Source organism: Galleria mellonella, unplaced genomic scaffold (genome assembly GCF_026898425.1).
Source record: "Galleria mellonella isolate WM207_F2 unplaced genomic scaffold, CSIRO_AGI_GalMel_v1 utg93, whole genome shotgun sequence".
Lineage (NCBI taxonomy): Eukaryota > Metazoa > Arthropoda > Insecta > Lepidoptera > Pyralidae > Galleria > Galleria mellonella.
Window position 1 is genome coordinate 3,161,299 of NW_026442176.1, and position 1,153,433 is coordinate 4,314,731.

General features: G+C 33.7%; 14 protein-coding genes, 2 non-coding genes and 1 pseudogene across 33 annotated transcripts; 11 read left to right on the plus strand and 6 right to left on the minus strand.

The window, feature by feature from the left end:
- Window positions 1-45,193: 45,193 nt before the first annotated feature.
- Window positions 45,194-49,174, plus strand: LOC113516747 (cytochrome b-c1 complex subunit Rieske, mitochondrial). Its single transcript, XM_026901215.3, has 4 exons — window positions 45,194-45,517; window positions 45,599-45,742; window positions 46,528-46,705; window positions 48,616-49,174. Exons 1-4 carry the CDS (start codon window positions 45,313-45,315, stop codon window positions 48,899-48,901), a joined length of 813 nt encoding a protein of 270 aa, XP_026757016.2. The 5' UTR covers window positions 45,194-45,312; the 3' UTR covers window positions 48,902-49,174.
- A 1,428-nt stretch (window positions 49,175-50,602) lies between these two features.
- On the minus strand, window positions 50,603-302,308 carry LOC113516863 (protein spire). The gene is made up of 20 exons (XM_052902561.1): window positions 301,652-302,308; window positions 234,221-234,258; window positions 153,115-153,241; window positions 131,821-131,972; window positions 118,576-118,779; window positions 116,772-116,801; window positions 116,203-116,375; window positions 115,552-115,615; window positions 114,972-115,086; window positions 76,190-76,305; window positions 61,533-61,650; window positions 60,899-60,976; window positions 59,565-59,676; window positions 58,869-59,016; window positions 58,016-58,162; window positions 57,130-57,231; window positions 56,687-56,903; window positions 56,565-56,595; window positions 55,909-56,043; window positions 50,603-55,064 (listed from the first exon to the last, which is right to left on the minus strand). Exons 1-20 carry the CDS (start codon window positions 301,914-301,916, stop codon window positions 54,872-54,874), a joined length of 2,565 nt encoding a protein of 854 aa, XP_052758521.1. The 5' UTR covers window positions 301,917-302,308; the 3' UTR covers window positions 50,603-54,871.
- A 759-nt stretch (window positions 302,309-303,067) lies between these two features.
- LOC113516867 (tyrosine-protein phosphatase non-receptor type 23) lies at window positions 303,068-325,905 on the minus strand. Its single transcript, XM_052902613.1, has 21 exons — window positions 325,689-325,905; window positions 325,410-325,612; window positions 324,910-325,232; window positions 324,312-324,485; window positions 323,647-323,933; window positions 323,039-323,229; window positions 321,711-321,855; window positions 320,932-321,163; window positions 319,700-319,899; window positions 319,128-319,260; window positions 318,212-318,385; window positions 317,280-317,420; window positions 316,530-316,616; window positions 313,925-315,556; window positions 312,954-313,405; window positions 311,989-312,132; window positions 310,982-311,110; window positions 310,393-310,574; window positions 309,010-309,194; window positions 307,867-307,989; window positions 303,068-306,826 (listed from the first exon to the last, which is right to left on the minus strand). The coding sequence occupies exons 1-21, from the start codon at window positions 325,773-325,775 to the stop codon at window positions 306,606-306,608; spliced, it is 5,445 nt and encodes a 1,814-aa protein (XP_052758573.1). The 5' UTR covers window positions 325,776-325,905; the 3' UTR covers window positions 303,068-306,605.
- A 177-nt stretch (window positions 325,906-326,082) lies between these two features.
- Window positions 326,083-347,494, plus strand: LOC113516907 (uncharacterized). Its single transcript, XM_052902614.1, has 20 exons — window positions 326,083-326,241; window positions 326,330-326,589; window positions 327,868-327,968; window positions 328,414-328,620; window positions 329,278-329,442; window positions 332,505-332,714; window positions 334,094-334,494; window positions 334,868-335,196; window positions 335,666-335,810; window positions 336,363-336,527; window positions 337,756-338,016; window positions 339,330-339,542; window positions 340,511-340,690; window positions 341,793-341,922; window positions 342,767-342,858; window positions 343,219-343,355; window positions 344,326-344,480; window positions 345,381-345,547; window positions 345,786-345,893; window positions 346,633-347,494. The coding sequence occupies exons 1-20, from the start codon at window positions 326,209-326,211 to the stop codon at window positions 346,768-346,770; spliced, it is 3,597 nt and encodes a 1,198-aa protein (XP_052758574.1). The 5' UTR covers window positions 326,083-326,208; the 3' UTR covers window positions 346,771-347,494.
- Window positions 347,495-347,648: 154 nt separating this feature from the next.
- On the minus strand, window positions 347,649-353,867 carry LOC113516741 (serine/arginine-rich splicing factor 4). Its single transcript, XM_026901208.3, has 5 exons — window positions 353,213-353,867; window positions 352,008-352,339; window positions 350,709-350,784; window positions 347,906-347,977; window positions 347,649-347,725 (listed from the first exon to the last, which is right to left on the minus strand). Exons 1-4 carry the CDS (start codon window positions 353,601-353,603, stop codon window positions 347,967-347,969), a joined length of 810 nt encoding a protein of 269 aa, XP_026757009.2. The 5' UTR covers window positions 353,604-353,867; the 3' UTR covers window positions 347,649-347,725; window positions 347,906-347,966.
- On the plus strand, window positions 349,449-350,034 carry LOC113516743 (mitochondrial import inner membrane translocase subunit Tim13-like). The gene has a single exon (XM_026901209.3). The coding sequence runs from the start codon at window positions 349,618-349,620 to the stop codon at window positions 349,888-349,890; it is 273 nt and encodes a 90-aa protein (XP_026757010.1). The 5' UTR covers window positions 349,449-349,617; the 3' UTR covers window positions 349,891-350,034.
- Window positions 353,868-356,445: 2,578 nt separating the features above from the next.
- LOC113517061 (patronin-like) lies at window positions 356,446-442,763 on the plus strand. 15 transcript variants are annotated; one of them, XM_052902696.1, is made up of 26 exons: window positions 359,603-359,842; window positions 385,997-386,092; window positions 405,127-405,342; window positions 406,158-406,349; window positions 408,433-408,677; window positions 409,883-409,974; window positions 411,449-411,571; window positions 413,959-414,141; window positions 414,429-414,713; window positions 418,045-418,365; window positions 418,783-418,908; window positions 419,440-419,630; window positions 423,901-423,957; window positions 425,367-425,437; window positions 426,123-426,261; window positions 426,298-426,381; window positions 427,835-428,140; window positions 429,035-429,940; window positions 430,657-430,893; window positions 431,117-431,327; window positions 432,376-432,450; window positions 434,060-434,161; window positions 436,091-436,198; window positions 438,203-438,382; window positions 440,182-440,464; window positions 441,392-442,763. In XM_052902696.1, the coding sequence occupies exons 1-26, from the start codon at window positions 359,720-359,722 to the stop codon at window positions 441,534-441,536; spliced, it is 5,097 nt and encodes a 1,698-aa protein (XP_052758656.1). In that variant the 5' UTR covers window positions 359,603-359,719; the 3' UTR covers window positions 441,537-442,763. The 15 variants fall into 15 exon arrangements, with proteins under 15 accessions (XP_052758658.1, XP_052758656.1, XP_052758654.1 ...); XM_052902698.1 differs by lacking the exon at window positions 359,603-359,842 and adding an exon at window positions 356,446-356,955 and having other exon boundaries at window positions 426,123-426,381; XM_052902694.1 differs by having other exon boundaries at window positions 426,123-426,381.
- Window positions 442,764-443,388: 625 nt separating this feature from the next.
- LOC113516869 (zinc finger protein 835-like) lies at window positions 443,389-460,304 on the minus strand. 2 transcript variants are annotated; one of them, XM_052902710.1, is made up of 18 exons: window positions 459,417-460,046; window positions 458,306-458,404; window positions 457,432-457,537; window positions 457,013-457,251; window positions 456,233-456,425; window positions 455,569-455,837; window positions 454,731-454,944; window positions 454,235-454,374; window positions 453,630-453,770; window positions 452,513-452,668; window positions 451,103-451,247; window positions 450,414-450,681; window positions 449,678-449,936; window positions 449,084-449,311; window positions 447,350-447,523; window positions 446,709-446,798; window positions 445,826-445,891; window positions 443,389-444,773 (listed from the first exon to the last, which is right to left on the minus strand). In XM_052902710.1, exons 4-18 carry the CDS (start codon window positions 457,232-457,234, stop codon window positions 444,681-444,683), a joined length of 2,658 nt encoding a protein of 885 aa, XP_052758670.1. In that variant the 5' UTR covers window positions 457,235-457,251; window positions 457,432-457,537; window positions 458,306-458,404; window positions 459,417-460,046; the 3' UTR covers window positions 443,389-444,680. The 2 variants fall into 2 exon arrangements, with proteins under 2 accessions (XP_052758670.1, XP_052758669.1); XM_052902709.1 differs by lacking the exon at window positions 459,417-460,046 and adding an exon at window positions 460,133-460,304 and having other exon boundaries at window positions 443,390-444,773.
- A 1,096-nt stretch (window positions 460,305-461,400) lies between these two features.
- On the plus strand, window positions 461,401-463,999 carry LOC113516654 (translationally-controlled tumor protein homolog). The gene is made up of 3 exons (XM_026901108.3): window positions 461,401-461,559; window positions 461,773-462,031; window positions 463,582-463,999. Exons 1-3 carry the CDS (start codon window positions 461,532-461,534, stop codon window positions 463,811-463,813), a joined length of 519 nt encoding a protein of 172 aa, XP_026756909.1. The 5' UTR covers window positions 461,401-461,531; the 3' UTR covers window positions 463,814-463,999.
- Window positions 464,000-468,124: 4,125 nt separating this feature from the next.
- LOC113516678 (leucine-rich repeat neuronal protein 1-like) lies at window positions 468,125-842,495 on the minus strand. Of its 3 annotated transcripts, XM_052902599.1 has the most exons (8): window positions 842,136-842,495; window positions 735,290-735,332; window positions 680,412-680,464; window positions 624,739-624,786; window positions 552,870-552,914; window positions 481,071-481,130; window positions 469,117-470,568; window positions 468,125-469,044 (listed from the first exon to the last, which is right to left on the minus strand). In XM_052902599.1, the coding sequence occupies exons 3-8, from the start codon at window positions 680,454-680,456 to the stop codon at window positions 468,574-468,576; spliced, it is 2,121 nt and encodes a 706-aa protein (XP_052758559.1). In that variant the 5' UTR covers window positions 680,457-680,464; window positions 735,290-735,332; window positions 842,136-842,495; the 3' UTR covers window positions 468,125-468,573. The 3 variants fall into 3 exon arrangements, with proteins under 3 accessions (XP_052758559.1, XP_052758557.1, XP_052758558.1); XM_052902597.1 differs by having other exon boundaries at window positions 468,598-470,568; window positions 842,106-842,495; XM_052902598.1 differs by lacking the exon at window positions 842,136-842,495 and adding an exon at window positions 755,439-755,510 and having other exon boundaries at window positions 468,598-470,568.
- On the plus strand, window positions 559,286-559,359 carry Trnan-guu (transfer RNA asparagine (anticodon GUU)). Its single transcript has one exon. It is a non-coding gene; the product is annotated as a tRNA-Asn (tRNA).
- On the plus strand, window positions 560,140-566,866 carry LOC128202399 (uncharacterized). Its single transcript, XM_052902596.1, has 2 exons — window positions 560,140-560,266; window positions 560,868-566,866. The coding sequence occupies exon 2, from the start codon at window positions 561,408-561,410 to the stop codon at window positions 566,598-566,600; it is 5,193 nt and encodes a 1,730-aa protein (XP_052758556.1). The 5' UTR covers window positions 560,140-560,266; window positions 560,868-561,407; the 3' UTR covers window positions 566,601-566,866.
- Window positions 723,744-730,174, minus strand: LOC128202398 (uncharacterized). The gene has a single exon (XM_052902595.1). The coding sequence runs from the start codon at window positions 729,096-729,098 to the stop codon at window positions 723,879-723,881; it is 5,220 nt and encodes a 1,739-aa protein (XP_052758555.1). The 5' UTR covers window positions 729,099-730,174; the 3' UTR covers window positions 723,744-723,878.
- On the plus strand, window positions 775,643-781,850 carry LOC128202383 (uncharacterized). Its single transcript, XM_052902562.1, has 2 exons — window positions 775,643-775,703; window positions 776,527-781,850. Exons 1-2 carry the CDS (start codon window positions 775,643-775,645, stop codon window positions 781,848-781,850), a joined length of 5,385 nt encoding a protein of 1,794 aa, XP_052758522.1.
- A 56,526-nt stretch (window positions 842,496-899,021) lies between the features above and the next one.
- Window positions 899,022-972,076, plus strand: LOC128202384 (uncharacterized; annotated as a pseudogene).
- A 125,916-nt stretch (window positions 972,077-1,097,992) lies between these two features.
- On the plus strand, window positions 1,097,993-1,100,710 carry LOC128202423 (uncharacterized). Its single transcript, XM_052902712.1, has 2 exons — window positions 1,097,993-1,098,621; window positions 1,099,146-1,100,710. The coding sequence occupies exon 2, from the start codon at window positions 1,099,151-1,099,153 to the stop codon at window positions 1,100,705-1,100,707; it is 1,557 nt and encodes a 518-aa protein (XP_052758672.1). The 5' UTR covers window positions 1,097,993-1,098,621; window positions 1,099,146-1,099,150; the 3' UTR covers window positions 1,100,708-1,100,710.
- Window positions 1,100,711-1,130,407: 29,697 nt separating this feature from the next.
- Trnan-guu (transfer RNA asparagine (anticodon GUU)) lies at window positions 1,130,408-1,130,481 on the plus strand. The gene has a single exon. It is a non-coding gene; the product is annotated as a tRNA-Asn (tRNA).
- The last annotated feature ends 22,952 nt before the right edge of the window (window positions 1,130,482-1,153,433 follow it).

The window sequence follows — 1,153,433 nt, forward strand, 5'->3', positions numbered from 1 at the left end:
GATGAGCGTGCATGGAATTTATATATGATTAGACGACTTATATATGTACGTTGTGAGAATGTGCATATATGAAGAAGCTAAGCACACATACATAATTTTGTTTCAATAATATACTTACTAAATTAATTTTCTTTTCGTTTCCCATACATTCTCGTAATTTTCTTCATTTTTTCATGATACTATACAATCACTGAGCCCAAAATGAAATATCTCATATATAGATACAGATACCCTAGCCATAAAGTATTGATATATGTAGTCGATTAAATTGTTATATATAAGAAGTATGCTTTACATTATACATTATTATTTCAAATAATCCATTGTACCAAGTCACATCAAAAGCATAAAAGCCTGTATTTTAGATATGCAATGTGCTTCGTATGCCTTCCTTTTGTATTAAATTTAAATGACAAATATTGATCGTATCGTACATTAATATATATACATTTAATTAAAAAAAAATTTATGAATTGGCAAAAGAATATATTTAACTATTGTCTCAAAGATACAGAAATGCAACAATAATTTCTTGTTAAAAGTTCTTTGTTTCTAATGAATTCCTTTTATATTATCACTGATAAAATTCTTTTTTATACATAACCGTAACGCCTGACTCTTTTTATTATATAAAAAATAATATTGTCAAATCAATAACAATTCTAACAAAGAATAAAGAATGCATATCTGAGAAACATCCGCTTCTAAAATAGTCGGCACTGGAAAACTGGGTCGGTTCTCGAGTTTTTAGAGTGGCGGCGTTTTACAAGACAACAGACATTGCAGATTACTGACCGGTCTATACTTATGTAATAAGCAGAATATTTCCCGAGGGAAGACTGACCGATTGCCACCGACTATGACGTTTCAAATAAAAAGATGGGTATCGTTTTTTCCCCAGCGTGAAAGTATTGTATAACACGTCTGCGAAAAAATTTTAAGCCAAAATATTTACTTATTTACTCTTTATTGCGCCACTTACAACCGTAAGAAGTAAATAATTATCATTTCGGTTGATCGTATTCATAGACCATATTGTTTCTTTGTTCGCTCAAAACGGTGTGATCACGTGCTTCGCTATAGTAAAAAAAATAATAATTAAAAAGCCCAATCGAGAATCGCTACAAATGAATATCGCACGTACTCGGACGCTTGTGCTTAACTTATTAATTGTGAAATATAAAATTATAATAGAGTTAAGGACTAAATTAATTCAGCGTTCCTATCATTTGGATTAGTGATTTAGTTAATAAATTAGTTCTTTAAAGACTCTTTCTTGTCTCTTGTATCTTATATACTACGCTGATCAGACAAGACTAGACTATTTTGGTTAATTTACACTTTACTTCTCCTATAGGGAACACGAAATTTCAAAAAATAAATAATGGATTCTAATACAATCATTTACTCTGTAGTAGGTTAACCCTCATTGTTAACCGGGTACAGGAAATGTGACTTTTGACTAATATATAATGCTGTATAAAAAGCTATGCCATAAGGAGAAATTTTATTCTTATGGCTGTGATAAACATCTGCAAGGGATAAAAATTTTACACCAATTTTTTTTATATCCCAAAGGTAGCAACGACAAATTGTTTTCTTGGCCTCGTGCCGTCTCCTTAGCACATTGATCATTAGAATTGTCATAACTTTAGAAAAAAAGGGAGAAAGAAATTGTTTGTAATGAGGTCTAATAGCCCCATCGCTAGCAGTATACTCTATCAAGTCAACCACCACGGATCCTCTCCCCCCCTGAAACCATCGTGATTAATTCTTGTTGAACTTGTCATGATGGGCGAAACTAGCTTACTCCGGCAGCGTATACCAATAGCGCATTACCCCTGCATACACATTCGGTGAAGCTGTAAAGGCCATTATTATCCCTTTCTATTAGGTGAGATCGTAATTAATCACGGGATCCTTTAATAGTAAAAAAAAAAAAATATTATTATTGTCATAACATTATCTTAAATCAATAAACACAATACTTAACCTGAAAGATACAGCCAGTGCAATGAAACATGCAATTAGATGGATCGATCAGAAGTTAAAATAATTTGTTTAAGTAAGCGTTCATTACATCAACAAACGGAACTTTTTACGGTAAAACATCTGTCGTCTATGCTGGCATTTGAAAATATCCTGCTCTTAATATCAAAGGAGCCTCCGACGACCCTATCAGAGATTACAGTCGTGACCATATTTTATTATCTAAACCTGCACACATTTACTATATAATTTTACCAGATACGAATTCATTGTGATCAGTTTTTACTTTCATCTGTCTGAAGTAATTTATTATCATGATAATTCATCTATTTTATACAGTTTTTTTCCGAAATTGATTGGAATGGTTATTTGATATTTTCTTTTATGCGTATAGACAGGTATTACTTTATATTATATTAAAGATATTATACGTGTAAGAATGATATATAAGTCAGAATCATGCTCGTATAACAGCCGTTCAAGATTAAGGATCACGAACTGATCCCGAAACTAGTCTAGCTTTCTCGATCTAATTACACATAAGTTAATCCGGGTTCAGTAGTTGCCACGATTGGCAGACAGGTTGGCAATGGTATTTAATAATATACAAATATTATTACAGACAATTGGGCATCACATATATGCAATGTGAAAAAACTAATTTGTTTCTAGGAAAAATCACAATCGTTCAATATTGGTGTTATAAATCATACATATAACACTCATAGAAAACATCCAAATAAAATAAACATACCTACATATATATAAATGTTTTTATTGTACGGAAACCAAACCTGCGACCACCAGAAGGTGAGGCAGTGTGTTAAAACGCTACACCACCAAGGTCATTTTACGTAATTACCTATTATACTTACTAAATTTAATTTCATTCTGTGTGACAAATTACAACATTACTCATATGTTTAAATATGTATGTGTCTGTGTATCTATTAACCCAAATAAAGTTAACTGGGACACAAGTGTGACCCACTCCCGCGATGCAGCCCACTGTTACTAAGTGCATTGTTTATGGGCCGTTAGATAAAGTAGTAAATGCTATATAAATAAAGTTCAAATATAGGCTAGTAGGGGGAAGGGTTTGTTAGTAATGCGGACTTTCAACAGTCACATTGCTAGCAATATACCAGGTCGACCTCCTGTGGTCCTCCCTGGAAACCATCGTGTTTGATGCCTGATGTATTCATCACGATGGGCTAACTGACCTATCTTTTCATCTATCATCATTCTTTGGTGCCCCGCTAGCGTACACCGTTAGCGCAGACTGGGTTACTACTTCATTGTCATCCATTAAAAAAATATCTATAGGCTAGAGGGGAAAAAAATATGAATAATGGAATCCCATTGCTAGACATATATCCTGTCGGGTCGACCTCCATGAAGTTCCCACTGGAAACTATCATGGTTTTCGCCGCAATAGGCCATCTGACCCGTTTTCGTCCTCACCTATCATCCCTTACTGCTGCCCCATCAAAGTATTCCGATAACGCTTACGAGGTCACTATTTCATAAATAGGTTGAAGTATGCTAATCTTTGGTCTCTCCTCTTCTTGGTCTCTTCTCTCAAGAAACCTGAAGAAAGACAGTAATCAATTATTACTCAGTTTTAATCATATAGGTAGCAGTGACAACTCAGTGGGACAAAGCTTGACTGCGGTTCGGAAATACCATCGAATCCCAATCTAAATCGCTGAAATATCGACTCATGTTTGTCATTTAAAGTTATTTGTTCACCGGGGGACGCGTAAAACCATTCTGGTAAGCTAGAGACCTTCGTGTGTAATGGAATGGTCTAGACACTCTGAACACTTGAGAGAGCAACCTTTGCACGCGTAGTAACAGTAATAATTAAGTTTCCATTTTTATTCTCAGAAGAGCTATTAATTTAAGAAATAAAATTTTACATACTATAACATACATTTTTCTTACATGTACATAAAAGAGGTAATATAATTTTCGTGTGTGTGCCACTGTAACACAAAATACTTCAATACTAATAAATACTGCATATACGTTTTTGTTTAGAGTCCCTTCCTTCTCTTACACTGATGTTTTGTGCTCCATTTCTCTAGCCAACTATCACAACATCTTGGAGATAAAAGAAAAGACTTGCAAAAAGTATTCTTACTTCGTCACAAAAAAAGACAAATGGATGTACACTTGTCTTGCATTATTTGTATGCCTGTATTTTTATATATCCATTCCTACTGAAAGGCATACAGGTATTTATGTCCTCATACTCGTGTATACTTCATGTGAAAATACAAACTAGTTATTGATTTAATCTATCATTTTTTAATCTATCCAGCTGTCAGCTCTTAGTTCATAAGACAGGTTATACCAATTTTCTTTTATGATCGATCTTATAAAAATAACAGTATATATTGATTAAATACGTACCTACCCTACTTACTAATAATATTTTATCTAAACTTTAATTTCATTTACGTACCTTAATAAATAATTGGATATCGAACCAGGTCAAAATGAACGCTCAGGGCTAAGAAAATCAGTTGCCAGATGTAACGTCTAAAAAACGAACACCCTCGTCAAACTACAAATCTTACAATTTAGGTCATAATAATGGATCGCTAAATAAATTAATCTGAAAATTATTTGGCTACGTTCTTATATATAGATATCTACGCTTATTATAATAAAGTGGAAGAGTTTATTTGTTTGTGTGTTTGAAAGTGCTAATTTCTAGAACTAACAGTAAGGATTGAAACATTCTTTTTGTATTTGATCGTACCTTTCTTGAGGAAGGTATAACTATGAACTATGGAAGGCTATTCAATATTACGATATACAGGCTAGGCTATTGGATAGAGCTACTAAATTAAAAATTAAATGTTCAATTTTTTAGATTGAATAGTGAAAAGATTACGTTTTGGGAGAAAACAGAGGCACGTAATTATTTATAGTATTTTTTTATGTAACTTTTAAAAGACAGTAAGTTTACGGTTCACCTGATGTAATGAGTAAAAACATCGTCTATAGACTCTAATAGCACCATGAGCACCAGAGAATACACCGTGAAGCCCATGGTTGCGTTGTCATTCCTGAAGAAGACATACATCTTTATTCATGAAGAGTAAGTAAATTGTCTTATATAATTAAAATTTTATATTGAAATATTAAATGTTTGAAATATAATTATTTTACATTATCTATTCCTTGAAACATCAAAACCCAATACCCATAAAACTGAATTGCTTAGAATTGAATAATATAATACATTTGTGTTTTTTTATTATTTTATTTTAATGTAGTCCGGTTTGGAAGTTAGATACGTTTCAGATTTTAGGTCTCATATTCAGTATTCTCATTTTTAGGTTCAGTTCATGAATAAAGGTCCCTCTTGTATTTTTTATACAATTATAAAAGCATGTGAACTTATTCTAATATTTACATAGGCCGCTGTTTTATTTAAACAGGTAATGTAGTGTGATGTACAAAAGTACTAGGTTTTACCCGTGACTTCATCCACATGACTGAGTTATATGGATTAATCGGAATATACCAGAGGGAGACTTTGTATAAAAGTCTCCCTCTGGTATATGCCTTGAGTATCTCCGTCCCATTCATGTGTTTAAGGTGAAGCAGATGCGTGCATGGATGTGTTTCAGTATGAAGTGTAGTGTATATTGCAGTGAATTTACAGGGTACAAAGGAATAATACTTCCCTATAGGGAAAACACTATTTATTTATTTATTTATAGCAAGGCAACAGATTACAAATTAATACATTAATAAAATAAATATTACATAAAACAGCATTAAGTTTGCACTCCAATAACTGCTCTGCATAACATTCGATAGTATATACATTAAAAGAATGACGGCTATAAATTTAAAGTAACAAATTGGCAGCCTTAATGTAACATTGCAAGGATTGTTGGAAGATATCAAGGTCCTTGCATACATTGTTATATTTTCAGCACGTGCGGATAATTGGATTGTGATACGATACATTATTATTACAAATCGGTATATAAAATAATTTTTGTATTCTTTTATTACCTGTACGAAATGATATATCAATTGTACTGTTTATATCTATAAGCGACTGTTACCACTTTCAATCAGGTGGACCGTCAGCATCTTTGCCATTCTAAATTGCATAAAAAAACATAATTTTTGATTGCTCGAAATCTTCAAATGGTTCATTATTATACAATGATTTGTAAATCAATATGGATAAGTATTAGTTGGAGTGACGACCTGAAATGCATTGCAGGGAGTCAGTGGATGCAGGTGGCTCAAGACCGTTCTTTATGGCGGTCTATGGGGTAGGCTTATGTCCAGCAGTGGACCGATGATGGCTGAAATGATGATGACGATGATGGATAAGTACTTGTAATTGTTTATCTACAACAATTTTCAATTTTTCACTGCATATTTACATTTCTGTTTTGCCAAAGATTGCTTGGAAAAACTATTATATATAGTACTAGCGACCCGTCCCGGCTTCGCAAGGGTGGACATTTTTACATTTCAAAAAGTGGCTATTAAGGCTGCATACGCGACGAAAGCTTAAAAATAGAGTAACTTCTTCCGTTTTCCCAACATTTCCCTTCACTGCTCTGCTCCTATTGATCGTAGTATGATGAAAAGTATACTATAACCTGCCCAGGAGTATGAAGAATAATTGTACCAAGTTTCGTTAAAATCCGTCGAGTAGTTTTTGTCTCTATAACGAACACACAGACAGACAAAAATTTTACTGATTGTATTTTTGGCATCAGTATCAATCACTAATCACCCCCTAATAGTTATTTTGGAAATATATTTCATGTACAGAATTGACCTCTCTACAGATTTATTATAAATATAGATTAAGTCCGCCTTTTGTACCCGATTTTTTTTTTTTTTTTTTATAAATTGGTCAATAAAAAATAAACAAATGTTAGAAAGTATCATATACAAGGAAACAAACCCACATTCAGATACTTGTTAAAAAGCAAGGATAGTCAGGATTCTTTCTGAGCTTTTATTATTAAATATTTAAGATTAAATTATAATATCTAGTGAATTTAATTTTCAGTGCCGGTCGAAGGCTTTCCAGCTTTGAAATAAATGGTTTTTGCCGCAATGCTGGTTATTTGGCCCAGACAAAGTGCTTAGGTAGAATACGCAACTTGTATCTCAATACCTCAATTAGGGCCGTATCTATTTTGCCGCTTAGGGCAAACAATATTATTTTGCCGCATTTGATATTTATTTATATTATTACTAGCGACCCGCCCCGGCTTCGCACGATTGCACATTACATCACATCACATTAGAAACCTTTAAAATTATCAGTGTTTCTCTACTATATTATGTATGTATTATACATATAAACCTTCCTCTTGAATCACTCTATTTACTAAAAACCACTTCAAAATCCGTTGCGTAGTTTTAAAGATTTAAGCATACATAGGGATGGACAGACAGCGACAGCGACTTTGTTTTATACTATGTAGTGACATCAACCGTTAACTGCCTAATGCTGAATATAGACATTCTAGAAGTCTTGCCAGTAGTTGCCAAATTTGGCCGGCGGATTGGCAATCCCAGTTAGGTTTTGGTAATGTTTTAAGAGGAACGCTGCGGCTACTGCTGCCCATCCTTCGACCATTTAGTTCCCTTAGTCGCCACTTACGACACATACGGGAAAAGAAGAGATGGTCCATTCTACGCCGAGACCACACGGCGAATTTGACAATGCTGGCTTATAAATTTTCTTCTACGCTGATTATGAAAAAAAAATTTTGCAAGCGTAAGCATACGAGTATAGAGTTATAATTGGTTAACAAACATCTTTTCCCCATTAACCTCTCTCCATCTCCATTTATGCTGCTCTCGACAACAATTAGCAAACTGTAAAATCTGTAGGTAAAATATATCGAAACAATTTATTTATTTATTCTTTATTGACAACAATGCAAACAATGATTGGTACCAAACACGTACTTAATGCTAAATAGCATTCTCTCCTACTCAACCTTTTACCAGAGGGAGACATTGTACAAAAGTCGATTGCTTGGGTACCTCTGTCTCATTCGTATTTCAACCGTGAAGCAGTTGTGTTTGCATGGCTGTGTTTCGGTTTGAAGGGTGGGATATAGCGTGAATTTACTGGGTACAGAGGAATAACACCCGAGTCCTTAGGAATGGCAACGCATGAGGGGTATCATGGGCGAAATTATATACTCTGTTATGTCCATGGTACTGCTCATGTCTATAGGCGACAGTTACCACTTTTCATCAGGTGAGCCGTCAGCTTGTTTGTCATTCTAAGTCGTATAAAAAAAACCTTTATTGTGAATACCCCAAAGTTGAAAAACACGGTTTTCTTCGATGGTGAACGTTTACCGTAACTTGTAAACCTATATACCTAAGTATTTTTAATTCAATGACAACATATAATTCCAACAGCTCATTTCAATTCTCAAGGAATAGTTACGTAGCATTTGCTGAACCACAATAGGCGAACCGGGACCTCGACAGTATTGTGAATTAGAAATAATCAAACTTTGCATAACATAAAACTAACATTTCGATAATGTCCTTGTTTATATTAACATACAATTATCATAAATTAACAAGGTACGTTCACAACGTAATAAATTACGTGTCGAACAAAACTTGTGTGTTGGTCATTATTTTGCATTCTGTGTATACTCAGGCTTACACGGAACCGATTATAAAGGTTGGTGTTGAAATGAAAAAAAATTAAATATTATATTTTGTATATCAGGAACTATTATACACCAAAATGTAGTTATAATGGTTATGATTAAATTTTAAGTAGTAACAATCATAAATATTTAAAAAAAAAATCTAAAAAAGTACATTTAGGAATTTATTAGCCATATTAGTAGAAAAATAGTGATAGCATAATAATGATTAAATTTTAAGTGATAACAATTATTAACTTTTGAAGAATAATAAAAAAAATAGAAAAAATCTTACTATTTAGAAAAAAGCGGCGGCCTTGACTAATTAACTTATTTCAATGTTCATAATAATCAGGTTTTTAGAGAAAAAAAAATGGAATTTAAAGCAGACAATATCTATTTGGTCAGCTACTTACTTTCATTATAATAATATATTTCTTCCCTTCAGGAGTACCATCAGCTAGTTTCTTTCCTTAACAATAGTAAAAATATCATTAAATTATTCTCGAATACTTTTTTTTTTAATTTCAATTATATTAATATTATAATATATGTACGCAAGTTTAGTCTGAAAAGTATATAATATACCCAATAAACCTGAAACCTAATGAAAAATTCATTAAATTTTATTAAAGGAAAACAATAACATATGAAAACATTTCTGAACGTTTCATACTAAATCGATCACGTGACAGCACAATTTCTATTTAAAGTTGGAACATACGCTGTTTGGAGAGTATTTTTCAATTTCATACGTACGACCACTGTCACTGGATTTTGGGTTAGTACCTACACTTTGTTTTGATGAATCGTATTAATAAAGAGCACTATAAAAAATAATTTTTATTCAGGTGAACACCAACCTTTATCCAGTTATCTATGCGCGCGCGTGCATGTGTTCGAAGTAATGTTTAGGCATGGCGGGTTTGGGTGAGGGGGGGAGCGCGCGGGTGCGGTGGGGCGGGTGGTGGCCGAATAGTGCGCAAATACGCGATGCCTGCATACAATGACTGCCAAAGATCGCATCCCGGGACAAACAACGCGGCACGTGTAAGCACAGTGCCGAATTGGAAACGCAACTTTATTAATGCAATTTTCATAACACGATCTCAGTTATGAAGCCTTGACTTTAAATATGGAACTTCCTTTATTTAATAGATCTATACATATATTAGTAAACAAGGACTCGATAAATGCAAACTTTATCAAGCATTGGAAGCCTGTTCAGCAAGATAATAAATTCATAATGCTGACTGATGAAAGCGATGAATAAGTTATGAATATTACGAATCTTGGCATGAAAATGTACCTGTCAAATCAGTACTTGTTATCTCTTATCTCAAGTAGGTACACAATAAAAAACAACTGCCCTCTGAAACGTACACAAAAGAAACATACAAAAGGAGAAACTGAATTTTCCTACAAAAAACAACATCAATAGTTTCAATAGTCGCAATGCACGGAAATTTTCCAATACGGACCTGTAATCGCATTGTGCGATAGCGTCATTCACGCACACACAAAAACGCATAGCCGAATTTCGTGGATGTATTTTTCTTGTAGGTGCCTATGTGTGCGCCGCGACGCCGGTGGCGGAGAGACGGCCTTATCTAGCCGAATAGGCGTGCGAATGAAACGACAACAGCTGGTTATATAACGCATTATTTTTATAATTAACAGGCAAAAATTGAGATACGGCTGTGCGACCCTGAGAGAGGCCAGTGATCCCAGCGAACGAAATTTGCACTGATCAGATGTGGGCGACCTCGGCCGGATAGTTGCACGCCAATCACACACATAGACAAAAATCGCGCACAAGTTTGCCATTAGGAAAATTCTCGACTTCCGTGTGTGAACACGTTCTTATCGGGTTACATGCAACCTTTATTCAACTTTATTAGTCCCACACTTGTGGTGCAGCTAAATAACAATAGTCTTAAATATATTATAACCTAAAACTTAAACTGCGTATTCGAACTCATTGCTTTAATACTTATTGCTTAATAGTTTCGCAATTAAAAAAAAAAGCTTACTGCATTAAACCATACTTTTCTATTAAAAACCTTTCTATTAAAAATTATTAATCCTAACTAATATTATAAATGCGAAGTGTGTTTGTTATGCTTTCACGCCTAAACCGCTGAATTAATTATGATGAATTTTGGTATAGAGATAGGTGTGACTCTGAAGACGAAAAAGCTTTTTGTTGCAAATTTTTGTATGAAACATTTTATTGCGTTGTCCGATTCGCTTCAAACTTTGCAGAATTATTGTTTACAATTCATAATTAAAGTATACAATTTTTTTTCTCAAATTACCCCGTAAAGGCTTTCTCTACCTATACCAACAACCAGAATTGTGGAAAAAAATCAATATTAACAGGACTAAAGCCGCGGAAAAAGCTAGTATTGAATATTAATGAGTGAATTACAAATAATAATTGGATTAAACAAAAAATTACAGTAAAAGTAAGCGTAACTCAGCAACCATAGCTTACGACAATAAATCTTTCGCGTGTAATTTTAAAATCAAATATTTTACGCATTCAAATTTGTGTGAATTCAATATTGTAAATTCGACAGATAACTTGTTAATAAGTCAAGAACGTATACTCAATTCATTCGTTGTTCTATACCTTACAAGATTTTGAAATTCAATTTACAATCGTCACAGGAATGAATCAGGGCCATCCCTGAATCTGATTTATATGACGCACTAATTTAATAAAGGTACCACATTCTCATTTTATATCTTCAATCAGTCAATTTTTAATTCATTTTATAGGAAAATTGACCAAGGGCTGGAAAACTCGAGAAGAGAACGAATGCACATCTACTCAAACTGTGTCCACAGTCAAATCAATATTTAATATATTGTAATACTTTGTAACATTGTTGTATGTAAAATACATTTTGATGAGAAAACATTGTATGATAGTATCATACAAATACACAAATTTAAATATTACTTCATGTCAATGAATGTTACATTCATCATCATCGTATCGGCCGTTAACTGTCCACTGCTGAATATAGGCCTCCCCCTTGGGGGGGTTTTACTAGTAATTGCTATGCTTGACAGGGTTGGCAACCGCAGGCTTTGGTTGTTTTAAGAGAGCTGCTGCAGCCCATTCCTTGATATTACAATCCAATGATATATTTCTATTCCATCGCTCTATTTATTATAAAAGTTAATAAATAACATAATAAACGCATATCATTTAACTTACTTATAGTAGTAAAAGAAGAACAAATATAATATATTAAAATAGAATAGAAATACAAGAATTTACTTACGGGACCCCAAAACCGGACTAAACCGGTACCGAGGCGGTTTTATAATGAAATTAACATTTATTCATGAGACTTGTACACTTCATCAATGATTTTTGAGTCTAGATAATATTTCGATCGTCCGTGGATTTTATTTAACATTTATTTAAATTGTGGAACGTTTTGTTTGAACTTTTTATCAGAAATAGTGGAGCTTAAGTTCTGTTAGCCAAACATATTATCATAGCAACATAGTAGTATTAAAATCAGGGATTCAACGTTAAATATCTAAGTATAAAAGGAGACTATTAACAAACCAACGCACAGCCCAAATCTCTGGTATTAGAAACATGATATTTTACACAAGGGTTCCTTTTACGACATATGTGAACACTAAGACGGGATTTTCCTAAATTTCATACATATATCTCTATATCCAGCTATTTCAGCTGTGCGTTGATATATCACTCATAAATAATATTAGCAGATCAGTATGAGAGCGTGGCATCTTTATGATATGCTATAACACTAACTCATAGATCTTTAGGGTCGTAGCTTTGATTCTGACCGATCCCACACACAGTGTAATATCAATTCCTAACTATCCAGTGATGAGAAACACCGTTAACGGACCAAGTTTATTTTCATTTCCGAGATTCGTCACCTTCCTCATTGGATTTAAATGTTCTCAAAAAAATGTGGGTAAGTCAAATATACATTCACCACAACGACAATAGACGAAAATGTCTATCTACCTAATAAGGTATCCTGGCCGTAAATATAATTATTAATTTTATTATGTCTTGTAGATATGCGATCGACATCATACATTCCTAAGTAAATTATAAACCATAATTGTGTTCCACAAAAAAAAAACAACTTCAATTGCAGTAAAACCGGTTATTTTTATTTAAAAACTAAACTATGAACCGATTTCGACAAAATTTCTATCAGACTAATCTAAGCCTATAATATCCTTTCAGTTAAAAAAAGAACATTCAAAATCGGTTTACAACTGACGGAGTTATGAGGTAACAAACATAAAAAAAATACAACTCTTTCTTTTTAAAGTCAGTTTTAAAGAAAATTTATTTCTCAACAAGCTTTGTTTCTCAGCAATTTAATTACGTTTGTCACATCCCTGCTCCAATTTGGAGAGCAAGTTAAAATAAAGCTTGTGTAATAGTATTACGATTTAAGATCTTTATACCTACCACAGTAAACAACACACAAGTGACACTTGGTGTACAAGCCTCCATAGATTGTGGTAGTTGTTACCATCAGATAAGCTAAAAACTTGTTTTACACCTTAGGAGTATAAAGGAAAACCCATTACGTGTTCATTCCTTTCCACAAATATAGACACGTTTTTTGCAAGAAAGGTATAGCCTAACTGCGACTAAGTTAGTCGGATGAAAGTAAAATGCATTAGGTTTGTTGTTTGTAATCAAAGTAATATTATACTCAGGAAGAAAAAGGTTTTTATTGTTTTTTTTTTTTATTAATTAAAATTGATAAATAATAATATTTGGTTATAATATTTTAAAAATACTTCTTAGTCACATTGTAAATACGACTGGTTCGCATATATGTTTGAATATTTATTACTAGATCCATCTAAGAGATTTTTTTTTACAACACAGGCGGCACGCGAGCATGCGGCTCACCTGATGGTAAGTGACTGCCGCCGCCCATAATTACCCACAACACCAACAGCATTGCAGGTGTACTGCCAGCCTTTTAAAAAGGAATATGCTCTTTTTTTGAAGGTTATGTTGTCGTATCGGTTCGGAAATACTGCTGCTAGAAGTTGATTCCAAAGAGTGGTTGTAAGTAAAAGTAAAATAAATTTAAAAAAAATATTTTAAATACAATTTTGAACTCTTTTTTTATACCACAAAGGTGGTAAATAAGCATGTAGCCCATTTGACGGTAAACGGTCATTGTAGCCTATGGACGCCTGCAAAATCAGGAGTGTCACGTGCGCGTTGACGACCCTGAAGAAATCTTAATATACCTTTTGAAGAACCCCATACATACTAATGAACAAATTTATGATATATATCCCATGTTTCAACCTAATTCAAGTGGACAAATCTGCAAGATCTGTCTAGTTAAAAATACAAATATAGGTATATTGCTATAGATACCTATGTAGGTAAGCAAGTCCAATACGACACGAAATTCACCCAAACGAAAAATAGAACTAAGTCATTAATGTTGACATTTTACTTTTTATGAGACAGAAAAAAACATGAGTCCTTCTAAAGAATATTTTTAGTGTAACATATGAACACGGTTATAGGATCACGTGTGTCCATGTCGATGTACGCGAATGGAGACATAAAATTCATTCAATGAAATGACATAATTTAAGATTGTTTACACAGAGAGAGAATATAGCGACAAAATAATTAAGCCCCGTCGATTGAAAAACAATTATTAAATCATATCCGAAGTGACAAAGATGTCGAGTTACATACAAACAAAAAAAAAGCAGTAGAATAAAAAATTCAATAACTATTTATTCTAACAAAAACACCGTCATCCATCATGATAGAATTAATGTAGTTCCAACAACAAAATAACTACCTAGGCTCTATCGATTGCAAAATAAGTATCAAAATCGGATCAGATATATGATATACCTACATAGAATAATTAAGATTGTCTTCTACAAAAAAAAGACATCAATTGTAATAAAACCAGTAATTTTTATTTAAAAACTAATTTATCGAACTGATTTTGATAAAATTTCTATGGGATTATATTAATAAAAAAGAATTTTCCAAATTGTTTTATAACTAATAGAATTATTAGGTAACAAATATAAAAAAAATGCAACCGATTTATTTTTTATACAACTTAGAATGGCAAACAAGCTGACGGCCCACCTGATGGAAAGTGGTAACGGTCGCCTATAGACATGAGCAGTACCATGGACATAACAGAGTATATTGTTTCGCCCATGATACCCCCCATGCGTTGGCATTCCTGAGGACTCAGGTGTTATTCCTCTATACCCAGTAAATTCACGCTATATCCCACCCTTCAAACAGCCATGCAAACACAACTGATTCACGGTTGAGACACGAATGGGACAGAGGTACCCAAGCAATCGACTTTTGTATAAAGTCTCCCTCTGGTAATTAAGATCCTCCTTCATTTTAAGGCGGTTTTTTTTAATAGATGTAAATGGAACGGTATCTCCGCCCGCGCTATCGGTATACACCGACGAGGCATCAATGGAAGATGATAGGTGAGATGAATGCAGGTCAGTTAGCCCACCATGATGAATTCGACAAGAATTAAACATGATGGTTTCCAGGGAAACCGCGTGGAAGTCAACTTGAAAGGGTATATTGCTAGTAATGGGACTATTAGACCCCATTACTAACAATCCCTTTCCCCCCTTTAAAAGTCGGTTGAAAAATAAATTCGAATTGAAAGAACCATCTCTCTTATGGAAGTCACTTAAAAATAACCTTTGTGAAGTTGATTAAAAACGGAAATTAGGTACTTCATCAATTGCCTTGCTCCTTTGCAGCCTTGTAGTACAAAGGAAAATCGATATCCTGGACCAAGCGACAAAATTCTGCCGCGAAATATACAGGATAGAATAGAAAACGTAAGAGTTTTCTTAAGGACTTATTCTAATACGGAAATCGAACATTTAGAAAAACATCAAAAAGAAATCGGAGTCTCTAACACAGCGCGTTCAATTTTCGGATTGATATTAAAATATTTTATATTGTTTCTAGACCCATGTTTCTATGCCCGTAATAGCCACGCTTTTCAGGCGGGTTAGCCGCAGTTAGGCTTTGTGATGTTCTAAGAGCGACGCGGCTGCCCATCCCTTGACACCCATAACATATAACATATCGTTCTATAAGAAACTGTTCAATTTCACTTGTAGAAGACTCCATTGAAAGAAAGCTGATGATTTGGTTATTCTATACTAGCTTTTACCCACGACTTCATCCATGTTACCAGGATGTTTTCTGACCAGGTTAAAAAATGGATTATATCCTTCTCCATACCATATAGTACTTGCACATTAAATTTCTTAATGATTGGTTAAGCCGTTAAGGCTCTATAAGGTAACAAACAAACACACTTTTACATTTATAATATTAATAACAATTTACTCTTTCTCTTGTTATCTCAGTCTTGATCATTAGATTCTAGAATGAATTTCAACACACTCCCATTTCTTACTCGCTGCTGCCCTTAGAGTAAACTCATAAATTTCATGGGTGTTCAGCCGCGTAACACCCATGAAACGGACTTTGAGTCATGACTGTGATAAATAATCCTTCCCTTTACGATTGTTTCACCTATGATTCTATATTAAGTAGAAAAAAAAAAGTATTTAGATTTTGGCAAATCAAGTGTAGCAGATGTTCAAAGGCTAAAGTAATAACCATTTATTTATTTACTCTTTATTAAAAAATATAAAATATTATATTATAAAACATTTATATTACACTTATTGAATACAAAAGTCGGTCTTATTGCTAAGCAAACTCTTCCAGACAAACTTTGGATAGAGGAGAAAAGAAAAAAACTTCTATTACAAAACTACTACTTTAAAAGTAAATTATGATAAATTTAAAGATAAATTTTAATCAATTGTATGGTAGGTACCTACCAACTTTGAGTAGTTTAGTAGGATTTTCGAAGTAAATATCACGCATAAACAGATCGTATTTTCAAAAAAAACATAATGCGAATATTTGACAATTTATTATGATACCTACTTAGATTTAATAACAAAACTAAAAGTATGAACGTAATATATGCAAATTTTGTCAGCCACTTGTTAAACGCAATAAACATAATATATTTTCATAGGCCATCGATAATAAATAAACAGCGTATGTGTTCGCATATTGTTGTGTATGTGTGCGTTCGCATATGAACTTGTACTCGTCCATGAACCCGCACACAAGCTGACGTCACCCACTATAGCCGAATGCATACCACTAACATTAACGCCGGGTCCCTATATCAACTACCTACCCGACAACAACAAAAATAATATAGTCATTATACCAAAAATACTTATTTAACGGGAGAGTTATGTAAGTTGACGAACATGCGACAAGTAGCCGGGTATATCAAATTGTTTTTCACGTAACGAAATGAATTCGCTCTTTAGCCGTATAGAGATACGCTTTAAATTTGTTTGTTACTCTATAAGGAAAGATGAACGCATAGAGTTACGTAATGAACTTGAATCAACGTTCACGGTCATGGTTTGTTTGGAGGTAAGATTGTATCATAAACATCAGGAAACGGAACAAGTTTTTGATTTTTCAATTACATTGTTATAAATATTTTTAATATAAATCTTTCAACTGAAGATGGTATTATTCTATTTGTAGACACGATGCTGTATTTTTAGGAACATTCTCTAAACAATAAATGTAAAAAAAATGTTTCGCAATCGGATAATAAATTAGTTTCTTAGAACTATTTATAAAAAATAAATCCTGACTTACAGACTGATCTATTACAGTATAAACCTAAATCTCTAGGTTATTTTTCAATAGATGAAAAATTGATAACGAATAGTAGCTTTCTGCGTTTTTTTAATGGATGATAATGGAATGGTAAACCCACCTGCTCTAACGGCATACGCTGGCGGGGCACCAGTGAAGGATGACAAGAATGTAAAGGCAGGTCAGTTAGCCCGTCGTGATGAACTTGGAATTAAAACACGATAGTATTCATAGGAAACTGCGAAGAGGTCGACCTAACAGGGTATATAGCTATACAACTACATTTCTGACTAGCAACGGGGCTACTAATCGCCATTATGAACAATCCCTTTTCCCCCACTTTCTGCGTTATTAGTTTCATGTTGCCCGGGTATCATTTTTTTAAATAAAATTTTAAAATTATAAGTCCTATGGCACAATAATGTAAAAGATTTTCCAAAATCTTACCGTATCAGAGAACAATATAAAAATTATAAAAGTTGATTCTAATAATATATTAATTAGGTATACATTTTGTAACACATATTATGGTACTATAGATACCTACTTGATGGACACGTGCCTATACAAAATGTGTTTTCAGATATTCGATGAAAACCCAGACTAGAAAGCCAAATTGTAATAATGATGCTAGTTAGGACATTTTGATCCCTATAATCAATAAACCGTGTTAAATTGAGACCTGGCAAACCTTACGTTCCTATAGCAACGATCCCTTTCTGCTCCCAGGGTCGCAGTCTGTTCCGCTCACTTATTTAAAGGGAATTGAAAATTAGATAATTTCTCAACTGTAGGCAGATACTATTTAGGTAAAGCGAATTAATAATCAAATAAGAAACGATTAATCGGTTATATATTTATCCATAGTACCTATAATTATGTTGATATTTTTTAAAGATTTTTCGAACGCCCAGTGTATTACCGTTTGCCTCCAAAACCACGAACATTATATTCTGTAGAGATAAGTAGAGACCCCAAGTTTATATAAAAACTAAACGTGTCGTTACTAACATTTGCTTTTGTCGGGAGGAACTGCTAGCAATACACTCTATTAGGTGGACCTCCACGCGTTTCTCCCTGGTAACAATCGTGATTCATTCTAGTAGAATTCGTCACGATTCGCTAACTGACCTGCCTTTCCACTCTCGCCTATCATCCCTCACTAGTGCCTCGCTAGCATATCCCGATAGCGCAGGCGGGGTTATCATTCCATTTCATTATCGCCTATTAAAAAAAACTTGCTTTTGTTACATCTATACTCGAATGTTAGTCCAATTGATACAGATATCAATCCACCTCTCCCTGTACTAAATTAATTCGAAAATACAAACTGAAAGATGTTTTACTGAAACACGAATGGAATAGAAGTATGCACCCAGACGAGTTTTGTAGATTATAAGCATATATGTATAATAAATAAATAAGTATAATTTATTTTACAATAATAACCAAGCCATACATATACTAACAAACTAGTCAGTTAAATATATCAAAACCGGATAGTGAATAAATACCTACACATCTGTATGATACTCTTGTTTTTATAGTAAAGATTTAAATTTTCGAATAAAACCAAAAGGGTTTTTATATTAAGTATAATTTTGAAAAATCATAAATACTCTCAGCATATGAATGCCAATAACCCATAACGCATCATTGCTTAGATTTTATTTCAACAACTAAACAAGAACCTACCTACATAACGATTTTGCATCGTTAGATATATATTTTAGATTAGCGATAATTGGATAGGTACCTCCCATATACAGGTTCTCACAAAATAGTGATCCACCCATAAAGCCCATAGACTTACAATATATTAGTATGTTAATACGAATTGTTGTCCATAATTCTCACATAGGCTTATTTAGTAGTCGCGAATGGGCTCCTATTTTAAATTCGGAGATACCCACTCTGTGTGTTGAATATATCGGCGGTAAAACTAAGGCTCGGCCACACTTCCGAGCATACTTGAATAATTTAATGTTCTAGTGTGTACAATCAGATACAAAAGTTCACATAATTACATTGTGCGTGGCTGAAAAAGTTTGACGAAGGCAGGACCAGACCGGATCATTTAAACTTCAAAGTCGTATACATATATATTTGTCCACATATATATTGTATATATAGTCTATCCTTCTCCGGATTGCTTCTTAATAACTAAACATGACTTAACGTCTTATTTTCTCTAGTCCCTATAAAACTAACTTTGATTTTTAGCTAGTAATTAGATATTTTATTAAAAATTTTGCAAATACAAATCAAAAGAAAAAGACATTATTCCTTACGTAAAGCACTTTCTATTTCACCTAGACACTTTTTTACTATACTATACCCCAAGAACAAATTGTCATTATAAAATGGGAAAAACAGATAATTCTTATAAACAAACGATGAGGATATTATATGAAAGTATGTTGATATTTTGTCGCGCCAATTATCCAAAATCATAAGCGAATATGATTATCGGCGAGTAGTTAGGGCGGGGGCAGGAGGGGGCGGCAGGGTACTGCGGAGGCGGAGGTAGGAGCGATGTTCAGAGGCCCGGCGCTCACAAATAGCAAGCTGCGACTTGGCATACAGTGTACTTCCCGGCCAGGGCCGCATTCAAATTTCGGTTTATCTAGGCGTGGAGAGTCATAAAAAACAAAAAATATCAAAATTCCTGCACAAAATAGTATTTTTAATTGAAATTAATAGGTATGGGTAATTAATGTATTTTTTATTTGTTAAAATAACTTTATTAACCAAATAAAAGTATAGTACAAAATTCAGACTTAATTCTAATAGCAAAACAATATTTTCAACCGACTTCATTGAATTTTTTTAAGTTTGTTACCTCATAACTCTTTATAAACCGATTTGAAAAATTCTTGTTATCTGGAAGAATATAAGCTAGAAGAGTGATCCCAAAGAAATTTTACATACTACATCCATCTGACCGATGTCACTGACTGCGCTGTATTGATGACATTCTTATAAGTAAGCCGGTTGGGGATTAATAAGGCAGACAGGGCGCGCTACCTACGTACCAGCAGCGTTTAAAAGGATGTTGTAATTCTATGTACAAACAATACAATTCTAGATACATATCGTCTGAAATGTCGGTCTCACGCCGCAGAAAATTTATCAGTCCGTGTCTGACGAATTAATATAAGTAAACGTTGACGAAAAATGAAATTGAAAATGAGCTAAATTTTAACTAATTACAATTTATAGAAAAAGTTACAAGCAAATGAAATTTAACGTTCCATTAATTAGCATACCTACATAATGAACTTACAAAGCTATATTAATAATTCGACAGAAGTTGTATTATTTTCTTATAATTAACAGGTCTTGCTTGTAAATAAGGAAATTAAATATAGCCCTCGCAAAAGCCTATCGGCCTAATCAAATATAAAATAATATTTTGTGACGACAGTTAACACATGTGTTTTATGTATTAAGTATTTATAATATTTATCTAATTAATAATAATTGCTTGATATTAACCTATTTCTAAAATTATTTTTGTAATACTACAATGTTAAACAACTTGAGACTACACCTGAAAAAAAAATTCTAACTGTACAAACATCAAAAATTTACGAATACATCTTATGTATATATATTACTCCTTTTGAGGCATTGTGCCTTTTATATCAGACATTACACAATCTCACCCTTTCGACTGAAAACAATGGCTTAATTACTACTTCACAGCAGAAGTAGGTAAGATAGCTACCCAAGCAAATAAATAAAACTCTACCACTACTTACACTACCTTTACCGATCAAATGATGCTTAGAGAAGAAATCTAAAAAAAATGTCACAAAAATTACTTATATAAACATATACATAACTGAATATGGCAAATTAGGCATTAAAAAACCGGAAATTTTTCAGAAGCATATTTTCAGATGTTTTAATCGTCTTCTCGATTCGTCAAGATTTTTTGTGACAGTTACGTTGTCGCCGTGTGGTCCTGGCAAATAATAGGTCACCTCTTCCTTTCAAATGGGTGTCGTAAGAAGCAACTAAGGGAGCTTAATGATTGAGGGATAGGCAGCGTCCCTCTTTAAATATCAGTCAATCCTACCTGGTAACCCCCCCTCCCCCCTTAAGAGGAAGGCTTATGTTCAACAGTAGACAGTTAACGGCTGATATGATGATGTTAAGCTAATTCTGAATCGATTTTCATGATTATTTTTGCAATCAATAGGTGTTAGTGCCATTTTAATTTAGCAATGATTGTAGCTGCCATTTTTTTTGCAGAGCAAAATGTATTAAAATGTGTTCACGGAATATTTATAAGAAAGTGTATCTACAAAAAAAGCCGTCGTTTATCGGTGCGTTCACGATTGAAGTCGTTTATTTTTTGGGAGTAATATATACTTGTCCTTGGGAAAAGCTGTGGCACGTGTATTATTTTTCTATTTAAATGAATAATTATTAAACATTATACAGCAGCCATGGAGGTTTATTACAGGGTATATAAACCTACGTGGCTGACAGTAATAATTAAGCTTTGAAGCGTATGTACTAATTTTGTACTTAAATTAATTAAAGTGGATACCAAGATTGTCAATCAGTCAACGTGTACTTTCATCTGTACAATATAGATACGTTCATTAAATATCAATCTAAGGAAATTTAAAACACAAAACTAAAATGGAATCTGTAAAAATAAGTTTTATGATTTTTTTCAATATCGTCCAGTTTCGACTGCATTAGAATCCAATCCGTACTAATATTGTAAATTTTAAAGTAAGTTTGTTTGTCTACATATTGGACATACACGTAGTATTTAAAATGGATTTTAGAATGTATTTTAATTAAAAACAATTTTATTATAACGTACTGTTTCAAAAACCTCTCCACTTCCTCCGCTGTTCTTACTTATTTAGTTTTTCAGAAGAAAAAATAAAATATATATTTAGGTAAGTTTGGAAAATCATTTTTCTTCAGCAAAAATTACTTTTTCTCCACGAACTGAAAATGTAGTGGAACATTTTTTCAACAAGCTAATACTATAATGTCTAAGTTAATACATGAACGCACGCCAACGCCTGACATGTCAGTATTCAGGTAAAGATTTAGCCATTATTGAGGGAAATTGAAAAGAACTGGAAATAAGCGCGCCGGGAACAGGAGACCGGGCATGTCACTATCGCAACGAGCTCGCGCCCACACAATCGCCATGGATACGAAGGCTCGGCGTGAAATGCGGCCCTGGGTGGCCTTGCATTGGTATGGGGAGGGCATTAGCCCCGTCTTCTTGCAAGTATCTATTCACGCTTGCCAACGTTTTTGGCGACGCTCTACAAGTTTAAAGAGCTCGCTAGCGTTTTCTGCTTTTATGTTCGCGGCCAGCGTAAGTAAATCTTCAAGGTCATCGGATATTTTTCTTGCACTGCATTTGCTCGGTTTACGTGAGTTAGTCGAGTGTTGATTCACGGTTTTTTGTTCGTCACTATACTACCTGCTTAGTTGCTTTATTGGATTTTTTTTACTATAAAGCAATAGACACGGTTTAGTACTATCTAAATGGCATATGAACATAGATAGAACCTGATAAATAAAACCTAAGTAAGTACATAATAGGTAGATGTAAATAGCTTTTTACTATTCTTTGTCAATATTTATGTAAAAAGCATATAAATATTTATTTATTTTATTTATACACAATATGGGTACGAAAGGCTAAAATGATGACGATGACGACAAAACGGATAATTGTGATAATTGTAAATACTATTATGAATAGATCATTTTAGGTAGAACATCAGCTTCGAAGATATTTGATACTTTAAAATATTTAACCTGGTCAAATTACAAAAAACTAATCCAAGAACAAAAAAAATTAGAAAGGTCTATAAAGAAAATAATTAAGATTGTGTCCTACGAAACAAAAACAAACTACTTAAATTATAGATAAACTAGTAATTTTGCTTTAAAAGCTAATTACTAAACCGATTTGGATAAAATTTATATAACTAATCTGTAATATCCTTTCAGATAAAAAAAATAATATTCCAAATCGATTTACAACTGACGGAGTCATCAGGTAACAAACATAAAAAAATATAACCGAATTGAAAATCCTTGTTTTTGAAGTCGGTTGATAAACGAATCAGTTGAAATGTAATAATCAAAACAACGGATAGACATTTATACAAGAACATGAAGAAGACCTTTACTCATGAAAAGACTTTTTTTTAAATCAAACCCTTACACTCGTATTACATAAAGTAAAGTAATAGCTACTTAATAATATTATAATAGAAATGCATAATGTAAATTAATACAAAATAAAGGGTATACCATAACATAAGAATAATATGAAGCAATAACCATTTTTAAGGGGCAATTTAATTATGAGAATTTGGAAAACCACTACAATCAATTAATTGAATTAACAGTGAATTATATTGTAATATTAGCAAAATGCGTAAACAGATATGAAGGCATAGAAACGATATTTCCTCATTACATGGACCTTTATGCTCCGTATAATACACAAAATATACAGTAAATGCTACCGTGTAAGCTTACACATGGAAACCTAAATAAAACGAGTCCAAATTATATATTAAAAACTACAGCAGCTAGGTTACAATGAAATCCTTTCTACAATCGTAGCAATCACTCCTTGGAAACCTTAAAACAAGCGCCATTACTTAATACAACACAAACAAAACTCGACTCTATTCCTAGAGTTTAAAATACTAAATCGTGCACATCTGAAAGACTAGGAATATCAGATTATTGTGAAAGTACCCAACAAAATGAACTTCTAGCGGATTAGAATTCGTGGCAATATACAATGAAAGTTTTTAAAGTAAGAACGCTTGGTTTCCACATTATAAGACAGCAATGTAACTGTATTTGTACGTTTCTGTTGACTGCAAACTGCAGGATATTGGTACCCTAGTATGACCTGGGAACTGGACTAGCGTGCGTTTCAGTGCGTGCCTTTAGCCAGTTTCCCCCAATATCAGACTGGGCGGCCTCGATTTTCAGCGCTTATGCCACTATAAGTTATTCCGCCCTGCATACAGCGTAGACTTCTAAATGTTTATGCCTGACAATTTTCTTTATGGAGTCTCGAATCACGATTATATTTTCCGGTGGTTTTTATCAGTCTTACAAAATTTAATAAAAGTACGAGCTTTTATATTAGGCGTAAACGCTATGTATTTTCTTCAAAGTTTCCTTAAGCTTATTCTTTTGTGTAAAATTTGTTATATATACTTATTATATTAATTATCTTAATACATAAAAATACCGTGTCACGATGTATGTTTATCTCCAAAACCGAAATTTTAATGAAATTTAAAAACAAAAGTATTGTTTGCTTGGAGCAAAGAGAAATAAGATATATTTTTATCTAGATAAGAAAAAATGAGCCCAAAAAAGATTAAAACAACTCTTGCTGGGTCAACTGGTACAGAAATTTAATAATTATTATTATTATTGTTATTAATAATTGCGATATTAGTTTTTCTGTAACAGATATTCTGATCGTTTATATCTAAAGTAAATATATAATACTAAATTGTAAGTATAACATTACAAGTATCTGTTATACATTTTTCCAAGAAATTGGAAATATCTAATACAAATTTCAGATAGATATAGAATATGACTATAGAATTCACATAATTAAATACTGTATTAATACTCATAAATCTGTTAACACTGAAACAATCGATACTAGCATTATTGAACTTAATACACCTAGGACATTCACCTAATATTTTTCTAATAAGCAACGGTTACCAATTTCTATCGGTAGACAGTCGACTTACTTTTCCTTCTAAGTCATGTATAAGATCAATAAGTATTATTATAACATGAGTTTTTGGTTTCCTCCAGACATTAAACCAAAGGAGCATCTTTCTGTAATAAAAGGAAAACAGTAATAGAAAAATATATTTAATATCTATAAGATTTCTATATAAAATTGACCATTACACACAAACTAGCAATGATATAATGACGATAGATATGCTATCCATCGTCAAACGATGAACAGTAGAGGATTTGATTTAAATTTAAAATACGCGTCTCTTCGTTGTTCTGTCTTGTTCGTCTTCTTTTGTTTCGATCATAGTTAGTTCATTTAACGACAAGTTTTCCAGTCCAGAAGAGGCCAATAATATACATAGGAAAGAGAGTGTCCTATGTGCATTCAATAAACATCATAAAATAATAATTAAAGAGGAATAAATCGCGTTAATGGCCATCTTTTGAAAATCATAAATGATGCAACGCGGAAGGAACAGTCGGTTACCTTCGCAGTGAATAATTAATCTGTCAATATAACAGCTACTTTTGAAATTTGATTCGAAACCATAATATTTATTTAATGCATTAATTTAAAGAGAAAAAAACAGCGTAAAATTATAAAAAATAGATGCTAAGTAAATACTGCTTTTCACTAATATGATTTTTGTCGCTTGTATAAAAAAACTTACACATTTATTATCCAAAAGAATAGATAAATGCTATTTAGTAGTTAAAAAAATTTAAATATGACATTTTAATTCACTATAACACGAACTATTCTGAGACATTTATAGTTCTATTCCCCCATGGCCACACGAAAAATGTGAGTTCATGTTTTTGGCGTCGAGCTTATCGGTGACACGTTTTACTCTCTATGCGTCGGCATATCCCCGATATTGAGGAAAAGCGGCGCGACAAACCCTCCTACCCTCCACTCACTCCAACACCAATAACTGAGACTGTCTCGCTGACAAAACACTCGCTGAACACAAAAAAACACCAGCGACAAACCTTTTGGCCTTCAAATCTGCAAGATCGCTTCTCTCAGATGATTAAAGACGCAATTTTTTACCTTCTGCAATTCGAAATTGTAATGATTACTTAAGGTAGGCGGGCGACAAGGTCCCCGAAAGTCTCGCTGCCACCCTTTTCGAAGAAAGATGGGGCTTTCTTCGAAAAGGGTGGCAACGGGACTTCGGGGGCGATTTCTTGAAACACGAACTGTGTCAATTCACATCACAAAACACGTGTACGAATTGAAATTCGGGGCGGCCCACCCACCGGTTTCCAAGTTTAAAATGCTCGTGCCGATATACCTACAGTCGGTTTCAGATTATATTACATACTACAAAATATAAATCTAAACACACTTGTCTAGATAATGAATTAAAAATTTACAATGGACACGATTTTAGTTTCAGTATCAAGTACCAGTATATACGAGTAAGCTTTGAATTTGTTCCCACTTATATGTTTGCTCACTCTTAATAAGAACTTAATAGACTGTATAACCTTAATTTAGTGTAGTGTAGCAAATTTAGATTAAAAGGAAAAAAGAGATCAACGCATACTACTATTAGAATTAGAAACATAAAATTTTATACAAAGATTCCTTAATTAGATTAACATCATTTAGTCCCAAAATTTCTCGAAAGTGGAAGATATTGGAGTCCATGCAAGCCAAGCCGTGAGAAATAGCTAGTCACGTATTAATAATCTAATATCATACACAATAAAATATATAAAACAATAACTTAACGGGAGCAAAAATTATCGAAATTATTACAATCACATAAATAAGATGATTCTAAGAATTACACCGTCGATTCTAACTAATACACTTCAAAGTTACTTAAGTATAAAATAAGAAAAATGCGAAGATACAATTTGAAATTGAACTGGACCCCAAAAGGGCTGGAGGTGTGAAGCCGTCTAGACGACCCAAAAGGACGGGTTTTGATAAGGGTGCTGCCGACGACCTTGAACTTTGAAACGGCTTAAACAAATGAGGCTGCCAACTACCCACCCTCGATATACATGACTTTTTTATTTCTATCTCCGTATTTAGGACCATACCTTTTATTGAGAAGATGCCACAAATCCTTTCTCTATTGCATTTCTTCATTTTCTAAACTGTACTTCTACGTCGATAAATGAAGTTGGAATCACTTATGATCATTTGCTAAATAAACGTTCACATTAAAATGGAGCAAAACTTTGTATTTATTCAGGGTAACGGATAAATTTACGGGCTACTGATCGACATTCAAACAAAATACATCCAATTACTTATCGTAGGACGCCTAAAGGAATAGAAATGCTATATTTCAGAGCGTTTGAAGAGACTTGAATAATTGGTATTGAACAACTAGTTACACAAAGGTAACACTGACAGCTCAAACAGCCTCCTTTGTGATCAACATATCAAATCTTCATAGCTTCATTACAAAAACAAGCGGGACCTAGCCCGGTACAGACGTACGAAAATAAGTTCAGCCAGTTCCTAAACAAAAAGAAACTGAAATAAACAAGGTCGGGAAATCAACGTCGCCGTCGCCGCCGCCATAAAGACCGACGGCCGTCCTTGAAAATGGGGGGTTCTTACAAATTGGGTTATTACGGTGCGTGGGGGAATGGGGGTCGAGACGGGCCGTGCGAGCGAGAGGGGTGGAATGTATCCTGTTGGGCTGGAGAGGTGTGAGGGCGACGGCGACGCGTGGGCGTACCCCCGTTGCGCCACCCACCGCCCGGCACGCCTCTCCAGGAAGAACTCCCGTCCCAGACTAGGGTTCCGGCGCCGATCATTATAATTACTCTCCAAGGTGAGTCGGGAGCTGTGCAACCCCACCGGCGGCCTAATCCAGCGAACGCGCCTCCGCTGGGACTCTGCTGATATCCCAACATAATATTACGGGCACCAAACATTAAAGCACTTAAACATCATCTGCCTATCCGAACAGTGGCAATTATGAAGCAAATTAAAAGCCTCTTCATGATTTCGTATGTACTGAATTTGTTGGGTTGGTCCTTAAATTATAATGCTTAGTTTATAAATAGCCGTAGGGTTTAAATTATTTAAATTAGTACTTCATCCATAAAGCATAGATGGAGCCCTACAAAGTGAACAAAAGTGTCAAATTTTTGTAGGACGTCATAATCCTTCTTTGATTACTTCAAGTGCTATCGTTTAGTAAAATACGCCCTCTTTACTACAGACGAGGCCTCAAATAATCCACAGGCCGGCCTAATCACTTCTGAATATCGAAAACTTTTGTAACAAATTCTTAGAATGCTTTGTGCAGTGGGCTTTGATGAGCGCGCTCAAAACCGGCTCTTGTTCAGGTGTCACGAGCGACAGCTGCAGATGGAAATGCCAATTGATAGTTTAGCGGACTCTGAGCTTTGTTAAGCTCTATTAATTTGAATGAATCAAACTTGTGACTAAAGAACAAAGGACGTAGCCGAACAGACGACGATCGGAATATTAAAATAAAAAAGTTTCAATTAGTAATAGCAAAATAGTAAACTTATTGTCATACACTATCAAAAATGCAATTGAAGGTTTTTATGTCTTCTTTAACAAAATAATTTTACAGCAAAGTTCGATATTCTAGAACACACGGAAGTATACTTTAGATTTTGATCACGCATTAATGACTATACAAACGCAATTGCTGGTTATTTGTTGATTTGCACAAAGGAGTTTATGGCCATAGTTCTTTCCAAATGCGTGAACTTTTGGCCTTTCAGAAGGAAAGAATCTTGACAAACAATAATAAAGTGATAGTATACAAAGTTTTCTTTTACCCGACTGTTAAGGAAAAAATAGTAATGTATTTCGGGACAATAATTTCCAAATATTTTGCGTAATATCTGGTCTAAACGATTTAATACGTTTTTGCGTAACAAGTAAAAGACAAACGCGAAAATAATCAAAGGATACGCGTATTTTTTAAAGTAATTGCTTATATAATATTAATAATATCATAGTGCTTCATAACTGTTCGAACACAAATAGAATTTATTTTTAGTTTTTAACATTTCCAAATATTAGCTTTAAAAAAGAAACATAGTTCAAATAGGGTTAAAAAGCGAAACCCCATCTCGTACACTATTGTATTTTATACTAATTATATAATTAGTTATATAATTCATTGGTTGTTTAACAATCTAATAAGAGGCATTAAATCGACGAGAACGAGCATACATTCTTTATACTTCAACAGCACATACGATGACGTAATACTGCGACTTGCGACCAGTGAGGGCCAAATTATGCGTGTCCATCGCCCCTAGCAACATAGTGCGTTAGTTGAAACAACGACAAACAACCAGCATAACTTGAGACTCCTACAGCCAAACAAAACGTTTTAAGTTTGTTTTGAATCGTACAAAGAGGGCCGAGCCACGTGTCTTTTTCATTGGTCAACCATCGCGGACCTCCGAATAAAGACCAGCAAAGAATGATAATTCGAATTCCGAATAGAACAGGTAGGTAGGTAGGTAGGTAGGTATCTACGATTTATTAAAATAAATGTATAGAATCACAAGTAAGTAACATAAACAGAGCTATAATATCACAAATAAAGAATCAATTTGCGAACGGAGATCAAGGTGCTTCAAATCACTTGTAAATTGGTTACGAGTATATATTTAGATAGATAAATATTATAATATATCGTATGCTTATACAAGTATGCGAATTTTACGGCGTAATAAAGTTTCAGTTTACTAGCCTGCAACTCTAGGTCTCTGCACGTGATGTTAATTTCAATTCAAGTTTGTTGACCTGACATACATGTGTTTCCAAAGACATGTGCCAAACATTGAGGAAGGTATTCATATTCGAATTGGTTGAAATTAACATTTTTATTAGAACCCCATTCGATATGATGATTTTAGGATGCTGAATGTAATATTTATTATACCCAACAAGTTGTTAACCATGGAAAGAAATAAAATTAAATATTAACTCAATACATGTACAGTTCTGAAGTAAACAAATGTCTACCTTAAATAAATAAAAGATAAAGTCACTGGTAAATCCTTCTTTATTTACACTATTAAAAAGCTGACTAAACATTGCACATTATTCATAGACGACTGAATAAAATTTTACAATTATACAATGAGTAGGCACTCATATGTTAAACTACGTATTTACTGCAAAACATATCTTATAATTGTTAAGTTTATTCAAATTCAACAGTTTTATTTAATATTTTATTATTAAAAAAAATTTCGACTAAATTTTCAATGATATAAAAATATTTATAACTTTTAATAATTATTAAGACAAATCAAACAATCGCTAGAGACAAGTAACGGACACTATCTAGGCCCATCTAAAAAGTTAGGTTATTTCTAGTGTTATCAGATTTATTGAAATTGAAAATTTACTCTATAATATTCTTCATAAGGGTCTTCCAGCCAATGTTGGATAAACACCATAATTCACCCCGAAGTGACACTCAAATTCATTTTTGCCTTTTTACCTAACTTTCTATTAACCCTATTATAATGTACAAAATTAAAGAAACTTGTTTAGTTTCACTGTAGGAGTTGAATTGATAGCATCCACCTAACCTGTTAAACACACACTACTATAATAACAGTCTAATACTGTATCTATGACTAAACTTCCATACAGCTATCTCTATTCGTCCGAATTTAAACAAAAAATCTCAGCTATGATTCATGTACACGGAAATAAGTACACCTTCGAGCAACGTTCTGTATTAAATCACTAGGTATGCAATCCATAGAATTGAATAACACAGAGGTATGACTATACCAAATAGTTGCAGTTAATGATAACAAGAAAAAGAATATTTTTAATTTAGAATTCATTTGTCTATGGATTTAACTTGAAGGCCAATTACTTGCCCAATACCAACCCATGTCAATATTAGGTTCAAGGCAAAGATATCCCATTTTTAAGTTCCGCCTCAAAACGTCTGAAATGGAACCTGTCAATTTCACGTCAGTTAGACACACAAACGGATAGTTTGTGTGTCTGTCAGTATGTCACAACATCATAACTTTTGCAGCTTAAATCCGATTATATTTACAGAAATTATGTAAAAGAGAAAAATTTTAAAATTTATTACAAAACGCACTTTTTCGGTAATAAAATAATGTATTTTCTAATTTTTTCTATATATAAATCAACACAACGACGACGAACGATAGTCTTAATGTCGATTACGTCGAAATTTTCCAGTAAAGCATAGACATGATACTAATTTATATCAAGGCATATTTAATGAGACTACTTTTTTAACAGGAAAATGTACTTAATTGGTTGCCAGCCGAAAAACGAGAAAGAAAGACTAGTTATTTATTTCACGGGCGCTCTATTTCTAATCGTTTCAGTACAACGGTCAATCAACTCCGAACTGCAATTGTTCTTTGTCTCCGCGAGATTAGTCAGTAAGAAAATTTAAAACTATTGGCACAGTTGTACTTACTTAGTACGTACTTGTACTTTTTTTTTATGGGTGCAAATGGTATGGTAACCCCGCCTGCGCTAACGGGATACGCTAGCGAAACACCAGTGAAGGGTAATAGATGAGAATGAAAACAGGTAAGTTAGCCCATCATGATGAATACACCAAGAATTAACCATGATAGTTTCCAGGGAGAACCGCGAGGAGGTCGACCTGGTTGGGTATATTACTAGCAATGGGATTCTCAGTCTCCAGTACTAACAATCTCTTTCCCCCCGTACTTGTACTTTTTATATAGGTAGCATACTTAAGGCTACCATCTGTCCGAATGCGTCCTAATTATTTAAAATACATTCAGAAACTGTCCGGAGAGGGGTTTTAAAAGTTGTGGAAACTCGGACAACTTCCGTGTCAGCAAAAGGACACCTGATTAATTGAATGATAAGAAATAAATTAAAACAAAATCTTATTTAAAAAATAAACCTCACATAAGCTCTTCAACACACAAATTGCTATTACTTATTTATTAATTTTTTTTTATACCACTGAGGTGGCAAACAAGCATACGGCCCACCTGATGGTAAGTGGTTACCATAGCCTATTAACACCTGCATTACCAGAGGTATTGCAGGTGAGGCACCAGCAAGTGATGATAGCAGCTCATGAAAGCATGTAATAGATCAGTAAGCACACCGCGACAAACGCTACAAGTATTAATCACAATGGTTTCTAAGGAGAACCGCGTGGAGAGACAACCTGACAGAGTTTGTTAGCAACCCCCATTACTAACCATCCCTTTTATGGACCCTGTTGGGCACAGCAAGTAGGAGAGAGGAGGACAATCCTTTTTTCACTTTAGAAATATACTTACTATACTCGTATTAGTACAAATAATATGTTAAGTATAATTAGTCTTTAACAGGGTTCGGAAAACTTCAACTGCATCCAATTTGGATGTGGAGCTATTACGATAGTACACCTCGTGATACTGGAATTGATGATAAGAAAATGAGATATCGACTTGTACTCAAGAATGTTATACAAGAAATTTTATGATGAATGAATAAACTATCGTTGGTTAGTAATAAATTGAATAATAAACAAAATATAATGGAAATAAATGCATATCCTATTAGACAAAGTAGAAAATTTGTACAAATAAACATATAATAAACCCTACTAGATATCTACTAATAAGTATAAATTTGATAGTGTGTAAAGATGTTTGAATATTTATTACTCGATCACAATTCACATTTAAAGGGCTGAACAGATTTGAATGAAATTTACTACTCTCTGCAGATAAACTTCAATCTAGATTAAGAAAGAAATAGGATACTTTCACCAAATTAATCCTGATTAATCCACTGAATACAGTGGATTTAATAAATAGTGAAAAATAAAGAAAACGAAATTTCCACTGGAACATAAAGTAACAAATTCCGTGTGGACGAAACCGTACTAAGCAGCTAGTAGTGTCTTACGAGAAACCTAGACTATATTTTGAATGGTCAATCAGTATGATTGGCTATTGCGCTAGACGCAGTGGCCAAAACACAGGAATGAAAATAAACTCGCAAGGCAACGGGTCGTTACCCGGGAGCGTTCTCACGCGCATCTTGTGTCACGGCGGCTGCGCCTGCGCAAGTGGGCACCATGTTAATACGATCGAGCAGTAGATAATGTAATTACACCTCTACTATCGCATATTATATCATTATTATATCGCATATTATATATATATTATATTACATCGATTACTTGAAGCTTTCGACTTCATATGTATTTAATATACATAGTATTTATGTGTTAAGTTGTATTTATGATATTATTTACAAGTTTACTGTTATCCGAGTATGTTACAGCTGTTTACTATAACAGTATCAAAGTTGAAATATAAAGAAACAAATTACTTAGTATGATACTGTTAATATCTTATGTCGACGGTTACCACTTTCCATCGCGAGAGATTTCCAATTGCTTACCATTTAAAATCGTATACAATATTAAAAAGAATACAAAAGAGAATAGTTATTTATTATTTATTTATTTAACTCTTTATTACACCATAAACAAAAATATACAATGACAAGTGAATAATACAGTATTAAAATGCAGCATAAATACAGATTAAAAATTTTTTTTACTATTTAAATTTCAGCAAATTTAGTTACGAAATAATACTACGTATATTATGATAAAATAATGAACTATTGTTAAAAAAATTATAATCACACTACACAATTTAAGCAAAATTTACAAAGATATAAGTTATTAGCAATTATTAATATTATAAAGAGGAAAGATTTGATTTTTTCTTTGTAATGGTTAAACTCAAAAACTTATTAACCGATTTTAAAAATTCTTTCACTTATACAAAGATACATTGTCAGCGAGTAACATAGACTATATATTATTTTCGGATATCCTATTTACCCGTAAGAAACTGAGACATATCACTAGTTCGTTATAAAGATAAGAACTTATCAAATCCTTCTAATAGTGAGCATTTTCTTATTAATTTTCTAAGGCTATTCATATATTTTTTTTGTTTTACAAATCATTTACATTTTATTGACATACATAAATAATAAAATAATAATATTTACTGTGTAACAACAATTATAAAATGCAATCGTAGCAAATCGCTACGTGATGCACTCCCTACGAGAATGCTCTACGAATGCATTATGCACGTAGCATATGCAGCTACGGATACTACGCAAAATGTAGCGCTGCTACGAAATTGCACATGCAGAATTATTGGCAATGCATTCACCTTTATATAGAATTTATAAAAATTAATTATGCGAAATGTTACTCTACCTATTCTATGTGGCTAAACGTAACAGAAACATCCAAAAAAATTTTAAATATGTGTCAAATTTGGCGAAATTTTATAAAATATTAATCTGTAAAAAATATTTTTAACAGGTTAAATTTGGAAGAAAGGATCTCAAGTGCTGACGCCGTGGAGGCAAGCGCAATGTACGGTGTTCCTAGGAGGTGGATTGGTTACCTCAAGTATAGCAGAATATCTATAAGTATATAAGAGGCTCAGGACAGTATTTTGTGGTAAAATATGAGGAAGACCCGTGTTTACCAGTGGTCGATAAATACAATTCTTGGTAAATAATTTTGTATCAAGTATTATATACTTAACTATAATAATATGTAATCAAAATCTATGGTAGAGTTTTATGTGACTTCCCTGGATACAGTCACATTATTAGTCCTTGTTCCTAGAATCAGTATTTTATTGATCCTATATCCTACATTCCTTCAACTATTACGGGGAACGAGCGCGGCGTCTGGCGGATATTAAAATTTGCCGAAACAAAAATTCTAACAAAAACCAACATAAGTTTAGAATAATACTTATTGTTTTCACTAATTTTGTATGTTGTAGCATACACTAATTAAATTAATTTTAGTTAGATTAGTCAACATTGTAATAATATGTTTTTATGGCATTATCTCTTATTACCAAACAATTTTAAAAAGTGAAAAAGAAATATTACCAGATACCGCCAGATAGGTGTAAATTCAAAAATAATTCAATAATAATAAATACAATTGTAGTTGTAACAGATATATAAATATAAAAACATAACACGTAATAAAACAGTTTCCCTTGTAAAGCCTTCCCTTAATATTTCCCAATTCGATGAATTTAACTAATTTAATAATAACTGCCGTCCCAAGAAAAAGCTTAATTTTTCAAAATTAGAAGGAAATAATATTAACACATTTCAAATAACTATAGTGACCACAAACAGCGGCATTCGGAAATAACTCGCATATCCGGTAACATAAGTGATCCACAATAACGAACTTTGTATATATGGTAATATAAATTATTTCAGCTTATCAAACTATAACGCGTCTGCTTTGATTACCTCTAATCTAATAGTTTTTAATCTAATAATAGGTTCTCTTAAATGTTAATAAAAAAAAAAATAAGTGGGGGTACTTAAACAGGAAGCGTTATTACACAACATCATAAAATGTGCAAAGCAGATGTTAAAACATTAAATGCTAATTACTTTGTGTTTATTACAAAATGCTCACACGCAGTCAATAACTTCATAACTCAGCTCAACAAAACGGTAGTTTAAATTACTGTAGATAACTCTCTCAAATTATTCCTAATATCAAAGCTAATATTATGAATGTAATTTGTGAAGACATTTGCATGTTTGTTATTAAACCATGCTTACACGACTGGACAGGTTTAAATGAAATTTACTGAGAAAAGAAATATTAACAAATCATAGATAATGATAGATTAATAAGCTAATATAATAAATTCCTTACCTTTGCTCCCAAGAATATAAATTTATTGTAGATTTCGATAGTATTACTACCTTGAATTTTGTGTCAAGTTTAAGTTTTGCGGTAGCTGTGTTAGTTAATAGTTTAAATTGCTTAATTAATTTTACTAACATTAATATTTAAATATCTATGACACTGTGACACATTTACTCGGTCATTAACACACGCAGTAATATTTTCTAATATTTATAAAATACGCAAGAACAAACTGCAACTGGGAGTAATTATTGTAAATAGAGTAACTGTCCAGTTTATGGTTAACTTTTATTTCTATTTACATATATATTTTTATATGTATATTAATTTATTTCTTATATTTATTTTTCTTAAATATCTTCCAAACAAAATCATACATCTTTTCTTTCATGCCCTCGTATAAAAACTAGATCTATATCAGCTGCAACGCAGATATTCATAATCACATTTTACATTAATTGTCATCATCATTAGTCAAAATTTTAAAATTGTATATTTGGTCGTATGAGATATTACAATGAATTGACCTTTATAATCAATCAATATTTTAGTCAGTTGCCAGTCGCAACGCATTCGAAAAGGGGGCCCTTATCGTTTTATACCGATATCTAAACAAATCTACCTTGACCTATTTCACATTAACGCACAGTGATGTATGACGTCAATGTTCCAATAAAATCCTTAGCGTAATCACTGAAACTTCTAACACAGTATAGTAATCAGGGGGAAATAATTGTTAGTAATGTGGTCTAATATCCCCATTTGCTAGTAATATACACTATCAGATTAACCCCTGGAAACCACCGTGGTTAATTCCTGGTAAATTCATCATAATGAGCCCACTGATCCGTTTAACCTCATTTATTATCTTTCACTGGTAACCCACCAGTAAATACTGATAATACAAGCGGCGTTACAATTCCATTTACATCTTAAAGAAATTGATTTTCTTCTAGAACTAACAACAAGAAATTATAATGCAATAGATGAAATCTGAACACAGTTACGTACTAGACACGTTATTCTAGTACAACAATTTTACCTCAGCTTTGGCCACGTGAAATCGTTACTTCCTGTTCCCGACAAATTTCGATAAATCCTTCCTTAGTGAGTGGTCATTTAAGAAATTGGATTTAAAATTTCAACTACCAAAAAAGGGCTTTGGGCTGACTAATCCAAATTCAGGAACATATTATTTATGTACCTTAGATATTACTATATAAACTGTCCATTGAAATTTGTCCATTTTCTGCTATAAAGAATCTGTTACAGATACCGAATAGTTTAAATAAAATACATCCAAATACATTTATATTTATTAAGTAGTAGAAATTAGTTCGTCAGAGCAAACTAACACTCTCTAGAATAAGGGTTATCATCTAATATGATTAATTTATCTCGATGAAGAACACACAGAATAACGAAATATAGACTGCATACGTCAAACGTAGAAATTATTATTACGGGTATAAGTAGATTTTTAAAGAATTTAATCTTTAATACCAACTTTGAAATAACATGTCTTTTTCCAAATTTGATTGATATCGTAATAATAATGTACATTATTAAAGAATTTAGGTTAGATATTCTATCCACTACTTATTTAGGTACAAAATTGTAAATGAATACAAATAGCAAGAACTCGATCGAGAAAATTGTTGTTAATAGTTTTGTAGCAAAAGGACTTTGGACTGATTGTTTCGTTTCGAGTCGTCCAATATTTTGGAGTCCTGTGGCGTTGGCTCACGCAAGTTGGGTATTATGATGATACCGGTCACAAAACAGGTTATTTGGCCTTCGGTTCGCGGGAGGTTTCCGCATAAGGCCCCAGGCCTGGACAACTATCGTATGAATGATTCGATATTCAAATTAGACATCGACTGTTATGTAATGTGAAAATTTAAATCGTTTGATGCGATTTACGTAAAGTAACAGATTTAGGAAAACCCAATGCAAAATATTGATTGACTAATACTAGGATTCAGAATGAAGTAACCAAATATATTATTTCAAATTTCGCAAGGTTTGTTTAGGTTATGTTATACCTATATTAGATTGGAGGTCCTCTTTATGTTACAACTTACTTTTTTATCTTTTTATATACTGAAATGGGTATGAATTGTTTTATTTTCAGAAACAAGTGCATACAAATTTGCAGATTACGTCTTCAAAAGCATCTATTTATTTACTTTTCACTAAATTCCATTTAATTAATTAATGTTATTTTCAAAATACTGTTGATAAATCACACTGAAGAGTGATTTTATTAACGTTAATAATATATGGTCCTTAATCAATTTCCCAACAATTAAATCTGCATAATTAAGAGAGATTAGAAGGGAAGGTACAGTATTTTCCAGTTTTATTAGTTTTAATACTAATACATGTATTGCATAGTTTTGTCATTCCTTCTGTAGAAGCAAAGAACCTAACACAGACAATACACCGTACGCCAATTGTAGTGCTACGTAGGATCATACAAAAGGAGACCTCAACATTGCTTTTTAGATTGAGTATTCCCTTTATTATTCTACCCTCGCAATACGCTTTTGTCATAGAGAATACATTCTTAAGAAACAGGTTTTGCAGCAAATAAAGAGTATAAGAATCGATTTCTTATGTCCGATTAAAGAATAGGTAAATGTAAGCCACATATCTTGTTTTTGTAAACCTTGACTAAAATATGCAAATATCAATCAATAGGTACGTACCAAAACATATGCAGTCGAATATTGATTGATAGTAATCGATACGGCACAGCTGAAACAAAAAATGAAGTTCAACCGTCACAATGTCATTAAAATGAATTAATTCGGCATTGAACGAATACGCCCTTGCCCTCTGCCTTGTGAATAGCTAATATCAGAAAACGGTTACCAGGAAACGCGAGTTTTAAATGAGCCAAGTAAAAATCGTGAACTTTGACGATGTGAACTTCATGACGACAGGTGCGACGTTGAAATCGGGAGTTTGCCAAATTACAGAAAATGACCAGTCGATTTGGATAGGGGCCAACGAAAAATCAAACGTTAGAAAACACTAACGTAATGCAGTTTCCTTCAAGTGGGTGTAAATTCGACGTCCGGGATGCCTCTAAACATTTCAACATAACGACCTTGTAAAAATTTTTCAGTACCTAGCTGAAGGTTCTAATAAGTATCTACAATTTAGTTCAGGAATACACAATTTTATTGGATCTAATTCCACTTAGGAGTTTAAACTCATTGTTCTTCACCTATTCTTTCAAGTTTTATTGTAAATTTACTAATAATATTTTTTCAAGGGCCCCAAAAACATTTTGATACTGTTCTTATAAACGTAAACAAAAAAAAATTATATCATAGAAAAATATACTGTGATGCACATGGTACTTCTCATATGTTGCCATTCTTGAAAACTAGTACTAAACTTGCTTCATTTTGTACTTCATTCTTATTTTATTATTATTTATATCCTTTATTAATTTACTCTAAACCCGCTTTAAGAATTATTATCGTAGTTACTTATATTCTTAATAAGTTTTTATGTACCTAATAGAAATACAAAATCGATAAATTTATTTCGACTGATGAATACATTTAATGTGATAAGTTCTGGCTAGTCTACTGCTGATTGCCCACACATTCCAACTGTAAGGCGCACATGACATGCACGCAATATGTGTCAGCTGTATGCGGCGATAAATTCATTGTGTAATGGCCAAGCCGCGTTTCAAATTGGGCCGTTCCCTCCCAAGAGCGCCCCGCGCGCATCATAACTATTATATAAAATACTCTGTTCACTAGATACTATTCAGTTCTGAAACGCATCTTAGAAACGCACACTTGTGAATATCTAGCGCCATCTATCCATGAACTGTGAAATTACATGCAAACACACACCAGTCTTTTTGTTTATGTGTAGGTAGCGTATAAAATTGTGCGTGACGACATAGTAACTATACCGCGGAAATCAGCTGCATTAAGGTCGTCATAGTCTCATAGTTATAAAATGATACTCTTTTATACGGTCGATAATAATTTAGTAGATTTGTGTAGGGTCAGTGGTACAGATTAAATCAGCCCAAGAAATTATGGGCATCTTAGCGAATATACAAAATATCTTTATAAAACACTAACTTTCCGCCCCGGCGTCGCAAGAATTATTTAGAGAAAATATAAAATGTAGCTTTTGGTAATAATATTTTTTTAGTTAAATCGTAACAAATAAAAATTAATCATCTTTCCTCCTTATGCATAATACTAATTTACATTGATACACTACATATACTTTCGTACATAACCCCCCCCCCCCCCCGGGCTCTGATACGCGCAGGGTTACGGGGCACTCACGCGACCCGGTTGAATCACGGCGACACGAAATTAATTTCGTTGTGCCTTATTTTGATTTTTGCTTTATCTCCTAAAGCATTCATTTAATTTGCTTAATGTAAAGGGAAAAAATAATCTTCATGAAATGCCCAAGCTAACTAACGTATTTAAAATGATAAGGATTAATACTGTATTTATGTAAATAGCTTGCCAATTACTGCTTTATAATTTTAAAGTATTAAAATGGATATAGTATGTTATCCTTAAGAAATTAACATATGCCATCGCGGACTTTTCTGTAGACCTATTTAAGATACACAATTCCACCATACATTATTTTATTATATCTCAAAGGGTTTAGGCAACGTTTTCGTCGAAAGCTCTCAGACAGCTTATTGTTTTCCATCTCCAACAAACCACGTTATATTTTAGCCAATCTACACAAAAACTTAAAAAATTATATACTAAAATCTTCCTCGGGAGCCACTCTATCCATTGGTGAAAATAGCATGAAAATCGAGTAGTATTTGGTTTATCGTAAACAGACCTACAGACGCGACGGAGGACTTTTATAATATATAGTGATGCCTACACTTGAAATAATTATAAAATTACTATCCTACGATACTCTGATTCTATTGAGTCAGGTCAAGAAAAGATTATTGATTAGATTATTGAATAAGTTCCCTCTCCGATTTTCCCTAAAGTTTACAACAGCATGGGTTTCTTCAGAAAAGGCACGAAAGGTGTTATTCTAAATTCGTAAAATGCACGCAATATCCGTTTGTTATTACAGATATCCATGGACTTGCAATAATTTACATGCGATTCTCTTTATGATAGGATTGGCGATTCTTTCCGAAAAAGTTCAATTTTTTAATCGATTCAAGCCGTAATCTGTCACATTCGATTCACAAAAAATTAGGATCTAAAAGATCTATTTCTCAATAATCATTTACTTTGGGTTTGTATTTTTAATATGAATTTAAATCCAATTATGAAAAAAAATGGGGACAAAAATAAAAATCAATATTTTATCATTTTTTACAACTATATCATTAACTTTTTTTACATTTTACAAATTTATTTTGCAAATTTACTTGTGTTTAGGTACATTCAACTAATTGTAAATAATTTTATAGTTCTTATAAATATTTAAAAAAATAGAATCTCGATTTTCTTGGGCGAAATGATTTTGTTAACGATATCGCTATGTATCAAATAAAAATACAATTTCTTTAGTCGAAAAATTCGATGCTTCGATTAATCGATCTCAGATCGCCATCTCTACTTCATGGTTTACTATAGAAAAATATAAGCGCGTAACTACTTAGCACTTTTGAATTTTTTAATTACTTATGCTTACAATTAAATTTATCTACTTTATATTTTACTAGTAGATATTTAAATCTACATGTAGATGCATAAATTTACAAAGAACCTTAACACATATTCCTGAAAGCTGATGAATATTTTTTTACACAATTCTTTTGATAATTAATCGGCAGTCAGCGGTAGTAAATAATTGTATGCAAAATAAACGTAAGTACAGTGTCTACGTGGCGCACGCAACAGCGATATTTATTGTTACAAGCGAATGTTACTTATCATGAAACATTTTAAATGTGTGTGTGTGTAAACTTCGACTTGTTATTCGATAGAAATAGAATAGAAATAAATAAGAATTTAATTAATCTTATAAACTTTAACTTTTATAGTCTATCAGAGCTCTAGAGCTACTTTATACAAAATTCTTCTGTTTGAATACCCATGCTCTATTTATTTACGTAGTAAAACAGTTTTTATTTCATAACCTACATTAATGGCCATATAGATATCATCCTGTTATGTATGATAGTGTAATAAGCCCCTTAGAAAAAAGAGTAAGCACGAAATATGCAACGTGATCGCGTCTACACGTAATGTGCGTACTGCGACGCTCACGGACGCAGACAAACAAAGCGCAACGATGGCCATGAAACTGTTTACAGAACTATACATACCTACGTATAGTAGCAATATTTCGAGGTCAAGCAGAATATGTGGCCATTTAAAAAATAATTTATGCTAACAACCTGACTTTTATCGAAAATGTTACATTCTGCGCGCCTATGCGTCAGTTCTATATGCGACATCCAACGCCATCTTTTGACATAGATTCGGTATCTATACCCAGCCTAACGAAAAATGGCGGCAAGTTAGTAATTCAGTTATGGGCCCGCAAATAAATACTTACGAAAACGAAATAATAAACACTGTATTAGTTCAGATAACAACACAAGCATCAGTCGCGAGCTGAATAATAATGATATGAAATGATATACCTATGCGGCGTTTCATCACAATCATCACGTATCAAGCGCATCCGAGACATTTGTCATACTTACATAATTATTAAAGAACTCTTACCTTGAATACTTAGAAGATATCAAAAAGTATCAATCGAATATCTTAATACTAATGGTTTTATAAACCCTGTATGAGAAGGATATTTGGTTAAATATTTTTTAAAAACTGTTTCACATTATTTATTTATTTGTAAGTACCTTCAAATAAAGGTGTTCCCCGCTACTCACGTAAGAACTTGATTGGTATACTAAATGAAACAAACAAAAAAATAAATTAAAAAATATTGGATTTTAATTTGCTTCATTATTTTCATTTGGCCTTATGAATGTTCCTTTGGTCACAGATAAATTATAACTAAAATTTCACAATTCACAATTCAGTTGTATTTTTATTATGTCTGATACCTCATAACTCCATTATTTATAAATCAATTTAGAAAATTATATATTATCTGAAACAATATACTTACAGATTGGGGTCATAGAAATCAGTTCAATAATTTAATTTTAAAATTAAAACAACCAATTATGCTACAAAGGATGTCAGTATTTTTTTTTTTAGGAATAAAATCTTAAATCGTATAAGAAGATAATAAATATATAATGTTATATGATACATGCATATTTCATTAGTTAGATTTCACAATCATTTACCATCAGGCAAGTATAGAGTCAGTGTCATGTGTCATGCCAGCTTAGAGAAAAAGAACTCCCTACCTACCATCCTTTTACTGGTAATGAAATTTAAATGCTAAATTCAACCAATGAATATTTATTTGCAATGCCATTCAAGGCTATGGGTATTTATCATACTAACATCTTAAATTTTAAATATTCAATTAAATATACTTACCTATTTACTTACTTTAAATACACTTAAATAGATACCATAGGCACATAACCTACCTTTTGGACTCCATAAAGTTTAAAATAACGAATTATAAAAACAAAAATAAAAATTAAATAAGCAGGTATTTCTATAACACTATCTATGGTATTAATATCTACCATAAAGATCCTGCTGTCTAATGTTATAGATATGAAAATTGGTAAGACATTTAATATTTATTTGTTACTCAATCACACTTTTAATAGCTGAATGAAAATTATAAGAAATTTGGTATATGCATAGCTTATAAGGTATATTATATACTACTAACTGATACCCATGACTTTGTGTAAAATGCAAAAACCTTGTTTATTTTATACCAAAAGTATAAATATGATCTGTTTTACATGTTTTACTTGATGAAGATTGATTAAAAGATTGTTTCCCCTATAAAAAAAAAAAAAATTCTATACCAAAATTTTTAAAAATCAATTCAATATTTTAGGCAAGACAATTACACAATTAATTTTATTGTAATATTTTTCTATAAAAACTAGCTTATGTATGTCCTTCTTCAAGGTCCAATCTATATTCCATAATCCAACAAAGTTGGTTTAAATATATTTGGCACGAGAGTTACACAATTCTCGCATTTATAATATTAATATAGATAATTCACAAAAAAAAAGTTGTATATAAGCTATCTAATCATTATTACGTATTATTGGTATTATACAATAAAGTTATTTCTACTATCGGTATAAAACCATTACTTAAAACTACATCTATTCAAAGAATTAAATTTTAAATATTATACTTACTTTTTTATTCAAGTACTTAGTACCTAGGCACATTAAATCTGATCATATTCCCACATTCTAATACATTTAAAAAAGCATGATGATTATAATATTCAAGTATTTAATACAGAAAATGACTGTATAGTTGAAAATTCCGCTCTATTCCCCGCCAAAAACATTTTGACAAATTGAAAATTTTATGTTGAAATTTAGAATCAACGTCATTGCATTGACGTTGATTGACATAGACAAAGGTAGTAAATTTATTTGTTTTGTTCATTCTAAAAAAATTAAAAAGTTTCATACTTTTATTTCTATAACATACATTACTTATAGAACTAAATTATGATGTAACAAATACATTTTACTTGTAAAATACAGCTGTTTTAATTGTTACTTATCATAAATATTTTTATTTAAAAGTTGACACTGCCCTAATATTGACCAGACAAAAAAATTAATCTATGCAACCATCGTTTTATATTTAAATGCATGGAATTCCTGCACAAGTTTTAAAATATTTTTAGACAAACTATACAAGAATTTTTTTTTTCGATATCGTAACACCTTTGTCTAAACTTTTAATTTCCAATTCCATTCCAGACTATAGTAGCTACATTCTTGGATAAAATTCTCAATTAATAAAATGGTTACATAGTATTCTTACAGATTTTTTTTTATAGTAACTCGAACAGTTAGGATTTCAATACTTTTTTTACATATATTAAAGATAGTACCAGCTGTTTTCTACTTATAAATCTTAAAGTTCAATATAAATAAAGTGAAGAAATATAAGTATGTAGGAGGAATTTAAATATGTCGAAAAAAAATATTGTAGACAAAACATTTATTTTTCGTTCTTTTCACATTTACGATTCATTTAAATATTTGACGTTTCGTTTCATGTGCACAGTTCTGTAATACTTATATAGCAACACTAAAATTGACGTTTAGCTTTCGTGACTTTTGTCTGTCGCAAAATTTTGCACCGACTCCTTGTATAAGAAAGCAATTTTATTGCGTATTTGAAATCTGAACAAAATGACTTCCGTTGTGAGGGCTGGGCACTTGGCTCCTTATTTTAAAGCTACCTCGCAGGTGGTTGCTAATGGTTTAAAACCCGCAGTAGTAGTAGCAACTCCTGCTGACAAGTTAGTTGTACAGCCTCTGCCGAAAACTTCGACTGTACAATCTTTGCATGGAGCCCTTCCTATCCAGGGTCTGAAGGTCAAATCTGGTAATGCAAGTGAGTGTTAATAAAATAAAATATATGCTATGTGAAATTGCTTCTAAACAATAATTGTTACATAACACCCTGTCATTACAGTCCCAGTACAAGTGCGTTTTGCCCACTCCGATATTGCGTATCCCGACTTCACAGCGTACCGTCGCAAGGAAACACAGGACCCGAAGTCGAAAGCAGATGAGAGTATTGATCAACGCCAGTCGTTCACATATCTCATTGCTGGAGGTCAGTTATGATATAACTATTGAATACCACTTGCTAATCACGAAATCTTACAGTTGACAGATTGCTTAAATGTTGTCCTATATTATTACAACTGAAATAACTGTTGCAGTGCATATCTTATTAGAAATTATCATGATAACAGATTCAGTTATTCTCTATGTTATAATATAACAGTCTAAGAGTCTTAAATAGATAAAAATATAAAAAAAAACTGCCATAATAATAAAAATAGCATTGTTTTACATATCCAATAATATCTATTTAAGGCATGTTAAATTATAGGTACACTTGCTTTTAATATCAGATTGAGAGGTTTAAATTTCCAATACTGTGATTGAAAATATATGTACAAGATTTAATGGAATTTTTATTGTGTGCAATCAACACATCAATCAATATGTGTTCATCGCTAAATCCTGTCTAATCTCTTTTTTTTATACAACTTAGAATGGCAAACAAGCTGGCGGCCCACCTGATGGAAAGTAGTAACCGTCTCCTATAGACATGAGCAGTACCATGGACATAACAGAGTATACTGTTTCACCCATGATACCCCCCATGTGTTGCCATTTCTGAGGACTCAGATGTTATCCTTCTGTACCCAGTAAATTCATGCCATATCCCACCCTTCAAACCGAAACACAGCCATGCAAACACAACTGCTTCACAGTTGAAACACGAATGGGACAGAGGTACCCAAGCAATCGACCTTTGTACAAAGTCTCCCTCTAGTAAACCATGTCCTCTAAACACATTTTTTACTGGAATAAAATTTCTATTTTCAGCGGGTAGTGTTGCTGGCGCCTATGCAGCCAAATCTGTTGTCACACAATTTGTGTCTTCTATGGCTGCAGCTGCTGATGTCTTGGCCTTAGCTAAGATTGAAATCAAAATGGCTGAAATTCCCGAAGGCAAATCTGTTACCTTCAAATGGCGTGGAAAACCATTGTTCATCCGCCACAGGTATGGAAAATGAGAATAGAATTTCTCTAAAATAAATATATACTAAGCAATTATTGCAATATTTCTTATGATATATATTTGTAGACCTAAACAACTTATGTTAATGTTCAAATTTAGTAGTCAAAAACATTGGAAATAGGACTACACTCCAAATTTCTCCATAATGAAAATTAAATTTTGATTATATATTACCAAGGATGCCACTCTTTATTATATTGTAATATCGAAGTATCTAGACAACTGTAACCATTTTTGTCATATAAAAGTATTATTATAATTATGTAGACTTAATAGACCATTTTGTATTATTGTAAGTAAACACTAATCATCATCTTAACTATATTGTTTCTAATATTATAAATGTGGAAGTGAGTTTGTTTGTAACCTTTTAGTGGTCAAATTTCATACAGGCTGTTTTTTTTTTTTATCAATGAATGATAATGAAATGGTAACCCTACCTGCACTAATGGTATGGCGAGGCACCATTGAGTCATGTTAGGTGAGAATGAAAAAGCAAGTCAGTTAGCCCATCGTGATGAATACACCTGGAATTCAGCATGATGGTTTCCAGGGGGGACCATGTGGAGGTCGACCAGATAGGGTATATTGCTAGCAATTGGACTGGTAGTTAAACAGACTGATTAAGCCATATTAACATTAATAGTCTAAGAAATTTGGTATACATTATTTGAGAAATTTAGTATACATATGGGATGAGAATGTAGGCTACTTTTTAACCCAGTCAGTGATTATATCCAAGTTACAAGGATAATGTCACAGATAAAATGCTAGTCTTCCATAAAGTATAAAATGTTAGTATTTTGATTAATAGCAATTTAGTGTGTCATTCTGAAAGAAAATGAGTGCAATTTTGTTACCTTGTACTAACAAAATTTTCAAAAGTGGCAACATCATGTTGAAAATAATGAAAACTCATGAACAATCTAATCAGTATAGTTTATCGAGTTTTTTTGTGGTGTCCATAGTGTTAAATGCCATTTTTCCATGGACAAAACAGTACATTCCCATTTGCCCTTTCTAATACCTAGTATAAAAATTACTATCTTCACTTTACTACTAGCTACATCTGCAATTAGTCAGAATCAATTTACAATAGCATAATCTAATATTTAACACAAACACAATTTAAGCTTCCTGTAAATATATCTCTGTAATAACAAGGATCCTGCATTCTATGCAGCTTCACACAATATGTAAATCAATCTGTATTTCTAGATTTGCTTTATCACATTTGAGTAATGTTATTATTTATCTTTGTATGATTATTAATATTGTATAGTCTAACAAAAATATTATTATAAAGCAAAGCTGAAGGGCACCAGAAATCAAAGAAAAATTAGTTTTTTTTCATTCTTTATTTGAAATCACATAAGAAAAAATAGAGAAACAAAAAAATTCTTGTTAGATTTTGAACTACTTTTTACAATTGTTTCATCATTTAAGTAAAGTACAGTCAATTAGATTTACTCAATGTTGCCATACCTGAGGACTAACTTTAAATTGAATTACACCTTCACAAAGACAGCTTTGCCATGTGGCTCCAGCATAAAATGGACCACCCTTTCCTTTCCCGTGGGTGTCGTAAAAGACGACTAAGGGAACTAAACGGCTGAGGGATGGGCAGCAGCATCCCTCCTAAAACATCATCAAAGCCTAACTGTGATTGTCAACTCGCCTGCCAAGGATGGCTACTAATAACAGAATCCCTTTTTGGGAAAGACCTACGTTCAGCAGTAAACAGTTATGGGCTGATATAATAATAAAAAGGACAGCTTAGTGACGGAAAGATAGGGTTGCTATTTACCCAAGCAGACACTTTTTGTAGCCTCATTCTAGTAACACCATACTTGTACTTCCCAACTTCATTACTAATAATTGCATTACTACAGGACAGCCAGCGAGATCGCAACAGAGAAGGCGGTGCCGGTAGAATCACTGCGTGACCCACAGCACGACGATCAACGCACACAGAACCCCAAATGGCTGGTCGTGATCGGAGTGTGCACACATCTTGGCTGCGTGCCCGTCGCGAATGCTGGCGACTTCGGCGGCTACTACTGCCCCTGCCACGGGTCTCACTACGACGCGTCCGGCCGCATCCGCAAAGGCCCCGCCCCCCTCAACCTCGAAGTCCCCCCACATACTTTCATCGACGACCTCCTAGTTGTAGGCTAAACGATCCATGTTATTTATTAGACAATGTATTTATCGTTAAGGATACACACATCCAAATGTACATCAATAGAGATCAATAAAATGTGATGCGATTTATAATATTCATTTATTTAATTGTAACCTTTGGGAAGTAATGAGAACCTTTTATCTATATATAGTATATCTTATATACATTTTTATGTATTAGGTATATAAGAACCTGTACTAATTTGTTCTCTTATCACTACATGTTATATTCATATTTATAGTAGAAATACAGTACTTGAAGCAATATATAGATTTTTTTAATATATAAGGAATCCTTATACTTAGATATTTTTTTTTATGATTTTATAGTTGATATAAATGACGGAGAACAGTCACTTAGTTTTTTTAATAGGTGATAATGCTATGGTAACCCCGTCTGCGCTATCGGTATACAATGGCGGGCACCAGTGATAGATGACTAATGAAGATGAAAGCAGTTCAGTTAGCCCATCCTGACTATCTTAACTAGAATTAGCCACGATAGTTTCCATGGGGAAGCACGTGGAGGTCGACCTAACAGGGTATATTGCCAGTAATGGGGCTATTACCACCCCATTACTAACAATCCCTTTCCCCCCACAGTCATTTATTACAGCATGTAACATTTTTACATTCATATAAGTACTCATTTATCGGTAAGGATTATTGCCACTTGTTTGGGATTAGGTTTATGTTTCCAAAAGAAAGAAGTTAACTTTATTTTATTAAATGAGGTAAATGATATGTTTGTACCTTGTTTGGTTTGTATCATAAAAGGTAGATATTTATTATATAAAAATGTGTCATAATCATTATCAGTTATGATCAATTATCATATCCTATCCACTGGTGAACATAGGCCCCACCATAGGGTTATTTGCCAGTAATTACAACGTTTGGCAGGCGAGTTGGCAACTGCAGTTAAGATTTGGCGATATTTTAAGACAGACGCTGCTGACCATCCCTCGACGATTAAATTTAATTATTTACTATCATTTCATGATTTGAAAAATATTTATTTACTGAACACTGGAAAAGGGCCAATTTTTGTGTAGTGACGAATAATATATCTCGTAAAACCTGTGCGTAGTTATTACTATTAATAGATAGAATGTAGTATTCCATTTTCAACTTACTTCTTCAATAGGAAGGAGGTACTCGTTTCGGTTGTATTTTTATATGTTTATTACCTCATAACTCAGTCAATTATAAACCGATTTAGAAACTTTTTTTATCTGAAAGAATATATAGATTAGTCCCATACAAATTTTATTAATCGGTTTAGTAGTTTTGAATTAAAAATAACTGGTTTTACCACAATTGAAGTTGTTTCTTTTTTTGTAGAACGCAATTTAAAATTTTTGTTCATGCGGTTCAAAAATCAATGGATCTAAATATAAATAAAAATTCTATTCATTAGGAAACGCATCACTTAATTGCAGGATCACTTTTCTTAATAGTCGAGTTAAGGATTTTATAGAATACGGGTATCATGGGAGAAACAATATACTCTGTTATGTCCATGGTACTGCTCATGTCTATAGGCGACGGTTACCACTTTCCATCGAGTGGGCCGTCAGCTTGATTGGTTCATTCTAAGTTGCATATAAAAAAAGACAAAAAAACCTAATTTGAATAGGACAATTTTTATCGAATCAGCTAATATATAATAATAGAAAAATAAAACAGTATGCCAACGATTTATAATTATTTTATTTTTGTTATTATTTTTATGTATTTTTATTTATCTTAGACAGTTACAATCTACGTACAGTATTCCACGTTTTTATTTTACAACGATACAATGCCGGCGTAACTATCAGGAATTTTAGCGTATGAAAATTTTCAACTAATTACCTATTGATCGATTTTATATGTGCCATCCAGATATCAATCATTGACCGGCGATTATGTCAGCTGTTACTTGAATAATTTGGGACATGAGCGAGACAGCATTAGTCATTTTGTTGTTCTATTTTGAGCCTTATATTTAACACAGCAAGGTTTACATTCAGTTACAATTTATCTGTCTGCGCAAACTATCGATGCAACATAGAAACGTGGAAAAACTTGTAACATCTAATATAGACTACTCAAATTTACACACATTTACAAGATAACTGCGGATCGATATCACTTACAATGTAATTTTCATTAAAATTTTGAATAAATAATTACAATAAATGCCGTGAACAATCACAATTTAGATTATGTTGATTTATTTATTTACGTTCAAAAATAAAATTAGGCCTGATTCGTTTAGGAATATCATATACAACTAAATTATTACAAGTGTTTTGTACCTATTGAAAAATTAGAACTTATAACGACAAAGTAGGTACCTAACGGAGGGAATAAAAGCTTCAAAAATAATCATCACCCTATAAAATGTTGTAAAATTACTACAAACTTTCAAAGAAACTTACTTATACCTAACTAAATAGATAATAATGAAAATGAATCTATATTTACAAGTTGACATGGGAAGTTCTTTTAATTATATTTGGCAAAATAATTTAGTTACACCTAAATAAATGGTAGGGTGAATGAAACATGGTTGAGGTGTATTCAATCGAATTATACCTACACAATCATCAGACTCGATCTAATGTCGAATACATAAAACGACAAAACTATTTAATGGCAGAAAAAAAAAACTAACGTATCCCTTGGCTTGTGAAAAAAAAAATGGCAAAGTCATAAATACACTAAGCTATGATATTTTTTGTTCTTTATACATGTTCTATTTATAGAAAACTATTGAATCACTTACCATCTCACTTTCACAATCTAAGTGTTATTTTAATTGGCTGATAGCTAAAACTGTTTGGGATACGATGACGATAAATCATGCAATAAAACCCAAAATTAAATACAAAATTATATGAAACTTTAATATGTATGGCACAAGGAACCTAATTGTAAATATTAAAGGGCTGTATTGTGATACGAGTGGCGAGTTGACTGGCCTACTTGTGAGGACAAAATGTGCAATTTGCCTTAAATGTAATACACTGTGTATAGAGCTTATTGTCTAAAAGGAATTTTGGGGGGCAGGTGCGGTACGCTACATACAACATGCTTGAAAATTTTATAGAAAATCTAAGGTCCATCCTCATTTAATTAATTTACTGACAGTACTCTTTGAAAACTAATTATTTGAGTGAAGTTGTAAGAAAAAAAAAGAATAGTAAAATCACTTTGTGAACATTACATTAGGCATTAGTTAAGTGGGGATGAACCATAAGTTTTTAATAACATTTATTAAATATTTTTTTTTTTCTTTTACAATAACAATAATAGCACATCATATTTTCTGAACACAGATTATTTTGATTCACATTCAAATTGTAGACATATTAAAACATCCTATCAATCGGAAAAATATATATATATAAATACATCTATTATATTATAAGTGACAAAATATTTATGAATTTCTTGGAATATATCATTAATTTACATACAATAATATAATGTGAGTATCTCTGATAATATTATCTAATCATTTACTTCAATATTTATAATGATTTGTGCGACAAACAAAATTTATATAGGTATTTCGTATCTGTCAAAATGGTCACAAGGTATTGTCAAAAATTTAATGGTCTACTTTAAAACTCGGGTTTTCGCGCACTACGCCTCGTAGAATAATCGCGGTACCCATATCAAATGTTTAAAAAATCTTTTTCTATAGCTATATTTTTTTCTAATAATTATAAGGTGTATTCAATATGTGTACCGCTTTATGCTTATGTTAAGACATTCCCTTGAGCGATGTTGCTGCCGCCATTGCATTTCTAAGCATTTTAGAATGTCAAATGCATACATGTTGTTTGTATGCAGATACAAATTACACATTTATTCATAATTTATGATATATAAATCTAATTAACATGTTATATGCATTTAATAATCAATGTGAAAATACTTAATTGTATGATTTTTATAACATTAGTTATAAAAATCATATTAGGGTACAGATTTAATATTACATTTAAAAAATTAAAGTTCAAAAAATATTTTATCTACAGCAGGCAAAACAGAGGAAAATGCGACAATAGCAGCTGTTTCGCTTATGGTATTGCCTTATGGGGCCCATAGATGTTCAAGCAGTTTGAATCAAACATCTTCATCTCTGTCATATCAGCAGCAGTTGACGTGTGCTGGAGTCAATCAGCTTGACCGTCTACAAAGCCATTAGGAATCGTTCACACTCACATAACCGCAGCGTCAATGGCACAACAATTATTGAATGTCATTTGGCCGTTAGTATTCATTGCATTCATACAATTCATATTCGAGTTATAATTTTTTTTTTTTAATTATTTTCGTTTAACTGAATTATAATAATTAATCGAGGATCAATTCGTTCATGATGTTCTTCTAGAATAATCTAAATGCTAATTGGCCTATTAATAGTATCAATATCGATTAAATCGATAGTATCGTTACAAAATTTTAGTTCTTTTTTTAAATTGTGTAATTTGAATAATCCCTTAAATCACATATGATTAAATCCAGTATACTCTATTAGATTATTTAATCGATTATTTAGGTTATGTAGTCGACTATAATTGGTTACTTAAATTATGTAAATGATTATTTTTACTAATATTTAATAATCAATATCCAAGGATAGTTAGGCCACTTTATTAGATATAAATAACGTTATATCGAGGCTGTAATCGCGATCTTCGGTTCAGTGTGAACAATCCTACAAGACGCGGCGCTACCCATATGGTCCACCAAATAAACACAACATAGACTACACAACCTCGGAAGCTCTTTAATTCATTAATTAATGATTAATGAGTCGAATGTACATACGGTACAGTAAATATATTTCAGATCTATTCCTTTAATTAGGGCAATGAATCATCTGGGTTCAACCAATTATTTAAATATTTGTGTATCTACAAATCTTGCATATGTAATATACATAAAAACATAGCAGGTATTGAAAAATATAATTACTGAATTTAAATTGGATATTAAAGTTAGTGAGTGGCAAGAGCTCCACCGACAAGAGCGCAGCTCTTAAATAGGATAAATAGATAGGTTAAAGTTAATAATGGTAATATATTTTATGGATATTTCCCTATAATTTTAAATTTTAAATAGGATTGCAATACCCAGTCTAGTAAGAAATTATTTATTTTCGTTTTACTGTTTCGTTTTCGTGTTAATAAAATAATTTAACAAGTTAGTCGTCATTTTGAAATTTAAAATTTGTAATAATAAAGTAATAAGTTTAAAAATAAAATAGATTATTCATTATTAATTAGATGGGAAAAAATAATTAATTGCAATGGTTATTAATTTGAAATAATAATAATTAAAAAAAAAAGTATACCCAGATAAAATTCAAAACGCCCTTTCTATGTTGTGTGGTAAGGTGAGCCGAATAAGGCCCATTACAGAATGGAAGAAGAGCGGCGGACTGCACACTATAATTGTGTCAAGTTTCGATTATTACATTTATTATTTAAAAATCAATATTTGTATATATATAATAAAAAAATACATCAAAATACAATTAAAAATGTCAATTTTTAGAAAAAAAAATTCGAAATGTCAATTATTTTACAGTAATATTCTGATACGTTGTAGTCTGAAGATTTATAGATTCTAATGTTTTATATTTCAGATCACAAATTTACTTCAATTTAATATAATTATATGAATACAATAATTATTTTCATTTTTATATTAATCTTCTTATTCATAAAAATAAAACTTCCTACAAACTGATTTTAACTAATTACAATTTCTTGCAAAATTTGCGTACAAGAAAAAATCACTTCAGTAGCTAAAATAAGTTTGTGAGATATTTGATATTTTTTACGAATAAAGAGATAGGTATAGGTATACATTTTTTATTAGAGCAACATCGATGATTATTCGCTTATTTTTTACGTTTATAAAGTGTCAGTCCGTCGCTATTCCTCTTACTTCGACCATCTAGCAATCGGCGGTGTAGACGGGCGCGAGGTCAAGCGTGAGATGGCGGAGGGCGCGGTCGCGCGAGGCCGATCGCGAGGCGCGCGACGACTTGATGATTTGCAGCACCATCGCCTTGCAGTCGTGGCACACCGCCATCTGGACGCCGCGCAACCGTTCCGCTGCGGTCGACGCGACGCGCCCGTACCGAGCCCTGTGTCATATTACAGTTTACTTTTTGCCTTTATAGTACATTACTGCAGCGGCCAGCAACTGAGGTATTAATGAACGAACGTGCAAATGTGGGCCGAGATGTAGCCGAGGTACACATACGTAAGTCTATCAATGCCTAGTTGTGGCCAAGGCTTGTATAGTACTTTTCTCAAACAATCCGCAGAAATCAAAAACACAATTTTACTTTTTAAGTTCAATGACGAATAACGAACAATAATAATTTTTCACGCGCCATAATGTTCCTTTGTTTTTTTTTTTTTCAACAGCTTTTTATTTGCAAGCCGGTTCGAAATTTAAATAAAACCTTGTATTAGTTACCTCCTTGGTAACCATGTTTCGAAGTAAAGGTCATTCCATTTTTTAATTACAGGACAGATATGAGTTTACATAGTAATTTATCTGGCCGCAGAATACGACAGATATGGATTTTCATACAACTTTTGCCGGCCGCTGCCCGCACGTATCTGGCCAATACGACAATTTTGATTTATCTTGAAGAAGATTGTCAAAATAATGCTCACATTTCCAGGCATGTTTGAGAAAATATTAATTAATGATACCAATTAATTTATATGTATATAACTATTTGTTTTTTAGCATGAAACTGCAGAATAGAAACAATTGAACAATTTCCAATATTTTTAATTTAATATTTAAAAGTGCTCTACTAATAAACTAAAACATAAATTTGCCTCTCACTGGTAAATTGTCAGCATATATCATTAGCGCATTCAATTCCACTTTCGTTCCATTTTGCCACAAAACTGATTACGATCTCACGTGATTTCATTAAAAATAAATACTGTTATTGTAATGATGTGTACCTGCGATCGAGCGTGGAAGGCGGCGTGGCGAGCGGGCCGAATGCGGGCATGCTTTCGGGCCCGTCGACGCTGCGCGACATGGCTGCAGGCGGCACCGACAGCTCGCTGAAGCCGAGCGCCGAGCCACCGCGCGAGCTTTTTATATATATATATATATATATATATATATATATATATATATATATATATATATATATATATATATATATATATATATATATATATATATATATATATATATATATTTACTTATCCTGTGGAGTATTTAGCGTATAGTTATTTTAGTTATTTTAGCGCTATGCAAATAGCATATACACCAGATTACCAGCAACTATGCATTCAGTTATAAGTTTAACTAGTTATATTCCATGCCTTTTTTCAGGCAAATTTAGAACAATCTCAGATTCTTTATTATTTTCTTAATGACATTCGAGTAATCTGTTTATACCGTGTAGATGTCTTATTTTTTTTATATATTATCATTTATTTGCATAATAAAATGATAGGTAAGAAAACGAAGCCTCTTAAATTAGTGATATTTTTCCTTATTACTACATTTATACATTTATAAGTAACGTTTTTGCGAGATAACTTTTAGAGTTATCGATCGTTCTCTATCAACAATCTCACATACTCGTGAATCTCTCTATTCTCACTTTATAACTCCCAATCTAGCAAAGGGATATCCTACTAATATTATAAATGTAAAAGTTAGTTTGTTCTTTTATCGCTTTATTAAGTACACGTAGCACTTATTTGACATGGACATATTAGCTACTTTTTATCCCGGTCAATCTAAGTATCACAGTCACGCGGATAAAGACTAATATGGTAAATAAGGTTGTGAATGTACTGACGGTGTGTTCAGGCGAGACGAGCCTGGCCATTAGGCTCCTGGGGAAGGAGGAGTGCGGCTCGTCGTCCGGCGACGGCAGCAGCGACGGACTCAGCAGCACCACCGGCACATGCGCGAAGTGCTCCGTCGGGATACGCATCTGGCAACACATATATTAGAATATTAGGAAAAGACACTAACTAATTGCGGGGAAGGAAGGAGGTAGCTAATTGCTAGTAATGTTGAGGATGTTAAATTCCATTGCTAGCAATCAACTTTCTCACGTTTCCATTTCGTGATTAGTTTTTCGTGAATTTATCATTAAATCACATTTATGATAATTATAATAGAGCACATAATTCAATCTTAAAAGCTTTTGAGCTTACCTTTGAACAGCACTTTTGACAGACAGTCTTTTTGCATAGTTTACACTTCTGCCCCCACGGGCCGAATATACCAAATCTAGTTTTTAAACACAGGAAGCAAACCTGTAACAAACAAAATAAGTAATTAATACTGTTGCGCTTTTTACTAAAAAACAAAATATCTCAGTGAGGAAATATTATAATATTTTTTTTTCACAGCGATGGCAGCTCAGTTTGACAACGCTGGTCGCAAAAGACTAAATCTTGGCCTAAACTTCTAGCTTTGCAACATGCAAATGCATGTTGAGATTATTAAAAAATTAATATCACTTTTTTTTAAGTTCGTATTTGTCTGCGATCTATTGCGAGTTCTTCCCATTGAGCAATATCTAATAGATTTTTTTTGTAAAACAAATTAACACAAAAATCAGATAAGAAAAGAGCATATTCCTTTTTAAAATACCAGCAGCACACTTGCAATATCTTTGGTGTTGTGGGTGATAATGGACGACGGTAGTCACTTACTATAAGATGAGCCGTATGCTCGTTTGCCACTTTGTGTTGTATAAAAAAAGGCCTCCATCATTACCTATATCTATAATTTCATCCATTATAACAACTCGTATTATGCATACATACCAATTCTGGAAGTTTTTGACATTTTTATATAGGTTAAACTTTTATTTTGTATTCATTCACTAGCAACTTGGTCTATCTGTTGAACAGGTAAGTAGATAAAATATCATGTTATTAACCCACGTCGCTGATATACATTATCAGTGAATAACATGACCTCTCTACAGGTAAGAGAATTTTTAAAATCTGTTAAGTATTTTTTTGAGCTTATCCATTAAGAACAAAAAAAATATTTTCTTTATATAAATTTCGATTAACTATAACAACTCACTCTTCTCTTCTCGACATCTTCCTTGACTCTGCCCTCGACTGGCAGTACTTCTAGCTCTGCCTTCGTCAGCACAGACCTGATATGCACGATCTCCTCCAATGTAAGGGACAGCCGGTCGTCAGACATTATGGCATCCTGCCATTGTTTCTGAAATATAAAATGTAGATAAGAAATATACAGGTTATTTTTTTTTTTTTAGTTTTATAGAGCAAAACTGAATAGACTAATAATAGAAAAATACATGAAATAAATTTTACGGCAATAAAGACTATTTCTACTTGAACTAACCATACATATGTGGCAAACGAATGTATGGATAGATACGTTTTTGCTAGCGTACACTTGATGAGAACGAGACATCAAATAATTTTATTCCATTCCATTACATGCACGTGATAGCTATGACATATCTACCGATAGATTCGTTTGTCTCTTAACAAGACAACATCAGTAAATAGATACCTACTAATAGACACTACAACACTATTTAAAAACTATATAGGGAAGCAAAATTTAGTCTTTAAATGAAACAAAACTACAATTAAGAACCTACCATTTACATAAAGATAAAATCCAAAATTTACTCAGTTTATTTTTAAAGACATAAAATAATAAAACAATCTAAATGAATAAAATACACATCTAGATTTTTTGTCAAATTTTAACTCACACAGGCGATAATCTGTAACTACATTCAGTCTTATTGGATTAACTGAACTAAAACACAGGCTACATAATCCAAGCATGATGAAGCAAAAGTAAAGCTAAATTATTTTTTTCAAAACTTAATCGTACCTATTGCAGATAGGATCCACCGCATAAACGCTTAAAGTAGCAATTTTAATCTACTTACATGCGGAGCGTGGTTAAGGCTGCCACTAACCGACTTGATGAGTTCGTCCTGTAGTGAGCTGCGCGACCATGATAGCTCGCCGAGCTGTGCGTCCGCGTCGCTGCTCGCCAACGACGCTGCGCCGGCGCACGACGCGCGAGACCCAGGCCTGTGTAATAATTGCTGGTTTAATTACCGTTGTATTAAGAGATTATATTATTATGCCATTATATCAATAAGCCTGATTATGCGAACACATCAGACAATATAGCGCTATATATAGTGGCAGAATAATAATATGGTCATAGCAATCTAAGAGGAAGCAGTTTTCGGTTTATATTTAATTATTTTTTAATTGTAATTTTAAATATTAATCACGGTTCATATTTTTATATACAATATTCATGCAAATGGAATATGTAGGTACATCGTTATGAAGATAATTTACATTTTTAAGTAAATTTAATGTACATTTTTTCCATTATCCAATAATTGCAACAATTTCTTAACTAAATGCAATAAAAGTTAGCTAATTTTTCGACTCAGCTTAATACAATTCCTTAATATGCTTAACACCGTTTGACATTGTATAGATCAACTGAGGTACGAATTGTAATTAATTTAATAATTTCGTTAAGTTTAACAAAACAATTTACTAACCTTATAATAACAATAAGTACTATATTATTATAGGTACTAGTATTAAAATTTAGGTACCTGGAATGTGGCAAAGAATGCGCGCCATCGGTGGGTGGGCATGTTGGGTGCGCGACCGTGTGCCGCCGCATTGAAGCTCTCCGGGATGGGCACTGCGTCGCCAGGTCGTATGCTGAAATGTTATAAAAAAAAATGTAATTTTTAAACATGTCATATAATTATTTTTTTTTTGAGGCTAATAATCGATATACTCGATACCTATACTCTTCAGAAACAGTCATGTGCACCTATAACATACAAATTCGATACATAAGAGAGTACAGTAGGCAGTTTTTCAATGAATAGATTATGGGCTCCATATATAATCAAGCGGCTTGAATTAAGCACGTATGTATTGTCGCTTATAAAAGAAAGTATATAGAGCTGCTCCATCTCTTTCTAAGTGCAATAGTATTATAACAAAATAAAAAATCATTGCATTTAATTAGCAAGATACACATGGTTGACATCAATCCGTCAGACCGTTTATGGACTCCTCTATATCCATAAAAGATTAAATTGTAAGAAAAGGAAAAAATATATATATAACTAGACACATCATTATGTTAGGTCAAACGTGGAAAAAATATGTGGAAAATTTGCTACCTAAATGTGTTTTTGAAAGTGTTTTAGAATTAAGTTAGTAATAATAAAGTGAATATTCTAATACTAACACATGTAACTGACAAATATGATTAAACTAATATGACAGAAAATACAAGCCAATTAAAATAACAAAATTCATAATTTTATGTTAATAAACGGAATAATAATGATTTTGATCCATTATATCAAAAGACAGTAAAATTAATGAATATTATTATGATCACTATTAAAAAAATTCATAAATTCATGGCTTAAATTTAACGTATCAGTAGATAGATTTATTTTATTATAATCTACGATAGGTAAAAAGAAAAAATATGAGCGTATGCTCATCCACAATAATTTATACTCAAGTAGGCACAATAAGAATAATTGCATCCTTTTACCTTAGTATTCTATCAATATAATTGAGCCGTTTTCTAAAATAAAATGAGCCAAATATTACAAACTAAATATATAAATACAAGTAAAGACGAGGGGACTGTTTTAGTCTTACATTTTTTGGAAAAATATTCAATATGCGGGAACACTCTCATAAAATGAATAATTATAACTTCATTCCTGTACAATGAACTGAAAGCATGACACGATTATAACTATTAAAAGTCATGTAAAATATATAATTTAAGTATTCTATATTATTCAAGTATCGGCTCACAATGATAGAAGCTCAGAATGGTCAAATAAAAATATTGCAATAAAAAAAAAGCGTGACATGACACCATGCTATTTCACACATGCTATCGTACATTCGAGGGTCTCGTCGCAGAACTGGTGGTACTCGTCGTGAGAGATTCGGGTCCGGGGTGGCGCCCGCGGTGGTTCCTCTGTCATCAATATTTACTTATCAACATCGTATTGCCAATTTTGAAGTGCGCATGGATAAAAGGATAGCGTGTAATAATAAAATTTTGTATAATTAATTTCTGTCTTCAGACTGTCAGAGGCAACTAAGAGAAGAGAGCGTTTTGCATCAGTAAAGGAGAATGAAAACTCGAAATAATACCCTAAACCAAGCCAGATGGCCAGGATACTATGCATTAGTATACTATATTTTCATTTAATGCCCCGACAACAATTGGATATTAATTGGTTATTAAGGAAAATAGACATACATGAATAACTCTTTTGTACTTTTATTCCATAGGGGTCTCGGTCAATAACTGGTATGAATTACAATAGTAATTTATTATAACTAAAACTCAGATAAACATTCTTCGTCATATCACGAATTATTTTTAAACGTTGCTACACTTAGCTATGTAGGTAGTGTACTGTAATTAACTGTGCTCTTCGGTGTATGTGAATGGGGCTTTATTCCCCCTAACGGGGCTTAAGTAGTGGGGGATATTCTAAAAAAGTTGTTACAGTATTTTAACTTACCGGTCCTTTTCCATGGTTTAGGGGTTGTCTGTTGTGGTGCCGTGTGCCTTGGAAAAGGTTGAGGCGCGCATACTTCTGGACTAGTGCAGGTCTCCGTGTCGTCCTCATCTTCGTCATCCTGAAATAGATATAAATAGGTAATTTATAATAACATCTGTTACAATACAAATCCCAGTACGTATTTTAAAAGAGAAAGAGAGAAAAATAATGTTCTTTAATTGGATTCAAGAAGTTTGGAGAGAAGTTGGATGGCTACTCTAAACAATTAGTTAAAGAGTACTTAGGATCATGATGACGAATTTGGATAGTATAATAAATACGTTTATCTAACTAAAGAATAAAATTTAATACGTCCTTCCGAACAGATGCATGCATTGTTTAGTTTTATTAAAATAATCAATGCTATTATATCCCAAACCGCACTTATAACTTTCTATATTAAGTACTTATAATATATTATGATTGATCAGTTTCTTTTCAATTGGTACATGATGATTGAAGTCCCATCATCCTATTTATTAATATAATAAATATGAAAGTTTGTAAAGATGGATGGATGTTTGTAACCCTTTCACGCAAAAACTACTAAACGGACTTGAATAAAATTTGGTAGACGTATAGGTTAGATTCTAATTTAGGATGTACGATACTTTATATACTAATTCACGCGGGAGAAGCTGCGAGATAAAGCTAGTAATTCACACTTCATTTCAATCATTCCATCATATCTAAGTCATCCTCAGATTGCCATTAAAAAATATATACATTGATGGAACTATATATGAAACACTCAATGGAATTGCTACAAATTGGCACCTTTAATTCCGTTTTTCGAATTCGGAAATTCTTGAGTAATGGCCTCATTATAGTTTGCCACCCTTCTTTTATCACTAACGTGCGCTACAAGGACAAATATATTTACAATCTACATATATAGAAAATAGGTACAGGAGGTATAGAAGGCGACAAGTAGGTAATTCATCTGTATTAATTTTATTGGGAAAAGTTTACTGTTATAAAATTCGAGCCTGTTTGATTACACTCACATCGAATGCAATGACATGGTTTAAGTAGTATTGCCGTGTGCACTCGGCATAGAATGGGCCATCCCTTCCTTTCCTGTGGGTGTCGTAAGAGGCGACTAAGAGAACTTAATGGTCGACGGATGGGCAGCAGCGTCCCTTTTAAAACATCACCAAAAATCTAACTACGGTTTCTAACCTGCCTGCCAAGCGTGCGCAACAACTGGCAAATCCCCCCAATTGTAAACTATCATACGGAACGGCCCCGACCCTTGTGACAGTCTATGGGAAAAGCCTATGTTTTGTAGTGAACAAATAATGGCTGATATGACGATGACGATGAAGTAATAAGTTTTTTAATTGATTAAGTACATGAAGTTGACGTGAAATCAGTTGTCAATCATGACGGAATTATAACCAGAAATGAATTACTATAGTTTTCAAAAGTGTTAGACCCGTGTGAAAAGTGTTCACCAGAGGGAGACTTTGTACAAAAGTCGATTGCTTGGGTACCTCTGTCCCATTCGTGTTTTAACCGTGAAGCAGTTGTGTTTGCATGGCTGTGTTTCAGTTTGAAGGGTGGGATATGGCGTGAATTTACTGGATACAGAGGAATAACACCTGAGTCCTCAGGAATGGTAACGTATGGGGAGTATCATGGGCGAAACAGTATACTCTGTTATGTCCATGGTACTGCTCATGTCTATAGGTGACGGATACCACTTTCCATCAGGTGGGCCGTCAGCTTGTTTGCCATTCTAAGTTGTATAAAAAAAAAAACCTTTGATGTGAAACTTGTCCAAGGACACAAATAATAGGTACCTTTATAGGTTTTTAAATTCTACTCCCTTGCTATTCGAATAAGAAACAAAACGATATATTTTTTGTGCCCAATCTTGTATAATACGTTCGTAATTATGACATTATAATGCAAAACCAGAGTCAACGACCTCTATTAATAGGCACGCGAACATGAGTCAAACGATTCGGAATTTGATGCAATTCTCACAATAATGTTTGAGAAACTTTGAGAAACTTTGTTCAATAAAAAAAAATCGCGTTCCACACGCGATTTCTGCTTTGGTATTCATCATTATTTCGCTAAACGTCGAGTTTGCTGAAAAGTGAAGTCTCTTTTAAACCATTTCTTAACATAAAAGTAACGAGTTAATCATTAAGTAATCATGAATACAACCAAACATTTTACGTTACGTTGTAGTAAGCGTATTAATTTTAATTATTATATTGTAAGACATTTGACGTGTGGTCCCGGTATAGAATGGACCATTCCTTCCTTCCTTGTGGGTGTCGTAAGAAGCGACTAGGGGAATTTAATGGTCGAGGGATGGGCAGCAGCTCTTAAAACATCACCAAAACCAAACTGCGGTTGCCAACCCGCCTACCAAGCATGGCAACTACTAACAAATCCCTCCAAGGTGGGCCTATGTTCAACAGTGCACAATTAACGACTGATATGATAATTATTGTAAGTTATTTACTGCTTTATTTAAAGTAAATTAATTAAAATAATGGCCATGGCATTTTAAAATTTAATTACATGTACTATTAGAAGTAATTTATATTTTATATCACTTATTATGTAGCTCTTATATTGCCGAATCTATCAACAACTGGTTTTAAAATTATAACTTGCAACGGAAATCCTTTTCCACAATACTAGAACTCGTTTTATCTATAATCTATAAGTATATATAAATGTATGTATATATAGAAAAAAAGAGCTGACAAACTGAAAAACTTAAAGCCGATACTGCTGAATTTAGAAACGTGATATTTTGTTTAAGAATACCTTATAGAATTCAATAAAGCATTAAAAAGAATTTTCCCGAAATTGGCACAAGAACTGGAAATAGGTTTGCGTGGGTGAATCTGTAGAAAGCTATAACCTTACTAATATTACAAACAAACAAATTCGCTTTCGAATTTGTTTATTTGTTATCTCTTGGTGTCTGAAGGGCTCGAACAATTTTTATGAAATTTGGTAATCTTACAAAACACGTAGTATTTGAAATAGAAATCTACCAAAGAACATAGGCTACTCTTCATTCCAGTTAGCATAATAATAAAAATTTTAATCATAAAAATGTTTTAATGAAAAATGTATCAAGGTACCGCAACTTCACCTATATATATCACGGTATCAAAACTAGTTTTTTTTTACAACACAGGGGGCAACCCCTCTGTCGTAAAAAAACTGGGCATGCGGCTCATCTGATAGTAAGTGACTACCGCCGCCCATAATCACCCACAACACCAACGGCATTGCAGGTGTGCTGCCGGCCTTTTAAAAAGGAATATGCTCTTTTCTTGAAGGTTATGATGTCGTATCGGTTCCGATATAATTTAGTACTTTATATTAATTGAGTACCTGCTATATATAATAAAAATGTTTAAATAAAGAACACTTCTGTTTACACATTAAGAAAATAAATATTTATCTAAATGTGTATGACCAACGTAACCTTTACTTAAAGAATCTTAAGCATCGTACCACATACAAGTATTACCTTGGTGAAAGTGACTGGAATATGAGGTTATAGGTAATCCCAACGCGTATCATTATAAAGCAATACAAGCTGTACTGTTGCACAAGTGATTACACAAATTCTGTTGATTATATGGTCCCTACAAATGTACTCGAAAATATAAGGTACATTCAACCGTTTTAACAGTGGCAACGTATTAGTTATACCTGAATAAACAAACAATAGTGCATTACAAAAAAATTCAAATACATTGTTAAATATATGTATGAATATATAGACCAATATACAATTCGATCAAAGGTGAACTGAAAATTCGAAAAAGTTTTCATTGCATTTTATTGCCAAGTCTGTTTTCACTCGTATTGATTTCGGATTTAACAAAGTTACGAAATCTTGATCTTTAATAACAGACACATCATCATCATCAACTTCCAGTCCTTATCCTAATATGGTTTTATTATATTCCACAAGGTTTTGATAATATTTGGTTTATACAGTATGATCAGTAATATACTTATTTCTTAAAACTGATGTTAGTATTTATTAATAAGGTTTCAAACACATTTTTTTACTAGAAAAATGTTTATAGTACCAATAAAATATCTATCTATATTAATTTCGATCAGGTTCTTCATTTCTATTTATAATATATATTTTTGATAACCAATATGTGATATTCAACGTCATCATCTTTCTACCCTTATTCTATTTACTATTTGGAGTCAGCGTATTATGTTTTTCTCTTTAACTCCTCTTCTACTTCTATATTTAATGCCATTGGGCCAATATACAGATATCATAACTGTAATATAGAGATATTGCTTTGTATTACCCATCCCTAATTTTCGCATACCTTTTAAATAATTTACTAGGACTACATTCGAATTTATTTAAAGAACACTTGTAGTGTTGGGGGAAAGGGATTGTTAGTAATGGAGACTGAGAATCCCATTGCTAGCAATATACCCAACCAGGTCGACCTCCTCGCGGTTCTCTCTGGAAACTATCATGGTTAATTCCTGATGAATTCATCATGATGGGCTAACTGGCCTGTTTTCATTCTCATCTGTCACCCTTCACTGGTGCTCTGCCAGCGTATCCCGTTAGCGCAGGCGGGGTCACCATACCATTTTTACCCATAAAAAAAAACACTTGTAATGTTACAATGGAAAGAATTCCCTGCTTCCTGGAACGAAAATGACATTTATGAAATATCTTATCTCTCCAACCACATTGGCATCTGAATTATCACCCATTTTATTGCTGAATAGACGTTCTCTATCGCATTTATTTATAGTCGATATTTCGATAAACGGCATGCCTGACTCAGTTTAATAATTGTGACGTGACCCAAGTGATTGATATATTTTCACACGTACTACGACCGCCTTATACATGTAGTGCAAAATAGCTCCACTACAATAATCTTGTTTGTTGTAAATGGCTATCTAGGTACCTACTAACTGGTTAATGAGTTGGAGTGAAGCCAAACAAATAAAATATAGAATAATATAGGGAAGAATAGAATCTAAGCGTCTTTATTTATTTACTGAGTCCATAAATTGTATTTTTATCAATTTATTCTTGTGTTTCACGACATACTGCTATAATTATACTTCATAGCCAAAATAACTCAAAGGTTGTCTGGAAGAAATTGCTTTAGCGATAAGACCGCCTTTTGTACTTCAAAAGTGAAATATATCTCTTTGTATTATTCTTTAAGTGGTGTAATAAAGAGTAAATAAATATATCAAAGAATAAAATAAAGATAACATTTTTAAATAATATTTATTTTACTAATATAATTATTTTATTTATTTTTTTTTTCTAATATTAATATTCTAAGAGAATTAACTGATTATTTTCATGATCTGATTAGTTTCCCTGTAATCACTCATCAGGCACATAGGTCTCCTAGATTGGACTTCAATTTATAACGTAAATTCTATTTAAAAAAATACTGACTCAATAAAACTAAAATCGAGTAATATAAGTACCTTCAGTAAGTCGATTACACAACGAGAAAGCTTATCAATCTTTTTGTTTTAGTAAAAACTTCTCCAATTAACCGAGCACGACAATTCACAGTGGCTGCGTCTTAGAAATTAATTAACTTGAAAGTACGGTGAAATAACATTTCACGAAATCGAATAAAAAATATTCGAATGATTACTTTTTTATTCTATTGTTTATATTATACGATATTTTCAATAATTTTGTATCGGTTTCAAAGTTTTTTTTTGCAAATGACACGATTTACAAGTACTACGGTGTTGATCTTATATCTTCTACTTTTCACTGTATTTTCTGATTTCTACGTACTTAATTCAGTGTCACATATATCACACCATACTAAAACCCATAAAGACACCTCACTGGGCATACATGTGGTCCTATGGGACCATAGTAGCCTAAATATAACGACCGAAGCTTAGTATAGAGTTTTCAATTTTCCATCTCTTGCATTAAATGATTTTTCATACATAGTTCTCTTAATTGCGTCGTATAATAATCTAAAAATGAAAAGAAGACGTCATCATATTGTTTCACTGTATTTACTTTTATATAGACTCCTTTGCCTTATATATTAAGTATTCTAACAATTAGGTTTTAAACTACAAATAAATATAGTAACTACATTTCGCGCTACGAAAATATCTGTATATAAAACTAAAAAAATTACATACAAAAATTAAATATTTAAGTATTTATTAGATTTATTATAATTGTTGAATATAATAAAAAAAAAATCGCAGAGGATTGATTTAAATTGTTAATCCCATTAGTTCTCCTGTAACCAAGGTTTTCTGTAAGATATTGCCATAGCGATAAGACCACCTTTTGTACCTTTATTTATATATTTTAATCTGTACTTTATGTTACTGTATTTCACTCGAATTGTTTAATTGTCATTGTATATTTTTATGTTTCTGGTGCAATAAAGAGTTAAACAAATAAATAAATTTAAAAACTAAAGTCGGTTGATCAACTGATTTCTTCATGTGAACCAATACAAATTCCTCAGTAAATTGTTATACCTATGTTCAATTTGGCCCGGGGCGCTCCTTTCATTAGATCATTGGGGCCCCAACGACCTACACCTTCACCGATATCTGGTATGTCCTACTTTTGCCATATGTAGCATACGTAATATCATAGTTACTCTACTACACTTTTTATAAGAGCATTCAAAAGTACGAATAGATGTAAGTATTTAACCACATAGTTATGGTTTGTTTGAATTGAAGCATTTGGCGTTACATTGTTTCTGCCTACTCTAATGGGAGACAGGCGTGACAAATATGTAGGTATGTATGTATGTGTTATTAACGTCTTTTGTTTATTTAATTGTAGTTTAAAATTTAATACGAATTGAAAATTAATATAATTCACGTACTCACAATACGAATCCTAATTAAGCTATCAACAAATAATAGGGTTAACGGACTGCTTCACAGTCAGCAATATGGTTTCACCGCCGACAAGTCTACCACTGACGCAGGTGTTGCGCTAATGACACATATTTTCGAATCTTGGGAGAGGTCACAGGATGCACTCGGAGTTTTTTGTGACCTATCAAAGGCATTTGATTGTGTGGATCATAAAACGCTTTTGTACAAGCTCGAACATTATGGTATAAGAGATAATGATCTAAAATTAATGAGAACTTATTTAGAGGATAGGGTTCAAACTGTAGATATTGACGGTGTAAAATCTAAGGGAGCTAATATTAAGATGGGCGTTCCACAAGGGTCAATCTTAGGCCCCTTTCTCTTTTTAATCTACATAAATGACCTTCCCTTTATGGTAGAGAAAATTGCAGATATAGTGCTGTTTGCGGATGATACTTCGTTAGTGTTTAAAATTGGACGTCAAAGTAATCAATTAGACGATGTAAATTGTGCTATGTCTGCAATATTAAATTGGTTTACATGTAATAACCTATTATTAAATTCCAGCAAAACAAAGTGTATAAAATTTACACTTCCTAATGTAAGACTAATAAATACACAGTTATTGCTTAATGACGAAATAGTAAATTTTGTTAATGATACAGTTTTTTTAGGTATAACAGTGGACTCGAAATTACAATGGGGGCCCCATATTTCAAAATTGGCCAGTAGACTCAGTTCTGCTGCATATGCAATTAGAAGAATTAGGCAATTAACAGACGTGGCGACGGCTAAACTTGTATATTTTAGTTATTTCCATAGCATAATGTCTTATGGCATACTGCTGTGGGGTAAAGCAGCCGATATAAATACTATATTTGTTTTACAAAAGAGAGCCATACGTTCTATTTATGGTATGGGTTCGAGAGAGTCATTACGTCAGTGCTTTAAAGACTCAAATATCCTCACAGTTACTTCACAATACATTTATGAAAATATTATGTATACACGGAAGAACTTAGCGAGTTTTAAAAAACTCAAAGACTGTACAAGTAGAAACTTACGCAATATAAATAAGCTTATTTTACCTAAATGCCGTCTGCACAAAATCAGTAATTCATTCTATGGTAATTGCATAAGATTTTATAATAAACTGCCGGAATCTGCATTAAATCTGACAGAGAGGCAATTCAAATCTTATATTAAACAATTTTTATGTAAGAAAGCCTATTACAGGATAGACGAATTCATAGATGACAACATATCAAGTAAATAATTAGTTTATTAGCATACAACGTTATAATTTTATTTTCTCATTGCTTTCTTGATTTAATTGATTAATTTTAGAAATATGAAAGCGTAGCGGTTTTTTGTATTAATTGCCGCATGCATTCTTATGTAAAATGTGAATACTATAACTATCAGATGGCAATTGTGAGTAGCTTTGACGTGGTCTAGTGTTTTGAGTAGTCATGCTCACTAAAATGTCCAGACTTGTGGCGGCGTGGTGGGCCGGGTCATTGGGCTCCCTAAAATATGGTCGAGCGCAGTGATGGCTGGCTCATCCGTCATACTCGTGAACGGGTGCTGCTTGTAGGGACTGGTCTGCTCTAATCACTATGACTGATTTCCTCTTATTAATTGTTTAACCAGTTGGTTATGTATTCAATTTTTTTTTCTTTTTGAGTATTTAATTGAATTAGTGCTAATTGGTGGTTTGTATTCACACAATTAAACTTAAAAATGTAAAATAATAATAAAATTATTTAAAAGAGCATCACGCAAGTTTCTTGCTCGTTCTTCTTGTGATGAGACAGCTTTCCGAACGAGCGGTAAATTAAAAAAAATGTAATGACTTTTCAAAAGTGCTTCAATGTAAGTTTATTTGAATAAATGATTTCTATTCTATTCTATTCTATTCTAATAACAAGTATAGAAAAAAAATGATTAGATTATTATTATTGTGTGTGTATATGGCCGTGTAGGTCCCCGCATAGAATGGGCCACTCCTTCCTTTCCCATAGGTGTCATAAGAGGCAACTAAGGGAACTTAATGGTCGAGGGATGGGTAGCAGCGTCCTTCATAAAACATCGCCAAAAGCATAACTGCAGTTGCCATTCCGCCTGCCAAGCATGGCAACTACTGGTAAAACCTTCCCTTATGCGTGAAGTCTACGTTCAGCAGTGGACAGTTAACGATTGATATAATAATGATTTTATTAAAGAAATACTAACTTCATGATTTACATATCGCTATTTATTACACATATGTTTCATGAATATCGGTAGTGCCTTGTATTGAAAAACTAAATTCATTTTAAAAGTGTTGAAACAAGGATTCAAAGATATTATTTTTTATTATGTCATCTTCTGTTATGAAACAATTTCATTCTATAACAATTTACGTTTAAAAACACCCATTTGAAACCTCTAAAATACGTGTAATAAAAGATGCATTCAGCTAAATGTTATGACTGATCATCATTTTTAATGTTTCACAATCATTATTACCTTGAATAATGTATTAACTCAATACGTGATGTGTTGTAAAATTCTCCAACCAATTTTTGTATTTGATGAATGCAGTATTACGATTTTGGAAAGACTCAATTTTTATTAAATTACTAGCTTTTATCCTGTCATGCCGGAATATATTTATTGACCAGAGAAAAAGTTACCTATATCCTTCTTCATCTAATAGGTATAGTACGAATATACCAAATTTCTTAATGATTGGTTAAGTCGTAAGACGCTATAAGGTAACAAACACACTTTACATTTATAATATCAGTTATGCTTGTCGAATAAGTGTTTTTTTAACTAACTTTTTAAATTTTCATATTGCTTATAATCATGTTATAATTTGTTATTCTGAATGACAGCCCTATAAAAAGGCGTTCATTCTCGCGTGATGTCCTACTAATGGGAAAACGGAAAGTAAACAAGTAGGAAACAAGTAAAAGCCTATTAAAATAAACTTTATGTAGTATGTCATTAGGAACTAGTTTCCTACAAGTGTTGAAATAATTAAAACTCTAAGGGTAGGTCCATTTTTCAATGTAATAACTAAAGAGATTCGTTTGGAATTGAATAAACGACATGCAAAAGTTTTGGACTTTTAAAACAATTAATTGCGTGTTATTACCATATTCTTATGTCATTACTGTGTACGTGTATATGGGAAAAACAACCCATTATCAAAAATTTGTGGTCAGCACAGCAATACCTAACAGCTTTTCTTTTTATTCCTATATTTCCTAGTGATTTCTATCTCTGTTCATAAAAAATATGCCTATTTAAGTTGCCCACTGAGATAACTACATATTTTCTACATAATTATTCTCCACTAACCGTTATTGGTATATTTATTACACACTACTTAGTTAATTTATCTATACTAACATTAAAAAGAGGAAAGATTTAATTGTTTGTTTGTTTGTAATATATAAATTCAAAAACTACTCAGCCGACTTTAAAAATTCTTTCACGTATATAAAGCTACATCATCAGTGAGTACATAAACTACAGATAACTAAAAATCCATACGAAATATACTCGTATAATAATGTAAACCAAGACATCAAATTTTTAATAATAAAATACAAATTTATCTTCGTCTCTATCTACACGTGTGAAGCTGGGACAGATCGCTAGTTATTTTACAATTACAATTCTATTTTAAATTACAATTTTAAACAATTTCAAATTTAGTTTTCATTTCATGGGTCACAAGGTCGCAAGCCAAACCAAGTCAGAGCCTTAGCAATTATTTGTACAAGTGTAACTGTTTTCCACCGAAGGATGTTTACGTAGGTACCGTTAGGAATTAGTGTCGGATCTTATGAACTGTAAATGTACTATATTTCTTGTAAGTACTTGTGGTTGCGTGAGGAATCATAATTAGAGCTGACAACTGCGCAGTGCAGACGTGGGAATCCGCAGGATGATTACCTATCAATTAACAATTTGCAGTCATTGTGCCACCATTCGGTAATTTTCAATAATAATGGTATTACGTAGCATAATTCTTTCCTTATAACTAAATGTACAAATACACAAATCCAATTTTTCGATTCTAAATCGCTTTCCATGTGTAGTATCAACGATTATTTCTAATAGCTCGCTAATGGCTTTGACATAATACAAAACATGTAAAAAATACAGATTGACAGCTTCTTATTATCAGCTTATTTATCTAATCATCTACAACTGAGCATACGACTGGGTCACACTTACATTTTGAAAATTATGTTAACCCAAATAAAATTACATATAAAAAAAATATATACAAGTTTAAGAATTGATAACCTCTATTTTAAACTAATTAATAAATTGTAGCATTTTCTAAAAAATTAAGCCCATTTTCATAGCAGGTTAAATGTAAAGACCCAGAAATCCCGAGCTAAACCGCTAGATTTCAAAGCTTTTAATCGCCAAGAGCACACGGACTGGGGTTTCAAGATATCTATTGTCGTCGAGCAAGGCTAGCACAAAGCGGACTGTGTACAAAACCCGAATAATGGTACCACAGGGCTATTTTATGGTTCTCATATCCATTTTGCACAATACAGACTTTTTAAATAGGTCATTATTATAAAAAAAAAATGTTTACAAATAAACAGCAGTTTTAACTATGACAATATTCATATGAAGCCTACACGAATTCTCTTTTTCTCTTTGTCTAATGAAAAATACCCAAACTTTAAAATTGGTTAAAGAACCCCATTAAAATTCGTTGGAGTCAAGGGATGCAGATTGCTCAGGACCGGATTATTTAGTCATAATCCCTTTGATAATATTTCTATTTTATTTTTAAAATGTATTTGAAATTCAGTTCAGCTTTCGTTATATTCCCATAAATATAAATATTTACTAAAATATGCATGTGCAAAAATATTTATATAAAAGGCTTTTATATATATAAATGTCAACCCTGTACAAGAAGATATCCACAATTAATATTCAGTTTATATCTGTATTAAATTTAAATCCCTGTCTGATATTTTAGAAAAATGAGGCAAGCTTAACCCAGCTTTAGCTTCAATAACAGCTAGGTCAAACAGGCTTTGTAGTAAAATCGTGTATCTTTAAAAACAGGCACACTTTGGTTTCTTTTACATTTATCATATTATTGTTTTATTCCCCTTATTCTTTTTAAATTATATTAAATTATTTGACAATGCGTCGAAAAATATATGCTGCATCTGTGTTTTGAACATTTTTTTAGTTATTATCCGAGCGTATAAAGATGGTATCAAAATCAATGACCCCAACAGATACTTACTGCTTCGAATGATAAATAAATAATGAATATTCATCCAGAAAAGAAAATTAATTAATAGTATTTCTAATAATCCAAATACCCACTTGGTCCCGCCCCGGAAACTATCGTGCTGAATTTTAGGAGTACTCGTCTCAATGAGCTAACTGATCTGCCTTTTCGTTTTTACCTATCATCCGTCACTAGTGCCCCGCCAGCGTATATCATTAGCGCAGGCAGAGCTACCACTCCATTATATTCCATTAAAAAAAATCCAAGTACACCTCCCAATTAGCATTCGATAAAAACTAATTTTATAATAACAAAAACGTAATAACAAGTCATTGACACTGAGAATATTTATTTACGTCAAGTCGGAACTAATTTATTTTTTGCCGCCTACGTGTCGTACTTAGATTACGAAAGTGTAAAGAAATTCGGTACTTCGTCGGGGCATGTCAAATTAAGTAGTACAATCTACGAAAATTGAAATAAACAGAGCATACTTCAAAGTTGATAGATGTCGCTTTATTTTGTGAAACAATGGGGTCGATACTGCGGCGTTATTTCTCTAAATCTATCAAGTGAGTCGCATACTCGTTTGCTCCGGTGTTTATAAAAAAATAACAAAATTCGAAATTTCAATTTGATTCTAAGGACCAATATTAACTATGTTTCTAATACATTTAAGTCTGAATTACTATAAATTTAACTTATGGTTTGTAAAACAGTAATTTTGCGAAATTATTTAAAATTAATTGCGCATTAAAATCAGCCCAACTGTCAAACCAAGTTTGTCTATTTTACACCTTAATTTTACATCGTCTCTTTGTATAAATAGTTCTACATTTATGGTTCCCAATGTAAATTCTCTATAATTCTATTTCCTTACACGTGAATGTGAGTGTTTTTGTTACTTCTTGGTGCCTCAACAGCTCAACCAATCACATTGAAATTTTTACCTTTTATTCCTGTCATTTAATAAATCCTGATCAACGCGAACTAAGTAACGAGGACATTTAATTACTACATTTTTATAAATACATCTAAAAATGAAGTTTCGAAGTCGGTCGCGAGTAGAAATAAAAACATTTTAATGAGGACAATGGAATAAAATATATGTATTTTGAGGAATATTATAAAGTCTAAAGATGTACTAATAATGTATGTGAAAATGAGTCTGTTTACTTCTTGGTGTCTTAATGGTTTTTTTATACATATATTAAAATGCACCGCCTACGTATTTCTCCGTTTACCCAATGGTTGACTGGTAGAGAACACCGTCCGGTGTTAATTTCACCAAATGTATATAGAAATTTACTGTGCATTAAAGTTTAAATAAATAAATAAATATTATTTGGTATAAAGAAGGGTTTATACCATAGTCTATCAATATGACCCGGTCACGCGGACGCAGTCTCTAGCACGCCTACTAATAAATAATTCAGGGAATAAATAAAAAACAAAGGCCTGCCACACTTTTGTGTAATTATTTCATAAGATACTATCATTGCATTTTTTTTAAATCACTACCAAGATATTTATAAAAAAAAAACTTTAACGTGACCAAATTTTTACGGTATTTGGAAAAATTTGCACGATTTTTGCAGAAACCCTCCTTTCATGGTTCTGATCTGAACGAACTACCGATAGTTCCCATCGGTACATGAACCGCTTGAGCGTTACACGGGGTCAAATGTCACGATAAACGATTTTCCACGTAAATCTCGATAACGGTTACTTTTATTAAAGAAAAAAAAAATAATTCAGTAGCTTATGAAATTGTTTACGCAAAATAATACTACGCTCTATTTTAAGTCGACATTTAATGTAAAAAATTTTTTTTTTACTAATAGCTGTCTATCTGTAATATTTAGATCGAGAAAGGAAATCGTCGTTCTTTCTTTACTAATTTTTCTTCAGTAGGAAACACTATAACGGCTGATATAACGATGATGATGATGAGACTTTATAGTTGATTAAAAAAGAATTACCTAAGGGATGGTTAATAGTATTTCAAGAATACCTATTATAATAATAGTCAAAATTGTTATAATGTGCGGCATTATTTCTTTCAGCACTACATTTATTCTTGTTGTTATTTTTACTCTTAATCTAAATCTACCATTAGACTAAAGACTTTCTAGAAATTTCTATTAAATAATTAAGATTATGTTCCACAAGAAAAAACCGACTTAAGTTGTTGCATTATCAGTTATTTTGATTAAAAAAATAAATTATTAATGAATACTAAGACAATTTTTAAGAAATGGGTCACATTAATTAACATACTTTATATCTACAATTATAAACTGGCTAATCAATAAACAGCTGTAACTGCCTATATAAGAATATAGCTATTTATGGAAATTTCCACGAAAACTGATATAACTCCGCGCGGTTCAAATTGTGAGGAGAAACTAATTAAAATAATTAATTTATAATTAATTAAATGGTAACTCAAAATTGAACTCACTTCAAGGTTGTCAAAGTCGACTTTAATAAGTCTCCGTTGGGGTTGCGCGTGCGGCGTGACGTCACCGCTCCGCCGCGAGTCGCCCCCGCCCGGCCCACTTCCAGAGCCACTGGTCGCTGTAACAATAGACATACAATACAATTACATAATGTTTACAAACATAGAATGCATTGTACAATGAAGTACAGTAATGAATTATGAATGACGATATGTTATTTTCGTACCGTAACAGTGGCATGTAGGTATCCTTACTTAATACATATGTATTATATTATTAATACCGATCCGATATTTATATATTAGGTTCTTCTGGATATTGATGGCGGAAGAAAGTTCATCACCAATTTCGATATCACCTGTATCAATTGGATATCTATTTCCGAATATATTCGTTTATATTCGTTTTTCAACCAGTATATAGATTATGTAGCTAAAATATATAGATGCTATATATTATCCACTCTTAATAACTAGTGTTTTAAAAAAAAACCTACTTTAATTGTAGTAAAACCCCTTACTTTGATTTAAAACTAAGCTGCTAAATAGATATTAATAAAATTTCTATACCCATTCGAATAAAAAAGAGTTTCCCAAATCGGTTCACAACTAACGGAGTTATGAGGTAACAAACTTATATATATACAACCGAATTGAGAAGCACCTTCTTCTTGAAGACGGTTCAAAATGTGAATGTACAAACGGCACAAACGTAATAATATATTTAGTATGGAAAAGTACATAAAGTACTTTTATCTCGTTCAAACAGTTCGACAATGCTGTGGATTCATGTAGCTATTGTATACAATATAAGTCAAAGTTTAATATTTTAATAATAAATAATATTTAATGAGTCATTTAGATAAGAATAAATTAAATAAATAATAACAGAAAAATTAATAATTATTTCAACAATAATTAATTAGATTTATGTTAGGATTGTGTGGCCTTTATTAGTTTGTACTAATAATTAATTCAATAACATATACTTAGATTTATATTGAAATTGTGTGGCATTTACTATTATTATTTTGTTGTTTTTCTGGTTGCTTAATCCATCTATGTTTTTTTTGTCAGTCTGACTTGTGTAACCTATAACTCTATAGAGTTTTTACATAGAAAGAGTCACAGGTATTATAGATAATCTATGAACATATACAACCATACTTGTTACCATGGTAATATATAAACGGACAAAGCTTGCGACTCCAAAAATACCCTTTGTAGGTAGTTCACATGTGACCTGGTAACAAACCCTTGACTTTTAGACTGACTTACATAACTGAAGCAATATACTCGTATTGTCGCGTGATAAATTTAATAAAACTATATTAAATGTATTTGATATGCCTCTAGTTTAGTTTATGTAACAACTAAACAACTGTTTCATACTAAACTTTGATGGATTAATTTATCTCTGTACAAAGTTGGATATAAAAGTTACACCAAACTGAAATAGTGAAACATTCTTTTCATTCAAACATCGAAATATCTTTATAAACTTTCCCATGTACATAAATAAAAACTGCCTAATATATGTAAGCACACATCAGAGCTGCTTTGGCCATTTTTTTTTTTATTGTAATTATCAGCACATTATTTGTATTAAAGAAAATATTTGAAAAATCGTATAAAAGGTGATATATAAATATATGCATAAACAGAAGGGAAAATTTGGCCTCATTTTCTCCATTAGTATACCCGTGCGAAGCTGGGGCAGTTAAGTAAGTTATAATATTAATAGAATAAGAACTGTGATGGTCATTGCGTTTTATGTCTATGCTGGGATAATCATTAGTATTCCGTATGATATAACCTATATTCTTCCACTGGACTATGTAAGTAGGTAGATAATCAACATATAAAATGCCAACATGGTATTTAAAGATAAATGATATCTAATCTGTTTTATCAACATCTTGTGATGAAATATCTAACTGATAAGAAACTAAAACTAAGACTGTAAGATGGTTACCAAGTATTTAGAGGAAGTAAAAATATTAACTCGACTTATTAAGTTAATATTTTGATTTATACTCATATGTATACGAAAAACTACTTCTCATATAATCCCGATAACCAGAATTTTTCAACAAATTTATATAAATTATTACCTACTGTTTATAGTGATTCAATTGTCTACTTGATATTTTATTAAAATACGTAATTTTATAATGATATAACTCTTTTTAGGTAGCTCTATAATTGTATACAAAATTTACTCGATTCAGTCTATAATACATAATCTATAAATAAACTGAACTTTTTAAAGTTATCTCTGATAATTAAAAAAAAAAGTTTAGTTCTATTACGAATTAGTTATTATTCATAATGAAGTAGTTTTTTGTTCGCTACTAATGAAATATGCCATTTCTGAATAACGTATCAAGATAAAACATATACCAGATTTTAAGTTATATCTTTAGAGACATAAACGTGAAAGCCACATCCAATTCGGAGTAGTAGTTTCTCTGTGATACCAAAATAAATACGGAGAAACAAACACAATTTCTAAAAAATCATGTTTTGGGATCTGTTAGTCTTATTAAGAACCCTTATATAAAATTTTCTCAAATATCTTCCATGTACAGACATAGTCTGATTGCAATAAAATGGCAAACTTCCGTATTTTATTAAAGATTTCTCAAACACAATAATCAATTTATACATAACAACGATTATAATAAAAATATAATCTGAATCGTAATAGTAAACATAAAATGTCTATAATTATAACAGTTATAATGATTGTTATTTAAACTTTTAAATATTATATAACTATGTGTGTATATGTATTTTCATGTGTTCGTATTGTATCTGCTACGCCTAATAACTTTTGTGTTCTCCGTTTGTATGTATTACCATAAAATGTTTCATGCCATGCCATACCGGTTCTTTGGATACCCAATTCAAGCACCAGTTCTCTACAACTTTGATGTATCTATGGTATTATTTTAAATGTTTCATTGTACCCAAAAAAGTTGTGAGATAAATAAATAAACATTATTATTAATAACAATTACAATAAAAACGTAATCTGAATCGTAAAAGTAAACACAAAATGTCTAAATTTTATAACAGAAAATAAATAGCTACACAATAAAAGGTTTAGGATAAGCCACTACCAAGCCAATATAGACGTAATAAATAATATGAATAAATAAGTTTATTCCATGCTTGAATTTCCATTACCTACGCTGGATCTGCCAGACATGCTTCATATTGAATTAATAATTTGACTGGCTACGTTTTCTTGAATAGAATTTATTTATTGCTTATCCCAAGCTTTAAAACATACAGAAGTAGTATAAGACCATTTATTATATTAGCCGTCAACTGTCCATTGAACATAGACCTCCTCCATAACATAAATGCCAGGTGGATTTACCAATAGTTGCCACGCTTGGCAACCGCAGTTAAGATTTGTTAATGTTTTAAGAGGGGCACTACTGCCCATTTAGTCGCCCCTTACAATGAGTATAAGACCATAGTATAAATAAAATTTGCTAAAATGTAAAATTGAGGGATAAAATCGAAAGAAAAGAAATAACTATTTACCAAAAAGGCCAAAATATTATATTTAAAGAGATATATTATCATCATGATTTCATAAATCAATCGTTGTCAGTTTTTATGTTCACAAGCTTCAAATCATTAATATTCCTTTGAAAAAATTACATCAGATACTCTATTGTTAATTTTCAAGGTTTCTTGACCAACAGTAAAAGTATCTGTAGGTTAATTAGTTATTGAATATTCATTTCAATTTTGTAATATTTTAGGTTCATATCTTGAAAAGTGGAAAAAAATATTATCATATTTGTTCATTTACATTTCATTTTTCAATAAATGTTAATTAATATTTAACACGATATGATTATAAGCATAAAATTTTGAGTTACTTATTTGATTAATTAATTAATTAATGTTTTTTAATAATTTAATAAATAAATTATGCACTAATTGATTTATTATCACAAAATTAAATGCGTTAGGGTAATTATATTTACAATTATTTTAATACTGGTACATAAGTTCATATTAAATTTCAAGAAAATTGAGCTTGAGAATTAATTTTACTCAGTTTTCTCTAAAAAAATATTATTGTCGAATAGGTTGAAATTTTAAAAGATAAATACTTCGACGGCCCAGATTTGCATCTAGTCTGCATTGCGGACTAACTCCGTGATCAAGTAGTGTTCTATTACCACTTTAGCTAGTATAGTCATTAAAAGTTTGTTATGTCTCTGTGCCCGTAACTTTTACTACGTTGTATATTTAATTAAGAAATTTTAATTATACATTAATTAAAAAGAAGCTCTCCCTCTCTCTCTCTCTCTCTCTCTCTGTCTCACTCTTTCTAGATAAATAGTTATTTTCCAATAAATATGACAAAGAAGTTTTTATATAATACGCATTTTTCCAGAAGAAAACATTTCAAACCACACACATTGTACCGTGTAGATTGCAAAATTTGACGTAGTACCGAATGGCTTGTGAAATCTAAAAAGGAGCGTACTACGTGATAAGAGTTTTGACACAAAGTAAGGAAAATGTAACAAAATCCGTGTTCAATACAGTTAGTTGGATCAATCAAGTATTTTTATCTGGCAATTTCTTTTTTATGTAGTTCAATACAAAAAGGTTTATAAGTCAATAACTTTCATTTTAAAATAAAATTTTAAGTTATTAATTTAGATTCAAATTCTATGCTTTTTATTTTTACCTTTGGATAAATTATATTAAAAACTTATCTATAGAAATATCAAATAAAACAAATGTTATAATGGCAAAAGAATATAATTTTAAGTATAGACAAAACAACAGCTGTAAAATTATTTTATATTCTTTTCTGACTATACTATTAATTTGAAATGTATACCAGAAGTTGGTTCACTCCACTAAAATAGAGACAAATAAAAGCGAAAGAAGAGATTTTTTTTAAATCTAGTTAAGAGTAAAAGAAGAACATTTTTATATCCATGTGCTATATCAAAGATCTTTTGAGAAACAAAATGCTAAGTCTTTCTTAAAGTTGTACTAATTGTAATGCCGCTGGGTTAACCGAGGTTTTAATATTCTAGAAAACGGAAATATGTTTCTTCAGTTTATTACTTAAATTAAATACGTTTTCTCATCATGTAAGAAAAGTGGAAATATCATTTTTTTACTGCTAGGAAGGCAAACGAACGGACGGTCTACCCGAGTTGCTTATGCGTTGATGGCCTTTTAAAAATTTAAAGTCACGTTTTTTAAGTATTAAATAAGTAAATACTTATTACTCTGTAAAATTATTAATAGGTAAACGTTTTGATATGCCGTGTGGTCCCGGTATAAAATCAGACACCCTTTCCTTTCCATTAAATGTAGTAAGAGGTGATTAAACCGACTTTATAGTCGAAGGATAGGATAATAGCAACGTCCCTTTTAAAACATCACCAAAAGACTAACTACAGTTGTCAACTCGCCTTCCAAGCATGGCTACTACTGGTAAAACCCCCCTTATAGTGGGGGCCTATGATCAGCAGTAGACCGTAAACGGCTGATATGATGATAATATTGTGGCATATTTTAATAAATTTGCAAATCATTTAAGTGCTGCAATTACTCTCCAGCTATTCTAAATTACATATCTACTATGCAGCTAAGCAGGACCTAATAAATAGGTATATAATACCTAATAAATAGGTAATAATATATAGGTAGGTATAAGGGTACTTTTTTATTCTCTTATTTTACTAATATAATAAAATTGTAACCAGACAATGTCTGTACATGAAACATATTTAAGGATACAGATTGATACGCCATCTTGTAGCGGTCTTTTTCATTAGTTTTCCTACTTCTTAAATCCACGGATACGAAATAGCAGGCAAAAATTTAATTAATAAATAAAGTCGTAATACTGTTGGTTTAATTACTTCTCATCAACCTAAGATAAAAAGCGCTAAGCGAGAAGAAGTGCCAAGATTATAAGAGAAAGAGAAGAAATCGCGATATACTTAGTTAATATTTTCTTCTTTTATAATACGTTGATACAGTTTTATTATCAATTATCAACGCATAAGATTTATTATAGGTGACACAGTGAACACGATCTATGTTACGCTCATTGCTATATTGCCATTTTTATCAGGTGGACTGTTAGCTTGTTTGTATTCTAACTTGCATATAAAAAAAATAAGTCAATTTATTTTTCTTTGAAATAACACTAAAGAGTTTACATTAATTCTATCAATCAATTCGTCTTTTAACTAATAACCAGCGAATTGCCAAAGTCAAAAGTATGTACGTGGGATGGTGAAAGGAATCTACACAACATTTTAATCAAAAACTTTAAGTAAAATTGTTACACGAGTTAGTGGGACGAGATGAGTGACGTAAATTGAAATAACCTTTGGCATTCAGGTTGTGGACGCCCACAAGTTAGCTATGAGCACTCTCACGTGTTACCCTTAGGGATTTGTTTGTTGAAATTAATTCTATCAAAGCAAATTATAAGAGAAATTGTAACAAAAGTTTATAACGGTCTACTTAAATATATTTGAATTTAGAATTTTTTTCTTTTTTTCCAAAAATACAGTATTTTTAACAAGTCTCAAAAAGGAGGTTAATTATAAGTTATGAAAACAAAAATTAGGAATTTTTTTCATAAAATTTTTCATTTAGTTCTTTAAAGTTAAATTGAAATTAAGTGCTTAGTTACGTCTCCTACTTCAGTAATTTACTCACCCGGTAAACCATATTATCGTCTAAAAATACATTTTCTTTTTTTATAAACCATAAAGAAATTCACTAATCTGATTTCATTATTAACATAAAATAAAAGTAAGTTCGTAATGCCTATGATATTTATAAAAAAAAAAACACTAGTATGTTTTTACCTATCCGTATATTGTATCATCTTAGTACTCGTATATATAGTAGACAAATATGACTAGTATATTAAAGTTTATTTACACTTACAAAACATTCAATTAAGTAATATACATTTCTTAATTAATTTTAATTAAAAAAATAAATTCAAAAAATACGATCAATCTATTACGTTTAGAAAGTCACTACCTAATTTCTTTAAACGCATTAAGCAACAGACAAAATGCAATCGAAATGAAGTTGTGAAAACTGGAATAAATTTATTTGTAATACATTAATATGCATCACTGGTATGCAGTTGCCTGTACTTAACACTACTTGGAATAATAAATAAGCTGACAGCTCATCTGATGGAAAGTGCATCAAGGAATACATTGAGACGCCCATGGTATTGTCATGGTATTGCCATGTCTAAAGACTAAAATTTTTATTTATAAAAACTAAAACTATTCTACTATTCCTATTTCAACTACAGTATAATCTCGATTATTCAAGCGTCGATTATCCGGATATTTGATTATCCGGACTTAGTCGTCACGGCTCTAATTATCGATTTAGAAATGGTATTATGTATTAATTGCTTAAATTGGTATTATGTAATCTGTTATCTTTATAGCTCGTACTTTTTATATCGTATTGTCTAAATGACGTAAGTAAAACCTTTTAAATAATAAAAAACATATTAAATATTTAATTATTGTTTGATTTGAAATTGATTATACGGATTTTCGATTATACGAAATACCCCTAGTTATATTTTATTTTAAATTAAAGGAAGGCAAAATAATGTTACTTCAAGTGTACTTAATATTTCCTTCCTCCCCCTTTTATATATTATTGCCTCTAAGCCTGAGGACATTTGATTAGTCTTTGAGAGTTATCGAGAGTCCTCAGAGTTACTTTCGCAAGCCACTTCTCACTAAAAGTAAGTACTATAAATACAGTAATACTATACTTACTCTAAGATTCAAACCAATAGGATTAAGGTTCCATGTTACGATTTTCCCATTTATTTATACAAATACATTAAACTTTTAATATACTATATTTTAGCTATTGAAATATTTTCTATCTTTTCTTTTAAGCTTATTCTCTATTTAAAAGAAAGTTTTAAAACATTAATACATAAAATAGACTTGTTAGTTTTAGTTTTCTATACTGATATTATAAAGAGGATAGATTTCATGTTTGTTTATAAAGGATAAACTCATGAACAAATTAAAAAATTCTTTTATATTATACATACATTGTTATCAAGTAATATAGGCTATATGTTATTTCCTAGTTCACCATGCAAAACTTCGGCAGTTACCTACTTATAAATAAAAGGCGTTTGTGAAGTCAATCTTTCTTTTTCTTGTTTTGTAGATTAAAATCTGCCTGTTATGGTAGTAAGGGTGTTTGAACCCTAGTGCCTACTAATGTAAGATTTATGATATTTTTCATATCAACACCATGGCATACCAACCCACTTTCGCTTAGGAGGAAAAATTACAAATGACCGTATAATTATAAAAAAAAAAATATATATACAATTGCATGTCCAATTTGACCATAATTATAACTTGACCATTAACATATTAGTTTGCTCAAGCGCGTACGTGATTTATGATGTAATCGTATCGTAACCGACATTTTGATGTTATTTTCTATAATTAGAACTCACTAATTAGTGTTTACGAGTTTATATAATATATAATTTCAAAACCAATTCGACAGATTTATGTAAAAATTGTGTACTTAATGTACAAGTACCTCATCATCATAAACATATCAGCTCTGTCTACTGCTGAAAATAAACTTCCCCCTCGGGGGGTTTTGCCAGTAGTTGCCATGCTTAGCAGGTGGATTGACAACAGCAGTTAGGCTTTAAAGATGTTTTAAGAGGGACGCTGCTGCCCATTCCTCGTCCTCCCTTAATCGCCTCTTACAAAATCCACGAGAAAAGGAATGGCTTACTCTGTGCCGGGATATCACGGCCAACGACATACGAGTGCCTATTATATTATAAAATCATAAAAACAATTTTACTATAAAGGTAATTTTTTAATCTGTTTTTATATGACTATATAAAATATAAAAAAAAAACATTATGCTCACGACTATGATTCTTAATGAGGCAGTCAAAAGCTACAGTCGATTGTTGCCATTATGATCAATGTAACAATCAATAATTTTATATTACCTATTCATAAATTTATATACTAAATTTATATATTATATTATACCAGAGGGAGACTTTGTACAAAAGTCGATTGCTTGGGTACCTCTGTCCTATTCGTGTTTCTACCGTGAAGCAGTTGTGTTTGCATGGCTGTGTTTCGGTTAGAAGGTTGAGATATGGCGTAAATTTACTGGGTACAGAGGAATAACACCTGAGTCTTCAAAAATGGCAACGCATAGGGAGGTATCATGGGCGAAACAGTATACTCTGTTATGTCCATGGTACTGCTCATGTCTATAGGCGACGGTTACCACTTTCCATCAGGTGGGCCGTCAGCTTGTTTGCCATTCTAAGTAGTATAAAAACAAAAAAATTATATTAAATACCGTCTATTTCATACAACGTTTTAGTTTAATATTTTATTGTAAGTATATTTTACTGAAAAGAATTCTCTCGTTTCTTTCATTTAGAATGTATTTATTTGAACTAAAACTTTTTTATGAATAATAACGCAGTACAAATAGGATCGTTAGAAACCACTTGAGAGTCATACGGCAAAAATTCTTTTTCATTCTAAGATTTTTACATGACGAACTCTTCTTACTATCTTAATATTTTAAATGTGAAAATAAGTTTGTTATCTTTGTTAAGCAGACTTAGTTAAGTAGTGTGAAATTTAGTATAGGTACTTGTACTATATGGGATGGAAAAGAGCATAATTTAATTCTATTTTTACTGTATTTATTAATTGTCAAATTCAAATGTCTTCCTTATTTCCTATATTGTATAATTCAAATAAAGTATACTCATTTATTTGTTCATTTTATCCGGATCAGTAAACGTTATATTTTTTTTTTCATACACAAACTTCTCTGAGATTCCTTAACCGTTATTCGAAGTTCTTTTTTTAATTGATAAATTTTATTTTTTAAGATTCCATGCACGTTTACGATGTTGTTATTCCATGCACGTCGACTATCGTCGCCGAAATGTGAATGCTTTCATACAATTACATACATTTTTATTCCCTATATAGTAAAATTGAACTCATATTATTTTATCATGCTACGGTAAATTATAAAAGCAAGCATTTACTTCTAATATGATATTTCTGATTAAGTAAGAAGGGATTGTTAGTAATTTGGTCTAAGCCCCATCTAACCACATACGTTGTCAAGTCGACCTCAACGCGGTCCCCTGTCTAAACCATTATGGTTAATTCCTGGTAAATTTGCCATGATGGGTCGACAGACTTGATTTCATCTTCACCTATCATTATTCACTGGTACCTCAATAGCATATACCTATAGCACTGGTAATAGCATATATGTAGGTTACACTACATTTTTATCCCATAAAAATTAACCATATATCTTATACTATAGAGAAGTACATGGAATCATTCATAATTACATATTTAAATATTTATTCAATTTGCGCTTTGCCCAGCTGATTGTCAGGAGATCATAAGGTATCGATTACAGAATGCATGCGGCAGACATGCGTTGCGTTAAAATGTATTGCGACAGTGTTCAGTTGCTAAGAAACGAGTGAGTCATGGTCACCATCGCTGTGCACAGTAGGTAATAATTATAGAAGTACTATAATACAAACACGCATAAAAGTTTATTGACTCTATCTATTTATATTATGTCAATGGTAAATAAAAAAATATAGCCATTACGCGAACATTGCCACCTCAGTAGTAGTAGTAATATCAGATAATTTACAATGAAAAAGGCAAAGGAACTAAGCCATACAGCTGATCTTCCATGACCATTCTCATATTTAGTCATAAAAACATTCATATTTTCCTTCTAGTTTTTTTTGGTTTATTAAATGGAAATATTTTAATAATATATTCAGGTTCTTAATAATTTGCAAGCAGTAATAATATCGGGATAAAATATCCAAAAAGAACAATAATACTACAACTCAGTAAGTGTCAATATTAAAAAAAATTACTCGTCATAGCAGTGGCGACGCTGCCCCAGTAAGCTTTGTCTTGAGCGACGTCCAACGCTGGTTCTTCAGGACTTCTCACCGGCTCTATTAAACCGGAGACTGGTCTTGTACCCAGCAGCAAAGCCGCTGGCGATACTCTCGACCGACGCAGCTTGACTGATACTTTCCCCCCGCTCAAGGACGAAACGAAAGCGCGGGAAATATTTCGAATTTGGAACACTATTTTTATATTTAATCAATTCAAAGACTGAACAGTTTTATTTTTTATTTTGGATTAGTAATAGTATGTTAATTTTTTACTCAATATTAGGATAATTTCATATACTTATTAAAACAATATAATTTCCTAAATTATGACAGTTAATTAACTTAATTATTGACGTAATTAGTTATTATTTAATCACTGATGTATTAAAATAACAATACAGCCTATACTTCAGTACATTATGTTATAACTTTATCAAACACATCTGTTCGCACTGCGTCACCTTTAAATTTGGTTCCCGCTCAAAACACAATGCCAATTATAATTAGATATGGGTTTTATTTAATATATCTATAGTTTAATTAACACTAAATGTAATTAACTACGACGAACAAAAAACATTCAAGCACATAAACGTAATGTAAATAGAAAACGCGTGCATAACTTGTGGCGGCTGACGCCATATTGGAAATTGGGGGTTGCTCTGGTTGACGCATGCGTCGTAGACCACACAAGAGGTCTTTATTCGAAACGCCACCCCATTTCTCTTTACTACGACGCCACGGCAGAATGTTTTAAGTACAAAACCGTCGCATGTGTAACAAAAGCAGTGGTAAACACGGCTCTCTTTGATTTCTAAAATTAGTTACTTGTAAACATCGTGCTCGTATTTTTTCTGTTACGTCAAGGACCGCGAATCTGTATGCTTATTATATGACTCTTACAGACCTATATCAATCAAAGTCGGATTTAAAGGAATATCCCTAAAAAGCTGTGGATTTCGACGAAATTAACTTTTCCGTGTACATACCAGGTAAATGAAACGTGCCAGCATTTTCAGTGAAAATATTTTTTTTAATAAATGATAAAAGGTGTTTTATTTTTTTATGTTTAAAAATATCTACTAATTTTACTGAAAACTATTCAAACCTATTTATACATATAGGGAAAGGAAAGAAAGAATAGAAATAGATTTTTTTAAAACAGATTAGAGAGTTCAGTAACTGTCATAGATAGATATTTCACTGTGAATTAACTATTATATGTTATAATGCAATATGCTGTTGGTGTTCCTTTAAATAAATAAATAAGTTTTTGTTCTACACAGATATGGTAATGTGTTTACAGTATCTACAGCATATAAATAGGTAATCTTGTTTTGATCTATAATAGATAATGATTCACAAAAAACCAACTAGAAATTTTGATTTCAAGACTAAACTATTGAATCGATTTGATAACATCTCTATGGGACCAATCTGTAAGTATATTTTTTCAAATAAAAAATGGATTTTGCAAATCGGTTTATAACTAAAAGGGTTATGAGGTAAAAAATACAATTGAATTTAGAACCTACTTCTTTTTGAAGACAGTTGATAATAACTGTGATAAAACAATTCTAACAATGTTGTAAGTATGGTATCATTGTACATGGTATGATTTCAACATTCTATCACGATAATGTAGATTTTCACGTGATAAGATTATAGCACAATAGCCGTAACTTGAACACAGAGAAGAATAGATAGTTACTCGTATACAACTTGACTGCCTGCCTTACCTTGAGATACTCTGGCTTTAGTACAGTCAGCAGTAATTTATTGACTACGTAAAAATATATAACGTACGTTCAAATATACTATTTATGTAGTTTTATAATTAATGTTAATATTTTTTTTTTATAATCATAGCTGAACATTTCTTTTAGGATTGAAAATTGAAAAAATCTAGTAATGTTAAACATTTTTATTTATAATTAGATAATTAGCAGTTTTTGTAGATGGTGCGATTTCGAATCGCACCCGCTTCGAATTTTTTCAATACTTGGAAATCGTTTTTTGTTTCAATTATTAGAACATGATTGTCATATTTTACAAATATTTCTGATAATGTACTTCCATTCCATATTTCTTATTCGAATAATAAAAAAAAACACAGTCCATCCACATTTTCTTCGGTCGTCTCCTTCCTTTACATCCATCCACTTTATACATTTAACACTTTCCTTAAAACATGGCTTTATTTCTACTAATTCAACTCAACTTTTATATAACTTTAAATTATAATATTTGTAAGGATGTATTTTTTGCCAACTGTACAAATTAAGTGCTCAAGTAACATATAAAGCGGTGATTGTACAAGGTCACATTCGGCAAATGACCCGTTTAATTTGGAGCACAATAAATAATACTTAATTGCTAGATGTTTCGAACAATTGAACGTGCTCTTGACTTTTTGCTAAATACGTACTATAAATTCATAACTAAACAGATTCTAAATAAAATGCAATTCTCGAAAACAACGATTCAAATATTATGGCGGTTGATATGTTAAAAAACAAAATTCCTAAATTGAACGTAGATAAAAAAAAATCTGTCAGCATCATTATATCAGCCGTTATCTGTCCACTGCTGAGCATAGGCCTTTCCCATAGACTGTCATAAGACCGTTTCTTATGGTAGTTTACCATTGGGGACATTGTGCCAGTAATTGTCACGCTTAGTAGGCAGGTTGGCAATCACAATTTGGTTTTTGGTGATGTTTGAAGCAGGACACTACTGCCCATCCCTCTTGCGACACCCACGTAAAGGAAAGTGGTGGCCCATTCTAAGGCGAAGCCACACGCCAAAATAATTTGATACTAAACCATATCAGGAGCATCATTATTAGTTTTAATATTATAAACAGTAATATTAGATTATTTGTTTGTTATAAGAAAAGATTAGTTTTTATGGCCATAAAAAAAATTTACTACAATAAAAAGCTACTTCATTAAAAACTTATTCACATTATGACCTGTCCAAACATTACTTTCTCAGCACATTATAGATTGTAGGCGTTATTTGATAAACAGCCCGCAAAAAAGTGATTGATGTTTAAACAAGTTCTTGCGCGAAATGGAACAAGCAACAAATACCTATAGTTAAAAAAAACAACTTCAATCGTTAAATACATACACAACGGTAAGCAACGACATATTTCGTAGATATATTGGACCAAAAATATTTGGAACCAAATTTAGAATGCGGAATCGTGTGTGAAAGCATTTTACCAGAGGGAGACTTTGTACAAAAGTCGTTTGCTATATATATATATATATATATATATATATATATATATATATATATATATATGAGAGAGAGAGAGAGAGCTCAATGCAATAAAATATATAACGAAGTAAAATTCTCTTGTATATTTAGTTGGGAAATAGTAAGTAGGGAAATTCATTTAATAAACACACGTGTAAACCTATGCAACATGTGTGCATGTATTTTCAATGATTTAATCGCATATTGGAATGTAAAATCACTACATTGTATGTAATTACCGTGACTATCATTGAGAAAATCTACTTTTATTTGCTTTTATAACTAGGAAGCGACGTGGAGCGTAAGATTTGCAATCTCTCATATCTGTTGAAACGTGCCATGGAAAATGAATTTACGTTGGAATTAAATAAACTATGTGAAGATATATATTTCAGTACCTACCAATGACCGATGGGGAAGAAAGGTCGAGTAGCGACCTCGTATATACAAACGCAATATAAAGCGTCATCTAATTAGATAGGTTAATGACCTTCAGAGTTTACAAAGAGTAGATGGATGCGGGTAGCTCAGAAAAAGACGTTTATATTTAGCAATGGACCACAAACAACTGAAGTATGGAGACGACCAACCGAAAAAAGATTTTTTTTTATTCAACTTAGAATGGCAAACAAGCTGACGGCCCACCTGATGGAAAGTGGTAACCGTCGCCTATACCATAGACATGAGCAGTACCATGGACATAACAGAGTATACTGTTTCGCTCATGATACCCCCATGCGTTGCCATTCCTGAGGACTCAGGTGTTATTCCTCTATACCCAGTAAATTCACAGGGGAAGTTATTGTTAGTAATTATTAGGAGTACCAGTCTCATTGCTAACAATATATGCTGTCAGGTGGACCTCCTCGTGATCTCCCCTAAAAACCATCATGCTGAATTCCAGGTGTATTCATCACAATGGGCTAACTGACCTGCTTTCATCGTCACCTATCATCCCTCACTGGTGAAAGTAATGAACTTATAAATAAGAGTAGATATTAGTAACATTTTGCAAATAATTTGGACTCTGTTAATTTTTAGCCTGATAAGTATACATTGGTAGTAAAAAATAGATCTCAAATTGTGAACTGAGAACATTTTGCATGCGCTCACTTATATCACATATAGGAACCATCCATCAAATTTTATCTTATTTAATCTATATACTAAAATATCAGCATTCGATGTTTTTTTTTTTTAATTTTAAACTAGATAACGTTAGCAATAAACAACTCTTAATACTCGATTGCAATCGATTTCTCAATAACAAATCGATCCAACATTCGATTCCTTGTGACGAAAAATTTTATTTAATATTCTTTTGAAAGTGGCTATTTTTGTAATTTCCTTGTTGTTGCAGTTGAAATTTTTATTATCTAATATTTGTTATAAACGATTATTTTCGAATATGTTCGAAACTATGACCGAATATGAAACATTTAAAATATTTTTTTATTTTTACGTTTCTAAATTTTGTAGTAAACTTATAGATATTTTTAGTATAAACATAGATAAATATATAATTTATATATACGAGTATTGTATTCGAAATAGAAATAAGATTTATTATTATTTCTATTTTGAGTAGATACAATATGAATATACCATAAGAATATAAAATACATTATGAATTAATTAATTAATTATTATTGAAATATTTATGTGTTTTAATGAACATTTTTTTTATACAACTAGATTGGCAAACAAGCTGACGGCCCACCTGATGGAAAGTGGTAACGGTCGCCTATAGACATGAGCAGTACCATGGACATAACAGAGTATACTGTTTCGCCCATAATATCCCCCATGCGTTACCGTTCCTGAGGACTCAGGTTTTATTCCTCTGTACCCTGTAAATTCACGCCATATCCCACCCTTCAAACCGAAACACAGCCATGCAAACACAACTGCTTCACGGTTGAAACACGAATGGGACAGAGGTGCCCAAGCAATCGACTTTTGTACAAAGTCTCCCTCTGGTAATAATATTTGAACGCCTAATAATGGTAAATCATTGTGGTCTATATAATATCAAATTTAAAACTATATGTATATGCAAATAAATGATTGATTATATTGTTTACCACAAATTAAAAGTTTTGCAATCATTTATAAAGTATTGAAAAAACAAAATTTTTACTTAAACACAAAATGTAATAAATTTATTTTTCCATTATATTTATGTTAATATGTTCTCATTACTGATAGTCGTTCCTCATGTTCTTTTTTTAATACAATAATGCTAAGAATAGTGCATATCAACGACCTTGTGATATATTAGGTAGTCTTTCAGAATCTCGATTAAAAAGGTGTCCAAGTTCCGCGAGTGGTGGCTAGCCTTGCCGGTTTACTGTCAAACCGGTCATATACATCAGATCATGCAATTTACTCATATTGGATCGCATGACCAATGCTCATAACCGCTCAGTCGTTCAAAATATTCTCTATTTGAAAGGCGATTTTCAAAATGACGTGATTAGAGGTTGGAGCTTTGTGAGAGATCCGCAGGTCATGTCATGCGAAGATTTTAAGCAGAAATAAGTTATTATGTTAACATTACAATTAAAAAATAACACAGTAAGCCATATTATTATTTCATATACTTATTAATTCAAATTATGATATTTATATTTATCTATCTATAAATGTAATAATATAAATCTATTATATTACTTAATTCATAGAAAAATTAATAGCACTTTCAACTACAATTTCAGTTTACAATAACTGTTTTTTTTTTTATAAGTTTTTTTTTTTGTAGAATAAGCAAAGGGAACAAATAGTCTAACGTTAGTAACTTTCCATTTATGGATTTCATAGCTTGTTATTAAATCCTCTTAACTGTATTTTTAATGAAAATTTAGATAAGAAGATAATTATTTACTCTGTTTTTGTTTTTGTTTGAACCTTTGATGTTTATATAAAATAATATATGGGGATAATTAAAAGCGTAAATGTTTTATAACGATTCAAACAACCGTTAAAGCGTAAAGAAACAAGAAACAAATAAACTCAGTTTCAAATGTATTATTAAAGTATATTATTTGATTTTAATTTATTTAAAAAAAAAAAAAATCATAAAATAAGGATAAACATTGTCTACGACTAACTATGTTGTATGACTTAACTAATAAATACCCGTATTTTCCACAGATTAGTATGAAAAAACCACTTCTAACACGCGTAAAGATAAAACAGAAAGCGGCCATTCGCACGGTAAATATATCAAATAATCGCTGTGAAATCACAGCCGTGGTACGAGTCAATGAAACATCACGATGATGCAACGCTCCCTCTATTGTTGAGATGAAGTAACGGTAAACAGATCATAAACTCGAGTGGTTTGTCCATTTTTTAGGTTAGCGAGCGCTAAATGGCCTAATTGAAAATTCCGTTTAAATTGCTGTAATATATAGTACTATAGTAAAAAGCAATTCCCATGGAGTCATATGGAACTGAGATTGAAGTTTTAATTAAAGAGATATAACTAACTGCCTGCCTCGACTTCACACGGGACTTGTACTAATAAAGAAAATAAGACCAAATCTTCCCTCTCACTTACTTACTCACGTATTTTTTATGAAGATTTTTTTAAGTAAACATATTCACTTTACTGCGGAATTTTTTAAACATTATCTTTCATATAAACCTTGCCATGACAATTATATACACAATAGAAAAAGAATTAGGCAAATAGGTGCTGTCGATCTAAAGTTTTTATATATATGTATTTAGAATACTTAAATATCTAAAACAAGTTCATTAAACAAATGTCATTTTTTCATTGTTAGGAAGGCAAACAAACAGACGGTCCCGCAACATGAGAGGAATGTCTTGTGTGTTATCGGCCTGTTTTTTTCTATGACTATAAGTTCCATAAAACCATAAAAAATACAATAATAACTGGATTAAGAGAATATTACCTGAGCAGCAACTCTTCTATAAACAAAACAAACGATTCTCAGCAAAGTATCACAGTCTACTTATTCATAGGTCGATGAGATAGTGGACGAATTAAGAATCACTGCTCCGGTTGGTAATCTATTTCAGTTCACGGAGCAGACTAAGTAAATTATTCCACAGTTGATCTAGGTCGGCGTCAACAAATAATTGTAAACTTAAAACGGTGGTAGCAACTTATTTATTCCGTGACCTTGCTTTTAAATAAACTGCCGTCATGAATTATTCTACAAACTTACTATTTCTTATTTTGGTAAGGTTTCATTATATCATTTGATTTAAAATAGTAATTACAAATAAGTTAGATGAACTTTTAAATGAGGGTCCTTCAAAAGGAAAGTATTTTAAAAATATTATTAAAATATTAAAATCATATTATAATTATTAAGTGACTGAAAAATTGGTTGTGGGCGGAATTTGAACCCAAAATATACTTTGGAATAAAAAAACATATAATAACATAAGTACTCCAAAATAAACGACGAAATTTCTCACAAACACATTAAATTAAAATTTAAAATTTTATTTAAAAACTTAATAAAAAAATATTTTTTAAAACGAGCTTGTGTATTGTAATGTACAAGTAGACTTTGCCTCAGAAGGAGTTTTTTGCTCTGCCATAAAACGTCATTTTTTGATAGTCATAAAATTAAATGAAACTAATGCAGACCCTATTCTATTACAAAAATATATTCCAAAAATTGATTCTGATTTAGCAACGTAAGCAAGACAACAACAAAAATTATAAACCTTCCCACAGTACCTTATTTAATTGTAAGTATAAAATCATTGCAACAATATTTGTGTTTAATAAGAGAATTCATAACGAAGTGTGGCAACATCGGAATTATCTGTCAATTTAAAAAACAATTACACTTTTTACAAAATGATTCTGAACGATTATTTAAAAAGTACTCTGATAGTTCACTAAAACTTTAAACATAAAACATGCAATAATATTCTTATTACGCAGTTATTGAAAATTTGAATTTCAATGTAAAAAATGTATTTAAATAATTCCAAAGCAAAATATGAAGCAGGTGCAAAGTTTTTAGTGTTAAGAACAAGCAATTACATAGAAGGAGTGCTAAAATGGTCAATTCATAGCAGGCTAGTGTGTAGAAAATGTTTGATATGAATTGAGAAAAATGACAACTGATGGTGTATCTTTCGTCCTCTTTTTACTAATTATATTTGCATAAGAAGAAAGAATACAACCATATGATTTACAGTTTTCATTTTATCATTCCTTCAATGTAATTTCTTGTTCTTAGTTTTAGTAATAGGTTTGCATGCAACGTACTCTATGACAAACGATATATGAGAACTGTTCAACTGTTTTTGAAAACTGACAGATAATTACGCCGTTGCACCACTTCATAATTCATAGACAAATCTGATCGTTCGGCTTTATTCTTTGTTACTTTCGAAAGCGCATTGAACACGACACTGACATTTGAAGTATATATGCGGCCTTGTTACATTCTAAAGATAAAAGTCGTCTATATGTATAATGTGACACACATATATCACGCACGTAATTTATGATTTTTTAACCCCCGACACAGAGAGAGGAATAGTGTTATAAGTTTCAAGTTTGCATATTTGTTATAGGTCCCAATCAGATGATTTTAATTAATTATTCAAATAATCGTAATTTTGTACTTCATCTCAAATATAATATGTATTCCCAACTTGGCATAAAAAAATATTTAACCCATAGACGAAGGCCACTTTTTATCCAGGTCAATAAAAGTACTATCACGTGAACGAAGCCGCAGTTAAAAATTAGTCAATATACATATATTTTATTTCACTGTGAAAACAAAAAACTCTTTAATAACGTCCAATTTTTAAACTAAAGTGTTCAGAAGTAAAGGCTAACAAATGTTGCGAAGCTGACTTGGAAACGCTCCAGCCGATATGCCTTGACCAGTAAAGTTGTTCGAAATTTAAACAAAATGCATTCGACTCGACCCTGAGAACATAATAGGTGAGTGTGCTGTGCAACGTTTTTTTAATTCGACAATTATTATTGCATTTGCAACGATTGATGAGTAATTTGATGATATTCATCATATTAAGCAAACAGAAACCATTAAATAATTATATTATTTAATGGTTTCTGTAACTGTTCCATTAAATAACATCTGAGTCCTCAGGAATGGCAACGCATGGGGGGTATCATGGGCGAAACAGTATACTCTGTTATGTCCATGGTACTGCTCATGTCTATAGGCGACGGTTACCACTTTACATCAGGTGGGCCGCCAGTTTGTTTGCCATTCTAAGTTGTATAAAAAAAAAGGTAAACACAAAATTATATTTTAATGTAATTATTTAATCAATCTTGTAAATGCGAAAGTCTGTAAAGGTCGATAGACTGATGGATGTTTGTTACTCTTTCACGCAAAAACTACTGAACAGATTTTAATGAAATTTGATACTTTGATAGGTTATAAACTAAATTTGTGCACATGATACTTTATGTATTGATTCATGCAAGTAAAGCAACGAAATACAGCTTTTAATTAATATAATTTATTAAGCGGAGCAAAATAATTTTATCCTATTACTTCGAATAGTGTTTTACGATTCTATAGAAGTTCAGATCAACAATTATTCTTACGAAAGTGACGATAAATATTTAAAAGTTTTATAACTTTAAATCTTTTTATTGTTTCATATACGATTTTATTACGGAAAAATTCTTTTACAATAGCAACTGCTCTGATTGAATTAATTTCACCAAAGAAAATTTACTATAGGGGGTGAAAATTAAAGATTCGCCTCAATAGAAATCATATTTCACAAATAATCTGTTTTCTACGGTGAACAAAAGATACCCATTTCATAGAACTAATTTTGTATTCAAAACATTTACTTGTGTTAAAATATTTAAGCCGAGCGTTTTTGCCACAGAATAATAAGTACGAAAACCAACGCATTTTAAAATATGCTTACAAAACGGTAAAGAGTTCAATGTCTCGGTTTATCTCTTTTTCCATACATAATAAAGAAAGCCTCGAACATAATCTTATTAATATAATTCAATAAAATAATAAAATTGTAACTAAACAATATATGTATGTTGAAGATACATATATACATATTTGTAACGCCTGTCTCCCATTATATTATTTTTTCATTACATTATATGTAGAAATGAAACATAAAAAAGTTAAAATTATTAATTAGTAAGTATTCATCGTACTCCTACCCTTATCCCAAATATATAAATTTTGGGGTCACCTTAATTATTTTTATGTATATAATATTATCCAAAGTTTTGGCTTTTAGTTTTACGACCGAGCTGTCTGCTTAACGTCAACCCTCTTTGGAAATAATAATGTAAGTATTGAATTTAAATATATTTAAATATCTATTAATTAATATATATTTAGATAATATTTATTTTCCAAACCAATTCATAATTAACGCAACTATAAGGTAATAAACATAAAAATACAAACGAATTAAGAATCTTCTTTTCAAAATAGGTTGAAAAGAAAAGAAACAGAATTGAGAGTGTTTCGCATACAAAAATCAAGACCTTGAATTGACTCGACAAATTAAAGTTACAAGTAAAATCGTGACTTATCTATATCGTGTCTCACGCCTTCACTGCGCTTATCTAAAATGCATCTATCTATTTGTCAATTTCGTAAGAATTACGCGGGAAATGGTCATAAGGTAATGGTAAAAAGAAAATAGGTTTTTATCTCAGAGTAGGAAACACTGTGTTATTTAAAAGTCGGCACTGCCCTTATATTGACAAATCTAGATAAATTTATGGAACCATATAAAAGTACTGCAACACAATAAAAAAAAATATATAAAGAGTTAATAATTTATAATATTCTCTATATAAAATACATATCTATATCGATAGGTATCATAAAGAACTACTTTATAGTGTAAAATCTTAAAACACAAACAACTGATTACATAGTTTTTAATTTTTTTTTCGACGTAATGGAGACCTAGTTATTATTACTAATCTTCTCTTTCTTTCAACTCAAATGGCTGTCACTACAGATGGGCAAAGCACCGGGTTTAAACCCGGTGCTTTGGTAAAAACCCAATAAACACCCATAAACTCCCATAATCACCCAAAAAAATAGGTTTTTACGTATTTTTTTGAAAATATGTAGTAATACCAATAAATTATTTTTATAAATTGTATTGATCAATTCTACAATATTAAATAAAACGTTAACTAATAATATTTCAGGAAATTTTAAAAATCTATATATAATAAAATGAAAGTAATTAATTTTCAGTGTTTTCATGTTGCAGTTGATCAACATGTTGGCCTTTTGCTTCCCGTAGATACTTTAAAATTTCTTCATAACACCTCGTTCGCACACATGGCCGTATATATTTAAATTCTTGAGCCACTAACAGTCCGAAATACTCATTTCTTTTATCCTCTTCTCCATAAATTAAGCATTTAGAACAGTTTGTTTCTTCTTTCAGTAAATTTTCTTTTACTTTATCCTCGGTTGCGACGACGCTGGGTAAATCATCTGGACACTGGGTCTCACTATCGCCAAATATATTTGGAGATCGGCTTCGGCTACGGCTTGGCAGACATTTTTTTCTTTCTACAATTTTAAATTAAATTTATTAGAATAAATGCTTCGAACACACGCGATCTAAGTACCTTTTGTGTTTATTATACCTTACCTACCTAGGTATAAAAAGAGTACTTACGTAGATTTTCTTTTATTAACTGTTTTATACGAAGATCTTGATCTCTCAAATTAGCATCCATTTTACTTCCAGTGATTATCAACTAAATTAATAATCCACAAAGTATTAAATAACGTTTTTATGAAATATTTAGCACAAAAACAATACCCTTTAAATATCGATCGTCAGTAACTGTGGCTGACTTACCTATATTCTAGCAAGCAGGACTGCCAGATGTGAAGGGGAAATCCCCAATAAATTGTTGCATGTGACTGATGATGTGAGCATGTTCGTTTCATAATAAAAATGTTGCCAGGTAACCAAAAAGTCGTATGTTTTTGTGCGAATTACGATCATAATCTTTACGATCGTACATTAAAAAATAGACAAATAATAGTATGAGTACGATTTAAATCGTATATCTGTCAACCCTGCTAGCAAGACAGCGACAAAATCACGTTGCATAACAATGTAGCCCAAGCTTATATCTTATGAAATATACGGAAGAGATACGGACTTAGAAAAAACAGAAATGGTTCTTTGTGGAAGTCATTGATGAAATTCTATGTATTTTAGCCCGAATTCTTTCTTCAAAAAAAAACAGCGCAATCTAGTATCTAGTTATGTAATTATCTCTTTGTTTATGGATTTGAAGTAAGACCGCCACGCATGCAATACATATATGGGGATTCCCCTATTCGTCGACGCTGAATATGAGGCGACGACAATCACTGTCAAACGTGTTCACTATTACTCTGACTCTGGTAACGTGACTTCCTGGTATATTAGGTAGGAAAAGCAGTAAAAAAGTGCATATTAAGGGAGCAGATTTGAAATAATATTTATACTTAACAAGAAATAATTAAAGGTAAGTGGATTTTTGAATGATACAATTATATCATGATCACTTAACAATTTTAACTTAAAATTAGATGTATTATTACAAGCTTTTATTTAGCTTGCGTTATGTAAATAAAAGTATGTAGGTATGTTCGTATGTTGATGCAATTATCCTCAATCCTCAACCGACTGGGATAAAATTTTCCATACACGTTTATTTTGGATGATAGTGCATAGTTAGATGAGAGTCGTCATTGGATAATAATGGTGGATAGACTAAGAAGTGTACTAGATATTTATTTTTAACATAATATGCGTAAGTACCTAATCGAATTAAAGAATTGAGAAAAATACAGAACAATACGATAATATAGCGTCTGCGTTTAATCCTCCGAGGAGATGTAATTTTACAAAGGTTTTTTGTATTTATTTTATTATTTTTTTAATAAATTTATTGTAAATAACAAGAAATAATCATTGTAAAAAAATAGGCACTCTATTGTTGAATTTTCGTCAGACCAACTAATCATCGTTCATTTTTTTAGGTTCAATGGGGAGACCTAAAGATTTACGCATATGGGAGCACTACCGTACTTTACCAAACAAGTCTGTTTCTTGCAAGCTTTGTAATAAGGTCTACAAATTCAGTAATGCTGCCAAAATGCTTCAACATCTTATCACTTGTCCAAAATCTCCAGAAACATTAAAAGACTCTATGAAACTTATAAAAGATAGCTCGTCCAAAACCAAAATACTGTCAGAGATATTCTTTTATAATGCTAAATACAATAAATATTTCAAGACACCGATGATCATATAAAAACAGAATTAGCGAGAGCTATATTTGTAACAGGGACGCCATTATCGATGGTGCAACATCCTTTATGGATACAATTTTTCGAAAAATTCAAAATTTAAAATACCTTCACGTAAAGCTTTAGCGACAAAATACTTAGATAAAATATATAGAGAAATGCGTTTTGAGTTAAATGAGAAACTAAAAACTTACACCTTCAGTGCGACGTCTAATTTAAGAAATGAAGGAATAATAAACTTTCTTATATTCAACCTGCATACGTTAAAAGTTTGAATACAGAAAGTAATCCTCACACTAGTGAATACCTTAGCCAAGAAGTTGAAAAAGTAATGAAAGTGTATGGAGCAAATAAGTTTCTTGTACTTATTGGCGATAAAGAAATATACAAAAGGCATTCGAATTAACAAAACTCAAATATCCACATGTTGTTCCTCTCGGTTGCTGTGCACATATCCTTAACTTGTTGTGCCAAGATATTGTAAAGATACAAGAAGTAACTGTGTTTATTATGCAAGCCATAAATATAATAAAAACTGTTAAAAGGAGTCAACGATTAAGTTCCTTGTTGATAAAATCAAGGCAGGGTGAAGATATCACTAAAATTGCCTTGTGCTACAAGATGGGGAAGTCATGTTACTTCGTTAAAAAGTTTGAAAGCAAATAAATATTAACAGTTAGAGAAGATGTGGTAATTTCAAGAGATATTAAAGATTTAATTCTAAGTGATGATTTCTGGACGAAGACAGGGGAATGTATAAGTATTTTGGAACCAGTCACTGAAAGCATATTTTACTTAGAGAGCGACCAGAATCGTTTGCATCGCACATACATTACATTTAGAGATGTACAAGCTAAGATACGTTTTGCATTAAATGAGATTTCGACATTGAGCGAAGAAAGCAAACAGCAGATTCTAACATAAGTATCTTCAAGATGCAATATGTCAATGAGGCGAATACATTTTGCAGCATATATTCTAGACCCCAGGACTCTAGGAGTCGAACTTACTCAAGAGGAAGAACTTTATGGAGTTTATCTACAATTTAAGCCAACATAGTTTGTCAAATGTAATGGCAGATTTGGCGTGTTATAAACTAAAGAAAACTTTTGGGCCAGAGGATTTGTATGGAGCTCATTAATAAATATATAAACTGAGTTAAGCAAATAGCGATTCGTATTCTATCAGCTCCCTGTACTTCGGCAGCCACTGAGCGTTCCTTTATATAAACATACATAATAACAAAAGAAATCGACTTACAATCTGAAAAAATTTCATTCATTTGTTATAACTGGAATCTTAAACATAAAGCTGAATGCGAGGACATTCAGTTTAATGAAGAAAATACCTTAGAAGCTTTCATTGAGCAAGTAAATGAACATAACAGTTTAGACGAAATAGAGCCTATCGAAAACATTCAAACAACTGAATCTGACAGTGATTGACTGTAGTTTTACATTTTACTTTCATCTCTTTCTTAATAAACTCAAAATCAAATTAAAAGTTTTTTAGGCTGCATAATAATATTGTCTATGTCCAGTATAGTGGACGTCTTGCGGCTGAGATGACGATGATTACAAAATCATAAACACCCAAAAATTTGGGTGTTTATGGGGTTTAAACCCAATAAACCCAAAACACCCGGTTTTTACCCACCAGACTTTAAACCCACCCAGGTGGATTGCCCATCTCTAGCTGTCACAAATTTTGATTGTTGATTCTATCAATGTCGTAGTTAGGGAGGCACGGTGAAATATTCTTATTACAGTGATACTTGAAATTGGCCAATGGTTAAAAATATCACTAGGTTGAGACTGTATAGCTACAACATTACATCACAATTAAAAGCAGAGTCGACTAAAATTTTTATTAGTTTAATGTCCAAAATTATAAAAATTTAAAAACGCCTCAAAACTTGTCAATTATTTTTATAATATAGAAAGTGCGGTGTCACAATCAATTTATTTGCGCGCCATTTTTCAGTAGATGTTATTGTTTATCAAATTGTATATTAAAAAATTGCTCGCCATTTCTACCAGTATTTTTTATTAGAACATGTAATAGGTTTGGGAATTGGTGTCATAATGCCATGTATCAAAGTTAAGAGGTCGAACATTAATTTCGACTGTACTAGAAAGGACACAGATCGATGTCTGTAATAAACAAAATATGCGAATATGGTTTTATATATTAATTTATGCAACATTTTATAATATAATATATGCTGTTAAAATTATGCCTATAAATATTAGAAAAATGAAATATTAGAACGATTGTAATTTTTTTTATGTGTCTAACAACAAATACACTGACTAACATGGTAAAAAATAATCATCGACGTCTGTAGTATATGATAAATATTAGGTGTCACAGAATATACTAGGCCACTGTTTAAAATCGAATATGAAATCATATATCTTGGCAAATATCGTCTATGAGAGCATAGTCATTGTACGTTCTCCACCACAAAATAAATCAAATTTCATGAATAATAAACCACTGACATACTTATATTAGTTTTGGTTTGATTATTTTTAATATTCAAAAAGCTATGTCATCATTATATTTAGTTGCAGAAACTAATATTTAAAAACACGTTGCGTAAAAAGAAAAATACGGTTCAATACTTTATATGTATGTATATGATTTATTATCACTTACTTGTGGAATGTGAAAGTTACGTCATATCGATCGCTCGATGGTTTTTTGATTACTCTCAAATTATTTTACTTTGTAAAGATTAATCATTAGCTTCTGACATATTACGTAGTGCCATGTGGTCCTAGCATAGATAGGGCCACCCCGCCCTTTTCCGTAGTGTCGTAATAGGCGACTGCGGGAACTTAATGGTCGAAGGATGGGCAACAGTGTCCCTTTTAAAACTTTACAAAAACCAAACTGTAGTTGTCAACCCGCCTGCCAACTGCCAACCTATCCTGCCTGCCATAAGGAACCGGGGTGTTCCTTATGACAGTCTATGGGAGAGGACTATGTACACCAGTGGGCAGATACGGCTAAAATGATGATACTATTACGTAGTGATTACAAAAGAATTATACAATATAATCACCAAGATGTAGTAAGAAGCAACTAAAGGCAATTATATATATGGACCGTAATAAAATTGTTATGTTCAAAAAGTCTGCACTTTAAGATTTTTTGGAAAAAATATGGTTGGACATACGACACTAAACACGAAATAGTCATTTTTATGAATAATGACTGTTTTTTTTTTTTTGATACGGCATTACGTCAAAATAGTTCAACGTGCTTGAATGAAATTGAACGTTGAACTTGAGTTCTTAAATTGAGTAAATGCTTAATTTAAGAAGTCATGAATTCAAAAGATACGGCTCGACCTCTCCATTGTATGAAGTCGCATATAACGGAATGATTGTATTATTTCCAAGTTGATTACGTTATTTTTCATAAATTATTTGCAAGCACAGTTAGTATAAATATATAAAAATTCAGTGTCGTGTTCGTTTACACTAGTCTTTAAATAATAAATTGCTCAACTTATTTTAATAAACTAGAGAGATAATTTTTAACACGGTAAGTAAAAATGGACTAGAATATTGGCAATAGGAGGCAAAACAACGTTTGCTTTGATGGATAATAGTATAATAAATTAAGGAAAAGATAGGTCGATGACATCATATAAATAAAAGAAAAAAGCAGAAAAAAGTTAAATGTTACTACAAGTAGAGAGAAATGAAAAAATATAGAAGGGGCTTTTACCCATAAGGGACTATACACCAAAAATACATAAAAATTTGCCATTCTGTTGCCATTGTGCAATTTGAAAACCTGTAAGTAAAGCATGGAAAATAAAATTGTAATAATAAATTAATAGTGAAAAAATACTGCAGTGAGACTTAACCGCAAAGACGGTAAACTAATCGTGATAAATCCTACAACATGACGAAAGTATTACGAACTGATTTTTCACACTTTCCATAGACAATAAATGCTTCATTCAAACGTAATGATCCGTGGACAAGTTATTTTTATGAAATACATCTCTCCCGATATGCACTATACACTTTAATAACTGCTTACACATAAGTAGCGTTTAATTCGAAAAATAATATTTAATATTTACCTATGCTTTGAATTTTTGTTTATTTTACTAACTTTTGTACGCAAATTTGGAAAACTATAAAATTAAACATGTCAATAATCGAACTTGATGCATTGAATGCCGGAACAAACATACAAACAGATAAATACATAAAATCTCATCTCATTTCTTTAAATGTTTTTTTTTATACAACTTAGAATGGCAAACGAGTGGTAACCGTCGTCTATACACATGAGCAGTGCCATGGACATAACAGAGACTACTGTTTCGCCCATGATACCCCCCCATGCGTTGCCATTTCTGAGAACTTAGGTGTTATTCCTCTGTACCCTGTAAATTAACGCCATATCCCACCCTTTAAACCGAAACAGCCATCCAAACACAACTGCCTTCTATGTACAGGCGTCATCTAGTTACAATTTTATAATATGTATGTATACAAATGCAGATGGCTGAGGATCATTCAGCAGTGGACAGATAATGGCTAAGTTGATAATAATATATACAAATTCTTCAGATAAGTACCTACTCTCATCATCATCATCATATTCTATTCATCATTTCAAACGCCCATAATGATCCGTTGGCATCCAGTTTGACGTTGACAAGCTACTCATCCCTTAACCATATAGTCGCCTCTTATGATACTCACGAGAAAGGAAAGGTTATACTGTTTCATATATCTCCTATCAGATATGCACTATCAGGTCGACCTTTGGAAACCATCGTGCTTAATTCCAGGTGTATTCATCACGATGGGCTGACTGATCTGATTTTTTCATTATTCACCTATCATCCCTCACTGGTGCTCCGTCAGCGTATACTGTTAGCCCGGGCGGGGTTACCATTCCATTAATCATACATTAAAAAAAATATATCTACGTTCGGTATATTGGCAACACTGTAACATAGTAATACATTTTCAGAGCCGTAAAACATATTAATAAAAAAAAGCAATACATTATCTGTCATTGTAGAGAACCAAGATTATCACCTGGTTTGATTTTAATAAAATAATCGGTTTGTTCTTTATTATTTACTAAACTTATTTAGTTAACTGTTTTGTATCTCATAGTTATTAATATGTTAACAATCGAACAATACATCTCTCTCACTTTATTTACTACTAATATTAGAATTAGATTATTTCGGAGTTCTATCACGCTTAAGAGCATTTAGCGTTTTTTTTTTTTTATTCAACTTAGAATGGCAAATAAGCTGACGGCCCATCTGATGGAAAATGGTAACCGTCGCCTATAGACATGAGCAGTACCATGGATATAACAGAGTAGACTATTTCACCCATGATACCCCCCATGCCTTGCCATTTCTGAGGACTCAGATGTTATTCCTCTGTACCCTGTATATTTACGCCATATCCCACTCTTCAAACCGAAACACAGCCATGCAAACACAACTGCTTCACGATAGAAACACGAATGGGACAGAGGTATTCAAGCAATCGACTTTTGTACAAAGTCTCCCTCTGGTAAAATATACAGCGTTTATAATGAAATATTGCAACATCGCAATTATCTGTCAACTTTCAAACACAATTGAACAATTTTCAATGTTTCTAATTGGTTATTTAAACAGTGGTTTGATAGCGAACTAAAACGTTAATCATGCAATAATATTTTTACTATGCTCTAAGAATTTGAAATTCTCTAAAAATTTGAATTTCAATAGCAAAAATGTATTTGAAAATTATGAAGTAAAAAATAAAGTAGGTGCAAAATTTTTAGTAATATATTAATATGTACACATTCTACTGTAATGGACATTTAAGTGCGCTAGCACTGCACTTTTTTTTTAAATATACAGATAAGAGCAATGTTGCCACACATTTGTAAGCAATAATTATAAGCGCTCTTAAAAACACGTTTGAGAATCGAGCCTAGGACATCATTTACGAAAGCTAAATCCTATTACTACAACAAGAAAATCTATTGAATAATATGTAGTAAAATCATTTATCCATTCTCAACTAATTAAGTATTATTTTGGCAATTTTTGTTTCTTTGTTATTAATCTTATTACGAGCAATATTATAAAAATAAATTTAAAATTGATAGAGTACCTAACATTCGAGCATCTTTACATTTTTATTTTTCAATTCTTAAAAGCTTTTACCTTCTTCAGGTATATCAGCCCTACCGTACGCTGAACTGATTTCTCAGAAAAGATTTTATCTACTTTCCCTATTTACGGAAAGAGGAATTAATGGGCATCAATAATTTACGGAGATATTAAACAATATCTTTACATTTGAATGTTTCTTACTTAATAAGGTTTATGCAGTAGAAGGGATTTGAATCAAATTTGTTACCAAAATTTACTATCTTAAATCCTAATCCTAGTAAGATCCTAATTATTGTGTTTATACACAATTGGGTAATTCATACTATAACTCCCGCGATAAAAGCTGCGGATTACAACGAATATTTTGAATGTATAAGTTTTTAACATTGTTTTTAATATTTGTTCCTAAATAACGCTTGAATTAATTTTAGTATAAAATAGATCATACCCTGGATAAAAACAGGAAATATTTATTCTAATAAATGCGAGCAAAACCGCAGAATACAATTGATATGATATAAATAGATACAAATTGATAAAATTTGATAGACACATGCATTATCTATGTACCAATTTAAGTATTCCACTGAATTCGTGTGCATAAGTTCATAATGCATGTTGTTAAATTGTATATCACACTGAACCTTGATTCTATTAGCTTACATTACTCATTAACTTTGTTATCAGCGTAATTAATGTAAACTACACTCGATAACATGCTTATTTATGGCCAAAAATCTTTATCCCATGGCTTTGATTAAAATTAGAATTAAACGTATCCTGCGTTAATTTATGGTAAAGTAAATTAAGCAGTATATCTGTATTTTAGGTGGAAAATACCGAGGTTAAAGGAATTGTTAATAATGGGGATTTTACCCATTACTAACATGTCAAATCGACCTCCATGCGATCCTCCTAGAAACCATTAAATGGTCAATTCCTAGTAGATTCGCCGATTTGGTTTTAATCTTATCTATTATTCCTTATTGGTACCCCGCCAGTAGGGGAAAAGGATTTAATAGCAATGGGATCTAACAGCCCCATTGCTAGCAATATGTCCAATCAGATCGACCTGAATGTGGTTCCTCTTGAAAACCACCGTGTTTAATTTTTATGTAATTTGATACAATTTGATCGATAACTAACCTGCTTTCATCCTCACCTATCATCTGTTACTGGTGCCTCGCCAGCGTATATCGATAACGCCAGAGAAGTTACCATTTCATTCTCATCCATTTAAAAGAAAAGATATCCGCCTAGCATAAAACAAAAGCGCAGAAATTATCAACTAAATACTATAAAAAATACATTTCGTTGATTACATATTATAATAAATACTTACGGCTTATTTCCATAGCCAAGGTAGTCGTCACACATACACCCATAGTGGAGTATTTAAATGTCAAAACTGTAAAACCAACTAATACACTTCAGCTATTCCAAATAATGTCTTACGACTTTTTCATAAAGTCATAAATCCTTTAAAACATAAAATAATTCCAAATAGTTCACCGCACTAATTTTCCTCCTGATTATAACGATGTCCAACATCGATATAAAAGAAAATCTTGTTAACGAACTCGTAACCTAAGGGTTGTGAAGCCGGACACAGATCACACACTTTTTATAATCGAATTAAGAATCACATTGGTCATTATCTAATCGATTTCAAGTCAGATAAATACAACACTACCGATTATTTTTCATTGAAATCGAATTTTTTCAAAAAAAGAATAAGTTTTTTTTTCAAATTTAAAGACCGATACGCAGTACCACTCCACAGTGGTAACAGGCGTCGACTGGTGCGAACGCAAGACGTCTTGCTACAGAGCAAGTGTCTCTCAAACTTTAGTCACGTTTTGTTCAATAAATATTTCATAACTTACATTTCATGCCATGTAATATTGAGGTTCATAAACAGCTTTAATTCTACATATGTAAATGAATTATTGAGTGTTTAGAAAGATAAATATTAGTACGATAGTAATTTGAAACGACGTATTTTCCATACAATACCAAATGCTTACCTACTTCAAATATATTTGCTTATATCATATAATATATCTAGCAATAAAATAGATAAGTACATTATATGTCGACATATATTGAATAAGATTATCTAATTTTATATATGACTTACTTTTTGACGGCTACTTCGTAAGCGTCAATTTAGGAAGTTGGAAAACCAATGACATATGTAGATCACTTTTAGATAGTGTATCAAAATAAAATATACACCATATTTTAAGTTAGACCTTTAGGAACACAACCGCATTCAATTTAGTGCAGTGGTTTTTGCGTGATGCCATAACAGAGGGAGACTTTGTACAAAAGTCGATTGCTTGAGTACCTCTGTCCCATTCGTGTTTCTACAGTGAAGTAGTTGTGTTTGCATGGCTGTGTTTCGGTTTGAAGGGTGGGATATGGCGTGAATTTACAGGGTACAGAGGAATAACACCTGAGTCCTCAGGAATGGCAACGCATGGAGGGTATCATGGGCGAAACAGTATACTCTGTTATGTCCATGGTACTGCTTATGTCTATAGGCGACGGTTACCACTTTCCATCAGGTGGGCCGTCAGCTTGTTTGCCATTCTAAGTTGTATAAAAAAAAACATACAGACAGAAAAAATTTCTGAAACTTATTGCTTTCGCATCTACTTGTATCTTATATTGTATATTGATTTTTCTTAAATATCTCCTATGTAGAGATATTGTATAGTTAGAATGTTATTATATTGACAAGAAGCAAATTAGGATATTTTATGAACATACATTTTTATATAAAAAATATAATTATTATATATTTTTATAAATATTAAAAATTACAATTTCTATTAATATAAAAGAAAATATTTCTCAAATCAAATATATTTACGTAAATGCAGCGAAACTTGTCGAACCTCAGTGCCATAGACCAGTTTTATGCAACGCATTTGTTTTTTTTTCTCCGCTCTCGAACCATTGTAGTACACAAAAACCGCATTTTTATCGTTCCATATTTTTTTATAGTACAACACGCTCCGGACAAATTGGATTTTAAGCCTTTTAGAATTCGAACCCTAGGTCGAGGAGGCAAAAAAATTGCAATGTTGAGAAACGCTGTCTGTTGTGATTGTAAATCTATTGTCATCAATAATACAGTATGTAGGCCATTAGGTAATTATTTTTACATAAAAAAATATGCTGTTAAGCATTTCGTATGTCAGAAGACATATTTATAATCGTTATTAAAGTATATTTAAATGTTTAAAATAAATATTATTTCTCAGTTATCCGGTTATTTCGGTTGTGAATCCCGACCTTTCGAATTATTTAAACAGTCGGAAGGTAATTTTTTCCAAACTAATATAAAATATAATATATTTAAGATACCTAAATTTTTATAGATTTTATATGAATTAATATTACAGGTACAAGTGGGTTAAAATATTAACAATAAAAAAAAATTGAAATGTCTTAAAACATCTAAGAACAACATTAATAACAATTTTAAAATATTAAAGAATGAAGCAACTATCAGACCCATAGCAATAATTGTAGAGTAATGGAAAATTTCGACACGGGCCGCCAAGTATAGGTAATAGTGGCTACTATCAACAGGTATGTTACGTTATATCTTTCATATATATTTGTGTAAAATTACTATTAGACCAATTTTGGTTCAATAAACACTTTATTAAGATTCAAATCGAATTTTTATGATGCAAAAAATGTAAAACTGAAAATTAATAAACGTTTAAAAATCTCGTCGCATCTAGCGAATCATTTTACACCTAAAGTGGCTATTAAACCCCTAATCCCCTTAAATTGCAATATCATTTCAATTTCGCGTTAATTTAAAAAGTTGGCACCTACAGTATGACAAAATTTAACTCTAAATATATTACCTTAAGGTCTTTAAAGGTGTAACGAATACATAAATAGGCTATTTCCGACCTTCCTCACCGCAGTGGATGCTGTAACATTTTACGTAATCCAATCCGTTCGATATCCTCAGTTCCCAGTGACCCAGACCGAATTAATCTCGACGTTTTGGACAGACAAGCAGACGCCAGGCGTAGCGTACAATATTTGTAGATGACCTATATACGTATTTGAGTACTGACGTCTTTGCTTACGTGCTAAATACTAGGTGTGGGTAATATGCAGCAATATCTATATATTCTTGTTACAATATCTACGAGTATATATTGGCCCAAAAAATGAATATGTTAAATGTCTGTTATCCAACATTTAATGTCGAATTTCAACATATATTTTTAACTGTACAACTTGTACCCTCGAACATTTTATAGTTTTCTTTCAACTTCTTAAAAATTTTAAGAGATGCCTCTATAGGATAAGTCTGCCATTGTACATTAATTATTTTTAATATGACCAATGTAAGTATGCATAATAAAAATTTTACAATACTAAACAATTTTAATAAGTATAAACTAAACACAAATTAACCTTGATGAAAATCACAATTTCTCTCACGTATGGTTGCAAAGTTTAAACGTTATTCGGTCACTTTGATCTCAATTACTTTTTTAGTACAGAAGCATTGTTCGCATACGTAATGTGGGGCATTACATTATATCACAATTTATAGAACAATCACATTATATAGAATAGTACAATATACACAATATAAAAGTCACGAATGACTTCAAAAGACGTTGTTAGAACACTACATAATAAAAAAGCGATAGTAACGCAATGCAAGATCATTTCTTCTGCAAAGAAAGTAACAATGCCCAGTTGAACACCAAGTAGCTTGTTACAAACTATTAAAGACTTCACAGATAAACCTGTCAAATTGTAACCTATAACTGTAAGGCTAATAACAACGAAATCTTTGCCTAAAGGTGACTTGTCTACTAAAAACCTGTTATAGAACCCGGGACTACATTTGTGAAAAACAACGTGGTACCCACCAATACACTATAGAGATCAGATCACCAAATGCATTTGTTTCCTTATCTTAATTTATCTATGCCTTATCTAATAGGTATTTCGTTTTGATACTGAGCTACTTTTATCTCATGTATCTTTTCACAACCAGATGAAGCATCGAGTGTCAAGAAATGCCCCATTTACAACCGACGCATGTTAACAAATGTGCATGTACACATTAACAAATTACGTACGTGGTTTATGACAGAAATACACTTAAATAGAATAAAAACATTGGCCTATTTTATTGAAGTATTGCAGAAAGAGAAGGAGATTTTATATAGATAATATAAGCCTAGAATATATTTTTCTTATGCCTCTACGAAAATTTTTTTTAGTCGATATTTCTTAAGAGTATCTTAAGGTTTATATTTTTTAAAACATAAATACAAACAGATAATAAAAATTATTAATTACATGACCATTTTACACAAGCTGATACTTGTACTTTATATAAGCTGCAACCAGTCCTGCAAGATCTGTTAAGTCCATATTCCATATCAGCAGGTCGATAGGATATTTTTTTTTTATACAACTTAAAATGGCAAACAAGCTGACGGCCCACCTGATAAAAAGTGGTAACCGTCGCCTATAGACACGAGCAATACCATGGACATAACAGAGTATACTGTTTCGCCCATGATACCCCCCCATGCGTTGCCATTCCTGAAGACTCAGGTGTTATAACTCTGTACCCCGTAAATTCACTGCCATATCCCACCCTTCAAACTGAAACACAGCCATGCAAATTGTCAGTACTTTTAAAATTTTAAAAAAGATTTGTTAACGAAAAATCTCTGCAACATACATTTTTACCACAGAATCCACTTTCGTTTTCAGCTGCAGTCTTTACAATGAATATTATCAAAGAAACCGCACACCGCAGTACCACAGAAATTTTGAATATGTGTCAAGCAAAATACATAGCTTCACATAAAGTTTTATTATGCAACTAGATTGCGGACATCGTCATCAACAGTTGATGGAGGAAGTATTGATGCTCAACATTGGTAACGTAGCGGTTTAATATAGTACCTCACTTTCAGAAGGTGTGGATTCAATTCTCACGCAATACAAACTTCATGTGTATTAAAAAAAGTAAGATTTTACTAGACAAGTAATAGACAATATTAAACACTTTTTTCTATATTCTACTTAGTTTAAAATTAGATGATACCTACTGTATAATATGTCTAATAATAATTTATTTAAATACATTTTAATTCCTAAAAATGACTGTTTAGTAATTATTTATAAACATTAATGATTATTAACATCTTTTACCCTCCTCTATCAGTCTATCTTGCAAGGAACTTGGCATGAAGATAGATAAACCCAAGAAATGGCAATGAAAGAAATATTACTATCGAGGTGAGAATGAATTGTTATTAATAGCGACTAGTAACATCATTGCTAGCAATATATCCTATCAGATCGACCTCTACGCATTTATCCCTGAAAACCCATCATAGTTAATTCTTTTTTAAATGGTCACGCCAACTAACCTACTTCCATCCTCACTTATTATCCCTCACTGCTGCCCTGCAGCGAATATCAATAGCGCAGGCAGGATTAACATTCCATTATCATCTATTAAAAATACCACTAAATTCTAAGAATAATAGGGAATAATAATGTAATTGTAACGTTCTTACTTCAACGATCACCAGACTCAAAATTACAAAATAAATAATCCTCATCGACCTAAAATATGACAAAATAAAAAAAAAGTATAAAAACAGAACAGCATTTCTTTTTACGAGGGATGGGAAGTGTGACAGAGATATTGAGAGGAGAGGGAAACAGTGTTAAACTGCTCTCGATTATGTAATAAAAATGTCGAGCAAACGTTGCTTACTGACACCAACACTCATGTATGGAAGCGAATCGTGGGTATGGCAGAAGAAGCATGAAAGTAAGATAAATGCTGTACAGATGAGAGCTTTGAGAAGTATGTGTGGTATTACTTTAAAAGATAGAGTAAGAAACAGTGTGATTAGAGAGAAGTGTAGACTGAAAGACGATGTAGTGACAAAAATCGAAAAAGGAATGTTGCGTTGGTTTGGTCATTTGGAGAGGATGGATGAAAGAAGAATTACGAAAGAGATTTATCGAGCAAGAATGAATGGAGATGTCGGTAGGGGCCGCCGTAGACGGACGTATGTCGACCAAATAGGCGACGTGCTGAAGAAGGGCCAAATTAAAAGTACCCGTAACCGAAAACAAGATTGATGAATGTGGAAGAAGCGAAAGAGGTTTGTTTGAATCGAAGCATTTGGCGTTCTATTGTTTCTGCCTACCCTAATGGGAGACAGGCGTGACAGATATGTATGTATGTATGTAGCATTTCTTTACAGCGCCCTATCATTTTTGGTTAAGTAGTAGAGCAATATTGCTATTTCAAATGAGCAGGCGTTGTGGCAAGAAATTAATATAAAATAGTATCTACATTACAGTTACGAAATGTAACCATCAAAAATATATATTTACAAGCAGACAAATTCGATAATATCAACTTTCTATTATTCATTTAATTATGTATATGTAGCGTGATAAATAAAAACGTAAAAGTGATTTTAATTTCTTACTTTTATTACCTAAAATAAGTAACAGTGAATTTTGTATTTATAAGGAACGTCGAAGAGAGGAAGGTGGTGGAACAGAATAGGATTTGGAATCTGGAACAATGTTTTAAGGCATATCAAATATTAAGTGATTACTTTTAGATGTAAGAGAATAAGGGGAAGTAGGAGAACTATTAACTAACCTATACTTATGTTGAAATAGAAGATTTTATTTCTTGTTTTAGATAATTTCTATATACCGTAAAGATTAAATATTTTCCGAAATAATACGTAATACTACGTAGAATTGCAAATTTAAAAAGAGTAACTTAGATTTTCTTGCGGTTTCTTGTCTATAAATAACAACATTCCGAATCCAATGGTAAAATGCTAACGACAGCTATCAATTATATATAATCGATTCTTAAGCTCAACTAATTTCTATTTTACACGTAGTGCCACATAAAACTTATTTAAAAACGTTATATAATATAAAATTACTCACATAATCTTCTAGAATAAGGTGTGGGCCTCAGTTGCCTGCCGACTTGTATTGAAGCCAGGAGTTGTTCCCTAGGGGTCACCTCTCGGCGGGGTGGCGGCAGTTTGCGTTCTGATGCCTGTGCGAAGAAATATGTTTTATAAAATTGTTTACTGAATGTCGTAGCTTTGTAATATTTTTTCTCTACATAATGCCTGCTATTAGTAGGTATTAGTAGTAGTTCTTTTAGGCGATTTCTGAAACAAGAAGACTTTAAATTCGTCCATGTGTGATTTTACAGCAAATATATTTTGAACTGAATTTATTATTTATTTTTGCAACTTAAAAGTGTTTACTTTCTTGATAGTTATATATATAAAAAATTCTAAGGATTAAATAAAAACTCTTTATTATTTCCCTCAAAAGATTTGATTTATCTAACATAAAATATGTACAAATAAATCTGCATTACAAAAAGGAAGGCCTTATCGCTAAATAGCGATGTCCTCCGAGCAACCTTTAGTATATACTTAAGAAGATTTTATCTATAATAGGGACCTACGTAAAATATCTACTATTTGTGTTATTGTAAAATAGTGCGTACCTTTTTAAGTGGAGGTCTACTTCTAATAAATTCGAGAATCATTGCGTGAGCGTCTTTCTTTACACTGCAAGAAAAAAAAATTTACATTAATCTTAAATAATATTATTATAAATACAGTTCACGTGATAAAAACCAAAAACTGTTTTCTATAAATATGGATTAATTCATTATAAAATCCATTCGACCCCACAGTATACCACTGTAATTTTACTGTTATATTTCATCTTCTAAATTATTACTAAAATACAATTCAATATTTGCATACCGCTGCTGCTGCATATTATATATTTATCCATATATGTATATAACATCTTATTTTACCCTGTAGCAAGTAAATAAATACATATAGATTTAATATACACCACATTGTAAATGCAAGCACAACTGCTGAATTGCGGTTTCTAATAAATTCATCACGATGAACTGAGCTAACTTTATCCTCACCTACCATCTCTCACTAGTGTTCTGCTGGCGTACTCGTATACCGATAGCGCAAGAGGTTACCATTTCATTTAAACATTCGGGAGCAGATGCAAGAATCGGTACCAGAAGCACATTTTTAAAATTATCCTTCTAATGTAAATTTACATAAAATAGGTACATATGTTACATGAAATGAAATATGAAATTTATGCTATAAACTGTACTTACCTCTGAGGTATCGCCCCATCTACTTTTCTAAGCGTGTACCTTCTTGACCTAATATCATCCATTAAAATTTCATACGGTGTCAACTCATATTCGATAGGTGTCCTAGAATAGTTGACTTTTTTCAATTTCACTCCCATTCTTAGTTCTCCAATTACTTGCATCCAAAACCGCGCCTGTAAAAATAGAATAGCTGAGTTGATTGTCCGTGAGATTGCTATACAAAAAGCGGAAGGCGCAACGTCAATGTGTTATTGAAATTAATAAATAAAAAGAAATGTAGTTACATAGGTATGTGCATAAAATATATATAAAAAAAGAAAAATGTGTTTTTTTTATTCTTATGAAAGTAGCATATTGTAAGGTAGGCAATAAATAAACGTAACTTAAATTTGAGAAAAGTAGGAAGGTAGGTAATTTTAATCAAACTTTACTATGATACCTAAATTCATTTTAATCCATATAAAAACATGCTTATCTACTTGATACTAGATAGGTACTAATGATTTTGTTTTCTTTAAAAAAATGTTAAACAGGCGTAGGCATTTCAAATTTTTCTAATATCTACGTACTTGTAAAGCTCTCCAGATCCTTCGGTTTGACTGGGTACAATTGAAAAAGTTACAAAGTAATAAATTCCCAAATTTCATTGTAGGTACTTACTTTAAATTATCTTATGTATTTATAATTTTTTATAATACTGACCCGGCAAACAATAATAATAATAACAAAAACAAACAAAAAGTAATAATTTTTACCTATAAACATGAATAGCACTATAAACATATTATAATATAAATTACCGGGGGGAAAGGGATTGTTGGTGGTGGTATCTAACAGTTCCATTACTGGCAATGTGCCCTATCAGGCCGACTTCCACGCGGTTCCCCCTGGAAACCATTGTGGTTAATTCTCACGGAATTTTTCACGATGGGCTAATACTAATACCGATAGTGCAGGCGGGGTTACCATTCCATTTTCAGTCATTAAAAAATATAAATTACCATGATATCCTTGGTCCCTTTATGGGTTGCCATTTCTGAGAATTAAGATATTATGCATCCGTACCCTGTCTTTTCATTGCCGTATTCAATACTTCAAACCCAACCACTTAAACATCGCAAATAGTAGAACACGTATAGGACATAAGTACTCAAGCAGATGAGTTTTGAATAAAACCTCTTTTTAGTACCTGCATTATTGTCATAAAAAGAATTCTTCTCCCTTTATATAGTTTCTTTATAAATATATAAACACATATTTTCATGTACATAAAACTTAAAAAAACTCAGTTTTTTTTTTTATTATCATAGAAACAATCTCTTAATGAACTTAGTAATAAATTAAAACATTCGATCAATTATACGATACTTTGTTTGTTCTACTATTGGACATTAGTTGAGTTATGGTCACATCAATTCGTTTGTTTATATTTTTAACTAATTTAAAAAAAAAAGGAGTCTTCTCAATTCAGCTGTACTTTTTTTATTATGTTTGTTACCTCATAGCTTCGTCATTTGTAAAAAAATTTGCTAATTTTTTCTTATTATTTTTATCTTTATCTGAAAGGATACACTTACAGATTAGTGACATAGAAATTTTGTCAAAATTGTGTCAATAGTTTAGTTCTTAATTCAAAATAGTTTTGTCACAATTTAATTAGATTCTTTTTTTTAAATATTATTGAAATATTTAAATACAAATTCTATCTGCAGCCTAAACTCGCTGTATAAATATTTGCACGCCTTTGTACGATTAATTCGATTCGAAATTCCTAGTCAACCAGCCAGCATTAATAATACATACTGGATTAGGTAACTTAGCAATCAGCATGCGTAAACTGGGCACCGTTGCACTTTATGCAAGTACTTCTTGTGAACGTTGCATTGTGTTTAGACAGGTACTGCTGCATAACAGTCAGCCCACAGGATCAAGTGTCTGTCATTTGAAATTTAGGCGTTGACAGGATTTGGTCTAGTTATTTAGGACTTAAGAGGTGATTGCACTATGACAGCTAACATGAGCTGATATGAGCTGACAGCATATGTATATATTTTATTTTAATACCTATTATATTTTCGTAGATATAACACTATAAATTAGTAGTAATAGACAACTGACACTATGAAATACCACAATACAAATTAGCTTAATGCGGGATCCAGTATAATCGTATTTGTATATTATTTGTAATTTGATATATCTATGTTTATATTATAAAGATAATTTATTTTTTATTTGTAATGTTACAACTCCAAATTCCAAACCAATTAAAAAATTCTTTTACCTAAATAAAAGTATTTTATTTAACAGAAATTTATTTAAATAACAATTACTGTGTATAGACGGCGCAGGTTGTTAGTAAATACTACATACCCAATCGGAAAACTGCAGAGTGTCCAAATGTGTGGCGGAGTCCTCAGCGGCGCCGAGGTCCCTCGCGCCCCCGACCCTGACTCTGGCGAGGAAGGAGGCCAGCTCGAGTGCCTCAGCGACGAGGGCCCGGCACACCGCGCGGTAGTGCGCGGCGGCTGCATCCCGAGCGCACCGCCCGCTCCCTCCACAATGCCAGACGCAACGCTGCGGAAAAATAAACACAATCCTTATTAAAATTAAAATTTATTTATTATAATTCCCAAATACAGGATTGCACGTTTTAAGATATTTTCAAAACCTTATTTCAATATTTGAAAGGTGTAATATCATAGAGAAATTTCTGGTAAATTATATAAATAAATAAATATATTATATATTTGTGATTATCATAGGAATCACAAGGTACTTAATTATGCCTATAATTCTATACATGTTTAGATACTGTTGTTATCCTTTTCTATCAGATGGACCATCAACTTCCTTGTTATTCATACAAAAAAAAACCTCAATCGATTTCATATGCACTTTTTAAATGTTAACTTGTTGAGATTACTGGTTGCACCACTTTATATTGATCAATAACATTTAAATAAATAATTAACTTTATTTAAACGATGTCGAATTCGCAATAAAAAGTTTCACAAATTAACAATTTCATGTCAAGAATTTCTTCATATGTTTAATACGAGTATTATTTACCAATTACTCCGGATATGAAACAACAAGTCAAGGCGCCACCGGCAATAACACCGCGATGTCGTAAGCACCTTTTGTGAGGTTTACTCCCATACAACTTAATAATGATTAGCGGATTGTTGGCCCCCACATTGAACATTAGTTTCTTCAGAGTCAGCAACGCGCATATTGTACTTCTGGCATTACTGACATTGGTATGGCTATGGTTGCCATCAGAAGGGTTGTTTGTCGTGAACGTTTATTTGTCATTTTTGTAATACTCCCACAAAAAAAATTACTAAACTTAACTTTTTTTTTGAGTAGAGAAGAAACGGGATCCCTCCCGCGATATCGATCTATGTTGGTGGGATAGCAATAAGAATATACAAGTGAAAATGAATTTTTCCTTCGTCATTTTTTTTCTGTTGTATGTGTGCTGTTAAGTATGTGTATGTTATGTATATATTTGATTGTGTATATATTATATATGTATGTGTATTTATGTATGTATGTATATATGTTTGTATATGATAATATTTATATAATAGTGCGCCACCTACCCTTTGCCCTTTTCTCAATGTCCTCTACCCAAAGGTAGTCTGGAAGAGATTGCTTAGTGATAAGGCCGCCTTTTGTATCATTCTCATTAATATTTACTGTATTTGTTATTTCTCTTTTTACTTGGTGCAATAAAGTGTAAATAAATAAATAAATGATGGCAAGTCAGTTAGCCCATCGTAACAAATTAACCACGAAGTTATATTGCTAATAATAGAATTCTATAGGACATTATTCCCATTGAAATAGGCAAGATAATAAAAATACCAAATACTTGTATATATTTAAATAAAATTTGATTCTCTTCCTGTACATCCATCAATCTAATCAAAAACTATTCAAGATTTTAAACTTAGTTGAAAAAAGTTTACAATTATGAAAAAAAAAAAACACTATGTATAAAAAATCCTTATTAAAGCTAATATAATAAAATATTAATTTATCTTTCTATCTATTCACGCATGCGAAACCGGAGAGGATAACTAGTATGATATAAAGAGCCCTTTTTTTTTTATTTATTTACACGTTGCATTATACCATCAGTTGTATTAAATAGGAATATTTTTTACACAATGGTTATGGAATAGTAACCCCGCCTGCGCTAACGGATGTTGGAATAGATGAGAATGAAAAGGCAGGTCAGTTAGCACATCGTTAAGAATACACCTGGAATTCAACACGATGGCTTTCAGGGGAGACTATGTGGGGGTCGACCTCATCATCATATCACTAAAAACTATTCAGTTAACACTTAAAATTCAATAAATAACATTAACAGTAAAGTCGCAACGTCATTGCTCCTTTTCTTTCAACAATTCCAAAGTACCTATCATTTTAATCCATAAATCATAAATATTACAGTGAATTACACTTCAGCGAATATGAATTATCGATAGGCAAGGTTAGATACATGTTTAGCGGTGAACAGCAAAGCTGACGCGTTTCGCGTCTCTCTCTCTGATATAGTTGGTCGTTATCGGAAATCAATAGTAATTTATAGTGCTAGAAATAAGTGTAGGGCAATTTTACAAGTCTTAATTGTAGTTTATTTGCACGTGAAAACGTCTGTTCAGTTGACGCGTAAAGTTATTTCAAAGGTTACAATTATTTGTCGTGACGTAGCCATGTTGTTTGTTATTTATTCTATATAATATCGAGAAGTTCTAGGTTCAAAGCCCAAATCAGATATAGGCTATACGATATTACATAATTCAGTGTAATTACATATAATTGTTATAATAATATCTTTTATCCAAAAAAGCTGAAGCTCCAAGGTCCAAAACCTTGGATAATAACAATAAAAATATATAATACAGACCCCAAAATTTATATAACTAGAATTTATCGAGAATAATGCTTGTGTCAAAAATAGTAAATTAATGAATTGACTAAATATTATTCATCTATTTAATTTAATTTACGAAACACATTAAAATTTTGGTTTGAAGAGTGGGACATAACTGTGCAATTATAAAGTTTCACCGTCACTCAAGAATGGTAACCATTGAGCATCCCAGTGTTATTCTGTGATATCAATGTCTATCTTTATAGGCGACAGATACCACTTACGTCTATTAATCAGACCTTTAGTATGTTTGCCATATCCATAACTTTAAATAGATAAAATAAAAATACAATATAAAGTACAAAATCTATCTAATTCAACTTGAAGATCTTTTTCATTAAAAAAAAGGCTAGTAAATAAGTGTTACTATAATATCCAGGAATATTTTCAAAATATAAAATATTTACACATTATAAAATATTGACATTTCTTTATAATTATATTACAATTATTATTATATTATTATATTTGTAAAATTAACGTTAAAAAATTTACATGTTATTTTATTATATAAAAAAAAAATATTTTGTCATAACTTTTGTAATGACTGTTGCACGTCAGTAATGACAAAATGTGTGAAACCATTGTAATACTACCATATGACCTGATTGTACCACATTTTTAGCAATAAAAATTTCATTCATTCATTCATAGGTCTATTGATTTTAATTATTGATTTTTATTGCATAATAATTTTATATATAATACATATCTAGATTCTTATTAATTTTAGAATATACATTCTTATTTTTACATTTATACATCGATAAAATACAACACATACATTTAAATAAACTTAAACAATACATAATTAAAATTGCGTTCCATAAAAACGATTACTCAATTATGGCAAAACCTTAAAATAAAAATTTTGATTTAAAAACTAAACTACTAAAATGATTTTGATAAAATTTCTTTAGGACTGATCTATAAATATATTAGTAAAGGATATTTCAGGTAAAAAAAAAAATCTTTCTAAATCGGTTTACAATTGACGGAGTTATGAGGTAACAAACATAAAAAAAGCAAGTGAGTGGAGATGATACCCCTTTTTTTCGAAATCGTATAAAAATTAAGTCAAAAATACAAGTAAATTGGGGAAAAAAGATTGATCGCTAGTTTCATTTAAAAGTATCAAACAAATTCAATATAAGTTAGTATAGAAATAGTGATCCTTTCTAGATCTTAAGACGTGAAACCACAAAGAAAGTAAAACCACACACTTTATTATTGATGAGTCCCGGCCGCGCTCCATTGACCTACTTCATCCTACCCTCAAAGATATCACTTAAAGGAAAGTCAAAGAAAATTGCTCTGCCACATTTTCTTTTGAAGTATCCGATTAAGTATTTCAAATATATATATAACGGGAATTTTATCAACTATGTTTGTCGTATTAGACAGTTGTTGAATGGATGAAATCGGTACAATTTTCGAAAAAATAAAATAAAAGATAAAACATTTTTCCATACAAAATGTTCATGGGTTTCATACCTGTCATAAAATTATAATTTAAATTCAGCAAATTACGTAATACGACGTTCATTGACTGTTATATACTGAATAGATAAAATTTTATTATTATTATACATACCAATGTTTGTATGGATGGATGGATATTTGTTACTCTTACACGCAAAATCCAAAAAAAAAATTTAAATGATCTTTGTTACATGAGTAGGTTATATCCTAACTTAGCATATAGGATATTTTATATACTGATTGGCGCAGGTAAAGTCGTTGAATATATCTAGTACCATCTAATTCTGTAATATTGGAGTGAAATCGAAATATCCTTTGAAGGAAGTGATGATTCAGAAAAATACAATAAAAATCAGAACACGCCGTATTAAGACTCGGAAGACTCCAATTTTTTGTCGTATTTCAATATTCAGTTTCACTTTTACAACACTCTCTTAAAATTACACTATTTCGATTTTGCCGTGTATTATGTACACAAGTTTTTTTTTTTATTTTTTTTTATTATAATTGCTTTTACCTTCTTCGTGTGTATCAGCCCTATCGTATCCTGAACTGATTTCTCAGACAAAGTTTTATCTAATTTCCCTAGAAATAAATTAATATAAATCAATAGTTTAGAGAGATGTTAAAAAAATTCTGATTTGAGTTCAATTAATATACATAGATTGAATAAGACCAATATGTTATTTATTTAAGATATAGTGGCGCATGAATATATTTGTAAAAGCAGTAAAGGGCAATACAAATTTACTCTTACTGAAATATGAAGCTTGTTCTTAGAGAACGAAACTGAGACAAGCGCTCGGTGCCCGAATAAATTATCGTAATATTAAAGCGTAACTACATTAGTGCCTCGTTGATAGCAATTTCGTTTTATTTACAGCCAATTCAGACGATGGCTGGACTTTCGCCAGCTTTGCTACATTCCTTTTCAAGACATCGACTGACAGAAACTGTAATCAAGTTATGCGCTCATTTAATATACTAAATAAAACTAAATTAGTTATATAGAATATACCAGAGGGAGATTTTGTACAAAAGTGGATTGCTTGGGTTCCTCTGTCCCATTCGTGTTTCTAAAAAAAATATAAGTATAAAAAAAGCTAATTTATAAATTAGATGCTATTTTATGTAATATTTATTTTATTAATGTATTAATTTGTATTCCGTTGCTTTGCTATAAATAAAATAAATAATAACTGAAAATGGATAATAAATCCTGAAATCTATAATTTATTACAAAATGATTAAGCCAACTTCATATTCATCATCATCATCATTATATCAGGCCTTAATAGCCCACCGCTGAACATAGGCATATCAGTAGTTTTACCAATAATTACCACGCTTGGCAGGTGGGTTAACAACCGCAGTTAGGTTTTGGTGATCTTTTAAGAGGGACGCTGCTATATCCTCAACTTCGTATTGACATGTCCTTATCAATATATTTAGGTTTTGAGTTTCATTAACTTGTAGAAAAACAAAAATATCTTTTGGTCATTTCTTTATCTGACTTCTATCAAGCAACTACATACTGTGTTAACCAGCATAAAAATAGATTACAGCAGAACTTTTAACACGACATGTGACCACACCGTTCTGAGCGAACACAGAAACAATATGGCCAACAAAACCGACCAACCGAAAAAAAATGTATAAATGCGGTTGACTGCACTATGCCGGTTCACTAAGAGCTTTTTCACGCTATGTTTTAACTACTAGATGCAGGAACATAGCATGGGCATCACAATCATCATCGTCATCATTTCAGCCATTATTTATGCACTGCTGAACAAAGGCCTCCTTCATAAACTGCTATAAAAACAGTCCTGAGCCACCTGCATCCTCACTCTATCTAGTGAAGGGTCGTCTTACACCAGAGGGAGACTTTGCACAAAAGTCGATTGCTTGGGTACCTCTGTCCCATTCGTGTTTCTACCGTGAAGCAGTTGTATTTGCATGGCTGTGTTTCGGTTTGAAGGGTGGAATATGGCGTGAATTTACAGGGTACAGAGTAATAACACCTGAGTCCTCAGGAATGGCAACGCATGGGGGGTATCATGGGCGAAATAGTATACTCTGTTATGTCCATGGTACTGCTCATGTCTATAGGTGACGGTTACCACTTTCCATCAGGTGGGCCGTCAGCTTGTTTGCCATTCTAAGTTGTATAAAAAAAAAGTTTTGCCATTCGGGCTCATCACTTAAGAACATTTCTTCCCCTATTACAATATATTTTATCAATTTTATAGTATTTTCATGTCTATAGGCATTGCTTACGGAAACTAGGGGAAAGAAAAACAAGATAGAGGTCAATGACCTACTTTCCAGTAGGTTGTTTGACATTCCAACTACAGTACAAACTAAAAAAAAAAACCTTATTATTTCAGACTTAACAATATAATTGTTTTAGAATATTACAAAGTAACCCATATTAATCGTTTAACGAGTACTAAACAAACTTTCTTTATCCAACATTAACATATTTCTGACATTTTATATGTCTATAAATTTAACAGGTCATGCTACATTTTCTTCAAGGCAAAATTACTCGTGCTTTCCACATTAAAACTTACTTTCAAACTATAAACAAACGGGCATAGAAAGCAAAGCTCGTCACTTATTATCGTAAAGTTATAATCGCTTGGATATCAAATTCACTTAGTCCAGTAGTTCTCAACGCACGGGCACCTTAATGCGGCCCGGTGACCAGATATATTATACTATAATATAGTCAATGAAAACGATTTGATTTTGTCATATTTATTAAAGTGAATATTTAGGGAGTGTACTACTACTAGGTAAGTGATAAAACAATATAAAAATAAATAATAAACATAAGGTGTGCCTTAAGTTATAAGTAGCAATTGTACTGTAGAGAACTTTTACAGACAAAAACTAAAAATGTTATATATATTGCACTCTTAATAAAATATCGATATAAAATATATAAATAGACCTTTAGTGAAACATTTAAATAAACATGATTTAGCAACTTAAAACTGCCTTAGGACAGTATATTTTATTTAATTTAAGAAAATAATCAAAAATATCTTTCTTACATTTTTATAGATCTTTACAGTTTATTGCACTCAATACAAAAAAAAAAAGGAATACAATAAATAATTAAAATGTAGTGATGCAAAAGGCGGCACTTTCTTATTGTTGAGCAAGAAAACTACCTAAAGAAAAAAAATTCCAGACAACCCATAGGTAGTTTTCTTATATCATTTTATTTTTTGTTAAAATAAAAATAATTTTATTATTGATGTATTATAGACGGAATTTAATCGAGCAAAGTTTAAACGGACTAAAATAAGGCCGTGCGGTGCTAGTGAACAACGAATGATCAATAGTTGAGACGGACTGTCTTTATGAGTGTATCGGAGCTCTATAAACCGTGAAGCCGGCCGCGGTTATCCCTATAATAACTTCCTAATAAGTGATATAGTGAAAGCAGATGTCATCATGGCTTCTACTGATGGCGTGTGATGCAATACATGCCACAAATTCTTAGGCCCCGGATATGGGTTAAGCGAACTGCATCTGCATCACTGAAGCGCACACAGATCTGATGTTATTGGAAGTAAGTACACATTATTGAAAGCTGTTTTTTTAACCGACTTCAAAAAGAAGGGGAGTCTCAATTTGGATGTATTTTTTTAATGTTTGTTGCTTCATAACTCTATCACTTGTAAACCGCTTTGTAAAATTCTTTTTCTTATTCATAAAAGGATAAATCCACTTCAATTGTGGTAAAACTAGTCATTTTTATTTAAAGACTAAAGTACTGAACTAATTTTGATAAAATTTCTATGGAATCAATCTATACGTATATCTTTTAGATATAAAAATAATATTCCAAATCGGTTTATAACTGACGAATTTATAAGGTAACAAACATAAAAATACAGCCGAATCGAGAAACTCTTTTTAATGTCGGTTATAAATTATAGCACAATACTCAAAATTACAGAATTTTTGAGCGACTTCACAAATATGATCTACTTTTGTCTACAATTAATTTGAATATTTACATGACTATATTACGCGTTATATTGCCAGTTATGAACCGATTTTTACAATTACTTCATGCAATTAATTCTCCCATGTTATTAAATTCCTGACGATCAAAGTCGCCATTTTTCTTTACAGAAAAAATTCTGTAAAAAAAAAAGTGCTTATTGAAGAAAAATTTATATTTATATTTTATTTTTAATTCAAACAGGTAAATATTATTATTACATATTTTCTACATTTTATTCGTGCCATACCATGGCCTGACGTGCCACTATAAATTATAAAAATACTAAATGTCGTGAAACAATAATTTTATTTTCGATAAATTTATTAGTTGCGAATAATTGAATGAAAACTCGTAAAACGTATATATAAAAACGTGTATAACGATATAGGCGTAGAATACAGTTTTTGTTATGTCGCCTTCGTGATCGAGTTTTTATTCCAATTTTGTTTATGTTCATATAACAAAGAATTATTTTTTATTACAACTTTGTATTGTGTATGTGGATATTCTAAAAATAGACTATAATAATAGCGTTATTAATATTGGCTTGTTACTTTTTCAATCAATTTTTTTTATTACAACTGGTTAACTAACTTTAGTTAGTAAACCAATTCTAATAAAAAAAGGCAAAAATTTCATAAAATAATAACATTTATATTAAGGACACGATTTTCCTTAAAAAATATAATATTATTTACATTTAAAATATACTAATTTATAATGTCAGATAAATTTTATTTAACAACTAACAGGATTTTCCTTTGCAAAGAAAAAGTAAAATTCTATATTTTTATAAAAATTTGTTAAGCCATATACTCGTATAAGTAGAGTACAAGTTGCATCGAGGATCTAGTTTTACAGGCAAACTCATTTACATATGTACTTTACTACCTACACATTGGAAACACTACCCTCCTTTTATTTATTTATAGGATTACCAACATAAGATACAGCTAAACATTTCAATACAATACACAGGTAGATTAGATCTAACTGTTCTTACATTTATAGGCAACCACAGCGTGCCTTGTGTTTGATAAACATTAAAATAGAATTAAATTATTAAATGTCATTAAATAAGTAAAGATATTAACAATATGAATAATAACATAATATAAATAATGAAAATTGTAATTAAATTATTTTAAATTATAATTAAATATAATGCAATGGCTTTTCATGACAATACTTGAATAATTTTAGAAGAAAAGAGGGTACATATATATATGGGACTCCTTGTATATTATAACCAGTAACGGATACATTAAAGTGTTGCCTTCGAAGCCACCTATAATTACCAAATTGGTGATATAACTACCAAATTGTTTCCGTAGTGGGATGGTTAAAGTAGCTGTTTGTAAGAAGCTTTTAAGTTACGTAACATGGCTAATGCATCTCGCCTGATTTATTGATTTATAGGTGACCTTGTGCATCAGTTATTTTTTTTAACAATATATACGTATATACAATTATATATATTAACAACTTTATGGACCATATATACGAAAGAAAATATGGTACAAAAAGCGAACTTAATTCTAGTAGCATTCTCTACCAGTCAACCTTTGGATATACATGTGTAGATCACCTCTACCTTTCCCGTGGGTGTCGTAAGAAGCGACTAAAGGAGCATAATGGTCGAGGTATAGCCGTCCCTCTAAAACATCTCCAAAGCCTAACTGCGGTCGCTAATCCGCCTGCCAAGCGTGGTACGGGCAAACCCCCCAAATAGAGGGAGTCAATGATCTCGGGAACGTTTTAAATAAAATTGAAGAAGTGTTTCATATATGATCGTTCATCTGTGATGGAAGAAGACGAAAAAGTGAAATTATCTTAAGTTGTTGACACATAATATCATCAAGTCATGTGTATTTCATGCATATTATTATACATATATTTTAAAATTATTGACAAAGTGACTTGATTAATGAATTATGAAATAACATTAAAAATAATTAATTCATGTTACATTTTTTTTTAATTTGACGAAAATCGTAAAAACAGATTTCGAAATAATTCTGTAGAACAGTTTTTAAAACCTTTGTCAAAATGACACTATACAATTTAAAAATGTATAATACTATTACAATTTAAAAATAAAGATTTTTATTTAAATTAAATTTAATATGTAATTTAATATAACTAGTTCTTAGCCGCGACTTTATCCACATGAAAGAGAAATATTTACGAAACGGAATAAAAAGTAATCTATGTCCTTTTTCGCATATAGCACATACATACATACATATAAAACTTCATAGTGATCGAATCAACTGTTAAGACGTTAAGAGACAGCATACAAATAAACAAACTGACATTCACATTAGAATTTATATAAAAAAAAATAAACAGCATGGTTGAAATTAAAAATAACTTTGGGTTTTCTCCATGGAATACATTAACCAAAATATTAATAAAAATATGCACAAAGTAAATAAATAGGTATTACCAAAGATATCCGAGTTGCAGCACATCAGGATAGAGATCAAAACACAGCGACTGCCTCAGTGAAAGTCGAAAGACTTGGAATCGAAGTTGTTTTCTACAATAAAATCAAAATTCCTTCTTGTGGAGTACAACTCATTTAATGAACATGACTGAACTGGTTTGGAAATTAAAACAGAAATGTATGTTTATGTTTATTTAACTGTGCAGTGTACTTCTAATATTCATTTGCGGTAATTAGGTACTTAAACTGAGAGCTTTCTTATGTTAAGTGATTTATATTATTATGCTAGATGTAAATAGAATTATACTTATCATTTAAAATCCCACTATTGGGATATCCAGCTAAAATATAACTTTTCAACTTGACAAAAGTTACACAGACAGACACGGACTTTTTTTTTGATGGGTGAAAATGGTACGATAGCACGGCCTGCGCTAACGGGATACGCTGGCGGAGCACCAGTGAAGGGTGATAGATGAGAATGAAAACAGGCCAGTTAGCCCATCATGATGAATTCAGCAGGAATTAACCATGACAGTTTCCAGAGGGAACCGCGAGGAGATCGACCTGGTTGGGTATATTGCTATCAATGGGATTCTCAGTCTCCATTACTAACAATCCCTTTTCCCCCCTTACACAGACGTTAGCGGAGTACACAGAAAGTGCATTGCTCCATTTACTTGCAGATAAAATATAAAAGAATAAGTTAAAAGAAAAGATTAAGAAATAGATTAACTTTTACTGCATATTTTAAGTATTATAAGGAGACTATAATTAACTGGATCATTTTAGATTAACTACGATAATTTAATTTTTTTACTTAATTTTAATGTCATTATCATGATGCTGAACATAAGTCTCCCCCTGGGGGGGGGATTGCCAGTAGTTGTCATGCTTGGCAGGCGAATTGGCAACAGCAGTTAGGCTTTGGAGATATTTTAAGAGAGACGCTGCTGCCCACCCCTCGTCTTCCCTTAGTCGCATCTTACGCCCCCACGGGAAAGAAAGGGGTGGCCCTATTCTATGCAGGGACCACACGTGATGTCGAGTTAATTCAGGTAATTTATCATCAGTTAACTAAATGATCGCGTTAATTCTCCTCTTAAAACATTAGAAATATATTTACTAACATAAATTAAACTCGTAGTAACTGGAACTAGTAACAGAAGAGTTAGAAAATCCCTATAACAGAGCGGTGAACTGTGATGAGGTGATAAATGATGTTGACACTGATATTAGCAGAGTATTAACAGCAACCAAGCAAGAAAAGAACAGACGTTGTCAAAAAATACAAAAAAAAAAAAAGAAATTAATAAATAAAATACAAATAAAGACATAACAGTATGTTATGTCCATGGAACTGCTCATGTCTATAGGCAATGGTTACCACTTTCCATTAGGTAGCCCTCAGCTAGTTTGCCATTTTAAGTTTATATAAAAAAAAATGCATTCTAAAATTAAATTTGTATAAAAATAAGCATATAATAAAATCTAAAAAGTTAGCATCGACCAGTCGCCAACAATCCCTTTTACAATATACCCAAACAAATTATATTTCTAAAAGAATATGAACTATAAATGATGTTTAAAATTTGAAAAAAGAATTCAGAATTGAACAAACGAAATTGGAAATCAATATAAATTACCGCGAGCGATGTTGTAATTTTCATCTAGTAACACCTAAAAAGGAATAGACTGGTCATGATTATCCTTATTTGTATCTTAATAGTATTTTGAATGGCAAATAAGCATGACCACCCGATAGAAATTGGTAAACGTCATCCATAGATACAAATAATAGGGTTTATTGTATCGCCCATGAGCCCCACGCATTACCACGTGAGGACTAATATTATGTTTCTCTTAATAAAAATTGTACGAGCTATCTACTTTTTAATATTTATAAGACTACTAAAAATTTAATAGTATTTAATTTAAACATATCCAGAATAGTACATTTAAAAATGGATATTCCATTTTTAAATGCGCTAGTTTGCCAGTTTCATCGCATTGTTTCAACTGCGTTTTCACATACAGGCGAATTGATTAGTATTGATGAAAATGCCAAGTGCAGATATTTGTTGAATCCGTTTAAATTGAAGTACTGTGATTGTTATTATAAATTATTATTATCTATATACTATTATATTACTCTATTTTTAATTAGAATTATTTTGTTTAATTTTGCTACCATTAATGAGTGTGTGACTGTATATACTATTATATTATTCGTTAATTGATAAGAATTATTTTGTTTAATTCCGCTACCATTAATGAGTGTATGACTGCCAACACTCGAAGATTGACTACCACTATTACTACCAGAAGTTCCACAACCTTGCACATTAGCTATTAATCTCTAACTGTCATTTTGTACGCACGTTTTGCGACGCGTGTTTCACGAAGCATCTTAAGGCAAATTATTAGATGGCTGGTCGGTGTCTAGTGTTAACACTAGGCTTAACGTTAACGGTTAACCGTTCGTCACTTTTTTTATTTTATTTTTCAGTTTAAGTGCATAGTTCAGTAAAATATATAAATATATAAAAAAATATGATGGTGCTCATATCTTTTACTATATTCTTACCAAGCTCGTTACCATAATAACAATTCCATATCTATAAGCGAATTTAAGGGAAAATAAAGCAGTTGTCAAATTCAGGAGCCATGCCCTCTGGACAATAATGTTGATTACGTCACCGAACTTACCTCTATAACATCCCTAAGCGTAAATCGCCTCCGGGTGCGCCTGCGCCGCGGGGCCGGTTCAGCGTCTCTCTCGATACCCTCGTCGTCGGTGTCCGCGCGGCCGCACTCCGATGTCTCCGAGCCCTCGGATAGAACGCCACATTCGTCTTCCTCTGCAATAATGAAAGATTATTATAAATAAACCTAATATTATCCTTTTAAACAAGTGCACGAGATACTAATGTGATGCTTTACTGAATCAAAATTTGTAAACGTTACAGACATACAACAATAAAATTGGGTTGTATTAATGACGTCATATTATATAGATATATATACCGCCCCGACTTCGCCCGTGTGCTACGTAGAAACAGTATGGTGTCACTGTGAAGTGATTAATAATAGATAGATAGATAGATAATTTATTTACATTACTTACAGCACACAAATTACACTAAAAAAACATATACATAATACACAGCAAAAGAGACAAAAGAATAAAAATAAAGAAGCACAAATAAAAAAAATACAAAAACAAAATATATAAACTAACAATCTCCTTTCTTACCCTTCCTTCATGCGTGTGCCATAGTAACACAAAATGGTCACAGCTCAGTTTATTGCTTTGCCCTTAAAAGAGCAAAACACTGATATTCTGCTGTGGCCAAGAGTCAGTCACGAAACTTCTCATTGTATTGCATCATCATAATATTGCTATCGTATCAATCTAAATGTTGTATCAGACGATAACTGTCTAAGGGGGTTTTGCTTGTAGTTGCTACGCTTGGCAAGAAGTGTTGACAATCGCAGTTTGGCTATTGGTGATGTTTTAAGAGGGACGCTGCTGCCCACCCCTTCATCATAAGCTCCCTAAATCGCTTTTTACGACACCTACAGGAAAGGAATGGGTGGCCTATTCTATGCCGGCACGAAAATCCATCTAAATAGCATTCCAAATTCCACATAATTTGTATTAATTATTTTAAACATTAAAATTGTTATAAAAAGCTATCTGTATAGTATAGAGAGAGACTTTGTGCAAAAGTCGATTGCTTTGGGTACCTCTGTCCCATTCGTGTTTCAACCGTGAAGCAGTTGTGTTTGCATGGCTGTGTTTCGGTTTAAAGGGTGGGATATGGCATGAATTTACTGGGTACAGAGGAATAATACTTAAGTCCTCAGGAATGGCAACGCATGGGGGTATCATGAGCGAAACAGTATACTCTGTTATGTCCATGGTACTGCTCATGTCTATAGGTGACGGTTACCACTTTCCATCAGGTGGGCTGTCAGTTTGTTTGCCATTCTAAATTGTATAAAAAAAAATGGAATTTTTTGTAACTTTTTATAATCCTGATAAAAATAAACAATTACATTATTTTGTTATCTTTGGACATTTTCGATGAGAACTCTCAGTCGACTTAATTTTTTCCACATTTTGAATAATTATCGTTATTTTTTGAACAAATTGACACAAAAAATATTAAACAATACGTATAAACCTTCCTCTTGAATTACTCTATTGATGGATACCGCTTAAAAATCTCTTGCGTAGTTTAAAACATTTAAGCGTATAAATAGCAGGAAGCGACTTTGTTTTATACTATACAGAGACTTTGAGAGACTGAGAAAAAAAAGGGAAGTTCCTTTATTCATAAAAACGTTAAATATATTATAAAATCTATTTTAGGGGTTAATCTTTTTCTTTTAAATTCGTAATTTGAAAGACAACGACAAAACAGTGTAATAGAATAGGTTCGTAGATTTTAATTTTTATGAATGAAATGAAATGAGATTTATTCGTAAAAACATAACTGCAGTTTCTTAAATTAACTAATATTAATATTGAATAAGGAGAAAAGATTAAGCATTTCTCAGTTGACACTTCATACGTAGCCTCCTTCTGAGAAGTAAAGTGTTTAATTAAATAGTGCAAGTCCCCTTTTTACTAAAATATCTTTAATCACGATGGAGGTAACAACAAAAATTGTAATATTTTATTAGTTTTAAAATATTACGGTATAGTACAGTACTACAATATCTTCCTTAATATATAAGATTTCAAATTCATATATGCTCGCGTATAAGGTTTCAGCAATTAAATATGCGAAGACCTTGACTAGCACGTGTGGTCCGATTAGAGTCGCACGATCACACGTCGATCACGATCCGTTACAGTTATTGACACAGACGCCGCGCCGCGCCGTGTCGCGTATAGTGACGTGCCGAGTCGATATTCGAGTATCGAGTATATCGGTACTCATTTAAATAATTTAAGGTTGTTTTGTTGTTAAAACCGACTTAGTAGTGGTAAATTCAGTTATTTTGATTAAAAACTAAATAGATTTTGATTATATTTCTATGGGACCAATCTTTTTTATACTTTTTTTTTTATACAAGTAGAATTCAAACAATATATTCTTTCATGATAAATAACGTCGCCTATAGGAATTAAGTAATAAAACATACAAAAATAAGATCAAATTGAAATCTTCCTCTTTTTTAAAGTCGGTTGAAAATAATCGAATTGTAACTAGTTTCAGTATTCGGACTAGTATTTGAATACATGTATAAATATGTATATTCTGAAGCATCATTTGAATGAAATCTTTTATTTTTTTAAGTTTTATTTTTTAAAGTTTATGTTAGTCTTTTAATTTAAATAAAATATAATTATTTTTCTTTTTGTAAGTAAAAATAAGAAAATGATAAACGTGCAACTAGTGTTAGATTACCATATATACTCGAAACATGTACTTGTATATCGTGTATCGGAATTCGAGTATTCGGGTACCTATTAGATATTCGAGACAGTACTCGTGTCAGCCTGATTCTGCACATCACTAGCTCGCGTAATCTTGCGCAAGCGCATGCTCGGCGGCGCTTTGTGCGCTCGCGCCGCGTCCGTTCAATCGAAAGGCAAAGCTCCCATTCTTGACATTGTTTGCGGGTTAATGAGTCAACGGTTATAGCAATTGTATGGGTGGATGTCGTGCGAACTTTTTAATTGCGACCTGTGCATGATAGCCCTACGTTTTATCTATTGAGATACATAATTAACATCCTTTTTATTCTTTGTTCAAATAGTATTGTAAATTGTATATTGTAATTTAAAGTCCTTACTTTTCATTACTAATTACGATATACAATATTAGGATGTAATTGATTTTATTAATTTAATTATATTTATTTGGTTGAGTATATTGCTAGCAATAGGATTCTCAGTCTCCATTACTAACAATCCCTTGCCCCCCAATTATAATATTACAATATATTGTAAATATAATATATATTAATTTATATTTTTTATTAGTAGGTTTCGACTTCACTATGTTATAAATCTTTAAATACCTTTTTATTACAAAGCAATATGCTTTTTAAAAGCACTTTTGTCTTTAGTCACGAAACTATTATAATATTATTGACACTGATTGATCTAATGTATGAATGGCCGCACTAATAGTATACCTAGCTTAGAAAGTATGTATGCAGTAGACATTTGAAGTAGACAAAAGTTATACACGTCTCGATTATGTAAATTTACATTTGTATCCGTAATGGGAGCAGTTGGTGTGTTTATATAATAATAACTTCAGATTTCAGAAGCTTGTTTGAATCGAAGCATAAACCGTTCATTTGGCATTTTGGCCTACCCTAATGGAGTTTTTATTTAAGAGTCAAAATATCTTGTCAGTATATATATATATATATATATATATATATATATATATATATATATATATATATATATATATATATATATATATATATTACTAAGATTAAATTCCCTCTTTTTTGTGGAACAGAATGTACCTATTTATATATATATAACTGTAAATGAATGAATGTACCTATTTATATATATATATAACTGAAATTCAGAGCATATTTCATAAAATCAATTAAGTAAAGTAATTGATTTTAGTAATAGTCAACTAAACAATTTTAAGTGCATATTAGTATCTATTATAATGTCTGATAACGACCCCGCTATGTCACGCGGCGCCAAGCTTTCATGTCTCATAAATACATCAGGGTGGAAGTTAGGGGAGAACAATATTTAGAGAATATTGCATTTAATATTTTGCCATGTGGTCCCAGCATGGAATGCGCCACCTCTTTCTTTTTTGGAGGCGACTAAAAGAACTTAATGTTCAGAAGACGGGCAGCAGCGTTCCTCTTAAAACATCTCCAAAGGTTAACAATCTGCAAATCACAAACAAAGCGTGACAATTAATGGAAAAACCCCCCCCCCCCCCCCACCTAGTCGGAGGCCTAAGTTCAACAGTGGCCAATTAACGGCTGAATGATGAATGAATGCATATAATATTTATGTATATTAAATTATACGTATCGAGATAAATATTTGAAAAACATTTTTAAAATGCATGTGTTAACAATTTTTCGTTCACAACGTCAACGTTCGCAAATCATAATAATAGATTTAGACGTTAGATATCTGCTTTCTAGTTTTCATAGCATAAGGCATCCTAAATTGAAATAAAGTAGGTTAAGTGTTTGACACTTATTATTACTGAAAAGTATTGCTTCAACAGCTTGACATTATATTTTACTGTATTTTACTAGCTGTTTCCTGCAGTTTCGTCCTCGCGAACCCTTAACGTAAAAATAAATAATCTCTAACCTCGTTCTTATTCTTATACCCTTATATCTCAAGAAAAATTGTTTACTTTATATGTTCTGAAGGGGAATAACGTTGAATTAGTAAATAAGATTAACAATACGCTATATAAAAATATTGTATTCTTAAAATGCCATATTTTTTGACCTAGCATCAGTCTATTAATTTTTCTTCTACAGTACGAGTATAGCAATTATTATGTGTTAAACTTTTCAACGTTACAATATTTTGATATTCCTAATTTCACGACATTTAAAAACCAAACATTTCTTAATACTTCTATCGTTATTTTATCGCTTTTCTACCTTCTTCTAATGGACTTCTCTATAATTTAGATGTAACAGGTATCAAAACAAATCGCTATTCTGTCGCATTTTGAAGTCTTTATTCTAATGGACTTTTATATAAGATATAAGAGTATCAAAACAAACAAATACAAAGCACTGACCTGTAATCCGACACTGGTCTGTGCAGAAATAGCCATAAACTGCGATGGTCGTTGCGTAACGGATTTATGTGTATTCTCTATAAACTTACTGCGACTAGGGTTACCTACTAGCCGCCCAGTAGCTGAATTACCGTAAAATATACCGTTTGAAAAACCATCTATAAGGGTGGCCTGTATTTAGCAGCAGACGATATGTGGCTAAAATGATGATGATGATGATGATGATACCGTTCATCTATATTGTTAACGTTCAAAACTCGTTTGAATAAAACCCTAAATCGGTACAATGGTAAAACCTAGTACTTTTAAATTAATTTGTAAATAAAAAAAATATTCCTGTATATTAACGCATTATCTTATTCAACGAAATTAATTAAATAACTATTAATTAATTAAATAACTAACTATTAATTAATTAAATAACTAACTATTATTATAATTAATTAAATAACTAACTTATAATTAATTAAATAACTATTAATTAATTAAATATCTAACTATTAATTAATTAAATAACTATTATTTAATTAAATATCTAACTATTAATTAATTAAATAACTAACTATTAATTAATTAAATAACTAACTATTAATTAATTAATTAAATAACTAACTAAAAATTAATTAAATAACTAACTATTAATTAAATAAATGACTGTTAAAATTAAATAACTTATTAATTAATTAAATTTCATTATTCTTATTCAACAAATTACCAAATTTATAATAGTGTATATCTAAAGTATAGCCGTGTAGTCCCGGCATAAAACCTCTTTCTTTCCCGCAATTGTCGTAAGAGGCGACTAAGAGAATTTGAAGTCGAGATATGGGTAGCAGTGTCCCTTTTAAAATATCATCAAAGCCATACTGCGATTGCTAACCCGCCTGCCAAACATGGCAACTACTAACAAAACCGAAGGGGTTTTTACCAGTAGTTGCCACGCTTATGGCAGAGGCTTATTCAAAAGCAATTCTAAAAAAATATAAACACTATTTTGTGAGATTTCCAAGTCTTGGTTTATAGGACCGAAGATTTATAGGCTTACTAACCCTTGCAGTGACTCACACTGATCACAAGGTCTCCGAGTGTAATTATGCGACAGTATCGCCAACAGAATAGTTATATTTGGTGTCAGGAGTAGGTAAAGATGAATGCATAGAAAATTATTGTTCAAGTAATGCTACAAATTTTAATATTTATTTATTTAACTGCATACACCAACTTACATTTAAATGAATTTGCCTACATATTAGTGTTTTAATACGGAATTTAATCAGAAATATATTTTGATTTACGAAGAAGAAACAGCGACATTAGTTATGACTTATGACAAAATTAATATCAGATAGTAATCTCATTGTTCTTATCATAAAACGAATAAAACTCACCAATTGATGACCAAATATGATAGAATTTAATTTGAATTGTTTGAACTTAGAACACGGAATTGAAGTATTTTCTTTCAGATGGAGTAGTATTTTAATGTTTAAAAAAACATGTACTTAAATGGTAATAAAATTATATTTAAAAATTATTAATTCATTCTTGCGGCACGTACCCACATCTATGTGTTCTCCTTTAACCAAAAGTTGTCTGTAAGAGATTGCTCTAAAGATAAGACCGCCTTTTGTATCTTTATGTATATATTTTAATCTGTACTTAATATTACTGTATTTCACTTGAATTGTTTAACTGTCATTGTATACTTTTCCAGAGGGAGACTTTGTACAAAAGTCGATTGCTTGGGTACCTCTGTCCCATTCGTGTTTCAACCGTGAAGCAATTGTGTTTGCATGACTGTGTTTCGATTTGAAGGGTGGGACATGGCGTGAATTTACTGGGTACAGAGGAATAACATCTGAGTCCTCAGGAATGGCAACGCATGGGGGGTATCATGGGCGAAACAGTATACTCTGTTATGTCCATGGTACTGCTCATGTCTATAGGCGACGGTTATCACTTTCCATCAGGTGGACCGTCAGCTTGTTTGCCATTCTAAATTGTATAAAAAAGAAAACATTTCTAATACAATAAAGAGGTAAATAAATAAATATAACCTAATTAAAAACGAAATTGATGAAAATATAACGTAACTAACACAAACATAATGAAGGTTAATTAGAAACCTCGTCTATTTGTAGGTCTCTTAAAACACTAGATACTCAGAGCCATAAAAAGCAGTTATGAGTCGGAAACGGTTCGATAACAGGTCGTCCGTAACAGAGCACGGAAAGACGTTATTTCTAACGTGGGAGACAATAAATAACAGTAAACCGTTCACTGTTCCGAGTTGTCTTCCCATGGAGGCTGCGTGGATTGCAGTGTGTGCTGCGATCGCGCTGGCTGTATTTTTAGTACTTACCTTAATATATATATATATATATATATATATATATATATATATATATATATATATATATATATATATATATATATATATATATATATATATATATATATATATACTTTATTGCACTTGTAAGTTACATATAAAATAATGTATTTATAATTGTGAGCAAGGGTGGACTTTTCTCTGACAGAGATCTCATCTGTTATATAATTACTGTTATATAAACGTAGGTAACAAAGCTTAAAACTAGAATCTTTCTATAAAAATCATATCATCGTTAACTGTCCACTGCTAAACATAAGCCTATCCCATAAGGAAAGGTTTTGCCAGTAGTTGCCATGCTTGATAGGCGGATTGGCGAATTAGCAACCGCAGGATTTAGTGCTGTTTTAAGGGAGACGATGCTGCCAGTCCCTCGACCATTAAGTTTCCCTTGATCGCCTCTTACTCATGGGAAAGAAATGCATGGCCCATTCTATGCCGGGACCACACGGCGATATGCCATTCTACAAAAATTCTTTAATTGAAACAGTACAATTTTTTTTTGTACGTGAATAGAAATACCACAGTATATAAATATATCTCAATAAACGAAAGAAATATAAATTGTAAGAATAAATAAAAAAATAAAATAATATAATATTCTCACAACGATATTCCAAAAAAGGAGTGACTGACAGAGAATTATAGTAAATAGTGTGGATTTATTGGGTGATTATTTTGATTAATATTTGATAATAGATTTGTATTCAATATATTGTATCCAAAAGTAGTGCCATTATGACTAGTATAGTACATAAACACAAGTATATTTTTATTTGTATACAATATATAGGTACATAATATTAAATTTAGAAATGAATACGTGCCGAGTCTTCAACAGATCGTTAGAAGGTCAAATTGATATATATAAGCTTCAATTTTCTATTTTATTTGCCAAATTCAACTGATAAAAATTTTATACATATTTTTATCAAATTTTCAAAAATTTTATATAAATAATCTATATTTGCAATACTATATGACGCTTATTTTTGTTTAAAAGAAGTACGTAGCAACAAAAATTTTGTTCAATGTATTTAAAAAAAAATTGACACTAGATGCTCTTATGTAAATGTGTAAAAACTATCATAAACCATACTATAATCCATAGAGTGTACGCAGTTGATACATTCTAGTCGATGATTGGTTTCTACCAAATCTGAATACTCGTAGTCACATAAGTTCATACAAAAATGATAACGGTAACTATAAATTTACGATGACGGTCAAATCTCACGCCAACGGAACACGCACACGTCTTCGACTAGTTAAATTGCATTCTTCAATCATCAATACCGATGACAATGATCATGACATGAATGGTCAAAATGTCAAAAATGAACGAGTTCATTACTGAATAACGTGCCAATTGTGGCGTGAGTTTTTATTTTAGAATCTCGTTTGCTTTATATGGATGATAGTAATATTTGTAATTACTTATTAACTCTACACGAAATACATTTAACTATTAGCACTTGACAAACATTTGCTGTATCAAAACGCAGCTCAAGTTTGTCCCAAAAAATATAAAATCGAACATATAACCTTCTCCTTTTTTGAAGTCAGTTAATGGACAAAAACAAGTGTGCACCATGAACAAAACTAAAAGAAAAATAAGCAAAATAAATAAATTGAAAAGAACGCAGTACCTATTTGTAATTTTTTTTTTAATTTCATCAAACTTATAGGTCTCAAAATTTCCCAAAATTCACATGTGTACAGAAACATATCCATAATTATGATAAAAACATGTGACTGTCACCATTTCTTATCATCCTTGAAATAACGTAAAACTTAAAACGTAGCTTTCAAAGCGCAATATAATTATTACCTAATTACTTTATTTCATATTTTAATTATAATACTAATAATAAATAAATATTAAACATAATTATAACTGGTGCTATTAATTTTAAATAGATAAATAAATACACTAAGATAAGAGAAAGAAACTCGAAATTAAACCACATACATTTTCTGACATTTTGATATTGTAAAAGCTCAACCAATAATTAATTTAATATACAATTACAATGTAACACACTTAAACAGTATAACACCAATCACACGGACAAAGCCAAAGGTAAAAATTAGTTATTATAGAAAGAAAACTTTCTTTTGGATCCCACAAAATTTTTCCCTACTAAAACTAATCCCCGAATGAACACGATCGCAAAATATAGAACATGCTAGAACTCCGAGTATAATTGGATTAGTAGAAGGGTAAAAAAGCGTCGTTCTATATAAGTGTCAGTAACATAATTGCCACCGACTTGTAGAAGTGGCACTAATTTACGAAATTGCCACAAACTTATAGAAATGTCGTTGACTTATAAATCCGCCAGACTATTGACTCCTTTAGCTCTTTTTCTGAAATCGAATTGAAAATATCGTCCTTTTTAGAATTACTTAAAAAAATGTTTTAGTAGTTCTTAGTTTTGATCCGCAATTCTATTCGTGTACTGGCTGTTTAGTAAAAATATTATAAACTAAGTAGATAACATAAAAAGTCACTCTTCGATAAATATTTTTTTATTGTAGAATCGGTTCAGAATTGTTTAATATTTCATATATCATGCAAACCTTAGGTCATCTTCTTTCAAATACTCTATTTGAGATAAGTCCACCTTTACACCTATTGAGTATTTATTTTATGATTTACAAATAAACCATTTAAAATAAAATAGTAAACAAAAATAAAACTATTATCAAATTATAACCTCCATTTTGAAATAGTATAAAAAGCGTATTGTAAAATAATATCAATTACAGTCAATTATATCACACTTTTCAATCGATTCAACCAATACGAGTAAAAGACTTTTGCTTTCAAAACTGTACTTAAATCAACAAACTATTAACTTCCAAATCATCTACCTATTTAAAAGTGTTATAAATTACTTGCGTAAACTTTTCGCACGCGTCGTGTTAACACCGATGTACATATTTCCTCAATAGATTCACATCAATCATGTCTACGGAACCATGGCTAGTCATTGTACACGATAATCGATACCCGCCCCTGTTGTGTACTATCGATACCTAGTCGATACACGTGACGCCTCTCGCATTTCACCGTTGTGGCTTGCACTCGAGGTCAGATAATTATATGTTATAGCTAGTGTTAATTAATATGCATCACATAAGGACGACCTTTGAAACGTAGTTACACAGTTCTTGCTTCGCGGAAATATTGTATTCGATTCTTAACTATGCCTATTTAGTAAAAAAAAAACAATTAATTATAGATTTAGGTATACTGGAAAACACAATGTCAAACTTTATATAAAATTTTATGTCGAAAAAAAAAACAGCACTATTTTAATCATAACCAAATCAAAATTAATTAGAAATATGATTTATATTTAATAACAAAAAAAACAGCACTAATATTTGATGGACATATTAGATTTATTGTTAAGATTGTCGTCGACAAAAAAAAATTTCAATTGTGGCAAAATCAATTATTTAGATTTAAAAAATAAACTTCTGAACCAATTTTAATAAAATTTCTATAGAACCAATCTGTAAGTATATTCAGATAAAAAAACAATTTTCCAAATCGGTTTACTACTGATAGAATTATGAGGTACCAAACATAAAAAAAAAGTTCAACCGAATTGAATCTCTTTGTTTTTGAAGTCATTGAAAATATTTTAATTTAGAATACGAAATCTCATATCTATAGTTGGTTTTGAATTTTGAGAATTTAATAAAAATGTAAATAAACGAGCAATTGGTCAGACCCCAAGATGGTCTAGTGATGTCCAGTAGTAGTACAAATATAATTCGATTAATACTTTGAATATTTCAACTAATTACATTTACAAATTGTTTCTGTGATAATTTCAAAGAAACTTAGTTTCATTTTTATTAAGCCTTATTTAAAAAAGGCAAGTGGAGTTACTATTAGAGAAGTAAAAACTTTTACTTATGTTAGTGCCACGTATAATGATATTAAATTCGATAACCACCATCCAAAAACAATATTTTTTTTATACAACTTAGAATGGCAAACAAGCTGATGGCCCACCTGATGGAAAGTGGTAACCGTCGCCAATAGACATGAGCAGTACCATGGATATCACAGAGTATACTGTTTCGCCCATGATACCACCCATGCGTTGCCATTTCTGAAGACTCAGATTCCTCTGTACTCAGTAAATTCACGCCATATCCCACCCTTCAAACCGAAACACAGCCATGCAAACACTGCTTTATGCTTGAAACACGAATGGGACAGAGGTATCCAAGCAATCGACTTTTGTACAAAGAATATGAAATAGATAAATAAATTCTTTACTATTCATTTATAAAATACATAACGTTTTATCTCAAATGAATTCTAAAAACATGTGTGGTAAACTTTAAAGTACTCACCGTGTATACGATCCTCAGAAACTTTCTCCTTGTCGTTTCGATTTTTATCAGTGACAATAATGCTTGAATTTTATATGGATACACATATCTAAACGAATGTCCACATTTTATTTCCTAACCTATTTCTGTAATTATATATCGATAGTTTTTAATCGATAAGTAACAGAGAATCGATTAAATTAAATCGAACTGCTCTACACTGTAGAGGTCATCAAATCATTCACATAATTATATCATCAAATTAAATCACTTATTTGACTCGGTGCTGAGGAAAAGCCTTCGTCATTGAAATCAAGTTGTCAGTAGAATGATAGATATTTGACATAATCACCGCGGTAGCAAAATTGAACAGTCGATCCAGTATTTGATTGATTGATTACTTTTTGGTAATGACATATCGCGAATGACTATAATATTAAATCTTTTGAATTGTAATGATCATGTGACTGAAGGTCACAGTCATTTCATTCAGATTTATTACATGAATAGTTAGTAGCTAAAGAGACCAATCTCTGTACACACCTTTCCAAACACATGGAGATTTTTAACATTTGCGATTACACTTAAAAAAGCCTAATTAATTAACGATATCTCATCTTAGTAATACAATAAAGTTATAACTAATATACATGGGAGATATTAAAAAATATATATATTAGGGGTATAAATAAGAGCCAAAACAATACTTTGTAGAATTTCTATTTATGTATATGTTTGTTCCAACACCATGCAAGTACTAATGTAAGTGTAAGTAATTAAATATGGTTTCCACAGTTGTGTTCCTGAAGACCTTACTAAAAACTAAAAATCTGATATCTGTATTCTCTACATATGCCATCTAGAATTATTTACTTACTTCTAAAAACAACGTATACAAAGTTGCAGGCAAAAGCTAGTTAACAATAAAAGTGTAAACAAAAATTCATTTGACAAAGTAACAATTTTTTCTACACTCAAATACCCATATTTTAAATAGGATTGCTGAATAAAATCAACAGAAATATTATATGTAGTTTATAAAAATAAACTACAAATTCCAACGTAAGTACGCTTTTTGAACTAACTTACATACGATGTTTAATCGATTTAAGTCGTTTCATATCGACTTCTTTAGAGATAGTATAAAGATCTGGCGGCTCTATTTAAACTCACTGTCGTATACAAAGAAGCACCGTGAGAAATTCGTGGGAAGTTTCCTAGATCTGCGTTAAAAGATATGATAAAAAGGTGCACTTTCTTCTCGTAGTTTTTATTAAGCGGCCTCACTATTCTACCATTGTGTTATAGATAACTAAGGTTCTTTAGCGTTATATTAAGTAAACCACCGTAAAACAATTTACCATGGGCATATGACTAACGTTGGGATATTATGGGATCCACAAAAATTTCTTTAAACAAATAATCTATTAATAAACAACAATGCCAAAACGATTTTAGCAAACGAGAAAGTTTTGATAAGACTTGACCTCAAAAATAATGTTTCGTTGCATCAATATATGAATATATGATCTAGATAGATAATGTCAATCGATTATAAAAAGCTAGGGATATATAAAGAACGATGGTCTCATCACTAGTAAGTATTATATTCTGGGTGCAAGGTGTCTACCATGAAATGAAATTTCGAATTTTCGTAGTCAATTTCGTTTTTTTGTACCGAAATCGGCGCAGTAAATGGAGCTTAAAGTTCTGTTTGTTATAAATCCTACCATAAAATCCCAAAGGAACGATATTTTAATATTCTTAATAATTTTTAAAGGTAAATATTATGTAATTTTAACATCCAATTTGTATTTCATTCGGCTCCGAAATTCAGAAAACATTTCATGGTAGGCCCTCTGTTCACTTGTCCAATACGTACGACCGACTGACCCGTATCCGAGTACATCGCATCGATACAATCAATACGTACTTTCGATTCAATTCGATTCGATCGCCCACAGCGAAATAACAGTTATAGGCGCATCAGGTATAACGAAACGGTCATAAACTACGATTCAGATTTATTAGGGCCCCTTCAATCGAATTTGTCTTTGGATTTTATCAAGATTGAAGATTGTATGATTGTTGCTACGACAATCTAGGTCAGACAATTTGAAAAAAAAGTCTATGTAGCTGACACAGGCATGAAATTTATTTAATACTAGATTTGTCCACATAAACGGGATATGTAGCTGACCGAATTAAAAATACCTTCTCATATTGCACGTGTACTTATACCATATATTTCCAGCAGCAGTATTTCCGAACCGATACGACAACATAACCTTCAAGAAAAGAGCATATTCCTTTTTAAAAGGCCGGCAGCACACCTGCAATGCCGTAGGTGTTGTGGGTGATCATGGGCGGCGGTAGTCACTTACCATCAGGTGAGCCGCATGCTCGTTTGCCCCGTGTTGTAAAAAAAAATTATAGTCATTGATTAATCCGTCAAGACGCTAAGACTTAAGAAACAAACTCACTTTCACATTTATAATATTATCATTATTGTATTTTTCTAATTACAAATAACCTATTATAATATTTTAGTTGTCATGTGGTTTCGGTATTAAGTGGACCACCTCTTCTCTACTCGTGGGTATCGTAAGAGACGACAAAGGGAATATAATAGTCGAAGGATAAGCAGCAGCGTACCCTTAAAAATACCAACGACCAAGATACGACTTGGTGACCATCACCAAAGCCTAACTGCAGTACTCAACCTGTCTGCCAAGCATGTCAATTACTAGCAAAACGCCTATGGTCAAGGGACAGTTAAAGTTTGATATGATATTTGTAATAAGGATCGCGTGTCTCGTTCTATTACATATTTCTCTCTCTATACAAACAAGAGATAAATAAAACAAAAAGCTTGTACAGGAAGAGGCGCGTATCTATGTCCGTTTAAATAACAACGTTGACTTTATAAATGTAGGCAGGTGTTCCGTGCACTTCAATGTTTGTATTTTGATTGGCATAAAATTGCAAGCCGCACCAAACGGTATACTTTCCGGTGTGAGCTATTAAAATGCAATAAATTCATCACGCGGTTAATACTCGACTAGGAAACATCGAGAGGAAATCGTAAACTTGTCCGAGAAATTACATCTCGATTATGAATAGTTGGTGAGACGTCTCGCTACCAGCGAAAACTGCCATCGTTGTAGAAAAGCAGAAAATGTGACAAGTTAATTTAGATTGAGCGAGTCTGTTCTAAAGGAGTGAATGACGGGCGGAACGAATTACTTCGTTTCATTGTTAGATTTTCAAGGAACGCACTGTAGGAGCAAAGGTGAGTGCAGGAAACGCGCGTGCTATCCGACAGTCTGTTGGGACATGTGTGATATGCAGTGAAATCACTACACGATGATTGTGCAATAGATCTAAGGGTCATGTTGGGTCTTATCGCTGCCATTGTGAATATTTATAATGCAGATTTTAATTGAAATTAAGACTGAGAAACTTTATATGACATGACCGAGTAGCAAAGTGGGAATACAAAATGTCACCATTACAAATAATAATTACCAGAAAAAGATTTTTATCGTGATAAAACTAGTTGTTTTAATGACAAAACTTCTGAGCCGATTTTTAAAATTTCATTGGACCAATCTAAAAGTTAGCCAACAGATGTTCGCTGCTGAACATAAGGGTCCCCCATAGACTGCCATAAGGAACGGTCCTGAGTCACCTGCATCCACTAATTCCCTTTAATCTATTTGAGGTAGTCACTCCATCTAATGGGAATTCGTCCTACACTGCGTTTCTCCATACGAAATCGCCTGTCAAGAACTTTTCTCCCTCTTTGTTTGTCTGTTCTTTAAGCTATGTGATTAGCCTATTTCCACTTCAGCTTACTTAACCTTCGGGCTATATTCTTACTTTAGTTCTTTTGCGGATATCCTCATTTCGGATACCGTCACGCAAACAAACTCCGAAAATAGTCTTAAAGATTGTTGTATATTTATTTACAAGAATATTATGCAGTATCGTGATATTATCAGTATTCATATTACGAGCAAGTGTTATAGAAAGCGAAAACACATCAGCATTGAAATAATAAGCGTCTATATGCAGAGAGAAGTATTTACTAATGCAAACTGAACAGCAAATATGTAGAAAGGAAAATGAATTACATTATATAATATGATCGTTTATCTTTTATACATTAAATTTATGTATAAAACTAGCTGTATCCATGAAATTTATTCATTTCCTTTGTAATTTAAAAATACAAATACTTTTTTTTATATAATATTGACTTGATAGTGATATTAATAAAAACTCGAATGTATTTTAAATTTTGCAAACTCTACAGGTAAATTACTGTTTTCTTGCAAATAAAAAAAAATGTTATTTGACACTATTTAAATTAATATATAATATCAAATTATATTATTATTATAATATAAAATAATTTATATAATAACATAAAAAGTAAGTATTAATAATAAATTAACCTTCACTAGCATTATAAATGTGAAATTGTATAGCACATTCAAGGAATAAAGGAAAAAAATCACAGAAAATACTCTCGATCAAGTTACCTTTTAAAGAAAAAAAATAACTAAATAAAAATCGGTTAATCCGTTTGAGAGATACGATGTTACATACAAATAAATATAGTTTTTTTTTTTTTTTTTTAATAGGACTTCATGAGCAACAAACAAATACGAGTAATTGACCTTACCGAAAGACTATTGATATTCAATAGTCGTACAAACAGACATTCGATTAATTGATTAAATGTTTCGATTTGTTACTAATTTAATTAAAAGAGTGTATTTGTGAGAACTTTATTAAATTTTATTGTTAAAAGTTTCGTAAGAATACATTACATTTAAAAATTTTTTTATACTACCTAGAATGGCAAACAAGCTGACGGCACACCTGATGGAAAGTGGTAACCGTCGCCTATATACATGAGCAGTACCATGGATATAACAGAGTATACTGTTTCGCCCATGATCCCCCCCCCCATGCGTTGCCATTCCTGAGAACTCAGGTGTTATTCCTCTATACCCAGTAAATTCACGCCATTACCCACCCTTCAAACCGAAACACAGCCATGCAAACACAACAGCATCACGGTTGAAACACGAATGGGATAGAGGTACCTAAACAATCGACTTTTAATTTAATAACCACTGGTTTTATCTACATGTAATTAGACTGAAAAAGCCTGACTAGTTTTGGGATCAATTCGTAACTCTTAATCGTAAGCCGATGTGAGGCGAGCGCAAGCCTGACTCCATAGGTGCTTATACTCGTAGTTGTCATTTTTCGATTCGTTCACGATTGAATTCGTTTATATTTCACAATATATAATATATCTACTTGTTTACACTATCTTGCGAACTGTGTCACAATTTTTTTATTTCTATAACGGATAGTGCATCAAAATCTTAACACACTTAATTTTTTATTTCACTACTCTGTAGTAAAAGAAATTGCAGCTGTAAAATGCGTATTAAATCTACAATTGGTATATACAATTGGTTTTGCATTTTTATTATGTGAATTAGGGCTAACAGTAAGATCGTATAGTGTTGGATAAATTGAATATAAAAAAAAAAAAATAGAATGAACGGAACAGTGCGCTGGAATGCGATGTGAATATGTAAATAGAGGAAACTTCTCACCATTGTAATTTAGAACTTATTTACAATCACGTTTGCCATATATAATATACGTACATGAAAATACCAAACTGGACTATAATCCAGTCCATATGAAATTTTTTTGACAGGATTCACTTTTATTAAAACTTACATTGTGAAGTAAATATAGATACGTACATAATGAAACGAATTATAGTTTATATTTATTATTTTTGCTTTCATCGTCACCAAAGCCTAATTGCGACTACCAATCCACCTGCCAAGCATGGCAACTACTGGCAAAACCCCTCCATATGGAAGAGGCCTATGTTCAGCATTGGATAGTTAATGGTTAATATAATAATATAATTATATCGCTTACAGCTTTGCAGCAAAGGTTTCTGAATTTTTTTATATTCTCTAATAATTTTATACAATAAAATTGTTAGATAAAAAAACGTTTGCCGCCGCCCATGCTTTATTCATTAGTTAATTTACCGAACCACCCATACTTCTTCTGCTCTTACATATTTTTGATATAACCCTGAACTGGGGCTGAAATACCGAAAAGTTCGGTAATACCGAATTGAACACCTGGGAATCTAGTCTGTAAATAAAAAGACGTAGCTCATCGGGTCTGTTCCAAATTAAGCGGCTGCCATAAAGAGAAAGAGGCCATAAATTTTTGTTTTAAATTATGCTATATTTTCGAAATCTTAAGTAACGATTTTAAACTTCTTTTTGCAATTGATAAAATTATCTCCGTGTACAATTAAAAACAATATATCAACCAGAGACCGAAAATGAACCCTAAAATATTCTATATTTAGGATTGAGTTTTGATCACTGGAAATTCAGCCTAATTATAATTTATGATCAGCCTTTGAACTTCAAAACCTTCAAAATGTAAAGAAACAAATAACTAAACTAATATGAATATAAAATAGTATCAAAGTTTGTGTTCACATTACCGAAACCATTACATTACAATGATTTAACAATCACTCGTGTAGCTCCACGTACCACTACATCAAAGGTTTTCAAAGTGGGGACGCAAAAATCCAATCTGTATGGTTAAGCGCATGAATTAATTACAGGTATTAAAAAATTAAAATTGAAAATTTGGGTATGAATACAGCATTTCAGAAGAAAGAAAATTCTAAATAAAACTTTATACCCAAACAAAAAAAAACATGGCAAATCAGCCTCTGTTAGAAACCAATATATAGGGCCCTAATAGATTGTTAAGGTAAATTAAAAATGGAATCTGACTTTCATAACTTTGAGAACCACTGCTCTAAGTTAATAAAGACATAACGGGGATCGTAATAAAGGTAAAGAACAAACAAAATATTCCTATGCACGACGCAACATCCCAACACAGCATGAGCCAAATAACATTTCTATTTATTGGTAAAAAATATGGCTCGTCTCGAATGGGCTTATCCAAAACAAATTGTTCGTAACACGAAATTCATGCGTAAACGAGGCAGAATAAAGGCTGCAGCAATATAACTATTGTGTTCGAAGTATGTCAAATAGTAACAATTTATATTAATTTGTTGGTTTATACCATAAGTACAGGTTAACATCAAGAAATATGGTACACATAATGAAGTTATTTTTCAATTAAGTTTAAATTTAATTTAGTAAAAATTTTGTTTAATAGCAAAATATATTAAAATGAGAACATTGTAATCGTCATCTAGTGATATACCATGGTAGATTTATAATAAATTTATTTTTCAATTTAGTTTAAATTTAATTTAGTAAAAATTTAGTTTATTTAGTTTAATAGCAAAACAATCATTCTGAGAGCATCGTAATCGTAAGTTAGCGATATACTAACCCGATTCACACACTCTTTAATTTTGTACCAATTAAAATTTTCGATCAAAATACAAGTAGGTAATGACAATAGCAGTCAAGAAAAGCTTCTAACTATGTACCTTACCAGGGACTCACAGTCATGAGAAAAGCTATTTACGTTTTATTTTTATTTCATAATCTATTTACTTAATAAGCTATTTACGTTTTATTTTTATTTCATAATAAAATAAAATTAAATAATAATAATTTAATATTTAACTTTTTTTATTATAACGCTAATATTCTCAATATAATAAAACGTACTTGACTGTTTTTATGTACTTATATGTATTTAGAAACACAGGGAATGGCTTTATTTAGGATTAATCTTTTTGTTACGTTCCATTTTATATATTAAAAATATGGGTTACTTAATTAAAGATTGTGACCCACAAAAAACCGACTTCAATTGTGACAAAACTAATTAATTTGATTTAAAAACTAAACTACTGAACTGATTTTGATAAAATTTCAATAGGATCAATCTCTAAGTATATCCTTTTATATAAAAATAAAAATCCAAATTGGTTTACAACTGACTGAGTTATGAGGTAACAAATATAAAAAAATACAAGCGAATTGAGAACTTCCTTTTTTTTTTTTACAACACAGGGGGCAAACGAGCATGCGGCTCACCTGATGGTAAGTGACTACCGCCGCCCATGATCACCCACAACAACAACAACCTTTTCAAAGTCGGTTGAAAATATGAAAAATAAAAGAAAAATGAAAGTCATATCCATGTACGAGTATATACATAATGATCAATCGGGTATCGCTTTAAAAAAAATCGTTCGAAGTCCTATTTTTTTTTTTTATACAACTTAAAATGGCAAACAAGCTGACGGCCCACCTAATGGAAAGTGGTAACCGTCATCTATAGACATGAGCAGTACCATGGACATAACAGAGTATATAAACTGTTTCGCCCATGACACCCCCCATGCGTTGCCATTCCTGAGGATTCAGGTGTTATTCCTCTGTACCCTGTATATTGACGCCGTATCCCACCCTTCAAACCGAAACACAATCATGCAAACACAACTGCTTTACGGTTAAAACACGAATGGGACAGAGGTACTCAAGCAAACGACTTTTCTACAGTCTCCCTCTGGTATTTCATTTATAGTCGTAGTTGTACATAATCATCTTGTTACTCAATATCTATTATGATAAAGTGTACACAATAGAGTCTTTATAAGTGAACTAGTTGCAATTTAGTTTTCTCCAGTGGTTCTCAACTTTCACCTTTGCCACCTTTTTGTTTTGTCACGCAGTCGGCCAACGCGCTGTATGCAGTGCTCCTGATTAGTTTTGTGACAAATTGTAACAGTATAATCTGTAATGTAATACCGTGTAGTCCTGACATAGAATGGACTATCACTTCTTTTACGATGGGTGTCGTAAGAGGTGACTATAGGAGTTTAATGGTTGAAGGATGAGAAATGGTAACCCCGCCTACGCTATCAGTATACACTGGCTCCCACCAGTGAGGTTTGTAGGTGACGATGAATGTAGGTCCGGAGAAAGGGATTGTTAGTAATGGGGAAATTAGATCCAATTACTAACTATCCCTTTCTCCCCAGCTTTTTGCTGTTAGGTATGCATACATATCTGAAGACCGATCGTCACCACAAATAGCGAGGATCGGTCATCAAAATACAGGCAACGGGATACCCGAAATGAGAGAGACAAAAGAGGGAATGTAGGGCACGGTATTATTATAACCACACAAACACACAAATCGCTGGAGCCTCAAGCTGCGATTGCTAGTTCACAGGGCGTGTTATGAAGAACTAGCCAACAATCCTCCGAAAATATATTCCAGAACATTCAGACCCGACACAATTCAGAAGAGTTCATTTCCTAAATTGGCCTAGTTAGTCTCGAACATAGGACCTCATTTACGCACTGGACCGTGTTTTCCATTGTTCTATAGAAATTATCAAATAAATATTACATATTTTATTGTTACTATTAATAATCAGTACAGTGCAACGCTTACCTGCATCATCACAGCCAGTCATCTCGGTGATGAGCCGCTCCAGATCCGGCGTGATGAGTCGCTCCTCATCCTCGGCGTGGGTGTAGTCCAACGCGGTATAAATCACAATGGCCAAGTTCACCACCAGCTAGAACAATGCAATAAGATTTTATTTAAAAAATCAAATTAAAATGTAATAAAAAAAAAGGGTTCTAAAATCGACTGATTATATTTGGGGCTACTTTGTTACAGGATTATATCGCCAATCCTAAATCAGTTTCAACAATTATTTTTGTAATTGATAGGGTTTATTCCCATATTATTTACAACCTACTTCAAAAGGGGGAAAGGGAGTGTTAGTAATGGAGACTGAGAAACCCATTGTTAGCAATGTACCCAAAACCAGGTCGACATCCTAGCGGTTCTCCCTGGAAACTATCATGATTAATTCCTGATGAATTCGTCATGATGGGCTAACTGGCCTATTTTCATTCTTATCTATCATCCTTCACTGGTGGAGCACCAGCATATCCCGTTAGCGCAGGCGGAGTTACCATGCCATTTTCACCCATCAAAAAAAACCTACTTCAAAAAGAAGGTTCTCAGTTCGTTTTTTATATACTTGTAATTTTAAGTATTTTTTTTTATATTTGTAACCTCATAAATCCGTCAGTTCTGAACCGCACTGGAAAATTATTTTTTATCTGAAAGGATATACCTACAGATTAATATTATGGAAATTTTATTAAATCCGATTCAGTAGTTTAGTTTTTTAATTAAAATAACTGGTTTTATCACAATTGAAGTCGGTTTATTTTTGTTTCTGGAACAAAATTTTAATAATGTTTTATCATGTTTTGTATTATAAGTATATAAACGTTATAAATAAAATTTTCGCAAGATGATTTTAATCTGTTTTGTAGACGGTACATGTCATATTTAATATAAAATAAACTAAAGTTTGTTAAAAATAAAACATAGAAAATAAAAGGGTTTTATTGTAATTGTTATTTTTTTTTCTCGACGCAAGAGATCATTGACCAAAGAAGACTGACGTTCAATAGGCCATATGTATCAAAAATCTATGTTTGGACTACACGCAGTAGAGGTTCATGAATAAGCATCCCTACAGAGCTCAAGCTACATAAACTGTATAAATAAGCGGTCCACATTACGTACTCCCAAAACTGATTACGTAATTATATTAAATTCTAAGTGACTTCTAAAAGGAAGTTCTGAACTCACTCCTTTTATAAGTTTCGTGATATAATAATTATATTGGAACCATTTTTGATAATAGTTTTTAAATCTAATTAATTTAAAACCTATTATGAAAATTGATTCTGTTTGTTTTGTATCAAAATGTTAATCTTGTGTTATTTTTATTACAATTAATGTAACTATTTTTTGTAGGATATAGTTTTTACACGACGTTACGCAAGTGAAAATAGAGGTAACTTCTACCTACAGCGAGCCGCTTATATCTAGTTTGGACTCTGTATGGATTCTTACTCATGTGGCGAGAGCGCACACCGTGACTATCAGAGCAGCGAACGGAAAACTGCCTAAACCATTGTGCTGACTGCAACTACATCTGTTGAGCTCCAGCGTAGAACAATTCATATTAAATTAGGGGCCAACTAATAGAGGCAACTATTTCCCAACATCAAGTGCAACCGCTCCCGTCTGCCTGCAATGCTACACTCCATTAAACTGACGTTTAGAAACAAGATTAATGTGAGCCTTCATGTTTAGGAGTGATTCGATTTAATTATTATGATATATTTTTCCACGGTCGGATGGTGGAACAATACTTAGTTACTTACTAATAAAAGCCTTGGTAATTTTATACACACTAGGGAAGATATATCTTGTAGATTTCAATGTAAAGTGACGTGCTTGTTGAGTGCTGCATGAAAAAATTTATAAAGAAACTCTATAAGTGCTTTGCCAGAACTACTTGATTTAGGGTATCAATTTTTGGTCCTATATTAAGCTTAATAGAAACATTTAAATTGTGAATTATAAACATGGAGTTAAGTTATTTATGTAACATCTGACGACCCTAATGATGTAGAGGTTCAACGTGCCACCTTATTTACCAATGGTCGTAAATTCAATTTCCGCAGAATACAAACATTATTTTGTATTTAAGTATAAGTACGTCTGCTTGTATTTATTTGTTTATTTCTATGTATAATACGTATATGTCAGTATGATCCCGGCATATATAAAGAATAGACCTACCCTTCCTTTCCCGTGGGTGTCGTAAGAGACGACTTAGGGAACTAAATGGTCAAGAGATGGACAGCAGCATCCCTCTTAAAACACCACCAAATGTTAACGGTAAAATAACTCCAAGCGTAGCAGACGTGGTGGAGAGGTCTATATTCAGCAATGGACAGTTAATTTATAAAATATACACAAACACTCAGGTAATACTGCTGAGGTTTTCCCAAGAGACTACAGCATGGGGTTCTTCAAAAGGGGGTAAAGAGGTTTCTTCAGGGTCGGCAACGCGCGCATAATACCTCTGGCATTGCAGGCGTTCATAGGCTACGGTACCCGCATACCATCAGGTTGGCTGTATGCTTGTTTGCCGCCTCAGTGGTATAAAAAAAAAGAAAATTATTAGGTATTTCTACTAGTTGTCTACCCGATAGTGACTTTGTTAAGTTTAGAAATAAATTGTTGGTTAGAAATAAATTATCCAAAAGTGTTTATTTTACACCAATAAATGATGGATCTAGTTACTATAGAGCAAAGAGTACAATTAATGCACTTTCCGGCCGATGTATGGGACCATTATTCATGTAAAGGTTGATACTCCACTATTACTTCCTATACAGTGACGGAAGGAAGCCTAGTTTTCTTGGAACAAACGAAGGTGAGGTGATAGCGGCGACAGAGTACAAGGTTCATCGTAATCGCTATTAAAATAATGCCTATTTATGTACGTTCATGCTATTTTTAGTTTCCACTGCCATTAGTTCAGTATCTTTGCTTGGCAGCAACCTATCTAGAATACTAAGTACCTATTGATTTTATTATAAGAAAAATCTAAATAACTTTTATGTAGCTAGAACATAAACTTTATGTCCAACGAAGGTTATTTTTAGGCATGGGTAATCCGGTAATCGATACGATATCTATATATTGGGTTACGCTGGATATTAATGGCTGAAAAAAGGTCATCGCCCATTGCAATATCGCCCAAATTGGTCGAATATTTATTTTAGAATATGTTAAAAGTCTGTTATCCAATATTATTTTTTGGATAACAGACTTTTATCATATTCGTTATTGGACCAGTCTATAATATATAGATAATGTACCTAAAATATAAAGATATTGCTATATATCATAGGCGAAACAGTATACTCTGTTATGTCCATGGTACTGCTCATGTCTATAGGCGACGGTTGCCACTTTCCATCAGGTGGCCGTCAGCTTGTTTGCCATTCTAAGTTGTATAAAAAAGAATATATTACCCCCACCCCTAGTTATTTTGCCACCTACCGCCACCTATCGGATTTTTTTATCAAAATAGGGATTGGAGCAAATAGTACAACACATACAAAATGTTATAAAAATCGTTTAAGCGGTATTAGAGGTTAAAGTGAATGGACATGGCGAAACGAGATTTTTATACAATAACATTAAGTAACAATATGTAAAAGTAAATTTATAGAATAATTTATACCAAATCTTTACTAATATTATAAATCTGAAAGCCAGTTTGTTTGTTACCTTATAGTACCTTAACGACTTAACCAATCACTATGAAATTTAGCATACATGTACTAAATAAAATAATAAATACACAATACTATATGAAATGGAAGAGGACATAGACTACTTTTTATCAGGATCAATGGACATATCCCGATAACACGGATAAAGTTTCACGTAAACTCTAGCATTTAAATCATCGTCATCATATCAACCTTTAAATGTCCACTGCTGAACATAAGCCTCCCCCTTAGGGTGTTTTTCCAGTAGTTGCCACGCTTGGCAGGTGGGTTGGTAACAGGTTGGCAATTAGGCTTTAGAGATCTTTTAAGAAGGACACTGCTGCCCATTCACCCCCTCGCCCTTCCTCGCCCTCCCTTAGTCGATTCTTACGACAACCACGGGAAAGGAAGGGATGCATTTAAATATTTATTCCGAATTAATATCCTTCTAGAAATATTTATTTGATATTAGATAACGTGTAGTAAAACTCGTTAGGTTAGTTTCCGACTTTGTTACTTCAAAATAAATTGTGACCATATAGAGTAGACTCAAACAATTTGTTTATATATCACACCTGCCTAGTTCAAACTTAGCTCAGGTTACGCTCTCTTAACCCTTGCAGACTTTCTCTCCGATCCTTAGAAGGGTCTGGCATAATGTTGTACTGAGTAGGCTATTCTTGGTATTCGATTAAAAAAATCGAATCCTGATTCGAGTCTGAGGACTCGGTTGAGTATGTACTCGAGTACTTGCATGAGTATTCGCGTACTTCATCATCAACCGCATGTAATCTGAAACTTATTTTAAATCCTATTAATACCAACCAAAGGTAAAAAAAAAGAAAAAGAAGATAAGAGATTGCCGTAGCGATAAGACCATCTTTTCTACCTTTACGTTTATATTTGATCTGTACTTTATCTCAATGTATTTTAATTGAATTTTCTATTGTCATTGTATATTTTTGTGTATTAGATACAATAAAGAGTTAAATAAATAAATGAATGAATAAATGAGTATACTTTATTTGCATTATATAATATAGGAAATTAGCAAGATAGATAGATAGATATATCGTTTATTTGTTTGTTACTAATCACATACAACATGTTCATAAGAATAGATAATACATAAAACAACATAAGATTTATAAAATTGTGTTATTATGTGTGATCTGCAGCAATACAAAAATGTCGAAGCTCAAGGAAGTTCAAGAAACAAAACACTGATTTTCAGCTTTAACCCATTTGTGCTAACAAACACAACGATACAATTGTATAAGTACAGTAAGGCGGTCTTATTGCTGAGAGCAATCTTTTCAAGACAACCTTAACGTAAAGGACTAATTGTTGTACATGTAGGTATGATAGTACTGTATAAATAATAAATATTATAAATGCGAAACTTCGTAAAGATGGAACAGAAACATAAAAACTAAGAAAACACGAACGCGACTAGTAACATATTCGAGTGCTGCAAATCCTCATAATACTCAAGACCTATATTCGAATATCTTGTATTCGAAACCTATATCTTCAATTAGGTATTCAAGTTTTCAATACATATACAGGTTTTGTATAATAGGATGAAAATGGAATAACAAATCTATCTACACTATCAATATATGTTGGCGGGATACCTGTGAGTGATGACAGGTGAGAATGAAGTCAAGTCAATTTGACTATCGTGACAAATTCATCAAAAAAAGATGGTCTATGTGGAGGTCAACCTAATAGAGTATGTGCATTTGTAGGATCACACTAACCCAAGATATAGCAAATTATAATGAACCTATATTTATAAGTAATCATAATTGATAAGCAATGGCCATGTTACCGCAAATTCCTTCACTTTTCAACTTAGTACCTATTGAGTATTCGAGTCGGACTGACTCGGAACATCACTAGTCTGGCAGACCCGTTGCGAGATACTGACCGAGTGAACTGCGGTCAACGAGGGGGCATCGGAGTCATCGTGTAACAATTGCTTGGCGAATCTGTAGGCGTTTTAGTCTCAACTCCGATTTGTGTTTACTATTATTTATTAAGCGCCGACTTATGTTTCCTTGGTTAAAATATTCAGTTTCACAATCAGAGTACTTCCTTTAAAAAAATCTCATGGCTTCGATATCAGTCTGTACAACGAGGGAGCATAATATATGCAACTAGCTTTTACTCGCAACTTCGTCTGTATGACCTGGTTATATTTACTGACCGGGGTAAAAAGTAGCCTATATCCTTCTCGATCCCATACAATACGTGTATATCAAATTTCATAATGATTCGTTAAGCCATTAAGGCGCTATAAGGTAACAAACAAACTCACTTTCACATTTATAATATTAGCAAGGATTGTGTAGAGAAAATTTTAGTTTTCCGCGACGTTATCTAGCACATGTATTATATATATTGTAGAGTCTTTGAATTAATGAAATATTTTACAAATTTCATATATTTTTCTCTTCTACTTATCGTAACGTGCCGTATTAACTAAAATGAACTATTTTGCCCCTTTCTTTTGCGCTAAATTCCCTATTTGAAAGAAAGAGGCAAAACAGTGTTTTAGTTATACAACATAGATATATAAAATAGAGGGATAAAAATATAAATGAGGATTTGGTAATTTGATTATAAGTATAATGTAAATACTTATTGAAAAAAATACCACATAACCATCATTAGTAATTTCTAATATAAATTATAAAATAAAGTAAATGAAATATTAAAATGTCTATTTATAGCAAACTTGGAGCCCATTACATCGCAGTTTCCCACGGCGACTTGATTGATACGACCACTCAGCTTGTACTACATTATCTAAGAGCGAATAAGAGCCGGCCCACACGGTCATCTTGAAGTTTTTACAATCATTAACGTGCAATATGTCAAATGAGGAACCTTAAAAAATAATTTAAAGTACACATTTAAATTAACTTTCACGCTGCATTCTGTTTTTTGAGTATTTACAAGCTTAATGACTATTACATACCATAATTTATTTCAATAATTTAAAAAAGGAACTATTGAGTTTCTTACAGGCTCTTCTTAGCAGATGACAACTTTTAAAACATTGCAGTAAATTAAAAAAAAAAGTTACTATTGAAAAGTGCTTGTAAACAAGTGTATTTGAATAAAAATTAGTTGAATTTGAAATAGAAATTTATAAAAATTTAAACAAATGAGTAGTTATCGCGACAATAGTACAGTCGATATCCAATAGTAGTACAATTATTTTTTTTATACAACTTAGAATGGTAAACAAGCTGACGGCCTACCTAATGGAAAGTGTTAACCGTCGACTATAGACGTGAGCAGTACCATGGATTGCACTGCATGCGTTGCTATTCCTGAGGACTCAGGTGTTATTCCATTCCATACCCTGTAAATTCAATGCCATATCCCACCCTTAAAACCGAAACACAGCCATACAAACACAACTACTTCACAGTAGAAATACGAATAGAACAGAGGTGCCCAGGCAAACGACTTTTGTACAAAGTCTTCCTCTGGTAAATTGATTATGATTGAATAGCTCGATTTATAAATAATTTCATTTAGAGAGTATGTATTTATAATGTGATAATTTCAACAACATTTGGTTGTTGAAATTATCACATAAAAACTATTATTTTTCATTCAATAGCGTTTACTCTCATATTGTTATCATTATCATTATTATATAAGCCGTTAACTATACAAAGCTTTCCCTATATGGGGAGTATTGCCAGTAGCAGTCACGCTTGACAAGCGCAGTTAGGCTTTAATAAAGTTTTAAAAGGGACGCTACTGCCCATCCCTCGACCATTAAGTTGCTTTAGCCGCCTCTTACGACACCGACGGAAAAAGAGAGGGTGACCTATTTCTACGCCGGGACCACATAGCTTAGAATATTATATATTTTATGTATTTAAAATTAAAAAATTAAATTAAAAAATTACAAAAATATTTGCCCAATGGTTGACTGATAGAGAACACCGTCCGGTATTCAGTCCGTCAAATGTACATAGAATTTTACTGTGCATTAAAATTTAAATAAATAAATATTGTTATACTTCGTATAAATTTTGTTACAATTGCTACATTTTTTTTTATTAATTACCATTTATTAAGTTTCAAACTCACTAGTATAAAATTGTTTTAAAAAAAAAGCCTCAAATGTAAAATTTATCATAGTAACAATTTGAAACCAATAGAGACAACTTGCTCACTGGCTAGCTGGTAATTTTCCCTATAAAATTGCTTACAACTCATTACTACATGACAACCAAATATTGTGTACGACCAGTTAATTTGTCTCGCACCTGCTTTCGAAAAGTAATTGCTATTATGATTAAAATATATTAGGGCTGCTCTCAAATTGAGGTGAAAGCTACTGAAACTATCTATTAAGGTGACAATCACTTTTATTTCTAGCGTCCCTGGTCATTTTTTTTTATACCACTGAGGTGGCAAACAAGCATACGGCCCACCTGATGGTAAGTGGTTACCTGCAATACCAGAGGTATTACGCGTGCGTTGCCGACCCTGAAGAAACCTCTTTACCCCCCTTTTGAAGAACCCCATGCTGTAGTCTCTTAGGAAAACCTCGGCAGGGAGCTCATTATTTACGCAACTTGCAATATCTAGCAAGCATTAGATCTCCCTGATCGAAAGTGGCTACTGTCACCTATAGACATGAACAGCATCATGAATATCACAGAAAAGGGAACACACCAGAGGGAGACTTTGTACAAAAGTCGATTGCTTGGGTACCTCTGTCCCATTCGTGTTTCAACCGTGAAGCAGTTGTGTTTGCATGGCTGCGTTTCGGTTTGAAGGGTGGGATATGGCGTGAATTTACTGGGTACAGAGGAATAACACCTGAGTCCTCAGGAATGGCAACGCATGGGGGGTATCATGGGCGAAACAGTATACTCTGTTATGTCCATGGTACTGCTCATGTCTATAGGCGACGGTTACCACTTTCCATCAGGTGGGCCGTCAGCTTGTTTGCCATTCTAAGTTCTATAAAAAAAAAAAAAAAAAAAAAAAAAAAAAAAAAAAAAAAAAAAAAAAAAAAAAAAAAAAAAAAAAAAAAGAAAACTTAGTGACGCCTGTGATATCCTTCATGCATTGCTATTTAACATTATCATCTCAGCCATTTTCCTTCCACTGCTGAACATAGGCCTACCCCGTAGACTGCCATAAGAAACGGTCATGAGCCATCTGCATCCACTGACTGATGTCACTCCATTTAGTGGGGGGTCGTCCTACACTGTATTTGCCCATACGGGGTCACCACTCAAGAACATTTCTTTCCCATCGATCGTCGGTTCTTCGAGCTATGTGACCAGCTCATTGCTACTTCAGCGTTGCTATTCTTGAGGACTAATGTAATATCACTGCACATTATTCCCTTCAGACCGAAGCAACTTGGAGGCAGAAGCACTAATAGCATTTTATCTTCACAGGTATACCCATGAAGATAAAATGCAGCTATGACATGAATGAAATATAAGCTGACATTATAAACAAGCAAATAAATATTTGACCCATCCACAGAACAGTCGGCTAATGTCAAATAGTAATACAAATAAAAAACGATATTACGATTGAGAGATAAAGAGACTGAGATTAACACTTCGACCTTTATTATTTTATTTTAGTATAGATGTTAGTAAATCGATAAATAACAGATTATTATAAGTTCTATTACACGTTGTGCAAAATCTAAAGCCATTCAAATACGATCGCTTACAACTAATACCTTGTAAGGAGTTATTAAATCAATGGCCGTTATTGTTATGGTGCCGCTACGGTTGCGTCGTGTGACGCAACGCCATGCAATCCCATATTGCACGATATTAGCATACAATACCTTCGATAAGATGCCGATAAATTTGGCTGTGGTTTTCTAATAACTCGGTTGTTTTGGTCAATTTTCAATGTAATGCATGCGGGTGCGCAGTATTTTAGTTATTTTTGGATTTAAGATTTTTTTATAATACTTAAATTGCCAAACAATCTGACAGCCCACATGATGGAAAAAGGCAACCGGCATCCTTTGATGAACATAGTGCTTCTCATTTCTATAAGTACTGTTACCTACACTGTAATACCTCATGCGTCGCCACACCTGTGAGCTATGTTATTTTGTCTCTGTACCCTATAATTTCTCTGCCATATCCCTCCTTCAAACCGAAACATAAAATCTCTCACTGGTACATATAAAATGAGATGTACTAGTGTGTTCCCATTTAAAATAGAATTACAGCGAAGCATAACTGCGTTCAGACACTTAATTAATTTGATTTGTCGCCTGTCACAGTTATTGTTACCACGATTGTAACAATATGCGCGGCCAACTGTGCCTTTTGAGGTGCGATAAATTGTCCAATTGGTTAGCAGTTTCGCTTGTTTATATTTGTATTTATACAATATATTTTTTAGGAAAGGAATTGTTAGTAATGGATACTGAGAATCCCATTGCTAGCAATATACCCAACTAGGTCGACCTCCTCGCGCTTCTCCCTGGAAACTATCATGGTTAATTCCTGATGAATTTATCATGATGGGCTAACTGGCCTGTTTTCATTCTCATCTATCACCCTTCACTGGTGCTCCGCCAGCGTATCCCGTTAGCGCAGGCGGGGTTACTATACCATTTTCACCCATAAAAAAAAATCTCCAATTTCCGTTGTTTTATATATCATTACATATTATGACATCCATTTTATTAATTGATATTATCAGCCGTTATCTATCCATTGAAGAACATAGGCCTCCTCCACAGACTACCATAAGGAACGGGACCCTTCCTTATGGCAGTTTACTTTATAGGATTTTGCTAGTAGTTACCATGTTTGGCAGGTGGATTGGCAACCGTAGTTAGTCTTTTCGTGATGTTTTAAAAGGGACGCTGCTACCCATCTATCATTAAGTTCTATTAGTTGTTCTTACGACAATCACTCTAAAGAAAGAGGGGGCCCATACAATGGGACCATACGGTAAATATTAATTATTTATATTTATTTTGCCATAATTTCCAAAAAGAAAAGTATACACTTTTATAACAATTAGATATATTGTATCATGCTTTATTTATTTAGAGCGGCCCGTCCCGGCGTCGCACGGGTGGACATTTTTACATTTTAAAAAGTGGCCATTAAGGCTGCACACGCTATGGAAGCTTAAAAATGGAGTAACTTCTCCCGTTTTACCAACATTTCCCTTCACTGCTCAGCTCCTATTGATCATAGCGTGATGAAAAGTATACTATAACCTGCCCAGGATTATGAAGAATAATTGTAACAAGTTTCGTTAAAATTCGTTGAGTAATTTTTGTTTCTATAACGAACATACAGACAGACAGACAAAAATTTTACTGATTGCATTTTTGGCATCAGTATCGATGATATGATAGTTATTTTGGAAATATATTTCATGTACAGAATTGATCTCTCTACAGATTAGTAGTAGGATTTATATGTGGATTATTTTATTACATATTTATTGTTATTAAACGCAAAACAATACTATAAATATCATAAAATACAGTTCAGGATAGGCAGAAGTAAAATAAATTACAATTTAATGAAAGATCCTGAGATCTTTACAAAATACAGATAAATTGTTAAAACTGATTTTAACAATTTATTTGTATTTTGTCATTTATCTGTATTATGTATTTTTTTAAAAACCGAATTGTTTTAATATATGAATAGTGAATTTATTAGTCAATATTTTTTTTTCTCACACCAGTAATTCTTTAAGATTAAATAAAGTACAATCAAATGATTCAGTACGCCCGATAGTACGGCATTTGACCCGTAAGTGTGGGACACATTGACTGCTGTTCCTAATTGAACTAACGCAATTCAGCTGTGTGTACACCACATAATTTGATTTGTTGCCCGTCAGATGTCATTATTGTTTCAACAAAATAATATTAAACAGAGGGCCTACCGTGAAATGTTTTCCGAAATTTCGAAGCCAAACGAAACAGAAATTTGATGTTAAAATTACATAATACATGCCGTTTGGAAATATTAAAAATGTTAAAATATTGTTCCTTTGGACTTTTATGATAGGATGTATGACGAACGAAATGTTAAACTTCATTTATTGGTTCGATTTTGGTATAAACAAAAACACGAAATTGAGTCCGAAATTTCGGAATTTCATTTCATGGTAGACCCGCTGGTTGATTACACATTTAAAAGGCTTGCTACGTGAATTTGGGCACAGGCAAAGTATCTTTATTTATAAAATAGTTTGTCCTGACTAACTATCAATGCACATACAAAACTATAAATCTACAATGCTGAGTTTTGGAACATATGTTTATTTTATAACATGAGCAGCAGCTGTGAATGACTTTATTTAAATTTCAACGTAAAGAGGATACACTTTATCACGCATGTAAAGTCGCGTGCAACAGCTAGTACTTTTATACAATTGGCGACCAACCCAATGAAAACTGGCAAACTTAAACTATTACGTACTGATATTGGTACTTCACATACGTTGCCATCCCTGAGACTAAGGTATTATACCTACTAACAGACAGTATAATAATAATAATATATATATAATATTTTAGGTATTCTGATGTTATTAACAAAAATCAGTATTATTAAAATTAATTATGCCACGAAAATTCCAACACATTTAAAAGCCTAATTCGATCTATAAATATAACCCTACTTTTCTCGACAGTCGGGTAATTAATACCGATCTAATCACGAGTTAACAAAGTCACCGGTACAATTAAAACTAATTATAATAAATAATTATCTGAATAATTGAAATTGATACAAAATTAGCGAAGATCCACGTAACATACACACAAAAAATCGATAATCGTGTTGAGAATATTCATAAATTCGTAAAACGGAAATGCTTCTGTTCCGACTACGCTCTACTCGCAAATTATGGCAACTGCCAAATTTGCATGACAATAACGAAGAGAAGCGCAAGTCCCAACGAAGTTATGAGAATTAGGTGTAACACGGAGCGTGAAAGTGTTTTTGCAGTAGTCAATTTTAGTAGTTTTGTTTCAACTTACATAATGTGCGACTAGGATGCGGTAAAATTTACTGTTTGTTTATGGAAAACTGATTTGTTATATAATACCCGTTTTAGGCTACACTTACTAATTTGAGCAAGATTGAAATCGCCAAAAGGATTAGCTGCTCAATTTAGTTGTACGCGTTAAGAGATATTATCGTTCTAATTTTTAACCGATATGAATTCACTAAGTTCAATGAGTAAAGAACAAAAGAAAAAAAATCCTATTCCCTGTTCAAAATATATATGCTTTTTATTATTTACATATAAATTTACACACGCGTCGACAATACGACAGCAATATCTGAGAACTCACAGATGCTAAATATTCACGAGGGACATACCACTCACGACTCGGGACGAGCGACGCCGCGTGGCTGACCTATACCTTTACTATGTAGCTAATGTTTTATACAATAGGAGTTGAATAAGTTTGTAAGATAGGATACATGGTCGTAAAGATGTGGGAAGTACATACATGTAAGCATAAGGAACGCGGATTGGTCGAATTACATTTGACACGTATTTTTTTAAGAAAAAAATGAATGAGATATTCATCGTCAATCGTGATAAGTTTGAGGTCAACCCAGGAGTCATCATCATCATCATTTCAGCCATTGTCCGTTCACTGCTGGACATAGACCTCCCCCATAGTCTACCATAAGGAACGGTCCTGAGACGTCTGCATCCACTGACTCTCTGCAATGCATTTGAGGTCGTCACTCTTTCTAGTATGGAGTCGTAACGCAGTGTAGGAAAACTGCGTTACAGGAGTAAAGGGAAAAAGGGATTGTTAGTAATGGGAGCTAACAGCTCTACTGCTAACAATATAGTCTATCAGGTCGATCTCCACGTGGATCCCCCTGGAAACCATCGTGGTTAGTTCTTGTCGAATTCGTCACGAAAGGCTAACTGAACTGCTTTCATCCTGACCTGTCATTTATGACTGGTGCCTCGCCAGCGTATACCGATAACGCAGGCGGAGTTACCACTTCATTATCACCCAAAAAAACCAAGGAGTAAACGCTACTATATGTAAAAATACTAGCATCATAGCATAATTTTAAAACCAAGTGAATTACATACTTTTTTGAAATCACTTTAAATGAAGAAATCCGTTTTTTTTTTTTTTGTTAATAATATTTAATAATGCTAACAACCTGTTACACAACGGTTACAGTTGACATGCTGTCCGGTATATTGACAAAAGTTTTTCATGTTTCCCGAAACGCGTGGACAGTTATATCAATGTTTTACAGCGAATCCATTAACTGAACCAGTTTTTATAATAAGTTCATTTATTCAGCAATACTGCTTTACTGTTACAGAATAAAAAGTTAGGTATTTTAACCGACTTCAAAATGGGATTCTCAGTCTCCATCACTAACGATCCCTTTCCCCCCGCCTTCACCTATTAGGGGGGTTTTGCTAATAGTCGCCAGGCTTAGCAGGCGGGTTGGCAACCACAGTTATTCTTATTATACCTATATATATTATTATTACCTTAACCCTTAAATTCTCTATGTCGCCTCTTACAACACCCACGAGAAAGGAATTGGTGGTTCATTCTATGCCGGGACCACACGGCAATGTGGTATAAAAAGGAATAGGATTAAATTAATTAATTCTCTTATAAATATTGCTTTTACCAGACCCTTTCGCCTTTAAATGTATATATTTTTCCCCTGACTGATTAATAAAAAATTCTCACGATACCTTTTCCCCTTGGGAATTTAAAAATAATAACCTATTCTTGGCATTGCTATGCTTATTAGTAATCCCAACTTTATATTGTAATGTTGAAAGGTTTCTAAAAAAAACAAACTATCTATTTACACCTAAAATTTGCAAATTAAAATAACCTCATTAAGGAATCAACGACAGAACAATGATACGGCTAACGAGGCATTTAGTTACACAACAAGGAGTTGTCAACAGCGCCACCTAGCGGAAATAGAAAGTGCTATGCAAATATGGCAAGACTGCAGAATGGACGCAGGTCGGCGCCAACCCGTTTCCTGATGCAAATTGATGTTAACTTCGATCTTCGCTATGGCATAGACTCGAACTCACACACTCTATGGTTGTTTGTATATAAACTTTCATGTGAAGCTATCGATAAAACCATCCTTTAGTATCTACTTTGAGAATCATTAAATTCTAATATATTATTCTTATCTTCTATACTTATAATAAATCTGTAGAGAGGTCAATTCTGTACATGAAATATATTTCCAAAATAACTATCAGAGGGTGATTAGTGATCGATACTGATGCCAAAAATGCAATCAGTAAAATTTTTGTCTGTCTGTATGTATGTTCGTTATAGAAAGAAAAACTACTCATCGGATTTTAACGAAACTTGGTACAATTATTCTTCATACTCCTGAGCAGGTTATAGTATACTTTTCTTCACGCTACAATCAAACGTTGTACTAAAATAAACACCTGATTAGTTACTGAATTATCCTGATTCTCTTACTAGGACCATTGTACCAGCAAAAAATAAAATTTGTCAAAATAGATTTAGAATCCTAAATAACCATAACAAATCGAATTTCTATTAAAAAACCTGTTCGTTACTTAAAAAAAAAAGATAAAATAATCACCTCAGTGAAATCCGCTACCGCTTATAAATTAGTACCAGAACGTTAGCAGTATCGACAGGCGGATAAGCATGACACGTGTATGTATAATGTATGACTGAGCGAGAGCCCTGTCCCAATCGCGAAGCCGTTACAGAACTGGCCCTCCAATATTAATTTTAAAACCACGTTCACAGGTATACTGTTTATTGTAATTAGAATTTAATTTGCTTCAAGATACAAATCATGAAGAATTCAAAAAGAATGAATAGAGATGGTTTTCAGGGAGAATCGCGTGGAGGCCGACCTGATAAGGTATGTAATGTTAGTAATGTGGCTGTTAGATCCCCATTACTAACAATCCCTTTTCTTGCTATATGTCATGTAGATCTCATGACGAGACTTCATTATCACCTAACCTTTCACCATTCAATGGTGCTCAGTATAAATTAACAGCAATACAGGAACCATTCATAAATAAAATTTTCATCTATTAAAAAGAAGTGGTCTGGGGATAAAATAGGCCATCCCTTTCTTCCCCTTGGATGTCATAAGAGGCATCTAAGGGAACTTAATGGTTGAATGATGGGTAGCAGTGCCCCCTTAAAACATCACCAAAGCGTAACTGCGGTCGCCAACCCGCCTGGCAAGCGCAGAAATAACTGGCAAAAGCTCCCTTATGAGAGAGGCTATAATCAGCAGTGGACAGTTAACGACTGATACTGTTGTACAATTGCCATCAATATACCATTTGACGGTATATCAATATACATTTCTAGTGCGTACCTAACAACCTAACTTCATCCTCAATTCATCCATTCGTCATTGATCAATTTCGATTCCTAATGCATACCTAACAACCTAACTTCATCCCTCCTTTATCGGTCAACTTCAACCTCATCTGTCAAGATGAAAGCTGAAGTTGACATACACACAGTAGGTAGAAACCAAAAGCACGAGCGTAATTATCATTCCACTTAATCCATTAAAAAAACACTAACACTAAAAATGCCTACACCCCTCATTAGATGACTATCAGAATTATCTGGGTTGAGAGGCGTCATCAAAGCAGGCCAATGTCAAGCGACTGTGTCGAATCGAATCACCGAATCGTAATTAGAACTCATTGTTTACTACTACAGTGACAATAAGAAGAGGAGCGCGTCCAACTTTGACGAGTGCTATCCAAAATAAATAAAAATCAATTTCGAGAGATTTTTTTAAACGCTGCGAGACTGGCAAAAAAGCGAAACTCGCGAGATTGAAAGTATAACCATCATATGTAGCCTTTTTTCTAATTTTTTTATGCAGCGTAGAATGGTAAACAAGCTGACGGCCCACCTGCTGGAAAGTGGTAATGGTAACCGTAAAGACATGAACGGCGCTATAGCATAAACATCACAGAATCTAGTCATAGCATCACGGGGGGAAAGGGATTGTTAGTAATACGGAATACCAGTCCCATTTCTAGCAATATACTCTATCAGATCAACCTCCATGTGGTCCCCCCTAGACACAATTGTGCTGAATTCCTGGTGCGTTCATCATGATGGGCTAACTGACCTGTTTTTTCATTCTCATCTAATATCCCTCCCTGGTGCACCGCCAGCGTATACCGTTAGCACAGGTGGGGTTACCATACCGTAAAAACAAAAAAATCATAGCACTACCTATAAACCTAAGATGAAACCTGAAACCTACAATGGTGTAACTTCACCATCATCATCTTCCTACTTTAATTCCAATTATTATTTGAGATCGGCGTAATAATCGTATGACTCCATATTCTATAATATTTTTAAATTACATTAATATAATAAATGCAAAAGTTCGTAACGATGGATTAATTGATGTTTATTACTCTTTCACGCATAAATTACTCAACGGATTTGTAAGAAATTCGGTTCACAGGTAGGTTATATCCCAACTTACCAACTTAGCATATAGGATACTTCATGTACTGATTCACACGGGTGAAGCCGCGGGATGAAGCTAGTAAACAATAATTACAACAACAAAAACTATACTGCCTTCAAACAGTAAGTACTCGTAAAATCAAAAAACTGTTGGTTTACATTTTTATCCAACTATGACTAAAAATGCATTTAAAAAAAATCTCCCACAAAAACACCATGTCAATGAACGGAATGACAGCTACAGAATAAACTTTATTATCTCTTTTTTTTTTAGTTTCTGTCACTGTTTGTTTTTTTTAATTTGATCTCGTTCAGACGCCTGCATCTGTGACCTCAAGCACGTAGGCAAGTGAAGTTTATTCTATTCTAAACTGCAATAAATGTTCTTGAAACGGTCTGCCTGCCTGATTTATTAAGATAATTATGTTAGACATAGGAAACAGCCAGACGAATATAAACTGATATAGGTACTTACGAATACAAATGTATCGTGCGAAGATCGAACCGACTTATAAAATAAGAAATACTGACATTGTCTATCCTACAGAAAATTTTATATTATTTTCTGCTTTACCCGCGTGAATCGGTACATAAATTATCCAATGTACTCAGCTAACCCGTGTAGTTCCGGCATAGAATAAGACACTCCTTTCTTTCCCATGAGTGTCGTAAGAGGCGACTAAGGAAGGACGAGAGATGGGTAGCAGCATCCGTCTTAAAACATCTCCAAAGCCAAATTGCGGTTGCCAATCCGCCTGCCAAACATGGCAACTATTGGAAAAACCCACTTAGGGGGAGGCATATGTACAGCAATGGACAGTTAAAAGCTGATACGATGATGATGACTAAGTTACCAGAGAGAGACCTTTTACAAGTCATTTACATGAGTACCTATGTCCCATTCGTGTTCCTACCGTGAAGCAGTTGTATTTCCATGGCTATGTTTCGGTTTTGAAAGGTGGAAAATGGCAGTGAAAATAAAGTACAAAGACAACACCTTAGTCCTCAGAAATTCGTTGCCAACGCATGGCGGTATCATAGACAGAGTATACTGTTACAGTATACTCTGTTATGTCCATGGTACTGCTCACGTCTATAGGTGACGGTTACCACTTTCCATCAGGTGGGCTGTCAGCTTGTTTGCCATTCTAAGTTACATAAAAAAATTTAATATATCTACTTATCCGTGTACCAAATTTCATTCGAATCCATTCTATAGTTTTTTTTTTTTTTTTGCGAGTTAGAGTAACAAATACTCATACATCCACCCATCCTTAAAACTTTCTTATTTTTTCATTTAATTTCAAATGATAAACAGGCTGACCGCCCACCAGATGAAAAGTGGTAACCGTCATTTACAATATTAATAAGATTGCGAAAAAAAAAATACGTTGATGTAATAGTTTTTATTGTTCTTCACCACCCATCATAGTGGTGATAACCCTTTAAGACTGGGGGGAAAGGGATTGTTAGTAATAGAGACTAAAAACCCCATTGCTAGCAATATACTTAACCAGGTCGACCTCCACGCGGTTCCCCCTGGAAACTATCATGATTCGATTCTTTATGATGAATTCATCATGATAGGCTAACTGGCCTGTTTTCATTCTCATCGATCACCCTTCACTGGTGCTCCGCCACCGTATCCTGTTAGCGCGGGCAGAGTTACCATACATTTTCCTCCAACAAAAAAAAACCCTTTAAGACAGACGGTCTTCCCATAAAAACACTTTCCACTAAGTTTTGTGCCAAATATTTTTACAAATAACCGGGTCAGTTACAGCATTTTAAATGCGTGCTCGTATTATGTGATAATTATAAAACAATTGTATATAAGATTACCAGCGACACTTACTGTGCTTATTGCACATTGCACAATTATGCATAAAATCCTGACCGGTTGAACTTATAGGGGGCATCATGATCTTTGTGACCTAGTGGTATACTGCTCCAACTTATAAACAATATAGGTACAGGTCTTGAGTTCGACTCTGACCGACAATCATTTTTTGTGTCAGTTTAAATTTCCAACTAAGTTCAAATTTCCGGTGATGGAAAGTAAGGACAACAATTTATTGTCATATCTTAAATAAATCTCGTTTAGAAATGCAATAAGGTATATCATAAAAAATACACAGGAATGCAATAAATACATACTAATGACATAAATACATAATAATATAATTACCGTCTCTTTTTGAATTATTGAACGAATATTTATTTGCATAAAATATGATAATTAATAAGATGTTAACAAAATATATGTGGACAATTTTAAGAATATTAAAATTGTGTCCTACAAAAAAAAACCGGTTTCAATTGTAGCAAAACCATTTATTTTGATTTAATAACTAAAGTACTGAATCTGAAAATATATACCTTACAAATAAAAAAAAATCCAAATACAACATAGAACATACAAGATAGATAGAGAGATAGAGTTATAGAGTTATGAGGTAACAAATCTAAAAGAAAAATACAATCGAATCAGGAACTTTTTCATTTTTAAAGTCGGTTGAAAATTCTGTTATTATTTCCTGAAGCAACACTGCGTAAAACTTTTCTCACAAGTGTGTACAATTAGTATAATGTCATTGTCAGCGTTGCCCATCGTCCCATACTTCACGGAGCATCCCGTATTTCTTACATAAATATTAATATCCCGCGACGCCGGGACATACCATTTCCCGTATTATAAAAAATCCCTATTCTTATTCTATAAAACTGGTTTGGATAACAGGAATAATGTTCGTAAAAATGCTTACCAAATTCAATTAATACCGAATTGCTAACCATGTTTAACTACGTACGTTTTTTTTTTATTTATAAATAAAACAAAACAAAATGTTATAATGCATGCAAGTCTGTAAATAAGTATAGTTATAAAAAAGAAAAGAAAAAAAAACACTTGTAAAAAAATTCAACGATTAATTTAACAACTAGCAAGGGTAACCTTATCTCTGAAAGATATCTAATTCCGATTTTTTTATTAAAAACAATCCCGTGAAGTTTGTTTATCTTGGGCGAAAAAGAGATATCCCGTATGTTTTGAGCTTCTTGATTATTTAGTCCGTGTTGTTGGCAATCCTAGTATATCTTGAAGGGATGACAGGTCCGTCGTCATCGCTGCGGGCTCATGACAGGTGGATAATTGAATTCTGGTACAGAGTTGGGAAATTGAACGCAACGTTCTTTGAACGTGAATGGAAAACGTCGCTGACTAGTACATTAGCCTACTATTACATTGTAATGATACCATTATCAAAATATATTACTAGCGATTCAACCCGGTTTCGCACGGGTAAGTACAGTTTCAAACATATATTACTATGTTAAACTATGTTACTCGCTGAAAATATAGCTTTTTATAAGCAAAGGATTTTTTTAAATTGGTTGAATAATTTTTGAGTTTATCCATTACAAACAAACAATCAAATATTTCCTCTTTATAATATCACTGGCTTTTACCCGCGACTTCGTCTGTGTGACCGAGATACAATCACTGACCGGGATAAAAAGAATATAATAAGCCTATAACCTTCTCCATGCCATATACGTACGTGTATACCAAATTTCATAGTAATTGGTTAAGCCGATAAGGTGCTGTAAGGTAACAAACAAACAAACTCATTTTCACAATTTTCATAGCGATTGATTGACACGTGTAATGATGATGAAGGGATTGTTAGTAATGGGAAGGAATGGACGCGACCTCCACGCCGTTCCCCCTGGAAACTATCGTGACTAATTTATCGTTGAATTAGTCACAATGGGCTAACTAACCTGCTTTTTCATCCTCACCAATCATCTCTCACTGGTACCCCACCAGTGTATACCGATAGCGCAGGCGGGGTTACTATTTCATTATCATACATTAAAAAAATTACCTATGGAACCAAAACACGGTCCTACATGGTTGCCCGTATGTAAAAACTCGCGTTACTCAGCGAACTATGGAGAGGGCTATGCTCGGAGTTTCTTTGCGTGACGGGATCCGAAATGAGAATATCCGCAAATGAACCAAAGTGCTACATAGCTCGAAGAATAAACAGGATAAAGTAACAATGGGCTGGTCATATAGGGAGGCCTATGTTCAGCAGTGGACAGATAATGGCTGAGATGTTGATGACGAATTAAAAGAATAAACAATTAAACATGTTTAAATAAAAAAAATCTTTCTTTTGATGTAGTATTCAAGAGTTAAACTACTGTTTGTTTGTTTATTTATTTATTATTCATATTTTTTTTTAAATATACTTTACTGAACTGCATTTAATTTAATTGCTTTCTATTTGTATACTATTTTTTTTTTGTTTGTTTTGTTTTTGTTTCTTTTGTTTTGTTTTGTGCGCTACTATGTGTATCGCATGCTTCATCGGTTAAATTATTTCTTTCTTTCTTTTTTATATTGACGCATACTCACTTGTTCATTCGAGAAACCTATAGTCGTAAACATTATAACATAAAGCTTGCCAGTGTTTAAAACAATTTCCCATTAACACGGCATTCTATTCACTTTGAGAAACAAACACGACACGTTTTCTTACGTAGAAAACGTACAAGTTATGGGAAGGTCAACAAATAAATATAATTAAAAGGAACACATCTACAATCGAACAAAGCATTTTACCCGTAAGTATACATATTTCATAAGGCGACCGATTGAATGGAATATTTAGTACTAGCTTTCCCCTGTGACTTTGTTCGTGTGACCGGGATATGTCTAGCGACCAGGATAAAAGTAGTCCGTCATTCTCCATCCCAAAAATATACGTGTACACCTAATTTCATAGATACGAGGGAAACTGTTAAGGTGTTAGGAAGTAATAGATAAATAAACTCACTTTCCCGTTTATAATACTAGTAAAGATATGGAAATTCTCCTATTACAACGTAATTTATATATTCTGCTTGAAAACATGTGTTTTATTTTTCATATTTCTGTGTGAAAATTTAATGTTTCATTTTTAGGGGATTGTTAGTAATAAGATTCAACAGCCCTATTGCTAACAATATATCCTGTCAGATCGACCTCTACGCGGTCCCCCTGGACACCATCGTAGTTTATTCCTAATGAATTGGTTTTAAAGAGCCAACTACCCTTCATCCTCGCCTCACTAGTAACACAGACGACAAAAAAGACCTCAGTCTTGGAGTTCCGTAAAAACATATGTTATTAAAGGCTAAACAAATTACGGACTTCAAATGCATACATAGTGGAATGCAACCCAAAGGCAGAGAATGAAACATAATTAAATAAAAATGTTTCTTTCAAACGGAGGACACAAATTCTACGTATCTTTTGTACTGTTAGGATTTAATTCTATTTGCAAGTGCTCTTTTACAAATAATCCAGGGTAATGTAAGCGCCAGAGAAATGACAAACTGGAGATAATAATGAGTGTATTTTTCTTTGTTTACCTGTGTTATTGTATTTTATTTTAAAGTTTGCATTCCGATTAAATTATCTAACCAATTATATAAGAAGTGTCAATGCGTGAGAAAATATTTATAAATGCCACATTATATTTTTTATATGGATTCGACTTAAAAACATCATAATAATTGTCAAATAAAAATTATTATATTTATGTAACAATATATCTTAGTTCGCACGAATTACGATAAATATGTATATATATGATTTGTTGTCCGTTTCTCTATATAACATTCAAACCCAAATGCTTAAACGTGTTTAAATAACAAAATAAAATTACAAACTGTTCTATACTTAATAATTTTAGTAGAATCTCATTCTATATTATATAAAAAACTTTAAAAGATCGCTGAGTTTTATTTAGTATACTAGATGAATGAATATTTTTCTGCATTAATGTCTTTTTTCTTTTCATCTCTGCACAAAGATTGACGGAAAGAGATTACTTTAACGATAAGATAAAGATAAGCCTTTTGTACTTTATAAATATAGTATTTATATATTTTTGTATTATTCTTAAAGTGATGCAATAAAGAGTAAATAAATAAATAATTAATATTCTAAAATCTTCATATAGCACTCATTCACAATTAAAAGTACGAATTCCGAATAAAAAAAAAAAAAAACAATAACCCTGATTGAATTATATAAAGTAAAAGTTCTTAATAAAAGGGCGTTTAATTAAAATTGATAATCTCTAGATGAAATGTATTTCGTAATCGTCAACATACAACAATGATGTATTCAAAATAAAGGTAAATGAGCTGCGGACAACAATATCTCATTCCCCTGGCGTTATTGGTCTTCCCACGGCAGTCGTAGTGAAATGGTTGTGCAACAGTGCTCCCAGGGAAAGGTGAATGTAAAATTAATGTTTATTTATTAATTTACACCGGCAACCATCAAGATTATTCACTATTATTGTTACGCTTGAAAATTTTCATAATAGTAAAGCTGATTTGCTTTCGCGGACAACACTGGCTTTCCCATGGTTTTGTTACATACTCAATTCTCTAAACGAGATTACAGTCCACTGTTTAATTGTGTTGCAGGAAAGTGTCCATAGGATTAGAAAATGTTACTCGAATAGTGTTCGAGACTGCATAAGTTGCTTAGGAGAACGGATCTCCGTCTGTCTGTCTACCACAGCGGAACTAATGTTACGATATCGTTGGAACCACTGATGCATCCAAACGCATTGTAATTGTCGATTATATGGCGATTGAACTAGTTATATATATCTGCAAGAATGTGATTTCATCTTACACACATCTTGTATGTAGTATTTCGTAAGCAAAACAGACAAAACAATTTTATAGAAGTTATACATATATAAATACTCATTAAATATTTAATTTTTTTAAAACATACAAATACATAATATCTCACTATTAAACATCAACATTGTCCTCACCATATTAGCGACTGTTCACTGCTGAATATAGACGTTCCCTAGAGATATTTTGCCAGTAGTTGCCATGCTTAGTAGTCTGGTTGATTGCCAACAGTTAGGTTTTGGTGACATTTTAAGAGGGATGCTGCTCTTCATCCCTCGATCATTATGTTTCCTTAGTCGTCTCTTACGACATCAATAGGAAAGGAATGGGTGGTGTAATCTACACCGGGCATACACTGTTAAACATAATTAATGCTAATACTATAATAACTATAATGAACTTATATATTATAAATTAAACTAAAGTCCTTAAAAAGTATTATATTGATTCCTTTTTCAATATTGGCTCGACCGGGAATCGAACCCGGGACTATATTTACACAAAGCAACGTGCCCACTACAGCGCCACGGAAGTCGTCAATATTAATGACAATTTCAACATTGTTAAAAATATAAAAAAAAAAGTTCAATATTCATTAGCATCAATAAAAATATTGTAACACAAGATAAATGATTTTGCAAGAGGTCACGATGGACAATATAATATAGTTATGTAAATAATCTTAATACCTTATCTTTATAGTATCAATGATGCAAGCCAGGGGACAAAATCGCACAGCGGGTGCTCTTACGACAGTTTCGCAACGCCAGGGGAAGAAACATCTTGTTTTGTGCACTTAGAGATCAAATTCGAATAACCTATTTATTGCAACAATACTTTTGGTATTCTGTTAGATAGAATAATGTTACGTTTGTTTCATTAATCAAACGCAATATTACAGAAGATCAATTGTATGAGAAAGTACTTTTGAATGGTATCTTTTGGTGAAATGTTTCATTTAATTGAGATATGCATAATGATAGTGTGTTCAAGATGGTAGATTATGAAATTTAATTTATAAATATGTAAATTGTAAAATAAATGTACGAAGTACTTTTCACTTGCATTATTAGAAATCTAAAGCAGTTTATTCTATAATTAATAATAATATTATAAATGCGAAAAAATTATGACGAATGATAGATGTTTATTACTCTTTCACACAAAAACTACTGAATGGATTTGAATGAAATTTAGCACAGGTTATATCCTAAAGTAGCACATAGATACTTCATGTACTGAATTATGTGAGGGAAGTCGCAGAATACAGTAGTTATTTATGATTATGTATTTATAATCAAGTTCATCATCACAATACATGAACGACAAGATGTTTCGTAGTCACATTAGATTTAAAAAAGAAATTAATTTTGAACGCAGAATCGTATGTCTTTTATTTGAATTTGCTTTGCAAAAAGAATTTTTTTGCTATGCAAAGAAAAGGCAGTTTCAATCAGAAAATTAATATGGAACCAACTCAAAAGTAAATTTGCAAGAACAGTTATGTATTTAAAAATAGAACTGGGAGACGTATTGACTAAAAAAGTACAAAAAATATTTTTAACGACGATATTGAACTGTAACTAGAAGTAGCTCTGTCTCATCCATGTTTCTGTCGTAAAGCAACTGTGAAATTTCGGGGGACGGAGACTCCTCAGGAATAGCAAAGCTTGAGATGTAAGATAGGTATCATAATACATTTTATGATATCTGTGGTGCTATTCATTTCTATAGGTGACGATCACCACTTACCATCAGGTGGGCCGTCAGTTTGTATACCATTTCAAGTATCATAAAAAATCTTCTCCCTTAAAAGTCGCTAAAAATAGTTTAAGTATATATGATATTATATTATTTACAACGAAACATAGAACGGAAAATTCTACAGCTACACCGTGATATGATTTAAATAAATTAGTTATAATCGATTAGCCAAATTTGTCAATCAATCTGCCTACACACGTTTGCCAATCTAAGCAAATTACACACCATCGAAACGACAGCGAAAGTGGACTTGCTTTCTAACCTAAAATGTGAAGTAATAGTGAAAATAATTGGCAAACAAGCTCGATCCCGTGGGTGGATCAATATGGCCTTCGATCGCCCACAAGCATCGATACTACGAACTACAAGTTCAAAGGAAGTGACTTGTAACACGATAGTTTCCAAAACGAATATGAACATTAGTGATCGTAACTATCAGACACTTGTTTGAAGTTACCCTGAAGTTATAGACAACGATAAATATAAAGACTGGATTAAATAAATGAGAAACAATATATTTCATAACGAATTCGAACAGGAATATTCTCAATTGAATCATAAATTTATATTTTTAATGTATATGTCAATTTGTATGTGGTTTCGTCGTAAGAAAAGGTCACCCCTTCTTTTCCCGTGGATGTCGTAAGAGTCGACTAAGGGAGGGCAAGGGTTGGGCAGCAGCGTCACTCTTAAAACATCTCTAAAGCCTAACTATGGTTGCCAATCCGCCTGCCAAGCGTAGCAACTACTGGCAAAACCTCCCCAAGGGGGAGGCTTATGTTTAGCAATGGACGGTTAAGAGCTGATACGATTATGATGATAAATTTATAATAAATAACTTACACAAGTGTATCTAATTATGAAAAATAAGATTTTTTTAATTATTACACATAATTTATATATTTTCTTCTTTTTTTTTTTTCTTTGAATGAATATTTAAATTTTATTGCTTAAAATGTGGTACAATGAGGTGATATTGTAATATTACAATGGTTTGCCAATACCGATAGAGTAGGCAGGGTTACCATTCTGTTTTTATTCAACCAAAAGAAAATAGATATGGCCTAGGTTATTAGAAGCAAGAAGTAGCACCTATTTCATTTTTTATTGACAATTTTAGAACGAGGAAGTTGTACCTTACAATATGTGACACTGTTTCTGATTACAATTACACAATATTTTAACCCAGTTAATTACGAAAACACAATGGCCAATTTGCAACTTGTTGTCTTCAGGTGACCGCAGAAATGTCGGACTTATTAAGTAAGTAACGCGTAGAATTAAACTTATAATAAAATAACAGTAAACGGCAATCCAATTTACATAACGACGTCAAAGATGTCAAACATATTATTATATGTAATAAAAAACTTAATTTATTTATTCGTATTGTTTAGTTATTTCTTAAGTTATTCTTAAATGAGAAGACAGTTGGAAACAAAAGGTAAAGGTTTTAAAAATATATATTTACGATATTTTCGCCAATTCTCAACCAATTTTTATTATTATTTTTGCAATCAATAGGGTGTACCCCATGTTGATCGTCACTACTTATTAAAAAGTAAAATCTATTTGCAAACACGATTCTGCAATCTAAATTTCAATATTTTAATTTAGAAACATCTCTAGTCTTTTGGAAAGACCTCGAATGTTTCCCAATTTATGGTACTTATTAAAAATGCATAGAGTATTTCGAGACTACATCTTAAACTGTCACTACTTTCCTTTCATTAAACCTTTGCATAAAAAAAAATAATTGTGAGTAACTAGTCAACATACATCTCAGGGCACGAATAAAATACTTAGATCCGAGGTGACACAGGAAAAGAAAGGATATCTAATCCTCCAAACATCATTACAGGCGTTCATATATGTTACTAATACTTACTAACAGAATTAGTAAGATTTACCTATTAAAATTTTGATAAAAATGTAAATTTTGTAATGAACCGTTCAATTTGGGCGATTGCATAAGTCCAAATCTAATTTAATACAGTGTCGGCCCGTCGTTACAACGCAATTTTCACGTAACCCTATTTAAAGATGATTAGAAAGGCGTCAGTCACGCGAACGTGCCATCTTTTTACCTAATTCCACTGAATTACATCCCTATGCATCGTAACACCATTGCTTGTCTGACATATTATTATTATGTCGACACCTCCGCCATGGAATTTGCTCTAAAACACGTGGTATGAATTTACAAAGTATATAGATGCCTCTAGTGGGTATTTAACGGAGGGACGAATGGGCCGTGCCCACCCCGAAATTGTGTGACGCCCACCCCAGGATTCGAACGGTACTTTGAACTAAGCAAAGAGATGTAGAGTATATAATTTATTAATTATTTACACTTTATTACACCATTTATAATTTTTTTTATACCCCTGAGATGGCAATCAAGCATACGGCCCACCTGATGTTAAGTGATTACCGTACTCTATGAACGCCTGCAATACCAGGAGTATTACGTACAAGAGAGTCAATTTTAATGAGAATTAATACATAAGGCGGCCTTCTCTTCTCTATATAATGTGTCTTTGGAAGTAGCTAGCTTATACTAGTGCGTAATAGAAAGATAAGAAGTCAAAATAGTTATACTTTGCACATTGTAGCATGATGCGGGTGACGTCTGACATTTAGACAGGTATTAGCTACCTGTCATCCGCACTCTGCTATAATGCACGGAGTATACAAATGCTTCCTAAGAAATACTTAGACGTAATAAGCATTGACGTAACTATATTTATTTATTTAACACTTTATTGCACCAACATTACAGGATTTGTTGAACAAATTTTCGATAATTATAGTGTAGTATATTATACCATCTGGGAGCCATGGCAAATTTATCGGATAGAACCCTCCCATTATATAAATAAAAAAAAACAAAGAATTTTCGATGGATAGAATAGCCAAGTTGCATAGCTTTTCTTCTCTCATTCACCTTATACACCGCCAAAAAAGGAAAAGGTGATCATTTCTATGGTGGTAAGTACTTAATAAAAATAGATACTCAAAAAAAGATATTCCGATGTCGTTTCAATTTTTTTTTCTCCTGAACAGGTACAATGCTGTTATGCATTAATCAACACATAAACCAGTGAAATACCATATGATCCCAGCATAGAATGGACCACCCCTTCCTTTCCCATCGGTGTCGTAAGAGGCGACTAAGGGAACCTATTGATCGAGGGATGGACAGCAGCTTCTCTTTAAAAACATCACCAAAGCCTAACTGCGGTTGCCAATCCGCAAAAAATCTCTTAACAGGGGGAGGCCCATGTTCAATAGTGGACAGTTAACAGCTGATATGAATGAAAAGAAGTGGTAACACAATGTATTCTTAAAATAAAAATAAATAAAATAAAAATAGCCTTTATTCCTGAATTACAGATTTTTTTAAATTGTAAATATGTATAAATAATGTTGACATCAGCAACATCTTATTTTTCAGGTTGTTCTAGAACATAGGCCTCCTCCATATTTCTCCATTGGTAACGATTCTTTGCAGCTTGTCTCCAGCCTTTGGGCAAATCATCCTCCCATCTTCTTATTGGCCTACCTCGGTTTCTTTTTCCATCACGTGGATACCACTCAATTAAATCTTGGGTCCATTTATTTTTTGATGACCTCATGATATGCCCAGTCCATCGCCATTTGAGCTTTTTTTATTTTAAGAGTCACATCTGTAATGCCAGTTCGTTTTCGAATATCAGTGAGTCGCTGTTTGTCCTTTAATCTGATGCCAAGTATACTTCTTTCCATACCTTGCTGACATACTTTTAATTTCTGTATAGTTTGTTTTGTTAAAGCCCATGTTTGACAGCCGTATGTCAGCACTGGCAGGATGCAACTGTTATAAACTTTTTTCTTGTCAGATACTGGTATTGACTTATTTTTCATTATTTCTTTTAGTGACCAATAACGAGACCAACTGTTATTTATTCTTTTCTGTATCTCTTTAAGCATTTGTTGTTTAGGTGAGATAATTTGACCTAGATATGTATACTCTTCTACATATTCAAGCTCTTGATCGTCCACTACAAGTTTAATTTTTTTGCTATTTGTCATTGCTTTTATCTTGGTGATGTTTATACTCAGTCCCACTTTTTCACTTTCCGTAGTAAGTTCTTGGAGCATTTTTTGTAAAATCTTGGGACTGTCTGCAAACAACACCAAGTCGTCAGCAAACCTTAGATGTGTTAAATTAATTCCGTTGATATTTATTCCATAATACTCCCAATCCAAGTTTCTGAATATGCTTTCTAAAACAGCTGAGAAAAGTTTAGGCGACAAAGGGTCTCCCTGTCTCACACCTTTCTGAATTTTGAATTCTTCCCCCACTGTTTCGAGCTGAATTTTTGCAGTACTATGTTCATATATTTGTTTAATTATTCGGATATATTTTTTATTTATGCCTTGTTTGTGTAGTGTCTCATAAATGGAACCATGAAGTAAAGAGTCGAATGCTTTATTATAGTCTACAAATACAATGTAATATGATTTTCCATATTCGTTGTACTTCTCTATCAATTGCTTTACTACATGTATATGGTCTACTGTAGAGAAATCGCTACGAAATCCAGCTTGTTCCCTAGGTTGCTGTTCATCAAGGCATATAGTAAGTCGTGTTAGAAGGACTTTGGAGAATATTTTATATATATTAGACATTAAACTGATAGGTCTATAGTTATCGATTTTATCTTTGTCTCCTTTCTTATGTAACAAGACAATTGTAGATTTAGACCATTGGATCGGAATCACTTCACTTGATAGGATTTCATTGAATAGTTCTGTCAATGGTTGGATTATAATTTCCATTGTAGCTTTCAGTGTCTCGTTACTTATTTTGTCATCCCCAGGTGCTTTGTCTTTTTTTTGAGTCAGAATAGCTTTCCTTACTTCACTTTCAAGAATACTAGGAATGGAGTCTTCATCAATTCCTTCCGACTTTTCTTTTTTGTTGTTGTAATAGTTTTTATTTTCATATAGATTTCGATAAAATTCTGTTGCAATTCTTGACATTTGTAGCCTTTTTGTTGTGTTGTGTAGTTTACCATTGTATTCTTACTATTCCCTTATTTAATAATAATAACTGTCTTTATTGAATAATAAATTATAAATTACATACATTTAATTAAATCAATTAGCCAACGAACTAGGCAGAGCCTATATTATATATATATATATATATATATATATATATATATATATATATATATATATATATATATATATATATATATATATATATATATATATTTAACGCGGTTTCAGAGATGCTCTTTCCCACGAACACTCAGGTTATGGAATGAGCTCCCTGCCGAGGTTATCCCAAGAGACTACAGCATGGGGTTCTTCAAAAGGGTTGTAAAGAGGTTTCTTCAGGGTCGGCAACGCGCGCGTAATACCTCTGGTATTGCAGGCGTTCATAGGCTACGGTAACCGCTTACCATCAGGTGGGCCGTATGCTTGTTTGCCACATCAGTGGTATAAAAAAAAATCTCAGTGGATAGTTAAATAACTTCCTTTGACTTCAATATTTATAAAGAACGTTTCAAAACTTTTTTTACAAAATTTACATCATATGACGAACGTTGCACACGCATATATATATACCACACCTAACATTATAATAATGCCTAGAGATATTACAATAATTACCTCTTGATTTAAGTACAATAGTCCGAAGAAAGTTCGCGCACAAAGAGTTCGTAATATTACGTATCTTGCTTTCATTCCTGATAACAATGCAATCGCATTACTATTAACACTTTTATAATACGATTCGCTACCTTATCACGTAGCAACAAGAAACGTTCTGAAATTTCAGTATTAAATATTCGAATTGGTACATAATTAAAACTTTCAAAGTAGGTGTGTTAATAAGAAAAGGTACACAATGGTGATATCGTTTGCTAAAGGTTATTAAGAACATACCTTTATGTAAGATTGTAAGAAATCTCTGTTATAATATATATAAATATATAATGTATCTTATATTCGCCTATGGGGTCAGCCAAGCCGTTGCACGTCGACCCATCGGGATCTTTTGTGCTTCCCCCTGCCTTATACCATCATTTCATAGATCCTTTGTGCTACCTTAACGATATCCCGCGGTTTAAGATATCTGTAGTCCCCTGGCTCTGGATAAGCCGTTCCCAGTAGACTCATGCGCATGCTCGCTAACGAATCACAGTTGCACATCAAGTGTTCCATGGATTCCGATTTCTCCCCGCACAGTCTACACAGTGTGTCTGAAGATAAACTCATCTTGTGTAGTATATGCCTTATTGGCAATATATAATGTAAGAAAGAACTAATGTCAAACATAACACAAAAAATTTAATATACTTTTATCTTATTCATATAACATTAAAACTCATGGATTTCGTAGGTAAATCTGCAAATTGCTTTGAGATAAAACAACAAAATTGAATTCACCTCACGAAGCATGTACACATTAAAGGAGCATAATTACATAATCTCCTGTCTGCTCTTTGATGTCGTAATCTTAATTTACTTGAAAAATTTGAAAAAAGAATCAACCAATTAAGTTGTTTTTATTGCCAGTCACAATGATAATTTCAACTTCTCAAGCAATAATAAACAAAAATAAAATAATTATTATTAATTGTCAAAATAATATTAATTTCAATATATTTTTTTTACAATAATAATATACAAATACAAAGTGTAATACAGCCACAAAAAATCAGACATTTGTCAATTGTAAGCCAATTTTATTATTTTTATTTATGGAAACGCCTTATTAAATTTGCTTATTTTGGGTAGAATATATAAAATACAATAGAAATAACAGAAGCTAATCATCTCATACTAATAATGTAATTATTACATCAATAAAATTACAATAACGTTCGCTTTTTAACTGACACGCCGTAGATCTACCATCACTGCTCATTATAGTTCAATCACAGATAATGTAATACCATACTAGGTTCAATGTAGATGCACAATTATAGTACAAACCGTGCCATTCAATCGAAAGTAAATACAAATGTACAATCAAATTCGAGCTTGTTAAATAACATTATTTTCTAACGTAAACTTTCAAACAATTTCGCTAAATATAACCATTTTCTTTTATCAGCCGTCAAATAGAGTGAATACGTCAAGACTTTCAAGTTGATATTGGCGCGTTGTATAACTTACTTGGTTTTCTATCCGCAACTTTGTCCGCATGGAATGTTTATTAACTGGGATAAAAAGAAGCCTATGTCTTTCTCTTTCCAAACAGTATATGTATGTTAAATTTCATGACGTTTGATTGAGTCGTAAAACGTGAAATGGTAGCATACAAACTCACTTCCATATTCTTAATATTGATGATGCTGATCCGCCTTTAACTGTCCACTGCTGAACATCGGCCTCTTGGGGAATTTCACCAGTAGTTGCCATGTTTAGAAGACGAGTTGGTAACTGCAGTAAGACTTTAACAGGAACGCTGCTACCCATCGTTCGAATATTAAAATCTCTTATTCGATTCTTTCGACACCTACGAGAAGAGAAAAGGTGGCCCATTCTGTGCCGAAACTACACGGCAATTTTTATATTTAATTCTTAATAGTAGTATTATTTAGTAATTTTACTCAGTATTTTAAAGTATTATAAAGTAAAAAATATACAATAATTTTACATTTATTGTATTATTTATTAATAATACATTAATTGTATTACGTATTATTGTATTATAACATACAATTGAGCTAACTAATGACTAAATTCTATTAAAATAATAAATGCGAAAGTTTGTAAAGATGGATAGATATTTGTTACTCTTTGACCCCCCATGCGTTGCCATTCCTGAGGACTCAGATGTTAGTCCTCTGTACCCTGTAAATTCACTGCCATATCCCACTCTTTAAACCGAAAACAGCCATGCAAACACAACTGCTTCACGGTAGAAACTTGAATAGGACAGAAATGCTCAATCAAACGACTTCTGTACAAAGTTTCCCTCTGGTAAATGTTCATGGCTCTTTTAGCACCTATAGTTAAAATTATCATTTTACATCTCAGATGATAAACAGATATATCACATTACGTAAACGAAGTCACAGACAAATACTAGTTCAGTATATTCATGTAGAAAATATTTAAAACGGCTGATGCTCAAAGGTAGCAAATGCATTTTAAATGAGAGACTAAATAGGGCCGGCTTAGGGGCGGACTAGAACTGGATAAGGTCTCATTATTTAAACATAGGATGGTTTCGTATTTATATTATTTTAATTTACTGGGTACAGAGGAATAACATCTGAGTCCTCAGGAATGGCAACGCATGGGGGGTATCATTGGCGAAACAGTATACTCTGTTATGTTCATGGTACTGTTCGTGTCTATAGGCGACGATTACCATTTTCCATCAGGTGGGCCGTCAGCTTGTTTGCCATTCTAAGTTGTATAAAAAAATAGTAATACAACTTTAAATACCGTGTATATAAATATAAAACTGATTTGTATTTATTTATTCATTTGAAATAGACATACAAGTAGTATATATATGTCATCATCATCATAAATGTCCACCGCTGAACATAGCCCCCCCCCCCCCCATAAAGGAAGGGTTTTGCCAGTAGTCGCTATGCTTAGCGGGCGGGTTGGCAACCAGTTAGCCTTTGTTTTTAAGGGACGCTGCTGCCCATCTTTCGCGCATTATTAAGTTATCGACTTTTACGACACCCACGGGGTAGAGGGAGGGTTGGCACATTCTAAGCCGGAATCATACGATGTTAAAGAAAGAATATAATTAAATATATTAGATTTACAATAAATACATATTAATTAACTCTAGATTTCAGACACTAGCAAAACAGCTGGTCAATATAAAGCAAATTGCATAAATTTCGGCCAAAAAATATTGTACAATATTAAAGTATATATAATAATAATAGTATAATAATAAAAAAAAGTTCTGGCGACCTCGTATGGGCAAATGGACAGATAATGGCTACTTCTAATGCAAATGAATAGTAGATGCAGATGATTAATGGCAGTCTATATATGTGATGATTAAACTATATTATAAAATAAAGTTCAGTCATTTACCCGGGACAGAATAAGTCGTAAATATAACGTGTCGTGTTACGATGAGTAATCAAATTAGACCATTAAACCCAACCATTGATTGATGGAGCGGGTACGGCAGGTCGGAGAGAAAACAGGTTCTGTCATATTATTAACCACTGCAAGCTATAATATAAACATGATAAATTAATGCTATAATTAACATGATAATGTACACACGGCGAGGGCTATAAGGCAGATTATACTACGCTTTTTATGTATCTAACGTAACATATCGTACTCACATACTGACAAACTGACAATACAGTCACAAAAACTGTTTTGTTAATGTGTGCATGTGACAATTATGAATTTATATGAAATTAAAATTTCAAATTACTCAGCGGGCTTTGGAGAGGGCTATGTTTGGAAACTCTTTGCGTGATAGAATCCGAAACGAGGATATCTGCAAAAGAATCAACATAACCGACATAGCCTGAAGGATAAGCAAGCTGAAGTGGCAATATCACATAGCTCGAAGAACCGATAACCGATAGGGAAGAAAAGTTCTTGAGTGGCGACCCCATACTGGCAAACTCAGTGTAGGACGACACCCCACTAGATTGAGTGACAACCTGAAATGCATTGCAGGGAGTCAGATGCAGGTGGCTCAGGACCGCACTTTATGGCAGTTTATGGGGAGGCTTATGTCCAGCAGTAGACGAATAATGGCTGAAATAATGATGATGATGAAATTTTAATTGTAAAAAAAACAGCACAAAGTCATGTATTTATTTCAATTTTAATTTCAATTCATAAACTTTCAAAACTTTGGGTTAAATTAGATATATTTATTACCAATTCTTATTCCAAATATTTCTGATTGCTTTTATAATAGAGAATTTAAAGAGATAAATGTTTAAAGCGTATTTATATGGTATATATAATAAATTTTGTGGTGTCTTTCCTGATTGATGTTATAAACAAGTATCCTTGTTTGTGAAAGCAACATATTATAGCTTATACTGTACTACCACCCGGCCCCAACATTTTCAAGATGTCCAAATTTTTTTCGAGAGTGGAAAAAAAACCGACGATGTACCACATAGATGCAAATATCTTTTTGTGTTATTCATTACCCATACAAAAAGCCGAGATGAAAGTGATTGAGTTCACTTTCGTACCGATGTGTATACCGGGCACTGTGTTTATAAGAATGTTTATTGACAGATCGTGAAGAGGTTAGGATTTCACTTGTTTCAATGTCAGAATATTCGGCGCAATGATCAACTGCGATTATTCTAAGAGATTGTATCGCAAATTGTGATTTATTGCAAACACCACAGATAATATAATACCATGCAAACACTGTAGAGACTCTGTGAGATGCGATCAGCCATTGTGTATTAGAGAAAAGATAACGCTTTAACGCTGGCTTTTATTTTATTTTTAAAATCGTTTTGTTTATTTGTAAGGACAACAAGTCGTTATGTGTATTACTAGTTTTTCACCACGACTTCGTCCACACAACTTGCAACTAACAAAAATAGCCCATGTCTTTCTTTATAATTATATAGTGCGTGTAAGTCAAATTTCATAGAGATGGGGGGCAGGGATGGTTAATAATGTAGACTACCAGTCTCATTGCTAGTAATATACCTTCTTAGGTCGACCTTCACGTAGCTCCCCTTGCAAACCACCATGCTAAATTTCAGGTGTATTCCATCATGGTGGGCTGACTGCCCTGCCATTTCATATTCATTTATCATCCCTTACTGGAGCCCCACCAGTGTATACCGTTAGCGCAGGCGGAACTACCATTCCATTATCTTTCATTAAAAAAAATCATAGAGATTGGTTAAGCCGTTAAAACACTATTAAGAAACAAACAAATAAAATTCACTTTCATATTCATAAAATTAAGTAAGGATTAGTTTTTCACAATGTATTACAACTATGTTGTTGTAACGTGGCCTATTGCATCAACTGATTATAATACATATATTACATTAAGTGAAGTATTACACTAAGTATAGTAACATTCTATTAAGTGAAGTATTTAGTCTTAAATAGTAGTAGAAAATAGCTTACAATATAATATAATAAACAAACAAATTATATAAAGCAAATTTCGATTGATTGAGAATATGCTTGTATAGTTAAATATATATATTTTGTAATTTCGTTTCACAGATTTATTATATTTTCATTCGGTATTTTTTATTTTTATGCATTATCCTTTACTTGAATTATACATTTGTACAAACTTTATTGACTGATAAATTATTATTCAGTTACGTAATTATTATATATGTTTTTTTTACAACACAGGGGCAAACGAGCATGCGGCTCACCTGATGGTAAGTGACTACCGCCGCCCATGGTCACCCACACACCAACGGCATTACAGGTGTGCTGCCGGCCTTTTAAAAAGGAATATGCTCTTTTCTTGAAGGTTATGTTGTCGTATCGGTTCGGAAATACTGCTGCTGGAAATTGATTCCAAAGAATGGTTGTGCGTGGGAGAAAGTGCCTTGAAAAACGTTTTGCTGTCTGTTTGCCTTAAATAAATAAATAACAGTTTTGTAATTTCGTTTCACTAATTAGTTATTTTTTCTTCTATAATTTTCAAAAGTTGGTAACGATATAAAGGGAACTTCAGTAAAAATCATCAGCGGCATAAATGCAATAAATTGATCGTTGTATCGCATGTTAAAACGACGGAAGTACGCAAGGCCTCAGCAGGCATCGGGTTGTGACGCCTGCGTTATAGTCATAGGGTAACACCTAATTAAATTTTTTAACCGACTTCAAAAATGGAGAATCTTAATACGATGATAATTGTTGATATTTGTTACCTTATTATCCTGCCACTTACAAACTAATATGCAAAATTCTTTTTTTATTTGAAATGATATACTTTCTTTCTTTCTTTCTTTATATATTCTTTCTTTATATACAGATTGGTCCCATAAAATTTTATTAAAATCGATTTAATATTTTAGTGTTTAAATCTAAATAACTTGTAACAACAGAAGTAGTTTTTTTTTTTTTTTTTGTGGAACACAATCTTAAATTATTTTTCTATATATTTTAGATAACTGTATTTTATTTCGAGGACAAAAATAAATAATCAAAAAGTACATATTTTAGTACCAAGATATGGGATGAGTGTAAAAAAATCCCAAGTTTTGACCTTCTTTATTCTGTATGATAGTTTTAGGGGAGAAATATAAATATGACTATATAAATATAATTATGAATATATTACATTGTAATGGTAAACAGAGATATTTAACACTAAATCCTATTACTACTACATTATTAAACCTACATTTTTACTTGACTACAACATCGACTTGATTTGCTGCTCCTTTTATAAATCTATTAAGAGGAGATAGTTTACAGTTGTTTTGGTACCATATTATTTTTGTAATGAATTCAATCGCTATTATTGCGAGTTAAGATTTGAAATTATAATTACTAGAAAGCTTTAAAATTGCAATATTGTTTCCAATACTGATATTATAACATTGGATAAATAAGAATGAAATTTCAAAAAATCCAAAATAATCATTACAAACGTAACTCGTATTAGACAGCCCTGACCGCACTGCGTCTCCCCATAGGGTAATGACACCGTTACTTCGACACACAGAGATTACATGATTCATCAACCGAACGTAGTTACACTGCGTCGATGCGGTGAAATAGAAATACCTAGGGTTTTCCTAATGCACTATACGAGACATTATGGTTAATTCGTGTCGAATTCGTCATGGTGGGTTAAAATGACCTACATTCGTACTCATCTGTCATCTCTCTCTTTAGTACCCAGTCAGTCTATACCGATAACGCAGACAAAGATAGCATTCCATTTTCACACATTAAAAAAATATGCTATAATTTTTATTTAACCCTGTTTACTTGGTACTTCCAAAACTTTCGTAAATTGGGTAACAAGTAAAAATTGTGGCCCAATGACCCAGAACACATTACGCGCTCTCGCAGGTCTCCCGGCGGGTTTTACACGAAACGGACAATAAATATGGAAAGTAGTTTTAACAGCACTTAATAAGCTATAAGCCCGTCCTTCCGAGGTAACAGTTTAATAATTCAATAACTTTGAAGAATGATTACACTCGAAAAAGCGGAAAATATTTTATTGCCCGAAAAAAGAACATCGACCCAATAATGATTAAATTAACATTGACTAGTGCATATCATAAAGAATCCAGAATATCACTATTCCTGTTTTAAAATGAATAAAATGCACCTATGATTGACAAAATATTTAATCTAATTTAAAATTCAAATTTAGAATTTGGAATCGTGTATTAATAAATAGACTTTGCACCGTAACAAGCCGAACATCGTTCCGTAAACAAAAACAGCAGCTTCAAAATATGAGAAAATTCATATAAAACAAACATGACAATAAACCTTTTTCTTAAGAAAATTAAAATAACAAAATCAGTTCAATAATGATAAATATTATACGAGTATCTACACTAATATTATAAAGAGGAAAAATTTGATTGTATGTTTGTAATGGATAAACTAAAAAAATACATAACCGAATTTCAAAAATTCTTTCACCTACAAAAAACTACATTATCAGCGTGCAGCAAAGGTAAAATTTTCAACAATTCTATTTACGCTTACGAAACTGCGTTGGATAATAATATAACATAAAAAATACAATTCATTAACAGTCATAAGTCTCTGAGAATTGCTTAAAAAACTTTTAGTTTTGTCGTATTTTAGAGTATAGGGATAACTGAAACACTACCTTTTCCAGTACCCCAGCCATGCATGCTACGGAAACTGCATACCACCATCATTAACAATCATTATCAATGTCTTTCCTATAACAATAATAGAATAGTAACAACAATGATATCATTTATTTATTTAAATTTTAATACACAATGAAATGTACGTATGGCGGACTTTACACCGAAATGTGTTCTCTGTATTCGATGCGTACATTGCTTATAATTTCATTTATCACTTGACTAGAAAATCTAGACACATTCTTCAGGATAAAAAGAATATTTATACTGCATTTTAAATAGCTTAAGTGTGCCATTCTAATAACTTTATATTTTATTTGTTGTCCCAGATACATAAATAACGCAATAAAATCTAAAAATACCACTAGATCAAACACGTAAGTGTTAGTAATAACCGTATATCAAGAGATCCACTAAGCGAATTAAAAACATTATCCCACGGTATGGCGGCAAACAATGGCTGCTATTGCGACGTCCGGCCGGCACAAGTTGTCTGACTGGTTGCCGATCAAGCAAGTGCTTGATGGTCAACCTGTTTTACAGTATTTGGTCACTGGGTTGCCGAGCACAAATCAGTGACTGAAGCGGAAGACTTCGTTCAATCGAATTGAGAACCGCAAAAGCTAGCAAATATTTTATTTTTTACGCAACTTAGGATGGCAAACAAGCTGACGGCATACCTAATGCAAAGTGGTAACCGTCGTCTATAGGCATAAGCAGTACCATATGGGCAACCTCTTTGAAAGCCTTTTTAATATCTTTTTTAATTATTTCAAGCGCTTGATACTGAAACTGTTTGAAGATGTGGAGACCCGGTTACTAGATTAGCAAGCTCAAAACAGTTACTGAAACAAAAGATAGTGTCCGATCAAGTTAAAAGCAACAAAACATAAGGATATCTTTGATAAGTATAGACAACCGTTATGAAAGTATGGTAATTTTTTATTATTTCAAAAACTTGTTGCTCAGCCTCGTCTTTACTCAGCATTTACTCAGTCACCATTCTGATCGGGAGACGCTATTACTGATTCTCTGAACTCAAAACAATCAAAGACATAGCTCTCAAATATGGACAACTTTCATGAAAGACTTTTTAATCATTTTATAAATACTTTAATCTTATTTTTTTTAAAACTGTTACCTTTACATTTAGTTCGTTTATTATTGTATCATAAAATTTACAGGGTACAGAGGAATAACACCTGAGTTCTCAGGAATGGCAACGCATGGGGGGTATCATGGGCGTAACAGTTTACTCTGTTATGTCTATGGTACTGCTCATGTCTATAAGTGACGGTTATCACTTTCCATCAGGTGGGCCGGCAGCTTGTTTGCCATTCTAAGTTGTTTAAAAAAAAACTAATATTTTATTAACCGCACACACAATTTGTGACTCAATTTTTTGCCTGTAACCAATGTGTACCAGTGTGCTTCGGAGCCATTAAATCTAATTATCAAGGGGAAATTGTGATTTAGACTTATTACCCTACTTACTGGGCGTGCGTTTACCAATTTACTATTACTGCGCCCAGCGTCTACGTGGCCGCTATTTTGCACCGAAAACATCGCGCAAAAAATGTTCTCAATACGAAACATATTAAAACTTATAAGTAAGACAAGTACTTTAAATAATAACAAGTCAATTCACGAGCGTCACGAACCCAAGTCTGACCCGATCAAGTAAAAAAGTAAATAGTCGCTGCTTTATACTCAGAGTCTAAAGGAAAATAAAGAATTTTTATTATGTTATTATTTATTATATTATTATTATATTACACTTTTTCTTAATTTTTTTATATTATTAACTATGAGTAATCTTCTCTTATTCCTCATTATATAAATAAATAAATTCCAAATAAATAATGCCAATTAAAAAATATTAGTAAAATAAATATAAATATATAAGGTATGTTTCTATTTATTTTACTAATATTAAATATGAGCGCAGCCCTTAAATAGAATAGATAGATAGATAAATGTGAAAGTTTAAAAAAAAATCGTTTTACAATAACAAATTTTAATGAAAATATGTACACCGACAAATCATTACTTGTGTTAATATACATATAAAATACTTTTTATCCAGACGATTACAAGAATTACAACTAGTTAATAAATAGAAATGTCGACTTAATTACTTTTAATTTTCTTATAAAGAATTATTTTTAAATAATTACACAGAAAATATGGCATTAAAATGCATACGTAATAAACATACATACGTGGCACTAATTAAAAATTAATTAATAAAACTTTGAATTAATTTATAAAACTTTTTAGAATTTCACGATTGTCTTTATAATTTATATTTATAATTATTATATGATATTGTATAATATATTATATTTGCTATATATTATTTATAATCATGTCGCGACCATGACTCTTACAACAGGGTTGAAAAATTGGAGTGCTCTAAAAAAATGTGGTTGATTACGTATATCAATCAATATTTTTATTATGTCATCGTCATCATCATATCAGCCTTTAACTGTCCACTACTGAACATAAGCTTCCCCCTTAAAAGCGTTTTGCTAGTAGTTGCCACGTTTGGCAGGTGGATTGGCAACCGCAGTTAGGCCTTAGAGATATTTTAAAAGGGACGCTGTTGCCCACTTGTAATATAATGAATCAAATAATAAATGTAATATAATGAAAAAAATACACTGGTTATTTGATTAGATTTATTTTGTTTAATTCCGCTACCATTATAATAATAATTTCAATAATACAAATGAAATAACCATTGATATGGACTTCTGCAAGTTAACACCTAGTTCAGTAAAATAATTTAACAAATATACAAATATATATTTCCGAAATAGCCACATCGTTTGTTCCTTCCACGATTTAATATCAGGCGTTGGAAATTATATAATTGCTACATTGCATCGGGACGAAACCTACTCGGAGCGGTCACGGTCGCTAAAAAAACACTAGTCTACCAAAAAAATGCATTCCCACGCCTTAATTTATATCGAATAGGTATAATTTAATTTGATGCGGGTGCTTGGATGAATTCCATGGCTACTTTTTGTTACTAGTTCCACTTGCACCCTTTGAGAATTTTAAAATACGCTACAGTTTTACATAGTTAACAATGGTTAGATTTTCTTCAAAAAACATAATTATTATCCGACCAACAAAAAATTAAGTACTATAGATTACAAAGAGAATAACAAATTTATTGTTCACTGGCTTGTTATCCACTACTTCGTACGCGTGGACTCAGAAGAAAACCAATGGAGTATACTAATTCTAATAAAAATAAAATAAAATAAAATAAACTTCTAGATCAGGTATCAAAATAAAACATATATCAGTTTTTAAATGAGACCTTCAAGAATACGACTGTGACAACTACATATCATTTGATGCAATACGTTTTCACGTGATACTACGGCAGACGAAATTTCAAAAAATTATTGTTTCCGATTTTATTTCTCTTATTAAGACCCCTTGTTAGAATTTGTCTTAAATATCTTCCATGTACAGATTTCGTCTACGTACAATTTTATTAAATGTATTAGTAAGATTGCCGTGTGGTCCCGGCATAGAATAAGCTGCCCCTTCCTTTTCCGTAGGTGCCATAAAAGGCGACTAAGGGAGGGCGAGGGTTGGGCAGCAGCGCCCCTTTTAAAACATCTCCTTTTAAAGCCTTCCCAATCTGCCTGCCAAGAGTGGCAACTACTGGCAAAACTCCCGAAGGGAGTGGCTTATGTTCAACAATGAGCAATTAAAAGCTGATATTAGATTTAATGAAATGAGATTAAAAGGTGATGACAATTATTGGTAAGATTCATTCCTCTTACACATTAATATTTAGAATTCCACTAGAGCTTTTGAAGGTTAAAGTATAAATAGATTCATAAGCCACGGCATAAAGCACCTTATAACTCCTTGTGTTATCATAATATCTCGCCAGACGAGATTGCGATCAATCATAAGATGTCTTTCTATTAAAAAAAAATAAGAAGCTTTTTAGCTCTTGCTGTTTAACATACATTTTTTATAAGACATACTCCTAACACGAAAAACAAGTGATATTGATTAGTAAAAAGAACGAAAAAACGCTATTACATTCCGAAGATAACTAGAAAAAAACATTATTGACTGCTGGTTAAATCTTTACACCACACATTGGTTCAGTGACACACATTGGCTACAAAATTATGCCATAAATTCTCATCTCGGACGTCGCAAGCGCACAGCCCCTACCACGATTTAACGAACGCGATTTCGCGTCGTCGTCGCATCGAGGCGATGTAATAGTTCGATACGTTAAATTGTTGCATATTGCATATTGTTTTAGCACAACTGGCCGGTATTTAAGTTTAATAGGGTGCTTGAAATTAAAATGCACGCTTGGGCCAATTGTCGAGAGTTAATTATGTGGGTCGTTTCGAAATCGCTATTACTATAGCAGACAATAAGCGTGTTTCCATACACATAAAAATATGTTCACATAAAAATATATCTATTTATTTATTTATACTCTATTGTGTACAGAAATTACATTGTTACAATTTATTTTGAATAAAAATATACAATAAGCGAACTTAATTCTGTAAGATTTCTCTTCCAGCAAACCCTGAGTAATATACATATATATATATATATATATATATATATATATATATATATATATATATATATATATATATATATATATATATATATATATATATATATATATATATATATATATATATATAGATACACTTTTTGTATGTATTAAGGAAAATTAAAAAAATATAATTTGTTTTAATTAATTATTAATTTATTTTAAACTTTAATATTTAGTATTATTTAAATTTTGTTCAGAATTAGCGAAGTATCACGTAACTTGTTGCTGTTACCACACGTAACTAAGCAATCTATTATAATTGTAAACCAATTACTAATAAATTTTTTGTTACAATCCACATTTTCTTTGCAAGCTGTTGAATAATTGTAAGCAACTTGGATACTCACTTCGATATGGAAGTAGATTTCTATTGGAAAGCATTGCTCTATTTAAATAGTAAAAGTTTATATAGAGTAATTATTTATTGAAATTAAAAATTCTATTTTAAATACCTTAAGTTAAAGCACATTATTGTTTATTTGTTAACTAGCATGATGTATTTGCCATAAAATAATTATACATTATGTATAAATAATAATAATAAATAATACAATTACTGGAAGACAAATTAAAAATATAAATAAAAGCTATTATATTACAATATTAGCACTTAAACTATTAAACAATCGAACCCTAAAATACCAGAATGTACATTACAATAAACTAAGTCGACTATCGGATATAAAACAGCATAAAACATCTAAAGAACGCACAATTACGCACTCGGGTATGAAGATTGCAAGGCATTTACATCTACCGCTTCACTGACCAAACTATAAAACGCATATCTATTGTTTTATTTAGATATCAATTCGTTATTGTAACACTAATTATATGACCCACTTTTGAAAATATCAATATAAATAATAAATCTAGATCACACAAAGGGTAAATTGAAACCCAACAGTTCTCATTTTATTTAATTATGTGTTATCTTGCAGTCCATGTCACTGGCTAATTAATTCCAATTATTTTGTTTAATTCCGCTACCATTAGTATGTGTTGGTAGTCATACACATACTAATAATAGCGGAATTAAACAAAATCATTGTAATCAAGTAACCAATCATAATTTTAACTATAAATGGTGTGTTGTTAGATATAAGCCACACATAAAGACTTCTGAAAGAAAAAGAAACGATTCTAAGCATAGCTTAGAATCGCTCCCTATGATAGTCTATGGTAGAATGCAGATAGCTGCATTCATTGACTCCCACATCATATTTCAAGTAGTCACTCCAAATATTGAATCACCAATATTTAATCACATTCCACATTCACCTGTAAAGAACCATTCTTCCTTATCGATTGTTAATGAATCCAATAATAGTGCATAAATATATGAAACTTAAACCGTTGCCTAAGGAACAAAAGTCGAAAATATAAATATAATAAATACTCTTTCTCTATCAATCACGTTGTCGTTCGATTTGTATAAAAAATTGTCCAAAATTATTATTGTAATTGGTCTTTCATTTCTTACATAACAAAAATTGTTCAATTTTATAAATATTGGGGTCGATTCGGAGGTATCATTTCTCTAAAACTATCTCTAGAATTAAAATTTCGATATCATATCGAAATCTTTAATCTAAGAACAAAAATGAACTATATTTCTAGCAGAATTAGGTGAAATTTATTACAAATTTAATTTTTATTAGTCCATAAAATAGTATTTTTTCACAAAGCTATCAAATTACGTAAAATTTATAAAAAAAAACCTTCATAATATGTTAATTAATCAATGTTACTATAGCTAAAATGAATATATTAATGATAAACATAAATAATCATCATTATTCGAAAATATTGTCTCATTTCAATTTGTTCTGTTTCACCAAAACTATTACAAAGTTATACTTTGTAATATTGTGTTTTAACCAGCGCATTGTTAAATAATACATGTAGTTAATTTATAATTGTTTTATATAATATATTGTATGTTTATATAGCAGGACATAAAGATACTATTTAATCGATGTAATAACTTGATCTTTGATTTACAATAAAGACATTTGTATTTGTAAAACAATAGATTAAGACACAATTTAAAGAATTGACGCTTCAGAATCGACCTCAGTATCACTGGTTTCATGGTGGGTAAATAATATAGCTCCTGATATTATAATAACGAATCAAAGTTCGAAAATATTTTAAATAACGAATTTAAGAAACATTAGGAAAAGTAATCATTTATGAAACGAGAAATAAATTAAATTCATTAGATGTCGGTCCTATTCAAAGCATTGTGTAAGAACCAAAACCAGAAGCGACAAAAAATGACATTTGGTAAATAGCTTTCATAATTTAATTTCGTTTTTCTTATTGTTAAATACCTTCATACATATAGTGTCTTCACATTATGCACCTGCGTGCTTTTAGTGTCAATAATATTTGTAACAGGTAAAAAAAAGTAAAAAAAGAAACAAAATAAGAAAAAAGAACTAAACGTGTATCTCATTCACCATATCAATTTTTTACTACTTTTCCCCCTTTTTTCTTTATTTGTCCCTATTTATTTATGTCTGTTCTTGTTTGCTTAGGCTATTTATATTGTATTTGAATTGAAACTCTGGTAAACCAGTGTTGGTGGCAAATTTACTCAATGTTTTATTTTATTAATATTATTCTTTATTTCGTCATTGTTAGTTTAGCCAAATAAATGAATAAAAAATCTAGAACACACAATTGTAGAAACATACGATACGTTCATATATTTAAAAAAAGAACACTAAAATAAATACAATTAAAATAAAAAACGTTTCAATTAATATATACTGCGATTATCATAGTAGTGGTTATAAAGCACCTGACGACGAATAACGGTTGCTGACCACCGAATTGATGGTGATGCAAATATGTATACGTTTTGTATTATAAAGACTGGAATTTAATACAAAAGTCCTCATTTCTGTGCACTTTCTCTTTTCATACGAACTCCTTTCAGATTGCATCAATTAGTATTAATAGTTGGTCGAGACTCAAAACTTCAGCTTCAATGTAGACCACCTTTCAATATTCCCTTTGATTATAAAATATTAAATCCCTACAATTAAAAGAATCATGTAAATCTGTAAGAAATTTCGTCAATGTAGTTAGTTAAAAAAATTAAAAACAATAACTATATAAGTGCCGAATATTGAATATTAGGTACTGTCTCTTTTTTAAGTTGATAATTTAACATATTTATTTATCTTGCCTAAGCCCCTAAGACAAATCGATGCTCCTAACTAAATATATTCATGCAAGATCTATATTGAAGTTATTAGCAGAATTGAAAACGTTTATATCAATTAACAGAAATATTAAAAAATTTATCCAATTTAGTCTAGCTGAAATCCCAAATTATAATTATGACATTCAAAACATGAGAAAGCAAAAGATTACTTTTACTTGAACTAGAAATGACTCTATTATAATTACCAGATCTGTTTTGACATAAACAGTTCAATTAGACAATAAATTAAGACGGACATTGTCATATAAGTTCGGTTAATTGACTGTGACAGTGTTTAGAAATCGTTTCCTTCCTATCAGCTTTTAAAATTTAAGGATATTATGACGCGACGGAAGAATGACTTTCTTCTTAATTATAGTAGCTTGCATTATTAATACATAGTAACTATTAAATTTTTAGTGGAGCACTGAATATAATCAAAGGTCAACAGCAATAAAAAGTATGTTTATTGACCATTTTATTGATCGTATCTTCTCTATTTCATTCAAATCCGTTCACGCGTAAATTGCTTTCAAGTTTGTAAACAAAGTTATATTATATCCATTTATTTTATAAGTGGCAAGATATGTAAGAAAGTAGGTAATATTCAATGAAACGTTATTAAGCGAAATGAGAGTGTAATATCAATAATTAAGTGAGTCCACATTGAAATGAAAGCAAGCGGAGGACTAACTTCACATAATCCGAGCATCGAATACAATTTTATATTGCCTGTGATGATGACCCACAATTCTATAATTGTTTTTCGTTTTATTACAGCGAATATATATAGGTATTGCCTTGGAGTAAATTGTAACTTCTGTTACTGGTACAAATTCAATGTCCTAGATTTTTCTCGACCAATATCGAAATTTAAAATTATAGTGCTCGTATTGAAGTCCAATAAATTACTAACATTAGAGTCTAGATAACTAGCACATCATCTGTTATTATCAGAATAATCAGAGTAATAAAAATTTTGTACTGCATTAAACAATACTGTTTCAATCAAGAAAAATTAATATGAGACCAAACGGTTTAACCCACGTCAATTGTCAAAATCGATCAAGAATCTCATCTTTTTTTAAACTACTTTAAATAAAAAATAACTTCAAATTTTGCAAGATATAGAGACACAGGCATTAGGCAGGATAATTATTAAAAAATCTCCAAAAAATTTATATGTCTTGAACATTCGATATGTGAATTATGATGTACCTTACCAATACTACATAAATTAGAGATAACATACCATAGCCTGTAGATTAATTTATAAGTAAATCTATTTTTAATATAACAACAATCATAAATATAGCAAGTTAGTAGCAAAATCCTATATAGGAGTACTGAATGATTCGGTTTATTGCGAAGTAAACGTAAAGCTTGAGGGCTTTGGTGCTCGTATTTACACTCGTTTATGATTTCCTAGCACGATCCATGCTCGATTTCTAAACGATTAACTAAACCACTACGATTAAAGTACGCCCGTATTAGTTTTGTGATAAGAAAATACTACTAAATAACATACTATTAACGTAGACAAAGTTGCATGTTGAATTTAAGTAGGAAAGTCAAACAAGTCTATCATATTTTTTTACTTTTATAATTACTTAATACCTGGTCGATTGAGCTAACCTGATAAACTTTATTTTTCCTATTATTAAGATGTCTATCCTATGACGTCCTCTAAATATAGCTCAATTTTTAACTTATAATATTAAATGAATTTATACCTCTATACGAATATTATAAAAAGGAAACATTTTATTGTTTGTCTGCATGTGCTTGTAATAGATAATCAAAAACTACTCAACCGATTTTAAAAATTCTTTCAGCTGTAGAATGCTACATTATCAACGAACAATACAGGTTACATATTATTATGGAAAATTCTATTTACACGTGCGAACCTTCCCTCAGAAACCTTCAACATAGGTACATAATTTGTGTGATGTGGGACAATGAATGGATAGAAGAAAAAATTCTTCTGCCTCAGAAGCAGAAGCAAAAAAAAGCCACATCAGTCTACTCATAACTGGAACAGGCGCAATCTTCGAAATTTGGGGATAGCCCTTATAAATTATCACCGTTTAATATAGTATTATATTATCTGTGGTTTGACTAAATCATATCAGCCTTTAACTGTCCACAGCTAAACATAAGCCTTATGGAGGGTTTTGCCAGTAGTTGTCACACTTTTGCGGATTGATAACCGCAGTTAGGCTTTGAAAGTATTTTAAAAAGGATGCTGCTGCCCATCCCTCGCCCTCCTTTTGTCAGCTCTTCGACACCCACAGATAAGGAAGGGGTGGCCAACTCTATATCGGGACCACACGGTGGCCACATTTGATTAAATGATCTCATTAATTCTCGACTCCTAGAAACCATAAATCATGCAACGCGAAAGTCAAAAATTAATAAATCCAAACTGTTAATAAGTGAACTAACTACTAATATTACAGTGATATACTCATAACACCTACGACCATGACAAATTTTATTACATTCCGCCATCTTAACAGTGCAAGCACTAATCGACTCCATAAATAGGAACTAGCAGTCGACACTGGAATGCTAAATGTGCATGTTCATTCAATCTCATTGAATTAAACATGCGAATATATACAGTAGACACAGCTAAATATATACGATATCACAGCAGATCCAACTTTAGGACTCGTGACACTTCATCATAATTTATATAACCAAATTCATACGTATGCAACGTATCAATTTGTTTAATACCTTCAAAATTGGAATAACTTGACAAACTGGATATATTGGAGTAAAAGAAACGTAAGCCGAAAGACCAGTAGATGAATCCAACTCGTTTGTGACGTATTGGGGAAACTACACCATATTTTCGCATGTAAAATATCTAAAAATTTGAAGACAAGGGTGCATTGAAAAAAGTTGCCAAGAATAATAATTTATTATTAGCAACACGTGCTAGAAACTGTCCAATGTCGAAACGATCAACACAAGTCTTTCAAACTCTAATTTATTGATTTGCTATTACCCTATTATGCCTTAATGATAATCGGAAATTAGTCATAGAACCTGTAATAACGATGCTCAGAGCTTTTAATGGTAGTGGCAAACCTAATAATAATAATCAAATAACCAATCAGATAATATTAAAAAAGTTGTATACAAGCGAAGCTGAGCTTAAAGTAGCTAAATAGATATCAAATATTAATACTATTTGCAGACCGCGGTATGAACGGACCTGAATTAACACATACATTTGCGTTGATTGTAATTGGTAATGAGCACTGTGGTAGCGGATGAAAGCGGAAAATGGTGGAACAAACGTGGAAAGTAATAGAATACTCGTATTTGGACAAGTGAAATGCATTCAAAAATCAAAATGCAAAAACCGTCTACTCTATACTTCTACAGTCCCTGGATCTTGATATGTATCTGATCTTAACCTGATAATGATAATGAATTGTTTTGCTTATCTCATGTCTCAATAAATTATCTATCTTCTGAATAAATTTATTAATATTTTTAGCAAATTCCGAAGTGACTAACAATAGGAGGCGGGACGCTACGACATAAGCACCGTATTAACTCTGAGGAAGACTTCACATTAAATTGAAATAATTGTACTAAACGACAAATATAGTAAGCACATATGTTGTTTTTCAGTGATACGTACAGTATTTAAAAACGTTTAGAGTTTTAAAAACAATATATTAATACAAATAATAATAATAATAGGAACAGAGACTATTCAAATTAGAATAACGACAGATTTGTATCGCACAGTACTAGCCGTGGGCCCTTTTTCATGCGATGTATTACATAAATGTGAGTTTAAAAATAATACATAAATATTTGTCGCAACCTACAGAGCTGTGTATAAACACGAGCCCGAAGCATTCAGTGCTGTTTTTTATGACATATGTCGCTATTGCCTATGCTATTACGAAGCTAATAATGGAGGCCTGGCAAGGTACACATACAGAGACAGGTGTGGAAGCAACAGGCGCATTCCATCAAGACCACCTGCCTGCTGATATCGCAAAAACTATAATCAACATACGACGGCTTATCAGCAATTTATTAAGACTGTCTTTAGTTACAAAAGACACCGTCACCGTCTAGGGCGAAGAATATGCTGTCTGATAAAGCATCGGTGCCCAATGCCCAATTCCGGGTCAAAAGTGGAGTTTTCAGCTATAGGGAAAGAAATATCAAAGAGTACATATGCGTCTCTTTTAAGAGGACAGGCTAAGCCCCTGAAAAATAATTCTAAATACGAATGTTTCTTTTTTAATTTATTTATTCAGAATAGTTCTTTATGTGTGCAAAATTCTTCTCTATATTTCGCTTGTCAATCTAAAATTTAAATATATTTCAGTCCTCTTATAACAAAATATCTAAATTTGCTGGCATTATGTAAACACACGGATTACATATATTCATTTATATATTTTAGCTTTTAGACTTTTGCGTACCATGATTTATGGTTTATATAAGCAGGGATTTAACGCGATCATTTAGGCAAATTATGTTAATTTATTTCTGCTCATTACTATGGCCAATGTAATCTGGTCTAAATGTCGAGATAACCCAAGTAAATTATCACTCGTAATTTACCTAAATGATCAAATTAATTACTATCTCTTATAAACCATGAAATACATTTTATCCGTAGACAAAATATCCACCAACTATTCACACCTTACATCAAATGCATGTGAAAAAGAAGCCGTGCGATCCCGGCATAAAATGGGCCACCCCTTCTTTTCCCGTGGGTATAGTAAGAAGCGACTAAGGGAATTTAATGGTCAAGGGATGAGCAGCAACTTTTGTCTTAAAACATCACCGATGACTAATTACGGTTTCCAACCTACCTGCCATACGTAGCAACTACTAGCTAAAGCAGTCGAAGGGGAGACCTATGTTCAGCAGTTAACGACTGATATAATGATGAGTAACTCTTAATATAAAGGCTTACCGATATTGAAACCAATGCACGTGGCAACATTCGTGCTTACCTGAAACAAAAACGATAATAATTAAAACAAAGTTTTGTTTGAGAAATCAGTTCAGGGTACGATAGGACTAATATACCTGAAGAAGGTAAAAGCCCTTTAAAAAATATTTTAAAAAATAAAAACTGTCGTTCATTTAAATATAAATTAAGTGGTAGATACTAAATATATAACAATTTGTTGATAACAATTGCAATTAAATGAATTTATTTTTACGGACATGATAATCGCTCGTGTCCACACAACTATTACACATTTATCATTATAAATATGAATCAGCCGGAAACAGTGACAGAGAAGAATCAAAATAGTGGGATTTCCCTATAACTATAACAAAAGTAAATATTTATAATCTAATAGATATATTAAAAGTGAATGTAGTACAAATAGATATGTAAAAAGGCATATAAACATAAAAATAAATTTATTATTATTTACACAAGTAGCATAATCCTGTTTGCTGTTTTCAATTACATAATTATAACATTTCAACGGTAGTCACTTACCATTAGGGTTCACCTAATGGTAAGTGACTACCGTCGAAATATTCGCTCACGTGCTCGTTTGTTATAGAAAAAATATATAAAATAAAATTTTCTCTCCCTTCTTCTTAGACGTTTTTCTTATCTTCTCACGACCTTTTCTAAAATTATATAAATTATAACTGCATCAATGCATTGCATATTATTTATGATAATATGTTCTTTATAAAATCTAAGTAATAATGAGGAATCAAACCTCTTTTTTTTTTCAGATTTTTAGCTTAAAATAATTACAATTAAATGTATGTAACATACATATCTCTATAGAGAAAAATAAGTAAAAATATATTGTATTAATATAAAAATGAATCCATGAACTAGATATTCACTGCGAAATCTTATGCGAAATACATAAATATATTGTTACACTTTATTGCACCATTTGTAAAAATAATAGATACAGTAAATTATTATGTAGACTTACAAACACTTAACAAAAGACAGCCTTATTACTAAGCAGTCTCTTCCAAACAACCTTTCAATATATTATGATATAACGATTGAATATACGATATACCTATACTTACACTATAGGATAATAACAATATGATTAATATAGTACAAGTATATTACATTTCCTTAAAATCTGTTCAGCATTATAAAAAATTAGGAGAAGATAAATCACGCTAAAAGATATATGAATAGACTTTTTACCGGCTAATTTCTCGTCTATTGTGGAAGGCTGGTTTAAACACAGATAGCGATCCTATCGAACACAACAATTCCATAGAAAGTGTTAACCTTTCGAATGCAAAATAATGGAAAGCGGTGCCTTCAGTGACGGTAAGTCTTGAACATAGCAATCAATACAAGCAGGTATGAAACTTAGAGTTTGTCGTAAACAATTGTATATGTATACAACTTAAAATGACAACGACCCAACTAATAAATGGCAACCGTCAATATAATCTGCGTTATAAAAAAAAATGAAGTGAAACCAGACAGAACAACACATGACAGAATACATTGTTATGCCCATAGTTCCTCTAATGATTTACCATTTTTGAGGTCTAGTATTATAATACCTCAATACTCAATGATTGTATTTCCCTAGTATGTTACTGTCTGATACTTCGCACGCGTGGAAAAAGAAGTAGGTAAAAGTAAAGGTAAAAATCAATTAAATAGACTATTTCAGATCAAACACATTTAGATAAAACATGCATTTGTTTTAATTTAGACCTTTAGAAATAGAACTGTGCACATCGTGTCCAATTTTGTGCAGTAATTTCAGTTTGATGCTGGAAAAAACATACAGACAGATTTTATCTGTCCTAAAAATTGTTTCAGCTTCTATTGTTCTTATTAAGACTATTCATATATAAATTTTTCTTTTATATCTCCCACCTAAGCACATTTCTTTTCAACTATTAATAAAACACCCCCTTATGGGGGAAACTTGTGTTCAGGAGTGGACAATTAATGGCTGATAAAATAATGATGATAATGAATAAAGAAAAGACATCTGATGAAATGAATGATAAATTAAAAACAACGTTTCAATCATGTTAACCTGCAAAATGAAATTAACGTCACATAATTAATTAACACACGTAATCGTAAATCATTTATATGAATTAAAGTTATTTCCTTTAAATCTATATGCAAATGAGACACTGAGTAAAGCCCAGACAAGCCATATTAATATAATGACAAATGGCGAGGGGCAAACTTTTAACAAACAGTTGATTACTTCGTCCGCCATTATTTTTTACTCTATTTACTGAATGAAGGTATTGATTTACTGTTCAAACATGATTTTTCTAACTGTCAGCACTCAATTTGAAGCCTGTAGTAATTAAAATTGCAATAGTTAAATATCTACACAGTACCTTCATCTTTTACATTATCATATCAGCTGTTATTTTCCACTGCTGAATATAGGCCTCCCCATATGGAGAGTTTTGCTAGTAGTTACCACGCTTGACTTGAAAACCGCAGTTAAATTTCGGTGATATTTTTAAAGGGACGCTGCTGCCCATCCCTCGCCATTTAAGTTCCCTTAGTCGCCTCTTACAAACATCTTTGGGAAAGAAAAAGATGGCCTATTATATGTCGTAACCACACTATTTTTACTTTTTACTATTTTATAGTTCGGTATCTCATGGAGTTATTAGCCGATAATAATTGATGAGGAAGAAACTTTTACAAGCAGTGTAAGATAACCCCCATTAGCTGAAAGACGACCTCAATAATGTTGCAGAATGTCAAAGGTAGCTAGTCACTCAGGATAGTTCCTTATGACAGCCTATAGGGAGACCTATGTTCAGCAGTAGATAATTAGAGAAGGCTGAAGTTTGTGTTATAATATTGTATCAAAATTTATAATTTCGTAACAAAAATTTGTAATGTTATATCAAAATTTATAATTCTGTAACAAAAGTTTGTAATATTGTATCAAAATTCGTAATAATGTATCAAAATTTGTAATATTGTATCAAAATTTGTAATATTGAGTCAAAATTTGTAATTTTGTATCAAAACGAAATTAAATTTGTAATATTGTGCCCAAATTTGTAATTTTGCATCAAAACGAATTAAACATTTATTCCGGTTTTCTAACGTGTAAAAAATTGTTACTATTATTCTCATCTATTACCGGAAGTGTTAACCGTGACTGTTTTTAACGAATCCAATCTTTTTGTTCAGTGATTCAATACAAATATTTGTATATTACCGAACACACGCGAAAACGATCAAACATCACCAAATTAGCGCGTGGTTTATCACAACCGTTAACGGTCGAAAAACCGGTCGCTCACAATCACATGTATATTGATATATCAATGACCGAGACAGGTTCTGGTTTTATCGTTTACTTTTAAAAAACTGCATAAACAAATCATTCGTTTAACATTGAATCGTTGGCGGATAAAGCGAAGACTGAATTCAAAAATTAAAATATATTAATAAACAATTATTACTTTGCGGAAAATGATTTTCTCATTAGAAACGCATTTTGTATTATAAAAATTATTAAATTTTGCTTTGTTTATAATCATTCAGATATTAATATTCTTATAAATAAAATTAATAAAAATGTTACAAACAAAAATACACTTGTGTATTTATAAATTGAACTAGTTGTATGGTACGGGTCTGCCCATGTGAATGAGTAAGTACCAAATATCCTTAAACATGAATCAAATCTCCTGAAACGTGACTGAGTAATAAACGTTCAAACATACGGATACTGGGGGGAAATCGATTGTTAGTAATGGGTGGGTGGGAACGAATAGTTAGTAAAAACTGTCCCCTTGTTAGCAATATACGCGGTTTCCCCTGAAAACTATCGTGGTTAAAGTTGAATTCAACACGATAGGTCAACTGACCTACTATTGCCATTCACTAGTACTCCACCAGTGTATACCGATAGCGCAGATGGGGTCACTATTCCATTTTCCCATTAAAAATAACATATAGATACTTACACATTTACAACAGTTATAGATTTAAAATTAAAAAGGATAATAGACGCAGTCACCCTCTTAAGTTGGAACAGTTTGGACGAGTTTATTACTTTATCATGTATGTAGATCATTCTAGAATTTCAAATCGGTCATATGGAGAGATGATACAGAAAAAACTAGGCTGCCATGTTGAAATAAATATTTCGTTGGCGACCAAACACACATATTAGATACATCATATTGCGAACAGGCGGCCTGACTAACTTGTTTTACAGCAAAATTATTTTTCTTTTTATTTTTTTTTTATACCACAGTAATATATTATTTATATATTATAATTAATTAATTAATTGTATGTATTATAATTAATAGAGCCAAATTAAAAGTACCCATAATCGGCGAGCGTGTATAAAAGATTGATGAATGTGGAAGAAGCGAAAGAGGTTTGTTTGAATCGAAGCATTTGGCGTTCCATTGTTTCTGCCTACCTAATGGGAGACAGGCATAACAGATATGTATGTTTGTATGTATGTATAATTATTATATTATTTATATAACAATATTTTATTTAATTATTAATTATTTATATTTTATAGAAACTAGAATAGTTTCACAGACTAACTTATCTAAAGCAATATTCGATTTTTATACAACTTGTAATAGCAACCGTCGTCGATAGACATAAACAGCACCATCACTCTATATACAGTGACACCTCATACATTACCTTTCCTGAGAACTAAAATGCTATGCCTTCGACCCTGTAAATTCAACCCTTCAAACTGAAACACAATCATGTAAGCACAAGTGTCTGTAGCAACTACTCGACAACAGAAACGAATTAGATGGAGGCACCTGCAGACAACTTTTGCATAGAGTTCCCCTTTGGTAAACTACTAATGATTTATATTTATATATGAAAAAATATAAACACGTGACTTTGTCCGCGTGCCCGGGATATGTTTTTTTTACAACACAGCGGGCAAACGAGCATGCGGCTCACCTGATGGTGAGTGACTACCGCCGCCCATGATCGTTCACAACACCAACGTTATTGCAGGTGTGCTGCCGGCCTTTTAAAAAGGAATATGCTCTTTTCTTGAAGGTTACGTTTTCATATCGATTCGGAAATACTGCTGCTGGAAGTTGATTCCAATGTTGATGGACCAAGTTATAATAAAATTGCCTTCCACAAAAAGAACCGTCTTCAACTATGGCAGAACCAGTTTTTTAGACTTAAATACTAAACTAATGGATTGATTTTGATAAAATTTCTATGGAACTAATCTGTAAGTATATCCTTTCAAATAAAGAAATATTTTACCAAATCCCTTTACAACTGACGGAGTAATGAGGTAACAAATATGAAAGAAAAATACAACCTAATTGAAACCTTCTTTCTTATGAAATCAGATGAAAATTAGTTTATCTTCTTACACCAAATAAACCAAAATCCGTGACGATTAGTTGAACCATTAAGACACTAAGAGATAAACAAAACAAACTAAAAATATTTACTGAATTGGAGGATAGGATTAAAAACATATATATAAGTCACCAAAAAGGGTCATATACGTAATAAGTGATCTAACTACCTCATTTTCATCATTAATAGAATAATAGTAATTTGAATTAATAATTGCGTAAGTTGGTTAAGGAAGTACTATAGTATCATGATCAGGGTGCGTGCTGTGGTCACCTCACGTGGACAGACCGCGGTGTTGACTCAGGACTCGAGACGGATCATTTTCTTTACATCACATCAAATCCAGTTCTAAGTATGTAATACTATCCATTACATTTCTCGATAATTCCATATAAAAACAATAGGTCTACAGCAAATTAAACTGATAAGAAATTGTAGGATTGCGCCTATATTGCATTTTCTTGATAATTGTTATTAAGTTACCATTTCTAAAAAACGCATCTGGCTCGTAAAATAGGCATGGGTTATATGGATACCGATCCAACATCTATACATTGGGTGCCTCTGGGCATTAATGGCGTAAAAAGGTCAGTACCCATTTCGATATCGCCCATATGAGTCGGATATTCAATTCTGAATGTGTTAAAAGTCTGTTCAATATTATTTTTTGAATAACAGACTTTTAACATATTCATTATTGAATCAATATATAGATACTGTTACTTAAATAAATAGATATTGCTATAAATTTTTGTATACAACTTATAATGGCAAACAAGCTGACGGTCCACCTGATGGAAAGTAGTAACCGTCGCCTATAGACATGAGCAGTACCATGGACATAACAGAGTATACTGTTTCGCCCATGATACCCCCCATGCGTTGCCATTCCCGAGGACTCAAATGTTATTCCTCTATACCCTGTAAATTCACGCCATATCCCACCCTTCAAACCGAATAGCCATGCAAACACAACTGCTTCACGGTAGAAACACGAATGGGACAGAGGTACTCAAGCAATCGACTTTTGTACAGTCTCCCTCTGGTGAAATATTGCTATATATTACCCACTCCTATTATAGAATAATATTAGTCGATTTCAAAACATCGACAACTAATTTTGATTTGCAATGATTATAATAATAATACTGAACCGATTTTGATAACATTTCTATTGGACCAATCTGTAAGTATATCGATTCGGATGAAATAAGAGTTTTCCAAATCGATTTAGAACTGACGGAGTTATAAGGTAACAAACAAAAGTACTATGCGCGTCACAGAATATACTGCGACATCCAAGATACCCTTCAAGAGTTCCCGTTCCTGAGACAAAGCGATATGCTTCCGTACCATGCAATTTCACTGCTCTATCCCATATTAATCCAAAATAATATTGTTGCATTTTATTACACTTGAGTATTCATACGTATGTAATGCAATTCATTAATGTGCATAAAAATAAAGCACAAGCCAGTACATAGAATGAATGAATGTAAAGAAATCGTGCGTACTCATTCAAAGTTCAAGAGCACGATTATAGTGACCACGAACTTCAGATAAGGCATTACGAAGATATCTACGTGCCAATGAATAATTTGTAAATTTATCACAGCCATATCACATTATACATAATATATAATATAAATTTTTATATAATGTTATAAATTCCGGTTCTATATCAAGGACACGGATGTGAAAAATCAATTAACATCGTCGCGCCCAAATTATTATTATTATTATTATGAGTATATCAGCCGTTAACCGTTTTTTTTTAATGGATGATAATGGAATGGTAACTCCACCCGCGCTAACGGTATACACTGGCAGGGCACCAGTGAAGGATGACAGGTGAGGATGAAGTAGGTCAGTTAGCCCATCGTAACGAATTCAGCAAGAATTGTTCACGATGGTTTCCAGGGGGAACCACGTGGAGGTCGACCTAATGGGGTATATTGCTATCAATGGGGCTGTCAAACTCCATTGCTAACAATCCCTTTCCCCCCTGTATTTGTTTGTTACCTTACAGCGCTTTAAGGGTTTAACCAATTACTGTGAAATTTGGTACACGTACTACATGGGATAGAGAAAGAGATGGGTTAATTTTTATTCCGGTCAGTAAACATGTCCCGATCACGCGGACGAAGTCGCAGGTAAAACCAGTTTTAGCAGAGGGAGACTATGTACAAAAGTCGTTTGTCATTTGCACCTCTATCCCATTCGTGTTTCTACAGTGAAGCAGTTGTGTTTGCATGGCTGTGTTTCGGTTTGAAGAACAGTGAATTTACAGGGTACAAAGGAATAACACCTGAGTCATTAGGAATGGCAACGCATGGGAGGTACAGTATAGTCTGTTATGTCCATGGTACTGCTCATGTCTATAGGCAACAGTTACACTTTCCATTACGTGGGCCGTCAGCTTGTTTGCCATTCTAAGTTACATAAAAAAAGCTAGTATAAAATATATATAACTAAGTTCCAACTACAATCAACTCTAAAACAAGTGGCTAACAAAGTAACATTTATAGAAACTGCGTGTTTCCACATACATTTTCCGCGATACATCTGCATGGTGCGCCTCTTAACGCACGCCAAACGTATTTATGGCGGTCTATTAAGGGCAATCGAGATAAATGTGTACAGGTTGGACCGGCCGTAGACCTAAATCTATAACAGGGTTTGGGCCCGCGGTCATTTTAACCTGGATTCACGATGCCAGTGGCGCTATAGAGGACTGCGATTGGTATTAGTTCAATTTAATTAGCCAACTGCGTATCTAGGGGGGAAGAAGGATTGTTAGTAATGGGGAGGTTAGCCCCCATTGCTAACAAGGTACCTAATCAGATCGACCTCCATGTGATTCCCCCTAGAAACCATCGTGACAAATTTATCGTTGAATTCGTTATGATGGGCGTCTGGTGCCTCGCCAATGTATACCGATAGGACAGGCGGGGTTACCATTGCATTATTATCCATTAAAAAAACCGCGTATATATATATATATATATATATATATACACGTATATATATATATATATATATATATATATATATATATATATATATATATATATATATATATATATATATATATATATATATATATATATATATATATATATATATATATATATATATATATATATATATATATATATATATATATATATATATATATATATATATATATATATATATATATATATATATATATATATATATATATATATATATATATATATATATATATATATATATATATATATATATATATATATATATATATATATATATATATATATATATATATATATATATATATATATATATATATATATATATATATATATATATATATATATATATATATATATATATATATATATATATATATATATATATATATATATATATATATATATATATATATATATATATATATATATATATATATATATATATATATATATATATATATATATATATATATATATATATATATATATATATAAGGATAATACTATTCTTATTTTGAAAAGGAACGACAACATGACACCCCTATTGTTACAGGCGTCCATAGGGTACAGTAACCGTTTACCATCAAATATGAAGATATAGTATATGCATAAACACTTAGAGATTTATGCACATGTCTTTACACTATATTTGTTAACAATCGATTTTAGGTGAAGGAATTGCTAGTAATGAGATTTAACAGCCCCATTGCTAGCTATACACCCTATTAGGTCGACCTCCACGCGGTGCCCTTTGGAAACCATACTGGTTAATTCTTGTTCAATAGGCCACTATGGGCCAACTGATCTGCCTTCATCCTCACCTGTCACACTTCACTGGTACCCCGCCAGCGTATACCGATAGCGCAAGATTGTGTCACCATTCCGTCTTCAAATAAAAAGTATCGATTTTTTCTGTCATGTTTAATTGTGTGAAATTGACTCATTAATCTTTATTAATAACACATTATATATTAATAATCCTTTTATGGGCTTCTGCGATACATGTTCACCTAGTGCGGGATCCAATGTGCTGGTGTTTGTATATTTATTGTGTATAATAATAATAATTTTTATTTTAATAATGCGAAGCCACAATTAAATGATCCACATCAAAACGGCAGCTTAACAATGCTAATAGCCCTGTTTGATTAAAAAAATATATATAAATCGTTTTTTTTAAATGGAATTTAGAACCTTCTTATTTTGAAACTGTAATAAAAAAAAGCACCGTACATTTCCCGTATTAAAATATTGGGCAACATATTTATCCATCTTTTAACGATCGACTGATAAAAACTGGAACGAAAGCACGTTACATGAGTGTAGACGTCATAAATAATAGTACCCCAACATAATTATGATATAATGAGCCTTTCCCTTGACAAAATCATTTCCACGAAAACAGGTGCTTGTATAATAGCAAAAAAAAAATGCAATACTTACCTACTTGTTTGGACTTATCGTTAATGTGGTCCAGTCCAAATTTATTCGCTTGCTAAATATACCTACCTAATTACAGTCTCCATTCGTCCGACATACATTATCAATTATGATATCAACTCCAATTATACTACATAACATTCTAAAAGACATAAATAGTAATTTGAGCTTTATAGGGTTTTATTTTATGGATGAAAATTAAATGTTAACCTTGTTTGTGCCATAGGTTTACGCTGACGGATTGCGAGTAAGCGTATCATAGGTGAGGATGACGTAAGATCAGCTGATCTACCGTGATCATTTCACCAAGCATTAATCACGTCAGTTTTTAAGAGGAACTGCATGGATGTCGATCCGGTAGGATATATAGGGTAGCTAGTTCCCATTACAAGCTATCTTTTCGCTACCAGGCTTTATAGAATACCATTTATTTCCCGCAGCTTCATTCGTGTCCTGTTATGTCCCACGCTTGTACCAGAGGGAGACTGTGTACAAAAGTCGCTTGCTTGGGTACCTCTGTCCAATTCGTGTTTCAACCGTAAAGCAATTGTGTTTGCATGGCTGTGTTTCGGTTTGAAGGGTGGAAAAAGGCTTGAATTTACAGGGTACAGAGGAATAACACCTGAGTCCTCAGGAACGGCAACGCATGGGTGGTATCATGGGCGAAACAGTATACTCTGTTATGTCCATGGTACTTCTCATGTCTATAGGCGGCGGTTACCACTTTCCATCAGGTGAGCCGTCAGCTTGTTTGCCATTATAAGTTGTATAAAAAAATATAGAAATACAATAACCAAACATGCATCATCATCATCATCATCATCATATCAGTCGTTATTTGTCCACTGCTGAACATAGGCCTCCCCTATAGATTGTCATAAGAAACAGGGCCGTTCCTTATGACAGCTTACAATTAGGGCGGAAACTACCATATAATTAAACAAAAAATCTTATTCAATTCACCTCCAACATTATGTTAATGCAATAGGAACGTTGAATATTCTCAAATTTTTCTGTAGATCATACGAGTGTACAAATCGCGTATTACCTTGATACATAGTACACGAAACAGATACCTAGCTAATTGGATAGGTGGCGCTGCGAGAGTAAAGTTGCAGAATGAAAATGTATATATATAACTGTTACGCCAGTCTTCAATTGGCGTAGAAACAATTGAGCGCCAAATGCTTCAATTCAAACAAAAACTCTTTCGATCCCTCCAGGTAATAAATCAAAATTACTAGTAGATGAAAAATGTTCATTGAATTCACAGCATTTTGGCGTCGTCACAATATAATAAGAACGTTCAGTTTAAATATTGCAAATAATTGTTGAAGTCAGCTGCCAAATTTCATCATCGTATAATTAGGCACAAATGAAAGTAACATCCCGGCCAACTGAAAAATGTGCGGTCCGCCATCGTAAGTTTTTACAAGCAATTTTCTCAATGCACAACCACTCTGTGAAATTAACTTCCTTAGTACCTGTAAATAAATGCAACATTGAAGCCTCGATACTGAATTCCTTTGATACGGAGGGTACATAGGGGCGATGGTATACCTTATACCTCATGGTCATTCTTTTCGTTTAAAAGGGAGATTTAAGACTTTATAAATAAACTGTAAAATGTACTTAAACATTACAATTAATTTCTAAATACAATTTCTATTCTATTTTTTACAAACTATTAATTACGTGCTTTTATTTATGAAGTTTACTTATAAATAACATTTTTAATTTTTTTTTTTTTGTAAATTATGTATAACTAGCTTTTACTCGCAACTTCGTCCGCGTAAATGAGGTATTTTCACTGAGCAAGTTAAAAAGTAGCCCGTTTGACTACACTCATCCATCTCATATAGTAGGTACTTGTATATCAAATTTCGTAATAATTGGTTAAAACGTCAAAACATTAAGAAATAACAAACAAACAAACTTGCTTCCACAAGAATTAATAAAGAATAATTTAATTTTGTGTTAATAAAAAAAAAACTTAAAAACTCACCTGTAGACCATCCAAGCGTACAAATCGCGGAATCGTCTTTACACCACGCAAAATGCCTGGGAATAGTTGCTAGGTGGCGACAGTGAAGTTGTAAGACGCCAGCGCATGCGCATACGCCGTGAAATCGGTAATCAACGCCGACCGTGGCCGTAGTAGTACACTCTCGGCTTCAGTGACACAGTTATTAATATGAGGTTCTAGATTAAATTTTCACTTAGAAATGCAATACAAAATTGCAGCGGAAACAAACTATGGGGCGAACGCACGACACGCGTTTTATAGAAAGCGGCGGTCATTTTAATATTGTCTGGTTCTAGAAGGAAGTAGTAATCTGAATAATTTAAACTCACGACTTTTATCTTCAGGGTATGCAGAAATTATAGCACGCTATTAGCACCTATTATGGGTCTTGTAAATTGATGTCGTATTAAAAACATAAATAGCAAAAAAATTCCAATACTCACAAAGCAGCTCTTCCACTGCAAAAGTTAGGGGGAAAGGATTTATTAGTAACGGGTTCTCACATTGCTAGCAATATACGCGCGCGCAACTTCACGCGGTTTCCCCTGGAAACCGTCGTGGTTAATTCTAGTCGAATTCATCACGATGGGCCGCTAGACCTGCTATTTATTTTCATCTATCATCTATCGCTAGGTCCCCGTTAGCATGTACTGATTGCGCAGGCGGGATTACCATTCTATTTTCATACATTACATAATATATTTTCATACATACATATACATAATTTTAGTTGTAGTCTATGAAAGCAACTTTTCAACAATTTTGTTATAAGTGACAGTATAAATATTAGATATTTTTATTTCTATAATAATAATAAAAACTTGAAAATTGCACGGCAACATATCCTAACAGTTAACTTAATATAACTCTAAATATCCATCTTCACAGCAAATCCCTTGCGGGACAGGCAGGGAAAGGTAATGTTTCACGTAATTGTAATTGTTATATAACATGGTTTCATAGTAGTTATTTAATTTATTTGATGTCTAACTGAAAGCAGACGATTCAATTATATTCAGTCTCCATCTATGATTCCTGTCAGAATAATTAATATCCGAATTAATTAACTGCTAATGAACTATCAACATGATTTAACAAGCATTCGATCGCAAAATTTATTCGTAATATTAGTGATGATGAAGCTAGGTTAGTCGGACTATCACGATGAATTTACTGTAATTAACCACGATGATCTCCAAGGGGGACCGCGAGAAAAATAACCTGACCTCTTGTGTCCAGGGAGAGAAGGGATTGTTAGCAATGAGGATTTAACAGCCCCATTGCTAGCAATATAACCTGTCAGGTCGACCTCGTCGTGGTTCCGCCTGGAAACCTTTGAGATTGACTTATTGTTAAATTCGTCACGGTGGGCTAATTGACCTGCTTCATCCTCACCTATCATATCTCACTGGTGCCCCGCTAGTGTATACCGATAGTGCAGGCGGGGTTACCATTACATTATCATTCATTAAAAAAAGGATTTCCCGTCCCCTCAATTGGCAGGCAACAATATTTTCTTTCCTTATAAACCTTAATCCGTCTTTTGCGAAATACGAATATTTTAGTTAAATCAATCCAGCCATTCAAATGGTTCCTTTACCAACGAACCGATATTATTTTTAAAATATACGAATTGGTATACGTCATGCAACTTTATTTCGTGCTAGTAAACAATTAAGTCATATTTTTCCAATAGAAATCATTAAAGACTGATGAATGACTTGATTCGATGTATTGCGCTGTGATATGTCATGGTACTTCATAAAGAACTATGAAGGACGGTGGTATAATAGCGGAACGCTTTATTCAGTGTGAAATTACAATAGTTGCAGTACCGTTTTTTAATGTAAGCTCTGTAATAAAGTTCTTCGTTACGGCAGAGTAAGTAAACGCGCTTAGCGTACGCGTCTCGACCACATGACTGCGCCGGCGCACGGTCAAGGTTAACCGTTTGGATATTAACGTGCCAAAATAACTGTCTTTAACTGGTTATTATGTTAATTTACACTTACATTAATCATAGCTAAAAAAACAAATGATTTCAGTTCATTTGTCTTTTTAGCTAGGATTAATGTAGTCCTCAAATCGACTATATTTTTTCTTTCTGGATGCGATATCTTCATCAATTTTGATATTTTATTTGTTCTAAAATAAGAGCAGTGAGAGAGCAATTAGTAATTTATTGGCTAGTTAAATGCAGTATGTTAATTAAGGAACTCTATTTTTTAAAAGCATTTTTTTAAGAATTTTCTCTTTTTATTTTTTTTTCTAAAAAAAACTGAGACCCTATTAACGAATATTAATACTAGTTTTAAGGAATTTATTTCGTTAATTATCATACTATTCATTACTTAACATACATATATTAAGACATATAGATACCAGGAAAAGTAAACTGTATCGTTCCTCATTTCAAATACCGAGTACATACTACTCGTTAATTTCAAGATATTTGATCGAACCGATAAAACACAAATAAATTTGCTTTCACATTTTTTAATCGCATTAATAAGAAAAAGGATTATTTTGAACAAGAAACTGGTACACACTTTTAAAATAGTTTATCGAAAGAGCAAGAACTTTGCCAAATTAAAAAAAAAAAAAACAAACAAATACTGTATTGAAAAATAAGAATCATAAAGTTCCTATCAAACACCACAAAGTTTATAATACCCGTAAAATAAAAATCACAAACCAACCAACCAACTGTAAACGACATAAAATTTAGAACAAGGTCAAGAATTGTCTCAGGGGACTAGGAACGTACTTACAATGCACCACCATTTAAAGTCAGAACCGTGGGAGTTATCTTTGAGATACATAGACAAAAGTCGAAATGAACAATGGACGACTAAACTAATTCATTTTAAAGTATCCACTCCTAAAATAAATAGTACTCCATCTATTCCTTGTAACAATGATATTAAAGTACAAAATCGAATGGCAGTAACATACAACGAAGACAAACTTATAATGGTTGATATAGATTTTGCAGATGCCAAAAATAGCGTTCAAATTATTAAACGTCAATTAAGTCAAGCCGACTGACCACGACAAAAGTTACTATTAGATGATCGTGCGCAGACTTTTGGGAACGATTTAGAACAATCATTCACTTTGTATGTTCGTGAGTAAAGACATTATATATAGAGGAATGCGTAACCCTGTTAGATGTAACGCACCATCTTCTCCATTTATAATTGGCCATAAGTAACTATATGCTTATTGCATTATTTTTTATTCTAAATTCAATTAGCAACGTGAGGAAGAGCGTAGTTGCTTGCTACACTAAATAAAAAACATGTCCACAATTGTGGTATCAATTTTTTATTTTCAACATAACTTTATAGACCTATCGCCCTATTTCTAGATTATATATTAATAATACATTATTTAATAGAACTTGAAAATTTGTTAAAAATTAATACTAAATTTAATGAATGAAAATTCTATATTGTTCCTCTTAGCACTCTTCTTCTTTTCCAACCCTAAAGTCTAGAAGAAGAATGTTGATTTAAAAAAAAAAACAACAATACAATAAATAAAGTAAAGAAGCAACAATGGATGATCTTATTGTTGAATAGCGATCTCTTGCAGACAACCTTCAATTGATATCACACAGAATGGATCTTACATCCAATTTTATAAGTGAACCACTAAACCATAACGCTCTAAAAAAAAACCTTCAAAAATAATATTAAGCTACCACAATCTATAATATCATGAGGAACCGAGTACAATAAAACATAACTGTTCGCATGATTACAAAACGTTCCCTAGTAAGTACTTATTAGAAATTTCCTATCAAAAAGTAACGGTCTTAACACCATTAAGCTTATCTGGGAGCCGTACTGTGGGTCGGCGATGTTTCCTCGAATGGTCGAACATCAAATACAGATTGCCAGTACATGTATGCAATGCAATCATCAGCATAATAACACGCTTAAGCTAATAGAAAATCGCGAATCCTTAGAAACTTTTGACTAGTGTATGTCAGACCCAAAGCAATAAAGTTCTGAACTAAGGAAATGCTATAAAGTAAATATATATCTAAATGACTGAACAAAACTATTTTATATCATAGTATTTATTCAAGGCTACTACTGTTGCTATTAGGTACTACCCTTATTCAATTTAACGCATTTGTATGCACATTCAATAAGTTAAAATGAGTAAAAAAAACTTTTTAATACTTCGGTGACACTTGTGTTTTGCAAATTAGGCTCCTGACCGAAACAATGTCCTATAATTTTAATAGTATTAAGTGATATGGTAACAATAATATATCCGTTGAAAAATAAAAATCTTTTTTATATAGGAAATGACACTATCACAAATAAACATGACAAACTTTTTACTTAAATTTATTTTTTTTTCGACCATAAAGGTCGAGAAGACAAACTATATAAATATAAAAATAAACAACAACTAAAAACTGAATTTCTATCATTAATCGATGACATCTTGAGTCAACTTTTTTTTTTAGATTTATCAAACAAACAAGTTAAAACATCGGTAAAGTCGTTTCTTTTTTCATTACAATAGAAGCGAAATAACCGGAACAAATGTAGCGAACGTGGCAGCTCAAAAAAGACTTACATTTCCTACATCAACTGTATTTGTTGCAACAGTTTACTGCAAAAAAAGTGACTGCAATAATCCGAATAATCAAAATGAGAATTTATCGTGAACTCGAGTTAGAAGCGTGGAATCACGGTCAAGTTCAGATGAGCTAGGACACCCGAGGCGCCCATAACTGAACGGAATAGCAATAACAGCCGAGTAATCGTAAAACGTAATAATTAAAGCTAAAATATCGAAGACAAATAAAAGAAAAACAATGGGAATTTGATAGTTTAAGATTTTGTTACACTAAAAAATGGCTTCATGAGCAAAAGACCAATACAGAAATTAAGCCTATCAATTAAAAATATAATAGATAATAAAGTCATTGAGGTCATTTATAATTTTAAATAATTTGAAAATAAATTAAACGTTATGTTTAATCTAATTAGATTGAAATTTTATTAGCGTGACCCAACACATATCGGATAAATCTACATCAATGACTATTACATTATTTGAAAGCTAGTATCCGAATGTTAAACTTGAATTAAAAATAAAAGAATTGTGTAAATGATTACATAAGATATTGGCATGAAATTATCATAATGCAACTATATCTCAACACTCACCTACGTATAATTCAATGATATAATGCTAGAACACGAAGGCAATTGAAAAAAGAATAAACTACAATAGAAATAGAAATTTTATAACAAGGAGGCGCTAAAAGTCATAAAGGCTTTTAAGAGGAAGTTTTTTTCACTTAACCTCTTCTTCTTTTTATTGAGATTGCATATTATCTTACACTTAACAGGCCACAAACCACAGACGGAACGCGTTATAAATTTTTATATGCATGAATACAACAATCATTAGATGTTATGCCACATATGCGAGTGTTACAAATTATTTAATAATGACTTCCTTGTGAATTGTAATAATTATATTATAATACAAGACCCTTGACCTTCTAGCTCCATGGACGAATCCTGAATAACATTTTTTTTACAACTTAGAATGGCAAACAAGCTGACGGTCCACCTGATGGAAAGTGGTAACCGTCGCCTATAGACATGAGCAGTACCATGGACATAACAGAGTATATTGTTTCGCTCATGATACCCCCCATGCGTTGCCTTTACAGAGGACTCTGTAAATTCACGCCATATCCCACCCTTCAAACCGAAACACAGCCATGCAAACACAGCTGCTTCACGGTTGAAACACGAATTGGACAGAGGTACCCAAGCAATCGACTTTTGTACAAAGTCTCCCTCTGGTAAACTGGTATTGTATCTAACATCTACGCATCAAGACACTGAACTCTATGTTGTTACATTTCTATTCATACTGTACCATTCAACATCATCATATCAGCCTTTAACTATCCACTGCTGAATATAATCTTCCCCCTTATGGGGAGTGCCAGTAGATCCACGCTTGACTGGCGGATAGGCAACCGCAATTAGGTTTTGGAAATATTTTAAGAGGAACGCTGCTACCTATCCCTCACCCCCCTTAGTCGCCTCTTAGGACACCCATGGAAAAGGAAGGAGTGGCCTATTCTATGCCGGACCCACACGACGACGGCATACTTAACCATTACTGGTAACAAATGTATATGTTTCCACGAGAAACCACGTGACCTGACAAGTTATATTGCTAGCAAGGTAGTTAGTTATACCTCATTACTAACAATCCCTTTCCCCTAGAACTTATATGTTATGCTTCCATATCCCACAATTTCACTGGTATATCACAGCCATTGCTCAACTGGTTTTAGTTTTAAAAGTAGAAGAAGACAATAATTAAGTAGTGTTTTCAAGTGATGACCCCGTACAGGCAAAAGCAATGTAGAACTACCTCCCCCTCTACTAGATACAACGACGAGCACCATTATATTGCAAGCAGTCAGTGAGTACAGGTGTCTCTGAACCGTTCTTTATGAATAATCTGTAAAGGCAGCTTATGTCCAAAAGTGGACAATTAAAATGATAACGATAATTATATATACATTGTTCTTATAATTATATATTGTTATATATATAATTATATATTGTTTACATTTATAATAACAACTGTCATTGTCGATTATTTTTTCATAGGAGCACTATCATTATAAAACAACGACCTTACGAAAATTAAGAAGTTATTTTAAGATTGAGGCTAGCAATTAAAGATCCGTGGTGCGGACACCAACAGTACCAATTTAGTACTTGTCAATGGACGTTTAATTGAATAATATCTCTGGTCGTTAATTAAAAAATTTCAGCGTCTCATCTATATATATATATATATATATATATATATATATATATATATATATATATATATATATATATATATATATATATATATATATATATATATTTTTTTTTATTTGACAAGAGTCAATCATCAAACGCAGTGAGTTCGTTAATTTCCCGTTATATATGTATATACATATACATACATACATATCTGTCACGCCTGTCTCCTATTAGGGTAGGCAGAAACAATGGAACGCCAAATGCTTCTTCTTCGGCGAGCGTGTATGACAAGATTGATGAATGTGGAAGAAGCGAAAGAGGTTTTTTTGAATCGAAGCATTTGGCATATGTATATAGACATCGTCAAATCTGCCGTGTGGTCCTGTGGCCATGGTGTGGCCATCCCTTCCTGTCCCGTGGGTGTTGTAAGTAGCGCAAAAGGGAGCTTAACGGTCGAAGTATGGGCCGCAGCATTTATCTTAAAACATCACCAAAGCCTAACTGCAGATGCCAACCTGCCTGTCATGCGTGGCAACTACTGGCCTACCCTTATATACGAGTATATAGTTTTAGGAGTTACCTCATTATAAATTCTAATAAGTCTAAAAATCATCTCTGACGTGACATGTTTTTAGTCATCCCAATTATTATCTCGTACGAAATCCGCGCAAAAACAAAACAACAAAACCCAACTCTCTACTGCATAGAAAAAAAATCGTTCGCCATTCTAAACACGAGAAACAATCAAACAATGAGAGGCAATCATAGAACCGACTCATGCTAATCCTCATTGAAACTAAACACTAAAACAAATGGGATTTTTCGAAACGACTGCACACATTGTGTGGCCGGAAGTAATTGGAGCCAGGAAGCGGCTGACAGAACGGACGCAGTGGCGATGGTGTTACCTCATCAGTCATTAATCGCAATGTCAATGTAAAAAAAAAAATAACAAATAACACAAACGAAATCACGTCATGATCAAAACATTTAGAAACGGCGTTCGCTACGGTTTTAATACCTTTAAGTACTAATGACCCAAGTTTTTATGGGAATTACTTCCCAATGAATTTGAACAGTACTAATTTAATAATTAAATTATATCAACCAATAACTGTCCTCTACTGAAAACAGGCTTCACCACAACGGGAGACTTGCCAATAGTTGCCACGCTCGGCAGGCGTATTGGCAACCGCTGTTAGTCTTTGGTGATGTTTTAAGAGGGATGCTACTGCTCATCTCCCGCCATTAAGTTCCCTTTGCCGCCTCTTACGACACCCACGAGAAAGGAAAAGGTGATCTGTTCTATACTAGGACCATACGCCAATTATGTTTAAATATAAGGCGCTTTTTACGACACACAGTGAAGGCAGGGGTGGTCCATATTATACCGGGACCATACGGCAATAATAGATAGATAGATACTCTTTATTGTTTCCTCCGAAAGATTACAATAGTAAACTTATTATAAATATTAGCAATTAATAATTAAATATAATGCTGTAACTCTAAAGCTTCACTTTTATCCCTTCAGCTGAAAGCCAACCCTGATATTCTAAATTGGCAGCATGTGCACGCGCACGCACTTACGAAATTATTTTGGGCAATATCTGATAACATTTAACCATTACTAGATATAGGAAAATGGTTGAAAACGCGGTCACTAAATTTGTCTCCACACATAATAATAATATAAAAAAATATAAGATATACAATACATAAGAAAGATAATTTAATAAAAGCTTGTAATAAGAGATACCAAAGTTACATTATTACAAGAAAAAAATATCTGAATTTCGCGACCTCGCCCACGTAAATCAGTATATAAAGTATTGTATATTCTAATTTAACATATAAATTATCCGTGTACCAAATCTCATTGAAATCAGTTCAGTAGTTTTTGCGTAAAGAATCAACAAACATCCATTCTTACATACATCCTCACAAACTATCGTACATATTTATTAAAATAATGGGTTATTAAAATAATAATTAATCACATACAAAAGCGTACATCAAAAATATAACCGCATATATAATAAAAGACATCAATTTAATACGGACATTAGTTAAAACTGTAATATTGCATATTATCGATAATGATTTGTTACCAGCGCAGCTTATTTATTCAGCGAATAAGGCTTCTATGTCAAAGTTAATATGAAAACCTGTTGGTGGAACGGGTCGGAGTGACCAAAGTTATTCATTTAAAACTATGCGACCGATAATTCTCCAATCCAACTCAATGAATAATAACGGTTCAATAAATACGGGTAAAAGTATTTATGTGTATTTAAAACTTAATATTCCTTATACTGAATTTATATTTACAATAACTTTATTGATCGCTTATAGTGTCTAATATAGATTAAAAGACTTAATGCTAGATAAAATTCACTCCTAGGCAATGTATCAAATGTTTAGTAAGGAAATCTTGATATTAATTTAGACAAACTATTATTTTAAAATAATTGTGTGCATAGCTCGATCATTAAGTTCCCTCAGTTGCCTCTTACGAGTACACTTGTTACACATCTTTTTTTTTTGGTGTAACAATCAAATCTTATTTAGATGTTAGCTAAAATTATATTAAATATTTATCGATATCAAGTATCTATATAGGTATTTTAATTCGGCATTGATTTCACTGAAATGTATAGCTCTATTATTGTGGTAGAACTGGGTGACATGACAACATAACTATTGGTAATCTATTTTTACCTTAATGCTGAAGAAAGGAAGGTAATGTTTTCCAGTATTTGTTTGTAAGAATGCAAGTTCGGATCGTAGGCGCAATGTGTAACCTAAAAAGGTTGACAGATTTTTATTAATGCCATTAAATTAATAATTGTAGAAATGTTATATGTTGCGTTGATGACAGTATAGAATGGTTATAAGTGTCATTGTCATCAACTACCAAAAACAAATTTAACACACGACCTTTTTGTGACTTTGTCACTTTCACTTGTTTTACATACTATTGGGAATGACAAAAGAATTAATAGCTCTCATCATCTCATATACAATGCTAATAATTAGCATCTACATATACCATACATAGACAGCACCTCAATCCACACAATCTGAGTCATCCACGCACACATAAACCCTTCATGTATTACTAATTCTGAAAACAAAGTTATTTTGTCAACTGTATCAGATACTGCTTCACGAGTTATCTTGACAAATACCCAGACAAGAACGCAGTCGATAGTCGGTAATAAAATTGATGATAAACTTTCTTGCGTATTGCGTCGGCGTGCGTAAATTAAATGCCTGTAAGTAATCATTTGATTACAGGTGCAGGTGTAATAGCTGAGGTAATAAACACACACCTACGACTTGTTTCTTATATAGTCGCATCCTTTGGCAAGGTGTTTACACCCATTGAATTATATGTTACAGTAGAATAGCACGTCAGTACAAAGATCACGCGCTAATCACGCCGTTGGCGATTGTGATTCTGTCTCACTCTAATGCTTCACATTGCTGGCATATTAACTAGGTGTACTCAGTAAATTGGAGAAGCGAGCGAATCCTCATTCTTCCTTTACTCTCTATTTTTGATTAATGTAGATTCATTATTTTACAAGCATTCAAAGATGTATATTTTTTTTCATTTCGTTACTCAACACTCAATTACATTTTCTAATATTTTTTTTTTATCTAAGTCTACCTATTTCTGTGTTATAGCTCTTGTTTTGCTCTAAATGTAACTTTATTTGTATGTACATATGATTGAAATCGTACATTGTTTCATCATACTAGTTGTTTACATTATACTCTAATACATATGCTTTTTACTTCTTTTTTCAAATAATAACATTAGTCGTTATCTGCAAGATAATAAACATTCGCCAATTAATTGATGTGAGAATTCAAATTTTATTTTAGTTTAAAACATGTCTTTATCGTATTTATTAGTACCGGAATTTACATTAGTAGGTACTTCGAACAATTTCGTCTCAGGCGGAAATCAAATTTGCAATTCAAACCGCAAATTTGATTTTGATTGATATGTTTGGAGGAGGTTTTGAGAAACATTCGTCTTACAAATAGATCTACATACATATTCTGACTTTTCAAAAATATTGTAAAAATAAGAGAGAATCTTTATTACATTTTTTCAAATTAGATCTTATGTAAGTAATTGTAATTTATCCATACTTATGAATGTAACCAATCATTATAATCTCTTTCGAATGTTCTTTGGTTTGTTTATTAATATTTGTATGTATTTATTTTTCTTATCCCATTTCCCGATTCTCTGGAGCAAAGATCGATTTATAATAATAAAATTATAGTTACGTTTCTGACTTGTTTGAAATTATACACAAGCATATATATTTTTTAAAATTAATTAACGCAATTATGTTGCCAATTCTAAACCGATTTTTACAATTCTTTTTGCAATTCACACACCTTGTTTGTCCTATTAATTAATTTTAATAAATAATTTCACTGCAAAACGTGTGTTTTGTATAAAAATATGTATTATGAAGCAGAGCTTATTGCATGCATTAATACATGTAGTATTCCAAATTCATCATTTTCAAATCAATGTGTTTATGATGTAATACAATATGTCTCATCTCGTCATTCATCAGTATAGTTCATCACGAAAGTCGCTGTTTTTTGCGGTGTAAAATGTACTTATGTAAATGTTCCAGAGGGAGACTTTGTACAAAATTCGTTTGCTTGAGCACCTCTGTCCCATTCGTGTTTCTACCGTGAAGCAGTTGTGTTTGCATGGCTGTATTTCGGTTTGAAAGGTGAGATATGGCAATGAATTTACAGGGTACAGAGAAATAACACATGAATCCTTAAGAATGGCATCACTTGGGGGATATCATGGACGAAACAGTATACTCTATTATGTGCCATACTGCTCATGTCTATAAGCGACGGTTATCACTTTCCATCAGGTGGGCCGTCAGCTTGTTTTTCATTCTAAGTTGTATAAAAAAAACTTACTTATTGAAGTTAGTTGGAAAAGAAATGTACTATCAGATAGCTAATGTAATAAAACAGAATCGTGGATCTTAGCCATCGAGATGTTACTCTCGTTGCGCGCTCGATAACAACGACCTATTCACTTTCGCTGAATCGATTCTTATCGCAAAAAGTAGCCGAGCAGGCCCGGCTTCCTTTGCCAGGTTCCTGTTCTTATAAGACAAAGCTGCCTATTAGTAAAGCACGTAGTTCCAAGTAAACTGTACAAAAGAACGGCCTTCCTTGTTTGGTTGGGTAATATTTCATTCAATGAGAACGATGTGATTGAACCCAGTTTGTATCCTTGAAAACTGGTTATTATTAAATAAATATATACTTTGTAGTAGATTGCTCATTGCGAAATTATAAGAATGCCATTTTACATAATAGAATATAGTTACTAAGCAGATTATATATGTATATTATTCGTGGTTAGAAACTACAACCGCCAATCATATCTGAAGACGCTGATAAATTCCGAAAGCATGCTTAGAATAACATGAATCCTGATTCCTAAAATTCCCTGTAAGTTTCCTTATTTCAAATCAAATTTGTATGTAAGTGCATTGCTATCAAAAGTCTTGTAAAATCTTATAACTAGATGTGTCATCATATATTAAGCCAAATAGTGCAATTTATAAAATATTTGCGATTAATTAATTCCAAAATATAAATTTCTAAACAAGTCTCTTAAATAAACCTAGAACCTGGAATAAAAAACTATATGAATTCAAAACAAGAGTAAGTATAAAGCTATTAAAACAATACGAGGATTAATTAAAATGCCATCCGTCCATTAGTAGGTGCAAAGCAAGACATAAAAACGGATAAATACAACATACTCACTAATTTAAAAACATTGACTGTACTTTTTCTACCTTATATAAATGAAAATGAGACATACATTTGTCCATACTTGTAATATTATTTATTAATTTTAAATTGTTAGCGACAATTTTGTTGAAAGCCGAAGTGATCTGATAGTTTAATTCAATTAACAGAACACAACTGCAAACAAGATCAAGTTATCACAATATTAAACAACTGGTATTAATAAATATTACACTGTCAGCGATAGACCGGATTTCTCACGAATGGACGGAACATTGATCACTCTGACGGACGGCTGCGGTCACTGTGTTTATCGTAACTCACATGCACTGGTACCGTCAACTACAAAAATCGACAGACTCAATTGTCCATATTTTTTTATAAATCTTAAATCATTCCTGACAATTTACAAGAAGTAACAACAATACGGTATGATGTTAAAGATGGCAGAGTTAATATACAGTTCTACTTACATGCGCTAGTACAGTCAGCTAGAAAATTTTGTATTTTATTCTACATAAAAAAAAATTACTTCAAGGGTGACTAAATTAGTATTTTCTAACGCAATAGCGATATCGACGAAGTTTCTACCCATATAATTAAAGTGGCGCGGAAAAAAAGCAATTGATTTCAAAAATAACCATCAAAATATAGATATAATCTATTTTTTATTTTGGTAAATTAACATAACCCGGTCTCATGCGGACGAAGTCGCAAGTAAAAACTCGGTTGAAACATCTATAATTTTAAAATATTAAATGCCAGCAATCAACACAATCTTAAAAAAAAATCTATTTGTATATACTATTTCACCACATTGTTCCACCTCTGGAATTGTGTAAGGTAAAATTTAACTAATCTAAAACCCTAAACTCCTCACGCATTATGTGAAATAATTTGAAATATATATTATAAATATTTTAAATATGTCGTTAAAAATATAAGCCCGCTCTAAATCCTGATCCCAGACCTGAATCCTGAAGATATCTTACAGATGCTGTTATTGATGAATCAAGTATATATCTTACATACTATGGACGGTACTCTAAGAAAAATGTATTGAGACATCAATTTTGATAAAACAAAAACTACGTAACCAAAATGTGTTCGTTTTTTACCGATCATACAATAACAACATACCACAACGTCTTTGAATCTTATTGCATTCCAATAAAGAATGAAAACTGGTGAAAATTATAAGCCACTTTTATTATCGATTGTACCGTTCTTTGCGGTTTGTTTAGCAGGCTTGCGCAGGCGCATCAACAACGGCAAACAAGATAACAGGGCCTTAAATCACCGTTTGTAATACCCCATAAACACTCTGGTCAGGAACAATTGCCAATATATATATACACATACCTTGCATTCCTGGTATTATTATGATAATAAACAGCCATACAAACCCACCAACCTAATCCTCAAGCTAAGACCAAGCAACGAATATGTGGGAGCATGTCTCAGAACACCGAGATCCGAGCAAATTTAGAAAAGTTCGTTTCCTAAATTTGCTCGGATTGGCCCGGCCAGAAATCGAACCCGGAATATCATTTATGCAAATTAATTAACAGTAAGCAATATTACATTATTAACGTTATTTATCTAAATTAATTAGCGACGATATCAAAAACAAAAAAGGCAATATATGAAAAATTTTGCCATTTCATAAAGTAAAAATTGTTAATATAAAATCTATTATAACAAAAAAATATATAATATTATATATTTGTCATGATATTCGATATATATGAAGACTAAAATGTTTTACTTCAAATATATTTCACACAAGACAATAAAAAATATCTTAATAAACACCATCTTTTATCGAAAAATAATGTAAGATTGTGTTCCACAGAAGAAAAACTATTTCAAATGTAGCAAAACCATTATTTTGATTTAAAAATTAAACCACTGAACCAATTTTGATGAAATTTCTATTTATCTTTTTTTTTTATCTGAAAAGACACACTGTATGTAAAAAAAGATTTTCCAAATCGATTTATAACTGATGGAATTATAAGATAACAAACTTAAAAGAATACAACCGAACTGAGAACCTTCTTTTTGAAGTCTATTAAAAAAAAAAACTGTTCTATTACATACAGTTATAAAAAAAAGAACTTAAACCAACTACACACGTACATGTGTTAACAAATACGTGTGCAGACAGCATGGAAGAACAAATATTATGTACCTATACCTGTGTGTTTGGGTAAAGATTCAATTTCAAAACGGAATCAAATGTTTTAAAAACACATACGTTTACGTAACTGCATAATTTTCACGCTTTGCTAACCTCATTCATATAAATATATAAAAATATTTATTCACACAGTTACATTAAAGAGGTATTAATTAATACTAAGGAAAAGGGAACTTTCTTTTTTTAAAAGGAATACAAGAAAAAGCATCTAACTGATGAAGTTAATCAATTTTTTACGCGAAGGAACACGCCGTCCCACATAGGTGACACCGATGTGCTTCTTCCGCCTCGATGTTCAATAAACATCAGCACAGAGTAATGTCCGTACATAAACATGCTTTCCCATAAATACCTATCGAGTTGAGAGCAACAGTTACGATATTTGTTCGCTACATATGTACTTAGTTCTGCGAAACAACTAATAACTGTAAGGATTTGATTTGAGATACCATGGTTTATTGCTCGAAAATTGGTGTCACACGCGCTTTATATGGGACGTAAATATCGTAATTTTATCTTTCTCCAGTTATTAAATGTCTAATCTACTTCTACAAATACTTAGCAAGGAGATATCACAATATTTTTATGGTACAATAAATTTTGAAGATTATTCACGATGTCTTGGTCGGCATAGATAAGGCCACCCCTTTCTTTCCCGTGGGTGTCGTAAGAGGCGACTAAGGAACGCCGAGGGATGGGCAGCAGCGTCTCTCTTAAAACACCTCTAAAGCCTAACTGCAGCTGCCAATCCGCCTGCCAAACGTGGTAACTACTGAAAAAATCCCCCAAGGAGGAGGCTTATGTCAACAGTGAAAGGTTAAGGACTGCTATGATAATAATGAATCACGTTGTCTTTTCATTCGTAGCTTTCTTAGTTACTGAAGAACATTTTACATAATCTCCTCCATTCATTCAGCATTCTTTTTTGCATTATCGTGTTCCTCATATCAAGACTACCTTTATTACTAAATATTTAATATATATTATTAAATATTTATATATAGTATACCACTAACATTACTGGTCATAGGACTAGAAGAAGACTTCGTACAAATTCATCTGCATGAATACTGCCTATCTCAATCGTGTTCCATCAAGCATCTGTGTTCATACTCTATTCTTGGAGTTACGCCAAGCGAGCTTACTTATGTAAATCTTTATAACCAGCTCCCTATGGATTTTTACTAATTTTGTTAGCTAATTCGTTAAATTATTTTGGCTTCAGTTTTAAGTAATTATCTTTTCCAATAACTTCAAGAGTAGCTCTATTTATCAACCAAACATGATCTTTGTTCTTCCTTACAAAGATTTCCTGTAATTATAGTGAATCTTATAGCTTATTATTTAACGGAACAAATTGATAATTGTACAGTGACATATTACTCACGACTCAGTATTCACTACAATTTACATATCAGCAGCTCATTTTTAAAATGATATTAAAATTTTTAATCAGCGCTGTCATCAGGCATACTAAGTTAATTGTTAAGAATATATACGGGTACAAAAAACCACTTAAAATATTTAATAAAACACGTGTAGCAGTTTAAGCACATATAAATGAAGTAATCTGGATTATTTAATTTAAAAACCAGCTTATATTTTTGATCAAGTTATATAACCTTTTTTAATATGTTGCAGAAAAAAATAAAACGATATTTATAAATCATTTCGACTGATTAATTTGAATTTAACTAATTTGACTAATACTTAAGCTACGTGACTATTCTAATTTAAGTTACGACCAGGTCAGTACACTCACTTGCAAGTTTACTTGAGGTTAATGCATGTTGTTTTTTTTTTTGCAAGTTTATAATCGCTGGTTCCAGTTTTTGCATCATATGAAACGTTTGCATATTCCTCGCCTCAAATTAACATTTCTTACATGGAAATCGTGTTGTTTTTTCATTTTAGATATCTAAAGGGAGTTTAGAAGTAAAAGTTATATTTCTAATAATCCAAACAATTAATTATAACAAGACACATACCTTTGTTTCTGATGCGACTTCTTCTCTCGTTATATCATCTGTAACAAAAAATAAAAATATATCTTTGAATGAAGTTGAAAATATATAAAACATTAGGTTAATACTAAATTATTTTAAGAAATATTGTTAATCTTAATTCGTAATTATAAAATTTTAAATTTAAAAGAACAAATATAGCAATTAAAATTCTTATAGTTATTAAAAGAAATGTATCCAATAAAAATAAAAACTTGAACTTGATGCTTTGTTACTCCAACAGATTTAGATAAAAGGTTATTGCATATACTTATTATGATTGCGGGAAAATTATGCAGCGACGGATGAAGATCCAAACAATTTCAAAGTTGATACGACCGTAACGTCAAGCACGCTGTGTACACGTTCTAAAAACTTGAGAAAAATTCACTGAAATAATGCGTACAGCGCTCCAATAACCGGGGACATTATTCTCTATGCCCGATCTAACTACCGCGAATTAGCCGCTAATGCTGATATGTAATTGATCTTGCTGTTGAGGGAACTCCTTGTTCCAAATCGTTCAATGGACTGTAGAAAGCTCTCAAACTTACAATATCAACAAAAGAATCAGTGACCAATGTCTATAGTTCAAATAAATAAGATAAAATGACAGTAAGTATCCAAGTCACTCTAACTCGAGACAAAACTCGAAGCACAAATAATCCATGGGAACGAAAACTTCTTGAATATCGACCTCATACACGGTCATAATATAAAATAAATTCTCTTCAAGGTGATCAACTATGAATCTTTAATACTTAACTGACTTTCATATACCTATCAAGATTTCCTAAAACGGCCGCACCAAACGGATTACAGTTTAGTTAAATTTACAATTACAAATCATCGGTCAGTTATTTAAATTATTTTCGCAAGCGTTCACGCCGAATACTGCACCTAAAGTGATTGACCTCTCGCTTTTACGATATGTAGTCACGCGTAATGGACATTTGCCATTGAAATATACATAAACACTTCGCCTACTTTTTTTAAATAATTGATGTAAAATATGAAAATAAGCACAGATCTTTAATATTCAATTTTTGCACGGATAATACATGTGAGTAGCAAACCGTTCTTTTTTTATTTTCCTTTACTTCTTTGTATAAAATTTATCTCTATCTTTATTTGTTTCATTTTCTTCTTTCAACGCTGGCTTTAAAAAGTCGAAAAGTTACAACTACATTAACTATTTAAATTTTTAAATAATCATTATTTATTTCCCTACTACCTTATTAATTATACAGTTTAATTATATAATTATTATCAAAAGCTAGAAACATTATCAGAGATTATGTTGCAGTTTTATCTCTATATAAATACTGATAAATTGCAGTAGTAACAGAGACGAGTTTTATGTTGTACACTTCACAGTTTTATATACACTAATAAAATACTATACTTATAATATGATATGACAAGTTTGTAAAGACATTTAGATCTTTTTTTTACCAAATAAAAACTTAAATAAGTGAACGGATTTGAATGAAATTTTGTACATCTTAGATTCGTTTTTATTCCGATTCACGCTAGCATGGTCACCGCGTACAATGTATTACATACATAAACATAAATTTAAAAAGAAATTAAAATTTAAATGCTGTGATATAAAAACTTAATAATGATAAATGATAATTGGTTAATTTCTTTATATTCAAAAATAACCTTTCTTTACATAATAACCAAACGATCAGAAACATTTATCTTATATAATAAGCAAGCAAAAACTAACAAGATATTATTAAAAAGGCGTATTTACCGCACAGGATAACAAATTACTTAAATGATGATGATGATGATGATATTAAATAAGAACAAAACACATTAGTAACAGTGGCAGATTTAACTAGGAAGACATAACCATTTGCTCAAATACAAAGATTTATTTAGTGACTCGTGCGCATTTGCTTAGTGCATTCACCCTTGCAGGCTTCGCGCGTGACAAACCCATCCTGCCATAACATTATAACATACATTGCCGTTTCACATAAACAACCGCTTATATAGCAATGGTCAGCCTTAAAGTAAGGACGGAAGATACAAAATCCAATGGGTCACTGAAAAAAAACAAACTAATGTGAAGGTACAAATTCGTAGCGAAGACCCTCCTTCGACCAAATAGAGACTCGTTCCACAATCTGATTTTCTTGATTGTGCAAAAAAAAATAACTAAGTATATGCTTATAACGTTTTATGAAAGGTACATTACTGTATCATCAATTTGAAGTTCAACGGCTTGTTTCCGTAATTATGGGATAATCTGGTGTGCTCGCCGCACGTCGCGATGCTTAATTTAAATAGTCCAATTTAGTTTACCAGGCAACATCACATCAACAATGTTACGTGCCTGGCTGATTCTGTTACTTTGTTGTTTTTTAAATATGCCTCTAGAATTCCAACATTGTGATATAAAGAAAAAATATATATTTTCAGACAATGATGAAAGATCTAAGTGTGAGACCGATTCTTCAATTTATTCGGTACTCCAAAATGTTATTATCTATCTCATCATACTTATACTTTAACATTTCTATTACTAAACGTTAATTAAAGTATTAATTTATATTGTGAATGAGAGATAATGTATTTTTGGATTTATTTGTGTAACATTAAATAAATAGTTTTATATATCGCACAAAAACAGTAAAAAAATGCATAAATTTATACGAGTATACATCGGAAAACATTTTTTCGCTTGGCAGGGTGAAAGAGAGTACCACCATCAAATTATATTAATCACATATATAAAGTTAGTGTTCTAGGATACATTAAAGTAACTGTTTACAGTCTGACGCTCTATATACTTGTTAACCACCTTTACGGTATAAAAAATATATATGTATTTAGTCATAATATAAACAATCTTGTGACACAAAAATAACATAACAAATATTATTAAACAAAAAAATTTTTTTATTACAACTCAAATTATTCACAAAGGTTGATCATATTATATTTTACCAAGACAGGCTATGACAAATAACAGAGCGGCATGCAAACGGCAAAAAGTGGAAATGGTTTCACGTAAACGCCTTACAGAGGCACGTAGGGCGTAATGACGTACGTAATCAATTTGTGATCAGACCACAATAATTTCGTTTTATATCTGATCATTTATGAAGAAATTAATAACATTAAAGAAGTTACAGGATGTTTTACGGGCTGTCACAGGATAATATATACTTAGCATTTATTCGTTCCTAAAGTAAGTGATTTTGCTCTGCAGACAAAATAAAACAACTACTTTAGGAAAATTTTAATGAATTGACACAAAAAATTAAGCATATAGATTGCTAAAAGAATTCAAATAAAATCGGCTTAATATTAACAAAAATATCACATACCATATACACAAAAGATGAAGAAGAATCGAGAAACGTCTCATTTTTAAAATCACTTAAAAAGTACTGGTATTTATATCAGAATCTGTACCAATACTTCTATCCCTCTCGTGTTTCTGACACGAAGTAGTAATGCTAGTATAGGTGTTTGAAGGGTAGGATATGACAGTGAAATACAAAGTACACAAACATGACAACTTAGTCGGTATGACAAAGCATTAGAGGTACCCTGAATATCAGAATATACTTATTCTCTAAAATCTATTATTAATCAACGTTACTCCCCGAAATTAAGGCTTATTGAAACAAGGATTTTTCAAAATTAAGAAAATAGGAAATAACAAATCCCTCACAAGTGAAGACGAGCTTATACACTAATTGAAATAAAAGATAGTCAATTATCCTGCAATAGTAATAAATCGTTGATAACACTTCATACTTCCTTAAGGTAATCCAACAACATTATATGCAAATCTCGATTGTCTTAGAACAATGTAAAAATAAATCTACGACGGCCATGATCTTTCCAACTTTGGACTTAAGCTGGACCTGACATCATTATGTTTCACAACGGCAAATAGGCTGCAGTTTATCTGTAACTCACTTATCACTTCAGCAAATTATTTGCTTAACCTACGTCTCATTCGGCCTACATCCATGACGCCATTGTTTATATCAACGCATTTTAAGTAGGTTTCGTAATTGTTTTTGCAATTTTGTTTTTAACTTCGTTTACAACAATTACAATTTTACGTCCTTGTGAGTATTCAGTTTCGGCAATAGATATCGTGTTATCTATTGAGTTTCCGGCAACAAAAACTAATATAAGTCTAACAAATATCAATGATAATTTTACATTAGATCCATTACAATCATCAGTGTCGTCGTCAAAAACTAACTCAATAACATCGTAAACGAAAATTATAGCAACGTATGATGGTATCATGATATATCGTCACAATATACTCTGTGATGCCCATGGTACTGTTAATGACCATAGGCAACAGTTACCACTATCCGTCAGGTAGACTCTCAGCCATACTGTTTACATTGAAGCACCAGAGTTACTATAAAAGTATCTACACGAATTTTCGAGTCCATGCTTACATGACAGTATTAGATTGAGTTAGATTCAATTTACAGGATAGCAGTAGCAGGTCAGTAGTAACCTGACTAAAGTTTGGAATCAGTCATCGATCCAGTATAAACCTTAGTAGTGATAAAATTCCATATTTCAATATAACCACCATATACATGGAATAAAAGTGGATTTAGACCATGCGAGAGAATCAAGAATAAGGATTACTACTTACTTGAGGATTATGCTACCCTTCCTTTTTCGGATAAGTATAAACGTGAAAAGATACCTAAGAGCATTATGTAACTTAACAGTATTTACGAAGAATTATGTAAGTTGTACCCTTACTTTATTAATATAAGACTCTAAAAAGGCTCTAACGCTATTATGCAGTGAGATTTGCTCCCATTTTGATTTCATATATACTTTGCCACAAATAAAGTCGTGAACAAAAACATTATATAATACCATCATATACCATCAATATCATCATCATTATGATCAGCCGTTAACTGTCCACTGCTGAGCATAGAACTCCTCATACTGGGAGGTTTTACCAGTAGTTTTGCCAGGCTTAGCAGGCGGGTTGGCACTCACAGTTAAACTTTGATTATGATTAAAGAGGGACGCTGTTGCCCATTCCCATTTAAGTTCCCGAAATCGTTTTTTACAATACCCACGGAAAAGGAAGGGGTAATCCATTTTATACCGGGACTAAACGACAGGAGCGATATAACCGAATATTTTCCCAAAAGTATATAGACCGTAAAAAAGGATAAAGAGCTTTAACTTAAACTTTTTCGGAATGTTGGTATGCGAGACCGGCTATAGCACAGGTTATAAAAGAACAAAAAACTTTAATATACACACACGACGCATTCAACTGAAAAATTAGAATGCGAGTAACAAATTTTTTTGTATAGTTACAAAAGTGCAAAGATCCAAATAATTTCTTTAATAAATACTACTAAGTGAGTACTGCTGGTCTACATAATCGTGTAATAATCTTTAAAAGTTCTCGTTTCATCATTTGACCTAGATGCATAGAACGTGATAACGTGATAAGATAAAAATACATTATTTACATTGGGCTCCATGTTGTGGGCACAAGGTCAAACGCTAATGACAATATTGATTGGCAATTAGATCGCACGTGTATGTAGGCCTTGTTAGATTATAATTGCAAAACTACCTGTTTAGAATACATTATGACGTTTCCAATAAACAATTTTACTGATTCTGTTGAAAAACTTCCAGAAGGAAGAAATTCTCATTTCATTAGTAGATATAAGTTTTGTGTCTTTTCTTTCTTTTATGGGCGATAATAAAATGCCAACCCCGCCTGCGCTATTGGTATACGCTAGCGAGGCACCAATGAGAGATGATAGGTGACGACGAAAGCAAGAAAATTAGCTCATAGTGACAAATTCCACTAGAATTAACCATGATAGTTTCCAGGAGGGACCGAGTGGAGGTCGACCTGATAGGGCGTATTGCTAATATATAATTTTTGTATAAGATAATATCTCCGTCCTTTCTACCTTTTCCGTGGGCGTCATAAAAGGCGACTAAGAAAATGTATTGGTCGAATAACGGGCAACAGCTTCCATCTTAAAACATCACCAAATCCTAATTGCGGTTGTCAATCCACCTGCCAAAAGCAGCAACTACTGGAGAAACCCCCCCAATAAGGGGAGACTTATGTTCAACAGAGGACAATTAACGGCTAATATGATAATTATGATGAGTATCTCTAAATATGTGTGTTCCAATCATGATTCTGCCACCAAGCAGCTGTGATGCGTATGACTATGTTTCGGTTTAATAGGTGAGTTATAGCAATGAAATTATAGGGTACTCATATAGAGGCCAAATGGTACGGTATTCTGTACTGTGTGTACTGACCTGCCTTTTCATCTTCACCTGTCATCGTTCACTGGTATACGTTGGGATCCTATATCCCTATAGGTCAGGCGGGCTTACCATTCCATTATCACCCATAAATTACTAGCAATGGGGTTGCCAATCCTTGTCACTAATAATCCCTTCCTCCTTTGCCTTTTAAAATTGCATAAAATGTGAAAATATTGATTCATCACACAAAGTAATCACCGGCGCCTATCAATAAGGGTCATTACTCATACAACCCATAAATCCACCGCTACTCACGGCATACACGCTACGTCGTAACCCGCTATCGTGTTTAACGATACCACACTGTAGCTTATCAGTTAATTAGCGCCACTTACAACAGTGTATGATAACTGACCATTTCACGACATACCTACAGGTTAAAATCGATACCATTTTTAATGGATGATAATGGAATTGTAACCCCACCTGCGCTAACGGTATACGAGGGCGGGGCACCAGTGAAGGATAATAGGCGAGAATGAAAAGGAAAGTCAGTTTGCCCATCATGAAGAATGCACCTAGAATTCAGCATGATGGTTTCCAGGGGGGACCTGACAGGGTATATTGCTAGCAATGGGAATGGTAGTCCACATTACTAACAACCCCTTCCCTCTCCTCCCCCCATCCCCAATCGATACAATTAGAATCTTTTTTACGTTCTGACTCTGCAGGAGTTGTAAAGGCAACCCTTGACTCCTGGAGAAAGGAATTATTAGTAATGGCTCTACCTGACTCATTGCTAGCAATGCAGGGTGCATTGCTAGCAATCAGTTCGACCACCAGCGACAACTTCAGGAAATTACCGTAATTATCTTTTGTTGAATTCGTCACGATGATTGAAATGACCAGTTTCATCCTCAACTATCATCACTCTCTGATATCCTGCCAGACTATACCGCTAGCGCAGACGGGATCACTATTTCATTTTCACCCATTAAAAAACCCTGGATTCCATTACATAATAACCACAACCAAACCATTACCAGATTGAGAAGAAAGGAAGTATTCTACAGGTGAAACAGATCATTTTTTACATAGAAACATAAATCGCAAAACGATAAAAATCAAGAGCTTCTCGTACATACTAACTCGACAGCTGGATGCGCCGTGTGTGATAAGAAGAAACTGATTTAAATATAAAATGTTAAGAGTACTTGTAATATAATATTTCTGTCAAAAAATATTATCCCATTTCTATTTTTATTTGTGATACATGAGCGACCAAGTCTTTCTTTATAAGAGGAGAGTGGCGCACTAAAAAAGCCTTTAGGTAATGTATAATATTTTTCCAATCTTTTTTTTTATTTTCATTATACTCGTAATAACATTTCGTTATTATCTTGACACAGATTATGTTAACACAATTTTTATATAAACCGTGTCAATTTGTATGTATATTATCGAACAATATTTGAGAGTTACAAATTGTAGGGTCATTATTTTAAAACGCCTTGAACGTATGAATGAATGTTTATTTACTAACAAAACATTGGTACATTGCATCTTGAATATTATTACAAATGTTCAAAAGTAAATATTACAGCCATTTCACACAAGTCATGTGTTAGTAATTTACATGTATTTTTTATGCAACTTAGAATGGCGGACCAGCTGACTGGTCTGAATCAGATGGACTGATGAAAAATGGTAATCGTTGCTTATAGATATGAGCTGCACCATTTACATAACAGAATAAACTGTGACTCCCTTAACACCCTTCTTACGTTCGATTTTTGAGGACTAAGGTTTTTTTTTTTATAAATGATAATGAAATGGTAGCCTGCGCTAATGGTATATGCTGGCAAGGCATCAGTGAGGGATGACAGGTGAGAATGAAAAGGCAGGTCAGTTAGCCTACCAAGATAAATTTTCCTGAAATTCAGCACGATGATTTCCAGTAGGGACCACGTGGAGGTCAACCTGACAATATACATTGTCCGCATTACTAACAATCCCTCCCCCCCCCCGGACTAAGATGTTATGCATTCCTTGTAATTTCACTATTTATCCCAACCTTCAAACCAAAACACAGCTATACAAACATATAGTTGCTTCACGACAGAAATACGAGTGGAACACATGTACCCAAATATATGTATGTAAATTTAACAAAATTTTACTGTGCGAAAAAATACATCATAAAATAAAAAAAAAATGTAACTACATAAGTATATCGAAACAGACATAATATTCTCATTTATATACGCTAACAATTGTATTCAAATGTGGAGAATACCATTTATATCTACCAAAAAACTAGTCCGACAATGATTAACGCATCTTGTACTAATTCACATAATTTCTACATTTTTGTATGGTTACGTACTTAGTACACACACATATAATAAACAAACTTAATGACTCATAATATAACTTATTAAGAATTATCTTTATAAACCAGAGGGAGACTTTGAACAAAAGTCGATTGCTTGGGTACTTCTGTCCCATTCATGTTTCTACCGTGAAGCAGTTGTGTTTGCATGGCTGTGTTTCGGTTTGAAGGGGGGGATATGGCGTGAATTTCCAGGGTACAGAGGAATAACACCTGAGTCCTCAGAATGGTAACACATGGGGAGTATCATGGGCGAAATAGTATACTCTGTTATGTCCATGGTACTGCTCATGTCTATAGGCGACGGTTACCACTTTCCATCAGGTGGGCCGTCAGCTTGTTTGCCATTCTAAGTTGTATAAAAAAAATAAAGAATGGACAATATAATGAACAATTTTAGTACACGACTATTTTATATCCTATGTTCAGGAAATTGCAATTTAAAGAGAACTCAACTAAACACTTAAGACACTTTATATACTTACTGATTTATACAGGTAAACCCATGGGATAGAGCTAGTCTTAAATACTACTAGGTTATATCAGTATCTACTTAACTGTTTACGAAAGCTGCTTGTTTGATTGAGCTTTTTTCCGTCAAGTATCGCCCGTAGTAAATATTGAAATGTCGCTCTCACGATCACCTCCGGCATTTGTTTTTCGTGACATACTCGTATTATTTGAGCCAACAGATTTGTATTCCGAATCAAATAAAACATTACAAAATCAACTATTGTTGCTAAGTTGAACAAAATGTTCACAAATTGTTTTTTTTTTTTTTTATGAAACTTAGAACAGCAAACAATCTGACGGTCTAACTGTTGAAAAGTGGTAACCATCGCCTACAGACCTGAACGGTACTATGGACATATCAGTGTATACTGTGTCGCCCATGATACCTCTCATGCGTTATCTCAGACAAGTACTCTCTTGTACATACGCAAATAATTTGTACTACAAAAATCCCAATTTATTTCAAATTTAAAAATTAAACTTCTGAACTAATTTTAATAAAATTATTTTGGGACTAATCTGTAAATGCCGTGTGTGGCCCGGCATAAAATGAGCCACCCCTTCCTTTCCCGTGGGTATCGTAAGAGGCGACTAAGAGAGGGCGAGGGTCGGGCAGCAGCGTCCCTTGTAAATCATCTCTAATAGCCTACTGACAAAACTCCCCTTATGAGAAAGGCTTATGTTCATTAGTCCACTACTATCTAACTAACTGTCCACAGTTAATGAGTGAATTAATAATAATAATAATAAATCTTTAATAAAATAATAATTTTCCAAATCAGTTTATAACTGATAGAGTTACAAGTTACAATAAACATAAAAAATTGATGTGTGATGAACTAGACGGAGTGACGACCTCAAATGTTTTGCAGAGAGTCAGTGGATGCAGGTGGTTCAGGACCGTTCCTTATGGCAGTCTATGGGGGAGGCCTATGTTTAGCAATAGACAGATTAATGGCTAATATGATGATGATGATGAAACGTAAAAAAACACAAACGAATTGAAAACATTCTCCTTTTTGAAGTCGGTCGAAACATAAAATAAAGTGTCATATCACAAATCTTACCGGATATTAAGTAACAGTACATTATACCAACAAAAACGAATAATATCATGTATCATCAGTATGTATAACATTACATAAATGTGTGCCTCATCACACATTTCGATTATTATAATCACACTTCACAAGATAAAAAAACTGTTAATGGTTTCAATGTGGTATAATTTTTAAAACTTAAGGTAATTTAATAACTATTGTTAGCATCTTTACATTTAGTATACCAATATTTTATTATATTTGTATCATAAAATAATTGTTTTCAAGTGCCACCGTTGCTGATTTGATCTAATTTCAAAATGGTGATTTGTCATTTCCGGAATAATTATTTACCCGCCAAAAATAATCGACATAAAAACTAGAAGTAACGACCAACAGTTGACAGTTGTTGATTGAACATTGACCAGTAAAGACGTATAATTTGGTAAGTCGCTTTAATAGAAATGTATTTTAATTGCAAAGTCATGAAACTGTTAATACATGAGTTGGATTCCCCTATAATGACACGAGTTTTATTTCATAACCACCGACCTCTTAAACTATATATGTATATATATATATATATATATATATGTATGTATATGTATGTATATATATGTATGTATGTATAGGGCGAGACTCTGTGACGCAAAGCGCCGTACTCCTCCTTAAAAATTAGGGGGAAAGTAATTCTTAGTAATGAGATCTAAAAGCCCCACTTCTAGCAATATATCCTATCAGACCACCGCGCTGAAACCGCGTGGAAGGTTTCACTGGAAACCATCGTGATTAATTCTTATTGAATTCGTCACGATGAGCTAACTGACTCGCTTTTATCCCTATCTATTATCTCTCTCCAGCGTATACCGATAGCGCTGGCGGGATTACCATTATATTATTATCCATTTAATAAAAAAACTCCTGAAGAAAACTTCCGGATGAATTCGAAATAATTGTCGAAAATGACAAACACAATAAGTGCATAAAATTCTCGTTATACATATATTCGTATACATACTTGATTTCATTGTTTTTGTATTAAATTTGGTATTACTCTATACGTCCATTATGCACCATTGTGAGATCATTGTGAATTTACTTTCGTTGGAATAAAACAAACTTTATTTTTGATACGTGACAAACTATGAATGATTTTGAGCGACCTGCGAGCAACCTGTTTTTTTTTTAATAGACTTCAAAAAGCTTTATAATTGGACTGCAAATTTTTTTCACGAGCTTCGCCAATTGTTAACTGATATTTATGGTTCCTTATTTACCGAAAAGGTTTACTAATTTTTAAGATTTTAACTAGTTCTTTAAGATGTAAAAGGGAGGCCATTGCCCAACAATGGTACTTGAACTAGACTTTAAAAAAAATGTAGATATCTTAAAGTTAGTTAAAATAAAAAAAAATGTCAAGATCCAAAATCAAAATTAGATAGACTCAAGTCAGAAAAGTGGCATACATGGCGATTTAATGACCTACGTCCCTAACAAATGGTTTAAAATAAAAAATACTATTACAGATTGCTTCAAAACAAAATGAAAAAAAAAACAAAACAAGATACACAATAAAGCGTGCGCAGTAAACATTTTTGTGAACAAATTGCTAGGTACGCAAGTCACGTGACATGAAAAACACGCACAAATTACATTTCTATCTAAACACTCGATCATACGGCCAGCGGTATTCGAACGAAACCGAAATTCGAACAATTACAGACCACTAATAAGGACATACTCGTATTGTGAAAGTGAGAACACAAAAAGTGCACGTCACGACCGCGCCTGACCCGCACCGCGCCGCTCATTGTTGTGGTCATTCCAAAAACGCGATAACCGACTCTTAATAACCGTTTAGAAAGTGGTAATTTTATCATTAAGAGATAATAAACACAGTGTGAAAGGTAAAGGTCGATGGAGGCTTCTGTGCTTCTTCTTCGGTATTTAAAACAAATAATTCTGCTCGCGATGTCGATCATGCATATATTTTTTAATTTTTTTATATAAATAATATACCTAATCGTAACTTTTTTAAACGGGATGTAAATCACACTTAACGAATTAGGAGAGAAAAAATTGCCGTTGTCGCATTTTTTTTTTCAAATTATTAGCAATTATTATTTTTTTCTTTAAAGAAATTTATTTTTAAACTCTAGTGCCCCAAAATGTTTTACAAGTAATAATATAAACAGAGATTATAAACCAATATCATTTTCAATATCCGAGAATTTCTGCAACAATTCTATGTTAGTTACTGCAGAATATAGAGAAATACAGTATGGTTTTGTATAGTTTTGAGATAGAATAAATTTGGATTTTTTTGGATAGAATAAGTTCATAATTGTAATCAGTAAAAATGTTATAACGTTTACTTCTAACTTACTGTTAAATGATGTTTACAATGTAAGGTTGGCAAACTGCGTATTGATAAATTTTTGTATTGTTTTCTTTTTAATGGTTCATTTCTGTTTGCAAACTGTTATTGTAACTTATAACAAATAAATAAATAAATAATTAGGTACTTTAATCTAAATACTTTACCAGATATAAAACAAAATTATATTCACAAAAAAAAACAAATAGGCGTCACTATCTATGTCAAAGGAGAAAAATAATAAAATAAAACAATAGAATACACGTGTAACATCGAAATCAATTTGGCCAATCTCTGATAAAGAAACAATATAATTTACCAACCATAGAAAGTACGATAACGTAAATTATTCCATCACAAAGCGAATTAGGCGAGTTCCAAATTTCACCTATTAACCGAAATGGTCTTGAAGGTCATAATTCTGACGCGATAAGTCAAAACATTCCGTTACCGTGCTCATATGAACAATAGGTCGTGAAGGGAAAAATTACATGTAATTTCGTAGTTGACGGAGTCAAAGCTATTTGTAACATTGGGTGATTGCTTTCGATGTCATGAATGGACGCTTATCGCTAAATAGGAAATTGGTAAAAAGAAAATAAATTGCGACCGATGCTGTAGATAAGAATAGAAAGGTAATAAAGAAAACAATTATGGCATTTGAACTATTTTTTATATTGAATTATTTAAATAAAAACAAAAACATACATATTTAAAAGTACATTAAAAAATAAAACAAATTGTAGCAAAACCAGTTATTTTAATGTAAAAAAGGTCTCCCTCTATTTGGGATGATTTGCCAATAGTTGCTACGTATGATAAGCGAGTTAGATATATGTAGTATACAGTTGTGATATATTACTTGCTTATTTATACTATATTACCTGTTAAAATACCTAATTAAAGGCAATTTGTTACCGTTGTGGTGAACGTAATACTCGTCACAGCCCATCGCACTAATATGCATTTAAATAAATACAGCAACTCTATGTACTTTATGGTAAATTGGGTCCTAAAATAATTACAATAAAGTCTAATTAATTTTTCGCTTTCAATGTAGCGTTCCTACCTATATAACCTTACTAAAAAAAGTGGGAGAGGGAGTTTACCAGAGGGAGACTTAGTACAAAAGTCGATTGCTTGGGTATCTCTGTCCCATTCGTGTTTCTACCGTGAAGCAGTTGTGTTTGCATGGCTGTGTTTCGGTTTGAAGTGTGGGATATGGCATAAATTTACAGGGTACAGAGGAATAACATCTGAGTCCTCAGGAATGGCAACGCATGGGGGGGTATCATGGACGAAACAGTATACACGGTTATGTCCATGGTACTGCTCATGTATATAGGTGACGGTTACCACTTTTCATCAGGTGGGCTGTCAGCTTGTTTGCCATTCTAAGTTGTATAAAAAAAAAGTTTAGATAACACAAAACACATGGTACGTTTGAAAGCGTATAGTATGAAAGTGGTTTGCGATGCAGTCAATTAATAGCTTTTGTAACATCAAGTGGGTTAGTGGTGATACGTTTAGTTTCATTCAAATTGACACACCTGCGTCGTCTATCTCTGTAGTTCTTAGCTAAGATATTTTTCGTAGATTATAGTCTAGTCGTAAAATATAGTTAGCTCCTCCTTCCCTTCCCGTGGGTATCGTAAGAGGCGACTAAGGGAGCTTATGGCCAAGAGATGGGCAGCAGCGTCCCTTTTCAAATATCATCAAAAGCCAAACTGTGGTTACCAAACGTAGCAACTACTGGCAAAACCCTCTTTATGGGGAAGGAAGGCTATATTCAGCAGTGTACAGTTAACGGCTGATTACAATCATCATCGTGATGTCTGCTAGCAGTTGCCACGCTTGGCAGGCGGATTGGCAACCGCAGTCAGTCTTTGGAGATGTTTTAAGAGGGACGCTGCTGTCCATCCCTCGTCCTCCGTTAGTCGGTTTTTATGCTGATTACAATACATTACAATAATTTAGTCATGTTCTCGTATATGAAACTTAAGTGCAAAATTACAAGTTTCTATACATATATATTTCTATACATGTATATCATTCCTATACTTTGATAAATCTATCAAAACAATTTTCTTTGACAAGAAGTTAAATTGTTTACGACGTTAAATATAATACAAATATAAATTGTAATAACAAACCAATCCTGCTACTGGCTATAATTCAAAATACTTATTTCAATGAAAGTGGAAATGTAATGAATAAATATATAACATTAAATTGAAATAGACTAGTAAATGGTATCCATCATGTAAATCAGCTGTGAGAATACATTACAAGTGAGATTTTATGCTATGACTAAGTTGATACTGGAATATTTATCATAATACTCGAGTTGTCGAAGTAATATAGAAGGATGGGAGCAGATTTCGTTCCCTTAATAAGAAACACAATGTTCATGTTTATTTTAATTTATAATACTATATCCGCCTTTGTCCAGTTCTGTACGTAGGCTTCCCTCTATTGGGGGGATTTGCTGGTAGTTGCCACACTTGGCAGACGTATTGACAACCACAATTACGCCTTGGAAATGTTTTAAGAGGGACGCTGCTGCCCATCCCTCGACCAATAAATTTTCTTTAGTCGCTTCTTAGGAGACAAGAAGGGAAGGGATGGCTCATTCTATGCTCAGACCCACGACGATAAATATATAATTATTATGTCAGCCGTTAACTGTCCACTGCTGGGCATAAGCCTTCCCCATAGGGGGAGTTTTGCCAGTAGTTGCCACGCTTGGCAGGCGGGTTGGCAACCGCAGTTAGGCTTTTAGAAATGTTTTAAAAAGGACGCTGCTGCCCATCTCTTACCCTCCCTTAGTCGCCTCTTACGACACTCACGGAAAAGGCATGGGGTGGCTTATTCTATGCTGGGGCACACACGGCGTAAATATAATAATATATAATATATCTCGTAAAATATAAAATCGCCATTCTGTACCATAAATAGTTATGTGAACACATACCTATATATCGTCATTTTATTTATCCTTGACTGGTCATTAGGCGTATTATTAGAAGGTTGAATCCGTTAATTGTTAATTAATTACTAGTCATTAACCATCAGTCTTGGTTAATAATTAACATCTTTTAATTTAATGCATGTTACATTTGTATTCATCAGAAAATACACTTATCAATCATGCATTGCACAGGACATTTTTAAATACATAAATGTTATACTTAGATGATTATAAATAATTATTTATTAATTTACTCTCTACTGCATCACTTAAAGAACTTGCAAAAACTTATATATTACACTTATAAAGGACAAAAGACGATCTTATCGCTAAAGCAAATTCTTCGAAATTATTTAATTATTATTATAATTGTCTAATTCTATTAAAATCTTCGCAAGTTTCACTAAATAATCCTCTAAATATTACTAATTCATTGGATCTCTATTTTTTAAAAAACTTAAAATGGCAAATAATAAGAACTGATTCGAGATACGTTCTGATTTGTTCGTCGCACATAACGACTGATCAGAGGGCCTACCATGAAATATTTTCCGAAATTTCGGGGACGAACAAAATAGAAATTTGATATTAAAATTACATAATACATGCCATTTAAAATTATTAAAAATATTAAAATATCGTTCCTCTGGACTATTAGGATAGGATTTATGATGAACAAAATGTTAAGTTCCATTTACTGGGTCGATTTAGGTACAAACAAAAACACGAAATTAAGCCCGAAAATTCGGAATTTCATTTCATGGTAGGCCCCCAGGTTACATCTCTCGAGGAACAATATCGCTTTTACTTATACAATATAAGACAATTATATAGTACGCGTACACAGGTATAAATTTTTGAAACATTATTGTGGGCTAATAGTAAGCATATAAGTACAAATATTTGAATTGCTCCTCGATTCGTTAGAAAGTAGTACATGTTATGAGTAAAAGTTTGGTAAACAAACAACATCCCAGAATTATTCGAGGCACAAGGCTTCTATTTAAAGGATATTTACTTACGCTCATTTCCGAGCCTTAGCCTAAGGCAAATATTTGAGTTTCCAGCTCAAATGAATTCGTAACTAAGCAGAGATGAAGTTTCATGAAATACATTATTCATTAAGATTTAATAATTTTATCATACATAAATAATAATAGTTGTTTAAAAAATAAGGTAGTTGATATTTCACTCAACGCTGAAGATAAAGTGTAAGGGATCTTTTCTCGGATCTATAGCCGATAATTGTAAAGTAAGTATATACATAAGTATATATTTATAATATTCATAAATAAAAAAAATAATTAAAAATTATGTCCCACAAAAATACGTACTTCAATTGTAGCGAAACCAGTCATTTGGATCTAAAAATTAAACTAACGAATCGTTTTGATGAAATTTCATGAAACCTACTGTAAGTATAACCTTCTAGATGGAAAAATAATTTCCAAATCTGTTAAGATCACACATGAAAATATGCGTTTTAAATCTACTACAAAAACGAGGAGGTTCTCGATTCGATATGTATTTTTTATTTTTATTGCCTTATAAATCCATTATTTGCTAACCAATTTGAAATGTTTTTTCCAAGAGGATCCCTTCTGATTGATCCGATAGAATTTTTTATTAAAAATCAGTTCATTAGTACAGTTTTTAAAACATTTAAACCTCAGTCATTTTGTTTACATGCTTACTTACCTAACTGCTATGACACAGTAATTGAAAAAAAAAACATTAAAAACTTGGTTGAGAAATGGCAAAGAATTGAGCAAAAACAAAAAAAAACTATACCCGAATCTTAGAAGTCGCATAAAAATAAACCACTACAATAAGACAGTGGTATTAATGTTATCATGCAGTTATCACAGATGGATTACTATTTCGCAAACAGTCACAAAACAAAGTTAGATAACAAGAGACAATGCATGGGTTATATATATGCATGAGACACGCACTGGTTGTTAGTAGATTTTTTTTTTTAGTAAATAAGAGACAATAAATAATCCTCATGAATGGCAACGCATGAAGAATATCATGGGCACACAATATACTTTGTTATGTTTCTGTCAATAGGCGACGGTTATCACTGTCTATCTGATGGGCCATCAACTTGTTAGCCATTCTAAGTTGCATAAAAAAAATACTATCAGTATAAAGAAATGTATATTTAAATTAAATTCATATATAATATATAATACTATAGCATACAACGTATAATCAATACTAGGTTAATTCTTGTATATAATGTTTAATATTTATATAAATTACTTGTCTTTCAACCTTCGTACGTGTAAATTTCGAAGTAGAAAAACCAATTATGTAAATCACTACTTCAGAACTACAACTGTAAAAACCGCATTGAATTTGGTACATTAGTCTGTGTGTAATGCCGAAAAAAACATACTTATAGAAAAAATGTTTAAAAATGATTGCTTTGACTTCTATTGGTCATAATAAGACTCATACTTACTATTACCCTCATTTTTTTTAAACAGCTTCCATGTACAGACATCCTTTACTTACAATACATATTTTTTACAATTAACCAAAAATGATAAATCTTTTCCAAAAAAAAATTTTAGTGCTTTAGTACCCACGCCGTGTGGAACGAAAAGGCGGCATCACCTGAGCGTAAAAACAACAATAGTGCTATAAATAATTCATTACAATGGCAGGTACCTGGTGATCCCATGGGAACATTTGCAGGGCGTTACGCGTCAAGAGATCCCTGGCTGGCGGGCAGGCAGCTATTAAAATTGCAAACATCATAAAGATACCTATAACCGAGCTGCACGTAGACACACTTTAGATAGAACAAATGTTACTTTATCCGCAGCTTCGACTACACGACCAAAATTTAATTATTTATTGAAATGATTGACGGGATATTAAATGTAACTGGTAGATGTTCAGTACTCGTAGTTTAATAAATAAATATATATGTCCAAGTTAACCAGCAGATATATTAATTAAGTGAGATAAAACGTAGCCTAACCTTCTCCATTAAAATTTCATAACAATGTCAAAAAACAACGAAGAAACAAACTTTTTCATTTATAATATTAGTAAAGAGTCATTAGCATTATACATAAATTTAAAAATTGTTATTTAAAAAAAATCTAGACAACCTACACTTTACAATAGTAAATTCACAGTGCAACAAAAGCCCATGCTAAGTATATTAATTTAATCAAATATGTTGTCCCATATAAATGACCCAATAGTTAAAATATATCACATTACAGTACACTTTACTGTAATAAACAATATTACAGTAAAGTAAAGTAATGTAAAGTAAATTATTTGTAATATTTGTAATATTATTATAATATGTAATAATTAAAACTAATGGTCAGATAAGTGGACCACCAACAGCAATGCAAAAACGCAAAAGTACTTGTAAGGATAGGCATATTAAAGGATTGTCTGATCCCCCCCCCCCCCCCTATCAGGAGCGGTGTTTTTAATTATGGGCATAAACATGTCTAGGAATACATGTACACCTTTTTTTTGAGAAGCCAGGCCTACCTTTGGAAATTTTTTGTCAATAAATATGTCAATGCGTGTAAGGATCTACTACTTATTTGTCAAACTGCTGAATGTAGGTTTCCATTAAAAAAAAATCGATTAAATTATGTTAGAAACATACGTATCGATTTTTTTGTTTGGTTTCTGTTTACCCATGAGCAACAGGTTGTCTGAGATTTTCTAATGTCAATCATAGTGACGCGTGCAGACACATTCCGATTAACGTAATTGCCTGGCATGTTTATTTCACACCTATTTTAGGTATAAAGTGTATAAAAATAAATATTTCACGATTTCCAACTCAATATGTATTCGAGCTACACTCGACAAATATAATCAGGTTAGGAAAATAGCACTCGAGCATCATTCGACGATTTCTTATTTCTAATGTAGAACTCGGTATTTTTATTTCACTTAAAAAAATGTTGGCAATTAGATTTGACTAGAAACCTGATCACGCGATCGAATTACTGGTAGTAAAGTTTACCACAGCATAGTTCATGATTCAGAACTTTGGTAATTTAAACATCATAATAGTACATTGTTAGGTAAATATATACTTTACTATTTCAGCTGGACGAATTTCAGTAACTATCCGTTTACCTGAGATAGTAAAACAAGACATACAATCTACCTATATTTATATTATGAACATCAATTATATATACAAGATATTGTAATATCTATAGAACAACAAAATTTTATTTGTGCTTGAGTAAAACCAATAAACCACTTATTACACCTATGTTTTAGTAGTTCAAATATCAAATCTAGCAAGTAAAATTAGCTTCATTTAATGATATTGCGCTCCAATTTTGCATTATCCTATTAGCGGATGACAATACTACCTCATCAGATATTGGCAGAAATCATGCATAATATAAAATACACATTAGTTGCCGAGCTTTTTTAATGCAAGCATAACTAAAAAAATTAAAAAAATACATGAAGGCTTCTAAGGTTTTATCAATAAATTGCATGAAGATGTCTCGTTTAAAGATGAAATACATATTACAATATGAACGCTTAATAACGGTCGAAGATTGATCACTGATAGTAAAGATCATCACGCCTCCACTATCTGTACCAAATGTTGGTGAAATTAAAACAAAATAATACTAATCAAGTAACCATTGATGCATTCGTGAGAACAAATTTCAATAGTCCAGCAATAAACATTTGAAACGGTTATAACGCTTATAGAATTAAAACCTACTTAAGTTCTTTAAAAGCCCTCCGAAATAGCAATTTAAAAATGAATTGTACTCTAATTTGATCGTTTAGATTATATAGATATACTGTCTGCCATACAAATGCTTCGAGAAAAGCAGGTCAACTTTTTCATACAATTTTGCGTGATAAATAGTTATAGGTGTTCCTTTATAACGTCTATATTTAATTTTGTTTTATAATTTTTGCGTATTTTTAATACATAAAAATCCATATTATTTAAATAATTAAATATAGATATGTTAAAATACAGTATGTGCGTAAGTAAATAAAAAAAAACGAGTCAGTTTATTTGACAATTAGCTGACAAAAAGTTGACCTGTTTTTGAGACTCGATGCTCTATCCATATATTCTAAGTATGATCTATATTCGCGTTCTGTTGCTTCAACTATATAAATTAAAAACATAGTGTAACGGTATTTAAGTGGCTAACCGAATATTTATGGGATTACTTGCCATACCCATGAGAACTGTTTAAACCGTAACTAATTTAATCCATCAATAATAATAGCTTTTATCTATATTTTTGAATCAATCAATTTAATAATATATTCTTCTACATTATCATTTATCAATAGAATTAAAAAACAAAACACAAGAAAAAGCCTTTTTAATTCGCTGAAAGAACATACAAAATGTATTTTCCGAGTTAGCCACTGTTGTCTTTAAGTCTTCTCATATTTTTTTGTCTAGGTCTAAACCTAGGTCACTATATGTCTATTACCGAAACCAATCCTTCAAATATAAAGTTATTTTGAAAATTCTTAAGTACAATAAACTAGCTCCAAATTTTGAATTCTATAATTAAATAAATTCCTGAGACAAAAATATTTTTAACATACCGACATAAAGCATGTCAGTAAATATATATCATTTTTTTTTATACCACTGAGGTGGCAAACAAGAATACGGCCCACCTGATGGTAAGCGGTTACCGTAGCCTATGAACGCCTGCAATACCAGAGGTATTACGCGCGCGTTGCCGACCCTGAAGAAACCTCTTTACCCCCTTTTGAAGAACCCCATGCTGTAGTCTCTCGGGAAAACCTCGGCAGGGAGCTCATTCCATAACCTGAGTGTTCGTGGGAGAAAGCATCTCTGAAATCATATTTTTTATATCACAATACTACAATACTCATTAAAAAAAATAACTTTAACTCCATCGATTTTAGAAAAAATGTTAAAACAAATTCAGAATCGGCGCAAACCATACAAAAAAAAAACGACGTGTGACGTGATTACCACTTTTTTGGGAGGAAAGAGATTGTTAGTAATAAAGTTTACAATTCCCGTTGCTAGCATTATATCCTATCAAGCCGACCTCCACGCGGTTCTCCATGAAAACCATCGTAGTAAATTCTAAGGATGAAAAGTGATCTGCTTTCATCCCCACAACACATACATTTCTCACTGGTGCTCCGCCAGCGTATACCAATAGCGCAAGTAGGAATTCTATTCCATTTTCACTCATTAAAAAAATAAACACTTTTTCATTCGATTGTAAAGAAAATATATATTAAATTCAACTTTTATATTCTCGTCTATATAAAATAAAATTAGCCAAAATATTTTCACCGATTCTCCAACTTTTACGACGCAGAGTTCAATTTATTGACACTAATAAAGTTTATATCAGTTTAGCACACCGCCAATAAACGGATTTTCTATGTTATTAGCGATATATTTTATTGAATCTATTCAGTACGGTGCCATTTGCATATTAAAATGATTATACTATGGAGCAAGTCTGCGTGTTAATGATGTCCATCGTATTTCCTTCAGATACGATTAATTAGGTTTAGCTTTTTCGCACATTGGGTTACTTAGATTGAAACAGAAAATTACTTTTAGTACTTAATACTTATGGCAATAAAATGCATTCCCTACTAATTTGAATATGAAAGTAAGCATGTTTAATTGGTACTTTTCTATGTATACGTAAAATAATAAAATTCTTATCAACTATCGAAATGTCTTCCTTACGGGTCAATTAAATTTAATGATAACGAAATTCTTCTCGATCTTTCTAATTAAATAAATATATAACTGAAAACAACAAATTTTAACAAAGTAATTTTGGTTAAAAAGTTTCTTGAGTGACGATCCCATACAGGCAAATGCAGTGTAGGACAACCCCTTACTAGATGAAGTGAGACTTCAAATGCATTGCAGAGAGCCAATGGACCCAGGTGGCTCAGAACAGTTTCTTATAGCAATCTATGGGAGAGGCCTATGTTCAGCAGTGGACGAATAATGGCTGGGATGATGAAGCAAATTTTGATAAACTGAAACTCCAGGTTTGAGTTCTCATTTAGTCTCTTAGTCATTAGTCTTATTCATTTAGTCTCAGGTAATTTCTCATTACCAATTACACATAGAAATAAGATTTCTCCAAAAACTAGCTGGAAAGTCTAAATACGGCACGGTCATCCGAAGCGATAATATTATTAACAACAATCAATAGCGTCAAGTGACGTACGATCGCATCATGTACGAAAGTTGTAACGTCATTTGGGATTTAGTTCAGAGAACGTAGGAATCCATCGGAACAGTGTCAAGTGGTAAACGTGTCGAGAGCGTGAGAGTAGTAGGCGGACCGAGATGCAGATGACCAGTGAAACACCACGATCTTTATATGTGAGAAGAGCCTTTGTTTTGTAAATGCACGTTAGTGAATACGTATACAACAATGTATATTAATTCTACTTTCTTGAATGTAACTAATTGCTATTGTTGAGTATTTATATCTATTTTTTTATCTATAATTTGTTTTACTCATGATAGTTGGCAGTTAACATTACTATATCAACAGAAAGGGTCAATAATGAGCAAGTCTTATCACATGGACGTTGATAAAACTTCACTCGTCTTTCAAATAAAATCAATCTCCGAAATATTTTAAAGTACGTAGAATACTTACTACCTACTTTTCTACGCGTAATGCCCCTAATATGACAGGCGTTCATAAGTTACGTTAACTATTTACCATCAGGAGCGCCATATGTTTGTTTAGCACCTCAATGGTATAAAAAAATTAATTAAGTAATTAAGATAATTATTATACAGTCAGTTAATATACATATATACATAGAATATAGTTACATAATAATGAATACTGTTCTAAATCTAGTGAATGCTTTACTTATAAAATGGTTCTAACCACTTGTTAGAACCATTTTATAAAATTTATTTTCAAAGAAATAAAAATCTGAACTTATTTAGAACAACGTCTGTCAGAATATGAATGAATCTATAAAGGATAAATAACCCGAAACAGACAATAATAAACATCTCGCGAACAATATTGCCAAAATAATTGCGTAGAATCACCGCAAACATCTTACCACAGATATCTGTTCAGAAACTAGACGTAACAACATCTTCAAAACTACGATAAAAACAAAAGGCTTCCTCATTGGAGCGGTTAAAATAAAAAAAAAAATAATGAGTACGAAACAATGCTGTGACACAAAAAGCCGGCACAAACCGGTAAACTAATCTGCGGCATTGACACTGAAACAGCTGGTCACAGCGGTAGTTTCGTAATTTCGTAATTACCACTGTGGACGCCATCGGCGAAATTGTTTGATCATTTTACGACGGCCCGCTTTGACGACATACTCCAAAATGATACCACTTCTTTAGTTCCACTAGTGTTTTTTTTTTATATCTATTTATATGGTAAAATTATAGTTATTAAATATTACATCAATTGATACAAGAATGTTATGAAAAAATTCAAATAATTCTTTTTTTTTTCAAATATATGGCTACTATATGGCTTCTTACCAGCCATTACCATCGCTTGACGCTACGTTATTGGCGACTACTACCTCAATATTACTAGCAACCCGCTATATCTTCGAAAAGTTTTTTTTCCTTTAATTCAATACAACATATAATTATTATATTAATATAGTATTACGTATACTTATTTCTATATGTATTGTATTGTATGTGATTTATGTATGTATAGTACATATTTGTAATATCATTCTATATGTTTGAACATTCATTCATTTTAAAACATTTAAAATGCGTTGAGTAGTGTTTATGATTATACATTAAAAACAAACATACAAGAAATCAAATCTTTCCTCTTTACGATATTAGTATAGCTCATGCCGATTTATCCATGACACTGACATTGACACAATAGATGTCGTAATATCGACCGTCAACGGCATCGCGTATCGACGAAAATTGTTGATCGCTTCAATCTTGGTGTCCATCGAAGCATAAATACGCGAATGGAAGAAATAATTGCCATTTCCATTCATTGATACGCGTTCATTGATACTTGAACCACATCTCAACAATGTTAAACGTGTTCAGAATAGGGAAAAATATTAAAAAAAAATTGTTGTAAATATTTATGTTGACTTTACTCGCGCTTTAAATTTGGTGATGCCAGACTAGTTTCGAACTCAATAACAGCCCTTATTAACGAGCACAGTTCATGGGCAGTAAGGCGCAACCAACCTACACTAACAATTACAATACAGTATGACTCATGATAGTTATTATTCAACGATAAAAAACATGTGTTAAAAATTAAAAAAAAAAAACTTCATATTAAAACCGGCTACAATAACTATTTACCATCACATGGGCTGTAAGCTCGTTCACTACCTTTGTGATATAAAAAAAATAAAAAAAATTACACACATGTTAAAAAGTATGCAATAATCTTTTGAATTGTTATAAATAGTTTATTTACAGTTACATTCTTACAAGTTATGTTTAAAGGCTATATAATATTATAACATGACGAGTTTAACGACCTATTTAAAAGCAGTAACTAAAAAACATCGAGATAATTATACAGTAGCAATACAGTAGCATTAAGTACAGATTAGGGTAAAGAGGTTTCTTCAGGGTCGGCAACGCACGATAACCTCTGGTATTGCAGGTGTTCATAGGCTACGGTAACCACTTACCATCAGGTGGGCCGTATGCTTGTTTGCCACCTCAGTGGTATAAAAAAAAGATTAAAATACATAGACATAAAAGTACAGAAGGCGATCTTGTCACTATGGTAATCTCTTACAGTCAACCTTTGATTAAGTTATCATAATTTACCTAAATGGTCGTGTAAATTTCCATCTCTTATAAAACAAAAAAAAAAGCAGTACCTGCCGCCTATAGATTTTAAGAATACCAAGGACATTACATTATAAATACAATGAGTTAATAGTAACTTCGAAGAAAAAAAACCCTGTTTACTGTAACAATAGACTCAAGAGCGAAATCTTCTGAAAGCTCAAATTATAGGCAAGTCCTCCATTATGGCAACAGTAATTAAGGGCCACTGCAAACTGTGCGACTGGTCTGAGACAAAGCGGATACCGTTAGCCGCTCACCGTCTCCACTTTGGAAAGTAACACGGGTGGAACGAGAAATATCGCTGGTGTTAATTGAGGCTGTAGCCATTCCCAAATGCTTATTACACGATAAATGAAAGAAAATAAATATAAACGAATAATATTAGGAGAATTTATAAGAGGACACTTGAAAGATAACGCGTCCAATTAATAAGGAATGAAAACAATTATAAAAGGATTAATTCATCTTCGTTTTTGCCTCTTCCCGTTTATATTGGCTCTGCTCTTTTCAAACCATTATGGAACCCTTACTAATTATTACAAATGTAAAAAAGATTCTGTTTCTTTGTTACCTCTTGGCACCTTAACGGCTTGACGATTTAGTAGACAGGTACTATATGGAACGAAGAAGGACATAGACTACCTTTTATTCTATTAATATATCCCGGTCACGTAGGCGAAATCGCAGGTAAAAGCTAGTAAAACTATCAAGAACAATTAAAATATTAAAAACTATATTCTAGATATAAATTTCTTATTATTATTTTTTGTTTTTTTTATCTATGGCCAGAGTTAGGCAGGACTAATCTTTAGAAATATGTGTGCCCTCAATGATCAACCGCAATATCCTATCGAAAGTGGATGTTTATGGTCGTAATATTAGTTTTATATGACAATGATATCACATAAAAATACCGGCCTATGATATGTATAAAAAGAAGCATAATATGTAGTGCCATTGGTACAGACACAAGTATTCTTTTTTCGACAATTTTAATTATTCCTTTTAGTTTCTGGCAATACAAAAATTTACAAAAAAAAAAAAAATTTTGTAACCATATTAATGAATACTTACAATAATTTTAAGGAATTAATTTTGTTAAAATAATGCTATTTATATCCATTTTTAGATTTTAAATAGTCGCCCTAAAACAAACATGTTCTGAAATATCTGCAGTCTAAGAGAAAAGATATTTTTAAGCAATTTCTTAAAAAAAGGTTCTAAATTTTTCTGCATTTTTTTTACGCGCCAATATTGATAATTCCACGTGTGATTTACTTACTTTCATGTTGAACCCATATTACCTAATTTTAAATTGATTATTTTTTTTTTAATTGCCTGTTGCGAAAAAGAATCTATTTATAAACTCAGAATTTCGCATTCTAAATTCAAATATTTTTAATCGAATACTCGTATATCACACATACAAAACATCTCGTATGTACCTCAGCGATATATTTTTTGTTATTTAAATTGTATTCATTGCATTAAAATATATATAAAATTATTAATAAAATTAACATTTAAGAACTTTTAGATAATTCAATAACACCAACTCTAGTCGAAACTTTTGTAATTGCCCAAGAAAAGAATGCGTTCTCACGACTTTCTATTGCAACAGTAGCACTTCATAACAGCCGAGTTCACGGTTTAAATACACGCATCGTAAATATAATTGAAATTAAGAACCTGTTAAATTTAATTAAAACCTCCAATCTTTCTTTAACATAGAGATAACGACTCTATTTTATTTTCTAATACTCGGAATTTGAATGTTCCATTCAAACATGACTAGTCAATTTTTTGTGCATACATCGAAAGTATATTTTTAAAAGGTTTTTTGACAATAATATTTATTTTAAAGTGAACTACTTACATAATTTAAACTTGAATTTATATATTTTACATGGCATTATGGACGGTAAATTGAATTAATGCATAGCTAAGATGCACACATATACACGTGTCTGTAATAAGATTAGAATACTGAATACTGGCAATAATGGACTTTCCGTTTTTCCATCATATTTGTTTTTTCTTACAATAAGAAACAGGTAGATACATAAACTACTAAATGAGAACATTATAAACAAATCAGGTGATATTAATTATGATATTATTATATAGAATTACATGAGTAAATTTAAAAGGTCTCGTATTTTTCAACAATTATCTACTATTTATATACTTATATATACTAACAATTATTTATCTACTTTCATTTCCTGTTCATTTCTTAAATACTATAAATTCAAAGTCTTGTAAGGATGGATGGAGGGATGTTTGTTACTCTTTCACGCAAAAACTACTAAACGGATTTGAATGAAATTTGAGACGAGTAAATTATATCCCATCTTAGAGCATAGGTTGCGTTATGTACTGATTCTCATGGGCGAAGCCGCGGAAAATAGCTAGTGTTTCGATAAATTTACTATAATTTTTCTAGAAGTAAACCTTAAATAATACCACGGTAAGTAGTGATGCTATTTTATTTCCATTATGTTTACTACACAAATCGCGAAAAAAAATTAATTAGTTTAAAAATCATAATAGTACGGCTTCGATGGCTCCCATCAATAGTTTTTCTTTACGCTGTACCAAATCGCCCGTGAAATGTTGATGGTACGAAGTGAACGGTGCTCAACTAGCGTGCAACCCTTTGTTTTGCTAGGGCGCTCCGCTCTTTGTACAGCTCGCGTCGCCGCGCCGAGGCGTCACATTACATCGAACAGTTTTAGCTTTACTACGCCCGCATCACTTTGAAAAAAAAAACTTTTGATTGAATGGGAGCATCGAATCACATAGGTGATTTTGACCAGGTCCGTGTTATTTCGAACAAAAAAATACATCAATATGAAATATACGCAATCAATTCAATAAATTTAAAACTTAAATTATAAATATAAGTTTGCTAGATATTTTATGACACTTAATACCTCGATATCGGGAGTATCATGGGCGAAACAATATACTCTGTTATGCCCATGGTACTGTTCATGTCTATAGGCGACGGTTACCACTTTCCATCAGGTGGGCCGTCAGCTTGTTTGCCATTCTAATTTGCATAAAAAAAATATCAATATTTAAGACAGAAACGTATTATTAAATATTTTCTATCATTGTATAAATTATTTTACTTTATTGTATTAATATTTCCAAAGGACTGCATAGATTTATATTAAAGTTTCGTTAATATAAAAGGAGTGTGGAGTTATTTACTATTATTATTGTGAGCAAGGTAACGATACCTGGCAAATAACTCTTAACATCACGTAGACGTAGAAACAATTTTACAAAAAAAAAAACGTCTGCTACAAAGATTTATTTGTCTATGGCTTTATTGCCCCGAAGTTTACATCCAAATTTTACAACCTGCAATAAAAGCTAATTAGACACTTACTTCCGATTTGAAAAATGGAACACGATGCATTCAGGACTGATTAATTTGCTATAGAGCATTTTATGTAGGTATGTAATATTAATTGAGTAAATTAAGATAATTAGCAGCAAAACATATCCATACATTATTATAAAAATACTAGCTTAAACGTTTTGTCCTCCGCCGCTGGCTCTTGGGTCCATTTTTTATCGATATAAAAAAATACGGGAAGAGAGAAAAGAAAAAAGAGAATGAACCCATGAATCTACACTACTATAAGAAGACAAAGAAGAAAAAGACCACGCCTTACCACGCCTGTGAGGTAATTGTAAAATCTTTATTGTACACACTTTATATTGGACACATTAAAAGATTTAGTATACATTATGAAATGCATTATTATGCATAATTCCAGAAACCTGGGGATAGTGGCCTCTGGAATTGAAGCTGGAACAAAGGGGTTCGACTCAAGGCACCCGCCTAAACCTCTCTATCGAGAAGATCAGATAATCCGTGTACTTACTATTCTATTGAAGTAAATAATAGATATTTACAAAATTTCATTAATATCACCTGTGCAGTTTCGGAAATTAGCGTGAACGAACATCCCGACAAGAGATTTTATATATTAAGATAGATAATTGTTCTATGTATATATATGTACCTATGTACATTACAGGAAGTAAAATAAACACCTATGGCTTTAAGAATTAAAAATGAAACACAATCCTTGATTTCTATTATTACACCTACATATAAGGAATTATCCGCCTTTATACTACGAACAGTGGGCGGAGGCCGACATGACATTGTCCATTTAGGAGAAGTTACTTTCAAACTGCTTAGAAATATCCGCAACGCTTATATAAATCATTTGTTACATTTAAAGGTACTGAGTGAGGATGATGTCTCTGTTATCCCTCGTCTATGCGTGTAACATATTTTTGATGAAAATAGGAGATAGCATGCATCTCCCATCTGGAGTTCTATTATTCAGCCTACATTAATGGAAGGGAAGGTAATAGCCCGATGGCTAGTAATGTCAGCTCGACCTTCATATGGTCCCTTCTGGAAAGCATCACCTGATAGAGTATATTATCTTATCTTATTTTTCGCATATGGGGTCAGCTAAGCCGATGCATGTCGACCCATACGGATCTTTTGTGCTTCGCCCTGCCTTATACCATCATTTCATAGATCCTATGTGTTACCCTAACGATATCCCGCGGTTTAAGATATCTGTAGTCCACTAGCTCTGGATAAGCCGTTCCCAGTAGACTCATACGCATACTTGCCAACGAATCGCAGTTGCACATCAAGTATTCCATGGATTCCGATTTCTCCCCGCACAGTCTGCACAGTGTGTCCGAAGATAGACCCATCTTGTGTAGTATATGCCTTATTGGCATATGTTGATAAAGTATATTACCAGCAATGAAGCCGCTCCTCAACCATTACGATTACTTAAATGCTAGTGAATTTCAACTGACCTGACTTCATCCTCACCTATCATCACTCATCTGCAGTCTACCAACGTAAAAAAATATTGCATGCAAAATTACCATTACTTTGATGGTTAATTTTGATAAACTTCCAATGGAAGAAAAGCGTAACATGTTCGAGCATATGAAATTATGGCTGAGTAGTCCCGCCATAGAAACATCCTCTTAAAACATCACCAAAACCTATCTGCTGTTGCCAACCCGCCTGCCAAGCTTGGCAACTACTGGCAAAACCCCTCAATGAAGAGGCCTATATTTTGCATTAGACAATTATTGGCTGATATTATCATCAAATGAAATTAAATTAACATAAATATTTTTTTTATACACAACTTAGAATGGCAAACTAGCTGACGGACCATTTGATGGAAAATTATAACCGTCGCCTATAGATATAAGCAGTACCATGGACATAACAGAGTATACTGTTTTGCCCATGATACCCTCCCATGTGTTGCCATTCCTTGAGGACTCAGGTGTCATTCCTCTGTACCCAGTAAATTCACGCCATATCCCACCCTTCACACCGAAACACAGCCATGCAAAGCACAACTACTTCACGGTTGAAACACGAATGGGACAGAGATACCCAAGCAATCGACTTTTGTACAGTCTACCTCTGGTGAACACATAGATAATATATTTCCATATTTGATAACACAATTGAATTTAATTAAATTAAAACAATAGGTGTTTTGAATTTTTAAAAGAGACTATAGATATATGCAAATAAGGTTTACTTGAACTCAAAATGAGGTTTACTTTTACTTTCCCATGCTATGCAGCTCTCGGTGCACGAGCCCAACTCACACTTGACCGGTTTTTGTTAAAATGTAACACGAGCTTGGCTTAAACTAATCAATGCTTTCCAAAGCATTTGATTAATGATACAATTGACACAAGAAAATATTCTAACGCACTCAACTAGCTGTTGTTTTAATGAAGAGATTGTATGCCATTGACTTAAACTACTTAAGTAATTATACAAGTATGCTTTGATGGTAAGTTTGATAGTAGATAGATAAATGATTTATTTATATAAAAGATAATATTGAAAAATAACCATTCACAAGAATTTATAGAACTTCGTCAAAGAACAACAGCGACTCAATCGTAAAAAAATACGAGTAATATGGGCTCAATACTGAAGCAAAATTATCTCTTTGTAATTCAAAAAGGATAAGCAAAATCATGTTATATATAAAAATCTTGTGTCACTGTGTTTGTAATCAAACTTTTATGAAACTGCTCGACCGATTTTTATAAATTGATTTGTATATATTTGGCAGGTCTGAGTATAGGTCGTAAAGTATATTTCATACCGTTAGGTGATTAGAGCGTCACTATACAAAAAAAAATTACATGACAGAACATCGTTTGTGGGGTCAGTTAGTAATATATAAAAATCCCAAGTCCCGTCCACGACATTCATTTACATTTTAATGTAAATGGAATTTAATTTTCAAATACATTTTTACTATCATAATTCAAATTTTCAGTAACAGCTTAAGAATATCATTGTTTTAATCAATTTTTTTAATAGTCAATCAAAACTATTAAAATTTTTAAGTTGTTTTTAAAATTGACAGATAAAATTGACATATACGACATTACCACTCTTCGACAAGCTAAAGCTATGAACGCACTTAATCCAGTTGAATGACTCAATGTTGACCGAGGAACTGTAGGAGTCGTTACGCAAGAGGGAGTAACTCGAACGACAAGGGTGAAGCGGCTCACCTTGTAATGACGTCATAAATGTTCGGACAACGCATGGCGGGAAAACAAACACGATGCGATAGTGTAAACAAGTATATTTTACATTTAATACACATAATTTCTTATGCAACTTAGAATGAAAAACAAGCTGACGGCTGACCTGATTGAAAGTGGTAACCGTCGCCTATAGACATGAACAATACCATGGACATAACAGAGTATACTGTTTCGCCCATGATACCCCCCATGCGTTGCCATTCCTGAGGACTCAGGTGTTATTCCTCTATACCCTGTAAATTCACTGCCATATCCCACCCTTCAAACCGAAACACAGCCATGCAAACAACTGCTTCACGGTAAAAACACGAATGGGACAAAGGTGCCCAAGCAAACGACTTTTGTAAAAAGTCTCCCCGTGGTAAATAATAGCTGTATCCTACCGTTCCGCTTGCGTAATTCAATATATAAATATCTTCTATCCAGCTGAGTTTTTGCCTGTTCTTCTGTGACGGTGATGAAAAAAAAATTAAATGACTAATGACTATTCAAAAATGCTTAAATCTAAGTTTATTTGAATAAAAATATTTCAATTTGTGAGCACATTTTTTTAGATAAAAAAGAATTTTCCTAATTGGTTCGTAACTGACGAAGTTATGAGGTAACAAATAAAAAAATATACAACCGTATTAAGAACCTCCCTTTTTTGAAGTCGGTTAACAAATATCTCGTTTTATATGATTAGTAAGCGTATCACTGAACTACTGAACTGAACTACTATTGCTTTAGAATCTTAAAAGCTATTTATTAATCGCAAACTCACGATTTTTGTCAAATACGCTCAAATCCTTACTAATATTATAAAGCAGAAATACTAATATAATAAATGTGAAAGTGAGTTTGTTTGTTTTTTTTTTGATGGGTGAAAATGGTATAGTAACCCCGCCTGCGCTAACGGGATACGCTGGCGGAGCACCAGTGAACGGTGATAGATGAGAATGAAAACAGGCCAGTTAGCCCATCATGATGAATTCATCAGGAATTAACCATGATAATTTCCAGGGAGAACCACGAGGAGATCGACCTGGTTGGGTATATTGCTAGCAATGGGATTCTCAGTCTCCATTCTTAACAATCCCTTTCCCCCCTGTTTATACGTTTGTTACCTCTTAGCACCTTAACGGCTTAACTAATATTGAAATTTGGTATACACATACTATATAGGATGGAGAAAGGCATAGGCTACTTTTAATTTAGTCAGTGAGTATATTCCAGTCACACGGACGAAGCCACGAGTAAAAATTAGTTTAATATAAAAAAATAACTCATTTCTGCACTAAACTCTTTCGAAAATACGATACTTTTTTTATATTTTTTTTACGTACATTATAAGCACTCCGAATGTCAATACACATATAGCCAGAGCAAATTAAACTTTATTAAAACCTACTTTAGAGTTAAAAATGTGCATGCAGTCACAGCATCTATTTAAATCCATATCGGCGACAATGCGTCACTATCGAATAGTCATCGCGTCATCGATAAATCGAAGCACTTGACATTGATGTTTTGAATGAATGAATCGATAAGACAGTTCCATTCAGGCCTAGTGGCTTCAGATTGCTTATTAAAATTGTTGTCGGCCGGTAATGTAGGTCTACTTATTTGCCGGCGGGTACATTCACGTACACTTCTACTCCTAACAACATAATTTACATTTTCAAAGGTCCTAAATACTAAATCGACAGAGGGAGACTTTGTACAAAAGTCGATTGCTTGGGTACCTCTGTCCCATTCGTGTTTCAACCGTGAAGCAGTTGTGTTTGCATGGCTGTGTTTCGGTTTGAAGGGTGGGATATGGCGTGAATTTACTGGGTACAGAGGAATAACACCTGAGTCCTCAGGAATGGCAACGCATGGGGGGTATCATAGGCGAAACAGTATACTCTGTTATGTTCATGGTACTGCTCATGTGTATAGGCGACGGTTACTACTTTCCATCAGGTGGACCGTCAGCTTGTTTGCCATAAAAAAAATCGCACAAAATAAACAATAGATAATCTATGAAACTTCTCGCCTTTCGTCTGTGTATTTTATTCGTTAAAAAAAAAGAGCAGTAATATTGCAACGCAAATATAACTGTATGTCATTATATGTGTATATATTGTAAATTAATATTAATAAGTAGAAAGGTTTCTTGAAGGTCGGTAACGCGCACGTAACACCCCTACTGTTGCAGGCGTCCGTACACTACAGTGATCGTTTACCATCAGATGGGCTGTATTACTCGTTGCCATCTTCAGGGTATGAAAAAAAATTTAAAAAAAATATTTATTCTGAACTAGAATATAATAGAATATAAGCCCAGCCAGATACATCTGAAAGCGGCCAAATTATTGCCACAGCTTGATTATCTAGCTTCAGAAGAGAGGGTCGAATCCTTCTGGGACCCTTATTCAAATAAAATATATAATGTGCACTTACGAATCTTTTAACAATTTAATATTGATAAATACTACCTATACCTCGCATTGTATATAAAAGGTTTATTACTTCACAACTTCTAACTTCACTAGCAAAAAGCTACGCGGCGGATTCTTCAAAAGGAATTCCGCAGACCACAAATTATAGGCGATACGAGCTTGGAATACTATAACCCTGTCTGACCATACTAGTAAACCTAGTATTTGTAGTAGAGAGAAAGAAGCGTACCTTGATATAAAAAAAATAGAATAGAAACACGTAACCGCCGTCCTTGCGGTTCTAAGGCAAGTATCACGTTCCTTAAGGTCTATTCCCATTGAAAGAATCGCATAAGATAATAAATTTATGTACAAACTATCCAAATTATTGAAACCCAAAATTATATTATTAATTAAATTAATTTAGACAAATAATTATTAAGTAAATTTAATTTAGATAAATAATTTAATGTATCAATTAGTTACCCTGATAAGAGGAAACTCTCAAATTAGAAGAAGAAGAAATAATTTATTTTTTTCTACAAATCAAACAATCACTATTGAATATACATACATTAATAAATACAAAATAAAATTAACAAATCTATAATGATAAGTACCGTCAACAGTTATAACAATACAATAAGACAAGAAGCAAAGTAAAGAAATTAAGCAGAGAGCAAAACGCACTGATATATTCCTTACATCCTCATTTATTCCCGACCAATGTCATAAATTTATCACAATTAATTTCTGGGAAATTCTTGACTATGTACCTACTAACTTGACTTCATCCTCACCTTTCGTTACATCTGTCACTAGTAAATCAATAGCCCAGGCAACATTACTATTCTATTTTTTTAATAAAAAAACAACTAATGACGTCACAACTATGCCCCGCTCCCAGTGTGGAGGATGCCTGGCGCTGTCACTGTTGATCTGGCTCGCCGCATCTCGTTCGGCATCGGCGGCCGGCCGCGGTCACGCACTCGCGTCTAGTTTGACGCCCACTGATATCGATCTCATTGCGCGTCACATTCCCAACAACGTTGGTGATAAGTTGCATTGTTTATGTACAGTCTTGTAGAATATCTTTTTTTTTTTCAATAAAATAACCGTATCCATTCATTCAACTAAAACTTGACAATTCTACTTTGATACTAATTACTTATACAGGGTACAGAGGAATAACACCTGAGTCCTCAATAATGGCAATGCATGGAGGGTATCATGGGCGAAACAGTATACTCTGTTATGTCCATGGTACTGCTCATGTTTATAGGCGACAGTTACCACTTTCCATCAGGTGGGCCGTCAGCTTGTTTGCCATTCTAAGATGTATAAAAAAAACAACTTATTACTAATTGCATCCCGTGGCTTTCTCCATAATTGTATCGCTATGTTGAATAACCTATAATCTTCTACAAGAAATGAGCTACCACATGCATAAATTTTTTTTCAAATACGACTAGCAGTTCTAGAAATTAGCACGTTCACACAAACTCTTCCGCTTTACGTATTAGTATAAATTATAACTTTACTTACATAATTAACATCAATACTTATCACTTTTTAATATATAAGTAAAAAATTTACAATATTTTACTATATTGTAAATTTTTTACTTATATTAAAAATTAATAAGCAAAACAGTTCTAATATTATATTTTTTTTTTTCTGCTTGTATTTACCTAATATATACAAGTAGAATATATAAGTTCAGTTACTCTTAACAAGGTATAAAAATAAATTTTAGGCATATCCAACATTGTATTTTATTTTACGATCATTATTTCCTCAATGAGGTGAAACTGCCCCTTATTAAGGCTTTATATGTAAAGATATTAAAAGATAACTGACTATAATACTTCAAAGGCGATGAAAACAATAATAAATATATATAGATATGTCGTAAACTGATCGAAAATGGTCGTAAAAACATTAATTAAGTTCGTTTATTAAGACCCCATGCTGGGAACTAATTATATTTAAAATAACAATCATAATATCCATGTTAATATTATCGTTACTCATTAACTGTTACTTTATTATATGGATATATGATGTAAAAACACTATCAACTTAATAAATATGTCGGCATTTATTCCTTTATGTTATAGTTTTAATTCCATAATCCCATAATAGTAATGACAAGTTACTATTAACTCTTAATGATTGTAATTAAAGTCGATAACATTTTGTTTTAGATCTCAGATACTTAAATGTGATATATGATCAATTAATTATATTTAAAATGAACATGGCAAAAGGTTCAAATTAATGACGCATAATTCAAAACTTATATTTACATTTTTATTAAAAACTTATATTTTTAGGAATAAAAATTGACATAAATTATATTAAATTTACTTCTGTTATCGATTGTACTTTATAATATACTAGTTATAATTTTCTACTTAATCTATGGTAGTAATCGATTTATGACAGTTCAATGTTTCACCTCTTTTTAAATTTTACCAGATGGCCAAGGAAACTAAGGGTATTATTTAATAGCTTCACCTAAGTCAGCTATAAAATAACATTTTTTTTACCTTTTTCGACAAATGTCGACTGAATACTTTGTTTACTACGAAAAAAATGGACTGAAGTCGGAAGCACGACTAGTAAAATACCACCTTAATTAATAAATATATATTTTCCGGATTTACGTATATGTTACGTATGCATCATGAATACAAGACTGTGAGGGTAGTTATTAGACATATTGGTAATATTTTGGCCAAAGAACTTGCACAAACTACCATAAAATAATTAAGACTATATTCATCACAAAAAAAACCGACTTCAATTGCAGCTAAACCGATTATTTTGATTTATAAAATAAATTACTGGATCGATTTTGACAAAATTTTTATAGAACCAATCTATAAGTATATCCTTCCAAATAAAAAAAAAACTCCAAATCAATGGACGGAATCTTGAGGTAACAAACGTAATAAATTACAACCGAATTGAGAACCTCCTATTTTGGAATTATTTAAATACACACTTCAATATTTCCCTGACTGAAAAACGATGCAATACATATCGAAATGTCAGTAATGAAATCATTATTATTATTATTATTTCAGCCGTTATCTGTCCATTGCTAAGCCAGACGAGTTGGCAACCGTAGTTAGGCTTTTACAGACGTTTTAAGAAGGACGCTGCTGCCCATCTCCCTACCATAAGTTCCCTTAATCGCCTCTTACGACATCCACGGAAAAGGTGGTCCATTCTATGCAGGTACCTATGCAGCTAGGCAATTATATAGGTACATCATTTATCTGAAATCGTATCATATAAAATCCCGAAAATATTAATCTAAAATGAGCGGCAATTTGAAAGAAAATTACCTCTACTCATAATTTCCATGGCTACGATTAGCACGACGTTTTACATTATCCAATTACCACATCTATTACATGGTGCATTCATAACCGGGCCCGAGGCGTAAGAAAAATGCAGCAACATCGCGAGACGCGACTTGCTCATAAAACTAGCTGATTAGCTAGACGCATTGAAGGTGTTGCCTGTTTAGGTATTTTTTCCCACAATTTTATATAAAAAAAAATAGTGTTGGTAAATTTTTGGAAAATTGAAATAGAAAACCGTTTGTATAAAAATGAAATAGGCGTCAATAAATACACGTAATATTTCTGACAGTTTTAATATTTGTAAACCGTTTAACAGTATATAAATTCATTAAAACATTGTAATGAAGGTAGCAACACAAAGTAGTAGTAGAAGGTAGTAGCAAAAAAAACATGAGGTGAAGACGTCGGGCACATTAAAGAAATACGTTTTTTTTCGTCGTTTGCGTAATAGTTATACGAAAAACAATGAAAACGAACACCAGTTCGTTTTTGGGTAAAAATAAAACGAAACAGAGATAATGTAAAGAAAATCTGTTTGATGTTTGGGTAAAAATCAAAAATCGCATCTGGCAACCCCGCTCGGCGGAAGTGATTACAAACGCACACGACAGATTACAGTCCAGTTTACTATCAGCAGCATGTTTTATTACCCAACGTGGTAATTGCAAGTTGACATTTATATTTTTTTAATAGCGAGCATTAAAGACCGCCGCCTCGTTTTTAGAGGGCCGAAAATATATTTTTGAATGCTTTCTGATCGTTTTATAAGTAATTCATAAACATCGGATGCTGTAACGTGTTTAATTACATAAATTTCCTATTGGATAGCAATAAAACGTTAGTTTGTAACTGTACTTCCTTTCTAATGCAAATATAAATGTGCTTGAATACTTAATTTTGTTTTGCCTATTTCGTAATTGCTAATAAATAATAATATCAGCCCCCAACTGTCCACTGCTGAATATAAGCCTCCCCTTGAGGAGTTTTGCCAGTAGTTACCATGCTTGGCAGGTGGATTGGCAACCGCAGTTAGGCTTTAGAGATGTTTTAAGAGGGGCGCTGCTGTCCATCCCTCGACCATTAGGTTTCCTTAGTCGCTTCTTAGGACACCCACTGGAAAGGAAAGGGTAGCCTATTCTATGCCGGGACCACACAGCCAATCGTAATTGCTAATAATCCTAACGAAATGATAAATTCACTGCCACTGCTAAACGAACTACAATTAACCATTAAAGTTTTCAATGGAAAATTATAGAGTAACACACCCAGCTATCTGAAACAGATAATCCAGGACCTATTAGGTATTTAAATTAATCCTTTTAATACATATCATCTCTTGCAGTTTTTCATTGTTTTCTGTAACAAAATAAACTCTGAATTCAAGAATTGCAACACAAAGTTAAACATGATGTAAAATTAACGTCATTTTGATTGACGTTGGTTAGACAAAAAAAAATACAATTCACAATACCGAGTGTATTTTTTTATCCAATCAACTGGATTCTGTTGTTGTTCTAGGCTGTGGTTCCACATGTTCATTGCCTTGTTTCTCATACTCATAACTCGAAGCATTCTAGCTTGGGGACCAAATAATTAGTGTGATTGTGTAACACTTATTACGTTCTTCTTTAATTCCACTCCTATCGCAGGTTGGACAGCATAAGGGCTATCTTAATTATTGTATCTACAGCTCTGAAAAACGAAGTAGTGCTACAGCCAAACCACTCTTACAGGCTCTTCTTCAGCCAGGAGTGACGTTTCCTCCCAACACTTATTTTGCCAGCAATCTTGCCTTGGATAATTAATTGGAGTGATCTTTTCTTTTCATTTTTTATGACATGACCGAAATACAACATTTTCCGACACAAAACTTGTTACGTTCCTAACGTATTGTGCATCTACATTTCTAAATTTGAAATTTGGTCTTTAAATTACAAATAAAATATCAAATTTAAATGTTGGTAGAAAATAATTGCACAGGTGGAAGTTATAGATAATAATAATGTCATAGAAGAAGCCATTTTTCATCAAGCGTATCACGACAGTCTCATCAATGAGAACATAACCCCAAATGGTTATCATTAGTACAATTTACCGGGCGCTAAGCAAATGTCACCGCCCGCCCACAGTGGTCCAAGGCCGTCGGTACGCCCACGGCCTAGTTAGGAGAAAGGAATCTATTGTCGTATTGAATCATATGTCTGCCATTAGTACTATTATTAGATACAATTTGCATTGACTCGTTTGTACAGCTTTAATGCATGCATGTAATGTAACAGACATTCATGAATTAGGCCATTTAAAAGCACGTGTATGGGTATTTATTGAAATTGGAGTTTCTTTGTTGCTTTGACTGTGGATAATGTATTGTTATATATAACTTAAAAATTCTTAGAAATACTAAAAGTAATAGAATTTACGTGATAAATTCCGAAATGAGGATATCCGCAAAAGAATCAGCGACCGACATAGCCTTAAGGATAAGCAAGCTGAATTGGCATTGGGCTGGTCACATAGCTTGAAGAACCGACAACCGATGGGAAAGAAAGCTCCTTGAGTGGTGGCTCCATACAGGTAAACGCAATGTTGGACGACCCCCTCACTGGATGAAGTGACGACCTCAAATGTATTGCAGGGAGTCAGTGGATGCAGGTGGCTCAGGACCGTTCTTTATAGCAGTCGATGGGGGAGGCTTATGTCCAGCAGTGGACGAATAATGGCTGAAATGATAATGATGATTCCAAAAGATGCGTTGGGAAACTATTTATAATTAATTATGTGTTTTGTATTATAGATCAGTTAAATAAATATTGTAATAAATTGTCGCTATATATTATTAGAATTTTTGTATTATTCTAATTTTGTTTTCATTATATAAAAGGTATTAACTCCAGTAGAGCCATCTATACTCCAAAATGATCACTCTATTTGTATAATACTATTTCTACACATATAAATAAATATATCTACTGTAATCTTTTAGAGGAAACAATAACGAGTATTTATTTTTATCTTTGTAAAAATCGTAAATTGAGCAATTTACGATTTTTTACGATTTACGATTACGAGCCAAAAATATAACAGATATAAAAAAATAGACCTTTAAAAGTTGCCTAAAACAACAGCACGATTACGCTTCAAAACAACTAAGTTGATCAGCCAGATACTGAGGTTATGCAATGACACAGCGCAGGTCCTTGATCTCAATCCCAATATCGCACTCAATGACATTTGACAGCCCCCGACCTTGCGGCGTGCGAACATTGCGCGTACGTTACTACATACCTCGGAATCTTTCTATTGAATTCTGATCCATTGTAATGTTGCACTCTTATTAAACAAGCAGTAATCAAAACATCGTTAGTGCGACTCGTTTTATCTAACATCACGTGCTCGCCGCGGTTACTGAACGTTTTGATGAGTGAATCTCGTGTTTGCATAACGCTGAGCAGAAAAGTAAGGAAGCATGTGTTATTAATAGAACATTGTTGCCGCTTACAATCACATGGACCGTCAGCTTGATTGCTAATTGAAGATGCTTAAATGTAACTAGTTTTTTACCCGTGGCTTTCTTCGCTTGACCGGGATAACCGTATAAATAGTATCATCATCATATCAGGCTTAAACTGTCCACTGTTGAACATAAGCCTCCCCCTTGGAGGTTTTGCCAGTAGTTGCCACGCTTGACAGGCAGATTGGCAACCGCAATCAGGCTTTAGAGATATTTTAAGAGGGACGCTGCTGACCATCCCTCGCCTTCCCTTAGTCGGCTTTCACAACACCTACGGAATAGGAAGGGGTGTCCTATTCTATGCCAGGACCACACGGGCATAATATATAATAATAATAATATAATAATAATAAAATTAGTTTATTCATCTTCACAAATTACAATGTATAGATTATTTACTTAATACAGAATAAAAGTATCGTAATTTGTGGGAGTACTGATGTGGGAGAGCCTAAACTAAGTTGTAACTTGTATCTTAGACACCAGGTCCCCAGTAAAATAGTGACATTTCAAAGTAAAAGGTAGTTGCGTGAAGTAAAAAAAAATATGATTTAATATTAGAATAAAGAGGTATATAAGTATATATACAGTATAAATAGTACAAGAATGTAAAATTTCATAGCGATTTTTTAAAACGTTAAAGCGCCAAGACATAACAGACTTTGGAGGGAAAAGAAATTATTAGACAGAGTTACTATTTCACTATCATCCATTAAAAAAAATTAACTTGCACATTTATAATGTTAGTAAAGATACTTTAATATCCACGTTTTTATCTTAATTGATTAGATTATTAATTGAAGAAGCACAGCTACGAAATATTTTATATGACTCGTGTGCTCAAGCTCACGGCCCATTTGAAGGAAATTGGTATCTACGTCTATAAACAATAGTAACCCGTGGTTTTCACAGACAACACTGACACTATGGTACCCCTCGTGCCTGGGGACTAAGGTATTATGCCTCCGTACCCCATAATTTCAACTAATAAAAAATAATAATGATGTTTCTAAGATATTTATTTTTACGGACAACGTACGCTAAGACCCTGCTGTTGAGTTTTAATGGGTTATTTATGACTATAAAGAGTTATTTAAAAATGAACGTGGAATGTGTTTTTATATTTTTGACGATCTTACAGGCGGTATCGGTTTAATAAACTGCCTGACTTTCCCATGGTTACAGGTTCGAATCTCGCACATTATAAATAGTTACGTTCATAAGTATAACTCTTTGTAATTATTTTGGATTGTATGTTTTTTTTTTTATTATAACAAGTATATATTAATAAAAAAATGTTTCCAAGTATATCTATCAAGTGCCTAATACCCACAGTATAAGCTCATTTAAAAATGGGACTAGACGGTGATTTTTTATACCTATGTCAAATGGTATTAATTTTAATTTATTTTGTCACTAACATTTACCCACGACATCGTTTGCGTTTCCGGAATATGTTCACTAACCAGGACAAAAAGTAGCATACGTACTTCTACACCCAATAGAGTTCGCGTGTGCCAAATTTCATTTCGATTGGTTCAGCAGTTAAGACACTAAAAGGTAACAAACAAACTCACTTTTATAATAAACACTAGCGATACAACCCGTCTTCGCACGGGCAAATACAATATTCTAAAATAATATATACCCTATGTCACTCACGATAATTTAACTTTCTAGAGATGAAAGAATGAGTAGAATCGGATGAGTAAGTTTTCAGTTTATCTATTAAAACTAAAAAACAATCATATCTTTCCTCTTTATAATATTTAGTATAAATAATATTAATAAGTATTATGGAAATTAACCGTGCCGAGTTGGTCCTGGTATAGATTAGGCCATCCCTTTCTTTCCCATGGGTGTCGTAAGAGACGACTAAGGGAGCTTATGGTCAAGAGATAGGCAGCAGCGTCCGTATTAAAACATCACCAAAACGCCTGTCAAGCATAGCATAATAATGGTCCCCATAAGGGGTTATGTTGGCAGGATGATGCAACATGGAGGGGGACTTACCAGAAGGAGACTTTGTACAAAAGTCGACTGCTTGGGTACCTCTGTCCCATTCGTGTTTCAACCGTACAGCAGCTGTGTTTGCATGGCTGTGTTTCGGTTTGAAGGGTGGGATATGGCGTGTATTTACTGGGTACAGAAGAATAACACCTAAGTCCTCAGAAATGGCAACGCATGGGAGGTATCATATAGATAACATATAATCGGTATCAACTTTATTTTATTGCCGTAAATTTATCTGCAAGGCATATCATCATTTATCTCCAAAACGAGAACACTCAGTGGTGTATTGTCCCATAATATATTGACAGACACGCTCAGATAAAGGATCCTATTATATTACACGAGATTAGAACTACATTTATTGGATTCGGACAGCCTAAAGGCATACGACACAAAAAAAGAGAATATTTATGGACCACCCATATCTTTATAAAGCATGTATAAGAAGATTGTTTTTTTAAAAGAACGTATTAAAAACACAATTATAACTTTCGATTTTACGCATTGTTAAATAATAATTTAAGTTTAACTAATTTTAAATCAGAGCAAAGCCATTAATTACCTGAAGTGATCAAAACAAATCCATTAATAACTCGAAATATTTTTTTTTTTTATTTAAACCCCCGCTCAGGTGAGAAGGACAATACACACAATGCATCTTGCCAAATCTCTTCAAATACTCTTGAGTAGATTTGGTACGATGTGAAGAAACCTTTTCTTATGTTAGATTTTAAATACCTAACTACTACTTAATCTAGAAAGAGTTTATGTAAGCTTTACATATATAAATGAGATTATGTCTGAATTTAACTAAGGTTTTATTGCATTCATGCACGTGTCCATTGTGCTCCTGTTGCTTTTGTTTGCAACCGACTATAAAAAGATTGATATGTGGTCCCAGTATGGAATGGGCCACCCCTTCCTTTCCCGTGGGTGTTGTAAGAGGCGACTTAGGGAATGTAATAATCGAAGACAGCGTCCCTCTTAAAATATCACCAAAAAACTGCGGTTGAAAACCCGCCTGCCAAACGTAGCAACTACTGGCAAATCCAGAGGAAGACTTTGTACAAAAGTCGATTGCTTGGGTACCTCTGTCCCATTCGTGTTTCAATCGTGAAGCAGTTGTGTTTGCATGGCTGTGTTTCTGTTTGAAGGGTGGGATATGGCGTGATTTTACTGGGTACAGAGGAATAACACCTGAGTCCTCAGGAATGGCAACGCATGGGGGTATCATGGGCGAAACAGTATACTCTGTTATGTCCACGGTACTGCTCATGTCTAGGATAGGACTCAGGTGTTACTCCTCCGTACCCAGTAAATTCAGCGCCATATCCCACCCTTCAAACCGAAACACAGCCACTAGTTATTGCAATTCTTAAACGAATTTAATCAGTAATGGATTACTGGCTATTCCGGTTTTCCCCAAATATTAAATCCATTGAAAATCATATAATTTATCGTCGAGTTAGTTGAATTGAATCGATAACGTGATATCGAAGAAATCGGTTGATTGATTGAATTAGTGACACTTTTTTTGAATCGCTACAAATGGCAAAAAGTCTAGCGGTTCATCTGATGGTGAACGGTCACTGTTGCCTATAGACAGGAACATTATCATAGATAGCTATCACAAATTAAACTATTTTATCTTAATAAAAGAATAAAATTGTCTTTTTTAAGCGAAAGAGGTTTGTTTGAATCGAAGCATTTGGCGTTCCATTGTTTCTGCCTACCCTAATGGGAGACAGGCGTGACAGATATGTATATATGTATGTAAAATTGTCTTTATATGGGAGATATTAAAAAAAAATATGAGTGATCTTAATAAGATCAATAGATTTCAAAACAATAATTATTGGAAATTTTGCGTGTCTGTCTGTCTGTAGATATGTTAATACTAGTATCACGCAAAAATCACTACACCAAATCAGATGTGGTTTCCACTATTAAGTTCCAGCAAGTCTAACTTAAAACCTGGTGTACGTTTCATCTTAATACGCCCACTAGGAGTGTTAAATTTTATTGGCTTTCCTATTTCTAAAATTTTTATACTAATGTACTCATGCAAGAGGATTACAGTGAGTTTTCAAAGCTTCGTAAACGTTGTTGTTCGACCATATACAATTATATCGTATTACAGTATAGCATACCAGACTAATGGTCTTTGCTTTTTACCATTCACCAACACTGAAAGTGTAGTCTGTGTTATATATCTTCAAACTCCAATTTAAGACAAGACTGGTACTAATAACCTGCGAAACATCTATTAATAGTTTGACAAAGCTTAAAAAGGAATTTAGAAACTGCTCACACAATAACAAATGCTTTATTTTAACGAGCCGCAATAAATCTCACTAACTTTTATGTTCGTGTGAACTATTACATAAACAGTTTTATTAAATTTATGCAGGACTATATGACAGGACTACTATAAAAATACGAAATAAAACTACCAATGTTTAAAGCGACTCACAATAAGGAACATTGGGCTAAATGGCTAACATTTTATGGTCAATTTTAAATCGAATATTTAAAATGTAATCTTCACGCTTAGGTTATACTAAATTGGTAAATTACTTGCATAATAGTAAATAACGATCATAATATGGCAAAACATTTTGTAATTTGAAATTTTTGTGCCTTCAAAGAAAAATTACGATTTTATTATTTAAAGATTGTTATCAAAGATTATATGTTATACGTATACCTTTTTTACCTATTTCCTAACGGTACTGCTGATTTGCACTTCAATATAAGTTGATTGTATCATGCAAATATCGCCTTTTCTTCACAATGCCGACTTGTGATATGCGTAAACCATAATCTACGAGGCGATATAGCTGTTGTTACGTAAAAGGAAACGTTGCACGCTGATTCTGATCGCAACAAAACAAATGAAGTCCATTTATGAAAGTTAACAAGCAGTATTTCTGACTATCTACTTCCAGCATCTGTAATTCGCTCTGGCTTCAATTTGCACCTATCATTGTGTTCCCACGAATGCGACTTATTTTTTTTAGGATCATGATACTACAAAGAAAGTTGGCCACAAATAATCTAGATATTATCTTTGCAGGTAATGTGCAAATTATGACGCAAAACTTTAATTTTTATACAATATTATAATTAGCATTTATTATGAAAATTATAATATGATTAAGGACTTAATTATCACTGCAGAAACCACAATGACTGATAAGGTACTGTGTCCTGCACATAATATAGATGGATGATGCATACGTTATCTACATGGTTCATGACCATTTATCAAATTAATTGTAAACATCCAAAATGTTCAAATCTATATCATATAGCTCTATTAGTCCTATATGAGGAAGATATAAGGCCTAATAGTTAGTAGTATGCTGGCCAAACAGCTTGGTATTTATATGGCATATCAACTTGGCATTTTAATTCGACCTAGCTATATCTCACAACTTCGCCCTCGTAATTCAATATTTTTTTTTATACAATTTAGAATGGCAAACAAGCTGACGACCCACCTGATGGAAAGTGGTAACCGTCGCCTATAGACATGAACAGTATCATGGACATAGCAGAGTATACTGTTTCGCCCATGATGCCCCCCATGCGTTGCCATTCCTGAGGACTCAGGTGTTATTCCTCCGTACCCAATAAATTCACGCCAGATCCCACCCTTCAAACCGAAACACAGCCATGCAAACACAACTGCTTTACGGTTGAAACACGAATGGGACAGAGGTACCCAAGCAATCGACTTTTGTACAAAGTCTCCCCCTGGGTATGCAAATTTTTTTTATATACCACAAAGGTGACAAACAAGCATACAGACCGTCTGATGGTAAACGGTCACTATAACACTTGTCAACACTAGAGGTATCATGTACGCATTGCAAACCCTAAAGAAACCTTAATACACCCTTTTTGAAGAACCCCATACTGTAGTCTCAAAGAAAAACCTCGTCAGGGTGCTCATTCCACAGCTTGAACGTTAATGGGAGATAACTCTTCTGAGACTACACTGTACACGACCATTTAGGTTGTAGCGTATGTTCATGAATCCTCTGTATATTCTAACTCAGGATATAACCTATCCATGTACCACATTTTATGCAGTTCTGTTCAGTAATTTTGGCGTAAAAGAGTAACAAACATACATCAAATATACATCCTCATAAACTTTCGCATTTAGAAAAGCAGGAGGATTTTTCTTTCCACAGTATTGTGTTTATAATACTAAGGTGACCAACTATACTCATTTACTGAGTTTTGTACTCTTTTTTCGCAAACGTTTTTAAGTACTTATTTATATAATTTTATACTCATTGTTATTTCTAAAACATAATTTTTTATTATTTTATTTCAATTTTATTAAATAAATATTTAAAATTATTTTGACAGTGATTTGAATTTCAGATATTTATCGAGCAAGAATGAATGGAGATGTCGGTAGGGGCTGCCCTAGACGGACGTATGTCGACCAAATAGGCGACGTGCTAAAGAAGGGCCAAATTAAAAGTACCCGTAACCGGCGAGCGTGTATGAAAAGATTGATGAATGTGGAAGAAGCGAAAGAGGTTTGTTTGAATCGAAGCATTTGGCGTTCCATTGTTTCTGCCTACCCTAATGGAAGACAGGCGTGACAGATATGTATGTATGTTGAATTTCATTAGAATTTCAGTAGAACATATCCCACATGAAAATTTAAAAGGTTTAATAGAAATTTCCTTGTGTTGTCCAAGCACAGGGTGCTGTTGAAAGGATATTTTCACTAAGGAATGATTATTATATAGTTTTTATCGTTTTTTCTTCTTTTTTTCACCTATGAAATACATGCAAAGTGTACTCTTTATGAACAAAAAATAATTGGTCACCATAATATTACCCTAGTCAGCACTTACGACACCATATCTGTGTCATAGGGCTGAAAAGATGTGGTGGCACATTGTATTCTCAGCACATTAACTATTATTAAAGTATATTCATTGTATACAACAACATTATAGTGAACATTAAAGAGTGAACGCATTTCGTCTTGTTGTTACGAAATGTGAATTTTCATCGACTCGTCTTTGAAGTTTCTAAAAAGTTACCACGTGTTATTACGTGGACCCCAGGGCAGTACAGAGTCTTTGATTGAGATACAAAATATTACAGAGCCGATACAATAACTCACAATGAAAACATCGTTAATTTGTTGAAGCAATTACATTTATTTAAGTAGAATACCAATTGGATTGATTTTATTTACGACTATTTAGAAAGGAGACACGTATCATTATTTCAAATAGCGCGGTGTGTTATGAATAAGAACGATGCACAGTACGCTTCAATAGAACTTAATGATATTGTGAACAAATGAATAATTGATCCCACTATAAGATAGTTTGCTGATGTTTAATAATAGTGCAAATCAAAAATCTATTAATTAATTCAATATTTCGATTTGTTACTAATTACATTTAGAGAGTTTTTCTTTCATAATTTCAATAAAACTCAGTTACTTTTTTTTTCAATTCTATTAAACTATGAGAAAGTGTAAAGAAATCAAATAATACACAAATACTAATAATAATACACACAATACACAATATTTTTCCCGTGGGTGTCATAAGAAGCGACGAAAGGAGAGCGAGGGATGGCCTTTGTCTCTCTTAAAAGCAGCAGCGTCTCTCTTAAAACAGATCCAAAGCCTAACTACACTTGCCAATCCGCTTGCCAAGCGTGGAAACTGCTGGCAAAACCTCCCAAAGGGAACAAGATACAATATTTTAAAAATAAAAAACAAAATTAAAACAATCAAACTGAGCACCTTCTTTTTCAAAGAACCATAGATTATAATAATATTATTTAACATACACCTTCGCACAAATCCTGCTACCTAAATCTTATAAAATGTAGTTTATACCATAGAATACCGAATAGAACCGATCTAGACTTTCTATAGTTTGACTTGTTTATCTATTCTCTAGTTTGTATAGTTGATTCAAAGACAGTATAACATTTTTTTTTCCTATTAACTTCTAAACAATGAGGTACATAGTCCAAAATGTATAGACGTAAGTATGTATCTACTCTATTATAAATACTACATGTAATTTCATTATTTCATTGACGTATTTGCATCTTGAAACTGTATTAAAAGTCAACAATTGGCTACGATATATAATATTTTGTAATTTCAATGTACCTACTCTATTTTACATACAATAGATGTGATGTTTTTATCGTGAACATTATCATTAATTGCTATTTATAAAACATACATATTGAAACTATAAAATGACTGGCTGAAAATATTTGTAGCATCTACGTCAGACACTATTCATAATCTACAGTGTTTGAGATATATTTTTTTTTTTTAAAAACACAAAACAATCTATATAATAAGTAAGAAAATGTGGATCTATTTTAATTGATTTAAATAAAATACAGATTGTTATTTATTATACTCGTATTTATAAAATTTCTTGCCTTGACTAACTATATCAATGCGCACCCAAAACTACCTTTATAAGTCTAGAAAGCTGAAATATGCAATATAGGTTTATTTTATAACATAAGCATCCAAGGGAACATTGGATTGTTAGTGATGGGGATTAGCAACCCCATTGCTAGCAATAAACCCTATCAGCATAAGCATTCGTATTTCTGCCTACCTTAATGGGAGACAGACGTGACAGATATGTATGTATCCATAATTTTTTTTTTTTAATTTCATCTTAAAGGTGAAATAAAAAGTCCACTGCAAACTTGTGGGCAACAGCTAGTTCATTATAATAGTAGTCACGTCACAATCACATGAAATTACAAGAATCCTTCATTTAAATACAAAAAAGACACTAAATACAAAAATTCACCGTTCAGTTGTCATTAATTTCTAGCAAAAGACTTTTTATTCTTACCATTATTATTTAATACAATGTACTTATTACAATTAAATTATTTAGAAATCAAATAAACATAATAGCTTCATCTTAACCCACCATATTGGTTCATACTCACCTACCATTTAGGAAAAGCGAACGCTACGCCAGTACGCGCCCGGTAAATCTGTCATTGTTGTAGTTCCGAACTATCACTCATTTTAATTCGACTCTCGCGTTGAGTAAGAGCAGTTCATCAATTTATATAAAATGGTACATTTGGATCATTACGGTAAACACAAAGCCGTATCATTACGCAACCAAGTCCGGCTGGAACGTTTCTCAACGAGTGTAGGGTGTTATTTTTTTAATCCCGTGTGGTACCTATATGCGTTACTCAATTTATTGATCACGATCATACAATTAATAGGTGAGGTTGTGCAACACTAAAGATAGGTTGGCGTTATGGTATGAAAGTAGAAAATTAATTACTCCAATATTGAGACATTCATTGATATGTGTGTATTGATAGATTTTAAATTTTAAACACTGCGCATTGCGCGCGCGAATAAATTCATTACAATGGAATTCTCTACAACTTAGGTTATGTTTGATTTGTTACCAAAAGTTTCCTTCTTCTATATTGATATTCCATATGTGTTGAACTAAAATAATAATACTAAAATAGTTTATATTAAAATAAATGTATTGTTAAAAAAAATTCACACTATATTAGTAGTTTAATCGAATAGTACTTAAGCAGCACAATGTGTTTAAATAATGATATTTTAAACAAGTAAAATATGTTTTTTATCTTTTACTCAGCACTTTAATAAATTACTAAACCAGTTCCAATAAAGTTTTACATTTGCTGACTTACGCTCTTCATTTCATATTTCGATTTTCAATTTTAATAAATAACGCTTAATATTAAAGTGTTCATAGAAAAAATCGAAATACTATTTTTAAAGTTTACTAAATAAATAAACAGTTAATTATACATATTTTAAATAATATAATGCTAAATTCTTCTTCTTCTTAACATTCTTTCCAACTTCTTCTAAACATTTATCTTATAACCAATTATATATTTTTCTAAATATGTCACACTCCTATGTATACAGAGACTATGTAAATCTAGATGAATCATGAATATATTATTTAATTATTTATTAAAGCATCATGAGGTTATAAAGATTTATTATATATATCTAATATATTTAAATTACATGTGTCTGTCCAGCGAATATTAAAAGGAATCAATTAAAAATATCACAAATAACAAAACTATAAAATAGTGCGTTATCAATTGTAAACTAATAAATTTTTATCGCAATTTACAGAGTCAAAGGGGATTAAAATTTATACAAACTATCGCCAGTCAACGATAAGATACCTACAAATGATTTCAGAGAAACGGTAAAATTATAAATAGATTTAATAGTGACTTTATATGTACCGATTATTTCACGACAATAAATACCTAGGCGCTTATTATTATAAAAATATACTCATAAAACATAACTATTATTGTGATTGTAAAGGAAAAATTAAAATTTGTTTGTATTTGTTAACATTCTAGAGACGTAACCGTTAAATTGCTCTGGTTTAAAAAATATATTAGATATGTATATTCATTAAACCTACTACTAATATAAACGCAAATATTTTGAAGTTGTATGGATGAATGTTTGTTGCTCTTTTACGCAAAAACTACTTATTTGAACGTTTAATAGGTTCAAAAACGAAATTTGGTGATTATATCTTAATTTAACACATAGAATGCTTTAGGTTAGGCTTCGAGAGAGAAAAAATAGAAAACATTAGCATCCTAAGCTGTCATGTTAGATTTAAACATAGTGCCATTATTCTTTTATTCCAATATTCTTCACATAATTTTAAAAATATTCGCTTAATTTTAAACTTCAAACTTAAATGTTGTTGAAACATATGTTCGTTTCATCAGCAATTTGCCCACGCTTAGTTCAAACTCGTTTTAGACTTCTAGACTGTAATTATTTTTATACGTTAATTGTAACAATCCATTCTAAAAAAGACAAGTAGACGTTGACGAGTAATTTATTGCATATAAAAACTGGAATTAGCTCAGAAGAGCACATAAAAGAAGATGACACTTGTATTGCTACCATACAGCGCTTTCTATATCCATTAGTGCTTTCAAGTAGTCTGTAAAAAGGTATCGATTTGATTTATCGAGCCGCTATTGCCAGTGTAGAGACCTAATCGATCGTTAAGATAATTGGACCCGCCTACAATCTTGATGGAGTGCCGATGATCGCAAAGTCGATTGTCGACTTTAGCATAGACAAAGTATTACTACATATAGAATATAAATGTAATAACTTTTTTATCTATGGTCTTGGTATAATCTACAATTTTAACCGACTTTAAAAAGGAGACGTCTCTCAAAAGGCTGCCTTTTCTCGAACATTTGTCGTCATCTGTAAACATGGACAGAACCATCACCACCAACCAAACAAAAATTACAATGAAACACTGATTGTAACTCTCGTGGATTACGCACTAAGATGTCATGCTTTCGCACCTTATAATTTCATTTTCATATTTATTTATTTATTCATTAGTACAAATATGTGTACATGGCGGACTTAATGCTAAAAGCATTCTCTCCCAGTCAACCATAGGGAAGTGTCAGAATACTCAAATGCGGTACTACTAATTATTGATATACATACATACTAAAATTACATATATAAACAAATAAATATATATAAATAACAAATATACTTACACATATATGACATATACTATATTATACACGAAATTGAGAATAATATAAAGCACTTACTGCTCAGATAAAGTAAAAAAGTGAGCGGGAACGTTTTTTTTTTTGATAGACGGTTTAGTCGGTAGTCTCTATGTGTTCTATGTATTCCATCGAAACAAAACCATGCAAGTACAAGAACTTAGTGGCAGTAACACGAGTGGGACAAAGGCACACAAAGACAAAAGATATTTGTCTCTGGGCATCTCTGTTGACAAAAAAATCTTCAGATATTGATAAGCACATACGTAATAATCCTCTTAACGTAATAAATGTGATTTTTTTTTTAAAAATTAATGTAAATAATTTTATTAAAATCCATTCAATAGTTTTATAATGAGTAATACTTGATTTTTTAATAAGTATACTTCCAAAATAGGGACTTTACATATACCACAAACCTACAAATTAGTTGTAAATATACATTTTTACTCTGATATAAAATCACCATGTGATGATTCACCTTTGTATTTCTCTTATCGAAACCAGCCAACCTTGGTTCCATGTTAGTGTACAGACTAAAAACATATGTTGAATGATACAATGAAAAACACGATAAACAAAATTATCTCGAATCTATTTATTTAACTACTCGTCATATTAACTATCCTATGTACAGCAGTGGACAGTTAATAGTTGATATATTGATGATGTTCGTATACCAGAGGGAGACTTGTACAAAAGTCGATTGCTTGAGTACCTCTGTCCCATTCGTGTTTCAACCGTAAAGCAGTTGTGTTTGCATAACTGTGTTTCCGTTTGAAGGGTGGGATATGACGTGAATTTACAGGGTACAGAGGAATAACACCTAAGTCCTCAGGAATGGCAACGTCGGGGGATATCATGGGCGAAACAGTATACTCTGTTATGTCCATGGTACTGCTCAAGTCTATAAGCGACGGTTACCACTTTCCATCAGGTGGGCCGTCAGCTTGTTTGTCCACTCTGAGTAGTATAAAAAAATACAGTTCGTTCTAGATTATATTATTTCTTGTACAAATAGACATTTGTAAATTATTGGTATAAAAGCAAAGTACAATTATTAAATTAATTATTACATATATTTAATAAGATAACCTTAATCTGTGTGCTATTATAAAGATAATAAAAAGATTTAGTTATCTAAATCTTTATAATGCGATAAATTAAAAAAAAGACTGTCGTCGAATGCATCTAATATGATGCAATTATTACTTTTTATCATATCCTCATCGTAGTGTTAACTGTCCACTGCTGGGGGCAAAGGGATTGTTAGCAATGGAATTTGACAGCCCCATTGTTAGCAATATACCCTATTAGGTCCATCTCCACGTGGTATTAGGTCCACGTCCCCCTGGCAACCATCGTGAACAATTCTTGTTGCATTCGTCACGATAGGCTAACTGACTTGCTTCATCCTCAAATATCATCCTTTACTGATGCCCCGCCGATGTTTACCATTAGCGCAGATGGGGTTACCATTCCATTATCACCCATTAAAAAAAACTACTGCTTAACTAGGCCTGACTTGACAGAAGGATTGCCAATCGCAGTTAGGCTTCGGTGGTGTTTTAAGAAGGACGCTGCTATCCATTCCCTGAACATTATGTTCTTTTAGACGGCTCTTACGACACGCACGGAAGGAAGACGTGGCCCATACTATGCCGGGACCATACGGCAATCATATCACGATAATCATATCATGCATACAAGTAAACATTTGCATTGGTGAAGGTAATTTATTTAAGTTACGTATACACATTTGATGTCAAGATTGATAATATCATATCTTCATATTCCATGACGGCAACATCTTTGTTTTGGCAACACTCACTCGGCTTAATCTGTAGTCATCAATCATAATCATAATTTCGCGATATTACACACAGACTACCAAATTATATACAAACAAACACTGGCAATTTTTTCCACACAATAGGCACAGCACTAGTTTAAAATAAAGAAAAAAAAACATTGAATACAGGAGACAGGCGTGACAGATATGTACGAGTATGTATGTAAAAAAAATTATAAAAATGTTAAGCTTTTTCTCGTAACTTCGTACCCGTTCCCTAAAAAGGGAAAAGGAGTCTGTCCTTTCCCATCTCATATAATACGTGTTTACTAAATTTCATAGTGACTGGTTAAGCGCTAAGATAACATACAAACAAACTCACTTCCATATTTGTAATATTAGTAAGGAACCTATTAAAATATAAATAAATAATACGTACGCATGTAGACGTACTAAATTGTATAAATCTTATAAGCATATTGTTTAATATTATATTATATTTAGCTAAAATAAATAGGATTAAATTAAAAAAAAATAACACAAAAAAAAAACAATAATTGAAATTTTGTTCCACACAAAAAAAAACACTTGTTTTGCTTCAATTTGGATTTAGAAGCTAAACTACTTAACCGATTTCAATAAAATTTCTATAGGACTAATTGTTAAATATGTCCTTTCAAAATAAAAAAAAAAACTCCAAATTGGTTTACGACTGACGGAGAATTAAGGTACAACTGACCGAGTACAACGATGTTTCTGAACAGGAAAAAACGGAAAACAAAAGAATCGCGGGTGAAGTCGGTGAAAATGGCTAATACAGTATTAAATACAGTTCTTAAAAATAAATATCAAATATATGAACAAACATAAAAATACAATAAAAATACCATGAACAAGAAAAGAAAAAGGGGAAACGAAGTATTTTTGGATTATTTTATGTATGAACATGGCCGCACCCTGCCACGTCACATTACATTGGCCGCAACGTCACAAGGGGGTGCATATCGATCGCGTGACCTTGCAGCCGCAAGGACGTCAACACTGCTACTGGTTACTTGCGAAATAGCTGTGACGCGCTTATGTATTCCTGGTGATTTTAGAGAAAGTTTTTGGAAATCATTTTTAAATGTCTTAACTGTCCTAACATTAACAGAGGACAATCAACCCTTATTAGGTCAAGTTGTTGAACAACAATAATTCGTCTTACATACAATCACAATTAATGAGTTAAAAATTCATCATACATTGAACCATAGGTAAAAGTCTATGTAAGCGGCTCACTCAGTAGTTTTTAAATCAAATATACGTCTATTTGATTGTTAATTATTCTTTGTCCTGTGATAATGTAATGAATCGTAATTACTAGTGCCTCTTTGTTACACCCACCTAAATACTAATTTCTCTGTACAAATATGTTAGCCTAATTAGAGACTAGTAAATTATTATTCTGACTTATCTGCCTCTCAATTTATTATTATTATTTCATTATCATTTTGACCTTCTATTGCACCATCCTCAAATTATTTATGACTTTTTTTTATTTCCAACATCTAAATTTTTGTGCAAAGTCATTTACATGAACGGCTTATCATGAGAAATTAATTACATAAATGCTGGTTCAAAGGACGAGATGTGACAAATCAATATCACATTACATCATAATTACATCATCATCATCAAAATTACATATCAATACAATTTAAAAACCCTATTACAAATACATATAAAGTCGTATCACAAAGGTCGATAGTGCTATGAGTAGAGTGATTTCCCTGATTCTGGAAGCATTTTTGACATGCAGTCGATTTCCTTTACACAGACCGCATTCTTGATTGTCAAACTCATTAAAAAATAAAATATAGTCGTTAGAGATGACATACATCAGAGGTCGTAAACCTATGACTGTTTAAAAATATTTGAATAATCTAGTAATTAATCGTGTCAAGAGAACAAATATAGATACTAAATTATAATTGAATTTTTTTATGCAACTTAGAATGGCAAACAACCTGACGGCCCACCTGATGGAAAGTGGTAACCGTCGCCTATAGACATGAGCAGTATCATGGACATAACAGAGTATACTGTTTCGCCCATGATACCCCCCATGCGTTGCCATTCCTGAGGACTCAGGTGTTATTCCTCTGTACCCAGTAAATTCACGCCATATCCCACCCTTCAAACAGAAACACAGCCATGCAAACACAACTGCTTCACGGTTGAAACACGAATGGGACAGAGGTACTCAAGCAATCGACTTTTGTACAAAGTCTCTCACTTAATTTAATTAAACAGTAAGGTGAACTTCCATCGAATACGCCTCAAGGAGAGTACCAGACATGCTAGAAACAGATATTGTTCTAGAATTAGAATGAATAGAACAATAGTGAAGACGCTCCAGGGATGCGATTGTTTGTTGCATTTTCATTTGACGGCTCGTTACGGTCTATTATCGCAATGAATACTATTACATAGCATGCGAAAGTTATTTTGTTACCTAATATTTTTTTCAATAACCCCTATACATTGTTATGCATAAAGTTTTTTAAGGTTTTAAAACCTCACATCAACTTAAAAGACAGCAAAGTGAGAATGATAGATCCGGTGTTACAAAGGTCCATATCAATTAGACTTATTTCAGGGTTGAATTTCCTACCACATTATTATATTATAATTACCTATATATTATATTATTATATCAGTCGTTAAGTGTCTACTGCTGGACATAGGCCTCGTCTTCGATACGTCACATATTGAAGAAGATTAAAAAACGCTGGTATATCATTTAAACGTATAAATTTGAATATGAAATCAATCTTTTTCTTAACTGTCCACAACAGAATTTATCGACGTATTCATTCTCGTAAAATATAAGCCGTTTATTTTATTTGATGATAAAATAAACATAAGGTGTCAGTCGTCGACCACTCATGTAGGTACCTGTGGTAGCAACGATTCTAAGAAAAAGGCACACTAGGGCAAACAAGACATCCCTAGTGACCCCTATCCCGATCCGATAAGGTTGATATTAAATTAAAAAAACCCAGAGGGTTCTAGCCTATTGTCATGAACTACTAGCATTTTTTGTCGACAGAAGCGTTTCTGTGAACGATTCCATTTATTGACGTCTTATAAAAAGGATTCCTATGTAAATTGATTTTATTTGAAGACGTCAAAAGTACCGCTTCTGGTTTTTGACGATGGCATCCGTTTTACTGGCGGAACCACAATAAATTATTTACATGTGACGCTAATATATGATATTATAAAACTGTTACTAAAATATTCAAATATCGAATCAAATCTGCACAAATTTCTTTATTTAAAGTTATCAACTTTATTATAAGTAAAAACAAAACTATATACATCGTTGACAAAAAGTTAATTTGATATTACCTGCGAATAGTGGGGGAAAGGGATTATTAGTAATTAGGTCTAATAGTCCCGTTGCTAGCAATATGGGTACGGGAGATCGAACTCCGCGCAAATCCCCCTGGAAACCATCGTGATTAATTCTTGTGGAATTCGTCACGATGGGCTAACTGACCTCCTTTTGTTCTCACCTATCACTGATGCCATTCCATTCTCACCTCATCAGGTCGATATTAGAATAAATAATTTAAAATGTTGTTCTACAAAACAATACCGACTTCGATCACTACAAAACCAGTTATTTCGATTTTAAAACTAAACCGATTTTGATAAAAAATTCTATAGGATTAATCTGAAAATATATACTTTTATATAAAAAAAGATTTTTTTAAACCGGTGGTTCTAAATAACGGAGTTATAAAGTCACAGATATATAAAAAATACAACCAAAATGAGAACCTATTAGGTTGAGCAATAAATTCGAATTTTTCCCAAAAATACTCGTGCACAGGCTGAGAAACAATACAAAAGATAATGACCGTATGTTTTTAACGTTTTTTTTTTTAAAGTAATTTTTACAAAGGTAAAAAAAAAAACAATAATTACTAATCAATAAAGTCAGTGTTGATAATTGAATATTTAAAAATTAAATAATAAAGTGTATGCCAAAATCAATATCTCTCCACATCCTAATTGTTTGTGGTTGTTTGGTAGAGAATGCCTATAGCATTAAGCCCGCCTTTTGTACCACATTTTATTAGTCAATATAGTTTAAATAAATAAGTAAATAAAAATATTTTCAAAGAATTCGAAAAACTAAAACGAAGACAATAAATGCACGCTAACAGTACAACTTATGTTCACTTTTTACTAGATTTATTAGAATACCAGGGGGTCTACCATGAAATGAAATTCCGAATTTTCGGGCTCAATTTCGTGTTTTTGTTTGTACCAAAATCGACCCTATAAATGGAGCTTAACATTTCATTTGTCATAAATCCTACCATAAAAGTCCAAAGGAACGATACTTTAGCATTTTAAATATTTTTAAATGGTATGTATCAAGTAATTTTAACATCAAATTTTTGTTTCTTTCGGATCCGAAGTTTCGGAAAACATTTCATGGTAGGCCCTCAGAGCTTTTACCACACACCTATTTACTGTTCAGTTAATTGGTTTAGAGTCAGGCACTCCATATTAAAATTACGTGGTTACGGCCTTCGCTGTTTCAGTCACGAACAAAATATTTGTTGACGTAATCAATACTTATTAAAGAGACATCATTATAATTTTTGTACGTTAAGACAATACCTACTTTTATCGACTTCAAAATGTAGGAGTTTTTCAATTGGTCTGTATTTTTTGTGATTATTATGTTGTAACCGATTTTAATTATTGTTTTTACAATGGTTATAATTGGAATAGCTACTTTTTATGGAGTATAATTATTAGTCTTTATTAGTAATTTGCAAAAACAAATTCTTTATAATATAGATATATGTTATGTAAAGTATATATATGATTATGTTGTTTATATTTTATTAACATGAGGGATTTTTACTAGCCTCCTTCTCTACCGTCGTCTGGAAGAGATTGCTTTAGCAATAAGACCGCCTGTTGTACTTCATAAGTGTAATATAGTATACTATGTACAATATGTAATTGTACAAAATGGAGGCGACTAAGGGGGGGCGAGAGATAGACATCAGCATCCCTCTTAAAACACCTCTAAATTCTAACTGCGGTTGCCAATCGGCCTAGCAAGCGTGGCAACTACTGGCAAAACCCCCCAATGAGGAAGCTCTATATATATATATATATATATATATATATATGAAATAAAATGTGTAGGTTAAATAGAAAGTAAACAAAAATACATAGGTATATTTAACAAATTTAAAAAAAAACCACAAAAGTATAATTGAATCACTTTACTTTATATATAATAAGTATGTCATGTTTCAACATAAATTTTAAAAGATCGATATAGAACCGCGCGCACCGGTCACAGGCTGAAGAATCTAGTTTACAATACTAATCGCTATAATAAAAGAGAAATCGTCTGATAATACAGTTAGTCCACAGTAAAGTGTAGAAGTAAATCAGAAACGTCTCTATTGACCGTACTCATCTGCTGCGGTGTTATAGGTTTTATTTTTGATGGGTAAAAATAAAATGGTAACCCCGCCTGCGCTAACGGGATACGCTGGCGGAGCACCAGTGAAGGGTGATAGATGAAAAAGAAAATAGGCCAGTTAGCCCAAAATGATGAATTCATCAGGAATTAACCATGATAGTTTCCAGGGGGAACCGCGTGAAGATCGACCTGGTTGGGTATATTGCTAGCAATGGGATTCTCAGTCTCAATTACTAATAATCCCTTTCCCCCGGTGCTATAAGTTAGAAGAAAATACTTTATAGGGACAACAACAAAAACAAATGTAATAAACATGGTCAGGCATATTTTTTTTATTGTTAGGAAGGCAATCGAGCAGATCATCCACCTAATGGAAAGCGGCTACCGTTGCCCATGAACACCTACAACACGAGAGGTATTGCTTGTGCGTTGCCGGCCTTTTAAATGTTTATATTATATATTTATTTATGTATTTTATATTTGTATTCACACCTTATGCATAAAAATGTTATTGTGTAATTGTAAAATTAATTTAAAGAAATTTCTTCTAAAAAGAGGTATGTAATTCTTGTATGCATATATGTTATGCGATATTTTTTGAATTCAGAATCGATTTTGATGATTATACTGTTTACTTCTGCATCGGTCCTATTATTCTTTACAATCTATAGTTAATGAAAAATTAAAAAGGATTCCACAAATGCAATTTATTCGACCTATACATATATTTATTATAGATATCGATCCTCTAATAATTTTATGACGATTCAAGTCGATGTTATTATAGAGCACATTATTAGATAAGCCATTTATATCAGGTGTTAATTAAAAAAGTTAGTGAAAAATTAAAAAGGATTTTACAAATGCAATTTATTCCACCTATACGTATATTTATTATACGTATATCTTATTTTTTTTTATTAAATCGGACCATTATATAACCGAGATAACGAGACACACAAAAAACATACAGATACAGATAAATTTGATAACCTTTTTTTTATATAGTCAATTAAAATCTACATTAATACGATACGAACTTTTTTTTTAATGAACGATAATGACATGGTAACCTCGCCTGCGCTATCGGTATAGACTGGCGGGGCACCAGTAAGGGATAATAGGTGAAGATGAAACAGGTCAGTTAGCCCACCGTGACGAATCTAACAATAAATCAATCACGATGGTTTCCAGGGAGAACCACGAGGAAGTCGACCTGATATAGTATATTTATTACTTACAATCCCTTCTCCCCCTCGATACGTACGTTATGAAAATTAAAGTAATATCTATTTATAAAGAGAAGTCACAATTATAAATGTATAGTGGCATTATGAATTTCTCTCGGCAAAAACTTTTCCGGGATCGAGACTCGGAGACCCGTTTCCCACACCGTTCTCAATATACAACTACGCACCGATTGACAGAACAATAATGTGCTCGCATATAAATCTCGTTCCATACAAAAAGTTGAACGGTAATCAATGAAAAAGTCGTGTAGTCGGTGTTCAAGAGTATCAAGATCATGTATGATGTGACTGGTGGATGTTAAAAGCGGTAAAATTTAAATGTTTTTTTTTATACGACTTAGAATGGCAAACAAGCTGACAGCCCACTGGATCCTATATTTCTTCCACATGGAAATACCCTTTATGAATAAATGAATACATACTAATTATTTATATTCGCTTCACTCGCATATGAAATTCGGAAATACCCGATTAGTTTAGTACATTAGCCTATAGACGGAATTATTTAGTGCCCACATAAGGAGCTAAGCTTTGAGTTATAGACAAAAACAGTACCATGGAAATAATCAAATACTAATTTCATACATAAATAGCCTAATTTATGATAAATAACCATTAAACATACTTAAATATTTTTTATTCTTCATTCATTAGTTTGTACAATACTGTATGATTCACGATAGTTATTATTCAACAAATTTTATATTTTTCCCACCCTTCAGGTTAACTTTATGTATAAAAAAAAAACACATCGCAGTACATATAGTCAAAATATGAAATAACTCACATATTACATTTTTTTTTAATTAAATGAAAAAAATATAACTGTAAATACCTATTTTCAACACAACAAGAATAGCGGTGAAAAGTCGAAATTAACAGGCGACAATGACACAACGTTTAACGAACATGTGTGGGAGAAAAGTAGCTGTCATGTATAAGTTTGAAAGTTGAATAATATGATTAAAACAGTTGTTTTGACATTACATTAAAAGTCTCCCTCTGTATAAATTTGATAAAAGTTATAAATAAGTATTTAAATAAAGAGAAATAACAAAATAAAGCATAAAAAAAGTCGTGAGTGGATATTTTGTTATAATAACGCGCGACCAAATTATTTGAAGATGCCGATGCATGGAGGCGTTAATTGCTGTTTATCAATGTGGCTCAGCAGTACAAGCCAGTTTACTAATAAAGATTCGAGGGGTTCTGACGTGTATCAAACTTTCACCAGATCGTGACTGAAGCGATAGTTATTTTACCAATAGACTTTGTCCACGTAACTGGGATATGTTTATTGACTGGGATCGATTGTGGTCTTTTTTCCTTCTCCATCACCAATAGTACGTGTATATAAAAAAAGCTTGTTTGTCATTTTTAGTTGTATAAAAAAAAACATTTCGATCTGTGTTCCTTGAAGAAAGATATACCTATAATATTATCGCTGGGACATTGATGTTGTTGACGCAGGGGTACATGCAATGAAGTGGGTGATTTTGCTGGGCCGAAAATCATGTGAATTAATGAAATTAGTAAAAAGAATTTATGGAATAAAGCCACGGAAAGTATCACAACGCCCTGTCTTGTTCAGGTATCATCAAGTCAATTACAGCGCGCACACTTCCAGCTGTATTGCATTGTACTTTGTACTTTCGCAAAGTTCCTTCGGTTACCCAGTCGATGATATTATTCGATAGGCTGGTTGTTCGAGCACGAAATTATATACAAAGATAAATGCAAAGTGGGTGTAAAGAAGTTGTATATTTAGGGCACGTATTTGATAAGAACGGTATGCGACCAGACTATAACAAAATAAAAGCCATAAAGGAGATGCCAGAACCGAATGATAAGAAAAGTTTACAGATTTTTGGGAGCGGTAAATTATTTGTCAAAATTTATACCGAATCATTCTGAGAGCGCGTTACCGTTAACCAATTTATTAAAAAAGGAAAATGAAGGTTTTTTATGATAAACTGACGGCCCACCTAATGGAAAAGTGGGTGGCGTAGTATATAAAGACGGCGCACGTAAATGGATAGGATCGATACCGAAACGAGGATATTCGCATCATATCTGTTCCGTTAACCTTTCATCCTACATTTCTTCCACATGCCCGAACATACCCTTTATGAATAAATGAATACATACTAATTATTTATATTCGCTTCACTCGCATATGAAATTCGGAAATACCCGATTAGTTTAATACATTAGCATGGGCGTATTTAAAGGGGGGACCAGATGGGACGTGCCCACTCCGGAATTATTTAGTGCCTCCTACCTCAGTGTAAGCTTTGAATAGACAGACATGTCTGAGAATATATATGCACCTATTCTAAGAGGCCAGGAACCTCATGGAAAATAATCTTTAAATAGGCTAATGTGCATACATAAATAAAGCCAATTTATGATAAATAACAAAAAATAAACATACAATAAATAATTTTTTTTTCTCTTCATTACATTAGTTTAGATTACAATACAGTATGATTCACGATAGTTATTATTCAACAAATTTTATATTTTTCAAAGATTTTGTACCACAAAAAAAAAACTTTTTAATATTGACAAAATTAATATGAAACTCACACGGGAACCTTTCGTGTCGGTACCCAAAAGAACTCAGGTTAACTTTATGTATAAAAAAAAAACACATCGAAATTAACTCAAAAATATAGAATAACTTAATAAGTACAAGTACATATAGTCAAAATATGAAATAACTCACATATTACAATTTTTTTTTAAGTTAAATGAAATATAATATTAAAGTTGTCTGAAGTAAATACCTATTTCTCAACACAACAAGAATAGCGGAAACGACATTGAAAAGTCGAAATTATCACCTGCAGGCTTTTGACAATGACACAACGTTTAACGAAGATGTGTGGGTTTTTTATTTAGAAAAGTAGCCTTGATATTACATTTATTTATTCTATGCCTACTTCAATAATACATGACTATTTTTGTACAGCATAATATAACCTAGACGCTTCGAGAAATACGCTTTGAAATGCAGTAGACAGTTTATAATTGGACAGTAAAAAAATAATAGTTGCCTTCAAAGAATAAACAATTTTTTCTGTCCTAACGATTTGTTACCCTACATGTACTTATTATAATTTCAACCCCCTTATTTATAAAAACTTCAAACCGCTCATAAACCCATTTAAGCCATTAACTGTTTTGTCTCTTTCTTTTGCACTAATTTCTAATTTGAAAGAAAGTGACAATAATGAGAAATATTTTTATTTAATATACAGTCAGAAGTCTTAATTTTTCTTAACTTTTTTTTTTTATTCTAAATTATTATCAAATTTAACTTTTTTTTTAATGGTTATACAGGTATTATTCTCAAATAATGTGTTTTTCTGAAAAAATGTTTTATTAACTTCTGAGCATTATTATTGACAATGTTGCTGTAGTGTGTTTATTGTGTTTCAATGGTATTTGTTTGTTTAATTTTGTTTATATTTGTTTAATTTGGTATTGTCCAATTTTGTGTTTCGTTTACTTGTATTTTATTTGTGCAAATTTTAGTGACTGCCAAATTACTATTTAAGTATAATTATGTATTGTTTTAGCTGTGTGTTTGCCTTAAATGAATAAATACATAAATATAAATTAATTTAAAAAAATAGTGTAATAGTTAAAATAGGTTTGTAGAAGGTTCTAGTTTTTATGAATAATAGGATACGTCTGTTACATAAGGCGAAGTAGCTTAGACCTATAAGGCCATAACAACAGAAGTCAATGTTAGATAATTCCATGTATTTCTAACTTTGATGCATGATATAAATAAAAATAGAAGTGGTGACTATATTTTATACATAGCTGAAATACCTATACCTATACCTATTTATCACGCCCATCTCCCATTAGGGTAGGCAGAAACAATAGAATGCCAAGTTATTATGTATAAAATATATTTATTTATTTGAAATGTGGGCTATGGCAATGAAATTACAGAGTACAGAAGCATATACAGGGTACAGAGGAATAACATCTGAGTCCTCAGGAATGGCAACGCATGGCGGGTATCATGGGCGAAACAGTATACTCTGTTATGTCCATGGTACTGCTCATGTCTGTAGGCGACGGTTACCACTTTCCATCAGGTGGGCCATCAGCTTGTTTGCCATTCTAAGTTGTATAAAAAATAAAAATTTCCAGAAATGGCTGCGTCTGAAAGGTGACATAGGTATTACAGTTGTTCTGTGACATCTAGGTGCTCTTCATATATGTATATACCATGTAAGCGACGATTATAGCTTTCCATCAGGCGAACCTTGTTTGCCATTCTAGTTTCATAAAAAATTACCAGTAAACCAAACGCGGTTAATTCATAGTGAATTTACCACAATGGACCGTTTGGCATGACTCCACCCTCATTGTTTCATTTATTTATTTAACCCATATTATATAGAGCAATAAAATGTCGTACAAAAAAACGGACTTAATGCTATAGCCATTTCTACCAGTCAACCTTTAGGATGTACAGAGATATTCAATCTGTCCTGTTGCCCCACCATTGTACGTATCATTAACATAATAGTTACATTTTCATCCATAAACAAGAAAAAAATGTTAGGCGAAAAATACAATCGCGGAAAATAATACGGATACAAACTAAAAAGTCAAGTAAATAGACAGCCAATAATTTGACCACCCATATACAAACAATGGAATACCTATCTACGACCATTTGATTAAGTGCATTTCTTTCGGCTCCATCTGATCAAAGGTTTTCCGTGACGTAAATATAAATATGTAGATACGTGGCACAGATAATTCTAAAACACATTATCGTGATACCTACCACACAGCATAATGATAATTTTTAATATCACAAGGTCACAAATTATCTACGGAAAATATCTATTAACAAATCTTCAGGCAGATATAAAATTACTAGCAATCCGGCTCGGATTCGCACGGTTAGATAGTTTTTTTTTTTTTTTTTTTTAAAAAATAATATATAGTCTATATTACTCGCTGATAATGTAGCTTTCTATAGGTGAAAGAATTTTCAAAATTGGGTAAGTAGTTTTTGAGTTTATACATTGTAAACAAACAACCAAATGTTTCCTCTTTATAATACATTAGTAAATATAATGTGAAAATTATGTTCCAATAATTATAATTTTTGGAAGATTTAAATTAAATCAAAATATCGACTTATCGATATTATCAGAGCAATTTTTTACAATGAATTTTACAGTGTAACGGTCATTGCTTCTTATGAATAAGAGATTTACTTAGAACATTATTAAAACTGTGTTTGTGACCGGAATTTAATTAGACCGAGTGTTTATTTTACTCGTATTAGACGTAAGTAGACCGTCCTGTGAGTTTATACTAGATAAGAACTATAATGTGATTATTATAACAGAAAATTGTGTGTCAGAAAAGAAATTCGTGAAATTAATGAGCATATAATGAATAATGGGTTTATTATCTGACAAATACGGCTGTGATAATATTAGATAAAGTAAAATAGTTCACGTCCCTTTAGAAAGTTCTTATAGATTTTTATATCCTATACTCTGTGCGATATAGCATGACGCGGATGACAGATATTTTGACAGTTTTACTAAAAAAAAAACTATAAGACAAATATTGTTGGAAAATTTTAGAGGAGATAAAGCCAATCTTAGATTTGTATACTTCCGCACAATCAAATTGTTTCGATGTATTTATTGAAATAAGTTTTGTTGCTTAATATTTTTCGTATGATTTCAATAATCTGTCACCCGCACCATACAATAAGCGGAATAACTATAACGAAAATAACACATTATGAGATATATTAAATTATAAGTATGAGCAACCAACCTCCTGGATGTAGCAGCGTGCTAGGATGTACGCTGCCGTCTTTATGTATTATCACATGTCTGGGCTCAGTAGCCAAGTAACAGGTGGACCCTTCCGCCAAGCATTTCTGGAAGCAGCGGGCCGCTTGGTAGAACAGGGCCCAGGCGTGCTCCTCGCTTATCGTCGAGTTGAACGCCTGGAGAATCTGCTGCAGCGATATGCAATCGGCGGCATCGAGGGCATACTCCGTGCCGCCGGTCGCACCGGCGCTCTCTTTGCGCATCATCGCCCTTAACCAGCTGGCGACATACCCATCGTCTCCAAGAAAACAGTTCACAACACTTCACAGCAACTCAGATCGATCGTTACACCAATTTTATATGGTTCCTCACACACAGCACTGGCAATTTTATCCCACGATCACGTTAAAACTTTAATTGAACATAATTTTACTGTAATTTTGTTGTATCACTGTCACCGTCTCCCCCCGAAATGTCACTGTCACTCAGTATATTTTCGTTCACAATGTGGGTGGCGTGGAAATATTTTTTTCCCGTGAATGTTTTGTAGGGTGTTTGCGTTGTTACGATCGCGAGAGCGCGTGCGCGGCGGCGACGCGGCGTGCTCTCAACACGTGTAAACACAGTGACGGCGCGAGCCCAACTAACAGATAGTCGTCTGCTCGCGCGGCCACTCTGACCACGCAGCCCTACAGCCTCCGCTGAAGACCCTATCCCGGAAGTGTTTCCTACCTGAGGAACTATTATATCATCCATTACAAAGGACTATAACAAGCATATTGACTGATGTATAAAATGATTCATTTTATACTAGTTTTTGCTATGTGTTAAATCAAAACATAGCCTACTTGTGTACCAAATTTTATTCAAATCCGTCAGCCGTTTAAACGTAGTCCAGTAACAAATTTCTTTGCAAACTCATATTTATAATATTAGTAAAAAAGCTAATGAATTCTAAGCCCTCGATGTACCTTTTAAACTCAACTGACTGCATGGTGAAATAAATCACAATATGATTCATATAAAGTGACTCTTTAACTTCCAGCCTTTTACAAATTTCAGATTTACAAAATTCAGACTCACAATAGATTCTCTACAGATAATTTACCGACTATATATATTTTACATCGCTTACTTATACAATTAATATTATGTCAACTGTCCACTGCTGCCTCCATAAAGAGGGGTTTTGTTATATAAATATTACCCCTGTACATTTCCAATATCCGGATTTATTATAATAGTTCTCGATTGGTTATAACATAAACAATCGAGAACTATTATAATAAATCCGCCATTATCCGCTCGCTAAATTTATCACATATTATCTTGAAGGATTACTAACGTGAGTCAAGTAACTAATTTGGTATAAAATTCACATATTAATACTGATAAGATTAGAAATAAAACAACACAATTTCAGTCGTATTTATTTTATTTTGTAGGTACTAAATAAAATATCTATAACTATACGTAAATATGATTAAATTAAAATTTTGTCAGATTATAATAATACTTTTCATAATGATAAGTTTATTTTGTTCATTTCAATAGATGCGTCAGTTTGACAGTGTCCATTAACATATAAAACTTGTGATCACATACACACATACATATACATCACGCCTATCTCCCATTGGAGTAGACAGAAACAATGGAATGGATCACAGAATGGGGGGGTCGATTCTAAAGTACCATGAAGCACCGTTCTCTGAACCTATTCTAAAATTGAAATTTCAATTTAATGATTATCCTAAGAACCAATATGAACTATGTTTCTAATATATTTAAGTAACAATTATTATTACTTCCAGTTATTGGTGGTTCATAAAACAGTAATATTTAAGAAGTAATCAAAATAAAATATAAAGCGATAGATTTAGAGAAATGTCGCCTCAGAATCGGCCCCAATATTAATTAAAATGAATAAAGAAAATATGTTAATTAATAGGAATGTAATCTAAATATAATACAATGATTTCTGATGTATGTACCAGGAACTCATAAACATATAGAACAACGCCGACACCAAATAAGAATAGGAAGGTCAATGACCTCGAAATGTCAAAGTATGGTTTGCATGAAAATTAATTTGCATAACGTATTTTTTCTACAATATTTAAGTCTTTGGATGACAAAATTATTTAAGGCGCCGTAGAATTTCGATATTTATGATGTCATAATACAACGAATTTTTTTTTAAACTTTTTAAACTCCTTCCTATCCTACCATATTGCCAAGATGTATAGGCACACTAGCTTTTATCCGCGACTTCGTCCTCATAACTAGGATATATAGACAGCGTAGTCCTGGAAGAAAAGTCATATTAATAATGGGATCTAACAGGTCGACTTGCACTCAGTTCTCATTGGAATCCATGGTGGTTAATTACTGATGAATACGTCACGATGGGCCAACAAACCTGCTATACTAATACCTCACCAGCGTATACCGATAGCGCAGGCGAGATTACCATTTCATCCTCATTCTTTCTCTTTCTCCGTTTTATACAGTAACTGTATACCAAACTTCATAGTGATTGATTAAATCATTAAGTGGCCAAGAGACAACATACAGACGCACTTTCAGATTTATAATATTACAAAAGGTTAGAATTTTGTATACACGCTACACATTATATTAATATTATAAATATAAAAGATTATGATGTATGTATGTTTGTTACTCTTTCACACAAAACAAACGGATTTGTATGTAATTTAGTACACAAGTAAATTATATCCTGACTTAGCCTATAAGATACTTTATATATTTATTCACGCCGGCAAAGCCACGGGATATAGCTAGTTTTTAATATACAGTATTGTGAGATACCGCGAGTAAAACATGACCACGTGATCACATGGTGTTACATCGCTGTATGTACCTATCGCATCCTGCTCCTACAGATCTCACGACGTGATTAAAATTGGAACAAGTCTCAAATCAGTCAGTGGGGCAATTTATAGGTACGCAAATTTGAACCTTACACACTAAGTAACAAGCGCTCATAGCTGCAATTATGCAAATAATACCGTTTTAATTATATGCAGGTTGATACCGAAACCTAGCAAACCTTTTTTTTTATACTAACACGATATTAAACTAAATAACTTAAAATGATTTTCGAAAAACAAAGAAGTATCGAAATATGATAATATTTTTTGGCTGTTGACAATATTAACCGCACGGTTAAGTTAATAGTGTCTATTTCACACGAGAAATTACTTAATTTTCATAATAGTTATGCCCCACGGCTTTGCCTGTGTGAATGTATGAAGTATGGGATATTTGTTTATCAAATTTCATTCAAATCTGTCCATCACAGTAACAAACATAACAATGTTTTCACAACTCTTTATATTATATTAAACATTATTTCGACTTAGTTCCTCGGTAAGTTATTCAGTTCCGTAAAAACTATTACTGGGTTTTGATTTTTGTTTTTTTTTTTTTTATACAAAACCAAACCTGTATACAGCCCGTCTAATGGTAAACGGTCACTATAGCCTTTGGACGCCTGCAACACTAGGGGTGTCACGTACACGTTGTTTCTTGTACAGTTTCTATTACACATTGAATATCGCTTTATATATTTTAGAAACACCATTTATATGTAAACATTTTTTTATATACCTAATATACTACATAATTTCACCAAGTGAATAAACTTTTGAATTTCCTGTTTTTTTTATTTTTGCTCATAATAAAAAAAATCGTAAAATTTTTGTCCTTAATTTAAGTAATTACTAAATAAAAATGTACACTGAATGTTAATATTACCAATCAAATATAAAAAAAAAAAAAAGAATCTAAAAATTAAAAATACGCCCAGTTTATAATTTATAATGTAGATTCTTATATATAAAGATGCTTGTAAATTATACTGTTGGTGAAAATGATCATATTTTTATGTAAAAAAAAAAGTATCACCTCCGTGTTTTCAGAAGCTATTATTTACTATTGTCTTTTCATTTCTTGTATTCTTTTATTTTTGATCACAATTATGAAATGTAAAAAACAAAAATATTAAGGGGTAAAACTATCGTAAAAATTACATCTGTATTCTATGCGAACTTCAACAGCAATATGGAATGTCAAGAAACATCACGTGTAGTAGCTTGTGGTTTTTGCGTTGACCATTATACGTATGAATATGAAATAAACTATTTTTTAATTTTATTTAAATTATATTTGATTTTTTCTGTAATGTAAAGCGGAGACATGACAGCGCTGCATCAGTCTACCTGTGACCACGCCCGATGTAACCTGATCGAAACGTCGATATAAATATCATAGATTACTCTCTCTCTCTCTCTCTTCGCCTCTTATAAACCATGCAACGTGAATGACTAAAATTTATTTTTTTTTCTTTTTTTTATACCACTGAGATGGCAAACAAGCATACGGCCCACCTGATGGTAAGTGGTTACCATAGCCTATAAACTATTTTCTGTTTACAGATGTACATTCAGCCGTCGTAAATGCCTTATTTATTTATCATTTAAATTGATATTGTGACATGTATTTTGCTAATTTTGTTTCTAAGCGTATTAAATAATATGGAAAACCAAAGTACATATATATATGTGAATTTTAACCTACAAATTATATATATTTTTTATATAATTATAATAACATATATTAATAATAATGTACTAAATAATTTGAGATCTCTAAATACCATACAATTCAATTATATACTTTTCTCTTATGTATATTAAGGCGTATTGAAAAATTGTCCTCTAAACAATTTAATATAATCTAAAAATCGATTACATTATATGATATAGTTTTTTTTTTTAAGTATATACTAAAATTAAATGCACTAAAGAATTTTTTCACTGACGACCACAAAAACCAGGTACGATGGATATACTGTAATGAAAGTACGAAATGATCGATTAATGTACAACACTGTCAAGTCGCCTTTGGAGTCAACAGCCAAATCACTCTCACTTTTTCTTCAAACTCCACAGTGGATCGAGGAAGTTGAGGGGATCCTTCATGTCGCCGCTTTTCAGTCCTGGCGACTGCTTCATCTCCTCGAACGATTCCCGTGAGAACTTCTGCTTTTGGCCGCTAGATGTCGCTACAGTGGGCGTGGGAGTCACCGGGGGCAGCACCGAGGCACCAGATGGTACGGAGACAGCCTCGCCGTTGAACATTGCGGTACCTGAGACATGTTACTTTTTATTAGACCCTAAATTACCTCAAAAAAAATTACCTCAAATCAGTGATATATATACTGGAGACGAACTATATTTTAAGAGATCAGTTGAAAGGAAACAAATTCTTATTACGGGAACCATGTAGCTAAATCTAAGCAGCTAAGCCTGCAAAAGATTACAATAGTAAACATTTTAATGTAATAACTATCGGTTTAACTCATGTTTAATTAATTAGGTCGTGAGAGCTCGACTAGTTACGGGCCCATTTGGAATCCTTAATCGTGAGCGGTTGTGATGTGAGCTTTCTCGATATAATTACACGTAAATTAAACCGATAATTTTACAACGTTTTCGTTAGAGATTGCTAAAGTTTTATAAAAAAAAATGGACATGACAAGTAGTGGTTCACTATATAATTTTTCGAGTTCGCTACTAAGAAATAATAAATTATGTTTGTATTATTTTTTAGATACTAACTAATATACATATCTGTGATGCGTGTCTAAGAAATAATAACGAAAATATATATTTCTCAAACATGGTTGGAAATATGAACATTGATGATAAATCAAAATTGCCGTACTGGCCAGATTAGCGGGCAGCGGCCGGCAAAAGTTATATATATATATATATATATATTTGCGACCAGATAAATTACTATGTAAACTCATATCTGTCCCGTAATTTAAAAATGGAGTAACCTTTTACTTCGAAACATGGCTACCAAGGAGGTAACTAATAAAAGGTTTTATTTAAATTTCGAATTGGCTTACAAATAGAAAGCTGTTTATTGAAAAAAAAACAAAGGAACATGAAAAAATATTATTGTTCATTATTCGTCATTGAACTTAAAAAGTATAATTGTGTTTTTGATTTCCGCTCATTGTTTGAGAAAAGTACTATACAAGCCTTGGCCACAACTAGGTATTAATGGACTCACGTACGTGTGTCTCAGCTACGCCTCGGCCCACATTTGCACGTTCGTCCATCAATGCCTCAGTTGCTGGCCGCTGCAGTAATGTACTAATTTTATATCTATACTCACCTGAACAAAGCACTCCTTGTACATAAAACAGAGCTGTTCTGTAGGCGTCCGCTAGGTACTTGGTGTCTTCCAATACATTGCTCCTGTGTTTGTATAAATTGATGCACCCCGTATCCAGCATGTCTATTTTGGAAAAAGAAAAAAACATATAATTAAAGATAGATGGAAAGATAAAGTAATATTTTATATTAGCTTTTATAAATAAACAAATGTTTGATACCTTTGATTACATTATTATAATATTCGTAGGGATCTTTAATTTTTTTTTTATTTCTAATGGCTGAAATGATGATGATGATGATTTTTTTTAAATAATATATAACCTATGTTACTCGCTAATAGTTTTCTAAAATCCAAATTTCTTTCTAAGGTGAAAGAATTTTTTAAATTGGTCAAACAGTTATTGAACTTTCCCGTTAAAAACAAACATACAAGAAAATCAAATCTTCCCTCTTTATTATATTAGTATAGATACAGAAATATAGATAACAAATAATATACATTTATTCACCAGTTAGATGCCAATTAAATGTATTTTAACTTCATTTCATTCTTCTTAGATAAATTTTGAATTTGAGAGGTGACAAAACATTCATTGACCAAGTTGTAAGAGGCGACTAAGAGAACTTAATTGTAGAGGGATAGGCGGCGGCGTCCCTCTTAAAACATCACCAAAGCCAACCTGCTTGCCAACTACTTGCAAAACCCCCAATGAGGGTAGACCTATGTACAGCAGTGGTCAATTAACAGCTGATACTATCCATTCCGTAACTAGTTGGACAGGGAAGGAAAGGGATTGTTAGTAATGGGGTCAAATAGCCTCATTACTAGCAATATACCCTATCAGGTCGACCTCCACGTGGTTCCCCCTGGAAACCATCGTGTTTAATTCTAGTTAAATTCATCAGGATGGGCTAAATGACATGCTTTTATCCTCATCTGTCATCTCTTACTGGTGCCCCGTCAGTGTATACCGATAGCGCAGGCGGGGTTACCATACAATTTAAAAAAACTAGTTGGGCAACCTTGAAGTTAATATGTCAGTAAAGTCGATATAAATATTACTTTACAGACCATCTGACCATACATTACAGTCATACAAATATACATACATAATATCACATAGTTATAGGTGATACTGACCGACAAGGGCGAGCTGGCCAGCACGCACTTGGCACATAAGCATGAGCAGCAAGGCGATCAGGCTGCTGCGACCAGCGCCGGCGGCACAGTGCAGCCACGCGGTCGCCAGCTGGTTGCTCAGCCGCCCGTCGTACGTCTGCTTCAAGATCTTATCCGCCAACAGCACCAGCGGCGAGCACACGATCCTGAATCGATCAATCAATACATATAATAAAATCGTAACTGGTCGCTGTTTGTACATGGAAGATATATAAGAAAAACTATTATAGGGAGGCTCCCTATAATAGTTTTTCTATGTCTATATCATATAATAGTTTTATGAACGCAATAGAAACCAAAACAGTTATTTTTTATTTTTTGTCTGTTTTATGTATGTCCATTTTGTCTGTACGTTTGTACGCGGTAATTTCAGAAACGGCTTAACCGATTTGAACGCGGTATTCACTAATGCGTTGCGGTTTGCTCCACTTAACATTTAGTGTTTGTTTTATTTCAATCGGTGCATAAATAAAAAAAGTTCTATTAATCTAAAGAATCACATATAAAATGCTATAAAATAAGCTATTAGTTGAATTGGCTAAAACTTTATTAGGTACGTATTTATCATTTAAGTATATAATACAATATAAAACCGGAAACCGGACCGAAGAATTCCAATGGGAATGAAACACGGGACCTGCATCTTTAGAAGCGGACAACGCCACGGGGAAACGGCTAATATTTAAATAAATTATAATTTTCACAAAAAAAGGCGACACGGTAAACACGATGCCATTACTGAAAACTTGCTTTGCTAGACAAATCCATAGTAGCAGCAAATCCCTCGGTAGATACGTTTTCGTTGCTACTCATCAACAGAATAGCAATCATCTCTATTCAAATAGACATATTTACAAGTTCTTTCAAATTGTCCTTTTCATTATAATTCTACTGCTGGTACTGCTGGACGGTTACCACTTTCCATCAGGTGGGCCGTCAGCTTGTTTGCCATTCTAAGTTGTATATAAAAAAAAAACTAAAGATTCAAAGCAAAATTTCAGGATCGATCATAAATAGTGAGAAAACTGCCACTGTTCCGTTTCGTGTATCGATTCCTTTGCCACCTATTTAAATTTTTTAATCCCTCACTCCTCCCCTCCCCAACATTTTACTATGCCCCCACCCCTACCTAACTTTTAACTAAAAGTCACAACACTAACGACTGATGAATTACATAGATCTTGAATATAAATAGGCTTAAAGGAAACTATATTAAAATTGTATGCAATGAACATTCTCACCTATATCATAAATTATTTGAATAAGTCTATATGTCAATCTCTATTTTTATTTACAGAATACTTAGGGATAATGGGGCCCTAACGTGTTGCAGTGTATACTTACTTGGCGGGGAACACGTTGATCTGATAATGCGTGACATTGAAGGCGGTCTTTCCGCATGCGACGGTCAGCTTCCTCTCCGTCCAGTGTACGGTGCACGTCACCTCTTCCAGCGTCACCTTAAGCCCACCCGACAGGTCTAAAGACTGGCCCCTGGCCGTCGGCCAGTACGATTTGCCTTGGATCTGATAATATAAAGAGTCAATTTTTTTGAAATCTAATGATTTCGTTTCATCAAATATTTAGAATACTTTTACGGGTTATTTTTATTGAACACAATGATAGTGATCGACCTCCGCATCTTCCTTGCTCTCCCTCTCTCTTCCTTTTTCTATCTCTAAGTAGATGCAATATATATATTTGAATGTTTGGTCATCACTTTTATGGGTTATTTTTATTGAACACTAGTGTACGGCCCCGACTTTGCACAAGTAGATGCAATTTGAATGTTTGGTACACGGATTGCGTATATAAGGTATAGATATAGAATATAAGATACATAAGATATTGATTCACACACGAGAACAGCTAGTCTAGAATATGTTTTTGTTTCACGACAGAAAAAATACATATTTAAATAATTTAAACTCACCTCAATTTCACTGAGCAAACACACAATACAACTAATCTTATGCTCGAGCACTGCTCTCCAGAATACTTCCCAATCTTCTTCGGCAGGGTTCTTCGATATCACAAGAGGGATACACCAGGATGCTAATTGCTGCAAAAATTTGATATAATTTAGAATTCACGTATTCCATCCATCTGTAACAACTTAATGACGTCCTATTAAGGTGCATTAGTTTATTATTAGTGTACTCTCTCTTTTCATTGAAGAGTTTCCTCTTGTCGGTGCAACTAATTCATGCATCTTCTTCCAGCCAGTTCTATCCCAGGCCATATTCTTGACCTCCCTATACGATATGACACCTAGTGTTTTATTTGTATTATTACTATAGGATATTATTAATTTTCTTGTAACAAATAATGTAAAAGTGTGTGTTCGTGTTGCATTGATGCGGCGTATAAAGAAACAGTGTATTGAGGGCGTATTGCATTGTGCATAGGATAGATTTATTATTATTCTATTGCTCACAAAAATTACATTAATATAAATTATTTCGATCAAAAATGTACAACAAGATCAAAAATGTACAATTCGACATGAAATAAATAAATAAATACAAGATGATGATAGAATCGAAACTTGCTTGATTATTTTCTAATTAAAGATAATTAAAGGCAAAATTTCTAAAGTGGCAAGTAGTTTTATTTATTTTTCACCGATATAGTAATAATTTATTATAATTTTTGTCTTTATTGCATTTGCATTGTACAACTTTGTAAAAAAACACATACTGCCAAAACACATTACGATAGACACAGGGCTAGAGTTCTATCACTTCATAATCATACGTAATAATAATAAAAACCACTCGCCAAACCATAAATTTTATTTCAAATTATCTTTAATTACAAAATAATCAACAAAAACCACAAGTCTCGATTCCAGCGCCATCTACTATTTCTTGTCTAATTTTGTTTAGTGATCAACTACCTTAAAGGTTTCCTACACAAATCTATTTAAATTATACTCACTCTATAATATGAGACGTTGAAGTAAGCATCCGGATCAGACTTGAGGGTCAGTCTTGAGTCATCGAAAGGCACTACATCGGTCACTATGTTCCCGCTAGAATGCTGCATCGCGATCGTTTTTGTTCTAGTCATATTTTCTTTGGCCTGTAAACATAATCAGTTTGTACTTTTTGTAACATTACTACAGAACTGAATACAAATTGCGTGTACGTGTTAAAAATGATTATTTACATCATCATCATCATCATCATCATATCAGCCGTTATCTCTCCATTGGTGAACATATGCCTCCTCCATAGACTGCCACAAGAAAAGGTCCTGAGCCACCTGCTTACACCGACATACTCCTTAGAATGTATTTGAGGTCGTCACTTCCTCCAGTGGAAAAATCTTCCCCATCGGTCATCGGTTCTTCGAGCTATGCGACCAACCCATTGCCACTTCAGCTTGCTTATCCTTCGGACTATGTCGGTTAGTTTGGTTCTTTAGCAGATATCCTCATTTCGGATTCTGTTATGCAATAATTATTGAAAATAATTGGGTGTCGTAAAAGGCGACTAAAGGAAGTAAATGGTAGAGAAATGGACAGCAACGTCCCTGTTAAAATACCACCAAAAGCCTAACTGCGATTGCCAACTCCTCCGCCGAACGTGACAACTACTGGCAAAAAGTTATGTTCAGCAGGTTACAGTCCACGGCCGATATAACAATAATGATCTAATATTAATACAATAATATATTATCAATATTATAATAACTTGTTAAAGAGCAAACTAAAAGACTCTTACGACACCCACGGGAAAGGAAGAGCTGGCCTATTCTATGCCGGGATCACACAGCCCAAATTTGATATACGGATAGGTTGTATCCTAACTTAGCATATAACCTGCTTTATGTATTGATTCACACAGGCAACGCCGCGGGATTCAGCTAGTAATAAAATAAAAACTTTTGACCATCCTGACCTGTACATCTTGGAAAGTCTTCCATTTTGAGTCCAAAAGTGTCAACCTGCTAGGCGTCTTATCAGTCAACGAATCCACCAGTTTCTGCAAATTCTTCACCTCCTGAGTGAATTTATTCAGTAAACTTGGATCCGAGAAGAGATCTACCTTCGCCGGTCGCTCCAGCACTTCCTCTTTCGGCGCAGGCGCAACTACCGGCATCGGTTTTGGCGTAGATGACTTTTTGATAGCACTTTCAGAAATCTGAGGCACTTTTATTTCAGGCATTAGAGGTTTATGTTCGACCGCAAAATCAATATCGGATAGAAGATCGAATACTGACGGTTCGGGCTTGTCCACCGGCTTTTCCGGTTCAGTTTTTGTTTCTATCTCTATCTGCGAGCTCGCAATAGGCGTTTCGGGAACATTATTATCGAAGTTGGGTTGCGGCATCTCTTCTTTTGGAGTGGTCACTGAAAAGGAAAAATAAATAAAATACTGGTTCTATTTGGAAATTGTTTATTAATAAATCATTAGTTACAATATAAAATGTAGTATTAGTAATTATCTCTAAACATGTATAAGTCTAAACAGCAATAGTTGCGTTCTAGCTTTTTTAAGCGATAGATACATTAAAAGAAATTACTATACAAAAATGCTTATTAAGTTTACTTGAATAAAAATTATTTATTAAAATAACATAGCGAACTACTTTGAACCATAATATGTAAGTTTATTAATTAGCAACATTAATTGCCATAAAATAACGCAGACAATATGCACTAATGTATAAAATATAACTTCTACAAGTATAGTAGCCAACTCATATATTCCGTCCCCAAGTTGTGTATAATTTAAATTGGCAAATGTCAATAAAAATTCTTTAGCAGCAAGTAAGTAGTTTACAATAAACAGTACGTTAAAATACAATGGTGCATAATTCCAAAAGGTATTTTCAATAGCTGAGAATAACTGTTATAATAGACTCTTACCTTGATTATTACTAAAAGTGACACTTGTGTCCTGCCCTTGTCCACATTGCATATAAGTCGACTGATTTATATTGGCACCATAATTCGTTGTCTCTGGCTGAGAGTTAGGCACACTCTCATTTGGCTGGATAGTTTGATAACCGTACGGCGCATTGTAATAAGTTTGGTTGTCGCTCAACGGCTCTACAGACGTTTGGGGCACTTGTTCTGAAGACGGTGATTGCACAGTCTCGCATGTCCCTGCACTCGTATAAACTCCCTGAGCAGGCCAATTCGGATTCTGTCCCATCGACTGTGAGTTCACATTGGCTTGATCAGGATTTACATACCCCGTAAAAGAGTTTTGAGATCCGTAGTTATAATCGTACGTGCCTGTCGCCGGGTTATAATTATAACCCGGGTGGTTTTGATAGGTCTGATTGCAATTGACATTTTGTGTCTGATCTGGGTACTGATATGAGGTAGTCGGCACCGTATTCTGTTCGGCCGGGTTATAATTAGGTGTCGCGTTTGGAATATTCTGGTAGTTCGGTTGATATTGCGGGGTCGTAGACAACGCTTCTCCGGTCACATGTGATTTTATTGGTTTGTCTATGGCATCCAATTGAGCGAGGACTTTGGGGTCAATGAAATTACTGTCTTGTTCGGGAATAGTACTGTATGCTTGGGGGACACTTACTGGGATGTTTGTGATAGAGGTTGTTGAAGTCATATTGCTGTCTGTATTGGTATAAATGGGATACTCTGGAGTGGCGTAATTCGGGTAACTATACTGTTGTTCGGCGCTATATGTGCTAGATACGTTTGGAGTTGGCTGGTACTGAGTATTGGTACTGTATGGATAGTTCATCGAATTGTAGTCGGATGGGAGTTGCGATGGAGTCATATTCATATTTGTATTAGGATTGTGAGCATTGCTGTATGTTGCAACATTAGGAGTAGAGGTTTGCGGATACTGGATATTGTAGTATGTCTGTGAATAGTCAGCTCCGTAGCCTGTTGCTTGACTTATTGGCTGACCCATTGGTTGACTCATTGGCTGACTCACTGGCTGACTCATTGGTTGAGTCATTGGCTGACTCATTGGTTGACTCATTGGCTGCCTCGTTGGCTGACTTATTGGTTCCGATCTGGGGGTAGCAATTTGCATCTGTCCAAAGTTTGCGGTCAAGTCCTGACTTTGGTTATATGGAGTACTATATGCAGAAGACACCTCAGGTATAGTTGCCATTTGATTGTGTTGATTGTACGGATCACTGTATACACCATATTGGCTTACATTAGGGTGCATATTCGCTTGGCTCACGCTGTTGTATGCCATGGGGCTCTGTGAGTCGGTCACTATAGTCGAACTATTGTGAGTAGCTGAATAATATGGGTTTGTATATTGAGATTGTGGGTCTTGCAATGAGTATTGCGGCGGAGTGTATGGTGTGTTGTAACCATATTGAGCATCTTCAGGCTTGTCATATCCCGTCTTCATGGGATAACCATAATTAGATTGTATAGAATAAGGTTCATTTCCAGTTGGCGCGTAAGGTGTACCATATCGGCCGTATGGATTATTTGGGTTTTGTAATGCCTGTGGGACCACCACGCCATCCGGTAATTGGGTTTGAGATAAATCAGTAGCTGAAACAAAACGTAAATATTACAATTTAATTACTTAATATATTATAATTGAAATTTTTTTTATTTTTACCAACGATTTGGCCTGGCTTCATACGGGTTCTATAAAATTAAAAAAAAAGGCCTATGTTACTTATTTATAACATAACTTTCTATAGATAAAAGAATTTTTAAAATCGGTTGAGTAGTATTTGAGTTCATCCATTACAAACAAACAAACAAAACAATCAAATCTTTTCTCTTTATATTGTAATATTAATATAGATAACCGTAACAATCCATAAACACGTGGTACTGAGCATGGGTCTCTCCATTAGAAAAGGATATTAACCTATTATTATTGCGCTGGCTAGGTGACTTGGCATAGAATTTTAGGTATTTATGGGTCTTTATTCCCCTAGTCACCTCATCCAATATCTATAAAATATGGGTTGGCAATCGCAGTTACGTTTTGTGATGTTTTAAGAGGGACGTTACTGCGTATCCCTCAAGCGTTAAATTCCCTCAGTCACCTTTTATGACACCTACGGGAAAGAAAGAGGTGGCCCATTCTATGCCTAGACCACAGCGTATTATATCTGTAAATTCCTTGGCAAGGTTTCCCCTAGAGACTACAGTATGGGGTTCTTAAAAATGGTGCATTAAGGGTTCTTGGTCGTCGGGATACCGCTAGTGTTACAGGCGTCCCTCGGTTGCAATGACAGTTTACCATTAGACGGACTGTATGCTTGTTTGCCACCTTCATCGTGTAAAAAAATATAAAGTAGATACTCTGCAGTAATCGTTTACTTAATGGTAGTGACGACACCGACGCTGTAGCGGTTTAACAGACGCCTCCTGATACTTATATGTTTGAATCCCACATGACACAAATACAATTTTATTCGTGAGTATTCATTCATGTGTTGACATTTTTACATATTGTATTTTGTATTTACAAAAAAATGCTCTTATTTATAACAGAAACAACACTTACCCTCAGAACCGACGGGTGTTGGTCTGACAGACGTCGGATATATCGATTCAGGATAGTACGTGTCAGGTTGCACGACGTCAACTGGAACTAAAAAGAAGAATAGAAAATAAAACAATTATCTCACGTTAACAACATAATAGTATCCTGCATATGTACGAAATGAAATGTTTAAAAACTATAATGCGTTCGTAATAAGGACATGGGCGTTTTCGCAAATTCTCAAATTAAATAGAGATTCTTTCTCACACATTTGACATATATTTGGCAACCTCCATACATCATTCCTAATGCCAATGGTAACCAAAACCACATTGTTGCACCATTTGTCAAACATAGCAGAGAAAAATTGTGTTGGGAATTTTTAATTTATACCCATGCAGTGACATAAATACACCATCTTGGGCCCGTGACAAATTCATCAGCTGGCAAATGGAATAATTTTTATAATTCGTGTTTATATTCGAGTTAATTGTCTAATTCTCTTAAGTTAAATATTTTTTACTAGTTTATGCAATAAATCATTAGATTCTTCTTGTGTTCGCTACCTCTCGGTCTAGGGGCCCCCTTCGGCCAGGGGTCTGAAGCCTTTTGCCCGCTTTGCCACCTTATTGTGCATCCTTGTGTTATTGTATATATACATGTGCAAACTATAAAAGTACCCAGCAATAAAACACACTATCTCTTCTATATCTTTGTACTCTGAAACACTACCTATATATATATATATATATATATATTAAATATATTCACCTTGAGTTCTCCCAGCCAATGTTCTATTCTTCATGTAAGGCAAGTAGTCCTTTAGTTTACGAGTGCCAGTGCTGGGCGTCGGCGCTACTTCGGCCATCTTGGTGACGCCTACCGTCGCCGGTACGGGACTGGGGGTCGATGCTGGAATAAAACAAAGTATTTTTAAATCAACCTTAATTGAAACTATATCTCGATGTCAATATATAGAAAGTCCAAACACAAACCAGAGGGAGACTTTGTACAAAAGTCGATTGCTTGAGTACCTCTGTCCTATTCGTGTTTCTACCGTGAAGCAGTTGTGTTTGCATGGCTGTGTTTCGGTTTGAAGGGTGGGATATGGCGTGAATTTACTGGGTACAGAGGAATAACACCTAAGTCCTTCAGGAATGGCAACGCATAGGGGGTATCATGGGCGAAACAGTATACACTGTAATGTCCATGGTACTGCTCATGTCTATAGGCGACGGTTACCACTTTCCATTAGGTGGGCCGTCAGCTTGTTTGTCATTCTAAGTTGTATATAAAAAAACATACTTTATTAAAATAAACTAAAAGAATAACAAAATAGTTTGTGACTATCTTCTGATTTTATCATCATTATCATCATTCAGCTTTATATCGGAGATATACTGAAAATCCGGTTCATCGGAGAAAGATAGATAGATAGATACTCTTTATTGTTTCCACCAAAAGATTACAATAGTAAACTTATTATAAATAATTACAAGAAATAATCACAATGAGAAAACAATAGGCGACCTTATCAGAAAATACTTAAAAATAGATTAAAAAATATTTGTTGTACAAAAGCAAAGTTATTTAAATAAAAACAAGTACAACAACATCAACAGAGGGATTTTAAAAATGTCCTTGATATGGAACTCTATTGGTATAAGAGATGAACTCACACTTGACCATTTTGTTACACTCACCTTTGCTACTATGTTTCGCCAGCAGCTGCTCCCGCTCCTCTTGCTGCACTTGGCAGGTGCTGCGCAGTCGGGTAAGTAACTGGCTCACGTTATGCGACAACTTCTTATAGAACTCTTGTCCCTTCTGCGACTTGCCTAGGAGCTCTTCGTATGTATCATATGAAGTGATCAAAGCTGGAAAAAGGAAAATATATCTTAAAACCCATTCACACAATGCATAAATCAATACAAATTGACAAAATTCTATTAATATTATTAATGCGAAAGTTTTAACGACGGATGGTTGTTTGTTACTCTTCCATGCAAAAACTACTGAACAGATTTGAATGAAATTTAGTACACGGGTAGGTTATATTCTAACTTAGCACATAGCATACTTTATAACATATTAATTCACGCGAGTATAGCCGCGGGATACAGCTAGTTATCAATAAAGCAAAATTATTATGTAATTTATCTCAATTCAAAATTTTTTACCTACTAAAGAAACACTATATGTTAATACTTATAGTTGTTAGCATTTGACGACAATAAATGCCTCATTGTTTCCGCCATTCAAATGTTTATTTACACTTATTTTCTACGCGCAATCAATGAAAAAATATCTAAAGTATATAATAGCTAGTAAATATATAATAGTAAAAGTCTATACGTTTGTACTTAAACAATTAAATTGTGTTCCACAAAACAAAGAAAAGCGACTTCAATTATGGCAAAATCAGTTACTTTTATTTAAAAACTATAATACCTAACCAATTTTGACAAAATTGTTATCTGCATCTTTAATCTGCAAGCATATCCTTTCATATAAAAAAAAAATCCAAATCGGTTTACATTTCATAGAGTTATGAAGTAACAAAACAAAAAAACAACTGAATTGAAAGCCTTCTCTTTAAAGTCGGTTAAAAATTCTTACCATTAATGAGACCTTCTCGCTTCCTCAACACGTCAGAGAGCAACCGCCGCGAGTCACCATACGACGCGTACAGTGATGTCAACTTGTTGATTATATTCTCTTGGGCTGCTAAATTCTGCTCGATAATTTTCACCTAGAGACAAAGGTAGATACCAAATAAATAAAAAAATACCATACATTGAATAAATAAAAAATAGCATTTTACCACAATTTTGTTTGCAGTCTGCCCCACTCTCGATAAATTAATATAATAATCATTTATTTCAGGCACTGACAGCCCCATAAAATGTTGCCACCTGATAGTGTGTGTATATATATATATATATATATATATATATATATATATATATATATATATATATATATATATATAATTTACGATTTGGATTAAAATTAACTATAACCCAATATTTTTTTTTTTATCATCTTGTTTGCCATTCTAAGTTGTATAAAAAAAACATGGGCAGTTTATACTCGTATCTTAACTTAGCATACAGGATACTTAATGTACTGATTTACTCGAGTAAAGTCACGGAATAGTGTGTATTATTTTTATATTTTAAAAAACATACCTTCGGCGTGTGCTTCTCCAACTCCTGTTTGAATATCTCATCGGCGGGCTCGCTACTCCGCGCGAGAAGCTGCGAGGTGATATCGTCGTTGGTGATTGCCTCTCTCAACTGCTGGATCAGGGCGTCCCGCTGTGTCTGCATTTCGCGCGCTTTGCCCACTACCCGCCGCATCTCCGCCATCGTCTCGCGATCTAAACCTTCTGTGAAGGGAAACAAAAATTTTAAAGAAAAACACGATCGATATTGGTATTCAAACATATATTACCTATGGTCTACCTAATGGTAATTCGACTCGCAATCGACAGAAAACCCATCCTCACAGATAGAACCAGAATGATCACGTACAATGAGGTTTCAGAAGAGGTTTCGGCCCCGAACACTCAAGTTGTAGAATGACCTACCTATGAAGGCTTTCCCTAAAAACTATAGCATGGAGTTCTTCAAAAAGGGCGTATTAAGGTTTCTTGTGAGTCGGCAAAGCATGGTATCCCTGGTCTTACAGGCGTCCATAAGCTGCAGTTATTCCGTTTACCATCACCACCAAAAATTACCACTGAACTTTATATGTTGCCAAGTATTTGGGACAGAGGTACCCAAGCAATCGACATTTGTACAAAGTCTCCCTCTGGTAAAATGTAAATAAGCAACTTGGTACCAGAAGTAATAGATAATGTTATCAATTATCACTACATAGTATAAAACAAAGTCGCTGTCGCTGTCTGTCTGTCCCTATGTATGCTTAAATCTTTAAAACTACGCAACGTATTTTGAAGCGGTTTTTTTTTAATAGATAGAGTGATTCAAGAGGAAGGTTTATATGTATAATACATAATTCATAATACAGAAAAACACTGACTTAGTTACTCAATTCTGTCTTTGACGTGCTACTCTGACATAATATATATATATATATATATATATATATATATATATATATATATATATATATATATATAAACATCATATCAGCCTTTAACTGTCCACTGCTGAACATAAGCCTCCCCCTTACAGGGTTTTGCCAGTAGTTGCCACGTTTATCAAGCGGATTGGTAATCACAGTCAGGCTTTGAGATGTTTTAAGAGGGAAGCTGCTGCCCATTCCTCACCCTCCCTTAGTTGCTGCTTACGACACCTGCGGCAAAGAAAGGGGTGGCCCATTCTATGCAGGGGCACACACGACATGGGCATAATATATTTTTAAAATTTAAAGTAGATACAGAAAAAAGACTCACCAATATTATCAATACTAGGAATTTTAACTTGCAGTACATCTAGCGGCTGTGCAAGCAGTCTCAAATTGGCTATGTGGAGTGTCATAGCTTTATGCAGTACTTGGTTGCTTTCGTTGGTTCGACTGTGTGCCTCTTGGTACTTGTGATATTCGCGAGACAGCTCAGTTTGAACAATAGATGGCGGACGAGGGCCCATAACCTGTTGGTAGTCTTTTTCTTTTTTTGTTTCGTCCTGTAAAAAATGGGATAGATCCTAAATTATAATAATTATTTTTGGAATAGCCATATACAAATGGACAAACTTTACAATATTTCCAACTTATAATGAAATGTAAAAATTCTGAATAATCAATCAAAGTTTACTTTGTAAAACAGCTCAATACAAATTGGTTATAATTATAATCCCTTATCATGATCTCCGAAAGAGATATGAGCAGTCAATAAATTGTCTTGTGTTAGGAACTCCCTTGACCAGTTAATTTATGTGTAGATAACATCATCATATCAGTCTTTAACTGTCCACTACTGAACATAAACCTCCTTCTTAGGTTTTGCCAGAAGTTGCCACGTGTGGCAGGTGGATTGGCGACCGCAGGTAGGCTTTAGAAATGCTTTAAAAGAGACGATACTGCCCATCCCTCGCCCTCCCTTAGTCGCATCTTACAGCACCCATGGGAAAGGAAGGGATGGCGTATTCTATGCTGGTACCACTCGGACAGATAGATAACATAGTTTTATGAAATGAAAATTAATTAAAATTGCATTAATGAATATCCCACCTGTATAAGAGTTTTGATTTCAGCCAACGATTGCTCCACATCAGTAATTATTTCAGCCAAGTTGTTCATGGAATCAACGAGTGTTTGAATAATTTCCGCCTTGGCATTCATGGCTGCACATCTATCCACTATTTCTTGTGGTATCCTAGTTAAAAATTACATATATATCATTTATAACTATTGTTCTAAATATTTATTAATGAATAAATTGATATTGCAAATTTATATTAAAAAACAGGATATAAAAAATGAGTTTTCGACCATATTTATATAAATACATACATACACCTAATAACATTATTCTCCTTTTTTCAACGATTGGATAAAAAACATTTTTTAAGCAGTTAATAATAACTTAAAATAAAAACATACAATAATTTTAATAATTTATTTCAATAACTTCCTAGTAGTAGGAACATAAGCCTCATAAGTATTATGAAAAAAGAAAATTTCCCTTAATTGTTTAATACTATAATAATCTAAGACACTGGACTAAGAAATAAAATATTACATTACTAACAAGCAAAACTATAAAAAAGATGACTCATGGCAAAGCAACTCTCAACAATAATATTATCAGATATCAACCTCAATAGATAATCATTTCCTTCAAGTTACTGCAAATTAACATACAAATTTTGTATCCAAAATATGTTTATCATAAGACTAAAACATGACGCCACACTTTTTCCTCCCTATGATGTTGTAGGAGACAATTATACAGCAGCAGAATATGCCAGTGGAAGAAAAAGAAAAATCGAAGTAAAATAGTGAACAAAAAGGCACATGAATAACATCTGAGTCCTCAGGAATGGCAACGCATGGGGGGTATAATGGGCGAAACAGTATACTCTGTTATGTCCATGGTACTACTTGGCGACTTGCTTATAGGCGACGGTTACCACTTTCCATCAGGTGGACCGTCAGTTTGTTTGCCATTCTAATTTGTATAAAAAATAATCCTAAAAAAGTTTTCTGGTAGAGAATGTCACATTAAGTCTGCCTTTTGTGACACATTTTATTAATCTTTCATCATCATCATTTCATAGGGGAGGTCTATGTCCACTGCTGGACATAAACCTCCCCCATAGACTTCCATAAGAAATGATATTGAGCCACCTACATCCACTGACTTGTTGCAATGCATTAGAGGTCGTCACTCCATCTAGTGGGGGTTCATCCAACACTTTATTTATTATTTATGTACTTAAAGTTTATTGGCCAATAAATTTTAAATAAATAAATCGTAGTAGGATTTCATTCACATAACTTTCAGAGTGTAACCTTAAAAAACCAATAATAAATTTTAAAATACCAAGAATACTTACTTTTGGTCAGATTCCAACACCTCCAACTGGTCGAGTTGCAATGAAGACATAAACTCCATAAGCTCTGTGTTCTTAGATTCAGCTTGTCCCACTACATGTCTGAGGAGTTTCGCCTTTTCTTCAGAATACATGGAGGATGCCTCGTGTGCCCCAATTGGGACTAAACGGGAAAATATATCTGGGCCAGATAGCTGAAAACAATTTTTAAAAATAAGCTTGTATCCTTTTTAAAGCACTCAATAATTATTAAAATATAATTTTCGTGTGAATCTATAAGCATAATTATCTCAACTATTATATTATTATATTTACTATGCAATACAGATTAACATCTAGCATATTTGAAAATTTCCATGAGAGCTATAACAAAAATAGTATAACTTTATTACAATTGCTTCAGTAGGTCCTTTAAATTAAATAATATTAATAGAGAGCTAATTGCACTCAGGAATACAGTAATAATTACAATTAAAAACAATATGAGCAAAAATGAACTGAAGTGAAGCATTATGCACATTTTACACACCTATTGAAGATTAACTATTTTAATAAAAAAATGTTTAAAGAAATTTAATAAAAAAAATTGCAATTATTCAATAATCAATCACCTCAGGGTCATTAAAGTTGATTGCCATGGCTTTCACCAAACAAACTGGTTTCAAATCCAACAAAAGGTCCTTATCAGGCACCTCTTCATGGTATATGAACTCATTTTCATTTTTGGCTGCCTTCCGCTTCCCTTCCACCACATCATTGGTAAAAGTCAATGCTTCTTGAGTAATTTGAGTTGGTTCAATGTATTTGGCCAGTTTTCTGGCTTCATTAAGTTTATCAACCGCCTGTTGGTAGAATGCCACTCTTTCTCCCATCTTCTGTTGTTCTTCAGCATTCATTCCTAAGCAAAATTAGTTGATATAGCAAAATTTCTACAGATAATGTTTATGTGTAAAAATGCATCCATTCACATATTATTACTAGACTATAATAATAATTTGTAACACACAATCAAATCAATTCTGTAACTTCCTAACAAGTTAGTGATATAGTAAATGTCTATTTATTATATATGACTATTACCACAATGACACAATATGGTACAAACATACAGATCATATTTTTAGCAAACACCACAAAACCATAGACACTAAAGTTTACACTGTAGTGTATGTAAAATTTTAATTTTACTAGTGAAATAGCCCTTAACATTGTGTTCAAAATATTTGTCCTATCTATAGTTATATATTATTATTACAATAAACTAACCAATACTTACCCTGATATAAACAAACTATGCATCCAACATAGAATGATTTGAAGGACAAATATCGATGCCAGTAATTGTAAATCTTAGTGCCTGTAATCTCGTGAATGTTATCCGTGCCAGTAGACGGTCCAAGCAGAGCAAGTGCATTTCTATAGAAGAACAACACTTGGGTTGCTACAGCACCTGTTTATTAGAATAATAAGTATCACAAAAATATACTAATTGGAGGGTACTTAAATTAGACCAGTGTAACATTGTGACTCATAATGTAAAACAAGCCTAATTTCAGTTAGTTACTCATAAAAGTTAGTTTAATTGGTAATAAACATACACATAAAGACAATATTTAAATTATGAAGGTAACAGTAATATTTAATATAATTGTCACATTATTATAATTTACAACTTAATTACAATTAATGACAACAAAAACAATCTAAAAAATGAAGTAGGTACTTATAATTTTTTAATTTATTTAAACTATTTATAACACTAATAGAATTAATTGTACCCAGGAGAGGAAGCAATTAAATAAAAAATAAAAACACTAATAGTATAAGCAGTTTCTGAATATGCAGCATATTAAAAAATAGGAATAGACTCTTACCAACAACACTTGGTTTCTTTGTATCTTGAATGCTCTTATCAAGAATACATTCTTGGGCCTGAGCAAAACATATTTCTTGAAATAGCCTCATGATATCTGAAGACACATCAACTCCTGGAGGTTGTGGGTACTGTTCCCTCAAATGCTGGAAGGCCCAAGCGGCATTCTGATACCTGGTGCAGGCTGTCTTGAGACTCTCTACGGAGGTGCGAGGCTCAGATGCTGCTAACTGTGTGTGAAGTGCACCAATGTTGTAGAGTATACATGCCATCTCAAATCGTATATCAGCTAATGGACAAGTCATGTTGGCATAGATATCCTTCCTGAAAGTTAAAATTTTAATCATAAGTTTTAATTAAACACCCCCACACATAATTTTTTATAATCAATCATCACTAATATAGGTATTACATTTAAGATGTGTCTAAACTTGTAATGTCTAAAGAAAATATCCATCAATATTAAGACTTAAATACTTTATTTAAAAACTACATAGTTACCAGGCAAATGTACAGGCCACCGGTTGTCCTTTAGCCATTGGGAATCTACTCTGAATAGCTCGCAATTGGCAAAAATATCTAATGAGAGCAGAAAGACCAGCAGAGTCGGTCGTCGGCCGTACTGCAGCGGACCGTAGGCCTTCCAGCTGATGTATTTCATTACTGTAACTGTCCGGATCTTCTCGATATGCTTCTGATATATACTAAATAAACAACAGAACAGAGTTAAACAATAAAGAAATAATATTAAATAGAATAACAATACGTAGTGACACATACCTGCTTAAGTTTGGGTCCAAAATGTGTATTCTCTGGACTTACTTTCAGCTCAAAGCTGATCATCGGCAATTTTGGTACCGCTTCCATGTTTCCAGAAATCACTTTAATCCAAAAAATATTCAAATAAATAGATTTTCATAACATTATCACTGAATAAACAATTTTGTCACAGTCACAGATCAATGAAATGGTAGAAAGAAAATGTTTTTGTTGCTTGAATTTTTCATTCATTCATTCTTTTTAAACTATCATTAATTTCATTCCTCAATAATGAACAGTGTTGCCAGATTTTCTTCAATATATCCAGAGAAATTGTAGCTCAGTACATAGAAATTGAATTTTATCTTCATAAATTGCTCTGTGTAATAATAAGTTAAAATGGCAACAAGTGACAACGTCAATGTCATTTTCCATAGCGTTGTGATACTTTCATATAGTATTTATTATTATTTTTATCTCTAGTAATTTATTTCTATGAATTTCGTGGATTTAAATTGCAAAAAAATAATACAAATTAAACATGAAGTTGAAAAAATTGAAAAGTGATACTGAGGTAACACAGTTGCTGACAACATCTTTATTTATGTTGTATACCATGGCCATCATCTTTCTGCGTCTATAACCGGCTTTTGTTTCTACAGGAACCTGTAGGACCAGTTCCTCCTCAGGCTGAAATTATCGAAGCCGATTTATATAAGAGGTCTTACTTCGGTCCTGATGTTCCTACATTGGAACTGGAATGCTGGGAGGAAGAACTTTCTGAGGTTCAACTCAAAGCCTTCAAGAATGCCGATGATGAATACAAAAGTATACAGAATAAATTGGATGAAATGGTGAAGGACACTGGTGGAGAGATTGTATACAATGGAAACCAGTTTACAGCTTATCAGTTGCTTGGAAAGTAAGTTAACTGTCTTTATTTTTTAAATGTTCTAAATATTTGTAAAAGAATATGTATTCATAATTGTAAGCAAGAATGTTAGGGTGATTTTAAACCTTGATATATGTGAATGAAAACATATTTACATGCTGTTAGTTACTTTATTTGTTACTTATTTTTTAATATTAAATAAAAAATTTAGTTCTGTTTTAGCATAAACAACAACATTTTGAGACCCTTATCAAGACATGCGCTAGTCATGATAGGATTGCCACTGTCTTATTTTTCAATATGTCTTTTGAAGTGTCCTTAACAATTTAAAACTGTTGTTCAGAAGTTTTAAAAGCATCTGGCTAAACCTTAACTGAATTCATTCTTATTATTAACTTAATATTATTTAAAATTGGAATGTTTTTTTTATATAATAAAGGATAATAATTAAAGCTTACTCGAGAAACACTGTTTTCTCTTTATGGTCACTAAACAGATTTATTTATTCTTATTGGGATAAAAACTTTTTTATTTATTTATTCATTAAAAATAATGATAACATTATAACAGCAAAAGTTAAATCAATGTTATAAATCTAGTGTGCTAACATACAAAGTTATAATAAATGTATTTAACCCGATTCTAGATATTTCTGAGCCACTTCTAATATCTTTGGCAGGCTACTACTAAATATATCAATAATGTTTATAATATTATTTAATAACTGTACTACACGAGTTAAGGGAGTGTGCTGAAGTAGGTTAGATCTTACTGGCGGGACATTAAACATCACCAGATGATGGTGCGTGCTAACATAACCAATTGGTACTGGCAGTTGGACTGTCTTTAGCACTGGTGGGTGATGCACCCATCCATGTAACACACAACATATTTTATGAGAGCGAGATCTCTGTTCACCGCCAGTCTGCTGTACCCAACCATGTGTATAACAAACAGACTGGTACATCAATGATAATAAGGATGAATGCCATATTCCTTATTAACTTAATTAAAATAGTTTGAACTATTTCAAATATTAACATGATGAATGAAGATGGTAATATGGGATTATAACATATAAAAATTTTCATTGAACCTGTTTTCATTTTGTCTTGGATTGCAGATAACTGCATCTATAACTGCTCAAATACCACACAAGCTTTTTTTTTTAAATACTAGTTTTCAAAATTAAAAGATAACTACTCTTCTTTATGAAAGCAATAATGATTTTTGTTCACAAAGTATTCAGCTGTATTTTATTTTGTTTATAATTTTTAAATTATTTACACTATTAAATATTATTCTCAGGCAACCAGTGCTTAAGGATTTGGAGAGGCAGAGTGCTGACATCATAAGATCAAGGTCTCGTTCTCTCTCTGTGGCTAAAGAGAAGCCTGTCACAAAGAGAGGTTGGTACCAATATTATATGCATAATGACTGCCTGTTGTCCAGTCATCTCACATTATATTAACTTTAATTAAAAAAAACATGTATTTAGTATATCTATCAGCTAATTGGTTTGAAGTGGAATTCAATCATCTAGCATGATCTTATCACATTGAACCATAAATTGACTTATACACATTAACCAATAGCAATAGTATACCAATAGTGTAATGGCAATTGCTCATTGGTTATCTTGACAGATAAACTCTGTAAGCTTTTTGGGTATAACATGTAATTGTACTGAGTATAGAATAAGTATATTGAATAAATAATTTAGTAAATAATTAAAAACAAAATTCAGCACAAAAGTACAATGCATCAATCTTTTCTACAATGTTGCTTTTAATTAATAATATTTTCTGATTATTGTAAATATAAATTGCTAACATTTACAATATCTGTTTCAAGGACGTCCAAGAAAAACCCGTGAAGAGGACCGTGACTACTCTCCTTCTCCAGAGAGGACTAAATCTCCTGAGACCCGTCACAAGAAGAAAAAGAAGGAAAAAACCAAAGAGAAAGAGAGAGACCGGGAAAAGGAAAGAGAAAAAGATAAAGAGAAAGATAAGGAAAAAGAAAGTACTAAAACTAAAGATAAAACATTGGCACCATCCAGTAAGTTTAGCTACCATATCTTTTCTACTTGATTATTTACATTCATCATTGACATGTGACAAATTATTGTCAGATATATATTATTTTAGAATAAAGATACAGGGTCTTGCTATCTCAATCTATTACGTGTGTATAAAACTCAACAAATTAATTTACAACTTATCTAAATGGTAAGCATTACTAAATGCTATAAAACTTCAGGATATTTTTTTAATGAATGATAAAGGAAAGATAACTCTGCCTGCGTTATCAATATACACAGGCGGGGCACTAGTTAGTGATGATAGGCGTATCATTAGACCTATCATGACAAATTCAACAAAACTTAATGACAATGTTTTTTTTTATGAGTAAAAATGGTATTGGTAATCCCGCCTGCGCTAACGGGATACGCAGGCGGAGCACCAGTGAAGGGTGATAGATGAGAATAAAAATAGGTCAATTAGCCCATCATGATGAATTCATCAGGAATTAACCATGATAGTTTCCAGGGAGAACCGTGAGGAGGTCGACCTGGTTGGGTATATTGCTAGCAATGGGATTCTCATTCTTCATTACTCCCAATCCCTTTCTCCCCTAATGACAATGGTTTCTGAGGGGAACATCAGTTGTTTTACAGTAGAATATGCATACCTAAACTCCAAAATCCTGTTACAGATGTGCATAGTGTGGTCACCAATGTTCGACCGTCGGAGGCAACAGCTATCGGTGGACTCCTCACGGGCAGTACAACAAAAACCACAGCAATTGTGGATCTCACAAAAGATGATGGCAATAAGAACATCGCTGACTCTCGTGAAGTATCATTTAACAAATTACAAGGTACTTAGAAATATTAAATATACTTATCTCACTAAACTTTGTAACTTATCATAGTTCATACCAATCTTGGAAACTCATATGTGTCTACAGTCCTAGTCTCTTATAGAGTAAACTGGTATCTACCATACATATCCTCTGATACAAACATACAACTTATTTCTCCCTGTACTAATAACTGATTAACGAATAAACAAAACATCTGCGTCAACAAAATTTGTTTCAGTCAAAATATGCTATAACTATATTTATATAAATCGGGTAAATACCCATATATAGACATATTTAAAACTAATTTCCAGGGTTAGGGGGAAGACAGACCTGGCCCCATAAAAAGGATGCATATATATTTTAGGAAATGTCTGCTCAAAAGAATAGAATAGAATAGAATAGAAATCATTTATTCAAATAAACTTACATTGAAGCACTTTTGAAAAGTCATTACATTTTTTTTAATTTACCGCTCGTTCGGAAAGCTGTCTCATCACAAGAAGAACGAGCAAGAAACTTGCGTGATGCTCTTTTAAATAATTTTATTATTATTTTACATTTTTAAGTTTAATTGTGTGAATACAAACCACCAATTAGCACTAATTCAATTAAATACTCAAAAAGAAAAAAAAAATTGAATACATAACCAACTGGTTAAACAATTAATAAGAGGAAATCAGTCATAGTGATTAGAGCAGACCAGTCCCTACAAGCAGCACCCGTTCACGAGTATGACGGATGAGCCAGCCATCACTGCGCTCGACCATATTTTAGGGAGCCCAATGACCCGGCCCACCACGCCGCCACAAGTCTGGACATTTTAGTGAGCATGACTACTCAAAACACTAGACCACGTCAAAGCTACTCACAATTGCCATCTGATAGTTATAGTATTCACATTTTACATAAGAATGCATGCGGCAATTAATACAAAAAACCGCTACGCTTTCATATTTCTAAAATTAATCAATTAAATCAAGAAAGCAATGAGAAAAAAAAATTATAACGTTGTATGCTAATAAACTAATTATTTACTTGATATGTTGTCATCTATGAATTCGTCTATCCTGTAATAGGCTTTCTTACATAAAAATTGTTTAATATAAGATTTGAATTGCCTCTCTGTCAGATTTAATGCAGATTCCGGCAGTTTATTATAAAATCTTATGCAATTACCATAGAATGAATTACTGATTTTGTGCAGACGGCATTTAGGTAAAATAAGCTTATTTATATTGCGTAAGTTTCTACTTGTACAGTCTTTGAGTTTTTTAAAACTCGCTAAGTTCTTCCGTGTATACATAATATTTTCATAAATGTATTGTGAAGTAACTGTGAGGATATTTGAGTCTTTAAAGAACTGACGTAATGACTCTCTTGAACCCATACCATAAATCGTATGGCTCTCTTTTGTAAAACAAATATAGTATTTATATGGTGCTTTACCCCACAGCAGTATGCCATAAGACATTATGCTATGGAAATAACTAAAATATACAAGTTTAGCCGTCGCCACGTCTGTTAATTGCCTAATTCTTCTAATTGCATATGCAGCAGAACTGAGTCTACTGGCCAATTTTGAAATATGGGGCCCCCATTGTAATTTCGAGTCCACTGTTATACCTAAAAAAACTGTATCATTAACAAAATTTACTATTTCGTCATTAAGCAATAACTGTGTATTTATTAGTCTTACATTAGGAAGTGTAAATTTTATACACTTTGTTTTGCTGGAATTTAATAATAGGTTATTACATGTAAACCAATTTAATATTGCAGACATAGCACAATTTACATCGTCTAATTGATTACTTTGACGTCCAATTTTAAACACTAACGAAGTATCATCCGCAAACAGCACTATATCTGCAATTTTCTCTACCATAAAGGAAGGTCATTTATGTAGATTAAAAAGAGAAAGGGGCCTAAGATTGACCCTTGTGGAACGCCCATCTTAATATTAGTCCCTTAGATTTTACACCGTCAATATCTACAGTTTGAACCCTATCCTCTAAATAAGTTCTCATTAATTTTGATCATTATCTCTTATACCATAATGTTCGAGCTTGTACAAAAGCGTTTTATGATCCACACAATCAAATGCCTTTGATAGGTCACAAAAAACTCCGAGTGCATCCTGTGACCTCTCCCAAGATTCGAAAATATTTAAGTGGTTTTTATTGCTGACTGTGAAGCAGTCCGTTAACCCTGAAGTGATGTAACATTTGATTTAACATTATCTTTTCAAACACCTTACTTAGAATGGCAAAATATATAGGTCTATAGTTCCCTGGCTCAAATTTATCTCCTGATTTAAATAGTGGGATTAATTTGCTAAATTTCATTAAATGTGCCATTATCAATACATTTATTAAAAATAGTGGCTAGATATGGAGCAACAATATCTATGAAAGAACTAACTACTTTTACAGACATGCCCCAAAGGTCTTCGTATTTTTTAAATTTAGCTGTTTGAATATTTTTATGATATGAAAGGGGCTAACATGTGAAAATTTAAATCTTAAAGAACAACAACGATATTAGTCTCTAGTAATTTTTTTGCTCGAGATTGAGATGAGTCCAGAGAAGATGTAATATCAATCGGAATATTAGCAAAAAAATCTTCAAAAATATTAACTACATCTTTTGTTGTTGTTATTAATTTATTATCATAATTTAATGTAAATTGATTACAGGCTATTTTAGATCTTCCAGTTTCTTTATTTATAATGATCCAGATGGTTTTAATTTTGTCAGAAGACTGCTTAATTTGTTTATTAAAATAATTAGACAGCCATAATACAAACTTTTTTTGTATCAAATCGATATTTTTTTTGTACTGTTGCCCATTCCATTTAACATGAACTTCTTTTTTCTTGAAAAATTGTTCATATTCTCCGGATAAAATATTAATTAGCTTGGTCAAAGCTGAAAGTTCTCGTGGTTCTGGTGTGGACACTAGTTGTGTTTAGGATGAACACAGCCCACCCGGTGCCTTAAATACTAGGTGTCGTATCCATATTTGTTTAATACTTATTTTTGTTTGATTGATTAATTTTCTTGAATTGTTTTAGGAAAAACATTCCCATCTCTCGTGGTGGTGGCACGTCCCTACCTCCGTTCCAAGGAAGCGCCGCCGCCTTCTGATCGGTCCGCGCTCGACAGCAAAGTGAAATCTGTACTGATGCATACACCAATGAAGTTCACCGAGTGGCTGATACAACAAGGACTGGTCAGGTCTGAACAGTGGTGTGTCATACATCCAGGGAATAAACTGAAGTTAGGTTAGTTGTTTAATGTTTTTAATTTAGCGTAAATGTATGTAATGATAGGATTCCAATCTAATGTAAAATGTACCACTAGATAAGTGCTTCTTAACTGGTAATCCGTGGACCACTAGTGGCCCTTGGAAGCACCCCAAGTAGTCCGCAAAACAAGAGGGAGACTTTGTACAAAAGTCGATTGCTTGGGTACCTCTGTCCCATTCGTGTTTCAACCGTGAAGCAGTTGTGTTTGCATAGCTGTTTCGGTTTGAAGGGTGAGATATGGCGTGAATTTACTGGGTACAGAGGAATAACACCTGAGTCCTCAAGAATGGCAACGCATGAAGGGTATCATGGGCGAAACAGTATACTCTGTTGTGTCTATGGTACTGCTTATGTCTATAGGCGACGGTTACCACTTTCCATCAGGTGGGCCGTCAGCTTGTTTGGCATTCTAAGTCGTAAAAAAAAATCTGAAACAGATTAAACAAATGACAACAAGTTGATGCATGACATTAGTTGTGTTACAGTTTGAAGAATAAATGTATGCGTGTTTCTTTATTAGAATTATTTACATTGCCCTTGAGGTTGCATCAAACTTCGAGGTTACATACAGTAAAATTTAATGAAGAAATAAATATTATGTGAACTATTTGAAGTTCAAACAGTTGGTGGTCTATGGCATGGGAGAAAATTAGTCAAAAATCCCTCAACAGTGAAAGGTTAAGAACCACTGTACTAGATAAGTGGCTGCAGCTTACAGCAGCTCAAGTATGCTTGTAACATTTATACTTTCTGATTTTTTGTAACAATAATATAGACTATAACTCACAGGACCTAGTAATTATGCTGCTATGTCTCACGCTTTGAACCAGCCCTTTTAGACCATTGGCCAAAGAATATAATGATAAATTAGTTATCGCTTTTTGAATCTTCATTAATTTTATTTCATGATAAAATACGGTAATACTTCCAATGTCTAGTTCTTTCCCATGTGAGCACTATCCAAAATGTATGTATTGATAAATTATTTTGCTACTTATCTAGAATTTTTGAACACAGCACATTATGTAGTTATTTGTCAGAATTAATAGGACATCATTTAATTGAAAGAAATATCCTAAACATCTATAGTTCCGATGTAGCTGTCTGATCCCGGCATAGAATAGGCCACTGCTTTCTTTTCCGTGGGTCTCTTAAAAGGCGACCAAGGGAACTTGATTGTCGAGGGATTAACAGCAACATCTCTCTTAAAACATTACCAAAAGCCTAAGTAGTCGCCTGCTTACTGGCAAACACCGAAATGGGGAGGCCAATACTTAGCAGTACACAGATCATGCCTGATAAGATGTACACCATAAAAATCGAATATAAGCCTAAACCATTATCTATCTTTACAGGCATGTACTCCGATGTTTCGAAATTCCCCTATTCCGGCGGTTATGTTTGGATATCTGAATGCTGCCCCACTCGCTTCGTCTCTGTATTCTCTAGTTCCATCTTCGAGGCAGCCACATTTCCTCCCAGCGTCCTTCTAAAGCTTATTTACCACTGGGCATGCCAGACGAACGTGCAAAATGTCGTACAATGGGTAAAAGTTGACAATCTGTACGTAAAAGGGCTGTTTACATGGTTAAGAGCTATATGTACATCAGCTATACATCAGCATCTGAGCATGTTAGGCGGGCCTGGGAAGAAAGTCGAAGTGGGAGTGATATCACTTGGGACTACCAGCCATGATGGTACTCAGAGACAGGTGAAGGTTGAAGTGTTGGGTGTACTAGATCCTGTTGAAAAATTGGTGAGTTATTTTAATAAAACCTTTTATATCATGTTTACATACTTCACGCATTAATGTAATCCAGGGTGCCAGCACTGGCATGAATTAGATTATGCGTCTAGTTTACTTTTAATAAAAAAAATATTATTTGTTAGCTTCAGTCAATTACACACATATAAAATCATACAAAAAAAAGTACGATAGCAAAATACAAAGTGTGTAGCTTTTTTTTTTACCATGCAAGGCACTGGTTTTCTATTACTACCTTCTGAAGTCATAAAACATCACGTCTTTAGCACTCCCAGTACCATTTAAAACATATCTACGCCAAACACTATGCTGTAACTAGCACTGTGGTCTGTATTTAAATGCTTGCACTTTGTTTTTATTCTAGATTCGTCTCCGTGCGGTCGAACCTTTAGCGGAACACGAGAAGAACTATAAAAAGCGATTTCAGAAGATATTAGAACCCCTGTCCTTGTGGGTTAACCCTGCCTCAGTGATATTGACAGATCTGACTGTAGACAAAGGCACACTTGTAAATATGGGCTTCAAGAACGTCCATCAAGCCTCATCACATTCTGACCAGCCGTCCAGAAATAGCAATGCGAACATTATGGAGTATTTGCGCCGCATAGTACCAAGAATGTTCCAAAATACGCTTTCGCTGTTATCTAGGCAGATTATACAGCAATTTTTAGATGAACTCGTTTGGAGAGAGAGGTAGGATTACTTTCAGACATATTACTAAGTGAGGGTAATAACGATATCGCTTCGATATCGTACATACCATTTTGATATATATATATATATATATATATATATATATATATATATATATATATATATATATATATATATATATATATATATATATATATATATTCATTCGATCGGGTCTTTAATTTCTATGTTATTATGCCAATATATACATATTGTAAGGGTATAGCCGTGTGGTCCCGACATAGAATAGTCCACCCCTTCCTATCCCGTGGGTGTCGTAATAGGCGACTAACAAATAGGCGAGGGATGGGCAGCAGCATCTCTCTTAAGAAATCTCCAAAGCCTAACTGCGATTGCCAATCTGCCTGCAAAGCGTGGCAACTACTGTCAAAACCATCCAAGGGGGAGGCTTATGTTCAGCAGTGGACATTTGATGATGATGATGATAATGATATACGTAATTCTGCAGGTACGGTATGTCGCCTGGACAAGCATTCGACAACATAGTGCTGCATATTGCTGAACAAACCAAGTTGGAAGCGAAAGACGCCATCACGGTACGACTCAACAAGATCGCTGCCAACCCATTCAAGAACTGGAAGTATCCCAGCAAGGTAATCAAATGTTTGAATTTAAAAGAGACAAAACAACTCGACTACAGTCTATACAAACATTTTTTTTTTTTATTTTTTTTTCATGATTTATAATTAATTAGTGTATCCTTCTTTAAATCGTCATAAGAGACGACTAAAGGGGAAAACATAACACACAACTATAAGAGAAGAAAACTCAAAATGAAATCATAATCTTAATAAAACCCAAAAAAGAACTTATCTCCAGTAAATTCTCTTATCCAGCAGTAAGATGTTAACAGATTGTTAAAATAACCTGTGAACACATGTATATATATATTACGTAACTATACAAATAACAATAGAAATAATATCCAAGTGGGTCTGAGAGCATACTAGCTCCAATACTGATTTAAAGTGACAATTTATTAATTTTTTCTTAGTAATAAAACACTAGGTGTCAGGTCGTATAGGGAGGTCGTATGGCCTGGGATAAAACTGGCTGGAAGAAGATGCATGAATTAATTGCACCGACAAGAGGAAACTTTTAAATGAAAAGAAGAATAAAAAAGTACATAATATTTTTTTTTTTAGAAAAACAAAGAAAAAGTCGAAGAACCAGAGCCAGAACCAACCCGCAACAAGCGCGGGAGAAAGAAGAAGGAGCCGTCCCCGGTGCCGCCGCCTAAGAAGAAAAAGAAGGAGAAGGCCGTCGCTACCACCGCCACCACTTATGTTGATGATGATGACGAAGAGGAGGTATGTTTTCTCTCTCCTAAAACGTGATCTATACTGATGAATGCTAATTTTCAATATGGCAACTCGTTTCCTATTCCAAGTACCATAAAAAAACACCAGTGTAGCTAAATAATAGAATCTTTCTTTCAGGGCCAGATAATGTAAGAGTGGATTACCGTTTTCGCATGAAAAAATAAAATGTTAATAATTAAGCTCCTCTCTATTGTACCCCATAATTTTGATAGCAGAATTCTAAATAGTATAAGAAGGAACTAGCTACTACTAGTTTCTTGTATTAATTAAAGTTTAGCAAGTGTAAACCATGAAAATTTATTTTCTCAAACATGCTTGGATATGTGAGCAGTATTTTGACAATCTTCTTCGAGATAAATCAAAATTGCCGTACTGGCCAGATACATGCGGGTAGCGGCCGGCAAAGGTTGTATGAAAATCCATACCTGTCATGTTTTGTGGCCAGATAAATTACTATGTAAACTCATCTGTCCTGTAATTTAAAAATGAAATTAACTTTTACTTCGAAACATAGCTAGGAGGTAACTAATAAAAAGTTTTATTAAAATTTCAAACTGGCTAGCAAATATAAAGCTGATTATTGATAAAAAAAAAAAAACAAAGAAACATTATGGTGCATGAAAAAATATTATTGTTCGTTATTCGTCATTGAACTTAAAAAGTAAAATTGTGTTTTTGAATCCGCGCATTGTTTGAGAAAAGTACTATACAAGCCTTGCCCACAACTAGGCATTGATAGACTCACGCATGTTGGCCTCGGGTATGCCTCGGCCCACATTTGCACGTTCGCCCATCAATGCCTCAGTTGCTGGCCGCTGCAGTAATGTACTATTTTGAAGACTTGATTTATACTAGGCTATTTATTTAGGCCTTCCCTAGGAACTACAGCATGTAATTCTTCAAAAAGGGCATACTAAGGTTTCTTAAAGTTCGCCAACGTGCGCGTGACATCCATAGTGTTACAGGCGTCCATAGTCTACGGTAACCACGTAACGGGATGTTAACGGATTGTTAAGATAACTTTTCATCACGCTACGATCAATAGGAGCAGAGCAGTGAAGGGAAATGTTGGTAAAACGGGAGAAGTTACTCCATTTTTAAGCTTCCGTCGCGTGTGCAGCATGAATGGCCAGTTTTTAAAATTTAAAAATGTCCACCCTTGCGAAGCCGGGACGGGCCGCTAGTACTATTTAAGATTTAATTATTATTAATTTAGGTACCATTGGCCCTCCGCCGTACGAAAATCAAGCAAGAACTTGAAAAGCCCAAAGAGAAGGTCAAAGAAAAGGAAACCGAGAATTTGCCAACGCGTCGCCGTAAAGTACCTAAAACGTACGTGGACGATGACCTGGACGACATTCCACTGAAGAACATCAAGAAGGAGATCAAACCTGAGGAGACTGTGTCCATGGAGAGGTACTACTTCGGACAGGTTGTGGACAATGACCCAGTGGAAAAAGTAGCTATTGCTGTAGAGGTAGGTTAATTATTTATTTATTTTAATTTTAAGGGCTGTTACCCTCTTCAAGTATATCGGCCCTATCATGCCCTGGATAGATTTCTCAAATAAAGTTTTATCTACTTTCTGTAATCACGGAAAGAAAGGAATTAATGTATATCGATAATTTACAGAGATGTTAAAAAAATTCTAATTTGGCTTCAAATATATTCACGATCGGGACTTAATTATTATAATCAGAATTATGAATTTACAATATTATATCGATAAATATAATTTAAAATATTTGTAAACAACGCACAAATATAAAATTTAAATATGTATTTACGTAATTACCTGTTTAGTAGACAAAACTCATATAATAGTAGCTCTTAAATCATTGTAAATAGAAAACAATACCAAACTTGGTTTTCATGTAAATTCAAATATTTGCCACGTTTTTTTCAGATCACTTTATTTCTAAAATTATAATTTATAATTTTACGTGATATACCTGATAAACGTGAAACATCGTTAGCAAACACCGTCATGAAGTTGCCCACACACAACACACTGAAGCAAATCCATTGCAGTTGTTTTACCAACGAATATGGATCCCCCATCTTCATTAAGCAAAAAATATTGCATCAAATGTGTAGTGCCTTGATTCACTTATCAAACGAACATTAGGGTCGATCTTTTGGCGCCAGAAGATCTAAACCTATCTCTTAACATAAACTAACCCCCTTATATACCTTTATACATAAAAACTTAATATTCTACGAAACTATTTTCACTATTAGATTTTTTGTCACTGTCAAAAAAGAGATACTTTATTTGCTCAAATTGGTTTTGACTAGTTAAAATTAGGTTTGATGTTTTTATGAATTAAAGAGTTACCCCCTTATTAAATCTATTACAAATTTAGTTCACATTGGTTTCTAGATTTCACTGTGACATCAAATTGAAATTTTAATTTCAAATATATGATTAGAAAAATAGTGTGGTGCTTCCGAATCGACTACATTGTAAACAATTGATTACACTTGACATGAGCCAAAATGTATGTTTGATCGTCTATGAATCTTTTTCTTACTCTTGCATTTATTTAATTTATTCTTACACAATAGAATGGAGGTCACCCCTTCCTTTCCCATGGGTGTCGTAAGAAGCAACCAGAGGAACTTAATGGTCGAAGAATGAGCAGCAGTGTTCCTCTTAAAGCATTATTATAGTCTTTGTGTTTGCCAACCCGCCTGCCAAGCATGGCAACTACTGTCAAAGCCCCCCAATATGAGTTCTTCTTTAGCAGTGGACATTTAATGAGTAATATGATGATGCTTCTTCCACAGTGCCCAATCTGCCACGTAGAGATCACAGACAACATCAAGTTGATGGATCACATCTTCGCCCACGTGGTGCCTGGCCCGGAAGGAGGCGTCCACTGCAACTACTGCGTAAAAAGCTTCGCGTCCGACGATGAGCTGCAGGCACATCTCAAGGAGTCCCACCCAGCTGACACTAAGTCTCCGGGGATATTCACCTATGCTTGTCTTATTTGTGAGGTTTGTATTATCTGCCTATGTATATCACAGCCTAATGGCTATGGGGGAGGGGGAGAGATTGTAAGTGAAGGAGATTAATTATCTTATTACTTGCTATATAGTCCTGGCATAGAATAGGCCACACTCTTCTCTTGGGTATCGTAAGAGGCAAATAAGGGAGCTTAAGGGTCAAGGAATGGCCAGCTGCAGCCCTCTTCAAATACCATCAAAGTCTAACTACAGTTGTCAATCCTCCTACCAAGCATGGCAACTGCTGCCAAAACTCCCCTTACGTGGAAAGTCTATGTTCAGCAGTGGACAGTTCCATTTACGTGGAATAAAAAAGAATATATCCCATTAAAGTCGTTACTCTTATATATGTCTTTATTAGTGTTTATTTTATTTATTTGGTAATGGTTCTAGGTATGGATTCTATAACAGTATTTATATTTATAACATTACGTCCAACCCAGTGAATTTTTTAAGATATATAGATATATAGATAGATAGATAAGCTATAGCAACTCCGTATAGTAATTAGTATTCCGTTAACAGCTTCGCAATGACGTATGGACAAAAATTATATATGAAGGCGGGGAAGTTACTGGGTATGGAGACATAATATCGTAGTGAACAAGTATGGCAATGCATAAGGAGTGTCTATTTTGTCAAGTCCATGATCCGGTTTATATGTATGGACGAATGTTGCCACTTAGGTGAGGTTGATAAAAAAATTGCCTATGTTGTGTTTTTTTTATATACAACTTACAAGCTGATGGCCCACCTGATGGAAAGTGGTAACCGTCGCCTATAGACATGAGCAGTACCATGGACATAACAGAATATACTGTTACGCCCATGATACCCCCTATGCGTTGCCATTCCTGAGGACTCGGGTGTTATTCCTCCGTACCCAGTAAATTCACGCCATATCCCACCCTTCAAACCGAAACACAGCCATGCAAACACAACTGGTCGTGTACGCGCAGGTGCGGTTCGCGGCGGTGCTGACGCTGGCGGCGCACATGCAGAAGGCGCACGCGCCGCTGGAGCTGCCGTACTGCTGCGGCGCGTGCCGCTACCGCGCCTCCGGCCACCGCGCCGCGCTCGACCACTTCCGCGCCGCGCACCACCGCGACGGCCGGCTGCTGTGCCCACACTGCCTCAAGGTACCACCCTGCACGCACGCGGCACCAACTTGAGCTATACTCTAACCCAGGGGTTCCGGGGGGGAAGGGATTGTTAGTAATGAGGAGGTTAGTTCCCATTGCTAACAATATACCGTATCAGGTCGACCTCCACGCGGTTTCCCCTGGAAATTATCGTGACTAATTTATCATTGAATTCGTCACGATGGGCTAACTGATCTGCCTTTTCATCCTCATCATTCATCCTTCACTGGTGCCCCGCCAGTGTATACCGATAGCATAGACGGGGTTACCATTTCATTATCATCCATTAAAAAATAAACCCAGGGGTTCCTAAACTTTTAACTTCGTTAAGTGTGTCAAGTTCCGTTGAACTTCACACACGGAGGCACTTTCTTCCGCGCACAACCACTCTTTGCAATCAATTTCCAGCAGCAGTATTCCGAACCGACACAACATCGTAACTTTCAAGAAAAGAGCATATTTCTTTTTGAAAGGCTAGCAGCACACCTGCAATGCCTTGTTGTTGTTGCTGTGGGTGATCCTGGGTGGCGGTAGTCACTTACAATTAGGTGAGCAGCATGCTTGTTTGCCTCCCTGTGTTATAAACCTATCAAATGTCTTTTATTTTTATTGAACCCCTTATCAAACGGTTACATACCAAAAACACTATTATTTAAATAAAAGAAAATGTTTTTTTTTTATATTTTAACAGTATAATACTTTATAGCTTCATTTAATTTTTAATGTGAAGAATGAACTTATTTCACTGTATAAATAATTTCGCGGAACCCTAGCGACTTTATTACGGAACCCCTTTGTTCTGGCAAACCTGTCCCTTCCACCCTGTATATATGAAAGCATCTGTGCATAAAATCACTTATTATTTGTAAATGATTTGAAACTACCTTAAAATTCGTATACACATAGTACTACAAAATAATTAACATTAATCATCTCATCATGATCATCATCAAATCTTGCATCTGTGATCTTAATGTGCTTCATCTCTATACAACTGAAACTTTATATTTATCTTCACGTCAAATCCTTAGCGGGATAAACAGAGAGTACAGAGTGTCAAAGACCTCTAACTAAAATTACAAATGTTTTTCTATCACAGGTTATAATCGTCTATGCGGACGGCTACGAGCTGACATCAAATGTGCTACTTTACATCGAGCACTTGAAACAGCATCAAGATGACCTTGAAGTGCGATGCAATAGATGCGTGCTCAAATTTGTACATCTCGGTATGTTAATTATTTATTCGTTTATACTTTATTGTACACACAGGTAATATATAAAAATATGACAGAGGTAAGATTGCGGTTTGCCCCGGTATAGAATAGGCAACCCCTTCCTTTACCGTGGGTGTCGTAAGAAGCGACTAAGGGAGGTCAAGGGATGGGCAGCAGCGTTAAAACATCTCTAAAAGCCTAACTGCGGTTACCAACCCGACTGCCAAACGTGACAACTACTAGCAAAATTCCCCTTATGGGGAAGGCTTATATCCGGCAGTGGAGAGTTAACGGAGAGTTAATAATAAAAAAATGATAGAGGTAAATATATGTGCAAAGACGAGCTTAATTCTAAGAGTTCTCTTCCAGCAAACCCAAATTGGAAAGGAGCGTTAATTATCATATTAGACATAAGCAGCACCATGGACATAACAGAGTATACTGTCTCGCCCATGATACCCCCCATGCGTTGCCATTCCTGAGGACTCAGGTGTTATTCCTCTGTACCCAATAAATTCACGCCATATCCCACCATTCAAACCGAAACACAGCCATGTAAACACAACTGCTTCACGGTTAAAACACGAATTGGACAGAGGTACCCAAGCAATCGACTTTTGTACAAAGTCTCCCTCTGGTAATAATTATGAGGATTGGATGGAACTTGACATTTTAATGTCACAGGATACTTTATATTATTATTCTACCACTATTACTCATCATAACAGATACATACTTGTATAAATGATGCATAAATAATATATTTGATAAATTAACTAAACATACAATCTAAGTTTTTGTTTATTTAATAAATGCTGTTGTATTTGCGTCCCTACAATTTTTTTTTCTATTTTAGGCCAACTGAAAGAACACCAAGTCCGTGACCACAACACCGTAGAGCACGCTGCACCATTATGTTCTGGAGAACATTTAATAAATAAACCCAAGGTAAGTACTTTTATTTATTAACAATTTACCATGTGGTCCCGGCATAAAATGGGCCACCATTTACTTTCTCATAGGTGTGGTAAAAGGCAACTAAGAGAGGGCGAGGGATGGGCAGCAGCATCACTCTTAAAACATCTCTAAAGCCTGACTGCGGTTGCTAAATTCGCCTGCCAACTACTGGCAAAACCCCTCAGGGGGAGGCTTATGTTCAACAGTGGACAGTTAAAGGCTGATATAATGATACAAAATTTCATAACATTTGTAACAAATTAAATTTCACATTTTTCATTTATAATATTACTAAGGATTACAATTGTTTGTCCTATAACAAAATATTTTATTCTATCTCTTCGTTATCAGAACAAGGCTCGTCCACCCGTGAAGGATTCCACCAGCCACACCATAAGTGAAACCTACGAAGAGATGACCTTAGTGCTACCGGAGGGGATGATTTGCCGCGAGTGTGACACTGCGTTGGATAGTGACAAACATTTCTTGTAAGTATAAAATTAATGTAAGCAGAATATAGTAGTCAAACATACCATGTATATGTAATTAATATATTGACAAATTTAGAGAAAAAACACAAAACATTATATAAGAAACTATAACAGATAAATTTAAATTGAATATTATGGATAGGGCTCCAAGTCGAGGTTTTTCTAAGAGACTACAGCATGGGGTTCTTCAAATGGAGGGTAAAAAGGTTTCTTCAGGGTCGGCAACGCGCGCGTAATGCCTGGTATGGCAGGCGTTCATAGGCTACGGTAACTGCTTACCATCAGGTGGGCTGTATGCTTGCCACCTCAATAGTATAAATAAAAAAAAATTAAAAATAATGCAAGTTTTAAAAACATCAGCCAGTATTAAAACTCCAAACAGATATCCAATTTTTAAATGGCTTCCGAAAGGAGATTCTTGAATTATTCGATTTTTTACAATTATGCTACACGATTACATTGTTAATTTCTAAATTGAAATTCACAATTTTATTACAATCAATGGGTTTACTTTAGAGTAATTGTGGACTCTTATATTTCTCCCACTTTCGAACTCATCATAATAAAATTAATATCTTAATTATAAATTTTAGAATTGTAAGACTATATATATTCTTTATTGCACTTGTAAGTTACATATAAAATAATGTATTTATAAATATTGTGAGCAAGGGTGGACTTATCTCTGACAGAGATCTCTTCCAGTCAACCCAGTACAGTAAGAAAATTTATCTCGAAGAAGATTGTCAAAATAATGCTCACATTTCCAAGCATGTTTGAGAAAAATATTTTCAATTATCTCTTTTACTAACCAAGCTGAATACGATAAATAAAATATAAAGAATGTTACTTATAGAGCGTTCAGTGTGTATGGAATGGAGACAGATATAGGATATTTTTATCCGGACCACGCGAACAAAGTTGCGGGTAAAAAACAGCTAGTAATGAAACATACGTATGGGTTTAGGGGCTCGTCGCAGTGCACCAAGTGTCCGTACGCGAGCTCGTGCTACCGCGCCATGCTGCGCCACAGCGGCTACTGCGCCGGCCCGCACTCGCTCGAGGACGCGCCGCGCCGCGCCTACCGCGCGCACTGCGTCTGCGGCTACCACACCGACGTCGGTACGTACGCACGCCGCTCACCGCTCGCCGCTCGCTACTACCACTACACTACTAAGCCAGAGCGGAGAGGATTATCAGTGACGTTGATTAGCGATTTACCCTATCAGGTCGACATCCAGAGGGAGACTTTGTACAAAAGTCGATTGCTTGGATACCTCTGTCCCATTCGTGTTTCAACCGTGAAGCAGTTGTATTTGCATGGCTGTGTTTCGGTTTGAACTGGTGCTCCGATATGGCGTGAAATTACGCAGGTACAGAGGAATTACATTCCTGATTTTCCTCAAGAATGGCAACGCAGAGCGGAGAGGATTATCATGGGCGAAACTATACTCTGTTATGTCCATGGTACTGCTCAACTATAGGCGACGTTTGCCATTCTAAGTTGTATAAAAAAAATCCAGTTCCCTCTGAAAACCATCTTGGTTAATTCCCGTGGAATTTGTCACGGTGGGCAAACTGACCTGACACCATTCTCTTTTATCATCGTTCACTTGTACCCCGTCAGCGTATACCAATTTTGCAGGTTGGGTTACCATTCCATTATCATCCATAAAAAACTACTAATCTGTTAATCCGTACAGTAATAGTACTTTTTTTTTTTTCTTACAAAACCGTCACAATATAAAAATGTATGGATTTTTTCGTGCATGTTCACGATATTGTCAACTACATCATCGAGTAAACTAATACTTCTCTTATAATTACATGTAATTAGCTCTTTTATTATATCTTAAACAGTATCGTGACAGGTATATGTTATGTTCAAATAACAGGGTTCAAATAAAATTCCATAATGTCGTATAGATTTTAAAAACACACCATCTCTACAATTAATTTCAAGTTAATTTTCACGAACTGTCAAAAAAGAAACCAAATCTAACATGTAATTGTTGGTAACAGGCACGGATATGCTAACACACTTGCTATCGTGCGGACACAAGACCGCTTACGGCTCGCAAGAGGACGCGCGAAGCAATACACGCGGCGCCGCTGCAGACCCGCCTTCTCCGCCTGCAGCGCCCCCTGCAACCTCCGCCGCGCCAGAAGAACAACTACCCACAGATACGGTCAGTATGTGAACTCCCATTTCTAGGAGGAATAGTTAGTAATAGTTAATCCTCATTGTTGACAATTACTCTGTCTAGTTTGCTTTCTCACAATGGGTAATATGACCTAAGTAAATTCACCATTAAACGACAGTCAGACGTCATATTTTTCTTTTCCTTCAGCTAGAAAACAGACGAGATTTCAATCTGGTTCAAAATGTTTAAACATGTTAAAACAAAATCTTCAATTGTTTTCCAGCCGGTTGAAACTCTGCCCGCTATTGCCGACTACGCGCCCCCGTCCGTGCTCAACACGCAACTGTCACTGGATGATTTGGCGCCACCTTCCGTACTACAAACTGATCAGGTAACTTATTGTAATGTTATGTGGTCGCCATAAATCATGACTTTGCCTGCCTGGATTACATAATGTATCCTACATTATGTATTCTGTGTTAAATTAGGCTGTAGTCGTATCTATTTACCAAAGATGTTTTAAGAATGTGCCTGGACCCTGCCTTGTATTCATACACCATATGTGAATAAGATTGATTCCAATTATATTTAAATTTAATCCACATATTTTTAATTTTACTTTATTTTCTGGCTCAATAATTATAAATTTAATATTTGAAATATAGCAAACTAACATTTGTCTCGATATTTTGATTTACATTGGCTGTAAAAATTATATTTAAAGATAGGGTAACTATCAAACACGTGAAATTTTCATGATTTTATTTTTGTTCCAAAATTTATATTCATATCATATAAAATTTGTTGAATTGTTTAATTTTAATAAATTTTATATGATACGTTATATTTGTTGTATTTAAAATGGTAATTATTTTACATATACAGTAATGTCATTGGTGTAATGGTGTTATTCATATTTTTACATGACGTAACAAAAATATAAATAAAAACATTTTTGTGCCAATAAACTACTTATCAAATTAATTTTATTGCATTTTTTCGTTAGTCCTCGTATACGAATATTTCCCAGTCTTACGAAATACTGTACAAAAAATGGGCTCAAAATCAAACATCTCTAACTCGAGACCTTTGCAGATTCTTATTTTTTTTTAAACAACGCCTTTCCGCAGCACGATCAAGAGCTACTAAAGGACGCTTATGATCGTCCGCTGGCTACGCCGCGCCACGAGGATCCACACTACACCCTCGGAGACTTCGAGCCGCTGCCGCAGGAGCCGCCGCCACAACCCGACTTTGAGCAACTGTAGATTATATTGCACTCTATTCATAGGAGTCAAGTCGTCCTTTACAAAAAGTATTTTTGCATACCTCTGTGCTCTTTAAGAAGCCTAGTTCTGTTTATTTTAATGAAAATAGTCATTTACAATGTTTTTTCTTGCAATGAGTATAATGAGACCATGGAGTTGTTTTTTAATAGGTGATAATGAAATATTTATGGCTTGCGCTATCAATGTATGCTGATGGGGCACTAGTGAGGGATAATAGGTGACAATGAAAGCAGGTCAGTTAATGCTGAAATCATGTGGTCATCACATGAAGGTTGATGTGATAGGGTGTATTGCTAACAGAGGGGTAGTTAAACCCCATTTCTAATAATCCAATTTCCCCCTAATCATGACGGCATAGGTGACATAACATCTAAAATGAATATTTATGATACAGCAACCAATTATTTAAAAGACAAGCAATGAAATATGCTTATAGATTTCTCATAAAGCATATTAAAATTGCAATGTTACAAAGGTTAACTTTATTAGTGTAACCTTATTTGGTATCATTCTTATCTCTAACAGATATGCCCTTTTAGATGAGACAAAGAATTTTTATTTTATTTCCTATTTAGCAAACTACATACTATTACTGTTAATTATGGTAGTATATTGAAAAAAATATATGTAATATTGGTCTTATACAAAAGTAAATTAAGTAGAATTTATGTAAAACAAATGAATAAATGTTTCAATTAATTTATTTTTGTTTCTTTCTCCTTTTCTTAAATGCTAATGTTACTTTATTGGTCACACCATAGTTCTCTATAGAACTACAATCGTTATCTAAGATTAACCCATCAAAGCTAAGGTCATATGTCTTCCAAATGTACTTCCATGATATTTTCACTTTGTTTCCTATCCTCTTCTGATATATTTCAAAATGACGAGCAATTGCTTTCTTTAGATCACTCACTGTTGTATTTTGTGGAACCTGTTGACAATTAAGTCAAAATTACTGGTTTCCAGAAGCACAAAGAATTTATCTAATGTATAGTCAGTAGCAAAGATAAAGGTAGTTCTATACTTATATGAAATATAAAGTAAGAATTAACTAAAATATTAATAATTATAAACACTTTTAAAACCGAAATCTAGAAATTTATGAACTTACTATAACTTTTAAAACTGGTTCATCATCTCTTGATATAAAAATTGTTATTGATTGTCCAACTTCAACAGCTATCTGCAAGCACAAAAAATATTTAAAAATACAGCTTAGAAATGTGTTCTAAGAGAGGCACACCAGGTGTAACAAGAATAAGTCTAATAACATTGATGAAAAGTAGCTTAATTTTTGTATACAATCTATTTCAATTTATAATTTTGTTCCACAAAATTAATTGACTTCAATTGTGGTAAAACAAGTTATATCTATTTGAAAACTCAACTACATAACTAATTTTGATAAAATTGCTAATGGTATTGCTGAAAGTATATCTTTTCAGACAAAAAAAGAATTTCCCAAAACAGTTTATGAGTGACAGGGTTATGAGGTACCATAAATACAACCAAATTGAGGACCACCATTTTTTAAGCCAGTTGAAAAGGTAAGAGTTACTGAAATTATCACAGAAACTTTCTAAATTATATTAATAACAATAAATTTCTTCTTTATACCTTTATTGGACATAAACAGACGTATCTTGTGTTCAGATCAATGATTTGTTTGTTTTGATCAATGATTTTAATTCTAACAAAAAAAATATACATACTAAATTTGATAAATAAAAACAACTTTCATGTAAGTAAACTTATGATTCTAGTTCAGAAAGTACTAATCAGACAACTGCTTGAGCTGGCCAGATCCCAAGAGGTAACAAACATATACAGTGTTAGACCTTTAAAAACTACATCAAATTCATGATGGGAGACAGGCATGACAGTGTTGTATATATGTATATTATCTATGATATTAGTCAGGATTATAAAAGATATACATGCCTGTGCATACACTTCTTCAAGAATGATATCGGGTGGCAGATCGGAAAGTAACGAATCTGAATTTATTAATGTACAAAGCGAAGACTTTGTTATTTCGATTAGGTCGTCATGACTCAAATGACTAGCTAACTCTTCAACTTCATCCATTTTTATTAATAAGACCAAGAAATCAATTAGACATACACTAAATAATGCTTGATGGAATATGTATACCAAAACTTTGATTTAAAGTGTAAAACAAATCACAGAAACAATATTTGAAACCAATAAACAATTTTATTGTAATTGAAAATTAAGGAGACAGTTATTGTCAAATTATATTATTATGATAGCTATATCTGTCAAAATGACATCCAGTCCGATTAATATTTCTTGTCCATGCGTCCATATTGATAATCGTTGACTTTGATAAATTTAACGATTATGTAGTGATATTAATGATAATTACTTGAAAATAAAACTGTTTATACTAGACGAAATTTTAATCAATTATTACGATTATAATCATTATCAATTCATATAATAATAATGAAACAAACAAATGTTGTTTATATCATTTAGTGTAATGAGAATTTTCAATACAAATAAATATTTGTTTCGAATAAGAATTACGTGTTATGAAATATATATGATATATATAACTTTACTAAATACAGAAAAGTATGTCTGTATAGCATGTCGGTCCTTTGCCGCTGGAAGAAACGACAAAATTTATAACAAATAAACTTTGAACCAATCACAATTGTTGGGCTCTTTTCCACAGAGTAAGTCATTACTATTTTGTCATTTGTATGACTGTTTTAGGTTACTTTTGAGGTTATTCTGTTACATCGGAAAGTTTTATCATTTTGTTATCCGCTTAAAGTAAAATATACTGTTAAAATGGACACATTATCCACGGGTTCTTTGAGTGGAGCGCAGAAAGAAGAGTTGATGGATCAAGTGAAACAACAAATTGCCATTGCGAACGCGCAAGAACTTCTCACAAAAATGTCAGAGAAATGTTTCAAGAAGTGTATCAATAAGCCTGGTACAGCATTAGATAATTCTGAACAGAAATGTATTGCGATGTGCATGGACAGATATATGGACGCATGGAATTTGGTGTCACGAACATATAGTAGTCGTATCCAACGTGAAAGAAATAATATGTGAGGACAGCCTTAGTTACATGAAAAGTATCTCGAGTCATTGCAGTACTGTACATATAGAACTTTGTAGATCCAGAGCATGTATCAAATTGTGAGTTGCGGCTGTATGTTGTTATGTTCATGTGTTCAATAAAATTATTTTAGGTTGTTACCGTTTTTGTTATGCCATAAAAATTTATGGTCACTCACATAATTTCAAATTGAAAAACTCCAAACTCTTATGTAAGTGTATAAAGGGAAGTATATTAAGTCTTTCTTTCATTAGTATAGGATAATAATAACTTGCAGGAAGTCAGTCGATGTAGGTGGCTCAGGAGTTTTTTACGGCAGTCTATGGAAAAGCCTATGTTCAGCAGTAAACAGATAACAGCTCATATGATGATGATGAATAATAAAGTAACTCAATGGTTAGACATTTTTTATTTGACGATCTAAAAAATTGATATCTACTTGCTCAATACTTTCATATGGCTCTTATCTATTCCTTTTATTGGACAAACTATCAAATTCCCTTTCAGAGGGGAAAGGGATTGTTACTAATGAGGTCTAATAGCCCCATTGCTAGCAATATACCCTCTCAGGTTGATCTCCACGCAGTTCCCTCTAGAAATCATGATTGATTCTTATTGAATTCATCATGGTGGGCCAACTGATTTGCATTCATTCTTAACTATCATCTTGCACTGGTGCCCCGTTGGTGTATACCGATAGTGCAGGCAGGGTTACCATTCCATTTTCACCTATTAAAAAAATCCCTTTCAAACTGTTAATTGCAATAAAAGTATTGAAAAATGTATGAACTAAATTTATTTCATATATCACCCCTTAGCATTTTTTTCCTGTACAGATAAAGTTTCTTTATCCACATTTCTTTTAGTTCTTCCTCACTTGGCATCTCCTGAAACAGTATTAAAGTATATAAAAATTAACTGAATATTATTACATATACCGAGTTAAGACTAAATTATGATAAAGGGTAAGGTCATGATGTTTTAGAAATATATAAAAATAACAGACAAATCCACTTGTCTACCAATTTTCCATCCTGGAGGATAAAAGTGAATTTTTTTCACTAGTATTTACTACTCTAAATTATATTGTAAGTAAATTAGTATTTTGTTGTTATAGATGTATACTTTGTACAGAAGTTATCCTACTTGTATTTGTCTAGCAGTTATGTTTGCATGGCTGTTTTTGATTTGAAGGGTGGTTAATCATTAGCAGTTAACTGTTCATTGCCGAACATAGGCTCCTTATTAGGGGTTTCTACCAATAGTTGTTACAATTGGCAAATGGGTTGAGAACAGCTAACTGTTAAAGCCTAAGGATTTAGTGAATTAGTTTAAGAGGGACGCTGCTACCCTTCCCTCAACCATTAAATTCCTTCAGTCGGCTCTTACGACACCCAGGAAAAAGAAAAAAGTAGCCTATTCTACATAGAGAGCACACAACTGAAGGGTGGGATATAATAGTGAAGTTGCAGGATACAGAGGCATAATACCTTAGTCATCATTAGTGGTAATTAAAGATACTATGGATGTCACAGTGTGAAATCCATAGTACTGTTAATATCTTTAGTAATTACTATTTGAATGGCAAACAAGCTTATGTAGAGCTTGTTTGCCATTCAAAGTTATACACGTAAAATATTAGAACTTCCACAATTAAATGATAGACATGTAAATTGTCCAGTAATTTGCAGGTATCAATCAAAAGTATGACAGAGGCATGTTAACATGATAAGTATAAAGTAGATAAGTACATAATTATCTAACACCATTTGTGGGTTAATGACCTCAAAATGAAAAGTCAGGTGTTCATTATGTATGTGGATCTGCAAAACTCACTAATCTCTTGGGTAAGGAAGGTAAGAACCTTTCAACACATCATACCAGGGATAGGGAAAGTCTAAAATTGCACTTTAATGGAGAATATAAATAAATTCCAGGTGTGAAGTATATACAGATGGAAAAGTTTTGTGTCAAAACAATGTTGCACTTAGTAGATCTCTTTCTAAAATTAATCTATGGTATGGATGTCTATGGTTAAGTCATGTCTGTTTATTTGTAGGTATAAAAATGTGGAGTATTGTGTTTGGTTAGACAATTTTTTATTACTTACATCAAAATTTATGATAGAATCATCTTTTTGTACTTTGACATCTGATTCAGGTACAGTTACAGTCTGTGAATTTAAATCAATAACAATATTCTGAGAATGTTTTTTATTCCTTGATGAAGTAAAGGACTTTTGAACAAAAGAATCACTATTGAGTTCTGCCAACAAATTTCTATCTTGAATTGTTGGCATATCCTCTTTAACTGCAACCTCTTTGTATTCATATGTTGGTATCTTAGTCATAGTGAGGCCAGCAGCCTCGGCTGCCTTGATTGCTTTTTCAATTTTAACATCCGTGTCATCATGATTTACTTTTCTTGACTGTGAGATACTCTCTGTAAAATAACAATAATTTTATAATGGAAATTTTGTGTACTACATTGTTAATAATAATAATGGATTCTCTATATTTATTTCCTGCACATATTAGTACAAATATATTATTCAGAGTGTCATATTTATAAAGTTTTTTTAATTAATAATACATTTTTATTGATATTATTAATTGACAATGCATATGTATCTGCAAGATCAAGTACTATTGCTTTTTAAAATATACCTAGAAATGTCAATATTTGTAACCACAAATACTAAACTAAATTAAAACATATTTTTAGGCATATTATCTTACTTATCACCATAATAGCTTATTTAATTATAAGTAAAATACATAAATAGTATATAACTAGTATTTACTGCAGCCATAACTATTATTACACATTGAACATTAAAATAAATTGAGTTAATTTTTTATATTCATAACTTTCATTCAACACTATAATCTGTATGAAAAGAATGTGAAAGATGACATACAAAGAGGACTAAATACAATAGATGGCAATAAGAGAGGCTTATTGTAGGTGAATAATTAGTGTATAAAAGTTGTTTTATTAGAAATTATTATATGAAGTAGAAAAGGATAACTATTAAATTTATTTCAGTTTTTCTTAGCAAATAACATTTTCAAACTGCATAGAAGAGTTGTAAAAAAAATAACATTTAAAAGAGCTTGTAAAAAAGTTTATATTTGAATAAAGTTTATTCTTATTCTGTTTTAAATGAAAATAAATAAAATTAGTGCAAAAATAGCAGTTATTTTATTTAAGGTGATTGATAATATGGAGAGGTTAGATATATTTGTTGTGATTCATCCTCACATCAACCTGTCCACTGCCGAACATACATATTAGTAACTAAAAATTATTTACCAATATCGAAAGAGCTAGAGCGACTGCTGGAGGACCGCGACCTTTTTGACTTTTTACTTTTGTTGTATTTAGATCTACTTCTAGTACTGGATTTTGATCGTGAACGATCTCTGGACGTCGACCGTCTTGAGCGTTTCGTTCTTGAACGTGAAGTAGATCTTTTCCTCAACTTCGAATCATACCTGTCCCTTGACAAACTCCTAGAATAACTTCTTCTTTTACGTTTAGATCTAGAACTCGAACGTTTCCGCCTATTGTTACTAGACTCTGACCGGTCTCGGGATCGAGATCGTCTCTTGTATTTACTTTTTGATTTCTTCCGTTCGTGGGATGAATCTGAACTGCATGATGAACTGCGCCGATCGCGATAACGACTTCTTTCACGGGGCATTTTTGTTTTTCATTAAAACTTTTTTGCTTGTTTCACTCAATAAATTCTGGTCTGAACTTATTTACAATTTAACACATCGCTTTGAATCTATGGAACTTATATATTACATAATGTAAAGATTAAGCTTAATGATATTTAATTACAAATGACTACCTATTATTCAAATATATATTTTATTAACAGTTATTTTCTGCAATATTAGAAAAAAAATTTAATCAATCATCATTAATAAAATAGATCACAGACTATGGATAGATAGATCGATCAATGTCAACACTCGATCATATTCATTCATTCGTTTGTTGATTTCATTCATTCATTCATAGACGAGTTCAGTTATGTTTTACATATTTCACATCTCTGGAAAAATATTTTCGGTCAATATATTTTCATCTACCGTAGGCATAGTTTAAGGATAGTACTCTTCGTTCAAACAATTTTATTTACTTTTTATAGTACTTAAGAAGACAAAACGTGTGTATGTGCTATAGTGGTATTTGATGGAAAGTGGTGATGGTGGTCACAAGTAGTGGGGTTACCATTCCATTAACACCCATTAAAAAAATCAAATCTCAAGTACTATCCTTAACCTATGGTAGTCACCATCGCCTATACACATGAATCATGATCATTACAGAATACATTATGATACCCACAATACTCCTCATGGGCTGAATTACTGAGAACAACAATGTTATACCTCTCTACCCTGTAATTTTTGTGCCACATCTCATATTTCAAATTGAAACACAATCATGAAATCATAAATGTTTCACATCAGGCTTTTAGATATACAACACAACAAATATATATTCCTCCTAAAATATCTCTAAAACCTAACTGCGGTTGCCAATCCGGTTTGGAGGAAGAAAAGAAAGAAAAAGGGAAAAGGGAGGTTTAAGTTCAGCAGTGGACAGTTAAACGCTGATATGATGATGATGATGAAAATAAGATATACAGCAAGAGAAATAGTTATACGCGTATTGTGCTTTATAGTAATGGGTTTATTAGCAGGCTGAACACGGTGGTGCCTAAAGTAAAAGATTTTAGGGGCAGCAAGGGTGTAATTTTTGTAAAATTCACATGAAGTTTCAATGTTATTCTAAAAAAATATAATTGATATGATTGAAAATTAGGGTATTGAATTGTAAAGGTTAGTAAGAGTGAGGTTTGAATAGCCTACTGGCATTAAATGTTCGTCACTGCTGTTTTAAGTCCACGAGTTTATTCATTGTGATAGTATACAGTGAGATAGATGACAATTAAAAGCTAATAAATAACGATTTTAATTATTGTACATTCTATTAAGATACATTTTTAACAGAAATGAACTAAGCTCTAAAATAAAACTGTATACTTCATTGTTCTTAGGTATATCGAAGTATACGAGGTTTGTCCGGAAAGTACGTATAAATGTTTTTTAAAAATTTTATTTTACAATTATTCAGGTAAATCAATTTTATCCCCTTCAAAGTACTCCCCCTGTGACATAATGCACTTGTGCCAACGCCGTTTCCACTGTGAGAAGGCTCCTTGAAAGTCCTCTGGTTGTAGGTTTCTCAGCTGCCCCGTCGTAGCTTTTTTTATCTCATTTATGTCCCCCAAATGCCGCCCCCGAAGTACCAATTTGGTTTTTGGGAACAAGAAGAAGTCACACGGGGCCAAATCCGGCGAATAGGGGGGTGTTCGGTCACCGTAATGGAATTTTTACTCAAAAACTCACGGAACGATCTTGGCGCAAATTTTTTTCATTTGAAGTTCGTTTCTTAGAATTTCGTGGACCACGGTTTTGCCCAAATTAAGCTCTTCAGCCACCTGTCTGACCGTTAAACGACGGTCCCCATTAACACAAGTTCGAATTCTTTCCACGTTTTCGTCGGAATGTGAAGTGGAAGGACGTCCTGAACGTGGGTCATCTTGAACGCTTTCTCGGCCCTCTCTGAATCTTTTTAGCCACTTGTGGATGGTTGGTTCCTTCACAGCATCATCCCCATAAACTGTTCTGAGATCGGCAAAAATTTCACGGCCATTCTTGCCGAGTTTCGAGAGAAACTTGATTACGACGCGCTGCTCTTCAACGGAAGCGGGCTCCATGCCGACGGGGTTTCGTTAAGAGGTAACTTCACAGATGGCGTGACAAGCCAGTTCGCACCGCACGGCGGTCAGACCAGAACTGAAGCATTGTTAGGGACATAAGGAAGGGGTCCTGCGCTTACCTGGCCTCCCCACTCCTCTTTCTCGCATTCCAGAACACTTTTATACGAACTTTCCGGACAGACCTCGTACTTATATGTTATAGTGACAAAAGTAGTAAGCAAAAATAAAAGCAAAGATGAAGAAGTTCTTCAAAAAGTCTCTTAAGGGTCGGCAATGCGCGCGTGGCATCCTTGATATTACAGGCGTCCATAGGATACGGGAACTCGATTTGCCATTAGACGGGTCGTATGCTTGTATGCCATTATAGTTGTATAAAAAAAATACGGATAAAGATAGAATAGTGCACCCGCATATGCTAACGGCATACCATAGAGAGCATCAATGGAGAATAAAACTACTAGGACGAAGGCAGATCACTTAGCCTAATAGTAGGAATTCAATAAGAATTAACTACGAAGGATTCTAGAGAGAGGATCATGTAGAAATTCACCTGACAGAGTATATTTCTAGCAATGGAAGCTAACAACTCCCAATCTCTTCCAAGCAAAGATATTAAGTTTTAAAGTCGAAGAACTAAAATAAGTGTCATTATGTTTAATTTTATGTTATCACTAGATTAGATTAGATACATACATTTAGGATATTTATGTAAAAGTCTTTGATTATATTCTTAAAAAATTTTATTACTGTTCAAAATATATTAAAATTTCATAAAATTTGCGTGCTATTTATATACAAAGAAAAAAGACTAATTTCTATATTAATGCCATTAATGACCACTGCGTATGTAGGAACGTTACTTAGGGCAGCGACCGTCAGTCGGCCTCGATGACGGAATGTGTGAAATTTTTAAGATGGTGATAAACTGTGTTTTTCGAATCTTAGCTAAGTAAATCAAGTTTATTACTTTATTTCTTTATCAAAATATACAGAATGTGTCTATTACTGTGAACTCGTTTATTTCATTACATTTTCTTGGGCGTAACGGACTTGGTGTTAAACGGGTTGGTGGGACCACTGACTGACATTGTTTCGTTGGAAATTGTGGAGTCCATCGCGGTTGTTATGTTTAAGCTTGTATTGTACACATTTACAACACCTCGCTTCAGACGATTCTGATGTTTTCGAAGTTATGGAGAGGCAGGAGCGATCACATGCCAATATGGAGGCCGCGGACTTTGCAGAGACTAAACAGGTGAGTTCAACACTTAATTGCCGGTTGTTGAGCACCAAGGCAATTCAAACAAATGTGAAATTGGCATTTTTTCTATTGATACGCCTTGTACCTTTAATTTTCATGTTATCTCCTTTACCATTTGTTTACTTTTTAATGCAGAAATTATAATTGTTATTTTGCAAATTATCAGTTTTAGTTATTGCCTAAATGACATTTGTGGTTCAGAATTATTATATAGATAACATGAAACAGTCATTTGAAAGATATTAAACAAGCCAAGGTAGGCAGTGGGCGATGTTGGCCTCAGCCCACACTGTTGTTGAATAAATTATTTGTATTAGAACATTGTTATGGTCCTTATATGTCATATCAGATTTGATTGTGGTGGTCTCTTTTGTCTATGCCTATTTATAATGAGTATTTGATTGTCTAATTATTTTTTTTTCTCTTTCATATTCAACAAGTTTACCATTAAACATTAATCAACCACTTTGGTTTGTTTAATTATTAGACTCAAAAATAAATTTGAACCTAATTATTTTAATGTAAATTTGTCTATATCAAGTCATAACACAAAGGGTAAATTGTAACTGTAATTTTTGTCTCCTATATTTAATATAATATTATCAAAAGAAAAAGTGATAATCCAATATCTCTGATCTCTAGTGTCATATTATTTTATTTACATAATTAAAAGATTAAAGAGCATATCCATGTAGGTTTATTAAATTCCTTTTATATCTTGTAATTAAGATATCAAAAGAATCAATTTCCATTATTTTATTTATAAAATTAATTTTTAAATAAAAATACTGTTTCATTAATAGTATTATAGGATATAGATAGTGTAAGTTTGTTTGAAACCTATTTATCTATTATAGGTCAGATGATGTTAAACTTTTTCAGCAATGAATGCCTTATGAAATATTTACTTTTATAGAGCTCCAAAGCGAGAAAAATCTGATTTTATGTTTATCCTTTAAAGAAAATAACACAAAAATACTCATTGTTTATTTTACACATTATTATATTGATTCCACTATAATTTAATGAAGTTATTTCTGTTTTCAACTGATTTAAAAAGAAGAAGATTCTTAATTTGGCTGTATGATTTTTTTAAATATTTGCTACCTTATAACTCTGTCAACTGTAAACCGACCCTGAAAAGTCTTTTTTATCTGAAAGGATGGATTGATCCATAGGAATTTTATCAAAATTGATTCAGTTTAAATTAAAATAACTGGTTTGTCATAATTGAAGTAGATTTTTTATGTTGAATCTTGTTACTAATAATTCCTACCAAAATGCAGTCTTGCCTTATGAGACAAATAAATTTGATATTCTTAGTTCTTTTGCTGTGTGTCATTATAGTGAAACATTTCTAGGGGTTTTATAAAGTCATTAGGCTTCTTGGAGGCTATTTAGCTGGTTGAGTGTGACTTGTATAGAAGGCTATTGATGAAATGAGTAAAGTACAATATTGACTTTGGTGTTTGTTACTTAATAAGATTTGATATAAAAAAAAGTAATCAAAATTGTTTTAAATTAAATTGTAATTTTCAGTATTATTTAATTGTGTAAAGTGTGCTACTTTATTATTAATTTATTTTTTAATATAAGTTATTATTATTATTTTCAGTTGAAATAAACTATGGTGTTTCCCAATAAATATTTCACTATAAAAACATTTTGTAAGCCGGCATGAGTCTTCATCGTCATCATGTCTAATCATTATTATCAAACTATTCCTTTAGACGGTGGTCTATGGGGGTCTTGTAGTGACAAATATAGGTATATCACCTCTTTTTAAGAGCCAGGCCGTCTCTGGAAAATAACCCTAAACACTTAATAATGATAAGTAATAGTCCTGTCATCTAGATGTAGATCATGTGAGGGATCTCTCAAGTTGAGGTTCTTTTTTCTTTGGAATAAATGGTTAATAAATTATCAATAATGATTTATAAAATAAACAAGTCTAGTTACTTGTTTATTTTATTGTCTAGTTAACACCAAGTTTATTGTATTGTCCCATAATTAAGTGCTCTTTTGTTTTTGTATATGGTTACCAGGGCAGATGTTATTAAAAGTAGATATAAAGAGATCCTTTGATTCTTATTTGATAGATTTTGTTGGAGATTTGTAAATAGTTATTTTTACATTTTTTTGAGCTCCAGTAATAAATATTATTTTGTTAGTGTTTTGTCCTCTTTTTTCCAATAAACAATTTAGTATAGTGAAACAAAACCTGAAACATTTTTACATTTATACGAATTATGGTTAGTATTGATGTAGGTGTTTAAATATATCTTATTTATTTTAGTTTATTTATTTTGAAATGGAAATAATTTATTCACTACACCATCATGACATTCATGACCAAAAATAAGATTAATTAATGTCACAATGTGAATCATTCTTGGATGTTTCTAAGTTATAAAAATAATAAAATTGTGTTTTATGTTTATTGTCAGTTTGCAGTTATTTTTTAACAGATATTTTTTATTTAACTACATGGGTAAATCGTAATGGCATTGCCGCGTAAAAGGACTACGAAGCCGCCGCGGAAATACAGAACTAACAAGCTTATCTCAAGTTCTAAGTTTGTGTTAGGTTTGTACGGATCTTGGTAGGGGGCCGCGGGGCCTGTTCGCCGCTTCTCGGGCAGTTTGAACGCGTGAGGCGCGCAGCACGCCGCGCGCGCATAGCACTATTCGTACCGAGCACGCCCGCGCTAGTGATGATACCAGCCCCAGTGGATACTGTGTAGTGTTGTGAACTAACTATGGTAGCGATGGTCGCCTCTGCGTCTGGATACGGCACGCTTCGCCGCTTCCTCAGCGTCCCGGAAGGCCAACACGAAATGGGGGAAGCGGGCGTGGTGCCTACCACATCTGTCGCCGTATCGGTAAGCAGAAGCTTATCCTCAGGCACCTGGCCGTCTACAAGCATGATAACGCTATGCGCTCGGTATGTCAACGGTAATGACTTGTTTACCGATGACTTTATCGTAAGGTGTGCCCGTTATAAATCGTAAATCGATGCGGTGACGCGATTTGTTTGACTGGTTCTTGTAATAATATTATCATAATGAAGTGGTTCAAACTCATTCTATTATATGATACATACCTGTATCAATTATAGAATGAGGTTTACTAGTACTTCTGAAGATAGATTAAAATTATTGATTTACAAATGAAATCAGTACAAACAGAATAATGAAACATTTGTCAAGATTGATGTTATCTTATTTACTCATAGTTTCTGTACAATTATGAGTGCAATACGGAAGTATTTAAAAAATGGTAATATATGTTTCAAATTAGAATACTGTTACATATGAAAAACGTACAGTCAAATTAAAAACTGTATTTTTGAAGTTGACTGAATGATTGTCCACATAAAATAAGATTACAACCAAAGCTAAATACTAAGTGGCACTTTATTGGACATTAACTGCCTACCTCGGGGCTAATACAAAGGTTTTAGAAAGTCGTGCAGATTTCTTTCAGCAAGCCCGTGACATGTTATTAATTTTCGCAAATAGCGCCGCCGTTGAAAGTACTTTCTTATTCTCAAATAGAAAACTTAAATATCTAAAGTAAGCAATCTAAGAATTAGCAAGTGGCGGGTGACTATGTGATGGTAAAATCGAACAAGTTGGTACATTCTACTTAGCGAAAAATAGACTGCTTACAAATTATATCGGTGATCAACGAAATGTTTCGTAAATCCTTTTTTAGATTGAAAATATTTGAATATAGAACTTGTAATCGTGTGTTCATGGAAAGCTTTAGCTTCATAACAAACAGCTTTTTTTATCTCCAAAGAAAAATTGTGGCTTCAATCGTCACTAAATTAATATGAACGTATGTGTTCATTGTAAAATATCGCTAATTTTGTATAAGATAACCGCAAAGAATACAAACAGACTGAGAATCTCCTTTGGGAAGTCGCTTAAAATGTTGTAATAATTTATCTAAGTATCTCACGTTCCATTTGCTAAAAAAAACACGAATGAATACATCAGTGTAGCCGTCCACATAGGGTCATTAACCTAACTTTCCTTTTTACTATTCCGCTGTTATTAGCATCGATCGATCGAAATTCCGGCCTTGGCCTCACGCCTCACATGGCATACGATATTTCTTTCCACGGTGATATCATCCCGGTACGTTAGAAATATGCGGGATAGATACAAGGTTAGGTCATCAGACCGTGTCTGTATCGGAGAGGAGCACGGCTCGTTGCCCATCAGCCGCGAAAGGAGCGCGCTCTAGTGTGGTTACCGACCCAGATCTGTCTAGCGCTTATTCGCTTTTTACCCTACCAAATTAATTTGCCACGAGTTTTGATATCATGAATTCAAATGCCCACGTTCTATTTGTTCAGTGGTATGAAAATTGTAATCTTTTTCCTCCTCTTATCCTAATAATTATTCTAATAAAGAATGTATTTTATTAGGACAATATAAAGAACTATGGTAATTAGGTAAGATGTCGCCATTTTCTAGGTTCAATTGTTTAACCATATATGGTTACTTCAGTGAAAATGTTACGTATTCCTTATTTACAAAAATATGTATCTTGGAGGCCGTGTGGTCAGTGGTCCATTAAAACTATTTTATTTATAGACTCAGTTTACTTTTGGCTCGTATTCTCGACATCTATTTAGTCAATATAAACTCGGGTGTTTTATTTGCACCATTTCTAACATCGTTTAGGAAATCGTAAAATTAACAGGCTCGCTGATGCGTGGTGATGCGTGGTCGTGAAACACCATGGTTGTGTTTCCGTTTCAACTCCTCAGGAATACATGGGGGATATCATGGGCGAAACAGTATACCTGTTGATAATAGTGTAATTCTGTGCGATTGTTTACAGAGATTTCCAAATCCGTTGGTGTATTTGGACTCATAAAAAGAATTTAGATGCCCTATCACATTTTTATACGTACACCTATCCAATACGGAATCTAAATGCCTATTATCCTCTTTAGAAAGGTCAAACTTTTGCGTGTATTGTGTAGCTAATGCTCTGAACCTGAAGTTGGAGTTAGACCAAACGAGCGAATCGGTTTTTCTTTACCCTTTCAAATTTTGTTTATTATACAACTGCCGTAAAGGAGTGTGCTTGTAATGTTTTCAGAGTTCAGTTGTGTGATTTCAGGTGCTTTTTTATTCCATTATAACTTGTAATTATTCTCTTATTATAAATTTGAAAGGGAGTTGGTTTCGTTGTTGTCTTATAGCGCCTTAACGGCTTCACCAATTACTATAAAATTTGGTATATATGTACTATATGGGATGGAGAAGAATATTATAGGCTACTTTTTATCCCGGTCAGTAAAGATATCCCTATATATAAGTAAATAATAATTTATTTGCATAATTATGTAAATTACTGTTAATTAGTGTTGCATTGTTTATTGGCGACCTAAATGTAAAGTAGGTTAGATACATTTCAAATAATTTCTTATTTTACAATAACAATATTTGTCCTAATTACAATATTTTTTTTTCCTATTTTAAGATTATCAGAGTATATATATACTTATTTTATAATCTGTCTTCACTTTTATAATAACAAGCTAAAAGCCTAATAACCGGTTTCCCCCACAGATCTAAGTCCCAGATTCTGCCAACGCAGTTATTCATCGAACTGATCGTTTCGAATTACATAATTGGAATCGCAGAATTCGAAACCGGTTTGTGAGCAAGAATTCTAAATCGGACATCGACGGAATTTAATGTCGAAACCTTACAGATATTAGTAACTAGTAGTTAATTAACCACAGTAAACAGAGAGGACATCAGTCATCACTAACTATTCCATTTGTATTCGACTTTCTAAAAAAATAATTTCTAATGGGATAAGAAATTCGAAGTGTTATAGGAAACATTAATCGTATAAATGGATGGAATTCTCACGCATGCGAGAACTGGATTGGCTGCTATACCAGTTCTTGATAATATTGGATATAATTAAAACATGTTGCGACAGACTTCATTGTGGAACCACTTCTGCAGTATGCTTCCGCCCACCATTCTCATATAAGGCGTGAGCCTTGTCTGAGATGTCTTTATAGAAGTTTTGCAACAACATAAATTTGTATCGCCAAGTCTCTGAAGGTTGAAACGGGTGTTAAATTTACCGCATCGCCAGTAGTAATCTACGTCTCGTCTAAGCAATTGATGTGTTTTTGATTTGTTGGTCCTTGGTTAACTCTTAGTTGCAGTTAGATTTATTCGTCTAATTCTCTAAAATGCAGGGAGGAGCTTCGTCACCGACGGAAGCCACGATTAGCGACAAGTTTTAAGAGAAAGACTAATAAATAATTTTAATAACTTTCTGTTATTCAAATTAGTAGAACTCCAAATTCTATTGATCCTATAACCTCAATTTTCATATTTTTGAAGTGAACAAGTAAAACCAAACACTGGCATATCTATTGCTAGAAAAATACCTTGTCAAACCGCTAGCCCGCCTTACCGGTTAATTCGACACAATGGGCTAAGTGACTTGACTTCGTGGCTTATGATGTTAAACTTAATTTGTATTAAAGATAAGCTAATTCTTTACTCCTTATTATATTTTATTTATATCAGTTTTGTATTACCTTCGAAGTTGTCTGACTAGTTTGCTTTCCGTGACTCTTTCATCAAAGAAAGAGATGAGAGACAAATATCTACGCCACAGTTGTATTTCGTCATAAACGTACTTGTATATCCGAAAACCTTTAAACAAACATTACGTAAAGTTCCAAGCTCTATAAATAAATCGAATTAATGAACATCCGATGAAGCTGAAAGTTTATAATAGATCGAAGTGCATTACATTATGTAGTGTAATGAGTAACAGTCGAAATAACTCCGCTATTCTTTGAGATAATGATTATGAACGCTAATTCTGTGTCTATATAAATAAAATACGTTCTGGTTATATCATAGATAGTATTAAATTTACCTGCCATTTATCATTTTATTGTAGAAATGCTTTCGCTCATTATTCTAATCATAATCTATACATGTTCTCGCATGCAAAGATTGTAATGAGCGTAATACCTTGTTATTAATAATTGTTAACTATGCACTGCTAACCATATACATTTCTCATAAGCCTCCTGAGACTGTAGGGCGGGATGTCCAGACTCCGCCCTAACCCAAAGAGAAGAGGCCTGCCCTACAACACCTACAAGGCGGGCCATCACGTCGGAACTGTAGTCGTCTATAAATGGGAACCTGGGGATCTAACAAATGCACCTTGAGGTATGTCGTGTGGTTTTTAGTGGGTAAGAGTCCCACACACCCCTTCTGTCATCCCTCCGGAAGTTGGGACGGTCTTTTAAAGATTTTCTACACATTAAAAAAGTCTTGCTAATAAGGGGGGGGGGGGGGATTGTCCATGCTTGCCAGGAATGGTGGCCCATTCTATACCACACGGTGACGACACGGTAATATCGTATCTGTTCAGAAATAGTATATAATATATAATAATAGTATAATAGAAATAGGCAATTGTTATTAACTTCTATCAGATTGTCCAAGATGAGTAAAGAAGCTGACAGCTTGTTTGTCATTCTAAGTTGTATAATTTTTTTTTATTTCCAAACTGTTCAAAATAACTGTTGAAATATAATTATTATTTCAATTATATAAAAATATTTATGAAGCGTGGAAGTATCAAATTGTTTGTTTTACAAAATTTTGATGAGGTACGGATTATTAGATAAAGTCCGAACAATTGCCAACTGTTGCCTCGTCTCGCAAATTAATCACTATTGGTGGTTATCATCATATTGGTGATCATCTTAATAATATCAATCAAGGAAGTTTATTTATTCTCGTGTGTGACGCCTAGATATCCTTGACACGCCATCTGTTGCTGTTCTCGCTGTCCCGTTGCAGTGTATTCCTTATGTGTCGCATCATAGAGCACAAAAATGTATGTAACATTTTTAGTCTGAGAAAATGTTAGTGTAAGTTACCGTTTCTATAAATACTTTGATTAAATAAAAAGAAAAAAAAAAGCAAAATAACTGCTTATTGCTAGCTAAAATATATATGTAAAGACAATTCCGCGTTCTGAATTTAAATATTATCAATATGATGTGTCTATGAAATATCTTCATCAGTGTATGTATACAAATACAATTGTTATTGAATTTTTCTGAATTCGCCGTAACCTAGATTATCATTGACAAAAATTAATACTAAAAAGTTAAATAATAAATTATTTATGGTATCATAATAGACAGTTTATTACTTTAGAATGATATCATCATCATCATCATCATATCAGCCATTATATATATTAGCCACTGTTGAACATAAATCTTCCCCATAAACTGCCACGCTCTTGAGACACCTGTACACTCTGACTTCCTGTAATGCATTTAAGGTCGTCACTCCATCTAGTAAACCCTTCTTTCAGAACCTTTCTTCATTGTTTATCGGTTCCTCGAGCTATGTGACCAGCCCATTGTCACTTCATCTTGGTTATTCTTGTGGCTATGTCGGTCATTTTGGTTCTTTTGCGGATATTGTCATTTCGGATCCTGTCACGCAAAGAAACTCCGAGAATGATATTAGAATGATATGTTTAACTCAAATATGTATTTTATAGTATATCTTTGGTCTGATAGATAGTAGTAGATAGATTAGATAACCAAACGATGAGTAATCTATCAATAGGGAAAAGTCCTTTAACGATAAAAGACCGATTCTATTTTCGATTTCTATTTTCCCATTTAGCATTTGATGGAAATTAATTGTCATTTCTGTTACTATCGCAATGTATTACTTAATATTGGATCCCCAGAATGAATGCTCCAGCCACTCGACGGCACAATACGTCGATCTGATGGGCACTCAGAGAAAGCTATATGCGGAATGCGCAGTGCGGTTACTTTCATGTGGTCAGCCTTTATATTACATCAATGCAATAAGAAATAGCCTTTGAAATCAATGTGCCTGTCTAATGAACTTCGTATTACGTTTGACTTTCTTTAATAGATGAATCTCTGACAAACGTAACTAGATCTCGTTTCGTTATTATGATATTTTCTCTATGACAAATGTTCCAAACAAATTGTTTCATTCCGCTACATAAATTGCAATGTTCAGATTCGTCATGACACTCTCATCAGCAATTGTTTTATAAAAAGTTTGCGCGGAAATAACGGCGTATTTGTATAAGATCAGAGTCTATTCAAATTACTTTATTTATATTTTACTAGGTGTATATTTAACTACAAATTATATGTATCTTAAAACATATCCTAGCACCTAACTGCGGTTGCCAACCCGCTTGCTAAGCGTGGCAACTACTGGCATAAAAGGGGAGGCTTATGTTCAGCAGTGGACAGTTAAAGATGAAGAATGAATGACGAAGATGTGTATCATTTTAATGCTAGTTACAGCTAACAGTAAAGAAACAGAACAGTGCTCGAATTATATTGAGGGGTAGAGAGGATACCCTGTCTGGTCTACCACCACGCATTTCTACGTGGAATTGACCAAATCATCGCAGTTGATTCCTAGCGGATACGCTACGATAGGCCAACGGTCTTGATGCTCATCGTTTCATTACCCGCCATTGCATACTATTCGGTGGGTGCACGATTCCATCTTTGCATGTAAAAATAAATATATAAAAAAATGACGTGCATTTTATTATTGTGGTATTAGTGTTATAGCAACGATCAACAACAATCAATAGACTTATAGTAATTTATAAAATTGGAACAATTGTTACGAATTTACATAGCTGCCTATTTAAATTCTAACATATTTTGTATGTCAGTGAAGTGAACAATTGGTCCGCATATTTAGTCGAGCGTAACGGCCTAACGACACACGTATCTCCGGTGGAATGCCATTGCGAAAAGTGAAATTGGCCTCCAGAAGCCAAATGTTGTGACGTATCACATAATTTCGGTCCAATGTTTGCCAAACTTCTGTTCAATGGACCATTCACTATAAGTTGTACTACTAGTTCGATATCTGGTTATAATGAAACAGCTCGTGTTGCATGATGCTGTTTTATGTTTAAGGTTTACCTTTCTATGGATTGTATCTGCAACAAGTACATCTTACTCGTACTGATTTTATGTAATTATTTTATAATCAACTAGCGGCCAGTCCCGGCTTCGCACGGGTGTACATTTTTACAACATTTTAAAAAATGGTTATTGGGACATAATGATATTAGTTGGACATATAGTATCGCGAAGTTTTTTGTAGTTATTGATATTTTTTTCAATATTGTAGAACATACTTTTGTTCTATCACCAATAGTTTCCGCAGCGTACGCGACGAAAGATATTTTATAGCATTTTTTACACCTTGAGTTACGTTACTAAAGTTTTAGTAAGGATCCCTGATCTTTTCTAGCAATAAATATAGCCTATTCAGGGTGAATGTAGTTTTCTAATGGTGAAAGAATTTTTGAAATCGGCAAAGTAGTTTTTGAGTTTATTCATTACAAACTTACACACAAAAATACAAATCTTTCCTCTTTATAATATTAGTGTAGATAAGAGTTACTTCAGTGTTGACACCATATTTATTTTTTGACAATAGAAGCTACTGTTTGTCTTTGAGAAGTAAAATCTAATCGGAGACGTGTCCACGTTCTAAGTTAAAATATAATATTTCAAACAAAATCTCTTATCATGATTGAGGGTTTTTGCAGAGAAAATCTTTATATTTAATTACTTATATTTTGTTTAAATCTAATAATATTTATTACATTTAACATTTTACTTTATTACATTTAACATTGCCAATTTTTTAATGTTGTAATTAAAAAGAGGTGATAATATTAAATAAATGATATAATTTTGTGACACTTTCACAAAACCACTTTGCATTACAGTGCACAAATTCAATTACATACGTCTTAATGCACCAAATGTTTGTACACTAATTTGTATATTTAAAAGTAAACTATTAAAAGGTCTTATTAATATTATAAATGCGGAAGTTTGTAACGATGGATATATGGATGTCTTACTCTTTTCCGCAAAAACTACTGAATATATCTGATTGAAATTTAGTACACGGGTAGGTTATATCCTAACTTAGCACATAGGATACTTTATGTACTGTTTCATGCGGGTGAAATTGCGGAATATAGCTAATATGAAATAAAATTATGTCTTTAGAAGAAATAGAAAAAAGAAGTAGAAAACTACTTCTTTTCTTTATTTCTCCATGCCATAAAAGAGTAAGAATACAATTTGCTACTTTATTCATCACCGGTATGTCGTAAGAGTCGACTCTAGGATATCTCTTGGGATAACTCTAAACAATAGTTATCTCCAGCCAATCGGTCTGCATGGTAATTGTTGGTTTAATCATCTCTCTTATAGAGATTCCGTGTTCAGTAAAGAGACATTAATAGTTTGTTATGGTTCATCCTATTTGCAAATAAATTCATTCACAACGGTACATTCTTGAAAAGCCTCATCGCTTTGAATTTCTCTCATGGTACTCATTATATCGTCGGAACTGTTGCAGGTTTTATGTGTCATTTGTTTGAGTAGCATTGTTTAATGATCATTATTATGTATGTACATATTAAGATACGTGATATGATATAAAGATATAAAAACAATAATATTTATTTAACGTTAAAGTAATTTAAACACCATGTTATTACTCAACGTACTTATAACATCTATGCACAGTTACGTAAAATATACTATCGCTTACCAATTCTACAGCAGTTGATATTATGTAATTTATGAAAATGTCAGCGCCAACATTCGATAAACTAATATTTGTGTCAGTAAAATAGCTACTGTCGAGTCAAACAGCTGATCGATAATCTGCGTCCTTTAGTCCTTAACGCGTTAATATTTAACAAGTTTCCGGGTTTAATTTGCGACGTTGATTATCTTTTTCCGTAGGTGTAATTGGGATGTTTTCTTATGGGTGTTCGTTTATTCACCGGAGTTGCGTCTGTAAATTAATCTTCATTAGTTAGATCCTAGAGATTTATTTGTGTTTCTTTTTTTTTAATAGAGAACCAACTTCCATAGGTTTATTAGAGGGTTTTTATGGCTGAACATGAAATAATTCACCTATCTTAACTAATGGTACACTAGTGGAGGATGGAGCTGATAATATAGGCAGTTCTGTTAGCTCATCATGGTTAATTCCCTAGGAGTTAACCGCGACGTAGTGTTTGTTGTCCCTTTAAAATATAGTCCCATATGAAGATAGACTTAAAAGGGTATATCCATTCTTTTCTCTTTTATATAAATTAATTGGTCCGAGACTTATGATTAACAAATACATTACAAAAATATTAATGTCTATAATTTCCGGCATAATTCTGAACTGTACAAAAGTGAAAGTTTAAGATAAAATCCATACAGTATTTAACACGAAATTACCGGAATCAGGCAATAAATGTTCTGCTTAATTTATTGTTTTTTCTTTCTTATTTGTCTATCAAAGATACGAATCGTCTGCGACGGTGCGCGTCCGATGTGTCACTTGTTGCTTTTGGAGAACCGAAATAAAAATGTTTCTAAATACTACACTGCTTCCGGTTGCTAGTTAAAAGGTAAAAAAACTACAAGCCTACAGCGTATTGGTTACGCATATTTTGAAGCACTGAATGTAAATACCTACTGAACCATTTTTATATTTTCTTTAGCTTTTACAAGTACAATACTTATCTATTATGTCTTAAAATTTTTATCTTTTAAAAAATTGTTGTCTAAAGTTGTCTTTTAAAAAGTTGTTGTTCAAAGACGAGGTAAAAAAAGGTATTCAAATTTAGAAATTTAAAGATGTCTAGACTAAATTATTAGCATACTGGCAACATTTTTTTTTTATTTTCATAGACTTTAATCTATAATAGAGTAGACAATATCATTATCTTCTCAAGTAAATACCACGAAATATTTGCAATAAAATTATACCTAATTTATAAGATACTTATATCTTGATACTTAAAAAATTCAACACTCGAGGCGTGATTTTCCCTTTTGCTGGTTTAATTAGTTTTGTGTCAGTAATATGAAGTATCAGGTGTTAAACTGTGGTGATTAATCTCATTAGCTACTGAATGAGTGTTATTTTGTTAAGTATTGGCTAACTCAGCCAATACTTAACAAGGTAACACTTATTTATCTGACTGAATGAGTCATTTATTCGGACTTCTTAAAAAAGTATTTGTGGTCGTACTTACACTAATTGCACTTAAAACAAAATTAATCCAATAGCTTAAAATTATTGATTTTGAAAATGTAATTAATGAATTTGTATCTGTTAGTAATTTCATTTTGATATAACTAATAAATGAATACAGTGATATTAAAACTTAAATTAGAAAATGTCCAAACTCAAAAAATATGTCAAGAGAGAAATGGAATTAAATATCGTGCTTACATTGAAAGCCAAGATCAAGGTTTAGTTGTGTCGTCACTGTTTTGTTTATAATGTATAAATAATGGCATTTGACTATTTAGTAATCACGTCTACTACAGAATCATTCATAACTGTCTACATAACATCAGTCGTATGTTGTAACATTATAGTTTTGTTGAGAATTATGCCGTTCAAGTGTCCATAACACTTTTGACAGTATGTTTTTATTATAATCTCTATTATTTTCTCATTTTAATCTATCTACAAGGAAAAGAAAGTGAATAATGATCTATATATAGTCAGTATAAATGATTTTATTTTGCTTTGTCAAAGAATGCCTCAAATTCTATTTCTGTGAGTTTGGTTTTATAAGAACCCGAACTAGGATTGATTGCCTGTTTCTAAAAACGTATTTATTTCTGTAATTGTTAGCCTATAATGTCTTTAAAACCAATTAAATGGAAATATCTTGATATAAATATACTTGTTCACAAGCACTTCAAATTAATAGACTTTTTATGATTCTAACCGACAGGCGTAATAATGCACCAAGAAGAATCCGCGTCCATTAGTAATATTAGTAAAGTTAAATGGCATTTTAGTGAATATTATAGTTGCTCTGTACTTATTTGACATTGAATTATCGATCGCAACCAAACCAATTAGGCTAATTGTTTGTTCAGTCTCTTCTATCGACATATTCTGCTTTAAATAGCGACATCTAAACAATTACGGTGGGTGCAAAAGGAAACTTTTCACATAAAGTAATTCCAACATCGTTCACTTCACGCATCCTTCGAGATGTGGAGAATAGTCGAGATTGTGCAATTCTCGTGCGAAGTAGAAGTTATGCAGTTTAGGTATTGCAAGCCTCCGTGGGAAATCTCTGATTCTATACTATTACGATTTACAAATTATTTATATACTAGGTATTAGAAAAGCTATAACAATTCGAATTTAGCGACGTTATTCATGAAGCTGAAACGTTCTCCGAGAAAGAGCGTAGGTCTGAATACAAAAAAATTGGTCCGTTGTAAAAATTGCGCGATCACGTAATCGATTTGTTATAAATGGTATAAAAATTGTTTCTATAGATAATATACGATTTAGGTAATAAATAATTTTAGTAATAAATTTGAAACACATTTACTGTGAAATTCAATGTGGTCATCGTTATTAAGATGTAATAATTGACTTGCTATGTAATGTATGCATTGTCAAAATTATTGTTCACGTTCGTATGTGTACATTTTTGTTACTGAGATTGTAGTTAGTTAGTTCAGGTAAATTTTTGATGCACTTTTATTTATCGATGTCGCAGTTCGAGTCTGTATAAGCCAGAACAATTTTAACGAGGTCATGTGATGTCTGTCATTTAGCTGAACATATTGAAATTTTAACAAATATTTGTAATCTTCGCCAGAGTTCAAAATTTAAGTTGACAGTTTAGTGTCGGCTAACCAAAGAACGTCTAAAACAATTCACATAAACTTTATTGTTTTTCTTATACGGTACATTATCGCTTTGAAGGGATTTAAGTGGGTTACTATTTATTTCCATAATGGTATTTTGATGTCTATCTTTGGGTAAACATAGAAGTGTCATTTTTATGATCATCCTGCAATGTAATGTAAACTAAACCTTGAAACAGTGTAAATTAATGCATAAATGAAACATTTGCAATGTCGTTACGCCTACTAAGCGATTTTAGTGGCATTCACCGTGTGTAAATGTAAGTATATGTTAGATGCAAAATTAAATGCTTTATTATTCGTATTTGATGTTTCTATTAGTAATTTATTCGTCTTATCATCTAAGTGATGAACATCACGACAACGAGTCGACAATAAAGTTTAATTGTAATTATCTATTCAAATTACAAATATGTCTCCATTTCGTACATACTCGTGCCCGTCGTCGTGGTATATCGTCGTGTATGAGAAACCTTAAAAAGATCCTTGGCCAGATGTCGCCCGTTTCTTACGTCAGTACTATTATTAATCAAATGACACCTATTGTCCCTTACCTTCGTATGCACTTAATATTCATATCATTACCAACGGCAGTCCATACTAGATGTGATTTGAATATATAAAACATTTCTTCCATGTCTTTGAGCTTTGCAAACAAGTTTTACACCTTATAATAACTCTTTGCAAAATTTCTTGTTCAAACAACTTTCAGTACCTCTAATCGTATGTTTGAATAGAAACATTTTGGTCAAGCACTGACGTAACCACTGTAATGTCTAGGCCTGCCGCTAGTCATATTGATCGGTGGTCCGCGCCTATAATAGTGGTTACGAAATGTTTATATTCGTCGTCTAGTTGCTCCTTTTGCACATCTACGTCTCTCACTTTCACCGAGATGGTTCGTACTGTCTACGCTATCCAACTGGGTCACACAGTTGCTGTTATATTATTGTAATTTTGGAACAATAGTAGCTTCATTATCTATACATAGTGTATGAAACATCTGTGCGGATGCTCGTCTAGTATTATTTATATGATTGCAGTAATCGCAAGAACAAACAGAATTTTTATTGGCCATGTACACTCACATGTATGGGAAAATAATAACGAACCAACTTAGAAACGAAATTGGTCTCCGTGCTGAGTAAATAAATGAAATCGCAGATGTTATAATAAACTGTAGATATTGTAATTAAAGATTGTGTTTCACAAAAAAAAAATATTTCAGTTGTGGCAAAACCAGTTATTTTCATTTCAAAGCTAAACTACTGAACCAATTTTGATAAAATTTCTATGGGAATACACATTGCTTCCATAGAAATGTTATCAAAAGTATATCCTTTCAGATAAAAAAAAAATCGAAATTAGTTTACAAGTGACGGAGTTATGAGCTAACAAACATAAAAAAGAGAACCTCCTTCTTTTTGAAATTAGTTGTAAATGTTTTTTAATATGACCTAAGAAATGTACGTTAGCAAAGAACTTCTTTAAATATTTTTATTTATATTTCATGATTACCTCAAAAGTATGATGTGATAAAATTCGTTATCTGAATTACCAGGCTTAGTGATAACTTTTTAAGTACAGATGTTATTTATTTTATTACGTGTTTTATATCATGCATTTATTTCGAACGTAAACAAGTAAAATTATTTAACTACACTAAGTTATCGTTACTTTGTTTTACTAATTTCAATAACATTGTTTTTTTCTTAAAATTTTAATAAAGCGATTAATGGATATCCTGTTACTTCCTTAGTTGTTTAATGCTCACGAACCTTGGCAATGATTCGCTAATATTCAGCGTAGGCTCAAAGGCCACAATAATTTTCATTGTCATCCGTTTGCGTGTTGCTCTGGTCATATTAAATTCCGTCCGAAAGACTCATCCGTGTAATTGACATCGACTATAGGATAATTGCTGTTGTTGTATAATTTGACACTGTCCTCGGTTGGATGCTCAAAAAATATTTAATTGTTAAGTATATTTGTTTTAAATATGGTGTTGGTGCGATGGATTTAATGCATAATAAAATAAATCTATATCGGTCGTTGCGTGGGCTTGTTATTTATAGATGTCATTAGCTACTTATGACTTCATCCCATCTCCGTTGTTCTGATGTTCTTTCCCCTTGAAAGTTAGTGTTTACCGTTTAAGGTTAACGTTATAAATATTTACATTTGTAAATGTGTATCCGAAGCACACACTTATTGTCTGTTTTTTTTTAAATTTCACATTCATATTAAGATCAATTTAAATTTAGAACGTGGACATAATTTTAATGTAGTCTATGTATAAAATAAAAGACTTATCAACGCATAAATATAAATTATATATATATTACATCCAAAGTGAGCACTAAGAATGAGTTTTTGGAAATTCCTTTTGGATCAGACGATATGGCTTTGCGCGAGTGAAGTTACTGAAAACATATTAGTATAAATCTTTCGTTGCTTTGTATTATTTCCTTGATTGTATTATCTCATTATAATTTAAAGAGAATTTTTATGACTAACGATCGTTCAGGTGGATCGAATATTGCAATCGACGAATGACTCAAAGCAACCCTAATCATTATCTATTTCCTGTGTTCAAAACGAACGCTATTAGTTCCAGTAGCTGCGAAAGCTTTAGTCGTGTTACGATTTGTTTCGTATCTGTTTGTCCTTGACTCTTGTGGATAAATAGTATTACCCAGAAATCTTATACTACTCGTATTTAATAAGCACCCAAACGGTCACTGCCTTCCTATTTCCGTTTGTCTTTCAATAATAGAATATTTATTTTACACGGATTGTCTACATTATTCATATCGCGTCAGTTGTATATTATCTTGAATTATATTTGTGGCATTTCATAAAGATTTCAGTACGTGCTCATTCGAGCCTTCATGTCTTGAATTTGATTTCTCAATTTAGAAATATGTTTACAAATTACCTTGAATTAACATCATTATCTACGGCTCTGTATTAAGACTTCTTCCCGGTACTTGTTGTTTCCTTAATACTTCATAAGGCGATCTAATCTCACGCAACTTCTACGTACCGCATTGTAGAATTCCTGTCAATGCAACTTAAATAGTAATCTAAGGCCATCTTGGTCACTTCCATGAATATGTATCGGAGCATATGTTCCGAAGTTTTCTATATCTTATTCGCTGAGCTGCCTGTTGTTGAGTTATCTTCCATATTTGGCTAGCAGTGAATCATTGCTTGTCCAGCTCTCGATGAACTGTAGACTGACTATACTTATTTAATGTTACGAGTATATTGATACGAATAAACTTTTTTGGTATCTCAATGCCAGTTTTATTTTCCTGTTCCTTGAAAAAGGCAATGTTTCAATCAATGTTTTCTTTTTGTCACCTCAAACAGCCATAGTTGCCCATAATTACAATATTCGATTTATAGCTCAATTGAATTCTTTACTAAATGTCCTGTTAAAGCAAAGTATATTTAATTATAGACAATAATTAACTTACGTAAGTGCATCGTTGTCATCATTCAATTAAAACCAATTATTGTCTATACGTTGCTGGTTTTTAGGTTTATTGTTATATTGATAAACTCTTTTATTCAATAAAAAGTAAATTGTAAAACAAATCAATAATATTCGCCATTAGACTAATTTATTGGTATTTTATAAACATGCGACTGTGTGGTAAGTAATGTGCATATTAATTCAAGTAGATGCTTTGTTCATTTTACTTGCATTCTGAATGATAAGTGATGAAATTACAAGTTAAATAACGTCGACGACAAAGTTTTATTAGCATTAAATTTTATTGAGAGACATTTAACTGTTATCTTTCAGTTGACTATTTTGTAGCTCAATCGCAAATGTGTCAAAAATGTTTTCCTGTCTTGCTCATACTCGTGCTGTATTATAGATCTTGTAAAGTTACGACCTGTGTCGAGGCCTGTAGGAGGCAGCGTGGGCGCCGACCTCATCGGCTCGCGTGGGCAGCAGGTGCCAACGCACCTTTCCAGTTTCCACGCATCGGCTGTCCCGAGCCTCCGATCCGAATCGATGATAATCGCATCGGCTAACTAACCGTTTGTTTTGCAACAAACCATTCAGCTTGGTTGATAATTGGCTTAGATTTTTGCTATAATGGGATCTCTTACTTTGCAATTTGGAATTGTAAAGTTAGTTTACCATTCCAAGTCGTACTATTCCAAATAAAATATGGAAAGTACGATTTTCTTTAGTGCTTGTTAACATAATTGACTAAAATTCCTAAATTAATTTGTAAACTCAAAAATAGTACAAAATTATGAATACCAGGAGCTCTTCTGATAATAGAATTAGGAATTGGTTAGTTAATATACATCTCTCAAAACGTGTCGAATTGGTCCCGATGAGCAGATGGCTGACAAATACTGATCGAATTCTAATGATTGAAATAGAAGGCATATTGGATTTTTCTAATTACGTAATAGGATTCCATTTTAGGTATAGATTCAGTAAAAAGTCTTACTTATTTTGAGAATGTACTTAAACTGCTATTGAGGTGTGTGTATTACTTGCACAATATGCTTTAAGGTTCAAAATATTTTTATTACCTTTGATATTTTACAACCCAAGTATAGCTATAGTGACTTTGGTGTGGTTTTGCGCTCGATTAATACTTATAAGGAGTGTAGTCAAGGTGACATTTCGAAGGCTCGCCGATTCTATAGAAAGACTGAGATCCGATACAAATAACAAATGGGACACGTTTCATTTGGTCTTATTTTTGGCATTGTCACGTTCTGTTAGAGAACTTTATAGACGTCGTTTGGAAAATTTATCACTTTGCATGTTTTGCTTTTGATGCGAGTTTGACTAACGTAGAATAGGAATAATACAGAAGTGATGTCTTCCGTCGGTGATGGTAATCATAATCTAACATCATGTTTCTACCAAATTACATCGTGTATTTGTAGAGCGTTTGTATCAAATGTTTTACATGTATTAAAGATGACTTTTCGTTGTATAGATGTCGAGACAATTTTACCTTAATCTATTAGGATCCCATTCTTTGCTTCCTCTTATATAGCAAGACTCATTGCTCTAAATGGAGGAAGTTGCTTACTATTACCACGGGTGCCAGGTGGCTTTGTATAGTGTTTAATTTCATATTTTCTTTCTTTTACCCAAGTGTATTGTGCTTTGTTCATATAATTGCAAGTAATGGCAACCTGAAGATGAAAAGGAATGGTGACATGTGTCTTATTGAATCAAACATGTTTTGAGACGTGTATTTTGGTAGAAACGGGGGGTTAGTCTAAACGTTAGTCACGAGAGAGAGTGAAATGGCTGTGCAATGGCGATTCCACTAATTACACCGCAATTAACTAGTACGAATTGAGTGTAGAGAGTGGCCTGCCCGCTCCACTTGCTATATGTTATAGCGTGGTGCATGAAAGTACTTAATAGGCAGCACTTTACGAGCGAAACGCGCCTAACGTTTGCAAATAGAATACTGTTTACATTTTTTTTAAACATCATTATAGGATGTCATCAACTTTTTCTGTTTAATTGATCATTATAATAGAATTATGATGAATTAAACAGTTAAATTGAGCATGTCTCTAATAATATCTACCGTTATAATTGATTTAAAGATTTCAATAATAAAAGGCGTAGAACATATTTTTCAGAATTACAAAAGCAATAGTGGATAAATAAGTTTTATTGAAAAAGTTCATATTTGTAATATTTATACCGCCCTATTGTTACACAAGTTACTGTTATTTATTAACCAACCAAAAAAATCGTTTAATTAAATCTTGTTGAATAAATTACCATATTTACGGAATGCTAATGAACATGTTGTTTTTAATTGACTAAAATATTTCCATTTTAACTGGTAGGTGCGATAATTTCTATAGACTTATTACTGCATGTTTTACCGAAACATTAAAAACGAATTCAGTTCTTTTTCTTTTATAAATTTCTCTTAATTTTTATAATAGAAACTTTCTACTGTTCTCAATATTAGAAAAAAAAATACAGGTTTACGACGAAAAAATCCCTTTGCAATAAGACCACCATTTGCACTCATTATTTTCTTAAGAACTTTATTATTATCCTTTATTATCCTTTAAAATTTTACTGTACCATAAAGCGAATTGAGAATTTTCTCTTTTGAAAATATATAATTCTCACATGATATATAATCTTACACTCTTTCATCAGTATGACCATGTAAGGTCAATCTCCATGCGGTTATCAGGACAAAACCTGAGAACTAACTAAAAAGTGGTTAATCCTTGATAAGTTCCGTCTTAATGGACCAAAAGAACTCGTTGTTTAAGTTCCTAAGCCAAAAATGCAGACTGAGTTACTATTCCATTTCTGTTCATTAAAACATTAATAATTACTTGTTTACATGGCATTTTGGTTTGATCGAGTGCGCTCAAGTGTCTTCCATTTCGGGAGTGTCTCTGCATTGGCCTATTTTTAACTCTGGCATGCGCCGACACGCGCTCGACCTCACTTTATGATTTGTCGACGTTCGTATGCCGTTATTGATAGCTAGACTTACCCTTTATTATGTTTTCCGTTCAAACTTTGTTTCCTTATAATATCGTGACATCTGCTTTAGTGTTTGCATTCGTAAATAATGTAATACATTTGAACTTACTATTTTTAATACAGAGAGTTCTTTACATATTTTTAAGCAATTTGTATAAGGATATTCATACTAATATTTTTTCTTTTTTGAGCATGTGCGTATTGTGGGATATCTTCGCCTTTTCATAATTGGAACTATGAATGGATGAAGGTGTTATGTCAGATTTTCTTTATTATATGCATTGACGGAGGTATATGTGCACATACTAATAAGTTATAGTAATCGAGTGTAAGTATTACGCAATTATATTACACCTCCTAACAACTTCATCCATTTAAAGAATAGCGAAAATCCGAAAATATGACATTATCACCTTCATCCTTTATTCATATCTTCAGTTATATTTGCAATGAATAACATTCATTCTCGTATAAATTCCATTAAATTTCTCACGATAAAAGTCTGTTTTATTTTTTGCAACAAAACCTTAAAACATTTATTTTTTATAACAGTCTCGTAATTAATTTTTATATCCCATTTTTAATTATTCGACAATAACATATATAAAGCTTTCTATAGTGAGAGGAGATTATGTTGTTATATTTAAATTGCTCCCATAGGTATTATATTTATAATGATATATATTTATTGACTTTTTTTATAGCAGTGGTAAACAAACTAATAGAAAGTAGTAATATGCCGCCAGCTATGGAACCTCGATATAAACAATACCATGAATATCGAACTGCGCCGTTCACAGTTTCATCAGGCCACCAGAGGAGGACTTTGTACAAAAATCGTTTACTTGGGCACCTATATCCCATTCGTATTTTTATCGTGAAGCAGTTGTGTTTGCATGACTGTATTTCGGTTTGAAGGGTGGGATGTGACAGGATGGGATACAGAGGAATAACACCTGAGTCCTTAGGAATGGCAACGTATGGGGGTATCATGGGCGAAACAGTATACTCTGTTATGTCCACGGTACTGCTCCTGTCCTGTCCTGAAAAAACAGTAACTTCAATCGTAATTATAATATATTAAACACACGAGAAAGCCCTGTCAATTGAAAAAAAAAGAATTATTATAGAATTGGAGATGTCGTAACATATGTACAAAATACATTTAAATTAAAAACCCCACCGTCTTAAAAATATATTCAAATGGTTATTTCAATGCAATAAATATCTCTTCTGATTGTTATCTGAGTCGGTGAAAGAGCTTGGAAGGCTTTAATTAAATTTCTGGCGTCATTATAATTTCTTCGGTGCATTCGCGACATGATCTGATCTTCGAATAACAGAGAGTGATCAGAAGGCATTGCGTGTTCAATCTCACGCTTGCGTGCCTCAGTTGCGGTAACAGTGTCTATAGAATATTTAACATTGTACCAATTTGTCATTGGTTTGTCATTGATGGTTTTAAAAGATTATCTAATTGAACTTGGTTGATATATTATAATGTGATGCACTGTCATTATATATAGTTGTGTGGTTCCAGAGTAGAATGGGCCACCGCATTCTTTCCCGTGCGTCTAAAGGAATTTATTGGTCGAGGGATGGGCTGCAAGCGTCCCTTTTCAAACGTCACTAAATTTGCGATTGCCAATCCGCCTGCCAAGCACGGGAACTACTAGCAAAACCACTCCAAGGAGTAGGCTTTTGTTTGGCAGTGGACAGTCAACGGCTGATATAATGATTGATGATGTACCGTCATTGGCTACCAGTGTGTCCTCCTAATGAGAAGAAAAACGTAACCAATGGTATTACGTGTCGTCTAATAATCAATTATCAATTACTTAATACTCGAGGATAATCAAAAATCGATTGGCCTATTGATAGAATCGATATAAATATTTTTTTTAACCCAATATATTGATTGTAATCTAATAATCTACATGGTATGCAATGCTATCAAATTGTAGCCATAGTGAATAATAAACAATATTATCGATTAAATTATTTATAATCGATACTGTTGTTGCAGTGCTAGCAGTTGTTACTATCGACTACATCAATCAATCGATACTAAAATTAGTCAATTATAATCGATTTATTGTTTATTATATAACTAATCCATTGTTAGATTGTTTTAGGCCATTCAATCAAACCGGATTATTATTAATCTCTTTTTCTCTCTTTGTCCACTTTATTACTGAAGGTCGTATCCTTGAAAGGTGTCTGTTGTCTCTCTTATGATATTACTCCATTTCGCAAGGTCTTCAGCCTCCCGCAGGGCAGCTGCAATTGATAGTCCCGTAACACCAGTTACTTGGTCCGACCGTCGACTAGGTGATCGTCCGTGGATCTTTTTCCCTATATCTTACCTACAACCATTAGCTTGTCCAGATTGTCAGACTGTCGACAAGTAATATGACCGAAGTATCAACAGTCCGCTATTGGATAGCGGGCTGTCGATTAATCGATATCTAATGATTATTTGACAGTTCTAAGTACCCGACTGTAGGATGTTAATGGGTTGTTAGGATGATAATAAAAATTATGAATGAGAATGTGTAGCGACTTCATTGGATAGCTCTTACGTTTGACGCTTTATTTGTTACATATTATCCTAATATTACTAAATGTATTACTGAACCTGTCTGTGAATGCACATATTTTACAAGCATAACTGCGTCGGAAAACGTGTTTAATTATCTTGCAAATAGTATACGAGCAGGCTTAACTTGTTACACTGTTTTGTTTTTCTTAGTTCTCTGATGACCTTTTAAATTTAAATTCTTTTGTAATACCTATTGAAGAAAATGAAAGTTTTAAACTTTATGTTAAGAGTCACTTTTATTAACTGATTATTTAATTATTGCTGAATTAGAAAGGATGTGGTCTTATAACCTTTATATATATATATATATATATATATATATTAGAGGAAGTCTGTAAAAAAGTCATCTGCAGAGGTCCCTAATGGTTGAAAGATGGGCATCAGCGTCCTTCCTAAAACATCACCAAAACTTAACTGCAGTTTTGCAACCCGCTTGCCAGGCGTGGTAACTACTAGCAAAACTCCTCAATGAGGGGGAGGAGGGAGGTTCTATGTTCAGCTGTGAACAGTTAACAGTTGATATAATGATGGGTCCCTATCTTTGATCCACTCGTCTTTCTGCCGCCAAGCAATTGTACTTGCTCGTGCAAAATATATATTTTCGTTTAAAAGGTAAGATCTGATAGTGAAGGTACGAAAGCATAAAATCATAGTTGTCAGGAATAGTCCTGCATGACGGTTACGATGGACGTCACTGTGTATTTTATTATAACTCTAATGCTATTCATACTTTCAAATGACAATTACTACATTCCATCAGGTGAATAGTCAGTTATCTTGTCACTCTAAGGTGCATAAAAATTCTGTACCGTGCTGTGCTATAGTACATTAAAAAAAAAAGCATTCAATGATAACGACTCTAACTGAGATGGTTAGCGTAAATCTATGGATCCATACCATCCTTTTCTGACTGATATGACTAGGAAAACTATATGCCACCATTACCCTCGTTTACTATAGCTTTTGAATTTTTTTATTTACAGTAAAGCAAATATGTTTAATGAATATCGTTATCATGTCGCGGTATTTATATAAATATTGACATTTATTACGAGTAATTTAAGTATGTATATTCATCTGTGTTATAACAATGAAACATGTGTTAACCTAATTCTGAGTTATAGTTTCTTTTGTAATAATTTTGTATATAAAAATATTATTTAATCATATTTAAAATTGGGATAGTCGAGGAGTTTTAAATTTTACGTTTTATATAATGTCAACAGTGTCATGTCTTCAGCATTCGAATTTAAATTAATTCGAATTTAATTAAATTGATGAAATTGAAATTGAATTATTTAAATCTCTATGAAAATTTAAGGATTAACGCCCTCCTCGCTTCTAATTGCTGTGCCCGACAGGGTCTACAATGTACTTTATCCATTATTAACATATTTCATAATAATATTGTAGAATGCAATAAATTGAATTGAATTGAATTGAATTAACATTTCGTCCAAAATTTCCAACTGTGCAGTGCCTGTGTCATATTCTTCAGAAAAAAGTTACGAGACCTTAAACTTACTATTTAAATTGTTTTAAATCTTCATTATCATCATTTCAGGCATTATCCATCTACTGCTGGACATTAGGACTTTCCGTATACTGGCATAAGGAACGGCCCTGAGCCACTTGCATCCACTAACTCAAGAACCTTTTTCCCCATCGGTTGTCAGTTCTTCGAGCTATGTCACCAGCCCATTGCCACTTCAGTTTGCTTTTTCTTCTTATAAGAAGAAATAGATAAAAATCTCATGTCACGATTTTTAGTTACGTTACTTTAAATAGTTTTAATGATTTTCATTAAATGTTGTATGTTTCAATAAACATGTATTGTTTGTTCCAACTTGAGACACAGGATAGTTTTTATTCCGATAAGAAAAGTTGGACTCGGTACGTGGCGATAAAGTTGACCACTACAATAAAGTTTGCTGGTTTACCTAGTTGGAATATAATAAATGCTCGTATTCAAATTTTAAATCGACGCTTTTCATCAACGCAACGTAGAACGACAAACAAATTAGGGCAAGGACCCAGTTCGGTGGCCACTTACTGATGAATGCGATCACAATAAGCGGACGTTGCCATAACGCTTGGTAATTATTGTCCCAATGCGATCGCCAGCAATGCTATACGATCGATGCCAGAATTGCTAAATGATTTCTTTTTTTTTTTTAATGTTTACGAAGTATAGACACTACAGACACTCTTCCAATCAGGGGTAAAGGGTTTGTTAGGAATTTGACCTAACAGCTAGCAATATGCCCTATCAGGTCGACCTCTACGTGGTTCCCTATGGAACCATCGCGATTAATTCTTGTGGAATTCGTAACGATGGGCTAACTGACCTGCTTTCATCCGGACCTATCATCTCCTACTCGTACACCGCTAGCGTATACCGATAGCACAGGCAGGATTGCTATTTTATTGTCACTCATTAAATATCCAATCTGGAGGTACTCTCATTTATATTGCGTTAAGAGAGAAATTGTCATCCTTAATAACTAACTATAAAATAATAGAAGACATCTTTGTTTATATAGGCAAGCTCTTCTAAATCGTCACTTGATACCACAAGAAATGATGATGATACCACAAGAAATTCCGTAGTTACTTCTCTAACTCTTTAATTATTAAATTTTAACATCATTATGTTACACCAATTTGTTATTAATTTATTAATTATTAATAAATGAGTTTGTCGTCGCTTTTCCAAATTTATCTATATTGAAATGATTTTGTCATTTAGTACAATTTATATGTATGGGTAGACGATATCTGAATATTAGTCGCAGTCATCTTATATATTGTTTCATCTTAAATATACGCTTCTCGGCGAAATTACTACATATTAAAAAAAATATTATTATACTTTATTGAAAATTTTGAATTTCGTTAAAAATTCAGTTCTATTTATTCTCTTTTACGCTTTTAATTCGTAAAACTGTTCTTACCGATTGTACTAGCTCGATGGGAATTATATGCAAGTTGTCGGTAATGGTACGTAGTTAACTGCTTCTGAAAAAACGTATGTAACCGTCATTAGCAAGCGTCAGGTTGTCGCATGCACATATAGTAATGCGACTGCTTGCCTTACGATAATTATTTACGTTGAAACTTGGCCGAGTTGAGGTCTTTGCAGGCACGGGATGTTCGGCTACTGTTTGTCAGATACTATACTTAAAATGAGTTCGTTAAGCGCTTTTCATCTTAGTTCTTGCTGTCATTTTCTATCAGGTAAAGTAACACAATGCAAAAGTACTTCAAGAAAGTAATAAAACAAAGTCCCCGCTTATATTGACATTACTACTTTTAAACAAATTGTAAACGTGCCAAATATGTTACTAATAAACGTCCTGATGTCTAGTCCGATAATAGCATTCCTAATTGTCTGTTAATGTGAATTGCCGCATCGTCGGGATTGGTCTCTCGGTACATTCCCGAGAAATGTTACCATACCTCTATACTTCAATCTTCGATAATTGCTTTTGGCGGCTGGCCGTTACAAACTCTTTTGATACTATATATCTGTTGCATAGCTTGTACATAGCTGTTTCGAATGTCTTCTATTTGTTTTTCGTTTCATCTATACTAAACGACTATAATAAAGCAAAAAAGATTGGTTGAGCGCGCTCATCTCTAGAATTAACAGTCAGATTTGAAAATATCTTTACATTTGGTAGTTTATGTCTTGAAGAAGATTATATGATATGACTATGGGTAAAGTCGCAAGATACAGCTAATTGTTCATATTGCTAATTTTGCCCCTGTTTTCTAAAGAAGTATTCCCTTGCCTTTGATTTGCTGCTATCTAGTTCACACATTTGTATAACATTCGTAGTATCTTCATCTTTTCCATGATACGAACGATGGATCGCTCCGTTACAATTAGAACTACTGTCATGTGTAGATTTTTTGTTCTGTTTACAGTATCTATTAACTTAGTTTCAGATTGTGAGATTCAAAGAAAACGTTTCAATTCTTTGTAATAATAATCACTGTGAGTTTTGAAACTCTATTATTAATACAGAAAGCAAAATACAATTAGAAATTTCGTTCCGAAAATGATTTATATTAAAGCATGGATTAAATTTATTGATTTGTGATGTAAACTCCAGGATCTGGTGTAGTTTAGTTTTGAATTTAACCTAGTTTTATTGGAAGGGCGTATGCAATATAATGCTAAAGGTAGTACTGTTCCCAATATCGCAAGGTTCTTGGATATTCGACATATGTTATTTTAATGTGTATAAGACTCTACGAGTATCGTTCAGTTACTTATAATACATGTAATAAAACAGCAATGTTCTTCAAATTCAATATATCAATAGTGAATGCATAACGCATGTACAGGAACTATAAATAAATCGACATTCAATACACTCAAATCTTTCGAAATGTGTAACGCCACGCCAAAGACAAATTGCACGTAGTCTGCTCTAAATGCAGGGTAATTTGTTTTATAATTTTTAGATAGTAGATTTAGCGTAAATTCGACACTAAGATTTAAATTTCCAACTTGCTTCTATTCTAATTGCCGATCAAATCGCTTTAGATTTAGATAACATTATTAACAATCCAAGACTGGTTAATGGGAATGAATTAATAGAAAAAAAAAAGTTTACTTCCATTGAAAGATAGAGAAGTATTTTTTGAGTTTATCCATTACATATAAAAATCTTTTTTGTTTATAATATTAGTTTGAAGTCAATTTTGTTATAACAAAATTTATTTACAAAAAGTAAAAAAGGCCAAAAAAAATATTATAGAAAGAAAGAAATATTTTTATTTAAGTAAATATAGATTTAAACATTTTTGAAGTGATTTTTTCGTTATAGTTCATTTGGACTATAAATAACATATTAGCACTGTAAATAACATATTAATATACTTAATTTTAGCTATCTTCTGTTCCTGACGGCTAATTGTGTGGGTGGCACTTAGAAACATTATTTTCCCTGAATTAACTTTATTTAGATATAGATATCTTATTTAGTCAAGAGTACCGAACATTGAACAAACAAGTTCTGTTTTTATCAGATTTTAAGATGTTTCAACCAGAACTTTTTCATTTGTTTCAGTCAAAGCAACGGGCGTCGATCAAGTGGCTGTTGTCCAAGGCATTTAACAATAGGGTCCCGGAGAACCTCCAGGAGCCCTTTTATAGGGATCATGAGGTAAGCCGATTATTCAATAATATTTAACTTACCACCCATTCAACTTAATTACTCAATATGAACAATTACTGAAATGTATTGGAGATTTATGATATTTGTTGTGGTCGGTGGATGTGTGAAAATCGCAATAATATCTGAAACCAATCTACTGATTTTAATGAAATTTTGTAAATGGCGATGCTTTGGTCCAGCTTGAGAGACAGGATAATTTTTATAAACGATGAGTATAAATAACCTATTGTGAGCAAAACGACTTTTGACAGATCATCTAGTAAGTAATTTTTATAAACATTCTGATAAAGATTAAACTTATTTGAGGAATATGTATGTTCTCTATCGCTATCGATGCGATATCACCATCTTTTCCCTAACGATAATCTTTCTATCCTACTACGTAGTAACGGAAAGGTGAAATATCATTTTATAATTTGGGATAAGGAACTCGTATTTTTTTGTTACTTTAAGGGTATCCAGGATGTGAGAGGAACTGATAATGCTGCAAATTGCAGCCGGGTTACTGATAAAAAACACTAAATCTACTAATGTATCTATAAGTTTTTTTTTTTGTTTCTGACATTAAATGATTCTATTAAAATTGTCTAAAATTTACTTTAAATCATGATTTATTCATGTCCTGTCGATACTAATATAAACTATTGCTTTTTCTTCGCGGTTTCTTTGGCGCTCAATTCATATAAATACTAGCTGATTCTTGTTTTTTTTTTATCTGTTTTTGTAGTCTCCAGGTTTTCCCGAAATCATTTTTAGCTTATCTTTCACTCCATAAGTAATCAATTGTCCAAATTTGAATATCTTATACCTTTATTCACCAAAAAAATGTTACAAAAGATGGACTTCATGCTAATAGCATTATTTTCTAGTCAATCTATTAGATGTCCAGAAATTCCCGAGTTTTGTTGAAGTATGCGGTCAAGTAATTGTATGTATGCATGTACCTATATACAGAGATTTCTTTATTATCTGACCCCTGTGTGCACTTGACTGAACTGAAGTTTCTCCACAGTGCCAAGCTTGGTGCATGTCAACGCCCCTCCACTTTAGTCGCTTCTCACGCTTATTTTCACTATTGTTGAACGAACGTTTGTTTGTTTGCTGTATTATTTAGCATCAATTGTTGCTTAATTTGAATATGTAGTTTCATTGATAAAATTACATTGAACGTGGCGATATTAATGAGTGGACTTGAAAGTTAAATATCTTAACAATTTTTACAAATCGTTTAATGACCATTTTTTTTATAAGCAAAATATTATTTTTAATTTAGCATTTCATACGTATTGATAAAGTGTTATTTAACAGATTCACGTTAGAATTGTAATAACAGAACTAACGTTAATCTGTGTAGAAAAGATTAATAGGGAAAAAACATTAGCGGTATTAAATTTAGTTTGTTTATAATTGCCTTCAACTGATATAAATAAAGCATCACCGTCATTTCAACTGTTAATTGTCCACAGTTCGACATAAATAAACTATGGTATACGTAAGTAAATATTTAAATGTGTTTGTTTTTAATTGCAATATGTAGTGTCTTTTACAGTACTAGAGCAAAATATTGATTTCTCTAATGCAGAATTACGTAGATTGGAAATTTTTTGTATTCATTTTTTATTCTATTCATTTTTAAATTCCTCTCGACTTTTGCCTATAAATATATAAGAGATGTTATAAAAGAAACTAAATACTGCGATCAAAATGATAGCTTGATATATTTAATTTATTTAAACAATATCTCCTGTGGAGTGGTTTTACCTTTTAGCGGTCGTGTCCGGGAAATACGATCCTAGCTATACGACACCCGGTAAAATTTATTGTACCTTTAGATAATACTGTACAATATTTTGTTATACAATATTGCCTAGACACTTTATGTACCTAATACCTTACCTACCACTGTTCATTTAATAAAGGAATTGAGATATATGTAAAATTGACCAAGATTTGGACTTGTATTATATAATTATTGTCTACGAAAAATGAATAATGATTGAAAGTACATTTTTTTATATGTTACTTCACATATATATATATATATTAAAATATACGATTTTTCTATATTTTTAATACATTTTGTTGGTTTTGTAAAAGCTTGCACGTACATGAGAAGTTCTAAAAAAATAAAATATAATATAGTTTTTCAAGTAATTCAGAATAGCGAACAGGTTATTGGTCTGCCTGAAAAAAACTGACGTTTTTCAAGGCACTTTCTTCCACGCACAACCACTCTTTGGAATCAACTTCCAGCAGCAGTATTTCCTAACCGATACGACATTATAACCTTCAAGAAAAGAGTATTTTCCTTTTTAAAAGGCCGGCAGCACACCTGCAATGCCTTTAGTGTTGTGAGTGATCATGGGCGGCGGTAGTCACTCACCATCAGGTGAGCCGTATGCTCGTTTGCCCCCTGTGTTGTAAAAACAGCACCATAAATAGTGTAGAGTGCTCTGTGTCCTGTGCAACCACTCTTTCGTAATAAAATGCTAGTACCTAATTCGATTATTGTAGAAACGAATCGTCCAGTTATTGTTCACATTAGATAAGCTGTTCGATCAAAGACATAACCAAACCTACTCTTTGTCTTTTTCTCAATGTCCTCTACTCAAAGGTTGTCTGGAAGAGATTGCTTAACGATAAGGCTGCCTTTTGTATCACTTCTCATTAATATTTACTGTATTTGTTATTTCTCTTTTTACTTGGTGCAATAAAGTGTAAATAAATAAATAAAAATAAATAAAGTTGCATTTGGCGTCTATTCCATTATTTTTGAAAAATATAGGGAGTACAGTTAAATATAAATTCGACAAATAGATACTGTCGAAAATTGAACAAAAAATATAACCTTTACGACACACCAACCGGTATTCGCAGACTAATTATTTAATATAAATAACAGTCTGACACAGTTTGTTTATCTTTCCCTGATATTTTATCTTCAGAATGAGACTTCTTTGTTTATTTTTGTTTCAATCAAAGGAGATCAGTATTAGGCAACCGTGCCTTATCGTGCTAAACGATTATGCCCCGTGCGGGCAATTTGTTTCGTTTGATGGAGTTACTAAATGTGTAATAGATTGATTGGAATTAAGAAATAGTAAACTGATTGTAATTGGCATACATTGGCAAAGAGCCAAGTAGAATGCGCCGTAGTAAATATTTCAGTTTTTATAAATGTTATTAATAATTGACGCTTTTTAAGCGACTTATAAAAGGAGGAATTTTTTATTTCTCCTATATTTTTTATAGCTATGTCAATCAATCTAATCCTATTTTGATAGTCGTCAATATTGATAATTCTTTTTATATAGGAGATGGTTTATTTCCGTATTCATTTCATATTAATTTTATGACGTAATCGTTATAAATTTAAAATAACGGTTTACTTTGCGAAGTAAAAAGTGAAGCTTGCAATTTTATTTTTTTTTCCTATGTCAAGAATTGTTTGAATTTCGGACTTATCTCTTGCAGACATAACTGAAAATCAATGTTTTTCTCTTTGAGTAAAATTCGATCCTGAGCTTAGTCTTTTTACATTGTTGAGGCACACGCATTTAGGTATATTTATAAGCTTTATTTTATATTCCAAAATTATTTGTACTGTTTATTGTTGATTGTTTTGAAACTGTAATTTGATGTGTATGCTTAAGATGCAAATATATTTTTTTTATCTGCATGTCAAAATCTATACATTTGTAGACATTCGATTCGGCTTTGTAATTTAAAATATTTTTAATGTTTGTGTCTACGAAATATCTCGTCGTACATCGCTGTGTTTTGTCACAAAGTAGCTGTTTTTTTGCGAAGCGAAATTCACTTGTTAAAATGTGATAAGATTCTTAGATAGGTTTGTTGTGTATATACGAAACGAAATGTCTCAGTTGTCGCAACTTTCTAGGCGTTTTACGAGTTCATCGTTATTTCTCTTGCTTCTATTTTAATTCTGTTTGAACTTGTTTTTGTCTAGTCTTGTTATCTTGAAAATCTTGCTAGTTGTTATTTATTAAAAATATCATAGACATTTTATTAAGTGTTTCAATTTTGACGATTTAAATTGTCTTTTTTTTATCTAGCATAAAATATCACCCCGTTAATACTATAAATACAAAAGTTTGTAAGTATGGATGGATGGATGGATTAATGTATGTTTGTTACTCTTTCATGCAAAAAAATACTGAACGGATTTGAATGAAATTTGATACACAGGTAGTTTACATCTTAGCACATAGGATACTTTACAGGTTAAGCCGCGGAATATAGCCAGTTTAATAATAATGGTAATTATTGGAAGAAATTTTAAAGTAAAACCTTTGCTCAGTTTAACCCAATTTCTTTGATAGTATTAGCCATATTGTCCTTGAAATAAAAATCGGTTATATTAGAAGTTCACCTGGCATGCTTGGATATTGATCCAAGCTATCCACAGTATCGTGGCTGGTTGTGGTAGTCACGCGAACAACGTTCAGTAAAGAATATGCTTCTGGGAGTGTCCATATTATGTAGATATGGTGGTGACTCAGTTTACATACGCGTTTCTTCTTAAATTATGAAATATGGGCGTCTAGTTTTTGGTAGGATGCTACAAAAATTGAAGAGAAAGAAAGTGAGTTGACACTAAGTTTCAAACTGTGGTTTGATAGAGTGATAACTGATAGTTAAACAAGGTTATGTTTCAGAATATAGGCTGCAATCTTGCAGTTAGTTCTGATTGTCTAGTTTCGTGATAGCGTGCTGTAGATCAAATGAGTATAGTTCGTTTATATCATCCTTATTCTTATTAGATTTTGACATTATTTTTGGATTATTGTATTTTGTGACCATTGACTTAAATGTAATGTTTGTAATATACGACAATAGAGTTTTATCAGACTTGTCTAGATAATTACTAGTCACCACCTGTTATATCTGCTGTGAATAAATGCTTCGTTTTGGTGTAAAGAATAAGATCAGCAATGCAATCTTTGATACAAAGAGTATAATTTCTAAGTCTTGGAAGTTTAGCAGACGGTAACACGAATGGACGGTACAGTATGTTGTGCACTTATTTTTAACTACGTAGACAAAACTGTGTTTTATTATTTTATACTAAAAGTGCCCTGACGCTTTTTCCGCGTTAATTTGGTTTAAGGTATTTTGTGTTAATCCAGAATATAGTTAATTTGTATTCTAAATTTAATTAAACTCATTTAAACTTTTAACGATATTGAGTAAAAAACATCTAAATTTTTGACATTTCTTTAGCAATATGGTGTGATACTGCCGCCACACATTTTCATCACTTTAAATGTTGTATATCTAAGATCTATCATACTAATGTGGTTATAATATGTTTAGTACATCCAGCTCTTCCCATGTATATAATTTTACCGCGATAAATATTGACCGTCCTCTTCTAAGAATCAATTTGATCATGTTTAAACGGATATCCATTAAATACAAACCAGTTCAAGGGGAACTTGTTTGGAGCAAATGCACCTTTTTGCAATAAAAGGAGAAGGCAATGTGGTACTAACGAAAATAGAATTACGAAGAAACATTTGTTATTGCTTAGGTCCAGGTTCAAGGCACACATCGGCTTAGTCTGGGTTTTACACCCTTTTAGTCTAAAAATATAATATATGTGCTAAAACTATGTTTTTCATTGAAAATTTTTTACTGTATGTGAAAAGTTCTCAATGAAACAGTTCTGGAAACAAAATTAAATTTTAGATAAATGTCTTTAAACTGTCGACTAAATATTCTTTTTCTGTATCGGAAGAAATTGAAATAATAAAGCAACAACTGTAACACGAGAATATTTACAATACACTCGCATTACCGCCCCAATCCTATTATCTAGTAAAGTCACTACCATAACTCACCCTTTAAAACATTGAAAACAAGCTAGCTACACAGTGTGTACATGTGATACCTATGCACACGATTTTGTATCAAGTTTCCCACTAGAATTTATAGTAGGAGGCACCATTACCAGATGTTTCTTTCAAACAAACTAGAATTCGTAGCGTTTAATCTTTCAGGATACCGTTTACATTACCTACACATACACGCATTTGATGTGCTCGATCTTAACACGGAAATAGTTTTTTGTGTAGGCAGATAATTGTCATTGCCCACATTAGTCAACGTAATATAAAATATTTTACGGTATCTATCACAATACATTTAAAGTTCTTTGTCTTTAAATAGCCTACCATCAGTCATCAAATTACCCTTACTCGCAAGTGCCACTATGGGCGTTTGGGAAGTAACTAGCATAATAACTGTTCTACTGTAACTTCTATATTATTTTGTTAATGTACTATTATACTTCAAATATATTTATTATTTTGAGGCACTCAACTGTAAAATAGTTCATTTAAAAATGTATTTTTCTTGTTCATTCGTCCCATTATCGTAGGTATTGAGACGTTTATATTTTTGGCAAGAGAGATGAGATCGTTAATAATTATTAGAAGACACGCAACATCGTATGGTACAATAATATTCAATAAAATTAAATTGTGATGGTTCGATAATTTTTATGAATTACCCCATTGCATCAGACCACGAGCAATAGAAGAATATTAATTAGCATTACTATTGCGAAAATACTTATAAATATTAAATTACAACACAAAAATTCCAAGAATTAAATTAAAACAACGCAACAAAATTTATTGTTTGTTAATGCTATTGTTTTCTTGTATGGAAGTAAAGGTCTCGTGTTTCATGATGTATGTATTCAGCCAGACACTAAATAAATGGAACATGACTGAAGTTTCCTAAACTCTGTAGAGGTCGTTGAGGTTATCCTGGGCGATCACTTTAGGAAGCTTTGTCTCACGTAGATAGAGGTGAATGACCAGTCAGTATAGATTGAAATGCAACTAACAATACGTAGATTGCTAAGTGAGTTTTCACTTAACTCAATAGATCACTTAAAACTTTTCTTTTTTTCATTCATAAAACAATAGCTCCATACTCAATTTATGTCTCAGGAAGTAGTTAACGAGATAATACCTCTTTTATAAATATCAACATCTTGAGTGTCTTTGAAATTTTATAACCTGTAGTGTTCTGCCTCGTCGAAGATGTCTCAAATAATTTTCCACGATGGAAATAACTCCTAATGAATGTAAATTTCTCTGGAATGTACCCACTACATATTTCTTTTCGAGCTTTTAAAAGGCGTTACAAGTTTGGGTATAGTTCCAATGTCAAGGATATAAGGTTGGAAATATCATTTATGGTAGTTTAAAATGGAGACAAAATATAGAATCGGCGTTTCATAAAAATAGCCACTGTCGCTTCCGCCTTTGGGAAACTGTGGTTATTTTGTTTCTTTTCGCTGTTTACCAATGAGTCAGTGCGTTTTTACATAGCGACGATAAACTTCAGGTTACGTTTTATCATAGGATGAGGTTGTTAGTGGACTGACTCCATTGTGTTGATTTAATATAACGAATTTACTTTTGTCTACTATTACCTTAAGTTTCAATACTTTTATCAATTTATGCAGTATCATTATTATAATTAGGTCCTCCACTGTATAAACAATAAACAAAAAATAATAATAATATTCCATATTTTCAAGTTGTTGCTAAAATTAATGAACGAATGAAAATTTATTTTAATAATATAATATTTAAGAAAGGGTACTGTCATTTGTGCCAAGTAATGGGAGATATCTATGCCATATATTATAAAAAAACCCCATTAATGTCCCACGGCTGGCCACAGTTTCTAATAAATGTAGGATATTAGTCTTATATTAATACTTTGGCTAATCAACTAGGTCTCTGTAACTCTGATCTGACACTAGGCAAACTTTATTTCAAGCTTCGTTACCTAGTACTGTATCTTTTGACATCCTAGGAATAAAAGCGGTTGTCTTCTTCCACCATCAAACGGATCGAAATTTTTGATGTGGAAAAATTAGAATACATATTATTGCCTACATTGTATGTTTTAGATAGTCACTGGAAACATTTTCTCACGTTTTTTTCATACTAAACCGCAAGCTTTCGATCAATGAGTCAACGGTATCATTGTTCAATATCTTTCTGACTCAACTTGCGATATTGCAGTTACTTTTGTACTCGTACGAGAACCTATCTCGATGTTGTGATTCATTCCCTCAACCACTATTAGGTGTACTGAAAAATTATATGCAGATTCTATTTTGTCATAATGAAATTTATATTTACACTATCATAGAGTATACTTACCAGAGGGAGACTTTGTACAAAAGTCGATTGCTTGGCTACCTCTGTCCCATTCGTGTTTCAACCGTGAAGTAGTTGTGTTTGCATAGCTGTGTTTCGGTTTGAAGGGTGGGATATGGCGTGAATTTACTGGGTACGGAGGAATAACACCTGAGTCCTCAGGAATGGCAACGCGTGGCGGTATCATGGGCGAAACAGTATACTCTGTTATATCCATAGTACTGCTCATGTCTATAGGCGACGGTTACCACTTTCCATCAGATGGGCCGTCAGCTTGTTTGCCATTCTAAGTTGTATAAAAAAAAATATTTGTTTAATAAGTTCTGAATGTTTTGAAATAGCTATGTGTGTGACACTGCTGAAGTATTGAATAAATAAATTCCTGAAATGATGATCGATGAATATGTTATTGTTTTGTTTATCAATAACATTGTTTTATTTTTTTTATGTTATGATGCATTTGTCATGATAGCACTTGCCTGGCTACTTACACAAAATACACGTAATATTTTTTTTTTAAATTGGCAATACGGGAATTTTTTTAATGTGTAATTCGGCTAAAGACCTATTTCATTAACGAGATACAATAATCATTTCTGAACTACTGAATTAGATTATTAAAATACGTAAAGGTATATATTGTCCAAACTAATATTATAGAATTCCTTTCTATATTTGTTTTTTTGTTTATAATGGATAAACATAAAAAATATTTGAAAATTCTTTCATCTTTAGAAAGCTACATTATAAGTGAGTAATATGAGCTATATTTTATTTAAAAAAAACATACGAAGTCAAAGTGGGATGCTAGTAACTAAAAAAGGAGAAAATTTTAGATGGTACTGAATAAGAAAAGTGCGAGAAAAGTCCGTGGATTAGACAGATCTCAGCCGGCGGCGCCTTTCTCCTTGACCCGTGTCGAGACGGCAGACGCCGTGTAATGCGTTGTTTTGTTTGTTACCTTGTTTTGACATGCACCGCATATGTCCATAAGAGCTCAGCTTTTGTAACAGGGATTATTGTGATATACTTGTGACTTTAATGTCATTAAACAAATGTATTTTTTTCATCAGTGGTTGAGGATTCAATTTAACAAATAAATATGCCACCGTCATCTACTATAATCGTGAAAAATTATCATTAACTAATAATTTAAATATTTTTATTTTTAAACAAAAAAATGTTATGGTGAACGACAAGATATTTAAAATGATTATCATAATCTCTTCGAAATTGGCAAATCGTGTAACAAATATACGTAAAGCCGCCCTTTATTACTCTTTACCTTGCTTCTTGTAATGTGGATTTTTTCATTCTATATATTTAGTAGAGTATTCATTTATTCATAAAAAAATACATACGAATTGAGAACCTTCTTCTTTTGGAAATTAATTTAGTGAAAAATTGGTTAATTTGTAACAAAAAAGCGTGCATATGTTAACGTATGTGTCTGGTGGAAGCAAAAGAAAATATAGATAGATATAGATAGACAGTTAATGAGATTATTTGGTCTATGCCTCCTACAAAAAGGAAAAGGTGTTATTATAATATCAGTAATAATATAAGAGAATATATGATCTATTACAAGCAAAGAAAAACAGAGATCTCTATACATAAATTATGACTATGAGCAAATATTTATTTTGTATTTATGTCGACATGTCGTTTCTGGTAAATTGAAGTTTTAATATAACTTTTTATACTTCTAACGTTATATAACATTACTAATATAGTAGTTATTAAATTTGTTTATTGTGATAGTGATGATGAATATTGCATTACACCAACGCAGCAACATCTGATTTTCACCACCGTACAACCCGCCACAAACTAAAGTTTCATCCCAATCATCTGGACGAGTGGCGGTCTTCCACCGTGCGTTTTTCAAGGCACTTTCTTCCACGCACAACCATTCTTTGGAATCAACTTCCAGCAGCAGTATTTCCGAACCGATACGACAACATAACCTTCAAGAAAAGAGTATATTCCTTTTTAAAAGGCCGGCAGCACACCTGCAATGCCGCTGGTGTTGTGGGTGATCATGGGCGGCGGTAGTCACTTACCACCAGGTGAGCCGCATGCTCGTTTGCCCCCTGTGTTGTAAAAAAAAAAAAAAATCTGTCTAAGCTCCTTTGAGCAAACATCTAGGTCTTTTAGAAAGTGGCCACTTGCAGACAGTCTTGTTAAGCTATTATTATAATTTGGTAGCTCTTTACCAGTAATTTCAACCGTTGCCGACCTCCATATTGTAAATCGGACATTGTAACAGTTGACAAAAAGTGGTAATTGTTAACAATTTGGCGAAACTCCGCCAAAGACAATCGACGAATAGCGAAACAGTGGCACACGTGAAATTGTATGGTAATGATTTCTTAGTGTTCTTGTCACAAGTCATCAAACGATGAAGTGATTAATTCAGTATTATTGTATATACTATTCATTACTATTGTTGGTTTATTTATATGAAATGTATTAACGGTATATTTTAATAGGAAATGTTTTTTTTTTGTGTATAAATACATGATCACGCCACCTAAGAATTATAGTTAGAAAATGGATGTGTTTGTATTTTTTAAACGCCTTCCAACAAGGGAAGACTTCCCAGATTGTCTGATTTTCTTGCACGTATGTTATATTTGTTAATTCCTTATTTAATTATTAACTCTTTATTGCATTACTTTAAGAATAATACAAAAATGTATATTACGTATATGAACAAAAGGCAGTCTTTTCCAAACAATTTTTGAGTATAGGAGAATAGAAAGAGCTATTTAGAGGTAGATATTTAGCACAATAAATGTATATTTATTCGATTTTTTTTTTGTACATTATGTGATTTTCTTTCATGGTTGATACCTTGGTCACTATTGAATTTGTTTTTATTTTTTTCTTAAAAAGAATAACATAGTCTTTATTTATTTATTATTTTTTTTGTTGGATGACAATGGATTGGTAACTCTGCCTGCGCTAACGGGATACGCTGGCGGAGCACCAATGAAGGGTGATAGATGAGAATGAAAACAGGCCAGTTAGCCTATCATGGTGAATTCATCAGGAATTAATCGTGATAGTTTTGCTAGCAATGGGATTTTTAGTCTCTATTACTAACAATCCCTTACTCCCCCCCCCCCCAATGTCTTTATTATCTTTTATTAAAAATATTTATTATCCTTTTCTGAGCAAGGTTTATTTGTATACATATATAGAATTAATCTACCTCTTAAAAGATCAATTAAAGGTTAACAATAATCTAAACTTTAATAATGAGTCAAACCGGAAAGAAGTCATTCAAGAATAGAACATACCACCACCAGTCCGTCCTAAACGCTCCTGTCAACTGCAATCCAGGATGCTTGAACTTCCTGTGTGTAGGACACACTTTATGGGCAACTCTTTCTCGTATCGAGCTGTCCAGTTATGGAACAAACTCCCTTCCCACATACAAGAGAGTCCCTCTATTACCTCTTTCAAGAAGAGGTTAAAATCACATTTTCTTTCCCTTGAGTAATATTTTTTTTTTTTTTTTTGTTAATTGAACTCTCAAATCTTAAAATCATTAAACGAAATTTCTAATGTATGTAGTATATTAATTTATTTTAACATATACTATATAAGTAGGTAGGTATTGTATATATTTATAGTGTATGTATTTATGTAATATTTTATTATATATTTTAATATTTTATTTAACTGTATATTTGTTTATGTATTAATAGTTGTAGCACTTCAGCTGTCCGCTAACGAAATGCTTTCTTACTGTACTGGGTTGACTGGAAGAGATCTCTGTCAGAGATAAGTCCACCCTTGCTCACAACATTTATAAATAGATTATTTTATATGTAACTTACAAGTGCAATAAAGAATATATATATAAAGAATATATATATACTTTTTTAATAACGCATCCGGTTGCTTTTATCTAAAAAGAGACTGCGAGGCTTCGCCTACACGGGCCCCGTTTTATCCGTATCCCGTGGGAATTTTTAAAAACTCTTAATGTAATAAGCAACGTTTGTGTTTATTGTAGGCTATCTTGTTCTGTTTCTGAAGTTTTCGTAAAGATTATGCTAATAATAACCACGAAATTTAGTGTAAATGTTTACTATTCAATCACTTAAATAGCTCTTAATGGATTCGAATGAAATTTGGTACACATAAAACAAATCCTGGATTAACGCAGGAAACTACCCACCAATTTCTGTTTCTATGGATTGACTACAATTTCTCTGATGTGGTGGGTGCTTGCTCGTTTGCCCCCTGTGTTAGTTATGTAAAACAAAACTGAAAGAGCTGTTACAGGTTATGAACTTGAATTTGTTTAAATGGTGGCGAGTTTGAGATCATCATCATCATCGTTTCTGCCATTATCCGTCCACTGCTGGACATAGGCCTCCCCCATAGACTGCCATAAGGAACGGTCCTGTGCCACCTGCATCATATTTGAGGTCGTCACTCCATCTAGTGGGGGGGGGGTCGTCCTACACTACGTTTGCCCATACGGGGTCGCCACTCCAGAACCTTTCTTCCCCATCGGTTGTCGGTTCTTCGAGCTATGTGACTAGCCCATTCCCATTTCAGAGTTTGGAATAACATATACATAATATGTATATAGAAGATCACACTCTAGTTGTTTAAATAATTTAAATATCAAGCAGATGTATGATTTTCATTGAAAGACGAAGATACTCAAGAATTTCCGGCTTCCTGATAATTTTAGCAATTGAGGTTATTATTAGAATGACTTTTGTGTTATTGCATTGTATTATCTCATTCAGTTGGATCTAAAAGTATTTACGTAATGATGTTGTTTTAATAATTGTTCTGATATTGTTTTTGTTAATTCTAATGTTTTTTTCTTGTTGAGACTGTTCCACTTGGATAAGTCAGCACAAATGGCAATGATCTAATATTCTCATTTGTATACCTACATTATAGTTTTGGACCACAATTTGATCTCTTTTTCATTTTGGATAGATTAAGGTTGTTTATAGACTTTAGATGATGACCGGACATGTCGAAACATCATAACTTTTGCACTTTATATTCGATTGTAAAGCTGAAATAACTGTGGTAGGTAAATAAATTCTAATAATAATATTGTGAACGACGTGTATACATTTTAATATAGAATTTGTTTTCAGTCTACGATAAATTTGAGTACATGACGTTGTTTTATCATAATTTATTCAGCAGATAATAGATATGCTTAGTAACAAGCAGTTTTTGCTTTGCAAAGGAAAAAATGTGAACAATACGAAAATAAATCATAGGATTTATTTTCGTATTGTTTTTTAATTTTTTTTTAATCTATAGAGATTAAAAAAAAATGTCGATCGGTTCAAAATTGGTGACGTAGATAATCTCGTAATGGTCATAAAAATATTAAAAATCAGACGAAATAAGAAACTTCTTCTTTTGGAAGACGTTTAAAATAGAACAATATTATTTATTTATATCAAATACGTCAAGGATAGGTTTACAATAATTTCAAAAAATTGTTACAATGTTGTAAGCACAACGCTAGATGAACATATTAATTAGAGGCGTATACATCTCTCACTCATCATCAATCGATCAATCATCATCTTTCTATCTTTACTATAATTTTTTTATGGTCAGCGTAATACATTTTTGTCTTCCATTCTTTTCTATTCACAGTCACTCCTATTCTGACCATATCATCCATGTGTTTATAGCTATCCACATTCATACTTAATCATCGTATTATTATAATAACATTTCGTTAACTTTCCACTACTGATAGGTCTCTCCCATTAGAATTTTATTAGTAGTTGCCATGCTTGGCAGGCGGGTTAGCAACTGTAGTTAGGCTTTGGTGATATTTTAAGAGGGACGCTGCTGCCCATTCCTTGACCATTAAGTTCCCTTAGTCGATTCTTACGACACCCACGGAAAAGGATAGGGTGACCTATTCAATGCCGGTACCGCACGGCAATACTTAATAATTGCTCTTCATTCTTGCGCATTACGTGCCCACACCAGAACAGAGGGTTACAGCCCTCGCAGGTAATTGTTTTTAACCATTATATAATAAATATAAAAATAAAGATATTCATCTTTGACATCATTACGTCAGAGAGCATTTTAAATCAGCCATAAAAGTCTCACATTTGACCTGAATGTGATGATCTCACGTTTGATATGCTTTTGATGACGTCCGTAGTATGCATTATTGAACACGTTGCAATGTTGCTATGCGGAGCTAACTTGATACTAACTTCTATTTTATTATTTCTGATAATTTTTGGCAGTTTGCAAATATTATAAATCTAAAGTGAGTTTTTTTTATTACCTCTTAGCGTCTTAACACCTCAAGTGGTCATCATTATATTTGGCATACATATACAGGGAGTGCATGTATGCCAAATTTAATAAAGAATACTTGAACAGAAGCTGACTATTAAACCCCCTTATTCATAAAAACTAAAAGGTACTATAAACTTATTCTATTATTTTGTCAATGCCTTTCGAATTGCGTAATTGGCAAATGGAGACAAAACACTCCAATAAATAAATTAGGTTCATAAGAGGTTTGACGTTTTTATGGAGTAAGGGGGTAGTAAATATGGTTATGCCGAATGTTATTAGACATAACCGTATTCACTGGAACATATGCCAAACCAAAGTGTCAGTGGGCGAACCTACCGCCGTCTCTTGAATTAATTTGCTTTGATATTATACATTTGGACTTTTTACTAGCGATATCTTTTTAAATAAAAATTGAAAGCTGTTCGTTGGTATGCATATAAATTAATTAAATCGAAAGGGCCGCTCTTATTTACCATATTCATTAAATGTATATAATAGACGGTTTTGTATTAAAAAAGATAACTATTTGTATAGGACAGCATCTGTCGGATCAGTTAATTTTTAATAGAAATGTGTTTTGATTAGGGGCCATGGTAAAAGTATGAGCAATCGGGGCCACGCTCATTATTAGTCCATATTTCACGTGTTGGTGTCTTTCGGCGGCCCATGGTCAATGAGATGGTAATGTTATGTCGTAATGCTCGATTTTGTAACGGAACCAGTTTTACGTATTTTTTACTAACTGGCCTCTCGTTTACCTACTTCCATATCGGTGTTGGATTTGATATTACACATAAATAAGAATAATAACGGGGAAATAATTTGTTATTTAAATATTTATTGATTACGATTGAACGATGAAAAATTTAACATGTTACAATTTTTATATGCTGACTAATACTGCTAAAAGTAGTTTGGAAGGCTATCATGAAATGTAATTTCGAGATTTCGGACTCAAATTTTAACCAAAAAGAGTCATTCACACTGAAATTGGACCCGTAGATATAACATTTTGTTCGTCAAAACCTTCCTTAAATCCCATTGCAGAACATCCGAATCATCGATATTGTATCATCAACTGACTTCAAAAAGAAGGAATTTCTCAAGTTAGTTGTATATTTTTTTCAATGTACGTCGTAACTCCGTCAGTTCTAAACCGGTTTTCTTAATTTCTTTTTTTATCTGAGTGATATCGGATTATATTAACAGATCCGTCCCATGGAAATTTTATCAAAATCGATTCAGTGCTTTAGTTTTTACATAATTCAAGTTTTTTTTTTGTAGGACACAATCTTTAATTATTTTAATAGCATATCTTTGTTAGTTGTAACATTTTGTATTTCGTTTGCTTTTAAGATTACAAAATGTTTTCATGGTAGGCAGGTCAATTCTATTTGTTTAGAGCATGCGACGGTTGATGATGAATTTTATGACATGTATCATTTTTCATTGAATGTATACGAAAGGTGTTAAAAATATCCAGTGACGTCACAATAATGATTATACCAGTCTGACCACACCCGTCGAGGCTAGTTTATTTTCAATGCCACAGCCATGTCACGCAATGTTCACTCCCAATTTGATAATATTTTGTCATTGGCCGTAGAAAGAGAATAACGTAATTTCTATTTTTTTTTTTTATCCATGTCTTTGCCAGTCTATTTCGTTGAGTATTTTTTTTAATGGAAGAAAATGGATTGGTGATCTAGCTGTCCTATATATGCTGGCGAGGCATCAATAAGGGATTATAGTTTTGGATGAAAACAAGCCACTTAATTAGCCCATCGTGATGAATACATCTGAAATTAACCATGATAGTTTCCTGGGGGGACAACGTGGAGGTCGACAATGTAGATTACTAGTAATAAAGCAATAGGACCGTTAGCCCCTAATACTAACAATCCCTTTCCCCCTACGTGATATCTCCCTCGAATGATTTGATTTTAGCAATACGGAATGACACTGAGACATTATACTACCACCTTAATGGAGGAAGGGATCATTAGTATTGGGGTCTAACAGCACCATTGCTAGAAATATACCTTGTCAGGTCGACCTCCACGTAGTCCCCCTTGAAAACTATCGTGCATTAAGCACGATAGTTTTGTGTATTCATCACAATATGCTAACTGACCTACCTTTTCGTCCTCATCTATCATCACTTACTGGTGCCCCGCCAGTGTATACCGTTAGCGTAGGCGGGGTTACCGTTCCATTATCGTCCATTAAAAACTATCAGTTTAGTACGTTTATATAAGTATAAATTAATAATTTTGTAGGTATATACATTTAAAGTTTGTAGATAGTATAAAGTTGCATCTATTGCCACATTATAATGGGTCTAAAAGATTATATGATATCTCAAGAGCCGATAAGAGGCTTATAAGCTCTCTTAAAAATGGGTCACGACCTAACATTGATCTAGATTCGTCTTGGAATATTAAATAATGACCGCATCGCTCATTCTTTTACAGAGATCTCCATCTCCAGAAATTTCAGATGACAAAGTACAAATGTAATGGAAATAAAATATAAATTATAGTGTGTTTGTCAGGTATAAATACTGAAATCATTTCAATTGGAGAATTATAACTAGGATATGATTTCCCTATTTTAATTTTTTTTATTTCTTGACTACGGCAAAGTAAAAAGGAGGGTATGATTTTGTTACAGTTAATAAAATCTCAAGTGTAAACACTTGTCTAAATATAAAACAAAAGTATACAAATAAATATAATTTTTAATTTTAGTATCTATCTACAAATTTGTTTCAAAGGTACGTAAACGTACTCCAAAAAACCTAAAACGTCAGTAAACTTCAGTGAATGATGGTTTGCTACTTCGTTTAAACTAGAAAAAGAAAGAAAGGAACTATAGTTAAAATGGATTTTGCTCCAAAGCAAATATTTTAATCGTGACATAATTTATATATAATGACACGCATATAAAGCATATCGATTCGAGCCTATTATATCGGTCCAGTAATAGGAAGATATTGCGTAACATACACATGAAAAAAAAATATAAAACGATATGAGAATGAATTTTTGATATCGCCTAACAAAAGATCAAAAGCAAGGTAGAGAACTTTTATACTCTGCTAAAAGCTACTGTTAATTTACTTATTTGATTATATTGTAAATTGCCGTCGCTCATAAGACGAGCTCGTGTGATATACCTACTTGCTTACGTTGTACTTGTAGGTCGTGCTCTTTGTTGAACAGTTTCTTAGTACTTGTCTAACTTCTTGAGCTGGCTTACCACGATAAACATGTATGCGATTTCAAAATTGTTTTCATATGACAAATATTCCTCTTGGCTTTTAAACTTATGTCGTATAGTTGAGTTTCTTATACTTTAATAGTTAAATTGGTTTGTAGAACTTTTTGTTTTTATGAATAAAGGGGATAATAGTCAGATTCAGAGGGGGGAAGGGTTTATTAGTAACGCGGATTACCAACCGGAGTAACAACCATTAGCGTAGGGTTACGTTTCCATTGTCGTCCATTAAAAAAAAAATAGGTTTACTCCATGGCCATAGCTGGGCATAGAGGGGCAATGCACTACCTTAAAATGAAAATTAGAAATGCCTCAAGAAAATTAGACAAATTCGCTTTTTCGAAGTAACTTAATTATGGCTTCTAACATATCCTACCAAAAAGTTATTTTGCCCTACTTTAAACTACGGTCTAGCTACGACCCTGGATATGAATCCCTATTATATACAAATATTATTGTAATATAAAATAAGAACATATTTTAAAAATTACAATTAATTGGCATTTATTAGAAAAAAAAAGTCTTAATAAACAAACTGGGGAGTTGTTTACCATACGTAGGTGCAATACCTAATACAAGACATAAAAATAGAAGATTTTTCTATATATTTCCATGATATCTTCATCAGTTTTGAATAGTCCCATATAAATTTATTTACCTATAAAAGTAGTTGTTTTTGTCGAATAAAATATTGAAATATGCTACCAATAACGACATTTATGGAAGATACGTTATATACGTTTAGAAAATTATTGAATAAAATATTTCGAACACAGTGACAGCTCAGACTAGTGATGGGTAGTATCCAATATCTATATATTAAGTTCTTCTGGATATTGATGACATCCCATTGCAATATCGCCCATACCATTTGGATATTTATATTTATTACAAGTGAGTTCGTCTTTTCGATATTATATATTGGATAACCGATATCTAATATATATATATATATATATATATATATATATATATATATATATATATATATATATATAATGTATGTATAAATGTGTATGTGTACAATATGTGATATGTGTGATATTATCTACCTTTATCTGTGTGTGCATTTCGGCATATTGTCGAATAATATAAAATAGGTGGAGTCGTCAAAACAATAAGAATAATTAAGATGGCTACTGTTTGTTATAGTTGTAGTTGCACTAATTTACGTCAAATAAAGAAAAATAATTTTGTTTCCAGGACCAGGAGCACCTAAAGCCGCCTATAGTAGGCGGTCTAGCCAACGCGGAGCTCTACTGCTTGGCGCTCGCCAACATGTACTCGGACCCGAATTACCACAGCCTGAACCACTGGAACATCCTGCAGACGCTCGCAAGGAAGGGCGTCCACGTGCCAGATCCGCCGGACTGTGCGCTCACCGAGACCGTTCTTATACAGACCAACCCTCTCAAAATGGTGAGTTTTATCGTCATGCCACATAGAATGTCGTACAAACTTATGGTCTAACAGATAGAAAGTAGTATAAACATTATCATAGGCATTAACTTATGCACGATGATGTCCATGATATCACTCATGCGTTGTTATTCCCGGGGCAAATGCTACATAGAATGTCGTACAAACTTATGGTCTAACTGAAACTTATGGTCTAACTGATATAAAGTAGCATGAACAGCTTCATGGACATAAACGAATACGCAATGATATACCCTTCATGCGTTGTCATTCTCGAGCACGAAGGCCTTATGTGTTTGTACCAGTGTCTATTCAAATCGAAACTCAGCCCTGCAAAGCTGCTTAATAGAAACACACGTGTGGTGCCGGTATAGAGATTGGTACAGGGATAGGCACCAGTAATAGCAGCAAGGATTGTTAGTAATGCGGACTACTAGTACCATTGCTAGCAATATACCCTGTCAGGTCGACCTTCACGTGATCCCCCATGGAAATCATTGTGCTGAATTTCAGGCGTATTCATCATGGTGGGCTAACTGATCTGCCCTTTCATCTTCTTCTATCTTCTATCATCCCTCACTGGCAGGGCACAAGTGAGGGATGATAGAAGATTATTAAAAAAAACCGCTGCCAAATGTGACAACTACTGGCAAAGCTCCCCATATGAGCAAGACTTATGTTCAGCACTGAACAGTTAACGGTTGAAATTATGATCTTCCTTTTATTTGAAAAGACGAGGCTTGTGGCCAGTAGTGGTAGGTTAGTGGGTTAGTAAGAAGGTATTTTACTACCAATGGTGTCATTTACCATTGCAGACTGCTCACATGGCTGTGATAGAAGCACTGATGGTGTTGTACGCGCGGGAAGTGGTCACGCTGGACCGGGTGTCAGCGGCGGCGCAGCGGTTCGGCATCAGCCAACCTTTACCTGGCACCTCCAACATTCCACACGAAGACGGTCTCTTGTGCTGGATCAACGCCGCATGCGCTGCACTCAACAAGGCAGAGGTGTGTTGTAACACCCTAATATTTTGATTAATTTTATTACTTACTAGTGATGCAATTCGGGTTCGTACGGGTAAATACAATTTTCGAAGATAATATATGTGTATTTTACTAGTTAATATTATAAGTATGATTTCTATAAGTGAAATAAGTTTTAAAATTGGTTGAGTAGTTTTTGAATTTATCCGTTACAAACAAACAATCAAATCTTTTCTCTTTATAATATTAGTGTAGAAGTATAAATTTATTTCATTATATAATAGAGTCATTGGAAAAAGAATTAGGTATCTGAGTTATCCATGTGGTGGCCATATAAGAATGTAATTGTCACCGTTCCTTTTCAAATTACACCAAAAAAAGGAAGGGGTCTTCAATTCGGTTGTATGTTATATGTTTGTTACCGCATTCAACTCCGTCATGTAAAACTGACTTGGGAAAATCTTGTTTATTTGAATGGATATACTTTCAGATTGGTGCTATAGAAATTTTATGACAAATTATTATCTTTTTAAGTCAAAATTACTGGTTGACCCACGATTAAAATCGATTTTTTGTGAAACAAAATCTACTTGTCATCTACATGTTACGACCAACTCGGTGAGCGTGGTATAATGGTAGCCGTTTGGGCTATTGGCAAGGATCTTCTTCTTATTCTTTTTCTTAAGATACACCCAGTTAAGATATAAATGGGTTGGTGCCTAAAATACAAAATTACTACTACTTTGATTTAAAGCACTAACTATTCTGTTTATTTTCATTGATGGTTAATTAAATGCTAATTCGACTGCTGTAATAGAACATAATTCTGACTTTTTTTTAATTCCTACTAACACTTTTTTAGCTTAATTTATGTCGTATCTTTTTCTATCAACCATTCTATCGTCGATTTACACCTGTGGAATATTTTAGCATTTTTAAATAAGAATCACAGCGTGTTGAATAATTAATTATTATTTTTACATAATTCACCTATATTGCTATGTTTTGCATATCATATCACCTGACCGTTTCGCCTATAGCGTTATTATCGTCAGTGACAATGTAACTGTCAACTGGTCTGGTGATAATTGATACTATTATCTATTAATCACTACTTAACTGGAAACAGTACAGTTCATTTCGATATTTAAATTGCATTTTGTTTATTCATTGCCTCTATGATAAAGACAGTGACTGTAGTCTGCCATGCTACAGCTCCCACCGTCCAGAAGTGTTACTTCAGTAAGAAATAGCGCGTTGTCGTGGAAAGATCTTGGACTATAAGTCCATTGATCTTAAGGCGATTTTAGGCAACTATTCATTACCGTTTAGGTTACTTTTGATTCGGATTTAGTCAACAGAGTAATTTCCTTGACGGAATCAAAAAGCAACAGGATATGTTACCTAAGAAAGGACGTAATCTGGATTAGATGACGCAAGTACCTCAATTCACAGACATCGAAATCATTAGCGTTCTTTAAAGGGAGTATTTTTCCGGTGTAATAGAACATTTTTGCCAAAGCAGTCTCTGAAGCCTGCCTAAAAACGACACAAATTTTGCCTACCTTACTTTTTCGATAGCTGGATGCACTGCATTAGTATGGGAGATGTTTAGTCGCAAGATCGCGACTCGTCTTTCTTTGGGAAATATAAATTACACTGGTAGAGCACTCATCTTCAAAAGGATGCTACTCGTAATAATTTAAATTTCTAAATGTATATGAAAAATAAGTTTGTACCTAATTTTATAATCCACTATCAAGTATTTGTGATGATAAACTTCCCTCCACAAACCATTTCTAAACTCTTTTTTTCTATTCATTGACTAAATTTTGAATCGAAATTTCTGGTTTAAGCCCAAATAAGACGAAAAACTTTGTAGCAAAAATTATGATGTAGCGATATCTATTTTAATGTCTATGAATCCTTTCTAAAATATGAGATGTAAAGCTGTTTCTGTCAATTTACTAACTAAACTTTATATACATTTTACGTAGAAACTTTGAATCGAAATTTCTAGTTTAAATCAAAATAAGATCAAATATTTTATAGCAAAAAAGATGCAATAGCGACATCTATTTGAATATCTATAAATGCTACATTACAGGAGGAGTCGAGCTCACAGGTGCCAATGGTGAAGAGCCTCCAGGAGCTGTGCGATGGCACGGCGCTGGCGGCACTCATCTCATTCTACTGCCCGGACGCGCTGCCGCGCTCCGCGGTCCGCGTGGGTCGTATGGCCTCCATACAGGACTGCCTGCACAATCTGCGGCTCGTCTATGACTTCTGTCACACGTGTCTACCGCACAACGTGTTCCATATGATGCCCGAGGACGTCACTTATATGCGCGGGTAAGAACATTTTTTTATAATCTTTCTGGATATATCAGAAGTTAATGATGATGATATCAGCCGTTACTGTCTATTACTGAATTAGACATCCTCCTATGGGGCGGTTTTGCCAGTAGTTATTATACTTGGCACCACTGTCATGCCGGATATTCAATATCTACGAGGTTTGTCCGGAAAGTACGTATAAAAGTTTTTAAAAATTTTATTTTACAATTATTCAGGTAAATCAATTTTATCCCCTTCAAAGTACTCCCCCTGTGACATAATGCACTTGTGCCAACGCCGTTTCCACTGTGAGAAGGCTCCTTGAAAGTCCTCTGGTTGTAGGTTTCTCAGCTGCCCCGTCGTAGCTTTTTTTATCTCATTTATGTCCCCCAAATGCCGCCCCCGAAGTACCAATTTGGTTTTTGGGAACAAGAAGAAGTCACACGGGGCCAAATCCGGCGAATAGGGGGTGTTCGGTCACCGTAATGGAATTTTTACTCAAAAAACTCACGGAACGATCTTGGCGCAAATTTTTTTCATTTGAAGTTCGTTTCTTAAAATTTCGTGGACCACGGTTTTGCCCAAATTAAGCTCTTCAGCCACCTGTCTGACCGTTAAACGACGGTCCCCATTAACACAAGTTCGAATTCTTTCCACGTTTTCGTCGGAATGTGAAGTGGAAGGACGTCCTGAACGTGGGTCATCTTGAACGCTTTCTCGGCCCTCTCTGAATCTTTTTAGCCACTTGTGGACGGTTGGTTCCTTCACAGCATCATCCCCATAAACTGTTCTGAGATCGGCAAAAATTTCACGGCCATTCTTGCCGAGTTTCGAGAGAAACTTGATTACGACGCGCTGCTCTTCAACGGAAGCGGGCTCCATGCCGACGGAGTTTCGTTAAGAGGTAACTTCACAGATGGCGTGACAAGCCAGTTCGCACCGCACGGCGGTCAGACCAGAACTGAAGCATTGTTAGGGACATAAGGAAGGGGTCCTGCGCTTACCTGGCCTCCCCACTCCTCTTTCTCGCATTCCAGAACACTTTTATACGAACTTTCCGGACAGACCTCGTATTGCATATGCGGCATGACACGAAAGGTGCGGGTATAAAAACCCCGCTCCCTTCGTAATTTTTTCAATCACTCAATAAACTTTCTATAACAAATAGCAATTAACAGATTGCCAAGTGTTAAATTATAAATAAATTTTCTCTGTTTCAGGTCAATGCGACAAAATTTAGTAGCAATGCTTGCTGATCTCTTCAATATGCTAGAAGTGCACCCAGTGAAATCGGTTAAATGTCCAGGAAGTGGTAAGTGCGATCGTATGAATAATACACCTCCGTGACATGTCCGAATTCTAGTTCTCGTATTGCATGCTATAATAGACCTCTAATGGGAGTATGTGGTCATAATATCAAAGATTCTATATGCATACTAATTATTAAACCGTAATTAGGAGACGGCTCAGCAATGCTTATAAATTGAAAACAGATAAAATTGGGCAAAGCGGGATAATGTACGAGGTCTGTCCGGAAAGTTCGTATAAAAGTGTTCTGGAATGCGAGAAAGAGGAGTGGGGAGGCCAGGTAAGCGCAGGACCCCTTCCTTATGTCCCTAACAATGCTTCAGTTCTGGTCTGACCGCCGTGCGGTGCGAACTGGCTTGTCACGCCATCTGTGAAGTTACCTCTTAACGAAACCCCGTCGGCATGGAGCCCGCTTCCGTTGAAGAGCAGCGCGTCGTAATCAAGTTTCTCTCGAAACTCGGCAAGAATGGCCGTGAAATTTTTGCCGATCTCAGAACAGTTTATGGGGATGATGCTGTGAAGGAACCAACCGTCCACAAGTGGCTAAAAAGATTCAGAGAGGGCCGAGAAAGCGTTCAAGATGACCCACGTTCAGGACGTCCTTCCACTTCACATTCCGACGAAAACGTGGAAAGAATTCGAACTTGTGTTAATGGGGACCGTCGTTTAACGGTCAGACAGGTGGCTGAAAGCTTAATTTGGGCAAAACCGTGGTCCACGAAATTCTAAGAAACGAACTTCAAATGAAAAAAATTTGCGCCAAGATCGTTCCGTGAGTTTTTGAGTAAAAATTCCATTACGGTGACCGAACACCCCCCTATTCGCCGGATTTGGCCCCGTGTGACTTCTTCTTGTTCCCAAAAACCATTGGTACTTCGGGGGCGGCATTTGGGGGACATAAATGAGATAAAAAAAGCTACGACGGGGCAGCTGAGAAACCTACAACCAGAGGACTTTCAAGGATTCTCACAGTGGAAACGGCGTTGGCACAAGTGCATTATGTCACAGGGGGAGTACTTTGAAGGGGATAAAATTGATTTACCTGAATAATTGTAAAATAAAATTTTTAAAAAACTTTTATACGATACTTTCCGGACAAATCGTATAAATGTCAATAATGTTGCACAAAAACATAATTTTTATTATATCATACTATATATTATTATGTCTTTTTAAATACTGATGTATGTACAGAGTAAACCAATTCACGACATGTAAATCGAGGTAAGTCAAAGGTGATGAGATACGAAAATAAATCGCTTCGCAATAACGTTTTCATCCTAATGTTGTCACCCTGTCTCGCTTTGCTGCGCGGGTCCGCACGCTCAATGGAGCGAAGGCTATACGTCCCGTCGTCCGTCCCCCGCACTATACCCCGCCCGCTGAATGCTAGTCAGCGGGCGGGGTGAGGTGCGGGCGTGAGGGAGGCAGGGTGACGGCGGGGCTAGCACGAGGCGGTCGGTTGGTTGTGTGTCCAGCGTGCAGCGCCAGCAACCTGCACGGCGTGCGGCACAAGCGCTGCCTGCCGCCCCCGCCCCCCACGCCCATCCCCGACCTCCGCGCCGAGCAGCAGGCCGGCTCCGCCCTGCCGCCGTTCGCAGGTACCGCGCACTCACTCCCCCGCCGCGTTTGTTGTTCTTGTCCCCGTCAACGGCTGCCGGTGTTCGCTTTTAAAACATACAGTGTCACTAGTACATATTAATGTCAGTTTGCACTACCTATAAACCCGTCTATTTTTCATGGTCCTGGTAGTGTAGCAATTTGAAACATTGACATACCATCTGATCTTTGTGGAGTTCGATCCCCGTAAAATACGAATATATCCAATAATCAGAGCGTCACACTCATATTTATGAATACTAATTTAATGGAAGTAAATAAGTATTACTTATATACCATGGCTATTGTTATAGCTACGTTTTCAACACTTTATATAGTGACAGATCGAGAGTTTTTTTTATATCACTGAGGTGGCAAACAACCATATATACGGTTCACCTGATGGTAAGCTGTTACTGTAGCCTATATACGCCTGTAATAACAGGGGTAGTACGCGCGTGTTGCCGACCCTGAAGAAACCTGTTTATCTTGGACTTATGTAGGAGGTTGTCTTGAGGTTCTTACCAACCATCGTATGCGCTTCCTCTTAGTTATAGCCACACCTCCGTGGGTAACATACTTCTCCGTCTGCAGTTTCCCACTCGCACGCTCGCTGAAGAGTGCCATGCACTAAGTTGACGAGCTATAGTAAGCAAATTTTAACGTTGAATTTTGGTAAATCAAAATTTATTCCTTAAAGAATTAGACTTTTGATAAATATATATTATGTTAACTTATAAGTACTTATGACACTGTATGTATTTTGTTACTGAAAGAGTCAGTCGGTACCGCTTTTGTATTGCGAGTTATACTTGTTAAGTTTGAAAGATTACTCGCGTACCATTGCAGCGATTTTATCGACTACTTTTTTATTTGTCAAATTTTTTGTTATGTGTTTGTTGTATTATGGGTTTACCAGTGATAATGTGAAATGTTGGCAACATTTTTTCAGCCATATATTTACAATAATACAATACAATAAACAGATCTAATTTCAATATATCAATTAATTAATAAAAACACATTCCTATACATTGTACATCGTTTAAGCTGTAAAATATTATGTCAAAAAATATTTGAACAAAATTATATTTAAAGATTTTCTCAATAGAAAAAAAAATACTTTACCTGCAATTATATAAAATATATACCCCTTTTATTCATAAAACTAAAATCTGCAAATCTAATTTAACAATTACACAATTTTGTCCTTTTAGAATTGGGAATTTAATAGAAAAGAAAGAGACAAAACAGTTCAATGGCTAAAATAGGTTTATAAGTAGTTTCATGTTTTTATAAATAAGGGGGACAATGTGTAATTGCGTATAGTCTGTCAAATATGTAAATAAATATTTTACGAGCGTGGCCAACGAGTTGGCCATTTGATTGAAGATGAAATACATAGAAATTTTGTATTATTTGTCTGTATTATGTATATAATAAAAAAAAATAGACATATAGTTCTTTTTTGTGTCGTGATTGGTGTTTTAATTTGCTGTCAAACATTGTTTTTATTTTGTTTTAGTTTATTATTCAACTCTTATTTTCATGTGGTATTATTACTGCTTTAATTAACAATAAACTTGGTATTGGCTTTAATTATAATTAATGACTACTTATAAGCAAGATAATTGAGCTTTCTAACAAGTAATTATTTTGCATGTCGCGTGAAGCTTGGCGCTGTTTCTAACATTTCTTTTCTAATGAATTTATTTTAGAATTCAGCACTAATTAATGGAGTCATTGACTTTATGTCCTCAGGACTCCCAAGTTTTCATACAACTTAGCACTGTAGTCACATAGTTTTGATGTTTTGTAGTACTTGTTTTTTTTTGCTAAATTTTGCCAATAATAAGTGTGTTCGATTAATTTGTATTTTATTTACCAATTTTTTATTTTAAGGTGAATTTATGATGATTTATCCGATTGCACATATGGACTACAGAAATATGTTTAAAATTATTGTTTCTAGTTTAAAAACTTTCACATGAAGTTGTAAATGCAAAATATGAATTTTTTTTTCGATAGAATTTATTTAGAGTATATTTTCTTGAGTTTAAAAAGAATAATTATAGATTTTTAACTTGTAATATCTACTATATTTGCCTTTTGTTAATTTCTGTGTCATAGTTGTATTTAATAGTTTGAACAATATCATATAATAAATTAAATTGAATAAGTACATGAGTTCATAAAGTATACCTAATTTTGTTTATGGCACTATAATGCAATAGGAACGTGCTGACACCTCCACCTTTTGGAAATTGGTTTTTGTCACAGTTTCGTCCACCGAAAGTTTAAATCGTTAAGTATGTCAACAGAAGCTGTAAATATTTGTTTTTAGTTTAAAATGAGTCTTATTTGAGTATTAATAAAGTGCAATATATAGTGCCGCGGTCGCCGTCGTCGTGCGGCGGCGGGAGCGCGGGCCTGCGGGGCCGCGGCCGCTCGGCTTGTTCGACGCCTGAACGACGCAGCTGCAGCCCGGGCAGCCCCGCGCGCGACGAGTTCGTCGTGCACCGGGGTCGGCCCGTCACCACGCTTGCCACGCTCGCCCGCCGCGGAGATGATGGTCAGTTCTTTAGGATAAACATAGAATAATAATCCGGCCTGTGCTATTAATTTTTCAAATAATAAATATGAGTAGGGTTCCAGTGAATAACGGTGCTAGCTAAGCTATATATGTGAGGATGAAATCAGGCTTTATGGTATTATTACTTATTATTCCTATTGAATTTATTACTATAAACCAAACCGGATCACAATGGTTTTTGCGGGAGTCGTATATGAAAATTATTTATTACATAAATTTTGTGTGCTTAGTTGATTTGGGGACATTAGTACGCGCGCTATGTACAGGGTCGGGGTGGCGGGACGAGCCGGCGGCAGGGCGACCAAGCGGGGCCGTGTCCGGGGGCGCCGGAGGGCCGGGCCAGGGGCTGGGCCCCGACGGCACGTTCGCGGGCCGTCGCTCGCGCCGCTCCTCAGTCTCGGACGACAGCCAGCTCACCGTGGAGAACTTCGGCGGCTCGCAGGACCGCCTGCACTTCGCCGGCCGCAATCCTGAGAAAGAGCTCGCCACGCTCGCATCGCTCGCATCGCACGCACCGCACGCGCCCGCTAGGAAGATCTCCGCGCCCGCCGGTCTGTACCACATCGCTTACTACTATAAATTTGAAACTTATCCGAACCATACAAAGATATATTACTCACTATCACTTAGAATAGCAAACAAGCTAATGGTTATTTGCATTTAGTGCAAGTGGTTTAACATTATTTCTTGTAATTGTTTATAGGGGAGGCTAATATAATAATTTGGCGTTAGGTACTATAAACATATATACAAGTGTCTTTGTTTTTTTTTTTTTTATGAAACAATAATGACAAACAAGCTAAGTTACTAGTTTCTATCAAACCCACTTGATAGAAACTAGTTACGTTCGTCTATAGAAATGAACAGGAGTGGGTAATATATAACAAATGTAGTGTAGTTACAATATTTATAGCGAATATATTAAATATTCTACCAGAGGGAGACTTTGTACAAAAGTCTGTCCCATTCGTGTTTTTACCGTGAAGCAGTTGTGTTTGCATGGCTGTGTTTCGGTTTGAAGGGTGGGATATGGCGTGAGATTTTACAGGGTACAGAGGAATAACACCTGAGTCCTCAGGAATGGCAACGCATGGGAGGTATCATGGGCGAAACAGTATACTCTGTTTTGTCCATGGTAGTGCTCATGTCTATAGGCGACGTTACCACTTTCCATCAGGTGGACCGTCAGCTTGTTTGCCATTCTAAGTTGTATAAAAAAAATTCGTTATTCAATATATTATATTGAAATGAAGAACTCGATCAAAATTAATATATATTAAATATTAATTTCGATTTCAATATCATCCATATCAATGGCTGATATTGAAATGAGTGATGACATTTGTTCAGAGGAACCCAATATATAGATATAAGTGCAGTACCAATATTAGCCATTCCTAATGAACAACACTGTTCTGTTTGAAGGGTGGGATGTGGCAGTGAATTTATAGGATACTGAGTGAGTTGTATAAAAAAAAATTGTGAATACCACAGAATATACTGTGATTCCCATCCAACTCCTCATGATTTGTCATTCTTCACAAGTATAACGTTATGCGTCCATGCTCTATAATTTGACCACCATATCTCACACTTCAAACCGAAACAACCATGCAAGTTGCTTCATGGCAGAACCACAGGTAGGACAGAGGTATCCAAGTAGACGACTATTTTTTTTATTGGATGAAAATGGAATGGTAACCTCGTCTGCGCTAACGGGATACGCTGGCGGGGCACCAGTGAAGGGTGATCGATGAGGATGAAAACAGGCCAGTTAGCCCATCATGATGAATTCATCTGGAATTAATCATGATAGTTTCCAGGGGGAACTGAGAGGAGGTCGACCTGGTTGGGTATATTGCTAGCAATGGGATATTCAGTCTCTATCACTAACAATCCCTTTCCCCCCAGTAGTCGACTATTGTACACAGTCACCTACTGATAAAACTTAACATTATAAGCACTTGGATATAATAATATAATGGATGCTAAACAGGAACGTGGCAAGAAATGCTTGTAATTATACGTATGATACTTAATTTGAATAGATCACGTGGTCTACCTACTACTGGACACGGGGCTATAAGTTTTTTTTTTTTTATTATTAGGGAGGCAAGAGCGTACGGTTCTATAGATAAAAAATGGCTACCGTCGCCCATGAATATTTGCAACACGAGGGGAGTTGCTTGTCTCTTGCCGGCTTTTTAAATATTTGTAGACATGTTTTTTTAAATGTCCCATTTATATATTAGTCTACTATTTCAAAATTAACAGAGCCACTGGTATATAACAAAAATCATACAATTAAAAAAAATACGAAATTGATTTTTTCTTTTCTTGTCTATGGACATGGTAAGATGGTATTTATGTTCATGTCCGTTTACTCTTTTCCATTAGATGAGCCGTTATCTTGTTTTCCACTGTAAGTTTCATAAAAAGAAAAAAAAAGTTACATAGAACATGAGGTTCTACATAAAAGGCGCTATAATTTTAAACCAAAAGTATTCAAAGAGAATTCTTTGTTAAACACTATCTATATTGATAATTCTATAACTAAATACGAAATAAAAATCATTACTTTATTATAATTTTATTTAACTTACTTTGTGCTTATCCTGTTAGGAATATGACGAAAGAATTTCACACTTTTATAAGTTAAAAGAATAAAGATATAAAAATAAACACTTTAATAGCTAAAATAAGTTTATTAGACATTTGGCGTTGTTATAAATAAGAAGATTATATTATATTTCTTAGTATTTACTAGACAAATATTTCAAATATTGAATGTTCATCAAGAAGTAGCAGTGCATTATGAAACATGTTTTTTAAAATAACACCGGATTATTTCATATAGGTTATACAATTGTGTTATGAAATAAATTGACACAGGTGACATTAAACACAAAATTATTAATTCAACTTGTTTTACTAAGTTTAGTTTAAAAAAAATATTTTATGATAGATATTTAATTTTATATATAATATTTTATGAGACTGATGGAAAAAGCAATAATAATAAAACTATATGTAATAGATATATAGAAAGAAAAACACATAAAAATATATATTTTAGTTAAATAGTTATTAGTTGAAACACTCATAATATTCAGCTGTCAAATATCTCCTTTTCATGCTTTTATTTTTATAAAGATTATGTTTCATAAAAAACCGACTTCATTTGTGATAAAACCAGTTTTTTTTTTATCAAAAAACTAAATAGCTGAACTGATTTTGATAAAATTTCTATGTTATCGATATATAAGTACATCCTTTCAGATAAAAAAATAATGTTCCAAAAAAGTTTAGAAATGACGGAATTATGCGGTATTAAACATATTAAAAGTAGAAACGAATTAAAAACTTTTTTTTTTAAGTCGATTGAAAAGTAATGTATAAACAAAAGTTATGTTTTTTCTATTATAAAAAAATACAAGAAGCCGCTTCACTATCAGCTGATAGTATTGATATTCCACAAAACTAAAAACACTAATTAATTATTCATATGATCCTATAACAAGTTTTATAATGCATTAGAATACATATTATTATTTTTTTTAGAGTTCATTATGTAATTATTTGCATATTATGTCGTGAAGAAACATATTTTTCTTTATCGAAACTCGAATTTGTTGCGTTAAATTATTACACATTAAACGTTCTAATAACTGGCACAAATGTACGCCGTCAGTTCGCGAAATCGTTACACTCACGGCCATCGCGTGAGAGACAGTGGGCGCGACGGTCGCGCGCCCACTCATGTGATAATTATATTAAAGTAATGATTCCCACTCGTATTAAGTACGCGATCCCCCATGAAGGGTTTTGTACCGCGCTCCGTGTCGGCCGACGGCCGTGTAACGCTATTCGATTATCTTCTAGGCCCCATCGACTACAACCCCCCGCTGCGGAGCTCGCGCCAAGACATCCGAGGCTCCATACAGTTCTTCCACGGCGACTTCCAGAATGGGCAAGAAGATAAACAGAAGGTTGAGCGGCAGCTGTCGAATGCGGAGGAGCAGTACTATCCCATCAGGAGGCAGCTCAGCAGCGACACCATCACGCTCAACCAGAACCTGGGGTACAACTACAAAGGCGGCGGGGACGGGTTCTACCTCAACGAGCGGGACGCGACCGACGGCGACTGCACAAAGACGAGTTTCGCTGACTTGAATAAGATTAGGAGTAACGGGGATCAGAAAGGTTTGTGCCTGTGCTGATCGAGGTTAGAGAACTTGGCTTGATTCGACTTGCGTTCCGTTTCACGCGCAAATTGATATCAACATATAATAACTGTTGTTACAAGCTAGGTCCTTTAACGTTGATTTTGTTAATCGTCTTGTTGATTGTTGTTGATTCTGTGTCCGTGCTTGGAATGCTAAAGCTTAGCGCTGCACCACTGCTGTGAATACGTGATGTTATTTTATCTAAATATTTATATTGTAAATCTCTCACGTATTACCAGTAGTGTTCGTTGCAATCACTGGACCACATATTCCCATCGTATCAGTTCAAATTTCGACACGATAAACACTGCGATTTTTTCTTAGTAGTTTTAGTACGCACGGTTGATAACGCGCTGGCCAAAGCGGCTGATTAATAGCATCGATTGATCAACAGGTCTTCAATCACAGTTCAGTCAGGAATGCGAGCCGAATGAGAGGCAGAAAAGCACGACGTTCGCAACGCCACCGCCGAATACAACCACGTGGCAACAACAGTTCATGCAACAAGAACATCATCCCAGTTAGTGAATTTTGTTTAATCTCTTTACTGTTACGTTGTTTCTCTATTTAGCAAATTGTCTTGACTTTTTTTTATACAGTATAAGTTGTGAGAGAATTTGGTTTCCTGGAAAATTATCTTAAAGTCTTAAACATTGTTTCCCTATATCAGTTGGTATTTATTACATATTTTAAGAAATTTAATAGAAGTCTGCTTAGTATGTAGTTGGAATATGTTAATTTTGCAAAATGTATACAATGATATATTTTATGATGTCACGTGTCAATCCTTGACCTACAAAGTATCTGTTAAATCTAAATTTGTTCAGAGTAATTCAGCTTAGAATATCTAATAGAATTAATATAATTTGTACACAATAATTTTAGTTTAAAAATAGTTAATTTACATTTTATAAGATATGATTAAGCGTTTATGTATCCTATGTGAGAGAAGTTTAATACATATTAGGTTATTTTGTTAGAAACTTTGCTCTCATTATCGTATTAATAGAGACCATGTTGACTAGAACTTACAAGACCTGATATATTACAGATGGCGCGGAGGTGTCAGAAGAGTCGGCGACGGGTGGCGGACAAGCGATGGCGGCGCAACTGAACAATATCCGTTTAAAATTAGAAGAAAAGAGACGGCGCATCGAGCTCGACAAACGGCGCATGGAGGCGGCCGTCAGTCGCCAGCGGCAGCAGCTCGGCCAGCAGGCCTTCCTGCAGGCCGTCACCAGGGTGAGTCCACAGTCGCATCTTCTCACCGTACCTGTTTAAATAAAGATGGATAGGACATGTCTGTAGCGCATCTAGTTTGTATGCCATACTTTTGCCATATTATATGTTGTAAGCTAGAAAGTACGAGCGATCCAAATTGTTATTAGGAGTTCATGAAGGTTATGTAGAAAAGTTTATATTGGTTGAATTGGTAACAGTCGCGTAAAATGTGGTATTTTCAGATTGAGTTTTGCTATTTGTTTATTTATAAATATTATACTGGTTTAGAAAGTGGAAAGAAAATAATGAAACAATCACTAATAACCACAGACTATCAATAAATAGATGTCAAAAATTAACTTATTAATGTCACTATAAGTAGAAAAAAATAGCATACTGAGCTACTTACAACATTTATTTTCATCTATGTCTACTACAGTATACTGTACACTCTGTCTTTAACGGTTACAACACATTACACTAGAATTGCTATCCCGAGATACGAATGTCATGTGTCAGATTTGGAACTGCACTTGTAAATTTAATGCCATAGTTTTTATTTTACGATAAAACTTGTTTAAAAGAACTGATTATGATTTTTTTTTTTAAATTTACTTTTTGAATTTAATTCTTAACTGAGAGTGTACACAAAATTGCTATGAAATATTGTTCTCTAAAAGGGGACAAATGTATGAGTGGCAACTTTCCATTAATACTAATAAATCACTCGATACTTTAACCAGGACACTCCTATATTTACGAGTAAATAACTAAACAGGATACCTACTTGTAAAAGTATTTCATAACACATTTTATTCTAATGTCCAGTAATCTGAAAGGAAATCTACTCCTAATTAATTTAAAACTATTTTTATTTTCAACTTTAAAATTTGCTAAAATAAATCCTTTTTATAAATAAACATTTAAATAGTAAAGCCACATACATTTTACGAATACTTATACTAAAGTGAGAAAGTAAATACTAATAATAATAATAATTTATTATAGACTTATATAATCTAATCAGACACGTGACATGTATCTTTCCAATATATTACTTTACTAGTTAGAAACATAATAATGAAAGGTATGTTATTTTATGGCTACCGGATTACCTTATAAGCGGGTACATATTTCATTGTGGCCCGTTTAGACGACACATAACAATAAATATGCATACAAAGTGTTGTCCGAATTCAAGATGGTACATTAAAATTGTTCATTCTAATTTATCGTGACTGTTATTGTCGAACAATACAATTAAATTCTGTCTGTATGTTAATGAATACTCAAAAATATGTTCTATAGAAAACCTTCGAAAATCCTTACATATTATTATATTATTATTTGTCTTGTCACTTTTGTTAAAATTAAAATTATTGGTCGAGGGAAAAAGATGCAACACTGAAATTACAATTTTTTATTAGATTTATTTACAGACATGTGACGTTGCTGTCCCCCCTCCCCCTCCCCCTTCCTTTCCCGCGGATGTCGTAAGAGACGACTAAGGGAGGGCGAGGGAAGGGCAGCAGCGTCTCTCTTAAAGCATCTTCAAAGTGTATGGCAACTATTGGCAAAAGTCCCCAAGAGGAAGGCTTATGTTCAGCAGTGGACAGTTAAAGGCTGATATGATGATGATGATGATGATGATGTGAGGTTTTTATCATTATAAGATGGTTGGTTTAGATTATAACTGTAATAAACATTTTATAACAGGGTGGTTTGTTTTAAAGTGTGCGATAGATATTTGGTATTCGATATGTTTTGTTGTGCCTTGATGAAGTGTGCTATTGGGTAGTCATATAGGTGGTGGTGAATTATCAATAGTGTTTTGTTTGAAAGACATGGATGTGGTGATATACCAAGGTTTGGTAGACGTGTGTCTAGTATTTAAACGAGTATTGTATTCTAAATAAGTATTACTTACATTATATTAAATTGTGAACATTTTTTTCTTTTGTTATTTGTTCTTTTTTTAAATAATGTTTTACTCTAACAGACTATACACACCTGCATGTTCATAAAACTAAATATTTAAAAAAATCTTTAGAATATAAATCTGAAAACTTGATTATACCTTGTCATTAAAAGCAAGACTTCTCAGAAACTTTTGTCTTATGATATTAGGTAATATGATTATTATGAATGATGTGATTCTATACAGTGCGTACCTATATCTGATGTGACCCGAGGCCAACATTATCAAACATATAAGATTACATGTAGATTTAACTTTTAAATATGGAGTAAAAATAAAAAAAAGAAATCTCACTTAATCGTAATATAGCTAAGAAACTGGCCAGTATTTTTTATTTTTGATGATTTTTTTTCAATAAATAACATGTGTTCTTGTAAAGGAACCCAGTTTAGGTTGTTTGCTTTATTAAATGTAGTAAAACAGTAGTTCAAATAATAAGAGCAATGGTAGTGCGCAAGTGCATATCCTACCTGTTTCGATTTTTTTTTTCAGGCAGTTATTAGAACTAATTTCATAATCAGTAATATTTAAATTACCAAATGGCTGAATAAATGAATGTGTTTTACTGTATTGAAAATTCATGAATTAATCTGGATTTGTATATATTGTCATATATGCCTACATGTCACATTAAATATAGGTAATCTGTAATCCTCAACAATAGAGTTTTTTTTTTATTTATTTCTGACGTAAAATATTTATTTTTTACTACATAATGTGAAATATCTAATGTATTTAGTTTTATGAAACACTTTAATAACATGTAACTAATACAAAACTTCTTTCTACAAGTATGAATATAAAATATATTTTTCTATTTTTTTTTATTAGGATGCATATTTGCATTACCAGCTGGCCTCTTTGGTGAGTGGCCAGTTTTAAGATATGCCCTCAAGTTTAGTTTTAGTATATTTTTATTTTATTTCCTTTTTAATCTTATCACTTTGTAATATATTGTCAGAACTTGTACAGTCCGAATTAGTACACGCTTTATAAAGCTTTCATTGATATTCCAAACATTTTTCGAATATATAAAAGTTTCAATTACGATATATTCTAAAATTGGCATCGTGTAGTGTAATAGATATTGATATTTTTTGAGATATACAATTTTTACTATTCAATGCTTAAAGCTAGTTGCTACAAATAAGGTTTTGCCTAATCTTCTGTTGTAGATTGAGGCAGCTTTCTTTTAATTCATTACAATTAAAATCATTTCGACATTCATATTGTTGCGTTGCGCAGAGCCATATTTTGACGATAATTTTGAAGATGCCATTCGTTTGATCTGCTTTTGTTTACGTAATAATGTTAATAGACAATTATTATATATTATATTTTACTGTCATATTTCAGGCAATTTCCATAATTACACTTTTGTAATAATAAAACAGAGCCACTAATTAAGCACAGGAAATAATGACACCCATTAGTATTGTATAATCTGTGTTTGTACTTGGCATATTGAGGAAACAAATTTAGCATGTCTTAATTCGAAATTTGAAATTTAAAAGTAGAACAGATAAAAAAATATATTAACTTTTTTTTTTATTCTATCTTCAATGTTGTTTCGATAAAAAGACATCATAGTTGTTTACTAAATAGGTCAAGTATAAAAAGTACAGATTAATTATGTTTACACTGTTTTAAAGCATGTTCCAGTTGATTGGTATATAAGTGTCCACCCCTTTGTATATTACACCCTGTAAGAAGTCGCTACACTGCTTTAATAATAAAGGATACTTATACCCAGTATTGTGTTGTTTAAAGAGTGATTGTTTGCACTTTTTCTGCAAATTTCACCAAGTCCTGGAATTTGCTAGAATGAAATATTTAATCGATTCGCACCCAATGTTGTCCCATTTGTAATATTTTTAATAATGCTATTTGATGAATTGACCAATTTTTTATAGTTAATTAGAAATGCACTCGTTCCGGATAACTGAGTGATGTGTTCAATCGAGTATTTTATTATTTGTTTTTATTATTTAAAATTTCTGAATGAAAACAAAAAATATATATATTCAGCTCCCATAGTCCTAGGCGGGGTAGAGGTATTTGTCAACAGTAGCCACTATGGTTGTTTTAAAATGTTTCCAAATTTTTATATTCAACTATAGTATTTGAACGTGAAACGTGACCGCGCCGTCGTGCCGGCCAAATGCCGGGTAATCGTACAACGGACCTTCCGTTGTTTTGTTAATGTCGACATAGTAACGGGTGGCGTATCTCGATAGTAAAACTGGCCTTATATCCCAATCAACGTTCCACACGCTGTGTGGCCGATGTGACGGCGGGTGTGGGTGGTTGCAGGGCAAGGGCTCGCGGCAGGCCGCCGACGATGACGCCAAGCAGGCTGAAACCAACCAGGTAACGACCGCCTCGCCCTACGTCGTCTTCCTACTCAATATAAGATTGAGGTGGTCATAAGAAATTTAAAATCAAATTGCGATTACAACATGAACACAAAATTTAAGTTAATTTTATCTTTGAAGTTGACAACCCTAAGTTGAAGCGAGATAGAATATACTCGCCGATGTTTAGCTTTTTATAATAAGAGGGTATAAACGATATGGTAGATAACGGTAAAATGCGTGAAAGTCCATTAAAGTTGATTTAAAAATTTTAATATTTGAAACTTCCATTTGATTTCAAATTTCTTGGATAATCTCAAATGATAAATGCTAGAATTCAATTCTGCAATGCTTCCATAGCTGTATTTCTACCGTAAAAAGTTTTTTCAAGAGGTCTCTATTGTAAAGTTAATAAGAAGTTCATTTATCTAACATAAGTGATTTTGAGGGGTCCATACTTTGCTTGCAATTACGTTTTTTATTCCTTGCTATGTAATTTTAATTTGTATATGTAATTTATTAATTTAACCACAAAAAACTCATTAAAATCGGTTCACAATCAGGAAAGTATATATATATATATTATATTTAAATAGGTTCTTAAACCAAATAAAACACTTTGGCGGTCGTTTAGACAAAATTAAAAAATAGATTATATAAAGCTTTTTCCTTATCAGTACTTGTAATGTACTTACGTGTGTGGGTTCCGTGGGGTTTGCATGAAGAAGTAATTGAGAATTGTAAAATTCTTTGGTTGCATGTATTTGGTACACTATTGGATTAATGTTGCATGCTTATTCCAAATTATTGTTTGTCTATTTATTTATGGTTTGCACGTAAATATATACGTATATCACAGCATATTTTTTTTGTATTTGTTAGAAATTTTGGGTTGGCAACACGCGAGTGGGTAACTTTAGTTTAATTCATGGGTTGCAGCATCAAGTGGTAATTATATATAATTGTTACACAGGGTGGAATCGAAATGATTAGCTACTTTTCAACCGACTTCAAAAAGAAGGAGGTTGTCAATTCGATTGTATTGTTTTTATGTTTGTTACTTCATAACTCCGTCAGTAATAAACAAATTTGGAAAATCCTTTTTTTATCTGAAAGGATATATTTACAGATTGAATTCATAAAAATATTATCAAAATCGGTTCAATAGTGTAGTTTTGAAATCAAAATTCGTTATTTTGCTACAATTGAAGTCTTTTTTTTTGTGGAAACAACCAATAAAATCCAGTTATTTTGGCTTCAGGCCTTTGAGGTCTTCTTCAGGGGGCGTATGACGCCTTGTGTAACAGCGAGACGAAACGAGACGAGAAAATTCCCGTTGTATATATACACACCATTAAAATTTAAGTTTTAAAAATAGGTTAGTGTTGCATTCTGTTATATAATATAGTATAAACTGTTATATAGGACTTAGCGGACACGTCAAACCAAACTGTGGACACAGTCGCGCTGGAACAGTACCAGCAGTCTATTGCCAAGTAAGAAAACAAATATTTATTTAAAATTTTATTGCTTAGATATGATTGATAGATACTGTATAGACATTAAGTGTTTACTAGTCTTATTGCCAAGTAATGTTTTCCACACAACTTCAAGGTAAAAGAAATTATTCATAACAATGCTAAATGTATGTTAATTAATATCAATAAAAACATACATATGCAGTCATTTGTTCATTTTATGCACATCCATTATGTCAGGAAAACTATGGATGACATTTGTTCTTCGACTTCTGTCTATCTAAATGTCGCCTAAAGGGTAGATTTATATAATATTGTTTACATGACATCTTAATCTCAAGTAACCAGATTATTTCTGTTACCAGATAATTCACTTCATATATGTTAAAAGATATGGCAATTAAATTACTGGGCATAATGTTTCAACCTGTATTTGATGTTTGAAATCTTTATAGTTGTCGATTACCATCAGTTGGATTGTATGTTTTATTGCCATTCGCGCTGCATAAAAAGTAATATTTAATCCGCCTTATTTTAATTTTTTTTTTCAATGTGGTGAATAAAGATTAAATAAATAAATCTTTTTATATATAATTTAAATTTTTCTCTTTTAAGGAATACGCGTAAATTTTACTAAAAAAACATATAAAGCACAATTGACTGTGCACATAATCAAATGGCAACTAATACTAAATAATTGCAGAATGAACTCCAGCCTACAGGACATACAGAGCGATATCGCGCGGCTCGCCAGCCAGCAGTCCCAGTTGCAGCAGCAGCAACAGCAACAGCAAATACAACAGCAACAACAACAGTTGCAGCAACAACAACAGCAACTGCAGCAGCAACAACAGCTGCAACAGCAACAACAACTGCAACAGCAACAAGCGAAGCAATTGTTCCAACCGCAACCACCCCAGTCGCCTTACCAACAACAGTACCAACAGAACATTCCACAATTGGTATGTGTTTTAATAGCTTGTCGCTTGTACTATACTCAATCTGCATATAATAACATTTGCTTTTTTCTAAGCTATAATATTAATGTGGATTTAGATATAAAAGCAAACAGGACAGAATGAGGTCTCAAAATAGAAACAGGTTAGTTAACTATAAACAAACTAGAAGATAAAAATGTTAGCTAGTTGACATTAACAAAACATTAAATCAAAAGGGATTGAACGGTTCACTCACTTAACCAAAATGCGTGTTTAAGGAACATGCTTAAAAGAACAGATCGTTACTTAATATGACATAATTGTTTATCTGTTTCTTAATAGATAACTACATCATATCTTTCGTACTTATGCCATCTTCTGTGTAATCTACGATATTCAAATGTAAGCTAAATTACTATCTTTTATCTTATGAATATAGGCTATATACTGGGTGTGGCCGACTTGACTAGACCCAAGATCTACTGTTTACTGACAAAACTCTGTGCAATCTACCAATTAAATACTTCTTGAAATCTGAAATGAAACAACATAGTTCAGTTCACAATTATGTGGAATTGTAGAAGTTTTTTTATTTTATTAAGAAGGAAAAAATAAATATGAAAATTATTCTTAGCAACTACTTATTTATATTAGCGTGAGCATTGCGTCTGAGCATCTTCCGTTAGATTAGCAAAATATTATATTTTTTTGCCTTGCCACGATCGACTGGACTAATAGTCGCGATCGACCGGTTAGCCGCCTTTGGTATATACGTTATTATTTCAACTCTGTAATACAGTATAGTCTCTATCTTTCACTTGCATTTAAAATTGCCTATTAAAACCAATTGTATAATAAATTAATTATGAATAAGAATTAACGTATTGTCGTAGTGTCGCTTTTCCAAATGTCTAATGTTAAATATGTAACTAATTGCAAAATTACTTACATCACCGCTCATGTCACAGTCTAAGTTTATTTCACAATCTTAAAATTATGACAGATTCTATTTTTGTCTGTTCAAAGACCTGTAGAAAATAATACTGTTACAAATCCATAGTTTCACTTTAAAAGCAATAGATATTTGCTTGTCTACATAATGATGCAGAAATACGATATAAAAATGAATACGAATGCATGAAAATTGCATATATATATATATATATATATATATATATATATATATATATATATATATATATATATATATATATATATATATCAAGAGAAACTGTATTGGTTTCGTTTATTCGTTTCCATTTTCCGACAACAGTTTATTATATACACTTTTCGGTTCTTTATATGGAGATGATTGGCATGTCCTATTATGGTGTATCTTATCAATCTTATATATTAGTGTATATTATATTTCTATATACCAAGGCACTTGATATTGCTTACAATGGGTAAAAAAGACATGATTGTGAAATAAGCTATTAATTGGCAAGCAGAGATGAATCAGCGTGTAACATTGCAGCACAGTCAATTCAGCTCGCAACACAACGTGTCGCGTGCGGCGCTGGGCGGCGGCTTCGGGTCCACGCCGCACCTGCCGCGCGACCTGCACTACCAGTACCCCGCATCTGCCCCCACCCCCGCTCCCACACCCGCCTACGAGCAATACCAGTACAACCAGTATAGGGACATAGAGCAGGAGTACGGTCAGCAGTTCTTCCTGCACGACGCGCCGCAGCCGCAGCCGCAGCGACGCACGTGGGCGCAGCACGCTCAGCAACAGACCGCACAACAGCACCACGACTCGCCCGAGCTGCGTGGCTGGCAGGTTTGTCATGCACTCGTTGTGACTCTTTGCATGATCCGGCTCCTGAGTACTTAATATTTATATGAGCTTTCATCCGATCCGGTTGAATGAACAAATATTTTTTTATAAAGACGAGTGGCAAGTTGACAACGGTCTATTAAATGGAAAGTGGTAGTTATACCGTATGAATTGTTTTTTTTTCCCATCTTAACTTGTCAAAATAAAAATATAAGACAAAGGACGTCAGTAAAATAATGTACAAAAATTTCATGATGGCCGCGATCAAAGTTCGACAAACAGCAACCTTTACGGTTGTACTTTTACGTCTTGTCAACCGGTACGTGTGAAAGTTTACATTGTACTCCAAAAACACTGACTCAACAGCTGGAACATGTGAAGAGGCGATGCATTCAGGTTTCCGGCAAATACTAGTCATGTCTGTGTAAATCTAAAAAGACTTGGTTTTTTTCGCCTTTTTAGTGTTATGTCAATCAGTATCAGAAGAAGCCGGGTTTTTATAAATCTCATCGACTATCCTCAGTTACGTCCATGTAATGTATTACTCTTACTGGATTGCCATTGCAACACTTGTATACAATTGGTGGGGGTGACACGGTTAGTATGAAAACAAAAGACGTACAGCACTCGCCCGCTTATACCAATCAACACAGAGCAATTTGTTAACTGCAGAATACGCAATGCAATAACTCCACTATCGATATGCTTCAAAAACTAAAGTGTACGCACGTCTAGAAGTATATATATAAGAAGGCCGACAACGCACAGCAGATGTCCATGGACGACGGTAGCCGCTTTCCATCATGTGGACCGTTTGCTCGTTCGCTTCCCTAACAATAAAAATAAATATCTACTATCGTGGATAATATTTTAACATATTAATTTGTCATTTTACAGCTTCACCAACAAAACCACCAACCTCAATACCAACAGCCGACCCACGAGACACCGCAACGAACGTGGAAGTCACCGTCCCCCCAACCGCCCTCAGATCGAAATTGGAATCCCCAGGGCTTTGTGTTACACGATAGGACTAACCAGCCCTTCCAAGTGCACTACAACAACGACCGGTACCAGAACGGCACCGAGAACATTCGAGAAACACAAAACCATTTAAGCTACACTGTGATAAACTCCAACCAATATGTCTCCCAGTCACCTCCGCTGGCGGCAAGCCCGCAGCGCCGATCGAAAACCCCACAACGGCAAGGCTCCCTTCCAGAAGTCTCTAGAAGACCGGAACCGGTCAGTTTGCAGCAGTTACAAACGCCCGTACACGCTCCTCCCCCGGACGATATGGAACCGCAGAATATATCCTTCATCGGCAACGCAGAGGACGACGCGCTACGCCAAGGAATCAATAGACTGAACATCTCATCTGGCACTAGAACGTACCGTATACCCTCTCCTACTAGGCCATCTCTTAGTCGTAATTCATTCCAGCAAATCGAGCAAGAGGAACCTAGCGAAAAGAACGAGAAAGGCTTCTATATATCGTTCGATAACGACCAGCCAAAGCGACCGAAACCGCCTTTACGGGCGAAAAGGGGATCGCCTAAAAAGGAGAGGTCGTCGGAATTTGAGAGTCCGGAGTTAAGTCCGGAGAACACGTGGATGCAGAACGATCGCGTGCCGCAGCCCGTGGAGGAGGAGTTCGTGGTACACAGGAATACGGGGTTGGAGCAGGCGGTTCGATCTAATGACGTTTCTTCGGAGCGCAGAGAAACGCCACCTAGAGAACGACCACAACGCAACAACGCCGAGCCGGCGGCCTTAGTCATTGGCGAATTGAATCCTGATCCGGTGAGTTTATTAACTTGTTTATTACGAGTATGATTTTGATAGAGTTTTAGTCATTATTTGAAATCTTTAGCTTTTTTAACTTTTTAACTTTTATCAGTTTATTGTTATTTTCAATTTTATCCTTCAATTTCGACAGACATTTCTGTTATAATTGTATGGAGAACATGAGTATCGTTCTCTATCTATGTGGACAAAAAATATTATTGTTGATAATTAAAATACTGAAAGTAAATGTGTTGCGATTTCTTACGAAATGTCTCTCGATTTTATCCCTAGACTAGTATTGGACGATAGGGTCATGTTTTTTCACACTACGTTTCAGAAAGAACTAAGGCGAACTGTAACGGGAGACTAGATGTTCTGTGTTGTGGCCTCAGACGTTCACTGCCTTGTTAATTATCACACACGGTTTTTAAGGTTATGGATTGAAAATAGAATGGTAACCTCGCCTGTATTATCGGTATATTCTGACAAGGAACCAGTGAGTACTGATAAGTGAAGATGACATTAGATCAAAAGCCGATCGTGATGAATTCACCAAGAGTTAACGACGATAGTTTCTGGGTGGAAGCGAGTAGAGGACGATCTGATATTGATTTGGGATGAGTCTTCATTACGAACATTTCTTTTTCACAATACAAAGTATATACTAGTTGGAGGAGCAGGCGATTAGTGTGATGTAGTGTGTGGTAGTGATTATGATTGTAATAACGCAGAACTCGGCGGAGGAGATGGAGCGCAAGAAGGAGCGCATCATGATGCTGTCGCTGCAGCGGCGGCAGCGCGCCGACGAGGCCCGCGCGCGCGCCGAGCAGGCGGCGGCGGCGCGCCGCGCGCGGGACGACGCCGCCGCCGAGCGCAAGCAGGCGCGCAAGGAGGAGCAGGCGCGCCGCCGCGAGGCCATCCTCACGCAGTACAAGCTCAAGAAGGCCATCGAGGAGGCCGAGCGGGAGGTACGCACTGCGCGCTCTACTGTTTACCCACGCGTAATCTCGTCCACGTCACCGGGGTAAAAAAGTACGCTACGTTCTTCTCTATCCCAAATACTACGTATATACCAAATTTCATAAAAATCGGTTTAGCCGTTATGGCGCTAAGAGGTAACAAATAAATTGACTTTTATATAATATAAAAAAGCAAGAGAATTTTCTAAAATAGAACGGCATTAAATTACAGGGCAAGGTTCTGGACAAGTCGGAGTTCCTAGAGGCGCTGAAGAGCGGCGGCATGCAGCCGGCGGCGGCGGCCAGCCCGGCCGGCGCGCGCATGCGCGGCCGCGCCGCCGCCACCCGCGCGCGTCCCAAGACCATACACGTGGACGGCGGCGCGCTGCAGGCCGCCGAGGGCATGCTCGCCGGCAAGCAGCCCTCCACCACCAATCTCGCAGGTGAGGCGACCAGGGCCTCCGACACTTTTTTGTCTTTAGACAAATTGTATTGTATTGTAAAATTTTTTGTCATAACTCAGATTAAACACAAATGATCTCTTGTAATATAATGATGTACAATTAAAGATAAAAAACTAAATAACACCTAGTAAAAAAAGAAATTGAATATATAACACAAATGTGAATATAATGATGTAAAATAAACACTAAACAAAAAATTAATATTGATCTCCTCTAGATGGTGTGTTTCAACGTTTTCCAGCATCAGACATGTGGTCGTTACACATACACGTTCAAATTTTACGACATTACACTACAAGAAAATGACTATGCTCTTAATGTAACTGTGATCTCTGAGAACTTGATGTCTGAGTTGGGAAGTAATTACAACAATGTTATCAATAAGAGCACTTATAAAAAAAGAAAATGAGATATTTCACAGTTACATTACGCGGCGTTTGTTTTCTAAATTTAAACGTTGTTAATTTTTGCTTGCTTGATTGTTACTTCCCTATTTTTTTAACTATGCACTGAGTATTTAGCTTGTGCATTTTTGTTTATAAACCCCTTTTTTCACATTTAATGTGTAAAATACCAGCAAGAAATGCCCTTAATAATTATGTTTTTTGCGTAGGGTTGCCATCCTTACGGACTTTTAAATTCAGATAATTTGTTTTCGCTTGAAAGGTATCCGGGAAATTTCTCATTTTATAGATTCAGAATTTGTTACATGTTTAATTTTTTTTTATAATGGCAATCAAATGGGTATTCCGAAATTTTCTAAATACTTTTTCTAGTTTTTTGATTTTTTAGATGGCAACCCTATATTCGTCACTGCCAATAGAATGACCGCGTTTATAAATATTTTGTGTTTATTTCTTTTGCGGCTGTACCGTTGCATCTATGCGCTGTGTGTGTACAAATACGGCACAATACAGAGGATTGACAGTAACCCGGCCAAATGTTGTGGCGGTCGACGTCGGTCGTACTTAGTGGTGTGAGGAGGGTCTCTGTATTGCGTCGTATTATACGTGTGTCGTGTGTACAGCGGGCGGCACGATGCGGCGCGACTACTACCGCGGCTCGCAGGACAGTCTCGCGGAACGCGCCGGCCTCTACAGGGGTAAGTTGCCTCACAATAGCAAAAATTTTTTATTTTATATTTTTTTTATGAATAATTTAGTTTTTGATCTTGACGGGGTGCATATTGATACTTTTATGATTATGAAGTACGAAAAATTATCTATTCATAAGTCCGTTATAATTCGTGATAAATACTAACAAGAATATAGTTAACTAACTAAAACTAAACTTTAGTTCGTTAACTAGTACATGAATATAATTTAGTGACACTCGGTGACGAAGTAAAGCATGTATTGAATAAGTAAATGTTCGTTTATTCAGAATATTATGTATAAAAACAAGTGTTGAGTTCCATATTGAGAAAATATTTAATATGAAATAATGTGGTAGATTTTTAATCTGAGAATGAGTTCATTAAAAATGGATATATTGTAAGTTTTTAAATTTTTTTTTTATTACGTACAAAAGTTTCATCTTATATGCCTGAAAATACTGCAATATCGTGCGTCGAATGCTTAAAATGTGCATGAAAATGTTGCATGATAACATAATGTATGATGTCCCATTTAATTTTCATTTGCCCTGTTTTGTATTTGTATGCAATCGAAATGACTACACTATACAATCATTACATACATTATTCATATAGAGTAGAATGTTATAAGGATCATTTCAGATGGGTGATAACAATCAAGGAAAAATAAAACTTAGTTCAAGTTAACATTACTTAGAGTTAGTAAAGTTAAAAGAATAACATGAGACTTTTCTACATGAATTGTAGTAAAAATAATACTAAATTACTGATATAATAAAATTGTATATTACTGGCAACATTTTTTATAAAAAAAATATCAGTAAATATTCACTAAAGTAACGTTATCAGTGATAGCTTTCCCTTCGTTTATTAAACTATTTTATGTACATTTTAATCGTCACGGTGATGGTAGTTTTTTAACAATAAAATAAATGTTTTCTAAACATTGTTATAACAAATTATATTTAAATCTAACCTAGTAGTTTTGTTATAACAAAATACGGTTAAGATATTATATGAAAACTTACATAAAATGGTGATAATTTTTTAATTTTGTTCTCATCTTGATCAGACATTAATCATTAATGAAGTAAAAATTCTATCTTTCTCTCTGCTCTTCGTATTAACGTTGTATTTTCAAGAAGAAATAGAGTATATGCTGTGTCGGTAGAAATGATGTCATATGAATAAGAAAATGTTCCCGTTTACGTCTCTTTTTTAAAAAATATTACGTACAAATATGCAATTTTCTATTTTTGTTTCTAAAATAAAATGTTCTATTTTTTTTTATTTATAGCCAAGTGGGCATATACTCTATTGTTATATCCTAATAATTGATATATATTTTTATTTATAAATATGTCATAACTTGACCTAACTTCTATATCTATGACTTCGTTTCCCGAAGAATTCCTTTAGCTAAAAAAATTATATTGGACTTAACGGCGTTGACATTAGAATTCTGTTTTAAATGTCAACCACATATTGTTGTCATTTAAAATCGAGCCTTATGTTAACGAAACTAAATACAATTTTGTTTTGATCTAAAGGAATGTTTCGTGGAACCCTCTTACTGTGTCTAATCGTGTGTGACTAATCCACATGCCGGTTGTAGTAACCCCGGTAGAGTCCCCCGTGGAGGACCGCGGCGGCATGTCCCCGGGCAGCGCCTCCAGCGGCCCGCTGGGCCGGCGCGGCTCCTGCAAGACCTCCAGAGGTGAGTGGCGTGCGCTTGCGACGCTGCGTCATGTCTCTAATGTAACCTTGTCACAGTAAACATTAAGGTGTGAGAAAGCTAATTTATAACGAGTTAAAGTTAGTTGCTTACAGTGACAAGGTTGTTACAGAGGTTTTAGAATTTGCGTGGCTCTGACCTACTCACTCAATTAATATATTATACAGTAATTAATTAAATGTTTTTATTATGAACTATGTTTTTATCTATAACTTACCCCCATTGCTCCCATATGGGTTAGTTGTAAAATTTAGTCTACATTACTATTATAACTTTTATAATGTATGATTTTTAACATACCTGGCCATTGAAAACGTATGTATTTATTACTGTATGATATAGATTAATTGTGAATGCACGATGTGACATACTACCGATCTAATTTTATATTATATGTTGTCTCCCTTAAAATGTAAAATTAAACCGTAATTTATTAATTATATGTAATATATCTAACATTGATAGTTATTTGAAAAATATAGAATATTCTAAAAGAAATTCTTTTTTTCTTAAAGGATTATATTTCTTTATATTGGCAACACTTATAATAACAGTTTTAAAAAAACAGTATAATATAAGTATATTATGCCTTAAAATATTGGAAGTTTTGAATAATTTTGAATAAAAAACTAATTTGAATTAGAACATTGTTATGTTCTAATTCGGTAGTAAGATCGGTAGTACCCACTCATGCGTATATGTGTGTTGCCATATCAACTCTCGTATATAACCCTAAGCCGTACGCTTTGCAGTGTTTTCCCCGCTCCTAAATGACAACTTGTGTGTGAGTTTAGTCTGATTTTGTTTTGATTTTTTTTATTGTAACTAACTGCTATTATCAATTAATGTGGAATTAAAAAAAAAATTCTTTGATCGGTTGTCATTTTGGATGTTTACAGACAACTTATGTTGAAAAAATAAAATAGGTCATTTGTGTTAATGTTGTCATACGATAGTTTTAACATAAATGTCTTGAATATCTAGTATTAAATTGTTTTTTTTTTTTAAGTATTTGTATATCACAATAAATATGATACAATTTTTACTTGTAATGAGGACTTATAAATATCATTTTAGTTAACACTTACATTATATTTATAGGTCCTTAACAGATTTTTTTTTATCGTTTTATTGTACACAAATTGCACAATGATACCTATATATTTATTTTTGTGCAATCTTTTGTTTAATAAACAAATCCATATGTCGATTGTAAATGAACAACAAGAATGGTATTGTCACAATAGTAAAAAAAAAAACAATCGACTATGCTTTGAGTATTGCTCCAAACGCGTGGTTGTATGGTTAAACGTGTGGCTCAATGCAAACGGATATTTAGGAGGCTTTTTTTAAATTATTTTGTAGAACGCTTCGAATTTATTTATTATTATTATTTTTTTTTTTTTATAAATAGATACCTTTATAATTTATATGTGTATGATTTCAGCAATGCATAGTTTTAGACACACCTCATCCTGCAAATTATGCTTTTTTTATTATACCTTTTTGGCATTTAGTAGTTTGCAACCTGGACTAAAGTGAGAGGTTTTTATTCAAAAGCTTTATCCAAATTTTATATCATTCCCAAATATGCAAACGCTAGACCTTCCGCGCATTACTCGAGTCGGTTCCATTGTAATTGTACTGAAATCATCCAGTAAAAGAGTTCAGCCATTGTCGCGGCGTTAGTTATTAATTTTGTTTGCTAAATTATATAATTATATCAGTGTTTCCGATATTATGAGTGATCATAAAGTCGTGTAACGGAGCCTGCTTTATGTGAACGATGCATGCTTTCGACGCGAGATGCGTCGCGTTATCGATACATTGACTGCTATATATATATACTATAACCGAATGGATTTCGCCTTGCATGAGAATGCGTCATGACATGTATAGGAAACATTTCAGAGCGTGTGAATGAGGAACCTCAGACGTCACGTGGAAGGTCTAAATATTCCACTTACCAGAGTAACTTTAAGGCGGGAAGGAAGTCTAGCTCTCTTATGAACTTGTGCGGTAAGAGAAGTTTATTCAAACACAGAATAAAGCTTTACTCACGTCGGTATGACGGTGTACCGTCGCTTATAATATGGTGCGTTGGGTTTCTTTTCCGTTGCTGGCGCCGGCGGATGTTATTGTTCGATTAATCTTTCAATATCTCGTGTACGTTTCTCACTTTCTTATCTTTGTAAATGTAATTCAGTGAAAATAATCTAACATTGTCTATATTAATTATATTTTTCTTTTATTTTTAATTAAAAATTCATGTTGTTTATCTATGTAAAGTCAATGATTTGTATAGACAAAGTATTTGTAAAAAAAAAATATTAAATTTATATAAAATAAATGACACCGCCGGCCTGTCTTACTTTCGTCTTGTGCACATTATTTTCTTTTGGGTCATTGACAATTATCTATGTACGTATAAATGGTTGTGGTGTCTTTCTTTCGTTTCGGCTCGTTATGGCATGTGCGTTACATTATTTTCTGGTGTTGGTGTGACATCGTCTAACATACAGGCACACACTTGTTGAATACTCACTACCAAATTCTGAACAATTCCAACAGTTATACAATATGATAAACAGAATCATACAACCTTTGTTATTTAACTTTAATAATAAATTAATTGTTAAACGTTAAATATTATCCCCTTAGTAGAATATCGACATAAACTCAAAATTGACAAAATAAATTTTACTCATATAATGTCCTAAGAAAAAAGATTTTTTTTCTTTATACTTCTTTCTTATACTAAATTGTGAAATCTGATCTTTTTTTAGATAGATATGTCACTAAAATTCATTTTCCAATTTTGAGTTAAATATAGATGTTTTACTAAATACATGATTTTTTTTTTTAGTAAATTATTTTTGTCAAGTGCAGAATTTTGTATGGAGTATCAAGGTGCTAGTGTTACATACTGTATGTTTGTTTCAATCATTAGTACAATCGCTAAATATAGTATATAACGCGTATTATGTATTTATGCGTAAAATACAAAATGTTTTATTCGCTTCTTTTGTTCCGTTTCGCCTTTTTGATTTTGCTTAGCGGTAGGTTTAATTGTTGTGTCACATTTAGTATTTTACGCGCTATATTAATTTGCGATCGGTCATGTTTAGAAATTATTTCAACTAATTAGGTTATTTAATAAATAATCCTTTATACTAATTTTAATTTTATGCTAGTCAATAATATAATTGGTAACCGTTCTAATTTTGATAAGTCACTAACAGGAGGTAACGATAGTTTAAGTTATGTAAAATTAGATTTTTTAGTATTAGCATTGTACGAGAAGATTCTTAGAATATGGGGATTGACAATTTATTGTTGTTTTGTATCGATTTGTAAATAATGAACAAAAAATACAAGAATTTAAAAGAGACTAATGTTTTGTTGCTCAATTATATTTGATAATATCTGGATATAACCACAAAACATAATGCATATTATATCTATTTGAGGGGGAATTGTCACTCCCGTGTCTTATATAGGGTCGGGTAGTGGATGACTCTAGTCAATTAATTGGCAATCATTGAGCTACAATGATCAGTCTTACTTTAAGGGGCAGTTGTATCTTATGGGTTATCCGTGCCATCCATTATGGGTGGCACGAGAGTGGTAGTCAGATGTTTAGGTATCTGAGGGTAATTATCACTCCCGTGTCGTGTAGTCGACCTACTGCCGGTGCCGGTGGCGACATGGCACGAGTGTATGGGGGTAGTTTTATTTTTAAATAGATGATAATGGAATGGTAACCCCGCCTGCGCTAACGGTATACACTGGCGGGACACCAGTGAGGGATGATAGGTGAGGATGAAAAAGCAGGTTAGTTACCCCATTGTGATGAATACACCTGAAATTCAGCACGATGGTTTCCAAGGGGGATCACGTGAAGGTTTATTGCTAGTTGCTAATGGGACTGGTAGCGTGCATTAGCAACAATCCGCCGGGCCGTGTGAGGGGCAGCGGCGGGCCCGGTGCGGGTAGTGTAGCAGGCAACGCGGGTGTGCGCAGACTCGGGGCTGGGCCGCGCGACGCCGCCGCGGCGCGCCGCGTCGCCGGGCGTGCGCGCGCTGGGCTCGCCCGCGTCCGGGCCCGGCTCGCTGCCCGGCGCCATCGGCAAGCGCCGCCTCGCGCACCACGACGACGCCTCCGACGCCTCCTCCACGCACTCCTCCATCATGGACTACTCCGGTGAGCGCCCCGCCTCGCCCCGCCCCACCCCGCCCCACCCCGCCCGCCTCCACTCGCCACGCAACACAACCAACCAGCGAATACGTCGATGACATCGACGTCGCTAGCGAGTTCGTGAAATAGAATGAGATAGCAACGTCGCATGTCTCGTTCCAATTCACGGGCTCGCTTCCGATAACGATACCATCGATAGATTCGCTCGACGCTTGTGTAGGCGGGTATCAATTTTTTGTTCGACTGTTTAGTAAAAGAGCTCTAAATATAGATAATTGTAAGTTTTTGTACATTATACTAAAATAGATAAAGGTTTTTAAATTTTATTTTGTTTTTAGATTTTGGATTGAAAATAAAAATACCTCTATAATACGTTTAAGAAGTTTCGTCCGTCAAATCATATTAGATCGTCATAGTTGACCAATAAAACGAAACTGTATTGATGTATTTGAAGTGAGCCTTTTATTCTAATGTAACGTTCTGCTCGTGTAGTGAGAACTATTGATCTGAAGCCAATTAGATAAATAGTTACCAAACACTTGTACGAGCTAGCTCGTGCCACTGCACTCGACCAAAGATTATGGACTCTAATCATGTCAACGCAGCTTGCGACTTGTGTACAAGCAAAATAGATAGATAGATAGATACTCTTTATTGTTTCCTTCAAAAGATTACAATAGTAAACTTATTATAAATATAAACAATTACAAGATTAGTATTAGAATAATGGTATGATAACCGTCTAAGTCTGTTTGCAAATATGGTTATTTTATTATTAAGAAATAAAATTACACAGAATCCGCAGTCGTGCTATAGAAATATAGATTATAAAAATACTAATCCTATAACTGACTCACTATTCTGTTACCTTTTTTTTAAAATATAATATTTATTTTTAGCAAGCTATCCTGGTCATCGCAAAGGTCTCTGCTCAAACTATTTACAGTATTGTAGATAGTATCAAACACAATCAGTCACAAAGTATCGTAATATAGCGATGTCATGCCAACACACGGAAACGTATTGAAATCTTATATATACGTTAAGATATAATATTTTATAAGGCATGGTTTTGTGATGAGTTGACAGCATTTTGACCTAACAACGAATTTGCATTTGATACCGCTTCCTGACATAGCTTGTTCACGATTTGAAATAACACCAAAAACATTCACGGCACTAATCAAGCATTCATTGTGCATTTATCATACCATTCTCATATTAGGGGGAGACCAAATGCATTAATTTTGGATATGTATATAGGATTTTCCAATAATGTAAAGAATCAATCCACTTTTGAACGATACTGAATTTGTTAAATGAAATACAGCAATTTAAAAAGTTTGTATGCCATCACCTATTTCTGCCGTGAAGCAGCAATGCTATTCATAATACATAAGGTTTAAAATTGTCTTTATTTATGTTATATTCATTTCTATAGTCGATGGTTACCACCTTTTATCAAGTGGGCTGTTTCTTTGACATAGCAAATAGTATAATGTGAACCAACTATATTGTTTACTTATAAATCCGTAAATATTGTTAAAATTTAGAAGATTATTGTAAAATTATGTTTTGGACGCGCAAGCATATACGAACGCTTGATATACACTGAACTCAAGGAACTAAAGATCGCAAGCTTACGCAGGCCAAACTATATGCCGTGTCTATACATCTATGCTTATGGATGCTTGCCGTGATTTAGCAAGCGTGTAAATTCCGAATAACAGAAACTCAATTGAACTATGCCGTCTACAATCACCAGCTTAACGCCACGCACGGGTTAAAACCACCGCCGTTTCCAGGTCCCAGACTGTACAAGCAGCCGACGACCAAATCCAACAGGGGTATAATGCTGAACGCGGTGGAGTACTGCGTGTTCCCCGGGGCGGTGAACGCGGAGGCCAAGCGGCGGGTGCTGGAGGAGATCGCGCGCTCCGAGAGCAAGCACTTCCTCGTGCTGTTCAGGGACGCCGGCTGCCAGTTCCGGGCGCTGTACTCGTACTGTCCGGACACGGAGCAAGTCACCAAGTTGTACGGAACCGGGCCTAAGCACGTCAACGACAGGATGTTCGATAAGTTTTTCAAGTGAGTACCACAGTTAGAAAACCCATTAATTATTGACATACGCGTACAAGAAATTAACCTGCCAGTGATGTGTATTGTCAAATTTTCTTTGGATTTAAAAAAAAAAAAAAAAAAAAATATATATATATATATATATATATATATATATATATATATATATATATATATATATATATATATATATATATATATATATATATATATATATATATATATATATATATATATATATATATATATATATATATATATATATAATACATTTTATTATTTAATGCGCATATGGCCGTGTAGGTTCCGGCATAGAATGGGTCACCCCTTCCTTTCCCGTAGGTGTCGTAAGAGGCGACTAAGGGAGCTTATGGAAGGATGGGCAGCGTCGTCCCTTTTAAAACATGATCAAAACACAAACAGATTACTAACCCGCCTGTCAAGCGTGGCAATTATTGTCAATCCCCCTTATGGGGTTATGTACAAAAAAAATACGCAAATCAATAAATATATATACTGTGCATTTCTCTATTATATATTATCAGTAAATATTCGACTCCACATTTTGTTGGGAATGTTTAACTTTTTTGTATATTGATGGCATTAATTGTAAAACTACTATTGTAAAGTTCGTTTCCAATAAACGAATTCCATACTGCATTGATACTGTTGTTACTTCTTGTGATAGTTCTTGAAATTTAATATAAAATATCAGTGTAATTTTAATTGTTTATTTTTTACACTTTATTGCGCCATTTAAAGAATAAAACAAAAAGATATATATGTGTTATGAAGTATAAAAAGCAGTCTTATCGCCTAAGCAATCGCTTACATACAATTATTATAATATTATTACTTAAATAAGTGATCGATCCGAATACAAAATTGTAATACCTGATTACAAAGTAATAACATTTCAATAAATTAATGTTCCAGATACAACTCTGGTAGCAAGTGCTTCTCGCAAGTGCACACGAAACACCTGACGGTGACGATCGACGCGTTCACGATACACAACTCGCTGTGGCAGGGCAAGAAGGTGCAGCTGCCCAGCAAGAAGGACATGGCTCTCGTCATATAACCAGCCAGCGTCCGGCCGCAACGCCAACGGGAACCAGTCTATTAAATACTAAATTTAAACAATTCACGTTATCTAGTCGCCGGCGGCAGTCGAGTCAAGCCTTTTTTACTCTTCAGTTAACGCTACGGTAGGGCAATAGTGCCAGTGTCCATTATCAATTACGATTAGTGCATTCTCTCGGACGGGAGCTGTGTTACATTTAATTGAATGTGTTTATTTGCTTGTGTAAGAGATGTCGAAAGATGTTTGTAAAGGCCGCTCCGTCCAGAGCTTGTTATACGTGTAAACGAAGTTTACAAAGTCATAGATAATTTTGCTCGGTGGCTGGACGGAGGTCGGCGCTCGGTGCCTGTGTCATATTGTACAGTTAGGGAGGGTTAGTAAGCTCGAATCAGTATGTTTTATATGCATTAGCTTCGTTCGTTTGGCATTATATTTGTGAAAGTCTATCTATCATGTTAAATATGCCCGCTGTTTGTGTTGTTAATTTATTTGCGCCGAGCTCGGCGACAGTTTCCCGGTTGCACAGACTCTGTGATATGACGTGTGGCACTAACTTATTGTACTAATATCGCGAGGTGTGTGCGGCGGCGTGGAAACGGTCACGTACCATCGGCCGCTTCGTATAACGTAACGTATGTGTGCGACATTTGCAGCGTTATGTCGTTACTCGAACGGTTTTACTCAGTGTATAAACGCAATGTTTGCCATAATGTATTAGTGAGATGGTCAATACGTTCCAAAACGAACTAGTTGTCTCAAACGTAACAGCCAAAATGTCGGATGTATGATCGTGTATTGCGTACATTAATTTTTCTATAAGGAAACTGTCCCTCACATTAACATAACATGTTCACAAACTAATGCTGCTTATTTGTTATTATAATTAACTCGTTAGTAATTATTTCAAATTGACTGGAGTAAGATTAAGATGATTATGTATTTGTTTAATGTGACCTAATTCATTTAATGTTATTTCCATTTTTTTACTGCTTGTATAGCTAAAATAAGACAAGGCACATATTACGTGGTATTTGTACTGCCTTATCCTGTAAATAATTGTTTATTTGTATACAGCTATTTATTAAAAGAATGTTAACGAGAATTGATGAATATCATTTTTTCATTGTTTAATGATCGGTCATCAATAATATACTACCGATAGTATATGGTATGCAAATATACTGTATTAAAAAGCATAACGAAATAATATTGAATTTCATATTATCTAGTTGTTTTATTTGGCACGGCACGACGAGTATGCGATAAGTTTATATACAACATAATATTATTTTTTTTTTATTTTATTTATAGTTTAAATCCTATCAGTTACTGATTCTGTATAAATATTGCATTGTAAATATTGAATACGATATAATTCTACTGTATTCCACGGTTTTGTTTCATCATCAATTCAGCCATTATCTGTCCACTGCTGGAAATAGGCCTCCTCCATAGATTGCCATAAGGAACGGTCCTGACCCCACCTGCATCCACTGACTCTTGGAATGCATTTGAGGTCGTCACTACATCTAATTGAATCGTCATTCTACACTGCGTTTCCCTGTACGAGGTCGTCACTCAAAAATCTTTCTTTTGCATCGGTTGTCCACTTTAGCTTGCTTATCCTTCGTTTTATTTGGATAAAAGTATTCCATGTTCCAGGTTATACCACCTGAATATATCCTGGATCAAGACACTTGCGTATCAAATTTCATTGAAATCCATTAAGCAGCTTTTACAAACTCACATTTTCACTTAAATAGGATTGTCAATAAAAAAAAACAAAGAATAATTAAAATCTTATTTTATTTAATATTTACAATAACAAAATAAAATATTAATTAATCATATTATTCTTCAATCAATTATAATTCAATTATATTACAATTAAATTTGTTCGATAAACTACTTACATATTGAATACTTAATTATCTATATTAAATATCACTGTATTATAATGTAAGTAATTGAGAGATCCATTCAATTTATATATTTCTAAAATCGCGTACATGTAACTGAAGCGACAATTTTGCAAAGCGATTCGATATATCGCATCCTTAGTTAAAAATCAACTTAACACAAAATTGATGAAGTGAGTTAGTGAAGGAACAACCTAAAGTGTTTTACAAGCTATAATTTTGTACAAAGGTTACCATGTATGTACTTTAATATGTGAGCCTTTTTAAAACTTGCAATCTATTTTTAACCAACTTAAAAAAGGAAAAGGTTTTCAGTTCGGTTGTATTTTTATTTTATTACCTCGGAACTCCGTCATTTATATATATTTTTTATTACACTAAAATATACAGTAATAACAATTAGAAACAATGTAAGCAAAGGTGAACATATCTCTAAAAGAGATCTCTTCCAATCAACTTAACACTGGCATAGGAAGTAGTGAATGGGCACTAATTAGTGCAAAACAGAAATCTAAGCAACAACAATAATAATAATATAAACAGATTTGGAAAAATTATTTTCTTTTTTATCTGAAAGAAATTTTATAGAAAACGGTTAAGTAGTTTAGTTTTTAAATCAAGATCTGAGATAACAAAACAAAATCTTAAATAATGTAACGTCTCGACTTGGTGTCCGATAGAGCTGAAGTTTTTTAGCTAGGCCGTTAAATCTGCTCTAGATATTTATTACAAAAACCCATTTTACCAATTTTAAACTATAGCGATATTTTACTAGGTATGCGATATATGTTTTGTTTTTTTTTTTATACTTTATATACCCATTTACTGATTATTGGTTCACTTTACGCACATATTGATAAAAAAAAACACCGTAATTGTTTAAATATGCCAAGTAATTAATCACAATGTAAAGTTGGACATTATTTTTTTTTAAATTGTTAAAATCAGACCATTAAAATAATGCAATTAAAAATCACCTTTTTCTTAAGGCTGATAAAAAAAAACTTGAATTTTAACAAAAATAGTATACATTCACCATAGGAGTTAATCCTTTTGATTAAAAGATAAAATACTCATCAATATCGGTTTTTATAATTTCTGTAGCATAATAATATATAAAATAATCGAGAAAAGCTGAACGCAGTTTTAAAAAATATTTAAAATATTGTAACTCCGTAAGACCTGTGTACTAGAAATCTAGAATTATTCTAGAAAAACTTGGTTAGACGAGGGCAAAGTAATGTGTGACAGGGGTACCGTCGCTGTTGTCGATTCTCAACTGGTGAACAATCCTCTCGGGTGCTTCTACTGCCTCCTGAAAATTGAAATATATTTATTTATAATTTATATATAGGATGGAAGGGAAAGGTTGATTAAAACGAAAACAGCTGATTCCGATGAATGGTCTGAATCAGATGGCAAATTAGGTTCCCGCCGGAAATGGACTACAGTCATAACATTAACGTTTCTTAGTTTTGATACCGCGCAATATATTTGAAATTTTACGATCCACACGACGCGAAATACCTAACAACACGCGGCCAATGCCGCTTTTTAGGTAATTTTAGTACGTTTGTGGCGTTGACCTTACACAGCTGATTTCGCGCGTCGCGGCAAGATTTTAATACTAATATTACATTGCTGTTTTTTGGTATCTCATAGTATTTCATTATGGAATATTATTATTTCTTTATATTATGACATAACAACATGAGTTTAAACGAAAAAAAAAAATAAAAAAGAAATTGAATTTTTTCAGAAAGAATTTCAACCAGTTTTCAGTTCAGTATAATGATCTGCATTCACTGTTTCAGTTTTTGCCAACCTGTCTTTTACACCTTGTATTATAGGAATGTGTTGCCAACGTCGAGTGTCACTGATGTACAATTTATAATAAACATGTTTTAAAAACGTTCCTAATTCAACGTGGCAATTTTCGAAAAGAATTTAACAAACATTGAAAAAATGAAAAATGTTAGTTTATGAAAATTGTCGGATAAAAGCAATGTTGCCATTCTTCAATAATTGAATGCTCTTACCAAGTGGCGAGTTTAAGTATGGTTCAAGTATTTATTAGTTATTAGCTATATGCTGCGGCTTAGCCCTCATAAATTAGTACATAAAGTATCCTATGAGGTAAGTTAGGACATAACCTACCAATGTACCAAAATCTCATTCAGTAGTTTTTGTGTGAAAAAAAAACATCGATCTATCCAAATATTCCTATAAACTTTCATATTTATTAGTAATAAAGTTTTTCTTTTTTAGTTGCATCTACAGCCATTGCAGGTGGTGATGGAGAACCATACCTGAATAATGATTAAAATGCCTATTTTAAGCTTCACTAGTGTAATAAAAAGTCCTCACCTCTTCCTCTTCCTCGTCGTATCCGTTGATCTCGACGGGGATAGTCTGGCCATCTTGTGTCACAACCTGGATACATAATGAATAGATTAAATGGGTACATAAGAATAAAATCGGGGCCCAAACTAGCGATTTTGCAGATATCTATAGACAATGGTTACCACGTTTCATCAGGTAGACCGTCAGCTTGTTTGCCATTCTACATTGTATAAAAAAAAAATCCGGAAAAATGGTTTTGTACTACTTTGACAGTGAAAAGTGCGAGACAAGTGCTGGAGGGATTGACGGAGTGACCGCATTCTAATGCTGGTGGAGGTCAACCTGACAGGATATGTTGCTAGCAATGGGGCTGTTAGACCCCATTATTAATAATCCCTTTCCCCTTTCAGTAGTACCCCCTGGTAGTAGTACATTCCTTAAAAAGAATGCAAATTAATTCAATATTACGTGAAGATGATTATATAGCCGTTAAATGTCGACTGCTGAATATAGACGTCTCCATAGAAGGAGGATTTTGCCCATAGTAGCCACGGCTTTGGATCACCAAATCAAATCAAATATCCATCAGAATATATTTTTTTATGCAACTTAGAATGGCAAACAAGAATGGAAAGTGGTAACCGTCGCCTATAGACATGAGCAGTACCATGGACATAACAGAGTATACTATTTCGCTCATGATACCCCCCATGCGCTGCCATGCCTGAGGACTCAGATGTTATTCCTCTGTACCTTCAAACCCTTCAAACCGAAACACAGCCATGCAAACACAACTGCTTTACAGTTGAAACACGAATGGGACAGAGGTACCCAAGCAATCACTTTTGTACAAAGTCTCCCTCTGATAATTTTGGTGAGGGACACTGCTGCCCATTCCTGGACATACCTGCAAAGATTTCCCGTCCACGGAGGTGATGGCGAGCTGCGTGCCGTCCTGCATCGTGAAGTGGAGCGGATTGCCTTGCTCATCTGTTACCTGTAAAAGTTTTGCCAGTAGTTGTCACGTTTGGCAGGCGGATTGGCAACCGTAGTTAGGCTTTTGGTGACGTTTTGAGAGGGATGACATCTGATGACATGAGGGACATCTTTCGGCAATTAAGTTCCCTTAGTTCGTTAGTTAGTTCCTCTTACGACAATCACGGGAATAGAAAAAATGGCCCATTCTTAGCCAAGACAATACAGCAACGGTTTTTGCTAAATATGGCAAGTATAGAAACATTTTTTTTGAATTGTTAAAAAAGCTGATGGTCCACCTTATGGAAAGTGATACCCATCATTTGTAAACACTAATAGCATTGTGAATATCACAGATAACAGTGACCCCATGGTAGAAATACGTCACGTGTGCTATTTCTTAAGACTAAGATTAAGATACCATGGTATCCTGTTATTTCACTGCTGCTTAGTAGAAACACCAATGGGATAGTGGTACCCGAGCAGAGGATAAAATTTCAAGCATATAGAAAGGGCACAAAGGACAAGCATATAGAAAGGACCATTTTATTATATACAATATAGCCAACTAACTGTAATATGTTCATCCTTCAATGGGAGCTCGTCCAACTTGGGATCGTACTGCTGGAGGCTAGCCTCCTCGTGCAGCTCGGGTTCCGCCTCCAGCTCTGTGTGCTGCACCAGCAGCGACGGGCCCGGGTACAGCTCGCAGGTTGACAACATCTTGCCGTTGTTCAGGGTCGCCGCCTGTGACGTACACGTGACGTTATTATTATAGTCTATGGCATAAGAAGATAAAAACCAGAGAGCCCATTACCTATTTAATAACATACAGTGCACCTTGTACATATTTACGAAACGTCATAAAATGCCACGAGTATTACATGGTACAATTGCTAGCTAATCGCTAGATGGTAACTTTTTATTTTGTGACAAACTTTAGTTATCAACTGTAATTAATCGATAAACTAATAAAATTTATTTCCTAAATTGTAGTACATTTACAACATAAATGTTTCTAGTACATGACCAATAATAAAATACAGTAACGATTCCAATTCCCTCTATCTTTAATTTTACTGATTAAAACTTTAGAGTCCCAATAACATTCCTTTAAAAATACAATAAATACAAACAATCGTCAAATAAGTTTTTTTTTCTAACGGCAGTCATTCCCACATTACTTTTTTTTTCCTCAGACCTCTATCGCTACTTTAGAAGCAGCAATCACCACAATGTTCGCTAACTTTTTAGTAATACAAAACATGCCAGAGGGAGACTTTGTACAAAAGTCGATTGCTTGGATACTCTGTCCCATTCGTGTTTCAACCGTAAAGCAGTTGTGTTTGCATGGCTGTGTTTCGGTTTGAAGGGTGGGATATGGCGTGAATTTACTGGGTACAGAGGAATAACACCTGAGTCCTCAGGAATGGCAACGCATGGGGGTATCATGTGCGAAACAGTATACTCTGTTATGTCCATGGTACTGCTCATGTCTGTAGGCGACGGTTACCACTTTCCATCAGGTGGGCCGTCAGCTTGTTTGCCATTCTAAGTTGTATAAAAAAATGCCAATAAATAGTAATAATACTGATAGCAAATATTGAGTTGCATTTTCGAAAAACTGTTTTGGAAACATGATACGATAATCAGCTCCTGCCCCAGGCACAATCGATATTAATATACTTTCGTTTGTGAATACTGAAATATACCCTTTAATTTTAATTTTCTTATATCCTATATATTTCTTATATCCTTTAATTATACTTTTAATTTCCGAATAATTTGGGAGGGTTATCACAAATCATTCGTATTTAATAAATAATTTTACGAAATGAGACGATTTACGCGACACATGTGCGAGTGAGCGAGACGAGGGTGAACTCTCACTAGTGTGTGAGATACACACTAGCGAGAATTCACTGCAGTGTCGTGATAAATTAATAAATATCTCTTTTCATCCACATTTAAGTGGGAGCAGTCATATCAAATAATGCATAACAAAACTAATTTCGTGTCGCCGTAATTTGACCGGTCCGCGCAGGCGTCCCGTACCCCGCGCCTCGCCTCCGAGCCGGGGGTTTCGAAAATTTAGGTAGTGTACTAATGTAAATTAATATTATATATAACGAGGAAAGATAAATGATTTTTTGTTTGTAACGTTGTTAATTTAACTTAAAAACTACTGCGAGGAGATGTAGCCTTGCAACAACATAGGCTATTTTATATTTTCTTTAAAAAACTCGTGCGAAGCCGGGGCGGGTTGCTAGTAATATATAAAATAATGTGAGACTGATGACTGATCACCTGCTCCGGATCCAATATGTGGTATGCGGGTGAATGCGGCTCGTCCACGTCGTACGCCACGTATATGACGCGCTCGTGTAACTCCCCCTCCCCCTGGCCGCCCTCCTCCTGCACCACTCCCGCCGCCGCCTCCTCCACCTCGCCACCCATCATCATCACCGCCCCCGCCTCTACCGCTTCCGGTTGGTTATTATCGTTTACCAGCAGACTTATTTGTTTGTGCACTTGCTGAAATAAAAGATATTTATTTATTTATTTATTATTATTATTACACTACCCTCAAACGCTGTTTTTTCCAAATGATATAGAGAACTAGCTGACCCGACGAACTTCGTTTCGCCTAACTGCGCGCGGTACTGGACAGTATATGGACATTGCAACATTATTTTATTTTTCTAAAATAAAAGAATTTTTCTTAAATAAACGTAGCCTAAGTTACTCCTTATTACATCGGCTACCTGCCAATAAAAGTCCCGTCAAAATCGGTCCAGCCATTTCAGAGATTAGCTGGAATTCAGAGATTAGACAGACAAGTAAAAAATGTTATTTTGGTGTATGTACCGTATATATATATAATGTAAGGTAGCGGGGTACCTTCTTGTGCTTGTTGAGGTTGGAGCAGTCCGCGAAGGCTCGCGGGCAGTGCGGACAGCGGAAGGGTCGCTCGCCGGTATGGCGGCGCGCGTGCTTCACCAGCGCCCAGCGTTCACCGAACGACCGTCCGCACTCGCCGCACGTGTGCCGCTGCCGCTGCCCGCCCGCGTCCGCGCCCGCCTCCGCCTCCGCTCCCGCGCCCGCCGCCGCGGCAGCCACGCGCCGCTGGTGCGCTATCAGTGCCGTGTGCGACGCAAATCTGTTGTAGTGTACGTGAATTTTAAATTTAGAATAGAATTCATTTCTATTTAAATAACCTTGATCGCATTTTTTTTCTATTTTCATAATGCCAATGTTCTAAGAAATTGTTAGATATTGAAAAAAACTTTGATCAATAATTATGTAATCCTATGCAATAATGTTAAAACAAAAAAGGGGGAAAAATCGTGTCAAAAAACTATTTAGTAAATTAATGTAATTTTACTTCTCCAATGAACCTTATTTTTTTTTCTCTATACTTTGAGATACTACACAATTACTGGGCCCTATTTGTGAAGTATCTACCTTTGAGAATTTATAGGTTAGGGATAACATCAGATCAATCTCTACGCAAATTCTAAAATTCATCAGAAATTTATCATTACGATTTATACCCTGTAATTGGAATGTCGTCTATAAATCGATAGTCGACTTGCTTGTGCATTGCTAACAATATGGCAGCTACTGGTACACGTACCGCTTGGGGCAGTGCGTGCAGGCGAGCGTGACGCGGTCGTCCCGCTGCGGCTGCTGCGCGTGCTGCGGGTGCTGCGGGTGCTGCGCGTGCTGCGGCTGCTGCGCGTGGCGGCGCGCGTGCAGGCGGTGCTGCGAGGAGGTGGTGAAGCGGCGCGGGCACAGCGCGCAGGCGTACGGCTTCTCGCCCGTGTGGATGCGCGCGTGCTCCGACAGGTTGCCCTTCTGGCTGAAGCTCTTGCCGCACACGCCGCACGAGAACGGCTTCTGGCCTGGTTCATACACAGGGCATATTCGAATAAGGCTTCGATTTGCATTTGTGTAATAGTTAGCAAACCTTTTCTGTTTTAGTGTTTTACGTATCTATCATGGCTGTCTACATTGAAATAGGTAGAAACAATGAAACGCCAAATGCTTCAACTCAAACAGGCCTCTTTCACTTCCTACACACGAATCAATCTTTACATACACTCTCACCGGTTACGGGTACTTTTAATTTAGCACTTTTTTAATTCCTCGCCTTTGGTCGACATATACCTTCCCTTTCTAGGGCAGCCCCTACCTACAAATCCATCAAATTAACAAATACTTTCAATACACTTTGATAAAGTCTATCGGTATGAACACTCTTAATTTATAAAATGACATATCGAACTGTCATTTTATATTTGTTAAATTTTATGTATCACTTACCTGTATGCCACCTCATGTGCAGCGTGAGACTAGTTTTATGCGCGAAACGGTGCTTGCAAATTTCACAAGCGAATTTCTTGATCCCGGAGTGAAGTAGTTGATGATTGATCAGATTCGCTTTCGTCTTGAACGATGCATTACACGTCTGTAAATTGAGGCGTTAACTTAGATTTAATTTTAATTACTACATCCCGCCCCGAGCTTGCAAAAAATCGCTATTTAATGACAAAATTGCCCATAGTTGCCTGTATCTTATTTCTACCTTGTTTGTTTGCAAATTATTTATTTATTTATTCATTAATACAAATATGTGTAAATGGCGGACTTAATGCTAAAAGCATTCTCTCCCAGTCAACCATAGGGAAGTGTCAGAATACTAGAATGCGATACTAGTAATTATTGATATACATACATACTAAAATTACATATATAAACGAATAAATATATATAAATAACAAATATATTTACATATATATGACATATACTATATTATACACGAAATTGAGAATAATATAAAACACTTACTGCTCGGATAAAACAAAAAAGTGAGCGTGTACGTTTTTTTTTAAAGACAGTTTAGTCGGTAGTCTCTTAATGGCATCAGGAAGCGCGTTCCAGAGTCGTGAAGAATGTAGGAGAAAATAGTTTGAAGCGTAACCAGTAAGGTGAGAGGGGAAAGATAGTTGTAATCACGAGTTGTAATACTGTTTTTCTAATTGGGGTATACTAAAAAGTTTTCATTTGTTATCAGTATAGGTCATTTCAAATTTATTTATTTATTGCATTCTACAATATTATTATGAAAGATGTTAATAATTAGGTCCGTTTGGTGAAGGATCAAAACAACTATTTTCTACAGACGACTGTTTGATTATATCAACTTATATCTGTCTCATTTATGTTTATGCTGCGAAACAGCTATATATTATATGTATCACATCTCCCATATTTAGAAGTAACAAAATTTTTCATCGTGCCTCCCACCAAATTGTTTATAATTACTCCTCTCCATTCAAAGCTTGCTTGGGAGAGATAGCTCTTGGCGATAAGGTCGCCCATTGTTTTCTCATTGTGATTATTTCTTGTAATTATTTATATTTATAATAAGTTTACTATTGTAATCTTTTGGAGGAAACGATAAAGAGTATCTATCTATCTATCTATCTATATAGTCTCGTTCTGGCTTCAAGAATAGAACGCGGCAGTAAATTACAGGGTACGGAAACGTAATATCTTAGTTCTTAGATATGACAACGCGTGACGGGTACCATCAGCATTACACACTATTTGTGAGATCTATGGTGCATTTCATATCTATGGGCTAGTAGCGATCTTCGAACAGGTAGGTCGTTAGCTCATTGGCCATCCTACGTTTAATAAAAAGAATTGCAAGAGTGGTCGGTAACCGACCTTGCAGGTGAAGGGTCGCAGCTGCGAGTGTACGAGCTGGTGCCGCTGCAGCAGCTGCTTGTGCTTGAACGACTTGCCGCACTTGTTACACACGTACCGCTGACCCGCGTGCTCCGCCTCCTTGTGGTACACCACCGACGATGGGTGGTTCAGTACCTGGACATTAACAATGGTCAAGCATTAGTCTCATAGTTCATTGCATGAATGCTATTGGAAAAATTATATATTACCAAAATTTTGTATATTTATTATAAAATATATATATTAATAATAGTGTTCATGTGACTAAACAACTTTTAAACAGGAGGTCTACTATAAAATGAATTTCTGAATTTTCGGGCTCAATTTCGTGTTTTTGTTCGTACTGTAAATGGAGCTTAACAATTCGTTTATCATAAATCTTACCATAATAGACCAAAGGAAAAATATTTTAACATTTTTAATATTTTTATATATTATGTAATTTTAACATCAAATTTGTGTTTAATCTAGGCCCGAAATATCAGAAAATATTTCACGGTAGGCGCTTTTGAGTTTGTTAATTTCTAAATAATTGCTAAAATTACGCAGCGTGTTGCAGTGTGCGTATGTGTTGCGTGTTGCGGTGTGCGTGCGTGTTGCGTATTGCAGTGTGTGCGTGTTACGTGTTACGTGTGTGTGTGTGTTGCGTGTGTGTGTGTGTGTGTGTGTGTGTGTGTGTGTGTGTGTGTGTGTGTGTGTGTGTGTGTGTGTGTGTGTGTGTGTGTGTGTGTGTGTGTGTGTGTGTGCGTGTTACGTGTTACGGTGTGTGTGTGTGCGTGTTGCTGTGTGTGTGCGCGTTGTGTGTTGTGGTGTGCGTGTGTGTTGCGTGTTGCGGTGTGCGTGTGTGTTGCGTGTTGCGGTGTGCGTGCATGTTGCGGTGTGCGTGCGTGTTGCATGTTGCGGTGTGCGTACGTGTGTGCATGTTGCGGTGTGCGTGCGTGTTGCATGTTGCGGTGTGCGTACGTATGTGCGTGTTGCGATGTGCGTGCGTGTGTGCATGTTGCGGTGTGCGTGCGTATTGCGGTGTGTGTGTGCGTGCGTGTTGCGGTGTGTGTGTGCGTTCGTGTGGTGTGTGCGTGTAGCGGTGTGCGCGTACCTTGCCGCAGAGGTCGCAGGCGAAGCCACGCGCGGCGCGCGGGCGGCGGTGCGAGACGGCGTGCAGCGCCAGCGAGCGCGGGTACGCGAACCGGGCGCCGCACTCGCCGCACACGTGCGGCCGCTCGCCCTGGTGCGCCGCCTGCCAACGACATATTATCAGGTAAGCGCCGTATTCTGGGGTTTTAGGTCGCGAATCTTCAGCGACAAATGCCATCAAATCGCATACGATTCGCTCCTTTCGGTCATACTGTGCCAAACATCGATCATAACGTCGAAGAAACATCTATTTATCATCGGTGCGCAAATCTTTAGTCGACATAAATTCGTCAGTGCTTGTGACACAGCTAGCTCAATCCAATAGCGCACGCGGGATTACCATTCGATTATCATACATTAAAAACAAAATATTCATTACAAACATCTCAATGCTAGCGCTAGATATTTCACCGAGGATGCAAGATTCGACTTAGGGAGACGCCAACCGGGCACATGTTTAAAACAGAAAAATGAGTTCATTACGAATTAATATGATTTATATATTCTTATTCTTATATGGTCACATGAATGAAGTCGTGGATAAAAAGTCATTTATATAAATAATACCTTTATATGTACAGACTTGCTCTGTTTGGTACTAAACGTCTTGTCACAGTGGTTGCACTTGAGCCTTGGCTTTACATCAGGCACAATAACTTCTGCAGGGCCCTCAGTGTCGAGAGGTATTTCTTTAAGAATAATTGAATCTGTAAAACAAACAGCGATAAAAAATTTACCTAATAAGTATATAGACTATTGATGACCTAATATGAGTACAAGATTTACGCTATTACTACTTTACTGGTAAAACCCTCTAAAGCAGGAGATATGATGATATCGTCAGGAATAAATAATGTATCATTGTGTTAGGTTTTGTGTCACAATTGTTAAATTTGAAATTAAGTTTCTCTCAAAGAAAAAAGCAAAATTGTAAGAAATTATGTTCGAATATAGGTGCAATTTGCTTTCTACATAGATACATGGTATACATTGAGCCCAAGCCCTGTATAATTCTGAAACATCTTTGTCTCTTTAGCTGAAGTAACACATTATAAACACTTACTTTCATTGGCTTCAATGTCTTTTTTAGTGTCCTCTGGAACGACTTCAACTGCTTCGGATGTATTTGTAGTATTTTCTGGTAAAAGTGGGTTCAGGTCGGGTAAACTTTTGCTTGCCATCACATTGTCAATGACATTGTCAATTGGTGGCAGGTCAGGTGAATCTGTGGTCTGTTGAGGCGGAGTTGTTTCTCCTTTGGATTCATTTTGAAGATTCTAAAAACATAATAATAGATTTATTACATCATCTGTAAATATTCAATACGTCTTGATCAATTTTGTTGCAATATTCTCTGTTAGTTAAATTGTAATATTCCATTCGTGTTTCAACCGTGAAGCAGCTGTGTTTGCATGGCTGTAGTTAAATTGTCCTCAGGAAAAATATATATTTATGTTATTATACTGCTTATGTCTATAGGCGAGTTACCACTTTCCATCAGGTGGGCCGTCAGCATGTTTGCCATTTTAAGTTGTATAAAAAAAAATATATTTTATTAAAGAAAAACCAACAGCTAGATAATTTCATAATAAAAAAAAAAACAGTAGAGACAAAAAACCAATTACATGTTTTCAAAAACAAAATTTAACTAATACATATGACATCGCTAATACTTACAAATCAACTAATTTATGTATTAATTTTATAAAATTAAACCACGTACTGAAATTTGATTCAATTGACTTTAATCATTAGCTAAGACTAATGTTTACTTAAATATCGTTCAATATTAGAAATTATAATTTGTTTATATTACAAAATAATCGTAAAAAAAAACATACGATCTATCTGAGAGTAAAATACTACTTTTACTCAGTAAATGTCACGACGATACCCCTTACCTCACCCGCAGCGGCGGGCGTGTGGTCGGTGGCGGCGGCGGTGTCGGCGGTGTCGGCGGCGGTGTCGGCGGTGTCGGCGGTGTCGGCGTTGTCGGCGGCGGAGTGTCCGGTGGCGCGCTGGTGGTGGTGCAGGTGCAGGCGCGAGTCGCAGCGCAGGCCGCAGCCGCAGCGCGCGGGCCCGTGCTGCGCCACGTGCGCCATGTAGCGGCCCGCGCACGAGAACACCGCGCCGCACTGCGCGCACGCCCACTGCCGCGCCTGCACGCGCCCTGCCGACCACCACGCGCAACTACTGACACCGCGCCTGCACGCGCCTGCACGCGCCTGCACGCGCCTGCACGAGCCCTCGCCGACCGACCGGCGTGTGTACGGCATATACCAATATCAAATGCTAACTAAACCATATTTTAGTTGGCATTTTAATACTGGCTGTTGACACTGAGGTTTTTTAGAACAATGTATAAGTTTGTTGTGTGTCAGTTTTTTATAAGACATGTCTTGTTTTTTTTCCACTAAACTTATTATTTTATATCTCAAATATATATATGTTTTATTACTGCATCCTGCTACCACCACTTTCCATCAGGTGGACCGTCAGCTTGTTTGTCATTCTAAGTTGTATAAAAAAAGAACAATAAAACATTGTTAAAAGTGCTAAACAAACCTTTGGGCCGACCGCGTCCTTTGCCCTTGACAACCACAACTAGTTCTCCAGAGTCCTCCATATGACCAATAATCTCTGGTTCCTTTGATTCTGGAATTTTTTGCTCCGGATCTATGTCTGGCTTGATGTCATTCTCACTTTCTTCTCCATCAATTACCCCTTCTTCTATAAATATTCTCTCTAACTCTTTACCCTAAAAATTGAGAACATTAATAAAATTAGACAATGACTAGTTGCATGAGAATTATTATTTTTTTTAAATATTAATATGGAAAGATTTTTTTAGATTACTGGCCACAAGAAAAAAAAAATTAAAATATATATACTTAATTAAAAGCAATAACGACACAGTATCAGTTGACAAGTTTTTGAATTATTAACTGTTCTTAATTACTAAGTCTTACCTAAACTTTGTGATATACATACACTGAGATACTTTGAGCTTTGGTTGGAATACTGTTTATTTCCTTGTCTAACCGCAAATGATCGGGAGGAAGAGATTATTAGTAATGGGGAGGTTAGTTCCCATTGTTATCAATTATCAGGTCGACCTACGACCAGGTTTCTAAATGACTAATTTATCATTAAATTTGTCACGATGGGCTAACTGACCTGCCTTTTTATCCTCACCATTCATCCCTCACTGGTGTCCCGCCAGTATATACCAATAGCGCAGGCATGGTTAACATTCCATCATCATCCATTAAAAAAACCCCAAAAGACCAAGATTTGAACTCTATTTATATAGAGACAAACAGTATTTTACTCAATTTTTTTTACCTGTACAGCTTCTTTGAATCTAGTCGGCGTTTTCCGTCGTCGCTTTCCAGGTGTTGGTTCTTCTTTTGAATTATTAGCTGAATCAAGATTTTGCAATACCACGGGTTCTTCTTCTGGCAATTCTTCAGTGCTTTTGGGCTTTTTGGGTGGCCGCCCACGTTTACGTTTGGGTTTCTCCAAGCCAGCAATTTGCAAAGCAATTGGATGTTCCACTTGGTACATTCCATTACTTGTGTTTACTGAAATTAGAAATAACTTTTTACACTATCGATATGGTATGCGATGGTTGGAGCTAGTTAAAGAAGAAATAATAAAAGATAAGCTGTTTAATTGATATTCAAGAGCAGTTACACAAGATTATGCCCTGTTTAGAGTTAGAGCTCTACTTCAAATTTGGTACTACACATATAAATACTTACTTTCATACACAATGTTTTCAGTAATAATCTCAGGTGCTTTGGTGTTACCATTGCATAATGATTTCTTATAATCTTTTTCTCTCTGATGTAGCTCTCGTATTATTTTCTGGAAGAACAATATGTTTTATTCAGTAACATGATGATGTACAATAAAACTATGATCAACTCTATAAATAGGTATTCATAGTATATGATTCTATTGCCAAGCAGATTAGTTTGCATGCATATATTTTGGTTTGAAGGGCATATGATAAATGACAGTACAGAGCATAGAGGGATAACACCTTTATTTCAGGAATGACAATATATCAGGAGAACCATTTAGCTGTTACTTAGTTTACCATTTCAAATTGTATAAACAAAGTTTTCTTCAGCAAGATGTTGCTTATAGAAATAGGAAAAAATATTATCCAATACTAGCTTATTGCCCGCTACTTCGTATTCATGGATTTAAGAACTAAAAATCTAATTAAATAGACTTCTAGACTATATAAAACATATACAAAATTTTTAGTTAGACCTTCGGTAACACAATTGTGAAAACCTATATTCAATTTAGTGTAAGTTTTTGCATGATGCTGGTACAAATAAACAGACAGAGACAGACAGATGGACAGACAAAATTCCTAAAAAATATCATTTTAGTATCTATTGGTCTTATTAATACCTCTTATGTTAATTGTTCTTTGATATTTCCTACGTACAGATATTGTCTAGGTACAATTTTATTATATTAGTAATATATAACCCTCTGTCTTATAAGTAAATGTTCAATTAAATGTAAAGAGCAAAAAAAGTGAATGTAAAAAATATACACTTTTATATTTTTAGTTACTATTATTAATTTATTAATACTCATTGCACATAACATTACCTGGCCTTTCGCAATAAGATTTAAGAATTCCACTGTGGCTTCCAACTGAATTGTACATCCTGGACATATGGTTCTAGGTAATTGGCCATCATCTGATATCTATAATAATGCACCATTTAAAAACAAAATTAATCATAGTTTTATTTTATTCTTTGCTGTTATTTATTCTCATTTTTTTCTCTGTTTACATGAATTGTCATAGTCATAGAATACTGATGGATCTATATATGTAATATTTGTCAGTATTCTACGACTATGAAGAAATGTCAATTCAATATTGTATTTTATTTTATTTTTTTATTTTATTTTATACAAAAATCCACAGCTCTTAAAAAATAACTTACATGCTAAGTCTCTTATGAATACAGCCAATAACGGATTTTACTTATACAAACAAAAATTTTGATTCCATAGCGAGGTAGGCAAGTTAGAGTGGGTGTATGCAAGTAATATAAGCACATGTATGAAAGGAACCATATATAATAGTGAGTGTCCATAAAGTTAATTGATATATAAAATAATTAAAATTCATGTTGTTAAAGTTCAGATATTGACAGCAATGATTAAATAATACATATTCATGGTCACCAATTGTAAAGAGGGTTAAATGTATGCGTGGGTGTATGTGTAGCGTGATATAAATAAATGTAAATATGTATTCAAAATAGAATTGTTAGACTTTGTGTCATACCAACCTATATAGATGGAACTATGGTTACCTTTCTGTTACTGGCTAGTTACACTTACGATAGATGTCATTCCATATCTAAATAAAATTCTTCCTATTTTTTCTTTTGGACAATTCATAATCTTATTTTTTCCTAAATATCTTCATAATAAATAACACAGACTATATTTATCATAAAGAGAATTACAATGTTTTACATCAAATATTGTTTAGGTTTTTCTATTCAATCCATCAAACCTAGCCAGATTACATAGTTGTAGCCACTAGATTCCTCAGTAATCGGAGAGCCAGAACATACATATCTAATATATATTTCAGAGATATGAATTTTGGAGAAATGGAATTGGTAATGAGTTCAGCCACTGATAAATATAACATATATATAAAAAGTACTTATTATACAAAAAAGCTAAAAATATTAACCTCGTTCTTTGTCAGTCAGGTAAATAAATACAAATTTATAGGATTCCAAAATCAATACTAATAAGGGTCAGTCAAAATATCGAAATCTATGAAATAATAAAATTTGCCCATTTTTATATATATTATAAAAGTTACAGTACAAAAACACCAACAATGAAATATAGATTAACTTGTAATATTTTGCACAAATCAAGAAGACTGTGTTTTAATGTATAATATAAAATACGAGCAAATTTTTTTAAATATATTCAGTAGCAGAAAACTGAAAGCTTATTATGTGTATGATTAAAAAAAATTAAAATCATATTTTTCCTTTTAATCATATTATAACGTTTTAAGTTGTTGTGACAGCTCGACATTTATAGTTCTTTATACAATTTGATATATAACCACGTTCAGGGTGTTTTTACTAAATTGTAAAAATCAGCTGATAAACAATATTGAAAATTTTTGTCAATTGTCAAATACTGGCGCGAGTATTTTATATATTGACAATAATTTATCGTTGACAATATAATTAAGGTGAAAAACCGATATCAGCACTTTTTTCATTCAGTTAATAATTTTAACAATATTATTTAATTTTATACGGTAAATATTACTTTACAGTTTTGAATTATGGATAATAAAGAAATGAAAATGTTTTTAATATAATACCAATCCGCCATGTTAGATTTTCGCTGAGTCAAAACAGTCACAAATAATAAATACTATACCTTAATTGGTAAATATGTATTAATAACTTCACATAATGTTTGATTATTTACATCACTAGAATATAATAATGTTCCATTATCATTTTCTTCTCCACATAATCTACAAACGGTAGAATTATAAAGAACCACTTCCATCTTTGTTCAGTGAAAAGCGCCATCTATTTCCTTTGTCAATTTTTTTTGTTTTATGTATTTAACAAAATTTGATTAGAAACGTTTAGTTACTGCTTCTAACAGTAGAAGTAATAGGATTTGAAGAAAGGTACGAACGTTATGTTTACGTAAAGAAAACAGCCTAGAATGTTATTAATAATTATCATATACTTTTAATAATAATTATTATATATTTATTCCGTTGCTATACACCTTTTTTTATTTTATTACATTTTATACAAGTACTTGTATAATACTTAAAATAATCCAATATTACTTATACGTTTATCAGAAGTTTTTATAATTTTATTTCAGCATCATCAGACTTAAGTCAGGAATCAAGTCTTTTTTAATAAGTATCAACATACGTACTAAAAAAGATTATCTCCTTACATCACTGCTTGAGTAAATCACGTAATACAAATTGCTACTTGCATTGTGGTAATTGATCCCTTAAAGTAAACGTATATACATTGTCTAACCTATTTACTTAAAACAGATAGCTTTGCTTCTAATTCTGGAGTGAATAGGGTTTAATCCGCCCCCTTCTGAGTACGTCTATGGCTGAACTGAAACAAAGTAGTTTGGTCTTTGTTTTCAAAGAGTGATAGAAGCAGCTTGATTGCTGGTTTATATTCGAATTTTACAAGCGTATTAGAGGAAGAGCCGTGTAAGCCCTGACTATTCCAGGATCGTTTGGTGCATATAACTGCAGTGTATATAATAATAATATATCCTAATATACGAACAAAGCATTGTAAGAACATGTCAAACAGAACATACTTATCTTTTTTTAAGGGGGCCATACTCATTCTGGAAAATAATCTTAAATACGCCAATATCAATTATGTGTCCAATATTTGCCAAGCAAATTCTTTTCCACAATGTTATTGAATAATTGATTCCATATAACTAAGTAAATTGCTTAAAACCTTTATATATTTATTGTTAAATAAAGTTTATTTCATTATTATGTACAATAAAATTTTTGACAACCCTATCCTTTTCTCCTTATTCACCCCGCTTGTAATCTACGTCAGCCCGAATCTAGTATTCACAGAATTATGCACATTTTACTATATATATTCTGCGTTTTGTAATTACATTTCAAATTTGACGTTTAGTCTGAACTAGCAACATTGGTCTTTGCCTTTTATACTTTCAACACCCCTTTCCGGTTTAGTTCTTGGGGCTGGGAGCCGTAGTTTCGGTTTTTATTATTTTTAATCGTCTCTAATCCTACAAAATGAGAATCTATAAGGATATTATTACTGGTAATTGTGTTTATTGTGTCATATGAATAAGTTTTACGTGAATATTTTGTTTATTATGTGTACCTTTGATAAAAGTTATTTTGACACTTCATCTACTCTGATGTCTCATCGCTTTATTTCAAGAAATAGTTAAATGCCACATCAACGATCCAGATGGTCTAGAGTATGCTGTATTTCAAGATGTTTGTAACAAGATTATATCTTTGTTTTCAGGTGACGAGATGTTCTCGGACACTTACAAAATAAAGCTGGTCGATGAAGTTATATACGAAGTCACCGGTAGATTAGTAACGAGGCAACAAGACGATATTAAAATCGAAGGATTCAACCCTTCGGCCGAGGAGGCGGACGAGGGAACGGACAGCAATGTCGAAAGCGGTGTAGACATAGTGCTAAATCATAGGCTAGTGGAAACATACGCTTTCGGAGACAAAAAGTCTTACACATTATACCTTAAGGATTATATGAAAAAGTAAGTGTCTTGTGGCCTTTTCATGTGGTAATTTATACTAATTTATTTTGATGTTATTTTTATGTGTAGTGTTATCTGCTAACGGAGGCATTTACTGTTCTCAAAAAAGTTATAATCTCACCATATATAGATCCAAACCTTTGAATTTGTATTAATTATATCTAGTATTCATTTATAACAATTTGTACATCACTGGTGATTTGTTCAAATTTAATTTTTTATAATTACAATAATGTAGTGTTATGCTATTGTTTTCACTTGTACGTAAAATGTGCATTGAAACAAGATCTTTGCTTGCTATTCTCAGTGATATTAAGAGATCAAATGTTTATTAGTAGTATATAATAATTATTAAATCTATAAATACATTTATAATTGCTGTATGAAGAGTCTATATCCTAATTGAGCACAGTATACTCAGTTTATACAAATTGTTGAATAGTTATCTGCATTGATCTCTTTCACATTACTTGAGGAGCTCTTATAAAAGCTGCATTGTGTTTTCAAACATGTCACTATACCTTTGTTCATATCTTAGAATGGATACCAGACATTTGTGGAGTGTGTGTTGTCCATGTGGGCGCTTTTTACATGTACTGACATACATTTTTTATATGTATGTCTGCCATTTTGTGTGAAAGTTTTTATGACACATCACAACCTACTTTACATGTTTTTGTTTTCATGTGTTTTGACTTGCCTCTCTACTACATTTAATTAGTGTTTACTGAATAGTGTCCTTTAATTTATAATTAGGTCACGAGTTAGTGATATAATGTAAGTTTTTTGTAGTAAATATTATGATAAACAAGCATGAATAATCGTAACCTCTTTTGTAGTAATATGATGTCTTTGCCAAGGTCTAATAGTGTGGGTGAATGTCATTGCCCTATTCTGATGTAAACTGTGTATTTTAAAAAAATGTTAAACATTTATATAAATTATTATTTATTATATAAAAGTGAGTGTGTCTCTTCAACAGTAATATTATGATATTGATAATTTTAACTGTATTTTGCAGTATCTTTTTTTGTGCCACTTGCAGTCCCAAACAAATCATTGTCTAGCATCATCTAATACCACGGGTTGGTGTTTGATATCATCCTATGGAGCTATTGATGCAACAATATATGACTTTAATGAAAAAACATTCATTTTTATAATGATTGTTCATGAAATAGAGTCGACATATTTTCATATAATAATACAGTATCCATTTTGACAGATATAAAAAAAATTAAGTGATAAAAATACTACTTCTCGGACAGTGGTGTAATATAACAGATTTTGTGCTTCTGTAATATTTTTTTACATAAAAAGCAAACTATAGTATTACAATATTCTATAGTTTTCTTTCAGCTTGATTGATTGTAAGAAATCCCTCTATGGTACAAGTCTGTTATTGTGTATTAAACATTTTTAATATGTCCAATGTAAAATATATACAATAAAGATTTTATACAACAATAGAATACCATCTATATGTGTGGTGTACTTAAAATATATTTGTAGTTATCTTATAATTAATTTGCTTTTCAATTCTGTTTCAGATTAGTAGCAAAATTGGAAGAGAAGGCCCCTGACCAAGTTGAAGTGTTCAAGACCAACACAAACAAAGTAATGAAGGACATCCTCGGCAGGTTTAAGGAGCTTCAATTCTTCACTGGAGAATCTATGGACTGTGATGGTATGGTCGCCATGATGGAGTACAGAGATATTGATGGTGCCTCCGTTCCTATCATGATGTTCTTCAAACATGGCCTCGAGGAGGAGAAATTCTAATTATACAGCATAAGTGAAACTCAATATTCCATATATCTGAAGCCTCAATTACACATTTTTTTATTTATTTACAAAATCATATCCGCATCAGCTGAAACTGCCTATTCCCATCACAAGGCTGAACATTTTTGTAATATTGATAAATGTTACATAACTATTATAAATAAATTAATGAACAACCACTAATTTTTTCTTTAATTTTATTCTAGAAATATTCCTCTTTAAGTTTATTGTTTAAGGTTTAAGTAAGATTTCTTTTCTAGGTATTCCTTGTTAGTATGATTGTATGACCTTCGTCATTACTTATTGAAATTGATTTCTGAGTAGCTGAATAATGTAATGACAATAGGTCAAAGGAACATTGACCCCTCGATGCCCTTTTACTTTGGCAATATTATAATAACAATTCAATAGATGGCGTTGTCTTTGTAGAAATACAATAACAATTCGATAGATGACGTCTTTGTAATAGGTACATATTTAGAGCGTTTACAACCTACAAAGATGATTAATGCATCAGCAGTTCACTTTCAATCTCCTAGATGGCGGTATACTGACAATGATCTTATGGTATTTTTAATATATCATAATAGAATGGTAACCCTGCTTGCGCTACGCTGGCGGGGCACCAGAGATGGATGCTAGGTGAAAATGAAAAGGACCTCCTTTTTCATTCTCACCTATCATTTATCACTGTATACTCATACTAATTAGCACATCATTGACAAGAACAAAGACAATTGTTGCCGGGGAAAATTGCGTGGAGATTGACCTGATAGGATATATTGCTAGCAATGGGGCTGTTAGACCTATTACTTACAATCCCTTGTCTCCGATCAGCACTACTGCCTGTCATGTCTTGGATTTATACTTAACTAGCGATCCGCCCCGGCTTCGCACGGGTGGAACGCTAAAAATGTGATTATTTACATAACATTAGAAACCTCTAAAATTATCATTGTTTCCCTATTATATTATGCATGTATTATACATATAAACCTTCCTCATGAGTCACTCTATCTATTAAAGAAAACCGCATCAAAATCTGTTGCGTATTTTTAAAGATCTAAGCATACATAGGGACGGACAGACAGCGACAGCGACTTTGTTTTATACTATGTAATGATAGTTCAGACAGGATAACGTGGACACTACAATATGTCGCCTACGAGTATATAGATTAGTATTATGAAAAAAATAATGAAGTTATTCTATTAGATTATAAGGTTATTGATTTTAAGGTTGTCTATAAGAGATGGCCCTAGCTGTAAGACCGCCTTTTGTTTCTTTATGACTATATTTTGATATTAACATTACTATATGTATCACATCTCCCATATTAAGAACTAACATAATTTTTCATCGTGCCTCCCACCAAATTGTTTATAATTACTCCTCTCCATCCAAAGGTTGCCTGGAAGAGATCGCTCTTAGCGATAAGGTCGCCCATTGTTTTCTCATTGTGATTATTTCTTGTAATTATTTATATTTATAATAAGTTTTCTATTGTAATCTTTTGGAGGAAACTATAAAGAGTATCTATCTATCTATCTTTATGCTATTGTATTTTACTTGAATTCTAATTGCTATTGTATATTTGTTGCCATAAATACAATTAATATAATTGCTTTATAAATATAAAAGTGTGCAAAGATGTTTGTTATTCAAGCATCCTTAAATGATTGAATGGATTTGAATAAATATTTAGTATTCAGATAAGTATACATATATTTATCCTAATTCAAGTAGAAAAAGCTTGAAAGCCAAAGCCTGCTAGTAGGTATGTATAAATTTGAATATACCTATATACCTTTTTTTATTGCTGAGCCCACAGATAAAATAAATAATAAACATATAGATCTATTATCTGCAGATCTATACTTGATTATTATTTATTTATTTTATTTTTTATTATACTAATTAAAAAATAAATACTGTAAATATTAATGGGAAGTAAAAGAACAATAAAATAATAGGAATTTACACCTTGGTCAGGTATTTATGCATTTAGTTCTCTCTATTTTTATTCTATTATTTATATTTGTATTTATTTGAGTTTTGTAACAAATAAATAAATTATAGAAGAAGGTAGCTTGAAAAACACACAGTAGTTGGGATGGAACTTTAGTTTGTGGCGGATTGTACGATGACGAAATTCAGAAGTGTGTATCAATCCGAATAATTCCTCTGACCACTCTCTATGATACATTTGACAAAAGGTAATGACAACACATGGGGGGTATCATGAGCGAAACAGTATACTCTGTTATGTTCATGTCTATAGGCGATGGTTACCGCTTTCTATTAGGTGGGCCGTGCGCTTGTTTGCCATTCTAAGATGCATAAAAATAGGTGTATAGAGTTGCAACGGTTCTGCTCTGCGATTTAGTAGGAATCAGTAATATAATGAAACACATTTTAAATTTGAGGTATGTTATATTATCGAGTTTGTATGTAGGTAGGTAATAACTACAATAAAGTACAGAAATGACCGATGACCTATTACAATGGTGAGAGTACGCTAATCACATTTTCTTCATATGTATTTAATCGATTTCTTTGTATACTTTTTAGGCATCAGTAGGCACTAATAACATGCCTTACACCGTTTACTTAAGTCTTTAATTTCTCCGTATTTACATGAACAAAATACCACCATAAGATTCAAGTAAGTATATCGTGTAGGCGATTTTTCAAATTTCATTTCAAAATGCAGCAGACATGTTTCACAACAGACTTTTTCTACAATAGGTAGGCATATTGAATTAATTTTATTTAATATTTATATAATCATATATTAGATATTATAAACAAAATATGTATTCATATGTATATGATCTAAACTATGTATTAAACTGAGTTGTAACCATTTTGTGTTATTGTGAAAATTAAGTTACCTCTTTTATGTACTTACTTTCTTTTTTTTTGTATGTGTATTATTCCATTTTAGGTAAGTAGTACCTAATATTGTTGCTAAGAAATGACTTACTTACAACATATAAAACTATTTATTTTATTAGTAGATTTTTTTTTATAATAGCAAAAAATAACAATTTCATATTTATTAAGCATACCTTCATTCTTCTTTGTTTCTCAAAAGAAAAATGAAAGACTAACATTTAATTGGTTTTGAATGTATTGCCAATAATTTTTATTTTGATATTTATTATCAGTTAATTTGATTTAAAAATTAAAGAGTATGATAAATTTACTATTTTTGTATCTGTAAGTATATCCTTTTAGATAACAAAAAGAATTTTCCGAATCGGTTTATAACTGATGGAGTTCATGGAATTATGAAGTAATGACTATAAAAAAAATAATTACAACAGAATCGAGAACTTCTTTTTTTAAGTCTATTGAAAAAAAACATAAGTTAAATTACATTTTAATATTATTTTTAAGTTTTATTGTTGAAATAAGTCTGTTGTGAAAAGAAATTGTAATCGACAGTATTTTCACACTATTTTACACATATGTAAGTAGATAAGTACTCAAAAGACCAAGTGAAGAGTATAGGCACAGAACAGAGAAATTCAAAATTTTTATTTTTTTACTCATTTTATTTTATTTTAAAAATCAAATAGTCTGATTTCAACAAAAAATATGTTTATTATTAAATATTATTAGTTCTAAATTAAAATTTCATTATTCTTATAATCAATTCATTAGGACATTTCTCTGTTCTATGCCTGTACCTTTCATGTGAAAAAATAATGATTAATTGTAATGATGTACAGATAAACAACAGTATTAATTAACAACTAAGGAAGGAAGTTCACATTTCACTTCTGAGGCGAATATGACGTGCTCGCGTCGTCATGGCGACGGCAATGCAAAGTTTAATCTTCACTGGTAATTGATTTTTCTATACAAGTACTCGGCATCACAATTGCCAAAACAACGGTCGAAGTCTGAATTGAATATCTATATTTATAACCATCATAATAAAGTTCAATATTAGTTGCGAGCGTACAAAATACGTGTTGATTTGAAACAATGGGTGCTCGTACCTACACAATATGAAGGTTAATGTAAATAGGTAGGCATAGTAACAATAGTGACAGACGTAAGGAATCTTAGTCGGATATCAGTCGATATAGCAAACAATACGATATCAGAAAACCCGAAATTATTTATGATAATTTTAGAAGAACAAGATCGTATTAAATTTTATAAATATCTCAATATAGTATAAATATATTTACACTTATTCAATCTAATATTTTTTCATATTGGTGTCTTATTTAACGCACACTTACTTTATTCATTTATAAATAAAATATTAGACATTAAAAAGTTTTCTTATGGAATGGTTTTTTGTACAAAATCAAATACAAACTCCACCGAACCGGTGGAAAAAAATACAAATCACAAATGTATGATGTACAATCATATGGGAGCCCCGCAGTGGCGCGCGCGGGGCTCCGCTACCTTACCACGACTAGTCTGTACAACGTACGTACTGTACCTTTCTCTATGAAAGTCTCACTTTCATACGCCAACGTCTCATTGAAAAATAGATCCATCACTACTTAAATTTATAATTTACAAATAAGGTACTCTTTTAACCGAATTACGATACGGGATAGTCCTCACTGGTCGTACGTACACCGGAGTCCGATAACTAATTTCACTAACCGCTCTAGAGCACTACATTCCCATCACACTGGTTCCGTCCATAGAAAAACTTAATGGAATGAAGATTTATTGCTAGAATTACAAGATCACAAACGATTGAAAGAGTTCACAGGGAGTCCTCAACAGTTAAAGGTGTTGGAATGACTACAGGAGCGCGGGTAGTCGTCGATCGACCTCCCGTACCCGTTCTCCGGTATGATGGAGTATTCAGGCTCGCTGTATTCGGAGTGCTCCCTCTCATATTCCCTGTCGTTTCTCGGAAAACCAATTATCGTCTCCGAGTTACGTATGTACCCGTTTTCTTGCTTCCGAGAATACCGCGTGTCGAGATTCCGCTGGAAGTTCTCCGGGTGGCATACGACGCCGTTCCGGTTGTTCTTTTTATCTGGAAGAGAACGTAAGGAGCCGTTGTTGAGGTGGTGAGCCGGTGCCCCGTTGTTTAGTGTGAGCGGTTGATGTCGCGCATCGCCGCCGATGTATGTGAATCCGTTGGCGGGCAGTGTGCCGCCGCCTCCCGAACGTTGCGGCCGCCGTGCTGAGCCTTGGCCGCCTGACATGAAAAACACGCTCGGCGAGGCGTAAAGCTCTAGCTACAGTTCCGTCACAGGAATAGGCCTGTGTGGGGGCGCCACAGGGTACTGGGATGGGTGGATGCCTCGAACTATGCAATCTTCCTCGGTAGATATAGGTTTATGGTACTCAAGATTTTTGCGTCCCTTATTCCATTTATAATCTTTTAGTTTCTCCTGCATACTCTTACGGTATTTATAAATTAAGAAGACTAGTGTAAAGAGCACGGCGACGAGTAAGACTATACTAAAACCAATAATAGTATGTTTTCGTGAATCAGGCAGCGCACAACCGAGATCATCGGCCTTTAGATTCCTCAAGTTCTTGTCTTTCAAGTGTTCAGGGGAAGCGCAATGTATTTGTGTGAAATTACTTCTGTCATATAATAGATCTCTAAGCCACATTATTTGGCAGTCACATAAGATTGGATTATCTGTTAAATCTAGTTGTCTTAATTCTTTGCCAACAAAAACATTTTCACTTATTGTTACAATAGCGTTGTCTTTTAACGATACGTGCTTTAATTTTGGTAAGCCCAACAAAGTGCAGTCTTCTATAACGGCCAGTTTCTTGTTATTGGCCAAAATGACCGTCTCCAAATTAACATTATCTTCGAAAGCTCCCTTCTCCACTCGTTCAAGTTGCACGGTACCCGTGATATCTAACAATTTCAGATTTTTCAAACCCTTAAACGAGTGGCTTTCTAAAGTCAAGAAATCGTTTTGTCCGATGTATAGTTCTTCTAGTCTTGTTAATCCAGACAACTGGATTGTGGGCACTACACTCAATTTATTTCCAACTAGATTTAAACTTCTCAATCCTGGTAGTCCTCTGAAAGCATTGCCGCTGATATTTACAAGTCCAGCTCCATTTAAATCTAAAACAGTCAGTTTATTCAGACCGGCAAAAGCATCATCTGGTAAGTAAGTGAAAGCGTTAAGGCCTACATGCAACTCGGCCAGGCTTCCTAATAAGCTAAATGAAGTGGTAGGCACTGAACTTAGTTGATTGTCATCTAAGTAAAGAATTCTTAATGCTGTTAATCCAGCGAAAGCTCTAGGTTCGATCCTAGATATTCTATTTTGTCCTAAATTGAGTTCCTCGAGCCTTTGTAGTGTAGAGAAAACGCCGTTTGTTAGTTCTTCTAAGAAATTTCTCTTTAAATTCAAAACTGTTAATGAATTTAATCCTTGGAAAGTGGTGTTTGTGACGGAGGATATCTTGTTATGGTTCAGGTGTAACTCTTGGAGTTTGCGTTGATATGCGAAGCTTTTTGTGGGTATGTTGACAAGGTGGTTTTGGGAGAGGTCGAGGTGTTGTAGTTCTGCGTAGAATTGCATAGAGCTGTCGATTGTCTTGATCTTGTTGTTGCGGATGATGAGCCGCTGAATGGAGGGATTGAGAGCGATGGGGAGGACATCGAGCCGGCTCTCTTCGCAAACTACCACCAGCGTGTCGTCGTTGCAGCTACATCCACTCGGACAATTCGCCAGAGCTGCTGCTCCACTTTGGCACGCGAGAAGTTCAAGGGACATCAAAAATACCTGAAAAGAGAAAGAAAAAATTAAGCAATACAACAAATACAAAGAAAGATAAAAGGAATAGGATATAATTCAATTTCATTGAAGTCATTCCATTACGAATGAAGAGAACCGCAAATCTTTGTTTAGGCAATCTTGTTTAACCGAATTCAAATGATTACATAATGTATAAACATGTCTTCGGAAATATACGTCTTAATAGGATGAAGGAATATAGCCCGAGTTGATGGCCGCTCCGTAAAAAAATAAAATAGAATCAATGTAAGGCGAGCGAGGTTCGTAGAAGGGAACGCAAAAGGGAAAATAAAATGATATTGAAATGGGAATTTTGCGCAGTTTTAATTTATTAAAATGCGCTCCGTGGAGGTGCCCGGGGCTGCTTCTTTGCTTCAAAGGCTAGCACTTTTATTACGATTCCTCTTTTCAACAATTAGCACCGAGATCCGAGTGGGAGCCGAGATTCGAGTCTAGAATTACAAAGTCTTGGTTTAATTCTGTTACAGTGAGATTTCTGATAGATGCATTGCCGACAATCTCGTCCTTTAGACAAAGCAGCTTGCGCAGTTTGTCAGATAAGTGAGTTTATTAGCATTTTAAAGAGAAATGGGATTTGGAATGGGAGCCAATTGGATATCAAAGATAGCAGCGAATTTTAATGTTTCCACGATTCAGCATTGTAAATGAAACGTTGCACTTTTCTTTACTGTCTGCAGTTTTCCAACAATTGTATCATACACGGATTTATTGCATTAGATATTTATGCATGGTATAAATATCGTAGTTGAATTGAAATTACGCTTCTGTAGTAGCGTAAATCGTCTATCTATTTATCTTCACACCAAGTTTTGGAATGGCAGATGAATCGAGTGTAAAGATCCTTATATACATCTCTTGCGTCCTGTATTTTCATAACTTGTCTCATGTATTCATATACGATATGGAGATTCTTGAGAAAGAAGGAGATTCTGGAGAAGGAGGACCTTTAGAAAGAATATGGTCTATTTGACCATAGTAGATTAGTCTAGGTCTCCTTTGGTACTTACATCCAACTATGTATATTCGCATTGTATGATTAAGTCGTTTATAAATTTAAATGATAATAAAAATAATAGCAGTTAAAATAAAGTAAATAAATACATAAATTATGGTTAATATAAAAACTTGTAAAAGCTTGTAAATAATATTTTATATTATATTATTGTAAATATTTTCATAGTGATAATGCAAGTCAATTTAACCTTATATTGTTTTACAAATTTGAATTGCCATCACTACAACTTAAAAAAACAAATTAGATTCGTAGAGATTGAATTGATTTACTTGTCTTGCACTCATGATTTTTTTAATATTTTATAAGTAGGTTGATTAAATTAACTATACCGATATATTTGTATTGATAGATACAGTAGGCCTCAAAAATGCTCTCAAAAATGGTTAGATAACTTTGGGCTGGCTGACGTATATTTTATACGCGCCATTGTTCTATGTTTTGCCAGTAGTAATTTTATGTAATAATTAAATAATTCGGTTATCTAAATCTTGACAAATTGCGAAAGTCTATGTGTGGTTTATGGTACTAATTCACTTAAACAAGAATAAAAAAGTAACGATTGTTTTTGTTGAAAGGTTTTTAGACAACGTTTAAACCTAAAGTAGGTAAGTAGAGATAAAAACAGGCCACAAACTAAAAAAATATGTTGCTATAAATATTTAGCAGTGTTGCAATGCTTACATTGCTTTGTATTTTTAAATGGACACACGGATGCAACAAAAGTACTATCATACAGCTTTGCATTCAATTTGCACATATCTTCTGTCCCATTTATAGGGTTTCGTTCCCACAAGCGCAAATCAGAATCAAAATTCGATATGCGCTGGGTTATTCGTAAACAGTACTGCGTTGTCCTCGTTTTGCGTTTGCACACGTTGAAATTTCCGCTAAAATCCAATAAACCGCTCGTTCCGACATATTGCGAGAGACTTTTGAGCGATTTTCACCGTTCATTCTAGTTTTTAATTATTGTATAGGCGTGAAATTGTGATACCATTTTAAAAGATAATTTTAATGGCGCGAAATTTGTAATAAGAAATGAATAAGAAGTCAAGATTTAATTTTTTATATTTATTTTCAATACCTATTGTGTTTTTATATTTCAAATAATAAAATAGGAAAAATATAATTTCGACACTGTCGAAAAAGGTTGTCAGACGAGATGTCATTAGAAAAACACCAAAAAAGAGATTTAATTATCACCGGAACATCTGTCGCCAATCTAGCTGAATGTTTGGATACATAGACAGATGTAGAATAATATGATTAATATTATTTACAAAAATTATAACAAAAACGCTGATTTTATTTGTTCCACCAGAAAAATAACCTTATTACTCTCGTTGACTGCTGAGTGCTTAGTAATTAGGAATATAAATCATAAATCAATAAAAAAAAGAGATACTGTAAGAATAAAAAAAAAATTATGACAAAGCCACCTCCGGTATAATCAAAGTGGTTTTCCTATTTTCAACAAGTAGGTATATTTTTTTCTCGTAAGTACACAAAAAGGGCGTAACACACGATAGGTGGGCGTGCAAAAACAGCGTAAAGCGACGGCGCTAGATAGGTATGCAAATCGTATAATTGCGGCCTAGCCGACGCTCGTAGAGAGCCGTACACGACGTTGATTGAAGGGTTCTGTACACGTGAAGTAGGTCACGGAAATAATATGTAATCTTTCATTCAAAATAACCGACTATTTGTATAAAATTAGTATGCGATCATACAAAAGAGTCATAAGACTAAAAGGACAAGGAAAATATAAAAAAAGACCATATGAAAAGAAGAGAACATATGAAACGATTCTATGGTATAACGTATTACGTACTGACAGATTGACAATACAATCATAAAAACGAGACAAAAAAATGCTTGCACTAGTGTGCGTGATTTGTAAACGTGTGCATGGGACAGTTCTGAATTTATATGAAATTGAAATTACACAAATAAATACACTTATTTGTTAATATATAATTTTAATTTAAATTTTTTGGCATTTATAACTTTTTTTGGTTAAATTGTATATGTTTTTCTATTAATAATTGTATAAAATATTTTTTATTAAACAGGTAAATATTCAAAGCGTAGTTACCTGGAAAGTGATCAATTTTCTAGTTCTTTTTTCTCTAATTTATCATATATTCTGGTTGAGCACATTTTATTCTAATTAAATTTATTTAATTTTTCATTAATTTAAAACTAATTTCCACTTCAAAACATAAAAATCATTGAACTTATTATACAATATATTAGTATATTCCAGCTAAATCAGTTTCGAGCTTATATTGTGTACAGGAATGTTCTACTTGTCTGTCTCGCTCTAATATATGTGTTATTATGTTTTCTCTCTTTTAAAACGCCAATTTATATACGAGGTCTGTCCGGAAAGTTCGTATAAAAGTGTTCTGGAATGCGAGAAAGAGGAGTGGGGAGGCCAGGTAAGCGCAGGACCCCTTCCTTATGTCCCTAACAATGCTTCAGTTCTGGTCTGACCGCCGTGCGGTGCGAACTGGCTTGTCACGCCATCTGTGAAGTTACCTCTTAACAAAACCCCGTCGGCATGGAGCCCGCTTCCGTTGAAGAGCAGCGCGTCGTAATCAAGTTTCTCTCGAAACTCGGCAAGAATGGCCGTGAAATTTTTGCCGATCTCAGAACAGTTTATGGGGATGATGCTGTGAAGGAACCAACCGTCCACAAGTGGCTAAAAAGATTCAGAGAGGGCCGAGAAAGCGTTCAAGATGACCCACGTTCAGGACGTCCTTCCACTTCACATTCCGACGAAAACGTGGAAAGAATTCGAACTTGTGTTAATGGGGACCGTCGTTTAACGGTCAGACAGGTGGCTGAAGAGCTTAATTTGGGCAAAACCGTGGTCCACGAAATTCTAAGAAACGAACTTCAAATGAAAAAAATTTGCGCCAAGATCGTTCCGTGAGTTTTTGAGTAAAAATTCCATTACGGTGACCGAACCCCCCCCTATTCGCCGGATTTGGCCCCGTGTGACTTCTTCTTGTTCCCAAAAACCAAATTGGTACTTCGGGGGCGGCATTTGGGGGACATAAATGAGATAAAAAAAGCTACGACGGGGCAGCTGAGAAACCTACAACCAGAGGACTTTCAAGGAGCCTTCTCACAGTGGAAACGGCGTTGGCACAAGTGCATTATGTCACAGGGGGAGTACTTTGAAGGGGATAAAATTGATTTACCTGAATAATTGTAAAATAAAATTTTTAAAAAACTTTTATACGTACTTTCCGGACAAACCTCGTACGTACTATAGAATCTCTAAGACTTAAATTTGAATTCACGATTCTAACAAAGAGTTTTGTTTACTAATTAGAGACATTTTAGTCTTCCTTCGTTTCGTACTTTGGAATATTAAGTTTTAATTAAAAATTAATTATTAACAAAATTACGAAACGAAGTTTTAAATTAAATTAAAGTCTAATATATTATTCGGTGAAACAGATTGAAGAATTTCATATTTTTTTTTATCATTTATATAAATATGTACCTACAATATTACTTTTACACGGGGGAAAGGAATTGTTAGCAATGGAGTTTGGCAGCCCCATTGCTAACAATATGCCCTATTAGGTCGACCTCCACGTGGTTTCCCCTGGAAACCATCGTGAACAATTCTTGTTGAATTCGTCACGATGGGCTAACTGACCTGCTTCATCCTCACCTATCATCCTTCACTGGTGCTCCGCCGATGTATACCGATAGCGCGGGTGGGGTTACCATTCCATTATCACCCATTAAAAAAAATATTACTTTTACTGTTACTATAATTATTTTAGTAAGTAAATATTATTAAAAAAATATAAGTTGCAGAACATGTGTACAAGTAGCGGTAGTCGGAAAATAATAATTATACATATATATATATATATATATATATATATATATATATATATATATATATATATATATATATATATATTGAAACTAATGGGAACAAAATCGAATGACTTTTAACATCCCTAAGTTGAGTTTTAGCGTATCTAAAAAATATGGGAAAGTTTATGTTCAGCAGTGGACAGATAATGGCTGATATGGTGATGATGAAAATGATGATAAACATCACTTAATAAATTGAAAATTTATATTATAAAAAATATAAGTATATTATATATATATATATATATATATATATATATATATATATATATATATATATATATATATATATATATATATATATATATATATATATATATATATATATATAATCATCATTCAAAATAAGAGTTGAAGGTTATATTCTGATTGAATGTCGAATGAAAAGCCGAAATAAATTTAATATATATATATATATATATATATATATATATATATATATATATATATATATATATATATATATATATATATATTTTTTAAACGGGCTACAACTTCCAATTATCAAGGTTCGCTAGTTTTAATCTCACGAACGCTCTAACGACTCTTATGTAGAAATAATTAATTTACCATATTTGCAATTGGTACTAAATTATAACTGGAGGGCATAATAATGCCAAACGTTAATTAAAATGCAAACTAAATCAGTCACCGTCCACCTGTTTGTGTTAGTCCATGGCTCGACTAAACGGTACCCTAAAACAACCCTTTCGCAATGGCCAACGGCGAAATCCGTTATTCAAATTAGCTAGCAAATTCTGGCGGGCCTGTTGATTAAAAATGCGAGCGACAGAGACGACAGCCGACGACCGACTGAATTATAATGAATCCCAGAGCCGTTTTCGAGTTTAGTCTACGATTTATGGCTTTTTATAATAAATATATCGTTGAAAATTCCTTTTAAGGCAAAGTATTTGGGTAAAGCCCTTTAGAGATATAATGTATTAATTAGTATTTAATTACACTAAACAGAATTTCCAGAATGTCGCTACTTAAAAGTTGCTACAAAAAATATAGCATAATTTTGGGAAGTTAATAAGGAAGCAGGTAGAAAAGAGAATTTTTACTTAGTGTATCTTTATTATAAATATCTATAGATTGTTTATCGGTGATTTTTTTTTATTTTTTTAACTATTATGTAATTTTTTTATGCAACTTAGAATGGCAAACAAGCTGACGGCCCACCTGATTGTAAGTGGTAACCGTTGCCTATTGAAATGAGCAGTATCATGGACATAACAGAGTACACTGTTTCGCCTATGGTACTCCTCATGCGTCCCCATGCATGTCCTGAGGACTTAGGTGTTATTCTTCTGTACCAATTGTATAGTTAATTGTAATGTTCTAATTTTAAGGAAATAAATATACAGCAGAATGATTGTCAACACAACTCAGAGATTTTTAAACAACAACACGCAACACTAGTCGTGATTACCGTAATAGGCGTTATAGGTTATATTTATATATACGAGGTTTGTCCGGAAAGTACGTATAAAAGTTTTTTAAAAATTTTATTTTATAATTATTCAGGTAAATCAATTTTATCCCCTTCAAAGTACTCCCCCTGTGACATAATGCACTTGTGCCAACGCCGTTTCCACTGTGAGAAGGCTCCTTGAAAGTCCTCTGGTTGTAGGTTTCTCAGCTGCCCCGTCGTAGCTTTTTTATCTCATATGTCCCCCAAATGCCGCCCCCGAAGTACCAATTTGGTTTTTGGGAACAAGAAGAAGTCACACGGGGCCAAATCCGGCGAATAGGGGGTGTTCGGTCACCGTAATGGAATTTTTACTCAAAAACTCACGGACAACAAGAGAGGTGTGGGCAGGGGCATTGTCGTGGTGAAGAATCCAACGCCCCTCTCGCGCCACTTCTGGACGAACTCGTGCCAAACGAGCTTTGAGGCGTCTGAGCACATCGACTTAGAATTTTCCATCAACTGTCTGGCCTGGAGGGACGAATTCTTGATGGACAATCCCCCGAACATCGAAAAAAACAATCAACATTGTCTCGGCCCTCTCTGAATCTTTTTAGCCACTTGTGGACGGTTGGTTCCTTCACAGCATCATCCCCATAAATGTTTGAGATCGGCAAAAATTTATTCTTGCCGAGTTTCGAGAGAAACTTGATTACGACGCGCTGCTCTTCAACGGAAGCGGGCTCCATGCCGACGGGGTTTCGTTAAGAGGTAACTTCACAGATGGCGTGACAAGCCAGTTCGCACCGCACGGCGGTCAGACCAGAACTGAAGCATTGTCAGGGACATAAGGAAGGGGTCCTGCGCTTACCTGGCCTCCCCACTCCTCTTTCTCGCATTCCAGAACACTTTTATACGAACTTTCCGGACAGACCTCGTATACACAGTGGCAACACTTAAAGATAAATTTTCAGTAATAGAGTTCCTTATTGGCGAAAAAATATACTTCTTGTTACAGAGAATCCAGATATACAGTACTTTATAATTTATCAATCTATTTTGTATTATGTCTATAATATACCAAAAATAAAACTAAAACAGCAACAACTGAATGCTGCATTGTTCAGTAAAATGAAAATTTGGCAGGTCGTTGTTCGAGAACGTTCTCGTGTGGAGATATGGAAACCAATCATCTATTAATTAATACGGGAACGTTGCTTGTGCAGTATATATTAAGCTGTTAGTGGAGCATGTATTATATGACATATATTATATATACATATGAGACTGTTTATTGTAAGGTTGCCAGATGCGATATTATATTTTTATTCTAATGTATTTTTTTCCAAAAGTGATACGATGTTGTTATTTTTTACTATATTTTGATTATAAATATATCTAATCTATAACTAATACATGAACGACGAAAAAAAAACGCTTTTATGAATCTAACTTTTTCACTTTATGTTACAATTCTATTGAATTTTTATTCATATATAATTTATATTTTATATAGGGTTTATAAATAACAAAACTCTTCAAAAATAAAAATACCTTCATAAAATACCCTCCACATTCTCTTCATTTTTCTCCATTTCTTTCAACACTCCAAAATTTCTTGGGCACAAAATTTTTACCCAAAATTGCCCGAAAAGTATCTAAATTGGCAACACTGGTGTAGTGAGTAGATAGTAGCATATAATAATTATGTGTGACGAAATGAACTCAATATTAGGTATGAACGACTAGTCAATTGAAAGAGAAATGTTTTTCGAAATTTCGGAGCCAAACGAAACAGAAATTTGATGTTAAAATTACATAATACATGTCGTTTGGAAATATTAAAAATGTTAAAATATTGTTTCTTTGGACTTTTATGATAAGATGTATGACGAACGAAATGTTAAACTCCATTTATTGGTCCGATTTTGGTATAAACAAAAACACGAAATGGAGTCCGAAATTTCGGAAATTCATTACATGGTAGACCCGCAGATCTCTTTGGGTAACGGCTATTAGAAAAGAGCTACATACACGTTGCATAGAAAATACAGTCACAAATTCTATTTTCGACCGATCTAATTTAGGATTTTTTTAAACCTAGTATACTTATACTTGTATGTCATCATGTCAGCCGTTAACTGTAACTATAAAAGGGTGTTGCCAGTAGTTGCCATGCTTGGTAGGCGGCAAGCAGTCGCAGTTAGACTTCTGGTGGTGTTTTAAGAGGGACGCTTTTGTCTATTCCTCAACTATTAAGTTTCCTTAGTTGCCTTTTATGACATCCACGTAAAAGGAAGAGTATTTTTGAAGAGTTGTATGTAATGTTTACTAAAAATTAAAATGTTGATATAAAAATAATAAAATTTAACAATTTCTTCTTTAGTATACATTACATATATTGTGATATTTAATTTATTTTATTCACGAATCTCTTTTAAAGTAGGTATCGATGTAGTATCCAATAATTCTACAAAGCACATTATTATTAATCAATACTTTACGTATATACGATATAATGAAGTTACGTTTTCTGTAAATATGAGTTACGAGCTAACTGGGGAATAAATAAAGGAACAACAAAAATATGTAGGTACGTATACCTATTCGCTGGCTAATGGATCTAATGCAGAATACTGATAAAGGGCTTTCTGCCCCATATAAACCATAAACACGCATCGATTCATAAACAGTGTGTTTACCCATACGGACAATCACAGAGTTCACGCGCTATTAGAGGCGGCGCTATTTCGCGAATTTGCGTTTCGACGTACACTGATATTTACAGACCTTCACTCTCATATTGTAGACAAATCCTGACGGTTCACGTTTCTTTGGTCACAATAAAATAGCGCTTTTCATCTCGCTTCATTTGTCGTCCACAAACGTTGGGCAAATGAGTGCACCGCATTATGCATAACCGTTTCTGTGCGTATCCGAGCGTCCTCAGTATGTTTCGTTTAATCGAGGCGCGTTAATTGTTATTCGCTCGATTTGTTGTTGCGCAAATAGTGTATAATTCGTATTGTTGTACCGAGTAACTGATTTAATTACGAAAATGTACGGATAAATTATTCGCGTGGGGGATGTTTGCGCGGGTAATTCATAGTAGTGAGGGGTCGCGGGGCGCGCGGCGCGGGCGGAACTAACCTTATCAATATTTCGATCTTGATTTATTGCTCTATGGAGGTAATTGGTAAAGCACACTGAATATTATTCGGTAGCTGAATTATTTTATAGCCAAATAGATAGATAGTAATTTTAACGTATTTATAGATTATTACATGTCAGTGTTCTTTTTTTAAACTTTTTAAGAGATATATCATTATCATCATATCAGCTTTTAACTGTCCACTGCTGAATATAAGCCTCTCGTTTTTAGGGTTTTGTCAGTAGTTGCCACGCTTGGCAAGCGGATTGGCAATCGCAATTAGGCTTTGGAGATGTTTAAGAGGGACGTTGGTGGCCATATCACGTCCTCCTTTAGTTACCCCTTACGACACCCACGAGAAAGGAACGGGTGGCCTATTCTATGCCGGGACCACATGGGATAAGAGATATATATCTTTTAAATAAACATCATCGTTATTTATTACTATCATATTAGGTCATCATTATTCCATGCTAATTTGTTTATAAATGCGACTTTGTTTTGTTACCTTAACGTCTTATTCAATAATTATGAAATCTGGCATTCACATTGCTATGTAGTATTTGGGATACAGCAAGACAAAGAAATTACATATTATCCCGGTCATGCGGATGTAATAAATAAATAAGTATAACTTTAATTTATTTAAATATTTAGACTTCAAGATACATTAAAAAAAGAAGAAAACTTATTTAGACTTCAAGATAAATTAAAAAAAAAAAATCTCTTAAGCAATTCTTACTATCACTGTGTTGGGTTAAAAATAAATAAATAAAAAAAACAAACAAAATTGTCCAACAACTTGCATTATAATCGTCATAAATCTAGAGTGTTATTTCGTTGAAAACTGAAAAGAGCCGATTGACGTATAATTTAATTTAAAATAATGAAGCAATTTCCTTTAGAAATAGGAGAAAATAATATTGTAGACGTATCGTAATATACAATTATCGTAAGGCACGAATAGAGTTGAAAATACGTACCACAAACGTATTGGAGGTGAGGAAGGCCGCTATTCGCCGTCCGAAGCTCAGCGGCGCCATCTGGAACAAGAATAAAGTAAATTAACAAGTGCAGCCAATAATTTCAATCAGACAAATTGCAGCTGGTTTGTTTGAGTTGCAAATGTCCATTGGTCGCGTGTATAATTTGCGACAACGTAAAAATGGAACGTACCCATTACGTTATAAAGTACCCACTTCGCCGTAGGCTTTTAAACGAGCGGGATATCCGCGATGGGGATGCGATATTTTGGGACAAATGTGTCGGTTGGGACGATATATGGATCATATTCGCTTGGTGAATAATATTAAATATGCTCACGACTTAAGTCTTTTATGAGTAAGGGTGGGTGATATATAGTAAAATCTATATATTGCAGCTACAATATCTAAACATATATTGGTACAATAACAGATATATTAATTTTCGGTTAACAAATATATATTTTCGAAAATAAGAACCCGCTCGTAGTGAATATAGATATCCGACTGGTATGGGCGATATCGCGATTAGTGGTAATCAATGTCCAGAAGAACTCGATATATATAGATATCAAATATTTTGCTGAGTATATTTGAATCTAATTTGGCCATGTGGTCCCGGCGTAGAATGGACCTCTCCTTTGTGTCTTATGGATGTCGTAAGAGGCGACTAAACGAATTTAATGGTCTAGGGATGAGCAGCAGCGTTTCTCTTAAAACATTACCAAAGCCTAACTGCGGTCTGCCAATCATGATAACAATTGGAAAAAACCATAACCTCCCATCAGTTCCCCATATCCAGCAGTGGACAATCAATTGCTTATACAATACAATTTGATTCGGAAAGGATTGTTTGTAATGCAGACTACCATTCCAATTGTTAGCAATATGCCCTGTCAGGTCGACCTCTACGTGGTCCCCTTGAAAATCATCATACTGAATCCCTAGTGTATTAACCACGATGGGATAACTGACCTGCTTCTTCATGTCACTTATCATCCCTTATTGGTGCCTCGTCAGCGTATACCATTAGCGCAGGCGGGGAACCATTTTAATTTCATCCATTAAAAAAAATAAAAAAAAAACTTGACAGATAGGATAGATTCATTCAAATAAGTAAAGAACTGACTCAGTAGCGGTAGCGATAGGGGCATAATAATGTTTATTGGGCAAGCTACAAAATAAATCAGAAAATAATAATAAAATTGATAATTGATTATGCATGGTTGTGTTTCGGTTTGAAAGATGGGATATGGCAGTAAAATTACAGGGTACAGAGCCATAACACCTTATTCCTCAAGAATGGCAACGCATGGGAGTTACCATGGGTGAAATAGTACACTCTGTATATATACTTTCCATCAGTCTTATAAAAAAATAGCCATATATCTGCCAGTTTCCTGGCTCCATCTATAACTATAACCAAGCAAATGTCCGTTCCCACTAGGCCTGTCATTACACCGTTACAGTTCACAGTCTTGTTTATAACATTTTCATTAAACGGAATAACAATTCAAAATAATTGCTATGAACGACTAGTCAAAGAATCGAGGAGCTTTACTTGCCTTTAACCTGGCGCTTTCCCATGGTAATTTCATGGCGGTCATTATATTAGCTCTTTATATTTAAATAGCATTTCCAATGTTCTTGGAAAGATAATGATATTAAAAATCTTTTTTAGCTCTACTTTCTACATCTTTCCTTAAAAGTTTAATAAGTTTTTTTTTTTATAACACAGGGGACAAACGAGTATGCGGCTCATTTGATGGTAAGTGACTAACCGCCGCTTATGATCACCCGCAACACCAGAGGCATTGCAGGTGTGCTGCCGGTTTTTTAAAAAGAAATATTCTCTTTTCATGAAGGTTATGACGTCGTATCGGTTCGGAAATACTGCTGCTAGAAGTTGATTCCAAAGAATGATTTTGCGTGGAAGAAAGTGTCTTGAAAAATGCACGGTGAGGAGGTGGTAAAGATTAAAAAAGGTTTGACAATTTTTTTTATGAAGAATAAATGTTCTTAAGACGCGACATCGTACGGGAAAATGCAGACGACGATATAGATAGAACGACGAAATTAGTTATGTTGCAGAAAGTCAGTGGATGCTGGTGGCTCAAAACCTTTCTTTATACAGTTTATGGAGGGGGTGGAAGGGATTATTAGTAATGAGGTCTATCAGCTTCATTATTAGCAATATACTCCATCAAGTGTACCTCCACGCGGTTCTCCTTGGAAACCATCGTGGTTAATTCTTGTGGAATCAATCGGCATGATGGGCTAACTGATCTGCTTTCATCCTCACCTATTACCTCCACTGGCAATAGGCCAGTGTATACCGATATCGCAGGCGAGGTCACCATTCTGTTCTCAGCTACTAAAAAAAAGTCTACGGGAGACGCGTAGATTCAAAAACGGACAAAAATTTAACGACTTCAATGATGGCAACTAATGACAATGGTATATAATACCAAATGTACAATAACATAAACTTTACATATAGCTTGTCCGTATGGTCCCGGCATAGAATAGGCCACCCCTTCCTTTCCCGTGAGCGTCGTAAGAGGCGACTAAAGAGGGCGAGGGATGGGCAGCAGCGTCCTTCTTAAAACACTTCTAAAGCCTGACTGCGGTTGCGAATCCACCTGCCACGTATTGCAACTACTGGCAAAACCCCCCAAGGAGGAGCCTTATGTTCAGCAGTGGACAGTTAAAAGCTGATATGATGATGATGAGGATAAACTTTAGATAACAATACAAAAGTGGTCATGGTCGTATAAAATTGTACCAGAATATTCAAATATATACGAACCACTCCAGTGAAACATCCGCCATTGTTCAACGTTGCGTTTTTGAGTTATCACTTTCTCGTAGCGTTAAACCGAGCCATACATTACCGCCATCCCGATACAGATTACCCTTCCAACATAAAGAATTGCGGCGCGATCATTAGTTAAACAGGCATTGAACAACAAAGCGTTCGGGAACTCCAAGGTTGAAGGGACTAATGGTATTTTCCGTTGGAAAATTCAGAACAAGTTGGTAAGTTGAAACTTTTGGTTTGTTTGCGGGACGCCCAGCGGTCATTACAAGAGTGAGCTGGCGAAATTTCCGCTTAAAAGTAATTTGCTATGTCACTAGTGGCTGGAATTTGGTAACAAAACGTGTTTACAAATGCAAAACGAAGTGCTAATGACTGTGCTAGTTTTTAACGAAAAACTGTTACGGCAAGTCTTTACTTAGTGATGGTATGACATTAAGATAATGATAATTCATAATCATCATCATTTTAGCCGTCAACTGTCCACTGCTGAACATAAGCGTTCCCCATAAGAGGAGTATATAAGGCTGACTTAATGATTAAAGCATTCACTCCCTGTCAATCTTAGAGAAGTATCAGAATATTCGAATGCGGTTTTTTATGCAACTTAGAATGACAAATAAGCTGACTGCCGACCTGTGTATGAAAAGTACATATAAAAGTACATCTTTTATATGTAATTTTATACATATAATATAAAAGATGTACTATATTTCATATGAAGACTAGAATAGTAGATAACACTTACTGCTTAGATAAAGTTTAAAAATGGACAGGAACCTTTTTTTAATGACGGTTTAGACGGAAGTCTCTTGATGGTATCAGGAAGCGCGTTCCAGAGCCGTGAAGAATATAAAGCAAAAAAATGAGTGAAAGGAGATAGAGAGAATTGAGAGAATTATCATGCTACATAAAATATGAGATAGACAACGAGTACCAATACATATATCCGCTTGCTTAATATGTCTCATGCAAGGACAAAAGCTCCGAAAATTATTTTTCTCCTTTAGTTTTGATCACGATTTATTTGATTTTAGTTCACAGTATATATTTGTAATGTACAAAAAAAAAGTGTGTATATATCCAGGACATATCATTAAATAATGTATCGCAAGGTCTACATTGAAAAAGGTCTACGAGTCCGAACTGAGAGATTTACCCTCGCAGCCGACTATCAAATATATACCTACCGGCGGAATAAACTCACATTTTCTATCACAGACAAGTGTTTACAAGCTTTCAAAGGGGACGTAACCTCTGAGGAGTGCGTCTCGAACCCTAGCTTTCAGGTTTTACATTGAAGCTAGCCGTGCTGAATAGTAAACACAATTCTATTTTTGCGCACTGTCTGTCCGTCACGATTGAAAGTGTATGGTGAAAGGATATGCGTATATTATTTGAAGTATGTTTCCAATGTTGTTACTAAGCGATGATGTAGGAACAAATTTATTCACTTTATATTAGTTCACTAGTTCCATTTTAGTAAATAAAAAGTAATGTTTATTTATTTATTTATTTATGAATTACTCACCACACTTACAGTATCCCAAAACGTGTAGTGAGCCATAGGTTTATTGTACAAACTTAAAAATTTTAAACAACATTTAAGAAATATATCTAATATGTAGTAGTGGTTTAAAATTAATATAAATTTAAAAAATAATATTGTAGATTGTTTATTTTTTAACCCATGCTCCTTTTAAAAAAACATGTTCAGTTCATTAGTAAAATACTCTTTTATTTTTTTAAAATAACGCTAAGCTTGATTTCGGCAATCCGAATTTTGTGTTTAAAATTTAATTTTCAATGTTGGCAAGAAAACTAGCACTTTAGAGAACTAAAAGAAAACGCCAAAGCGCACGTACTTATGTTGAAGTGAAAATATTTAAATTCACATACACCGGGGGCCGTATCAAGGGGGCCGATAAAGACATCAAGTTGCTTTCATATCACGTCCTGGTGTCAGCGAGGCGGGACGCCGCTCCCCACTATACTCACTAAACACGGGATTGGGAGTCGACCTAAACACACGGAAAAGTGTTTTAAAATGCCCATTCCCCACGAAATGGATATGTTATAGTGTATTGGAAATGAAAAGGACCCGGAACGGTCTTATTTACAGGACGTTATGGGGAATCTAACGGCGACCTCTTAAAGTTGTGCCGGTTGCGAGTGACGGACGAGAGTGTATGCATATATGTACATATAGTAATATAAGAAGGTTCATTTAATAAAAAAATGGTTAGTGACATTCTCTATCAGTATGCAAGTAATTTTTTTTCCAGCAGTTTTCATGTTTTGATTTGATTCGGTTATTAAGAGTAGTGCGGATCTTTTAAACCAATTAGAAATGTCTATATAGATTTAAAATTAAAAATAATATTACAGTAATACCAATTCTATTTGGTTTTTTGCTTTTATGCACTCTTAGAACTTCATTGACAAAATTAGTATTATATAGATAGATATATAGTTCCAAACTAAAGCGAGTTTATATTATACTAGACAAATGGTAAACTATTTAATATTTCTTTTTTGGAAAAAAATAAATAAATAAAACAACATTTTTTTGTAGCTTTTTTTAGCTTAATTTCTAGTTTAAAAATTCTACATTCGACTTCAAAAAGAAAGAGGTTCTTAATTCGGCCGCATTTCTTTACGTTTGTTACATTTTAACTCTGTCTGCTGTAAACCGATTGGAAAATTCTTTTTATCTAACTATCTGAAAGAAAAATATAATAAGAATATAGAGATAGAAATAATAGAATAGACATAGAAATTTTAACAAAATCGCTTGAGTTGTTTTGTTTAAAAATCAAAATGTTTTGCTACAATCAAAGTCGGTTGTACTGTATAATTATGTTAAAGTAAATGCTGTGAATACCTTTAATAGGCGTGTGCATTAATATTATATTATATTTAATGTTTGTTATACCTATGTTATAATGCAATATGCTGTTAAATGTTGCTATAAATAAATAAACATAATCTTAATGATTTTATTGATGCTTTTTTTTTAGAATAATATTCAGTTTCTTAGATAAAAACTTTGCTCAATACGATGCTAATGACTCCGTTTTCATTCAACATTGAATGGAATGGAATAACATTTATTCGGCATTTCACAGTGGTTTACTGTATACGTGATACATGATACGTACCCAATTTGGCGACCTCTGATAAATATATTCAATTCAATTTATTCGTAACAATATTGTATCGTGTTGAATTTTTTTTTTTATCAGTTATAAAAAGATATCATGAAAGAATTTTTCAGTACACAGAGAAAGTATGAAGAAATAAATGAAATAATATTTGTCTAAAAAATACTAAAAATTACAAAATTAACAGTAAATTAAATTATCATTGGTAAGTATGCCTTATATACAGAGTACATATTAAAATTCCTTATTCACTCTACGTTTAAAGTACTCGAGATACGTTGTATAGATAGAGCAAGGATTGTCGATATATGACGGCTCGATTCTTTCTTATATTTGTTTGTTATTTCTTAGTGTCATAACAGCTATAAATCACTATAAAATTTGATATACACATAGTATCTGGGGCAGAGAAGAATATAGTCTATTTTTTATTTCAGCCATTGAACACATGACGGCCATGCGAACGAAGTTAATACCTACATAAATGCGCATTTATTTGTTTCTTGAAAAAGGAACACAGAACATTTTCTCAAGTATTTTTTATTAAGCTTCGAAACAACAGCCCGCCGTTCGTGTTTACCGCGATTTTTCCCTGTTATTTTGTTGTTACAAAATGTTAATATGAATATTTTAAGCAATAGCGTTTATGATTACCGTTTGGCTTCAGATATTTGTAGCGTATATCCAGTTTAAGCTCAGGCTTACCAGGACCCCGGGATATTACTGGAACTAGGCTCGAAGCGTTTATGCTACGCGAATTGTACATAGGATTTTCTACGACATTATAGTATTCGCTAGATATGAAAATGCTAAAGTTGACTTTGTGAAAAATTACGATTATTTTATGCATTGGATAAACATTTCTAGTTCTCGTTTTGGCTGTACGAATAGTTGTATTCCGAGTTATTATTATCAATGTACTAAAAGACATAAGAACTAGAATTATAAATGATAACATGTGTATACGTTTTATTAATACATTTAGCAGCGTCTTCTGTGTGACCGGAATATGATAAATAGTAGCCAATATCAATTAGTACGTGTATATTAAATATGTTATCATGATATTTTTTTTTTATTGGATGAAAATGGAATGGTAACCCCGCCTGCGCTAACGGAATACGCTGGCGGGGCACCAGTGAAGGGTGATCGATGAGAATGAAAACAGGCCAGTTAGCCAATCATGATGAATTCATTAGGAATTAACCATGATAGTTTCCAGGGGGAACCACGAGGAGGTCGACCTGGTTGGGTATATTGCTAGCAATGGGATTCTTACTCTCCATTACTAACAATCCCTTTCCCCCAACATGATAATCGGTTGACCCGTTACGAATTGGCAGCTGAAAACAACTGAAAGAACACCGAATGAAACTGTTTGTTTGAGATGAAAATGGAATGGGAAAAAGAAAAATGGAATTATTACATTTTTCGGGTAAATTTTTAAATTTTCTAAATTCGACTTTTCTCGTACTTCAATTGTAGGATTGTAGAATATTATTATAGAGATATATAGATTAACGTGGTAAATATATGGATTTTTTTACTACATGAGATTTTGTACCATAGAAGAAAATAATTTCGTTCGGGTCAAAATTAGTATGGGACTTAACTTGATGACTGACGTTTATTATTATTAAAATTAATAGAGTTATTCCACAGATTTCTCATATTAAAGTTAGTACAACCTATTGCATTACAAAATTGATAAAAAAAAAAACATTTAAAGTCTATTTTAATTCATAAACAAAACAATTCATAAAAGGAATTTTTATAAATTGTAATCAATAATTATATAATAAAATTAATTAAACAATTCGCATAATAACATAATCTCAAAATAACCAGTCTCTTTGATTCATCGATGTCTTGACCGAATGTCTCTTAGTTATATGGGCTTCTAAATTCTAATCTTCTTTACTAACATAATTTTAAATCTGTTACTAACAAAATGGATCTTGTTATTTGATAATAAATAAATTTTAATTTGAATAAAGCCAGTCAATAATAAGTAATCAACGCAACTATCCTATACACGACAAAGACGTCTCAGCCAATAATGCCAACTCTATGCGATTAGCGCGAGATATCTAAAGAAAACCCTGAGATTGTTAATATCAACCACTAGCTAAACAGAGATATTTACTTTTAACATCAAATCGGCTACACTAACAAAGCACAACTGGAAATAAGCTATTACGTTTCGTTCAGAACAAAAGCGGGCGCGTAATCACAGAATTTCGTGACATATCAACATTGTTCTTATTTATCCGGCATCCAGGGTTTACTGCGAGACACCGGGCAGAATCCCGCAAATTAACCCGCCCGACTGTAGCCTTGGATGTGATCCCTAATTTTCAGATACATCTCGAGGAATAAATAGGGGATTAAGGGCGGCGCCGAGCGTAAATAACTTTGCGCGTCACGGCACGCCACTGAGAGATAACGCTGGCTGAAATTGCTCTCTCTAGAGCTCCTTATATGGCTGAGGTGCGAGTGGAGGAAGGCGGCGGGCGTGTAGTCATGCCCTAATGAAGGGTTACGACTCATCAGGCAGGTTTTATTTTCAGCAGGTAAGTTGATTAATGTGTCTATTGGTATTATAGATGTTAATAGATATAAAAACAATGTATTTAGGGCCAAGTCGTAATGATTAGCTCTTTTTCAAGTGGCATAAAAAACAATTTGGTTTTCAATTCGTTTTGTTTTATTTTTATGTTCGTTACCTAATAACTCCGTCAGTTGTAAATCGATTTGGAAAATTCTTTTTTTATCTAAAAAGATATATATACAGATTACAGTTATTAGTTTAGTTTTTTAATTAAATTATTTGGTTTTGTTACAATTGCCGTCGTTTTTTTTTATTGGGCAACATCTTTAATTATTTAAAAAAGAAAGAAAATAAATTAAAATAAAAAAGAACATTATGCATTTAAAAAACAAAATTTAATTTAAAAAATATTTTAAATGTGTAAACCTTGCTTTTGGGAATCTAATTACCAAGATTTCGTAACGTTTCGTACTTAAAAATGAAAAATACTATGTCATCATAAAAAGTGGTAAGAGTTAAACTACTCAACGACAGAGATTCTAGAAACAACCATCGAGTAGGTATATGTTTAACGCAATCGTTCATATCTTATACCTTCCTCCGTACCGTAGCAGTCTCAAGTGTTACTCTGTATGAGTTACAATGGCTTTTTGTTTAGAACAAAAGGCTTTTAACGCGGTTGAATAGTGCAAAGTTTGTGCGTGTACGCAGACAGACTATTGTTCTGCAAGTTTATATGCTGAGGTGAGCCGATATGAGTGAGGTGTGATGTGCGATTATAAGATTTGTATGCAATATTCGTTCTAACCGTAGATAAATATAACACAGAATCCAAATAACGGAATCTCTTTTAACCGACTTAAAATGAAAAGGTTTTCAATTAGGTTGAATTTTTTTAATGTTTGTTATAAACCGAGTTTGAAAATTATTTCTTTATCTTAAAGGATATACGTACAGATTGGTTCGATTTCAAAAAAAGGAGGTTTCCAATTCGGTTATATTTTTTTTTTTGTTTGTGACCTCATAACTCCAATAGTTATAAATCAACTTAGAAAACTCATTTTTTTTTATTTAAAGGGCCAATTTACAGATTGGTCACATATAAATTTCATCATAATCATTTTTTTTTATACGACTTAGAATGGCAAACAAGTTGACGGCCCACCTGATGGAAAGTGGTAACCGTCGCCTATAGACATGAGCAGTACCATGGACATAACATATATACGTATAACGTATACTGTTACCGCCCATGATACCCCCCGTGCGTTGCCTGAGGATTCAGGTGTTATTCCTCTGTACCCTGTAAATTCACGCCATATCCCACCCTTCAAACCGAAACACAGCCATGCAAACATAACTGCTTCACGGTTGAAACGCAAATAGGACAGAGGTACCCAAGCAATCGACTTTTGTACAGTCTCCCTCTGGTGAAGTCATTTAAGAAGTTTTAATTTGGAATCAAAATAACTTTTTTTGGTTTGGTTTTGCTACAATTGAAGTCGATTTTCTTTATGTTGTAGAACACAATTTTCCCTCAAAAAGATTTCAGCATGTGTCGTATAATAAAAGTATAAGGTACTAATAACGGGGAAATTAAAGATAATAACATCAATTGAAACTTCCACAAAGTAACATATGTATCGATTGATTAAATTCAAGAACTTTCAATCGACGTTAAACTTGGTTACGGTATTAAAGTAATAATTGTAGAAAAATATCTACGTCGCAACGAATGAACTGAGACTTTAAGCGTCCACCGAGGCGAGCGGTCGTGAAGATAAATCCTGGCGGGTGCCGACCGTGGAATTAGCTCGGCCAGTTCGGGTTTACTGCGATCTGGTAGATAGTCTGGACTTGGGGTTAAAGTATTTGTACTTACACCTCTTTACGACACGTCCTATTTTATGGTCATACCGCACTGCTCACGGAAGCTTTTCAAACATTTAATTACCTGATAACGTGAGAATTTAATCTATAAAGAAACTTGGAGAACGACGAGGAATATTTTGCTTATAGGTGTTGAAAAAAATGTGCTAAATTAAGTCCTACCATTTATAAATTCAAGTATATATATTTATTTATTTTATTTTATTTATGCATTAGTACATATATGTGTACATCGCGGACTTAATGCTAAAAGCACTCTCTCTCAGTCAACCATAGGGAAGTGTCAGAATACTCGAATGCGGTACTAGTAATTATTGATATACATACATACTAAAATTACATATATAAACGAATAAATATATATAAATAACAAATATACTTACACATATATGACATATACTATATTATACACGAAATTGAGAATAATATAAAGCATATAGGTATACAGTAAAACATATATACAGTATATATATTGCCGTGCGCTCCCGGCTTAGAATGGGCCATCCCTTCCTTTCCCGTGTGGCTCGTAACAGGCGAGTAAAGTAATTTAATGGACGAGGGATGGGCGACAGCGTCGCTCTTAAAACGTCACCAAAGCTTAACTGCGGTTGCCAACTCGCCTGCGCGATTTGAACTTTTTTTTGTTCTGTTCGTTATATTAGTGGTTTAAAAGAAAAAAAAAACACTGTAAAACCTTCAAGTTCAGTTGAAAAACCAAAACATTAAAAATAGGTAATTATATATGGAAACTGCTACTTAGGATATCCCGTCTACGCTATTAGCTTAGGTAGTGAGAACGCAGCGTATTTATTATTAGTTTAGTTTGAACGCTATATTTGAGGAGTATGAGGAAAGTGGATGTACGGATGGAGATTGCAACTAGGCATAGGTAATATGGATATTGATCCGATATCTATATATTTCGATATCGATCATATTGATCGGATATCTATTTTCGAATATGTAGGTACTTTTAACATATTCGTTATTGGACCGATATAGTAAAGGTTTGTAACTTTACCATGATTTTAATAAATGTGGTACATATATGGAAAACAACTTAGATTTACATTATAAATAGTGAAAGAGTTTAACTTGTTACTTATGTTGTCTAATATGGTTTCGAAGATTCTTACATGTACATATATATTTATAAAAATTGTTTTGACAACTATATCATTAATTACAATTTAAATAGACAAAGAGAGATAGACTCTGACAAACCACTACTCTAACTCTTTCTCTAGATATAGACTTTGTGTAATGGAAGTCATGTAAAAAGTTCTAATTTCATGAGATCTATTTCTCTGAGCCCTTTTATTGTCTCCCTATAGACCTCTAGCGTCCACAAGGGTGTGTTATCGCTCATTCTGACAATCAATACACTACACATGAAATTACAAAGACTTGTGTAATTTAGATGAAGACTTCTCATATAAGCAGACATCAAATTTCGCTGTCCATCGATCCTCCGTAAAAGGCATTCTTAGCACAGGTGGTATTCGCGACAGAGTCACGCAACTTCGATAATAAAAGTAACATGTGTTACCCTTATATTTATGGTTAGACTGTTATGGAGCTTGTTAAGTCTATTTCTTTGCGTATAAACTATTTGCACCACAGTGTCTAGTATAAATTTTACTGCGGCTCGTATTTTACAAAGGATTCGTACGTGCGAATGATCCGTGGAATATTTGTTCTTGTAACTATATATAATACAATACTAGTTATAAAATAATGTAATAAAAACTGTATAAACTGTCATGTAATTTTTTGTAGAAAACATGAAAATAATAACTATAATATTTTGTAATACGTACTGTTATGTTGATTCCAGCACCGAATAAATAATGACAGCATCCTCTTCGCAGGAATCACAAGTTTTATAAAAAGCAATTGCAATGAAACCAGTCAGTCCGTGTAAAATCTGAATCCTTTATAGGCCCATAAATTAATGAGAGACAAAATTGTGAAAATTAATTGTAGATTAATTTTCTTTGATATTATATTGATGCAAAGTGGTTGCAGTTCTTTTTTATTTTATTTTTTAATTCATATGGTGTCAGCCTTATAACAGTACGTTATATACTAAGTCTATGGTTATAAGATTATCTTTCTATTGAATAAGTTTACGTGTGATCTGTGAAACAAATTCTATTCTGTTTTTGGCCAAGCGATAATACTAATAAGATAGTTTATCTAGATGGTATAATGGATCAATGGTATATTAATTATATTTTATAGTCTTATTATAGTTTATATTTCTAAGTCGTATAAAAACAAAATATATTTTTTTTAGATTTGAGCTTTTTATATTTCAAATATTGTTTTGAAGATAAAATAAGTGTTTAATAATTAATATTATAGATTACGAATTAATTTTATATTTAATTTAATTATTTATTTCTTGAAAACATTTTTTAAATAAGAATAAAGTTCCCTCGGTTCACGAGTATTATTAAAAATTTGTAAAGTATTTTTCATACAATTATTATCTCCTACGCTTTAAGTAATTTAAAACTAAGTTTGAACATAAGCGAATAAATTATTCTTCGTTAGCAGAATATCAGATTCTCAAAATCTGGGAAAATTTTAAATTAATTGCGTATGTAAATGAAGTAAATAGTTTGAAGAAGTTTATGATCTTCGTAAAAAATGGTTTAGAGGATTATTTATTTTAATTAGGGAATAAAATACTTATTAATGTATTAAAATATAGAAAAAAGATATACTGATACTTTTTTATTTCAACATAATTATGAATAATATTTGAATATAATTGAGAGTAAAAATATAAGATACGATAAATTAAACTAAATTAAAGCGTTATTTTCTTTTACCTAGATCCCGTTCTTTTATAACCTATACTAATACAATAAAAAGGAAAGATTTGACAGTTTGTTTGAAATATTTAAACTCAAAAACTGCTTAACGGGTTTTCAAAATTCTTTTACCTGTAAAAAGCTCAAACTATTTGACGGCTTAACCTTATATGCGTACTTATATACGTATGCGTGAAGTATCAGATGAAGAAGGTTACATTTTATACTATTCATAAAACTGCAATTTATTTTATGAAACTTAAAATGGCATACAAGCTGACGGCTCACTTGATGGAATGGAGTGGTAATTGTCGCCTATAGACATTAACACCACTATGGATATACTGTGTTGCTCATGATACCCTTCATGCGTTGCTATTCTTGAGGATTAAGCTGTTATGCTTTAGTACTCTGTAATTTCATTACTATATCCCACCCTTCAAACAGCTGCATCACGATGGAGTTCAGACGACTTTTGTACTAAGTTTTACTCTGTTAAAAAGTGTGGTTAAAGCATGTAAATTGCAACCTCTGCGAGTTTTTGCGTACATGAATTTCGCGCGGCCATAACTCTAGGTCTGGCTAGGCCTCGGCTCGATATAATTGTGATAAATTACCTTTTATCCCCACCCGAGACTAGCGGCAGGCTGCGCTAATGGCAATCCTTGAGAGGGCATCAAATAAAGAATCTTTGTTCGGAAACTGGGGAAATAGCACTAAGGTAATGTTGCCGGTATGAACATATAGAAACGATGTATCTGAGTGAAATCTGCTCTATATATAGATACAGAGCTATAAGTTGAGGATAGTACCTGTCTTTCTAAGTACACAGCGACGGAATCAGAGCGTCTACCATGAATCGTTTTCTGAAATTTCGCGGCTGAACGAAACACAAATTTGATGTTAAAATTACATAGTACATACCATTTAAAAATTATAAAAATGTTAAAATATCATTCCTTTGGATTTATATGTTAGGATTTATGACGAATAAAATGTTAACCTCCATTTACTGGGCGGATATCTGCTTAAACGAAAACAAGAAATTGAGTTCGACAATTCGGAATTTCATTTCATGATAGACTCCCAGTTTATACAGATTATTAATTTTATAGTGTTGATCGTGATGAAGACCTAAGGTCGTGAAGATGACCTTTTCTCTCAATCAATACTTCATTGGTATTACTATATACTCGTATTATCGTGTATGCATGTTGCTATGATATATATTAGTATATGGAAGTAATATTTGTTTAAACTGTACAACATGGTAACAAAAACATGGTAAGTATATATATATAGTATGTGTAGTAAGTTCTCCATTGTATATATTATTGAATTTGTGAGTAGTTAAATGTAGATCTATACGTCTTGTAAGTATTTATTTATTTTATTTATTCTTTATTGCGCAATAAAACTTTGTACAAGTACATTTGTGATTTGTCAAAGGTTGACTGGGAGAGAATGCTTTATAGCATTAAGTCTGCTTTTTGTACCAAACAGTTTTTTAAACGTTGTCTATACAAAATAAATAAATAGTAATAAATTCGTTGGTTCGCCTATTATTTTAGAACAGCTATACTGATTTGGTGATTTTATTAAACTTCCTTAATAGATTAAAAGATGAAGGTTGAACGTTTTTAGAGAAATCATACTTAATATTTGTATTATAAATGCGAAACTCTTTTAGAGTTAAGCTCGCCTTTGTATATTTGTTTACCCATATTATATTTTTATGTAATATTAGTGTGTACAATAAAGTATAATTAAATAAATAAATTAAACAAAATTTCAATGTATTGTTACTTAATCACACTTAAATGGATAGATGGATTTGAGTGAAATTTGGTACATGACTAAAATAAATTCTGGATTGAAGCATAGGATATTTTTTATAATATTTAATCAACGGAATAGTAAAATGTAGATTATAATATTAATAAAAAATAAATCTGTCTGGTCATCTAGTAGCAAATACTTTCCAAAGCCATTTATTTACACCGTGTCACAAAAAGGTGGCCGAGAATGAATATATTGGTCAGTATACGGAACAGTGCAGTGTGTAGTGCCGTTGGCAATATGGGTCATCGACGGTGTAGTTTCAGTGTTGCACTGCGTTTGTACGCGTTTTGTGCTCGATTTCACAAACATATTGCCTGAAATTGCCTTCGTTCGTGTACATAGCGTATTAATAGGATTCTATTGGGCGAACGGATGAGTGTTGATTTTTAATATATTGATTATTTTGTTAGTATTTTTTATTTTATAAAATAAAAGAAATAATAACTATTTGAACCTTTAAAATGGGCCAGTAAATTTTATAAATAGCCTGTTTCTTTACGACGAATGTTTTCTTATTATATCATAATTTATTTATTTGATCAACTGGATGAGCTTTACAGTCTTCCAATACGCTCACCCAGGGAAGTATCTGCATCATTATGTTTTAATTTACATATTTTCTTTGTAATGCAGAGATAAATTTAACAAATTTAATAACTAATAGGTATATTATTTAAACAAATAAAAGGATAACTTTTAAATTTTAGAATTTAAATCTATGTTTATTTTTGAATTTATTATTTTTTATGAGTTGTAAAAAAATATTTAGTACAGAAAAGAATAGTAGTAAGTAGACAGTTCTTATATAATTACCTATTATAAAATTTATCATCATCATAATATTAATTGTCCACTGCTGAATATAAGCCTTCTCCAGAAGGGGAGTTCTGCCAGTAGTTGCCACGCTTAGCAACCGTAGTTAGACTTTTAGTAACGTTTTTTAGGCACGCTGCTGTCTATCCTACTACCATTAAGTTCCCATAATCGCTTCTTACGACATTTACATAAAAGGAAGGGGTGGCATAATCTATGCTGCTATATCTATCTATCTCTATCTATCTTTCTATCTATCTATCTCTCCCTATCTATCTATGCAAATTCAATAAAATTACGCTATATAAAAATGTATATATGTATATATAAACATTTTAAAACAGAAAAAGTGTGCAATAGGACCGACAAAGGCCACAAAATATTACATTATACTGGTCTAGGCGAATTTGTACAGACACACCACTGATTTCCCAAAGGTCGCTCTTATAAGACCGACGCTAAAATGTTATACTTACTTCCCTGAATTTTGGATTACACACAATCTTACAGATTTTTTTTGTTTTTTTTTTCTTTTATTTTTCGACGCCTGAGACCATTAGCAGCTTGGTGTTTGTGGAATGTTTAAATGGAAAAGAAACTTTGGAGCTGTTTATTTGTTTAACTATGTAATAATTTGTAAATCTACAGACAAAAGAAATATTACGGTTATCCGATCCGTGTACGATTCGGTTATATTTCGTCGATTTATTGTAATATATATTTAACCCATCTATGCATGATTTTTTTATTGGTGAAATAAATCAACGTGATGTTGATGTGATCATCAACATGATTGTTTAAACAACAACAAACATGATTGTTTAAAATTAATGAAAAAATGGTTAAAAAATAAATAAATTTGACAGCTATGTTTTTTTCCGCAATGAACATTAAAAAGGTATTCAGACACGATCAACTTAAAGTGAACTTGGTCTTTTATATATGTTTTAGGCATTCAATGTTATGATGGAAATTTCCACCATTATACAAAGAAGGGTTAGTTCAATTTTTAGTGTCATAAATTCACGTTTGGCAAAATATATTACAATATTTATTTCAAATTTATCAATGTAATTACGCTTATAAATGTTATACTCTAAAAAATTTTAAGATTTAAATAAAAAAAATTACCTATCTCTTTTCATGTCAAGCCTCTCGCGAAGTAGACATCTGTATATCACATTCATCTTGCTGAGTGCCAAAGACCTCTATTCTCACATTTATCTCTTGCTGCTTGTATTTTCATACAATAAAAATGTCTGGAAACTATTTTTTACTGGAGAAATACATTAATATGAATCTATAGTCAAATTGCTCCAACTTGCCTCAGACTTAAAACATAATCCTAAGCTTCGAAAGTAATATCGAGATACCAGCACTGTTATCTGTAGAATTTGCATTGATTACAAATTTTACTTTCTTGCAATTACTTTCTTCTTGTTCGTTTTAATTTCTTAACTAATTTTGTAGCAAGATATTTTCTAGACTAGACAATCTGATCTGAATGATAAGTGATAATAACTTTATATACAGTTATGTATAGATATGAAACTGTTTTGAATAATTTAAAAATATTTATATTTTTTGTACGTAAATTGGTTGCAAGAAGTTTCCCATTTTATTTTATTAAATTACAAGTTGCAATAATATACCTTATTACAACGGTGTAATTTAAAAATAAAAATAAAATCTTGTAAACAGTTGTTGCGGTAACGAAGAAACTTCAATTTGTAATTTTGCAGCGGAGAAAATACAAGTTACAAGAGATTATAAGTCGCCCGGCGAGGCGCGGCGGCGGGTTTTTTAAATTATTGCGCCTTCATGGAGACAATTTACGAAATGTATTGTGCCGAGTGCGTACCCCAATCCCGGGATTGCCGGGTGACGTGGATTCTCGGGAAATACACAAAATAACGTATCCTTATTTTGTCATATGTAGTACGCACCTTTTGTGTGATTCCATGATGTTGTGGAGTGTTTTGGAGTCTTATATTGTAACCCCAGCTGCTTGATGCGACATGTATACAGTTGACATACTCGTATTTATTCAAATACAAATACACAGTATCTTTTATTAGTATTTATTCTATCTTTTGTCGTATATTATTGTAATCATTGTTTAGTTTTAAATAATTTTGAGTCGACCTTTAAAGATTTCGTTTGTCTGAATTAACGTTTATATTATTTTATTGGAAATTTTTAACAGTATAAATTCGAAATAATTGGCGTCCTTCTTAAGGAGTGGTCTACTAGTAAAATTTAATATTAATCAAAATAAATAAATAAATAACAAGATGAAGCGACTACAAATTTAAAATTTTCCCCGTCTGAGAATCTGAAATTTTTTGTTGCATGTTTTTTTGAGAAAAAAGTTTAGTTTTACTGGTAATCATCATCATCAGCCCTTAACTGTCGATTGTTGACCAAGACTTCTCTTTAGTGAGAGGGTTTTGTTTGTAGTTGCCACGTTTGATAGGCGGATTGGCAACCGCAGTTAGATTTTGGTGATATTTTATCAGTGACGCTGCTGCCCATCCCTCGACCATTAAGTTCCCTCAGTCGCTTGTTCGGTTAATTACATGGAAGGGAAAGGAATGGGTGGCCATTCTATGCCGAGACCACACGGCCTTTTTAAAGATAATATATTAATTAATAACGAGCTTTAAGTATATAGTCCACTTCATTATTTCCTATATATTCTATGCCGGGACCGCACGGCAAGACGACACTGCTTTATAATAAAAAATATTTCTCTTATACTTTGTATACCAATTTCGTTTATTACTACATTAATTGGGTTCATTGCTAGATTATCCCAAAGCATTCATCATTTGGCAAATCAAATACTAGACTAAATATAATTAATTAGCCATCAGAGACAATTTCATTAGGCTAGTAGGCATAAGGCAATAGATGGACCACAGCGTTCAATTACCCCCCCACCCTTACGGGGTGCCGCATTGTTAATGTTATTAATGGCTTAAAACCGCAAAGACAAGCCGGCTATTGTTCAACATTCGCTGGTGAATTCCGAAGGATATTTTGCGGCGTTCGGTAAGTTAGGTGCGGTTTTAAAATTAATATTGACGCTATCCGAGAGAGGTTTGAGCGGGCGAAACAAAGCCCATTTGTTGTGTATCTGTAAATGAAAATGCTTGATTTATGGGTTACTATATTTCAGTGATATTTTAATAGAGCGAAAAACCGCTTTGTTGAATAAAGCGGGTTTGAGTGTCGATGATTGATTTTGTACACGCTGATTGTAGGTGTAATTGCTTTTTGTAATTAGTATTTTGTATATTGAGAGGAAGTATTTTATGTATTATTTGTACATATACATATATGTTTAATAATTATTACGCTCTTGAATAAATAAATATTTAGAGTTCATTTGATCTTAGTTTCGATTTGACAGGCTTTATATTTGATAGAAATATAAATATTTATACAAAATAAAAAAAATGAAGTGACATGATAATCTATTGTTACGAAGTTTTGAACCGATTACAAAAAGAAGGATCTTTCAATTTTGTTGTATCTTTTTACGTTTGTTTTCTTGTAATTTTATAAGTTGTAATTCGATTTGAAATATTCTTTTTTTATATGAAAAATGAAAATTTTTTGACTGTTCTTTACAACAGATATTTTTGTTTCGAAAATATGAATCTGCAAAATTGTCTATATTAATATCTAGTATAAATAAATATAAACATAAGCAATAAACATTTGCCGTGTAGGTCCCGGCATAGAATGGACCACTCCTTACTTTCTCGTGGGTGTCGTAAGAGGCAACTAAGGGAGCTTATGGTGGAGGGATGGGCAGCAGCGTCTCTCTTAAAACATGTATAAAACCACAGTTTAGCAGGCGGTTGCCAACCCGCCTGCTAAACGTGGCAACTACTGGCAAAACTCCCCTAATGGGGAAGGCTTATATTCAGCAGTGGACAGTTAATGGCTGAAATTATCATAAAATTAAAAAACATATATCGCCATGTCGTCCCCGCATAGAATAGGCCATCCCTTCCTTTCCCGTGAGTGTCGTAAGAGACGACTGAGGGAGGGCGAGGGATAGACAGCAGCGGCCTTCTTAAAACATCTCCAAAGCCTAACGGCTATTGCCAATCTGCCTGCCAAGCGTGGTCACTACTGACAAAACTCCTCAAGCAGGAGGCTTATGTTCAGCAGTGGACAGTTAAAGTCTGATATGATGATGATATGTATATAAACATATGTTTATATACCTAATTAGTATGTAATTAATTCAATATGCAATCGTGTATATGCGCTTGCACCGTATACATGAATATTAAATTGCCTAAGAGATAAAATGCTAATGCGTATACATATTTATCCCGCGAACTGTATTGCGGGGCAGATAACGCCTTCTGGAGATAGTGAAATTGGATTATCTGATTTAATTTGAGATTTGCATTTGTATGCGCCGGTTAGTGTAATGGAATGTAATAATTTATGTACATAACAGGATTTACGCTGCGTTGGAGTGACATTGTCGAATGGATAGCGTGGCTGCCAGAACCTATTTTTTGAAGTAGGTTAAGTTCGACGACACATTCATACTGCGTCATCCGTGTAATTCTAAATATGTAATACTATACAATAATAATATAAAAATCTATAGCAAATTGACGTGACAAATTACAAATAATGATTTCCCTTACGTGGGCGGTGAAAATTCGGTAAAATTGAAATATCTATCAAACTTTGTGTCGGTTCGACAGGAAGTGTCGTCACACATTTTCGACTTGAGAGCATTTCGGCAGCACGGGCATTTTTAATGTCATCAGTTATTAAAGTAAACGAGACTTTATGATGTGAACATTATGGTACAAAATTAATCACCGCAATGTTAACATTACGTACGTAAAAGCTTTGTTATTGAAATTGTTTCTTTTCATCTTTTGTATGATTATTATTTGAATCTCGTTGTAATATAGATATTGCCAAAGAATTTACTTTTAATGATATGTAAAGAGGTATATTATGTTTGTTGTATTCAGTTTTGGAGATCTTTTTTCAAAAAGCGTTTCACATGTTTGTTTGTTAAGCCCGGTTAATGTTTACTTAGTTCTCCTGTCGTCGTATCTTTATTAAAAAACTTTTTTTTTGGTAATTTATTCTACAACAGAGACAAACGAAAAAAGTATTTATTGTGAAGCAAGTTGGATAATAATAATAATAACTTTATTGCATAACCATGATTATAACAAACTCAGCACTGGAAATTACAGTAAAAGTAGATGAATTAATCTACTCAATACATTATGTTTAAATGGTAAACTTAGATTAAGCAAAATTGCAGTCCATAGTTTTTTTCTAATTGTGAGAAAGAAGAAAAACAAACTCTTTTAGTTAAATTTCCCAGAATTTGTTCATAATCATCAACATTTCAGCCATTATCCGTCCACTCTTGGACATAAGCCTCCCCTATAGACTGCCATACCATACCGCATCCACTGATTCTCTGCAATGCATTTCAGGTCGTCACTCCATCTAGTGAGAGGGTCGTCTTGCACTGCGTTTACACAGAATTTGTTATTATAGATTAATTACAAAGAATCAAAAGCAACTACTAGCAAAACTATCCCTTGTTGTGGAGGCATATGTCCAGTAGTGGACAGTTAACAGCTGTATAGACAAACATAGTGTAGGACAACTCTACACTAGATAGAGCGACGATCAAATGCACTGCAGAGAGTTAGTGAATGTAGTTGGGTCAGGACTATTTCTTATGGCAGTTTATGGGGGAGGCTTATGTTCAGCAGTGGACAGTAAACGGCTAATATGATGACGATGATCATCAAAGGGTAATAAATAAAAAATAAGAGAATAAGGCTAAATTACAATTCACGGTTCTTCGCCAATATTCTTGTTAGAACAAAACGTAAAAGATTAATATAATCGTGCTTTTAATACTAATGTTACATAAAGTATTTCCTCTTGAATGTCTCGCGAAAGTGAACGTGTTAAAAGTTGAAAGTTTCTTTGGTTTTGATGAATTGTAATAACGTGACTTTCTGACTACACGCCTTTTGTGTTATAGCTAATAGGAATTTATACATAGTACCTAACTTAACGTAATTTAAAATTACTGACGACTTTTAAACTAAAACTACTTTTTATTTTTTATACAACTTAGAATGGCAAACAAGCTGACGGCCCACCTGATGGAAAGTGGTAACCGTCGCCTATAGACATGAGCAGTACCATGGTCATAACAGAGTATACTGTTTCGCCCATGATACCCATCATACGTTGCCATTCCTGAGGATTCAGATGTTATTCCTCTGTACTCTCACGGCATATCCCACCCTTCAAACCGAAACACAGCCATACAAACACAACTGCTTCACGGTTGAAACACGAATGGGACAGAGGTACTCAAGCAATCGACTTTTGTACAAAGTCTCCTTCTGGTAAACTACTACGGACTAGAGCAAATTTTCTACTTTCTATTTCTACTAAAGAACGAATAAATAAAACTATCTACTCAAGTATATGAAAAAAATATGTATCATGATGAACATCAGATAACTACTTAATTAGTAACCAGTAGCTATTTTTATAAATATATATTTATAAATTTAGTATATTTTACGCATGTAAAATATACAAAATTTTACATGCGTATTCTCAATATCGACCCCAATAATTTTAAACTACAATCAAAAAACAATTCGAATGTGTAAAGTTAAAGTACATATTAGATTGCATTCAGAAATTTGAATAGACGATGAAACAGATAGAAGGATAATAGAGTGTCTCTCGAACTGTAGAAGAATAACAGAGACCTAGACTGATTTATTATGATCCAATAAATGGTTGATACTGTTTGAGAAAATGGGCAGAAGTTTTCGAAATAAGAAAGCTAAAATTAAGCATTTAGCTCTATTTGCCAATCCTGTAAGACGTTGGCTTATTAAGCCAATGTATAATATAACTATAATAAACTATAATAATATTATAATATATAATAAAAGTATAATATCTAATTCTATAATAAACGATTATAGAATTATAAATATTTCTATTTATAAAAGATATATTAATTTTAATATTGAATCGATTATATTGTGGCGATAATACTGGCCTCGCTATCGCATAATTTTCAAAAATAGAATACAGCCTATATAAGTTATTGATAAAGTAGTTATTGTGCTAGAATTTCAAAAAAATTGTTAATTATTTTTTAAGTTTATTCATTACAAATAGTAAATATTCCTTCTTTATAATATTTGTTTACACATAACAATAATTATGTATATTAACGTTTAAATAAGTATTAAACAAACATGTAACGAGCTAACTTGGTTCTTTTGATGCAGTCTGCGGTTGCCTAAGGCCGAGCCCAACAAGTTGCATCCAACTATGAAGACAGACGAACGTCTTTGTGCAGAACTCCAGACTTGCAACTAAGTAGGGTCAGGTTTTAGCAGGCTCAAACTTGTGAATTGTCCAATTTACAGTATTTACTTCCTAGTTAGTGACAGACGTAATTTCTGTATGTTTTAGATGTTGTTGATGAATGTCGATTAATGAAGTTAAGGGACTTCGAGCATGAACTTCTGTTGGATACTTGTATACTGTTTGAACGTATATAATATCAGTAATTCGAGGAAAAGTGTTTAAAGGGGTCTAAAAGTCCCATTCTAGCAATATACCTTACTATATCGACCTCCACGCTCTTCTTTTTTTCTGGCTCTTCTTTTTTTCTTCGTTCTCTCTGGAAACCATCGTGATTAGTTCTTGTAACCACAGGATAGGTTACCATTTCATTTTCATCAATTGTAAAAATCTGTAATTCTGCGATATCTATGTTCATAATTATAGGATAGTATAACTTTCCATTGAATGAGCTGTGAACTTATTATTTGTAATTGGTTTAAGAAAGTTTATCCTAGTAACAGTCATAAAAACATCCCGGGTATTCTCTGGGGACGACGAATTGAATGAAATCTGAATAAATTGCTATTAGCCTTAAAATGTACTTGCTTCAATTAAAATGTATTAGGATAATATAAACACTTACGCGTATTACGTTTAATTAAATAACATGTCATATTTGCCCCTTACGAACACCAGATCTGCCGCAAAATTTTCAAATGGAGAGCTAAACCTTTGAATATTTAAAATTATCTGGCGTAATTAAAAGCGGGCACACCCACGCTATCTGGAGCTCTCATCGTAAAATCCGCAATCACATTCCCTCGACAGGTTAATTAGTAAAATTGCGGTCGGAATTCTCAACATCACCAGGTAATAGTCTAACGCATTCAATTACCGCGAATGCTCGAGTTACACCGTTCAGTGCATCCACTATCATTATGCCAGAATCATAAAAACGTCCGGATCAATTATACAAGCCACGATAAAACTAAACGCAACCACCGCTCCATGCTTGTAAATTGAGTAAGCAGAAACTAAAAGCAATTTACAATAGTCTCGGAGCCATGATTGATTTAAAGATTTACGCGCTTAAGTCGCTTCCTAATTGCCGAGCAGGTGCAGAATCTAAACGCTTTTTTAATTAGTATTATTCAAGAAATTCTCATAATATTATGGCTCATTATACTAAATGGTATTGTATGAATGTAAGTGTAAACAACTTTCAAGGAGTAGCCCGTTCTTGTTAGTATATCAGCGCTAATGAGCCTCTTAATTAAGTGCTCTTTAATTAACAGAGTATACATATAATCAATACGTACTACAATTATCCATTTTTAAGGGTAAGGACCCGTAAGGATCTGTAATGTACATGCGATACCATTAATAACTACACGGGTTTTAAGTTAGTTTTAATAATAATACGTTTTACTTTGAAACAAAACGCAATTTCGAAATTCGAATACGAAAAACTTTACTGAAACGTACTATCAAGTATTTAGTGTTTATTTTTTGTTGTAGAGCGATCCGATATGCAAAACTAATTTCCATGTAGGGGTTTTTATTGTTTTGCGATATTTTTATTGCATCTGAAAGGATAACAAGTATAGCGGAGTTAATAGGCCAGTTTCGGTATTTTATTACAGTTTAATGAGCTTCATGAAATAGTTTTTTTATACTGTCTATTATACCTTGTAATATACCAGTACCGTTTGCCACCTTCGTGGTATAAAACAGAAGATATCTTTACTACATTACTACTATGTAGTAACGTTGTATTAACAGGGTGTCCCGTAAGTAGTAGACCAACGGGTAATGGGGGGGGGGGGGGGGAGGGGGAGGGGAGTGAGACCTATTATCTAACAAAAATACTAATATTTATAGTCCTAGGTTTTGTAGTTATTAAGTTATGCTTTGTTTTCAAAATGTAGTGAAAATATCATCCATGTAAGCTAAATATTACGTATTTATAACAGTACAAGGATACGAAACAGCTTCTTATCGGTAGGAGTTGTTCTTGTTTATTTGTTCTCATAAGTAACCTACTAACTTGAGTTTATTTGAGTTGTAATGCATTTATCGCTTGTACCAATGGTGGGCTCGCTTTCTCTTTAACGAGTTTAATCTATTCTATTTTAAAACTGGCTCTTTCGCACCTGAACGGGTGGTGTTTTTAAACGAATTTACCGCCACTCTGTTAGCGAGCTACGTGTCTGTTAATTCGTTTACTCTTTGCGAGGGAGCTCTAATGGGAGGGCTTTTCTTGCAATTAGCCGCAATTAAGATACTTCGCAAGGAAATACCTTGGGTATTCTCAGACGAGGATCGATTCTCTATCGATACTAAATTGTCGATGCGCTGCATTCCGACATTGTTTAGGTGGCGGTGGTTTGTTGAGTAAACAGATTCGTTACGTAATTAAAAGCTTTACTTACTCGAGCCGTTTTCACGCCTTATTTTGTTAATGTTTGCCAATTAGAAATTTGAGACCGCTACGTTCGGTTTAACAGTGTTATGATTCAAAACATTTTCGTAAATCACAAGCGAATTTCTATCTTGTTTTGGAAAAATGTAATCACTTTTAAGGGAGTACGCACGTAGATGTTATTCTCAGTAAAATCCACGTGTAAGTACACCTGTACTGAACACCCGTACGTACAAGGATAAGAGCGGGATTTTCCCTCCGAAGAAATCAACAACTTTGAACCTCTTGCCAGTGGTTTAAGTAAAAGATCCAAAATAAACGTTTCATATAAAATCTATGAATTTTAAACGTTTTCCGTGAACAAAGGGCCGTGGAAGCTTTTTGTATTTATAAGTATTAAACATTGCACGGTTGGCACGACTGAGTTGAAACGTAACTAATACGTTGTAATAATTCAAGGGAGAAAAACAAAGAGCGGGTGAGAGGGAGATAGAGAGCGAGCTGTTTTGTGAACATAACAAGCGGTTTGTCAGCGTGGCGTAATGGATTTGGCGGTTAAAACGTTAAGCGTTTAATTTTGCAATAATAAACTGATACTCCAAGTTCCAGTAAAGGTTTCAAACCTGTTCTCCAACAGTCACTGACGATTAATTGGTAATTATAAATGGCATTGAAATGTTGTGAAGACAATGAAATTTTTTTAATTGTTTATTTATTAAATTTTAATACATCTAGAAAGTGTAAATGGCGGACTTAACACCAAATGGCGTTATGCGCCAGTAGATCGTAGACAGGAATAATTGAAAATATAATTGATGACACAATGTTAAATTCAAACATTAATTAAAAAATAACATACATTAATAATCATATTACCTACTATATATACGAGTATATATATGTGTGTGTGTGTGTGTGTGTGTGTGTATATATTATAATGTTTACAAAAATATTTAAATATAAGTAAAATCTATATGTGAAGAAGCAAAGATGGTTCTAGAATGTTACGTGTATTTGGCGAGTGTCTTCTGTAAACTGCTTCATAAGAACTTAATGGAAAGTAATCTCAGTTTTGTTGAAACATTCTCTAAATGAAATTAATAACATATTGAAATATTTAATTAATCAATTTTCAGTAGAAATTAAACAGTCTATTGATTGATTATCAGTAGATAGAGGTACCAGATACCAGAGGGAGACTTTGTACAAAAGTCGATTGCTTGGGTACCTCTGTCCCATTCGTATTTCAACCGTGAGGCAGTTGTATTTGCATGGCTGTGTTTCGGTTTGAAGGGTGGGATATGGCGTGAATTTACTGGGTACAGAGGAATAACACCTGAGTCCTCAGGAATGATAACGCATGGGGGGTATCATGGGCGAAACAGTATACTCTGTTATATCCATGGTACTGCTCGTGTCTATAGGCGACGGTTACCACTTTCCATCAGGTAGGCCGTCAGCTTGTTTGCCATTCTAAGTTGTATAAAAAAAAAGATAGTCTATTGATTTATTTATTATTTTATTGTTAAGGAAAACAAACAACTCTTTATAACACAGTGCAAATTACACATAAATGTTATCACGTAGTTTTTACAAGACTTACTTTCACAAAAATTTAAATGAAATATGATAGATTTAAATAGGATTCTTACCGTAGGTTAATACATATTTTTTATCTTAATTCACGCAGGCAAATCCGCGAGATCCACCTATCACAATAATAATAGAACTCGTAAAAGAAACAAACTAAGCTTCGAATGACAATTCAAGAACTAGGGGATACGTTTCTGTAACTCATGATAAAAGAGATAAAGACTCATTTACACTATCATAAAATCTTGAATGGAAACTCAAATCATGTTTCTATTCAAATCTACTTTACAGCAATGAAGGCATGACCATAGGTATATATTTAATAGATGACGCAATTTAAACGTGCCGTAATTTTATACTGCCGGAGAAAGGTTACATTTTTCATGTATCTATGTATAATCTGTTTATATTTATAGCACATCACAGCTTCAGTGGCTTGATAGGTTTAATTATTGAGACATTGTTCGATTTCTATTAGTTACGATGTGACTATAGCAACCATCATGGTACTGCTCATGTCTATAGGCGACGGTTACCACTTTCCATCAGGTGGGCCGTCAGCTTGTTTGCCATTCTAGGTTGTATAAAAAAAAAACACGAATAAGTAGTGACCGTTTTTCTATTTTTTATGACAAAAAATTAAGACTATATTACAGTTAGGTTTTTTTGTAACATTATTACATTGACTAGATTTCATTTACAACTTTCCTTTTATCTATATAATTTTTCATTATCATGTGATTTATTTATTGATTACAAACGCTTTTTATATGAAATCGATTCAGAAATACCTAATTCTCTAAACTAATTCCGACGTAATTTCCGACACTTATTTGTACTCCGAGTATGCGATTTCGTCTACTCAGATTGAAAAAAAAATATCTTAGATATCAGACTAAAGACGGTGCAGTTGCTCCATCTATTTAAACATAAGACTGTGGCTCTTTAGCATAATGCACCGTGTACACCATTGTTTTATATTATTTACATTCTAATGCCCTTTAATTTAGGTTACGACTGTCTTTCCTAGTGGTCGGGCGACTTACGCAACGGGCCCGGGTGGCCGACCACCCAGCGTTATCGATAACGCACGATATCAACCGCGTGTCCGATTTTATCGACATCGATTTTAATTACAATAGGTGGCGGCACTTATCGATACGGTCCGGTATGAGATACGGCGACATGGGAGCTTAATGTACGAGATAACCTTTAGTGTTGGCCGGTTTTGTCGGTACTTTGATGGCTAGTGATGTGACTAATCACAATAGTGATGGGAATCACAGTTTTAATGTTCTAATAACGGTATATCATGATATTTTTTGCTCATAATTATAGATACTTATTAGATTGCAATATTTTTTTCGTTTCCTTAAGAAATTGATAAAAATTGGGATGGGAAATCCGTTTTTTAAACAGCGATTAGTATTTAAATAAAAAATAAAATAAGAAAATAACAGTCGTGATATAGATGTACAAAATTAAAAAGAATTAAATTTGCTCAGAATTAAACTATGAAACTAAAGTTCTTATTAGTTCTTTAAATTATCTTTTTATGACATTTCATGCAAATGGTTTAACAGTATAAATAGCAACAGACAGTCAAACTTATTATCACATCCATGTCGTTACTAAGGTCAACGACTGCATTTGTCTCCAATAAAGTTCGTATTTTTTTTATGCACCTTAGAGTGACAAACAAGCAGACTGTGAACAGTAACGGTGTAATGACAGGCCTAGTGGGAACGGACATTTGCTTGGTTATAGTTATAGATGGAGCCAGGAAACTGGCAGATATATGGCTATTTTTTATAAGACTGATGGAAAGTATATATACAGAGTGTACTGTTTCACCCATGGTAACTCCTATGCGTTGTCATTCTTGAGGAATAAGGTGTTTTTTTTTAATGGGTAATAATTTTTTTTTAAAGGTCTGCACTATCGGTATACACTTGCGAGGTACCAGTTAAAGATGACTAGTGAGAATGAAAGCAGGTCAGTTAGCCCATCTTGACAAATTCAACTAGAATTAGCCACGATGGTTTCCAAGAGGAACCACGTAGAGGTCGATCTGACAGGGTATATTGCTAGTAATGATGTTATTTGACCCAATTACTAACAATCCCTTTCCCCCCGGAATAAGGTGTTATACCTCTGTACCCTGTAAATTCACTGTCCTTTAAACCGAAACACAGACAAACATAACTGCTTCACGGTTAAAACACGAAAGAGACAGAGGTACCAAAACAAACGACTTTTGTTCTCCCTCTGGTAATAGTATTGCAAGTCACTATTTTCCATAATACAACAAATCTCCATTATTTGACGTGGGATCTATCAAAATACGTCATTAATTTGTCTTCGTGGCGTACAATGGTAGGTAAAAAGCACGTGGAATAACAACCCCCAATCGATCAGGGGGCAGGCAGACATAATAAATGACCGGAACGGGTTTCGGACTACGTAACGCATTATCTAAGATTTCTTAGAGGCAATCTGTGGAGAGTGATGTCGGGTCGCAAGTTATAAGAGATTGGATTTGTCAAATAAAATAAGGATTTGATAAATATTAATAACAAGTGCTTTTTTTTTTAATGGATTATATTTGTTACCTCTATCTCCCATTAGGGTAGGCAGAAACAATGGAACGCCAAATGCTTCGATTCAAACAAACCCCTTTCGCTTCTTCCACATTCATCAATCTTTTTATATACGCTCGCCGGTTACGGGTATTTTTAATGTATTATAATGGAATGGTAACCCCGTCTGCGCTAACGGTATATACTGGCAGCATCAGTGAGAGATGATAGATGAGAATAAAAATGCAGGTCAGTTAGGCTATCGTGATGAATACATCTGAAATTCAGCACGATAGTTTCTACCACCACGTGGAAGTTGACCTAACAGGGTATATTGCTAGCAATAGCACTAGTAGACTGCATTACTAACAATCCACAAGTGCTACCCAATCAGACTAATCACCTGATCCTTAGGTCGGGATAACCGTTATATTATGAAGTACTCTCATAACTTGTGTAATAAAATAAAATATTTGTATTCATTCAAGCGCCTTATTTGCCCATCGGTTGTCGGTTCTTCGAGTTATGCGACCATTATCACTTCAGCTTGCTTATACTTTGGGCTATGTCGGTCACTGTGGTTGTTCTCATTTCGGATTCTGTCACACAAAGAAATTCCAAGCATAGCCCTCTCTATCGCTAAATAATTTGCAACTGTTGCATACGGTCAACCATGCAGGATCATGTAGGATGTGATTAATGTAAGAATAATCATGATCATGTACACATTTAATAATTGTTTAATATTTAGGCGTCGATAAATTTAATTCCGCTAATTTCCAATACTTAGACCAAGATATAACGAGCGTGATTTATGCAGGTGCAGGCCGCAATCACGCGCCATTGTATTGTGGCCGCGGAGCTACGACCAATGGGCGATCGCTGGACGCAGGAATCGCCAACATTTCTAAAAGGTGATATGATAGTGTGGCATAAGATCTATCTGTTTGTGAAATATTTACTATCTCTTCTAAATAAAGTAGGCTTCAGAGAAAGCGAGGATATCATATGATTTGTCTGAAGGTAAAGGGTCATTACAGTTCATGAAAGCTTGTAACATCAGACTCAATATTCTGACGCTACTAAGCTTTGCGGCGAAATTTTGTTTGTTTATATAAGTCTTGTATATTCATATTTGAAATAATATAACAGGCAATAAAAAGCAAAAAAATTATAAAGTATACTCGTACAGGCGAATTTATCTTGAGTTACACTAAATTTTGCTATTTGTCATATTGCAGGCTATCCCCATTCTTTGGCAAAATCCTTTATGTGGGTTTATGGGTGTTAATAGCTGATATGATGGCGATGATGATGATCCCAGAATATACAAGGAAGCCTTTATTATGTAGATATATATATATATATATTTATGTAGAGGAAGAATTTATTAGTAGGTTATTTAGTCCCATGCTGATAGTTTTGTACAAAGTCACTGAACGCCAAGATATTTTTTTTGTACTTTTAGATTCATTGCTCTATCTACTAGTAATACACAAATTTTAAGCATATTAAAAAAGCAGTTTGCGGAACAGTCCATATTGGAGAGTTTAAGTAAGTTTTATTCAGCTATCTTGTTTTAGACTGGCTATACATATAGAGCATTTATAGGATATGCAGCTTGAATCCAGTCGGTTGGAGTTGGGCATCGCAAACAAATCTTCACAAATTCCTTTTGCTGCCAAACTATTTTATCGATCCTGTAGCATTGAATGCTTGTTTAGAACTTTGTTGAATAGTCACACATATTATATAAACAAGCCAATCTGTTGCAAGTGATTGAAGTTGTTGATGTAAGAGCATCAAGTAACAGAACCGTACACAGGAAATATATTATATACCAGAGGGAGACTTTGTACAAAAGTCGATTGCTTGGGTACCTCTGTCCCATTCGTGTTTCAACCGTAAAGCAGCTGTGTTTGCATGGCTGTGTTTCGGTTTGAAGGGTGGGATATGGCGTGAATTTATTGGGTACAGAGGAATAACATCTGAGTCCTCAGGAATGGCAATGCATGGGGGGTAACATGGGCGAAACAGTATACTCTGTCATGTCCATGCTACTGCTTATGTCCATAGGCGACGGTTACCACTTTCCATCAGGTGGACCGTCAGCTGGTTTGCCATTCTAAGTTGTATAAAAAAATATATATATTATATATCATACCATATCTGCCGTTAATTATCTAATGCTGGACATAGGTTTTGCCAGTAGTCTCGCATGGCAGGCGGTTGTTTTTTGATGGGTGAAAATGGTATGATAACCCCGCTTGCACTAACGGGATACGCTGGCGGAGCACCAGTGAAGGGTGATAGAAGAGAATGAAAACACGACAGTTAGCCCATCATGATGAATTCATCAGGAATTAACCATGATAGTTTCCAGGAAGAGCCGCGAGGAGGTCGACCTGGTTGGGTATATTGCTAGCAATGGGACTCTCAGTCTCGATTACTAACAATCCCTTTCCCTCCCATGGCAGGCGGTTTGGCAATTGCAGTTAGGTTTTGTGATTATTTTAAGAGGAACGTTGCTGCCTATCCCTCTACCGTTAAGTTTCCTCAGTCACCTCTTGTGACACATATGGGGAAGAAAGGTGTAGCTCATTCTATGCTTGGACCACAGCATAATATATCTGCAAATTCTTTGGCGACGTTTTCCCTAGAGAGTACAGAAAGGTGTTCTTTAAAAAGGGTGTATTAAGGTTTCTATGATATAATATGTATTTTACGATAATATACTTATTTACAAGCTCTTTTAAATAGTCATTTTTTATGATACAACTGCTGGGTTCCGAATGTTATTATTTGTTGAAAAGAGCTATCTCTTTTCGGCTATCAATTTACGGCATAGATTTTTTCTCAAAGTGTAGTTTCTCTATATTGTAACATCAGCTTGTTTAATACTATCTTTGTTTGATTCTGTTAACTTAATCATCGCTACTAATCCGTGTGTGTAGTGATTGGACGGTCAGTGAACTGACCACGTGCGGACCGCAGAGTGCGGGATACCTCGGATTGTTGGGCGGCCGTCGAGTGGAACCCATCCCATATCTCATACCTACCAAACGTTACGTGCTTGAACTAATGCAACATAAGGTTGGAACGTTTCAAATGATTCTTTTACTAAAAAAAGTCTAATGTACAGAAGTCGATTGCCTGGGCACCTCTGTCCCATTCGTGTCTCTACCGTGAAGAAGTTGTGTTTGCATGGCTGTGTTTCGGTTTGAAGGGTGGGATATGGCGTGAATTTACAGGGTACAGAGGAATAACACCTGAGTCCTCAGGAATGGCAACGCATGGGGTGTATCATGGGCGAAACAGTATACTCTGTTATGTCCATGATACTGCTCATGTCTATAGGCGACGGTTACCACTTTCCATCAGGTGGGCCGTCAGATTGTTTGCCATTCTAAGTTGTATAAAAAAAAGGCACCATAGAGATAACAAACAAACAAACAAACTCATTTTAACATTTATAACATTCATCATCATCATTTTTAACATTCATATTATATCAGTTTTTAATTGTCCACTGCTGAACATAAGTCTCCCCTTTGGGGGGTTTTGCCAGTAGTTCCCACGTTTGGCAGGCAGATTGCCATCCACAGTTAGGCTTTAGACATGTTTTAAGTGGGACATTGCTGCCCATCGATCGCCATCCCTTAGTCGTCTCTAATGACACCCACGGGAAAGGAAGGGGTGGGCTATTCCATGCCGGGACCACACTGCCATTTACATGTACATTTATAATATTGTTAAGGATAAAATCCTTATTAAAGCTGTGTATTATAAGTACATAATGCAAGTATAGTATTAGTACAAGACGAAAATGAATCATACGTCCGAATAATCTCCAGCGGCGATCCCGTAGCCCACAGTTGGCACGTTGCTGCTTTTTCCGTTTTCAATTCGTCGGCCGATCAATTAGACAGCATTAAATGGATTCGAGTGCCATTGGATCCGTGATCGATCACGTGTAAGTACATTAAGTCGTAGTTACGAGGTAGCAAGCGATCGTTGCTGATCGATGGCCGCCCGGTGGTATACGTCACGGGTTTTTGCGAGAAATGTCTGAAAGGACGCTGGCCAGACGTCCATCCATTATAGACTAATGTATGACCTCTCGTCTGTTTTGGATATTTGCGAAATAGACTGGCTTTTGAGTAATAGAATGAAAGATACAAATAGATACGGTATGTTTTGATTTATTTAAGCAGAAATACATGAATAGTATTTTAGTTTTTTTTATTTATTATATGCTTTTGTACATTTACTGTTAGTATAAATATTAGGTTATAACAAAAATGTATACAGGCGGCTTTATAATCTGTATCATTCTTTGAAGGAAACAATAGTTTTCATTCATTCATTCATTTGTATAAACGTAAACGGAGGTCGTCATTAAGTCAATTAAGCATTATAATTTTTAATCTTTGGCTAAAGCGATTAACAATAAAGGAATAGAAATCAAATGTCGTATCTTTATTAATTTCTAACGCGTCGATTTTTCACATGCTTTACTTAATTGATCACATACATACCTACCTTCGTGAATAATAAGAATTAGGTTGGCGCGTCAATCGTTCTCAGTCCTGCGTTCCGTTTCCGCCGACATATGCGGGCACGTAAATAACTCAATGTAGACATTAATTATGTCGAGTGATTTTGAATGAGCCGGGCGCGCGTCGAACGGAACGTAATCGCAAATGTTCAAATTTGGAAGAGTAGTGTTATTTTCTTTACATATTACATATGTTATATATGTATTATTCGAATATAAATCACGACATAGGCTGCTGTTATCTTAATCAATCGATATATCTGAGTTATGCGGATACTTTGGAAATATATATATAGAATATATATATATATATATATATATATATATATATATATATATATATATATATATATATATTCTTTCTTCTATAGTGTATATAACACTTAGTTAACGACTGATCTTATGATCTTATAAATACCAGTAAGGATAAATTATAATATTAACAGAATTCAAGTAAGAATTTTTGAATAGTACTTTTTTACGATTCTATTACCTACTCATTCACTCGGAATGCAATTTTAGCTGTGAAGTACGGGCAAGAAACTCATTTTTAAATTTACTTAAATTTAAAAATACTTTTTTTAAGAGAGTTCACTTGTTCAATTTGTTTATTTATATCCCATTGATATGGATAAGTGTAGATGACAGTGTTTCTCAATACGTAATAATAACGATCATTGCAAACTGAGATACGACTACGCAGCCCCTGTCATCAGCAGCAGTTTCGTAATCAAGAATACAGATATTGGCTTGATAGTTAGTTAAAGGTATGTATGAACTATCCTTACATTGGTTAGGACTGGAAATAAGTACAAATGTATATTATAAATAGTGTGGTGTTACCGATGTGTAGTAAATAAATAATGTACATTAAACACTTTTTTTATTATTTAATAATCCACAATATATGGCCTTGTAACCTGTCATGTTACATATATTTTGTATTGATACTGTTAAATGTTTGTTGTAAAGTCGTCTTGTGTATCTAATAATTAAATAAATAAATAAATATTAATTATATCCGGTATAAACATTTACAAATTAGAGAGGACTAATATATAAACATCAAAGAGTAAATATATATTAATGCAATGTTGCCAATATCAATAATCATATATACGTGGGATACCATAAGTAGCAATCTCACTAATATTATAAATGTGAGTTTTTTTTTAATGGTTGTTATCAATAGAAAAAAATACCACAATTGTGAATCCTATAAATTGCATGAAGAAATAAAATCAACGAGTTCAGAATTTGTGAAGATATCGCGTAATTTACGTACAAAAAAATACAAAGGTATTGTAAAATTTCTTTTTGAAATGCCGCTGTGTGTGAAGGTAAAATTAAACATAATGATTGGAAATAACAGGTTCTATATTATACTTTATTACACAACAATATAAATTTGTAAAATTATACTTTTAATTGAAAATAGCAACAGTTGTCTGATCCTCGGTGGATACTGTTTTTTAAATTTGGCGGTAAAATTATAATAATTAAGATTGTGTTCAAAAAAAGACTTCAATTGTCGCAACCAGTTATTCTGATTTCAAAACTAAACTACTTAATCGATTTTGATAATATTTATATGGGATTATTCTAAAAGAATATCATTTCATATAAAAAAAGAATTTTCAAATTGGTTTACAACTGATGGAGTTGTGAGGTTTGTTACCTAAAAAAATTACAACCGTATTCGGTTCTATTTTTTTATTTTTTATGTTTTCTATTGTGAATCACCTTCCTTTTGAAGTCGGTTGAGAAATAATCAATGATTATTTCTATACTATTTGTAGAGTTAATAATTATACATGTGAATATACTATTTATTATTAGAATACAAAACAGTTTTGTCTCTTTCCAATTTAGAGTATGATGACTTATGTATGAATATTTAATTGTATTTGTACTGGTACGTCAATTAGTCTTTGTGGAAAGCGAATGTTAGAGTCACGTCATGAATCTGCAGACACATTTATGTTATTTTAAACTTGCTTTAAAATGTTCCATTGCTTCTAGTGATTACAGAAATAATTACTAGCGCTTTCATTAATTTCTATCCTTGGTTTTTTTTTTATTTATTTATAAGATGCAGGTATTTTGTACGTTATTTCATACATGTGATTTTCAGAAGTATGAAAACCAATGAAAGTAGGCCAATTCTAGATGGCGTATCATAATAAAAAATATGCCAGTCTTTAAGTTAGATCTTCGGGAACATTATTGTGAATACTATATCTAATTTGACGCAGTAATTTTTGTGCGATGCCGGAACAAATAGAAGGAAAAAATTTCTAAAAATTTCATTTCTATTGATCTTATTGAAATTCCTCATGGATTTTTTTTTAAATATCCTTCAGGTACTGGTATCCTCTAGATTTAATTTTATTACATTAGTAAGATAAGATAATCTGAGACAAAAAATGGTTATTCGAGTTTGAGTTAAGGGATGTAACAAGTTCACGAGTGAGTGAACTTGTGAAGACCCTAAATGCTTACCATCGTCCTTATCGAACATTGTCGACCTTAAACCCACCGAGAAGTCAACTTATATATAAGTCACCTTGTATCCCTTCAGGATGGTAAACTTAGGTGAAGACAAACAGGGGTTCAGTAAGTTATCTATGGTGAAACTAATGCACATAATGATAGAACCATGAAATTTTCCTTTTATAAAGGAATAAAAATAATAAAAAAATTCTATGTTTTACTAAATTTCATTTTCTTTTAACACGATAACTGTTATCCTATTCCTCGTCGCCAAGATGTAGGGATATTGTTTAAATATACAATAGTTTATCAAACTGTACGTCTTTAATGTCGACAACAGACTGACAATCCTAAATGCAAAGTCTCTTATTAACTTATTTACAATTATATTCCACATTGGTGATGTACCCACAAATAATGCAAATAATTATACCATTAGAGATACAGTTGTGAAGATTTCTTTAAAACAAAATTGAACTAGACAAGCTATACTTGATGGTAATAACTTCGATAGTTCTATCTCCGGACATTTCCAGACATCTTCCACCAGAAACCACGCATTTAAAATGTTAAATGTCTTCTGGACATTTAACATTTTAAATGTGTGGTTTACACAATAATTGGTAAGATTAAGAAATATATGTTTTTTTAATGAATGAAGAACAATATTTTCTGGCGCGGCACAATGGTAGGATATTAAGAGTACCAACCAACTGGCCTTCATCCTCATCGCGAGACGACGAGGATGAAAGACAGTTGACTTACCGTGGCAATTCACTACAAATTAACTAAGATGGTTTCCAGAGAAGACCACGTAGAGGTATATTGCTAGCAATGGGAACTAATGTCTCCATTACTAACAATACTTTCTTTCCATCATCTAGTATCATCATTATATGGGTATGTGACGCACAGAAAAGAAGAGAATGTGGTCGGAAAAGAATTACGTATGTGGATCTTTGTAGGTGTAGAGCGAAACCCAAAAGATGGATGGCTGTGTGAAAGTTGATATAGTTAATATTAGAGTAAATATTGGGGCGATTGCAAATACAAGTACAGTGAATGGAAAAGACATTATGTGGATCTCAAAATAAATATGAGAAATAAAAGCAGGAGGATGATGGTTTACGAAGATCTATTATGACTTCTTATTGGCGATTATTGCCGATTTGAACCCGAAAGGATTAGATCTGCTTACTACAATAGAAATAAATTTAAACGTTAACTATTAATATTCAAATTAAGCTATTTACAAGACTACTTATTTGAATACTATATTATTACTTGAATCCTATAAATGTAAATAGAGTAAAGTTTCACAAGAGCCCGCGTATTAACGACCGGGCCCGAAATGAAATGCAAACAAAGACCTTATTAAAGGCTTCGGAAACAGCTTTTAAATTGATCAAACTTAAAAGTAAGTAGGATAATCCGTTCGGATTAGGAAAACAACAAACAAAGGGTGTTCATGGAGTGTCTTAAAATATTTATGTTCATAATAAAAACATAAAAGGGAGATGTTAAAAGTGAAGACTTGAGTACGTATTCGGTATTATAAAAATATAAATATAATAAAGAAAACAATTTATTTACGGTAAATTTATTTGTATATTTTTTTGTGGCCATGTTACACAAGCTACAACAGTAGCCGATTTTTAGAAGTATTTCTACTACCATACTTCCGTAGTGGGTCCATATTTGTTTTATGATAATTGATGGGAGATGATTCATAAAATGATTATTTCATAAGTACATTCATACATATGTTGACATGATGTTGATGAAATTATGAAATACTTGAGTCTACAACAAAAATTGAGTGATAATTAAGACCCAATCAAACTAAATATTATAAGAATAATTAAAATGTAAATAGAATATGCACAAAAAAGAGAAGGCTAATCAGTAAGAAATTAACATTTCTGAAATAAAGTTAAGGACAGTTATAATATAAAACAACAATTAATGTTCTAACATGTAGAAAATGATAAAATTAAAATACATCTTTATTATATGATGCTATTTAAAATACTACGTTCCAGTGCCACTGTTTCATAACACATAGCGTGAATTATAAAATATATCTGCCAAGTTTCTCTTTAAATTTTAGAAACACCTACGAGTGTGTTCTCGCACAACGCAGAGCGCTCAACTACCGCACCCCTAATGAAGGCCTAGAAGTTACCCCTACTAATGTTACCCCAAACGCTTATAAAGATAAATGACCGCTCCCACTTCTGCATTTTGTACTCGAAACCGGGTTAAAAGGGCTCCCACTCGCTTATAATTAATAGAGGTGCAGTCCATTTTGGGAATTAGCATGATTTTGTTTTTGTGATTGTTAACGGGGTCACACGATGTGAATGCGTTTAATTGCGTACCTTTAAATGTAAACATGTTATTTAATTTTTTAATGAGCACAAAATTTGTCTGCTTATGTCGGTATTGTTTTATATTTAAATTTAAAAAACGTTACAAGAGTAAATTAGTATAGTGGAATATATAGTATTTTAGCAATTGTAATTATAGGTCTAGTAGTTGGAGCTATACCGTTTACTGCTTTCATCATAACATGCGAGCACATAAAGAATAATCTAAGTTTTTTTATTATCTGATAGTTTAGACGTAGTTCAGGAACTTAAGCTGCCGATCGAAATGGTATGTACCGAGTTACTATCTCACAATCTTACGTAGTCATGAATAATAATAAATACGCAGATATTCGTCGGATACTATAAAAGAAATGCTATTCATAAATAAACATCTAGAACAGGACAACACAAAGGCAAGCTTCTCGGTAATGTAAAAAGCTCAACTCGGAACACCGAAACACAAACCATTAAAAGCCGCTCGGCGAAATCCAGTCGGCCACTTCCCCCATTTTGCATAACCAATTCCAGCAAAAAATATCGTTTTAAAAAGAAATACCTTATGAACGGGCCCGTAAATTCCATTTCGTCGTGGAAATAATGTCGCCGCTACTCACTTTTACAGCGAAAGGGTTCTCTCTCTAGTAATAAAGTAATTTATCCACTTTCGATAACAGGCCAATAATCTCGGAGCGCACTCGGCGGAATATTAGGAATAAATAACGGGCGAGGAGTTTGACGAGTTCCGCGGATCACGCGGATTCCGAAGCGTGCTGAACGAGATAAGGGCGGTGGCGGAGCGAGTGCATTGCTAGAGCAATGAAAATTTGTATTTGGAGCTGTATTGGCGGAACTTGGATTGGATTAGCTGTAAGCCGTTGGCGGATTCCGCTAACATTGTTAGTGCTGAAGCTAGGTTGCGGAAATTATGTGACGTCGTAATACCGGCATATCTAGCGAGTTGGATGACTCAGGTGCAATTTGCACGTGGAGCAAATTATACACGTTCGTATAGCGCTAAATTTAATTGGAGCTATGTTAATAGCTATGCACATAATGTGTAATCTTCCGACCAACGTCAGCCTACACACGATGATAGGTTATTTAGGGAAAACACGACACTTTGCCATGACTAATAAAGAAATTTACACATTGCTGTTTACATTGCTAAGGTAACATATGCTTTGTTATGTTATGTAATCCTACAATATGTTTTCTATAATAAGAAACCTTTCTTATTTGCGATAATTTAGTAGCGTTAGCACTCAAGGAAAAAGGTGAAGGTCGATAATGTATGTTTATTCTACGTTCTTGGTATTTTGAGAATATTTAGGTTAGGGCAAATGTTCTTTTTAAGTAGACCTTATATATATGTTATTAAAGTACATTCAAACTGATTTCTCTGTAAAACAAAACGATTTCTAGAAACTTATCTTTACAACTACAAACCAGACTAATATATCCACACAGCAATACTACTGTGATATCAGAAATCGCAAAGAGCTTTGTAGAATATTCAAGTTCTAAAACTTTAACTGTACTATACCAAGTTTAAATACGCTAAACCCTCGTCAAACTTAATCAGTACACGCGCTGTATATCATTGCTAAGCCCCGGAACTGTTCATGTCCAAGGAATTGGTAGTTAATCACACTCAAGTGTCATCTAAGGGCGGTATCCTATAGGCATCCCGTGTCACCACAAACTTCGCGAAGTTAACTCAAGTGCACAATATTTCCGATAGCGTTTATTGCCTCGTGAATATCTCGGGAACACCCGGCCACCCCGGCACGTTACTGTAAATTAGCTTTGTGCGAACAGCCCGTTTATTTTACACAATAAATTAATTTCCAAAGTAATTATGAGGTAATTGTACCGTGGCCGATAGCTCCGGGATTTTGTTCGGTCGGTACGTTTAATAGTATGTCAGAGCGACCCCTTTGTTTTAGATACATTCTTGCTTTTGAATTAACTGTTTCTCATTGGAATAGAGAAGGTACAAATTTATTACAATTTAAAATTATCAGGGTGTCTAAACACAAATGCATGCAATTTTTTATCATATTATGTACGTTATTGACAATAAATTGTGTTAAATTTTTATAAGAAGACACGAATGGCATTATTATGATGGTAAAATGAGACAAATAGACAGACAAACTAGATAAAATAACAGTCATAATACATCTCATATTCGATTCTACTTTTTATGTTTTTTTAATTTTGCATATCTAATTATGAATGAATGAATGAGTTTTTTTTTTTTATTTATTTTTCTTTATTTGCATTATACAATATAGGAAGTAAGCAAGACAATTTACAAACACGGCGATATAATTGTATAAGTACAGTAAGGCGGTCTTATAGCTGAGAGCAATCTTTTCAAGACAACCTTAAGGTAATGGACTAATTGTTGTACAAGTAGGTATGATAGTACTGTATAATTAAGAAAGAACCTTTATCAAATTCAAAAAAATAAAATTATTAACTTAATTACTAATTATGTCGTTATATGTGGACTTATCCCGGCATAGAATGGGCCACCCCTTACTTTCTTGTGGGTGTCGTAAGAGGCGACTAAGGAAGGGCGAGAGATGGGCAGCAGCGTCCCTCTTAAAACATCTCAAAAGCCTAACTGCGGTTACCAATCCGCCTGCCAAGCGTGGCAACTACTGGCCAAACCCCCTAAGGGGGAGGCTTATGTTCAGCAGTGGACAGTTAAAGTCTGATATGATGATACCTATTTCTAACGTCTATATACTGAGTATGTTCCTTGTAAATAAATATTCATTTATTTAGTTATACTTTATAAGTCAACTACATAAAGATTTTGTGTCACTAATACTTAGACTTCAAAACATAATGTACATTTTCAAATATTTAATACCAAATTCAAAAATTTAGCTGTTTAACTAGAGTGATGTATAGAAACATCTTATTTAAATGGCTCTCTTCATTTCCTCGGGTTCCGAAGCCTAAAAACTTAACAGGCATTATAATTAACTCCTCAACTTAACCTTTGTCTGCCTTCAACTAGCTACAGTTTAATACTTAGTATTCCGACAATGTTTCTTATTAGGAAGTGAATAGAGAAGTTTTACGCTCAGAAATACTTTTCTATTCCATGGAATAGCCGATATCGGACGAAAGTTATCTCTATTTGGTAGCGATGATATCGATGTACGAAAGAATAGATTAGATCAAGAAATATTACCAAATATATAAGTCAGTTTCTTCGTAATATTCAGAGTGATCAGGAACATTTCAATAACATCTTCATCTTCAAATGATATCTGCAGCAGATAATTGCTTCATTAAAATAGAAGTAAGTAATCATACAAATAATGTCAATTCCGCCTATGACTGATAATATCTGTTTAAATAAGCTTTATCACTTTTGTAAGCAAGTAGAGATTTAATAATCGGCTAGGATAATATGAGGGCAGGCGCAGGACCAAAATTCGCCGTGTGGTCACCTCATCCTTTCCCGTGAGAGACGTGAGTGGTGACTAAGGGAACTTAAAGGTCGATGGACTGGATCGACAGCAGCGTTCCTCTCAAAACATCACCAAAGCCTAACTGCGGTTGCTGACCCTCTTGCTAAGCGTGGCAACTACTGGCAAAATTCTCCGATCTATGGAGGAGGACGGGGAGGTCTATGTTCGGCAGTAGACAGATAATGGCTGATGTAATGATATAATAAGGGCTAAATTAACTTTGTCGGGGCCCCCAGGCAATGCATGTCTTGCTTACAAAAAAAAACTCGAAATATGTATTATTTTACATATAATAATTTGAAATGTCTTACGAAATATACTGAAATACTACGTTACATCGTCATGTAATAATCTTTTCATTGAGCATTTGTTACAAATTTTTACATGTAATTACCATATTAGGAATTATCTCGAAAAAAAAAATTATAATCAAGGCGCTGGGCCCCTAACTGATGGCGGGCCCTTTGCCTTCACTGCCTAATGGATAATTAGATCCTGGGCAGACAATTATTTTAAAAATTGGTTCGACTGTGGAACTTCTTGGTATGTCTTTTCCGTTCTTTCCTGCTATTCAAAACTAGGGATATGAAAGGGATTGTTAGTAATGAGGTCTAATAGCTCTTTTGCTAGCAATATACTCTCTTAGGTCAATCTCTACGCGGTTCCCCCTGGAAACCATCATGGTTAATGTTTGTCGAATTCATCATGGTGGGCCAACTGACCTGCATTCATTCTCACCTATCATCTTCTCTTGTCGCCCCGCCGGTCTATACCGACAGCGCGAGTGAGGTAACCATTCCATTTTCACCCATAAAAAAAAAATAGAACGCTGCAAAGAGAAATATGAACAATCAGATTATTGTTGGTGATCGAATGAACATACTGTACTCGAATTCAGAAAGTAGGAAAGACCTGAAGGATGATGATAGAACGCCATAAATGAGTTCAAGAAGCAAATTCGTAAACAATTATTTTTAAATTGGTGTCGCACCAAGGTTATCGTTTAATAATAAACTAACACTTATTTAATATTTTTTTTCGTTTTGCATAGATACAATTATGATAAAGGTGCATCTTCATGTCGCTATCAGTTAGACCACTGTTCCATCGGCCACCGAGCGTTTATAATACGGCCGGAGTTTTAATTAATCGAAAAATCCTCGATTCAAATTTTGTGACGGGGGTTAGTTATGGGAATTGTGGACGCGGTTATGGGCGATGTTTGCGAATTGCTGATGTTATCTTAATAGGATAGCGAGAAAGATTTAGTGCGGCCCTGTGGGCAATCCCTGCGCTGCTCGGGCACGAGTGCGTCGCCGGATTTGTGGATATACGAATACATTCACTTTATGGTACAGAGCCGGCTTTGTGACGATGAAGATGTCTTTAAAATAAAAAAAATATATTGGACCTTTACAGGCAAAGGACAATCGGCAAAGTGCTTTCTATGTGCACTTTTTTATCATAGAAAATAATAATAAACTCTTTATAGCGCACAATAGAGATGTATACAAGAAGTATTTATATAGAATGTGCATATACAAAAGGCGACCTTATCGCTAAAAAAATAATACACGTATACTGGGGGAAAGGGATTGCTAGTAATGCGGTCTAAAAACTCTATCAACATACCCTATCAGGTCAACTTCCACGCGGATCCTCCTAGAAACCATCGTGGTAATTTTTTGTGGAATTCGTCATTATGGGCTAACTGACCTATTTTCAGCCTCACCTGTCATTTCTCACTGATATCGCATCAGCGTATATGGATAGCGCAGGCGGATCATTCCATTTTCACCTACTTAAACTATGCTGTTTAATGTGTTTTTGTCTTATCTGTGCTACATTTTGCGCGGGAAAAGTGACGTTTCGTATCTGTCATGGTGTGTTTTGTTTAATTTTCAATTGACCTCAAAAGGAGGTTTATAATTAGGTGGTTTGTTTACATCCCTAGTGTTGCAAGTGTTCATAGACTATGTACAGTGACCGTTTACAATCAGACGGGCTGTATGCTTGTTTGCCAACTTCGTGGTAAAAGACAAAGGCGGTCAAATGCGAGTCGGACTCGCGCAACGAGGGTTGCGCAACAACAAATTAATTTTTTTGTGAAATAACTACAAATATCTAGATCTAAATATGTAGACCAAATTGCAATAATCCGTTACTAGGTAACAAACAAACTCACTTTTGTATTTAAAATATTAGTATCTTATCTTATCTTATTTTTCGCATATGGGGTCAGCTAAGCCGATGCACGTTGACCCATACGGATCTTTTGTGCTTCCCGCTGCCTTATACCATCATTTCATAGATCCTATGTGTTACCCTAACGATATCCCGCGGTTTAAGATATCTATAGTCCCCTGGTTCTGGATAAGCCGTTCCTAGTAGACCCATAGAAAATGTTAGTAAGTATTCACAATTATTTTACGATTAATTTCCACGTGTGGTGAGAATCAAGACATTACGAGTAGTAGGGGCATGCGAGAGCTACATTGCTAATGAGAGATTGGTAATGACATAGTGGTACTTATGTCTCTGTTAGTTCCGACTATATAGTAAACGGTATTAATAAATTAGTAAAGCTGAACAGTTTTGTTCATATTTGTACACTTATTCATATTATAATAAAGCAAAAGAGAGTTTTATTTGTTTGTTTTTGAAATCTCTTATCTATAGTAAAAAATATATGTATATGGTAAAAGGGTATAAATATAGCAATACGGTTGAATATTAGTTACTCATAAATTAGGTGCTGAATGGTTAACAATAGGCACCGAGCAGCCATCTAATCATTTGCCTAAAGATGTCTCGTTCAAAGGTGAAACACGTGTCGCTAAAAGTGTATGGACAAAATGGCAGTCGGAGGTTGAGGACAACATGGAAGGTTGTAGGACTTCTGGTAGTAATGATGGTGGTGAATCTTCCAGTGTTGACAGTCATTCACATATTGATGGTAGCGGAATTAAATAAAATAATTCTAATCAAATGCTGCTATTACGGAATATAAGCCTTCCCTATAGACTGTTTTTGTCATTGGGCGGTTTTACCAGCAGTTGCTATGCTTCGTAAGCAAATGATAACCGCAGCTAGGCTTTGTTGATGTTTTAAAAAGAATACTGCAAACTTATCCCTCTATATGCATATATGTTAACTTACTTTCGTATAAATACTAAAGACAACTTGTTAGTTTGGCTTTTAGAGACAAAGTTACTATGCTAAAATTATGCAAGAACAAGCATGAAAATGTCATGCTCAGTCTCTTTGGTTTGGAGTGCCCTGAACACGGCTCGAAGTTCGGTGAAACTGTCTAGATTTCTAGACCGATAGAGGTGTACATAATGCATGTATGTATTAGTGCATTAGTCGTATTTTGTTTCATGTCAAAAACATTTAATATAATTCGTGAGTTTAAAATATGTAACATGAATTTTTAGTCGTTAGTTAAAACTCTTTATTGACTTGAACAATCTTTAACTCTTAATAATATTATAAATGTGAAAATGAGTTTGTTTGTTACACGGCGCCTTTACGGCTTAACTAATCACTGTGAAATTTGATATACAGATATTATATGGAATGGAGACAGACATAGATAATCTTTCATTTCGCTCAGTAAATTTTTCCTGTCACACAGACGAAGTCGTAGGTAAATGCTAGTAATAGCTATAATTTTATTTGTGCTTTTTATGGTAACCTATAATAAATTTCTTACAAACAAGCTCATTACACAAGTAGATGTAGTCCTACAAAAAAAAAACATAGATTTTTATAAAATTTCTATAGAACCTCAAATATATTCTGTCTGATATTGATTATTTATGGAAGAATTTTCCAATTCAGTTTATAAGTGACCGAGTTTTGAAGTAACAAACAAAAATATACAATCAATTTGAGAATATTCTCCTATTTTGAAGTCGGTTATAATTATGATATTCGGTTCACACATTACATAATAAAAATCATATAATAGTATGAAATATATGAATATTGGATACAACTACACATGCTTCCTAGAACTTACGAATTAAAAAAAAATTATAAAATGTCGAGGCAAATTGAAAAATTTACTGAATCCGAAAATCATAACTACAGATATAAATCAGTTTCTTAGAAGAACAGTGCGCTTCTATGAATCTCCTCATGATATTAATCTAACGTCACAGATAATAAATGTTAAGATATTAATTAAATACGAATATACAAGGTAATAAACTATGGTCATAAATAATCGCTAGTTATGTGCAAAAAGCGTAGGTATAGTACCGAAACTGAGACAACAATAATTCAGCCAGAAACTGGCAAGCACTAGACCACAAGTTTATGATGTGATCGCTTGATTTATGTCAGTAGTTTGTGTAATTCATAGCACCCTCCGAAGCACGCACATTTGTCGTGGCGCGATAAGGGCCCGGCTGTGTGCCCTTGTTCCTTGGCCGCGCCCGCTTTGCAGGGATACCTAATAGTGACCTAGTTCCAACTATGTTTTTTAACCTATTGGATAAGGCAAATGGTGTGTGCACAAACAGCTTTATCTAGTAATAGATTTAAATGTAACAAATCAAAACTTTATGATATGATCGGTTGATTTATGTTATTCGTTTGTGTAATTAATAATAATGCACCTGAGAATTCATAGCATCCTCCGAAGTACGCATATTTGTCGTATCACGATAAGGGCCTGACTGCGTGGCCTTATTTCTCTTTGGACCGCGCCTGCTTGTAGGGATACTTTATAGTGACCCAGTTCCTACTGTTAAATACGTAGTTGTTTTTTTAACCTATCAGAAGGCGCGCAAAGGGTGTGCGCACAAACATTACAACTAGTAATAATAGATTTTATTATTTTTAAATAAACTACAAAATGGAAGTACATGATGTAATTAAGCTTGGTTTATTTCAGTAATTTGTCTAATTCTTTGCATACTCAGAATATACATTTATCGTGGCGCGATAGGGGCCCAGCTGCACCACCTTGTAATTGCAATCATTGGACCACGCTTGTAATTGCAATATTAGGGATACTTAACGTCAAACCTATTTTTTTTAATATTTTCTATTACTTAAAAGTGATTAGCGAGTGTACTTTGGTGCTGCCTCTACAGAGCGATTTAAGAACTAATGTTTCTATATTAGGTCGACATTTTTTAATTTGAATTGGGAACAATTTTTTCTGATAAAATAAAAATGGGGGCCATTTTCAATAATTTGATGAAGACATAAACAAATTTAAAGTCTATTCTTACATATTTATAAAAGTAATCAGTGAAGATAAGTATCATTATAAACCATTATGTACTATAATTTATAAGTATCTTGTATAGTTTTTATTTTTCAACTTAACCTTAAAATATATGTTTTTACAGATACTTAAATACTAATACATTCTGCTATCCCGATTTACGCACAAGATAAAAAGTTAACTTATTTTTGGTAAAGCATTTGTATTTTATATGGAAACACTATAAATATTATTTATATTTACAGTATAAAAAAATGTCCTCAGATAAAGCTATAATATTTATCAGTATAAACACTACATTGGAAAATAAAATATTTTTAATTTAGATTTCTAATCTATTTATTTGTATCTTTTATTTGGAATGAATCCCGGAATTAGGGATGAATGGTGTGAATGATATATGACCTGTTTACGTCACGGATTCCCACTCACTAATAAGCAGTTAAACGTTATTTTCTGTGTTGAAAGCTATTAAAAATACATTAGCAGATTTCCGAAGGGTGTTATATCATTTTATTCGCGTCGTATTATTCAATATTCTCGTAAACATAATGAAATTTTAATGACGCGCTGTGTTAGTAATTTGTAATGATGGCTGAGAGGAGTTGGTTTATTTAGTTATACGTTTAATAGATACGAATACACAGAAAAATATTCTTAAATACATGTTGTTAACGATGTATTTTGTTTGTTTTAGTGTATTGTGTATTTATTGTATTGTTAGAGGAAACTAAAGTCGTTATAATAACAATAATGTTTTATTACTCTCTATTTATACTACTATAGTATATATATTAGTTAATGTAAAACAGGTATTTTACATTTGTATACAAAGTTTGAAAATTAAGTCATTGGTATACTTTTTAGATACTAAAACTTTGCAAACTCCTTCAAGGGTAGTAACACTGTACTCATTTATAAAACTTTTATGCACAGTATAATAAATTGTGTGTATATTTGGCGGATTTAACATCGGATTCTCTATTAGTCAACTATTGGGTAAACGGAGACACAGGTAGGCGGTGCATTGAAGAATTAAGGAAACATAAATTAATACACTTAACATGTTCATAAATTATTAACATAATCAAAATGTTTAGTCATTTGCAACCCACATTTCATTTGGAAAATATTCAATTTCGTTTTAATGATTTTGGTTGCCGCCTGTTGTGCTGTGTAAACAGGCAAATATGCGTAAATAAAGAGAATTGAATAAGATTTTTCGAATTCAGTTCGAGATTCTTGTTAAATCAAAACAAAGTTTTTTTTTTTAAATAGCCCATGTTACTTAATAATACTTAATAATGTTAGAATAAGATATTTGAGTAAACACAAATCATTCTTTCAATACAGACAAAAAAAATCAAATGTTTTTTCTTTACATTCTTTTTAATTTAAATTTACAATTTTAAAATTTTTTTAATGAGAAACGTAATTACGAATAAATGCAAATAACTTCATATTCACTATACGCTTTATAAGTATACCATAAAATGCACTAGCACCAACACAGAACAGCACAATGCGCTGCACGCGTTGTTATTTAATAGATTTATAACGATAAGTCAGTCACATAACACGCATAAACCATTGAAATGCGTGCATGCTCCCATTGTAGGGCATTGGCATTCACGGAGCTCAATGGATGCTCTTTGACATAATGCTGTCCGAGTTATTGTTTGTTGTGTTTTTGTCCAGAATTTCGAACGCGCATTTTCGCACCCTTTGGCAGAATGGCGCGAATTCCTTGACCTATATTGTAAGAAATAACGTTATTAAGCTTTTTGTTTTCTCCAGATTAAAATTGTTTCTGCAAATACTTCAAAGAGGCACAAACATATTGCAGTACCTTGGTGGAATAACAGGTGTGCGACAGCTGTCAATGATAGTAAAGCGGCTTACCTTGAGGTTTAAACAAAATCCAACTCTCGATAATTACATAAATTTTAAAAGAGTTCAAGCTGTTAAAAAGTTATTTTAATTAATATATAAGACAACAGGGGTTGCAGGAATTTTGTTCCAAATTTAATAGATTAACACCAATTTCCACTGTTTGGCAAAATATGAGAAAACTAAATTCAAAACATCGTCAAAATCATTTTAAAGATATATCATGGGTCAATGATTTTTTACGCAAATATACTCCTGATTTTGTACACTCATCTTTTGATGACAAACAGTTTAATTCTGTTAATTCATGACCAAAATTTCTCACTGACCCATTCTCAATTGATGAAATATCCAGTGCAGTAAAATCTAGAAAAGATACAGCTAGTGGCCTTGATCGCTTAACATACAATATGTTTCGATTGCTGAATAAAATAAACCTTACTAAACTCTTACAAATTTTTAACGATTTATGGAAGGACTGTATTATCCCACCAGAATGGAAAATGGATTGTTTGATTCCAGTAATTAAACCCGGTAAAGATCCTACAAATTTCGACTCCTATAGACCTATAACATTGACGTCCTGTGCAGGCAAATTATTCGAACAATTAATTAAACAGCGTTTAGAGTTCTTTATTGAAAGTAATAGTATATTACCATCGAATCAATTTGGTTTTCGCCGTGGATATTCAGCGCGCGAAAGTTTAGCGAACTTCTATGTCGACCTTAGTACTGCTTTGAATAACGATGAATATGTTCTATCTGTATTTTTTAGATGTCGTAGGAGCTTTTAACAATGTAAATTTAACAGTTCTATCTTCGATTCTATCCTCATTTCTTCCAATGAAACTTATCGAATGGATTTATAATTTTCTTAGTAATAGAGAAGTTATGTTAAAGTAAATAGTAAATTAATAGGACCTAGGTTAAGCTCTAAAGGAGTATGTCAAGGTGGTATTCTAAGCCCGCTACTATATATTTTATATATCTATAAACTTAATTCAATTTTAGGAAACAGTGTGAACAACTTGCAATTTGCCGATGATTTATTAATTTATATAAAAGGAAAGAATATTATTGATATGCAATTAGTGTTAAATGAGTCATTAAAAAGACTTGAGAAATATTTTTCTCTTCTTTCCCTCGATATTAGTTTAACCAAAAGTAAAGTAGTTGTTTTTCATCAAGTTCATAAATATGTTCCATTAATGAATATTATATATAATAATCAAACTCTTCCAACAGACTGTAGCGTTAAATTTCTGGGGTAATTTTTCATCAAAATTTAAAATGGGATCTATACGTTGATTGCTTAGTAGATCGTGCTTTAAGAGCCACTAATATAATAAGATCTGTAATTGGTCGTAACTGGGGAGCTGATCCTAAAATTATCCTTTTACTTTACAAATCTCTTGTTAGAAGTAATTTTGATTACGCTTTCTTTTGTTATGCCTCAGAACATAAATTAGTAGAAAAACTCAAAAAAAAAATTCAAAATATGAATTTAAGACTTATTTTAGGTGCTATGTATACTTCTCCAATTATCTCAATGCAAGTAGAATGTAATTAGCCTCCTATCCTTCTTCGTTTCGAATATAAAACTCAAATTTCTCTTCAAAGTTTTTTCAGTTTCCAATAACCCACTCATACTCAAATTATTAAATTGCCCCATTTCTATGTTTTTGAATAAAACTATTGTCAATGATTTGAATTTACGAGATGAATATAACATCTATAGTAGTAAGATACTTCCTTGTTATAATGGCCTTTATGAGAGTAAGTTCTGTAAGATCAAAATTGTTATACGTAAAGACATAAAAGAAAAGCACGATATGTATGAGACTTTATCAGAATTTATTGACTACAGGCAGATATATACAGATGGTTCCAAAAATGCACTTAGCACTTCAGTGGCTTTTTACGATTTGTCAAATAGATTTGGTCACGGTTATAAAATTTCAACTTTGGCTAGTATTTACACAGCAGAAGCAAAAGCTATATTTTTAGCATTAGAATACATAGAAAAACAGGTACTATATTCGAAATGGATTATAATTACAGATAGTATGAGTGTTCTTATGGCATTAAAAAATAACACATTCATTTCATCATCAAACTACTTAATTCAAGAAATTCGTAATAAATATTATCATCTCTGTACTATATATGGAAAAGATATTATCTTCATCTGGACCCCTTCACATATTGGAGTGTTTGGGAATGAACAAGTAGACACTTTGGCTAAAATTATTAATTCAAGTGCTGCTCGTGTTCAAGATTTACCCCTTTTTTACTCAGAGTGTAGTATTGGAATACATAAAATCGTTACAACTAAATGGGAGGAGCATTGGACTCAAATATTACAGACTAAAGGCAAATGGTACCGCAAAATTAATTGGCGTATTGGAAAAGTTCCGTGGTTCTGCAAAGGAAAGGACACAAACAGAAAATTTTACACCAATATTTGTAGATTACGAATCGGCCACGGACCTTTCAACGAACACCTGCACCGAATGGGCATGATCGCTTCCCCATCATGCACATCAGGTGTAACTCAAATACAGCCCAATCTCTACATCACCTTTTTTTTTGATTGCTCTGAATTTGTCATTCAAAGACACATTATGTTTGACGAACTTAGGATTATCTTCAAAAAACATATTATCGAAAATATCCAAAAAAAGCACTCAATCCCGCTTCTCTTAAGATTTCCTTCTTGTTTCAAAGCTATTTTCACTTATATTACTACAACATTCAAGGAGCTATAAGAATACTTTTATTGAATTGCAAGACAATGATTTTTTATAATTATTTATTTTTAATTTGATAAATCCACTGGTTTAAGAAAACTCAAGAAAAGATATTTATGAAAATGTACTTACCGGATTTGACAAATGAAATATTGAAGATTATGACAATAATTGAAGCGACATTAGAAAAATAAAATTCCAGACAAATTATCTTTTTGAAGACTAGGCAGCATGGTCTCCGACCTTAGCCTGTTCCAAACGGAACAAACGTACTAAAAAAAAAAAAAAATAAAATTGTTTCTTTTTTTCGCGCCTTTTTTTGTGTAACAGCTGTGTCAGTCTGTCGAATTGAATATGGAATACAAACTTTTTTGTTATATCATTTGTTATTAAAATATAAATGGCATAGACAATGAGATATTGATGGTATGTAGAATTAGTTATCATTTTAAATTATCAGATAATAATATCTTAATGTTAGCAAATAAATTAAGATTTTAATTTATTTTCATTTTAATATATAAGATATTAATCATATTTATTGACAATAAAGTAATAAATATTTTAGATACTTATAACTAATTCAAAGGTCTCAACAAAATGTCACCTAAGATTTATTTAAGTAAACACGTTTAAATAATAAGTATAATCGTGTGAACAAAGTTTGTACAACCAAAACACGTGTACGGAACCCGGGCAATGGGATTTATTGCCTCTATCCGATTACACTGTAGCTTTATGGATGCACTTTGCATGTAAACAACAAAATAATATGTGCCAGATGTGAGAAGGCAAAAATGGGATTCAAAAAGTTTAGAAGGTGTTTTTGTTGGAATGGAGAGTCTGGAATAGACCAAAGGTTATAGGATATACATACCTACAAATATCTATGCACCCTATTTTAGAGAGCAAAAGTTACATTTTCGAATGCACGTAAGTAATACTTAAGTAGGTTATACATATTAAAAATCTTAACACGATATTAAGAACGGTTTTCCAAATTTCCCACAGCTTTGAATGTTATGTATAACGCGTTATAACGTTATAACTTAGCGTCGTTTTAACAGCTCAGCTGATTAATTTTGTACGCGTAGCGGTTTTGCTGTCGTAAAGATTGCGTTAACGTTTTAATTATAATTCTCATAAGGGATATGCGGTGTTTAACATATAAACGGAGATCAAAGGGATTGAGCGTAGAGTATTTCGGGTACTCCAGTTGATATGTTACTCCTTTTAGTCGATGCTGGTTGTTCGAAAGTTCTAATTATGAATATACGGAAAATGTATTCCATTAAAAAAAATTGTTGTTGTCACATTTCCATTTTTTTAAAGTAACCTGACAGGGGGGGGGGAAGGATTGTTAGTAATGCGGACTATCAGTCCCATTGCTAGCAATATACTCTCAACAGGTCGACCTCCACTTGGTTCCCACTGGAAACCGTCGTGCTGAATTCCAGATGTATTCATCACGATGGGCTAACTGACCTGCTTTTACATTCTCACCTATCATCCCTTACTCGTGCTCTGTCAGCGTATACCGTTAGCGCAGGCGGGGTTACCATTTCATTATCATCCAATAAAAACTAACCTGACAGGTGGCGAATAAACCGTCGTGTCTTGGATTAATTTAATAATTAGCAGATTGTTGTAGATTTTATCGGAAATTTTAAGTTAACAGACTAAGTTTTTAATGGAGAAAAAGAAAACAATCCGCAAATTATGGTAGTTTCCTCAGTTCGAGTAATGAATTATTAAACTTTCAAACATAAGCTTGCAACTCCAAACAATAGTCTGTTATAATAACGGTCGATATCTTGCTGGTCTTAATCTAATCGGGGCTAAAGCCACAAGCCACAAACTGTCTCAGGATGCTACCGGCAATCCTGCTGTGACCACAATTATTGCTCTGCCAAGGAAACTGCATGAGAACAGGGTACAGACTGTATAGAAGGAGCGTTGATAAGGTGGTTTCTGAGAAACTCTTCTAAAGTAGATTAGACATGATTACGAGCAGTAAGCTTGATGGGATATCGTAATTAATGCAATTCTGAAATTCTTTGAGTATTGACATACTTATATTATCGGTTTTAGGGTTCCGTACCTCTAAACGAAAAAAACGGAACCTTTATAGGATTCGTTTGTGCTTCGTTGTCCGTCCTCCGTCCTTCTGTCAAGACCCTTTTCCTTAGGAACGCGTAGACGTATCAAGTTGGAATTAATATCATGTACTCAGGTCTAAAATCTCTTAAAGCAGTGAAAAAAATCAAGCTTCTAAGTCGACGCAATCAAAAGATACGGCCGTTTATATACCATTTATATAGCTTATTTTAACATTCGCAAAGGGAATCAAAACCTATAGGTTACTTCCCATTGACCTAGAATCTTGAAAAATATCAAGAAGCAATGTCATGTAGCACGAGTAAAGGCAAAATCCGAAAACCGTAAATTTATAGTTATTTCCCAAAAAAGAAATTTAAATTTGATGATTTTGTATGGAACCTTCGTTATGCGAGTCTGACTCGCACTTGACTTGCTTTTTCTATCTTGTACTGCCGCTCTACGTATATGAGAATCTAAAATATTTTTTTGATATATATTGTGACTAATATTTAGACACATAGCGTCCAGTAATTAAATTTTATATTACGATTCCTAAACGAGCGAATTACGAAACTGTCAAACTTCCTTAGTTGGTAATTGTAATAAATAAATAACACGAATTTTCTTGCGTAGACATCAAAACAATTGTTTGCTTCAAAATATATGTTGGAATTACAACATGTTTTGTAAAATGTATGTATGTTGGTGAAGCCCATATAATTATGATAATGAGGTGTCACGAAAAAAAATTAATAATGATAAATTGTCATTATAAATTTAAAGTGTAAAAGTTTAAATAAATACTCCTGGAGTATCTACAAATTTATTTATATTAGAAAACACATAGTTTAATTTACACGTCATGTATAAATGAAAGAATGAAAATTTATTTTAATATGAATAATAATGCAATAAAAAAACTGAATATAAATGACGTTATATTCAGTATCTTTATTGCATCATCACAAAATATAATATATTCATATGGACTTTATTAAAATCTTATAATTATTTTGTGATACCCTGCAAGATAATGGCAATATAGGTAGAGGCACTAATAAAATTAATTATTATTCGCTGAAGTTTACAAGAATTACAAATGAAACAGAACTGTATTGAAAAAATAATTTTAATATAACTACAAGCTGTAAATGAATGATTCAATTTAATAAAGCTATAAATACATACATTGCGGAAGAATTCTCACCGTCAAAGCTCATACGTAAATATTTCCTGTTAATCCTCGCCAACCCATCACTTGATTCGTAGAGCGAGTCATCGACTGTGCCCTCATCGAATCAAAGTCGATTACGCCGTGTATTTATCGTGTTTTAACAGAAACAAAGATGAGACTAACGGAAAGGAGATTGATGTTGAAAGTAATTAGAACGTACGCAGACACGAGAGATATCGAATCGAGTGCACGGCTCGGCCGAGTCGAGAGCCCGCCTCGTATCGTCCACGATTGATTAATCGAACCGTTGTCGGCACAAGATCGGCAGTCGACTTAATTGAAAAGTCAACATCTCGATGTTCCGAGCGATCCATTACTCGATACGTGTGACTAATTTATTATATTTGTTTTCGATATGCTACAAGGATGTCTATTTAGAATGTTTGGTGCTTATACATTGTAATAATAGGTATCTATAACTTAAAGCACTATTCAACCGTATTACGCTTGGTGCGTAAAGAAAAATGTCTGGAACTTGTAAAAAGGTTATATCTGTCATTTATTCTTTTCATTACAACTAGTTTATGGCTTGAAGTAATGAAAAGAAGTAAATGAAACGGAAAACGAGACATTACAGAATTCATTACGTTACAATAAAAGATCATGCAAATTGAATCCCAGGCTAAAGTTAGTAATTATATATCAACCTCTAGGTACAGCAAATCAAGTCCAACAAGTGAATAAAATGTCCTCAAATATAAAATCTAAAATTGAATTCACATTCAAGTTATTTTTGGTGTACTCAATTGCTCAACGAGCTACAATTGTGAAAAATTCTACACTTTACGACGGCAATTAGCGGTTTTATAACGCCATTACATCCACACACCGTATACCTGAGCGTTAAGCGGTACAATACACAAGTGACCGCGCCGCCGCTATTTTGTGTGAATAATTCAAACAGAATTGCACGAAATGGCCGAAACATTCGTGGAACGGACTAGCGACGCATTGTTTTACATTAGGATAGATCATTTTATTAAAACAACATGTAATTTTGTCGTCATTATTATTATTTACGAGAGTCTTTGTGTTGGAATTAGTTTTCCTGTTTTATGCTGCATACTGCGTTTGCACACATGCAAGTTAAGCAATAAAGGGTTCTTTATGATGCACAAAACGGAACTCAGTTCCGTAGGCGATGTGGTGGCACTGTGAGAACAATACGTATATGACAGAACACTGTGGTATGTGGTAGTGACTGGCGACTCGTTCGCCAAATAACTTCGCTGTTCCCGTACAAATGCACTGGCCGTTTCCGGAGGAATACGGACGAGTGACACTATTTTAATACCGTTTGTTTGTGATGTACATAATTTAGTTGCAATAATGACGCGTTGCAACTTGTTATTTTGTTTTTTATTAGCGTTCATTTCTATGTGCCGAGCTAAGGTAATACTGGATAACATCAAAATAAGCACAGGTACTCAGTACGGAGCAACAAACGTGAAGAAGGCTATTAAAAAGTCATTTATATAGAATAAACCGCGCGCCGCAGCGTATCAAACGTCGTATTATTACGTCGAGTTTTATTATTATTTCATCATACGTAGATATCTTAAATTCATTTGGAACAATGATATCGCAATCGTAAAATACCTTATTATATTCTCACATGAGGTATTCAGAATATCATCACGTCATTGAATATTAGGGTCTCGAAAGGTAAGAATAGGAATAATTTTATTCAAATAAACTTAATTATAAGCATTTTTAGTAGTTCCTTTATGTATGATATTACCGCTCACGCGGAATGCAATTTCAGTTGGAAAAAATGAGCAAGAAATTCAACTGTTACATTTTTCAAACAAAAGTTAATTTACAATTATAAATTTGTGTCAAAACAGTACAAGTGTTATTTAAATTGTAAGTTAATTAATAAAATATATCAATTAACATTTAAAGCAAATATTTTACGAGGAAATTAAAAAAGAATCGGGGAACTATAAAGCATCGCCGTGGGAACTGTTAAACGACTGCAAACCCATAAATTTAGGTCTCGGCACTACGATAAAAAGGCTTATAAAACTTGCATTTATTATCGGCACCATCGGTTACGAGCGTCGAAATGTCGCAATATAAGGAACGCTGCGGTCATCCGCCGACAGAGGTCATTAGTTTGATATATTGCTGTGATAAAACACCTATTTGATGGCGTACGCGTTTGTCTATGGTTACGTCAACGCGTAAACAGCTTAGTGCACAACTTTTTTTTTTTTAATGAAAACGGCTCAGGCACTGCAGTTGTAGCGTTATTAAAAATATATATATCTACAATGTACTAATTATTTTTTATTCTCAAACTTTTCATATCAATTGGTTTAATTTTTAAAAGATAGTTTTAAAAGAACCGCGTGTTCAGTTTGTCTGTTTGTAAAAAGACACTTGATTTAACATGTATTATGGTTTATATTTGTTGAAAATATTTTTCATTGTTTTGATATGGTTTAAAAGTACATAATTTGTATTGGAATAATAAAATTATAGGCTTATAAATAGGTCTAGAGGTACACAATAAGTGCCACAGATGAAACTTAGATGAATTACGAGATAAGATAAGCGTCATCATTCTATAATGTTCTCTAACATGGATAACAAATAGATTTTATTCCACAAAAAAAAAAACACTAGCTACAGTCATAACCAGTTTAGATTTAAAAATTAAACTACTAAATCGATTTTGATAAATTTTTGGCGCCAATTTGAAATTATATCCTTTCAGATAAAAAATAATTTTCCAAAGCATATAAATGACGGACTTGTGAGGTAACAAATAAAAAAAAAACGCCGAAACGTTCTCATTTTTTGAAGTCGGTTGTATAAAAAAACAAACGTACATTGTAATTATCAATTCTTTAGTAACCTCAGCATTTAAATCTTATTGCTACAACATAATTTAACGTCAAACCGAAAAATGGTTAACGTAAATACGGAACCCTCGGTATGGAAGTTGCTGTCGCATTTGACAGTTATATATTTAATAATACGTTCTAAGTGGCAGGTGGTTACTGGTTAGAGCGAGGGTGAGAGATATTTTAATTCGGCACCGGCTCGTCCCGCGGCTTTACTTTTTATAATATTTGGTTTTAATTTATTTAAGTTTTGTATTCATTATAATATATTCATAAATAAATATTAATTAAATATCAGCTACGTTTGAGATTTTAGAGTTTTATTTTGCTTTTTCATTTTGAGATTATAAATAGAATATACTAGTTATATTTCGCGGTGTCGCCCGTAGTCATTTGGTGATATTATATAGCCTATTAAGTTATTATGATGTTATATATCTTCATTAAGAAAAGAGCTATGAAATACAGATAGAATTTTTCTAATCCTACTGATAGTTTTAGAGAATAGTGCATTAAAATACACAAACTCTGTCGTTTTCTTTATATTAGTATAGATAAATTATTTTCTATAATATATAAATTATATAAATCCATTATATAAACAAGATTATTGTGAAAGGAGTTCCATCTGTTTTGCTTAGTACTGCTACTAGATGGCGTTGTCTTTATTAAGGAGCAAAGTACAAGAAAAAAGAAATTTCAACAATATGAATATCTTATCCTTACTAATAATTTAAATATAATAATGAGTTTTACTGTTTGTTTGGTATTTTATAACGCTTTAACGGCATAACCAATTACTATGAAATATGGTATATACCGTACTACTCGTATATGGGAAGGTTACAAAATGTAACCTTCCCAGGTTACATTTTATCCCGACCGGTAAAAATATCCCGGTTACGTGAAAGAAGGCACGCGTAAAATCTAGTATTTTTTAATCGATAAAATAAAGTTCTATGAAGAAGTCAAAAAAAAAATAATAATAAAGAGAAAAAACCGAATTACAATCGGATAGTTCAAATTAACATATGACATGACATGACATGGTCTATCTACACTCTGATATTATGCATTATTAAATTATTCATGCCAATACAATTTTATTCAATGAGTTTGTTCACAGATCGTATCGACGCCCCGTCGAAAAGTCGGTATTACGCCGACATGTCGTTGGTCATTAAAAAAATACCCTAAAGATAGCATCTGTAACAAACTTGCATATAATCCTAAATGTGAAAGTGAGTTTGTTATCATATTTTGCTTTTATAATACAGGGGGCAAACGAGCATACGGCTGACCTGATGGAAAGTCGCATACAGATATGAACAGTACCGTAGGCATAACAAAATGATGAAATGTGTATGCGTGATATTCTTGTCTACCTATTACGAACTCATTTGCGATAATAACCAGATTTTTTATACCACAAAGGTGGAAAACAAGCGTCTGATGGTAAACGGTCACGGTAGCTTATGGACGCCTGCAACACTAGCGGTGTCACGAGCGCGTTGCTGTACATTCTTAACCTTATATCTTTGGTAGAGAAAGGAATGGTTAGTAATGGAGATTAACAATCCCACTGTTAGCAATATACCCTATTAGATTACCCTCCACGCGGTTCCCCCTGGACACCATCGTGATTGATTTATTGCTGAATTCGTCACGATAGCTCAACTGAACTGATTCATCATCATCTATCAACCCTCACTGGTACCCCGCCAGTGTATACTGATAACGCAGGCGGGGTAACCATTCCATTATTATCCATTGAAAAAACCTTAAATTTTTTTGAAGAAGCCCATATCAAAATTAAGAAAGCTTGCCTGGAAGAGATTGCTCGGTCTTATTGCTAATAAGACCGCCTTTTGTACTACACTATACTTATTGAAAAATTTTCAATAAGTTCTGTAATATTGGTGTAATAAAGTGACAAACAAATAAATAAATAAGAATGTTGATGCTACCAATGTGCAAGTTACATAACTTGTACAGTGAAACTTGCATTTTACATTGGCGTTAGTTGCTAATGCAATTCTGCTCTTTCCATTATATCTACACTAATATTATGTTATAAAGAGGAAAGATTTTTATTTTTGTGTGTATGTATGTTTGTAATGAATAAACTCAAAAACTACTTTACCGATTTCAAAAATTCTTTCACCATTAGAAAGCTACATTCAACCTGAGGAACATAAGGTATATTTATTGCTAGAAAAGATTAGGGATCCTTACTAAAACTTTAGTAACGTAACTCAAGGTGTAAAAAAAATGCTATAAAATATCTTTCGTCGCGTGCGCTGCGGAAACTATTGGTGATAGAACAAAAGTATGTTCTACAATATCGAAAAAAATATCAATAACTACAAAAACTTCTCGATGCTATATGTCCAACTATTATCGTTATGCCACAATAACCACTTTTTAAATTTTGTAAAAGTGTCCACCCGTGCGAAGTCGGGACGGGCTGCTAGTTTTGTATATAAAAACAAACATACCGTCATAGGTACATAAATAATACAAGTTACATAGATACACCCTTCGCGTGTCGAAATAGGCCGGGTATAACTCAACAATTTTATTTGGGATGTCAAAAAAAAAAGAGCTTTCTGCCGTAGTCACGCGATGCAAGTGTTTCGAATTAAATGAGACCTATTTAATTCTGACTGTGTGTTGAATTGCTAGGGGAAATTGTGGGTATATTTAGTGATTATAGAAAAAAAATTGCTATCAAAGTTTAGATAGATACACTTTATTGTTTTCTTTAAAAGATTACAATGGTAAACAGTTTTTTTTTAATCAATGTAGAATAACAAACAAGCTGACGGCCCACCTGATGGAAAGTGGTAACCGTAGCTTATAGACATGGGCAGTAGACTAGAGACTCGTTATAGATACAAACAATTACAAGAAATAATCACAATGAGAAAACAATGGGCGGCCTTATTGCTAAGAACGATCTCTTTCAGGGAACCTTTGGACGGAGAGGAGCAATTATAAAGTGTTTGATCGGAGGCACGATGAAAATCATTTCTAAATATGAAGATATAATTATGTAATATATAATATTATACATATATACATACATACATACGTGCACATAAACACCTAAAGATTACAGTTTAGATATAGACAATACTAATTTTAATTTGCGACTACCTTCACTTAATCCACATATATGCGAATAGACTTTGTGTCATAAAAAAACAAACTCCAATATTAAAACCATTTATTTTGATTTAAAGGTTTCTATGGGATCTAAAATAAAATCTAAATCGGTTTGTAAATAACGGAATTTTGAAATAATAAACGAATTAAAAAACCACCTCCTTTTTCTGAAGTCGGTGGAAAATAAGAAAAACCAGAGATAACAAACAAAAAAAATTAGTAGCATTCACTGTAGGTACGTAGTAATTCTCACAAATATTATAAATATGAAAATGAGTTTGTTTGTTTGTTCTTTGATGTCTTAATGGCTCGACTAATCGGCGTGAAATTTCGTATACGAGTATATTTGGGATGGAGAAAGATATAATACTTTTTTAAACCGGCCAAGCAACTTCTCTCGGTCACGAGACGAATTCACGGGTAAAGCAAGTACTTAAAATTATAAATTAAAATATCATGTCTGTTGGTCAGGGAATGCAAAGTTGCCTGTGATATATTTTGTAATTGATAATTATTACACAGTTACAATTACTGTCGCTAGATGGCGATGAATAAATTTGAAACTCGACGTGGTTTCGTATAGCGAGTACGAAATAGTAAGATATGAGATATTATTAGTCAACATTACCGTGCCGATATCAATTTTTGTCATCCGACTGACTGTTTGTTTAGTCGGATATAGAGAGGGTGGTACCCAAATTTATTTCGTTTATTAATATTTGTCTGTTTTTTTAGGCTAGAATCTAGCAATAAAGTAGTAGACCAAAACAGTATAGGGTAGATCCTTTTGTGTAATACACACAAAAAGATTTATCCTATTCTGTTTTTTTTTTAATTAAATTTTTAATTACTAATTTTTTAATTAAACTACTAAATTTAAATTAATTTTTGTATTCGAATGATTTTAACTTACACTACTATACTTAACAATACTAAAATACCCTAAATATACACTATCTAAATACTAACACAAAATACTAGATATAAATTGTCTGAAATATATAACACAAAATATTATTGGCATCCCTAAAATCTAAAATTAATATTTAATCACATCGCTATCCGTTAGAGTCGAAATAAACATATAGCGTTCCGTTTATTAAATACGTTTAGTAAAACCACAAAACGTCATAACATTACAATTATGCACACAATTATTTTGAGGGTAAAAGCACTGATAATAAGCCGGGTTCGTTATTCACATGCCGCGCCACCGCGCGTTCAGGGTTGCCATGTAACCGCAAATGCATAAAGTACGTATTTTGGTAATTAATTTTTATATTTAGCGATAAAAGATATTTTTATGAATTATTATAATTTAAAATCATATTTGGGCATCTATGTTCAATTCTCTTTGTTTATTCTACTATTGGACGCGAATTGGTGTAAAGTTAGATAGACAAAAATAGGTATCAATTTTAAACCCTGTTACACACAATAGGACTTGTTTTGTATAACCTACTTATATACATATACTGGTCTATCAATATTACAACCTAAGTGTGAAAGGCCTATTTAAACTCGGCGGGTTATACAAAGCAAATCCTATTAAGATTGTATCATTATTGGAAATGTAATTTAATTAATTATAATATATAATGTATACATGTGTAACACGTTTTTGTGGGGGGGGGATAGTTAGTAATAGCAACTACCAGCCCCATTGTCTAGGAATATACTCTGTCAAGTCAACCATTTGATAGTTTCTAGCTGAATTTCAGGTGTATTCATCACAATAGGTAAATTATTTTGTCTTTTCATTCTCACACATCATCCCTTACTCATGCCTCGTCAGCATATACCGTTGACGTACGCAGGGTTACCATTCCATTTTTGTGACTTTGTCACGTGATTAAACTGTTAATTCGTTTAAAAAATAAAAGTTAATTTGTCTTAACTGATTTTATATTTAAATAAAAAAATAGTTAATAAATTTGGAAAAAAAAGGAGTTCAAAGCCAATACTTACTTAAAAAGTTATTTTTTTGACAATATTGTTTATAATTATTAGTTAATCTGAAATCCCGCTATGCCCAGCCCTATGTATCTAACAGCCCCGCCTGCAATTAGTACGTCACGTCAATCGCTCGCGTGCGTTACGAGATTCGATATAATAAGAGCGAGGCACGACATTTGAAAATTGCACCCCGCCCTACGGTGACGAGGAATTTTAATAATGCTTATGAACGGCCGCGCGGAACAGGTAAACAAACGTAGTTCTAACGCGATCCCATTAATTCCCAGAGAACACTTAGGATTCTCGTATTTTACTCTACAAATAAAATGTCCCATATAATATCTATTATTACTATTCATTTTTGCCGTGTGGTCCCGGCATAGAATAGGCCACCCCTTCTTTTACCGTGGGTGTCGGAAGAATCGACTAAGGGAGGGCGAGAGATGGGCAGCAGCGTCCCTCTTAAAATATCTGTAAAGCCTAACTACGGTTGCTAATCCGCCTGCAAAGCGTGGCAACTACTGGCAAAACCCCCCAAGGGGGAGGCTTATATTCAGCAGTGGGCAGTTGGAGTTAGAGGAGATCTTTATTTAGCAATGGAACGTAACAGATTATTATTACTTTATTGACTAAATTTGACAAAAGAAAAAATACAACGAATTAAGAACTACTCCTTTTTGATGTCGGTTGAATATAAATATTCCTTGGTTTTATTTTACTTGTAATAAAAAAAATATAATATGATATTTCATTTATGATGTTCATTTCCCGTTTGAATATTATTTTTTTCTTAATTTGTATTTCAAATTACGAATGTAGTATTCCGAGTGCGAGAGAGTTATTATTCATAGTGGAAATACGTTATTTAATTTACAATACGCGGCAGTATGTAGCAAAATAAATGGATAACAGTGTTCAGAGGTCCGACGTTATACTTATAATTAGATTTGCTTTTGTGAAATTCAACAAACAAACGTTTTAATGGGACGAGAGGCACGAAATACGTTCCAACATGTAACTAAAAGGTACGAACCTGCAACTGCACGGTTATTATAAAGTACTGTTGGTATACGGGCTAAGATAAATAGCAGTATTTTATCCTTGCCACGCGATGTAATAAATGACGGCTTATGCACTGCTTCAATGAAGGAAATTAAGAAAACGCGAGCGCGTACTATGGAAACTTTACATTAACTTTGGAAATGTTCTCAACAATATTTTTCATATAAATCCTCGAAAACAAACATCGAATTGCTTGCTCGGAGGTGTAATTCCCACAAATGAACTATGTAGAGCGATCTGCGGGAGGTGCAATAACTTGATTTGTGAATAAATGGTTTGGAAGTTGATCGGTGTACGTACCCTATTTTACTGTGCAAGCATTAGAAATGTTCAAACTGTAGTAAACGTTTTCCATTGCCGCGTTAGCTAAGCCAAAAAGTTTACAAGTTAAATCGAATGCTGCAATAGAAGACGAATAAATCGGTACGCTCAGTGCAGTTCTGATATTTCCGTATAACTTGGTATAAGGAACTTTTTTGTTTCGAACGCGACCTTTGAATACGCGATTTTCGCTCCGATTCCACTTTTGTACGTCGGGTGGCAAATGAAAAATGGCGGTTAACTGTCAAAATGGTTATTGATGAGCGTGTCAAAATACTTTTAGTACCAAATGTAGGAATAACAAACGCGTAACGTGAAAATCTGTGTTTTTTACTTCTCAGATTTATCTGGCTGTAATAACAATATAATTATATTGGACTAGCTTTTTGCTCGCTACTGTGTAGGTACGCGTGGATTTTAGATGTAGAAAATCAGAGAAATAAGCAATCTAGATGGTGTATCAAGATAAAATATACACAAGTCTTTAAGTTAGACCTTCAGGAACCGCATTCAATTTCGTGCAGTATTTACGTGATGCCTGAACAAACAAACAGACAGACAAAGTTTTTTTTTAATTATTGTTTTGTGTTCTACTGCTATAATTAAGATCCCTCATAATATTTTTTTTCTTAAATATCTTTCATATACAGACATCAATTAGTTACAATTCTATTATATTAGTAAAATTATACCATTATTAAATTAATTTTCTGTTCATAAAAGGCTTTAATGTTCACTATTAACTCCTACCTTATTATTAAGTCCCTAAAGCTTTCCGTCTAAGTAAATAACCGTACATTGATTTGCATATAAATTATCTAGATTATACTGATTTATTATGCCACGTCTAGCTTTTTCCATTGAAAATGAAATTATCGACTACGTGAATGTATTTCCACAATCAAAGGAATCCTTGGAGAATTTTAAAATGTAAGGACGATAGTCAATTGACCAAACCTATCGACCGAGGTCCTTGTATAGATAGAGTAGCAACGCGAATTGCTAATCTTATAAAGTTTCAATCTGCGCTCCCTCCTTCGACAATTAATAGGATGGATTCTGTTTACTACGAGTGCCGAGTCAGTGCCGAGTACTGCCGAGTACGGCCGAGTGGTACCGAATTCTTGTGTAGTGCCATCGAAGGCGCAGATAAGTGGCACTAAGTTTGGCTCGCGGTCCGTGCTGTGGTTAGACTCTAATAGCTTCAATTTATTTGTAAATCGCTTCAGTTCTGTTGCTAATAGAGTAAGATCACTAAATCTGTTATTATAGTTTAAATATTATATTCGAAAAACCAGAAAGTTTTATTTCTATACTATTTAAGGGGAAAATATTATTCAATATAGTAAAATGCTTTATTTCAAATCCCTTGAGATCCATTATTCGTTTTTATTTATTTAAACTTTAAATCATGTTGCGGCAGAGATTTTTAAAGTGCATACCTATTAATTATTAGTGCATATTGCACATCTGTTTTTTGGAATAAGTTCTTACTTATTTTACATACTCGTATGTGTTCAAAATTAACCTTTTTACGTACAATGACAATTGTAGATTTTTATAAAAAAGAAAATTGTTTTACAATTAATATAAATAATAAATAATACCTGTATACAACAAGAACCAGCACATTTTTACAAACAGTATGTAAGAATTGACTCATTTATTTTTAATACACTTAAAAAAAGAAGCAGGTTATCAATTCGGTTGTATCTATTTTATGTTTTTTATCTCATGACTATGTCAGTAGTAAACCGATTTGGCAAACATCTATTTTTATTTAAAAGGATAAAAAAATATTTTTCATACTTACTTTATTAGTTCCAAAGAAATTTTATCTAAAGCGGTTAATTAGTTTAGTTTTTAAAACAAAATAACTGGTTTTGCCACAATTGAAGTCAGTTTTTTGTAAAACACAATCTTATTATATTTTCTATTTTTGTATGCTAAATTATCGAAATATTTTCTATAGAAAGTGTCACTTATAAGACGTAACGACTCGACGGAACGAAGGTCGACGTAATATTTTTTTTTATACAGGCTAAGATTAATCATGACATAGATCAAAATTAAATTAAATAATTAATTTATACTCTGTTAGTACAGAAAATTCAATTTTTTTTTTTAAAAAAAAAAAAACAAATTCAGTTTCACTGGTTCAACATTCCACTAAAGCGATGCTAATTATTTCAATTTCATGTAGCATATAAAATTTTAAAATCAATAAGTATATCAGACTTACAAATAGTATAAAGTAAATAATAAATAAACAGATGTTGTAGATAGTAACTGAACGCTATAAAGTATGAACTTCAACGTTTACCGTTAAAAGTTTGCGAACACATCCATCAGTGGAAGGAAAAGGGCAACTCGTTCAGTTATTAACAGATTTCATTTGGAAACTTTAGCTTCGGCATCCGACAAGTTGTGTAACAATCCTACTTCAGTTTCCGACTCTTGTAACAATCTAAGCACGTTTTAATTCACAAGTTTTCGGGCTTGATGACTGCACCCTCCAGATGCAGGGGGCGGCGGGAGTATTTCAGGGCCGGGGTGTGGAGACGAATCGTGACGGGAATCGCGAGTGGGACAATAAAAACCTTAGGAGGTGCGGCACTTCTTTCAGGAAATTAGCTGTCACATTAGGTACCTATTACCGCTCGACTCTATTCTGGCGCTGATTAACAGGTAAGGAATTTTCGAACGTACGTATTCTGGACGCACGTTTGGCTAATTGTGACGTTCTTATAAACGTTTACGTTTGTATCTTTATTGGAATGTTCTGCTAATGGCGATTCTGATTGTATGTATTTACTGCCCTATGGTGGTTAGAAACGCTTGGTCGGCTCGGGTGGCACTTGAGTTATACAGGTTTAACTATATACGAGTATTATAGGTTTATGAAATCCCGCTAATATTTAATACAGAGTGTAGTTTATAAGCAAGCTGAAGTGGCAATGGATTGAGCACATCTTTAAGAACCGATAATCCATGGGGAAGAAAGTTTCTAGAGTGACGACTAGAAGGAACAACGACTTGTAAGGAGTCAATGCACTTGGCTCGGGACTGTTCCTTATGACAGTTTATAGGGGTAGCCTATATCCAGCAGTGGATAGTTAACAGTTGATGTGATCACGATGATAGTTTATAAGCGACAGGAATTAATACGATCATTTAGGTAAAATATAATTATTTACCTAAAGAAATTATGAAATATGTAAATTTTCTTTTCGTTTAAATTTTGTACACTCTGTGGGTAGAATGCAGCATGTACTTTTATTATTTCTATATTGTAACATTATAATAATCCGTATTTCTTACAAATAAAATATTTTATTTGATTGATTTAAATAACCTAGGGTAGTATAGCGTAGCGGTATAGTTTACTTAAATAATCATGTGAATTCATGTCTCCTAAATGTCTCCTAAAAATCATACAAATTTTCTTGTAAGTATATTTACATAAAAAATACAGTTATTACCCTACGTAAGAGTGACGCAATAAGCAATTCCTACGAAAAAGGCGAATTGTTAACTTTCTGTTAACTTAATAAGGTCTATAATTCAATGTTGTAATTAAACGAAATTGCAAAAAATATACCTCGTCATTACCCGGTCCCAAGTAAATTAAGTTTACGCGGGTTAATTATGAGTAATAACTTGTTTCTAGCAGTAATACTTCAATATTCCGTTTACCCGCTTGCTGCCCTAAAATTTTATTTTTATGCTAGCTTATAGTTGAAACTAAACCTCTTCAATAAGATTGCTTTACGGAAAACTTCAGGCAACGTTTTCGAACGAGGATAAAGTAACAGCTGCATTTTTAATTAAGGAATTGTTTTTCCAAATTTAAAAACAGGCAGTAAATATATGTAATAATTATTATCCTTTTAAGAGAACATTCTAGTGATACTGAAGGTTTTTCCCAAAAATATATAAAAAAAAAATTGAGTCTCCTATACTAACTTCATTTCATGAAATAATATTTTCACTCAATATTTTACTCTTTAATGCAATGTGTGTTGACAGAACACTTCTTCAATATAAAAGTGCATTTTGTTTAAAAAAAAATTAAAAACATGGCGGGCACCGTTTAAAGCAAGCTACATTGAGAGCTGTGGACGTCCAGACATAAAAAGACTCTGCAATTAAAACCGCTGACACTTAATTATATTTCAACGTCGAATAAATCTGCATGTCTGATGATATATTATGGTAAAAGCCATCGAATTACTCCAAGTTTCAACTAGTTATATCGCCAGTTTATAGCGCGGTTATGGGGGAAAAGAGGTTACGCCACATGGCTATAAATTAAAGCACGACGTCTTATGATTAAACTGCGGTATTAAAGTGGCACCAATTACTTCTGAGTTTGACTTGTTTGAACTGTATTATTCTGTCGGAGTATTGGCAAATATATTACGTGATTAAGTGGAATGAAAATTAGAAATAAAATACATATAGGTATTATATTTATTTATTATTTTATAAGTAAGCGTCACAAAATAAGAATTCCATTTTTTGACACCATTGCCCTCAAACACTTTCTGTTTTTACCAGCTTATGGTCCACCATTATCTAAAATTCCATACGGCATTAAGCTCGCCGTTTGTATAAATTTTATTGTGCAATAAAGAATAAATAAATAAATAATATTCATAGTTTTAGGAGTAGAATCACGTTATAAAAATTTGCGATCCTATTGCAAACGATATGTAGACTTTGGAAAGGCAAAATCTATTAAGCGCTTTTCGGTGAATTTTATAGGGGAGCAAAAAAGACAATAGAACAAGCAATATGCGTTATAATTAGGCATATTTATATATTGAGTTTATCTAGACATTGATAACGTAAAAAAGGTCATCACCCATTTTGATATCGTCCATATCAGTCGGATATCTATATTGATTTCGATCGAGTTCTTTATTTCAATATTGAATAACTGATATTATATTGTATATCCGTTTTTGCATCAATACATATATTGGAAATTCCTAGTTATAATAGGTAGTAGTAATCTGGTACGTTAAAATAGTAAATATCATATATTTGTATTTTTTTAATATTTTATATGAATACAAAATAACAATAACTTGTTGATTACAAACCAAGGACTGTAATTGGCCATTTTGCGACTTGGCCAAATCTTCGCCGACTTTGTATCAGGCGGACAGTATGTTGGACTGACGTTCAATATATAAAAAATACCCATTTATTTTGATACTAGCTTTTCCCACAACTTTGTTCAAATGGTCGAGATATGTTGAATGGCCAGGATAAATGAGTTAGCACTTTTCTTAGCAAACAAACTCATTTTCACATTTATCCTTATCCTCTGTCCCATTCGTGTTTCAACCGTGAAGCAGTTGTGTTTGCATGGCTGTGTTTCGGTTTGAAGGGTGGGATATGGCGTGAATTTACTGGGTACAGAGGAATAACACCTGAGTCCTCAGAAATGGCAACGCATGGGGGGTATCATGGGCGAAACAGTATACTCTGTTATGTCCATGGTACTGCTCGTGTCTATAGGCGACGGTTACCACTTTCCATCAAGTGGGCCGACAGCTTGTTTGCCATTCTAAGTTGTATAAAAAAAAATATATTAGTAAGGATTTCATAAGAGTCAAACTTTTCATTGTACTGAATATAAATTACAATTAGAGATTTTCTCTTTGTACTTGAATTAGAAAGTAATTGATGAGTCGATATTGTGGCACTAACAAAAATGGAATCTGTGATATTATTATATTATTCAAATTAGAAGTTAAAAGTTAAATATGTCTGGAAAGTTCTAGTTAAAATCAAAGTGATATTTGGGTCATGGATAAATTAAATTAAACTTTATCAATAAATATGTATTACGAAGTGTAATCTTTTAAAGTGTAATTTAAATAAAATTTCTTTTTTTTTTTAAGTAATCATTGTTATTAAAAATCCAACTGGAAACGTTCGTATTATTTATTACAAAATTGAAATTAGTACTAATTGCATAAAAGACATTTTTTACTTTTCTTATGGAATTTTTTAGTTTAATATATCTCGAAATTCAAGATTATAGATATACTTGTATTTGACAAGAAATATAAAAATTAATTAATAAATAATTAATTTAAATTATAATTTAGTATTTAAAAAAATATTTGTAATTTTACTTAAAAAAATACATAAGTATAAGAGCCCAGTATTTATGAATTAAAAAAAGAAATCGTATATACTTTTACTAACAAATAACATATTAAGCCTTGTATGACAAAAAAATTTGATATGAATCATTAAATAGGCTCTTGCCACATATAAATATATCACTATTTTGTTTAGTAGTATTAGTCAGTAGTCTGATTGACTGATTTATTATTGCATCAGTAGTAGTATATCAGTATTTAGCTGGAGGACATCTTGAGGTACTCACCGTGAATATTCTATGACTGCGGCTATAACTAGATGTCATTGTGTCCTGTGAACAAAGAAATAGAGACTTTATTATTTAGCATTTATGACTTATTTACGTGTGACGACGAAGTGACAATACAATGTGTCACTTAGGTATTTTAATTTAAAATATAGCGCAAGAGGTGACACAAAGATGGATGGAAAATCCTACTATTACTAATACTAATATATATTTATTTCCCTCACAAAATAACAACATAATAGAATTTACAGCTATATAGGTTACAATTTAAAAACTATCTTTGTGAGAGACTGGAGTCGGTACTAGGATAACCCGTCTTACAGATCACAAGGCTCCCAAATTCAAGGACATCTATTTCACTTGATTTGTAAAGGTAAGAGTAATCCAAAAGGTATATAGCTATCTCTCATGTAGAGAGATATAACAGAGAGATTTTAATAATTTCTTCAGGATGATGACGATGATACCATTTGATTGATGTACCAGTGTGTTATCCAAATAATTATAATAGAATTTTATTTTACTGATAATATGGAAACTTTTTTAAAAGAACGTCAAAATATGAAAATTTTTTTTATCCTCTTCCCGATGCATTTTCCAGTAGTCAAATAAATATGGGGGATTCTTAATATTTTTTTTTTTTACAAAGCATATTTCTTTAGAAAGGAATGATATTAAAAAGAATCATCACTGATTCTTCTCTTTCTATTTTGATAATACAAATATTATTAGTATTAGTGAAATCATTAGCATTGTTAACCAATCATTTCAATTTTACCCTATAGCTCCTATCATTATCAAATCAGCCATTACCCGGCCTCGTAGCGCGTATAGGTCCACAATAATGTTACCACCAAATTCTTTCGATTTTGCCTCACCTTTGTAATATCTATATTTGCACAATTAACAATTTAATTGTATAAATGACCATTACAAAAACAACGGCAATATATAATAACTGGAGGCACTGACTGTAAGCTGGTCGCCAACATCCAACTTCCTCAATATATCAAAACGCAACGAACAACTATAATTATAGGGTCAGGAAGTGGCTTCCACAAAATTCTAACTACCGGCTTTCCGAAAGGTTCACTCGTTACGTACAACTGCCCGTTAGGGAATTTCTGGATTTTAAAGGCCCTTTTTGGTATGATAACGTTGTTATTTATACGGGAGCGGAATTAAATGGTAGGTAAGTATTGGAGATATTTATGGCGAATTACATAGGTATGATTTTATGATGAAATTCTATTCAGAAGGCGTTGTTATTCCTCATTGCTAATGTTTTTGTGTAACTTTATCACAAACTAGTCATCCGGCCCAGCTTTGCTTAGGTAGATAGAATTTTCGAAAATAATATGTATATAGCACTAATAATGTAGCCATTCTATATGTGAATTTTTTTTAAAATGAGTTATGTAGCTTTTGAGTTTAATGAAACAAACCAAAACAAATAATACATTTCTATAAAAATAAAAAATAGATAAGTTTCGAAAAAATATTATATATTAAAATATTTCCTATGTACAGATAGTATTTTTTTTATAGTAGAATTTCAATACAGAACGTTAAAACACAAAAGAATTTCATCTGTAGGAAACTTATTCAGTATTAACGAGTTTATTGTGTGTTTGACAGCGTTCACAGAGATGGCTGCGGACGCGTGCCCTTTACAAATCGACTTTACGCATGATTTGCTCTTGTCTGTACCACATTCTCAATCGTCGGAGTTTGACGCTTAATTTGTGGAAATTATTCTATACACAACATTGTTTAGTTCAAAATTAAATTCTAGAAGACTCTATTTCACTTTATTAGTTTCGGAATGAAATCTTCCAGCTTTGTTTGAGCGTATTAAGACTGAAAGTATCTTTAGTTTATTTTAAGACACGGTTCATCTGTGTGCAAAATTTCAATTAAACCCATTCAGCCGTTTAAGCCGTAATAAATATAAACTTTTACAATAATAATATTATCAAAAAGATAGTACAATTGAGAAAGTTATTAAGTTTGATAGTAAATCAAAATTTATTCAATTAAAATTTGTTACGACCAAGTTCATGATGATATATTTTAGAATGTGGTGCTTATATGTACGACATGATCTTGAAGTGTTTTTTTTAATGGGGAAAACGGAATAGTGACGCCACTTGCGCTATCGGTATACGCTGGCGGGGAATCAGCGAGAGATGTTAAGTAAAGGTGAATGAAAGTATAGTAAGTCAGCCTATCGTAACGAATTCAACAAGAATTAATCACGATGATTTTAAAGGGGTATCGTGTGAAGGATGACTTGACAGCATATTGTTAGCGATGAGGCATCCAGAAGGAGTCGCCTACATACATTCAAAATCCAAGTATACGAAGTTGCGGGTTGATACTAGTATTGGATATAACTGTAGAAGATGGAAAGTCGAGGATGGATTGATTTTGGAAGTAAACTTCCAAAATCTAAGCGTAAGAAGTTCCAGGCAGAAGTTAGTAACAGATATAACTGTAGAAGAGGAGAGAGTTGAAGTCTTTGCTTACAAAATAACAGATACAAGTGTAGAAAACGAGAAAGCCGAGGTTACTATCAAAATTCCCGCGTACGATGTTGCACGCAGAATCTCGTAACAGATAAGTGTAGAAGACGGGAGAGCTGACGCTATTTGCAGTAAATAAGGATATCGGTTTAGCGTCATTATCCCGGCGGGCCGCGATACAGCGGGCCTCGTAAACGCGCCTCGAGTTAATGAGTTATACTCGCCCTGGCCTGTTGTGTTACACTGCGGCTTTCTTAGAAACCGATTTATTGCGCCAGCCACTTCGGTCTAGCGCGGCGATACATCTACTTTGAATTATTTAGGTGCTATGAGCAGAGCGTTATTATTCCTAGTAACACTGCCATAATTTGCTATAAGTATCGCAGTTAGCTATTGCTGGGAAGATATTTCTTTTCGAATTCAGTTTGTTTTTCAATAGTCGTATTATGTACGTGGTAAGTGCCATTTTGCAGTGAAGTGTATTCAAATTCTGTTTTTTTTTTTTTTTTTTTTATTACGCTGCTCTCTGCTAAGCTTAATTTAGACATTGAGGGAATATTTTTTGTAGTCATTAAAAACAATTATTTTCAATCACTCGATGTGTTCACTTTCAGCAGACTTCTGCTATAGTAGCTGTGAATTTTAATTATTGACTTTATTACGTACCAATGTATTTTTAATATACAGTTACTAATTTGTAACCAATAATTATCAAATAAACCGTATTTCATCTGAGAAAGATGTTAAGAGTATTCCGAAATATCGTATATGTATGGGAAGTTATGAAAACGAATGATGTAAGAGATATGTAAGAATACTGAGCTTTGGGACTCGGCTTTCTTTTTTTTTTTATACAACTTAGAATGGCAAACAAGCTGACGGCCCACTTGATGGAAAGTGGTAACCGTCGCCTATAGACACGAGCAGTACCATGGACATAACAGAGTATACTGTTTCGCCTATGATACCCCCCATGCGTTGCCATTCCTGAGGACTTAGGTGTTATTTCTCTGTACTCTGTAAATTCACGCCATATCCCACCCTTCAAACCGAAATACAGCTATGCAAACACAACTGCGTTACGGTAGAAACACGAATGGGACAGAGATACCCAAGCAAACGACTTTTGTACAAAGTCTCTCTCTTATTTATTCTTTATTGACCACATTACAAAAAAGAATGTCTGGTACAAAAGGCGGACTTAATACTATACCATATAGCATTCTCTTCCAGTCAACCTTTCTTACTTTTCTCTTTCCTGAAGGAATTTCAACATTCGATGCAGATTAATAAAATATACTTATTATTATTATATTAACACTTTTTAACAAGTTATTTACATTTTACCGCAGAAGGGTGGTTAAAATACATTTTGCGTTTTTCTAAACACATTTCGTTGGGACATATACCTACTAGTTTATACCGTGCGTGGTTAAATAGAAGGCGTTTGACGTTGTCCCCTCTAGACTTGGGACAAAGGAGGGACGTCCGAGATGGTTTCTAATTACGACACAGACCGTTATGCAAATCGTGGGTCGAGGCGGCGAGGTCTTTGTCTCTAATAAACATGCGCGGCTCTTGCGGTCACACCGCCAAATTGCTCGCCTTCCATTCGCTCGACGAGCAATAAAACCACTTGGACTGTAGTGGCCTCTCTGCACAATTACTGCTCTTTGAATGCATCTGCATTTTTGAAACGAGACCGAGTGTCAATGACGTGGAAGTATTTTCGAACAGTTTACTTTTAAATTTCGAACCTGAAAGTGGATTATATTATGCCAGTATTTATGTTGACTTAAAAGCTCTCGGTCCGGACGGGCACGAGTCAACCTACCTATTTAGTTGGTGGATGCGTTCCGGCAAATTGAACGGCGGCATGGTCTTAGGAAATCGCCAGGTCGTGCCGTGACTTCGCCCGTTTAGAAACTGGGCTAAAAGCGTCGCTTAGCCGCCTCCATTTGGCGGGTAATTTTTCACAGAATGCTGTCTCGCGGGCCGGTAGCGGACAGGCTGTCGATTTAACGAGTTTGTAGCTGTATACAGTTTTAAAAGTAAATTCGAATTTTTTCGACGAATTTTCTACTTTTATCTGTACTTCGCGTTTGTGTGACTAAATTTAAAAGCGACAGAATTGCAACTACAAACACTCAGTTGGAAAAATATACATTTTTCACACGGATTGCAATATTTCCGTTTGTGTTCCGAACAATCGATGTGCCTTTTGCTCTTCTATACGGACGGCACAAAGGATTCGCCTAAGCGACACGGCGGTGGCGGGTTATTCGCGCGTATATAGGAATCGTTGCATTTCGTTGCGCGTTTGCAAGGGAAGTCGTTACCGGTGTCGTGATCGCGAGCAAAAAGTATAAACAGCTCCATCTACCTTTATAAATGCACAAAGTACGGTGTGTTCCGTGTTTGCAGGACAATGGTTCGCAACTTTAACTGCAAGGGTTTAAGGTGTTTTTTGGAACTTTCTGCAGAGTACTTTTTATGTTAGATTTTAAAAATCGAATGTCGAAGTAAACTATTTAAATATTTGTATGTATGTGAGCGTGTTATGTAAAAAACTTTAAGTCGCATTAGTTGTGAATAAAATATCATCTTTTTAGCCCGCTTCACAAAGATGTTCTAAATTAGAATTTTTACTTAGTGTTTTCTTGTAGGAAATTTTTTATTATTGAGATGCAATCAACTTATTGAATTATTATTAACAACTTATTATTATCAATTGATCAACTCGCGTGATTTGTTTACTGACGTGGTAGTACCATACTAACTAGTCACGATTGAAGTTTTTTTTGCGCGTAATAAATATGGTGGTAAACTTTATTCATTTCAAAATAATTAATTGGCGTCATATTGTCGATTCAGCTGTGACAATGTAATCGACTAACACAACCACAAACTGAAATACGGACAAGAATCTCCCTTTATAAGCCGCAAAAATATAATATATTTTTTTAATTCTAAGTATTTTGACTCAATGGATATTTATGTCAGTTTACTGTTAACTATGTGTTGCTATTGTCTGGCTAAAATACAGTAGAATTATTATTTTTAAATAGTATATATATATATATATATATATATATATATATATATATATATATATATATATATATATATATAATTATTATTCTTTATTGCACTTGAACAATAGATACAGCGATTAGTTTAACAACTTGTTAGCAAGAGAGGTGTATGTACCCTACCTCCTACATGCTTGAATCTAACCCTTTAGCAATCGTATGATTTATTTGTTTTATATTAAATGTCATTAAATAAATTTGTTCTAAATTGTTTTTGAAAGCGTGTACTCTCAATTCGCTACTTCGTGAAATGTTCTGAATTTCAACGCGAACCTCAAAAGTTTTTTAATATAAATTATACACGATAAACATGTAACTTATGTAGCCATGTAGGTTTTTAATAGCAAGTATTGTTTATATTTCCAGAGGCCGAGTTTTAAGAATAAAGGTTCTTGGTCTTGTCAACTTGAATACTATACAATTAATTGGGGATATACGAGTATACCAACGTATAATGTTTAATTAAATTTCTGTTATCCAAGTAAATAAGTCACATAAAAAATTAATACTTACTTATAAGTATACATTTATGTACTTTTTAGGTATTAAAATATTTTTAATAAGATTGATGTTCACTTAGGTTTTCTTTATCTACGAGTATATCACACAACCACAACAATAAATAATATCCGAAGTATAATACTAAAAAACAAATATATAATAGCAATGTCTTGATAATGTTTATCGATAAATTAGTCATGCATTATAAGTTCTTTGTCACGTGCAAATAAAAGATGGCGTTATGAATCTTTGTTATCAATACATAGTATACAATATTTTCAATAGGTCTCCCGTCGCCTCCGTGGCGCAATCGGTTAGCGCGTTCGGCTGTTAACCGAAAGGTTGGTGGTTCAAGCCCACCCGGGGGCGTTCTTTTTGTGATGATTACAGGTGGCTATAATTAAATACTTCCATTTACACTTAAATTTTACGAATAATTTATGTACAATAATTATTAATCTTATTATGCTTTCATTAAATGGAATGAAAATGTTAAGATAATATTTGAGTTTATGTGGCGCACAGAATAAAAAAAAAAAAAAAATAAAAAAAAATAGATATATAATGTACTTCAAAGTAAAATTACACATACATACGTATGTACTTCTATTTTGCAATTCAATTTACGTCTTTACACGAATATAAATATATTAAATAGGTGTTTATATATGTTAAGTTTATTCTTTTTTATCTAATGTAATTAAAAAGACTTGCTGGCCATTCATACATAAGAAAAAAATAAATAAATAAGCAAATAGGCGACGAATTTAATTTGTAACAAGAAATTGAAAATAAAGTTTATAACTTTAGAAGTATTACCCGATTTCTAATCAATAATTAATACTGACGTCAATTATAGACTTTGTTTGTAAATTAATGGTTAACTCTCTAAAATTGATATCAAATTCTGTTAATGACAATTTCGTAATTGCGTGCTCGGCCTGTTCGAGCAGGCGTTTCCTTTTTTATTATTGTCCTACCGTCCACTGTTGTATTTCTGGCACGGGGCCATCTTGTTTTCACTTGGATAGTTGTAACACCATTCAGAACATTATTGTTAACATTTATTTCTAATAAAACGCATTTTGATCAACCAGAGTTTATTCTAAAATAAATTTCATTGTGTCCACGACGAGACATAGTAAATTGGCGACCGTGACAGGACCGCATCAAAATATACGGTCTGGAATTATATATCTACCGAAATTCATCATTGGAAGAAGCAAGTCGACGATTATATCCACCTGGTCATCAACAAGAACAATATAGTTGTCGTGTACGTGCTATCCCTATTGTTAATCAGTAGCAGACCTCGTGATATTCAAGAAGCAAAAGTACAAAAAACTCATAGTAAGAGACTACTATATATCGCTGAGCAGTGACGCATCAAAAGCATCACCTCGCAACATATTTATTCAGATAAGTCTCCTAAATATTCCTAACTAATAATTTCTTATATTTATAAAACCTAAAGTACATAATATATATTAAATTTCAGTATTGTTCTGCTTGTGCAAATCTACCTACGATAAAAATATTAGAATAAAAATATACTCCCTCTTACTAGAATCTGAGTCGTATTGTATGTATATTGTTTTTCATTTATTTTGAACTATTATAAATTATCATAATTCAATCAATCGTTATATTGATGAGAAAAGGGGAAGGTTTTTTCAAGTTAATGTACATACGCATTATATTAATGTCAACTCCTACCCACCCTTAAACAGATTAGTTTTTCATTTATTTTACTTTTATTTATATAAAATAACGAGTGTATATACTTGTATTATACACATTAAAAACATTATAGTTATGATAACGAAACGAACGTCATCACTTTACTCCAATTAAGACCCGTTGCCGACTATTTTCAGGTTGCTGCCTGTATCTATTGCTGTTCGACAGCTGATTATATTGCTATTGCTGTTATCATCACAGCCATCTGCCTGCACCTGGATATCGCCTGACGAGGAGCGTGAGCTTACCCATTTATTATATTTATAACTTTTTTCTAACATTTAACAAATTCAATTTGCAATCAGTGAAGGCTTCTTGTAATTCATTTGTAAGTTTCCTATCTTCACGATAAGTCCTTTACGGAGTTATCAGAAGTATTAGGATAGTAATAAGGTTAATATATTACGTAGTTTGTTATTTTATTATTATTTTTTTTACACACTGCTTTGGGTTTATTATATTACACATATATTAATAATAGAAAATTAACTAAAATAATAATCAATAGCATTTTCTGTTTTTATGTAAATTGCATGGAGTCTACCTACATGTAATTTATATAAATATATTTTTGTACAAACATATACATTGTAAAAACTTAATTTAACCCTTTGTCTCAGGTATATAATTGCGTAGAATATTAACTAAATTTATTTAACTAATTTTTAATAAACAAAATGACTGATCCACGAGCTTCATCTACAAGTATGTACAAAAATACTGATTATAAAGATCTAAGTATTAAACGCAGTTCTATTAAAGGACAAATTACTAAATTTAAGAATTATTTAGATAAGATTACAAGACAGCCTAAACTGACGAATATTGAAATAACCGAGTTATCATTAAAAATTACTAAATTTGAAAGCCTCTCAGCTAGATATGATGAATTGCAAACTCAAATAGAATTGGTAAATAATGAACATTTAGAATCTGAAATTGATGAGCGTGAACGCATTGAGCATGAGTTCATATCATGTTTAGCTACAGCAAAAAATGTTGTCGACGAGCAAAATCAAATAAAAAGTGTAGAACATGATAAGACACGACGCGAATCTCTTTTTCAAGAAGCTCAATGCAGTCTCGATCATAATGAGTGTCGTGTTAAATTACCTCAAATCAATATTGAAAGGTACAACGGATCGGTTTTTCGTTGGCTTGAGTTCAGAGACACATATACTAGCTTAATTCATAATAATGAGCACATCCCACCAATACAAAAATTTCACTACTTAATTTCATATCTAGAAGGTGATGCTGCTCGTGTTATTTCTAATATTGAAGTGTCATCGTCTAACTATAACAGTGCATGGCAATTACTTTATGATCGTTATAACAACAAGCGTCTACTCATAAATCACCATTTAAAATCTTTATTTAATGTCCAACAAGCCACTCGCGAAACTGAAGATTCTTTGCGCTATTTAGTTGACCACATAACCAAAAATCTACGTGCTCTCTCTAGCTTAGGTCAACCAACAGACCATTGGGATACCATTATTATTTTTATTATTACATCTAAGCTTGATAATCGTACACTTCTGAAGTGGGAAGAGCAACGTAATATTATAGATGAATTACCAAATTTAGAACAATTCAAGAAATTTTTAATTGATCGAGCATTTGTTCTCGAATCTATGCGTCGCAATAGATCTGACACTAATAATTTATTATCAGGTAATTCATCAACTTATAAGCATAATAATAATAAACACGCAATCAATACAAAGTCATTTGCTACTACTAGTCAAAATAAAGTATGGCTATGTATTATTTGTAATCAGAATCACAAAATTTATGACTGTCCAATTTTTAAGTCTAAATCCATTAAAGATAAGTTAATTGAAGTTTCTAAATATAAATTATGTCCTAATTGTTTACGGCAAGGTCACCCTGTTAATGAATGTCGCATGGGTCCCTGTAAGCAATGCAAAAAACCTCACAATACTTTATTGCATTCAATTGACAATACAAAAGTCAATAATGCGCAAATACGTGAAGAAAATTCAATGGTTAATTTCTCTAAAGAAGTTAATCGACAAGTTCTTTTATCGACTGCTCTAATTGAAGTTTTGAATCCAATAACCAAAGAGGCAACCAAAGTGCGTGCCTTATTGGATTCAGGCAGTCAATCATCATTTATTACAAAAAAACTACATAAAAAATTATCACTAAATTCAACTCCTATTTCCATGAATGTTATTGGCATTGGCCATAATGCTACCAATAATATAACTGAAAGTTCTATGGTACAAATACAATCTCTAAATAATAAAAGTAAATTTAAATTAAATTGCTTCGTTCTTGATAGACTTACAGGAAGTTTACCACAATTTTGTGTAAATTTAAATTTACCCAAACAGATTATGTTAGCGGACCCAACATTTGACCAACCAGGTCCTATCGATATGTTGATAGGTGCTGACCTCTTTTGGGACATTATACTATCTGAGCAGACTTCCTTAGGTCCAAACAAACCAAAACTTCGTAATTCTGTATTTGGCTGGCTGATCGGCGGTCCCATAAATACATGTAAAAATAATGATATTCATTGTAATAATATAATTGTCAATGCACCTTTATCTAAAGAATCGAATGTTGACGCCCTTCTTACTAAATTCTGGGAACTAGAAGAGCTTCCTCAAAAAACTATTTTAAATCCAATAGAATTAGCTTGCGAAAATCACTTTCGTACACATGCACATCGTCTTGAAACAGGTAGGTTTTCCGTAAGTTTGCCACTTCGAGACTCACCAAATTGCTTGGGTGATTCTTATACTCTTGCTAAAAAACGTTTCACTAATCTTGAGAAGCGTTTTCGAAAGAATCATACATTGAAAATGGAATATATTAAATTCATGACCGAGTATGAAAATTTGGGTCACCTTTCAGAATCTCCTATTAGATTGCCAAATCCATCATACTTTTTATGTCATCATGCGATTTTTAAAATAGAAAGTGAATCGACTAAAATAAGAGTTGTTTTTGATGGTTCCGCACCTTCGTCCTCTGGTTTCTCAGTTAACGATTTGCAGATGATTGGCCCAAATGTACAGGATTCTCTCTTCTCCATTTTAATTCGTGCCCGACAATATAAATATCTACTTACCGGGGATGTAGAAAAAATGTATCGACAGGTTGAAGTCAATCCGGATGACAGAAACCTGCAGTTGATATTATGGAGAGAAGACGAGTCTTTACCTATCAAAACAATGCAACTAAATACTGTCACTTACGGTACAGCAAGTGCCAGTTATTTAAGCACGCGATGCTTGTGGCAAGTTGGTGATGAGTGTACTGATGAATTAATAAAAACTATTATTCAAAAGGACTTTTATGTAGACGATCTAATTACGGGTTCAAATGACGAGATGGAATTACAATACATCCAAAATTCAGTGGCTACAGAATTGAATAAAGGATGTTTTAATTTACGTAAATACAAATCTAATTTACCCAATATTATTCAAAATTCTTCCAACATTGCTTCTCAGGGTAACCTGATTATTAGTGAATCCTCAAGTACTCTTGGTCTAGGGTGGAATCCTAATAGCGATACATTACATTTTCCTATAAATATACCAATTCCAAGCGAAACCATAACAAAAAGATTTATTATGTCTAATGCTTTTAAGATTTTCGATCCTTTGGGTCTGTTGAGTCCTTGTATAATGCAGCCAAAACTTATGCTTCAAAAGCTATGGCAGCTTAAAGTTGGTTGGGACGAACCCGTACCTGACAACATTGAGCAAGCGTGGCAGGATTTTGCCAATGGATTACCAGTTCTGTCCAATTTACAAATTCCTAGATTCGTTGCATGTGTTTCGCCAAAATTCATAGAAATTCACTCTTTCAGTGATGCGTCCCAAGTAGGTTACGGTGCATGTGTATACGTGAAAACTATAGATATCAACGGTGAAATTTTAGTTAAGTTACTTTGTTCAAAATCAAAAGTAGCTCCACTAAAACCTACTTCAATACCTCGCTTGGAGCTTTGTGCGGCACTTCTTGCTGCTCGACTATCCAAAGCAGTAATAGAGTCAATAAGGTATGTTCCTGACCGCATAATCCATTGGTGCGATTCCAGCATCGTATTGGGATGGTTAAAAGGAGATATATCTAAATTAAAAACATTTGTGGCTAATAGAATAGGTGAAATCCAAGAAAACACGCAGTCGTCTTCCTGGCGTTATGTTCCCACTGCAGAGAATCCTGCCGATTTAATTTCACGTGGTGTAAGTGCCGATCAGCTGTGTCATACAGACATGTGGTGGGAAGGGCCCAAATTTCTGCAAAAGAAAGAAGACGAATGGCCAGTTTTAAAACATGATAATTTTAATAATTTACCTGAGCTTAAAGTGGTTGCTACGTCCGTCATTGTAAACAAATCAATAATAGAAATGGAACGGTTTTCAAATCTTAATAGACTGCAAAGATCGGTCGCTTATGTCAATCGCTTTATATACAATATAAAAAACCCCAATATCAAAATATCAGGCCCATTAACTGTTGAAGAGTTGAACAAATCTTTTAACTTTTTATGCACTATATCCCAACAAGAAAGTTTTCCCATTGAACTTAAAGCGTTATCAAATGAAAAATTTTTGAATACGAAATCAAAAATATTATCATTGTCACCGTTTCTTGATAACGATAACTTAATACGAGTGGGTGGGCGTATAGACGCTTCAACCTATCCATATAATAAAAGACATCCAGTTTTATTAGATTCGTCTCATTATTTATGCAAATTGATATTTAGAGCAGAGCACATTCGCAACATGCACGCTGGCCCACAACTGCTTCTAGCCACAGTCAGACAAACTGTTTGGCCCATTAAGGGTAGGTTATTAGCACGAGCAACTGTACGTAAATGTGTACGTTGCCGACGAGTTTTAGGAAAGACGTTATTGCCAAAAATGGGTGATCTACCCTCACAAAGAATTACGCCAGATTTTCCTTTTACATCTGTTGGTATTGACATGGCTGGACCCTTTATTACATTAAATCGAAAGGGACGAGGAGCTAAATTATCTAAGTCTTATTTATGTTTATTTGTATGTCTACGGTACAAATGCGTTCATTTGGAGGCTGTAAGCGACCTCACTAAGGATGCTTTTATTATGACCTTACGTCGGTTTATATGTCGTCGCGGCAAGCCAGCGGAAATATTTTCCGATAACGGTCGTAACTTTGTTGGAGCCGCTAAAGAACTTAATGGTTTTCTAAAGACTAATAATGAAACATTATCTGAGTTTGCAGTTCAGGAAGGCATTAAATTTATTTTTACTCCTTCTTACGCTCCTCATTTTGGTGGTATTTGGGAAGCAGGAATCAAATCTTCCAAACACCTTATACGTCGTGTAATGGGCAATTCTCATTTAACCTTCGAGGAACTTTCGACTCTTTTTGCACAAGTGGAATCTATATTGAATAGTCGTCCATTGTGTCCCTTATCCTCTTCCCCAGACGACTTCCTATTCCTTTCCCCAGGGCACTTTCTGATTGGAAAACCGCTGAATGCTTTGCCATCCCCTTGTCTAGAAGACTATAAGGCAAGTTGCTTGCGTCGCCATGCACGTCTTGAGCAAATAAGACAGCATTTTTGGCGAAGATGGCAACAAGAATACATCTCTGAATTACAAGTACGGACCAAATGGAAACTTGATACAGCCAAAGTAAAGATTGGAGATTTGGTCTTGCTGCGTGAAGATACTCTTCCTCCGTTATGCTGGCGTACTGGTCGAGTAACAAAATTATATCCAGGACCTGATGGAATCTCTCGTGTCGCAGATGTAAATACAAAGACAGGATGTTACCGGCGACCTCTTGTTCGCCTCTGCCCTCTTCTTGCTGATGAAGACTATTAACGATGGAGATGGTTGAAGAGCGAGTCTTCAACGGGGGGAGTTTATGTTAATGACAATTTCGTAATTGCGTGCTCGGCCTGTTCGAGCAGGCGTTTCCTTTTTTATTATTGTCCTACCGTCCACTGTTGTATTTCTGGCACGGGGCCATCTTGTTTTCACTTGGATAGTTGTAACACCATTCAGAACATTATTGTTAACATTTATTTCTAATAAAACGCATTTTGATCAACCAGAGTTTATTCTAAAATAAATTTCATTGTGTCCACGACGAGACAAATTCAATAGATATAGAGTAGAGAATAATTATTATCTAGTGAAATATTAACAAGTTTGAAGCAAATCTGAATAAGTATTCAATGACGTAGATATTACAAGGTTAAACCTACATAATAACAATAAGAAACTAGGCGAAGCAAGGAAAATTTAGGAAAGTAGGAAAAGTGGGCATTAACATCTAGAAAAAAGGGAGATAAAAACTCATAGATTGTAAAAAGAATTATTAAAATTGGCTTCGTATCGGCAATGTGAAAGGATAATAATAAATCAACAAATACTACCTGGCATATAGTCAACTAGTTCCAAATTAAGCAGCAATCTATGAAGCAGAGCTTGTGTTATGGGTACTAGACAACTCACTACGTTACTATGGATCATCTTTCTTAATCAGCCACCATCTATTCCTAAAGCATGCATCCTTTTCCACAAGATTCATTCAATCTTTTCATATTTTTATGAACTGTTACTAGTCCTGTCGTTCGAGGTTTTCTCCTTACACTTTTCTTTGTATCCAGAGGGAGACTTTGTACAAAAGTCCATTGCTTGGGTACCTCTGTCCCATTCGTGTTTCTACCGTGAAGCAGTTGTATTTGCATGGCTGTGTTTCGGTTTGAAGGGTGGGATATGGCGTGAATTTACAGGGTACAGAGGAATAACATCTGAGTCCTCAGGAATGACAACGCATGGGGGGTATCATGGGCAAAACAGTATACTCTGTTATGTCCATGGTACTGCTCATGTCTATAGGCGAGGGTTACCACTTTCCATCAGGTGGGCCGTCAGCTTGTTTGCCATTCTAAGTTGTACAAAAAAAAACAAAGAAATACTTAAGTAATTAAGTTGCACAAAAAAAAATTTGATGAATTTGAGAGACCTTCTATTTTTGGAAATCATTTGAACATGGTGCAATATACGGTTGCCAGATGTGTTTTTTATTCTCCCCAAATTTCCAATAATTTCTCCGAATTGATATAATGTTCATTCATCATTATTAAACAATCATAAAGTTCTGCTTCTTTCGTTTTCTCTATATTTTACCAAGTATATCACTACGTCAGCGAAGAAAAAATACTTCGATAATGTCTGTTTTTATAAAAAATTTCCAAGAAATATCTAAAATTAGCTTTTGTTCGCAACTGCGTACGCGGGGATTTTGAATGTAGGCAAGTACTTCTAGATGGCGTGTCGAGATGAAAGATGCACTACATTTTAAGTTACACTTTTAGGAGCACAACTGCATCTAATTTGGTGCTGCATTTTATTTGGTGCATTAGTTTTTGCGTGACGCTGAAACAAACATATAAAAAAATTTAAAAATTAATCTTTTAGCTTCTATTGCTTAAGACCTCCAATATAAATTTTACTTAAATATCTCACAGATATTGCCTAGATACAGTTTTACCCTGTTATTCAGAAAAAATAAAATGCCACACAAACCTGTTGTAACTATTAGCTTTGCCACTGTCTTTCATATTGAGAAATTAATGCAAAAGAAGAGGAAGAATTAGAACAAAACACTAAAAGGTTTATGAGAGGTTTGACGTTTTAATGAATAAAGCTGTTATTATTGTTATGTTTGGGTACCTCTGTCCCATTCGTGTTTCTACCGTGAAGCAGTTGTGTTTGCATGGCTGTGTTTCGGTTTGAAGGGTGGGATATGGCGTGAATTTACAGGGTACAGAGGAATAACACCTGAGTCCTCAGGAATGGCAATCTGTCATTTCCATGGTACTGCTCATGTTTATAAGACGACGGTTACCACTTTCCTTTAGGTGAGTCGTCAGCCAAAAAAAAATATATACATAAGTGAAATTACGAAAAAAATACCCAATCCGGCAACACTGATGCAACACTATGAAAAACAAAGTGCGGACCGACCGACCGACAATACAACGCGTTCCTCCTCCCCGCGCTTTAATCATATCCTTGCAGCAAACAATACAAATACAGCCGAAACAAATGATCCACGTGATAAATCGTCGGACGTTACAGAAATAACTTTGTTCATTCCCTTCTTTTGTCCGATTGATTGCAGATAATTTCGACTTCCGAAAGAAATAGGATAGAAAATTGCCTTTTGGTAGTGGCTAAGTAGTAACGGTGTGCTATTTCCTTGGCTTCAGTTGTGTGTTCCAACGAAAATCACGGTAATGCATGAAGATTATTTATGAAAGTGTTCTGAAAGGTTTTTTTTCGAGGGCCGTACACGTGATTAGACATTTTCCTATGTGCTCCTATTTGCTCACTAACATTATTATACGGAAAGTCACTGTAATTATTTGTCTGTATTTTCCAGGGAGGAGGCTCAGGACCGTTCCTTATGGCGGTTTATGCAGGTCTATGTTCAACAGTGGACAGGTAATGGCTGATATGATCATGATAATATATATTTTTACATCAAAATGTGACAAAAAATAAGTTTATAATTTACTAGCGATTCGACCCGGCTTTGCTTGGATAGATAGAATTTTTGAAAAGAATATATATATATATATATATATATATATTCTTTTCAAAAATTATATTATTTTATTAATTATATTATTCTTTTTCCTATGTTATTCGCTGATAATGTAGATATCTATAGATGAAAAAAAAAATTTAAATTGGTTAACTAATTTTTGAGTTTACAAATACAAATACAAATGTCTTTATTGTGGATCATAGGTCAAATTAAGGTATTACATCAGTTAAATAATATCTCCATGTCCTGCTATATAAGCGTACAATATATGGAACAGTTAACAGTATATAAAACATAATATTTATCCATTTCTTACAAACAAATACAAATCTTTATTCCTTTTTTTTGGTATTATTTATGAACGAATATATGACATCGTTTTAATTTCGTGTGTACATAAAATTGCAGTCGATAGTTAGAAATATAATTTAAGTCTTAACAATGTACGTATATAAGCTAAGTCACTTATTAATACTTATAAAAATATCAAATCTCTCATAGACTTCTTTTAGGTATTGAACTGTTTTGTTTCTATCTTTGGTTCTAAATTCCTAATTTGAAAGTGACAAAACAGTGTAATAATTAAAATAGGTTTGTAGAAGGTATTAGTTTTTTTAATGAGGGGGTAATTAAATATTTTTACATTAGTTTTTACCCGCGACTTTGTCCACGTGACCTCCATATATTGGTTGACCTGGATAAATAATCCGTACTTATTTTATCATTTACGTTTTACTTCACTCCAAGTGCGTACCAAATTTCATGACAATCTGCTGAGTCATTAAAGTGAGGTAATCAACACACAAACTCACATTCACATTTATAATATTTAAACACACTCACAAATGAAAGTTGCATTTGGTTTTATGTATTTTTTTGCCATTTATGTTATCTCGCTTTTTTTTTGTGTATGTATGTTGAAATTTGTGTGCTGTAAGTAATGCAAATAAAATTATCTAAAATTATCTATCTATCTATCTATCTAAAAGAACAGAGCTCGAAAATGTTACATTATCATCTTTTCAGCCAGAATAAATACATGGGAGAAAAGAAAATCACACAAAAAGATAAATGCGTGAATCATAATACCGCTGTGAGGTAAATTACCGACAATATCAGTGAATATTTCTTCAGAAAAACGAACATCGGTAAAGTCGTACCTAGTGTACTGAGTTTGAAAAATCCTTTTTCTAAACACACGTCAGCGTCTTAAGCTCACCGCACACACGAATGATGGAGTACCAGTCGCTCAAACAGCGTTTGAGGCATTGAAAAATGCACTTCGCTTCCACAAGAGATTATTTCCGTACACTTTTATATTCGGCAGTACTTACATCTTGTATTAATATTATGAAGAGGGGGAATTTGATTGTTTGTTTATAATGTTTTTTTTTTTATGCAACTTAGAATGGCAAACAAGCTGTCTACCCATCTGATGGAAAGTGGTAACTGTCGCCTATAGACATAAGCAGTACTATGGACATAACAGAGCATATTGTTTCGCCCATGATACCCCCCATGTTTTACCATTCCTGAGGACTCGGGTGTTATTTCTCTGTACCCTGTAAAATTCACTGTCATATCCCACCTTTCAAACCGAAACACAGCCATGCAAACACAACTGCTTCACTGTAGAAACACAATTCGGACAGAGGTGCCCAAGTAAACGATTTTTGTACAAAGTCTCCCTTTGGTAGACTTAAAATCTACTCAACCGATTTTAAAAATTCTTTCACCTATAGAAAGCTGTATTATCAGCAAGTAATATTTTTATTGATTTATTAATTAAATTTCCTTGTTTCCATGTCCTTACAGGATACATCCCAATTTGACATGGTACAACAAACAACAATGGTTAGATTCCAGCTCTTGTGAATTTCGTCAGAGAACATATAAAGAGGTCGGTACCTCTATTCGAAATATTATTTAAAAAAACAAGTGCTGTAATAAAATATAGACTGTATATTATTGTCTAAACTTCTATCTACTCGTGTGAAACCGAGCCGTATCACTAGGTGGATAGTACAAAAATAACTAATAGTTACTTAATATTTATATAGGATTGTTAAGCAATCTATCTGTTACTGCTATCTACTCTGTACTAATTGATTTTTAAAGACGATATACGTTCAGAAAATAGACAAAAGCGCTTTAGTGTTATTTCTATGTTTAATTTTTGTTATTCGTTGGAAATAACAGAAATTAGTTGGGGAGTACGATGACGAGAAAGTGGAATGGTTGATGGAAAATGATAATTTTTTCCGAAGCTTGAGCAATAGTAAGGTCATCTAGAATAAATTATACTAACCGTGAGGATACCCCATACATAGCATTTTCCATCTTCTCTCGCTTTGGAGATTGCTTTGGCTAATATAGTTTTCAAACAAAAAATAATCTTAAGTGTTGTAGATGAATGAAAATGTAGACAAATGAATGATTGACCCGATCTAAAGACAGTTTTATTTATTTTCCATTGAAATAAACTATTATATTAAAAAATCTCTTTGAATGTTTCAGTTTTATATATAATATAATATATATAATTTCAATAGTGTTTTGGTTTCCGACAATTGTTTATTTATTTTCCTATATATATATATATATATATATATATATATATATATATATATATATATATATATATATATATATATATATATATATATATATATATATATATATATATATATATATATATATATATATATATATATATAATATCTGTATATTGTAGTTATAACATATAGATGTTAAGTGCAAATACATATATCACTATCCGACTAATATGGGCGATATACAAATAGGTGATCATCTTTTTCACCACCATGACTGACAACCCAATATATAGATGTCATGCCGTTAGCGATATTACCCATTCCTAGTCGTTACACTTCTCAAATTACGTTTTTAGCTTATTGGTAAAACAAATGGTAGCTAACATCGGACCCGAATTTCGTAATTCTGCAGACTTATCGATAATTACATTGAGGGATTACTGCGAATTAGGAGGTTTTGCAAAGGGGATCCCAAAATTCAGGATTACTGTTACACTAGAGGCTTTGTATTAATTAGATTATAGAAGGGTAAACAAAGTATTGACGGGTACACAGTAATGAATAGTGCTGAAGTTAATTAAAAAGTCGTGAAGATGTTACATGTATGGTATATAGCCAAAACGTTTCAGAACAAATCTAGGCTATTTCTCAGCTGTTAACAGAATGCAGTTACAGTATAGTCAGTTGTCACGATTGCTTAATATTAATATTAACACGACCTTAAACAAATACAAATCCATTTTGTGTAAATTCTATAGTTTTATTTAGTTAGCTTAATAACAGTATGGTATGTATCATCACACTTATGTATAGATTATAAGTGTACAAATGTAGTTATTATATATATATATATATTACTGTAGTCTAACTATTTATTGTATACCTAGTACTGTAGTTTTTATAATTTTTCATATTTATAGTTATATATGGTATAATATGAATACGCGTGTCGTATATGCATAATATGAATACCGGAGGGAGACTTCGGTCCCATTTGTGTTTCAACCTTAAAGCAGTTGTGTTTGCATGGCTGTGTTTCGGTTTGAAGGGTGGAATATGGCGTGAATTTACTGGGTACGGAGGAATAACACCTAAATCCTCAGGAATGGCAACGTATGGGGGGTATCATGGGCGAAACAGTATACTCTTTTATGTCCATGGTACTGCTCATGTCTATAGGCGACGGTTATCACTTTCCATCGGTGGGCCGTCAGCTTGTTTGCCATTCTAAGTTGTATAAAAAAAAAGTCAAGTTTATAATGTAACCATATTAGCATTTATTGTAAGTAGATATAAATGTAAGCTTTGTTGGTTGTCCTTAAATAAATAAATAAAATAAAATGTACATATTATTTACGGTCCATGTTCAGGGCAATGTTTATTTGTTTGATTTTATAAAAAAAAAAACTAGCTACTTCAATTATTCTATAAGGAATTAATCATGAATAAGTATATTATTTCTTAATATATAAACCGCAAAATGACATCCAAAATATATTATTATACATATTTATAAATTATTATATATATAAATAGATTATGGGCATTTATGAGCATTATATTAAGATTGCATTGTCTAATATATCGTTTTGCAAAATTAATTACCTACTTTGTTGTTATACATATTTCGTTTTTTCCTGTGATATTTTTTCTTTTTTATTGTATTGTTTTTGTGACACAACGATAGTTTAATCATATCTTATTCTTACTAATGTTATAAACATAAAAGTTTGTTTGTTCATTTGTTACCTTTTGGCGGTTTAACGACTTAATTAGTCGCCATAAAATTTGATATATAAGTATAGGATGGAGAGGGTCATAGGCTACTTTTTATCCCAGTCAATGAACACATTCTGGTCATGCAGACAAAACCGCGGGTTAAAGCTAGTATTTATATATTTAGAGTCATATCAGTGGGTAGTACCAGCTTTTTCAATTATAAATGGATTGGAATAGAGATTCGACATATTAATATTTTGGGTTTATTTGCTTTGTTACGTTATTGGAAACCCTTTTTAAATTAATTCACTTTTGACATTTTAATGTATCAAAAAGTATGAGGTGATGTGTACCATCATTCGATACTAGACATAAGACTAATATGTAGTAGAATCAATAGTGCAATGACGCTATTACCACTCGATTATTATTGTCACCTCTCCAATTAAACGATTATTGGAGAACGCGTCCATCGAAATCGAGTCGGTGGCTCGATTATGTCCTATTCGATTCGCACCGCCGCAGTGAGTGCTTGGTTGCGGGCCATCCGTCTCCGGCGGGCAATATCTTCGACATTGATTAATACGCACGGCCAGGGCACCGAGAGCATCAGTTAATGAAATAACCGTCCACCTCGATGGCTTCTTAATACACGCAACGTATTCGTGTTTGTTTCGTGTTGCAAGTCATAATTTGTTTGCAGATTGGATTCAGAGTTTGGAGGTGTTGCCATTAATTTATTGCTGAATATAGACCAATACGACTAAGACGTGAGACCATGCCAGGATCCGGCTTAGAATAGATCATCCCTTTCTTACCTGTGGATATCGTAGAGGCGACTAAGGGTACTTAATGGTCGATGGATAGCAGCGTCCCTCTTTAAACATTACTAAAAGTCTAACTGTGGTTGCCAATCCGCCTGCCAAGCGTGGCAACTAATGTCAAACCCCCCTTCTATGGGAGAGGCCTATGTTCAGCAGTGGAAAATTAACGACTGATATGATGATAATAATTATGAGAAAGAATAATAAACCTGAGAACATCATCTCGTTTTATATCATGGACTCGTTAGCGACATCGACTCTCTACTATAGATAGAATAGAATAGAATAGAAACATTTATTGCCAATACCACTACTACTATAGATAGAGCATCGAGTATCAAAAACGTGTCGAAATTTAGCCAATTAATTTGCCGAGTGGCTGATTTTTTTTTTAATCAGAATATAGTATGAGCCTTACAATACTTGATATATAATATTTATTGATTTAGCTGTGATATTAAATTGAAACTTTAATTTAGAAAAATAGCGCTGCAAAATCGACCGCAGTGTTTTTGAGACAATTTCAAGAAAACTTTTTTTTTTTTATTTTCGTACGGCTCGCCATCGACAGGGAGTTCACCCTCATACCTTACAGTCTAAATGGTCGCGTACAACGCGGTTTCAGAGATGTTTTCTCTCACGAACACTTAGGTTATGGATTGAGCTCCCTGCCGAGGTTTTCGTAAGAGACTACAGCATGGGGTTTTTCAAAAGGAGGGTAAAAAGGTTCCTTCAGGGTCGGCAACGCGCGCGTAATATCTCTGGTATTGCAGACGTTTATAGGCTATGGTAACCGCTTACCATTAGGTGGGTCGTATGCTTGTTTGCCACCTCAGTGGTATAAAAAAAAGACTATATCCATATGTATTTAAATATTTAATTATAATGGTATAAAAAAATCCATACACTGCACTAGATGCAAATACAAAAGGCATCTAAAACCCATGGAGAAGAAGCTAACGACTCGTGAGAGATAAGCTTGTATTGACGTGCAAGCGAGCGGTACATTCGTCATTCTTACCCATTGCACTTCTAAGACAGCAAACAACCATTAGCAAATAAAAGAAATAAAGACATTAAGAGCGTTTTTTGTTTACGAGCTGATGCAGGTTTGCATTAGGGAGAATATATTTTATTTACTAAAAATAAGACGGTACCTATTACGTATGAATGAATATTAATTTGCAAGAAACATGATAAGTACTCGTTTATTTAGGCGCAGCTATAGTAATAGAATTCATATTACATTCATTATAAGAAACTTTATAATTAATTATTTTAAATTTGTCATGTACATAGTTACGCACAGCGTCGGCTTAGAGTGGTGGTAATATTATATATATATATATATATATATATATATATATATATATATATATATATATATATATATATATATGAACAATAGAATATAATAACAATTATACATTAAAATAAGACAATCGTTTTACTGGCTTAAGAATTTAAACTCTGAGCATAAATAAATAAATGTCCAATTCATTACAATTACTGTACAATCTGCATGAGCGAAACAGGGGCTCATTAAATGTAATATATACGTACAAAAAATATAGTACCACTTAAATCTCTCAGGTTTGTGTGTAGTATTTTATATTTTGTTTTCAAATAATAAGTATTGATTAATTTACCTATATTATATACAATTTACAATTTATTATATATATATATATATATATATATATATATATATATATATATACAATTTATATATTTATGTGTTACTATAATTATTAATTATATTAATAATTATAATAAAATACTTTGTAATGGTAAATGGTAATTAATATTTTGCTGTATAAAATCAGTTCAGTAAATTATAACAAAACTAAACTATTGAATTTCGTATTTTATTGTGGAACACCATTTTAATTATTATATATTCATGTTTTTTTTTTTATTAACTTTTTCTCTTACTTGTATTTTATTGTAGTATTTTATTATAAATTTAATTTAGAGGAATATAAAAATATCAATGACATGTAACTTAAAGTTATCGGAGATTACTTTATCGTAGTCACATAATGCTATCCATTATAAGTTTCCAAAGAAAGTAAATATCTACTGAAATGGTTTAAAAATAAATGTCTCCAAATCCAACTTGCATTTCCCGTGTAACCCCACTATTAACTCCGTGGACCATTACAGAATAAGACAACAAAATCGGGCAACTTCCGTGGATTCCCTTATAATTTCTTTTTGATGCCGGAATAAGTCCGTATTCGGGAAGTTAAATTACGTATGTTGTAAGGCGGAGTGCCGTATCGAGATTGGTATCGAGCCGGGTATAAATCGTGGGACGTCGCCGCGAGGCCGCCATATTGGATTACGAGAATTCGAAGAAGAGTACCTATTCTCTTAAGTTTCATTAAACGATGGTAGTGATACGAGATGTGGGGTGTAACTGCGGAGATCGGATGAGATCGGTCTAACTTTCGACTTGATTTAGCGTTGGGTCTATTTCGAAGTCCCCAGTTCGGCTGATATGTGATTCTGATATATTTTTACGATTTTTATCCTAGGATTAAAGAAAAAAGATGTGATTTTACAATATCAGTGATTTAGAATATTTTTTTATGAATGTGCATTAATTGTTTACGAGATATTATATAAGCTAGATGGAGCGACGATTTAAAACTTTTTAATTCAGTAAATTTAGTTGTCCATTGATACGTCAGCTCGTCACGTCTTCTCTTTATCTGTGTTTATAACTGAAAGGCGTTATAAACGAATTCAAAAACATTCCAAGAAATACAGTATCAATTTCTGTTCAAACGAAGATCTATGGAGTTCCTTGTAATTTAATTAATATAATAAAAGTGTAGTTAGACGATGTCTGTACATAGGAGATATTGAAGAAAACTTAAAATTTCAATATAAGCAATAGAAACCAATACAATAAGTTATAGAATTTTTGTCTGTTTGTTTGTATATTTGTTTCGGAAACACGTAAATAGAACTATACCAAATTGAATATGGTTTTCACAGTTGTGTTCCTGAAAGTCTGACCTAAAGCGTGGTATCTTGATATACTATCCAAAAGTTGTTACTTACTTCCAAAATCTACACGTGCGAAGTTGCGAGCTAAAGCTAGTTACCTCTAAAATAAAATGGTAGTATATGCTTTTAAATCTTGGATTATTAGATAGAGCATCGAGCCTTAAAAACGGGTCAACTTTTTGCCAGCTAATTATCAAATTAGCTGACTTGTTTTTTTATTGATGTTCTATATACTTACACACACAGTGTATCTTGACGTATCTATATTTAATAATTTAATAAATAAAATTAGTTTTAGCGCATTAAAAAGGTGCAGCATTTCTGAGACAACATAAATATAGAAGTTATAAAGTTTTACCAGAGGGAGACTTTGTACAAAAGTCGATTGCTTGGGTACCTCTGTCCTGTCTGTGTTTCTACCGTGGAGCAGTTGTGTTTGCATGGCTGTGTTTCGGTTTGAAGGGTGGGATATGGCGTGAATTTACAGGGTACAGAGGAATAACACCTGAGTCCTCAGGAATGGCAACGCATGGGGGGTATCACGGGTGAAACAGTATACTCTGCTATATCCATGGTACTGCTCATATCTATAGGCGACGGTTACCACTTTCCATCAGGTGGGCTGTCAGCTTGTTTGCCATTCTAAGTAGTATAAAAAAAAACACTCGTAATAGTTTATCACGTAAAATTGTATGAAAAAGTTTCTCGAAGCATTTGTATGAAGACACTATCTATATAATTTAAGTTCCAAATATACATCGTATAAAGTAAAAATCCCCGAATGCTCCCCCTATTCAATAGTGTTCCGTACACTACCTAAGTGGCTCGGAATCTCCAGGCATCAGATCCCTCATTAAACGGCAACCCTTCAGTCCCGGCGCTATCGCGTGACGATCTGGGATCGTCATCGGGGGCGGCAGTAAACAGGATCCCTTAACCCCTACCACGGGACAGCGATCCCGCAATTCACTCGTTTTAATCAAAGATCCTGAAGATAGTTCGGCAAGTGAGGTCTTATTTTGGACGACATCTGATATAAACTTGATCTGTAGTGGGGTGGGTGTGGGGGACGAATTTTGAAATAAATTCACAAGTTAATAGGAAATCTTGTGCAAGAAAATCGATGGATTTTAGTGTAGAATAGGGAAAAGAGTAGAAACCTATTAAAGTTAAAATAAAAAATAACAATAAAAAAGTTAATTCTGGTTTAAGGTTAATCTACAATATTTAGATTAAAAGCGATTACTTCAATTAACAGAACAACTAGCTTTTACCCGTGACTTTGTCTGCGTGACAAAAATGTGTTTACTGCACGAGATAAAAAGTAGCCTTTTACTATACTATATGCTATATGGTGAGTATATACAACATTTTAAAGTCATTGATTTAACCGTTAAGGTGGTATAAAATAACAAATAAACTCACTTTCACATTTATAATGTACGTAAGGATTATTACATGTAACTAATACTTAAATGTTGTTACTATTTAACTTTATAAATTGAATGTAGAACTTAATGACAGAAAGAAAATATAACGGTAGAATAACTTGGAAAAACTGTTTGTTTGTTTGTAACACGTTACTGTACAGTAAAGTCTTAAATTATATAACACAGAATTCTTAATAAAAGAATGAGGATGATGGTGGACTTATCCCATAAAAGGTATCTCTGCCAGTCAACCTTTGAATGTTTGACAGAAATTGTGAATCGGTGGCGACAAAAATTTCGTAGTAATCTCACAGCCTTGAGATGTCTTGAGTTTTTTTTTATAGCATCTCATCCTCTCATCTCATTCTCATTCACGATCCGGCGGCAATAGGTTCGTTTAGTAAACAGATAACGCACTTTCCTATTTACTGTCGCCACTGCAAATTTACGACTCGGCAATGAAAGGCGAACACTTTTAGTCAAACAAATTCGTAAGGATAAAACGTTCGTGGCGTATTGTCGACGAGGTTTGATCAAATTTAGATGGATCAAGGCGATTGGAAGGACGTCCCTCTATTCCATTCTATTTACATTTAAAGCATTTAAAATAGATAAATGCTAGAACTATCCACTAGCTCCAGTGAATAGTGATCGCATGGAGTAACTGGCAGAGATGCAATACAAGTTTATGCATTCACTGTGAAACTAGAGCGTGTATCTGTAAATAGACGTTGTAAATAGTGTACGAAGAATCGAATGGTGATCATTTTGTGTCCAATCGAGTGATTTAATCATTTTGAAATCTTTTAATAAATATTTATAAAGTTAAAATGGAAAGTATTTTCTATTATTCCATCTTCATTTACAATATAGTAAATCTTATATATATATATATATATATATATATATATATATATATATATATATATATAAATATTGATATTAATACATATACAATATACATATACTCACTCTTAAAAATCTATACATGTAATATACAACTATAATTCTAATGATGATAAATCAGCACAGTAAATAAATCAAGAAAAAGAAATTAATAAAAATTAATTCTATATTATATGTAAATTTTAGTATTATAGTACTCTGACACTTCTCTAAGGTTGACTGGGAGAGAATGCTTTTAATGCATTAAGTATGCCTTGTATACATACATGTACTAATGAATAAATAAATAAATAAATGGAATAATATACCAGTGGAGACTTTATATAAAAGTCTATAATATATGTATATGTAATATATTTGTATGGGTGCTTGCTTGGTTGTAATTCGTAAGGGTGGAATGTGTCTGTGAAATTTACAGGATATGGAGGCACAACACCGAATTTGTTTGTTACCGTCTTGGCGCTGCAACGACTCGACGAATTGTCATGAAATTTGGTATTTATATATGTATTATATGAGACGGTTACGAGTTAAGATTATGCCATAATTAACAATGGAAGAAGTCGCGGATAAAAGCTAGTTGTCTCTGTGATGCTATTATTTTTATGTAAACGTAATGAACGTGTCTATATACATATGTGACGGGAAATTAATAAAGTCACTGTGTTCTTGTCATTTCCGATAATTGTTTTGTTTTCTGATGCGAGCTGCATCCCGCAGCGAGGGGAGACATTGTGACGCAAAGCGCCAATTGAAGCGCCTTAAGAAGACTTCTGGATGAAGTCGAAACAATTGTCAGAAATGGCAAAAACAAAGTGAGTTCTTTGATTTCCCGTTACATATGTATATAGACATCGATAAAAAAATGAAAATTTTATGAATTAAGTCGAAACAATTGTCGGAAACAGCAAACATATAGTGAGTTCTTTAATTTCTCGTTACATAGGTAGGTATATAGACATCGAATGAAAAGTGAAAATTTTATGGATTAAGTCGAAACAATTGTCGGAAACGGCAAACATATAGTGAGTTTTTTAATTTCTCGTTACATAGGTAGGTATATAGACATCGAATAAAAAATGTAAATTTTATGGATTAAGTCGAAACAATTGTCGGAAACGGCAAAAACACTGAGTTCTTTGATTTCCCGTTACATATGTATATAGACAATAAAAAATAAGTTTTATATAAATAATATGTGGTGCAAATAATATGTGGTGCAAATAAAATTCATTATTACCTCTCTCTTTCTATTTAAACACATCTGTGTATATGACACTTTGAAAAACTAGTTTTATATAGTCAGACTACCATCGCTGCCGTACTGACTCTCATTTTACGCAACGGGCCATAAAAACTCTGAGTTTTACTATACTGCTAGGATTCCGAAGTTGGTACATAACTTTTTATGTAACGAGAATGTAATTGAAAAACGCCGGCCAAGTTTCTAGTAGGGATTCACAATTCCAACTTCACATTATCACTTTTACGCTAGCATTGACTCGCATAAAATTACGGATTAATAATGGAAATTACCTTATTATTTTCATAGAAATGATAGATAATTTATTTGCATTATTTACTTACAGCACACAAATTACAACATACATATACAAAAAAAAGCGAGATAACATAAATGATAAAAAAAAATACATAAAGCTAAATACCATTTTCGTTTGTGAGTGTACCATAGCAATACAAAATAGCCACAACTTAGTTTATTGCTTCGCCCTCAAAAGAGCAAAGCACTGATAAATAAAATGAGTAATTTAATAATAGTATTTTTTAATAAAAATTAATGAAAAGGTAATTTATAATTTTGTATTAGTAGTAAGTAATTACTTGTAACTCTTTGTAACGACAACATAACCTTCAACAAAAGAGCATATTCCTTTTTAAAAGGCCGGCAGCACACCTGATGATCGAAACATTAAACCAATTAATCTCTATTTAAAAAAAAAAAAAAACTTAATTAAATCCCACTACCTGTCCTTATAATCACTTAGTCTTCCTTAATTACTACAAGAATTATGTGTTATATATGTAGTATGTCTTGCTTAGACTTTTTTGATGTGTTTATATGTATGTTAATATATCACTATTGAAAATTCTTCTAAAAGTCCTGTAAAATTGGAGCAACAAAATGCTAGATAAATAAATAATAGATTTTTGATTTATACTACTAATAGATATCAGTAAACTGTGTTATGGTGGGGTTAATTTTTCCTTTGTTTATACAACGTATGAGAGTCTCTCTTAGATACTTACGACCTTAATGAAGGATGATACATACATTTTTTATTTTTTTTTATTACACAACCTGTTCACTCAGAAGATCTAAACACTAAACCAACTAACAGAGAAAATTGATTCATTTACTTGAATTTCTCTGAATATATATAATACCAATCTTATATAGAGCTATGTTTGTGAATTCATTCATATATAGTTGCCACACTTGGCAGGCGGTGTTTTTTAGTTTTTAAAATATATTAAATATATAGTAATTTTATTAAAAAGGAGTTTTTGTTTGTGATTTGAAGTTAGTGTCAGTTTAGTTTTTTTTTTTTGTTCGCTTTTTTGCTCCCTTGGATTGCTTTGTATATTTTTTATATAATTATATTATAATTATACTTATATATTATACCAGCGTATAGTCATTTCGTCCACAGGCGGGTTAGCACATTGGGTTACATATAAAAAATAAATTAAATAACTATGTATTTAGATTGAATCGAGAACGTGTGTTATTATCGTGGATATAAGTTATAAAGTATCAATTCAAACATGAATCAGCTTTCCGCTGTGTTAGTCCCCTGAAAACTATCGACTGATTAATGGTAGAAGTTACGCTTTAGTTTCTGATACGGGAATAAACATGATCTAGCTCATAGTTCCGAAGTTTATTCTATTCTATATTCAGTACATTTATATATCTACATTATTGTACGTATGCATATGCTCTATATGTATTTAAAAAACGAACAGAGTTCCGTGCCTCCAGTCTGAACTGTTTATAATTACTCTTCTCCATCCAAAGGTTGCCTGGAAGAGATCGCTCTTAGCGATAAGGCCGCCCATTGTTTTCTCAGTGTCCTTTTTTTTGTATTTTTCTTTTAATTCATAATTGTAACTCATTTTATTGTATTTAGTTATATTTATAATTAGTTTACTATTGCAATTTTTATGAGGGAACAAAAAAAAATAGCTGTCTATGAATCTATTCTATTAGATTGAAATATTTCGAAGTTATATCAGTAATACATTTTGAATCTGATATATACAAAGAAAAAAGAGGTTCTTGTTAATTGTAATTTAATATAAATTTGTAATTTAAAGTATTATTTTTGCACTTTATATGTTATGATTTATGTACAAAAGCATATAAAGAAATAAATAAATACTATACTGGCAAAACTTCCCTTATGGAGAAGGCTTATGTTTAGTCAGGTGTTTTAGTAGCTTAATCATTCATAAAATTTGATATTTGGGATGCAGGGCTTTTTATCTAAATTAAATGGTAGCCAGCCAGGTATTTCTGTTTTGAAAAAACAGAAACTTGGCTGGTAGATAGTATTAAGTTCACCTTTATATAGCTCGTAAAATATGATCATTGTAGAGTAAATAAATAATATACTCATAAATATTCACAATATATGTATATATACATACATATATGATTATAAAATACTAGTTGACTCTGCAAACTCGCGCTCTCTCCCTTTCTTCTTTTGTTCTCCACTTCTACTTACCGGATAATTTTTTCCTTATCTGTATTATTCTATTTCTCATATTAAAGCAAACAATACCCGCATGTTTACAAAAAAAGATCATTAAAATTGTTAAGCAGTTTTGAGGATTAGCATGAACAATGTGACACGGGATTTTAATATATTAAGATATACGTACCGGTGAGGATAGGCTTGTCTGAAGTACAATATCGGATATACATGGTCCCGACAGTTTACAATAGATCCTAAATCATCAATGTACTAGTAACATGTAACTTTGTTGACGACTTACGTCTTGCGCAAACAGATCTTAGTCCCAGTTGACGAGTTGAAGCGGAAATAACAACAAACTAAAAGTAAAATAAATAATATACAAAAAAAATAAATACGAGTATATCTTTTTATAACAAATTTGCGTCGACATATCTGTAAGTATTTGTTTTTGCTCCGCAAATAGCGACTTTAATTGTAAACAATATGTTTTGTAAAGGAAGTATTATAAATATGAGAAACTTGGTATTTTCTTAGGTTATTTACCCAATATTTTAAATATTTGAATTTGGAACATAGAATTGCATGTTCCTATGAAAGATTTTATTTTTTATTGTACCAAAAAAAAATTAACGGTTTAAGAATTCTTTTGGAAATTATTTAAAAATTATATTAGAACAGTAATAGTAGTTGCAGAGATATAGACAGACGGATGAAAAAAGTCACACTATATGGGCTTTATACTATTTTGTTATAAAATCTTAAAAAAAAAATAGTCATATTGCTTTATATTTTTATGTACTACCAGTACTTTATTTAAAGCGGAATCAGTCGCATTTGGTACTTATTATTTCAGGTTTTCCCTCTGCCAACTCATATCGAAATTGGCTTAGCAATTGATACTTTTATTATGTAACTTACAATGGCAAACAAGCTGACAGCCCACCTATTATATTATATTATAATTTATGTTCAAATAAACGTGATAAAGTAATTTTGCATATCATAGAAAGTTTAGTAGTGCAATTAGAACGCGAGCGCAAATATTAGTTGGAATTCATCCAACGCGCAGAACGTTCGCGATAAATGATGACCCTTAAGGGGTTATTATATAAATAGGTTATGTTCTTTGCGCACAATTTTATATAAAAATATATACCAAGTTTATCACAAGGTAGTAATTTCAGGCGAGTCTCCTGGGTAAATTCAAGCGTCTATTTCTAGCAATGTGTGTTGTTGTTTCACTTTGAAAAGTAAGAAACGGAGTGCTATGTCTGATGTAAAGAGGTTACTAGATTGATTTTCTGTACATATTTATATAGTATATTGTGTAATTTATAAATTTAAGCGTTTTACTACTATTTGTCGTGACGTCATAAAAGATATATTTTTTTGCCCGTTTTAGTAATAAAAATTTTGACGTAAAGTATATATAAGTAGTCACATGTCACATGTATTTTATTTTATATCTGTGATTGTAGAAATTTAATCTGCAATGATTCTGTAGTCACTGCAGTAAATTGAAAGTTTTCAACACTGCTTTATTCTTCAATTATCTTTGATAGTCATCTAATATTAGATGTTAATAGGATAAAATCGAAATAATTAGCGACCTTTTAAATAAGAATCAGAATCTTTTAATATTAAATTTCATCATCATCAGCCATTATCTGTACACTGACATTAATTGAACTTAGACTTCCCCCATAGACTGCCATAAGGAACGGTCCTTAACCACCTGCATCCACTGACTCCTTGCAATGTATTTGTAATCGTCACTTCACCTAGTAGGGGGTCGTCCTACACTGCGTTTGCCCGTACGGGGTCGCCACTCAAAACCTTTATTTTCCATCGGTTGTCAGTTTATATTTATTTAAATTTAATTAAATTTCTTTTTTTCATATTTTCCCGAAAGAAACATTGAAATATGATTAATAATTTAATTACGTTCTTACTATTTTGTCAGCTATTGCACGCATTCTGTTAATATTATAAGTTAAACATTTTGTCGGTTTTCGGCCATTTAGTTTCACTGATAAAACCTTTCCTTAAAATAGCATTTGTTATTAATTTTAATTTTACCTATATTTCGATATTATGTCCACAAAGCATTTCCATTTTTTCTTTTCACCAGTGTTGCCAGATGCAATTGAGATTTTTTCTCCAAAACGATACGTATTCCAGGATTTTATTCCAATTACAAACTTGTATCGTTTTTCACTATGTTTTGCTATGTGCCAGGAAGTGAACCAAAAAAAGCATCAGTATTCTGTTTTTACTTTTACCTGAAGAGGTAGAAAAAAAAAGAAAAATAGAAGTTTTTTTTGGATCATCTATTTATACGAGTATCGTTTACTCATTTGAATATTTTGCTGTAATTATATACTTTATATACCTGTAAGGAAGTACTAAAAATATAATTCAAAATTTAAAAAAATACAGAAATTTTTCTAAGCCCGTATTACTTTTCTATAAAATGTCGCGAACACAAAAAAAAATTACCTAAAATTGCGAAAAAATACTCAATCAGGCAACACTGCTTTCTACTCCGCTTCAGATTGTCACTTATATCAAACTCAGTTATATATCCATGGAGGCGACGTCAACACAAGGTGTGGGGTCAATAATGGGAGGTCAAATATTTGCGAGTTTCCAGCCTGCGGGCGTGAGAGATGTTTGTCCCCAACCTAAGGTTTACACGATCATATACACTGTGCTCCGCGCTTTGGGGACACCCTTGTAGCTTTGTCGTCACGAGCTTTACCAGGGTTATCATAACATATAAACCTTTCTTTTATTTTGTTTAGAAAATAAAGTCGGGAGATTTTATTTTCGACATAAGTTTGAATGATTATGTTACAGTAGGCGCGGTTGGAGCCTTTGCAGGTTTATCTATCACGTAAAGTCAAACAGTTCTTTTTTTCTAAAATTTTATGATATTTTGAATTTTATAGTTGGTAAACCCTAGAATAACATACATACATACATACATATCTGTCACACATGTCTCCCATTAGGGTAGGCAGAAACAATGGAACGCCAAATGCTTCGATTTAAACAAATCTCTTTTGCTTCTTCCACATTCATCAATCTAGAATAACATAGTAGAAATGTCTTCGTTATCTTCGAATCAAAGTTTTTTTGCTAAGCATAAATGATATGTAGTGTTTGATTTTAAAAACAAGTCTGTTTTTGTCTATTGTTGCCGTAAGTAATGAAATGCTTGTAATATTATATTAGGCGATTTGTTTGAGATAATATATAAACATGGAAATAAAATTTAATTGTTTAAAATTTCATGTAATTTATATTTTAATGTAAGAAAACTTTATTGTATTTTACTCGAGAACGTTCCACCAGTTTCGGGACCATCCGGGACCCTTAGTCATAAGAGGCAGTGACGTGAGCGCGAGTATAACTAGTCAAGCATGCTCGACTAAAATATCGTTAGTCCAGGTGTTCTTACTTTAAAATTTGAAAATAGAATGATAATTCCATTCTTATCTCACAAAAATACCACCTAAATCTAGATCAATGTGAATAGTGCCAATAACATTTTTTAACTTTTTTTTTTATAATAAGGTAATAATAAGGTATTTTTAGGTTTGGCAACGCGCATGTGACACCCCTAGTGTTGCCATAGTCTACAGTGACTGTCTACCATCAGATAGGCAGTTGTTCGTCATCTTTGTGGTATAAAAAAAACTGTATCTTTAAATCATCTAAGAGCACAATATCTTCGAATAACTCAGCATTCCCCTCATTACATTTATCCGTGGTCAGGTTTGGGGTAATGGAGCCAAACCAACGCAAATCGGATATACTCCAAGCGGAATCTAATTCCCTAACATATCACATAGAGGGCAGGTAGATCGGGTAGTGACTAATTGGGTCGGGTGCCGCGTTCAATAAGACGGAAGCTGTTAGTTCAACAGGTGTACATACTTAATCATAATTAATTTAATTTGCCTCCGCATAGACCGCACTCATACATATTAATATCGACTCAGCATTGCTATTGTACGGTTGCCGCAATTAGAATAAAGACACATTTGTTCTGTGGGATCGATTTAAACTTAATTGACCGTTATTTGATTACAGTTTCGTCAACTCGGTGTCTATCTTTAGAACGGTGCATAGTTGGGAGAATTGAATTGACCTGAGATTTAAATAGATTGTATACTGTTTTAAACTTACCTTATAGTTGTATATAACTTTACATCTACCGCCATTATTGGTGGCCCATACATACATACATACATATCTGTCACGCCTGTCTCCCATTAGGGTAGGCAGAAACAATGGAACGGTGGCCCATCTCTAGACTAATAATAATAAGAGTGGAATAAACTGTTAATTTGTTTTTAGATGGGTGAAAATGGTATGGTAACCCCGCCTACGCTAACGGGATACGCTGGCGGAGCACCAGTGAAGGGTGATAGATGAGAATGAAAACAGGCCAGTTAGCCCATCATGATGAATTCATCAGGAATTAACCATGATAGTTTCCAGGTGGAACCGCGAGGAGGTCGACCTGGTTGGGAATATTGCTAGCAATGGGATTCTCAGTCCCCATTACTAACAACCCCTTTCCCTCTTAAACTGTCAATTATCATATTGATTACAGTTGTCCCTTTCTTTTCTGTGAGTGTCGTAAGAGGCGACTAAGGGAACTTAATAGTCGAGGTATGGGCAGCAGCGTCCATCTTAAAACATCTTTAAAGCCTAACTGCGGTTGCCAACCCACCTGCCAAGCATGGCAATTACTGGCAAAACCCCCTCCCAAGGGAGAGGCTTATGTTCAGCAGGCTTATGTTATGGACAGATAAAGGCTGATATAATGAATGGAGATTCAGACGATTTTTTTCTTTTTAAAAATATACATCACACGTAGACTAACGTCTAAGTGTAATGTATATTTTACACATTTAACGTAAGTTTTTATTAATCACGTTCAAATGTCTAAAACCATATACCTACTATTTGAAGAAAAGTCTAGAATTTCTGGAACTGATGTGCATGCATGAGACGAGTTTGAAAATGGATAAATTAGATATGTACCTACATTTTACCTATTGGAAAATAGTAAACAAAGTTTTTTAGATGAAGATTATTATGGCTATTAAGGAATACATTATGACTCATGACACCTCTTCATTATTATGATCATATCTGCTGTTAACTGTCCACTGTTGAACATAAGCCTTTGCCAGTCGTTGCCACTTTTGGCAGGCGGATTAGCAACTGCAGTTAGACTTTGATGATGTTTTAAGGTGATGCTGGCCATTTATCGACCATTAACTTTCTGTAACTGCTTTTTATGACACCCATGGGAAAGGAAGGAGTGGCCTATTCTATGCCGAGACCACATGGCGATGGCACCCCTCTTATGTGTTGCCATTTTTGAGGAATCAAGTATTATCTATAATTACATTGTCATATTCAATCTTATAAATAAATACATAACTGCTTGACGGCCAAAACAGGAGTGTGCCTATACAAGGTATTATATTTTTTATCTTAATGTCTTTTTGCCTACTCTGTTTTTTTTTAATGGGTGAAAATGGAATGGTAACCCCGTCCGCGCTATCGGTATACACCGACGAGGCACACAGAAGATGATAGGTGAGAATGAATGCAGGTCAGTTGGCCCACCATGATGAATTCGACAAGAATTAACCATGATGGTTTCCAGGGGGAACCGCGTGGAGGTCGACGTGAGAGGATATATTACCAGCAATGGGGATATTAGACCTCATTACTAGCAGTCCCTTTTCCCCCCTGCTTACTCTGTTAGGTGCCTATTTTAAAGTTAAACACTAGAAATATAATGTAATATTTAAATAGTTTTTTTCCAGTTTTGAACTCGCGTATCAAGCAATAGCTGTATATCTAAAATATTATAATTATAAATTATACTTATACGTATAAATTATCACCTATTTCCAGCTAAACCAAACAGGGCACAACTTTCGGCAAGTTGACACCGCAAGCTCTGGCCGTTTATAATAAAGTGTCAGCGACACTTAGAGCACTCTACCGAGAGCGGGTGACAGGAAAAATTGCTGCACGCAGGTGTTGCCTATAAATAATCCGCCGACACTTCCACCGGTGGAGTGCCGACAGAAAAAAGCTTTTCAACTAGGTATCTTCGGCTCTGGATAAAGCCTTTCACGAATATACCACGGGTTAAGAGAATTAATATCGTAAATCCGTTATTATTAGAATCGTATTAATATAATACATGCCAAAGTATGTAACGAAGGATGAATGGATGTATGACTCTCTTTCATGCAAAAACTACTGAATGGATTTATATGGAATTTGGTATACGGGTAGGTTATATCTTAACTTAGCACATAGGATAATTTAAATACTGAATCACGTGTGTAGGCACGTGATATATATATATATATATATATATATATGAAATTATAATGAAAAAACTATTATTTATTTATTTATTCTTTATTGACAAAAAATGTCTGTTACAATGGCGAACTAAATATAATTTTAAATGCAAACTTTGGAAACTATCGTGATTGATTTTGGACAGCAGTTGCCATGCTTGGCAGGCGGATTGGCAACTGCAGTTAGGCTTTGGAGATTTTTTAACAGAGACGCTGCTGCACATCCCTTGCCCTTCCTTAGTCGCCTCTTTCACACTCTCACACACTCATTCACACGGGAAATTAAAAAAGAAAAATTGGTACAGAAGGCGGACTTAATGCTATATAGCATTCTCTCCCAGTCAACCTCTGACAAAACAGAAATTTAATTATGCGGTGAAATACGAACATATAAAAACAATTACATGTACGTACCCATACTGAGTTACGAATTTAATATTGTATGAATAAATTATATACCACTTATTAAGTAATTTGATTCAAGTTCATCATGAAGTTGGCGGGAACACGGTGAACGTTGCTAGTTGAACTTAGCCAATCAATTATGTTATATTTCAAAGTTAATGTTGATTTATAGAATACTTTTTTTTTATACAATTTAGAATGACAAACAAGCTGACGGCCCACCTGATGGAAAGTGGTAACCGTCGTCTATAGACATGAGCAGTACCATGGACATAACAGAGTATACTGTTTCGCCCATGATACCCCCATGCGTTACCATTCCTGAGGACTCAGGTGTTATTCCTCTGTACCCAGTAAATTCACGCCATATCTCACCCTTCAAATCGAAACACAGCCATGCAAACACAACTGCTTCACGGTTAAAACACGAATGGGACAGAGGTACCCAACCAAACGACTTATGTACAAAGTCTCCCTCTGGTATACATACTTTAATAGTATCATCACTACATAGTATAAAACAAAGTCGCTGTCGCTGTACGCAATATTAATAGATATTTCTTATTTAATAGACAGACAAAATACGTTTAAATCAGGGTTCGCCGATATATATCAGCGGATATATGTAAATTTATCTTGATAAATATCAGTTGATTTTTTCCTGTCTTCTGAACTAAAAATTTTAGAGATTAATGTTTACCCTGGCAACACGTAGCGATGAACTACAATTCAGAATAATTTAGATTATTTCCCAAAATGGCAACCTCATAAAAATAATAATAATATTATTATAATAATAGGTACTTGTTTTTTTAAATTGTTTATTAATAAAGTATTTCTTAAATAAACACTAAGTAATTCTTTTGTTACTTGTTTTTTTAAATAATAAATGTAGTCATACTTGTTTTATTTTACAAATTCCTTTCACATCTTTAAGCGTGTAATCTCCTTACAGAATGAAATTCGCTTCTTTTTCTTAGCTGGGATATATTATATATCTGATATATATAGGATATATCAGATATATATGTAATCAGAGGGAGACTTTGTACAAAAGTCGATTGCTTGGGTACCTCAATCCCATTCATGTTTCAACCGTGAAGCAGCTGTTTGCATAGCTGTGTTTCGGTTTGAAGGGTGGGATATGGCGTGAATTTACAGGGTACAGAAGAATAACACCTGAGTCCTCAGGAATGACAACGCATGGGGGGTATCATGGGCGAAACAGTACACTCAGTATATATATATAAAATAATCGGATTTTTTCGAACTCTGGTTTAAATAAAGGAATATGTTACTGGATAAAGGTAGTTGGATACACTACTCGAAAATATGCTTCTAGTGTCGTAGAAACATTTGCCCGCGGCACTAGGCGTCAGGATGCCTGAGAAAAAATACGTGGGTAAGAGTATTATTAGCTGGTACTAGTGGTTTCGGACAATAGTTATTTTACTAAAAAAATATTGTATTCTTAATGAACTAATACGCTACTATAATAATATTATACCAATTAGAACCTACGGTCGACTGTTAACAAAGAGCTTTTAAATATGTTAGTAATTGCTGACGAAGTCGTGGGTTAAAAGCTTGTATCATAAATGTTGCTAACAATATACTCTGTCAGGTGGACCTCCACGTGGTCCCCCTTAGAAACATCGTGTTTAATGTTAAGCGTATGGACTGACTGATATACTGTTAGCGCAGACGGGGTTGCCATTCCATTATCGTTTATTAAAAAATCCTTTGATACCAATCACATAATTTGCTAAAAATAATAATAATAAATAAATCATAAAATTATAAATTCCCCATTCTGTATTCCTTTACGGTTCTTATTTAATTGTTGCAATTTTACAATAAATCGATTCTTTTATTATAAATGATTGTAATATTTCTTTTGATCACACTCAGTCGAGCAATCGGCTCCGATCTTTGTTACGCCCGCAATCGGGAGCGCAATCCGGCCGTTTTGTATCGTGCACGCTGAACCCTAAAATCGTCTTGGACGAGGCTCAACGGAACGTAACAGGAAGCGGCGGTTACAGCGTTTCCGGTCGTCGATTTACTGCTGAATTATGGATTCATGAAAAATTGTTATTATTTTTTTTTTCGTACTCAACAACTTTTCCTGGGACTGATGAAAAATTCATTATAAGTATAAAGGTCGCGTGAATTTGTTTTTTATTTTTTTTTATATTTAGTAAATAGAAATACTTACTCTATTTATAACGGTATTAGAAGCAATCGGTGGAGTAAATAGGGAAGCATTCTAGTGGCAGTAAGTAACTCGCAAATCGTTTAGACGCGCCGAAGTTTTAATACCGTTGGTAACAAAAATATTTTTATTAATAAAATGCCGTATTTTGTTATCTCTTTACAGAGAAATGTTTTATCGATTATATATTTATATAAAAAAAAAAACTGATCAATTCCAACGATTAAAAATTATTTTATTAAAACTAAGATGTAATAAAAGAAGGAGCGGTTTTCTTTGAATATTTTACTGAATTAGGTGTTATCTTGCGGAAGTTCGATTCGATTAGTATTATTTTATTTAATTCCATTACCATTATAATAATGGTAATGGATATCCATTACTATACTTTTCTTATTAGCAGAAGTTCTATAACCTTCTATATTAGTCATCAATCTCCGACTGCCATTTCGTCCAAACATGTTTTGTGGTATACGTATTTAATCTCTGACCAAGTCATCTTCAGGCAAATTAATAGATCGCTGCTAGGAGTCTAGTGTTAACCGTTTAGAACCCAAATTATGAATTGGCAGTTAGTCGAAATTCGTGGTTGAACGAAATGGCAGTCGGAGATTGATGGCTAAGATAAGGAACTATGTAAGACAAATCCGTTGTTTAGGCTCTTTTGATTTGTCGTAACTAAACTAATCATTTGTAGTGTAAAGTCTACCTCTGATAAAACTTGCTGTAGTACGCAAATTTTTCGGTTAAAAATTTGCAATCTGTTATTTAATTACTTACAAGCATTTGATTGTACTGAAATTTGGCATACGTATGCGAGTTGGGTAACAATACAATATTGTGGTACTATTGAGCTGGATTGGTGATGAAGGTGGAAGGTGACTATAGGTTTTAGAATTTTTGTAAAAAAGAATAGTAGTAAATCTTCGAGTGTTTGCAGTCGCACACATACTCATAGTAGTGGAATTATTCGTAAACAAAATAATTCGAATCGAATAACCATTTTTCTTCGATTTACAAGTTGTTGCTTTTATTTAACTCTTTTTTTATACTGCTATAATAAAAGTAAAATGTAAGTAAGTACTTCGCTATAAAAGTAGTCATTCATGCGACTTTTGGACAGTCTTCCTCTGATAAAACTTGCTGTAGTACGAAAATTTTTCGGTTAAAAATTTGCAATATGTTGTTTAATCACTTACAAGCATTTGATTGTGCTGAAATTTGGCATACTTATGTAAGTTGGGTAACAATACAATATTGTAGTACTATTGAGCTGGTCTGATGATGAAAGTGGAAGGTGAGTATAAGAGCTCGTGAACTACGCACGACAAATCCGTTGTGTTTAGGTTTTTTTTATTTATCGTAACCAAACTATAGTCATTTGTGGAGCCCAGAGTCTAACAATGAGGTTTATAAAAGCTTGTTAAAAAAAATTAACCAGATTCATTTGTTACTTGCTTTTTTCCTACTACTTCGTATCAAGAATTTCAGAAGCAGGAAAACCAATGAAAAACCACTTTTAGATAGTGATAAAAACAAATAATAAATTTAGATAAAAAGAGTATAACAGATTGTAAGTTAGACTTTAAGGAACACAAATAGCGTATCAAATAAAACATACACTAAGTTTTAAGTCGAAGACGTTCAGGAATACAAATGTGAAAACTGCATCCAATTTAGTATAGTAGTTTTCGCGTGATGCAGGAACAAAGAATCTTACAGTTAACTAAATTTTACAGTTCTTATTAAGACCCGGATATATTTTTTTCTCAAATATTTATATGTACAATCTAATATGTATAAAAATTGTCTAGTTTCAATTTTATTCTATTACTAATATTATAAGAGTTAATTAGAAACTATGTATTCACACATTTAACTAACGCAGCCACAAACCCTTCAAATAATACTAGTTCTTATTTCACTTGTAATTCTTTTGCAATAGTGAACCAATATTGGCCAAGTAGTCAAAAATGCAGCTTATATAATATTTTAATAAACCGACTGACTTATAGCCAACTGGAACCTGGCGATTTAAAACAAACGAACAATAGCGCGTCTACGGCCACTTGTCACCGTGTAATCTCGATTCACACTCGCAAATCCTTTTTTTGAACCGGTAAGAGCCGGCTATAGCCGGTTTTAAGTTAATCCGGGCCGGTCTCAGACGCTCTTTCCGGTCCTATAAATAATGGTTTCAATCCTAGTCTGACTCATTTATATAATGGGTTTCTTATGCTTTACGAAATATATGAGTTTACGCCCCGGGGCGTGCGGTTCATTCGCAGTTAACGAACGACGTTGCTGAATAAATACTATTTAGATTATTTTTTTTTTTGCAAAAAAGTAAACAAGATTTTCTTTCAGTTTAACCGACTTCAAATAATTAGAGATTGTGTCCCACAAAAAAACCGACTTCAATTATAAAAAAACTATTGATCAGATTTTAATAAAATTTCTCTGGGTATGTAAATATATTTCTATGGGTATGTAAATAAAAAAAGTAAAGATAAAAAAGTATTTCTTAAAATCGATTTACAATTTTCGTTGAGTTTATAAATTGTCTTGCTTATTTCATATATATATATATATATATATATATATATATATATATATTCATATATCCTTTCAGATAAAAAAGTATTTTTTCAACCGATTTGAAAAAGTTATAAGGTAACACACACACATATATATATATATATATATATATATATATATATATATATATATATATATATATATATACTGTTGAAACTCAACAGTATATATATATATATATATATAACTTTATTTACAATAGATAATTTTCCGAACCCTGCAGTAGATTTAAAAACATTGTAATTCTTGTAAACTATTTAAATTAAGATAATTTGAATTTATCGGACTTTGATTTGTTATATAAATAATTTTTATATCGATTTATTCAATACAAACTGAGATAAATCATTAAAAAAAAACGCGTCTAATTTCCATTACTTATTTTAGTTATTTTGTAGCGTCTAAAATTAATAATTTGAGTTGAGACTCAAAACCGTACAATCCTATCTCGAAATCCTTATTCCGAGGGTCCAAAACAGACCTCTCGGAGTCTGTTGCCAGTCTCATTTGCATTTCGCTGATTGATTATTCAATCGGACAGCCTCAGAAGTGGCTATCCCCCTCCCCTGCTGTCGACTCCCATCCAACCCGCCCCTTGGTTACGTATCTCGCAAACAGTTTGCAATTGCCGAAAATTGCACGACATTTGCTGTCGAACTAGAAATAAAAAAATATATCTTTTTTTTTCTAGCAATTGAATTTACCAATACGAGTTAATTTTACTAGTCTGAAAAAATATATTGCCTATTGCCTATGCCTTCTAATTAAAAAAAAAATTACTAAAATCGATTTCATAATTAGCAAGGCGTATAAAAAATAATAACGAATTGAATTTCCCCTTTTTGAAGTCAGTTAAAGTACACGCGATAACCGTTACAAATTAATTCGTATCACATTTCGATTCGGCAAATTTCAGGTTGTCTCGTTTTTGTTCTCAACTTCAGACTATTTACACGATCTCGGAAATAAAGGAAAAGTGCTGTCGTCCGTACACTTCGTAGCGCTTGTAACCGAAGAACTAACACTAAACAGCTGGCGATTCGCACTGGGACGTAACAATGTAGGTCAATTCCCAGCATTGAATGCTATTGTCTAGAAAAAAGACAAAAAAGAGATAAGACTAGTTTGTAATTTGCTTTTTATATTGGTAGTCGATTGTTGCACAGAAATAGTGCTATCTGGCTTTATTTGATATTGTACCTAATTAATAGAAAGCATAGAAAAAGGATAGTAAAAAATTTAAACGATATATCATATTCGATTCAAAGATTCGAGAACGTATTCGATTTTCAAACCCCAATGTCCAGCAAAACGAATCCGTTCCAATTTCAAATTGCTCCGGCAATACAAACAGTCGAATGTGTAAACGCATTGACTTAAAGCAACCACGCCCAATCAACGAGAGGCAATATCGAGCGCGGTACTTTCAATCACCACTCGCTTCGAGTAGCCAGCCTCTGCTCGTGGAGTGTGCTTCATGAAAAATTTATGGGTCGAGCCGAGGTCCGCGGCGCCTTTTTTACTCCCGTAAGACGCATAACAGACTGAATAATATTAGTTTATGGACGCCTAGCGTGCAGAGAGCACTAAACCGCTTCCGTAGAATTTAATGCCCCTCCTTTTGGATAGATCATAATGTTGCTTTTGGTGCATTTCTTTTCGTTTTCGGGCCAGGACGGCGCGCGAGATACGAGTGTTCTTGGTTTATCACGTACTTCCTTGAGAGAATATTTTCTGAAGGTGAAAAATTGTATTTTTAGCGCTCCGTTGTCTGTTTAAAGAGTAATATGGCTAATAAAATGAAACAGCATTAAGTATTTACATGCATACACATATTGCAAATAAAATAAAATATATTTCGTACCAAGTTTTTAATAATAATTATAGATTGTGTCTAAAGAAAAAAAAAATTAACTGTGATAAATTCAGTTATTTTGATCTATAAACTAAACTACTGAACGTCTTTTCATACAATTGTTATGGGCTATATACTGTAAGTATATACTTAAAAAATCTCCAATTTAATTAGTATTAACGGAGTTACGAAAAGTAAAACGTTGTTCCAAACATTTCATTTTTTAAGTAGTTTAATATTTTAACTGATTGGCAAAGGTTCTTTCATATTTCTCTTGCACCTTCAAAATCCGACCATTTATTTACCCTAATCATTCATGTCCCACTGCTGAGTATGGGCTCTTCCCATAAAAGGACATAGCTGCGATGCTATTAATAAAATATATGGATAACGTTTGGTGTAACCCCCATCACCATATACACAGTTATTTATCTTTATGTAAAATGTCTTGTGGGTTGGAAGAAAGAACCGAGTTCCAAAGACTTCTCACACATATCTCTGGCTTCCTGTACTTTCTTAGCCCATCTTATGCATGCACGCCAGTTTCGGAGACTTAATTCCTTTAGATAGAACTCAAATTCTACATACATATATATCTGTCACGCTTGTCTCCCATTAGGGTAGGCAGAAACAATGGAACGCCAAATGCTATCTATGCTCTCTAATGCTAACTCAAATTCTATCTGATCATAATAGTTTAATATAGGTCTCCTGGGGGGAGAAAGGATTGTTAGTAATGGGGATTAGTAGCCCCATTGTTAGCAATATACCCTGTCAGGTCGACCTCCTCGTGGTTCCCCCTGGAAACCATCGTGATTGATTTATTCTTAGATTCGTCACAGTGGGCTAGCTGACCTGCTTCATCCTCACCTATCATCCCTCACTGGTGCCCGCCAGTGTATACCGATAGCGCAGGCGGGGTGATCATTCCATTATCATCAATTTAAAAAAAAATATAGGTCTCCTTGGTATCTACATCTATTTATTTTCGTATCGTATGGATGTGAGACGTTGACTTTAACTCAGAAGGAAATGGATAAACTTCGAGCCTTTGAAATGTGGTGCTGGAGAAGGATGGAGAAAATTAGCTGGAGGGATTGAATTAACAATGAGGAGATCCTGTTTAGGGTTTAGGAAAAAAGACAAATTATTCCCCTTCTGTACTTAGTAGTTTTACTATTGAAGACAGAAAGGGAAAAATGTTGGGACACTTGATACGACACGACGAACTTATGAACATTATAACATAAGGTAAGATAGAAGGAAGGAGGGGGAGAGGGAGACCGAGACATAGATACATCAGGCAGATCAAGGAAGGAAGTGGTGTCGTGTCGTATCAAGAGGTGAAAAGACTCGCTGAAAATCGTAGTGAGTGGCAAGAGCTCCACCGATAAGAGAACAGCTCTTAAATAGGATAGATAGATAGATCGTATACCTGTTTTATAGATAGAGCGGAGTAAATAAATTATCTCTATTCCGTAATAAATAATTTCTTCATTCATAAATTGTTCAAAGAGCGTCACCTTGAATCACGTCGTCAATTTAGAAGCATTATTTGATTCATCAATGGAGACGGTCGCCGTTATAATTTAGAACTCAACTCGTCCCGATTGAATTATTGTAGGCGTGAGGGCGCTAATTGTCGTAAATGCACGCCCGAGCCAGTTGCGCCAACTTTTAATTGGGTTCCCAGACTGAATAACATTATAATTAAAAAAAAAATAAAAATAAACAGGTCACCTACCATGTTTTCTGCGGAATTTCGGAGTCAAACAAAAAAAGATCTTGGTTGCTGTTAAAGCGATACAAATTCGATAGTTTGCATACTTCATGGCAATTTACGACGAATAAAGCATTTACTCGAATAACACTTAATCTACCATGAAGTTTCGGAATCGAACGAAATAAGATCTTAACGTTAAAGTGACAAAAATAAACGCCGTTAACATAATATAAATCCGATAGTTTTTACAGTTTACTACAAGTAAAGCATCACCAGTATAAATGCTGTTAAAAAAGCCATATAATATGAAGTTAGAATAAAGGAAATAAAAAAGAGAACAATCGAACAGAGAACAGCTGATAAAGAACAGAGGGAATGAAACGCAGGCGCGAACTTTAATCATACATCAGCTTTTATGGCGCAGGAAAACGGCGCGAAAATGAAAAATAGAACCCTTTACGTTCCATTTTAGCGAAATAATGAACTAGCCGTTGAGTCTCTTTTTGACTCGTTAGCGAAATAGGAATGATACAGTTGATGCACACGGCAGACTAATTGTCGTGTTGCCATTACATTAATACTTTTTTTTTATGATACTTTGAATGGCAAACGAGCTGACGGTCCACCTGATGGAAAGTGGTAGCTGTCGCCTATAGATTTGAACAGCACTGTTGGCATAGCAGAATAAACTGTGACGCACATGGTACCTATTAAACATGGTATTCCATGTTTTGCCATTCCTGTAATTGTAATTTTACTGCCATATCTCGCTCTTCAAATCGACGAATAGATAGGACAGATGGGACAGAGTATCCATGCAGACAGTATTCCTTGAGGTCTCGGCATAGAATTTTCTCGGCAAAGGTTAACCTTCGTATTTCGCCGCAAAGTATACAAGTTGTCATACCATCTGTATTAATCATTCGGGTTTTCAAGGTTGACTGGAATAAATCCCTTTAAGGGATTTCGCCTGTGTAAATTTTCGTTATAACCTGATATCTATATTAAAAGTGAATATACAAAATCATTTTAATAAATTAATAAATAATAAATAAATCGACTCCTGGCAGCATTTTAAGGACATCAATTAATTAATCAGTTAGCAATTTAAGAAATCAATTGATATTCGTATATAGTAGTGTATGTCTTTTGTATACATAATTGTATGTATTTATTTATGTAATATTAAAAATACTGACAAAATTTCTGTTTTATGCGCACGTATTCACAAAGCACTTCATTCTAACTTGTTGTTTTCGTAAAACTGGCTTAGTATTTTAATTTAATTTATATTTGTAAATCACCGTGTCTTGGTAATCTCATATGGACTCCCGCGATACAGGTTCGCCTAGTGCGGGGTTCAATGTACTCGCTGTTGTAAATTTCTTGTATTTAATAAATAAATAAAATAAGAAATAAATCAATATTTCTCGTGGGGAGTAATTCCATACTGCACTTACTGACATGGAGCGTTACCTTAGAATTTTATTCTCTATATACCAATGGGAAAGAACATCATTTCAGCCATTATCCGTCCACTGTTTGACATAAGCCTCTCCCATAGACTGCCATTTCTCCCTATAATGCCCATTGGTATATAGGCACAGTGTGTATAAATAAAAATTAACGTATTACTTGATTTATGTCGTATAATAACTGTTTGTAAACAACGTACTGAGACGTTAAAACGACGTAGAAACAGTGTAAAAAAACTTTGATATTTTTAATCGAATTCATACTTCACTGCTTGTAACTTCAGAAGTTATTAGCCTTTTAAAAATAAATTACACTACATTTTTCTTTGATAGATGTAAAACAAAATAAAAGACGATCGTAAATGCTTCGACAAAGTTCGAAATAATTTTTGCCATTTCCCGGAATCTCACGACCGATTAATCGCTCGTGTGCAGCCGTTCGTCTACACCGGCAACTTGGTATCGGACAACAATTTGCACTTGTATTCCGTATTGATCAATGTTCTAACTGCGCTTATCGAGTTTTGTGCTACTTTTGTTTCGTCAAGTTTACGGAGCGAGCTCTCTATGTATTTAATAGAAAGCTTTTCGGTACGAAGTTGTTGAAAAGTGCTCGTTTCGATTTATTTAGACGGGGCTCTCATTGTGTACAGTTTATGTGTATGTTAAATTATTGGAAATCCACGACTTATCCTCTTTGTTGGAGGGATAAAGGATAGTGCATGAATGGATTTATAAATATATTTTGATGTAGCTATAATTTGTATATAACGTTATTTAATTAATTACTGTAAGTATATGACCTTAACAAAGATTCGTTTTTAAATTTAAAGACGCAGATATAGATTTTTTTTGATATGTGAAAATGGTATGGTAACCCCGCCTGCACTAACGGGATACGCTGACGGAGCACTAGTGAAGGGAGATAGATGAGAATGTGAACAGGCCAGTTAACCCATCATGAATTCATCAGGAATTAACCATGATAGTTTCCAGGGAGAACCGCGAGGAGGTCGACCTGCTTGGGTATATTGCTAGCAATGGGATTCTCAGTCTCCATTACTAACAATCCCTTTCCTCCCGACGCAGATATAGTTAATTCATTTATTGTTCTTTTAACTTTCTATTAAATATTTAAAAGTGTACTTAATTTATCTTTGGGGGGGGGGGGGGGGAGTTGCCAGTAGTTGCCACGCTTGGCAGTCGCAGTTAGTCTATAAAGTGATGTTTTCAGAAGGACGTTGTTGCCTATTCCTTGACCATTTAGTTCCCTTATTCGCCTCTTACGACACTCAAGGGAAAGAAAGGGGTAGCCCAATCTATGCCGGGACCACACGGCATAGAATGGAAAATTAAAATATCGAATAGAACTTTGTGACCTAACATATTTGAAAAAGTATTTATTACTTATTAAAAGTTTTCTATGCAAAAATTTCAAGCCAAACCAGACTTCCATACAAGCGAGCTCAGAAACAAAAGCCGTATTTACATATTTTACTCTTAATTACACATTTTAATTGGACCTCGCTTATTTACTGGGGCAACATTAGCCGATTCTGTATTGTTGAGATGGCGCGATAAACTGAGATGCTAGGGTTGTCACACACGTCTTGTAAAATTCTAATGTTTATAAAATTATTAGTGTACGGTTTTATTTATAGACTAATAATAATAATAATAATGATACTACTACTACCTACTAATAGACTAAAAGTGAAATTTGTAAAATTATTTGTACGTTTGTTACGCAATCACGAATGAATGGAATTAAATGAAATTTGCTATACAAGTAGGTTATTCAACGAGACTGAAATTGTGTTCCAAATATGCAGTTATAAAAAATGTCTATTCAAAAATGCCTTAATGTAAGTTTACTTGAATAAAAATATTTATTTCAGTCGGAACTGGTGAGAAACACCTAGTAAAAATATTCATACAACTTTATTCTTCAAATTCTAGGAGCTATGCTAGCTTTACAGCTAAATAGAAGATTTTTTTTATTATTTTCAATTCATGAAGACGGTTAAATACAAATTAATACTAAAAGTAAAATAAGTTTTATTTTAAATTCGATTAAAATACCTTTTCGTTTCTGTCATTTGCATTTATGTGAATGTTTTCTTGTTTATTTAAAATTTGGTGCTTTTAATTTAGAAGATAGAGGCTCGTGATAGAGATAGTTCTACGATATTATACATTTAATATAGATATTTAAAATTCAACAAAGAGATAAATGTCATAAGCATATTTTGGTTATTTATAAATATTCTACGTTCATTACCTTGGTGAGACAGCCCTAGCCGGAACGGCGGGTTCCACAAGCACTTGTAACGGTTTCATTAACGGAAAGTTAATCCGGCGCTGTCTAAACGACAATAGCTCTGTTTATTGTTGAAACGAAAACATTTGCATAGCGCGATGATGTAAATGTTTGCCGCCACAAATATTGAAATAGTACGATTGGGATCGCTTTCTGATGTTTGGTTATGAACCACGTTTTCTACTTATCGTTTTCGTAATATGTTTGTTCTTTAATTAGTAGCATACGAACTACAATATATTTTGTTGTCCTTAGTGCCATAGCTAATTCCGTATATTGACGCGTATCCGATTACACAGCATACAAGCAATGTTAAAGTAATGTAATATAGAAAATAGATGTAACTCCAAGAAACATTGAAGTATCTAAGTATTATATATCGCGTAATATTTTCAAGTATTGTGCATGTAGTTTTTTTTACATCTACGTTTAGAAATATGTAGCGTACAGAGTTACTTTTAAATGTGTACGTAAAATAACGAATTAGAACCTGCCAGATACTTATAACCTATTTATCGCGAGATTTTCCACATAAATCCGTTATCTTCCCGCCAAAATTTTTGAAAAGATTCTTAAAAGAAAATATTAACTATCGTTATTGCCCTAGAATTTACTGAGATATCGTGTTATGCAAAATATTTAAAGTTGTTCAAAAACTTCTTTTCATTTCACAACGTTTCTGAGAATTAATTTTAGAATACATCGAATTTGATTTCCAAAATAGAACACGAACATCGGACTATTACAAATCAATTTTCGAATTTCAATTAACAAAATACAGGTGTAGCCTGCCAGTGACAAGCTAATAATCGATTGTATTGAAACGCCCGACACTACCGATCAAACATGATATTTGGACATTGTGCCTAGGCCTGTCATCAGTAATGTTTGTCATTATTATTTTTTTGTATTTTAGCAATTAGGTATATTTTTCGTACGTAAAAATATATTTATATATTGTAATAAATAAATAAATAAACAAATATTTAGACGATTAAACAACGAGCTAGGTGTTAATTAATTAATTCAATTTAAAAGTAGTTTTGTTTAGCCAATTAGAATATTTTACTTTAAAACTAAATTACAATGCAAGATAATTTGTGTTAATACAATTCATGAGTAATTTTGATGTCTTACAACTGACAACCCTACATGACTTTAAGTACTTAAATGTTGAGTTTTAAACATTCATTAATATAATAGGCGTAAATGTAAATGTTATTTTACCTAATAGATGTATTAAATAGTTAATATTATAACCAAATTATATATTGAATACAAATACCAGAGGGAGACTTTGTACAAAAGTCTATTGCTTGGGTACCTCTGACCCATCCGTGTTTCAACCGTGAAGCAGCTGTGTTTGCATGGCTGTGTTTCGGTTTGAAGGGTGGGATATGGCGTGAATTTACTGGGTACAGAGGAATAACACCTGAGTCCTCAGGAATGGGAACGCATGGGCGAAACAGTATACTCTGTTATGTCCACGGTACTGCTCATGTCTATAGGCGACGGTTACCACTTTCCATCAGGTGGGCCGTCAGCTTGTTTGTCATTCTAAGTTGTATAAAAAAAAAAATAGAATTGTGACTTCAGCTATCAGAATATGCTTGCAGAAATATTTGTTTTTTATGTGATGAAAATGGAATGGTAACTTCGCTGCGCTATTAAAATACGCTTGCGGGGGATATCATTATCTCTAGTACCAGTGAGTAATGATAAGTGAGAATGAAATCAGAGGGTCTACCATGAATAATTTTCCGAAAATTCGAGGCTATACGAAACACAATATTGATATTAAAATTACATAATGAATACCATTTAATGATATTAAAAATATTAAAATACCGTTCCTTAGAACTTTTATAGTAAATAGAATTTATGATAAACGAAATGTTAATCTCCATTTATTGAACTGATTTCGGTATGAACGATAACATGAAATTGATTCCGAATATTTGGAATTTCTTTTCATGGTAGACCCCCAGGTTACTTGGCCTATTATGACGAGTTTGCCACGAATCAACCACAATGGTTTCCGGGGGGGACTGCATGGAGGTCGACCCAAGTATACCCTATAATATCAGCAAAAGGGCTACTAAACCTCATTACTAACAAACCTGTCATCCCCAAAATATATAATCACAGCCATGCAAACACAGCTGCTTCACGGTTGAAACACGAATGGGACGGAGGTATCCAAGCAATCAACTTTTGTACAAAGTCTCCTCTATTTTTAAATCTATTAAAAAAAAGTCAAAATGAGAACGAATGAAGGAAATAAATATTTACATAAATATTGAAAACTCTTCGAGTGTAAACACTAAATTCTATCTATTATTTAGAACGTAAATAAAAATCTAGGTAAGTAGTATACGAACTATGTCAAAGCTCCGCACTGAATCTGGGAAAAAAGAGAATCAATAGAGTGGCCATTAAAATATCGTTGAATTTCAAAAGATGGAGACGTTCTGAAACCCGATAGGGGCTCTCGACGGCAAGGCGTATTCGACGGTGCTGCCTTCAAAATGGACTTTTGATGTTAGTTCCGAACCAACCTTCGGTTGTTGATTTTTGATAGTGCTATGATTCAAAGGAGAGTGTATCGATGCATCTATATAGTGCATGCAACCGAGATATCTGGGAATTTTATGAGCGCTCCACTGCAAATCTTGTATAATATTTTATATTGTATAGTTTTATAAGTAACAATCTCGTATATAAATAATCTTTCACTAAAGTCTCTAAAGTCACCGTGTGGTCTCGGCACAGAATGGGCCACCCCTTGCTTTCCCATGAGTGTTTTATGGCGCGACTAAGAGAACTTAATGGTTATTGGATGGGCAGTAGTGTCGTTCTTAAAAACGCCACCAAAAGCTAACTGCGGTTGCCAACTGCCTACCAGGCTAGGCAACTATTGACAAAACCCTTCTTCTAAATGGGGATGTCTACGTCCAGCGATAAACAATTATATAATATTAAAAAAAAGTTTCTAATTTTTTTTAATGGATGATCATGGAATGATAACTTTGCCTGCACTATCGAGATACGATGGCAAAACACCAGTGAATGATGATAGGTGAGAATGAAAAGGCAGGCTAGTATGCCTATCGTGATGAATACACCTGGAATTCAGCACGATGGTTACCAGGGGGAATCACATTGAGATCGACTTGATAGGGTATATTGCTAGCAATGGGATCGATAGTTCGCATTGCTAACAATCCCTTCCCTCCCCCTATAATAATATATTCAATATTCACTTTGAAACACACTATGTACTTACGTATTAAAAGACCTTGTAAGTGTACTTCAAAAGAATGCACGCCGTGAGTTAAATAAAACTTACCTGAAACAATTAAAAATAAATAATTTTATATATTAGTCTATTTAATGTCCTGCTTTGACTAATAGTGTTATAAACTAGCTATATTCCGTGGATTTACCTGCGAAAATTAGTACAGTATCTATGTATCTTTACAAACTTTAGCGTAGGAAATAAGACGTAATGTTGTTTGCATATTGTCAATCAATCATGCTTAAATATTTATGATTTGGTACACTGAGTAGGTTTTTTTATACAACTTAGAATGGCAAACAAGCTGACGGCCCACCTGATGGAAAGTGATAACCGTCGCCTATAGACACGAGCAGTACCATGGACATAACAGAGTATACTGTTTCGCCCATGATACTCATCATGCGTTGCCATTCCTGAGGACTCAGGTGTTATTCCTCTGTACCCTGTAAATTCACTGCCATATCCCATCCTCCAACCTGAAACAAAGCCATGCAAATACAACTGCTTCACGGTTGAAACACGAATTGGACAGAGGTCCCAAGCAACCGACTTTTGTACAAAGTTTTTTTCTGGTTTGTAATTTTTTTTGTCAAATAATAAATTTCTATGTTGTAAGAAGTCCAATTTTAGGTTTCTAGACAAATATTGATTATTAAACGCAATATTGTTAAAGATACCTACCTGAATGAAGTCTGAATCGAATCAAAATCAAATTACGTTGAAACTAATATCGAATATTGGAGATTTTAGATATTAATTGAAATTAATAATTGATAGGATTATGTTGGTCTTGACGATGGTATGTATAAGTTAATTATTGGAAATAGTAGCGAGAGTTAATGGTTCCATATAGGTATTTTTCAACCTAATACTTGGAGCCCCTCGAAGACAGCCCACCCTTTGCGAGCGTGCCAACTCGATTGGATAACGCCACTATTCTGAAGGAAGTAATGAAATGAACAAATACAATGTCTGTAGATGTCAAATCTCATGTAACCCTTAGTGGAAAACTATACCTGAAAATCAAAGTTTTGGGACTGAGAGGTATTATTTTATTAAATTGAATAGAATATCAAATACAGTAATTATAATCATTATCATGATTATTTCAGCCATTATCCGTCCACTGTTGGACATAAGCCTCCCCCATAGACTGCCGTCAAGAACGGTCCTGAGCCACCTGCATCCACTGACTCCCTGCAATGCATTTTAATTCGTCACTCCATCTAGTGGGGGGTCGTCCTACACTGCGTTTGCCCGTACGCGGTCGCCACTCAATAAGTCTTTCTTCCCCATTGGTTGTCGGTTCTTCGAGCTATATGTCCAACTCATTGCATTGTAATTATGATATTGAAAACTAATTAAAAAGTGATAGTGAGTTTATTTGGCGAGGTTCTTTAACATATGTTATAAACTAATGTTAATAAATGAATGAAAACTCTTTACTGTTCACTTCAAAGAATGATACAGATTATAAAGATTAACAACATGTACGTAAACAAAATCAATAATGACATACATATGTATATCTTACTATTATAATAAAATAAATAATAATATTTAAGAGAGATGTACATTTATCAAACCGAAACAGTGCATGACATTATTTAATCATTCTGCTTTATCATCATAATGTAAAATAACATTCACTAAAACCACTATCATTCCAAACTCGCCCATTCATTGTGACAGTAAAATACTAAGTTTTATCCGTGAATTCGAGATAAAAAGAAGGCTATTTCCTTCACCACCTTGGGTAATGAAGATGAAGAAGCACGTATGGATACCTGTATATAAAAGTAATTGGGTAAGCTGTTAAGGCGATAAGAGATAACAAACAAATAAAATAATCCCTTTCAAATTTATATTATAGTAGAAATAAATAAATAAATAAGCACGCCAAACGTTGAAGTCTGCTCAGTTGGTCCTGTGGCTGTTCTCTTCTGTGATGAAGCAGTCTCCAACCCATATACTACGCGTGTACGAAATTTCATAGTGATTGGTTACGCCGTTAAGACACATAATAAGGTGGGCATGAACAAATTGGTGCCGATACGCCTGTATGAATTGAAATTGAAGAGATAAGTGGAGAAAGACTATTAAATGGTCAGCGAGACCACGTGTTCTTACAATTTAATTACTTTTTATTTAAGTATCATGACAATATATAATTATAAAATTAATTAAAATAAATGTATATATTACAAGAATAATTTATTAACGTTTTAATAAGTTACTGATTTTTATTAATAAATGTTTTATTAAACACATTTTAACACATTTTAATAATTAGTTAAAATATAAAATATTAATTCTGTTTAGTTGATGACAACCGTTGTATTAGAGAATCGTATTAAAATTTATATGTTGTTAAATAAATACAAATTTTTGCTCCAAAGGTTTGAGACACCTGCTGTGATATTGTTTACTTTTTTTTGCGTTGATATAAAAAGTATTGAGTATTATTATTTAATAACATTTAATTATTGATTTTTTCCAATTACTTTTATACCGTTCAATTTTTATTTAGCCAGAGAATAAAAATAATAAAATTATTTTTGTTATTAATAATTCGCATCGTTTTATGTTACATTTACAAAAAAAAAAGAATGTAATACTTTCAGCATTAAAGGCTTTATTATTATTATTTAATAACATTAGAAATCCTCTCATCTGAGTACACAACATAACGTTCCTGTATAAAAATAACCAAGTCTCCAGATGAGGCGGCCGACAATTAAGTTAAACGGGAATGGCCGGTGCGACATACGAATCGCATTTCTACGGTAAGTTTTATATAAGTGCTAAGAGTCCGGGGACAATCGAATTAGAGGCAGTTGCTGTTTTCACTCAACTATATTAGAGAAAGTACACTTATATGCCATTATTTTCCAGAATATACGATTCGTATTCTAATTTCGAATCTCGATTCGATTACGTGGAAATTAACTTAGTTCTAAATTTGAATTACTGCAGAATTGAATTTTGCACTCAATATAAAAATATATTATTTTAATAAAGCTCCGTTCAGGTGACTTTAGTAATTTAGTCTAATTGGAATTTAGCAGTTATATCTATCTGTCTGAACAATTACATTTCGGTCTAGCAGATTATTTTATTTTATGAATGAATGAATGAATGAATGGAAATTTATTTAAATAATCCACAACACTTACATATATTTCGATTGCAAGTAATACAAAATAAAAAAAAAAAATAGAAAAAAAAGATTACATTTATATACAAAGTATAGTTGAAATCAGTCAGTGTTATGATAATGAAAAATGATGCCAGTTCAGCTTAAAGTTCCTGAAGAAGCAGAAATGATGATTTTCAATTAGCAACTCAATTTTTTATCATTTATCACTGAACTATTGTGTATTTTATTAATTTATAAATTGATTATTCATTAGCGCTACAATACTTTTATATTCTTGTTTATTTAAAGTTTACTATTCAATACCCTGTGTGAATTAATTAGTAAATTAAAGAGTTCGGTAATTGTGTAATTAAGTATATAACACAATTGTTTATGCATTTAAATATGCATCCAAAGGTTGTCTGCATGAGATCGCTTTTAGTGATAAGGCCGTAAATTTTTTTTTCACTGTGATAATTTTTTGTAATTGTTTGTATCTATAATAAGTTTACTACTATAATCTTTCGGATGAAACAATAAAGAGTATCTATCTATTATTTTTGATATTCATGTATCATGAATAATAGTAGAGCCTTTCATAACAAACAGACAAACAGGTATACAGATATATACATATACAAAGTACTCGTATAAAGAGTTGCAGAAAAAACCTCCAATTCTGTATGGATTATCTATATGTCAATTTGGATTTAGCTCAGTACAATACAAATGAACGGATCGTGTGAAACAGTCGTCAATCGACAATAGCATTGCACGTGGTGACTTTGTATCGATCACTAAATTGGCTTGGGGTCCGAGTCCCCCGGGAACCTGTGTGAAATCGATCGTGTTATTACGCGAAGTTGCTACTAGGGCGTCACGTGATCCCACCGTATTCTGCGCAATTTTCGGAAATTATCGGGTTTGAATTGAGAACACGAAATCAATAATGGAACATCGTTAGTGATTCGATATTACAACAGTACTATTCGTTTCAATAATAAACTCAGGATGTTTAATAAAATCATACAATTATTCAGCTTTGGAAACACGAAATTTAATTTCTGGCAAGATTTCATCTAAAAAGTCCGCGACAGAAGTTGTAATCAGCGTTAAAAAACTCTTAATATTTTCAGCAATGAGTTCAGCACACCGAGAAACTAAAGTTAAATCCATTGTTTAGGAGCGGATTACCGGCCCGCTTATCAGCAGCTACCGGGAAGACTTTTTTACACTCGTCTAGTTTCAATTAAGCGTCGGTTAATTCCGGTGCTAAGTGCTTGGTTTAAGTCGCGACTTAATTTATATCCAGCCCGCAATTTATTCCTTGGATTAATGTAATGAAAGTCCCGTGGCAGGTTTCGCGCTAATTGCCACTTCCGATTGTCTAAACAAAAATAAAGGGATGCCTCAAGGTGGAATTTATCGGGTCAGGAGCGGGTTACAGTTTTAAACGGCCATTACAGTAATGCACGTGTTTAGGTTAACTCACGGGTTAACAACGACAGTGTGAACGGGCTGTTTGTCTTTTTCAAATAAAGAATTTCTATTTCTTTTTCTAAATAGCAAATAATTTGAATATGGAATGAATTGTCATATAAGCAGTTTAGTTTACTACTACCATGCTGGCCACACGGCTTGAAATAGGGGGTTTTAATTCGAGATTTCCTTCTATTTCACTGATGCAAAATTATTACATTTTATCCCCTTATTTGTCTTTTATTACATCCTAGAGATGAGGGGTGACACGATGTGTTCTTATTTCGACACTATACGGCTTATTTCGCATTTTTTGATTAGATTTTTTTTTTACTGTGCATGGCTGTGTTTCGGTTTGAATGGTGGGATATGGCGTGAATTTACAGGGTACAGAGGAATAACATCTGAGTCCTCAGGAATGGCAACGTATGGGGGGTATCATGAGCGTAACAGTATACTCTGTTATGTCCATGGTACTGGTCATGTCTATAGGCGACGGTTACCACTTTTCATCAGGTGGGCCGTCAGGTTGTTTGCTATTCTAAGTTGTATAAAAAAAAAAAAACTTAGGATGGCAATCAAGGCGCGTGATGAAAAGCAGCAACCGTTGTCTATAGACATGAATACAAACATGGATATCACAGATTATAATGAATATACGATATTTTAATTAAATTTCCGAGTATAAATACAGAAGATAAGCTGATTATCGATTAGCATTAGATTTATTTACGTCGGCATCTTTTTAAAAATTACAACGGAATATCCAAAGGAATAGTTAAACACAAATGATAATTTAGAATCAAACGTACGTATAACAGTACGATAAATTAGTGTTAGAAAATTAGAAAATGTCGCGGCAGTGATAAATCGGTATTCACAATCGATTAATCGGAATTAATAGTAAAAACTTCATCGCAGCGAGTGCAGTTTGATCAATTCATATGATAACTGCGGTACTCGGTCGCCATGGGGACGTTAATGCCGCTGTATCGATTATGAATACCGTGATTCGATTATAGCCATCACATAGGTCTTTCAGTAAGTGAAATTATTCATTATAATTTCTTGTTTCGATTCGATTCTATTCTTGTTATGAATTATTTAGGATTCGAATAATCGTGTCATTAGCTCTACCTTAAGGTTGTCATCGCTTCTAAAGCAGTTTATATATATTTTTTTATTAATAGTATCTTAGGGATGGCACGTAGAATATATAATAAATTACCTAAATCCCTCATAGACATAGATGATATAAAAAAATATAAAACTAAACTGTATGAATACCTAGTAAACAGAACATACTATTCAATTTACGATTTCCTTGAAGATAAATGTAATAAATTTCCATAATTATATTTTTTTACTATAAATGTGACATTGCTGATTTTTCTTTTTATATAATATAATTTTTTTCTTATATAAATGTAAATTTGTATACCTCGATAGATGGGGTTGACCATAGAGGACTTATATTGTTTTACCATCCATTGTTACCTATGTATCACAAAATAAATAAATAAATTAATTAATTTTGTCACTATTATTTGGATAGATTATAATTAAATTAATTATAATATTGTAAATATGTATACAGAAATATAATGTTAAAATATATCATTTTTCACAGTTTATTGTAGTAAAAAAATCTGTATAATTATGCGACTAACTGGGTCAATTAGCATTACTTTTCAACCGACTTCAAGAAAAAGGAGGTTATAAATCTGATTGTACTTTTTATGTTTGTTTCCTTATAACTCGGTCAATTCTAGACCGATTTGGAAAATTCTTTCTTTATCCGAAAGGACATAACTTACAGATTGATCCTAACGAAATTTTATCGAAATCGGTTCAGTAGTTTAGTTTTTAAATCCAAATAACTAGTTTCGAAATAATATTTTTTTTTAATTTGGTCCCGGCGTAGAATAGACTATCCCTCCTTTCCCGTGTGTCTCGTAAGAGGCGACTAAGGGAGGGCGAGAGATGGGCAGTAGCGTCCCACTTAAAACATCATTAAGGCCTAACTGTGGTTGCCAATCCACCTGCCAAGCCTGGCAACAACTGGCAAAACCCCTCAAGGGGAGGCGTATGTTCAATAGTAGACAGTGAAAGGGTGATATGATGATGATGATGAATCTTTAATAATTTTTTTATTAAAAAATTAAATTCTTTTTTCATCGTACTGTTATTCTTTAAAATAATTGCATGCACCCCATTACACCATATACGAGTACAAGTTTACCTCGTCACACCGAATAAAAATAAAAGGGGGGAAACGTTCGATACACTCGCAATACAATCAGCATTACGCTCGTGGCAGCTGCGGAACCCTAAATTATGGCCCGCTTACCCGTAACGAAGGGTTCCTTGATAGGGAAAAAGATAAAAACATGAGTATGAATTGAAATTTCAGTCTTCGGTAACACTCGATGACTGAGTGGTGTTTAAAAGTTATATATCTCCAATATATAAAATTCTCGTGTCACGGTGTTTGTTACCAAACTCCTCCGAAACGGCTTTACCGATTTTCATGAAATTTTGTGTGCATATTCGGTAGGTCTGAGAATCGGCCAACATCTATTTTTATACCCCTCGATGATAAGGGTGACCCCTAAAAAATATTTATTATTTCTTGACAAAATTTTTTATTTTTATTTTTGTTTAAATATGATTTAGCATTGAAAAATACATACAACTTTAAATTTTTATCGTTTTATATATATATATATATATATATATATATATATATATATATATATATATATATATATATATATATATATATATATATATATATATATATATATATATATAATGATTTATAGTTTATGTAAATATATATTTTAATTTCTATCTTGCACTACTACTGCCCACTCACACATATTTACCAAAAAAAGAACCAATAGTAGCAGCTCTTCCTAGTTTAGGATTAGATAACGCTGTGGCAGATACCAGTGGTACAATTATTTACTTTTGACTAATCTTGGTCTTCTCGTGGTTCCCCCTGGAAACTATCATGGTTAATTCCTGAGGAATTTATCATGACGGGTTAACTGGCCTGTTTTCATTCTCATCTATCGCCCTTCACTGGTGCTCCGCCAGGGTATCCCGATAGTGCAGGCGGGTTACCATTCCATTTTCATCTACTAAAAAAAAAAAAATTGGAACTAATATATATTTACAACCCTTTTCAACAACCTCTAACAGTTAATGTACCATACTGGCCACAAATGTTTTCCAAATATAAAAATAGCAAGTACTCTTGCCAGATAAAAAAAAAAAGATCATTCCGAAATGTGCCATATTGAAAAACAAATAAAAGTGTTGTTAGCAGTTAATGTATAAAGGATACGTTTATGTGTTTTACAGCAGCAAACTAATAAACACATGCAACATGCAGTTGTAAAATATGTTACAACGGCGCGTTTCGCATCCGTAGTTCGAGAGACATTAATATGAGTTTCTGAGAAGCGACACATTACGCCACTATTTCTAGTTCCTAGCCGTCCTCAACAAATATTGTTTGTTTGTTCATCACCATATTTTATACGTGCACAGTTAGAAGTTAGCATAGTTCGCATTTATATGTATAAAGTTTTTTTTTATGGGTGAAAATGGTATGTTAACCCTGCCTGCGCTAACGGGATACGCTGGCGGAGCACCAGTGAAGGGTAATAGACGAGAATGAAAACAGGCCAGTTAGCCCATCATGATGAATTCATCAGGAATTAACCATGATAGTTTCCAGGGGGAACTAGCGAGGAGGTCGACCTGGTTGGGTATATTGCTAGCAATGGGATTCTCAGTCTCCATTACTAACAATCACTTTCCCCCCTGTATAAAGTATTGGAATTTTAACCTACAGTATTGTTTTCAAATTACTTCAAAAAGATAGAGGTTCTCGATTCGGTTGTATTTTTTTATATGTATATTACTTCATAACTCCATCAGTTTTAAACCGAATTGGAAAATTCTTTTTTTTATCTGAAAGGATATAATTACAGACTGGTCACATAAAATTTTTATCTAAATTGGTTGCGTAGTTTAGTTTTTAGATCAATATAACTTTGTTATATCATTGAAGCTGTTTTTTTTTGTGAGACAATTTTCCATGTTGAATTTTATTGTAACTAGAGGGAGACTTTGTACAAAAGTCGATTGCTTGGGTACCTCTGTCCCGTATAAATCATACATACATAAAATGCAGCTTATGTATGTATGATTTATAAAAATAAGATTTTTATAAATCTTAAATTTCATTAATTGGTGCTCACTAAATATAAATAATATAAAACGCCGTGTACGTCCCGCCATAGAATGGGCCATCATTATTTTCCGTGGGTGTCGTAAGAGGCGACAAAGGGAGCTTATGGTAGGTGAATGGTCAACAGTCTCTCTTAAAACATCACCAAAAGCCAAACTGCGATTGCCAGCCCGTTTGCCAAGCGTGGCAACTACTGGCAAAACCTTATAGGGGAGGCTATGTTCAGCAGTGGACAGTTAAAGGTTGATACAACAACAATAAATACAAAAAAAGATTAACGCTAATTGAAGAGAAAATAATATCACGTACGTATATATGTATTATTTCAATTTAGCAGCTAAACGTATCTAATCAACAAAATGTTACTCAAGTTTCTAAGAACATTCTTTACTAAACTGCTCGCCACTCGACTAAAACGGTCTGAACGAGGCTTATTAGTATGCACAGTTGTTAATTATCGAAATCATGAGTTGACCCCGACCGGGCAACCTCGAAATTCTCAATGACAAAAGGTTACACAAAGCTAATCCACCGTGTGACCTCCATTTAATAAAGTTTTATTGAAAAATAGTAAAATTCGCCTAAGAAAGTAATCAAAACTAATCACGGCTGAGAAAGTAAGCGGATTTGTGTCAACCATTGTTTATGGTTCGATCGAATCGAATCCGAATGTTACGATATTTATCGTGGAGAATTATTATTCAAATATGAAAATTATATTCTAATATTAGGACAATAAATATTAAAATGTAATTTACATATTTTAATAATGTATATAATTTAATAATTATTCGAAATTCAAATAATAAAATGTATGAAATTAAATATAAATTTGAAACTATATTATTCTTTGAAATTTAGTACATAGACGAACTATAATAATATTCTGGATTAGAGGTGGGCGATATTAAAAATATATAATTATTATATCTATATATTATTAGATATACTTATTGTGCTAAATACGAGTAGCTAGCGCCTTTCTGTTTTCGTTTACCCAAAGATATATATATATATATATATATATATATATATATATATATATATATATATATATATATATATATATATATATATATATATATATATATATATTACTGTAAATGTTTATATTTATAACAAGTTCTTGGAGGAATCAACTCTAACTTTATTGTTTCCTCCAACAATCTTTTGGAGGAAACAATTAAGAGTATCTATTTAGCTAAATAACGTTTATTCAATAAGTATATAATATCGAAACGAATATTAACATGTCAACGATATGGGCGATATCGAAATGGGTGATGATTTTTCCGTCATCAATGTAATATATAAATATCATAGCTGTACCGATATTCCATGTCTATGTATGTTTTACAATACGGGCAAAACCACTATATTCAAGTAAAACTTAGTAAAACCCGATAAGCATTATTCGATTCAAAAATCGAACCCGTATCATTTAAAGCCGCGCATTCTCTATCTAAAATGCGATTTATTAATTTTAGAAAGGCTCACGTCTCTACAGATGTTTTTAAATGATAGATTTAATTTTCTACAATAATACTAGCTTTTTTCTGTAGCTTCGCTTGAGCGAACTCGGTCTTTTTTTTATTCCTGTGGGAATTTCGGGATATGTTCCGTTATACTTAAACGAATCGCCGAAGGGTAGAGGTAATGTAATGAGATTTTGCGAAACTAACGAAATATAACATAATATACTTACATCTTCGGATGTATAGTAAAACAGAAATTGTTAACGGGACATAAAAACTAACCCCCTTATTCATACGAATGTCAAATATATGACAAACTTATTTTAAAGCGACTTCAGAAAGAGATTATCAATTCGTTTGTATTTCTTTTTATGTTTGTCACCTCATAACTCCGTCAGTTTTCATCCGATATGGAAGATTCTTTTTTTATTTGAAAGGATATAGTTAGTTATATAGAAATTTTACCAAAATCGGTTCAGTAGTTTAATTTTTAGATAAAAATTTGGTTTTGTTACAGTTGAAATAGATTTTTTTGGTTGAACACAATTTAATTATTGGAGGTCAGTTAAAAATGAAACAGTATGAAATATTTTGAGTCTACATACTAACACAATAGAAAAACGTGTCGTATTAATAGCTATGGGAGTTTTTGAACCTATATTTCTTTCTTGAAAATATTCAGTGTCTTTGTTGAGACACTCTTACCAAATGCTAATGATTTTGTTTTGACCCCAAATATATCTTCGAAGTAAACGCTCGTTGGACTGCAATATCGGAAGTCTGCTGCACAACATACTGGCATTGTGTTTCTCTAATTACATTTTGATAGCTAGTATCATACTGTGCTGTCTATATTAATCCCAAACGAGAACGAATCTCACATTATCCCGAATGGTACTATAATGATTGTATTTTAGACCAAATTCAATTAAATTTCGCAACGCCTAAATTGTCAACAATATATTTAGTTACATTCTGTGACCAATGACTACATTTATATTGTGTACTGAACCCTTCATGAAGTACTATATTAGCCTCATGAAAGCCGATCTATATTTGCCGAAGACCCATTGAACAAACAATAACTTCATAAGATACAACCTATTCTAATATTTACATCGGTTACGACATGAATAAGTAATAGGTTTACTTTATAAAATATTCAAAAGCAATCACCCAGTGTTATCGATGGAGATCTTACGTGTAAAAGAAGCGGGAGTTTGGTCTCTTCGAATTTTTTCGTTCCATTTCCGAACGCACTTGTTTTTTTTCTCTGTTCCGCCGACCCGTGAGTGTTCTGTTCTATTCGGCCAGTATTAAAAAAGTTCATATTCTTTATTCAATTAAAGGCGTCCCGCTTTGATACAGTACAGCGCTCGCCGGTTATTTATCATGTAACCGATGTTTACAATACGCGGGGATGTGTTAGTTGTGGCACGTGTGTGTCGGTAGATGCACGTGTTGATGTTACAATAACAATGCGATCAAAGACCTTGTCTGACGCGCTTGATCTAAACATGATTAAATAATAATTTAGCTATAGATATAGACCGATTTCTAATCTCGTATATTTAAAACAAATATTTTTCTCTTGTAATGATAAATGTAGTTAGTTTATTATCTACAATCTATACTAATATTATAAATATAACAGTTTGATCATTCTCTCATAATGCCTTGAAATTTGGTTATACACTTACTATATGGGATAGGGAAGGATTATAGGCTGTTTTTTTATCCCGATTAATGAACATATCACGGTCACACGGACAACCAGAGGGAGACTTTGTACAAAAGTCGATTGCTTGGGTACCTCTGTCCCATTCGTGTTTCTACCGTAAAGTAGCTGTGTTTGCGTGGCTGTGTTTCGGTTTAAAGGGCGGGAGATGGCGTGAATTTACAGAGTACAGAGGAATGAAATCTGAGTCCTTAGGAATGGCAACGCATGGGGGGTATCATGGGCGAAACAGTATACTTTGTTATGTCCATGGTACTGCTCATGTCTATAGGCGACGGTTATGTAGAATGGCAAACAAGCTGACGGCCCACCTGATGTAAAGTGGTAACCGTCGCCTATAGACATGAGCAGTGCCATGGACATAACATAATATTTAATTTGACCTTTGCCCTTATAATATAAGTGTTATAAACAATGTATAAATTACATACATATGTGGGTTATACGATAATTCAACCAACTATATAACTAAGTTAGAAATAGCCGCGTTCAATTTAGTCAGTTTATTTCGAATTTGCCATCCCTCGAGGGTCATACAACGAAGTGCAGACCATTCATTAATTAGTTTTGAATAATTGGTATATTACAAGGGGAACAGGCGAGGTGGTAGCTCTAAATATGTTTCTAATATATTAAATATTAATTAAAAAATTATAGTGATGTACATATAGTAGAATTTTAGTCTACAATTGCTTCGGCTGTGCTGTGCTACAGTTTCTTTGCCTCTTCAGTTGGTATCCCAACAGAGAGACAACAACAAGAGCTAATACTTATCTAAGGGGGGGGGGGGTTGCTAGCGGGGGAAAGGGATTGTTAGCAATGGAGTTTGACAGCCCCATTGTTAGCAATATGCTCTATTAGGTCGACCTCCACGTCCCCCTGGAAACCATCGTGAGCGATTCTTATTGAATTCGTCACCATGGGCTAACTGACCTGCTTCATCATCACCTATCATCCTTCACTGGTGCCCCGCCGGTGTATACCGTTAGCGCGGGCGGGGTTACCATTCCATTATCACCCATTTAAAAGTTCCATTGCTAGCAATATACCCTGTTAGGTCGATCTCCGTGTGTTCCCCCTGGAAACCATCATGCTGAATTCCAGGTGTATTCATTATGAGAAGCTAACTGAGCTACTTTTTAATTCTCATCTATCATCTCTTACTGGTGCTCAACTAGTATACTGTGTATGCATCCATTTTCATTCCATTTTCACCTTATTAAAAAATAAAAATGTGCCTAAAAATGTGTGGTCCCTAAGCACAGAATAAGCCACCCCGTTCTTTCCTGTGGGTGTCGTTATAGGCGACTAAGGAAGGGCGAAAGATGGGCAGCAGCGTCCCTCTTAAAACCTATAAAGCCTAACTGTGGTTGCCAATCCGCCTGCCAAGCTTGGCAACTACTAGCAAAACCTCCCCAAAGGGGCAGATTTATGTTCAGCAGTAGACAGTTAAAGGCTGATATGATGAAGATGATGAAAATAAATACTAAATCACTAAATAATTGTATTTTTTTGTAATTAGTACAATTTAAACAAAATTCATTGTAAAACGAAATAAGATTAGAATTGAAATAAGAATATTCCAAGTAATTCGGACACATAAGGGACGGTTCTTTAAAAAAAGTAAAGAATCAATAGCTAGTTCAAATAGGGGTGGGGAAACTAAATAGCAGTGGCCGGGGCCTTATTGAACCCCAGTGGCGCATTGGTAGGGTTACCAAATAACAATATCTAGACGTATTGTTGTTCAACTGAATGACGGCAAAGAAGTAGCCATTTGTTCTAATAGCTAGTTTAAATACAGACAGGGAATTGAGCTTTTGGGTCTTGGTGTAAATACCTATTCTGTGATGCGGTTGTGCCAGGGCTGTCAGCTGTTTTTATAATTTTGTTTTAATATTAAATATAATTAATAAGAACTGTGATTTTTTTAATTGGTATTAAGATTTAAAGAGTAAATTTTGATAACCCTGACTGTCAATATCAGCAAATAATAAATTATTCACGCAGATGAATAATATCAGTTGCGAAATCTTTATTTGAGACTGAGATTTATTGAGTAGATTTTCACAGCCCTAACATAATACCCCTTCGGTGTTTCTCCCTTGGTAGTTTTGAAGTAATGTCACATTACATAAATATCTACATATGAAAAAATTTATTGCAGATTTCAACAAGAAAATTTCATTGTTTTTGTGTCTACAAGAACAATAAAATTTTCTTTATAATAATAAAAAAAAACAATGGCAAGATATTTTTTTTATTATTACAGTGACGACAGTAGTTTTTGTTGTAAGTAGACGATAATGTTTAAAGATTGCATCCTACGAAAACCCGACTTTAATTATGATAAAATTGTTTTGATCGAAAAACTATTGAATCGATTTTAATAAAATTCCTATGAGATAAATCTGTATGTATAAACAAACAGAAAAAATACATCCGAATTGAGTACGTTCTTTTTCAAGTCGGTTGTAATTACGTATAAATAAATAAATAATAGTTTATTCTTACAATGTAATAGTTTATACGTTGAAAGTTTAATATTGCAAAAGAATTATTTTAAAATATATATATATATATATATATATATATATATATATATATATATATATATATATATATATATATATATATATATATATATATATATATATATATATATATATATCAACAAGCCAAAGGTATATAATAAAGGATAAAAGATTAGGTGCTCGCGTGAGGATTTAAATTGGACAGGCGGACAGAAAAAAAAAAAGAAATTTTGGTTGACGGCTCACGCAAACAGCTACCAGGATAATATGAAGGGCGAGAGTTGCACCGAATCGAAAAATGTAAAGGGGGATTTACACGAACAGATGCATGGTCCCTTGGGGCTCGGCTGTCGGTGTCTTAGGCCTCATTTGAACGCGATCCGTTTGACGTTAGTTACGAGTATTGGAGTTTGAAGGGGACAATTGAGCCAGACCGGAGAGGGTGCGTTCACGAATGGACAACGGGAGGGCATTTTCATGGGCGATGTACGAAGCTAACAAGGATTTTACTGGATATTGAGTGAATCTCTTTATAATAATGTTCACTTTTTGTTTTTGATTTAAAAAAGTTGTGGATCAGACCTGATGTTAATTATCTATTTTTTTACTTTATTAATCGAGCTCAATTAAGACTTTAAGTCATTATTGAATTTGAGATTTAGCCAGGTTAGAGTTGGGTTGATAAATAGCTTTTTGTAAACATCGATTTTGTTTTATTTTGAAGTTAAATTTGAAAACAGACTTTATATATTATTTATGGGTATTGTATATATTTTATGGGTAACTTTGTCCGATTGATCAGAGTATATTGCTTGACTGCGATATAAAAGTAGCCTGTGTTTTTCGCCATTTAATATACTATATGCACACTATGTAAAATCATATGACGATTAATCGAGTCTATAGAGCATCCAAAAGTAATAAATATATAAAAAAAAAAGTAACATTTAATTATTTACACTTTATTTCATCTTTTATAAAAATAATAAATCCAATAAATTTTAATGAGAAGTGATACAAAAGGCGGCCTATTTGCTAAGCAATCTCAAATTCACATTTATATAATAAGGATCACAATTTTATTCTTAAAAGACCAGTAGTTAAATATATATAAATATATTGTACCCATGATTATGAAAAAAAAAAAGTTTTTTTTCCTAATTTTTGATAAAGAAATAATTCTTTCGAAACATATTAGAAAAAAAAAAAAACTAAATGTTTATTTTTTAAATTGGACACATTCATTAAAATGGTAAACGGGCATGATATCAGACAAATGAAGTCTGTCGGGGGTTAACAAAAATGTTAAGATAACGTGATCGTATCGCGCTAAAGCAATTTGTCTGAGTAATTTATGGTCGCAGTTTATAATTAAACTTATCTCTGAACTAGTATCGGCACAACAAATGATCTTTTTGTGGGGTGCCCCGGGGTATGTGGGCTAATCGCTTCAGTAAATATTATGTGCGTCATATTGGTATTATTATGTTATAATTTATATTAATATCCTTGGCGAAATGTTGGCGAGACGTGCGTTCACCACAATGCCAGTAGACAGATGTTTCTGACTATAACGACAGGAGTTTTTTTTATGCAATCATAGACATAACAGAATATACTGTTTCGCCCATGATACTCTTGATTCGTTGCTATTCCTGAGTACTCAGGTATTATTCTTCTATAACCTGTAAACTCACTGCCATATCCCATCTTTCAAATTGAAACACAGCCACGCAAATACAACTGCATTACGGTTGAAACATGAATGGGATAGAGGTACCCAAGCAAACGACTTTTGTACAAAGTCTCCCGCTGATTCTAGTTGTGAATATATTTTTCTGATATTATTGGAGCTAGTTATGCAGAAAACGCTCGCTATGGACATATCATATGTGGACATATAATATGGTTGTTTTCTGCATAATTGACTTCGTATATATAATATCATTCATTAGTTGATTAGAATTATTTTGTTCAATTCCACTAGCACTAGTATGTGTGCGACTGCCAATATTCGAAGATTACTTTTTTTTTTGATGGGTGAAAATGGTATTGTAACCCCGTCTGCGCTAACGGTATACGCTTGCGGAGCACCAGTGAAGGGTAATAGATGAGAATGAAAATAGGCCAGTTAGCCCATCATGATGAATTCATCAGGAATTAACCATGATAGTTTCCAGGGAGAACCGCGAAGAGGTCGATCTGGTTGGGTATATTGCTAGCAATGGGATTCTCAGTCTCCATTACTAACAATCCCTTTCCCCCCCGAAGATTACTATTATTAGCATCAGTAGAAGTTCTATAACTTTCCATATAGTCATCAATCTCCGACTGTTATCCAGTCCACGCACATGTAGCAAGACTAGTTTCACCTACAAATTAGATTAGAAAGTGCTTCAGAAACACAATACTCGTAATTGTTTTGCTATGTTATCTAAGTAGGATGCACAACCCTGAACGTACTAGACTTACAAGCAATTTAGAAGAGTTCATTTACTAAATTGGCTCGATCAAGAACTGTATTCGAGATCTTATTTACGTAAAGAAACGTGTATGTTTTGCACAATAACGACTTATGATTGTACAAACATATAGTCGATGTAGACAAATTTTAACTGCATTGCTATCAAGATAACGTAATTGACAACCCTGAGGGAAAAAACATACATGACAAAAGCAGTTCCGTGCTTATGCTGTCTTCTGTGATGGAGGGTAATCACAATTAAGTCTTCAAATATAAAAAGAAAATATTTTAATATAAATATTAAATCGAATATATATATATTAAGTAACGTTTCTCGTATTTACAAGTATTAATGCTAAACTTAGGGCATAAAATTCGTAATTGCAAAGTAGCAATTAACATAATTCGGAAGTAACGCTTCGCATTTACAACATAAAGTCCATAATTAATGACCACTCGGCAAATAGATATGAATATTAAAAGGAGCTCCTTTCGGCTTATTTATTATCTCTACCCTAACACCGTTTCTAGATAGCGTCTCATATTTTCCCTTTAAAAGCTGTGCGCAGATGTGTTCACTAAAAGCGAAAGAGGTAGTGCTCAATGGAGGCAGGGCGAGGAGGGTAGAGGGGGGCAGGGGTGCATACGAGTGCCGAAACAAACACGTCAGAGTTTAGAAGGCTTTTCAACGCTTGTTTGTCTGTAGGGTCCATTGTTGCCGGCTAATTCTTAGAATTCCGCCTACTCATATGCTCTACTACTAAAGCAACAAAAGAATATAGGGGCTCAGTCGAAAGAAATCAGCTCGCTTCACCGTTTATAATATCCTTCCGGTATTATTACAATAAATTCATACAAAAGACAACAGGAAACCGAGGCGCGAACTTAAAATCGAGCTACGAAACTCACGTTACGAAGTCAGGAAGGAAAGGTCCCGAAAGTTCGTCCGAAAAACCGGGAAAAACCCCGAAAATTTAAGCCGACATTCTGTTTCCGCCGAGCGAGGGCGCGGTGTAAATATTATTTGGGACTTTCTTTTATTCCCTTTGTTTTAGACCTTTTATTATTTGCGGTCGGAGGTGCGCCCCGCCGCCATCGTGTCAGATGCCCCCGGATTATATGAGAGCCCTCGAGTATCCGTGTCGCGATGTGAACGCGCCAATTTTGTGATCAACGAAAAATTCACAAATAATAATGACCCTAAACAAGATTTTAAAACTTTCGCCGGTCCAATCCAAAGAAACAAAGAAAACTCGTCTAATTTATGTATTTTTCTGAGCCTTCAAAGCGAAAAAGGCCCTCCTCAAAAGTAATCGACGAATTTGTTCAAATAGAAAAATAAAAGAAGTTTGTCGCGCTCCACGATTGAATCGCGTCGTATAATTAGTCCGAGCACGGTTCAAGGAGCACCATTCCGATACATTCCGGGTGCGTCGTAAAGACGGAATTTTATTCCTTGGAATTCGTCGTCCCCGGGGTTTTATGAAAACTGCCCCCTTCACACTTGACGCGTATAACGCAGCAAAGAGATTCCGTAATTTGTGCACTTTGAGTGATTTTTGGGGATGATCGGAAGGCAGATGGCGAGATATTGGATATCCTAGTTTTATGCGCAGGCCTTGTAGACAATGTAGACCTTCGGGGCGGGTCGTAAAACAAAAAGGAATCTGTCAAGGACCCGGTGCGGATTTGCTTAAAGTTTTTTGGTGACGCGCGTTATTGGGAATGGAATCGTTGGAGTTTTCGGGTCGGTCATTTGCGAAATTGATGGATTTAGTACAGTCAGAGTCACATTTGAAAGTGAAATGTGTATTAGTATTAAAACTTACCGATCGCCTGTTGACGTAACTGGAGTTTCGTTGGCTACCGGCATCAGTCTGTAACAATGAATAGTTCAAGTTAAAAAGTAACATAAATTCTTGGTGTAACATAAAACATTTGTTAAAATACTGCTGCGAAAAGGTATTCTTTTATCCAAGTTAAAGTCGTCCATCGCAATAAGTTAGCTGAAGGTATTTTATTGGGGGAACCCTTTCCTGCAATCAAGGGAAGAATTTGTCAGTAGTACGAAGCAAGGGTCAGAAAGGAGCGCTTTGTCAGGCCAATAGTCCGAGACTGCAACACCTGAGCATTCGTATTTATTGCTCTAGAGATTGTTCGGCTCGATGGAGTTATTTACTATAAGTTTTCTTTATCGACATAGTAACACGGTAGCCTATGTAAAATAACAACGAATTTATATCTCGCTTTTTATATTTTTATTGAACTAAATAAAAATATTTGGAAATGTTTAACTAACAAAATAATATTGTATTAATTCTACTTCAATTGAAATACATAAAAGAATAAGGGACGGAAACCTTTAATATCTCATCACCTACTTATGTTCAGAAAACTGTTAATGTTACATTGATTGAAGAAAATACATATTATATTCATTTAATTCACACGAAAGAGTAGCTGTTTCAATGTGTAAAAATATATCTGCTCTGTGCTATGGTCAGTGTACCCTAAGGCTACCTTCCAGTCTCCAATTATCACTGATGGTAGCAACTCGCTTATATGGCAACTCTATTTATTTCACCATATCAGACTTTAATTGTTCACTGTTGAACATAGGCCTCCTCTTGGGGATGTTTTGTCTGTAGTTACCACGCTTAGCAGGCGGGTTGGTGAGATTAGTTAAGCTTTGATGATGTTTTAAAAAGAAGCTGTTGCTTCGACAATTAAATTACCTTAGCAGTCTCTTATGAGAGCCACGGGAAAGAAAAGAGCAGCCCATCTATTTTTTTTTATACAACTTAGAATGGCAAACAAGCTGACGCCCCACCTAATGGAAATTGGTAACCGTCGCCTATAGACATGAGCAGTACCATGGACATAACAACCTATACTGTTTCGCCCATGATACCCCCCATGCGTTACCATTCCTGAGGACTCAGATGTTATTCCTCTGTACCCTGTAAATTCACTGCCATATCCCACCCTTCAAACCGAAACACAGCCATGCAAATATGCCTATGCCAGGACCATATGACAATTTCATTAATAAAAACTTTTTTTCTACATACAAAATGTATACGGAACCTTTGAATACAAAGCGATGCGATTGCTAATACAAGTGAGAGAGAGCGGCAACAATGTAGACAACATAAACATAGTAATAATTTTAATATTGCCAACATAACAACCGCAATACGAGTGGATCTGTCTACGTGGGACAATGTACAGATATAGAAGGCACGTTGTTTAACAGTTTAGTTACATTGCAATTTTGTCGTTTAATACCCAACCTGACCCTAACAATTTGCAGTAGAATTAATTAATCTAAAATGACTTTTATTACATAGCGTACAGTGTCTTGTATCTGTTGAACAATTATTTCGCTAGGTACGAGTACACAGAGCAATGTACATGAACTATATTTACATTTTCGAACTGTTGTGAGAACGGAAACTCAGGTCAAAGGAAATATGTATCTAGTGCCAGTAGTCTGTATGTTCATTATTTATATGAGCATATTAGACGGTTTCATCAACCTTTGGGTCGACAACGTCTCAAAGGATTTGCTTTATTAAGACGACATATAATAACATGTATAATGGTGTCAGTATTAATACCACAGTATAAGTTATAGTATTAAAGTACAGTATGAACACTCTGCCGCCCACTGACCTGACCTCACCCCCTCTCAAACGCGCATAAATTACCATATGGATATATAATGGATGTATCTAGTTTCTTAGTTTTCTTAGTTTTTTAATGGATGATAATGGAATGGTAACCTGCGCTAACGGTGTACGCTGGCGGAGCACCAGTGAGGGATCATAGGTAAAAATGAAAAGGCAGGTTAATTAGCCCACCGTGATGAATATATCTGGAATTCAGCACGATGGTTTCCAGGGAGAACCACGTGGAGGTCGACCTGAGAGAGTATACTGCTACGAGTAGCAATTAGCAATCTGAGTTACATCGAATATTAAATTAATTTAAATTAAATAATGTAATGTATGTCTGTTTGTGCATTTGTTTTTATCGCTAACGGAGTGTACTAGATAAAATTTGATACAGTTTTGACGTCCAGGGTTTATAGATAAAGCTATAAAGTATCAAGAATTATCAAGAATAATGAGTTATATTATTTAAGTGAAAAGTTTGTTTAGTGCATATGTAAATAAATAAATAAATAAAATTATATCGTAAAATTTAGTCAAATAAAATAAAATATATGAAAACGAATAAAGTCAAAATATATCGTTTAAATTAACAGATAAATAAAGTGATTGTCAATTTAAAGATATGGAAATGACTTCGTCAATGTAATCGGGATTTCTTCATTAAGCAGGAAAAAAATGATAGTAGCTGGTGAAGCCATTATGGCGCTATAAGGTAATAAACAAACTCAATTTAACATTTATAATATTAGTGAAGCAGTTGTGTTTGCATTGCTGTGTTTCGGATGGATGGGCGAAACAGTATACTCTGTTATGTCCATGGTACAGCTCATGTCTATAAGCGACGGTTACCACTTTCCATCAGGTGGGCCGTTAGCTTGTTTGCCATTGTATGTTGTATAAAAAAAAATATTAGAAATAAACAGATGGATTCAAGTTATCATTGATTTTATAATTTAAGCGAATTTCATATGACGTAATGAATGTATAGGTATTTGCAATAGAATCAATTAAAACTAACAAATGACGCGGAAAAAATATGTTTGCAGCATTAAATAATACAAAATTAGTTATTACCTGATTTATTAAAAGCAGGAATCCCTTTGCGTTCTGTATACGAGGTTATAAATAAATTACAGGGTGGCCACACGATCAGGAGAGCTCGGCACGCCGGGACGGCCATATTTCACAGGACCCGTCCGGCGTCCCGCGGACGTGTCGACACCCTTTTTGTTCTTTTTCGCTGCCGTGTGGACGCCACCGCGTACGTAGATACGTGTCTGCGGCTTTATAGCGATTTTAATAGATAAATAGGGTTTTCGTTTTTGGTAATGTCCACCCGGAAAACTCAGCGGCAATGCAGTCTCGCTGCAATGTATTCGCCTTCGTTAGCGTTGAAAATTTATATATTTTCTCTTACTACAAATCAGTGTTGTTAAATATTCGGTTATCTGACTTCAGTAACTCTATTTGTTGTGGTTTGAGGTCGGGATTAATAGACAATCATTTGATTTCTTGTATTTACCAGTAAGTTGATATATCTCATTTGGAAAATACATTTTATATCCTGAGGAGATAAAAACATCGCTACAAAAACATCTTTAAATTCATATCACTGATAGGATTTTGCAACGAACTTTAAAAAAGGGCGAGAACAAAAGATCATGGAAAGGTCGCAGTGTCACAGGTTTTTCTGCTTGAAAAAAGCCCGTCTTTCAATAATATAATAATAATAATAGCAGTAAGTGAATTACAGTCAAATAATATGGTTTTATTGCAATATTGAATTTTATCTTTAGTTCTATAGGTATGGAGTAGTATTGAAAAAAACATTGCCAAGACAATATCACATTGCCAGCATCAAAAATAAGATTAGTCGTAATTCACAACGCTATTTAATTCCAGATTAACTCGTGTAACTTTACACTGGCCGGTGAGTTCATTTGAGAGTATTATGCCAACAAATATACAAATAACTATAAACTTTTCAAACGCAGCAATAATATAAAAGCTTAACCTGTTTAAAATGTGAACTTACTGCATCTATCTTCGTTAAGTCAACCGTGATATAATGGAGGCACTTCACAAAAGAACTAACGGTTTAGATGTCAAGTATCCAAAACTAATGACACTTAAAATAAATATGACTGGCATCTCAGCTATTCACGACGGGGCAAGGCCACGAGTGACAGATCCACAGCTAATTGTCGTCTTTCGATGACGTACGTAAGAAGCCATCATTAAAATAAACCTAAGACTATCTTTGCATTGTACAGAGACACATTCTCGATTTATATTTTGAACAATCTTTCCTAAACACCTATTCCTCTATAGCTCTTACGCGGAAACTAGTGAAAAATGAGCTCCGGTGCCACAGAGCAGACAAGCCGCAGAGAAATTATTTATAAGGGGGAATTTCTGAACTGTTCAGATATTCGTAAGTTATGTAGCCTCTCGAGAGACAAAGCGCGAGGCTAAGCGGGGGAGCGACGGTAAGCCATAATCTATTAAGCAATAATAGCGTAGCAGTGGCTCGGAGCACTAAGGTGCGGCGAGCGCTAACTTACAACTAATTGGCGACGAACAAAGGGGTTCAGACAAAGCCGGATACTACAGAGCTAATGGCGGCAAGGACATCTTTACACCGAGCCGTTTGGGAGGCACGAAGTCGATCAGTCTTGGCCAATTTGTTCGGGTATGTGGTTCGATCCAGCAGAATGTCATGACTAATTTAAAAATTTCCTATAAATATATGATGTGGTATTGAAATTGCTATAGGTGAATTGTAAATATAAACAGCAGTTTAATTTAAAATTTATACCAGCATTTCATCATTTACAACCTGACTATGACGATCTCCACAATCACAATATCCAGTGTGTTCAAAACAAATAAAAAGCTTGTCTGGAAGAGATTACTTAGCAATAAGATCGCCTTTTGTACTACACTATACTTACTGAAAATTGTTCAACAAATCCTGTAATGTTGGTGCAATAAAGTGTTAAATAAATAAATAAATAAAATAAAATAAATAATCGTGGTAAGAGTAGTTAATATTGTATGTAAAATGTAAAACATTTATAATCTATTTAACTTAGTAAACTAAATTTTTGTATAAAAAACAGTCGAGTTTCTTGCCCATTTTATTCAGCTAAAAATACGTCCGAATTGAGCGGTGAATGACAAAAGGTGTCAATGCTTAAAATTAATTTTATTTGAATAACAACAATGTTTTTATTCTATAATTGCCGTATTTTGCGGCTTTGCCCGTGTGTATCAGTCTATTCCATGTCATATCAGCCATTAATTGTCTAATGCCAAATATAGGCTTTCCTCATAATTGGGGAGGATTTGCCAGTAATTGCCAACCCGCCAGCCAAGCGTGCTACGCTTGGCAGGCGGGTTGGCAATCGCAGTTAGGCCTTTGGTGATGTTTTAAGAGGGACGCTGTGCTAAGTAAGAATATAAAGTATCCGTGTCACAAATTTCATTTAAAAGCGTTCACTAGTTTTAGTGTAAAAGTGTAACAACCATCCATTCCTCCAACGTTATAAACTTTTGCATTTAATATATGAAGAAAATTATTAAAGTAACATTGCTTATTTATATTTACATTTAATTTAATATATTTAATTATATATACGAGTAAATGTTCGAGGTTTTCCTAAGAGACTACAACATGGGGTTCTTCAAAAGGGGAGTAAAGAGGTTTCTTCAGGGTTGGCAACGCACGCGTAATACCTCTGGTATTCATAGGCCTCGTAACCACTTACCATCAGGTGGGCCGTATGCTTGTTTCCACCTCAGTGGTATAAAAAAAAATGCACATTTAAAACGATTACGATGTACTTTATAGAAATGTTAGCAGTGACGATTGCTCTGGCTACATTCCATGGCATTGCGCGTTTTATATTGTCAAGCAATTGGCAGAACTAAGTTTGTGGGTAGTGCGGCGAAGTTTTCCTGGCTCGTATTCTATTCCACAGGGCTGCTCGACGTCCGCACACCCATGCGAGACGGCGCCGGCTGCGATTAGCTCTTTTGTTTCTTTGCACTTTACCTCGTTTAAATATTATTATTGTAAATGGTATGTAAAGTTAAGCAAATACACATTTGTAAATGTATATTTTGTTGTAATTTCAAAAAGATGGAGGTTCGCAATTCGGTTGTATTTTTATTATGTTTTTTTTTACCTTATAACTCCGTCGCTTTGGAATTTTTTTTTGGAAAGGATATTCACAGACTAGTCTTATAGAAATTTAATCGAAAATGGTCGAGTAATTTAGTTTTTAGATCAAAATAATTGGTTTTCTCACAAATGAATTCGATATTATTCGTTTGTGAGGCACAGTTTTTAATGATGTAAATGTAGATATGCAAATAGTCACTATTTTTCCCTCCAAAAATCACAATAGTGTAGGCCCCTAAAATTTATAATAAAATTCCAGATGAATACAACAATTTAAACACATGTTCGGACGAAAAATTAAACTATTGAACCGATTTTGTTAAAATTTGTATAAAACCAATCTAAATATACATATATTCTTTCAGAAAAAAAAAACCCAAATTGATTTATAACTAACGGAGTTAAAAGGTAACAAAAATACAAAAAAAGAGAATCGCCATTTTTTGTTGGTTGAAAAGGGAAAGAAAATAACCGGAAACTGTTGATAATGACTGGAAATGTTTTGATATATACACTTTGACATAATTTTAAAATTACTGTTTCGATGTTGCCATTTGTCTTCTTGTCCTTCATTGTTCTAATAAAAATACAAAATTCTGTCTGAATCAATTTTTCCTTTCTAATAATCACTTTATATATTTGACGATTTACAACAGAAACATTATCCCAAAGTACGTGAGGTAAACAGAAAAAATAACGTGTACATTTTGTATTCGAAAATACAATGCTTAAACATCTTTTCAAAGTTCACCAACTGTCCGCTCCACGTGCCGTCGGATCCCACGTTATTATGTCGTTTTGCCCATTTGCTGTCAAAACAGCTCCGCGGTGCCTGTACACAGATATTTTGATATCGTTCAATGCTAGGTCTGCGCGAGACAGCAAGGAAATCACCCGAGAGATGGGTAATGCATAAAATTTTAATAGTTGACGCACGACCAGGATTCATTCGCCATCTTAATCCTTCTTTGCATGATTTTTTACTGGTGAAATAAATCAAGGTGATAATTCATGTAAAAAATTAAAGGAAAAATGGTTAAAAAAATAAATTTGACAGTTATGTTTTTTTTTCTGCAATGGACATTAAAAATGTATCTAGACACGATCAACTTAAAGTGAACTTGTTCTTTTATATAATTTTTGGGCATTCAATGTTATGATGGAAATTTCCACCACTATGCAAAGAAGGGTTAAGGGGCGAACGAAATATACATATTGTACTAATAACTATATATAGGTACATAACATTTTCTTTCTCACTGTCTGGCTTGGCTGGAAGATAGCTGAGAGATAAGCCTACTAAAGATTAACTTAATGGTCGAGGGATGGACAGTGGACCTCTTAAAACATCGCCAAAGCATGAATGAATGAAATATATATTATCATCATTATCTATTTTTTTTAACGGTGAAAATGGAATGGTAACCTCACCCGCGTTATCGGTATACACTGACGAGGCACCAGTGGAAGACGACAGGTGAGAATGGATGCAGGTCAGTTGGCTCACCATGATGAATTCGACAAGAATTAACCATGATGGTTTCCAGGGGGAACCGCGTGGAGGTCGACCTGAGATGGTATATTGCTAGCAATGAGACTATTAGATCCCTTTCCTCCCTCATCATCACTCTAGCCGTTAAATATCCACTGTTGAATATAAGTCTTTCCCATAAGAGTTTTGCCAGTAGTTGCCACACTTAGCAAGCGTGTTGGCAAAAGTTGGTAACACCCACAGGTAAGGAAAGGGTGGCCTATTCTACGCTGGGATCACAAGGCCATAATATTATTACCATAAACTATATTATAATATATAATACTATCCTATTATAATATATTATTTTGTCACGAAGATTTTAGGGGAAACCGGCGACAAAGAACCGCGTGCAGTCCGTTATGAGAACGAAGGAGAAAAAATTGTCGGTGATTTTTTAATAAAAATCTTGCTTGTTTTAGTCGATTCGGCTAGAACGATGGGCGGATATTGAGCATGGGATCGGCGCGTAAATTAAAAATTCCGGAAGCAACTGTATTATGCCAACGTATTTGCTTATGCTAGCACAAAAGCAATACTGAGGAGAGCGTTGTTTTAATGGATTGATCGTTAACAATTTATGCGCGATAATTGGCAGACTGGACTTGATGAAAATTTCAATCTTTGTATTAATGCACTACTACTGCCGACTCACTATTTCCTATGCCACTGCGTTAGGTTGACTGGAAGAAATCTCTTTTAGAGATAAGTTCGCCTTCGCTAACATTGTTATTAACTTATTTTTGTTACTGTATATTTTAGTGCAATAAAGAATATATAATTTAGGTACTAGATTTTACCCGCCGGTATTATGATTGTTGACCTGGACCTTGTTAACGGTATACGGCAGTATATAGGCACCAGTGAGATGATAGGTGAGGATGAAAGCAGGTCAGTTAACCTATAGTGATGAATATATCTGGAATTCAGCACGATGATTTTTAGGGAAGGCTGCGTGGAGGTCTACCTGACAGAGTATATTGCTAACAATGGGACTGGCAGTCCGCATTAAGGACAATTTCTTTCCCCTCACAGAATATAGTGTAACCTTCATGATACTCTGATATACTACATGATGATACGCTAGCAATGGAACCCTTGGTCTCCATTACTAACAATCTCTTCCTCTTCCCGACTTGGATAATTAGCAGCCTTTGCCTTTTCGTGAAAAAAGAACGTGTATATAAAAATTTATGATAATTAATTCAGTCGTTAAAGCGTAAAGAGGTAAAAATCAAATAAATTCACTTTTACATTTATAATATTGGTATTTATAGGGATAAATAAGTATTATATAAATAAGTATAATTAGGTAGATAAGTATTATTAAAATTTATTCACAAGGATCGCTTCAGTTTCAAAAAGCGGAATACTGTGAATAATTAAGGCGAACTGATACAAAGGGCATCCTTGTCACTGAGGAATCTTTTCCAGGAATCATAATTTTTCATTTTTTAGAAATATAATTTAGGTTCCTGTAGTTATTTATTACTGTATTATTATTATTAATAATAATATAATCACATTAGTCGTATAGGTCCCGATAGTTTTTTTTTTAGATTACTTAGAATGGCAAACAAGCTGACGGCCCACCTGATGGAAAGTGGTAACCGTCGCCTACAGAACATGAGCAGTACCATGGACATAACAGAGTATACTGTTTCGCCCATGATACTCCCCGTGCGTTGCCATTCCTGAGGACTCAGGTGTTATTCCTCTGTACCCTGTAAATTCACTGCCATATCCCATTCTTCGAACCGAATCACAGCCATGTAAACACAACTGCTTCACGGTTGAAACACGAATGGGACAGAGGCGTCCAAGCAAACGACTTTTGTACAGTCTTCTTCTGGTGGGCAGGGATCTCCACCTATTGGGCGTCTACTGATGGACAGCATTGACAAGATCGCTCCAAGAAGCGATGGTGGGTTAAATACGCGCATTTAAAAGGACTGGTTTAAAATGGCATAGAACAGGAAATTTTGGAAAGCGATAGGGGACCCCATTGCTTAGCAATGGGATTTCATCGGTTAATAATAGAAAACAATAGAATAACTGTAATGGATTCAATCTTATCGAGTAAACTCATGAATGAATGAATGAATGAATGAATTTTATTGCAAAAAATGTGGTACAATAAGGTCATATGGTAGTATTACAATGTGTGATGGTCCCCCCCTTTTGCACCCCTTATAATAATAACCCTCTAAACTAACCTACACATGGAAAACCTACAAAGCCTAAGAAAAGCCTACGAAGGCTTAACCTAATGAAATCTATGAAAATCTAATGAAAACTTACCCTAAAGAATGGCCTAACACCCTCAATATAACCCCATACCTATATTGCCTTATACACCCCAAACACCCTATGAATCATATAAACCCTTACAATAAACACTTAATATTGAACAGATCTTATAGTAGAACACTTGATCATCTCGCCAAATAAATAAATGTGTGATCGTCTAGTAATGTAGGACCCGTTGTGTGTGTAATAACCAAAAGGTTCTTTAATTGGTATATGATAGGAGTTAAATAATGAAGATGATTAATAAATCTTTAAGGATTAAGAATAATTAATGAATTATACTCATAATTCATGTAACTAGGAAGTTATGTTAATTTAATAGTAAATTACAGAATAACTGTAATAATAAAAAAAAATGGGGGAGCGGTCGGGCCCCTCACACGCCCGGACCAGTGGAAGACTTTCCAACTATCTATAACTCTTCCTCCTAAAAGGTAGGGAAGGGTATTTATTAATGCACTCTGATGGTAATAAGGGAATGAGTATTCTCAGTTCCAAACCAAACATAAGTACATTTACTTCAACATTACAGTGGCTCCACCAGCCCCACGATGCTTCCAGTATAAATTAGTGTTTGCCAGAGGCAAACGGATCGGAACTGAAATCCCAGGATCACTCCGACACGAGAGCTTACTCATGGGCGATGACCCTTTCAGTCCTATATGGCGACATGGAGATCACCCACTAACAGTACGAAACTGTTTCCCAGCGTCACCCTGTTACGAGCTTACTCAATGGGGGTTTCCCTTCGGCTCCACAAGAGATCAGACCAAGAAGCGAGATCACCCAGACACCAGAACCTACTTTGATGGGACATAACCCTTCGGCCCTATAATGTGACATTAGAGATCACCTGTGAAGACAGTCCGATAGAGATGAAGATTTGTGTGATAGGGGATACCTTCCACACCCTGGAATTGGCCAAGCCATATAATGTTGATAATTGCTATATCATAACATAGCATTGTCAATTTAATATTATTTACTTAATACCAAGAATACTCAAGGTTCAAGTTACATCTGTTGATTAGGCCAGAGCCTAAGAACGAGTAGTCCAACCTATAGGTCGAGAGCTACTAAAAGTAATGAGTGCTATTGAATGAATTATAAGTCCAGTCAATTATATATAATATTATTGTTGATTAACCACATTGTGAATTAACCAATTATTTATTCAGAGAGATATATCTAAAGGAACTATAAGTCCTTTAAAAGACACTGATTAATCACAAGTTAACAACGTCTCGTGAAATAACCAGTTGGGTTTTCTATAAGTTTGAGGACACTAAGTCCAACAAGCTATTATTGTGTTGAGAGTAATAGAGATCTTTTGTAATGTTTGTAGAGGTTTGATTAATCACATTGCGAAATAATCAGATTAAATAATTATGTAGCTTTATAGAAAGGACTATAAGTCCTAATTGGTTGTTGACGTAAGTACTGATAAATTACACATTAAAGTGCCAGGTCAATTATTATATATAGGTATATAGGAAGGACAATAAGTCCTATTTGTGTATGTTGTAGTAGTAGAAGAAATATATTGAATAATTATAATGTGAAAGATATAGATTAAATATATATTTGTATAAAAAGGACAGTAAGTCCCATACAATTATTGTAGCTGTACTATAGTTACACTATATCTACTTCCTTTTAGTGTCTTAGTAAACCTATTTACTAAGAGGATTTCTCAGATAAACAAGTGTTTTAGTGTTTAAATCATCATGATTAAATCCCTAAGAAATTAGGTCTTTAAATAATTATCATATCATTTAAGTGAAATTTTTCATATAAATAATTCCAATATTTCCCCTACAGTTATTATAAAATAACAGAAAATTATATAAATTTTCTATAGACTTAGATATAGAATCATAACGTGTATAATCTCCTTTTGTTTGACATTTGTCACATTAATGACGTATTGAATGACGTATTGATGTATTGAATTGAATTTTGATTATCTATCACAACTGTCAACGTAACAAATACTAGCAAGTTTGTTTATTTGTATTTGTTTAATATAATTAAATATAAAATCATCATATATCAACCGTAATATACAACTACATTATCAGTGACATAAATAATCATGGTTTACACCAGAAATAATTAATAGTATCCAGTAATGCTGCAGTTTTATATTTATATCAGTAGCCAAGCTTACTTTCAAATTCAAGAATGAACAGAAGATTAGAAGTTTAACATTCTTATTGCAATTGTACTTGCAATAATATATACATACAGTACTAATTATCAAGAACATTCCTCAAATACATGTGTGGTGAAGATTTCCCAATATGCTATCTATTTGATTCCTAACCTCTAATGTAAATTTATTAAAGAAGTGAATAATCAGTGTTAGTGTTTGCTTTATTAATATTTAAAGTAATTGTCCTAACTTGATATTAATAGGATAATATCTCCTTGGATACAGTCCGACATAAACATATAACTCAATAATTAAATTTATAAAATACTAATATTATATTTTACTACTTGTATATCTCCATACTATTCCCATAAAATATTCAAAACATGTATATTAAATATAAATCCAGTAAATATTCACTAATATTAACCCTGTCTGAACTTGTCTAGTCAATATAACATGAACAAACAACACACATACAAACCTTATCGCCAGGACAACTTCCTTTCTAAATATGAGTAAAATACATAGCTTCACAAGTGTCATACAGTACCAATTTTATACTGAACCTCATACCTAGTTAAGAGTAACTATAGTCAGAGAATCTTTTATTAATTTTATTACCATTAGGAAATAAATCCACACCTATAATATCAGCATAATTAAATATTATTAGTAATCAGTAACACACACAGAATTGTTATTATCAGCTTGCTTACTACAACAAAATCAATATTAAAGTTTATAATAAATCAAGAAAAAATATCTATTTAAACAATACAGGCTTGTTTACCATAAACACCCCACAGTCACATGAATTTATCTAGTAACACAATTAATAATGTATTAAAAGTATTACATTCACATAATATCACTTGCAACAGTTAAGCTGTCTCTTTGTACATCTGGTGTAAAACAAATCCCCACATGTAGTCATGGATAATCAAATATAGACTAAGAATCATTAATCTGGTCGACCGAGTAATGGTATAAAAACATTTCACCATGAAGCGTTAAGTATGAACAGATATTCCAACCCAACACTGTAATAGTGTAATAAATACAAATATTTCATCATCATCATCGTCTCAACCATCACCAATCCACGACTGAACACAGGCAATTTCCACCGACTGACACAAGGAACGGCCCCACAATACACATAAAACAGTCACTCCAACCAATGGAGGTAGCCCACACCGCACTTGCACACACAGAGTCGCCACTCAATAACATCTCTGTCTCATCAATGGTTGTTTCCCCAGCAATGAGACCAGACCACAGCCACCTCAGTCTATTTATCCTCAATAAATAAATAATTTATAGTAACTAGATATGAATCTAGTTAGTATTATAATAGTTTAATAGCTGATTTAATAAGTATTTTCCAAAACTGGACAATTAGAACATTGAATCAAATTGATGAAGTTCTATCAAACGACCATATAATTGAATTTTGTATATAAGTAGAATAACGTAAGTACGTAAATTATATTGATGTAAAATTTGTTCAAATGTGATTGCATTTAACGATATACGCATTACCTAAAGGTATATGGACTCGACTAAATACGTATTTTAATAGTTGTTGGGAAAAATATTAAGTATAGACTTTGCCTGTGATCACAGTCAAAAATCTAACTACGTAGTAATAAATGGAACAAGCTCACCGGATTCTCCAGTCTTCCATTGACTCTTTTCACACACTTAATCCATAGCGACACACCAAGATCTCAAACCCCTTCATCGAACCAGTCCCTCCTAGCTCTATCCCCCAGTTATTTTTTTTATTTTATTGCGCAATCCCTAAAACACGACTCCCGCGCCATTTTCGATTTTTTTCTTTTTTTTTTTTTTTTTTTTTTTTTTTTTTTTTTCGCAATTCCTCAAAAGCGACTCCCGCGCGCCCGCCGATCCGCCGTCTCTCTTTTTTTTTTTTTTCTTTCTATTCTTTCTCTAATAACGTCATAGATTATGTCACCGAAGGGTAGATATTTCAAAATCAGATTTAGCCTATTATTCGAACTGAACTTTTCTTTAAATTCAATTTAATTATATGTTAACGTATTTTGATATTTTATATTAAATTGATTATCGAATTTATAAAACTTTAAAGGCTCTCATAAACCTTATTAAACTGTGTTGTATGTATCTTTTTTACACCTGATGATAAAAAGGTAAACTATAATTTGGTTATATATAAAATATAATATATTTTTGTTTAATTTATTTAATTTTCTTGTGACATCCACTACACTTTGGAAACACATCAAAGGAGTTTCCCTTCTGTGTCAATATTTCATATATGGTAACGTCTTCTCTGTACGCTATTGTGAACCTTGACTTTAAAGTTTGTTTATATTAAATAGCTCAGCTTTCGCAGTGGTCACCCATAGGAACCCTTGTTTCTTTTATGTACTTATATGGTATTAAACCTATTGTACTATAGGCGAACCGTCACATCCGGCCCCCTAATTATCAAGGAGTTTACCGGATTGATAATTACAACAAGATAAGTTTATTGTTACAATTTTTTTTTCCAACCCTAAAAATGTACTTCACATATGTGTATATAATTTAACTTTACAGAGCTTAAGATCATCATTTAAAATTTTCATTGATTATCGATACTAGCCTAACACTCTGACATTCTTAAGACTCAAAACAATAAAAGTATTAAAAAGATCTTTAAACCCGAAGTTATGTGTTGTTGAATGTTATGTGTATGAATAGCCTTAAAATTTCTACTCAATATATTAATAATTAAGCATAATATTTATTTATGAATAGATTTGTAAATAATTATTTATAATTAATTTGCATACGCTGTAATGATAGAGTGAATCCATTAAATTTTATAATTAAATTTTTTATACTCGTTTATTTATATGTAATAAATTCAATACATGTAATTACAATGTCATAAACAGCATAAATGAATACAATCCTAAATGTGTGTAAAGGAGTCTATAAAACCTAAATGTATGAAAAGCCTAAGTATGTGAGGAGTCTAAATGTATAAAACCTAAATATGTGAAGAGCTTCAAGTAAAGAACCTAATAGATACGTTATTTGTATCAGTAAATTTAGATAAAGTATCTATTTAAAAGATACGAGTTAAAATATCTAAATGGAAGTTCATAATTAAAAGTTTAAATGTATGAGTATAACATATCAACAAGCGAAAGAGCCTAAGTAAAAAACCTAAAGCGAAATGAAGTGAAATAATTTAAGCATTAAAATGTAATAAATGCAAAAAGGAATCCTAAAATAATTGTCTAAGTGTAAATAAATGATTAGATAAAATCCCAAGTTAATTAAATATTAAAATGAAGATGTTCAAATAAATTTGTTAAAATAAATTTAAACAATACGAATAAAACTTTATGAAGCGTCTAAGTAATCACAAATACATATTTCATCTAAAAAATAACCTAGTGTTCATTGAATAAAAAAATAATAGTCCCTAACAAAATTCAAATAAATTTAATTTTTATTTATTAATTTTAATCATAGAAGTAAAGCTTATATAAATAATAATTTATCACCACCGGCCCTCCTGTCTGACAAATTTTGCACGGCCCCCCAATTTTAAGACTCCTATAAATATGTTGCATAAAATAATACAAACGGCCCCATAGTTTAAAACTCTTATCTGTCTGACAAATTTTGCACGGCCCCCCAATTTTAAGACTCCTATAAATATGTTGCATAAAATAATACAAACGGCCCCCATAGTTTAAAACTCTTATTATAAGAAATTATTTTAATATACTTAAATTACCAATGACTATTTCTTAATACTCTCAGAAATAACATGATCAATAAGTTTTATAATAAAATATTATGTAACCCCATTAGATAGGTAGATAGACACCCCAAAAGATCACAACAGCAAACCTAACACAAATACAAACAACTACATTAGATACATCAATTAATTTATTTTGTATAATAAATTATTATTTCAAAAGATACAAATATTTTGTGTTATGTGCAACTATAAAGGACTAAATAAACTAAGTGTGCGCAACATCTAAATATGTAGAATGCTTAGGCATGTAGAGAATGCACGCGTATAAACAGCCTACAAAATCCCCCTTTGATATAAATATAAAGTTTTTTTTTTTTTTTTTTTTTATAAAATGTCTAATTCGAAATAAGTGAATAATCAAATAGAATCTGAAATATAATTGTAAAATGCAATAAAGAAATTATGTGAAGAACCCTAAATAATATATTTATAATAGCATCCTAATTAATTGTTGGAATTAAATTTAACAATATGAAAACATTTAATAAAATTTTCATATTTAGATAATTAAATAAGGTAACTAAAGGCCCTAACTAACCCTAATGATATTTTATGAAACGTCTAACTTTCAATTTGAAACCCCCTATAAAACATTATATAAGCTATTTAAACATCTTAGGATGATCAAAATCAAATCATAATTATTTAATTTTTTTTTTTTTTATATATATAATCAATGTCACTGCATCATAAAAGTTTATGAAATAAAAGTCAATTGGATATTTCCTCAGAAATAAATAATGTCATTAATTCATCTTAAATAATTTCTTTCACAATAAAAAGAATTTAATAAATTTTATGTATAAGTCATTATAGCATAATTATTGTTTATAAAATTTATATAATGTTAAATTAATAGTTCAGTAAGTATTGAGAATTAATGAAGCAAAAGAATAATAAATGTGTCCTATAGCATAAAATTAGATCAATGTGAACTGAATATAACCTAGTAAGCTATCCTCACTACTATTGTTATGTACCTATTAGTGTAATACTTAATATTATTTACTCAATTGATATAGAGTAAAATAAAATATAAACCAAATCATGTAAATTTGTTGTATAATTGACTCCAATAGGTAACCACTGAATGAATTTGATAAATTAAATCCTAAGAACATGAGATAACAGTAAAATAGGCTATTTACCTATAGACATAGAAATCATGAAATTAGGTCCAAATCCTAGATCTATGACGGAATAATTATTTAGTCATAATCATCAAAGTTGGTTTTGAGTTATACTATTAGCAGATATTACTGTTTAACTTTATACTCCTTCATATTTTAATAACCAATCCCTGAAGTCACAAGCTCCAATTGTGACCAAGTGCTCTTAATGATCTGATATGTAAATAGCCATGAACCAATTATATCCTGGTCACGGCACCAATTGTGATGGTCCCCCCCTTTTGCACCCCTTATAATAATAACCCTCTAAACTAACCTACACATGGAAAACCTACAAAGCCTAAGAAAAGCCTACGAAGGCTTAACCTAATGAAATCTATGAAAATCTAATGAAAACTTACCCTAAAGAATGGCCTAACACCCTCAATATAACCCCATACCTATATTGCCTTATACACCCCAAACACCCTATGAATCATATAAACCCTTACAATAAACACTTAATATTGAACAGATCTTATAGTAGAACACTTGATCATCTCGCCAAATAAATAAATGTGTGATCGTCTAGTAATGTAGGACCCGTTGTGTGTGTAATAACCAAAAGGTTCTTTAATTGGTATATGATAGGAGTTAAATAATGAAGATGATTAATAAATCTTTAAGGATTAAGAATAATTAATGAATTATACTCATAATTCATGTAACTAGGAAGTTATGTTAATTTAATAGTAAATTACAGAATAACTGTAATAATAAAAAAAAATGGGGGAGCGGTCGGGCCCCTCACACGCCCGGACCAGTGGAAGACTTTCCAACTATCTATAACTCTTCCTCCTAAAAGGTAGGGAAGGGTATTTATTAATGCACTCTGATGGTAATAAGGGAATGAGTATTCTCAGTTCCAAACCAAACATAAGTACATTTACTTCAACATTACAGTGGCTCCACCAGCCCCACGATGCTTCCAGTATAAATTAGTGTTTGCCAGAGGCAAACGGATCGGAACTGAAATCCCAGGATCACTCCGACACGAGAGCTTACTCATGGGCGATGACCCTTTCAGTCCTATATGGCGACATGGAGATCACCCACTAACAGTACGAAACTGTTTCCCAGCGTCACCCTGTTACGAGCTTACTCAATGGGGGTTTCCCTTCGGCTCCACAAGAGATCAGACCAAGAAGCGAGATCACCCAGACACCAGAACCTACTTTGATGGGACATAACCCTTCGGCCCTATAATGTGACATTAGAGATCACCTGTGAAGACAGTCCGATAGAGATGAAGATTTGTGTGATAGGGGATACCTTCCACACCCTGGAATTGGCCAAGCCATATAATGTTGATAATTGCTATATCATAACATAGCATTGTCAATTTAATATTATTTACTTAATACCAAGAATACTCAAGGTTCAAGTTACATCTGTTGATTAGGCCAGAGCCTAAGAACGAGTAGTCCAACCTATAGGTCGAGAGCTACTAAAAGTAATGAGTGCTATTGAATGAATTATAAGTCCAGTCAATTATATATAATATTATTGTTGATTAACCACATTGTGAATTAACCAATTATTTATTCAGAGAGATATATCTAAAGGAACTATAAGTCCTTTAAAAGACACTGATTAATCACAAGTTAACAACGTCTCGTGAAATAACCAGTTGGGTTTTCTATAAGTTTGAGGACACTAAGTCCAACAAGCTATTATTGTGTTGAGAGTAATAGAGATCTTTTGTAATGTTTGTAGAGGTTTGATTAATCACATTGCGAAATAATCAGATTAAATAATTATGTAGCTTTATAGAAAGGACTATAAGTCCTAATTGGTTGTTGACGTAAGTACTGATAAATTACACATTAAAGTGCCAGGTCAATTATTATATATAGGTATATAGGAAGGACAATAAGTCCTATTTGTGTATGTTGTAGTAGTAGAAGAAATATATTGAATAATTATAATGTGAAAGATATAGATTAAATATATATTTGTATAAAAAGGACAGTAAGTCCCATACAATTATTGTAGCTGTACTATAGTTACACTATATCTACTTCCTTTTAGTGTCTTAGTAAACCTATTTACTAAGAGGATTTCTCAGATAAACAAGTGTTTTAGTGTTTAAATCATCATGATTAAATCCCTAAGAAATTAGGTCTTTAAATAATTATCATATCATTTAAGTGAAATTTTTCATATAAATAATTCCAATATTTCCCCTACAGTTATTATAAAATAACAGAAAATTATATAAATTTTCTATAGACTTAGATATAGAATCATAACGTGTATAATCTCCTTTTGTTTGACATTTGTCACATTAATGACGTATTGAATGACGTATTGATGTATTGAATTGAATTTTGATTATCTATCACAACTGTCAACGTAACAAATACTAGCAAGTTTGTTTATTTGTATTTGTTTAATATAATTAAATATAAAATCATCATATATCAACCGTAATATACAACTACATTATCAGTGACATAAATAATCATGGTTTACACCAGAAATAATTAATAGTATCCAGTAATGCTGCAGTTTTATATTTATATCAGTAGCCAAGCTTACTTTCAAATTCAAGAATGAACAGAAGATTAGAAGTTTAACATTCTTATTGCAATTGTACTTGCAATAATATATACATACAGTACTAATTATCAAGAACATTCCTCAAATACATGTGTGGTGAAGATTTCCCAATATGCTATCTATTTGATTCCTAACCTCTAATGTAAATTTATTAAAGAAGTGAATAATCAGTGTTAGTGTTTGCTTTATTAATATTTAAAGTAATTGTCCTAACTTGATATTAATAGGATAATATCTCCTTGGATACAGTCCGACATAAACATATAACTCAATAATTAAATTTATAAAATACTAATATTATATTTTACTACTTGTATATCTCCATACTATTCCCATAAAATATTCAAAACATGTATATTAAATATAAATCCAGTAAATATTCACTAATATTAACCCTGTCTGAACTTGTCTAGTCAATATAACATGAACAAACAACACACATACAAACCTTATCGCCAGGACAACTTCCTTTCTAAATATGAGTAAAATACATAGCTTCACAAGTGTCATACAGTACCAATTTTATACTGAACCTCATACCTAGTTAAGAGTAACTATAGTCAGAGAATCTTTTATTAATTTTATTACCATTAGGAAATAAATCCACACCTATAATATCAGCATAATTAAATATTATTAGTAATCAGTAACACACACAGAATTGTTATTATCAGCTTGCTTACTACAACAAAATCAATATTAAAGTTTATAATAAATCAAGAAAAAATATCTATTTAAACAATACAGGCTTGTTTACCATAAACACCCCACAGTCACATGAATTTATCTAGTAACACAATTAATAATGTATTAAAAGTATTACATTCACATAATATCACTTGCAACAGTTAAGCTGTCTCTTTGTACATCTGGTGTAAAACAAATCCCCACATGTAGTCATGGATAATCAAATATAGACTAAGAATCATTAATCTGGTCGACCGAGTAATGGTATAAAAACATTTCACCATGAAGCGTTAAGTATGAACAGATATTCCAACCCAACACTGTAATAGTGTAATAAATACAAATATTTCATCATCATCATCGTCTCAACCATCACCAATCCACGACTGAACACAGGCAATTTCCACCGACTGACACAAGGAACGGCCCCACAATACACATAAAACAGTCACTCCAACCAATGGAGGTAGCCCACACCGCACTTGCACACACAGAGTCGCCACTCAATAACATCTCTGTCTCATCAATGGTTGTTTCCCCAGCAATGAGACCAGACCACAGCCACCTCAGTCTATTTATCCTCAATAAATAAATAATTTATAGTAACTAGATATGAATCTAGTTAGTATTATAATAGTTTAATAGCTGATTTAATAAGTATTTTCCAAAACTGGACAATTAGAACATTGAATCAAATTGATGAAGTTCTATCAAACGACCATATAATTGAATTTTGTATATAAGTAGAATAACGTAAGTACGTAAATTATATTGATGTAAAATTTGTTCAAATGTGATTGCATTTAACGATATACGCATTACCTAAAGGTATATGGACTCGACTAAATACGTATTTTAATAGTTGTTGGGAAAAATATTAAGTATAGACTTTGCCTGTGATCACAGTCAAAAATCTAACTACGTAGTAATAAATGGAACAAGCTCACCGGATTCTCCAGTCTTCCATTGACTCTTTTCACACACTTAATCCATAGCGACACACCAAGATCTCAAACCCCTTCATCGAACCAGTCCCTCCTAGCTCTATCCCCCAGTTATTTTTTTTATTTTATTGCGCAATCCCTAAAACACGACTCCCGCGCCATTTTCGATCCTTTCTTTTTTTTTTTTTTTTTTTTTTTTTTATTGCGCAATTCCTCAAAAGCGACTCCCGCGCGCCCGCCGATCCGCCGTCTCTCTTTTTTTTTTTCTTTCTATTCTTTCTCTAATAACGTCATAGATTATGTCACCGAAGGGTAGATATTTCAAAATCAGATTTAGCCTATTATTCGAACTGAACTTTTCTTTAAATTCAATTTAATTATATGTTAACGTATTTTGATATTTTATATTAAATTGATTATCGAATTTATAAAACTTTAAAGGCTCTCATAAACCTTATTAAACTGTGTTGTATGTATCTTTTTTACACCTGATGATAAAAAGGTAAACTATAATTTGGTTATATATAAAATATAATATATTTTTGTTTAATTTATTTAATTTTCTTGTGACATCCACTACACTTTGGAAACACATCAAAGGAGTTTCCCTTCTGTGTCAATATTTCATATATGGTAACGTCTTCTCTGTACGCTATTGTGAACCTTGACTTTAAAGTTTGTTTATATTAAATAGCTCAGCTTTCGCAGTGGTCACCCATAGGAACCCTTGTTTCTTTTCTATGTACTTATATGGTATTAAACCTATTGTACTATAGGCGAACCGTCACAAATGGTTTCACACATTTTGTCATTACTGACGTGCAACAGTCATTACATAAGTTATGACGAAATAATTTTTTAATACGTAATAATATAATAAAATAACATGTAAAATTTTTAAACGTTAATAATAATTGCAATATAATTATACAGAAATGGGTAACACATAGGATCTATGAAATGATGGTATAAGGCAGGGGGAAGCACTTACGATTGCGTATGGGTCGACGTGTATCGGCTTAGCTAACCCCATATGCGAAAAATAAGATAAGATACAGAAATGTCAATCTTTTATAACATGTCAATATTTTATATTTTGCAAATATTCCTGGACGCTATAGTAACACTTATTTACTAGCCATTTATGTAGTTATTTTTTAAATTTATTACAATTTAAGTTTTTAAGATTTGTTGACAGTTTGTTATATATTCTGACTGCCATAAAATAACAATTTGAACTACATAAAGATTTCCGAACCGATACGACGACATAATCTTCAAGAAAAGAGCATATTTCTTTTTAAAAGACCGGCAGCACACCTGCAATTCCATAGGTGTTGTGGGTGACCATGGGCGGCGGTAGTCACTTACCATCAGGTGAGCCGCATGCTCGTTAGTCTCCTGTGTTGTAAAAAAAAATACATAAAGATGTCTTTATTGTACTAAAAGCATCCAACAGGACGTTGTATTCTCTATTTGATTCAGTATTTGCAATTCGTTACTTTAATAAGGTATATTTTAATATAATTACACGAGATACCGAGTTATTTCCATGAAAAATAAAATGATTCCTGTTCGCATTTCGATCTCTTACTTAAAATAATTACGTTAAAATGAGGAAATATCATCCTGGCAGGGTGAACGTACTAACAGTGATGCGATAATAAAATGTTTCTTTAATATCTTATATTTTCACCGTATATCAATAAATTTCATCAAAAAAAAATGTTTTTTTTTTTAATGGGTGATAATGGAATGGCAACCCCATCCGCGCTATCGGTATACACCGGCGAGGCACCAGTGAAGGATGATAGGTGAGGATGAAGCAGGTCAGTTAGCCCATCGTGACGAATTCAATAAGAATTGTTCACGATGGTTTCCAGGGGGAACCACGTGGAGGTAGATCTAATAGGGAAAATTGCTAACAATGGGGCTGTCAAACTCCATTGCTAACAATCCCTTTCCCCCTAGGAAAAAGTGTTGTCCAAATTAAAAAAAGTCACGTAATTAATTGATGATCCCCATAAATTAAATAACAACAGTAGTCGACCACGTAAAAATAAAGTTTTTTTTATAACTATGGTGGCAAACAAGCCTGTATGATGGTAAACGGGGTTACAGTAGCCTATACCTGTACTTAGGTTATATAGATAGAGCATTAAGTGTAAAAAACGAGACAACTTTTAATTAGCTAAACGTTAAATTTTTTAATCAAAACAAATGCACTATTTTTTTTTTCAATGTTGCAAGCAATTACAAATGTACGTATTACTTACAATAATAGTAATATATATGTATCTATTGCGTAACATGTATTTATAAATATGGCGGCCACTTTCAATTATTAAAAAAGGAAAATATATTTTATGTTAATACTCAAATATTAATTAAAATACTCAGTAAAGATGCACATAATTATGAATTTTTATGGATCGTTTATTTGGTCCTTTCAAATATATTGAATGAATGAATGAATGAATGAAAATTTATTTTCAATAAACCATAACACTTACATATAATATGGTAATTGCATAAGATTTTATAATAAACTGCCGGAATCTGCATTAAATCTGACAGAGAGGCAATTCAAATCTTATATTAAACAATTTTTATGTAAGAAAGCCTATTACAGGATAGACGAATTCATAGATGACAACATATCAAGTAAATAATTAGTTTATTAGCATACAACGTTATAATTTTTTTTTCTCATTGCTTTCTTGATTTAATTGATTAATTTTAGAAATATGAAAGCGTAGCGGTTTTTTGTATTAATTGCCGCATGCATTCTTATGTAAAATGTGAATACTATAACTATCAGATGGCAATTGTGAGTAGCTTTGACGTGGTCTAGTGTTTTGAGTAGTCATGCTCACTAAAATGTCCAGACTTGTGGCGGCGTGGTGGGCCGGGTCATTGGGCTCCCTAAAATATGGTCGAGCGCAGTGATGGCTGGCTCATCCGTCATACTCGTGAACGGGTGCTGCTTGTAGGGACTGGTCTGCTCTAATCACTATGACTGATTTCCTCTTATTAATTGTTTAACCAGTTGGTTATGTATTCAATTTTTTTTTTTCTTTTTGAGTATTTAATTGAATTAGTGCTAATTGGTGGTTTGTATTCACACAATTAAACTTAAAAATGTAAAATAATAATAAAATTATTTAAAAGAGCATCACGCAAGTTTCTTGCTCGTTCTTCTTGTGATGAGACAGCTTTCCGAACGAGCGGTAAATTAAAAAAAATGTAATGACTTTTCAAAAGTGCTTCAATGTAAGTTTATTTGAATAAATGATTTCTATTCTATTCTATTCTATTCTATACTTAGATTATAAGTAATAACAACATAAAAATAAATAAATAAAATATATTATAAAAATGTTGTATCGTTTTCAGATTTAAATTTAACCTTATAATAAACTTTCTGCCATATCATCATCATTATTATCTCAGTCATTATCCGCCCACTGCTGGACATAAGCCTCCCCCATAGACTGCCATATAGAACGGTCCTGAGCCACCTGCATCTACTGACTCCCTGCAATGCATTTCAGGTCAACAATTCATCTAGTGGTAGAGGAGGTGTGGTGGGTCGTCTTACACTCCCATATAATTAGTAATAAATGTATACTATGGCAACCCTATTCAAGTAGCATGAATAAAAAAGTTGATTTGTTTTTAGCGAAGCATTTGTATGGTTACACTCTATTTATATAATCTAAATACGCAGCTGTAATTCGGAAATATGAAATAAAACGAGAACAGCTAATATTCAGTGTACAATTGCGTAACTGTTTAAATATATCCTAATTGACATTAAATTTATTTGACGTCGGCGTATCGTGAAAGGTTACCCGTGTTTCACAAATGGAACACACAAAAACCGAAAACGAATCGCCGAGGGGACAAAATTAAATCCTCATTACTGCCACATTCGAGAGTTGCGTAATTCGGACTAATAAAAACGGGACACCGCGCTGTTTGTACATCCCTATTTTAATATCGCGAGCGCGAGGCGCCTCACGGAAAATATTATTTTATTAAAATTGTCGGGACAGGTGAGGGTCCCGGCGGGACGCCAGCGATCTGATACCTGGACTAAATCAAAATAACTGTACATTTCCAACTGGAGAATATTCACTCGCGCGTTTCACTTCACTTTATATTTCAGTTTTTTTTTTCCACTCTCTCTCTGTCTTTTTACATAATATTTTTTACCTTGTCGACGTCTATGTTTTATTGATCTATTGAATCGTTATGAAATTATATAGTGACGTGTCTTTTGGGATCGCGTTTATTTATTGTTTATTTATATCCTTTCTCGACTAACGTAGGTTAGTTAATTTTAAAATTTCGCGTTGTTTGTATGTATTTAAATACACGATCAGAACATAGCTAGCGCGATGAAAAATTTTACAGGTAAAGTTCCTATATACAACCCTATATAATAAATTCTACAACCACGTCGTGGTCACGACAGTGTTTTTTCATCGGACTAAGCTCCGATAGTGTATTTAAAAAACCTAAGTTAGTCTATGGCTTGTTTTTTTTTTATGAACGGTACATATTTTAATATGAAGCCACAATGATTATTAATGTTATATATATTAAGATATTTTTTATACAACTTAGAATGGCAAACAAGCTGACGGCCCACCTGATGGAAAGTGGTAACCGTCGCCTATAGACATGAACAGTACCATGGACATAAAAGAATACCTGTTACTATTATTATTGGGAGATGGGCTTTCAATCAGGCAGACTGCCTCATCTTCCGAAGTTTGAGGCTTCATACATAATACAAATATTTACATTCAAGGACATTATTATTTTATGTTCGGAACCGTCGGGTTTTTGAGTCCAACTCGCACTTGACCACATTTTTATCGCATCATCACTCCCACTGAACTTGTTTTGATATTATCATTTGTCTTTAGCGTTTAGTTAATGCTTTAAACAATAAAATTAAAACATAATGGATTTGTTGAATAAATTGAATTGTTTTATTAGTGATGAGCCTTGTTTATTAATACCACAGTTGACTAATGTAGGTGTTGGGACCACACCGAATATGTCCCATAATAGTGTTGTGTGTAAAGTCGATTTTAAATGAAGCACGATAAGGTTGAAATCGATTTATTTGCATAATAATGTCTACTGATTCGTACTTACTCAGGATGTTCAAAAATATTAGTGATTATATTTACTTTTTTTTTTATTATTAGTCTTCTAAATTACAGAAAACTAGATAATATAATACTATATTATACTTGTTCATATACAGAACGTACTTAGAATTATTTAAATTTATAGACAACGTTCTATCAATATACAATTTTTATAACTGTATTTGTCATATCTTAAACATGCATTTTATATTCATTCATTCAATCATATTGGCCGTTAACTATCTACTGTTGAACACAGGCATCTCTCTTGGGTGGTTTTGCCAGTCGCCACGTTTGGTCGTCGGGTTGGGAACCGCACTTATTCTTTGGCGATGTTTTAAGAGAGACGCTGCTGCCAATCTCTCGACAACAAGTTTCCTAAGTTGCCATTTACGACAACCACAGGACAGGAAGGGACAGTATGGAAGGTAGTAGAACTTCTGGCAGTAATGACGGTAGTCAATCTTCGAGCGTTGGTAGTCACACACATACTAATGGTAGCGGAATTAAACAAAATAATCTTAATCAAATAACCAATACTATATTAAACCTGTCTCACCTATTTGTAAATACAAAACGCAAAATATACCGATAATTTAACAAATCTCGTCACGCGATAAATACTAGTATCGATATCGATAACTCACGGCGTGTGTCACTATAAATCAACTAGTTTGCAGATAGTGATGCCCACGTACGCGCTAACTACTCGATAAATATACCCGTCTCTTGCACGGTTCGCTGTGTTAAATCCATAAAGTAGTAGTCATAATGGCAACATTTATATTTTATTATGCATACAAATCATTTTATATTTTTCGATATATTTTATTTAAAGAAATTTAATTTTATGCTAGTCATTAGTTGTTTTTCGATTATCAATCCGATTGATTTATATATTATAATGATTTATAAATATTGAATAAATAACCTAATAATATATATCATACACTGTATTTTAATGTAATAATAATGAAGTATATAGATAAAAAAAAGTTCTTGAGACACATACACACACACACAGCCGATCGGTAAGGGTACCCAGGAGGCTAGTAACATGGCCTCGCTGGATAGCGATAGAAATGCGTTGACCAAAATATAGGTCAGCCATCTAGTTGCTGGAGACTTCTACGAAGACAATGTAATATCTCGTTAAATAGGCTCATGGTTTTTTGACCACATGGGGACAAAATCGATCTATCTATTATCTATTAACTATCTATTAATTTATCTGCATTTGAGATTTTTTCTGGTATAGAATATAGAAGAAAAGAGATATCAAAATTTTTTTATGTATTTTTTTTTATAAGAATATAAAATATTCTTGATGCATTACAACTTATTTTATTTTATAATCCAGAAAATTGTCAAGTTAACAACATATAAAGCCATATTTCTCTCATAAACAAAAATACTTTCACCAGCGGCTGACGTTGGCAGACATTTAATTCTTTGAACAGTCAACGGCATTCTTTGAGTTTTTCTTTGATTTCTTTCTTCTATCAGGTGTGCCGTCAGTATGTTTGTCAAAAATATATATTACTTTCACGGTACAATTTTTTTCTATATAATTATATTGTTAGAATACTTAATATCTAAGATTAACACAATTTTTTAATAATATCGAAGTAAAAGGAACAAATATTTTTCTACAATGAAGAGGTTGTATTTAAAGGTGTAGATCACTTCTAAATTTACGTTCATTGTACAACGAATTACGTACATCGTCGCGTATCCAATAAATCGAACGCGTGCCCACATAAATATGCAGAAATGGTTGTAAAAATAAATCGCTTTTCCAAAAACGTAGTAGTCTTTCGAAAGTGAATGTTTGTTTATGATAATTCGACGCCAAAGATGTGCCGTAGTATTTTATGCCGAGCAGTAAAACTCTATTCAATATCTACATACATATAAAACGGAATCTTTCATTTCTTGCGCGTATAAAAAACAAAGGACCAATAAATAACAGAATCTAATCTTCACCAGTCGGTATACGTCTTTATGTCTACCGAGCAAGGAATTTAGTGATGTAGAATACTAAGTAAATATTGCACGGAGCTGTTAAATCAAGATATCGATAGATTTAAAGATATTTATATAGAAAATCTGCGACTAATGTCGCTGTTAAGTTATTGATATACTGTTTGCATTACGTTTTGCAAATTTACGATTCATAACTGATACAATTTAGTTCTATTATAATACTTAGAGACAGGTTAGTGATAGTTAACAAAAAAAAAAATTTACTTCAATTGTGACAAAACCAGTTATTTTAATATAAAAATTAAATTACTGAATCCATTTTGATAAAATTTCTATAAGACCCATAAGTAAGCATACTTGTATACATCCTGGATGTACAAACGAAGCGCTGCGTCTAACAAATCTATGTCCTTCTTAATACCGTATAGTAAGTAGGTATATATCTTATTTTATGATTGGTTAAACAGTTAAGACGTAATGAGATAACGAATAAACTCACTTTCACATTTATAATATTATAAGGGGTTACCACAGTCTAAAAATTTTGCGCTATTACTATCACTACGTACAGTATGGCACTTTTATAAAAAGTTGGCATCAAGAATTTCTAGGCTGCGTTCGTCGTACACAAAGATCTCCCACGTGCATTACGAGTTGATGACTACATGCCCTCCACAGTACGTAGTATAGATCGTTACTCAGTAATAATATTACTTCGGGCAACAAACAGCAGTATTTCAAAACTAATTGCTCACACGGCCGTCACAGACTTTTTAATAACTAAATGTCAACAAGTTTCAACATATTTTAAAACGATAAGTTTCAATATTTTGTATAACTAATTTTAATATGTTTACATTACTTTATTTTTAACAGCTAATTAATATTTCACTGCTGGGTTTATTTAGTTTATTTTTTATTTAATTCACAACGATAAAATTGGTGAATAAGCTGATAGTCTACGTGATAGAAAGTGGTAACCGTCGCCTATAGGGGGGGGGGGGGAAAGGGATTGTTAATAATGAGATTTAACAACCCCATTGCTAGCAATATACCCTATCAGGTCGACCTCCACGCGGTTCCCCCTGGAAATCCTAGTAGTTAGTTAGATCACTAAGGGCCAACTGACCTACCTTCATCCTTTCCCGTCACCCTTCACTGGTACATTGCCAGCGATACCGCAGGCAGTGTTACCATTCCATCTTCACCCATAAAAAAACCGTCGCCTATATATAATAACAGCACCATGGTTGCCATTCCTGAAGACTTAAATAAATACAAGTACTGTAGTTTGACAGCAGAAATACGGGTGGAACAGAAGAATTCTTACGTAAGCGACTTTTGTCCAAACGAATTAGAAAAATGATTAATTATCAACAGACTTCTAAAAAGGAAGAGAATTCTGTCATTCAAAAATCGATTTGGATATCTTTTTATCTTATTAAAGGCTGATATGATGATGATGATGATGATGAAGTAATAATTTTATTTTTTTAAACCGCCATCGAGTATCTTTACACATCCTAAAGGTTGACTGGTAAAGAATGCCTATTGCATTAAATCCGCCTTTTTGTACTACATTTTATTAGTCAATAAATTTTAAATAAAAAAATAAAATATAATAAATAGTTCATAAGTGAGTATTCCATTCGACAAAGAACGATTCGTGAACTAATAGATGTTACTATATGACTAGTGAAAAGAAATATATTCAAAATTGTTCAACAAATCCTGTAATATTGGTGCAATAAAATGTTAAATGAATAAATAAAATAAATAAATAATTTACACACCGACAAAGAGGCAGAATGTATACATGAAATGTAAACCTCTGCCATATAAAACTATCTACATTTTAGCAAAATAAATCCATTTCAATTCATATACAAAAAGTAAATACATCGCAACACTAGTCGAGCGTGTACCGGAGGGAGACTTTGTACAACCAGAGGGAGACTTTGTACAAAAGTCGTTTGCTTGGATACCTCTGTCCCATTCGTGTTTCAACCGTGATACAGTTGCGTTTGCATGGCTGTGTTTCGGTTTGAAGGGTGGGATATGGTGTGAATTTACAGGGTACAGATGAATAACACCTGAGTCCTCAGGAATGGCAACGCATGGGGGGTATCATGGGCGATACAGTATACTCTGTTATGTCCATGGTACTGCTCATGTATATAGGCGACGGTTACCACTTTCCATCAGGTGGACTGTCAGGTTGTTTGTCATTCTAATTTGTATAAAAAAAAAACGATGATTTGCACTTCTATAAAAACTACCTTCATTCTAGCAAAATAAATTTATTTCAATCCATTTATAAAAGTAAATACGTCGCAACACTAGTCGAGCGTGTGCTATGATTTGCACTTCAATAAACTTAGCTTGTAATCCTTACGGCTAACCGTTGTAGCTCATACAGCTGCAATAATTGTACAGTTACAGTGGTGTACTATTGTTTGAAACTAGCTGAATGAGAATAAATTTGGAGTTCTGGATGCGAAAAGTTATGAAATTTATGTACTTGTATTCGATTTAATTAGAGATGTAGGTCTAATGGTGGTATAACATACCATATAAGCCGTTAATTGTCCACTGTTGTACATAAGCTTCCCCCTATTTTGGGGTTGCCAGTTGCCACGTTCAGCAGACAGATTGGCAATTGCAGATAGACTTTGGTAATGTTTTAAGAGGAACGTTGCTGCCCATCCTATGCAGGAACCACACGGTATGGTGGTACATATCTTAGTAATATAATAAAATTGTAACTAGGGGATGCCTGTAAATGGGAGATATTTAAGAAAAAAAAAATATAAGGGCTCTTAATAAGGCCAGTAGAAATAACACAATTATTTTTAGAAATTTTCCTGTCTTGTCTGTACGTTTTTTTCAGCATTACACAAAATAATTGCACCAAGGTGAATGCAGTTTTCTCAACTGTGTTCCTAAAGGTGTACATTAAAAGTGCATAACAAAGAAGTTAAAATTTTGCTGTTAGTTTTCATCTGCATAGAACCTTCAGGTATATTATATTTAATGGGTGAAAATGGAATGGAAATCCTGCCTGCGCTATCGGTATACGATGGCGTTGCACCAGTGAGGGATGACAGATGAGGATGAAGCATGTCAGTTGGCATATCGTGATAAATTCATCTAAAATTAACCATGATAGTTTTCAGGGGGGACCGCGTAGAGGTCGACCTGTCAAGGTATCTTGTTAGCAATTGTAGTCTGTTAAATCTCATTACTAACAATCTCTTTCCTCAGATAAAGTTCAGGTATGCTACCAGAATAAAGAAAAATGCTACTATTCTTCTTACTTCCAGGTTAAATCCTATATTATTATTATATTAAGCCCAGCAGTGGGACTAAAATGGGTTGTTACAGAGAATTATTCTCGGCTATTTTATTAGTGGCTCTGAATAACTTTCACCCTTGTTAGTTCGCAGTTGAAATAGAGGTCAGTTCCTAGTTCTAAAAATACGCAGTACCAACTCGAAATAGACCGACAACTGAACGGCGGAGTTTCTGAACCAAAAGTGCACGCTTCAGAATTCATTAGTTGTAATTGCTCTACGACTGGTAAATTCTTTTACTGCGTTATCTGGCCAGTTGCATTTGTCCATACTAACGTTTCTTAATTAGTGGGTAAGAGACGATATGTCTTCTACGAGTTGTTTTTTTATTTAACTAGGCAAAGAAGCTGAAAATTTAATAGAAAATGGCAACAGTATAATTGATATAACTAAGTGTACTGTGTCGTCCATGATACATTCCAAACGTTGTCATTCCTGAGGATTAAGTTTTCTTTTTTAATGGATGACAATGGAATAGTAACTTCGCTTGCGCTAACGGTATACGTTGTCGGGGTACCAGTGAGGGATGATAGGTGAGATGAAAGGGCAGGTCAGATAACCCGTTGTGATGAAATTCAGCACGATGGTTTCCAGGGTGACCACGTGTAGGTCGACCTGATAGGGGCTGGTAGTCCGCATTACTGACATCTCCTTTCCCCGGACTAAAATGTTATGCCTCTGTACCCTGTAATTTCATTTTCATATCCCACCCTTTAAACTGAAACGCAGCCATGCAAACACAACTGCTTCACGGCAGAAACACGAATGGGACAGACATACGCAAGCAGACGACTTTTGTCTCCTTCTGGTAAATACGTGTCTGACATTTTTGATGTATTTTTTTTTATATAACATTTCGAATTTTAATGACTTATTTAACACTCATTCCTTTTAAGTTTTAATATTTGCATGCTTAATTATGACGAAATATGAGGACTTATACTTATTGTAACATCTATACACTTACCATGTTTCTTGTAAATAAATAAATAAATACATACATTAAGTATGGATATATTGAAGATCTGTGATCTCATTTATATACAGACTCATAGCATTCTTTGATTTACAGAAGATACACACTATACAAATATATTAACATGGATTGTGATAGACTAGGTCGTTGAATTCCCTAAAATATGGTTCAATGATGGCTGGCTCATCCGTCATACTCGTGAACGGGTTGTGGGTCTTTTTTTAATGGGTGGTAATAAAATGGTAACGTCACCCACCCTATCGGTATACACCGGCGGGGCACCAGTGAAGGATGATGAAGATCAATCTAATATAATATAATATATTGCTAGCAATAGGGCCGTCAAATTCCATTGCTTACAATCCCTTTCCCCCCCCGGATTGTGGGGCCAGGTCTGCTCATGTTTGCTTGTTTATTTTACATTTAATAATACATATAAATAGAACTTAATTTCAGTTATAATCACAGTATTCATGCTAATGTAAAATTGTCTTGTATATAACAATTCGAAAAGAGTAACTGTTCAGTTTCTTGCGAGTTCTTCTCAGCAGATAATAACATCCCGAACACAGCAGTAGAATCATATTTTTTATGATTTAAAAGTCTATTTTAATAAAGATTATTTTTATTCTATTCGTACTATATAAGCAACATACTATAATTTTACCAGAGGAAAACTTTGTACAAAAGTCGTTGGCTTGGGTATCTCTGTCCCATTCGTGTTTCTACCGTGAAGCAGTTGTGTTTGCATGGCTGTGTTTCTGTTCGAAGGGTGGGATATAGCGTGAATTTATAGGATACAAAGGAATAACACCTGAGTCCTCAGGAATGGCAACGCATAGGGGGTATCATGGGCGAAACAGTATACTCTGTTATGTCTATGGTACTGCTCATGTCTATAGGCGACGGTTACCACTTTCCATCAGGTGCCATTTGTTTGCCATTCTAAGTTGTATAAAAATATTTTTTTTTTGCTACAATTAAAATTATTCAAATTTGGAATTCATAAATATAAAAATAAAGGTAAGGAAGTCGTTATAAACTATACAAATTGAAGTCAATTGTATAGATTCTAAAATCGAATATCAACTTGTATTTTAATACTGGCACAGTTCCAACGATTTCTGTTACTCATACATAATAATAGCAAATATTAGAATCCTGCGAATACTGGTGTGCAAGAGTTATTATTTAAGTACTTACAATTGTTGATGCGATCGTTTATTTCTATAATAATAATAATAATAAACTTTATTTTCCTTAAACAAAATAAGCCTGTAGTACAATATAACTATGACCGCATACTAGGCAAAGCCTGTCTCGTGGAAGTCAAAGCTACGAAATTTAACAGTTATAGTGCGACGAACAGGGTTAATTTAAATATAATACAAGTATCTAATACAAGCGTAAATAAAAGAATCATAATCAAAATGTACATGTACTCGTAGGTAGATAACAAACACCTGTTAACCTAAATGTTAACGTAATAAACGTAATAAATGTGTTAACGTAGTAAACGTTAACACGAGAAAGGTAATCGTAGTTAGGCACAAATAATTAATTGTTTAACCCTTTTTACGAGAAAATATTTTTTTTATATTTTTTTTCACATCGCATGTGTCTCTCTATCTCAAACTCTATTTGGTAGTAATAATATATTATTATTATGTATTACTAAATACAGTTTTGTCGTAGATTTCAAAAGTAGGAAAATCAATTAAATATACCACTTCCAAATGTATCAAGATGAAAAATTATTATTACTATTGCTGCTCATGACTAAGGATCACGAATAGATCCCGTAACTAGTCGAACTTTCTCGATCTAATTACACGTAAGTTAAACCTTAGGTACGTTATTATATTAAGATGAAAAATATAAAACATTTTAAGTTTGTCCTTACAGAACACAACTGCAAAAACTGCATATAATTTGATAGAGTAGTTTTTGTACGATGTCTGAATAAATATATATACAGACGGACAAAATAAAAAAAGAAAATATTGTTTTGGCTTCTATTGCTTTTATTAAGCCTTATATATTTTCTTCTTAAATATCTCCCATGTATAGACATCGTTTAGTTAAAATTTTAGTATATTAGTAAGATTAGTTATATTACAAAAAAAAAAAAAACTAATAATTAAATAAGGAACGATGACGACAGTCGAAAAACGAAGGAAACATATTATCAAAGAGAATAAGGGCATCAAGTTTTATTCTGTACAAATATATTATTACAACAGGAAAAGTTATAACCCTTTTAATGCCCGTGTTCGGCAATAAAGGGTTGCCATTAAATAAATAAATTAACCAAGCAGAAGTTTGCTTCCACAGACTCGTTTCTGATTCTAAAGAATTCGATGTACTAATTTTTTTTATACAATTGAGGTGGCAAGAAAGTATACGCCCTACGTGATGGTAACCGGTCGTAGGCTATGGACGCCTGCAATATCAGGGGCATTACGTACGCTTTGCCGACCCTAAAGAAACCTCATATTTTTTATGAGTCTTTTAAGTTATCTGATCTGATGAAAACGATCGCCGTTCTGATAACCAGTGTCAGAGCTATCACAGAAACTCGCCTATAAACAAGTTGTACTGACTAGATGCACCAATAAAAGTTGTTTCCGTGCCATCGTGCCTAGAATATTAAAAAAATATAAAAATTGGCTCCGCGCCAGACTCCCGCCGCTTCGCAGTACTCTGTACGAGATACAGACACAATGTATTGCATGCAAACAGTCTTTTATAGTTTTTGTCAAGCACTACTCCCGTGTAATTTAATACAGCCCTGTGGAAAGACGCTCCACGTTTCTCCAGACAATAAGCTTTTATTCGAAAACAAATCTCCCTCGAAATTGGTCGTATATTTCCTCTTAACTATCGCGATCTCGAAGTCCAAAGTCGATTAATGCTGTTATCGGTTATAGTCATAGTTTATCCGCGGACTCGTGTCTATACGGCGAATTTATTTGAATGAAAATAGGCGCGGTATAAGTGAGCCATTGATTTTATTGCGGTGCCCGTGTTTTGCCACGGCAGTTACGGGTTAATGGGCCAATTGGATTTGGAACAGTTCGTTGGAACCGCAACGAGCTGTGTTTCGGAGACGTTTTTTTTATTTGTTAACAATACCTTCGCTTTTTCTTTGTATTCGACTGTTTTAGATAAGAATGGGAATTATTTTAAACGGTTTTCTTTTTTTTATTATTGTGGCACAGTAACGAAACGTTGTAGGATCGCCTAGTGGCTGCTGTAACTGGCCATAAAACTCCGTTTTCGAATGTTGGCTCTGCGACAAAAGCAAGCTAGTAGATGGTTAATCGCGCCATCGGAGCTGCAATAATCGCATTCGCAGCAGTGTTCCGTACATACGTAAACCGAGGAATATCTGCGCCGCCCGCCGTTCCGTTTTACGTTCTGCGGTTTATTTTCGTGTTCGCTGTCTGGCACACTCGTTGCAGAGCTGAGGAATTTCTTCGGTTTTGTTTTTGAAATTCGAACTCATGTTATGTGTATAACGGATTGTTGACTTTAATTTTAATTGTGTCGGCTAATTGTTAGCGAATGTGTTAATTAAACTTTGCTGTTACAACAGGGAACTCTTTCAGCAATTTTTCTCTTTTTAAGGTGTGCATAAGTGAACATGTTTCAACAAGAGAGTAGAATTCTCAGATAGCAGATTTTAGCTGTAATTAGCCTGGTTTTAATCATGGTTATTCTAATTAAACTGCCGTGTAGTTCTGGCATATAATGGGTCAACCCCTTCCTTTCCTGTAGAACGTGACTAAAGGAACTTTATGGTCGAGGAATGGGCAGCCGTGCCCTTCTTAAAATATCATCAAAGGCTATCTGAGGTTGCTAACCTGCCTGCCAGGCATAACAACTACTGCCCTCCTCTCTTCCTTTGTTATGGGGGAGATTTATGCTGAAATGATGGTGAAGTAATATACGTCTGTAACTAATTACCCCACAATATTTTTGAATAATTTTGATTGCATAATTACAATTCTGTTTTTTCAAAGTTTTTTGGCAGGGAATGTTTTATAGCATTAAATCAGCTATTTTTATTTCAATTTTTATTTTGTATGATCAATAAAATATAAATAAATAAATAAACAATGTAGTGAAGTGAGCTGTTTGAGATACCCTGTTTTAATATAACCTTGCAAGACAAAGGTACCCATGCAGAGAGCATTGTACATTCTCCTCCAAGCATGAATATAGATTAATTAAAAGTACACAAACATTTCTCGTTTAGTATCCGTACAATAACGAAATATAGAGTGTTGGAGTTTATTCTTAATAATGTTTATTCCAGTTCGTTGGATAAAAAATACTGTTTGTTCAACAAACTGAAGCCGTTCTGAACGAGTACGTAACTTAAATTGAAAGAACATGTAATGTTCTTTGTTAAAATTACAATTTTGTACCTATTAATTGTAAATGGTAGTTGAAAATGGTATGGTAAATGCGGAATTTGGTATCTGTATGTGTTTTCTATAAAAATATACATACTGTTATAGAAATAAAATGTCTGTAATTAAAAGAAAACACAAAGACGTTTATCTATCTATTTAAATGTTTGTAAAAGTGATTGCGTACTTGTAATTTGTTAAGGAATATTTAAAATATTTTTCTTTACATTTATTTCTCCATTTCATCCAAAGGTTGCCTGGAAGATATCGCTTTTAGTGATAAGGTCGCCCATTGTTTTTTCATTGGGTCTTTTCTTGTAATTGTTCCTATTTATAATAACTTTACTATTGTAATCTTATGAAGGAAACAATAAAGTGTCTATATATCTATCTGTATGCCTATATTATATATATTAATGGAAACATAAATTTTAATTTATTTAACATTCTATGTATTGAATATCGAGTAACTAAGTCGAACTTTGAAGCGTTTTTAATTATTAAAAATAATTATTATGTTCTGTAAAAGATTTTTTATATATAAAATATATATATATATATTTTATTTATATATATATATATATATATATATATATATATATATATATATATATATATATATATTATATATATATATATATATATTATACATGGGATAAATGTACGATAAAAATAATATATTGTCATAACCAAATATGAATATATATACCAATATCAGAGGCATTTAGTCTCTAATCTCAAGGAAGTACGCTAGTGTGCGTTAACAAACGCAAACCACATAGTTATCCCTTACTTTCACCCTTTGCTGTTAAAACAGGGTTGTCATACGACTGACAATAAATTTCGAATGATTTAAATTTTGTTTAATTAATTTAAAGTAGGAAAACCTTTTACATCACGTAAATATCAAGATAAAGTATATATTTTAACACCAGTTTTTGAGTTTACCTGCAGAAATACAAGTGTGAAAATTGCAGCCAAAATGATGCAGTACTTTTTGCGTGATGACGGTACAAACAAAGACATGGTCGAATACTGCGCGGTTTCAGAGATGTTTTCTCCCACGAACACTAAGGTTGTGGAATGAGCTCCCTGCCGAGGTTTTCTTAAGAGACTACAGCATGGGGTTCTTCAAAAGGGGGGTAAAGAGGTTTCTTCAGGGTCGGCAACGCGCGCGTAATACCTCTGGTATTACAGGTGTTTATAGACTACGGTAACCACTTACCATCATGTGGGGCGTATGATTGTTTGCCACCTTAGTGATATAAAAAAAAAGATACAGACTGATAGAAAAAAAATCTAAAAATTATTATTTTGGCTTTTATTACTCTTATATAACCTTTATATAATTATTTCTTAAATGTCTCCCATGTACAGACATTGTCTAGTTACCTTTTTTTATATTAGTAAGATTTATGTTAATAAACAGGTCATCTAATGGTAAATGACCGTTGTAGAACATGAATTCCTGTAACATGTAGATGTTGCTAACATGTTGCTTCGGGGGAAAGGGATTGTTAGCAATGGAGTTTGACAGCCCCATTGTTAGCAATTTGCCTTATCAGGTCGACCTCCACGTGGAAACCCCACGTTCCCCTTAAAAACCATCGTGAACAATTCTTATTGAATTCGTCTCGATGGGCTAACTGACCTGCTTCAACTTCACCTATCATCCTTTATTGGTGCCTCGCCGGTGTATACCGTAAGCGCGTGTGGGGTTGCCATTTCATTATCACCGATTAAAAAAAAACATGTTGCTTCATAGCGAATCGATAACTTCCTTTTCGAATGTTCTTGATTCATTACATATTTGCAGTTTCATCTCAATAAAGAAGAATTGTTCTAAAATGGTTCTTAAAGTTTGCATATTTGAAAAATTAAATTTTGTATTGGTTTCATATTTAGTCACGATTAAACAGTAGCTGCTTTTTTTGTGGAATGACATCATAGAGCGTCGGTCATGCGCGAAATCTTTTATCACGCGATTCTATTTTCTAACAATAATAAAATAAGGGCCAATTTACTTCGTTAAAGCTGCAGTGTAAACGTATAAAGAACTAAAATCCTTTGACTTTGTTAGAAGTAAAACAAATAAGAGTGAGCCAACCCTAGGCACCAAACGTAGTTCCATGACCCGGTTTAGTGGGTAATAGCTAATTTTCTACGTACGGCCTGATTAAAGGCTTCTATCGGTGGAATCGATTCGCGCCCGACGGTGTCGGCTGCTGTACGTTCACTTCGCAACGCTGAATCTTAATTGGGCTTTCTTGCATTATTTAAACGGCACATTCACTGTTTGTAAAATGAGAACGAATGATGAATGAAATTTGAATTTGGAATTTTATTTATTTTTTTCTTTATTGTACAATAAAACTTTGCACAAGTAGCGAGTTTAATGCCATATGACATTCTTTACCAACTAACCATTAGGTAAAAACAGAAAGCGTATGAAGAGCAGGTGTGGTAAAAATATGACTATAGTAATATAGTAACATTCACCAGAGGGAGACTGTAAAGTCGTTTGCTTGGGCACCTCTGTCCCATTCGTGTTTCAACCGTAAAGTAATTGTGTTTGCATGGCTGTGTTTCCGTTTGAAGGGTGGCATATGGCGTGAATTTACAGGGTACAGAGGAATAACACCTGAGTCCTCAAGAATGACAACGCGTGGGGGTATTATGGGCGAAACAGTATACTCTGTTATGTCCATGGTACTGCTCATGTCTATAGGCGACGGTTATCACTTTCCATCAGGTGGCTCGTCAGCTTGTTTGCCATTTTGAATTGTATGAAAAAAATACTGAAATAATTATACATAGGAAATAAATATATAACACATAAACACTGCTTATAATATATTTGGTTATATATATATATATATATATATATATATATATATATATATATATATATATATATATATATATATATATATATATATATATATATATATATATATATGAGATATATATATATATATATATATATATATATATATATATATATATATATATATATGTATATATATATATGATTATATATACGATAAAAACGTGTCGTGATGATAAACATCAATATGAGATACGTAGCTGAACTATGTAAGTAACCTGTAACTAGAGCTGGTTATTGTTCGTACATTGCAACAATGTGGAAAGAAGGATTGCAGATTGTATTTTTACCTTTTTAAGATTTTAATCTTTGATGTAACAGATTTTATTTAATAGCATAATATGTAGTTATTTAATAAAATCATTACATGTAATACCTTTTCTAACGACTTTGTCTCGGATTTATATCGTACAACGCGGTTTCAGAAATGTTTTCTCCCACAAAATCAGGTTATGGAATGAGCTCCTTGCCGTCCCAAGAGTCGTGGGGTTCTACGTGAGGTTTCTTCGTGCGACGCGCGTAATAATTATGGTATTGCAGGCGTTTATAGACGAAGATTCCTCAGTGGTATAAAGAAATGAATGTATGAAAACTATTTATAGTTCCTTTCAATGAATGATATGGATTATTAACATTAACAATATGTCTATCTATCTATCGCTATTTAAGAATTGCACTCACTACGGCGTCTCTTACCTCTTGATACGACGCGATACCAACTCCTTCCTTGATCTGCCTGATGTAAATACTTTATATTATTCTCAATTCCGTGTATAATATAGTATATGTTATGTATGTGTAAGTATACATACATACATACATATCTGTCACGCCTGTCTCCCACTAGGGTAGGCAGAAACAATGGAACGCCAAATGCTTATATTTGCATTTATATACAGTGTATATATGTAATTTTGCATTTGATTATACGCATTCTTTTTATTGACACCTCCCTATGGTTGACTGGGAGAGAATGCTTTTGGCATTAAGTCCGCCATGTACACATATATGTACTAATGAATAAATAAATAAATGTAACTATATCTTGATCTCTCTCTTCCCCTCCTTCCTTCTATTATAATGTTCATAAGTTCGTCGTGTCGTATCAAGTGTACCAATATTAACGATATGTACACAACAAAATGTAACTTAATTATGTAAACTTAATTTAGCAAGATAAAGAGCCAACGACTTTGTCTGCTAAATACGATCTCTTTGGGATTAAAAGAATAATTAAAATTGTGTCGTAATAAGACTAAAAAAGGGAGAAAAAAAGGCAAAAAATAGGTAAAGGTAGGGACATAGCGGTTGTGGCGCTATTTAGTATCAACATTGCACCCGTGCGAAGCCGGGGCAGGTCGCTAGTATTTATACAAATAAACGCAAACAAAAAATATATACATACATATGAACATACATATATAAACTAGTCTTTATTTAGTTACTTGTCTTAATTAAGATACATAAAAAAAACTATGATGTGAAAATAAGTAAAGCCTATGTTCTTCTACATCTCATACAGTATGTGTGTTCCAAATTTTATCGTGATTGGTTGAGCCGTTTAGACGCTAAGTGGTAACAAACAAACAAACTTCTTTTCAAATAATATTAGTAACGAAGTAATGATTATTGTACAGAAGTTTCAGTCGAAATATAAAATTAAAAATATTATTATACTAATTAAACAACTTTTAATCACTTAAACAGAGTTTTGTTAAACACTGTTTAGATAAGTAGTGTTGTAAATTACTTTTTTTTAGTAAGATAGGTAGTCTAAAATTAGTAATAATATATAAATATCAATCTCATTCTAATAAAATTCCATTAGCTACTATTACGACTAGGATGTCCTATAAATAATTTATATATACTTAACTACGTATAAAGTAAATTAAATGTCCTCACACAATATTCGTCTGGATTTAGTTCTATTAAGTTGAACGTAAGGTATTGCATATTACTTATAACGGGTTCCGAGGTTCCTTCAAGATTACTAATTAATAATTAATAATTAATTAATAGCCTAGCATTTGTGGACGCCACAATTATTGCTGCTCAAGATTAATAGCATCCTATACAATTTGCGTTATCGCATTAGAAATAGTGTTGTACCCTTAACAGTATCGATATCGATAAATATAATCAAGTCTAAAACCGGTAAAGGCAATAAATCGATAGAGATTACTATTATAAAAAAATGATTGTAATATAGGCGATGTACAAAAATGTATTATTAAGATGCATAAAAATATTTTAAGAGTTCGTTAAAAAGTTACTAAAGTTGATATTATAGGCTATTTTTTTATTTTTATTCTGTTTTTTATAAAAATAATCTTATTATTAATTAAACTTTAAAAACAATTCAACAATAAGTTTAGTTTTTAACGTTTATGTAATTTTATTTTTATAATCGAGTAATCTAAGCAATCGAAGTAGTATTCGCCGATACATCATCGAGAGCATATAGTATTTGCCTAAATATCCATCGATTAATCAACTTCCCAATATATTTGCGGATCGATCGTGTGCAACTGGTGAAAATAGTGGTGTGCCCAGTCTGCAATTTATGGTATTCGAGTATTTTGGTACTTTTAAGATACAGTTAAATTCTAAATTTATTATATTCAAGTATTTGTTGGATACTTCTACAAATTTCTGTATTTTTCCAATTGATTTCTGAAATTTGCTTTTAATGAAGGTAATTTATAATAAATGTTCAATCATTTAATGATTTTTTTCTTTGATAATTAATGAATAATTAACGTATGATGATGCAGGGAAATATAAATTTACTATAAACATGCTACTAGGATTAAATTATTATATGTGCCTTTTAAATAGTTATTATTATTATTTATTTAATAAGCATGTAAATATGTACTAAAAGACTTAAGAATTGAATTGACGATTTTTAAATCGAGTATCCGAATTCTATATATTTAATTTCGCACTCGAATCAGCCGGACTCGGCACATCACTACGTGAATCGTGGGAAACTTAATTTGAATCGCACTGATTGAAAGCGTTTAGTCGATAGTCGTCCGCTAAACAAATCGATCGATTAGACTCGACTAATAACTTTAACGGTTGTGACTGGTTTATTTAGATTTTTATGCAAATGTATCGAATATAGCTTCATTATTTGTTTAGTTGATTATTGTAATAAACTATCGAATCTGATTCGACTCATTCATGGGTACGATTTATTCTTAGTATTTGTACTGTGGACTACATATATATCTTTATCTACATGGAAATCATAATATTGTTAATAACTAAGATATTGGGTTTACATATATCGTCATATCAATCGTTAACTGCCAACTGCTGACACTGACAGTCAGCGTTATGTCCACAAGAATATGACACATAGCTGAGTGACAACGCACGCGTAATACCTCTGGTATTGCAGGCGTTCATAGGCTACGGTAACCACTTACCATCAGGTGGGCCGTATGCTTGTTTGCCACCTCAGTGGTATAAAAAAAATTTTTAGTGCTTTTTTCTTTATGGTGAAATATGTTTTGTAAGTGTAAAATTAATTACGTAACCTTCGTTCCAATAATACTCTCCAATTATCCTTTCCCTCTCACCGTACTGGTTACGCTTCAAACTCTTTTCTCCTACATTCTTCACGACTCTGGAATGCGCTTCCTGATGCCATTAAGAGACTACCGACTAAACCGTCTTTCAAAAAAAGCGTTAACGCACACTTTTTATTTTTATCCGAGCAGTAAGTACTTTATATTATTCTCAATTTCGTGTATAATATAGTATATGTCATATTTTTTTTTTCTGAATGTGTTTGCTGTTGGCCGTGTGTGGCCTTTACAGCTTCACCGGACGCGAATGCAGGGGCGAGTGCTGATGGCATTCCAAGCCCGCGAGAGGGGAGCGACAGAGGTGTCGACTCTTAGTATATGTCATATATGTGTAAGTATATTTGTTATTTATATATATTTATTCGTTTATATATGTAATTTTAGTATGTATGTATATCAATAATTACTAGTACCGCATTCGAGTATTCTGACACTTCCCTATGGTTGACTGGGAGAGAATGCTTTTAGCATTAAGTCCGCCATGTACACATATTTGTACTAATGAATAAATAAATAAATAAATAAAATTATTCCTTTTTAAATACCACTAAAGTCTAACTGAGCGTGCCAACCAGTTTGCAACTAGCAACTACTGGAAAACCCTCCTAACAGGCTTATTTATTTATTTATTTATTAGAAACCAACGGCGTTACAGTTAAGATTTACATACTAGGATTTAAAATATTAAAGCTAATAACAGGTTTCTTATTGTTCTAAAAGTACAAAATTGGTTTGCGCAAAAAAGAAAAAGTACAATGCGGACATGCAATCACAAGACACACAAATACAAATGTTTACCATTGCATGTATGTTACAATATATTCAGTACTGCTATATTTATTTTATACATTTTTTTTTATTTTTTTTTTACAACTCAGTGGGCAAACGAGCATGCGGCTCACCTGATGGTAAGTGACTACCGCCGCCCATGGTCACCAGCAACACCAACGGCATTGCAGGTGTGCTTATAAATGCAATGTGTTTATAAATACAATGCTCAGCAATGGACAGTAAACGACTGTTATTATTTGGTAAGAGTAAAATTAAGAACTATATAAATACGAGTATATCATTATTTACACGAGAGATTTTATGACATTTTATGACAATAGAGATCATGATGACATAATCGGGATAAGATCTTGAATATAACTGTCATTTATAGCCAACTCATGTAATTTCTATGTTTAACGTGAAGCAGTTGTGTTTGCATGGCTGTGTTTCGGTTTGAAGGGTGGGATATGGTGTGAATTTACAGGGTACAGAGGAATAACACCTGAGTCCTCAGGAATGGAATGGCAACGCTGATGGAAAGGGGGTCGCCTATAGATGGCAGTACCATGGAAACAGACTATACTGTTTCTGTACCCCCCATGCGTTGCCATTCCTGAGGACTCAGGTGTTATTCCTCTGTACCCAGTAAATTCACGCCATATCCCACCCTTCAAACCGAAACACAGTCATGCAAACACAACTGCTTCACGGTTGAAACACGAATGGGACAGAGGTACCCAAGCAATCGACTTTTGTACAAAGTCTCCCTCTGGCAATGCATGGGGGCTACCATGGGCGAAACAGTATACTTTGTTATGTCCAGTTTGTCTATGCTTTCCATTGGGCCGCCAGTTTGTTTGCCATTCTAAGTTGAATAAAAAAGTTAATGATGTTACATTGTCGTTTCTATTTTATTATACTTAGTTACTATTATACAGACAAGCTGACGGCCCACCTGATGGAAAATGGTAATCGTCACCTACGCACATGAACAGCACTGTGGATATTACGACTATTAAATACACTGTGTTGCCCTCAATTGTTAAACAGTGCATTACTATCGTTATAATTTAATGTTACAGGATTACAATTGTTCTTTTTTACTATGCAACTTAGAATGGCAAACAAGTTAACGGCCCACCTGATGGAAAGTGGTAACCGTCGTCTCTAGACATGAGCAGTACCATGGATATAACAGAGTATACTGTTTCACCCATGATACCCCCCATGCATTGCCATTCCTGGGGACTCAGGTGTTAGTGCTCTGTACTCTGTAAATTCACTGCTATAACCCACCCTTCAAACCGAAACACAGCCATACATCTGACCAATGATTTTTATATTTTTTTTTTCATTATGATCGGCCAGTTACAATTTTCGTGTTAAAAATCCAAATGATTAAATATCCAAAGGATATGGTATTTACCTGACAAGGTATCATTTCTCGGTAATATATCTTTGACTTGATAACGTTTTTTCTTGTTAAATTTCGTAATACATAGAAAGTTATCGTACGTAGGTGGAATAGGTTATCGCGTACTAAAATTTGAATAGATATTATTTAAATTTGGAAAAGCAGGTGTTCTCATTTTGTGTTCCACTTAAGATAGTGTAATTGGAATTTAGGAAAAATTGTGTAGGTATTCAGTTAATAATAAACTTTCGCTTACACTCATGTGCATAAATCCTAGGTATGGGTAATATCGATACCGATCCGATATCTATATATTGGGTTCCGTCATCAAGGCGGAAAAAATGCCATAATCCATTTCAATGTTGTGTACATATCGGTCGGATATCTATTTTCGAATATGTTAAAAAGCTGTTATCCAATATTATTTTTTGGATAACAGACTTTTAACATATTCATTATTATACCAGTATACAGATATTGTAACTAATATATATATATATATATATATATATATATATATATATATATATATATATATATATATATATATATATATATAATGTAATATATATTTATATATATTACATTATTAGAAATGATAGAATTTTCATCGTGCCTCCGATTGAACTGTTTATAATTACTCCTCTCCATCCAAAGGTTGCCTGGAAGAGATCGCTCTTAGCGATAAGGTCACCCATTGTTTTCTTACTGTGATTATTTCTTGTAATTGTCTGTATTTATAATAAGTTTATTTTTGTAATTTTTTGGAGGAAATAATAAAGAGTATCTACATATCTAGCTACAAATTATTATTTATTATTATTATTTCAACCGTTAACTGTCCACTGCTGGACATAAGCCTTCCCCATAAGGGGAGTTTTGCCAGTTATTGCCACGTTTGATAGGAGAGTTGGCAAGCGCAGTTAGGCTTTTAGAGGTGTTTTCAGAGGGACGCTGCTGCCCATTCCTTGCCCTCCCTTAATCGTCTTACGATACCCATGGGAAAAGTAGGGGTGGCCCATTCTATGCCGGGGCACACACGGCACTAGCTATAAATATCCCTAATAAATTCTTCGTCAGAACGTCGACAACAAAATAGTATGTAGACTCTTTTGTGTAAAAACACTTCTCACGTAATGTGTTTTTAATATTAACCGCATAAAAATAACAGGCTGAGAGGCGACTCTATTGAATTTCAAATTAAAGTTTCAGTTCATGAAATATTAACACCTGAATAAAGGCGCGCGCACACTATTATACAGAGAGCAAAATATTCAAATGCTATGCGCCGGCGCCGGTTCTCACCGGCGTGAAAGGTCGCTAGTGTGCACTTTGGACAGTTTATATTATGCTAAACTATGCCGGGACACTACAGTGTGGATGTGGCTTGCATTAAATTACAAGTCACAAGCGAGAGCGGATGGTTGCATAGTATATTTTATTACAAAACTAGCTTTTATTTTACTTCGTTTATGTGATTGAGATATGTTCACTAATCGGAATAAACAATGTGATCCTGGCATAAAATGGACTACACGTTTCTTACGTGAGTGTCGTAAGAGGCGACTAAGTAAACATAATGATCGAGGAATGGGCAGCAGTGTCCCCCATAAAACATCACCAAAATGTAACTGCCGTTGTCGATTCAGCTGCCAAGCATGATATGAAGATCTCAACTAAAAATAAGCATTAAAAATCTATATATATATATATATATATATATATATATATATATATATATATATATATATATATATATATATATATATATATATATATATATATATATATAATCGTTGTAATTTTATAAATCAAGAACGGACTCACCTATCCGAACTAAAGGTTTAGGCTTTGTTCGGATGATTTAGTAGATAGTTTATGTGAAGTTTGCTCAAAATCCGCCGAGCGGTTCTTCATTTATCACATTTTTTTTGTGTCATGGCGGATCATTTTGTTAATGGGGATTTTTGTGTCAAATTCAAACTTTTTTTAAGATGGGGATTGTGCTGTCAAATTGAACCTTTTTTCAGTGTTGACAGTATAATTAAAATACCTAGCAATTAATAAAATATTTTTTTGTTTGAATAATTGAATTTGATGTTAATTTTTTTTTGTTATTTTACTTTATGCGTAGCGAAACACGTACCGGGCCGCTAGTATTATATAGGAACATTTCTCTATGACGATTGAATGAATGAAAACTCCTTTATTGCTCCTTTCAACAAATGTCAAACTCTATCCGCACACTCTTATAACTTGCACCATTAGACTCGAAATGGACGTATAAAGGTGCATACATAAATATAAGTTTACGCACAGGTGTATTGAATCGAATCCTGCATTATGTATGGGAGATATACATGCTACATAGTCTATTCCGACATTTATTTAAGCCGAGATCCAAGCTCATTATTGTGGGAATTGTCTTCAAAGAACTTCGCTTTTCTGAGTCGGCTAAAATACTTTAATTTTAATCTTTCTTTATGTAGAAGAGATCCAACAAATCCATAGTCTACTATCAGTATGAACTGAACCGTTTACCATCTAAAAGAATTATTTTTTTATTCATATGTCTACTAGCTTTTACTTACAAATTTTTCGGTGGGATCGAAATAAAAAAGTAGCCTATGTTCTTCTTCATTTTATACACTTGTATACCAAATTTCAGAACGTTTGCTTGAGCTAGTTTGTTTTTACCAGAGGGAGACTTTGTACAAAAGTCGATTGCTTGGGTACCTCTGTCCGATTCGTGTTTCTACCGTGAAGCAGTTGTGTTTGCATGACTGTGTTTCGGTTCGAAGGGTGGGATATGGCGTGAATTTACAGGGTACAGAGGAATAACACCTGAGTCTGCAGGAATGGCAACGCATGGGGGGTATCATGGGCGAAACAGTGTACTCTGTTATATCCATGGTACTGCTCATGTCTATAGGCGACGGTTACCACTTTCCATCAGGTGGGCCGTCAGTTTGTTTGCCATTCTAAGTTGTATAAAAAAAATTTAGACGTGATTGAGTAACAAACATGCAAACTTTCACATGCCATATTAAATAGAGTACGCACGGGATAACGTGCAATGTTTTGCTAGTTCTCTATATACGATATACTATAAACAGTTCCTAAATAAGCATCGCCAATACCACGTACTACAAATGCTGCACGCGTGACTCTCACCATAGATGGCGACTTAAAAATTTGCATGCAGGGTGAATGTGAAAGGGACTCCATTTTCCGCACTTAGCCTCTCATTTGGGCCATTGTGCGTCTGCATGCAGGGTGAGAGGTCGTCGAAATAAATTATCATACTACATATTGTAAGCGGTGAGGCGTGCGTGCGCGCAGCTCGCCGCATTCGATGCGCACACGACCGGCCCTAATTGAACTGGACTGGATTTTAATCGGAATCTGATAGTTATTAGGCATGGCTTATATGGATACCGATCTGATATCTATATATTGGTTTCCTCTGGACATTGATGGCAGATAAAAGGTCATTATCCATTTCGATATCGCCCATATCGGTCGGATATCTAAGTCTGTTATCCAATATTATTTTTTGTATAACAGACTTAACATATTATTTTTATATATAGATATTGTAACCGAAATATATAGGTATTGCTATATACTACCCATCCTTAATAGTTATACACTCTGTGAGTTAAAATACAGCGTGTGTGATAGCTGACATTTTGGCTGTTTGCACTGGAAAAATTATAAAGATACTTGTAAATTTAAATATGTTTTTTTTATGCAATATAAAGTGGCAGATAAGCCAACAGTCTTGTTTCCATCAGGTAATGGAATGTGATAATCATCAGGTGAATCATCAACCTAGTTGCTTGGTTGCTTATAGTTAAGAATAGCAACATGTATATAAATTGTAATTTTTATTTTTTTTACACAACTTAGAATGTCAAAAAAGCTGACGGCCCACCTAATGGAAAGTGGTAACCGTCGCCTATAGATATGAGCAGTACCATGGACATAACAGAGTATACTGTTTCGGCCATAATACCATCCATGCGTTGCCATTTCTGAGGACTCAGGTGTTATTCCTCTGTACTCTGTAAATTCACGCCATATCCCACAGAGACAGAGGTACCCAAGCAAACGACTTTTGTAACAAGTCTCCCTCTGGTACACCATTCCATTTGCTGTAGTAGTTTTTGCAGGATGTCATAATAAACATACAGATAGACCAAATTTCTGGGGGGAGGGGATTGTTGATAATGGGGAGGTTAGTCTTCATTGCTATCAATATACCCTGCGAGGTCGACCTCCACGCGGTTCTCCCTGGAAACCGTCGTAACTAGTTTATCATTGAATTCGTCACGATGGGCTAATTGACCTGCCTTTTCATGTTCACCAATCATCCCTCACTGGTGCCCCGCCAGTGTATACCGATAGCACAGGCGGGGTCATCATTCCATTTTCATCAATTACAAAAAAAAAGACCAAATTACTAAAAAAATATTATTTTGACATCTATTGCTCTCATTAAGGTCCCTAATATTACTTTTTTTCTTAAAAATCTCCCATGTACAGACAACGTTGAGTTAAAATTTTATTATCTTAGTAAGATTGTAAGGTAAGATATACAGATTTAAAACACGAGATTTGGCATCCTTTTATCATTATTTATCAGTAAAATCTGAATATGTTCCCGAAGTAAAATTAGCTAAAAAAGTCAAATTTTAAGCTCTTTATATCAACACAGCGTATTCAACTGCCAAGTTAATTTGAAAGGGTTAAAAATTTTTGACTTTTTTCGAAATTTTTTCTTTGGAATAAGGTCAGTTTCGCTGGTATAAACACTCTTTGAAAAAGGAACAATTTAATGCAATATTGATTTTTCATGTGATCTCCAATAATTAATATTTATCACTTTGTAAATAAATCTAATAGTTTATTAATAAGAGTACTATGAAAAAATATATAAAACAATGCACCATTCATTGATTCAAAATCCTTTCCAAGAACACTTGGCATAATGTTATTCCAAATTTATTCCGCTCCAACTGTTGTACATTGAATACGATTACCATCGCATGAATAGAAGACTAAGTGACCACTTAACTAATAAAAAAATATTCTATCGGTGAACAGGTATGTAGAAAGGGCAATATTTATTTATTCATTTACTCCTTATTCCATCATTTATACACAAAAAAAAAATACATTACACATATGAAGTACAAATGGCGGTCTCATCGCTAAAACAATCTCTTCTAGACAACCTTTGGATGTATTCAAATCATCTCTAGAAGAATAGAAAAAGACAGAAGCTATTTGGCGCAAGGAGATAACTAATAAAAGACGCTCGTATTAAAAAACTATTATATATTATAAAAATCCATCCCAAATAGTATAAAAGACACTCCTCATGGGGTATTCTAACGCATCTCACATACTCTATCGCTCATTAGAAGTACCCATATATGGGAATACCCAACATCATAAAAAATATCGCAACGACAAATCGAGAATCGAGTTAAAATACCCAATAACTCGCCACCTGCAATTCCATTCCTGAGTTTGCTTGGGTACCTCTGTCCCATTCGTGTTTCAACCGTAAAGCAGTTGTGTTTGCATGTGTGTGTTTCGGTTTGAAGGGTGGGATATGGCGTGAATTTATTGGGTACAGAGGAATAACACCTGAGTCCTCAGGAATGGCAACGCATGGGACCCCCCATATTATCATAGGCGAAACAGTTTACTCTGTTATGTCCATGGTACTGCTCATGTCTATAGGCGACGGTTACCACTTTCCATCAGGTGGGCCATCAGCTTGTTTGCCATTCTAAGTGGTATAAAAAAAATGAGTTTCTGAAGACTTGACTTAAAAACTGGTCTATGTTTTATTTTGATACGCCATTTAGAAGTGACCCATATCGTTGGTTTTTCTACATTCAAAATCACGGGGGAAAGGGATTAATAGTAATGGAGACTGAGAATTCCATTGCTAGCAATATACCCAACCAGGTCGACCTCCTCGCGGTTCCCCCTGGAAACTATCATGGTTAATTCCTGATGAATTCATCATGATGGGCTAACTGGCCTGTTCACGTTCTCATCTATCTCCCTTCACTGGTGCTCCGCCAGCGTATCCCGTTAGCGCAGGCGGGGTTACCATACCATTTTCACCCTTAAAAAAAATCCAAAATCACGCTTGCAAAGTAGCGAGCAAAAAGCTAGTATATAATCGATATCTGTGTGATCATTGTGCAAAAGTTAGTGTATGGTCTACAAAATTTCATAATTTTTTTGGCGTTTTTAATCCCTATGTTTCTTTACGAAAATGTTTAATTTTATTGGTGGGACACTCCCTACTCATTTAAAAGGAAGTCAATTATGTCGAATTTACTCTATACATATTTTTGAAATAATTTATTTGTATTAAATAATAATATATTTTTTCATTCATTTCAGTTAGTATAAATATCCACAGCTCTCTTACAAAATAACTTCTATGCTCAGTACCTTATAATTACAGCTTATAATGGATTCTAATTTTATAAACTTAAATTCTAACGCTCTTATTCATAAAAACGTCAAATGTCTCATAAATCTATTTTAGCTATTGAACTGTTTAGTCTCTTTCTTTTATAAAACATTCCAAATTTAAAAGTTCTTTTATGCCGCATTCCAAATTTAAAAGTTCTTTTATGCCACAATCCAAATTTGAAAGAAAGTAATCAAAATATTCAATAGCTAAAATAGGTTTATAGTAGGTTTTAACTTTTATGAATAAGGGACCTAAAATAAGTAGTTAAAATAAGTTAGAGAGGGTGAGTGTGATAGAAATAATAACAATGAGTGTCTGTTAATTAATATGTTAAATAAAATCTACTTATGTTTTTTTTAATGGATGATAATGGAATGGTAACTCCGCCTGCGCTAATGGTATACGCTGGCGAGAGACCAGTTAAGGATGACAAGTGAGAATGAAATAGCAGGTCAGTTAGCCTATCATGATGAATTTCACTTGGAATAGAAACGCTATGGTTTCCATATTTCTTGGGGGATCACGTGGAGGTTATGACAGGGTATATTGCTAGCAATGGGGCTACTAAACCCCATTATTAACAATCCATTCTCCCCCAACCTCCTTATGTTGCTGTAGCTAGTTTGTTAATGGAAAAAGTACAAGTACATATGTATGTCTGTGCATCCTTTCAATATTATATTTCCGCATATTCGCTGTGCCGCAGTCGGCTAAAATGTAAATAGGAAACAACAGATACTCTGCGCAGTTTTTGTTAACTGTGCAACCTATTGTAATTTTTATTTTGGTTGTACAATTTTCTGGGGCCTGTTTGTATTCCAGAGACAATACGAGGGAATATGAACAAATCCTGGAAACGGGTGTTTTGGTGCAAACTACGAGAACGCCAGACAAAAAGCAGTCCAAATGTAAAGGTTACTGGATTTGATTTCGCTTGTTATTTGTTCGCATTTACATTGACAAAAAGAAACAAAGTTACAAAAATTCCGAATGTTGATCTAAAGGATAATCATTTTTGTACATTTTTAACACTTTATGGTTTCATATGTATATGAGTATAATATAAGTTTTTTTATAATTATTTTATTGTTATACCGGCCACTAACTGTCCACTGCTGAACATAGGCCTTCTCTATAAAGGACCTTTTGCCAGTAGTTGCCATGATTGGCAGGTTGATTGATAACCATAGTGACGCTTTGGTGATGTTTTAAGAGGAACGCTAGAGCTCATCCTTCAAGTATTAAATTCTCTTAGTCGTCATTTTTTTTTACAACATAGGGGAACAAAATGAGCATGCGGCTCACCTGGTGGTAAGTGACTACCGCCGCCTATGATCACCCACAACATCACTTTTACGACATCTATGGGAAAGGTAGGGGTCAGTTCTTCCTTTCCCATTCTATGCAGGGACCACACGGCTACTTTAAGTCTTATTACGGGTTAATTAAAAAAAAAACTGATAGCATAATGCTAGTATGCTATCAGTTTTGATTTACAGATCTTAAAGTTGGTCAAAAGAATAAAATACTCATCAATATCACCATTATATCAGCCATTATATGTCCACTGCTGGACATAGGCCTCTCCATAGACTGCTATAAAAACGGTCCTGAGCCTCCTGCGTTCATTGACTCCCTGCAATACATTTGAGGTCGTCACTCCATCTAATGAGAGGTCGTACTACACTGCGTTTGCCTTTCTTTCTTCCCCATTGGTTATCGGTTCTTCGAGCTATGTGACCAACTATGTGTCTGTGTTAATACCAGGGAATTTCTCATCATAATTTACAGAGTTAAATCTATTTACAATATGTTATTAATATTACAATTGTAATGCAATATTACATAAGAGATACGTATTACATAATTTATATCAATATATAGGTATTAATCATAGCTCGGTATGTAATTGAATTATTAATTATTCATACTAATACGTCAGTAGCAGTTGTCGATATTAGGTCGTCTCGTGAATGCCATTAATTCTCCGAAGCTAATACATCAGGGACGACGTTTGCCTCAAGAGAAATAACTTAGGATACTTGGATTTTTAGGCAAAAGTCATAGAAAACAAGATATTGTTTTTGGTGCAAAAATCTTGTATTAGTAATGTAATAAAATTGTAACTGCGTGAATAATAATAATTCCCTCTGCGTGTTCTATCGCTTGTACAATGGGTTGTGCTCAGAGGAATTGTTCAATATGATGCCCACAGCCACTTTCTACCATCGTACGGCTCGCCATCGACAGGAAGTTTATTTATCCTCATAATCTACAGCATGGCAGTTTCAGAGATGTTTTCATCCACAAACGATCAGGTTATGAAATGAGGACCTGTCGAGGTTTTTCCAAAAGACTACAGTATGGTTCTTTAAAAGGGGGGTAAAGAGAATTTTTACAGGATCGGCAATGCGCGCGTAATACCCCTGGTATTACAGGTACTACGGTAACCGCTTAACATCAGGTGGGTCGTATGCTTGTTTGTCACCTCAGTGATATAAAAAAAAAACTGGAAAAATTTATTGTTACATGTTTCGTACCACGGCCAAAAGGGCCGTGTGTTTCCGGCATAGAATGGGCTACCCCTTTCTTTCCAGTGGGTGGTATGAGAGGCGATTAAGGGAACTCAGTAGTTGAGAGATGTCAGCAGCAGTGTTTCTCTTAAAACATCATCAAAAGCCTAACTGCAGTTTTTTTATTTTTTTTATTTTTTTTTATACCACTGAGGTGGCAAACAAGCATACGGCCCACCTGATGGAACAGTTAACGTGATATGATGATGAACGCCTGCAATACCAGAGGTATTCGCGCGCTTGCCGACCTGAAGATCTTTACCCCCTTTTAACTATTTGTATTATTTTAAAAATTTCGACTGTTTTTTTTTCATTCTATTAAGACTATATTTATGGGAGAACTGTTCTTATCTGCAGTTATACCAACTCGCCTATCAAGCGTGGTAACTATTGGTAAACGCCCCTTTTTGGGTGAGGCCTATGTTCAGTAGTGAACAGTTAACGGCTGATATGATGATGATGATGAAATAAGTTTTGAATTCGCCATCTTACCTGATGATTATTTGTATAATTTTTTATTATTTTAACTTTTTTACTGTTTTAACTGTTCTTTTTTATATATAACTTTATTTATAAGAAAACTTTTTATCACCAGTTATACATATGTATGGAATACTAAAAAATATATAACAGGACGTTGTTATCAAAACAGTTTATTTCAATTATTATATATCTATATGTTGTTTTCTTATTATAATAATTTGTTGTAATTGTTTGTATTTATAAGAAGTTTACTATTTTAATCTATTATATCTATCTGTCTATGTTATTTTTTAATTTTTTCCATAGATTTATATTATGTACTTACTGCACATAACCGCGGTTCGGGGCTCGGAGTCATCTCTAGAGTCATGTAGAGATCTGAAAATAAAGACACAATAGGTTAATATTTTAAGTAATACCAGAGGGTATCATGGGCGTAACAGTATACTCTGTTATGTCCATGGTACTGACCATATCTATAGGCGACGGTTACCACTTTCCATCAGGTGGGTCGTCAGCTTTTTTGACATTTTAAATTGTATAAAAAAAAAATTTTGATTTCATTAAAACTATTTTTTTATTGCCGACAAAAGATGGCAATGGTGTGTGTATAAAATAGTAAAAAAATCTAATTCGCCTTTATTTCATTGGAAATATCGCCAGGTTTTATATATTTTGTGTAATTAATAGTAGTTTGCATTATTCTTTGTATATATTTATCTTACAAATATGTTTATGCAATATACAGAAATTGTGTCAGAAAGAAAAATGAAGGGAGATGTCGGTAGGAGCCGCCCTAGACGGACGTATGTTGACCAAATAGGCGACGTGCTGAAGGGCTAAATCAAAAGTACCCGTAACTGGCGAGCGTGTATGAAAAGATTGATAAATGTGAAAGAATCGAAAGAGGTTTGTTTGAATCGAAGCATTTGGCAAGTTCCATTGTTTCTGCCTACCCTAATGGGAGACAGGCGTGACAGATTTGTATGTATATATGTACAGAAATTGTATGAGTGTCTTTTTTAAATATCAATTTAATTCATATGAAGGTTTAAAAGTAATTGTACGTTTAAAAGTAATTGTTCTTAACATTATGTTTGTATACAATGTGTAAAGAATATATTAATAACAACTTTTTTTTTTTATACAACTTAGAATGGCAAACAAGCTGACAGCCCACCTGATGGAAAGTGGTAGCCGTCGCCTATAGACATGAGCAGTACCATGGACATAACAGAGTATACTGTTTCGCCCAAGATACCCCCCATGCGTTGCCATTCCTGAGGAACTAACTAATTAACTTTTTGTCAGCCAATTGTCTCAGCTTAGCGTTTTAACGGCTTAATCAATCATTATGAAATATGGTATTTACATACTATATGGTATGGAGAAGAACATAGGCTACTTTTTATCCCGTCCACGCGGGCGAAGTCGCGAATAAAAGCTAGTACTATACAATTTTGCCTTCCGATTTAAGATATCACGTCGCGACTGTAAATTTTAGAAACGTCCAATAGAGGGCATGCGCGGGAAGGTATTCCATAGCGCGTATATTTTTCAAACGCGGGCAATATTTGCCGTGATAAATAGACAGGGGTACCGAAGTGTCTAGTCATTCTTTTATATTGCACGCTTTATTTCGGCTGTGCTAATGAGCTCGCGTAATGGGCAACCCTTCCGTTTTAAATTATTAAGTCACTGTTAATATTATGTACGGAATCATGCGACGTGGCACGTAATGTTTAAAGAGATGCCGCAATTGTTTTTTCAACGTACGAAAGTACGACCATAATCTTTAAATTTAAACATAGAATAAATCGCGGTATCCATGTTGAGGTTATGAAATTTTGTCACCATTTTGAACAGCATCAAAGTATGGCAATTCTAAATTGTTTCACATTTAAAAAAATATATATAATACAATATAACAGTAGAAAATAACTGTTCATTTCTAAGTTTTCTAATTTAATATTTTTTGTTAATACATTTTTACTATTAATTTTATGAGTGCGAAAGTTTGTAAGGACGGTTATTTGTTACTCTTTCATGTAAAAACTACTGTATATATTTGAATGAAATTTAGCATACGGGTAGGATTTATCCCGACTTATTACACTGGATACATTACAATTACGCGGACGAAGACGCGGGCTGCAGCTTGTCTTATGAGCAGCGTGAATTATTTGCATTTTTTAATAATTATTTTTAACAACTCTTTCCGAATGCAATTTTCATTTCTTATTAAAGTAATATATGTAGTTAAAAAAAAAATCAAACGATTTGATTTCAAGATAAAAATAAACGAAATGCAAATTTGGTGGACAAGTTAATGTTATTACGTCAGTCGTGAAAGATAATAAATGCATTATATATTACTTTTAAATTTAAAAAGAAATTATTAGATGACAATGCAACTGACAGGATAAATAAGTACTATCCAACTCGACAGATATTGATGACCGGGAGAGAGTTCGCACGAACCTTTAATCCTTACTTTATTAATACGAGACGATTCGCCGAAAGAGATTTGCTGATTTCTCTTTAATACTGAATGAAAAACGTTGAATATACCTTATAATAATGTATATTGATGTATAATAATCTTTTTTAATAATCTTGTGATACTAATATATATATATATATATATATATATATATATATATATATTTTTTTTTTATACAACTTAGAATGGCAAACAAGCTGACGGCCCACCTGATGGAGAGTGGTAACCGTCGCCTATAGACATGAGCAGTACCATGGACATAACAGAGTATACTGTTTCGCCCATGATACCCCCCATGCGTTGCCATTCCTGAGGACTCAGGTGTTATTCATCTGTACCCTGTAAATTCACGCCATATCCCACCCTTCAAACCGAAACACAGCCATGCAAACACAACTGCTTCACGGTAGAAGCACGAATGGAACAGAGGTACCCAAGCAAACGACTTTTGTACATAGTCTCCCTCTGGTAGGTAATATAACGGAATAATATATTATATCAACCTCGTATTATATTGTATAATACTTAAAGAGTTTTCTTTATAGAGAGTCTTTTTTTAAAAGAATGTTTATTCTTATTTAATGTTGTTCCTAATATCTTTAATATTGTGATGTTGTTTGTTTGCAAATACAAAATTCTAAGACAATATAAAATTACAGTTATTTGAATAAATTTTGATAATATTAAATTGGGAATGTGTAAATAATTGGGAAAATATGTTATCACTTGTCACGTTAACTAATCGAAAATTCGAAGTTTAAAATAATGTTATATAGAAAATTCGAAATTTTAAACATACATCTAGCATAGATAAAAAATTAACAGTTCCACGTTTAAAATTGAATTCTGAATACAAAATGCGTGACGTAAATTGATTGACAAAGATTGTTGATGAAGGCTACTTTAGAATTCCAAATACAAATGTGCGACATGTTGAAAATGGCGGACAGAGAATATGGAGTATAAAATTGTGTCACGTCAATGATTGCCAATCAGGAGTATTAAATTGAGTCATATCACATTTCACACAATGTTTTTATTTGTATGATTCCGCCGGTGGTAATGGTAACAGCTGCTTTTCAAACTATAATAAAACATGGATAAACATAAAAGCAACACAGGGTAAAGTGCCTAAAACATTAGCAGAGTAAAGGGCTACCGCATATTCTTGCCAAGCGTTAAGTTTTCGCACGCGAGGTCCTTTCCCTTAGGGTTGTCAATGTCCATATATATATATTTTAGATACCATCTCTGTCATACATACCTGCGGGAGTTTGCTTCCCAATACATAAATGTAGGTACGAATAAAATATCACAGTCTTATCATATTACTATCATGATACTGTATTGAAATTAAAAAAGAGTAAAGAATATTATACAGTAAAAAAAGTGAATGTTAAGCTTTTTTTTATACAACTTAGAATGGCAAACAAGCTGACGGTCCACCTGATGGAAAGTGATAACCGTCGCCTATAGACATGAGCAGTACCAGCATGTATAAAAACTCTAATTGTAAAATTAACTCAAGGGGTGACTAAAGAATTAAAAAAAAAACATTAATTGGTATGGAACGAGTAGAAAATATAAAACAGATAAGAAATTAAAGGTGAGAACGACAATTAAAAAAGGTCAATTAAATTTATGTATGTTTTGGCAACCCTACATCGGGTCCAGCCTAAGTATTCAGTAACTTTGTCATCAAGAGCGGGAATGATGTCCGTAATTAGTGAGTTGCGTTTCGGCCACTCGTTTGTCAAACCCTCCGCAAGTTTTGCTGAGAGTGAATGGTAAGGTTACGGGGGGTTACGAAACTAGGGTTGGTAATTATACATAAACATTTAACTGACAGTCCATTTAATGCCCCGCTGCTGTGCAAACGTCTAGATAGTTTACAGGTCACAGACAGTCAACCACAAAGAACGGTTGGTACTTTCCGTAGACAACCCTATATAATTTTAATTTGGAAAAGAAAAAATATAACACTAGGATTTTGAAATTTAAAACAACGTTAATAAAGTATATATTCGTATGGTTTTATTATACGTTAATTTTATTTCATTTTGAAATTCGAATTACCAACAACAGAAATTATCGAAATTCGAAGCGGGCAGTTTAAAATCGAATGGAATTACTGCATACATTTATCGTATAATATGTATGCAAACAAGTATATAACTAGAAAAAATATATCAGTGTTTTGTGGAATAAATGCCAGTTTCATATTAATACTGGCTTTTACCCGCGACTTGGTCCGCATCACCGATATATGTTTATTGACTGGGACAAAAAGTAGCTTATATACTTCTTTATTTCATTTAGTACGTGCATACTAAATTTCATAGTAATTGTTAAGCGGTTAAGGCGTTATAAGGTGACAAACAAACGAACTCACTTTCACATTTATAATATTGATAAACGTTAGGTGAATCCTGCGATTTTGCTTGCGTGAATTAAAATAAAAAGTGTTCTGTGAATTTAGGGATATGGTTAAAAATCTGTGTACCAAATTTAATTTAAATTGGTCCAACCATTTAACCATTGGTACTTAATCAACACTGATTGAGTGCCAATGGTTAAATGGTTACTATTTCTATGATTCATCATCATCATCGTTTCTGCCATTATCCGTTCACTGCTGAACATAAGCCTCCCCCATAGACTGCCATTAGGAACGGATCCGAGCCACCTTTGTCAGTAGTAGCCGTGTGGTCTCGGGTCTCCTTCCTTTTCCGTGGATGTCGTAAGAGGGTACTTGATGTTTGACAGATGGGCAGAAGCGTCACCAAGGCCTAACTGCAGGGGGAAGGAATAGTTTTTTTTTTTAATTGGTGATAATGAAATGATAACCCCGCCCGCGCTATCAGTATACACTGGCGGAGCACCAGTGAGAGATGATAGGTGAGAATGGAGCAGGTCAGTTAGCCCATCGTGATGAATTCAACAAGAATTGATCACGATGGTTTCCAGGGGGAACCACGTGAAGGTCGACCTGATAAGGTGTATTGCTAGCAATGGGTTCATTAGACCCCATTACTAACAATTCCTTTCCGCCCGGGAAGGGATTGTTAGTAATGGGATTTTAGTTCCCCTGGAAACTATCGGGACTAATTTATCGTTGAATTCGTCACGATGGGCTAACTGATCTGCCTTTTCATCCTCACCATTCATCCTTCACCCCCACACATTCACCCCGCCAGTGTATACCGATAGCGCAGACGAGGTTACCATTCCATGATCATTAATAAAAAAAGGCCAAACTGCGGTTGCCAGTTTGCTTACCAAGTTTGATTATAAGTTGAAATAAAACAAACGACATTAAATTTATAATTAAACTGTTAATTTGGAAATATTGGTTGAAACATTCAAAAGATGTGTATCATTAATCGGGCCGGCTATATTTAGCGAGCACTTAATACATTTATAAAGTTTTGCTTTTAATTTATGATAACATTCATTTTAAACCGTCGCATCGATTTACAATTTATTAAAAACAAATATGTAGGTACATATCGTCACAGTCGTAGAATACTGACGGATCTGACGAATATTACATATAAAGATCCGTCAGTATTCTACGACTATGACGATATATTTAAATATGAAATAGCAACTTTAGTAATTTTACAGTACTATATTATAGGGGGAAGGGGAGGGATTGTTAGTAATGCGAACTACCTAGTATCAGTGCTAGCAATATACCCCGTCAAGTCGACCTCCACGCGGTCCCCCTTGGAAACCATCGCGTTGAATTCGAGGTGTATTCATCACGATGGGCTAATTGACCTGCTCTTTCATTTTCACTTATCATCCCTCACTGGTGCTCCGCTGGTGTATGCCGATAGTGTAGGCTGGGTTACCATTTTATTATCATCTATTAAAAATTAGCAACCCGCCCCGGCTTCGCACGGGTGCACTTTACATCACATCACATTACAAATCTTCAAAATCATAAGTGTTTCTCTACGATATTATGCATGTATTATACATATAAATCTTCCTCTTGAATCACTCTATCTATTAAAAAAATTCGCTTCAAAATCTGTTGCGTAGTTTTTAAGATTTGAGCATACATAGGGATGGACAGACAGCGACAGCGACTTTGTCTTATACTATGTAGTAAAGTACTATATTTTTCACAGGGAGGGGTGGGGGAGGGAGGTATACATATAAAACATTATATTTTTGTGACACTAATGTATTTACAACAGATGACACATTGTTTATGATCGCTAAATTGAATAAAATATGTTTGAACACAAAAAAAAAACCGGTTTCGATTATTTACGTGGTACACGGAGTAGAAAATACACAAATCACCCTCCGCTTTTATCTTGATCTTTTCTTGGTGACAGTTGACATACAGGTTGGTGTAAGTGATGAGAAATAAGCGGATATTTATTTATTATAAAATTTTTGATATTCTAATTTAGATGTTACGAGTATGTATGCGGCATTATGATATAAAGTCTCATATGATTTCGTTTTAGGCAGTCGGAATTAAAAGCGTAAAGTAATTTCAGCAAAAACAGTAATATTTCTGCGTGTTATAATGAGTTGAGTATTGGTTTATGTCTTTTTTATGATTTGTTTTTAAATTTCCTTTATATTTGATTATGTATCAAATCAGTATTTTTTTTTATAATTTTAAGAAAGAACACAACTTTTTTTTTTAATTTAATGTGTGAAAATATAATCTGGTGAACCAGAAGATGAAGCTTGTGTAACTACTTGTTGTGTTTGTTACTAATATTTGTTTCATTTACATGTAATTTGGTCGAAAAAGTCCTACTAGATTCGGGACCATCCGGGACTTAAGCGATTATAATGCGAGTATGAGTCAAAGCTAAAAATAAGATTTCCAGATGGCCCTGAAACTAGTCGAGCTTTTTCGACCAAATTACACGTAAGTTAACCAGGTCGTTATTACATCAAAATGTGAACTTAACACATACGAAACTTTTAAAACATCTACTTATTCATAATTATATTTATAATAAAAAATGAACGCTAAAATAATTATTAAATGCGACATTCAAGACATTATTTGAGAATCGCTCACCCCCTGCCGTGTGTACCAAACTATCCGACCGGTCCTAAAACGGCAGGCGTCGCAAACGCATCCCGCCCCACCTGGCTGATTCATGTCGCTTTTAACTACTATATTATACCCGACCAGTTGTTTATTCGTTTTTTTATTTCACTCCAACATATAAGTGTTTAAATTAAACGTCATTCATACGCACCGGCATGCTATAATACTTGTACTAAGTACAGTACGCCGCTAAAGTACATCGCTAACCTCGGTACATTATGTTCGGACGAGGATGATATTTTTATGGTGGCCTGTACTGTACAATTCAATTTCTCGGCGAGAGTTTTAATTATGGTAATTGACACCGATCGAAACAAGTTTTGAAGTTATTTTAACGTACATTGTAAGGGAAATACGTGAAGAGAAGACAAGTGATAGTACAGTTTTATTGTCTGTGGTAGAGTGTTATTTTTTTTTATTTTATGATATTAAGAACTGTGATGTTCTTGGTATAATACCATTTGTTGCCATTCCTGAGGGCTATGGTGTTATCCCTCCGTACTCTATAAATTTAGTCCTCTCTTCCTTTTCCTTTTGGGTAAGATGCGACTAAGGGAACTTAATGGTCGAGGGGCAGCAGGACCCCTCTTAAAACATAATCAAAGCCTAACTGCAGTTGCCAGTCCTTCTGCCGAACGTGGCAACTACTGGCAAAGAATTGTTGTACAATATGTATAAATGGCGAGCTTAATGCTGTTCCCTATCAGCTAATCAGGTGTCAATTCATTAGTATTTTTGTCTCTTTTATGTTTATTATTTTATAACTTTGTCATTTTGTAAACAGATTTAGAAATTTTTTGCCATTCCTGAGGACTCAGGTGTTATTCCTCTGTACCCAGCAAATTCACGCCATATCCCACCCTTCAAACCGAAACACAGCCATGCAAACACAACTGCTTCACGGTTGAAACACGAATGGGTCAGAGGTACCCAAGCAATCGACTTTTGTACAAAGTCTCCCTCTGGTATGATAGTTAATATGATTTTTTTAGTTTCCCCTTCCCTTTTAGGACATATGCACATTCCTAGTTAATACTGTATTTGCGCGGAATTTTTATATATGTAAATAATGCAGGAAACGGCCAGCTCCAAGTCAGTTTTTTATAATTATATTACGCCGTATATAGTAAAGTCCTATTATAGTGCAAACGATATAAAGCCATAAAATAATTGGCATACGAACAATTATGATAATTGAACAACTAGTTACCTTTACGGTTTGTTATGTGGACGCGTGGAATAAATAATTTTATACGTTCAATAATTTATTTACTAGTTATATCCCGCGGTTTTGCTCGCGCGAATCTGTGTGTAAAGCATTTTATATATCTTATATTATCTCAGCGCTGTGCAGCTGTATACATTGCACTGGGATACACAGCATCAGTTGAGCCAGTTCCTTTTGCCCAACATGAGACACTTCTTATATATGTATTTTCTGTTAAAACTGCATTTTTCTAGCAATAAATATATCCTATTCTATTTTTATATTCTATGTTAGGATATAACTTACTTATGTGTCAAATTTCATTCAAATCTGTTTAGTAGTTTTTGCGTGAAAGAGCAACAAACATTCATCCATCCGTCTATTGTTACAAACTTTTTACGATTTTCTGACAAACCATACATTACCGGAATATGTCAACGGATCGAGACAAATCGTAGCCTGGTCCTTTTTCCATCTCTTATAGTACGTGAATACCAAATTTCATAGAGATTGGTTAAGGCATTAAGAGATAACAAACAAACAAACAAATTTTTACATTTGTAATACAAAGTGGATATGTAGACGGTCAATTTTAAATCTTAAAACCTTATTGTTAAAATTATTACAATTAACAATTTTTTATTTTCAAGTTAATGCATATACATATCCGCCTGTCTCCTCTTGGGGGTAGGCAGAGATAATGGAACGCCAAATGTTTCGATTCAAACAGATCTCTTTCGCTTCATCCACATTTACCAATGACGTGTATGAACAGACACGCACGCCTGTTACGGGCACTATTTGGTCGGCGTTTTAGATTAATATTCAAGTACAAGATGTTAAACCCTAATCAAGTTTGACTTTACAAGTTTATTACCTGTATAAATAAATATTTTTAATTAATAATACAATTAGAACGTTAATATGTGACAGACACTTTCGTATGTAAATAGGGGACAGACTGGAAAATAAAAAAAACCGGTTTATTATACCAATATAGACTTTATTTTATGAAACCGGTTTCTTATTTTCATGCGGTATAATTAACAACTCTATTCAAATACATTTAATTAAATGCCTTGCAATGTCAAATGTATCTTGTTTAATGAGTTTGGATTTATATTTACCGGGATTATAAAACTAAAGGATAACAGAAAAAAATGTATTTCCTGATTTTGAAAACGGGTACTTGTCTTAGTGAACTGAGTCGAGGGAGAAGGGATTGTCAGTAATGGGGATTAGAAATCCCATTGCTAGCAGTGTACCCTGTCAGGACGACCTCCACACGGTTCCCTCTAGAAAACATCGTGATTGATTTTTAGTTGTCTATTTAAATATATACAATGTATCTTGACGTATTGTATAATAAATTAAATGAGTATTTACGCATTAAAAACATGCAGACATTATAAGACAAAGTAAATATGGAAGTTATAAAGGAATCACTCATAGCTATTCATCAATAAAAAATTGTATGAAAAAGTTGACTCGCTTTTTTCGAAGCATTTGTATGGTGACACTTAACCCTTAAATACTTACTTGAAGTTTCAAATTTGATATCGGGGTTTGCATTGTTTCATTGTTAAATAAATTTAAATATTTTGATTACCATCTATATGATAATGCCTAAAGTATCAAAAATGATATTTTAGGCTTTATATTTAAAAAAAATATATAAAAGTATCGTTTTGACTATTTTTCCCCATTAGTAAACACAGTAAAGGGTACACTTATATGTTTTTTAATTTGATTTAAAAAATCAGGCTTTTAAGGGTTAATCTATATAATATGAGGTTATTACGTACAGACACTGATACAAAACAAAATATTTTTATATTGAATGGGGGTTGAACCCATAACTACCGAAAGGTAAGGCAGTATGTAAAACACGTTACACGACCGAAGTTGTCGAGAAAAAGAAAAAAAAGAAGATATATTTTAGGAAAAAAAAACTTTATAAAAAAATACAATGTGTCGTTAGCAGGAACGTATCGAATACGCGACTCTTTTATCTTGACATTTCAAATTGGGAATTGTGTAGGATTTTACGTTTGTGATAGGTACAGAAAAAACAAAACGGTGGCGCGGTGCGAGCTCATTCCGAGACTGCGACGTGAACGTATCACGTGGGGTGTCTACATAATGACCGAAATTGATCTAATGTATCTATCAAAGTGCTCAAATTTACATCTGTCGAGTCATTTATTATAATTAGTATGGGTCTAATTAATTATATCAGCCGTAAACTGTCCACTGTTAAACATAAGCCTCCCTATAAGGGATTTTCCAGTAGTTGCCAAGCTTGACAGGCAGGTTGGCAACCGTAGTTTGGTAATTTATTTATTTAAAAATTACTCACCACACTTTCACTCTCCCAAAAAGTGTAGTGAGCCATAGGTTTATTTTACAAACTTACAAATTTTGTACAACATTTTAAAAATATATCTATTTTGTCATTAAATACCTGGCTGCTGAGCAATCAGAGAATTGAGCAGAGAAATAGCCTGATAAGTGGGAGCAAACTGAGCAGTACAGGTGCGAACCGGCGATGCCGATAGTGGTCGACAAGCACGCAATCGCATGCAGCGTTGGGGTGCGTACAAAGAACAACGGCTAAGAGTTGCAGGATTGTCTATTCCGCCGTTGAGCAACCGATAATAGTGCATCATCAAATTACACTTTTTGGTAACGTTTTAAGAGGAACGCTACTGTTCATTCCTCGACCTTTAAGTTCCCTTAGTCGCCTCTTACGACACCCACGGGAAAGGAAGGGTGGCCCATTCTGGGACAGGATCACATGGTAGGTCCAAGTATTATTGGGTTAAATATGGAAACCTATTTATAAATATGAATATACTCTTAAATATTTTAAGTTTTTGTAAACGTACCTTTACGTGCATAAAGCAGTATATACACTATGGATAGCAACATGGCGCGTGTCTAAAATTTTTTTTAAGGGTGATAATGAAATGGTTTCCCCGCCTGCGCTATCGGTATAGGCTGGCACCAGTGAGGGATGATAGGTGAGGATGAAAGCAGATCCGTTAATACATCGTGATAAATTCCACTACAATTAACCAAGATAGTTTCCAGAGGGAACTGCGTGGAGGTCGACCTGATAAGGTGTATTGCTAGTAATGGGCAAATTAGACCCCATTACTAACTATTCTTTTCCCCTCATGTTTTAAGCCAAAATTTATAATTAAATGTTTTACGGCATTCATTCGAAATAGCAAAATAAACCAAGCGACGTCGGTGTACAGCGCTAGTCTATGAATGGCACGCCATTTGAGCGACTGACGGACACACGGAGCGGCAATAAACCGGTTTAATTAACAGCTGTTTATTTAATTAACCGGTTTATATAATTAAAGATACTCAAAGATGCGGTGCGCGATTGCATTTTGTAGTTTCATCTTAATTAATAATTGGACTGATGGGTAGATAATTTTGGACTAATAAATACATACTATAAAATACAAAATGGAATGGCAGTGGTTGTCAAAATTTATATTTTTTAGAAGGCCATTATGTTTTGTTATTGTTTGTAAATCTATAACTCATCGTGTAAATGCACCTGGAATTCAGCACGATGGTTTCCAGAGGGGATCACGTGGAAGTCGATCTGACAAGATATATTGCTACCAATGGGTCTGGTAGTCAGCATTACTAACAATCCCCGCTCACCCCAAAAGCGATAATAAGAGGCCAGGATATCAAGGATATTGTAGATTTCAGGATATTAATTTTACACGGACTAATGAAATTAGTTCCGTAATGTACATTCGACTTCAATCAGTGACGTAACGTCGTAGTAGAAATGCAAACCGCAAACACGCCAATATCGCGGTAACTGGCAACACAAATATTAAAATTTGAATTTCGAATTTAGTTCGAATTCAATTACAATTTAAATGTAATCAATTTCATATCGGTGATTGATCGGTAATTTAATCGAACGGTTGGAAGCGAACTAAGTTTGTTGACCTCTGACCGTAAACAGCAATCATATGAGCGGATGATCCGCGCCTCATTCTGACAAGTGTAATTAGCACTTAGCGCGGGCGCAGGCCGAATAACGGGGCTCGAGAGTAAACGATAGGGCCGAGGAGATTGCCGCTCGTGAAATGATGATTATAACTAACGAATTGACCCGGCTTCGCTCGAACGCATATTATTATAAGCGGCCGAAGTGTATTGCACAACGAAATAATAGGTATACCTACTTATGATTGATGTAGTTTATATGTGACTTTATGGACTTTAAGGCTGTTAATAGATCAAAATATGAATATTTTTTCTTAAGAATCAAAAATAAATTAGAAACAATTTTTAAATCAGTCTATTACGTTATATAGATAGAAGCATTTGTATGGAGACATCCCATACAAATGCTTCTAGAAAAGTGGGTCAACATTTTATATCTACAACTATCTATAACTTCAATAATATCCTCAATTTTTAGACCTTAGTAATATGCAATAAACTTATTTTAGTTATTAAATAATTAAATACGTCAAGGTACATTGTGTGCGTAAGTATATAAACACTAATGAAAAAAATTTGTCAGCTAATTTGACACTTAGTGGAAGTGGACCCGTTTTTGAGGCTCGATTCTCCCATCTATATAATCTAAGGCTCTAGAGGTTCTAGATTATTCGAAATCAGTAAAGCGCAAGTGGCACTCGGATTTTATTCATACGCCTCCAATAAACGCGAAGTGGTAGGCAATAATGAGAATAATATGATAATGTGGTAGCGTTAAACTTCAGTGTGACCAGCAATCGCTCGGATTATGTTCTGGTAACTTGATGTTTGTAAATTATTCAGGAATTCTGTTCCGCATAATATTATGAGCCACCACACTTCGTATCGTTCGTAAGTTTCTCTTAATGATATCTAGTGAATTTACGGGTTTTAGTTTCTGGGGGTCAACCATGAAATAAAATTCCAAATTTTGCAGACTCATTTTCGTGTTTTCGTTCGTACCGAAATCGACCCAGTAAATGGAGCTTAACATTTCGTTTGTCATAAATCCTACCATAAAAGTTCAAAGGAACGATATTTTAACATTTTTAATATTTTTAAACGGTACGTATCATGTAATTTTAGCATTAAATGTTTGTTTTGTTCGTATCTGAAATTTCGGAAAACATTTCATGGTAGGCCCTCTATTCTTAATTTAACAGATCGAAAGATCTTAATTCAAAATCAAATCTCAATTTTTATTTTCTTCTTTTAAGTTTCAACCGTAAAGCAGTTGTGTTTGCATGGCTGTGTATTCGGTTTGAAGGGTAGGATATGGCGTGAATTTACTGGGTACAGGGAAATAACATCTGAGTCCTCAGGAATGGCAACGCATAGGGGGTATCGTGGGCGAAACAGTATACTCTGTTATGTCCATGGTACTGCTCATGTCTATAGGCGAAGGTTATCACTTTCCATCAGGTAGGCCGTCAGCTTGTTTGCCATTCTAAGTTGTATAAAAAAAAACATAAAATTTTCGTTCTATTTGTATTTAGTTATCGATCTAAAGATTATTTCAGAAATCGAATAGATCAAGATCGATCTATCCTATTCATAATATTAATTTCAGTGTAATATTATTATTAATTCAACCGTTAACTGTTCACTGCTGGACATAAGCCTTTCCTATAACGGGAGTTTTGCCAGTAGTTGCCACGCTTGTCAGGCGGGTTGACAACCGCAGTTAGGCTTTTAGACATGTTTTAAGAGGGACGCCGCTGCCCATCACTTGTCCTCCCTTAGTCGCGTCTTACGACACTCACGGGAAAGGAAGGGGTGGCACATTCTATGCCGGAGTACACACGGCGATGTGTATGATTTTTTTTTTAATAAAAATATATCTTATTTCAAATACTACCATTGCCAGTTTATAAATTTGTTGTTGCTTAATAAATCTAATTCGTATATTGATAGATATACATAGTGATAGATGACGCATACTTATAGTAGCAATTTATAGGCAAACTAAACGTGTCACTGCTATTGACACGCAATGTTAAAAGCCTTCCCGTAACAAATCCTTTTGAAATTTTCAATTACCTTTACTTTCATATAGGAACTCCGAATCAATAGTTAGCTCCCATTTACAAGTCTCTTATAAGTATCATCATCATCATCATCATATCAGCCGTTAACTGTCTACAGCTGAACATAAGCCTCCCCTAGGGGGGGGGGGGGTTGCCTTTTAGCCGGTAAGAGTCCGGCAGTACCCACATATCTCCACCGAGGTATGTGGGTCTGCATGAAGCAATTCCCCTCGACGAAAAAAAGGGGGGGTTTTCCAGTAGTTGCTACGCTTGGCAGGCGGATTGGCAATCGCAGTTAGGCTTTGGAGATGTTTTAAGAGTAACGCTGCTGCCTATTCCTCGTCCTCCCTTAGTCGTCTCTTACTGACACCTACGGGAAAGGAAAGGGTGGCTTATTCTATGCCAGGACCACATGGGAAGTGTGAAGTGTAAAAAAAATATTTATAATATACTCTTATGAGTATATTTTGAATTATTTATTTTTTCTACAATAAATACGATTTATTCCTGTGTCAATTGTCACAAAATTAAGATGGCCGTTTTTCTTTGCTCAGCAAAGTTCTCTTTGTTGCGAAGCAAATTTGTACTTTTGCATTTTCAAAATTTTAAATCAAAACATTTTATATCATTTGGATTTAAAATATTTTGATATAGAAAACAATTTAGGTGTGTTTTATGCATTTTAAAATAAAAATTATCCGTCCTTAGTATACTTACACTACTTTACTACTAAATTGTAGCAACTACGAAACAATATTTAGTCTGAATTAAATAGATTTTTATAAAGTTCAATCTACATCTAAAGTAAGTTCTTTGTATGTGAATTATAGGCTCAAAAGAGCTCATTGAACTACAGATGCGACATCTGTTTCAATCCATATCTATGATTGTAGTGTTCCGGTCGATTCTGTTTAGAATGCAAACTGGGCACGACCTGTGTCTGGCTCACGAATTGTATATTCGGATGTACGTGAGATAGTTCCGTACTTTTATTTCTGCCAAGAGTTGTTTTGCCATGTTTTTAAACAAAATTCCGAATGGATGCAATCTCGCCGTTGTCAATGCTACGGTTAGATATGGCCGCCCATAGATAACTGGGTAGGTGAGTCGTCGAGTGCATTGCAGGTGAGGGTGGGCGGTATATTGCATATATAGTTACAACTATATATTGATAGTTCTATATATTTATATATTGATCCAATTGCGGATATACATATTCAGTATCGGTTATCAAGCATACAAAATTGAAATTAAAAGGGATAGTCTCCAGACTATCAATCTCATTGCTAGCAATATAGCATGTCCGGTCGACCTCCACGTGGTCTTGGATATTATCGTGCTGAATTTCAGGTTTATTCATGACGATACGTTAACTGATATTCCTTTTCATTCTTACCTATCATCCCTCACTGGTACATAACCAGCGTATTCTGTTAGAGCAGGCGGGATAATCACTCCATTATCATCCATTAAAAAAAAAAACTCAACACGCAGTATTTAGTTAATTTTAATTGCTGTGAAAGATTAAAAAATCGACTCAGAACCTCTCCCCTATTTTAGAGTCGATTAAATATTTAAATACGATTTTAACCCGTTTGCAGCTAACTACGTTTATTCCATGAAAAGTTAATTAAACCGATGGATTCGAGGAAAATTAATATTAAATTAAAATAAAGCAAAAGGATGATAGAAATATTTAATGGTAACAAGTTACTTCCGAGAGCTAAATAATTATACTAATATAATAAATGTAAAAGAAAGTTTGTTTGTTACCTCTTAACGCTCTTACGGTTTGGTTTAACCAATTACTATGTGACATGAACCATATGGGATGAAGGACGAAGGTTATTTTTTATCCCGATCAGTGAATAGTCACGCGGACGAAGTCGAGGGTAAAAGCTAGTGTTTAATAATTGTTAGACCCTAATCGACAGGTCTCTCATCAAATTTGCTGTTTTAGTCCTTTTAAGTGTATTTATTATTTTTTAGTTTTATTTAGTTTTTAATTTATTATAATATGTATATTGTATTTCTCCAAAAATAATTCTGACTTAGTAACTAGCCATAATAGAAAAAAAAAATGAGGTGACAGAAAAAGTAACGTTTTTAAGATGTGCAAAACTTAGATTTTTCAAATTCCCAAATATTATAGTGAATATTACTTACGTACATTTGGCTGTGTGACTTCGTTTCTTTGCCTTTTATTTTCATTATAATAAAATAAAATTAATAAACGTCCAAGTGATTGACGAAAAAAAAAAGAAAGAACAATAATTACGAAATTCAAAATTCGAAACAACGTTCATTTAAAGTTCACACCTCGGCTCGCGCCGCCGGCGGAACATCGGCACAGATCGGCTCCCCCGCGAGAGCGGCAGTTTTTATAACATCACCGGGAACATTCCCAGGAGCCCAGAAATCCGTGAAGAATGTAATAGAGAACGAACAAACGAAAGCCCGTGGAAAAACACAATAATTCCGGACGAAATCGACGCGAGCTATTGAAGCTTGTAAGTTATTTCGGCGACACCTAATTTTCGCTTCACATTTTATTAGCTCTCCTACTGTATGGGCTTTGTTTAGTGTAGTTATGAAGGGAACACTTATATTTTGGCTATTAAGAATTAAGAGGTTTTATTTATAATAGACTACGTTAAGTAGTTTATTCATAAATAGTTTTTCTACTAGTTTTGTTATTGTTGATATCATTTAATGTGTAAAAATTATTTAAAAAGTAAGAGGAAGAGATTCGACATGAGAATCTTCATTTTTGAGATTGTAAAAAAAGTGGGCAAAATTTATTTCAGGCCCTTTATCCGAATCCATCGATGGAATTATTATCGCTAGTGAGTCCATGAGTTGGAATAAGACATCGGACGTTGTTATCTCATTCTATCTCATAGTTTCGTTTGCGATGACGATTCAATCGATGGATTCTTTTTTTTTATACAACTTAGAATGGCAAACAAGCTGACGGCCCACCTGATGGAAAGTGGTAACCGCCGCCTATAGACATGAGCATAACAGAGTATACTGTTTCGCCCGTGATACCCGCCATGCGTTGCCATTCCTGAGGACTCGGGTGTTATTCCTCTGTACCCTGTAAATTCACTGTCATATCCCACCCTTCAAACCGAAACACAGTCATGCAAACAACTGCTTCACGGTAGATACACGAATGGCCAGGCAAACGACTTTTGTATAAAGTCTCCCTCTGGTATTCGTTTGCCCTCTGGTATTTGTTTGACTCATTCCAACTTACGGAGTTTTCGATGTCGTCCATTGACATTCTTTTGATAGTCTAGAGGACTAGGACAGATAGTCGATAGATAGATAGATGTAGCAATTGTAATTGTTCCGAATCTCGACAATTAATCATACAATTCCCACATACAATAACTAGCTGTTCCGCTCCTTTATATTGCCGACAATAAAGGCTTCATTGTAAACAATCACCTTACTCGTATACCAAATATTTACTTCCCGAATTGAACTTCCGAGATAATGACAATGGCGTGCACACATTACGTATAATGTGAACGTGGCGTCCTCTTGTATTAAGAGATTCTACTATATAGTCTTCTTAGACGTAAATAAACCACTTCAGAATGTGTCGTGTACAATATGGTTTATATGCTCTCAAATTCATGAATGTGGTAACTACAGTCTGTCATCATCATCATATGAGCCTTTAACTGTCCACTGCTGAACATAAGCCTTCCCATCCTCCTTAGGGAGTTTTGCTGGTAGTTGCCACGCTTGGCAGGTGGATTGGCAACCGCAGTCAGGGCTTTAGAGATGTTTTAAGAGGGGCTCTGCTGCCCATCCCTCGCCCTCCCTTAGTCAATTCTTACGACAGCCACGGGGAAGGAAGGGGTGGCCTATTATATGCCGAGAGCATACGGCAACTGCAACTACAGTCTATAGGCATAATAATATCATAAAAATCACAGAATACAGTACGACAAGCGACTAAACAAATTTGAATAAAATTTTACACATGTATATGTTGGCCACATGTTATTTTATACAAGGAAAAAAGCTAGTGGTTAATAAAATAAATCGTACATGAAGCCGTTCTCAAGTATGACAGATGCGTTAATCATGACTGCGTTCACCATATTTTAGTGAGTAATCGATTATCGAACGAATCAAATAACTAATCGAGTATCGTATCGAGTAGCAACATTTTTACAATCGGATTGACGATTATTCTGTATGTGAGTGGAATGCCTCGTTTATTATTATAATAAATACATACAGTTCCTTCAGTTACAATAATATCGTTTATTGGTGAAAGAATGGATGGCGACGACGCTAGTGACAGAAGGGAGAAACGGAGTCTCCGAGACTCGAGCGCTAATCGACATTGACACGCGTCATGCGACTGAGACGAGGATTTTCGGCCGAGATTTCCTTTCATCATGTCTCATTACCATTTAAGATGTTATTTTTACTTCTTTTTCTCAATACAAACCGGTTTTTAAGCAACTTCCAACAGGACGATGTTCTTGATTCGTATGTATTTTTTTGTTATTTTATTACGTAATTATTTCGCCAATTTTGACTCGATTTAGATAATTCGATTTGAAATCGTTACAGTTTATACCAGTGTTAGTTCTACGAGTATATTAATTTTATTAGTAGTGAAGTGTCTGTTTTGCTGTGCGAAGTAAAAAGCGGTTCTTTTTTGTGAAGCATAATTTATGAATTCATTTTCAATCGCGTGTTTTGTCATGATAGTGTTTTTTATAAATGATAACCATAATTTTGATTTTTATATTTAAAAAGTCGTTTTAGAAAGAGGTTCGCTACAAATATATACATATGTTTGTATGTACGTATATATCTACGAACAATAACGGCGTACATTCTGTGTATGGGGTACCTAATATAATAACGTGAGAGATGGCGGGGTGTCTCATTGATACAAATCGGTTTTGACGCGAATCAAGCGATGGTGCGATACGAGTATTAAGGAATTTGACGGTTTTTCTTCTATATTGTGTACTGTAGGCGAAGATTAACATCATGTGCTATTTTTAGACGTCTCTTTAAAAATACTTGTATTATGTTAAAAAATTGCAAATATATTTTTTTTTTATTAAACTTAGAACTAGAAATTAGTAGCCGTCGCCTACAGACATGAGCATACCAGTACCAGTACCATAGACGTAACAGAGTATACTGTTTCGCCCATGATACCTCCCATGCGTTGTCATTCCTGAGGACTCAGGTATTATTCCTCTGTACCCTGTAAGTTCACTGTCATATCCCACCCTTCAAACCGAAACACAGTCATGCAAACACAACTGCTTCACAGTAGATACAAGAATGGGACAGAGGTGGCCAGGCAAACGACTTTTGTACAAAGTCTCTCTTTGGTAATGGGATCTATCTAATCTAATGGGTCCTTATGTAAACAATTAATTAATAATAGCGGAGTTAAAGCGGTCGCTTTGACCGAAAACGGTCAGTATTCGCTGTCAAGATGTATGAAATCAACAAATGACGAATTTTTGAAAAATAAAGGATTAATGAAGATGCCTACGAAATGATCGATACGATGGCGTAACTTTCAAGAATAGAACATGTTCCTTTTTAAAAGACCGGTAGCATATCTGTAATTCCTCCAGTGTTGCGGGTGTTCATTTGTGGTGGTAGGCACTTACCATCAGGTGAGCCGCATGTTCTTTTGCCCCCTATTTTATAAAAAGAAAAAAAAATATCGTATGTATAATTGTGGGTTGGTTTTTATGAAGTCAGGTTAAAATTGAGTGTATATTTTTTTATTAAAACACAGTAATATTTAATACAACGTTATAAATTATTAAGTACATAATTAGATATACTTTGTGGAATATTATACAGGTTGGTGATAAAGGGAGAGGCCTATAACTCATAAAAAGGGGTCACAGGATAATTGCAGGCCGCCACTATAATAATTATTGCTTAATGTCTTGCCCGAGAGGGGCGGTTGTAAGCGGATTATACCGGTTTGCGTGCGGAAATAGCGGACGGGGTGACAATTGCGAGCTGCATGTACCTGATAGTCCCAAATCCGTCACGCCTCTGTTGTTATGTCTACCATAACGGGTATTACTTTGCGTTTGCGTTTTTGTTTCGAATAAAAGTGATGAAATAATTTATTACTTTACCGCATAAAAAAAAAACTGTTTTTTCGTCACGATTAAAGTCACTGGACTACGATTGAAGTCACCGGACTACAAATGAAGTAACTGGACTACGATTGAAGTCTCTAGACTACGAATGAAGTCACTAAACTATTATTGAAGTTACTGGATCATGATTGAAGTCATTGTACGATTAATGAAATTGAACTTTAAACGTGACGTAATCAATACGATATCAGTACTGAAATAAAGCCTGTAGATTGCAAAATAATTAGACATCAAAAATTTACTCAAAATCATGAATGGTACAAAAATACAGACAAATTGAGATAGCATAAAAATAATATTACTCATAATTATTAGAAGCAACATGTAAAGATATAAAATATATAAATTAGACTTGCTATTACAAAAGATTTTTCAACATACTCTTAGAAAAATATCGATTCAATTAAAAGTTGTCAAAAAGGAGTTATACACTAAAAGGTTATAACGTGATTTAAAAAAATCTTTTAAAAATCTATAAACAACATTACAAATAAATATTTTGATTGCAAAACTGTGTTGAAATGCAATCGAAACGACATTTCGTTATCAGAATTAATATAGATTTAACAACAAATTATTGCGTTTGCTTAGGGAATTATCCCACTAATAAAGAACGGGCGCGGCCACCGTACACGCTGGTGTTGCGGGGAGCAAATCCGTCATAAATAAATTTGATTTGACACTTACAAACAGGTAGCTAAAACAATTTGGGTGGTGTAATTTGATAAAAAATTAAATTGTTTCGCTTTTACGCAGAAGCTTCTGATTTACGCGCGCAATCCCCTTTTTTTATTTAATTTGACAGTCTTTTTTTTAAATCTGTATGCCTTCCGAGGCAAAGGAAAAAATACGTACTTCATTGCAATAAAACAAGGATTTAGAGTCAGATGATGAATAATGTAACACGTGTGTGTGTATGTTTTAATTTTTGATAAGTCGTATCCGTCGCGTGGTGGAACCTTCGTCGCTGGATCGAAGCGGAAAATTGGGAACGAAAAAACCAGAAATCTTTATCTAAGGTGTGACGTCAAAGGCAATTGTGTTATTAGATATCAACCATAAATACGACCAATAAGGAAAAAGGGTCTGGCAACAAACATAGCCATTGTGTAATATCAGCTAAAATACGAACCGATGACTAAGTACCGGAATAAACATAAGTCTCAAGAAATATCAAGGTTACAATAAAAAATAAATATTGCAAGCGCAGTAGTATATACAAGATAATGTAATTTATATATTTTTTCTAATAAATTCTCCTTGTTCTGGCGTATATGAAATAACATAGTGTATTTAATATTTGTAATCTATGGTTATATTAAGAAATGTGAATTAAAAAAATCCTTATCTATTATTATAAACATGAAAGTTAGTAAAGATTCTAGTATACATATACATTTATAACATAAGATAATAATCTATCCTAATTTACAAGAACTTAGAATGTACAAGTTGATGGAAAGACATACACATATGACTCATTTGTATGTATTTTATATGCTGTTTTTTATATAACGGTTGAAACACGAATGGGAATGGACAGTTAGAGAAAAACATATGACTCATTTGTATGTATTTTATATGCTTTTTTTTATATAACTTAGAATGGCAAACAAGCTGACGGCCCACGTGATGGAAAGTGGTAACCGTCGCCTATAGACATAAGCAGTACCATGGACATAACATGTAAAATATGTATGTATTTTATATGCGCATTAATATAAAAAAAACGAGTCATGTTTCCATTATTTATTATTTATTTGACTTTATTGACCAAATAAAAACATAGTAAAAAAGGCGTACTTAATGATAATAGCATTCTCTATTAGACAACCTTTGGGATGAACAGTGAATCACGAACGTTTTGGGATTAATTGGGATAGGCGATGATAATATCAGGTAGGTTCACCACAGAGGTTGACTGATAAAAAATGCTACCAGCATTAAGTCCGCCTTTTGTATCATATTTTCTGTTAGTCAATAAAGATATTTAAATAAAATTAAAAAAAAAAGATAATGTTACTAAAGTCGCAATGAACATTCTAGAATCCTCAATTTCGGGGACCAGTCAAATATCATATCGCAGTGTTTGTAACACATTAACCCTAAAATATGAGCCGTAAATTCGGCTCAACAATAATGATGCACGCTCGAACAATAGAGTGGCGGCTTGGCGACCTATTTACTGCGGAATTGGGTTAAATGTCCATATTTTTCCACGAGCATGTGGGATTTCTTAGTCGGCACACCATAATAGGCTATTTGCCGATAAATTATGAGTGTTAAACAACACGGCAGACGCCGCACAAGGGCACGGGATGTTTATGTTCAGATTTGGAGGACTGTTTTGTGATAACGCGAAAATGGCGAATAAAATGTTGAGAGCAATAAAAAGTCTGTGGACATCTTGATAAGATATATTACAGAAAATATTGTAGACGTGATTGAAAAATATTATTTACTGCCTTTAGATTTGAGTAGGAAGAAAATTTTTTAATACATTTATTTAGAATTACACCCAAGTCACTTTTGGGAAAGGCGAAGTGCGCCGGAGACCGAAGGTGTCCTTTCATATGCCAATGTGTATCTTTATATACCCCTCTTGTTTCATGCACTTTTATAATGTCTTATGCATCACACCGCCGTGTGGTCCCAGCATAGAATGGACCACCCCTTCCTTTTCCTTGTATACCGTAAGAGACGACAGAGGAATTTTAATGGTCGAGAGATGGGCAGCAACTTCTCTTTTAAAACACCACCAAAGTCTACTGCGGTTGCCAAGTCACTTGCTATGCGTGGCAACTATTGGCAACCCCTCCCCCCACTATGCCTATGTTTAACAATAGACAGTTAACGGCTGATATATCCTTATATCAGCCTCCTTAGTAAGTAGTTCCTAGAGATTGGTGTGGGTATAGAAGGTATGTGGTTCTTCAAAGAGGACGTATTAAGCTTTTGTTCACATCGCATGCACATTACCGACCCTGAAGGTCAACAATGTGGATGTGACATCCTTGACGTGTATAGGCTACGGTAACTATTTACCTTTAGCCGGATTGTTTGCTTCCTTAGCTGTATTGTAGTATAAGAAAAAAAAAATATTACATATTTGTATTACGCTATGCCATAGTGGTTTGTAGTATCCGCATCTAGATTGCGTCCCAAATTCAAAGTTTGATTTACTGGTTATGAACATTACTCAATAACTTTAGTTGATCTTACTTGGTTTTGGACTAACTACGGGAGTAAGTATGATTTGTCGAAATAGTTCGACGATAATTGCGGATTTGTTGTGATGCATTAGTTCTGTGAATGGGTTTGTTATTGAAGAGTTGTGTAGGTTTATTAGTATAGGGGTGAAGATGCTATCTTATCTGTTTTAAAGATATAATATGAAACCTGATGTTCTTCAAATGAGAAATACGAGTACTTTAAGTACATTTTTACTTTAAATTTTTTATTATATTGTTCATTTAGATTGAGTACCTATTAAAATGATTTATGACAAAAAAGTCAGGTATTTCAATCTAGACAAAATTACTATGGAATCTACATTAAAAAAAAAAAAACTTTAGTATTGTGTCTATTTTAAGTCAATCTCGAATCAAAATTTTTACAAATACATAATCATATCATGTAACATTTTCTAATTAGAAATATAAAAAAAAAAAATCTATTTGAAGTGGGTGGAAAAAAATACTATAAAATTTCGACTTATTACTTTTTTAACGTAAATACAGAAGTGCGAATACCTATCTTAAAACAAGTAGTAGCAGATATACATATATTTACTACCACTTGTTTCAAGATAAAGTTTGGTGAAACCACAGCGATCTTGCACTACTTAATTCAAGAATTGGAGAAAGACGAAATTACATTTGTCTGCCACTACTTAGTTCTAAATTTGGAGAAAGACAAATCACACTTAAGAGAATTAAATCAAGATTTGGAATACGACGAAATACCACCTATCTAAGTAGAGGCTAGTTGCAAGATTTAGAGAAAGACGAAATCTGAGTCTGTGAAGTTGCAAACAAAAGCCGTATTAATATGAAATTTATGACGCCAAGTTTTAGTCAACACCCTTAGATTTCCCAGTGGAACATTATTTTCACATAAATCAACCCTTTAAAGGGGTCTTTCAGACCTATCACTGCACGGGCCTATCCCAAGTGATTAATTGATTAATCAAAGGCCGCCGAGTGTTTTAATGATTTATAAAGCCAACCAAATAGCAGTTTTTAAATCTATACCACAGTAAAAGAGTCGAAATGTATATAATGAGATTTTTTGGTTAAGTAGCTTAGAAAGCTGGATTTAAGCAATAACACACAAATCAGTCATTCAAAGCGACTTCAATAAGGAGAAAATACTCAATTCACTCATTTTTTTACCTGATACTAAATTTGACACGATTATATACTAAATTATTTGAATTAATGTCACTCTGTTTGTTACATTGTCACATCATTTTAATGACGTAGTAGTTTAATTAATTTTAGCTATCACGCGAAGTTTTAGAAACAGATAGTGTATTAATAGTCGCGTTTGTATGCTTATAGAAATTTGAAATTCCTCTTTTGAATAAAATATTAATAGGATTTTAAAGCAAGGGTCGAAAATTATGTTTATTACTTGCTTCAATTAAAACCTTTTCGATATTTTACAATACGAAATCAATACGAGATAAATTGTTACATAAACGCAGTAGTGGCCAAGTCAAAGGTATATCAAATATTTGTTGTTGGCAAGATCTTCAGCTATTTACGAGTAGATACAAAGTGTGTTTATGACATGATGATAGTTTTAGTTATAAATAAATTGAATATTATTTGGGATGGTGTTACACGAAAAACCGAATTTAATCTTTATAAAATTTGTATAGAATTAACAATCTTTAGAATATAAACCAAAAAACAGGCAACTGGCGTTATGTATTTATCATATCATATTTATAATGAAATTCAAAGAAATTGAGGACTTTCTTCTTTTTAAAATAGCATTTAGGATGGAATGAGCATTTCAATTTGCAAAGATATGATATAATAATAATATCAAATAAATGAATAACACCTGAGTCCTCAGGAATGGCAAAGCATTGGGGGGTATCATGGGCGAAACATTATACTCTGTTATGTCCATGATACTGCTCATGTCTCTAGGTTACCACTTTCCATCAGGTGGGCCGTCAGCTTGTTTGCCATTCTAAGTTGTATAAAAAAAATATTATTAAATTTAAAAGGAATAAAGATAATAAAGAACTTCAGAGACCGTTATACGAATAAGCAATCGAATCGGTCCAAATCATAGATATAACGATAACGATAATGAACAATCGATTTGTTGTTAAGGCAATCGAGAGATCAAAAGACTATCGAGCACTGTCAAAAACAACGTTAACAAAGACTGCATTTTCGCGAATCAATTTGAAAACCTTTAATTGGCCAGCGCACGAGAGGTAAGACGTTTGAAGCAAGCTTTTTGACGGCCCCGCCCTCGCACTCCCGACTTAGGAAAATAATCATGACAAAAAGTACGACAAAGGAATTTAATTGATTCGGGAAAAATGTCCCTTAGGGAAGTTTCTTAAAGGCCTTTTCGTTTGTTATTTTTTTAAGATAACTCAATGTAATGTCGGGCCTTTTGTGGCCGTGATTTGAAGAACGAAAACTAATTGGAGAATTGTTAACGTTATTGCGAAATTCCTGTTTTTTTCTTTCATCTAGGTAACTTTATAATATTAATACTGGTAGAAAATGCTGTGCTTCTCGCGGAGAACGGTATCTCCCATTTTCATTTCGTTTTCCGAGCCAAAAAAAGGTTCAGAATGTCTGTAATAACTCCCTTTCACTTCTTACTCTACTTCACAAGTCTGGCTTTATGTCAGACTCCTTCATTATCCAAGCTTCACGACTCTAAAATGTATTGCTTGAAGGTATTAGAGAGCTTCAAAATAAATCCATATTTAAAAAAGTTCATGCTTATATGATGAACTCATTAGTCATCATCTTTTATATTTTAAATATATGTTTATCTAGTTGTATATATAGATCTTTGACTTATGTATGTATATTATAATCATCACTTTATGTTATTTATGAATATATTAATTATTTATTGCGTATAGGTATATATTATTGGCTGTTATTTTCTTTGCCTATCCCAATAATGAAGTACCAATGATTCACGTGGATTTTAGTGGGAATTCGTAAAAATTCTTCATAAATATAAGCCTCTAAATTTCATGCTTATAGATAAATTTGGGCCTATGTTAGCCAAATATTGACTTTTAGTTATTACATCTATGCTACATATTATATTAATAAAAGTTTCGATATAATAATATTATTAAAGGATGAGGTAAAAGAGATGCACCATTATTTTGGAATATGTAACTTTAAGATGCAGAAATTGTTACAGAAACAAAATATTCTTCTTATAACGTTGCCACTTCAAGTTTTTCTTATAAACTGATAAATTTAAAGTTTTTGAATAATCTTCATTATGCTTACGAATAAGAAAGTAAAACAAGTATGTTTGAAATAGAGTAGAAAAGAAAAAACAAGATCTGATTGTATAATAGAATTACCGCAATAAGCCCAGATCCTCAGAGGGTATGTCACTATTTCCAACAATGTAAATTAGTATAAATAGTTCAATAATCGATTTAATATGAAGCACATTTATTTCACTTCTTAACATCGTATTAAGGCTATTTGTCCAGCTCCCGAAATTCACAAAGGGACTACTTCTAATGTCCTGCTAGTGTCCGTCTCGTTTGTCTGTATTTAATCTTAATCATTGTATCTGTCCGGCCCCGCATAGGACTTACAGCCATCCATTTAAAACTTGGAGTGCGGCCGAAGAGGGGACGAGTTTAAAGCATCCGTAATCAAATTTCACTCGAGTCTTTAAGGGTTAAAGTCGGCAACTTTGAGCAGTCCTAATAAATTATATTGCCGACAAAACTGCTCCCGAGTGCGACACAGTTCGTTGGCTCATCTAATTGGTCCAAATTCGACTCGACCCAGCTTATAATTGGGGCGAATTCAGAACCTTATGCGTCTAAATGAGTCTGATTTCGAACGGCCGGATTACAAGTGCTAAACCACAACACTAATGTGCCCCTAGTCAAACATACGCAATAAGTTCGGACTCGTAAAGTTAATGAAGATCCGCACCGCGAAGGAGAAACAAATTTGAAACTGAAGTTTGAGGGGTTTGACTTAAACTTTGTGGTGCGCCGTTTGAATACAGTAAATTCTTGCTTAATTAACGCCCTCCGCGTTCCTTTCCCATCTTCACGGCGCAACTTTCGCTTATGTACCTTTACGCGTATTATTTCCACGTAAGGGCGTCCCCGCGAAATTCCCGCTCATTGAGGGAGCTGCGAGATATTGTGTACGCGTCCTTCGCCCGCCCCTAATAAAAACTTCACGTTCAAATTGTCTACATAGTACCGTTTGTTCGGCGACTAAACGAATTTCTGACAAAGCGAATTCCCCAAGATTCCCAATTAAAGCTGCGACACTTGGGCCGTCGAAGTTCGCCGAGGCGCCGACAACTTCCAAATCTTGGCGGCGCGCGACTCCGAAAGAATTCGTCTCTAATTAGTATAAGTTTATGCATTCGGAGGTACCGTTGAGAGTGCAGTAGTTCTCGTAAACTTTTAATTACTTGCGCGTCTGTGACGGCTTGCGTCAATCACTCACTTTTTATCAGGTTTAGAGCTATAAATCTATGTTGCCATTATTTACAGCTTAACAGCGAATGGTTGCCTGCTGGGTATCTCGAATTATACTTCTGCTCGACCGCATCGGATACCGTGTGCCGTGTAATGAATTTATCGCGGATGCTGGCTCCGGGCTCGCCTGCAGCTCGGCGCGTCGTGACCGCGATGGAATCTTCATAAACGAGCTACCGCTCGACCTTTTTAATAAGAGAAATCTCGCTCGGCGCAGCCTTCGCCAGCCAGTCTAAGAATTCCAATTCTATGACCGACGAGAATAATAAAACAATACGTAATGAAATGCGCCCGCGGATTCTCTTATTTGCTTAATATTTTCAAACGGAACGAGCGCAGCCGACTCGCACTGTTGCGGAACTCATTTCATGCAAATCGCGATATCGCACGTTGCCGTCGGTCGGGCGGTACTATCAGACATTAGTTGGCTCTCACTGTCGTTCCAGCTCTTAGGAGGCAATTTAGTGAATGGCGATAATAGGCGTGCTCGCGGGTCACTTGGTAGAGGTAGCGAACCTTGTCTGCGAAATACAAAAACTCCAGGGGTAAGCTGACGATTAAAAATAATTAGCACTTTAAAAGCGGATTTGCGTTAAGATTGCAGGTTTACAAGCGTTAGTTTGAGGGAGGTGTAACAGATTACAAAGACAAATATCTAACACCAGTTTTCTATATTACCTCGTTAGTTAGTAATATAAAAATGAAGATTTTAAACTAAAAGAAAAATAAGTGATTTCAGCTTTAATAGATTTTTATAACTATTCAAATCGGAGATTAAATATAATTTTTTGCTGGCTGTTTGCAAGTTTTTCAAGTACAGAATAGTAATATTTGCTAGATCGTTGACAATTGCAGACGGCTTGTCACATTCTCCCAGCTTATCAAGTGTGACAAGGGTGTTGAGATCTCTTATGTTATAAATAAAAATATTTATATGTAGAATTGTGTTCTTGATTTTATTTGTCTTAGTAGTAAATTATTAGGTAGAAAATAGAATTAGCATCAGAACAATAATTTTATTTTTAAATTGTATTGTGATGATCTAGTTATTTATAGATATTATAAAATAAAATCGCTGTCCGTTTTTTTCTACACCACAAAACGGATTTTGACCCGGGTTTTTACTGTTACTGACGATTTATCATCATTCTAATTAAACATTAGTATATTTAGACCAATTAAATGTTTAGTAATAAATTGCGGTACGGATTATTAGTGTAGTATATGAGTGAATGAATAGTTTTTTAAACTTTTTTAATATTGAAGGGTTCCGCAATTAATCACGATATCACATGGTGAAAAGCGATGATGTGGTCTATGAAGAAGCTCGCGGGCCCACGAATAGCCCACAATTTAATTACCTATATGTCGATATAGGTAATTAAATTATATAACTAATTGTATAGTTCCGCCATAGAATCGGTTGCCCCTTCCGTGGGTGTCGAAAGATGGGCAGTAGCGTTCTTCTGAAAACTTCACCAAAGCTTAACAACCCACCTGCCAAGCGTGGCAACTACTGGCAAAACTCTGCTTAAAGGGGAGGACTATACTATTCAGTAGTGGACAGTTAACGGCTGGTATAATAATAATTTGTATCTTAAGGCGGCGGGTAGAATAAGTATGCAAGTGATTTGTACATTTCCATTTCGAATTATAGCAGCTTAACTGACGGGCGTTGTTTCATTGCATTCCTTACATGCCGCTAGTGAGTTGAGTTTGAACGCATTTCTTAAAAAAAAAAATTATTATAATATCTTTATTAATTTAATGACATTAAATAGTTTAAGTTCATTTTCATGTTTCTCAAACACAAAGCATGCTATGATTGCTTCTAAATGTAAGAATAGTTGGACCTAATCAACTAGATACTGTATTGTATTGAAATGCTTCGCTGTATGTTATGTTGGCGATCCAATAAATAAATAAATAATATTAGTTGAGAACTCTTATTATGAAATTCAATTAAATATAATTCGATAAAGCTAAAAGGAACACTAGTGATGTCAAATTAAATTGTGATATTGGATTTGGCAAATCGGTATGTTTTTACGAGCACAAAGAAATCAGAACAGATAGTGGGCATATTAAAAAGGCCGCTAGCAGCGGATCTGCAGAAGAAATATTGCTTATTTCTTTCGCCCGACAATGCGGTAATCACATTTGCTTTTGTTCGTTTCGCCCTTTCATTCGCTTAATCGCGTTATTTCGGGACTTTGCCGGAACAATTTTCGATGGTGTCCAATTTGTTGGCGGCAGCGATTTTTCTTAATGATTTATCGTGAATGACATTTACAATTCATCCTGCTTATTCTATAGTAATTTATGTCCTTAATCACTAACTTATCATAGCATTTCTTGTTTTCTTGTGAAATAATGTTTGATAAGTACAGTTTTGCTGTTGTTAAATGAATTATATTGCCGTGCGATCCTGGCATAGAATGGGCCACCCTTTTCCCGTCGATGTCGTAAGACGCGAATAATGAAACCTTACGGTGAAGCACGGATGGGCAGCAGTGTTTCTCTTAAAACATTATAAAAATTTAATTGTTAATAATTGTCGTTGTCAACTCGTTTGCCAATCGTAGCAACTACTGGCAACATCCCCCGATAGGGAGAGGCCGTTTTGCAGCAATTAATGCAATTTAGAATGACAATATTAATATTTTAGTATAATTAGAAATTAAGTCGTCACTTATAAATTAATATTCATTTTCTTGGCGTTTATACTATTAAAGTTTGTATTCCTAAATGTAAGCAACAGATTCTCAGACTGTCACCTAGTCTACACTTACTACTGGTAAACAAAGAAGGAATTATCTGAATAATGTAAACAAAGCCAGGTGTGTCAGCGTATTAGGTTACATAATTTCGCGTGCGCTGCGCATACGCACGGCGACCTGCACGCGACGTGACCCGCTGCACTAATGCCGTCCTTTGTTACGTTGTGTTCTTGGAATAATTGCGAAATTTCTTCAAATACAAAGTATGCAAATGTGAATACATAACAAAAACAATTTAAGATTGGTGTTCCAAAAAAGCGAATTTCATCAAAATGGGTTCATCATAAGAGAAAACTTTAGCGATTGTAAATGGAGTCAACAAAATAAGCTCAAAATATGTGAAAATAAAGTAATAAAAACTAGCAAACAAAATAAAAGACAAAGGTTTACTTTTGTCTTTTATAAGTAACTTGACAAGTAGATATTTTTATTCATCACATTTAGCAAGAATGATCATCTTAATCATTATCATTCCAACCATTACCTGTCCAGTGCTGAACATAGATCCCCTCTATAAACTATGTACAAGTATACTCGCGAACTATTCTCCTTAAAAGGCAACTTGACAAATAACTAATACAAATTTTTAGATCGTTCCAAATTTGAAATTCCAATGGAACGTCTCGCTCGCCCACCTGTCAAAATGACATCATCGACGTCAGTGTTGCGCCACGTTAACATCGAATTCGTAATATAAATCGTATATCGATTCGGATATTTTGAATCGCTCGTGAACTATTCGCGTGTTAAATGATAACATTTCATAGTGATTTATGTGACTTTGTCCTGTTTGCGTTTGTAACTTGGTTTTATTCGGTACCTTTATCTTTATATTGGGGCGACGATTACTGTATGGAGAAAATTAATGGGCATCGGTCACAACATTTTATAATTACTAATTATAGTAATTTACTAAAAGGGAAAACAATGTTACATATATAATTGTTGAAATAAATAACCTGTTGAAATCAATAACAAACTGGGAAAATAAATTTGAATAAATTATTCTTTGCAGGAAGCAAATACCAAAGTCAAACGACACACAAGTACGTTACCAGCAAATATGTCACACATAAATAAGCAACCTTCCCTAAAACATATAATCTATGATATAAAAGGCAAAATCTAATGTTTGAATGTGTATGAATTGAATGACATCACCGCGGTCTCGACAATTTTTTACCGTCTGGCGCGTTCTGAGCTGTCGCTGTCACCATAATATATTGACGAGGTATGATACTGTACAAAGAAAAATGAACTCTATTATTAGCTCATAAGTAATATATAAGATAAATCGATTATTGTTACTATATAAAAACGTAGTTGCAGTGACAAATCGAATAAGAATTATAATGAAAACGATTAAATTGTTATACGTTTATACGCGTAAAATTCTTTATTGTAACGAATACAGATCAGAGTCATGCTTCGCATTTTAAAAGGTATTTTTGTATCGAGTATGTACTTGAGTGACATGTCCATTAAAAGTAACAGACAAGAGAATTATTTTGTAAGAGCGATCGTAAGAGAGAATTATTTGGTAACTTCCTGTTCATAATAGCCCTTAACGATCAAAATGAGCTGTGTTGACTATGATTATGTTGTTGATAAATATAGATATTATAAAGTAGACTATACTCCTTCTCTATGGAAGACCCACGCACAACAATAGGTTGATTGACTATGAACAAAATAGTATATAAAATGGACTTTAAAATAAATTATATAAAAACCTTAAACAATGTTGAATGCACGAAAACTACAAAGTAATAGAGTGATATATAGCAATATCTATAGATATATTTTAGTTAAAATATCTATATACTGGTCTAATAATGAGTATGCTAAAAGTCTGTTATTCTCTGGGTCCGTGGGGCCCCGAGGTCATGAATCTTTTCAAAGAGATTTCACGCCGGCTGGTAGAAACCTCTGGTGACCAGAAGGCTGGCCTATACTTTGGTCAACGCATTTCCATTGCTATTCAGCGTGGAAATGCAGCAAGTATCCTAGGCACCCTACCAGCTGGCAGTGATCTCAAAGAAATTTTTTATCTTTATATATATATATATTTTATTTTTTAATTACTTATTTTTAATTATATATCTAGATTAACTATTTACCTGTTGACCATAAAGTTCAAAAAATAATATTAAAGGACAGACTTTTAACATATACGAAAATAGATATCCGACCGATATGGCCGTTATCTAAATGGGCGATGAGCTGTTTCCCGCTATCAATGTCCAACAGAACTGAAAATATAGATTTTGGATCAATATCTATATTACTCATACCTACAAAGAAAACAATTAGCGTCGAAAATAAACAATATAAAGTTTAATTATTTGAAATAGAACAAGGAAATAACAATTTAACGGAATTAATAAAAACAACAGAGAAGTAAAACAATCCCGGGCGTGTGTGCTTATGATGCAAAGAACTAATTTTGCATACGCTAAGCAATAGTTTAAATAAAGAACTATAAAGGCAATTTCAACACAAAGCCAACTGCGAACGGGGTGCAAGCAGAATGACCGGCTCGTAAAAATGTAAATTATAACTCGTGTGCGTGGTGCAACACTAATGACGTTATGGCGGCCGTTTTAATATTTTTCCAGAGGGAATTAACTTTCTTCTTTGTTTACGTATATGCAAGGCATTGTTTGTGAGATGTTACAGCTTTAACGAAGTTAAATGTTACTTTTAACGTGAAGCACCCAGGCTTTGTATTTAATGGTAAAATGTTTATGTGCACAAGTACAGCGATTTTAAATTTGTAGCAGTACGCGCGCTCGGTGCATTAACGAGTTTCTCTTTTAGTTCGCAGTTTGGAAATCTTTATTGGAGTCCGTAATACGTGGAATTGGACTATCAAGTTCCGGTCAAGAGTGAGTCGAATATTTTAATGGAGACATTTATTCTAAGATTTTCGTGTAATTGCTTGTATTATTGAGTTCCTAACATGTTTACCTTTAGTCACAAAGACAGCTAATATTGCATTGTAGAGTTTATATTTCAATTCAGATTTTTCTAACGAATAGTGAAAGATATTGATGACTACGAGTACAAAAAATAGGTCACATTTTGGAATAAGTACTATTATTGACTTAATATTTTTAACTGCATTTAAGATTTTTGCCGTGAAGCAGTTGTGTTTGCATGGCTATGTTTTGGTTTAAAGGGTGGGATATGGAAATGAAATTACACGGTATAGAGGCATAACACTTTAGTCATCAGAAATGGTAACGCATGAAAGCTATCATGGACGATACACTATACTTTGTTATATCCATGGTATTGCTCATGGTGATCATTTGCCATCAGGTAAGCTACATGCTTGTTTGCCCCCTGTATTATACCCCCTGTAAAAAACCGCCTGGCCAACGTGGCAAGGTTAATGTCCTCCTTTAAAGGGAACACATTCGCGACGATTATTGGGACATTGTAATTGGTTACTAGATTATATAATACATCATTTTATAACGTTAATATTACTATTTTATAGTCAAGATATGTCAAATCATTATTAATATTATAAATTTTAAAATGAGTTTATTTGTTTGTTTGTTCCTTCTTGACGTCTTAACGGCTTAATCTATTACTATGCAATTTAGTAGACTGGTACTATACAGAATGGAGAACATTTTATCCTGTTTAGTATATATTTTCGACCATGTATTGATGTGATTACGTGTGTAAATGCTAGTTCTAAATAAAATACCTAATCTTACTTAAAAGATATTAAACTACTTACTTACTTACTAAATACTTACTTAAAAGTTAATAAAAAAATAATTAATCCCATAAGACCTTATAGCGGCAAATAAAATACATCCGCAGTAAAACCTTTTCAGTATACATCAAAATATCTATATAATGATACTGATATTATATTCAGGGAAACAATGAGTCGCTCCGACTCGACTTTTGGACGCCCTAATTAAAATGTCAACGACACTTATTAATCAAAATGTTATGAGACGGCGCTTGAATGAAGTCGAAGTCAGAGTATGTTAAGGGACGTACTTCCCTAATCGATTAATCGATTTCACAATTTCCAACACTGAAGTCTAATAGAGAGTGCAGTGAAAGTTATTTGTTAAATTTTAAATGTAAATATAAAATTGGGAGTACTAAAATTTCACTCAAATTTAGTTTTGGACGCCCTAATTAAAATGTTAACAATACTTATTAATCAATCAAACATCCTTTGAGATAACACTTAAATGAAGTCAGAGTATTTTAAGCGGCGTACTTCTCTAATCGATTAATCGATTCCACAATTTCGAATGCTGAAGTCGAATTGAGAGTGCAGTAAAACTTATTCGTTATATTTTAAATGTAAGATCGTTATTTCACTAGAATTGTGGTACTTTTGAATGTGGATAAATTAAAGTGTTAAAATGTCAACGACACTTATTTATCAAAATGCTATAGGTGGAGTTCACAAACCTCAAGCGAATTACAAAAGATTGTTTTAATAGAACTTAACGACAAAGCTTATTGATTAAAATTAACACAGACCTCTCTAAATAAAATCATTAACAAATCAAAACACTCAAGCAATTAGTCCATTTTTTATTTATACTAATGTTGGATATCAGCAGGCTGTCTAAAACATTGTGAAGTCTATGGTATCCCTCAAGTGTTGTAATTCCTGAAGACTATGGATGAGTGAAAATGGTATGGTAACCCCGCCTGCGCTAATGGGATACGCTGGCGGAGCACCAGTGAAGGGTCAGTTAGCCTATCATGATGAATTCATCAGGAAAAAACCATGATAGTTTCCAGGGAGAACCGCGAGGAGGTCGACCTGGTTGGGTATATTGTTAGCAATGGGATTCTCAGTCTCCAATACTTACAATCTCTTTCCTCCCTTCCTGAGGATTATGATTAATAACGTCGGCATATGCCAATGCTAATAAATAATTAGTAAAGCCGTGTGGTTCCGGCGTAGAATAGGCTATCTGTTCCCGTAGGTCCCGATGTCGTAAAAGGTGAAAGGAACTTAATGGTCGAGGGATGGGTAGCAGCATCCCTCTTAAAACATCAACAAAGCATAACTGCGGTTGCCTACCCTCCTACCAAGAGAGGTAGTTACTAACAATCAATCCCCCTTTTTGGGGGAGAACTATGTTATGTTTATTCTTAAATAATCAGTTATTTAATGCTACTAAACATTTGGAAATATAACTATTGTAATTTTTGTTTTCAATATTTGCATACTTGATCTAAGTAGATTTTGTAAGATACTTTTAATTTATAAGAAGTAATGGTTTATACCCAAAATCCTCCAAAATCATAGCAAATAAAAGTATTGTTATTCTATTACGAGGTCCTTCTTATTGACGACTATCTAATGGTGATTAATTAATTCTAAATTATTTAAATAAATCATCATTACAGTATTGAGTGATGTATTATTAATTTATATCGACATAATCTTATTTAACATCTTATAAAATAATATTAAGGATCGCACCTATATCACTAGCGCGGGAAACTAGATCGCTGTGACATCTCGACCACGTCATCAATCAAGTGACGGCGGAGGGGGAAGTATATAAGGTGAGTGACAGAGCGAAGCGAGGCATTCTTCATTAGCGAGCTGAAGAGGACGCCCGTCAGACGTCCCGTTATTAATCATAATGTCTTTCGGTATTAAGTGACTTTCTTATAAGCAATATCCAGTATTTTAGATAAGAAATAGTGGACAATGATTTAGATATTAGAATGACAAAGATAGATATGTTTTATACTTATTAAATATTTATTTTGTCTATTAATCAATGAATTGAATTTTATGCGTTTGTAATATTTCTTTGTACAGTTAAAATTATAGTATACAGAGCTCTTAGGGAATGAAATGTTCTTAATTTTATAATCACAAAAAAAATAAAAGACTATATTACTCGGTACGAATATTTAGAGATTTATTTCTGCCACAAAAAGAGATCTTACTAATCTGTGACTGCATTAATTAATCATAGTTAAAATTGCTGACTCGTCCATATTTTCTCGCCTAATCTCATTGCCATTCAGCAACTTTCTCTGCTTAAGCGTCCATATAAAACGCATTAAGCGCTACTTGGCTGCCGCGATACAAAAGTACCAATTCGCCGATATTTCTACGAGTAACTTTCGTGAGGGCGATACGAACAGGGGAAAGAAGTTGAGTGCACGTGAGCCGACTCGATATACAATCGATACTAATGTTACTCGAACTCGCCCTAAAATTCGGAGCACTCATTCCGCGGTGCGCGTTCGAGTATTCAGGAACGTTCCAATATAGGTACTTACCGATGTTTCGGTCGTAATACTCAATGCTAGATATACAAATAAGATAAACGGATCGTGCAAATATATACGTTGACTTGATTTATAGCGTACTGATAAATGGAAAATTTGTATGCAATATAAGAGTTATTATCATATGAGATAAATAAGTGATTTGGTTTTAAATTTGATTCTAATTCAAATTTGAGTTCCAATTCAAATTGTTTAGATAGAAAAACTAGAATTATATGGATGATATAGATGTATCGGTATCGATCCTTTGTATTTTTCATTATGAATTAAAAAAATCTATTTAATTAAAAACAAATATCGCTTTTAATTTAATGCGTTATCAAGCGTATCACTTGAGAATAGAGAATCTATTTAAGGTGGTTGGTCACTAAAAAAATTAGGCAAGAAATATTAGACGGTGATAGGATCAAGATTTGTGGTTTTTGTTATTTTATAATTAAGGATAATTTTAAGTTAAGTTCTAAATTGTGGAGCGGTTTCTGTTATTATATATGAATATGAAGTAACATATATTACGGGATTTTTTTTTAATGAATTATAACTCACACAATCACAATGTTTCTTGCTAGTATGTGTATTTCTACAAAGTCGTACAGTAGAAGAGAAAAAAGACATACATTATAATAAATTGTTACTATATCGGTAATAAATAAATATAACCATTCGCCAATTTAGAAATTTTACCTCAAATTATCTTTAATTACAAAATAATCAACAAAAACCACAAGTCTCGAATGTAGCGGCGTCGTATTTCGTGTCCAATTTTATTTAGCGGACAGCCATTTCAACTGCTGTACCTTTTAAATAGTGTGACAAGTTTCGTTAGTAGATTTGTTAAAAATTGTATACATAGAACAATTTTTGTTTTCACTTTCCCTTTAAACTAAATCTTGCTGGTTACCGTGTTGGAGTCATAGATTGTTTCATTTGCTCTTCTAATGCAGTTAATTGTTTGTTATAGTAATATTTATGTATGTACTTATTTATGCATGTATATTTTTATTTATTTAATATATCATATGTATATTTATATTAGTCTATTTATATGCTTATAATTATAATATATTTAAATATATTAAATATTACTGTACTTTATATTCCTTCAATCTAATCCTACACTATCTACTTATTTCTCGGTTTGCCCAATGATTGTCTGGTAGAGAACACCGTTCGGTGTTAAGTCCTCCATATGTACATAATTTCACTATGCATTAAAGTTTAAATAAATATGGTAAACAACGTTTGTAGGATACTCTTGAATTAATTCCAATAGATCGATATTGGAATTGAGACATTTCGTATGTTCAAATTGCAATACTAACAACATAATAGTTCCATATCGTTAAATATATAGTAGTATAGTTCGTTATTGATAGATGTTATTAGTGTAATTGTTGTCGGTTGCCAATGCAAACCGATTCTAATTCCTAACTGTTGCTTCATGAGTATAGTATAAAATTGTCGTTGGCGATAGAATGATTTGATATAGACATTAGATTCAAGAGAAGACATGCTGATATTTATTAGATAAAATTAACAAAATTTTATTATTATTTTTATCTATAATATATTACCAGAGGGAGACTGTACAAAAGTCGTTTGCTTGGGACCTCTATCCCATTCGTGTTTCAACCGTGAAGCAGTTGTGTTTGCATGGCTGTCTTTCGATTTGAAGGGTGGGATATGGCGTGAATTTACTGGGTACAGAGGAATAACACCTGAGTCTTCAGGTGTTAACACATGCGGGGGTATCACGGGCGAAACAGTATACTCTGTTATGTCCATGGTACTGCTCATGTCTATAGGCGACGGTTACCACTTTTAATCAGGTGGGCCGTCAGCTTGAATGGCAACATTCTAAGTTGTATAAAAAAAGACATTATTGTGAATTTTGGTGATTACGTAACCAAAAGTACTATTACGCAAGTAGAGGGTTTTTCAAATCGATAAAAAGTAAAACTCACAGCTGGTTTCAAAAGATGGCGCTAATTCCGATTATGGCCATTTCATTTACATTCTTATCGCATTGTAAAAGAGCAATTCGCATTCATAAAATCTAATTGTAGCGATAATAATATCGCTACAATTGCTTTCAAGGTGTAGCCATTATCTGTTTTAATTAGTGCTAAAAGTCGCTTGCTACAGACTGTTTAGCATTTATGAAATACTAGATGCATCTCGTGGCTTTCTATGTGTGAATCAGTTTAAAAATGTATCCTCTATTTTAAGTTAGAACAGAATCTAACAGGGACACTAGGTGTGTCCTAGTCCTTCGGCCATTTTAAAGTCCTCCTATCCGTTCAGTAGCTTTTGCGTAAAGGTATGTATCAATATCTATCTTTATATCGTCACAGTCGTAGAATACTGACGGATTTGACGAATATTAAATATAAAGATCCGTCAGTATTCTACGACTATGACGATATCTTTACCGATTTATGTGTTTCTAACAGTAGTAGGGCTAACGTTTACCCGCGACTTTGTCCAGGAGAAATTTTTATTGAATGGATAAAAGCCAACATAAGGATGTTCCTTTCCCGTGGGTTTCCTAAGAAGCGACTAAGGAAATTTAATGGTTGAGGGATAGTCAAAAAAGTCCTAAAACGTCACAAATGTGACTTTTGTGACGATTTAAGACTTTTTCGACTTTTGTGCAGTCGAGCAACCGCAGTTGGGTTTTGGAGATGTTTTAAGAGGAACGCTGCTACCCGTTCCTCGCCCTCCCTAAGTCACGTCTTACGACACTCACGGGAAAGGAAGGTATGGCCTATTCTATGCCAGGATTACACGACGATATAGTATAAACATATTTATTATATATATATATATATATATATATATATATATATATATATATATATATATATATCGTATGTGATATCTCCCTTTTTATGGGGGTAAAATGTTCAGCCATGCGAGCCTTAGCCAAGCACGGTTGACTCTAAATCATGTATGAGGACGATGACTGTGACGATGAAGGAAATTTTCTAATACTGCGACAGGTATTGAGGACGTCAACTTTCTTTAATAAAGGCATTTTTATCACAATTATATCGATAGCACAGATGGGGTTGCAATTCCATTTTCACCAAATAAAGAACCAATAGTAGCAGCTCTTCCTAGTTTAGGATTAGATAACGCTGTGGCAGATACCAGTGGTACAATTATTTACTTTTGACTAATCTTGGTACTTTTTGAGTAGTTCGTCAGTGAACTTTTTGGGAAATTAGGTCAACTTATGCCATGTAGTATCATCATGTAAGCCGTTAACTGTACATTGTTGAATATAAGCCTCCCTTTGGAGCGGTTTTGCCAGCAGTTGCCACGTTTGGCAGACGAGTTGTAACCATAGTTAGACTTTGATGATGTTTTAAGAGGAACTCCTTTAGTCGCCCCTTATGATATCCACGGTAAAAGGAAAGGATGGTCCATTCTATGCTAGGATCACAGGGCGATATACGTAGTTCGAATTTACTTCCTTTAGATTTAAAGGCCCATAAAGATGGATACATTATCTGACTGGTCCGTTATTACAGTAGTATAAAGCAAAGCGATTTTTGATTATAGTGCAAGAAACATTGTATGCGCTGCTAATACGTACTTGTGCAATTTAAAATAGCCTTAGAAAATAAACATTAAAGTTTTAGCACATTCAGCCTCTAATTGGCTGATGGTTCAACACGATATGCAACATGCAAGCTTCGCATTTCTAGAAACGTCGAAATTTTAATAAACACAGAATACTAATGGGAATAGAAATTTTAAATCAACATAATATCTGTCTATTTATTTATCTTCACGCTAAGTGTAGGATAAGCAGATATGTTTTTATTGACTGATAGTCTTCACAGATCAACCAACGGAGTATTGATTGAAACTATGAATGAATGAAAACTATTGTTCGCTTTAAAGAATGATACAGATTATAAAGGTTAATAATATGTGTTTAATTTATCTGCAATATTTTTACTTCGCGGCACCACACTTTCACAATTCTACAACACACACACACACATATAAATATATATTGTCCCTGTAAATTAGTCATTACGGGGATATATGGAGACGCCTGCCCTCTGGTGTGAGTGCCGTGCAACAACGCGTGTGTGTCACTTTTTACGCGGGAACAACCATCGACCTCCACGACAGTGATAAAAAATATTAACAGTCTTCGGTTATTTGGGGTGAGTTTAGGTTATTATTTATTATTATTATTATTGTTTTTATATGCATACACATAAATCGAGGAAAAATAGACAACGATAACACGAATTACGGGAGCCCTGAACCAGCACATAAGTGTAAGATGAAGTAGGTGATGAAAGTCAATATTCCACCGAAATTCCTCTATATAACAATATGGAAACAAATTAAATGAATACTTAATTATATAAGAGCAATATTAAGAGGCAACAATGGGCGGCCTTATCGCCAAATAGCGATCTCTTCCAGGCAACCTTATTACAATATTTTACCAGTAATATTATAATAATATTAATCTTATTATGAATTAATGAGAATAGAGAAGGTTAAAAAATAAATGAAATAATGGGATCCATTTTGAAGTGTCGAAACGAACTTTCGAAAATTAAAATTTTATTTTGATATCACAGTAAAATCTTTATTCCTAAGACCAATATGCATTAAGATTGTAATAGATTTTAAGTTAAAATTATTATAAATTTAGTTTCAATTTGTGAACCTATCAAATTAAAATATTAGATAGGTTTAGAGAAAATGCGCCTCAGAATCGATCCAACTGTTAAACTTAATGTTAAAAATTTATCTGACATCGTATCGATAATCGATTTATTGTTTGCATTTAAAAAGCATGTACTTTACAAAAAACTAGCATCGTGTGAGTGAAGACGCATTTACAATCGATTGTGTTCAATGATGTAACTTATTTATCGCCAACTCGCAACACGACGTGGAATCGACTTTTTCTGAATCGAGTTGTCACTTCGAAATGCCAATCGTCAAGTTGACGTTGATAAAAAGTTTTAAAGATAGTGGTGGCAACAGAAATCGTATTGCGTTATATATAAAGGTCATACTCGAATGTCAGATTGCTGTAATGATATGAGGCGAGTCGGTAAGTTATTGCATTCTCCAGGCGGGCGGCATTACAATTTTGTGCTTTCGAAATTGAGATACAGTGAGTTTAATTGAATATGACTGATTGATGACCGACGGGTAATAACTACCAATAAATATTATATCAGTCGATAGCTTTTGGTGAATTAACTGTATTATTTGTATTTATAAGTTGGGAACTAGTTTAGTTAAATATCCTTAATGACGACTTTGTGGTTAACTATACAGTTAAATATACTGCATAACGAAAGGGTTATTGTCGAAGTTTGTAACCTCGTCTAAAATAATAAACATGCTGTTACTCAGCAACGGTTGGCTAAAACAAAACAATACATTTAACTTACAAATCTACTCGGTCTCTTAATCTAAGAGTTAGTTTAATATTCAATTTTCTATATTTTTCACCGCAAAGTTGACTGAACGAGAGTTCTGTATAGCATTAAGTCCGTCTTTTGTATCAAACATTTTTATAATATGATCAATAAAGAATAAATAAAATAAAAACGGTAGCAGAGCGTAGTCTCGATCCTAGACATGATTGTTATCTATCTATGAATTTGTGAATTTATTACCCGTTTATTATTTTTGTCCACGCCAAATTTTTATCAGTTTCCGAAGGATTTCAGGAAATCCTTTGTTTAGGATTTATTATGATGTAATTTTGGAAATAATCAAATTAAAGACGGAGACTAATTTGTATGACTTTTATAACGAATAACCAACGAACGAATAGAGAACATGAATCAACTTATTGTTGACGCTTTCTTGGCTAACAAAAAAGAATCAGGCGTTTAAACATGCCCCCCGGCGTTGAATGCCGTAGCTTCAACCAGACAGTGATGGCAATGGACAAATCTTGCTAAAAGCCCGTCGAATCACTCCGGTGGACGTTTTTATATCAGCAACCCGTACTATGCCGTCAGGTCCAGGATGAACTTCCACAATTCTTCCCAATTTCCACTTCAACGGCGGAAGATTATCCTCCTTGATCACTACTAAAGTGTCCAACTTCAAATTATCCTTGCAGGAACGCCATTTAACGCGTTGTTGTAATTCTGCAATATATTCCTTACTCCATCTAGTCCAAAAATGTTGACGAAGTTGTTCAATGCGTTGGAATCGTGTAAGATTATTCGTGGAATATAATCGATAATCTCGTTCTGGTAAGGATGTGAGTGATCGGCCAATGAGAAAATGACCTGGGGTCAGTGGATTATAGTCTGCTGGATCCGAAGAAAGTGGTGTTAGTGGTCGAGAGTTTAATACGGCTTCAATTTGTACAAGTGTAGTGTTAAGCTCTTCGTAAGTTAATGTACAATTACCCAACACTCGCTGTAAATGGTACTTGGTCGAACGGACACCCGCTTCCCAGAGGCCTCCGAAATGTGGCGCATACGCCGGAATAAAATGGAAATTAATACCGTCGTTTGCTGCACTTTCGCCTAAAGAATTAAAATTAGCCTTTAGAAATTTTGATAAGTCGTTGTATGCACCAACAAATGACGTACCGTTATCAGAATAAATATTAACGGGTTTCCCTCTTCGTGAAATAAATCGTCGTAAAGCCAGTAAATAATTGTTGCTCGTTAGATCTCCCACCAGCTCCAAATGAATGGCTTTAGTCGTGAAGCACACAAAAACCGCAATATACACTTTTACTAGTCTGCAACCGCGACCTTGACGATTTGCGCACATAATAGGGCCTGCATAGTCAACACCAACAGTCATAAAAGGATAACCACCGGAAAGAAGACGCTGCTGTGGTAAATTTCCCATCAAAGGAGTAACGACCTTACCCTTTATGCGTGTACATTTGATGCAATTATGATAGCAAGTCTTTGCTAAATTTCGACCACCTATGGGCCAATAACTTTCCCTAATGGACGCCAACAATAATTGAGGACCAGCATGTAATAATCTTTTATGCTCAAATGCGAATAATAATTTTGTAAAAATGTGAGTGGACTGTAAAATAATAGGGTGTTTTTTGTCATCAGAATAATTTGAGTTGTCAATACGACCTCCAACACGCATTATATTATTTTCGTCTAAGAATACGTTAAATTTTAAGAGTGGACTTTTTTTAGGCAAGCTTTCTTTATTCAAAAGTAATTTATACTCGGGAAAGGATTCGTATTGACAATTTGAAATTATTAAAATTAAGGAATATCGCAATTCCTTTTCACTTAAAAATATTGAGACTTCTGGCAGCCTTTTACATGAATTTATGAATCTTAAAACATAGGCTACCGATCGCACGAGTCTTAAATAATTGGAGAAGCGATTAAATTCAATGAGCCTTCTTGAGCTTACGTCGTGTACAATAGCGTTTAAAGAATGGTCTTGTTTAATCTCAGGTAAAACTTCGACATGTTTTGGTTGAGGGGGCCACTTCACAAAGTCATCACGAAGAAATGCAGGACCTGACCACCATAGTTCCAAACTCTGCAGATTACTAATATCCACACCACGAGATATTAGGTCTGCTGAGTTTTCATCAGTTGGTACGTGTCGCCAGGTACAGTTTTCTGTCCTTTCTAAGATTTCGGCAACGCGATTGCGTACAAACGGCTGAAGTCTAGAAGGTAGCATACGTAACCAACTTAAAACGATGGTGGAGTCAGTCCAGCAATAAACTTTATTTATTTTTAACCTCAACGAAGTGACGACTTTGTCATAAAGTCGAGCTGCTATCAATGCACCGCACAATTCCAACCTTGGGATTGTGGTTGGTTTGATCGGTGCTACTCGACTCTTAGCCATCAACAACCGAACTAAAACCTTTCCAAAATCACTAACACTACGAACATAAATGCAAGCTCCATACGCACGTTCTGACGCGTCTGAAAATACATGCAATTCTAGCAATTTATGTGAGTCGCAAATAACAATTCTTGGAATACGAAGTTTGTTTAAAAGGGGTAAAGCTTCACGAATACGTTTCCAATTCTTATTAAGGTCATAATTTAATGGTTCATCCCAAGATAATTTTTGAATCCAAAGCTGTTGTAGCAGCAATTTCATATTAATTATGCAAGGAGCCAAAAGTCCTAATGGATCAAAAATTCGTGCAATTGATGAAAGAATATCACGTTTAGTATTGCCATCAGGGATTAAAGAACCTATGGGAAAACATAGTTCGTCAGAATTAGCATGCCAACTGAGACCTAATAACTTATTTGGATCATCATCATTGTGCCCAATATTTAAATCAATTGAAGAAATATTATTATTTGGAGACTCTATAATCAATCGAGGTTCATTCGATTTCCACTTCCTTAATGGCATACAAGCCGAAGCAAGTACATCAGTGACCTCCTTACGGATAGCTTGAACTTCAGTCAGATCATCACCTCCTGTTAAAAGATCATCAACGTAAAAATCATGTTCGATGATCTCTGCAATTTTGTCATTTTTGCATTCGATACTTAATTGTTTAAGACACCGTGTAGCCAGGAATGGTGCACTAGATGTGCCATATGTCACCGTGTTTAATATAAATTTTTGTATCGGCTTGTTTGTATTACTACGCCAAAGTATTTGCTGCAGATGTCTATCAGATGGATGGACAATAATTTGCCTGTACATTTTTTCTACATCTGCAGACAAAACATATTTATGCTGCCTAAAACGGAGTAGTATTGACACCAAATCGTCTTGAACAATAGGACCTATCATTTGGATGTCATTATAAGAAACACCTGACGTGGTAGGGCTACTAGCGTTGAATACAACCCGAAGTTTCGTAGTTGTACTACTATCACGCATAACACCGTGATGGGGTATAAAGTACTCATCTTGTTCTAGTTTAGGTTGTTCACATTTTGACATATGGCCAAGCAACTCATATTCTGACATAAAACTGTGATACATTTCACTTAAATTAGGCTTACTCTTTAATCGATGTTCTAAAGAATATAAACAATGTTCAGCTCGTTGAATTGACTCTCCTAAGACAGAAGAAGTTTGCTTGAGTGGTATACGGACGCAAAAACGACCATCATCGAGACGAGTTGTATTCGCGATAAAGTGCTCCTCGCATTTCTTTTCTTCTGGCAGATAATTATGTTTGGAGTTTATTTCTTCAAGCTGCCAAAACCGTGTCAGATCAGTTCGAATATCATCGAAATCCTGATTTGAAGTAGAATCGATTTTATTTAAATTGCATCTTAATTCACTTACGTCTGTAGTTGTGACATGATGACTAAAAATAGGACCTGAAATTATCCATCCTAATTTTGTTTCACATAAAACAGGCTTTTTCTTGCCTAATGTTATTCTTCGCGTACCTACCAAATCCCAAAAGAGATCAGCACCGATTAAAATGTCAACATGAGCAGGTATAAAAAACGTAGGATCCGCTAAACAAATATCAGTTGGTATGTCAATATTAGAAATATTCACTTCGTGACTAGGTATATTACTAGTAATAGATGGCAAAACATAACACTGAACCTCAGAGGAATAATTGTTATTTAATGACGTCATTTGTACATGACAACTTTTGCCTACGCATGATGTTGCGTTATTTATACCCAAAATTGACTTATCTACCTTACAAGTCATCAAATTTAAACGTTGACACAGTGTCTCAGTTATGAGACTCGATGTACTACCACTATCTAGTATAGCACGAACAATGTGTTCGCGATTGTTGTCGTCATATAATTTAATCAAGGCAGTAGATAATAACACATCACACTGAACTTTATTATAATTAGATATGTGTGTGGTCAAAGCTACATTATGTGAAGCCACAGATGATGTAGATGCTGAGGGTGTATTCACAGATGTAATTTTATTTTCATTACGTACCGGCTGATCACTAGTTACATGAATGAGACTATTGTGTCTTCGCTTGCATATTTTACAGCCTGATTTTTTGCATAGATTGGCAAAGTGGCCTGCGCGGAAACAATTAAAACATACCTTGTAGCTTGGTAGTAATTTTAGTCGCGCTTCAATACTTAAGGCAAGGAACTGAGGGCAATTTGCTAAATTGTGGTCGCCCTTACATTTAGGACAAACACGTTGATGTGATTCAGCTGTATTGGAATTTTGATTAGTATGTCCACCTTGTATCGACACCATAGATTTTAGTCTACCAGTAGATTTATGAGTCGAATTAATTTGACTAACACGTGATAGCTCTAATGTTTCAAATAAGTCAGCGCTACTACGTATAAATTGTAAAAAGATGTCAAATGTTATTGAGGCATCCTTTTCCATACGTCCTTTAAATTCCTCCCACTTCCGAAAGGTTTTGTTGTCTAATTTGTGAGTAATAATATAAATTAGAAGAGTGTCCCAATGTTTTACAGGTTCACCTAACGATTCAAGTGCTCGTAGGTTTTTATTTACCTGATCAATCAAACGTTTTAAAGTTACAGATGACTCCTTTGTAATAACTTCAATATTGAATAAAGACGATACGTGATTTTGTATTAGTAAACGTTTATTGTCAAACCTATCACACAAGAGTTTCCACGCAACGGCATAATTTTTAGATGAAAACTCAACTGATTGGATTACCACAGCAGCAGAACCTTCCAGAGATGCACGTAAATAATGGAATTTATTTATCTCGTCTATTTCATCGTTATTATGTATAAGACTAGTAAAAGTGTCCCTGAACTCAAGATAATTGTCGTACGACCCACAAAATTTTGGTAACTGGATGGTGGGTAGTTTAACGAGCTTATGATTACTCATGCGAGTACCCTTGTCACTTCCTATACTACTCATAGAACCTTCATTAATATTTTGCAAACCTTGAGCTTGAGCAATTGCTTTGAAGTATTGTGATTCAAATTCTGAGCGTTCTTTAAATTGCTCTTCAATATTATCAACAATACACTCTAAACGCAACTGTACCTGATCATATTGCTCATACAACGACTCAATTTTACCCATACGCAATTGTAATTCTCTAGCATCCGAAAGACTTAACGGTTCGTCAGTTAGCGAATGTAAATAGTTAATAAATGCAGTTAAACGACCTTTAAAACTACCACGTTTCTTAACTAATTCCCTTTCTTCGGCCATTCTGGGATTCGCGTGTTGTCGACCTGGAATTTATACAAATAAAAAATAAATTAATAAATGTAATAAACAAGGCACACAATAGATCCTTACTATATTGGTACTATATTACTATATTATTGGTACAATGAGCAAATAATATTTCAATCAATTAAATAGCTTTATAATACGATATGTTATATTTATAGTATAGGTACAGATGTTAATAGGTATATAGGAATAATATTTAAAAAGTATTCAATATCGGACAAATTCAAATTATTGAATTATGCACTACGTAGTTACAGAGATATACTTGATACGTGACTGTATAACTTATCCACTTCAGTTTATTAATAGAATCATACAAACAGTAAATAGTTCACTAATCTGCTAAATATGTATATTATAACCCTATAGAATCGTATAAAATTTTACTATAATAGAACAATAGAATCAGATACAATAGTAAAATATATCTACCTACACAATAATTATACGTGAATAACTATTACAATTTACACTATAATTATTCATTTAATAATCCAAACAATGTAGCATTAATGCTTACTATACTTAATTTAAGTATTATTTAGATTTAATTACAGCAAAACTTAAGTTAAACAAAAATTATTCACACTACAATAGGTAGAAACTTTATGTAAGTAAAATGAACGGTACAGATAAATAGTGTAATTATTTTTTACTAACCTTTTTAAAAATCCTTTATTTACACTAAATATTACCTGTCGAGTGCTGGGTTATATTTAAATATGAATAAATAAAGACTTAACACCACTGAAAATACACTCAATCCATCCACTGTAGGTAAACACTATCTTGATTTTAATAAATTCGTCTTTTATTCTTCTAGTTTAATTATATTCCACAAAATAATAGCTAATCCTTATCAGTTTCACATCCGGCTTCGATCTAGGACCATGTTTAGGATTTATTATGATGTAATTTTGGAAATAATCAAATTAAAGACGGAGACTAATTTGTATGACTTTTATAACGAATAACCAACGAACGAATAGAGAACATGAATCAACTTATTGTTGACGCTTTCTTGGCTAACAAAAAAGAATCAGGCGTTTAAACATCCTTTCTTAGAAAAATATATGCAAAAAAAGGGAGTATAAAAATTTTCACGTTCCTAAAGATATAGACTATGCGTTAATATATAAGTTAGTCTGGATATGTTGTAAAATATCTATAATTTTGCAATTTAGAAAGTACGTAAAAATGAAGTGAAAATGACTAATAGCACCATTGCTAGCAATGTACCCTCTTTTCGAATTCTTGTCGAATTCATCATGATGGGCCAAGTGACCTGCATTCATCCTCAGCTATCATCCTCCACTGGTGCCTCGTCGGTGTATACCGATAGCGCGAGCGAGGTTTTCTATTCCATTTTCAACTATTAAAAAAAGCTCCCTGCCGAGGTTTTTCTTAGAGACCACATTATGGGGTTCTTCAAAAAGAATATATTAAGGTTTCTTCAGGGTAGGCAATGCGCACGTAACACCCCTTGTATTGCAAGCGTTTATAGGCTACAGTGACCGTTTACCATCAGACGGGCTCTATGCTTGTTTGCCACCTGTGTTATATAAAAAAAATATGACTATGATATTAATGAATATTAGAGATAAGCTTCTGATTACAATAATAGCAAACGAATACGAAATTATGCTTGCAGAATTATTTTACACTCAAAAGTAACTAAGTCGTGCTGTTACTATTATCTTTCAGCTATTATGAAGTCGTTTCTCAATATTTCTTCTTCTTCTCCAATTAAACCCGAGGGAGTCGTTTGTTTGGGTACCTCTATCCAATTTGTGTTTCAACCGTGAAGCAGTTGTGTTTACATGGCTGTGTTTCGGTTTGGAGGGTGGGATATGGCAGTGAATTTACAGGGTACAGAGAAATAATACTTGAGTCCTCAGGAATAACAACGCATAGGAGGTGTCAAGGGTGAAACAGTATACTCTGTTATGTACATGATACTGCTCATGTCTATAGGCGACGGTTACCACTTTCCGTCAGGTAGACCGTCAGCTTAGGTATTCTAAGTTGTATAAAAAAAACCTAGTGACTACATTAAATATACATAATTTAAAATTTTATAAGCGTTTAAATTGTCCAACCATAATCCAAATTGAAAATACAATATGGTCGTATTACACTATAAAAGATATATCTAACAAAAGAAGTCACAATCAATTGAATGGATAAGCGGGGATTGTAGGTGTCGATTTTATTGTGGGCTTCTTGGCTACTGAGAGAGCTAATACCACACGACTTAAGATCTGGTCGGTCATTTTGTTGGGTTTTGTTGATTTACTGAGGGCTCTAGGGGATCTTTTTACAATAATAGTGATTCCAAAGGTGTGTTTAAAACATTGGTACATCTAAACCAATCACAAGACATTCTGCGTTCGTTGGTTGAAAGATTAAGTTAAGCAATTTTGTATGGGTGGCCATTTCGTACTATTTCATTCGGTGTGCTTTTAATTAAAATTAATAAAAATCTTTCACATCTTATCAGTTGATACAAGTAGACGTGGTGTCCAATTATTTATTTATATATTCATTAGTACATATATGTGTACATGGCGGAATTAATGCTCAAAGCATTCTCTCCCAGTCAACCATAGGGAAGTGTTAGAATATTCGAATGCGGTACTACTAATTATTGATATACATACATACTAAAATTACATATATAAATGAATAAATATATATAAATATCAAATATACTTAAATATACTATATTATACACGAAATTGAGAATAATATAAAGTATTTACTTCTCGGATAAAGTAAAAATGTGAGCATGAACGTTTTTTTCACTTAGCTGTGTAGTTGTCTATTGCCTGGCATGGGTAATATCAGTATTGTTTCGATATCTATATAATGGGTTCTTCTAAATAATAGTCCATGGCCATCTTAATGCTAAATGTTACGTGTATGGCAAATTACATGGCGATTGATTGAGTCTATGATGCCAAAAAGGTAACAAACGAATTTACTTTCGTGTTTATAATATAATTAAGAACTAGGTGCTCGATATATAAATTTAATTCAGTGTATAGAAAATATTAGGAAAAGATGCCAAATTTGTCATAAACAAATAAACAATGGCGAATAGAGATTGAATCCGGTGGATTCCGGAAATCCGGACAATACACATTCCCGCGACCCCGTTACTGTGGGCCAAGTTACAAGAGATTCACGCTTAAAGTAGTTCGAAAAATTAAAGAAAAAACGACTCTTGAGTTACAGTTACGAACAAACCAAATTAATTCGTGTGATATAAAAATTACAATCCAATATGGAACTGCTTCCGATTGAAAATTACTCAATTAAAAAATTACTAAAAATGAATTTAAAGTCTAGTGTACAAAGAGATGTATCTGAATTGAAATCAAAACGCCACCTTATATAGGTGGTCAAATTAATAAGGATATAATAACATTGAAGAGTAACTAAATTTCTTACGAATGTTCAGCATAAAAAATTGACAATTAAAAAATACTTACTCGTGTTATAATTTATTTAAAACAAGATTGATTTTTTCTGTTTCTATTTTTAATAATATAAAAAAAAGTATTTACATATGTCTATGAGTTGTTTCATTCATAGTACAAGCTCTGTTTAGTTTGAGACTATGTGGATTTATCTAATAAAAGTATAATTATTAAAATAATAATTTTTATTTAAATACCATATCAGATATTAATTGTGCACTGCTGAATATAGGTCTCCTCCATAATTGGGAGAGTTTTGCCAGTAGTTGCCACGCTTGGCAAGCGGGCTGGCAATCGTAGTTAGACGTTTGGTCATGTTTTAAGAGGAATGCTCCTGCTCATCCCTCGACCACAAGTTACCTTAGTTACCTCTTACGACACCCACAAAAAGGAAAGGGTGGCCTATTCTGTCGGGACCTATACAGCAATTTAAATAAATAAGTAAATATTTCACGCACCTCTTATCGCTTGAGCCCTTCGCCCCATGACACGACATAACACATTCAGGGGACGTCCATATCTCACATTGTCCCAGTGCTCTGCAGAAACCGTATTTCCTAATAGAATTGGTTGTGCATCAAAAATGTTTCCGGTACATTCCGAGCGTTTTCCGGTATTTTTTTCTTTATGTAAGTACTGTCCAGACATCATCAAGTTACACTTTCCGGTATTGTCTGTTGGAAGATAAAAGAATCTGTATTTGTTATATGTAGGGTAGATTTAATTTTCTACATCGTGTCCCTTAATAAGATTGAATAAGTCAGTCCGTTGCTAGCAAATTGCCCACATGTCAACCTCCAAGTGGTTCCTCCCGGAATTCATCATAGTTACGAATTCTTATTTTTTTTTTTCCGTTATCACTTCCTTCCTTATATGATTCCTTCGTTATCACCTATCATCCCTTACTAGTGTTCCACCGGTATCTACTGATAGTACTGAGTAACTATTTCATTTTTACCTATTAAAAATATATAGTAATTGCAATTACAAATATATAGATATTAATATGTGTATATCCCTACCAGATCGGTGTGTTTATAAATGCGTTTATCGAAAAAAGCAAGGCAAACTTGATTTTTTTTTCTTTTTTTTATATGCAACTTAGAGTGGCAAACAAACTGACGCTTGATAGAAAGTGGTAGACGCCACCTATAGACACGAGCAATACCGTAGACATAACAAAGTATACTACGTTGCCCATGATACTCCCATGCGTTGCTATTCCAGAGGATTAAGTTATGCCTCTGTACCCTGTAAATTTACTGCCATATCCCACCCTTCAAACTGAAACATAATCATCCAAACTCAACTTCTTCACGGTAGTAAACACGAATGGGACAGAGGTGTCCAAGCAAACGACTTTTGTACAATGTCTTCCTCTGGCAATTGAATTGTGATAAAGTAATATATACGGTTTTTATTAGAGAAAATGCATCTTTAAAGATATTCTATGCCTAGATTGCTATAAATAAAATAAGTCAGCCCATGATCCATCGGGTTAGCGGTATCAGGCCGATAGTGATCGTGGAACGAGCGTACCGTGCCCTAATACCGGTAATGGAAGTCTACGTTCGATTTTCCGTGTCGTTTGCGTCGAACGCGCGAGATAACGAGAAACGTTGCAAATATAGCTTTATATAGTTTACGATTTATCATAGTGCGAAATTGGCGGGTGAGAAAGCGACATTAAAATTACATAAGTATCTAACGTACTTGGTCGATATACGTCTACTTAGATGGAAAGTAAAGTACTAAAAATGAAATATGAGAATGGCCAAAACAAATATAGGCTTGTATAAAAATTTTACTTTATTTTTGTGCGTATGTGTGTGTGTACGAGTACGCGAACGTGTCTGTGAGCCCTGAGCCATGTATGTGTGTGTGCGTGCGTGCGTGCGTGCTTGCTGCGTGTGTGCGTGCGTGTGTGTGTGTGTGTGTGTGTGTGTGTGTGTGTGTGTGTGTGTGTGTGTGTGTGTGTGTGTGTGTGTGTGTGTGTGTGTGTGTGTGTGTGTGTGTGTGTGTGTGTGTGTGTGTGTGTGTGTGTGTGTGTGTGTGTGTGTGTGTGTGTGTGTGTGTGTGTGTGTGTGTGTGTGTGTGTGTGTGTGTGTGTGTGTGTGTGTGTGTGTGTGTGTGTGTGTATAAATAAATACACATATAAATGAGTGATATTTCGTGGTCACAGTGAAAATATTTTAATTTAGAACACAAGCGTTACAACACAACGTAATACAATTTAATGTCATCAATTGTCACAAAACTAATGACTAATTAATCAATAAACTCCTGTGTTACCATTATAAATCCAAGTATATGAGGTTAAAAATTATTTGTCGTTTTTAATCCATATTTTTTGGAAAAAATTATACATCTTTTGATTCGCAAATTAAAAAACACGATTGTTCTGCAAAAACGATTTATTAAAAAAATAGCCACGTTCAGCATGGTATGGAGATTCTAACGATATATTTAATTATTTCTTTCTTTATTAATTCTAGCCATATATTTAAAACTATTAAGGAGTTTAGAAGATATGGTAGAACAAAGAAACTCATATTGCTTGAATTTTAAAAATGAGTCTTCTTTTTTGGTCGGCCTTATCAGATGCTAAAAATTTCAATGAATTCTGTATCTAGAGATAAATTATTGAGTTTTTTAATGCCATACTTCTACTAATGTACATACCAGGAAAGATTACTGTGGAACGAGAAGTTCATCCCCGCTGTATCTGAAACAAATGGAAACTGATTGTTAATTTAAATTACATTATTAAAGATTAAATATATTAAGCGTTTTCTACTTTATGAGCCAAATTTTATTTTGTTTTAATTTATTTAGTGAGACATACAATTCTTAGAATATAAAATAATTGGTGAAATATGGCCGTAAAATTACAGAGCACAGGAGCGTATGTCGTAAACAGAGGTGGAGAGCAGTTAGTGCTAGCAATATACCTTAGGTAGCCCTCCATTCGGAAGAGGGGAGGTTATGTATATAGCAATATACATATCATCTGTCGCTGGTGCCCCGCCAGCGTATACTGTCCCAAATGAATTCTTCAAAAGGAGGGTAAAGAGGTTTCTTCAAGGTCGGCAAAGCACGCGTAATACCTTTGCTATTGCAGGTGTTCATAGGCTACGGTAACCACTTACCATTAGGTGGGCCGTATGCTTGTTTGGCACCTCAGCGGTATAAAAAAAAAGTCGGTTTTTAAGAGACATTATTAATTTATCCATTATAAAAATAATAATAATAATAAAAACCTTCTTCGTTATTATTTAAACTAATTACAAAAAGGTTTTAAAATATGTAAATTAAGTAGCTTTATATGACTGCGAACTCGTACTAGACGTACTTTTAAACTAACAAAAAAAAAAGTATTATTTCTTTTCAATAATTGGGCTAATGATATTTAAAATTATTAAAATTTTTAAATTAATATCATTTTTAGACGCTGAGATATAGCGCTGCGACAGACGGACGGTACCTTACGGTACGGAACCCTAATAAACAACGATCCTATTGAAATTATTGGATTTTATTGTAGTGTAAAAACAACCCTTGGTTTTTATCTTCTACTGGGTTGAGACCGCGACCCTCGCGTGGGGGTTGCGGTCGAAAGGTTGACAAATACTGTTTGGTCAATAAAAAAACGGCCCTAACAATATCATAACAAGGTCTAAAATACATAAACGTCCACTAGTATTCATATTTTTTTTTTTTATTTAGTTAATAGTATTTTCACTACACACAAATAAACAACCGCCTTCATTATCAAACACTTAGTATGACATCATCGAGTATTAAGTAAACAATGCTTAAGGCATTACAAATAGGTTTCCGAGATATAACGGTTGAGTGGGAGTAAGCAGTAACTCGAGACTAATGCTTTGTATATGTACATGGACGGTCGAGTAGTTCGGATCGGGGCGGTAGAAGAAATTACATCAAAAACATAAAATGTAAAAAAATTGCCAAGTCTTATAATGCAGTCGTTCCACTGCAAGTTGTGAGATCGCATGTTATTATGTATTTACGGAAGCACCTATTCGACAACTGTTTTATAAGTGGTTATCTGATTGAAACAATAAAAACTAATAAAAACTTATCAATATTTATAGTGACCATACTGATAATAGACGTGTTCATTTCTTTAATAATTATGGTATACATTTATACATTTATGATTTTTACAATATAATATTTAATCCAAATATAATATTTCAGAGCTATGGATTTTTTTTTTTACTTTGTTTTGATATTTATTTTTAATGAGTGAAAATGGTATGTCAGCCCCGCCTGCGCTAACGAGATACGCTGGCGGAGCACCAGTGAAGGGTGATAAATGAGAATGAAAACAGGCCAGTTAGCCCAAAATAATGAATTCATCAGGAATTAACCATGATAGTTTCCAGGGGGAACCGCGAGGTGATCGACCTGGTTGGGTATATTGCTAGCAATTGGATTCTCAGTCTCCATTATTAACAATCCCTTTCCCCTCTATTTTGATATTAAATATAATCTATCTTAATGTTTGTTAAATATTATAATATTTTGTATTCGTACCTAAAAATTTGTAATATCTATTCTTCGAGGTTAAAACTAGATGTATTTTTGTAGAAAAAAAATCTGAAATTACCACTTAAGCTGGTAATATATGAATGAGTATTAAATATAGATACAGATTCGCAGTTTTCGAGTAACTTGGACTTGGACCGATAGAGATCGTACTTGCAATTTTATAATGCAAATACCATGGTTTTCGATGTGGCAGTGTTAACAAAACGGCATCAGTTGTGTGTGAACCGACTTTAAAGTTCGGAATTGACTTACTGTTAACTGAATTTTCGAAATTCAACGCAACAATGTGAATGCACCTACGCAGTGCACCGGGTGAATAAAGGTGTAATTAATCTTGTTATCGAGTACAGATAGATAGAAAAATGTAAGACTCGTATAAAAACATTTCAAATTATATACTACTAACCGAGTCCGATGGTTTTTTTCCTCTAACCAAACCAACTTTCTTCAAAAAATGAGCTATCTAATGAAAATAATTGTTCGAATCCGACCCGTAATTGTGGAGATTAGCGCGTTAAAGCGAACAAATTGTTTTGCTTTATTATTAGTTAAAACAGTTATCTACGTAAGTATGTCTGTTTGTATTGGTTTGGGTGTTTTCTGTATATAAAAAAAAAAGTATTACAGTACATTGACGATGCAATTTGTATTTACAGTACAAGCTCTGATTAAATTGAGGCTAGGTGGCGCTGTGTGACATTTATTTATTTCAGCAACATTTATATCAAAGTTCATATGTATTTATTCAATTATTTTTCGACGGTCCTATTTACAACACTTTTTTACACCATGGACCTATTTACATTGGCCATTTCCACTTGTTCCTATCAACGTTTTCCCAATGGGGGATAAGAATGGAATTTTATTTCACTAGGCTTTGCGACGTTTTAAAAGGGATGCCTATTACGAAACCCACAAGAAAAGAAGGGTCGGTCCATTCTATGCCGGGACCATAAGGTACGGTGGCAAATAAAAATTATACCACACAAATAAATAGAAAAAAATATAAATAAATTTTTCTTTTTCTAAGTCAATAAATCAGTTTGACACACTTTTCTTGCCGCCTGTACCTACACGTAAGCAAAACGCATGGGAACTCTATCCTTAAGACGTATAACAGCAAATATACGCTCTCATTATCCAACAATGTAATAAAAGGACAGTAATGTGTTTCACAATACTACTCGAATAGCAAATAGGACAGTACTAAAAGTATTGTTGTTCAAATGGCGCGATTAAAAAGTTGATATAATTTTTTTATAAGTCGACATGAATGGGTTAAATTGATGGGTTTAATATGTTACAAGAGAATGGGGTTATGAATGTGATACGGTGTTTATAAGGTTTAGAGATTTTACTGTTATTTCATACTAGTTGTATGCTGCGGTTCAGCTTGCATTAGTGTATAAAGTAACATGTTTTATAAGTTGAAACAGGATTATAACCTATCCGTGTCTTTAATTCAGTTAAGCCATTTTACCGACTAATGAACATACGAACATCTATACAAACATGTATATATATACTTATATATCCTTGGGGGTTTTGCCAGTAGTTGCCACGCTTGGCAGGCGGACTGGCAACAACACACACGGGAAAGGAAGGAAGGGGAGGTCTATTCTATGCCGATACCACATGGAAACCATCATGGTTAATTCTTGTCGAATTCATCATGGTGGGCCAATGCCGGTTTCACTGGTGACCATTCCATTATCACTAATTAAAAAAATATTAAATGTGCAACCTATTTTTAAGATATAACATATAATTGATACAGTTATCAAATATAGCTGTGACCACACATAATTTCTTATCTAAACGGTTAATTTATCCTTCGCAACCATTATAAGTGCATGCAAATCCAATGCAAAGTGTGTGGTGTCACTTAATTATGCAAGGTCGCGCGCGGGTTTTCATATTTTATTATGTAAGTTTTATTAATATCTATTTGTAAACTAATATTTTCTTGTTTTTTTTTTATACTGGCCAACTTTTACAATTGTTCTTTTTAAAGGAACCTTCTTCGATATTTGAAAAACTTTAATATTTGAATAAAAAAAAGTAGCCAATTACAAATTTTGTGGTTACCAATACATTTAACGAATAATTTTTTTCTATTTGCATACATCGTCGTTATCATCCTATCAGTGGTTAATTGTCCACTACTGGACATAGGCCTGCCTAATAAGGGGAGTTTTATCAGTAGTAGCCACGCTTGACAGGCGAGTGGGCAACTGTACTTAGACTTTGGTGATGTTTTGAGAGGGACGTTGCTGCTTATCCCTTAACCATTTAGTTCCTTAGTCGCCTCTTACATATATAAATGTGAAAAAAAAAAAACTAGTATATAATTTAAAAATAATATGTGAACTGAATATAAACAATTATGTTTAATTTTTTAAACAAAAGTGAAATAATAATCTTATTATTTATATGTATTTGGTTTTGTTGCAAATGTATAAATTTATTGATATAATCTGTGTCGTTAAAAAAATATTAAAATAAATCGACACGTATCGAGAGCATAAAGAAACAGAAAATAAAAAAAATAAGGCGCTTAAATGCTTTACAAATGAAAAAAAAAATAGAGAATTTCTGAGAACCCATGTTAAACATTAGCATTTTCGGATTCTGTGAACGTAATTATGTTTTTAATCATTTAATAAGTTGTTACATTTTAAGCGAACTTAGAATGGAGAACGTTTGTAATTCGACAGTATTGTTTTTTTTTTTACGTGTAAATTAAATGATATATTTGCTAAATCTAAACTTATCTAAAGTTATTTTGTGATCGATAGGTTTTGTTTGTATTGTACTTGTATTTATCTATGATAGCGGTTTCACCGCTATTTTTCGTGGAACATAGAAAAAAAACTTAAGAATTTTTTGTCTATGTTTACAACAATTTTCTTAAATTTTTAATGTATTATGTTGTTATTTTTAATGTTTGAATTAAAATTATATTGTTTGCATCTATCATCATCATACCAGTTAACTGTTCAATGATGAATATATGCCCCTCCCCCCCAAGAGTAACTTTGCTATTGGGAAGGTATTGCTATTGCTATATACTTACAATTTTGGAGATATAGGCTGTATTGTATGTACTTGTAATATTTTATATATTTTTATGTGTATAGATAATAGATCTGATGATATTGACCTTATCTTTTTTTGTAAACAAGCATTTATTTTTGATAGGTGAAAATCGTTTGGTAACCCCGCCTGCGCTAACGGGATACGCTGTCGGAGCACCAGTGAAGGGTGATAGATGAGAATGAAAACAGGCCAGTTAGCCCATAATGACGAATTCGTCAGGAATTAACCATGATAGTTTCCAGGGAGAACCGCGAGGAGGTCGACCTGGTTGGGTATATTGCTAGCAATGGGATTCTCAGTCTCCATTACTAACAATCCCTTTCCCCCTGTAAACAAGCATTAGTCAATAGCTACTCCTTAAAGTACACTTATTAAAAGCTTTTCTTTAACTTATAAGATTTGTTCAGGACAAATTTTAAAAATTGAATTCGTATTAGTTCCTCCTAATCGATTTTGTTAATATTTTGCATATTCTTAGTCATTCATTTAGGTTTGGTGACAACTCTCAATTCTACTGATTTTACAAGCAAACGACTTTGTACAAAAGTCGTTTGCTTGGGTACCTCTGTCCCATTCGTGTTTCAACCGTAAAGCAGTTGTGTTTACATGGCTGTGTTTCGGTTTGAAAGGTGGGATATGGCGTGAATTTATAGGGTACAGAGGAATAACACCTGAGTCCTCAGGAATGGCAACGCATGGGAAGTATCATGGGCGAAACAGTATATTCTGTTATGTCCATGGTATTGCTCATGTCTATAGGCGACGATTACCACTTTCCATCAGGTGGGCCGTCAGCTTGTTTGCCATTCTAAGTTGTATAAAAAAAACAAAACATCGCTACGATGGACGGGTGTTTATTGCTCTTTCATGTGTTAACTACTGAACTAATTTAAACGAAATTTAGTAAACAGGTAGGTCATATCCTAAATTAGCATACAGGATACTTTATATAGTAATTTACGTGGAAGTTGCCGGATACAGCTAGTATTATAATATTTTCAAAATGGCCGCCACCACAAGATGGCGAAATCTGTATATTTTATCAATCTTATTAATATGTCTATAAATTAAAAAGACTGTAGAGTAGGTAAAGATAAAATGAATGACCTCATTTTAAAATTAGCGCAGCCACAAGATGGCGGTATACATTATAAAAGTTTGTTTTAAACCGGCATTATAATTTCTAATTCCGTGCATTGAAACGTATAATCGCGGACACTGTTTGACCTAATCAGGCGCAAGCTGGGAGCAGGGATAAGACCCAGCGAATCCCGGTCAAGCGGGATCCCGGCTGGACATGACTAATGTCGCGGCCGGCCGGACAAATAGTCCGTTGGATTACCGGCGCCTTGATTAACTAAGTGGTATTGTTCTGTCCCTGTTTTGTTATGCACCCCTGGTACTTTTGCTCTAGATTGGATTATTTGTATTTTAACCAGCTACGTGGGGTGGTTTCTTGCGTGCTTGTTATGAATGTTGATGCGTAATACAAATTAAAATAGTACTCACGCCCCGTCCCGTGAGGGCGATGGAGCTAATTACTGGAGTTCACTGCAAATATTTATATAGGACGATATAATATGAGAACAAAATGTATGCAACTGCGTGAAGACTGTTTGGTTTAGTATGCCATTTTTAATGGATGCAAATGGGATGGTTACCCCGTCTGCGCTTGCGGCATATATTGGTAGGGCACATATATATTAAGGATTATAGATTAAGGATGCAATCAGGAGTTTTTTCTTTATGTGTGATAATGGAATAGCAGCCTCATGTCTGTGCTAACGATATACACTGGCGGGCTACCAGTAAGGTATGATAGGTGAGGATAAAACAGATCAAATGGCCCATTGTGATGAATTTCAACAATGATGGTTTCTAGGGGGAACCGTGTGGAGGTCGACCTGATAAGGTATATTTTTAGTAATTGGGGCTGTTAGACCAATAGGTCTAACAACAATAAGAGGCGACTAAGAGAACTTAATGGTCGAAGGATGAGTAGCAGCGTCATCAGCATCATCAGCATCAATCAGCGTCATAGCAGCATCAGCAAAGCGTAACTGCGGTTGCTAACTCGCCTGCCAAGTATGGCTAGTATTGGCAACACCTCTTTATAAGGGAGGCCTATGTCCAACAGTGGATAGTTGCAACAAGAGCTCTCAATTTTACATTCCTATGTATAATATTAGCAATGATGATCAACATTCTATCGAAGGCTTATCACATATCGCTGACAGAGAGCCTCATTTATGTAGTATCAACTTGCAATAATTGATTTAATGACTATGTTATTACTTGTAACTCGATCTCGCAGGCAACCTCTAAACCTGTTATGTTTAGAAATGTTAACGCAGTAAAATAATCCATATTTCGTACGCATAGAAAATAGAATCGCATTTCGATTCCTCGCTTGACAGAACTATATACGTAAGACGTCTCGTTATCCTGGCCGATTGGATAAAAAAAATCCGTTTCGAAAAGAGAACAGCACAGCGATTCTATTATTTTTTTAATGGCAACACCTACGAAATTACATTTTTATTAGAAGTGTATTTTTTTTTGTTTCATGTAAGTATTTATTATAATATATACACCCATATTACTTATGGGATTAAATATATTTAAATTAATAGTAACACATGTTGATCGATACCTAACAGATAAAAATTGGCATAAAAATAACGCGCAAATTTACAGTGTTGCAAGCAATTTAATTAAAAATTCTCCCGATCAGGTGGATGTTTTTAAATTAATTTGATAACTATTGTAACGTAATAAATAAAAGATGACTTGTTTTTTTCTAAAATGTTTATTTAAGGCATTGCATATGGAAATTTATAGTCTAAGGCAGCCTTTCCCAACTTTTCCTTTCCACCTTTCCTTTTCCACAAGGGGGCGATAACGCCCCCTTGTGGGCGCTGCAGGCCTACAGGGGGGCGGTAAGAGACCCACAAAAAAAGGTTGTGTAGAGGCTTGGGGGGTGATTTGTTGATCTTGAAATAATAGTAGTTTTTGAGCAGGTAAAAAAATGGGGGCGCTAAAAAATTATTTTCAAAGTGGGCAGTAGACAAAATAAGTTTGAGAACGAAATCGGATCTAAGTTGTAAAAATAATATCTCACATTGCAACGTTGATATAAAATATCATCGTTGTCATCTATTGCTTTGTAAAACGTGGGAGCACCTTCAAGTGTTCGGATGATTCATTCGTCATTGTATCAGTGTATGGCGGATGTACGTAATCTGTGATACGGGCAGTTTAATGGCTGGAATTAAACGAATCGCCGGAGTCGTAACAGGGCCCTGCAGTCCCATACCTACGCACTTGTGTAACTTGTTTTGCTTATATACGAGTATGGTTGATAATTTACACCAACGTACTTCGATCTGCTTAACGTGTAAAGGTGTAGGCAGATTGCCAAACAGGATGAAATCTGAGTCGTAAAAAAATAATATAAGAACAACGCTGCAGTAACATTTCGGCAAAAAAATATCTTCACAAATCCTTATCGGTTTTTAAATGAGAAATAATATACTGAGGTAACAATAATTAAAAAAAAATAGTCGCGTTAAGGACTTCCTTCATTTTTAACGTTGGTTGAAAAGAATCAGAATTATTTAAAGTATGTTGTAAATGACTTCCATCTCGCAAAAGACAAGGGCAGATTTCATGAGCAATTTTTCATTAGTTTTTTGTGAAAATTAATAGTGATCCCGCCTGCGCTATAGGTATACACTGGCGGGGTCCCAGAGAGAGATGAGGTGGTGGATCAGGTGAGGGGGAAGTAGATCAGTTGGCCTATCGTGATGAACTTCAACAATTATTAATCATGATGGTTTTCAGGGGGAACTGCGTGGAAGTTGACCTCAAAGAGTATATTGCTAGCAAAAAAGTAGTTAGATCTCATTACTAATAATCCCTTTATAGGGGGAAAGGGATTGTTAGTAATGGAGTAATAACCTTTACTAGTCGGAGAATTATAATAATTTTTTATTATAATTTTTAAAAGAAAATTACTAGATTGAGAATGGTAAAAAATTTATCCCTTTATTCAGAAAACCTTCTACAAATCTACTTTAATTATTACACTATTTTGTCACTTTTTTTCAAATTTGGAATTTAGTACAAGAGAAAGAGATAAATAGTTTAATAGCTAAAATAAATTTATGAATGGTTTTACGCGATTACGAATAAGGGGGTTAACATTTTAAACAACGATTAGATATACAAAGCGAGTGAGTGGCATTTAGTTAGTGCAAAGTCTTTTTGAGAGCCCGCTAACTGCATTACCCTCGAACTATTTATTTGGATTCGGTCCAAACACGCTGCCAACGATTGGTGTTAATAACCTTCTAAATGATTTTAAATTTTTCTCACGATTCAGATAAGAGAGGACAGAGCATGTATTAATTAAGTCACTTTAGGGTCTGCACAAACGAGGAACGATCCTTGGCGTACTTTTTTGTCCATAAGGATATTATTACTCGAGTTTTTTTATGCAACTTAGAATGGCAAACAAGCTGACGGCCCACCTGATGGTAAGTGGTAACCTTCTCATATAGACTTGACCTTGACTGTGTCGTACATGATACCTTTATGCGTTGAGGACTAAGATATTATGCTTTAGTATCCTATAATTTCATAGCCATATCCCACCCTACAAACCATAGTACAACTATAAATACACGAATACTTCATAGTAAAAAGATGAATGGGACAGAGGTACCCAAGCAGGCGACTTTTGTCTTTCTTTGGTATTATCAGAATCTTTAGCAATTCGTGAACGATTGCTACCTTGATCAGCTGACAGACTAGTCAAGATTTTTTTTTATATACAACTTAGGCCCACCTGATGGAAAGTGGTAACCGTCGCCTATAAACATGAGCAGTACCATGAACATAACAGAGTAGACTGTTTCGCCCATGATACCCCCATGCGTTACCATTCCTGAAGACTCAGATGTTATTTCTCTGTACCTTGTAAATTCACGCCATATCTCACCTTTCAAACTGAAACACAGCTATGCAAATACAACTGCTTCACGGTTGAGACACGAATGGGACAGAGATACCCAAGCAATCGACTTTTGTACAGTCTCCCTCTCCGTTTTCTTTAAACCGACTTCAAAAATTGGGAGGTTTTCAAATCTTTTACATTTTTTTATGTTTGTTACTTCATAACTCCGTCAGTTGTAAATCGATTTCGAAATATCTTTCTTCATCTGAAAGGATATACTTTCAAATTAGTACTATAGAAGTTTTATCAAAATCGTTCCAGTACTTTAGTTTTTAAATCAAAATTACTGGTTTTGCCACAATTGAAGTCAGTTTGTCTGTTTGTTTATAGAATACAATATTAATAAGGGGGGAAAGAGATTGTTAGTAATGGAGACTGAGAATCCCATTGCTAGCAATATACCCAACCAGGTCGACCTCCTCGCGGTTCTCCCTGGAAACTATCATGGTTAATTCCTGATGAATTCATCATGATGGGCTAACTGACCTGTTTTCATTCTCATCTATCACCCTTCACTGGTGCTCCGCCAGCGTATCCCGTTAGCGCAGGCGGGGTTACCATACCGGGGTTACATTTTCAGCCATAAAAAAAATTAATTATTATTATTAGTTTTCAATCACGAGCTAAAAAAGATATTCACGTCAATAATTCATTAGGTAGCTTCCATTCAATTCACATCATTTCTCAGTCTCATACCTACACCGCCATAATAAATATCTGAACAACAATAGTAATACAAAAACTAATTGTATGTTGCTGCGTAAAATTCCAGTCTCGCCTGAGACTCGAACCCAGGAAATCCGTTCTATATTAGTACCGTTGCATCAGTGCATAGATACTAGATTCATAACGGGACTATGCAGTAAGCATATATAGGTAGGCATCTACATTAAAAAAAAATATATATACTTATAATAAATCTGTAGAGAGGTCAATTTTGTACATGAAATATATTTCCAAAATAACTATCAGGGGGTGAAAAGTGATCGATACTGATGCCAAAAATGCAATCAGTAAAATTTTTGCCTGTCTGTCTGTATGTTCGTTATAGAAACAAAAACTACTCGACGGATTTTAAAGAAACTTGGTACAATTATTCTTCATACTCCTGGGCAGGTTATAGTATACTTTTCATCACGCTACGATCAATAGGAGTAGTGCAGTGAAGGGAAATGTTGGAAAAACGGGAGAGGTGACTCCATTTTTAAGCTTCCACGCGTGTGCAGCCTTAATGGTCACTTTTTAAAATGTAAAAATGTCCACCCGTGCGAAGCCGGGACGGGCCGCTAATATATATATATATATATAATATATTATATATATATATATTATATATATATATATATATATATATATATATATAATATATATATATATATATATATATATATATATATATATATATATATATATATACAGAATCCGTATTACGATACCTGGGTTACGGTATTCTGGCCCCACACTAAATAATGGTTCTTATGTAGCTAATAAATTGGATTAACAGATAGACATTTTGCTCCACAAAAAAGTCGCTACATTTGTACACACACATACACATACTCCAATAAACAATGCATATATTTTATTTTATGCAACCTAGAAAGTAAACAGACTGACATCAGCTTGTATGTCATTCTAAATGGCATAAATAAAAAAATAAAAAAAATATATTATCATATAAGAGACTACAGTATGGGGGTCTTATATTTCTTAAGGGTTGGTAACACGCGCGTAACAACTCTGGTATTACAAGCGTTCATAGGTTACGGTAGCGTTAACTATCAGACGGGCTGTATGCTTGTTTACCAAAAAATACTATGATATATATGGAGTTATCTTACAAACACACAACTATATATTAAGTTGTGTGTACATACGATTTGCTTATTATATTATATATAATATTTTGGTAAAGCTTACATTTGGGTTTATGACTATTTCTCACCTTAATGCTTTCAGACATTTTAAATCTAATATGTCAACTTCAAGGAACACTGAGAAGGGACACAATTATATCAGAGGCCGTATAGAAATTCCTTTTATTTCACAATTGTAAGACGCCCGTCCGAGATCTCAATCCGTTGAACTTACTCTTTCTGACCGGTCATATTACACTGGTTATTTGATCCAGTTACAAGATCCTCACTTTCGAAAACAATGTTCGAATGCAGGTGCCTAGTTATAATGGTTCTCTTGTGATTATAGTAAGTACAGAGTACAATATAGTACAGAGTCATCATTCATAGCTTTTGCGCCGTCACGACCGCCCGAGGCTTAGGACCAATTTAAAATTCTACCGACCAGGTTAGGGAGGGTTGCACTGCGATCAATCAATGTTACGGGTTAGGTTTAGGTTAATTTTTGACTGCGGTTTTGTGGTTGGATTTGTATATATGCACATATTAGCTTTTACACACGGCTTCACTCACCCGTGACTTTGTTCGCGTTAAAATTCATTTTGTTCAACATTTTTTGTTGTTGCAATAGGCAGATATAAGATAGTTACAAAAAGAAATAAAAATTTATGTTTTAATTATAATACAAATTCTGCAGCAAATTGGATGATACAATAAAAATTTTCACACAAAAATTACACCTTCCTTACTCCAGTAAATTTTTCACGAGAAAATATAGCCTATGATCGTCTCCAGAGTCACATCTATCTCTATACTAAAATTCATCATAATCGATTCGGCGGTTTAGGCGTGAAATTATAACAAACACATTCAGTTTTGCATTTATTTACTTTTTATTTATTTATTTATTTATAATAATCTAGTTTTCTTCTTCTATACCAACATTATGTTAACGCTTGAAAACGTTTTTATAAATTACTTTGACAATTTCGATTTTAATAAAAAATAAATACTTAAATTTATAACTGTCATTTTTTTTATTTATTAAACTTAAATAATTATATTAAGGCAAAAAAAAAAAAACTAGAAAATAATATATAAAGAGGAAAGATTTCTTTGTTGTACGTTTGTTTGTAATGGATAAACTCAAAAACAACTTACAACGATTTTGAAAATTCTTTCATATTAATTATAGTAAGCTCATTGTTAGGGTAATATATTATTTTCTATCTACGAATCAAACATCGATTCCGATGGTTCCTGAATTTGTTCCCTAATTTGTATACAATATTTTTAATCATAACAGATCAGTCTACGTCTCCTACCTGCATTTTTCCAGATTAGGATGTGGAGGGAGGAGCGAGTGAATGTTTTTAATGGATGATAATGGAATGATACCCTATACCCTAACGGTGTACGCAGGCGGGGCACCAGTGAGGGATAATAAGTGAGAATGAAACTGCAAATCAGTTAGCACATCGTGATGAATACACCTGGACTTCAACACGAGGGTTTCTAGAGGGGACCATGTAGAAGTCGACCTGGATATATTGCTAGCAATAGGATTTTATTAGCAATAGGATGCATTACTAACAATCTCTTCCCCCCCCTCGAGAGTAAAGTAACGGGGATTAGCGGGTGTAGGCCCTCGGATTTTTTGTCATTAAAGTTGAAAAAAAAAATTTGTTCTGGCACTAAACATCGCATCGGTTACCTCTAAAGTCATTTATGTTACCATAAATCTGTCCCTGATAAGTGATAGACTATCCAGTATCTCGAACCTTCCATCTATCTTGTCATACACAAATTTGTTTTGTTATCTAAAGATCAATGATATTCTAATTAGAGGAGTATTTTTTTTAATGGATGATAATGGAATGGTGATCCCGCCTACGCTGTTGAGATTACAAGTACTAGTGTGAGATAAAATCACCGAGAGGAACGCGTGGTTGACATCACGAGGTGTTTTTTTTTTTATTGGATGAAAATGGAGTGGTAACCCCGCCTGCGCTAACGGGATACGCTGGCGGGGCACCAGTGAAGGGTGATAGATGACAATGAAAACAGGCCAGTAAGCCCATCATGATAAATTCATCAGGAATTAACCATGATAGTTTGCAGGGGGAACCGTGAGGAGGTCGACCCGGTTGGGTATATTGCTAGAAAGACCCATTACTAGCAATATACCCTAATAGGTCAACCTCCACGCGGTTCCCCCTGGATACCATCGTGATTATTTTTTTACAAACTCATCACGATGGACCAACTGACCTGCCTTCATCCTCATCTGTCATCTATCACTGGTGCCTCGTCAGCGTATACCGATAGTGCAGACGGGGTAACCATTCCATTTTGACCCATAAAAAAAAAGTAGTCTGAAAATTTGTTTTGCTTTTGCAACTGAAGTGAAACATTTCTTAAACCACTTTCGCAATGTTTAGCGCAATGTAATCCTAAGTTCGATTCTAGGCCGGTCTAATTTAGTATACGAAGTTTTTGCATTAGCTCGCTGCTCTAGATTAGCTTCTGTACAAATAACAAATATGTGGTAGGTAAATATTATCTCATACGTACTTAGTAGTCTAGTTAAGTTTGAGAATCAGGTTATTCATAGTTGGTAATAGTAACATAGGCATGGATTTTATCAGATGTCGCAATAATACAGTGCAAGGTAATGGAATCTTGAATAAAAACGTAACATCTGAGTCCTCAGGAATGGCAAAGCATGGGGGGTATCATGGGCGAAACAGTATACTCTGTTATGTCCATGGTACTGCTCATGTCTATAGGCGACGGTTACCACTTTACATCAGGTGGCCGTCAGCTTGTTTGCCATTCTAAGTTGTATAAAAAAAATCTAGCTAGTAGGAGAAAACAGGAGAAGAGATTAGTTCAGCGATAGGATGTTATTGATATTGTATTTTGGAATTTAAAATTTAAAATTTGAAAACATACAAGCTGTGCATTATAGGTAAGATAGATCAGTTTGTTCTTTAGTTAGACAAGCCCTAATACATGGCATAGTCAGATGGTTATTATATATTTTAAAAAATTGCATAAATACATCGTAAAAGTCAACATCCATTTTTTATTGTTAAGGAGGTAAACGAGTACCTAAACGGTCCATCTGATGGAAAGCGGCTACCGTCGCCCATTAGCTGCCGGCCTTTTAAATATTTGTAGGCACTTTTTTTTATGCAACTTAGAATGGCAAACAAGCTGACGGCCTATCTGATGTAAAGTGGTATATGTCGCCTATAGACATGAGCAGTATCGTGGACCTAACAGAGTATACTGTTTCGCTCATGAAACTCACCATGCATTGTCATTCCTGAGGACCTAGGTTATTTGTGTCCTTTCTCCTTTTAAATGTGTTAATATAATATAATTTGTTAATAGAGTCCGTGTTCTAAATTCAAATTCAATCGAACGAAATATCTGGTCGTTTATCAATGTTTACTTTAAAATCTACTATTTATTGCTTTGTTTTTTATTTATTTAAAATCTTATTATCTTTAAACTGTAATTTTGTAATTTGTTCGTAAAATGTAGATGATTCACTGGCAAGGAACGGGGCGAGCCAATCCTTCGGTACACTAGGGCGTGAGCTCGCATCTATCGCGCTATTTAAGGCAAGCCATTTTATATTTAGGGCGCACCTCCGACGTGCTATATTTTAAGTTTGACGTAATGAATGAGTTTGTCTTTGAATGTGCCTACTAGCATAGATAAAGTATAGTCTACTACTTTTATTACAATAGACGCCTTAAGCCCACCACAAATGGAGCTAGAATAAATATTAATATATTAAAGTTATGTTTTTAGATTATATAGATAGTGTATTGAGTATTAAAAATATTTCAAAATTTAGTTAGTTGTTTGACGTTTGCTGACTTATTTTTTTTAATAAAAATAAAACAGGCTAATCCAATGTTGCCAGTGACTGGACTAAAAATTTCCCTGATTAGATCGATTTTTTAAAGTTGAATTGAGAATTATTTTTTCTATTATAATATTTGAAAAGGGATACTGTTCTTCATCTCTCGACTATTAACTAGCCCTTAGTCACCTCTTCCGACACTCATGTGAAAATAAAGGGTGGCCCATTCTATGCCACGCATGGGGTTACAAGATATATAGTAAAAATCAAATGTAACATATAAATAAAAAATAGTCGAATTTGGAACCTTTATATTTTTTAAAAACGTTTAAAACATGCTTTAAGTGAAATGAGATAGATATCAGTAGATACTCAAAAACGTATCAATCTCAAATAAATAAAAATACACATCGAAATTGTCCAGAGAGTTATAAATATATATCAATAACGAGACAGGCGCTAATATACACATTAACGAGTTAATCTATAGATCAACGGGACTGTTTCACTAAAGCACGCACACAAAAACCTAGGGATGGGTAATGCATAGAAATACCTATATATAGTTTTTGCAATATCTATCTATATTTTGGCCCAATAATGAATACGAGACTTCAGTTGTTCAAGATATAATATCGAAATAATGAATCCGAACGAAATGGATATAGATATTTATTTATTTAAATTTTAATATACAATAAAAATTTTTGTATATTTGGCGGACTTAACACCAGACGGTGTTCTTTACCAGTCAACTATTGGGCGACCCCAGAAATTGGCAGTGCATTACTGAATAGAGGAAATATAAACTAATAATTAATATATTGATATAATATAAACATACACATAATATGTTAAATAAATAAATATATGCATATAATAAATACATAAAATATTACTATATCAAACAATTAATTGTATTAGAATTAAATAATCTATGATTCAAGCAGACTAACCAATAAGGTTAAGTTTAAAGAGAAAGTGAGAAAAAAAAAATAGAAATTAGGTTATTTGCCGTTGGAGAGTGGTGAGTGCGAAAGGGAACCCATGTCTCCGACATATGGCACCTCGAGGGTATATAGGATATCGTCTGGTTTTTGGTGAGTACACCCCCACCTTACGGGGGGATTCCCACAGTACCCATGCACCTCCCACAAGGTGTATGGGTCTGCATAAAGCATTTTCCAGGCGTTAAAAAAAAAGAAAAAAAAAAGTTATCTGACTGGTATGGGCGATATCGTCATGGGTGATGATATTTTTATAGAGGAATTCAATATATAGATATTGGATCGGTATCGATACTTCCCATGCCTATAAAAACCTATCAATCTGTCACTTAGCTAACGGGAGTACCGAAATGCAGCCGTGTCTATAATAATCCGAAAGGCACATGGCTAGTGTATAAATATTTAAACACTTCAATACTGTCACAGTGGCGTTACTGACATGGATTTTTATAGCTACTACTTAAAATAGATAAAAATTGCTCACGACATTAATCCTGGATGGAGTAGTTAAAGGTATTTTTTCACTCTTGCCGTTCAAATGATATATATATATATATATATATATATATATATATATATATATATATATAACTATATATATAACTTGAAATAGTTTTTGCAAAATAATTAGAATTTTATTAATATAATATAAATATATTTGATAATGAATGAATGAATGAATGAATGGTTTATTCTCTCTTCACAAAAGGTAGAATAAAGTAACAACTTGAGGTACAATTTGATATGAAGACCAATTTTGTGAGAGACTGGTGCTTGTGGTAGGTTTAGAAGAACCTGTGTTACAAGTCACCAGCGCCCCATCTCCATGGACTACACAAATACAAGGCAACCAATTAGTGTTATAATACACAGATAACAATAATAAGATATAAAGTGCAAGAATAAACTTAACATTAAAACTTATTTCTAATATATAACTTAGGCAAAGTTAATTACAAAATACAGACTATATAATTAATCAATTATAATTATTACTGTAATATTTTATGATTGTTTTTAACAGTTTTTAGAATTACGCTGTGCAGAACCGGCATAGAATGGGCCACCCTTTCTTTTCCCGTAGATCTCGTAAGAGATGATTAAGGGAACTTTAAAGTTGAGCGATGGGTATTGTCCTTCGTAAAACATCACCAAAGCCTAACTGTGGTTACCAGGGGGAAAGGGATTGTTAGTAATGGAGTCTAATAGCCCCATCACTAGCAATATACCCTCTCAGGTTGAACTCCACGCGGTTCCCCCTGGAAACCATCATGTTTAATTCTTGTCGAATTCATCATGGTGGGCCAACTAACCTTTTTTTTATACAACTTAGAATGACAAACAAGTTGATGGCCCACCTGATGGAAAGTGGTGACAGTCGCCTATAGACATGAGCGGTACCATGGACATAACAGAGTATACTGTTTCGCCCATGATACCCCCATGCGTTGCCATTCCTGAGGACTCGGGTGTTATTCCTCCGTACCCAGTAAATTCACGCCATATCCCTCCCTTCAAATCGAAACACACCTATGCAAACACAACTGCTTTACGGTTGAAACACGAATGGGACAGAGGTACCCAAGAAATCGACTTTTGTATATCTTCTTCCACTGGTGCCTCGTCGGTGTATACCGATAGCGTGGGTGGGGTTACCAATCCATTTTCACCTATTAAAAAACTGCAGTTACCAAGCCTCCAACAAATGTGGCAACTACTGGTAAAACTCCCCCTTATGAGAGAGACATGTTAAGCAGTGGACAGTTAATGGCTGATATTGTGATGATGATGATGATGATATTAGAATTTAGATGTCATTGTATGCGTACCTTCTGGCATCTGGTTGATTGGGTTTGTTAATGGTGTTTTCTATCAGTGGATTGTTAGTTAGAAATTTTAATTGATACTCTAGTAGTTAGTCATCATTTCAGCCATTATTAGTCCAGTACTGAACATAGCCTTTCCCATAAGTGGAGTTTTACCAGTAGTTGCCACGTTTAGCAGGCTGGTTAGCAACCGTAGTTAGGCTTTTCGAGATGTTTTAAGAGGGACTTAGTCATCTCTTTGGCATCTTGTCGACACCCTCAGGAAAGCGTGAATTATTGATATGCCAAGACCACAAGGCCAGGGATAGAATAAGTACTAGTACCTAAATTTTTAGTAAGAAGTATGAAAGTTTATGAATATTTTGTATCATGTATGATGTATGTAAGGATTGTATAACCTTTGGCTTTTGGTTCTCGACGAGATTTAGTATAAAAACAGATAAATAATTATATATCTATAGAGAATTAATCACGAAAAAATGTTATCCAGAAAAAAAAAAGAAGGAAGCAATTACCAACCAATAGAACAATGTTATTATTGTATCGTAATTTCCAATTACGTTGCCGATAGCTTAATTTGGAAACCCATTGAATATTTCGGCGTTAAATCCGATCGCTATCCATTGGGGGATTCATTCGGGATTTTTCCTCCGAAAATTTCACTAAAAGCGTAATGAATGGCGTGGAAAAATGTTATTCGTTCTTCTCGTCAGATACGAAAGGCAGGTGAAGGCTCGTTGTAGCATTAAACAGATTGATTCGAACGCTCGATAGTGATGTGCTGAGTTAGGCCGATTCGAGTACTTCCTAAGTACTTAGGTACTCGAGTACTCGAATAATTCGGGAGGAAAGAGATGTTTGTTGTGGGGTCTAAAAAGCCCCATTGTTAGCAATATAAGGTATATAATATAAGGTATATAATATAAGGTATATATATATCAGGTTAACCTCTCGTCCTCAATCCCCTTGAAAACTATTCTTTATTGTACACAAACATTAAGAACAATTAATTTTAAACATAATATACAAAGGCGAGCTTATATCTTCTAAGAGATTTCTTCTAGCAAACCTTTTTATGTGAATTAAATGTTATTTAAAAACAAAAATAGGCAGTCATACTTCGACTTCATCCGGAAGTCTTCTTCATGAAATACGGTGCTTACGTCACAGCAACTCGTTTCGCACATAAAATAGTTCATAAAATTTTCGTATAATATATATAAGTTTCAAAAATAGTATTTTTTATCATAGTTAAAAGTAAACACCGGAAATCATTCAAATTGATACATTCATCATCATATCAGCCTTTAACTATCCACTGCTGAATGTAAGCCTCCTCGCAGGGGAGTTTTGCCAATAGTTGCCAGGTTATTGCTTATTGCTTGGCAACCGCAGTCAGGTTTGATGTGTTTTAAGTTACCATTTAAGTTAAAAATGTTTAAAGAGGACTACTGCCGATCTCTCACCTTCCATTAGGCGCCTCTTATTACATTCAAGGGAAAGGAACAGTGACCTATTCTATGCCGGGACCACACGGGAACATTTGATACATTATTCAAGTCTAATACCCAAACAAATACTTCTGTAGTTGATCGAGTCTCCTGATTCGAGTCAGGATTTGATTCTTCATTAATGAGTACCTGAAAAAAACAAATTAAAATAAATAAAGAGATCGACTCGGCACATCACTAGATCCCGAGCCTGGGGAGCTTCCACTTAGTGTAATTAAAACCTTAAAAGATTTACACGAAATATTCGGGTTCCGCCGCGATTCTCGCTCTCCCAACTCTTTCAAAGGGTCACCGAGGCTTGATTTCAAATTTAGAACGAGGATTAAGGGTCGAATTATACTTTCAAGTATTTAGTAGTATCATTTGATGAATTTTAATCTATTGCTTTTTTTAATGATTCAAATTACTGTGTTATATAAATAGAAGTTACTGAATAATTTATTTTTATTTGACTTGTGAAAAAAATATGTCGTTTTATTTCTTTTTTGAAAAGAGTGACAATATTTTATAGAAATTGGTTTAGTTCTGTTACCATTATATATATATATATATATATATATATATATATATATATATATATATATATATATATATATATATATATATATATATATATGTATATGTATATATATTTAATTAATATATATTTTTAATTTGCAAAAGATGCTTTTTTTAATTATACAGTACTATCATACCTACTTGTACAACAATTAGTCCATTACCTTAAGGTTGTCTTGAAAAGATTGCTCTCAGCAATAAAACCGCCTTACTGTACTTATACAATTATATCGTTGTGGTTGTAAATTGTCTTGCTTATTTCCTATATGATATAATGCAAATAAAGTATACTCATTCATTCATTCAAAACTACCCTCTGATACTGATGCTCCTTTCCACTTTTGGTTTGTTAGAAGAGAGCTCTTTTAGAGTTAAGCTCGCTTTTGTACATTTGCTTACCTCTATTCTTATTTTTTAATATATTATTAGTATGTACAATAAAATATAAACAACTAAATAAATAAATAAAACCCATTTAAGATCGCGCCTCATTGTATGCTATAAAGCCACTTAGCACATAACAACGGAACGTTATCTCTGCCCACGCTCTCACACAAATTGTCGGTATTATAATAGTATTAAGCTGAGCCATTGTAACGAATTACGTCATTTGGTCGTGTTTACACGGCGCTTGCGCATTAAGCGTTTGTTATTAAGGTACGCGCACCTATACATTGTTAAGGCGACGACTCTACTCGAATAATAAGAAATAATATTATTAATAATTTCAATAGAAAATTTAAAAAAAAAATGAATAATTAACCATAGACATGCTCATGTCTATAGGCGACGGTTACCACTTTCCATTAGGTGGGCCGTCAGCTTGTTTGCCATTGTAACTTGTATAAAAAAAAAGACGGCCTACTGAGGTACAATTGTCTTAAAAATCGATTAATGGACTGAATGTATCAAATTTGTTTCTAATGTCATTTGGAGAATGATACTGTGATAATTACAACAAAAATTGGTTACCTTTTGATTAATTTGATTAATTATTGATATAGATTAATCCTTTTTTTTTTCAAAAAACGTCAAACTTCTCGTAAAACTAAATTAGCTATTGTTTTGTCTTTTTCTTTTGAAACTATTTCTCAAATTGCGACAAAACATTCATATATAAACATAATAGTTAAAATAGTTTTGTAGGACGTTTCAGATTTATTTTATATATGTAAAGTTTATGTTCAGTATGGAGGATCAGTTAACGGCTGATATAATAACATATACTCTTATATCTTTTACGAAGCATTTGAGGTATCACCATCATCATCATCATCTCATTATCGTCTAGTCATGGGTGGGTCGCATCCTACGATGCATTTGCGTTTGCCCGTACGAGGTCGCCACTGGAGAACCTTTCTTCAACATTGGTTTTTAAGTATATATAAGTAATGACAAGTATATATTTTATAAAATATTTAATCATGTCGCTTTAAGATTTATTGCCATTATAATTTATAAAAAAAAAAGTTTTAATAATATTCAACGAGTTTAAACATCCAAGTGTAATAGAAAACAAAGCGTATTTATAAAGAAAAAAATATTAATAGGAGTTTTAAAGAAAAAACAGAACAATAAAAATGATAAATCATATTTCGCAAAATAAATTTATAAAGCTATTGTATTGTGAGAAATAGGTTGAGACGAAACAGATAAAAACGTAGGTACCTAATATTACTGAATCATCGTTTCAAGTGTAATACAGAACGGAAACTCGGTAAATATTTTTTATTAGAATCATGAATTAGAGAGCTATTTATTATAAAATGTACATTAGATTTAATAAAATTAGACTAGGCAAGCCACCGTTTTTAGCTGCTCAGAATTGGTATGTATAAGATTGTTTTAACGCGAGCCTGGTCGAATTTTTTTTTGTGTATCATGCCATATATACATCAGGGTATGTCCTTTGAATACATATATGAATTAACAGTTTTTTGTTTCGTATTACTTTTAGGTATTAGTTCTAATTTAAATAACTAATTGCCTTCATTTTTATCTATCTTTAATTGAAATGTATATTTCTATAATTCGTGTACAAATGTACTAATATATTTTATTACCTTAAAAAGTATATATTAAAAAAAAAAATTAAAAAAAATTTCGATAAAAACATACGCAATTCAAACGGCGGTAAAGATGTTTCTTCAGGGTCGGCAACGCGCGCGTAATAACCCCTGGTATTGCAGGCGTTCAAAGGCTACGGTAACCGTTTACCATCAGGTGGACCATATGCTTGATTGTCCCCTTAGTGGTATAAAAAAAAATACGCTTGTTTTTGGTCAATTCCACTTGTGATTCTAACTTTAAATATTTGTTCTTATTTTAAAATTTAGTTAAGTTATGGCCTTAAATGCAGAGTCACGCTCATAAGACATTAGCACGTGAGTAGATACATTTTCTTTCTCCAACACAAAATGATCACAAACTCGATTTACCTCATTATGACACTACAACCTCTAATAAGGGTTCGATGACCTGTAAGTGAATAAAAAATGGCCGCAATTTGTCACACATGTGTCACGCTCCTCGCGACGAGTTTACGGGACGTCAACATTTTCAATTTAGAACACTTCTGGAAGTTTCCCCTCTAACAAGTAATGTGTCAAAGTGTGGTGACAATTTGAAGTTTTATATTTTGAAAGTGTAAGGAAAAGTCGAAAAGTTTAATACTTTATTAAGTAAATAAACCCTTAAGTAATTCGTGTTTATATCCAACAAATCCTATTAATAAAATAAATCACCTAAATTTAAGGCAGCAAAATAAACGTACATTAATTTATCTACATTAATATTAATTCATAACCTTGTGTAACTCGATGGTCGAGGGATGGGTAGCAGCGTCCCTCTTTAAACATCACCAAAGTCTAACTGCGGTTGCCAATCTACCTGCTGAATACTGGCAAAACTCCTTATGAGGGAAGCCTATGTTCAGCAGTGGACAGTTAACGACTGATGTGATGATAAGATGATGACACCAATATTTAAAGAGGAAGGATTCGATTTTTGTCTATCATGTATATACTTTAAAAATACTCGACTAATTAAAAAAAAAATTGACCTATACAAAGCTAAACAGTTAACGCGTAACATAGGTAAACTGAACTTAATAAAAAAAAACATGCAAGGCCAGAGCGAGCAGCTAGTTGTCTATTAGGACAATGCTTTTTGCTTACTAATCTAAATATTAATTTAAAGATTGTTCGAATCGAAAATTTTAATGCGACATGTTATACTTGACTCCATCATCATTATGATCATCATATCACCGTTAACTGTCTACTGTTAAATATAGGCCTGCTCCTATTGGGTGGCTTTTGCCAATAGTTACCACATTTGGTAGGTGGGTTGACAAGAGGAGTTAGGCTTTAGTGATGTTTTAAGAGGGGCGCTGCTTATCCCTCGACTATTAAATTCCCTTAGTCGCCTCTTACGATACTCACGGGAAAGAAATAGTGAGATTTTTTTTTATACAACTTAGAATATATTGTACGTGTGGTCCTGGCATAGAGTAGGCCACCTCTTTCTTAGATAGATAGATGACATTTATTACCATTACTAAGAAATTAAAACAACAAAAAGGAAAAAAAAACAATTAATGTTGCTGGTAATAAGAGCCGCCTCAGCTATTGCTATATCTGTGCCTCTAGTGAGAAAGGGTTCAATTCAAAATGGTCACTTTTCAGGAGAGCCAAAAAACTATTTTAAATAAAGAAAAAAAATTCTGCTGCTTTTATTATTTGCTAATTGAACAAGTCAGTGATTGCATTTATAGTAATTTTTTCTCCTCTTTCTTATGAAATTGTCGGTTTTTGTGTAAAACCTATAGTTTTAAAAATAATTCTATTATACCTAATCACACTTAACAAAAATATTAAAATTATCAAGTGAAAATAGTTTTAAGTTGAATTAAAACTATTTTATTGAAGTATTGAAGAAAAACAATGATTGTGTATTTTACGCTATAAAAAATAATCGCTATTTAATGGTGTAAAAGGGTTCAAATCGAACTGATTCATTTTACAAAAATATTTTTTGTAAAATATTGTAGTTTTATTTCTAATTATGACTTTTTTACCACAAATATTTTGTTAATTGTAGCCTTTTACATGTTTACTATGTCTATTGTTTTTAAAGATATCGTTACGATTCTTATACCATTCGAAAGAGAAAAATTTGCTTATTTAAAGTAGCCTAAAAAAGAAAAAGGCTATAACTTGAGTTATACCCTTTCTCACTAGAGGCACAGATATATGTACAGCTCCAGCGAGATGTACCTATATAGCGCTGATTTTCAGGCGGCCCCTTAACTTCTTTACTTTTAGCATGCGTGCGGATCGCTAATACCTATTTCTCGGATGGGAGACTCAACACGCTTACCTTCTTTACCTTGGGTGTCGTAAGAGGAGACTATAGGAGGGCGAGGGATGGACAGCAGCGTCCCTCTTAAAATATCTCCAAAGCCTAACTGCAATTGCTAATCAATTATAGTTAAAAGCTGATATGAGGATGATGATATGTTTGTTATTTTATTTTCCAATATAAATGATTATCCTTAACTAACTAATGTAAATTATTCACAGATATTACTGTATCTAAATTTTGCATGCCATTGTTTTGGCAAAATATGCATGTTCAAACCATATTATTACTAGCATCTCTATACCTTGTTTTTCAGCAAATAAATTATTATTATTAATATAAAATAGTCTAAATAATAACGAAATTTATTAAATTTTGATTTTATAATCAAATTTTTTACTAAATTGTTCTGTAAACTTGTTATAGTTGGAGTTAAAGACTTATGTCCATATCTGACATAAGTTTAATGCAAAGAGACCAAGGTCCCCATATAATTTATAGTGTTTTGTAATCTATTTATATAATATATGGATTTATAAGCAATGTTTTTTGTCACTTTCCATTACGTGGTCATCTAGTTTGCATTTGAATATGGAGTGAAAACCTATTTGTAATATTTACACTATACGCCGAAGCTCATCCATGTTTTCACTTATGTTGACATGTGTCATGGTGATTTGTGTTATTCTTTGCATTAATATCTCCAAAAATTTAAAAATCATTCATAATCGTGATTGAAGCATCTACTTTCTCTAAAAATGACAAATTTCGAACTGTTTCTCTAAGTCATGTGTACGCATGTTTGCAATTATGTAGTTTCTTTTACTTCGATTAATTTTAATAGATAAAATTTTATGTATATAAATATTTTTTTTTATTTAAGAGTTTCCTCTTATTGGTGCAACTAATTTATGCATCTTCTTTTAGGCAGCTCTATCGCAGGCCATATCCTTGACCTCCCTATACGACATGACACCTAGTGTTTCTTTTATCTGTCCCATGTAGTTATTCCTCGGTCTTCCCCTTCCTCTTTTGCTTTTTAAATATTATTAAAAATAAACGACAATAAAGAAACTATTCTATTCTATGCCTATTCTTTCTAATAAAGAATTCATTTTAAAAGAAAATAACGAAATACTTTAATAGGTAAAGGTTTAATATCTTGGACATTCTAGGTATAAGCGAGCGACCACTATTTCTACACATTTCTATAATTTGTTTCATAGTATAGTCTCCAATTTTATTCTCTTTTAACTCTGTTTTCAATCTTACCTCAATACGTACAATGAAATTCGTAAATAAAAGGTTTGCAATAAAAGTTAAAGCCGCCATTACAGAAAATTGGTTTAAGACTCGTTTACACACACATCCATCATTGTCGAAACGTTTAATACTGATTCGTAAAGAGACGAGTGAATGTTCACATAATGATATGACAATTTAAAACAAATTATGGCTATTCACTCTGATTAAAATCGTTTTTTAAAAAGTAATTTTCAAAAGGCGGAGATTATCTATTCGGCTATATTGACATTATATTGCCAACACTAAACCTTACCTACAATTTGAGTCTATTGACATCACAGTCAGTGTTGCTTGATTATTATTTTTTTAATTATTGAGTTAAAAATTCATGTTCGCAAAAATTTTTAAAAATGAATAACTTGGACAAACCTGAGGGAGACTTTGTACAAAAGTCAATTGCTTGGGTACCTCTGTCCCATTCGTGTTTCAACCGTGAACTTGGCCCGTCAAAGATCCTAAAGTCTTTAAGAATTAATGTATTAGGTACACCGCTAAATTCTCTCTGAAAACTGTTAAGTAGGTTAATCCATTTGTACTAATCTTCAGACCTCGTACGATTCAGTTACACGTATATGTATCAGTGAAATATAATACAATTATATGTCTTATTACAACAGAGGGAGCAGTTGCATAAAAAAAAATTTGGAGGAAAGTGAAATGGGCTTGTAGAAATTTGGATTATATTTTTTGGACAGTCTTAGTGCTTGTAGTGTATAAAGGTAGCAAAACCTAAGAAGAGATAAGAGAAAGTGATAGTATTATAAGTAGAAACTAAAAAATAGCTTTTTTTCTCGTCGTTCACTTTGTGGTACATAGGCAAAACGAAGAAACAACGAGTTTGTGATTGGGTAAATGTCCTGGAAACAGTATCGATTTGGAGAAAAAATATTTAACGTGTGGGTACATGTAAGTATGTATGTGTGCATATATGTATGTGTATGTATATATATATATATATATATATATATATATATATATATATATATGTATATATGTGTGTATATGTGTATATATGTGTATGTATGTGTATATATATATATATATATATATATATATGTATATATGTGTGTATATGTGTATATATGTGTAGAAAAAATATTGTACGTATGTATATATATATATATATATATATATATATATATATGTATATAATAGTGAGTAGGGATATATATTTACATTATTACATGTATTAAATCTCCATATTTACTAATAATAGGATCTTCGTCGTGCCTCCAATTAAACAGTTTATAATTACTCTTTCCATCCAAAGGTTGCCTGGAAGAGATCGCTTTTAGCGATAAGGTCGCCCGTTGTTTTCTCACTGTGATTATTTCTTGTAATTGTTTATATTTATAATAGGTTTACTGTTGTAATCTTTTGGAGGAAACAATAAAGAGTATCTATCTATCTATCTACATATTAATAATCGCATCTGGCAACCCAAATCATCGATCTTCATTGCAAGCGGAAAATGATTTGCGTTGAAGTAAAAATAATAAAAAAGACTTATATACATTATCAGATCTCTATAAGACGACCTTGAATATTAAATTACACTACCATTTTCTATAAAAAGGTATAAAGCACCCACTTAAACCAAAAAGAAGGCAACGAATAAAATTAAGCACTCCACGACTAAATTCCGATATTCCACCAATTAGGTATTGAATTAATTACCTCAGTTGTTTATTTTTGTTCAAACCTTTCGCTAAAAATACAAAATCTTATTTCTATCGATATTGTCTATTTGGTACGTAAAATTTTATAGCAATTAATTTGGATTGATTATAGTTATTCTCGGTAACTCGTTTAAGGTAATTATTAATGAAGTAGTCAACGAAAGTTTCTGGTAATTAAAGGAAATATAGGTTTTTTTATGAGTGATAATGGAATGGTAACTCCACCCGCGCTATCGGTATACATCGGCGGGGCACCATTGGGTGAAGATGAAGCATAATTAGGTGAGGATGAAGCAGGTCAGTTAGCCCATCCTGACGAATTCAACTAGAATTAAAAACGATGGTTTCCAGGGAAAACCATATGAAGGTCGACCTAATAAGGTATATTGCTAGCAATTGTAATCAAACTCTATTGCTAACAATCCCTTCCCCCCTGCCCTGTCACGGGCTTGGAGTGCCGTCTGCACATGCCCCTGCATACGCGTTCGGTTAAGCTGTAAAGGTCATCTGCGGCCAACAGCATACAGAGGGGGGGGGGGGAGGGATTGTTAGTAATGGGAATCAATAGCCGTATTACTAGCAATAGACCCTGCCACGTCGACCTCATCGTGGTTCCCCCTGGAAACCATCATGATTGATTTGTTATTAGATTTGTCACGGTGGGTTTACTGACCTGCTTCATCTTCATCTATCATCCTTCACTGATGCCCCGCCAGTATATACCGATAACGTAGGCGGGGTTACTATTCCATTATCATCCATTAAAAACAGCAGATATAGTTAGAAAAGACTTTGCCCGTGTTACCAAGACAATAATTTGCCATGTCCTTCTCTACGTCATATTTCAGGTGTGTGCCAAATTGTATGATTGATAAGTGCTCTTTCAATATCTATATTTAATTCTAATTTTTTTTATACAACTTATAATGGCAAACAAGCTAATGGCCCACCTGATGGAAAGTGGTAACCGTCGCCTATAGACATGAGCAGTACCATGAACATAACAGAGTATACTGTTTCGCCCATGATACCTCCCACGCGTTGTCATTCCTGAGGGCTCAGGTGTTATTGCTCTGTATCCAGTAAATTCACGCCATATTCAAAGTGAAACACAGCCATGCAAACAGAACTGCTTCACGGTTGAAACACGAATGGGACAAAGGTACCCAAGCAATCGACTTTTGTACAAAGTCTCCCTCTGTTGTAATAAGACATATAATTGTATTATATTTCACTGATACATATACGTGTAACTGAATCGTACGAGGTCTGAAGATTAGTACAAATGGATTAACCTACTTAACAGTTTTCAGAGAGAATTTAGCGGTGTACCTAATACATTAAAGACTTTAGGATCTCTGACGGGCCAAGTTAATTCAAAATTTTGTTCGTATGAATGTTGTTTTAAACATAATTATAAAGGCATTCTAGTAATGAATCTGTATATAGTTATTTCTTTTATATATGCCACAAAAATGGAAAATATACAGCTCGTCTGATGGTAAACGGTCACTAAAACCTACTTAGATATTACAAATATAAAAAAATAAGTCTTAGGAATCTTAGCAATAGTAAATAAAGATTTGAGACAAAACTAGTTATTTTTGATCTAAAAACTAACAAATACGGTTCAATTGATATTGATTTTGATAAAATTTCCATGGGATCTTTAAGTATATCCTTTCAGATGAGAATCCAAATCGGTTAAGAAATGACGGAGTTATCAGATAATAGCTATAAAAAATATAACCTAGTTTAAAATCTCGTTTCATTTTGAAGTCAGTTGCAAAAAAATAACATTTTTTTAAATAAATATGTGTGTTAAATAAATGTATGTAAAATTATGTGTACATATGTATATATTAAAATAAAACAAAACTAAACTGTACAAGGACGTACTTTTACCGTGATTAGGATACGTTTAGTGATAAAAGGTAGCCTATACTTACCATCAGGTGAGCCGCATGCTCGTTTGCTTCCTGTGTTGTAAAAAAAAAAATATCCTTCTGCATCCCAAATAGTACGTGTATACCAAATTTCATAACGGTCGGTTAAGCCATTAAGGCGCTAAGAGTTAATAAACTCACTTTCACATTCATAATATTGATAAGGATTATATAAATAGGAAATAAGTTTAAAGTGTATGTATCATGCGATACATTCTAAAAATAAAAAAAAAAAATGGGGTAGTTGAAAGATCTTGCTAGTGTTGCCCGTCGCGAAAATTTTTTTGTAATTAAATTGTTCTTAAGAACTCAAAACTGACACATCCATGCTCAGGTGTTCACAATAAACATAACATTTTTATCTCTCAATTATATTTGTTCAAGTTTATTCTTTCTTATGCACAAAGACAATTGCAAATTTCATTGATAAAGCAAACCCCGTATTAACACGGCTCGTCATTCAATGAAGCACGTTTAAATCGTGTAATCCGTGATATTATCCTATTAAGTGCCGTGCAAGCGTTAATTTGTCTTTTATGAACGCTTCCCGTTCGTGTCACAGATGATTTCAGAGGAAATTAATATGTTTATTATTTAAATTAGGTTGGTAGCATTGACGAGGGGAATAAAAGAAATAGAAATGTCTATTTTGTGCATTCCCTCACGTTGTATTGTTAAGCGATATTAAAAAAGGTTGAAGAAAAAAGTGTTCCAATTTTGAATTTTTCTTTTAAAGAAATGAAATATCTATTTTGTAATTCTTATATTTTTAAGTGATACCAAAAAGTGAGGGAAATAAAAATGTTCCAATTTCGAATTTTTTTTTTAGGGAAATTGAAATTGTCTATTTTGTAATTCTCACGCTGGCACATCTCATATTTTTAAGTGATACCAAAAAGGATGAAGAACAAAAGTTTCGATTTTTTTAGGGAAATAAAAAAGTAATTTTGTAGTATTCGCACTGGCTTATATCATATTTTAAAGTGATACCAAAAAGGATGATAAAAAAGAGCATTCAAATTTCGAATGTTCTTTTTAGGGTAATAGAAACGTCCATTTTGTAATTGTGATGTTGCTCGTATCATATTTTTAAGTGATACTAAAAACAATGAAAATAAATGTCCTAATTTCGAATTTTATTAGAAGAATTAAATATGTATTCAAAAAGGATGAAGGAAAAATAATGTTCCAATGTCGATTTTTTTTTGTGTATGTGTATTAAGCAATATCTTTGCCAGTTCTTAATAAATTTTAATATTCATTTTTAGGGTTGTATAGTCCTGGTTATTCCCACAATGATTGTATTACTATTGAAGTTATTATTTTTTTCGAACAATGTCTTAAAGTATTGTCGTTCATTGTAAAAGTTCCTTTACTTTTTACACGTAATTAAATGTATGTTTATTTTATTAACAGTCAGGTTATTTATTAAAATTCCATTATATTATTATATATAGATATATAATTATATATTATAAATATTTAAATACATAATTTGTAATCGTGTCACTTTTAGCCCCGATTACAAATTATACGAAATTAATTTGAATACAATGTGATTTATTTTTACCATTTTAGTATGAAACTTTAAAAACGACTTCAAACGTGATAAAACAGTACCAACATAGTATAGTATAGTAGTAAACAAAAAAAAAAAAACAAAAATAAAAAGTTGAAATCGGAGCAAAACTGTCGAAGATATCGTGTCACATATACATAAAATACTACTATAGAAAATCCGTTTTTTGAAGTTCACTGACAATAAAATTTCTTCACTTTTTGTAACGAAAAAAGAGGTATATTGTACTCTGTTAACGTCATTCAAGTATATATGTATACTCGTATAGGAAAAAATCAAAGTGAAAAAGATAAAGTGAAGGTGAAACAGCAAATAAAATTAAATGGTTCACTCGTAATGGGATCATTAGAAAACGTTGGATCGTTTATTCGATAGATATCGGTTTTCACTGGTTAAAAAGAAATAACGGAATAAGGCAGAATGTCGAATGGAACATACGAGAAATTGTTCGAGTAACATTTCTCTTTACCAGGTAAAAGGTTTAATGAATGCACCTTTATGCCGCGGATTCGCTCGCGCGAATCTGATATTTTCCGTTCTTTTTTTTATATGCAGATTAGAATGGAAAACAAGCTGACGGCCCACCAGTTGGAAAGTGGTAACCGTCGCCTATAGAGGTAAGCAGTACCATGGACTTAACAGAATATACTGTTTCGTCGATAATACCCACCATGCGTTGCTATTCCTAAGGACTCAGGTGTTATTCATCTGTACCCTGTAAATGCACGCCATATCCCACCCTTCAAACTGAAAAAGCAATGCAAACATAACTGCTTCATGGTAGAAACACGGATGGGACGAAATTGTGCGGGGAGAAATCGGAATCCATGGAACACTTGATATGCAACTGCGATTCGTCGGCAAGTATGCGTATGAGTCTACTGGGGACGGTTTATCTAGAGCCAAGGGACTACAGATATCTTAAACTGAGGGATATCGTTATAGTAACACATAGGATCCATAAAATGATGTTATAAGGTAGGGGGAAGCACAAAAGGTCCCGATAGGTCGACGTGCAACGGCTTAGCTGAACCCATATGCCAATAAAAGTTAAGATAACTAAACACTGTTAAATCATTTAGAGTTTTGTTAAACTCTGTTTAAATAGACAGTGTTTCAAATTATTTTTGTGGTAACACTGATAATGTTCCATTACTTTAATTAAAATTCACAGGATATTGTGATAAACGATTTTTTATACCACGTTTCAAGGAATGATTCACAATGCACCAATACGAGAAGAAAAATTCGAAATATAATCGTATACCAAACCGTCCAGCCAATGTTGTAATAGTAGGCTGTATTCTCCGTTTATGGGGAAAGAATCGAGTCCAGTAATGGAAGATCAATAGATTATTAAGTATGGATTATAGAACTCTAATTGGGGCAAACAATTGTGGTGAATTATGTTTCTAACTTAATAGCAAAATTATCTTCAAATCGATGTTGAAAATGTAAAGAACAAGAATTATTAAAAAGAAGCCAGTAATTATATTTTTATATATTTATAGAAAACAGATTTTTTCGTCGCATGAAAATTATAACTACTCACTCGGTTTAGTTTTAAACAATAATATATTAAATAGTTAAAGGTTTGGACCTACAAAAAAGGCTTTAAATGTGACAAAACCAGTTATTTTGATGTAATGACTAAACTACTAAACCGATTTTGATAAAATCTCCATGGAACCAATCTGTAAGTATCCATCCTTTCAGACAAAGAAAGAATTTTTCAAATCGGTATGGAACTGATGGAGTTATGAGGTAACAAACATTAAAAAAATACAACCGATTTTTTTAAGTCGGTTGATAAATAAATAAACCGCACAACAAAATAATCAGACAAATTCCGTACACTGGCCAAAAATCCCGGACAGTACGCAAGGATTCCGGACACGCCCGGAGAAATCCGGACAGTTGGAAACCCTAGCCGCCAACAAAATTTCCGCCTGCCCCGCTGTCATTTCTCACTTAAACCTTATCCAATAAGACAAAGAGCTCATCACAATGGATCGAAGGGCGCCCCAGTCGAGTGGCGGCGCCGACTGCTCACTCCCCGGGGACCCCTGTAATCTGCATCCACGACTTGTGTCCGTACAATAGGGGGATCATTTAGTTCGTCTTTGTCGTTTCTGCCTTAGAAATGTGTATTGAGATGTAAAGGTTAAGTGCTGTTTTTAAACGAGCTTAATTAAGCTTTCCTATCATTGGCCGTTTGTATCTGACAACCTGTGTTTGTTAAGGGTTAGTGATTGTTACTATGGGGTTTAGCTCTATTGCTAGCAAAGGCGGCAAACAAGCATACAGCCCGTCCGTAAAGGGATTGTTAATAATGGAGATTGAGAATCCCATTGCTAGCAATATACCCAAAATTCCAGATGAATTCATCATGATGGGCCTGTTTTCATTCTCATAGATCACCCTTCACTGGTACTCCGCCGGCGTGTCCCGTTGGCGCGGGCAGGGTTACCATGCCATGTTCACCCGTAAAAAAAAAGCCCGACTGGTGGTAAACGGTCACGGATGCCTACAACACTAGGGGTATCACGTACACGTTGCTGACCTAGAAGGAACCTTAATACACCCTTTTTGAAGAACTTTATACTGTAATCTCTAGGAAAAACCTCGGCAGGGAGCTCATTCCACATCCTTACCATTCGTGGGAGAAAATTTCTCTGAAATACACACTGTACGTGACCATTTAGGTTCAAGCGTGTGAAGATGAATTCCTGTCGATGGCGAGCGCATGAAAGGTGTACACGCAGTTTTTGGAATGGAGAAGGACGCAAGTTACTTTTTACCCTGATCTCGTTGTTGCGGATAAAAATTAGGTAACAAATAAATACTAGTAAGTTATACATCTTTCTTTTACTATAGTAGCATTTTCTCTAATCAAATACCATTCTAATTAAGACAAATCTAGGTCTTGCCCACAAAAACCTTTTGGATTCCGTATAGAATCGTTTGGATCACGAATAACTCCATTTAATTAGAAGCCCAATTAGAGTTAATGATATCCAATCGCGGTATCAAGGTTTGTTTATCTCGATGATATAGGAGTCCTTTGCGAGTCGAGTTCGAGTTAGCTTTAGGGATCCAAGATAGTCAATGTTTAATCTGGATCATCAATCCACCGGTTTCAGTATTACCCCCATTTACCCCCAGCCACCCCGCGCTTCGGTCGTTTTAATGCACTTAAAATATTCTATAGTGTCATAAAAGGAGCGTAAGTTATGGGCCCTTCGGGAATCAAGTGGATAGGAGGCCATGAATACGCTGGATCGTTTTATATGTACAATAATGTTTGTTTATGTTTTATGAAATAACTTTCATTTATGGCGGCCGTACTTATTAGCGATGATACAAGTTGACTACTTTTGTTGCATTAATAGTATTGGGCTTACTACGACATTGTAGGGTTCAGGGAATATGTATATACAGGCACTATGTTTTACTCTGTTTTAGAAGTTTTATGGCTGTGGTTATTTGTACGGGCATATTAAATATTCTAGGAGTTTAGTAACTTTAGTTCTGTATAAATACTATGATAACATTACCAATGTGAATATTTAACTGAATTAGGTGTTATTTTGCGGAAGTCCATATCACTGGTTGGTTGATTAGAGTTATTTTGTTTAATTCCGTTACTATTATTTATATTTTTTTTACAACACAGGGGGCAAACGAGCATGCGGTTCACCTGATGGTAAGTGACTACCGCCGCCCATGGTCACCCACAACACCTACGGCATCGCAGGTGTGCTGCCGGCCTTTTAAAAAGGACTATGCTCTTTTCTTGAAGGTTATGTTGTCGTATCGGTTTGGAAATACTGCTGCTGGAAGTTGATTCCAAAGAATGGTTGTGCGTGGGAGAAAGTGCCTTGAAAAACGCATGGTGGAGGACCGCCACTCGTCCAGATGGTTGGGATGAAATTTTAGTTTATGGCTGGTTGTACGATGGTGAAAATCTGCAGCAGGTATCAATCCGAACAATTCTTCAGAGCACTCTATTAGTATGTGTGTGACTGCCAACACTCGAAGATTGGCTGCCATTATTACTACCAGAAGTTCCACAATCTATATACGTTTATACATTTAATATTAGAAAGATTTCTAGTCTTTTTTTAATGGGTGATAATGAAATAGTAACCCCACCCGCGCTATCGGGGTACACCGGCTGAGGATGATATGTGAGGATGAAGCACGTTAGTTAGCCCATCGTGACGTATTCAACAAGAATTGTTTACGATGGTTTCCAGAAGGAAACAAGTGGAGATTGACCTAATAGGGAATATGCCCTAGTAGCAATAGGGCTGTCAAATTCCATTGCTAACAATCCCTTTCCCCCAGATTTCTAAGTTATCAAGTGAATATTGAAAATCTATCATATATACAGGAAAAACAATATATCAAGCAGAGTAATCCACAACAATACAACACACAGGGGAGCGATCAACTAAAATCGAGCGCTCGATGGCGTACATTTAATTCTATCCACATCATACAGTGCTGAATGAAATGAATTCACGAGTAACGATTCGGGCCGAGTTTTCGGAATCGTTCAGTTAATCGATTCGGGTATGTTTGTATACGGCTGTTTGCTCGTTTGTGCCCGCTGATTGCGAAACGTCAAATTGAATAATCGCATTGCAATTATTGGTGTAAACATTTTCAGTGTTTACTTTATTTATTAGTCGTAAAATTTTACATAGCACGGAACGGAGTGATTAAAAATTCGGTACTTTAAAAAATTTGTCATTATCAACATAAAATTTACAATTTAAAACATTGTACGTTATATAAAACTTATTTATACTGTATTGTATACAAGAGGTAGACTTTGTACAAAAGTTGTTTGCTTGGTACCTATATATACCTCTGTTCTATTAGTGTGTCAACCGTGAAGCAGTTGTGTTTACATGGCTGTGTTTCGGTTTAAATGGTAGGATATGGTGTGAATTTACAGAGTACAGAAGAATAACAACTGAATCCTCAGGAATGGCAATGCACGTGGGGTAATATGGGCGAAACAGTATACTGTGTTATGTCCATGGTACTGCTAATGTCTATAGGCGACGGTTACCACTTTCCATCAGGTGGGCCGTCAGCTTGTTTGCCATTCTAAGTTGTATAAAAAAAAAATTGTACACAAACATAATATTAAGAAAGATTTAGTTTTAAACATAATTTACAAAGGCGAGCTTATCTTTAATGAGAGTTTCTTAATACATTGCTGTATGAACCTTTTCAAGTGAACTGAATTAAACTTCGATAATTACATACTAATGTATTGTTAGTAAGTGTTTTTAATGTTTTTTTTTTTAATTATGTACGTACATTGGAAAAGTTGTTTCATTGTCATCATCATCATCATCACCATATCAGCTGTTATTTGTTCACCGCTGAACATAGGCTTTGCATATAGACTGCCATAATCAACCTCAATACGCCTCATAAGTCAGTCAGTTATAAACCGATTTGGAGAATTCTTTTTTTATTTGAAAGGTTATTACTTACAGATTGGTCTCAGAAATTTTATCAAAATTGGTTCCGTAGATTAGTTTTCAAATTAACTGTATATGTTTGTTTTTTTTTTTATTGCGAAACATAATCCTAAATATTACTATTTTATTTTCTTTTCTACATTTTTCCCTTTATTAAATTTTTATCGTATTCTTTTTTCAAGCTCGTTTCGAAATACATGATTGGGTGTACAAAAAATTCAATATAAAAATCAGATATTGTACGTAATTTTTCCATCAAAATGAACATATTTCCAAATTATTTTGCGAGATTACGTGCGGCTGTTGCGATGCCCGTGGCTTTATTTCAAGGTTATTGTGAAGCTGAGCGCTTTAATAACTTTAATATAATATTAAAAAAGAAAAAGAATTGATATACATCAGTCGCTGGTAATAGTGTAGACTTATTTATATAAAATAAAATTTTAACTAAACGATATCTGAATACAGCATGGGGCTCGTCAAAAAGCGGCGTATAAACACTTCTTAAGGGTCGACAACGCGCGCGTGACATCACTGGTTACAGGCGTCCATAGGCTACGGTGACTCCGTTTATCATCGGACGGGCCGTATACTTGTTTGATAATAGTATAAAAAAAGTATAGGAGTTATTTAAGTAAAATGGATACAAGGGTTTGTTTGTTTGTATAAGCTTTATTGTACAATTACATATAATACTGATATTAATAAGAGGAATCTCAATAAGAATAGTACAAGCCAGAACAATATTTTTTTTTTTACTTTTGCCTCTCTGTCCGTCCATATATTTGTTCTGCTTTTAACGCAAAAATTGCTGCACCGAATTGATTGCGATTTTCACGGTTTTATACTTTAAAAACTTGTGTATTGAGTACAATATGGATTTTGGAAGCAGGTAGTAGTTTCTTTATTCTTTATTCTTTATTGTACACAAAACATACTGGTAATTACAATTCATTATAAACATAATGTACAAAGGCGAGCTTATCTCTAATAAGAGATTTCTTCCAGCAAAACCTTTTCATGTTAATGTGTTATTTTATAAATAAAAATAGGCAGTCATACGATTTGCATATATTGCATAAACGCATAAGTTTCCTTCCAAAATCTACGCGGAAGAAGTCATAGGCAAAATCAACTAACAATTTTAATTAACAAAACAAACTTTAATATGAAATTTAAAAAGTAAATATTAAATATTTTTTTATGCAAATTAGATAGCAAACGAGCTGACGGCTGCCTTATGGTAAGTGGTAACCGTCGCCTATAGACATGAACAGTACCATGGACATAACAGAATATATTGTTTCGCCCATTATACCCTTCATGCATTGCCATTTCTAAAGACTAAGTTTAAACTTTCATATCAAATCTTTTTCAAATTTAAATAGAATAGAATAGAAAACATTTATTGCCAGTAAACACACAGTGTGACTGTGTGTTTACTGGCAATAAATGTTTTCTATACTATAGAAAATACATATACAAAAAGTGTCCCATACTAAGCAAAAGGAACCGGCTCAGCTGATGCTGTGAGTGTCCCAGCGCAATATGAACGGCTACATAGCGCTGGTTTTCAGCCAGTCCCTCTCTATACAAAATACAACAAAAACGCAGAATACCTTTGTAAATCCTTTTACTTTTTTTATATCACTGAGGTGGCAAACAAGCATACGCCCCACCTGATGGTAAGTGATTACCGTAGCCTATGAACATCTGCAATACCAGAGGTATTACGCGTGCGTTGCTGACTCTAAAGAAACCTCTTTACCCCCCTTTTGAAGAACCCCATGCTGTAGTCTCTTGGGAAAACCTCGGCAGGGAGCTCATTCCACAACGTAAGTGTTCATGGGAAAAAACATCTCTGAAACCGCGCAGTACGCGACCATTGAGGCTGTAGGACACGAGGATGAACTCCCTGTCGATGGCGATATACACTCCTGAATTGGCAAGTTTTAAAATTGTTGTGTATGTATTTAAGATTTATGGTACAACTGTAAATGAGTTGTCTTAGCAGAGAGTAACAAATAAGCCAACAGGTGCGATGTTAAAACATTCATCCGCCAAACGTACAAATTTATTATTCGCATCGCGAAGGAATACATCAAAATGAGACAGAGGCTTGTTTGACAAAATTACGCGATCCGCGCCAAGTACGACAACGGAGACGGTATTTGTTTTGGGCATTACTTGTAAGTCTTTGAGGGTATTATGATTTATGATTTTGTGTTTAATAAATATTCCATTTTGTTAAATAGCAAATATATTTGCTCGTATTCTACTAATAATAAAATCCTCAAGAAGACTTCCGAACGAAGTCGAAACAATTGTCGGAAACGATAAACACTACGTTTATCGTTCACAAAATATATATGTAAACATATCTGATTATATCTTTAACACATAGGACATTTTATAAATTAATTTAATACATAATATAATTATAGTTGTTATTTTATTAGAGGGAGACGTACAAAAGTCGTTTGGTTGGGCACCTCTGTGCCATTCATGTTTCTACCGTGAAGCAGTTGTGTTTGCATGGCTGTGTTTCGGTTTGAAGGGTGGGATATGGCAGTAAATTTACAGAGTACAGAAGAACAGCACCCGAGTCCTCAGGAATGATGGGCGAAACAGTATACTCTGTTATGTCCACGGTACTGCTCATGTCTATAGGCGACGGTTGCCACTTTCTATCAGGTGGGCCGTCAGCTTGTCTGTTATTCTAAGTTGCATAAAAAAATAGTTGTTAATATTACAGAAAATAAAATACAAGGTTGCAGTTATTGTATGCGATTTTGGATGGTTCATACCGAATTTATTAGTTTCTTATTTAGTGTGGATTTTTTTTCCATGATACTTAAAATAGTAAACAAGCTGACGGCCCAACTGATGAAAAATGCTGACCGTGACATGTACTATCAATATCAGAGAATAGCCTGTGATGATGGTATGGTACCCTCATGCTTTGGTATTCCTGGAAACTATGGTGTTATATACTTCCGTATCCTGTAATTTCATTGTCATGTACATTTTTATACAATATTAAGTAAAGAACGCTGAATGTATGAAGTATTGAATGAAGTATGAAAATTATAGAAGTTATTATCAGTGGTTAAGCGTCTATTGCTGAGACTTCATCCGTAAGGGGGTTTTGCCGGTAGTTTGGTGATGTATTAAGATGGACGCCGCTATTAAAATGTACGTGTATCGCGAACAAATTGTTATGAAGAGCCAAATAAAGCAGTGTTCCCATTTGGGATGCGTGCGGCTTCATCGCAGGCAATCAGCTGTACAAACGCTAAAATATCTTGCGCAAACATAAACAATTGGCATGCGCGCCGAATTCAGGCCCCGCCAATCAGTGCCGGATTATGTCCTGTCAGGGACTCAGGGTCAGGGGCAATACAAGTTAAATTGATTACATATGAATGACTGACTAGTCTTGAGAAGTGAATACATGAAAGGGCGTGGAATAGAGAGGAAAAAGAATGGAATAGTATGAAAGTTTATATGTGCTTCACAGTTACACTAATCCCCTGGTCCATTAACTAGGATTTTCTGTGTAATAAAGAACAAGGAACAATATATTTCTATTTAGAAAAGTTTGTTCTCTAAATTGGCACTAGGAATCGAAACCGGGACCTCATTTACGCAAAACAATGTGCCCAAAACTGCGGAAGTTGGCGAAAGGAAAATAGATTTTTTTCCAACAAATATTATAATAGTTGCCGTGTGGTCCTGATTTAGAACGAGCTACTCCGTCTTTTCGCATAGGTATATTAAAACGCGACCAAATGGTCAAGAGATGGGCAGCAGCGTCCTTCTCAGAACAACAGCAAAAGCCTAATTGTGATAGCCAATTCGCCTGCAAAGCGTAGCAACTACCAGCAAAACTTCCTGTGGAGTACAGGCCACATATATTATTTATAGCTATATTATTATTTACCAAATTCGAAATTGACACGCATATCTATTGTTTTCCTTTTGGCTTGCCTTCACGGCCGCTAGTCTTCTAAGTTCCTTTGACTATTATATACATATTTCCAATTTCCATTCCTGGTTTCCTTTGTCGCCCACATATTTTGGTCCTTCTCGGTTTGTATTCAGCACCAGTTTCCTCATTTATCAAATTTATTATTTTTCTCAAAATTATGATCACAAGATCGAAGGCGGCGATGAGGGAAACCCAGGCCGAAGGTTAACAGTTTCATCTAGGTAGTGTTATAAATGGTGAAAATGTTCGGTCACGACATTCCGCGGAGTCGGTGCGGGAAGCGCTATCAGTTCCGTTACCGCCCGATCCAGATTTTGACCCGTCGGAATCGTTCTATCATCAGCAAGAGGTTGGCTCATTGAATAATGCAGCGCTTGTATCGCCGTCGAGGGGTAGGCTGTCAGGAGCACAGCAGTTACCTGGCTCGGAGTGCGGTCAAGGATGCTTTTCGAGGAGTCCGGTTAGTGAGCATCGTAACGACGATACGCGTCACGTATTTCCACCGGGACCAACAATGCAGGTGAGTGAACTAGGTCGTTTGGCAGATGCTATTTTCACCTTGGCTAATAAAGCTGCTAGACCTTCTTTTGATGACCTTCCCACCTTCAGTGGTAACGTTCATGAGTGGTTATTGTTCAAAAAGAGTTACGACGATAGCAAATCCTATTTTACACCTCACGAAAATATGTCTAGGCTACGCAATGCGTTACGTGGTAATGCTCGAGAGGCAGTCTCGGTGTTATTACTTACCTCTTCATGTCCAGAGGATGTACTGCAAGCTCTTGAACTACGTTTTGCTCGACCTGAGCAAATTATTTTGTCGGAGATATCCGCAGTTCGAGCCCTACCTAAGTTGGGTAGACAGCCTAATGATATTTTCACTTTAGCTACAAAAATAAAAAGCAGTGTAAATATAATAAATTTATTAGGTCATAGAGAATACATTTATTCACCTGAATTATTACACAACGTTATTTCTAAATTAACACCTTTATTATATGACAAATGGTGTGACTTCGCTCAGGCACACCACACACCCGGTCAACCACAGCTCGAGTTGCTTGCTGAATTTTTATTACAGGAGGCCAACAAACAAGCACGTTTTGGGCTGCCATATGAGGCGGTGAATGTCCCATCTCATACAGAGAGGACGAGGGCAGCGGCCACGTTTGCGGCGCCGCGCAACGATTGTGCGCAGGCTGCATATCGCTTCGCGCCTTCAAGACATACAGTGCATACTGCCAATGCATCTGTGCCACTTCAAATAAAATCGCCTATATCCTGTGCATTTTGTTCTGGTCCACATAGTATAAAGACCTGTTTCAAATTCTTAGCTCTTGCAGTTGACAAACGTATCACTTGGGTGAAACAAGAAAAACTTTGTCAGAGGTGTTTAAAGAGAGGTAAGCATAGTTGGAGATTTTGTAAAGCTCGACAATGTGATATTTGTAAACAAAACCATCATAAATTTTTACATTCAGAAAATAGTTCAAATATTTCAAATTTACATAATACAAATATTGACACTGTCACTTGTCAAAACGAAAATATAAATTCTTCTTCTGATAATAAATTAGTTCCGAGTACGAGTACTAGCAATGCGGTATCATTTTCAAATAAAGAAGTGCAAAGAGATCGGATACTTTTAAAAATTTTACCTGTTATATTATCTGGTCCAACTGCCGATATCGAAACTTTTGCACTTTTAGACGATGGTTCTTCCGTTTCAATAATTGATGCCGACTTAGCGAAACAGTTAGGTCTTAGTGGACCTCAACAAAACATGAACATCACAACTGTTGTTGGTACTCGTAGTGTCACCACTAGTTTAGTAGATTTTAATATTAAGGGTAAGCATTGCTCTGAGGTTCATACTATTAAGGGAGCCCGAGCTGTACCTGATTTAACATTAGCGTCTCAATCGGTTTCTGCTAATGAGTTGTTACCTTTAGAACATTTGTGTGATCTTATTGACGTTCTTTCATACTCTAATGCGACTCCAAAGCTTCTTATAGGCTTGAGTGACTGGCATTTATTAATTGCCAAAGAGAATCGCGTAGGTACTCGTTCCCAACCTGTGGCCACTCGTACGGCCCTCGGGTGGGTGTTGTATGGATTAGCTTCAAAGATTACTAAACCGATTCAGTTCATTAATCATTGTGTGTTTTCTGAAACGGAAAATTATCTTGATACGTTGATTCGAGATTATTATAGATTAGACGCAATAGGTTTAAAACTACGTGAACCTTATACCGCTTCTGAGACAAGAGCGATTCAAATTCTAGACAAGACTATACAGCGTCTTCCGAATGGTCGTTTTGAGGTAGGTTTACCATGGCGTTATGATTCACCAATTATGCCGAATAGTTATAATCATGCTTTGTCAAGATTGAATGGTTTAAATAAACGATTCAAGCGGGACCCTAATTATCAGTTATTGTATAAAGAAAACATTGAAGCTTATGTCAAAAAAGGATACGCTGAGGAATGTAACGATTCTGATGATGCTGTTTCAGGCTGTAAGCGTTGGTATTTGCCTCATTTCGGTGTGACAAATCCCAATAAGCCCGGGAAGCTGAGGATCGTTCACGATGCTTCTGCCAAATCCAACGGTGTCAGTTTGAATTCATTATTATTGCCAGGCCCAGACTTACTTCAATCTTTAGTAGGTATTCTCATTAGATTTAGGGAAGGGCAGGTGGCGTTGTCAGGAGATATTAAAGAAATGTTTCCACAAATTAAAATTCGTGAAGCGGATCGCGACTGTCAACGCTACCTGTGGCAACCCGATGGACCAGATGGCCCAATCCGCGAGTTTAGGATGTCATCTCTTATTTTTGGTGCCGCGTCGTCTCCTTTCACTGCTATTTATGTAAAAAATAAGAATGCTAGGGATTTCGAAAAGCAATTTCCTGAGGCGGCGAAAGCTATTATTGAGGATCACTACATGGATGATTTTATTGGTAGTGTAGATGATATTGAGGTCGCTGCTCGTCTCGCTGGGGATATAGTAGATATTCACAGTAGATGCGGTTTCGAAATGCGTGCTTGGATATCAAACAAACCGGAAGCTTTGCGTTTAGTTCCAAGTGTGTTGCGTAAAGATGGTGAAACTAGTGTGAACCTTGACATAAACAAAGCAACTACCCGTGTTTTAGGCTTGTTTTGGAACCCTGTAAATGATTCGATAAGTTTTAATGTCAATGTTCAACAGCCTCATAATCATTACTACACTAAACGCCAAGTTTTAAAGAATTTAATGAGAATTTTTGATCCATTAGGTTTTTTATGTCCATTTATCATACAGGGCAAGATTTTATTCCAACGAACATGGCGATTAGTTACTGGTTGGGATGACCAATTGCCCCAGAGTGAATGTGTCAAGTGGTTAGAGTGGTATCGTGGTTTTGAAATGTTAAAGTTACTATCAATTCCACGGTGTTATTCAAATTTTATCGGCCCAGTTAGTCGCGAGTTGCACGTGTTTTCAGACGCCAGTGATCAAGCTTATGCATGCGTTGCTTACTGGCGACTTACATATTGTGATGGTTCAGTAAAAGTCGCGTTTGTTATGAGTAAATCGCGAGTCAGTTCTCTTGAACCAACAGCTATAGCTAGGTTGGAACTTCAGGCAGCTTTGCTAGGGGTACGCCTTGCAGAAACAATCACTCGGGAGCAGAGACAAAAAATCAATCTCCGTTATTTTTGGTGTGATTCGCGCGTAGCTTTGTCGTGGATTCGTAGTGATGCGCGTAACTATAAAGCATTTGTCGCGAATCGGGTCGGAGAGATTTCAGAATCAACCTTACCGCGCGAATGGCGTTGGGTACCGTCCGATCTGAATGTAGCAGATGACGCCACTCGCGTGAGTTCTAAGAGTGTGGTTGAACTCAATAGATGGTTGAACGGACCGTCCTTTTTGATGTCACCTGTAGATGAATGGCCAGTAGAGCCCGAAGGGCCGGTCCCCGTTATTGGTCAGAACCTCAAGTGTCATCAAACTTCTTTGGTAGATTTTCGGCTTCATTTTAATGTTGTTCCAAATTCTAAAAACTTTAGTAGCTGGCTGCGGCTCTTACGAGCCACGGCTAGAGCTCATCAGTTTTTACGCTTACTTAAGGAAAGTAGATTAAGATCTGTAAATAATAATGATCGTTTTCGTAATAGGGGTGGGCTACGTCCGCTTCTCTGTAAAGACATGAAGTCTGCGGAGCTTCATTTATTGCGACAATGTCAAGCGGAGACATTTTCTGCTGAGATTGCGGCCTTACAACGTAGGGAACCACTACCTAAATTCAGTAAAATTGCAAAACTTTCCATTAAGCAGACTTCAGATGGCCTTCTTCGTCTAGATGGGAGAGTATCTGCTACGCCTGATCTCTGTAATGATGTCAAGTATCCTCCGATTTTAGATGGTCGTCACCACATCATCCACTTACTTATTCATTACTATCACGTTTGGGCTTGTCACGGATATAACGAGACCGTTGTGAATGAGTTGAGACAAAGGTTTTGGATTTTTCACTTACGTCCTACTGTTCGTTCAATCGCTGCTAGATGTCAAGCATGTCGTCTGAGAAAGGCTTCATCTTCCATTTCACCTGAGGGAGATTTGCCGGTTTGCAGATTAGAACACCATCAGCACCCATTTTTAAACACCGGACTTGACTACTTTGGACCAGTTGACATTACCATTGGAAGGAGACACGAAAAACGCTACATTGCGCTCTTTACCTGTCTTTCCATCAGAGCAGTTCATTTAGAGGTTGTTGGCAATTTGAGTGCGGATGCTGCTATAATGGCACTTAGACGTTTTATGGCACGGCGTGGAGTACCAAAGAAGATTTTTTCTGATAACGCCAAAGCATTTGTCGGTGCCAGTCGTGAAATAAGATCTATGTGGAGAACTATGAATCATACAGAAGTGGCAGAGTATGCGGTATCGCGCGACATAGAATGGAATTTTATCCCACCGCAGTCGCCTTTCATGGGCGGATGTTGGGAGAGGCTGGTTCAATCGGTCAAGAGAGCGTTGACAGCTACGGTCAAGAGCAAATCATTTAAGGAAGAAATTCTCGTCACTCTTTTGGCCGAGGTAGAACACGTTATAAATTCACGGCCATTAACCCATGTTCCAGTTGCAGCTGATGATGAACCTGCACTTACTCCAAACCATTTTCTCCTTGGTCGCTCCTCTGGATTGCCTGGACCCGTGTCTTTGAACGATGGAGATTTATTAGGAAGATCGCACTGGCGTAAAACCCTAAGATTAGCAGATCACTTTTGGTCTAGATGGCTCAAAGAATATGTGCCCAGTTTGACACCACGCAGAAGCCAGAACTCTCAGCTACGATATTCCAATTTGTCAGTAGATGACATAGTCTTGATTGCTGACGCGAATATGCCACGGGGACTTTGGCCTAAAGGCCGTATAACTAGAGTGTTTCCTGGTCATGATGGAATAGTGCGTGTGGTGGACGTAGCCACAACTGGAGGAGTTCTTAGACGTCCCTCGCGTAAACTTATCAAGCTGAGCACTGTGTAAATAGTTTTTTGATTTAATATTTTTTGATATTTGTCTGTTATGCGTGTATGCCTGTTCTCCACGAACGTTTGTTAGTACCGAGCCTAACGGGGTGGGCAATATGTGGAGTACAGGCCACATATATTATTTATAGCTATATTATTATTTACCAAATTCGAAATTGACACGCATATCTATTGTTTTCCTTTTGGCTTGCCTTCACGGCCGCTAGTCTTCTAAGTTCCTTTGACTATTATATACATATTTCCAATTTCCATTCCTGGTTTCCTTTGTCGCCCACACTTCCCTTATGGAGAGGTCTATGTTCAACAGTGGACAGTTAACAACTGATTTGAGGATGATGATAATGATTATAATTTGGTAATTGTGCACTTTATTTTACTGTAGTAAATATTCTGATAGTTATACAGTTAAATTAACTTAAGTATCAAAATAAATTAACATAATGTAACTTAGATTACACTTTTTGTAATTTAAACTTAATCACATTAATATCAAAACCCAGCTTCGCTACTTTAAAAAAAAATTATGTACCTACATATTACAATGTTAAATTGTTTATACTCGTAAAGGGGCCCCTCCAAATTAAAGGCCCTGGATAAGTGCCTGTTTTGCCTACAGAGCATTTCGGTACAGCCGATCGCAGTACCAAATGAACTGCTCAATTAGGAGTGTACCAATAATGAGTTATCAAAATAAGCATTTTGCGCGACCAGTTTTTGCTGGAACTGGAAGAGTGTAACTCCTATTTTGAAAGCGATAAGTGTCAAATTTCTTCAGCGTCACGTTATAGAATAAGTTGCAGAGTTTAATAACAAAGTTGAATTGTGAAAGTTGACTATCGCCCGCGTTGGATTTGTTCGAAGTTTAACGCAAATCCAGCAATTAGTGTGTGCAAATTTGGAGATTTTTTTTTCTCGTACGGTTTGGACTTAATTTTGTTTGTACTACTGAAGTTTAATATTTTCTTACAATATGATAACTTTGTACTTATATATATATATATATATATATATATATATATATATATATATATATATATATATATATATATATATATATATATATATACCACGAAGGTGGCAAGCAAGCATAGAGACAGTGGGCTGATTTGATAGATAAACGGTCACTATTAAATTTAAAAATGTTTGTCTATCTTATTCAATTACGAACCGAATTTAATGCGGTAAAATTGATTTAAAATTTGGATAAATATTGTTAGTGATCCACCACTGCTTTATCCAAAACGGTTTTTTAACCAACTTCAAAAAGAAAAACAATTCAATTCTTTTAACTTCGTCAGAATAAAAATTTATTTGGAAAATTCTTCTTTATATGGAAGGACATATTTACAGATTGGTTTCATGGAAATTTTATCAAAATAGATTTGCTGGTTCAGTTTTGAAATTAAAAGAACTTTGTTTTGTCACAATCGTAGTCAGCCTCTTTTCATAGAACAGAATCTTATTAAAAAATAAAAAAAAAATCCATTTTACTATAGTTACTATACGAGTCTTTTATTCGGGTTCACTGACATAACTCGCTAACAAGAACGAAGCCGCAGGATAAAGCTAATAAACACAAAACTATGTGGTCGTTACAAAATGTTTCAGTATCAAAGGAGTTCACAAATGTAAAACACCATAATCCATATACCCATATCTGACCACCATGGACTCTAAACACAAACAGAGGTGTCGCGACAGGGGGCCTCTTTAACGTCGTCCTTATTAATCTTGGCATAATTTCCCCTGGATGATGGATGGAGATGAATGACTGATGGCTCCCAACTTGATATTAAGTGGGGTTAACTCGTGCACAGATTGTCGGCAACGGTGGCTCAAGTTTTTGAGGGAACGAGATTGGATGTAAATTTTAGGATAATTCACGTAATAAACTTATTTATTTAAACAATAATAACGTTAAGATATTGATTGGTGTTGCTAGTGTATTGAGACAACGAGGCTAGTGGAAATATATAAAACAACTGGCTTGTAATTGGCTTGGAACTGATAAAATTAAAAAATAAAAATGATCTTATATATTTCATACAAATATAGGGGATTAAGATAAAAATAGTGGAGGGGAGGACACATTAACCTAGTACGTGCAGTGCTAAATTAACAATTGTTAAACTTCATAATAAACAAAAGTAACCGACATAGCCTGAAGGATAAGCAAGCTGAAGTGGCAATGGGCTGGTCACATAGCTTGAAGAACCGACAACAGATTGGGAAGAAAGGTAGAATAAAACGAAAGGTAGAAAGAAGGGGACGAAACGATGCTTAATAACAATTTTTACATTAACTATTTGAAGCAAACTGTTTTCATCTTAAATTCTACGAAGAATACACTAATAACACATTAAAAATAACGAAACTAAACTTAATAACAGTTTTAGTAATAACTGTTTTAAACATTGTCATATTGCCTTTCGTCGCGTGTAAAAGTTGATTTGACTGAATGTTTCATACGTTTCAGTTTCATATACACACCCACACTCCACTCCGTGGCGCGGGCATATTTAATGTTGGCAGGTTATATTTGAACATTGAAGACATTGCGTGGCTTAATTTGTTAGAGAAAAAAAAAACAATAAACTTTTTCGTGGAAATGTTATAAAAATATTATACAGAGTGTACCTAAGTGAAAGCTCACCGAACATTGTACGACTATGTTTTAACTTTGTTTTCAATCTCATTTTTTTATGCAATTTAGAATGGCTAACAAGCTGAGGGCTCACCTGATGGATGGAAAGTGGTAACCGTCACCTATAAACATGAGCAGTAAGTGCCAAGGACATAACAGAGTATACTGTATCAACCATGCTACTTTTCATGCGTTGCCGTTCCTAAGGTCTAAGGCTTTATGCTTCTGTACCGTGTAGTTTCATTACCATATTCCACATTTCAAATCAAAACACTGCTCGTAGTTGCCACGCTTGGCAGAGGGATTGGCAACCGCAGTTAGAATTTTCTGCTGTTTTAAAAGGGATGCTACTGCCCATTCTTTGTTTATTATTATATTAAGTTCTATTATGGCCATTAAGTTCTCTTAGTCATTTGGTCCATTCTATGCCGGAACCACACGGCAACATTGTAGATCATCATATCAGCCTTTAACTATCCATTGCTAAACATAAACCTTCCCTTTGGGAGTTTTTGCCAATAGTTGCCACGCTTGACAGGATTGGCAACCGCAGTCAGGCTTTAGAGATGTTTTAAGAAGGACACTACTGCGCATCCCTCGCTGTCCCTTAGTCGTCTCTTACGACGCCCACGGGAAAGGAAGAGGTGGGCTATTCTATATCGGGACCACACGGCAACATTATAGATACTTCATATAAATTACTATTACAAATAATACATACTTTACACTTTCATTTGACTCTCAAATACCATTACGTATATCAAACACGTTAACGGTAAACGATAACCGGCAACTCTTACCTGTAACAAAAATGGTATATTTAACTTATATATCAATTGGTTTGGAATTTAGACCATATTCGGGGTTTTCCCTTTCAATTGGCATTTCTTTTTGTATATATAAAAGTTCTAAAGCCTCTCTATTCATGTAAAAAGTAGGCTTTCAACGAGCCGCGCGTGTGACTGTAACTTGAAAGAGTTGTATAAGTAGCAAGGAAAGTATTTGCGGAGAACAGTGTTTAAATGTATCTATTTTGTCGTTCGATCAATAGTTTTTTTAGACTGTGGTTCCAAGGGTTGTTCTGTTTACATCTATGACGTGTTCTTTTTTAATCGATGATGATGAAGTAACCTCGCTGTAGAACTGAAGAAGAGTTTCGGATAAAGTCTAAACAGTCATTATAAGTTGATAAAATTTCCCCATAAATTATTTCTATAAAAATGTCATAAAAGTTCATTGACCTTCATTAAATAAAATTTGGCGCGCATCCACAGTTGAGTCGGATGTCAAATAACAGCATAAAATGTTATAACCTAATTACCTGGAAAGATCAGGTGTATTTTCTGAAAATTGATATTCTTTTTGGATAGGTGATAACGGAACGGTTTACGCTGGCGAGGCACTAGTGAGAGATGACATGGATGAAAATCAATTAGCCCATCGTGACGAATTCCACGAAAAATTAACCACGATGGTTACCAAGAATCGCTAGCAATAGTTATTAGAACTCATTACTAATAATCCCTTCCCTACTCCCCCCCCCCCCCCCCTAAATTGATATATTGTATGTGTAATAATTTAATAAACGGAATTTGAAAAGAGATTACTTTTCAGAGCACTACAAATAAGTTTAATTTTAAATGGGAAAGTATTTACAAAACGCTTTGTCTTCAACCTTCAGAAGTTCGATCACATTACTTTCTATCGGTCTCAGCTCAAATGGCTTTCCATTCGTCAACGCAGAAACGTTAGGAATCCTTATATCCTCTATACTTTTCTTCGAAACCCTCAATCTCCTAATTACTTAAGCAGCAGAGACTACCGACTTAACCGTCTTTCGAAAAAAAACGTTCATGCTCACTTTTTTACTTTATCCGAGCAGTAAGTGCTTTATATTATTCTCAATTTCGTGTATAATATAGTATATGTTATATATGTGTAACTATATTTGTTATTTATATATATTTATTCGTGTATATATGTAATTTTAGTATGTATGTATATCAATAATTACTAGTATCGCAATCGAGTATTCTGACACTTCCCTATGGTTGACTGGGAGAGAATGCTTTTAGCATTAAGTCCGCCATGTACACATATATGTACTAATGAATCAATAAATAAATAAACACTATACTTAATATATATTATATACACATATGTATGAAAACTCGATGAACTATAAATACATATATAACGCTGAAATCCAGAACCCAGTTCTGAAATTCAAGAATATTATTTTGTTGCAAAATCTGTAAAGATTGATGAATGTGGAAGAAGCGAAAGAGGTTTGTTTGAATCGAAGCATTTGGCGTTCCATTGTTTCTGCCTACCCTAATGGGAGACAGGCGTGACAGATATGTATGTATGCAAAATCTGTACTGGCCGGACTCGCATTTTCTCTGTGATTTATTGTTTTTCATATATACAGATATTTAAAATATATTAGCCATTTCTCAGCATGGAGCAAAAACAGAATAAAATTAGGCAAAGAGTACTAAAGACCTTATCATCAACAGTTAACTGTCCACTGTTCAACATAAAATTTCCATCATGGGGAAGCATGATGGGAGATTTACTTGTAGTTGCCACGCTTGGCAGGCGGGTTGGCAACCGCAGTTAAGTTTTTATTGATGCAATAAGACTTTATTATCAGTAATTTGCTCCTGACTACGTCTGGTTTAAACGTGGAATCAAACAAATGTCCATAAAAACATATGTTTTTTTTTTATTAAAAGGTGGAAAACAAGCATACAGCCCGTCTGATGGTAAATGGTCACTGTAGCCTATGGACGCCTGCAACACTAGGGGTGTCACGTGCACGATGCCGATCCTGAAGAAACCTTTAAATACCCTTTTTGAAGAACACCATGCTGTAGGCTCTAGGGAGAACCTCGGCAAGGAGCTTAACTTGGTACTCCGTAAGCTGAATGTTCAGTGCAGAAAATTCCTTTAAAACCCATTATACATGACAAATTTCCTGGAATATATATATATATATATATATATATATATATATATATATATATATATATATATATATATATATATATATATATATATATATATATATATATATATATATATATATATATGCAGACATAAAATGTACTAGCAATATACTTAATATGCCGTTAAATGAGTTTCTACTGGATCATGATCATGATCATCGATGAACCATCGCGTGGCATCGGACGGATGGGCAAACTGACCTGAGGGCCTTTCATTTTTGAAATATTTTCCGAAATTGCTGGTAGTCAAACGAAACACAAATTTGATCGTCAATAATACATTGCCGTTTGGAAATATTAAAAATGTTAATAATAGCAATATCCTTTGGACTTTTATGATAGGATGTCTGACGAGCGAAATGTTAAACTCCATTTATTAATCTGATTTTGGATAAATAAAAACACGAAATTGCATCGGACGGATGGGACAATTGACCTGTTTTCATTTTCACCTATCTTCCTTACTGGTGCTCCGACAGCGTATACCGTTAACACAGGCTTTACCATTTCATAATCATCCATTTAAAAAAAAGAGAGCCTTCCATTATCAAGCGTTAAAAAAAATATTAGTATGTAGTGCCCATAATGTTAATATTATTTGGAATCGCCTTCCAAAATCACTACAATAATTCTGATTGACAGAACTGACATCTATTGCATTTATATCTAATAGAAATTTCGTCGCCTTCACATCTCAGCTATCAGATTACAATGCAGATACCAGTGCAAGTCGGGTACTCGGGACGTGGCGCCAATACCCGCTTTCATTCGGCCACTGTATCAAAGATTATAAACGCAGAAGGATTAATTACAAGTAGGTAAATAAATACTAACATATAAATAATGACGAGTAGTTCGGGGAATTTTAGATTCTCAAAATCATTATATGTACATACTTTGTAAGTATTTTAACATAGTTATGTATTTTATCCTCCAATAAAATTCTATTCCAAAAAAAAATCCGACTTCAATTGTGGCAAAGTCAGTTATTTTGATTTCAAAAGCAAACTACTAAATCGAGTTTGATAAAATTTCTATTGGATCAATTTGTAAGTATATTCTTTCAGATAAAAAAAGAATTGTTGAAATTGGTTTACAATTAATGACATTTGAGATAACAAACAAAAAAAAAATACAACTGATTTGACAACCTCCTTCTTTTTGAAATTACTTGAGAATATATCTCTGAAAAATATATCTGTCATCTTACAATATTATTTTTTACCATACATTTATGATAAAAAAATTTAAAAAGAAAATACTAATGGAAAATTGTAAAATTTTATAACAACTATATATTTACGAGTATTTTATTGGATACATTACATACTACTATTTTAAATTTCATTTATTAATACTTATTAGCTCGTATAGGATTTGGTGTGATGGTAGGTATAATCTATTATAAGTTTAGAGGAAAGAAAGGACAAATAAATGGAATATTATTTAATTGACATTAAACTCATTATTTAGTTAATTCAAAGCATGGTTGACAATAGTTGTAATTAAAAAAATCTTTTAAAATTTTTAACGGTAAAATCATAGAGATGCCACGTCTGTATTTATTTAATCTCACAAGAGGGTATAATATTACACCCACCGCAAAATTTACGCGCGCCTCGGAAATTCGCACAGACGTGCGGCGTCAGGTTACGCGCATAGTCAATAAAATAAATAAATAAATAGTCCCATGCTTGCAAGCGGTATCGAACCCTTAAGTCTTAGGAGAGATTTTGCCTCACTCTGCGTGTTCTACCGCTTATACAACGGATTGTGCTCAGAGGAATTATTCAATATGATGCCTACGGCCACTTTCTATCATCTTAAAATATTCTGTGTTTTCTTTTACGGCTCGCCATCGGCAGGGAGTTCACCCTCATACCTTACAGCCTAAATGGTCGCGTACAACGCGGTTTCAGAGATGCTTTCTCCCACGAACACTCAGGTTATGGAATGAGCTCCCTGCCGAGGTTTTCCCGAAAGACTACAGCATGGGGTTCTTCAAAAGGGGGTAAAGAGGTTTCTTCAGGGTCGGCAACGCGCGCGTAATACCTCTGGTATTGCAGGCGTTCATAGGCTACGGTAACCGCTTACCATCAGGTGGGCCGTATGCTTGTTTGCCACCTCAGTGGTATAAAAAAAAAAAAAAAAAAAAAAGGACCCCTGCAGGCTTTGGTTACATATATCTTAAAATATATATAACAACATATTTTGATTTCATATGACAAAGGTATGATAACTTTTATTTGATAAAGCTATTACATATACTAGTTATTCGCCCCAGCTTCGCACGGGTGGATAGATAGATAGATAAACTAGTACTCGTATTTTATATTAGCTTTAATAGACAAATTTTGTAAATAGGTCCCGGCATAGAATAGATGACCCCTTTTTTCCCGTAGGTGTCGTGAGAGGCGACTAAGGGAGGGGGAGGGATGGGCAGCAGCGTCCATCTTAAAACATCTTTAAAGTCCTAACTGCGGTTGCTAATCCGCCTGACAAGCGTGGCAACTACTGACAAAACCCCTCAAGGGGGAGACTGTTCAGCAGTGAACAGTTAAAGGCTGATGTGATGATGATGATGATGAGACAAATTTTTATTATTACATTGTCGATAAGAGCCTAAAGACTCTTTTCATCAGCGCACCGCTCGCCATCGGCAGGGAATTCATCCTTACACCTTAGAACCAAAATAATCATGTACTGCGTGATTTCAGAGCAGTTTCCTCTTGCGAACACTCAGGTTGTGGATCTTCCTGCCGGGACTTTCCCTAGACACTACAGCATGGGGTTCATCAAAAAAGGCATATTAAGGTTTCGTAAAGGTCGGCAACGCGCGCGTGACATCCCTGGTGTTACAGGAGCCTATAGGCTACGGTAACCCCGTTTACTATAGACGGGTCATATGCTTGTTTTCACCATAGTAATATAAAAAAAACTATTGTAATTTCCTTGGAAACTCTGAACGCTGACAATGTAGCTTCCTTCCTTGCTTCGTAGTTTGACGATTTATTTAATAGTAACCATGTTATTTAGGTTTTTAAATTATTAATAGGTGAATGAATTTTTAAAGTCGGTTAAGTGAATAACGGAGTTCTTTGAGAAAAACCTCAAATTTTACTAGTAGAACACTGTCTTCAGACAATGTTATAATGATTTTCAATGGAAAATCTAGGGCAGCCTTTCCCAAAGTGTGCGATAACGCCCCCTTGTGGGCGCTGCAGGCCTAAAGGAGGGCAGTAAGAGAGCCAGAAAAAATGGGTGCATTGTGTTGAGGCTTGTGGGGTGATTTATTGATTTTGAAGTAATAGTGGTTTTTAAGTAGGAGAAAAAATGGCGCCCCATTTTTTTTCTAATTTTAAATTATTTTTCCAAAAAATTAATTTATTCTCAAAGTGGGCGGTAGACAAAATAAGTTTGAGAACCCCTGATCTAGGGTGTAATCAAGCATGGGCAGAGGCCGTAGCCCCCTCATAGTTTGGGTGGGCGCGTGGTCGATATATTCGAATTGAGGAGTAAAGAGTTTTATATTTAAAATCCTTTTAAAATTAATCCCATTTGTATTCGCTTTATTTTTATTTATTTTTTTATAATAAACGTTTTCGCTGCAGGCATATTGTCAGTTATTTTGGTTTATCTTCCATTCCTGCTTCTATTGAATACAGTTCTGACTACATTATTGAAACGTATCTGCGTTATAATAAAATAAAAACACAATGAGAACAATATAAACAATATAATATATATATATATATAAATCAAAGGTGGCGATGTCTGATGTGTACTATTTTTTTTAATGGATGATAATAAAACTTGTCTGCACTATCGGTATACCCAAGCGGAGTACCAGTGATGGATGATAGGTGAGAAGACAGATCAGTTGGCCCATTGTGGAGAGTTTAATAAGAATTAACCACGATGACTTCCAGTGGGAACTGCGTGGAGGTCGACCTGATATGGTACATTGCTAGTAATAGAGCTATTTGACCCTATTATTAACAAACCCTTTCCCCCTATGCGTAGTGTTTCTTTTGAAACACCTTTCAACAATATTAGTAAAGATTAATTAAAAGAAGTAAATATTGAAATAAAACCCTATTTATACTAAGTTGTTAGAACTGCAATAGTAAGCTAATATTATTTTATTAATGGGAGATACTCAAGCCCAACTGTGGGATATTCAGAACACCCAATCAACGCTCCCAATTAGTAATACACTCCCCGTATTACACAACTGAATAGACAGATATACATATAAATAATTTAGAAACTCTTTCGCCAAGTCTCGTTGATAAACCTGCGCTCGTTAGCGAGATCCGTACGTGACATACATACGGACGATCGTACAACGAGATTCAGAATAATATTAAAGTAATATTAGATGCGTAGATATACGGCGGACTAGAAATGTCATGGTAGTTTTATAACTAGCCTTTACCTGCGGCCTTGCGTGATTGGTTTATGTTGATTGACTGGCATAAAACGTCACCAAAGCCTAACTGCGGTTACTAAACCCCCTAATAGGGGGGAAGGGATTATTAGCAATGGGGACTACCAGTCTCATTGCTAGCAATATACCCTGTCTAGTCGACACGGGGTGTCGTGTGTGGGGTCTAATGAACCCATTGCTAACAATACACCCTATCAGGTCGACCTCCACGTGGTTCCCCCTGGAAACCATCGTGAACAATTCTTGTTGAATTCGTCACGATGGGCTAACTGACCTGCTTCATCCTCACCTATCATCCCTCACTAGTGCTTCGTCGGTGTATACCGATAGCGCGGGCGGGGTTATCATTCCATTATCACCCACTAAAAAAAAACCTTCCTAATATGGGAGGCCTATCAGCAATCGACAAATAACCGTTAATATAATTAATAAAGAACTTTATTCCCTTGTTAATAAGGATAAATATTATGATAATAAAGTATTTGCCGCTTCTAGTACCTTCATAACGTGAGCAGTCGGACCCCTAATAAACAATAATAACCTATTGTTCTTGGCATGTAATCATAATAAAACGATTGCATCTGAACATTGTGGTTATATCAGCTAATTTTTTTTAACAATCATTTATATTTTTGTATTCTTTTTAACCAATTTCAAAAAACGAGGTTTAAATTCGGCTGTATTTTTTTATGTTATTTTTTTACATAACTCCGTCAGTAGTGAATCAATTTGGAAAATTCTTTTTTTATCTGAAAAAAAAAAATTGTAATTGTAATTGTAAAAATCTTTATTGTGCATAAGTCAGATTAAATACTAGTAAATGATTTAATATACAATGGCGGACTTATCCCATAAAGGGATCTCTTACAGTCAACCTTTGAGAAGCTGAAAGAAAACTGTAGAATATATAAGGGTAATAACCGTACAATTAAAGATAAACTAAATAATAGCCAGTAAAAAAAAATTTAATATATAACACATTAAAAACAGCTCTATATACCTACATATGTAAATAATAAAAGTAAATTAATAATAATATAACATTAATAAATAAAAACTTATACACATACATATATACACATATACACACATACATATACATATACATATATATATACATATATATACATACATACACATACATATATACACTCCTACATACACATACATGTATACATAATAAATACATATATTCACAATTGGCTCAATGAAGAGGGATTTTCAAAATAAAATTTTATGATACCTGCTTTAAAAGATTTCAGCGACTGTGCCATCTTTAAGTTATTAGGAAGTGAATTCCAGAGACGTGCAGCATGTACAGTAAATGACATGGCATAGCTTTGAGTATTAAAACAAGGCAAATCTATAATGAAGTCATTACTGCATCTCAGGCGAACATCAATTTCGCGAAATTTGAATCTTTCCTGAAGGTAATGTGGACATGTTGGATTAAAAAGGATATTGAAAAGAAGAGTAAGAATGTGGACATTTCTCCGTAGCCTGATAGGAAGCCATTTGAGTTGACTGCGATAACTAGATATGTGGTAAAATTAATATGCATATAAATTGGTTTCGTAGAAATTTTAATAAAATTAGTTTAGTAGTTTAATTTTTAAAGCAAATTTACTGGTTTTATCACAACTAAAGTTGTTTTTTTGGGGAAGCAATCTTTTTTTTTATTAGATAACCCGCTACTTCGTATGCGTGGATTTGAAAAGTAGGGAAACTAATTAAAAGAGTACTTCAAGATAGCGTAACAAGACAAAACATACATTAGTTTTTACCGTATTGACGGACGTGTGTTGACCAAATACGCGACGTGCTGAGGAAGGGCCAAATTAAAAGTATCCATAACCAGCGAGCGTGTATGAAAAAATTTATGAATGTGGAAGAAGTGAAAGAGGTTTGTTTGAATCGAAGCATTTGGCGTTCCGTTGTTTCTGCCTACCCTAATGGGAGACAGGCGTGACAGATATGTATGTATGTATGTAGTTTTTGCCATTTGTGTCTAAGATACAGGCTAAGTTTAGTTTAAACACTAATGCGCTGGGCATAATGTTATACTTTAATATTAAACTTTAAAATTACTGTTGCCCATAATTTTATATTTTTTTATGTGCAATAAATCTTTATTAATTCTTATTATTTTACCAAAAATAGCGCCACTTCTCTTTTGCCTCTGTTCTAGTAAGTAGCAAGGAATAAGCATGTAAATAAATAAAATTGATAAATAGATACAACGACTTGGCATTGTCGCGAGCGGCACTAAACGTCGCGGAACGGTTATTACGAGTGCATAATAATTTATATTGCATCAGGATGCAGTCCGTTGTCTAGCGGGAAGCGGGAATGCATGAGCTTAACGCCTTTAAAGCCATACAGATATTATCTGGTACTTCTTTTGGGAGTAATAAAGCAAATTAACGTTTTAAAATCATTCCACGTTCTCTGACTTGTGTAGAGTGGTAAAGAAACACATTAACTCAAAGTTTCTTTTCTTTTATGCGTATAAACAAGGCTGCGACTCATCTGGTGGAAAGTTTAATTTAGATAAAAACGTTAAATCATAATATTAATAATACTAGATCTCTCTTCAGTCGTACACTCTTGACAGAGTGGTCGTGGTTTTTATGATGACAGTGGATCGTCAATGAGACCCTCGCAATGCGTCTCCATCTACTTCTGCTCACAGCCGAGCGAGAGCATTCCACATTTGACTGCTGTGTGGCCGTTTGCCACAATAGAATACTAGATGGAGTCTCAAAAACTGGTCAATCAATTATTGATTAACGTATAATTTTTAAGACAAAACAACACCCCAATTATCAATGTTGCGAAAAGTAATTATAATATTTTGGCATACATTGACAAATTGCGTACTTCGACGTGTGGTCTACAATACAAATTCACTCACATAAGAATAAAAACGTTTAACTACATAGTTAGGAGATTATCCTGTTATTTTAATTGTCATTGTATATTTTTGTTTATGGTGCAATAAAGAGTTAAATAAATAAATAATTTATGTTACAAATTATCTAAAATTTAATTATTTTATAAATATATTTTAACAAGTTATAAAGATGTTAATACTGTACAATAGCAGAGAAATATATTAGATGATTAATAAATGTTATTACCAGGTATCTAAAAGCTGTAGATTATATATAATGTAATGAAAACAACGTGAATGGAGGAGAAAATAATATTTCTATTCTCGCCCGCAGAGAGGCCGCGTCTCTTCATATTTCTTTTTGTCTTCGTGTCCTTGGATATTATGATGTTTAAGTACGTCAATGGTTTATTTTTATACGAATTACAATTATAAAAATACTAATATTTATTTGTGACTTCGTCTGCGTAATCCGGATATGTAAATAGAAAGATACTTTTTATTGTTTCCTCTGAAAGATTCCAATAGTAAATTTATTATAAATAGATACAAACACTTACAAGAAATTATCACAATGAGATGAGAAAATAAACGATTTTGTCACAATTTAAGTTGGTTTTTGTGGAGTTGAATTTAATTATTTTAATCATTGTCCATTAGCTGATTTGATTCAAATATCTCACCTAAATAGCACTGCAAAATGTGGGCACTAAGTTACCACAAGTAACGTCAAAGAATTCTTCTAATCTATATGTGTGTGTGTGTGTATATATATATATATATATGTTACTTTCAATCACCTTTTTTACTGAATAGCACTAAAACTTAACTAGTATATTGGTGCTTCTATTTGTAAAATCAATAATGGAAAGATCAAAGTATTGGATGGGGCGAGGGGGAGGGGGGAGAGCCTTTTGACATTTTCGCCTCCTCTACGTTATCACATTATTTAGATATATGAGGTTATAACTGTAGTTTGATACCGAAAACACTGGATTATTCTTTAATTACTACTTTGACTGAAGTATGAATGAAATTAAAATAATGTTATAGTGTAAAAATAAAAATTTTGAAATTCGTCTCATTAATATAGGATTTAGAATCGTCTGAATATTTATTTATTTATTAAACTTTAATATACTTAGTTTGTGGTCTGGCTCTAGCATAGAATAGGCCACCCCTTCTTATCCCGTGGGTGTCGTAAGAGACGACTAAGGGAGGGCGAGGGATGAGCAGCAGCATCCCTCTTAAAACATCTCCAAAGCTTATCTGCGGTTGTTAATCCGCCTGCCAAGCGTGGCAACTACTGGCAAAAAAACCCCAAGGGGGAGGCTTATGTTCAGCAGTGGACAGTTAAAGGCTGATATGATGAAACCTAGATGGTGTAACCTAGATGGCAGACTTAACACCAAATGGCGTTATCTACCAGTTGACCAAAGACAGGAGTAACAGAAAATATAATTGACGGTAGAACGTAATGAAGAATATTAAACCAGTATTTTTAGAATGACATTTAATACTCATTTTGGGGGGAAAGGGATTGTTAGTAATGGAGACTGAGAATCCTATTGCTAGCAATATACCCAATCAGGTCGACCTCCTCGCGGTTCTCCCTGGAAACTATTATGGTTAATTCTTGATGAATTCATCATGATGGGCTAACTGACCTGGTGTCAACCTGAACTACCAGGGGGGAAAGGGATTGTTAGTAATGGAGACTGAGAATCCTATTGCTAGCAATATACCCAACCAGGTCGACCTCCTCGCGGTTCTCCCTGGAACCTATCATGGTTAATTCCTGATGAATTCATCATGATGGGCTAACTGGCCAGTTTTCATTCTCATCTATCACCCTTCACTGGTGCTCCGCCAGCGTATCCCGTTAGCGCAGGCGGGGTTACCATACCATTTTCACCCATCAAAAAAAAAAACTCATATTACCCATATCAAATATACACTTATATTTTACATTATATGTATAACTACTTTGGATTTCAGATAACTCACAACATAATTATTTCATATAATAAAAGATCCTCAATTTAGTACAACAAAATAGGTCTTAACAGAATAGACGCAAAAATAATATTCTATTACGTACCTTGTTATAAAGTAATAATAAAAAGCTATCCTGTAAAAATATCCCGAAGTTATTTTCTCATATAAATATTCCCACGGGAACAGGAGATAGCGGGTACAGCTATTTTACATATATATTTAAATATGCATTAAACTAAGCATTAGTTCTTAGCTCATTTCTTAGTAGCATCTTTTCTAATATTCCTATCTCACGAGTATAACTGACAAAATACATTTTATGATTCTTATCGATATTAAAAATACAGTATACTCATAAAAAGTACAAAATTAAAGAGTACAAACTCATAAAAATGAGTATACGCCATTTGATATTTAACATAACTTCGAGTATGGACTAGTGTTGACTAGCATTCGTTAGTAGTCGATTATTAATCGATATTTCAATTGTGACCACGAATAATCTAATAATCAATTATGTTATCGGTAATATGATATAACAGATTATACACAATCGATAGATTATAATTAAGATACGAGAGGTTTTTCGATTTAAATGATTGTATCAATAGCAAATACTGGAACAATATTGTCGACTCTCTGTAAATTAATCAATTGCGTTGTTTCGTGTTAGACATACATAATCTACATTTAATCGACACTATCGACGAGCCAATCAATATTTAGAGAATCGTTTATTAGAAAACACTAGCATCGATGATATAACCGCTAGTATAAAAAGGATTTATAACCAGTACTGCGTATTTATCTTGTCGTAAAGATTAAATTAACAAAGGAAGAAAAGAGGTGAATTGATAAGAATGGGTGTCTCCAAAAAGTTTTTCTATTAGTGAGGTTCTTTTTGAAGTAAAATTTCGATTGGATCTACAAATGAGTAATCTAAAAATCGATATAATCGACTACAATATGTACGATTAATCGATTGACGATAACAAGTAAAGGAGTAATACAATTATTTATATATAATAATTATAGAGTAAACGGACTAATTAGAGTATTGTTTTGAGTTAGTTATCAATATTACAGATTTAATCGATACTATCAATAGGTCAATCGATATTTAAATAATCGATTATAAGGCAACACTAGCAAGGACAGTACAGAAACGTATTATAATCGATAATGCGTATTTATCTCACCGTAAAGATAAAATTAACAACGGGAGAAAAGAGGTGAATGGATATAGATGGGTGTCACCGTAGTTTCTCCAATTAGTGAGGTTCTTTATCAAATTAATGGCCCATCACGGCTACAACGAGCTTTTATTTATTACAAAACGAAACTTGGCATTATTATTATTGGTATTATGTATTATTACATTTGAATGGTTTTTTTAACAGTTAAAAATGGACGTGTTTTCAATATTTTTATGATTCGAAACTCAGTATTAAAGATATATTATATCATTTGGATGGAGGATTTACCAGAGAGAGACTTTGTATAAAAGTCGATTGCTTGGGTACCTCTGTCCCATTCGTGTTTCAACCGTGAAGCAGTTGTGTTTGCGTGGTTGTGTTTCGGTTTGAAGGGTGGGATATGGCGTGAATTTACTGGGTACAGAGGAATAATACCTGAGTCCTCAGGAATGGCAACGCATGGGGGGTATCATGGGCGAAACAGTATACTCTGTTATGTACATGGTACTGCTAATGTCTATAGGCGACGGTTACCACTTTCCATCAGGTGGGCCGTCAGCTTGTGTGCATCTAAGTTGTATAAAAAAAAAGTTGCCCCTGGAAACCATCGTAAGCATTTTGTCATGATGGGCTAACTGACCTGCTTTCTCACCTATCATCTCTCACTGGTGCTCCGCCAGCGTATACTGATAGTGCGAGCGGGATTGCCATTCCATTATTACCCATACAAACACTCCAAGGAGCATGCTTATGAACATAAGCATGCTCCTTGGAGCAATGGACAATTAAAGGCTGGTATGGTAGTAAAATATATAGGTAAACCCATGAGAAGGTGACCACCTGAATAGATGAGCAATAGTAAACCTTTAATGCGTAGTTCAGTAAAATATTAAACCTTTGTCCTTTCGCAATAAATGCCAAAGTTGAAGGACACGTGAGCATTTGTGACTGTCATTTTATATTTAAGTACTCGCTCTCAAATTGGAATACATAAGTAGATAATACTATATTATTACAAGTTTAACATTAGAATAGCTCGATGAGTTATTATTTTATCGTACTAATATGATAACTGACAATTTGGACGTTTGTTGCTAATTAACGGCTCGACAGTTTTGAATGAAATTCTCCGCACAAGTAGTTCACATTCTCAAGTAGTTCTCAATTCTTATTCTCAATTCGGTTGTATTTTTTTAGTATTTGTTACCTCATAACTCTGTCAGTTCTCAAATGATTTGGAAAATTCTTTTTTTATGTGAAAGAGAAATATATTTAGAGTTTGGTCCTGTAGAAATTTTATCAACATCTGAGGGAGATCTTGTATAAAAATCGTTTGTTGGGTACCTCTGTCCCATTCGTGTTTCAACCGTAAAGCAGTTGTGTTTGCATGGCCGGAAGACCGAGACTCGTCCAGATGGTTGGGATGAAACTTTAGTTTATCTTATATATGTGTAAGTATATTTGTTATTTATATGTATTTATTCGTATATATATGTAAATTTTAGTATGTATGTTTATCAATTATTACTTACTATTGCATCGTATTCGAGTATTCTGACACTTTCCTAAGGTTGATTGGGAGAGAATGCTTTTAGCGTTAAGTCCGCCATGTACACATACATGTACTAATGAATAAATAAATAAATAAACCTCTAAGGAAAGACAGATGACCTTTCTAATACAATCAATAACAAGTACCATTATTTGGGAATATAATAAAGCTAGTGATTTGATTTGAAATACTTAGGCATCAGACGACATCACCCACGTTGTCTGGCCCGAACCCAGGCACACATAGCGATAGACGACGCGAGTACTTCAATTTATACGAATACTAAATGAAACACTATTAAATCATTGGATTTGATATCCTACACTACGCTGTTTCAAAAATACCATTTGTAATGCTGCTTTTGTCAATCCTCTAAAATATTATATATTTTTATGTCCTTTAAAGTCCTGTTTTTTTAGTACAAATGTATCTTAATTTGAAAATGATTAATAAGTCTACTATTATGCTGGCCACGTGCTTTTTTATAAGGTTTCATTTCGAATTGTCCTTCTCTTGTACTACTGTTTAGTGCTTTGTTCTTTTAGTCGCCTCTTACAATATTCTGAGAATCAAAAAAAGTTGAAATTGTATGTAAAATATATAAAATAAAATATAAAGTTAGCCAGGGTCAAATAAACTGAAATGAGACTAATTGCAGAATGGTAATAAATTAGGCAGAATCGAAACAATCGGAAACTACGCATAACATAATGAAATTTTTATTGTGTTCTTATTTCATAAATAATTATATAATGGAATATAATTATTTTTACTTTAATTATTTTATTTATTTCTACTTTACTGTACACAAAAATTACATACATATATAATGAATATGTACAACAGGCGAGCTTAACTCTATAATTATTATTTTCTTTGCCTATTTATTATTTATTGAATGTATTGATTGTTAACTGTTTTAATGTATAACATTTAATTTTTTTTTATACAACTTAGAATAGCAAACAAGCTGACAGCCCACCTGATGGAAAGTGGTAACCGTCGCCTATAGACATGAGCAGTACCATGGACATAACAGAGTATACTGTTTCGCCCATGATACCCCCCATGCGTTGCCATTCCTGAGGACTCAGGTGTTATTTCTCTGGACAGAGGTACCCAAGCAATCGACTTTTGTACAAAGTCTACTTCTGATAAATTATTTATATATACATTTATTTGTCTATTAAATTCATTTTACAAAAAATTATACGAAAAACATTTGCAGTTGCGACATCTATTCCAATCCATATCTGTGGACCTCAGCTTTATTTGCAAAGGAGCCTGTATGTAATTTAGTACTGGCTCCAGTACAACTATGTATGTTTAATACTTGCTCCATTTAATACAGGTTTAGCGAAGCATAAATCTAACTCGTCGCAGTAAATTGTGGAGTTGCTGTTTAATTTATGATTTTGTCCTGTTTTACAACTTGCTTGTCAATTTTTATTGAGATATGCATCTGCAGGTATTTATTTATTTATTTATATGTATATTTACATGTATATTTACACTAGATAACTTAAAATCATTTTATTTATTAATGCACTGTACCGTGTGGTCCCGGAATAGAATGGACCGCCCCTTCCTTTTCCGTGGGTGGCGTCAGAGGCGTCCATCTTAAAACATCACCAAAGACTGACTGCGGTAGTCAATCCACCTGTCAAGTGTGGCAATTACTGGCAAAACTCCCCCTTTATGAGGGAGGCCTATGTTCAGCGGTGGACAGTTAACGGTTGATATGATGATGATGATGATAATTAAAGATTGATTTTTTTTATTAAAGATCAAAAAACTAAATTACTGAACCGATTTTGATAAAATATCTATAAGACATAATAAGTACATCCTTTCAGATATAAAAAAAAAACCAAATCGGTTTAAAACTCACGGAGTTATAAGGTAAACTGTTAAATCCATGGTATTGCTCATATCTATAGGCGACGGTTGCCGTTGTCCATCAGGTGGGCCGTCAGCTTGTTTACTATTCTAAGTTGTACAAAAAAAAGGCAACAAACATAAAAAAGACCAGATCGAAAACCTCCTTTTTGAAGTCGGTCAAAAGGCGTGGGCAATACAAAAATTATATTAGCTATTTATTACATCAACAAGCAAAGGATTGTTCTTCAGAGAATCACACACTTATGGCGGCATAACACAACGTGTGCACTAAATGTTATCGACTGACGTGCTGACAAGCAAGAAATGGGCAAGCGCGAGTCGGGACACACGGCGGGTTCCGTACTCTGTTAGATAATTATAAATAATAACCATCGTCTTCACATCAATAATAATTAAGCCGTGTGGTCCCGGCATAGAACAAGTCATCCCTTTCTTTCCTGTGGGTGTCGTAAGAAAGGACTAATAGAATTTAATGGTCGAGAGAGGCGCAGTAGCGTCCCTCTTAAAATATTACCAAAGGCTAATTGCGGTTTTTTTTTATAGGTGAAAATGGTATGGTAACCTCGCCTGCGCTAACGGGATACGCTGGCGGAGTACCAGTGAAGGGTGATAGATGAATATGAAAGCAGGCCAGTTAGCCAATCTGAATTCATCAGGAATTAACCATGTTAGTTTCCAGGGAGAACCGCGAGAAGGTCGACCTGGTTGGGTATATTGCTAGCAATGGGATTCTCAGTCTCCATTACTAACAATCCCTTCCCCCCTGGCTAGTTGCGGTTGCCAATCTGCCTGATAAGCGTGGCAACTTTTAGCAAACCCCCTCTCTTAGAGGTCTATGCTCAGCAACGGGCAGTTAATAGGTGATATAGTATGGTATGGAATTAATTTAATTGAGCTTTTTTTGTGAAACAATTTTAAATTATTAACTGTTTGCTCCATTTTGAGAGATTGACTACTTTTTGTATAGACAAGAAAAAATATGGTACGAGGCGAAAGGGGCGAAAAGAACGTTTACCCGGTCAGCATTTTATTCTACAATTTTGTTGATGAACCCTAAAAATTGTGAACACACTAAAAGCATAAGGCAGGATATCATAACAGTGGCGTCTGTATGTAGAGCAAATAAGAGCCGAGTGGGAAATTCCCAACATTGTCCTGGTTTTTTGCTGGCACCCCGCGCCTTTTGTCTGTTCCACAGTTCGAGATACATAATGGGAGTACACTGTAATTGTATGAAAGAACTATTGTTGTTGAGCCTTATTAAATTAACAATCTTTTTTTGTTTTGGTAAGAATAGTGAGAAATAATCCATACACATTATCAGGAATACTAATTTCTGTTTGCTAATCCTGCAAACTAAGGTATTACGCGAGTGAGATGGGTTGGTTGAATACTGATTTATTCATTGAAAGAATAAATGGAACAGATTGTTTCCGGCCAGTATTTACAATATTGTTAGTGGCCAGTACGAGAAAATAATTTACAGTAAAAGCTTTTTATTCGCGGGATATATGTTATGTAAATATACCGCGAATATAGAAACCATAAATATGGAAAACCGAACCACTTATACTACGACGATAGTATTTGACAACATAATTTAGGCATAGTTGTATTAAAGTCTGTTTTACTTTTTTATTAGTCCATTCATCGATGCGTTTACAAAGTATACCGAATCCTTTTTAATATGTACAGATTAGATTTTGCTAATAAAGAAGCCGCGAATATAGGAATTGGGTCGCAATTTTTTAAACCGCGAATTGTGAAAACTTGAATAAAGGAAACTTGATTAAGGAGCTTTTATTGTACTACATTATGTTTCCATATTCTGTAATTTTTAAAGAATTTGGCATACAGATGAACCAATATCACGTTATTTACATTTAGTTTTAAATACAAAAAATAATTCATAAACAAAACACGCCAACGATATTGTCGATGCCTGACGGTTATTCATTAATTTTTGACGCAAACACTGACAAATAGCGTAAGTCATGTTACAAATTAACTCACATAGGAATAAATAAAGTTAGATTGCTTTTAGCGAAGCGTAATAGAGACTGTCTAGATGAACAAGTATATAATCTAAGATAATATCTTTACTTTGCAGATACTATAGCTCCATTACTAAATAATGTACGCCAATTGGAAAAGTTAGACTATTAACTCGAAAGAGAATCAAACCGCATACCTAATACGCAAGACAACGAACGGAAGTTGTCAAATAAAAATAAAAAAAAAACCATGAATAAAGATACACGAAATAGAGTAAAAATTAATACATCCGCCATTTTTATTATGGCCAAGACTCCCACGGTCGGTCGGCCCCATTTACAAATAATCCGTACACGTGTGTGATAATGACCCTTCCATACGCACATATAGCAATATTCAATTAATTACACCAGCCTTTATCTCGTGGGAGTAAGATAATAACCAATTAATATGTAAATAACGTTTATTACAGTGCTCTTTATTGAATCGTCATAATTTCTGACAAATGCAGACCACTCGGTATTCGGGGCAGAGTGGTTGGAACCATAGATAATATTTAAGAGGGTTCGCACCGCAAGGCTAGCAATGCCTAAATTTAAACATAATAAATTTCGAATAGTCCCAAATGACAATTCAACAAAGTGCTTTAACAGTGAACTGAAATGTAAATCACGCAATAAGTCGAACTGTTTGTATATTCGAAAGTAATATTTAGGTAGTCATGAGCTGTATGGGCAAAGCTCTTTGCCTTTGGGATAAACAGAATAAAAAAAAAGTGCTACTTACTATGCTTGATCTATGTATTTTTTTGATGGGTGAAAATGATATGGTAACCCCACCTGCACTAACGGGATACGCTGGAGGAGCATCATTGAAGGGTAATAGATGAGAATGAAAACAGGCCAGTTAGCCCATCATGATGAATTCCTCAGGAATTAACCATGATAGTTTCCAGGGAGTACCGCGAGGAGGTCGACCTGGTTGGATATATTGCTAGTAATGGGATTATCAGTCTCCATTACTAACAATACCTTTCCCCCCTGATCTATGTATTAGGTACTGTGCATACTGTTTAATGGATGATAATGGAATGGTAATCCCGCCTGATAGTATACGCTGGTGGGACACCAATGGGGGATAATAGGTGCGGTGAATGAAAAGGCAGGTCAGTTAGTCCATCGTGATGTATATCTGGATATAGATCTGGAATAGATCTGGAATTCAGCACGATGGTTTCGAGAGGGGGACTATGTAGAGGTCGTCCCGACAGATATATTGCTAGTAATGGGTTTGGTAGCCCGCATTAGTAGCAATCTCTTTCCCCATCCATGTGCATACTGTTGCTAGCTTAATGTCGAAACTGGAACTCGTTAGTTATTTTTATTCAGTATCTACGACTATGACCCTGCTTGTAGCGGGGGGAAAGGGATTGCTAGTAATGAAGACTGAGAATCCCATTGCTAGCAATATACCCAACCAGGTCGACCTCCTCGCGGTTCTCCCTGGAAACTATCATGGTTAATTCCTGATGAATTCATCATGATGGTCTAACTGGCCTGTTTTCATTCTCATCTATCACCCTTCACTGGTGCTCCGCCAGCGTATACCGTTAGCGCAGGCGGGGTTACCATATCATTTTCACCCATCAAAAAAAAAAGACCCTATTTGTAGCGAAGAAAAATCTACTTGTAGACTGCTTGTAAAAGTGTATCTATGAAACATCAAGGACTTTAATGGTACAGTTTATTCGTTTTAAATATAGTGAGATTGTTAGTCAGTATTATATTTGTCATGGCTGACGTAACTGTCTTAGGACTATAAAATGTTATAAGGCCTGTTGCAATAGAAATTAATAAAAATATACTTAACAATTAGACAGTCTGCTGACGTCCAATAGTATTTGCAAATAACTATAATAAAAAATAAATCGATCAAATATCTTGATTTGTATGTATATTTGTAGGTATGTTTTGTATGTACTTCTGTCCCATTCATGTTTCAACCGTGAAGCAGTTGTGTTTGCATGGCTGTGTTTTGGTTTGAAGGGTGGAATATGGCGTGAATTTACTGGGTACAGAGGAATAATACATGAGTCCTTAGGAATGGCAACGCATGGGGGTATCATAGGCAAAACAGTATACTTTGTTATGTCCATGGTACTGCTCAAGGTTTTATTGAAACATACTACATATAGAGTTAGTCATTTTTGGTTCTTTGTGTGGTTGGAGCACTTGTAAAAAAAAAAACTAAACAGGAAATTTCCTCTTTTAATGTAAATAGGTTGTTATATTTAATGTAGTGTATTGCATGTTCTAGTTTCGCAACGAAGTCGCGTATTGTTTGAGTAACACACATCTTATCGTTGTTTATCGGTACATATCGGTCCTTTATCGGTCGTCGACGTGTAACGAACAGTGTGGCCACCCTACGGCCGCTAGCATAAATATTGTCATAGCAAGCCTTTGATGTTGCCGATAATAGTCTTGCAGTTTTTAAGGGTTGTTTTTTAGAACAAAATATGATTTGGCTCGCGAAATGTTTACGCTCGTTTGAAGGTAGATTTAGACGGATCGGACAAATTGTTATTCGTTCTTTACTCGTTTAAAATCGAACTTTTATTTCACTTTTGAATTGTTTAAAAAAAAGATCAAATGATTTTTTTTTTTATGCAACTTACAATGGCAAACAAGCTGACGGCCCACCTGATGGAAAGTGGTAACCGTCGCCTATATACATGAGCAGTGCCATGGACATAACAGAGTATACTGTTTCGCTCATGATACTCCCCATGCGTTTATGTTTGTTTATGACTGTTTTAGACCTTAAAAAACAGAGAGTGCGTACGTATGTTACGCGGTATCTATTTAAAAAAAGAATGTTCTTTTTTTTTGATGTCGATGAACTTTTATCAATTTAATGATTTTTTTAAATGGATGGAAGCTTATTTACATGCAGGTCTTATAAAAATTTTATTAAGATTACTCTTTGTTTATTTTATAGAATAAATTATTATTAACTTATAACACACCTTAAAACAGCAAACAAACCGGCTTACCTGAAAAAAAAAAATAAAGTAATTAAAAAAAAAAAAAGACTACAAGGAAACTACTACTAGAAAATGGCACTTTTAACCGTCACCGTTTGTAAAATGTACATACAATATTTAAACTGAGTAACAACACTTGTATTTTACAGCAGCGGAGGTGTACTAAATAAAACCTGTATTCAACTAATGCATTGGTACTCGTATAAAATGTCGATAATACTGCCTTACAAGCGGCTTTGTCGAGTACATTCAGGTCTGTATGTCGTGCATGTATGCATTGTCAGCATATGCAGAAGGTATTCAATATTCAACCGTGAGTCAAGCATATAAATTTGCCGTGATATTTATTTTTAAACGATTTCTAAAAGGAGTTTCCACGTTTGCTTCCATTTTATAATGTATTTTACGCAATATCTCGATAATCTTATTGCAGTCGATAAAGTGTATTCTCTTGTTTGTCTCATATTAATTTTATTGACTTACAAGCTGAAAATATGATTGGTTAACAAGCTGATGGTCTATATATTCCTGCGATGTCTATGTACCTTTCATAGAACTTCTCCATAAGTGGAGTTTTGTCAATAATTGCCACGATTAGCAGGCGGATTGGCAACTGCAGTTGGGCTTCGGTGATATTTAAAAAGGGACGATGAAGTTCCCTCAATCGCCTCTTACGTTGTCCACGGGAAGGAAGAGATGGCCCATTCTATGCCTGGACCACACAGCATTGTCATATCCTTCAAATTGAAAACAGCAATAAAAGCACGGTTGCTTGATTGCAGTGAAAGTGGTACAAGCAAACGATGTTTATGTTCGCGAAACAGTATACTCTGTTATGTCCATGGTACTGCCCATGTCTATAGACGACGGTTACCACTTTCCATCAGGTGGGGCGTCAGCTTGTTTGCCATTCTAAGTTGCATAAAAAATGTACAAAATTTCCCTCTGGTATATGTTATAAATATTTTACAAATACTTCGTTATAATACTAGATAATACTGTGAGACGATATGATAAAGTCCTTACGACAAACGGAATATAAAACGCCTGTCTAGACTTAATGCAGGATTCTTGTCTTACATGGAAGTCGGTATTTACGGAGAATGTAGGTTACATTGTCTCTACAATACGAACAATGTTTGTATATTAATAAAACAATTCCATTAGTTATACATGTATAAATATTATTAAAATACAAAAAAGATTTACAATTTATTATGAACTTGGAAAAAATTCGAAGGCGATGGGAATCGAAACCTACACTTTTTACGCCAAGACAAGGCCAGTGTTGTTACCAGTTGGGCTGTCTTCGCTTTACTAGGGTACGTCTATGATGAATTAAATGATTCATGATTAATAAAAATCCGGAATTGACACAAATATTTAGAATTTTTTCATCTAGTTATGTCGACGTTTCGACCAGAGTATACTTGCTGTGTATCGTGTGTGCCCCGGTATAAAATGGGCCACCCCTTCCTTTCCCCTGGATGTCGTAAGAGGCGACTAAGGGAGGTAGAAGGATGGGCAGCAGCATCTCTCCTAAAACATCTATAAAATCCTAACTGTGGTGGCCAACCTGCCTGTCAAGCGTGCAACTACTGGCAAAACTCCCCTTATGTCCAGCAGTGGACAGTCAACGACTGAAATAATAATAAAAAAATACTTGCTGTGGTCACAAGCTGAATGGACGGGAAAGTTATGGTTGCCATTACTAGTAATATAGCCTGTTAAGTCTACTTCCACGCTGTCCCATACCAGAAAACCATGTTCCATGAATTCATAGTAAATTAACCAAATGATCTGACTTCATTCTCTTCATTTCATCCTTCACTTAATTTTCTCATTGAAAAAAAAAGCTAATTAAGAATAATTAACGTGTGTTTTTTCTTACACGATAGGCACGTCATAATGATTTCAACACTGTTATTAACTTGATTTGTGGTCCGCCATCTTTATTCCCTCTGTGATTATGCGGTTTACGGCGTAATTTAGTGGACGATCGCTTTATTCCATGGCCATCAAACGAGTTGATAATGTTATGGTTTTATGGACGCAACGTGTAACGTAATGACGCTTATACAATCTCAGATTTTATGGTTTGGATTTTAACAAATAGCCAAGACATAACCGGGCTAGTTTTGGATGTAAACGCATTGGCATACAATTCTCTAGAAGTTCTAAGGGACCAAATTTTTAAGGGACCAATTCTTAATAAAATGTCTCATATGTACTCTCAGGTACGTCTATTGCTCGCACTCTGGAGCGGACACCAGAAGGTTTTGGAGTGTGCACGACCCATCTAGCCATCCCTTTAAATCGATCTATGCGCATACAAATTGGGTCAAAAATCAGCAGGATCGAAATGTACGAGGAAAGTACGTATAAAAGTTTTTTAAAAATTTTATTTTACAATTATTCAGGTAAATCAATCAAAGTACTCCCCCTGTGACATAATGCACTTGTGCCAACGTTTCCACTGTGAGAAGGCTCCTTGAAAGTCCTCTGGTTGTAGGTTTCTCAGCTGCCCCGTCGTAGCTATTTTTATCTCATTTATGGCCCCCAAATGCCGCCCCCGAAGTACCAATTTGGTTTTGGGGAACAAGAAGAAGTCACACGGGGCCAAATCCGGCGAATAGGGGGGGTGTTCGGTCACCGTAATGGAATTTTTACTCAAAAACTCACGGACAACAAGAGAGGTGTGGGCAGGGGCATTGTCGTGGTGAAGAATCCAACGCCCCTCTCGCGCCAATTCTGGACGAACTCGTGCCACACGAGCTTTGAGGCGTCTGAGCACATCGACGTAGAATTTTCCATCAACTGTCTGGCCTGGAGGGACGAATTCTTGATGGACAATCCCCCGAACATCGAACTCTTTCTCGGCCCTCTCTGAATCTTTTTAGCCACTTGTGGACGGTTGGTTCCTTCACAGCATCATCCCCATAAACTGTTCTGAGATCGGCAAAAATTTCACGGCCATTCTTGCCGAGTTTCGAGAGAAACTTGATTACGACGCGCTGCTCTTCAACGGAAGCGGGCTCCATGCCGACGGGGTTTCGTTAAGAGGTAACTTCACAGATGGCGTGACAAGCCAGTTCGCACCGCACGGCGGTCAGACCAAACTGAAGCATTGTTAGGGACATAAGGAAGGGGTCCTGCGCTTACCTGGCCTCCCCACTCCTCTTTCTCGCATTCCAGAACACTTTTATACGAACTTTCCGGACAGACCTCGTATATCATATCGAAAGGACTCTAAAAACAAGTTAGAGGAATACCAGACTAACATCTTTTCGATGTGATTTTGGTATGATCTCAATTTGACAACGTCAACACCACCTTTCTTGTAATTGAGAGCGTATTAACTTTCTGGAGTGTGGCAACGCCGGATCTATTTATTTAAAAAAAAAACAATAATTACCAAAGATTCTAAATGATTTTTTCAAATTTAAAACAATTCCAAAATATTGGACATTGCGATGAAGACACATGGCTTTATCGCTTCCTGACGAGCTTGAAAACTCCGATTGTGCTTATGGTTTTCGCTGGCGGGACGCCAATGAGGGATGATTGATTAAGATGATGCCAGGTCTATTGGCACATTGTGTCGAATTGCTCAGGAATTAAACCAATGAATAGGAATTGTATGGCGATTAACATGACAGGCTAGTACCTGTTACATTCTATTACTAATAACTTTTATGATGAAATTATTATAGATGACGTCTTGAAAAGACGCAAAATAACTAGATACTACGCTTGATGCTCTTTTCTTTTGGGATAAGCCGTGACCACAGATTTGCTGTTCTGTCCGAGTCCTGCCCTGCCATTTTTTTATTGGACATGCCAATTCTGGTGACTAAAATGTTGACTCTACACTCTGTAATTTTAATTCACTGCTATATTCCAGTTAAAGTTAATCGTACATTAATTGACCTGTTACGTTCATGTCGGGCTGCATTCAGGGCAAGTCGGCCCAATGATGTTCAGAACTCAGTGTTCGATGTTCAATTTAACCGAACACGGGGACATGCCGGCACGCACTCGCGCGTTATTGGTTCACGTAAAATTTACGAGCCGGCAATAACCGGATATAACTAGACATAACCGGATTACGGCCGGCTGTTATTGTCGGTAAATAACGTTCGTTATTAAATAACACTGAGCTGTGTATGTAAATGTATTGCTTAACCCAGTGGACCTTGGCTATAGTTAAGTCCGCACTTCCTACCCGATTGCTCTTGGTTGCCTAGGAGAAGCTATGACCGGAATCCTTGGATTCCTTGGTCCAAAATGTAAGTTTTTCAAATTGATTCTGTCTTATCGTTTGTAAATTTTTTATCCTTCAAAATTCCTCTCATAAAACACTATTCAAAATAAAGGAGTAGTAATTTATTTTGATTTTCAATTGTATGTATTTTATTTAATATTCGTTACCTCATAACTCCGTCAGTTCCAAACTGTTTTCTTGTTTTTTATTTTCGTAAAGGAATAGTTACTTGCAGATTGGTCCCATGGAAATTTTATCAATATCGGTCCATTACTATAGCTTTTCAATCAAAATAACTGATTTTACTACAATTGATGTAGATTTTTTGTGAAACACAATTTTAATTATATAACAACAATCAAATGATAATTTGTCTGATTTTTTTTATGAATTAGACTACCTCTGTCTCATTCAATCGTGAAGCAGTTGTGTTTGCATGGCTGTGTTTCGGTTTGAAATATGCGTGAATTTATACAGAGGAATAACACCTGAGTCCTCAGGAATGGCAACGCATGGGGGGTATCACGAAACAGTATACTCTGTTATGTACTGTTCATGTCTATAGGCGACGGTTTCCACTTTCCGTCAGGTGGCCCGTCAGCTTGTTTGCCATTCTAAGTTGTATAAAAAAAAATTACGCTAATACGAGAGAGTCTCAATTCTGAATTGATTTTTACAAATCATTTGCAATCATATATTTTATGTTATATAATTTTGTGATAATAAAACCTGCTTGATAGTTTTTGTTCTATTTTAATTCTATAATAAATATATGCATAGATAAACGGTGTGTATAGTCATTTAATATATTTTATTTATATAAATAGTACATAGTTAAATAATAAATATTAAGAAAATATAGATAGATAGATACTCTTTATTGTTTCCTCCAAAAGATTACAATAGTAAAAGTATTATAAATATAAATAATTACAAGAAATAATCACAATGAGAAAACAATGGGCGACCTTGTCGCTAAGAGCGATCTCTTCCAGGCAACCTTTGGATGGAGAGGAGTAATTATAAACAATTTGGTGGGAGGCACGATGAAAAAATGTAATATATGTTGTAAGAATATATTACATTCTTACAAAAAAATAAAAAGAAAAATCTTTGAGACTTTACATAATTGGGGCGCATTGTATGCTCTCACAGGCCCCTATTCTGCACAATCAATTATTATCGATCGACATTACACTTCGACAGATGGCCCGGTTTATTAGTACCGAGATCCTCGCGTATGTGTGTCAATGGAATTGTTTATCGACAATTGTGACATTAGCAGTTATTTATAGCACAGCCCTGACTTGTATATATCATCGGTATATACGAAAAAGTCTATATGCATAATTATTGGAAAGTTTAGATCAGTGTTTCCCAACCTTTGTTTTTGTGCTATGCCCCACTAGAACATTTTGAAAAATTTTATCCCCCCTAAATACATACTTGATTTTTCTCGACAAAGTTTACTTGACGACTCTAAACGCCAAGTTGATATTTTGGTAACGTCAAACGAAATTATACCTAATAAATATTTAGAGCATTTTTTTTTATTTAATTTTTTTGTTAAATTTGGCACGAGCAAGAGGGTTAAAATTGTTTCAAGTCCATTTTTAATTGTCAAACTATCAAGTTGTCCCCTGTGGGGTGTTGGCCCCACGTTGGGCAACACCGATTTATATTATAACAGTAACTTCATCATCATTATATCAGCCGTTAACTGTCCAATGTCGTCCTGAACGTAGGCCTCCCCTTATTAGAGAGTTGTTGTCACCAGTAGTTGCCACGCTTAGCAGCATGGTTATATTTCTTATAAGTCCATTTTTCCACATTCTACCATATCGGTATGTACAATATAAAATGAATGTCAGATTGTCGTTTAATCATCATCATTTCGTCCATTGCTGGACATAAGACTCCCCCATAGACTGCTATAAATAACGGTCCTGAGCCACCTGCATCCAATGACTCCCTGCAATGCATTTTAGGTCGTCACTCCATCTAGTGAGGGGTCGTCCTAGACTGCGTTTACCCGTACGAGGTCACCACTCAAAAACCTTTCTTTCTCATCGGTTGTCGGTTCTTCGAGCTATGCGATCAGCCCATTACCACTTCAGCTTGCTTATCCTTCGTTTGTTATTTATTATATTATATGTTTATACGTTATATCTTGTTTAACAATAATTTGTAATAAGAATTTAATAAAAATAATATCAATAATAATAATAATAAAAATAATATCGATATAATAATAATACAAAAGTCGATTGTTTGGGTATCTCTGTCCCATTAATTCAAATCGTTAGTATCTGAATTTACTGGGCACAGAGGACCTGATATAACGCATGGTGGGTGTCATGGGCGAAAAGACTGTTATGTCCATGACGCTCATGTCTATAGGCGACGGTTACCACTTTTCAAGCTTGTTTGCCATTCTAAATTGTATAAAAAAAAAGTCGCCTCATAAGCACCTTTTTGGTGCGGAACCCTAAAAAGCTGATATTAAAAACCAATAACCGACAGTCCATTGTCAATACGTCATCAAAGGTCAATGTTGGCTCCGAAACGAACGTGACACCGAGCCCATTCCGAACACCTTTACCGTGTTCGAAACAATTTCTCGTGGCGTTCAATCGACGCGCGACACCGTAATTGGGCTTTGTCCTGGAAAATGTTATTTAAACGTGGTCACCCGCGTCGATGCTCACGGCCTCCCGGCCTGTTGGTCCTGTCCACGATACACGTTTTACATGTAAAGTTTTTTATTACCCTTCTTTGCATAGTGGTGGAAATTTCCATCATAACATTGAATGCCCAAAAATTATATAAAATAACAAGTTCACTTTAAGTTGATCGTGTCTGGATACCTTTCTAATGTCCATTACAGAAAAAAAAACATAGTTGTTAAATTTATTTTTTTAACCATTTTTCCTTCAATTTTGAACATGAATTAGTCGATTGATTGAATACCTCTGTCCTATTCGTGATTCTACCGTGAAGCAGTCGTGTTTGCATGGCTGTGTTTCGATTCAAAGGGAGGGATATGGCGTGAATTTACAGGGTACAGAGGAATAACACCTGAGTCCTCAGGAATGGCAACGCATGGGGGGTATCATGGGCGAAACAGTATACTCTGTTATGTCCATAGTACTGCTCATGTGTATAGGCGACGCTTACCACTTTCCATCAGGTGGGCAGTCAGCTTGTTTGCCATTCTATGTCGTATAAAAAAAAAGGTTATTTTTATCCCGGTCAATTAAAATAATGAAATAAACAGATGAAGTCGCGTGTGAAGACTTCTTGTAATCATTTAAAAAACAATAATTTCTTTATCATCATCATCATCACCAAACCAGAACATCACTTTGTTTGTAAACAATTTAAAAATGTAAATACACAACAACAGAGTCGAAAAAAGTACGTAATCGATCTGGCAACATAATTGATTCCGTGTTGGTAGCCATCCGATATCGGTTATGCACTAAAAAGGTCGCCCTATTGTTTCCCATTTAGACACTCTACGGATTTGATTGAATTTTAAATCAATTGTTTTGGGTTCTGCGGTGAAAGCTGTTGCTTATTTAATTTCGTGGTACAATTTAAGATTTAAGACGCAAATAATTGATAATTGCTTCGAGAAGTCTTTTATACATTATTACCTTTACCCCGCGACCTCGTCTGCATGCCTGAGATATGTTTACTAACCGGGATAAAAATCTATAACTTTCTCTGTGCTATATAGTACGTGTATACCAAATTTCGTAGTGATAGGTGAAGCCTTTAAGGCGATATAAGGTAACAAACAAACTTACTTTCACATTTATAATATTAGTAGTGGATACATCGTTATTTCTTTTAATTTGATTCGAACTGCATTTCTAATTTCGAATTCGATTTATGCAAAAGTGTAGTAAAAAGTTTTATGACAATACCAAATTTCTTTTATACGACATAGAATGGCAAACAAGCTGATGGCCCACCGGATGGAAAGTGGTAACCGTCGCCTTTAGACATGAGCAGTACTATGGACATAACAGAGTATACTGTTTCGCTCATGATACCCCCCATGCGTTGCCATTCCTAAGGACTAAGATGTTACGCCTCTGTACCCTGTAAATTCACTGCTCCAAATCTCACCCTTCAAACCGAAACACAGCCATGCAAATACAACTGCTTCACGGTAGAAACACGATTGGGATAGAGGTATCCAAGCAAACGATTTTTGTACAAAGTCTCCCTCTGGTAAATTAAGGTATTACAGTAAATCTAAATGTTACATATTTCTTTTTTGTGTTATAAAGTTTAATTTTCTAGTGGACAGTTTCCTTTCTTGTTCAAGTGGCTTGATAGAGCGTTTTGTTTCCAGTTTCTCTTCCCAAGAAGTTGTTTGCTAGTTTTTCTTTAAGTAAAACATTGCAATGTTTTTCTTCTTTTGTACTTTGTTCCACTATTAATCTCTCAAGACATCTGAATTACAAACATTCACAATTTAATATAAATAGATAGATAGATACTCTTTATAGTTTCCTCCAAAAGATTACAATAGTAAACTTATTATAAATATAAACAATTACAAGAAATAATCACAATGAGAAAACAATGGGCGACCTTATCGCTAAGAGCGATCTCTTCCAGGCAACCTTAAGATGGAGAGGAGTAATTATAAACAATTCGGTGGGAGGCACGATGAAAAATTTTGTTAGTTTTAAATATGGGAGATGTGATACATGTAATAATATAAATATTATCCTTACTCATTTTTATATATATATATAAAATATATATATGTATATATATATATATATACATATATACATACACATATACATACTCACACATATACAAATACATATACATACATAAATCTATGTGAATTCTCAATTTTAATTGATCAAACATTTTTCTATTGTTGAAAGAATGGACGTATATATTACGTACAGCTAACAATTACGTAGACAGAGCAAATGACCAGTTTAGAGTACGGACGTCATCAAAATGACACTTCTAGAGGAGGGCGGGGGGTTGTTAGTAATGTTGACTATTTATTTATTTACAAAAGACACACCAACAATATGCTCACAACAATTAAGCAGACAATGTACAATGTTATAAGTAAGTAAAAAGTGACAAACTACTATTAAAAATGCTTAAATCTAAGTTGACTTGAACAAAAACATCTCACTCCTCACTACCAGTGGTACCACACTATCAGTAACATTACTAGTAATATACCCTGTCAGGTAGACTTTAAGGTGTTTACCATGGAAACAATCGTGCAGTGTCCCAAGTGTATTCATAACGATGGGCTTACTGACCTACCTTTTCATTTTCACCTATCATCCGTCACTGGTGCCCCGTAAGCGCAGTACGCAGTACAGTACACTGTTAGCGCAGGTGGGGCCGCCATTCCATTATCATCCATCAAAAAACAAATAACAATTTATCCAGTCACCAGGTGGCGCCACTAGTTGAAAATAAAGAAAGGTATATTTTTAAAAACACATTTTGTTGCTAGCAACAGCTATTAATTTTGAATTTTGTAGTAAACAAAAAAAAAATACAATTTCCCGCCCATATTAATGTTTACTTCCCTTATTCATGTAGAGTGCAAGTTTTTCAATGTGCCCCAGATTCCCGGAAACCGATATTCGGCCGCCATATTCCAATATAAAAATATAGCGCCGGCCACTCGTAAAAAACTATAAAAGAGGCAACAATAAAAAAGTTTCGCGCTAAAAAGTCGAAAAATCGACCACAATAAATGACAACCGCGCTTAGGGTTGTCACCCTCCGACAGAAAAAAAACCCGAATAACAATTCACACAACGCGATAAGTAAAAATACGAGCTTGTTAAACCGTAAAAAGTAATAATGGGGGGAGAAAAGTCAACAATGGTTGCAGATTCGCTTTGAAATTATGCACGGGTGTTATGATAAGTAGCCGCCATTTTTATCATACCCGTACGCTTATTAATACTCACCCCAATAGGGTTTCGTGTAAAAATATATTACATTAGCATAGACTGTGTCACCCATCTGTTACGGTAATATTCAAAAAGTATAAAAAAAGTAGGTCGATTTCTATGTTGTTTATTACACAAAGTTGAAGTCTATGCTAGTTTAGGAGTAGATGGCGCTATGTGATATGCCCGGGGAATAAGAAATTTAAAAAAATCCGTAGCAGCTGTTAAGCAATTCGAAAAAAAAATCTTTTTATTGTTGACAATATCAAACCTACAGAACCTTCGATAAATTTGTCACGAACATGACTGGCTGTTCCGATACACATACACGAGTTTAAAACTTATTAAAATTAATATTCCGGTTTGGCAACCCTTCATAAGTCACTCAGAGCCGTAATATAAAATATGGATCTCTGTTATGTGACCTTTGCCTCAGTTTGGGACCGCTTAATCTCGATTAATTGTCTATTGAATACGCTTTCGATACGATATTTGTAGGAAAATATAATATTTCGCCGAAGGGTTGCGTGTTTACTTTTTATACTCGTGACTTCTCGTCATATTTTTTTTTTATGAAGACGTTGTGTTTCCTATCGCAACATCACTATCGATTGCGCTCGACTTATCGGTCAACGGTGACCAATGTTTTGGTCAAACGTTTGTAAGTTCGTTCACCCCGCTGCGCGAGTGTTCCACATTCAATTAAATATTCAATCGCGGGGCTCAGCGCCCCGCTGCGGCGAGCACTGTACTTCGTACACTGCGATTAATTTCGAATTTCGAACCTACAAATTATGGAATGCTCCTTCGCGCTTCGTGAAGACCATAGATTAAATTTGATGAGAACTCTTATGTAGGTAAATAAAGCTTGTTCTGTTAAAAGAGATTTGTTTTGTTTGAATTAGTATGGATTATTGTAGAATCGATTAGAATTACTGAAATGTTAAAAAATATTATGAAATTTATTTACGTCAACTTTATACACTCTGAATTAATTAACTTTATATAGGTGTTAAATATGATGTTAAATATTTAGACAGTTTATTAAAACACGTTATTGTGAATTTAATTATAATAATATTCTAATAAATTATGTATTAATATTTGAGTTAGTATAATTTAACCAAACATGGCGTTTGACAAGCAATTTAAACATAAGAATCTACTTAGGCAGGTACCCACGCATACCATTAGTAATATTTACATTAATATAAAATTTTATAATGTTACCATCGTATGAAAAATGTATATTTATAATTTTAATCTAATTGGTTGATAAGAATTTCGCTATATTAACATTTCTAAAAATTATTACGGAATCGAAATGACAATATAAGATTATTTGATAACTAAAAACAGCCTACTCTTTTATATCTATTTCAGGTACTTTCTAGAAGTATTTAGGAACAATTTATAAAATGAATATATGATATATTGTATAAGTTATTAAACGTGTATTATAGACTTAGTAAAAAGTTTTTATCTACAATTTTTTAAGCTATATACTATTAAAACTGTCTGAATGCAACATCAAACGTACCCTGTCATTATAGAGGCTCGGAACTGACCCAAGAATTACGAGTAATTACTTTGAGATCTCGCGTAGAATCGGACGGGGCGTGGTAGTTCTACATTTGAACGACGGCCATTCTTTGTCTGAAGTGCTTCGGAATGAATTTGAAAAAAGAATGTTTTGTTTCATAACGGACTTAGAACGTTCCATTTTCGATTTGATTGATGTCGTATTAAGTAATGAATCGAAGCATTCAATTTTTGTTAGATTAATGGCGACACTCTTTTCTATCGAGTTATAATAAAGATCTTCAATATATTTACCAAAATTCTCAAATCATAGAGGATAAAAGTAAATCTCTTGCAGTAATCGAATTATCGATAAAGAACATTTAAATCATTTATAGAACATAATAATTAATTTTATGGCTACAGCGGCATCATTTTGAAGATTATTAACATGAACGTATAACATATACGGCGCTCCTCCCGTTAATTAGTATCTCTGTTGATAGTTTAGTTTAACATGCGGTTTAAACTTTTTTGATTAATTAAAATAACTTGTAATGACACTACTCTTATTTTGTAATTTGGGTTTCATTATATACAGTTTAATTTCTGTGTCCAGTCTATTTTTCAATATTAAGAGAGAAAAAATTATACATATATATCATATATACTTATTTAAAATATATTAAAATAATTTTTAGTTTCAATGCCAGCGATTCACCATTCGTGGGAATTCATTCAACTAATGTCCATTTATTTCTCATAGAACAATACTATTACAGGCACCATGTAATGGGGCCTTTACATCGCCAATATTGGATCAAACATTGGCGCCAACATTTGATACCGTGTCTAGAGTAAATATATCGAGTCTGTTATCTTAATTAAAACGAGTGGAAGCGGAAAGAAGCCGATCATCTCGAATTTAGAACCTGTCCGACAAATGGACGCGTAATCAAACATGCCATCGGACTGGTTATAATTATGGTGTGAGACAAGATATGGGAGAAATAATTTCATAACATACATGTTATAAAACAGCTCCGCTGGCTTGAGATTAGAGTGATCGATTTTAACACAAGGATCGCAGGTTTGCTTTCAGAGTTTGTTAGTTATTTTTATATAAATATATAGGGTACAAAAACAATAAAATAGTAATAAAATTAAATGGGAGTAACACGGAAGTGAATTCAATCGATTGTATAAAGTCTTGTAATATACACAAAAAAAATACACAATTGTCAACCTTATTTTTTGAAGACGCTTTAATTTTTAAATTGTAAAGTGATTATTTTTGGTCAATTAAACTTTTCCTTCTGCGCTTTACCACTTTTAAAAAAGTGACGTTAAGTATCAGAATCATCTTAGCACGTGTATGATGCCCATAATTTTACTAATATAACAAAATCGTAACTACACGATGTCTGTACATGGAAAATACATGTAATTGTAGAGAATACCGGCCGGTGTTAAGTCCGCCAAATGTACATATTTCACTGTGTATTATAGTTTAAATAAATAAATAAAATAGTAAAAAAATTGTGAAAGGGTCCTAATAAGACCATTAGACCAATTTTGTATATTTATTCCCGCATCATGTAAAAACTACTACACCAAATTGGATGCGGTTTCGCAGTTATATTCTTGAAATGCTAATTTAAAAACTGGCGCATGTTTTATCTTGATATGTCATCTAGATTTCAAGATATTCTTTTTACTTATTACTTACGAAATACGTGCGTACAGAAGCAGTGGACAAAAGGCGACAACCGTTCATAACTGGGGGGAAAGGGATTGTGAGCAATGGAGTTTGACAGCCCCATTGTTAGCAATTTGCCCTATTAGGTCGACCTCCACGTGGTTCCCCCTGGAAACCATCGTGAACAATTCTTGTTGAATTCGTCACGATGGGCTAACTGACCTGCTTCATCCTCACCTATCATCCTTCACTGGTGCCCCGCCGGTGTATACCGTTAGCGCGGGTGGGGTTACCATTCCATTAGCACCCATTAAAAAACCGTTCATAACTATATGAAACGATTACTTTCAATCAAGTGCGTTGTCAATCTGTCAGTCTGTCATTCTGTCATTCGGAATGGTTCACAAAAACTGGACGGCGCAGCAGTTTGTGACATTTCTTTTGAATTAATTTAGTCACTGTTGCGATGTTCTTTGTAACTTATATTATGAATATTTAATGGCACGCGATCCTTATGTTAATTTCGGCCTCATTCACTGCCCCCGTTTGTACCTTCTAGTATAATTATGTTGTAAATACTCGGTAAAGTCATTTGTTTGTATGTTGCTCAGGATTTTGGGATTGTAAATTTAATACGGTGTACTCGAGTTTGTTCGAGAATCTAGATTAAGTACGGCTGTTTTTTTTTTTTGAAATTTTTTTTTGCGAATTCTATTAGCACTGGAACAATATTGAATTATTAATGAATCTAGTAATACTCGTAGAGTTAAAATGTTTATAAGATCAAAGATTATTCTGTTCTGTTAATAGATAATCTTTGGTTGTATATTTATTGTGTCATGATTGAGATCGCTGTGGCTTTATTTGCGGAGTAAAATGTTCTTTTTAACCGTTTTCAAAAAGAAGGTTCTCAATTCAGTTTTTATTAAACCTATTTGGAAAAATATTTTTTTGTCTAAAAGGATATATTTACATAGGTTGGTGGTCCTGTAGAAATTTTATGAAAATCAGTTTAGTAGTTTAATTATTAAATCAAAATTACTGGGTTTAATTATCTAGAGCAAAATTTTAAATGCAAAATAAAAAAGTCCTAGTGTCTATTATAATTACTAAATAAACAGTATATATTAAACATCCTGTAATAAAGAATTTAAAGGAATGACAATACTTCAATTGTCGCATATTTTTTGTCGAACACGCGATCACATTTTTTGAGTTCAGATCGTAAACACATCATACTCTATAATAATATCGTAATATAAGGGGGAAAGGGATTAGTAATGGAGTCTAATAGTCCTATAGCTATCAGATCGACCACCACGCGGTTGCCTCTGGAAACCGTTGTGGTTAATTTTGGATAATTCGTTACGATGGGCCTTCTGACATGCTTTCATGCTCACCTATCGTCTCTGATCGATGTCTCGTCAGCATACGCCGATAGTGCAGGCAAGGTTATCATTCCATTTTCAACCAATAAAAAAATATCGTAATATAGTAAAATACAACGAGACGATTTCTCATATGTACCGAGCATTATACAATATGCATGAAAGACTCGAGTACAGAATTTCGTAAAGGACTCCCCATTCCGAAACATGAGTTTGTTTGTCTTTCTTTTTGTTATATTTCCACCGTTAAATTGGTTGACTGATTTGGATGATATTCGTCAGAGATATGTGGTCTAAAACAAAAGCGGAAGCGGATTATTTGTGTGTGATTTTGAACGATTTCAATTTAATTGTAGATGTTTTTGTTACATTATATATTCCTTAACGATATTTGTTATATTATTTTATCATCATCAACATCATTATTTCAGCCATTGTCCGTCCACTGCTGGACATAGGCCTCCCCCATAGACTGCCATAAAGAACGGTCCTGAGCCACCTGCATCCACTGACTCCTTGCAATGCATTTCAGGTCGTCACTCCATCTAGTGGGGGGTCGTTGTACACTGCGTTTGCCCGTATGCGGTCGCCACTCAAGAACTTTTCTTCCCCGTAGGTTGACAGTTTTCCGAGCTATGTGACCAGCCCATTGCCATTTCAGTTAGCTTATTCTTCGGACTATGTCCTCGTTTCAGATTCTATCACGCAATGCAACGCACGCTCCATAGCTCGCTAAGTAACTTGAAGCTTTATTACATACATTATTTATTTGCATTCAAATGCATTGCTGGAAATCAATGGACGCAAGTGGTTCAGGACCGTTCCTTATGGCAGTCTATGGAGGAGATCTATGTCCAGCAATGGGCAGATAACGGCTGATGATGATGTTCTAGATATTTTACAGTAATATACAATGCCAGCTTATTTTTTTTTGATGGGTGAAAATGGTATGGTAACCCCGCCTGCGCTAATGGGATACGCTGGCGGAGCACCAGTGAAGGGTGATAGATGAGAATGAAAACAGGCCAGTTAGCCCATCATGATGAATTTATCAGGACTTGATGAATTCACCATGATGATAGTTTTCAGGGGGAACCGCGAGGAGGTCGACCTGGTTGGGTATATTGCTAGCAATGGGGTTCTCAGTCTCCATTACTAACAATCCCTTTTCCCATGTCAGCTTATTAACAATTGCATTTTAGGGGTGGGGGTGGGAAATACCATAACTTAAAACGTCAAGTTTTACGACACCCAAGAACAAGAACAGGCTACTCATGAGGACTATTTATGGGAAGCACTCTGTGATGCTGCACAATGCAGTTCATGTCTATAGGCAATGCTTATCACTTTCCATCAGGTGAACTGCCAGTTCGCTTGGCATTCAAGTTGCAATAAAAATAAGGTGAACTAGGTTACTTTCTGCCATGTGCACTAAGCTTACAAGCCTAAAAAGTGGATAACAACGCCATTACCCAACTCCAGTCAGTTACAATCGTCCCGATAAAAATCCGCCATCTTGTTGGTAATCCACATCACGTGCGCCATATTGATAAGTTGTCGGTACGTGCAAAAAGTTATTTGCATTCACGCCTCTTTTAAGCTATTCGCACATTGAGGAACTAGATAGAATTTTAATGACATCTCGAATAGGCTGTCTGCACATTAGGGGACTAAAAGCTTGTAATTTTATTGGATCCGTTCGTATTGTGTGTGAATATTTGAAAGAGATGCCATTTTAATAGCCATATAGAATCTATAAATAATCATAATTGTAAATATATTTTTATGGAGTAAATAGATTCCCTTTGTATTTTTTTTTACTTTTCTCTGTTTCTTTTTTCTGTGTTTGTTTCATTAAGTCAAAATGAATTTATCTCCATTCATTTATGATATAATTTCGTTCCGCAATTTATGCTTTAGGTTTATAATATACTCGTTTGACTTTTAGTGACTTTCGTTGATTTAAATCCGGCTCGAAGGATCACGAAGTAGACAGAACAAATTTAGGGTCTAGGTCTTAATAGTTGAGAGGATAAATAAATCGACAATATATTGTCCATTTATTCATGAAAAGGCATCGGCAGAACTTTACCATCAACAGACCCATTATACGGATTCCGTAGGAAACTGAATGTGAATAGTTTCAATACAAAATGACCAGTTGACCATTATGGACCTTTAGCTCTTATAACTAGGTACGTCTTCCTATAGTGGCCTTCTTGCTGTTCTGAGGAATGTCACTTTTACGTAACAAGTACTAAGCCTCAAATTCCAAGAACGATGATCGGTTCCGTCGAGCAAGTATGCAAGTTAGCACCTCTTGCGACATGTAGCGCTGTCCTTTTCTTTCATACTCGCACCGTGCAAGACAGAATATATACAGGTGTGTTTGCGTCGTGATTATTGAGGTGCGAGATTTGACAGTGTTCTTAGCGCAGGCGTGCAAGGCAACGGCATTTTGTTTGACATAAAAAAATACAGCAGGTTGCGATGCATTCTAGTAAAATTTGATAGAAGTACACGTGTCTCGCTGTTATCATCTATTAGTAGGCAATATTTTAATGATACCTTTCTACTGCAGTTGACCAATTTAATTACATATATCCATGTCACTTTATATATTGTATATTGTAAATTTTATGACACAATACTTCTTAGTAGTTTGTATTCACACAAATTCATTATTTGTGTTATTAAACTTTTTGAAAATACTACTGCTAAGTTTCTTATCCATTCTTCTTGGCTGAAATTGCATTCCGAATAAGGAATCCGGAGGTAATGAAAAAAATTACTATTCAAAAATACTTAAATTTAAGTTTACTTGAATTTTTTTATATAACTTAGAATGGCAAACAAGCTGACGGTCCACCTGATAGATAGTGGTAACCGTCGCCTAAAGACATGAGCAGTAGCATGGACATAATAGAGTATAATGTTTCGCCCATGATAACCCCCATGCGTTGCCATTCCTGAGGACTCAGGTGTTATTACTCTGTACCCTGTAAATTCATGCCATATCCCATCCTTCAAACCGAAACACAGCCATGCAAATACAACTGCTTCACGGTAGAAACACGAATGGGACAGAGGTACCTAAGCAATCGACTTTTGTACAAAGTCTCCCTCTGTTAAAGACTAAGGTAAGGACAAGCTATTATGCTTCTGTACCTTATAATTTCATTACCATATCTCACCCTTCAAATCGAAACACTGCCATGCAACGTAGTAACTCAACTTTGTAATCCACGGACCTACGCCACACTGGCACATCTACATAACTCATATACGCAATAAAAATGAAATGTTTATTTTAAATTTAGAACTGACAGCGACAGCTGTCCGCCGGCCATTATCCTCAAAGCCACGGAAGAGCAAATGAACCGTTAAAAATAACAATTTACCCATGTTTTACACTCTTGTTTGCTTTCATGATAATTTTTACGTTCCGTTTCATTTAGTTTCGAATTAATTGTTCCGATGCATGCATCTAATATTGGTTACTAATAAATAATCGAGCGTGACACATGGTTTGTTATCGTTAGACGTCTATTTGGTTTGTAGTAGCACGTGTTAATACACCGTGTAACATAAAAGGGTCGGTTGATAAACAAAAAGGGCATATGTGTGTAAAAAGTTATGCGTTTTTGTGAACGCGTTTTTTGTTGTAATTTTACTAAATTATAAATACATTTCTTTAAAATGTAGAAGTGTGTAAGAATTTATTTATTTATAGAGTACATAGTTTTTGCAAACCCATATGTTACTACTGTTATTATAGGTATTTTTTTTAAGAAGTGGCAAATAATTAAAACACTTATCAAAACCTATATCTGGAGTATAGCTTTGTATGGCTGTGAGACGTGGACATTAACTCAGAAGGAAATGGATAAACTTAGAGCCTTTGAAATGTGGTGCTGGAGAAGGATGGAGAAAATTAGTTGGAGGGATTGAATTAGCAATGAAGAGGTGCTGCTTAGGGTTAAGGAAAAAAGACAAATTATTAGAACTGTTGAGGACAGAACGGGAAAAATGTTGGGACACTTGATACGACACGACGAACTTTAAACATTATAATAGAAGGTAAGATAGAAGGAAGGAGGGGAAGAGGAAGACCGAAACATAATTACATCAGGCAGATCAAGAAAGGAGTTGGTGTCGTGTCGTATCAAGAGGTAAAGAGACTCGCTGAAAATCGTAGTGAGTGGCAAGAGCTCCGCCGACAAGAGCGCAGCTCTTAAATAGGATACATAGATAGGCAAACAAGTTAACTAATAAATAAAATTAAAAAAAAAAAAAAAATTTTATTTATGTGATTTACATTTAATATGATATGAGGTTATAAATAAAACAACAAGGCAGACAGATAGATTTATCCTTTGTAGGGATTTTTTCCAGTCAACCTTGAGAACTCGAAAGGAGACAGTATCTATAGGGTTTGTATATAAAACATTACATATATGATGCAAAAATAGTATGATAAATAACAAATTACTTTAGTGTTCTTGTTTATTAATTACTAAATTATTTTTATTTGCTGTTTTATTTTAATAATATTTTTTATTAGTAATAACCCTTACTAATATTATAAATGTGTAAGTCAATTGTGTGTGCCTTATAGTGCCTTGACGGCTTAATCAATTATTAAGAAATTTGGCGTACACATAGTAAATGTATAGCGGAAGGATATTTATTTATTTAAACTTTATTACACAGTGAGATTCTATGTACATTTGGCGGGCTTAAAATTGGACGGTGTTCTCTACCAGTCAACCATATAGCTATAGATATGGCTATCTTTTATCGCGGTCAATAAATATATCCTGATCACGCGAAAGAAGCCGTTGGTTAAAACTAGTATTCAATATATTAGCATTTTGGGTATTTTTTGAGTATTCTACATATTCTCTTACAGGTTCGTAATCTGATTTCTCATAATATATTGTATATTTTAGCTAAAAAAACTAAATAATTAATTAGTTTATATGAAATTAATTAACATGCAACTTAACATATTTTATGAGATAGCAATCGCCATTAGCTTAAAAACAAAATTTTTGAATGCGACCATTTACGAAGTTTTTTCATGACGCCGCATCGTTTAACCTCCATACAACACCTGCCGACAGATAGCGTTGCTTCCGACGATCGATAAAAAAACCACAGTGAAACGTTCTGTTTAAGTAAAAACCCATTAACAACAACGTTAAAATAACTTAACGGCGTAAATAAAACGCCGAAATACGGGGACGCCGGTTTATGGCTCGCTTTTTATGCACGCCCCTATTGAAGTTTTATAGAATACAGAAAATATTTAAGACACGCCGGTTATTAGTCGTGAAAATGATAGATGGGCACCACTAATTCTTTTATGGTCTCGATTTAATTGTTCGTAATGCGGGAATTAAAGTTTAATTAATATTTACATGCCACCGAAGTTAATTTAAGAATCATGTAGGCAAAAATATTTACTAAATTTAATTTTTACACCATAAAATCATATAACATACACATACATGTATGGCATACACGTATGCGTGTATACGTGTATGCCCACACGCACACACGCACACACAAACACACTCACACATACACACACGCTCGCAGGCACGCACGCACGCACACACGCACGCACACACGCACGCACGCACGTACGCACGCACGCACGCACGCACGCTCGCACGCTTCAATCAATTATTATATATTATCATCATATCAACCTTTAACCGTCTACTGCTGAATATAAGCCTCCCCTTGGGGGGTTTTGCAAGCAGTTGTCACGGTTGGCAGGTGGTTTGGCAACCGCAGTTAGGCTTTAGAGATGTTTTAAGAGGGACGCTGCTGCCCATCTCGCCCTCCCGACTGTCGGCTAGTCGGCTCTTACGATACTTACGGAAAAGGGTCGTGGGAAAACTATCATGATTAATTTTTGATGAATTCATCATAATGGGCTAACTGGCCTATTTTCATTCTCATCGATCACCCTTCACTGCTGTCCTGCTAGCGTATACCGTTAGCGCAGATGGGGTTACCATTCCATTTTCACCTATTAAAAAATATGTATAATAAGACCGCCTTTTGTACCTTTATGAGTATATTTCAATCTGTATTTATATTACTGTATTTCACTTGAATTATTCACTTGTCATTGTATATTTTTGTTTATGGTGAAATAAAGAGTTAAATAAATAAATAAACAATAGCTAAAGAAACAGAAGCCATTTGTACTGTGTACGTTTGTATTTAACTAGGTACGTATTAGCATATTGTATGTAGCGATGTGACCTTAGAAGAGCGTTCAAACAATATTAATAATTATGTTTACCGTACTCATTAAAATTCGGTGTCAAATTTACACGGCTCGGGTACCAACGGCATTGTGAGAAACTGATCCGCACTTAACATTATCAGTGTGTACCTAGGATATAATTAATTATTAATTATATAATTCACATTAGAATATTTGAACTTTAATAGATGAACTAGCTGTTTGTTGCGGCTGTGACCTTGCACCAGAGGGAGACTTTGTACAAAAGTCGATTGCTTGAATACCTCTGTCCCATTCGTGTTTCAACCGTGAAGCAGTTGTGTTTGTATGGCTGTGTTTCGGTTTGAAGGGTGGGATATGACGTGAATTTACTGGGTACAGAGGAATAACAGCTGAGTCCACAGGAATGGCAACGCATGGGGGGTATCATGGGCGAAACAGTTTACTCTGTTATGTCCATGGTACTGCTCATGTCTATTGGCGACGGTTACCACTTTCCATCAGGTGGGCCGTCAGCTTGTTTGCCATTTTAAGTTGTATAAAAAAAAAATATGATTTTTTTATGCATGATAATGGAATGGTAACCCCGCCTGCGCTATCGGTATACACGGCTGGGGTACCAATAAGGGATGATAGATGAGAATGAAAAGGCCTTATTAGCCCATCATGATGAGTGCACCTGGAAATCAGCACGATGGCTTCCAGGGGGGACCACGTGGAGGTCGACCTGATAGAGCAATAGGTCTGGCAGTCCACATTACTAACAGTCCCTTCGCATGTCCTGACTGGCAAACATCACAGCTAAAACATCAAAGTCCAGAAAACTGATATTTGGAATGTAGATTTATTTTGAAACATCTGCTAAAAATGGATTGTTGATCAACTTAAAAAAAAGACGCAACACATGAAAAGCCGCGGGCAATAGCTAATACTTATATATAAATTTGCAAAACCTAAAACAAGTACTGCATACATAACGATTAATCTGTCTCCTGCGAACAAGTCTTACGTCTGTAGAAACCCTAACCTAAAAGTTATTGGCTCACTTGATTACATTTGAACTTATATTACCCATAATTTTAGACTTACACAACACCAATAAACGTATATTTTGTTAAACTATGCAATTTGATGTAAACTTTGAATATTTATTGTAATTTATAATCATAGCCATGTTAACATTTCACAACTTGTAACTTGTATATTAAATGACGCCATATTGCAACTGCCTTGAATGTGTTAATATACAAAATGTTCCAATTAATATACAAACTGTAACCAAAACATATTGTCTTTTAATTGCAACTTGTATAACAAATTCCATTTTTAAATTTAATTGTCATTTCTGCTATTTTAATGGTACATGAAACTTTATCTTATTTGTTTAACCGCTTAATGCACACCTCTGTGACATATACGGGAAATGTTTACCGGCAGAATTGTGCAGCTTCGTGAACGACAATGTCACTGTAATTATATGTTTCAAAATATTACAGCTCCGTATGGGTCACGGTTAATATTTAAATTCGTTAAAATAAGCATAAATAATAATTATTTGTAAAAAAATAAATGATTTTTTTGTACCTAAATTGATTAAAAAGATGTGCATTAAGGGGTCAATATTTGTATACAAGGGGGAAAGGGGTTGTTAGGAATGCAGACTACCAATTCCATTGCTAGCAATATACCGTCTGTCGATCGTCACGGGCAACCACGTGAACTACGAAATACAGCCATACAAAGATAACTGTTTCACGGTAGAAACACGAATGGGACAGAGGTGTTCAAGCAAACGACTTTTGTTGTTTGTTGTCTCGCTCTGTTAATATATTGTATAACTAAATAGGAATAATATTAATAAGATTAAAATCACAATTTAAAATTCCAACAGTGAGATTTAAATAACGAAATTCAATAAGTAAATGCTTATTAAGATAAATGGTTACTAAATAAACAGATATTCTATTTATAAAAAAAAAAAAAAAGAATTTGTCCGCAAAATATTAATAGGCTTTTAACATTAGTATTTGAAATTCGAATATCTGAATTTACAACTTTAGATGGTAAAGCGAAATAGTTTGATACTTTGAAATATTTGGTAAATAATTTGAATTTTAAAGTTTATAATATTTCCATTTAGTATTTGGACTTTGTACTGTAATAAAAGTTAAATTTGTAGTTCTGTCTATGTACATTGTTATATACATAAACAATTTTAGGGACATAACTTGAGGCTGAGTAATTCATAATATGAATTTTAAGACTTCGGATATTTTACTACTCAGACAACCTTTAAACATTCGAAAAAAGAATTCTGATTTTATAATAATATTAAATTACTGAAGTATTTTTATTCTTAACAATATCAATTATATTTAAGTACGCTATAATATTTTGGAGATCTTTTTTTTATTAAAATTAAATTATTTAATACAATGTAAAATGAAATTTAAATCAATTTACAGAGATCATCGTTTTCCTACCCTTATCCCAATTATTGTTTGAGGTCGGCGAAATGTTTTTTATCCGTATTACAAAAAGATTTGGCTTATAGTTTTATGACCGGCCGCCTGTCTGACGTCCACGTCAATCAATCTACAGAGATCAAAATATTTTTTTATGCAACTTAGAACGACAACAAACTGCCGGCTTACTTGAAAAAAAAGTGATAACCGTCACCTATAGACATAATAAAATATATTTTGTCGCTCATGATATATTTATTGTTTTAGATATTCATTTTTATTAGGAATTACTAATTATTTCGTTACAATGGTGGGAATGCGAAATTATAAACATGGCCGAATATCTAGAAACTAGAGAGGGAATCATCGTAAATACTAGAAATTAATAAGTTTCTATTATTAATTTTTGTTATAATAAGAAACAGTTTTTACATTTCAGTTTTAACTAGTCACATACTAGTTTATACACGCGACTGTTATTTATTTTTTCCTAGTTTATTATATTAGATACAGATCGTGCACCTAATTGCATCAAAGCACCAATCAGAGAATACGTAGTTTAATTATTAGATTCATAGAATGATATCATCTATTAGGTGATCTAACACAAGTACGTATGCTGAATATATTACACTTTGGCCTTCGTTCAACAGTCATAAAAAGATATTACGTATAGTTACTTGTTATTCGATAAAATATACATGTACTAAAGGTTTTTTTTTATGCAACTTAGAGTGGCAAACAAGACGACCCATCTGACGAAAAGGGGTAACCGTCGCCTATAGACATGAGCAGTACCATGGACATAACAGAGTATACTGTTTCGCCCATGATACCACCCATGCGTTGCCATTCCTGAGGACTCAGGTGTTATTCCTTTATACCCTGTAAATTGCCTGCCATATCGCAACCTTCAAACCGAAACACAGCCATGCAAACACAACTGCTTCCCGGTAGAAACACTTATAGGTCAAAGTTGCGCAAGCAAATGACTATTGTACATAGTCGGTAGACTGATAATATATAGCAACATCTAAATATTGTACTTACAATATCTATGAATATATTGGCCTAATAACAGATATATTTATTTTTGTTGGATGAAAATGGATTGGCAACTTCGCTTGCGCCAACGGGATACGCTAACGGAGCACCAGTGAAGGGTGATCGATGAGAATGAAAACTGGCCAGTCAGCCTATCATGATGAATTCATCAGGAATTAATCATGATAGTTTCCAGGGGGAACCGCGTGGAGGTCGACCTGGTTAGGTATATTGCTAGCAATGGGATTTTTAGTCTTCATTACTAACAATCCCTTTCCCCCCCATAACATAACAGATATATTAGATATTATCTAATATATTATATTTAATATCGAAAACAGACCCCGCTCGTAATGAATGTAGATATCTGACTGGTATGGGTGATATTGCAGTGGGTGGTCACCAATGGGTATATAGATATCAGATATTAGCCATATTTTATTTATTTATTTATTCTTTATTGCACAATAAAACTTTGTGTAAGTGGTGAACTTAATGATGAAATTAATTTAACGTAAATATTTTCATATTAATTTTTCATAAACTATAAAGTTTGGAACTCGGCTGTTTTGGTTTGGTTTGGTGCTGACGGCCCATAGCTTTGGCGACATTGTTTTCACGTCACGTTTACACGATGATCCATTTAGGATCGCGTGATCAAATTATATGTAGTTGCAGAACGCTAGTTTCATAAAAAGATCTCGCGAAGAACTAAACTCCTTTTGTCTATCTACTAAGGCATGTTTTGAAATTAGAGGGTCGATCACACGTGAAACAGTTTACGATATTAATGTTTAAATCTAGTTTCGTGTCATATCTTGAGAGTAATTCCTTAATTTTGAAATAATTAGGTTTTTTTTTTAGTTGTTTCGACTAAAACCATTTTTTAGATTCATTTACACTTTACTTCCTTTTTTCGCTCAAGGCTTGTCTATAAAAAATATTCAGATTAAAAAGAAATATATTAATTTTTAATAAATTTAAAAATGGAACATGGTTATAAAAAGCTATTTTAATAAAAATAATTTTAATTTGATTTCAAATTAAATTAAAAATAGAATAGGCATAGGTAGCTATCGGAGAACATTGACCTGATTTTTCGTAGGATGTTACCTACCCATAAAATTTAGAATTTTTCTTTTAATATTAGAACAAATAATATTCTCATTACATTTTGGAATGTAAGATTCAAGAAATAATATTTAAGCATGTAATTTCTTATAAAAAGGGAGACTAATAACACGCGTAATAAAATTATATTCCATTTTTCTTTTATTAATATCAAAAGTAATAAATTTTTTTTTTAATAATGTGAACATTATTATAAATTATACTTCCTTTTTTTCTAATATAGGAGATAAATGAGCATGCGGCTCACCTGATGGTAGGTGATTATCACAGGTAATAGGCACCTGGAACATCAGAGAAATTGCAGGTATGTTGCTGGCCAATAATACACAAATTGCAAATTTTTAAAAAGAATTATGTTCTTTTTTTGAAAGTTTCAATGTTGTATCTGTTCGGAAATACTGCTGCTAGGAATTTGATTTCATATTTTGGTTGTGAGTGGAAGAAAATGTTTACAGAAATGCATGGTGGATGATCGCCACTCATCCAAATAAAATAGGGATGAAGAACAGGTTGTGGCTAGTTGTACGGTGATGAAATTCTGCAGCTGATATTAATCCGAATAATTCCTCTGAACACACTTGATGAAAGCATAGATAATTTGTATGATTTCATAACGGTCAGTTGAAACTTTTCAAATTATAAAAATGGCGTCAGGCCAAATGAAATTTCAGACATATCACTAAAACCTTTAGTATTTAGATTGAGCTTAAATATAAGATTAAGTGTGTATTTCTGGCATTTACCAGAGGGAGACTTTGTATAAAAGTCGTTTGCTTGGGTACCTCTGTCCCATTCGTGTTTCAACCGTAAAGCAGTTGTGTTTGCATGGCTGTATTTCGGTTTGATAGCGTGAATTTAGAGCATACAGAGGAATAACACCTGAGTCCTCAGGAATGGCAACGCATGGGGGGTATCATGGGCGAAACAGTATATTCTGTTATGTCCATGGTACTGCTCATATCTATAGGCTACGGTTACCACTTTCCATCAGGTGGGCCGTCAGCTTGTTTGCCATTCTAAGTTGTATAAAAAAATATATTCTATTATATAAATAGATTTTGCTTAGCAATAGAAACGATATTACCAACTGAAATGTAAGCTAACAATGCCACTCTTAGTTCACCACATAAGAACAATAAGTATTAAAAGACTCCGATAAGAAAGTATGCGATTGACACATCGTTTCTTCGAACCGTTTGATAAACATCCGGACGGATTCGGGTTTTTATATATTTATAAATATTGCATTAGCACAAAGGTCCCTATTGATAAACTTTACGAAAGCGTATACATATTAGTTGTTTTATTACGTACATATTGTATAGAGGTACATAAGCGTACATTCAATACAATGATTTAATAGATAATTGCATGTTGTTTTTATTATGGGCTCGAGTTGATCATTTAACCGATTTCGAAATAAAGGGTTTTGATTTGATTGTCTTTATATTTTTTTTAAAGGATGATAATGGAATGGCAATCCCGTCTGTACTAACGGTATACGTTGGCGGGGCACCAGTGAGGGATGATAGGGGAGAATGAAAAGGCAGGTCAGTGAATCAATACATACATATACACCTGGAATGCAGCACGATGGTTTCCAGGGGGTACTACGTGGAGGTCGACCTGATAGGGTACATTGTTAGAAAAAGAACTGATAGTCCGCATTACTAGCGATGCCCCCCCCCCCCCTCCTCCTGACTGGCTATATTGTTACGCGATACATTCGCCAATTGGAAACACGGTTTTAATTTAATTTCTGAATTTTTTCGAATAAAATTTATTTCAACAATCCTTTTGAACACAGATTGGGTTTATTTTTGAGTCGATTAAATATTAATTTACTAATTTTAATATTAATTCTGTAAACCTGAGGGATGGGCAGCAGCATCACCTGATTGCTGTGAAAACACCCCTTTATGGCCTATGTTCATCAACGGACAGTTTACGGCTGATATAATAATTGTAAAAAAGACATATTGTATTTGCTATGTAGTTTTAATAATATATTAAATGTGTTTTTTTTTCAATTATCGAATAGACTTCCGTAAGGCGACTGGTTTTATTAGTATTTTTATAATTACGTACTATTTACATATGGCCTTTCAAATCGTGTTACGTGATTTTTGACAAGCTTCCAATATAGAAAAAAATACTTTTTTATTTATTGGCAATTATAAATACAATTTGTATTGGCCATTGATTAAATTAATTGCTTTGTTATTTTTCTTTTTGTATAGACTCAAATATCAATAATGAATTGTATGTAATGATTTTAATAATGAATACAGTTTTATTTTAAAGTTTTTTTTTTTAATACCACTGTGATGGCAAACAAGCATACAGCCCAACTGATGGTAAACGGTTACCATAACCTGTAAACTCCTGCAATACTACCGGTATTACGCACGCGTTACCAACCTTGAAGAAACCTCTTTAGACCTTTTTTGAATAACCCCATACTGTAGTCTGTTGGAAAAACCTGGACAGGCAACTCATTCCATTATCTGAGCGTTTGTGGGAGAAAACATCTTTGAAATCGCGCTGTACGCGACTATCTAGGCTCTGAGGTATAGGGGTGAATTCAAAAGTGATTTAAAAAAGGAGGCGTTTTATTGAAAAAAAAAATTACTTGTATACATAGACAAATTTTGTGTACAATAACCACAGATAGGTAACATAGTAAGCTAGCTATTTTTTACAAGTATATATAATATAAAAACAATTTTCAAAACTGTCAAAATGTATCAAAACTGTCATACATTTAAGTAACTTTATATTTTTTTACTAAAAAAAAAGAATGTATCTTCAGATCGTGATAACAGAACGAAATAGACAGAAATAAAACGTAATAATTTATATAGAGAAATACAAAAGGATAATACGACTAGAAACATTCCGGTGAAAGAAAACAGTTTCAAAGGCACCGAGGTAAGGTCAGTAAGTATATTGAAATGGAAAAAAAGGTATTATAGATTAGTTTCACAAAAGTTTCTTCGTTCAAATAGTACGGTAATACAAAATTATTCGCCGCATTATCCCTTGTACTGTGAGGTTGTGGCCATATTTACATTTGACATTGTGGCCATATTTACATTTGACATTGTGGTCATATTTACATTTGACATTGTGGCCATATTTACATTTGAGATTGTGGCCATATTTATATTTTCGACTGTAATAAAAAAGTGTGTTAAGTTTTTATTTATAAATACTGTTTTCATATATTATTATTATAGCCGTGTAGTCCCGGCACAGAATATGTCTTCTTTCTAACCCGTGGGTGTCATAAAAGTCGACTAAGAGAGGACAAGGGATGAGCAGGAGTGTCTATCTTAAAACATCTTTATAGCCTGACTGGGATTGCAATCGCGCCTGCCAAGCGTGACAACTACTGACAAATTCCCAAGGAGGAGGCTTATTCAGCAGTGGACAGTTAAAGGCTGATATAATGATGATGATACCCACCGCTGAGTATAGGCTTCCCCCCTGTGGGGTTTGTCAGTAGTTGCCATGCTTGGCAGGCGAGTTGGCAACTGCAACCCGCTCTTGATGGCTTAACGCTGAGATCATGTGGACGTCAATTTGATAGGTTATAATGCTAGCAATAAGGCTTCTAGACCCCCATTACTGACAAAACTGATACCTGGAAACCATCGTGTTTAGGGGGAAAAGGAATTGTTAGAAATGGGGTCTACCCCATTGCTAGCTATATATCATATCCGGTCGACCTCCACGTGGTTCCCCCTGGAAACCATTGTAGTTAATTCTAGTGGAGTTTATGGGACAATGGGCTAACTGATCTGCTTTCAATATCACCTATCATCCTTCACTGGTGCCCCGCCAGTGTATACCGATAGCGCAGGCGAGGTGACCATTTCATTACCACCCATTAAAAAAAACCATCGAGTTTAATTTTTGTTGAAATCGTTACGATGGGTCAACTGATCTGTTTCCATCCTCACTTATCATCCCTCATTGGTGTCCCGCCAATGTAAATTGATAGCGTTGAATATAATTCCTTTGTCATCCGTTAAAGAAAAAAAAAACAATAATTTATTTTCACGATGCGCAATTGTGAGTCTCTTTACATTGTCGGCTATACCAAAAACAAAAAAAGCGTAGATTTTTATTCTGTTTTCTTATATTAGACTTAAGTATATCGGGTCAATTTGGAGTTTTTACGTAGTCTAGGCACAGGATTATTTATTAGTTCCACTTTTATTTGGATTTTATCCGCAGATAGATTTTATTCGATTGTTTCAGGGAAAGTTGAAATGTAATTTTATCCACATTTCTACGGGTAACTAAAATTATCCTATACTTCTATTTACTTTTTTATTTTCCGCCATTTTCTGTGTTTAATCTTCTTATACTGATACTATAGAGAATATTTGAATTCAGCAAAACATTTTGATTTATGTGACAGTAGCAGTTATTTATACTATATATATAATAGCTATTACTTGAAACTTTGTCCGCGTGACCAGGATTTTTTTTATGGGTAAAAATGGAATGGTAACTCCGCCTGCGCTAACGGGATACGCTGGCGGAGTACCAGTGAAGGGTGATAGATGAGAATGAAAACAGGCCAGTTCCAGCCCATCATGATGAATTCATCAGGAATTAACCATGATAGTTTCCAGGGGGAACCGCGAGGAAGTCGACCTGGTTGGATATATTGCTAGCAATGGGATTCTTAGTCTCCATTACTAACAATCCCTTTCCCCCCTTGTGACCAGCATTTGCGTACTGACCGAGATTAAAAGTAGCTTATACCTTTCTCCGTATATATATAGTACGTGTTACCATATTTCACAGTGATTGGTTAAGCCGTTAAGGCGCTATAAGGTGATAAACAAATACACTTTCACATTTATAATATTAAAATAAGAATAATTGGACAAAGAGGATATAATGAATTAACTGTATTTGTCGCTTCTAACAATTAGGTTTTGCTGGAAGAAATCTCTTATTAGAGATAAGTTCGCCTTTGTACATTATGTTTATAACGAATTGTGATTAACAGTATGTTTTGTGTACAATAAAGAATAAATAATTCGATGATTACAATGACTTCATCTTCAAAAAAATAATTAAATGTAGTATAAGTCTAAAAGTACTGGCATCCCTCTTAAAACATCACCAAAGGACTAACTGTAATTGCCAATCAGCCTGCCAATCGAGGCCTGGCAACCCCCCCCCCCCCCCCCCTTATGGACGAGGCCTATGTTCAGTAGTGGACAGTAATACGTGTGGAGTGTAATAATTAGTAATTTAATACCATAATAACTTAAAGGTCGAGTCAGACCACTATAGTTAAATTAGAGATTTTACTATAAATAAAAAAAGAGAAAGAATTTTCCAAATCAGTTTAGAAGTGATAGAGTTATGAGGTAACAAACATGAAAAAAATAATACAATCGTATTAAGAATCTTTTTCAATCAGTTTAAAAAAAAAAGGGAATTGAACAGACAGTACAAGCATATAAATATTCACTATATTATAAAGTTTTTTTTCTACATATAAATATATGACAAACACTTTGATACTTAAGAAAGTTAAATGACAGATAGGGCAATTTGGAACAGTTCTTACGTAATTTATAGTCGATATCATAGTAACAACAAAGATAATTCATGAACGCTCTTACAGATAAGGCCTTGACCTTACAGAACTGACAGGTTTCACCATCCGTTGGCGTTTTATTAGAATATATACCATTGCTAATGCGGCGATATCATTTTCATATTCCTTGTGCATAATAAATACAGTAAACAGTAAGGATGCTGGTCGGCCGCAAATTTTTGGACTATTGCCAAAATAATCAAGTAGAGGAAGGAGGGTATGATATCGTTATTTATTATATTCTGAGTTTTTATTGACCGTTTCCGATAAGTAATTCGCATTGCAATTGACCTTAGGCCAACGAGAGGATAACATAAATATGGCGGCCTATAAACGGTCAAAATATTAGAAAATTATTTTAACTACTTTTACTTTCTTAAATTTAATAATTTGGATTTTTGTGACTTTGTCACTTCCATTAAGTATATTATTAAATTCTGAGTTTTTATTGATCATTTTCGATAATTAAACTTAGGCCAATGAAAAGATAACATATATATGGAAGATATAAACAGTCAAAATTTGAGAAAATTGTTTTACTAAATATAAAATAATTTTCTTAATTTTAATAAATTAAATTTTTGTGACTTTGTCATATCCATTAAGTATTAGACGTTATTATTAAATTCTGAATTTTTATTGATCATTTCCGATAATTAAACTTAGACCAATGAGAAGATAACGTAATTATGGCGATTATAAACAGTTAAAATTTAAGAAAATGATTTCACTTTTACTAAATTTAATAATTGAGATTTTTGTGACTTTGTCATATCCATTAAGTATTAGACGTAGCATTTATATTCTGAGTTTTTATTGACCATTTTCGATAAGTTATATGCATTGTGCAATTGACTCTAGGTCATAGAGATTATAATTATAATATAAAAACTGCGATCATAAACTGTCGAAATTAGTAAAAAATATTTTATTTTAATTGTGGGCTTTTTTGTAATTTTGTCACGTCCATTAAGTATTAGATGTTACGATGTTTTATGTCATATTAGTAAGAGTTTTTATTGGTTAATTGTAAAATGTATGTAATTCACCTTAGATCAACGAAAATATAAATATGGTAATGTTATAAATAGTTATATTTATTATATTTTTATCCAATTTATTAGTCGGTTTTTTTTTAATTAGTCAGATCCCTAAAGTCTCACGTTTTTATACGTTCTGAGTTTTTATTTACTACTTTCGATAAATTATTAGCACTGTATGTAATTGACCTTCGGCCAAGTAATTTTTATTGGATGAATTTATGGCCGCCAAATTAAAAAATTACGGGCTGCCTGTCAATAATTCATAATAATAATTTATTTTTACCAAAATTAGCAATCGGTTTCTTTGTGACTTTGTCACGTATAAAATATATAAAAAAATAGTTTTCGCTACTACTACTTACTTTATTTGCTATTTATTGTTGTATTTTTAAGTTTTTTGTCATTACTGATAAAAATGTTAGCAGGTATTATAGATATCCAATTATCTACTTTAAATACATATACTTGAATGTTGTTTTAAAGATAAATAGTTTGATGATAAAATGGCATTAATTATATTAAATAATTATCAGTTTTGCGGCGATAACGACGCATTTACCTAGATCAGATGCCTATTTTGAATTATTAAAATTGTATTAATAAATTAAGAGACTTGACTAATTATCTTTTCCTCATTAATTAAGATGGAGAATATAATTAAGATGGTCCGTTATTCGTTAAAATATTAAATATTCCGACTTCTTGATAGAATCGTGAAGCTCGATTTGAAGGCAACCCCGTGTATAAAATACGATTTGTATAAAATGTTATTGCGGATAGGAGAGTATTTAAATGTATGGAATTGACGGGTTGTACGTTATTTATTCATCCCAGGTGAACGGCCTCCTTAAGATTTTTTTTCTAAAAGAACCGATTTTAAACTCTCACTCATTCGGAAGTAATTATTTGATATTTTATGCATTGTTCATTACTAGAGTGTTCCTAATTCTATTGATCGAAATTGTAAGAAGTATGACGGTTGAGAATAGAGGAGACCGAGGTTGATTGACCATATTTTAGTTTAGATTTTTTGTTTTATTAAATATAATTATAAAAATCAATATATTTGATAGATACACTATAAAAGTTTGAAAAACAATGACAAAAGCTTGTAATAAGTTATGATATAGTGTATATATTGGCTTATTTGTCTAATGATTGATCTTCAATGGAGGAATTATTGAAGGTTAGCAATAATATTGTGGTGTGTAGGTTTGTTTATGAACGAAAATATAATTGTACTTTGTATATAGGTTTACATTGCTGGCGAGAGATGGTATGTAAAGATGAAGTTAGGCTAGTTGTGCTATCATGACGAATTTATCAGGAAATAATCACGATAGTGATTAAAACTGATATTTTCCCATGACCTAACAATATATCTTATTGTTAGCAATAGGGCTAATTTCCATTACTCAACCTTTTCAATAAAATGAATACACAGTGATAGAAATTATTAAAAATTAGTACTATAAATGAAAATCCATTACAACCAAATAAATTTTAGTGTAGTACTTTAAAACTTTTATTACTTATAAACACTTACTCGTATTTTTTTTTAATAGGTTATAATGGTATGGTAATCCCGCCTGGTAATCCCGCCTGGTAATTCCGACTGGTAATGTCGGTATACACTGGTGGGGCACCAGTGATAGATGACTGATGAGGATGAAAGCAGGTCAGTTAGCCCATCCTGACGAATGCAACTAGAATTAGCCATGATGGTATCTAGGGGGAACCACGTGGAGGTCGACCTGATAGGGTATATTGCTAGTAATTAGGGTATTTGGCTCCATTACTAATAATCCTCCCCCCCCCACTTGTATTGAACTTGTTAAATATTAGTTAAAATCATAAAAAAATCTACAAGAAATAGAACCACATAATAAAAGTAATGATCGAGGCCGAGATAAGGATTAGGAAACCAAAAAACGGCGTGAATCATTAAGCAATGTAAATATTTATGTTTGTTCTAATTACAGTTGCCTTGGCTGTTTGGTTGAGGCTCGAGGTGTGTGAATCAACATTAGTTACCTCTCGAGTCACTATGTATGCTATACAATACACGTATAATTATTGTTTAGATATAGTTTTTCCATTATCGGTTGATTAATTAAATTTCTTATCTTTTTTTTTCGTAACTACTAAGCCTGTGAGACTTCTCATGATTTTTTTAAAACAAAATACAGCTCATGTTAATAGCTGATAATATAGTTTCCTATAGGTGAGAGAATTTTAAAATTTGGTTTTCGAGTAATCGTTTTCCGAGTTTATTCCATTATAAAAAAAATAATCTTTTCTTTTTATTCGTACGTAAGTAATATTAGAATAGACAATGTCAAATGTCTCATAAATCTATATCTTAGGTAGGTATTGAAGTGTTTTGTCTTTTTATTGTGCCAAAATTTCTAATTTGAAATATGCCAAAATACTTTAATAGTTAAAATATGATTATAAAAGAGTTCACTTTTATTAAATAAGCACGTAATTCTATTTGGGTTTGTATTTACCTACATTAAATTTATAGCAAAATCTTTCCAATCATTAAATTAAATAGATCACAAACTTGCAGTACCAAACCTAGGTAGATACTTACTTAATTTACTAAGTTGAAATTTGGCAGTACGAAATTGCTTTAGGCTTAATTTGCCCGACACCACCCACGCTGTTATTGGTTGCTTCATAATAATAAATAAGTACTTACTTATATCAAAACAAAACTTGTAGGTAATTTAAATTTGGAAGTTATTGTTTAATACATAGATAGGTATTAAAATAATAAACAGTGGTAGGGTTCAAATTTAGTAATCTACCGCAATATAACGCAATGATTAATAGGTTCAAAATCTCAAAAATTACTTGAACTACGAATTTGAAATTTGGCGGATATATTGTTTATAGGATATAAACATCTAATATAATGGTATTTTTTGAAAATTTAAGTACAATTGGATGATAACAGTACCCGCGGGAAACAACTGAATGCACAAGTAATTTAGCAAATCATTATAGGATATGATTAATTCCGTCTAATAAGCCTTTCTGTGGTTTCATGAAAATCAAAATTAGCACAGTTTCCTGGTAACGACAATAATAATTCAATATCGTAACTATTATTAGTCACATATTACGCCTTATCTCGTAAACTCACCTAGTTGTCAAGATAATAATTCGTACTAACCTTGCAGAAAAGTATCCGGGTGCGAAGGACTAAAAAATTATAACTCCGAATTTAGAAGCACATTACATCCATCTAGTTCACTTTGGGACAACGTTACACAGGACGGGACGGGCACGCTCGTTGAGCACACACAACATCACATTTTGCACTTGCTAACGATAAACAATAAACGTGGAATAACAGAGCGTATCCAGTTAGTGAGAGTTGACTTCGAACGTTCCCTTTGGGATGCGGCGAAACACAGAAACCTGTAACTGATATATTTTTTTTATATATATAATTTTATGTTCGTCGGAGACTACGCGCGGTCGTAATCTTTTACGCAGCGACACGTACAAACACGACGCGAGCGGTCGAGCAACTGAGGGGTCGGAATGGAACGGAACGCAGTCGACGGCAATTGAACGGCAGCGCGGCGCATGGGGCGCCTTGGACCGCATGGTCCCTGCTTACAAACCAAATAAATAAATAAAATTATTGAAATATTTTAACTAACTTCAAAAAGAAAGAGGCTGTCAATTTGGTAGTATTTTTTTTATGTTTATTCGGTACTTTAGAGTTGCGTCATTCATAAATGTATTTGGGAAATTTCATTTTTTATTTGAAATAATATACTTACATACTTTCAGATTGGTATCGTAGACATTTCATCAAAAACATTCTAGTAAATTGATTTTTAAATCAAATAACTAGTTTATGGTTGTGATTATGGTTAATTTAGTATTGTTAAGTTTGAAGCTGATTTTTTTTGTGGAGCAAAATTTATACAATTAATTCAAGTGTCAACAATCATAAATGAAAGGAAATCTTAACGCTAAATAATTAAAAGTGCTAATAAGTATCATAATTTAAATATTTGAGATTGTTTTCCACAAAAAAAAAATGAATTGTAACAAAACCAGTTATTTTGATTTAATAACTAAATTACTGAACCGATTTTGATAAAACTTCAACGGGACTAATCTACGAGTATATGTATATCATTTCGGATAAAAAATGTGAAAGAGAGATTGCATTTGTTTATTATCTCTCAGCGCTTTGACGCTGTTTAGAGGTAAGAATCACTTTAAAATTTGGTATGTAATTATTATATGCGATGGAGAAGCATATAGGCTAGTTTTTATCCCGGCCAGTAAACATATCCTGGTCACGCGGATAATGCTGCGGATAAAAGAGAGTTAATAAAGAATTATATAAGATTATTGAGAAATTATAAACGAAGCAAATTTTAATATAATTAAAAATAACAATTACAATTTACTTTATACAAGTTACAAAAGGTAAACTTAATAACTCATTCATAAATAATTATAATGAATTAATTAATTCATAATTAATCATGGAATTATAAAGGCAGCAAATTCTTTTCTAGAATTATTAATAATAATAATAAATTATAATTTATTTTACATACATATTATATTACAAATGACTATAAGCAAATTTAAGCCGTGTAAGTTCTGGAATAGAATGGCCACCCCTTCCTTTCTCGTGGGTATCGTTAGAGGCGACTAAGGGAGCTTATGGAGGGATGGGCAGCATCTCTTTTAAAACATCACCAATAGCCAAACTGCAGTTGCCAACCCGCCTGCCAAGTGTGGCAACTACGGGCAAAATCCACCTTATGGGGGAAGCTATGTTCAGCAGTGGGCAGTTAATGGCTGATACAACAACATAATGAAATTTAATTAATTATTCATAAGATTCTCGTGTATATACCTATTTAACTTACGCATTTATGCCATTGACTGTTATGGTGAAGTAATAAAAACCACAATTAATAAATACGTAAATGAATACATTGTAATTATTTGCCTACACCTACTTATTTAGTAATCAATTGTGAGGAACAAGTAGGTAGATATTTTTTATACCTATATATATTTCATACGAGCTATTCTTAAACGACATGAAGAGGAGGGAAAGGGATCGTTATTAATGGGCAGGTTAGTTGGGGGGTATCATGGGCGAAACAGTATACTCTATTATGTCCACGGTACTGCTCATGTCTATAGGCGACGGTTACCACTTTCCATCAGGTGGGCCGTCAGCTTGTTTGCCATTCTAAGTTGTATAAAAAAAAAGTTCCAATTACTATCCCTACCAGGTCAACCTTCACGTTCCCCTTGGAAACTATCGTGACTAATGTGGGCGACTATGGAAACAAGGAATGGAAATTGGAAATATATGTATAATAAATAGTCAAAGGAACTTAGAAAACTAGGGCCGTGAAGGTAAGCCAAAGGGAAACAATAGATATGCGTGTCAATTTCGAATTAATTAATATGTAGTTTGTACTCTACAACTAATTTTTTTTATACCACTGAGGTGGCAAACGAGCATACGGCCCACTTGATGGTAAGCGGTTACCTGATGATAATTTATCATTGAATTCGTCACGATGAGCTAATTGACCTGCCTTTTCATCCTCACCAATCATCCCTCACTGGTGCCCCGCCAGTGTATACTGATAGTGCAGGCGGAATTACCATATTATTGTTTTTAATTAAAAAAAAAACATCAAGTAGAAAGAAGTTCTTTATTCGGTTGTATTTTTTTTATATTTGTTACCTCACAACTCTGTCAGTTGTGAACCGATTTAGAAAAAAACTTTTTTCATCCGAAAAAATATACTTACAAATTGGTCCCGTTAAAATTTTACCAAAATAGATTCGGTAGTTTAGTTTTTAGATCAAATAAATGGTTTAGTCACATTTGGACTCTTTTTATTTTGTTTGACACAATCATTAATTATGATGCATACAGTTACAAATAAACATTATAATACTTACTAAATTTTATTTAAATAATCTCCTTATTCATAAAAACGTCAACCTTCTCAAAAGCCTATTATAGGTATTGAACTGTTGAACTCTCTTTCTTTTGAATTAAATTCCCAATTTAATAGAAGTGTCAAAACAGTTTAATAATTAAAATAGATTTTAAAAGGTTTAGTTTGTATAAATAAGTGGGTAAGTAATAAGTACTCGACACAAAAATGTTACCAAGACCCTATCTTGGTAACATTTTTGTGTCGAGACAGAGTTTTGTTAGAAAGAAAGAAAGAAACTTTATTTTACAGAAATATGCGACAACACCCACACAGGGGTTAAAAAAATCCATATATTAAGAATTATAATAGAGAAACAACACAATAAATATTTATATAAATATAAAAAAAGAATATTAAATTAAAAAAGAAAAATAAAACAATTCGTATTATAACAGTTTCATCAAATATGAGTGTATGTGTGCGTGCGTCGCAATACCTGCAAAATAAGGTGCGTGCTCAGCATTATGCTGTAGTGTCAGGGACACTACAGCGCTGATTTTCAGCACGAGCCTCGCCAACCCGCGGGGCCCTAATAATAACAATAATGTTTGGGTAACTTGACCAAGACAGTGGTGTGCTTAAAGTGTATTGTGTAAAAAATAAAAATAAAATAAATATAATAAATTTGTGGTGGGTATATATTGAATGATAAATTGTGACGAATTGTTAAACAAGTTGTAAATTGTTAAACACTGTATAGATGATGATGATCATCATCATCATCGTCATCGTCATCACATCAGCCATTAACATTTCACTGCTGAACATAGGCCTCTTCCATAAGGAGGGTTTGACAATGATTGTCGTGTTGGACAGGTGCGTTGGCTATCCCAGTTAGAATTTTGGTGATATTTAAAAAGGGATGCTGCTGTCCATTCCTTGACATTTAAATTCCTTTAGCCGCCTCTTACGACACCCATGGTAAAGGAAGGGATGGCTTATTCTATGCCGAAACCACACTTTTACTACTACGAGTACATACTGTACAGATAGCGCAGTGTTATAAAAAATAAGACCGATAAGGTTGTGATTTCGAAATTGGCAGAAACTATGTGTCAATTTAAATTCCATTCATACGTTATGAGCCCATTAAAATCGCCAAGTTAACTATTTATAGAGAATAGAATGAAACCGAAACCGGTACAGTAAACACGCGAGTGACAGTAGCAAAAACTTGACAAGTTGAATGAAAGCTGACGACGTGAATAAACAACTTAGGATCTATTTGTGAGCCATTAGTAAGTTTAGAATTTTTCCGACATTATTTTATAATTTTATTGTTAAAACTTTTGTAAGCACACATTATATTTTAATGTAATAACTACGGGTTTAACTGTAAGTCCTTTAAATCCTTAATCATGAGCGACAGTTAGGTTTGCGTCACAGCCGCTCATGATTAAGAATCACGAATTGATCCCGAAACTAATCGAGCATTTTTGATCTAATGACACATAAGTTAAACCGGTAGTTATTACATTAAAATATTTTCTAATTATTTCAATAATATATCTTTGACTAGCTGTTGTTTGTATTTCAAATTTTAGCTTTCTAGACTTAACCCCATATTCACTAAAGCGTCTAACATGTCATAAACCTATTATAGCTAATGAACTGTTTCGCCTCTTTTGTGCTAAATTGTTGGTTTGAAAGAAAGAGACAAAACATCGTAATAGTTAAAATAGGTTTATAGGAGATTATTGTGTTTGCATGAGTAAAGGGTTTTGTCTTTTTGGTTATACGTTGATAGTGAATCATGATAAACGATTTTCAACCTACTTCAAAAAAAGGAGGTTCTTAATTCAGTAGTAATTTTTTGTTTGTTACCTCATAACTCCGTCAATTTATACGCTTTCGGCGACTTTCTCTCTTATTATTTCCCCTCTCTCCTTATTATGTACTACTATACCGTAGTGAATAATAGTCCGGTGAAATTAGTAAAGTTTATGGATCCTTCAGAATAGGCACCAAATATAGACGTGTCATTAAACATAGCGCTTACTCGAGCGAGGGTTTACGAGCCATTTGTAATATTAGATTGTCCTACAGTGGATCTGTGAATTGTATATAATGTATTATCGAAGTTACAGCCCTTACACAGCTATCTAGCATTATTTACTTTATCTTAGACCATTGGTTTTAATATTTAGTACGTATCAAAGAAAGTATTAACTTATAAAACGATTAATCTCATATTAATTTGCTTAATTTGGATCTTAGAGAAGTTAGTAGAGGAAGAATACAAAATTCGTTTGCTTGGACACCTCTGTCCTATTCGTGTTTCTACCGTGAAGCAGTTGTGTTTGCATGGCTGTGTTTCGGTCTGAAGGGTGGGATATGGCTGTGAATTTACACGGTACAGAGCAATAACACCCGAGTCCTCAGGAATGACGACGCATGGGGGGTGTTATGGACAAAACAGTATACTCTGTTATGTAAATGGTACTGCTCAAGTCTATAGGCGACGGTTACCACTTTCCATCAGGTGGGCCGTCAGCTTGCTTGCCGTTCTAAGTTGTATAAAAAAAAGTGATTAGCGCCCTCATTATATAGATATAATATAACTTTACAATATTCATACTGTAAGCTATTTAAGCTTATATTATTATTAATTATTATTAATATTCTAAACTGAAGTTGACACCAATTGTTTAATGATTAACAAATTTGTGTCATCTAAGTGAATGAAATATTGAAAAATAGACTAGTTCAAGACAATATGAAAAATACAGAGTTGTGTCGTAAGTGTAAATGTTTTCATATTCATATGGTTATTCTTGGTTAGTTTTTCGGGGATTTTGAAAAATTTAAATTTGCCTGCGCTACCGGGATACGCTGGCGGAGCACCAGTGAAGGGTGATAGATGAAAATGAAAACGGGCCAGTTAGCCCATCATGATGAATTCATCACGAATTAACCATGATAGTTTCCAGGGGGAACCGTAAGGAGGTCGACCTGGTTGTGTATATTGCTAGCAATGGGATTCTCAGTCTCCATTACTAACAATACCTTTCCCTGCAGGCAAGTCAGTTAGGTCATTGTGAAAAATTTCAAGGATAAATTAGTCACGATAGTCACCAGGGAGAACCGCGTGGAAGTCGACCTGAAAGGGTACATTAATAGCAATGGGGACTAGTCTCCCCATTACTAACAATCCCTTCCCCCTATCAGTAGGTTAACGGCCAATGCGATGATTATAGAAAAGAACATAAATAAGAGCAGTTCATGTAATTCTCGATTCGGATGTGTGAATGGAGGCTTACTCAACCGACCTTATACTTGAGCTTATTTTATGGTCTCCTAGTACGTCGGTAATAAAGTCCGCGGTATGAAAGACGACGTGTGGCTGAGATGAAATATTTAAATCTGCAAGATGCAAAAGTTAAGACGTTGTGAAAAGGAGTCTCAGAGCAGATTTTTTTTAAAGTTGTTGAATTTCGTGCAAAAGCAGCATGTCATCGCTTATAGTATGAGGTCCTAAATTTGATTCCCGATTGGGTCAAGCTATTTAGGAACTTTTTTAAATTGAAACGGGCATGAGCATTTATATATTGATATACATAAATCCTCGTTAAGATTATAAATTCGAAAGTGACTTGGTCTGTTGGATACCTTGGCGCCCCAACGACTAAACCATTCCTAATAAAATTTTCTGTTCTTTTATATCTACTATTTGAGATATCTCAAATATATATGTCCTCGCCATACAAGGACATAACTTGTCCATCCCAAATACCATCCTAAAATCCCCACAATCCCAAAAAACAACATGATGATAACATTGTCTTTTTGAGAGCGGGGGGAAGAGATTGTTAGTAATGTAGAACACCTAATGCACTGTTAGCAATATACTCAGTCAGGTCGACCTCCACGTGGTCTCTTCTAGAGCCATCATGCTGAATTTCGGGTGTATTGCTCACAATCGGTTAACTGACCTGCCTTTTCATCTTCACCTATCATCCCTCACTGGTGCCCCGCTGGCGTACACCGTTAGCACAAGCTGCGTTACTATTCCATTATCATCGATTAAAAAGACAACTTTAAGCATAGGTATAACCGGGATATATTGATTGAAGATCTGTGCCCTTATCATTCATAGTAAATACATACTAAATATCGGCTACAGTGACCGTTCACCATCAGACGGACTGTATTTGTACCCCAGAGGGAGACTTTGTACAAAAGTCGATTGCTTGGGTACCTCTGTCCCATTCGTGTTTCAACCGTGAAGCAGTTGTGTTTGCATAGCTGTGTTTCGGTTTGAAGGGTGGGATATGACGTGAATTTACTGGGTACAGAGGAATAATACCTGAGTCCTCAGGAATGGCAACGCATGGGGAGTATCATGGGCTAAACAGTGTACTCTGTTATGTGCATGGTACTGCGACGGTTACCACTTTCCATCAGGTGGGCCGTCAGCTTGCATGCCATTCTAAGTTGTATAAAGAAAATGCTTTTAAAAAAAAAAAACATTATATAAAAAAAATTTACTGGTTAAAGAGTTAAGGCGTCAATACGTAACAAACAAACTCAGTTTCACATTCATATATTAGTAAAAACATTGTTGCAACATATTACAAAATGTGCAAAATGCATACCTTGTATATTCTAGGCGCTATTTGTAAAATAAATAATATGACGTAAATACCCACTATTTAGGTCCGTTTTACATTATTTACAATTTTTATGGCACCGGCGACAAAGAATTCTCCGATCGGAACACACTGTTCGCGAGGCGTAAGGTTCACGTCCAAATATTTATGACTCTCTATCTATACGTACTAGTACAATTTCCTTCATACTTAGGTTTATACTGGAGGTATTTATGTGTATATTAAAGGTGCCTAATATATAGCAATATCCATATGTGTATATTTTATTTATGGGTGAAAATGGTATGGTAACCTGCCTGCGATAACAGGATACGCTGGCGGAGCACCAGTGAATGGTGATAGATGAGAATGAAAACACGCCAGTTAATCCATCATGATGAATTCATCAGGAATTAACCATGATAGTTTTCAGGGAGAATCACGAGGAGGTCGACCTGGTTGGGTATATTGCTAGCAATGGGATTTTCAGTCTCCACTAACAATTCCTTTCCTCCCTAAGTGTATATATTTTAGTATATATATATATATATATATATATATATATATATATATATATATATATCCGTCTGTCTGTCTTCGTGTTTCTACCGTGAAGCAGTTGCGTTTGCATGGCTGTGTTTCGGTTTGAAGGGAGGATATGGCAGTGAATAGAGATATATTAGTAACAGCAGTATATATATATATATATTATATATATATATATATATATATATATATATATATATATATATATATATATATATATATATATATATATATATATATATATATATATATATATATAAACTATTTCAGTCAAATTATTAAATAAATTTACATTGTTAAATTTACGCAAAATATCCGAAATAGTTTTGCGCGTACATCCAACTGATTTTATTTTATTATGCACAAACCAATAAAACTGATAGTGGGCGATTCTTCACCGACCGTGAAATAGCTGTCAGATACATCGGTGCATCGGCCCACAATAGTATACCTTATAATAGATAATACTGATTGTCACATTTAACATCGAACATGTGTGATATGAACATGTGGTCCCGGCATAGAATAGGCTTTGGTACAGAGGAATAACACCTGAGCCCTCAGGAATGGCAACGCATGAGGGGTATCATAGGCGAAACAGTATACTCTGTTATGTCCATGCTACTGCTCATGTTTATAGGCGACGGTTACCACTTTTCATCAGGTGGGCCGTCAGCTTGTTTGCCATTCTAAGTTGTATAAAAAAAGAAAGTAATTACGGTTTCTTTTTTAAATCTCCATCAATTTATTATACAGAGTTGTACAATGGCGCTGACAGTGTGTAAATTCACAATTTCACATCTGATTCTACAAGTAACAATGGAATTAGTTCAGTTTGAAATTCGTCGCCAAACTTCCGCCGTCTTCCGTCCGATTGTCCGCGTTGTGACTGATTTATCGTCTGACGTGTTATTTTGTATTGTCTGTGGAAGATTTATAGTTATATTTCGATATAAATTATCGAATACTTGTACATTTTTTAATTGTCATAATAAATACATATTTATTATTCACATTTGAAAAGGCGAAGTGGCTTGACAAGAAACCGAACGTTTCAAACAGATGCGACATTTTAATCGCAGTTATTGGCAATAGTTTTCAGTGATGTCAAAATAGGTAAAGATTTCGGAAAGATAACCATTCAAACACAGACTATGTAGCTATTTTATTATCGATGGTCCAGTTTTTTTTTTTCAATGGATGATAAAGGATTGGTAGCCACACCCTGCCTGCGCTATAAGTTACCAGGGCACCAGTGAGGAATGATCGATAATAGAGGGAAAGGATTCATCGAGAATTTACCATGATAGTTTCTAAGAAGAACCATGTGGAGATCGACCTGGTAGAGTATATTGCTAGAATGGGGGAGTTAGATCCCTTTACTAAAAATCCCTTATTTCCCTAGTTTATAAAGTTGTTAGAATTATCTGTATATATTTACAGAGTTACAACAAAATTATTTATTTATTTAGCTTTTTTTATATTTATACAGATAGAGTGCTAAAAACCATTGATAAATTTTTGATTAACTGAAATTTTAATAGCCTACATTTTTATATTGTATTTTGTTTATTATTTTATATTGTTATAATTATAAATGCAAATTTTAAATTGTAATTGTATAAATGTAATTAAAATATTTATACAAATTAAAAATTTATTTTAAATTAATTTAATTTAAGATTTACAAAATAAAATGCATTTGGCGTTCCACTGTTTCTGCCCACCCTAGCGGGAGACAGGCGTGACAGTAATGTATGTATGTATAATTAAAATTAATTTAAATTATTATTTCCGTTTATGATTATTACATGATTTTTGATTAACGTTTTTATAATAACAATGTGTCATGTAAATAAATGCAAAAGAACCAAAGTAACCAACAGAGCCCGAAGGATAAGCAAGCTGATGAGCTGGTCACATAGCTCGAAGAACCGACAACCGATGGGGGAAAAAAGGTTCTTGAGTGGCGACCCCGTATTTTTTTTTTAATGTATGATTATGGAATGGTAACCCCGGCTGCGCTAACGGTATACGCTGGCGGGGCACCAGTGAGGATGAAAAGGTAGGTCAGTTAGCCCATCGTGATGAATACACTTGGAATTCAGCACGATGGTTTCCAGGGGAGACCACGGGGAGGTCGACCTGTTAGGGTATATTATTAGCAATGGAACTGATAATCCGCATTACTAACAATCCCTTCTCCCCCAGGCGACCCCGTATCAGCAAACGTAGTGTAGAACGACCCCCACTAGCTGGAGTGACGGCTTCATATGCATTGCAGAGAGTCATTGGATGCAGGTGGCTCAGGACCGTTCTTTATGGCAGTCTATGGGGGAGGCCTATGTCCAGCAGTGAACGGATACTGGCTGAATTGATAATAATGTAAATAAACGTTAATTTAATTTCAAGTGCCGTTAGTAACAACAACATTATTAAGATGCCCTCATGTTGGTTAAATTGAATGCTTACTAAAGAATATTTCTTATCACCACCATTTCCCCCATAAAACGAGATAAACCACACAGTATACAAAATTAAATTCAATAAAAAAGCAATAGCCCACGGAACCCGTATCGTTCGATCTACCAATCTTTACACATTACACGTATTGTATATAGATCTGTGAAAGAGATATGGGTGTTATGGTAGTGAACGAGTGTTCACGCTTGGCGGCTATGTAATGTTACCTAAGTATGTTTTTATTTTTTTCTTTTATTTTACACTAGCAACTTCGAACAGATGGAACTTGAAAAATTTCTTCAATAAAATATCTAAATGACAGTGAAACTCGTATCAAAATTCGTATGTGGTTTAGAAATAATGGAGAGACAGACATTACGGACAGCGACTTTCAATGGTTAGGCGCGAATACCTCTTAATTTGGAATATATTCCAAATACTATGAAACTAAAAAGTACTGATAACTAACGGCCCAATTCTTTTTTTTTATACAACTTATAATAATAGCAAACAAGCTGACGACCCACCTGATGGAAAGTGGTAACCGTCGCCTATAGATATGAACAGTAACATGGACAAAACAGAGTATGCTGTTTCGCTCATGATACCCCCCATGCGTTGCTATTCCTGAGGACTCAGATGTTATTCCTCTGTACCCAGTAAATTCACGCCATATCCCACCCTTCAAACTGAAACACAGCCATGCAAACACAACTGCTTCACGGTTGAAACACGAATGGGACAGAGGTACCCAAGCAATCAACTTTTGTACAAAGTCTCCCTCTGGTAAAATCAAATTATTCACCCCGCGAATAATTTGATAGGCACACTGAACCCTTTATTAGAATTGACTTATAATACACTTACAAATAAAGGTGGATTGGTGATTAAAAATGCCAAAATATTTCATTTTTCTGAGATACAGTTAATGTTTATTATAATAACTGATTTTACACGCACATTGCGTTTACGTATATTAGTAATTTTACAAACGACTTTAAAAAAGGAGAAGTTTCTTAATTCGATCGTATATATATATATATATATATATATATATATATATATATATATATATATATATATATATATATATATATATATATATATATATATATATATATATATATATACTTTCAGATTGGTGTCGTAGAATTTTTTTCAATATCGTTCATTACTTTAGTTTTTAAATCAAAATAACAGGTTTGGCCACGTTTGAAGAAGGTGTTTTTTTGTAAAACATATATATATATATACACACACACACATATATATATATATATATATATATATATATATATATATATATATATTTTTTTTATATAATTTATAATAGCAAACAGGCTGGCGGCTCACCTGATGGAAAGTGGCAACTGTCGCCTATAAATATGAACAATACCATGAACACAACAGAGAACTGTGCCACCCATGATACTCTATATGCGTTGCCATTTCTGAGGACTAAGATGTTATACCTCTGTACCTTGTCATGTGTAATGTAATATTTATACATCTTAAGTTATTATAGTTCATACAAATAATCCCGTTAATTTTCATCTTTATTAAAGTATACGCGAAAATTTTATTTATTTATTTATAGGAATATTCGATAGCATATTGCATTATAATATATATAACAAACATTAAATATAATACAATATTAATGCATATGCCTATTAAAGGTATTCACAGCATTTACTTTAACATAACTATACAGTATGAAAAGAGATAGAACAATTTTAAGAATTTAGTTAAAAATAGACTACAAATATAAATAATACAAAGGTTTAAATTTAATACATACATCATCTTTTTTTTACCAGAGGGAGACTTTGTACAAAAGTCGATTGCTTGGGTACCTCTGTCCCATTCGTGTTTCTACCGTGAAGCAGCTGTGTTTGCATGGCTGTTCGGTTTGAAGAGTGGGATATGACGTGAATTTACAGGGTACAGAGGAATAACACCTGAGTCCTCAGATTGGCAACGCGTGGGGGGTATCATGGGCGAAACAGTATACTCTGTTATGTCCATGGTACTGCTCATGTCTATAGGTGACAGTTACCACTTTCCATCAGATGGGCCGTCAGCTTGTTTGCTATTCTAAGTTGATTAAAAAAAAAACCTTTTTTTTCTTTTTTTGTAGGTATATTTTTAATGGTTACACAAAAACTTTTGTACAATACGAAAATAATGATCAAATTGGAATCATACCTCACGAGGGGTGAGTGGGCACCTTATTTTTTGCGAGCCTGACGTTAGGCAAGATTCAGGGGTCTAATGTATCCGAGCTTGTTATTATTGATGGACGAGGTCGATTATTGGAGGGAAGGTAGTCCAGTAGTTGCTAATGAATGGTATACGCAGTTCGTTACGTATGGTTCACGTTTAGTATTCCAGTTCATACTATGGGAGTATCAGTCCGTAAATAACCCAAATTTGGGTATTTTTTTCAAGTAAAATAATATGCATTATTTTTTGGTAAGTATAATACTTTGGAAGTAATACATGTTGTATCGAGACACACTAATAATTTTGTAAAGTTGAATATATTTATGTTTAGAAATTAACAACGTTTGCCTTTTTATTAAAAACGTGTTGATGTCAAGAAAGTAGCGTAGGAAGATAGAAAATTTTTACTTTTTTTTTTGGTCATTTCCTTGTTATATCGGCTTAATCGATCGCCATGGAATTAAGTATACACATAGGTTTTTAAGACGAAGCAGGGAGGAGACTGGTTAGGCCAATCAATATGTATCGATGACGCGGACAAAGTCACGAGTGAAAATTTGTAGTAATATTTTGAAATTAATAGTTTGAAAATATACTACAATGAATAAGAAATATATATTTTTATCCAAGTAAACTTAGTTACATGAATTTTTGAATAGTCATTTTTTCATGAATCTACCGCCCATTTGGGAATGAAATTTCTACCGAGAAGAACGGGCTTTATTGCTTTTTCATGGAACTTGTTTTTACATGTATGGTGTCAATACAGATTAACAAAAAGCATAAGAGTAATTTAAATTTTTAGTTATAAAAACAATACAATATAAATTACAATATTACTAATATAGTCATGTGTGTTTACTTCAATTTTGTTTAATTTTAATATTCATTGCAATAATATCTCCTTAGTCTAAGAGATTTTACAAGAAGAAACAAAATAAAACCACGTGGCATTTCAACCAAGTTGTTCGACTGCCAATGAGAATAATATCGATTAATAATACAATACGATTCCAAACTTTTATGTGCCCGATTGGTTCAGGTGATGTGAGCAGCTGTAGGTACGTATCTGCAAATTATTATGTACATTATTTCGTACACAATAAAGACTAAAGTACAATGCAGATTTGGAGAAAGATCACACTGTGACGGCTAGAGGGGGACAACCAAAATTAAAAGGTCACCTCTGGGTTCATTGATGAAATTGCTTTGTATATTCACGCCTCGCTTTTAGGGGATTAAATGGAAACGGTATGGAGATCCGTCAAAAATAATATTTGTTACATTTATTTCAATCTCTTTACGTTGATCTTCATACTAACCCTTTTATTCATAAAAACTAAATCGTCCTACAAAGCTATTTTAACTGTTAGAGTATTTTGTCATTATATTTTTAACTGAGCAATTAGTGCAAAAGAAAAGGACAAAGCACTGCAATAGCTAAAATACATTCATGAGAGGTTTGACGTTTTTATGAATAAGGGGGTAAATCTTTCTACTTCTATTACGTAAAGTTAAAACTTAATTTGCAAAAGAAATGGTATTGTGACATATGGTCGGATTGTCAGAAGTGTCAATACATACAGGCATGATAATAGAATAACATTCATATGAAAAAAGTGGTTATCTAGGTAGTTTCTATTTATTTATTTATTATAATATTAATTTTAAAGATTTCTTTAAATTTAATAACTCAAATAAGTTAAAAATATATTGGAATACGAAACATTACTTTGGTAAGCTAATAATGAAAAGCAAGTGTGTGTTCAGAATCTTTTTAAGGTGCCATCTTCTACCGGAGGTTGGTGATCATCATGGCGTACCGTACCGTATGCAAAATGCAATCCATACCTGCAGCATCTATACTAATATTGTAAAGAGAAAATATTTGAGGAAGTAGTTGTGTTTGCATGGCTGTGTTTCGGTTTGAAGGGTGGGATATGGCGTGAATTTACTGGGTACAGAGGAATAACACCTGAGTCCTCAGGAATGGCAACGCATGGGGGTATCATGGGTGAAACAGTATACTCTGTTATGTCCATGGTACTGCTCATGTCTATAGGCGACGATTACCACTTTTCATCAGGTGGGCCGTCTGCTTGTTTGCCATTCTAAGTTGTATAAAAAAAAATGGATTTATTATATGTTTCCATTGTTTGTAATGTATAAACTCCAAAACTACTCAATCACTTTAAACATTCTTTCACCTAGAGCAATTTACATTATTAGTGACTAACATTGGTCATATATTATTTAAAAAAAAATAGAGGTTTCTATAAATATTCCAATTAAAATTTTAACAAAAATTTGCTTATTAAAGCTAATCATCAACACAATTCTAGCCTTAATTAAAGCTAAAATGAGGTACTTATTTATCTTACTATGTATATACATATATCCATGCGAAGCCAGAGCGAATCTTTACTATATTAACATAATGGAAATAAAATTGAAAATAAAACAACTAAAATAAACGCGATAAAGATCAGCGCAGTAGGTAATAATATAAAAATTTTATATTCCTCTTTATTGCACTTATACAAAATCCTTTAGACCGTCCATTCACGTGTACCGGATGCCTATATGAAAGGGACAAAAGCGTTGGGCCTTTGAGCCAAAACTCGCGGTTTAATGCCAAAACAAGAACTGTGTTTTACATGTGCTTCTTATGAGAACCTTATCACATGGCTATAAAGTTTACTATCCCGTGCGGTTAGCCTTCAGTGCTGGTTCCATTGACGCGTCATCTCGGACGGAACATAAAATCGAAACGGAACGCAATATAAAAGAGGCAGATGAATATCGAGAAAACCGCCATTATGTTAGTGACTTACGGACGTGTGAATCGGCGAGATTATTAAGGACAATTCCCATGTGAGTCTAATTGATCCCCTATGTCATTCAATATTAATAAGTTTTTAAAATAATAAAATAATAAGTCCTCGATATATTTTACAATACTATTTTTTTCAAGTTAAATTTACAAATATATTTACTTTTTATTCAAGCTTTTTTTTACATTTCACTTTAAAAAACTGTGTAGTTTTTTTTAGATATATATAGACATTATATAGATAATATTCTGAAAATAATGACTTGTAATAGAAAAAATAACAAAAATATTTTTCGTTCAAATAAACTTAATTAAAAGCATTTAAAATTTTTAAATAGTCATTTTTTTATAAATCTACCAGCCAGCTGGTAATGCAATTTCAGCTGAGAAGAACGAGCAAAAATTTCAACTGTTGTTTTCTTCAAGTAAAGAAAAATCTCTTTGCCAACTTGTATCTAAAGTTGTTTCATAGTTTTTTCATGATTAAATAACTGACAGATAAATTGACAAACTTTAGTGTAAATATTATTTAGAGAACTGATTGCTCTACATTACTTACGGCTGTGTGTCACGTTATAGAAATGAGATACGACAACTATATTAAAATAAAATAAAATTTCAGATCGCTTTGTTCGCGCTTCCCTTGCGAAATTCTCTCAATGCCATTTCAGTGGGCTAACTTTAAGAACTAGTTTCAGACTTTGCTATTAATCTGTCTGTCTTGTAAAAGGGAACTCCGGAACTGAAATGTCTGGTTAGGGCTAAAAGATATTATAAATTATCTGAAAGTCGATAGTCCACGGAAATGTTGATAGTTCTGTGACAAGTACCTACTTTTAATCTTCCACTCGAAGTAATAGTGGCATAAAGTTAAAACAAAAAAGAACCACTACCATCTTTTTTTTTATTCAACTTGGAATGGCAAACAAGCTGACGGCCCACCTGATGGAAAGTGGTAGCCGTCGCCTATAGACATGAGCAGTACCATGGACATAACAGAGTATACTGTTTCGCCCATGATACCCCCCATGCATTGCCATTCCTGAGAACTCAGGTGTTATTCCTCTGTACCCTGTAAATTCACGCCATATCCCCCCTTCAAACCTTCATCTCACCATACTTCTAAAGTTTAAAGATGACATTTGTATAGTATGACAGTTTTATTGTAATAAACAAAGTCATGGTTGAATGAATGTATAAATGTATAAAAAACTCTTTATTGTTCCCTTCAAAGAATGATACAGACTAAAAATAATAACACAATACAAAATAAATTAATTTGCTGTATTTAATAATAATAAAAAAAAACTTTTCTACGAAGTGCAGTGTTTTCCTACTTTTTTTGTGCCATGCCCCACTTGAACATTTCTAAAATTTTTATGCCCCCATACATAATTTTTTCCGACCAAGTTTGCTTGACGACTCTAATCGCCCAGTCGATATTTTGGTAATATCAAACAAAATTATACCTAATAAGTACGAGGTTTGTCCGGAAAATACGTATAAAAGCATTTTTTTTAAAATTTTATTTTACAATTATTCAGGTAAATCAATTTTATCCCCTTCAAAGTACTCCCCCTGTGACATAATGCACTTGTGCCAACGCCGTTTCCACTGTGTGAAGGCTCCTTGAAAGTCCTCTGGTTGTAGGTTTCTCAGCTGCCCCGTCGTAGCTTTTTTTATCTCATTTATGTCCACCAAATGCCGCCCCCGAAGTACAAATTTGGTTTTTGGGAACAAGAAGAAGTCAAACGGGGCCAAATCCGGCGAATAGGGGGTTTCGGTGTATTAATGGAATTTTTACTCAAAAACTCACGGACAACAAGAGAGGTGTGGGCAGGGGCATTGTCGTGGTGAAGAATCCAACGCCCCTCTCGCCAAGTTCTCTCTGCCACACGAGCTTTGAGGCGTCTGAGCACATCGACGTAGAATTTTCCATCAACTGTCTTTTTGATGGACAATCCCCCGAACATCGAACTCTTTCTCGGCCCTCTCTGAATCTTTTTAGCCACTTGTAAACGGTTGGTTCCTTCACAGCATCATCCCCATAAACTGTTCTGAGATCGGCAAAAATTTCACGGCCATTCTTGCCGAGTTTCGAGAGAAAGTTTATTGATTACGACGCGCTGCTCTTCAACGGAAGCGGGCTCCATGCCGACGGGGTTTCGTTAAGAGGTAACTTCACAGATGGCGTGACAAGCCAGTTAATACCGCACGGCGGTCAGACCAGAACTGAAGCATTTTAGGGACATAAGGAAGGGGTCCTGCGCTTACCTGGCCTCCCCACTCCTCTTTCTCGCATTACAGAACACTTTTATACGAACTTTCCGGATAGACCTCGTATATACAGCATTTTTTTTAATTTACTTTTTATCTTAAATTTGGCACCGATGTCTACTCTTAACATTTAAATGGCTCGGATCAAGAGGGTTAAAATCGCTTTGAGTCCATTTTTTAATTGCCCCCCCCCCCCTTATCTATTAAATTGCCCCCCTTGGGCGTGAGCCCCACGTTGGGAAACATCGCTCTAGTGTATCCTAATGGATGTTGTAGTTACATATTTATAGTTCCGTTCACATACAAACAATAGAGAAATAGTTCGCAGACTTGTTGTTGAACGGCCAACACTTGGTTTCGAGCAGCGATCTATTAATTTGCCTGAAGACGTTTCGTTTAGAGGCGAAACTCGCATGGCAAAACGTGCGTGGACTGAATAACGGTTGGAGATTGATAACTAATATTGAAAGGACGTAGAACTACTGCTAATAATAATAGTAGTCAATCTTCAAAAGTTAACATTCACACGCAAACTGATAGCGGAATTAAAAAAAAAATTCTAATCGACTACCCAGTGACATACATTTCTGCAAAATAATACTTAGTTTAATAAAATAAAACATTAGACGAAAGGAAAACCATACATAAGTACGGAGCCCACAAAAAATCCTACAAACGAAGTATCCATTTTCATCCCCATTCGTATTCGGACGTCCATTGTTTGTTTCTTTTTTTTTTAAGTCCAGCAACGGTGTTACGTAATGCGAGAGGGAATCCTGCTGGAGATGGCTGTGGCCTCAATGGTAGCGAGAATTTTCAATGGATAAAAATGGGATGGTGTTTCCATACCTCTCCTGATGGTAAATGATCATAAGATCTTTTTTTTATACAACTTAGAATGGCAAACAAGCTGACAGCCCATCTAATGGAAAGTGGTAACCGTCGCCTATAGATTTGAGTAATATCATAGACATAACAGAGTATACTGTTTCACCCATGATAACCTCCATGTGTTGGCATTCCTGAGGACTCAGATGTTTTATTTAATGGGTGAAAATGGATTAGTAACCCCGCCCGCGCTATTGGTATACACCGACGAGGCTTCAGTGGAAGATGATAGATGAGAATGAATGCAGGTTAGTTGGTCCACCATGATGAATTCGACAAGAATTAAACATGATGGTTTCCAGGGGGAACCGCGTGGAGGTCAACCTGAGAGGGTATATTGCCAGTAATGGGGCTATTAGACCCCATTACTAACAACCTCTTTCCCCCGAGGACGCAGATGTTATTCCTCTGTACCCTGTTAATTCACTGCAATATCCCACCCTTCAAACCGAAACACAGCCATGCAAACACAATTGCTTCACATTCGAAACACAAATTGGATAGAGGTGCCCAAGCAAATGACTTTTGTACAGTCTCTCTTTGGTCTGGACAGATCTGAAACAGATAAGCACTTACCCAGAAATAAACCTGATTTGTAAATAAATATAAACAATGATCAAATTATATTAGTTATTATTACATTATTATATTTTAATAAGACACGTATATAGACATATATAAATAATCGATATCCTTATAATCTTAGATTATATAGATAGAGCGTCGCCATACAAATGCTTCGAGAAAAGTGGGTCAACAATTTCATACAATTTTGATAAATTGTTATGAGTGTTTCATTTATAACATCTGTGTTTATTTTGTTTTATAATTTTTGCATTTTTTTAATGCATGATAAATCATTTTATTTATTAAATAATTAAATATAGATACATCATGATATATTATGTGTGTAAGTATATAGAACACTGATAAAAATCGAGACAGTTCATTTCAGAATTAGCTGAGAAAAAAATTACCCGTTTTTGAACTCAACTTTTTATCCAATCTATATAATTTTGTTCTATCTATATAATCTAAGCTTATAATATATTATATAGTACTTATATACTCGCTATATTTGAGACCTTAACATTCACAGTACAGTTGTTTATTATATCGTTAGAATAGGTTTCTCGAAATGATAAATGACTTCTGTTGATATCACTCAGTATTAGATATTTGGCGTGTTTGAACAAATATCGTTATTTATATTATATTTATTTATTTATTTATTTATTTACAGGATTACCAACATAAGATACAGCTATAATAAAGCTAAGTTTTAATACAATACACTGGCAGCTCAGATCTCACCGTTCTTACATTTATAGGCAACCACAGCATGCCTTGTGTTTGACAAGCATTAAAATATAATTAAATTATTAAATGAGTAAAGATATTAACAATATGAATAATATATATACATAAGATCTACATACCAGCAGCAGTCACCGATACAATATCGTAATCTTAAAGAAAAGAGCATATTCCTTTGTAAAAGGCCGGCAATACACTTGCAATGTTTCTAGTGTTGCGGGTGATCATGAGCGTTGGTAGGCATTTACCATTAAGCGAGTTGCATGTTCGTTTGCCCCTTGTGTGCTTAAAAAAGGTTCTGCCGTCAGATTGATTTATTAATTAGATAAATTAGATAGATTTTGAATAGCGAAAATTAATACTGAATAACTATAATAATTTTTAAAACAATAGTCACGACATTAAAACCTTAAAAAAAAGCATATTCCTTCTAAAAAGGCCGGCAACGCATATGCAATTTCTCTGATGCTGTGGGTGTCTATAGGTGGCGGTAATCACGTACCATAACGTGAGCTGCACATCTGTTTGCCTTCTATGTTATAAAAAAAATATTGCAATTTTACTCTTATTTTGTTTTTTGGCCAGTAATTTTCCTATTTTCATTTTAAACCGAATGGAAAACTCCAATGGCTTACGAGGTATATCCACGAGTTTATATCTTATAGCGTTTCTCTTGCTTTTTCTATTCATTTTCACGATACGACATCAGGCGTGTTTTTTTTTACAATTTAGTTAACTTATAACTGATCTAATAACTTATAACTGATCATAACTGAGCGTCTCTTTCTGTAATTAGGGACGTACCTTAAAATGCTTCATCATCATTGTTTTATGCAATTTAAAATGGTAAACAAACTGACAGTCCACCTGATAGAAAGTGGTCATCGTTGCCTATAGACAAGAGCAGTACCATGAACATAACAGAGTGGGTATAGTGTTTCGCCCATGATACCCCCATGCGTAGCCATTCCTGGGGACTCAGGTGTTTTTTTTTGATGGGTGAAAATGGAATGGTGACCCTGCCTGCGCTAACGGGATACGCCGGCGGAGCACCAGTGAAGGGCGATAGATGAGAATGAAAACAGGCTAGTCAGCCCATCATGATGAATTTATCAGGAATTAACCATGATGGTTTCCAGGGGGAACCCCGAGGAGGTCGACCTGTTTGGGTATATTGCTAGCAATGGTATTCCCAGTCTCCATTACTAACAATCCCTTTCCCCCCAAACGGGGCTCAGGTGTTATTCCTCTGTACCCTGTAAATTCACTGCTACATCCCACCCTTCAAACCGAAATACCGAAATACAATGCAAACACAACTGCTTCGTGGTAGAAACACGAATGGGACAGAGGTGCTTAAGAAAACTTTTGTACAAAGTCTCCCTCTGGCGATTTCTCATCATATCAGCCTTTAACTGTCCACTGTTGAACATAAGCCTCCCCCTTGGGGGTTTCGCCAGTAGTTGCCATGCTTGGCAGGTGGATTGGCAACCGCAGTTAGGTTCCGAAGATGTTTTAACAGGAACGTTGCTACCCATCCTTCGCCCTTAAAGTGCTTATTTGATAAATTTTACAAGGAGCCATTAAAAATCTGACACTGCAATTACCTTTGTGTGAAACTTTGATAAGGCACCTCCGCATATCACTGGATATTACACAATATCTTCGTTTGTGTTAACAGGATGCTGTATATAAAAGGCCCTTTGTTTACGGGCACTCCCAAAGTTTCCGTAGTGAATAAGACAGGTAGGGTCGGGCCCTTTGATTTTGTACTCAAAGAAAAAGTAATTCCATAGCTCCAATATGTTGTTCCCTGTTTCATGCGCTATTCGATTTCTCAGTTAGTTTCGTTTCACTCAGTGTTGCCAGATTGAGTTCGTTTTTTTGCAATTTTCGGTGAAAATTTTCGGTTTTAGTCTTCGTGACATTTTGGGGAAATGCAAAAGTTGGAAAAATTTTTTGGAGATAAATAAAATGAGCATCGTAAATATTTTATTTGGGTAATTTTTTCGATAAATTTGGTATTTGCAAACTGTATAGAAATCAATAATAACTAACTATTTGTGATTACTGTCCATCCAAAGGTTGTCTGGAAGAGATGGCTTTTAGCGACATGACTGCCTATTATTTTCTCAGTGTGAAAATTTCTTGTAATTGTTTATATATATAATAAGTTTCTTACTAATTTTTCGGAGGAAACTAAATAATATCTATGATGAATATCTATGATGCACGATTGTGAAAGTTAATGGAATATCAGTATAAAATATATATAATGATATAAATTGTGTAATAATGTAGAAGGTATATACATAGAATGCTTTTTTTTTCATCATTCCCGTAGTATACTCGTATATATAGTAAAATTTAGTGTAAACCGACGCAACTTTGTAATTCAAAAAATCAAATGAAATCGTTTACTTACAACCAACTTTGAAAAAGGAAGAAGTTGTCAATTAGCTTGTGGTTTTTTATGTTTGTTATCTTATAACTTAACCTTTATAAGCCGGTTAAATTTTTTTTCTAAAAGAATATACATTTTATTAAAATTGTTTCAGAATTTTATTAAAATAAATGGTTTTATGATCAAAAGCCTTTTTTTTTTGGAACACGATCATAAATTAAGGAGAAATAAATTTAGAGATTTCCGTTAAAATTAGGAATGCGAAGGATGAAAATCTGGCAACTCTGGTTTCACTAATATTTTGCCGTATAGGTTTTTGCGTGTGATCTCTCTCTCGTGTTATTGAAAATGTTTTCACGCGTCACAAATAAGGTAAAATGTTTTTAAATAAATACTTAGGTGCACTGTAGATGTACGAAATAAACATAACCTGTAGTATGGTTATAACTTACATTACATAGATAGAGCATCGAGTCTCAAAAACGGGTCAACTTTTTGTTAGCTAATTATCAAATTAGTTGATTCGTTTTTTTTATCAGTGTTCATATATAATGCGTATATTCATTTCATTCATATATAATGTATTATTAAAAAAAAATAGTATTTACGCATTAAAAAGGTGCAGAATTTATAAGACATACTAATCAGCGGCTACATTCACATCATTCATTATATCTTACTTATATTATGTATATACCGTCACCTCTTCGTTTCATATATACAAAAATATTGTAAATTTATATATTTCTTTTGCAACTACCCAATCTGTAAGAGCAAACCAATACATACATGCCTAAATAGTAACATAACTTATCCGATCGACCTCTACGCGGTTTCTCCTGGATACCATCGTAGTTAATTTCTGGTGCATTAATCACAATGGGTCCATTGTTCTGACTTCATTTAATATCATTCCTTATTCCCTAAGAAATACTACTTTTATTTTTACCAAATATGTTAATATGTTGTTTTTTTTATCCCGGTAAATCAGTTATTTTTTGCCACGGGACAAAGTTGTGATTAAAAGCTAGTACAAATAATATACCATATATTATCATGCAGTTTGGATACCGATTGGTTAACACTACTCGTGGGCTCCGAGTAGCGATCTATCGATCTTCAGGATGTCTCGTTTAGGTATTTCATCTCTAAACGAGACATCCTGAAGATGCCTCGTTTAGAGATGAAATACCTGTTGCAAAACGTGCGTGGACAAAATGACAGTCGGAGATTAATGGCTAATATGGAAGGTTGTGGAACTTCTGAGGTCAGTCTTCTTGTGAAGGTCAGTCACATATGAACTAATGGTAGCGGAATGTAACAAAATAATTCTAATTAAATAACCAGTAATATGCACTTCCGCAAGGCCAGTAAAAAAAATAATATATAATTAAAATTGCTTCCCACAAAAAAAAAAAACCGACTTGAATAGTGGTAAAACCAGGTATTTTCAACCGACTTTAAAAAGAAGGAGTTTTTCGATTCAGTTGAATTTTGTTTTTTTTTTATGGGTGATAATGAAATAGTAACCCCGCCTGCGCTATCGGTATGCACGGGGCACCAGTAAAGGTGGACAGATAAGGATGAAGCAGATTAGTTAGCCCATCGTGACGAATTCAAAAAGAATTGTTCACGATGGTTTCCAGGGGGAACCACGTGGAGGTCGACCTGATATATATTGCTAGCAATGGGGTTGTCAAACTCCTTTGCTAACAATCCCTCTCCCCCCAGTTAAATTTTGTTTATGCTTATTACCTCATAACTCCGTCTATTGTAAATCGATTCGGAATATTCTTTTTTTATCTGAAAGGATATACTTACAAATTTGTCCCATAGAAATTTAATCAAAATCAGTTCAGCAGTTTAGTTTTTAAATCGAAATAACTGGTTTTATCACAATTGAAGTCGGTTTTTTTTGGGACACAATTTTTTTGTTCTTCGGTTGTAAATCAATATTGAAATGGTACATTTTGTGTATCCGTATCTTATTTCAAATTCGACAGTTGTCCCAGTTGAACAATGTGAAATTTTATCAATGAAATGCCAGTTGTTTTGTTTTGCTCAGTTTTGCTACCTGGCCGCGATTATCTTTACCTGGGGGCTTTGTGGGGCCTGATGATTTGTCAACAAAAGGCTCTTTGGTTAACACATCAGACCTACACCTTAGTTTTTATGCCAATCAGCCGATTCAGGTAATAACAATATTGTATTATTATTGTTCCTGATTTTGACATTAACAATTTTTTTTTTTATAAAAAATTACAAGTGATTAAAAAAAATATAAATACTCACGATTAGATATTTTTGTAATATTTTTATTGTCATTTATTATTAAACATTTTAAAATTGTTGAATGTAGTTTGAATAATGTACCTACATTTATATTTTATATCAAAGGGAGACTTTGTACAAAAGTCGTTTGCTTGGGCACCTCTGTCCTTTTCGTGTTTCTATCGTGAAGCAGTTGTGTTTTGGTTAAAAAAATATTCACAATATTGTACGTATTATATGTATTTTAATAAACGAACGTTATAAGTGAATATAACACGGATTTCGTACCTCGGGTCAAATTGTTTATTACATTTCTTCATCCAAATGTTGTCTGAAAGAGATCCCTTTTATTATTTTGATAAAGCCACCCATTGTTTTTTCACTGTGATCATGTCTTGTAATTGTTTGTATCTATAATAGGTTTACTACTATAATCTTTTGGAAGAAACAATAAAGGGTACCTATTTTTCTATATATATAGCCAAGTGGTCCCGCCATAGAATGGGCCACCACTTCCTTTCCTGTGTGTCGTAACTAGTCGTAAGACGACTAAAAGATTTTTTATGTAACTTAGACTGGTAAACAAACTGACGGCCCACCTGATGGAAATGGTAGCAGTCGCCTTTAGACATGAGCAGTACCATCGACATAACAGAGTATACTGTTTATTATCGAGGGGGATTAAAGGATCTATCTATATAAAAATATATATATATTATTGAAACATTTTTATTACACACATTTCCTTATTAATATCTGCATAATGAATAAAATTAATTTTTAATTCATTTTCAAAGTCAATCATTGTTGTAATTAAATCTTACTTTGTTAAATTTTAATAGCATTTTTTTAAGTCCAATAAAATTAAATTTGTATGAACTTTTTCATAACAATCAACCGTTTTTTTTAATAAATATATAATCGATATTTAGGTTTCTGATTATTTTGAGATCATATAAATAATGACATAAATTGATAAAGTTGACTTTCTATTGCTATTAGTCGCGCCATCTAGTGTTGAGAGTTTCTAGTCCTATTTCGTTACTTGGCACAAAGGCACAAATTTCTATTGAGAGTATAGGCACTAAGTAATTGACTAGACCAAGTTTTGCATGAGAGTAATCATACGTTTACACAAAACTTCAATTTAAAATGTATTGTACATACAAACCTTGCATAAATGTATGTAAATGACTTTGTAATACGTTGTATGGTTTAGAAGAAGTGAGCGGATAAACAGATAAGCAGGGAAAAAGATAGTAAGTTCCGGCTTACTACCTTTTTCTAATATCTTTTTCTAATATATGTAATAATGAGTTTATTCGTTATCTCCGAGTCAACATTTTGTCAGTTAATTTGACAATTGGCTGACAAAAAGTTGACTCGTTTTTGTGACTCGATGCTCTATCTATATAATATAAGGACACAGTCTACTTTCTAACCCGATACGTAAACTTACCCCGGTCACGCGGACACAGTTGTTAGTTGCTAGTAGATTATAATAGACACAATGTAGGAAACATTAATAACTGGATTTCGCTTAAAAACAGAAATTTTGATTTAAATCATGTTCTTATTTTAAAAACGGTTCATTTCTCATTCACCGTTCACAATGCGCGCCGTATCTGCAATATATCCTCGATCTATTGTTCTGTATCAATTTCGCTCAGATGGAGTTTCTTTTGTGCGGCAAAGAGGTGCTTTGACGGCAAGGGCAGGAATTATTTGCCGCGGTAATAGCGCCGTGAGTGAAATAGCTGGATTGGGAAAAAGTGTCATGACAATGTTCAATGTAGGTACACAAGTGTAACAGACGTTATAGTTAAGACTTTTTTGTCCGCAGGTCCATATTTACACAGGAAAGGTTTTATTTTCTTCTCTATTTTCCCTCAATACAAATAGATTTTGCTACGCAAAAAGCAGCGAGTTCAATGGTGATAAAATTAGTACCTATTGAGTAGGTTGTAATCTTTCTATTCTTGTTTTAAAATGAATAAAACGAATCGATAAACGAAACATCTTGTGTTTTGTATTTAAAATATTTAAATTTAGAGTACAAAATTGTGTCTGCCAGTATATTTTGTTTTACAACGAGCATGTTTTGAAGTTGAAAAAGTTAACTATCTCTTAGTGATGTTTCATTTATTAATACACATTCCGTGTTCGAAATTCAAATGTTTTAATTGGTCTATGGTACTGATTAAATTAAATTAATTTCAAGCCAATATTAATAAATTTAAAAGTTAATATTATAAAAAATAATAAATACGACTTTTATAAAAGAAACTGCGTCTATTGTTGCGCTTCGATGTTAGGCGTAAATAAATTATAAAGTACCTACTGCAAGATGCAAGGCAGTATCTGACACAGCATCATACCTGAAGAGAGTTACCGTAACAGTTTTTTTTCAACGGGTGATAATGAAAATAGTAACCCTATAACGGTATACACTGGCGAGGTCCCAGTGAGGGATCACTGGTGAGGATGAAAAGGCAGGTCAGTTAGCCCATCGTGGCGAAATCGCTTGGAATTAAGCACTATTGTTTCCAGGGGGGCCGTGAGAGATTGAATTGACAGGGTACTACATTATTTAGTAATATTTTATTATTACTATTAATAATTTTGCTAGCAATTGGGTTGTTAGTCCCAATCATTAACAATCCCCTGGCCTTTGAAAGTCACAGTTTCTACTGGGTGGGCGTGAGCATTTATTCCCCACTTTGTGACATTACTTTTAATATAAAAGCGTTACCTGTAGTTCACGTAGCTAAATAGGTATATAATATTCAGATTATTGCCAATTTGCGCGTGAGGTCGCATATTTGCATAGGCCAGGGGGTCGGAGACAAGGGATAGACGCTTGCCCTTCGGCAACGGTGCATTGTGACGCTACCCTATAAGGAGAGGTACTGTTTCCATTGTCCAGAACTGGAGAAATTGTGACTTATTTCGTACTAATTGTAATCTGTGATTTTGTCTGTATAAATTGGAATAAATAGAATATATAAATAAATATGTCGTGTAAACATGGAAGTGTATGAAATGTATGATCTGTAACAACTGTTGTTACAGACCATACATTTACTTCCAAATACAAATTAACAGTAGTTAATATATTTTAATCAAAAGATCTTAATGAACAGCTCAGTTTCTTGCCCGTTCTCCTTAGCTGTTATCATTACAAAGAAAGCGGTGAATTTATAATAAATGACACTTAAAAAAATTTTGTAATTAAATTAATTCTTATTTTTAAATATTTAATTTAAATAGTTAATTAGCATTCCATATCTATCTATGAGAGTCAATCCCCAAAATATTTTTAAGAGTAGACTTAAAAAGCATCTTTATAAACATATATTTATTCATATGAATATATATTTTCTATAGTTTAGTAGTTTAGTTTTCGAACTGTTTAGTTTTTAAAACAAAATAACTTGTTTGCCTCAACTGAAGTCACTTAATGGAACATAATCTTAATTATTATTGGCGAATAGATACTGCGTGCACGCAAAATTTTATGATAATTGAATGAATGGAAACTCTTTATTAACTATTTACTTAAATAATGATACAGATTATAAAGATTAACATGTACACAAACAAAATGTACATAAACAAATTACATAAACTTGATTACATAAAAGAAAGATAAAAAGCTAACAATGGGCGGCCTTGTCGTCAAACAGATCGTGTCAAAGCTATCGAGAGGTAATAAATAAAAAAAAAATACTTTCACATGTATAATATTAGTAAGGGTTATCATTTACATATGCCTGCAAACTCTCATCAATACAGGCCGACCTTCTCGCGGTTCTCCTGGAACCCATCGTGGTTAATTGTCGACGAATTCATTACGTTGGGCCAACTGACTTTATCCTCACCTATTGGCAGGGTTAATATTCCATTCTTAACTATTAAAAAACCCTTATCAATAAACAAGAATATTGGCCGTGTGGTCTCGGCATAGAATAGGCCCTTCCTTTCTCGGGGTGTCGTAGGAGGCGAATAAAGTAGGGCGAAGAATGGCCAGCAGCGTCCCTCTCAAAATATCTCTAAAGTCTAACTACGGTTGCCAATCCGTTTGTCAAGCGTGGCAACAACTGGCAAAACCCCCCAAAGGGGAGGCTTATGTGCAGCAATGGACAGTTAAAAGCTGATATGATAATAATGATAAATAAACAAGAAAACCTACTATGAATCAATAATGTTGAATCAAGAATACCGTAGTAAAACGTACACGAGTCCACTTGTCTTTGCCCGCGGGCATCGTGTCGTACCAATAACGCCTTCGTATCTTCCCGTCGCGTGCTGCATCACGACATCTCCCGTACTGTTATGCTGAAACCGTATACATTTATTACATTATATCCGAAGCCGACAATCCTGACGGATCAGGCCCCCGGCGCTGTTTCTCTTGATAGTAATATCGTTGTTTCTGAAACCATTCTTTTCTGGTTTGGGATAGTGCAGATAACCTATATAGTTGGTGAGGATACTTTGTAACATAGTAGCGGTGTTTTGATGGCCTAGTATTTTTTTATGAAAATGAAATTCCGCCTATACTTTTTTTTAATGTATGATAATGGTAACTCCGCGCGCGCTAATGGTATACGCTGGCGGAGCACCAGTGAGGTATTGTGTCAGTTAGCCCATTACGACGAATACATCTGCAATTCAGCATGATGGTTTCCAGGGGGAATCACGTGGAGGGTGACAGGGTATATTGCTAGCAATGGGATTGGTAGTCCATATTACTTTAATCCTTTCTCCCTCATAGTGATAGTTTACGTGCCAAAACCTTTGAAGTTAAAAACCATTGAGGTTTCATCTCTCACTAGCGTGGTACTAGTGAGATGTGAAACCTCAATGGTTTTCAGGGAGAACCGCGAAAAGACATTGAGAGTGTATATTAGGCCAGTACACCTGCAATGCTTCTGGTGTTGCGGGTGCTCATAGACGGCGTTAGCCATTTACCGTCTAGTGAGCCGCATGTTCGTTTGTCTTTTGTGTTATAAAAAAAGAATTACCAGGAAAAGGGCTGATAGTCCAAAGAATTAATGGAAATTGTTCACTATAGTCATCCTTCTATTTTTTAAACACGAAAGTTAGTTATTTCCTATAAAACAAAAACTATATGAACTTCTTAATACTTAGTTCTGTTAAGTATATAAAACATTAAGCTTTCACATAACGACAGTTACGATTAACAGAACCAAGTTTCGAAGTGTATAACAATTCAATAACTCAAAATTTCCATTTAGATCGTGAATAAAAAGCAAGTGTACAATTAATCTAACAGATTGAGCTCTCCAGATTTCTTGAGCATTTTCAATTTGTCGATAGGACCAGGGATTCACACCTTCATTAGCAATACAATCAGGGAGCGAGTGAAAATTTCCGATCCAGAAGTCTCTAGGTTTGATGATCTAGAATTTTCACTGTCAACTGGAAGTGCTCAGATTCTATTAACGCTTCATTGTATTAACATTTCTTTTTATGGAAACTTGCCGACGTCCTACTTGAAAGTGGAAACCGTCGTCTGTATACATGAACAGCTATGGATGTCGATGAGGACTATGGTGTGCCTACCCTTCAATTCGATACATACGCATGATTATCATGAAAGTTTAGCTGCTTCATGGTAGAAACATGGATGGGATAGACGTAACTAAGCAAACGACCTTTGTACAAAGTCCGGATATTTGGTGATAATAGTAGATAGAATTCACCTTTTATCTGGTTCACAGAAGTTGTGTTTATATTTTATTTATTTGACGAGTGGCAGTACTTTATCTGTCTGTCCAGCTGTCATAATGTTATATTTTAGCAACTATCAATACTGAAATTTAAAATTAACTTAAAATATTAGCAAAATTTCTTAAAACATCATCAAAAGCCTAACTGAGGCTGTCAACCCGCCTGCCAAGCGTGGCAACTACTGGTAAAACCCTTATGTGAGAGGCCTATATTCAGCAGTGGACAGTTGATGGCTGATATGATGATGTTGATGATAGGAAACAGCAATTAAATATATATTATGTAAAATCACAATTAGCCTTTCCACTAATAATTGAGCTTGCGGAAAATGCAGCCAGATATGTCGTATAAATGAATATTTTACGCTCACGTCTTTGGGATTAGGTAGTGATAATGAGGTGGGGGTTGGGAGCGAATTTACTTTTCATTTTCGACTGCATATGCATGGGATCTGCACGGTATGCAGCTTAGATTGGATTGAAACCGGTACGGGTGTTTGGAATTTGCATTAACCTGGAGACTTTTGTGCTTATGCAGATGTCTACTATAAATAAAGTGTGTTGTATTCCGTGATGCATTACTGCTATTCATGGGGGAAGTGGATTGTTAGTAAGGGAGTTTAGCGACTCCATTGTTAGCAATATGGGTATATTGCTAACAATGGTGTCAGGTCGACTTCTACGCAGTGCCTCTGGAAAATTATCGTGTAAAATTCCTAAAAGAATTTGTATCACTCACTGGTACTCAACCTACGTATACCTTTAGCGTAGGCAGGATTATTAAACATTAAACCAAAGGACCATTAAACTACTACTCATGTGATGGTGCTGCCCTGTGGTGTTAATAGTTTGCAGATTGGTTTTTTAAGGCCTATGACATGATTCATCAACAGCATTATGTGCCTTCCATGAATCAAGTGACAACCATTTTTGAATAATACGGGTATAACTGCAAATTTAAAATTTCAGAGGTCTGTGATGGGATTTGATAATCACAATTAGGCATTTGTTAGGGTTTTGTACCAAAAAGGTACAAATAAATTCTTCTGGTAAGACTTTGTCCGTCCGTCCATTTGAAGTAGCGCTGTGCTTTAGCAATTAGTAATGCTATCGCTTTGAAATTTGAAATAGTTTTACATATCATTGGCTCGCACATATTAAAATAGAAACAATTGAAAAGATGTTTTTGTTTTTAAAATATATAATATTTAATTTTACTAGAGTCAGACAAGGGATATTTAAAAATTTTGAATGCAGCTAATTATTCAAGCGGGGTATCATATGAAAGGGCTTAATTTATACATTTTAAAACAGATTTTTTTTTATTTAGAACTCCTTTTCAATTTCATGTCTGTAGGCGATAGTGGCTACTTTTAGCCGCGAGATTGTTTCCAATTTTAAGTCACTTAATAAGAGGTCTTTCTAAGAGACTACATCATGAAATTCTTCAAAAAAGGGGTAAAAAAGCCAACGCGAGCGTAATGCCTCTGGTTCAATGCAGACGTTCATAGGCTATGGTAACCACTTACCATCAGGTGAGCCGTATGATTGTTTACCACTTTAGTGCTATAAAAAAAATATACCCATGATAGTTCTACCTCCAATGGTCTTATTAATTCGCCACTGAAGCTGGTATCTTTTTTTTTGGAACAAAATCATAAATTAATATAAATTTAAATTTAGTACACGACTTGGTAAGTTCCAGACATAATTTCAATTCGTCTAGAATATATTCAGATGACATTTTTTTCGAGCACAGCTCAGCAGAAGCTCGACGGAGTAAAACTTAAATTGCCTGTTAGTGCTTTTATCTTTGACAAGTAAAAGTTGCTTCTGTCTTCTAAGAATCGTATGATCGGCTTTTGTAAGTTTATGAAACTTTGTTTACGAAAATGTTGAGTTTCTGTTTTGTTTCTCCTTATATATGTAATTTTTAGCCATTGCCAAATAGGAGGGGGGGGGGGAGGGGTTAACAGTTGAATGTGTGTATGTGAGACTGACCGGGTCTTTGATGTAATTTATTAGCTTCTTTGTTATTCTAATTTGCATAAAATGTTAATATATTGATCATTTATCATTTCAGCCATTATCTGTCCACTGCTGGCCATAAGCCTCCCCCATAGACTGCCATAAAGAACAGTCCGGAGCCATCTGCATTCACAATGGAGCGACGATTCTATTGGGGGGGGGGGGGTTTGTCCTACACTGCGCTTGCCTGTACGCGGCCTCCACTCAAGAACCCAATTAATATATTTATAACCTATATTAATTTATTTATAAAAATCATGTTATCACCAGCGCTGTCTCATATGCTGGCAGGGTACCAGCCAACAAGAATAACACTTTTATATTAGGTTATATATGTAAATGTAAAAAAAAAATACAGATGAACTGCGAACAACCTTGAGGCTATATATTGTCCACTGCTAAACATAGGCCTCTCCCTATTGAAAGATTTTGGCAGTAGTAGCCACACTTGGCAGGCGGGTTGGCAACCGCAATTAGACTTTGGTGATGTTTTAAGATGTATGTTGCTGCCCATCCCTCGACCATTACGTTCCCTTAGTCGCCTCTTACGCTTAATGGTTGATATAATAATAAATAAATATATAATGTAATATATAAAAAAATACCAACTGGGAACATCCTTGAAGTAAATTTTTGGTGAATTCATCATGATGAATCGACTAACCTGACTTCCTCTTCACTTATCATCCCTCACTTGTATTCCATTAATATATACCGATGTATTGTGGTCCCAGCATAGAATGGGTCACCTCGTCCGTCACAATGGGTGTCGTAAGTGGCGACTAAAGAGCTTAATTGGCGAGGGATGAGTAGCTGTGTTTCGGTTTTGAAGAACAGAGGAATAACACCTGAATCCTCAGGAATGGCAATGCATGGGGGGTATCATGGGCGAAACAGTATACTCTGTTATGTCCATGGTACTGCTCGTGTCTATAGGCGACGGTTACCACTTTCCATCAGGTGGGCCGTCAGCTTGTTTGCCATTCTAAGTTGTATAAAAAAGCTTCTCTTTTAAAACATCACCAAAAGTTAAACTGCGGTTACCAATCTGCTTGCCAAGCTTTGGGCAAAATCCCTCCAATGGTTAACTGCCATAAGCAATGGTCTCTTTCCCTATGGAAATCTATGGTAGAGACCTACATTCAGCAGTGGACAGCGTATAGCGCAATTTCCTCAGTTAAAAACATTGACATTTATTTAGATATTCGACAAATAAATAACTAGGTATTCAATAAATTACTTTAACGAGCTAACGCTACCAAATTACGTATGTTTTGTTGTTACTTTGAAATATTAAGCCTGCTGTATGTGGTCATGACGTATTTAAATTGATAGTATAGCACGCCTGTGCGGCTTATCTGGTTGTAGAAATATAGCCACAGCATATTTTGTAAAACCACATTACTGTATGAGAGGTTCATTTGAATTTATACTATTTGCAGTTGAAATGATTAAAAAGACATGTAATTATGAAATACATGATTAATTTTAATGATTTCGGTTTGTGGTTTGATCATTATCTTCATGCTAATTATTTTACGGGATAGTTAGATAACATAGAATTGTATAATTTACTTTGTAAAAAATCGATTTTAATTGTGATAAAACTACCACATCCCACCTCAAAAATCAATTAATATAAATCAAATCCCAGCAAAAAGAATGGGACAGCTGCTATACAACAACCTGAGTGGGAGGAAGGGGAGAACTTTTTCTATAATGGTCGATGGTGGAATAGTGAACTCACCTGCACCATCGATATATTGCTGGCGGGGCACCAGTGAGAGATGATAGGTGAGGAATAAAGCAGGTCAGTTAGCTCATCGTTATGAATTCCACAAGACTTAATCACGGTGGTTTCCAAAGGGAACCGTGTGGATGTCGATCTGACAGGGTATTATTATTATTATTTTATTTAACACTTTATTGCACCAACATAACATGATTTGTTAAAACAATTTTCAATACGTATAGTGTAGTACAAAAGGCGGTCTTATTGCTAAGCTCTTCCAGACAACCTTTGGGTAGAAAGGATTAAAGCATAAGTAGGTAGGTGGCGCGTTAAAAAAGATAGATTTGTAAAAAATAATATTTGTGACAGCATAGTCATATACATATACATACATAAATAAACACATACAACCAAACATATACATATATATACATACACATACACATATAAATATATATACATACATATACATATATACGCATAAATACATATAAATATACCATATTAATACACATATATATAACACACATAAAACTGGAAATACGTAGGACTAAGTGATTATAAGGATAGGTAGTGGGCTTTAACTAAGTTTTTAAAAATGGGCAACGATTGAGCGCACCGTATAGAGGTAGGGAGTGAGTTCCACAAACGAACTGCTTGCACGGAAAAGGATTTGGAGTAGAAAGAGGAAGAATGGGTAGGAATTATGAGTTGGAGGTTGTCAGTACTACGTAAAGAATAAGGTATAATTGTTAGCAGGGGAAGGGGGAGGGGGAGGAATTGTAATTAAGAGGCCACGCAGTTTCCTTTAAAAATTATTGCAGGTAATTCCTGATGAATTCGTCACGATGGGCTTACGATTACATTTTCACCACATAAACACGAGTAGGATAGAGGTACCTAGATGAACAATATTTGTTTAGTTTACCACCGCTTTCTTCTTTAATGATTACTTAATCTTGGCAAAAAAAAATTAGTGATGATACATTGTCTCTTACTTCATTATAACACCCTTCAATTCCCAACAGTGGAACGTGAATGGATTGTTAAGGTAAGGTATGTTTAATGTAAACAATAAAATGTTAGGTTTTATTCATTATTAAGTATGTAGACAAAACTCAATGCAACGTTAGCGTGTCGTCACTTTCACACACTATCGGGTAATAGTGTCAAAAAATGTCTGCGCAAATATAGATAGCGGCAATATTTGTTTACAAAAACATTTCTAAAAGTCATTAGGGACGACGTAGACAGAATTTCTCACGGACATCGGACAAAGTAGGTCGATTGCACTATATTCAATTGCGCATACAATGTATCAAGAACGGGCAGGTTTATATTGTCAAAGTTGAATTCAAGCAAATACCTCTATTATGAACTTGCATTTACCTCTAATTTCTTATTGGGATTATCAACCTTATGCTTATAGTAGTAAGGCACTGTTCACACTTTAGGAACGGCAAAACAAATTTGTGTCTGTTGGTCAAATCTCATGGGTTGAGAGGTGTCAATTGCTTTGCGCGGATGCCATACATACACCAGTGTCACGTTTAAGTACAGTAATTGTTTGACGTGCTAAAATAGCTCTTATTTTTATTGCATTAAGGAAGTAAGTTTTTGATAATGTTGTAATAACAAACAGTATTTCATTTATGAATCAATTTTTGAAGTGTTGCCACAACAAATATATATGAGTTTGTATTCTCGAAGGTGTGTATTAAAAATAGGTCAGTACGTAACTGTGTTGCCTTCATGGAAAACTTTAAATGAAAATAGAATATAGCTTAGAGCGAAATTAAGAGCGATTCGGTGTTAGAGAAGACAGTTTTACTTACAGCTACCGCAACTTTATCGCTTTTTCTTTTTATATATCTATTTGTCTTGTTCAAATTAAGCGCATTCAACGTTCGATTTTTTCTCGGATTTTTTATTAACAATGAATTTTTTTTATAGAATGATATCAATGAAATGAACAGGAGCGCCATCTCCTTTCGTTAGACCGCATTAAAACTCGGGCGGCTCGAATCATTGATTATCAGCGCCTTACTGACCGACTTGACCCACTGAAACTGCATAGAGATGTTGCATCTCTGTGCATCTTCTACCGAATTTATCATGGGGAGTGCTCTGAAGAATTGTTCGGATTGATACCTGCTGCTGATTTTCACCACCGTACAACCCGCCATAAACTAAAGTTTCATCCCAACCATCTGGATAAGTGGCGGTCATCCACCGTTCGTTTTTCACGCACAACAAACTCTTTGGAATCAACTTCCAGCAGCAATTTTTGCGAACCGATACGACATCATAACCTTCAAAAAAAGAGCATATTCCTTTTTAAACGGCCGGCAGCACACCTGCAATGCCTTTGGTATTATGGGCGGCGGTAGTCACCATCAGGTGAGCCGCATGCTCGTTTGCCTCCTGTATTGTAAACTTTTTAGATAAATAATCATAATTCGTAAATATAATGCGTAATATATATTTTTAATTTAAAATAGAACGACTTTTTATTTAAATAAATAAAATATAAAATTTACCATTATGTATACTATGGCAGTTTATTTACTAGTATTTATTATTATTACTAGGTATGGTTTGTGAGCAAATAAGGAACATTTACCTTAAACCGAAAATATAGCTATTCACATTTTGATTACAACACATTTTTTATTCTTAATACCTGTTCCCGTGAGTCTAATACCCAATTTCGTGAATTCGCTGCGCATTTCTCCATTTCAAAGTAACCACATCGTTGCCTCGAATTTGCCGACACTCGGGGAAAGTTTCGAAAAAAAAAATAACAATTTCGAGACTAGATTTCAGCGATTCGAGTTAACCTTCAATAAGTTTTTATTCGAATGAAATTGAATCGCCGGATAAACTGTTGTTACGAAAAAAAGAGAATATCGCGCGCAATGAATAAATGGCGTCGGAATTTATGCGTATGTGTCGGATTACCGGCCATGTATAGGTACGTGTTTTTATTTGTTTTTTTTTTTTATATAGTAAAAAATTGATAAAATTAAATTACGACCCTTTCACATAAAAATATACGTTATCAATAAACGAAGGATTATAATGTTACTAAAACAGAAATATCGAATCGTGATTTAATACGATTCGTGAAATCGATCAGTGATTTATCCTGAGTGACCTTGAAATAAATAAACTGTGTTCCATAACAAAAAATGACGTCAATTGTGGCAAAACCGGTTATTTCAATTTTAAACTAAACTATTAAACTGATTTTCATAAAATTTCTACAATATATGAAAGTGTATCCTTTCCAATAAAAAAGGAATTTCTAAATCGGTCTATTAATAATACAGTTATGAGGTTCCTAATAAAAACAAATATAACTAATTTGAGAAGCTCCTTCTTTTTTGAAAGTTGGTTTTTTATGCAACTTAGAAAACTTACCTTTTTAGGCAAATAAGCTGACGATGCCCCACTTGATGGAACATGGTAACCGTCATCTATAGACATGAGCAGTACCATGAACATAACAGAGTATACTGTTTCGCCCATGATATCCCCTATGCATTGCCATTCCTGGGGACTCAGGTGTTAGTGCTCTGTACCCAGTAAATTCACACCATATCCCACCCTTCAAACCGAAACACAGCCATGCAAACACAACTGTTTCACGGTAGAAACACGAATGGGAAAAGAAAAGCTTATTTCATCAGAATTAATATTTATTTCTTAATTTTTTCATTTATTCACCTAATATATTTTTAATCTCTTACCTTACAAAGTAGACAGTTTGATTCCTGTTAATTCGATAATATCTGAAAAAGAAATAAAACAGATTCATACAATATATACAGTGACATTTTAAAATGTATTTTCTCCTAAGTTGCTTACACAATTTTACGATATTTACTTATTTAAATTAATACACATAACAAAGGTAGGTACACATGTCAGACATAACACCTAAAGTTTCTTTACGAGTCAACCATGGGGCAAACAGTTTTTTTATTGGCGTATTAAAAAGAAAGAAAGAAAAATATTTATATATAGTATAAATAAGTTATTTTGATTTAAAATATAAATTAATGAATAGATTTTGATAAAATTTCTATGGAACTAATCTATAAGTATATCTTTACAAATAAAAAAAACAACTTGGCTAATAACTGTAATAACTGACGGAGTTATGAGGTAATAAACATACAACTGAATTGAGAACCTCCTTTTTGAAGTCGGTTGAAAATATTATTATTTATACTCAATTTAGAATTTTACTTCGAACATAGTAATATTTTTTCATCATCATCATCACTATATAAGAAGTTAACTGTCCACTGTTGAACATAGACCTCCCCTTACGGGGGGGTTCTGCCAGTGGTTGCCACGCTTGGCATCCACCTGATTGGCAACCGCAGTTAGGTTTTGGTGATATTTTAAGAGCGATGCTACTGCCTATCCCTTGACGATTAAGTTTTTTTAGCCGTCTCTTACGACACCTGCGGAAAAGTAAAGGATGGCTAATTCTATGCCAGAACCATATGGTCATAGTAATATTGTTTGTTGATTAATGATTAAATTCATCCTAACACTATTAGTGGACATTCCGACCAAAAACATCTAATGATCTAAAATCAATGGTTCCGTATATCCAGAACGTCGGCTCTTATTCATTGGTTATTGCTCGTATTTCCCGATATTATTCTCGAATATTTTCGGGCTTTTCCCATCTATATCCCACTTCGGACGCTCGTAAAAACCGGGATCATCCTGGCCCATCGATGGTTCACGCCGATATGAGAGATACCGGCTTTGGTTTTTAGGGCGTGGGCTTTGTTCCGAGCTGAAGCGGGGTTACCGAAAATGTACTAGAATTCTTTAAGTCATTTAATTTTTATAGGTTTATTTATAAAAAGTTATGCATATATGCAACTTTACGCCATTTGGACAAAGCAAAGTAGCAGGCAGACAGGCAGGCAGTAGTAAAAACTGTATCTTAAGGTTTTCAGTCCTTCCAATTATTTCCCGTTTGTCATTTTCATAATTTCAATTTAGACGTGTACAGATGATGTAAACTTTGACCTTTAAGTATATTTATACTTAAGGAGAGAACAGCAAATAGTTAAGAAGAAGGATGAAGCTCTCATGATATTGTCAGCAGAAAAATACAGGCTTACGTTTATGCGAAGTTGTAGAATAAAATAGACTACTATTTTAAAGTTTTTGGATCGATCAGCGATATCAAAACTAAGCACTTCTAAAGGGCACCAAATTTATGAAGAAGATCGTCGGGGTAAGATCGGGGTTTACAATTCTTAGTTTCTATTATATATATATATATATATATATATATATATATATATATATATATATATATATATATATATATATATATATATATATATATATATATATATATATATATATATACGTATATATCATTCTTCTATAGATTTGATCATAATTACAGGTATCTCCAATTGATTTTTTTACTTTGGTAACGTATGAAAAATCGATTTTAAGAAAAAAGTCCGAAAAGACGCTCGTTTGAACAGATGACGGTTTTAAGTATCTGATACATTAGTGTATTAGAATAATAAGAAATAAGAATAAGAAACTATATATAAAGAATAATAGTATTTTTTTTTAATGGATGATAATGGAATGGTAATTCCGCCTGCGCTATCGGTATACACTAGCGGGGCACCAGTGAGAGATGATTGATGAGGATGAAAAGGCAGGTAAGTTAGCCCATCGTGACGAATTCAACGATAAATTAGTCACGATGGTTTCCATAGGGGACTGCGTGGAGGTCGACCTGATAAGGTATATTGATAATCTTCACATTACTAACAATTCCTTCTCCCCGAATAATAGTATTATATATCCGCTACCTCTTTGTACTATGCACCACGTAATATCACTCCGAGCTTAGTAATATTTCAAAATTTTAAAGTTCAGCTCTGTGACGGCCTCACACGAGATGTTGATTGAAAATCATATATTTCTGGATACAGTCACTCGTGTAGCTTGTTTGCGCTCCAATGGCTCGTACAAGCGGATTTTATATCTGGTTTTATAGGCCAATTTATTGTTTATCTGATTAAAAGGCTTAAAATACTTGAAAATTATTCATCTACTAACTGTAACCCGTAGCTACGTCCACGTAAATTAGTACATAAATTTGTATGTACAAAGTTCGAATACAATCTATCCGTGTACTAAATTTCATTTAAATTCGATCAATAGATTTTGCGTAAAAAAGTAACAATCATTCATCCATCCATTCTTAAAAACTTTCACATTTATAATATTAATTATGTTATGTTTATATATATATATATATATATATATATATATATATATATATATATATATATATATATATATATATATATATATATATATATATATATATATATATAATAGAGATTTTTCTGTACCCTGGAAATTCAATATCCTACCGTTCAAACCTTAGAATGAGATTTATCTCTTTTCCGTTCCAAATACTACCTGTATATAAAATTGTATGACAATTAGTTGCATCAATAAAATATCAAGAGGTAGGTAATAATAAAAAATATCAATTTGTACAGTTAATTGTCGTTCTATTAATATTTGTTGATGCAATGATTTTGTTACTCTTTCACACAAAAACTATTGAAAAGGTTTGAATAAAATTTGGTACACGAGTAGGAGATATCAAAATTTAACACATATTTTGAAAGAAAGAAATAATTTAATGAAAGAAGCATGCGACCCATACAGTAGTACACAAAACAAGAACAAAAAAAAAAAACAAACACAAAACAAAACAAAAAACAATAGTATACAAATAGAAACCAATTAAATTAAATTCAGTTCAATTAAAGTCTAAAATAAAAAAAAAAACAATAATAATAATAAATAAATAAACAGTATGATAACTCCTATATGACATGTATTGATTCACGTGGACAAAACCATGGTATAAAGCTAGTAAATAATACACGTATTATATCAGATAAGGTCTCAAAGTAACGTATATCCAGATTATATTATGTATAATATATATAAATACCTATTACAAGTGGCCTAGAAAGCTTGACATCAATGGGTGTCATCCTTATATGGTTAGCAACAGGGCGTAAAAATCGCCTCAGTAAATATTCAGTGTCCATAATCCAAATATTAATGAACGCATGAACAATATATCTCGTGAAAAGAATATACGAATTACGCAAAATCACTACGTGACCCAGCCCGGCGGTGGAATATCCGGATTTTGGATTTGCCGTGGAATAAGCGAAAATAATTCGTTTATCCCGGACAAAATTACCTATTGGCCCGGGAAATTAGCTTCCCATACAAGACATGTTCGCGTTCCTCACCCGATTCCTTAACTTGGCAAATTAGTTTTTCCGAAACAACGGCGGCGTTACGTGACTGATATTTTGGAGATGAACTTGACGAAGTAAGTCATTTGGGATGAATAGACGGATGATGATTAAGATCATTCCTTTATTATGTTTCTTTCTTCTAAATTTAACTTATTTGGATAATTCGAGGAGGGAAAGGAGATTGTCAGTAATAGGGATCAGCAGACCAGCAGCCGAATATTCTATTAAGTCGATCTTTATTCGATCATGATCCTGGAAGTCATTGTGGCTAATTTCAAGTGAGTTTATTAAAATGGTATAACAAATTTGATCTAGCCGTGTGATCTTGACATAAAATGGCTTACCTCTTCCATTTGTGTGTGTGTCGCAGAAGGCGACTAAGGGAACTTAATAGCTGAGGAATGGGCAGCAGCGTTCCTCTTAAAACTAAAGGTAAGGAAAGTAACTAAAGGCTGTAAAGGCTATCTGCGATTTCCAACCCGTTTGCCAAGCGTGGCAAATACTGACAAAATTTTCCTCAGTGGAAGAGGCTTATGTTCAGCAGCGGGTAGTTAGCGACTGTTATGATGATGAATCTGAGCTAATTTTCACATACCATCCTTCATTGGGGGTACCAGTGACAGCATAAATTAATAGAGCAATTGGTTACTGTTACTGTTCTGTTACACACACTGTTACAGTTACTGTACCAGTTTTATCCATTAAAAAGGTATTTTGTTAGAACGAGAGTCTACTATTACCATACTGACTAGATGGTTTCGTATAAGACCTATTTCCAAACAGAATTTTAAATTATCCTGTTGTTAAATTTTTCTTACTGGGTGTAATTTGAGAAATTTCTACAAAAAATGGGATAAATCCTGGGAGGTTGTCCAATTTATCGATTTACTTAAATCTACGATAAATGGTTTCCACTAGTGGATAAATATGGTGGACAACAAGGGGTGATGGTGAGATGTCGTGAGACGAATGACCAGAGGGAGACTTTGTACAAAAGTCATTTGCTTAGGCACCTTTGTCCCATTAGTGTTTCTACCGTGAAGCAGTTGTATTTGTATGGCTGTGTTTCGGTTAAAATCTGTGGGATATGCCAGTGAATTTACAGGGAACAGAGAAATAAGACCCGAGTCCTCAGGAAGGGCAACGCATGCTGGATATTATGGGTGAAAAAGTATACTCTGTTATGTCCATGGTACTGCTCATGTCTATAAGCGACGGTTACCACTTTCCATCAGGTAGGTCGTCAGTTTGCTTACCATTCTAAATTTCATAAAACAATCTGCTTCAGATTTTACTGCAATCCAGTTCCAAACTGAGCAGATTTTATTAATGGGGTGTAACTGCTGTAATTGATTTATATAAGTTATATTTCCCATGGTAACAGAAGATAATGGAATCGCAACGGGTGAACAAAAACATTATGGAAAATGGCTAGTACATCAAATTGGACTTCATCCAAAGAAGGATTTGTTCTAGATAAAAACTTACGCCATTAGTAATATTGCTATATTCGATCTAGATCTAGATAAATGTTTGAAAGAACATTTATCTAGAAAGATTATATTTAGCGTAAGAGGTTTGTTTGAATCGAAGTATTCCATTGTTTCTGCCTACCCTAATGGGAGACAGGCGTGACAGATATGTATGTATGTATGTATTATATTTAGGATTCTAACAACTATTCTGTATAAATTTCAAGATGTTAGAGACAGTTGGTTTAGAAGAGTGTTGATATATATACCAAAAAGAGTATGCTAGGACATGACGATATAAACTTGAATATGTTGATAATGAAATTATAAAAATGATAATAAATATGTATATGTACATTGCGAAAATGAGAGGATGCATGTACTAGTGGACTTATAGATGGCCTATCCTAATCAGACTGATACAAAGATTATCACAGATAAAAGATAAGGGTTTCCAGAAACGCCATGCATGCATAACACAAGTTATAAATAAATATGAATAAAGCAACATACAATTATAGAAATATTATATTATACTATACAAAGATAGAAACTTTAACATTAGTTTTTATTTTTAATAGAAAGCTATGTCTGAAAATGCTGTTATTTTATGCTAAAAATAATGAAATACCATGTTCGTGATTCACTGTTCATCCCAAAGTTTGACTGGTAGATAATGCTACTAGTATTAAATCCGCCTTTTGCAACATATTTTGTTTTGATCAATAAAGTTAGTGAAATATATAAATAAAAAGCTAAATATATACACATATTAAAAAAAAGAACCACATTTGAAGATAGACAAAAAAATATTATCATCAGGTTTATTAAGATTTTAAAGACAGCTCCAGTAACTTGTCATTCAACCACGTATCTTAGAATCGGAGTCTGAGAATATCCGACAGACAAACTGATTTATTTCTACGTATATATTTCCGAGTTTCTAACAAAAGGAAGCGCGAACAGAATCTAGTTAATCAGTTTACCACGATAAATGTATCTATGAATTCACGCCTATTTGTTTTTGGGATAGGCAGATAGTAGAAGCAACATTTGTTTAAATCCTGCAACATTTTTCTTTCACTCTATATTTCTTTTCAAGAATATCCATTCCTTAGAGCAACTAATAATTAAACTCAAGTGGGACTGACCTTGTTTCCCGGATAAGTTAATTTAGTGAATTAACTTTTCTACATTGACTCAACACCAATCTGGGTCCTTTGTCTTAGATGAGAGAATCCCAGTTAGTCGACAATTGCTATTATTTATATCAAAGTATTCATAGTAGGTTGTAGAGAACTTTCATTCTAAAGCTAGCAAATGTTCGATTTAATTTTTTTTTGTAATATAACATTTACAGTCCGAAGTGAATCTGGAGTTTTAAATGGCCGGGTTACTATTCCATTATCACTTATGAGAAAAACTGACCTGATTTTATCCTCATTCTTTTTTTTTATTTGCATTCCCCATAACTGTATACCACTAGCATCCATTAAGGATGATAATGAAATGGTAAACCCACCTGCGCTATCGGCATACACTGGCGGAATACCAGTGAGGATGAAAGCAGGTCAGTTAGCCCATCGTGACAAATGCATAAGTATTAGTTACAATGGTTTTCAGGAGGAACTGCGTGAGTATGAAAAGGCCCATCGTGACGAATTCAACAATAAATTAATCAGAACGGTTTCCAGGGGTAACCGCGTTCAGGTTGACTTAATAGGGCATATTGATAGCAATGAGATTGCTTATCTCCATTAATAACAATCTTTTCTCTTCCCTCCTCTCCCTATTCGTATGGTTTTAATGGATGATGATGGAATAGTAACCCCGCCTGCGTTATCAGTATACGCTGGCGGAGCACCAGTGAGCGATGTTAGGTGAGGATGAAAAGACAGGTCAGTTAGCCCATCGTGATGAATTAAGCACGATGGTTCCCAGGCGGTCCCCCGACCTGGTTGGGTATATTGCTAGCAATGGGGCCCTTAGTCTCTATTATTAACAGATCCCTCCCTCCTTCCATTAGCAGAAGGTTGGGTGCAGCGTTACATCTTCATCGAATAAAAAATAACGACTTACTATGATCATGCTGATTGCTCGACTAGGATGATCTTAATGGGGTAATATACCTTATGTGTTAATATAATTCAGTGCTTCAATGTTTACTATATTTTTCCCAATGACATTTTATTAATAGATGGAGACAATGCCAGTTAAAGGTACTAAGAATAGGTTACGAGCATCAGAACTTTTATGGTCACCGAAGTATAATTTCGAATGTGGTGGAACGTGTCCAGCTATTTTCGACTGTACGTGTGCAAAACAGTCACAGACATCCGAGCTGTCTGTGAAGTTAGCATCGCGCCCGGGGGAACTCGCGCTATCAAAACGGCACGTGCCGGGTTCGAACCTCGGAACTTTTGTAACGGACTGCACATATGTGTCGTGGTACGCCGCGTGATATACGAAATAATGAGAGCATTTGCACCGTACGGTCATTCGTCACAGGTGATTTGTGTATAAGTCTAGAGGGATGTGAGATGTTTTGAAATATGTTAAAGAGCGATTTATTTTCAACCGATTTTTAAAAGGAATAGGTTCTCAATTCGTCTGAATTTTTTCACTGGTTTGTGTATATGTAAGTACGATTGAAGTCACTTCTTTTTAAAGAATAATATGTTCTTATAATTCACAAGTATTATGTGTATAATTGAATGTATGGTCTCGGTATAGAATCGGCCACCTTTTTCTTTCTGTAAGTTTTTTTTTACAACTTAGAATGGCAAACAAGCTGATGGCCCACCTGATGGAAAGTGGTAATCGTCGCCTATAGACATGAGCATAACAGAGTTTACTGTTTCGCCCATGATACCCCCCATGCGTTGCCATTCCTGAGGACTCAAATATTATTCCTCCGTACCCAGTTATTGTTAGTAATGCAGACTATCAGTTCCATTGCTAGCAATATACCCCGTCTGTCGATCATCACGTGATTCTCTCTGGAAACCATCGTGCTGAATTCCAGGTGTATTCATCACGATGGGCTAACTGACCTGTCTTTTCAATCTCACCTATCATCCCTTGTTGGTGTTCCGTCAGCGTCCATTAGCGCAGACGAGGTTATAATTCCTTCATTATCTCCTATCTGTATGAACCTTTTTTGTGAGTGTAACCATGTTTGCTGAATAAACTATTTATTTATTTATTTATACTTTATTGTACACAAAAAAATTAAAATAAAGTATTGATTGATATCTCAATTGAATTCTCGTTTGATACTTAGAAGATGAAAAGTAAAGCCGATAAGTATGTACCATTGAAAATTAGATTACACTGTTTTTGCTGTCGGTCGGATTCGGATCCACAACATTCAACTATTTAGGACAAAGCATAGCATTATTTAAAAAAAAAATTACTATGCGCGATTATTTTTGCAATATACTGTGATCATGTCACATAACCAAATTCTTCCTTGAACAAGGCTATTTTATGACAAATTTCCATTCTATTTGGAAGCTCGGTTGTGAAAGCAATAAACAGATCGATACCTACTTTCACAAGGAGCATATTAGCAAGGACAAATATTATCAAAACCTTTCTTTGTGTAATCGCGTATAAAAACAAGTAGATTCACTGAATATTTAAGCGCATTCTGTTCTTATGGTATCATTCATTTTAAACGTTAAACAGGTCACACATAAAATAGGGGTTGTACCAATACACGTTTACTGTTTTGGAAAAGTTCAAATTGTTTCTTTGCATGTTTTTAAATTGTCTGTGATCGAAGAAACGACTATGTAGATTTGATTTTTAAAATAATTAAAATTACAATTTTACTTTACACACACACGAACGAGTGCGCATATATACTCGCACATACACGCACACGCACACGAACACGCACGCGCATACGCACGCACGCATGCACGCACGCACGCACGCACGCACGCACGCACGCACGCACGCACGCTTGCACGCAAGCACGCATGCACGCACACACGCACGCACGCACGCCTGCACGCAAGCAGCACGCACGCACGGACGCACGCACGCACGCATGGTCGCACGCACGCACGCTCGCACTCACGCACGCACGCACGCACGCACTAACGCACACACGCACGCACGCACGCGCGCGCGTTCGCACTCACGCACGCACGAACGCACGCCGCACGCAGGCACGCACGCACGCACGCACGTACGCACGCCAGCACGCACGCACGCACGCACACACACACACACACACACACACACACACACACACACACACACACACACACACACACACACACAAAACACACGTACACACACATATATACGTACACATACACACACGCACGCATACACACGCATACGCACACAAATATTGTCAAAGCAAAATTGTTTGTTGTAAGTCTTTTAATAATTTAATATCGTTAGCCGTATGTTAATTTATCCTTTTTATTCACTAAGAATTTTTTTGTATATTATTCTTTTCTTTTCTCTTTGAATCCTCTTGATATGTTATTATGTTTGCAAGCACCTCCATACCGCATTGAGAAGATTTGTAGTCTCATATTTATCCTTGTTTATTTTGATGGTTTATTTACCATTGACTTGAGAGATTACATGTGTGTTTCTTGACGGAGAAAAACAAATATTGAATAACTCCGGTGTCTAATAATCATTGGGTATCGATTATTAATCGATAATTCAATTAGAGCTACTTATAATTTATTAATCTATTATGTAATCGACAACACTACATAAAAAATTATTCTACTATATTTGACTTAAATTCGTGGATGGAAGTGGCTTAGGACTTCTTCTTGTCTCATCTATGGGGGAGACTTAGCAGTGGACAAATAACGGCTGATATGACAACGATGATTATTTGACATAACTCGATTATATCATTGATACGAGAAATAAAATGAATACGATTATAATTGACTACGATACTATTAATTAATCTTCCGCAACTTTGCCGTTATCGATTACGAAATAATCGATGACGGCAAAGTCGCGGATAAAAATAGTATATATATTTGTGGTATATTTATACTTTCAAGTGTCCCAGGAAAAGGAAAAATGTATGAATCCTACTGTGTTGTGTCCCCTACCACGACAAATGACGTATTGCATCCTTAGAGAGTTGGCAAACCGAGGTCCACTTTATGGCCGACTCTCCAGTCTCCAGTGGATATCTTTTAGACTTTGAAGGATGGCCGGACTTCGGTACTGTATTTTATATGTTGTCCCTTAATGTATATATACAGCTATATTAAGTGAGCTTAGAAGTACGAAATGTCAGATTTTCGTCGTTACAAAGTTTCTCTTTAAGTACTTATCATCTGCGTATATAAATGGACTCTACGATCCAATTTATTTTATTGGAATTCGTTTTGTAAAAATGAAAGTTACTAATTCAATTTTTTTATTTCATCAACTTCAAACTCTAATTGTCATATTTTATTGAGAGTCTTTGAAGGATGAATGAAAAATTGTAGGATTCAGTAATAATTATACCGAGTACAGCAGTAGATAAGAGAATACCAGAACAAAGATCAAATTTGATTAAATAATTATTAAAAAAAATCAATAAAATAAAATTTTGCCAGTAGTTGTTATGCTTGGCAGGCGGATTGGAAACTGCAGTAAGGCTTTAGAGATGTTTTAATAGGGACGCTGTTGCCCATCCTTCGCCCTTTCATAGTCGCCTCTAACGACACCCACGAGGAATACAGGGATGACCTGTTCTATACCGGGACCACACGGTCATTAAATATATTATATAGGGCAAAAAAAAAAAATTGTAATTACTAATTATTAAGGCAATAAAATTAGTAATTACTAATTATTCGAATAATAAAATCATTCGGATTTGCGCACCACTAGTATATAGACAACGGACAAAAAATGAACATAAATGGTATGAATAAAAAGGTTTGCTGGAAGAAATCTCTTATTAGAGACAAGCTCGCCTTTGTATATTACGTTTAAAATTAATTGTTCTTAACAATATGTTTGTGTACAATAAATAATATATAAATAAATAAGTTTTAAAAATAATATACAAGCTAGGTAGGTATATATTGCTAAAACTGTTCTGGTACAAAAACATTGTCATCTGTCACTGTTCTCCTTGTTTTTGCCTGAGAAAAGACAACGTGGGCTACAACATTAGTTTAGTTAAATGTTTTATACACTGGTGGACATTTTATATATGTCATTAACTATGTAACGGTTATGTAGGGTCGGACTGGACAGGGTCAGGTCGTAACACGATTATGTATACCTACCCACTAGAATTTTGATTGTTATGTGACCCCACCCATTGCTTTGGGAACATTGTAATTTATTTATGCGGGTAACACACAACAGATAACAATCAACAATTCAGTGTGAAGTTCAAATTTAATAATTTAAATTAATTAATGTAACTCATTTTGTTTTCGTAAATTTATTAAGTTTATTTAACATGGCAACCTACGCATGGCTCACCTGATGCTGAGTAGGTAAAATAAGTAATAGATTAACAATATTTAGATGGAGTGACTTTTTCTTGACTTGGAGCGCTTTTATAATTTCTATCTAGATTCTAAATATTTATGAAGTCATAGTCATTGCGTGACAAGGAGACTTGCGTGGCAGAAGAGGAAGAGGAAGACCGAGAATTAACTACATGGGACAGATAAAGGAAACACTAGACGTCATGTCGTATAGGGAGATAAAGTATATGGCCTGGGATAGAGCTGGCTGGAGGAAGATGTATGAATTAGTTGCACCGACAAGAGAAAACTCTTAAATGAAAAGAAGAAGTCCTTGCGTAGTCTTTAGTATAGCAAGATATCTATCAGACTGCAATTTGAAGGAAGCAATGGGCAATGGGGTAGTTAGACCCTATTACTAAAAATCCCCTTCCCCCCGATATACCCTAGTTTGTAAGACATATATTTTTTAATGCGTGAGAATGGAATAGTAACTATATGGTGGGGTACCAGTGAGAAATTATAAGTGAGGATGATAGCTGGTCAGATATCCTATTATGACGAATTCCACAAGAATTAACCACGATGGTTAACCACAGAGAAACGCATGAAAATCGACCTTATATTGCTAGCAATAAAGCTGTTAGAGGCAATTACTAACAATCACTTTCTTCTCGGTTCCAGCCATTAAGCTTGAATAAGGTATGTAGATGGTATTCACTGCCTATGTAGTAAATTACCACTGCCTATATTTTGTGTAATTCGCCATGTATCGTTCCTGGCATAAAATGGGCCACCCCTTCCTTTCCCGTGGATGTCGTAAGAGGCGACTAATCGAACTTAATAGTCGAATAATGTGCAGCAACGTCTTTCTTAAACTGCGGTTGCCAACCCGCTTGCTAAGCGTGGCAACTACTGACAAAACCCCCCTTATGGAGGAGGCCTATGTTCAGCAGTGGACAGTTAACGGCTGAGATGTTGATGATGACATATAGTTCAAATAAATTTATATTCTTTATAGTGTAGATAATTAATGAGAGAGTAAATATAAGCTATATAAATATAATAAAATAAATATAAAAAAAATTATGCAATTTAGAATGTCAAGCTGACGGTCCACCTGATGGGAAGTGATAACTGTCGCCTATAGATATGAAGAGTGTCATGAAGTAAAATGTTAGGTCTGTAATTTCATTGTCATATCCATTCAGAAACAAAGCTTTACGAGCACAGCTGCTTGGCAGAAATACGAGTGAGACAGAGATATCCAAGCAGATGTCTTAGGGTCTTTCTCTCTGGTGAAACATAATACAAATATTAGCTTTATGGAGACATTACGTATTAATAATGGGAATAAACGAAATTATTCAGGTCAACGGGTTAAAAGCGTCTATTTAGAGAGCCTTGTACCGTTTTACGAAATGATCCGACCCTTTCTGTTATAATTATTTGGGGTGTAACAACCGCATTGCCGTTACGGTTTGAGAGTTCGCATGCTTTATGAAGATAGCGACTTGTTACTTAAGATGTTATAATTTTTTAATGAATAAATAAATAAATAAATTATTTTTTAATCAATTAAACTTAGTTGTTTTTATGCAACTTAGAATGGCAAACAAGCTGACGGCCCACCTGATGGGAAGTGGTAACCGTTGCCTATAGACATGAGCAGTACCATGGACATAACAAAGTATACTGTTTCACCCATGATACCCCCCCATGCTTTGCCATCTTTGTTCGATCATCGTAATCTTATCATTTTATAGGGTTATTCAATGAGAATAATTAGTAATTTCAATTTTTATTTACTCTACAGTTTAAAATAAAAAGTCGTATTCTTTTAATGTAGTTATCCACCAGTTAGTTTAATTTAATTTCTCAAGAAACATAGAGTATTATCCCAAAATCGTTTTCGAACTGTTACTTTGGAAAACATTTTCAGATTTGTTAATGTATGTAGGTGGTGTAAGGTGTATTCACCTTTGAAATATGCCAATTATATGGACGATTCATTACGAATTAATCACGATGATTTTTAGGGGGTGACCGTGTGAAGGTCGACCTGACTGGGTATATAGTGAACAATAGGGCTACTATTTCTCTTAATTGCCAATCCCTTCCCCCCAGTATCAGTATTGGAGTTCCAGAGCGCATTCCCTATACTGTATATAAAGATAATGTGCCTAGCGAAGTTTTAATCTAGGGCGAGAACAGGGTCAAGGTCAACGTAATTTACTTGACTGTGTTCGCGTTAGTAGGGAAATTGCGTATATATCATCCTCCGTTCACCTCTTTGATGCGTCACTTCCGCCCTTTCACTTCATGTGTGATTTCTGGAGAATTCCATGTGAAACCGTTTAAATGTTGAATTTCATAACTCTGGATGTTTAAGAACATTATTATTTGTTTAATATTTGGTTTAATGAAGCTTTTTGATTACATTTTGAATCTATTGAAAAAGATGAGGTTATCTGATTTGTCAAAATTTTTGGTGTAGCACTATTTACGAAAATTTTGATCCGATTTCGGTGATTCTTTCGAAATCAATGTTGTTTACTCTCATCCTATTATTGACCTTGCCATCTAATTTTTATATTTGAGTTTTTTTTATAAAATAAATTGGGATATTTTATATTCCCCGGTATTAGCGTTAGATCAGGGGGCTAACTTTATTTTTTACATATAAAATTGCTCAAGCTTTCAGAATATGGAAAAAAAAAACAGCTAAGCAAACAGTTAAGTAGCTTTTTTTAAGTTAAAAGGTTGACTTGATTGAATCTTTATCGTTAGAATCTTATAAATAGATAGATGCTTTTTATTGTTTCCTCCAAAAGATTACAATAGTAAACTTATTATAAATATAAACAATTACAAGAAATAATCACAATGAGAAAACAAAGAGCAGCCTTATCGCTAAGAAAGTTATTAAAAGTAGTAAAGATATTTATTGTTGTAGAAAAAAGATGATATGAAAGTATTCAACAGAATTTTAGATTGAGCTATCACTCATTCTACATTATACATATATACATAATAATATATATACATAACAATATAATTTTATATATAATTAAAAATTACAAAATACAAGTAAATTAAAAAAAAATACACTTAAGAAATAAACTGGGTAGAAGTGACACTCGTGTATGCATATTCAGTGAATAAAATTAATGAAAATCTGCGAAAAAAGAACAGGTCGCAATGCTAAAAAAGTCTTTCTTTTAAACTCCGTATAGGTTGTTAAGTTCGCCGCAAAATTCGAATAATTTTGGATACGATATGACCCATATGCGAGTAAGCACGACGCACGCTCTCACATCACTGTGGAGTCTGCTCCTTGCTAGTTGAATGAGTGCCGTCAACGCGTCAACGTAGTTATTATTACCGAATTCACAAGACTGTCAGTTCTACCGAGATATTTATTCTTATGTTTGGGGTGCTATCGCGTCAGGCCGGTTTACTGTCGGCCGAGCGCGATATTAGTTTAATAGCCGCTCTTTGCTTTAATAAGGCGATAAACCAGACGCTGGGTGACGAAAAATGACGTCATTAAACTTCTAAATTTACGCTCGTCGCTGTAATCTACAGGGATGTTCGGGAATTTTTAATGATGCGTTTTGATTGGCTCAGGTGATTTATATTTGGTGTGATTAGATTTGTTTGAGTCGAAATTTGATTATATTGTTTTGTAAGAACACTTTCACGACTTTATCTCGAATAAAAGACATTTCAAATTACTTCTAAAATAGTAGCTACCTTGAATTTTTTTATTTAAGGTTTCAATAAATGATTTTCACTTGTTCTACTTCAGATGCAAATTTTCATCCCACTTCAAAAAAGGAGAAAGTTCTCAAATCAATTCCATTTGTTTTATGTTTGTTACCATTATAATTCTGTCAATTATGAACCGATTTGGAAAAAATCGGTTTTGTAGTTCAAAATACTTAACAGGTTTTGCTAAGAAAGAATTAGAAAATATTAGAAATAAAAAATATTGATTTTAGAATCTAATCATCATCATCATCATATTAGCATTTAACTGTCCACTGCTGAACATAAGCCTCTGCCTTGGAGGGTTTTGCTAGTAGTTTCCATGATTGGCAGATGGATTAGCAACTGCAGTTAGGCCTTAGAGATTTTTGAAGAGCGACGCTGTTGTTCATCGCTCGCCTTCATTTAGTCGCCTCTCATTCATATTCGGAAGAGGCCACTAATCTCCTCTTATAATCTAATTTTGTATACAAATGTAATGTAAAATTTTATTATAATATATAAATTTATATTAGACACTCCTGCATATCCTAATTGGTAAAAGTATCTTGGTTGTTTCGACTTTTTATTCTTCTATACTGCTTTATTGTTTTTAGTCACTTTATTCAATCATCACGCAGAATGTCACTCAAATAACGTTCGATATGGCACCTTTGCTATTTTTCAATATGGATAAAACATTGCATTTCTCATACAAAGCGAAAACCACTTACATTTCAATGTATTGTAAAAGATGAAATACACGTACATTTTGCATATAGAAGAATATGTATTTACTTAAAGGCATCAGGTGTGTTCTCACATACATCAAGTTTTTCCTCCAACATGGGGGCCCTTAAAGGTCCTCTATTAGCAGTAACAATATACTGCCACGTTTTTACTCCTTAACGCCACTAACCCGACTTCATTTAGGAGGATTATGTCTTGTACTAACATTGTTATTAGCGGAACTATCCAGTTTATTTGATGTTTGCTAAATTACTTAGAAAAATGTCAGGGCTTATTTAGGATTGATGTTTGTTTTCTTGGAACGGATTTACTTTTTCTGAAGACAGTCGAGTCGACAGTGACGATTGAGTTCATGTCCGATTTACGTAGAAAAGAGGTAGGCGTGAAAAAATAAAAAAATCCGAGTGTACCATAAATTAAGTTTGTAAGAGTTCATGACCATATATTCGTGTAATACTCGTATGGCCTTGTCGTTATGTAGCACTATTGAAAATACGCAATTAAAAAAAACTAAATGACACGCGACTTATAACAATCTATCAGGAGCTAAATTGCTCGAATATTTTACTTTCTTTGCCAGTAAAAAAAGCTATTGAATTACGGTCGATTATGATGTGTATATATATATATATATATATATATATATATATATATATATATATATATATATATATATATATATATATGTACAGCGGGAATTTATTTAACTCACTATGTTTACCGTTTCCGACAATTGTTTCAATTTCATCCGGAACTCTTCTTCAGGGAACCAACAGCGCTTTACGTCACAGCGTCTTGTCACGCATTGCAGGCTGCAGTTCGCGGAGCCCGCGGGGACGTCAGTGTGGGCGGGGGTGGGGGCGGAAATAGCGTATTAAAAAAAACATAAGTTTTACAAATAATAACAGAAAATTTACTGAAGATATATCGTAATCGTAACGCAGTTATACAATATAACGATCAATTTGAAATAGACTTACTTTGTGATTATTTATGGGTGATAATGGAATGGTAATTCCGTCTGCGCTATCGGTATACGCTGGCGGGACACCACTGAGGGATGATAGGTGAGGATGAAGCAGGCCAGTTTGCCCATTGTTATGAATTTATCAAAAATTTTCCACGATGGTTTCCAGGGAAAACCACGTGGAGGTCGACGCTCTGTGGTTTTGGACAGACAAGTCACAATAAAAATACCTAGGTTGTTGAATTTTATGAGATGTTATATTATATTAAGATCACATAATGTACTGACTCTGCTCAACGGTGTCAAGTGCCAGTATCCGGACTTGGATATATTTACTTGTAAACTTGTTAAATTTCGCAGAATAGCAATACATTACTTAGAAAATGTCCAATAAATAAGTTATATTATGTTTATATATATTGTGATTGCTAAGGGAGCGAAATGGGAAACTGACAAGTTCCTTTAGTTGGTAAATATAAATAAATAAATGAAATTAAATACACTTACTTATATATATAACTTTTATTACCATAATCGTGATTGACGTTGGCTTAAAAGATTTGCGTTGATTCAATATAGTGCTCTTTAAATGTGTAACATGATCGAAAAAGGCGGGAAACGTTAAAGTTGGCGATATTCTTAAGAATTAAACTAAAATTAAAATACTTGATGCAAGCAGAAACGGTTGTAAAAATAACGACCGATTGCCATTGAAAAGAAAAGAAAAATTTGAAATAACACTGGATTAAAAAAAAGACAGGCAGGTCATATTATCCGACGGAAAATTTTTTTTTTTTTAAATAACGCTGGATGCACCAGTGAGGGAAATGACATCGCCTTAGTAGCGTCCAAGTTATTTGAAGAAAGGCAGGTCATATTAACCGACGGAATGATGGATATTGGATCTATAAGATAGAGGAATGGAGACCCAAAAACCAGTTTAAAGAAATGCGATAATAACTCCATGCACTGAAATGATAATATCAGTAAAATTTGGATGCACATGACGAATAGGTCTATTGGAGGAGAAAAGAACTTATCCTGTAAAGGATTTGAAGACAGGTCCTTACTAATATTATAAATGTGAAGTTGTTTTGTGATGGTGTTTGTTTATTATCTCTTAACACCTTAACCGCTTAACCAATCATAATGATATTTGGTATATAACAATTACACATAGGTACTACACGGGATAGAGAGGAAGAGACTACATTTTATCCCCGTTCGATAACACATCCTTTGGGATATGGGATAGTAAAAACTAATCTCTAACAGTTTAAAATAAACACGCTATTTTTGTCTGTATTTTTGTACGCTTTCTTGTTCTAACTCACTCAATGAATTTTAATACGAGTTCCGTGGTCATTTAGATATTTTTTACGAAAGGTTTATGTGTACAGTATAAACTTCGATATCGATTCAAATCCGTGCGAAGCCGGGGCGAATCGTCAGTATTTGTATAAATTGTTAAGAAATACGATCTATTTAGCTTGTTATATCGGGCCAAAAAAGATTTCAGCTTAAAAAAACAAAGGAATTATTAGATCAAACCTTTTCAGGCTTTGCTTCCACAATAGATTAGGTAAGTACCTAATCTTTTCAATAGATTCGATTCAATCATTCAAGTTTCAAGCACTGAAAGAATACAATAACAAAATATTCTTGGTAAAATATATACTTTTATAGAACTCACCTTGAACCGAGATTAAGTTTATTTCAGAAATAGCTATTTCACAATGGCTTAACTAGAGTTAATGCATCTGGAATTACGATATTTACTTAAAGAAGCCTCTCCAGAGCAGATCGTGGGGATTTACGTGGTCCATTTCAATTAGTTTCGGGTTTAGTACTGAACTATGTAGAGCAAGTTATAATAGCGATATTGAATGTTTCATTGGATTTACTTTGGTTATAATTAAAGGGTACAGAGGCATAATACCTTACTCTTATGAGATCCTAATGATCAAACCTAATGACCGAGTGTCTGTAGTCCAGTGTCTGAGTTCCTTAGTGTCCAGTATTCGAGTGTCCGAGTATCCAGCATCTAATTCTCAGTGTCCGAGGGTCCAGTATCCAGTATCGGACTGACCAGTGTCCGAGTCTCTCATTACCCAGTGTCCAGTGTCTGAGTGTCCAGTGCCTGAGTGTCCAGTGTCCAGTGTCCAGGGTCCAAGTGTCTAGTGTCCAGTGTCCAAGTGTCTAGTGTTTGAGTGTCTGATGTCCAATGTCCAAGTGCCTCGTTTTCCAGTATCCGATTATTTAAGTGTCCATTGCCCGAATGTCTGAGTGTGCGATGTCTACTGATTTTCCTACATCATCCTAATTGTGTCACTGTACTATTATTAAGTACTTAATAATAATAATAGTAATAATACTAGTGGGCAGTCTACCCTCAGTATGCATTTATGGACTACACTCTATACTGAGGCAATGTTTTTGGTATTACTGGGTTCCAGATTGTGGTCATGGAGAGTTTAAAACCGTCTTCGAAATTGGATGTTTTACATTTCTTGATTTCAATAGTTCCAAGTACTAGTATTTAAACAGAGCATTTCTTTAAAACCGAGCCATTTCTGATACACACGTGCGAGAATCAGCTCACTCAGATATAATTTTATTTTTATACATACACACTTGTATCCACGATATTACGGGGAGCCTAGGTGTCCTACTATGTTACCGTGAAACGTGCCCGCCCATAATTATAATCTGAAGAGGGAAGTCGAAAGTCGCGTAGACAGGCACACGCATACATATAATATATTCGCAAAATTCTTGCGACGAATTTAAAAGGAAGCCTAGGTTTGCTACGGAAACGTTACGGTAATTTCGTGGTCGTGCACGATTATAAAATTATCGTAGAGGAAGCTTAAGAACGTCTCTGTTAAACGAATGCATACATTTTGCTCTACTATTGTATCGTGACGTCGTATGGTATCGTGGAGTTCCATAGAAAAGTATAAAAATGCCTTATTAGTTTTTATTACCTTGCAAATGTTAAAATGGTATAAACGACCGTATATTATGATTATTTTGACTTAGAAGTTTAATGTTTTCATAATTTTAACAGATTTCAGACTATCTTCTTATTTATAAAAAAATAACACCATCTACAAATGTATATTGTCTATTACGCTGCTTTGTTACTTTCTTTCAAATTGGAAATCGAGTGTAAAAGAAAGAGACAAAATAGTGTAATAGCTAAAATAGGTTTATGACAGGTTTGACTTTTTTATGAATGAGGGGGTAAGTAAACACACTAAATAGATTTAAACTTGATACTTCCACGCGTTTCCAAGAAAGAGAGTCTTGACAGACAGACAGATGGACAACAAACCGTGTAAATGAAAGCTTAAATAACGTCTATTGTCCAAGTACTCTACCATTTGTCCATCTGCAATAAATTACTAACTCCCGCCCCCTTGTCTAAAAGGGTTCACGGCTGCATTCATTTGGAAAAACTTCGCCACTCATACTTTGTTATTTACGACTATTTAGAACTTTTATCACTTAAGTTTTACAAAAAGATTCTTTATCCTTGAATTTAAAAATACAGCTTTTACGAAAAAGCAATTGAATAAATAGACAAATTGTTGCATCGACGATGCTTACCATATCCATCCTTAGAAACTTTACATTTATAACAACAACTGAATGTCTTAAATATATCATCAAAAGAAACACTGATAAAATTATGTTCCAATTTCTGTTTATATATATATATATATATATATATATATATATATATATATATATATATATATATATATTACCTTCATACTACATCTATTATAATATTTATTGTTCAAAATCAGGCATTATAAAAGTTTTAATAAAAAGTAAAACTTTTCGCACTTGCAATATTAGAACCATAGACATAGACCGTTCATCCGTTAGAAGGTCAAATATTTAAATTTTGTTAACAGATAGGACTACACGCATCTTTGTATTTTTTAATTTATTATAAAAATTGGGGCACGGATAAGAACTTCTCAGCTTCGAGAGCAAACATTCATAGTATGATATTTAAATTTCCATGTGTAAACTACTAATATTTAAAATTGGAAAACTTATGTACCAGTGTAATACATACAAAATTTAAAAAAAGAACACTATACTTTTTTATAGACGTGACTGTACAAATCGAAATTGAACCCGGAGTGTCTGTCGAAATCGCATAACTCTCAACTTAGTATTATAATTCTTATCGTTTGACAATTGAATGATAACACCAATATGTCATCGTATTGTGTCATTATCTGTTACTGGTTATAAAGAATGTCGTATAATTTGTATAGTTTTTTTTTTTATCTACAAGTAAGATTCTACTGTATCAAAGTAAAAGCTTACGAGAAAGCAGTCTATGAATAAGTGATTACCGATATAGAATTATTATTAATTTATCTATGACTTCTGAAATAAATCTAAAATGTCTATGTGATTCTTTGCTGTGATTATAGTACAAAAAAAATATATTCATGTTACATAATCCGTGATGACGATGACTATGATTTATACAAGAAAAATTAACTACTTTCACTTCCATTCAATACATTTATGTATCTATTAAACTTTACTAGAGGGAGACTTTACAAAAGTCGTTTGCTTAACCTCTGTCTCCGTGATGTTACGGTTTGAATGACGTGAATTTACAGTGATTTATACAAGAAAAATTAACTACTTATCACTTCCATTCCAATACAGTTATATATGTAAACTTTCTATTACAAAACTTTGATGCTGCTCATGTCTATAGGCGGAGAGGTTGTCAGTTTGTTTGCCATTCTATGTATATATGTATATAAGAAATTTAATGGAATTTTATGAACTTACTTTGTCGTTTCCAACAATTGATTCACCTGTAATTCACTGATCTCATGACTACCGCCGTGTTTCAACCGAATATACTCTTTTCTTGAAGTTGTGTTTGCATGGCTGTGTTTTGGAAGGTTAGAAAAACGCACGGTGGAAGACCGCCACTCGTCCAGATGATTGGGATGATATGGCGGGTTGTAATGGTGAAAATCAGCAGCAGGTATCAGAACAATTCCTCAGATGATAAATAGAAGATGCACAGAGACGTCCTCTGCGCATCTGTGTCCAAGAAATATGTTTCTAGACACAACTTTGAGTTATCGAAGTTAATGTAATTAACTTTATCAATTGATTATAAAATAAAGTTTTACTTCAATATAAATTTTAATATAATAATTATTTAATTTCTTGCACAAAAACAAATAAAAGTAAGTTCTAAAACTAACAGAAAAAATATATAATAATAATAATAATAATAATTTATTTCAAAATAAATGTTACATTTTAAATATAGGTAAAACTCTGCTCCCTGAATATCGAATAAAGAAAACTATTTATTAACTATCAGTCTATCTGTCAAATAATTAAACCATTGTATGTGAGAAAAATATGTCCATGGTACTGCTCAGATCGTTCCATGGTAATGATGGACAGAAAACAACTCATATATGATGATAATAAAGACAGAAATGTTATTTTGAAATTTCGACTTATCGCATATAAAATAAGGCATAATATAACAATAATAAGCATGTATTAAAACTAATACAATTATACTAGAACTAATCTAGTTAAACTTTAACAGTAGCCTATTTTCCATACCCAAATTGCAGTTTGCAACAAAACAAGACAATGTCTTAACTGCTGAATATGTAGTGAATAATATAATTTGTTATGCGTAAGTATTACCGGGAGACTTTATTATAATAATAATTGGAAGTACCAAACGTGTAGATGCAGAATTCCTAAAGATATTTTTTTATTGTTAGAGAGGCAAACTTGCAGACGGTCCATTCGTGTTTCAACCGTATAGCAGTTGTGTTTGCATGGCTGTGTTTCGGTTTGAAGGGTGGGATATGGCGTAAATTTACTGGCTACAGAGGAATAACACCGGAGTCCTCAGGAATGGCAACGCATGGGGGGTATCATGGGCGTAACAGTATACTCTGTTATGTCCATGGTACTGCTCATGCTTATAGGCGACGGTTACCACTTTCCATCAGGTGGGCCGTCAGCTAGTTTGCCATTCTAAGTTGTATAAAAAAAATCAGCAATACATTAAAAAAACTATAAAACAACACTGAAGTAATAAGCAAGGGAACAAAGTAAACACAAATAAAACCAACAACAAAATAATAACTAGTCCCGAATTAAACGTGAAACAATTGTACTACAAGGTATTCAAGAGTATCGTTGTGAACCTGAATGCGAAATTGGTACATAATAGATTAATTATGTCAGAGTACACACGTACGTTAAACAAGTTTTTTTTTTATATTGATGTAATTTATAGTATATAACATATTATATATATAAATGTATTTAATTTATATTTTATATGTATAGATTAAGTAAAACTACTACTATAGGAGGACTTTCTGATTACAATTATATATATATATATATATATATATATATATATATATATATATATATATATATATATATATATATATATATATTGATTATCGATTATGTATTATATTAATAACAAACAACCACAAACAGAGAAATACGTAGGCAGTGCATTATATACATATATAAATATTGATTTAACTTACAAATTGTTTTTGTCTAATGAATGCATGCTATTTACTCTCTGTTTAGCGTAACGGTTGACTGGTAGAGAATGCCATCAGGCATTGAAGTCAGCTCTGTGTAGACATATTTTAATGTGTGCAGAAGTATAAATAAATAAATATATATATATATATATTAATAAATAAATAATTCCATATATCTTAATGGATTTTTTTTATACAACTTAGAATGGCAAACAAGCTGACGGCCCACCCGATGGAAAGTGGTAACCGTCGCTTATAGACATGAGCAGTACCATGCACATAACAGAGTATACTGTTTCGCTCATGATACCCCCCATGCATTTTCATTCCTGAGGACTCAGGTGTTATTCCTTTTTATCCTGTAAATTTACGCCATATCCCACCCTTCAAACTGAAACACAGACATGCAAACACAACTGCTTCACGGTTGAAACACGAATGGGACAGAGGTACCCAAGCAATCTGGTAAAACTAAACTTTGATAACTATATGAGAATAATTCTAGAGTTACACAAATGTAATATCATAATATATAAGCGTTGATAACATTTACCCTAACAACAGACCGGAATATCCAATTTCTATATGGGTATTTTTCATGCTCGAGTGACGGAAAATCCATGTACATTCGATGCCAAATCTCACACGTACCTACAAACCGGGATCTAGATTTGATGCATTATAAACATGGTTCAATTTCCATATCGATGCGACATATTGCGCCGATGTTTTGTAAAAACTTGACTCGTGACAGCAGTCGATATTATACTCTTGATGTGTTATGAGTTAAAGTTTATCTTGTAATTTACAAATAAATAATTAATTATAAATTGATAATGATTTAAGACATAGCTAAAACTGACATTGCTGAAATTTTATTAATTAATTAATTCTACAATATGAGTATAATTTATGTAAATATATATTTTAATTTCTGTTTTGCACTACTACTGCCCACTCACTACTTCCTATGCCACTGTGTTAGGTTGACTGGAAGAAATCTCTTTCGAGAGAGAGAGATAAGTTCGCCTTCGCTAACATTGTTATTAACTTATTGTTGTTACTGTATGTTTTAGTGCAATAAAGAATATATATATGAATAATTATAAACTACAGAATATATTAAATAACTATATAATACTAATAACCATTACGATATGAAAGATACTCACCAATACCTAAGTAATGTAATAACCACTAATAAATACTATATACATATATAAAATTAAATAATTAAAATTAATAATTAAATAATAAATAATAATAATAAGAAAATACGTACCTATCATGATACAATTTCAATAACTAGATAATATTGTAACAGATTCTTAGACAATTTTTAAAGTGAAAAAAGTGTCCTATCTCGTACTTGCTGTGCCCAACAGGGTCCAAAGCTAACTGTATCATGTTGCTTTCTATTACACTACATAGATCATCATTATATCCTCATACCAGTTTTTAACAGTCCACTGCTGAACAACTGCCTTCTCCAGGGGGATTTTTTTTTACAACACAGGGGGCAAACGAGCATGCGGCTCACCTGATGGTAAGTGACTACCGCCGCCCACCAATGCCGTAGGTGTGCTGCAGGCCTTTTAAAAAGGAATATGCTCTTTTCTTGAAGGTTATGTTGTCGTATCGGTTCGGAAATATTGCTGCTGAACTTTTACCAGTAGTTGCCATGCTTGGCAGGCGGATTGGTAACCACCGTTAGATTTTGGAGATGTTTAAAAGAGAGACTTTGCTGCCCACACTTCGCCCTTCGTTAGTCGCCTCTTACGATACCCACGGGAAAGGAAAGGGCGGCCTACTCTATGCTCGGACTACACGGCTATTCAGTATTGTATTATAGTAAAAGTTATTATTAAAGTATGTTCTGACTCTGTTATGTCCATGGTATTGTTCATTTTTACAGGCGACGAATAAATTAATTGGTTTCTTAAAAAAAGGACACAAATTTCTGAAAAGTGATGACATGAAATCTATCTTAAAATTTATAAAGGAAATTCCTTGGTGTGAACATAGAGAAACTATAAGATTCAATTTGATAAATTTTACTTCAAGACCAGTGTAAAATACAGGTAGGTACTGAAGCACAAGCGGCATTAAATCTAGCCACAGCAAATCCTCTTAGGCAGGCATCTCTCCTCTACGGCGCAATGCCCAGTCATTAAACACTAAATTCCTTAACTACTCCTGTGACCATTCTTTTTAAAAAATATGGGACAAATTTAAGACTATATGTTTCGAATAAACGCGAACGATTTCGTGTAATTCCACGACATTCTTTGACATATGAAATACAAACTCTATCTCGTATCTTCGGACGGATCAATCAATATGTACAGTATTATATGTGTTATGTTAAAATATAACTTATCGATGTAACAAATTTCATTCAAATCCATTCTGCCGTTTAGGCGTGATTGACGAACAAATATACGAATATCTTTGAACACTTTTACATTTATATAAATAAGTATCTTGGCCGTTCTTCTTAAAAAAAAAAATTGCATTCCAAATGAGAGGTAGAATCGTAAAAAATGACTTGAAAAATGTTTAAATTTAAGTTTACTTGAATAAAAAAAGTTTTCTTTCTGTGTATAATATTATAATTTATTGAAAGTGCGAAGTAAATAACAGTCGTTTATTTAAGATTATAGCATGAATTAGAAAGTACAGTCAGTGATTTGGGCTAAGATTTCACTGATTCAGTCTTGGGCTCTTTGGACTACAGTCAAACGTTGTACAATTAGACTATTACCGCTCTGAGAAAACTAATGTAATAAACTAATTATTTTAAGCAATATCTCGGTAAATAGGTACTTCAGAAGTGGAATTACATGATGCATTCAAATGTGTGTCTCCATCTACGAGAAAATACACAAATTTTAAGGCTGCCTAAGTTTTAATTAGTTTTACGCAGTAATTTCAATTCTATTAAAGCATGAACCTTAATACGCTCTTCATACAAATTGAGAAACTCTTTACATGAAGTTCGTTCGATATAATCGTATTTAATAGTGAACTTCAAAAAAAGAACGAAGTGTGTAAATGTTGTTTTTAAAGTAATTTGGTAAAATTTACTTTCATTTACCTTAAATATTTGTATGTACTTATTTTGAATATATTTTTTTCAGTCGCACCCTCTTGACAGATGAATGTAGTGGATTGGCGATAAGGCTTTCCTTCGAAATTGATCAATTCAGTTCATTCTATGATAAATATAGTACAAGACCAACGCGTTACTTATTAGCAGGGTGTCCTCATAGAACTGTGGCGTTTGAGGGAAGTTTCCGCTACCAAGCTACGAAATGCTGGAATAATATACCACTCCCAATAAGATTGTCTGAAACTAAACACAATTTTAAAAAAGAACTTAATTTTTTTTTAATTAATAAAAAAAATTGGCATACCTAAAAGTGATCTCTGACTACTACTCATCTAATGGTATCTGATATTTATTTATTTAGTTAGAATATAATATCAAATGGAGGCGAATGTAATGGACACATACACTGGATTTTATTTATATTTCTTTTTATTGTTATTTTTAATGAAGAGTTTCGCGACTGACTCTTGGCCACAGCGGAATATCAGTGTTTTGCTCTTTTAAGGGCAAAGCAATAAACTGAGATGTGATCATTTTTAAATAATAACTTTTTTTTTTAATTTTCTTTGAATATACGGACGATTTGTTATGAAGTCAAGAATTCGTATCTGAAATACCTAAAATAAACCTAAGTATATTCAGATGTACTCGTATTTTTATATTTTAACAGGGATAAAAACAAGAATTGATTGTGCTCTAAATTTTAATTACATTTATGGACATGAAACACCGTGTTATCTCTTATTACCATAGGAACTGCATATTAATTATTGAACATGAATATCTACGTGAACTTTCGCAGTAATATACAATTTTGATTGGTAATATAATCCTATCCTGTTAGTAACGCAATATATGGTGTACCTACGCAAGTGCCTCCGAGTCCAGTGGACCCTTTGAGTCGACCGCACGAATGCACCGAATACCTAGCTCGGGCCTCCTTAAAACGCTTTCATTCCAAAGTCTTAAGTAATAAACTATAAGTGAAGTTGGATTTTTCAAGCTCTAAACTATTCTCCATAAGTTACTCGTGATATTTAGTTTTTTAACTGACTTCAAAAAGAGGAGATTTTTTATGTTTATTACTTCAACACTCCGGCAGTTATAAACTGATTTGAGAAGCTTATTTTTTTATCTGAAAGAATATAGTTTTCGATCGGTCGATCGTTCGATTCGGTAGAAATTTTATCAAAATCTGTTCCATATTTAAATTTTAAAATAAAAATAACTGGATTTTTTAAATCAAAATAATTGATTTTGCCGCGATCGACGTCGTTTTTTTTTATAGAACACAATCTTAATTTATATAACAAAAATAAATTAAATAAGCAAATAAATAAATAAATAATTTCTGTAGAAAAATATGAACGCAGTAACAATTACCGGATCGGGTATTTCTGTACATATTTAATTTTTATTTTATGCAAATGTTTTGAAATAGAGTGAGGTGGGTTGTCAAACGCAGTTAGGCTTTGGTGGTGTTTTAAGAGGAACGCTGCTACCTATTTCTCAACCATCAAATTCCTTTAGTCGCTTCTTATGACTATCACTGGAAAGGAACAGGTGGCCCATTCTATGGCGGAACCACGCGTAACTACTATTATTATTGTTTAACCAATAATAATTACAACTAAAAGTCTAATTGCGGTTGCCAAACCGCCTTATTTATATATATATATATATATATATATATATATATATATATATATATATATATATATATATATATATATATATATATATAATGCATATGCTGTAAAGGAAATTAACTTTCGCGCAATATTATTTCCGAAGGAGAACTTAAAGATAAATAAAACATTACGCGGAAAACATAACATTTCAGAGAATAAATGGTTGGCTATTTTCTAAATTTACTTCTGCAATCCTGTGCACCGCCAAGAATTCTAGTATTGCAGGTGTGTGAAAGTTCTTAACAGTTAGTTTGGAGACGAAAATGACGATATTTCTTGCGTGACGCACCCCTACTATGTTTCACACATTGGTTTGATTTAAATAAAATATACAGTAGTAATTAACAAATTGTTCAGTCGATTAGAATTATTTTGCGACTGACTGCGAACATTTAAAAATTTACTACTATTATTATTAGTAGAAGTTCTACGAACTTTACAATATTAGTCATCAATCGCCGACCGTCATTCTATCCACGCACATTTTGTGACATGTGTTTCATCTCTTAACGTCACATTTTTAAGCAAATTAATAGGTCGCTGCTCGAAACTTCAGATTTTCGCTAATTTGGAATTTAGGGTTATTAACCGTTTTATATATAGTGTATATATGTATATATATTTATAATGTAATTAATATTTATGACTCTCTCCTTAGAATTATATAATTATATCTAATTTCGTTATATTAGTTCAGTAATATCCTTTTCTCGAAAAATTATTAAAAATTTAAATGTTTACTGTAATATTCGAAAACAGCATTTATAAAGGTCAAAGTTCCGTTTGTTTACTGAGTAAAGTTCGTGGTATTAATTAAAATTAAAGTGAAATATCTTAAAAGCAGCTTTTTCCGCAACTACTTTCGTATACCCGGAATATATCGATTAGTCCTTTTTCTTACCAAATTTCATGACATTTGAGTTTCATATTTAATTTCCTCAAAAGGGAGGTAAAGAGATTTCTCCAGGGTTGGCAACACGCGCGTAATACCCCCGCTAATGCAGGCATTCATAGGTTACAGTAATCGGTTACCATCAATCAGATGGGCCATATGCTTGTTTGACACCTCTATGGTATAAAAAAAAATAAATTTAGTCTAAGATCCCACCGCCAACTTTTTTTTATGCAACTTAGAATGGCAAAGAAGCTAATAGTCCACCTGATGATAAGTGGTAACCGTCGCCTATAGACATGAACATAACAGAGTATACTTTTTTTTATTGTTATTTTTAATGAGGAGTCTCGCGACTGACTCTTGGCCACAGCAGAATATCAGTTTTGCTCTTTTAAGAGCAAAGCAATAAACTGAGTTGTAACCATATTGTGTTACTATGGCACACGCATGAAGGAAGGGAAAGAAAGGAGATTGTTAGTTTATATATTTTGTTTTTTTTTTATTTGTGCTTTTTTATTTTCATTCTTTTATCTCTTTTGCTGTGTATTATGTGTATGTTTTTTTTTTTATTTATTGTAATTTGTGTGCTGTAAGTAATGTAAATAAATTATCTATCTATCTATCTATACTGTTTCGCCCATGATACCCCCATACGTTGCCATTCCTAAGGACTGAGGTGTTATTCCTCTGTACCCTGTAAATTCTAATGAAATCGAATGGTGGTCGGAGATTGATTGCTATTATGAAAGGTTGTAGAATTTCTGGTAATAATAATAATATTCGAGTGTAGGCAGTTACGCGCATACTATAGGTAGCGGAATTAAACAAAATAATGCTAATCAACAAACCAGTGAGTTGGACTTCCGTTAAATGATTCAGTAACATAAATTATTTATATTAATTTTTTTGTATAAAAAATCAGTTACTAATTATATAGCTATCAATAATATAGTTTATTATATATAAATTTATCAGTCGAGTTTTTTGCGCAATAGTAGAATCGAGTTTTCGTAGTAGCAGCCCGTTTCTCAGTATGTGTCACGGCTTAATACACCGACGAGGACGATGTCGTGTTCGCGCTGAGTTTTATTGTAGAAATAAAGCTAGCGCATTGTTGCATATACGAGTAGTGCTGAAAAGAATATATGCAAGTGTTGAGATGGCTCAGTATTTTATTTAACGGATGGCAGGTACTCTGTGCCTATAATATTTATCTCTCGCACACATAAGGGCTTGTTAGAGAGAGGCTGTACAACAGTCAGTCAGTCTGTCAGTCAGTCAGTCAGTCAGTCAGTCAGTCAGTCAGTCAGTCAGTCAGTCAGTCTGTCAGTCTGTCAGTCAATCAATTTTAGTTTGAAGCGTGGGATATTGTAATGAAGTTGTAAAGTATAGAGGCATACAATGAAATGGATTGCGCCTGCGTTAACGGTATACGCTGGAGGGGTACCAGTACAGGATGATAGGTGAGAATGAAAGGGCAGGATCAGGATGATTACACGTGAAATTCAGCACGATGGTTATCAGAGGGACTACAGGAAGATTGACTTGGTAGATTATATTTATTTTTATACAACTTAGAATGACAAACAAGCTGACGGCCCACCTGATGGAAAGTGGTAACCGTCGCCTATAGACATGAGCAGTACTATGGACATAACAGACTGGCTGTGTTTCGGTTTGAAGGTTGGGATATGAACGTGTGGTGTGGTGGACGTGAATTTACTGGGTACAGAGGAATAACACCTGAGTCCTCAGGAATGGCAACGCATGGGGGGTATTATGGGCGAAAAAGTATACTCTGTTATGTCCATGGTATTGCTCATGTCTATAGGCGACAGTTACTACTTTTCATCAGGTGGACCGTCAGCTTGATTGCCATTCTAAGTTGTATAAAAAAAAAATCTCCAGTAAAAAGTAGGCAATAGGTAGTCAATAAATACAATTATTTATATTATTCAAGGATTGAATCAATAACAATTAAAAGATGATACAATAATTTCACCATTGCATCGCTCGCCATCGGCAGGGAATGCTTCCTCAAGCCTTAGAACCAGAATGGTCACAGCACGGTTTCAGAGGATATTTCTGTCACGGATAGTCAGGTTGTAGAAAGATTTCTGGGGGATGTGCTAATATACCGGCGCATTCCCCGAGTGGTAGGGTGAGCACGCTATCCATCCTATCTTGAGAGAGGAGACCTGTTCTTACCATTAGGGGGCGGGTCGTTGCCGTCGGAGATGTGGTGAGTGCGAAAGCGAATCCATGTCTCCGACATATGGCACTTTGAGGGTATATCGTTTGGTTTTTGGTGAGTACACTCCCACCTTACGGGGGGATTCCCCCAGTACCCATTCACCACTAAGGTGTATGGGTCTGCATAAAGCATTTCCCAGAGGTAAAAAAAAATGGTTGTGGAAAGATCTTCCTAAGCCTCAGTTTTCCTTAGAGACTACAGCATGGGGTTCATCAGAAAGGACGTATTAAGGCTTTTTAAGGGACGGCAACGCGCGTGTAACATTACTAGTGTCACGGGCGTCTATAGGCTACGATAACCCCGTTTACTATCAGACGGGGCCGTATGCTTGTTTGCTACCATAGTAGTATAAGAAAAAAAATTTTACTAATTTTATGCATTCTGATTATTTTGTTTTTTTTTTTTTTAATTTTTCGTACATGTATCTTTTTTTTTTATCTATTTTCACTTTGCATTTTTGTCTGTTGCTTTTTGTGTGCTGTAAATAATGCAAATAGATTACTTATCTATGTATCTATCTATCTATAAAAAAAATGGTGATAACACTACGCGTTAAGCCACTATAGTCGTCAAAAATATACGCAATTATATGATATTAAACTCAGATAGATTTATTGCAATGCAGAGAGCACCCTGTATGTATATAAGTGTATCTACTTCTATATACAGGTTGCGGTTTAAAATCACGTACGAACATCGCTTGACAATGAATGTACGCGAACTGTGTTTAATATGTCAACCAGTTTGGTTGCGTTGTAATTAGTTGACTACGGGATATTTATGGTATTGTTTGTCACAAACGAGATAATTATTTACAATTGAAAACATTTTCAATCGTTTTCATTAAAAAAAGTTCATTTAATTTAATTAGTTTTTCATTAAAGTGGATTGCTCGGGCACCTCTGTTCCATTCGTGTTTCCACCGTGAAGCAGTTGTGTTTGCATGTCTGTGTTTTTTTTATGCAACTTAGAATGGCAAACAAGCTGACGACTCACCTGATGGGAAGTGGTAACCGTCGCCTATAGACATGAGCAGTACCATGGACATAACAGACTGGCTGTGTTTCGGTTTGAAGGGTGGGATATAGCAGTGAATTTACAGGTTACAGAGGAATAACATCTGAGTCCTTAGGAATGGCAACGCATGGCCCCAATATGGAGTATATCATGGGCGAAACAGTCTACTCAGTCTATATATATAATATATAGGCGACTGTTACCATTTCCTATCAGCAGAATTGATCCCATGGCACCCTGAGACTTACAGGTGACAGTTACCACTTACTTTCAAGTGAACTGCTAACAGAATTGAACTCGGATCTTATTTATTTAAAAACTTATTACGCCATTGGGGTTTTTTGTTTTTTTTTTTAATCCACTCACATACATTTATATTACAGTACTAATCTTTTGCAATCAAAACATGTAATATAGCCAACGGCATAGTTTTAATGGAAGCAAGTCTGGAATTTGCATATTTCATCTAGATAGTCTTATTTGCGCGCATGTGCTATGAACACTTGACTACTAATTTGCCTTAGGACATGTAAACACACAATTTTATAATATCCGTACTGTTATTCATAACATTTCAAATTTCAACCTTACGCCTCTCGCTTTAGAATCTATAATATAAAGATTTAATGGAAAAAAACATTTTGCAAAGGTGAAGATGGATTGTGTTTGTTTTATAGATTGCGTCGTTACATTTAGAATCTTCTACAATTATAATAGAGTTCTTAATCAATTATTTTTAGACATAGCTTTTTTTGTGTTGATGCAATATCTACTAGAATTAACATTTCAAACGGACGCCGAAGACTTACAAGGAAGGCGAATAACGTCATCCAATCTATATATGAGATTACATTGTGGACAGGTTTGGAGTATCAAAGTCTTGACTGTAAATACTGGAGTGTGGGACAGATTTGTGTATTTATCAAAGTTTGCAATCATCAATCTATATTTAGTAATTGTAGTGAATAAAATAAAAAAGTAAAGTTTTGATGGGTGAAAATGATATGGTAACCCCACCTGCGCTAATGAGATACGCTGGCGGAGCACCAGTGAAGGGTGATAGATGATGAGAATGAAAACAGTTAGCCCATCATGATGAATTCATCAGGAATTAACCATGATAGTTTCCAGGGAGAACCGCGAGGAGGTGGACCTGGTTGGGTATATTGCTAGCAATAGGATTCTCAGTCTTCATTACTAACAATTCAATTCCCATAAAAAAAAGTTATGTTGAAAATTACATAGAAAAGAAGAAAAGAAAAAATCTTTTTTTTTCTCGATCGACAAATGGAAAAAGAAAAATGGCTAGAAATGGAAAGAAAACAATGAAGAAAAAAAAATGGTAGATGAACGAAGAAGATGGACCAAAGATATAACGAAAGAAGAAAAAGGAAATAATTTTGGAGAAATACATATTTTTAATTATGTATAATATTTAGTAAAGACTTTTCCTAGATAAATATTTTAATTGGTTTAACATCCCCATACATTATCCTACAAAGAAATAAATTTTGCGAGTACCTCTTTTTTTTTTATTCATTAAAAGGTATACATAACAGGTTACAATCAATAACATTAGAAACATTTATATAAAGATAATAGTTTGAACTAAATTGAGACCCAGACATGTGTACACTCAGCATGGTTAAAGCAGTTGGCAAACAATGTTAAATTATAAATTATATTATATAGGTACAATAGACATGCAAATAATAAAAATACATATAAATATGGACATGTCAAAGAGACTTGATGGCTGATTGTAAAATGTTTTTGAAGGTATTTAGACGTGAGCTAGAAGGTATCTTTTGTATACATAGAACGAAAAGCCGAGTAACATTCGTCATTATCGTGACACTAACTAGCTAGTTCATTAACTCAGGTATGACATTCAGACAGACTGTTAGACATGCACTTAGCGCGAGACAAGTACATAGTACTTCTTTTAACGTTAGCACGCTTGCATGGTAGGGGTCAAAGGGGATGGTAACGAGCTTCGTAAAATGTTCTGGAAATATTTTCAAATTTTATTTTAATTAATATCAAATGTGTGAAAATTAAAAATATTTATTTCAGTAATAAAATAGTATTGCTTTATTTTTCCAGAGGGAGACTTTGTACAAAAGTCGTTTGCTTGAGTACTTCTGTCCCATTCGTGTTTCTACCGTGAAGCAGTTGTGTTTGCATGGCTGTGTTTCGGTTTGAAGGGTGGGATATGGCGTGAATTTACAGGGTGCAGAGGAATAACAACTGAGTCCTCAGGAATGGCAACGCATGGGGGGTATCATGAGGGAAACAGTATACTCTGTTATGTCCATGGCATTGCTCATGTTTATAGGCGATGGTTACCACTTTCCATCAGGTAGGCCGTCAGCTTTTTTGTCATTCTAAGCTGAATAAAAAAAAATCCATCGCCTACGTATTTCTCGGTATGCCCAATGGTTAACTGGTAGAGAACACCGTCCGGTGTTAAGTCCATCAAATGTACATAGAATTTTATTGTGCATTAAAATTTAAATAAATAAATATCTGTAGTAACGTAATAAATTTATCTCTCACTGCTTGAGAATTAGGCCAATTAATAGTAATGCTTTTTATGATACTCCGAATGTTAAATTAACGGCCCACATGACGGTAAGATGACGTGTTCATAATTATACATTTTTTCTATTTAAAAATGGAAAATGTCATATATACATAGATACTATATGGAAGAAGCGAAACAGGTTTGTTTGAATCGAAGCATTTGATGTTCCATTGTTTCTGCCTACCCTAATGGGAGACAGGCGTGACTATGTACTTATGTATGTGTTGCACACAAAACTCTTAACAAGTCCAAAGTACTTTTGACTGAACAGGATGGTTAAAAGTGGTTTTGCCTGAAAATGATTGGTTATTAGTACTTTTGACTGCAAATTTGCTGTTAGGTTTCTTTTAACTGTTATTTTAGTCAAAAGTATTATTGACTTAAGCATACGATCAAAAGAACTTTTGACTGGTTAAGAGTTTTGACTGTGACATATGTTTTTTTTTTTTTTTATATACAACTTAGAATGGCAAACAAGCTAACGGCCCACCTGATGGAAAGTGGTAACCGTCGCCTATAGACATATGTATGTACATATATAGACAGTATAATAGGTGTTTTTTTAAATGGATGATCAAATGGAACAGCCATGCAAACACAACCTTCACGGTTGAAACACGAATGGGACTATCAAGCAATCGACTTTTGTACAAAGGCGGTAAATGTATATGTATGTATATAGAGTATATATTTTTTTTAATGGATGATAATGGAATGGTAACCCCACCCGCGCTATCGGTATACACCGGCAGTACACCAGTGAAGAATGATAGGTGGGGATAAAGTAGGTCAGTTAGCCCATCGTGATGAATTCAACAAGCATTGTTCACGATGGTTTCCATAGAGAACCACGTGGAGGTCGAACTAATAAGGAATATTGCTAGCAATAGGGCTTTCAAACTCCATTGCTAACAATCCCTTTCCCCCCTCTGGAGAATAGTTTATCACACTATCATCCCTTACTTAGAATATATCATTTGTATAGCCAGTTTCTTCTCCCAAACAAATCTGAAGCCTGATTGGTGCCAGGCGGGGTTACCATTCCATTTTCACCAATTAAATAAAACGCATGTAGATCGATTCTCTAATTATTTAAGCGATCTTTAAGTACAAATTAAAAAAAAATAATAAAATTAACAATAATAAAAAACAAAAGAGACTACAAACAGTTGTGTTTCGTATTAAAACCTTTTTTGAATGTCACATCCGCGTATTTGGTTTGTGTACAGATTAATAAAGTTTAAATAATATTTTACAATGCGTATATAAAATCCTGTAGGCTTAGTGGCAACACAAAGAGATTTCCACACCTGTGATACGGATGTGGATTGAAATAAATATTTGGGTAGCTTTTCAAACGTTTAAAAATAAAAATTAAAAACAAAAATAATTAAAACTAAATTTATTATTTTTAGATGATTTTGCATCAGTTAAAAGTCTATCCCTAGTTTTTTTTTTAATGGATATAATGGAATGGTAACCCCGCCTGCGCTATCGTAATACACTGGCGGGGCACCAGTGAAGGATGATAGGTGACGATGAAGCAGACCAGTAGCCCATCGTGACGAGTGTAACAATGAATAAATCACGATAGTTTCCAAGGAGAACCACGAAGAGGTCAACCTGATGTAGTATATTGCTAGCAATGGGGCTACCAATCCTTATTACACAATTCCCAGTTACGAGTGATATTTTTTTGAAGCTACATAAAACCTTACTAATATTATAAATGTGAAAGTGAATTCGTTTGTTTGTTATCTTTTTGTTTGTGATCAATTTCCGATCGTTATTTAGTCCACGCACATGTTACATATTTAACCTCTAAACGAGGCATCTTCAGGCAGATTACTGTTTCAAGCTTGGCGCCTAGACCACCCAGATTTTCGCACAAAATATTTATAATCGACTAACAATGATATGGACCTCCGCAAAATAACACCTTATCAGTAAAAAGTCGTTACAAGGGCTGCAGAAAGATACAGAATACGTTTTTTTTACTACTACTATACAATACTGGGTGAAAGGGACTGTTAGTAACGGGATTTAAGAGCCCCATTGCTAGCAATATACCCTATCAGGTCGATCTTCACGTGGTTTTCCCTGGACACCATCGCGATTAATTCTATTTAAATTCGTCACAATTGGGCTAACTGACCTGCTTCATCTTCAGCTATCATCACTTACTGGTGCCCAGGCAGTATATCAATAGCATAGATGGGGTTATCATTCCATTATCACCAAATAAAAAAAAACTATACTGTACTAAGGTAAAAGTTAGTATCACATAGTTTTGAAACAGAAGTCCATCTTATCCTATTTACTATAATTACATAGGATAAGATTGAATTCGTTTGTACTATTTTAAGGGTACATGCATTATATGCATTAAAGAAATAACAAGTTTTTCTAGAAAAATCCAGCAAACCTTGTGTGTAAAGTTATAGGAATTACCAGAGGGCAGTGTGCGTACAATAGAAAGTGGAAACAGTATAGTACTAGTCAAGTTTCATGTTTTATAACACATCATAACTCCGTCAGTTATAAACCGATTTGGATAATTCTTCTCCAATCTGAAAGCATATACTTACAGATTGGTTTCATAGAAATTTTATTAAAATCAGCTCAGTAATTTTAGTTTTTAAATCAAAACAACTGGTTTTAGTACAATTGAAGGGGAGGGGGAAAGGGATTGTTAGTAATGGAGACTGAGAATCCCATTGCTAGCAATATACCCAACCAGGTCGACCTCCTCGCAGTTCCCCCTGGAAACTATCACGGTTAATTCCTGATGAATTCATCGTGATGGGCTAACTGGCCTGTTTTCATTCTCATCTATAACCGTTCACTGGTGCTCCGCCAGCGTATCCCGTTAGCGCAGGCGGGGTTACCATACCATTTTCACCCATCAAAAAAAAAAAATACAATTGAAGTCAACTTTTCGTGGAACACAATCTTAAATTACCTAATATTAATGTCAATGTCACAATTAAAATAAAAACCTTTTTTTTTAATCTTTTTTTTTTAATAAAAACAACGATCGCAAAGGACATAATTTTCAAGTGAAACGCCCGCGAATATAATATTATCCGCTTCAAATATTTTGTTTTTATTCCGTTTCTAATGAATAGCTGCTAAAACAATGTTTCAGACTAAACGGTTTCAAAACCACGAACCGGAAAATTGGTATCCATTAAGAGGCTTTAAGGTTCATTTTCCCCCCACGGTTGGTAATTAAACGACAATTACCGGAATCTCAAAGAGAGAAAGTTGTTTTTTTTTCCATTACGCCCATTTCAGCCAGTTTCGTGTGACAACCTATTCTGTTTTGTTTATGGTTAATCTCGGGCCCACTTAAAAGTTGATTCTCGGAAATAAGCAAAATGAATAATTGAACTAAACAATTTGAGATTTCAAAAATAGAACGTTTCTCTTTTAAATAAACGGCAAGTATTTTTTATTGGAAAACAAAAGAGTCGAATACTTTTTTTTTATACAACAGAATGGTAAACAAGCAGTTATAAATTGTAGGTTTGGACTTAATGTGGTTCTAATTTTTTTTTTTGTTTTGAACTCTGTTTTAAAACTATTCAATTCAATTCAATCATTTATTGCTATTACATGTTGTAACAATATAGGTCTTAATTTATTAAAAGTAAATAATCAACATGAATCCTGGAAGGGCACAGCAATCACATTAATAAATATTTCATAAAGTACATAACTACATTTTTACATTATATATATGTATCGTCGATTAACATAAATAAAACATTATTACATTGAAACAAATAGGTACAAATACAATTAAATTTTCTCATTGAAAAATTCCTGTAGTGTATAGTAACTTTTTATAATTAAATATTTTATTAGAGCTATTTTAACTTTTTAGAATTTCAGAAGTCGAATTTTATTTATAACGACTTTTTATCCGCAACTATGTCCGTGGGAATAAAAAGTAGCCTATAAGCTACACATATAACAAATTCCATAGTAATTAGTTAAGCCGTTAAGGCGCTATAGGGTAATAAACGAACAAACTCACATTCACATTTATAATATTGCTAAGGATTACAATATTATAACATTTTTGTTTTTTTGTTGAGTATTTCTCAGATGTCTAATTCATAATGACTAATTTATTCAAGTAGATTGAAAAAAAAATATTTTAGGATACAATAAAAAAATACAATTGAATTAACCTCCTTGTCTTTGAAGTCGGTTGGTAACAACTTACAGAATGTAACACTATTGTTTGGTTTTATTTTTAAATAAAAAAAACTCGACTCTACTATAAAATACTTTATTGAAAGACGATAATAAGGTATTTTAGAGACGAGAGAAAAATGTAAAATAGACTAGTACAATTTTTATAGACAAAAGAATCTCCGGATAGGTATTTCAAAACTATACGTAAGTTTAAAGTTTGTAAAATTTAAATTTCTGTCTTGTTTATTGAAGGATTCGGTGTTGTGGCTAGAGTAATGGCTCAATATTTTTTTTTTGGTTTCCCATCCGAAAAATGTGTGTTGGTGACCAGCAAGAATGCTAAAGTTAAATGAGTTAAGAGGCCGCCTAAAAATTAGCGCTATATTAGATTCTGGAAGTGTGCATATAAAGCAACAGCTGAGGCGACTCCTATTACCAGTAAAATGATTCTTTTTATTTTTGTTGGTAATAAAGACTCTATCTATCTGTCAATATTCTAGAATACACTGGAGAGTAATGATAAGTGAGTATGAAAGCAGATCGATTACTTGGGTACCTCGGTCCCATTCGTGTTTCTACCGTGAAGCAGCTGTGTTTGCATGACTGTGTTTCGGTTTGACGGGTGGGATATGGCGTGAATTTACTGGGTACAGAGGAATAACACCTGAGTCCTCAGGAATGGCAACGCATGGGGGATATCATGGGCGAAACAGTATACTCTGTTATGTCCATGGTTCTGCTCATGTCTATAGGAGACGGTTACCACTTTCCATCAGGTGTACCGTCAGCTTGTTTGACATTCTAACTTGTATAAAAAAAAATCATGAATCAGCCATCATCTGTCCATTGCTGAACATAACCCTTTTTTTTGGTCGTCACTTGTGTCATTCACTATAACCTATTATCTACAGGGATCGAACTTAATAATCATTCAAACAATAAAATTAATATATTACTAATTTAGTAATCGAATTATGAATTTGGCAATTATTCGAATAATAAAATCAATCGGATTCGGGCACCGTGAATTCATATATCGGTGTGTAAATTCGTATCGACAAATAGGATACGATTTTACACTTCAAAAAATTTAATATATTTACGTTAATGTAATTAATTGATTGCTGCGAATATTTATTTATTATTTGCTAAAACGAAACCATAGTGCCGTTTATAATTGTGGAACGCCATCTAGTGACACATTATGCTTACTGATTCTTTCATTAAATGAATGATAAATAATGGAATGGTAACATTACCATAGGTTTACGCTGACAGGACACCAGTGAGTGATGATAAGTTAGTATGAAAGCAGGTCAATTGGACTATCATGACTAATATATTAAGATTTAAAAAAACACGATTGTTTTCCAAAGTACCGTGGATGAAGTTCAATTTTAAGGAGACTTTGTACAAAAGTCGATTCCTTGGGTACCTCTGTCCCATTCGTGTTTCAACCGTCAAGCAGTTGTGTTTGCATGGCTGTGTTTCGGTTTCAAGGGTGGGATATGGCATGAATTTACTGGGTACAGAGGAATAACACCTGAGTCCTCAGGAATGGCAACGCATGGGGATACCCCCCACGGTATGGCCGAAACAGTATACTCTGTTATGTCCATGGTACTGCTCATGTCTATAGGCGACGGTTACCACTTTCCATCAGGTAGACCGTCAGCTTGTTTGCCATTCTAAGTTGTATAAAAACAATCTAACAGGGTATATTGGGGAGGAAAGGATTGTTAGTAATGTAGACTACCAGTCCAGCGAAGGTCAGTTAGCACATCGTGATGATTACTCTTCGAATTCAGCACGATGGTTTCCAGGGGAGACCACGGAGAGGTCGACCCGATTGGGTACATTGTCAGCAATGGAACTGGTAGTCCGCATTACCAACATGATTTTTTTTTATACCACTGAGGTGGCAAACAAGCATACGGCCCACCTGATGGTAAGTGGTTACCGTAGCCTATGAACACCTGCAATACCAGAGGTATTACGCGCACGTTGCCGACCCTGAAGAAACCTCTTTACCCCCCTTTTGAAGATTTAGATTCACGTAATATAATTATTATTTTACGTTGTATAAATTTAAAATAAGTACAAAAAAAATGTTAGAAATTTATTAAATTAATTTTATTAAATTTAGATAATAAGTATAATTAATTTATATTATCGCAACCGAGCTCTAATTAGTATTTATATATATTTAACACAGTAACTTCCGCAGATATCTAATTATGGTGTAATTTACCCAAATTGCGGGTGTTTATTTACAACCTGCTTGGTATTTAGGTATGTATTTACTATACTATATCACATCTGTCGTTAATTGTTCACTGCTGAACATATATTATCTCTTTCTTTTGGGGAGTTTTGCCAGTAGTTGCCATACTTGGAGGCTATAGTGGGCCGTCAGCTTGGTTGCCATTCTATTGTAAGTTATATAAAAAAAAGACTGTAAACTGATTTGGATTTTTTTATCTGAAAGTATATACTTACTGATTAATCCCATAAATTTTTTAACATAATCCGTTTAGTAGTTTAATTTTTAGATCAAATTAACTGATTTAGTCACAATTGCAGTCGTTTTCTTTTTGCGAAACACAATCTTCAATTATATTATTAAATTAGCTGACTTGGTAAACGTTGCTTTACCATATACATTATTTCGAGAAATATACATGAAAATATATCCTACTACAATTATTATATTCGATCGCACTTGCACCCATATTGCGGAAAATAAAAATCGCGATTAAAAAACAGGGGTTGATCATAAAAACGTGAAAATTTGAATTTTTATATATTTTACAATGCTGAATCATAATAAAATACAGATGTAAAAATTTGTCAAAAAAATAAAAAAAATGTCTTGGGGAAGGTCACCCTTATCATTGAGGGGTATAAAAAATAGATGTTGGCCGATTCTCAGACCTATCCAATATGCACACAAAATTTCATAAAAATCGCTAAAGCCGTTTCGGAGGAGTTTGGTAACAAACACCGTGACACGAGAATTTTATATATATGATAAAAAAAAAACACGATGTAAAAGAATCCATTCTATATTTGAAATACACTAAACATTTTTACTAATTCCCATTAGGCACATGATTCAGACAGAGATCACGGAATAATTTATTGGCATTTTAAAACGGTTAAAACCTAAAAGATTTACTGAGAAACATAAAGCCTTAGAGTTGCCAACCGATGACTAGTGTGGCCGTAAACCGGTTTACGATTTATTTTGTGGCCCACTGATATATTGGGGGTAGGATCGAATAAAAGTGTACACGATGTCTGCATGGTTTATGTATGGGCCACGTAACGAGATTGGTATTTTATTATTTTAGAAGACGTGTCATGAGCAATTTCCGAGATTTGTGATCAAATGTTTATATATATATATCAGTATCGCTGGTTATTTGATTAGAATTATTTTTTAAAATTTTTTTTATACAACTTAGAATGGCAAACAAGCTGACGGCCCACCTGATGGGAAGTGGTAACCGTCGCCTATAGATATGAGCAGTACCATGGACATAACAGAGTATACTGTTTCGCCCATGATACCCCTCATGCGTTGCCATTCCTGAGGACTCAGGTGTTATTCCTCTGTATCCAGTAAATTCTCGCCATATCCCACCCTTCAAACCGAAACACGGCTATGCAAACACAACTGCTTCACGGTTGAAACACGAATGGGACAGAGGTACCCAAGCAATCGACTTTTGTACAAAGTCTTCCTCTAGTGAGGTAATTTGGTGTCATTTAAGAGTAGATGTGTCATGTTGTCCAGTGTCAATGTTGTGCTCGTCTTGTATTTTTTTATACCACTAAAGTGGCAAACAAGCATACGGCCCACCTGATTGTAAGCGGTTACCGTAGCCTATGAATGTATCAACTATTATTTTCTTTTTTTTTCCTTTCTCCACCAATTCGCAATTTCTATTAGACATTCAAAGGTTGACTAGAAGAAATCTCTTTTATATACCACTAAGGTGGCAAACAAGCATACGGCCCGCCTGATGGTAAGCGGTTAGCGTAGCCTATGAATGTATCACCTATTATTTTCTTTTTTTTTCCTTTCTCCACCAATTCGCAATTTCTATTAGACATTCAAAGGTTGACTAGAAGAAATCTCTTTTATGGAATAAGTCCGCATTTGTACTCATTCTTTTCTTTGGAACTTTGTATGCTATTTTAAAACTTTACTGTACAATAAAATGTTACAAACAAACAAACAAACTGAGGATTTTACTCACGCCTTCGTAATTGTGACCAGGATATATTAATTAAGCAGGACTAGAAGCAGTAAAAATGTACTTCTTAATAATAAATATACACATATATTTCAATTTTCTGACGATTGCTCAAGTCGTTAAGGCAATTAACAAATAGATTTACAACATTAGTAAATACGTTTCTCACTTGTCGTTGCATTTGTTTAATTAAATACATTCATATATTTTTGATTGTTTCTTGTAATTATTTGCAAGTATAATTTGTTTTTTGAACAAACAATAAAGAGTACATATCTATTTATATTCGATATGGAACATTTTAATATTAGAATATCTTGATTCTAAAACTGTCTTTGTAAATTGGTTACTTCGTGCATAATTTCCTTACCTAGGGTACCCATTTCTAAAATCAATAAATTAGGACAAGAAGATAAAAAAATTTAAATGAATTTTATTTACAAATTAGTCTATTATATTAAACAATTGAATTAATATTACTCTATTATTTCTCGCACTGTATAACTATGTTAAAGTAAATGCTGTGAATACCTATAATAGGCGTGTGCATTAATATTGTATTATATTTAATGTTTGTTATACCTATATGTTATAATGCAATATACTGTTGGTGTTCCTTAAATAAATAAATAAATAAATAAATAAATAAATAAATAAATAAACAAGAAATGTTCTTTATTATCTCATAGTAATAAGAAAACAAAAGTGAACGAAGCAAGATATGTATTAAGGATAAAGTCCTTGATTATTTCAAGGACTCTATCCTTATATATGATTCCACTTTCTGTATATCCTTCATGAGACTTAGCGTGAAGATAAGTTTTAGTAAGACAGTGCCAGTTACAAGATTTCTCCAAATAATAAATACTACTTCAATGAAATGAACAATGTATTGAAATGAAAATCGCATACAAAAATAGATTTCAAACTGACGTATCAAACGAATTGTATATAAAAACAAAAAAGAATATCAAAAGTACAGAATTAAAAAAGAAGTTCGGTTGACCAAGCTGCCAGTAACAGAGACATTAAAATTCGGATTGGATGCTATACATAACTTCTCTTGAAAACTTTTAGCTTAAAAAACTGATATTTTATGCTGGAATTTTTATGCCAATAAAATAAAATAATTTAAAGATATTTTATTTATTTATTTATTTAAGTAACTTTATTGACCAAAAGAAAATATGGAACAAAAGGCGGATTTATAATTAATCTATACTTATAATAAATCTGTAGAGAGGTCAATTCTGTACATGAAATATATTTTCAAAATAACTATTAGGGGGGGATTAGTGATCAAATACTGATGCCAAAAATGCAATCAATAAAATTTTTGTCTGTCTGTCTGTATGTTCGTCATAGAAACAAAAACTACTAGAGGGATTTTAATGAAACTTGGTACAATTATTCTTCATACTATTGGGCTGGTTATAGTATACTCATCACGCTACGATCAATAGGAGCAGAGCAGTGAAGGGAAATGTTAAAAATGTCCACCCGTGCGACGCCGGGACGGGCCGCTAGTAATATAATAAGCTGCTTGCTACACAACCGTGAAGCACGCTCGTGAATCAGGGTAATATTGAATTCGAAACTAAATGGGCGTCTCAAAATAAATTATTGAAATATTATAATATAGAACTAATTTGAGAATTTAAAATTCGAACGATTTCAAAACTCCACCAGTACACCTTCCAACGTGGACCAATCCAGAGGAACCCAGACGTGTGGCAACCCTATTCTTACCAGATGTAGCTAGTTAGTGTAGGTGTTTAACTATGACACACTTTAATTAACATCCCGCCAGCAGTGATAAGTCCGCATTAATTAACCCGCGATGTGACGGTTAATCAAATCGCCACGTAGTTCTTGATTGCAGTCAGTAAGTGGAATTAAAGCCACTTGGTTATCGGTTATATGTTTAACACATGGTTCAACACAATTACAGCTAGTTCGTCATACTCGGGAACGGGTGCTGATTGTAGGATTTTTTTACGTAATAAGGAGATTGGTCATGTAATAGTTCGTCTAATGGTAGAATAACTAAATTATTTGCTTTTTGATTGTTTAAAGTTATATGAAGACATAAAGTCTTGATAGGAAGTTGCTACCGTCGGGGATGAAAATGGAACGGTTATCCCATCTATGCTATACCTTTACACTGCTCAGTACCAATGACAGATAATATGAGGGAATAAAATCAGCTGACCCATTATAAAGAATTCACCAGGATTATGAGGACAGGACTAAGGGAGGGCAAGAGATGGGCAGCAGCGTCCCACTTTAAACTTCTTCAAAGCCTAACTGCAGTTGCCAATCTGCTTGTCAGCGTGCCAACTATTGACAAGACTCCCCAAGAGGAAGGCTTATTTTTTTTTACAACACAGTGGGCAATCGAGCATGTGGCTCACCTGATGGTTAGTGACTACCGCCGCCCATGGTCACCCACAACACCTACGGCATTGCAGGTGTGTTGCCGGCCTAATGCTTATGCTCAGCATTGGACAATTAAAACCTGATATGATGATGATGGAGACAGAATGTATCACTAGCAACGGTGTCTATAGTCGATAATACTTTACTGTATTTATTATTTTTGTATTTGGTGCAATTAAATATAAATAAATTTCTTAACAAATACTTATTGTTGTAACATTGGCTTCTAATGGAACATTGAGTTAATTTGGTATTTTTTTTTAATGTATGATAATGGAATAGTAACCCCGCCTGCGCTAACGGTATACGCTGGCGGAGCACCAATGAGGGATGATAGGTGAGAATGAAAACTCAGGCCAGTTAGCTCATCATGATGAATACATACATGGAACTCAGCGCGATAGTTTCCAGAGAACTGCGTGGAGGTCGACCTGACAGGGCCTATTTTTTACGGATGATAATGGAATGGTAACCCCGCCTGCGCTAACGGGATACGCTGGCGGAGTACCAGTGAGGGATGATTGGTGAGGATGAAAGCAGGTCAGTTAGCCCATCGTGACGAATGCAACAAGTAATAGTTGCAATGGTTTCCAGGGGGAATCGCGTGGAGGTCGACCTGACAGGGCTTACTAGCAACGCGGCCATTAATCCCCATTACTAACAATCCCTTCCCCCCGTTAATTTGGTATTCTAACAAGCTTATGTTAGGGTTTAACAACTTTAGTTAAGATATCTTTAATTTGTCGTGCGATAATGTTATTTTAGACCTAGATCAACAATCTTATTGAAGTTTAAGGCATTCGAGTTTGTTCAATGGCCGAATAGCAGTCTGTTTGCTGAATTTTACGCTCCAAATACTTGGCTGAGTCTTTAAGAACTTAATTCCTAATCAAATAGTTTTTAATCAATCTATAGAGTGTTGCAAATATTGTTATGCATGCTTCGGTAAATATTGGATTGAAAAATGTAAATCTATATTCATTCGATTATATAAACATTTGTATTATTATTTGGTTAATTTATTTTAGTTAGTCTTCAGTAAAACTGTCAGTCAGTCACCAGAGGGAGACTTTGTACAAAAGTCGATTGCTTGGGTACCTCTGTCCCATTCGTGTTTCAACCGTGAAGCAGTTGTGTTTGCATAGCTGTGTTTCGGTTTGAAGGGTGGAATATGGCGTGAATTTACTGGGTACAGAGGAATAACACTTGAGTCCTCAGGAATGGCAGCGCATGGGGGGTATCATGGGCGAAACAGTATACTCTGTTATGTCCATGGTACTGCTCATATCTATAGGCAACGGTTACCACTTTCCATAAGGTGGGCCGTCAGCTTGTTTGCCATTCTAAGTTGTATAAAAAAAACCTTTCTTATTATAAGTTTGCTGTCTCCGCAAGAATTAATCAGACCCATAACAGTCGTCTCCTATTACCGTCCTACATAAACTTCGCAACGGAAGGATGCGGTCGAATATGTATTTTATAGCCAAATTTTTAGGTCGACCAATAAATATCCGATGCGTAATACATAAAGTATGGCAAAATTAACATAAACGGTTTATCGATGGAGCCGTACGTAAAATGCACGATACGATCCCAGTATGTACGAGATACTAACTGAAAATTAAAAAGAAAGAGACAAAGAAAGAGAGAAAGAAAGAAAGAACCCACACGGGGGTTAAAGAAATATTAAGAATTATAATAACGAAACTACACACAAAATATTTATATATAAACTAGCTGACTAGGCAAACGTTGTTTTACCATATACATTATTTCGAGAACTATACATGAAATTCATCGTACTACAATTAATATATTCGATTGTCATCTTGCAACCTTATTGCGGCATATAAAAATCGTGATTAAAAAACAGGGGTTGATCGTAAAAATTTTCGTGAAAATTTTAAGTTGTATGTATTTTTCAATGTTTAATCATAATAAAATAAAAATAAAAAAAAATGCAAAAAAACAAAAAAAAATACATTTAGGGGTGGGTCACTCTTATCATTAGGGGGTAAGAAAAATAGATGTTCCCCGATTTTCAGACCTACCCAATATGCACACAAAATTTCATAAAAATCGGTGAAGCCGTTTTAGAGGAGTTTGGTAACAAACACCGCGACACGAGAATTTTATATATTAGATAAAGAACATAAAATTAAAAAATATATATATACCTCGGTTACAGATAATATAATACTATATTAGTAACTCGGTAGACAGTGTAAGTCACATGCATGCGGTAGACAGTGTAAGTCACATGCATGTGTAAGTCACATGGTTTCTAATCGTAACTGGTCGCTATCTGTATATGGAAGATGTATAAGAAAAACTATTATAGGGTGAGGGAGAGGGGGCTTTATTAACGCAATAGTACCCAAAACAATGATTTTTATCTGTACGTTTGTGCACGCTAATGTTAGAAACGGTATGAATTTGAATGCGGTATTCACTAAAGCATTGCGGTTTGTTACACTTAATATTTGTTTTGTTTCAATCAGTTCATAAATAAAAAAGTTATATAAATCTAAAGAAGCACATATGAAATGCTATAAAATAACCTTGCCATTCTAGGTTATATAAAAAAAAATTGTCTAGTCGTGCGAAATCGGAACACTAGTGAGATATAAAATTCGTCAATGAATATATATATATATATATATATATATATATATATATATATATATATATATATATATATATATATATATATATATATATATATTATGTGTGTATATATTATAATGTTTACAAAAATATTTAAATATAAATAAAATCTATATGTGAAGAAGCAAAGATGGTTCTAGAATGTTACGTGTATTTGGCGAGTGTCTTCTATATACTGCTTCATAAGAACTTAAAGGAAAGTTAACTCAGTTTCAGTAGTATATATGTTTAAAAGCCAGCATTAGTAGTCACTTACCATCAAGTGAGCTGCATGCTCGTTTGACCTCTGTGTTATAAAAAAAAATACTCAAAACTCGATAAACAGTAGTGTAATTCACGTAGTTTCTGACACGAGTTGTAAAATTTGACAATGTTTTTTTTTCTATTGAGCCATCCGATAGCAAAACAAGGGTGAATGTCGGTTCCGCACATTATCCTGTAAATACAATAAACAATATATTGCCCAGCAGAAAAACAGCGGCTTAATCTTAATAAAACATTTCGAACGACGAGAATCGACGAGAGGTTTCGTAAATTATTTGCATTTATTAAATTTAAATTGCATATATTAAATTTAATACATAAATAATATTAAATTTACATTTCATTTAATAAATTTATATTCACATTTATTCAATTTATAATTGCATATATTAAATTTACATTTGATTTTATTAAATTTATTTTTGCATTTACTAAATTTATATTTTAATTTGGCCGTTTGGTCCTGACATAGAATAGGCCACGTCTTCCTATCCTGTGGGATTTTTTTTATACCTCAGTGTAAAAAAAATCCCACAGGACAGGACAGGTGGCAAACAAACATACGGCCCACCTGATGGTAAGTGGTAACCATAGCCTATGAACGTCTGCTATACCAGAGGTATTACGCGCGCGTTGCCGACCCTGAAGAAACCTCTTTACTCCCCTTTTTGAAGAACCTCATGCTGTAGGCTCTTGGAAAAACCTCGGCAAGGAGCTCATTGCATAACCTGAGTGCTCGTGGGAGGAAACATCTCAGAAACGACCATTGAGGTTGTAGGATATGAGGATGAACTCCCTGTCGATGGCGAACCGTTCGATGGTAGAGAGTGGCCGTGGGCATCATATTGAACAATTCCTCTGGATCTTCTTGATTAAGGGAGGGCGAGGGTTGGGCAGCAGCGTCCCTCTTAAACATCTCAAAAGCCTGACTGTAGGGGGGAAAGGAATTGTTAGTAATTAGATCTAATAGCCCTTTTGCTAGCAATATACCCTCTCAGGTCGACTTTCACGCGGTTCCCCCTGGAAACCATCATGGTTAATTTTTGTTGAATTCACCAGTGTGGGCCAATTGACCTGCATTCATTCTCACCTGTCATCTTCCACTGGTGCTCCGCCGGTGTATACCGATAGCGCGAGCGGGATTACCATTAAATAAAAGCCTGACTGTGGTTGCCAATCAGCTTGCCAAGCGTGGCAACTACTGTCAAACACCCCTAAGGGAGAGGCTTATGTGCAACAGTGGATAGTAAAAGACTGATATGATAATGATGATATTTAAATTTATTTATTTTAATTAAGGTTATTCATATTTATTTGCGTTTAATGAAGTAAACTCTAAGTGATACACGCGCGTCTCACACATACATACATACGGTTTTAACTTAGGATCTCATAACGAAATCTTCTAAGCACACCACAGCGCTCATTACCTGTAGGTACGGCAAGTTAGAAATTTAGTTAAACAACGATGAAACAGCTGTAATAACTGTTAGGGATTTTAGACGACGTTATGTACTTGCCGTAATGTTGATATCATTAAATTTGTCTGTGATGTAAGCATTTAGAAATTAATAGCTATATTTGGTATATACCCCGTCTTTGGCTGCGTGAATTAGGGTATATATATATATATATATATATATATATATATATATATATATATATATATAAGTAACAATGTTAGCAAAGGCGAACTTATCTCTAGAAGAGATTTCTTCCAGTCAACCTAACACAGTGGCATAGGAAGTAGTGAGTGGGCAGTAGTAGTACTAAACAGCAGCAGCAGTTTCTCTTAAAACATCTCCAAAACTAAATTGCGTATACCAATCCAATTGCCAAGAGTGGCAACTACTCGCAAAATCCTCCAAAAATTTATAGTAATTACTCCGGAACATTACTTATTTTAGTATTCCACAAATTATTGATGTTTACTTATGAACAACAAATTAAGCTAACCAAACCAGACAACAAAATTTAGACATTATTTTCTCTCGAAAACAAACTAATTTAAGGCAAACTAGCAAGTGAAACTATAAATCATATTAACAAGGAGTTATTTCGAATGACGTCTCCGTAGTGCAAGACAAGTTTCAAGTTAAAGTAATTAGTGTTTTAACATCAAATGCTAACAAATGTTAATGATGTTAGATCAATGAAAATTAAAGCTAATAAAATAGAATTTTTGAAAATAGTTAAGTTTCGTCGTCATCATCATACCAGCCTTTAACTGTCCACTGATGAATATAAGCTAACCCCTTCAGGGATTCTGCCAGTATTTGCCACGCTTGCAGGCGAATTTTTTTTTTGATGGGTGAAAATTGTATGGTAGCCCCGCCTGCGCTAACGGGATACGCTGGCGGAGCACCAGTGAAGGGTGATAGATGAGAATGAAAACAGGTCAGTTAGCCCATCATGATGAATTCATCAGGAATTAACCATGGTAGTTTCCAAGGAGAACCGCGAGGAGATCGACCTGGTTGGGTATACTGCTAGCAATGGGATTCTCAGTCTCCATTACTAACAATCCCTTTCCCCCTGCTTGCAGGTGGATTGGGTTGCCAATGTTAGGCTTTGGAAATGTTTAAAGAGAGACGCTGCTGCCCATCCGTTAGTCGTCTCTTACGACAACCACGGGTTTTTTTTATACAACTTAGAATGGCAAACAAGCTGACGGCCTACCTGATGGAAAGTGGTAACCGTCGCCTATAGACATGAGCAGTACCATGGACATAACAGAGTATACTGTTTCGCCCATGATACCCCCCATGCGTTGCCATTCCTGAGAGCTCAGGTGTTATTCCTCTGTACCCAGTAAATTCACGCCATATCCTATCCTTCAAACCGAAACACAGCCATGCAAACACAACTGCTTCACGGTTGAAACACGAATGGGACAGAGGTACCCAAGCAATCGACTTTTGTACAAAGTCTCCCTCTGGTAAAGATAAGGGTAAGGAAGGGGTGGCCTATTCTATACCGAGGCGACACGGCGTCAATTAATATTATATAGTATATTATTTATTATATGTGATATGATTATATACAAACCCTTTCTGGTTCTCAAGTTTAAATGGAAGAAGTCCCTTCAAAGGTAATGAAATGAAATGAGATTTATTTGTAATTGTTGGTTAGTGTACATTGACGCTTATCTGTGGGAGCTGTATACATCTTTCATTGATGTGTTCATATGGCCTTAAGCTTGGTAGTGAGGAAATAAATAAATGGCGTAAATTTACTGGGTACAGAGGAATAACACATGAGTCCTCAGGAATGGCAACGCATGGGTGGTATCATGGGCGAAAAAGTATACTCTGTTTATCCATAGTACTGCTCATGTCTATAGGCGACGGTTACCACTTTCCATCAGGTGGGCCGTCAGCTTGTTTGCCATTCTAAGTTATATAAAAAAAAAAGAAAAAGAGGAGTGAGATGTTTTTGTTCAAATTTAGATTTAAGCATTTTTGAATGGAAGTTTTTCTCTTTTACTTCCTAATAACATTGTATATTGTCTGCTTAATTATTGTGAGCATATTGTTGGTGTGTCTTTTATAAATAAATAAATAAATAAATAAAACATAACTGTAGTTTCTTAACTAATATTAATATTATAGTTTTATAAGGATACAGTAATTATGGTTTTAGAACTGGGCTCCAAAGTAGGTTAATATAATTACCTGTGCTAAGGGGCCACATATGTAACATTTTTTTATATCTATATTGAAAATGAATGTACAAAAGCATAAATAAATAAATTACTGTAGAATAAAGTCAGTCACGATTGAAATTGTTCGATATCGAATCTGCAAAGAAAAAAAATAACATACAAAACGCGATTAGCGGAGAACACAAAAAAACTTTCAAGACAGCCCGCATACACGGTGACCGCGTAACTTTTTACCCAGGAGGGGGGCGATGGGAGAAGGGGGGTGTGGATATTTCCAACTGTGAGTGGTGTTCCATGTAAACAGAGCTCGTTTCAGTGCCCCCTGGCGATTCTGCAGGATTAACAGCACCGCCTTTTTTTTTCATGCAAACCATGTATGTTTCCCGTGAAATCGATGGCTGAAGATTTATTTAAAATTTAAACATTATGAAATGGCAATATTAATCGATCGAGCTTATTCCTTTGTTGGTTTCATATTATTTTTTATTCGAATTCCAAAAACAAGGTGCTACTCAATTCGGTTGTATTTTTTTTTTAATTTTTGATACCTAATAAATATATAAGGTATATTTATAGTTGATTTCTATAGAAATTTCATCTAAATCGATTTAGTAGTTTAGTTATAAAATAAAATAATCAATTTTGATACAACTGAAGTAAACTATTTTTAGTAATACACAATCATAAATTATGTTAAAATATTTTTATAATACAACGAACTCTATTGCACAATGATAGGTACGTTGTTTTGTGTAAATGAGATTTCGGGTTCAATTCTCGGTCGGACTTATTTAGAAAGTGACTAAGTTTCTAAATTCTAAGACATAACCCAGAATACTAAATGTTTGTCTGGTTTCTCGTTGAATAGGATATCCTGGCTTGAGGATCAGGTGACTGGTATGTTTATGTGGCCTTTATTTATTTATTTATTTATTTTAGTTACATTTAATTATATTTAATACAAAAATCCACAGCTCCCTTACAAAATAACTAACATGCCGAGTCTCTTATAAATACACCCAAAACGAATTTTAAGAAGTATATGGAATAGAAACATTTTTTGCCATACAATTACAATATAAAATATATATAACATGTACAAAAAGTGTCCCATACTCGGCAAAAGGAACCGGCTCAGCTGATGCTGTGAGAGTCCCAGCGCAATGTGAACAACTGCACAGCGCTGGTTTTCAGCCAGTCCCTTAACAAAACAACCAAAGTGCAGGGTACCACTGTATATTACTTCTTACAAGAATTATTTCTCAAATATACTAATTAAAAAAAAAAAAAACTTTATAAACGAAAATTATAAGTTTAAAGTAAGTGAGGTAAGTTACAGTGGGTGTGAGTGAAAGAAATAATAACTATGCGTATCTTTGTAATCACTTGATTAATAAATAATTTAAAAAAAAACCTATTTTGTTGCAATTCATTTTTAATAGCAGTTTCTACCAATTTTCTCTGAGAAAGTTTACAATACGAACATAACAAGTCTTTAAGCTAACGCTTGTGTCACAGCCGCTCACAGTTAAAGGTCCCGAATTGATACCGAAACTATGTAGTTTACTCGATTTAATTATACGTAAGTTAAATTGGTAGTTATTACAGTAAAATATTTAAATAATAAAATTTTAAGATGAATAATTATAAAAAGGCATGGATGAGTGAGTGAGTAGGATAGTGTGAATTATAAAATGGAATAATAGTGTATATACGCACACACATATACATATGTATTGTAGTATATGCATTTATTATTTCATAAAAGAATATAATATAAATTAACAGGTATTTTTCGGGAATTGACCGCAATGTTTTTGTTTATTACTGTATTATACAGTTGGTATAAATATAAACGAGTTCATTTATAGCAAAAATAAAAGTAAATCTGTTACATAAATGTACAATATAAAAAAAAAGTAATTAATACTCCCAAAAGGAATTACAGTCGTACACATATTATTATTTTTAAAATAAAAAAAAAAACGAAATAAATTGCCAAGTATGAATAAAGCTGTTACTATTGACTTTAAATAATGAACAATCCCAAAGTTCTGCGCCCGCCCTTCTACGGAGAGTTCGTAACACCACCCATGGCGTTTAATACCCCATTTGAATACATTCATACTCATAAAAGTCAGTTATAATGATTAGAAATAATACGGGGGCAATTTTAGTACAATGTAATATTTGGGGAGGCAATTGCGTAATAGATGGGTAGGAATAATGGGCGGACGGTATGAATTATTTGATTGTGTTTTAGCAATTTTGAGTGCTAATTTTAAAATTGTTTTCAGGTATTATTATTTTTATTGGCAGATTTTTTATACATTTATATATACATATATATATATATATATATATATATATATATATATATATATATATATATATATATATATATATATATATATATAATAGGCATGAATAACGTCGATTCTGTGCCAATATCTGGATGGCATCATGGCCGGATGGATCAATTGCTACTCATCCACGGTTTGACCGTAACATCATCGTCATTGTGGAGTACAAGCCACGCATATTATTTATAGTTTTTTTTTTTTATATTATTAGTTACCAAATTCAAGTTTCAAGTTATCTGATAATGTGTAAATGTCAGAGAGAAACTTTGTACAAAAGACGATTACTTGGGTACCTCTGTTCCATTCGTGTTTCTACCGTGAAGCAGTTGTGTTTGCATGGCTGTGTTTCGGTTTGAAGAATGGGATATGGCGTGAATTTACTGAGATAGAGGAATAACATCTGAGTCCTCAGGAATGGCAACGTATGGGGGGTATCATGAGCGAAACAGTATACTCTGCTGCTCATGTCTATAGGCGACGGTTACCACTTTCCATCAGGTGGGCCGTTAGCTTGTTTTCCATTCTAAGTTGTATAAAAAAAATGCTTAAACGGTTTTCAATGAAATTTGGCACATAAGTAAGTCATATTAGGTGCCAAATTTCATTTAAAAAGGTCATATTTTAGATTACTCTCTATATTTATCAGACGATATCAAAGAAAATAACAAATTTAAGAAGGATTAACATATTTAGAAAAAGTTATAAAATACAAAATTATAAATTAAATAAGGTGATGATTACTCGTGCTGCTAGGGAAATAACTTGAGAATTAATCGCTGAGCATAATTTGATTATGTTGTGCTTACCACGCAGAAGGAACAGCGCGGTGAGTGCGGTCATAAGACTATTACGCTTAAGAGTTTGGTCCAAGTCACTGCATGTAGAGATAATGTTAAAATTCATTTTAAAATGGCAGAAGTTTGAATTGTGTATTTTAATAAGCAGAGGATTGTTTAAAACTGAATAACCAATGGTTTTATGCATTTAAAGCATTTAAAATGGTTTATAATATTACTCATTACGTGCCTGTTGAATTAATTAAAATTTTTAAAGTAAAACAAATATATAGAACAATTTATATTTCACATCAAATTACAATACTCTGATATAGAAGTATAAAAAAGCATAAACATGATTTATTTTTTTCAATACATTTCACAAATACGGAGTATGGTATATATTGTAATTTGTCAGTTTTTAAACATTTAAGTTCTGATTTTTTTTTGTAATTAAATACCCATACTCGTATTACTGATTTTTTTATTATTATCATTTTAGGATTAATATTTTGAACTTATACTATAGTTGTCACCAGTCAGTTTATATATTTTATTCTTCTTCTTTCAAAAAAGGCTTTTCATAAGGGTTGAATATGCGCGCGTGATCACCTGATCTATCAGATTTAACACTAATTACCGTCAGACAGGTTTTTGCTTATGTTGCTTGTTTGCCACCACAGTTGTTAAAAAAAGAAAATTTCGTAAGGACCTATTTAGTTTTAATCCTATCTTTATAGCTAAATGCCTGCTGACTCATGTAAAGTTATTCAAATGATTATAACTTAATAGAGTCGCTTGTCGCTCATAACTTGGTAGCTAAGTAATGCCAAGTCCGGTCCGTTGAATGTGTATTGTGACTAACAATAGCGCCTCAGCCGCCATTTAGAACTAATCCAGCAGGGGTAAGTCATTCAACGATGAGGAATCATGTTAGTATACCGATTTCAACTTGTGATGGTCCCCCCTTTTTGCACCCCTTATAATAACTACCCTCTTAACTAACCTACACGTGGAAAACCTACAAAGCCTATGAAAAGCCTACGAAGGCTTAACCTAATGAAAATCCATGAAAATCTAAAGAAAACCTACCCTAAAGGATAGCCTAACACCCTCAATATAACCCCATACCTATATTGCCTTATACACCCCAAATATCCTATGAATCATATAAACCCTTACAATAAAACATAATATTGAACAGATCTTTAGTAGAACACTTGATCATTTGGCCAGATAAATAAATGTGTGATCGTCTAGTAATGTAGGACCCGTTGTGTGTGTAATAACCAAAAGGTTCTTTAATTGGTATATGATAGGAGTTAAATAATGAAGATGATTGATAAATCTTTAAGGATTAAGAATAATTAATGAATTATACTCATAATTCATGAAACTAGAAGGTTATGTTAATTTAATAGTAAATTACAGAATTACTGTAATAATAAAAAAAAATGGGGGAGCGGTCGGGCCCCTCACACGCCCGGACCAGTGGAAGACTTTCCAACTATCTATAACTCTTCCTCCTAAAAGGTAGGGAAGGGTATTACTATTTATTAATGCACTCTGATGGTAATAAGGGCATGAGTATTCTCAGTTCCAAACCAAACATAAGTACATTTACTTCAACATTACAGTGGCTCCACCAGCCCCACGATGCTTCCAGTATAAATTGGTGTTTGCCAGAGGCAAAAGGATCGGAACTGAAATCCCAGGATCACTCCGACACGAGAGCTTACTCATGGGCGATGACCCTTTCAGTCCTATATGGCGACATAGAGATCACCCACTAACAGTACGAAACTGTTTCCCAGCGTCACCCTGTTACGAGCTTACTCAATGGGGTTTCCCTTCGGCTCCACAAGAGATCAGACCAAGAAGCGAGATCACCCAGACACCAGAACTTACTTTGTTGGGACATAACCCTTCGGCTCTATAATGTGACATTAGAGATCACCTGTGAAGACAGTCCGATAGAGATGAAGATTTGTGTGATAGGGGATACCTTCCACACCCTGGAATTGGCCAAGCCATATAATGTTGATAATTGCTATATCATAACATAGCATTGTCAATTTAATATTATTTACTTAATACCAAGAATACTCAAGGTTCAAGTTAAATCAGTTGATTAGGCCGGAGCCTAAAAACGAGTAGTCCAACCCATAGGTCGAGAGCTACTAAAAGTAATGAGTGCTATTGAATGAACTATAAGTCCAGTCAATTATATATAATATTATTGGTGATTAATCACATTGTGAATTAACCAATTATTTATTCAGAGAGATATATCTAAAGGAACTATAAGTCCTTTAAAAGACACTGATTAATCACAAGTTAACAACGTCTCGTGAAATAACCAGTTGGGTTTTCTATAAGTTTGAGGACACTAAGTCCAACAAGCTATTATTGTGTTGAGAGTAATAGAAATCTTTTGTAATATTTGTAGAGGTTTGATTAATCACATTGTGAAATAATCAGATTAAATAATTATGTAGCTTTATAGAGAGGACTATAAGTCCTAATTGGTTGTTGTCATAAGTACTGATAAATTACACATTAAAGTGCCAGGTCAATTATTATATATAGGTATATAGGAAGGACAATAAGTCCTATTTGTGTATGTTGTAGTAGTAGAGGCAATATATTGCATAATTATAATGTGAAAGATATAGATTAAATATATATTTGTATAGAAAGGACAGTAAGTCCCATACAATTATTGTAGCTGTACTATAGTTATACTATATCTACTTCCTTTTAGTGTCTTAGTAAACCTATTTACTAAGAGGATTTCTCAGATAAACAAGTGTTTTAGTGTTTAAATCATCATGATTAAATCCCTAAGAAATTAGGTCTTTAAATAATTATCATATCATTTAAGTGAAATTTCTCATATAAATAATTCCAATATTTTCCCTACAGTTATTATAAAATAACAGAAAATTATATAAATTTTCTATAGACTTAGATATAGAATCATAACGTGTATAATCTCCTTTTGTTTGACGTCTGTCACTTCAATGACGTATTGATGTATTGAATTGAATTTTGATTATCTATCACAACTGTCAACGTAACAAATACTAGCAAGTTTGTTTATTTGTATTTGTTTAATATAATTAAATATAAAATCATCATATATCAACCGTAATATATAACTAAATTATCAGTGACATAAATAATCATGGTTTACACCAGAAATAATTAATAGTATCCAGTAATGCTGCAGTTTTATATTCATATCAGTAGCCAAGCTTACTTTCAAATTCAAGAATGAACAGAAGATTAGAAGTTTAACATTCTTATTGCAATTGTACTTACAATAATATATACATACAGTACTAATTATCAAGAATATTCCTCAAATGTGTGGTGAAGATTTCCCAATATGCTATCTATTTGATTCCTAACCTCTAATGTAAATTTATTAAAGAAGTGAATAATCAGTGTTAGTGTTTGCTTTATTAATATTTAAAGTAATTGTCCTAACTTGATATTAATAGGATAATATCTCCTTGGATACAGTCCGACATAAACATATAACTCAATAATTAAATTTATAAAATACTAATATTATATTTTACTACTTGTATATCTCCATACTATTCCCATAAAATATTCAAAACATGTATATTAAATATAAATCCAGTAAATATTCACTAATATTAACCCTGTCCGAACTTGTCTAGTCAATATAACATGAACAAACAACATACATACAAACCCCATCGCCAGGACAACTTCCTTTCTAAATATGAGCAAAATACATAGCCTCACAAGTGTCATACAGTACCAATTCCATACCGAACCCCACACCTAGTCAAGAGCAACTATAGTCAGAGAATCTTTCAGTACTTTTATTACCATTAGGAAATAAATCCACACCTATAATATCAGCATAATTAAATATTATTAGTAATCAGTAATACACACAGAATTGTTATTATCAGCTTGCTTACTACAACAAAATCAATATTAAAGTTTATAATAAATCAAGACAAAATATCTATTTAAACAATACAGGCTTGTTTACCATAAACACCTCACAGTCACATGAATTTATTTAGTAACACAATTAATAATGTATTAAAAGTATTACATTCACATAATATCACTTGCAACAGTTAAGCTGTCTCTTTGTACATCTGGTGTAAAACAAATCCCCACATGTAGTCATGGATAATCAAATATAGACTAAGAATCATTAATCTGGTCGACCGAGTAATGGTATAAAAACACTTCACCATGAAGCGTTAAGTATGAACAGATATTCCAAACCAACACTGTAATAGTGTAATAAATACAAACATTTCATCATCATCATCGTCTCAACCATCACCAACCCACGACTGAACACAGGCAATTTCCACCGACTGACACAAGGAACGGCCCCACAATACACATAAAACAGTCACTCCAAACAATGGAGGTAGCCCACACCGCACTTGCATTCACAGGGTCGCCACTCAATAACCCCTCTGTCTCATCAATGGTTGTTTCCCCAGCAATGAGACCAGACCACAGCCACCTCAGTCTATTTATCCTCAATAAATAAATAATTTATAGTAACTAGATATGAATCTAGTTAGTATTATAATAGTTTAATAGCTGATTTAATAAGTATTTTCCAAAACTGGACAATTAGAACATTGAATCAAATTGATGAAGTTCTATCAAACGACCATATAATTGGATTTTGTATATGAGTAGAATAACGTAAGTACGTAAATTATATTGATGTAAAATTTGTTCAAATGTGATTGCATTTAACGATATACGCATTACCTAAAGGTATATGGACTCGACTAAATACGTATTTTAATAGTTGTTGGGAAAAATATTAAGTATAGACTTTGCCTGTGATCACAGTCAAAAATCTAACTACGTAGTAATAAATGGAACAAGCTCACCGGATTCTCCAGTCTTCTATTGATTAATTTCACACACTTAATCCACAGTGATACACTAAGATCTCAAACCCCTTCATCGAACCAGTCCCTCCTAGATCTATATCCTAGTTATTTTTTTATTTTATTGCGCAGTTCCTTAAAACACGACTCCTGCGCCATTTTTTTTTTTCTCTTTTCTTTTTTTTATTGCGCAATTCCTAAAAAGCGACTCCCGCGCCCCCGCCGATCCGCCGTCCCTCCTTTTCTTTTTTTTTTCTATTCTTTCTCTAATAACGTCATAGATTATGTCACCGAAGGGCAGACATTTCAATAATCAGATTTAGCCTATCATTCGAACTGAACCTCTCTTTAAATTCAATTTAACTATACGCTAACGTATTTTGGTATCTTATATTAAATTGATTATCGAATTTATAAAACTTTAAAGGCTCTCATAAACCTTATTAAACTGTGTTGTATGTATCTTTTTTACACCAAAGGAAACACATCAAAGGAGTTTCCCTTCTGTGTCAATATTTCATATATGGTAACGTCTTCTCTGTACACTATTGTGAACCTTGACTTTAAAGTTTGTTTATATTAAATAGCTCAGCTTTCGCAGCGGTCACCCATAGGAACCCCTGTTACTTTTATGTACTTATGGTATTAAACCTATTGTACTATAGGCGAACCGTCACAAACTCCACTAGATAAATACCAAGTATACCAGCTTTTCTTCCATGTCCTAATTATATAGGAAAATGGAGAGAAAATAAAACAGATGAATATGAAAATGGATGATGAGAAAGATGATTATTCTTTTACTTTAGAGTAAGAACAAGAAATATCGTTAATTACTGAATGTCAGGGAAAAGATTCAACTAAAATTATACAGGTGTACTCTGCTCTTCCCGTTTCCGTGTGGTCTCGGCATAGCATAGGCCACCCCTTCCTTTCCCGTGGGCTTCGTAAGAGGCGACTAAGGGGGGGTTTTTTTTTTAATCTACGTTTAATTTGGGATTTTTGTTTTTTAACATGTCAATCCCATAAAATCTGAACAAGTTATCTACTATTACAATTATGACTAAACAATAATATTTACTAATTCACTTAAACATAAAGCAAACTATGGGAGGGTGAGGGATGAGCAGCAGTGTCCCTCTTAAAACATCTCCAAAGCCTAACTGCAGTTGCCAATCCTACTAACTACTACTGGCAAAACCCCTCTAGGTGAAGGCTATGTTTAGCAGTGAACAGTTAAAAGCCGATATAACAATGACTTTGCTCTACAAACAAAAAAAAAGTCTGTCAAATATGATCTTCAAAAAATGTATAGCTAGTAGTAATTTAAATTACTAATTTTAAATTTATAAATAATTTAAAATTAGTAACTCGGGACAATCCAAATTGTTTAGACATTTAGTTAAGATGAAACATGTAACAATTTCTTATTTAAGTAAATATGAAATTTAGTATTAAAAAATATAAGTGCTACACAAAATCACTAGCTTAAAATAGGTTCAACTTTTTCATACGATTTTGCATGATAGTTGTCTTATAAATTCTGCATTGTTTTGATGTGTAAAAAGTAACTTTATTTGTTAAATAATTATATATAGATACGTCAATATATATTGTGTGCGTACGTATGTAGAACATTAATGAAATAAAATGAGTCAGCTAATTTGACAATTAGCTGACAAAAAGTTGACCTATCTTTGAGACTCGATGCTCTATCTATGTAATCTAAGGCTAGTTGTGTTATACTACGTTATGAAGAACCAGGCTACGAAAATTCGTGGACGTAATCCGAAACACTCACAATAGAATTAATAAAAAAGATATTTAGACATTTGAGGCCTATAAAATCAAAGACAGCTAAATCAAAGTCTGTCAAATGTTCAGCAATATACAAAAACTAATATTTTGTCAAGGATATAGAACGACATTCTATATTTTAAATCAGATTGAAAAAAAAATAGAATATTAGTAATAATTAGAATTTTAATTTATAGAACTTTAAATTAAGAGAAATATTTGAGTACTAAGTGAAAATGAAATCGATTTTATGGCGTTAAGCTGCCTTTGATTTTATAGGCCCCATTTTATAATTTGTCACTCGATAATGGATAAATACAAACTTGCTGTTCCGAAGAATCGTTTAAAAAAAGTTACTTAGGTCTTTTATGGGAATGAGCATTAAATGTTATAATAAGATACCGAAAGACATTTTGGAACTATCAACCTTTTAATATTTTTTTTTATACAACTTAGAATGGAAGCTGACGACCCACTTGATGGAAAGTGGTAACTGTCGCCTATAGACATGAGCAGTACCATGTACATAACAGAGTATACTGTTTCGCCCATGATACCTCCAATGCGTTGCAATTCCTGAGGACTCAGGTTTTATTCCCCTGTACCCAGTAAATTCACGCCTTATCCCACCCTTCAAACCGAAACACAGACATGCAAACACAGCTGCTTCACGGTTGAAACACGAATGGGACAGAGGTGCCCAAGCAATCGACTTTTGTACAAAGACTTCCTCTTTAAAACTGTTATTAAAACACTTACTGACAAAGCCTATTACACACTAAACTTATATGGTGTTAATCGATCATGCACAGGCTTTTTAATGACTATTTTAGACATAGTACATTTAAATAAATATATGTGTACTTATAATATACATATGTTAACAGAGATTTAAAAGAGTAATTGTTAAGTTTTTTACAAACTCTTTTCAGCAGATAACAACTTTTTGAACCTTGCAGTAGATTTTAAAAAAAATTACGATTTAAAAGTGTTTCTAAACAAGTCTATTTCAATAAAGACAATTTAAATTTCAATATAAATTTCAATTCTGTTCAAAGAGTCGAATAGATTTGAGTTAAATTTGATATAGAAATAAATTATATACTTGGTTAACATATAAAATACATATCCTATTTAACGCCAGTTAAGCAATAGAACAAAATTAGTTACATAACATACAAGGATGTTAGAAATATTTTCGCGCCCAAATCCGTCTTGGTTTCAAGACAAATTGATCTTTAAATGTAACGAAAAATGAGCATATACTGGGTCTCCGTCATCCTTACTATAAATAATACGCATAGGAATAAGGTAAAGACATCCGCAATCCGTCAGCGCGGAGCTGACCTAAGCAGACCCTTGTCAAAGCACAGATGCTGCGGAACCCTCCGCTTTATGAAACAATGTACATAGAAATTTTAATCTTACTGCCTTGTAGTGAATAGGGCTCGAGCGACAAGGGAAACAGGATTTGAAGTATGGTGAAAAGAGGATCCGGCTAAAAACAAACGTTGCACGACGGAAGGAAAGTTTTCTTTGAGGAATACTTTTGCATGGGGCAAGTTTGTTGAAATTGTACCATTTAAAAGTACTTGGCCACCCGCCAAAATCCTGTAGTAAACACTGAAGTTTAATTATGATACTTGAATCTGACTAAATTTTAATTTTACGTATTATAGGTCTATATATTAGGTTCGGCGACGAATAAATAGCTTTTTTTATGCATTCTAAAATAGAAAAAAGTAACGATTCAACTGATGGTAACTGCCATAAATACCACTAGTAGAGTATCATAGAATATTTTTTGATAAACTGTTTGAAGAACAATAAATACGAGTATAATATATAAGACATTAATGTCTCTTTAGTCAGAGATTTCACTGATATACGTTGTAATAAGGTGGGTTTTGTTAGGCAGGCTTTGAAGGCAGAACGTTACCGCAGTTAAGCTTTGGCGATGTTTTAAGAGAAACGCTACTGGCCATTTCTTGGCCTTTCAATTCCCTTAGTCGCCTCTTAGACACCCACGAGAAAGGAAGAGATGATATATATGTATGTACACACTGAATCTGCAAGCAGAGGCAATGGGTCGGCCATATAACTCGAGCAATTAATAACTGAGGGAGGAAAAAAGGTTCTCGAGCGGTGATTTCATGTAGGTACTTGCCTGTGTAGTGTGAAGCGACCTCTTGTAAGATGGTGTGACGATCTCCAGAGTTTTACGCACTGGATGTATCATGGCTTAAGATTGTAATATAAGAGAGACCTATATTTGGTTGATAATGAAAAGGTTGTTATAAAAATTATAACATACGTACGCTACAAACCAAAATAGAACTATGTAAACATATCTGCTTCGTAACACACACAAGAAGTTATCCGAAAGTCGACTAATGTAAAAAGTCTCTCTGCTAAGTTACATGTATTGAATATCAACATACATACATACATATAGCAAAGATGTTTATAGACATATCCGTCATATCTTATCACTTGTGCCAAATGAGAGTACTTTCAGAATCGCACTAACCCGCTACTAAAATGGATGTTTCCGAAAGTGATATTGTTGGTAAACTATTTGGATTTGGAACACTACACTTCTCCACGACACTAATAGTTGGATAGAGGCCTCCTACCACTGTTATTTATGAAGTCTTCGCCTCAAATGTCTTATTAAATTTATAGCGCGTTTCGTGGACATCAGACTAAGTGTTTCAATTAGAATTTGATCTGTCTATAGTCGATATAAATAAAAATTAATGCCACTTTTCGTTGTAATTTTATAACTCAAGAACGGGCTCACCTATCCAAACCAAATGTTTAGGCTTTGTTCGGATTATTTAGTAGATGGTCTATGTAAAGTTTGCACAAAATCGGTCGAGCGGTTTTTCATTTTTGTAACAAATTAATTCAATAAATGGCGGATCATTTTGTTAATGGGGATTTTTGTGTCAAATTTAAACTTTTTTTTAAGATAGGTTAGCTGTCAAATTGAAACTCGTTTCAGTGTTGACAGAATTGTTCAAATGTATACATTTTTTTTTATTATTATTTCATTTTATACGTAGCAAAGCACGTACCGGGCCGCTAGTAATATTATAAAGAGGAAAGATTTGACTGTGTTTGCAATGGATAAACTCAAAAACTATATGATCGATGCTGAAAATTCTTTCACCTCTAGAAAACTACGTTACATCAGCGAGTAATATAAACTACATATTAGAAAATTATATCTATCCGTAGCTGTGTGGTCCCGGCATAGAATAGGCCGCCCCATCCTTTCCTGCGAGTGTCCTAAGAGGCAAGTAAACGAACTTAATGATCAAGGGATGGACAACAACGTCCCTCTTAAAATATCACCAAAGCGTAAATGCGGTTACCAACTCACCTGCCAAACGTGGCAACTACTGGCAAAACTCCTCAACAGAATGCGACCTGTGTTTAGCATTGGACAGTTTTTTTTTTTGATGGATGAAAATGGTATGGTAACCTCGCCTGCGCTAACGGGATACACTGGCGGAGCACCAGTGAAGGGTGATAGATGAGAATGAAAACAGGCCAGTTAGCCCATCATGACGAATTCATCAGGAATTAACCACGATAGTTTCCAGGGGGAACCGCGAAAAGGTTGACCTGGTTGGGTATATTGCTAGCAATAGGATTCTCAGTCTCCATTACTAACAATCCCTTCCCCCCTAGCATTGGACAGTTAATAGTTGATATGAAACCGGGGCGGATTGTTAGTGTTTGATATATTGGATCAACTGGTAAACTGGAGGTGGTTATTCTAGGTATCATAAAAATAGACATTGGAAGGTCATTTCTGTGGACTTCGTTATTAGATTACTGATTTTCTATGAGAAAAAAATAGTATTTCGAAATATGCATGATATTTTTAGAATCAATCATGCTGCTGTTGAACATAGTCCTCCCCAGTAGACTGCCATAAAGGGAGCATTCTTTATGGTAGTTTACCATTGGGGGATTTTGCCAGTAGTTGCCATGCTTGACAGGCGAATTGACAACCGTAGTTTGACTTTTGGTAATATTTTAAGAGGTATAATGCTGCCTATCCCTCAACCAAATTAAGTTTCCTTAGTCGCCTCTTACGACATGTACGAAAAAAGAAGGGATGGCCTATTCTATGCTCGAATCATCATCATTACCTTGCTACCCTTATCCCATTTATTATTTGGGGTCGGCGTAATATGGTTTTATCCATATTACTATGCTGGGATCATACGACAAAATATATACTTGGCTGTTGTAATAAACCTATCAATTTAAGGCACATTGTTTTTGATTTATAAAAATGCATCAGTCTTTATATGTATGTACATTATATATGCAATGGCTGTACTGTTTATCGATATAGATGGAAATTAAATGAAATATATTGTTTTCCGCCTTTCTAGATATTACTGAAGTCGAATTCAAGATATATAAATTCATATATATATATATACAAATTTATTATTAACTTCGATAGCAAATGAATATTGTTATAATATAAAATATAACAAATTTACTCCATCACGCGCTTTTCATTAGAGCACTTGTTTTATTAAACAACTAGTCGTTTCCCGTGGAGTTGTCCGCTTCTAAGTGTGTAGTTCCCGTTTATCATTCCCATTGGAACTCGTCGTAAATCCGGTCTTATATTGTATTATATACTTAAAAGATAATTAATGACCTAATACCTACATGAAGATTCAGCCAATTCAACTAATCGGTTATTTTATAGCATTTTATATGTGTTTCTTTAGGTTGATATAACTTTTTTTATTTATGAACCGATTGAAATAAAACTAACACTAAATGTTAAGTGGGGATAATTACAATGTACCAGTGAAAACCGCATTCAAATCGATTAAGCCGTTTCTGAGATTAGAGTAAACAAATGTATAGCAAAACAAACAAAAATTTTAAAAATAATTATTTTGTAATCTGTTGCGATCATAAAGCCTCCTATAATAGTTTTTCTTATATATCTTCCATGTACAGACAGCAATCGGTTACAATTTTGTTATATGTATTGATGATATTTCGAATAGAGGTACTAATCTCTTTATACTTGTATACCATAGGGAGACTTTGTACAAAAGTCGATTGCTTGGGTACCTCTGTCCCATTCGTGTTTCCACCGTGAAGCAGTTGTGTTTGCATGGCTATGTTTCGGTTTGAAGAGTGGGTGTGCGTGAATTTACTGGGTACAGAGAAATAACACCTGAGTCCACAGGAATGGCAACGCATGGGGGGTATCATGGGCGAAACAGTATGTGTGTGTACTGCTATGTCCATGGTACTGCTCATGTCTATAGGCGACGGTTACCACTTTCCATCAGGTGGGCCGTCAGCTTGTTTGCCACTCTAAGTCGTATAAAAAAAAATACTGTGTCGCCCATGATATCCTTCATGCGTTGCCATTCTTGAGGACTAAACCGTTATGTCTCTGTAGTTACTGTGAGGTTTTTATTTTGTTATTTTGGAATACGTTTATATTCTATCAAGTTTACAGCATAAAATTTGTCCTATGTACTTTAAATGGTTCGCCTGGAGGAATTGCTTTAAGCAAAAAGATCGTATATTATTGTCCCCATATTTTTCTTTTTCTTTATATATTAAGCTATTTATATTTTACCAGAGGGAGAATTTCTACAGAAGTCGTTTGCTTGGGCACCTCCGTCCCATTCGTGTTACTACCGTGAAGCAGTTGTGTTTACAGATAGTGAATTTACAGGGTACAGAGGAATACCACCTGAGTCCTCAAAAATGGCAACGCATGGGAAATGGCATGGGCAAAACTGCAGTCTGTTATATCCATGGTACTGCTCGTGTCTATAGGCGACGGTTACCACTTTCTATCAGGTGAGCCGTCAATTTATTTGCTATTCTAAGTTGCATAAAAATGTCTTTGATATTGGAATTTATATTGTAAGGATGAATTTCTTAACTTATTATTACATGCACATACCTTAAAATATTTGCAAGAGTGATCCTCAAAACACGCACACTATGCAGTGTCACTTTTTACTTTTTTCACTAATTTGGTACCTGTAACAAGTATACATAACACTTCAAAATTACATATTTCATATAATATTGATAGGAAAAAAAAATTGTGTGCTAGTTCCCGTAAAAATATGTGTGGTTTTTTTTATGGGTGAAATTGGTATGGTAACTCCGCCTGCGCTAACGGAATACGCTGGCGGAGCACCAGTGAAGGGTGATAGATGAGAATGAAAACAGGCCAGTTAGCCCATCACGATGAATTCATCAGGAATTAACCATGATAGTTTCCAGGGAGAAACGCGAGGAGGTCGACCTGGTTGGGTATATTGCTAACAATAGGATACTCAGTCTCCATTACTAACAATCCCTTTCCCCCTAAATATGTGTGGTTAGAATATATACCGCCACAAAATAAAGTGACATACCTAACTTTGATGCTTGCTGTATTAAATTTGGAGAATTCTGGATGCAGGCAACAGAGATTCGGTTTTTATGTCACTAGTCTATTGTGGAAGTCTATATTCAGGTCTATATAAAATGAATATTTATTTACATAAATTTAATTACATAAAAGCAAGATAAAGTGGCAACAATAGGCAACCTTATCGTTAAATAGCGATCTCTTCCAAGCGAACTTAGGATGGCGAGGATTAATAATTAAAAAATATTTAAAGTTCAAAAATAGTAATAACATTGTTTGACTATGTTTTAATATATTTTTTCATGCAACTTAGAATGACAAACAAGATGACGGCCCACCTGATGGAAAGTGGTAACCGTCGCCTATAGACATGAGCAGTACCATGGATATAACAGAGTATACTGTTTCGCCCATGATATCCCCTATGCGTTGCCATTCCTGGGGACTCAGGTGTTATTTCTCAGCACTTTGTAAATTCTCTGACATATCCTACCCTTTAAACCGAAACACAGAATTGCTTCACGGTAGAAACATGAATGGGACAGAGGTGCCCAAGCAAACCACTTTTGTAGAAAGTCACCTTGGTAAAATGTGAATACAAATCAGTGTAACTGAACCGTCGGTTCTTATTAACAAGGTTATATGAAAAGTTTAAAAAATAGGGAATAATATCAGCATCAGAATATTTCTAGGTCAGGAGTAAAGAAAAGGAAGTTAAAAAATGAACGTGCATCCAATAACGGGGCGCAAATAATTTCGCGGGAGTTAGCATTTATTACAAATGTCTACGGGAAAGCTCTCGCCTCTGTTCATTTTGCGATTGGAGAGCATATTCACATTTTACATTTAAACCAGCTTCTGGTCGTGGACTTCATTTATGTTGAATTCTCTGTTTAGTGTTCGTACGCTTCATATTAACCGTTAATTGACCACTGCTGAACATAAGCCTTTTTCGTAAGGGAAGTAAGCCCTGTAAGTCTGCCAGTAGTTGTCACGCTTAGCAGATGGGTTGGTAACCGCAGTTAAGCTTTTAGTGATGTTTTAAAATGGATACTGCTGCTCATCCTTCGGCCATTAAGTTCTATTAGTCGCCTCTTACGACATTCACGGGAACGGAAAGAGTGGTCCATTCTAAGTCGGGACCACGGGTTTACATTCATGGAAATAGATGTACTGAGCATACGTATACTTCGCCGTGTGGTTTCCGTAATTACTTCCTTCCTGTGGTGTCGTAAGAGACCCAGCGTGGCGGCTACTGGCAAAACTTACCTTATGGAAAAGGCCTATGTTCAGCAGTGGACAGTTAATAGCTGAGTTAATAATAAATACCTAAACTTATATCGAAATAACATGAAAATTGTTACGCGTCCAAAATGCATCCCCGTACAATAAATATAATGTCATTCCGCTTAGATACTTTATCCCGTCCGCGAGTTAGTGCTCTCAATAGGTCCCGGAATCCCACGGAACCCGGGAACACACTTGACAAATGGATATAGACGGCCGTGTTTATAAGGATGTACTGTTACGCTGTAAAATTTATAGCCTCGCAGATAATACGGATATTTTAGAGATACCAAGTAATTTTCCACCAAGATGCACTGAAAGCATGAACACTATTCTCCTGAGTGAATCCTGCTGATATCATATATTCTTTTTAAAGAAATATGGGTTGTAAAACAAGAAAAAATATGTATATACAAACTTGACATAATATTATATAATTGCAAAATTGTTGCACGTTTTTGAGTCTATATTTCAATGGGAAATATTCAGTTTCTTTTGTAGAAAGCTCCCTTAAAATGATGGTAATATTTTCGATTTCAGATAAGATACCTTATTAGTCCTATATACCTTATAAGATTACTCCTCTCCATCCAAAGGTTGTCTGGAAGAGATCGCTGTTAGCGATAAGGTCGCCCATTGTTTTCTCATTGTGATTATTTCTTGTAATTATTTATATTTATAATAAGTTTACTATTGTAATCTTTTAGAAGAAACAATAAAGAGTATCTATCTATCTATCTATCTATCTATCTATCTATACCTCTATATTATTATATTATAAATATAATAATTAATTAATTATTAATTTATATTATTAACCCCCAATGATCTATGGGGGAGGCTAATGCCCAGCAATGGGTGGATAATGGCTGAGATGATGATGATAATGAATTTTTATTACAGATATTTTATTACAGATAATCTATTTTTATTAGTAACATTTGACTTAAAACTATGTTAGTAAAGCAAAATTAGTCATTTTATGACCTCTATAATAATTCTGAACCTAAGTTTTGACCCAAAATATTATATTATTATCACTTATAAATGTGAATATAAGTTCATTTGTCTGTTTGTTTGTAAATTGTCATGAAATTTGGTATACATGCACTATATTAGTTGGAGGACATAGACTTTATATCCCGGACAATCAATATACCCTGGTAACGCGGACGAAGTCACGGACAGATGCTAGTGTTATATCAAAAAACAGCTTCTTCAATTGTGATAAAATGAATAAAAACTAACATGGAAGCAAATCCTACTGATTTTAAAATAGATTCGGCGGGGCATACTCCTATAACTTAGGTACAATTTTTAAACATCACTAAAATCTAACTACGATTGCCAACCCTTCTGCCAAATATGGCAACTACAGGAACCCCCCCCCCCCCCATAAGAGAAGGTCAATATTCAGCAGTGGTCAATTAATGGCTGTTGTGGTAATGACGTTAATAGAAAATATTTAAAAATAGTAAATATTATAATTTTTCAATTACTGTTTTAATTTAATATTTTTTTTGTTTTTCTATGTTTTTTTTTCTCATTACGTTGCATCATCAATTATATGTTCTGTTATTCTCGTCTATATTTGACTGGTAGATAACACCATAAGGTGTTAAGTTCGCCATTTACACTATTTTTTTTTATACAACTTAGAATGGCAAACAAGCTAACGGCCCACCTGATGGAAAGTGGTAACCGTCGCCTATAGACATGAGCAGTACCATGGACATAACAGTACTATCAAGATGTATTACATTTTAATAAATAAATAAAAGAAATACAGGTATACAACTTCATATTTTTGTCGCTTAATAAGCAAAGACACGTTTAATATTAAAATAATTTTTAATACCATTCTACTGAGAAACCGTACATGTGGAAGGCAGAGATATTTTCTCTTAATAAAGTAATCTCATAAGTTCGCGTCAAGAACGATGTTCCCACTCGTTGTGGCAACAAATCGAGAAATATAGAAATATCATTGTAACGTTCCCGCCGAGCGGAGCGCATTGTTACCAGTAAATATGTTAACTATTTGAAAGAATGGCGAGGTAAGGATGTATTTTAGAAATCTACGTCGTTGCCCGGACGCGGCGCGGCTCCAGATGTTGGGGAGAATAGCTTTATTTCTCATCCGTGCTGAACGTTTGTTACGGCGAGTGATTTTCTCTGAGTGTTCTTGCAATTCTTGTGTATGAAAGGAGATATATAGGTAAAGATATAGGCAAAGTTTTAAAATGTCAAAGTATATAGATACTTATGATGTACTTGTATTAATTTAAAATTTGAATTTTACTAACTTATAATTAATAATTATTTATAATTAAAAACTAATTAACTGTGTAATTTTAATAATTAATTATTTACTTATTTAATGTTAATTATTTAATTTTTATAATATTAAATTATTTATCAATTAATTCTTTGTTAATAGAGAACATTTAAAATTAATTCGCGTGTTTGCGGTAAACTCGTCCCTTGCTACATGTACGTCAAATTGTGGGCTTGACAAGTCTTTTATTGGTGAGAACGGTAAGAGTCGACGCATGTCTTACAGAGTGGTGATCATATTTTTATATAATTACGTTTAAATTAGTTATTAGTGATGTGTAAATTAAAATAACTTATGTTTGACAAGAATCGTTTCCAACCCACTGCAAAAAGATGGATTCTCAACTCGATTGTATGTTTTTTATATTTGTAATTATACAAAACATATGTTTAATTAAAAACAAAGAGTAAAAATCGTATCTACGATTGCAAAACGCGTTCGTATCGGCGTTCGAATTTGGCGATTTTTTCATCTTGTAAACAGTTGGCCCGTATAAGCGTGCTCCATATCCATTTATCAGGTCAGTGCCTGGGCCTCGTGATCCCAGGATCGCGGGGCTTGTGCCCAGCCCTGCGTAATGGCTTTCTGAATTTGACGCATGACCATGGATCGGGCATTTGCTATGTATTAACGAAATACACATCTTATTTGACTGATCGAATTTTATATACGCGTTCAGTGATCTCGAAACTTACATGTTAGTTCATCCTTGGTTATACAGTAAACAGAGCACCGATTAATAATTAGTTCTCAAATGTGTTTACCTGACATATTTATTTTTTTATGCAATCACAGCTACAGTGATTCATATTACATTCACTATAAGAAGCTTTATTGCTAAGTAATTGTTTAAAAATTGTATACCGTTAATTGCTACGTACAGTGTTAGCTTATACTAGTATATATATATGTATATATATATATATATTATATAATTTCAAATTTTTAAATCATTAAATGAAATGCAAACCAATAAATATGGAAGATATTTTGGAGATATACTTTTATTCAATTAGTCAATAGAATTATTAAACAATGATAATTAAATTAAAAAATATTCGTATATATAATAAACAAACTTATAATTAAGGTTTAATTATTATAATAATTAATGAAAAATATTCTAATTCATAATTAATTATAATAGTATAGGCAATGAATCTAATTATTAATCAGCACTTGAATAAACCAGTAACTATAATTAAGTTAACTCATAAATATTAAGCATTGGCAAGTAATAAGTCATGTTTACATAAAAATATTTGCATACGAAATCGACGAATTATAAATTTACTTGAAGTTCAAGTTGCTTAACTTGTTTCGCAAATTTAAAGGGTAACCGGGCGACAGTGGGTTTAAGCAACCCGTTAAACTTTAAGTGACGGTGAAAGTTGGCCTCTGACCAACGATTTATGTAGATGCCAGAAAAATGTCTCACTGCGATTGTAAATTGAAAAAAAATCGTATCAATTTTTGACATAATTATAGTCTAGGAGCTGATGGGCACTTTGTAGAGATAAGTATTTTGTAAAATCTGAATGTTTTAAATATTGTGCAATTATGTTTATGGTCTTTATGTTGTATAAACAATTTTTATATTTCTCAGATTTATTTAAATATTTTTATTTGCTAAATGAAAATGTTATACTCAATGCCAGCAACACAATTTATGTATTAATGTTTAAGTTGAATAGTAAGTCAAGAATGTAGTAATTATAGTACTTAAGAATTCATAATATTTTAAATTGTAACAATTATATTCAGGCTTATATTACATTTATTAATTAATTAAGGTGTATAGAGTCTTTTAGATAAAGAATTCATCTCATTTGAGGTTTCAAACTGTCATCGAGTGCATTGAGACGTAATAACTCAAAAGTGTTGAAAATACAAGCTATTAACCATGACTTCGTCTGTGTGAACGGGATATGTTCACTGTACAAGATAAAAAGTAGTCTATGTTTTTATCCATTCCTTATAGTACCTATATATCAAATTTCATAGTTATTCGTTAAGCCGTTAAGATATCATGACGTAACAAACAAATTCACTTTCACATTTATACAATTAGTAAGGATTTTTAAATTGACTCTTTTATATAGAAACGGTAGCTTTTATTCTCACAAATGTATAATATTATTATACCAACTTAAAACTTGTGATTTTGCATTATCTATGAATTTCTTTTTTTTTTAAAGTTAAATGTAAATTAATAATAAAATTCAATAAGCTGTCAGCCGTCATTATGAGTGTCTATACAGAATTTGTCATCAGCTCTTCATCTATTCGTGCTGTTATTCATACAGCGCTAATAAGGGCATTTCGTCTCAGTGTGAGAGCTCGGTTCGAAAATGCCAACGACCTCTATCACCTGTTAAGTAACTCGTTTTGCACATTGCACGCGTGTGTTGCAGTGTATAGTATGTTGCAATAATACAATGGGGTTTGCCAGACTGCCAGGCGACGCCGTAATCGAGTTAATATTATAGATGTTCATTTAATTTGTATTTTAAAGTGTTTTCTTTTTTTTTATTCCACTGAAGTGGCTAACAAGCATACATTTACTAGAGGGAGACTTTGTATAAAAGTCATCTGCTTGTATACCTCTGTCCTATTCATGTTTCTACCATGAAGCAGTTATTTGGCTGTGTTTCGGATAGAAGGGTGGTATATGGCAGTGAATTTACAGGGTACAGAGAATAACACCTAAGTCCTTAGGAATGGCAACGCATTGGGGGTATCATGGGTGAAACAGTATACTCTGTTATGTCCATGGTACTTACTGTTCATGTCTATAGGCGACGGTTACCACTTTCTGTCAGATGGGCCGTCAGCTTGTATGCTATTCTAAGTTGCACACGTGCATTGCCGACCCTGAAGAAACTTGTTTTTTGAAGAACCCCATGCTGTAGTCTTTTAGAAAAGCCTCGACAGATATCTCATTGATGATCAATGGTTTTTTTTATGGGATGAAAATATTATTTATCATTTTTAGACCCATTTTTCTTTGGATAGAATATTAGAAGACATAAAATATCGCAACTGTACTAATATTATAAACGTAAATCTTTGTTTATTACTCAATCAGGTTTAAATGGCTGAACGAATTAGAATGTAATTTGGTAAAACTTGGTAACGGGTAAGTTATAACTAATTTGGAACACAGGATTTATATACTATTTTATACAGATTCACGCGAGCAAAGCCGTAGAAAACAGCCAGTATAGAATATAAGATACTCTTGGCGTACAATTCAATCTTTAACTAGATAGTAACATCGTATAACTAGGTATCGGTAGGTACATAGGTACGTATATATACCTAATTCAATTATACAAGTGTGGTATTGAAGCTGCGATCCATCGAAGTTAGCAGTCGGTCTGAACAATCGAAACTTTAGCCTGTAATAGGCGAACTATTCGCTGTACAACGTATTATTAATTTATGATATCAGATTCCGAATTCTATTATAATATACATTATTATGGTAATAAATATCCCAGTGGAAGTGACAATGACGTACTCTTCTGTAAAACCAAACTGTGTGTGTGTGTGCGCGCATGCGTGCGTGAGCGCATATGCGCGTGTGCGCGCGCGTATGTGTGTACGCGATTGTGCGTGTAGCTACATTTCTTCTTTAGATTTATTAATACCAACTTTTAGCCATTATTTTCCTTTGTGAGTTAAATATTGCTGCTAAATACACTCATATTCCTTTTCTTTTAGAATTCTCTGATATCATTCAGTGAGCAGCTTACATTGCATGGTAGTATTATTATTGCTGGAATGTCACTTCTAGTCAGTATTTTTATGATTATATTAAGATATCTACTTGTACAAAACACTTTTTTGTGCCCATATTTTGTGTATGTATTATAAGTAAGTGGTATCGTCTTGAAGACTGTCGCAAGGAATTGACTTAAGCCACCTGTATCCATCAACTTAATTGCTTGTTTGAATATATATTTTCGAGGCCTGTGACTGACAGACATAAAATTGTTATAGAACCTTAAAATAGATTTCTTAATTGGCTCGGGGTCTGGATGTCTCGGTATGTGATCTCAAATGTTCAATAGCTTTTTTTTTTTTTTTATAAAATAGCCTACTTTAAAGAGTAGGCGAGTGGTGCGATTCATATTAGGTTTTTAGCTATTTAGATTTTTAAAAAACTTGAATAAGGCGTCCGGATTGTCTCGAAGTTAGTCGAATTTTCTCAACTAAAATTTACGTACGTTAAATCGTTAATTATTACGTTAAAATATAATGTCTGCTTACGAAATTTTAAACAATAAAATATAACAAACTTTTTTTGCTTTGGAGGACATGTGAAGACTGCAATTCTAAGTACCTTAGCCTCATAAGAGTTCACAAATGCAGTCTAAAAGTGAACATGGGATCCACTTCTACAAATCTATATAGAATATAATACATTTTCTCTAGAATTTTCCGGCATTAAATAATTTCTTAACAATAAACAGCTGTATCTGAGTTATACTTTTTTCAGGGAAAATTAAATATAAATAGAGTTTACTAAATAAATTGCAATATACCTATCAGAGAATAGTTTTTTTTATTATTATTATTTTAAGGGCTTTTACCTTCTTCAGGTATATGAGTCCTATCGTACCCTGAACTGATTTCTCAAACAAAACTTTATCTACTTTCCCTAGACGCGGAAAGAGAAGAATTAATGGGCATCAATAATTTACAGAGATGTTCAAAAATTTCTGGTTTAAGTTCAGCTAACATAGATTGAATAAGACCAACATAAAATTTATTTAAGTTAAAGTGGCGCATGAAGATTTACCTGTTTTATCTTCTTACTACATTCCATATTATATATCGATGATTACTTTATCCTGCGGCTTTACCTGTGTAAATTAGAAAATAAGTATCATCATCATCATCTCATCAGCCGTTAACTGTCCACTGTTGAACATAAGCCTTCCCCAGAAGGGGAGCTTTGTCAGTAGTTGCCAGGCTTTTAGTGATGTTTTAGGAGGGACGTTGTTGCTCATCCCTCTACCTTTAAGTTTCCTTACTCTGCTCTTATGACAGTTGTAGGAAAGGAAGGGGTAGCCTATTCTATGCACACACGTCCGCAGAAAATAAGTATGCTCTGTGATAATCCAGGGTATAGTTTATTTGTGTATCAAATTTAATTCTAATTAGACAAATATCCAAACATTTCTGTAAATACCATATTTTACCATAATGCTCAGGAATACACGCATGCCATGTATTATAGACATTACAGTGAATATCTGTGATAATCATGGTGCTGCTCATGATGTTTATATGGCGATGATTACTACTTTCTATCAGATGACTTGCCAATTTGTTTGCCATTCTAATTAACATAAAAAAGAAAGAAATTTTTACATTCAGCTAGCCGTATTCTACGACCTTAGGATAAAAATTTGCTTATTAGTGGTAGAAGTTCTACCTATCTACAATATTGTATTCAAAGCTGTCCAACCAATTAAGCGTGTTTGAGAAATATTTAAATATCCATGTAACTTTATAAAAATACAAATACATTACATTTTAGGGCAAATACACACAAAGGATGTTTGTCTTGCACGTACACATATGCGTCTTACAAATCAAATGAATCTTCCAATATGATTACAAAGAAGTGCGTGACAGATTGTCTCTCGTTTGCATAAACCCTTACGGGTACTGTACTGAAGATCTATATTCATTCAATTATAACATAATAGTATCATGCCCCCTACAGCGATCCAATAACCACAAGATTTGAATCCCAATCAAATTACAGTGTAGCAAAAGCAAATCGCTTCAGATTATATCGTTTAATAAACGAAACTGTAGCGTAATACGCAATTCGAGAGGATAACCGCGTGGAACGGCCATGTGAGCGCAGTTGAAAGTTTTTATTAATTTGTATTCCATCGATGGGAGCCCTAATTTTATTTTATAGGTTAGTATGTTTTGTAATTATTTTAAAATCAAAGAAATTTGCTTTTAAAACCATATTATATATATCTTAAGACATTGGTCTGAAATTAATCTAAGTAAGTCATTCTAAGTAGTATAAAAAAAAAATAGAAGTAAAAAAAGTCGTATAGTACAGGTTCCTACAAATAATATTGTTAAAAAGTTCTGCATGTTATAGGTAGTAAGTCCCTTAATTGTTTGTGAAGAGAAATAAATATAATAAATAAATATATAATACTATTAAATATAGGTTAATTACTAAAATATCGATTTCCAATCCCTAAAACTTTATAATCTATTTTAAATTTTTAAGCATTTTCTCAAAATTATCTAGAACATCAAGAAGTCACTTGCAATAGATCCACATACTTCTACTACATAAACAAGTTAGGACTATGATTTATTCCAAGTTTTATTTAAACATTTCAGTTATTATTATTATTAAAAGACGTGCTTTTTGAGGCTGAAAAACCTGTGACACTGCGACCTTTCCATAATCGTTTGTGCTCACCCTTTTTTTAAAGTTCGCTCCTAATTCCTATCAATGATAGGAATTTTAAGATGTTTTTTGTAGCGACGTTTTTTATCTCCTCAGGATATAGAACGTGTTTTCCAAAGAAAAGCATTCCAGTTAAGTGTACCTATATCTGAGATTCTAATCGACGGCTGCAATCAGATTAAAAATCAATTACTATTCCACAGGGGCAGTGAATCCTGCAGCGAATTTGATTGCACCCGTGTTCGCTTCGCGAGGTTTCTATTCATTGTATTGGGGTGTAGTTATTTGTGTTAAATTGGTATTACATTAATTATGTACATTGAAATTGTTCATAGGATTGCATTAAAAGCTCATACAGATGATGCATGACTGTTATCCCGGGATTCTGGCATCGAATCAGATCGCAAACCTCTGTATGGGTACTTCACACGAATAGCAACACACTAGGGAAACCATATAAACCATACCATAGTGCATTTTGTAATGATGCTTTTCATGTCTATAGCCGACGGTAACTATTATACTTTTTATCAGGTGGGCCGCGAGTTTCTTTGCCATTACATGACTTACATTAAAACTTACAACCAAATTGACAATCCTGCTTCTTTTTGAAGTTGGTAAAAAATTGTAAATAGACAATATTAGTATATGAAAGATATTTATGAAAAATTAATATGAGCAGTCTTAATAAGGTAATAAGGTAACATCTTTTGGAAATTTTGTCTGTTTGTTCATCTGAATGTTTGTTCCGGGATCACGCAGAAACTACTGAAACAAATTGGATGCGGTTTTCCCAATTGTGTTTCTGAAGATTTAATTTAAGCTGACGTATGATTTATCATGATTTAGACAGTATGTCTAGACGTAATTTATTTTTTTGGAATTCCTACTTCTAATTTTTTTTATTGTGTGATAATGGTATGGTGATCCCGCCTACGTTATCGGTGTATACTGGCGGGGCACCAGTGATAGATGAGGATGAAAGCAATTCAATTAGCCCATCCTGACAAATTCAGCAAGAATTAATCACGATGGTTTCCAGGGTGAACCAAATGGAGGTCGACCTGACGGGGTATATTGCTAGTAATGAGGCTATTTGACCCCATTACTAACAATCCCTTTCCCTTTCCTTCTGATTAAGATCTAGTGACTCTTTTACTACGATAATCTATTTAATTACTTTTCCCTCTTCTGACATCCACGCGTTCGAAGTAGCGGGCAAAAAACTAGTGTATTATAAGCTTGTTTCACTCTCGTACTGCTATTATGTGGTTTAAGATAGCTCAGTAGTTTATGGGAAAGGTCTATGTTCAGTCGTGGACAATTTTTGATTTTATTTTTATCTATTAAATTTTTTTTTTACTATTTTCAAATCGCTTAGTCATAGTTCATACCATGCACTATTTCCGCATCGGGGCTACAGAGACGAGTAAACGTGTGTGTTATTGCAGTCTCGAGTTTATTGCCCTCAACGTTCCCTAAAAGTCTTTATTGTGGGTTCCGTACGTATACATCAGAAATGCACGTCTCGACTCGACGCATATGCGCACCTCTAGTTTGCATTGAAGAGGACCGCGTAGCCCACGTTTCGTCTAGTGATGTACTGACGTCGATATATTCGAGTTAGTATTCGAATATATCGATGGTCTCAGAACTCGAATATATGATAGGTACTCAAGTATCAGAACTCGAATACACGGTATTCGAATATGTGATCCGACTACTTATAGTGTTCAAACACTACTCGTGTGTTATAAGTTTTACAAATTTATTACCCTTACTGTTCTTTAAAATCTTCCATCGTGTATTTTGCAAGAAGTATACATCAGAAATGCATGTTTCGATCCCACATATGTATATGCGTACTTCTAATGCGCACTGAAGTGGGTCGCGAAGCTCGTGTTTTGTCTAATGATTTGTCGAGTCAGGCTGATTGGACTACTAACACTAACTTTAATATCTATTTATGTGCTCAATATAAAAAACCAGAATATATGTTACTCCAAATATAGTATTCGAATATTACACATGTGTTAATAATAGGCATTATAATTTTCCGTATTATTTTTTTTAAAATATTGTCATTAGTTACCAAACGAATGATTAAATTACTGAGTATTTATCATGATCATAAAAGTAAAGTTGAGAAAGCAATTGAGAAAGTGCTTGCTTCTGTTAAGTTAATGTGTAAGATATTCAAGTAATTGTCTGAAATCAATATTATAAAATAAGAAAAAAATAATTCATATTCACGAAAACTTAATTTTTTTTATACAACTTAAAATGGCAAACAAGCTGACGGCTCACCTGATGTAAAGTGGTAACCGTCGCCTATAGACATGAGCAGTACCATGGAAATAACATTGTATACTGTTTCACCCATGATACTACCCATGCATTGGCATTCCTGAGGACTCAGGATTTATTCCTCTGTACCCAGTAAATTCACACCCTTCAAACCGAAACACAGCCATGCAAACACAGCTGCTTCACGGTTGAAACACGAATGGAACAGAGGTACCCAAGCAATCGACTTTTGTACAAAGTCTCCCTCTGGTAATTACGAGTATTTTAGAATAGTAATTTTTTTTGGACTTTACTGCCCATTCGGAATGAAATTTTTCTGTCAAGATGAACAAGTAAGAAATTTCTATTTTAATGAGATCCTAGAATACTCGAATCGCGAAAAAGATCGACTCGACACATCACTAGTTTTGTCGCTATAAAGTTTAAAATTGTACCGTCGTTGCGGGCTACATTTTTGGTTACAGACTTGCAGACGCTCTGCGGCTACGTCTCGTATGTGCGCCGTTAAAATTTGAGAACTCGCAATATTCCAGCTGGCAGTGAATAAAATGTTTTATAATTTTAAACTATGTTGCGGCCATAATTGTGTTTCATAGCAAATATTTAATTAAACATTACCGGAGTCAAACTAAGCCTGTAATATGGGTACTCTATAACTGATAGGCTTAAATACTTTTTTTTGTAAATACATATAACTTCATCATCGTGATCATCATATCAGTCATTAACTGTCTACTGCTTAATATAAGTCTCCCGTTTCATAGGTTTTTTTTTTAATACAACTTAGAATGGCAAACAAGCTGACGGTCCACCTGATGGAAAGTGGTAACCATCGCCTATAGACATGAGCAGTACCATGGACATAACAGAGTATACTGTTTCGCCCATGATACCCCCCATGCGTTGCCATTCCTGAGGACTCAGGTGTTATTCCTCTGTATCCAGTAAATTCACGCCATATCCCACCCTACAAACCAAAACACAGCCATGCAAAGACAATTGCTTCACGGTTGAAACACGAATGGGACAGAGGTACCCAAGCCTGTACCTTTTTGTACAAAGTCTCCCTCTGGTTGCCTGTAGTTCCCATGTTTGGCAAGCAGGTTGGCATTTTTTCAATGGATGATGATGGATGAAATAATAAATAACCCCACCTGCGCTATTGGTATACACTGGCAGGCACCAGTGAGGGATGATCGGTGAGGATGAAAAGGCAGGCCAGCTAGCCCATCATGACGAATTCAACGATAAATTAGTTCCAATGATTTTCAGGGGTAACCGTGTGAAGGTCGACCTGATAGGATATATTGACAGCAATGGGGACTAACCTCCTATGTTTTCATGGGTGTGTTTAAATTGATATGTGAGATATTGCCATAACAATGAAGTTATAAAGTACAAAGCTATAACACCATAGTCCTCAGGAATGGTAACGCATGAAAGGTATCATGAGCGACACAACACACTCTGTTATGTGCATACTAGTCATGTATATATCACTTTTATTTAGTTGTTAAGCATGTTGAGTCTCCCATCCGAGAAATAGGTATTGGCGACCTGCACGCATGCTAAAGGTAAAGGAGTTAAGGGGCCGCCTGAAAATCAGCCTTATACAGGTACATCTCGTTGGAGCTGTACATATATAGCAACAGCTGAGGCGGCTCCTATTACCAGCAAAAATAATTGTTTTTTTTTTAGTGTTTTTTTTTAATTTTTATTACTGGTAATAAAGATTATCTATCTATCTATTTATTCATCAAGTGGGCCGTCAGCTCGTTTGCTATTTTACGTTGTATAAAAAGTTTAAAAAAAAAAAGTAACGAACCAGATGGACTGGAATTATGAATATTTAATTTCCCAATTAATACCAATAGTAAACACGGAAATTGCGCCCCAGACGTAGACTCTTCAAACTTTAATATTTGCAAAATTATCGAGCCGTGAACATTTGTTAAAGCAATCGGAAAATCATTTCCGCCATTCCCCCATGCGGAAGGGAGATTTCGCGAAATGAGTAAGCATTCCGCAAACTGGTTATCCGGTTTGCTTAAGGTATTTGTGAGTCAATCCGGTTGTAAACAATGTGATGTCTGTGTGCTGAGACAGGTTAGAGACAGATGTATGTATGTATAATAAAATTGTAATCAAACATTGGGGTCGAATTTCCACTATTTCTGTAAATCAATCTCTAAATTATGAAACTTATGAACTCATCACAACAATAGTAGCTAATCATCATCTTTTATATTTAATAATAATAATAGTTAATTTATTTGCTAAAAAACATGACATACAGATGCTTGCAAAATTTTAATATTTATAGTAATTTTTTCAAATACCAATGATAAAATATTATTTTTCTTTTTTTATGCAACTTAGAATGGTAAACAAGCTGACGGCCCACCTGATGGAAAGTGGTAACCGTCGCCTATAGACATGAGCAGTACCGTGGACATAATAGAGTATACTGTTTCGCACATGATTTCCCCCCATGCGTTGCCATTCCTGAGGACTCAGATGTTATTCCTCTGTACCCTGTAAATTCACGCACACCCACCCTGTAAACCGAAACACAGCCATGCAAATTTTTGCTTTGGTTAGAAACACGAATGGGACAGAGGTACCCAAGCAATCGACTTTTGTACAAAGTCTTACGTGCTTATAAAGTGCAATTATTTTCTAGTCTAACAAGACCTTAATTGAGTTTTAACAATTATCCAAAAGCCATTTTGGATTGCTCTTAAATTGTCACAGTGTCTTTATATTTGTAGTATTTTCTGGAATATTAATAAATATATATGTATATCCTATACATATATTATTAATTTATATATTACTTATATTTTATATTATTTACATATTAAATATATGCATATTCGTTTATATTTATGTATGCATTATTTACTTTGTATAGGTATACATTTTCATGACCTACTCGTATTTAAATAATGAAGTACCGCGTTCGTGATTCACTGTTCATTCCAAAGGTTGACTAGTAGAGAATGCTACTAGCAATAAATCCGCCTTTTGTATCTAATTTTCATTTGTCAATGAAGTTATTTATATAAATAAAATTATAATAACTATTTAATATCACAGCGAAATCTGACCAATATGAACTAAAATTCTAATAGATTTAAAACAAATTCACCTATAGACAATGTATAGTATCATTGACATAATTCGGTCCTAAATTAGTGAAATTATTGCTTAAAATCGCTTAGAGAACATAGAAAATGCATCAACATTCCAACTTTTCCATTTCAAGTTGTTTTTAAGTTTATCTATGAAACTCAAAAGATTAATGTTATAAAATCATAGTATATATTAGAAATAAATATATTTTCAATTAAATTAATCCACAAATAATGGCAGTAATGAAATAAATTTACTATTCAAAATATGTGGTTTAAATCTAATAAATAGTCTTTACTGGAATAAAATATTTCTTTCATTCAAATATATATATATTTTTTTTTCAAAATTGACTTTTAAATTTAAAGTAATTTACTTTAACATATTATTTTTATTACTTAATACGATTATTCATTAGTAGGACAAATATTAAAATCGAATACACACTTTTGGAAATAACATCTACTTTCAAATTTCCATCTAATTGAGCTAGAAATATGTATATTAAAATCTCTCAAGATAATAATATCAAAGTTTATGAACAATATTTACTTGTAACTTGTAACTATTGAATTGTTAAACGAACAGACCGATTACTGATTGTAAAGGCGAAAACTTTCGAACGGCCCCTTGGGCTCTCTCGTTTAAACTTAAAACTTCGCCATTTTGTGTTACTGTGGCGCAAACATATAAGAAAAATATATATGTCACTGTTTTTTTTTTGCTTTTTTCTATTATTTTCTCCATCCACATACGAAAGAAAAACGAAAGTAATATTTTATGTTACTTTTAATATCTTTTTCTGGTATTTTATTTATACATTAGTATATCGTCATAGTCGTAGAATACTGACGGACCTGCCGAAGATTATGTATAAAGATCCGTCAGTATTCTACGACTATGACGATATGTATGTATACAAGACGAACTTATGCTAAAAGCATTCTTTCCCAATTAACCTTAGGGAAGTGTCAGAATACTCGAATGCGATACTAGTAATAATTGATATACATACATACTAAAATTTACATACTTTTTTAGGAGACTTTGTACAAAAGTCGATTGCTTGGTAGAACCATTCGTGTTTCAACCGTGAAGCAGTTGTGTTTGCATGACTGTGTTTCGGATTTGAATGGGATATAGCGTGATTTTACTGAGTACAGAGGAATAACAATATATATATATATATATATATATATATATATATATATATATATATATATATATATATATATATATATATATATATATATATATATATATATATATATATATATATATATATATATATAAATGTCGAGAAGAACTCAATATATTAGTGCGGTACCGATATTAGCCATGTCTGATAAGTAGTATTTGATAATATATAATTTTCCATTGCATTAACATAGATACAGTTGAAAATTGGCTTTTGTATTTTATATAAGTGAAAGGCTATTAGATAGATATATAGATAGATACTCTTTATTGTTTCCTCCAAAAGATTACAATAGTAAACTTATTATAAATATAAATAATTACAAGAAATAATCACAATAAAAATTAAGGCTATAAATTATTATTATATTCATTATATCCGCCGTGTGGTCCCGGCGCAGAATGGGCTTCCTTTCCTATGTCGTAAGATCTGATTAAGGGAACATAATGGTACAGGGATGGACGATAGTGTTCCTCTTAAAACATGACTAAAAGCCTAACTGCGGTTGCCAATCCGTTTGCCAAGCGTGGCAGCTACTGGCAAAACTCCCTTTCTGGGGAAGGCTTAGTTTTTAGGCTTTCATCAGTGGACAGTTTACGACAGATATGAAGCTGATGATTTATTACTTCCAATTTACAGATATTACCTGTAAAAACTTTAAATTAATCCGTAGAATGAAGTTTAATAAAATAACTTACTCACTAATTAGTTCAGAGCCCCGTATGCTGAATGCGAGACTTGCTTTTATGAGATTAAATATGAATTTAACGTAAAAATTAAAGGAACACGAAATAAAATGGCGGGAGTAAACCAATCTTTTTTTTTTTGGTATTTAATTGATAAAAAGTATAATCCACTTACAGATACACGATGTGTATTATAAAATTATATTTAATAATATAATTTTACGTTATTCAAATTAAATATTGTACTCGCATTTATAGGGTACTTATATTCGATTTATATACATGTTTTATACATTTTTTTCTTTCTCTCTTTATTCCATATTGTACTCAAGTATAGTAATAAAAACATTTATTTTTTTATGTAATATACGAAGGCGAGCTTATCTCCAATAAGAGATTTCTTCCAGCAATCCTTTTCATGTGAATTGAATTATTTAAAAATAAAAATAGGCAGTCATACGATTTGTGTATATTGCAATAAAAACATTTAAAATTTTGAGCATAAATATATTTATAACTAGCTGACTTCGGCAAACGTTGTTTTACCAATTACATTATTTCTAGAACTATATATAGAAATCCATCGTACTACAATTATTATATTCAATTGCCATCTTGCAACCCTGTTGTTGTATGTATGTATTTTTCAATGCTAAATCATATTATAATAAAATACAAAATTTTGTCAAAAAATTAAAAAAAAGTTTTAGGGGTGGGTCATCCTTGTCATTGTGGGGTATAAAAAATAGATGTTGGCCGATTCTCAGCCCTACCCAATATGCACACAAAATTTCATGAAAATCGGTAAAGCCGTTTCGGTGGAGTTTGGTAACAAACACCGTGACAAGAGAATTTTATATTTTAAATAAAAACTACATAAAATATATAAACTTTGTAAACATACAAATATTGGAATAAATGATAGATAAAAAACACAATATATCGGATGGTAATAAATGCTCCTTTCCACTCAGGGTTTGCTGGAAGAGAACTCTTACAGTGTTAAGCTCGCCTGTTGTACATCTTCATTTAATATATAAGTATGTAATTTTTGTGTATAATAAAGTATAAATAAATATTAGTATATATTCTCTTGTTTTTCATTTTATTTTTTAATGTATTACACATGTACTGTTGGTGTGCCTTGATAAATAAATAAATAGTTTATATTTCTTTTTTTTTTAAATTATGTAATAAATAAATCAATACAGAATAATATTTAAAAAGAAATATAAAAAATAATATTAGGATTTTTAATAATCACTTTAATTTTAAAAATCTGATTTTAAAAAAATATAAAGTGATTAAAATCTGTTAAAAAAATAGCTACGTAATTTAGAATCTTCTGCTTTTCGAAGCCACTTAAGAATATTTATTTATATATCCGGTCCGACTTCGCACGATTAGATATTTTTTTTTTAATAATATATAGTCTATTTTACTCGTTGATAATTTAGCTTTTTATAGATGAAGTAATTTTTAAAATTTAGTAATATTCAAGTTCATCCATTACAAACAAATAAACATACAAACAAATCTTCTCTAGATACAGAAAAAAAAAATAGAAAGTAATCAATGATTTTATTGATTTATTAGTGAATTATCCCCAATACGCAGTGACGCGTGAAAATTCATTTTGCTTGAATACCATACACTCGAGTGACATTGATATGGGTACAGGAGGCATTTCGGGTCACTTCTCACTTAAACGACTTTTAATTAGTTTCAAACAGGTGAAATTAATATGGCCGATTTGTGGGAATCCACGGACTTCACGATGGGTTGACACTCGCCTCAAGAAATCTTTGTTTACTTTGGAATGTGTTTTAATTGCTTACTTTAGGGGGGAAAGGGTTTGTTAGTAATGGAGACTAAGAATCCCATTGCTAGCAATATACCCAATCAGGTCGACCTCCACGCGGTGCCCCCTGGAAACTATCATGGTTAATTCCTAATGGATTTATCATGATGGGCTAACTGGCCTATTTTCATTCTCATCTATCACCTTTCACTGGTGCCACGCCAGCGTATCCCAGGCGGCGTAGCGCAGGCGTTACCATTCCATTTTCCCTTATTAAAAAAAAATAAATTGCTTACTTTAGTAGGTGGTAGGTATAAGTTACCTACAAGTATATTTATGTTGATGATTAATTTTTTTATTATATGTTTGTAAGGTAAAACACCGCAGTGGATGCGTTTTATAAGGGAAAGATTCCGTCTGTCGAGGAGGACTAACCTGGCATTGGCCTCGTGAGTTTTTCTGCTGTAGGTGATCGGCAGTTCTTCCTCAACTCCTATATGCACGCACACACAAATTCTTACAGGTTCTTCAGCGCACATACAGTTTAAAATACACAAATTACGTTTATTTTACAGGAGCAAGCGTCCGCGCACACGCCTCTATTGAGTCAGTACTTTTTTTTATTCGTTAATGTAAGGTGGGAGAAAAATAATAATGACGGACTCCAATATTGTAAAAATCTGTGTTTTATTATTAAGGGATTAAGGTTTTATTTTGAACATTATATATTTTATTTTGAACACTATATGTTCATTAAGGTAATCCATTTATTAAAACTAGTGTTAGTATTTAGTAATACATTTTTATGATTCCAATATATTATATAAAATAAAAAAAATAAGGTTTAAAAAGAAAATATGTTTATTCTACTATTTATGGTTGGCTGTAAGAGATTGCTTCTAGCGATAAGACCGCCTTTTGTATATGTACATTCTGTGTAAATACTTCTTGTATACATTTCTATTTTGCACAATAAAGAGTTTATTATTATAATTATTATATTTCTTTGATAGAAAAAAAATACCAAAAATTTTTTTTATTCAAAAATAATAATTTATTTATTTTGTTGTATCAACCGTTAACTGTCCACTGCTGAACATAGGTCTCTATTGGTTTTTTTTTTCAGTAGTTGCCACACTTGGCAGGCAGGTTGGCAACCCTAACTGCGGTTGCCTTGGAGATGTAGTATAGTAAGCATAGTAGATGTTAATTATGTGTTGTAAATTTATATGCGTTTTTGATAATGTTTTCAAATCATGCAATTTTCATTTATCTTAATGTGTTTTATTTTAATTAAAAACTAATTAAATAAATTTTGCAGTATTATTTGAAATGGTGGTGTTTGCTATGGCCAGATGTAAATTAGTTTTAATATGTATTTTTTTTATTAAATTTTCTATAACATCATCTAATGCAGGTACGTTTTTTTTATGCAACTTAAAATGGCAAACAAGGACAACGGTCTAACTGATGGAAAGTGGTAACCGTCGCCTATAAACTAAAATAGAGTTATAAAAGTACAGCTTTAGTACCATGGACATAACAGAGTATACCGTTTCGCTCATTATAACCCCCATGCGTTGACATTCCTGCGTACTAAGGTGTTATATCTCTGCACCTTGTTAATTCACTGTCATATCGCATCCTTCAAATTGAAACACAGCCAAGCAAACAATTGCTTCACGGTTGTAACGCGAATGGGACAGAGGTACCTATTAGTAAATGACTTTTTAAAAAAAAAAATCTCTATTTAGTAGCGTGTTTTCAAAACCACGTCTTTTCATTGACTCCTCGCTGTAGGTGAAATACAAATTTCCTATCGTTAAGTAACAAAGTATTATGTTCTTATGTTTAAGTTATTGAAACTTAGTGACGGCGTGTAACAGTGTTGCGGAGAGGTTCACTCGCGAAGTTATTACCCCCCGACATTAAAAGCAGTTGGCGTAGAAAATTTATTTTCTTCTTAACGGCGGTTACAAAGTTACATATTTATTTACTTTGTTAACTCTGGCACGTTCACGGCTATATGAACTAAGCAGCATTTTAATACATGAGTAGATTATATTTAGAAAAAAAAAAAAAAATAAAAGATCATTTTGCAAGTAAAATGGATGATATAATATAATTGAATCTAAATGTAGAATATTGTATGCAATACATATTTCTAAATATATGACTAATGTAACTGAATTAAAAATAAAGGCATGCATGTATAAAGTTACAACAATAACTTGAATATCAATAATACACAAAATATATAATATTTCCTAAACTTACCATATTCATTGCAATAAATTTCATCAAATGAAATAAAAAAAAAAATTACGCTTTAAACGCGTCAAAATTAATATTAGCTTATCTGTTCTTATTTTAAAATGAATAATACGCAAAGAAATTACTACAGAGGGTTCATCTTTCTGATGAATATGGGTACGCACCCACAGAGATCATAGCTGTCACTATCCTATCCCACTTTCTCCCATATAGTGATATCTTCTCCCTTTGTCTAAACTTTTATAAAAATCTTTTAAAAAACCCACTTAAATCTTTTTCCAAAAATTCCAGTATCCAATTCGTTTGTCCAGTGGCGACTTATGGCCATAAACCCCCCAATGAATACGACCAATAATGTGTGCTCTTCTATCCGAAAAGAGGAGGATTGCAGATGTTGGTAGATACTGAAGGCTTATACCTAACAGTGGATAGATACCGACTGAACTGATGAATGAATGATGAATATGCAAAAATCGATGACGAGGTCATCTATATTATATGTTCAATGTAATGTATATGAATTTCGGAAGTTTTTATGAATTGAACAATTTAATATTTTTTTCCAAAAACAAAAATCCAATTATGATAAATCTGTAATGTAAATAAGCAATATTTCATTGTTCTTAATTTAAACGAAAAATTTACGCAGGGATGTACAATATTGTGTTTTTTTTTTAAATATCGTCTATCTATAAATACATTAGATTTTGGAATATTTTAATTTCGAACGCGGAATCTTATGTCAAATGCAGAATGTGTAGAGATAAAAACAGAATTTTACTACAAAAAATTACACCAAATTAAATTTGCGACAAAAATAATATGAAATTAACAGGCTCGTAAATCCAATGAATTATAATAAGAATGGTTTTGAGTTAGCCCAGAAAATACAGCTGTATTAAGAACTTCATTCTTTTAGAAATTGCTTAATTTTCAATTTCTAAAACAACGAGTATAAAGAATCGTTATCGTTCTTATATTTAATTTTATTGTTTGTTAAAATTACATTAAAATATGGGACAAACTTTGGTGCAAAAAACTAAAACATCAAAACATTTTTTATATGTGTTTTGCAGGGATACCCGAAGCTTGCATGTCTAGTTTCCGATGGGACGACTGTGGGAAACCGCCGACACCAGTCAAGAAGACCAGTCTGGAAGCCAGGGTCCAGATGCGAGGTGGGTATATGGCGAGGGTGTCTTCCTAACATCAACATGTTCTCGGACGAGTATGAATGCATGTCAACATGTGTGTTCACGGCCCGCGCCATGCCAGAGGATTATCATAACCACCTTAAACCCGAAGAAGATTTTGCATCTTTAGAACATGGAAGTACTACACAAAGTGACATTAATGTAACTATCGAGTTAGGTAATAGTACAGTTACAGTTAGTGATGGTAAAACTACAGATGTTTCGAATACGACAAATGATGATGGTGGTGGAGCTACAGCACAAACTGATGTCGCTACAGGTGATGATGCTGTACAAGAAACAACGGCTGTTGCTACGTAACGACTTCTTTGGAAAAAAATAACACCATAAATGTATGACAGAAAAAATAAAATAAAATAAACTTTTTCTTTTTTTTGCAAAGCAATTTCCGTGATGTTCTGGATGCCTAAGGAGAATGGTAATTAGAGTTGGGTAATATACCTCCGTGTATGTCTGTCCCGGCAAAGAATAGGCCATCCCTTTTTTTCCAGTGGGTGTCATAAGAGGCGACTAAGGGTGGGCGAGCGATGGGCAGCAGCGTCGCTCTTAAAACATCTATAAAGCCTAACTGCGGTTACTAATCTGGCGTGGCAACTACTACTAAAACCCCCCAAGGGGAACGATTATATTCAGCAGTGGATTTTAAGAGCTAATATGATGATGTGATGATGAATATATAGCAATATTATAATATTATAATAATATTTTAGTTACAAATCTATATACTAGTCCAATAACGAATATACTTACTAACTTTTAACATATTCGTAAAATTGATATCCGACCGATATGGGCGATATCGACATGGATGATAACCTTTTTTCCACCATCAATATCCAGAGACACCCAATATATAGATATCGGATCGATATTCATATTACCCATGCTTAAAGGTAATCGCTTAGCATCAGGTTTACTATATATACAGGATTATATATAGCTGATATTGCAATATGTCGCATTTTACATGAGACCTATATAAGATGAATACAATAGGGTAATTTGACTCGCATAAGTAGCAATGAACTATTAATAGTGTCCATAACTTTTGCTTGCCGAAAAGTAGAAAAGTCGTAGTTATCTGCTAATTTTCAAAAACAATTTATCAACTCCCAATGTTCCTAATTTATTATTTAAAAATTTCTCTGCTAATGAACTCAAAACTAACATGTAATAGTATTTTTATTAAGATGTTACTGAAAATTTGGATATTGATAACAAAAATGTATTTGAAAAATTCCGAAGCAAAATATGAAGCAGGCGCAAAGGTTTTAGTGGTAGATTTATAAGCAATGTTTTCTATGATTAACGTTTTAGTTCGAGAGCAGAGATTTTTTTAAATAATCAATCAGAAACATTCAAAAATGTTAAATTGTTTAGAAATAGATAAGGGTGGTATTGCCACATTTCGGTAAGCAAAAGTTACGAATGCTCTTTTGAACTTTTTCATAAGTAAATGAAATTATTACATTACATATATTATGTATGCAGCCGCAGTTGGGGTTTAGTAATGTTTAAAGATGTATGCCGCGGCCCATCCCTCGACCATTAAATTTAGTTTAAATCTTAGTCGTCTCTTACGACATCCAAAGAAAAGGAGTAGTCCATTTAGACCACATGGCAAGTATAATTAAAAATAATAAACAATAACCGTAACAATCGAAAGCAGGTCTAGAAAACGACAAGCAAAGATTACAAAAGCAATCTTAGACACTCCAATCCCCTGTACCAAGTACCATTAATCTATTGGTCAAACAATAGAAGTTAATAAACGTGGGCCGTGCCACGGTGTCCATAATAAATTTGCAATAAATACGGTGCATTGTGTTGGAGATAGATTAATTTAGTCATCGCCATCGCGCGCAGGCGTGCAAGATTTATTTACAGAGTACGGGGGCTTGAAAAATGAACATTATCGGCGGGTTTTAATAGTGATTGTATGTTTGAACATGCGTAGGGTGATGTTGATGAGTGCCAGGATCTAAATTGGAGGATGACTCATGTTGAATTTCTACTCTTAGAAATAAAGTCTTTATTTTCTTGAAATACATATATACGTATTTATTTTATTAAATTATTTTAATTTACTTTCTAATTTTCTTACTAATATTATTGACTAGCTCTTACCCCCGATTTCGTCCTCGTATCGAGGATATGTGACCGCGATAAAAGAAGCCTATATCCGTCCATCTCATATAGTATGTACCAAATTTCATAGTGATTGGTTAAGCCGTTAAGAAAGTAAGATAACAAACAAGATAATTTACTTTCACATTTATAATATTAGTAAGGAATATATATGTAAACTTTAATATTTAGCATTGACAAGGACGCAAGCTATCCTATCTTTATCCCGGCCAATCAATCAATATGAAGGACATCGCCTATGGTCTTCCATCATATTCCAAAGACTATATGTATTTATATATATAATTATATACATATATATAACTATATCTTAAAATACTATAAGTTTTCACATTTATAAAGATAGTACCAATAAATAAATCAGTATATGAAGAAAGCTTACCTAAAAGCGAGCTCGTACAAGCAAATACAGTGCAGGTCGACTCTTCATTAGATGGAGCGATGATCTTAAATGCATTGCAAGGAATTAATGAAGGTGGCTTGGGATCGTTCCTTATATCAGTTTAAAGGGGGAGACTTTTGGTCAGCAGTTGTATGTTAGTATGAGTAAGTAGACTAAATATTTTTTTTTACCAAATACGTTTCGAGATCTCAGTGTCCAACATGAAGCAAATAGTATCTAATAATAGTTTTTGAACAATCAGACAAACGATCTATCGATTGACTCGAGATCAACAATGCCTTATATAATGTACAATCCACTGTACGCAAGACCCCATAACTCAATACATAAATAATACACGCCACATCATCCCGTAGGCAAACATTCTCCACCCGAGAGCTATTGAATATAGTCGTAAATTGTTGTTTGTTGTGTACTGGAACAATGTTGTCACAGTGAGTTGATAATGATTATTGTTGTTGCCAGGAAATTGGTTGCATTGTTGGTTGGATTTTAATTGGGCAAGTGAATTAATTAAACATTATTAAACTACGAATGTTGTATTCCAATAATTATTTAATTTTACCTTTTGAGACTATAGGCCAAGATTTCGGTTGAACTAAAGTAGGACTTTGTGTGTAGATTATGCGATAACTGCGTTAAATTTTGACTTTCTTTCAAATGATTTCACAAGTTAAATATAGTATTCCACAAAAAACCGACTCCAGTTGTGACGAAAGCAGTTTTTTTAATCTAAAAACTGAACTAGTCAACCGAAGTGATGCACATATGTGTATTTTGTGTACTCAAACGGTATCTTTGCCAGTTCCAAAGCGATATTGATCATTCTTTTGAGAATAGGTATTAATTTTGATTATCTATACAGTAACATTGACTTACAGTATAGTATAAAAGTAAAATTCTCATAGTTATTAATTCTCTGGACCACATAAACCAAAACCGCATTGAAATCAGACCATTTATCTGCGATATACGGATCCTACAGGCAGAGGCGTTTAAACTTCCAACTATCTCGATTCTTTGGACATAAAGAAGAAAATCTTTTGTTTCAAACAGAATCAGGTCCAGCAATCGTCACATACATTTGAAGCATATTCTCTGCCGTCTGGTTCATATTGACCGAAACTCCTTGAGGACTGTGTTGACGTGGAACCATTCTTCACTTTCGGCAGCTGTCCCTTTGATATATTGTTATTGTATCATACTGTATAAGCCGTCCAGTTACAGAGAGCTCCAGTGAAATCTTACTGCGATCTGGTTTCATTCAACTTAAGCAAGTGAAAGGGAGGTGGCAGAGGTCTCAGTGCACTGGTCATCGAGTACGCGGTATATAATGTAAGTGTATCGAATTGTAGAGACATATCTCACGTTTTGTGGGCTTTAGCGTCCGGGGAACGTCTGAGAGGTATGCAGCTCGAATATTACATTTAGTTATACGAAAGACTGAATAGCTTACGGTATATTATAATATTACTGTATTTATTATTACTTTTTTATGTATTTTGCCCTCGTAAATTAGGAGTAACAGTACCAGAGGGAGACTTAGTGCAAAAGTCGTTTGCTTGGAAACCTCATTCCCATTCGTGTTTCTGCCTTGAAGTAGTTGGGTTTCTATGGCTGTGTTTTGGTTTGAAGGGTAGAATATAGCAATGAAATTACAGGGTACAGAGGCATAGCATCTAAGTTCTTTTGAATGGCAACGCATAGACGTTATCGTTGAAGACATAGTATACTCTGTTATGTCCATGGTACTGTTTATGTTTAAATACGATGGTTACAACTTTTAATCATGTAGATCGTAAGCTTGTTTGCCATTTTAAATTGCATATTTTTTTTTATATATTAATCTAGGATTTGACCTAGCTATGTACAAGATAAATAAAAATTACTGCTTACTTTAATCTACGAAGTATTATAACAAATAAAATGATAAACACAAATAAAATGATTAGAAAGCGTTCATTGGTACAAAAGATTCTAAAATTAATCATTTAGATTTATACCTGCTTATACTATAATACCTTTAACTACCTAGCGATATGATAGTGACGCCTCCTAGTGACAAGCGTTTCTAGAAAGTTCGTAATATATTTTATCTAATAGCTACGTACGTGCAATTCCTAGCACGAAGCAACCAACAAAAATTATTTAATGATCTAAGGATATATTTTTGAAAAATTCAGTGTCAAAATTCAAATAATTTTGTAAGATTGAAGAACTAACATTTGGAAACATATCGAATAATATCCACACGGCACGTCCGTATTCCATTGGGGTATGCAGAAACAATGAACGGCAAATTCCCGATTCGAACAGATCGCTTTTGATTTTTTTTTTCTATTTATACAAGACCGAGGGTTACAAATATTATTATTGGCGTATTCATAATTTGTTAGTACGTTATCTATGTACTTATCGTTCCTTTCAACTTTTAGAATCAATCAAATTGCTATGTGGTCCCGGTATAGAATAGACTACCCCTTTTTGCATCGTGAGTGTCATAAGATGCGAATAAGGGAATTTAATAGTCGAGGGATAGGTAGCAGCCTCCTTCTTAACTCGACTATTAAAAATTCAATAAAAAATAACTAAACATTTTATAAGTATAAAGTAGTTACAGTCACTCTTAACAGAAATACTGTATAATGCAGGTAAATACCAGTTAAAACCAGTTTAATTAAGAGTTTTATAAACTTCGCAAGTTGCAATGAAGCGACGGCGGTCGTGATCGGGTTGGGAACGATTCGTCCGATGCAAGTGTTTTTGTTAAATTGAAAGAGTTATAACTTTTCCATTTTAAATATATGTATTTATTTATTTATTTAAACTTTAATGCACAGTAAAATTCTATGTTTATTTGGCGGACTTAATACCAGGTGGTGTTCTCTACCAGTTAATCATTGGGCAAATCGAGAAATACGGAGACATTGCAGTTTTGAATAGAGAAAAAATAAATTCATATAATATTTATCTGGATGAAGAAATAATTTATCATCATCATATCAGCTATCATCTATCCATTGTTGAACATAGCCCTCCTCTAAAGAATGCCAGAAGAAACGGTCCTGAGCCACCTGCTTCCACTCACTTCCTGTAGATAGATAGATAGATAGATACTCTTTACTGTTTACTCCATAAGATTACAATAGTAAACTTATTATAAATATAAATAATCACAAGAAATAATCACAATGAGAAAACAATGGGCGACCTTATCGCGAAGAGCGATCTCTTCCAGGCAACCTTCGGATGGAGAGGAGTAATGATTTTTGAGATAGTCACTCCATTTAGTGGGGAGTCATCCTACACTGAGTTTTGTTGAACGAAATCGTCACTCAAGACCTTTCTTCCCTATCGGTTGTCGATTTTCCGAGCTATGTGATCAGCCCATTGAAATTTCAGCTTGCTTTTCCTTCGAGATTTTGCGGATACCCTCATATAGCATAGCTCTCTCACATACTTTAAGATTTAATATTTAATGCAACTTTTTTTTGCAACCGTGGACATAACAGAGTATGCTGTTTCGCCCATGTTACCCCCCCTGTGTTGCCATCCCTGAGGACTCAGGTATTATTCCTCTGTACCCTGTAATTTCATTGCCATATTCGACCCTTCAAACCGAAACACAGCTATGCAAACACAACTGATTCACGGTAGAAACATGAATGGGTGCCCAAGCAAACAAATTTTGTGCAAAGTCTTCCTCTGGTAAACTCCAATCGTCTCTAACAGACGAATTTATCAATGACATTAAAATAATACGTCTATAACAATAAGAAATCCCCATTCCGGTGCATCTTCGTTGGAAACTTCGAAGCATATTGTTATAGTGTTCATTAGAGCAGACGGTTATGAGTTGGCTCGACTTGATGTAATTTATTCATAAGTTTTGCGCTAAAAACTTTGCTCGTTACCAGATGCTGCTGGTGGGTAGCCAGCACTATGTGTTGTTATAAACATTTAAAACTATCTCTACACGAGAGCGTAACAGGAAAATGAATTAATGTAAAAACGAAATTTCAGGTGTTGCGTTTTTTTAATCAACTAAAAACAGTATATATACTTGCACTATTTGCAAGTACGTATTCTATATGTCGCCGTGTGGTCCCGGCATAGAATGGACCACCTCTGGAAAGAATTACGACACCCACAGGAAAGGATGCTGTAAGTGTCGTAAAAGGTGACAAAGGGAACTTAATGTTTGAGGGATGAGCAGCTATCTTAAAATCATCTATCTTAAAATATCACCAAAGAAAATTGGAGTTGCCAACCCACCTGCTAAGTGCGGCAACTGTTGGCAAAATCTCCAATTGGTGGAGGTGAGGCCTCCCCCAATTCGAATTCGTTATTCTTCTTCAGGTTGTCTGTAAGAGATTGCTTTTAGCGATAAGGCCGTTGTATATGCAAATTCTGTATAAGTACTCCTTGTATACGTCTCTACTGTGCGAAATAAAGATTTTATTATTATTCTTATTTCTTCTGTAAAATTACAGTACTACTAATACTGTAAATCTGAAAGTTAAACAGATGTTTGGGTAACAGGGAAACACTAGCACCACATACGTCACGTAACTTATATACTATCTGAAACATAAATGTGAAATAAAAGCCAAGTCAGTATTACGAGTAAGCATCGTTCCGACTTCATTGAAAAAAGCTTTATAATATTCGTCTAATCAACTTATTTTTATTAAGTAACATGCAACGATTTTAGACAAGCTAAGGGACTTTATTAACTGTGCCAAATTTTTATATGTAGGTTAAATTGGTTTCGAGTTGTGAGAGAGTCAAAAGTAGCTTGAAATGAGTGTGTAATATTCACACGGTTGTTGTGTCGCCAATTTCTTTTTCTTTGAACTTGGCTGGACACTCTTCTGCGTGTTTAGATTTTAAAACTTACAGAAAGAAGTGTAAAAAATGAATATATGTAAAATTTTACTAGGCTAATACGAGTAGAATAAGATTGTAATTGTAAATTGATGTAAGGGGCCTTAATAGGTTCAATAGAAGCCAAAACAATTAATTTTAGAAATTTTGTCTGTCAGTATATTTGTTACGGCATCAGGCAAAAACTACTACATCAAAGTGAATTCGGTTTTCACTATTGTATTTCTGAAGGTAAAGTATTTTTTTTTATATGTACTTAATACTAGTTAATACAACATAACATAAACAACACTTATAATTTTTTAAGTAACATGCAAACAACTATGTAGCTCATAACACCAGAGAAAATGCAGGTATGTTGTCGTTGTGGGCTTTTTAAAAAGGAATGTACTCTTTTCTTGCAGCAGGGTTTTTTTTTACAGAAATCCACAGCTCTTAAAAAATAACTTACATGCTAAAAAGGATTTTATACAAACAAAAATTTTGATTTCTAGCGAGGTAGGCAAGTTAGAGTTGTGCAAGTAATATAAGTACATGTATGAAAGGAACTATATATAATAGTGAGTGTCCATAAAGTTAAGTTAATTGATATATAAAATAATTAAAATTCAGATACTGACAGCAATGATTAAATAATACAAATTCATGGTCACCAATTGTAAAGAGGGTTAAAAATGTGTAGTGTGATATAAATAAATTAATAGTACGATATAAATAAATGTAAATATGTAGTGTTAAATGTAGTGTTTTGTTCATATCTAAATTAGAGTGTTCTTAATTTGTAATAATTTGAGATCCTTTACAAAATGAAAGGTATTTGGTGGGTGTTCTGTTATTTTAAAGTATGGGATCTCTTGCCTTAGTGCACTCGAGGTTATCTACTAGATATGCATTAAATCTGCTCGACCTGCAGTACTGAAAGCAAAGAAGTTTAGTTCGCGGAATTAATACGAGTATAAGTAAGTTTAGCAAGTTCTCGGTTTATGGCGTCGAAACTTCCCTCCGTCTCAATTGTATTGCAATTTTGAAGAGAACTTGCCTCGGCTGGTTAAATGTTACTATCTTAACAGTTAAATTAGATGTTGTACTTAACATAATTAGCGGTGTCTGCTGTGGGACGTGTTTCTTAGTGTTACATTGTGTTATTAGAATTTGTTTATTTATTCACTTTTTATTGTATACACTAATAATACATAAAAAATAGGACAGAGGTAGGCAAAACAAAGACGAGATGAACTCTACAAATAATTAATCTTGTAAACTTGACAAATGCAAAATCTTATATACAATGTTTCTGACAAGTAAATTTCATTTCATTTCGTTTAATTTCGTTTCATTAAGTTTAATTTAGTTGCATTTCGTTTCGTTTAATTTAGTTTAATTACGTTTTATTTTGTTTAATTTCGTTTCATTTAATTTCAAGAGTTCTCTTCCAGCTAACCTCAAAGTGGAAAAGAGCTTCACTGTCAGCGGGTAGAGCAATATATAATATTGTGATAATTTACAAACATACTTAAGTTTATACATAACATATTTAATTTTATTCATATTTATTTAGGATTGTTTTTATTGTAAATTAATTTGACATTTATAGAAACACACTTCAACTCCATTTTCATAATTGAATTTTTTTTATAATAAGAGCAATAGAAGCCGATAGGGGGAAAGGGATTGTTAGTAATGGAGACTGAGAATCCCATTGCTAGCAATATACCCAACCAGGTTGACCTCCTCGAGGTTCTCCCTGGAAACTATCACGGTTAATTCCTGATGAATTTATCATGATGGGCTAACTGGCCCGTTTTCATTCTCATCTATCACCCTTCACTGGTGCTCCGCCAGCGTATCCCGTTAGCGCAGGCGGGGTTAACATACCATTTCCAAAAAAAAAAAAAATGGAAGCCGAAACAATACTTTTCAGATTGTTTGTCAGATATGTTTGTAGTGTCATCCCGCAAATACTACTGCGTTAAATTAAATACAACAGGTTTTAACAGTTATGCTTCAGAAGCTTTAACTTAATTTCTGATATATGTTCCATCTTGATATGCCATCTATACGTATATGTGTTTATTTACTTGCAAAATTCGCGTGTATGAAGTTGCATACGTACTGAAACTGTACTAGTAAAGTTTCAAAGAACATTTTTAGTCTTTCAATTCTGATCTTATACAGAAATTTGTAAATGTTACTAAATAATTGCATTATTTATTACTAAACAATTCTTCGCTGCGTGGTCCCGCCATAGAACGGACCACCCCTTCCTTTTCCATAGCTGCCTTTAAAGGCGACTAAGGTAACTTAATGGTTAAGGGATGGGCATCACCTAAGATTAACTGCGGTTGCTAACCCGCCTATCAAATATGGTAACTACTGTAGTAGTAGTTTTTCTTCAAAGGGGGGGGGGGGGGGTAAAGAGGTTTCTTCAGGGTCGGCAACGCGCGCGTAATTCCCCTGGTGTTCCAAGTGTTCATAGGCTACCGTAACTGCTTATCAACAAGTTGGCCCGAATGATTGTTTGCCAAGTCAGTGATAAAAAAAAAAGTTGAGTACTCCTTTATGGGGCAGGCCTATGTTCAGCGGTGGGCAATTAACAGCTTAAATAATACAGAATATTGCTAACAGAGCATCTAATAAACAATATTTCAGTAGCGTTCAGACAAGCAGATAATGATGTTATTATTATCCCAAATTAGGTCATCGCCATATAAATTCAAGCCCCCACTCGATGTTGTGTGTCTGAAAACACCCTGTACACAATAACGATGTACATAATTCATTTTTATTGCGGTCGGAATGTGATATAGTGTACGGGTAATGCAAGTATGCCGCAGCACCTATGTCCACAAAAACGTGAAAATGCGTACTGAATCGCAAAAATATGTCGTCTGTAAATGGAAAACGTACGAGTATATTAAGTGAATGTACAAATGTAAAGAAACTAGTTATGTCTCGCGGTTTTGTCCACGTGAATTAATAAGTACATAAAGTATACTTATAGTTTGTTAAAATTATAACGTAACAAATTGAATCAGTTACCAGAAGGAGACTTTGTACATAAGTCATTTGCTTGGGTACCTCTATCCCATTCGTGTTTCTACTGTGAAACAGTTGTTTGCATGGCTGTGTTTCGGTTTGAAGGGTGGGATATGACTTTACAGGGTACAGAGGTAACATCTTAGTCCTCAAGAATGGCAACGCATGGGGGTATCATGTGCGAAACAGTATACTCTGTTATGTTTATAGTACTGCTCATGTCTATAGGCGATGTTTACCACTTTCCATCAGGTGGGCCGTCAGCTTGTTTGCCATTCTAAGTTGTATAAAAAAAAAGTCAAAATAATCTTAATTCCAAAAAAATAGCAATGGAGAAGCACAACGCTATGTGAATTTCCTAGCAAGACACAATCTACCTTTGTCATTTGTATGTGCAAGACTAGAATCTCATTGCACTGTAGAAGCTGTTAGCAAATATGCGGCCATGTCCAGGAACTGAGTTTGTTTCCATTGTTAAATACGGCACGTTGATGACACTTACGAAATTTGCAGAGAAAATGTAAGGTGTATATTGTCTAGCTGTTTCCATTTAGGCCACACTTATGGCTTAAAATCATTTATTCGAAAACTATGTATTCAGGTTTCTTCAGGGTCGAAAATGCGCATGTGAATTCCTCGGTGTTGCAGACATTCCTAGGCTAATGTGACCATTTGGGGGGAAAGGATTGTTAGTAATGTGGACTACCAGTTCCATTGCTAGCAGTATATCCTGTCAGGTCGACCTCCACGTAGTCCCCCCTGGAAACCATCGTGCTGAATTCCAAGTGTATTTTTTTTATTGGTGAAAATGGAATGGTAACCCCGCCTGCGCTAACGGGATACGCTGGCGGAGCACCAGTGAAGGGTGATAGATGAGAATGAAAATAGGCCAGTTAACCCATCATGATGAATTCAGCAGGAATTAACCATGATAATTCCTGCTGAATTCATCATGATGGGAGACCGCGAGGAGGTCGACCTGGTTGGGTATATTGCTAGCAATGGGATTCTCAGTCTCCATTACTAACAATCCCTTCCCAGGTGTATTCATCTCGATGGACTTTTATTCTCAGCTGTCATCCCTCACTGGTGCCCCGCCAGCGTATATCGTTAGCACAAGCGGGATTGACATTTCATTAAAAAAAAAATTGACTGTTTACCATCAGACGGGCTGTATGCTTGTTTACCACCATCACTGTATAAAAAAGTCGATCTGATCAAATTTCAATGATGATCAATTTATAACTAAGTAATAGTTATAAATTGATCATCATTGAAATTTGATTTTAATTGATAAAACTAATTAACAAAAAATATATTAAGTGGAACTTTAGATTATATAGTGTTTCCATAGAAATGCTTTGAGAAAAACGGGTCATTTTTTTATACAAGTTTGTGTGATAAATAGTTATGAGTGATTCCTTTGTAACTTCTATATTTATTTTGTCTAATTACAAAATTAAACTAATTAAATTTCTGCATCTTTTTAATATATCATTTTATTAAGTAATACATCAAGATACATTTTATGCGTAAAAGTATAGAACACTAATAAAAAAAAAAAACGAGACGGCTTATTTGACAATTAGCTGTGTTATTTTGAAGTAATTTAGTGTGGATTGCTTTCTCAACAAGCTGACAAAAAGTTGAACCGTTTTTGAGGCTTGATCTGAGAATAAGAAATTACATAGAAGGAGTGATAAATTTGTCAAGTTATAGCAGGATAGTGTATAAAAAATATTATACGGCCGTATAATCCTACCAAATCCAGATACAACCTGCTTGCATACTTTCTACATAAACTGTGTTAAATATATAATCTAGTAATGTAAAATTTGTCATTGATAAATAATTAACATATCGAACATTTTCTATACACTAGCCTGCTATGAATTGAGAAAAATATCAACTGATGGTGTATCTTTCGTTCTCTTTTTACTAATTATATTTGCATAAGAAGAAAGGAGGCAACCATATGATTTACAGTTTTTACTTTTATATTTCTTCTTTGTAATTCCCTTTTCTAAGGGCTCGATGTTCTATCTATATAATATAAGAGTGGAACATATCATAAGCAACAAGTATTGTCGTGTCGTGCTATACAATGGAAACGGAGTTCGGTCTGTTGTCTTAGGCAAATCGTTGGGAACGACGACAACACTTATGCGTAACTATATTTGCTCTGGCAAGCTTTTGTGTGCTAGCCTGGTATTATTGGTTCGATTCTGTTGACTGAATACCGTCTAACAATGCAATGAGCAAATAAACCTATTGTATTTTGAATTGGGATTACTAGGTAGTTCATCTTATGTTACTAACATATTTTAATTATGTTGTCTCCATAAAAAAACTTCAATTGTTACAGATCTATTTTGATCTAAAAACTAAACTACTTAACCGATTTTGGTAAAATTTCTAATAATAATAATAATCTTTATTTGCTTAAACACGGTAAAGTTAAAGATGTTACATTAGTCAAAGAACATTCGTGCTTAGCTAACAAGGTGATAGCATGCAAAAATACATTTAAGGTTAACAATTAACATTTTGTTTTTTGTTTAAGAAGTATTTTACATCATAAAAACTATTTACATTCAGCCAAGTATACAATCTCTTTTTAAATAAATTCACATTTAACAATTTTAATTCATTCGGTATTTTATTATATACTTTTACACACATAGCTAAACAACTTTTTTCATATTTAGCTAGACGGGGAATGTCATCCAGCACGAGTCTATTTGGATTACGTCGATTCCGTGGATATATATCAGTAGCTTTTTTAAACAAATATTTATTGCTGTGTACAAACATACAAATTTCATAAATATATAGAGACGGTAGTGGTAACAAACCAAGCTTCCTAAATACCGGCTTACACGATTCGCGAAGTGAAAGACACATTTTTTTTGGGCAAGAAATGCTCTATCTTTTTCCGTACTATTGCCCTATGAGACCAATCTATAAGTATTTCTTTTTAGATAAAAAAAGAATTTTCTTTATCTAAAAAGAAATATTAAATCAAATATTAAAAAAAAAAAAAACGTACAAACGAATTGAGAATCTTCTTATTTTTGATGTTAGTTGCAATTTGTAATTAAATGATGTCTCTCCATAAGAGATATTTAAGAAAAAATACATGATGTGGCTTATAGAACAATAGAAGCCAATAGTACCATATTATTGTATTGAAATGCTTCGCTGTATCTTATGTTGGTGATCCTATTAATAAATAAATAAATAAAATGTACACCAGATTTTAAAACAGACTTTCACAAAAACCCCCCCCCCCCCCCCCCACTTCCTTATGGGACACGCCTATGCTCAGCAAGGGCCAGTTAATGGCTGACATGGTTTCTTTTTATACCATGATTACCATGTTTTGCAATATTTAAATACTTACTAATGTTTTAGAAGTAAAAAATGAGTTTGTTTGTTACATTTATGCGTTTTAATAAATCAACAATCAGTCACAAATTTTAGATTTACCTTCGTGGTACAGAGATAGAGGGAATTACATCAATTAATATGCCCCAGTTATACGGACAAAGTTGGGTGTAAAAACGGATCATTATTCATATTAAAAATGTGAATGTAAGTTTGTTTGTTTGTTACGTCTTAACGCTTTAACGGCGTAATCAATCACTATGCTTCTCTTAAAGGCATATATTATTAGTGTTTTATAATTGCTTCTGTATCTATTTTGTTAATTTTATTACTTTTTTCACTATTTCAATTTTATATTCCTTTTTTATATTAATACCCGCCCACTATTCTTTTTATATACATTTGTGATGTCCAAAGTGTGGGGCCCAATCTTGTTTTTGTATCTTTGTGTTTTTTGTCAAATAAAAAAAAATATGACATTTAGTACACACGTACTCCATAGAATGTGCGCACGTAATCCTGGAATATGAAGCTGTGGCCCATCAACCATCCTCGGAAACGGCGTAATCAATCACTGTGACATAGCCACGACTCATACACACAATGGCCTAAATGAGAGGTTAAGCGCGGAAAATAGAGTCCTATTTACATTACATTACATTACTACATAGAATGGAGAAGGGCATAGGTGGTTTTTATCTCGGTCAGTGAACATATCCTGGTCACATGGACGAAGTAGCGTGTAAAGACTAGTAGTATTATGAAATAAATGTTAAAAGTAGTGATGTAGAAGTAAGTCATGTAAAACAAACTAACGCATTAATCGGTCGACATAACGTGCAGTAATGAATCATATTGGGGCAGGATTTTATTAAGCCGGGGTAGATGTGAGCGCAGATACGCGGTATTAACATAACGAAGTGGCCAGTCATGCGTGCTGGCTTATCTACGCTCCGAGGTTTGTTCCCCGTGCGGTAAATTGTCATTTGGTTACATCACATACTTAGTTTATTAGTACCAATTTCTTGAGATATAAAGAGGTTACCATTTTTTATACATTAATTAGATTTTATTTTTATTATAATAAGTATTTTATAACAGTAATATAATCATCACATCAAATATTTTCAAATAGTTTAATTTAATTTATCGTTTTTTGAAGATTTAATTTAAATTTTTGAATTCTTTTACAATAGTATAATACTATATAGACACACTGGTCAAAAAATAATAAAAAAAATATGAACTCCTCATATTATTATGGTATATCCAAACCTCAAAGTAGTATGGAAGGTTTAAAACTTGTTGTTGTTTTTCGAGCCCTTTTTTTATTGTTAAGTTTCACTGAAAATTAATATTTAAAATATAATAATGATCCCGATAATATGTAAAATTACACAATGTATTTAATTAAGGAACAATAATAACACAGTATATGGATTCGAAATAAAGTTAAATAGTATACAGTTAAATATACTCTATTGAAAACATCTGATTGAATTGTGGTTTGCCGATCGCTCCAGCATCAAACCACATAACCGGCTGGTTTCAGTTTCGATGGATGAACATTGTTCTAAAATAATCGTTAGTAATATGCAAAATGCATTGAACCTTGTTCGTGGTTAAGCAACATCTGTCAGCAGTACTATTGCATCATAATTATCTATTAATTAGCTTTAAAACGCGACTTTGTCTGCGTGACAGAGATAAAAAGTAGCATATGTATATTCTTCTCCATCCTATATAATATGTGTATACCAAGTTTCATAGTGATTGGTTAAATTGTTAAGGCGCTGTAATGTAACTGATAATCAAATGGACTTTTATAATTTTAATATAAATAACGTTTTCAAATTATATTTTTGTAGATTAGAATTTCACTTTGAGTATATCATGGAAATAAATTGTGATTATAGATATATTAAGAGTTAATAATCTTAAATACTCTTCGCTTTATATTATTAGTATAGAAGTATAGACTAACACTTATTATATAACCTTTGCAAGAGGTACTTGGAAGTTATATGTTAATTGATCAGGATAAAAAAGCAGCATATGTGTTTCTCAATGCCAAATATTATACTTATACCAAATTCCAAGACGATTACTAATCTATTAAGACGCGAAAAGGTAATAAACACATTTACTTTTACATTTAAAAATTCAAACTTCTATTTGATCCATCTTTATTACAAAGAAAGTAATATATACAATTGTAAATTAACAAATTGTAAAACGGTACGACACCGCGTAATCTCTCCATCTGACCGGCGGCATGCTCGGACGCGCTGCGCGTGCGCCGACGTTCACGCCTCCGACCAGTAGGGGAGTAGACTTTGTAATTATCAGAATTCGCCGTTCACGCTCCGTTATCCTAGCATTACTATGCGGGGGAATTGGTTCGTAAAATAATATGCTATTTTATTCCGTAGAACATTTAATGCACGACGTTGTTTTGTGATCAAGTTAGATATAAATGTGATTATAATAAAGTTGCTAGGCATGGGTAATATCGGTACCACACCGATACCTATATATTGGGTTCCTGTGAACATTGGTGGCAAAAGGTCGCCGTCCATTTTAATATCGCCCATACTGGTCAGATATCTATATTTATTTCGATATTATATACTCGTATTAAATAATATAACTGATATTTAATATATCTTTTATTAGGCTAATATATAGATACAGTTATACGTATATACTATATGTAATATGTATATATATATATAAACTGTTATATATTACTTACCCCCAAAATAATAGCTACTAGTACAAGATACAATATTAGAAGAGCTCATTAAGTCACATCAGTTCATATGAAAAGAATCCCAGATTTGATTCAGAGTTTATAGGTAAAAGAACACAATCTAGCCTATTCGATGCCTTGTATTGACCATAGCGGTTATTAGCATAAGAGGTCGTCACGATGCGAAAAGAGATCGTCATAAGACGACAAGAGACAGTATAATGGAAGTTAGAATATTTTATTCTTACTTCCATTATACCGTTAATTCGTGTCACATTCTTTCAAATTAGGAATGTTGCATAAAAGAAAGAGACAAAACAGTTCAATAGCTAAAATAGATTTGAAGTAGGTTCTAGCTTTAATGAACAAGGGAGTTAAGCTCTTCATAAAAACTCAGAGCGTACAGAAACTTGCAACAGATGGAGCCACCCTCATATGAAAAGCAGCAGTAATCGTCTCACAGACTGACCTGTCAACATTTTCGAATATTGTAAAATTAGATATGTATCACGCCATTTACATTTAAATAAAGCTAACACCATTTATTATATTTTAATTAAGCATTTCCAAATTAAGTAATCATGTCGCACTCACGGTTGTAGATTAAATTTAAAGAATACTAACGTAAAATGTATATCACGTAGCCTGAATTCTTTGATTAGTCGCGCGTACGATAAAATCTGTATTCGTATGGAAATGTATGTGAGTGGATTAATAATGAGGGGAATTAATTGAAATGAAATATATTAGTATTTAGAGTGATTCAATCTATTTCATGTTTAAATTATAATATTTTAAACGGGTGGTTATGTATTTGCGTATACTAAATTATTAACACATAAATATATACTAACTGGCCATTTCCGTATATCATTCCCATTGGAACTCTTCATGAATCTGGTTTTATATATTATATTATATATTATATATTATATATGGTATTATATACTATAAAATAGATAATAATTATTAAATTATAATTACGTACCTAATATAAAGTTTCGTAAAGATTCAGCCAATTTAACTAATTGGTAATTTTATAGCATTTTATATGTGATTCTTTAGATTAATATAACTTTTTTTTATTTATTAACCGATTGAAACAAAATAAACACTAAATATTAAGTGAAGTAACCAAACGCATAAGTGAAAACCGCATTCAAATCGGTTAAGCCGTTTCTGAGATTAGCGTGCACAGTCGTACATAAACAGACAAACAAAAATTCTAAAAATATATTTTGGTTTCTATTGCATTCATAAAGCCCCCTATAATAGAATTTCTTATATATCTTCCGTGTACAGACAGCGATCAGTTAGGATTTTATTATATCTATTGATAGATTTAACTGTGGATTTAGCATAGATATAATAGAACATTCCTTTCTTTCCCGTTGGAGTTGTAAGAGACGACTGCGGGAACTTAATAGTCAAACAATGGGCAGCAGCGTCCTTCTTTAAACATCACCAAAAGACTAACAGCGGTTGCCAACTCGCCTGAAAAACCGTGGAAACTATTAGCAAAATTCCCCTTATTGAGGAGGCCTATGTTGTATGAACATTGGCCTCTCCCATACACTACCATATAGAACGGTCCTAAGCCACCTGCATCCTGCACCTGGGCGAGTTGCTAGTTAATAATTTTTTACGTTTAGTTGTTACATTACAATGGTATTTTTTTTTTAATGGCTGATAATGGAATGGTCACCCTGTCGGCGCTATCGGTATACGCTGGCGGGGCACCAGTGAAGGATGATAGGTGACAATGAAAACAGATCAGTTAGCCCATCGTAACGAATTGCACTAGAATTCATCACGATGGTTTCCAGAGGAAACCACGTGGAGGTCGACCTGATAGGGTGTATTGCTGGCATTGGGTCAGTTAGACCCCATTACTGACAATCCCTTTCCCCCCACAATGTTTTATTTTAAAAGACGGAGACTTTTCAATATGTCTATTATGTCCTATATTTTTTATTAGATAAAATGTAGATGGTTAAGTGAATAATTTTAATGTACTCTCTTCTATTGTTTGACAAACTTGTTTTAACTTAACCTGAATGGAACCAACACACTGCATGTTTCACAAGAGTTCAAGTTACTCAAGTTACATATCCAATCTGGTCGAGTAAACACATGTGCCGTGGATTCGTATGCGGGGATCTTTCGTGGCTTTTAACAAATGCAATATTTTAAATAGCGCCATATTTTTAACCGACTACAAAAAGAGGTAATGTTCAATTGAATAATTTTTTTTGTGCTTTGATTAATAAAATAATATATTATGAAACTATTTCGATGATTCCTTTTCTAATCAAAGTATTCACCTTGGCAGACTATATAGGTATTTTACAATCAGTTTGGATTTATGAAAACAACATAATAATATTGGCTGTTCTATATTTTTCACAAGTTTAATATTATCTAAGAACTATTAAGCAACTGTTGGTGCTGCCTCTGCAGTGCGATTTAGGAACTAAAATTACTGTTATGAATTTCTTAGAGATTTCTTAATCGATTTGCATGATTATTTTTAATAAAATAACGTTTACTTTAACAATAGTAGGTGCTTGCTATAATTATTAAAGACTATGTCCGAAAAAACCCGACTTTAATTGAGGTAATACCAATTATATTGATATCAAACTAAATTACTGAACCGATTTTGATAAACATTCTATGGAATCAATCTGTAAGCATATCCATTAATATAAAAAAAAATCCAAATCGGTTCAGAACTACTCCGTTAGTTCTGAACCGATTTGGAACAAACATAATATAGATAGGGTAACAAACATAAAAAAATTTACAACTGAATTGTGAACCTCCTTAATTTAATTTAATTTCTTCTTCTTTTTGAATTCGATTGAATTTTTTTTTATACAACTTAGAATCGCAAACAAGCTGACGGACAGTGGTAACCGTCACCTATAAACATGAGCAGTACCATGAACATAACAGAGTATACTCTTTCGCCCATGATACCCCCCATGCGTTGCCATTCCTGAGGACTCAGGTGTTATTCCTCCGTACCCAGTAAATTCACGCCATATCAACCACCCTTCAAACCGAAACACAGCCATGCAAACACAACTGCTTTACGGTTGAAACACGAATGGGACAGAGATACTCAAGCAATCGACTTTTGTACAAATATGAAATAAAATACGTTTGTATTTCTTATATATTTTTTTAATTAAATTAAAGTAACTGTACACAAATGCTTAAGAATATTCAAAGAACACAGCGATATTAATTTTAATTAAGTAAATATGTGTTTTAATTAATAAGAATTCCACTGAATTCTCTTAGAAATAGAGCGACTTGTAGCACAGTACGAAGAACTAACTTGTCATTAGCATATTAAATTATAATAACTAATTAACATGCATAATGTACATTTATATAATTTATATTCATTTGTATTTCATATGTAATTTACAATGTTTACTAATATTACAAAGATACTAGCTGACCCCGTAAACGTTGTTTTACCACTTATTGCGAAATTTAAAGTTGTGCGTATTTTTAATGCTAAATCATAATAAAATAAAAACGGAAAATTTTTTAATAAAATAAAAAAAATTTTTGGGGAGGGTCACCCTTATCATTGAGGGGTATGAAAAATGGATGTTGGCCGATTCTCAGACCTACCCAATATGCACACAAAATTTCATAAAAATCGCTAAAGCCGTTTCGGAGGAGTTTGGTGACAAACACCGCGACACGAGAATTTTATATATAAGATAACATTTGTTAATTTGTATGTTCGGGGTAATCTCCGGTACCACAGATCCGATTTTGTAAATTCTTTCACTGTTAGAAAGGTATATTATCCCTGAATGATATAAACTATTTTTTATTTTCATAAATATGTATTATCAATAATTAATTACAATAAATGTAATTGAAGTTGGTGAAAATTCCACAGTACGACGTGCGATGCCTGAACGGTTTGAAATAAGGAAATAAAATGTATAGCAAAAATATACATTATATGTAGCTTTACAGAAAAGTCTGTTCTGTATCTAAGTTTAATATTTCAGTCAAAAAGATGATTTTTATGTTAAAAATAAAATAAATTTTACAAGCCGTATATTTTATAATCTTAGAGAGTATTAGTGTAGTGCTTAAAAAGTTTAAAAGTTACATATACAAGTGATGTAGTATAAAACAAAGTCGATTCCTACCGTCTGTACGCTTAGATCTTTTAAACTATGCAACCGATTTTAATGTACTTTTCATCAATAGATAGAGAGATTCAAAGGAAGGTTTACACGTATAGTTTAATTTTATTTTGTAATAATTTGTTAAAATTTGATGATAATTGTTTAAGATATCGAAAAAAGAGCCAACTGAGAGCTTTCTTCCAAAACGCTGCCTAATCCGTTTGAGATAAAACAATGTATGGTGGAATTGTTACTCTTTTACAGGTCTACAAAAAAGACTGTGACGGCATATGTATATCTTTTAAAAATAGCTTACTGTACCTATCTATTCATATAATTGTGTTTCGGTTTTAAGGGCGGGTTATGGCAGTGAATTTACAGGGTACAAAAGCATAAAACTTTAGTCCTCAAGAATGGCAACGCGTGGGGGGTATCACGGGCGAAACAGTATACTCTGTTATGTTTATGGTACTGCTCATATTTATAGGAGAAGGTTACCACTTTCCAACTGGATGCATAAAAAAATACTCGACATAACAAGCTAATGTAAGCACATATGGTCTACTAGCCGTGCGAAACCGGGGCGAGTCGCTAGTATTACATAATTCATAAACTCAGCCTATTAATTAATAACTGATTAATTTATTTAAATCAAAGCTTTTACACATTTATTTCAATATCGTTCAATGTACTTGTATTAATGGATGAATAGGCTAGAGCTATTTTGTACGCATGGTGGATTTGTTTTGTCTGTTTTCAACCATTTTATAAATTCCATTCCACAATTTATAGAGAGCGTATATTAATAAAATCACACTAATCCATATTTATTAACATTATTACATGTATCACATCTCTATATTTTAGTAATAATAGAATTTCATCGTGCCTCCGATCAAACTGTTTATAATTACTCCTCTCCATCCAAAGATTGACTGGAAGAGATCGCTCTTAGCGATAGGGTCGCCCATTGTTTTCTCATTGTGATTATTTCTTGTAATTGTTTATATTTATAATAAGTTTACTATTGTAATCTTTTGGAGGAAACAATAAAGAGTATCTATCTATCTATTAATATAAATGTGAAAGTGATTTTATTTGTTTGTTACATTATTAACGACTTAATCAATCCATACAAAATTTGGTATACCCTTACTATATGTGATGGAGAAGAATATAAACTACTTTTTATCCGGGTCAGTAAACATATCCCTGTTTTTTTTGTTGATAGGTGAAAATGGTATGGTAACCCCGCCTGCGCTAACGGGATACGCTGGCGAAGCACCAGTAAAGGGTAATAGATGAGAATGAAAACAGTGCCAGTTAGATCATCATGATGAATTCATCAGGAATTAACCATGATAGTGACCAAGAATATGAGGATTGGTCGAACCTGGTTGGGTATATTGCGTAGCAATTAACGGATTCTCAGTCTCCATTACTAACAATCCCTTTCCCCCAACATATCCCGGTTACGTGAGTATAGTCGTTAAAAGTAAGTTTATATAAAGAGGTTTGACGAATTATCACAAAACAAACTATTGTGGGGAGAGGGGAGTGTTAGTAATGGGGAATACCAATCCCATTGTTAACAATATACCTTGTTAGGTCGACTTCCTCGTGGTCCCCCTTGGATACCATCGCGCTGATTTCCAAGTGTATTCATCACGATAGGCTAACTGATCTTTTTTTTCAGCGTATGCCGATAGCGCGGTCGGGGTAACCATTCCATTAAATTAAATAATCCAATATTAAAAAATTAAAAATATATAAATAATTAAAAAATACAAATAATGATATGTATTAATCAACTGGAGGGAAGGGATTGTTAGTAATGAGGAGTTTAGTCCCCATTACTATCTATATACCCTATCAGGTCGACCTTCACGCGGTTGCCCCTGGAAACTATCGTGACCAATTTATCATTGAATTCGTCACAATGGGCTAACTGACCTGCCTTTTAATCCTTACCTATCACCGCTCACTGGTACCTCGCTAGTATATGATAGCGCAGGCGGGGTAACCATGCCATTTTCACGCATAAAATAAAATACATATCAACTTCTTGCTGCTGTAAAACATAGGCACCCGAAGCACTAACAAAATAAATTACGCGTGCTAAACTTAAATAGCTACTAAAGATTTATGCTGTATCAAATCGTAGCTTAAGTCAACTAAGACGCTTAAGCTTAATGCTCATTTCCTAATCGCGAACCAAATAATTTTGAAAAAAAAACTATTCCATTAGCATCTATTAAAAAAAAGAACTACTCGATTTGAGCAAAAAATAAATTCTCTATTTCCAGTATTTGTATTCGGAAATTAAAAAAAAATTGCTCAGGGCAATTAAGTGCCAGCAGTTCTAAAACACAACGTGCAAACCGAATCAGCAAATCAAATTTGCTCGCGAACTTCCCTTAAGAGTCTCATTTGTGGGGATATAAATTTATAGATGTGTCTGTGACGCGACGTCCGTTCATATTTATACTTATACTAGCTGTAACCCGCGGCTTTGCTCGCTAAAAAAACAAAAACTAAATTCATTTAAAATACTTTTTTTTTTATCAATTAAAGCGCTACTTTACTTTTTGTGAAATTGATAATTTATCACGAAAGAGAAGAAAAACATACGTTCATATTTATAGTAATACTAGCTATAACCCGCGATATTGCTTATATAACCAAATAGGCGACGTACTGAAGAAGGGCCAAATTAAAAGTACCAGTAACCGGCGAGCGTGTATGAAAAGATTGATGCATGTGGAAGAAGCGAAAGAGGCTTGTTTGAATCGAAGCATTTGGCGTTCCATTGTTTCTGCTTACTCCAATGGTAGACATAATATATATATATATATATATTTAGTCCTGAAGTATACTTCATATATATGGTATATTGCAGATCAACATTTGTCGGGTTAACTAGTATATTATAAATATATTATTTTTTAATTAAAAATTAAATATTTTTATACTTTCTAAAATAGTAACTGAAACAAAGTAATTACTTACTTGACAAGCTGACAAGCTCGGTTACAAATACACGAATACAATGAAATTGTGTGCAGTATTTTTCTTTATCAAATTCCCCTCTATAGATGGCATAGCATTTATTTTTTTAACGAATATAAATATCAAATGAAAAAAAAAGAAGTTAATTAATTTTACACATTTTTTTTTACTTATTCTAATATCATCCCGCCTACCTGATATGAATACATTAATTACTTTGTTAACATTTCCAGTGTAATAACTCTGTAAAGCTCCGCATCCACTCTGTATTCTGTACAAAAGTGTACGAAATTAAATCGGAATCAAAGTCAACAGAGTCCGGCCCTGCCTTAATTTCGGTTGACATTCATAATAATCACTTCGTTTACCCGCTGATGGTGAGTTGACATTGTTTCTCTTCAATCGATTTTAAAAATTAAGAGGATCTCAATAGGGGCGAGTAATATATAGCAATACCAGCTGACTCGGCAAACGTTGTTTTACCATATACATTATTTTTAGAACTATACATGAAAATTTATCCTACTACAATTATTATATTCGATCGCCATCTTGCAACCCTATTGCGAAATATAAAAATCGTGATTAAAAAACAGGAGTTAATCGTAAAACGGTGAAAATTTGAGATTGTATGTATTTTTCAATGCTAAATCATAATAAAATAAAAATGGAAAAATTTGTCAAAAAATAAAAAATCATTTTTTTGGGGAGGGTCACCCTTATCATTGAGGGGTATGAAAAATAGATGTTGGCCGATTCTCAGACCTACCCAATATGCACACAAAATTTCATAAAAATCGGTATAGCCGTTTCGGAGGAGTTTGGTAGCAAACACCGTGACACGAGAATTTTATTTTTTGGATAACATACTCGTTATTGGACCGGTATATACATATATAGATATTATAACTAAAATATATATATAACACCTGTTATGCCCTTTCCAATCAGGTTTCCGTCCATCCCATAGCACTACTGGAGCACTACTTAATATTACTGAGGACTTTCGGCGTGCCATGGATGACACTAATCTCACAGCTATTGTTCTTCTTGACTTTACTAACGCTTTTAACTCAGTAGATTTTGACATTTTGCTTGCCATGCTCCGTAGTAAACGTATCCTCTCCTGCTATTGAATGGTTTTCTTTATCTTTTCGGTCGTCAGCAGTGTGTCAGAGCCAATGATGCTTCATAATTTATCACTGAAAGAGTAGAAAAACATGGCGTGCTGTCTATTTACTCTTTTCAATTTTTATAAACAATATTTCTTATATTAATTCTCCCTACCATCTGTATGCGGATGATCTACAAATTTACAGACACTTTGAACTGTCAGAAGTGTCTGATGACATTGCTGTATTAAATACGGATTTATCTGCAATACAGTCGTGGGCTAACACATTTGGTCTTCTCGTAAATCCTGCTAAATCACAATATATTATTGGCAGCAGCAGGATGCGATGCAGGTTGATATATACCGGTATATTGCCACTTTACTACGATGGAGTTAAGTGGTATATAGCGAAATATATTACCTTTTCTCATAATGGAAATATTTGGACATGTTATATAAATGAGCTCAGTAGACGCATGCACTTTACATTTCACTCTCTCAAGCGACTTCAATACTTTCTCCCAGTAAAAACTAAAATTGTGCTGCACAATCTCTACTACTCCCAATACTTGACTATGCCGACGTCTGTTTTTTGGATGTGACTGAGGATTCTAAACAAGCTGGAACGAAAAAATCTGGCTATTAGGTTCATCTTTGGTCTTCGTAAATATGATCACGTTTCTGCCTTTCGCAACCAGTTAAAGTGGCTTCCTATCCGACTTCGACGTGATATGCACATCCTTTCTTTCCTTTATAACATACTTAATAACCCCAATTCTCCTTCGTACCTCCGCTCTCGATTTAAATTATTACCACCACCAATCCGTCCTAAACGCTCCTGTCAAGTTCAGTCCAGGATTCTCGACCTACCTTTGTGTAGAACACATTTTATGGGCAACTCTTTCTCGTATCGAGCTGCCCAATTATGGAACAAACTAATACATACAAGAGAGCCCTTCAATTACCTCTTTCAAGAAAAGGTTGAAGTTACATTTTCTTTCCTTTGAGTCATAATTTATTTATTTTTATAATTGAACTGTCAAACTTTGAAATCATTGAACTAAATTTCTATTCTAGGTAGTATATTCATTTATTTTAACATCCACTGTATAAGTAAGTAGATATTATATTTATTTATAGTATATGTATTTATGTAATATTTTATTATGTATCTTAATATTTTATTTAACTGTATATTTGTTTATGTATAAAAATATTAATAGTTGTAGCACTTCAGCTGCCCGCTAGCAACATGTTTTCTAACTGCATTGGGTTGACTGGAAGAGATCTCTGTCAGAGATAAGTCCACCCTTGCTCACAATATTTATAAATGCATTAACATTGTAATTTACAAGTGCAATAAAGAATATATATATATATATATATATATATATATAGATATCGTATCGGTATCAATATTACCCATGCTGAGTATTCACACAACAACAAATTATATTAATTTTACATTGGTTACAAGCGTCTCACCCACTGTCGCTGTAAAGCTAAAAGATCATAACGTTTGGATGTAGATAATTCCACAATTTCTACTTAAGCCCACCATAAAAAGTCCAACGTTTGAGTGATGATACGTCTAGGAGTGTTGGCGTGTGTAAGCGGCCGGATCGCACCTCGCATACTCTCACATCCCGTGTATTACACGGCTGAGTTCAGAAACAGGCGTTAAGATGAGAGATTACGGACGCGGTGTCATATTTCATTTGGGCGGATTTATTGGCCGCCGCCGCCGCCGCGGTGTCAAGTGACGCGTGCAATACGTCTAGCTCGATGTTGTGACGAATTATTTATTTACTTATTATTTTCAATTTTGTGGCTACGGTTTGTACTGGCAGCCTCTGTGGTGTAGTGGTGAACATGTTTTGTAAATGAAGTCATAGGTTCGATTTCCGGTAATGCCAATTTGGGATCCAATTTTTCTGAATTGGTTCAGATCTAGGTGTCCGAGACGAGGTGCTGTGATGCAAAGCGCCGTACGCCCCCTGAAGAAGGCTTCTGGATGAAGTGGAAACAAATGAATTCGGTCTTTTCGTGGGACATAATCTTTAATTATGTTTATAAATAACCTGATAATGTTTTCGACATAATGTCTATTGTAATTAAATAAAATAAATGAAAAAATATATTTTCCTTTATTTTCTTGATTTCCGGAGATATACAATCTGGGGCTTTTTAAGTCGAGGAATAATAAGTATCTTCAAGGTAAGCGCCCACCATCCTAGATCTTATCATCACATACTATCAGACAAGGTAAGATCAAACGCGAAGCCATCTTATAATAAAAAAAAAGAGAATGTACAATTAAATTTATAATAATAACCATTTGGCTTAGAACAAAACTATTCTCAACTTAGTCGACAGCCAGAAGTTTAAATAACTAAATACGATGGTGCACAAACTCCGATACCATCAAAGGCAGATCCCGTCTGTTCTATAGACTAACTCGGTACTAGGAACGCCTACATGGTTCTAACTTCCTGGTACATAATTATTAGAGAGACGTCATGAATGTTTGCGAAGACAGCTTAGATTAATATTTAGATAGGTATGATAAAATACTAGATAAGGCCCTGATATTGCCCGTGTAGTAGTCGAAATTAATAATAAGTTGTTAGTGACAGGTTGTCAAAAACTGAAATAGTTAATTCAGACCATTATTTTTAATTGAAATCCAGTAGAAATTCTTTATAGAAAATTTGTAATTTTTCCAGTTTTTTTTTTATGTGAAATACTGTGTACGAGTAATACTATGAACTACCAAAAAACAGCAATGTAATATATGTATTAAAATCCTACCGCAGCGCGCGTAATCAGATGTGTAAGGTCAACGCCACAAGTGTGGGGGGAAAGGGATTGTTAGTAATGGAGACCGAGAATCCCATTGCTAGCAATATACCCAACCAGGTCGACCTCCTCGCGGTTCTCCCTGGAAACTATCATGGTTAATTCCTGATGAATTCATCATGATGGGCTAACTGGCCTGTTTTCATTCTCATCTATCACCCTTCACTGGTGCTCCGCCAGCGTATCCCGTTAGCGCAGGCGGGGTTACCATACCATTTTCACCCATCAAAAAAAAAACGCCACAAGTGTACGGAAACTACCTACGAAGAAGCACTATTGAGCGCGCGTTGTAGATATCACGCGTCGTTTGCATCATAAAATTTCGAATACATTGCGCGGCGTCAAGATTAAGAATCGTTAACAAAATGGCTGTAGTGCATTTCCGATGGGAAAATAAACTGCCATCTGTATCAGACCATTCATCTGAATTGGCTGCTTTCGTTTTGGCCAATCTGTCCCTTCTACTCTGTATATTTATATAAGATTTAAAATATACTTTCTCTGCCATACCAGTCAGTCTGAACATTGATTACAAACCTTTATCTAAATAGTGAGAATTCCCAGTAAATCAGTTAAAAATGTATAAGAAAAGGAACAATTAAATAACAAAATTGCATTACTCAACATGCGACTACAAGGAGCAAGATTAAAAATACTTTCTCTCCATCCTTAATTTATAATACGTTCATAACTCCATGTTTATTTTTTACCACCGCGGGCGTCAGACGCGGGTAATTTTTGCCCGGTTATTATTTTACGGCGAACAATGGCGCATCTACTGCGGTAATAGGCAGGTTTGTTGCACTTGCTAAATGGTTATCTCGGGCTCCGAGACTACTTCCAGTGCGGATTAAGTTAGGAGAGGAAGCGGCGCGAATGTTTATTTGAAGGATTGTTAAAGCACCTCACGTATTATAAAAATTGCCAGTATAGCAATTTTTAAAATAATAATTTTTATTACAATAATTTTGTGGATTTGACAGATACACAGAGTAAATATTTTTTGTTCAGAAGATCTATAAATAACTTTTAGGATGAACGATTTTTTAAAAGTAAATTAATGATTAAAATAAAAGTAAAGAATCATTTCGACCTGGGAGTCATTTATAATTTTCATTTAAAGATAAATTTTGAATGAATGAATAAATGAGTATACTTTATTTGCATTATACAATTTAGGAAATAAACAAGACAATAAAAACGTGAAAAAAACAGACTTTTATGATAATAGCATTAATTTTATAATATTAGTTCTGTTTTAAAATGTATATAATATAGAATAAGGTGTTATAAATTCAAATTTAAAACCACTGTATTTTTATGTTGTACTGTAGTGTCATAATAGTGATTTTATAATTGAAACCCACGGGGTCTAATACCAAATTAAAATATATAAAAATTTATGGTGTGCTTAAATGTAAAAAAATATGCTAAAAATAAAATAAATTTGTTTTTTTTTTTATACTACTTAGAACAAACAAGCTGAGAGAATGGAAAGTGGTAACCGTCGCCTATAAAACCATGGACATAAAAGCAGACTGTTTATGATAATAGCATTAATTTTATAATATTAGTTCTGTTTTAGAATGTATATAATATAGAATAAGGTGTTATAAATTCAAATTTAAAACTCCTGTATTTTTATGCACTGTATTTTGTAGTGTCAGAGACAAACCGATTTTCAACGCAGCCATGCAAACACAACTAAATTTTAGATAAGTTTGAAACACAGTGGTGTGCTTAAAGCAATCGATTTTGTAAAAGTCTTCTATATAATAATAATAATAATAATTTGATTATATTATATTATATTAGATTATAGAATAATTTAACTCTTTATTGCGCACAATAGAGATGTACACACAAGGAGTATTTATACAGAATGTGCATATACAAAAACCGGACTTATCGCTAAAAGCAGTCTCTTACAGACAACCTGGTATATACGAGCATTAAAACTTTAACAAGTTTTAGACTTACTTGTAATCTCTTTTACTTTCACGATATTATCACATTACCAGAGGGAGACTTTGTACAAAAGTCGATTGCTTGGGTACCTCTGTCCCATTCGTGTTTCAACCGTGAAGCAGTTGTGTTTGTATGGCTGCGTTTCGGTTTGAAGGGTGGGATATGGCGTGAATTTACTGGGTACAGAGGAATAACACCTGAGTCCTCAGGAATGGCAACGCATGGGGGGATATCATGAGCGAAACAGTATACTCTGTTATGTACATGACACTGCTCGTGTCTATAGGCGACGGTTACCACATTCCATCAGGTGGGCCGTCAGCTTGTTTGCTATTGTATAAAAAAAAAATATCCGCTGGCGTTTATAAATTAAACTGGTACATAATTGTTGCGCACCTATGCCCCGGCTACTTTCCGCTCCTATTGTGGCCCGGGTCAGCAACTCGGCACGGTTGAATACTTGAAGCTGGTATTTACTGCGAATAGTAGGAAATAAGATTGGTAACTCTCACCTTCTGGTGCAAAGGCGTGAAAATAACTATTTAGATTAGTTGCTAGGATAGGGAAATGTTCTTTCCTCCTCAATAGATGTATAAAGTTGTAACTCTCGTTGGCGTGAATTCACTGGGTACAGAGGAATAACACCTGATTCCTCAGGAATGGCAACGCATGGGGGGTATCATGGGCGAAACAGTATACTCTGTTATGTCCATGGTACTGCTCATGTCTATAGGCGACGGTTACCACTTTCCATCAGGTGGGCCGTCAGTTTGTTTGTTTCTAAGTTGTATAAAAAAAATATATATAAAAAAAAGAAATAGTTCGGTTTCAATCTAGCTAGATATTACAGTTCTAAGCCTCATTGAGTGATGAATGTTTTTTTTTTTTTATTTAATATATCCCACCCTTCAAACCGAAACACAGCCATGCAAACACAACTGCTTTATGGTTGAAACACGAACGGGACAGAGGTACCTTGTACAAAGTCTTGCTCTGGTATTAAAAGAGATTTATTTTTGAAGGTTACATAGGTATTGGGAAGAACTGGTGTCTGAAGTAGGATAAACCTGTGTTATAGTTCACCAGGTCCTCACCACACAAAGTTTCACGCTTCGGAATATGTGTTCTTAGAAAATTACTTTGCATAAGTATCTATCTACCATTGTCTACATTATCCAGAATGCAATTTTTGGTCTGCCTCCAGGCATGACTCACGTTCACAAAACGCAGAGATTCATGGGATTAAACGAATAACCACCTACTCTGACGAACAAATTGTATACAATAAAGTGTTCGACCACGAGTTGAAACAATAGAGGGACCTTGTTTTACAAAAAAAAATAGAAGTTTTCTTAATAATAGAAATTAAATATAAATATAAATATAATCATCATCATCATACCAGCCTTTAACTGTCCACTGCTGAACATAAGCCTCCCCCTTAGCTAGTAGTTGTCATGCGTGGCGGGCGGGTTGGTAACCGTAGATAGACTTTAGAGATATTTTAAGAGGGACGCTGGTGCCCATTCTTTGCCCTCATTTAGTCGATTTTCATGATACGAAAAAGAAAGGGATGGTCTATTCTATGCCGTGACCATACGGCCATAAATATAATAAAGAGAAATATTTATTATTATTTTTATTAATAATAAATTAATAATAAATAACAAAGCTGTGAGATTCTTCAACACAGAGAGTCCTCTCTGTGTCTATGCTTCTATTCTTACATATTATACACGAGTTTTAAACGTGTGTATTTTAGAAGCAGGAAAAGCAATGAAATAGGTCATTGCTACATAATGTATCAAGGTAAAATACACACCAGTTTTTTAATTAAAACTTCACAGCTGTTAAAACCGTATTTAAATTGGTGCAGTAATTTTTTCGTAACGTCGGTACAAAAATACAGACATTCTATCTGTAAGAAATAAATTCTAAAAAAGATTGTTTTGGTATTTATTTCTTTTATTATCACTTTTTTTTTAATCTCTCATGTACGGATACTATTTAGTTTCAATTTTATTATAGTATTAAGTTTGTTTTATCCACTCTTATCAAGATAACACGTCAATTCCAATCTTAATAGTAAAAGCACAAATACTGCTCTTGTGCTACTCGTTCCTGTAAATTACCATGTTATCTATTTATATCTTAAAACAGAGATTCCTGTGTTTATTTTGTGTCAATCTAAAAGAAGAACTTTTCAAACAAACTTAACCTTATTTGCTCTACTTTTATATTTTTGATACAAATAATTATTTAGTTTTTATATTTACTTGATAAAAAGATAGCCGCTCTATTAGCCTATCTCAGTGTTCACCAGGAACCTAAAGCGATGATTTTCTTCAGAACTATATGATCGTTGATTATAGCCCGTCTGTTTGCTTAGTGAGTTACAAACAAGTGCTTTCGTGGTTGCCTCGGGCCGTTTTCTCTGTACTACTTTATTTTGAAATTTTGAGAAATAATATATGAAATTCAGTAATGATATATATATATATATATATATATATATATATATATATATATATATATATATATATATATATATATGTAAAAATGGAAGGTATACGACTAAGGGAGCATATGTTGGCGGGGTATATAATACACTTACATATAATAATATAAAATATGTATAAACATAATCAATTATATAAATAATATAATATTTTCGCATTTTTGCATGATAGTGATAGCGCTATGTAATTTAGAATCTATACATTAATACGAGAAGCAAAAACTTTGTAACTCTTTTTACGAAAATGCGCGGACGCAGCAGTACGAAATTTTGCACACTTATAGTTTATATAGAGAAAGAGTGCAGAATGCTAATATTTTTTTTTTTAAACTATGCATAAAAAATACATTTAATCATTAAAAAAAAATACACACACTACCATGTATCACATTCGATACACACACGCATATATACTCATATTTTATTGTTGAATGGCAAACAAGCTTTTTGTTAAAGTGTGTGGTCAAATTGAGAATAGATTAATATTGTTTGCTTTTAATATTACTTGTCTATAGTCTTACTAAATATCAAACATAACCATAATAAATTAATTAATTACAATATATGTTATGGTCGAATTTCGTCCACTGGGCGACCACTAGGACGGAAAAGAATATAGATTGTTTTTTATCCCGATCAACGAACAAATTATGTTTATCAGAGGGAGACTTTGTACAAAAGTCGATTGCTTGGGTACCTCTGTCCCATTCGTGTTTCAACCGTGAAGCAGTTGTGTTTACATGGCTGTGTTTCGGTTTGAAGGGTGGGATATGGCGTGAATTTACTGGGTACAGAGGGATAACACCTGAGTCCTCAGGAATGGCAACGCATGGGGGATATCATTCATCATATCAGATATAGAGCGAAACAGTATACTCTGTTATGTCCATGGTACTTCACATGTCTATAGGCGACGGTTACCACTTTCCATCAGGTGAGCCGTCAGCTTGTTTGCCATTCTAAGTTGTATAAAAAAAATGTTCAGACGGACAAAGTCGCAGGTAAAAGTTAGTAACACATAAAATAGGTCATCGTCTATATTTGTATTTGATGTGGTGAATTATTAGTTTGGCTTTGATGTACTCGATTTATACCGCGGTTAACATCTGGGTCGTTTGAAGGATCACGAGTTGGTTTTTTTTCCACTACACAATCACTCCGAAGTAGGTTTGCGCCGTAAATAAAATTACTGGTCGAATGTTTTTGCATCCTAATTGATCTCTCGAATGTGCAATCTCGATATGGAATCCATATGTATGTATATTTTTACAAATTAATGATTAGGTCATCTTGGGTGGAAAGGGATTGTTAGTTAGTAATAGAGACTGAGAATCCCATTGCTAGCAATATACCCAACCATAAACTCTTCGCGGTTCTCCCTGGAAACTATCATGGTTAATTCCTGATGAATTCATCATGATGGACTAACTGGCCTGTTTTCATTCTCATCCATCACCCTTCACTGGTGTTCCGCCAGCGTATCCCGTTAGCGCAAGCGGGTTACCATACCATTCAAATTCAGTTATTTTAAACATATTAAATACGTAACCGCATCATATTCGACACTCCTCTCACGTGCCGGCTGTATGTAAAATCGTGAAATATTCCAACTGTATGGAACATTGGAGTACCATAAATGTTGGAAAGTAGGTCAATTGACTTTATTTCACTTTTATGGCGCAAAAATTATAGGGCCCTTTAAAATTGCTCATTTTCTTTTTATTATTTCACAGTTGCGCAATTTTATATGGTGCTTATGTTTATATGTTACACACATATATGTTTACGTACAAATAAATTGTAAAAAAGTATTTTAAGGTGACTATAAAGCCACTAAGAATATTTAAGTAATTTATCCAAGCCTTTTACAAACAAAACATTTTTTTTTACAACACAGGGAGCAAACGAGAATGCGGCTCACCTGATGGTAAGTGACTACCGCCGCCCATGGTCACCCACAACACCTACGGCATTGCAGGTGTGCTGCCGGCCTTTTAAAAAGGAATATGCTCTTTTCTTGAAGGTTATGTTGTCGTATCGGTTCGGAAATACTGCTGCTGGAAGAACTATAAATTTAATAATATTAAGCTCTGTAAATCTAATATAAATATTGTTATAATTTATCTAACTAAAACTAAACTAAATTAGTCTTTATATCAGTTATATTAATTTACAGAAATAATTATATATTTTTAATTTCATTAAGTACTAAGTACTTTGTCTAATAATAATATGTACATCAATTGACTTATTGTAGATATTTAATAATTATTGTAACTGTATTCAATCAATTGATTATTTTTTTTTATTTTTAAACTTATGTTCATTTGCATGTATGTGTATGTATAAGTGCGTGCGTGCGTGCGTGCGTGCGAGCGTGCGTGCGTGCGTGCGAGCGTGCGTGCGTGTGCGTGTGTGTATGTGTTTTTCGTTTGTGACAATTGTTCGTCTTTATCCGGTAGACTTCTTCAAAGGCGTTTAGCGCTTTATGTCACAGTGTCTTGCCTCGCACTGAGGATGGTAATTCGCATAGACTGTGATGACGTTGGTGCGAGCGGGAAGAGAGGTGATTAAATTTATTTCCTCTACATTACGATCATTGTAATCAAATAAATTGATTAAATTTACTTATTTTTTTACTATTGTCTTTGTATTCAATCAAATTTAATTTGTGATATATTAAAAGAGAAACTGTTCAGTTTATAATGTAAAGATAATTTATAATAACAACAACATTCCGAATTAGTTGTAGAGTCATAAGTAACGAGTATAGAAATATCTTTTTTATCAATTTTACTTAAATAAATATTTCTTTTAAATTTCTTGGATGGATGTCTCTTAGACTTGATAAAATAAGGCCTAGAAATAAGACTAGATATTATTCGTATAACCGTACTTGCTAATAAGTTTCTAAGTTATTGGGATTGAATGCAAACTTTTGTTCAATACTAGATATTAACATAGTATTAAAACTTAGATAGAAACTAAACTTCAGACAAATTAAGATCTACTTAGTTGTTATATAATTTCGTTGATTCATCTGTACTATTTACATAATTAACATAAAGTTAGTTCTTAGAAATGACAACAATATTATGTATTTCAAAGTGTATCTATTTTTATGAAGCTCAGAATATCTACCAGAGGGAGACTTTGTACAAAAGTGGTTTACTTGGGTACCTCTATCCCATTCGTGTTTCTACCGTGAAGCAGTTGTGTATGTATGGTTTTGTTTTAGTTTAAAGGATGGGATATGGTAATGAATTTACAGGGTAAAGAGGAATAACACATGAGAACTCAGGAATGGCAACGCATGGGGGATATCATAGGCGGAACAGTATACTCTGTTATGTCCACGGTACTGCTCATGTCTATAGGCGACTGTTACCACTTTCCATCAGGTGGACAGTCAGCTTGATTGTCATTGTAAGTTGCATAAAAAAAAGAATAATTTGACGTTTAAATGAGCAATAAAATAAGTGTAATTACCTACTGCCTATACAAGTGACAGCTGCCGTATGAACCCAGCATAAAATAGCCACCTTTTTCTTTCCCGTGGGCGTCGTATGGAAAGACTAAGGAACTTGATGGTCGAGCATCCCAGCGTCGCTATTAAAACATCACCAACTCGCTTGCCAAAGGCGACAACTACTAGCAAAATGAGGAACCGCCTTGTTCCTTATAATAATACAATTTTTGGAAGTACATGATGATATTGTAAAGATTCTTTAATATTTCAGCTGTTTACTATCTACTGCTGGACATAAGCCTTCCCTGTAAGGGGTTTTGTCAATAGTTGCCATGCTTAGCAGACGAGTTGGCAACCGCAGTCAAGCTTTTAGAGATGTTTTAAGAGGAACAGTGCTGCCCATCCCTCGTCCAACATTAGTCGCCTCTTATGACACCCATGGGAAAAGAAAGGATGGCCCATTCTATGCCAGATTATACTATTATTATTTCTATTCTATTTATTAATATTAGTTCCAGAATAAACAGCAGCGCATCCCATAAAACTGCATTAGTATAATTAGCAAACTTATTCACTGGCTAAAGTTATAAACACCTTCCTCGTGGTTCATTGTATTGCATATTCTAACGATAACATCTATTCCTTTACGTTATTATACAAAACCAATATAGCTTGAACTCTCAACTCCTATTTAATGTTAACTCAGAAAGTCCAACGGTAGAGGTCACCTTATACAGTAAGCTGATCCCATCGGAATTGGTAAATAAGTTTCCAAGATTTTAAAAGCCGTTATGTTGGAGTACAATGCTTTTATATGTATTTATTTCAGCATTGTATTCTGAATTATTAGGGCATCTGACCAAAATGTGTATGGGATATTGTATTATGAGTTTTAAACGCTATTTCTGCCTTAAATAGACCGTAGTCTTGGTGAATAGCGACATTAAAACTTATTAAGAGCTGAAGTGTTTACCATAACATGGTTAGAGAGCATAGATAAGTGGCAAACTAAGCTACAAATGTCGCAGCTGTATACATGAAAGAGAACGGGATAGCAATATATTGTGCATCGTTTCTTATTTTTTTCAAGTATCTGCTGATAGATTCCTTTGCCTCTTGTGTAGATATCTGTTTTAAGATTTTTTTTATGGGATGATAAATGTAATGATACCAGAGGGAGATTTTGTACAAAAGTCGATTGCTTGGGTACCTCTGTCCCATTCGTGTTTCTACCGTGAAGCAGTTGTGTTTGCATGGCTGTGTTTCGGTTTGAAGGATGGGATATGACGTGAATTTACAGGGTACAGAGGAATAACATCTGAGTCCTCAGGAATGGCAACGTATGGGGGGTGTCATGGGCGAAACAGTATACTCTGTTATATCCATGGTACTGCTCATGTCTATAGGCGACGGTTACCACTTTCCATCAGGTGGGTTGCCAGCTTGTTTGTCATTCTAAGTTGTATAAAAAAATTATAACTTTGTATGTGCTATCGGTATACCCGGTGATGATAGGTGAGGATAAAGTCAAGCCAGTAAGTCTATCGTGAAAAACCACGAGTAGTCGACCTTATACGGCATATTGCTAGCAGTTAGGCTGTTAGAATCCATTACTAATCATCTATTTTAATCCCGTTAAAAAGGGATATATATTATATATGCCATATTGTTGGCAATATACCCAATTAGGTCAATATCCACGCGTTCCCCCTGGAAACTACTACTTGACTTGCTTCCATCCTCACCTATTATTTCTCACTGGGTCCCGTCAGCGTATACATTATAACCTATTAAAAGAAGAAAGAGCAAGTACTATATAATAATATGGTCCATGAATTTGATTAATCGAAAAGAAAATCTTCTCACCTGTTGGACGTATTATGCTGGCTCGTTAAGATTAAAAGATACATCATATACGTTGGAAGAATCCGAGGTTATAGGACAAAAGGGAGAAGCCATTTACGTAAGTTTACGTAAGAGTTGGTAAACTTATTTTTACGCAAGCGCGATTGGCCTACTGTGTAGGGATGCAGTCGCTGGCCCATCGTCGTTGTGCGATATCGGAAAGGGGAAAATTGAATAAGGGAATGTAGTTCTTCTGAGCACTCCCAACGGAACTGGCAGTAGGTAGGCTTCCCTCTAATCATCGCTGCCTATTTAGTGACAATAAAATAGTAATTCAATAGATGCATATAATGAAATGTCATCTGAATTCCCGCTAAGCGGTCCACACTCAAGATTACGATCTGCCTGTAGCTATTAAGAAATTTTGTACGGTTGCCATTAAAAATTCCGCAATAAAATGAAGTCCCCTCGTGCTATCTCCAGAGTTTATTGCTGAGCCAGGCTTAGATTATATTTCAGTTATTTTATTCGAAAAACTTCGGTGCGTCTCCGTTGCAAAATTAGCATTCGGCCTTAAACCGTGGCTGGAAATAAACTTCTTATTTTTGCCAATAATTTTTGGATTCCACCTTCGTTACGTTATTTTTTTTTTTATCTTTTAAAAATTATAACTGTTTATTTTTTCGCTGCGTCGACGTACGTTTTCTATTTTCGGTATCGAAAATTAATATCCGTTATGAAATATAAAGGCGACCTTTCATAATATTATTTTTGACATTTCTAAAGTATAGAAATAATTTTATAAAGATAATATCTATCAAATTTATACTGCCTACGTAGTAATAGTATTATCGAGTGCCTAATATATAAGTCTAGTATTAATTAGTGTTTGTACTCCGAGAATTTAATTTGCTGTAGGCATTATGTTGTAACATGTGGTAGTCAAATATAATTATAATAGATAATAATGAATCTAATAATATCAGAAGGTTTTCTAAGCACCTATTTTGTTTTAGAAATTTAAACTATGGAATAATATTTGTATAACATTTTAAAAATACATTAAGAATAGTACTTTATTACTGGCGAGATCAGAAATAAGACAATTGACTGCGGATATTGGAAGCACGAGGCAGTGATTATGAGTAATATAAAAAAGACATCAGTCAAGTCCTTTTTTAAACGTCTTTCAGAAGGAAGACATTCTCAGTTTGTTTTTAGTATAAATTACCTTTTTTTTATATATGAATGAATTATTTATTTGCATTATACAATTAGGAAATAAGCAAGGCAATTTACAAACACAGCGATACAATTGTATAAGTACAGTAAAACGGTCTTATTGCTGAGAGCAATCTTTTCGAGACAACCTTAAGGTAATGGACTATATATAATTTAACTACTCCTAAATAAATATGTCAATTCCATATAACATTTGTAGAAAAAAACTTTGTTATGCAAAATGAAATATACATATAGACATCTTCGATCTTCTAAATTTTAAAATATTTTTAATATACATGTATGTCACGATAGTAGCTTTTTTTGTGCATGACAACACGTACAAAAAAAGCTATTATTAAATCGACCAGTAATTACTATTATTTGTCATGTTAAAACTTACTGACATGGTATTTTGTAGAAACCAAAAAAAAAAATTGGACTAGGATTGTTGCTTTTTTATAAAAAAACCATAATTTTTAAAACAATATAATTATTTATTATGTATTTAGCGGAATTATTCTCTCAACGGTTATTCAGGAAACGTTTCCTTGATTAACACTTCCTATCGTAAGATGCAATGTTTCTCCCAAAGGCAAATGAAGCAACTCGAAATTGTAATATTAAAATTAAATAAAATTAATTTATATGCAAATAAGCAACAAAACCGGGAGGCGTTCTAGTGATGTAGGGCTCTCGGGAGATTTGTGCAAGAAATGAACGTGGCAAAACCTGTTATTACAAAATCATAAGGTGCAAATCACACTTCGTAGTTAAATGTTTTTTTATACCACTAAGGCGGGAACATGTATCCCGCCCACCTGATTGTCGCCTATGAATGTCTGTAATACCAAGGGCTTTACGCGTGCGTCAAGATTTAACCACGATGGTCACGAGATTACTAGCAATAGGGCTGTTAGACCCGATTAATATAAATCTATTTATGTTAATTTGTCTGTAAGAGATTATTTTAAGCGACAAAGCCTACTTTTGTGTTTATACATTCCGTATCATTCTCATGATTGGAGCTTTTTTTGAAATCAAAATCTGCTTTTTTTATTAACAATATTAATATATTTTTCAAAAATATTTTAGACATCAACACTTTTGCCTACTTCGTTCAGATTTACGATGCTTATTCAGTTAAACAATTGCTTTATTTTAGTGTTTAATTTATAATTTATAATCCTAACGGGCGCTTTGATAAACCTCAGCGCCATTAAATTTTACGCCCAGTTAGGGCTCCAATATTTTGGCTATGTATTGTTTTCGTGGTTTATTTAGAATTAATTGAGTCTGCTCATGTCATGTTATGTAAATGATAAAACAAAGGGTAGAAATTTTACCAGAAGGATACTTAGTGCAGTAGTCGTCTGCTTGGGTACCTCTGTCCCGTTCGTGTTTCTGCCGTGAAATAGTTGTATTTACATGGTTGCTTCGATTAGAAGGGTGGGGTATGACAATGAAATTACAGGGTACAGGGGTATAACACCTTAGTCTTCAGGGATGGCAGTACATGAAGGGTATCATAGGTGACATAGTATTTTCTGTTACACTCATGGTATTTTTTAATGTCTATAGGCGACGGTTACCACTTTCCATCAGGTGGACTGTCAGCTTGTTTGCCATTCTAAGTTGCAAAAAAAGAAAACGTACCATAAAGGCAATTTTATAAATAATAAATATTTGTATTCCGAATACAATTGTTATAAACTTCGTGTATTTTCAAGAATGACTCATTTTAAAGGTGAAAGCTATCACTTTCCAATAGATAGGCTAGTACATTGTTCGTTTTAATAATTACTCTAATTTAGTAATAAATATAAATTAACTTATAATTAATAATTAATTTAGGATTATTATTATTTATTTTTTTAATTTAATTAATAAGAGAAAAGATTTGGATATTCGATTAATTGTTTGTAATGAATAAACTCAAAAACTACTCAACAGATTTTAAAAATTCCTTCATACATAGAAATTTACATTTTATTTATTTATTCTTTATTGTACACAAAAAATTACAAACATATAGTATATATTAAATAAAGATGTACAACAGGCGAGATTAACTTTGTAAGAGTTCTCTTCCAGCAAACCCTGAGTGGAAAGGACATTCGTTTCAGCCATTGACTCTCCACTGTTGAACATAAGCCTTCCTCATAAGGGGAGTTTTGCGAGTAGTTGCCAAGTATGGTCCCGACCATACGGCCAGAAAGCTGCATTACCATTGATTAATATATGCACAAAAGTAATATATATATATATATATATATATATATAGTAATATATCTTGTATGTATATTAATTGTGTACTTTCATGCGTATATTTTGTTTGTTTGTTTTTATACAACTTAAAATGGCAAACAAGCTGACGGCCCACCTGATGGAAAGTGGTAACCGTCGCCTATAGACATGAGCAGTACCATGGACATAACAGAGTATACTGTTTCGCCCATGATACCCCCCATGCGTTGCCATTCCTGAGGACTCAGGTGTTATTCCTCTGTACCCAGTAAATTCACGCCATATCCCACCCTTCAAACCGAAACACAGCCAACAAACACAACCGATTCACGGTTGAAACACGAATGGGACATTACTAAGTAAGTGGACTCATTACAAGAGAATAATACCAACATTTCCTTAGAAGATTACACAGAAACATATACCGTGAAATCGTAATTGGCAAATGCGATTTTGTCGTGATACATCGCCGTGTGAAACGGAAGGGAGGCCTATCAGATCATACTTAACAGGCGTGTGAAAGTGCGCAATTAATATTCATAAACGGTATATTTCTTTTACGCAATTTGGAAAGGCAAATAAGCTGATGCAAGTTAATTATCTAGACATGAGCTGAATCACAGATATCGCAGGATATACTATGACACCTGTTTTACATATTTTACAGAACTAGTTGTTATCTTGCGGAAATTCATATCACTGATTATTTAATTTTTTTTTTTATACTACTAAGAATGGCAAAAAAGCTGACGGCCCACCTGATGGAAAGTGGTAACCGTCCGTGGTGACATGAGTAGCACCACGGACATAACAGAGTATACTGTTTCGCCCATGATACCCCCCATGCGTTGCTATTCCTGAGGACTCAGGTGTTATTCCTCTGTACCCAGTAAATTCACGCCATATTCCACCCTTCAAACCGAAACACAGTCATGCAAACACAACTGCTTCACGGTAGAAACACGAATGGGACAGAGGTACCCAAGCAATCGACTTTTATACAAAGTATCCCTCTGGTATACTAATAAAATTAACCCCTACTATTACTATCAGGTTACCGGATATTACTATTATTCCCGTGTGGTCCCAGCATAGAATAGGCCACCCCTTTCTTTTCCGTGGGTGTCGTAAGCGGCGATTAAATGATAGAGGGAACAGAAACAACGTTTCTCTTTAAATAATTCAAAAACCTAACTGCGGTTGCCAACCCGCCGCGGTGCCAACTACTGGCAAAACTCCCCTTATGGGGAAGATTTATGTTCAGCAGTGGACAGTTAATGTCTGAAATGATGAATGACGAAATAATCCATATCCTTATTAATAATATTGTTAAAGTGAAAGTGAGTTTATATTTTACCTATTGGTGTCTTAATGGCTAATCAATTGCTATAAAATTTGGTGAATAGGCCAGTTTTTATCTTGGTTAATAAACATATAACGGTCACGCGAACAATATCGCAGGTGGAAGCTAGTATATACTAATATTATAAAGAGGAAAGATTTGATTGTTTGTTTGTTTATTTGTAATGGACGAGAACTCAAAAACCACTTAGTCGATAATATATAATTTTATAGATATATAATTTTCGAAAATTCTTTCTTCCCGTGCCAAACTGGGCTAGATCACTAGTAATAATATATAGATAAAGGTAGGAACATCTTGTACCAATTTCGTCTGCTCTGAACAGAAGATGAAGCTAAATCGATGTCTTGAATCTGCGCCAAGGGAGGTCGAAGTGAAAACTTAAAACAGTTTTAAGTTTGGCAGTTTGGCAAGCAAATAGAACAGGTAATTCTTCTTTCGCTAGTCCAGTTTAGAAGCCAATTCGGTTGGTCGTTAAATGGGCGGGAAAACGTCAGAATTTTCCGTTAATTTTATGCCACTAATATTAATATAAGTTTACTTTTGCCTGCTACTTCGTACGAGAGGAGTGCAGAAATATAAAAATCAATTATATAGGCTACTTCTAGATAGTATATCTAGATGAAGCATATACCAGATTTTAAATTAGACCTTCAAAAATACAATTCCGAAAACCGCAGCGAAGGTGGTGCAATAGTTTTTGCGTGATGTTGGAAAAAACAGACAGATAGGCAAAATTAATAAAAATTGCTGCTTTAGTTTCTCTTGGTCTTATTAAGATCCCCATATTATTTTTTCTTAAATATGTACTTGCAATGTACAGATATAACCTAATTATAATTTTATTACTTACCAATGAATAATATGTGAAAATCATTTCAGATTTGGGTACAAAAAGAAATTCAGAAGAATTAAATACTTCCTTCTTTTTTAAAATTCGTCAGCAGATTAACTTACTGCTTATTTGGAAGAGTTTCTTAGCTTATGCATTGGCATATTTAATTTTTTTAGGGGGTCCTGGGCTCTTAAAAAAGACACATATTTTTTTTATACTACTATAGCGGCAAACAAGCATATAACCCATCTAATGGTAAATGGGGTTACCGTAGCCTATGGACGCCTTTAACACCAAAGATGTGACATGCGCATTGTCAACCCTTAAGAAACCTTTATACGCTCTTTTTTAAGAACCCTATGCTGTAGTCTCTATGTTTTCTCAGATATGTCTTAGCGAAACTTTGCTCGCATTCTGAGGTGAGCATCAGAGGCTTCTAGCGTGGGCACGGCCCACTTGGGGCCTCTTCTAAATACAGTTACGCTCTTAGCTAGAGCTTTGCTTTGAAAGATACCATTTTTATATGGAACTTAGAATGGCAAACAAGCTAACGGGCCACCTGATGAAAAGTGGTAACCGTTGCCTATAGACATCAGCAGTACCGTGGACATAACAGAGTATACTGTTTCTCCCAAGGATACCCCCCATACGTTGTCATTCCTGACGACTAAGGTGTTATTTCTTTGTCTCCCATTATATCTCACCCTTCAAACCGAAACACAGCCATGCAAACACAATTGCTTCATGGTAGAAACACGGATAGGACAGAGACAAGCAAACTACTTTTGTACAAAATGTCCCTCTAGTAAACCTATAGTGTAAACATAAAAATTTATTACCACCGAACGTTCAGTGTTCAGTTAATTTAATTTTATAACTGCAACCGGTTTATTTTACTAGCTTCGTTTACGTTTATAGACATTGCTAGTAAAAGAATATTGACGTCGCTGAATTTAATCTGGGGCTACGAAAGTTTGGAACTCCTAATCGCGGTTCTGAAAGTTTGAAAATCCGACTGTCCGATTTCTAAATCGCTTTTAAAAAGGGGGACTTTTAAAATGAAACAATTTACTTTTTAACTTTTAAACTTTCGCGTTGTATGGATTTTGGTTTTTTATGTATGTCCATGAGTAGGCAGAAGAAAATACTTCTGCGTGTTCAAGTGGAAATAGACAGTTCAAAATTAGTCTACTCGTAACCAAGACTGGTGTAACTTGGACAAAATATCAAGATCATCATAATACAATGGGTACAGAGGAGTAACATCTGAGTCCTTAGGAATGGCAATGTATGGGGGGTATCATGGGCGAAACAGTATACTCTGTTATGTCCATGGTACTGCTCATGTCTATACTTTCCATCAAGTGGGCCGTCAGCTTGTTTGCCATTCTAAGTTGTATAAAAAAAAATCAGCCATCGTCACTATATATCACTCACTGCTGAACATAGGTCTCCTCCATAGACTGCCATAAATAATATCTTATGGCAGTCTATGGAGTCTATGGCAGACTATTCCTTATGCCAGTTTAGCGTTTGGAGGATTTTTCCAGTAGTTGCTATGCATAGCAGGCGGGTTGGCCACCACAGTTATGCTTTGATGATGTTTTGAGAGGAACGCTGCTGCCCATGCCTTGACCAAGCTCCCTTAGTCGCCTCTTACGACACCCATAGGAAAGGAAGAGGTGGCGCATTCTATGCTGGAACTTCACGGTAAATACAAGCCTATAACTTTTACCTATGTTCTTTTTTAGGGTTGTTAAATCTATACAATTAAAGAACTTCTCCAGTGTACGTAGAAAACAAAGCAATAAAACCTAAAGGTGTTCTGTTGGCTAACAAAACTTTAGTATGTAATTATCGAAGTTTTATATAACGTACTCTGTTTTAATGTAAAACTAAGTACTAATTTGGGTTGCCCAATGTTAGAGCTGTCTGCAATAAAGGACTATGAAATCCTGAGGGATTCTGGTAATGGCAAATTCGCACGTTAACACAAGTTTGTCATTATTAAGATTATAGTTGGTTCATTAATTTGTTCGCATTTTAACTTTCATTATTATTACTAGTGGTTTTGTTTATTTGTTTGTATGCACATTAAATTATTCACTACTAACTTTTACCCCGCGTTCATTGATTGGGTTAAATGTAACCATAAACAGACTTACTTTCACATTTATAATATTTGTAAAGATTTTAGGTCTCTATATGGGGTCATTAGTCCTCGTGTGGTCCCGACATAGAATAGGCCACTCCTTCCATTCCCGTGAGTGTCGTAAGAGACTACTAAGATAGGTCAAGTGATAGGCATCAGCATCCCAATGGCCAAACATGGCAACTACTGACAAAACTCCCCTAGGGAATGAATGGATGAATATTTATTTACAAGAAACTTGGTAAGTATATAGATGATAACAATAGGTATGAGTTTTTTTATACAACTTAGAATGACAAACAAGCTGACGGCCCACCTGATGGAAAGTGGTAACCGTCGCCTATAGACAATGAGCAGTACCATGGACATAACAGAGTATACTGTTTCGCCCATGATACCTTCCATGCGTTGCCATTCCTGAGGACTCAGGTGTTATTCCTCTGTACCCTGTAAATTCACACCATATTCCACCTTTCAAACCGAAACACAGCCATGCAAACACAATTGCTTTACGGTTGACACACGAATAGGACAGGGGTACCCAAGCAAACGACTTTTGTACAAAGTCTCCCTCTGATAAAATATGAGTACACATATTTGGCCACAATTAGACATGCAAAGCTTAAAATTCTAGGGAGAGTCTTATTTATGTTCAGTAGTGGACACCTAAAGGCTGATATGATAATGGGGTCATGGAGTTTAGTATGGTATGTAGTGTGAGGCGAAAATTGAGAAATTTGAACATAGCTCATGCTCGAACCTAAATGGTTGCGTACAGTGCACTTCTAGTCGAGTTTCCTCCCACGATCGATTAGACCGAGGAATACGCACTCTGTCGAGATTTTCTTAAATGTCTAAGAATAGAATGAGGTTCTTCTAAAAGGATGTATTAAGGTATCTTCAAAGTCAGCAACACACACGTGCCCCTTCTAGTGTTGCAGGCGTCCATTGGCTACAGTGACCGTTTACTGTGCTTACACTTGTCAGCCACTTACGTGGCATAAAAAACATGGGATATCGCAGTGAAATCACACGATACGGTATTAGACATGGGCATGACAGAATAAATTCTGTTTTTTTTTTGTATGATAATGGAATAATAACCCCGGCTTCGCTAACTGCATCCGGTGGCGGGGCATCAGAAAGGGATGATAGATGAGGATGAAAGGGCAGGTCAGTTAGCCCATCGTGATGAATACACCTGGTATTCAGCACGTTGGTTTCCAGGATAACCAAAAGAAGAGCGATCTGATAGGGTATACTATTAGCAATGGGACTGGTGGTCCGCATTACTAACAATCCCTCCCCCCAAATATAGATTGTTTGATCCTTCAATTGATTTAAATTTTCCAGAGTATTAGCTAAAATCTTTTATAACTGCATATTACATCCAAGTCGAAACGAAGCGGGGCCCTCCCTTCGTTTTGTTTTAAATTAATTAATTATCAAAGGGAACTTCGACGGAGGCATGCTAGTTGTGCAATTAATTGTATTATCCCGTTTACCGGACTCGAAATGCTTTGTGTTAATTACGGCTGCTCAGAATAACCCAATACCTCGTAATTATAAACACAATACGCCAGTTAACGCTGTACCTCTACGGTACAAAATCTTTGAATTTAAAATCATTGTTTGCTGTAAACAGAAGAAGATTTTGTTACATTTATTTATTTATTCATAAGAACACCAATAGCGTATTGTGATATGTATAACAAACATTAAATATAATACAATATTAATGCATATATCTATTAAGGGTATTCACAGCATTTATTTCAACATAATTACTATATCCGTGGCCGTGTGATCCCGGCATTAAATGGGTCACCCCTTCCTTTCGCGTGGATGTCGTAAAAGGCGACTAATGGAAGGTGAGAGATAGGCAGCATTGCCCCTTTTAAAACACCTCCGAAGCCTAGCCTATTAATAATTGTATGTTTTAAAAATTATTATTCTCTTAATACTTGTTAATTTAATTCACTAATTAACGTATTTACTGATAATATTCACCACTACTGTTACATTATATATTTTCAATACTGATATAAGTAACATTTCTAATATGTGTAGTTCCTTATTACCTATGGTAATTGTTTAAAATTGTTCTGTTTCTTTTCATACTTGTATAGTAATTATCTATACTTATAATAAATCTGTAGAGAGGTCAATTCTGTACATGAAATATATTTCCAAAATAACTATCAGGGGGTGATTAGTGATCGATACTGATGCCAAATATGCAATTAGTAAAATTTTTGTCTGTCTGTCTGTATGTTTATTTATTTATTTATTTATTCATTAGTACAAATATGTATACATGGCGATTAAGTCCGCCATGTATACATATTTAAAGCTTTCTCTTCCAGTCAACCATAGGGAAGTGTCAGAATACTCGAATGCGGTACTACTAATTATTGATATACATACATACTAAAATTACATATATAAACGAATAAATATATATGAATAACAAATATACTTACACATATATGATGTATACTATGTTCGTTATAGAAACAAAAACTACTCGACGGATTTTAACGAAACTTGGTACAATTATTCTTCATACTCCTGGGCAGGTTATAGAATACTTTTCATCACGCTACGATCAATAGGAGCAGAGCAGTAAAGAGAAATGCTAAAAATTACCACCCGTGCGACGCTGGGACGGACCGCTAGTGTTAAAATAAACGCTTTGAAGACCTAGAATTAATGAACTAATAGACATGTGCATTAATTATTTGATGAGTTTTTAATTTAGACAGTTACCTCATCTTTTTAACAAAATAAAGAATCATCGGGATATCAGCCATCTACTGTCCACTGCTGAACATAAACCTTACCCTTGAGGGGCTTTGCCAGTAACTGCAACGCGGGGGGGCGGGAGGGATTGTTAATAATGGAGACTAAGGACCCCATTGCTAGCAATATACCCAAACAGGTCGACCTCCAAGTGGTTCCCCCTGGAAATCATCGTGCTCAATTCTAAGTGTATTCAACACGATGGGCTAACTGATCTGTCTTTTCATTCTCACCTATCGTCACTTACTGGTGTCCCGCCAGCGTATACTGATAGCGCAGACGGGGTTACTATTCCATCATCACCCGTTAAAAAGTAGCTGCAACGCTTGATAAGCAGATTGGCAACCATAGACCTTGGTGTTGTCTAAAGAGGGATACTGCTGCCCGTCCCTCGACCAATATTTTCCCTTAGTCAGCTCTTACGACACTCACAGGAAAGGAAATGGTGACCTATTCTATGCCGGGAAAACACGGCTATATTTTGCTCTTTTTATTGTATGTTAAATACATGCTACTTCAACAAATTTGATACAGTTTTTTTATAGGTGTATATTCCAAGGTCCACCTTAGTATAAAATTTGGTATTCAAAATCCGTGTGTGTGAAAACGCGGGATAAAACTAAGTTATTCGTCTTACTATCATCCAATTTCGATTACGTGGGCTCTTTTCGACATGGAAAACAAAAGGTTTCGCTAATGGAAACACCTACAGCGCAAATGTGGACTGTTTATTCACCTCGAATTAGGTATATAAATAGAATCTGCTCCGACTACATCGAACAAAAGGGGCACAACCTTTGAATATGGGAGTCCGGTGTTAACGAGTTAAAATATCATCTTGAAATATATTTTAAAGATTAATCGGATGTTTAGTTTTATTACAAGCACTGGTCAAGTGTAGGTTGAGCTCACATGCCGAAGATTCTGTACGTAAATATATAAATATGATATAAATATTTGTTTTTTACACAACATGAAATGATAAGTTGTGGTTCACTTGAGGGAAAGTTCTAGCCGTTGCTTGTAAAAATTAATATCACCAGGGATTTTACAGAGTATACTGTGGCAAAGATTATGAAGTAATTGAATTTGCTTGGCTGTGTTACGGTTTGAAGGATAGGATATGGTTATTTTTAGTGGGTGGCACACCGGCGGGGCACCAGTGAAGGATGATAGGTGAGGATGAAGCAAATCAGTTAGGCCGTCGTGACGAATTTAACAAGAATTGTTTACAATGGTTTCCAGGGAGAACCACGTGAAGGTTGACCTAATAAGGGATATTACCAGAGGGAGATTTTGTACAAAAGTCGATTGCTTGGGTACCTCTGTCCCATTCGTGTTTCAACCGTGAAGCAGTTGTGTTTGCATGGCTGTGTTTCGGTTTGAAGGGTGGGATATGGCGTGAATTTACTGGGTACAGAGGAATAACACCTGAATCCTCAGGAATGGCAACGCATGGGGGGTAACATGGGCGAAACAGTATACTCTGTTATGTCCATGGTACTGCTCATGTCTATAGGCGACGGTTACCACTTTCCATCAGGTGGGCCGTTTACATTCTAAGTTGTATAAAAAAAAAAAAAAAATTACTAGCAATGGGGCTGTCAAACTCCATTGCCAACAATCCCTTTCCCCTATGATAGGATATGGTAGTGTGGCCGTGTAGTCCTGGCATAAAATAGGTCCTTTCTTTTCCTGTGAGTGTCGTAAGAGGCGACTAAATAAACTTAATGACAGAGGGATGGGTTGCAGCGTCTCACTTTAAATATCTTTAAAAATCTAATTGCGGTTGCCAACCCGTCTGCCAAGCGTGACAACTATTGGCAAAACTTCTTTATGGTGAAAGCTTATGTTCAGCAGTGGACAGTTAACGGTTGAAATGAAATGATTATATAGTAGTAAAATTGCAGGATATGAAGATATAAAGTTGGTCTTCAAGAGTGGCGACTGCATATTTTGCTACATTCATGATGCTGTTCAACTTACCACTTTCCAATCATGTGGGTAGCCAGCTTGTTTTCCATTCTAAGTTGCACAAGAAAAAGTGTATATAAAAAACACAATATAGGTATGCAAGACCGCAATTCCAATCGAGCGTTACTATCAAAACTCGATAGCACAAAAGAAACACGTCCGCACACAAAACACAAAATTTACTTTCCCAAATTAAAAATTGACGGGCATCAACTCGAAAACGGAATAGATTACATCCAAAAGCCGAGTATTCAATTATCGTTTTGTCGACCCGCCGTGTTAACATGCAAATTAGTTCATCCGAATATTTTGTGAACCCCGTCCCTTGCGCTAATAGGAAATGGGTGTTTTCCGTTATTCCCTTTACTCCTGTCCGGCCCTTTGTCTTATCTCAGCAGATTTAGGAATTATACCGGGCCTCCTTGTATGCTGATACAATGCTGAAAGCGTCGTATTGTTTTGTTTGAGTATTGTGAATTGATAACAGGTAATCGACGGATTATAATATAAGGATGAGAGTAAGTTTGTTTGCCACCTTTTGGAGCATTTGGAGCTTTTACTCCCCTTTAAGTTTTCTTTCACCCGCGACTTCTGCGTGACCACTACATACCCATATTGATTGGCCGGTATATACATAATTTATGATTGCGTTTTACAAAAAAAGCGGTTTCATTTGTGGCAAAATTTTAATTTTGAATTATTTTGATTTAAAAACTAAACATTTTTTTTCATTTAAGAGTTTCCTCTTGTCGGTGCAACTAATTCATGCATCTTCTTGCAGGCATCTCTATCCCAGACCATAGCCTTGACCTCCCTATACGACATGACATCTAGTGTTTCACTTATCTGTCCCATGTAGTTATTCCTCAGTCTTCCTCTTCCTTTTTTGCCTTCTATTTTTTCTTCTATTATATTATTTAAAAAATCGTCGTGTCGTATAAGCCAGCCAGATAGCCCAGAATTTTGCCTCTTCTATTCTCTATTGTTTATTAATGTTCGTTTCTCCTTCACCTTTTTCAAAAACTGAACTACTGTACTGATTTTGATAAAATTTCTATGAGATCAATCTGAAAATATATCCTTTCAAATAAAACTAGAATTTACCAAATCGATTTAAAATTGACGGAGTTTTAAAGTACCAAACATAAAAAAATACAAACGAGTTAAGAATCTCCTTCTTTTTAAAATTGCTTCAAATAAATGCTTGAAAAAGATTTACAGGTATAATATATAATTCCCACATTTAACATAGTAAAGCATTGTCTAACAAACTAAGCGATGATGTTATTTAATAAGTTACCTAAACAATAACAGTCCCTAAATGTCTTTAATATCTTTAAGAAAAATTGAAGTCATTATTATTAGAGAAATGTTTGTACTCCATTGACAATAATGATAATAAATAGACTAATTTATGTATTGTTTATACAGTTTTATGGGTGACACAGTATAGTTAATAGTTTTTTATGCAACTTAGAATGGCAAACAAGCCGATGGCCCACCTGATAGAAAGTGGTAACCGTCGCCTATAGACATGAGTACTATGTACATAACAGAGTATACTGTTTTCCCCATGATACTCCCCATGCGTAGCCATTCCTGAGGACTCAGGTGTTATTCCTCTGTATCTTGTAAATTCACTGCCATATCACTGCCCTTCAAACCGAAACACAGCCATACAAACATAACTGCTTCATGGTAGAAACACGAATGGGAAAAAAATAAATGTATTATGAAATTTCCGTGTTATATACGGATTGTCAGATTCTAAGCGATCTTTCTGTTTGTATATTCGATTTCTAAATCTCGTGGTCGATATTTGACCGTCAAATACAGACCGTGGGATTTACGAACACGAGTTTCAAGTGTAAGAAATGTCTGTGTGTACTAGTATACGAACTATTTTCAACCGACTATTCAAATTGGTACTATTTTTCTTATGTTTGTTACCTCATAATTCCATTAGTTATAAACTAATTAGGATTTTTTTTTAACAAAATCGGTTCAGCAGTTTAGTTTTAAAGTCTAAATAACTGGTTTTGTCGCAATTGAAGTCCGTATTTTTCGTGAGACACTCTATCTTTTGTACTTCAAAATTTAAAGTACACATAATATGGCTATTTTTATGATATAACTGTTTAATAAGACCGGTTTAATATGATTATTATAAATATGAAAATTTTGTAAAACATTAGTACTGATATGGCATAGAAAGTGCGGGTTCAGATTTCGCCAGTTTTAAAATTTTCCAATATGCATTTTCATGCTCGTTAGCCCTTTATTAAAAATATATATATATATAAATAAAGCACAGCAACTAAATGAATTGCTTTTCATTTTGTTAGAAATAAAAATAAAATATTTTGAAACTAATGGATTTATACAAGTAAAGGCTTGTGGGGGAGTTTGTATAATATTAGGAGGGAAAACCAGTCAATTAAAAAAAGCAATCTAAATTCCCGTTAATTTTTCAACACAGATGGGAGCAAAACACGACTACGCGCTGCGGTAGTCAATTACGAACTAAAGCAAGAAATTAATTATTCATACTGTTATTAAGTGAATTAATTAATAATTATTTTGTGCTTTTTCACAAGCAATTTACGGTTCAATTTTAAATAACAATATATTCTTTTATTTATTTTCTACGTTTTATGATATCATAATATTTTAATTAAGTTTGAAAATTTTACTTCAGTCGCGAGACAAGAATAAAAATGGTAGTTTATATCTTTATCTTAAATATTACTTTCCTACATGGAAATTAACGATTTAATATATTTTACTGAAATTTTATTCGGTGTTATTTCGAGGAAGTCCATATCACTGGTAAGTTGTTTAAAATTATTTTGTTTACTTCCGCCACCATTAGTACGCGTGCGACTGCCAACATTCGAGGATTAACTTGTTGTAAATAGCAGCATGCAGTAATAAAACATATATGTATTTGATAAGTTTAAATTTAATATAATTTTCCAATATTAACTTTATTGTTCTTTTTTTATCTCCTACTATTAATTATTGTTTTTTATTTTTGAATTGTGTAATTTCAGTGGAATGCATTTTGTTTAATTATTATTTAAACGCATATCGGTTGGGGGCGTGGTGATCTGTACTACAGGTCTTAACCTATTACAGACACCAGCTCCTCACAGCAGAGTTCCATATTATTTTAATTTTATTTTATCCTAAAGACCTATGTGTAAATTTAAGTTGCTTGTGAGGAGACATAAATAAATATAGTATTACTATATTATTATAAGTTTAAAGAAAAAAACATAAGATGCGTCTTATAAAAGTCTGACATAGATCAATTCTAAAATAATAATATGAAACATTGTTCTAAAAGACCTCAGTGTCAACGGCTAGTATTAAAACTCCAACATAATTACTATTTACAGAGGTGTCGTGTAGTCCCGGCGTAGACTGAGTCATCTTTTCCTTTCCCGTGGGTGTCGTAAGAGACAACTAACTTTAATGGTCGAGGAATGGGCAGCGGCGTCCGTCTTAAAACATAAATATACTACACTTCTTGCACCAAATACTTACCGTCTCTTTCTTTTCTCCTTTACCCAAAGGTTGTCTGGAAGAAGGAGTTTTTTTGTATTTCTTTAAATGATGTAATAAGGAGTAAATGAATAAATAAATACTTATATAAATACTTCCTGTATCAGAAAACATAACCCTTTTATTTCTGACAGTTGAGTAAAAATGGCGTCAGGATATCTACTATATTATGCCACACCACTTTCAGTTACTACCAGTGTTGCCAGATTGAATAATTTTTGCAGTTTCGGATATTTTTTTCTCTTTCGCGTAATGTTTCATAAAAGAAATCTTTGGAAAAAAATGAAAAAAATGAAAAAATGAAAGGGTTTGGATAAATTTGAGTAGTTTTTTCTTACAGTTTTCATATTTGTAATCCGCACAGTTGTACCATAATCTTATTAGTCGTTAACTGTCCACTGCTGAACGTAGATCTCACTCACAAAAGGAGGTTTTGCCGATAATTGGCACGCTTGGTAGGCAGGTTTTTTTATAATATATGAAAATGGAATGGTAACCCCACCCGCGCTATCGGTATACACCGACGAAGCACCAGTGGAAAATGATAGGTGAGAATGAATGCAAGTCAGTTGGCCTACCATGATGAATTCGACAAGAATTAACCATGATGGTTTCCAGGGGGAACCGCGTGGAAATCGACCTGAAAGGGTCAAATGCTAGCAATGGGGCTATTAGATCTCATTACTAACATCCCTTTACCCCCTGGTAGGTAGGTTGGTAACCACAGTTATATTTTGGAAATGTTTTATGAGCTTTTACCTTTAAGTTCCCTTAGTTGCCTTTTACGATACCTACAGACAAGGAAGGGCTGGCCTATGTTAAGCTGAGACCGCACGGCAAATTATATTTTATTGCATTTATATACTGCACAGCCCTATATAAATTTAATAAAATATATGAAAGAACGTAGCAAAAAAGAGAGTAAGAGAATGTAAGTGTAGGCGACAATTTCTTTATTTATTTACTTTATGGTAGCATGGTACAATGCAGTGAAAATCAACCTTGGTTAGTGTTGTGTATTTTGTTTATCTATGGTTGGGTATCAAGAAACGTCGATCGGTGGCGGACATCGAAGTAGGAAGTAAGTTTTAACTTGTCAGATTTATAATAAATAAAATTACAAAATATCAATCATTGTTTTAATGAATAAAATAGTTAGTAATTGATTAAAATAGTACCGTAAAGGAAATAGTACCGATTTGGAAAAAAATATTTGACATTTGTGTAAAAATCGTAAGTAGCATCTGGCAACACCGCTTACTACTTTCCATTCGGTGGACTGTCAGCTTGTTTAACGTTTCCAGTTACGGGAAACAAAATGTAGGCATGCAGTGTAGGTATAATCTGTGTAAAAAATTTATCACTGTGATTAAAAGCGCTGGCTTAGCATTTTATTATTACCGGGTTATTTATAACCGGCTGGCATGGAGACGGGTTAATGGAAAATATACGCGGCAATTTTATATGTTTTTCGCGCGTAAAAATTTCAGTAGTCAAACTGAATTAGAATATAAATGTTGGAACGTGTCGAAAGATGGGACTTCGAGTAAAAAGCGAGATAATAAAAAATACTTTTAACGTATTGTATGGAACTAAAGTTGTTTGGTTTGGCATCTTTGTTTTTATTGTTTATTTACACATATATAATTTATCTAGCCGTATATGGTCCCGGCATAGAATGGTCCACCCCGTCCTTTCCCCCTTCCTTCCTCTTCCATTGTCGTAAACGACAAAAACACAGTGAGTTCATAACATTTCCGTCATATCATTATTTCAGCCGTTAACTGTCCACTGCTGAACATAAATCTAATCCATAAGAAGGGTTTTGCCAGTAATCGCCACGCTTGGCAAACAAGTTGGCAACCGCAGTTAAACTTTTAGAAATATTTTAAGAGGGACGCCGCTGCCCATCCCTCTACCATAAAGTTCCCTAAGTCACCTCTTACGACACCCACAGGAAAGGAAGGGATGGCCTATATATAAGATGATATACGAATTGTAAATAGATATATTATTTAGAATTTCCTCCGTGAAACACGAATTTTACTCAATTCCAATATTCACAAGTATAAGTTAGCTGTGTGAAACTGCGAGGTACAAGTTGGTAACTAGTTTATCCACTGTATCTGTTTTCGGAACGTTAATAATTGTTCATGTGAGTGAAAGATGAATAACTGAACCTTATGAATGAGATATGTTTAATATTTATATATGTCTAGCTTCTACTCGTGACGTTGTATGCGTGGATTTTGAAAGTCTTACCTGGTGGTCTACCATGAAATGAAATTTCGAATTTTCGGACTCAATTTCGTGTTTTTGTTCATACCGAAATCGACCCAGTAAATGGAGTTTAACATTTTGTTCATCATAAATCCTATCCTAATAGTCCAGAGGAACGATATTTTAACATTTTTAATAATTTTAAAACGGCATGTATTATGTATTTTTAACATCAAATATCTGTTTCGTTCGTCCCCGAAATTTCGGGAAATATTTCATGGTAGACCCCCTCTTTAGGGGTTAAATTTTCAAAATACTTTCTTATTACCCACCAACGCTAATTGCAAAATTTTACGTTTCTAAATTCAAAGGTTTCGGCTGTGCGTTAATATATGGTTCAGTCATGTTTCGGTTTGAAGGGTGGGATATGGCAGTGAATTTACTGGGTACAGAGGAATACCACTTCGAGTCCTCAGGAATGACAACGCGTGTGGAGTATCATGGGCAAAACAGTATACTCTGTTATGTCCGTGGTACTGCTTATGTCTATAGGAGACGGTTACCACTTTCCATTAGGTGGGCCGTTAGTTTGTATGCCATTCTAAGTTGCATAAAAAAAGTCAGTTAATCAGCATCCTCCTTTAATAGTATATAATCATCATAATAATTATTATTATCAAGGACAGTACCAACCATTCTGGTGTTACGTAGTGAACTGTCATTACGGAAGACAATGGATGTACGGGATCAGTCCCTTTGCCTTTTCCAGTATGATAAACAGAACGAAAAAATCTGTCAAACTGTCATTTTTGCGTTTAAATTCCGTTCGTTCGAAATTCAAAAACAATTTGGAGAATGGAACATATTGGGGTAACCGCCACAAAAAGTGACATCCAAATTGACGAATGACGTCACCTCAGCCGGGGACAGTTGGCGCGTATATTTTATTCGCGTCGTACATCAACTTGGACATGTGACATTGCGGTGCTACAATTCAGATTCAGAGATATGTAGCTAGGGTTGTCACCGTTTGTATAAACATAGAGATGCCAAATTAGGGACGTCCAAGATCAACGGATTCAATGTTCTATAAATAAATTATCTAATTTATTCTTGCCAAGATTTTAAAATATTAATTAAGGATGCTTAAATTCACTAAACTTATTAATGATAAAGTAGTAAAAGTTTATGACTACATCAAAATGGGTCTAATTTTTATATAAATACTTCAATATTATTAAATACCCCACATGATGGTAAAACGATGCTATATTTTTAAATACAAAAATCCTATTCACTTAGTATTAATTTACGTCATTCATAAGCTTTTTCCAAGAGACAATAGCATGGGATTCTTTAGAAAAGGAATAAAAAGGTTCTTTCAGGGTTGGCAATGGGTGCGTAATGCCCCTGGTATTGCACGCGTTCATACGCTATGATAACCGTTTACCATCAGGTGGGCCGTATGCTTGTTTGTCACCTCAGTATTATAAAAAGAAACTACTTTCCTTTTACTTATGCTGTACTTTGAATAAAGAGTAGATAGATAGATACTCTTTATTGTTTCCTCCATAAGATTACAATAGCAAACTAATTATAATAAATAAAAACAATTACAAGAAAATATTACAGTAAGAAAACAATGGACGGCCTTATCGCTATGTAATACGTTAGTACAATTATATATTTGTTTTTTTTTTTTTATTTTAAAAGTAACCGGCGAGCGTGTATGAAAAGATTGATGAATGTGGAAGAAGCAAAAGAGGTTTGTTTGAATCGAAGCATTAGGCGTTCCATTGTTTCTGCCTACCCTAATGGGAGACAGGCGTGACAGATATGTATGTATGTATTTTAAAAGTTTCCTCTTGTTGGGGTTACTAATTCATATATTCTCTTCCAACTAGCTCTATTACAGGCCAATCTAAAATATAATCAAATAACTGATTTGTGTATTTATTCACCAAACTTTACTTTTTTCTGATCCTTCGAACCGGATTTTTTCGTCTTTCATTATTTTACTCGGATATATGTATTAATAACAACGATATGTCAACGCAACGTGTAGTCACTTCAACTTAGAAATGGGTAAATACCTACTTATATACGTAGATATATCGCACAAAACCTCACATCCAGTATATACGTCAGAAGTTCTTTCTGTCGCACAATACAAGTCTAGACAATGCCTGTTTGTTTCATAGACAGCGTCTTACTTTAGCTAGGTTTCCGATATACTAATGGACTTTAGGTCCATTTAGGTCAGTAGAGAAACATTGTTCTTTCAATAATAAATAGGATGTACTTATACAAAACAGCGACATAGAAACTTTTAGAATCTGAACTCGGTAGAAGCCATATAAATTTTTTTTAATGGCTTATAATGGAATGGTAACTCCGCCTGCGCTAACAGTACACGCTGGTAGGTTACCAGTGAGGGATGATAGATGAGGATGAAAGGGCAGGTCAGTTAGTTCATTATAACGAATACACCTGGAATTCAGCACGATTGTTTACAGAAGGGACCACGTGGAAATTGACCTGATAGTAATATATCTTATATTGCTAGCAATAGGACTGGTAGACCGCAACAATCCTTTCTCCCTCGAATCCGTATAGTATGCCGTATAATTTCCATGTGTGCTCCCGGCATAGAATGGACTTCCTCTTCTTTTCCTGTGGGTGTCGTAAGAGGCGACTAAGGGAATTTAATCGTCGAGGATGGGCAGCAGTGTCTCTTTAAAATGTTACTAAAGCTCAACTGCGGTTGCCAAACTATCTATCTAGCGTGGTAAACTATTGGCCTAATGGGGAGGTTTTTTTAGCAGTGGACAGTTAATAGCTGACGAAGTGAGGCTGAAATGAGTTAAACTTGAAAGAGTCATAAAAAACACTGTCGAAAATCGCTGATTTTATTTGAAGTTTAATTTATTTGAATATCGATTATTTTTATTCTTAACATTAGACAACGCTGTCCTTATAACTTCTTACTAATTTTGTTTAATTTTGTTTGTTTGTTTGTTTCATCTTGATGCTTTAAGGGTTCAACCAAATAACACAGGGGGAAAGGGATTGTTAGTAATGGAGACTGAGAATCCTATTGCTAGCAATATACCCAATCGGGTCGACCTCCTCGCGGTTCTCCCTGGAAACTATCATGGTTAATTCCTAATGAATTCATCATGATGGGCTAACTGGCCTATTTTCATTCTCATCTATCACCCTTCACTGGTGCTCCACTAGCGTATCCTGTTAGCGCAGGCTGGGTTACCATTCCATTTTCACCCATAAAAAAAAACTAAATAACACAAATTTTGGATGAAGAGGCTACTTTTTATATTAGGCGATTAATTTTCTTTTTTTTATGTATTTTATATCGTGTAATTAATATAAACCCGATGGCACAAACGAAGTAGTGGGTAAATGCTAACATACACTAATTAAAATACTTTAACTAAATAAGCATTGAATCAACATTACTAAAATGTATGTACGCAGGACTTAATAAAACTAAGATCTGCTCTCCAATACCAATAATTTTTATATTTCAAAATAAAATATATAAATTCCGCATTAGATTTGCGAACCGAACGGAGTCCGAGTGAAGCACCTATTTATACATTCTCAGTATAAAATTACCGGAATGAAATAACGGTCCAAGTATAACGTTCTTGATATATTTCTCGAGAGTTACTCGAAATCATTATACTGTAAACAATAAATAATAAGAGCGGGAATAATTGATTGATTATTTTGTCTACATTTCAAATTGTTTTCAATCTTATTTAAAAAGAAATAAGTTCTTAATTCGGTTGTGAGGTAACAAACATAAAATGATTCCATTAGTTCTAAATCGATTTGGAAGATTATTATTTTTTTATTTGAAAGGATATATTTACAGATTACTTTAACAAAATACAGATGACCTCATTAAAACGGCCACACAGCAGTCGATTGTATAATGCTCTCGCTCGGCTGTGAGCAGAAGTAGATGGAGTCGCATTGCGAGGTCTTCAATCGCGAAGGAGGGCCTCATCGACAATCCACTATCATCATAAAAGCCACGACCACTCTGTCAAGAGTGTACGACTGAAGATTTACAGATTTTTTTTTGTAGAACACAATCTACAATTATTGCACCCCCTCCCCCCATTGTTAGCAACTACTGGACTACCAGTCCCATTGCTATCAATATATCCTATCAGGTGGACCTCTACGTTGTCCTCCCTCATCTGCCTTTTCATCTTCACCAATCATTTTTAGTGATGCACTGCCAGCGTGTACCGCTAGCGTAGGCTGGGTTACCATTCCATTTTCATCCATTAAAAAAATCTACAATTATTAACAAGAATAAAAGAAAAATATTTATATTGTTTGATATTATATATTTAACTAAAATAAGTTACAGTTTTTTTTTTGATGGGTATAAATGGAATAGTAACCCCGCCTGCGCTAACGGGATACGCTGGCGGAGCACCAGTGAAGGGTGATAGATGAGAATGAAAACAGGCCAGTTAGCCCATCATGATGAATTCATCAGGAATTAACCATGATAGTTTCCAGGGGGAACTGCGAGGAAATCGACCTGGTTGGATACATTGCTAGCAATGGGATTCTCAATCTCTATTACTAACAATGCCTTTCCCCTCCAATAAGTTACAGTTAGGTAGAATAATATGTTATATTATTTTGTACGAACTCTTAAGTACAGCTCAATAAATTATTTTTAATAATTCTATATTAAAGTAACTTCGTTATTTTTAATTACATCGAAAATCCAATAACCATCAGATTGTATGGTAACGAAGTTTATAAAAAGGGTATCAAATTATATGTCGGTAACGAACCTAAGTACAAACTTTACTTCTCTATACAAGACTTTGACATTCCACCAATATTTTTTTTTATTTAACCTAAAATGGTAAACAAGCTGACGGCTCACCTGATGGAACTTCAGTAGTAACCTTTGCCTAAAGACATGAGAAGTACCATGGACATAACAGATTTTTTTATATGATTTAGAATGGCGAACAAGCTCTCGACTTATATTGATTTAAATATATTTAATTTACTTTAAAGTATCAGGGGCTGCCTATTAATTAAAAGCCACCTACAATCTCGAGGTAGTGATCTTAATTTAGAAAGTTGTTTTTGACGTCCTACCAACAACTTTGTCTAATCATTATATTTCGGATCATTTTATAAACTTTTGTTGGCTTGTTTTAATTTTGTCTCTGTATAATATTTTTATGTTATTGTCTTTAAATTTTCTTATTAATATTTTTTATTCCTTCTACGGTAATACATATTAATCATATTCTGTTTTTTTTTTATTGTTTTTTTTTTTATAAAAATCCATATCAATAATTATACAAATAGAAAGTGATGCTACTAATAAAACATAAAAATTTAAAAGTTGAAATAAAATTTTAATTAAATATAATAAAAAAGAAAAGATTCTTCAAAAGGGTATTAAGATGTCTCTAGGATCGGCAACGCGCACGTGATACCCCTAGTGTTGAAGGCGTCCATAGGCTACAGTGACCGTTTACCATAACACATATGTCTGTTTGCCACTTTCGTGGTATTAAAAAAAAAAACTATTAATTTAATTTATAAAATTCTGTTATAACTAATATGTACTAAGAGAGTATGTTATGAATGTATAAAAAAGAGAACCTTATTTCTGTATCGTCATTGTATGTTTCCCGAAAAAAAAAGTATTTACATGAATTTTACCCACTTATCATCAGGTGGGCCGTATGCTTGTTTGCCACCTCAGTGGTATAAAAAAAAATATTTATTAAATAACAAACAGGTAAAGAAGTCATCATAAGATGTACGTAAACGTAAACAATAATGTTTACGTTCAAAAAAGTGTAAGCTGATATAAAATATCTAGCCGTAAAGTATCATTCTGTCTCACTACATTGCAAATGTGAAAATGAAAAAAAAAGATAACAAAACTGGTACAATACAAAGATCGTTGTTGTGACTTTCTAGTAAGTGATATCGCCTGTATCAGATGATCACGCTATCATACCTTTATAACTATGAAAATACAAACCATAGTATCATAAAATGAAAATATAAACATTGTATAGAATTAGTAGTATGCGAGTATATCTAAACACATTCGTGCGTGCATACGTGCTTGCGTGCGTGTATGTGCGTGTGCGAGTGCTTTCGCGTGCGTGCGTGCGTGCGTACGTGTGTGCGTACGTGCATGCGAGTGTGTGTGTGTGTGTGTGTGTATGTGTGCGTGTGCATGCGCGAAGAAGAATTCCAAATGTCCCTTGAACATCCGAAAAAGTTAACGATGAAAGAATCAGTAACTAACCATAATAGTATCATGAAAATAGTTTTAAACTAGATCAGACGTCCAGCTAAGGAGCCCTACCAAAACCAATAAATCGGGACCGATGTCCGAAAGCGGGTCGGTCAGTCTGTCCGTAACTCTGTAACCCAATTACAGACGGCAATGGTCCTATGATTGTGCCCCTGGGAACCGTTCGCACTTTCAATGCTGCCACAATTCTATTCCCAGGGAAGGTCGCGTTGAATAAAATCTGAATCTCCGAGTGATTGGTGTTAAATATTCATATTTTGACCAGCATCCCTTGTGTTTTAAAAGGCAAGTAAAATTGGATGTCAGAATTAATGATTGATAAAATTGTTTAATGCTATTAATTTAAAACAAGGCTGAGAAAAAATCAATAATTCTTTATTTTAAGGTTTAGGTTTCTTTAGGGCCAGCAACACACGTGTAATGCTCCTGATATTGCAGGCGTTCATAGAATACAGTAAACGCTTACCATCTGATGGGTCGTTAGCTTGTTTGCCGTTCTAAGTTAAATAAAGAAAGAGATAGAAATATACAATAACAATTAAACAATTCAAATGAAATACAGTGATATAAAATACAGATTAAATTATATACAAAAAGGTACAAAAGGCGGTCTTATCGCTATGGCAATCTGTTACAGACAACCTAACCGTCACCAAACACCTAACACAGGGGGAAAGGGATTGTTAGCAATAGAGTTTGACAGCCCCATTGCTAATAATATACCCTATCAGGTTAACCTCCACGTGGTTCCCCCTGGAAACCATCGTGAACAATTTTTGTTGAATTCGTCACGATGGGCTAACTGACCTACTTCATCCTCACCTATCATCTTTCACTAGTGCTCCACCGGTGTATACTGATAGCGCGGGCGGGGTTACTATTTCATTATCACCCATAAAAAAAAAACCTAATACAGCTATGCGAATACAACTGCTTCACGGTAAATACTCGAACGGGACAAAGATGCCCAAGCAAACGACTTTTGTACAAAGTCCCTCTGGTGATGTTTCTGGTACAATAAAGAGTTAAATAAAAAAAAATTATTTCAATTCTAATCACATCTGATTTCCAAGAAAGTTACAATAGGGATTTATTGACCGCCATAAAAAAAAATAGGTTACCATTCCATTTTCAAATAAAAAGAAAAATGTATTCAGACAAGTTACACTATTGTAAGCAAATATATTAATGTTTCATTTAGAGAGGTAACCAAATTTCAAAGTTTACGTATTTTAACCGAACATTTACATATATCGTTTACGTACCTTACTAATCGTGACTGCGGTGATTAATCGAAATGTATTATGTTTTAATTTTAATTAAATTCTGATCAAAGGTGACGCCGACCGCTGTATTGGCAGTTCATCCACAACGAGGAATGATTTAATAAACAGTCCCGGTGGATCATGGTAAAATTGATGACTTTAACTTTTTCTTTATTACTCGCTGCGTGAGATACCGTTTGTTATTAAAATGAGTAAAATCAACAATGTCAAATCGGTAACATTATTTTGTGTACGGTAATTTTTTTATACAACTTAGAATGGCAAACAAGCTAACGGCCCACTTGATGGGAAGTGGTAATTATCGCCTATAGATATGAGCAGTACCATGGACATAACAGAGTATACTGTTTCACCCATGATACTCCCCATACGTTGCCATTCCTGAGGACTCAGGTGTTATTCCTCTGTACCCTGTAAATTTACAATGTCAATTCGGTTATATATGATTTATTTTGATTGACACATTGAATTGAGTGTATTTTAAACTGACTTCAAAAGGAATAAGGTTCTTTATTCGATTATTTTTTTATGTTTATTTTCTAAAAACTTTATTAGATATTATTATTATTAAATCGATTTGGAAAATTCTTCTTATATCTGAATCAATATACTTTACATGTATATGATATATTCTTTAGTAATATAAAGGTTGTAAGCCTCTTGGTAATAAATAGAAATGAAGCACAAGTTCTCACGGTTCATTTCATTTAGATATCATACTATTAAATCATATATTTATTACCTTAGATTAGTCTCATAGAAATGTTATCAAAATTGGATTAGTGGTTTAGTTTTTAGATTAAAATAACTGGTTTTCTCATAATTGAAGTAGGTTTTTTTATGAGACACAATCTTTTGTTTAAATTAATATAAATATATAACTTTTCGGTATATGTATATAAGTATAAGCATACACTAGTTGATAAAGTCTTCCTCTGGTAAATGATTGTTGATTAAAAAACGAAATTAAATTGAAAAATATAAGAAACAATCATGACAATCATCATCATCATATCAGCCGTTATCTGTTCTCTGCTAAACACAGACCATAGACTCTTATAAATGACGATCCCGAGCCATCTATCGTTGGATAGCCATTGAATGTTTATGTTCAGTTACTTAAAGTATGCAATGTTATATTTATTATTAATATATAGTTTTAAAGTATTTTAATGCAACAACTCCCAGTTTAACTTTTTTTTTATTTAAAAGGATATATTTACAGATTTCCTCAACAAAATACAGATGCCTCGCTCGGCTGTGAGCAGAAGTAGATGGGGACGTATTGCGAGGCCCTCAGTCGCGAAGGAGGGCCTCATCGACGACCCACTATTATCATAAAAACCACGACCACTCTGTCCAGAGTGTACGACTGAAGAGAGATTTACAGATCTGTCAGAGATTCATAGAAATTTAAACAAAATCGGTTTAGTAATTTAGTTATTAAATCAAAACAACTTTATGCAATAACTACTGGTTTAACTTACGTGTAATTAGATCGAAAAATCTCGAGAAGTTTCGGAATCAATTCGTGATCCTTAATCATGAGCAACTAGTGATGCGAGTGCGAGCTTGAATACGTACCTCAGCCCGCTGACGGAGTATTTATTTATTTATTTATTTATTTATTTATTGAAAAACCAACGAGTATATAGTATTTGTTCTGGTACTGATACTTTCCTGGATTAGCATATTTAGAGATAGTGAAGCTCATTCAATTGATTAAATATTTAAATAAATAAATAAATATTTACATAATAAACACAAAAGTGTGTCAAAATAACATTAAATAGGTCAAATAGTAAATCTCCGTTTATTAGTAGCAACGCTCTGACAAGTAACTAATTTATATGCCGTCACGTCTAATTGTTTACTGGCAGTATTACGTTATTATGGATGATAAAATCAACTGTTATAATTTATTTATTTAGACTTTATGTCTAACCTTACTGATATTATAATTATGAATTTTTTTTTAATAGATGAAGATGAAATGGTGCTCTATGCTCAGTGCTTTTTTTTAATGGATTTTTATGGAATGGTAACCCCACTTTGCGTGGGGGGAAAGGGATTGTTAGTAATGGAGACTGAGAATCCCATTGCTAGCAATATACCCTAACAGGTTGACCTCCTCGCGGTTCCCCCTGGAAACTATCATGGTTAATTCCTGATGAATTCATCATGATGGGCTAACTGGCCTGTTTTCATTCTCATCTATCACCCTTCACTGGTGCTCCACCAGCGTATCCCGTTAACGCAGGCGGGGTTACCATACCATTTTCACCCATCAAAAAAAAAAACTGTTTCACGGTAGAAACACGAATGGGACAAAGGCACCCAAGCAATCGACTTTTGTACAAAGTCTCCCTCTGATAATTATAATTTGTCGATATTTGTTTATATATACTTTATTTATCTAAATAATTTTATTGACTAAAGGAATTATGGTATAAAGGGCGTACTCAATGCTAGTAGCATTCTCTACTAGTCAACTTTTTAGTATACATATATACAATTGTTTGTAAAAGAGTAATTATTGTCTATCCAATATTTTAATTTTTATATTTGAGGCTTTTACCGTCTTCATGTAGCTTTAATGTACCATGAACTGATTTCTTCGATAAGATTTTATTTAATTTGCCTACTCACGGAAAGAGAGGAATTAATGTGTTTACAGACTTTACAGAGATGTTAAAAAAAATTGTTTTAGTTTCAGCAAATATACCTAGATTGAACAATACCAGTATTTAGTCCATTTAGGTGGAAATACCTTTTTAATTAACCGACTTCAAAAAAGGAGGAGGTTATTCAGACTCCAAATAGAGTTTGTCCTTTAAATTAAAAGATGTAATATAAGTTTACTTATATGGCTTTTCGGTGAGTTTTCGCTCTTGTTCTATCTTTTTTGAAGTCGGTTTGTTTATTATTTTCTAAAAAGTTTGTTTATGTTTTCTTATATACTTACTTTGGGTACTTAGAAGTACAAACACATACAAGTAAAAGTGCATACATACTTCAAGTCGACTATCGGCCACTCCAATTCCAAACAGAGCGGGCAATGTACACAAAACACATCAACGTAAACTGGAACGTGCGAATGTGTTCGCGGTCATACAACCTGCCGCCCAACGTGCGCTCGGTAGGGCGGGCGGTTCTGGACTGAGCTTCTGCCGCTGCAGGCTGCACTTGCACATACGAGTAATCTGTTTATGCATTGTTTAATTCAGTTATTTCGTTGTGGAACGTTCGGCACGCGAATTGATATGGTTATATGAGGATAGAGGGGATAGTGTAGAGGGAAGCATAGCGTGGCGGAAACTTCATTTGTAAATAATAATAAATTACTAGGAAATTTTCAATTAGACATAATGTATGGAATATTTTTTTTAATGGGTGTAATTGAATAATGACTTTCGCTTGCGCTATCAGATACATTGGCGGGGTATCAATGCGGGATGAAAGGCGAGGATGAAAATAGGCCAGAGGGAGACTTTGTATAAAAGTCGTTTGCTTAGGGGCAATTATGTTTTCATGGCTGTGTTTCGGTTTGAAAGATGGGATACGGCAGTGAATTTACAGGGTACAGAGGAATAACACCTGAGTCCTCAGGAATGGCAGCGCATGGGGGTATCATGGGTGAAACAGTATACTCTGTTATGTGCACGGAACTGCTCATGTCTATTGGCGACGGTTACCGCTTTCCATCAGGTGGGCTGTTAGCTTGTTTGCCACTCTAAGTTGCATAAAAAAAGGTCAGTTAGCTCATCGTGATGAATTCAACAATGATTTACCACGATGGGTTCCAAAGGGATCGTGTGGAGGTCGACCTCATAGGCTATATTGCTAATAATGGGCTAGTGAGACCCCATTACTAACAATCCCTTTCTCTTCTATATGAAATATTATACAAATTACATACTAAGAAGTACATAGGCTATTTTTTTTTATACGACTTAGAATGGCAAACAAGCTGACGGCCCACCTGATGGAAAGTGGTAACCGTTGCCAATAGACTACTTTTTAGGAAGGTAAAAAGATAGACATATTACGTCTGGTATTATTTATTAATGTTCGCTGCTAATTCTCATCAGTAAAATAGAGTGAACACAAATGATCATGGACAAGTAGTAGTTTCCCTGTCTGAAAAAGCCTGTCTTTAAATAATAAAAGTATTTTAAAACACCCCTTTATTTCCTGTGAGTGACGTAAAAGATGGGAACTTAATGGTAGAGGGATAAGCAACAGCGTCCTTCTTGAAACATCTCTAATAGCTTAACAACGGTTGCCAACCCGCCTTCTAAACGTGGCAATTACTGGCAAAACCCCTGTTATGGGGGGAGGCTATGTTCAGCAGTGGACACAATAGAATAGGGGGGAAAGAGATTGTTAACAATGGAGTTTGACTGCCCCATTGCTAGCAATTTGCCCTATTAGGTTGACCTCCACGGTTCGCCCTGGAAACCATCGTGAACAATTCTTGTTGAATTCGTCACGATGGGCTAACTGACCTGCTTCATCCTTACTTATCATCTTTCACTGGTGCCCCGCCGGTGTATACCGTTAGCGCGGGTGGTGTTACCATTCCATTATCACCCATTAAAAAAAAAATACACAATAGAATACACAATAGTCACAAACGAAGTTATGGGTAAAATTTAGTAAAGAAATAATAAAAAAGTTTGAATAAGTTAAAATCTAACGACAATCTAGAAGAGCGGTTTTTTATAATTTTAAAACACTTCAAACCGAATTAATCGATTCATCCACTGTTCAATGATTCAATACCTAAGTAAATAAGTAGTTGGCGAAGTTTGTATAAGAAGTATATTGAACAAGATAACTTGAAGTTTGAACACCTCGGAGTTGATTTTAAGAGGATTATTTTAAAAGCCTATAGTTTCGAGATAAGAAAAAAACAAGCCCATATTGAAGTTTCATAACTCTATCTACAGAATACATTATTCTACACTAGCTGTGTTTCTTGGCTTTGCTCGCGTACGTCAGTACAAGTGACCTATGTTTTAAGTTAGTGTATTAATAATCTAGCCTGGTACCAAACTTCATCAATCATTTCAAGCTCTTTAAACGTGATTGATATTGATACAAACGTACAGACATCTTTAAGAACTTTCATAATTATAATATTAGTATAATTTGTTCTAAAAAAGTAGAAAGTGAGGTTATCGGAGGGAGATTTTGTGGAAAAGTCATTTGTTTGGGTACCTGTGTCCCATTCTTGTTTCTACCGTGAAGCAGTTGTACTTGCATGGCTGTGTTTCGGTTTGAAGGGATATGGCAGTGAAATTACAGGATACAGAGGTATAATACCTTAGTTCTCGAGATTGGCAACGTATGGGGGGTATCGTGGGCGAAACAGTTTACTCTGTTCTGTTACTTCTCATGTCTATAGGCGACCTTTACCACTTTCCATCAGGTGGGCCTTCAGCCTTTGACATTCTAAGTTGCATAAAAAAAATACCGACTGAAAGAAATCTCTTTTAGAAAGAAATTCACCTTTGCTAACATTAATGATCGAATAATGCAGCAGAATTGCTCTTAAAACGTCACCAAAGCCTATTTGCGGTTGCCAATCCGCTTGCCAAATGTGGCAACTACTAGCAAAACTACCAAGGAGAAGCTATATATTCAACAGTAAACAGTTAATGGCCGATCTATCTATCTATCCTATTTAAGAGCTGCGCTCTTGTCGGCGGAGCTCTTGCCACTCACTACGATTTTCAGCGAGTCTCTTCACCTCTTGATACGACACGATACCAACTTCTTCTTTGATCTGCCTAGTATAAGTACTTTATATTATTCTCAATTTCGTATATAATATAGTATATGTTATATATGTGTAAGTACATTTGTTATTCATATATATTTATTCGTTTATATATGTAATTTTAGTATGTATATCAATAATTACTAGTACCGCATTCGAGTATTCTGACACTTCCTTATGATTGACTGGGAGAGAATGCTTTTAGCGTTAAGTCCGCCATGTATACATATATGTAGTAATGAATAAATAAATAATGTAACTATGCCTTGGTCTCCCTCTTCCCCTTTTACCTTCTATTATAATGTTCATAAGTTCGTCGTGTCGTATCAAGTGTCCCAAATTTTTTTCCCTTCTGTCCTCAGTAGTTCTTATAATTTGTCTCTTTTCTTTAACCCTAAGTTAATGGCTGGTATGGTATTAAAAATGCCCAAATGGCTTTAATTTCATGCATTCAATAATTAGAGCGTAACTAGGTCAACCTATCTATTACAGATGTATATATTTCTATAAGCAAACATTTCCTCCCTCTTTCCTTAAGGCGGTGACAGGCCACTAATGGAACGGCGGACTATTCGCTTTCTTCGTTCAGAAACGAAGCGTTGAATGCTACGTTCTTTTGTATCGCCGCTTGTACAACACAATAGCGTAGCAATGGCAATTTGTACTAGTTTTAGGACACCGTGTAGACTGTGAAGTTGTGCCGTAAGATTACTAGTAAGTTTTTTGTTTTTATTAAATTTGTACTAGTTTAAGGACACCATGTAGATTGCGAACTTGTACAACAAGAGTTTTAGTAAGTTATTTTTTTATTAAATTTGTAGTAGTTTTAGGATACTTGTAGACTGAGAAATTGTGCCGTAGTGTACTAGTAAGTTTTTTTTGTATTAAATTTGTACTAATTTTAAGACACCATGTAGACTGTGAAAATGTGCCGTAAGTATACTTATAAGTTTTTTTTTTTTTTTTAATAAATTTGTATTAATTTTAGGACACTGTGTAGACTGAACTTGTGTCGTAAGGGTACGCGTATTTTTTTTTTTATTTCATTTAATTTGTACTTTTAGAAATGTTTTAAGAAGGACGCTGCTGCCCATGACTGTATCATTAAATTCCTTTAATCCTCTCTTACTACACCCACAGGAAAAGAAGAATGTGGGCTATCCTATGCTGGGACTACACGAACGCAATTTATAACAGTGTATCAGCTAAAAAAATGTTTGTCCATTCTCGACTTTTATTTTTCCAGGTAAACTCTAATTCAAATGGTAGGCCACTAAAAGTTCTTGTCTTCACTCTACTCAGAATATCTTAATTGTATTTTTGCTTCAGAAAAATTGTTTCCTTCCACACGATTTCTAGCGAATTGGCCCGACTTTCGTCCCAGACGTTCAGTTATATGAGGCTCGAGTTATGAGCAGACGTCAAGCAAGAATTTAATATCCACCGTTTGTGGGTAGAGGCATTGATTCAGAAAAATTGGCAAGTTGCGTTTTTAAAATAGTGCTCTCTTATATTTTATGTTACATTTGTACCACTGTCGTATATGTATATGTTTATATCTAAATTAAAAAGTTGATGTATCTCGCCATTATAAGTTTAATAAGTTTATTTCAAAATAAATGTTACAAAATTTTTTAAATATAGGTGAAACCCAGCTCCCTAAGTAGGTAAATCCTGTACTTTAGGATAAGCAGTGCTCTTCCCTATTATATTTTATTTACTTATTAAATTAAATTCCATTGAAATAATTGAATCACAATTTCTATCATTTACTTATATTATTAATATCTTTATCCATTTAATGGCAATTATTAATTCAGTTTTAATGTTTCTCAAACACAAAGCAATAGAAGGTATAGAGAAATAACACCTGAGTCCTCTGGAATGGCAACGCATGGGGGGTATCATGGGCGAAACAATATACTCTGTTATGTTCATGATACTGCTCATGTCTATAGACGACGGTTACCACTGATCATCAAATGGGCTATCAACTTGTTTTCTATTCTAAGTTGTATAAAAAAAATACCGCCATTATATAAACTGATTTTGAAAATTAGTTTTTTTCTAAAAGAATAACTAGTTTGGTCCCATAGCAATTTTATAAAAATCTATTTTTTTTATACAACTTAGAATGGCAAACAAGCTGACGGCCCACCTGATGTAAAGTGGTAACCGTCGCCTATAGACATGAGCAGTACCGTGGACATAACAGAGTACACTGTTTCGCCAATGATACCCCCCATGCGTTGTCATTCCTGAAGACTCAGGTGTTATTCCTCTGTACCCAGTAAATTCACGCCGTATCCCATTCTTCAAACCGAAACACAACCATGCAAACACAACTACTTCACAATAGAAACACGAATGGGACAGAGGTACCCAAGCAATTGATTTTTTACAAAGTCTCCCTCTGGTACTACTATGTGTATACCAAACTTCATAGTAATTGGTTAAGTCGTTAAGGCGCTATAAGGTAATAAATAAACAAACTCATTTTCATGTTTACAGTATTAGGACACAGTAGTTTACATTTTATTTTATTTTTTTTAATTAAATGTACCCATAACTGGCGAGCGCCTATGAATATATTTATTAAATGTGTAGTAAGCGAAAGTAGCCTCTTGAAATCGAAGAATTTGACATTCTATTGTTTCTTCCTACCCCAATGGGAGACAGGCGTGACGTATAATGTATATACATTTGTCACAATATAAACAAATGAATACAAGTTTTTATATTTTATGCACGAAAAATTATTAATTCACTCTTGCGCCACCTATCCACTTCTATCTGTTCTTCTTTAACCGAAGGTTGTCTGTAAGAGATTGCTCTAGCGATAAGACCGCCTTTTGTACCTTTATGTGTATATTTTAATCTGTATTTATGTTATTCTATTTCACTTGTCATTGTATATTTTTGTTTATGGTGCAATAAAGAGTTGAATAAATAAATGAATAGAAATAAAGGTTCCAATCTGACGAAGGAACCCTAAAAACTGGAATGCACAGTATCCAGTAATGAATAAACGAGAGTAACATTTCATATTTGTTTCATCACAGCTGACAGTGTCTGTAATGTCGTTTATGAAGATTTATGAAGCGAACGGTGGCTTAAAATTTGTGATATTATATAATAACTTTTCTGGATGTTCGGGGAATTCGCTTTTAACTGACTTCAATAAGAAGAAGGTTCTTCGATTCAATTCGGTTTTTTTTTATGTTTGTTACCTCATATCTTCGTCAATACTTTTTTTTTTGATGGGTGAAAATGATATGGTATACCTACGCTAACGAGATACGCTGGCGGAGCACCAGTGAAGGGCGATAGATGAGAATGAAAACAGACCAGTTAGCCCATCATGATGAATTCATCAGGAATTAACTATAATAGTTTCCAGGGAGAATCGTGAGGAGGTCGACCTGGTTGGGTATATTGCTAGCAATGGGATTCTCAGTCTCCATTACTAACAATCCCTTTCCCCCCTCTTCGTCAATACTAAAGCAATTTGGAAAATTATTTTTTTTTTCTTTAATATATAGTTCATTACAGATTGGTGTTAAAACACAGTTCAGTAGTTGAGTTTTTCTATGTAAATAACTAATTTTGTGATAATTGAAGTCGGTTTTTTGTGGAAAAGAGCATATTCCTTATTAAAAGGCCGGCAGCACACCTGCAATGCCGTTGGTGTTGTGGGTGATCATGGGCGGTGGTAGTCACTTACCATCAGGTAAGTCGCATGCTCGTTTGCCCCATGTGTTGTAAAAAAACATTAATCAAATCCAGCATACAATCATCAAAAACATTTTGACTAACGTTGTAAATGTGAAATTGAGTTATCTATTACTTATTGCCTTAAAAGCTTAACATTAAATTATATAGAAAGAGCATCGAGCCTCAAAAACGGGTCAACTAGCAGTGAATAGTTAAAGGCTAATATGATATGATTGGGGGGAAAGGGATTGTTAGTAATGGACACTGAGACCCAACCAGGTCGACCTCCTCGCGGTTCTCCCCGGAAACTATCATGGTTAATTCCTGATGGATTCATCACGATGGGCTAATTGGCCTGTTTTCATTCTCATCTATCCCCCTTCACTGGTGCTCCGCCAGTGTATCCCGTTAGCGCAGGCGGGGTTACCATACCATTTTCACTCATCAAAAAAAAAATTACATGATCTACGGCATAGGCAATTAAATACTAGCTTAACTTCATGGAATTAATCAAGTCCGGAGTAGAAGCACCAATGTGCACTCAACATTATTAATATTTCAGTGCAGCGACTATTTGAGGCGCAGACAGCCGTCGCCGACGCCCAATATGTCACTTGTCAAGGCATAAATACGTCACATACACCGTTTCGGGAATACTAACTGGCTATAATGACATTGGAGCCGTTCTGTACCGTTGTCGGAAGCATTTGATCTATTTATATTGGGCTGTTTAGAAACTGAGACATTAATAATAGGTAATTCGAAATTGTCTGCTACCCATACTAGGGTATGAGTGGAGATTTCAACTAAGCACAGAGACAGGTCTCATCATCATTACCAGAGGGAGACTTTGTACAAAAGTCGATCGCTTGGGTACCTCTGTCCCATTCGTGTTACAACCGTAAAGCAGTTGTGTTTACATGGCTGTGTTTCGGTTTGAAGGGTGGAATGGCGTGAGACAGGTACAGAGGAATAACACCTGAGTCCTCATCAGTATATTCTGTTATGTCCATGATACTGCTCATGTCTATAGGCGACGGTTGCCACTTTCCATCCCCTCCCCCATACACTGCCACAAGTTACGGTCCTGAGCCATCTATATTTACTGATTCCTTGCAATGCATTTGAGGTCGCTACTCCATCTAGTGGGCGTCGTCCTACACTACATTTGTCCATATAGTGTCGCCACTCAAGAACCTCTCATCCCCATCGATTGTCGCTTCTTCGAGTTATGTGTCCAGCCTATTGCCACTTTAGCTTGCTTATCCTTCGGGCTATGTCGATCACTTTCGTTTTTCTGTGGATGTCTTTATTTTGGATTCTGTCACGCAAAGGAACTCCTACCATAACCCCCTCATAACTCACTGAGTTACTCAAAGCTTTTGCATACTGGTAACCGTGAAGGACCATGTTTCGATTCAAAAGGCCATCACTGGCAACACGTACTAGTTAAAAAGAGACAGGACTCTGTGAGTACCTTTTTAAGGGAGGTTTTTTTTTTTATGTGTGAAAATTGAATGGATACCCCGTCTGCGCTAGCGGTATACGCTGGCGGGGCACCAGTGAAGGGTGATCGATGAGAATGAAAACAGGCCAGTTAGCCCATCATGATGAATCCATCAGGAATTAACCATGATAGTTTCCAGGGAGAACCGCGTGGAGGTCGACCTGGTTGGGTGTATTGCTAGCAATGGGATTCTTAGTCTCCATTACTAACAATCCCTTTCTCCCCAGTTTTTAGGGAGGTTAGGACACTCTGGAAAATAATGGTATACACGCCGCCAATGAGTCCACGCCACTTATGACAAATAGTAATAAATTAATTTATAGAAGCAGAGACCAAGATATGTATTTAGTCCTCAACATCATGGGCGACACAGTATATTCTGTTATATTTATGGTAATGTTAATATCTGGTTAGTCGACAGTTCTTACTTTCCATCAGGTGGACCGTCAGCTTGTTTGCCACTGTAAATCGCTTAAAAAAACGCTATGAATGTGAATAAATAAATATAGGACTGTATTTTAAATCAACGGTATATTGTAGTCATACATTAGGTACAGAGTACTAAATACATGTATGGAATTGAAATGAAATAGTCCTAAAGATAGCCAGTGATAGCCCGAGGCTTTATGTAGATAAGGCAAAATGGAAAATGTTCTCAGAAAATATTGTCTGTCATTCTTCTTCTTCTATAAATATGTGTATGGTTAGAAAAAAAAAACCAAAAAAAATAATTTAATATTAATTTGTTAGTAGTTAATAAGTTCTGAATTGCAGAATTATAATTTAGTATATAAAGATGACACATAATGACTGAACGATTTAAACCATTAGTCTGAAAATATTATCATTTTTAACTTCTTTTTAGCATACCTGCAATACCGTTAGTGTTGCGGGTGGTCATGGGCAGCGTTAGTCACTTACCATCAGGTAAGCCACATGCTCATTTGCGCCCTGTGTTTTTTTTTTTTTTGATGGATTAGCCCATCATGATGAATTCATCAGGAATTTACCATGATAGTTTCCAGGGAGAATCGCGAGGAGGTCGACCTGGTTGGGTATATTGCTAGCAGTGGGATTCTCAGTCTCCATTACTAACAATCCCTTTCTCCCCTGCCCCTTGTGTTGTAAAAAAAAACGAGCAAATTCTTTAATTGTCTTTAAAAAAAATTATGTAATAATTTTAAAATTGACAGATAAACGCAACGTTGGTGTACTTGTTATGAACGCTTTTAAATAAATAAAAAAATTAAGCTTTTTTTGATAACGGTGCCAATACCTACTGACGCAGCTACTATCGACTTGTCAAACTAGAAACAAACGGCCGGCAGTTATACTACATTCAAACTATAATAAACTTTGATATTACTATACATTAATATAAATAAACGCCACTATTCTAGACTATCTCGTCACAGCGTTACAGTGATAAACATGTCTGTATTACTTATCTCTTTCCATCACACCGTCTCAGAATTCATCTATCTCAAGTACGGTCGACATAAAAAGGTAAATTCAAAATTGCACATTAATTTATATTATATTATTAAATTGATCTATTTTTTTTTTACTTTTGCCGTGGAATACATATTTATAGACGGACGGATTTAAACAGTTACGTTGAGTTTTGAGTTTTTTTTTTTTTATACAATTAAGAATTTTAAACAAGTAGACAGTTTACTAAATGGAAATTGAGGACTTATGGACATAATCAGCTTCCAAATGCTTTTTAAAGTAAAATAGCCATGAAAACATCAAATGCTTGGTAACAATATTAAATGAAACAAAGTTGCATACACAATGAAATAGAAAATGTCAGCATTCTTTTTTTTTTAATTTCCTAAAATATTTATTTTAATATACCAATTTTTATTTAACAATCCACGCACCATATGGTAATCTAATGTATGTAAACAAAATTTTATTTAATATACCATAAATCATTTCGTGAAGAGAGGTAGGTCCTTCATACAATACACTCGTAAGTACGAAATACGAAGCGAATCATTGACATATTTTATTAAAGATATAAATTATTCAAAATCAGTTTTATAAATAGAGAAAGTATGAGATACAAATAGGGCCATTTATAATATTTATATTCGAAAATATTGAAACGACATAACAAACTTATTACAGTCATTAAAAATAAAAAAAGGAAGCAATTTATGTTAACAGAGCTTATATAAAAATATAGCTAAATTATTTTAAATCGACTATTAGCTTTATCGACTAATAGCTTATTGTAATATTTAGTAATTTTAAAATTGTGGTGTGTGATGTTTAGATATGTGGTGTTTACATAAGTGTTGCTTGCATTTGTGATGTTTCCATGCGTGATGTTGGCATTTGTTATGTTTGCATGTATGATGTTTGCGTTTGTGATGTTTCCATGTGTGATATTTTGAAGGGAGTATTGTAAAAGAGATCATTTTCCCCAAAGTCGAAAACCGATAAAATACTATTGAGTCTCCCATACTATTTTTTATGTCATATAGAATGGCAAATAAGTCAATGGCCCACCTGATGGTGAGTGATTAATAGATATGAACAGTACCAATGTGAGTGTACTAACACGACATATCCAATTGTTAAGTTAGTATGGAAGGTCAAATTTTGTTTTTTTTTTTTTTATGAATATAAAATTCATGAAATTTTTCACAACATAAGCAATCTCTTAGAAATGATTATTTTTTTACTAACGGCTAAATATTTAATTTATATATATTGTCGTGTCACGTATAGAAACATTTCACACTAATATCAATAGACAATTTTAAAAAAGTTAATAATTTTGACTTTTCAGTCGACTTCAAAAAGAAGGAGGTACTCAATTCGTTTATATTTTATTGCATTTGTTTTATGTTATACTCCCATAACTCCGTCGTAACTTTTTTTTCTCAAAGGATATGTTTCCAGATTAAACCTACAGAAATTTTAACAAAATCGGATCACTACTTTAGTTTTTAAATGAAAATAATAATATTGTTTCTTTTTTGTGAAATACAATTTAATTGTTATGCTGACCGTACACGAGTATGTGTACATTGCCATTCCTCGGGGACAACTCCCGTGTATAGCTCCAGGCGTCACTAACAACTGTAAATAATGTTCTACCCTCTAATTAGCTTATAGATCATTCGATTTGTCCAATTCAGACTTCAAAGGAGCATATTCAGTGTTCCGTAGACAGGAACGTGAAACTGCGTACATGAATAGATAGATAGATAGATAGTTACTTTTTATTATTTCCTCCAAAAGATTACAATAGTAAACTTATTATAGATATAAACAATTGCATATGAACGTAGGACTTTCTTAATTCGAGTATTTTTTTTTCTTTTACACAATAATCCATTTTTTGTTAATTAAGTTTTATTTAAGTAAACTTTATTTATTTACGATTTTTTTTTATGAATCTGCCACCTAGTTCGGAATGCAAAAACAGCTGAGAAGAACGGACAAATTTTTGAGTTTACAAAAAAAAAGTGAATGGTATCCATTAACTTTAAATTGATTTTGATGTTTTTCGCAGTTTAATTTCTTTGGTCGTCTCATACGAATTTGATCACGAACATTTGTTATAAATAATCATTATTGAAAAAAATGTAACTTTCAAAGCAAACCTTTATACTCGTAAAAGGCCGGCAGCACATCTTTTTTTTTATACAACTTAGAATGGCAAACAAGCTGACGGCCCACCTGATGGAAAGTGGTAACCGTTGCCTGCAATACCTTTAGTGTTGTGGGTGATCATGGGCGGCGGTAGTCACTTACCATCAGGTGAGCCGCATGCTCGTTTGCCCTCTGTGTTGTAAAAAAAAAAGAAAAAAAGCGAGTTTGTATTTTACTTTTAAGTGACTACAAAATGGAGTAAATAATTTGGTTACAGTTTTTTTTTTATACTACGCAATATATCTTCGTAAATTCTTTACTGATTTTCAACCGGCTTCAAAAAGTAAGAGACTCTGAATTAAGTTGTATATTTTGTTATGTTTATTAACACATAATTCCGTTAGTTATAAATAAATCAATTTGGAAAATTCTTTTTTATTTAGAAGTGTATACTTTTCTATGTAACCTATATAAACATAGAAATTCTATCAAAAACGATCTAGCTGTTTAATTTATAAATCAAAATAACAGGTTTAACTACGACTGAGGACGGTATTTTTTGTGAAACACCGTTCTCAATTATAATTATTTTTAAACCAACTTCAGAAAGGAAGGTTGTATTTTTTACAGAGATATATTTCAGTATTGGTCCTGACAATAAAGCGATGTCATAAGGAACCATTGATTTCCATCCTTTCAATACTTGACCAGTTTTCAAGGGAAATCTCCTTAAAGTCTCAATTGTTTTTGGCCATTAAAAAGTTCAGCTCAATGATTATATCAATTGAATTGTGAAAAATGGCGTCCTTTGTTTCCATTCGAACTGTTTCATGCTTACTTAAAAAATTTCTCAAACTCATTATGACAAAATTTTACAAAATTAGTTTTTTTTTCCAAACACAAGTAAATGTTATCATTAAAAAAAAAAAGAGAAATATGGAAATTAGTTCAAACTAGCTGTATACCGTGTCTTCGTCTGCGTGAATCAATAATTACATAAAGTATCCTTGTAGTAGCTCTAAGGTAACGAATATAAAAAAAAATATACAAATGCCTGGAAAAACCACTTTTTATGAACTTGATTGAAAATAGAGAATCAAGTATGAAGAAGATTAAGAATTGTTATTAGTGTATCAACCTTTAACTGCCCATTCTGAAGATAGTATAACCCCATAAGGGGGATTTTGCCAGTAGTTGCTACTCTTAGTAACCGGGTTGGCAACAGCAGTTTGCTTTCTGGTGATATTTAAAAAGGTCACTGCTGCCCATCTCTCGGCCATAAGCTCCCTTGGTCGCCTCTTATGACACCCACGGGAAAGAAAGTGGTAGCCTTTTCTACGCCTGGACCTAAACAACTAAAAATTAAGAATATTTTTAATTATTTACATTTATCTATATTTAAATCACAGATAATATAATTTTATTTTCTTAAATTATACTCAACCATAAAAGAAAAGCTCAAGTAAAACTAATGACCTAAAATATTTATTAATATCATCTAAAATAATACACCGAGATAACTTAAAAACAAAATCAATCAATTATGAAAAGTTTTTATTGTGTGAAACGAGCCAAGAGACTTGATGGATTCCACTTGTTACCGCCATTTGGCACTATCCCGCGTTAATTTCACAGTGACCGATCTCTCTTATAACATTATCTAACAAGAATATTGGACAGAGGAGAAAAATTAAAATTCCCCTGTAGCAAACTGAAGACGCAATTTTTATTAAAGCAAAAAATGCCGAAAAGCGCCCGCTGGAAGGCTATACGGCCCTGCGGGAGGCTTTTATAAGGCGAACAATAAATCAAGGGTGGGAAAATATTTAAAAGCTTGCCTCGCCAAGATTTTCTTGGTGTTATCTATTTTTGACCTTTTACATTAATATATTGTAATTTTTTCATGATATCTCTTCAAATTTTGAATCTGAATTGTGATTGGACGCACTTTTCTATATTTTAGTATTTATTCTTGTAATTTTTTATAATAAAATTTACATATTGTTATTAAGTACGATACGATAAGTTATTTTTAAAAATTATGCTCATTTTTTTATTCGATGTCTATATACATAACACTACATACATATGTCGTTTGCGACAATTGTTTCAACTTGATCTGTAAGTATTTTTCAGGGACGTTTGATGCTTTGCGTCACAGTGTCTCACCTTGCACTGCGGCCTACAGCCCGCATAATGGTGACAGGAGACAATGAACTTACCAGAGGTTGACTTTGTACAAAAGTCGATTACCTCTGTCCCATTGGTGTTTTTACCGTGAAGCAGTTGTGTTTTCATGGCTGTGTTTCGGTTTGAAGGGTGGGATATGGCGTGAATTTACAGGGTACAGAGGAATAACACCTGAGTCCTCAGGAATGGCAACGTATGGGGAGTATCATGAGCGAAACAGTATACTCTGTTATGTCCATGGTACTGCTCATGTCTATAGGCGACTGTTACCACTTTCCATCAGGTGGACCGTCAGCTTGTTTGCCATTCTAAGTTGTATAAAAAAAAAAAAAGATAAGGTATTATATACAAAAAAAAAAGTTTGTATCTATACCAAAGTGATTATATTATTATATTAGTGCGCCATGTTATGAGTAATAAATAATACCTAAATAAAGTCTGAAAATTAACGAAAATAAGAATTATTAAAATGAAGCACCCTTACTTGATATTTTATTGTAAAAAAAGAGGTTTTCTCTTCATTTTTGTATCTAAAAGACTATAATCATATTTCTGTGTTTAATCATTTTGTATTCAAATGATAAGATTGAGTTAGTATAATAGATAATTTATAAAATATTTTACATTATAAAGTGAATTTTATGTCAAAATCATATATCCAGATAGGATGTTTAATTTTAATAATTCTCAATTATTCTTTAGTTTAATATTTACTAACTGTATTCCGCAGCTCGGCGGTATTAAAGTATCTTTTGTGATAAATTCTAACAAAATCCACTGTGTACAAAGTTTCATACAAACCTTTTCAATAATATTTGCATGAAAGAGTAACAAACATCCATTCATTATTACAAATATTCGTATTTATTACATTAATACAATATTACATAATCATTTAATGACACATTTGAAAAAAGATGGCGCTGGCTACGGTTTTAATAATTGAACGCATTAATACTCGCGGTCGCAAGTGGATCGCAGCATATCCTGTGGGCGGCCACAGTATGGCAGCAACATGGCTCGTTTCCTGCATCATGAAATACATCTTCACGCTATTTTATATTAGTTACACAGTACGTTATGTCTAAACGAGCTATATAAGGAAAAAGGTGGATTTTGTGGCCTCAACTATGTTTTTGTGGTTTGCACTATATATTACGCTCTGCGGATAATAATATCTTTATTATATGTATATCTAAAAAAAAACAAAGATTTATAACTCCTCGTTAAGGTAAGAATCCTGTTTTGTTATATATATATAATGAAATGAAATTTATTCGTAAAAAAAAATGTTTGTAGTTTCTTAACGAATTATAGTTTTATATGGGTACAGTAGTTGTGATTTTAGAACTGGGCTCCTAAATATATATAAGATTCGTAACTCTCGGTTCAGTTTTGAATTCTGTTATTTACTCGTATTATTATGGTAAAGTGTAATTATGACTTTACATTACAAGAAAATATCTACTATAATCATAATAAAATAAAATTATGGTCGCTCATTGTGTTCTGTAAATAAAGTATGTGAAAGACGAACCGGTATGTGGAAAAAGCAGCCAGCTTTCTAGCATACTGATAACAATAACTAAACTGCATTGTAAATTACTAATAAAATAAATAAAAAATAAAAACGAACCGACGTATGAAAATATAATATAATTCATTTTAAATCTAGAAAAAATATAATAACAAATACAAACAATATTTTATATACCATCGCATAGCCGAAGCCATTCTTAAATTTGAAATTTTACAAATAGTGTTTATGTAGCGTGACCTACGCTAAAAATAAGAAAGATACTTTGAAAATTCAACCCCTAAGACTTTAAATTTTCAAAAAAAAAAATACCCAAATTTTCAATCCACGCCAAAAAAGCCGGGTAAAAGATAGTATGATATAACGCTTCAAGTTTTCACAATGAAATTGGATGCATATTAGTAGTTAATTAGAAGCTAATTTATTATTAATAATGAACTAGTTACATAAAACAAACAATTTCGTGAAAATAGTTTACCTCTTATAAAAATAAAATAAAAAAGAAAATTGAAATTTGAGAAAATTGATGAAATATATGAACTGTTAAGGATTTTTTTTTATACAACTTATAATGGCAAACGAGCTGACGGCCCACCTGATGGACAGTAATAACCGTCGCCTATAGACATGAGCAGTACCATGGGCTAATAGAGTAATTATATAATATTAATATTAATGATATAAATTATAATTATATTATAATGTAAATTAAGCTTTTAATAAGCTTAATTTACATGAATCTTCAATCAAGTAACAAATGTTTCTTTTGTAAAAATCATAATGTGTTTACTTTTATACGTTATACGATTATTGCGATTAATTCAATTGCAATAATCGAATAAGTTTAAAAGTAGTGTTCCATTTTTGAAACGATTTGAAATTCTTTAAAAATGTATTCGTTGAATGGCGCCAGTAATTGCCGTGAGTCACTGCAGCCAGTAGTTTTCTATTTACCGAGTAAACTTTCAAGTGGTTATTCATAAACTCTGGAACGGGGCGTAAACATTAATGTTTGTATTTGTACATTAAACACAGCTAAATGTATGGTTAATCACTAACGTTATATATTTTGCTATATTGTTGTTTAGCCTGTCTCATCATCATCATATCAGCCGTTAACTTTCCACTTCTGCACATGGTCTTCCGCCATAAGAGGGGTTTCCCAGTAGTTGCCACGCTTGGCAGGCAGATTAGCAACTGCAGTAAGGCTTTTGTGACGTTTTAAGAAACATTGCTACCAATACCTTGACCATTAAGTTCCTTTAGTCGTCTCTTACGACATCCATGGAAAAAAAAAGATTGGCCTATTCTATACCGGAATACACTTAGCTTATCTGTTGATAAGAAATTATGCAATGAACTTATAAATAAATAGATATCGCTGTTTAAAAAAATGCCAGTTACGTTAATAATTACAAAATTAATATTGAAAGTGATCTGTTTTTTTTTTAACAATTTATTAAAATTGTTAAAAGTGCATTAGCACTCATACAAAATATTTCGTAGATACTTGGAAAATATTTTCATTTAAAACACGAAATTATGCGTTTACAAAATAGATTAAGTTTTTGCTCCACAAAGATAAATGGTAACTCCAACTGCCATATAATCAATATAGGACTAATACGAAAGCAAATCCAAAGCAACTAATACGAACGAAAACATAGTTCAGAAATTTGTTCAGATTTAGTGATGTAACATAATTGCAAAAAAAAAATCTAAACATATTGAACAATTATTGGTCATTATCACTATAATCACATTCATTTGTTACGAATTTACAAGACCTTGATACGATTTATTACTTACATTACTAAGACTCATAAATATTTTATTTATTTTGACGTGTTGTTCCAAATTCAAAATATAGTTCTTTATTTAATACAGAATACATAATAGTGCCGCGCCACGCACCGATTCCATCGTGATCCATTCGACGATTCCATTCGAATTACTCCTTTGATTCGATTTCAGTACACTCGTCGGCTTAACTGGTACGTTTTGGGTTTTTAATTAATAATAGACAGTACGGACACAGTTTGTTAGCGATGATGTTTGCGAAATGTTCCATTTCGACATTCGCCGTTCGTTTTAAATGTTATGAAAGTAATTCAATTTTACCGCTGCGACGTCAGTTTGTTTGGCAGTACGTTTTTATTGATAGCTCTTGAATAAATAAAGTGAACTCTTTATTAAAGCTTTTCCAAAACACACTTCCACTCAGTTATTTTTCTTGTGCCAATGCATTCTAAAAATACAGTGTAATTTAGTGCATTCTAAATATAAAGAGATTCAGGAGACGGAGTATTTTATTTGGTAAAACAGTTATCCTTATAAAGAGAGTGAATGAAAAAACATAATTGTATAATTTAAATATATACAAAATGTATTTATTAAGAATGTATGTTTGTACAGAAATAATCATTGATTCGTACACAAGTCTGAACTTGTTCTGCAGGAAATAGTCTACCAGAGGGAGACTTTGTACAAAAGTCGTTTGCTTGGGTACCTCTGTCCCATTCGTGTTTCAACCGTGAAGCAGTTGTGTTTGCATGGCTGTGTTTCGGTTTGAAGGATGGGATATGGCGTGAATTTACTGGGTACAGAGGAATAACATCTGAGTCCTCAGGAATGGCAACGCATGGGGGGTCTCATGGGCGAAACAGTATACTCTGTTATGTCCATGGTACTGCTCATGCCTATAGGCGTCGGTTACCACTTTCCATCAGGTGGGCCGTCAGCTTGTTTGCCATTCTAAGTTGTATTAAAAAAAATAGGATTCGTATTACCACATACATGCTTACAGAAAATAACAAAGGCTTTCTGGTAGTACTGACAATTGTTTACCTACTAATTTATATAAAGCAATTATTTTTATTTAGATCTCACCATTAATACATTCATAAAGAATTGCACACACTGTAGTATTATATGCGTATTATGTAGTACAAGGATGCATACGTATGTGAGTGTACGCACGTGTTTGTGTGTATTTGTGTGAGTGCGTGCGTGTGCCTGTATATGTATATGTTTGTGTGTGTCTGTCTATCTTTCTCTCTCTCTGTATGTGTGTGTGTATATGTATGTGTGTGTGCATATGTGCTATGCTAATACTATGCCTCGTGGTACCAGCATAGAATGGGCTGTCTTTTCTTTCCCGTGGATATCGTAATAAGCGACTAAAGGAAGTCAATGGTCGAGGGAGGTAGCAGTGTCCCTCTTATAACACCTGGAAACCATCGTGATTAATTCTTGTCAAATTCTTTACGATAGGCCAACTGACCTGGCTTCATCTTCAGCTATCATCTATCACTGGTGCCCCGCCAGCGTATACCGATAACGCAGGTGGGGTCGCCCTTCCACTTTCACCCTTTAAAAAAACATCACAAATGCTTAACTGCGGTTGCTAACCCGCCTGCCAAACGTGGCAACTACTAGCAAAACTTCCATTATGGAGAAGGCCTACGTTCAACAGTGGTGAGTTAAGGGCTGTTGTAATAATAATACATATTAATACTATTAGAATGATTATCATTTTTAAAAAAATCTGGCAGCTTTTTAAAATGTAATATTGTCTCCGTAGATTATATTTTTTTTAGTAAAATAATTCTTAGAAGTCTTTTATTTATATATAGATATAAAATATGGGACAATGACTAAAGTTTGAATAACTATGAGAGTAATGATTAATTCATGCCAAGAAATGAGAAATTAATTAATATATGTAATTAAAATTAAAATATATAAAAAATTACAATAAAACTAAAGATAAATTGCGGACTTAATGCCATCAGGTATTAGTCCTGTATGTTTCAATGTGTGTAAAAGAAAAAAAATATATATAATGACAATATGTATTTTTATACTATACACTTGAGAATAAAAAAAATATCTTTTTAATCTATATTATTTATTATCTGCCATGCTTCAAACATAATCAAATAATTATATACACCTCTCAACTTAATTATCATTTCAAAAGTTGTTCTGTGTTACAGTACAATACATTATTCTACAGTTAATTAAATTAGTTCTTGTATCATTCTATCACTATTTGGGGTATAAATAATATATTCGTGACGTTCAAGATTATGTAAAAAAAATCCTGTATGAAGAAATAGAATAAAAACGCCCTCCAGCGTACGATTCAATTCGATACATCTATTGCAGGTAACTTCAAAATGTAGAACGCGATAAAATACAACTGTATAAAGTGGCGACGCCCCGCGGCAAGAAGTCTAAACGATTCGCATTCGTGGCGGTTGCAATCAGCCATTGCAGACGAAATCCAATGTGCTCGGCCACCGAAACAACCATAAGCATATTTCCAATCAAACCGCACAGAGGAATCGAGATACATTCCCGATTCTTAATAAAATGCGTTGGTAAATTTCATATTCCCAACACTATTATCGATATCTCTCGCTATATTAACATACGAATTTGAAACGTCTACGTTTACTTTAAGGTTCTTTTTAGTTTATTACATGGAGTGGATACGACGTTCTGGATAGATCTTGTTAAACATTGGATCGTGGCGTCTAGTAGGGAAGACTGGAGTATAAATAACGTTGCACAATAAACTTGAGCTAAATCAAGGAGCATTGTTGAAGGGGCCTTGTTAGCCGTTCGGTGTGCGACCGCTGATTTTTTTATTTGATATCTCAATAAACCCCCGCGTTTGAGGGTTACAAACCAGTTTCAACTGGCTTTCAAATATTTTGTTTTTTTTTTCCAAAAGAATTCGTTTTTCGAACACTCCCCGTGTTTGATTTATAAATTTATTTAGAGTTTTTGTTTGGTTAGGTCGTGTAATAAAGTTTATTGGTGGCGTGGAATTTTGAACTGTCCCTTTAATTTGGGGTATCTTTTTTTATACCACACAAACGAACGAGTTGACAAATTAAAATTTTAGGTTTTATATGTACGTTAGTTGTTTAATTTAATAGAACAATATTTTAATAATTAACGCTCCTTTCCAATCAGGGTTTGTTGCTAGAGAACTATCCCCCTATTGTACATCTATATTTAATATAAATTATAAGAATGTAATTTTTTTGTATACAATAATGTATAAATAGTGTATGTACCCCGGTACAGAGTAGGCCACTTCTTTCTTTCCCGTGGGTACCGTAAGAGGCGAATAAGAAAGGGTGAAAAATTGGCAGCGGCGTCCTTCTTAAAACATCTCTAAAAGCCTAACTGCGGTTGCCAACCCGTCTGTCAAGTGTGGCAACTACTGACCAAGTAAGGGCTGAAATAATAATAATAATGATAAATTTCAAAAAAGGGTTCTTATATTCAAAATTTAATACTTTATAACAATATTTGTAAACGTTCCCGTAAAATTTCGAATAGTTAATAATACAACAATAAATACGACCCGAATATCCGATAATCGAGACGTATCGACTAGTATCGGATAAATAACCTGTAATCGACATTTCACACACGTACTACAAGCATCTTTTGCGAGTGCAACTGCAGCAGCTCGTGGCACTCAGTGCTGAGATTAGAGGTGACAATTGAATGTAATTATTAAACCTTATTAATATTTTGTACCTACTTTTTCAAGTTCAAAATGTTTAAAAATAAAAGTCTTTTAGATAAGAAGATTTGTATTTCTGAAAGAACGAATTTGTTTATTTATTAAACAATAACGAGGAATCACATTCGTTATACTCGTGAACGAACTCTGCATACAGGAACTAGTCTATTCAAGAATAGTGTGATTATAGTCTTTATTAGTATGCCATTTTGTTTTAACTCGACTATTGTTTAACAAAAATAGCAGTTGAGTTTTTGCCCATTTTTCTCAGCTAAAATTCAAAATTATAAAAAATACTATTGAAAAGTACTTGTAATTAATTTACTTGAGAAATATTTATTATTATTTTTGAACGCTAACAGCATATTAACACGTTATTACAGTCATAAGAAATATTTTGTGTTATTAACTAAAACGACATGAGTTGCTGGTTTAGCAGCACATTCTAGAAGGTTGGTTAGTAAAGCAAAACTTGTACGTTTAAAACGTACTAAATTAATAATAAGTTAATGTATATATTACTATCATATATACATATATACATTAACTTATAAGTTAATGTACTATTACGTATTAGCGCCATCTAGTACCAAACTAAGTAAGCTGAATTTATGAATCCTAGACAGCTGATAGAAATATAAACTTTTTTACTTACACGTAGAAAATACCCACACCAATAAAACAATTATATTCATTAATACAAATATTCGTATTTTACAAGAATCATATCCACGATCAACGGAAAGTAAAGCTGTATTAAGCTATTAGAATACCATGGTCGTTATGTGTATATATATGTCATGTCTATGTGTTAAAACCTCTTGTTTAGTGTCTAACGGATAGAGTCTGAACATGCGGTGTACAAAGTGTGCATTCACAAAAACTTGTGCCGAGAAAGTGCAAGATTTCATGTAACTACCGACACCGTACGTGAGCAATTCGATTCACTCGATTATTTTGTATCGATATTCGAATACAGAACCTTTTCCGATAGTACATCTCCATTGTTCTATTAATATTGTAAATGCAAAAATTTATAACGATGGATAGACGGATATTAAATACGCTTTGATGCAAAAAAAAATCATGGATGTTAAATAAAAAAGAAAGAAAAAAAAAGAAACAGCCTAAATGGTCGTGTACAACGCGGTTTCAGAGATGTTTTCTCCCACGAACACTCAGGTTATGGAATGAGCTCCTCACCGAGGTTTTTTCGAGAGACTACAGCATGGGGTTTTTCAAAAGGGGGGTAAAGAGGTTTCTTCTGGGTCGGCAACGTGCGCATAATACCCCTGGTATTGCAGGTGTTCATAGGCTAAGGTGGCCGCTTACCATCAGGTGGGCGGTATGCTTGTTTGCCACCTCAGTGGTACAAAAAAATAAGAAAGAATGAAAGAAAAAAATATTTATTTATCTTAATCCACTTACGAGTAGGATACTTTATGTACTTACTTATTAACGCGAGCAAAGCTGCGGAATACAGTTAGTTGTGACTATAATGGGAGTGCAGTAGCGTCAACTCTGAAATGCCATGTTTAAACCCATCTCTAAATCTAATATTTTAATTTGATAGTTTCCCGAAATTTCTATTTTATGAATCATCATAAACTAAATTAATCAATACATATAATAAAATCGTAAATGGTCGCTGTCTGTACATGGAAGGTATATAAATAAAACCATTATATTTATAGGCTTTATGAACCCAATAGAATTCAAAACAATGATTTTTAGATTTTTTGTCTGTTTGTCTGTACGTTTGTGCACGCTAATCTCAAAAACGACTCACAAATTACCTTTTACTTTAAATAATAATTAATTTACCTTTATTCGAAGGCCCTGCCATAGGTAGGCGTGTGAGACATATGGAATTGTTTTGATCTTCCATAATATTTTCGAACTACGCGGCTAATTTAGCTTCACAGTGATGGGCAAACAAATATGGTATCTTTAACAGTTTTCACGCATACAAACGGTTAATAAATAATCAAATATAAGACAACTTAATTCTATTATTTGAGCTAAAAAGGGGTCATGATTAATTCAAATCATTTAAAAGTAAGCCGCCTGTTTTCACAATAGTACAAATACGGATTTAAAATAGCTTGAAAACTGTCAACTGCCGTCACCCTTCACCACAACAACGGCGGTAGCAGAGTATTTATTCCCCTGTTCGTGACACGAACTGGTTTTTGTTGGATTTTCAGCTTTAATACATTGTAATAAAATCTATTTCCGAATAATATAATGAAGAACAAATTTATGTTATTAAATATTTTTTAATAATTAAAAATACATATATCTGATAACTGTTACAAAAAAAATTGTAAGTAAAAAATAACAGAGGGAGATTTTGTACAAATATCCGTTTGCTTGGGCACCTCTGTCCCGTTCGTGTTTTTAGCTTAAAACAATTGTTTTCAGTTTAAAGGGTGGGATATGAAGTGAATTTACAGCGTAAAGAGGAATAACAAGTCCTCAGGAATAGCAATGCATGGGGGGTATCATGGGTGAAACAGTATACTCTGTTATGTCCATGGTACTCATGTCTATAGGCGACGGTTACCACTTTCCATCAGGTGGGCCGTCAGCTTGTTTGATGGGCAGCAGCGTTCCTTTTAAAATATCTCTAAAACCTGACTGCGGTTGCCAATCTGCCTGCCAAGCGTGGCAACTACTGGCAAAACCCCAACAAGGGGGAGGCTTATGTTCAGCAGTGGACAGGTAAAGGCTGATATGATGATATGTCATGCTTACAAACAGTATCAAACCCTTAAGTCTCAGAAGAGATTTTGTATCACTCTGCGTATTCTACCGCTTGTACAACGGATTATGCTCAGAGGAATTGTTCAATATGATGCCCACAGCCACTTTCTACCATCGAACGGCTCGCCATCGACAGGGAGTTCACCCCTGTACTTACGAGCCCAGATAGTCGCGTACAACGCAGTTTCAGAGATTTTTCTTCCCACGAACGCTCAGGTTATGGAATGAGCTCCCTGCCAAGGTTTTTCCAAGAAACTACAGTATGAAGTTTTTCAAAAAAAGGGGGATAAAAAGGTTTTTTTCAAGGTCTGCAATGCACGCTTAATGCCTTTGGTATTACAGACGTTTATAGGCTACAGTAACTTCTTACTATCAGGTGAGCCGTATACTTGTTTGCTACCTGAGTGGTTTAAACAATATTAAGTAAAGATGATTAATTTTATTAAATTTATATAAAAGGTGCTATATAAAAAGAGTATATTAAAACTGGCTAGACGGTTTGGTATAGGGTATTATTTAAAGTTTTTCATCTATTAGACATGTGTATTGTATTTTGTTTGTGTAATTGGTTTTATATTTTTAATCCGTCACCACTTTGGGATCTACAACTATACGAAGAATTCAAATTCAAATTCAATTCAATTTGAATTTGAATTTGAATTTGAATTTGAATTTGAATTTGAATATATTTTTAATCCGTCACCACTTTGGGATCCACAACTATACGAAGAATTTATTTTTAACCGACATCAAGGAAGTAGAAGATTTTCAATTCGGATGTATTTTTTTTTTATATTTATTACTTCAGAACACCGTAATTTCAAAACCGATTAGTAAATTTTTTTTTTATTTGAAAGGATATGCTTTCAGATTGATTCCATAGAAATTTTATCAAAATAACTGATTTTGCTCAAATGTCTATCAGTATTTTAGTTTTTAAATGAACACGGTTTTGCTTCTTATATTTTCTAATTTTATCTTAATTTTTTTTTATATTATTGAGGTAGCAAACAAGCATACGGTCCACCTGATGGTAAGAAGTTACCGTAGCCTATGAACGCCTGCAATACCAGAGGTATTACTCGTGCGTTGCCGACCCTGAAGAAACCTCTTTAACCCCCATGCTATAGTCTCTAGGGAAAACCTCCATGTGGATTATTGTTGTCAAGCAGGTACATAAATTGAGCGTCTATAATAAAGTCATTAATTTTATTTATTAAAAATAAAAAAAGAAACGAAAATAATATCACACCCCTATTCTAACATCATAATTAATATTTCAAATGCTTAAACAATAGTAAATTATGAAAAGGTAACTCAATTAATCATTCTTAAATTGCAAGTAAATACCTCTAGTACAATCAAGATAAGTCGTTCGCAACGCACATCTGTCATACAATCTGAGCGCAGAGATTAAACCCATGTCATGGGCCGTATCATAAATCACAACTCCACGAATTATTTAAATACCATAATGACTCACGAGTAAAAGTTAAGGGGGCACCCTGTATTTATCACGCCGGTCTGCCAGACCGCGGGATTACGGAAAAGGGTTAATAAATGCCGGTTGCACGGACGCGGCCATTTTATTTTTTATCAGTATTCGAAATTCGAATTATGAACGGCGATTCGTCTTTGTGGCCAGTGTTATTTTTTTATTTGAATGATCGATTCATTTATTTTTTTAAGCTGCGTGTGGCCAGAATGACACGACCGTTTAGTGGTTTTTTTTTTAAGTTATTAAAACCTTTTATTCGAACGATGATTTGTCAATGATTTTGCACATTTTTATATAATGACGTATTCATTCCATGAAAATGTTATGCTAACAAAAAAATGTTCACAATAAACTATAATTAATTATATGCGATAGTATTTCGATAAATTCCATAGAAAGATAACAAGTAAATTAATTCCATTATTATTATTAAAATTTATATTCATTTTTTAACGATGACATATATGTGTAACGGAAAATTTTATGAACTTACCTACAATTGTTGATGGACGCAAAGCGCCGTACTTCTCGTAAAGATGAGTTTTGAATGAAGTCGAAACAATTTGTGGAAACGACAAATATAGTAAAGTTATAAAATTTCCAAATATACATATATATAGCCAGTTTGTAATATTAGTAAGCATAATGCAATATAACAGATAATATAATGCTATATTAGCTTAAAACAATAGACTATTTAAATTGGAGTAAAATCCAAGCGAAATTGATGCAAACAATATCGTGGACGGCTATTGTTTATTTCGATACAAAAAGTCCCGGGGCAGTGGCCATTTGTTACAATTTGTCCCGTTCGATCCCGGATGCGGGCCGACTCTAATGGGCAATGCTTTATTGTACTGCCAAAGATCTTACTTAGAGTCGACTTCTTTTTAGGACTTGTTAGTTACGACAATTGAAGTTAGTATGTAGACAGATGTCGGTTGCAGCATTTAATTTGGGGTTGACTGCAATGCGTGATAAGATTATGTAGATATTAGTATTTACGTGAAGTCGACTTCTTTTTAGGACTTATTAATAAAAAAATAAACTAATAAGTTACGACAATTAAAGTTTGTAGACAAATGTCGGTTACGGAAAATTTATTTTTTATTTTATTTTTATACTACTTAGAATGGCAAACAAGCTGACGGCCCACCTGATGGAAAGTGGTAACCGTCACCTATAGACATGAGCAGTACCATGGACATAACAGAGTATACTGTTTCGCCCATGAAACCGCCCATGCGTTGCCATTCCTGAGGACTCAGGTGTTATTCCTCTGTACCCAGTAAATTCACGCCATATCCCACCCTTCAAACCGAAACGCAACCATGCAAACACAACTGCTTCACGGTTAAAACACAAATGGGACAGAGATACCCAAGCGATCGACTTTTGTACAAAGTCTCCCTCTTGACTGCAATGTGCGTTAACACTATGTATGTATATATGAACATAATATTTTTTTTATATGGAATCGATTTCTTTATAGAACTTGCTAGTTACAATAATTTAAGTATGTCGACAGATGTATTACAACAAATTTTATTTGGACTTGTTTGTTTGTAACACTTTATTGTATAGTAAAATCTTAAATTATAGGATACAGAGTTCTTAAGAAAATAATGAGTACAATGGCGTAATTATATGGGATAAGTATTCCATAAAAGAGATAAATTGTATTCATCATTGATTGTATTATAACTATTAAGTATGACTTTACTTAGAAGCGAGTTCTTTTTACATGACTGGCCGAAAAAGAAGTGTAACGTTTTCAGGATTCGCGTATGTAGCGTAAGGTAGCGCTTCATGTGCGTAATATTTATATTTTTTTGTCAACACTGTAACTTTTATTTGGATTTGAATGCAATGCTATTATAAGAAAAAGCAAATTAATACATGAACTGTCTAATACATAAAAAAGTTGGTCATTTACAATTATTCTAGAATAAAAACACAAAGCCTTCCCTCACATAAAACCATCCAACGCTCACTATTAGATGTGCCCGTGTGGTTTATAGGTTTACAGCGGTTTTAATGGGCCATTCGATTTTATTTACTGCTTAATGATTATACTGTGCTATGATGTAGAGCTAATTGGCGTTTGATAGTTTAAATTTATGGTATAATTTACCTTTTGAAGTACATGTGTACATGTCTGTGTGTATTATTTTATGGCGACAGCTCAGGATGTGCTTTGGTTATGGTTTAGTTCTACCACATCAAAAATTAGGGTATGCGAGGAGATATAATTTGAACAGATTACCATAGTGCTTTTTGGGGTCAGTTTCATCACCATTATTATCATGTCAGTCGTTATTCGTCCACTGTTGACATAGGCCTCTCACATTAATATTAAAAATTCATTTATTCTCATTAATTGCAAATTAATTGCTTAAAATACACACAAGTCCAAAAAAAAAAACTGCAATTGAAATAATTAATAATTTTGTTCCACAAAAAACCGACTTCAATTGTGAGAAAATAAAATTGATTTTGATAAATTTTTTATAAGACCAATATATATGATAAAAAAAGAATTAACCGAAAAAATACAACCGTATTGAGAATCTTCTTCTTTTTGAAGTCGGTTGAAAAAAGCTTAAATCGTTACTTATATTATAAATGTGAAAGTCAGTTTTATTTTATACCATTGAGGTGGAAATCAAGCATACGGCCCGCCTGATGGTAACCGTATCCTATGAACGCCTGCAATACCAGGGTATTACGCGCGCGTTGCCGACCCTGAAGAAATCTCTTTACCCCCCTTTTGAAGAACCCCATGCTGTAGTCTCTTGGGAAAACCTCGGCAGGGAGCTCATTCCATAACCTGAGTGTTCGTGGGATAAAACATCTCTGAAATCGCGTTGTACGTTTGTTTGTTTGTTACCTCATAGCGCTTTAACAGCTTACCAATCACTATGAAATTTGACATAGAGTTACTACATGAACTGGAGAAGAATATAGGCTACTTTTTACACTGGTCAATAAACATATCCCGATTACGCAGACGAAGTCGCGGGCAAAAGCTAGTAATAAACAAAAATCTCCAGAGTCTACGATTTATTGCGGCATAAAACGAAGTAAATAAATAATCTAAATCTAAAGCACCAAATAAGCCTGTCCTTTATAGTAACAAATGACGTAGATAACTATATAATGGGTGGTACAAGTATATATGCCCCAACCCTAGGGGCTAATCTTGTTGCCCTTGAAAGACCAGACTTATCGTCCTCCGCGGGACCATTATAAATGTTGTGCACATTTAAATAGCTATACTAAATAAGAAAATACTGGTATGTTATAGCTAGTAACAAACAAACAAACGAATTTATTTACATTTATAATATTAGTAAGGATTATGAAACAAAAAAGCATTAAGTCCGCCATTTGTTATCATATCATGGCGTGAATTTACAGGGTACAGAGGAATAGCATCCGATTCCTCAAGAATGGCAATGAAACAGTATACTCTATTATATTCATGGGTGCCATGCTCATGTCTATAGGCGACGGTTACCACTTTCCATCAGGTGGGCCGTCATCTTGTTTGCCATTCTAAGTTGTATAAAAAAAATCATATCAGCTGTTGACAGTCCACTGTTGAACATAAGTCTCTCCCCTTGGGGGGTTTTTCCAGTAGTTGCTACGCTTGGCAGGAGGCTTGGCAGCCGCAGTTGGGCTTTGGTGTTGTTTTAACCCTTCTTTGCATACTGGTGGAAATTTCCATCATAACACTGAATGCCTAAAAAATATATAAAAGAACAAGTCCACTTTAAGTTGATCGTGTATGGATATCTTTTTGACGTCCATTGCAGAAAAAAAAACATAGCTGTCAAATTTGTTTCTTTAATCATTTTTCCTTTAATTGTGAACATGAATTATATCACCCTGATTTGTTTCTCCAATAAAAAATATCATGCAAAGAAGGGTTAAGAAGGACACTGCTGCCTATCTCTTGGCCATTATGTTTCCTTAGTTGTGTATACAAGTATAAATAAATAAATTAAATGGAAGAGCTTATATAAAGACACTATCAACTCCATCCACCATCTTTCTCATCATCATATCAGCATTTAACTAGTTTAAGAAGGACGCTGCTGCCCATCACTCGTCCTCTCTTAGTCGCCTCTTACGACACCCGAAAAGGAAGGGGTGGCCAGAACCACACGGCAAATCCACTTTCAAATTTTCAAATTACCATCCATAATGATCCATAAGGAATGTTGCGTTGGTTTGGTCATTTGGAAAGGATGGATGAAAGAAGAATTACGAAAGAGATTTATCGAGCAAGAATGAATGGAGATGTCGGTAGGGGCCGCCCTAGACGGACGTATGTCGACCAAATAGGCGACGTGCTGAAGAAGGGCCAAATTAAAAGTACCCGTAACCGACGAGCGTGTATGACAAGATTGATGAATGTGGAAGAAGCGAAAGAGGTTTGTTTGAATCGAAGCATTTGGCGTTCCATTGTTTCTGCCTACCCTAATGGGAGACAGGCGTGACAGATATGTATGTATGTATGTAATGATCCATATTATAATACAAAATTATTAATTCACTCTTGCACCACCTACCCACTTATATATTATTCTATCAGTTCTTCTATTAAATCTGTAAGAGATTGCCCTAGCGATAAGACTAACTTTTGTACCTTTATGTCTATATTATGAGCTGTACTTTATATTACTGTATTTCACTTGAATTTTCTAATTGACATTGTATATTTTTTTTATGTTTTTAGTGCAAGAAAGAATTAAATAAATAATACATTTTTTATGTAACCAATTTATATACAACCACTATTAAGATATAGTAACTTAGATATGTAACTTAATACATACATACATACGTATCTGTCACGCCAGTCTCCCATTAGGGTAGGCAGAAACAATGGAACGCCAAATGCTTCGATTCAAACAAACCTCTTTCGCTTCTTCCACATTCATCAATCTTTTCATACACGCTCGCCGGTTACGGGTACTTTTAATTTGGCCCTTCTTCAGAACGTCGCCTATTTGGTCAACATACGTCCGTCTAGGGCGGCCCCTATCGACATCTCCATTCATTCTTGCTCGATAAATCTCTTTCGTAATTCTTCTTTCATCCATCCACTCCAAATGACCAAACCAACGTAACATTCCTTTTTCGATTTTTGTCACTACATCGTCTTTCAGTCCACAGTTCTCTCTAATCACACAGTTTCTTACTCTATCTTTTAATTTCTTAATTTAATAATTAAATAATAAATATTTCAAGAATTAATAATAGTCGAAATATCATTAATTATATAACTTTACGTCAGTGTAGTCCCGGCATAGAATGAACCGCCCTTTCCTTCCCGTGGGTGTTGTAAGAGGCGACTAAGGAAGGGCGAGGGTGGGCAGCAGTGCCCCTCTTAAAATATCTATGAAGCCTAACTGTGGTTGCCAATCCGCTTGTCAATGTCTCATTAATTAATATGAGACATTTATTAATTAATTTTTTTATCAAGTTAATTGAAATTTATTGAGCATATGATGCCATATTATTGTTGTTTTTAATTTTTGTTTTCTTAATTTAAATTCATTTTAATTTTAAATTACTGCTTACATGCCATCATAAAGCAACAAAATAGTTGCAAAATATAAGTCCATACGGTTGTATTATTTTAATTGATCTCTCAGTTTTTTTTAATTGATGATAATGGAATGGTAACCCCGCTTGTGCTAACGGTATACGCTGGCGGGGCACCAGTGAGAGATGATAGGTGACGATGAAAAATCAGGTCAGTTAACTCATCATGATGAATACATCTGGAAATCGGCACGATGGTTTCCAGGGGGAACCACGTATAGGTCGACCTGACAGGGTATATAGCTAGCAATAGGACTGGTAGAATGCATTACTAACAAACCCTTCCCCCCTGATCTCTCAGTTAAAACGCAAATAAATTTGTTTTCATTTAAAAAAGTTTTCATTTAAAAACTCTAAAAAGTGTTGGATATCTAACCTTGTATCTACTTATTTGGGGGGAAAGGGATTGTTAGTAATGAAGACTGAGAATCCTATTGCTAGCAATATACCCAACCAGGTCGACCTCCTTGCGGTTCTCCCTGGAAACTATCATGGTTAATTCCTGATGAATTCATCATGATGGGCTAACTGGCCTGTTTTCATTCTCATCTATCACCCTTCACTGGTGCTCCGCCAGCGTATCCCGTTAGCGCAGGCAAGGATACTATACCATTTTCATCCATCAAAAAAAAACCTTGTATCTACATCTTGTAAGTACATCACTAAAGTTGACAGGTGTACATCAATAACGTTCCTTATATTAATTCGTATACAACTCTTAAATATACAAAATCGAGTTGCCTTCCTTCCTAAATATTAAACCGACTAATTTAAAAAGAGAGTAATTTATACTTGCCAGTTTAGCCATCTGTCGCCAACCGCATTCGGATTACCATCCATCTGCAGATACAAAAGAGGCGTAAGTCTGATCTAAATGCAAATTAAATGTCGCGAAACGAAAGTACGACACTTGATGTATTTTTTCGTCTCTCCGTGGAACAGATGGCGGGCGGTAGATGCGAAATTAAAATGTCTGTCATATACAGAGACGGTGACGATTTTTGGAATATCTGTACGTATATTTTATTATATATTATAACAGAAATGCGTAATAACAGAACGTATCTGTTGATACTTGGGATTGTTTTTTTTTTTTTTTTTTTTTTTAACGGGTGATAATGAAATGGTAAACCTGTCCGTGCTATAGGTATACGCTGTAGGTGCACTAGTGAGTTATAATAGGTGACGATGAAAGCAGGTTAGTTAGCCCATCGTGACGAATTCCATTAGAATTAATCACGATGGTTTCCAGGGTCGACCTGTTCAATGGGTTTATTAGATCCCATTACTAACAATCCCTTTCCCCATGCTGGGAATAGTTGATATAAGGCACTTTTATAGTGTAAACGGATCATGTATACATACATGTATATATATGTTTATTACTCTTTCACGCAAAAACTACTAAACGGATATAAATGAAATTTTGTACAGGGGTTGTTTACATTCTAAATTAGCACATAGAATACTTTATTTATCAATACAAGCGAGCAAGATAGCGGGATTATATGTAGTATCCAGTAAGTATCTAAAGGTTACTCCCCCCCCCTATCTATAAAAGTACGAAGCGCTAGATTGAACAATAAAATTACCAACTAAAATTGTTTGGCTATTCAACCCTCGCACTACAGGTGCGTACGCGCAGATGTTCATTTCTGGATGATTTAAAACCACAAATTGTACCATTTGTTTCCGCTAAACGGAACAAGCGTGAAATATTAAAAAATAAGTGGCAAAACGAGAATATAATAACATAATAATGCAGTATTGAATCCATTGTGTTTTATTGTGTTTCGCTTAACAATTTGATAACACGTATTGGCTGCATTTAAATTGTATATTGGTACGAATAATAATTCGGGGTACTTTTTGTCCGTTTTAGCGTATTTGGTCGAATTTTTTTTTTTTTTGATGGGTGGTAACCCCGCCTGCGCTAATGGGATACGCTGGCGGGGCACCAGTGAAGGGTGATCGATGACAATGAAAACAGGCCAGTTAGCCCATCATGATGAATCCATCAAGAATTAACCATGATAGTTTCCAGGGAGAACCACGAGGAGGTCGACCTGGTTGGGTATATTGCTAGCAATGAGATTTTCAATCTCCATTACTAACAATCCCTTTCCACCCATTTGGTCGAATTTCTCATTGTGTAATGTAATTCTAAGTAAATCTATAGATGTTTAGAAGTACATACATATAGGCCGTGTAAGTTCCGGCCTAGAATAAGCCACCCCTTCCTTTGCCGTGGGTGTCGTAAGAGGAAACTAAGGGAGCTTATGGTGGAGAGATGGGCAGCAGCGTCTCTCTTAAAACATCAGCAAAAGCCAAACTGAGATTGACAACCCACCTGCCAAGCGTGCCAAATACTGGCAAAAGCCGCCATGGCGGAAGTTTATGTTCAGCGATGGTCAGTTAAAGGCTGATGTAATTGTATGATGACGAATGTAATTGTAAGTAATCTATAGATATTTAAAAATACCATACATACATACATTTTCCATATGGTACCGGTATAGAATGCCAACCTTGAGAATTAAGGGTTTATATTTCTTTACCTTGTAAATTTTTAGTCATTTCTTTTATACCACTGTGGTGGCAAACGGCCTACCTGATGGTAAGCGGTTACCGTAGCCTATGAACGCCTGCAATACCAGAGGTATTAGGCGCGCGTTGCCGACCCTGAAGATACCTCTTTACCCCCCTTTTGAAGAACCCCATGCTGTAGTCTCTTGGGAAAACCTCGGCAGGGAGCTCATTCCATAACCTGAGTGTTCATGGGAGAAAACATCTCTGAAATCGATTGTATGTGATTATTTAGGCTATAGGATATGAGGGTGAACTCCCTGTCATATCTAATTCTTTCAAACTAAAAAAACGACACAAGCAGCTAGTCATAAAAAAACTGATTACAACAAATATAAATTATAAGAAAGCACTGTATAGAGATACTATCTATATAATGTTTTACCCGAGAAGACTTTCTATAATAGTCGTATGCTTGGGCACCTCTGTCCCATTCGTATTTCTACTATGTAGCAGTTATGTTTGCATGGCTGTGTTTCGGTTTAAAGGGTGCGATATGACGTAAATTTACAGGGTACAGAGCAATAATATCTTAGTCCTCAGGAATGGCAAGGCATAGGGGGGTATCATGGGCGAAACAGTATACTCTGTTATGTCCATGGTACTACTCATGTCTATAGGCGACGGTTATCACTTTTCATCAGGCTTGTTTGCCATTCTAAGTTGCATAAAAAAACCGTAAAAATAGATAAAAAAATAGACCTGTTTTGGAGTTAGCAGTTATGTAGATACACTTTCTATATATAATCTAATCTATGAACCTATATGCTATTTTCTCCCCTTAAATTTAATATAAAAACCCTTACTAAAATGATTACATTTAGTATCTACTTATATACTTTTATTTTAGACTGATTGTGCCGTCTACATTTATTATATAAATTGTCATTTATTATATTAAATTACTTTAATCCCGTATGAACAGAATACGGGATATAAAAGTACACCGCATGGCTGCGGTCACGAATAAGGAGAAGCCTCGACAATTAAATGTAGCAGACGTCTTAAAAAGAAGAGCAGGGTAGCGACACTTGTCAGCGGTCACGTCGACTTTAATTAATTAAATTATTTGTAGTTGTTACTGTTTTTAACTAGAATTCTATGGTTCATGTTTTAATACTCAACTTGTAAATAGAAGAAGAGATGAGTCCAATTCTTTTGTATGTTTTATGAGTATGTAACGCGATTGGGTGGTCAATTTTGAACTGATTTCAATATTTTATTTCTACTATTGATCAAGTTAAATCGCGTTTTGACACATTTTTTATGCAACTTAGAATGGTAACCAAGCTGACGTCCCACCTAATGGAAAGTAGTAATTGTCGCGTATAGACATGAACAATACCATGGACATAACAGAGTATTGTGTATCGACCATAATACCTTTCACACGTTGCCATTTCTGAGGACAAAGTTGTGCCCTGTAATTTCATTGCCGTATCCCAGAAACACGAATGAGACAGAGGTACTCCAGCAGACGTCAGCAGGTGTCGTAAGGGGCGACTAAGGGAACTTAATGATCAAGGAATGGGCAGTAGCATCCTTCTTAAAACATCACCAAAGCCAAAACTACGGTTGTCAACTCGCCTGTCAAGCGTGGCTACTAGCAAAGCTCCCTTTATGGAGAGGCCTATATTCAGCAGTGGACAGTTAACAGCTGTTATGATATATAGAATATATTCTACGTATCTTTTGTTCACTGTAAAGATCTCATATCAATAATATTATGCATTGATTTTGGCTCTAGACACAACATGTTGGTAATATTGAAGCTATCTTATAACTATTCCTAGGAATACATGCATACGTATAATATATGAATGTAAAAAAACACTATTATTTAAAAAAAATATATTGTTTTTTTTTTTTTTATTATTATTTAGTGAAACCTTTTTCGATAAGGTGTTCGGAGTCGTCGAGATTTCAAACTTCAACAATAGATCTAGTAAAATTTGATTGTAAAATTATATACATAGTTATGAGTGTTTCCTTTATAACATTGATATTTATTTTGTTTTATAATTTTTGCATATTTTTATTGCGTAATAAGTAATTTTATTTAAATTTAAATAATTAAATATTGATACGTCAAGATACATTATGTGCATAAGTATATAGAAAACTGATAAAAAAAAAACAAAAAGTTAACCCCTTATTGAGACTCGATACTCTATCTATATAGTCATACATTTTATGCACATTCAATTTTTATTTCTGTTTCTGCTGCCATATTTGATATAAAACGTTTCCAACCAACTTTAAATAGAAAAATTCTTAATTCGGTTGTATTTTTTTATGTTTGTTACCTCATAACTTCGCTAGTTCTAAATTGATTTGATTTTTTTTTTTATCTGAAAGGATTAAATTTTTAAATTATATTACAATAATCTATAAATACATTATAGATTAAAAAATTGAGAATTTTAAAAAGCGAATTAGTAAATTTTAAAAAAATTAGTACCCTGTATCCTCTAATAAAGAAAATGAAAACATGTTTTCAATTTATATTTATATATATATATATATATATATATATATATATAATATATAGATGTGTGTGTCAATAAATTTTAAACTGTTCTAGATTTCAAATCTACTAATAATAGTTGCTAAGATATAGCGCTGTAACATATGAACAGGTAAATCTGCACAATAAGGGTTCCTTTATACCTTTTTGGGATGGAACCCTAAAAATAGACAAGTTTTTCACTTGTAGTATGTTTGAAGAAAATACAAAATAGTATGTCTATCCGTGTTTCCTTTGCTAGCACTTTTATGCAGCTTTAAGTGAATAAAAAAAGTTAAACTTTAAACAGTTGAAGCGTGTGAGGAATACGGACTCGCGTCTAAGCTACGGCGTCGCAGTACTTAATATCAATATGATCAAATTGAATTACCTCATGTCTCCAATGTTGGTAGGGTTAGCAAAAACATGTTGTCAAACTAAACAAAAATTCAAACTAAGATTTTCTTTATTTTTTTTATACAACTTAGAATGGTAAACAAGCTGACGGCCCACCTGACAGAAAGTCATAACTCTCGCCTATAGACATGAGCAGTACCATGGACATAACAGAGTCTACTGTTTCGCCCATGATACACTCATGCGTTGCCATTCCTGAGGACTCGGATATTATTCCTCTGTACCTTGTAAATATACGCCATATTCCACCCTTCAAACCGAAACACAACTGATTCACGGTTGAAACACGAAAGGAACAGAGCTACGCAAGCAAACGACTTTTGTACAAAGTCTCCCTTTAGTAAGATATTAAATATTAGCTTTTAGATAGATAAATAGATAAATAAACTCTTTATAACCATTAATAATTATAATTAGAGGAGAAAAAAAACAAAGATAAAAAATCAGCGCAGTTTGCAGTTAAAATGAGCTGCCTCAGCTTTTACCTGTAATTTTGTTGGCATGACCTTGATACGCTTACTAACCGGGATCAACAGTATCCTAATGTCCTTTTCCGTCCTATATAGTAGGTATATACTGAATTTTATAATGACAAAGGTATTTGAGCACTAAATGGTAACAAACAAACTCACTTTCACATTTATAGTATCTATTAATAATGATTTAGTAATAGAATATTTTTAGATCATCATTATCTGTATATTAGCCATTATCTGTTCTATGCTAAACATAAGCTTACCCCATAGACTGTTATAAGGATCGGCCCTGAGCCACCTGCATCCACTGACACCCTGCGCTGCATTTGAGGTCGTCACTCCATCTAGTGGCGTTTCTTTTTAGATATATCTTTAAAAATAGTTCAAAAATAAGAAGTTCCCTTAACAGAATATATTTTTTCTCTTTCTATTACGCAATACGCTTTCTCTATTTATATACATATATATATATATACAGTCGATAGTGGTAAATTTTTAGAAGTTAAATGAACAATATCTATAAAATAAGTCATTACAAATATTATTTAATGTAAAAAAAAAATATTAATATTTTTCTGCAGACAGTACATGGAGTAAAATGGCCACCTTCCGATTTACTGCAAGTTTCTAACTATAACAATGTATTTGAAAAATTGATTTATCTAACAATTAATAACTGCTTTATTTTTAACTTAATACGTACTAGAAATATGACTGGGACAAAGGTACCCATAAAAACGAGTTATGGTATTGAATTTGGTACATGGTTAGGTTATATATTAACTTAACACATAGGATACTTTATACACTAATCCACGCGGGCAAAGCCGTGGGATACAACTAGTTTTATTAGCTACATTTTATTGTTTAACTGTCCACCGTTGAATATAGCCTCCTCCATAGGCATTTTGGCAATAGTTGCCATGCTTGGCAGGCGGGTTGGCAATCACAGTTTGGCTTTTGGTGATCTTTTGATAGGGGTGCTGCTGCCCACTGTAATCCTCTAGGTACCGGAGCAGTTGATGGTTAATAACTGATTCCATGACTTTCGAGAATAAGGAAGTGATAGCTTGGCTTTTGGTGATGGAGGCGTGAAGAGATGAAGCGTAAGAGGCGACTAAAGGAGATTCCTTAGTCGCTTCTTACGAGACCCACGGGTAAAAAAGAGGTGACCTATTTCACCTATTGGTCCCGGTATAGGATCTACACGGCTATATTTATAATATATATATAGTACTAGTGAGGATTTATCGAAATAAATTGCAAATATAACCTTTCAAGTGCCGACAAATCGCGCGGTTATAAAAAAAAAAACAGCGATTTCTCTCAAAGCGCTCCCTTGTTCGTCTTTCTTTTAAGACATAAAGCAATTGTCGGGGCGGCGAGGAACGCAACCGCAAAAAGTTTAATTGTACCATTCGTGAGGACGAGACAATTACATAGGTTTTTTGTTCATCGAAACAACGTTTTGGATGTTAGCCGCGCGGAAAATGCATACAATGGGCATTTTTTCAAATGGCCACGCATGGACATAAATGGACAGGTGGCGGAGAAAGGTTAAAATTGTGCTGACGTTTGTTTAGGTAATAAATAACAAGTTAGTGGACATTTATATGAACGATTGCATATTTGAATGTATTTTCAAGCTATCTTTTACCAGCGACTTTGTCTGCGTGGCGGGATATATTCAATGACTGGGATTAAAAGCGTATATCTTTCTCCATTTTGTTTAATACGTGTATACCAAATATAGTAGATCCTTACCTCCCTGGGGATGTGCTAAGAATATACCGGCGCATCCATTTATAATATTAGTAAAGTATTTAAAAGGATAGAGTAAATTCACATGGAAAAATAGCTGTGTCATCAGCATAACAAACAAAGTGAGCACGCCATAAAACCCTATCTTGAGGAGAGAGAGGAGACCTGCTCTTACCATCAGGGGTCGGGTCGCTGCCGTCGGAGATGTGGTGAGTGCGAAAGCGAACCCATGTCTCCGACATATGGCACCGCGAGGGTATATATTTATTTTATTGTTTAACTGTCCACCGTTAAAAATCTCGTATGTTTTTGGTGGGTATAGTCGCTTTTGCGGGTAAAAAAGAGGTGACCCCCCACTACGGCTATATTTATAATATATATATAATATGATCTTAATAGGGGATTTCTCTAAATCAATCTTTCTTTTAAGACATAAAGCAATTGTCGGGGCGGCGAAGAACGCAACCGCAAAAAGTTTAATTGTACCATTACCCATTCTCCACCTCCCACAAGGTGTATGCGAGGTCTGCATAAAGCATTTTCCAGACGTTAAAAAAAAGAACCCTTACCTCGAACAGCTAATAAAAATAACATCAGAATCAGTTTAAATAAAGTTTTTATTCAATTTGTAAATGGCCAGTAAATTGACAGTTATTAATCGTCGCATTAACACATCCATTAAGAGTTTACCAGAGGGAGACTTTATACAAAAGTCGATTGCTTGGGTACCTCTGTCCCATTCGTGTTTCAACCGTAAAGCAGCTGTGTTTGCATGGCTGTGTTTCGGTTTGAAGTGTGGGATATGGCGTGATTTTACTGGGTACAGAGGAATAACACCTGAGTCCTCAGGAATGGCAACGCATGGGGGTATCATGGGCGAAACAGTATACTCTGTTATGTTCATGGTACTACTCATGTCTATAGGCGACGGTTACCACTTTCCATCACCACTTGTTTTCATCATTTTAACGATGTTATTTGTGGGAGCTGGTGCCTGTACTAGGTGTTAAAACTGTATTACAAGTCATCAGGACCTTTACCTCGAACAGCTAATAAAAATAACATCAGAATCAGTTTAAATAAAGTTTTTATTCAATTTGGAAATGGCCAGTAAGTTGATGGGCAACGATGGTAAATTGACAGTTATTAACCGTCGCATTAACACACCATTAATAGTTGGACATCATAGTATATACTGGGACGCATTCATACGTTGCCATTATAAAGGACTAAGGTGTTATGCGTCTGTTGTTTTACAATTTCATTTCGCAACCTGCAAACTGCAATACTGGTTTTGTAAAGAGATGGAAATGGTTACAATAATCTTAGGTATGCTACCTTAAAAAAATCTTTAGATGTCTTGCTAAATGCTTAACTCAAAGACGGATGGACCAATTCGCTTAATTAATGTTCTATACTAATATTAAAAAGAGGAAAGATTTTATTGTCCGTTTGTAATGGATAAACTCGAAAACTACTCGACTGATTTTAAAAACTCTTTCACCTATAGAAAGCTACATTATCAGCGTGTATCGTAGGCTATATATTATTTTCGATATTTCTATCTACTCGTAAAAAACCGGGTTAGATCGAAGCTTTTAAATATCCCTCGAAGTTCGAAGCAGGTTATTATGAAGAGAAAAAATGTTTGTGAAAACGTGAAATCTCAATTATTCTTTTTTTTTATACAAGCTATTTGTTGCTCCTAAATCTTATCGAGTCAACCCATTCGTGATGGAAAAGGACAGTTTTCTATTTATCACAAACAAATAACATATTAAAGTCACGCAAATGAAGCTGCGGATAAAAGCTAGTATAGGTCAATTTTCAGTTCTGTCTGTCTCAGCTCGAATGACACACTTTTTTTTATTTTTATGCCCCAATAACTCTTGCCCGCCAGGACTGTTACCACTCGATTATTTTTCCCATTCCGCGAGACCCGAAAACAGCTGTACAAGCACATTCGTCCCCCAACTCATTAATTCAACAATTAAACTCCCATCTGAACATAAATCCAACATTTCCAACAAACCTATGGAATTATAATGGCGTCAGATATTAACTACTTCAATAATTTGACAGGACAATACACCGACGAATTTGCGAACAATAAAACGGTTTAAGCTCTTTAATACCGAAACATTGGAAACCGGTGATCGGGGATATAGCTTCTAATCTAAAATTTAAATTGTAAGGGGCCGCGTTTCAGATATGGTAATTTTCACCATCCCTTTAAGGTTAGGTGTATAAAACATTGGTCATTAAGTTGGGGATTTATGGTGTTCTTTAGCTGAAAAGAATATTGGGCGAGTTTGGGACATTCAAAAATATATTAGCTAACTTAAGACTTACAAATAGATAGAATGCCTTTGATATGAGTATTTTATCTTTTCTTAATATAATAATGGTATCTATCTATCTGTACCTATTAATCTTCAATTTAATATTCATAAATTAGAAGAACTTCAAAAATTTAATACATAAGCGAAACAGTATAGTCAGTTATATCCATGGTACTGTTCGTGTCTATAGGTGACCGATACCATTTTCCATTACATAGGCCGACAGCTTCTTTGTCATTTTAAGTTGCATAAAAAAACTTCAAAATATTAGTAATTTACCTGTTTCTTTTTTCAACAAAAAAAAATTTTAAATGGTAACCCCGCCTACGCTAATGGTATACGCTGACGGGGCACCAGTGAGGAATGATAGATAGAATAAAAAGGGAGGTTAATTAGTCCATCGTGACGAATAAACACTTGGAATTTAGTAATGGTATTGCTCATGTCTATAGGCGACGGTTACCACTTTCCATCAGGTGGGCCGTCAGCTTGTTTGCCATTCTAAGTTGTATAAAAAAAAGACGATGACTTCCAGGAGGAATGATTGTTTAAAAAGTACAGAGTACATTAAATAAGACTCTATTTGTGAAACTGTCATTTAACCAACATTTAACCGAAATATATACACAAAAAAGCAACACATTTGAAAACAGAAAGTTAAAAAAATGTGAAATTTCATACGAAGCAAGTTTTACGTCATTTCCCGAATCTTTTGTGAAAAATATACATATATACATTAGCTGAATATAATATGAAACAGATACTAATATAAAATCCACTGCAAAATGACACTTTAGATTCCAACGGCGTTCATGATAAATGAACAGTCAGGGTTAGGGTTGCCATATCTCTGGAGAGTTAAGACATGGGACACAGAACGCGGGTGTCCATGGACATTTTAATATGTAATTAGGGAAATGTGTTGCGGTCATTTAGAATTAATGACTTTTACGTCAAGAAATTGCAATGTCAGTGTACTAAATTTTCAAGCAAAATGATATAAATATTTATTTATTTCTCACAGTAACATGCTTGTATTTAGTTTCTTAACGCATTTATAATTACATTTGTCAGTATTATAGGTATCGTGTCTGCCCATTTTAATGAGTGACGTGATGTATATATGTATATATCTGCAGGTACTTTCAAATAAAAAAATAAAAAGTTTGGTTCACAATATTTTATTAGTAATATACCTATATGTTAGACCGTGTGGTCCCGGCATAGAATAGGACACCCCTTCTTTTCCCGTGTGTCGTAATAGGCGAATAAAGGAACTTAATGCTGGAATAATGTACAGCAACGTCCCTCTTAAAACATCTCTAAAAGCCTAACTGTGGTTGCCAACCCGCCTGCCACGGGTAATAACTACTGGCAAAACTTTAAACTTATGTTCAGCACTGGACGGCTAACGGTTGAAATGTTGATATATTTTTCTAGGTATTTATTATTCTAGGATGTGAGTTATTTGTATATTAAATATCATACAAATCCGTTCCGATAACATACAAAGTTTTACATTTTTAATATTAATGGGACTCGTTTTAATTAATTATAATATTTTTTTTTGTATTTTAACTTTTTTTCTAATGTTTTGGGGGGAACAATATAGAGTATCCATTTATAAGTAAGTTAATCACTAAACTAAGTAATTTAATATTCCAAAATTACATAATGTTCTCATATATATGTATTATATATTATTTTATTTTTTGTTTCTAATAAAAGATATAAAATTAATTGCTTTTTGTAACAATAGTGATAGTTGTCCCAATAAATTGGGACACGATGGCAGCCCTAGTGTGCCGTCTGAACGAAAATCCGAAGACTGAGAAATCCCATAAATTACCTAGCACTAAGCAATAAAATTATAATTCCAGAGACTTCTACGTGATCTCATTGAATTTTTAGAACTCCTATTCGTTAGCACGTAGGTATATAATGTAAGTGGTACTTTATACACCACTTGAAAACTTGAAAATTTAAGGTTTCTTCTAATAATTTTTACAGAATATACAGTAGTACTGTCTTATGTGGAAAAGCCTTGTAACAAATTGATTTAATAAAAAGGTTTAAAAAATTAATTTATAGTGTTTTTTTTTGCAATAAGTGATTGATATTTAGAAGCTTTTGCATACAACCAACCATATAGAAAAAGGTTTCGGTTCCGTAGGTTATCATTGACAACGCGAATTGGTTAAACACACTCATCTTCAAACTGTAAGGTAGTTTGGATGACAAGATGTCGCATAGTTTTCCTCTGGACATTTAGATATCATCGGATACGGAGGAATAACACCTGAGTCCTCAGGAATGGCAACGCATGGGGGGTATCATGGGCGAAACAGTATACTCTGTTATGTCCATGGTACTGCTCATGTATATAGGCGACGGTTACCACTTTCCATCAGGTGGGCCGTCAGCTTGCTTATATATATATATATATATATATATATATATATATATATATATATATATATATATATATATATATATATATATATATATATATATAAACTACAATATCTGGAAATATTTACAAAAGCAATTTACAAAGTCCTTAATGAAAGCAATTAAAAATTATCAAAATTAATATGACGTCATCATATTAGTGGAACGAGGGTCGCCAGCGGAAAATTGCCATTCGCAATAGTTCGGATTCCGCAAATTAATGCTCAGTGCAATTATACAAGATATAATTGGTGTATATTTTGTATTTTTGCTTATTAAAATATTACGTTCTCCATACGAGGGATAATAGTTGGTACTGAATGCCCTTTAATTGCGTGTGTAAATTTTAATATATTTTTGGTTTCAATGGGGATTACATTTCGTTTTATAAATACCTACATGTACATTGAAAATGATCAAGTCCAATACAGATATACTCTGGGGGGAAAGAGATTGTTTGCAATGGAGATTAAAAATCTCATTGCTAGCAATATACCTAACCAGGTCGATCTCCACGAGGTTCCCCTTGGAAACTATCATATACTTATGACAAACAAATTAATATTTTGAGGAAATAAAATCCGTTACCTGTATTTTATACATTGATGATGGGGCATGAGCCTCTTTCTTTAGAGGATTTGCTAGTAGCTGTCACATTTGGTAGGCGGATTGGCAACAGCAGTTAGGCTTTGGTGATGTTTTAAGAGGGACGTTGTTGCTCATCCATCAACCATTGAGTTCCCTTAGCCGCCTCTTATGACATTCGTGGGAGAAGAAGGGCTGGCCTCTTCTATGCCGGGAGCACATGACCAATTTTTACATTACTTTACCGCTTTACCGCTTTGTTGGTATAACTGAAATATGTTTACTGATCGAGAGAAAAAGTAGCATATATATATATATATATATAATATATATATATATATATATATATATATATATATATATATATATATATATATATATATATATATATATATATATATATATATATGGTATATGCTACTATTGAATCCAAAAATATATTATATATATATATATATATATATATATATAGGCACTTTTAATTCGCCATCTTTAAAAGCTGCTGATTTCTGAATGGTGTTATCTATTAAGAAAGAAAGAATCCGGCAAAAAACGAAAAAAATTCTCTTTTAAATCACAGTTAACAATATTTATGTGAACGTGTCTGAGATTTTGTATGATTGAATTATGTTTATTTTTAGTTTGAGTTTAATACAATCAATTATTACCTCGGTGATGGATCGGATCAAATATATGATGGAGATGAAACAAAGGTTCTAGGAAATGAGTTTCGTAAATGGATTAAATAAACGTGGGTGTAAAAAATAATGATAAAACTGTGTAACTTTATTGTGAATAATATGATAAACAGAAATCAGGCGCATTCTATGAATTCACAGGTATAAAATACATTATTTATTATTTATTTATTTACGTCTTTATTGTACCATAAATAAAAATATAAGATATATAAGTGGACTGAAAGACGATGTAGTGACAAAAATCGAAAAAGGAATGTTGCGTTGGTTTGGTCATTTGGAGAGGATGGATGAAAGAAGAATTATGAGAGATTTATCGAGCAAGAATGAATGGTGATGTCGGTAGGGGCCGCCCTAGATAGACGTATGTTGACTAAATAGGCGACGTGCTGAAGAAGGGCCAAATTAAAAGTACCCGTAACCGGCGAGCGTGTATGAAAAGATTGATGAATGTGGAAGAAGCGAAAAAGGTTTGTTTGAATCGAAGCATTTGGCGTTCCATTGTTTCTGCCTACCCTAATGGGAGACAGGCGTGACAGATATGTATGTATGTATAAAAATGTACAATGACAAGTGAATAATTCAAGTGAAATACAGTAACATAAATACAGACTGAAATATACACATAAAGGTACAAAAGGCGGTCTTATCGCTAGGGCGATCTCTTACAGACAACCTTTGGTTAAAGGAGAACAGATAGAAGTGGGTAGGTGGCGCAAGAGTGAATTAATAATTTTTCGTGCATTATAAAAACCTGTAATGCACTGTAATATCAAATACATTATTTACTTCGCCAATGTCAACAAAATTATTTGTCATGAATAAAAATAAATATTCAAAAGAGGTGTCACAACACTTTTATAATATTTGTAGTGCCAGAGGGAGACTTTGTACAAAAGTCGTTTGCTTGGATACCTCTGTCCCATTCGTGTCTCTATCGGGAAGCAGTTGTGTTTGCATGGTTGTGTGTTCGATTTGAACGGTGGGATATGGCAGTGAATTTACTAGGTACAGAGGAATAACACCTGAGTCCTCAGGAATGGCAACGCATGAGGGGTATCATGGGCGAAACAGTATACTCTGTTATGTCCTCTTTTTTTTTAATTGTTTAGAATGTCGACAACATGAGGTGCTAGATAAAAATTCAACACTATTATAACGACAATGTAACTGTAACTGTATAACATACTGAAATATAAGTATATTTGGGTTTATGTTAGTTCTAAACTAAGTTTAGTAGGCGCGTGCTTGTACGCAAATAGAGCGCCGCCCTGGGGAGTCATCTGTTATCCGTGGTTTTGGGTTTAGGGCGTCTGTACTCTGTGTTAATTGAGTCACCGGTTCGCTTGTATACTATACTAGTGATGCGCCCCGGCTTCGCACGGGTTGACTGAATTATTTATAATAATATATAGTATAGTGTATTTTACTGACTGATAATATTTCTTTCTACAAAGAAATGTGAAAGAATTTTGGAAATCGGTTTAGTAGTTTTTGACTAGCAATGACCTGGTTTTTATGTAATTTAACAAAATATGACGATAATAGAAGTAGACGGTCACCACTGTTCCCTATGGATATAAACAGTACCATGGACAAAATAGTATACATTGTCTTTGTTTATGGTCTTGCTTATGTTTATAGGCGACGACTACAAATTTCTATCAGGTGGGCCTTGTATGTCATGTATATTAACCATAGTATGTTAGCTATTCGATGTTGCATAATATGTATATATATACAGCTTAAAATTTTTACCCTTTTACGATTAACCCCTGTTTTTTAATAGCGATTTTTATATTTCTGCCGTCAGCTTGTTTGCCATTCTAAGTTGTATAAAAAAAAAAAGATAACCAGAAGATGATATATTACCAAAACATTACCCACTCCTTTTTACCAATCGGGTGAAATGACGTACGCAGCGCAGTCCACTGTGAAGTTTCCGAACTGTTTTTCAAGTGCCTCGCATTTTTTTTTATTGGAGCAATCGAAAAAGCCGTTTCATTGCCGATTTTTATATTTGTCCCCGCATTCGGAACAAATTAAAAAACGGCCCGAAGAGCTGCACCGACTAAAAAATTAATTGCGACCGACTATTTGAAACGGAACGCGAACGGGTGCTCCGGTTAAATTTTTATCTATACGGTGCATTAAAATCACAAATGTAGTTAGTTTTTTTTTTTTTTATACATAATTGACGAAGGTTTTCGACGTTATATCATTGAGTACTGCGGCGATTGAAACACTTTACCGTAAGTATCCACGTATTTATTATAGACATATAGACAACGTATAGAATAATATACCTATGGTAGGGTAGATAGATACTCTTTATTGTTTCCTCCAAAAGATTACAATAGTAAACTTATTATAAATATAAATAATTACAAGAAATAATCACAATGAGACTATATGCGACAAATAAAGGAAACACTAGGTGTCGTGTCGTATAGGGAGATCAAGGTATGGCCTGGTATAGAGCTGGCTGGGAGAGAATGCATGAATTAGTTGCACCGACATGAGGAAACTCTTAAATAACTCCGTCATTTACTAAACGAATTGGAAAATTCTTGTTTTTCATTTCCCATTCATTATAGACTGGATATAGAGAGATACATCATCTTTATTGTTTCCTCCAAAAGATTACAATAGTAAACTTATTATAGATATAAACAATTACAAGAAATAATCACAATGAGAAAACAATGGGCGTCCCTATTGTTAAAAGCGATCTCTTCCAGACAACCTTTGAATGGAGAGGAGTTAAACAGTTTGTTTGAAGGTATGTTGTAATATACCTATTTAACTTTTAAATTATACGTAGTCAGAGCTAAATTTGTTAATTCAACAGATAACTGAATAATATCTATCACACCATTTCCAGTAGGGAGTAAGCAGTGTGAACTTAGTGCTAAATACTTCTATCCTTACATGTTTGTTTCCTATACTTTCGTAACTCCTCTCATGGGTGTATGCTGATTCCGGCGACTATTGAATCCTCCTTCAGGTTAAATACGTCCTATTAGATTAAAAACCATGATCATTTAGAAGAAAGAGTGGAATAGTTCAGTCTAGGTGTCTCTAGTATCCACGTATAATGCGTATTAATAGAATAAAAGAACTTAAATGGAACGTAATTTTAAATTGTAGCCTGGCACTTTCAGTAGCAATTTTTCAATATTATAGCCGTTTGTTTTTTTTTTTTTTTTATGAAGTACTCTGTAGTTGACGGTTTTGGTTGCATTAATAGATACTCTTTTACAATGTATTTTGTTTGTTTTTACAGTAATTTTATTTTGCAATAAATAAAGGACAGTAAAAAAAATAGTTTTGCCAGTAGCTGCCATGCTTGATAGATGAGTTTTGGTGATGTTTTAAGAGGGACGCTGCTGCCTATCTTTCCACCATAAGCTTCCTTTTCGCCTATTTCGACGCCCACGGGAAAGGAAAGGGTGACCTATTCTTTTTGGATGGATGAAAAAAAGAATTACGAAAGAGTTTTATCGAGCAAGAATGAATAGAGATGATGGTTGGGGCCATCAAAACGTCAAAACACCACCTGTTTAGTCAACATACATCCGTATATCGACTAAATAGGTGACGTTTTGAAGAGCCAAATTAAAAGTACCCGTAACTGGTGAGCGTGTACGAAAAGATTGATGAATGTGGAGAAAGGGGAAGAGGCCTGTTTGAAACGAAGCATTTGGCGTTCCATTGTTTCTGCCTACCGTAATGGGATACAAGGGTGACAGATATGTACATATATATATATATATATATATCAAAAGTATCATCATCATTTCAGCCATTATTCATCCACTGCTGGACATAAGCCTCCCCCATAGACTGCCATAAAGAACGGTCCTGAGCCACCTGCATCCACTGACTCCTTGCAATGCATTTCAGGTCGTCACTCCATCTAGTAGGAAATCGTCCTACACTAAGTTTCCCCATATGAAGTCGCTACTTAAGAACCTTTCTTCCCCATCGGTTATCGGTTCTTCGAGCCACTTCAGCTTGCTTATCCTTCAGTCAGTTACGTTAGTTCTTTTGCAGATATCCTCGTTTAGGATGCTATCTACGTAACACTACGTAAAAGTTTATGTAACTATATAATATTACTTTTTTTTTCTTTATTATCTTCTAATTCCGTCGTCATAGTAACCGTTTATGTTAAACCCTAACCTTTACTCGTAATAAACGTTTAAAGCGTTATAAATCAAAGATATTGAATATAGATCAGCATGTCAAACGGCAAATGTATTCATCTGGGTATCTCATTAGAGTTTTATTACCTTTTGCAGAGCCATAACACGGGGTTACGGGCGTCTTACGGGTACTTTGTAAGGTGTAATGCATTGTACAATGTATCGAATTGCTAACTTTGTTATTAACTCTGTTACATACATTGTATTTATATTTTTCACTGATTTGAATATTTAAATAAATTTAATGTTGATCCTATTTAATCTATATTAGCTGAAACTTTTCGATGCCCATTAATTCCTCTTTCCGTGTCAAAGGAAAGTAGATAAAGCTTTATTTGGAAAATCAGTGCAGAGTACAATAGGGCTGATATACCTCAAGAAGGTAAAAACCCTAAATAATATTATTATTATATAAGCCGTTAACTGTCCACTGCTGGACATAAATATCCTCCGAGGGGTTTTGCTAGTAGTTACCACGCTTGGCAGACGTATTGGCAACTGCAGTTAGCCTTTGGTGATGTTTTAAGAGGGATACAACTGTTTATTCTTTAAGCATTAAATTCCCATAGTCGCCTTTTACGATATCCACGGGAAAGGAAGGGGTAGCCCATTCTACGCCAGGACCACACGGTTTGAATAGTATGAGGTTCTAAATTCGACTCTATTGGTCATCAATATACGAGTCATTGATTGTGAATAATCTATTTTATCAAGTTCTGTGCGAAAGAGGCCTGTTTGAATCGAAACATTTGACGTTCTATTATTTCTGCCTACCCTGGTGGGAGACAAGCGTGACAGATGTATGAAGACTTTTTTTTTCTGAGTGTCTTTTTCATGAGTTTTTTTCTTTATGAAAGTGTAGAATAGAATAGAAACATTTATTGTCATACAATTACAATATAAAATATAAATAACATATACAAAAAGTGTAAATGTTGTGAGAATAAAAGCGCTGGTTTTATTTAAACAATAATGTTCCTTAAAATGTCTTTAAGTGTAAATGGAATAAAATTTATTAAAATAATGATGGTCCCATATTTATTAATTTTTTTAATAACTTTTTTTCTTGTACTTTATTCAACCTATATATTTAATTATTTTAAATAACAGGTCTACAGAGACATAATGCGATGCGATTGCAGGCAGATAGTACCAACATACCTGATTTACTGTCACGTACAGTCCTAATAGTGTATTTTAAATGTGTCAACAACGTGAATTATTTAAAATTAACTACTTATATTTTGATTTAATTAAAATCTTTTTGAATTTTAAGGTAAGATTAATTAATTAAAAATTATTTACATTTATCCTTATAAATGAAGTTGCGACAGTAATAATATTACTCAATTTAAAATACAGACAAACATGTCTGTCACGCCTGTCCCCAATTGGGGTAGGCAGAAACAATAGAACGCCAAATGCTTCTATTTAAACAGAAATATATGATCCCTTGATCTTTTAATCTACCCCATATTATATATTATTATATTTTATTTTACCCTGTAAGAGACAAAAGACGGGCGCGAAGTTAAATAAAACCTTAAGATGCGGATTAAAGAAATAATCCGATACGTTACATCCAATTCAATGATTTCAAATTTGATATTGATTACGGCTTGAAGAGTCATTACTTTTTTTCTTTTTAGAAATACCTAGTAAAGGTTGGGAACCAAGGAACGAATGATACTGATAATCATTATTAAATTAATGATCTGTGACATAAATTATTTATGGGATACAACTAGAGCTGTTACCATTACCATTTTTTATTAAATAATTTCTAAAAATATGTTTGCCTATTAGCCGATATCTTTGTTGTCGATTGTGAAGAATAAATAATAAATAAATACTGATTTGTTTTATTAAAAAAAATTATAATATTCATATTATTTTTTATAAGAATCTACAATCGAATTTAGATTAGAGTTCGGAATTGATTTTTAAGATTATTTATATTGTATATTAGAAATAATAAAAAATAAACTTATAGTTAATAGTAGATTTGACTTACATAAAAAAAAATGTGAATATTAATATGAGTAACTATTATATTTAAACTGCACATTTATATCTTAAAATATAGTTATGCTTACGACTATACATTATTTATAGGAAGATATACGCATAAAAAGTACTCTATATTTTCTATTTATTTGCTCATTACATTGAATCGTCAATTATATTTTCTGTCATTTCTGCCTACGTTTGACTGGTCCACCTTTAACACTGTCTAACTGTATTAAATTTCAATAAATGAATAAAACATAACATTCAAGAATAGAGCTTATTTTTTTTAAAAGACCGGCAGCACACCTACAATGTCTTTGGTGTTGCGGGTACTCATGGGCGGCAGTAGTCACCATCAGGTGAGCTGTATGCGCGTATGCCCTCTGTATTATAAAAAAGAAAATTATGAATTGTCGCCGTTGCGGTAAACATGACACTCGACATGCTCACATTTTACCTTACTTACTTTACAAATTTGTTAGTTTTACATGTTTTCTGTTATGGAAAAGTTAGTTATTAAATTGTAAATTTTTAGATAGTTTCTGATGGCAGCTAGATTTAAATTCATGACAGATATTTTCAATCTATATTTAATTCTTATTTTTTTTTCAAATTATAGTTAGTAATTAACTAACTACATATTTAGTAATATTATAAATGTCAAAGTGAGACATTATTTATTACTTTCTTTATTAGGGGGTAATATCAACTCCATATAATTACAATATTGGTAACGGATTAAAAAGTCATCTTACTTTGTATGTATCAGTTAATTTATTCCCCGATACACATCTGGAAGTGGCCGCTGCCGTAAATAAAGTGGCCATAGATGGAATTCATTTTTTACCGACCAAAACTTCACAATATACCATAGAGCTTAGCACGCGTAGACCGTCCATCAGGGCCGAGAACATGAATTCATGTGATTAACAAATTAAATTATTAATTATGAATTTTGTCTATACTAGATGATTGTTACTTATCTGTCTTCACGCTCTCTTGTGACATAAACAAAGTAAACGAATAACAAATTTCATATGGTTTCTATTTTTATATACCTATATTTCTTACACTATACACTTTCACAATTCTTTGCATACGTCAAAGACTCACATGAGTGACTCATTCACTCTCACTCACAGTTTCACTCCTTATATGAGTAAATAATTGAGTGTTATGTAATTCGTTATACACAGATTAACTACAGTAATTTTTACGTGATACCAGAACAAACATACAGGCAGACCAATTTACTTAAAAGATATGTTTTGACATGTCTTTCTCCTATCAAACTACTTACATCAATTTTTTTAAATATCTTTATGTACAAACATCATCCAGTTACAGTTTTATTATATTAATAAAATACAATAAAATACAAACTATATAAATGGGGAATTATTAATCAGATTAAAAAAAAATACAATATTTCAAAATCTTTACAAAAGTCTCGTACAACAATCAGTGAAGAAAACTATTTTATTTAAAACAAGTAAAATAAAAATAACAATAATTCCCTTCATACGCTTTCTGTTTTTACCTAATGGTTAGCTGGTAGAGAATGCCGTATGGCATTAAGCTCGCCATTTGTACAAAGTTTTATTATGCAATAAAGAATAAATAAATAAATTAACAAATCCTATTACGTGAATTTCTATTATTTTTTTAGTTTCAGTTTCTTTCATTGTTTTTCAGTCTCGCCTCTGTTATCGATTTTCTTGTTTATAAGTCCGTAAGTACAAAACGCCATCTATAATTCAAACGGACCTGAGTAACGTGGCGTGTATTCGTACATTCTTAACTCTACATTAAACCTCGCTTTACACTTGCTCATCTCGTTTTAACACGAGCTCGCGTTCCTAACATGATTTGTCGGCTATGCCTGTTAACATTAACCCTTATGGCGTCCATTCACAAACTCTCCACAATTAATTTGGAGAAATTTGTGACACCAAATTCATATATCTCACTGTTTTTTAATAATTTATAGGAAACTAGCTATTTCTTATTGTAATAATTTACCATAAACTAGCTGTAACCCGTGGTTATACCCGTATGGATGTGGATAAAATGAGTTTGTATGTAAATTAGGTATGGTATAATATATATGTGTAGGTATATAGACGATAATTGATTTACATTTTTTTTATAATGCAAGGAGCCAAACGAGCATGCGGCTCACCTGATGGTAAGCGACTACCGCTCCCCATGATCACCCGCAACGCCAGAGACATTGTAGGTGTGCTGCTGGCCTTTTAAAAAGGATTATGCTCTTTTCTTGAACGTTATGATGTCGTATCGGTTCGAAAATACTGTTGCTGGAAGTTAATTCCAAAGAGTGGTTGTGCGTGGAAGCAATTGCTTTCAAAAACGCATGGTGGAATACCGCGACTCATCTAGAGGGTTGGAATGAAACTTTAGTTTGTGGCGGGTTGTTCGGTGGTGAAAATTAGCAGCAGATATCAATCCGAACAATTCCTCAGAGCACTCCCTATAATAAATCCAGGTTGTCTGTAAGAGATTTCTTTAAGCTATAAGGTCGCCTTTTGTATATGCACATTCTGTATAAATACTCCTTGTATACATCTCTACTGTGCGCAATAAAGAGTTTATTATTATTATATTTTAAACTTTTAGAAAATTCACATCTCCCCTCTTAAGGAGAGGAGATGACATTATTATTATTAAATTCGGTAGAATATACATATATAATTCCTTTTCTCCTACATTCTTCACGACTCTGGAACACGCTTCCTGATGCCATTAAGAGACTACCGACTAAACCGTCTTTAAAAAAAAGCGTTCACGCTCACTTTTTATTTTTATCCGAGCAGTAAGTACTTTATATTATTCTCAATTTCGTGTATAATATATTATATGTCATATATGTGTAAGTATATTTGTTATTTATATATATTTATTCGTTTATATATGTAATTTTAGTATGTATGTATATCAATAATTAGTAGTACCGCATTCGAGTATTCTGACACATCCCTATGGTTGACTGGGAGAGAATGCTTTTAGCATTAAGTCCGCCATGTACACATATTTGTACTAATGAATAAAAATAAATAAATAAATAATTTAATATGTTTATACGGGGCTACATTTCCATAATCATCCACTAAAAAGTAAACAAAAACGCAGTAGAACATGTTAGAAGGTTAGAAATACATTTAAAATTATAATTAGAAGTAGCCATTAACAATTCCAAGTCTTAATGGCATGCATCCCGTAATAAACACGTCGGGGATTAATTAAAATTGTTTACTATCTGCGCTGCGACGTGTCCTGCCGGAGCGACAGTGGCTATGATTAATTTGACAGTTGCAGTTAAGCTCTCACAGTACTGTTTACATATCACCTTATCACATATGAGAGGTCGGAGGGACCTTTATACATCTATTTTTTTTCACAGGGGGCAAACGAGCGTGCGGCTCACCAGATGGTAAGTGACTACCGCCGCCCATGATCACCCACAACACCAGCAGCGTTGCGGGTGTGCTGCCGACCTTTTAAAAAGGAATATGCTCTTTTCTTGAAGGTTATGTTATATTTATATATGTTTGCAGTCAAAACTCTTAGCCAGTCAAAAGTACGTTTGACCGTATGCTTTAACAATAATAAATAACAGTTAAAAGTATATAACCTAACCTAATCGCAAATTTGCAGGCAAAAGTACTAATAACCAATAATTTTCAGGCAAAACCACTTTTGACCAACCTGTTCAGCACTTTTGACTGGTTAAGAATTTTAACTGCAACATATATATTATATATATTTATAATCTATATATGAATTGGTATATTTGTATGCAACTTAGAATGGTAAGCAAGCTGACGGCCCACCTGATGGAAAGTGGTAATCGTCGCCTATAGACATGAGCAGTACCATGGACATAACAGAATATACTGTTTCGCCCGTGATACCCCCCATGCGTTGCCATTCCTGAGGACTCAGGTGTTATTCCTCTGTACCCTATAAATTCACGCCATATCCCACCCTTCAAACCGAAACACAGCCATGCAAACACAACTGCTTCACGGTAGAAACACAAATAGGATAGTGGTGCACAAGCAAACGATTTTTGTACAGTCTCCCTCTGGTAAAGTGTGTAAAGTGATGTTTTAAGAGGGACGCTGCTGCCCATGCCTTTCCCTCCCTTAGGTGGCCCATTTTATGCCGGGATCGACACGGCGAATACATAATAAAAATAATAAACATATAAATTATATAAGCTCTTAACTGTCCACTGCTGGGGAGATAATGTATTGTTAAAAATGGGGATTAGTAGCTCCATTGTTAGCAATACACACTGTCAGGTCGACCTCCTCGCGGTTCTCCCTGGAAACTGTCATGTTCTGTTCCGAGTGAAGTCATCACGATAGGCTAACTGACCTGCCTTTTCATTGTCACCTATCATCCCTCACCGGTGCCCCGCTAGCGTATACCGTCAGCGCAGGCGGGGTTACCATTCTATTATCATTCATTAAAAAGAAAAAACTGTCCACTGCTGCCATGGTTGGCAGGCGAGTTAGTAACAACTTTATTTAGCTTTGGTGTTGTTTTAATATATTCTATTATCTAATACATAACGGGAATAACATTAAACAAAACAAACAGGAAAGTAGCATTAATGTAATACGATATACGTTTCTTTTTAACTTGAGCAATCCCCAATAACACGTCAACATAACTATAAGGGGACGCCAGGCGAGTTATGAATGTTAATCAAACATATGACGGTGTACGCGGCGCTTTAATTAACGGTACACGATAGTTTTCCTATTTGTCGGCATCTAATTCGAGATGCTGACAACTGCCGCGTAATTCTAGTGCGACAACTGATAGTTCGAACTTGGGCTTCACACGGGATTTCGTGAGAGGCATGTAGCTTAAGTATGCTATAAATATTACTTGGCGATTCGTGTAATCTATTTTGATATTATTAGAGAAACACTTGTACCTTTTTACAGTAAAGTTGTTATTGTTTCTCTGTTTAAAGCATTTTATTTTTAATTGTTAGTAACTATTTATATGGATTATTAAATAATTTAATTATTAATTTTATATTTTTTTTTTATGTTAGCTTTACTATCAAGACAATTGTGATATAAATTATTTCCTTCGATTTAATTGCACTTTTATTTTTACTGTAGAGAAATGTTAGTAATTTCAAGGTTGGTTTAATGAAAAGTTCATTAATAGATACTTGTATGTACTATAACACCCCACAAATTTTATCTTATTAATATTATAAATGTCAAAGTTTGTAACGAGAGATGAATGGATGTTTGTTTGTTACTCTTTTACGCAAAAACTAATGAACGGATTTGAATGCAATTTGGTACATGGATAGGTTATATCCTAACTAAGTACACAACAATAGTAATTTTTTATTACATATAAAAACTCGTATAAATAAAATATTGATACAGAATCTGTAAATAGAAATGGCGGCCTTATCGTTAAAAGCAATATTCGAAAGACAACCTTACAAAAAGCAGTAGGTGAAAGAAGAGAGTTACAGAATACTTTTTCTATTGATTCACGCGGGCGAAGCTGTGGTATACAGTTATTTTATAATAATTTTGTCTTAAATCTATTAAAAAATTTAGTTCATGTTGGTTCTTAAAATAAAAATGTCAATCGAAGAACAAAAAATTACAAAAAGTAACTATATCCTTAGTTTATGTGGTGTCAGTGTCGCTACCGTAGTATTTTTTGTGGACGACGCCTAATTAACTCCACGTGTAGTTAGTGACATGGTTAAGGAGGTTATAATAAATACCTTTAAGTTGATTAACAATAATGAAAAATAACATAAATTAACACCTTATTTATTTATTTAAGCTGTTTGATAAATAAATAAATTTTGTTCGTCTTATCATTTGCTGCATGATTTTTTTTTTTGATGTGTGAAAATGGTATGGTAACCCCGCCTGTGCTAACGGTATACGCTGGCGGAGCACCAGTGAAGGGTGATAGATGAGAGTGAAAACAGGCTAGTTAGCCCATTATGATGAATTCATCAGGAATTAATAGTGATAGTTTCCAGGGAGAACTACGAGGAGGTTGACCTGGTTGGGTGCAATGGGATTCTCAGTCTCCATTACTAACAATCCCTTTCCCTCCTTCGCTGCATGATTGTAGATACCAGTAAGCACTGACCTCCTTATTCAGGGGGAAGGGATTGTTAGTAGTAAAGACTAAGAGCCCCATTGCTAGCAATACACCGGACCAGGTCGACTTTCACATGGATGACAAGGGAATGGTAATTTCGGCTACGCTGACGGTAGTCGCTAGCGGGCTACCAATAAGGGATAATAGGCGAGAATGAAAAGACAGATCTATTAACCCATTGTTATATATACACTTAGAATTTAGCACGATAGTTTCCTGGGGGAACCACGTAGAGGTCGACCTGACAAGGTATATTGATAACAATGAAACTGATAGTCCGCATTACTAACAATCCCTTCCCCCCAGTTTCTAACGTTAGATTCGTGTTAAAAGTAATATAAACATTGTAAATCTCAACTTAATGAATGGGTACACGCATTAAAAAATAAAAAAGGCGCATTAAATAGGCACTTCCTTAAGTGGGGCCCACGATAAAACCAACAAAAGGACAAATTGTTTTAAATGAAAAACACAGGCTGTTAAAAATTGTGGCCCAATTTATAAACCCGAACGCCGTGCGCCTAAGAGGAATTTTATTAAGTGTCATTAGTATATATTTTGGGGTTACAAAAACCCGTGTATTGGGCACAGCGGGACACGAGTGGACCATGGGGTTTTACATACACTTGTGTCGTAAATAGGCTCGTTATAATCCAACTGTGAATCATATTAGATTCACGCGGGGCTCGTAATGATTCTGTTATGCTTTTTATTGTCTACAATGATATTATAAAATTGTATTTTTGTATATTAATTTGCATGGTTATTAGTATTGGAGTGTGAGGAAAGAGTGTGGCCTAGTAAATTGCTATTTTTCCCCACAAAATGCAGCGTCTTCGGATATTTTAATTTTGAAATAGGAATCGTAAATTTACAGATTTTGCGTCTTAATATTCAAGATATTAAGGATGGAATCATGTGGCAATAATATTTATTTATTTACAAGAAACATAGTAAGTATGTTAACAATAAATATAAGTCCACATATTTCGCTGGCAAGGTATGCAAAATTAAAAAAAACAAAAGGTACAAATATTAAAATAATTGAATAGCTTTAACAATAAACTGGCAGGATACCTGTTGAAATTGGCACATTATGCTCTGTTTGGGGTAGAACGCAGTATTTTTTTTATTGTATAAAAATAGGTCAAGGTTAAGGTCAGCTGTGCAAACATTTTTTTTTGATGGGTGAAAATGGTATGGTAGCCCTGCCTGCGTATCCCGTTAGCGCACTAGTGAATGGTGATCGATGAGGATGAAATCACGCCAGTTAGCCCATCATGATGAATTCATCTGGAATTAATCATGATAGTTTACAGGGGGAACCGCGAGGAGGACGACGTGGTTGGGTATATTGCTAGTAATGGGATTCTCAGTTTCCATTACTAACAATCCTTTTCCCCCCAGAACGCAGTATTAGGAGGGTATAGCGCAAATATTATGGACGACTTGCGGCTGTCACTGCAATAAGTAAGTAGTCAGCCATTGATTGGACAACCACGACCGTCTTTCGGTCGCCCTTTCGACGGTCATCAAGTGTGACAAGCATGGCCTGCCTATAAAGCGCAGTGAGGTCAACGTCGCACGTAATGCATTGAGATTTCAACAGATATAAAAAATAAACTATTTAATAGGGCTTTGTTTACCAAATTTATTACAAAATATAGAAATATTTTTCGAACAATTTCAATGCGACTAGCGTCACTTATAATAATTCAAAGATCACAGTTCTATGTCTTCACCCACGGCGTCAGAACATATTTGGTTGGTATCAGTACAAAAAATCACTGTCGGCACTACAGATGGGCAAAGCACCGGGTTTAAACCCGGTGCTTTGGTAAAAACCCAATAAACACCCATAAACTCCCATAATCACCCAAAAAAATAGGTTTTTACGTATTTTTTTGAAAATATGTAAGTAATACCAATAAATTATTTTTATAAATTGTATTGATCAATTCTACAATATTAAATAAAACGTTAACTAATAATATTTCAGGAAATTTTAAAAATCTATATATAATAAAATGAAAGTAATTAATTTTCAGTGTTTTCATGTTGCAGTTGATCAACATGTTGGCCTTTTGCTTCCCGTAGATACTTTAAAATTTCTTCATAACACCTCGTTCGCACACATGGCCGTATATATTTAAATTCTTGAGCCACTAACAGTCCGAAATACTCATTTCTTTTATCCTCTTCTCCATAAATTAAGCATTTAGAACAGTTTGTTTCTTCTTTCAGTAAATTTTCTTTTACTTTATCCTCGTTTTTTTCTTTGTTGCGACGACGCTGGGTAAATCATCTGGACACTGGGTCTCACTATCGCCAAATATATTTGGAGATCGGCTTCGGCTACGGCTTGGCAGACATTTTTTTCTTTCTACAATTTTAAATTAAATTTATTAGAATAAATGCTTCGAACACACGCGATCTAAGTACCTTTTGTGTTTATTATACCTTACCTACCTAGGTATAAAAAGAGTACTTACGTAGATTTTCTTTTATTAACTGTTTTATACGAAGATCTTGATCTCTCAAATTAGCATCCATTTTACTTCCAGTGATTATCAACTAAATTAATAATCCACAAAGTATTAAATAACGTTTTTATGAAATATTTAGCACAAAAACAATACCCTTTAAATATCGATCGTCAGTAACTGTGGCTGACTTACCTATATTCTAGCAAGCAGGACTGCCAGATGTGAAGGGAAATCCCCAATAAATTGTTGCATGTGACTGATGATGTGAGCATGTTCGTTTCATAATAAAAATGTTGCCAGGTAACCAAAAAGTCGTATGTTTTTGTGCGAATTACGATCATAATCTTTACGATCGTACATTAAAAAATAGACAAATAATAGTATGAGTACGATTTAAATCGTATATCTGTCAACCCTGCTAGCAAGACAGCGACAAAATCACGTTGCATAACAATGTAGCCCAAGCTTATATCTTATGAAATATACGGAAGAGATACGGACTTAGAAAAAAACAGAAATGTTGTTCTTTGTGGAAGTCATTGATGAAATTCTATGTATTTTAGCCCGCAAACTTTCTTCAAACAAAAACAGCGCCATCTAGTATCGAGTTCTGTAATTATCTCTTTGTTTATGGATTTGAAGTAAGACCGCCACGCATGCAATACATTATGACTGGGGATTCCCCTATTCGTCGACGCTGAATATGAGGCGACGACAATCACTGTCAAACGTGTTCACTATTACTCTGACTCTGGTAACGTGACTTCCTGGTAACGTGTTAGGTAGGAAAAGCAGTAAAAAAGTGCATATTAAGGGAGCAGATTTGAAATAATATTTATACTTAACAAGAAATAATTAAAGGTAAGTGGATTTTTGAATGATACAATTATATCATGATCACTTAACAATTTTAACTTAAAATTAGATGTATTATTACAAGCTTTTATTTAGCTTGCGTTATGTAAATAAAAGTATGTAGGTATGTTCGTATGTTGATGCAATTATCCTCAATCCTCAACCGACTGGGATAAAATTTTCCATACACGTTTATTTTGGATGATAGTGCATAGTTAGCTGAGAGTCGTCATTGGATAATAATGGTGGATAGCCTAAGATGTGTACTAGATATTTATTTTTAACATAATATGCGTAAGTACCTAATCGAATTAAAGAAGTTGCTGAGAAAAATACAGAACAATACGATAATAAACTAGCGTCTGCGTTTAATCCTCCGAGGAGATGTAATTTTACAAAGGTTTTTTGTATTTATTTTATTATTTTTTTAATAAATTTATTGTAAATAACAAGAAATAATCATTGTAAAAAAATAGGCACTCTATTGTTGAATTTTCGTCAGACCAACTAATCATCGTTCATTTTTTTAGGTTCAATGGGGAGACCTAAAGATTTACGCATATGGGAGCACTACCGTACTTTACCAAACAAGTCTGTTTCTTGCAAGCTTTGTAATAAGGTCTACAAATTCAGTAATGCTGCCAAAATGCTTCAACATCTTATCACTTGTCCAAAATCTCCAGAAACATTAAAAGACTCTATGAAACTTATAAAAGATAGCTCGTCCAAAACCAAAATGTCTGGACTGTCAGAGATAGAGACAAATGATTCTTTTATAAGCCCCTCGTCGTCTGCTAACACTACAATAAATGCTGAGTTTCAAGACACCGATGATCATATAAAAACAGAATTAGCGAGAGCTATATTTGTAACAGGGACGCCATTATCGATGGTGCAACATCCTTTATGGATACAATTTTTCGAAAAATTGCAACCAAAATTTAAAATACCTTCACGTAAAGCTTTAGCGACAAAATACTTAGATAAAATATATAGAGAAATGCGTTTTGAGTTAAATGAGGAACTAAATGCTTGTAGTTACTTACACCTTCAGTGCGATGGCTGGTCTAATTTAAGAAATGAAGGAATAATAAACTTTCTTATATCAAAACCTCAACCTGCATACGTTAAAAGTTTGAATACAGAAAGTAATCCTCACACTAGTGAATACCTTAGCCAAGAAGTTGAAAAAGTAATGAAAGTGTATGGAGCAAATAAGTTTCTTGTACTTATTGGCGATAACGCTAGAAATATACAAAAGGCATTCGAATTAACAAAACTCAAATATCCACATGTTGTTCCTCTCGGTTGCTGTGCACATATCCTTAACTTGTTGTGCCAAGATATTGTAAAGATACAAGAAGTAACTGTGTTTATTATGCAAGCCATAAATATAATAAAAACTGTTAAAAGGAGTCAACGATTAAGTTCCTTGTTGATAAAATCAAGGCAGGGTGAAGATTCTACACAAACACTAAAATTGCCTTGTGCTACAAGATGGGGAAGTCATGTTACTTCGTTAAAAAGTTTGAAAGCAAATAAGATAGCTTTGCAAATATTAACAGTTAGAGAAGATGTGGTAATTTCAAGAGATATTAAAGATTTAATTCTAAGTGATGATTTCTGGACGAAGACAGGGGAATGTATAAGTATTTTGGAACCAGTCACTGAAAGCATATTTTACTTAGAGAGCGACCAGAATCGTTTGCATCGCACATACATTACATTTAGAGATGTACAAGCTAAGATACGTTTTGCATTAAATGAGATTTCGACATTGAGCGAAGAAAGCAAACAGCAGATTCTAACATCAGTATCTTCAAGATGCAATATGGCAATGAGGCCAATACATTTTGCAGCATATATTCTAGACCCCAGGACTCTAGGAGTCGAACTTACTCAAGAGGAAGAACTTAAGGGTATGGAGTTTATCTACAATTTAAGCCAACACTTAAGTTTGTCAAATGTAATGGCAGATTTGGCGTGTTATAAAGCTAAAGAAAACTTTTGGGCCAGAGGATTTGTATGGAGCTCATTAGATAGCATTGAGCCCCTATATTGTGGAAAGGTATTTGTGGTTCCACTGATTTAATAAAAGTAGATATTCGTATTCTATAATCTCCCTTTACTTCGGCAGCCACTGAGCGTTCCTTTAGTATCCAAGGATACATACATAATAACAAAAGAAATAGACTTACAACTGAAAGAACTGAAAAAATTTCATTCATTTGTTATAACTGGAATCTTAAACATAAAGCTGAATGCGAGGACATTCAGTTTAATGAAGAAAATACCTTAGAAGCTTTCATTGAGCAAGTAAATGAACATAACAGTTTAGACGAAATAGAGCCTATCGAATATACAATTCATCGCTTGTAATAACTCTGAATCTGACAGTGATTGACTGTAGTTTTACATTTTACTTTCATCTCTTTCTTAATAAACTCAAAATCAAATTAAAAGTTTTTTATTCTGTAGGCTGCATAATAATATTGTCTATGTCCAGTATAGTGGACGTCTTGCGGCTGAGATGACGATGATGAAGTACAAAATCATAAACACCCAAAAATTTGGGTGTTTATGGGGTTTAAACCCAATAAACCCAAAACACCCGGTTTTTACCCACCAGACTTTAAACCCACCCAGGTGGATTGCCCATCTCTAGTCGGCACCCAAAAGTGTTCACGTATCAAGTTAGTATAACACGTTCGGACTGTAACGTTATCTATTGCTACTCAGACGCCCCCTATCTATTCGGTATTTTGTGAGTTTTGTACGTGAGACTGAAACAGTAGATTCTGATGGACATTTTAGATAGAAAGTTTAATAAAACCATTGAGTTACTTGTATTTTGAAGGTTACGTATTTGTCAAACTACGTAGTGTAGAGACATATTAATTTAGGTATGTTTCTTTTAAAGATATTATACGTATATTTTCCTTAAACTTTTTTTTTAAATTGAATCAAGTTTAGATTTTGCTCACAGATGTATTTTGTCGGTTTTTATATAAAAGCAGCCATTCTAGTCTATTATGACTGTATTAATTTTTTTTTCGAAGTCAGTCATAATAAATAGATATGAACCTACAATCGTATATATATATATATATATATATATATATATATATATATATATATATATATATATATATATATATATATATATATATATATATATATATATATATATATATATATATATATATATATATATGTAATGATCAATAAGGATAGATAGCAGCGACTGTCACTTTGGATATTCCGCTCGTGATCAGAAAGTTCGCGTCTCCTAACCTGAGTACCTTGTGTAACAAAGATCAGCACTTATAACTAAGTAGCAGATGAGACAGTTTATAATAGTTTCACTTGCTAAATATTTATTTATTTATTTATTATAATTAACAAATAAGGGAGATTAGCAGTTTCCCAATTCGCTCGCTTAGTAATCAGAATATACAAAACAAAATAAAATTAAATAACTGGACGCTTTCTACATAATTTATTGCCATTCTGCGAAACTCGACAAGTTTATAAGTTAATATATAGAAGTCCCGATATTGACTCATGATTCCGTTGAGCAAGGCCAGTGGAAGAGGAGCCTGTTTTGCTAGCTCTGTTCTTCTCAGTGGAACATGGAATCAGCCCCTTCGACGTGCTTGAGCATAATTAGAAGGTGCTCAATGAATAATTAGAAACGCTGGATGCTCTGATTATATAATACTAGCGGCCCGTCCCGGCTTCGCTCGAGTGGACATTTTTACAACATTTTAAAAAGTGGTTATTGTGACATAACAATAATAGTTGGACATATAATATCGCGAAGTTTTTTGTAGTTATTGATATTTTCTTCAATATTGTAGAACATACTTTTGTTCTATCATCAATAGTATCCGCAGCGCACGTGATGAAAGATATTTTATAGCATTTTTTTACACCTTTAGTTACGTTACTAAAGTTTTAGTAAGGATCCTTAATCTTTTCTAGCAATAAATATAGCCTATATTATTCAGAGTGAATGTAGTTTTCTAATGGTGAAAGAATTTTTTAAATCGGCAAAATAGTTTTTGAGTTTATTCATTACAAACACAAAAATAAAATTTTTTCCTCTTTATAATATTAGTGTAGATAGTTTAGATGTAGATGTAGATACAGATTATATTTATACCTTTTTATACGCTTTTAAAATATACTCAATTATGGCTGACTTCCGTCTCACTTCAATTGAAATGTATCCTACCATGCCCATTGCAAAATAAGATGTTATTAGGATATATAGGTAGGTTACGTAAGATAGTATCGATACAGCTTTCTTATAAATTTTCTTAATAATTAATAAATATAAATAATTAACAAAAGTATTTGGAAGTGAATAACAATTATAAATATATTGAACAACTCCTAGCTCTAGTTACTTTAACTTCATTAGATTATTTTGCATTATACGACATCATAACCTTCAAGAAAAGACCAGACCAGACCCAGAGGGAGACTTTGTACAGAAGTCGATTGCTTGGGTACCTCTGTCCCATTTGTATTTCAACCGTGAAGCAGTTGTGTTTGCATGGCTGTGTTTCGGTTTGAAGGGTGGGATATGGCGTGAATTTACTGGGTACAGAGGAATAACACCTGAGTCCTCAGGAATGGCAATGCATGGGGGGTATGATGGGCGAAACAGTATACTCTGTTATGTCCATGGTACTGCTCATGCCTATAGGCGACGGTTACCACTTTACATCAGGTGGGCCGTCAACTTGTTTGCTATTCTAAGTTGTATAAAAAAAAATATTTCTCTTTATAAGGTTAGTAGCACACCTGCAAAGCCGTTGGTGTTGTGGGCGATCATGGGCGGCGGTAGTCACTTACCATCAGGTGAGCTGCATGCTCGTTTGCCCCCTGTGTTGTAAAAAAAAAAACTTCAATATTAAAAAAAAACTAGCACCTAATACTGCTATTCATAAATATGAACAAATTATTTTAAAAGTCGGTAAAAGGGAAAAATAAATGAACCTCCAATCGCAGTGATCAATAAGGACAGATAGCAGTGGCTGATCACATTTGATATTCCGCCCGCGATCGCGGAGTCCGCGTCACCAAGTCTGAGCAGCCGGCGTGACAAAGATCAACATTCATAATTGAGTAACAGATGGAATAGTTTGTATTAATATTTTCAGTTACTAAAATATGTTAAATACTAAAGTTTACAGACGTAAAAGTAGTTTTTTAATGGATGATAATGGAATGGTATCCCCGCCTACGCTATCGGTATACGCTGTCGAGGCACCAGTGAAGGATCATAAGTGGTAATGAAAGAACAGAGCAGGTCAGTTAGCCCATCGTGATAAATACACCTGCAATTCAGCACGATGGTTTCCAGAAGGGACCCACGTTGAGGTCGACCTGACGGGGTATATTGTTGGCAATGGGACTAGTAGTCCGCATTACTAACAATCCCTCCCTCCAAAATTAAGTACTTAACTACTAACAATGACCCCTATATAATTTTTAAAATCTAGCTACTTTTCACCAGAGATTTTGACTTTGTTTTGATCGGGGGGATAAGAGTTTATTAGTAATGGGGATTAGTAGCCCCATTGCTGGCAATATACCCTGCCAGGTCGACCTCCTCGTGGTTTCCCCTGGAAACCATCGTGATTGATTTATTGTTAGATTCGTCATGGTGGGCTAACTGACCTGCTTCATCCTCACCTATCATTCATCACTGGTGCTCCGCCAGTGTATACCGATAGCGCAGGCCTTGGTCACCATTCCATTATCATCCATTAAAAAAAAACCTTTGTTTTGATATATAAGACAATTAATAATTTTATATCTTTGATATATAAAAACATACTAGTAACTTGAAAATGGCAAAATCATTAAAATCGTTTAAAACTGGTATCGTAACATTTTATTCCGAAATCAATTGAATATGAATATATATATATATATATATATATATATATATATATATATATATATATATATATATATATTATTTCTATATGTATATTCATTTATATTTATACTTCTAAGTAATTATTTTTATTTAAGTGCCATTATTGTTAATACATAATATAGGTGTATACAATTCTTCTTATACTATAACTCCTTATTGTAATCTTCTTTCCATTTAAGAGTTTCCTCTTGTCGGTGCAACTAATTCATGCATCTTTCTCCAGCCAGCTCTATCCCAGGCCATATCTTTTATCTCCCTATACGACATGACGCCTAGTGTTTCCTTTATCTGTCCCATGTAGTAAATCCTCGGTTTTCCCCTTCCTCTTTTGCCCTCTATCTTTCCTTCTACTATGCTTTTAAAAAAATCGTCATATCGTATAAGGTGGCCCAGCATTTTGCCTCTTAATAGAGTAATAAGTATAAAATATTATGCTTAATTTTAACTAGATATAATTAAGATTTATCTTTAATTGTACACTTTTTAGTAAAACTGTAACAGCAAACCTAAAGTGGAAAGGAGCATCAATGTCAGCGGGTAGAGCGATTTACAGTATTGTGACAATTTACAAACAAAAAGAACTAGACAAACTTAAGGTTTTTTTTTATACGACTTAGAATGGGAAACAAGCTGACGGCCCACCTGATGGAAAGTGGTAACCGTCGCCTATAGACATGAGCAGTACAATGGACATAACAGAGTGCATACTCTGGTATCAGGTGTTATATACCAGAGGGAGACTTTGTATAAAAGTCGTCTGCTTGGGTACCTCTGTCCCATTCGTGTTTCAACCGTTAAGCAGTTGTGTTTGCATGGCTGTGTTTCCGTTTGAAGGGTGGGATATGACGTGAATTTACTGGGTACAGAGGAATAACAACTGTGTCCTAAGGTATGGCAACGCATGGGGGGTATCATGGGCGAAACAGTATACTCTGTTATGTCCATGGTACTGCTCATGTCTATAGGCGACGGTTACCATGTTCCATCAAGTGGGCCGTCAGCTTGTTTGTTATTCTAAGTTGTATAACAAAAAATTTTCCTCTGTACCCTGTAAATTCACTGCCATCTCGTATCCCACCCTTCTAACCGAAACACAGCCATGCAAACACAACTGCTTCACGGTTGAAACACTAAAGTTTATACATAACAAATTATTTTAATTGTTTATTTTACTAATATAATAAAATTGTTATGATGTGTGTAGTTGGGATAATAAATAAATATATAAATATTTAATAGTAACAGCAGTTATACATATAAGAAAAATCGTCGCAATTTTTTTTTATACAACTTTGAATGGCAAACAAGCTGACGGTCCACCTGATGGAAAGTGGTAACCGTCGCCTATAGACACGAGCAGTACCATGGACATAACAGAGTATACTGTTTCGCTCATGATACCCCCCATGCGTTGCCATTCCTGAGGACTGTACCCAGTAAATTCACGCCATTTCCCACCCTTCAAACCAAAACACAGCCATGCAAACACAACTGCTTCACGGTTGAAACACAAATTACGTCGCAAATTATTCACTCAACGCGTTCAATGATACTTGATTTTCAATTATATTTACAAAGGATACTTTATATACTTATATACAGAAGTAAAGCTATAGAAAACAACTAGTTAATAATGAATTGATAAATAACCATTTTTAACCGACTTTATAAAGAAGGAGGTTCACGATTCGGTTATAATTTTTATGCAAAGCCGACACTAAAAGAAAAATTTAAACAGCGACCAATTTATTCCAACAAGAACCCGGTAATAAGCCGGCGATTTTGAATAGGTAATATACGTTCTCTAAAATCTCGTTCCGCAAAACTTTTTCGGACGGAGCGGAATTAGAAATAAGATTTTACCTAAGGCCGTATCTTTTCCACCTCTAGTGTGAGTGCCCGCGTGACACTCGATAAGTTAGCGCCCTCGGGCTAAGGAAAGCCCTCCTTCAAACTTCTTACGAAATTATTTGAACAAGACCGTTGTCTAAAGCGGCCGAACTATGCGTTACGCATTTACGAAAATAGCACCTCCGTATGACGAATCGCGCTTCGGTAAAAAGACGTGTTTACCGCGAGCAAATAAGGTCGCGTTTCGCGTGTACCCCGCATTCGTGGTAAGAGAAAGAATGGAAATAAAATAGTAGGTTAAATTGCCAGTACTTATACAGTGACTGCCGAGAGATGTGTGAGACAAATACTGAATATGAAGCTACAGTTACAAACTTTGAAATACGGTCGTGCGCTACCCTCAAAACTCTTCCTTATTGCCTTATATTTAGAGACGATTGTGGTGTGGCTAGGGCCGTCTTTTTTTTAGCTTTATTGACGTTTCGCGTTTTGTACGTGAATTATTGTGATCCAAGTATGTTCCCATTCCTTATTCCATTTTGTAGGGGAAATTTTGTGCGTGCGCGTTTTTCTGCTTAATTTCTTTCGCGAATTCACTTTTTTTTTCTTACTTCTTTCTTGTTTTGTAAATAGAAAAGTTCGTCCTATCTTTTGTTATCTCCACGCCCCATTAGAGTATTAAAATACTTGGGGTTGTGTTACATTTTTATTCATATTGCATTGTTAGGTTAAATAATATATTTTGAACCGACTTCAAAAATAATGACGTTCACAACTTCCGACCGAGTTATTACATAATAAACAAAATACATCCATTTTGTTTGTTTATTACGTAATAACAGAGGGAGATTTTGTACAAAAGTCGATTGCTTGGGTACCTCTGTCCCATTCGTGTTTCAACCGTAAAACAGTTGTGTTTGCATAGCTGTGTTTCGGTTTGAAGGGTGGGATATGGCGTGAATTTACTGGGTACAGAGGAATAACACCTGAGTCCTCAGGAATGACAACGCATGGGGGGTATCATGGGCGAAACGGTATACTCTGTCATGTCCATGGTACTGCTCATGTCTAAAGGCGACGGTTACCACTTTCCATCAGGTGGGCCATCAGCTTATTTGCCATTATAAGTTGTATAAAGAAAAAAAAACATCGCGTTAGTTCATTTTTTTCTGCATATCTACCCTCAGTAAATATTAGTGTGATATTAGAGTGTTATTATTAGATACAGTGTTGGTGAGCCTAGGAGTCACCTAAGGGCCCTACACCACATATTGCTCAACTGATTTTGATAAAATTTCAAACGATCAACTTTAAAGTATATCCTTTCAGTTAAAAACAAGAATTTTCCAAATCGTTTTATAAATGACACAGTTCTGTGGTGACAAATACATGAAAAAAAATACTTTTAATTAATAACCCCTTCCTTTTTTGAAGTGGGTTAAAGTAAAGAAATTAATAGTATTGTATTAAAAAATACAAGTAATTAAAAATTTTCATTTTATTTTTAAGGTACATTAAAAAGAATAAATTAATATTAATGTACTAAAAAAACTACAGTGAATTATGAATCTCCTTCCTTTTTCAAGTAGGTTCAAATGTACTAAAAAAAATTACAGTCAAATAAAAAATCTCCTTTTTTTGAAGTAGGTTGAAAAGAAGAAATCAATAGTGAAATACTGATATTTTAATTATATCGAAACATCTAGAAAGCCTCGCGGTTTCGCCCACGCGTGCGTAGTTTTATCTTATCCTGTGACAATTCTTAGAAAGTCCTCTTATAGTTTCGAATACTTTGGAACACTGTGTTGTTATATTTAGTTTACTGGGAAATTTTCTTTTAATGGATGTTAACGATTAACAACGCTTTATATATTTATTATTTCAGCTTCTTTTTAACCGACTCCAAAAAGAAGGATCTCATTGCGGTCGTATTTGTTTTACGTATGTTACCTCATAACTCTGTCTTTTTTTTTAAACATCTTAGAATGGCAAACAAGCTGACGGCCCACCTGATGGAAAGTGGTAACCGTCGCCTATAGACATGAGCAGTACCATGGACATAACAGAGTATACTGTTTCGCCCATGATACCCCCCATGCGTTGCCATTCCTGAGGACTCAGGTGTTAGTCCTCTGCACCCAGTAAATTCACGCCATATCTCACCCTTCAAACCGAAACAAAGACATGCAAACACAACTGCTTCACGGTTGAAACACGAATCTGTCTGTCTGTTGGAGACCTTGTATGCAACGGATGGAGTTATGAGATTATTTATGATACATATATACTATACAGTGTACTTTATTATGTCTATGGTACTGCTCGTCGTCACGATTGGCCTGCTGTCATCTTCAGGTATCACATCTCTCACTAGTGCCCCGTCAGCATATAACGTTGGCGGAGGCAGGGTTCATTACTTCATTTTCATCCATAAAAAAGTCGAGTAATATCTGACTATCCAAGTACCTTGCGGGAGGGGGGGAGGATTATTCGTAATTGGGAGGTCAGCGCATCACTATCAATATACCCTAACAGGTCGACCTCCACGCGGTTTCCCATAGAAACCTTCGTGATTAATTTATCGTTGACTTCGTCAGGATGGGCTAACTGACCTGCCTTTTCATCCTCATCATTCATCTCTCACTGTTACCAGCGTATACTGATAGCGCAACCGGGGATACCATACCATTACCATGCATTAAAAAAAAAGTACCTTACAGTCGTGATCATGTTTTTTTTTCCAAAGAAAGCAAACACTTGAAACCGTTTCAAAATTTAAATACCATTAGCATACGATCGTAGATATTATTGTTCTATGAATGCAAATGAATTGTGTGAGAATGGGATCGGCCGAGCTGTTCCCACGTAGTTCGGGGTTAACCCTGTGTTAACCCTGCGACGGCGCGAAAACTAACAACGCTGGACCTCGCGACCCCAGCTCGAATGATAGCTTATTGTCCGATTTAGAACTGTGCAATCGGTGTGAATCGTGAAAACGGCATGTTAATTTGCCATATCTATAGATTCCGTTCAAGTTCTGTTAATGTAATAAATGCGAAAGCTTATAACGATAGATAGATGGACGGATATATGTTAGTATTTCACACAAAAACTACTAAACGGATTTGAATGAAATTTGGTACATGGGTAGATTATATCCTAACTTAGAATATAGGATACTTAATGTACTGATTCACGCGGGCAGACCCGCAGGATACGGCTAGTAAAGAATAATTAATTACTTACTACTTTATTATTAAAAATACTTGAAACACTGTTTATCTAAACAATGTTTAACAAAATTCTGTTTAACCGTGTAGTCCCGGCATAGAATAGGCCACCCCTTCGTTTCCCGTAGGTGTCGAGAGGCGACTAAGGGACAGCGAGGATTGGCAGCAGCGTCCCTCTTAAAACATCTCTAAAACCTAAATGTGGTTGCTAATCCGCCTACCAAGTGTAGCAACCACTGGAAAACCCTCCCAGGAGGAGGCTTATCTCCAGCAGTGGACAGCTAAAGGCTGATATTAAGAATATAGGCTACATCACTACATAGTATAAAACAGTGTCGCTGTCGCTGTCTGTCCGTCCCTATGTATGCTTAAATCTTTAAAACTACGCAATGGATTTTGAAGCGGTTTTTTTTTTTACTAGATAAAATGATTCAAAAGGAAGGTTTATATGTATAATACACGCATAATATTGTAGAGAAACACTGGTAAATTAAAAAGTTTCTAATGTGATGTGATGTGATATGTACCCGCGCGAAGCCGGGGTGAGTCGCTAGTATTATTATAAAAAGTCGTACCTATCCATTTCATATAATAAAATAGGCTAGCAAAGACATAAGCTGTTCCTAGATTGTGTATTTTTGTTGTGAAAAAACTACAATGAAAAAAAAAAAACAACAAAGAACAGAACAGAAGGTTTTCAGTATTTTTAATCTGCATGCCTTCACAACTTCCCCACTTTCAGCTCGGGGCCATTTTAATCTGTTTTCCGTTATACACAGACGAACAAACAAACAAAAAAAATGCCTTTCTTTAGTAACAAGTCATTTAGTTGGAAATTAACTTTGAAGTAATTTTAATGTGATCTTTTAAAGTTAATTCAGCCGGAGCTCACTGATAGGATGGGTCATGGCTTTACAGAATATACTGTGCCGCCTTACTAATGACGCTGGATGACGTCAATCACAATAATTAATAATTGTAATCATTATATTTATATCCAAATATATATTATATTTGTTTCTACCGTGAAGCAGTTGTGTTTGCATGGCTGTGTTTCGGTTTGAAGGGTGGGATATGGCGTGAATTTACTGGGTACAGAGGAATAACACCTGAGTCCTCAGGAATGGCAACGCATGGGGAGTATCATTGGCGAAACGGTATACTCTGTTATGTCCATGGTACTGTTCATGTCTATAGGCGACGGTTACCACTTTCCATCAGGTGGGCCGTCAGCTTGTTTGCCATTTTTAGATGTATAAAAAAACTACAGCTACATAATCAATTTTGACATATACACCTATATTAAATTACCATAGTATGTATCGATTCCATGGTTTCCCTGGGTATTTCAGGATATCTCCATTACCCGTATTTACCTGTGACAGACAGATAACGTGATTTATCACAGTTGTCAGTAGAAGCTAGCCCGCGGCGGACAAGTCCGAACGTGGCTGCCAATACAAATGGTGTATTCACCAATCTATACTTATAATAAATCTGTAGAGAGGTCAATCCTGTACATGAAATATATTTCCAAAATAACTATCAGGGGGTGATTAGTGATCGATACTGATGCCAAGGTTTCCAAGGGGAACCGCGTGGAGGTCGACCTGATAGGGTGTATTGCTAGCAATGAGTCAGTTAGATCCCATTACTAACAATCCCTTTCCCCCATTTTCACCCATTAAAAAAAAAACCTTTATCGATTACTTTGATTTATATACAAATAGAGAATTATAATATGTTTTCGATTTAAAATCATGAAAATGGCTGTAACTTACAAACATATCTATATTTATGTATGTTTTTTTTTTTTTTTACAACACAGGGGGCAAACGAGCATGCGGCTCACCTGATGGTAAGTGACTACCGCCGCCCATGATCATCCACAACACCTACGGCATTGCAGGTGTGCTGCCAGCCATGTGTTATGCCTATGTTCATATTAGTTGTTATTGTTATCAAAAGAATTCTTATTTTAAATTTATTATACGATCAGTTATTTTGTATTTGCCTCGGTCATATAAAAAAAAAAAAGTTTACACGCTCCATCTTAAAGCGCGCCATCGCTTCGCTTAATATCAGCTGAGACTGTGCTCTTGAATTTCGTAATAATTAAAAAAAAAAAAAAACTATAACCAAATCCAATAACCGATACGGCTCTGAAATTCCCGTCGTCTTTTATTTATCGCAGCCAGCCTTACTTTTGTCTCTACAGCGGGCCGCAGTACGATTTAAGCGCTTGATGCTACATAATCCTTGTTGAAAGCAGAATGCTCCGTCGACTGCGGCCTTTATTTTATTTCATGCGAATATTATTCTTGTAGAGAGACAGACTTGAATTGGTACTTAAACACTCAGATGAGTCTTTACTATGATAAATGTGAATATGTATGTTTGTATGTGAACTCTTGACGCTTGAACAGTTCAATCAATCAACCAATCGTCCTAAAACTTGGTATTAATAGTATACACATATTATATAGAATGGATATCGCTGTATTTTATTTTCTGTTACTTTCTGATAATATTACAAATGTGCAAGCGAGTTTGTTTGTTTGTTGTCTTATAGCGTTTAACGGTTAAACCAATCACTATGATAGTTGGTATATATGTACTATATGAAATGGGGAAAATTATGTACTTTTTAAATGCCAGTCAGTAAACATATCTCTATTATGCAGACGAAGTCGCGGGTGAAAGAAAGCTAATGATTAATAATTAGATCGAATCGTACAGACAGCACCCGTTCACGAGTTTTTTTTTTTATATAACTTAGAATGGCAAACAAGCTGACGGCCCACCTGATGGAAAGCGGTAACCGTCGCCTATAGACATGAGCAGTACCATGGACATAACAGAGTATACTGTTCCGAACCCAGTAAATTCACGTCATATCCCACCCTTCAAACTGAAATACAGCCATGCAAACACAACTGCTTTACGGTTGAAACACAAATGGGACTGAGGTACCCAAGCAATCAAATTTTGTACAAAGTCTCCCTCTGGTATGTATGACGTATGAGTCAGCCATCATTGTTCTTATATTGTTTGCTCAAATATGGTGATATTTAAACAAACTCGATAACAATGAGAAGAACAGATTTTAATCGCGTTTAAAATAGAAATTTAAAATCATTGAAGTAAAGTTTAATTTTACATCTCACTTTTTATTAATATCTAATCGTCCAAGAGTCGGCTTAAAAAAAAGTGAAATGCGAAAATAAACCTTAATACTCAATCAGGCGATCAAAATCCATCCTTCTCTTCAAGCCGGTCTGTATGAACGCACAATTACTTTAAATTGATAAAAATGCTACCATAAGAAATTAGCTCTCTATCTACCCCATAAGAGAGGGGAGAGGGGATTAGTAGTAGTGGAAATTAACAATCCCATTGCTAGCAATATATTCTATCAGGTCGACCTCCACGCGGTTCTCCCTGGAAACTATTGTGATTAATTATATTATTAATTTAGTCACAAAAGGCTAACTGACTTGCTTCATCCTCACCTATCATCCCTCACTGATGTCCCGCCAGTGTATACCGTTAGCGGAAGCGGGGTTACTATACCATTATCATGCATTAAAAACCCTATCAGAGAGGGGGGAAAGGAATTGTTAGTAATCAGGTCTAATTTGCCCATTACTAGCAATACACCTTATCAGGTCGACCTCCACGCGGTTCCCTCTGGAAACTATCGTGATTAATTCTAGTGGAATTCGTCACGACGGGCTAACGGACCTGCTTTCATCCTCACTTATCATCCCTCACTAGTGCCCCGCCAGTGTATATCATTAGCGCAGGTGGCGTTACCATTCCATTATCATACATTAAAAAAACCCCATAAGGGACAGAGATACATAAAGCATTTCATTCATTTTCCGTATACTGCTCACGCTCTTTGTTCGCGGCGTGTCGTGTACAATACCAACACACACAATCGCTACTAACTACGTCGGCCGTACGTAGGCGTCGTTCATCTTTCCCCTATTTTCCTCATAAATCATGTAAACATATATGTATACGAAACTAGTTGTTTACCTCGGCTTCGCTCTAGCGGAATTAATTGTATCGCGTTCCTGTGGGAATTTCGGGAAATTCTCTCTTAGTTGGCGCTTGTGTCGCAAAAGTTATCTATATAATTATATAAAATTAGAAATAACATTGTGGATAATTAAATTATTTACACAAACACACGCGCACGCACGCACGCATAGTCGCATGCACGAACGCACGCACCCACGCACAAACGCACGAACGCACGCATGCACGCACGCACGCACGCTCGCACGCACGCACGAGCGCACGTACACACGTACGCACGCATGCACGCACGCACGCACACACGCTCGCACGTACGCACGCACGCACTCACACATACACACAAACACATATTATATTAATTAAATACAAATTAGTAATTTGCAATATTTTTAGTGCTTTATGCTGTACATTGGAAGTAATTTTCATCTTCCTGAAACTAAATATTGGATGATTTTTAAAACTCTAAACCCATTTTGGTGAAATTTACTATAAAAACAAAATACTTTGAAAACGAGCATAGAGTAGGTATTTTTTTAAGCGATACAGAGTAATTATTCGAACGAAGCCGCGGTACAATATTAGTAGTAGTAATAATTTAGTAACATTAATGCCGGTTGGCTCCAATAGATGGCGGCTTCGCCTATAACTAATAACTTGGGGAGACGTGTTTGTATTGGGAAAATATTAGAATAACAATAGATGAGAATACACGGTCAAATACTTCGTCGCACCAACTTATTTATTGTTACAAAAAACTATTTGTGTATAAAAAAGAAAAAACTTACTAATATTATAAATGTGAAAAATTGTTACTCAATTGTGCATAAACGGTTTACCGGTTTTGAATCATCATCATACCAGCCATTATGTCCACTGTTGAACATAGGTCTCCCACATAAGGTGATTACTTTTCCTTTTGCCTCTTACGACACCTCTTATTTTTCCATGGGTGTCGCAAGAGGCAAGTAAGGAAACTTAAGGGTCGAGGGGGGGAAAAGGATTGTTAGGAATGGAGACTGAAAATCCCATTGCTAGCAATATACCCAACCAGGTCGACCTCCTCGTGGCTCCCCCTGGAAACTATCATGGTTAATTCATGATGAATTCATCATGATGGGCTAACTGACCTGTTTTCATTCTCATCTATCACCCTTCACTGGTACTCCATCAGCGTATCCCATTAGCGTAGTCGGGGTAACCATTCCATTTTCACATATCAAAAAAAAACTTAAGGGTCGAGAGATGGACAGCAGCGTCCCTCTTAAAGTACCACCAAGGGTTAACTGTAGTTGCCAACTCATCTGCCAAACGTGACAATTACTGGCGGAATCCTCTAACAGCGGGATACCTGTGTTCTCTAGTGAACAGTTAATGGCTGATATCATGATGACGGTAAAATATAATATCTGTTACTGTATTTGTCTGTTTGCTCACATCACGGATAATATTGTAAAAGTTTTTGATAATGGATGGACATTTATTACACTTTTACAGAAATACTAATGACCAAAGAGAGACTGTACAAAAGTCGATTGCTTGGGTACCTCTGTCCCATTCATGTTTCAATCGTAAAGCAATTGTGTTTGCATAGCTGTGTTTCGGTTTGAAGGGTGGGATATGGCGTGATATTACTGAGTACGGAGGAATAACACCTGAGTCCTCAGGAATGGTAACGCATGGGGGGTATCATGGGCGAAACAGTATACTCTGTTATGTCCATGGTACCACTCATGTCTATAGGCGACGGTTACCACTTTCCATCAGGTGGGCCGTCAGCTTGTTTGCCATTCATAGTTGTATAAAAAAAAATACTAATAAATGAATTTCAATGAAAATTAATGCACAGATGAGTTATATCTCAACTTAGTACACAAGATAGTTTATATGTAGATTTACGCAGGCGAAGTTGCGAGATACAGCTAGCAAATTTTTTTTTTATACAACTTAGAATGGTATGCCATGGACATAACAGAGTATACTGTTTCGCCCGTATAAATATGCAAAATAGTAGAAACAAACATATTGTTTCCTCTTATTATAAATACACTTCCCGCTGGTAATTTATCTCCTCTCCAGTCAAGGTTTACTGAAAAAGAACTCTTACAGAGTTAAGCTTGCCTGTTGTATATCCTTATTTAAAATAAATTATAACAATATAATTTTTGTGTACAATAAAGTTTAAATAAATAAACCTTCATCCAACAAGCTCGAAGGGTTCTCAGCCCGTGTTTTTCGGCGAACTAACGAGAGAAATCTATGTTGATACAACCGACAAGTGTGGTGTTTTGATTTATGGCGCGGAACGTTATGAGATTTCGCGACCTGCATGCCCAATGTGTGACGATTGCAAATTCAGATGCATCATTAAGACTTACATAGCATACAGTTAAGGGAAGCCGTGTGCTGTGGTTATAGTAGCTATTGTTTACTAACTGTATCACGTGGCTTTGCTCGCGTGAAGCGGAGTAAAAAGTATTCCATGTGCACATGGCATTACGAACTGTAACCGTCTTATCACAAAAAAGTTATAGTTTAAATTAATTATAAGTTATAGTTTAGTTAAAGCCTGTCTAGCGTCTATTTGTGTTTCAACAAAAAGTCTATGTCATATTGTACTAAATTAGATGTTATTTTTTTTCAGAATTCCTTATTATAGGTTTTTCTGTCTGAAAAAGCCCATCTTTCAATAATAATAATAAATATTACTGGTTAGTTGATTATAATGATTTGTGACACGTGTGACAAAACGTGCGTGGACGAAATGGCGGTTGAAGATTGATGGCTAATATGGAAAATTGAACTTTTGGTAATAAAGTCGCCACGCTTGGCATGTGGATTGGCAACCGAAGTTTGACTTTTGGTGATGTTTTAAGAGGGACGCTGCTACCCATCCCTCAAACCCTTAGTCGCCTCTTACGACACTCACGGAAAAGAAAGTGGTGGCCTATTCTATGCCGGGACCTACATGGCTAATTATTATACATACTTACTAACTGATGTTAAATCAATTAGAGTTTTTAGATAAACAGTATTTTAAATATTTTATGTAGTACCTAAGACAATAAATTTCAGTTAGTTTTATAAAAAAAAAAATATATAAACGTAAATATAAACTTATTAAAAAAAAAGATAAAGTGGTAGTTTAATTCATCACAACGTTTATATAACAACAATACGGAATTGAACCCTGTTGACAGTATTATCAAAATAGGCTTAGTAATGAAATTGTATTATTTAAAAAATAGGTTTCCTAATATAGTTACTAGTATAGTATTTAAATAAGCAATCTAAAATGATAATGGGCTGGTAACATAGCTCGAAGAACCAACAAACACCGAGTTAGACCATTAAGACGATTGGACATAAAACATAAAAAAATAATATCGAATTGAGAAACTCCATCTTTTTTAAAGTCGGTTAAAACATACGGACGAGTTCGGACGGACCTTTTTCGAAGCGTAAAAAAGTTTAAACAAATATGCCCGCTGGAGCAATGACAAATATTAAAATACAAACGGCGTAGGCTCTCCATCAAGGAGTCGGGGAATTAAAAGAATTCGATTACTCACCGACACAATTAACATCCGTACGGGCCTCCAAAATATGGGACCCTATCAATAGATACATCGCGAAGATAGCTCGCTCGAGGGTTCCGTTAAAACAACTCACTATTGTAAAAACCGTGCAGCAAGTAAATGTTGGATGAGGCGGAAATATTTCTTTTTTATTGGTTGACAGGAAAAGTGATAAATAGATGGACGAAAGATAGACAGGTATAGATTTTTTTTTTGTAATGGATGATAATGGAATGGTAACCCCACCCGCGCTATCGGTATACGCCGGCGGGGCACCAGTGAGGGATGATAGGTGAGGATAAAGTAAGTCAGTTAGCCCATCGTGAAGAATTCAACAAGAATTGATAGACATATTGTTAGCAATGGGGCTGTTTTTTTTCCCCGACATGTATAGATGTTAACATAAAAATATTTATAAGGTTTCGACCAAGGTATACAATACTACTCTAGATGGGTCGTTAGTGAAGACTTCTTTATAAACATACACTTCTTTACATGGTCACACAGATTGAAGTAAAAAGTTGGAGCAGCCTGCCATTTTAACGTAGACAATCTATATAGTAATATGGGCATCACAGAATATACCTGTGGTACCCCTCATTCATCGATACTTCTAATAATTACGTCATGTTACCGTGTGGTCCCGGCATAGTATGAGCCGTGCCCCTCCCTTTCCCGTGGGTGTTGAAAACTCTGTTGAATACTTATAATAAAATAAAAATATAATAGAATTATTTTATACAATTTTATTATTATATCTGATATTTATTTTTAATGAAGAAAAATCCAGTTTAAATTATTTTTTATACTCCTTTTGTTATACTCAATAAAATTTTTAAATATATAAATACACCACTAAATGGAGTGACGACCTCATATGCATTGCAGGGAGTTAGTGGATGCAAGTGGCTTAGGACCGTTCTTTATGGCTTTATCTATGGCGGAAGCTTTTATTCATCAGTGGTTGAATAACGGCTGAGATGATGATAATAATGATGATATATATATATATATATATATATATATATATATATATATATATTTATATATATGTATATGTGTATGTGTATATGTGTATATATGTATATATATATATTTATAGCAAAGCAACAGGTTACAAATTAATACATATATAAAATAAATATTGCATAAAACGGCATTAAATTTGCACTCCAATAACTGCTCTGCATAACATTCGATATTATATACATTGAAAGAATGACGGTTATAAATTTAAAGTAACAAATTGGCAGCCTTAATGTAACATTGCAAGGATTGTTGGAAAATATCAAGGTCCTTGCATACATTGTTATATTTTCTGCACATGCGGATAATTGGATTGTGATTCGATACATTATTATTACAAATCGGTATAATATAATATATAATTATATATTGTTATTACAATTTGTCGCATCCATTGCTACGCAACTCCGTTGCAATCGGGAGTTCCCGCGGGCCGCGGGATGTCTAATGAAAATGTAATGATGAAGCAGAAACATTTAATACGAACCCCTAACCCCTGTCTTGAGCAGTCCTACTTTTTAGGAAAAATTGAAAATTTAGAGATCCTCACCCATTACTGGCGAATAATGTAAAATAGTGGTATGGTCTCGGCATAGAATGGACTACTCCTTCCTTTCCGGGGGAAAAGGGATTGTTGGCAATGGAGTTTGACAGCCCCATGCTAGCAATATGGCTTATTAGGTCGACCTCCATATGGTTCCCCCTGGAAACCATTGTGAACAATTCTTGTTGAATTCGTCGCGATGGGCTAACTGACCTACTTCATCCTCACCTATCATCCTTCACTGGTGCCCCGCCGGTGTATGCCGATAGCGCGGGTGGGGTTACCATTCCATTATCATCTGTTAAAAAAAAAACACTTTCCTTTCCCGTGGCCATCGTATGAGGCGGCTATGGGAATTTAATCTTATTTTGAATAATAATGGGCAGCAGCGTCTCTTTTAAAACATCACCAAGCTTTATCTAATCTTATTTTCGAATATGGGATCAACTAAGCCGTTGCACGTCAACCCATCGGGATCTTTAATACTTCCCCCTGCCTTATTCCATCATTTCATAGATCTTATGTGTTACCTAAACGATATCCTGGGGGGAAAGGATTTTTAGTAATGGAGACTGAGAATCCCATTGCTAGCAATATACCCAACCAGGTTGACCTCCTCGCGGTTCTCCCTGGAAACTATCATGGTTAATTCATGATGAATTCAACATGATGGGCTAACTGGCCTGTTTTTATATTCATCTATCACCTTTCACTGGTGCTCTGGCAGCGTATCCCGTTAGCGCAGGCTTTACCATACCATTTTCATCCATCAAAAAAAAAACGATATCCCGCTGTTTAAGATATCTATAGTCTAAACCAAACTCTAACTGCGGTTACAAACTTGCTTGCCAAACGTGGTAAGTACTGGCTAAACTCCCCAAAGGTGAGGCTTATTTTCAGCAGTGGATAGTTGAAGGCTGATGTGATTTTGATGAAAAAAATATCAGTGTGTACTACTGTACTACTTACTATATGTATTTAGTATGTAGTACATACATGTAGATGTTGTGTATAATAGTACATACTACTTTATGTCAGTACTTATTTTCAATTGACTTCAAAAAGAAGAAAGCGTTCAATACAGTTGTATATTTTTTCGTTTGTTATCCCATATCGTCATAGTCGTAGAATACTGACGGATCTTTATATGTAATATTTATCAGATCCGTCAGTATTCTACGACTATGACGATATCTTCATAAGTTTTAAATCGATTTGCATAATTCTTTTTTATTTGAAAGGATATTTTGTATGTTATTTAGAATGGCAAACAAGCTGACGGTCCACTTGATGGAAAGTGATAATATCGTCATAGTCGTAGAATACTGACGGATCTGACAAAGATTACATATAAAGATCCGTCAGTATTCTACGACTATGACGATATACTTACAGATTGATTCCACAGGAGTTATATCAAAATCGGTTTTGTAGCTTCGTTTTTGAGTTAAAATAACTGATTTTGTTACTTTTTTTATTTTTAATAAAAATTAGAATGCCTGATGGAAAATGGTAACCGTCGGTTTTTTTTTGACACAATCTTTTCTTTATTTTTAATAAAAATTAGAATGCATTTTGGCGTTGTAACTTTGTACTGAACCCTGGAAGTGAACCGCACGTATTGTTCACTCCGTCCCCCATAGAATGACTAGTCACTTTTATAATAGAATCATGTACCTACTTACTTAATCAAATGATGATGACACAGATGACAAGAGTCATCCGTCAATGTACTTAATTGCATAATTATTTAAATTAATTAAACGTCATCCTCGTAGAATTCTCCTAGTCGACTGGCGACCCGCCCCGGTTTCGCATACCTTTTTTTTATTTTATTTTTTTCTTTATTTATTCATTTCATTTACATATACACTAAACAAACTTGTCTAACTTTTCTTTTATATTTTTATTGACAATAGCTGTACTCACGACTTCGTCCGCATATGACGGCCCAGTGGTGGTATGCCCGTGAGCTGCATTACCACATTATTTTTAAATTATTAGAGCCTATTATATAAGCCGTTATTAATGTAGCTTTCTATATGTGAAAGAATTTTTGAAATCGATAAAGTAGTTCTTTTTTAGTTTTTCTATTACAAACAAACGTACAAAAAATCGAATCTTTCCTTTTTATAATATTACTAACGACCGACTCCAGCTTCGCACAGGTAAACAGAAAATAATATATGTATAAGCCATGTTTTATATTGATAATGTAGCTTTCTACATGTGAAAGAATTTTTCAAATACGTACTTTTTAAGTTTTTCCACTACAATAATAAAATTTTTCCTCTTCATAAAATTAGTACTGGCACAATTTAAATGGTTTAGGTTAATATTTATAAATTTTAATACATAGAAAACGTTGATTCTAATTTTAAATATAAAAAGAAAACATTATGTTCTGATTTTAAATTTGGAAGGTAACAAAGAGAATCGCAATCACAACACAAACAAAGCGTATCTGTATCCGACCGAAGTCGATTAGGGTCAGGCTTCTCTCATCGTTGGCCGATAAAATAAATATGGACAACAATAAATAAAAAGAAAATATATTGGAACCTCGTTGAAGGCAATTCGGCGTTATGACAGGTGACGCGGCGATCAAAGCCGTTGGAAACAGCCAGTCATCGCCAAATGATTATCGGCCTCCTTGGATGTCAGATCAGTGCTTGAGGATATTGATTACAATAAAAAAAAAATATATAAATTTGAACTAAGAACGCAGTTTTGAAAGCTGTTTATAGTTCGATCTGTAGATAACGAAACTTAACTGTATCTTTTATAATTTCAAAGAATAAATGTCATTACTGTTGAGGACGAAAAAAGCATTCGTTTAGTGATATTGAAAGGCAAAGGAAGGTCGAATGTTCTATATTTATAATAAACTAAAATGTTTTTTTTTATACCACTGAGGTGGCAAACAAGCATACGGCCCATCTGATGGTAAGTGGTTACCGTAGCCTATTAACACCTGCAATACCAGAGGTATTACGCGCGCGTTGCTGATCCTGAAGAAACCTCTTTACCCCTCTTTTGAAGAACCCCATGCTGTAGTCTCTTGGGAAAACCTCGGCAGGGAGCTCATTCCACAACCTGAGTGTTCGTGGGAGGAAACTTCTCTGTAACCGTGCAGTACGCTACCATTGAGGCTGTAGAACATGAGGATGAACTCCCTGTCGATGGCGAGCCGTACGATGGTAGAAAGTGGCTGTGGGCATCATATTGAACGATTCCTCTGAGCACAATCCATTGTACAGGCAGTAGAACACGCAGAGTGAGGCAAAATCTCTCCTAAGACTCAAGGGTTTGATACCGCTTGTAAGCCTGGGATCATCGATAATTCTCATAGCTCGTCGTTGCAACGAGTCGAAAGGTTAAAGCTGGTATTTAGGTGCTCCGGCCTATGTATGTATTCTAAATATATTTTTTTTTTCAAAGAAATATAAATGTATAGGACTATTTACTCCAAAAACAAAGTAGTTTTGTCTTTATTCTTAGACAATTATTTATAAAAAAAAAAATAATCTACATCATATTAATTTTTACAGTATATAGTTCTATTATCATTATAATAGAAACTTTGTAATGGCGAATGGATGGTATGATGAATGGATGGATGTTTATTACTCTTTCACGCAAAAACTGCTAAACGGATTTCAATGAAATTTGGTAAACGAGTAGATAATATCCTAATTTTTTTTTATACAACTAAGAATGGCAAACAAGCTGACGGCCCACTTGATGGAAAGTGGTAACCGTCGCCTATAGACATGAGCAGTACCATGGACATAACAGAGTATACTGTTTCGCCCATGATACAAAATCTCCCTCTGTTAATTTAAGACATAATATGCTAATTCTAAGTATTGAAAAACATCTGTTGTGAAATGATCTTCCTGCCGAGGCTTTCCTTAGAGACTTCAGCATGGAATTCTTTAAAAAGGGCGTATTATAGTTTCTTAAGGGTCCCCGACGTGGGGGGAAGGGATTGTAAGTAATGAGGACTACCTGTCCTATTATTAACATTACACCCTGTCAGGTCGACCTCCACGTGGTCCCTTCTGGAAACCATCGTGCTGAATTCCACGTGTATACATCACGAAAGGCTAACTAAGCTACCTTTACATTGTCACCTATCATCCCTCACAGGCGGGGTACCATTCCATTATCATCTATATAAAAAGACATCCTCGGTGTTACAGGCGTCCATTGGCTACGGTAACTACATTGACCATCAGACAGACCGTATGCTTGTTTGCCATCATACGAGTAGTAGTGTAAAAAAAACTTGCAGGCATTGAACCCGCAACCAGTAAGTCAAGAGTGTACCCCAAGTAAGTACAAGAATGCAACCACACATTTTATATACTTCGCCCTTATTTAAACCTCAAAAGGCGTTTATTAAAATAAATCCGTCGACCCTCATAATTTAATAATGCTACTCCAAAGCGCTCTATTGTGTACGAAACTCTTGGTGGTTGTGAATTGACTTCGCTAATGGGAAATATTGTGTGGTAAATGAATCTATTTACGTTACAGGTATCGCGGGGTGGCGTTTTATAAAATAAGCTAAATTTAATTATAATTATCTATACTTACAATCTAGTGTTATTATGCCGTTGGTCGACTGTCTAAGAGTAAAAGATGTCTCTGTTTAAAAGGTACTTAATAAAAGTGGAATATATTTTCAATCGAAATAGGAGGTTTTATTTTTTACAACGCATGGGACAAACGAGCATGCGGCTCACCTGATTGTAAGTGTCGCCTATAGACATGAGCAGTAGATACCATGGGCATAACGGAGTATATTGTTTCACCCTTGATACCCCCCCCCCCCCCCCATGCGTTGCCATCCCTGAGGACTCAGGTGTTATTCCTTTGTACCATGTAAATTCACTGCCATATCCCACCCTTCAAACCAAAACAGCCATGCAAACACAATTGCTTCACGGTTGAAACACGAATGGGACAGAGGTACCCAAGCAAACGACTTTTGTACAAAGTCTCTCTCTGGTATTTATTGACCATAACTTATAATTATACTATTAATAGTCACGCTGCACAACAGTCTCTGAGTCAATGTATCCTTTCCATACGAAAACCTCTTTCACCATCTTTCATATTTTAAAATACCTCATATAACTTTTTCTTAAATATTTCTTAAACTTATTAAACTTCATTGTCGATCATCAGGTGTGATAATTTACATAAATTAAAAATAACAGATAATTGCCAAATACTTTAATTGCTATGGGGCAAGGGAATATAAGAAAACAACCCAAATCCTACCCCAGAGTCATTAAACCATAGACTTAGTATAACGCACTTAATTGATTTTCCGAAAATCAGCTATTCAGGTATGCAAGTCAAACACAACTTTTAATGCGTTATGCTTTAAAAATCGAAAAAAAAAAACAAAGTTGAGTATTAATCTGTATTGTTATTATAAAGAGAATTGCAGGATATTGGTTGGTTGTATGTTTGTAATAGAAAACTCAAAGACTACTCAACCAATTAAGGCTACTAACATAGGCGATATATATTTGTGAAAATTCTATCATTCGCTGGTAGTTACTGTCTTATTAGGCATACATTATGTCTACCTACCAAATCAGAAAGGCATAAAAAGCTTACAACTCTGCCAAGTGGATCAAACAATCAAAATCGCTCCGAACTTGGATCGTTCCCAACTACTGAGTTATCGCCGGCTCTCAGCCTCCATAAAATAGTTTAAATGCACTCGGTACCGTTTTCGTTCATTGATTTGTATGATTTACCTGGCTTTCTAACGTTTCGCGTGCATTTAGAAAGTTATATTGATTCCAGGACTACGAGGATTGCGGGATTGTTTTATTTGAAATAATACCTTCTTTTCTTTGAACTTTCGGTTCGATTTTCAATAAACTTGTTATACGAATTGTAGTTTTTTTTTTTTTTAATAATTAGTCTTCATATAAGTAATAATATTTTTAAAAGATTTCTAAGCAGAAGAAGTTTTTAAAACACATTAATTTTTTTTTGGTATATGTTATTTACAGGATAGGTTTGAAATTTTTTTCCAATGACTCGATTAGATGGAGTTCGAACCCACATCTCTGCTATTTACTCACAAGTTGCATACTAACAGTAATTACTAACAGTCTTTTAACCAATTTTACAAATTACACTACGCTTGACATTAAATTTCAACCTATTATTAAAAATTCTTGAATACAAAGTCATGCATTTTAAAATATTTTCAAATATATTCTTTATACCCACGATTCTTAGTTTGGGTCTATTTTTAACAGACTTCAAAATAAAAATGAATTCCATTAATTTTTTTTTTTATTTTTTTAACTCATAATTCTGTCATCTATAAATCGATTTGAATTTTTTTCACTTGAAAGAATATACATACAGATTGATCCCATAGAAGTTTAATCAAAATTGATTCAGTATATTAATTGAAAAAAAACTGGTTTAGTCGCTACTAAAGCCAGTGTTTTTTTTAACTGATTTCAAAATAAGAGATTATCAATTCATTTGTTTTTTTTTTATGTTTGTTACATCATAACTTCATCAGTTACAAATCGATTTAGAAAGTAAAATTTTCTTTTTATCTGAAAGGATTAGAGATTGGTCCTATACAAATTTCATCAAACCACGGTTTATCTATGGTTAACGCCGGTTTTTTTTTTAATTTTTTGTAAAGCAATATCTACTCGTTTATTCGACCTATCTATATCTCGTAGAAATACAGAATTACGAATTTTGAAATATTTTCAAATTTATCAATAGTTCTCAATTATTCATAATACACATTAACACAAAAAAAAAACAGTTAAATTAAGACAAAAACAATTCAATTAATTTTTCTTAGTCGATTGAAAAGTCTAAAAGAGAGGTATGTATGTATGAGAGTTTAAAAACTATTATGTATCCGGCCAGTCGTTGGTTACAAGTGAAAAGTTTTCCAATAAGGCGATCCTGAACAATCTGAACAAGAAAATTCCAAGATCGGTGACACGTTTCAAACGATTCTTTTAGAATTTTAACAGTAGGAAATCTTTTATTGGAAGTAGTCGTTTTGTTAAATATTTTTTCATTCATTTATTCTCTTATCTCGAATCCTTCAAATATGGACTGAACAAACAATTTTTATATGTACTGTATACTATGCCTTACTAATGACAGTTGTAAATAAATTGTAATGTAATTTTTGACAATTATCATTGGTTAATTTGTTGCTTCATATTTTATTTTGTTTTGTTATATTTTATGATATCTTCTTGTTACTTATAAAAATATTCAACACTCTGTAGTATTGTTGCGAATAAATAGAATTGAATTGAAGTTATTCATGTCAGCCATTATCTGCTCATTGCTAAACATAGATCTTCCCTATAGATTGCATAAGGAATGGTCCTGAGCCACCTGCATCCATTGACTCCTTGTAATGCATTTGAGATCGTCACTCCACCTAGTGGGGAGTCATTCTATACTGCATTTGCCCGTACGAGTCACTATTTAAAGATCTTTCTTTTCCATCGGTTATCGATTCTCGATCTATGTGACAGGTAAAAAAAGATGTAATAAATTGATAAAAAAAGACGTAATAAATTGATACTATGAACTTAACAGTGTATACTGTTTCGTCCATGATACCCCCCATGCATTGCCATTCCTGAGGACTCAGATGTTATTCCTCTGTACCCAGTAAATTCACTGCCATATCCCAGCTTTCAAACCGAAACACAGCCATGCAAACTGTAATTAATATTACGTTATATTTATATATATGTATGACAAATGTCTTTAGCTACCCCATTAGGCATTGTCGTCGTGAGCGTATTAAAAATGCGATGCGATTTTCAATTGACGTAACTGGCATGCCGATATCTGTCAAAATGCCAACTGTGAACGTTGCGCTTCAGAGAAATAGCTTTCCTACATAATAATGTATTTGTTGAGTGTTTTATAACACTAAATATTGGGCATTCACGTCACACAGGAAAGTTTACTGGGAATTTTTATTCTGATTTTTAAATATACCCTAAGCCTTTTTAGGTTTAATTGTTTGAATTGTTTTTTTTTTTTGCGACTATGTTACTCGATCATGTTTCCAATTTTGAATCGATTTAAATATTCTTTTTTTTTTAATCGATAAATAAATGTTCGTAAGTGTTTTAGTGGCAATTTAAGTTACATAAAAAAATAGTTCCGGCGGCCTTTTTGCTAGCAATATATTTTATCAGGTCGATCTCCACGTGGTCTTTTCTAGAAACCATCGTAGTTAATTCTATTCAGCAAATAATGAATTCGTTACTATGGATTAACTGTTCTGTTACCATTCTTCTCAGTCATTCTTCACTGATTCTCTGCCAGGGCATACCGATAGCGCAGACGGACTTACCATTCCATTATCATCCAATAAAAAATCCAAAAAATAGCAATGGTATTGTATCCTTAAGAATTTTATCAAACTCATTTATTAAACTTACAAACTCAGTTAAAAAGTTGCCGTGTGATCCCGATATAGAATGAGCTACCCATTCCTTTCCTGTGGGTGTAGTGGGAGGGAACTTAAGGACTAAGGGAACTTAATGGTGGAGAGATGACCAATAGCGTTCCTCATGAAACATCAGTAAAACCCAACTGCAATTGCCAACCAGCCTGCCAAGCATGGCAACTACCTGGCAAAATACCTCAATAGCGGACAACTATGTTCAGCAGAGGACGGTTGACGGCTCTGCAATAATAAACTCAGTTGGAAACAAAAATGTATCAGGAATTTGGTAATATCTTTAGAACAGGAAACTTCTCACGACATGTTCGTAAATTATGATGATTCGCACATGTATTATTATCTCTCACGAGTTCCATATGAAGATTTACGAGCCTCATTTTAAAGGCAATAAATAAATTGGCTGCTGACTCATGGCGTTCCTTGGAATGTTCTATGATTTCATCACGAACTCACCTACTTGCATAGTGTTGTTCAAACTGGATTTTATATCTACACTAATATTATAAAGAGGAAAGATTTATATTTTTGTGTGTATTGTATGTTTGTAATGAATAAACTCAAAAATAACTTTGCCGATTTCAAAAATTCTTTCGCCATTAGAGAGCTACATTCATCCTGAGTAACATAGGCTATGTTTATTGCTAGGAACGATTAAGGATCTTTACTAAAACTTTAGTAACGTAACTCAAGGTGTAAAAAAATATCTTTCATCGCGTGCGCTGCAGATACTATTGGTGATAGAACAAAAGTATGTTATACAATATTGAAGAAAATATCAATTACTACAAAAAACTTCGAGATATTATATGTCCAACTATTATCGTTATGTCACAATAACCACTTTTTAGATTGTTGTAAAAATGTTCACCCGTGCAAAGCCGGGGCGGGCCCCTAGTAACATATATAATAGTATTATCTATGTATGTATATATATATATATATATATATATATATATATATAAATATATATATATATATAAATTAATGCCACTTTTCGTTATAATTTTATAATTCAAGAACGAGCTCACCTATCCAAACCAAATGTTTAGGCTTTGTTCGGACTATTCAGTAGATGGTTTATGAGAAGTTTGCACAAAATCGGTCGAGCGGTTCTTTATTTATCACATTTTTTGTAACAAATTAATTCAATAAATGGCGGATCAATTTTGCTAATGGGGATTTTTGTGTCAAATTGAAACTTTTTTCCGTGTTGACAGTACAAGCATGTTGTTATGTCATTCATGCGGTTATTTCATTTTGGACGTGCTTCGATCAAAGCAAATTGTCAGCGATAATTATTGCTTTGTGTTTATATTTTTAAACATATTGTTGAGTGCATTCATACAAACGGTGATTAAATTTTTTTTTATTATTATTTCACTTTATACGTAGCAAAGCACGTATCGGGCCGCTAACTTATATAAGTTATCGTTAATCTAACTTGAACTCACTAAAGCTACTCTAATAATGTGTTCATTTTACAAGCACCCTCGGACAGTAACGACCACTATAATTATGTTATATTTGCAGGCGTCAAGTTATAATTACCTCGTAACTTTATATTAATTAAGTTTCATTATTAGTTTTACCTTATGGGCTTGACGGAACATCCTTACGTATGTGACGTAATCAAATGTCACGTTTTATTAGTGATGTACCGAGTTAGGTTGACTCGAGTACAGACTCGATTACCTAATAGCATGGTTGTTAAATGCGATTTTCGATATTTACCTAAATGTTGAATATTATTTCTCCAAATCGATACTTTCTTTCACTTTTAGTTGTGTCCATATTCACTACGTATTGCTATGTAAGTATAATAAACCAAATGCAGATAAATTGTCTTTTTCTATATTTAACTTCTATTTCGCTCTGTTTGTTTCTTATTTTTATTTACTAATACAGAAACTGTCAAAAAAAAAACTCGTTATCTAAATCTATTTTACTTTACTCCAAACATTTCTGCAATAATTTATCCAAAATTTCACGTAGGAAATATTTTTACACAAAAATGCGAAAAATACCAAATCTGGTAACCGATAAGTTCTTACTCATCTGAGTACCTATTGGAGTATCTATTCGAATACTCCATATACCGTACTCGAGTACTTATGCTACTCGAGTACTAGTCACGTGCTTGTCTTATATTGTTATATTTCTGTGTCATTGTTTTATTTATTTCTTTATTAATTATCATATAAAAAGAAAAAGTATTAAATGACTTAACATTTACTATAATATTATTTAAAAGTAAAATTAAAAAATTAGTTAAAAAATTAACCGAGTCTGGCGAAATACTCGGATACTCATATAAGTATTCGAGTACTAGTCCGAGTCCTCAAACTCGAGTGAGGAATCGATTCTTTTTTCAATAAATACCAACGTAATCAAATACCAAAAAAAGTCGCCTCGGCACATCACTATATTTTATAGCATAAACATTGATATAAAAAACCCAAGATGCATAATCGGAGATTGCAAAATAGTACTTAAAATAGAATGCGTTGAATCAAATTTTGCGCTCATTCATTATCTATTGACAGTTGTATTCAAACATGATTACGTTAATACTAGCTGCTTCCTGTGGATTTACCCGTGTGACCCAATACATAAAGAGTCCTATGCGTTAAATTAGGATATAACCTGCCCATGTAGCAAGTTTTATTTAAACTCCTTCAGACGTGTACAAACATCTTTATGAACTTTCATATTTGTAACATTAGTAGGATAGGATAATTATGATCAAGGATTTTTATATACAAACTATGCTATCCTGGAATCAATTAAGCATGCAAATTTTAGTGTGTAGACATTTTTAATCTATGCAAGACAATTATACGTACATAATAACATCTATTATATTTTTTTTTTTTTATTAGCCACGCATGTGGAATTTTAGGTATTATTTATCAATGTTATGTACATATGTAACGCGATATGATATATCTAGATATTATGACTAATCATATAAACAGTCGTGTACAAACATAACATGATGTATAGTGGTGATGTCAATAGATAGTATTAAATATTTTTAAAATCCCTGACGTGGCCTCCGTGGCGCAATCGGTTAGCGCGTTCGGCTGTTAACCGAAAGGTTGGTGGTTCAAGCCCACCCGGGGGCGTCCTTTTTGATATACACATATTTAATTTAATTTATTCAAGATTTCAAATATTTTATTTTTATCATTAATTTCTTTATTTATTAAAAAAAAATCAATTATTTATAATTGTTATTTATTGTTTTTCGGCTAAGTGTGGGTATGTCAAATATAATGTTTATCGCAACGTCAACAGTTAACAAATGCCTCTGACTACCCCATTTGAGATTATGGGCGTGAGTATATTTATTTTGTTGTATGTATTGTAACTAATGATATAATTTTTTCAGTGAATTTTTGGGGGAAAGAGATTGTTAATAATGAGATCTAAGCCCCACTACTATCAAAACATACTATCCGGTCGACCACCACCCGGGGGGGGGGGGAGAGGGATTGATAGTAATGGGATCTAATAGCATTATATTGATAGCAATATACCTTCTCAGGTCGAGCTCCACGTGGTTCCCCCTGGAAACCATCATGATTAATTCTTGTGGTGGGCTAACTGACCTGCATTCATTCTCACCTATCATCTTCCACTGGTGCCCCGCCGGTGTATACAAATAACGCGGGCGGGGTAACCATTCCATTTTTAGCCATTAAAAAAACAGCAATTTTTGGCATGGGGCCGCTAGTCCCCACTAGCAATCCCTTCCCTCCGATCAAACAGCATAACCACATATATCCACCTCAAAATTATTTCCATTCACTCGTATTTATTGCAGTTGCCGAGTTTCCGTAATTGGGTGAGGTTTCAAACATTTTCAATAGTTCATTAAAGTACCTAGCTACGACGCCATTGCAATTGGGACGAAATTATAAAACGTAGCTGCTACAAGTAATAGCGTACGTACGTAGCGATTGCTGACTTTGTTTATTTCATTTGTTTGTTTATTCATATTTAGTTTTGTGAGTAATTTTTTATACATTTTTATACGACTTAGAATGGCAAACAAGCTGACGGTCCACCTGATGGAAAGTGGTAACCGTCGCCTATAGACATGAGCAGTACCATGGACATAACAGAGTATCCTGTTTCGCCCATGATACCTTCCCTTGCGTTGCCATTCCTAAGGACTCAGTATCCTATAAATTCACTGCCACATCCCACCCTTCAAATCGAAACACAGCTATGCAAACACAACTGCTTCACGGTAGAAACACGAATGGGATAAAGGTGTCCAAGCAAACGAATTTTGTACAAAGTTTCCCTCTGAAAATCTAACTCAGTCATTGAAGTGCCTATATTTTTTTTTAATTGATGAGCATGGAGTAACTACAATAACTTCGCCATATAAAAAAGTCAATTCTTTCCTAAGGTTGTCTTGTAAAAATTGCTTTCACCAATAAGACAGCCTTACTGTACATATACAACTGTATCGTTACATTTATTAATTGTCTTGTTTATTCCCTATATTGTATAATGCAAATAAAGTATACTTATTCAAATCTTTCTTCTTTATAATATTTATTTACTTATTCATTAGTACATAAATGTGTACATCGCGGACTTAATGCTAAAAGCAATCTCTCCCAGTTAACCATAGGGAAGTGTCAGAATACTCGAATGCGGTACTAGTAATTATTGATATACATACGTACTAAAATTACATATATAAACGAATAAATATATATAAATAAATATACTTACACATATCGTCATAGTCGTAGAATACTGACGGATCTTTATATGTAATATTTGTCAGATCCGTCAGTATTCTACGACTGTGACGATATATAAAAAATACTATATTATACACGAAATTGAAAATAATATAAGATACTGTTAATATTAATAACATAGATAGAATAGAATAGAATAGAATAGAAATCATTTATTCAAATAAACTTACATTGAAGCACTTTTGAAAAGTCATTACATTTTTTTTAATTTACCGCTCGTTCGGAAAGCTGTCTCATCACAAGAAGAACGAGCAAGAAAATTGCGTGATGCTCTTTTAAATAATTTTATTATTACTTTACATTTTTAAGTTTAATTGTGTGAATACAAACCACCAATTAGCACTAATTCAATTAAATACTCAAAAAGAAAAAAAAATATTGAATACTTACTACTTAATATATTCCTTTTTAAAAGGCCGGCAGCACACCTGCAATGCCGCTGGTGTTGTGGGTGATCATGGGCGGCGGTAGTCACTTACCATCAAGTGAGCAAACGAGCCGCATGCTCGTTTGCCCCCTGTGTTGTAAAAAAAAAAAAAAAAAAAAAAAAAAAAAAAAAAAAAAAAAAAAAAAAAAAAAAAATACATAACCAACTGGTTAAACAATTAATAAAAGGAAATCAGTCATAGTGATTAGAGCAGACCAGTCCCTACAAGCAGCACCCGTTCACGAGTATGACGGATGAGCCAGCCATCACTGCGCTCGACCATATTTTAGGGAGCCCAATGACCCGGCCCACCACGCCGCCACAAGTCTGGACATTTTAGTGAGCATGACTACTCAAAACACTAGACCACGTCAAAGCTACTCACAATTGCCATCTGATAGTTATAGTATTCACATTTTACATAAGAATGCATGCGGCAATTAATACAAAAAACCGCTACGCTTTCATATTTCTAAAATTAATCAATTAAATCAAGAAAGCAATGAGAAAATAAAATTATAACGTTGTATGCTAATAAACTAATTATTTACTTGATATGTTGTCATCTATGAATTCGTCTATCCTGTAATAGGCTTTCTTACATAAAAATTGTTTAATATAAGATTTGAATTGCCTCTCTGTCAGATTTAATGCAGATTCCGGCAGTTTATTATAAAATCTTATGCAATTACCATAGAATGAATTACTGATTTTGTGCAGACGGCATTTAGGTAAAATAAGCTTATTTATATTGCGTAAGTTTCTACTTGTACAGTCTTTGAGTTTTTTAAAACTCGCTAAGTTCTTCCGTGTATACATAATATTTTCATAAATGTATTGTGAAGTAACTGTGAGGATATTTGAGTCTTTAAAGCACTGACGTAATGACTCTCTTGAACCCATACCATAAATAGAACGTATGGCTCTCTTTTGTAAAACAAATATAGTATTTATATCGGCTGCTTTACCCCACAGCAGTATGCCATAAGACATTATGCTATGGAAATAACTAAAATATACAAGTTTAGCCGTCGCCACGTCTGTTAATTGCCTAATTCTTCTAATTGCATATGCAGCAGAACTGAGTCTACTGGCCAATTTTGAAATATGGGGCCCCCATTGTAATTTCGAGTCCACTGTTATACCTAAAAAAACTGTATCATTAACAAAATTTACTATTTCGTCATTAAGCAATAACTGTGTATTTATTAGTCTTACATTAGGAAGTGTAAATTTTATACACTTTGTTTTGCTGGAATTTAATAATAGGTTATTACATGTAAACCAATTTAATATTGCAGACATAGCACAATTTACATCGTCTAATTGATTACTTTGACGTCCAATTTTAAACACTAACGAAGTATCATCCGCAAACAGCACTATATCTGCAATTTTCTCAATTTTCTCTCTTTTTTAAGTATTCCTACTGTTGCCCATTCCATGAATTTAGATTTAACATGAACTTCTTTTTTCTTGAAAAATTGTTCATATTCTCCGGATAAAATATTAATTAGCTTGGTGTAAAGATAATCAGGATTATTACTAGATTGTAACAGCAAATCCAATTTATTTTTAATCGCGCTTTTGTATTTATTAATATTGTAAACGTTTATTTGTCTTTTTGATTTTTTATTATTGTTGACTTTATTGATTTGACTGCTAAACTTAACAACTTGACCACAGTGATCTGAAGGAAGTTTATTTATTATGAATTTTTCTGTATACTCGCAGTTACAAAAAACATTGTCAAGACAAGTAGCAGACGTGGCAGTTACACGAGTGGGTTCATGAAAGACATGACATAAATCAAATGACTGAAATAAACTAATAATTTTTGTACATGTGGGTGTGTTACAAAGAATATCAACGTTAAAATCTCCACATACAATAATTTTTTTAATACTATTAAATACTTTTTTTAAAATATCCTCCATCACCCCTTCAAAAACATTGTAATCACTATTAGGAGGCCTGTACACACATATAAGGATATAATTTTCTAGTTCTATACAAGATAATTCTATACAACACTCAATAGAAAGTCTAACAATGTCAGCACGTTCCTTTACTTTAATATTATTTCTTGCAATTATCATAGACCCGCTTCTGTTAACTGACTTTCTATTGAAGCAGCTGACAACGTTATAATTATTTAAATTGAACATCATATTGCTTTCTTTAAGCCAATGTTCTGTGAAACAGACAATATCAATATTATACTTTTCTAAAAATAATTGTATAATTAACTCGCTGCCGGGAAAACTTTGTATGTTCTGATGAACAATTATTAATTCTGATTGCTTTCCCTTTGTCTTTGTGAGCAGTTTAAATCTGCAGTCATAGTACTTATGTCACAAATATTAATAGAATTATCTGTTATGTCAGCATTTTTATGTTTAAGTTTACCATGTAAACTGTTCATGTAGTCAATATTATAAGCCACTAAAGTGGCTATTTTATTTTTAGATGATTTAGAAAGATACATTGTATCTTTTGTCAAATAAAAATCACTAATAAAACTATTAGTATCAAAAAATGTCAAAATGTCACTATGACGACATGTCAATGTATGTAATAAGTTATTCAGGTAATGTACCTTACTGTTAATTTTTTTATGAAGATGTCTATTTGTGTAAGGAAAAGCGCACAATACAATCTTATACACATTTAATTGTAATAAATATTCAATTCCTTTAATTACATCCTGCCTATTTAATTGAATACTATTACCAAAAAATAACACAATTGTGGTCATATTGTTCATTTTCGTAGACTTAATTTTATTTATTATTTGTGTAAATGATGCTTCTGGCATGCAGTAGTTTAATAAATCACCCTTAAGATGATACTTCAATATAGACCCAAAGTTACAGCCTATTCTGTCAAAGAACACCATTGTGCTACTCTTAGGGTTACAGTCACTGGCACAAACACCCTGAACTTCATTTTCCAGCACAGTTACAACTGAATTATTATTTGATATATTTGTGTGATTACATGTACAATGCTTAGTCAACGACTCAAAACGGTCAGCATTGTATTTACTGACATCAATCAGATCATCCATTGCTAAAATATGCTCCTGGATTTGTTTCTGAGAGATAATATACTTTGTATTTAAATCATGAAGCGAAGATTCTAAACTATTGATTTTTGAAGTTAGGTAGTCTGTATCAATGTCATATAACTTTTGGCTTTCCACTAACTTATTATTACACTTATTAATGTAATCATGCAATAGATATATAGATAGATAGATAGATAGTCTTTATTGTTTTCTCCAAAAGATTACAATAGTAAACTTATTATAAATATAAACAATTACAAGAAATAATCACAATGAGAAAACAATGGGCGACCTTATCGCTAAGAGCAATCTCTTCCAGGCAACCTTTGAATAGAGAGGAGTAATTATAAACAATATAAATAAGTTTTATCATGTTTAATCATAATAAAACTTATTTGTTATTTTTTTTAATTCCACAGTTATACTAATAACAATAGAAATAAACAAAATAATTCTAATCAAATATTCAGTAATATGGACGAATGCAAGATAACACCTAGTTCAGTAAAATATTTATATATCATCATCATCATCATCATCATCTCAGTCATCATCTGTCTACAGTTGAACATAGGCCTCCCCCATAGACTGTCATAAAGAACGGTCCTGAGCCACCTGCATCCACTGACTCCCTACAAAACATTTGAGGTCGTTACTCCATCTATACTGTATTAGTCCGTACGAAATCGCCACTCAAGAACCTTTTTTCCCCATCAATTGTTCACTCATTCATATATAAAAACAATTAATCTTATAGACTATGGTCAAATCGAGAATCTGATATTTTTGAAGTCAATTAAAGCATATAGCATTGGGGGCTTCATTGGACAATTCCAAGATTTATTCTACAATGCATTTCTAGAGTTTCGAATAAGTTATAAAAGGCAAGCGAATTAGGACTTTGCTGGGATCACGATTGCTTTCAAGTAAATGAGACGTATTGTTTAACGGAAACAAAAGATTTTCCATAGTCTTCTGCATGGTAAATATTAATTAAATGGAGGGAAAGTGATTAATAGTAATGGGGAGCCCCATTGCTAGCAATATACACTATCAGGACGACTACGCGGCTCCTCCTAGAAACCATCTTTTTTTATATACAATTTAGATTGGCAAACAAGCTGCCGGCCCACCTGATAGAAAGTAGTAATCGTCGCCTATAGACATGAGGAGAACTATGAACATAACAGAGTATACTGTTTCGTCCATAACATAACCCCCCCCCCCGGATTTGTTGAGCCGTAAATGACCTAAATAAATAAATATTAATGAAAATAGTACACAATAGTTATAAAATAACTACAACTTGTAATGTGGATACTAGGTAACTATTGTTAAATCCGCCGTTAACTGTCCACTGCTGACCGTAGCCTCCCACATTCGGGAGATTTTGATTAGTAGTTGCCACGCTTATCAGGCGGGTTGGCAACCGCAGTTTGTCACCAAAAGGTGATGTTTTCAAAGGGACACTGTTGCCTATCCCTCTACCATAAGCTCCCTTAGTCGACTCTTACGACACACACGGGAAAGGAAGGGATGGCCTATTCTATGCCGGGACCTAAACAGCTTAACTATTAGATTTGGAGATAACTATAACATGTTGTTAAATGTATTTTTCATAAATACATACCATAAATAGAAGACACTAAAAAGAAAAATAAAAGAATAAATAAAATACATAAATAGAAGATACAAATTGAAAAGCCGCTGCCGAATATAACTTGTACCACACACCAGTCCAGAAGTAGTCCACTATAAATCTACCCAATGTCACCGGCAGATGGCACTCGTGTCCAGGTTTTTACCGCTATAACTTGCTAACAAAGAGCTGCTTTTTGCGACACCTGCTAGTTCTAGTTGGGATTTAGTTGTTTGCTATTTTGGGGACCGTTCATTTGGCTCGCAAGCGAAAATAATGCATGTGTTGTGGTCCAAGTGATTAATAAGCGCAATATTTATAATTTGCGGATATAATAAATGTGATTCTAACATAGAATAAGCCACCTCTTCCTTTCCGTGAGGGTCGTAAAGGCGACTGAGAGAACTTAATATTCAAGGAATAGGTAACAACGTCCCTCTTTAAAAATCCATCAAAGCCTGAGGTTGCCAACCTGCCTACCAGGAGTAGCAACTGCCGGTAAAACCCCTCATATGGGGGACGCCTATGTTCAACACTAAACAGTAAAAGGCTGATATAGTCAATAATAACAGTATACTAATAAAATGAAATAAAAATATAAACAACTACATTAAATTGTATTAAATTAAAATAAAACATAGGGGAATGAAAAATTCATTAAAATAATTAAATTTATTTGAATTTTAATTAGAAATTAATTAAATTGATGAAATTAAAATTAAATTATTTAATTATTGAAATCTTTGTGAAAATTTAAAAAACGACGCCCTCCTCTCTTCTAATTGCTGTGCCCGACAGGGTCTAAAATATACGAGTATAATTTATTAACATCTTTCATAATAATATTGTAGAATGCAATAAATAAATTGAATTGAATTGATACAGATGCATAATATCTTGATCGTTGCCATACGCATTAAGAGTATCAGTATATCTCCTCTGTTATGTCCATGGTACTGCTCATGTCTATAGGCGACGGTTACCACTTCCCATCAGGTGGGCCGTCAGCTTGTTTGCTATTGTAAGTTGCTTAAAAATAACTAAATTTAAATCTACTAAAACTATTTGTTACTAACTTCTATCTGCGACTTCGTCTGCGTGACGTCATATGCTGATTGATCAGGACAAAAGTAGAATATGCTCTTCTCGAACCCAAATAGTAAGTGTACTAAATTTTAAGACAATCATTTAAGCCGTTAAGACACGAAGAGGCAACAAACAAACAAACTCACTTTCATATTTACAATATTAGATATGATTTTTTATGCAACTTCGAATGGCATTCAAGCTCACGGCCCACCTGATGGAAAGTGGTAACCGTCACCTATAGACATGAGCAACTCCTGGACATAATAGAGTATACTGTTTCGCCCATGATAATCCCCATGCGTGATGATTTATTCTCTGCTAGCTTTTTGACTGTAACTTTGTACACATAATTTAAAAAACTGGGAAAACTAATAAAATGGACTACTAGATGGCGTAAGATGAGATAATTCAGGAATAAAATTATAAAAATACTATTAATATTTGATGCAGTAATTTTTACGTGATCCTGGAACAAACATACGGATATAATAAATTTATCTATAGTGAAATATAATAATATATAACTCGTCATTTATAAAATTTGTTATAAGTAAAATCAGTATTATTTTTATAAAATCACAAAAATACCAAAAAATATGTGAATGCTTTATTTAAGTTGATTTAGTTAAAAAAAAAATATCAAATGTTCACCACTTAAAATAAAATTACCATTCTGTATTTACCCAATTCCAAATTGAATCACCCTGACAAAATATCTGAACATAAAAAAAAAATACATTTTATAGTAGCATGGAGTAATTAAGAATGAAAACAAATACAGCGTTCAAAACGGCTCTCAATTAATTAACTCCGCTACCGGGACATGAATATAAGGATCAATGTCCCGCTCATACACTACAAAGAAAGAAAGGGACAACAAATGTAAAGATGTACTAATTGGACCACCCGTTGATACGGCTCTTAATTACGTATTTGTCGGATCAAGATTGTTTTTTTGTGCCTGATTAAAGATTTAAACTGTAATCTCTGGGTCAAGCTCGGCGCAGATGGCGCCACGTGTTGCTATAAATTTATAAAATTAAACATTAAATTATGGTTGCAATAATTTACCTAAAAAAATCTCTATGAAAGGTGTGTAATGATAATGAAGTTGCTAAAGTATGTAAGGACCTTAATCTTCAGGAATATCAACGGATTTTTTTTTGATGGATGGATGGGTGAAAATGATATGGTAACCCCGCCTGCGCTAACGGGATACGCTGGCGAAGCACCATTGAAGGGTGATAGATAAGAATGAAAACAGGCCAGTTAGCCTATCATGATGAATTCATCAGGAATTAACCACGACAGTTTCCAGGGAGAACCGCGAGGAGGTCGACCTGGTTGGGTATATTGCTAGCAATAAGATTCTCAGTTGCCATTACTAACAATCCCTTTGCCCCCAATATCAACGGATTAGAAGCACCATGGGTATCACATTTTTTATAATGGGTGAGAATGGAATGGTAACCCCATTTGCGCTATCGGTTAAAAGCAGGTCAGTTAGCCCATCATGACTAATTTTACAAGAATTAATCATGAGCAGCTTTCCAGGAGGTACAATGAATTTTTATATTTATTAGCAAAAAATCATGAAAGATTCATGAAAAAAGCAATCCTATTGTTAAAACAGTATTCCATACAGTGTATCTGATGACCAAGGAATTTATAATAAAATAATTTTAATTGGTATTTGTATATTGTAATGTAAAATTGTAATTAATTAAAATTAAATTATTATAGTAATAAATGTAAACTATTATTTAATATTATTATTTACTTTATTCTCGGCTAATTTGCCGGTTTTCTCAGACAACCCGTCCCAAAAACCTTTGGAAAAAAAGAAAGCTGAGATCCCAATCCCTTTTATTGCGTGTATTGCGTGTATGCAAATATGCATACACATATATATTATTTTTATGCTTCATAGCTCTATACATGTGTGTGCGTGTCTGTAGTGGTGTGATGTGGTGCATCTTGTAAGTTTAGAGTAATTATTGTATTTCCTAGTACTTTATATATTATGGTCGAGGAATGCATGGCTGCTTGTTTTTGTAATATACCTATATTGATGTTCGCGTGTAGTTGTTCGCAATACCTACTCAAATACACCTGTCGCTCCCACTATTATTGGCACTACTGTCGCTTGTGTTTTCCATAATCTAGTAATTTCGGTCTTTAATTTATGATATTTATTAAGTTTTTCCATTTCTTTAGCTCCAATATTATAATCTGACGGAACACTGATGTCTAATAGGTATGTTTTATTATGTATCGTATTATATGTATCTATTGTATTATAGATAAGATCGGGTCGATTGTGATTCACTGTTATATCCCATAATATTTTTGCTTTATTATTATTATTTACTTCATTCTCGGCTAATTTGCCGGTTTATAAATATTATACAATGAAAATAAATAAATATAATTATAAAAGTAATTTAGTTAGCAAAAATAGCATAGTTCTAATATATATCTTTCCTATAAAGTACTAGGATAACAGAAATATACAGGAGGTGATAAAGTTACACTAGATAGAATAAAATGAAATTAGCACGATCTTCTATTAGTTATTGAATCTCTACTTTCCCTATTGGGCTCGTGAACTCAAACTACAAAATTATATTTCGAACGCTTTAAATAATTGCTGGTTCCCATAAATTTCAATAATGGCTCAAATACATCACAAACTTGTGATTAATACCAGTTATAATTTTGGACATATCGGCCCGTTATAAATCACGCAATTACCCGTATTTTATAGTAGGTATAGTTTTTTTTGTGTAAAATACACCCATCCGGAGCTTTTAGGCTGCACCCATTATCAGACACATTAATCACAATTTTGTATATTTTTTGGCACACATGTTATGTTTTTTCATGTTTGATGTAATATATTGTATAGGTAATATACTAAATATTACATATACCATAGAGTATTGTCTTTTACCATAGTTTTATAGCCCTACAGCCATATATATATATATATAAAAGTAAGGCATTACATAATAATAAATTACAAAATTGAATTTAATGAATTAGGTGTTATTTTGTGTAAGTTCATATCACTGGTTATTTGAGTAGAATTATTTTGAATCAATTAACCAACTAACCAGCAATCATTAGCGTGAATTTTATTAAATTTATTCATTTAAACATTCACGTATTCACTTAACATAATTGTTAAAAAAAAATCAACGAATTGAGAATTCAATTCTTTCGGTAGTTTCTTTATAAAAACTTTAATTTTTTTTACTTATTAGTATGCAATAGACATCTAAATGAATTGTCTATAACAAACATGTAATTAATCATGTCTTTAATTAAATATAAATAGATAAAAAACAGCATGTTTTTAAATTTTAATATTTTTATCTGCGCCATCTATGGGTATAAATCTGAAAGGGTCTTTACATTGTACGATAAAAAATTCACTCATTTAAATGTACACACAGAATTTTTAATGTGTGTGTGTGAATTATTTATGTCTGTTTAACTGACATTTTAAATTCAGGGATAAATCTAAAGATAAATATTTTAAATAATTACAATACAGTATTATTTACGATTGCCGTGTAAACCAAGCATAGAATGGGGCACCCCTTCTATTCCCGTGGGTGTAGTAATGATCGAGAGGTGAGCAGAAGTGCCCTTCTTAAAATACCGACAAAAGCCAAACTGTCGTTGCCAACTTGCCTGCCCAGCGTGACGTCTACTGACAAAATCCTCCCAATGGAATTGCCATAAGTATTGGCCCTGTTCCTTATGCCATATATATGACATAGGCATAGGACTCACGATAGTTATTATTCTTATATGACTTGTGTTTAGAGCAAGATATATCAGGATTAAAATCCTTTTAGTACTTAACTTAGTACGTAACGTAGTACGTTAGGTCGTCTATTCTATGCCGGGACCACGCGGCTGTTTATGAATATTATCACTGAATTGTAACATTTAACAATTAAAATTGCATATGGATTTTCTATAAAGCGACCAATTATTTGTAATATTTATAACTAGCTTTTACCCGTAGCTTTATCCGCGTAAACAGTCACAAGTGAATATATAATTTTAGTTCTTCCAATATTCACGCGTACAAAAATGCGGGTAGAAACTAGTTGAAAATAAATACAGCGTGCGATCACAATCCGACCGCGATCGTATCGACTAAATGGCGGCATCATGGAAATTGGACAATTTTAGAAAAAAAAAGGGATGCACGTAGCGGCGGGCGGCTGTCCTTTTTATAGCCGGGGCTTATTAATGTCTGTTTTTAAGGAATTTATGTTTGACATGTGTTTTGAACCGGCTTCCATTAGCGGTGCCTTACTTCTAGAGTTACCTATTTAAATACATGTAAGTAGGTAATAATTACCATATCTAAGGGCTGAGGGGGAAGGAATTGTTAGTAATGCGGAATATTAGTCCTATTGCGAGTAATATACCCTCTCAGGTCGACCTCCACATAGTCTCTCCTGGAAACTGTCGAGATGAATTTTTTTTTGGTGGGTGAAAATGGTATGGTAGCTCCTCCTGCGCTAACGGGATACGCTGACGGGGCACCAGTGAGGAATGACAGGGAAAATAAAAAAACAGGTCAGTTAGCCCATCGTAATGAATTCTACAAGAATTAATCAAGATGCTTTCCAGGGTGAACCATGTGAAGGCCGACCTAACTAACCACGATTGCCAATTCGCCTGCCAAGCGTGGCAACTACTTGCAAAACCTCCTTTATAGGGGAGGTCTATGTTTAACAGTGGAAAGCCAACGGTTGACATTGTAATATAATGATAAAGTTATTTACCGTAGCAAGTCTGCTAACAAGTCTAAAAATAGCAACTTTTTTAAAGCATCCAAAAATTTATTTCGAGCCAAATATAAAAAAAAATAAAACACACCTATTCATTAACTCCAAAAAAAGCTTTTTCAACTGGCATCCCTGTTGGTTTAAAAAAAAAAGATATTTTCCACATCGTGCTTGCACCGTGCTCCTTTTAATTAGGACTCTTAATTACATTTTAAGATTTGTCGCACAATTCAGATTTGTGTATCGCTATATCACTTATGACTTTACCCATGTAAATAGATAGATAGATACTCTTTATTGTTTCCTCCAAAAGATTACAATGTATTGTTAGCAACTTTACGTTTAGTATACCAATATTTTATTATATTTGTATCATAACATAACTGTTGTCAAGTGCCACCGTTGCTGATTTGATTTAACTTCAAAATGGTGATTTGTAATTTGTCAATAGTCGACATAAAAACATAATAATCGCGGCCAAATTTGTTATTTTGAATTAAAAACTAAACGACTGAAACCAATTCCATACATTTGCTACAGGATCAATCTGAAAGTATAAATTTCCAGAAAAAAAAAGATTTTTCCAAAAATGCTTTATAAATAAAGAAGGTAATGAGATAACGAATATAAAAAAAAAAACTATAGAATTGTGAACCTCCTTTTTAAAAGTAAAGTAACAAGTAATAGAATAAATAAAACATACTGGTGAAATAAGTATGAAAGTTTACAAAATGTTGGAATATTTGCTACACAATAACTCTTTTAAAATAAGAAACATTAATTAGATTATTAATTTTATTAAAAATATTATTGGGGTGACCCACCTCTAATATTTTTTTTTAATTTTTTTTTGAAAATTATTTTTATTTTATTATGATTTAGCATTGAAAAATACATACAAATTAAAATTTTCATGCTTTTACGATCAACCCCTGTTGTTTAATCGCAGTTTTTATATGACGCAATAGGTTTGCAAGATGACAATCGAATATAATAATTGTAGTACGATATATTTTCATAAATAGTTCTAGAAATAATGTACCTATATGGTACACCTATGGTATACCTAAACAACGTTTACCGAGTCAGCTAGTAATATATAAAAGTGGCTTTTTCTTCTCATTTACATACACAAAGTTGCAAGACGCAACTGATTTTAAATAAAAAAAAAACAACAACAAACACAAGTAAAACTTTTTTTTTTATTAATATCAAGAGAATTTTTAATTATTCTTACGTAGGGTACGGAACCCTCGGGGCGCGAAATCAACTCGCAATTAACCATTTTTATTAAATTATGCCTTCTTAACAAACCTGCAATAAAACTGAAATAGTAGAATTATTTTAACAAATGGGAGGTCGAGTTGGGTTTTTGGTGCTTGATGAGCAACAAAATGATGGACCGTAATTGATGGTTTGTAGTTTTCGTACGAATCTGCTTTCATGCCATATGATACACCTTACTAGCAGATTTCGATCCGCAGAGACGATTTACTCATAAAAAACCGGTTAAGTGTGAGTCAGACTCGCGCAACGAGGGTTCCGTACAAAATCATCAAGTTTAATTTTTTTGTGAAATAACCACAAATTTACAGTTTTCGAATTTTCCCTGTACTTGTGCTACATGACGTTGCTTCTTGCCAAATTTCATGAGTCTAGGTCATTGAGAAGTACCTATAGGTTATGATTCCCTTTGCGAATGTCAAAATATGCGATATAAATAGAACATAGAAAAACGGTCGGCATATCTTTTGATTGCGTAAAATTTACAAGCTTGTTTTTTTTATTGCTTTAAGAGATTACAGACCTGGGTATATATGTATATATATATATATATACACACATATATATATATATATATATATATATATATATATATATATATATATATACATATATACATATATACCTGTGTACGCATATTTTTGGAGGGTTAGCTTGAACAAAACATTATTGTACTGTATAAATTAATGTAACCATGTTAATTCTCTGTAATGTGTACCTATTGAAATAAAATAAAATATGATATTAATTTCAACTTGATACCTCCCATTGACATAGAATCATGAGTTTTTTTTTTATGGGTGATAATGGAATGGTAACCTCACCCGCGCTATTAGTATACACCGGCGGGGCACCAGTGAAGGATGATAGATGAGGATGAAGCAGGTCAGTTAGCCCATCGTGACGAATTCAATAAGAATTGTTCACGATGGTTTCCAGGGGGAATCACGTGGAGGTCGATCTGATAGGGCATATTGCTAGCAATGTCGAACTCCATTTGCTAACAGTCCCTTTCCCCCCAGAATCATGAATAGCCATATTCAAAAGCATGCAAATCTTTATAGGTAGTATTTATCAGATATCAAAATAAATTTTTTTTTACAACACAGGAAGCAAACGAGCATGCGGCTCAACAGATGGTAAGTGACTACCGCTACCCATGACCACTCACAACACCAACGGCATTGCAGGTGTGCTGCCGGCCTTTTAAAAAGGAATATGCGCTTATCTTGAAGGTTATGATGTCGTATCGGTTCGGAAATATTACTGCTGGAAGTTGATTCCAATACATTTCGATACATAGTCTTTATAAACATTAACTAAATTGTTATCTTAATATAATTAACATGTAACATCTTAATATAATAACCAGAGGGAGATTTTGTACAAAAGTCTATTGCTTGGGTACCTCTGTCCCATTCGTGTTTCAACCGTGAAGCAGTTGTGTTTGCATGGCTGTGTTTCGGTTTGAAGGGTGGGATATGGCGTGAACTTACTGGGTACAGAGGAATAACACCTGAGTCCTCAGGAATGGCAACGCATGGGGAGTATTATGGGCGAAACAGTATACTCTGTTATGTCCATGGTACTGCTCCTGTCTATAGGCGACGGTTACCATTTTCCATCAGGTGGGCCGTCAGCTTGTTTGCCGTTCTAAGTTATATAAAAAAAAATATTAACCACTATATTTTATTTATAATACTTAGAATGGTAAAAATGCTGTAGGCCCACCTGATGTAAGATGGTGTATATAAATATAAAGAGTTTTGAGAAAACGAAACCTATTACAAAAACAATCACCAATATCGGTTCTGTTATATCAATTGTATTTATATAATATTAATTAAATTGCTTTGCAATTGTTTTTCATTAATATATATATAATAATATATAATATACATGTATATATATAAGTATATATATGTACATATGTACGGATATATATAATATGTAGTAACAATATTTATACATTTATATATACTTAATTTTCCGCTTACCTTATGGTACCAGTCTGGTAGAGAACGCTATTAGGTGTTAAGTCCGCCATATGTACATTCATATAATTGTGCATTTAAGTTTTAATTAATTAAATAAATTATTGAACGTGTACAAGAAAATTTTTCACAAACGGCAGATGTTTATGATTTGATAATAACGATGGGCGATCAAAAAAATTTGGGCAAAATCCTCGGCCCCGCCAATATCCGAACCGGCAGTCCTTTTAAAATCCATTACCATTCAGAGCGAAGCCACTCTATGCGAAACTTCACAGCACATAAAGTTTGAGTGTCACTGTAAGAGGCATTTATTTTCATTATAATATCGTAAATAAGACGATCTAGGTGAGGTCGTGGATTAACAAAAAACTGTAGAACAAAAAAATCTATTTGTGAGTTTGTCTCTTTTTGTTTTTCTGGGTGTTGTATGTTGTATCTATGTATTTATAAAAAAAAAAACGTATTTTAAGTAATAGTTTTTACACTCACATAGTGCATATTATAAGTTCTATATTCACTCATATTATAAGTTCTAGAAGAATATAATAGAAGTATAAAAACAAGAGGGAGATTTTGTACAAAAGTCGATTGCTTGGGTGCCTCTGTCTCATTCGTGTTTCAACCGTGAAGCAGTTGTTTGCATGGCTGTGTTTCGGTTTGTAGGGTGGGATATGGCGTGAATTTACTGGGTACAGAGGAATAACATCTGAGTCCTCAGGAATGGCAACGCGTAGGGGGGAGGGTATCGTAGGCGAAACAGTATACTCTGTTATGTCCATGGTAATTCTTATGTCTATAGGCGACGGTTACCATAGTTCCATCAGGTGGGCCGTCGGCTTGTTTGCCATTCTCAGTTGTATAAAAAAAAAGCTTGCAACTTCATTCGTGTAACCGAAATTAAAAGTACCTTGTATTATGTCTATGTCTTTCTCAATTACACATTCGGCATGTGTATCAAATTCCATTACGATAGGTTGAGCCCAGACTTACTTTATTATGTGCTTTCGGTAATTGTTCGTCTTAACCACCTGATCCTGTATTGCACAGACAAAACCCTCGGTCTCGAAGAGATCACCGAACTGTAGCCAGTGCAGAGGTCTTCGTGTCATACGCCTCCCGCTGAGAGGTACTCAAAACCAGTTTTGTCCTCTTTAAGAATCCTTTGTCACATTCTATGACCTCTCCGAAAATACCTGATGGTCTTAACGCTTATTATTATATAACTCTTTATGGTACCAATAACATAAAAATATACAAAACTAATAAAAAAATTCAAGTGAAATACAGTAGTAAAATATACAGATTAAAATACATACATAAACATATAATGATTACGGTAAGAGACAAAAAAACAAACGAAAAGACTTTCATGTTTATAATATTAGTAAGGAAAAGGATTTAAAAAAATTGTAGTGTAGTAAAATAAAGACATTACTCGACAATTAAACTACTTTTCCTGTTAAAGTTTTATCTAATTTAAATTTTTCTTTTCTATGTTGAAAACAGAATTATATTCTTATTTTATGCCAAATATTTTTATATTAGAAAAAATAATATACAATATTATTTATGATTTTTGAAAATATGAAAAATCATAAATAGGATAGATCCTATCTAACCTTGTACATTTCCCGGACCAGTTTCCGCTATCGCTCTTGCATCCGCTACTATTGACACCACACAGCGAATTAATAGCAAAGAGCAATGTCCCAGCAAAGGCCTCTTTTACGGAGCGCATAATTCTCGGGCGTGTGTTGCCCTCCTGGAAGCAGAGCAGTCTACCAATGAGGACTCTCAATCCTTCTTTTTCCAGGCTGGTTTCATATCTTTGGATATTATCCCTTTGGATATTACGTCCAATAATGCTCGAATGATTTTTAATATTCGAACAATTCTCGGCGATGTATTGTCCGTTCAGTGTCCAATTTTGGTTACTACATTACCGTACGATTATCAATCTTACTCATTAGACAATAAAGTTAAAATTCCCTTACGATTAACCCCCAAAATTATAACCGACATATACGATGGTGTTCTCAACCATTGCACATGTTGGTAATAAAACAGATTACACGAACCCAATATTTTGCGGTCGATTGCTCTTGACTATAGGAGATTAGTATTTTTTTTTAATAATATCTCTATAATAAATTCATGCTTGTTAAACATGGAAAGAGCTTATCTCAAATGTTAATACATTTTGGGATATTTACTCAAACTGTATGTACCTATATAAATCGAATATATGTATAAATATATTAAGCTTTATACTTAAATATTGTATTAAATAAACCCTTCTTTGTTTACATCGTATTTTCTCACAGCACAATTAAATGAAAGTCACGTTATAAAGGACTTTTTGTTTGTTAAAGATGTTTCCGTCACCAGAGTTGCAAATTTAAATTGGCTTCAATCTTTCATTAGCCAAATTTGAACTCATAATCGCGTCAGAGTAATATATGAGTACCAGAACGTTCTTCATTAAGAAACAAAATATATGTATATATATATATATATATATATATATATATATATATATATATATATATATATATATATATATAGGTGAGGATGAAAAGGCAGGTCAGTTAGCCCATTATGACGAATTCAATGATAAATTGAATTAACACGATAGTTTCCAGGGGGAACCGCGTGGAGGTCGACCTGATAGGGTATATTGATAGCAATGGGGACTAAACTCCTCATTACTAACAATCCCTTCCCCCCAGGCAAGTTCACTTATCACATTAAAATATTTAAAATAAATAAAATAATAACTTATAAAACTACTATAGTTATAAACCGCACTTTATTTTTCTTCTTTAAATAAAAAAAAAATATAAAATACCCAAGCAAAGTTAGGGTGGCTACAAAAGACGATAAAAATAGGACATACCGTCTGGCGGGTTCACTTTAAAAATAATGCAATTAAATATTTCCGCTTCTGATATTCTATAAGAGTTTTCTTTGCTTATAAGTGACGGCCGATAGTTTGAGGGTGGCCTTTGTGACAAGTTTGCAAAGCGTTTTCAGATTGCGCCCAGAAAAAAACTTGTAAAGCACCGTGGTGTAGTCTAGATTTTTTTTTAATTCAAGTTGAGATCATTAAAGCGTTGAAAATGAACTGAAGCGGGCTGAACCTCGCCCATACTCGTATTGCATGGCATAACTTGTTGCATTAAAGTGAAAAATATTTTACGTTACCCTTTTGTAGATGGAGTGACGAAACTTGGTTTAGAGAAAGAGGCCTTTTACAGTAGGTTTGCGAGTTTGAGGGTAGTACAAGAAAAGGAAAACAGGTTTATGTAAGTTATTATTTTTTTAATTAAATACGCCCTAGATTTTATTCAGTTCAACTTTGTTAACAATCGTAAACCCCGTTAATAGTAGTTTTTTTTTTAAGGAAGTTATAATTCATATAGTGTTTTACAGAATTAATATAATAAATATGAAAATTAAAGATTGTGTCTCACAAAAAAATCGACTTGAAATGTGTCAAAACCAGTTGTTTTGATCTAAAAACGAAAACTGCATGACCAATATTGATAAAGTTTCTATGATACCATTTTCTAAGTATATCCTTTCAGATTAAAAAAAAATGTTAACTCGGTTTAGAACTGATGGAATTTTGAGGTAACAAATATAAAAAAAAATACATCCGAACTGAAAAACTTCTTCATTTTGAAGTTGGTTGAAAATTTACAAAAATATTTAATTAAACAATTAATTAAATACTCTTTAATCGTCAATCGATTGATATATATAAAATTTAATACACAGACGGACCATATTCTAATTAAATACGACCAAACTTTCAGGTTATGTGTCTATTTTCTGCATATATAGCTCTAATATATTGAGTTATTAATTTCGAAGCGGACAAATCTATGGAATACAGTTAGCAGAGGGGAAAGGGATTATTAGTAATGGAGACTGAGAATCCCATTGCTAGCAATATACCCAACCAGGTCGGCCTCCTTGCGATTCTCCCTGGAAACTATCATGGTTAATTCCTGATGAATTCATCATGATAGGCTAACTGGCCTGTTTTCGTTCTCATCTGTCACCCTTCACTGGTGCTCCGCCAGCGTATCCCGTTGGCGCGGGTGGGGTTACCATACCAATTTTACGCATAAAAAAATATAGTTAGCAATCAAATATAAAAATATCTCACAAATTAATTCTGCGCAATAATTTAACTTATTAAACAAAATCTTTCTAATCCAAAACATTATGAAATATCTACAAAATTCTGAAAGGATAAGGAAACTCCCCCTCTTATATTTTTTCTTATAAAAATTGCTCTTAATATTTCAGCGGAGTAGTCGGCGGGGCTATCTCAAAGGGTGAACGTAACAAAATCTTGTTAAAGTTAATGAACAAACTTAGAGCGTCTCACTTAAATTAGACACTCGCTTTGCCACCCTACTCTCTATGACGCGGAAGGCTTTACCATTTCACCCGCCTTGTATATTATGAGCTGACACATTGTAGTGCAAGCATTAACATGTTACCTGTGATATTTATGATTTCACGTCAAATTTCAAACGTAACACACCTGTCATGTAATGTCGCCTTTCATGCCCATTGCTGTGTCTCCTACATGCCTTACTATAAACATGATAGGCGGGCACTTCACACAAATTATTAGTATTCATGATTGCAAATACTTTCTTTTCTTCTTGATACTTGAAACAGTAAACGAGGTAATGGTCCATCTAGAAAAAATATGTTATTTTTAACAGTTTATAGTTCCCATTTTTATTTTATGTTACGTTGTGTGGTTCCGACATAGAATGAACTAGTTCTTTTTTTCCCGTGTGCGTCGTAATCGGTGAATAAGGGAATTTAATGTACGAGGGATGAGCAGCAGCGATGCAGCAGCTGCAATTGCCAACTCGCTCGCAGTTTTTTTTTTATACAACATAGAATGGCAAACAAGATGACGGCCCACCTGATGGAAAGTGGTAACCGTCGCCTACAGACATGAGCAGTGCCATGGACATAATAGAGTATACTGTTTCGCCCATAATACCCCCCATGCGTTGTCATACCTAAGGACTCAGATGTTATTCCTCTGTAACCGAGACACGTGTGTAAATTCTTTCGCACTATCTCTCTGCCTACCCTGCAAGCCGATGCATGAAATAAACAAATATATCATATTGAAACACGGATGTTAATATTATGTGGTGACGAAGTACAATCGATTCCCATTGTACATTTATTTAATCTCTGGTAAAGTGCAGCAACCATTGGAATGAAAGCGAGAATGAAGCAGGTCAGTTAGGGGGGGGGACGAATTACTATATTCAGCAGTGGACAGATATCAACCATCGATACGATTTTTTTTTACAGTTTTTATTAGACTATTATAATGATATACAAAAATGCAAGAAGCGAGACACGTGTGTAAAGACAAAGGTCTTTCGCACTCGGTTCTCTCTGCCTACCCTGCAAGGGACGTGGCATGAAGATAAAAAATATATCATATATTTATGAAGATGGGATGTTAATATTATGTGGTGACGAAGCACTATAAGTGGATGAATGGATATCGATTTATTGGGGACTAAGTTCCCATGTTTTTAATAAGTATACACTGGCGGGGCACCAGTGAGGAATGATAGGCGAGAATGAAGCAGGTCAGTTAGTCCACCGTGACGAATTATTATTACTAATACTCTCTTTCCCTATTGCCATCAAACTATCAAACTTGTATAGGTACTTTCTTGAGCAGTTTGATAAAAATTACAAGGTGCAACAATACCTATACAGTGACGCCTTCACATTATACTGCAACGCATACAACATCTGTTATTATGCCTCAAAAGGCTCATATTAATAAGAAAGCAGGCCTTTCATACGTCTGTAAAGGCATACCGCGTGCAAACAAGCGCTTTGAGCGGTCGTCTCGCTGTGATTGATATTTTTTTCAACACAATTCAACCTTAGAACGGTGCTGCTTTTTAAGTTTTATAGCATTAAAGGATTAATGTAAATAATAGTTTATACCACTTAAGTGTCAAACAAGCATACAGCCCACCTGATGGTAAGCGGTTACCTTTTTGATGGGTGAAAAGGGTATGGTAACCCCGCCTGCGCTAACGGAATACGCTGGCGGAGTACCAGTGAAGGGTGATAGATGAGAATGAAAACAGGCCAGATAGCCCATCATGATGAATTCATCAGGAATTAACCATGATAGTTTTCAGGGGGAACCACGAGGAGGTCGACCTGGTTGGGTATATTGTTAGCAATGGGATTTTTAGTCTCCATCACTAACAATCATTTTCCCCCACTGACGATAAGTTTCATATACGTATGAATGTATACAACAAAAATCAATTACCGAATGTATAAATGCATCACTTTAAAAGGGCTACAACTGATTGGCTAATTCTTTTTTGTCCTATTTATAATTGTCAACACAAAAACGTATAAAAATTTTGGTTAGTAAACATTAATGTAAAAGTGAGTGTCAGAAATAAAGTGGTCTTGTTTTCTTCATTTAAATAAAAATAAAATTTACAGACAAGATAAGTTTAAGTTACAAATAAAATAAAATTTAAGACAGATAGATAGATAATTTATTTGCATTACTTACAGCACACAAACAACAATAGACATAAATGCACAGTGAAAAAAGATAAAAAATACATACACAAACAAAATCCAAAAAATAAAAAATAAATGCGTAAAATAAGTAACAATTTTTCCCTTCGTGCGTCACAACTCAGCTTATCGCTTTGCTCTAAAAAGAGCAAAACACTGATACTCTGTTGTGGCCAAAAGTGAGCCGCGAAATTCCATAGAAAAAAAAAAATAATTATTATTTTTTTATACAACTTAGAATGGCAAACAAGCTGACGGCCTACCTGATGGAAAGTGGTAACCGTCGCCTATAGACATGAGCAGTACCATTGAAATAACAGAGTATACTGTTTCGCCCATGATAACCCCCCATGCGTTA

What these genes read in the sequence shown, in the direction of transcription:
- LOC113516678 (XM_052902599.1), bottom strand. Translation starts at nt 680,456, where the DNA reads ATGACTCTAGAGATGACTCCGAGCCCCGAACCGCGGTTATGTGCA. An exon ending in CCGAACCGCGGTTATGTGCA is followed by an intron (nt 624,787 to 680,411) that starts GTAAGTACATAA and finishes TCATTGTTACAG; the next exon opens with ACTGATGCCGGTAGCCAACG. An exon ending in GCAGTCATAGAATATTCACG is followed by an intron (nt 481,131 to 552,869) that starts GTGAGTACCTCA and finishes TTCTTGTTCCAG; the next exon opens with ATGGCGCCGCTGAGCTTCGG.
- LOC128202399 (XM_052902596.1), top strand. Translation starts at nt 561,408, where the DNA reads ATGACTGATCCACGAGCTTCATCTACAAGTATGTACAAAAATACTGAT.
- LOC128202398 (XM_052902595.1), bottom strand. Translation starts at nt 729,098, where the DNA reads ATGGCCGAAGAAAGGGAATTAGTTAAGAAACGTGGTAGTTTTAAAGGT.
- LOC113516869 (XM_052902709.1), bottom strand. Translation starts at nt 460,267, where the DNA reads ATGGAAGTGGTTCTTTATAATTCTACCGTTTGTAGATTATGTGGAGAA. An exon ending in ATCTTATTGCGAAAGGCCAG is followed by an intron (nt 457,538 to 458,305) that starts GTAATGTTATGT and finishes TTGTTCTTCCAG; the next exon opens with AAAATAATACGAGAGCTACA. An exon ending in ACATATTGGATCCGGAGCAG is followed by an intron (nt 447,524 to 449,083) that starts GTGATCAGTCAT and finishes TGTACGTCACAG; the next exon opens with GCGGCGACCCTGAACAACGG.
- LOC113516654 (XM_026901108.3), top strand. Translation starts at nt 461,532, where the DNA reads ATGAGAATCTATAAGGATATTATTACTG. An exon ending in CTATAAGGATATTATTACTG is followed by an intron (nt 461,560 to 461,772) that starts GTAATTGTGTTT and finishes CTTTGTTTTCAG; the next exon opens with GTGACGAGATGTTCTCGGAC. An exon ending in CTTAAGGATTATATGAAAAA is followed by an intron (nt 462,032 to 463,581) that starts GTAAGTGTCTTG and finishes ATTCTGTTTCAG; the next exon opens with ATTAGTAGCAAAATTGGAAG.
- LOC128202423 (XM_052902712.1), top strand. Translation starts at nt 1,099,151, where the DNA reads ATGGGGAGACCTAAAGATTTACGCATATGGGAGCACTACCGTACTTTA.
- LOC113516867 (XM_052902613.1), bottom strand. Translation starts at nt 325,775, where the DNA reads ATGGAAGCGGTACCAAAATTGCCGATGATCAGCTTTGAGCTGAAAGTA. An exon ending in AAATCAAAACTCTTATACAG is followed by an intron (nt 321,164 to 321,710) that starts GTGGGATATTCA and finishes CATTTTTTACAG; the next exon opens with GACGAAACAAAAAAAGAAAA. An exon ending in AACACCCGTCGGTTCTGAGG is followed by an intron (nt 315,557 to 316,529) that starts GTAAGTGTTGTT and finishes GTTTTGTTTCAG; the next exon opens with CTACTGATTTATCTCAAACC.
- LOC113516741 (XM_026901208.3), bottom strand. Translation starts at nt 353,603, where the DNA reads ATGCCCCGTGAAAGAAGTCGTTATCGCGATCGGCGCAGTTCATCATGC. An exon ending in CTCTAGCTCTTTCGATATTG is followed by an intron (nt 352,340 to 353,212) that starts GTAAATAATTTT and finishes GTTATTTTACAG; the next exon opens with AGAGTATCTCACAGTCAAGA. An exon ending in ATTCTATCATAAATTTTGAT is followed by an intron (nt 350,785 to 352,007) that starts GTAAGTAATAAA and finishes ATACTGTTTCAG; the next exon opens with GAGATGCCAAGTGAGGAAGA.
- LOC113516907 (XM_052902614.1), top strand. Translation starts at nt 326,209, where the DNA reads ATGAAGTTGAAAAAATTGAAAAGTGATACTGAG. An exon ending in TAAAACATTGGCACCATCCA is followed by an intron (nt 328,621 to 329,277) that starts GTAAGTTTAGCT and finishes ATCCTGTTACAG; the next exon opens with ATGTGCATAGTGTGGTCACC. An exon ending in ATCATTTAACAAATTACAAG is followed by an intron (nt 329,443 to 332,504) that starts GTACTTAGAAAT and finishes GAATTGTTTTAG; the next exon opens with GAAAAACATTCCCATCTCTC.
- LOC113517061 (XM_052902694.1), top strand. Translation starts at nt 359,720, where the DNA reads ATGGTAGCGATGGTCGCCTCTGCGTCTGGATACGGCACGCTTCGCCGC. An exon ending in TCCTGCAGGCCGTCACCAGG is followed by an intron (nt 419,631 to 423,900) that starts GTGAGTCCACAG and finishes GGGTGGTTGCAG; the next exon opens with GGCAAGGGCTCGCGGCAGGC. An exon ending in TCGAGGAGGCCGAGCGGGAG is followed by an intron (nt 430,894 to 431,116) that starts GTACGCACTGCG and finishes ATTAAATTACAG; the next exon opens with GGCAAGGTTCTGGACAAGTC.
- LOC128202383 (XM_052902562.1), top strand. Translation starts at nt 775,643, where the DNA reads ATGCGCGCCGAATTCAGGCCCCGCCAATCAGTGCCGGATTATGTCCTG. An exon ending in TGTCCTGTCAGGGACTCAGG is followed by an intron (nt 775,704 to 776,526) that starts GTCAGGGGCAAT and finishes AGTTTCATCTAG; the next exon opens with GTAGTGTTATAAATGGTGAA.
- LOC113516863 (XM_052902561.1), bottom strand. Translation starts at nt 301,916, where the DNA reads ATGATGCGCAAAGAGAGCGCCGGTGCGACCGGCGGCACGGAGTATGCC. An exon ending in GACTGGCTGTGATGATGCAG is followed by an intron (nt 131,973 to 153,114) that starts GTAAGCGTTGCA and finishes TCATTATTGCAG; the next exon opens with AGGAAGACGAATGTGGCGTT. An exon ending in CTGCGACGAGACCCTCGAAT is followed by an intron (nt 59,677 to 60,898) that starts GTACGATAGCAT and finishes ATAACATTTCAG; the next exon opens with CATACGACCTGGCGACGCAG.
- LOC113516743 (XM_026901209.3), top strand. Translation starts at nt 349,618, where the DNA reads ATGGACACATTATCCACGGGTTCTTTGAGTGGAGCGCAGAAAGAAGAG.
- LOC113516747 (XM_026901215.3), top strand. Translation starts at nt 45,313, where the DNA reads ATGACTTCCGTTGTGAGGGCTGGGCACTTGGCTCCTTATTTTAAAGCT. An exon ending in GGTCAAATCTGGTAATGCAA is followed by an intron (nt 45,518 to 45,598) that starts GTGAGTGTTAAT and finishes CTGTCATTACAG; the next exon opens with TCCCAGTACAAGTGCGTTTT. An exon ending in CACATATCTCATTGCTGGAG is followed by an intron (nt 45,743 to 46,527) that starts GTCAGTTATGAT and finishes TTCTATTTTCAG; the next exon opens with CGGGTAGTGTTGCTGGCGCC.